General features: G+C 41.4%; 14 protein-coding genes, 2 long non-coding RNA genes and 1 other non-coding gene across 23 annotated transcripts; 10 read left to right on the forward strand and 7 right to left on the reverse strand.

Annotated features, from left to right (window-relative positions):
- The first annotated feature begins 1,626 nt into the window (after positions 1-1,626).
- Positions 1,627-409,900, forward strand: kalrna (kalirin RhoGEF kinase a). Of its 2 annotated transcripts, XM_060929989.1 has the most exons (59): positions 1,627-1,999; positions 162,832-162,906; positions 168,950-169,064; positions 181,508-181,700; positions 185,129-185,641; positions 197,934-198,056; positions 202,720-202,911; positions 205,906-206,037; positions 222,254-222,484; positions 231,176-231,298; positions 249,359-249,550; positions 267,518-267,687; positions 267,806-267,980; positions 270,325-270,520; positions 273,959-274,125; positions 279,780-279,899; positions 281,462-281,680; positions 281,873-282,022; positions 284,870-284,984; positions 285,139-285,254; positions 285,464-285,586; positions 288,937-289,119; positions 290,311-290,429; positions 290,724-290,790; positions 291,027-291,136; positions 291,412-291,481; positions 291,608-291,697; positions 292,762-292,854; positions 293,544-293,655; positions 293,868-294,058; positions 304,375-304,476; positions 304,627-304,769; positions 304,919-305,021; positions 326,678-326,924; positions 357,876-358,141; positions 367,412-367,549; positions 375,554-375,669; positions 375,750-375,816; positions 376,138-376,241; positions 378,518-378,587; positions 378,696-378,782; positions 378,875-378,967; positions 379,067-379,117; positions 382,125-382,202; positions 382,906-383,091; positions 386,269-386,440; positions 386,665-386,879; positions 387,964-388,217; positions 389,539-389,674; positions 390,029-390,091; positions 392,446-392,473; positions 393,493-393,655; positions 395,953-396,074; positions 396,316-396,447; positions 400,212-400,376; positions 400,473-400,551; positions 400,651-400,851; positions 405,485-405,623; positions 407,275-409,900. In XM_060929989.1, the coding sequence occupies exons 1-59, from the start codon at positions 1,933-1,935 to the stop codon at positions 407,818-407,820; spliced, it is 8,808 nt and encodes a 2,935-aa protein (XP_060785972.1). In that variant the 5' UTR covers positions 1,627-1,932; the 3' UTR covers positions 407,821-409,900. The 2 variants fall into 2 exon arrangements, with proteins under 2 accessions (XP_060785972.1, XP_060785971.1); XM_060929988.1 differs by lacking the exons at positions 389,539-389,674; positions 390,029-390,091; positions 392,446-392,473; ... (6 more) ...; positions 405,485-405,623; positions 407,275-409,900 and having other exon boundaries at positions 1,628-1,999; positions 285,440-285,586; positions 387,964-388,955.
- Positions 409,901-416,155: 6,255 nt separating this feature from the next.
- On the forward strand, positions 416,156-527,676 carry ubr3 (ubiquitin protein ligase E3 component n-recognin 3). 3 transcript variants are annotated; one of them, XM_060929990.1, is made up of 39 exons: positions 416,156-416,638; positions 424,519-424,658; positions 424,766-424,918; positions 431,094-431,243; positions 431,353-431,393; positions 431,713-431,779; positions 431,883-432,013; positions 432,238-432,466; positions 435,800-435,979; positions 436,601-436,734; positions 436,949-437,035; positions 437,138-437,203; positions 437,386-437,475; positions 438,716-438,844; positions 439,440-439,492; positions 441,405-441,538; positions 442,776-442,861; positions 444,775-444,916; positions 445,493-445,589; positions 450,159-450,300; positions 450,427-450,531; positions 450,969-451,169; positions 460,879-461,321; positions 462,921-463,009; positions 470,405-470,554; positions 471,374-471,507; positions 477,856-477,966; positions 485,381-485,593; positions 485,957-486,093; positions 487,942-488,027; positions 494,056-494,161; positions 501,704-501,804; positions 519,014-519,138; positions 523,117-523,221; positions 523,825-523,950; positions 524,130-524,309; positions 524,405-524,614; positions 524,946-525,085; positions 525,211-527,676. In XM_060929990.1, the coding sequence occupies exons 1-39, from the start codon at positions 416,205-416,207 to the stop codon at positions 525,326-525,328; spliced, it is 5,565 nt and encodes a 1,854-aa protein (XP_060785973.1). In that variant the 5' UTR covers positions 416,156-416,204; the 3' UTR covers positions 525,329-527,676. The 3 variants fall into 3 exon arrangements, with proteins under 3 accessions (XP_060785973.1, XP_060785974.1, XP_060785975.1); XM_060929991.1 differs by having other exon boundaries at positions 485,381-485,581; XM_060929992.1 differs by lacking the exons at positions 501,704-501,804; positions 519,014-519,138; positions 523,117-523,221; ... (3 more) ...; positions 524,946-525,085; positions 525,211-527,676 and adding an exon at positions 495,091-496,876.
- Positions 527,677-535,170: 7,494 nt separating this feature from the next.
- LOC132891293 (myosin-IIIb-like) lies at positions 535,171-571,246 on the forward strand. Its single transcript, XM_060928787.1, has 8 exons — positions 535,171-535,180; positions 535,379-535,415; positions 564,590-564,773; positions 565,708-565,842; positions 566,460-566,564; positions 567,498-567,597; positions 569,926-570,002; positions 571,097-571,246. The coding sequence occupies exons 1-8, from the start codon at positions 535,174-535,176 to the stop codon at positions 571,244-571,246; spliced, it is 795 nt and encodes a 264-aa protein (XP_060784770.1). The 5' UTR covers positions 535,171-535,173.
- Positions 571,247-586,101: 14,855 nt separating this feature from the next.
- On the forward strand, positions 586,102-708,332 carry myo3b (myosin IIIB). The gene is made up of 25 exons (XM_060930568.1): positions 586,102-586,109; positions 586,267-586,428; positions 595,708-595,792; positions 597,472-597,588; positions 598,748-598,852; positions 604,556-604,758; positions 604,926-605,024; positions 605,108-605,222; positions 606,602-606,728; positions 606,936-607,146; positions 608,758-608,905; positions 620,795-620,948; positions 621,281-621,424; positions 643,329-643,408; positions 655,941-656,018; positions 656,238-656,443; positions 660,891-661,002; positions 661,518-661,680; positions 670,097-670,177; positions 675,767-675,818; positions 675,998-676,076; positions 676,769-676,886; positions 707,088-707,188; positions 707,630-707,676; positions 708,173-708,332. Exons 1-25 carry the CDS (start codon positions 586,102-586,104, stop codon positions 708,330-708,332), a joined length of 2,955 nt encoding a protein of 984 aa, XP_060786551.1.
- LOC132892232 (U7 small nuclear RNA) lies at positions 649,843-649,898 on the reverse strand. Its single transcript, XR_009655415.1, has one exon. It is a non-coding gene; the product is annotated as a U7 small nuclear RNA (small nuclear RNA).
- An 18,771-nt stretch (positions 708,333-727,103) lies between the features above and the next one.
- On the forward strand, positions 727,104-729,285 carry sp5a (Sp5 transcription factor a). Its single transcript, XM_060928788.1, has 2 exons — positions 727,104-727,275; positions 727,617-729,285. The coding sequence occupies exons 1-2, from the start codon at positions 727,225-727,227 to the stop codon at positions 728,712-728,714; spliced, it is 1,149 nt and encodes a 382-aa protein (XP_060784771.1). The 5' UTR covers positions 727,104-727,224; the 3' UTR covers positions 728,715-729,285.
- Positions 729,286-753,780: 24,495 nt separating this feature from the next.
- gad1a (glutamate decarboxylase 1a) lies at positions 753,781-768,534 on the forward strand. Its single transcript, XM_060928789.1, has 16 exons — positions 753,781-753,874; positions 755,177-755,236; positions 757,723-757,866; positions 758,264-758,506; positions 758,711-758,801; positions 762,954-763,066; positions 763,257-763,372; positions 763,943-764,022; positions 764,123-764,177; positions 764,620-764,736; positions 765,444-765,508; positions 766,685-766,763; positions 767,071-767,220; positions 767,452-767,559; positions 767,703-767,792; positions 768,361-768,534. Exons 1-16 carry the CDS (start codon positions 753,781-753,783, stop codon positions 768,532-768,534), a joined length of 1,779 nt encoding a protein of 592 aa, XP_060784772.1.
- Positions 768,535-782,049: 13,515 nt separating this feature from the next.
- tlk1a (tousled-like kinase 1a) lies at positions 782,050-841,752 on the reverse strand. Of its 3 annotated transcripts, none has more exons than XM_060929994.1 (23): positions 841,645-841,752; positions 841,338-841,476; positions 817,561-817,679; positions 817,081-817,152; positions 811,068-811,106; positions 809,858-809,933; positions 809,676-809,719; positions 809,262-809,351; positions 809,074-809,160; positions 808,846-808,938; positions 808,647-808,757; positions 808,281-808,417; positions 807,882-808,070; positions 807,702-807,768; positions 807,424-807,521; positions 806,961-807,042; positions 794,378-794,469; positions 793,836-793,925; positions 792,431-792,600; positions 792,205-792,340; positions 784,507-784,618; positions 784,231-784,338; positions 782,050-783,142 (listed from the first exon to the last, which is right to left on the reverse strand). In XM_060929994.1, the coding sequence occupies exons 3-23, from the start codon at positions 817,672-817,674 to the stop codon at positions 782,990-782,992; spliced, it is 2,160 nt and encodes a 719-aa protein (XP_060785977.1). In that variant the 5' UTR covers positions 817,675-817,679; positions 841,338-841,476; positions 841,645-841,752; the 3' UTR covers positions 782,050-782,989. The 3 variants fall into 3 exon arrangements, with proteins under 3 accessions (XP_060785977.1, XP_060785976.1, XP_060785978.1); XM_060929993.1 differs by having other exon boundaries at positions 809,262-809,357; XM_060929995.1 differs by lacking the exon at positions 811,068-811,106 and having other exon boundaries at positions 809,262-809,357.
- A 7,739-nt stretch (positions 841,753-849,491) lies between these two features.
- On the reverse strand, positions 849,492-894,764 carry mettl8 (methyltransferase 8, methylcytidine). The gene is made up of 10 exons (XM_060929997.1): positions 894,681-894,764; positions 872,176-872,348; positions 871,880-871,971; positions 870,350-870,696; positions 870,220-870,269; positions 868,566-868,626; positions 865,797-865,936; positions 857,544-857,650; positions 851,200-851,265; positions 849,492-850,132 (listed from the first exon to the last, which is right to left on the reverse strand). Exons 2-10 carry the CDS (start codon positions 872,319-872,321, stop codon positions 849,957-849,959), a joined length of 1,185 nt encoding a protein of 394 aa, XP_060785980.1. The 5' UTR covers positions 872,322-872,348; positions 894,681-894,764; the 3' UTR covers positions 849,492-849,956.
- dcaf17 (ddb1 and cul4 associated factor 17) lies at positions 894,160-908,603 on the forward strand. Its single transcript, XM_060929996.1, has 14 exons — positions 894,160-894,894; positions 895,325-895,428; positions 895,514-895,604; positions 896,081-896,217; positions 898,709-898,787; positions 898,907-898,996; positions 899,090-899,197; positions 899,819-899,924; positions 900,133-900,275; positions 904,618-904,727; positions 904,845-904,932; positions 905,533-905,616; positions 906,932-907,087; positions 908,384-908,603. The coding sequence occupies exons 1-14, from the start codon at positions 894,706-894,708 to the stop codon at positions 908,492-908,494; spliced, it is 1,596 nt and encodes a 531-aa protein (XP_060785979.1). The 5' UTR covers positions 894,160-894,705; the 3' UTR covers positions 908,495-908,603.
- An 11,745-nt stretch (positions 908,604-920,348) lies between these two features.
- On the forward strand, positions 920,349-937,276 carry LOC132891886 (plasma membrane ascorbate-dependent reductase CYBRD1). The gene is made up of 4 exons (XM_060929998.1): positions 920,349-920,788; positions 924,507-924,715; positions 935,777-935,931; positions 936,263-937,276. The coding sequence occupies exons 1-4, from the start codon at positions 920,602-920,604 to the stop codon at positions 936,519-936,521; spliced, it is 810 nt and encodes a 269-aa protein (XP_060785981.1). The 5' UTR covers positions 920,349-920,601; the 3' UTR covers positions 936,522-937,276.
- Positions 937,277-941,984: 4,708 nt separating this feature from the next.
- Positions 941,985-988,891, reverse strand: itga6a (integrin, alpha 6a). 2 transcript variants are annotated; one of them, XM_060929999.1, is made up of 26 exons: positions 988,651-988,891; positions 975,457-975,584; positions 975,068-975,147; positions 974,683-974,944; positions 974,089-974,220; positions 969,351-969,564; positions 966,012-966,205; positions 963,825-963,919; positions 963,388-963,515; positions 963,212-963,301; positions 963,006-963,067; positions 962,645-962,814; positions 955,889-956,032; positions 954,749-954,864; positions 954,486-954,645; positions 954,238-954,321; positions 953,486-953,565; positions 951,170-951,247; positions 948,858-948,960; positions 948,534-948,710; positions 946,766-946,867; positions 946,544-946,654; positions 946,347-946,445; positions 946,072-946,197; positions 944,643-944,764; positions 941,985-944,178 (listed from the first exon to the last, which is right to left on the reverse strand). In XM_060929999.1, the coding sequence occupies exons 1-25, from the start codon at positions 988,833-988,835 to the stop codon at positions 944,657-944,659; spliced, it is 3,228 nt and encodes a 1,075-aa protein (XP_060785982.1). In that variant the 5' UTR covers positions 988,836-988,891; the 3' UTR covers positions 941,985-944,178; positions 944,643-944,656. The 2 variants fall into 2 exon arrangements, with proteins under 2 accessions (XP_060785982.1, XP_060785984.1); XM_060930001.1 differs by lacking the exon at positions 944,643-944,764.
- Positions 988,892-996,985: 8,094 nt separating this feature from the next.
- LOC132891889 (uncharacterized) lies at positions 996,986-1,025,189 on the reverse strand. The gene is made up of 3 exons (XR_009655378.1): positions 1,024,998-1,025,189; positions 1,003,092-1,003,214; positions 996,986-997,547 (listed from the first exon to the last, which is right to left on the reverse strand). It is a non-coding gene; the product is annotated as an uncharacterized LOC132891889 (long non-coding RNA).
- On the forward strand, positions 1,024,157-1,026,705 carry dlx2a (distal-less homeobox 2a). The gene is made up of 3 exons (XM_060930002.1): positions 1,024,157-1,024,782; positions 1,024,980-1,025,164; positions 1,025,518-1,026,705. Exons 1-3 carry the CDS (start codon positions 1,024,464-1,024,466, stop codon positions 1,025,839-1,025,841), a joined length of 828 nt encoding a protein of 275 aa, XP_060785985.1. The 5' UTR covers positions 1,024,157-1,024,463; the 3' UTR covers positions 1,025,842-1,026,705.
- Positions 1,026,706-1,028,161: 1,456 nt separating this feature from the next.
- On the forward strand, positions 1,028,162-1,042,905 carry LOC132891891 (uncharacterized). Its single transcript, XR_009655379.1, has 3 exons — positions 1,028,162-1,028,380; positions 1,028,516-1,028,708; positions 1,039,987-1,042,905. It is a non-coding gene; the product is annotated as an uncharacterized LOC132891891 (long non-coding RNA).
- On the reverse strand, positions 1,031,594-1,034,723 carry dlx1a (distal-less homeobox 1a). Its single transcript, XM_060930003.1, has 3 exons — positions 1,033,805-1,034,723; positions 1,033,324-1,033,523; positions 1,031,594-1,032,963 (listed from the first exon to the last, which is right to left on the reverse strand). The coding sequence occupies exons 1-3, from the start codon at positions 1,034,115-1,034,117 to the stop codon at positions 1,032,712-1,032,714; spliced, it is 765 nt and encodes a 254-aa protein (XP_060785986.1). The 5' UTR covers positions 1,034,118-1,034,723; the 3' UTR covers positions 1,031,594-1,032,711.
- A 59,767-nt stretch (positions 1,042,906-1,102,672) lies between the features above and the next one.
- Positions 1,102,673-1,134,807, reverse strand: hat1 (histone acetyltransferase 1). The gene is made up of 11 exons (XM_060928790.1): positions 1,134,739-1,134,807; positions 1,129,465-1,129,536; positions 1,128,530-1,128,605; positions 1,122,638-1,122,758; positions 1,117,482-1,117,661; positions 1,116,654-1,116,775; positions 1,115,500-1,115,604; positions 1,114,788-1,114,894; positions 1,113,597-1,113,748; positions 1,112,355-1,112,471; positions 1,102,673-1,103,195 (listed from the first exon to the last, which is right to left on the reverse strand). The coding sequence occupies exons 1-11, from the start codon at positions 1,134,749-1,134,751 to the stop codon at positions 1,103,028-1,103,030; spliced, it is 1,233 nt and encodes a 410-aa protein (XP_060784773.1). The 5' UTR covers positions 1,134,752-1,134,807; the 3' UTR covers positions 1,102,673-1,103,027.
- Between the last annotated feature and the right edge of the window lie 7,603 nt (positions 1,134,808-1,142,410).

Here is a 1,142,410-nt window from a genome sequence, read left to right on the forward strand (position 1 = left end):
AGGTGTAAGTGTGAATGGTTGTTTGTCTCTATGGCGACTTGTCCAGGGTGTACCGTACCCCGCCTCTCACCCATAGTCAGCTGGGATAGGCTCCAGCTTGCCTGCGACCCTGTACAGGATAAGTGGTTACAGATAATGGATGGATAGATGGAAGAATAACTGTGATCTTGAAAAAAAGGGGTTGTCAAGGGTTCTTTGGATAGGTCTTGGATGGAAAATATCAGGCATGTATTAAATACTGTAAATACTGTAAAGAATAATTGGGTGGTACGGTGGCGTAGTGGTTAGCACTGTCGCCTCACAGCAAGAAGGTTCTGGATTCAAACCCAGTGGCCGATGGGGGCCTTTCTGTGTGGAGTTTGCATGTTCTCCCCGTGTCTGCATGGGTTTCCTCCGGGTGCTCCGGTTTCCCCCACAGTCCAAAGACATGCAGGTTAGGTGAATGGTTGTTTGTCTCTATGGGTAGTATCTCACTGGGCTGCGACAGCCTGCAACTAGTTGGAGACACAACAATTGCGATAAAATATGCGAATTAGTGACGATTTTCACTTGGAATCACACTGAATTGATATTCGCATATTTTACCGCAATTGTTGTGTCTCCAACTAGTCGCAGGCTGTCACAGCCTGGCTTTCCCTCGGCAGGCAGGGAAGTAGAGAAAGCCTCATGGAAACTGACTTGAGAAGGATTCGCGACGGCTTCGCGACACCACCGACGCATTTGCGGCTATTTTGAGAGCAGTTTTGTCGCACAAATTTTTTGAACAAGTTCGAAATTTCAGCGACAAAGGAGCGACACTTTGCGACTCATGCGAGGAAATTGAGAAGCCCCGCGAATGTTTCAAGACACTTTTGAAACTCCCTCGCGAATGACGTTTGCAATTTGTCGCAAGCTGTCGCAGCCCAGTGAGATATGTGTCAGCCCTGCAATGACCTCGCGACTTGTCCAGGGTGTACCCCACCTCTCACCCATAGTCAGCTGGGATAGGCTCCAGCTTGCCTGCGACCCAGGATAAGCGGGTACAGATAATGGATGGATGGATGGATGGATGGATGTCCCGAACCAGTATTATAACTGAGCATTATTGGTGGTGGGATCCGCTAGAGGGCAGTAGACACCGCTATTCCATAGGCTATGTGTCAATCCTGATTGTGATACCTTGATTGGTCATTCTTATTCTTAGACAGAGGTATAATGATCGTCGAACTGTTCCTAAACCGATTATTCGATTAATAGTCACATCAGCATGGTGGTTTTTTTTTTTTTCAAAAAAACAAACAAAAAAAAATTAGAAATCAGTTGCTGGTCTCCTGTGCCAGTAATAACTTGGCAACAGGAAGCCAGCGGAAGTCGGGATGAACTGTATGTAATCGTGTAATAGATGAGAGACAGAAGCTGGAGCCAACCTGCTGGTCAAACTGGTAATAAACCAGTATGGTGTATACACTCTTCATGCTTGTATCTCATTTCAGGTGTTCCTGGGCCACGAGTGTTTGCATTTCAGCTTAAAAAAAAAAAAAAAAAGTGGCACTGAGCCAAAAACATTGTGGTGTTTTGGTGACATCACCAGCTGTATCCGTGCGCTCTTTACAGTATTGAGCTGGTTCAGTGCCCTTGGCTGGTTGAAACACCATTCCACCATTATTCTACATTCCCATTCTGGCCGTGGCGGTGGATTTGCCAGACATCTCCTCGATGTAGCCCGGCTCTTTGTAGGAGCAGAGCTGAGGAGGCAGGATCGGAAACAATAGAGCTGAGCATTAGGAGGAGGAGGAGGAGGAGAGGTGCTGCGCTTTGTGCCCCATTAGGAGCGCTGCCCGGAGCGCGCGCACATCCACCACGCAAAGATGCGGGGATTTTAACGCACTCTGCGCATCCCGGATATTCCCTTTATCTTACGCTCGAGTTGTGAAAGAAATAAGCGGGGTAGATATGAATTCTGCCGAAGCAGCCGAAGAGGGACCAAACGACTCAGATACGGACGCCTTCTTCAAATCAGGTAGGACTGATCGCCTGTAATATCCCCGACATGGGCTTGGGTTTCCATTCATCTGATTTTGACAGAAAAACAAAGAACCCATCTTGAGAAGGACGAACAAGCAAGCACACAGAAAGAGGAATGGATGGAAGCCCGGTGATGCAAACGCACACAGTCTGATGCTGTGAGCAAATCAGTTCACTCAAACTCAGTGTGCTTAAAGAAAATTTGAGCCAAAGTATCTGATACAACTGCATAATGATGAATGATTCAATAGCAATACAGTAGAACTATAACCAGTATGGCTTTGTTTGACAGCTGCACTTCTTCCTGTCACTGGATTTTGGAAATCAGAATGATCATCTCTCTCTCTCACACACACACTATGCTGATGGTATAGATGATGAACAAGAAACAGCATCCATCCATTCGTTATCTGTAGCCGCTTATCCTGTTCTACAGGGTCGCAGGCGAGCTGGAGCCTATCCCGGCTGACTACGGGCGAGAGGCGGGGTACACCCTGGACAAGTCGCCAGGTCATCACAGGGCTGACACATAGACACAGACAACCATTCACACTCACATTCACACCTACGGTCAATTTAGAGCCACCAGTTAACCTAACCTGCATGTCTTTGGACTGTGGGGGAAACCGGAGCACCCGAAGGAAACCCACACGGACACGGGGAGAGCATGCAAACTCCACACAGAAAGGCGCTCGCCGGCCGCCAGGCTCGAACCCGGGACCTTCTTGCTGTGAGGCGACAGCGCTAACCACTACACTACAACAGCAATGGCAGAAAATTAATTATCAAAGCAGAGGGTTTTGGAGATAACCTACAAGCCCCTGTTCATGGAACTGTACCTGATTTCAACAGACTGTCTGTATCCTGATGACAAAATTACAACAGCGATACTGCATACAATCACTGGAGACTCCAGATTTGGAACCAGTTTTATACACTATCTACGGTATAACACATGATAGAAAATAGGGTTCGTCAATGCATCATTTGATAATTAATGGTTCCTTGGTTCCTAAAGTTCCACATTTTGGGGTTCCATTAAAGGAGAACTGAAGGCAATTTTTTTATTATCAAAATTCTATTTCTCTCATTTTATTAAATATAGGAATGCATTTTTGATAGATATTTTGTCACTGCTATAGCAAGTTATGAGTGTTTGAAATATGCTATGTAATATATCAGTCCATATGTCAAAGCAATTGCCATAAACGAGATTCGCTGAGACCTGTGCGAGACATCGTAGCACGGAAGTAAAACGTACAGCGGAAATCAAAATGACCAACATCTGCCAATGTTGTCAAAAGACGCGCGCGTCCTCTTTCGGATGCTGATGTAATCAAGCCGGAAGTTTTGTTTGTTTTGATAGCAATCAGGAAAGTTTGAAAAAAGTAGGCAGGAATCGTCATTTAAACTCGTTTTTGTGCAATATTTCGTTTGGAAAACAGTTTTTAAAATGGCTGCGCTGACACTTCACGTCTCGAAGTCTCACACAAGTCTTGTGAAGATCGCGCAGATAAGCGACGCCTGCCGTGGACCAAATGAACTAAATTCAACATGGCTAAAAACAGAATAGGCCAATAAGTATAATATTTAATAGCAATTAGTTGCCAATACGAGTCACGATATAAGGTTACTAAAACTGAAAACGTAAATGAATAACACGTTAATTAAGAAATAAAGCAAGTTTAAAAATGACTTCATTTCCCCTTTAAAGGATTTATTCATTCATTGTGTACACCGCTTATCCATCGTGGTTCATAGGTGAGCTGGAGCCAATCTCACCTAACACTTGGTGAGAGGTGGGGTACACCTTGGACAGTGGAGCTAACACATAAAGACAGACTACAATTCACACTCCTATTCACACCAATGGGCAATTTAGAGTCGCCAGTCGACCTGATCCAGATGTCTTTGGACTGTGGGAGGAAACTAGAACACCTGGAGGAAACCCACGCAGGCATGAGGAGAACATGCAAACTCCACACAGAAAGGCTCTGGATGACTGGCAGGTTTGAACCCAGAACCCTGCTTGCTGAGAGGCGACAGTGTTAACTACTGGATCACTGTGCCTTCAGGGATAAGTTAAAGAAGACTTAATGGTTCCACATTTTTAGAATAGTGTTGTGGATACTCTCTACTATCATTAAAATACCAGGCATGTATTAAATACTGTAAAGAATAATTGGGCGGTACAGTGGTGTAGTGGTTAGCACTGTCGCCTCACAGCAAGAAGGTTCTGGATTCAAACCCAGTGGCCGATGGGGACCTTTCTGTGTGGAGTTTGCATGTTCTCCCCCTGTCTGCGTGGGTTTCCTCCGGGTGCTCCGGTTTCCCCCCACAGTCCAAAGACATGCAGGTTAGGCTAATTAGTGGCTCTAAATTGACTGTAGATGTGAATGTGAGTGTGAATGATTGTTTGTCTCTATCAGTGCGTTTACATGGACATCCAAATCGAGCTACTGTCGGTAATCGAGCTACGGGTCCCAGCAGGGGTGCCAGAGAAATCCAATCCTACATGCACACAAGGAAATCGAGCTATTGTGTGAGGTACATTGTGCACCCAAGCCACAGGTGGCGCTACATACCCCATCGTGTTGGTACACTTCCGGCTGTTGTCATGAAGAAAAGCTATTCAAGAGTATAAACAAAGTTATCAGTTCCGTGTTCACAAGAAGAACGACGACGAGGACAGCAAAATCGATATATATATATATATATATTCAACTCCTTAAGCTGAATGAGCATGAACTCTATCTCCTCATTGCTCCAGAAGTGCACGTTTCTACTACTGTTGTCATGCCGACCGAGGCTGTTGTGTTTCCCGCTTGTGGTCTCGTCACTCGTCACTTCCGGAAGGGGCAGTGCTGAAGTAAGTAGCTCGACTATGTAGCTCGATAGGGTTTACATACACTAAGTAGCTCGGCTACAATCGCATAATCTAGGTCACGTTGCTTGATTACGAGAAATCCAGTTCGGTTCGATTTCAGCCGAGCTAAGGTGTTACCATGGCATTTAGAACTTCGATTTCAGTCGAGCTACAGCAGAAATTCGATTTTCTCTATGTGCATGTAAACGCACTGTATGTGTCAGCCCTGCTATGACCTGGCGACTTGTCCAGGGTGTACCCCGCCTCTCGCCCATAGTCAGCTGGGATAGGCTCCAGCTTGCCCACAACCCTGCACAGAATAAGCGGCTACAGATAATGGATGGATGGATGGAAGAATAACTGTGATCTTGAAAACAAAGGTCACATCTAGAATCCTTCAATAGGTCTTGGATGGAAATGTTTTTGAACCTTTTCTAAGAGGAAAGCATTTCTCTTCTAAGGTTAGAGAGGGCATTTAAGGGGTTTTCAAGAAAGACAACCCAATGAACTGTTTAAGGTCCTGGATTCCAAGACCTTTACTACTACTCCCCATAATGGAGATGCAGCATCCAATCCACACTCAGAAAACAAAGATCACATCTAGAATCCTTCGAAGTTCTTTGGTTGTCTTCCAGGGAACCCCTAAAAGTTCTGTGTACAACCCTACAACAGAGTGTTATCCTATCAGAGAATGTTCCAATTTCTGACAGTAATATGAAGGCTGAGCATGAATGGAACTAGCTGCTGTTGCTTCATGCTGCACAACTACACTTGACCTACTGTAAAATAAGATACACGAGACTAATACTGCAGCTTAAATGCCAGCATCCTTTGGCCATCCACACAGCTGCGTAATGCATGTGTGCCATTCCTCTGTACCGTATATCTGAATGAGTGTAAGATTTCTGTTTAAATACTGAAAGATTTTTCTCTTTTCTTGTGGTACCTTAATATAAACCAGGTCCTTTCACTCGTTTGAGTATAACCATCTGAAAGCTGGAATGGTGGGAGTAAGATGCAGGCTTGAGCAAGTGTTGTGGTGATGTGGCCATATTTCGAGCACTTTCTGTAGTTATGGTAAGGAAATCTTGCTCATTTAGAGTTAAGGGGACCTGAACCGCAGTCACTGTGAACAATCTAGGCTTTGCCCAACACAAAGCTCTAGAAACATAATGTAGACTGGAGAAACACAGCAGAGCTGATTCTTGATTCTTTCAATCTGGATATGGAGCTTAGTGGACCACAGCACCACATTTTGGGCAAAAGCTAAGATGATTTACAGATGGCATAGAGGTCTGAGAACATTATCAGAGATGAGAGAGTGTCTTTGCTGTGGTTCGTTCAAAGCATAATAAGGACATCTGTCTTAGGCAGTGCTGGGAGATCAGTCATCAATGTCTGTATTAATACGTCATGACAGCCTCTGCCCCAGAGGACACCAGAAGATATGGAGAAGGATGAAGAGAGGGATGGTTTGGGCAAGGATACAGACAAAGAAAACGATGGGCAGATAGAGCTGCAGTGAAACAGATAGAGAGATCTAGAGTGAGACCAGCATAGTTTGAATGGAAGGTCCTCCCTTGGACACCTTTTCGAAACGCAGTGGGTGCTTGCCCTCAGAGAGAAAGGCATTATGTGGCTGAGTAGGCAGTAATCCATTCACAAACTGCTGTCTGAAAGAGCTGAAGTGGTTTTACTGTATGTCCTCAGCCGTACAGCACTCTCTCTCTCTCTCCATGTGTATTCACTGCTTACAGACGGATTAACCCCAAGCCAAACTTACACTCACTCACACATGGACAGAGACTTCAGTCTAGCCAAGGCTTTTAATGCAATTTACAACCTTCATCCTATGAAGAGAAATGAACAAATTCACCCCTCCTTCAGTTGTTCTCATCATGTGTTCATCTGAATCATTTGGAATGATTCAACCATTCTGGCTATGAAGAAAGCAGCAATCTGGCCTACAGTGCTGGTTTTAATGAAGCAAGCTGCATCCAGCTGAAGGGCGGATGTGTTTTCAGGTAATAACAGCAGCAGATTGGCACAGTACAGCCCTCTAATCAATACCTGTATAGCCTTAGCCTTTTTGTCGACAACAATTGCCTCCCTGGGAGCCTGACAGACTACAGCTGCAGAGCCTGGCTCCAATTCTGCCCGTCCTCTCAAATGCTACGTACATGATACAAGGAGGGTTTTCTGTATTGATTAGCTAATCACTCAATGAGCTGGGATGGAGGCCAAGGCCTCGAATGAGGTCATACTGAATTCATCCCAAGAGGTCCTTGCGACTTTACTACTTTATTTTTGCCAAATGGTGGGGTTGTTAAGATATTAAAAGGGTAACTCTGACCAAAATTATAGAACAAAATAATTAACTGTCAATACATCTCTTATAAACATGTCTACTTGCCTCTTACAGAGAGAGTACATTGCAAACACCCCCTCATCATGATGCATGTTATGTTTAATGCCTCGGTCACAACCGGCCGTACGTGCTCCTACGGCCGGTCTACGTGCAAAAAATGCAAGAAACGCACGGAGGGCGCGTGTGTGACGTGCTGATTTTCAAGCCGTAGACTGGCCGCAGACCGGCCGCAGAGGTTCTTTGTCATGTCAAACAAATTCTACGGGCGCTTACGTTTTTTTCAGGTTGCAAGACAAACTTACGGCCAACGTGCGTCTTTCTCCACGAACAAAAAAAACGCAGTGATTTGGGAAACGCCAAAAATCGCACGGCCAAAAAATCGTACGTCCGGTTGTGACCTAGGCTTAAAAGACTAACACCCGAGAGCAGATATTTGTGAGCAGGCAGTTCACTTTTTTTTTTTAAAAGCGGTCTAATTCTGAAGGAGGCCAGATATTAATCATACAGCTCTCAGTGTATTTTTTTTAAATAAGTAACAATTCTGATACTTCATAAGTGGCATAAGGTTTGTTGTTTAAATCTTTGCAATCTACCTGAAATCCACAATGGAAAAAATGGCTATGACATGAAAGGCTGCTTAACTCCAGGGTTATTTACATATAAACTGGAATCATAGTGATTTTATCCAAAGTTTGTCTTATTTTTATGTGTATGAACAGAAAGGTGTCAGCATTAATGTTTTTAGCAGTTTGTGCTACAGTAGCTTCTCTGAAGGATTGGACCATATAGGCGAGCCTTCATGCCCCATGCAAATCAGTGAGCCTTCAACACCCATGACCCTGTTACTGGTTCACCAGTTGTCCTTTCTTGGACCACTTTTGGTTGGTGCTAACCGCTGCTTACTGGGAACACCCCACAAGATGTGTCATTTTGGAGATGCTCAGACTCAGTCATCTAGCCATCACAATCTGGTCCTTGTCAAAGTCGCTCAGATCCTTACACTTGCCCATTTTTCCTGCTTCCAACACATCAACTTCAAGAACCGACTGTTCTCTTGCTGCCTAATATATCCCACCTCTTGACTAGTGCCACTGTAATGAGATAATGTAATTCACTTTACCTGCCAGTGTTTTTAATTTTATGGCTGATCGGTGTATACAGTGTCTTGCAAAAGTATTCATCCCCCTTGGTATTTGTCATTTTCTTTGCATTATAAGATGGAATTAAAATTGATTTTGGGGGTGTTAGCATCATTTGATTTAAACAACATGCCTGCAACTTTAAAGGTGAAAATTGTTGTTTTATTGTGACACAAACAATAATTAAGATGAAAAAACAGAAATCTGGAGTGTGCATAGGTATTCACCCCCCAAAGTCAATACTCTGTCAAGCCACCTTTTGCTGCAATTACAGCTGCAAGTCTCTTGGAGTATGTCTCTATTAGCTTAGCACATCTAGCCAATATATATATATATATATATCTCATCTCATTATCTCTAGCCGCTTTATCCTTCTACAGGGTCGCAGGCAAGCTGGAGCCTATCCCAGCTGACTACGGGCGAAAGGCGGGGTACACCCTGGACAAGTCGCCAGGTCATCACAGGGCTGACACATAGACACAGACAACCATTCACACTCACATTCACACCTACGGTCAATTTAGAGTCACCAGTTAACCTAACCTGCATGTCTTTGGACTGTGGGGGAAACCGGAGCACCCGGAGGAAACCCACGCGGACACGGGGAGAACATGCAAACTCCACACAGAAAGGCCCTCGCCGGCCCCGGGGCTCGAACCCAGGACCTTCTTGCTGTGAGGCGACAGCGCTAACCACTACACCACCGTGCCGCCATATATATATATATATATATATTAGTGCTGTCAAGCGATTAAAATATTTAATCGCGATTAATGTCGCGACTGTCATAGTTAACTCGCGATTAATCACAATTTAATCGCACATTTTTGTCACATGAAAAACCATGTAATTCTCTTATCAGCATAAAAAAGTGAATGGGCTTGCTCACCGTTCGAACTACGGGGGTACACGGGGGATCCGAGATCCCCTGAAACAGACATGAGATCCCTTGAAAACATGATTTGGGAAATGTTGGATGGTATCTAAAATATTGGCAAAATGATGTTTATTGACATAGCAATCGTGTGTAACGGGAAGCATTTGCATATCCAAAGTGTTGTGTTTACATCAAAGATAAAATAAACCGATATGACAACGACTGCTGCTGCCAGGTTGGGGACACAAACTAGTAGAAAGGAAGTGTGCCAACAGTGGAGATCTGTGCGATGGAGATCCGCGGTGGAGCGCGCGCTTGTCTCAGAGCGCGTGATGGAGATCCGCGCTCTGAGACAAGCGCAAGCGCACCCCTCCGAAGGGAAAAAAAGGGACCCCCCCGAAAATATCAGCATAGTTCAAACACTGGTTGTACCAATGTTTTTTTTTATTGCAGAGCATAACACATCTTGTCACAGCCACTGCAAAGTCGGGCTGGATCCGCCGATGGGAAAACGAAACCTAAGCCGAGCACCATGGCTCTTCGTCCCGAGGCGCAGGGCGAGCGCGCCCTGCCCGCGCTGGTTCTTTGGGGGGAGGGCAGAGGACTCTGGCTGTGCGGGGCGTGGCATTACAGTCTAGCTGCTATCGTTTTTCTAAGCAAAGTCTCTGTTCCAAGTTCCTGGCAGTTTCAAAAGCTTATGAAAAACCTACATCATGTCACAGAGCGTTAATCTCGCGATAAAAAAATTATCGCCGTTAAAATTGAGTCAAGTTAACGCGATAATAACGCGACATTTTTGACAGCACTAATATATATATATATATATATATATATATATATATATATATATATATATATATATATATTCTTACAGATACATTATACCTCAGTACACTGCTCTGAGATATTATTTATACAATAGTTCTTTATAACAATTAATATGATGAATGTAAACAATTAATATGTTATAATAATTACTCATGAGCAGCAGTGCATTAGATGTAAATCTCTGTACTGAAAACTTTTGAATGTTACAATGTTGTTCGAATGAACACAGAGGAAATGCAAAACTCCACAGAGACAGTAACCCAAGCTTATGATTGATAATATATTTTGTAGATATTAAATAAAATATGATTATAATAATTATTCTCAAATAAAATACAATATAGCTTGCTGGCAGTTTGTTTGCAAATCTAAATGTTGTAATACATGTTGTGTGTCTTCGTATTAAAGTGATAGTATTAATGTAAAGTAAGGTGTTTTTTTTGTCATATTGCCACCCCTATTTTATATATATATATATATATATATATATATATATATATATATATATATATATATATATATATACGTTTATGTACTAAGTACACTTTCCTAAAAAGATTCCTTGAAGGTTGTTTGGATGGGTAATTGTTCAGGGTTGTTTGACATCAAACCTTTAAGGTGCCTTCCAGAAGGACCGAACCATTGAAACATTTAGTGATCTATCTATCTATCTATCTATCTATCTATCTATCTATCTATCTATCTATCTATCTATCTATCTATCTATCTATTTTTGGTAACCTTTCCATTAATCCACATAGAAAGATGCTATCTATCTATCTATCTATCTATCTATCTATCTATCTATCTATCTATCTATCTATCTATCTATCTATCTATCTATCTATCTATTTTTGGTAACCTTTCCATTAATCCACATAGAAGGATGCTCCTAGCACCTTTGACCAAATACCAGTACCTTGTGTGTGGATGTGTGGGGTCATTTTTGTGTCAGTGCTCTGGTTGATTATACTATGATATAGTCGGTGATTATATTATGAAATGAACAACACATTGTTTGATATCCATGTGCAACTCTGGCAATAGAGATATTTCATTACATGATATAAATGTCAAAGGTAGAACCAAATATAAAACCATTTAACATCCCGAGGGTCAATTATATATTTAATGAATTCTTATAAGAGGAAACATGTTTGCATATACATTACATTTGAATAAGGCTAATTGGAAATGTAATTTAAACTGACCCACGCTGTGTAGAGTGTAACACTGGAGACGGTTCCTGAGCGAGCCCACTGGATTTGTTGATTGCCTTGACTGGTGGGTAGGCTTTGTTGTGACAGACGTTGGTCCTCCAGCATTTTGTGTGTATGCGTGCGTGCGTGCGTGCGTGCGTGTGTGTGCGTGAGACACGCACACATGTATGTAATCCCTCCTCCACTCCCTATGTCATTCTCTGCCTCACACACACTTCAGGATGGCGAGAACAATAGGGTGAATCTGGCCAGTGTCAGTCAGGACAATGAACACACCCATGGTTTGGCTTCATTTTGTGTGTGTGTGTGTGTCTCTCTCTCTCTCTCTCTCTCTCTCTCTCTCTCTCTCTCTCTCTCTCACACACACATACACACACACACTTTTGTTGAGGCAGAAGGCAGATGGCTAATTAGCCAATGTAAGCCACATGGGTAATAAAGAGCATAAGAGGAGATTTGACTGGATTATTGAGTCATGATCTGATGTTAAGGGAGAGAGCAGGGGAAGGAGAGGAAAAGAGAGGATATCCCCTTTGTCTGAAGGAGCCAGCAATTTTCATATTTACCAGGCAGAAACATATGCTTCTATTGGGTTAGCGCAGTGAGACAGTTAGCACTGCTGGCTAACAGGGTCAGATTTTAATAGCTGATGCTTTGCTTGAAGCTTTTAGGTGGATTGGAAGAAAGATTCTCTGGGGCAGGCAGCTGTGTCTACTGATAACGGTGGCTCTTTACATTTGTAAAGCTAAGCGATTTGTAATGCAGAGAAATTGATTGACCTTTTCTGGCTATGTTACCTTCTAGCTACTTCACCACCATAAACAATTTCTGAGGGATCTGTATTCTCACAGTTTTGCTCTCTGACAGTAAAGGAATCTGCATAGACATCAGTGTCTATTAGGTAAAAAGCTGGTAGAAGACCCAAATGTGGTCCCATGTATCTAGCATGGGTTATAAAATTAGAAGTGTAGTTTTTTTCGGTTTTGAATGTATGGTTAGACATACAAAAAGAACTTAAAAGTAATTTGTAGCCTACCATTAATTAACTTATTCATCCATCCATTATCTGTAGCCGCTTATCCTGTTCTACAGGGTTGCAGGCAAGCTGGAGCCTATCCCAGCTGACTACGGGCGAAAGGCGGGGTACACCCTGGACAAGTCGCCAGGTCATCACAGGGCTGACACATAGGCTACGTTTACACTAGACCGTATCTGTCTCGTTTTCTTCGCGGATGCACTGTCCGTTTACATTAACCCCCCTGAAAAAGCGGGGAAACGGGAATCCGCCAGCGTCCACGTATTCAATCTAGATCGTATCAGCTCCGGTGCTGTGTAAACATTGAGAATACGCGAATACGCTGTGCTGAGCTCTAGCTGGCGTCTCATTGGACAACGTCACTGTGACATCCACCTTCCTGATTCGCTGGCGTTGGTCATGTGATGCGACTGCTGAAAAACGGCGCAGACTTCCGCCTTGTATCACCTTTCATTAAAGAGTATAAAAGTATGAAAATACTGCAAATACTGATGCAAATACTGCCCATTGTGTAGTTATGATTGTCTTTAGGCTTGCCATCCTTCCACTTGCAAGTAATAAGTGATATGCGCTGGGATCTCACACACAGCGGCTCAGTCCCGAATCGTGGCTTGTTCACTTCACTCGCGCGCTCTGTGAGCTGCGCAGGGCCGGAGTGCACACCCTCCAGAGGGCACTCGCTGTTCAGGGCGGAGTGATTTGGAGCGCAGGATGCCTGCGGAGCCGAGCGTATCCGCGTATTGGTGTTGCTGTGTGCACGGCTAACGGTTTTAGTGTAAACGCGAATCGTTTTAAGAACGTTAATCTGATGATCCGCTGATTCGACGTAATGTAAACGTAGCCTTAGAGACAAACAACCATTCTCACTCACATTCACACCTACGGTCAATTTAGAGCCACCAGTTAACCTAACCTGCATGTCTTTGGACTGTGGGGGAAACCAGAGCACCTGGAGGAAACCCACACAGACACGGGGAGAACATGCAAACTCCACACGGAAAGGCCCTCATCGGCCGCTGGGCTCGAACCCAGGATCTTCTTGCTGTGAGGCGACAGTGCTAACCACTACACCACCTTGCCACCTAACTTATTCACCCATTTTTAGTAACTTCTTTATCCTGGTCAAGGTTGTGGTGGATCTGGAAGCCTTTCCCAGGAGTTGCAGGGCACGCACTTATTCTCACTTAGGGGCAATTATTGTAGCCAGTCTACCTACTGGCATGTTTTTGGAGATGGGAGGAAACCCAGGAACCAAAGAGGAAACCCAAAGACTCAGGAAGAAAACATGCACAGAAAGTCCGCACAGACAGTAACCTGAGCTCAGAATGGAACCAGGGATCCTGGAGCACGAACCTATTATTATATCTGACAAAATAATGACTTTGGAATTAAATGATAGATGTTTGTATTGAAATTGAAGTTATATTGAATATATTGAGTCCTTGATTTTAATATTTATCTTTGGCTCAGCTTTTGATAGCGGATGAGAGCTGTGAGAAAGCAATGCAGTGTTTTTTCTCTCTCTAAGAGCATCGATAGGTAGAAGACGAATCTGTTGATTGGTCACATGACAGAGCATGAATTTGATATTAGATCAGCTGATTTGAAAGTTGTCTGGGACTCATAGTTAATGGAGTTGGGCTGCTTGGTAGTAGGACAGGAAGTGGACAATGGTGCCAACATGATTTACTTGTGTAATATTATTTCCTGCCAAAAACAAATTGGTCTCAAAATTTCTAATATTGTAAAATGGCAATGAAAATGCAATTAACAACATTCTGACAACACAAGCTAAGTCCTTCAAATGTGACGTGTCGCAATGAATGAAATGGATGAAGTTTATACTTTCTTGCTGAAGCATCTCTTTGTTACTGAAGAGAAAAATATTAGGTGCTTGCTTTTCATGACATGAAATTCATGTCAGACTTAGTATGTCCACTGTGCCGTATGATGCTAGTAACAATAAACAGTTTTAATGTCTGTTGGTCTTTTTTTGCTGTATGCAGTCAGGTGTCAAAATATTATTCAGTTGTAGATAAAAGGCCATCTATTGATTACCATTGATTAGCTCATCCGACCAGCAGGCGATGAGCTTATGCCATCACGTGCTGTCTGTCGTCCATCTGACGCCGTCCACGTTTCATGAAAATCGCTTCTTTTCTCTCAATTCTTCACTAATTTTTATTCTTTTTGGCAGGAAGGTAGGTCTGCCTGGGGTGCATATAGCTTCTATCCAAATTTGCATAATTGCAATTAATAATGAAGATATGGAGTAATTAAGCCCTAATGAGCAGTTTCCACACAAACTTCTTCTCCCTCAATTCTTCACTGATTTTGATTCTTTCTAGCATGCAGGTAGGGGTACCTAGGGTGCATATATAACTTCTACCTAGATTTGCTTAATTACATTTATTAATTAAGGTATGGACTAATTAAGCCTTAATGAACAGTTCAATAAAAATCGCTTCTTCTCGGTCAATTCCTTGCCATTTTGGATTCTTTCTGGCAAATAGGTCGGTATTCCTAGGGTGGATATAGCTTCTATATATACAACCCCGATTCCAAAAAAGTTGGGACAAAGTACAAATTGTAAATAAAAACAGAATGCAATGATGTGGAAGTTTCAAAATTCCATTTTTTATTCAGAATGGAACATAGATGACATATCAAATGTTTAAACTGAGAAAATGTATCAATTAAAGAGAAAAATTAGGTGATTTTAAATTTCATGACAACAACACGTCTCAAAAAAGTTGGGACAAGGCCATGTTTACCACTGTGAGACATCCCCTTTTCTCTTTACAACAGTCTGTAAACGTCTGGGGACTGAGGAGACAAGTTGCTCAAGTTTAGGGATAGGAATGTTAACCCATTCTTGTCTAATGTAGGATTCTAGTTGCTCAACTGTCTTAGGTCTTTTTTGTCGTATCTTCCGTTTTATGGTGCGCCAAATGTTTTCTATGGATGAAAGATCTGGACTGCAGGCTGGCCAGTTCAGTACCCGGACCCTTCTTCTACGTAGCCATGATGCTGTAATCGATGCAGTATGTGGTTTGGCATTGTCATGTTGGAAAATGCAAGGTCTTCCCTGAAAGAGACGTCGTCTGGATGGGAGCATATGTTGCTCTAGAACCTGGATATACCTTTCAGCATTGATGGTGTCTTTCCAGATGTGTAAGCTGCTCATGCCACACACACTAATGCAACCCCATACCATCGGAGATGCAGGCTTCTGAACTGAGTGCTGATAACAACTTGGGTCGTCCTTCTCCTCTTTAGTCCGAATGACACGGCATCCCTGATTTCAATAAAGAACTTCAAATTTTGATTCGTCTGACCACAGAACAGTTTTCCACTTTGCCACAGTCCATTTTAAATGAGCCTTGGCCCAGAGAAGACGTCTGCGCTTCTGGATCATGTTTAGATACGGCTTCTTCTTTGAACTATAGAGTTTTAGCTGGCAACGGTGGATGGCACGGTGAATTGTGTTCACAGATAATGTTCTCTGGAAATATTCCTGAGCCCACTTTGTGATTTCCAATACAGAAGCATGCCTGTATGTGATGCAGTGCCATCTAAGGGCCCAAAGATCACAGGCACCCAGTATGGTTTTCCGTCCTTGACCCTTACGGACCGAGATCCTTCCAGATTCTCTGAATCTTTTGATGATATTATGCACTGTAGATGATGATATGTTCAAACTCTTTGCAATTTTACACTGTCAAACTCCTTTCTGATATTGCTCCACTATTTGTCGGCGCAGAATTAGGGGGATTGGTGATCCTCTTCCCATCTTTACTTCTGAGAGCCACTGCCACTCCAAGATGCTCTTTTTATACCCAGTCATGTTAATGACCTATTGCCAATTGACCTAATGAGTTGCAATTTGGTCCTCCAGCTGTTCCTTTTTTGTACCTTTAACTTTTCCAGCCTCTTATTGCCCCTGTCCCAACTTTTTTGAGATGTGTTGTTGTCATGAAATTTCAAATGAGGCAATATTTGGCATGAAATTTCAAAATGTCTCACTTTTGACATTTGTTATGTTGTCTATGTTCTATTGTGAATACAATATCAGTTTTTGAGATTTGTAAATTATTGCATTACCTTTTTATTTACAATTTGTACTTTGTGCCAACTTTTTTGGAATCGGGGTTGTAGCTTGTATATAGTGTATATAACTTGCAACATTTATCGTGTAAGGTGGCCCACTTTAGATTGTTCCTTCTGGACTAGACAGGGCCGGAGTGAGCTACACCGTCATTGATGGTCTCGTTTATGTTTTGTTGACTGCAAGACCACAGCGCAAACGATGAAGAATGAATTGTTTGTTCTTACGTTTGGCGCTTCTATTCTGTATTACTTATTTATTGCCTGATACTTTCCATGGAATTTCTGTCTCCAGCAAATTTGGTATTGTCAAGTAGCCGAGGCTATCGTAGGGTAGCAACATTATCATGGGCTGAGTGTATTGTCTGATAATTGAATTGTCCTCGTGCTGAGTTAGATCTGATCTGGCATATCTTAAGTCTTGAGAGTCTGCTATAAGATTGCTGTGCTTTAGCATGGGTGGGAAAATGGATGGACGCTAAGAGCTATTGATCTATACATGTGTGTGTGTGTGTGTGTGTGTCCAGAAGCAGGGTGTGGGGCATGTTTTTTTGTACCTACCAACATCACAAAGAGAGTATGACGTGATATCACTGCTAGTGGACAGATTTGGAATCAGTTGTAATTACATTAATGGAGAGTTAACTACAAGCACAGACAAAACGCATGGAGACCATCCAAGCATCAGCAGTCTGTGGTTTAGTGCTGATTTATGCACACTACTGATGCATTGCTGTCCAAATGCAACTCAGTGCAGGTGTAAATTCTTCGATTAAAGCTGACGTGCTGCGCTTTAGCTTATTATTCATTCTCTGATTGCACATCCGTTGTGCAGGAGTACAGAAATGAAAGAGCAAAATATGCCTTTGCCATCTTGTGGGTTTGAACATGCATATTTTCCAGGTTATTGATTAACAGAACGAAGTCTTCTAGTGTGGGGATTTGGAAAATCTGATTTGGGTTGGTAGTATACGAGCAGGATTTCAAGAACTTACTGTATTCATATATTTATATGCAACATCTTCAGTACCAGCACCTGCCATCTCCCTACAGATTTAACATCAGCCTCTGGCTCAGAAAAACTGGAGACTCATATACAACAGCCTTTTTATGGCAGGGCCTTTAGAGGGAGTAATACCCTGAGTAAGCAGAGGAAATGAAAATAGGTATTGAAATAGATCTACTGGAGATTCTATTGCTCATTTGTTCTTCATCAGAAGGGGCATATCAGGTTCATCTTTGCCCAGCGAGGGATCACTCTCACTGGGCGAGCAGCCCCAAGGACATGCCAGTGGAAGCAGAGAGGAGTCATGCATATTTAATATCCTGTTACTCAGTCTGCTTCATAGGTACGGTAGATAGGATGAAGTGATGCATACAATAGCATATAAAGATAACTTTAAGATATTGCCGATAATACACCTCTCACTTTAGAGGATTCATATTTGCCTTAGGTGAGCTCTTTTTCTGGAATAAAACTGCAGGCATATTTGAGATTGAGCTGACTAGATGCATATGCTTTCCAGATTCTTTGTAGTAGCGTGTAGTCTTGGTCAGCATTTCATCCACAGAGATGATTCAGGCCTTTGTGTAATATAAATGTAACATCTGACAGTGAAATCCTGCAGAGCAAGTGCTGTGTTCAGCACTTACACTGCTAGACTGGAACATGGCGCTCACGCACGCACGCACGCACACACACACACACAAACAGAGATGCTAGTAGTGCATCAACATTCAATGAGAGGAAAAAAGCCAGGGAGTGGCCAAATATGGAAAAGCATCGACTATGTGTTTTAAAGAAATCAGCCTGGCCAGTGCTTCTATAGCATAATATTATACATAGGGGCCACTTTTTCTATGGAATAAAAACATGTATTCTGTTCCCTTCTAGGGGGTTTATTGATGGCATGCAATACTGTTATCATATCGCTTATCCTCCATGTACAGTGGTACTTGAAAGTTTGTGAACCCTTTAGAATTTTCTATATTTCTGCATAAATATGACCTAAAACATCATCAGATTTTCACACAAGTCCTAAAAGTAGATAAAGAGAACCCAGTTAAACAAACGAGACAAAAATATTATACTTGGTCATTTATTTATTGAGGAAAATGATCCAATATTACATATCTGTGAGTGACAAAAGTACGGTATGTGAACCTCTAGGATTAGCAGTTAATTTGAAGGTGAAATTAGAGTCAGGTGTTTTCAATCAATGGGATGACAATCAGGTGTGAGTGGGCACCCTGTTTTATTTAAAGAACAGGGCTCTATCAAAGTCTGATCTTCACAATACATGTTTGTGGAAGTGTATCATGGCACGAACAAAGGAGATTTCTGAGGGCTTCAGAAAAAGCATTGTTGATGCTCATCAGCCTGGAAAAGGTCACAAAACCATCTCTAAAGAGTTTGGACTCCACCAATCCACAGTCAGACAGATTGTGTACAAATGGAGGAAATTCAAGACCATTGTTACCCTCCCCAGGAGTGGTCGACCAACAAAGATCACTCCAAGAGCAAGGCATGTAAAAGTCGGCGAGGTCACAAAGGACCCCAGGGTAACTGCTAAGCAACTGAAGGCCTCTCTCACATTGGCTAATGTTAATGTTCATGAGTCCACCATCAGGAGAACACTGAACAACAGTGGTGTGCATGGCAGGGTTGCAAGGAGAAAGCCATTGCTCTCCAAAAAGAACATTGCTGCTCATCTGCAGTTTGCTAAAGATGACGTGGACAAGCCAGAAGGCTATTGGAAAAATGTTTTGTGGACAGATGAGACCAAAATAGAACTTTTTGGTTTAAATGAGAAGCGTTATGTTTGGAGAAAGCAAAACACTGCATTCCAGCATAAGAACCTTATCCCATCTTTAAAACATGGTGGTGGTGGTATCATGGTTTGGGCCTGTTTTGCTGCATCTGGGCCAGGACGGCTTGCCATCATTGATGGAACAATGAATTCTGAATTATAGCAGCGAATTCTAAAAGAAAATATCAGGACATCTGTCCATGAACTGAATCTCAAGAGAAGGTGGGTCATGCAGCAAGACAATGACCCTAAGCACACAAGTCGTTCTACCAAAGAATGGTTAAAGAAGAATAAAGTTAATGTTTTGGAATGGCCAAGTCAAAGTCCTGACCTTAATCCAATCGAAATGTTGTGGAAGGACCTGAAGCGAGCAGTTCATGTGAGGAAACCCACCAACATCCCAGAGTTGAAGCTGTTCTGTACGGAGGAATGGGCTAAAATTCCTCCAAGCCGGTGTGCAGGACTGATCAACAGTTACCGGAAAAGTTTAGCTGCAGTTATTGCTGCACAAGGGGGTAACACCAGATACTGAAAGCAAAGGTTCACATTACTCTTGCCACTCACAGATATGTAATATTGGATCATTTTCCTCAATAAATAAATGACCAAGTATAATATTTTTGTCTCATTTGTTTAACTGGGTTCTCTTTATCTACTTTTAGAACTTATGTGAAAATCTGATGATGCTTTAGGTCATATTTATGCAGAAATATAGAAAATTCTAAAGGGTTCACAAACTTTCAAGCACCACTTTATTACACCACTCTCCCCAATGGAGAATGAACGTGCAATATTGTTATAATGCACGTTGTCAGGACAACACGACGTCAAACATCGGAGCTCTTGCGAAGATCCAATGACAAAACTTTTCTGCTGCGCACGCGCACAATTGTTTCTTTGTCAGCCGGGAGAGAGAAAAGACAAGGCTAATCCAGTGCTAGGTTTAAGCAAGCACTAAATATATAAACTGAAACTAAAGACACGCTGAACGCCCGAAAGGCTACCAAAACTTCATTATATATTCTTCACTCATCTTTACAAGAGAAAAACAGGCATCGAAAAACTGGAAGAGATACGTCGGAGATGTAAAACTTCCATGCTAGCGAGTGACTGTGACAGTTTGTAAACAACCATAGCCACAAGGATTGCTTCATTAAAAATGGAAAATTTTGAGAGAATTTTGGCTGCCAGGTCACTCCGTTGTGTGTAGCTGTTGATGTTGATTTTAAAAGTAACTAAGTAAATTACAGTGTGAAAAATGTCTGAGTGAAAAGTTCTGTGGCGAGTGTGCGTGGAAGAGTCTGGAGACAGAAATCTTAGTTTCTCGATCGTTAGCCTGTGCTACTGATGAACACTACAGTGTCTGTAGGTCACTTCACTGCCATGGTAATGAACCCTACACTAGCTGGAAGGTGACTTCACTGCCACGCTAACAGTGCCAACTTGCAGGTAAGCTAGCGCTGGCCTTCGAGAATGTATGTATGTATGTCTCATCTCATTTCATTATCTCTAGCCGCTTTATCCTGTTCTACAGGGTCACAGGCAAGCTGGAGCCTATCCCAACTGACTACGGGCGAAAGGCGGGGTACACCCTGGACAAGTCGCCAGGTCATCACAGGGCTGACACAGAGACACAGACAACCATTCACACTCACATTCACACCTACGGTCAATTTAGAGTCACCAGTTAACCTAACCTGCATGTCTTTGGACTGTGGGGGAAACCGGAGCACCCGGAGGAAACCCACGCGGACACGGGGAGAACATGCAAACTCCACACAGAAAGGCCCTCGCCGGCCACGGGGCTCGAACCCGGACCTTCTTGCTGTGAGGCGACAGCGCTAACCACTACACCACCATGCCGCCCCATGTATGCATGTATGTATGTATAGTAATAATAATAATACTCATCTCATTATCTCTAGCCGCTTTATCCTGTTCTACAGGGTCGCAGGCGAGCTGGAGCCTATCCCAGCTGACTACGGGCGAAAGGCGGGGTACACCCTGGACAAGTCGCCAGGTCATCACAGGGCTGACACATAGGCTACGTTTACACTAGACCGTATCTGTCTCGTTTTCTTCGCGGATGCACTGTCCGTTTACATTAACCCCCCTGAAAAAGCGGGGAAACGGGAATCCGCCAGCGTCCACGTATTCAATCTAGATCGTATCAGCTCCGGTGCTGTGTAAACATTGAGAATACGCGAATACGCTGTGCTGAGCTCTAGCTGGCGTCTCATTGGACAACGTCACTGTGACATCCACCTTCCTGATTCGCTGGCGTTGGTCATGTGACGCGACTGCTGAAAAACGGCGCAGACTTCCGCCTTGTATCACCTTTCATTAAAGAGTATAAAAGTATGAAAATACTGCAAATACTGATGCAAATACTGCCCATTGTGTAGTTATGATTGTCTTTAGGCTTGCCATCCTTCCACTTGCAAGTAATAAGTGATATGCGCTGGGATCTCACACACAGCGGCTCAGTCCCGAATCGTGGCTTGTTCACTTCACTCGCGCGCTCTGTGAGCTGCGCAGGGCCGGAGTGCGCACCCTCCAGAGGGCACTCGCTGTTCAGGGCGGAGTGATTTGGAGCGCAGGATGCCTGCGGAGCCGAGCGTATCCGCGTATTGGTGTTGCTGTGTGCACGGCTAACGGTTTTAGTGTAAACGCGAATCGTTTTAAGAACGTTAATCTGATGATCCGCTGATTCGACGTAATGTAAACGTAGCCATAGACACAGACAACCATTCACACTCACATTCACACCTACGGTCAATTTAGAATCACCAGTTAACCTAACCTGCATGTCTTTGGACTGTGGGGGAAACCGGAGCACCTGGAGGAAACCCACGCGGACACGGGGAGAACATGCAAACTCCGCACAGAAAGGCCCTCGCTGGCCACGGGGCTCAAACCCGGACCTTCTTGCTGTGAGGCGACAGCGCTAACCACTACACCACCATGCCGCCCCATGTATGCATGTATGTATGTATAGTAATAATAATACTCATCTCATTATCTCTAGCCACTTTATCATGTTCTACAGGGTCGCAGGCGAGCTGGAGCCTATCCCAGCTGACTATGGGCGAAAGGCGGGGTACACCCTGGACAAGTCGCCAGGTCATCACAGGGCTGACACATAGACACAGACAACCATTCACACTCACATTCACACCTACGGTCAATTTAGAGTCACCAGTTAACCTAACCTGCATGTCTTTGGACTGTGGGGGAAACCGGAGCACCCGGAGGAAACCCACGCGGACACGGGGAGAACATTCAAACTCCGCACAGAAAGGCCCTCGCCGGCCACGGGGCTCGAACCCGGACCTTCTTGCTGTGAGGCGACAGCGCTAACCACTACACCACCATGCCGCCCCATGTATGTATGTATGTATGTATGTATGTATGTATAGTAATAATAATATTGGCTGGCTTTTTTTTGTGGTATATCAGATATATTCCATTCAGCTAGCATGATACTGAACAAGTCGAAGACGAGTTCAGTATATCATATATATCTGATATACCAGGAAAAAAAGCCAGCCAATATTATTTAAATATTTCACTAGTGGAGAAAAAAAACCCTTCTCTCTGTCGCTCCTTCCCTATATATTATGCTGTTTTAGCTTTTCTTTCCTGTCCTGGGCTTTATTTCTGCAAGATGATGACTGTGAAATCCTTCCCAAGGGCTGTCATTATTCGTGATGCAAACTGTAGCCATGGGACTCCAAGCAGTTGTGTATATTGTGAACAAGTAAATGATTTGAGTAGTTTGTCTCAGTATATACTGTACATGTGTGTAAGTTCTGGTGTGTTATTTAAGGTAAAAAAAATCATTATAGGACAGGAAAATGATCAATGACGAGGTGGTGTAATGTGGCCTTACATGTCACTAAGTTCCTAAATTAACCAATTTCTTGTTCACTAAAAAAAAAAAGCACATCATATTTTATGTATATACTTTGATCGTTACATGTTTTGGAACAGCAGCTCTTTTTTTTCTGTTAATAGTTTATAAGACAAACCATGCTTGTCATGTTGTACAAATCCCTCTGTGCTGAAGAGTTCTCTGAAAACCTAAAGGGCTGCTTAACCTCCATCATCCATAACCGCTTATCCTGTACAGGGTCGCGGGCAAGCTGGAGCCTATCCCAACTGACTATGGGTGAGAGGGTACACTCTGGACAGTTGCCAGGTCATCACAGGGCTGACACATAGAGACAAATAACCATTCACACCTACGGTCAATTTAGAGCCACCAGTTAGCCTAACCTGCATGTCTTTGGACTGTGGGGGGAACCGGAGCACCCGGAGGAAACCCACGCGGACACGAGGAGAACATGCAAACTCCACACAGAAAGGGCCCCATTGGCCACTGGGCTCAAACCCAGGACCTTCTTGTTGTGAGGCGACAGCGCTAACCACTACACCACCGTGCTGTCCTGCTTAACCTCAATTGATGAATGTTACCAAGCGCTGAAGGTGGAGACTGCTGCTAAAAATAGTAACTGTCTCACTGTTTACACACTTTTTAAGAAAAAAAAAAATCTGTTTTCATATCGTGTATGCCATGTGAGTCCTTGTTCATGTTGTTACTATAGAAACAATAATGTTTTAGAACCAACATATTAATATGATCTAGTGATTTTAATTACAGCCAGCAATACTGTCACTGCTCTAGAAAATTAATCAACACCTTCGGACCAGTCAGAATTACAAATGTGACAGTGCTGTGGAATAAATGAGAGCCAGTTCAAAGCCACTTAGTGAAAGAGTAAAATCTGGATTTGACAAAGTGTAATGTTTTTAATCCAACAGTAGAAAAGGGGAAAAGGCTGCATTAAGATGGCTGCTGATTCATATGTATACAGTGGTGCTTGAAAGTTTGTGAACCCTTTAGAATTTTCTATATTTCTGCATAAATATGACCTAAAACATCATCAGATTTTCACACAAGTCCTAAAAGTAGATAAAGAGAACCCAGTTAATCAAATGAGACAAAAATATTATACTTGGTCATTTATTTATTGAGGAAAATGATCCGATATTACATATCTGTGAGTGGCAAAAGTATGTGAACCTTTGCTTTCAGTATCTAGTGTGACCCCCTTGTGCAGCAATAACTGCAACTAAACGTTTCCGGTAACTGTTGATCAGTCCTGCACACCGGCTTGGAGGAATTTTAGCCCATTCCTCCATACAGAACAGCTTCAACTCTGGGATGTTGGTGAGTTTCCTCACATGAACTGCTCGCTTCAGGTCCTTCCACAACATTTCGATTGGATTAAGGTCAGGACTTTGACTTGGCCATTCCAAAACATTAACTTTATTCTTCTTTAACCATTCTTTGGTAGAACGACTTGTGTGCTTAGGGTCGTTGTCTCGCTGCATGACCCACCTTCTCTTGAGATTCAGTTCATGGACAGATGTTCTGACATTTTCCTTTAGAATTAGCTGGCATAATTCAGAATTCATTGTTCCATCAATGATGGCAAGCCGTCCTGGCCCAGATGCAGCAAAACAGGCCCAAACCATGATACTACCACCACCATGTTTCACAGATGGGATAAGGTTCTTATGCTGGAATGCAGTGTTTTCCTTTCTCCAAACATAACGCTTCTCATTTAAACCAAAAAGTTCTATTTTGGTCTCATCTGTCCACAAAACATTTTTCCAATAGCCTTCTGGCTTGTCCACGTCATCTTTAGCAAACTGCAGATGAGCAGCAATGTTCATTTTGGAGAGCAGTGGCTTTCTCCTTGCAACCCTGCCATGCACACCATTGTTGTTCAGTGTTCTCCTGATGGTGGACTCATGAACATTAACATTAGCCAATGTGAGAGAGGCCTTCAGTTGCTTAGAAGTTACCCTGGGGTGCTTTGTGACCTCACCGACTTTTACATACCTTGCTCTTGGAGTGATCTTTGTTGGTCGACCACTCCTGGGGAAGGTAACAATGGTCTTGAATTTCCTCCATTTGTATACAATCTGTCTGACGGTGGATTGGTGGAGTCCAAACTCTTTAGAGATGATTTTGTAACCTTTTCCAGCCTGATGAGCATCAACAATGCTTTTTCTGAGGTCCTCAGAAATCTCCTTTGTTCGTGCCATGATACACTTCCACAAACATGTGTTGTGAAGATCAGACTTTGATAGATCCCTGTTCTTTAAATAAAACAGGGTGCCTACTCAAAACCTCATTGTCATCCCATTGATTGAAAACACCTGACTCTAATTTCACCTTCAAATTAACTGCTAATCCTAGAGGTTCACATACTTTTGCCACTCACATAAGTAATATTGGATCATTTTCCTCAATAAATAAAATGACCAAGTATAATATTTTTGTCTCATTTGTTTAACTGGGTTCTCTTTATCTACTTTTAGGACTTGTGTGAAAATCTGATGATGTTTTAGGTCATATTTATGCAGAAATATAGAAAATTCTAAAGGGTTCACAAACGTTCAAGCACCACTGTAGATGTGTACACTCACTGGCCACTTTAATAGGAACTTGTTCTTGATTCTAAGATTCCTGTTCTTGGCTGGCAGGACCGGAACCCAATATGGTCTTCTGCTGTTGCATGCTGAGATGCTTTTCTGCTCACCATAGTTGCTATGAGTTACTATAGCCTTCCTCGCAGCTCGAACCAATCTGGCCATTTTCCTCTGACGTCTCTTATCAACAAGGCGTTTCCACCCACAGAACTGTCACTCACTCAATGTTTTTTGTTTTTCGCACCATTCTGTGTAGACTCCAGAGACTGTTGTGTGTGGAAACCCTCAGGAGATCAGCAGTTTCTGAAATTGCTGGGTTTCACGTGATGTCACATCTGCCTCATTAGTTATTCAAAACTTTCACTGGTGGTCTACCAAAGCTTAGTTGACAAAGTGTTTGTATGAAGAAGGTGTATTGCTCACATGAAAATGCCGTATGCTTGCGTTGTTTTAAGTTGTTTGAATCGATCAAACCGTGAAAGTGATAAAAGTTTCTTCAGGGTTCCCCATGAACTAATAAAAAAGTGTGAACGAACACAGGATTTCACAAAAAGACGTTGAGAAAGGTGGCTTTTGAACCTCTCACTGAAACCAAAGGGAGACAAGTTGAAGCATGCTCGAGTTTGCAGTGATCACTGCGTGAAAGGTTTGTATATCCCTCTCAGCTACGTCCTTAGTGTTTTCCAAGTACTTTTCTTGCTATGTGTCTTATTTTACGGTACTTTTTTTACTCATGAAGCGCTAAAGTCCCCAGCTGTTTCTTTGTTTACTCCTCGCAAAGTCCATATGTATGAAGGTCGTGACAAAATTCTTACCCAGCCATACAGTTACAATGCGCCGTGATCACTTCTCCATCTTGTTTAACTAAGATCCAGGTCTTTAAAGGGGTTTCTGATGATCTTTGTGAATGATTTACCTGAGAGATAAGAGCCAACACAAGTGAGAATCAAGCGAACTGTTGTTTGTTTACACTTCAGCTTGCAGTGCTTCGTTGTAAAGACTTGAATGAAAAGCTTAAAAAAACATACTTACACGGGCAAAAACAATACAGGATTCGTTCGGCAGCCACTTGATAGCGAGGTCCTTTACCCAGCCACATACAAAAAAGTTGTAAGCCTCCATACTCTTCCACGCGTTCACCTGTTTTGCGGTGTAGAAGGACGTCTGCAACACCAGATAGTTCGAGATGTCGGAGAACTCGACTGAAGGGTCGTTTTCGAGATCGTATGACAAATCCTTCTTTCCCAGACTGTAGGGGTTGATTCCATTGCACATAGCGATCTTCTGACTATATCTAAAGCGAGCAGTGGCTTCTAGATTATGAGCACACTCTGATAATTTATCGCTAGTTGTTTGCACTACAGCAGCCGTTTAGACCACCAGCTATTTCATTTCCAGTAAAACTGCTAAGAAAAATCTCGTGACTGAAACCCAGCAATACTCAAACCAGTCCATCTGGCTCAAACCAACACCCATGCCACAGTGAAAGTCACACTTTGAGATCACAATTTTCCCATTCTTATGTTTGAAGTGAACATTAACTGAAGCTCTTGATTTGTATCCGCATGATTTTATGCGGTGGTACGGTGGTGTAGTGGTTAGCGCTGTCGCCTCACAGCAAGAAGGTTCTGGGTTCGAGCCCTGTGGCCGGCGAGGGCCTTTCTTTACGGAGTTTGCATGTTCTCCCCGTGTCTGGGTGCTCCGGTTTCCCCTGCAGTCCAAAGACATGCAGGTTAGGTTAACTGGTGACTCTAAATTGACCGTGAGTGTGAATGGTTGTCTGTGCCTATGTGTCAGCCCTGTGATGACCTGGCGACTTGTCCAGGGTGTACCCCGCCTTCCGCCCGTAGTCAGCTGGGATAGGCTCCAGCTTGCCTGCGACCCTGTAGAACAGGATAAAGCGGCTAGAGATAATGAGATGAGATGATTTTATGCATTGTGCTGCTGTCAAGGCTGATTAGAGAACTGCATCAAACAGCAGGTGGATGGGTGTACCTAATAAAGTGGCCGGTGAGTGTATATATTCCTTACGAAAGGAGCAATGGTCTGGCTATGTGTGTCTAAGTCTCCATGTCACTGGTTTGTGAGTGAGCGTGTACAGTACATGCATGTATGTGTGTGAGCAGGGTAGGCGGTTTGGTGTAAGTGATGTTCTGGTGTGTTTTCAACAGTGGACAGATGTTCCTCTGGGGATCTTCAACACCAGATAAAGCATATAAACATCCTGTGACCTTAAGTCAAACCAGATTAATCAGTAAATTATAATACTGTGACTGTTACTCACGTGTTGGTGTTTGTGTCTCACATATGATGGGATTAGATGCATTAGACACTCACCTTAGACACTTTATTAGAAACACCTGTATACCTGCACATTCATACAGTTAACTAATCACGTGGCAGCAGCGCAATGCAAAAAAAAAAAAAATCATGCTGATACAGGCCAAGAGTTTCAGTTACTGTTCACATCAAACAGAATGGGGAAAAATGTGGTCTCTGTGACTTTAACCAAGGTGCGGTCTTTGGTGCCAGATGGACTGGTTTGAGTATTCCAGAAATCCTGGGAATTTCACACACAAAAGTCTCTGGAGTTTACACAGAATGTATGTAAAATGGATTTATGTAAAAAAGCCTACTGATTATGCATTCAAGGACATGGCTAGGCTAGACATTTCAAACATCTCATCTCATCTCATTATCTCTAGCCACTTTATCCTTCTACAGGGTCGCAGGCAAGCTGGAGCCTATCCCAGCTGACTACGGGCGAAAGGCGGGGTACACCCTGGACAAGTCGCCAGGTCATCACAGGGCTGACACATAGACACAGACAACCATTCACACTCACATTCACACCTACGGTCAATTTAGAGTCACCAGTCAACCTAACCTGCATGTCTTTGGACTGTGGGGGAAACCGGAGCACCCGGAGGAAACCCACGCAGACATGGGGAGAACATGCAAACTCCACACAGAAAGGCCCTCGCCGGCCCCGGGGCTCGAACCCAGGACCTTCTTGCTGTGAGGCGACAGCGCTAACCACTACACCACCGTGCCGCCCCATTTCAAACATTTTATTTCTATTCTCTCAGATCTCAGTGCATATCTCTGGAGTCAGAGGCATTACAAGATGTATTAAATGTTTAAATGATTTTATGGCTTCTGAATTAGTGTGTCGGTAGCAAATATCCCATTTTAGATGTCCAAAAATTCATTTTCCAAAAATGATGTTGCAGAGGAACATATATGTCATGAAAAAAGGAGGATACGATTTAATAGACCCACTTCTTGCGGCACGGTGGTGTAGTGGTTAGCACTGTCGCCTCACAGCAAGAAGGTCCTGGGTTCGAGCCCAGTGGCCAACAGGAGCCTTTCTGTGTGGAGTTTGCATGTTCTCCCCGTGTCTGCATCGGTTTCCCTCACAGTCCAAAGACATGCAGGTTAGGTTAACTGGTGACTCTAAATTGACCGTAGGTGTGAATGTGAGTGTGAATGGTTGTGTGTCTCTCTGTGTCAGCCCTGCGATGACCTGGCGACTTGTCCAGGGTGTACCCTGCCTCTCACCCGTAGTCAGCTGGGATAGGCTCCAGCTTGCCCACGACCCTGTGCAGGATAAATGGCTACAGATAATGGATGGATGGGATGGCTGGATGGACCCACTTTTCAGATAAAAACATCATTGCGGCTGTCTGGATTTCCTTACAGAACAGAAGCAAGTGAGACAGTCAGCAGGTCTGCTGGAAAACCTGTGGCAGGTTCCCCAGGATACTTGAAACAAACAAACAAACAAACAAACAACACCCCCCCCCAAAAAAACCCCCTCATAACAGCTGATTTTCATATTGAATTATATGACCATGTACTGAAGAATACTGGAGCAGTTTTAAAGCTAGACGGCCTTTCAATTTCATAAAATTGGTGAAATTTACAGGTAGTTCCCTCTGAATTGTGATATATGTATATTTCTGTAATATCTCAAAAATAAACCAGGCCATTCTGTGGTTGGGAAGTTATTTAATTTGATGGGATTCCCGAGCAAATAATGTGCATGAAATCGCTCGCTTTATGCAGTCACGCAGACAGAGGAAGTCTGTGTGCGCATGCGCAGATTTACCTACTTCTTCTTCTTCTTTTCCTTCTTCTTTTGGGTTTTACGGCAGCTGACATCCACAGTGTTGCATTACTGCCATCTACAGGTTTACCTTTGACCGTGCACTGACAGGTCCATCATTCTGTCGCTAAACGAACAGCTGATCACACCGAGGTGCTCGCTGACCGCCGATATTTATTAGCGTGGTCCTGCGTTTCCTTTCCTTCACAACATAACGTCTTTTCTTCTCGCTTTCCGTTACTGTAGTCGGTCTTTCATGTTTCATTCACGTCCTCCATTTTCCTGTCCTGTTTCAAATTTGTATCCCACAATGCCTTGCGCAAACGGGGAATGCCCACCACGTGATGCATGATGTAGTATCTTGAATTGGGTCATGGTGAAGCAGGAAAAAATAGCGGAGAATTTATCATTCATTCATTAATTGTTCTAATTTAAAAAATAAAACCTAATAAAATTGGAAATCTAGGATTCGAATTCAGTACCTTTCAGTCCACTAAACAAAAATAACTGGGTGTCAGAGAAAATTCTTCTTATCACCTACACTTGAAAAATCTGAAAGGCAGTCTACCTTTAAAAGGGAAAGATGGATATTAAATCATCTCATTCTCATCTCATTATCTCTAGCCGCTTTATCCTTCTACAGGGTCGCAGGCAAGCTGGAGCCTATCCCAGCTGACTACGGGCGAGAGGCGGGGTACACCCTGGACAAGTCGCCAGGTCATCACAGGGCTGACACATAGACACAGACAACCATTCACACTCACATTCACACCTATGGTCAATTTAGGCCAAGTTTACATTAGACCGTATCTGTCTCGTTTTCTTCGCGGATGCACTGTCCGTTTACATTAAAACGCCTGGAAACGCCGGGAAACGGGAATCCGCCAGGGTCCATGTATTCAATCCAGATCATGTCTGGTCCGATGCTGTGTAAACATTGAGAATACGCGGATACGCTGTGCTGAGCTCTAGCTGGCGTCGTCATTGGACAACGTCACTGTGACATCCACCTTCCTGATTCGCTGGCGTTGGTCATGTGACACGACTGCTGAAAAACGGCGCGGACTTCCGCCTTGTATCACCTTTCATTAAAGAGTATAAAAGTATGAAAATACTGCAAATACTGATGCAAATACTGCCCATTGTGTAGTTATGATTGTCTTTAGGCTTGCTATCCTTCCACTTGCAAGTGGTAAGTGACGCGCATACCCGATATGCACTGAGATCACACACACAGCGGCTCAGTCCCGAATCACTGCTCGTGCACTTCACTCGCGCGCTCTGTGAGCTGCGCAGGGCCGGAGTGCGCACCCTCCAGAGGGCACTCGCTGTTCAAGGCGGAGTGATTTGGAGCGCAGGATGCCTGCGGAGCCGAGCGTATCCGTGTATTGGCGTTGCTGTGTGCACGCGAATCGTGTATTGGCGTTGCTGTGTGCACGCTAATCGTTTTAAAAACGTTAATCTGATGATCCGCTGATACGGTCTAATGTAAACCCCACCTTAGAGCCATCAGTTAACCTAACCTGCATGTCTTTGGACTGTGGGGGAAATCGGAGCACCCGGAGGAAACCCACGCGGACAACATGCAAACTCCGCACAGAAAGGCCCTCGCCGGCCACGGGGCTCGAACCCAGACCTTCTTGCTGTGAGGCGACAGCGCTAACCACTACACCACCGTGCCGCCTGATATTAAATCAAATATTGATTTTATTTTATTTTTTTACTAGTTGCCACTATTTATAGTATTTACAGCCATTTATCTAATTATTTGGAAAGCATTTTTGTTTCACAGATTTTCCAAACATCTTTGCCCAGAATATTATTCCGTATATTTTCTAGTTCTGAAAGTCCAAGATGAGTGTTAATGATAATCCTCTTCATATTGCCTCACTATTAGACAAAATCAGAGATTACAGTGGCCTCCCACTCTGGAGATTTTGCCAAGACGTGTACACTGGACCTGTAAGACTCATATATTACTACTTACTAGAAACATCTGGAAAAACCATTTAGTTTGAGAGATGGAATGAGTGAGACCCACTTATTGAATTCATGAGCCTTCGGCTGGCCGGGTAGGAAAATATGCCTTACAGATAATGGCATGAGGCTGGTTTTCTTTTCTTTCCTACCAGATAATGAGAGTGTCTGAAACTTGGTGAGCTGGAACAGGTCTGATGGATGTAAGTCTAGATGTAAGCCTTATTTGTATGACAATGATGAGGAAAGAGCCTTTAAAGAGCCCTTAGGTATGTTGTTAGGTTTGCTGACTTTGCTGACCTGAGACACATTCTGGCCTTGAGGAATGCACCATGAAATGTGTAGTTTGAAGGCTGCTGAACATGAACAATATATTTTTTTGCGTATTTGATATGTTACTGGGGAAGAGAAATGTGTAGGCATGCCATTAACCTCATATGGAGCACAGCTGCTGGATTAATGAACGCACCATGAGCATTGGCACTGCACACATACAGCTTCTCTGCCAGTACAAACCAACTGGTCCCATTAAAATAAAAAGCAGGGAAATGTAAAGTAAAAACAGAGGTGCTGTGGATATAGTATGACAGTAGTGAATATATGGAGGGAGTTGAAAGGAGAGTGCAACACAAGTGTGAGAGGATGAGAGTATAGGATCGAGCTTCAGGTAGCCTAATAAACACAGCTGAAAAGATGAAAAGAGGCACAAACATTGGTTGCAGTGTTATATTTAGTGCTCTAGTGCTGTAGTAAATCACAGAGCCTTTGCAAGTGTAAGGCATTCGGCAGTATCAAAGACAGAACGTGAATAGGGCCAGCTGGAAATGGCGAAGGAAATTTACACTGTAAAGGCTTTGCATGTTTATGAACTTGGCAGCACAGACAATAATAAATGTTGCCATCAGTTCAGTAAAGCATGATAGTAAATAGGAGGACTGAAGGGTTACTATGCAAAGTGAGTCTACTCGACTGAGTAAGTCTTTAAAATGCTTCTGTGACAGCCGGGCTGGATTTATACATCAAACTGAAGTTAAATTACAGGTGAACAGTTCTCTCAAGGGAGGACACCGATTACGAGGGCACACACACACACACACACACACACTTGTGTCACTATCCTTGTGAGGACCTGCCACTGACATAATAACTAATGCAGCTAATTAATTTTTTGCCAACATCTCTAACCTGTTGACTAAAAATGAATGAATGAATGAATGAATGCTTTATTTCCTGCAGGAACCAGCCAAATATACCCACAAGGTCAATAGCGTCAGATAATCCTATCTTTGTTATCCACCAAGATAGAAAAACATCCCCCCCACAGTTGTCTCATCTCATCTCATCTCATTATCTCTAGCCACTTTATCATTCTACAGGGTCGCAGGCAAGCTGGAGTCTATCCCAGCTGACTATGGGCGAAAGGCGGGGTACACCCTGGACAAGTCGCCAGGTCATCACAGGGCTGACACATAGACACAGACAACCATTCACACTCACATTCACACCTACGGTCAATTTAGAGCCACCAGTTAACCTAACCTGCATGTCTTTGGACTGTGGGGGAAACCAGAGCACCCGGAGGAAACCCACGCAGACACGGGGAGAACATGCAAACTCCGCACAGAAAGGCCCTCGCCGGCCACGGGGTTCGAACCCGGACCTTCTTGCTGTGAGGCGACAGCGCTAACCACTACACCACCGTGCCGCCCCCCCCACAGTTGTATCAGACTTTATTCTGCTCTTTACCTCGAGGCATTTGGAAGTGTGTAACACTCAGGAGTAATAATGTTCACAAATATGTGCGCCGAAGATTTGACTCTCTGTATTCATCTGGTATGATTCAGACAAGGAGAGGAGATCTTGCGGATACGTATGGTGGAGCTGAAATGGCTGAGGAGGTCTGGCGTGAGTGTGTGCATACACAAAAAAATGGCTGGAAAGGGTCTAAATACCGCTGACATAAAAATCTCTCCTCTCCAGCATATGGAGATGATGGAGAAAGCAATCCTATTTGCCTCACCACAGATGGATTTTAGCCAGTGCTGTGCGAACTGAGGCCGACAGCATCCCACTGCTCTCTGCTCCACCATAGTGTTGGCAAGCAGGCAGCCAATTGAAGTTTTCCTTTTCCTTAATTGGTAGGAAATAAAGGATTTTGTAAGTCTGTTTGCTGTAATGAGTGAAGCATTGCTTTTGAGAGATGGAGCTTTTTTTTGTGAGTGTGCTGAAAAACTGCTGTCACAAGCAATTAGAGGTCGTTTTCGTTTGGCTTGTTGCCATGCCTACGGAACCACACAATTTTTTTTGTGCGTCCAAGCTCAGGACATGCAACGGAAAGGTTTTGTTTCATCCAATCCCAATGGACTGAACAGATCCTGCAGACAGTGTCTGCGGATTTTATTAAACGAACAAAGAGGTTTGCTAAAAGACTTTAAGTGAATTCAGATTACTGGGTTCTGTGCTTAGAATAGCTGGTGGGAAAATCATGGTCACATGGCGCTCAGGAGTTTCATGTAGGTTGCCTTGAATTTCAGCATATTAGGTGTACAAGTGTTTGTTCAAAAAAAGACTGAAAAAAAGACATTTATTGATTTGACTGAACAGTGCGTCGGGGCGGCACGGTGGTGTAGTGGTTAGTGCTGTCGCCTCATAGCAAGAAGGTCCGGGTTCGAGCCCCATGGCTGGCGAGGGCCTTTCTGTGCAAAGTTTGCATGTTCTCCCCGTGTCCGCGTGGGTTTCCTCTGGGTCCTCCGGTTTCCCCCACAGTCCAAAGACATGCAGGTTAGGTTAACTGGTGACTCTAAATTGACCGTAGGTGTGAATGTGAGTGTGAATGGTTGTATGTGTCAGCCCTGTGATGACCTGGCGACTTGTCCAGGGTGTACCCCGCCTTTCGCCCGTAGTCAGCTGGGATAGGCTCCAGCTTGCCTGCGACCCTGTAGAAGGATAAAGCGGCTAGAGATAATGAGATGAGATGAGATGAACAGTGCGTCAATGAATAAATGGTTTCCGTGGACAGAGTGTAATTGAAATCTACGGAGATATTGAAATTGAAATTGATTAATCATTACAAACTGGGCTTTTAAGATAGGGGCTCTTCAGTTCAGTTCAGTTCAATTCAGTTTTATTTGTGTAGCACCTTTAACAATGTCTGCCATTGTTACAAAGCAGCTTTACAGAAATATATCAATTCTGGATTTAAATATCACACATAAGAATTACAAATTTATCCCTAATGAGCAAGCAAGAGGAACCAGACTCAAAAGTGCGAATATAAATAACTCACTTCTACAACTATATGGACTCAAAGCACAATCGTGTAACCATAACCATTATATATTTTGTATAAAATCCATGTCCTTAGTTAAGAGGATATGTACCAGTGTATGCCAGTGCCATTCTGTATGTTCACACTACTTTATTAGCGTTGCTAACATGCCAATAACTGTGAGGCCTCCGGGGTGAAAATGTTATTTCTTCAGTCTGGTATTCTACCTAATTTCACTTTATTAAAGAATGTATTGTCTACTAGCACACTAAAAGTAATTGCTATATAACAACAGTTCACGACTGAGATTAGGACGAACTGCTTTTAACAAAAGACGTCCCACTATGCTTTAGAAAGGGATCCCTGCTCTGTCTGTCTAAAATCCGATGAGAGAGGATTAACAGAGTAAACTCTAGCTGAACAAGAGCAGATCACATCTGTAAAAAAAAAAAACTTTGCAAAGTGCTTAGATTTCAGAGCAGTAATCTGCTCTTCTGACAGGGTTTAGCGCTTTGTTAGCTTGGCAGCAGTTAATTAGCTTGGTTCACTTTTAAGAGGCTTCCCTTAAGGACTTTAATTCTGTTGGATTAATCGGTTGTGCTCTTTCTCTGCACTGTATTGCTGAATGGATTTCTAAAAAAGCACAAAAATAATGTGCTAACTGTCTGCACCAGATGTCTGTCTCTATTTTTAGATGATTGGTCTAAAGGATGCTGTACAGTCACTGGAATTGAGCGATTTGGATTTCGCTTTATACCTTGAACAGAGCATGAAGAAGCCGAATAGGAAAAGGTCTCTTGGAATAAGTAAACATTGCAGTGGTGTTTTAAAATGGTTCAGTATGTGAATATGCAGCTGTGCGGTGTGTAGTATTTCTGTCTAACAAGCTCCATGGTCCTCAGTTCAATTCGAAGCTTCTGATGGTCTCCTTGAGTTTGTGTGTGTCTCCTCCTGGTTCTCTGGTTTCCTCCTACTGTCCAAAAACATGTCAGTAGTAGGTGGATCGGTTACTCTAATTTGCCTCTAGCTATGTGTGTGTGTAAGTGGTTAACACTGTCACCTCACAGCAAGAAGGTTCTGGGTTCGAGCCCAGCAGCTGACGAGGGCCTTTCTGTGCGGAGTTTGCATGTTTTCCCTGTGTCCGCGTGGGTTTCCTCCGGGTGCTCCAGTTTCCCCCACAGTCCAAAGACATGCAGGTTAGGTTAACTGGTGACTCTAAATTGACCGTAGGTGTGAATGTGAGTGTGAATGGTTGTCTGTGTGTCAGCCCTGTGATGACCTGGCGACTTGTCCAGGGTGTACCCCGCCTTTCGCCCATAGTCAGCTGGGATAGGCTCCAGCTTGCTTGCGACCCTGTAGAAGGATAAAGCGGTTAGAGATAATGAGATGAGATGAGATGGTCTAAAGGATGCTGTACAGTCACTGGAATTGAGTGATTTGGATTTCGCTTTATACCTTGAACAGAGCATGAAGAAGTCTAATAGGAAAAGGTCTCTTGGAATAAGTAAACATTGCAGTGGTGTTTTAAAATGGTTCAGTATGTGAATATGCAGCTGTGCGGTGTGTAGTATTTCTGTCTAACAAGCTCCATGGTCCTCAGTTCAATTCGAAGCTTCTGATGGTCTCCTTGAGTTTGTGTGTGTCTCCTCCTGGTTCTCTGGTTTCCTCCTACTGTCCAAAAACATGTCAGTAGTAGGTGGATCGGTTACTCTAATTTGCCTCTAGCTATATGTGTGTGTAAGTGGTTAACACTGTCACTTCACAGCAAGAAGGTCCTGGGTTCAAGCCCAGCAGCTGACGAGGGTCTTTCTGTGCGGAGTTTGCATGTTCTCCCCGTGTCCGCATGGGTTTCCTCCGGGTGCTCCGGTTTCCCCCACAGTCCAAAGACATGCAGGTTAGGTTAACTGGTGACTCTAAATTGACCGTAGGTGTGAATGTGAGTGTGAATGGTTGTTTGTCTCTATGGCTACGTTTACACTAGACCGTATCTGTCTCGTTTTCTTCGCGGATGCACTGTCCGTTTACATTAACCCCCCTGGAAAAGCGGGGAAACGGGAATCCGCCAGCGTCCACGTATTCAATCTAGATCGTATCAGCTCCGGTGCTGTGTAAACATTCAGAATACGCGAATACGCTGTGCTGAGCTCTAGCTGGCGTCTCATTGGACAACGTCACTGTGACATCCACCTTCCTGATTCGCTGGCGTTGGTCATGTGACGCGACTGCTGAAAAACGGCGCGGACTTCCGCCTTGTATCACCTTTCATTAAAGAGTATAAAAGTATGAAAATACTGCAAATACTGATGCAAATACTGCCCACTGTGTAGTTATGATTGTCTTTAGGCTTGCCATCCTTCCACTTGCAAGTAATAAGTGATATGCGCTGGGATCACACACACAGCGGCTCAGTCCCGAATCGTGGCTTGTTCACTTCACTCGCGCACTCTGTGAGCTGCGCAGGGCCGGAGTGCGCACCCTCCAGAGGGCACTCGCTGTTCAGGGCGGAGTGATTTGGAGCGCAGGATGCCTGCGGAGCCGAGCGTATCCGCGTATTGGTGTTGCTGTGTGCACGGCTAACGGTTTTAGTGTAAACGCGAATCATTTTAAGAACGTTAATCTGATGATCCGCTGATTCGACGTAATGTAAACGTAGCCTATGTGTCAGCCCTGTGATGACCTGGTGACTTGTCCAGGGTGTACCCCGCCTCTCACCCATAGTCAGTTGGGATAGGCTCCAGCTTGCCTGCGACCCTGTAGAACAGGATGGATGGATGGAAGCTCCATGGTCCTCAGTTTGATTCGAAGCTTCTGATGGTCTCCTTGAGTTTGTGTGTGTCTCCTCCTGGTTCTCTGTTTCCTCCCACTGTACAAAAACGTCAGTAGGTGGATTGGTTACTCTAATTTGCCTCTACTTATGGGTGTGTGTAAGTGGTTAGTACTGTCGCCTCACAGTAAGAAGTTTCTGGGTTCGAGCCCAGCAGCTGACGAGGGTCTTTGTGTGGAGTTTACATGTTCTCCCTGTGTCCGCATGGGTTTCCTCCGGGTGCTCCGGTTTCACCCACAGTCCGAAGACATGCAGGTTAGGTTAAGATGGGACGGCCTTGGGTTGAAGTGCCCAAGAGTGGCGGTGCACACGTATGCAGCGGCTTTGCTCTCCTATGATGAACTAAATTGCGTTGGACATTTGTGCAGTGACAATAAAGGCATTCTATTCTATTCTACTCTATTCTATTCTAATGGACTGGCATCATGTTCAGGGTGAATTTCCACCTTGTGCCTGGTGTTCTCGAGATGTGCTCCGGATCTACTGTGACCCTGATCCCGATAAAGTTTTTACTAACAATGACTGAATTAATATTTTTAGCTTTTTAATACTTTAGTGCATTTGTCTACAGAGAAGTAAAGAGAAGTTCTCTGCTTTACTAGATCCTTTATAGGAGGTCTACCGAAACAGAACTCACCTACTTTAACATTAACATGAATTTGTTTTGTTTTTTAATGAGCTGAATCAGCACTGGGCCTCTACAAGTGGAGGTCGACTCATTTTATGACATTCAATAAGCTGGAATGAATGGCCTGCTAAAAGGCAAGTCAAGAACAAAAGAAGGCAGCAAACAAAAGCTTTTGTTCCCTGTCGTCTGTTAAAGACCTCCGTTTATCCCCTAAAATTGTCTGCGTTTGTGTTGTGGCATATACCTTCTGCTTGGTGCTTTGGAGCCTTTTGTTCATTTTTTCACTGTAGTGTGGTGTTTGTTTGCAAACGCTACACCACGGGCCCCAGCTGAGTCAGCGCTCAGTAGCGCCTTCCTTCAGTGACATCATCGCATGATGTCCAGGCATTAGTGAAAGAGAGGAGGCGGAGAAGATGCTAATGGGTGTGGGGTTAATGGAATTACTTCTCTCGATCTGTGAAAGGAGTCAGCTATCGATGGCTCATCTTTATATATGTCACTCGCTTAGCAATGAGATTTCCTTGGGGAAAGGATCTGTTTTATCACACCCAGTTTTAGACATTGTTCTTTTTTTGTTTGCAGGAGAAGTGACCCACATCTGGATTCTGGCGTTGGTCCGACATGTTCTTTGAGTCAATGGAGTCATCTGGTTTCTACGCAGACAATTTACGTCTGTTGTGATTTATTTGGTCTGTTCACATCAGCTGTATGTGATTTGGTTTAATTACAGGAAGACGTTCATTATTATGGGCATGGAAACAATGGATTACGTTTTGCACTTTAAAGTAATCACCAGTAATGTTTGCTATGTGAACTCTGGGTGAATGCTGCCAAAAATAGCTCTGGTTACAGCTAGCCGATGGAAAGGGAGCGCAATTAGTCTTTCAGTGAGGGCCCCACAACTCCTACCGTTTTATTGTGCTGCATTCTGATTATACCAACCTTATATATCACTATCTGCTAAATCATGTTCTGTGTACAGCTCCATTCTTTTGTTTGCATCAGTGTTTTAGACAAAGTTATCAGAAATCAGAAAGGAACATCTTATCTGATCCAGAATGAGTACTACATCGGTTTGGTGCATTTTGCTCTATATTGATCCTGCAGTGAAGTCCCTGTTATATTTCTGAACCATGGATTCTTAGATGGTGTGAGACAAGGAATATTCCAGAGAGTGTGTGTGTTATGGAGACAGGCAATCCCGTGCCAGGCATAATTTATATTGACAGTCTGTCTGCGGCTTGAGGGCTGTTAATGCCATTTATTCCTTTCAAGTAGTAATGATGATTGTTCTATTTGGCAGAAAGATGCTCCATTCTCCAGAGGTTATGGAGGCCAAAGAACCACTGAAGGGACCAGAAGCCACTGAAAGGGAGAGGGGAAAGAGAAAGAAATGTAGAAACGTAGCTCGAGGTCGTTCACAGAATGATTTCTACTGAGAGAAGCTATGCAATCGCCTGAGGATAAAGAGGTGCTGTTCTCTGCATATCCTGCATTTACATTAGAGCTCCTGCTTAGAAGAAAACCACAGCAGGAAGTGTACATGTAACCACGCCTCACAGGCAGGATTTTTAATGAGCTACAGGAGGTGAGTTTAGAGACTTAAAAAAAAAAGCAGTCTCAAATGAGGAAGCAGATCTCTCTAATTGCTGTCTGCGGTGAGTGTAATCACAGGTTAGGCAGCTGGTTAATGCAGTAATGTAGTAGTCCTGATAAATAGATTTTTAAAACAATAGTGTTGTACCTGGTTGGAGTCTTATCTGTGTACACACACAAGCATTTGGTAAGAAGCTGGCCAATGGCAGAATAAAAGAAGGACACAGACTTTTTGTCTCTGAAGGTTGAAAATTACAAAGGGAACAAATAACACTAATTTGGGTTTACGACAGCTGATGGTGCTGTCGTGGGTCTCTGGTAAGAATATGAGGCCACAGAAACTGCGCAGGGGCAGCATGGTGGCATTGCTATCTTATAGCTCCAGGGTTCCCGGTTGGTTTTGTCAATGTTCACCCCGTATCCATGGGGTTTCCTCTGGGTTCTCCAGTTTCCTCCTGTCTTCCAAAACATTCCAGTAGGGGGATCGATTGTTCGAAATTGCCCCAGGTATGAACAAGTGTGTGTGCATGGTGCATTGCAATGGACTGCTGTCCCATTCAGGGTGTATGTCCAGCTCATGCCTAAAGTTCTCAGGATAGAGGATCACGACCCTGACCAGAATGAAGCATCTACTGAAGATGAATGAATGAAGGAACCATATAGTTTTAATGTGTAATTTTCCTAGCTGATCAAGGTAACAGTGATCAGGTGCCATCATGGAATTCAAGATACTCATTCATATTTAGCAAATAAATAATACTTATTCCACGAAATCGAGTTGTACGTGAGCTGATAGCCGACGACACGTGTAGTGCCGAGTCGGCTATAAGCCATGTATGACAACATTGAGTGGAGTAACTGTTTTATTCCATCCACATTCACTAGATTTTGAGAAACAGAGCATTTTTATTTTTTGCAAATTTGATAAATAAAAACTTTATACAAAACGTCCGACAAAATCATTTCCGCTTAGAATGTAAACAAACTGGCGAAATGACAGTAGCAATTTGTGAAAAAATGGGATTAATAATAATTCTTGAAAAAATTTAAAAAAATATGTTCTTACCATCAAATACTTTTGTTACATATTTTGCTGCTTTTTTGTAGTTTTTTGGGGTTTTGTTTTCGAGTAGAGTTTTTATTTCATCCTTGGTTGGTTCAGCAACACATGCCACCATTTTGTTTTTCTCTACTCACGGTGTATAAGCTGATATCCTAGTAGTAGTAGAGTATGGAATCAATTTTGTGCCAAAATGTTCATACAATACTTTTGAAATATCAAACAAAAACGACAAATCAAAATACAAAAAAACAAAAAAAAGTCAATTTTTTTTAGACTGGCAAACAAATTATTCATGTAATCATGCAAAATATCAGTCTATTACTCTTCAGAAACCTTTTATTTTTGTTCCACGTCTTTCTCGGTTTTGTTTGACGTAATTTATTTTGGTTGCGATTCCAGCTTTCTCGTTTGCGCTCCCTGACTTTTTGCTTGCAGTTTTGGTACAAACTTCATGTGTGGGTGGGCTGTCCAGGAGTGGACTTCAGTGGACTTCAGTGGTGACTATGATATTGAATTAATTCAGTAAATTCAATATTATAGTCGCCACTGAAGTCCACTCGATCCTTGTTTACCGTCAATGGATCGGTCACTCGTCAAACAGTCCGCCATAATCTGAGTAGGGAATGGCTGAGCGTAGCTGTCAGTCAAACACAAGTTAGCCAATGGGAATGCGTTCCTGGACAGCCCACCCACACGTGAAGTTTGTGCCAAAACTGCAAGCAAAAAGTCAGGGAGCGCAAACGAGAAAGTTGGAATCGCAACCAAAATAAATTACATCAAACAAAACTGAGAAAGACGCGGAACAAAAATAAAAGGGTTCTGAAGAGTAATAGACTGATATTTTGCACGATTACACGAATAATTTGTTTGCCAGTCGAAAAAAATTGACTTTTTTTTGTTTTTTTGTATTTTGATTTGTCGTTTTTGTTTGATATTTCAAAGGTATTGTATGAACATTTTGGCACAAAATTGATTCCATAGTAGAGTAGCCAATCAGAGTGTGCGATTGGTCATATCCAGTGAATGTGGATAGAATAAGAGTGAATACATTCAGTACTGTGAGGGATCAAAAAGGAGCAGGAAAGGGAACAAATTGCTCTTTTATAAAAACAGCACATTATGAAATAAACAAAAAATTTACAAAGTGAAAAAAAAAAACCCCAAAACCCCGAGGAGATAAATAAAACAATTGCCGAAAATCGGATTTTAACAGTCAACTAGCCAGAGCTTATTTTGAATTACGGATGTTGCAAAAGTATTGTACATTGAATTGTTTATCATATACGGTACATATCATGTACTGTTTTTTTCCCCATTTAATTCTTGTTACATGATTACAAGTTACATGACTGATTTAAATGATCAACACACTGACCCTACACTGACGTTCACTAGCTCTTAATGCTTTGATTGCTGCAATGTGGACTAACCAATGAACCATAAACTTTGCCTGTCTTCCTTGCTGCCTCTCAGCCTCACTCTCCCTTTCACATCCTGAGGTCATTCCAACCAAATGAAGGGCAAACATGATGATGATGTAATCATTGATGATGGCGTGTTCCTGCCATATCCTATATTATTATTCTCCTTTTGTCCTGTATGCCTCAGGACACTCTTGTCCGCGAGCTCAGCAGATGTATTCTAAAAGGACTTGGCACAAGGCACCGAGTGTCTGTTTCTCTGTCAGACACACACGCGCACACACGCATATGGGGACCTTGCTTATGTCTGGTCCTTTCAGTCTCGCGGTGCAGCTGGACTCCAAACTGATAACCCCTTCAGAGCCTGGCCTCTGCACACCAGAGCCATTTAACAGATCATGTCTGCCAAAGGAAGTATGGCTGTTAGTCCTTTTCACTCAAGTGGAAGGTAGCAGTTCAAGGTCTGTGTTAAACACAACCACCTTTGGCTCTACCCTTTCAAAATACCGTCAAGTTCATAGCCTTAACTGTGTGAATGGCTAATGTGGTTTTCTGTGTCAGTTCACTTATGTACAGTATGTTAAAATAGCTGTATAGAAAAGTCACTAATAAGTATTCAGGCTCTCCAAATCTGAAGAACCTCATTATTTATTTATGGTCACGGGAGATGGCTGCGTGCTGTCTGAGTGCTGGTGTATCGTCGAGAGCAGGGAGCTATGTGACAGGAGTGTTTTATCGGACCGATAACTGCAACCGTCTGCTGAGTGGGTGTGCATGAGTGAGCGACTGATTTCTGAGTGGGTACTTTCCATGTCCAGCAGGCTGGAGCAGCTGATGCACACACACACACGCACACTGATGACCACTTCGATTCAAGTTGGTTCCTAAGTCTAGGTGTGTGTGCGTCAGTGTTGTAGTCAAGTCACTAAACCTCGAGTCCAAGTCCAGTCTCGAGTCCCCAGTGTTCAAGTCCTAGTCATTAAAGAACATTCCGAGTCGAGTCCACTATTGATCCGAGTCAAGTCCGAGAACAAGACTCCAACCGCACCATTTGACGGTGGCTGTTGCTGCCTTTATGTAAAACCGTCTCTGCTACTGTGTTGGACTAACGTTACTACCTGACTGCCCCATTTTAGTTAATAGGCTACAGATAAAAAGCTTGTTCATTGCTAAGCAAGGCCCGCCCACTATCAACAGAGCAAATAACATGAGAGAGGGTTAACACTAGCTAGTTCATCGCTCAGCAAGCAAGCTCTGCTATCAACAGAGCAATGAACATAGCGTGTCACTTCCTTCTCTGGGTAGAGTCTTACCAAATGACAATTGAAATTTGAGGTTGTCCCCGTCGTCTCCTCGATAGTTCTTCTACATATGGAATATATAACAGTGCATTTTTTCCCACTGTATGAGGAGTCTGGATAAGCAAAGCAGACAATCCTAGGGTCGTTCTCTCCAGGCATTTTAGCGCCATTAATGTTCGTTTGTTCCTGAACATAACATATGAACAGGTGAATGTGCATTCTCTTGCACAAAATTAGTATAACAATTAATGTAGATATAGATATTATGCCAAATTATTATGGCATGCTACAAAAAATAAAGAAAAAACCTAAGTCTTTGTCTCCAGTTTACGAGTCCGAATCCAATTCCGAGTCATTAGTGCTCAAGTCCAAGTCAAGTCACGAGTCCTTAAAATTAGAGCATGAGTCGGACTCGAGTCTGAGTCCTGGACTCAAGTAATACAAGCCTGCTGTGTGTGTGTGTGTGTGTGTGTGATAGAGGGGTTGAAAAAGCAGACATCTATAGCTGAATAAGCACATGCATCAAAGCATTAATTTTTTTTTTCTCATACAAGCAGATGGTTTGAATGTTTCTTATTATGAGCTGCTCTTTGGACAGTATTTTTGCAGGTCATGTTCTTGAAGTTATGTTTTTGAATTTTGAATTTTGAGTGAAACCTGATGTTAGGCAGGTTTAAAAATTTCTTGCATCAGTCAGCTAGCTAAACTATTGTTGGATAATATGCTTTTTTTTGCACTTGAAAGTTTTGTTTATTTTCTATATCTGGGGATGTAATTGAATTACACAGTTACTGTGAATAAGATTTATACAGAATAATTTTCCCCAGAACATAAAATACACAAAGGTAATGACTGCAATATGTCTGCATGAAGTGAGATTTCATTGCTCTGTGTGTGTGTGTGTGTGTGTGTGTAATATTCTTGATATATGATAATTAGTCCCATGTACAGTAGCCAAGATCCAGGAGTTCTTCATGTCAAAACTATCAGGTATAACATACCATTCCTCCAATCCTGCCTAATCTGAGTGGAAAATATTCATAAATCTAATTCTGACTCATTCTAGCAGATGCTTGAGAACATCGAAGAACATAAAGATTTGATCCAAGTCCTTTTTTTTTATCGGGATCTAAGTTTCTATAATACACAGAAAAGGTATCTACACGCTCGAGGGTTCTTCTTGATTTCGAGAACTTACTGCTACTGAAAAATGAGAAGCGAACTGCTGTCAAGGATATTGAGCAGTCTTCTGAAAGGAGTGCCTGTGCCTGTACCTGTTCCTGTGCTACCAGGTTCAGACTTGCATACCTCATTAGTTTACTCTGCTTACTGAATAATTCATAGTACTGACTTAAATAATGCATTAATGAACTTAGTTTGTTTTGGGGGAAATAATTAATTGTAGCACTGACTCTAGACCTAAGGCTAGAATGTTGATAAGAAGATTGTAATCTGCACTGAGAGGTGAAATTAATTACAAGTTGTTTATTATTATTACATTACAGGCATTTAGCAGACATTTATCCAGAGCGATGTGCAACACACCCAGAGCAGTCTGGGGAGCAGTTGGGAGTTAGGCGCCTTGCTCAAGGGCACTTCAGCCAATCCTGCTGGTCCAGGGAATTGAACTGGTGACCTTTTGGTCTCAAAGCTGCTTCTCTAACCATTAGGCCATGGCTTCCCCAGTCTTCTTCTTCTTATTATTATTACTAGTTGATGCATGACCTGAGGTCTGTTAACCAAATTTGCATCTGCGTATCAGTCTGGATAGTCTACAGTGAATTAGTTAAACTCAAATGAAATGAAATGAAATGAAATGAAATGAAGCACTAATCAGATTGAAAATTGGTTGTTTTCCATGTTATGTGCTAAGCTTTGCACTAGCTATGTTGACAGATAAGCAAAACAAGCTAATGGTACTAGCTCACCAGCGGAATCAATGATCTCTGCTGCTTTTCTCCAAATGTTATTTGTCTTTGTCATATCTCTATACACATTTAATAGATGTTGTATTAGACAAGGAATGACCTTGTTTACAGGTTTTTCAACACATCTTTGGTGGCACAGTAGTGTAGTGGTTAGCACTGCCACCTCACAACAAGAAGGTTCTGGGTTCGAGTCCAGCGGCTGCCGGGGCCTTTCTGCATGGAGTTTGCATGTTCTTCCTGTGTCTGTGTGGGTTTTCTTTGGGTGCTCCGGTTTCCCCCACAGTCCAAAAACATGCAGGTTAGGCTAATTGGTGGCTCTAAATTGACCGTAGGTGTGAATGGTTGTGAAGCTGCAAGCTGGTGGTAGATTAATGCTGTGTTCACACTTATACCGGTACGATAGTGGTATAACTGTATCGATACAAAATATACCGGTACAGTTTAGTGCATCTGTCCACACTAGCGAGAAATGTTTGCGGTTTTCTTTCACGGTAATTGAAATGCGCGTGCGCGAAATGTTTCCGTGGTTACCGAGTAACTTCCTTCCGAGAATATATGGCGGATGAAATTTCACGGTAGTTGAAATCCGCGTGCGCGAAATGTTTCCTTGGTTACCAAGTAACTTCCTTCCGAGAATATATGGCGGATGAAACAACGTGTGTGTGCTTTTTGTTGTCAATGTACAGTCTGTATTTCTGGTGGTCATTTATTCAGTCGAATCGTATAAAACGCGCGAGGCAGCTGAGAAAGAAACAAACGAATCTCCGTTCTTCACTATTTTATGCAGCGAAGACATCGATTGAGGTGTGTGACTTTGCGCATGCGCATTATATTTGTATCGATACAGAGCCGCTTCATCTGTCCACACTACAGCGAAGCGCTACGGTACCGATACTGTACCGGTACGAAACCCATACATTTGTGGGTTTCATACCGATACAGTTATACCGCTACAGTACCGGTATAGTTGCTAGTGTGGACAGGTGTTGCGGTACGAAAGTAGTTTCGTATCGGTATAAAATCCCTAGTGTAGACAGGGTATAAGTGAGAGGCCTAGCAAGCTGGTGGTAGATTAAGTGTGTGTGTTCTCAATAGATGCAGACAGTCTTGTAAGAGGCTGGCAGCTGACAGGCCAATTGGCCTATAGGGTGTCAGGATGTAAAAACAAAACACAACTTAACTATCACATTTGGCTGTTTGGAAAATGCGCTTCTTGTGTATTTATGGAGTTAAGGGGAGAACTGTGATCCATGAAAATGATTTGGCCTTCAGAATCTTCCAGACTACAGAGAGCACCATGTCTGTCTTTTTGTTCCGACTTATAAAGAGGTCAATCTGTTAGGAGTTTAACAACTCTATGATATAATAAAAGGTTTAGCTTCAGTAAAAGGAGCTTTATAGTGTAATAACAATATGATCATAGAGAACTATGGGGCTGTAGGCACAGGTGTGTTTTTGCAGTAAGAACCTTTTAGAAAAGTAGTCGGTCCAGGTGAAAGATAGAAGAAGAGACAGATCCAGAGGCACTATGGGACAGATAGTAAATTCCTTCATGAATGTATGGATAATTATGGTTGATTCGGATAAGGGAAATGCTCATGCATATCAGCTTAGCTGTTCATCCTTTGTTGAATGTTCTGAGTTTAGATAATACAATTCCACCACAATATCAGCAATTCATATTAAACATAAATAGATTTTAGTGGGCTTCGAAAAGCACCAACATCTCATGTTACACAAAATATAATGTGCTGCCAACAACAAAATTTCCTGGAGTTATTCCATGTCAAAACATGTAATTTGTTTAATTTGTGACTAGTTTGTAGTCTGTAGAGATTTCATAACCAAAGACCCAAAAGGATTGCATTAAAGTGTCTCCAGGTTTCTGCCCTTCATCACAGTCACGGAGTGAATTCAGGAGAAATAAACCTTCGACTGTAGGGATAAGCAGACCTCAAATTAGCCCTAGTAAGAAATTAATGGTTGTATGTAGGCTGCTACTCTTGCGTTGAGTAATGACTATGTAGTGAAAATGAGGCTTAGAGAGATGCAGGGACAGCTGTTGCTAAGACAGGACTCAGGAACTGTAGGTCCCACCTGCTGTTTCCTTTTGCTTTCCATAAAGCCAAACGTGACAAACGAGAGCAATAGGAGAGATGCTTTCCTGATATCTCGGTAGGCAGAGGGACAGAAATAGCAACTGAAATTTTGAGGATGTCCAAATATAAACCTAGGATGAAGGATAAATCGAAGACAGGTGCTCGTGGATGAAGAGGAGGAAAAAATCCCCCTCATTGTATTTCACTTCTCAATCCAGCTAGCTTGTGTGACAGGTGTAAAGAAAACATGACTAGACAAGTCTAGATTTTTCCAGACCACATAAAATGCCATACTTCTTGTTCACATTGAGAAACCCAGTGAAATGATGATGATGTACGAAAACCACCCAGAAATGAAGTCAGACATTTCAGTCGCAACCTGCTACACATAGTGAATATTCAATTTTAAAATTTTTTGTTGTTCCAGTGAAGTCCATTCCGATAATATTTAAGCAATATCATGAGACAGAATGTTGTTGTACTGAATATTTGCACAGCTGTGATTCGGTCATAGGCAAGGGGCCGTAAACCGAGTGGCGAAGATAACCACAGCTGTGCTGATATTCAGTGCAACAGCATGAGCTCGAGTGTGATATTGCTTTTACACAACAGTTCTATAAACAAGAAATTAATATCAAGTCAGTGACATTTTGGACATAATATGGCCAAAAGTTGTTTATTTTTGCTCTGTTAGTGGAAATAGATCCTGAAGAAGCCGCACTCGCTTTGTAACACATCAACTATCTGGCTATCTCACATTGATTTGTACATTCCTGTTAAAGGTGATTACGGTAAAATTGGCATCCCTTTTTCCTTTTCATCTTCATCTTACAGGCTATAATATTTTAAGTCAGAAGTTATATTCCTGGGTGACACGGTGGTGTAGTGGTTAGCGCTGTTGCCTCACAGCAAGAAGGTCTGGGTTCGAGCCCTGTGGCCGGCGAGGGCCTTTCTGTGCGGAGTTTGCATGTTGTCCACGTGGGTTTCCTCCGGGTGCTCCGGTTTCCCCCACAGTCCAAAGACATGCAGGTTAGGTTAACTGGTGACTCTAAATTGACCGTAGGTGTGAGTGTGAATGGTTGTCTGTGTCTATGTGTCAGCCCTGTGATGACCTGGCGACTTGTCCAGGGTGTACCCCGCCTTTCGCCCATCGTCAGCTGGGATAGGCTCCAGCTTGCCTGCGACCCTGTAGAACAGGATAAAGTGGCTAGAGATAATGAGATGAGATGAGTTATATTCCTGAAAAGTATAATTTGCTATATCTGCTGATGATGTCATTAACACTATCATAGTACCTGTTTCTAACTAGAAAGCAGTGTTGTGGTCGAGTGACTAAACCTCAAGTCCCCAGCGTTCAAGTCCGAGTCATTAAAGGCTCACTCACAACCTGCCGTATGTGCTTCTATGGGCGGTCTACGGTAAAAAATTTGGCAAAACCGTGCTTGAGACTTGCGCGACACTTGTGTGTGTTCAGCGCTGTAGAGGGTCGCAGACTGGCTGTGGAGACTTTTGGTCCTGCACATGTATGGGTCTCGCGAAAAATTAAGAACACATACATTATGTACAGGACCTGCACTCCTTTTGTACGCCTGAACCAAGTCAGCAGCGCAGCTAGTAGGAGCTTTTCGATGACAGTAAGACGCACGAGTGACGCACGGTCATTGTACAAGTGACGTGCCTCAGAAATACTACACAAGTACTCCACACTTGCTATTTGTGCAGCCCCCAAGACAGAAGTACATCTCACTTTCTACCCCTATGTGTAGCATGCATGCAGCGCACGCGACCCGCATGCGACACGAGGGGCAAGACTCTGGGTATACTGTATATATTGGGGAGGAACCAAGGAACCGGTCATGTAACGTGTAGCATTGTAGAAGGGAAGAAGATGGCTGTCGCCATACCGCCGCAACAACTGAGGGAGTTGGACCCTTAAAGGCAGATGATAGAAGCTGAGGAGCAACACGAAGCAATATTGTTCTTCAACTGAAAGACAGATGCAGACTGCTGTAGACACGCTGGTTTTATACCCACTCCTGGTTTGCATCACACGCAAGTCATGAGTGATTGTCATGTGCTAATCACGTGCGTCACACATGCTTCACAAGTGCAGCCCATACTCCTAGCGCAGGAAACTGCTAAAATGCAAGTCACATGCACTCCACACTCAATGAACACGCACTGATTACGTGCGTCAGATATACGCTTTCCACGGCTAATGGCGCAATTTTTCCCATGCCTCGAGGAAGTCAGGCGTGCAACCTGTACTTGACAAGTACTTTGCCCATACTCCTCCCCCAAACTTATCCACGGGTTCACCGCGACCTTGCAGCATGGCTGCGAGCTACCAAACCCTGCGACCCGTGTGTGTCCAAAATACTTACCGTGGGTTGTGAGTGTGGCGTAAAGAAAATTTCGAGTCGAGTCCATTATTGAGCCGAGTCGAGTCTGAGAACAAGACTCCAACCGCACCATTTGACGGTGGCTGTTGCTGCCTTTATGTGAAACCGTCTCTGCTACTGTGTTGGACTAACATTACTGCCTGACTGCCCTATTTTAATTAATAGGCTACAGATAAAAAGCTTGTTCATCGCTCAGCAAGCCCCGCCCACTATCAACAGAGCAAATAACATGAGAGAGGGTTAACACTAGCTAGTTCATCGCTCTGCAAGCCCTGCTATCAACAGAGCAATTAACACAGTGTGTCACTTCCTTCTCTGGGTGGAGTCTTATCAAATGACAATTGAAGTTCGAGGTTGTACCCGTCGTCTCCTCGATAGTTCTTCTACATATGGAATACATAGCAGTGCATTTTCCCCCACTGCACGAGAAGTCTGTATAAGCAAAGCGGACAATCCTAGGGTCGTTCTCTCCAGGCATTTTAGCGCCATTAACGTTTGTTTGTTCCTGAACATGATGTATGAACAGGTGGATGTGCATTCTCTTGTGTTAGTATAAAATTGGTAAAAAAAAAAATTAATGTAGATACAAGTATCTTATGCCAAATTTTATGGCATGTTACAAAAAATAAAGAAAAAATCTGAGTCCTTGTCTCCAATTTACAGGTCCAAATGCAGTTAATGCACAAGTCTGAGTCCAAGTCCAAGTCATCAGTGCTCAAGTCCAAGTCAAGTCATGAGTCCTGAAAATTAGGGCATGAATTGAACTTGAGTCCGAGTCTTGGACTCGAGTACTACAAGCCTCATAGGAAGTGGAATTTCATGTGCAGGACACAGATAAGCGGAATAATAAAGACAGTGAAACGTCCCAGTGCCATTATGCAAAATATCATCACTCTTGGAATGCTGCTCGACCAATCAAATCAGCGGACCAGAACTAACTGGTTTGAGATGTTCCCTTTCAAAATCAGATACTCCAGTATTAAATACACAGGGTACAGTGTGCAATGCGGTATATGTAGTATATAGTGGAAAGTACATTAAGGCCCGGTCCCACTGCACTTACGGATGCAAAGAGGATGTAAAACGTAAAAAAATCTTTGCCATCCGTTGGAAAACGCTATGCATCCGTTGTGTACTCATTGCATACGTGCTTCATACGCTCTATCCATCGGGCATCCGTCCACTGTGATTTCATCCGCTCAAAAAGTTTTGAGCTGCACAAAACTTTTAGAACGGATGAACTTTCCGCCGTGTACGATGTAAATCCGCGACATATACGAGCAACAAACGTTCTATGTCCGTTATCATCCGTTAAACGTCTGCTGTATCCTCTCTGCATCCTGTGGGCATCCTCGCAACTCACATCCGCTGCAGCTGAAAACGGAAAGAGGGAGGAAAGATAAGGTACATGAAACGTCTATTCATCGTTAGTAGCACGGAAATAGAAAGGATGTAAGCGTATGCATCTCGTATATAAAGTATTCAAAACGGACAAAGCGTTTATATCTGGGATGTATCTCGTATATTGAGGATGTCTAGAGTATGTCTAGAGTATGTAGAAGGACAACTAGCGGACAATCGGTCTGCATCCGATATACATCCGCGCAACATCCCCTTTGTTTCCGTTAGGCGTACGTGATGCATCCCCTTAATCCGCTATGCATCCGCTCTTTCTGCTATGCGTCCGCTTCTCAGTTATCACCGGTAACCCCTTCGGAGCTGTCATCCACTTCCATCCGCTTTCATCCGCTAGGCTTCCTATGAACATGCGTTTAACATCCCCGCTATATACTACCCACGTCCGTTCTTTTCCGTTCTGTTTTCGCAAATTTTCGCCAATTTTGTCCATTTCTGGAGCGGATGAAAACGGATAGAGCCACCCCCGAAATTTTGCTCGTCCGCTGTGTCCTTTTTGCATACGTTTTGTGTCCATCGGCCAGTGGGACCGGGCCTTTATTTGAAACAGCCCTTGTGTGTAACAACTTCTAGCCCATCCTAGTGCAGGAGGCAGGAATAAATTTAAGCTAATTTTTCTTTTTTTGAAAATATATGCCATCGCTGTAGTGTTTCTTGTTAAACTTCTCTGATTTTATGGATGAATTGCTGGTCCATGTTTTTCTTATTCACTTTAAAACAGAAAAAAAACTGGTTAAAGCTGCTAAGTTTTAACGTGGAGAGTCAGTTTAACCAGGCCACTTCATCAAGTCAAGTCAAGTCAAGTGTCAAGTCAATTTTATTGTCAAATATGCTATACATGCTCGACATACAGCACAGATGAAATTTCAGTCCTCTGTGACCCACGGTGCAAACAGGCAATGCAATAAATAAAAAAATAGAATAATTGAAATAAACAATATAAACAGTATAAACACTCTAGATAAGAACTAGACATAGACTAAACACTCATATATATATACACACACATAAATTGGAGCAAATAAACAGTCAAGGGCACTTGAGGTATAGCAGGTAAACATGAAATAAGCAGTATAAACAATAAACTAATAGCTGTTAAGGTGAGGTAGTGCGGAATAGTGCAAATGAGCGAGGTAAAGTGAAATGTGCGGTCCCTGAGTTCAGTGTGTTAATGAACGTTGAGTGTGTGTGTGTGTGTGTGTGTGTGCGTGCGTGTTGTGGGGGGAAACTGAGGGTGACATGTCAGATGCTGAATGGGGGGCAGGGGGGTGTGCGAGCAGAATCTGTGGCAGGGGGCAGAGGGGGGAGGAGGGACAGAACAGGGAGGGAGTTGAGCCTCCTGACCACCTGGTGAAAGAAACTGTCCTTGAGCCTGCTGGTTTTGGCCCGGAGACTCTGCAGTCTCCTCCCCCGACGGCAGCAGACTGAAGAGGCTGTGAGATGGGTGGGTGGGGTCACCTGCAATTCTGATGGCTTTGCGGGTGAGGCGGGGGTTATAGATATCCATTAGAGAATGGAGAGAGACATCAATGATCCTCTCAGCTGCTCTCACAATGCGCTGCAGAGTCTTGCAGCAGGACACGTTGCAGGCGCCATACCACACGGTGATGCAGCTGGTCAGGATGTTCTCGATGGTGCCTCTGTAGAATGTGTGCATGATGGGGGCTGGGACTCTTGCTCTCCTCACTTTGGGGAGGAAGTATAGACGTTGTTGGGCTTTTTTGGCCAGTGATGCGGTGTTGTTGTTCCAGGACAGGTCTTCAGAGATGTGCACACCCAGAAACTTGGTGCTGCTCACCCTCTCCACTGCAGCACCATCAATAGATAGTGGAGCATGCTGGGTGTGCACTCTCCTGAAGTCCACAACAATCTCCTTCGTCTTCTCCACGTTCAGGCGGAGATTGTTGTCCTTGTACCACATGGCCAAGCGGCTCACCTCACTCCTGTAGATTGTCTCATCGCCATTGTTGATGAGACCCACCACAGTCGTGTCATCCTCAAACTTAATGAAGAGATTAGAGCTGGATATTGGTGTGCAGTCGTGGGTCAGCAGAGTGACGAGGAGGGGGCTCAGCACACATCCTTGGGGGGCCCCCGTGTTCAATGTGATGGTGCTGGAGGAGTTGCTGCCGACCCATACAGCCTGTGGTCTCCCCGTCAGGAAGTCCAGCAGCCAGTTGCACAGGGAGGTGTTGAGTCCCAGTTGGTCTAGTTTATGAATGAGCTGCTGAGGAATGATTGTGTTGAATGCTGAGCTAAAGTCTATGAACAGCATTCTGACATACGAGTCTTTTGTCTCCAGGTGGGTTAGGGCTAAGTGGAGGGCAGTGGAGATGGCGTCATCGGTCGAACGGTTGGACTGATATGCAAACTGGAAAGGGTCCAGGGTGGGGGGGGGAGGGCAGACTTGGCCAAAGGTTTGTGGACGCCTGACCTTCACACCCATATGTGGCTCTTTCCCAAACTGTTACCACAAAGTTGGAAGCATGCAATTGTGTTGGATGTCTTTGCATGCTGTAGCATTACAGTTTCCCTTCACTGGAACTAAGAAGCCCAAACCTGTTCCAGCTCTTGTGCACAAAGTGAGATGCCTCCATTGATAGCCTAATGTCAACACGCTTCAGATGAAAGTGGTGCTAAATTAGGTGTTATCACTCATTGCTGAGACATCCTGCATCTTAGATTACCTCTTATCAAATAAAAGCATTTTTCATCCCTGTGTACAGGGCAGGAAGTTGGATAAAGGAAATGGTAGACTGACTGAAGGAGAAATAGGTAGCTTTAAAAGTGGTCGTCCTTAAAAATGCTGCAAGTTTAGGTCAGTCACTGATTGTCTGAGTGGTGCCAGTAGTTCTGTCTCTCCACTCTTCTTTCTTTTTAAACCATGAGCCATTATTGCTGCAGTGCAACAGTTCCCACTCTTTCAGTTCTTTATATTGCAATTGAGGGTGCGCAACACAGCTTGGGATGAAATGTTTTTCACTGGAATCAAGTCCGTTCTTTACTGCCACATACCTGCTCAATATCCTTTAATCATATCCTGATGCCTCTTCTCATACATGCACGTAAGTCCAGCTACAGAGCCCTCTCTGTTGGTCCTGAAATTAAGATCTTTTACATGTCCCAGAAGTCTTTTCATAAAAATCATTAATGCTGCTTCCATGCATCCTGAAGTATTAAGATAGAAGTAGATCGTTCTTTGATGATCTATCGTGAAATCAAAGTTAGGAGAATCTCATTGTATCATATTTACCTTAAAGAAAATTCCCTTGAGATTCCCATTGGAATCCATGGGTTAGCAATGGGAATTCAAGGGTCACCATGGCTTCCAATGAGATGCTGTGTTCAAGGGTCATCTTTAGGTAGGACTGAATGAAATTTCTTGATACTTCCAATGGATGACACCAAAGTCCAGAATATCATTTGGCACTTTCATGAAATCTATAGAAGAAGTCATGCATGAATTAAAACTTCACTCATATTGAAAAGCACAAGATAATATAATAAGATAAAGGAAGGAGTCTTGGATTTCAGGGCTTTGTAAGTTCTACATTTGGCTACATTACACCACCTCATTGTTGATTATTTTCCTGTCCTGTCTTGTTTTATTTCTTGCATTTTTAATGACAGATGAATAGAAGATTGATTGATTGATTGATTGATTGATTGATTGATTGATTGATTGATTCCGAACAGTAAAGAAGATATAAAAAACAAACAAACAAACAAAAATCAACAAAAAAGAAAACATACCAACATACCAAGACATACCAACATGGTATAATATCAACAAAATCAAATCATATATACAGATACTTATGCATATATACACACATACAATACATATATACAGTACATACATATACACATACTGTACCTATAACTATACACATACACGTACATACACGTACATAGACACCCATATCATAATTATGCATATTATGCTTATATATGATATACAATTATGCATATATATATATATATATATATATATATATATATATATATATATATATATATATATATATTACACAAAAATACTCACATTTTATATAATATATATATCCGTATGTACCCATACCCACATATATACACTTATATTATCAACAGAATGTTATTGTAATTCCTCCTCCCTATACCTCATAAAGATCTGTTCCTTATACCTTTTTTTGAACTGGTTTATAGTTGTACATTTCATGAGCTCCACATTCAAACTGTTCCATAGCTTTACTCCACAAATAGAAATACTGAACATTTTTAACGTTGTCCTAGCACTGCGAATTTTAAATTTCAATTTCCCCCTAAAATTATAGCCCCCCTCTCTATCCGAGAACATTGTTTGAAGAAGAAGAAGAAGAACAACAACAACTTTTATTTATCACACGTACACTTAAGCACAGTGAAATTCCTCTTTGCATTTAACCCATCTGAAGCAGTGAACACACACATGCACACACGTGAGCAATGAGCACACATACATACCCAGAGCAGTGGGCAGCCATGCTACAGTGCCAGGGGAGCAGTTAGGGATTAGGTGCCTCGCTTAAGGGCACGTCAGCCCAAGGCTGCCCCATGTTAACCTAACCTGCATTTCTTTGAACTGTGGGGGAAACCGGAGCACCCGGAGGAAACCCATGCAGACACGGGGAGAACATGCAAACCCCACACAGAAAGGAATATACATATATAATAGCACTATAAGTTTCCAGCTGATTAACTAGTGGAAATGTTCATGGAAATCCCATTGGAATTTTCCAAACGGTTCATGGCGGCTTTATTTTTTCATAAGATGCAGATGTCAAGGTATGTCCAGTAATATTTATATTATACAACCTTTATGTAATTTGGAAGGTGAGGAACTGTACTTTCGCTCTTTATCCAAAAAATAGTTTGCATGATGAGGGCGACCACCCTGCTTTTACACAAACCATTCCCACCTCCTATAATCTACAGAGAAACAAAGGCAGTTAATCCACATACTAATAAGACTATTTCACTCACCTGGTAGTTCATCCATCCATCCATTATCTGTAACCGCTTATCCTGTGCAGGGTCGCGTGCAAGCTGGAGCCTATCCCAGCTGACTATGGGCAAGAGGCAGGGTACACTCTGGACAAGTCACCAGGTCATCGCAGGGCTGATACACATAGAGACAAACAACCATTCACACTCACATTCACACCTACGGTCAATTTAGAGTCACCAGTTAACCTAACCTGCATGTCTTTGGACTGTGGGGGAAACCGGAGCACCCGGAGGAAACCCACGTGGACACAGAGAGAACGTGCAAACTCCACACAGAAAGGCCCCCATCAGCCACTGGGCTTGAACCCAGAACCTTCTTGCTGTGAGGCGACAGTGCTAACCACTACACCACCGTGCTGCCAGTAGTTCATTCACATTCCAATTATATTTTCTCTGTTTTGTATGAAAAGCAATGGAGTGTGCCAATACTAGTTGGAGTGGGCCTCACCTGCCTGTACCCCTACATAGGTCTGAGGGCAGAGGTCAAAGGACAGGCCCAGAGAGAGGGAAACCCTCTTTAAGAGCTTCCTCCCTGTTGGTCACTTTTCTTATTGAGGAATATGGTAGGCCTGAATATGATTAATGCGAAGGCATTTTAAACTAAAAAAAAAAAAATCACCGGCTACATCTTGAGAAAGGGAGGCAGATAGAAAATACAAAGAACAAAGTATAAAAACCTATCACTATAAAGAACTGATTATAATAATAAAAGAGGTACTGTTAGTCTGTACAATAACAGCGAGCGGAGGTGACTGCCAGGATTCCTGATGGATGCTTGTTCGGCTGATTTCAAGGATTTGGCTTTATCTCTCTCACACTTTTCTCTTTATTTCTAACAAAGAACATAAATGTCAGTGTGCTCAGTCATTGCTCAACATTAACTTGAATAAAGCAGGCTCTAAATCTGCACTGCACATATTTTTCTAGCCAAGATGAGGTTTTTATGGACTTTTTACAAATCTACATGGTGTTTGGGTGGCTTTGGTATTTCTTAAATCCTTGAGCTGGCTGTGAGGATGACCACACTGTTGTAATGACACTGCCCTGATGAGAGAGAGAGAGAGAGAGAGAGTAGTCTCTGTATGTAGATATAGGTTTATATTCTCTGTAATTTATGATTCCTTGAAATATGTTAATAATGATGCTTAAGATGTCAATAAATCAAGTCAAGACATCACTCTGTGGTAACAGCATGTATCTTTACACTAAAGCTACTGCACTGTAGGATGTTTATGTATGCTGAATGTGTTTGCTTTACGTTCATTTACGTCTTTGTTCCTTCTCTGGACACTGTCCCATTCAGAGACGCCAGGGCAGCTTGTGTTTCACAGTGAAAGAGGAGGAAAAAAAATGTCTGGCTGGCATATATGTGATAAGCACAATGAATGAAAGGACTAATTCATTCATTTATTCATTCATTATGAACATATCTCCCTGCAGATATTCCCTGTGGGATTTGCTTTTCACAGTTTAGACACGTTTTTCAATCAGAGTTCATTTGATAAATGAGCAGCAACAGCTGTGGTGTGCTCAACATTTACTACATTCTAAGGTAACTGTCTGGAGATTAACATTAGCTGACTTTATTAGAAATGAAACATTGTGTTGATGCACAATGAGCTTCCTGTTATGTAAAACAACAATATTTCTCTATTTCTGAATATACAGTGGGGCAAAAAAGTATTTAGTCAGTCACCAATTGTGCAAGTTCTCCCACTTAAAAAGATGAGAGAGGCCTGTAATTTTCATCATAGGTACACTTCAACTATGAGAGACAAAATGAGAAAAAAAAAAATCCAGAAAATCACATTGTCTGATTTTTAAAGAATTTATTTGCAAATTATGGTGGAAAATAAGTATTTGGTCAAACGTTTTCTGTAAGTCTTCACAAGGTTTTCACACACTGTTGCTGGTATTTTGGCCCATTCCTCCATGCAGATCTCCTCTAGAGCAGTGATGTTTTGGGGCTGTCACTGGGCAACGCGGACTTTCAACTCCCTCCAAAGATTTTCTATGGGGTTGAGATCTGGAGACTGGCTAGGCCACTCCAGGACCTTGAAATGCTTCTTACGAAGCCTCTCCTTCGTTGCCCGGGCGGTGTGTTTGGGATCATTGTCATGCTGAAAGACCCAGCCACGTTTCATCTTCAATGCCCTTGCTGATGGAAGGAGGTTTTCACTCAAAATCTCACGATACATGGCCCTATTCATTCTTTCCTTTACACGGATCAGTCATCCTGGTCCCTTTGCAGAAAAACAGCCCCAAAGCATGATGTTTCCACCCCCATGCTTCACAGTAGGTATGGTGTTCTTTGGATGCAACTCAGCATTCTTTCTCCTCCAAACACGACAAGCTGAGTTTTTACCAAAAAGTTTTATTTTGGTTTCATCTGACCATATGACATTCTCCCAATCCTCTTCTGGATCATCCAAATGCTCTCTAGCAAACTTCAGACGGGCCTGGACATGTACTGGCTTAAGCAGGGGGACACGTCTGGCACTGCAGGATTTGAGTCCCTGGCGGTGTAGTGTGTTGCTGATGGTAGCCTTTGTTACTTTGGTCCCAGCTCTCTGCAGGTCATTCACTAGGTCCCCCCGTATGGTTCTGGGATTTTTGCTCATTGTTCTTGTGATCATTTTGACCCCACGTGGTGAGATCTTGCGTGGAGCCCCAGATCGAGGGAGATTATCAGTGGTCTTGTATGTCTTCCATTTTCTAATAATTGCTCCCACAGTTGATTTCTTCACACCAAGCTGCTTACCTATTGCAGATTCAGTCTTCCCAGCCTGGTGCAGGTCTAAAATTTTGTTTCTGGTGTCCTTTGACAGCTCTTTGGTCTTGGCCATAGTGGAGTTTGGAGTGTGACTGAGGTTGTGGACAGGTGTCTTTTATACTAATAACGAGTTCAAACTTGTGCCATTAATACAGGTAACGAGTGGAGGACAGAGGAGCCTCTTAAAGAAGAAGTTACAGGTCTGTGAGAGCCAGAAATCTTGCTTGTTTGTAGGTGACCAAATACTTATTTTACCGAGGAACTTACCAATTAATTCATTAAAAATCCTACAATGTGATTTCCTGGATTCTTTCCCCCCATTCTGTCTCTCATAGTTGAAGTGTACCTATGATGAAAATTACAGGCCTCTCTCATCTTTTTAAGTGGGAGAACTTGCACAATTGGTGGCTGACTAAATACTTTTTTGCCCCACTGTATGTCATGTATGTAATGTTTCTACTGTGGGAAATGACCATCGGCATCGCCAGACCCATTTTACTGGGGCATGTAAAATTTCCTGATCACATTTCAGAAACGGGCAGCACGATGGTGTAGTGGTTAGCTCTGTCGCCTCACAGCAAGAAGGTCCGGGTTCATGGCCGACGAGGGCCTTTCTGTGTGGAGTTTGCATGTTCTCCCCGTGTCCGCGTGGATTTCCTCCGGGTGCTCCGGTTTCCCCCACAGTCCAAAGACATGCAGGTTAGGTTAACTGGTGACTCTAAATTGACCGTAGGTGTGAATGGTTGTCTGTGTCTATGTGTCAGCCCTGTGATGACCTGGCGACTTGTCCAGGGTGTACCCCGCCTTTCGCCTGTAGTCAGCTGGGATAGGCTCCAGCTTGCCTGCGACCCTGTAGAACAGGATAAAGCGGCTAGAGATAATGAGATGAGATGAGAGATTTCAGAAACGGGCGGCACGATGGTGTAGTGGTTAGCGCTGTCACCTCACAGCAAGGAGGTCCGGGTTCATGGCCGACGAGGGCCTTTCTGTGCGGAGTTTGCATGTTCTCCCCGTGTCCGCGTGGGTTTCCTCTGGGTGCTCCGGTTTCCCCCACAGTCCAAAGACATGCAGGTTAGGCCAAAAAAAATATATATGTGTGTTTCCGGTTACGGAGATTTCAAAACTAGGGTCGGTAGGCAGGCTTTTTTTTTTTTTTCAAGATGGCTGCCCTAACCTATATTTAGACAGGAATAATTTCACAAAATATAATGAATTTCTTTGCAGGTCACCTGAGTTACCACCTTCTGATGAATCTAATGCAGCATGAGACACCTTTTAACATGAATTTTTCTGTAAATATAACAGCTCAATACACCATGAGAGAGAGAGAGCAGCCCCGCCCCTCTCTGCTCCCTGAGTGCAGCTCGTCGCCTTGGTAACGGTGCAGGGAAAAGACACAATATAACACGCAAAGGGCGCTTTTTCTCAGAGTTCCCTCTCCTCGAACAACGCTGATTTACACAGAAACGGAAGGAGTTATTCACAAAATTCTTTCACATTGAGTGCTACAAGGCTCCCATGAACACATTAATGTAATTTTTTTTGTCCCTAGTGTAAAAAATGTGGACACTAGAGCGAGTTAAAAACAAGTGACTTTTCTGATTTTGCAGTCAGAGCGCTGCCACGTTTATAATGTGAGTCTATGGGAGAGCGCGGCTGTCCTCTCCTTACTTTCAGGCTTCTCATTCAAAAACTGTAAATCCTATCGCTCAGGGAGACACATTGTGTGAATCCGGACAAGTGTGACTACAACTTTTGAGAAAATTGTGTGTGTAGGGTGAAAATTGTGGCTGAGAAAACAGTTTAAATGAGAAAGTTAGAGCTTTTTTTTCAAGCTGCCTACACTCTAAACTCCTGAGCGCCACTGGTGTGTAACGCCATAGACACCCATTATAAAGCCTGAATTTCTCCAGATGTGCTCATGGTGTTTGATCTGTGACTGATCAAAAAGTATAGAACCTAGCAAAAAAGTTGAATGCCAGATCCACACAGGAGAATTTTGTCTCCGTTTTAAAGTTTGAATCATGTCTCTAGGTGAAAGACAAAATAAGCGTTATTTCTGCTTCTGTTCCCTCCGACGGCCCCGACACACTACTGCCTCCGCTGAGTGCGCGCGCACACCGCATGTCGGGGCCACGGATGAGTTACTCTCCCCTAATCAACGAAGTCGGCAGGGAATTTGTGGTTATTATCGGTACAAACAGCGCGAATCACAACTTAAATGAGTGCGGTTCAGTTTGACATTATTGTCAGTCCGTTAGATAAACATTTAATTTTATTAAAATCGAAAATTAATATTTAGAGCCTGTGGGCTACAAAAATAATAGTCATTAAAGTAGCCGGCTGGACTTAATTGTGTAGTCGGCTGTATGGCCGGCAGCCGGCGCTTGTGGAAAGCCCTGATTTTCCCAGTGAGTGACAAAAACTTCCGGTTCACGCAGTTGGGTTATATGTAAAAGTCGCGACTGGGAAAAAAACGAAGAAAAAGTTTAGGGTCGGGCGGTACGGATTAGGGTCGGTCGGGTAACTGGAAACACACATTTTTTTTTTTGCCCTTAGGTTAACTGGTGACTCTAAATTGACCATAGGTGTGAATGGTTGTCTGTGTCTATGTGTCAGCCCTGTGATGACCTGGCGATTTGTCCAGGGTGTACCCCGCCTTTCGCCCGTAGTCAGCTGGGATAGGCTCCAGCTTGCCTGCAACCCTGTAGAACAGGATAAAGCGGCTAGAGATAATGAGATGAGATAAGACATTTCAGAAACAGTAATGTTTTTTGGGGGGGGCGACACGGTGGTGTAGTGGTTAGCGCTGTCGCCTCACAGCAAGAAGGTCCGGGTTCGAGCCCTGTGGCCGGCGAGGGCCTTTCTGTGCGGAGTTTGCATGTTCTCCCAGTGTCCGTGTGGGTTTCCTCCAGGTGCTCTGGTTTCCCCCACAGTCCAAAGACATGCAGGTTAGGTTAACTGGTGACTCTAAATTGACTGTAGGTGTGAATGTGAGTGTGAATGGGTGTCTGTGTCTATGTGTCAGCCCTGTGATGACCTGGCGACTTGTCCAGGGTGTACCCTGCCTTTCGCCCGTAGTCAGCTGGGATAGGCTCCAGCTTGCCTGCGACCCTGTAGAACAGGACAAAGCAGCTAGAGATAATGAGATGAGATAATGTCTTTGGCACTGCAGAATAACCGTATCCAACCAATGCGTCCAAATTGCACCCGTTCGTCTGTATTAAATTGCTAGCGGAATACTCATCACACAATTAACAATCATATATCATGTGAAACCTCACGACTTGAGCTTCCCAGTGGTGCTACCCACTAGTTGCTGTGATAAAAGGTTTTGCGATAAAATTAACATCAATGAATTCACATCAAATTTAATCATATTCTGCATACAGTTCTGCGTCCATCTCCACACCCGTTCTTGTCGGCACAACACGACAAACCATACATCAAAATAAACAGCAGTCCCTACCGTTTCGAATGATACAAAATGTTCATCTGTGCCTTTTGCCTTGCTCAAGTAATCCGGTTTTGAAATTACAGCAACAGCAAATTACAGCAACAATTTGTCTCCAACTTCGGACTGATATTCTAATGTAGTTTACATGTAGGTACATGATATATTTTTACAAATTATTGCTAAGACATACAGTAGGCTATTTCACTATCATGATATTTATGTTGCCAGATTACAGACAAGCCACACAAGTATGAAAAGATATTTCAGTTGCTATGCTTCCTATAGTGGCATACATTCAATCAAAATCCTTCCGACGCCATGCGGCAGCACCAATCTCCGTTTCCATAGCCCTCAGCCTCTTACATAGCTAGGGTTACAGTGGGGGAGCTAGTCCTCTGGTAACCACGAGAGTTTGAGTCCCCACTCGCATCTGTATTGCAGTGTGCCTTGCCAGATGGCAGTAGGCACCATTTTTATGATGGTCTTTGGTATGACCCAACCATGAGTAGAACTCGCGATTTCCCTATCAAGAGGTGGACACGCTAACCACTAGGCCACTCGCCGGTGGCATACAGTCAAGAACATGGAAAATTCATAAACGCAGAATGTTTTTCCTTGATAGAAAAACCTGATGTAAATATGCAAATATGCTCATGACCGAAACTGTCCTGAAAAACAACATAGATTATGTCATTACAGCATGTAGATGGATGGCCCTTATAATGACCATGAGCTTAAAAGTAAAGATAGTACACCCTGAAAATAGCCTATGGTTAATTTAGATCGATAATATAATATCAGGAATAGAGTGGATGTTTTTCTACTTCAAGGTGCATCAACGTAGGCAACTTTCTGTCCCTAAATATAAGGTGCACATTCTGTGTGTCTGTGGTTGCTATTATTTGCATACAGATATGCTTTACTTTGTAAAACCTGTTGAGGATCATGTTTATTAAAAGAAATATTCTCATACATTTATGAATGTATCTTTGCATTTTTACCTTTATCAGTACTTTTGGCGGCGGCACGGTGGTGTAGTGGTTAGCGTTGTCGCCTCACAGCAAGAAGGTCCTGGGTTCGAGCCCCGGGGCCGGCAAGGGCCTTTCTGTGTGGAGTTTGCATGTTCTCCCCGTGTCCGCGTGGGTTTCCTCCGGGTGCTCCGGTTAAAGGATAAAGCGGCTAGAGATAATGAGATGAGAATGAGTACTTTTGGCAGTATGAGTATGGCAGTGGCAATAATAATGAGCAAAGCAATGAAAGCTGGTTAAGCACCAAGCCTGCAATAGCACATTTCATATGCAGCAAGCTTAAAAAAAAATGATATGGGTATTGGGGGGGGCTGTGCCCCAGTAGAGCTTTATGTCTAGCAACGCCCCTGGAAATGACAATAGACAGTGTCAGAAGACATCACTGGAACTCTATGGTAGAACTGGTGGAATGGTGGAGCTGATGATTGCCACATTGTTTAGTCTTTCCCACTTTGTTAATGTTCTGGGTGAAAAAAGATCATGCAAAGACGAATAAAACATTGTTTTGATTGAAAAACATTAAAACTGCTCAGGAATTCAGTCCCCAACTTTTGCCTTGTGTGTGTGTGTGTGTGTGTGTGTGTGTGTGTGTGTACTGTTTGTCTCTGTGTATGTGTTTTGAAGCCTTATTGGAGCTTTTATGGGCTATTGGTGCTGAAAGATGAGGTCTCCCAAACAGCTGTATAGTAATCTACAGCATCATCATCATCATCATCATCATCTCTCTCTCTCTCTCTCTCTCTCTCTCTCTTCCTGTCGCTCATGCCCCCCTCACACACACACACACATGCACATACATACACATGAAAAAAAACCATATACACAGAAAATTGGATCAGAGGGAGGCACTGCTGAAAGCTTAAGATCCCTTGGCAGCGGGGTTAAAGAAATAAGGGCCTCCCTTCCATCCATCTGTAGCCAGACACCTGAGTCCTCCCCTGTGTGTGATATTACACTGAGTCGCCTAATTAGCACTGTGCTGTTATTCTACTTTCACACACACACACACACACACACACACACACACACACACACACACACACACACACACGCTATTGGCAGTACAACAGTACCAGAAAAATTCATCTGCCCACAACTGCCTACACACAAACCATGGTCCGTTTGTATTTATTTGAGCAGAAAGACATGGACAAAATTTTCACGTTACATTCAAAACATTGTTGATCTGATTGTTTCCATTAAACACATTGCTATCGATATCTAATGAGTTTGGTGGTTTCACTCAGGTGAAGATCCAGATTAATTGCATTGTATCTTAAGGGAATATTTGCCAGTTATATCTGGATAACCATAAACACTGTTTATCAGTGGTTTCTTTTTTTCTTGCAGACATTGTTCCAGATGTGTATATCACACATATGGAAGAATGTCTGCCAGACCCCCACAGGACACATTTGAATGCTCTTAGAAAGCCATTAAATGCGTTTAAAACTAGCCTCCCGTTAAACTATTAGAAGATTCTACATTTTGATAGACATACCATTCCAAAATACCATTAATATCCTTTATAAACTCTTTATATATAAGGGTTTTTTTTCAGTAGGGTATAAGTATGCAAAATTAAAATAAAAATCTTGTGTGTGTGTGTGTGTGTGTGTGCATGATTGGAATTTTGACCTGTTTTTCCTGTCTGTCTGTGAGGTCAGGGGGAAAGTGTGTGGATGTTGACCTTTGCGCTTAACCTGAAGTTCCAGCTGTGGTTGGAGGAGAAATCTGGCCATGGATAATGGAGCATGCTACTGGTTGAGTCTTGAACCTCCTATTTGGAGTCATATGTGAGGATCAGGAGGAAATACGGCCCTGAATATGGAGCATAGATGTGTGTTTTTTTAAGTGTAGACAGAGTATTCCTTGTTCTATGAAAGCTTTATGGATGCTTTATTTGCGAGATTACATATTTGCCTTTAATAATGAATGAAAAAGTAAGACTTTATTAAGTAGTAGATTGCTGACAAAATTATTTTCTTTAGTTAGTAGTATGCATTCCTAATGAATTGTTAATTAAATGGAGAAAATATTGTGTTATTTGAGAAAATGCACTATTTGAAGAAATAATAATGAAAACATTATTTTGGCCACAAAAATTTAAATATGACAGTGGCTGCCTTTAGATCTGCTGACACAAACATCTTTAAACTCTCGTCTTTAAAAACTGCACCTTTAATAGAGGATGTTTAGACAAAATAGATGAACAAGATGATAATATATGGGAATTAGCTAATGCCCACATGTCAAAAAAGTCAAAGTCCCTCTCATGCCAGAATCTGATCTTCCCAGGCAGTCTCCTGTTCCAGTACTAACCAACTCTCTAAGGCTACATCCACACAACAACGGCAACAAGATTTTATTAAAAAAAATATCGCGTCCACATGGGCAACAGATCAGTAAAATATCAGGTACATATGGCAACGCAATGCTTGCTGAAAACGATGCAATACACATACCACACCTCTATGTGCGCTGTAAGACGGTCCCATCGGAGACACCAGAACAATAGAAGAAGTAGGACGCATGCGCATAAACCCCTTCTTCTACCCGGCATGAAGCACTCACAGGAACAAGCACACAACAACAAGAAGAAGATGGCTGCGACTACGCGAGGAAATCGTGCCTTCTGTGTGTACAAATTAGTTTTATTAGTGTGCATAGTTTTATATAACTTAATTTTCTTATTGTGTGTGAACATTTTGAAAAGCATTTTTATATAATTTATATAACTTTTTATATTGTGTGTGAACATTTTGAAAAGCAGTCTTATCCAATAAAAAAAGAAATTCAAGAAATGGTTCAGTTACTTGTTTATTTAAAAGAAAAGCTGTATACAAAAGTGAATGCAATGCAGTGGTTCATACAAAACAGCGAGAGTGCTGCTTGTTCTAGTCATGTGGTTGTGACGTCATCGTAAACAAATCCGTTCTACTCATCCAGACGACTTCGCAACGGCGCCGTTGCCAGATTTTTCCACTCTGGAACCCGTTCTTGTTTTGGGGCACCCAAAATGCCGGTGCCGTGTGGACGCCAGGCCGAAATGATAAACAATTTTATCAGATTCACCTGATTCCGTTGCCGTGTGGACAGCCTCTAAGGCATATGGGTGCAGCATCAATCTCTGTTTCTTTAGCCCTCAGCCTCTTGCCTATACAGCTAGGGTTACAGTGGGGGGCTAGTCCTCTGTTAACCGCAAGAGTTTGACTTCCCCCCTCGCATCTGTAGTGCAGCGTGTCTTGCCAGACAGTAGTAGGTACCATTTTTATGATGGTCTTTGGTATGACCCGACCGCGAGTAGAACTCACGAGCTCCCGGTCAAGAGGCAGACACGCTAACCACTAGGCCAACTCACGGTAACGCCCACACGACTGTCTATAAATAAATTACAACAGCTCGGGAAGTCATCATTCATAGTATGATCTTTCCAAATATACTGTATTTTATATTAAATTTTCAATCAAAAAGTCAGTACAAACAAAGCAATAGCAGTTTAGGAATCATTCAAAATACAGTACCAGTCAGAAGTTTGGACACACCTATAGATTTATCTGTATTTTGTCTATTTTCTACATTATAGAAAAATACTGAAGACATCAAAACTATGAAATGACATATGGAACATATATGGAATTATATGGTAAACAAAAAAGTGTTTAAAACCCCCCCCAAAACGTTTCATATTTTGGGTTCCTCGATGTAGCCAGCGTTTACCTTGATGATGCTTTAAGCCTGGCACACACAGACAATTTTCCGTTGCTTGGTTGCGCAACCTTTTGACGCAAGTGAAAAATCGCTTCGTGTGCGGATATTTGCGACGGCGATTTTTTGTTGCTTGTGACAGATTGCAGGTATCAAACATGCTTGATGTTCTGCGACAAAAAATTGCCAGTCACTGACTTGTTGTAAAGATATCACTGCGTGTGCATGTCTTTGCGATAACAAAGCGATCACTTCCAAAGGCTAAGCCAATCCCCACCTGTGAAGTAGTCAAGTGATTTCCACGTGACTTGCATTCCCCTTCCCAAATTGCTCACTAATTGCGCACACGAGAGGGGAAACTTGCGTCCAAAAACTGCAATACGCTTGTGACGGAAAATCACCCGTGTGTGGCAGGCTTTACATACTAGTGGCATTATCTTAACCAGCTTCATGAGGTATCACCTGGGATGCTTTTCAATTAACAGGTATGCCTCGTCAAAAGGTAATTAGTGTAATTTCTTGCCTTCTTAATGTGTTTGAGATCAAACAGTAAATAGTAAATAATACAAATACAGTAAATAGCCCTATTCCACAACTGTAGTAATCCATATTATGCCAAGAACCTCTCAAGTAAGTAAAGAGAAACGACATCCATCATTACTTTAAGACATTAAGTGACTTTTAATTAATAAAAATAAACAAAAACCATTGAATTAGAAAGTGTATCCAAACTTTTTACTGGTACTGTGTGTGAAATGTTTGCAGTATACCTAGCATTTTGTTGCAGAACACAGCCTGTCTTTTCTTCCTCTCTTTCCTTATCTTTCGCTGGAATGATTCTGTGCTAATGTGTTATGAGCAGAGACTAGACTGATGCTGGAGACGCATTAGGCTAGTTTAGCCTCTAAAGAGGGAAATAATCCAATCCATCACTCCAGTCAGTGTGTACTTGGACAGAAGAGAGAAAGAGGAAGGGAGGGTGTCCTCAGGGACAGGACTGAGTGAGGAGAAGAGACTGGGAGACAAACCGAGGAAGACCAGCCTCATTGATCTTGCTCTCTAGCGAATGGCTAAATGGTTTGTGGCATGTCCCTGTGCACACCATCACACCTCCTCTGTCTGTTCTCTCATCTCTCTTTGTCTTTATTTATCCAGAATCCATCACTGTCCCGGACTCCAGCAGGTACAAAGGGGCTGTCTATCTCAACTACCCCAGCGTTCTCTTGTCCTTATCTTTCGGAGTGCTTGGCTACACCATCCTGTTTTCTGGCTCTGTCACTTTCTTAATTGTCTTTTTTCTTGCTCTATCTCTCTTTCTTTGTCTTAGATACACTCTTGCTTTTCCTCCACCCTCTGTCTCTGCCCTGAACTCACTGGTGTGTTCTCCTTCTTTCTCTGCCTCTCCTGTACTCATTGTCTCTTATTTTCTCTTACTGTTTCATTCTCCTTCTCCATCTGTCCTCGTGTTCTACTTTTTTGTCTGTTATCCATATAACCGATACATCTCATCTCATCTCATTATCTCTAGCCGCTTTATCCTTCTACAGGGTCGCAGGCAAGCTGGAGCCTATCCCAGCTGACTACGGGCGAAAGGCGGGGTACACCCTGGACAAGTCGCCAGGTCATCACAGGGCCGACACATAGACACAGACAACCATTCACACTCACATTCACACCTACGGTCAATTTAGAGTCACCAGTTAACCTAACCTGCATGTCTTTGGACTGTGGGGGAAACCGGAGCACCCGGAGGAAACCCACGCGGACACGGGGAGAACATGCAAACTCCACACAGAAAGGCCCTCGCCGGCCCCAGGGCTCGAACCCAGGACCTTCTTGCTGTGAGGCGACAGCGCTAACCACTACACCACCGTGCCGCCATAACCGATACATATCACTCTTTATTCTATCCACATTCACTGGATATGAGCAATTGCGCACTCTGACTGGCTACGCTACTACTAGGCTATCAGCTCATATACGGTGAGTAGAGAAAAACAAAATGGCGGAGCGTGTTATTGAACCAACCGAGGATGAAATAAAAACTCTACTCGAAAACTAACCCCCCAAAAATACAAACAAAAAAGTAATAAAATATGGAATAAAAGTATTTGATGGTAAGAATGCATCTTTTTTATTTTTCAAGAATTATTATTATAGCATTTTTCACACATTGCTGCTGTCATTTTGCCGGTTTGTTTGCATTCTAAGTGGAAACGATTTTGTCGGATATTTTGAATAAAGTTTTTATTTATTGAATTTGCTAAAAATAAAAATGCTCTATTTCTGAAAATCCAGTGAATGTGGATAGAATAAAACAGTTATTCCACTCAATCTTGTCGTACATGGCTTATAGCCAACGAGGCATGTATCAGCTTGTGTATGACTCAATTTCGTGGAATAACTGTTAAATATTGAGTGCATTCCTAGCAGAGAGCTTGATGTAAATTTTTATTCTATTTAGTGAAAACTATAGTGTGTGCATATTATATATATTAAAGATATAGCTATTGATTTTGATGGAAGATAGCTTAAACCATGCATGTGGGTTTACAAGCCTGAACTGCTGAATGCATGTGTAAGGGAGGGAGCTATTTGAATTGAAAAGGCAACTGACTGACGAGCACTTCAGTACAGATGCCTCCTTGTCCTGATTGGCCGCGTGCTGGTGGTCAGCATTTGATTTTATTCTCATTTACAGAACCTGTGGCACCACAGAGACTGAAGCTTTTCCTCTGAGTAGATACTTTATTGACAGCTCCCAGAATGCGAGGAGTTTTTCCACAAATAACAAATATTATAAACATAACAAATATTATAAGTATAAATCACACATCTACACTTTAAACAGCCCTGAAATAAAATCTGTATTTTCCTTCTTTCTCTTTCATTTTTTTTCCACAATTGATATCTGAGCCATGTTTGAACATCTTGTATGAGTGATTAAAATGGCAGATTGCCATAGCATCGTCATACCAAAATCCATCATTGTGACTTGTTAATTTGTTGTTCATTTGCTTTGAATGTTTGCTTTGAACATTGAGAAACATACAGTACTGTTTAAAAGTCTTAGGCACATGTAAAGAAATACTGGAGACCAAAAATGGCTTAAACATAGTGAAATTAAATGTTTCAACATTAAAAAATACTATGAACAATAATCAGTAAACCATAATAAATGAAACAAAGTCAGTACTTGGTATGAGACGACCCTTTGCTTTAAAAAAAAAAAGCAGTCTCAGGTCCAGTGAGTGCAGTTTGATAAGGAAATTAGCTGTAGGTTTTACTGAGCATCTTACAGAACCAGCTACAGTTCTCCTGGACACTTTGACTGTCACACTTGATTTTTAATTTTGCACCAAAACCCAGTAGCCTTCATCTCATCTCATCTCTAGCCACTTTATCCTGTTCTACAGGGTCGCAGGCAAGCTGGAGCCTATCCCAGCTGACTACGGGCGAAAGGCGGGGTACACCCTGGACAAGTCACCAGGTCATCACAGGGCTGACACATATAGCAAAGATTTTCTCATCTCATCTCATTATCTCTAGCTGCTTTATCCTGTTCTACAGGGTCGCAGGCAAGCTGGAGCCTATCCCAGCTGACTACGAGCGAAAGGCAGGGTACACCCTGGACAAGTTGCCAGGTCATCACAGGGCTGACACATATAACAAAGATTTTATGAAAAAAAATAGATATAGGGTGCCTAAGACTTTTGCACAGTACTGTATACCAGGCCGTATTGTATGACTTTACACTTTGTTCTTGACACTACAGTAGGAGTAGCAGCCCCTGACTAATTAAGTTCAGGTCCTGTGGATGTCTTTCAGTTCAATCCTCTGGTGTAGTAATGCTATACGGAGGCAAACATGACACACCAGCATTTATAATTCCAATTTGTTAACCTGCAGTGTTCCAGATTCAATCCCGAGCTTTGCTTTCGGTCTGTGTGGAGTTTCTGTGCATGTTCCTCCTGCGCCCGTGCATTTCCTCTGGGGTCTCTGGTTTCCTCCTACCTCCCAAAACAAGCCAGTCAATGGACTGACTATGCTAAATTACCCCTAGAGGTTTGTAGAGTATATGAATGTGTGTGTGCATGGTGCCCTGTGATGGACTGGCATCCCATCTAGGGTGTATTCCCACCTTGCATCCAGTATTCCCAGGATAGGCCACAACCCTAGCCAGCAGTTACTGAAAACGAATGTCCTAAATATCCAGAATATTGAATCATATCCAGTTGTCAAAATAAAAGACCCTTTAAAGACTAAAAAAACAAAAACCCATAGCTGTAAACATGTTTATGATATTTACAGTTTGCTGAGTGTGTTGTCAAAATCGAGACAGACTTTTGCTTTGAAGTAGCGAATGGCTGAATGTTAGGCATGAACATTTTGCTGGAATTTTAAGCCATAAACATTTATTATGTAATAATATTGTACTGTACAGTTATGAGAACACACAAAGACCACTCTTAACTCAATAAACCACCAGCTGTACAAATCCTGATTTACAGTCACTATTTATCAAGGCACTAGCTGTGTGTTAAATGGTATCTAACTGTCATGGCTGACTTTAAGGCACCCTTTGGAATTTTTGGTTTTCAAATTGGCCTCCCTAAAGAGATGCATAAAAATGGTTAGTTTATGATGTAAAGATTTATTTTTCGATATGCACAAATGTGACATAGAAATGGAAAAGAAGGAAAGCAATTGTTAATTATCCAAGGTTAAATTGTTCAATGAAATTAATTATTATACATACGGGCCACTTTTCCCATGGAATAAAAGCATGCATTCTATTCCCTTCTAGTGGGTTTATTGATGGCCTGCAATATTGTTATCATATCGCTGATCCTCCATGTATTATGCCACTCTACCCAATGGAGAATGAGTATGCAATATTGCACGTTGTCAAGACAACACAACGTCACACATTGGAGCTCATGCAAAGATCCAATGACAAAACTTTTCTGCTGCGCATATGCACAATCATTTCTTTGTCAGCCAGGAAAAAGAGGAGACGAAGCTAATCCAGTGCTAGGTTTAAGCACTAAATAAATAAACTGAAACTAAAGACGCACTGAACACCCGAAAGGCCACCAAAACTTCATTATATGTTCTTCACGCATATTTACAAGAGAAAAACATACCAATGGACATTGAAAAACTGGAAAAGAGACAAGCCGGAGATGTAAAACTTCTGCACTATCGAGTGACTGTGACAGTTTGTACACAAACATGGCCGCAAGATTTGCTTCGTTAAAAGTGGAAGATTTTGAGAGAATTTTGGCTGCCAGGTTGCTCCGTTGTGTGTAGTTGTTGATGTTGATTTTAAAAGTAACTAAGTAAATTACACAGGGAAAATAATAATAATATTTGGCTTGACTGCGCTAGCATTGGCCTGCGCTAACACTACACCGGATGGAAGGTAACTGGACTGCCGTGCTAACAGCGCTGAGTTACGGGTAAGCTCGCAATGGCCTTTGCTAACACTACTGCTGAATGCTACACTGGCTAGAAGGTAACTGGACTGCTGCGCTAACAGCACCAAGTCATGGGTAAGCTTGCACTGGTCTTCAAGAATGCTGATATGAAGAGAGTCTCATCTCATCTCATTATCTCTAGCCGCTTTATCCTGTTCTACAGGGTCGCAGGCAAGCTGGAGCCTATCACAGCTGACTACGGGCGAAAGGCGGGGTACACCCTGGACAAGTCGCCAGGTCATCACAGGGCTGACACATAGACACAGACAACCATTCACACTCACATTCACACCTACGGTCAATTTAGAGTCACCAGTTAACCTAACCTGCATGTCTTTGGACTGTGGGGGAAACCGGAACACCCGGAGGAAACCCACGCGGACACGGGGAGAACATGCAAACTCCGCACAGAAAGGCCCTCGCCGGCCACGGGGCTCGAACCCGGACCTTCTTGCTGTGAGGTGACAGCACTAACCACTAAATGAAGAGAGTGTGTATGTATAATAATAATAATAATATTGGCTGGCTTTTTTTCGTGGCCTATCAGATATATTCCATTCAGCTAGCATGATACTGAACTCGTCTTCAACTCATTCAGTATCATGCTAGCTGAATGGAATATATCTGATAGACCACGAAAAAAGCCAGACAATATTATTTAAATATTATACATACAAGACACTTTTTTGATGGAATAAAAACATGTATTCTATTCCCTTCTAGCATGTTTCATTCATTTGGTTTGATAGCATGCAATATTGTTCGCATATTGCTTATCCTATCTGTATTACATCACCCTACCCAATGGAGAATGAGCGTTGAATATGGTTTACGATGCTGCGTGTTTGTCAAGACAACATGATGTCACACATTGGAGCTGATGCGAATATTCAATGAGAAAGTGTTCTGCTGTGCATGTGCAGAAGCATTTCTTTGTTCGCCAGGAAAGAGAAGGACGCGTTGAACACCTGAAAGGCTACTAAAATATCATTACATATTCTTCATGCATATTTACAAGTGAAAAACATACCAACGGACATCAAAAAACTGGAAAAGAGACACATCGGAGATGTAAAACTTCTGCGCTAGCTAGCGACTGTGATAATTTGTAAACAAACATGGCTGCCAGGTTTGCTTCGTTAAATACAGAAGAATTTGAGAAAATTTTGAAAGAGAAAGACGCGTAGAACACCTGAAAGGAATGTGTATCTGTAATAATAATAATATCGGCTGGCTTTTTTTCATGGTAAATCTGTTTCAAAATTCGTCTTTGGCTCATTCCGCATCATGCTAGCTGAATGGAATATATCTGATATACCACGGAAAAAGCCAGCCAATATTTTTTAAATAACCAATCTGCTGTTGTAGTGATCAACATCTGGGTAGTGTATGCCATGTTCTTTATTTCAATCTTCTACTATTTTGGCCACTTTTACAAGAAAACAGACTTTGGTTTTGCTCAAATGTGACAAATGCAGCATTCTCTAAATTGCAAGAATTATATTTATGAGGGGCTGTACAGTATGATGGTGTAGTAGTTAGCACTGTTGCCTCACAGCAAGAAGGTTCTGGGTTTGAGCCCAGCGGCTGACGAGGGCCTTTCTGTGCGGAGTTTGCATGTTCTCCCCGTGTCTGCATGGGTTTCCTCCGGGTGCTCCGGTTTCCCCCACAGTCCAAAGACATGCAGGTTAGGTTAACTGGTGGCTCTAAATTGACCGTAGGTGTGAATGTGAGTGTGAATGGTTGTTTGTCTCTATGTGTCAGCCCTGCGATGACCTTGCAACTTATCCAGATTGTACCCCGCCTCTCACCCGTAGTCAGCTGGGATAGACTAGCTTGCCTGCGACCCTGCACAGAATAAGTGGCTACAGATAATGGATGGATAGATGGATGGATATTTATGAGGTTCAACATATCCTCTAGACACCAGCCATGCTGCAGTGCTGATAATATCTAATAAGAATTATCATGTGACCATGTTAGCGTATTTGGTACATTGTAAAAAATATGTGTAATGTGTTATTCTTTTGTTAACATAAAAGTCCCCTAGTAAATGGTGTGTGAAAAACCTATTAGTGTACAAGTTGCCAGTAGACTCAACATTTTTAATGTGTTTGTGTGGTGTGAAATGCTCGATTGACTCCTGATAATAGTCTCTGAAGTATTCAGTGGGTAATGCGAGAGAAAGCTGCAGCAATGTGTGCAGCGGTGTCATGCTACAGTGCACTCCATCCATGGCACACAAACCCATTTCTGTTTTCATCCTGGAGCGTATTCTCTAGAGCGTTGAGTGTGTGTACGTAGAGCGAGAGCTCTTCTCAATAATAGCTACATCATAGGTGATTTACCATAAACTCTCTCTCTCTCTATCTATCTATCTATCTATCTATCTATCTATCTATCTATCTATCTATCTATCTATCTATCTATCTTTCGTCCAGATTTTCCTCAGTTGAATAGATCTCTCATTTTATGCTGTGACAAATGAGCATTCACAGAATACACTTCCCTTACAGCATTTATTCGTCAGGTCTTATCCTTTGGTCTCCTTTCATAACTGGAATCCTGCACATGCCATCTTAGACCTTTGTCTTCTGGCAGCCAGTCAAATGAGAATGTTCAAGAATGCACAAAGTCTCTCTTGTCCTGTAAGCATTCCTTTTTCAAACAAACCTCAGTTGTTCCTAGTTCACCTCAAACACCAGAGATTTCTTAATTTGGCAGGAGGGAGAGCTACTGTAATTCAGTAGGGGCCACTGGCACTTCAGGAGCTCACAAGCCCGTTTTAATGATAGATGCACTGAAGACCCGAACATTTTTTTGTGCTACATTATCTACTTCATCTTTCATCCAAATCTCTCTGTGTACTCTTCAGTGGTCAGGAGGCCCTATTGAATTACATAGGCCCAGTTTAATGAAAGATGCAGGATAGGGACCTGTTCCTCTCGCCCTGAGGAGGGACATTCCAGTAGTTCTTACTACACAGAAATATTTGAAACCTGACTCAACATTTGTCGATGGTGGTGGTGCTTATTAGAAGTAGAAAACACAACTATGTTTAGTTCGAGACTAAACAAAGGAAATACCTTTCAAGTTTTTTTAGTTTTTGATATAATACACAATGCTTAAAGCAGATACGCAGAACCTTTATTTTTAAATACATTTCTGAGTGGATAGTATCTCCATCCTTGACTCTCGTATGCTGAATAAATGGGAATAAAAAAATATATATATTTTTTGAGAGTTAAAATCGACCGCAAAGTTGGCATTCGAGCTGCCCCAGTGAGCCAGCCAGCCCTGAGTGCGTGACGTCACTGCGATAACCGGTTTTAAGGCCGAGGCCTTTTACAGCTATAGACCAAAGTCATATAAATAAAAATTTATGTTGAAAGTAAGAAATACCGTTACCGACTTGCTCAACTAAGACTGATTTGACTTCATCAATTGTGGGTTGACTCTCATTAAAACAGGATAGGTGTTATAACTTATGCAACATACATGTACATGCATGCATTTTCACTGATAAAACGTAAAAGGCGGCTAATCAAATAATCAGATGAACTGAGACAATCACATTCTGAAGCAAATTAAATAATCTTATACCGGTAACTTAAATACACAATACAAGTTACATGTATTAATCTAAATGCAGGTAAACAATGTGATTTTGTTGTTTTATATCCAAATGAGAGTTGGAGCTTAACCGTCTGTGTTCTCGCTTCTTGAAGGCCGACCTTGTGGCCGATTGTTTTGAAACAATCTGACTTTCAGTTGGTCGGTCAGTTCTCCGTTCATTCACTTCTTCCACGTAAAGGCGAGATGGCAGCGATATCCAGTTTAGAAATCAGACAGCTGGTCCACTCATTCTCCCTATAGAGGATGTGCAGTCACGTGATCCGCACATGTGTACTCCGCCATATTGGACGGCATCAGGATTGTTTACCTTGCGCGAGCGTAATGGATCCAGGGAGTAATCCCCAAGAAAATTCGGAAAATACCCCATCTACATTGCGCGATAACTTGTCTAAGTTTGTTCAGCATCTTGAAGGTCACGTGAGGCAGCGTTACGTGGAAAAGTGTTCCAGGTTGGGGATTGCAGATCCGTACAACTTGCCGCAATCCTTGTTCAGGGAAATTCGGAGCTGCGGTGCCCGCGATTTGCCCGATCTGGCTTACCACGACATTTACAATTTTCTTGTTAATCGTGAATCGTGTTACACTGGCAAAGCCCTCAAAGCTTACAAGAGCCTGGAAGCTTATAAATATTTTGTTGCAGGATGGGTATCCCAGCTATACCTCTGGAAGGTTCTGAAGAAGGAAGTCTACTTGATAACCTCACGGGTAAGTGGCATTAAGACGTTTATCATAAAGAGACTATGCAGGACGTTTTATCGTAGGAATGTTCGAAATCTAAACTCAGTCCATGAAACATAGGAAGTATGAGAAGAAAACAGTAAATCAGAAAGCTGCGCACACTTCCGCGAAAACATGCGCAGCTTTCTGATTTACTGTTTTCTTCTCATACTTCCTGTTTCATGGACTGTAACGGCATTTGCTTATCTAGTAATTTTAATACAGAATTTACTCTGATGAAATTATTCAGACACTCCAACGCCCCCCCCTAAAAAAAAATCGGATCTGCACGATTCAGCCGTGAAAAAGTCGGCATCCGCCAAAAGGCGCGCCGTTTGCATCCCTGGAACCGACTTTAACCGGCTAATGAGGCTCAGTGGTCGGTCAAGATTTTTTTTAGTTTTTGCCATCCCTACTATGGATTGGCCTTTCAAAGGCATATATGAGCCAAAAAGATAAAACATTGTCATAGACTAGGCCAGGGTAGTAGGGCTAGGCATAGCCATTTTAAACATTAGAGACTGTCTAGCTTCTAAGTATGCAGTTATCATTCAATCCGAAAATCAACTTAACAGATGTACTAGGAGTATTGAATTAGAAGATTACACCTACCTGATATGAAGTGTTCACTACAAATTCGGCTGGTAGAACTGGGGTTCCAGTTTTCTCTTCGCACAGCGGACACCCATTTTGTGCGTCTCTCCTCGTCTGCGGGGAATCTATAAAATGACAGGCCCTCCTTTTGGCCCTGTCTATTGGTACAACCAAATGCTGAACAAGATATAACCATTCTCAAAAGATCTACTCCCACACACTTGATAATTAGAATGGGTTCGTCTAAGTTCTATGCGTGGCCTTGCCGTCCAAGATGGCAGATAAACAAATATTACGTGACCTTGTGACGTCACGTGCACGCTCTCTATACTGAGTACTCCGCCATTACTGCTCGGCTCAGGCAATTACTAAAACCCGGGACGGAATGGGACGTCACCGGTTTTAGCAGCAACCGTGGGGAGGTCACTGCCCGAGCGATATGTCACATCCTGTTCCATCCCGGGTTTTAAAGACTCACTCCAGGAGAACTGGTGCAACTGAACTTTCCTTTTTAAAAATAAATAAATAAATAAATAAAATACTTTCCTTTTCTTGTTTTCTTTTCCTTTAATTATTAGTATTGCACCCTCTTTCAATATAGGCTTATAGCCAACGCTTCTCAACAGATCAGAGGTTTCGTACAAATCTTCAGTAAAATGTGCAGAGCAGAGGAGAGAACACTTCGTAGGCGCCCAATGTGCCTGTGAACTTCTCGCAAAACGCGTCCAAATCTTTGCAGTTTGAACATTCTTGAGCCATGAATGCAACGTAAATCCACCTTCTGTCGTGTTGCTGCACCCGCCAGCAACACATCTACGTGGCATGGTGATAAATTAGCTCAAAATGGAGGATTGAAGTTTCAGTCAGCTCTGTGTTTTAGTATAGTGGAAATGGCGATGAGACCGATAGACTTCCTGATGTGACGTTATGGACGTCAAGGTCATTCACTCAGACCGCTACCTATATGAATCACTTTAATCATAAAAATTACTACATTAGATTTATTGTTAGCATTTAAAACTATTCCTGTGCCATTCTTGAGGTCTCAAAGCATTTATAAACGAAAGTGAGGCCATGGTTCTGCGTATATGCTTTATGTGCGTGTTTTTTGCAATCTTTATTAAGGTGTGCTGAGGCAATACTGAATATCCATACCAAGGCTGATGAACATGTGTGATGTTTACTGATACAATACACCATCTTCTATGTGAACACGAGACAAATTCTTAAAACCCTTCACTGTCATGCCTGTGGCCCCCAAACTTCGCAGAGACTCGGTTTAGGTACTATGACAATGGCAGTCTAGGATCAGTATCAGTTATCAGTCAGTATTCAAACCTTTGGTTGAGAAATGCATAAAATATGATTGGTGTATCCATAATTTGTGTATTTTTACAACACTAATGAGCTTACAGTATGTATTCAGCTGGTAGTCCTGCTCAGCTGTCCTTCTTTTGTCTCGCACTAGATGTGATCTATAATTCAGTAGGTCTCACCAGCGAGACTGACAGACCATAATGAAAGCCTGAGTCTCAAAGCAAGCTGTCAGGTGAAGCAGGTCAGTCGAGTGCTGTTCTGACTGAACTAAAGAAAACACTCCTACATGCTTCATTAGAGCGGTCAGAGGAAATATTAACCCCATAGTGATTCACCCTCAGTGCTATTTATACACATCCAGGATGACAAAAGATTATTCCAGGGCATGTTAATTTCTTGCTCAGTCTATTGCCTGAGTTCATCTTCTCCCATTTTTGCTTATCTTGGTATTTTACTCCACATGGCTGATTCATTTAAAAGTACAGTGTCTTGCAAAAGTATTCACCCCCCTTGGTGTTTGTCCTGTTTTGTTGCATTACAAGCTGGAATTAAAATGGATTTTTGGAGGTTTAGCATCATTTGATTTACACAACATGCCTGCCACATTAAAGATGAAAATTGTATTTTGTATTGTGACACAAACAATAATTAAAATGAAAAAAAAAAAACCAGAAATCTGGAGTGTGCATAGGTATTCACCCCCAAAGTCAATACTTTGTAGAGCCACCTTTTGCTGCAATTACAGCTGCAGGTCTCTTGGGGTTTGTCTCTATTAGCTTAGCACATCTAGCCACTGGGATTTTTGCCCATTCCTCAAGGCAAAACTGCTCCAACTCCTTCAAGTCAGATGGGTTGCGTTGGTGTACAGCAATCTTCAAGTTATGCCACAGATTCTCAATTGGATTGAGGTCTGGGCTTTGATGAGGCCATTCCAAGACATTTAAATGTTTCCCTTTAAACCACTCCAGTGTAGCTTTAGCAATATGTTTTGGGTCATTGGCCTGCTGGAATGTGAACCTTCATCCCAGTCTCCAACCTCTGGCCGACTCAAACAGGTTTTCCTCCAAAATTGCCCTGTATTTAGTGCCATCCATCTTTCCTTCAGTCCTGACCAACTTTTCTGTCCCTGCAGATGAAAAATATCTCCACAGTATGATGCTGCCACCACCATGCTTCACTGTAGGAATGGTGTTCTCAAGGTGTTGGGTTTGCGCCACACATGGCATTTCCCATGATGGCCAAAAAGATCAATTTTAGTCTCACTTGGCCAGAGAATCTTCTTCCATGTGTTTGGGGAGTCTGCCACATGCTGTTGGGCAAACTCCAAATGTGTCTTCCTCTTCTTCTGTTTTTCTTAAAGCAATGGCTTTTTTTCTGGCCACTCTTCCATAAAGCCCCACTCTGTGGAGTGTACGGCTTAAAGTGGTCCTATGAACAGATACTCCCATCTCTGCTGTGGATCTTTTCAGCTCCTTCAGTGTTATCTTTGGTGTCTTTGTTACATCTCTGATTAATGCCCTCCTTGCCTGGTCTGAGTTTTGGTAGGCGGCCTTCTCTTGTCAGGTTTATAGTGGTGCCATATTCTTTCCATTTTGCTATAATGGATTTAATGGTGCTCCCTGGGATATTCAAAGTTTGGGATATTTTTTATAACCCAACCCTGATCCATACTTCTCCACAACTTTGTCTCTGACCTGTTTGGAGGCTCCTTGGTTCTCATGTTGCTTGCCTAGTAGTGTTGCAGACTCAGGGTCCTTCCAGAACAGGTCGATTTATACAGACATCATGTGACAGATCATGTGACACTTTGATTGCTCACAGGTGGATCTTAATCAACTAATTATGTGACTTATGAAGTGAATTGGTTGGACCAGCTCTTATTTAGGGGTTTCATATGAAAGGGGGTGAATACTTATGCACACTCCAGATTTCTGTTTTTTCATCTTAATTATTGTTTGCGTCACAATAAAACAACAATTTGCACCTTTAAAATTGTAGGCATGTTGTGTAAATCAAATGGTGCTAACCCTCCAAAAATCCATTTTAGTTCCAGCTTGTAATGCGACAAAACAGGACAAACACCAAGGGGGATGAATACTTTTGCAAGACGCATTATTGCTTGTATTCAAGTGGTGTGATTTATTATTTATTCAACTGATTAGTACACGGAAAGCAGGGATGTAGCGATCAGACGATGTGGCTCGATGCATGGATTTAAAAAGCCTTGACTGAAATGAATCAAGTCAACAATCATAAACTGATTATTAATAGATTATAAATTGATTGCTGTAAGTTATAATTAAATAGAAATTGATTGTTATCAAAAAAGCACAGACAATTTGTGTGTAAAAAATACTGATGCTTCAATAATTTGACAGACAAGCAAGCTTATTTTCTCATAACTCTGATACTTAAAATAGTCCTCCTTTACAAGAGCAAATTGTTTCCTTATGAATCAAAATTGTATTGTGTCATACATTGAATAGTGTGGAAGCCTGAGGTGTACACTCCTAATGGAAAGAATGTGAATACGCAAGTGAGCATTTACTGTATAATATAGATATTTGGGCAGTGCCTAAAAGCAGAGCTCCTGATGAGTGTATGAGCAAAATATTTGCAAGGACACAAAATTAACCTGGATAGAATAATAATATTATAGCATATAAACCATCAAATTGTGTAGTGTTGTGTATTTTGGATCAATAACTTGCTGCATTGTCTTGTGACAATGAGATATGCATCACACATTCTTTGACACCGCCTGCCATGCACCAGAAACAACACCACAACATTTATTATGGTGTGACTCTGCTGGGTGCCTGGTGGACAGCAGTGAACCAGCGCTTTCACTTTACATCGTTACTAAATAGTTACCCTTGAATATCAAACTTGATATGTCAAACAGCTGTCTGGTTACATCTCTCATGTCCACATGCTTTAGCGCATGCAGCACCATTAGGACTAATTACCATGCACCTGTTCCAGATTAGAGCATAAGCACAGCACATACATATAAAGACTCTCAGTAACACACAGACTTTGTGAAGTATACGCTCTGTACCCTGCATTACCAAGCCTTGTATTTTGTATCACTTTTCTGGTTTTGACCCTGTTTGTGTTTTTGGACCATGAGTATTGTATTATCTCTGATATCCTGTCTGTGCCTCACTCGACCACTGCCTGTGCCTGTTTTTTGACTCCGCCTTTGTCGATGTTTTGGATCTGTTTGCTGGCGTGCTTTCAATAAAACTGTTCCTGCACTTAAATCCCTCTACCACCCTTACATGACAGAAACTGTCAACAAGCTAGTGGACCAATAAAACTGTTTTCACTAGTTTTATATGAAACTGTCGTGAATCTGCAAGTTAGATTTGGCACAATTTTACGCCGGATGCCTTTCCTGACGCAACCCTCTCCAATTTATCCGGGCTTGGGACCGGCATCACGCTTATGCACCCCCAGTGGCTGGATTGTGAAACTGTCATGAATATTGTCCGTAAAGTGTGTTGGTAAATATTCCCATGTTATTTTTTAAAGAAGCAAATGAAAAATAAGTTCTGGACAAAACCCCATCTATCTTATGTATAAAGATACAAATTTCATTGCCCAGTGGTGAAGTGTTTATAAGATATGCTGCCTTGCACTTATGATCGGGTTCCCTGTGGTGGTACGTTTGTATGTATGGACGTCGTACGGTAAAAAGCCATCAAAAAACAGGTTGATGCATTAACATATTCTCTTAAATATGGCGCTCTGCACTGTGCGCTTTGTATGCAGGGAGCTCTTCTATGAGATTAAAAACATTGCTCTCATTTTGGCAAAGAGAATTACACACACACACACGAGAACTATTTTGGCATTCACATGACACATCACATCGATCAAGTGCTCATTTATCACACTGATCTAAAGCTATCATTATATAAAATGCTATTATACAATACAATATAAACAAATTAAATATGATATTCTATGTTATTTGAATTTTGTTAGATCTGTGCATGGGACAAGTGAAAGAAATAAATTAGTTTGATAACACTGGGGAACACAATTTTTGTTGAGTTAGGTCTGACAGCTGTTTTTAACTAATTTTTGGGTGCAGAATCCAAAACTGATCGCAGTTTTTCTTTATCACGTCAAGTTTTTGAACTATAGGATCCCCGTTTTCTTAAAAAATATGAAAAATACTGTACTTAACAGATATGTGCTTGTTTTATAAAAATTTACAAATATTGACATACAATGAAATATGAAAGAAACAGGCATGACTGCAATGTTTAACACTATTATGTTTTTACAAAGGGCGGCACAGTGGTGTAGTGGTTAGCGCTGTCGCCTCACAGCAAGAAGGTCCGGGTTCGAGCCCCGTGGCCGGCGAGGGCCTTTCTGTGTGGAGTTTGCATGTTCTCCCCGTGTCCGCGTGGGTTTCCTCCGGGTGCTCCGGTTTCCCTCACAGTCCAAAGACATGCAGGTTAGGTTAACTGGTGACTCTAAATTGACCGTAGGTGTAAGTGTGAATGGTTGTCTGTGTCTGTGTGTCAGCCCTGCGATGACCTGGCGACTTGTCCAGGGTGTACCCCGCCTTTCGCCCGTAGTCAGCTGGGATAGGCTCCAGCTTGCCTGCCACCCTGTAGAAGGATAAAGCGGCTAGAGATAATGAGATGAGATGGCTACTGTAATAATAATTGTGTGCAAGAAGAAGAAGAAACCTTTATTTGTCACATGCACACTTCAAGCACAGTGAAATTCATCCTCTGCATTTAACCCATCTGAAGCAGTGAACACACACACACACACACTCAGAGCAGTGGGCAGCCACACCAGAGCGCCTGGGGAGCAGTCAGGGGTTCGGTACCTTGCTCAAGGGCACCTCAGCCCAAGGCCACCCCATGTTAACCTAACTGCATGTCTTTGGATTGTGGGGAGGAAGGAGGAAACCCACGCAGACACAGGGAGAACATGCAAACTCCACACAGAAAGGCCCTCGCCGGCTGCTGGGTTCGAACCCGGAACCTTCTTGCTGTGAGGCAACCGTGCTAACCACCATGCCGCCTGTGCAAGTAGTTAAGGTAAAAATTTACATTTATAGCTCTTTCTGGAGTGTTCAACTTGAGGACTATCGCGTTTGATGCTCCAGCAATAGTCAGCCATCATATGTACATCCCATCTACCCTGATAACCTTCTTCCATAACCTTCAAATAGTCTTACTACAGTGGAATTTTGCTTATCTGGAGGGTAAGCTGTGGAGAAAAAACTTGACGTACTAGAAAAAAACTGACTGCAATTTTGGAATCAGCATGCCAATTTTAGTTTTAATCAGCATAAAAATCTAACTCAACAGAAATTTTTTTTTTCAAATTGTTCCCCAGTGTAATTAATTATTAATATATAGTTAACTTTGTCATGTAACCAGTGTGATGACTATAAAAATCCAGTCTGTTTGCAAGATTATGATATGTCAATGTTTTGAAATAATTATAACATATTAAAAAGATAGTTCTATATTTCAGAATCAATCTACTCTATTCCAAAGGCTTATATTCATTATAATGGACGTTATAATCTCTGAGACAGAATAAGAACAAGATAAATGGTGTGTCAGGCAGTGGGATGGTCCTGGGATTGTTTCACATTATCATGTTCGCCACACAAAAGCTGACCCCGGAGTTAGCACATGCTGCTTTCCTCTTCTGACTGATGATCTGTAAGTGCAGTGTGTTACTCTAGCACTCGAAAGAGCTATTGTTCCTCATAGTAAACACATCCCTCTAACCTATTTTTTTTATTATTCTTTAATAACACACCCTCACAACAGCCACATTTGTGGAACATTCCTCCTTTTGTTCTTTTTGTTCTACGGTTATGAGACCTCTCCATGCTTGCTTATTTATTTATTTATTGTAACGCTGATTATGATTTTATTCTAACTGATTTTAAAGTTTGCCTGATGCTTGGAAGAGAATCAAGACCTTGGAGACGTGTAGACAATTCATCACCAAACACTTCCTGTTACTTGTCTCTGGAAGTGTCAGGCACTTTCCTTTCTTTTATTTTCCTGTGTGGCGATTTATTGCCCCTGATCTCTCTGGTTGGAATGGTTGTGGAAATGTAATGCTGTGTTTCTGTAGTTATCTGGTTACTGGTCATTATCTTCAGAGTATTTATTGTACTATAGACGAGCACTAATATGAAGATATAAGTAGCCATGTTTCTGTTAACCTGTTTAAAGCACAATTTGAAATTGCAAACTAAAAATACAAGTAATGGAAATGTGAATTTTGAAAAAAACAACTCTTAAACGTCGCAAAAAACTTTTTACGCTCGCATGATTAGCTCATCCGGCCACAGACCATGAGCTTATGCGATCATGTGTCGTTTGTCCGTCATCTGTCGTCTGTCCACAATTTACAAAAATCACTACTTCTCCTACAGGATAGTGATTGGATTTTGATCAAACTCATATACAATATTCCCCAGGTTGGTGTGCATAAAAGTTGTCAAGATGGTGGCACCACCTGTCATATTTACGATTTTATGGCCGTCTTAGCCAGAAAATCTAAGCCTTATTGAGGCTTTTTCCCCCCAGATATTTTCAGATAAATTTCACAAAATTGAAATGGAAAAACATTTTTGTGCATGACATGAAGAGCTACCTTTCTGAAAACTGTTGCAAAATATGTTTAATCAGCTTTAATCGCATCATATCACTAAACGGAAACCATTTGCAGTTGTGTGTTGTTGAAATTTTAAGTATCGCTATTATTTTGCAAAAACTGCAATGGAAACCTGGTTACGTCATGATGAGTTACATGACAAGCTGCTTTTCTGATGGTATTATGGATGTCATCAGGACTAAAAAAACGCAGCTAGCTTCAGTACTACTCATTGTATTTTCTTACCTGATTGGATATTAAAGCTATTTTGCACCAAGTGCAATTTTTTTAAAATTAGCAAATTCGTTTAATCTCTAATAAGTGCTTTATCATGGAATAGTGGGTAGTGGATCTGGAGTAGATCCGGAGCCTATATTGAAAATACTAGGCATGAGGAGGGGACACACCCTGACGAGTGTTGGAATCCCAGTCGAAAGCAGGGCATTGTACGTGCACACACACACACTCGACAGTTCAGAGTAGCCCAATCTATCTAGCAGCATGTTTTTGGGGAGTTGGGAAGAAACCAGAGGACATGGAGTAAACCTACATGGACACTGAGAGAAAATGAGAAACAGTCAGAAACTTGAGCTCGGGATCAAACCTAGGATCCTACATTATTCAATTTTAGACTTTCAATAAACATAGGGTGACCAGACGTCCCGGTTTTACCGGGACAGTCCCGATTTGGGGTTGTGGGTCCCAAGTCCCGACAAAAGTCTGTCGGGACACGGATATGTCCCGTGTTTCGCCACTCGCGACGTTTGCGACTGAGCAGCGTGGGAATCATTAGCGGAGAAATGTCTGCATTTACTATTTTGATGAATTGACAGGAATCGCAAACTTTCCTGGTTACTGCCCCCTGGCCCTGTGGCATGGGTGTTTATTTAGCCACATTATTCCAGACAACAGAATGTGTTGCCATGCAACAATAAAATAAACATTAACTGGCGCAAATGTTCTTTGTCTAGCAGCTAGCAGCAGTAATGCCGCAGCAATTATGCCGAAAAGAAAATGTACCTTTTCCAAAGATTTACAGGGCACCTACCCCTTCCGCCGAGAGGTGCAGAACAATGCGCACGAAGCCTACTGCACACACTGTAAGTGTTCCTTCTCCGTAGCCCATGGTGGTAACGCCGATATACAGGATCACATTAAAACGGATCACTCTTCTTGTAAATATACGTAGGCTAATGCATTTTGTTTAGGGTGGGTGGATTGGCAGTCGCCTTAGCTTTGTTCCTGTGCTTTGTTCTTGTACTGAGTTGGGTAGCCTATGTTGCAAATGATGCGCGCTCCTGTGGGGGCTTTCCGCAGGCTGTCGCCCCTCTCCTCCTTTATTGCTGTTTTGTTTGAGTGTATATTCTCAAATCACTTGCCTCTTTTTTGTTTCTGTTTAACATACCGTACCATTCTGACAGTTTGGCCATATTGCTGTGTTGAACAGCTTGCACCTTCCATTAAAGTGTTCACTTTTGTACACATCTTCTTGCTTTATTCATTCAGTTTTGGGGAATGGTTAGTAAGGTTGATTCTGACCTAGGCTATGTTGAGGTCACATATCTACTTTTTAAGTTCATGCTATAGTGCATGCAATTTTAGAGATATAGCCTACATGTGCATATGCATTCTTCTTGGTGTTCTCACAAACAGGTGAAATAAATCAATTTAAATTTGGCCTATGGACATAGCCTGGCCTATTCTCAGCCATTACAACATCTGTTGTCTGACCATAATTTAACTGATCTGTATACCACCATGCTACTAGATAACAAAATGCCTGTTTGTTTTATTTCATGTGAGATGTTGATAAATGTGAGCTTCAACAAAATGATAAGCGCACCTCTCTGAGTGTCACATTTACGTAAAAAAAAGGTGTGCGTGCACGAGCATGGTTGCGCGCTAAAGTGTCCCGGTTTCAGACTAGGGAAATCACCCTAAATAAACATCATAAAAAAAATTTTCAGAGGCTTTTACCTTTTTAAAACTGCGGCTCTACAGTTTATAGATGGTGTAATAGAAATATCATCTTGCATAGCATATAGACTATATGTATATATGCGAAGATGTGCGAAGACATGAAATTTATCTTTGAGTAGTGAACATATTCACGGATGAGCGAAGTGGATGAGTGAAATATTTTCAATGCAAGAAGATAAACTTCATATCTTTGTGCCACAGTGTAACGTTCTTTATATTATCTCATCTCATCTCATTATCTCTAGCCGCTTTATCCTTCTACAGGGTCGCAGGCAAGCTGGAGCCTATCCCAGCTGACTACGGGCGAAAGGCGGGGTACACCCTGGACAAGTCGCCAGGTCATCACAGGGCTGACACATAGACAACCATTCACATTCACATCTATGGTCAATTTAGAGTCACCAGTTAACCTAACCTGCATGTCTTTGGACTGTGGGGGAAACCGGAGCACCCGGAGGAAACCCACGCGGACACGGGGAGAACATGCAAACTCCACACAGAAAGGCCCTCGCCGGCCCCGGGGCTCGAACCCAGGACCTTCTTGCTGTGAGGCGACAGCGCTAATCACTACACCACCGTGCCGCCCTCTTTATATTATAATAAACACAAAAAAATACAAGTTAATCAAAAGAATTTTAATTTTCAACGGGGTTGCCATTTTGACAAAGCGCATCTAGTCAGCGGGAAAACACCGGGAGTGACGTCATCGGAGTGAAATATCAGGAATTATTATACATACAGGTCACTTTTTCAGTGGAAAAAAAGCATGTATTCTATTCCCTTCTAGCAGGTTTCATTCATCTGGTTCGATAGCATGCAGCATTATTAGCAAATTGCTTATCCTACCGTACGTGTATTACGTCACTCTACCCAAAGGAGAATGAGTGTTGAATATGGTTTACGATATTTCATGGTTGTCAAGACAACATGATGTCACACATCAGAGCTGATGCGAATAGTCAGTGAGAAAGTTTTCTGCTGCACAGAAGCATTTCTTTGTCCACCAGGAAAGAGAAAGACGTGTTGAACACTCAAAAAGCTTCCAAAACTTCATTAGATATTTTTCACGCATATTTATAAGAGAAAAACAGGAGTTTTTGGAGTTGGACCATTTTTATTGTTAGAACTTTGACTTTGTACATTGGATTGACAGAACATTGAATTACACTGCATCAGAATCAGCATTGGATATTGGTAAGTTACCATCCTGTTCTTAATTTTTTGTAAACTCTATAATTGTTCCATCAAATGTGTATGTCTAAGAATAATATTGGCTGGCATTTTTTCATGGTATATCAGATGTATTCCATTCAGCTAGCATGATATTGAACAAGTCGAAGACGAGTTCAGTATCATGCTAGCTGAATGGAATATATCTGATATACAACTCAACGCCAGCCAATATTTTTAAAATATGTCACTCAGATCTCAGATGTAGTTCAGATGAAAAATGTGAGTTTTTCAACACGAGAAGATAAACTTCATATCTTCAAGCCAATGTGTGATTTCCTTTTTATTATATAGACACATTCACAAACAAAAAGTACGCAAATTTATCAAAACAATTCATCGATTTCCTCATGAGTGACATATAGAGATTGATGTCACGGTTTTGGCTCTCCATGTCCCGCATGTAGCTCATGTGAAAAATATAAGTGCCGTATTTCCCAGTAAAACACTCGCGTCTATATATCATAATACCTTATGAAGATATAATATTTTTGAGAGATCACGTAATGGATTGTCATCCCATAATCCGATGCAAACACATTTAAAAACAAAACTTATTAGGATAAAAGATCAAAAAGATCCCCAGCGTCTCTCCCTTGTGTTTCTTCAATCCTATATTATAGATACATGTTACAGAGCTGATGGTGTCTTGCTGCAGGTTTTTCTCTGTACAAGAGAGTGTTGTGTGACCTCGTTGGCACTTTTTATTGCTTTGTGGCTTCACTCGATGGTTTAGCAGAGCACATTCCCCACCTCCTGGCTCTTTTAGTGATGAAACAATAAGAGGATAAGGAGAGAGGAAGTATTGATTTCACTGTGTGGGATGGTAAAGCGGTCCAGCCCTCTGTGTGTCTTATTTTCCCCATCTTAAGTCATCTGTCAGTAAGAAGCAGAAAGAAAGAAAGAAAGAAAGAAAGCACAACTTTATTCATCACACACTTGTGAAATTTTTCTCTCTGCATTTAACCCATCTGAAGCAGTGAACACACACATGCACACACACATGAGCAATGAGCGCACACACATACCCAGAGCAGTGGGCAGCCATGCTAACAGCGCCAGGGAGCAGTCGGGAGTTAGGTGCCTCGCTCAAGGGCACCTCAGCCCAAGGCTGTCCCATATTAACCTAACCACATGTCTTTGGACTGTGGGGGAAACCGGAGCACCCAGAGGAAACCCACGCAGACACGAGGAGAACATGCAAACTCCACACAGAAAGGCCTTCGCCGGCCACTGGGTTCGAACCCAGAACCTTCTTGCTGTGAGGCGACCATGCTAACCACTACACCACCGTGCCGTGGACACCGAAGCAGTCCATTTCTCTTACCTAGCAGAGAGCACACAGAGACAGAGAAGGAGAAAACAGTGCTCCAGTTGAATTTTGAATATGTGCATTTTGAATATAGTGATCCTGTTGTGATTTAACAACTGTGTGTTGAACTGCAGTTGTTGTACTGTAGGCGCAGGAGAACTTATGAATAAGTAACGAGACGGGTAGCTATCAAGTGTTTCGTTCCAGCTTTCATTCTAAATCTTGGGACTAAGGCTACATCCACACGACAACGGCAACGAGATTTTTTTTTAGCGGGTAAAAAAAATATTGCGTCCACATGGACAACGGATCAGTAAAATATCAGGTACATATGGCAACGCAACGCTTGCTGAAAACGATGCAATACACATGCCACACCTCTACGTGCGCTGTAAGACGGTCCCTTCGGATACACCAGAACAATAGAAGAAGTAGGACGCATGTGCATAAACCCCTTCTTCTACCCGGCGTGAATGAGTGAGTGCTGCTTGTTCTAGTCATGTGGTTGTGACGTCATCGTAAACAAATCCGTTCTACTCATCCAGACGACTTCGCAACGGCACCGTTGCCAGATTTTTCCACTCTGGAAACCGTTCTCAAAAAATATCGTTTTGGGGCACCCAAAACGCCGGTGCCGTGTGGATGCCAGGCCGAAACGATAAAAAATGTTATCGGATTCACCTGAATCCGTTGCCGTGTGGACAGGGCCTGAGCCTTGCTGATTTACAGGCCTCTCAGTAGAAAACTAAATAAGTTCTCTGGCATTTTCACACATTCCAAAAAAAATATGAAATCGTGATGAAATTACACAAACAGCACAGAGGGAGTTTCAGTTATTCCTGTTGTCTTTCTCCGAAACTTCCTGCTTGCAAGAAAGTGAGCAGCTCCTTTGCACCCTGCGTTGGAGAAAAGAAAAATAAAATAAACACGGGAGTCACAACAGTTCAGAGTCATTGCTAAGCAGCGCAGTCTTATTGCTCTTGCAGCTGAGAGGGATGGCACTGTCAGAGACAGAATGAGAAATGAGGGTCCAAACTCAATGAATCAGTTTAAAGCTCTAAGGCCTTTTAGGTGAAGTCAAGGAAACACACACACACACACACACACACACACACACACACACACACACACACACACACACACACACACTCTCTCTCTCCTCTCATGTTAACTTTTGTGCCTGAGACACACAAGAGAGCGTTTAATAACACAAATGTTGTACAGAACCTATGCTTTTCTTCAGAAAGTTCTGCAATCAGTGCAGGTCTAAGCAAACAAATCAAATATGGTCACTTCTCTTTCAGACAGGCAGCTCATATATTACGTTTTTGGCAAATCCAGTTAGATCAGGGAAGATTTTCAGCACGACGTCCTGACATGCTCGCAAATATCAATCAGTCTTTGTCTTACTGCAGCAATGTGCCTTCTCACATCAACTGCAATTCTGTAGGACTTTGAGAAGGACTAGTGAGTATAGCAGCGCGCTATTACCATCACATGGCGTCCATCATCTGTCCGTCCGTCTGTTTGTCCACAATTCACAAAAATCGCTACTCCTCCCTGAATTTTTGATGGATTTTGATTCTAATTGTTTTGTTTAGAAGCTCTAATCAGTCTGCACAAAAGTTACTCCCTGGTTTTGTGATTTCTCATTAACAAGTTGCTAATTAGGCCTTTGAGGAAAATCGCTACTCCTCCCAGAGTTTTCAATTGATTTTGATTCTGACTGTTTTGTTTTGAAGATCAAATTGTTTTCATGAAGAACAACTTAGCTAATTATAAAAAAAAAAATCTGGTTTCTCATGGTACAGCCGTGTAAGCTACTGCGTCGCTGACGCTCTGGTATTTACTAACGCAATGCAAGAAAGCTCATATTCAATTTTTAGGCCACACCAATTCAATTAGTGGGTTCTCGGAATCGGGCGGCACGGTGGTGTAGTGGTTAGCACTGTCGCCTCACAGCAAGAAGGTCCTGGGTTCGAGCCCCGGGGCCGGCGAGGGCCTTTCTGTGTGGAGTTTGCATGTTCTCCCCGTGTCCGCGTGGGTTTCCTCCGGGTGCTCCGGTTTCCCCCACAGTCCAAAGACATGCAGGTTAGGTTAACTGGTGACTCTAAATTGACCGTAGGTGTGAATGTGAGTGTGAATGGTTGTCTGTGTCTATGTGTCAGCCCTGTGATGACCTGGCGACTTGTCCAGGGTGTACCCCGCCTTTCGCCCGTAGTCAGCTGGGATAGGCTCCAGCTTGCCTGCGACCCTGTAGAACAGGATAAAGCGGCTAGAGATAATGAGATGAGATGAGATGAGATGAGGTTCTCGGAATCGCCGCTTGAAGAAAATGCAAAATGAAAAAAAAAATCGAAATCAAACTCCCACCAACAGAAAAACATCGTGGCTGATGGTTCAAAATACTGAAGACTGCAGGTTGAGGTCACATGACGTTGAAAATCAATCAAATCGCCCCTTTCACTTTAGATAAAGACTTGTGGAAGAAACATGCCTGTGGAGAGGAATCCTGCAGAGCCTGTGTTTGTGATTGTTAGGATATTCAGCGAACAGAAGCGTAAAATCTTTGACAGGTGCGTTGAAATTCAAGAGGGGGGGAAACTTTGCACAGTTGTACTCAAGATGCCGTGAGCTTGTTTCCATGCGATGTGCCAACTTGGACTACAACTCTGTGGAGGTGGGTTTGATTTATATATTTCATTGATTGATGTGAGGGGCAAACAAAAAATCAAAGTATTTAGCCATCAGAGGTAGTCTACTCCTGGTCAAATCTTTTTTTCTGTGCATTGTAGATGTTCAATTGACTGTAATTCAATCATTTATTTAGCCTGTCTGTTTACTGGATTGCCTGATAAAAGACGTGCAGAGAGATGGCATTCTGACTTGTCAGGCACAGTTATTTGAGTTCCCCTTGGGGGCTTGTTTAGACAAATAAAAGGAAAAAATGAAGACTGTTGTTTCAGACTTTTATTTTCAGTTATCCTTAATGCATATGGGTGGAAATAAGATAAGCTATTAAGAGAGCCATATGAAATGTATAACAATAATGTATTGTCTTTTTGTTTTGTTTCTCTATTATGAAAGCCCTCTATTTCCACCGCTAATTTTACCATCAGAGCATTTTTTAAATTTTATTTTTATTTCGCTCGCTCGCTTCATATTTTTCCTGAAAAAATCCGAGAACCAACTAATTAAATTGGTGTGGCCATAAGTCATATAATTGCCACACTCCTGTCCAATGCTTTAAAATGCATTTCAATTAAAAATAAATCATCAGATTCTTTGAAGGAAAAAGTGCATATACCAAAAGTGTGCAAATCTTCATAAGGAATACAGTTAAGAATTTTAAAATACTATATTAAATAGTTTTGATTTCTGTGCAGTCAGTGCACAGTTCCATATTTGTTACTTTCAAGTGTTAATGCCTTCTAAAATAATAGAAAACTGTATAAATCAAGGAAACGTCTACATGCAGGAGCATACAAACCTTTGCCTGGAAGTGTATGTGTGGCAGTGTGAGGACACCCTTAAAATACCAAGCCTGAAATACATGATACAATGCCATGTTGAGAAGTGTTCTGAGTGCAGGAAGCTCACACTGCCAGAAGTGTCTCAGAATAGACAGTGACGTAATGTATCTGTGTGAATCACTAGTGAGTCTGCACTTTATCACACAGCTCTGTCTGTGCAAGTGAGCTGTGTGTCTCACTGTTGTAGTTGAGTCACTAAACCTTGAGTCCAAGTCCAGTCTTGAGTCCCCAGTGTTCAAGTCCAAGTCAAGTCCAAGTCATAAAAAAAAAAAATTTGAGTTGAGTTTGAGTCGAGTCCACTATTGATCAGAGTCGAGTCCAACACTCCAACCACACCATTTGACGGTGGTTGTTTTAACACCATTAACATTAGTTTGTTTCTGAACATGATGTATGAACAGGTGAATGTGCATTCTCTTTGTCAGGGAGTGCGAAGTACAGGTAGTCGTCGACTTACGACTGCGTTTGGTTACGACTGACCGGTTGTCAACCGATCTGGTCATAAGTCGGCCTATGTTAAATGAACGTAAGTATATTGTGATGTGTAATGATATTGTAATTATCTTAAAGTCTTATTTTATCAACATTTTCTTATTTCATTACCTTGGCTCATTATTTGGTTTAAGTCAAACACTGCATACTACACTGCGTACAGTACAATTCATTTAATATGTGCAAAACAAAAAATACGAAATACAGGTGTGAAAAATAGAAAACATTTTAGTTTGAAACATACCAAAATACAAATGTAAAACATAGCAAAATACAAAATTTAGTGACCGCTGGCATCACTGGTGCTTGGCTGTGGGTTGTCTACGTCATCATCAGCTGTTGCAGTGCTCGGGCTGGCGGGAGGATTTGCTCGTTTCATAAACCAGGAGCTGGGGCGGAAACTGTATGATGGAGTGCGCGAGGGAGCGCGAGAGAGACTGCGCATGTGCCTGGAGCTGGGGCGGAAACTGTTGTACGCGGCAAGAGGCGCTGCCAGGAGCTGGGGCGGAAACTGTCGTACGCTCATCTAGCTCAGCTGGGAAACACTTGCCAGTCATAACCAGACGGTCGTAAAGTCGATCAGTCGTAAGTCGCATAGATCGTAAGTCGACGACTACCTGTATGCTGTCAGAGATGGTTGGGAGATGGGTGCAAGTGCAGAAGGTGTGTTTATTAATACAAGTGAAGACAGGAAAACAATCCAGAACAACAGAAATAATCATAAAACAGTGAAACAGGAAATAGGTCAAGCGAGGCACAAACAGGCTATTGTAGACTCGGCAGAATCAAAGATGAGAAACAGGAAATCAGGGATCAGGAAACCAAACAAGGAAATAAGGCTCAGTAATGTGTCAGTAACGCAACTCAATACTTCGCAAAGTAAGTGCGTTTTCACAGTTTTTATATAGGCACGCTGATTGTGCCTTAATCCTGTGCAGGTGTGAGTCATTTACGGTGCACGTGCGAGAGTCCACTTAGTGTGCGTGCTGACCGGAGCGCGCCAGAGAGTCTATCTGATGCACGTGCCAAGGTACGCCAGTGTGACCTTCTTTCACGAAATTAGTACAAAAATTAATGGAGATATAAATATCTTATGCCAAATTATTATGGCATGTTACAAAAAATAAAGAAAAAAAATCAGAGTCCTCGTCTCCAATTTACGAGTCTGAATGCAGTTAATGCACAAGTCTGAGTCATCAGTGCTCAAGTCCAAGTCAAATCACGAGTCCTTAAAATAAGTGCACGAGTCGGACTCGAATCCGAGTCCTGGACTCGAGTACTACAGGCCTGGTGTGTGTGTGTGTCCTTAAGGTTTGACATGCACCTTTACCAGAACATCACTGACGTGTCAAACTGAGCCACTATGACGACATATAACCATTTCAAATTTAATATATATTTAGGCACTGTCTAAAAGTAGAGCTCCTGATGAGTGTAAAATGTGTTTGGAAGTGGTGGCCAGAGCGGTCACTTGCTATTAATATTATGGGCAGAGCTGTCAGCCCAGGAAGCTGTATTTGTTATGCTACAGATGCTCCTTGCTGTGTTTATATTCACCATGTGCCTCCATGAGAGCTTTAGCATGGTATGTTATAAAGCTTTGCTGTCTGTCATCCTGATGTCATTCATGCACAATTTAAAGTTTGTGCATGCTGTTTATTGAGTGTGTATTGTTTGTGTTCGGTGCATTGGTTGAACTTTGGTTTAGCATGAGACTTTGAGCACAGAGGCCAATGGTGCATGTTTGGTTAACTTGTCAAGGTTTGCACCCTTGGTTGAATGGAGCAAGGTGTGTAATGTTCAGAGCATAGTTTGTAAACATTACTCTGCAAAATTGTGTATTTGTTTACAACCGTGTTACGTTAATTATTTTTATTTTGTTTTCTTTAGTTTTCATGGCGCTTGGTGTACGGTGTGTGGAGTTTGATGTCCAGTGTTCAATGCTATACTCGTGTTCAAGAGGAATAAAATGCATATGTACCCGTCAGAGACTCTCTGCTGTTGTTCTTAATGCCAAGGGCTGCTCCAATGTGAGTAAATAAACCCACGGTATTTTTTAAAAAGCAAATTAAAATAAGCTCTGGATAAAAACCCATCTGTATTATGTAAATAAAGATACAAATTTCTCTGTCTGGTGGTCAAGTGTTTATGAGATACGTTGCCTTACAATTATGATCACATTCCCTGTGATGGTACATATACGTCGTTCATATGGACGTCATACGGTCAAGCCATCAAAAATCAGGTCTCTTACGTATGGCGCTCTACTACAAATCAGCAGAGTTTGCTTGGTTGTTTGGTTGTTTGTTTCTTGCAACAGTGAGGCTTTTATAAATAATTCTAATAGTTAGGTACTGTTTGGGCGGCACGGTGGTGTAGTGGTTAGCGCTGTCGCCTCACAGCAAGAAGGTCCTGGGTTCGAGCCCCGGGGCCGGCGAGGGCCTTTCTGTGTGGAGTTTGCATGTTCTCCCCGTGTCCGCGTGGGTTTCCTCCGGGTGCTCCGGTTTCCCCCACAGTCCAAAGACATGCAGGTTAGGTTAACTGGTGACTCTAAATTGACCGTAGGTGTGAATGGTTGTCTGTGTCTATGTGTCAGCCCTGTGATGACCTGGCGACTTGTCCAGGGTGTACCCCGCCTTTCGCCCGTAGTCAGCTGGGATAGGCTCCAGCTTGCCTGCGACCCTGTAGAAGGATAAAGCGGCTAGAGATAATGAGATGAGATGAGGTACTGTTTGTTTAATGGTGCTTATTCTTAGGTTACAACTAAATGGTCTGATACTACTGTCATATGTAATAATTTGAATGATAAAAACCACAAACAGACGGGCACTCAGAGAGCGCAGATCTCCGCCCAGGACAACAGTCGACATTTATATGATATGCAAATCTTCATTTGAAACCACTTTATATATCCTGATAAATTTCCAAAACTTTTAGAGTTATGTGCGTCCCAGATGATTAGTGGTACCTGTGAATGTGGATTGTGATATGGAATCATTATAGTTCTACATTGGTTATGTTTTTTTACTACTGAACTGTACTGCCATCTACTGGATTTTAAGACATATGGCACTGTTGAGTGCCAGGCTTCCATCCATCCATTATCTGTAGCCGCTTATCTTGTACAGGGTTGCAGGCAAGCTGGAGCCTATCCTAGCTGACTATGGGTGAGAGGCGGGGTACACCCTGGACAAGTCGCCAGATCATCGCAGGGCTGACACACAGAGACAAGCAACCATTCACACTCACATTCACACCTACAGTCAATTTAGAGCCACCAATTAGCCTAACCTGCATGTGGGGGAAACTGGAGCACCCGGAGGAAACCCACGCAGACACGAAGAGAACATGCAAACTCCACACAGAAAGGCCCTCATCGGCCACTAGGCTCAAACCCAGGACCTTCTTGGGCCCAATCCCAATTCTAATTTCTATCCCTACCCCTCCCCCTTCCCCTCCGCCTTCCCCTTGGCCCTTCCCCTTGAAACTGAGCTACAAGGGATAGGGCTTGAAATTCAACCCTTACGTATTGGGATAGCCCTTCAACGATCGCATACGTCATCGCGTACCTCCGTCAGCGTTTACGTTAGCAAAACGCAACCAAATGCGTCATTGGCTGCGACCAGCCGCTACAGTCAGAGCCAGAAATCTCTGCTGGCAGGGTGTGATTTGTTAACTAACACCACTGAATGGGATATCTTTGGTGCTTCGTGCACCACATCCGACAGAATGAGGTGTCAGAACACTCATGTAAACAATAAAAGCGAGAATAACAGAACAAAACGTACGCAGTAAAGCAACCGAAAACAATACTCACTCCCAAAGCTTTTTAGCAGCAGCTTGGATTTCAGAAATCGCTGCTCATTCTCAGCTCGAAAGCGAATCAAGCGGCGTGTTTCCTCTGGATAACAACTTAAAACACGTAAATAATGGAGAAAATACATTTATGACAATCTTTCGCCGCGGGAGCCGCCATCTTTATGAAATCCGCATGAAATCTCGCTGAAATCCGCATGGCATTGTGGGAAATCACTCAAACCCCTTCGTTCGGAGTCTGCTCCAGGAAAATCTCCGTTTGGAGGGGTACAGAAGCCCTACGCCTTCCCCTACCCCTCCGCGTTAACTGGGATTGGGATACCCCTACCCCTTCACGTGAACGCGCAAAATGGAGGGGAAGGGCCAAGGGGTTGGTCCAAGGGGTGAAATGGGATTCGGCCTTGTTGTAAGGCGACAGTGCTAACCACTACACCACCATGCCACCCTGTACAGGCTTCCACTACGGCCAAATCCCATTAGCAAAAGGGAAACTAAATTCATGGATCTGCCCCGTGACTCAGATCCGCTCCAAAATTTCCTGGGTTCTTCCTTGGCCCATGTGACACGCTTCCACCAAGTTTCATGGAAATCGGGCTGGTATGTTTTGCGCAATCCTGCTTACAGCCGGACAAATTGAACTGAAAACCTAACCTCTTTGGCGGAGGTAAAGTTTAAGGTTTGGGGCAGATTTGGCATGATTGGCTTTTCTTCTGTCTGATGTAAAATTGTATTAAATCCAGCCACTTTGTCTTCATTTTTCAGATTAGTATGAATTTTTTTCATGATATCTGGTTGGTTACTTGCAGCAAATCTCTGTTTTAGTTGCTGGGAAAGAAACACACTGTCTCTAGCAGCAGTTCTTTCGTGAGAGTAAGAAAACGGAGTGCCACAGATTCCCCTTTTCTTCAGGATTTTCATGGTCATTAAGTTGTATTCAACTGAACAACGTCAATCTCAGGAACTTTGCTAGACTGTTTCCGTGCTCTGAATTAATTTCTGTCTTTATTCAATGTCTGGTTTGTCTCCTTATTTTTCTCAACGCCCCTGGGAAGGGACATGGAAAGGGAAGGAAAATGATCTCATTAGTCAGTACTGTCTAATGAAATGTAACAGGAATATTCAAGACTTGTTGCAGATTTAGTTTTAATTTCACTGTGTTTAAATTTCAGCTTTTTAGACCTGATTTTTCTAGACTGTCTCACTCCTGCTTTTGGTATGTCTGAGGTAGTGTGAGAAGCCTGGATTATCCTTCATGGTTGTTGCCTTGACGACATCATGTTTGTGTTATAAATAAGATTATTTACAGCAGTGCACAGCGTGAAAGACTTAAACCGGCTGATCTTTACAACACTGTGTCTAATGAATATACACTGTGCAGAGCAAATTGATATTCTTATTGAACTGCATTTGTGTGTGTGTGTGTCATATATACATCATGACACAGTTTGGTATAATAATCAATAGCAAAGACAGAGACTAATGATACGCATTAATCATCTGAAACGTGTGTGATTTTTGGATGTCCTCTTCTGTGTGAATGTGTGCTCAGCTGAGCTTCACTCTGATGTGGTTTCTTAAGCTGAGTGAATGCACTGTTGAGTGAGTGCCAGCTGTGTGAGTCACGGAGTGTAACGAAACCCCTCCACTTTTATAATAATAATAATAATAATAATGATAATAACGTCCTTTAAAGGTTACTTCTGATGACTTCGGGCCTAATGATTTTGTGGCTTGCCCGCTTTCCATTATCAGTCACTTCCATGGAGTTGAGCAGAGTGGAGCGTGATTGGTCATGTCAGTGTAATTACGTGCTTACAGACCCCGATTTACAATATCTGCACTACTTCCTCTGAGAAAAGGACGTGCCTATATGCCTGTGTTTTCGTGCTGTGAGTGCTGGTGATGAGGTAGTTTTGTTGAAATCAAATACCCTTGTTCTAATTCCAAGATAATTTGTAGATAATCCCTTTAGCTGTGACTACCCGACTTACTCCAAGCGTTCTGAGCATGTACCTCAAAAACATACAAAATTTCCTTGGTGCTGACATTACCCATGATTCTGCTTCGCCTCAATAGCATCTGGTAATGATTTTAGGCTACACAGTGAGAACTGTGTGAAAATGTTGTCCCTCTGCTTGAATTTTTTTTTTTTACACAACTGTCATACCATCTTCTCTTTCAAGTATCTAATCCTATATTCAGAGAAAACAACAGATTTAATCACCACATATCATGTAACACTCGGGCATTACACCCAATAGACATTCTAGGTCTAGGATGAGTGTTTAGTACACCAGGGTCAGCATTACTCAAGTTTCTAGTTTCTCAGTTTCTCCCTGTACTCCATCCTTTTAAAAGACGTAAACAAGCCAGTGTGAGGCTTGTGACTTTAACATTAAAGCTAGATGGCCTTTCAAGTTCATAAAATCAATGAAATTTAGTTCCCTCTGAAATTTGGTCATTGTGATATATGTTTAATTCTGTAATATCTCACAAAATATCAGGCCATTCTGTGGCTGGGAAGTTATTTAATTTGAGAGGATTCCCGAGCAAATAATGTGCATGAAATCACTCGCTTCGTGCAGTCAAGCAGACAGAGGAAGTCCGTGGGCGCATACGCAGGTTCTTTTGGGTTTTACAGCAGCTGGCATCCACAGTGTTGCATTAATGCCATCTACAGGTTTACCTTGACCGTGCATTGACAGTTCCATTCTTCTGTCGCTAAACGAACAGCTGATCACACCGAGGTGCTCGCTGACCGCCAATATTTCTTAGTGTGGTCCTGCGTTTCCTTTCCTTCACAACATAACGTCTTTTCTTCACGCTTTCTGTTACTGTAGTCAGTCTTTCACATTTCATTCACACACTCACGTCCTTCATTTTTCTGTCCTGTTTCAAATTTGTATCCCACAATGCCTTGCGCGAACAGGGAAAACCCACCACGTGATGCATGATGTAGTATCTTGAATTGATTCATGGTGAAGCAGGAAAAAGTAGCGGAGAATTTAGGGCCACGTGGCCCTAAATTCATTAATTGTTCTTTTAAATTAATCTAATAAAATTAGATGTCTGTGATTCGAATTCAGTAGCTTTCGGTCCACTAAACAAAAAATAATTGGGTGTCAGGGAAAATTCTTTTTATGACCTACACCTGAAAAATCTGAAAGGCAGTCTACCTTTAACATGGACTGAAATGCATTAAAATGTATGACAATATAGTATTCATATTATGATAAATTATATCAAACTTTTTCTGAGATATCACTGACATTGTCAGCAACTGATTCGATGCAGCTGATTAGATCTTAAGTGTCAGTATTTTGTGCATTTTGATACGTGAAAATAACGGCACATACACTACATGTGATGTGTGAAACCTAATGTGAATTGTCCAAAAATTTGATGTATATGTAGATTTCACATGTAAATCATGTTATTAGTCACATATAAGGTTTGTGTGGTTTTTCTGTTAGGGAAGGGTGAAACATTATTTTTGTAGACAAGTATTATTGAGGGCGGCATGGTGGTGTAGTGGTTAGCACTGTCGCCTCACAGCAAGTAGGTCCTGGGTTCAAGCCCCGTGGCCAGCGAGGGCCTTTCTGTGCAGAGTTTGCATGTTCTCCCCGTGTCCGTGTGGGTTTCCTCCGGGTGCTCTGGTTTCCCCCACAGTCCAAAGACATGCAGGTTAGGCTAACTGGCAACTCTAAATTGACCGTAGGTGTGAATGTGAGTGTGAATGGTTGTCTGTGTCTATGGTGGGGTTTACATTAGACCGTATCAGTGGATCATCAAATTAACGTTTTTAAAACGATTAGTGTGCACACAGCAACGCCAATACACGATTCGCGTGCACACAGCAACGCCAATACACGGATACGCTCGGCTCCGCAGGCATCCTGCGCTCCAAATCACTCCGCCCTGAACAGCGAGTGCCCTCTGGAGGGTGCGCATCTCACAGAGTGCGCGAGTGGAGTGCACGAGCAGTGATTTGGGACTGAGCCGCTGTGTGTGTGATCTCAGTGCTTGTCGGGCATGCGCGTCACTTACCACTTGCAAGTGGAAGGATGGCAAGCCTAAAGACAATCATAACTACACAATGGGCAGTATTTGCATCAGTATTTGCAGTATTTTCATACTTTTATACTCTTTAATGAAAGGTGATACAAGGCGGAAGTCCGCGCCGTTTTTCAGCAGTCGCGTCACATGACCAACGCCAGCGAATCAGGAAGGTGGATGTCACAGTGACGTTGTCCAATGACGACGCCAGCTAGAGCTCAGCACAGCGTATCCGCGTATTCTCAATGTTTACACAGCACCGGACCAGACACGATCTGGATTGAATACGTGGACGCTGGCGGATTCCCGTTTCCCGGCGTTTCCAGGCGTTTTAATGTAAACGGACAGTGCATCCGCAAAGAAAACGAGACAGATACGGTCTAATGTAAACTTGGCCTATGTGTCAGCCCTGTGATGACCTGGCGACTTGTCCAGGGTGTACCCCGCCTTTCGCCCGTAGTCAGCTGGGATAGGCTCCAGCTTGCCTGCGACCCTGTAGAACAGGATAAAGCGGCTAGAGATAATGAAATGAGAAGTATTATTGAACATTTTTAAATGCACCAGTTCTGTATCATAGAATTGCCTTCAAGTATTCCAATATGATATTTTTGTCATATCACCCACCCTTACCTCTAATCTACTTCGACTGTGGTTTTGTTTCTAATTTACTCTGATGTGTTATTATGATAATGTCCTGCTGTATACCCATGATTGATGAGCTGGGCTGGTTCTCACTATGTTGCCTGGCTCAGTGGATGAGTTTTTTTGTGATGTAAACCAGGTCCATACTGCACTGGTCATTGTTGTTCATAAGCTCCCCTCAACAGGTCTGTAATTAAGCGACAATTGTGAAAACATGGAAGAAGAAAAAGTGGCCCCTTTGATTCACAAAGAACACATATTTACAAACAAAAATGCAAATTAAGACAATGTGAACATTTGATGATCCAATTATAACTGACCTACAAAGGCAGAGAGCTAAACAAAACCTCTGTATGCTTACGAAACTAGACAGTTTCAGACAGACTCTGTCTTATCTCGACTCAGTGGAGCCTTCAACAGCAGAACAGCTTTTTTCAGACTGACACAAAAGACAAATTTCTTATTGTCAGGTTTTGTAATTGTTTTATGTTAACCGCTGCAGTACCAAGTCAAATGTAAAGATTTATGTACATAGAGGATATTACACGGTTGCACGAAGATATGAAGTTTATCTTCGAGTGATGAATATATTTCACAAGTAAGCGAAGTGAACAAATGAAAATATTTTTAACACAAGAAGATAAACTTCATATCTTCATGCAACCATGTAATGTTCTTTATATTACAGTGGGGCAAAAAAGTATTTAGTCAGCCACCAACTGTGCAAGTTCTCGCACTTAAAAAGATGAGAGAGGCCTGTAATTTTCATCATAGGTACACTTCAACTATGAGAGACAGAATGGGGGGAAAGAATCCAGGAAATCACATTGTAGGATTTTTAAGGAATTAATTGGTAAATTCCTCGGTAAAATAAGTATTTGGTCACCTACAAACAAGCAAGATTTCTGGCTCTCACAGACCTGTAACAACTTCTTTAAGAGGCTCCTCTGTCCTCCACTCGTTACCTGTATTAATGGCACCTGTTTGAACTCGTTATCAGTACAAAAGACACCTGTCCACAACCTCAAACAGTCACACTCCAAACTCCACTATGGCCAAGACCAAAGAGCTGTCAAAGGACACCAGAAACAAAATTGTAGACCTGCACCAGGCTGGGAAGACTGAATCTGCAATAGGTAAGCAGCTTGGTGTGAAGAAATCAACTGTGGGAGCAATTATTAGAAAATGGAAGACATACAAGACCACTGATAATCTCCCTCGATCTGGGGCTCCACGCAAGATCTCACCCCGTGGGGTCAAAATGATCACAAGAACGGTGAGCAAAAATCCCAGAACCACACGGGGGGACCTAGTGAATGACCTGCAGAGAGCTGGGACCAAAGTAACAAAGGCTACCATCAGTAACACACTACGCCACCAGGGACTCAAATCCTGCAGTGCCAGACGTGTCCCCCTGCTTAAGCCAGTACATGTCCAGGCCCATCTGAAGTTTGCTAGAAAGCATTTGGATGATCCAGAAGAGGATTGGGAGAATGTCATACGGTCAGATGAAACCAAAATAAAACTTTTTGGTTAAAACTCAACTTCTTGTGTTGGGAGGAGAAAGAATGCTGAGTTGCATCCAAAGAACACCATACCTACTGTGAAGCATGGGGGTGGAACCATCATGCTTTGGGGCTGTTTTTCTGCAAAGGGACCAGGACGACTGATCCGTGTAAAGGAAAGAGTGAATGGAGCCATGTACCGTGAGATTTTGAGTGAAAACCTCCTTCCATCAGCAAGGGCATTAAAGATGAAATGTGGCTGGGTCTTTCATCATGACAGTGATCCTAAACACACCGCCCAGGCAACGAAGGAGTGGCTTCGTAAGAAGCATTTCAAGGTCCTGGAGTGGCCTAGCCAGTCTCCAGATCTCAACCCCATAGAAAATCTTTGGAGGGAGTTGAAAGTCTGCGTTGCCCAGCGACAGCCCCAAAACATCACTGCTCTAGAGGAGATCTGCATGGAGGAATGGGCCAAAAATACCAACAACATTGTGTGAAAACTTTGTGAAGACTTATAGAAAACATTTGACCTCTGTCATTGTCAACAAAAGGTATATAACAAAGTATTGAGATGAACTTTTGTTATTGACCAAATACTTATTTTCCACCATAATTTGCAAATAAATTCTTTAAAAATCAGACAATGTGATTTTCTGGATTTTTTTTTCTCATTCTGTCTCTCATAGTTGAGGTATACCTATGATGAAAATTACAGGCCTCTCTCATCTTTTTAAGTGGGAGAACTTGCACAATTGGTGACTGACTAAATACTTTTTTGCCCCACTGTATATGGACAATTCCCAAACCCCCCCAACAAACAAACAAAACAACAACAACAACAACAACAACAACAACAACCCCCCCCCGAAACTAAAACGCAAGTTAATCAAAAGAATTTTAATTTTGAACTGGTTCGCCATTTTGACAACACCCATCTAGTCAGCAGGAAAACACTGCAAGTGACATCATCAGACTGAAATATCGGAAAATATGTCACTCAGATCCGTGATGTATTTCGTATGAAAAATGCAAGTTTTTCAACATGAGAAGATAAACTTCTTATCTTCAAGCCAACGTGTGATTTTCTTTTTATTATACAGTGTCTTGCAAAAGTATTCATCCCCCTTACTGTTTGTCCTGGTTTGTCGCATTACAAGCTGGAATTAAAATGGATTTTTGGGGGGTTAGCACCATTTGATTTACACAACATGCCTACCACTGTAAAGGTGCAAATTGTTGTTTTATTGTGACAAAAACAATAATTAAGATGAAAAAACAGAAATCTGGAGTGTGCATAAGTATTCATCTCCCCAAAATCAATACTTTGTAGAAGCACCTTTTGCTGCAATTACAGCTGCAAGTCTCTTGGAGTATGTCTCTATTAGCTTAGCACATCTAGCCACTGGGATTTTTGCCCATTCCTCAAGGCAAAACTGCTCCAACTCCTTCAGGTTAGATGGGTTGCGTTGGTGTACAGCAATCTTCAAGTTATGCCACAGATTCTCAATTGGATTGAGGTCTGGGCTTTGAGTAGGCCATTCTAAGATATTTAAATGTTTACCTTTAAACCACTCCAGTGTAGCTTTAGCAGTATGTTTTGGGTCATTGTCCTGTTGGAACGTGAATGTTCGTCCCAGTCTCAAACCTCTGCCTGTCTCAAACAGGTTTTCCTCCAGAAGTGTCCTGTATTTAGTGCCATCCAGCTTTCCTTCAGTCCTGACCAGCTTTCCTGTCCCTGCAGGTGAAAAACATCCCCACAGCATGATGCTGCCACCACCATGCTTCACTGTAGGGATGGTGTTCTCAGGGTGTTGGGTTTGCGCCACACGTGGCATTTCCCATGATGGCCAAAAAGATCAATTTTAGTCTCATTTGGCCAGATAATCTTCTTCCATGTGTTTGGAGAGTTTGCCACATGCTGTTGGGCAAACTTCAAACATGTTTTCTTTAGCAATGGCTTTTTTCTGACCACGCTTCCATAAAGGCCCTCTGTGCAGTGTACAGCTTAAAGTGGTCCTCTGGACAGATACTCCCATCTCCGCTGTGGATCTTTGCAGCTCCTTCAGTGTTATATTTGGTGTCTTTGTTGCATCTCTGATTAATGCCCTCCTTGCCTGGTCTGTGAGTTTTGGTGGGCAGCTTTCTCTTGTCAGGTTTGTAGTGGTGCCATATTCTTTCCATTTTGCGAAAATGGAATTAATGGTGCTCCCTGGGATATTCAGAGTTTGGGATATTTTTCATGACCCAACCCTGATCCATACTTCTCCACAACTTTGTCTCTGACCTGTTTGGAGTGCTCCTTGGGTTTCACATTGCTTGCTGAGTAGGGTTGGAGAGTCAGGGTCCTTCCAGCACAGGTTGATTTATACAGACATCATGTGACAGATCATGTGACACTTTGCACACAGGTGGATCTTAATCAACTAATTATGTGACTTATGAAGTGAATTGGTTGGACCAGCTCTTATTTAGGGGTTTCATACGAAAGGGGGTGAATACTTATGCACACTCCAGATTTCTGTTTTTTCATCTTAATTATTGTTTGTGTCACAATAAAACAACAATTTGCACCTTTAAAGTGGTAGGCATGTTGTGTAAATCAAATGGTGCTAACCTTCCAAAAATCCATTTTAATTCCAGCTTGTAATGCAAGAAAACAGGACAAACACCAAGGGGGATGAATACTTTTGCAAGACGCTGTATAGACAAATTCATAAATAAAAAGTACCCAAATTTATCAAAACAATTCATCAATTTCCTCACAAGTGACATATAGAGATTTACATCATGGTTTTGGTTCTCCATGTCCTGAATGTAGCGTGTATGAAAAATACAAGTAGTGTATTTCCCAGTAAAATGCTCGTTTCCATATATAATTTTACATCTTGTTAGGAATTGATAAACCTTTTAAGATTATCACCTCCTATTCCTAACTGCATTTTCACACGCATGAAGAAATTCATTAAAGGTGATGGACAGTTCGTCTCCTAAATAAATTAATGAAGGAATGAACACGGATGAACACGGATATAACATTTTTTTTAATTTTTATATCCTTCTTCTTTACTGTTCGGAATAAAGCAATCAATCAATCAATCAAAACACAGATGAATGAATATGCAGTAAGCTAGTGAGTGTCACATTAGCACTGGAACCTGTTCCGGGCTCTGATTCCCAGAACACACTGCAGCCTACAGACATGGCCACCATGGACTACAACACCCATACACTGTGCTCATTGTCATGTTCTCAATCACCGGACTTCTGATCACACACACCTGTTCACAATCACAGTTACAAACTATTCAAGGACTCTAAACCAGGGGTCACCAAACTTTTTTCTCTGGGGGCCACATTGTCGTTCCTGACTGTGATGGGGGGCTGGGGTCGGGTCAGCTATATAACATAGAATTGTATGACCCAGACAAATATGACCACCAGCAGGCCTCATTGTGTAGTAGAGATTACTAGCCTGGTGCAGCCATCCCCACTACTATATCCCCCCTACTATATCAACACTTGATTCCTGGCACATATTTGTTTATCTTTACTAGTGGTTTGCAAAAGTAGTAATCGAGTCTTCACACTGTTTTAATTTGAAATACCACAGATATTCCATTTATTTATTTTCTAATAAAAATAACATCAAAGCTGTCAAGGTAAGAAACATCTGCCTAGTTGAGGTGATTGACACTGGCAAAGGTGAGTGGAAAATTATAAATTGTAGGTAGGCCTGTTGATATTATTAATAATATTAATAATAATTGTGTGCAGCACTTAATAAAGGTCAAATAAATAGGCCTATAAAATAAGTACATTTAAAAAAACAGTGAAATTATAATAATATGAGCAATAGATCACAGCAGTTGTACTGTGTCCTGCACGTCATTGCTCTCATCCATGGCCAAAGCAAAAAACTCGAATTCTGACACTTTCTCATTCAGCTGGTCATACACGTTGTCCCCCAAATCTTCGGTTCGCCTGGTCATAGTAGGTGCGGAGAGACTCACCGCGTTGAGCGCATCCTTCTTGTCGGGACACGCCTCCTCGGCCACAGCAAGCATGCATACTTTAACAAAGTCCCCATCAGTAAGCGGCTTTCCATGGGTAGCTAGTAGGTGAGCTACCTTATAGCTAGCTCGGACAGCAGTCTGGTTGATCTGGGTTTGGCGAAGGAATACGTTTTGTTGTGAAGCCAGTCCGCATTTCATCCTCCGAATCCTGTCTTCTCTTGTTTGCCCTCGCAAACTAGCATACTCTTTGTGGCGGGTTTTGTAGTGACGACGCAGATTATATTCTTTGAAAACCGACACACTTTCTTTACATACAAGACAAACTGCACGGTCCTTACACTGAACGAAAAAATAATCGGTGGTCCACTGTTCTTTAAAAACTCTGCACTCTGTCAGCTTTTCGCTGACCGCTAGCCATTTTGCTGTCCTGAACACTAACAGTTCTCTGCGCGTGCGCTGCCTGTCACTGCTTGATCGCGAGCATATGACGAAAATTCAGAAAATACGAATAGTTCATTTTATAACTAAATATCAATTTTAATTGATAAAATCAACAAAATACAAGATGCAGACATGTTATTATTTGCCAAAAAGCAATTTAAAAAAAATAGGCCATGACCACTTTTGGGGATTGCCTCATAGGGCCGGTTCAAGTGATGGGGGGCAGAGGGGCTGGGGGGCCGGTCAAAGGGGGGTGGCGGGCCGGAGTCGGCCTGCAGGCCGTAGTTTGATGACCCCTGCTCTAAACGCATACAGACACACTTAGTGAAGTATGTGCTCTGTGTCACGGTTGTTACTTGATCTTGTGTTTGCATTTCTGGTTTTCGTGTTTGCATTTCTGGTTGTTTCTGATATCCTGTGCGCTGATCACCTGACTCTTTGCCTGTTTTTTTTTTTTTTTGGACTATGAATTTTGATCACATTTTGGATTTGTCTGACCTGTATTTTATTAAAAATACTGCATTTGCATTCGCCTGACAGTGAGCGCCTGATGTTTATCTGAAACATCTGGCTCAAAGAGTTGACTCAATTGCAAACATATTATCAGTTTAAATATGATTGTACTGATCACGTTCGTGAAGTCAGTGTGCTGCAGCTGCTTGGTTCACCTGTGTTTGCGTGTGCTCTGTTCTACTGGGGCTGGAATCTCTCACCATTGGGTGACTCCACTAGGAAACAGAATCCATTTAAAAATCACTCTATTTCCCAGCAAGCATCTTGTGGATGGGGGAGAAATTTATTTCACAGATGTGCTCAGTGTCCTGCTTAAGGGCAGACATGGTCCAGAAGCTGAGCCTTTTCTCCAGAGGCTCAACAGCTTGCCTCCCAGCAAGAGGTAAAATAGTGCAGGAGTGCCTTGCTAAAGTTAATCATGCTAATTACCGTACTTGCCTTTTGCACTTACCTCATCATGTCTCTTGTCATAGCTCATCAACTGTGAATGAGCAAACGTTATTCTGAACCTGTACGTATCGTACTTTATCCACGTGTGTCCAACAGCTGAGAATTCCCAGTGCAAGCTGTTCAAATCCGGTGGATGTTTCTGTCCTTTCCAAGCAAGAGCAACACCTGTTGTCTTGTGCTTTTGGCCTCCCAGGTTTATCCCGAGGGTGTCGTGTGCATATGGAGGAGAGATTGCACATGTTCATGAACACAGAGAGGCTGTAAAAAGAGCACTTAGCTGCCAGATAACTGCTGTAATTATGAAAACAGCTTCACAGTTCAAAGATGGCTCTGTATTTGCAGGCTACTGTAGACGAAGCCCCCTGTTAGGGTATGTTAGGGTATCAGTGAGCTTTTCTCCCTCTGCGTGACTGCTCGTGCACCACTCTGTGTTTTGATAGCTTGTCCAACATACAGTTTTACAGCTCTGTGTCAACACAGATGGCTAAGTGAATTTCTGATTGCGATGAGATTATTCACATCCATTCCCCTATATCTTGTTGTATCACGCCTCATCTACTGCCCAAAGCTGTTTGACTCATGGGTAAACTCTTATCATATTATTTATACTGGATATTGACGACTTTCACATACCCATAATGCTTTCCGCCTTGGAGGGTAGCCAGGTGCTATATTTGTTTACTAAGCCAGATAACCTTAGTCATTTCTTCGAATTCACATGGGAGAAAAACAGCTTTTCCTGATTTAAAGTTTTACAGAATAACTAAATAACCTAAGCATTGAAAAGCGTGATTAAACAGAATTCGCCGTCAAAATTTTACACTGACAGACAACATGTGGCTGTGTTCTGCACACTTCAGTGGTGAAGTAAAGTCTGATGATCCAAGTCATGAAGCCTACAACCCCTGTCTTTGTGTTTAGTCATAAAAAGTGCGAAAACCGAAAAACAAGGACAAGTCAGAGAACTGAAAAGGACAACTTTATTGGAGGACCAACTCCCAAAACAAAGCGCAAACGATGCAGTGTAAGTACAGTGGTGCTTGAAAGTTTGTGAACCCTTTAGAATTTTTTATATTTCTGCATAAATATGACCTAAAACATCATCAGATTTTCACACAAGTCCTAAAAGTAGATAAAGAGAACCCAGTTAAACAAATGAGACAAAAATATTATACTTGGTCATTTATTTATTGAGGAAAATGATCCAATATTACATATCTGTGAGTGGCAAAAGTATGTGAACCTTTGCTTTCAGTATCTGGTGTGACCCCCTTGTGCAGCAGTAACTGCAACTAAACGTTTCCAGTAACTGTTGATCAGTCCTGCACACCGGCTTGGAGGAATTTTAGCCCATTCCTCCATACAGAACAGCTTCAGGTCTGGGATATTGGTGGGTTTCCTCACATGAACTGCTCGCTTCAGGTCCTTCCACAACATTTCGATTGGATTAAGGTCAGGACTTTGACTTGGCCATTCCAAAACATTAACTTTATTCTTCTTTAACCATTCTTTGGTAGAATGACTTGTGTGCTTAGGGTCGTTGTCTTGCTGCATGACCCACCTTCTCTTGAGATTCAGTTCATGGACAGATGTCCTGACATTTTCCTTTAGAATTCACTGGTATAATTCAGAATTCATTGTTTCATCGACGATGGCAAGCCGTCCTGGCCCAGATGCAGCAAAACAGGCCCAAACCATGATACTACCACCACCATGTTTCACAGATGGGATAAGGTTCTTATGCTGGAATGCAGTGTTTTCCTTTCTCCAAACATAACACTTCTCATTTAAACCAAAAAGTTCTATTTTGGTCTCATCCAGCCACAAAACATTTTTCCAATAGCCTTCTGGCTTGTCCACATGATCTTTAGCAAACTGCAGATGCGCAGCAATGTTCTTTTTGGAGAGCAGTGGCTTTCTCCTTACAACCCTGCCATGCACACCATTGTTGTTCAGTGTTCTCCTGATGGTGGACTCATGAACATTAACATTAGCCAATGTGAGAGAGGCCTTCAGTTGCTTAGAAGTTACCCTGGGGTCCTTTGTGACCTCGCCGACTATTACACGCCTTGCTCTTGGAGTGATCTTTGTTGGTCGACCACTCCTGGGGAGGGTAACAATGGTCTTGAATTTCCTCCATTTGTATACAATCTGTCTGACTGTGGATTGGTGGAGTCCAAACTCTTTAGAGATGGCTTTGTAACCTTTTCCAGCCTGATGAGCATCAACAACGCATTTTCTGAGGTCCTCAGAAATCTCCTTTGTTCGTGCCATGATACACTTCCACAAACGTGTTGTGAAGATCAGACTTTGATAGATCCCTGTTCTTTAAATAAAACAGGGTGCCCACTCACACCTGATTGTCATCCCATTGATTGAAAACACCTGACTCTAATTTCACCTTCAAATTAACTGCTAATCCTAGAGGTTCACATACTTTTGCCACTCACAGATATGTAATATTGGATCATTTTCCTCAATAAATAAATGACCAAGTACAATATTTTTGTCTCATTTATTTAACTGGGTTCTCTTTATCTACTTTTAGGACTTGTGTGAAAATCTGATGATGCTTTCGGTCATATTTATGCAGAAATATAGAAAATTCTAAAGGGTTCACAAACTTTCAAGCACCACTGCAGATCGAATGTAATATTTGACCCTGTAGTCCCAACAGCTTCCTCTAACATCCCAAAGATTGTCATAATCTGGTAGCATATGAGTTCAAGGAAAATCAGAGTGAAGGAAATGAAAATCAACTTAAGAAAATAAATTTGACAGTTCTGTTGTGTTTACAGCACTTACTTGACTGCCTAAGTGAATTCCTTGTTTCTGTTCCCATGCACGAAGTGCTTTGTATTTTCTTCCGGCTTTCTCGTCGTAACTAGCACCCAGCCAAAACGATTTCACTGTGGATTCTTCTATGATCAGTGTCAGTCTTTCTCAGCTCTTCTGCCAATCTTTTAACTTCTGCACGTCAGTAATTGTTGGAACACCTGTGTTGACAGACGAACAAGGCTGTTGACTGTCACCAAACGTAGAGAGGTTCAAAGCATCCGATGCTATATTTACAAGTGCTTTTTTACTGATTGATTTCTCGAAGTCCACAGAAAAGGCTTTGCAGATTTCTTTAAAGGATATGGGACATGAAACATAAATGCACACTATATCAGTTTCTTTCCATTAAAAATATGAATTAATTGCATCAACAAATACAAAATCATCTATTAAATTCAGCAAAATCGTTATATTCGTGATGATTATATGGCATTCCTGCTCGACTTCCGATATGCATTTTCTACAACCGGAAGAGCCGTTGTCACGTGATCATACGTCACAAAAACTTTCGGGCACAGCACAAGCGGGTAGATGAATGGAGAAGTGGATGACAAGAAAATTGTTTTTATAGTCTTTAACGTACATTGAACATCATGGTGTATTGTGCTGCTTATGGTTGCAATAATTCCAATGGGAAATGCCCTGGAGTAAGTTTTTTTGCATTCCCCAAGGACCCGAAGCTGAGGAAAGTGTGGGCTCACCTGCGCATGCGCAGTAGTGATGTGTCGGTCGCGAATGATCCGATTCAAAGAGCCGGCTCTTTGAAGTGAACGACGGGAGCCGGCTCTTCGGTGGGAGCCAAGTTGGGGAGCCGAATTAGTTTTTTGTCCTTAGGTGCCTCAGAGAGAGAGACTTTCACAAAAAAAGTTGCTGTCCGATTGCGTCTTTGTGTTGTCTATTACCATTCAAAGGAAAAAAAGTAGCATGGTGTACGCCTACTTTTTTTGGTTGGGGGGGTTGATGTCATTCATAGCTGTGAAAATACGAAAATTGGTGTAATGCTTAAAGCTGTGGAGCGCAGGGGAGAGGAGTCTAATATTTTATTTAATATATAAAATATTTTGTTGCACATTGTTCTGTGTTTGTTAAAATAATTTCCAACTTTGCTTCATAGTTTCTTAGGCCTGATTTATACTTCATAATTTATTTTGTGGCATTTTGTTCAAGGTCGAGTGTAAAATAAAGCCATAAAGGATAAACAGTTGATGTCTTCTGTGTATTTTATATTGGTAATATAACACAGTTTTGCATTATGTTTGTGAGAAAATAATTTATTAATTGGTAAGTTTTATTTCTATAGCTAGAACATTGTTACACTGCTATACTTTACAAAGCTTTACAATGGCTACAAAAACTAAAAAATAAAATGGAAAACACCTATTGATAAAATATAAATAATAATGTAATTAATTAACTAGTTAATTGCAGCAATTAAATAAAAAATTAAATCTCAGGAGCCGTTTGGGAGCCGAAAGAGCTGGCTCCTTATAGTAAGAAGAGCCAAAAGAGCCGGCTCCCGAAAAAGAGCCGAAATTCCCATCACTAATGCGCAGTAGGCTTTGCGCATGCGCAGTAGGCTTGGTAGGACAAATCCAAGAGGTAGGATAACTTTACAGAACACCTGTTGAAAAAACTTTGCACCTACTGTTTCCCACAAACTGTGTTCGGACCATTTCACTGAGGATTCTTTCAACATTAATACTTGGGTACTGAGCGATATTAATTGCCAAGCCAAATTTAAGAGGCTACTTAACCTTCATCCTACCAAGTGGGGTCCATCTGGACCCCGCACCTATATGTTTGTTTGCCATTTAAAAAATATGTGACATACTGCCTCACCGTTTTATGAATTTGTCGGAATTTATGTCTTAATTAAAACACTAAAGCACCGGAAGATCAGCTTTTTGCATTGTGAAGGTATAATTAATTTGTTACTGGGGTCCAACCGGACCCCAGAGTAAAGTTTATCTGTCTTTCATTTTATAATTGAATAGCACACTGAAAGTTAACTTCTTTTATTTCTTTTATGTTCCATAATGAAACTACCAAGGCATTCCTTCTTGGGGTCCGTGTGGACCCCACTGCTGCAATAAGCACAGGCTGCAAAACAAAAGCCCTAAATTATTTTACAATTACTTTTTTGTTTTAAATTCTGTAAGAAAAGACCTAAGTTGTAATCCAGAATGTTTTACAGCTGCATGAGCTGCAAAAATCATGTATATAATGCCAATTTTTTTTTGGTGCGCTATAATTTGCTACATGTATGCTAGTTATTGCAATATTATTGCAATGTTATTGCATTTATAATACATCATTGATATTCAGCCATAGTGGATTTTGTTCTTCAATAAAGTTATGTCTGTTTTCTGCATTGAATTGGTTCTTACTGCATTGATTTCAGGGTATTCCCTCCTGGGGTCCATACGGACCCCGCCTGGTAGTTTGTGTATGTAAAATTGGCTGGTAGGATGAAGGTTAAGTGTGTTCTTTATGCCTTGGGCCCTTTAGTGTATTGCTGTTATTAATACAAGATGTTCTGAACAAAACTTATCCGGTGATTTTGTCTTTATAAGCTTTAATTTTAAAGAAAAGTATTGGGGTCCAAACGGACCCCACATGGTAAGATTAAGGTGTAAAATAGCATGGTAGGATGAGGGTTAAAGATGGAGCCGTTCCCAACGTCCCAATTCAGGAACAAGACGGCGGAGTGAAACCTGAAGTGCTACGGCCACCACGAGGTGCATTCGCTAAGCAACTGAAAGCCGAGGTAAGGATTAGTATTATAATTTTGGGTGTATCAATTATTGATTATCATAATTCTGACTCGTTTCGCCATTTTGAATGTTTTCATCTCGGACTCTGGAAGCATTGTATCTCAATCAATCTCGAAAAATATCAGCAAAAAAAACTAGCTTGCAACGGACTTTAGCTAGATCTATGATGAACTTTCAATGTATGATACAAAAATAATACTTCTTTCAACAGATCATTAGCCTTTGAGCAGAATTGTTTTTAACTTACCAGAAAGTGTTATCGAGCCGACCGCTTTCAGTTTCATGGGGACTGAATGAACTCTCACTCTCAGAATCATCTGAGAGTAAAGACAAGATCCATGTTCATGTGAATTTCCAGCTATCGGTTCGAATTGATAGGGTCTAACTTCACATCTCTGTGAAACATCGGGAATGTCACTGTCGATGGTGTCCATTTCGGTAACCTGTTTACATTAGATTCCCAAGCGCTGGCTCCTTGGAAAGTTTTTGTGACGTCACGGGTCACGTGACCACCTAGCTCATTAACGAATCCTTGTTTTACGCTGATGTATAAAAAAACTTGAATAATGTGATGATTTTCACATTTTTGACGCCCTGCAGTGATTTAGATGGCATTTCTTATGTCCTTTATACATAATTATGCCCAGGTAAAAATCCATGTCCCATATCCTTTAAGCTTTGGTTTAGTTAGTTTTGACACTTCTTAGAAGGTTTTAGGTACGTAGATTTAAATTCAAAAGATCACTATCAGTGTGTGATGCCGTGTTGTTTTAGTTTGTTTATATTTTGGTTAACCCCCCCAAGGCGCAAAGCATTATGGTTAATGTGAAAGTGGTCAATACAAGCAAATCCCAAAGTGGGTGTGGCCTGTTTTGTTCATCCAACATCCATCCATCCAACCATTATCTCTAGCCGCTTATCCTGTTCTACAGGGTCGCAGGCAAGCTGGAGCCTATCCCAGCTGACTATGGGCGAGAGGCGGGGTACACCCTGGACAAGTCGCCAGGTTATCGCAGGGCTGACACAGAGACAAACAATCCAACATGGAAAGTTATTATTTCATTTTTTCCCCCTCAAAATATAAACAAAGCAGTAGGCTCATTTAAACCACAATGACCCTGACCAGGCAGTTCCTAAAGATAAAATAACAAACTCTGTAAATCCATGTTAATGAATATGGTCTTTCTTTGTCCTATGAGCTTCTTATCTTAGTGCTCATGCTCATCCTCATAAAAGTAAAACTCTCCCTTCATGCAACATTTTTTTTCGCATTCTGTGGGATCCCAGTCCTGATGTAGCCTCAACCAGATATCCTGTGAACCTTTTGGGCAAACTTTATAAAAAAAACAAAACAGCAAAACAAATAGTGAACCTCCATATCTGTGTTTGTATCTGTTTACAACACATTATCTGTACAATCCAGATAATATATTCGTGGTTGCATAGACGTGCCCTTTTAGCAATAGCGCTTATTCATTCACTCCCACACAACTCATACCAGCTGCCACTTCTCTCCATTACTGTTTTGTTAGAAATTAGCAGAGCTCTTTCATTGGTATTACTGGTCTCAGATCAGTGAAGCCCCAGTGATCTGGCACGTGGCCTGAACAGATGGTGAGTAGTGACTGTTACATAAAAGCAGTCGTTATTGTGCCAGAATTCAGCGCTCAGGCCAAAACCTGATCTCAGAGTCATAGACTCGTCATGGGGGACTGATGTTCAGCAGTGTAGCTGAAATATTGTGATCTCTCCTGAAGAAACCAGCTGATGACATGAGCCTTAAAATTACCACACGCTGAAGTGCTTCATAGCACATCTGTATTGTGTGCTTATTAAAATGTCTTGGATTCACTTCAATAAAGTAACAAAATCCTGGTTTAGTAACTGCAACACCTGTCTTGCCAAAACCATGCACATATTTTGAAACACTGATTAATACATTTGATGGAAGACAAGTTTATAATCTATAAGAAAAGCTATTTTTTCAATTTAGTTTCATTCATTCATTTCCCGTACCGCTTATGCATTGCGGGTGGCAGGGAAGCTGGAGCCCATCCCAACTGACATCAGGTGAGAGGCGGTGTACATCCTGGACAGGTCACGAGTCCATCACAGGGCCAACACAGAGAGACAGTCACACTCCTCTGGGCAATTTAGAGTTGCCAGTTGAATTAATCTGCATGTCTTTGGACTGTAGGAGGAAACCTATGCGGGCACGAGGAGAACATGCAAACTCCACACAGAGAGGCCTCAGTTTGCCGCAGGGCTCGAACCCAGAATGTTCTTGCTGCGAGGTGACAGTGCTAACCATGCCATCCTAAATAATAATTGTGATACACAATTTTGACAAATTTGCACTTGTTTGTTAAAATTGACTTAAATAGAAAATCAAACGTGGAGGTAGGGAAATGAGATTGGTTAACAGATTCAGACTGTGTTTGTTTCAAAATTAATTCTAGCAGCGCAGGACAGCAGAAGAGAAAAATGAATTTTTAGAGCATGTGTGAGTGACGTTGATTTAACACCGACACAGAAACAATCTGTAACCTTTATTGCCCTTCTGTAGATGAGTATGTGAGCCGAACGGAGACAACTAACTAACATCTCTCCTGCATGCTCCAGTATGGACTCTCATTTATCTCACTGACTTTTTCCCCCTCCAGAGCCATCCATCACAGCTTACTATGTACACACACACACACACACACACACACACACACACACACACACACACTAGAGATTTTATTCACTGCTATGGTGGCTGAATCAGAAACTGGTCCACACATCTCAGAGAGGTCAGATGGCGATAGAGACACTTTTGCTTCATCTTGATGCATGCACAATCAGATTTTTTTTTTGCCATGTTGTAGTATATTTTTTCAGTGTAAGTTTAACAGTATAATGGCACAGTAAGACAAATCCAGCCTTGTCTCACAGAAAAAAAAAACCCAAACCCTTTGCATACAATTTATGTGGAGCACCTTATATACAAGGAATATCAGTGTTCTGCCACAAGCATAAGTTGCATAGCAACATCTCAGACATTCATTGGAATGCTCTGTATGAGATGTTCTGCACAAACACAATTAAACCAAACTAACCTCTACCACTACACTATTTGAAGAAGATCAATATACAATCCCAATTCCAAAAAAGTTGGGATGCTGTGTAAAATGGAATTGAAACAGAATTCGATGATTTGGAAATCATGGAAACCCTCTATTTCATTGAAAATAGTACAAAGACAACATATAAAATGTTGAAACTGAGAAATTGTATTGTTTTTTGAAAAATATGTGCTCATGTTGAATTTGATGCCAGCAACATGATTCAAAAAAGTTGGGACAGGGCAACAGAAGACTGTAAAAGTTGTGTAATGCTAAAAAACAAACAAGCTAACTAACTAAATAGGTTAATTGGCAACAGGTCAGTAACATGATTGGGTATAAAAAGAGCATCCCAGAGAGGCGGAGTCTCTCAGAAGTAAAGATGGGGAGGGGTTCACCGCTCTGTGAAAGACTGCTTGGGCAAACAGTGCAACAATTTAAGAATAACGTTCCTCAATGTAAAATTGCAAAGAATTTGTGGATCACATTGTCTATGGTCCATAATATCATTAAAAGAGTCAGAGAGTCTGGAGAAATCTCTGTATGCAAGAGACAAGGCTGAAAACTGACATTGGATGCCTGTGATCTTCAGGCCCTCAGGCAGCACTGCATTAAAAGCAGACACGTGTCTGTAGTGGAAATCACTGTATGGGCTCAGGAACACTTCAGAAAACCATCGTCTGCGAAAACAGTTAATTACTGCATCAACAAATGCAAGTTAAAACCAGATATAAATAATATCCACAAACACCGCCACTTTCTCTGGGCCCAAACTCATTTACGATGGACTGAGGCGAAGTGGAAAACTGTCCTGCGGTCTGACGAATTGAAAGTTGAAATTCTTTTTGGAAACCATGGACACCACGTCCTCCAGGCTAAAGAGGAGAGGGACCTTCCGGCTTATCAGTGCACAGTTCAAAAGCCACCATCTGTGATGGTATGAGGGGGCATTAGTGCACACGACATGGGTAGCTTGTACAGCTGGGAAGGCATCATTGATGCTGAATGATATATACAGGTTTTGGAGCAACTTGCTTCCATCCAGATGATATCTTTTTCAGGGAAGGTTTTGCTTATTTCAGTAAGACAATGCCAAACAACATTCTGCATGTATTACAAATGCATAGCTCTGTAGTAAAAGAGTCCAGGTGCTAAACTGACCTGCTTACAGTCCAGACCTGTCTCCTATTGAAAATATTTGGTGCATTATGAAGTGCAAAATATGACAAAGGAGACCCCAACCTGTTGAGCAACTGAAATTGTATATCAGGCAAAGAATGGGACAACATTTCTATTTCAAAACTACAGCAGTTGGTCTCCTCGGTTCCCAAACGTTTACAGAGTGTTGTTAAACATAGAGGTGATGCAACACAATGGTACAGTAACCATGCCAATGTCCCAACTTTTTTGAAACGTGTTGCTGGCATCAAATTCGAAATGAGCATATATTTTTCAAAACAAAAAACAATAAGATTTGTCAGTTTCAGCATTCAGTATGTTGTAATTGGGGTTATACAATAAAATTTTTTTACCTCTTTAAAACATGTTGAGCCTTCAACATCATGCATAAAGTTTGTGCTTTTCATGACATATGATCTCATGACTTACCTGGCTCATTCATTGTCTCTTCATCTCTGCATACACAATCAGGCTTGTAAGTCACATGGTAGCACAATACAATAACAAATTCACACTGTACTGAGATAAGAATGTAAAACCTATTTACTCAAAATAACTTATAATAGAAGCCCTTTGTTGATTTATATGTAAAACTTGGGGGAAAAAAACAAAACAAAACCCAAAAACATCTACGTATCTAACTACAGTTGTTACACTCTAACAGTAAACTTCTTTAGGATGAGACAGGCATGAAAGAATGTTACCTAAGCTGTTTGTAATGCAGTTTTATCCAATTTTCCAATACTGCAGCAATAAAATACATAAGTACATAATAATTCCTGTTTTTTTTATGAATTCCCAAAGGTTTTGTGGTTCTTGTAGCAGGCAGACTCTAAAGCACATGTTTACATGGTTACTTCAACAACACATGGCCACAAATAGTTCCTTCTGAAAAAGTGGTGTCTGAAATTATGCAAATGAATTTGGCTTTAAATCAATTCACCAAATTTGGAGCTTAATTCACAAAAACATCTAACTAAAGAATTCATCAAAGCTTTCGTGACACCCCCCCCCCCCCCCCCCCCCCAAAAAAAACCCTCCACATTTATTGACTGCTACAGAACTAATTTTTGATAGTGACAACAAGAACTAATTTTTTCCATGGATGTTCCACAACATTAATTGTAATGGTTATCAGTACAATAAATCATAAAACATGATGTGCCTTTCTCATCTCTCATCTCATTATCTCTAGCCGCTTTATCCTTCTACAGGGTCGCAGGCAAGCTGGAGCCTATCCCAGCTGACTACAGGCGAAAGGCGGGGTACACCCTGGACAAGTCGCCAGGTCATCACAGGGCTGACACATAGACACAGACAACCATTCACACCTACGGTCAATTTAGAGTCACCAGTTAACCTAACCTGCATGTCTTTGGACTGTGGGGGAAACCGGAGCACCCGGAGGAAACCCACGCGGACACGGGGAGAACATGCAAACTCCGCACAGAAAGGCCCTCGCCGGCCACAGGGCTCGAACCCAGGACCTTCTTGCTGTGAGGCGACAGCACTAACCACTACACCACCGTGCCGCCCATGATGTGCCTTTCAATAATAAATTAAAAATTGTAATTGTTGTCCAGTTGCTGTGGGACATAAGGAATAAAACACTTAGGCACATGATGTTATTGGAAAATAATAAACTTAGTGGAGTAGCAGCATCACATCACCCTCTCACTGATTATTTTCCTGTAACTGCATGTCCCACCAAGTTTTATTCTTCACCTAATATCTATTTGCTTTTTAAATTTCCTTTTAAATTAACTTCTGCTCCCAATTATCTAGTGTTTTGGGTTTTTTTTTTAGCCTATAGTAAAATGACAGGTCTTCAGTATGCGCTGTTTGTGTTTGGATGTAGGCAGACTGCTGCTGTGTTTGCTTGACTGTGAGTTTTGTTGTCATGTTGTTTTCAAGACTGTCTCAGTCTCAGTGGGTTATTCCTTTCTCTGACAGAGTTTGACTTATTACAGCGCAGGGAGAGACAAAGAGAGAGAGAAAATAGGGAGAGAAAAGGGGGGAATTTTGTTTTGTTTGTTGTGTTTTTTCCTGAGGCTGTGTATTGGTAAATCACTCCTTCTGACTAGTTACTGCCAGCACTGTATTTCAGGGTTTGGCTCCTTATTTAATATGTGATGTGAAAATAATAAATTATTGTATGCTTTTCTATTAATTAAGTCACGGCAGGATGACAATTAGCTTTCTGATAGATGCATAAGCTACAGTGGTGTTCATCATGGTGTTCTGTGTACTGTATATTATCCATCCATCCATCCATCCATCCATCCATTCATTACCTGTAGCTGCTTATCCTGTTCTACAGGGTCACAGGCAAGTTGGAGCCTATCCCAGCTGACTATTATTATTATCCATCCATCCATCCATCCATTATCCATAACTGCTTATCCTGTGCAGGGTTGCGAGCCTATCCCAGCTGACTATGGGTGAGAGGCGGGGTACACCCTGGACAAGTCGCCAGGTGTTTGCTTGACTGTGAGTTTTGTTGTCATGTTGTTTTCAAGACTGTCTCAGTCTCAGTGGGTTATTCCTTTCTCTGACAGAGTTTGACTTATTACAGCGCAGGGAGAGACAAAGAGAGAGAGAAAATAGGGAGAGACACAGAGACAAAGAACCATTCACACTCACGGTCATTTTAGAGCCACTAATTAGCCTAACCTGCATGCCTTTGGACTGTGGGGGAAACTGGAGCACCCGGAGGAAACCCATGCAGACACGGGGAGAACATGCAAACTCCACACAGAAAGGCCCTCGCCGGCCGCTGGGCTCGAACCCAGAACCTTCTTGCTGTGAGGCGACAGTGCTAACCACTATACCACCATGCCGCCTTTACTGTATATTACTACTGAGTATTTTGAAACAAGCTTTACAAAGATACGCCAACAATCCTAGAACTAGTTTGCAAAAGGTTTTATATAATATGCAACTGAGCTCAAAAATGAAGTTGCTGAAGGTGAATTATTTTTCAGGCTGTACTATGTACCTTGTAGCGGATCTTCCTGTGTGCAGAGTGAAGCTCCGCACTTAAGAGAATATGGTAATACATTGACCTGATTTTTGATGGCTTTTGCGACTGTATAGCGTACGTACGTACAAATGACGTATGTGTACCACCACAAGGAACCAGATTGTAAGTGTAAAGCAACGTATCTCATAAACACTTGACCACCTGACAATGAAATTTGTATCTTTATTTACATAAGATAGACGGGTTTTTATCCAGTGCTTGTTTTAAATTTGTTAAAAAAAAACAAAAAAAAAAACCATGGGATTATTTATGAACACGTTTTATGGAAAATATTGATGACAGTTTCATATGAAGCTCGTTAAAACAGTTTTATTAGTCCACTAGCTTGTTGGACAGTTGACAGTTGTAACCAGACACCTGTTTGATATAAAGTTTAAATATCAAGATTGCAGCTCGAACCCTTGGAGCTCATATGTTGCATTCGGTTGAGGATGATGTTTCCCAGTAGGTTTTTTCACCATAGGTTTTTATCCTACTGGTTTCTTCATAGCGGGCAGCATAAATTTGCATTGCGTGCTTTTCTAACTGAACAATTTCTTACTTTGCACACTTGTGTAACTGAAGTTCATTAGTTCATTAGCAGTTATGAGCCTCTTTCCTTAGTTATAGATAATCTAAAACTACCGCAGATCAATATTGAATAGTTCTTTTGTCTGATAATATTTGAATCTATCTATATAGTAATGATATAAAGTGAAAGCGCTGGTTCACTGCTGTCCACCAGGCACTCAGCAGAGTCACAACATAATAAATGTGGTGGTGTTTTTGGTGCATGGCATGTGTTGCTGAAGAAGGGAATAAGTATGTATTTGTAACTGTAATGTGTATCTCATTCTTGGTCTCACAGTCACAAGACAATGCAGCAATTTATTGGTGTGAAATACACAATGCAATTCGATGGTTCATGTACTGTAATATTATTATTCTATTCAGTTTGATTTTTGTGTTCTTGCACATATTTTGCTCATACACTCATCAGGAGCTCCGCTTTTAGGCTGTGCATGCATATATATAGACCTGGCGACTTATCCAGGGTGTACCCTGCCTTTCGCCCATAGTTAGCTGGGATAGGCTCCAGCTTGCCTGTAGAACAGGATAAAGCGGCTGGAGATAATGAGATGAGATGATATATGGATCTGTCTCAGAAACTGGGTACTGTGGGGGTACCCCACTAAATATACTCAGTCAATAAACTATACGGTTTTGAATGGTGATGTTGGTTTTAATTTGAAATAAAATGATGAAAGAAATCTCATCTCATTATCTCTAGCCGCTTTATCCTTCTACAGGGTCGCAGGCAAGCTGGAGCCTATCCCAGCTGACTACGGGCGAAAGGCGGGGTACACCCTGGACAAGTCGCCAGGTCATCACAGGGCTGACACATAGACACAGACAACCATTCACACTCACATTCACACCTACGGTCAATTTAGAGTCACCAGTTAACCTAACCTGCATGTCTTTGGACTGTGGGGGAAACCGGAGCACCCCAACACAGACACGGGGAGAACATGCAAACTCCGCACAGAAAGGCCCTCGCCGGCCCCGGGGCTCGAACCCAGGACCTTCTTGCTGTGAGGCGACAGCGCTAACCACTACACCACCGTGCCGCCCCAATGAAAGAAATAATATAGATAAAACTAAATCTTTGATGTGAATACTCTATTCAGAATTTGGCAAAAATTCTGCAAATTTGTGGAAAAATGACAGCTTGATCTGGGACATGATAAATGGTTGACTACATCGCATTCTCTTAAAAAGGTTGTAGTCCACTGAAAAGTCTACAGTTATCACTAATTATATTTTAAGTTGTAACTTTATACACCTAAGGATTGGTGCGCTCACAGAATAATCATAACCGTAATAAAACATCATGCAAAATATTTGATCACCGTTGTAACTCCATTTTCCGCAAACCCAAAACCAATACGATCGTGTGTTTTTGATCTAAACGGAAAGCCTCAGGGTCAAGGTCACTACCTCACCAAAAGTAGGAACTTAAAATCACTATGCCATATAAACATTTAGTTATAAATCTGCGATTTTGTTTTTTAAAACGAAAGCTGAAATTTAGGTATAGAATATGTTTCTTACAGAATATGTTACGATGGTAGCTGGTCTTGTATGAATTTCTGAGCTATAAAATGAGCTGTGGTCTATTTTTTTACCGTAGCGTGTTATTTGTGTGCGGGGAAGGACACACATTAACAATTTGCATGTGTAGAATGGAATTTTCCACTCCAACAGTTAGAAGTTGAACGCGCTTCCATTTGCGGTCTCTCTGTTACGCGGGTGATCTGTTCGGATGTTATCACTGAAAAGGGGAGTTTTGACAGTTTTATTTTGTTTTAGTCTTGCAGTATAAGGCAATAGAATGTTTCTTTTTCATTTTACTTTCATATTTTGTAGTGTTTGCATATTTTTGGCCAATATTTTGCAACCATGGTCAATTTAGATCGAACTTTTGATAGAATCTACAGCCAGTCATTTTGCCCCGCCCCCGCCTCGCGCTCCGTCCGGTGCGGTAGTGATGTCCCGTTGCTCGCGCGCCGCAGCAGAGACCCGCGCGACCTTCAGCCGGTACAGTCGCTGCTCATTTACCACCGCCGTTATTCTCATCTTTCCGGGGTGTTCTTGATTTTTCCATTGTGTCCTATTTCGCCATATCAAATACCCAAACTGTATCATATTATTCATATTTAAGTGAATAATCAATTCAGTCATCATAACTTGGCATTTTTAACCCAAGCAATCAAAAAGAGGAAATTTATTCAATATTTTCACTCATCTGTGAAGGAGGGCTTTAATTCTTCATGATGTAGTTATTTTATATGTAAATCAATTTTACAAAAGTATTTGAGTTGTAATAAAAAAAATTCCACAGTGGAGGCCAGATAAAGCAAGATACTATCTTTATTCTTATTAAACATGACATAGAAACATTGAGTGTTTGGTAAATGAAAAAAAAAATAGTAAAATTAGAAAATTAAATTTTTGACCATAATGTCCCAAATGAGAGTCCAGTTTCTGAGACAGACCCATATATATATATATATATATATATATATATATATATATATATATATATATATATATAAACCATGAGAGAATCAGGAAATGATTCTTTGATAGTACAACTATCATGAGTTCATGAGATATGGGCAAAAACGTAAAACACTACACTATAGTGTCACCATCGGTCTGATTGAGCCCGTTCATGTCTTTCATGATATTGCTAATTGCTACAGGATATATTTTAGAGCAGCAAAAACAAGAGGATTCCATATACTGTGGTGTGTGTATACAGTATATATATATATATAGTCTGTCACTGTCCTCATAGTTGAGGGTCAACAATCCAGGAAGCTATCAGCTAACTTCCTTGAATTCTCTTGGGTGATTATAGCACACCAGAAGGACCCAAACCCTCATCTGGTGGCAGGTACACATACTGTACACACCTATGAGCAATTTAGAGTAGCCAATCAGCATGTCTTTGGACTGTGGGAGGAAACCAGAGCACCCATAGGAAACCCACACAGACACGGGGAGAGCATGCAAACTCCACACAGGAAGCCCCCCATCAGCCAGTGGGCTTGAACCCAGAACCTTCTTGCTGTGAGGCAACAGTGCTAATCACTACACCACCATGCCACCCAATCATCATGGTTTCCGACACCCCTAATGGTTTGCCCTATTTAACTATAAATCAGTTAATTAATAGTTATATATAGTAGTTAACGATTCATATAGTTGTTCCTTAAATCCAGCCTTGGCTATTGTATATTAAGTGACAGAAAATTAGTCTCACAATTGTTTCATATTTTAAACCTTGCATTCAAAATCCTTAATGCAACCTGAATACATCCGATAAGGCCTAAAGCTTGTAGCTGTAATGAGTGCGGATGCTGTAGAACATTAATACAGCTGTGACAGGTCCAATAATGAGCAGATCTGCAATGATCACTGCTGTCTTTCTCTGCTACTGGAAAAGACAGTGCCATTTTTAAGTTTCATTCTGCCTGCTGAATGAAAATCTGCATAGACAATACTGACTCGAGATTTGGACTTTAATTTCAGAAGAGCTAGAGTGCACTTTTTAAGACATTTGAGTTACAGGCCCCCGAAGCGGCTTGTCGTAATCTATTGTGTGTGTCTGTGAGTAAAGTGAGTCTGGACTGGTTTTCAGCTGATGACTGGAGCTCCATTGTTCTTGGCAGCGTCACTAGTTAATGTGCACAGCCTGCGCCATGCGTCTGAATACCCTTGGGAGTATCAGCTTCCCGCAGCCTGGCATCCATCTCCTCACAGCTCTGATTTAGTGCCGAGACAGATTAGCATTTCAGATGCTAGCTTTGGCCTGTTAGCATGTTAGCTGGATCGCAGGGGAATTCCTGACATACTACTCCAGTGGTGAAATACATATTTGGTGTGTTAGCATGCTGCACAGCAGCCAGTTCAGAGATCCTGCAAGAGGTGTACGGTTCAGACAATTGCATGTGTCCTTTTTTAAGGTTTACTAGTGGTCTCTGTTGACAGAGAGTAAACAAAGATAAAAAACCTCCCCAAAAAGTATGATATACCGGTAAATGTGACTTAATATGCGCATGTGGTAGTGACTCAAGAGTATCTTGGCATGTAATGTATGTTGCTAAGCAGAATCTCAGATGGCTTATATAGAAGCTCTGAGACCCTGCCTGTTCTGAAATCCACATTTTCTGGAGTGTGTAGTTCCTGAATTACAGTCTCTAGCGGAAAGAAGCAGATTTTGTTAAGTAGACAACAGGGAATGAAGTATGGGACTGTGTCTACACCTCTCAGCCCAGTTGTGCTTTGTTTGCAGGCTGTATTCACTATGAAACACTGTATGTCAAGAAAAACACCTGCATAGTATTTGTTACGACAAGAATTATTTCGACTCCTCACTGTCATGTTTTATATTCTTTTGTAATGTTGATATGTTGCTTTTGGAACACTGATGAGCCATAAAAATGTGAGCTGCAGAGAGTAGCTCATGTCCCTGACTAAAATCCATTTAATGGATGAGTGAATTTTAGGTTTTAATAATTTCTCCTTGTATTCTGGCAGCTATCAAATCTACTCAGAGGAGATAAACCGGTTTCTGTTGCTGCCTCAGGAACTGAGGAACTGTAGTTTGGAGAAAATAAAAATCCCCTAACAGACAGTCAATCAGGACAAAGACTTGTCTCTAACTGCCTGTTAATCTTGCTGCTTGTTAATTCATAAAGCTCCCTCTCTTAAGCCAAACTGATCTCACAAGAAATTTGTATGGGAGTGAGAGCGTGAGGAGAATGTGGATGGATGTGATTAGCTCCATCCTAATAAACGCATGTAAAAAGAGTTGAGTGCATGTAGAGAGGGGTTAATATGAAATTATACACATCACTATTTAGTTACTCAGAAGTTACCTGCTTTTTTGCTTCTTTGAGGTTTGCCATGCACAATTATGCACAAAAGTGACCTTCAGCGAAGGTCTCTTTTCTTATTCATGTACTCAATATTTTGATATTGCTGTCAGAGCAGTATTAAATCCTTTTAACCACAATACGTTTTCCTACCATTGGTGTTGTAGTCGAGTCACTAAACCTCGATTCCGAGTCCAGTCTCGAGTCCCCAGTGTTCAAGTCCGAGTCAAGTCCAAGTCATAAAAAAAAAAAATTTTGAGTCGAGTCCACTATTGAGCCGAGTTGAGTCCGAATCGAGTCCAACACTCCAACCGCACCATTTGACGGTGGCTGTTTTAGCCCCATTAACGTTAGTTTGTTCCTGAACATGCCGTATGAACAGGTGAATGTGCATTCTCTTTATCAGGGAGTGCGAAGTATTCTGTTAGGGATGGTTGGGAGACGGATGTGAGTGCAGAAGGTGTGTTATTAATAGAAGTTAAGACCAGTAAACAATCCAGAACGGCAGGAATAATCGTAAAACAGTGAAACAGGCAATAGGTCGAGCGAGGCACAAACAGGCTATCGTAGACTCGGCAGAATCAAAGTCGAGAAACAGGAGCTCAGGGACCAGGAAACCAAACAAGGAACTAAGGCTTGGTAATGTGTCAGTAACGCAACTCAATACTTTGCTAAGAAAGTGCGTTTTCACAGTTTTTATATAGGCATGCTGATTGTGCCTTAATCCTGTGCAGGTGCGAGTCATTTACGGTGCGCTTGCGAGAGTCTGTTTGGCGCACGCACTGTCTGAAGCGCACCCGAGAGTCTATCTAATGCACGCGTCAAGGCGCACAGGTGTGACACTCTTGCACGGAATTAGTACAAAAATTAATGTAGCTATAAATATCTCATCTCATTATCTCTAGCCGCTTTATCCTGTCCTACAGGGTCGCAGGCAAGCTGGAGCCTATCCCAGCTGACTACGGGCGAAAGGCGGGGTACACCCTGGACAAGTCACCAGGTCATCACAGGGCTGACACATAGACACAGACAACCATTCACACTCACATTCACACCTACGGTCAATTTAGAGTCACCAGTTAACCTAACCTGCATGTCTTTGGACTGTGGGGGAAACTGGAGCACCCGGAGGAAACCCACGCGGACACGGGGAGAACATGCAAACTCCGCACAGAAAGGCCCTCGTCAGCCACAGGGCTCGAACCCGGACCTTCTTGCTGTGAGGCGACAGCGCTAACCACTACACCACTGTGCCGCCCAGCTATAAATATCTTATGCCAAATTATTATGGCATGTTACAAAAAATAAAGAAAAAATCCAAGTCCTCATCTCCAATTTATGAGTCCGAATGCAGTTAATGCACGAGTCCGAGTCCAAGTCTGAGTCATCAGTGCTCAAGTCCAAGTCAAGTCATGAGTCCTTAAAATTAGTGCACTAGTCGGACTCGAGTCCGAGTCCTGGACTCGAGTACTACAAGCCTGCCTGTCATATATGTTTTGGGCACGTAAACACATACAAAAAAATAAAAAAACAGCTATGGAATTCCACCTATAAGTATGTATGTGTATCACTTTCAATGCGTGTCTCACGGAAGGGAAATTAAACTGACACTTTCAATCTGTGACATTCATGCACTTCCTCTCCAAACTTTGATTTTGCACATTTCATGGTCATGTCATACATCCTCATTCTGTGAACTTTTATTGCACATTCCAGCTCGCGCTGTACAGCTTGGCTATTTATTTAACCCACTGCACATATTCTCTTCCTCTCACACATTCATGTCATGACTCTTCTTCATCTTCGTCCTGTGACCCATTTTTGCACATTCCAGGACATACTGTTCAGCTTGGACTTCAAAACAACCCATGTACATACCCCTTAAATAAATCTGTGTTTCAAATTCGTATATTATAGATCTCTTATTTATAATTAATGTATATTATAGATCTATTATATGACATATATGATCTTATGTATATTATAGATCTATTATAGATCTCTTATTTTTTTCTATTTATATTATTACTTTTGTCTCATCTCATCTCATTATCTGTAGCCGCTTTATCCTGTTCTACAGGGTCGCAGGCAAGCTGGAGCCTATCCCAGCTGACTACAGGCGAAAGGCGTGGTACACCCTGGACAAGTCGCCAGGTCATCACAGGGCTGACACATAGACGCAGACAACCATTCACACTCACATTCACACCTACGGTCAATTTAGAGTCACCAGTTAACCTAACCTGCATGTCTTTGGACTGTGGGGGAAACCGGAGCACCCGGAGGAAACCCACGCGGACACGGGGAGAACATGCAAACTCCGCACAGAAAGGCCCTCGCCGGACACAGGGCTCGAACCCGGACCTTCTTGCTGTGAGGCGACAGCGCTAACCACTACACCACCGTGCCGCCCAAACACCAAATCACCAAAGCAAATTCCTTGTATGTGAGAACGGACTTGGCAATCAACTCGATTCTGATTCTGATTTAACAAGTTCACAGGTGCAGACGTACTGTGTTTTCCAACTGATCATACTAAACAGAGGGCAGTGAGTTACGTGCCACAAAAAGCAAATTAAAAAGATCTATAATTTTACACTGGAAGGCAGTGGAGATGAAATCAGGATTTGTGAAGTGGGAGAGCATTATTTCTGCCATGGGTATCAGCAATGTGAAAATAATAACATACCAGTTTTGTTATTACATGACTTTCACAACACTGATATAATAGAAATGTGTCTAAAATATTTTTCAGTAAATATGTTAAAGGCCTAATTGAACTAATAACTCCAATTTACTGGCCAGATAGTTTGTCAGACCTTTTTTGTCTGGTCAGATTCATTTTTTTTTCCAGACCTGATTCATATCTTACTCAAATATTCATTTGTTTTGCTATCAAAAAACTATCAATATATCTTCACATTTTTTTCAAGATAGATCCATATATAGTAAAGCCGTTAATTTAGAAAAATGGACATGCTTGTTTTAATGATCGGGTGTTTTACACAGACGTTAACCACTGCCTGAAGTGAAGTGCAATACATTTTACAGTTTTTAAAATAAAATAAATTCTGGAAAGAGCACTGAGAAACTAGATGTTCTGTATTGTTATTATCCATCCATCCGTCCATCTCTCCATTATCCATAACCGCTTATCCTGTGCAGGGTCGCGAGCCTATCCCAGCTGACAGATGGGCGAGAGGCGGGGTACGGCCTGGACAAGTCACCAGGTCATCACAGGGCTGACACATAGAGACAAACAACCATTCACATTCACCAGCGCACCCGGAGGAAACCCATGCAGACACTGGGAGAATATGCAAACTCCACACAGAAAGGCCCCCGTCGGCCGCTGGGCTCAAACCCAGAACCTTCTTGCTGTGAGGTGACAGTACTAACCAGTACACCACCGTGCTGCTATTATTATCTCATCTCATTATTTCTAGCCGCTTTATCCTGTTCTACAGGGTCGCAGGCAAGCTGGAGCCTATCCCAGCTGACTACGGGCGAAAGGCGGGGTACACCCTGGACAAGTCGCCAGGTCATCACAGGGCTGACACATAGACACAGACAACCATTCACACTCACATTCACACCTACGGTCAATTTAGAGTCACCAGTTAACCTGACCTGCATGTCTTTGGGCTGTGGGGGAAACCGGAGCACCCGGAGGAGACCCACGCGGACATGGGGAGAACATGCAAACTCCACACAGAAAGGCCCTCGCCAGCCACGCGGCTCGAACCCGGACTTTCTTCCTGTGAGGCGACAGCGCTAACCATTACACCACTGTGCCGCCCGCCGCTATTATTATTATTATTATTATTATTGAGACCTATTATGATCTACATTTTCATTAGATACCACTGATTAGCTCCAGACTAGAGGTCTGGAAAGGACTGGAATAAATATTGTGGTCTAGATGCTACTGAATTACTCCTGTCAAGAGAGCACGACAGAAAACAATAAAACTGGTATCCTTGAAAGTGCAAACTGTGTGTGGTTACTGCAGTTTCAATCATTTGTATGTATATATGCGAATCTCAATCTTAAGCTTCATCTTTCTGTGAATTGTAATGTTTTTACACATGTTGGTTCGAATCTAGGCAGCGCATGTGCATGAGTTTTGGGGGAGTGTGTTTGGAGGGAAACTTATGGTGGAGTTAACTTTGCTGGGGACTGACTGTACCTTTATACAGCCTATTAAGTAAATGCAGAAATGCACCTGGAGTGCGTAATACAACACATTATGGATGGTTTTCATCTGCTGTGGAAGTGCGGCTTTAGTAAAAGGAAGTGAACAAAAGCTGGTACAAATGATCCATCTGGAGATGCTGTGATGAAGACAGAAAGCATCCATAAATGATTAATGGGAAGCACATGGATATCTCATGGATCCCTTCACCGCACACATTCTCTCTCATGCTCTCTGTTCTACTCTCAGAATACAGAAATATCCTTCAAGTATGTGTTTGTGCATGCTTCATTTATAAACCCTTTTTTAGGTTCATCTCGGAACACATGCTCACTCCGGAGCAGCCAAACTCCACAGTCTGTAAATGAAAGGAAAATCAAAACAGAATTATCAAGCACGGCACCAGCTGCATGTTCTTTTCCTGACTGTGCATTAAATTGGAATGAGCCACTCGCTGTGTACCGGAGAGAACTGTGCATGTTTGGCATGGACCGGTGTGTGTTTGTCCGTTAGTACACAGGTTAAATGGGGTGTATTGGTGTGTGCTGTTATTGTGCTGCTGTGAAGAGATTTTCAAGAACTCTCTAGAGAGCTGCAGGGCTGCATTACTGTGCTTACTGCTTGTAGGATTTGTCTTGGCACACACACACACACACACACACACACACACACACACACACACACACACACACACAGATGCTATTAAGAGACACAGAGACACTCTGAGTTAATATTTCTAAACAGAACTCCATTTTGAGACACTTATTGATATGACATCATTCTCTCTTGATAATATGGCATCCTATATTCTATCCTCCTCTCTCTCTCTCTCTCTCTCTCTCTCTGTGTTTGAAAACCAATTGCTCTCCTAATGATCTCGTAATATAGTGTAGTAGATGCTCATATAACAGTAATAGCTGACAATTTTGAAAATGTGAGGACATCTTCATAAATAAAATGCAGTTTAAAAGACAGCTTTTGGTTAAAAAAAAAACATACTTAACCCCTTGGCTGCCACCCATAATTAATTGTAATGTGTTGGGCATATAGGACAAAAATAGGTCAAAATTGGGATATTTTGATAATCTTTCTCTAACTTGTTCAAAATTTTATATTTTTAATATTTGTATATAAAAATCACAAAAAACACTGTTGTAGAGTAAAAATAACTTCAGTAATCAAAAACATCCAAGACAACAGGTCTTGTCAGTGAGAACCTGTCCATAAACATGAATTACTAGTACTTGAAAACACAATGTACACCAAGGGTCCATGTATCCCAAGTAACTGGGTACCATTTTTATGGTGGTCTTTGGTATGACCCGACCGTGAATAGAACTAGCAATCTCGAGGCAGACACACTAACCACTAGGCCAACTCGCGATAATGTGCTACTGTGAAGTAAAAGTAATGTGCATGTAAGGTACATAAAAGGAGGTGTTTATGACGAGTAGCGTACGTCATAAGGCACAGCGGTAAAAGATTTCATGACGTACGTGACTCGTCCAAGGGCATTAAAGGGGTTAAACATGCTGCAGAGTTATACCTAGGTGGCATCTTAAGTTGGCCACCTACATTCAGAACATGCATCAATATTTACCCATGTCAACATACCCACATTACCCGTTAATGTGCTTTTTGGGTGGCCCATTTGTTTACTGAAATTACCTGCATGTAATTTATGCCTCTGAGAATAACAAGGATTTTTTTAACAGCACTTTTTGGACACCAGAGTGTACAGAACACCCTCCATAAATCAAGCACTTACTGGTAAACCAGACAAAATTCTCAGTTCATCTGAACATGGCCCAAAGATTGTAAAAGATTTTTTTTTTTTTTTGTGTGTGTGTGTGTGTGTGTGTGTGTGTGTGTGTGTGTGTGTGTGTGTGTGTGAGAAAGGGCCAAATGCTCTTACAATGATAGCATTGTGACAGATGTCTTTACAATCACCGAGTCTTTACAAATATACAACATTTTAAAGCTATTATTTGGAAAAAAAAAAAGAAAAAAAAAAGAATCAGAATAGTTACTGAATGATTACTGAAATTAAGGACTCTGCCGATGATGTTACTTTACTGTTGCATAAGTAATATCAAACGTAAGATAAGCTCACCCAAGTGGACGAATCAGCAGCAAAGCTTGGCCTTTCTGTTAGCAAGGGTAAAACAAAGTCCATGAGAATGAATACCACCAATAACAATCCCATAATGTTGGAGGGGGGGCCATTGAAGATGTTCCATCATTTACATACCTGGGAAGCATTGTTAGCACTAACGAAGGAAGAGAAGAAGACATTAAAGCCAGAATAGAAAAAGCCAGAGCAGCATTTAACGTCTTACGGAAGATATGGAAGTCTAGGGACGTAACAACATCGACCAAACTGCGAATTTTCAATTCTAATGTCAAAACTGTCTTACTTTATGGATCTGAAACTTGGCGGACTTCAGAGACCATCTTAAAGAAAGTCCGAGCATTTATCAACAAGAGCCTTAGAAGGATTCTGAGAATTTGGTGGCAGGAAACCATCAGTAACGAAGCTCTATGGGAGAGAATGGGCCAAGAACCAGCTAAAAGTATCATCAACAGAAGGAAGTGGTTATGGATCAGCTATACTCTACGAAAGCCAAAGGAAAACATCACCAAACAGGCACTGGCATGGAACTCATCGGGAAAACATCGCCATGGAAGACCAAGGCATACATGGAAAAGAAAGATGGAGGCAGAGATGGCGGCAGAGGGCTACAACCTGAAACGACTGGAGAAGATGGCCCAAAATCGTCTTCAATGGAAGCTAATTGTTGATGGCCTGTGCTCTGCCATGGGGTAGAAGGGCGACGATGATGATAGATTTAGGCGTAGGCACAGTATTAGCTACAGTAATCATGTCAGTGGACGGTCACAACGATAGAAAAAGCAATGTTTATGTAAGTCTGTGTGTGTGATTTTTAGTCGATCAGAAATAATTTGCCATGTTATGTAACTAAAAATAAATAAATAAATAAAAATGCACAAACACACATTGATGCGCAAATCCATCATAATAAATGATCTCATTAAAGATAAATACCCACAAAATGATTTTGATATGTGTTTATGGAAGAAACTATTCTTATATAGATAAATCTTTTCTCTAATAAATTCCATAGACGTCCACAGATTCATATATTTTTTTTAAAAAAGTATACTTGCATGTGTACATCTAAAACATTTGTCAATGTTGTTGAATTCATTGTCACGTTGTTAAACCTGCTCTATGTTGAGAGGGAAAAAGGTATCACTCCTTTACAGATGGCATTTTTATTTGAATTTTGAGCATGAGTTGGTTTAACAGACTGTCATTGCTGATGTTGTAGCTGCTGATGTGTGTTTGCTTTGTCGTTGTTGTCACTGTGTTAGTGGATATGTCAGTCTCGGCATGCTAATCACCCTGTTGCCTACTTCGCTCAGAGTTAATGACAAGCAGTAGGCTATAAACCACCTCTAAACCTCACACAATAAGAGCTGCCACTTATAAATGCTGGTTTATGTCAGGAGTGTGCTGATGTCTTTTAAAGTACGTAATTGTAAGGTTAAATACTGTCACTATTATCATAATATCCTCTTACTGAGCTATTATTTTCAGCATTTGTGATTCAACTTGGCTTTAGTAGATAGTTAATATGCAGAGCATCAGTTCAAGAAATCAATGTGTAGCTTTCTAACTTTATCCAGATCCCATTTTTATCAAGACTTTTTAAATTAAGTTAGGAAAGCAGACCACAGAGGGAAGAACACAACCAGACTACAGCTTTAATAATGCAATAGCCAACAAGGGAAATTATAGAGACAGTGATATATAAATACGGCAATTATCAAGCAAACAGGCTACACATCAACAGCTGCTTTCAGTCCTTTAAAAAAGTAGACAACAACAGTTACAGGGACAGAACGTTATACAAAACAGGCAACATACAAAAGGCCAGCTGTGCTGAACTGGCACTAAAATGAACTTTATTCACAGGGTTGAATATCTGCATGATACGATTGGTTGAATAGATTAAACCTGAAAGGCTAAACTCCACAGATATATTTGTGAATAAGAGCATGGGAGGACACACAAATACAAGTCCAGACATGGAAGAAGTTAAACACAATGGAACATGATGTTACCCTCAAGTTGATTATTAGCTCAGGCGATGATCTTATGCCATCATATGTTGTCCATCTTCCGTCTGGCGTCATCCACATTTCACGAAAATCGCTTCTTCTCTCTCAGTTCTTCACTGATTTTTATTCTTTTTGGCAGGAAGGTAGGTCTGCCTGGGGTGCGTATGTATGGCTTCTACCCAAATTTGCAATTAATAATGAAGATATGGAGTAATTAAGCCCTAACAAGCAGTTTCCACACAAATTGCTTCTTTTCCCTTAATTCTTCACCGATTTTGATTATTTCTAGCATGCAGGTAGAGGTACCTAGGGTGCATATGACCTCTACCCAGATTTGCTGAATTACAATTATTAATGAAGTTATGGACTAATTAAGCCTTAATGAGCAGTTCAACAAAAATCGCTTTTTCTCGGTCAATTCCTTGCCGCTCTGGATTCTTTCTAGCAAACAGGTCGGTATTCCTAGGGTGTATATAGCTTCTATATATAACTTGTATATAGTGAACATACCTGTAGCTTGCAACATTTATTGTGCAAGGTGGCCCACTTTAGATCGTTCCTTCTGGACTAGACGGGGCCGGAGTGAGCTACACCGTCATTGACGGTCTCGTTTTCCTATAACGGTATGTTCCTGAGTCTTTATTACTTTTCTACCACAGCAGTTTGTCAACAGAAACATTTTTTTTTATTTATTAAAGAATGACATGGCACATTTTGTATCCACATATAGCTGCAGTGCAACATCCATGAAGCAAATTAATTCCTGTTAACAGTGATATAGCAGCTATAAACAGTCTTTCCTTCACCAGCCTTTCTTTTTTCTTTTTCTTAATCAGACTAAATAATTGCAGCTTGTAGTGTTAATGAGAAACCGCACAGCCCTTCGTTCTGAAGACTTTCCCACATCGGAAAACTTAAAGTTACATCTTTGCCTCTGGCTATTACACAGCAGAAACATTGGAGACTCCTTCCATAATTGCTTAATTAAAAGGGTTCTCACAGAAAAACCATAGCAACAATTATACAGATTAACAAATGTCATAAAAATTCTCTGTGTAAGTTGTTACTATAGAAATAATAACATATTAGAATGAGTGAATCAGAGAACAGCAGAGCTGTGCTGTTACAGAAAATTAATCAACACTTCATGACCAATCAGAATCAAGAATTCAGCAGTGTTGTAATATAAGCTGCAGTTAATAAATACAGATTCAACCATCTGAGAATGGATTTCATGGCATACATAGAGGACATTACACGGTTCCGCAAAGATATGAAGTTTATCTTCAAGTGGTGAATGGATATATCACGAGTGAGCGAAGCGAAAGAGTGATATATTTTTCAACACAGGAAGATAAACTTCATATCTTTGTGCCACAATGTAACGTTCTTTATATTATATGGACACATCCCCCAAAAAATATGCAAGTTAATCAAAAGAATTTTAATTTTAAACTGGTTTGCCATTTTGACAATGCGCGTCCAGTCAGCGGGAAAACACTGGGAGTGACGTCATCGGAGTGAAATATCAGGAATTATTATACATACAGGACAGTGTTTTGATGGAATAAAAACGTATTCTATTCCCTTCTAGCGGGTTTCATTCATTTGGTCCGTTAGCATGCAATATTGTTAGCATATCGCTTATCCTACGTGTATTACGTCACTCTACCCAATGGCGAATGAGCATTGAATATGGTTTACGATACTGCATGGTTGTCAAGACAACATGTCACACGTCGGAGACATAAAACTTCTGCGCTAGAGAGCGACTGTGACAAATTGCAAACATGGCTGCCAGGTTTGCTTCGTTAAATATGGCAGATTTTGAGAGAATTTTGAAAGAGAAAGACGCGTTGAACACCCGAAAGGAATGTGTATGTATAATAATAATAATAATAATAATAATAATAATGGCTTTTTTCATGGTATATCAGATATATTCCATTCAGCTAGCATGATATTGAACTTGTCTTCGATTCGTTCAGTATCATGCTAGCTGAATAGAATATATCTGACAGACCACTCAACGCCAGCCAATATTATTTAAATAATATGTCACTCAGATGGGCGATGTATTTCGTATGAAAAATGCTGGTTTTTCAACACGAGAAGATAAACTTCATATCTTCAAGCCAATGTATGATCTTCTTTTTATTATATAGACCCATTCACAAACAAAAAGTACCCAGGTTTATCAGAACAATTCATCAATGTCCTCATGAGTGCATACCTGCAAACTAGTCGCTTTTCGGCAAAATTCGCCGTTTTGCAAACAAAATATGTCATTCTCATGATTCATCTAGATCTGAAGAGGGGTTTTTTGGGGGGGGGGTCGGGGGATCAGCGGTGGATAGGACTTTCAGTAAAATGGGATTGCCATCTTCACAAGCGTCATTTGGCCAATCATACGCTACTCATTTGGCCAATTACAAACATCCAAGTCAATCCATCTTTCCCACGGCGAACTAAACCTTTGCCTGACTAAACCATAGACAGTAAACATACGACCTGCGTCAGAGACTTCAGAGATCTATGGACACTAGCGACAGACTTGAGGTAAGTCTCGTTATCTGCCAACAATGTGGTATGCTGTGTAAATTAAACTTGATTTGTCAAAGATAATCCTACTTTAGCAACGTTACGCGTGTCGTGACATGAAACCTTTTCCAACACGTTTAATGTTATACATAATGTAAAGTTTTTCAGCTTGTATGCTAACGTTAGCTAGGATGTCAGCTAACATCAGTGAATTGTGTGTTAACGTTAACCTTTCATACCAGTCGGTTCAGTTCGAATAATTTTTGTGAAGGCTATCTCTACTGCATCCATACTGTTATCTGATGATAATGCGACACTGTCACAAGATGAGGAATGAAAATGAACACGTAACATTAACGTTAGTACACCGGCGTTTTTTAAGTGATTGAAACACCTTCTCCGGCGGATCATTTAACATGGATGGATGCAGTTAGAGTTAGCCTTTACAAACGTTTATGGTAGTGCTGTCAAAAATGTCTCGTTATTAACGCGTTAACTTGACTCAATTTTAACGGCGATAATTTTTTTATCGCGAGATTAACGCTCTGTGACATGATCCCACGCCCCGCACAGCCAGAGTCCTCTGCTCTCCCCCGAAGAGCCACGGTGCTCGGCTTAGGTTTCGTTTTCCCATCGGCGGCTCCAGCCCCACTTTGCAGTGGCTGTGACAAGACGTGTTATGCTCTGCAATAAAAAAAAAAACATTGGTACAACCAGTGTTCGAACTATGCCGATATTTTCGGGTGGGTCCCTTATTTTCCCTTGGGGTGTGTGTGTGTGTGCTTGCGCTTGTCTCAGAGCGCGGCTCTCCATCACGCGCTCACTTTGGATATGCAAATGCTTCCCGTTACACACGATTGCTATGTCAATAAACATCATTTTGCCAATATTTTAGAGACCCCCCAACATTTCCCAAATCATGTTTTCAAGGGATCTCATGTCTGTTTCAGGGGATCTCGGATCCCCCGTGTACCTACGTAGTTCGAACGGTGAGCAAGCCCATTCACTTTTTTATGCTGATAAGAGAATTACAATGGTTTTTCATGTGACAAAAATGTGCGATTAAATTGCGATTAATCGCGAGTTAACTATGACAGTCGCGACATTAATCGCGATTAAATATTTTAATCGCTTGACAGCACTAGTTTATGGTAACAAAAAGGAGCCCTGACCCAGCCGATAATATTTGGTCAATTCTTTTCCAGAATGAGGGCGCTTAAAGAGGAAGACGTTGTTTATGTAGCAAAGCTTGATGCAGGTCTGAGGTGCAGGTGGAGCTGGGCCTGGCTAAAAATCGAGGTCAAGACTGAAATGAAGGGAGTTCAGCACAGCTTCCCACTGTCACAGCTTTTTTATAAGATAGACAAAGCCAGGTATTCAAAATGCAGCCTTTGCCAAAAAGAAATAAATTACAGCAACAAAGGCTCTCATGCTCTTTTGGCACACTGCCAAACAAAGGTGCACCGTCAAAAAGTGTGCACTGTTATGACCACATCCAGTGTCCTTCCAGTCCCAGAGCAAAGTGCTTCCAAGGGGCCTGATGTTATGAGGGAGTGAGTTAGGGTGCCTGTACCTACATTTCAGCGAGTTGCCAATGCAGAGGTGTGTATAGATTAGGCTAAATAGGCTAGGCTTGTAGTTTTCTGTAATTCTACCATTTCAATGTTTAACAGGTTACTTGATATTTGCCAGTAGGCTAATGTTAGGCAAAATAGGAGTAGACTAGTCTACATTACCAAAAAATATTGTACATTGCACGTTTAGTTAATTTAGAGATTAACTACCGTAGCCTAGATCATGTCTATTGGAATGAGGATCCAGTCTTAACAACTTTGTAATAGCAATGGACGTTTGTGAATATTAAACCAGCTTTAATAATGTAAATCTAATAATATTTTCTTTGTTTAGGCAATGGTTCTGGCTACTCTTGCTGAATATTCACTTCCTTTCACCTTTGCACCAGTGATGGTGAACCTGGCCCAAGTGCTGGCTGAAGACAAAGTAGCCCTTAGTGGGCTGAAGCTATGTTGCCCGAAAGAGACACATGGCAAAGCAGAGGAAACTGGCCATGGAACGGCTTGTCCAGGCCGAAGAAATGAGATTTACTATTAGTACACTATTACTTGATTGTATCAACCACAATCAAGTAACAACAATGTCAAGCTGAGTAATTACTCAGCTTGACATTGTTATTACTTGATTGTGGTTGATTTTGTTGATTGACCATCAGCCATTTTGCACTGATTGACCCAAAAACAAGGTTATGTTAATAAACAGGTTTTTTGTTTACCTGTAGCTATGTTGCACCTTTTTTCGGAGAGGGGGCGGGCTCGGGTTTTGGTTTACATCGGGGGGGGGGGGGGGGGGGGGGGGGTGTAAAAAAGTTGTCATTTTTTTCAGACCTTCTGACTTTGCAGGTATGCTGAGTGACATATAGAGAAATATGTCACGGTTTTGGTTCTCCATGTCTCGGATGTAGCTCGTATGAAAAATACGAGTGGTGTATTTCCCAGTAAAACACTCGTGTCCAAATAATACATACTGTGTGTGTGTATATATATATATATATATATATATATATATATATATATATATATATATATATATATGCAGTATTTTTAATTATACCTAATTAAATACAATTGTGAGTCTTTTTTATGCATTTATATTCATTCTCATTCCACACATGGCCAGTTTTTGCAGTAATACCAGCAAGTGGGTGGGCAAAATTCAAATAATTTATCGCAATTTGCATGAATGTGTGTTTGAAAATTCAGTTACAATAACACAACGTATATTCAGTCACTTTTTTCTTAAAATTATGACAGAACCAATGCAGCTTTCCATGGCTAGAACTTGTCTATACTCGCACACGCGCACACACACCATCTCCACTCTCCTATGTTGTGCATGTGGTATTCCACTAATTGGTCAGCTCTAATGAAGTGTCAATGAAATGATGATAGATAAAGATCTGTGTTTGTGCACAGCAGAGCATGGACTGTGTAGTGGAGGCTCATGCTTTAGCTTTAGATTATAAAGAGATGAGAGTGGCATGCTGTCTTGCCCCTACAGCTCAAACCGAAAGACAGGTATTTATATAAAGAAGATTAACTCTTTTTGTTTTTTCCCTCCTCCTTTCTTTGTTCATTTGTGTATCTGTGTGTCGTCCTCCTCTTGTGACTGATTCACTTCTGTGCTTATCAGGAATGCCCAGTCTTTCACAAGCTGATCTTCCTGTAAATGTGACCTTTTATTTTGTATATTCAGAGGCAGAAATATCTTGAATTCCTGCTGGGATTATTCCTTGAGTGAGATGAGAGAGAAAAGGCATTAGTGTATTGTCAAAGTTGATAACAATACAACTCTCTCAGACTCTCAGACAGATTTCAAAAAGGCTTCAGCTGCATTCTAATGGCCCCAGCTGATTTTGTTTTGTAAGACATGCCATTTGTCTTCTCTTTCCAGGAAAATCTCAGAAGATTCATGATTTGTGGGTGCATTTTCGATTACAAAAGACCTGCATGTCAATTTGGATAATACGTGCAATAAATTATGAAACGCTACTCTTATCAATTATTCATGATGCACTTTAAAGATTAAGAGTAGATTAGAGTAGATTAAGCTACCGTGTATGATTTCTGTTAACACTGCTGTGTTTGTTTATAGCTTGAGCTATTGTTTAATTTCTGAAATCTGTTCGGTTTTACTGTAATATCTCACCCTCAAAGATTTTATGCTTTATACACCATGACAGTCAGACTTCACAATCACAGAATCTCTGAAAAGTAAACATTGCAGCTAAGTGTTTGTGAATGGTGCAGTTTTCAGAGAAAAACTGGGTAATACTACACTTGAATCTTGTACAACCTGTACATTGTTCACAGTGTTATCAGGAGAGCTGGCAAGTGCCCTCTGATGTATATCAGTCTAATGCATGTCTCACAGAAGGGAAATTAAACCTTGAGCAAGCTCACAGGAACAGAGGGCAGTGAGTTATGTGCATTATTTCTATCATGGGTGCCAACAATTTGTTGATTATTATTATTATTACTACTATGGTGGTGTAGTGGTTAGCACTGTCACCTCACAGCAAGAAGGTTCTGGGTTCGAGCCCAGTGGCCGACGGGGGCCTTTCTGTGTGGAGTTTGTATGTTCTCCCCGTGTCTGTGTGGGTTTCCTCTGGGTGCTCCGGTTTCCCCTGCAATTCAAAGCCATATGGTTAGGTTAACATGGGGGCGACCTTGGGCTGAAGTGCTCTTGAGCAAGGCACCTAACCCCCAACTGTTCCCCGGGCACTGTAGCATGGCTGCCCACTACTCTGGATATGTGTGTGTGCTCATTGCTCATGTGTGTGTGCATGTGTGTGTTGACTGCTTCCGATGGATTAAATGCAGAAAGGAATTTCACAAGTGTGCATGCGATTAAATAAAGTTGTTGCTGTTGTTGTTCTTCTCATTATTATTATTGTCCATCCATCCATAATCTGTAACCGCTTGTCCTGTGCAGGCAAGCTGGAGCCTATCCCAGCTGACTATGGGTGAGAGGCGGGGTACACCCTAGACAAGTCACCAAATCATTGCAGGGCTGACACATAGAGATAAACAACCATTCACACTCACATTCACACCTCCAGTCAATTTAGAGCCACCAATTAGCCTAACCTGCATGCCTTTGGACTGTGGGGGAAACTGGAGCACCTGGAGGAAACCCACGCAGACACAGGGAGAACATGCAAACTCCACACAGAAAGGCCCCCGTCGGCCACTGGGCGCAAACCCAGAACCTTCTTGCTGTGAGGTGACAGTGCTAACCACTACACCACCGTGCCGCCCATTATTATTATTATTATTATTATTATTATTATTATTATTATTATTATTATTATTATTAAGTCTTGTTATGATCTGCATTTTCATTAGATACCACTTATTAGCTCCAGACTAGAGGTCTGGAAGAGACTGGAAGGTGTTGTTGTTGTTGTTGTTGTTGTTGTTGTTGGTGGTGGTGGTGTGTTCATGCACACTGTAAATTTATGATTTTTCCATCTTATATTGTTGTCATAGTTTTGTCATGTTTGTATGTTTTGTGCCAAGGGCTATATTTTTAAGACAAATTTGGCCAATATTTATTTCTATACTATTACCACACTGTACTATTATTTTTTTCAAGCTGAACTTTGGCTACAAAGAGAAAATACTAGAATTCGTATCTTTTCCTCTCTAGTGACAGCTTGGTAATAAAAAATATAGCTGATTTCTTGAGTCCAGTCATGAGAAATAGATTTTTGACGGCATAGACAGACAGGACTTTGTAAAACATTCTGTTATATTTTAGGGGCTACAGAGGTGGAGTGGCAATTAGGCCAGTAAATGTCATGGACTGGTGCGAGTGGGAGCTGTGGTAGATCCACCCTTCTGCCAAATATAACACAAAATGAGGTTGATTGTTGAGCAGTGTGCTAGCAATTTCTGTTCCTTTACCCTCTGACCAAACTAACTAAGAGTATGGATATGTTCCAGGATTTAATCATTTACAGCAAATTCTGAAGTAACTAGAGTGGAAATTAAACTGTTTACAGACAAATGCAGATGCGGTGGAAATGATGATTATCTTTAGGTCACAATTTGGTGTGAACGATTATATGTAGGAAAATATCCAGATTCATATTTAGCTTGTTTAGAAGTTAGTAGAATAGACATTTCTGGCTGCACAATCTGTAAGTCTACCTGTATTTTGTTCTTAGTAAGCTCTTTATAGCTAATATGATCGTACTCAATGGAACACCTCGAAACGAGTCAGGATAATGAGATGTGGGGATGAAGACTTCAGTGTAGCTGATTCTAGCTGAAATGTGTATGGCTCTGCCTCAGTTACGCTGTGTAAGGTTCTTGTGTCCTACATTATCATAGTCCAGTCTAGTAATCGTTTTGTACTGTGGTAAGATATGGTCGCTGTGGGAAATATCCGCCTTCTTGGTGTCAAATTAAGTTGTAGTCTTGTTTGCGCCTCCTCTGTCTGACTCTCCTGTCTCTAGTGCGGTTTCTCTTATTTTCATAAGCTGTGCTTTATTAGGTATTATGAAAATGGTATTCAGCAGATTATTCAGTAAGTATCATGCACTGTAAAAAAAAGTAATATAAATCTTTACATTAAACAACTGTAAATATATACAGTGGTGCTTGAAAGTTTGTGAACCCTTTAGAATGTTCTATATTTCTGCATAAATATGACCTAAAACATCATCAGATTTTCACACAAGTCCTAAAAGTAGATAAAGAGAACCCAGTTAAACAAATGAGACAAAAATATTATATTTGGCCATTTATTTATTGAGAAAAATGATCCAATATTACATATCTGTGAGTGGCAAAAGTATGTGAACCTCTAGGAGTAGCAGTTCATTTGAAGGTGAAATTAGAGTCAGGTGTTTTCAATCAATGAGATGACAGTCAGGTGCGAGTGGGCGCCCTGTTTTATTTAAAGAACAGGGATCTATCAAAGTCTGATCTTCACAACACGTTTGTGGAAGTGTATCATGGCACGAACAAAGGAGATTTCTGAGGAGCTCAGAAAAAGCGTTGTTGACGCTCATCAGGCTGGAAAAGGTTACAAAGCCATCTCTAAAGAGTTTGGACTCCACCAATCCACAGTCAGACAGATTGTGTATAAATAAAGGAAATTCAAGACCATTGTTACCCTCCCCAGGAGTGGTCGACCAACAAAGATCACTCCAAGAGCAAGGCATGTAATAGTCAGCAAGGTCACAAAGGACCCTAGGGTAACTTCTAAGCAACTGAAGGCCTCTCTCACATTGGCTAATGTTAATGTTCATGAGTCCACCATCAGGAGAACACTGAACAACAGTGGTGTGCATGGCAGGGTTGCAAGGAGAAAGCCACTGCTCTCCAAAAAGAACATTGTTGCTCGTCTGCAGTTTGCTAAAGATCACGTGGACAAGCCAGCAGGCTAATGGAAAAATGTTTTGTGGACGGATGAGAACAAAATAGAACGTTTTGGTTTAAATGAGAAGTGTTATGTTTGGAGAAAGGAAAACACTGCATTCCAGCATAAGAACCTTATCCCATCTGTGAAACATGGTGGTGGTAATATCGTGATTTGGGCCCATTTTGCTGCATCTGGGCCAGGACGGCTTGCCATCATTGATGGAACAATGAATTCTGAATTATACCAGCGAATTCTAAAGGAAAATGTCAGGACATCTGTCCATGAACTGAATCTCAAGAGAAGGTGGGTCATGCAGCAAAACAACAACCCTAAGCACACAAGTTGTTCTACCAAAGAATGATTAAAGAAGAATAAAGTTAATGTTTTGGAATGGCCAAGTCAAAGTCCTGACCTTAATCCAATCGAAATGTTGTGGAAGGACCTGAAGCGAGCAGTTCATGTGAGGAAACCCACCAACATCCCAGAGCTGAAGCTGTTCTGTATGGAGGAATGGGCTAAAATTCCTCCGAGCCGGTGTGCAGGACTGATCAACAGTTACCGGAAACGTTTAGTTGCAGTTATTGCTGCACAAGGGGGTCACACCAGATACTGAAAGCAAAGGTTCACATACTTTTGCCACTCATAGATATGTAATATTGGATCATTTTCCTCAATAAATAAATGACCAAGTATAATATTTTTGTCTCATTTGTTTAACTGGGTTCTCTTTATCTACTTCTAGGACTTGTGCGAAAATCTGATGATGTTTTAGGTCATATTTATGCAGGAATATAGAAAATTCTAAAGGGTTCACAAACTTTCAAGCACCACTGTACATACAGTAAACTACTGTAATATCTTACATAGTGTGAAATAACATATATTCCAGTACATTTGCTCATTTATCTGATGGGTTTTAAATTGTGGTGGCTCAGTGGCTAAGGCTTTGAGTTGCAGGTCAGAAGGTGTTCATATCCCAGCACTGCTATTGCTGGGTCCTTGAGCTAGACCCTTCACCGTCAGTTCAGCTGTATCCTGCATCAGGTGTAAGCTGCTATCTTAAAAAAAGCATCATCCAAATGAGCAAATGTACTGGATTATGTGTTATTTTATGCTATGTAAGATACTACATTACTTTACTGTGAATATGTTTATAGTGATTTATTGTAAAAAAAAATTGTAGTACCTTTTAAAAATACAGTAAATTTCTGTCAAATTTAGTCAGGGCTTTTTTTTTTTTTACTGTGTATAGAAAAAGAAGATGCAGCTGAATAGATACTATGATTCTGTAGATACGAAAGAAATTTAGTGATTTTTTTTAGTGGATGGTGAAAGTGGCGATTGTGTAACGACAGGGGATTGCAGTGCAGATGACTACTGGAAATCATTTTTCATCTCTCTCTCTTTGTCTGTATTATGTGGTGCCAAACATCCTGCAGTTTGCATATGTGCCTCAGGGATTTCCCTGCGTTTTTTCAATTTCATGCCTGTAATTCATAACATTTCATTTGCATATATTTCCCTCTCAGCTTTCAGACCAGCTGCTGCTGCATCTACCTGTCACTGCCATCAAGAATGGCTTCGTTTTCCTCCTTTGTCATTCCTAAACTAGGGATGAGAGAATAGAGATAGCATCATCTCCAGAATTATTGGTATCCTTCATGAAAATGAGCAAAAATTAATATATATTGAAATGAATCTACTCATCACTGATATCAAGACAGCGCCTCCTTTTTTGTCAACTCTTCCCATAATTCCTAAGTAATTCACCCAGACGGCTTATTGAATATATAGCATCGCTGCTTTCATTTGTAAAGCATTTGGCCGTTAAACAGTATCTGGATTGTGCCAGTGCTTAGAAGTATTATTTTAGTTATCTCATCTCATCTCATCTCATTATCTCTAGCCGCTTTATCCTGTTCTACAGGGTCGCAGGCAAGCTGGAGCCTATCCCAGCTGACTACGGGCGAAAGGCGTGGTACACCCTGGACAAGTCGCCAGGTCATCACAGGGCTGACACATAGACACAGACAACCATTCACACTCACATTCACACCTACGCTCAATTTAGAGTTAACCTAACCTGCATGTCTTTGGACTGTGGGGGAAACCGGAGCACCCGGAGGAAACCCACGCGGACACGGGGAGAACATGCAAACTCCGCACAGAAAGGCCCTCGCTGGCCACGGGGCTCAAACCCGGACCTTCTTGCTGTGAGGCGACAGCGCTAACCACTACACCACCGTGCCGCCCTATTTTAGTTATGCATCTAAGAATGTTTTTCAGAATTATTTGATCAGTTGTAATAATTTGTGTAAAAAAGCCAGTTTAAATTGATCTTGTCCTGTGTTCTGTGATCTGTAGCTGATGGAGTGGCAGACTGCGAGTCTCTTAAAAGGAACCCTGGCATTTCTCCAGTACCAGCCAGTGGTAAATCTCATTATTTCTGTGGTCAGCAGGTGCAGATGGGTGATTAGACGCTCATAATTAAATGCATTAACACCAACAGATGTAACGCATAAGGTGTCCTTGTGATGCGATCTGTGCTTTTTAAGTAATTTAAATAATTACCTAACTTCCACAATGAGAAGGCATTGATAGGCCCAATTATTGTATTCAGAGAATAGATAATCAGGAGTATGTTTTTTTTTTCTTTTAATACTGAGAAATATTTCCAGTATATTTTTCCAGGCTTGGGTGTAATGAGCAGAAGGATGTGAAATATTGACTTATCAAATGAAGCATGTGACACTCCTAATTCCTAAAGAATGTAATTACATGTAAATAAACCTTTTTAACTGAAACATCACCCAAAGATGAAAGAAAGAATTATTGGAAAACTCAAGCACACATGAATCCTGGAATGAATCCTAGCTGCTAGAAGAGACACCCAGCTTCCCTATAGATTTATGTGCATGTGATGTAGTGCATAAAATAGCAGTAAGTAACACATGTTATCATTGACTCAACACACAGGCCCATTAGGATGTGGGCACTGGGCCATGTTGCTTCAGTCCCTTTATTCTGTATGGGGGGATGTATGACTGCAGTGTCTTGATTTATTGGGGCCTGATCTAGATGCGGTTAAGAGGATTTCTTCTGCCTTGCAAATCCAGACGGTCTGGGTTGTGGATTAGATAAAATGGCACCCCCAACCCCAGCCCAAACATACAAAGCACCACCATCCTTTTTTGTCTGTCAGTGCCATACAAGGCATCTGAGCTATTTCTATCTTTTTGCTGTGCATCAAGAAAAACAGAGCAATCTTGATCTGTTAAATTATTATTTTCCTGTATTTCCAATCAAAAAATGTAACAGATGTGTCTGAAATTTGCTGTGCGAAATCAGAGAATAACTGACAGTTGTGAGGGGCTTGACCTCATTTCCTTTGTAAGATGTGTTGCTAAGGGTAACTGTCCCCTTGACAACAGAAATGGATTCAGGGTAATTTTGTCATCTTGCCTCTTCTGTCAGTGGATCTGCATGTGTGCATATGTGTGAATCAGCATCGCTGAGAGATAAGACCCTGCCAGTTTTCTCAGCTTCCACTGCATTGGGACATTTGCTCCCATTCGTTGGTTTCCTCATTAGCTGGAACCAACTCATTAAGGTATCATTTGCATCGAATTACTTTGTTAATGGAATAATTTCTCATTTGCAAATGCAAACATGTATTTGTTCACAACTCACGGTGTGCCAGTGCTAATGGGAGGTTAGTGTTATAACACAGAACACACAATTTGCTGCAGAGGATGACTGCATTCGTTGTTTGTATTTGTGTGTTGTGCACTTGTGTGGATTTAATTGTTGATGAAACTCTTTTTTTTCCATCCATTCTGTGACTTAAAGAACATGTACACAAAATGCATGTCTTGATTTAAAACCTAGCAACCTCTTCTATTCTTTTATGTATTTGTTTATTTATTTTTATTTGTATAGCAGTATAGCAATTTTAACAATAGATATTATGACAGAACAGCATTACAAAAATCTGGATATAGCTTTAGTTCCATAATGAGCAAGCCCGAGGTGGCAGTGGCAACCCTTACAAAAAAGAAGTTTATTCAAGTGTGCTTCTAGTATACTTCTTTTAAGCTAAAAATAAGAGAGTATGCTTTCAGTTTACTTTTTATTTACTTATCAGAGATATACTTAATAAAGTTATACCTAAGTATACTTGGCTTATACTGAGAAGTATATAGAAAAGTCTAACTATATTAAGCTTGTATTTAAACATTTGATCAAGATATACGTAACAAAAGTGTAATAAAGTATTAAAATATTTGTGCCTTATGTTTAAGTGTACTTGCCCTGTAGTTGTGCTTCAGCATTGTTGACTCTTAGGTCTGTCTGTGGTTCCACATAAGGCTTTTTATTTATTTATTTGTTTGTTTGTTTGTTTGTTTGTTTGTTTGTTTGTTTGTTTGTTTTAATTTCTCCTGAGTGGGATAATTATTATTTTTTTATTTTTTTATTTTTCTTTAGAGCTTGGATGTCAATTTCAGTTGCCATTGCCATGTTTTTATACATTGGCATTTAATACAATGTTGCTTTAAATTTGGATTTTTAAAGAAAATATGTTCTTAATCCTGAGTATCTGTTGTTATTTTGACTACGTTCAGACTGCACCCTGAAACGACCCATATCCGATTTTTTTGCCCATATGCGACCTGTATCCGATTTGTTATTGACAATCTGAACGACACAGATCCGATTTTTTCACATGCGACCCAGGCCGCTTGGATATGTGGTCCTAAATCCGATGCATATCCGATATTTTCACATGCGACTGCAGTCTGACCGGACAGGTCGCATTCATGCAACCTACACGTCATCAACAAGAGACAAACGTCACTATTCTGCGTTGGCTAATCCCGCCTCTTTGGTGGAAAACAACATTTGTACAATTTTCAGAATTTAAATAGACTTTTATAGAATTGATCAAGCTAATGGTGGATTTGGTAGGGACCTGGATGTTGATCTGTTAGCCTGATTAAATAAAACAGTTTCTATAACTGATTTATAACTTAAACCATCCTGTATTACAAGATTATAAGATTGTTCTGGAAATTTCCAGTAATTTGACACCTTCGGTCTCATTAGTCTGCTGCCCACATTAATCAGATTATTATGTGAGTTCCGCCGCCGCCACAAAAACCACATCGCCAGGTCTCGCCTCATCTCCATAGCAAACTGCACTGGTGTTTATGCACCTTGAGCCAGCGCTGAGAGAAGTTGCAGAATTCAGCTGGCTATAAACAATCTAAATAAATATTTATAAAAATGTAGAAAAAGTTTATTAAAATGACGAAATAAATATGTGCAAATTATTAAGCCTGAATTAAGAGTTTGGTAATACAGCGGCCGTATCCCAAATGACTGCCTACTGAAGCTCGAGTGCACTATATAGAGTTTAAAAATCCATTACTTCCTAGTAACATGTAGTGCACTTATATAGAAATTAGAGAGACAGTTAGGAGTCAACCCTCATTACCAGGCTACACGTTTTCATTTCAGTTCAGAAACAAAAACACACACGAGACCTCACACTTTAACACTAACCAGATAATTAAACAAACAAACAAAAAAAGAAATCATTAAACATGAAGAGTGCGCTTTTTTTTGTTTACGTATTACGTAGATGTGCTTATTACGTGTCAATTTGTGCATGCGGGACACTTTTGGGTCGTTTTCCGTTCATACTGGAGATCGCATACAAGTCTCATATAATTGGTAATGTGACCGGCCTAACAAAAAAATCGGATTTCACAACAAATCGGATATGGGTCGTTTCAGGTTGCAGTCTGAACGTAGTGTTTGTGAATTCTTACCTTTATAACTTCATTGTAACTTAAAGCAGATACGCAGAACCTTTATTTTAAAATAACTTTCTGAGTGGATAGTATCTCCATCCTTGACTCTTGTATGCTGAATAAATGGGAATAAAAAAAATATATTTTTGAGAATTAAAATCGACCACAGACTTGCCATTCGAGCTGCCCCGCTGAGCCAGCCAGCCCTGAGTGCGTGACGTCACTGCGGTAACCGGTTTTAAGGCCGAGGCCTTTGACAGCTATAGACCAAAGTCATATAAATAAAAATTTACGGTGAAAGTAAGAAATAGTGTTACCGACTTGCTCAACTAAGACTGATTTGACTTCATTGATTGTGGGTTGACTCTCGTTAAAACAGGATAGGTGTTATAACTTATGTATGCAACAGACATGTACATGCATGCATTTTCACTGATAAAACGTAAAAGGCTAATTAAATAATCAGGTGAACTGAGACAATCACATTCTGAAGCAAATTAAATAATCTTATACCGGTAACTTAAATACACAATACAAGTTACATGTATTAATCTAAATGCAGGTAAACAACGAGTGTTGTTGTTTTTGTTGTTTTATATCCAAATGAGAGTTGGAGCTTACCAGTCTGTGTTCTCGCTTCTTGAAGGCCGATCTTGTGGCCAATTTGTTTTGAAACAGTCTGACTTTCAGTTGTTCGTTCAGTTCTTCGTTCATTCACTTCTTCCACGTAAGGGCGAAATGGCAGCAATATCCAGTTTAGAAATAAGACGGCTGGTCCACTCATTCTCTCCATACTGTGTATTCCGCCATTACTGCTGGGCTCAGTCAATTACTAAAACCCGGGATGGAACGGGATGCCACCAGTTTTAGCAACAACCGCGGGGAGGTCACTGCCCGAGCGATATGTCCCATCCTGTTCCGTCCCGGGTTTTAGCAACAGCCCTCGGCTCACGCTCCAGGAGGACTGGTGCAACTGAACTCACTTTAAAAAAATAAAATAAATACTTTCCTTTTCTTGTTTTATTTTTCTTTAATTGTTGGTACTGCACCCTCTTTCAATATGGGCTTATAGCCAACGCTCCTCAACAGCTCAGAGGATCTCGTACGAGTCTTCAGTAAAATGTGCAGAGCAGAGGAGAGACCACTTCATAGCCGCCCAATGTGTCTGTGAATTTCTCGCAAAACGCGTCCAAATTTTTGCAGTTTGAACATTCTTGGGCCATGAATGCAACATAAATCTACCTTCTGTTGTGTTGCTGCACCGGCCAAAAACACATCTACGTGGCCTGGCGATAAATTAGGAGTTGCAGTCAGCTCTGTGTTTTAGTATAGCGGAAATGGCGATGAGACCGATAGACTTCCTGTTGTGACGTTACGGACGTCAAGGTCATTCACTCAGACCGCTACCTATATAAATCACTTTAATTGCAAAAATTACTATATTAGATTTATTGTTAGCGCTTAAAACTATTCCTGTGCCATTCTTGAGGTCTCAAGGCATTTATAAACAAAAGTGAGGCCAAGGTTCTGCGTATATGCTTTAAGGTACAAAACACTTAAGTTGTCTACTGGTAGTGTGCATGAGGTAAGGGTTAGGGCTAGAAAACTAATAGTATATCTAGAAGGGTAATTGCAGTATACTTCAAAACTAAAAAGTGGACTAGAAGTATAAAACAAGTAAACTCATAGTATATTTCCAGTACACTATGAAGTATGCTTTTGTAAACTAAAGAGTGGACTACAAGTATAGAACTAGTAAACTATTAGTATATGAGTTTACTTGTGGTATACTTGCAGTACAAAATAAAAAAATACTAGTTGTATACTCAAAGTTTACTTCTCTTAAACTTAAAGTATACTTTTTATAAACTAAAAGTGGGCCAATTTAGTCCCAAGAAACTGCAAGTACATTGATATCAGTATACTCGGTACACAAAAGTATACGTAAGGAAATATACTTTAACTTTACTTAAGTATACTTAATAAAATGAACTTGAAGTATACTTCTTTTTGATAAGGGAAGGAAAACTCTTTGAGGATAAAACATGAGGATTAAAAACTTTGAGAGGAACCAGATTAAAAAAAACAATCCTTCCGCTTCTGGGTGACACTGGATAGTGCTATAAATCATTACTCTTCTACAACTGTATACTATAAAATCAAACAGTACTAAATGTTTTGAAAGGATCTTCATGGTGAGAATATTGTGAATAAGAGTCCTGGGATGAGCAATGGAAGGTCTTTAGGATTACAGCAGCAGTTCTTAGGTACAGTATCTACAGTATCCAACTGAGATTATCCACTGAAACACGGCTGTGCCTTTGGTATAAACTGTATTTGGAAGGTGCAAATCCTTAAGGTATCCATGAGGGACCATCTCTAGCAGCAGAGGATGAGTCACAAACACAAAAAGGTCCAAGAAGAAGTAGAGTATCTGAATGATCAGGCAAGTCTGGAGGGCACGAGGAGCCACGGCGGTAGAATTGTGTTAGGATGAGGCAGCAACATCATATCATGCAGAAGGAGGACATGTACAACCTCATTATCAACAATCTGCCTGCAGTTCTTTCACATTCCTAGAAGAAGAAGCCTTTATTTGTCACACGTACACTCAAGCACAGATTTAAGCTCACAGTGAAATTTAACATCTGCATTTAATCCATCAGTGAACACACACATGCACACACAAGTGAGCAATGAGCACACACACATACCCAGAGCAGTGGGCAGCTATGCTACAGCGCCCGGGGAGCAGTTGGGGGTTCGGTGCCTTGCTCAAGGGCACTTCAATCCAACCTCAGGCCATGGCTGCTCCAGGTTAACCAAACCGCATGTCTTTGGACTGTGGAGGAAACTGGAGCACCCGGAGGAAACCCATGCGGACATGGGGAGAACATGAAAACTTCACACAGAAAGGCCCCCGTCAGCCACTGGCTTATTAGTACCTAGAACCTTCTTGCTGTGAGGCAACAGTGCTAACCACTACACCACTGTGCTGCTCACCATGCCGTCCTAGCCTTATACACTGTGTATTCTCACAAAGACAGAATTATTAAACTGATAAATTGTCTGTTCAGAGAAAGTCAAGAAACCAGAAAACTGTTAAACCGTTTTTATTATCCAATAGCATTGATGGGCTCTTGGAAAAAAGACATGAACTTTTTTTAGTTGAGATTAATGCAGCCTTTGGCTTTGTTATTTACTAATGGAAGAGCATTTTTGTGGCTACTGCCTCTTATAGAAGCTGTAGCCGCTATGTCATCGTGTTGTAAGAATGTAAGAATGAATGCAACAATAGCGCACTGTGCATGCGCAAACGCATACATATGTTCCGATTAAAATGGCCGGTGAGTGTACAGCCCCGATTCCAAAAAAGTTGGGACAAAGTACAAATTGTAAATAAAAACGGAATGCAATGATGTGGAAGTTTCAAAATTCTATATTTTATTCAGAATAGAACATAGATGACATATCAAATGTTTAAACTGAGAAAATGTATCATTTAAAGAGAAAAATTAGGTGATTTTAAATTTCATGACAACAACACATCTCAAAAAAGTTGGGACAAGGCCATGTTTACCACTGTGAGACATCCCCTTTTCTCTTTACAACAGTCTGTAAACGTCTGGGGACTGAGGAGACAAGTTGCTCAAGTTTAGGGATAGGAGTGTTAACCCATTCTTGTCTAATGTAGGATTCTAGTTGCTCAACTGTCTTAGGTCTTTTTTGTCGTATCTTCCGTTTTATGATGCGCCAAATGTTTTCTATGGGTGAAAGATCTGGACTGCAGGCTGGCCAGTTCAGTACCCGGACCCTTCTTCTACGCAGCCATGATGCTGTAATCGATGCAGTATGTGGTTTGGCATTGTCATGTTGGAAAATGCAAGGTCTTCCCTGAAAGAGACGTCATCTGGATGGGAGCATATGTTGCTCTAGAACCTGGATATACCTTTCAGCATTGATGGTGTCTTTCCAGATGTGTAAGCTGCCCATGCCACACGCACTAATGCAACCCCATACCATCAGAGATGCAGGCTTCTGAACTGAGCGCTGATAACAACTTGGGTCGTCCTTCTCCTCTTTAGTCCGAATGACACGGCGTCCCTGATTTCCATAAAGAACTTCAAATTTTGATTCGTCTGACCACGGAACAGTTTTCCACTTTGCCACAGTCCATTTTAAATGAGCCTTGGCCCAGAGAAGACGTCTGCGCTTCTGGATCATGTTTAGATACTGCGGCTTCTTTGAACTATAGAGTTTTAGCTGGCAACAGCGGATGGCATGGTGAATTGTGTTCACAGATAATGTTCTCTGGAAATATTCCTGAGCCCATTTTGTGATTTCCAATACAGAAGCATGCCTGTATGTGATGCAGTACCGTCTAAGGGCCCAAAGATCACGGGCACCCAGTATGGTTTTCCGGCCTTGACCCTTACGCACAGAGATTCTTCCAGATTCTCTGAATCTTTTGATGATATTATGCACTGTAGATGATGATATGTTCAAACTCTTTGCAGTTTTACACTGTCGAACTCCTTTCTGATATTGCTCCACTATTTGTCGGCGCAGAATTAAGGGGATTGGTGATCCTTCCCATCTTTACTTCTGAGAGCCGCCGCCACTCCAAGATGCTCTTTTTATACCCAGTCATGTTAATGACCTATTACCAATTGACCTAATGAGTTGCAATTTGGTCCTCCAGCTGTTCCTTTTTTGTACCTTTAACTTTTCCAGCCTCTTATTGCCCCTGTCCCAACTTTTTTGAGATGTGTTGCTGTCATGAAATTTCAAATGAGCCAATATTTGGCATGAAATTTCAAAATGTCTCACTTTCAACATTTGATACTGTATGTTGTCTATGTTCTATTGTGAATACAATATCACTTTTTGAGATTTGTAAATTATTGCATTCCATTTTTATTTACAGTTTGTACTTTGTCCCAACTTTTTTGGAATCGGGGTTGTATACAATTCAGTTCATCATTTGAAATAAATGGACTAGACTAAAGAAATCACTTTCAGACATGTTTATGCTTATTACTGAGGGAAAGTGCGTTCCTATTTTAAAACATACTCCAGGTTGTCCCCCTTTCCTTGCCTTCTTCAGCCAGTGGTCCTATGTGTAATGTAGATGTGACACACTTCTGAGTTGTTACGGGAAGTTGTCAAAAAGAGACCACTGAGCTCTAGCGCCGGGCCTTTTCCGGGAAATAAGAGTTTTGGTCATGGCGACAGCGTGTGTATGTCAGCCTCGGTTCGAAGATTTCAGTTTCGAAACCTGTAAGAGGTAAGAGTAGAATAATATAAAGTATATACACTTAGTATATTTTACTTCTGTGATTTTGAAATTGTTCATTTTTGGATTACGCTTCATTTTTGTGGCTACTGCCTCATAGAGTAAATATATATGCTATATTTACTGTATGGACATGGTATCAGAAAACAATTTTATTTATGAGCAGTAGCCACGTGTACCCATAGGGTACCTATTTTTAGAGTTTTGCTGCCTTTAGCGTAATAATTTTTTGCTGCCTTTAGCAAAATAATTTTCCTGCACTTTGTAGCCGAAACACATGGCACAAACTGAGGCAAAGTCCCACTGATATGGCTTCTTCACTTCCTCTATATTTACTTTGATGAAAGAGATCTCCTGCCTGCACTCTTTCTTCTCACTTCTTTGGTGTATTCATCTGTCGTTTCTGTGTAAAACATGCAAAATGTACTGATTCATAAAATAACTCTGGAAAAAGATGTGTTTATGCATGAAATATACATGAGTGATGAGTGACAGAGTGAGACTCAAGGCTAAAACTTATTGTCTAGCAGAGCAGCTTAGAATGAAGGGAGCTTTTAACCAGGATCACAGACAGGTTATAGAGAAGAGGACGAGAGGAGTGTTGAATAAACACACACTCTAAGGGCCTCATACAGACTGGAAGAGATTGATCTGGGAATGTTGTAACCTTTCTCTCTGTTTCTATACATCTCATCTCTTTATCTCTCTCACCCTGTTTATCTTTCTCTCAATAGCATTTTTTAAAAATGTGTGCCTTGTGGATCTCTGTTTTGTCTCTCGTATCCATGATAAGTCACATGGTTGTTATTTATTTATTTTATTAATGGTTACTGTACCTGGACCCTGAGTTTTAATTTTTAATTAAACACATTATATATCAGCTAATCTGATAACTCGCTCCCTTATTGATCAGCCTTGTAAGTGACTCTTATTTTCTATATATGTCCATATCACAGCCCTTTTTAATCATATACAGATTAACGTTATTGCCCATCGCTTCTGTAAATGTAGTGCATAATCGTTTCCTGCAAATGGTGAATTAACCATTTTGCACTTGACATCTACTTTATTTCCTCTCAGAAACATGCTGCATTTCAAATCTTTGAAGTAGTTATTCATTAGCAGACTGATTCTTTGTGCGTGCTCTTTAATACGGAGCTGGGAGCCAGCTATATGTCTTCACCTCTCTGAAAGGAGAAGCGTTCAGCGTCTTTAGGGAGCCATTAAGTGAAGAGTGTTTGAATGGGTCAATTTTGAAGAGTGCCGATGACGTGTCTTTTTGTCTCAATTATTCTATGTGCACATCTCTCTCTCTGTCTCTCTCTCTGAGGGAGTGTTGGGACCTTTAAGGCATTCGGGTTTGTCTCCAAACCAGCATGGTTCAGATGGGTAAATGGAAGAGGGAATAGGAGACAGTTGGGCAGCTTGAATGATCAAGCAAAATAACAAGGCAGATTGGAAAGCCACAGGAAGATGAAAAAAATAGTTGTTGAAAAGATGAAAGTGATATGAGAGAAGAGAGGAAAAGGAAGGCCAAGAGGTAAGGAGAAAGAGAGAGATTTACTGCACCCTCTAGATCTATATTAGTGGTAGACTCATCCTGCAGTGGATTGGGCTTTACTGTAAGGAAATGGGGCTTAAAACAGATAGCAAGTACTCCATTTTCCTGCTGCATGCTCTCGATCTTTTACTGAAGAACACAGAAAAGTGGTGTAGTCATCATGTGTGTGTGTGTGTGTGTGTGTGTGTGTGTCTGCGCATGTTTTTTACTGTCAAGACTAGCTCTGTCAACAAAATATAAATTGCTGTCAAAGCATAACCTTTACTATATCTTATGTCCCAGTCCTGAGAAAGAAAAACACATCCTGAACAGCTGGTATTATAGAAGACATCTCCAGATATGATCACTTAGTTGACCTCAGTTCATCTCACAGTAATCAAATGCCATAAACTGCAGTGAAGACACACAGATATTGTAATACGAAAGAGCAGGTTTGATTACATAAAATCTTTTCTGCCATCCCCAAAATATTTGCAATCATTTTATAATTTTATAAAATTATAAGATAATTTTATAAAAATTAGGATTTGAAATTGGGGCGCACGGTGGTGTAGCGGTTAGCGCTGTCGCCTCACAGCAAGAAGGTCCGGGTTCGAGCCCCGTGGCCGGCGAGGGCCTTTCTGTGCGGAGTTTGCATGTTCTCCCTGTGTCCGCGTGGGTTTCCTCCGGGTGCTCCGGTTTCCCCCACAGTCCAAAGACATGCAGGTTAGGTTAACTGGTGACTCTAAGGTGGTGTTTACGTTAGACCGTATCCGTATCGTTTTCGTCGCGGATGCACTGTCCGTGCACATTAAAACGCCGGGAAACGACTCCACAGGCGGAACAGTTTGAATCCGCCAGGGCCCACGTATTCAACCCAGTACGTATCTGATCCGGTGCTGTGTAAACATTGAGGAACGAGGATACGCAGTGCTGAGCTCTAGCTGACGTCGTCATTGGACAACGTCACTGTGACATCCACCTTCCTGATTCGCTGGCGTTGGTCATGCCACGTTGGTCATGTGACGCGACTGCTGAAAAACGGCGCGAACTTCACTTCCTGCTATTTGTCCCGAATCACTGCTCGTGCGCTTCACTCGCGCGCTCTGTGAGCTGCGCAGGGCCGGAGTGCGCACCCTCCAGAGGGCACTCGCTGTTCAGGGCGGAGTGATTTGGAGCGTAGGATGCCTGCGGAGCCGAGCATATCCGTGTATTGGCATTGCTGTGTGCATGCGAATCGTGTATTGGCGTTGCTGTGTGCACACTAATCGTTTTAAAAACGTTAATCTGATGATCCGCTGATACGGTCTAATGTAAACCCCACCTAAATTGACCATAGGTGTGAGTGTGAATGGTTGTCTGTGTTTATGTGTCAGCCCTGTGATGACCTGGCGACTTGTCCAGGGTGTACCCCGCCTTTCGCCCGTAGTCAGCTGGGATAGGCTCCAGCTTGCCTGCGACCCTGTAGAACAGGATAAAGCGGCTAGAGATAATAAGATGAGATGAGATGAGATTTGAAATTGGCTGCCTATTATATGAATGTCTATAGACATGTGCTACTTCCAAACTGATTAAATATCAGATCCTGGTAGACAGAGTCAGAAATATTGGTTAAACTATTGTTCAACTTTGATCTCTCCATACGACCAGTCAAAAGTTTGGATACACGTTCTAATTCAATAGTTTTTCCTTACTTTTTATTAATTAAAAGACACTTCATGTCTTAAAGTAATGATGGATGTCGTTTCTGTTTACTTAGTTGAGTGGTTCTTGACATAATACGGGTTACTACAGTTGTGGAATAGGGCTACTTACTGTATTTTTTATTATTTACTGTTTGGGTGGCATGGTGGTGTAGTGGTTAGCATGGTCACCTCACAGCAAGAAGGTTCTGGGTTTGAGCCCAGCAGCTGACGGAGGCCTTTCTGTATGGAGTTTGCATGTTCTCCCCGTGTCTGTGTGGGTTTCCTCCCGGTGCTCCGGTTTCCCCCACAGTCCAAAGACATGCAGGTTAGGCTAATTGGTGGCTCTAAATTGACCGTAGGTGTGAATGTGAGTGTGGATGGTTGTTTGTCTCTGTGTCAGCCCTGTGATGACCTGGCGACTTGTCCAGGGCGTACCCCGCCTCTCACCCATAGTCAGCTGGGATAGGCTCCAGCTTGCCTGCGACACTGTAGAACGGGATAAGCGGCTACAGATAATGGATGGATGGATAGAAAATAGTCGGAATACAGAAAAACCTATGAATGGGTAGGTGTGTCCAAACTTTTGACTTGTACTGGATTTGGAAAAGGGATTGCTTTGTATACTCTTCATAGACACTCTCAATGTCCAATAATTTTTCCCACAAATTTCTCCTCCAATTTGGTCACCTGCCATTTCTCACCCACCAACTGTCATACAACAGCTAGGAAGCTGAAGGTTAGCTATCTACACTTTTCCACATACACGAACTCAAAGACCCTCATGACTGGCGAGTGTCACAGGGGCGAGAGAGTTTGCCATCCCTCCCAACCAGAGAGCATGACCAATTTTGGCTCCAGGCCACGGATGGCTGTGTCTTGGGATTTGAGCTCACAGCTGAAAGATGATGACAGAGCAAGCACTTTTCTGTTGCACCAAATGGGAGCCAATTTCCAACTATTTTATGCATACATATATATACTGTATATAATTGCTAAATATATTTATTCTGAGGTGCATGACAAAGCAGGTAGTGTTGGTGCCTCATAGAGGTGCCACTTCTCTTCACTTTCCAAAACCATACAAGTATGTGAATAGGCTACGACAGTATATGTTAATATGGTAGTAAAGTTTAAATTTCCTCTCGATGTGTGAGAGCATATGGATGGTGCCTTCAGTGGACTGCTGTCCACTGAAAAAAAGCTTTTCAACCTTTCAAACCTGAATGGGATGCCGGTCCATCACAGGACACTGTGCACACTCAACTGCACACTCTTTCAGATCTAGTGCCATGAGTGGTGATAGGAGGTGAGAGGAAACTGGAGAACCTGGATGAAACCCACACACACCTAGGGAATACATGCAAAATGCCACAGAGGTAGCAATACAAGCTAGAAATCGAACCAAATGCCCAGGACCTGTGAGGTGACACTGCAACCCACTGTACTGGAACGTAAATTAATAAATAAATGAGTGGATATTTATTGCTTTGGAGTTAATAGGGGCCTGCTAATTTCCTGTATCATTGTGATTTTAAATTTCTGCTTCTAAATCCAAATAAGAGCATTAACATACAGCATTTGCATTGAACGTTTTTAACAAATGCTCTTTGCTTATGAGACTGTGTTGATGGTCACGGGTGTGTGATGGTAGTTTGGTATACCAGCAGTCTGCGGTACAGCTGAGCTCCAGATCTTCACTGAGCCACCAATCACGTGTTTCACTTACTCACACTCACACTCCATGCACTGCCAACAAACACAAAAGACACCACAGACAGTGTGTGTGAGTAAGTGTGTGTGTGCAGTTCTGTATTCCAGAGTCCCTCATGCCTGCCATTGTTGTTCTCTGTTCTTGTGAAGTTTATGGTGAATGAGGCATTCCTTACCCCAGCGTCTGGATTTTTTAAAATTCTCCTCCTTCATCTCTCACATACTGTATTTAAGTAGTTCTTTCTAAATGTGAAATTTGTCGATGTCATCAAATAAAGCCTGCACAATCATTTAAATTAGACTGTTTTTACTTGGCCTGCTCGTGCTGTCTGTGTGGCAGCGGCGGATTGCAATAATCTAGTAATGAGATTAAAGATGAAAGCAGATGGAGTAATCTGTTATTCTCTCTCCCTTTCCCTTGTTTGTAGGATCTTACAGGAGCGAAGGGATAAAGGCCAGTGATGTGTTACATGTGCTGAAAGATAAAGTGGCCTTCGTATCAGGTGAGTGAATCCTGGAAGCAGCTACTGTAAATGCAGAGCTGTTTGATGCTCATTATGACAACTGTAGGTGATTTAGATAAAAAGAGAGGAAAGTAACAAAGTAAAAAAAAAGTGTTTTACATTCATTTATTTGACCTATAGTTGTGTGGCTGAATTCTGGCAACCAGTCAGAAAAGACCAGAAATTACATTTCAAATAATTTGACACATCAAATATATATGTATATATATTTATAAGGGTGACACGTTGGTGTAGTGGTTAGCACTGTCACCAGAAGGTTCTGGGTTTGAGCCCAGTGTCCGACGGGGGCCATTCTGTGTGGAGTTTGCATGTTCTCCCCGTGTCTGTGTGGGTTTCCTCCGGGTGCTCCGGTTTCCCCCACAGTCCAAAGACATGCAGGTTAGGTTAACTGGTGACTCTAAATTGACTGTAAGTGTGAATGTGAGTGTGAATGGTTGTCTGTCTCTATGTGTCAGCCCTGCAATAACCTGGCGACTTGTCCAGGGTGTACCCCGCCTCTCGCCCATAGTTACCCTAGGCTGACACTTGCACGACTTTTGGCCACGATTTTGTCGTGGCAAGTCGTGCCATTTTGGGGCACGAACTGGGAGGCTCCCGCACCGTTCACGACTAGTTCACGCATAGTTCACGACGAGTTCACGAATGTGTGCCCGTCCATATTCACGAACTGGCACGACGAGTTCACGCATAGTTTGCGCATAGTTTACGCACTTCCCTCATTGGCACGACGAGTTTGCACAATTCGGACGGTGTCGTGCCGACTTGGGCACGCCTGTGTCATGCACAACCTCATCCTCATCAGATACCCACACGCAATTTCAGAAGTGGACCGCGAAGACACACATGATCTGATCCCTGGTGGATGGAGGACTGACCGACACCTGCAGGGGCTGCTGCCTCTAACCGGCCATCATACCCAGAAGGATGCAAAGGATCAGCGAGACTACCTGTCACATTACTACATGTCCCCTGCTGGTGCTGTCCCTTGGCAAGAAAGAATGGTAGTAGCTTCATGAGCTGCATCCACAGTTGTTCCATTTTTGAAATAAAAGAAATGAAACTCCCCCCCCCAAAAAAAGTCATGAAGGAATAGCAAATAAAAGACATTAAAGAAAAAAGCAAGAAAAAAAATTGAGAATGGCGAGAAGTGTCCGGGAAGCCCTATATATACCCCCGCACCGACGCGAGCGCCACTGTCGCGCAGTAGTCGTGAACTGCTCGTGAACTGCTCGTGAACTCGTCGTGAACTGCTCGTACCATGCGCAAACTGTTCGTGAAGTGCGTAAACTAGTCGTGAACTGCTTGTGCCATCAATGCGTGACCGTGTCAGTGGGAAGGCACGGCCACGCTGCGACGCGCACCAATTCGTGAACATGTCGTGAACTACTCGTGAACTCGACGTGAGCTGTTCGTGAACTATTCGTGGCAGTTCGTGACAGTCGTGGCATGGCTCGCACTTCCACGCACTGGCACGCATCCTCCCGCATCGTGCCGACGAGTTCACGACGAGATCACGAACAGTTTGCGCATAGTTCACGAACCGGTCGTGAAATTTTGTCGTGACCAAAATTTTGAACATTTCAGAATTCTCGTCCCGACATGGCACGCAGTCACGACGGGTTTACGCACACTTCACGCCAGTTTACGACTAATTTGCGCACTGGCATGACTCGAGTCGTGCCAATGCGTGCCACGGAATCGTGCAAGTGTCAGCCTAGCCTTAGCTGGGATAGGCTCCAGCTTGCCCGCGACCCTGTACAACAGGATAAGCGGCTACAGATAAAGGATGGATGGATATACATATAAAATATACATATATCATATATACTGTATACACACACACACACACACACACATATATATATATATATCTCATCTCATCTCATTATCTCTAGCCGCTTTATCCTTCTACAGGGTCGCAGGCAAGCTGGAGCCTATCCCAGCTGACTACGGGCGAAAGGCGGGGTACACCCTGGACAAGTCGCCAGGTCATCACAGGGCTGACACATAGACACAGACAACCATTCACACTCACATTCACACCTACGGTCAATTTTAGAGTCACCAGTTAACCTAACCTGCATGTCTTTGGACTGTGGGGGAAACCGGAGCACCCGGAGGAAACCCACGCGGACACGGGGAGAACATGCAAACTCCGCACAGAAAGGCCCTCGCCGGCCACGGGGCTCGAACCCAGGACCTTCTTGCTGTGAGGCGACAGCGCTAACCACTACACCACCGTGCCGCCCTATATATATATATATATATATATATATATATATATATATATATATATTGCTTTATTCTGAACAGTAAAGAAAAATATATATATATAATATATAAAAAATAAAAAATGCAATAATCAAAACATAGTCATGAACAAACGGGATAGCGTAGCCACAAGGCAATAACATAATAATGTTCGAAAAGGATTAGGAAGAAGTAAATAACTTTTATATATATATATATATATATATATATATATATATATATATATATATATATATATATATATATATATATATATAAATATCCCCCTTCAGACATGATGTGTACAATTGTACACATGAAGTTCCATAGCATTTTTCCTTGTTTCCGAAGGGGCGTTTTATATATATATATATATATATATATATATATATATATATACACTCACATGAGGGTAAGCCAAGACAAATTGAAAAAAATCTTTATTTATGAAAATAACAAAGCTATTTCTCTACATATCCTCCATTTAAGTCTAAACACTTCTGCAAGCTGTTTCCATCAGATAATTCCTTCTTTGTAGAATTCTGGGGGATGTCTTTCACACCTTTTGAAATTATAACATCTGTCTCAGAACATTTTGACTTACCCTTATATATATATATATATATATATATATATATATATAAGAACCAAAATATTATGGAAATGTTTACTTTTAACCTTGGCTAGAAAAGCAGCAATGGCTATGAAAATTAGACCTTAGAAAGTCTTTAAATTCTATTGTATATCTGCCCTTTGGTTTCCTGCTAAGTTTTGACGCTGACGGCCAGCGAACATCATGGACTGAATCGTCACCATGTGCAGAAGCTGCCATATATGTGTATCATACACCGGCACTAGCACTGCAAACATGTCTGACATCACACTTCTGTGTTAGTCTCATCTCATCTCATTATCTCTAGCCGCTTTTATCCTGTTCTACAGGGTCGCAGGCAAGCTGGAGCCTATCCCAGCTGACTACGGGCGAAAGGCGGGGTACACCCTGGACAAATCGCCAGGTCATCACAGGGCTGTGTTAGTCTGTCGAACTATAAAAACATGAAGCCATATACATGCACACATACACACTCTGCTTTTTTATACAGCATTCCCCAGCTGATTCAATGCCGGGAAATTAAAGAAATCAGTGTGGAGATCGGGAGGTTCATAGCTGCAGATATGACACTCAGTAGTGGAGGATTCAGAAAATGTCTAGGGCTGCAGAAAAAAATATGACTTTGTAAGCACAAGTAGCTAACAGCAGAATGGGAAAATAAAAAAAATGGGGAAAAAAAGAAACAAAAAGCCATGTGCTTGAAAATCACACCAGCTTGGCCAGAGAGCTGTTGTTTAATTAGCCATGTTTAATTTTGTTCGACAGTTGCACAGCTATTATTTTGTTGTTGGCTGCTAAGAGTCTGAACAGATCACACAAACACTGTCATTATCAAGTTTGTATTTGTATATCTTAATTTGTGTATTGTTCCACCCCAACGCATTGCAATAGCTGTTTATTACAACAATGGTGTTATCCGATGGTATAAAAGTATGGACTATACTATTATACTATTACACTATTTTATATATATATATATATATATATATATATATATATATATATATATATATATATATATATATATATTACCCAGCCCTAACAGAATGTATAGGCAGCGATATAGAATAGCAATAATAATTTAATGTGTCATCATTGCATCATTTAATGATGTAAATACTAGCACATGGTTGTATCACAGCAGTAACATGGTAAGATTATGATAGAATTATGACATCACACGTATTACACAAGTACCACATATACTTCATCCTCATTAAAAAAAAAATGTTTTCTTTGATTAAAAAAACAGATTTTTTTTTTTAAATTCAAGGCTTAAATTCAGAATCGTGCATCTTAACTGCTGCTCCTTCTGGTCTTGTTCTGCCTCATTTTGTTAATCAGCAGAATAAATCAGGCCAGACGGACCTTTTAGAGGAGCAGGAGGAGCAGGATGGGGATAAGTAGGCAGGGGAGAGACTCTCATAAAGGGCTAAATACTGTGTTGAACTCACTTTACTTGCATTACTTCGGTGCACACAAGGAGAACATTAACTTTAAGCAGTCCTTGTAAAGACCTTAGGGTGAAGAGAAAAGAGTGTGAATGTGATTGTGTGTGTGTGTGCACACGCTGGGCACTGGAAGGAATTACTCGCACGTGACTTACAAGGACGATTTTAGCCCAAATATATTGGAGTGTTCTCAGCTGTGATGTCTCCCCGCTTCATCCCCATGTTGAGCAGCTTAGGTCTGGACCGGTGCCAGAACGAGGCAGCGCTGCTTAGCAGTGTGAAGGAGCAGTTGACCTGCCAGGGAGGATATGTGTGTGTATATATTGTAAATCAGACATATACAGTACAGTTGGCAGTTGTGGTACTCCCTAAAAGTGTCAGTACATATATGTCAGCACAGTCACTCCCAGAAGATGAGTCTCTTCTCCCCTTTATTCTCTCTGGGTGTGTGTGTGTGTGTGTGTGTGTGTGTGTGTGTGTGTGTGTGTGTGTGTGTGTTCCTTCTGTTCTTAATCAGTACATTCCTCTATCCTCTCTCACATGGTTTCTTTTCTCTTCTTTTCTAACATAACAGAATGTCAAAAGAGGTTAAAGGCAGTCTTTAAAAAAAATTGAGCCTGCATAGCTCATGTGCTTGTTGCTAGGCACGCTATACTCGAGCTCAGGTTTATTAAAATCTGCTTAATCCAATAAGTTTCATATGCAAATAAATTAATAAACACCCTCTGTCATGGAAGATAGGCACTTCATTAATTAAATATTGAGCTTTTGTGACACATATTGAGGAAGGACCTTGGACACAAAATCAGCATAATGTGTTTGAAAGCTAGACGGCCTTTCAGTTTCATAAAATTGGTGAAATTTTGTTCGTTCTGAAATTTGGTCATTGTGATATATGTTTATTTCTGCAATATCTCAAAAAAAAAACCAGGCTATTCTGTGGCTGGGAAGTTATTTAATTTGAGGGGATTCCCGAGCAAATAATATGCATGAAATCGCTCGCTTTGCGCAGTCAAGCAGACAGAGGAAGTCCATGTGCACATGCACAAGTTTACCTTGTTCATCTTCTTCGCTTCTTTTTCTTCTTCTTTTGGGTTTTACGGCAGCTGGCATCCACAGTGTTGCATTACTGCCATCTACAGGTTTACCTTGACCGTGCACTGACAGGTACATCATTCTGGTGCTAAACGAACAGCTGATCACACCGAGGTGCTCGCTGACCGCCGATATTTATTAGTTTAGTCCTGTGTTTCCTTTCCTTTGCAACATAACGTCTTTTCTTCTCACTTTCCGTTACTGTAGTCGGTCTTTCATGTTTCATTCGCATCCTCTATTTTTCTCTCCTGTTTCAAATTTGTATCCCACAATGCCTTGTGCAAACAGGGAAAGCCCACCATGTGATGCATGACGTAATATCTTGAATTGGGTCATGGTGAAGCAGGAAAAAATAGCAGAGACTTTAGGGCCACGTGGCCCTGATTTCATTAATTGTTCTGTTAAAAAAAAAAACTAATAAAATTGGAAGTCTGTGATTCAAATTCAGTAGCTTTCGGTCCACTAAACAAAAATAATTGGGTGTCAGGGAAAATTCTTTTTATGACCTACACTTGAAAAAATCTGAAAGGCAGTCTACCTTTAATCATTAATTAGCGGCGTACTAATGAGTTACTGTACTCAAGAAGGGAATGGTTTGTGTCTGTGTTTTCAGGCGGACGTGATAAGAGAGGAGGGCCGATTCTGACCTTCCCAGCTCGGAGTAATCATGACAGAATAAAGCAGGAGGATCTGAGGAGACTAGTCACATACCTGTCCACTGTGCCCAGGTGAGCAGTAACACAAATCCATGCCATTAATACTGAACGACAATCTTTACTTTATATATATTACATTATATAACGTGATATATATAGAGATGGAGGGATAATGTCCCTCCATCTCTTCCTGTCCTCTGTATCTTTTTCTGTAGCACCAACTGTCCTCATTTCCTCCTTCACGTCATCCATAAATCTTATCACCTGGCAACTCCATCTCCAGCATTCTTTTCCCAATATACCCTGGAGCTCGCCTCTGTATGTGTCCAAACTATCCCAATCTCGCCTCTCTCACTTTGTCTCCAAGCCGTCCTACATGTCCTGGCCCTCTCATATTCTCGTTTCTAATCCTGTCCAACTTCGTCACTCCCAATGAAAATCTCAACATCCTCAACTCTGCTCCCTCCAGTTCAGTTTCCTGTCTTTTTATCCATGCCACTGTTTCCAAAGCATCCAACATAGCTGGTTTTACTACTGTCTTATACACTTTCCCTTTCACTCTTTCTGTCACAGATCACTCCTGACACTCTCCTCCATCCATTCCAACCTGCTTGCACTCTCTTCTTCACTTCTCATTATGTAATGTAATAATGGAACATGAACAAGTCAGGTTTCACGAACTCTGAACTGCCTGTTGGAACACAACATGCAACATGGCCTTTAAAAATGTAGTGCAGAGGGAAATAGCTTTCGCTGCATAAAGGCAATTAATAGTAAGAGTAGTGTCGAAGTTAAAGAACTGAAGGCAATTTTTTTATTATCAAAATTCTATTTCTCATTTTATTAAATATAGGAATGCATTTTTGATAGCTATTTTGTCACTGCTATAGCAAGTTATGAGTGTTTGAAATATGCTCTGTAATATATCAGTCCGTATGTCAAAGCAATGGCCGTAAACGAGATTCATTGAGACCTGTACGAGACATCGTAGGACGGAAGTAAAACGTACAGCGGAAATCAAAGTGACCAGCGTCTGCCAACGTTGTCAAAAGACGCGCGCGCCCTCTTTCGAATGCTGATGTAATCAAGCCGGAAGTTTTGTTTGTTTTGATAGCAATCAGGAAAGTTTGAAAAAAGTAGGCAGGAATCGTCATTTAAACTCGTTTTTGTGCAATATTTCGTTTGGAAAACAGTTTTCAAAATGGCAGCACTGACACCTGGCTGACGCTTCATGTTTTGAAGTCTCGCACAAGTCTCGTGAAGATCGCGCGGATAAGCGACGCCTGCCGTGAACCAAACGAACTAAATTCAACATGGCTAAAAACCGAATAGGCCGATAAGTATAATATTTAATTGCGATTACTTGCCAATACGAGTCACGATATAAGGTTACTAAAACCGAAAACGTAATTGAATAACACGTTAATTAAGAAATAAAGCAAGTATAAAAATGACTTCAGTTCCCCTTTATTTGTGTGCTGATTCATTTTTCCTGCTGCTGTAGATGCATTATGGTGAAAGAGTGTGTCCTTCATTACATAGTGACTTGTCCTTGCATTTATTTTTACTTGAATCTCTATTCTTATTGTTGCTGTTAGGTATTTCCCCTGATTAAATGCAAGGTCAATTGTGTGTGCAGTTGTATATTTTAAATTAAATTAAATTAAATTAAATTAACTGTTAAATAAGAGCAAAATGGAATTACATTATTTCTGGTAAATGTGCTGTACTGCATGTTTTTTTTTAAATCCATTAAAATCTATATATTTAATGCCCCACTCCTCCACAGTCACCCCTTGTTCTCCCGTCACAGACCAGCTCCAGTTTTTGTTTTACAAGCAGCTATGCTGGACAGCTGGTATCCTTCTTCATAACCTCCTACACGGCTGCTTTCGGTCATCTACATATCAGATCACATGTCTCTGTGATGGAGTACAGGCTATAGCTATGTGGCATTCACTGGTTCAAAATTACAATCAAGGTCAATATGTAGCATGTTTACATTACAGTATAACTGAGATGAACAATGGACAGTTTTGTAAAGGATAAACAATATGAACAGGAAGTGATGCGTGGTATCCACACTTGTGTTTTGCTTGGCTTGAAATGGACAGTGTGTTTGCATGCTTCTACATTTTTTTTTTGTGTGTGTGTGTGTGTGTGTGTGTGTGTGTGTGTGTGTGTAAAAATCAGACATTAGTAAGTGTATAAAAGAGAGACAGAATAACAGAATATGAGAAACTCTGAGGGCGGCACGGTGGTGTAGTGGTTAGCGCTGTTGCCTCACAGCAAGAAGGTCCGGGTTTGAGCCCCGTGGCCGGCGAGGGCCTTTCTGTACGGAGTTTGCATGTTCTGTCCGTGTGAGTTTCCTCCGGGCGCTCCAGTTTCCCCCACAGTCCAAAGACATGCAGGTTAGGTTAACTGGTGACTCTAAATTGACCGTAGGTGTGAATGTGAGTGTGAATGGTTGTCTGTGTCTATGTGTCAGCCCTGTGATGACCTGGCGACTTGTCCAGGGTGTACCCCGCCTTTCGCCTGTAGTCAGCTGGGATAGGCTCCAGCTTGCCTGCGACCCTGTAGAAGGATAAAGCGGCTAGAGATAATGAGATGAGAATGAGAAACTCTGAGTCTGTTGTTGCTCATTATGAGGTGATCTGAAAAAGTTGCTCTTTTTCATTACTTCTCCAAATTAATAGTTTAATTTATTCATTTGTTAAAGCTAGACAGCCTTTCGATTTCATAAAATCAGTGAAATTTAGTTCCCTCTGAAACTTGGTCATTGTAATATATGTTTATTTCTGTAATATCTTTAAAAAAAAACAGGCCATTCTGTGGCTGGGAAGTTATTTCATTTGAGGGGATTCCTGAGCAAATAATGTGCAGGAAATCGCTCGCTTTGCGCAGTCAAGCAGACAGAGGGAGTCCGTGTGCGCATACACAGATTTATCTTCTTCTTCTTCTTTTGGGTTTTACGGCAGCTGGCATCCACAATGTTGCATTACTGCCATCTACAGGTTTACCTTTGACCGTGCACTGACAGTTCCATCATTCTGTCACTAAACGAACAGCTGATCACACCGAGGTGCTCGCTGACCGCCGATATTTATTAGTTTGGTCCTGCGTTTCCTTTCCTTTGCAACATAACGTCTTTTCTTCTCGCTTTCCGTTACTGTAGTCGGTCTTTCACGTTTCATTCACACACTCATGTCCTCCATTTTTCTCTCCTGTTTCAAATTTGTATCCCACAATGCCTTGCGCGAACAGGGAAAGCCTACCACGTGATGCATGACGTAGTATCTTGAATTGGGTCATGGTGAAGCAGGAAAAAATAGCGGAGAATTTAGGGCCATGTGGTCCTAAGTTCATTAATTGTTCTATTTAAAAAAATTTAAAAAAAACCCTAAACCTAATTAACTTGGAAGTCTGTGATTTGAATTCAGTAGCTTTCGGTCCACTAAACAGAAATAATTGGGTGTCAGGGAAAATTCTTTTTATGACCTACACTTGAAAAATCTGAAAGGCAGTCTACCTTTAATCTTCAGTAATCACTTTGGACCAAGAAGAGAACTAGCTGTGAAGCAGGAATACAGCCTGGATGGGATGCCAGTTCACCACAAGGCACCATGCTTCATAAATCCTTGTGTTGTTAATGATTAAAAGTGTAAATAAGAGTTATTTGGCTCGCTTGTGTGCATTTATAGTCTTTTGTTGTGCGATGGTGCACTTTTTAGACTACATAATTATTTGACTCAACATTCATGTTTGTTCCGAGAACTTTCACTAATGCAGATATAAATATGTTTGTAAGTAAAACGAGATGTTCGGTTTCCAGTAGAGCGGACATCATCGGTTGCATCATCAGTGTTAGATCACTGTGTAACTGTGTCTGGTGTTGATATAACGTTTGTACGGAAAATCAATTTTACTGAGCGTGTCTTTCTCCAGGGTATAGGCTTTGTATTCTCAGCAAGTGAATGAGATTGAGTTGTAGATTAAGTCCTGATGAAAAAGCCTTGATTTTTCTGTTTTTGTAGGCTAATTTTTGTTATCAGAATGAAAAAAAGTCTTATTTGTTATCAAGATCATGAACTGATATTTATTGGTTGATAATTCGATAATAAGGTTGTATGCTGTTTCTATGATCGGAACTTCATAATGATTATAATAGCAACCAGAACATTCTTGAAAAATAAAGGTGGACTGGATAAGATGTTTGTTTTTGTTTTCATGACATAAGATGTTAGCAAAGCCAAGGAAAGCAGCTGAGTGGAATGTGTGGCTGTAATATGTAATTGCTTTGCCAGTTAGTTAGCAGACACATGGTTATTAGTGCAGCAGTATTTATTTATTTTTTGATTGTTTGAACTATTGTAAACTTGGGATGCATTAAAATATGCTCACTGACAGACGTACTTTCAGTAACCACTTTATCCTGGTCAGGGTGATTGTGAAACCGGAGCCTGTACCAGGAACATCAGGTGTGTGGTGGAAATACATTCGGGATGGGACACCAGTCCATTACAGGGCACCACACACACACTACTAACCCAAACTCAGGATCGAACCGGGGACTAAATCAACTTATTCTACAACCCCGATTCCAAAAAAGTTGGGACAAAGTACAAATTGTAAATAAAAACGGAATGCAATAATTTACAACTCTCAAAAACTGCTATTGTATTCACAATAGAACATAGACAACATATCAAATGTCGAAAGTGAGACATTTTGAAATTTCATGCCAAATATTGGCTCATTTGAAATTTCATGACAGCAACACATCTCAAAAAAGTTGGGACGGGCAATAAGAGGCTGGAAAAGTTAAAGGTACAAAAAAAGAACAGCTGGAGGACCAAATTGCAACTCATTAGGTCAATTGGCAATAGGTCATTAACATGACTGGGTATAAAAAGAGCATCTTGGAGTGGCAGCGGCTCTCAGAAGTAAAGATGGGAAGAGGATCACCAATCCCCCTAATTCTGTGCCGACAAATAGTGGAGCAATATCAGAAAGGAGTTCGACAGTGTAAAATTGCAAAGAGTTTGAACATATCATCATCTACAGTGCATAATATCATCAAAAGATTCAGAGAATTTGGAAGAATCTCTGTGCGTAAGGGTCAAGGCCGGAAAACCATACTGGGTGCCCGTGATCTTCGGGCCCTTAGACGGCACTGCATCACATACAGGCATGCTTCTGTATTGGAAATCACAAAATGGGCTCAGGAATATTTTCAGAGAACATTATCTGTGAACACAATTCACTGTGCCATCCACCGTTGCCAGCTAAAACTCTATAGTTCAAAGAAGAAGCCGTATGTAAACATGATCCAGAAGCGCAGACATCTTCTGTGGGCCAAGACTCATTTAAAATGGACTGTGGCAAAGTGGAAAACTGTTCTGTGGTCAGACGAATCAAAATTTGAAGTTCTTTATGGAAATCAGGGACGCCGTGTCATTCGGACTAAAGAGGAGAAGGACGACCCAAGTTGTTATCAGCGCTCAGTTCAGAAGCCTGCATCTCTGATGGTATGGGGTTGCATTAGTGCGTGTGGCATGGGCAGCTTACACATCTGGAAAGACACCATCAATGCTGAAAGGTATATCCAGGTTCTAGAGCAACATATGCTCCCATCCAGACGACGTCTCTTTCAGGGAAGACCTTGCATTTTCCAACAGGACAATGCCAAACCACATACTGCATCAATTACAGCATCATGGCTGCGTAGAAGAAGGGTCCGGGTACTGAACTGGCCAGCCTGCAGTCCAGATCTTTCACCCATAGAAAACATTTGGTGCATCATAAAACGGAAGATACGACAAAAAAGACCTAAGACAGTTGAGCAACTAGAATCCTACATTAGACAAGAATGGGTTAACATTCCTATCCCTAAACTTGAGCAACTTGTCTCCTCAGTCCCCAGACGTTTACAGACTGTTGTAAAGAGAAAAGGGGATGTCTCACAGTGGTAAACATGGCCTTGTCCCAACTTTTTTGAGATGTGTTGTTGTCATGAAATTTAAAATCACCTAATTTTTCTCTTTAAATGATACATTTTCTCAGTTTAAACATTTGATATGTCATCTATGTTCTATTCTGAATAAAATATGGAATTTTGAAACTTCCACATCATTGCATTCCGTTTTTATTGACAATTTGTACTTTGTCCCAACTTTTTTGGAATCGGGGTTGTATCTATAAGAGCAATCGCGTGCTCTTATTGGCTACTCTACTACTAGGCTATCAGCTCATATACCACGACTAGAGAAAAACAAAATGGCGGAGCATTTTGCTGAACGATCCGAGGATGAAATAAAAACTCTACTCCAAAACAAAACCCCCAAAAATACAAAAAACAGCAACAAAATACGGAAGGAAAGTATTTGATGGTAAAAGCTTATCTTTTTTTATTTTTCAAGAATTGTTAATATAGCATTTTTCACAAATTGCTACTGTCATTTCGCTGGTTTGTTTACATTCTAAGCAGAAATGATTTTGTTGGCTCTTTTGTACCAAGTTTTTATTTATCGAATTTGCAAAAAGTAAAAATAAAAATGCTCTGTTTCTCAAAATCCAGTGAGTGTCTCATCTCATCTCATTATCTCTAGTCGCTTTATCCTGTTCTACAGGGTCGCAGGCAAGCTGGAGCCTATCCCAGTTGACTACGGGCGAAAGGCGGGGTACACCCTGGACAAGTCGCCAGGTCATCACAGGGCTGACACATAGACACAGACAACCATTCACACTCACATTCACACCTACAGTCAATTTATGCTGTGTTCACACTTATACCGGTATGATAGTGGTATAACTGTCTCGATACAAAGTATACCGGTACAGTTTAGTGCATCTGTACACACTAGCGAGAAATGTTTGCGGTTTTCTTTCACGGAAGTTGAAATGCGCGTGCACGAAATGTTTCCGTGGTTACCGAGTAACTTCCTTCCAAGAATATAGCGGATGAAACAACGTGTGTGTGCTTTTTGTTGTCAATGTACAGTCTGTATTTCTGATGGTCATTTATTCAGTCGAATCGTATAAAGCGTGCGAGGCAGTTGAGAAAGAAATAAAGAAAACGAATCTCCCTTTCTCCCCCCTCACTTTCTCCCTCTTCCCTTCTCTTCCCCTCCCTTTCTCTCCCTTTTCCCCTCTTCCTCCTTTCTTCCTCCCTCTTCCCCCTCCCCCTCCCCCTTTCTCCCCCCTTTCTTTGCTCCATGTACAGTGGTGCTTGAAAGTTTGTGAACCCTTTAGAATTTTCTATATTTCTGCATAAATATGACCTAAAACATCATCAGATTTTCACACAAGTCCTAAAAGTAGATCAAGAGAACCCAGTTAAACAAATGAGACAAAAATATTATACTTGGTCATTTATTTATTGAGGAAAATGATCCAATATTACATATCTGTGAGTGGCAAAAGTATGTGAACCTCTAGAATTAGCAGTTAATTTGAAGGTGAAATTAGAGTCAGGTGTTTTCAATCAATGGGATGACAATCAGGTGTGAGTGGGCACCCTGTTTTATTTAAAGAACAGCGATCTATCAAAGTCTGATCTTCACAACACATGTTTGTGGAAGTGTATCATGGTATAAACAAAGGAGATTTCTGAGGACCTCAGAAAAAGCGTTGTTGATGCTCATCAGGCTGGGAAAGGTTAAAAAACCATCTCTAAAGAGTTTGGACTCCACCAATCCACAGTCAGACAAATTGTGCACAAATGGAGGAAATTCAAGACCATTGTTACCCTCCCCAGGAGTGGTCGACCAACAAAGATCACTCCAAGAGCAAGGCGTGTAATAGTCGGCAAGGTCACAAAGGACCCCAGGGTAACTTCTAAGTAACTGAAGGCCTCTCTCACATTGGCTAATGTTAATGTTCATGAGTCCACCATCAGGAGAACACTGAACAACAATGGTGTACATGGCAGGGTTGCAAGGAGAAAGCCACTGCTCTCCAAAAAGAACATTGCTGCTCATCTGCAGTTTGCTAAAGATCACGTGGACAAGCCAGAAGGCTATTGGAAAAATGTTTTGTGGACGGAAGAGACCAAAATAGAACTTTTTGGTTTAAATGAAAAGCATTATGTTTGGAGAAAGGAAAACACTGCATTCCAGCATAAGAACCTTATCCCATCTGTGAAACATGGTGGTGGTAGTATCATGGTTTGGGCCTGTTTTGCTGCATCTGGGCCAGGATGGCTTGCCATCATTGATGGAACAATGAATTCTGAATTATACCAGCGAATTCTAAAGGAAAATGTCAGGACATCTGTCCATGAACTGAATCTCAAGAGAAGGTGGGTCATGCAGCAAGAAAACGACCCTAAGCACACAAGTTGTTCTACCAAAGAATGGTTAAAGAAGAATAAAATTAATGTTTTGGAATGGCCAAGTCAAAGTCCTGACCTTAATCCAATCAAAATGTTGTGGAAGGACCTGAAGTGAGCAGTTCATGTGAGGAAACCCACCAACATCCCAGAGTTGAAGCTGTTCTGTACAGAGGAATGGGCTAAAATTCCTCCAAGACGGTGTGCAGGACTGATCAACAGTTACCGGAAAACATTTAGTTGTAGTTATTGCTGCACAAGGGGGTCACACCAGATACCGAAAGCAAAGGTTCACATACTTTTGCCACCCACAGATACGTAATATTGGATCATTTTCCTCAATAAATAAATGACCAAGTATAATATCTTTGTCTCATTTGTTTAACTGGGTTCTCTTTACCTACTTTTAGGACTTGTGTGAAAATCTGATGATGTTTTTGGTCACATTTATGCAGAAATATAGAAAACTCTAAAGGGTTCACAAACTTTCAAGCACCACTGTAGCTCCACGGTCGTTTTGAGCCATTTTGATGTTTTATTTACAGCTGGAAAGCACGGGCGTATTGTATTGTATGAATAACCTGGAAGACATAGGAATGGTTCATTGCACTTGCGCATTATATTTGTATCGATACAGAGACGCTTCATATGTCCACACTACAGCGAAGCGCTACAGTACCGATACTGTACCGGTATGAAACCCATACATTTGTGGGTTTCGTACCGATACAGTTATACCGCTACAGTACCGGTATAGTTGCTAGTGCGGACAGGTGTTGCGGTACGAAAATAGTTTCGTATTGGTACAAAATCCCTAGTGTGGACAGGGTATTAGAGTCACCAGTTAACCTAACCTGCATGTCTTTGGACTGTGGGGGCAACCGGAGCACCCGGAGGAAACCCACGCGGACACGGGGAGAACATGCAAACTCCACACAGAAAGGCCCTCGCCAGCCACAGGGGTCGAACCCGGACCTTCTTGCTGTGAGGCGACAGTGCTAACCACTACACCACCGTGCCGCCCCCATCCAGTGAATGTGGATAGAATAAAATAGTTATTCCACTCAATCTCGTTGGCTATCAACTCATGTACGACTCGATTTCGTGGAATAACTGTTAAATAGTGTTGGTGAGGAGGAGTGGTTCAGCTTTGGGGTATAGAAAATGAAAGCTCCAAACTTGAGGATGAATGAATGTAGGCTGTAGATGACCTTTAAGTAAGAATGAGTAAGAATGAGCCATTTTCCACACTCTAATGTATGACCATTTCAACAGTTATGCCATTACTTTATCGAGAGCACCTTGTCTGCAGCCTGCCCACGCCTAAAATGCCATACAAAAATATCACCTACATTTTCTCTACAGTTACTGAGCTGTCCAGAAAAAAAACTCACAACCATCACCACCCTCAGTATAATGTGTTTTCACTTACCTGTATTAATCCAGTCGAAACATGTATAGTTGTTGTTTTTAGATCAGTGATCTGTAGAGAGCGGGGAACACGAGACTTATATTATGCCTTATGTTGTTCATGATCACAGAGCCTGTATGTAATCTAATTATATTCCTCAGATGTGTCCTCTGTGCTGTATTAACTCCAGGCCTACTAAAGCACATGCTGTGAAGCGGGCAATTATTCCATATTTTTATCTCCCAATTGCAGTGTTCTACCACTGAGGCAAAAGATAAAAATAGACACTTGGCTACATTGTAGCGTCAGATTGTAGACCAGAGAAAATGTCGACCAATCATATCACAGAATATCTGAAATCGGATCTGTTATTCAGTCAAAGATTGTTTGATTTGTGCAGAGGTGGGCAGTAACAAAGTACACTTACTTGAGTACTGGACTTCTCATCTCATTATCTCTCGCCGCTTTATCCTGTTCTACAGGGTCACAGGCAAGCTGGAGCCTATCCCAGCTGACTACGGGCGAAAGGCGGGGTACACCCTGGACAAGTCGCCAGGTCATCACAGGGCTGACACATAGACACAGACAACCATTCACACTCACATTCACACCTACGGTCAATTTAGAGTCACCAGTTAACCTAACCTGCATGTCTTTGGACTGTGGGGGAAACCGGAGCACCCGGAGGAAACCCACGCGGACACGGGGAGAACATGCAAACTCCACACAGAAAGGCCCTCGCCGGCCACGAGGCTCGAACCCGGACCTTCTTGCTGTGAGGCGACAGCGCTAACCACTACACCACCATGCCGCCCCATGTATGCATGTATGTATGTATAGTAATAATAATACTCATCTCATTATCTCAAGCCGCTTTATCCTGTTCTACAGGGTCGCAGGCGAGCTGGAGCCTATCCCAGCTGACTACGGGCGAAAGGCGGGGTACACCCTGGACAAGTCGCCAGGTCATCACAGGGCTGACACATAGACACAGACAACCATTCACACTCACATTCACACCTACGCTCAATTTAGAGTCACCAGTTAACCTAACCTGCATGTCTTTGGACTGTGGGGGAAACCGGAGAACCCGGAGGAAACCCACGCGGACACGGGGAGAACATGCAAACTCCACACAGAAAGGCCCTCGCCGGCCACGGGGCTCGAACCCGGACCGTCTTGCTGTGAGGCGACAGCGCTAACCACTACACCACCGTGCCGCCCAGTACTGGACTTAAGTACACTTTTTGAGTATCTGTACTTTACTTGAGTATTTTTTTGGAAACTTATAACTTTAACTTCACTACATTTGAAAGACAAATATCGTACTTTTCACTCCACTACATTTCTATCAAGGTCCTCGTTACTCGTTATGATGAAGCAGGTTTGAAAGTGGATGTTTTTTTTTTCTTTTCTAAAACGTGATTGGATTTTTTCGCAGGTGACCCTGAGAAGTCTGTCAGTAATCACTAGGGTTATGTCATCTCCATCGACTGTATAAAATCAAGTTCAATGATTTCTCAACAGCGTTATTTGAACTCAATCAATTGATGGCAGACTGGAAGGAGGCGGTTCTTCTGGAGAATACACGCACCCATGGCCATACCTGGAACCCATGTTTCAGTTTTCTGAAAGGATTAAAGTTTCGTTTCGTTTTAAATGTTTGCTTTGTTTGTCGAAAATGAACCACATCATGGCCTACAAAAACTCGCCATCCGACCTGCGGAAGCATATTGAGGTATATAAACGTTTTATTCCAAGAGAAAGCTTGTAATGAAGTTGTCTGTGCTTTTAGAGCTAGCGGTAACGTTGCAATAGCTATGCAGTCTGGTTAGTCAAATGACTTTCTATGGATTTGCCCACCAAGTTGCCATCGCCTTGTCCACGGCTAACGTTTACACATAGCTAGTTAACTTGGACACTGTTAACAGAGTTACGCTAACATGAATAATGTTAACTTATCTGAAGTCCTTTGAGAAATATGTTTTAGTATAATCTTGCCAAATAAACAGAATGTAGAAATCTTTCTTTTCTAGTAACGTTAGCTACCCAATATGAGTTAGAGTTTAAAAAGAGTTTGCTAGCATGTCAGGTGGCGTTTCACTGACTAGCTAGCTTAATGTTAAATCACCATGATGCACAGCATATATTCATTTTGAGAATTCACAGAATAATCCAGTAGGTTGCTTCAGAGGCATGAGGTATTATAAGCATTGTGGCAATACTACAACAATGCGTTGACAGAAAATGTACTTTTAATACTTAAGTGTTTTTAAAAGCAAGTACTTTAGTACTTTAACTTAAGTAAAAATTTGACTGTACAACTTTCACTTGTATCAGAGTAACATTTGACCAGTGGAATCTGTATTTTGACTTACTGTAAGTAATGAAGTTGGGTACTTTGTCCACCCCTGGATTTGTGTAATTTCTCTATATGTGAAAATGTTCTGATTATAACTTGAATTTAATTCTGTTCTGCTCTTCAGAGAATGGGTCAACAGATCATTGTCTTATGAATTGATCCTTTATTCACATGATTATACCATCTAATAGCTCTCCATCTACATCTTTTTCTTTCACTTTTTTTCTTTGACTATTAAAGCTATTAATTTACCTAATTAGGCTGTGGAGAATTAAACAGTGGTCTGCTGGAGTAGCCTGTTAGATTTTAATTCATATCGATGTTCACATCTCTCTCTCTCTCTCTCTCTCTCTCTCTCTCTTCCCCCCTCCATCTCTCTATCACTCGCTTGCTCACTCGCTCTCTCTTCTTAGTGAGGATGTGTGTAAGCGAGGTTTCACCGTGATCATTGACATGCGCGGCTCTAAGTGGGACCTGATTAAGCCGTTATTGAAGACCCTGCAGGAAGCATTCCCGGCTGAGATCTGTGTTGCTCTCATCATCAAACCTGACAACTTCTGGCAGAAGCAGAAGACCAATTTTGGCAGTGCCAAGTTCACCTTTGAGGTACTGAAAGGCACAACTGAACACCAGGGCTCTGAATTCTTTGCATAAAACGGCTATATTTTTAAGATGTTTACCATGCCATAGATCCTATATGCTAAGTCAATAAAAGGATTCATTTTCCAGATTGGAAAAATATTTTACACTTTCTATTGAAAGTCTTTTTGTTTTTGACTAGTGATGCATCAGTCCCTTTTTTTTTTCTTTTTGGTACTCTTCAACACCAATACCTGTAATGATACAGTAATAACCTCCTTAGTATTCATCAATCTGGGGCATCATGGAGCATTTCCTTTAGCTCTGTTTATGTTAGCTACTGCAGTGTGGTACTAGCAATGAACTCAATATTCTAAGATTTATGTTTAAGATCCATCCATCCATTATCTGTAGCCGCTTATCTTATACAGGGTCGCAGTCAAGCTGGAGCCTATCCCAGAGAGGCGGGGTACACCCTGGACAAGTCACCAAATCATCGCTGGGCTTCCACAGATACCCCTTTTCCACCAAATCAGTTCCAGGGCTGGTTCGAGACCAGTGTTGGTGCTGGTTCACAACTCGTTCAACTTGCGAGCCAGCTGAGAACCAGTTTGCTTTTCCATAGCTCACGGTGCTAAGCGAAGCCACGTCATTACGTCGCTGTATACGTCAGTTACGTCACTGTATACGTCATTACGTCGCTGTATACGTCAGTTACGTCGCTACGTTTGCATAAACCTTGGCGCGAATATCGAAGCAAAAACAACGCGGAAGAAGCAGCAGCAGCAACAACAACAATAATAATAATGGATGACTTCGCGTTTGTACAGCTGCTGCTTCTCGTCGCTTAAAAATGGCGACCTTTCGCGGTCTTCTTGTTATTGTTGTTGGTCTTAACAACTCCGCCCCCCCGCTGACGTAAGCGGTTCTTTCCTCTGGCCCAGCAAAGAGCTGGTGCTAGCCTGGAGCCGGTTTTTCTGGCCCCAAAGCCAGTTCTTTGTCAGTGGAAACAGAAAACCCGGTTCCAAACTAAGCACTGGCCCTGAACCAGCCCTGGAACTGCTTTGGTGGAAAAGGGGCAATAGAGACAAACAACCATTCACACTCACATTCACACCTACGGTCAATTTAGAGCCACCAATTAGCCTAACCTGCATGTCTTTGGACTGTGGGGGAAACCGGAGCACCCGGAGGAAACCCACGCAGACACGGGGAGTACATGCAAACTCCGCACAGAAAGGCCCCCGTTGGCCGCTGGGCTCGAACCCAGAACCTTCTTGCTGTGAGGCAACAGTGCTAACCGCTACACCACTGTGCCGCCCTATGTTTAAGATGTTAAAGTGTTTAAACAGTATCTTTAATAGAGAGCACGAGGGTGGCCGATCAGTACGTGTAGAGCAATATCAGTGAGCTTAGTCTTTAAAAATTAACACAAGGTGCTGTGAATTGTCTTTACTTGCAAGCAAATTGTAGACCCTGACAAAATGAGGTGTACATGTCCCAGTGCGCAGTTCTTGCACACCTGACTTGCTCGCATACATGACAGATTCTCTGGATGCTTGCTTCATTGTTCCATGCTCACAGATTCGCTTATGAGCATGCAATTTACAGCATCAATGAGCAACTCAATGATACTGATGTGTGTGCTCAGGTCAGCCAGCTTCACATTCTATATTAAAGTGCATATCCTGGACCAATTTCGTTTTTTTTTTTAAATATGAAAGTATGTCCCTTTACACACTCATCCAGAAGGGTAATTTTGCACAAGGCCATCTGTCTACAGCAGAAAAAAATAAAATAACAAAACGCGTCTGGAAAAATCCCAAGGGAGTCTGGAGCCAGATTTGTGACGTCACCTGCGGAAGCGCCAGCAGGCTGCGCGAGCTTTGCACGGTTTCAGTGCACAGCCTGTGTAGACCAAGCGCTCCTATTTCTCTCTCATTGTCCGGTCTTTTGGAAAACGATGAGTACTAATCCCATCAAGATCGGTGTTGCTACACCCTCCTACGATACATCTGTTAACCATTTTAATAATTACGGTACGTGATAACGTTGAAGAAGTTTGCAGAAAACCATCGGGTCGTTTTCTCATAAACAAACCAGCGCTGACGTAGGATTCAGAGGGAGGCGTCCCGCACGCGATGTCATGAAAATCAATGTTTGCCTGGAAATCCAAATGGCAAGTTTTTTCAGAGGCGGACCAATTCGCCTCAAATGGCTTGATTTCAACTGAATTTTTCTGGTTGCGCAAGGTAAAAAAATTGCACAAAATGCAAAATGTGACAGATATTTGACCAAAGTTTAATATAAAATAGGAGAATTACATTGATCTTGCTCCTGAATTTACCCAAGATGTGCCCTTTAAAGTTACTACGTAAACACCACAAGATGTTTTGTCAGGCTACACACATTGTAAGAGATGCTGGATTCGGCCCTCTTGATATTTTCACAGATTACAATTTGCAGTCTGTTTTAGTTTGCTCATTAATCATGAGATACATTCAGATCGCATTGACTTTGTGTCATCTGTTCATTAGCATGGCAACATGCACTAGGTTAGTATCGGAGCATTTTTTTACGTGACTGACTCGAATGTTTGTCATAATAATCTAATTTTTCAGTTTGATTTTTTTCAGACTGACTCGAAACAGCATGCTGGTTATCAACTCAAATCTGTACGGATCTTGTCAATAGCTGATGAATCACTGTTTTGTGAAAACAGTAAATGCAGGAAGCATATAAAATAGTCACAGGTATTCATAGTTGCAGTGCAGCTCCTTAGTGGAGGAAAACTTGGCAGTAAAGTACTAACACAACTGGATGGGCAAGGAATAACATTTATTTCTTTTGCGTGTGTCAACACATACGGTGGCACAATCAGCAGCTGTGGCAGCTCCGTGTTTATTTATTTTTTTACAATATTTTTTGGGGCTTTTTTCACCTTTATTGGATAGGACAGTGTAGAGACAGGAAATGAGCAGGAGATGGGGAGGGATTGGGGAACAACCTCAGGTCGGAATCGAACCCAGGTCCCTAGATTTATGGTATGGCACCTTATCCACGACGCCCCTAGCGCTGTGTTTATTTTGCTGTAGCTGGCTACAAGCACCAACTTGTTTTTAGAGTTGAGTTTCAGTTCAGTCAGAAGGCACAAGTTGAGGAATGTGTGATCCCTAGGCGCGAGTATGTGATACCCATCGTTTAGCCTGTGGTTCCCAGTTATTCAATGTGCATTCACCAGTTATTTAAAGTGCATTCCCCAATTTTTTAGTCACTATGCAAATCTATAGAAAACAGCAAGGGTGTGACACCCAATCTGTTGGTATTTTTAAAGTTTTAAAGTACAGTGGATCCAGGGCTTTAGTCATCCCACATATATTTCTCTAAGAGCAATCACCAGAATTCATATTCCTGTAATAACCTCACCACTCTGTCTTTCTCTCTGCTGCTGTTAGACGAGCATGGTGTCAGTGGAGGGTTTGACCAAGCTTGTGGACCCATCTCAGTTAACAGACGATTTTGAGGGTTCTCTGGAATACAATCACGAGGAGTGGATGGAACTACGAGTGGCACTGGAAGAGTTCCTGGGCAGCGCAGTGCACCTCCTCTCACGGCTGGAGGAGCTGCAGGAGCAGCTGGCTAAGAAGGAGTTCCCAGTGGATGTGGAGGGCTCACGCAAGCTTATTGAGGAACATACACAGCTGAAGAAAAAGGTGATGAAGGCTCCTGTGGAGGACCTGGATCGAGAAGGCCAGAGGCTGCTGCAGTGTATCCGCTCCAGTGATGGTTACTCTGGCAGAAACTGCATCTCAGGCAGTGCAGACTTTCAGAGCGTGGTGCCTAAAATCGCCAGCCTGCTTGATAAGCTGCATAGCACTAGGCAGCACCTGCACCAGATGTGGCACATGAGGAAACTGAAGTTGGATCAGTGTTTTCAGCTGCGACTCTTTGAACAGGATGCTGAGAAGGTGAGCGAGCTTTGTGCAGTTTATGTTTTCAGGAGCTTTCCTGCTTTGGACAAGGATATAAGATAAGATAAGATAAGATAAGATAAGATAAGATAAGATAAGATAAGTCTTTATTGTCATTGTCACTTTTTCAAAGGTACAACAAAATTGAAGGTGCTGTTGACTCATTATGAGTTATAGAAAAAATCAAAACAAATAAAGTATAAAAATAAATCGTAAAGTACACAGAATTGCACTGATAAAATAGTATAAACAGAATTGTATTGGTTCTGTATGTACACAGATTGCACTGATAAGAATATATATATATATATATATATATACACACACACACACACACATACACACACACACACACACACATACACACTAATATATATATATATATATATATATATATATATATATATATATATATATATATATATATATATATATATATATATATATATATACAACCCCAATTCCAAAAAAGCTGAGACACTGTGTAAAACACAAGTAAAAACAGAATGTGAAGATTTGCGAATCATGGAAATTCAAATGCTGAAACTGAGAAATTTTATTTGAATTTGATGTCAGCAACACATTTCAAAAAAAGTTGGGACAGGGGCAACAAAAAACTAAAAAAGTTGTGTAGTGCTAAAAAAACCCAAATTTGGTTAATTGGCAACAAGTCAGTAACATGATTGGGTATAAAAAAGAGCATCCCAGAAAGGCGGAGTTTCTCAGAAGTAAAGATGGGGCGGGGTTCACCGCTCTGTGAAAGACTGTGTGGGCAATCAGTGCAACAATTTAAGAATAATGTTCCTCAATGTAAAATTGCAAAGAATTTGGGGATCACATCATCTATGGTACATAATATCATGAAAAGATTCAGAGAGTCTGGAGAAATCTCTGTATGCAAGAGACAAGGCTGAAAACTGACAGTGGATGCCTGTGATCTTCAGCCCCTCAGGAGACACTGCATTAAAAGCAGACACGTGTCTGTTGTGGAAATCACTGTATGGGCTCAGGAACACTTCAGAACACCATCGTGTGTGAAAACAGTTCATTACTGCATCCAGAAATGCAAGTTAAAACCAGATATAAACAATATCCAGAAACACCACCACCTTCTCTGGACCCGAGCTCTTTTACGATGGACTGAGGCGAAGTGGAAAATTGTCCCAAGGTCTGATGAATCAAAAGTAGAAATTCTTTTTAGAAATCATGGACACCACGTCCTCCAGGCTCAAGAGGAGAGGGACCATCCGGCTTGTTATCAGTGTGCAGTTCAAAACCAGCATCTGTGAGGGTATGAGGGTGCATTAGTGCACATGACATGGGTAGCTTATACATCTGGGAAGGCATCATTAATGCTGAATGATATAAACACATTTCAGAGCAATATGCTGCCATCCAGACAAAATCTTTTTCAGGGAAGGCCTTCCTTCTTTCAGCAAGACAATGCCAAACTGCTTTCTGCACATATTAAAACTGCATGGCTCCAGAGTCCAGGTGCTAAACTGGCCTGCCTGCAGTCCAGAGCTATCTCTTATTTAAAACATTCAGTGCATTATGAAGAGCAAAATTTGACAAAGGAGACCCCGAACTGTTGAGCAACTGAAATTGTATATCAGGCAAGAATGGGACAACATTTTTCTTTTAGAACTACAGCAATATTGGTCTCCTCAGTTCCCAAATATTTACAGAGTGTTGTTAAAAGCGACACAGTAGTAAACATGCCCCTGTCCCAACTTTTTCGAAACGTGATGCTGACATCAAATTCAAAATGAGCATAAAAAAAACAATAAAATTTCTCAATTTCAACATTTGATATGTTGTCTTTGTACTATTTTCAATGAAATATAGGGTTTCCATGATTTGCAAATTTTTGTGTTCTGTTTTGATTTCCAGTTCATACAGCATCCCAACTTTTTTGGAATTAGGGTTGTGTATATATTATATACACACACACATATACATATATAGCACAGGATCAGATGATAAATGAGTAAAGATGATGCTCTACACAGAACCCTTACCAAGTAACAAAACTATTACATATGATTTACACATTCATGCAGATATAACAGCAGAATTTTGTTATAATAAAGGTAAATATATATATAAATATATAGGCATTTTTCATACAAAATACATCGAGGATCTGAGTGACATATTTTCCGATAATTCACTCTGATGACGTCACTCCCAGTGTTTTCCTGCTGACTAGACACGCATTGTCAAAATGACGAACCGGTTCAACATTAAAATTATTTTGATTAACTTACATTTTTTTTGTGGATGTGTCCATATAATATAAAGAACATGGCGTGAAGATATGAAGTTTATCTTCTCATATTGAAAATATTTACAGGCAGAAATGCCTCACAGGTCTCAACATCAACCTGTCACCCCCTTAAACAAGCAATCAAACAAACACACACACAAACAAACAAGAACACAGAACAGAGAATGTGCAAAGAATGCAGAAGCACAAATAAAGATTTCAAATTTACATATTTGTTTTAAAGCTGACATATTATACCTCTTTTTCATAAGTTCACGCAGTTCCTTGAGGTCTGAATGAAATGTCTGTGGCATACTTTGGTCAAAATACCACAAGCATAAAGCATCATAGCGCCCTTCTCACCCTGTCTAAACAGCCCTGCTCAAAATGGCTGATTTGAGTGTATGTTCCATTAGCACTAGAATTCTGGAGGGCTGCAAGAATCTTTGAGTGCAGGTCAGTTTGAGTGAAGCAGCACCTGAAAAAGAGAAAAAAAAACCTGTGTGCATGTGCTTGACACAAGCGCGATACGTAGACACAAGCGTAATATGCAGAATGTGTAACATTCAAGAGAGACATGAATATTCATGTCATAAATATTCATTTTCAAAGGCAGTTCTCAAGCTATGAATGGAGATACTCAGATGAGGGGGTGGCATAAATCTAATGAGCTCCCTTTGTGACAAAGAAAGGGGAGCCAAACCTGAACAGCTTGTTGAAGCATATGTTTCCTGATCTAGGCAGTCCAAAAGAAAGTGACTGGGTTATCATATTTCAGAGTTTGTAGGTTGGTAGGCACTCCAGATACCCAAATGTGTGTGTACAAGCACTGAAAAGATGAGTTTTTCATAAAATATCCCCTTTAATGAATATGCTATTTTTGGTGTTTCTACTCAAAAAAGGTTATTTACATTAGAAAATCTCTGTAGCTCTAAATAGCAAGGCATTTCTTGAAAACATAATTTAATATTATAACAGTAGCTGTGTTGTTTTTTTGGCTTATTAAATTCAAAAGAGAGAGAAAAAAGAGCAGCTTGTGAGGGAACTACTTTCTAACTGCTATAATGTAACTGATAACATGAGCTAATATGTCTCACCTATATTGCATAACATTCTGTATAACTATCTCATCTCATTATCTCTAGCCACTTTATCCTGTTCTACAGGGTCGCAGGCAAGCTGGAGCCTATCCCAGCTGACTATGGGCGAAAGGCGGGGTACACCCTGGACAAGTCACCAGGTCATCACAGGGCTGACACATAGACACAGACAACCATTCACATTCATGGTCAATTTAGAGTCACCAGTTAACCTAACCTGCATGTCTTTGGGGGAAACCGGAGCACCCGGAGGAAACCCATGCGGACACGGGGAGAACATGCAAACTCCACACAGAAAGGCCCTCGCCAGCCACGGGGCTCGAACCTGGACCTTCTTGCTGTGAGGCGACAGCGTTAACCACTACACCACCGTGCCGCCCCCATTAACAACATGCCCTATCGTGTTTTATTACTTACATAGCTACATCTACTTTGTGTGTGACGTAATTTACGCAATACATCTTTGATATCACCTGCAACGTCTCCTCTAACTGCACACACATTTGTTTTTTAGATTCCACATGCAAATTATTGCTCTTTATTCGCAATCTTAGTAAACCAGGGGCTTTGGTAAATCTCTAGTGAATCAAGCTTTCAGTTCCACTGATTTGAAAATACAGCTGTTCATGTTCATTTTCACTCCAGAATGAAGACAAGGAAAAGAGGAGGAAATTTTGAAAGGACTCGAAAGGGAAACTGTTCTTTTCTGGCTGACACCGGATTATAAATCATTACATTACACAGCTGTAGAAGAGTAAAGTCAAACAGTACTCAGTGTGTTAAATGGATGAGTATACTGTGAATCAAAGTCCTGGAATAAGCACAGGACACATGCTTGTACATACATGTCAACCTTTGGTCAATCCAACCTGTATAACCAACCTCCAAAATCCATATTTCCCTTATAAAATCCTTATAAGATGCAAATTAAAATAATTTACCTAAAATTTGAATGATAATTAACAATGATATATCCAAGTTACTTTTTATTCAATATTAATAACAATAAACCTTCAGAATGAATACAAAGCTCCAATGTTTGACAAAAACACAAAGTTTCACTCTAATGTTCTGAATTGTACTCCATGACAGCTTTTTTAGCAGTTTGCACCAATACCTCACTAGGCTGCATGTCACAGCAAGTGTCTGTGTTGATCTTGCCGGAGTGCCCATTCAGAATCTTTTCAGTCGCTAGTGAAAGTCACTCAGGTGGAAATACGCTTTTCAAACAAAATGTTACTTCCCGGTTGGCGGGATTCTCACAATGCGGTGTGCGCATGATCAAAAGTGGAACGAAGTCTCGCTACCACAAGATAACGCGCGATTTCATAAGACTCTTTACTGGCTGTCTGTGGTGTACAGTACGTTTGTAAATGTTATGCGCTCTTTTATCATCGTGGGAATTGATTATAGCTCTAAATAAATATTGAAGTTTTTTTAAAGAATCCGTATAACTTTATTTGTACGCCCGTATACTACGTTTATGGAATAAAATCCGTATAAAATACGGACATTCCGTATAGGTTGACATGTATGTTAGATATGAGCATATACTCTATGCTTGAATCACACCAACACACAACAGTAGTTGGTCAAATCCTTTGAAAATCTTGCTTTTGTTTTACCCTGTTAATACTTTTTACAACCTCAGATCAGAAAAAGTTGGGAGTTGGGACGGTATGTTGAAACTGAAATTAAAATTGAAAACAATGATTTGGAATTAATCTTTGACCTGTATTGCACTCACAATATTTTATGGTCAAATTTTATTATTGTTTTTTTTTTCAAAATAAACACATTTCAATTTTGATTCTTGCAACACATTCAAAGAAATTTAGGATGATAAAGCATTTATCACTTTATAATGTTGCCATTCCTTCTCACAGTACTTAAAAGATGTTTAGGGACTGAAGACACCAGGTGATGAAGCATTTCAGGTGTTATTTTGTCCCATTTTTCCTGCAAACAGGTTTTAAGGTGTACAACAGTACAGGGTCGTCACTGTCATATTTTTCACTTCAGAATTCGCCACACATCCTCTATTGGGGACAGAGAGGAGAGGCACCCTCTTCTTCCACAGCCATGCCTTTGTAATGTGTGCAGAATGTGGTTTTGCATTGTCTTGTTGAAATATGCATGGGCATCCCTGGAAAAGATGTCGTCTTGAAATCTTAATGTACTTTTCTGCATTAATGCTGCCATAACAGAAGTGTAAGTTACCTTTGCCAAGGGCACTGATACAACCCCATGCCATGACAGATCCTGGCTTTTGGACTTGTTGCTGGCAACAAGTTGGATGGTTCTTTTCATCTTTGGTCCGGAGCACATGGTGTCCATTTCTTGCAGAAAAGACCTGGAATACTGATTTGTCTGACCACAATACACACTTCCACTGTGTGATGGTCCGTCCCAGATGCCTCTGAGCCCAAAGAAGTCAATGGCATTTCTGGACACAGTTAATATACGACTTCCTTTTTGCACAGTAAAGTTTTAACTGGTTTTTCTGGATGTAACTCCGTATTGTAATCCTTGACAAAGGTTGGCCAAAGTAATCCTGAGCCCATGTGGTTATATCAGCTATAGATGAATGATGGTTCTTGATGCAGTGCCATCTGAAGGATCGGAGATCACGGGTGTTCAACTTAGGCTTGAGCACTTGCCCTTTATGCACTGAAATTCCTCCAGATTCCTTTAATTGTTTAATGATATTATGCACGCTAGAGGGTGAAATATCCAAATCCCTTTGTATCTTCCTTTGAGAGACATTGGTTTTAAACATTTCAATAATTTTCTCACACATTTGTTGACAAACCTGAGATCCTCAGCCCATCTTTGCTCCTCAAAGACTAGGCCTTTCCTGGAGACTGATTTTGTTCCAAATCATGATTACAATCACCTGTTTCAATTTACAGCATTATTTAATTGTTTCACCTTATTATGAGACCTAAATTGTCCCCGTCCCAACTTTTTTCGGAATGTGTTGCAGGCCGGGGCGGCACGGTGGTGTAGTGGTTAGCGCTGTCGCCTCACAGCAAGAAGGTCCGGGTTCGACCCCCATGGCCGGCGAGGGCCTTTCTGTGTGGAGTTTGCATGTTCTCCTCGTGTCCGTGTGGGTTTCCTCCGGGTGCTCTGGGTTCCCCCACAGTCCAAAGACATGCAGGTTAGGTTAACTGGTGACTCTAAATTGACCGTAGGTGTGAATGGTTGTCTGTGTCTATTGGCCCTTTTCCACTACCCTTTTTCAGCTCACTTCAGCCCGACACGGCTCGCGTTTCGACTATCTAAGAACAGCACGACTCAGCTCGCTTCAGCCCTGCTTAGCACCCAAAACTCGCACGGTTTTGGAGTGGGGCTGAAGCGAGCCAAACCGAGCTGAGTGGGGCTAGGGGCGTGAGCAGACACTCCCCTGTGCACTGATTGGTGAGGAGGAGTGTCCTCACATGCCCACACACGCCCCGCGAGCACGCTGGGATCTGTAGACACCGTAAACCCGGAAGAAGTAGAATTACGAATTACGAGAATTATGAAGCCTTATGCGCCTCGCCTCATCTATACGCTCTTGCCAGTATCTGTTGGCGTTGTCGGTGACAACAAGCCACAGCACCAAGACCAGCAACACTAACGACTCCATGTCCTCCATGTTTATTGTTTACTCTCCGGGTTGTGAGACTACCGCATAAAAGCTCACTGATGTCACTGTTTGCGCCGCCTAACGACATCACGTGACGTCCACCCACTTTCGCTAACTCCACCCAATGTGTCCACCCACTTCCAGCCAGCACGGTTCAGCGCGGTTGTAGTCGAAATGCAACTCCAACAGCCCCACTCAGCTCGACTCAGCCCAACTCAGCACGGCACGGCTCAGCCCAACTCAGCCGCGTTGGTAGTGGAAAAGCGGCATATGTGTCAGCCCTGTGATGACCTGGCGACTTGTCCAGGGTGTACCCCGCCTTTCGCCCGTAGTCAGCTGGGATAGGCTCCAGCTTGCCTGCGACCCTGTAGCACAGGATAAAGCGGCTAGAGATAATGAGATGAGATGTTGCAGGCCTGTAATGCAGGAATGGATGCATATTCACAAATGAACTGAAGCTGACCAGACAAAACATGGAATATCTTGGGTTCATACTGTCTGCAACAAAATACAAATCAAAGTAAATTTAGAAATCACTGCTTTCTTGTTTATTTGCATTTTCCATACCGTCCCAACTTTTTCTGATTTGGGGTTATAATTGTCTCATTGTTTTCTTCTGAATTTTTTTTTTTTGTCAGTACCACACGGAATGAGTTTCTCCTCTCTCTGCAATGCTCTACAGCAGTTTAGTGGTGCACCTGTTCTTAGAAGTTGAAGCTCTTTTCATGCTACACTTATTACTTGGCACGTTTGGCGTTTAAAAAGGGGATTTTTTTTTCTTCGTTGGCTATTGTGAAACTCAACGCCTTTCACTGTAATCCCACTGAAGACTGCTTATATCTCCACAGTTCCAGATCAAAGACAGTAATAAAGGAGAGCAGAGTGGCTGCAGACTTTCATGTGTGTTCTTCTTTAAGAGTGTGGGCTCGGGGCTGACCTCACTCTGCCTCCTTCCTTCTCTCTGATTACTACATGTTTGATCTCCACTACTTTGGGTTGGAGATAATTCTCTTGACCTAAGGTAGATGCCTTTAGGGCTGGTCCGTAGAGCTGTTTTGAAGCCTTGCTCTGGAGTGGAAGATTTTCAATAAAGATGTGGTGTTGGGGAAATTGTTTGGCGGACAGACTGAAATGCCTTGGAGAAAGGTGCGTTTGCTGTGGTGATTAAATTTCTTTCAAGAACAATATGCGATTTGTAATCATGCTATGAATCTAGAGTCAAATGTTAAAACAAAGAACATTTTGTATGTTTTGAACTGATCAAAGCTAGAAGTTATTTGTTCATCATTGTGCCAAGCCTTGGTGTGTGAAGGAACACCAATCATAACAATCATAAGGCTAACTCACACTCCAGTCCTACTTTATCTTAATTAGATAATCTGTCGGGCGGCACGGTGGTGTAGTGGTTAGCGCTGTCGCCTCACAGCCAGAAGGTCCGGGTTCGAGCCCCGTGGCTGGCGAGGGCCTTTCTGTGCGGAGTTTGCATGTTCTCCGCGTGGGGGTGCTCTGGTTTCCCCCACAGTCCAAAGACATGCAGGTTAGGTTAACTGATGACTCTAAGGCTACGTTTACATTAGACCGTATCTGTCTCGTTTTCTTCGCGGATGCACTGTCCGTTTACATTAAAACGCCTGGAAACGCCGGGAAACGGGAATCCGCCAGCGTCCACGTATTCAATCCAGATCGTGTCAGCTCCGGTGCTGTGTAAACATTGAGAATACGCGGATACGCTGTGCTGAGCTCTAGCTGGCGTCTCATTGGACAACGTCACTGTGACATCCACCTTCCTGATTCGCTGGCGTTGGTCGTGACGCGACTGCTGAAAAACAGCGCGGACTTCCGCCTTGTATCACCTTTCATTAAAGAGTATAAAAGTATGAAAATACTGCAAATACTGATGCAAATACTGCCCATTGTGTAGTTATGATTGTCTTTAGGCTTGCCATCCTTCCACTTGCAAGTGCTAAGTGATATGCGCTGGGATCACACACACAGTGGCTCAGTCCTGAATCACAGCTTGTTCACTTCACTCGCGCGCTCTGTGAGCTGCGCAAGGCCGGAGTGCGCACCCTCCAGAGGGCACTCGCTGTTCAGGGCGGAGTGATTTGGAGCGCAGGATGCCTGCGGAGCCGAGCGTATCCGTGTATTGGCGTTGCTGTGTGCACGCAAATTGTGTATTGGTGTTGCTGTGTGCACACTAATCGTTTTAAAAACGTTAATCTGATGATCCGCTGATACGGTCTAATGTAAACATGGGCTAAATTGACCGTAGGTGTGAATGTGAGTGTGAATGGTTGTCTGTGTCTATGTATCAGCCCTGTGATGACCTGGCGACTTGTCCAGGGTGTACCCTGCCTTTCGTCTGTAGTCAGCTGGGATAGGCTCCAGCTTGCCTGCGACCCTGTAGAACAGGATAAAGCAGCTAGAGATAATGAGATGAGATAATCTGTCTATCTACTTTAATATAAGTGTAGGAAAGCCATGTGTATCAGTATGTCCTGAGGCTGATCAGTCTCTCTGTGGAAGCATCTTATGCAATGAAAATAATGAAGAAAGCTGAGAGATAATGCTTTTGTGGTCTAGAAATAATAATAATAATAATCATCATCATCATTCCACACTATTAATAACCTTAATTCACATTTTATTGGACTTAATTTCTATGTTAGCTCTTTAGGTCCTTGGTAGCATCAAGTGACTGCAGTTTATTGACAACTTTATTTCTTTTTTATTCCCTAATTAGTCTCATCACATCTCATTATCTCTAGCCACTTTATCCTTCTACAGGGTCGCAGGCAAGCTGAAGCCTATCCCAGCTGACTACGGGCAAAAGGCGGGGTACACCCTGGACAAGTCGCCAGGTCATCGCAGGGCTGACACATAGACACAGACAACCATTCACACTCACTTTAGAGTCACCAGTTAACCTAACCTGCATGTCTTTGGACTGTGGGGGAAACCGGAGCACCCGGAGGAAACCCACGCAGACATGGGGAGAACATGCGAACTCCACACAGAAAGGCCCTCGCCGGCCCCGGGGCTCGAACCCAGGACCTTCTTGCTGTGAGGCAACAGCGCTAACCACTACACCACCGTGCCGCCCCTCCCTAATTAGTGATGACTTAAATTCTACTTTAGATTATGAAGAACATACAGTCTTAGTAACTTAGCTTTAGTAGCTCTATAAACTGCAGTCACGTGATGCTACTTAGAACTTCAAGCTCTACTATGGAGACATACAATACTGTGCAAAAGTCTGAGACACCCTTTTTTTTCTTTCAAACTTTATTATAGATGTCTTTTTTATGACTTCTACATTATCGAGCCAGTACAAAAACATTTTAGAGTTCCAGACGTTCGTTTTCCAGCACGAAATTAAATGTTACAGGAAAAAAGTTTGTATCTGAGCAGCATATTCCATAAGAGACCACTTTTTGGATTAAAAAAGAAAACATAATGAAGGCTACTGGGTTTTGGTGCAAAATTAAGAAGCGAGTGTGACAGTCAAAGTGTCCAGAAGAACTGTGGCTGGTTCTGTAAGATGCTCAGTAAAACCTACAGCTCATTTCCTTATCAAACTGCACTCATTCTACCTGAGACTAATATATTTTTTTTTAAAGCAAAGGGTCGTCTCACACCAAATACTACCTTTGTTTCATTATTTACGGCTTACTGATTACTGTTTATAGTATTTTTTAATGTTGAAACATTTAATTTCATTATTTTTTAAGCCATTTTTGGTCTACGGTATTTCTTTGCATATGCCGAAGACTTTTGCACAGTACTGTAAGTCTAATAAAATGTAAATTTAGGTTCATAATTCATAATAATTCAATAGTTTGTATAACAAGGTTAATAAGTTGTTTCTTACACATTATCACAACTTATTCCATGGGTTTGTTGAATGCCTGATTCTGACTGGTCAGTTATGGCATTCTACAGTCTGTTATTTATGCATAACAGACAATTGCTATGGACTGTGTCATTAACAGAAGCAATAAAATAAAATTTAAATCAATAAAATATTTTTAAATTGATATTTGGTATCAAATTATGGATTTCTGTAGAAAGTAGGCATGCAATAAGCTGGATAATGTACAATGAGCTGGTTCACCCATCCATCCATCCATAGCCACTTATCCTATGCAGGGTCACAGGCAAGCTGGAGCCTATCCCAGCTGACTATGGGTGAGAGGCGGGGTACACCCTGGACAAGTTGCCAGGTCATCACAGGGCTGACACATAGAGACAAACAACCATTCACACTCACATTCACACCTACGGTCAATTTAGAACCACCAGTTAACCTAACCTGCATGTCTTTGGACTGTGGGGGAAACCAGAGCACCCGGAGGAAACCCACGCGGACACGGGGAGAACATGCAAACTCCGCACAGAAAGGCCCTCGCCGGCCACGGGGCTCGAACCCGGACCTTCTTGCTGTGAGGCGACAGCGCTAACCACTACACCACCATACCGCCCCAGTAAGCCGGTCATTATTACAAAATAAACCCGTTCAGAGTTATTCAAGACCACTCTGCTTTATGTCGCAGTCCTGCATCACCCTGTCAGGGTTTATTTCACAATACAGGTAATCATGATTGAAGAGTAATATATAGTGAATAAACATTTTACATGTGTCTAATTTGAACTTCGTGATACAGTTATATATATACATACATAAAACATATATAAATATATATACATAAAAACAAAGTGTTACCTGTAGTTTTAACTTTTTGTCTTTGACACAGAAGTAAAATGTCAAAGTCACTTCAACCAAACTGATTCCAGAAATTTTCCAGGAAGCAAACATGCCTGGTAAGTTAAATGCTTTTGGAGCTGATATTCACAGATGGACGCTCCATCCACGTTAGCACTTAATCAGTTTTAACTTTAAAAACACACTCTTTCAGCTAGTTGTCATGGAGGTGTGAAAGAGCCTACACACTCACTGTAAGCAAATAACTCCTATATCACTGTTCTCACACTTCATCTCCGTGAACCCGATCACGTGTTGTCTGGGAAATGTGTCTGGGGATATCTGAACTTTTTTAGTGATCCAATCCTATAATCTCTTCTCTCTTACATTCTGTGTCAACTGCTTTTGATTAATGAAATTTTCATGCAATAACAACATGACATGGAAGAACGAGGAGTTAGGAATGGAGCCGAGTTAGCTTGACCTCAGACTCTGTCCTCATTTTTCTGTAAAATGAGAGCGGAGCTGTCTCTGCAGCCGGAAGAGTGTGTGAAATATTCTGCATAATGCATCGCTTCTCTCTGCAGATGTTCGACTGGATCAGTCACAATAAAGAGCTGTTCCTGCAGAGCCACACTGAGATCGGCGTGAGCTACCAGCACGCTGTGGACCTCCAGACGCAGCACAACCACTTCGCCATGAACTCCATGGTGCGTCCGTTTACATCTCACATCCAGACAGTCTCTAATGCAGGCCAGTGTACTAGCCATCTTTCAGTATGACTGGAAGAAATGTTTTATAAAATTGACAAGAAGAAATCATTTTATGCGTCTGTTGATTATGTTTTGTGAATTCTTCTCCCAGCTTGTGTGCATCCTTACAACATGTGAAAAGTCTTTCCATAAATTAGTGCTTTAGTGTTGAACCAACATGCATGTTTTGAACAACTGTATCTTATACAGGATCAGATATTCAACCTAAACAAGCAGATGATATACAGTAATATTGTATGTGATGGACCTATGGGTAAAAAGAAAAAAAATAAGTGAGAAATGGACAAAAGGCTGGCAGTGCCGTGTGTGTGTGTGCATGCTTTTGATATCTTTTGTGTAGGATAAATATGGGTCAAATACAATATAGGGGTTTTTTTTTGTCCAAAAGTTATGTATTTTATTTGATATCATCTCATCTCATCTCATTATCTCTAGCCGCTTTATCCTGTTCTACAGGGTCGCAGGCAAGCTGGAGCCTATCCCAGCTGACTACGGGCGAAAGGCGGGGTACACCCTGGACAAGTCGCCAGGTCTTTGATATCATTCCACTCTTATTTATCTGTTTTTTTAAATGTGTTAACAGAACAAATGAATATTACTGGTAAATATGGTAGTAAAATGGTTTGCATTACTAATTCTATAATCTAGAATTATATATTTAAGCAATATCACACAAAATGGAATGCTGTTGTACTGAATATCAGCATGGCTGGGATTCAGTCATAGGCACGAGGCTGAAAGCTGAGTGCTGTAGATAATCACAGCGGTGCTGATATTCACAGCACTTGATGTCACATCACAACCAGAGGTGGACAAAGTACCCAAGTTTATTACTTAAGTCAAAGTACAGATCCCACTGGTCAAATGTGACTCCGATACAAGTGAAAGTTGTCCAGTCAAATTTTTACTTAAGTTAAAGTACGTGCTTTTAAAAATACTTAAGTATTAAAAGTACATTTTCTGTCAACACGTTGTTGTATTATTGCTACAACGCTTACAAAACCTAATGCCTCTGAAGCAACCGACTAGATTTACTGACTAGCTTGTAGAACCTGTAGCGCTGAAGCTCCACCTGACATGCTAGTAAACTCTTTTCAAACTTGAAATCATATTGGGTAGCTAACGTTACTAGAAAAGAAAGATTTCTACATTCTGTTTATTTGGCAAGATTATGCTAAAGTTAACGTTATTCATGTCAGCGTAACTCCGTTTTTACATACGAGCTAACAGTGTCCAAGTTAACTAGCTATGTGTTAATGTTAGCCGTGGACAAGGCTACGGCAACTTGGTGGGCAAATCCATAGAAAGTCATTTGACTAATCAGACTGCATAGCTATTGCAACGTTATCGCTAGCTCTAAAAGCACAGACAACTTCATTACAAGCTTTCTCTTGGAATAAAATGTTTATATACCTCAATATGCTTCTGCAGGTTGGATGGCGAGTTTTTGAAGGTTGTTATGTGGTTCGTTTTCGGCAAACACACATTTAAAACGAAACAAATCTTTAATCCTTTCTGAAAACTGAAACATGGGTTCTAGGTATGGCCCTGGGGGTGTGCATTCTCCCAAAAACCCGCCTCCTTCCATTCTGCCATCAACTAATCGTGTTCAAGTAATGCTGCTGAGAAATTGAACTTGATTTTATACAGTCTATGGACGTGACATGACCCTCGTGATTACTGATAGGCTGTCTCATGGTCACCTGCAAAAAAAACCAATCATGTTTCATAAAAGAAAACAAAAAACATCCACTTTCAAAGCTGCTTTATAGTAACAAGTAACGAGGACCTTGACAGAAATGTAGTGGAGTGAAAAGTACAATATTTATCTTTCAAATGTAGTGAAGTTAAAGTCATAAGTTTCCAAAAAAATACTACTTAAATAAAGTACAGACACTTAAAAAGTGTACTTAAATACAGTACTCAAGTAAGTGTACTTCATTACTGTCCACCTCTGATCGCAACCCCCTTTCCTTGAGTATTTTCCCATAACAACACGTCCTGCCACATTTTATTCCTGATATCAGGAATCAGTTGATAGACAACTTTTATTAAACTTTAGCATCTAATAAAGGACATAATGGCGGCATGGTGGTGCAGTGGTTAGCGCTGTCGCCTCACAGCAAGAAGCTTCTGGGTTTGAGCCAGCACAACTTCGAGTGTGATGTTGCTTTTACACAACAATTCTACAAACATGAATTTATAATCGAGGAAGTGAAATTTTGGACAGAATATGGCCAAGTGTTGTTTATTTTTGTTCCACGAGCAGAAATAGATCCCGAAGAAGCCACACTCACTTTATAGCATGTTGGCTACCTGGCTAGTGTAATTGGCGCCCTTTCATCCTTTTCATCTTCATCTGTTGAGCTTTCATATTTTAAGTCAAAAGTCATATTCCTGGAAATGACCATTTGCCCTGTCCACTGATGATGTCGCTAGCACTACTATAGTAACTATTTCAGACTAGGAAGTGGAAGTTTACCTGGCGAACACACACAGGTGGAGTGATACACACAGTGAAACGTTTCCACTGCTCTTATGCTAAATATCGACACTTGGAATGCTGCTCGACCAATCAAATTAGTTCACTGGAACTAACTTTTGTGTAATATATTCTACCATCAAATATTAAAAAAGTCACAATAAAAAATAAATAGACTTTTTTTTTTCCTGGGCTGAAACTGATTTTTGATTTTGACTCATACAGCAACTACATGTCGAATTACAGTTGTTACCTGATTTGTTTCTGACAAAAGACAGGTCTGTAGTTATTATACAGTGGTATACAAAAGTTTGGGCACCCCTGGTCAAAATTGCTGTCACTGTGAACAGTTAAGCAAGTTGAAGATGAAATGATCTCCAAAAGGCTTAAAGTTAAAGATGACTCATTCCCTTTATATTTTAAGCAAAAACAATTTTTTATTTTCATCTTTTACATTTTCAAAATGACAAAAAAAGGAAAAGGGCCCGAAGCAAAAGTTTGGGCACCCTGCATGGTTAGTACCTAGTAACACCCCCTTTGGCAAGTATCACAGCTTGTAAACACTTTTTGTCACCAGCTAATAATCTTTCAGTTCTTACCTGGGGGATTTTCACACACTCGTCCTTGCAAAAGGATTCCAGTTCTACAAGTTTCTTGGGCTGTCTTGCATGCACTGCTCTTTTGAGATCTATCCACAGATTTTCAATGATGTTTAGGTCAGGGGACTGTGAGGGCCAGGGCAAAACCTTCAGCTTGTGCCTCTTGAGGTATTCCATTGTAGATTTTGAGGTGTGTTTTGGGTCATCGTCTTATTGTAGGACCCATCCTCTTTTTAACTTCAACTTTTTTACAGATGGTGTGATGTTTGCTTCCAGAATTTGCTGGTATTTATTCAAGTCCATGCTTCCCTCAACCAATGAAATGTGCCCTGTGCCACTGGCTGCAACACAACCCCAAAGCATGATCGATCCACACCCATGCTTCAGAGTTGGAGAGGTGTTGTTTTCCTGGAATTTGGCACCCTTTTTTCTCCAAACATACCTTTGCACATTGTGGCCAAAAAGTTCTATTTTGATTTCATCAGTCCACAGGACTTGTTTCCAAAATGCATCAGGCTTATTTAGATGTTCATTTGTAAACTTCAAACGCTGAATTTTGTGGCTAGGATGCAGGAAAGGTTTTCTTCTGATGACTCTCCCATCAAGGTCATATTTGTTCAGGTGTCGCTGCATAGTAGAACAGTGCACCACCACTCCAGGGTCTGCTAAATCTTTCTGAAGGTGTTTTGCAGTCAAACAGGGGTTTTTATTTGCCTTTCTAGCATTCCAACGAGCAGTTCTTTCAGAAAGTTTTCATCATCTTCCAGACCTCACCTTGATCTCCACTGTTTCTGTTAACTGTCATTTCTTAATAACATTACAATCTGAAGAAACGGCTACCCGAAAACACTTTGCTACGTTCTTGTAACCTTCTCCTGGTTTGAGAGCATCAATTATTTTATTATTCAGAATGCGAGGGAGTTGCTTAGAGGAGCCCATGGCTGTTGATTTTAGGGACAAGTTTGAGGAGTCAGAGAATTTATACGGCTTTGAAATCTGCATCATCTGCCCTTTCCTAATGAAGAATTTGAACAAGCCACAGCTCAATAAGCTAATTAAGGTCTGGAACCTTGGTAAAAGTTACCTGAGAACTCAAATGTATTGGGGTGCCCAAACTTTCGCATGGTGTTCCTTTTCTTTTTTCACTCTCCAATTGTACAAAACAAAACTAATACACAAATCTTGCAGAAAACGCTGAAAAGAAATGTGTCGTCTTTACCTTTATGCCTTTTGGTGATCAGTTCATCTTCTGCTCACTTAACTATTCACAGTAACAGACATTTTCAGTAAGGGTGCCCAAACTTTTGCATGCCACTATATAATTCCCAACTTTTATGTAAACATTAAAAAAGTTGTCCTTATGTAAGATGTACCTTAATAAAGGTTTATTAACTTTACTCAGTATGAACCAAGCAGAGACAAATTGGATATGTGCAGATGTGCCAGCATAGAAATAACTGTTTTATCATTATCTATCTATCTATCTATCTATCTATCTATCTATCTATCTATCTTTCAGAATGCTTATGTGAACATAAATCGGATTATGTCTGTGGCGTCACGATTATCAGAGGCAGGTCACTATGCATCACAGCAGATCAAACAGATCAGTGCTCAACTCGATCAGGAGTGGAAGAGTTTTGCCGCTGCTCTTGATGAACGCAGCACCATCCTGGCCATGTCTGCAGTCTTCCACCAGAAATCTGAACAGGTAAAGCTATGCAAAGCTTTTATTCCGGTTTTGGGTGGCAAATGTTATTTTTTAAACCCATGAAAGCAGACTATGAAATTCTAGTTGGTTGTAATACAGCTTGTTGTCAGTATGTGCCCTTGTCAAAAAGAAGTATACTTCAAGTTCATTTTATTAAGTATACTTAAGTAAAGATAAAGTATATTTCCTTCAGTATACTTTTGTGTACCAAGTATACTGATATCAATGTACTTGCAGTATACTTGTAAGTAAAGTAATCTAATACTTCTTGAGACTAAATTGGCCCACTTTTAGTTTAGAAAAAGTATACTTTAAGTCTAAGAGAAGTAAACTCTGAGTATACAGCTATTATTTTTTATTTTGTACTGCAAGTCTACCACAAGTAAACTTATATACTAATAGTTTACTAGTTCTATACTTGTAGTCCACTCTTTAGTTTACAAAAGCATACTTCATCGTATACTGGAAATATACTATGAGTTTACTTGTTTTATACTTCTAGTCCACTTTTTACTTTACTAAAGTATACTGGAAATATACTATTGGTTTACTCGTTACACACTTCTAGTCCACTTTTTAGTTTATAAAAGTATACTTTATAGCATATTGGAAATATACTATTAGTTACTGGTTATATACATCTAGTCCACTTTTTAGTTTTGAAGTATACTGCAATTACCCTTCTAGATATACTATTAGTTTTCTAGCCCTAACCCTTACCTCATGCACACTACCAGTAGACAACTTAAGTGTTTTGTACCTTAAGTTACAATGAAGTTATAAAGGTAAGAATTCACAAAATAACAACAGATACTCAGGATTCAGAACATATTCATTTTCTTTAAAAATCAAAATTTAAAGCAACATTGTATTAAATGACAAAGTATAAAAACATGGCAGTGACAACTGAAATTGACATCCAAGCTCTAAAGAAAAAGAAATATATTTAAAAAATGTAATTATCCCACTCAGGAGATATTTAAAAAAATAAATAAAAAACCTTATATGGAACCACAGACAGACCTAAGAGTCAACAATGCTGAAGCACAACTACGGTACAGGGCAAGTACACTTAAACATAAGGCACAAATATTTTAATACTGTATTACATTTTTGTTAAGTATATCTTGATCAAAAGTTTAAGTATAAGCTTAATATACTTAGACTTTTCTATATACTTATGTATAACTTTATTAAGTATATCTCTGATAAGTAAATAAAAAGTCAACTGAAAGCATACTGTCTTATTTTTAGTTTAAAAGAAGTATACTACGGTAGAAGCACACTTGAATAAACTTCTTTTTCGTAAGGGTACTTACAGTGGTGCTTGAAAGTTTGTAAACCCTTTAGAATTTTCTATATTTCTGCATAAATGTGATCTAAAACAACATCAGATTTTCACACAAGTCCTAAAAGTAGATAAAGAGAACCCACTTAAACAAATGAGACAAAAATATTATACTTTGTCATTTATTTATTGAAGAAAATGATCCAATATTACATATCTGTGAGTGGCAAAAGTATGTGAACCTTTGCTTACAGTATCTGGTGTGACCCCCTTGTGCAGCAATAACTGCAACTAAACATTTTCGGTAACTGTTGATCAGGCCTGTACACCAGCTTGGAGGAATTTTAGCCCATTCCTCCATACAGAACAGCTTCAACTCTGGGATGTTGGTGGGTTTCCTCACATGAACTGCTCGCTTCAGGTCCTTCTACAACATTTGGATTGGATTAAGATCAGGACTTTGACTTGGCCATTTCAAAACATTAACTTTATTCTTCTTTAACCATTCTTTGGTAGAACAACATGTGTGCTTAGGGTCGTTGTCTTGCTGCATGACCCACCTTCTCTTGAGATTCAGTTCATGGACAGATGTCCTGACATTTTCCTTTAGAATTTGCTGGTATAATTCAGAATTCATTGCTCCACCAATGATGACAAGCCGTCCTGGCCCAGATGCAGCAAAACAAGCTCAAACCATGATACTACCACCACCATGTTTCACAGGTGGGATAAGGTTCTTATGCTGGAATGCAGTGTTTTCCTTTCTCCAAACATAACACTTCTCATTTAAACCAAAAAGTTCTATTTTGGCCTTATCCGTCCACAAAACATTTTTCCAATAGCCTTCTGGGTTGTCCACGTGATCTTTAGCAAACTGCAGATGAGCAGCAGTCTTCTTTTTGGAGAGCAGTGGCTTTCTCCTTGCAACCCTGCCATGCACACCACTGTTGTTCAGTGTTCTCCTGATGGTAGACTCACGAACATTAACATTAGCTAATGTGAGAGAGGCCTTCAGTTGCTTAGAAGTTACCCTAGGGTCCTTTGTGACCTTGCTGACTATTACACGCCTTGCTCTTGGAGTGATCTTTGTTGGTTGACCACTCCTGGGTAGGGTAACAATGGTCTTGAATTTCCTCCATTTGTACACAATCTGTCTGACTGTGGATTGGTAGAGTCCAAACTCTTTAGAGATGGTTTTGTAACCTTTTCCAGCCTGATGAGCATCAACCAGCCTGATGAGGGCTTTTTCTGAAGCCCTCAGAAAACTCCTTTGTTTGTGCCATGATACACTTCCACAAACATGTGTTGTGAAGATCAGACTTTGATAGATCCCTGTTCTTTAAATAAAACAGGGTGCCCACTCACACCTGATTGTCATCCCATTGATTGAAAACACCTGACTCTAATTTCACCTTCAAATTAACTGCTAATCCTAGAGGTTCACATACTTTTGCCACTCACAGATATGTAATATTGGATCATTTCCCTCAATAAATAAATGACCAAGTATAATATTTTTGTCTCGTTTGTTTAACTGGGTTCTCTTTATCTATTTTTAGGACTTGTGTGAAAATCTGATGATGTTTTAGGTCATATTTATGCAGAAATATAGAAAATTCTAAAGGGTTCACAAACTTTCAAGCACCACTGTACTAGCTGCTAATCTAATCCAATTCTCTTTGCTGAGTTTGTGTGTCTATATCCAGTTCCTCTCAGGTGTGGAGGCCTGGTGTAAAATGTGTAGTGAGGGAGGTCTTCCCTCAGAGATGCAGGATTTGGAGCGAGCCATTCACCACCACCAGACTCTGTATGAACAGGTCACACAGGCTTACACAGAGGTACACAGCTGACTTTGCTATGGAAATCTTCACTATGTCGAGTTAATAATTGTGTAAATTGTTAAAACTTTACTTTTCTATTTTTTTTACACTCTCCATCTTGTATCTTGTAATGTGTGTCTTTAAAGCAATACATGAATCTGCATTATACTATATACCATACCATATACCATAGCACTGCTGAATTCTTGATTCTGATTGGTCAAAATGTGTTGATTAATTTTCTATAAGAGCACAGCTCTGACAGTAGTGCAACTGATGATAATTTAAATCATATATAATATATGATAATAAAATTCATTCATGTAACAACTGATTCACAGGTATTTATATCATGAATGCTTCATCTAATCTCAGCCTACTACTAAGATAAGATCAGATCAGATCAGACTTTATTGATGCTAAGGGGAAATTAGATTATTCCAGTAGCATACATAAACAACAAGGCACAAATACACATAAGAAATAACATAAGAATAAAATAAAGATATGATCAAATTAAATATTAAAATATTGCAAAATCAAATCAAATTTAAAGGTAAAAATATAAACATGCATGCATTAAACGTGTTATTATTTAACAAAAAGAAACATATAGTTGTTGAGATGGTGAAACTTTCTGTTAAGCTGTGTTCTTCAGCACAGAGGATTTCACACTTCCTGGATGACAGGCATTTTTGGCTTATTAACTTCAAGAGACAGAAAAAAGAGATGCTGGTAAAGGAATGCCGAAACTGCTGGAGATTAAAATGATGACAATAACTCACTTGTTTTGCAGATGTTCCACAATATTAAATGTAACACGAAAGTGATAAAAAGTATGACATGGCTTTCTTTAATTCATAAATTTTATGATTGTTGGCAACTTGCTGTGGCTTAAGAGTGAAGCACACTTCAGGTTATAGGAAAATTATCACCTTTGGGTTGATAATGGCCCTCTGCTTGACGCCACATCACAACCGCCTTTCCTTGAGTATTTTCCCATAACAGCATGTCCTGCCACATTTTATTCCTGATATCAGGAATCAACTGATAGACAAATTTTATTAAACTTTAGCAAGTAATAAAGGACAGAATGGTGGTGTAGTGGTTAGCACTGTTGCCTCACAGCAAGAAGGTTCTGGGTTTGAGCCCAGTGGCTGATGGGGGCCTTTCTGTGTGGAGCTTGCATGTTCTCCTCGTGCCTGCATGGGATTCTTCTGGGTGCTCAGGTTTCCCCTATAGTCCAAAGACATGCAGATTAGTTCAATAGAGGCTTTGCACCATCACGTGACCCCATAGCAACGGTAACTAGGGTGCCATGACAGGGGGCACGCTTGTCATGCTTTATTCAGCCGAGTTAGTTGTTACTGATTGGTATGGGAAGGTTTTGCTGCATTATTGGTCGTGCAAATCATTAGATTAGATTAGATTAGATTAGATTAGATTAGATTAGATTAGATTAGATTAGATTAGATTAGATTAGATTAGATTAGATTAGATTAGATTAGATAAAACTTTATTGATCCCTTTGGGCGGGTTCCCTCAGGGAAATTAAGATTCCAGCAGCATCATTACAGATAAACAGAGAAAATAAATAGAGAAAACTTCTAGATAAATTAAAATAAATTATTTACATAAACAAATATAAAAAGAATAAGATAGGGGGGAGGAGGGGAAAATAAATAAATAAATACTTTTTAAAAAAGAGAAGGGGGGCAGCGGCAGGAGAGATATTGCACTTTATATTGCACATTATATTGCACATTGTCCGGTATTGCTTATTGTTAGGCTAGGCTACTGCTCCTTCCCATCCTCTGTCCTCCTGTTACTCCTCCCCCCCCCAGAGAGGAGTTGTACAGTCTGATGGCGTGAGGGACAAAGGAGTTTTTGAGTTTGTTCGTCCTGCACTTGGGAAGGAGCTTTCTGTCACTGAACAGGCTCCTCTGGTTGCTGATGACGGTGTGCAGAGGGTGACTGGCATCGTCCATGATGTTCAATATTTTGTCCATAGACCTCTTCTCTGCCACCGTCACCAGAGAGTCCAGCTTCATGCCAACCACAGAGCCGGCCCGCCTTTCAGTTTGTCCAGCTTGGATGTGTCCTTCTTGGATGTGCTGCCCCCCCCAGCACACCACGGTATAAAACAGGACACTGGCGACCACAGACTGATAGAACATCCACAGGAGTTTCCTGCAGATGTTAAAGGACTGCTCTGTCCCTTCCTGTATAAGTGTTTGGTGTTGCAAGTCCAGTCCAGCTTGCTGTCCAGCCACAGCCTGAGGTACTTGTAGGAATCCACAGCCTCCACCTCGACTCCCTCGATCAGAACTGGTTGTGACCTTGGTCTGGACCTCCCAAAGTCAATGACCAGCTCCTTGGTCTTCGAGGTGTTGAGCTGCAGATGGTTCCTGTTGCACCACACAGCAAAGTCCCTCACCAGGCTCCTATACTCCTCCTCTCTGTCGTCACTGATACACCCAACGATGACTGTGTCATCGGCAAACTTCTGAATGTGACACAGCTCCGAGTTGTAGCAGAAGTCCGCGGTGTACAGGGTGAAGAGAAGAGGGGCCAGCACCGTGCCCTGGGTTGCTCCGGCGCTGCTAATCACAGTGTCAGACGTGATGTCCTTCAGCCTGATGTACTGCAGCCTGTCAGTGAGGTAGCTGGAGATCCAGGTGACCAGGCAGGGGTCCACTCGCATCCTGTTCAGTTTGTCCTGAAGCAGTAGGGGCTGGATGGTGTTGAAGGCACTCGAGAAGTCCAAGAAGAGGATCCTCACTGTGCCATTTCCCTTATCCAGATGCAAGTGGGCTCGGTGTAGCAGGTAGAGGATGGCGTCTTCCACACTGACACCTGCCCAGTACGCAAACTGCAGACAGTCCTGGGCATGTTGTACCTGGGGTCTGAGGAGGCTGAGGAAGAGCCACTCCAACGTCTTCATCAGATGTGAAGTGAGTGCCACCGGTCGGAAGTTGTTCAGCTCGCTGGGCCGATTCTTTTTGGGAGCTGGAACAATACATGATGTCTTCCAGAGGGTTGGCACTCTCCCCAGCTGCAGGCTGAGGTTGAAGATGCGTTGGAGTGGTTCACCCAGTTCAGCAGCACAGGTCTTCAGTAGTTGGGGACACACCTTGTCCAGGCCTGCTGCTTTCCTGGGGTGAAGCTTCCTCAGTTGACCTCTGACCTGGTCTGCAGTAATGCATGGAGGAGTCTGTGTTGAGGTGGGGGAGGAGGGGGAGGAGGGGGCTGCTGTGATGACTGGGGGGAGGTGTGTTGAGGGAAGAAGGAGAGATGGCTGCAGTGAGGGAGAAGGTGGGAGGGACGTGGGCTGGTTGAACCGATTGAAGAAGTCATTCAACTCGGTCGCCCTCTCCACTGTCCCCTCAACGACTCTGGTCTTTGTATAGAGATCTTGCATGTGACGTCACAGCCGATCCAGATTGTGACAGACGCCATCGTGTCGGTCAAACGCCATATTCCGCCTTCTACTTCTACTTCTGGTTCTACTTCTGCTTTTACTTCTACCTTTTCTTCTGGAAAACCCTATGTAGCGAGAATCGCGTGTGGGTGGAGCACAGAGGACGGCAGGACAGAGATCAGGTTTGTCTAACGGCTTTATTGCCACACTTTTCAGGGTTACAATACTGTTTGCAAAATAGCGCGAGAGACACACACACACACAGCGTCTCGTCCGGGTCTCCCTCTGCTCTCGCTCTCCCTCCTTAAATAGGGCGGTTTACTGGGGAGAACACACAAAACACAGGTTAATGACACTCAGGTGAAGCGATTCTGCCACTTACCTTCCCCAACTCCGCCCTCCTGTCACAGACCGGTGCTTGACCACGCCCCCGCTGCCACATACCCCCACCGCCCGACTCAGGCCGGGCGCCCGTCCGGCCCGCAGCCGACTCCCCCCCCCCTTGACGGGAGAGGAAGTCCGCCACGACCATCTGCGCCCCCGGCCTGTGGACCACCTTGAAGTTGAAAGGTTGGAGCGCTAGATACCAACGGGTGATCCGCGCGTTGGCATCCTTCATGCGGTGGAGCCACTGGAGGGGCGCGTGGTCCGAACAGAGGGTGAAAGAGCGCCCCAGCAGGTAGTAACGGAGGGCGAGGACCGCCCACTTGATGGCCAGGCACTCCTTCTCGATAGTGCTGTAGCGCCCCTCACGCACTGACAGCTTCCGGCTGATGTACAACACTGGGCGGTCCTCTCCCCCCACCTGCTGGGACAAAACGGCCCCCAGCCCTCTGTCCGACGCATCCGTCTGCAACAAAAAGGGGAGAGAGAAGTCAGGGGAGTGCAAAAGTGGCCCCCCACACAGTGCAGCCTTTACCTCAGAGAAAGCCCGCTGGCACTGCTCCGTCCACTGGACCGGATCTGGCGCCCCCTTTTTAGTGAGGTCAGTCAGCGGGCTGGTGACGTCCGAATAATTAGGTATAAACCTACGATAATAGCCAGCCAGCCCCAGGAACTGTCTCACCCCCTTTTTGGTCTTGGGTCTCGGGCAGGCCACAATCGCTGCTGTCTTATTAATTTGGGGACGCACCTGCCCGTTACCCAAGTGGAAGCCCAGATACCGTACTTCCACCCACCCAGTCGCACACTTCTTCGGGTTGGCAGTGAGCCCCGCCCGCCTCAGCGACCTAAGGACGGCCCTCAGGTGTTGCAGGTGCCGCTGCCAGTCATTACTATAAATGATTATGTCGTCTAAGTAAGCGGCCGCATAGGTGGCGTGGGGCCGGAGGATCCGGTCCATCAGCCGCTGAAACGTAGCGGGCGCCCCAAACAGCCCAAACGGAAGTGTGACGAACTGGTGTAAGCCGAACGGTGTGGAAAAGGCCGTTTTTTCCCGGGATAATGGAGTCAAGGGGATCTGCCAATATCCCTTCGTCAAATCCAGTGTCGAGTAAAAGCGAGCCGTGCCTAGTCGATCAAGCAGCTCATCAATACGAGGCATTGGGTACGCATCGAATTTAGACACCGCATTGACTTTTCTATAGTCCACACAGAACCGGACCGAGCCGTCGGCCTTGGGAACCAAGACCACCGGGCTGCTCCAGTCACTGTGGGACTCCTCGACGATGCCCATTTCGAGCATGGCCTGAAGTTCTTCCCGAACCACCTTTTTTTTGTGTTCGGGTAATCTATAAGGACGGCTACGCACTACCACCCCCGGGGGCGTCTCTATGTGGTGTTCTATGAGGTTGGTGCGTCCGGGCCGGGGCGAGAACACATCCGAAAACTCGGCCTGCAACTGGGCGACCTCCGTGAGTTGGGTCGGGGAGAGGTGGTCTCCACAGGGGACCGGAGAGGTGCGAGATGCCAATGACCCTTTTTGGATCTCCGGCCCCAGCTCCGCCTTCTCCGGAACTACCGACACCAACGCCACGGGGACCTCCTCATTCCAGAGCTTCAGCAGATTGAGGTGGTAGATCTGTAGCGCCCCCTCCCTGTCCGTTCGCCTAACCTCATAGTCGACGTCCCCGACTCGCCGTGTGACCTCGAAGGGCCCTTGCCACTTGGCGATTAATTTGGAGCTCGACGTGGGCAACAGGACGAGTACCTTATCTCCCGGAGTGAACTCTCTAAGGCGCGTGCCCTTGTTGTACAGGCGGGTTTGCCGTTCCTGGGCCTGCCGCAAATTCTCCTGAGTTAAGTGGGTGAGCGTGTGGAGTTTTGCGCGCAGATCCATAACTTTTGAATTTCATTTTTGCTCTGCGAAGGTCCCTCCTCCCAATTTTCCCGCAGTACATCTAAGATGCCGCGCGGCTTACGCCCATACAGTAATTCAAATGGGGAGAACCCCGTGGAGGCTTGGGGGACCTCTCGCACTGCAAACAACAAGGGTTCGAGCCACTTATCCCAGTTACGTGCGTCCTCACTTACAAATTTTTTGATAATATTCTTGAGGGTGCGGTTGAACCGTTCGACTAAACCGTCCGTTTGTGGGTGATACACGCTGGTGCGGATCGGCTTAATACCCAGTAGCCCATACAGTTCGGCCAGTGTTCGTGACATAAACGAGGTGCCTTGATCAGTCAGAATCTCTTTCGGGATTCCGACCCGGGAGATGACGTGGAAGAGGGCCTCTGCAATACTACGTGCGGAGATATTGCGAAGAGGCACCGCTTCCGGGTATCGCATTGCATAGTCCACCAGAACCAATATAAAGCGGTACCCTCGTGTTGACCGATCTAATGGCCCGACGAGATCCATCCCAATTCGTTCAAACGGGGTCTCGATTAATGGTAGGGGGCGCAAGGGCGCTTTTGGAATGGCCGCTGGATTTACTAACTGGCATTCGCGGCACGCCGTACACCACTTACGGACGTCGCCGCGAATCCCCGGCCAATAGAATCGGGCCATTATCCGGGCGAGTGTTTTATCCTGCCCGAGGTGTCCCGCCATGGGATTAAAGTGAGCCGCCTGGAATACCAATTCCCGACGGCTCTTTGGAATTAACAACTGGGTGACACGCTCCTTCGTCTGAGTGTCCTGCGTCACTCGGTATAACCTATCTTTTAAAATGGAAAAATAGGGGAAGGTCGGGGTGGCATTCGGCTGGAGCGTTTGACCATCGATTACTCTCACTTGGTCAAACGCGTGTCGCAGAGTTTCGTCTCGCGATTGTTCCAGTGGGAAATCCGCGAGGGATTCCCCAATAGAAAGAGGAGGAGCCGGGGGCCCCTCACTCTGTCGCGGAGATGACGTAGACGGCCCTGCGACCGCAGCTCCAGCCAAAACGACACCGGGACCCCCCCCGGCTAACCGGCAGGACCCACTCTTTACTAGGTGTGCCATCAACCCCCGGAATCCCGGCCAATCAGTCCCCAAGATTAAAGAGTGGGTAAGGCGAGGATTAACCGCCGCCTTCACTATAGATTTGTCCCCTCTGAAATGTATGTGGACCGACACCAACGGGTAGCAGTGAACATCCCCGTGCACACACAACACCTTCACCCCTTGTGCTCCCCCCAATGCCTCGTCTTGCACCAGGCTTTGGCGGATCGAGGTCTGGTTGCAACCCGAATCCACCAACGCCTGATAGGTCGCCCCTTGTACACTTACCGGTATGCGATATGCTCCGGCCTGATCGAGGGCAGCCTCTGGCGCGTCGGGGATCCGCACCACCGCCCCCACCTCCATCGCGGCACACTGTTGCTGCAGGTGGCCCGGTTCCCCGCAGCGCCAGCAAACCGGCCCGGGCCTCCCCTCTGCAGCTGTGGATTGAGGGTCACTCACCTGAGGGGGGGGAGAGACAGACACAGAAGGGAGAAACGGGAGGGCACCACGGGTGCGGCGGGCCGGCTGGGGTGGGGCCGGCCCCGGTGGGGCCGGCCCCCGCCTCCGTGGTGGGGGAATGGGGCGAGGACGGGACACGGGAGGAGGGGGAAGAGAGAGAGAGAGAGAGGAGGAGAGAGAAGAAGACATCCATTGTCCTGCCGCCGGGACAGCTGCCAGATGATCCTCCGCCAGTCCTATGGCCTGATCCAGCGACGCCGGGCGGTGGCACTGGACCCACTCCGCGGTTCCGGCGGGTAGGCGGGCGATGAACTGCTCCAGCGCCACCTGGTCGATGATCCCCTCGGCGTCGCGATCTTCGGCCCTCAGCCACCGCCAGCAGGCGTCCCGGAGCTGCTGGCCGAACGCGAACGGGCTGCCGACTTCCTCCATTCGCAGCGCGCGGAAGCGCTGGCGCTGCTGCTCCAGCGTGCGCCCCACGCGCTGGAGGACAGCCCGGCGAAGGTCGGCGTAGGCCAGCCGGTGGTCGGCGGGGAGCTGTAGTGCGGCTAACTGCGCCTCTCCCGTCAGGAGGGGGAGGAGGCGCGCCGCGCGCTGTTCCATCGGCCACCCCGAGGCTTCGGCGACCTGTTCGAACAACGCGATGAACGCCTCGGGGTCGTCCTGTGGGCCCATCTTAGTCAAGGTGATGGGAGATGGGCCCGCGGCCGGGGCGCTGGTGGACCCCGCCGACGCGAGGAGGCGCCGGAACGCCTCACGGTCTTCCTGTTGAGCCAGCACCAGGGCTTCGAAGCGGCGCTCCTGCTCCTTCCGGAGTGTGACGAGCGCCTGGTGCTGGCTCTGCTGAGCCGTGGCGAGGGCGTGGACCAAGTCCGCGAACGGGGAGGATTCCATGGGGCTGCAGGACAGGTGCTCCACGAGCCCGGGTTTCGGCACCACTGTAGCGAGAATCGCGTGTGGGTGGAGCACAGAGGACGGCAGGACAGAGATCAGGTTTGTCTAACGGCTTTATTGCCACACTTTTCAGGGTTACAATACTGTTTGCAAAATAGCGCGAGAGACACACACACACACAGCGTCTCGTCCGGGTCTCCCTCTGCTCTCGCTCTCCCTCCTTAAATAGGGCGGTTTACTGGGGAGAACACACAAAACACAGGTTAATGACACTCAGGTGAAGCGATTCTGCCACTTACCTTCCCCAACTCCGCCCTCCTGTCACAGACCGGTGCTTGACCACGCCCCCGCTGCCACACCCTACTATATACAATTCTACTACAACGGCTGCGGCTACAAGCTCTCCCTACCTGTGCACGTTTTTTATGTTTTTTGTGTGTATTTTTGCATGTTGTTCGTCTGTACCGGACTTCAATATCCACTACAACCGTATGGACTTACTGGACATTGGTTTCCAGCAGAAAATGACGGTTTGTAGCAATTTCCATCGCATGCACAACATTCCGGACGAGAAAAAAAAAAAAAAACATTCCGGGCGAGACCAGCGGGGTCTCCGTGGATTGTTATCGGAAGCAAAGCGAAGGAGGCGGCGCCGGGAGCAGAAGCGAGGCTACAGGCAGAGCCGGCCTGTTGACTAAGCTCAGAAAACAGCTACTCAAACCTCCACTGCCAAGCCTCTACCTCTCCAACACCAGATCCATGTAAACAAGACGGACGATTTGGAATTACCTTATTCTATTCTATAATCGGCTGGTCAGTGCTATACTCAATACTTAAGTGACTTACCCATCCAATGAGGATTGTTATTTTCTTGTTTACAAGCTGCCACATCTGAGTCGCTGACAAATCCTGAATTTCTGTAAAGAAAACTGTCCAGAGATTTATAAGCACGCAGTGCTTCACCACTGAACAGCGAGGGAAAGTTGATGAGGTAATCATACACGTCCGGGTATTCCGCTGGCAGTTCAAAATCCGGTCGTGAAAACTCCGTCCGGAAAGCCATAAGGGTCACAAATCTGTAGATCGTTTATTTTAGACATATATCTAGTTATCTGTTCATTAGAAAAATGAGCCGTGTAGTCCGTCGGTTGAAATTGATCCATTCTGTACACGAGTGCAGCAGTATTCAGCTGTGTTTTTGACCGACAAGATGGGGGTTGTGTACTTTCCGGTCACGTGACTGCAAGATCTCTATTGTGGCCTGTGATGGTTTTCACAGCTTCCCAGACCTCCCTCATGCTGTTCTCCTTCAGCTTCTGCTCCACCTTTCTCCTGTAGCTGTCCTTAGCTTCCCTCACACAGCGTTTTACCTCCTGCTGTGCTGCTTTCATTGCCTCCCTATCCCTGCTCCTGAAGGCCGCCTTCTTCCTGTTGAGGACAGCTTTGACTTTTTGTGTTACCCATGACTTGTTATTAGGGTAACACCGTACAGTCTTAGCGGGGGAGACCACATCTGCACAGAAGTTGAGGTAATCCGTCAGACAGTGTGTCAGCCCCTCTATGTCCTCACAGTGTGGGCTAAGCAGCACATCCCAGTCTGTGATGTCATAACAGTCCCTGAGGGCATCTTCCATTTCAGGGGACCACCTCCTGATGGAGCTAGTTGTTGCAGGCTGCTTTTGAACCAGGGGGGTGTACTTCGGCTGTAGAAGAACCAGGTTGTGGTCAGACTTCCCTAATGGGGGGAGGGGTATGACTCTGTATGCATCCCTCACATTAGCATACAGCAAGTCAATTGTCCTGTTGTTCCTTGTTGGACAATCCACAGCCTGGTAAAAAGCAGCCAAAGTAGAGTCCAAAGTAGCATGATTAAAGTCCCCAGAAATGATGATAAATGCCTCAGGGTGCTGTGTCTGCAGCCTTGCTGTGACAGAGTGAATCCTCTCACATGCAGCGGCTGCGGCTGCCCTCGGAGGGATGTAAACACAGATGGTGATCACGTGACTGAACTCCCTCGGCAGATAATATGGCCACAGGCTAACGGCTAGCAGCTCCAAGTCCGGGCAACATAAAATTGTCTTTATGGAGATATGTCCCAGGTTACACCAGCGATTGTTCACATAAATGATGAGTCCCCCACCTTTGCTTTTCCCGCATTTTGAACGAAACAAAGACATCAGATTTTTTTTAATTTACCAAAAGTAATTCATCATCAGGGGGAAAAAATCTAGAGACATTTCTAAACGTAGAAGGGGAAAAAAACATTCAGCGAGACTCCGTGTCGAACGGAGACGTCAAAAACCCTGTGGTATGCTCACTTCATTTCCATGAAGGTAAGAATTCCAAAAAAAAATTATTTCACAACTACAGCAAGGTGCTCATTCTTATCCAGTGAAATGAACATGAGCAACAACACAGTGGGTCTGCAGAGCCACTTTCACGGAGGTGCATTTACATTTGGGGATCCTTCAGAGCGTGTTATGCGCACGTGCTTAGGACCCAGTCATTATGGGAAACACCTGATACTGATTTGAGCGCAATCAGCACGCACATGTAATGACACAGAGGCTTTGTGAAGTATCATCATTATCACTGTCACGTTTGTTTGTAGCCATGTTTATGACTCTGCTTTCGATTTTGTTTGTGTTTTGTTTTGTTAAATATCACACCTGCTAATACACTCTTCTTGCACTTAGACCTGCCTACCGTCACATACCTGACAGAATACTTCACAAAGTCTCTGCGAAAACAGCATGCTGATTGTGCTCAAATCAGTATCAGGTGTTTCCCATAATGACTGGGTCCCAAGCATGCACACAATGCACTCCGAAAGATCCCCGAATGTAAATGCACCTTGGTGAAAGCGGCTCTGCAGAGCTGCTGTGTTGTTGCTTGTGTTCATGTCACTGGATAAGAATGAGCACCTTGCTGTAGTTGTGAAAATTTTTTTTGGAATTCTTACTTTCATGGAAATGAAGTGAGTATATCAGGGTTTTTTACCTCTCCGTTCAACACTGAGTCCTGCTGAATGTTTTTTTCCCTTCTACATTTCGAAACCTCTCTAGTTTTTTCCCGCTGATGATGAATTACTTTTGGTAAATTAAAAAAAAAACTGATATCTTTGTTTTGTTTGAAACAATTTGCACATCCAAAAACGCAGCAAAACCTTCCCATACTGATCAATAACAACTAACTCAGCTGAAGAAAGGACTACAAGCGTCCCCCTGTCATGGCGCCCTATAGTAGTTACCGTTGCTATGGGGTCACGTGACAGTGCAAAGCCTCTATTGGCTACTCTAAATTGTCCATAGGTGTGTATGTGTCCCCGCCACCAGATGAGGGTTTGTGTCCCTCTGGTGTGCTGTAATCACCCAAGAGAATTCATGGAAGCTAGTTGATGGCTTCGACCGGCTAGTGGCCTAGTGTCCGCCTCTCAATCGGGAGATCGTGAGTTCTATTCACGGTCGGGTCATACCAAAGACCATCATAAAATGGTACCTACTACCATCTGGCAAGGCACGCTGCAATACAGATGCGAGTGGGGAGTCAAACTCTCGTGGTTACCAGAGGACTAGCCCCCCCTCTGTAACCCTAGCTATGTAATAGGCGAGAGGCCGAGGGCTGTGAAACGGAGATCGGCGCCCCCCCCCGATGCGCCACTTGGCGTGGAAAAGGGAAGGACATCAGGATCAGGACAGTTGATGGCTTCCTGGATCGCTGACCTTCAACTATGAGGATGGCAGCAGACAGAAAGGACGTAATGAAAATGTACTAATAAGAGACATGTATTTGTATCTGTACACAACTCCATCACTCTCATTTAACATAATCATATCTTCTTTTTAATTTGAATGACAGGAAACCAAATATTTTACAGCAATGTGTTATTGATTCTGGGCTACAGGGGATATGAGTGTTTTTTTTTAATGTTTAAAGAGCTGAAAATGCTATGTAATGTTTTCTTATGTAGATCTCAGTGTAACATGCAGCTTGTGGATAGTTGATCTCTAAAACTTGGACATACTGTATCAGCTGCATATCTGTGTTAAATCCCCATGTTTTTCATTCACTGCAAAAACAAAGACGGCTTTTTCTAGTCGTACTGTTTCTAAATCATCTTTGGAAGTTAGGATCTTTTTCCAAAACCACACATTTCAATATGGGTAATAAAGAGGTACCATTTGCAGTAAGATGTAAAGTAAATTCAAACTTTATCCTGTGGTGTCTTATCTGCATCTCCCACAGACTACATGTACACTATTTGATCTTATGCTGCCGAAGAAAGAAAAACGTGTATTGTTTTTTTTAAGCCAAGGGCTTAAGATGAATGATGAATTATAAAGATGGCGTGATTCATTCTCACTTCATCTGTTAAGTATGATGTTGATTCCTACGACTGATACACTCAAGAGCTGTAGTGTATACGAGGGTGCTTCAAAAAATTCTTGGCCTCACCCGGAAACAAGGGGTGTAACTCCCATTTTGGGGTATAACTGTATAATATAAAGGTTTATATCCTTATATCCTGTCCACAAAAACTCAAATGAAAGAAGCAATCAAATTAAAAAGGAAAGGAACGCTTTGAGCTGGTGTGCTGTTGCTCCAGGATAATGTGCCCGTCCACACAGCACACGTGGCAGGGGCAGAAGCAGACAAATGTGGCTTTGAACTGTTGCCCTGTGCACCTTACTCATGCAACCTGGCACCGTCTGGCTTCTATCTGTTTCCCAAACTGAAATCCCACTTGCGTGGTTGCCATTTTCAGAGTGATGATGAAGTCATCCATGCTGTTCATGAGGATCTGGAGGCTCAAGATGTACCCTTGTTCTTTGAAGGGAGAGTGCAGCTTGAACATCGATGGACCAAGTGCATTGAAGTTAAAGGAAATTATGTTGAAAAATAATGCAAGAAGGGCGGCATGGTGGTGTAGTGGTTAGCGCTGTCGCCTCACAGCAAGAAGGTCCGGGTTGAGCCCCACGGCCGGCGAGGGCCTTTCTGTACGGAGTTTGCATGTTGTCTGCATGGGTTTCCTCTGGGTGCTCTGGTTTCCCCCATGGTCCAAAGACATGTAGGTTAACTGGTGACTCTAAATTGACTGTAGGTGTGAATTGTTGTCTATGTGTCAGCCCTGTGATGACCTGGTGACTTGTCCAGGGTGTACCCCGCCTTTTGCCCGTAGTCAGCTGGGATAGGCTCCAGCTTGCCTGCGACCCTGTAGAACAGGATAAAGTGGCTAGAGATGATGAGATGAGATGAGATGAATAATGCAAGAACAGTCTTTCTCCTGTGGCATTTTCTGGGTGAGGCAGAGAAGGGTACTTTTTGAAGTACCCTCGTACATGTGTTGGGAGGGTTAGTTATTATCCCCCACCCAAACAAAATTTGGTGGGGGATATAGAAACGGGTTCCGTCCGTCCATCTGTCCATCAGGCTGGTCATGTTTTTGTTTCTGGGTCATATCTGTAAAACTACTGAAGATATCTTCATGAAACTTTGTATACATATCAAGCAACATGTGAACTGGTGTCTTTTACTATTTTGGATTTTTGAGAAAAAGTATTTTTCAAATTTTTACATAAAAAATAGATTTTGATGTAGTTTCTGAGAGAAATGTTCGTTTCCGGAGCATATATCCAAAACTATTCATGATACGGATTTGAAACATGGTATACATGTTAACAAGGTGATGTAGATGTGCCTTTTCATACTAAGAAATTTAAATTTTTCATGTTTCCATGGAAACAATTTCAGACTTGGTCTCTCAGGTTAGTCTTAGGGGTAGGTTTTGTTTCCGGAGCAGAACTTGAAAACTATGAGTGGTATGGTCTTGAAAGTTGGTATAGGTGTTGATTAAGTAATGTACAGTGGCATGCAAAAGTTTGGGCACCCTTACTGAAAATTTCTGTTACTGTGAATAGTTAAGTGAGCAGAAGATGAACTGATCACCAAAAGGCATAAAGGTAAAGACGACACATTTCTTTTCAGCGTTTTCTGCAAGATTTGTGTATTATTTTTGTTTTGTACAATTGGAGAGTGAAAAAAGAAAAGGAACACCATGCGAAAGTTTGGGCACCCCAATACATTTGAGTTCTCAGGTAACTTTTACCAAGGTTCCAGACCTTAATTAGCTTATTGAGCTGTGGCTTGTTCAAATTCTTCGTTAGGAAAGATCAGATGATGCAGATTTCAAAGCTGTATAAATTCTCTGACTCCTCAAACTTGTCCCTAAAATCAACAGCCATGGGCTCCTCTAAGCAACTCCCGCGCATTCTGAATAATAAAACAATTGATGCTCTCAAAGCAGGAGAAGGCTACAACGTAGCAAAGTGTTTTCGGGTAGCTGTTTCCTCAGATTGTAATGTTATTAAGAAATGGCAGTTAACAGAAACAGTGGAGATCAAGGTGAGGTCTGGAAGATGAAGAAAACTTTCTGAAAGAACTGCTCATTGGATTGCTAGAAAGGCAAATAAAAACCCCTGTTTGACTGCAAAAGACCTTCAGAAAGATTTAGCAGACCCTGGAGTGGTGGTGCACTGTTCTACTATGCAGCGACACCTGAACAAATATGACCTTGATGGAAGAGTCATCAGAAGAAAACCTTTCCTGCATCCTAGCCACAAAATTCAGTGTCTGAAGTTTACAAATGAACATCTTAATAAGCCTGATGTATTTTGGAAACAAGTCCTGTGGACTGATGAAATCAAAATAGAGCTTTTTGGCCACAATGTGCAAAGGTATGTTTGGAGAAAAAAGGGTGCCAAATTCCAGGAAAAGAACACCTCTCCAACTCTGAAACATGGGTGTGGATCGATCATGCTTTGGGGTTGTGTTGCAGCCAGTGGCACAGGGCACATTTCATTGGTCGAGGGAAGCATGGATTTGAATAAATACCAGCAAATTCTGGAAGCAAACATCACACCATCTGTAAAAATAGTTGAAGTTAAAAAGAGGATGGGTCCTACAATAAGATGATGATCCAAAACACACCTCAAAATCTACAATGGAATACCTCAAGAGGCACAAGCTGAAGGTTTTTCCATGGCCCTCACCTAAACATCATTGAAAATCTGTGGATAGATCTCAAAAGAGCAGTGCATGCAAGACAGCCCAAGAAATTTGTAGAACTGGAAGCCTTTTGCAAGGACGTATGTGTGAAAATCCCCCAGGTAAGAATTGAAAGATTATTAGCTGGCTACAAAAAGTGTTTACAAGCTGTGACACTTGCCAAAGGGGGTGTTACTAGGTACTAACCATGCAGGGTGCCCAAACTTTTGCTTCGGGCCCTTTTCCTTTTTTGCCATTTTGAAAATGTAAAAGATGAAAATAAAAAAATTTTTTTGCTTAAAATATAAAGGGTCATCTTTAACTTTATGCCTTTTGGAGATCATTTCATCTTCAACTTGCTTAACTGTTCACAATGACAGCAATTTTGACTAGGGGTGCCCAAACTTTTGCATACCACTGTATATATGCCTTTTGATACTCAGAAATGTAAGAAATTTTAATCTTTAGGTCACCTGGACCAAAGGTCCCCTGGGCTTATGCCATGGGTTGCTGAGGTCAGTGTAAAGAGGTAGGGTTGGTTTCCTGCAGCAGAACTTGAAAAATGTGACAAATAATATCTTGAAACTTGGTATATAGTTAGTATATAGGGCGGGAGATACAGATGACTCCGTCTTGTAAAACTTGAAATATAATTACAGACTCCTTGCGAGCTTACTGTCTTGAATTTACATTCATGCAGTGCAGTGATTATGTGGGAAAATTTGGGGAAATTAATAGAAAATAAAACTGTTATTGTCTTTCCTGTAGCATTTGCTCTCTCTCTCTCTCTCTCTCTCTCTGTTCTTGTTTTTATGACAAGATAAAACATAAGAAAGTGTTACAATTAAACTTCTCTGACTTTGTTACTTGCAAGAGAAATGTCTATAATGATAAAAAAGAGAGGATATTAGTAATTGTTGAATCCAAGTCAGTGATTCATTTAGTTGAAAAGGATTAGATTTTGTGCAGTCATAACATGCAAGTGTTTACATTGTGAGATTTATTGTTTCTCTACTGATCTTTTATTAATTCTGTCTCTCTCCTCAGGTGAGTCAGGATGGGAAGGCATTACTAGATGTACTGCAGCGACCATTAAGTCCTGGGAACTCTGAGTCCCTGACCGCAACAGCAAACTACTCTAAAGCAGTACACTGCATCCTGGACGTTGTGCACGAGGTCTTGCATCACCACCGACGTCTGGAAAGCATCTGGCAGCATCGTAAAGTGCGCCTGCACCAAAGACTACAGCTTTGTGTGTTTCAGCAGGATGTGCAGCAGGTAATGGAGAACTCAAACACACTCATAGCACTAGATTTGTAACAATTCATCTGAAACATTAAGGTTAAGGTTAGGAAATTGAATCAAATTCAACTACTTCTCTTTTGCTTGATCAAATTCATACAAACTGCTCATTAGATCAGGATCCAATGCACACACATAAAACAGACATAAAGAAACTCCTGTACACCCGCACATGTATGCATTCTGCATGATTTTATTGATTGCACTGCTGCCACGTGATTGGCGGATTAGATAATAGTATAAATGAGCAGCTCTACAGGGGGTACAGTAGTAATAAAGTGGGCAGCGAATGTACTGTATATACACAGTGACAAGTTGCAGGTCATTGTCAGCTTTGACAGAATCATTTGTCCTTTCCTATCAGCTATAATTTTTACAGATCTCTTAAAAAACACTTTTAATGGAAATACTATTATAAGCAAAGTTTATTTTTTTATCAATTCTGGTTATAATAATGTTTGAACTTTATATGTCTATGTGTCTTTGAATGATTGTGAATAACTTAAACTGACCGGCTTTGCATAATTCCAAAAAAATTTTATTGCTTCTCTTAAAATGTGCTTTCATAGATCCTACATTTATGAGTACATAGTGTTATTTGAGCTGCTCCATCAGCAGTTATCCATCCATCCATCTTCTACCACTTATCCGGATCTGGGTCGCGGGGGTAGCAGCCTGAGCAGAGCAGCCCAGACTTCCCTCTCCCCGGCCACCTCCACCAGCTCTTCTGGGGGAATACCGAGGCATTCCCAGGCCAGCCGAGAGATGTAATCTCTCCAGTGTGTCTTGGGTCTGCCCCGGGGTCTCCTCCCGATAGGGCATGCCCAGAAAACCTCCCTTGGGAGGCATCCGGGGGCATCCTAAGTAGGTGCCCGAACCACCTCAAGTGACTTCTTTCGATGTGGAGGAGCAGCAGTTCTATTCCAAGTCTCTCCCAAATGACCAAGCTTCTCACCCTGTCTCTAAGGGAGAGCCCAGCCACCCTGTGGAGAAAACTCATTTCTACCGCTTGTATCCGCGATCTCATTCTTTCGGTCACTACCCATAGCTCATGACCATAGGTGAGAGTGGGAACGTAGATGGACCAGTAAATTGAGAGCTTTGCCTTTTGGCTCAGCTCTCTCTTTACCACAACAGACTGGTTTAGCATCCGCATCACTGCTGACGCTGCCCTGATCCGTCTGTCCAACTCCCGCTCCCCCTTACCCTCACTTGTGAACAAAACCCCGAGATACTTAAACTTCTCCACTTTAGGTAGCAACTCCCCCCTGACCTGGAGCAGGCACTCCACCCGTTTCCGGCTGAGCGCCATGGCCATGGACTTGGAGGTGCTGATCCTCATCCCAAACGCTTCGCACTCGGCTGCAAACCGTCCCAGTTTTCCACAAGCATGGAATTAGGCATTCCGCATTTTTATATACTGCAATTTTTGGCTGTGACTTTGAGCTGGATTTCACCCTAAAGACATGCTGGTTTTATCAGCAGCGAGAACTCGAGAGCCTGCATTCACTCTGCTGCCAGTACATATCTAGTGAGGTCTACAGGCCAAATCAAGATTTGAACACAGCCCAATAAGTCAAAGAATCGAAAGGCACAAGTGAAGCCAATCTGAGTGTAGCCCAGAGGGGAGACAAGCTGACACACGGTTGACTTTGTTAAAAGCCTAATCAGTTATTCCTGTCTTTTGTTCAGCCTGTCTTATCATAGGCTTCCTATTCGTCCTCTACATAGCTCTTCATTCTTAAGCTGGGTTGTATGTTCATGTCTCCAACACTAAGCCAGTGAGAGCAGCATGGAGCCTGCTGAAGATAAACTGTGTGTATTGAGACCTCTTTCTCATACTTCATCACTTCTTTACACATCATAACACCAGGTAATGAAGCTCTCAGAGGCACTGTGCAATGTAGTACAGGTTCCCATGCATTACCATCTGAGGATCTGAGAGTTAATTACCTGAATCTGTTACGATGATTAATTCCATATGGTGCTTAATTCAGGAATGCTTATATCTTCTGAAACATTAATCTCACCCAATTCATCTTGTGTTTCCGTTTTTCTTGAAATTGGAGATATATAAATGGCTATTTTGGTAGTCTTTCTTCCGTAGATATTTGCATGATTACTTGTTTAGCTAAAAGCCATGTTCTATTTTTAGAGCATTCTCTAAAAAGCTTGTTAATCTAGGCAGAGATCAACCTCTTAAATAGCTTTATAAGTGTGTGCAGTTAAAGGTAGGTAAATAAACTATGCCAGGTATTCAGCCTGCGCAAACGGGACCTCCCAGGTACAGGTTCAAGAGGAATGCACAAATGAGTGGATTTATATGGTAGTCACAAGAAGAGTTATGTGCAAGTCCGCCCTAAGCACTAAGTCTAGAGACATGCTTATTTGTTTATGTTGAAGACTTTAAAGATCCAGCTGTTGAGAATGTACAGTGGATATAAAAAGTGTACACACCCCATTAAAATGCTAGGTTTTTCTGATGTAAAAAGAATGAGACCACGATAAATAATTTCAAAACTTTTCCCATATTTAATGTGACCTATAACCTGTACAATTCAATTGAAAAACAAACTTGACAGTGTTTGCTACAGACATGACTCATGGGGGATAAGAGCAGACAGCTGTTGATATATTTCGGACACTAGGGGGATGTTATGCTGCTACATAATTATGCACCGGATATTTGTAATTATTATCTGTGTTGAATAACATAACAATGCCAGAACTTTGACACCATTCTCTCATCTCATTATCTCTAGCCACTTTATCCTGTTCTACAGGGTCGCAGGCAAGCTGGAGCCTATCCCAGCTGACTATGGGCGAAAGGCGGGGTACACCCTGGACAAGTCGCCAGGTCATCACAGGGCTGACACATAGACACAGACAACCATTCACACTCACATTCACACCTACGGTCAATTTAGAGTCACCAGTTAACCTAACCTGCATGTCTTTGGACTGTGGGGGAAACCGGAGCCCCCGGAGGAAACCCACACGGACACGGGGAGAACATGCAAACTCCGCACAGAAAGGCCCTCGCCGGCCACGGGGCATGAACCCGGACCTTCTTGCTGTGAGGTGACAGCGCTAACCACTACACCACCGTGCCGCCTACTTTGACACCAATGTTGCTATTTTTTGGAAAAGTACACATTGTAATTGACATATCTTCACAACACTGGAATAAAAATATGTTTTATTTAAAAAACAAAAAACCTATTAATAGTCAGTCCCACTAACAAGGCTTCATGGACCACTGGGGGATCCTGGACCTCACCATCCTACTAAATCAGATGCATTGTCTCCACATCTCTTCTGTGGCCACAGACACTCTGTGTAGTTTAGTCCGTGACATCAGTATGATAAAGCCTGAGCCTGCTTTGTCCTTTTTCTCTTTGACCTTTGTCATCATTACTGTCACAGGGTTATCAGTGGAACACGTGTGCTTTGACCTCTGTCCTTTGTACTGTAATTGAGATAAATCAGAAGTCATGATTGTGGTGATTAAAGACCAGAGAGACAGAAGGAGATGTGTGTGAGAAATGTGAGGGAGATATACCTCTTCACATGAACTGTGATTTATCCTGGGTATGTCAGTGAGGAGTGAACTGAAACCTGGGCATGTTAACCTTTCTGTTATTTTATATGCTCTCATAGCATTTGTAAATTCTAGATTCCTCTAGTGTATTTACATATGGTGGGCATTTCACAGATGGGAAAAAAACAACTCTTGATTGTATCTGTGCAACTCATTGCTGCAATGCAAAATTTTCCATATTTCCAAATATAAACCTTATGTACATCTGCAGCTACGTGACCTCTATCACCATTTAAATTATACATGGATTAAGACACACAGACATAACTCCCTTTATGCAAGTCTGGTTAAGATTAGAAAATGTCCCTCGGGTATTTGAGTATTATTTTTATATGGATGAGCATGACACAGTTCTGAAAAACTCTTTGAGTCTAGACCTACAGAAACTGAATCATCCATGCAACATTTTTAAAATCTCTCGCTGGGGGCTTCAGGATCCTGCTTGCATGGCAATAATTGTTAGTACATTTTCTGTTCCCACACTCTAGTTCTAGTGTGTTGGGCACATTTTATTCTCAGACAGGGGCAGAAGCAGTGTTCGTGGAGGGCTTTTAATGTGTTCGTATTATTTGTGTATGTCATACACAGGAACACCCTTATTCATCTACATGACTGCTTTATTTTTTTTTTCTCTGCCTCTCAGTGTCTCTGAAAGCAGCACATTAAGAGGAAAACCAACAATGGCGATGACTGGTCATAATATTGAATGAAATAATTGAAATTTCTATTAGCTCAGCATTACGACTAGGAAGCACTTTGTGGCTGAGCCTTATAGCACAGGGTCTCATCGTTAGCAAAAAAAAAAACCTAGTACGCAAAAACCTAGGCAAGGGAAATAAACAACACCATTCATGGTTGGTATTTTAAATAGAAAGCACTGTAAGCAGGAAAGCTGTACTTTCTGTTCGACAACTTTTTCATTCAAAACACATTATTCTGTCATTTTGACCTTCATGTAATTTGTACTTTGATTAGGCAGTGTTTGCTGAGTGTATTTACATCTAGTTTCACCAAAAGCATTTTGAGAAAGCCATGATCAAGAAAGCAGTCCCCTTGTTTATATACGGTACCAGGTAAAAGTTTGGACGTGCCTTCTAATTCAATGGTTTTTCTTTATTTTTATTAATTAAAAGCCACGTCATGTCTTAAAATAATGATGGATGTCGTTTCTCTTTACTTAGTTGAGCGGTTCTTGACATAATACCGATTACTACAGTTGTGGAATAAGGCTATTTACTGTTATTATTTACTGTTTGATCTCAAACGCATTATGAAGGCAAGAAATTGTACTAATTAGCTTTTGACGAGGCACCTGTTAATTGAAAAGTATTCCGGATGACTACCTCATGAATCTGGTTAAAATAATGCCAATAGTGTGTAAGGTGTCATCAAGGTAAACGGTGGTGTGACAGTTTGTGTAGGTGGGTGGAGCACAGAAGGATGGCAGGACAGAACTGAGTTCACAAAACTGGCTTTTATTCAGCTTTTCAGCCTATACACACTCTCACACACGCACACACATCAGTCATCTGGTTGAGGAGAGAGCTCCCTCTGCTCTCGCTCTCTCTCCTTAAATAGGGCGCGGTCACTGGGAAGACACACAAACACATTAATTAACGACAGGTGTAGTGATTCTGCCACTTACCTTCCCTGACTCCGCCCTCCTGTCACAGACTGATGCTTGACCATGCCCCCGCTGCCACATACCCCCACCGCCCGACTCAGGCCGGGTGGCCGTCTGGCCTGCAGCCGACTCCCCCCCTTGACGGGAGAGGAAGTCCGCCACGACCATCTGCGCCCCCAGCCTGTGGATCACCTTGAAGTTAAAGGGTTGGAGTGCCAGATACTAACGGGTGATGCGCGCATTGGCATCCTTCATGCGGTGGAGCCACTGGAGGGGCGCGTGGTCCGAACAGAGGGTGAAAGGGCATCCCAGCAGGTAGTACCGGAGGGCGAGGACCGCCCACTTGATCGCCAGGCACTCTTTCTCAATGGTGCTGTAGCGCCCCTCACCTGCTGGGACAAAACGGCCCCCAGCCCTCTGTCCGACACATCCGTCTGCAACATAAAGGGGAGAGAAAAGTCAGGGGAGTGTAAAAGTGGCCCCCCCACACAGTGCAGCCTTTACCTTAGAAAAAGCCCGCTGGCATTGCTCCGTCCACTGGACCGGATCTGGTGCCCCCTTTTTAGTCAGATCAGTCAGCAGGCTGGTGACGTCCAAATAATTAGGTATAAACCTACGATAATAGCCAGCCAGCCCCAGGAACTGTCTCACCCCCTTTTTGGTCTTGGGCCTCGGGCAGGCCGCAATTGCTGCTGTCTTGTTAATTTGGGGACGCACCTGCCAGTTGCCCAAGTGGAAGCCCAGATACTGTACTTCCACCCGCCCAATCGCATACTTCTTTGGGTTGGCTGTGAGACCCGCTCGCCTCAGTGACCTAAGGACAGCCCTCAGATGTTCGAGGTGCCTCGGCCAGTCATTGCTATAGATAATAATGTCATCGATGTAGGCGGCCACATAGGTGGCGTGGGGGCGGAGGACCCTGTCCATCAGCCACTGAAACATAGCGGGCGCCCCAAACAGCCCAAAAGGAAGTGTGACGAATTGGTGTAAGCCAAACGGTGTGGAAAAGGCCGTTTTTTCCCGGGATAATGGAGTCAGGGGGGTCTGCCAATAACCCTTTGCGGTGACTGATGCTTGACTACGCCCCCGCTGCCAGAGGTGGCTACTTTGAAGAATCTAAAATATGAAACAGATTTTTTTTACCACTTTTTTGTTTACTACATAATCCCATATAGGTTCCATATGTTATTTCATAGTTTTGATGTCTTCAGTGTTGTTCTACGATGTAGAAAATAGTCAAAATACAGAAAAACCTACAGTACGAATGAGTAGGGGGGTCTAAACTTTTGACTGGTACTGTATATTACATCCATTATTGTATGTCATGTGCATTTTGTGAATCACTGCTTATAACCTGGCATGTCAGTGAAGTAGGCTGAAATAAATTAGCCCCATTGCATGATCAGTGCAATCACATGAAACAACTGTTGATTGTAGGCTGTGCGGATCTACACTTTGGGCTAGTAAGAAATCAGTCTCAACCTTTACTGCATACCATTCTGTGTATATTTACTCACAACTGTTAAAAACCTTTATTATTCGTCACATGCACACTTCAAGCACAGTGAAATTCATCCTCTGCATTTAACCCATCTGAAGCAGTGAACACACGCACACACACCCAGAGCAGTGGGCAGCCACACCAGAGCGCCCAGGGAGCAGTCAGGGGTCAGGTACCTTGCTCAAGGGCACCTCAGCCCAAGGCCGCCCCACGTCAACCTAACTGCATGTCTTTGGATTGTGGGGGAAACCGGAGCACCCAGAGGAAACCCACGCAGACACGGGGAGAACATACAAACTCCACACAGAAAGGCCCTCGCCGGCCGCTGGGTTCGAACCCGGAACCTTCTTGCTGTGAGGCTACTGTGCTAACCACTACACCACCGTGCCACCCAAAAAGTATAATATACACATGTGGTGCTGTTGATTCTACAAAACTCAAATGATAATTCACTTTAAGCCATTTTTTTTTACAGAAATAAATACAGATGCTAAACAGGACCTTTATTTTTATGTATTTTTTCCTTGAAAGAGAGGGAGGGCTTAACCCTGCTATCCTATTTATACCAGCCAGTCCTGGCAAACAGTAATCAGTTCCATAATCAGGGTGTTTATACTGTCGAGTCCTTCAAATAATGAAGAATTTTACACACCACACCTCAGGGGCCAAGCACATACGTTTGTTGGGAAATTCCAAAAAATCCTCCTTAACTGTAAACTAATCATAAGGGATTCAATGTTATAATAACAATCATCACAAACCTAATGATGATTCACCTAATGAACATTTAAAGATCGGTTTAGTAATATTTATTTTTGGTAACGAAGTTTCTGAATCTACACTTTTACTACGCTTATGTCATCCTGCCTGAAAACAGTGTGGATGAAAGCGAGCTTATCCAAACGTAGAACTGAACATGAACTGGTGCAACACAGTGAATGAAGCTATATAATTAGATAAGCCAGATATTTAGTTGTATTTGGCGTTATTTAGTGCAGCTCTCCCTGTTCGTGCAAGTGTATGAAACGTTTTTAAAACACACTGCGGATGCTGTAATCAGCCATGCATAAACAGAAGTTCACCACACCCATTGACATTGTTTATAAAATTGTGTCGCTTGCATACACGTAAGCATGAAGCTCCCCCACCTTCAGATTGTGTGAAGAATGGTTGATATCTTCAGGGATGGATTTAACATTGAAATTCCTAATGTTCTGATGAGTTACATATATATTTTGTTTAATTTCAGGAAGTAATAGATATAGAATCAAACTATAGATACTGCAGTCTTGTTCAAACTAAAACTGTTTAACAAGAGCTTATACACTCTGCATCCCATTCAGATGAGCGCACAATATGGGGTCTGTATTGTGTTCACATTCCAGAAACATACAGCTATTCCCAGAGACAGTCGAGAACTAAACTGGGTTAATCCTCTGTTTTTGACCTCTCTACACTCTCGCTTCTTCTGATATTTATAAACACTGTTTCTCGGGAGTGTTTTACTCTCTCAGAGTTGAACGACGGGGCATATTAATAACGTTTCAGTGATGATTGCGCAGTCACGCTATGGTTTATGTTAGGCCAGATTGTGTATAGTACTAATGAAATCAAAGCTGTGTTTCTGTATTGCTGTCCACTTATGTAACTGCTGATAAAGTGGCTTCGGCATTTTGTTTGACAGAGAGACAGTCGTGACTGATTGTTCACTATGTAGCAGGGTGAAGAGGCAATTACTATCGTTGAACTGTGTGTGTGTGTGTGTGTGTGTTTTACTTACTCTATGTGTTCCTTGACCCAACACTTCTGGGCATGAACTTAATCAAATGTATGAGAAAGAATATAAGTATTGCACATTAATTTTATTACAAAGCTTGGATCACATTGTTTCAGTGGCTCCCTAAATCATTTGAACGGTGTGTATTTTTGTGTTTTATGAAGGTGATGGACTGGATTGAGAACCATGGCGAGGCTTTCCTGAGTAAACACACAGGAGTGGGCAAGTCTCTACACAGAGCCAGGGCCCTGCAGAAACGCCATGATGACTTTGAGGAGGTGGCACAGGTAACAGTACAAGCTGCATTCTCACACACTTGTAAAATTTTTGCATGACTCAAGTCATATGGAAAGTTCCAAGTTTAGATTAGTATCTTTTCGGACTAAGGCGGGACCCTAATACCCTGTCCACACTAGGGATTTTGTACCGATACGAAACTACTTTCGTACCACAACACCTGTCCACACTAGCAACTATACCGGTACTGTAGCGGTATAACTGTATCGGTACGAAACCCACAAATGTATGGGTTTCGTACCGGTACAGTATCGGTACTGTAGCGCTTCGCTGTAGTGTGGACAGATGAAGCGGCTCTGTATCGATACAAATATAATGCGCATGCGCAAAGTCACACACCTCAATCGATGTCTTCGCTGAATAAAATAGTGAAGAACGGAGATTCGTTTGTTTCTTTCTCAACTGCCTCGCGCGTTTTATACGATTCGACTGAATAAATGACCACCAGAAATACAGACTGTACACTGACAACAAAAAGCACACACGCGTTGTTTCATCCGTACAGAAGCCGAGAGAGGCCCTTCATATAATCCTTTTTTTTATTCACCTTGTTATCCCGAGATAACGACATAATTAATTCAGGATCTCGAGAAAACAACACAACTAATTCGAGATCTCGAGAAAACAAAACCGTTAATTCGAGATCTCGAGAAAACAAAACAATTATTCCGTGATCTCGAGAAAACAAAACAATTATTTCATGATCTCGAGTAAACAGCTGAGAAATGGTTCATTCAGGTGCGCCAAGAGACTTGTGATATGCTGACTTTGGGGCTATTTCTCATTCTGCATAGACGCAACTTTGGTCATTAGAATGTCTGGAATAATCGACCACCTAATGAGGCAATATTTTGATCAGGGGTTGACACAGGGAGAGATTGCATTAAGTCTTTTAATAAGGGATAATTTCAAAATTAGTCCGCGGCACCTCCGCAGAAGACTGGCCCGGCTTCGTCTCTACCGACGGAGATACAGTGATCCAGCTGAGATCATGAAATAATTGTTTTGCTTTCTCGAGATCATGGAATAATTGTTTTGTTTTCTCGAGATCTCAAAATAACGGATGCCATATATTCTCAGAAGGAAGTTACTCGGTAACCACGGAAACATTTCACACACGCGCATTTTAACTACCGTGAAAAAAAACCGCAAACATTTCTCGCTAGTGTGGACAGATGCACTAAACTGTACCGGTATACTTTGTATCGATACAGCTATACCACTATCGTACCGGTATAAGTGTGAACACAGCATAATACATATACAGAGCCTTGAAAAAGTATTCATCCCCCTTGGTGTTTGTCCTGTTTTGTTTCATTACAAGCTAGAATTAAAATGGATTTTGGGGGGTTAGCACCATTTGATTTACACAACATGCCTACAACATTAAAAGTGCACATTGTTTTTTTTTTATTGTGACACAAACAATAATTAAGATGAAAAAAAAAATCAGAAATCTGGAGTGTGCATAAGTACACCCCCCCAAGTCAATAATTTATAGATCCACGTTTTGCTACAATTACGGTACAGCTGCAAGTCTCTTGGGGTATGTCTCTATTAGCTTAGCACATCTAGCCACTGGGATTTTTGCCCATTCCTCAAGGCAAAACTGCTCCAGCTCCTTCAAGTTAGATGGGTTGCGTTGGTGTACAGCAATCTTCAAGTTATGCCACAGATTCTCAGTTGGATTGAGGTCTGGGCTTTGACTAGGCCATTCCAAGACATTTAAATGTTTCCCTTTAAACCACTCCAGTGTAGCTTTAGCAGTATGTTTAGGGTCATTGTCCTGCTGGAATGTGAACCTTCGTCCCAGTCTCAAACCTCTGGCCGACTCAAACAGGGTTTTCCTCCAGAATTGCCCTGTATTTAGTGCCATCCATCTTTCCTTCAGTCCTGACCAGCTTTCCTGTCCCTGCAGATGAAAAACATCCCCACAGCATGATGCTGCCACCACCATGCTTCATTGTAGGGATGGTGTTCTCAGGGTGTTGGGTTTGCACCGGACATGGCATTTCCCATGATGGCCAAAAAGTTCAATTTTTGTCTAATTTGACCAGAGAATCTTCTTCCATGTGTTTGGGGAGTCTGCCACATGCTGTTGGGCAAACTCCAAACTTGATTTTTTTTTTTAAGCAATGACTCTTTCTGGCCACTCTTCCATAAAGCCCCACTCTGTGGAGTGTATGGCTTAAAGTGGTCCTATGGACAGATACTCCCATCTCCACTGTGGATCTTTGCAGCTCCCTCAGCTTTATCGTTGGTGTTACACTCTGATTAATGCCCTCCTTGCCCAGTCTGTGAGTTTTGGTGAGCGGCCTTCTCTTGTCAGGTTTGTAGTGGTGCCATATTCTTTCCATTTTGCTATAATGGATTTAATGGTGCTCCCTGGGATATTCAAAGTTTGGGATATTTTTTATGACCCAACCCTGATCTGTACTCCTCCACAATTTTGTCTCTGACCTGTTTGGAGTGCTCCTTGGTTTTCATGTTGCTTGCTTAGTAGTGTTGCAGAGTCAGGGTCCTTCCAGAACAGGTTGATTTATACAGACATCATGTGACAGATCATGTGACACTTTGATTGCACACAGATGGATCTTAATCAAGTAATTATGTGACTTATGAAGTGAATTGGTTGGACCAGCTCTTATTTAGGGGTCTCATATGAAAGGGGGTAAATACTTATGCACACTCCAGATTTCTGTTTTTTCATGTTAATTATTGTTTGTGTCACAATAAAAAAACAATGTGCACCTTTAAAGTTGTAGGCATGTTGTATAAATCAAATGGTGCTAACCCCCCAAAAATCCATTTTAATTCCAGCTTGTAATGCAGCAGAACAGGACAAATACCAAGGGGGATGAATACTTTTGCAAGGCACTGTACATTATTTAGAATGAACAGATAATGTGTTCTAAACAGATGCCAATACAGATAGATGCAAATAGGTGATGCTGTTTTGTTTTATTTATTTATTTTATATAGAAAGCTGGATAGAAAAGTTCATAGAGCATTTGGTTGAGATAAGAGGTGTGCATCAGGACTGGGATCCTGTACTTACTTACTTACTTACTTACTTACTTACTAGTGCAGCCTTAGCCAGGCCCTAGTACGGATCATCCAGTCTCTGCGATCCCTTAATCACGATTCCAGTTCCTGTGAGTTCCCAGCTTCTGCGTCCTTCTTCAAAAACTCACTCTTGGTCTTCCCAATCTCTTTTGCCCATGTACTGGTTCCCGTGTGATGAGCTGACTAGCTGCCAGTCTCTGGATGCCTAAAGCAGTGTCCAGGCAGCTGCATCCTTCTTGCCGCTACCTTGTTGCTGATCCTTGGTAGCTCTCCATATAGCACTTCATTTGTGATCCAGGTAATGTTAAGAACTGCACGTGTGTGTAGCAACCATCGCGAGATCTTTCGAGCCCTGGTGTTAGGGTCCAAGCCTCGCGTCCATACAATAGAACATACTCTACTGTGGCCAAGAAGTAGCTCAACTTGACTTCCCTTGACATTCTTGACTTCCATATCCTCTTCATGCTGTTTAGCACTCTCCAGGAGTGAGCTTTCTGATATTTAATGTCTGTTTCAGTAGACTCCACCCAGGACACCAGGTATTTGAAATCTGACACCTCTTTAAGTGATGGTGTTGTTATTGGGTCATGGTCCTCAATGTTCTAAGCCATTACCTCGGTCATTTTGGCATTCAGAAGAAGTCCCACCTTGTTACATTTGGCCTTGAGTTGGATGAGGAGCTCCTGGGCTTGCTGGATCTGGTTGCAGAGTAGACAGATATCGTCAGCAAGGTCCAGGTCTGTGAGGGATACTCAGTGCGTTTACATGCACATAGAGAAAATCGAATTTCTGCTGTAGCTCGACTGAAATCGAAGTTCTAAATGCCATGGAAACACCTTAGCTTAGCTGAAATCGAACTGAACTGGATTTCTCGTAATCGAGCTACGTGACCTAGATTATGCGATTGTAGCCGAGCTACTTAGTGCATGTAAACCCTATCGAGCTACTTACTTCAGCATTGCCCCTTCCGGAAGTGACGAGTGACGAGACCACAAGCGGGAAACACAACAGCCTCGGTTGGCATGACAACAGTAGTAGTAGCGAGCAGCAGAAGAGAACACGGAACACGGAACTGATAACTTTGTGAACACGGAACTGATAACTTTGTTTATACTCTTGAATAGCTCTTCTTCATGACGACAACCGGAAGTGTACCAACACGATGGGGCGTGTAGCGCCACCTGTGGCTCGGGTGCACAATGTACCTCACACAATAGCTCGATTTCCTTGTGTGCATGTAGGATTGGATTTCTCTGGCACCCCTGCTGGGACCCTTAGCTCGATTACCGACAGTAGCTCGATTTGGATGTGCATGTAAACGCACTGACTGGAGATGTTCTTTTGGGTTTCCTTGGTGTTATGGTGAATCCAAGTTCAATTTCTCTTCCCTTATTGTCCCCCACAGGCACTAGCATAGTAAGGCCCAAATATGGTATCCCATGAGGCATAACAAAACAGGCACACAAGCAGGAGGTTTAGACTTTTTAATGCGGATGCATACATATGAGCAGTCAGAAATGAAGCTTACAGGTTAAAAAAAATGTGTGGCTAGAACATGCAGCGTGAGTGCTTGACATTGATGTGTGACATAAACGTGTGCTGCTGCATGATGCATTTACAGCATCCTTAGTACCTGCCTGGTCAGGTACACAGTGGTTTAAATTAGGCTACTAATTTGTTTATACAAATACAAGCAACTAAATTCATTGCAAAATATTTCAGGTATTTCCTGAAATTTTCCACAAGCATAGTGGTGTATGGGTCAGGCCACACCCACATTAAATCTGAATAGATATGGATATTTAGAGCACTAAGCATATACAGATAAAGATATTATAATTGTGTTACACTTCTACCTCCAACATTATTCCTATGAAAGCAAACAAAATCCAATCACAAACTCATGAGCTTGAGTTGCACAGGATAACAGACTCCTTTTGGATTTAAGACAGTGCAAATTCAGGAGTGGGTCATATGTGAATAAACATGAGCAGTGTGATCTTTATATCCAGGTCAGATGGAAGGCTGCAACTAGTTTTCAACTACTTGCGTCTACCTGCGATAACAAAATCGCAGGTAGACGCAAGACTGGTCTTGCATCGACGCACGACGACGCAGATAATGGCAGAGTGTTGCAGAGGGTCTTTAGTAGAGGCAGGTTGACGCAAGTGGGTCACGATCTGTTCGCATTTCAGCTGTGATTCGCTTCTAATCAGTGCAAATAGCAGGTTGACGCATGTAGAGTTTACATAAGGGTAGGGGCAGGCTTCACTCAATGTGTTTTTATTAATTCTGAGAGTACTGACCTAACATATAGTCAGTTCAAAAGAAAGGGAAAGAGGTCGCACTATGCAGACAGATATTTATTCGCACAAACGTGTTTCGGTGTGTAACTTCCTCGAGCACACTGAGGAAGGCACATGGCGAAACGCGTTTGTGTGAATAAATATCTGACGCATGGAGAGGCAGGCGGGTGGCACGGTGGTGTAGTGGTTAGCACTGTCGCCTCACAGCAAGAAGGTCCTGGCTTCAAGCCCAATGGCTGACGAGGGTCTTTCTATGTGGAGTTTGCATGTTCTCCCCGTGTCTGCGTGGGTTTCCTCCGGGTACTCCGGTTTTCTCCACAGTCCAAAGACATGCAGGTTAGGCTAATTGGTGACTCTAAATTAACTGTAGGTGTGAGTGTGAGTGGTTGTTTGTCTCTGTGTCAGCCCTGTGATGACTTGGCGACTTGTCCAGGGTGTACCCCACCTCTCGCCCATAGTCAGCTGGAATAGGCTCCAGCTTGCCTGCGACTCTGTAGAACAGGATAAGCGGCTACAGATAATGGATGGATGGATGGATGGATGGATGGATGTAGAGGCAGGTGGTCGTGCAATGCTTGAGCGACCAATTGCAGGTTGAAGCAGGTAGTGGCAGCTTGACGCAGGGGAAGACAAGTCTTTATCGCAGAGATAGCTGCGATGCATCACAGGTAGACACAGACTGAGCCTGCAAATAGTTTACAACAACCTGCGAGCAGTCTTATGGCTGCTAAAAGGTTTTCTGTGCACTGTGTCAACCTGCGTCTAGCTGCATCTGCTTCTGACTAGTTGATTCAGCTTAAAAATTCTGTCTTGCAATACATCTGACCACAATGAAGGATTTGACGCAAAACACCTGCGTCCACCTGAGATCAGTTGCCACCCGACCGATCGCAGGTCGCAGCATGCGTCTTTCTGCCGTCTGACCTAGGCATTACATTGTCTGAATCTGTGTGCAGCCTTGACGACAAGAATTATAGCCACTTAGTACTAACGTCATCTTATACAGAGCAGTCCATCTACTCTGATCACTTTTGGTAATTATACGCCTTCATATTAGGTTTTGTAACACATATAACACTATGAAAGCTGCATAATGGTGTATAAATCAATCCTATCTATGTGAATATGGATCAATAAGAGAACTGCACACTGAGCTTCTTTTACAAAGTATAGTGGGAGCCACTGCACTCAATTATAACACTCAGTCTCTCTGTAGATGTGAGGCATTAGAAACACTCACTCACTCCAATCGCTGTCATATGAGACAGTGGGGGAGGTATAAGAAAATAGTCAGTATTAAAATGCTTGCACGGTGTAATAAAGGTCAGTTAATAAAAGACCTAGGAAAAGGAAAAACACGTCAAATAAAATAATGCTGTTTGTTATTAAGCTGTAATGTACTGTAACAAAATAACATTTTCATGAACACCATAGGCGGCACAGTGGTGTGGTGGTTAGCACTGTCGCCTCACAGCAAGAAGGTTCTGGGTTCGAGCTTAGCAGCTGACGGGGACCTTTCTGTGTGGAGTTTGCATGTTCTCCTCATGTCTGCGTGGATTTCCTCTGGGTGCTCCGGTTTCCCCTACAGTCCAAAGACATGCAGGTTAGGTTAATTGGTGGCTCTAAATTGACCATAGGTGTGAATGTGAGTGTGAATGGTTGTCTGTCTCTATACAGTATGTCAGCCCTGTGATGATCTGGCGACTTGTCCAGAGTGTACCCCGCCTCTCACCCATAGTCAGCTGGGATAGGCTCCAGGTTGCCTGCGACCCTGCACAGGATAAGCAGTTACAGATAATGGATGGATGGATGGATGGATAATGAACGTCATATTGAAAGTTATCATTAGGATTTAATTTTGGCAGACTTGACACTCTGCTGTGAAAAGTATAAACCTTTTTTTAAAACTTGACTAACACTTTGCTCCAATTCCACCCCCATTTAAAAAAAAAATATTACACCAGATGGCTGCAATGTCATTACAGGCTTCTGCTCGTTTTTATGTTTAATTGTTGAGGTCTGCTTATGAAAATATCTTTTCTATTTTAATATTTGTTTTGAGAGCTTTGTAGTGCTAACCACTACACCACTGCTTTGTAGTGGTTAGCACGATTGCCTCACAAGAAGAAGGTTCTGGGTTCAAACCCAGCGGCCGGCGAGGGCCTTTCTGTGTGGAGTTTGCATGTTCTCCCTGTGTCTGCGTGGGTTTCCTCCGGGTGCTCCGGTTTCCCCCACAGTCCAAAAACATGCAGTTAGGTTAATAAGGGATGGGCTGAGGTGCCCTTGAGCGAGGCACCTGACTCCCGACTGCTCCCCGGGCGCTGATAGCATGGCTGCCCAATGCTCTGGGCATGTGTGTGTGCTCATCGCTCACATGTGTGTGTTCACTGCTTCAGATGGTTTAAATGCAGAGAGGAAATTTCACAAGTGTGTGATGAATAAAGTTGTGCTTTCTTTCTTTCTTTCTTTCTTTCTTTCTTTCTTTCTTTAAACTGTTAATTAGCAGAATGTAGTAAAATTAAACTTCCTGCCATGCAACTCTTTCTGCTATTAATTGGTGCCATTATGAATATAGCTCACAAAAAAAATGTTTTACTACCTATAATAGGTGCTTACAAAAGGTTACCCAGTGACAGCACTGAGGAAAAGTAAAAGTATTTCCAACTCCCATACTTGAGTAAAAATTAAGTTCTTTATCTAGGATTTTATACTTTCTCGCCAAAAAAAAAAATCATTCTGCGGCCTCGAGGCCTGGCTGTCAGTCATGTACTGTAAATGCAGCAGCTGAGACATTGTAAATGATCTATATTTATTTGCAGTGTAAACACTATCTCCGAACACAATTTTTCTCAACAATGTTGTAATAAAGGTGAATTGACAACCTCTTCTGTTAATGTTAGGGGACTGTTAAAGCATATTAACTGCATTAATTTCATTACACATTCTACGACTGACCTTTCCATTTTATATGCATAGCCCATTTTATAGTGTGCAGTTTGTCAGAGAGCCAATCTTTCTTGAATATGTCTTAAAGATTCAAATGAATATGAGAACCAGCTGCTTCGACCAACTTTCCCATCCTGTATGACTTGAACAAGACAGGTTTGGGATGGTGGGCATCAATGTACAGTACTGTGCAAAAGTCTTAGGCACATGTAAAGAAATGCTGTGGACCAAAAATGGCTTAAAAATAATGACATGAAATTTTTCAACATTAAAAAATTCTATAAACAGTAATCAGTAAGCCATCCATCCATCCATCCATCCATCCATTATCTGTAGCCGCTTATCCTGTTCTACAGGGTCGCAGGCAAGCTGGAGCCTATCCCAGCTGACTATGGGCGAAAGGCGGGGTACACCCTGGACAAGTCGCCAGGTCATCACAGGGCTGACACATAGACACAGACAACCATTCACACTCACATTCACACCTACGGTCAATTTAGAGTCACCAGTTAACCTAACCTGCATGTCTTTGGACTGTGGGGGAAACCGGAGCACCCTCAGTAAGCCATAATAAATGAAACAAAGTCAATATTTGGTGTGAGACGACCCTTTGCTTTAAAAAAAAAAAAATGGTATAATCTCAGGTCCAGTGAGTGCAGTTTTATGAGGAAATGAGCTGTAGGTTTTACTGAGCATCTTACAGAACCAGCCACAGTTCTTCTGGACACTTTGTCACACTTGCTTCTTAATTTTGCACCAAAACACCGTAGCCTTCATTATGTTTTCTTTTTTAATCTGAAAAGTGCTCTCTTATGTAATATACTGCTCAGATACAAACATTTTTTTTCTGTAACCTTTAATTTTGTGCTGAAAAACGAATGTTTGGACTCTAAAATGTTTTTTTTTTTGTACTTACTCAATGTAGAAGTCATAAAATAGAAATCTATAACAAAGTTTGTATGAAAAAAAAAACCCTATAGGGTGCCTAAGACTTTTGCACAGTACTGTATGGATGTATATGTTATACAGATGTTCTGTGTATTAGGTGAATCTGTGGGCTATGTAAGGAACACAAACTACCTAGAAAGCTGTCATATTCTTAAACTTAAGTACAAACAACTTTAGACCATTATGACAGCCAGTGTTATGTTATTTAATCCTGATGTAATACTGTAGATTTATTACTGTAGCTTTATTAGGTTTCCCAGGAGGACAAGGCTTAAGACAGTTTTTAAAATGTGATCCTTTGTTTTGAACAGTACTGCAGTTACTCATCTCATCATCTCTCGCCGCTTTATCCTGTTCTACAGGGTCGCAGGCAAGCTGGAGCCTATCCCAGCTGACTACGGGCGAAAGATGGGGTACACCCTGGACAAGTCGCCAGGTCATCACAGGGCTGACACATAGACACAGACAACCATTCACACTCACATTCACACCTACGGTCAATTTAGAGTCACCAGTTAACCTAACCTGCATGTCTTTGGACTGTGGGGGAAACCGGAGCACCCGGAGGAAACCCACGCGGACACGGGGAGAACATGCAAACTCCGCACAGAAAGGCCCTCGCCGGCCATGGGGCTCGAACCCGGACCTTCTTGCTGTGAGGTGACAGCGCTAACCACTACACCACCGTGCCGCCACTGCAGTCATTAATACAAAGCATATTTAAATTATAATTTATTTAATCACCTATTAATGTGACTCAATCAACAGACCCAAGATATATTTTCTTTTCTGAATAAGTTTTATGCCTACATTTGTGTCTTTAAGAAATGAAAGATGGGGAAGGGATATTTGCAGATAATGAGAAAGCAAACTTTTGTGTCTTTCCAAAAAAAAAGAAAGAAAGAAAGAAAGAAAGAAAGAACATACAGATTTTCCTTGAAGATACAGTTAGGTCCATAAATATTTGGACAGATGCAACATTTTTCTAATTTTGGTTCTGTACATTACCACAATGAATTGTGAACAAAACAATTCAGATGCAGTTGAAGTTCAGACTTTCAGCTTTAATTCAGTGGGTTGAACAAAATGATTGCATAAAAATGTGAGGAACTAAAGCATTTTTTAAACACAATCCCTTCATTTCAGGGGCTCAAAAGTAATTGGACAAATTAAATAATTGTAAATAAAATGTTCATTTCTAATACTTGGTTGAAAACCCTTTGTTGGCAATGACTGCCTGAAGTCTTGAACTCATGGACATCACCAGACGCTGTGTTTCCTCCTTTTTAATGCTCTGCCAGGCCTTTACTGCAGCGGTTTTCAGTTGCTGTTTGTTTGTGGGCCTTTCTGTCTGAAGTTTAGTCTTTAACAAGTGAAATGCATGCTCAATTGGGTTGAGATCAGGTGACTGACTTGGCCATTCAAGAATATTCCACTTCTTTGCTTTAATAAACTCCTGGGTTGCTTTGGCTTTATATTTTGGGTCATTGTCCATCTGTATTATGAAACGCCGACCAATCAGTTTTGCTGGATTTGAGCACACAGTATGTCTCTGAATACCTCAGAATTCATCCAGCTGCTTCTGTCCTGTGTCACATCATCAATAAACACTAGTGACCCAGTGCCACTGGCAGCCATGCATGCCCAAGCCATCACACTGCCTCCACCATGTTTTACAGATGATGTGGTATGCTTTGGATCATGAGCTGTACCACACCTTCACCATACTTTTTTCTTTCCATCATTCTGGTAGAGGTTGATCTTGGTTTCATCTGTCCAAAGAATGTTCTTCCAGAACTGTGCTGGCTTTTTTAGATGTTTTTTAGCAAAGTCCATTCTAGCCTTTTTATTCTTGAGGCTTATGAGTGGCTTGCACCGTGCAGTGAACCCTCTGTATTTACTTTCATGCAGTCTTCTCTTTATGGTACATTTGGATATTGATACGCCTACCTCCTGGAGAGCGTTGTTCACTTGGTTGGCTGTTGTGAAGGGGTTTCTCTTCACCGTGGAAATTATTCTGCGATCATCCACTACTGTTGTCTTCTGTTGGTGTCCAGGTCTTTTTGCATTGATGAGTTCACCAGTGCTTTCTTTCTTTCTTTCTTTCTTTCTTTCTTTCTTTCTCAGGATGTACCAAACTGTAGATTTTGCCACTCCTAATATTGTAGCAATTTCTCGGATGGGTTTTTTCTGTTTTTGCAGCTTAAGGATGGCTTGTTTCACCTGCATGGAGAGCTCCTTTGACCACATGTTTTCTTCACAGCAAAATCTTCCAAATGCAAGCACCACACCTCAAATCAACTCCAGGCCTTTTATCTGCTTAATTGAGAATGACATAACGAAGGAATTTCCCACACCTGCCCATGAAAGAGCCTTTGAGTCAATTGTCCAATTACTTTTGGTCCCTTTAAAAACAGGGTGGCACATGTTAAGGAGCTGAAACTCCTAAACCCTTCATCCAATTTTAATGTGGATAACCTCAAATGAAAGTTGAAAGTCTGGACTTTATGTCCATTATATAACTCATCTCATCTCATCTCATTATCTCTAGCCGCTTTATCCTTCTACAGGGTCGCAGGCAAGCTGGAGCCTATCCCAGCTGACTACGGGCGAAAGGCAGGGTACACCCTGGACAAGTCGCCAGGTCATCACAGGGCTGACACATAGACACAGACAACCATTCACACTCACATTCACACCTACGGTCAATTTAGAGTCACCAGTCAACCTAACCTGCATGTCTTTGGACTGTGGGGGAAACCGGAGCACCCGGAGGAAACCCACGCGGACACGGGGAGAACATGCAAACTCCACACAGAAAGGCCCTTGCCGGCCACGGGGCTCGAACCCAGGACCTTCTTGCTGTGAGGCGACAGCGCTAACCACTACACCACCGTGCCGCCCATTATATAACTATAACTTGAATATGTTTCAGTAAACAGGTAAAAAAACAAAATTTGTGTCAGTGTCCAAATATATATGGACCTAACTGTATGGTATGGAATAACAAATTGGTAAAGATAGTATTATCTGTGTGCAGTACATGAACATTGCTAGTATATTTAGTAGCATTGTTGTATTAATATACAACAATGCATTACATTACCTCCTGCAAAGATCAGGTAAATTCAGACCCAACAGGACTCCATTCCCCTTAATGAGAATATTGAGGATGACAGTCACAAGCTAAAATATGGAGAGAAGCGAAGTGTAATTCATCTTCAACTGCCTGATAACGAATAGAGAGGTTATAATCAGAGATGAAGTTTACTAGAGTGGGATTTAACAGCGGAAATTGGATTGTGCAGAGGAAGGATCTATGACATCCAATGTTAAAAGTCTATTGATTGCATTAGTGATATGAGATTATGTAGAAGTTCAGTATAAGTACAAGGCACACACAGAAGACCAGTGCGCTGGTTTGGAGATCATTGAACAGTTGACAGATGAGAATTACGAGCTTATAAGGGATATGAACATCCAGGAGAGATTACAGGAGGTAGGATCATGTCACATGAAACTGCAGTTATATGGTAGTGCATAGACTGATTCAGATAGAAGGTTGAGCTCACATACAGCTTGACAAATAAACTAATCAGAAATGGTGGGGGCGGCACGGTGGTGTGGTGGTTAGTGCTGTCGCCTCACAGCAAGAAGGTCCGGGTTCGAGCCCCGTGGCCGGCGAGGGCCTTTCTGTGCAGAGTTTGCATGTTCTCCCCGTGTCTGTGTGGGTTTCCTCCGGGTGCTCCGGTTTCCCCCACAGTCCAAAGACATGCAGTTAGGTTAACTGGTGACTCTAAATTGACCGTAGGTGTGAATGTGAGTGTGAATGGTTGTCTGTGTCTATGTGTCAGCCCTGTGATGACCTGGCGACTCGTCCAGGGTGTACCCCGCCTTTCGCCCGTAGTCAGCTGGGATAGGCTCCAGCTTGCCTGCGACCCTGTAGGACAGGATAAAGCAGCTAGAGATAATGAGATGAGATGAGAAATGGTGGATGAGGTTAGGTAAAGTTAGAGATTGCAGTTTGGAATATGTTGTGATCTATGGAAAATAAATCAATTATGAATTCAGTCATATTATTTAGCAACTGCTGTAGATTACTGCTCAGTAACTACAGTGAAAATACAGTATTAGGAAAGGTATGTAGTTGGGAGAAGAATGCACCAGCAACATGCCTGAGAAAGAATATGAGCATGAAGGGTTACCATACCAATATCTATACTAACCGAAAAGAAATGTAATCCAAGCCTTGGACAAAACATTATGAAGATCTTTTTCAAGGGTCAAACAGTATGTACGGTAGTTATTTATATTCATGACATTCAAACTTTTTTGGCTGAGTCTGCCATACATCTGGTCAATTTGTATACCACATTGTCCTTCAAACAAATATTGAACCTGTTGGACCTCTTCATTCACAATAGTTGCTGTAAATCTAGATTGCATGTTAGCACTAAGGGTGGCATGGTGGTATAGTGGTTAGCACTGTTGCCTCATAGCAAGAAGGTCCTGGGTTTGAGCCCAGTGGCCGACAGGGGCCTTTCTGTGTGGAGTTTGCATGTTCTCCCCGTGTCTGCGTGGGTTTCCTCCGGGTGCTCCGATTTCCCCCACAGTCCAAAGACATGCAGGTTAGGCTAATTGGTGGCTCTAAATTGACCATAGGTGTGAGTGTGAATGGTTGTTTGTCTCTGTGTGTCAGCCCTGCAGTGACCTGGCGACTTGTCCAGGGTGTACCCCGCCTCTCGCCCATAGTCAGCTGGGATAGGCTCCAGCTTGCCCACAACCCTGCACAGGATAAGCGATTACAGATAATGGATGGATGTTAGCACTGAGATTTTTTTCTTCTCTAAGTTATTTTTAGGGAAAGAATGGTACATAATGATGAACAAAACCTTTCTATACATACTCTTCTGTATAATATACAGTGGTGCTTGAAAGTTTGTGAACCCTTTAGAATTTTCTATATTTCTGCATAAATATGACCTAAAACATCATCAGATTTTCACACAACTCCTAAAAGTAGATAAAGAGAACCCATTTCAACAAATGAGACAAAACTATTATACTTGGTCATTTATTTATTGAGGAAAATGATCCAATATTACATATCTGTGAGTGGCAAAAGTATGTGAACCTTTGCTTTCAGTATCTGGTGTGACCCCCTTGTGCAGCAATAACTGCAACTAAACATTTCCGGTAACTGTTGATCAGTCCTGCACACCGGCTTGGAGGAATTTTAGCCCATTCCTCCATACAGAACAGCTTCAACTCTGGGATGTTGGTGGGTTTCCTCACATGAACTGCTCGCTTCAGGTCCTTCCACAACATTTTGATTGGATTAAGGTCAGGACTTTGACTTGGCCATTCCAAAAACATTAACTTTATTCTTCTTTAACCATTCTTTGGTAGAACGACTTGTGTGCTCTAAATTGACCATAGGTGTGAATGTGAGTGTGAATGGTTGTTTGTCTCTGTGTGTCAGCCCTGCAGTGACCTGGCGATTTGTCCAGGGTGTACCCCGCCTCTCGCCCATAGTCAGCTGGGATAGGCTCCAGCTTGCCCGCAACCCTGTACAGGATAAGCGATTACAGATAATGGATGGATGTTAGCTGTCTTGCTGCATGACCCACCTTCTCTTGAGATTCAGTTCATGGACAGATGTCCTGACATTTTCCTTTAGAATTCGCTGGTATCATTCAGAATTCATTGTTCCATCGATGATGGCAAGCTGTCTTAGCCCAGATGCAGCAAAATGAGCTCAAACCATGATACTACCACCACCATGTTTCACAGATGGGATAAGGTTCTTATGCTGGAATGCAGTGTTTTCCTTTCTCCAAACATAACACTTCTCATTTAAACCAAAAAGTTCTATTTTGGTCTCATCCAGCCACAAAATATTTTTCCAATAGCCTTCTGGCTTGTCCACGTGATCTTTAGCAAACTGCAGACGAGCAGCAATGTTCTTTTTGGAGAGCAGTGGCTTTCTCCTTGCAACCCTGCCATGCACACCATTGTTGTTCAGTGTTCTCCTGATGGTGGACTCATGAACATTAACATTAGCCAATGTGAGAGAGGCCTTCAGTTGCTTAGAAGTTACCCTGGGGTCCTTTGTGACCTCGCCGACTATTATACGCCTTGCTCTTGGAGTGATCTTTGTTGGTCGACCACTCCTGGGGAGGGTAACAATGGTCTTGAATTTCCTCCATTTGTATACAATCTGTCTGACTGTGGATTGGTGGAGTCCAAACTCTTTAGAGATGGCTTTGTAACCTTTTCCAGCCTGATGAGCATCAACAACACATTTTCTGAGGTCCTCAGAAATCTCCTTTGTTCGTGCCATGATACACTTCCACAAACGTGTTGTGAAGATCAGACTTTGATAGATCCCTGTTCTTTAAATAAAACAGGGTGCCCACTCACACCTGATTGTCATCCCTTTGGTTGAAAAAACCTGACTCTAATTTCACCTTCAAATTAACTGCTAATCCTAGAGGTTCACATACTTTTGCTACTCACAGATATGTAATATTGGATCATTTTCCTCAATAAATAAATGACCAAGTACAATATTTTTGTCTCATTTGTTGAAGTGGGTACTCTTTATCTACTTTTAGGACTTGTGTGAAAATCTGATGATGTTTTAGGTCATATTTATGCAGAAATATAGAAAATTCTAAAGGGTTCACAAACTTTCAAGCACCACTGTACATGCTCTTCTTCCGAATAGCTTATGTAAATGGTCAAACATAATACAACTTTACACAGTTTTATTCAAAATACAGAAATAAAAGTGTATAGATGTGTGAATAATAAAACGTATATGCATTATTTACACATAACGAGCGAAAGCATTTTACAAGAATATTTTCATTAATCAAGAACTAAAGTCGGAGGTTCAATGACGATCAGATACCGTAGTAGTTCCGACCGTAAACCATTCAAAACTTTGTCTTAAACCTTCATTTTTATGCTGTAACAAGTGTACCGGTACAGGACCTTCTTGAAAATCACTTTGGTGAAGAAGCATCCTGTTAAAATATCAGTGTAAATAAAAAAATAACACTCTATTCATTCAACCTAGCAGGTGCCCCACAGTTTGAATATGTTTATAGTTATTTGGCAGATAGTTCCAAACTTTCTTTGGGTGGGGGATATAGAAATGGGTTCTGTCCGTCCATCCGTCCGTCTGTCTGTCCGGCTGTCCATCAGGTCACATTTTCATTTCCGGGCCATATCTTTAAAACTACTGAAGATATCTTCATGAAACTTTGTATACATATCAAGCAACATGTGAACTGGTGCCTTTTGCTATTTTGGATTTTTGGAAAAAAAGTATTTTTCAGGGGCGGCACGGTGGTGTAGTGGTTAGCGCTGTCGCCTCACAGCAAGAAGGTCCGGGTTCGAGTCCCGTGGCCGGCGAGGACCTTTCTGTGCGGAGTTTGCATGTTCTCCCTGTGTCCGTGTGGGGGTGCTCTGGTTTCCCCCACAGTCCAAAGACATGCAGGTTAGGTTAACTGGTGACTCTAAATTGACCGTAGGTGTGAATGGTTGTCTGTGTCTATGTGTCAGCCCTGTGATGACCTGGCGACTTGTCCAGGGTGTACCCCGCTTTTCGCCCGTAGTCAGCTGGGATAGGCTCCAGCTTGCCTGCGACCCTGTAGAACAGGATAAAGCGGCTAGAGATAATGAGATGAGTATTTTTCAGGACGGCATGTAGGTGTAGTGGTTAGCACTGTTGCCTCATAGCAAGAAGGTCCGGGTTCGAGCCCCGTGGCCAGTGAGGGCCTTTCTGTGCGGAGTTTGCATGTTGTCCGCGTGGGTTTTGTCCGGGTGCTCCGGTTTCCCCCACAGTTCAAAGACATGCAGGTTAGGTTAACTGGTGACTCTAAATTGACCGTAGGTGTGAATGTGAGTGTGAATGGTTGTCTGTGTCTATGTGTCAGCCCTGTGATGACCTGGTGACTTGTCCAGGGTGTACCCCGCCTTTCGCCCGTAGTCAGCTGGGATAGGCTCCAGCTTGCCTGCGACCCTGTAGAACAGGATAAAGCGGCTACAGATAATGAGATGAGATGAGACATTCACAGGCCATTTTAAGAAGAACACTTTTGCCCTTGCATGTTCATGCAATGAGTAGATCAGCCAATCATGTGCCAGCAGCACCTGGTCTTTTTCTAATTTCAACTGCCCAGTTTCAGTGAACCCATGCCCACTGTAGCCACTATAACTATATTTTGTGCAATATGTTGCTGCTGCATTACTGGCTGATTGGATAATTGCATAAATGAGCAGATGTTAAAGTGGCCAGAAAGTATGTCTTACAGCTCAATAAATATCTTCAGTGTAGTCTTGATTGCACTGTCCTAGGAGACATATATTATCTTATGTTAATAAGCAGATATTTTCATTTTAGCACATTGTTTGCAGACTAGGGACTCCAGTTGAGTATGGGTGAGTATGGTACTGCATTTGGCCAGCGGAGAACCACAGGTGAACATGAGGTGATACAATCATCTCTCATAAATGGGGCTTTTCATGGGGAGATTTGTCCTACAGATCACTCTGATTATGTGTGAAAGAACAGGATGTGATCCTGCATTTTAGAGCGACAGTGTAAGTGAACCAGATAAGCAGAATGGTTTAGAAAGACATCTGTCAGAATCTGTAATATTTTCCCTTTTTCCTGCTTCTGAACTCATGTTAACAGTACATTTGTGCTTCTTTGCCATGTACATGCTGACAGTGGTCTAAAAAATATATTGTCCTGCTTTTCTCATGGATCAGAACACCTACACTAACGCTGACAAGCTCCTCGAGGCAGCTGAACAACTGGCTCAGACAGGCGAGTGCGACCCGGAGGAAATCTACAAGGCAGCACGGCACCTAGAGGTTAGGATCCAGGACTTTGTCAGAAGGGTTGAGCAGCGGAAGCTACTGCTGGACATGTCCGTCTCCTTCCACACTCACACCAAAGAGGTAAACTTTCTTTTGGTCTTTCAGTTCTTATTAGGCCAACTTTATAATAACTGAAACCTAATACACTGCAACCCTGCTCTAACAAACTCCTTGGGGGACGTCCAGATAGTTCGTTATACCGAAAAAGTTTGCAATACTGAAATGAGTCACACCAACACTCACTCTTACATAAAACAAGACCAACTGTGTTTAATTTATATTTATGCTTAATTCACTGAAATATTTTTTAAGTAAAGGAAATAAGTCATACTCGCAGTTGTTCATTTGATGCATCTTCTTTCTTTTCTGCCCATCATGTTGATTGGAATTATGGACGAAGTCTCAGAGCTCTTTTATATACCATATTGGCTGCACGGTGGTGTAGTGGTTAGCACTGTTGCCTCACAGCAAAAAAGTCCTGGGTTCGCGCCCAGCGGCCGGTGAGGGCCTTTCTGTGTGGAGTTTGCATGTTCTCCCCGTGTCTGTGTGGGTTTCCCCCGGGTGCTCCGGTTTCCCCCACAGCCCAAAGACATGCAGGTTAGGCTAATTGGTGGCTCTAAATTGACCATAGGTGTGAATGTGAGTGTGAATGGTTGTTTGTCTCTGTGTCAGCCCTGCGATGACCTGGCGACTTGTCCAGGGTGTACCCCGCCTTTCGCCCATAGTCAGCTGGGATAGGCTCCAGCTGGCCTGCGACCCTGTAGAACAGGATAAGCGGTTACAGATAATGGATGGATGGATGGGATACCATATTCTTTAGACAAATTTGTTGTTTTCTTACCATGCTTTAGATGGTCCAGGATGCAGCGGTGTGCCTCGAACTGCTACTCACGTACATATGCGGAGTGCCATTAGGACTAATCACCATCCCCTGTTCCGTACTGGAGCGCAATTATAGCGCGTGCTTATAAAGACTGTCACTACACAGCCTTTGCGAAATATACGCACTGTACCTTGTGTCTCACATAACCAAGCTTTTTGTAGCACTGTGTTGATATTCTGGTTTCCGAATCTGTTTTGGATTTTGCCCTTTGTCACCACCTTTGATATCCTGTCTGTACCTCACTTGACCATTGTCTGTTTCTTGACTCTGATTTTTGATCACCGATTTGGATCTGTTTGCCAACGTGTTTTTAAATAAAACTCTTCCAGCGAAGACATCCGTCGATCGCCTACGTTTTCTGACAGAGAGTATCTTGTTTTTACGAGTAGCCATGACAACAATGCGTATGGATTAAAGACTCGAGTAAAACTGCTTTTAGCTCATAAAATAAAGTCCTTTTAAGGCAATTTTTGAAGTCATTTATAGCTGTGGGTGGCACGGTGGTGTAATGGTTAGCACTGTCGCTTCACAGCAAGAAGGTCCGGGTTTGAGCCCCGTGGCCGGCGAGGGCCTTTCTGTGCGGAGTTTGCATGTTCTCCCTGTGTCCACGTGGGTGTGCTCCGGTTTCCCCCACAGTCCAAAGACATGCAGGTTAGGTTAACTGGTGACTCTAAATTGAGTGTGAATGGTTGTCTGTGTCTATGTGTCAGCCCTGTGATGACCTGGTGACTTGTCCAGGGTGTACCCTGCCTTTCGCCTGTAGTCAGCTGGGATAGGCTCCAGCTTGCCTGCGACCCTGTAGAACAGGATAAAGCGGCTAGAGATGATGAGATTATAGCCGTTCTCGATAATTGTTAGTGACTGACACCTAAGCGAGACATGTTAATACTTTGTTTTATGGTGTTAACATGTATTGTTAACTTGATTGCAGACTTCATTACTTATTGTTTGTCTCTTGGGGGAAGAGGAAGGCATGGCTCAGTGATGTTTTTTTGAAGACTCCGACTCACTGTCAATAAAGGCGGGGGACACGAACTTAGTTCGTTATGTGCGAAAGTTTGTAGTAAAAGAGTTTGTTATAGCGGGGTTTATCAACTAAGTGCAGAAATTTCTTATTTATAAGAAGCATAATATAATACGTAGGTATGCTGGGTAATGTAGTCTATAGGTTTGTGGACTTTCTGGCAACCATGGAAACAAACATACCAATCATTCACAGGGGATAAGGTTAGATTACTGAAGATTGCAGAGACTCTTTCCTCTGTTTAAGTCACTGATCAGTACCAGATGTGAAAGTGTTTCATCGCAGAAAGTGTATGCAACTACATGTTTGCGTCCGCATGTATTTATGTGCATGTTTATTGATAAAAAAGTAACCCTGTAGGCACTGAAACACAACGAAACTAACTGCTACTGGAATCTAGTGACACATTTTGACCTTTCAGCTGTATACAACAATTTCAGAGAAGGCCATACTATTACTCATACAGCCACAGTGAAGTAAATATTTTATAAAACAGAGCAGGCACCATCTGTCCCAGCTGAGTGAGTATGATTCATCTCATGAAGTCCTCTTAAAGAAAGTCCCCTTGTTTGAATATCCCTCTACTTGGCTTCCGTATTGGATATGTAATTTATTTTATAGTCCCGCTGATGGATGAGCTTTTGGGCTAGACTCTATGAATGTGGTTTTTATAAGGCACTGCTGTATCAGGCACTTTAGAGATGCTGGTTTGCTCTCGCTGGATCTCTGGAGGATATGCCATGCTGAGGCTGGGATTATGTACAGGATGAACCACAGCTCTCACTGAGAGAATTCTCTTAAAATGAGTCAGAAGACGGAGTTCTACTTTCGACTATTTATGGTTGTGTTGTATTTTGGTGTATTACGTCACAGATAGCCCACAGATTATAGTGTAAGTTGAGTACACATACTGAAAGATGCACTGTGGTCAATAAAACAACACAAAGTTTTGTTTCTTAAATTATTCAGAAACTGTCAGCTAAAAATATAATGTGTCCTTGTTTTGGGATATTGGCTTAGATAAAGTTTTTCAATGCTAAACTTATTTTATTGCTTTATGTACATATACATACACCAGTCAAGTATAACATAGTTTTCTGTTTCCGGTTGAGAGTATGCCATGTGCATTCTGGCTGCCGCTTCTTACTGGAGCTTTTTATTTTATTTTCTCTTTTGTTTTTCTTTTTTGTGTTTGTGTAGTTTGATGTTTGTTTTTTGTTTGAGTGTTTTGTTCACCGGTTGTGGTGTAGCTCTGAACCCAGTTTTTGGGCGCCGGTTCCCTCCAGGCCTTGGTTTGCCATGGGTGATGCCTGTGCTCCTCACTATGGATTGCAGTGAGCTTGTTGCTCATTTTAACATCAGAGTTGTCCAGCACTCTGTGCAGCGGTGCGTTTGTGCTTGGTGCGGTGTTCCGAGTGATGTTGCTCGGTGGTGTCACAGCAGCTGTGCAGGCAGTTTGGGACATATCAGCGCTCTGCGTGGCGGTGCTTCTGTGCTCACTTTGTGGATCAATGGTGCGGTGTTCCCGGTGCTGTTGCCCGGTGGCGTCACAGCGGCTGTGCTGGCAGTGTGGGACTTGTTTTTGTATGCCTTTTGGTGGGACTGTGGCTGCTACACCATTGGAACGACATCCTGACTTTTATTTGGTGGACTTTTTTTTTCTCCTCCCTTTCCTTATAATTGTAAAGCGACCTTGAGTATTGAGAAAGGTGCTATGTAAATTTAACTTATTAAATTTAACTTATTATTATTATTATTATTATTATTATTATTAACATTAAAACCACTGACAGGTGAAGTGAATAACATTGTTTATCTCAATACAATGGCACCTGTCAAAGTGTGGGATATATTAGGCACCAAGAGAACAGTCAGTTCTTGATGTTGATGTGTTGGAAGCAGGAAAAATAGGCAAGCGTAAGGATCTGAGCGACTTTGACAAGGGCCAGATTGTGATGGCTAGATGACTGGGTCTGAACATCTCCAAAATGGCACATCTTGTGGGGTGTTCCCGGTATGCAGTGGTTAGCACCTACCAAAAGTGGTCAAAGGAAGGACAACCGGTGAACTAGTGACAGGGTCATGGGTGTTGAAGGCTCATTGATTTGCATGGGATACGAAGGCTAGCCCATATGGTCCAATCCTACAGAAGAGCTACTGTAGCACAAACTACTGAAAAAGTTTATGCTGGCTAAAACAGAAAGGTGTCAGCATTAACTTTTTCACCTTTTATACAGTCCTCTCCAGAAGTATTGGAATGGCAAGGCCAATTCTTTTGTTTTTGCTGTACACTGAAGACAGTTTGGGTTTGATATCAAAAGACAAATATGAGACAGCAGAGCAGAATTTCAGCTTTCATTTCTTGATATTTACATCTGGATGTGTTAAACAACTTAGAACATGTCATCTTTGGTGGCAGACCACGCAAATTTTTAAGTGTGCAATAATATTGGAACAGATAGTATTAAAGTACATTAAAATAAATAGCACTTTTTATATTTAGTTGCATGCTTGTATTGGATTGGAGGGGTGGAATGTTTGGGGAGAACCAAATGTTCCTATCCTCAAGAAAATTGAATCAAACTAAACTGGACTTGGTTTTAAGTCTTTGAAGACATTTCCCCTCTCATGCAAGAGGCTTCTTCAGTTCACTTCATCAGCTTGTCTGACTAGACTGGGTTAGTCTGACCAGCTGGTGTGAATACTCAGGTATTTAATCTCTGTGAAGTCATTATCAAGGCCACTGATATCTCCCCCCCCCCCCATATCCAAAACTCCATAGACTTTGTGAACAAGGTTCGAGGTTTAAAACTGGATCCAGATGAAACCATGGTATCCTATGACATGACCTCCTTGTTCACTTGTATTCCAACCATGGAGGCTTTGAAAACTACACGGCATCGATTGCTACATGACAACACCCTCCACAATAGAACCAACCTTAAACCAGACCGGATATGCCAGCTACTGGATCTGTGCCTAAACACCACCTATTTCTAATTCAATGGTAAATTTTACAAACAGAAACACGGCTGTACCATGGGCTCTCCAGTATCTCCCATTGTGGCCAATCTGTACATGGAATAGGTAGAACACAGGGCCTTGAACTCCTTCGGAGGAACAGCACCAACCCACTGGTTCAGATATGTGGATGACACATGGGTCAAAATCTAAACCCAAAAGGTGCAAGCGTTCACCGAGCACACCAACTCAGTGGATGGAAACATCAAGTTCATCAGGAAAAATGTTAAGGATAACAGTTTGCCTTTTTTGGACTGTGACGTTCACGTTGGAGAAGGCAGAGACCTCCACATTGGGGTATACAGGAAACCCATACACACAGGCCAATACCTGCTTATTGACTCACACAATTCACTGGAACACAAGTTAGGTGTTATCAGAACCCTACAACACAGGGCTGATAAGGTACCCACCAGCACTCAGGCCCAAGAGAAAGAGCACAAACACCTGAGGGAGGCCCTTAAAACCTGTAGTTACCCCAGTTGGACCTTTGTGAAAATGATGACACGTTCCAGAAAGAACACCAACACTGTGGATGAGGAGAAGCATAACAAGCGCAAGAGCATTGTTATCCCGTATGTGTCTGGTGTATCTGAGAAACTCAGGAGGATCTTTAACAAGCACCGCGTTCCTGTATTTTCAAACCCAGTAATACACTCAGACAAAGACTAGTACACCCCAAAGACCGTACACCACACACCCAGAATAGCAACCTGGTGGATGCTGTCCACTGCAGCAAGGAATGCTCAGACCTGTACATTGATGAAACCAAACAGCCACGAAACAAATGGCCCAACACAGGAGGCCCAATTCTTCAGGCCAAGACTCTGCTGTCTATTTGTCCTTTCATCCCTATTCAGGAGATTTCACACCTTGGCCTCCAAGAACAATGGTCATTCACAAATGGCCTCATGTGACTCCAGCAACTCTAACGACCCAAGTGACTGTCATTAAAACAGAGTGGAGCATAAACAAAGGCTACATCCACACGACAACGGCAATGAGATTTTTTTTTTTAAATATCGCGTTCACATGGGCAACGGATCAGTAAAATATCAGGTACATATGGCAACGCAACGCTTGCTGAAAACGATGCAATACACATGCCACACCTCTACGTGCGCTGTAAGACGGTCCCATCGGAGACACCAGAACAATAGAAGTAGGACGCATGCGCATAAACCCCTTCTTCTGTAGCATCAGCCACATAAAGTTTTGATTATTAATCAGTAGCGTAAAATAGTATCTATTGTCTAAGACACTTATTTGTATTTCATATTAAAACGTCTATGTAAATTAATACATAGAAAGCCTGGCCAGGCACTGAACGTTCTTCTGCCTTCACTTTAAGAGAAATTCACATACATGTCAACCTTTCGTCAATCAAATCTGTATAACCAACCTCCAAAATCCGTATTTCCCTTATAAAATCCGTATAAATGCAAATTAAAATAATTTACCTAAAATTTGAATGATAATTAACAAATGATATATCACAGTTACTTTTTATTCAATATTAATAACAATAAACCTTCAGAATGAATACAAAGCTCCACTGTTTGACAAAAACACAAAGTGTTTTCAGCGTATTAGCCAGGAAAATCTGTTCGTAAAATTACGTTATAATGACCAAATACAATGAAAAGTATTTTTCCAGTCTCACCTGTGAAAGGTAATCCTATGTGATCTCGTTTGGACGGTAAACCTGTTGGTACAGTTAAACGCAGCACATGAATGAGGCATCTTTATTCTCGGCTACTGTCTAGACGCCAGAGACGGCTGAAGAATCTCCACTTTGCCCCATCCAATATGGTGGCGAGGATGACGTATGATTCTATGCAGAAGGCGACGTCTATGTTTATATGTCTATGACTTCACGGTTGGCGGGATTCTCACAATGCGGTGTGCGCATGATCAAAAGTGGAACGAAGTCTCGCTACCACAAGATAACGCGCGATTTCATAAGACTCTTTACTGGCTGTCTGTGGTGTACAGTAAATGTTATGCGCTCTTTTATCATCGTGGGAATTGATTATAGCTCTAAATAAATATTGAAATTTTTTTAAAGAATCCGTATAACTTTATTTATACGCCCGTATACTACGTTTATTGAATCAAATCCGTATAAAATACGGACATTCCGTATAGGTTGACATGTATAAATTCAGGGCGAGCATGAGCCTAGGTTCTTCCCTGTCACTCACCCTGTCACTGTCACACGCACACACCTTCTCACTCCCTATCCTATGGATATAGTCCCTTTAAATCTCGTGCTCGTTTTTGAATGGAGACGCGGAAAGAGGAATGAACGGGGGTAGATGGAAGCCGGTACGCCAACATTCTGAGATCCTCCAGAATTCTTTAATGGTCCGGAATAAATTGAATGCTACACGTTGATGGATTACTTTGTTCTTCTACGCCCTTTTTGAGGAATGTATTGTCGGACTTAAACCAACATCTGAAGAGGTGAGATCGCTCCTTTTTTTCCTATTTTTGCTGGCGGGATTGTTTTTGATTTTGGAAAGCGCACGGGCAGTGCGCGGTTTTGGTTATACTGCTTCCGCAGTGTTTGGACTAAAGACTCTGCCCTAAGGGCTATTCTCTCACTCTCTCTCTCACTCTCTCTCTCTCTCTTTGCACCATTACACAATAAATATTCACAGTGAAAATATTTTGTAAGCGTGTTTCATGAACCAAGTTATAGGATTTGTTGACAACTCGCATCGAGTTTGTTACACTTCTACCCAAGCACTCACAGTCATGTGGTTGTGACGTCATCGTAAACAAATCCGTTCTACTCATCCAGACGACTTCGCAATGGCGCCGTTGCCAGATTTTTCCACTCTGGAACCCGTTCTCAAAAGATTTCGTTTTGGGGCACCCAAAACGCTGATGCCGTGTGGACGCCAGGCCGAAACGATAAGCAATTTTATCAGATTCACCTGAATTCGTTGCCGTGTGGACAGGGCCTAAGTTGACTCCAAAGGCTTTATCACACCCCGGAGCACTAAAGAAATAATAACACCAGTGGCCTTGATAACGACTCCACAGAGATTAAATACCTGGGTACTCACACCAGTTGGTCAGATTAGCCCAGTCTAGTTAGACAAGCTGATAAAGTGAATTGAAGAAGCCTCTTGGATGAGAGGTGAAACGTCTTCAAAGACTTAAAACCAAGTCAAGTTGTGTTTGATTCAATTTTCTTGAGGTTACCATGACCTGGATGAATGAGAATATTCACAGACAAATGTTCCTATAATGATAGGTATACATGGGCCTTGGGAGACTGCATTAAGGATATTTGCTTGTTTCTTACAAAAAAATCAGTCAAAATATCAAAATATGTTTCTGTGGTCATGTTTTTATATCTTGGTTGGGAACAAATATCACCACAAGGATAGGCAGTTTTTACTTTGTGAAGACATTTGGCTGGTATACATGAGGAAAACCACTTTAATACAAACATTCCAGCTTTTATTAAAAAAAAAGTAAAGGGCAAGAACTATTCACTCTGTTAATAAACAAGTGAAAAGATCACTGAGAGTGGAAGGTGGTACATTAATGCTACAAGGGCCCATCATTGTATATAACATCTAATGACCTTTTGTGCTACTTTAGCCCATGTTTACATTAGACCGTATCAGCGGATCATCAGATTTACGTTTTTAAAACGATTAGTGTGCACACAGCAACACCAATACACGATTCGTGTGCACACAGCAACACCAATACACGGATACGCTCGGCTCCGCAGGCATCCTGCACTCCAAATCACTCCGCCCTGAACAGCGAGTGCCCTCTGGAGGGTGCGCACTCCGGCCCTGCGCAGCTCACAGAGCGCGCGAGTGAAGTGCACGAGCAGTGATTCGGGACTGAGCCGCTGTGTGTGTGATCCCAGCGCATATCACTTACCACTTGCAAGTGGAAGGATGGCAAGCCTAAAGACAATCATAACTACACAATGGGCAGTATTTGCATCAGTATTTGCAGTATTTTCATACTTTTATACTCTTTAATGAAAGGTGATACAAGGCGGAAGTCCGCGCCGTTTTTCAGCAGTCGCGTCACATGACCAACGCCAGCGAATCAGGAAGGTGGATGTCACAGTGACGTTGTCCAATGACGATGCCAGCTAGAGCTCAGCACAGCGTATCCGCGTATTCTGAATGTTTACACAGCACCGGAGCTGACATGATCTGGATTGAATACGTGGACCCTGGCGGATTCCCGTTTCCCGGCGTTTCCAGGCGTTTTAATGTAAAAGGACAGTGCATCCGCGAAGAAAACGAGACAGATACAGTCTAATGTAAACTTGGCCTTAGTGAAAACACCAAATAAAACAGAACTGCATATCTAGGATGTTGGGTGTTGACATTTGTGAAACACTTTTTACGCTGATATTCTAGCTGTGAGAATATACTATGTTATGGTATCTCACTTGAAGGATGTGTGTTTTGTGTTTGTTGTGATTCTCACCTGTGTGAGTATTAAGAATGAGATCAGCATGACAAGCAGGACTTGCCAGTTGTACGCACACATTCTGATTTTGTGTTAATCAGCATGTCGTGCTCTTCATGCCAGATTTACCAGTATGCTAGTTTGAATCAAGAGGATTACATGGTCTAATAGGAGCATATAAATTCTGACATCACATCTGAGGTGCAGGCAAAAGCAACTAAATGTTTTATGTACACACAGATGGTGGGTCAAATTAAAACTGCAATGTGGATACAAATTGTCATCACTTCCATTCTGTTGTCAAGATATTCAAAAGAAATATTATTTTTGATCCTTTCTTTCTGCCAGGCCACAATCTAGACTCGCTGAAACAAGCATGATGATATACTGTATTAGGCAGTTCCTCATCACTGAGTTTAGTGAGATTGTATTGTTCTTTAGCAAAGCTATCAGACTGAGGAATCAGAAAATGGCATTTCCTACTCAGGGGCCGCACTGATTGACTGTGAATAAGGTTACTATGGAAACTCCAGAAGTGCTGTTCTCTAAACCTTATGAATGTGTTAACCCTTTAAAGCCAGGATTATCAAATAACGAATTTTCCCTCACCCCAATCCATAGTCCAATACATTTGACAGTGTTGAAAAAAAAAGGCTAAATTAATGAATACTGTGTTACCAACAAGACCTACTGAAATACATACAGGTGAAACTCTCATGCTATAGACTTATGCTGATAACATCATCAGAATAGACCCACAGAGTGAAAACATAAACAAAAACACACAGCGATCATTAGGCATTATGCTAAAAACAATGAGTTCTATTAGGCCAAGCATTAGGTAATCAGCAGGGATGCATGTAAAGTATTTGTGTGAAACATAGATTAGAGCAACTGTGACTTTTGAAATAAATTGTAGTTGTATAAATTGTAGTTTGAAATAGGATGGAATTTTAATATTTCTTGAGTAAATATGTAAAGACAAAGACATTCTATCCACATTCTTTGGATATGAGCAATTGTGCACTCTTGATTGACTACTCTACTACTAGGCTATCAGCTCATATACCGTGAGTAGGGAAAAACAAAATGGCGGAGCGTATTGCTGAACCAACCAAGGACAAAATAAAAACTCTACTCGAAAACAAAACCCCCCAAAATACAAAAAAGCAACAAAATATGGAATAAAAGTATTTGATGGTAAGAACATATCTTTTTTGGGGGCTTTTTCCACCTTTATTGGATAGGACAGTGTAGAGACAGGAAATGAGCAGGAGAGAGATCGGGAAATAACCGCGGGTCGGAATCGAACCCAGGTCGCCGGATTTATGGTATGGCACCTTATCCACCTGAGCCACGACACCCTGTAGCTTTTTTTATCTTTCAAATAAAAAAAGAAAATATTCTAAGCGGAAATTATTTTGTCAGACGTTTTGTATTTTTTTTGTATTTTATTTTTTGCAAATTTTTATTGATCGAATTTGCAAAAAATAAAAATGCTCTGTTTCTAAAATCCATTGAATGTGGAAATAATAAAACAGTTATTCCACTCAATCTCGTCATACATGGCTTATAGCCAGTTCAGTGCTACACGCCTCATCAGCTATCAGTTCATACACTACCGTTCAAAAGTTTGGGGTCACCCAGACAATTTTGTGTTTTCCATGAAAAGTCACACTTTTTTTTATTTCCCACCATAAGTTGTAAAATGAATAGAAAATATAGTCAAGACATTTTTCTGGCCATTTTGAGCATTTAATCGACCCCACAAATGTGATGCTCCAGAAACTCAATCTGCTCAAAGGAAGGTCAGTTTTATAGCTTCTCTAAAGAGCTCAACTGTTTTCAGCTGTGCTAACATGATTGTACAAGGGTTTTCTAATCATCCATTAGCCTTCTGAGGCAATGAGCAAACACATTGTACCATTAGAACACTGGAGTGAGAGTTGCTGGAAATGGGCCTCTATACACCTATGGAGATATTGCACCAAAAACCAGACATTTGCAGCTAGAATAGTCATTTACCACATTAGCAATGTATAGAGTGGATTTCTGATTAGTTTAAAGTGATCTTCATTGAAAAGAACAGTGCTTTTCTTTCAAAAATAAGGACATTTCAAAGTGACCCCAAACTTTTGAACGGTTGTGTATACGACTTGATTTCATGGAATAACTGTTTAAAAAAATAATATATATATATATATATATATATATATATATATATATATATATATATATATATATATATATACACTGGTATACACACAACATTACATTTGGCTTTATTTTTTCTGTTATATTTCTCTTTTGGCAAATGGTATGCTCTAATGCTCTACATATACTGCACTTCATAGCATCTGAAAGCAGTTATAATATTGTTTTTAAAATTAAAAATTTAAACCAAATTAATATAATCATCTCTCATGAAATATGATCCATTTTTAAATATTATTACTATTATTTTTAATCACTTTTCATTTGTACGTGATGAGAAAATGTGGGAGACTGGATGAGACTTTGATTTGAGAGTCATCCATTTCTTCATTATTCTTCAATAACTGCTTTACACGGAGCAAGGTGGTGGTGGAACTGGGAAAATCCAATTATTTCTGAAAGAATGGAAACCAGTCTATCATCGGGAAAGTCCAAGGCTCAGGAGTATGACTGTATGAATGAGAGCATGTGCAAGGCATTGATGTGTAATAAGTTGCAAGATTTTGGCTCCAGGTCAAATCTAATTGATGACCCCTGCTTTAAAGGAAGAATGATTACTGGTTCTGTATAATCTATTAAAAATATGTTATTTGTAGCTAATTCATTTGGTTAGAAATAGCTTGTTTATCGTTTTACATCCTGTTAGTGCCATTCATGCTGCCATGATGTTAGAGTCATGCTAATTTGCCATATGCCAAACATCACCAATCAGTATTGCCTGAGCTGTGTGACGCTTGTTCTGGGTTATAGTGTTTCCAAAAGATGGATAACATTATGGCCTTTTCCCAGCAATAACTAACTTGAAGCTCATAAATGCCTGCTGATTCTGAGCATATTTCCAACTACGGGCCAAAAACTATGCTGCAAGCAATGTTGATAATCAAATTAAAATATGATAAATATTTCTGACTTTTTCCTCATTACTATAGCTTTAGCTTGTCTCTTTTTGTACTTTGTGATGTATATTTTTTGTATGACAAAACGTATGAGTTTTTGAAAGCAGTAGAAAGTCATTTGTTGTGCCAGTGCATTGTGCATGGAAAAGCCTGCGGCTGTGAGTAGTGTTTCCAGTTTATTTACTCTTATCTCGACATGTCAGTCAACCACCAAGAAAACAGCACTAAATAATCACCAGCAATGGCATGTTTTCTTTCTCTGGGCCAAATGTGGGAGGTGTGCAGAGCCTTGAGATGTTTCATATGTTCTGGTAACTCTGTTTTTCTGGTTGTTTGGTAAGAGAGAAACTCCATGTCTGTATAAGCCTTGTGTCCCTTCCATCGAAATAGTTTCTTGTTTTTTCCCCCAGTAATTACTTTGGCACTCTTGTAGGACAACACATGTATCTGTGTAAGAGTAGAAGTTCCAGATGATTTCCGTGGGAACTTTGTACCCAACAGTGATATAAAGCATATTTCCAATTCCACATTTCCATCTACCGTACGTTGGCTGTTATTAGTAACCACCTAATAACATTTCTGAGATGACAATAATTTAAAAAGCCTGCACATTTTAAAATCATTCACATTAGCTGTTGTGTTTTTCTCTATGCTCACACACGTATGGTATATACACTCACGGCCACTTTATAAGGAACACCCACACTCCCGCTGTTTTATGCAGTTCTCTAATCAGCCAGTCCTTTGACAGCAGCACAATGCATAAAGTCATGCAGATACAAATCAAAAGCTTCAGTTAATGTTCACTTCAAACATCAGAATGGGAAAAATTGTGATCTCAAAGTGTGACTTTCACTGTGGCATGGGTGTTGGTGCCAGATGGACTGGTTTGAGTATTTCAGAAACTGCTGATCTCCTGAGGGTTTTCACACACAACAGTCTCTAGGGTTTACACAGAATGGTGTGAAAAACAAAAAACATTGAGTGAGTGACAGTGCTGTGGATGGAAATGTGTTGTTGATAAGAGAGGTCAGAGGAACGTGACCAGATTGGTTCAAGCTGCCAGGAAGGATATAGCAACTCATATAATCACTTGTTACAACCATGGTGAGCAGAAAAGCATCTCAGCATGCAACAACAGAAGACCACACTTAGTTCCACTCCTGCCAGCCAAGAACAGGAATCTTAGAGTCAAGAACAATTTCCTATTAAAGTGGCTGGTGAGTGTATACACTCTCTGCTCTTTCCCTACTCACTGGCTCAGCTATTTTGCTTGATACGGTGCTTATAAAAGGATGTTCTTTTTTGCTATAGTGTGGGGAATGTGATGATAGGTACTATAATCAAAGCTCATATGTAATTCTCTTTAAGCTTACTTGAAGTCTTGTGCAATTTTGTCTTTCATCTCCAGGTGTGCTTGTATGATGGTATATTCAATACATCCTTCTTAAACATTTAAAAGCCTTTACAGTGAAATATTTAAAATGATATATGGGTTAAGACTACTTCCTGGACACAAGCATAGACTGGATCATCTTGCATGTGTTTACAACACCCAATGACCCCAAGTTACATCAGTAAGGATGTGTCCAAGAACATTGAAAGATGTAATTATTCCATACTGGATCTTCTAGGGATGACTAGGAAGAGTTATCACTAGAAGAATTGCAAAGAATAATAGTGACAGCTGGAGAGACAGCAATTAGAGCAGTTAGGATTATAGGCCAACGTGCAGCCTCTGAACAGAAACACACACAGCAAGCTACAGATTGGTTTTCCCCCAGGGGTGTCTGAGTGTTGTGGGGGAGTTACCTCACAGTGTCCAAACCTTCAGCTGATAGAAGCCTTAGCCCTATGTAGAACATATAAACATCTGTGTTGGGTGGTCTCAAACCTCCAAGGAGAAGATGTATCTGTGGACCAGGTCAGGTCAGAGTCCTGGAGGACTTTGCTACTGGTAACGTTTTAACCCAGTATTACCTGCCGCATGGACAGGTGGTCAGCATCTAAACCAGCTCCCCCATTGGTGTAATACTGGTGAGGAGGGTGGCATGGCACCCAGCAGGATGAAAAACAAGACCTGTCAAAGGGTGGATGAGCTCATCCAGAGCCAACAGCCATAATGCAAACCCTGGGCTGGGTAGGTGTGGCGACCCCCATCTGACACTAGCTACAGAAAGTCAACATGGCTCAAAACCTATATGGAAACCTACCCATGCTCTCGGCAAAAATAAGATCCCGTAGGCTGAAACTGGCTGGCCATTGCATGCGACATGAGGACCTCCCAGCAAATTCATTGGTACTCTGGGAACCGAAGCATGGCCGAGCCTCGTAGGGGGGACAGTTTCTAACATATGTCGACCAGCTTAAGCAGGACACGAGTCTTGAGTCCACTCTGGAATTGAGGGCATGCATGCTGGACAGCAGCATGTGGCGAGAGCTCACAGTTGGCTGGGGAAAGCTGAAATCATGATGATGATGATGATGATGCTGTATCTGTGGACCTTTGTATCTTCCAGCATAGTGCAGGTCCTATGTTCAGAGCAGGTCCCATGACTAATAAAAGTATGCTACAAGATATAAGCACAGCCCATGGTTACTTTAAAGGCTTCTGAAGATGAAGCAAGGTTGCTGATCAGTTGAGCTGTATGGATGGGGTGTGGTTTCCAAAGATGCAGTCAAGGAGCATTGATCAGTTTGTGATCATATTGAGAGATATATTATTAAGCATTGTTGCCATGTATGTGATAGTATGTGATAGACTGCCTCTTGAGTCTACATCTACACCTCTTTCCACAGGGTGCCATAGTACATGAAGTTTGATGGTATGGTCAGCTTGGTGATCAGGGAGGCCTGAGAGAACAAACAGGACCTTGTTGTGCACTAGATGGATCTTAGAAATGTTTACAGTTCCATAGCCTACAGTATTGACATGAGAGGTAGAGGCTCCAGACACATAATCCCCTTGTGTACCCATTCAAGTCTCCTTTTCACACAGATCATGAACACATTGGTAGAATAAGCTGATATGGTATGTACACGATCCATTAGGCTTTCTTCTGGCAATGTCCCATTATGACTCAGGTTAGCTGGTGGCATGCTTTCACCTTATTACCGAGTATTATAAAGTTGTATATGTTATTTACTCTTCAACTTGATCCTTTGTCTCAGGGAGCAGGTGGATACTGAAGGGTTTGGACAAGGTGATGACCTGAACTTGTACTACTCAGAAGATGTCAAAATTCAGGGCCATAGTGTTGAAGGTGGAGAAGATGACTGACATGGAAAAAAAAACACTGCAATATCATCCATCACAGCAAAAATCAGTAAATAGTCTGGTGAAAGTATTCGACTGCGGCCACGAAGATGCTAATTTGATACACGTAGCAGGGCAAGGGGTGGAAATATGTATTATTCCAAGATGGAAGCAATTTGAGCAATGAGAAAATATATATTTTTGGTTCAGTTTCTAAGAATGGAAACAGGTCCAGACAGCAATGATTATGAAATTGATTCTTTATTGAAGTAAATGGAGGCAATGTTTGGTCTTAGTTTGCCTGTGTGTACATGTGTGTTGTATTATTCTCCTAATAAGGAGCAAATGTTTTTACACTATAAGGAAAATACTATTTTGATTTTGTCATGGCAACTTCTATGAGGAAAACCTGAACCATCATTTGAAAATCTAACTTCCCTAAAGACCCTAATGCACACTGCACAAAATACCCCAGAATCCAGAGATGGTTTTGCCTGGATATTTCAAAGTATGACCCATATATGATGAAATCCATGTTGGGTGCTCTCCAATCATGTCATCTCATCAAAAAATCTCCAGATATGCTCTACAGTGGTGCTTGAAAGTTTGCGAACCCTTTAGAATTTTCTACATTTCTGCATAAATACGACCTAAAACATCATCAGATTTTCACACAAGTCCTTAAAGTAGATAAAGAGAGCCCAGTTAAACAAATGAGACAAAAATATCATACTTGGTCATTTATTTATTGAGGAAAATGATCCAATATTACATATCTGTGAGTGGCAAAAGTATGTGAACCTTTGCTTTCAGTATCTGGTGTGACCCCCTTGTGCAGCAATAACTGCAACTAAACCTTTCCAGTAACTGTTGATCAGTCCTGCACACCAGCTTGGAGGAATTTTAGCCCATTCCTCCGTACAGAACAGCTTCAACTCTGGGATGTTGGTGGATTTCCTCACATGAACTGCTCGCTTCAGGTCCTTCCACAACATTTCGATTGGATTAAGGTCATGACTTTGACTTGGCCATTCCAGAACATTAACTTTATTCTTCTTTAACCATTCTTTGGTAGAACGACTTGTGTGCTTAGGGTCGTTGTCTTGCTGCATGACCCACCTTCTCTTGAGATTCAGTTCATGGACAGATGTCCTGACATTTTCCTTTAGAATTTGCTGGTATAATTCACAATTCATTGTTCCATCAATGATGGCAAGCTGTCCTGGCCCAGATGCAGCAAAACAGGCCCAAACCATGATACTACCACCACCATGTTTCACAGATGGGATAAGGTTCTTATGCTGGAATGCAGTGTTTTCCTTTCTCCAAACATAACATTTCTCATTTAAAGCAAAAAGTTCTATTTTGGTCTCATCCATCCACAAAACACTTTCCAATAGCCTTCTGGCTTGTCCACGTGATCTTTAGCAAACTGCAGACGAGCAGCAACGTTCTTTTTGGAGAGCAGTGGCTTTTTCCTTGCAGCCCTGCCATGCACACCATTTGTTGTTCAGTGTTCTCCTGATGGTGGACTCATGAACATTAACATTAGTCAATGTGAGAGAGGCCTTCAGTTGCTTAGAATTTACCTTGGGGTCCTTTGTGACCTCGCCAACTATTACACACCTTGCTCTTGGAGTGATCTTTGTTGGTCGACCACTCCTGGGGAAGGTAACAATGGTCTTGAATTTCCTCCATTTGTACACAATCTGTCTGACTGTGTATTGGTGGAGTCCAAACTCTTTAGAGATAGTTTTGTAACCTTTTCCAGCCTCATGCGCATCAATAACGCTTTTTCTGAGGTCCTCAGAAATCTCCTTTGTTCGTGCCATGATACACTTCCACAAACATGTGTTGTGAAGATCAGACTTTGATAGATCCCTGTTCTTTAAATAAAACAGGGTGCCCACTCACACCTGATTGTCATCCCATTGATTGAAAACACCTGACTCTAATTTCACCTTCAAATGAACTGCTAATCCTAGAGGTTCACATATTTTTGCCACTCACAGATATGTAATATTCTATCATTTTCCTCAATAAATAAATGACCAAGTATAATATTTTTGTCTCATTTGTTTAACTGGGTTCTCTTTATCTATTTTTAGGATTTGTGTGAAAATCTGATGATGTTTTAGGTCATATTTATTCTAAAGGGTTCACAAACTTTCAAGCACCACTGTAGATATAATCCAGATTCTTGCAAGAATTTAAAAAAGATATCTCAAGATTCTTGGGGGTTTTGCACTGTGGCAGTTCTTCATCTGATTTATCTTGGATTTGCTTGTATGTGCAGCTATGGACATGGATGGAGGATCTGCAGAAGGAACTGTTAGAGGAGGTGTGTTCAGACTCGGTGGACTCTGTGCAAGAACTGATCAAACAGTTCCAGCAGCAGCAAGCCGCCACATTGGAGGCTACACTCAATGTTATTAAAGAGGGAGAGGACCTCATTCAACAACTCAGGTTAATATACACTAAACACACACACACACACACACACACACACACATACACACACACACACATACATACACACACACACACACACATGTATCTGACCTCTCTTCCCTTTCTCTCACAGAGACTCAGCAATGAGCAGTAATAAGATGCCCCATAATAGTTCCATAGCTCACATTGAGAGTGTGCTACAGCAGCTGGATGAGGCACAGGGTCAGATGGAGGAGCTCTTCCATGAAAGGAAGATTAAACTAGACATCTTTCTTCAACTGCGCATCTTTGAACAGTACACGATTGAGGTGAGGGGTTCAGGTCAAGTAGATATTTTGAGTATTAGTAGATAAATGTGATATTACATATAAGAAGTACATATTCTATCCACATTCACTGGATATGAGCAATCACATACTCTTATTGGCTACACTACTACTAGGATATCAGCGCATATACCGTGAGTAGAGAAAAACAAAATGGCGGCGTGTTGCTGAACCAACCGAGGACGAAATAAAAACTACTCAAAAACAAAACCCAAAAAACACACAAAAAAAAGCAACTAAATACGGAATGGAAGTATTTCATGGCAAGAATGTATCTTTTATATTTTTCAAGAATTATTATTATAGCAATTTTCACAAATTGCTGCTGTCATTTCGCTGGTTTATTGACATTCTAAGCGGAAATTAATTTTGTCGGATGTTTTGTATAAAGCTTTTATTTATCGAATTTGCAAAAAAATGCTCTGTTTCTCAAAATCCAGTGAATGTGGATAGAATAAAACAGTTATTCCACTCAATCTCATCATACATGGTTTATAGCCAACTCAGTGCTACGCACTTTGTCAGCTATCAGCTCATGTACATCTCGATTTTGTGGAATAACTGTTAACTGTATCAGGCTTAGATAGGTCACTCTCTCTGTCCACATGTGAATTATGTGATCTATATTTCAAATCTATATACAAATGAAACATCACACTGTAATCATTGATGTGAGTAAAAAGAAAGATTATTCACTTGTACTTTTTTATATTTCACGGTTTAGTTGGCTGTTCCAACACGCTACAATGAGTCAATCCCTACATGCCTTACAATAAATGAGCAGACAGTGATTTGTGCCACGTGCATAAATTCAGGTTGGGATATATACTGTAATGAAATGTTTCAATAAATGAAATAAATCTAAAGTTAAAAAAAATAAATGAAATAAATGATTAGCAGGAAACTATCAAAAACTAAATTAATTTAATATGAGGGCGGCACGGTGGTGTAGTGGTTAGCGCTGTCGCCTCACAGCAAGAAGGTCCGGGTTCGAGCCCCGTGGCCGACGAGGACCTTTCTGTGCAGAGTTTGCATGTTCTCCCCGTGTCTGTGTGGGTTTCCTCCGGGTGCTCCGGTTTCCCCCACAGTCCAAAGACACACAGGTTAGGTTAACTGGTGACTCTAAATTGACCGTGAGTGTGAATGGTTGTCTGTGTCTATGTGTCAGCCCTGTGATGACCTGGCGACTTGTCCAGGGTGTACCCCACCTCTCGCCCGTAGTCAGCTGGGATAGGCTCCAGCTTGCCTGCGACCCTGTAGAAGGATAAAGCGGCTAGAGATAATGTGATGTGATGTGATGTGATGAGGGCGGCACGGTGGTGTAGTGGTTAGCGCTGTCGCCTCACAGCAAGAAGGTCCGGGTTCGAGCCCCGTGGCCGACGAGGACCTTTCTGTGCAGAGTTTGCATGTTCTCCCCGTGTCTGTGTGGGTTTCCTCCGGGTGCTCCGGTTTCCCCCACAGTCCAAAGACACACAGGTTAGGTTAACTGGTGACTCTAAATTGACCGTGAGTGTGAATGGTTGTCTGTGTCTATGTGTCAGCCCTGTGATGACCTAGCGACTTGTCCAGGGTGTACCCCACCTCTCGCCCGTAGTCAGCTGGGATAGGCTCCAGCTTGCCTGTGACCCTGTAGAACAGGATAAAGTGGCTAGAGATAATGGGATGAGAATTTAACATGATGGTGGGACACGCATTATGTTTAAAATTGTGTTAGTTCTCTTAATACACTGTTATATGGTTTATAAGGAAATTTGCTGGTAGGTTTTTTCCAAGCGAACTTACCACTGTTCTCACTTGCTTCTGTTTCTTCAAGTAATAGCAGATGCCCTCAGTTATGTTTTTGTCAATTAAAAATAATCAGTTACCCAATGTCAGTCAGCAAAATAGTCAGTTACCTAATATCCTCCTTTCTTTAACGACATAAAAATCCCCGATAATTTATTTAACCTTATTTTATTCTCAAATGAGTTTGCAAAACTTTTGGTTGGAAATCTAAATCGAATTTTTTTTTTTTACTGGGCACACTACATGAAGTAAAATATACTCTTAAGAAAAAATATGACAGAATTTTGGCTGCCTAAATGTTTCCACAGTACTGTATGGCCTGGTACATCTAGTAAAACATTCAGTCCTGTTTTAAAAATAAAAATAAAAACCCCACTTAGTCCTGTAATGTCAGCCTGACATGAAAAGTTATGTAAAATGTGAAATGAAATGTATTGCTTCCTTGTTTGAGTGTCTTTCACTGGATAGAGTCAGGGAATTAATGCTTGGAAAGTTGACTATGAATGAGTTTAGACTTTTTGCTCTGTCCTGTGATGCTCAGGTCACTGCAGAACTGGACTCATGGAATGAGGACCTGGTACGGCAGAGTAGCGAATTCAGTGCAGAGGAGCCCAGTCTGGTGGAACAAAGGCTCCAGCGGCATGCTGATAGAAAACTGGCCATGAACAACATGACATATGAGGTCATCCAGCAGGGTCAAGACCTACACCAGTACATTATGGAGGTCCAGGCTTCAGGTGAGAGAGAGAGAGAGAGAGAGAGAGAGAAGGAAAATCAGATGGATGGACGGATTACTGTCAAACTGGAAATCAATAAGCAATCTTAATATGCAGGTGGAAAGACAACAGAGACAGATAAGTGTATAAGGCAGAGTGGTGGATAGAGATAGATGAATAAAGAAATGGAGATAAGCAGGACATTGGGTGTCTGAGCCAGTCAGGCAGCTGAGCTTTACAGTCTATGGCTTAACTCAGCAGCTGTGCAACTCTCCATGCAAAGAACCCAAAAAATAGGTTAAATAATCAAAACCACTCTATAACCCCTCTCTCCATATTCCCTCCATCTATCTATTTTGATTCCTATCTCTCTGACCGTCCACTCCTCCACCCCTATAATCCTCTTACTCTCTTTCTGCTTGCATTTCTGTGTCTCAGATATTTTTAACATGGGAAACAGGCTTTCTGTCTTTAAACTGCTGACCCATCTCACACCCCCCCTTACTTCTACATATGGACCTTGGCTCATGAGTCTCTGCCTGTTCTGGCTTTGGAAATGCCACTCTGCCAAATCACACTGAGATAATCTCACTCTCTCTCCCATGTCCTGGGTGTGTCTTTGTCTTCTCTCTAGTGCAGGTTTGAACAGTTAACCTAGGCTGCATAACTGATATATTGATCATATTTGAACTGTGTTTTAACACGGTTTAAACACGCTGTCTATTGCACTTTAAATGATTGCATTTATATTTTGCACATTTTTCATTTTATTTTGTCTCTTCTTCAGTTGCAGGAGAGGGAAACATACTTAACCGTTTGGTGAATTAATAAATGTGTGTTCTTAGACAATAGTCATGACTGTAAATAATAAATCATGCACCATATGGTTTTACTATATTGACCCCAAGCGATATAGTGCGCTCAGGTTCAGTGATGCACGCAACACTCCATGGGGAAAGTAGATAGGTACTTCCACCCAGTGGCTAATCTATGTATATGCATCTCAATATTCAAGCATTGTTCTTCAGTTGCTATCACTGAATTTAAAAGTTTATATTCCCAATGTGGGGCGGCACGGTGGTGTAGTGGTTAGCGCTGTCGCCTCACAGCAAGAAGGTCCGGGTTCGAGCCCCGTGGCCGGCGAGGGCCTTTCTGTGTGGAGTTTGCATGTTCTCCCCGTGTCCGCGTGGGTTTCCTCCGGGTGCTCCGGTTTCCCCCCACAGTCCAAAGACATGCAGGTTAGGTTAACTGGTGACTCTAAATTGACCGTAGGTGTGAATGTGAGTGTGAATGGTTGTCTGTGTCTATGTGTCAGCCCTGTGATGACCTGGCGACTTGTCCAGGGTGTACCCCGCCTTTCACCCGTAGTCAGCTGGGATAGGCTCCAGCTTGCCTGCGACCCTGTAGATCAGGATAAAGCAGCTAGAGATAATGAGATGAGATGAGATATTCCCAATGTATTGTGATTGAAAAAAAAGTGAAATACACCTCCATTTTATAATTAATCTACAGAAATACTGGGCAAAAGGGCATTCACCTTCGATGAGATGTCAGTCAATCACAGTGCATCACCATGCACGCATTTGTTCACACACTCATTCATAACTAAAGGCAATTTAGCATAGCCAGTCCACCTATTTGCATGTTTTTGGACAGTGGGAGGAAAGCAGAGAACGTGCACAGGCAGTAACTCAAGCTTATGATCAAACCCACAGTCCTGGAGCTGTGAGGCAGCAATACTCATCACTGCACCACTATTTTTTTTATTTTTTACACTGACCTTCTTAGTTTCCTATATTCCTGTACCGCGAGTTGGCCTGGTGGTTAGCATGTCCACCTCTCGATCAGGAGATCGCGAGTTCTACTTGCAGTCAGGTCATACCAAAGACCATCATAAAAATGGTACCTACTGCCATCTGGCAAGGCACGTTGCAATACAGATGTGAGTGGGGAGTCAAACTCTTGCAGTTACCAGAGGACTAGCCCCCCCCACTGTAACCCTAGCTATGTAATAGGTGAGAGGCCGAGGGTTACAGAAACGGAGATCGGCACCACCCTATGCACCATGTGGTTCAGGAATGACTTTCGACTTCAACTTCTTAGTTTCCAGACCTGATCTGAAGAAGACAGGGACATCTGGCAGAGTTGTAAAGTTATAAAATGGCTAAAGATTGGCCAGACAGTTATGCACAGTTAGAAAAGAGATGTCAAAAAGAATTGGGAAGCAAACATTACAACTGCGATGACCTGGCGACTTGTCCAGGGTGTACCCTGCCTTTCGCCTGTAGTCAGCTGGGATAGGCTCCAGCTTGCCCGTGACCCTGCACAGGATAAGCGGCTACAAATAATGGATGGATGGACATTACAACTAAAATCTATTCACTGTTAACGTATATGTAGCCTTGTGTACTGTTATGTGTTACACCACAGTCCTGGAGACATGACATTTCATTCCAATATATACAAGCTATATAGAGGAATGACAATAAAAACCCACTTGACTTGTTATCATAACATATATGTTAACATGATTTGAGCAATTTGTTAAATAAGGAAACTGAAAAAAAATATGTGAAACCTATCACACTGAATATCTTGTTGGTATATTTAACAGTTACTCCACGAAATCGAGTCATACATTAGCTGATAGTCGACGAGGCGTGTAGTGCCGAGTTGGCTATAAGCCATGTACAATGAGATTGAGTGGAATAATTGTTTTATTCTGTCCACATTCACTGGATTTTGAGAAACAGAGCATTTTTCTTTTTATTTTTTGCAAATTCGATAAATAAAAACTTTATACAAAATGTCCAACAAAATAATTTCTACTTAGAATGTAAACAAACCGGTGAAATGACAGTAGCAATTTGTGAAAAATGCTACAATAATAATTCTTGATAAATAAAAAAAGATACGTTCTTACCATCAAATATTTTTATTCCATATTTTGTTGCTTTTTTTTAATTTTTCTGAGGTTTTCTTCTTCTTCTTCTCCTTCTTTAGGCTTTTCTGGCGGTTGGCAAACCAACTTAAAGGTGCACTGCTGCCACTAACTGGGCTGGAGTCTGGAACAGGAGATATTGGGGGGGGGAAATTATATTCTTTTAGCTATTTCTATTTCTTTTAAATACTTGATAACAATTTTTGGGGTTTTGTTTTCGAGTAGAATTTTTATTTTGTCCACGACTGGTTCAGCAACACGCTCTGCCATTTTGTTTTTCTCTGCTCATAGTACGGTATATGAGCTGATAGCCTAGTAGTAGAGTAGCCAATCAGAGTGTGCGATTGCTCATATCCAGTGAGTGTCGATAGAATAAATAAAATTATTTGTCTTATTCATTTTGTCCAAAGGGTATACAAACCTTTCTGTTCACATATGTGTGAAGTGATCCTTTATTCATTTCAACACTGCATAGACAAAACGCTCATTATTTTATATCTGACTCTGTGTGTGTGTAGGTATTGAGTTAACAGGTGAAAAGGAAGTAGATTTGGCGACTCAGGTTCAGGAGCTGCTGGAGTTTCTTCACGAGAAACAACATGAACTGGACATGAGTGCAGAACAGACACAGAAACGGCTCGAGCAGTGTCTCCAACTACGCCATCTGCAGGCTGAAGTTAAACAGGTAAAACGCACATGCACACATATACAGGACACATTCATATTCAATCATACACACTCATATACACACTCATAAAAATATAGTCACAAAGCACATTCAAAAATGACCTGCATGCAAAAGCATACTTCTTATACTACTTGTATATGCTTGTTAGTCATTTTAGTAAAGGCACGACAGTTGGAATGTGGCAAAATCTGGCACACAAAGAAGCATGATATTATGCAAATGAGCTCAGCCGCCATATTACATGGCTTTACAAAGGAGAAAACATTTCATTCGCTATAATTAAATCCATAGAAACAGCCATCAGCATCTAGCAGAAACTGCATCAGTGCAGAACTCTGTGACACCAACATATGCATAGTGTTAGAAATATAACTGATCTGGCAAGCAGGCTGACCCGTTCAGTTTGAATCATCCATATGCAAATCAGAGAGAACAGCAGTCACGCAGAAATTTGTGACTTTTAAAGCAAATGTGCTGTGAGATCTGTGTGGAATGCTTTGAAGACATACAGTACAGAATAGTGTAGTGTGTGTGTGTGTCCTCATTCTCAGTCTCACTTCTTCAGGCAAAAAAACCCATAAAAGTTTGGCCATATGAATAAAACATGCCTTCCATTAGACTGCAGGACTGGAGCTCATACAGTATTTTTCCCTGAACAGCTCTGGGTCTATAATGTTCATCAATCCAGTCTCGTGACATTCAGCAATCTCTGTATCCTATATCACCCAGGGTTCCATCCCTGGCCCTGGAATACCTCCTTCCTGTCCTGCACATTTTAGTATTTTCCCAGGTGTTACTTCATGACAAGGCTTAGAAATCAGTGCTATATCGTTTAAAACAATGTGTTGAAAAGGAAATCATGCACAGTCATACACAGGAAGTCAGGTCTTAATAACTAAACTAACATACATGCAGACTCATTATGTGCTTCTTGAATTAAAATGAATTACAAAAATATAGCTAGCCCGAAATAGACCCGTGCAACAAAACACTCTCAACTGTCGCTCTGAAGATCTCTCTAGGTTAGATTTCCATAGTTTGTCCATTTTGTTCAGCTACTCCAATTCTTATTTCCATATCCTTCTTGCTAGATTCTATCCACAAACCGAGATACTTAAAGAACAACTGAAGTCATTTTTAAACTTGCTTTATTTCTTAATTAACGTGTTATTCAATTACGTTTTCGCTTTTAATAACCTTATATCGTGACTCGTATTGGCAACTAATTGCAATTAAGTATTATACTTATCAGCCTATTCGGTTTTTAGCCATGTTGAATTTAGTTTGTTTGGTTCACGGCAGGCGTCACTTATCCGTGCGAGCTTCACGAGACTTGTGCAAGACTTGGAAACGTGAAGTGTCAGCCAGGTGTCAGTGCCGCCATTTTGAAAACTGTTTTCGAAACAAAATATTGCATAAAAATGAGTTTAAATGATGATTACTGCCTACTTTTTTCAAACTTTCCTGACTGCAAACAAAACTTCCGGCTTGATCACGTCAGCATTCAAAAGATGGCACGCGCGTCTTTTGACAGCGTTGGCAGATGTTGGTCACTTTGATTTCTGCTGTATGTTTTATTTCCGTCCTACGATGTCTCGCACAGGTCCCAACGAATCTCGTTTACAGCCATTGCTTTGGCATATGGACTGATATATTACAGAGCATATTTCAAACACTCATAACTTGCTATAGCAGTGACAAAATAGCTATCAAAAATGCATTCCTATATTTAATAAAATGAGAGAAATAGAATTTTGATAATAAAAAATTTGCCTTCAGTTCCCCTTTAAAATCTTCAACCTGTTTCAGCTTCTTTCCCTCTGGTCTTATCAAATCAACATTTGCTGGGTTATACAACACATACTCTGTCTTCTTGTCGTTGACATGCAAGCCAATAGCTTCTCCCGCAATTTCCAACCTCAGTAAGAGTAGCTGGGCCTGCTCCACATAGTTTGAAATTTGTCAGCAAAGTCTATGTCGGTGATGTATACAGCAGGTTGCCGAGAGCCTTATCATTTTGATGTCATGAACCCAATTTCTGGATCTCTGGTCGCTTCGCAAAGGGCATAATCTAATGCAACTATAAATAAGAATGGTACAAGGGTATCTCCTTGTAGGACACCTGCAACTACACTGAGAAACTCCGTGTCTCCATCAGGTGTTAGTACTTGTGCAACTGTGTCTTTGTAGAGGATGTTAATCACTTCCACCATTTTAGCGGGCGCTCCGGAGGCTGTCAATATTTCAATATGTCAATATAGTATGGTGCAGAGTGCTGGACACTTACAAAGGATATGAACAGCCGATTAGATGGCACGTACACACGAATGCTAAGAGCAGTTCTCAGTGTAAGGAGACTGAAGGTTATGGGGCACATGTGGAGGAGAAAGGAGGAATTAGTAAGTCAAGTGCTTTTTTTGGGAGCCAAAGCAAGGAGTAAGAAGGAGGGGAAGACCAGCATTTACTTATGTTGACCAGTTGAGGAAAGACACTGGATTACTCACTGAGGAACTGAAAAATATCATGGATGACCTGAAGAATGGAGGAAGCTAGTTGACGATGTCCAAGCTAGCTCGAAATAGTAGTAGTAGTAGTAGTAGTAGAAATAACCCCAAATATATTTCATGCTCTGGATGATGATTTTCTTCCCCAAGTTTATTAATAAAACATTGCTACTATGACTTTTTATGAAGGTAGTTCTGTATAGACCCCTTCGCATGTTTGTGAACAAACTGACCGTTGCCAGGATGCGCGCGCAGCCTGGACCCAGAAACAATGGCGCTGCCCATAGACCGGCATTATGAGCTGTTAGATTATGCCAAACAATTGTCGTTACAAGATCGAGAATGCTACATAAATAAGTTAACTCTAACAAGTGGACATCGCCTACCGGATCCGTATTTAATTAAAGAGTGGACGGACGATGTTAGTAAGTTCCCTGGTATACAATGGCCAGATATATACTCGTACCTTATTGACAAGACTTCAGTGTACACCCACGAAAAACTTCGTGCCTACAAGTCTTTAGACGCATATGATTATGTTATGTGCGGGCATGTACAACTTGATTAACAGTGGGACATTCATATTCATTTTGTTTTAATCAAATTATGCCAGTGATGTGATGGCAATGTGGCTTTAGCTACAACAGCAAATCCCAACACTAAACAGCAATTTGCAGGAGGTAATGGCATGAAAGGAATGATAGTGTAAAGAGTGCAGCCAAGAGAAATCAGAGCTGCGTAAAAAGCGAGAGGCAGAGAGCAGAAATGAAACTGCACGGGGCGGGAGCTAGGTTAGAGCAGTCAACGCAAGTTGGCATTTAGAGCAAGGGCACACAATTTTACCTTTCCATCCTTGCTTTAAAATTGTGATTTTCGGCATACACAAATAATGATGGCACAAAGTCTGGACTGCTTGAGTCAAGCGAGACCTCTCCTACAAACAAAATTGCATGCAAAGCTAAGTTAACATGCTAGCAATATTCATTACATTGTGTAACTATGACCCAGCTAATCAGACAAACGTTACCAAAGTATTTTGCTACATCAATAAACGAAGACTAGAAAGAATAAAAAAGAAAGATTTAATAAATAGCCTGATCTTACCTGTGATGAAGTGGGCGCTGCAAACCCGCGCATTTTTGATAGTGCTTTCATCCCAGTCTACACGTTTGATGGCTTGTAGCCATAGACGTCGGCGATTTTTTTGGAATGGGTGAGATCCTGCTGGAATTCTGAACATTTTAACCCCATCACTGCTACGATTCTGACACCCGACAACACAACAACTAGGCTTTTCTGAGTCTTTTTTGGGTCCAGGCTGCGCGCGCAATTTCCGCTTACGTATGAATGACGTTTACTGCGAAGGGGTCTATATGTAAAAGAGCAATTTTAGAAGTGCATATACTTCCTATACAGGTCTATGAATGTCATAAACAGTAGTCTCTTTGTTGTACACATGCAGTTTTATTTTTAAACAAGAATGGACAAAGTCATTTTGAATTCATCATCTGTAACAGGTTCATGAAAAAGTCAAATATCACAAAATAACATCCACTTAAGCACTTAGCATACGACCGTATGTTTACACTGCCCCATACAGACCTATCAGATGTGTTCGTCCAGACAGAGGGTCAGAGGCTAATGATGGCTCCGGCTACTCAGATGTCTGTCACTCCTTCCTGCTTTCTCCGAGCTAATCTCATTCAGGATGTAATAAAGGGTCAAGGAGTGTCTCCAGAGACAGCCATCAAGTACTTCCACTTATACGAGCGCTAATAGAGAGAAATGGACTGATTTAAGGATGAAGAAATAGATATAGTGAAAAGCAGAGACAGCTAAAGCAGGAGAAAGGCTTTCCCTGATTTCCCTATATGTTTAAAATTCAGAAACCAGCCAACAGGCTGAATTAGTTGAGTGTGTAAAGGTTTAAATACAATTGAAAGAAAACACTGCTATGAATTATTCATGATGTTCATGTTTCATATAATGTGTGGTGGCCGTCACATGGTGAAATTCTGGCAATTTATATCATACACGCTTCTGAAAATGACAGTTGTTTTCTGAACTGAGATGTGTTTCTCTTTGCATGTATCTCAGTATCTCAAGCATAAGTAAACAGACAGTAGCTATATGCTATAAGTTTACTCCAATTTGTTTAATGCGTAACACATTTAAAAGTGTAGTTCCAATTTCACTGAGAGACACAGAACACCACATTAAAAGCAACTGTTATACACTCACCGGCCACTTTAATAGGAACTTGTTCTTGATTCTAAGATTTCTGTTCTTGACTGGCAGGAGTGGAACCCAGTATGGTCTTCTGCTGTTGCATGCTGAGATGCTTTTCTGCTCACCACGGTTGTAAAGAGTTGCTATGAGTTGCTATATCCTTCCTGGCAGCTCGAACCAATCTGGCCATTTTCCTCTGACTTCTCTTTTCAACAAGGCGTTTCCGCCTACAGAACTGTCACTCACTCAGTGTTTTTTTTGTTTTTCGCACCATTCTGTGAAAACTCTAGAGACTGTTGTGTGTGAAAACCCCAGGAGATCAGCAGTTTCTGAAACACTCAAACCAGTCCATCTGGCTCAAACCAACACCCATGCCACAGTGAAAGTCACACTTTGAGATCACAATTCTTCTCATTCTGATGTTTAACATGAACATTAACTGAAGCTCTTGATTTGTATCTGCATGATTTTATACACTGTGCTGCTGTCAAGGGATTGGTTGATTAGATAACTGCATCAGACAGCAGGTGTATCGGTGTGCCTAATAAAGTGGCCGGTGAGTGTATATTGATTTGATTTGCAGTTCATATAATAATTATCAGTATAATAATTGCAGTGTAAACAATGTCAAACATGATCTTTGCAGAAATCCTAGGCTAGTTTAGAAACTTAATATAAACATATATCCATTGTTTTGGGGAATATATTTATCATTATTTCTTAAAGTAGATGAACAAATATTTTACCTGAATTCAGCCATAGCAACATTTCATGGGTTTTCCCAGACTACCAAATATACCACGCTTGAGTCATTAAGAAGATATAAAAGCGACGATACATTCTGGATTGATGTTTAATTCCTAATCGTTAATATGTGTGGGTTTTTTTTTTTTTTGGTGTGTGTCATTTTGTGTTTAGGTGCTCAGTTGGATCCGCAATGGTGAGTCTATGCTGAATGCCAGCATGGTGAATGCCAGCTCACTGTCCGAGGCTGAACAATTACAGCGAGAACATGAACAGTTCCAGCTTGCTATAGAGGTACACACACATGCGCGTGTTTTTATATACGGTACTACTGGGGACCAAATGTCCCCACAAGGATAGTGAAATCTGACAATTTTGACCTTGTGGGGACATTTGGATGATCCCCACAAAGAAATTGCTGTTGTTGTGTTTTTTAAACAAACAAACAAAAAAAATTAAAAGAGGCAAAAAGTTTCCTTTTCATTACTGAGGTTAGGGTTAGGTGCAGGCACAGCATTAATTAACTGCAATAATAATTATGTCAATGGAAGGTCCTCACAAAGATAGTGAAACAAATGTGTGTGTGTGTGTGTGTGTGTGTGTGTGTGTGTGTGTGTGTGAGCACGCACACACACAGACACACACACTAAACCCCACACAGCCCAGAACAGCTCTGGAACCCATTTAAGAAGATGAATACAAAACCCCGTTAAAAACTTATTAGCACCATTTTTATTTCATCAGTACACAGGATATAGCCGTGGCTGTAACAATCATCAGTATCCAAGCTCCTGTTCCCCAGGCCAGAACAGATATGCATGCATTTACATAGAAAATCAAAAACACATTAGACTTCTTCTGCTTGTGAATAAGAGTTTAAAGTGAAGAACTTTGGAGACGAGAATACTCTGACAATATACCAAGCAGATACAGTATACCAAGAGCTGTTAATCTACAAGCACAACAATATTACTAGATAGATTTATGACTCAGAGCTACTTTAAAAACGTTTTCCCTTCTTGGAGTTGGCATTTCAGGTCTCTTAGCTAAGTGGCCTAGGATTTAGGATGACGCATTGCAGATGTAACTATTAAATACCATATAACAGGTAGAACCACTCTTTTTTATATAAATATGTTCCTTATTAAAGGAGACGCAGTCTCTATTTTGTCTCTGGGAAAAGAACCAGATACTGACATCATGACTGTTGCATCGTGATATACTGCATGCATTGGTATTCAATACACACACACACACACACACACACACACACACACACACACACACACACAGAGAGAGAGAGAGAGAGAGAGAGAGAGAGAGAGAGAGAGAGAGAGATTTATTATAATTATTAGTGTAATAAAGGCTGATAGTCAGAAGCTGCACTTTTTCCTCCTGGAGGCTGCAGTGCTCAGTTGCTTATCATTGTGGCTTTTGGCTCCAGGTTTCCTGTGCTGTTGTTTCCTGATCTGGGCTAAATTTTGTCTGTTCCTCACTAGTAGAAGGGAACATGCAGCCTTTTATCCCCAGAAAGCCTAAATCTGTTGTGCCGAAGGTTAAATAGGGAGGTAAAAGGACACAAAAGGCATGATGTTAAGTAACTGTAGCACTGCTGAGAGCATGACTGTCTAAACATGATTGTCTTTGAATTTCCAGTGTCGTTCCAATAAAAAGACATCAACGCAAGGTTTAATTTTTTGGTATCCACATTATATTTGTTGTATAACTCACCCCTGCTGATGACTTGCAATTACGTGTCTAGATTTCTAAATCCTAAAATTTCTAAATTCGAAGATTTCTAAAGAAACATAATGATTTGTATTGTTTTCTTTTTTTGTCTCCGTCTCTGTCACCAGTCCCTGTTCCATGCTAACTCTCTGCAGAAGACCCATCAGAGTGCACTGCAGGTCCAGCAGAAGGCAGAAGTCATGCTGCAAGCGGGCCACTACGACCCTGACGCCATCCGTACCTGTGCTGAAAAGGTGGCCATTCACTGGCAGCAGCTCATGCTCAAAATGGAGGACCGGCTCAAGCTAGTTAATGCTTCGGTGGCCTTCTATAAGACCTCTGAGCAGGTGAAATGCACCACTGCGCCATCCAGTGCTTACTATATGTAATATTCGACTGTGCTGATCCCAAGCCAATCAACCTGAATATGAAAATAAAAGAAAAAAGAAAATACTGAAAGGAATGGTATGGAAAGATGGGGTATATTAAATGGGACTAGTAGATGATTAAATGTGAATGTGTGTGTATGCTTTATATAGGTGTGCAGTGTGTTGGAGAGTTTAGAGCAGGAATATCGACGGGATGAGGACTGGTGTGGAGGTCATGATAAGCTGGGCCCTTTAGCTGAGAGTGATCATGTGTTTCCTCTCATCAGCAAACATCTGGAGCAGAAGGAGGCCTTCCTGAAGGTAAATTAAGGAACGTTCACATACACTTAGAATAACATCAAATGTCATCTCAGTTTTACTGCTGTAAAAATCCCCGAATTAAAAAAATAAATAAACTAAAATTAAATTAAATTAAATAAGCATCTAAAATGCTTTGTCAAAAATGGACAAAAAGGAAAATCAGTAAATTATATAAATTAAGAGGTTTTGCCTTATTCTCTATTAAACACCTTCTTTATCTGTCTGTGCTTCCTGGCCTGTTTTCTTCACCATATGACACCAATAAACTCTTAAACTATCAATCAAAGCAAATTTGCTTGTTCAGTTCAACAGTTAATGGTATGTTCAGCGATGATCTGTCCACTAAAATGCTCTTTCACAAGCTTTGTGTGATTTACGTATTAACAAAGCTTTTGTCTCTCCATACAAACAGGATGGAGGCTGAAGAACTCTCTTGAAGTCTAAGTTAATTACTCACAGCTCAACACCAAACACATAATCAAGCAGATACTTTTATCAAATTATATAGATCGATGCAGAATTAAAAGCTTGCTCTGTTTACTTCTCATCTAGTTCATTAGTAGACTCTACTAGTGCATCTCAAACAATTAGAATATCGTGAAAATTTTCAATATTTTCCATCAATTATTTAAGAAAGTGAAAATGTAATATATTCTTGACTCATTACATGTAAATAAAAATGTTTCGAGCATTTTTCTATTTTAATTTTGATAACTGTGGCCTCTCATCTCATTATCTCTAGCCGCTTTATCCTGTCCTACAGGGTCGCAGGCAAGCTGGAGCCTATCCCAGCTGACTATGGGCGAAAGGCGGGGTACACCCTGGACAAGTCACCAGGTCATCACAGGGCTGACACATAGACACAGACAACCATTCACATTCACACCTACGGTCAATTTAGAGTCACCAGTTAACCTAACCTGCATGTCTTTGGACTGTGGGGGAAACCGGAGCACCTGGAGGAAACCCATGCGGACAACATGCAAACTCCACACAGAAAGGCCCTCGCCGGCCACGGGACTCAAACCCAGGACCTTCTTGCTGTGAGGCGACAGCGCTAACCACTACACCACCGTGCTGCCCATAACTGTGCCCTACACCGCAAAAAAAAAAATCTCAAAATATTAGTATTTCATTCTGAGCTTGAGTAAAACAGTATAAATGCTGTGTATCTCTCGGTCTAGTTCAGTACACGCAACCACAATCATAGGGAAGACTGCTAACTTGACAGTTGTCCAGAAGACGATTATTGACACCCTCCACAAGGAGGGAAAGCCACAGAAGGTCACTGCTGAAAAGGCTGGCTGGAAAAGGTGCACAAGCAACAGGGATGACTGCAGCCTTGAAAGGATTTTCAAGAAAAGTTGATTCAAGAACTTGGGAGAGCTTCATGAGGAGTGGACTGAGGCTGGTGTCAGTGCATCAAGAGCCACCACGCACAGATGTCTTCAGGAAAGAAGCTACGACTGTTTCATTCCTAATATCAGGCAACTCCTGAACCAGAGACCACATCAGAAGTGTCTTACCTGGGCTAAGGAGAGAAAGAAATGGACTGTTGCTCAGTGGTCCAAAATCCCCTTTTCAGATGAAAGTAAATTTTGCATTTCATTTGGAAATCAAGGTCCTGTAGTCTGGAGGAAGAGTGGAGAGGCACAGAACCCAAGGCGTTTGAAGTCCAGTGCGAAGTTTCTGCAGTCTGTGAGGATTTGCGTTGCCATGTCATCTCCTACTGTTGGTCCACTGTGTTTTATCAAGTCCAAAGTCAACACAGCCATCTACCAGGAGATTTTAGAGCACTTCATGCTTCCATCTGCTGACAAGCTTCATGAAGATGCTAATTTCCTTTTCCAACAGGACTTAGCACCTGACCACAGTGCCAAAACTACTACCAAATGATTTGCTGACCATGATATTACTGTGCTTGTTTGGCCAGCCAACTCGCCTGACCTGAACCCCAGAGAGAATTTACGGGTTATTGTCAAGAGGAAGATGAGAAACACCCGACCCAAAAATACAGACAAGCTTATTGAAGCCCGGGTTGCTATCAAAGCAACCTGGGCTTCAATAACACCTCAGCAGTGCCACAGGCTGATCGCCTCCATGCCACGCTGCGTTGATGCAGTAATTCATGGTAAAGGAGCCACAATCAAGTACTGAGTGTATAAATGAGCATACTTTTCAGAAGTTGGACATTTCTGTATTGTAAATCCTTTTTGATTGATCTTAGGAAATATTCTAATAATTTGAGATACTGGATTTCTGATTTTTATGAGCTGTAAGCCATAATCATCAAAATTAAAACAAAAAAGACTTGAAATATTTTATGTGTAATGAAGGTAGAATATATGAAAGCTTACCTTTTTGAATTAAATTACCAAAAAAAGAGACCTTTTTCATGATATTCTAATTGTTTGAGATGCACTAGTATAATACATTTAAGCACACTTTCCCCAGACCTTTTCCACTTTGTATTTTGTGTTGGGCCTTCTGACTTTTTTACATTTGGAATCATAAATTCTGGATTTTTTGAAGTTTAAATTATGAAATAATTCACAGTGACTTTCATAGCTTTTCTTTCTGAGATTAATTGTAATTCATTCCAAATTTGTGTTCATGTTCACATCAGTTTTTCACGAATCCCCTTTCTCTACTTATTGCAGATTAGTTTTGCCTAAAACTGAATTGTGTGTAATTATCTGTATAATTCACTCAGATAAAAGAGTGAGTGCTTTCTATAATTTTGTGTCCTTCTCCTAAACTGAACCTCTGACATGACTGAAGAAGTCACAAAGGCAGGCCTTGTTTCGGAACTGTGATCTCCGTTCATGATAACGTGCTGTGTTTCAGGCTTGTACTCTAGCCAGACGTAATGCTGAAGTTTTCCTCAAGTACATCCACCGCAACAACGTCAGCACCCCCTCCTCCTCCGGCAACACCCGAGGCTCCGAGCAACAGGTCAAAGGTCAGACTATGCCGATTAACTTGGATTTCTTGTATGCTGGTCAGATTAAACTGTAGCATTTATTCACTAAATGATTATGACTAATGATGCTGAAACCAAGCATCTTCTACAGTGTTCTAATAGTGCTCTCTGTCTATGTTGCTTTCTCTTGTAGCGATCCTCAATGAGCTGTTGCAGAGGGAGAACAGAGTCCTGCACTTCTGGACCATGAAGAAGCGCCGCTTGGATCAGTGCCAGCAATACGTTGTGTTTGAGCGCAGCGCCAAACAGGTGAGATTCATCAAACCAGAGAGCAGCACATACACATGCACTGAATACATCTCATATTTGTGTAGTGATGGCACCCCAGGCATGTGCACTAAAACTATCCCACATTCATGGGTAATGAATGCACTTTAAACACCTGATGCCTTTTATATGCCTTTTATGTCTTTTATACTTCCTCACACCTGCAGCGTTTCTTCATCTCCACATTGCAGGCGTTAGACTGGCTTCAGGAGGCAGGCGAATATTTCCTCTCCACTCACAACACTCTAGGAGACTCAACTGAGAAAACTCAAGAGCTGCTGAAAGAGTATGAGAACTTCTGTGTCTCTGCTAAGGTAAGTATCACTCACACACAGCCCTGATGACGAGCCCTCTGCCTTTCTGTATTTTTCTGTTTCAAATAGTTTTTCCATCAGCACACAGCCTCAGGTGTTTACATTTGCAATTTATAATGTATAAAGATGCTTCTAGACCTATAATTATCACATACAGTACCAGTCAAAAGTTTGGACACCCCTACTCATTCATAGGTTTTTCTGTATTTTTACTATTTTCTACATTGTAGAACAATACTGAAGACATCAGAACGATGAAATCACGTATGGAACATATGTAGAATTATGTAGTAAACAAAAAAGTGTTAAACAAAACATGTTTCATATTTTAGATTCTTCAAAGTAGCCAGTGTTTACCTTGATGATGCTTTGCATGCTATTGGCATTATCTTAACCAACTTCATGAGGTAGTTACTTGGAATGCTTTTCAATTAACAGATATGCCTCGTCAAAAGTTAATTAGTGCAATTTCTTGCCTTCTTAATGTGTTTGAGATCAAACAGTAAATAGTAAATAATAAAAATACAGTAAATAGCCCTATTCCACAACTGTAGTAATCCATATTATGTCAAGAACCGCTCAGCTAAGTAAAAAGAAATGACATTTATCATTACTTTAAAGCAGGGGTCATCAAACTACGGCCTGCGAGCCGACTCCGGCCCGCCACCCCTCTGACCGGCCCCCCCAGCCCCTCTGCCCCCCACCACTTGAACCAGCCCTATGAGGCAATCCCCAAAAGTGGTCATGGCCTATTTTTTTAAATTGCTTTTTGGCAAATAATAACGTCTGCATCTTGTATTTTGTTGATTTTATCAATTAAATTTGATATTTAGTTATAAAATGAACTATTCATATTTTCCGAATTTTCATCATATGCTCGCGATCAAGCAGTGACAGGCAGCGCACGCGCAGAGAACTGTCAGTGTTCAGGACAGCAAAATGGCTAGCGGTCAGCGAAAAGTTGACAGAGAGTGCAGAGTTTTTAAAGAACAGTGGACCACCGATTATTTTTTCATTCTGTGTAAGGACCGTGCAGTTTGTCTTGTATGTAAAGAAAGTGTGCCGGTTTTCAAAGAATATAATCTGCGTCATCACTACGAAACCCGCCACAAAGATTATGCTAGTTTGCGAGGGCAAACAAGAGAAGACAGGATTCGGAGGATGAAATGCAGACTGGCTGCACAATAGAATGTATTCCTTCGCCAAACCCAGATCAACCAGGCTGCTGTCCGAGCTAGCTATAAGGTAGCTCACCTACTAGCTACCCATGGAAAGCCGTTTACTGATGGGGACTTTGTTAAAGTATGCATGCTTGCTGTGGCCGAGGAGGTGTGTCCCGACAAGAAGGATGCGCTCAACGCGGGGAGTCTCTCCGCACCTACTATGACCAGGCGAACCGAAGATCTGGGGGACAACGTGTATGACCAGCTGAATGAGAAAGCGTCAGAATTTGAGTTTTTTGCTTTGGCCATGGATGAGAGCAATGACGTGCAGGACACAGTACAACTGCTGTGATCTATTGATCTATTGCTCATATTATTATAATTTCACTGTTTTTTAAAATGTAATTATTTTATAGGCCTATTTATTTGACCTTTATTAAGTGCTGCACACAATTATTATTAATATTATTAATAATATCAACAGGCCTACCTACAATTTATAATTTTCCACTCACCTTTGCCAGTGTCAATCACCTCAACTAGGCAGATGTTTCTTACCTTGACAGCTTTGATGTTATTTTTATTAGAAAATAAATAAATGGAATATCTGTGGTATTTCAAATTAAAACAAAGTGTGAAGACTCGATTACTACTTTTGCAAACCACTAGTAAAGATAAACAAATATGTGCCAGGAATCAAGTGTTGATATAGTAGTGTGGATATAGTAGTGGGGATGGCTGTGCCAGGCTAGTAATCTCTACTACACAATGAGGCCTGCTGGTGGTCATATTTGTCTGGGTCATATAATTCTATGTTATATAGCTGACCCGACCCCGGCCCCCATCACAGTCAGGAACGACAATGTGGCCCCCAGAGAAAAAAGTTTGGTGACCCCTGCTTTAAGGTCATGACGTGACTTTTAATTAATAAAAAATAAATAAATAAAAACATTGAATTATACTGTAAGGTGTCCAAACTCTTGACTGGTACTATATACCGGTATACTAAGTAAGCTTGCTGGAAAAGTTCACAGGGCATCAGCTTGAGACTTGAGGTGTGTCAAGGCACTGTGATCCCACAGGAAAAAACAAAAAATGGCAAAAGTGGGAGGTTTTTACTTTCACACGCTCATGAGACAGTGAAAGACCATGTTTATTAATATGAAAGTGCAGCACTGCATGATGCAGTTACAGGATTCTTTATAACTACCTGTGTCATGATCATGTTCGTTTCAGTTAGGAAGAACAAAATGTGTTGATATTTTTAATTTTTAGAATAATAATAATAATAATAATAATAAAAGCTGACCTCTAGTTGAGACCAATTATGAACTTGAGTGATATAGCTCAGCTTGAGGAAGAAGAAGAAGAAGAAGAAGAAGAAGAAGAAGAACTGGAACAACAACTTTATTCATCACACGCTTGTGAAATTCCTCTCTGCATTAGTGAAGTAGTGAACACACACATGCACACACACGTGAGCAATGAGCACACACACATACCCAGAGCAGTGGGCAGCCATGCTAACAGGGAGCAGTTGGGAGTCAGGTGCCTTGCTCAAGGGCACCTCAGCCCAAGGCTGTCCCATATTAACCTAACCACATTAACCTCTGGAGCACCTGGAGGAAACCCACGCAGACACGGGGAGAACATGCAAACTCCACACAGAAAGGCCCCTGCCGGCCGTTGGGCTTAAACCCAGAACCTTCTTGCTGTGAGGTGACCGTGCTAACCATTTACACCCACTGTATGCTGACACTTCCCCCCCTAATGTTTCTAGGGGCATATTGGTAGCACTTATAATTTTTTATGTTGTTATATACATCTGTTTCCCACCTCTATATGGGGGTAAAGTGAATACGGTTAAGCAGGTAGGGTTAAGGGCCATTCTCAAGGGCCCAACAGTGGCAGGCCAGCAGCACCAGGGCTTGAACCCCCGAACTTCTGATCAGCAACCCAGTGCCTTAACCGTTGCGTCACCGCTGCCCCTAGCATTTATGTTTCTTCATAATAATAATAATAATCATCTTTCAGTTTAGACCACACCCTGTTTTGGTTGTGTATACACACTGCCTTTTATGGACAAACACACAACTTTATTTTGAAACCTGTCACATGCAGGTTCATGCACACACCTTCTCACACAGATACACTAATTTTAGCTAAATATTGCATGTTATCTCTCAGCAAACTAAGGAGAAGGTGAAGCTGCTGATCCAACTGGCTGACAACTTTGTGGAAAAGGGCCATGTGCATGTAACCGAGCTGAAAAAATGGGTGAGCACGGTGGACAGACGCTACCGAGACTTCTCCCAACGCATGGGCCAATATCGCTGCAGCTTAGAGAATGCACTGGGCATCAGCACTGAGGTGAGAAAGCACCTGCTCCCGGTCCTCACTACATTCACAGCACAAACTCAGTCTACAGAGCACTTTCAATATTTCATCTCTCCCACTAAAGAAATGAATTGGATAAGTCAGTTAAATGGCGTAAAGTGTAATGTCACCCCCAGCTTTGAGCCTAACTCCACCCAATGCACAATTTTGAAAAATGCTAAAAGTGGGTAAAGGGCTAAGGTGGGGAGGAGGTTGAGGAGGGAGGGGCTGAGTGGGGGAGGGTGTTGGGGAAGGGCTGAGAGGGGGAGGGATTTGAGGTGGGGAAGGGCTAAGAGGGGGAGGGTGTTGGGGGAGGGGGTTTGAGGTGGGGAAGGGTTGAGAGGGGGAGGGTGTTGGGGAGGGGATGAGAGGGGGTTTGAGGTGGGGAAGGGTTGAGAGGGGGGACAGGAGGGGCTGAGATGGGGAGGGTATGAGAGGGGGAGGGGTGGGGCTAAGATGAGGAGGGGTGGTGCTGACATGTGAGGCAGGAGTTGCGTTGTTCAATGAGTCTTGATCAGCATATTTGAAAATGAGCATGGTTTTACAGACTCCCACTCAAGGGATCTGAGGGAAGAGGGCCGTCCACCTCTGATTAGAGGATGTTAACATTCATTCTTTCTAAAACTTGCATAATGTAGAGCAGTGCCAAAGGGCCGACTCTATGTCTACATTGGCCTTGTTAAGGTTCAGGATGATTTTAACCAATAAATGGCATTTTCAACCCATAAAATGCTGATTTTTTTTTTTATAAAACATGGTAATGTTGTAAATGTTAACACCATCACTGATGTTTCATCACAGTAGAGTTATATAATTTAGTTCACAGCTCAAAAAATAATTTAAGTGTGCAGTACCTCTTTAAAGCCTTTATTACAAAAACACACTTACTTCTGAGTGTGACTACAGTGATGGTCTGGAAGAAGAGACTTAAAATAGACTGCAGTACATCATGCCATTGCTGACAGTAATGATTCATCTTTAATGGATCCAGAGATTTTTATGCCTCTGACAATAATCATAACATCAAAATCTGTTGTGTTAGTGGTTTTCACTTTGCACTCAGGCAATGAAATGTTAGTGAAGAGCCATTCCATACTTTCGTACAACAGTTTAAAAAAAAAAGTTGTATAATCTCAGATTATCTCTGACAGGAAGTGCACAAATCTGTGTGTTTCTCTCTTTCAGCATAATAAGGACCTAGAGTTGGATATCATTCCAGCCAGCCTGACTGACCCAGAAGTCAAACTCCGAGAACCCAACCATGAGGTCAATGAGGAGAAAAGGAAGTCAGCAAGGAAGAAAGAGTGAGTCTGTAAACTTTTAAAGTTGTGTTGTGTGTAAATATAAATGTAACAGCTAACCAGTTCCTGATAAAATAAATAAATTTTAGTTATTTATTTAACCAGATAAAAATCTAGAGAATATACCATGCCAGGTAAAACTAAATATAAAAATTATCCTTACAGAAGAATAAGCAACAAGTGAATGAAATTAAATTTAAAAATAAAATTCACATTGAAAAACACATTTTCCTTGAATTCAAGTTGCTGCTATGACAACCAATGTGTGTGTGTGTGTGTGTGTGTGATTGCCTTTAGATTTATTATGGCAGAGTTGCTGCAAACTGAAAAAGCCTATGTTAGAGATCTTCATGAGTGCTTAGAGGTAAGAGAGGTCATCTTAAATTGCACCATTCCTAAATTATTACTTATAAATTTAAATTACAGATGATAAAACCGTAATTCCTGAGAGTATTTTCCCTCAAGTTTCAGCCAAACCCTAAAGAAACATTACCATATGTAAATTTCCCTAATTTTAATGTCCTGTTGCAGAATTTTGTGGTCATTACTGTAGACAGCAGTTTCCTTTGTGTGTGTGTGTGTGTGTGTGTGTGTGTGTAGACATACCTCTGGGAGATGACTAGTGGTGTAGAGGAGATCCCAGCAGGTATCGTCAACAAAGAGCATGTCATCTTTGGAAACATCCAGGAGATTTACGATTTCCACAATAAGTAAGATATTATCTACAAGCACAAGGTTTTTTTTTTTAAGGTATACATTAATTTACATTATGTATGCATACCAAATGTGTACATTAGGGTACACCTTACTTGGATAGAAGAGCCCAGTTTTACTGTGATGTTGATGTTTTTTTATTTCCTTTTAGATTAAGCTTGAAATATGTAAATGTAAGCAAATGCAGTGTTGATTATGTTTCTTATTTGATATGCAAATGATTCCGGACCAGGATTAAATGTTGTTTTCATCCTGATTTCTTTTGATTTAGCATTTTCTTGAAAGAGTTAATCAATTATGAGCAGTTGCCAGAGGATGTGGGCCATTGCTTTGTCACATGGGTGAGTGCCATTGATGCACCTTGATCTATTGTCAAGCCTTTTATAATAATAATAATAATAATAATAATAATAATAATAATAGTGCTTATACATGAACAAACTTCACATTTTATATTATTTTTCCAGGCGGATAAATTCCAGATCTATGTGACTTACTGTAAAAATAAGCCAGACTCAAATCAGCTAATACTGGAGCAAGCTGGAAGCTTTTTTGATGTAAGATCATCTCTGTGTCTTTTCAATATATTCACTTTTTCATCCTATTATTCCCCAGTCTAGGTTTGGGATGGGATGGTAGCAGAAAGGTTGAGTGTGTGAAATATGATTTTTGGGCAGGGCCAGATCTAGCTCTCACTTACAGGGTGGGCCAGGAAGAATTTTGCAGGAGCAGTATTTTATATATATATATATATATATATATATATATATATATATATATATATATATATATATATATATATATGACTTTGTTCCTGTCTCTCTTCCCCTCGTGTGGGTGGGCCAGGCCCATTTTCGGGTGTATAAAGAAAATATCCTGTGACTTTCTTTCAAATTACAGCAGCTATACTGTATGTACAGTATGTTCACAGACACTGTAAATGAGGTTAAGCAGACTCAGGCCAAAATAACCCTGTAGCATTGCATCCTCGCTCACCTGTAACAATAAAGACACCACACACTCAAGGCAAGCTGCTGCCATAATGCTCTACCCTGTCAATACAGAGCGATAAAAAATGGGGGGGGGGGGACTACATACCTAGAATAAGGGAATATCCAGGGTTGGAATACATACAAATCCAGAGAACAATATCAAAGGGGTAGACGAACGACAGGCAGTCGATAATGGAGCAGGATCCTGGAAGTTAGATTGCAGCCCAGTATTGTACTAATATCTCACTCTGAATCTGGACACAGGAAAAAGATCCCAGACCAGTCCGGAGAACATAAAGCACAATAATTCCCTATAGTTTATCACCTTTTTTTTTAATCACAGAGCTGGACTTTTTTTTTTTGTCAGACAGATAAATTCTAAACACCAGACCTGTTGTACACACCATAGTGTAGCTAATTGTGTTTGCATTGTCCATTTAAGGCTATAAGGACATGTTTACAATGAACAATCTTAGCCAGTAGGAGGCACCAGACACTGAGTTACAGGATGCTACAATATTAATCACAAGTAAACATGGAGTGCAGACAGACCATAATGAATTCAGCATATGAGACTGTGTGCTGTATTTGAGTTTGATGTTATAATCTATTGATTATCCTCTGTGCAGGAAATCCAGCAGAGGCACGGCCTGGCCAACTCCATCTCCTCTTACCTTATCAAGCCTGTGCAGAGGATCACCAAGTACCAGCTTCTCCTCAAGGTGCCGTGTGTGTGTGTGTATAAGAGGAAGAAAAAGAGTGCTGGAAGTGGTGATGTTTGCACAGTGGTTCATCAGATGTTCATCATACTGAGTATCTCATATTTTGTTCTTTTATTTCATAATCTCTTTGCAGCTCACTTTTACATAAGAATACAGCTGTTTTTTTTTTTTTAGTTGTGTATTGCAAACTTTAGTCCTGCGTATCTTTTGTGTATGTCATAAAATTTAAAATTTGGGTCCAAAATGGGGCGGCACGGTGGTGTAGTGGTTAGCGCTGTCGCCTCACAGCAAGAAGGTCCTGGGTTCGAGCCCCGGGGCCGGCAAGGGCCTTTCTGTGTGGAGTTTGCATGTTCTCCCCGTGTCCGCGTGGGTTTCCTCCGGGTGCTCCGGTTTCCCCCACAGTCCAAAGACATGCAGGTTAGGTTAACTGGTGACTCTAAATTGACCGTAGGTGTGAGTGTGAGTGTGAATGGTTGTCTGTGTCTATGTGTCAGCCCTGTGATGACCTGGCGACTTGTCCAGGGTGTACCCCGCCTTTCGCCCGTAGTCAGCTGGGATAGGCTCCAGCTTGCCTGCGACCCTGTAGAACAGGATAAAGCGGCTACAGATAATGAGATGAATGAGATGGGTCCAAAATGACGTAGCTGAAGCATAGCATTTCCTGTGATTTTATCCTTTTGTCCTTGCAGGAGCTGCTGAGTTGTTGTGAGGAGGGTAAAGGTGAGATTAAGGATGGGCTGGAGGTGATGCTGGCTGTGCCAAAGAGAGCCAACGATGCCATGCACCTCAGCATGCTAGAGGGTATTCACACTTTTCCACCACTGAGCTACACAATGCACAGTTTTGTACAGTGAAATCCCACTTATAATTACAATACCAACAAAACCCCCTGGCTTGTATTCAGATGATATTTTTCAAATGACTTTGTTCCACAGAATTGACTACTGGCTGATTGACTGTTCTTCAGTGTTTTGTGACCTCTGACCTGACCTCTGCTCTTTGCTTGTCTGCAGGTTTTGATGAGAATTTGGATGTGCAGGGAGAACTGATCCTACAGGACACATTCCAGGTGTGGGACCCCAAATCTCTAATCCGGAAAGGTCGAGACCGCCACCTCTTCCTCTTCGAGATCTCCCTCGTTTTCAGCAAGGAGATCAAAGACTCAGCTGGCCGCACTAAATACGTCTACAAAAGCAAACTACTGGTATTCCAGGATGTCTGATCTTTTCATTCTGCATATGTAATGATTTGGAATGACAGAGGGCAGCACAATACACTTTTCAGTGTTAGTTACATTACAAGCATTTAGCAGATGCTCTTATCTAGAGTGATGTACAACAGGACCCTAACACACCCACAGCAGTGAGCAGCCCAGGGAGCACTTGGGGGTTAGGTGCTTTGCTCAAGGGAACTTCAGCCATTCCTGCTGGTCCAGGGAATCAAACCAGCAACCTTTTGGTCACAAAGCTGCTTCTCTAACCTCTAGGCCATAGGTTCCCCATTTGTTGAGAGCTGGTTGCTTTTTCCTTGTCTTGCTGTCTGTTTATGTAGCTTTTTGGGGGGGGGAGAAATATATTTTACTGTAATAACTAGCTGGCACGGTGGTGTAGTGGTTAGCACTGTTGCCTCACAGCAAGAAGGTTCTGGGTTTGAGCCCAGTGGCTGACAGAATGTGGAGTTTGCATGTTCTCCCTGTGTGTGCATAGGTTTCCTCTGGGAGCTCCGGTTTCCCCCACAGTCCAAAGACATGCAATTAGATTAACTGGCTACTCTAAATTGTCCATAGGTGTGAATGGTTGTTTCCCAAGCCCAGAAATGGAAGGGTTGTGGCAGGAAGGGCATCTGGTATAACACTATGCTCCAATTAATGATGTGTGGATCAATAGGGTCCACATGGACCTCAACCTGGCAATAGTGCTGGACAAGGGAGAAGATGATGATGAATTACTCGAATAACTCATTTATCTGAAGCATTCAAAGAACAATACAACATCTGTGAACAAGGCAGTATAAGTGTAATCTTGCTCAAAGGTGCTACAGTAGGTGTGGTTCTTTGCTCTCTTTTGGAATATCTGTTAGAATAGTACGTGGTCACATCAGTTCATGGATGGTGATACATTTAGTGATAAAGATCTACAGCAAAGACTTATTTATTTATTTAAACTCTCAAACCAAAAATTACTCAGCTACCTTAATATATAGTCTCAATCAGTTTGTGCACCTGGATGAATATGTTCATTTATTAATTCGTTAATATTCAGTAATCTCTTCATCAGTGTCATGGCAAATCTAGAACCTATCCCAGGAATACTGGGCATGAGGCGGAAACACATCTTTAAGGCCCGACTCCACAATACCGATAACTATGACTATAACTATAATGATGACTAAAATAAACCAGTCCCTTGCAGTTTATGTGGTTGTTGCTCACACCAGACCAATAATGATGCCTATAGCCCAGGCCTGGGTTTATCTGTATCGGTGAAATTGCTTCTGGAGTGATTTTTCCAGACCTGGACCTGATCCGATAAAACATCTGACCAATCAGGTAACTGTTTACATGTGATGTTGTCTGAGCATGTGCTGTTTTCCCCAGGCATCTTTGTACATCCTTGTTGCATCATGAAGTCACGGAATACGGATTCACGGAAAATAAAAAATATAATACAAAGCATGGATCTTTTATTCGCAGATATGTGATTTTCCGTGAAATATGAATCGTAAATTAATAAAGTAAACATATAAATGCAGGTAAGCTATTTTAATTATGAACTTTGGCAGTCCAAACATTTAATTGTTTTAGAATTCTTAATTTTTTTTTATCTGTGATGCATCATCTGTATGAAATTGGTGACCAATCTGTAATATACTGAAACATCCATGACCAATCCGTAAATTATTTGCATCCGTATTAAAATCCGTAACCATTCCGTATTTTGTATCCTTTTTTATTATATTTCCATAATCCGTGACCTATCCGTATTATATCAACCACCGGAGTATGTGCATGGGTTGTTCTGAAGTCCAAGCTGTACAGTATGACTCAGAATAATGTGGTACTACTTGGAAAAAACTTCCATGACTGTTCCTAAGTTGCATCTGTTTATTTCCCTGAGTGGCAGGACCAAGCCATATTATAGTCGGGATTATAGTTGTGGTGTGACTGCTCCAGACTGGAACTAAATTCAGGCAGAGGTATAGTCATAGTTGGAGTTACAGGTATAGTTATAGGTGTTGTGGGATCGGGCCCTTAATGGACAATATCCCATCACAGGACCCCATACATACACACATTCATTAATATCTAGGAACAATCTGGAATTACAGCCAGTCCATCTATGGCATGGTGGCATGTTTGGTTTTTTTTTTGGAGGTAGGAGGAAACTGGATACAGCCCACATGGATATGAGAAACTCCACACAGGAGTAACCCAAGCTCAGGATTGACCCAGGAACTCTGGGGCTGTGATGCAGCCACACTAACCACTGCACCAACATGCCACCCTGAGGGAATACAGCTTACAGCTGGATTGTTCATTGTTGGCCAGATGCTGAGGTTGCATTTTGTGCTTCATGTTCAAGCAGGGGGTGGCATGATGGTGTAGTGGTTAGCGCTGTCACCTCACAGCAAGAAGGTCCGGTTTCGAGCCCTGTGGCCGGCGAGGGCCTTTCTGTGCGGAGTTTGCATGTTCTCCCCGTGTCCGCGTGGGTTTCCTCCGGGTGCTCCGGTTTCCCCCACAGTCCAAAGACATGCAGGTTAGGTTAACTGGTGACTCTAAATTGACCGTAGGTGTGAGTGTGAATGGTTGTCTGTGTCTATGTGTCGGCCCTGTGATGACCTGGCGACTTGTCCAGGGTGTATCCCGTCTCTCGCCCGTAGTCAGCTGGGATAGGCTCCAGCTTGCCTGCGGCCCTGTAGAACAGGATAAAGCGGCTAGAGATGATGAGATGAGACGTTCAAGCAGGGCACAACAATGATATTCCTGTGGTAAACATGTGTAAACTTGATAAACCTGTGCAATAACTTCGTATATCATACTGCTTAACTACACTGTGCAATATTTATACTATTTATCTCACTTATCTATTATCACTCATTTATCTGCTAGTGTATGCACTTTGCACCCTCGCTACCTCGACTTGTGTTAGTTGAAGTTTTTAAAAAAATTGTAGTTGCTTTTTTTGTATATTTCTCTTCTTAATAGTAAATTTGTATCCCCCCGGCATATAATGCAGGGGGATATAGCTATCGCTCTGTCTGTATGTCCGCCCATCTGTCTGTCTGTCTGTCTGTAAACATTTTAGTTTCTGGAGCATAACTCAAAAGCTATTAGGAATTTTTTCACGAAACCTGACAGTTATGTTAAGTGACTAGAGGAGTTGTGCCTTTTGACATTTTGGGATTTCTGTGATTTTTATTTTTTTCCATATTTCCATGGCAACCAGTTCAACTTAGGAAAATTTGAAGTGGGGTTTCATGTGGGGGCTGGGGGGATACGTCATCTCCTGATGACTCTTATTATTTTATAACAGGCACACTTTGATTTGAGGATGACACCTTTTGCAATTTCATCATGTTAGCACAGTGACAGTAAAGTTCTTCTTGATATTCCCACTTTTAAGGAAGAAAAATGTAAGGTGCACAGGGACAAATCTGTGTGTGACTTGTTCGATGAGCAAATGACCTGCAATATCACTAGACCTCGATAGAGCATTACTTGAAACAACAGATAAAACACCAAAACAGTGCCCACAAACTGCAGATGAACTGTGTATACAGTCAATAGGCTAAAATTATGGTATCCTTTGCTTACAGGATTGGTGCTCTTTTTAAAATGAGCAGAGATGTAACTAAATATTAGGAAATAATATTAATTGACTGGGGCGGCACAGTGGTGCAGTGGTTAGCACTGTCTCCTCACAGCAAGAAGGTCCGGGGTTTGAGCCCAGCGGCCGATGAGGGCCTTTCTGTGTGGAGTTTGCATGTTCTCCCCGTGTCCGCGTGGGTTTCCTCCAGGTGCTCCGGTTTCCCCCGCAGTCCAAAGGCATGCAGGTTCGGCTAATTGGTGGCTCTAAATTGACTGTAGGTGTGAATGGTTGTCTGTGTCTCTGTGCTAGCCCTGCGATGACCTGGCGACTTGTCCGGGGTGTACCCCGCTTCTCACCTATAGTCAGCTGAGATAGGCTTCAGCTTGCCTGCGACCATGTAGGACAGGATAAGCACCTACAGATAATAGATGGATGGATGTATATATTCTATACTGCATTCAGTATTCAGTAAAATATGTAATATTTATAAAAGCAAAAAAATAAAATAAAATAATAATAATAATACAAGGTCTTTATCTGTAAGAGTTTAGAGGAAACAAATGCAGGTGTGTTTGGGTTTATGAATACGCTGAGCTGTAGAGAATGTAGAGGTGTGTCTCTTGGAGAATTCTTTGGAAAACTCTTTCTTATTATAGTTTCACTCTTTACTGTGTAAAATCAATCCATCCATTGTCTGTAGCCGCTTATCCTGTGTAGGGTCGCGGGCAAGCTGGAGCCTATCCGAGCTGACAATGGACGAGAGGCGGGGTACACCCTGGACAAGTCGCCAGGTCATCGCAGGGCTGACACATAGAGACAAACAACTATTCACACTCACATTCACACCTACGGTCAATTTAAAGTCACCAGTTAACCTAACCTGCATGTCTTTGGACTGTGGGGGAAACCGGAGCACCCAGAGGAAACCCACGCAGACATGGGGAGAACATGCAAACTCCGCACAGAAAGGCCCTCACCGGCCGCTGGGCTCAAACCCAGAACCTTCTTGCTGTGAGGCGACAGTGCTCATCACTACACCACTGTGCCACCCTACTGTGTAAAATGTGAAAGAATATGGACATAGACTGTACATCTGTGTCTCTAGAATGAGAAATCCACTTTAATCACAGTGTTTTGGTGTCAGATGTACCAGGTAGAACAAATCTATTTTAGATACTGTATCTTAGCTGGAACTTTTAGAAATGGAAGAAAAACGGATTGGGTTATTTTTATTTAGTGTCTTTCTACCTCAAATTTTATTTAGTATGTGTAGAAGTTCAGATGGGTGGGTGGAGCACAGAAGGACAGCAGGCCAGAACTGAGTTAAAAAAAACCCTCTTTATTAGCACTTTTCAGTGACTTTTTAAACTCTCCCAGCCACACACGCACGCACACACACACACACAGGTCGTCTGGTTGGGGAGAGAGCTCTCTTCCTCTGCTCTCTCTCTCCTTATATAGGGCACGGTCACTGAGGGAGACACACAAACACACGTTAACTGACATCAGGTGCAGTGATTCTGCCACTTACCTTCCCTGACTCCACTCTCCGGTCCCAGACCGACGCTTGACCACGCCCCCGCTGCCACATACCCCCACCGCCCGACTCAGGCCGGGCAACCATCCGGCCTGCAGCCGACCCACCCCCCCTTGACGGGAGAGGAAGTCCACCACGACCATCTGCGCCCCCAGCCTGTGGATCACCTTGAAGTTAAAGGGCTGGAGTGCCAGATACCAACGGGTGATCTGCGCATTGGCATCCTTCATGCGGTGGAGCCACTGGAGGGGCGCGTGGTCCGAACAGAGGGTGAAAGGGCATCCCAGCAGGTAGTAGCGGAGGGCGAGGACCGCCCACTTGATGGCCAAGCACTCTTTCTCTATTGTGCTGTAGCGCCCCTCCCGCACCGACAGCTTTCTGCTGATATACAGCATGGGGCGATCCTCCCCCTCCACCTCCTGGGCTAGAACAGCCCCCAGCCCTCTGTCCGACACATCCGTCTGCAACATAAAGGGGAGAGAAAAGTCAGGGGAGTGTAACAGTGGCCCCCCACACAGTGCAGCCTTCACCTCAGAGAAAGCCCCCTGGCATTGCTCCATCCACTGGACCGGATCTGGTGCTCCCTTTTTAGTGAGATCAGTCAGCGGGCTGGTGACGTCCGAATAATTAGGTATAAACCTACGATAGTAGCCAGCCAGCCCCAGGAACTGTTTCACCCCCTTTTTGGTCTTGGGCCTTGGGCAGGCCACAATCGCTGCTGTCTTATTAATTTGGGGACACACCTGCCCATTGCCCAAATGGAAGCCCAGATACCGTACTTCCACCCGCCCAATCACACACTTCGTCGGGTTGGCCGTGAGACCCGCTCGCCTCAGCTACCTAAGGACGGCCCTCAGGTGTTGTAGATGCCGCGGCCAGTCGTTACTATAGATTATAATATCGTCCAAGTATGCAGCCGCATAGGCGGCATGAGGGCGGAGGACCCTGTTCATAAGCCGCTGGAACGTAGCAGGCGCCCCAAACAGCCCAAAAGGAAGTGTTACAAATTGGTGTAAGCCAAACGGTGTGGAAAAAGCCGTTTTTTTCTCGGGATAGTGGAGTCAAGGGGATCTGCCAATAACCCTTTTTTAAATCCAGTGTCGAATAAAAGCAAGCCGTGCCTAGTTGATCCAGCAACTCGTCAATACGAGGCATTGGGTATGCATCGAATTTAGACACTGCGTTGACTTTTCTATAGTCCACACAGAACTGGACCGACCCGTCGGCCTTGGGAACCAAGACCAGTGGGCTGCTCCAGTCACTGTGGGACTCCTCGACGATGCCCATTTCGAGCATGGCCTCGAGTTCTTCCCGAACAACTTTTTTCTTGTGTTCGGGTAGCCTGTAAGGGCGGCTGCACACTACCACTGCCGGGGGCGTCTCAATGTGGTGTTCTATGAGGCGGGTGCGGCTGGGCAGGGGCGAGAACACGTTCGACAATTCAGTCTGCAACTGGACAACCTTCGTGAGTTGGGTCGGGGAGAGGTGGTCTCCACAGGGGACCGGAGAGGTAAGCGATGTCAGTGTTCCTTTTTGAACCTCCAGCCCCAGCTCCGCCTTCTCCAGATCCACCGACACCAACGCCACGGGGACCTCCTCGTTCCAGAGTTTGAGCAGATTGAGGTGGTAAATCTGTAGTGCCCCACCCCTATCCATTCACCTCACCTCATAGTCAACATCCCCGACTCGCCATGTGACCTCAAAGGGTCCTTGCCACTTGGCGACTAATTTGGAGCTCGATGTGGGCAACAGTACGAGTACTTTATCTCCTGGTGTGAACTCCCTAAGGCGCGTACCCCTGTCGTACAGGCGGGTTTGCCGTTCTTGGGCCTGCTGCAAATTCTCCTGGGTTAGATGTGTGAGTGTGTGGAGTTTTGCGCGCAGGTCGATAACGTATTGGATTTCATTTTTGCTTGGGGAAGGTCCCTCCTCCCAGTTTTCCCACAGTACATCTAGGATGCCGCGCGGCTTACGCCCATATAATAATTCGAACAGGGAGAACCCCGTGGAGGCTTGTGGGACCTCTCGCACTGCAAATAACAGGGGTTCGAGCCATTTATCCCAATTGCGTGTGTCCTCGTGAACAAACTTTTTAATTATATTCTTGAGTGTGCGATTGAACCATTTGACTAAACCGTCCATTTGTGGGTGATAAACGCTGGTGCGGATCAGCTTAATTCCCAATAACCCATACAGTCCGCACAGTGTGCATGACATAAACGAGGTGCCTTGATCAGTCAGAATCTCTTTGGGGATTCCGACTCAGGAGATGACGCAGAAGAGCGCTTCCGCAATACTGCATGCTGAGATATTGCGAAGAGGCACTGCTTCCAGATATCGCGTTGCATAGTCCACCAGAACTAAAATAAAGCAATACCCTCGTGTTGACTGATCTAATGGCCCGACGAGATCCATCCCAATTCTTTCGAACAGGGTCTCGATTAATGGTAGAGGGCGCAAAGGCGCTTTTGGAATGGCCGCTGGATTTACTAACTGGCATTCGCGGCACGCCGTACACCACGTACGGACATCACCGCGAATCCCTGGCCAATAGAACTGGGCCATTATTCGGGCTAGTGTCTTATCCTGCCCCAAGTGTCCAGCCATGGGATTAAAGTGAGCCGCCTGGAATACCAATTCCCAGCGGCTCTTTGGAATCAAAAGTTGTGTAATCGGCTCCTTAGTCTGAGTGTCCTGCGTCACTCGGTATAATCCATCTCTCATAATGGAGAAATAGGGGAAGGATGGGGTGGTGTTTGGCTGGAGTGTTTGACCATCGATTACTCTCACTTGGTCAAACGCATGCCGCAGAGTCTCATTTCGCGACTGCTCTAATGGGAAATCCGCGAGGGATTCCCCGAGAGAGGGAGGAGGAGCCAGTGGCTCCTCGCTCTGACGCGGTGATGACGTAGACGGCTCTGTGACAGCTGCTCCCGCCAATGCCACACCGGGACCTCCCCCTGCTGAACTATGGCAGGCCCCACTCTTCACTAAATGAGTCATTAATTCCAGAAATCCCGGCCAATCAGTCCCCAAAATTATCGAGTGGGTAAGGTGAGGATTAACCACCGCCTTTACACTAAATTTTTCCCCTCGAAATAGAATGTGGACCGACACTAAAGGGTAATTCTGAACATCCCCGTGCACACACACAAAACCTTCACCAATTGTGCTCCCCCCAATGCCTCGTCTTGCACCAGGCTTTGGTGGATTGAGGTCTGATTACAGCCAGAGTCCACCAAAGCCTGATACGTATCCCCTTGGACACTCACCGGTATGCGATACGCTCCGGCCCAATCAAGGACGGTTCCTGGTGCGTCGGGGATCCGGACCACCGCGCCCACCTCTATTGCCGAACACTGCTGCTGGAGGTGCCCCGGCTCCCCACAGCGCCAGCAAACCGGCCCGGGCTGTCTCTCTGCACTGGCACTCTGGGGCTCACTCACCTGAGGGGGGGAAGAGACAGACACGGAAGTGGGAAACGGTAGGGCACCGTGGGTGTGGCGGGCCGGCTGGGGTGGAACCGGCCCCCGCCTCCGCGGTGGGGGAACAGGGCGAGGACGGGACACAGAAGGGGAGGGGGAGAGAGAGAGAGAGAGAGAGAGGAGAGGGGAGAAGAGGAGGTCTGCTGTCCTGCCGTCGGAACAGCCGCCAAATGGTCCTCCGCCAGCTTGATGGCCTGATCCAGCGACGCCGGGCGATGGCACTGGACCCACTCCGCGGTCCCTTCGGGTAGTCAGGCGATGAACTGTTCCAGTACCACTAGATCGACGAGTCCCTCAGCGTCGCGGTTGTCAGCCCTCAGCCACCGCCGGCAGGCATCCCGGAGTTGCTGGCCAAACGCGAACGGCCGGCCGACCTCCTCCAGGCGAAGAGCGCGGAAGCGCTGTCGATGTTGTTCTGGGGTGCGCCCCACATGCTGGAGGACGGCCCGGCGGAGGTCTGCGTAGACCAGCCGGCTGTCGGTGGGGAGCTGTAGCGCGGCCAGCTGCGCCTCGCCTGTTAGCAGGGGGAGGAGGCGCGCCGCGCTCTGTTCCACCGGCCAGCCCGAGGCCTCTGCTGCTTGTTCAAAGAGCGCGAGGAAGGCCTTGGGGTCATCGTGCAGGCCCATCTTCGCCCGTGGCGGTGGAGGTGGTGGACCTCGCCAACGCGAGGAGGTGCCGGAACACCTGACGATCTTCCTGTTGTGCCAGCACCAGGGCCTCGAACCTTTGCTCCTGCTCCTTCCGGAGGGCAACCAGCGCCTGGTGCTGGCTCTGCTGGGCCGTGGCGAGGGCGTGGACCAGGTCCGCGAAGGGGGAGGACTCCATGGGGCTGTTCTTCTCTGTGCTCCGAATCCCAGGTTTCAGCACCACTGTAGAGGTTCAGACAGGTGGGTGGAGCATAGAAGGACGGCACACCAGAACTGAGTTAAAAAAAAAAAAACTCTTTATTACCACTTTTCAGTGACTTTTTAAACTCTCCCAGCCAGCCAGCCAGCCCCACACACACACACACGCACGCACGCGCGCGCACGCACACAGGTCGTCTGGTTGGGGAGAGAGCTCTCTTCCTCTGCTCTCTCTCCTTATATAGGGCTCGGTCACTGGGGGAGACACACAAACACACGTTAACTGACATCAGGTGCAGTGATTCTGCCACTTACCTTCCCTGACTCCGCCCTCCAGTCACAGACTGACGCTTGACCACACCCCCACTGCCACAGTATGTATTTAGTTAGGCGGCACAGTGGTGTAGTAGTTAGTGCTGTCGCCTCACAGCAAGAAGGTCCGGGTTCGAGCCCCGTGGCCGGCGATGGGCTTTCTGTGCGGAGTTTGCATGTTCTCCCCATGTCCGCGTGGGTTTCCTCCAGGTACTCCGGTTTCCCCCACAGTTCAAAGACATGCAGGTTAGGTTAACTGGTGACTCTAAATTGACCGTAGGTGTGAGTGTGAATGGTTGTCTGTGTCTATGTGTCAGCCCTGTGATGACCTGGCGACTTGTCCAGGGTGTACCCCGCCTTTCGCCCGTAGTCAGCTGGGATAGGCTCCAGCTTGCCTGCGATCCTGTAGAACAGGATAAAGTGGCTAGAGATAATGAGAGATGAGATGCATTTAGTTATTTAGTGCCGCAGTCTGTTAAACGATGCTCCTGAAGTGATGAGTTATTCTCATGTCTCTCTTTTTTTTTTTAAAGACATCTGAGTTGGGGGTGACGGAGCACATAGAGGGCGACCCCTGTAAATTTGCACTATGGGCAGGACGGACACCTTCATCTGACAACAAGACAGTCCTTAAGGTACTATATAGGAGATATGCATAAACATTACGACTTCTAGGTCAATGATATTAAAAGTCAAATATTACTGGAGCTCATTATGTCTAGCTTTTATTATTTTTTCAATAATATAGCAGCAAAAAGGCCATTTTTGTGAAACTTATTCCACAGGCGTCCAGCATCGAGGCAAAGCAGGAGTGGATAAAGAACATACGGGAGGTTATTCAGGAGAGGATCATTCACCTGAAGGGGGCACTAAAGGAGCCTATACCACTACCCAAAACCCCTGCCAAGCCACGCAACAACAGCAAGAGGTTAGACTTCACCTGGGTTGTGTCCATTCAAACTTCTGAACATCTCTATTGTGTGTTTTAAAAGCATTTACACTACAGCTGGCATAGGCATAGATATACAGTAAGTATAGTAGTGACTAGTTTGTTTATTTGTGTGTGTGTCTGTGCAGAGAAATTGGAGAGGATGCTGATAGTCAAGGAGATGGCAGCAGTCAACCAGATACCATCTCCATTGCGTCTCGAACCTCTCAGAACACAGCAGACAGTGACAAGGTAGAATCTTAGCATGTTTCTGTGCTTATTGTCTCCTGCAGTCTACAGTCAGATCATTTGCACTGCATAAGGAACTGCAAGATAGAGATGCAAGTGAGAAATTTCAAGATAAATTATCCGAAAACATTGCACTTTAGGATCATTTTAGGATTCAGGAGAAAATTTGGGGGCGGCACGGTGGTGTAGTGGTTAGCGCTGTCGCCTCACAGCAAGAAGGTCTGGGTTCGAGCCCCGTGGCCGGCGAGGGCCTTTCTGTGCGGAGTTTGCATGTTCTCCGTGTGGGTTTCTTCTGGGTGCTCTGGTTTCCCCCAAAGACATGCAGGTTAGGTTAACTGGTGACTCTAAATTGACCGTAGGTGTGAATGTGAATGGTTGTCTATGTGTAAGCCCTGTGATGACCTGGTGACTTGTCCAGGGTGTACCCTGCCTTTTGCCCGTAGTCAGCTGGGATAGGCTCCAGCTTGCCTGCGACCCTGTAGAACAGGATAAAGCGGCTACAGATAATGAGATGAGATGAGGAGAAAATTTGCTGACACCACCCCTAAAAGGGCAATGTGACTTTTGATTGACAGGTGGATATGAAACAGGGTTTCCTGCCCTTTTCTTAAGTCTTGAGCAGGGGTGGTACCATGGTTAAGTAAGAATGGTAGCCATGATGGCACTTTGTATTTAAAGTGCCAAATAATAATGTTAAATTATGAAAAGTCTGTTCAGGTTGTGTGCTGGTTTGTGTTGTTCTTCGAGGAATTATGAGAGGCCCTGTGAAATCAAAGTAAGGTCCATTTACACTGCTTTCTTTGAAAGGCGATTGTTTGAGTGTGATATTAGTATTACTTAGCAGAGGAGGGTGTGTGTGTTTTATTGTTCGTCTCTGTGAGATGACTGTGACTCACACTTGTCCAAAGCTAGGTTTGACCTCTCAGTGATCAGAGCATGTTGGGTGTGTGTTTTTATGCTGTTGTTTCCCTGGTGCTCTGCTTTGTTGGTGAAATGTCAGTACATTGTATTTGCTGGAGGTAAATAAACCCACGTGCATTTCTTTCACACTTGACAACAGCAGCAAACACTTGCACGCTTGCCATGTGGGAGTATTATTTTCTCCTGCTGTGTCCTCCAGACATGTCTGTGGGCAGGCTTGGTCTTTTCTGGCCTGTTGTTCTTTGTGTATGGATTCTGCTGAAATTGTGTTTTTCTTTCTACTAGAACCTCAAGTGCAGTTTAACAACTGGATCCTAATGCATGTGTGCACTCATCTACAATATCATGAGCCAGCTTTATATTTAGATCTCGGTTACATTAGAGCTATGATACTACTTGATATGGTCGTGATGAATGATGGTTGGCGAGATGGATAACAACAGCCTCTTGTTGTGTTTAATTTAACGCCATACATTTGAATTTAAGCACAGTAGGACAGTGTACAGGCACATGGGGTCAAGAGTGAGATTTTATGATGTACTTTAGTTGTAGTTTTCCAAAAAGAAGTCTGTTAAAGTCGCATTAAGACCCTGTGGCTATTTCTGTCCGCTTTTTTTTTTTTACAAGCTCCACTTTGTCGATTGTTCTCTGAGGATGCTTGCTCTGTTTGGGTTCATAAGCAGTTATTTTCTCAGTTCATTGTGGATTTTCTAGACCACTCAGATGCCCAACCTACATACATCTCCCTACATATTTCAAACCTTCAGTCTTGGTTTTTGGAGGTAAACACACTCAAAGCTCCAGACACGGGCTGTTTTTCTGCTGTCTTTAAATCTTGTGGTCCAACAAGCAGACAAAGACGCCCAGTCAGGCTCCGTAGCGCACATGAGACATTTTCTTTCTATGGTTTTCCACTTACCATTAATTGGAGCTATGGTTCCATTGAGGAAATGAACAGGCACCGACGCATTACTGCTCAGACAGGATCTTATTCTTTCCTTTCAAATCTCTCATGTCCTAAATTGTGAAAAATTATACAGTTCCATGAACCAGGGCATTATATGGGAACTTCTTGCTGACGAATATTCAGTATGTAATGTATGAGAGTTTGTCCAGTTACGCATCAAGCTGTACAAGTACCAGACACTGCATAACTGATAAACTCATGTCATGCTGTTTCCTTTCTTTTTTTTTAAGATATTTTTTGGGGCTTTTTTCACCTTTATTACTGGATAGGACAGTGTAGAGACAGGAAATGAGCGGGAGAGAGAGACGGGGAGGGATCGGGAAATGACCTCGGGCCGGAATCGAACCTGGGTCCCCGGATTTATGGTATGGCGCCTTATCCACCTGAGCCATGACGCCCCCCTGTTTCCTTTCTTTAACCACACTTACCATGAGTAAGGTATTCCTGTAATATATTAGACACGTTATGTTGTCCCCCCCATTAGTGCTATGCATGAAGGAGCATATATGGGCTTCAGGTTTAAACCTGTTTTGTCATCATTTTGTGCAGATCTAGAGATTATACGGAATAAATGGTATATGTAGAAGAATTCTGGAGCACAGTGGTGCAGAACGTGGTGTTGGTCTCTCACAGCTCCAGAGTTTGATCCTGAGCCCAGGTTTCTGTCTGTGTAGAGTTTCATAGAGCTTCCAAAGCCTTGTTGGTACGTGGATTGGCTACTCTAAGGTGCAACAGTTAGCTGGGAATGGATGTGGGTGTATGATGCACTTTGAAGGACTGGCATCTTGCCAGGGTATAAATCATTAAGTCACATGTTTTTCTTTTGCTGGAAACCTGATTGTCTAATGTAATGTAATAATGTACGTAGAGTTCTTCAAGTACATTGATACAGCCTTCAGGAAACAAATTACTTTAAAAAATGGATTTATCATATAAGGCAAGGTTTCCAGTCAGAAATTGTCTTGTCACAGGTTGTGGTTATTTTTGTTTTTTATCTTTTAATCAATTCTTCAGCTTTACATCTAAGTAATGTTATTTCCCCAAGGTTGAAGTTATGATCAGGTTTAATTTAGATTGCTTGTTTGCAGAAGTGGACAGTAATGAAGTACATTTACTTGAGTACTGTACTTAAGTACACTTTTTTTTTTGAGTACATGTACTTGGATATTTTTTGAAAACTTATGACTTTAACTTCACTACATTTGAAAGACAAATATCGTACTTTTCACTCCACTACATTTCTATCAAGCTCCTCATTACTCGTTACTATGAAGCAGCTTTGAAAGTGGATGTTTGTTTTCTTTTCTAAAACGTGTTTTGTTTTTCGTAGGTGACCCTGAGCCAGTCTATCAGTAATCACTAGGGCCACGTCACATCCATAGACTGTATAAAATCAAGTTCAATGATTTCTCAGCAGCATTATTTGAACACGATGAGTTGATGGCAGAATGGAAGGAGGCGGTTTTTCTGGAGAATGCACGCACCCATGGCCATACCTAGAACCCATGTTTCAGTTTTCTGAAAGGATTAAAGATTTTTCATTTTAAACGTTTGCTTTGTTTACCTAAAATTAACCACATCACAGCCTACACAAACTCGCCGTCCAACCTGCAGAAGCATATTGAGGTATATAAATGTTTTATTCCAAGAGAAAGCTTGCAACGAAGTTGTCTGTGCTTTTAGAGCTAGTGATAACATTGCAATAGCTATGCAGTCTGGTTAGTCAAATGACTTTCTATGGATTTATCCACCAAGTTGCCATCGCCTTGTCCACGGCTAACGTTAACACACAGCTAGTTAACTTGGACACAGTTAGCATGTAAAAACGGAATTACGCTAACATGAATAACGTTAACTTATCTGAAGTCCTTTCAGAAATGTCTTGGCATAATCTTGCCAAATAAACAGAATGTAGAAATCTTTCTTTTCTAGTAATGTTTGCTACCCAATATGATTTCGAGTTTGAAAAGAGTTTGCTAGCATGTCAGGTGGAGCTTCAGCGCTACAGATTCTACAAACTAGTCAGTAAATCCAGTAGGTTGCTTCAGAGGCATTAGGTTTTGTAAGCTTTGTGGCAATAATACAACAATTGACAGTTGACAGAAAATTTACTTTTAATACTTCCATCCATCCATTATCTGTAGCCGCTTATCCTGTTCTACAGGGTCGCAGGCAAGCTGGAGCCTATCCCAGCTGACTATGGGCGAGAGGCGGGGTACACCCTGGACAAGTCGCCAGGTCATTGCAGGGCTGATACATACTTAAGTGTTTTTAAAAGCAAGTACTTCAGTACTTAAGTAAAAATTTGACTGGACAACTTTCACTTGTATTGGAGTGTAACATTTAACCAGTGGGATCTGTATTTTGACTTGAGTAATAAACTTGGGTACTTTGTCCACCTCTGCTTGTTTGTACGGTGCATAGTCAGGTTCTTTATCTGATGATGTACTCTTTTTAGAAATCAATATTAAGTGCCAGGATAATAAAACTATTCTCCCCTCACACCACTGAATCCTCATATCACAACACAATGTGCATGCTACTGCCATCTGAGCACAGCTGCTTTAAAGACACACGTGCACACACGTATCACAAGAGTACAGGAGGTTATAACTGGGGAGTGTGTGTGTACACACACACACACACACACAGTCATGGTGTACATGTAGACAGTTCTCAGCTTCGCAGTACTACTTGGAAGCCTGTCTGTCCCAGCCAATCAGAATCTGTCACCGACCTCCGATCAGAGAGAGAGAGGGAGAAAGAGAAACAGACACAGGAGAGATAGAGGAACACCGGGTTGGACAGCAGGAAGGAAAGAGAATAAAAACACAAACAAGTCACCATGCCAAAGTGGATGAGCTTAAAGCTTTTCAAAGAGAGCAGACGTGTAAGTACTTCTCTTTATGGGTCTGTTGTTTTGCTGCCATAATGACCCATGCTTTAGACAGTTAAAAGTCTGGGAGTGTTTAGTGATTTAGCACTATGGCTGTGCCGTGTTGCTGATTATACAAGCTGTCAGAGATTAGATGAAATCAGGTGGTCAATTCATGCAGGTCGAAGGTAATCCAAGAAGATGGTGCTGTATGATTCACAGATGTCGGTCAACCCTTGAATCAGAGCTGAACGGACAACTTCACACTAAAACAAAATTCCTTACATCAATTTTGTTCTTAAAGCTTGTAATTGACTGATTATACGGATCATAAGGGGGGAAAAAAGGAACAAAAACCAAAGGCTTAGCTTTACTACATTGGTTTTTGTTCCTTTTTTCCCCTTATGATCCGTATAATCAGTCAATTACAAGCTTTAAGAACAAAATTGATGTAAGGAATTTTGTTTTAGTGTGAAGTTGTCCGTTCAGCTCTGATTCAAGGGTTGACCGACATCTGTGAATCAGATGTTTGGGGTTTTTTTTGTATGAAATGTATGCTCACAGCATGTAGATGCTGTGTGCAGGAAATAAGCTATTAGAATGTGCAATGAGTATGATAACAGAAGAGTTTGATCTTCAAAATACATCATCAGATTAACAAGTGTTCTCTTGAATTCAGTACTTTGGTGGTTGTGAATGTGTGTAAGTTTATCATATTCCCTATAGAGTTCCTTGTAATTCTCATGAGAGATGAGTGTTTTCTCTGGCATGGCTTGGCAACTAGAAATTAGGTCACACTGTGGGCTGTAGCACACCTACTCAAGGGTTAGGGTGTGTGTGTGTGTGTGTGTGTGTGTGTGTGTGTGTGTGTGTTCACTCCAACCCCTATCTCCCCAGGAATACAAAATCAGCAGTCAGGGTTAACATCCCTTAGTAACTTTTTTTTTTTTCCCTCCAACCTTCAGTTCTGCAGCTTGTATTGATTTTTTTTCCCTTTCCTTTTAAAGTAATGATACACATTTGGGTCCACAGGAGCCAAAGTAATAGAGCAGAGCTGTCGGGCATATTCACCTGAACATGTTTACATTGTTATTGGGCAGTTTTACTCTATCCCACTGTCTTCTAACATGTTCTACAAGCTATGGATCTAAAGTGTGTAAACACACACAGCTTAAAGGAGTAGTTTGACTGAAAATAAAATTCTTACAAATTCCCCCTTTGGACCGAATGTAAGGAATCGGTTAATACTTTTGTTGTGAAGTTTGCTTCTTTACTTTTGCACTAGAGCTATGAGGTTAAAGGATATACACAGAACCTTTATTTTTAAGTACGTTTCTGAGTGGATAGTATCTCTATCCTTGACTCTTTTATGCTGCATAATTGGGAATAAAAAATATAGGGTTAAAATCAACCGCAAAGTTGGCATTCGAGCTGCCCCACTGAGCCAGCCAGCCCTGGGTGGGTGACATCGCAGTGGGAACCAGTGCTATAGACTAAAGCCAGACTCGGCAGGCGAGAGTGGTTGCAATGGCCTTTTCATTCAGATTTATTGGAGATTCTTCGGATTCCTCAGATAGCAATGCATCGGACTGTGATAGTCCTGAAATTGGAGTGTGTGTACATGCTACTGCTATACACGTAAAACCGTAAATGCGCAAACCATCTGAAAGTGAATCCAATAGTGCCACGGAGGCCCCCACCTTACGAAATAAAGCCAGAAAACAAAGCCATCAAGAGAATTGGATAGAATTGAACTGACAGTCTCATGTGACTCTCATTAAAACAGGATGGGTGTTCTAACTTTTGCAACATACATGTACAGTACATGCATGCATTTTCACTGATAAAATGTAAAAGGCTAATTAAATAATCAGATGAACTGAGAGAATCACATTCTGAAGCAAATTAAACAATCTCATACCAGTAACTTAAATACACAATACAAGTTACATGTATTAATCTAAATGCAGGTAAACAACAAGTGCAGTTTTTGTTATGTAACCAAATGAGAGTCGCATCTTACCCGTCTGTGTTCTCGCTTTTGAAGGCCGAGCTTGTGGCCGATTGTTTTGAAACAATCTGACTTTCAGTTCTTTGTTCATTCGCGTCTTCCACGTAAGGGCGAGATATTGCTGCTGAGGCAAGCATATCTAGCGAGGGGGGAGAGCATATCCAGCGGAGAAGTCTGACGACTGATCCACTCCTTCTCCACACTGAGTACTCCGCCATTACTGCTCGGCCCATACTCCGGGAGAACTGGTGCAACTGAACTTACTTTTCTTTTAGTCTTTTTTTTTTCTTAATTGTTGGTACTGCACCCTCTTTCAGTACGGGTTTATAGCCAACGCTCCTCAACAGATCAGAGGTTTTGTACGAGTCCTCAGTAAAATGTGCAAAGCAGAGGAGAGATCACTTCGTAGGCACCCAATCCATGAATTTCTCGCAAAACGTGTCCAAATCTTTGCAGTTTGAACATTCTTGGACCATGAATGCAACATAAATCCACCTTCTGTCATGTTGCTGCACCCGCCAGCAGCACATCTATGTGGCATGGCAATAAATTAGCTCAAAATGGAGAATTGGCATTGCAGTCAGCTCTGTGTTTTAGTATAGCGGAAATGGCGAGGAGACCGATAGACTTCCTGCTGTGACGTCACGGCCGTCAAGGTCATTCACTTAGACCGCTACCTATATGAATCACTTTAACTGTAAAAATTACTATATTAGATTTATTGTTGGCACTTAAAACTATTCCTATGCCATTCTTGAGGTCTCAAGGCATTTATAAACTAAAAGTGAGGCCATGGTTCTGCGTATCTGCTTTAATTTTACTGACAAATAAGCGAGGACTCATGGTACCAGTTCAGCATCATGCAAAATCCTAAATTATCACACAGTTGCTCTCACTGTCTGAAATATTGCTGTTTACAGAAATAGACAAAAGTGTGTTGAATAGCTAATAAGCTGCAGCACAAGTCAGAATCACGTTCTGAGCATGTAGTATGGTGTCCTGCTGCACATCTGACAGGTAGGTGGCATCACCAAAAGATTGTAATAATTCATCTAATTTGATGTGTCAATTTATTATTATTATTTTATGAAATATTTTAGCTGCAAATACTACTGTTACAGAGCCAAATGATGTTTTGGAGAGGAGTGTCCATGGGTGGACAAATCATAAATCCATTAGCTTTGTTTCTTATTGGACAAATGGGTTTTTCAGTGTGCTTCCCAGTCATGTGATTTAGTTGCCTGGAATCTTCGTTATGTAGGCTGAAAAGTACAAACTAACTAATGTAAACATGTACAGTATGGCAAGTTAGTTAGCAAGGTAATTGCATTTATATAGACTAAAGGAAATGAGCATGTACATGGTCACTGACCTCTTTATTATCCCATCATGTTTACCAGATTGACTATAAAGTCAGTAAGTTGTTGGTCAGTACTTTGGCTGTAGGGTTCTGTCCTTAAATTGAACCTAAATAATATTCAAGTGTGACCTAGAGGTTTTGTTTTGTTTTGTTGAGTTTAACAGTGAGGTTTTGTTTCCACATCTCTGCATTTTCATGATTATGAAAAGATCATTTGTCATCCATGCATTCCAATTAATATACCTAGTTCAATATTGCTCCTCTGTTGAGACAAATTGCACCTTGGCTGATGTGTGTAGTGCAACAGGAGGTGGGATTTGGAATATGTAGTATGCAATGGTTATGATGTATATTTATGACATCAAATTGTGTCACATTAGTGTTAAACTCATTTTGTTTAAATATAGCTACACGACAAGTGAAGACTTTTGCATAGTGGTAAACTGGTAGCTACAAGCTTCCCTTGCTATTAACATTACTATTGTAGCTCCAGTTAAAAAAAAAAAAAAAGCAAGAACTTTTCAAACACTGTTTTGGATGTTCAATTAATGGTAGACTGCCTTTCAGATTTTTCAAGTGTAGGTCATAAAAAGAATTTTCTCTGACACCCAATTATTTTTATTTAGTGGATCGAAAGCTACTGAATTCGAATCACAGACTTCCAATTGTATTAGTGTTTTGTTTTTTGTTTGTTTTGGTTGGATTTTTAAAATAGAACAATTAATGAATTTAGGGCCACGTGGCCTTAAATTCTCTATTTTTTCCTGCTTCACCATGACCCAATTCAAGATATGTCATGCATCACATGGTGGGCTTTCCCTGTTTGCACAAGGCATTGTGGGATACAAATTTGAAACGGGAGATAAAAATGGAGGACGCGAATGAAACGTGAAAGACCGACTACAGTAACGGAAAGCGAGAAGACAAGACGTTATGTTGCGAAGGAAAGGAAACACAGGACCAAACCTAATAAATATCGGTGGTCAGCGAGCACCTCAGTGTGATCAGCTGTTCATTTAGCGATAAAATGATGCAACTGTCAGCGCACGTTCAAGGTAAACCTATAGATGGCAGTAATGCAACACTGTGGATGCCAGCTGCTGTAAAACCCAAAAGATGAAGGTAAACCTGTGCATACAGACTTCCTCTGTCTTCTTGACTGTGCAAAGCGAGCAATTTCATGCACATTATTTGCTCGGGAATCTGCTCAAATTAAATAACCTCCCAGTCACAGAATGGGCTTTTTTTTTTCTTTCTTTGAAATATTGCAGAAATAAACATGCATCACAATGACCAAATTTCAGAGGGAACTAAATTTCACCAATTTTATGAAATCGAAAGGCCGTCTAGCTTTAAAGGTCTCGTTGCATCGTTTTTTCATTAATTGTGCGGTGGTCTCTAGTATGAATGAATGCCCTGTGAGCTGGTTTTGGTGGGAAAAATGCTGTGGTTCTCCTGTTTCAGGCTGTTCTAGTTTGGTGGAGGAGTGGGTGGCGGGAGAACGACAGGATTTCAACTCTTACTCATTAATATTCATGACATGTAAACGTGTTACCTCTGATTGGCTAAAAGCACTGTGACGCTACCGCCAGTGGGTCAGAACAAGCGGACGTGGGTGTCTTTTTGTAAAAACTGTTTTGATTGGCTATTATGGTCTCGACATCGCTGTTTTGACCAATAACAATGTAGATAGCACGAATTTTACATCACATTCAACGAGATTTAAACGAGACTAAAGATGGCGACATCGTTGGAGTTAATAAAGTTTGAACAGCATGAAGGAACATACCCCAACCCCCCAAATTAATAAAAAAAAAATTCTCAACGGATTTGGCATAATATAAAAAGGTCGTTTTTTACTCAGAAAAAGCGGAAATCCGCCGAAAAGCGGAAAACTCTCATCCCTGCCTAGCTTGTGACCATGTCATGCATGCTAACGTGGAGAATATGAACATGCTATTTTGTAACAAAAACCTTTGAACAAAAAGTTCATGTTTTACTTATAGCTTGTGAGCTGGTGGTTGATCGTCTTGACGGTACAGATCCAGGGATTAAAAACAACCTTGAAGCAAAACCACTACTGAAGGCACCGAAGTTTGAAAAGTCACTGTGGTTGAAATGATCAGAACACAGTACTAACGCTGTATTATACTTCACTGGTGGTGTTCCAAAGATAAATTCCAACCATTTCTTCTTCAGCTCTTCTATCTTGGGCAAGAAATGCAACTTTGATGTGTTACTGCCACAGATAACACAGGCACGAACTTGTTCAGACATATTTTCAACTTGCTGTTAGGTCCTCTTCGTTAGCTACTGACGAGATGGGCTCTGCTATCTCTCCTCGCGCTTAAATCCGAACTTTCTTCCCGTGGGCGGTCGCAAGCCAAGGTGGGCGAGGCCATGAATACTAATTTTCGAAGTGACGTAAGTTTGTAGGGCTTTTTCAGATTCGCTCGTTTTTCCGACTATTTTCTTTCATAAGCTAATACAGGGAATGGGAGTAGAATTACATTTTCGCATGCATATGCAACTCGGAGTGAACTATGGTATTTCAAAAAGAGCCAGTATTAAACATTTTTGGTGGAAGGGCACCTTTAAGTGAGAGAGAAAGATAGAAAAGGCACAACCTTTTCAGAGCCTCTAATTTCCATGACAATGAACCTCCATCCCATGAACTTCTCAAACCCTCTCACCTGACGCATGTCCTTTCCGAGGTGGGATTTTCTATGTCTGACACTGAAAGTCACCTAGCAACATCCCCTTCCTCCCCCTCAATACTGAGACCTGATACTTCATCATGCAGATGGTTGCTGAGAGAGAATAATAATAATTATAAAAAACAGACTCCACGCCGTGTAAGTCTGCTTTGTGCTGTTAAAACAGGCCACCTCTCTGACCTTTCAAAGCTGCCTCCAGTGTGAAATGAGGCTTTACTCCTGTGAGATCATAAGAGTCACCACATGACATGGGACCATGGTGGAATATTAGTTTTTAGAGGCCTGAGGTGTAGCTTATTATATTGTCATCACATCATACTCATCTGTTTAATGTTTTATTGGAAAACCTTGTTCCTGATCTGGCCAGATAGACAAAAGTGACAAAATGGCTAACGCTTTTAACAATGGACATTATCGCAAAGCAACTTTGCAGAAAAAAAATGATTTTAAACATGTGAACTAATAAATTGCTTCCTAATGAGCAAGCCTGTGGCGATGGTGGCAAGGAAAAACTCCCTCAGATAACATGAGGAAGAAACCTTGAGAGGAACGGACTTAAAAGGGAACCCGTCCTCATTTGGGTGAAAAGATAGCAAGGTTATAATTAACTCGTTTCTATAAGTGTGCGAAAAAGTGCAATTGTGTCACCAGGGAATTCGTTATAGTTTTAACATGACATATATTTTGTTGACTGAATCGAATGTTCATTGATGGAGACTTGAATGCAAAACTGTTCATGATAGCTTCAGTCCTAAAGTTATCATGGCAATTCTAAGTCCTAAGTCATTGTCGCAAAACTGCAAGTGTCCAGAGCCATCTTGTAAGTGTATCTTTAGACTGTTCACATGGGGCCATCCTCCACAGTAGTGAAGTAATGAGTGCCTCAGCCAGTAGTAGAGCATTAGGGTGGCTCAAGGGCTGTACATATGGGGCGTCCTCGCAAGAGCAAAGTGATGAGAACCCCAGCCAGAAGTAGGGCATCAGGATGGATCAGGCGCGGTACATACGTATTTATGTACATAAAAGCTAATCTAACTTAGTATTACCTGCTGACTAATTCTGGCTGACTGATATTTTATTCCTTTCTTTTATCTTTCTGCCTTTTATTGCTGGAAAAAAACACACGCAAAGAAATACACAACTTTGATGCAGTTTGAAAAGGAGTGCTTTTAGTTTCAGTGGCTTTCATGTACTGTCTGATCCTGAGGCCTAATTTCTAAACAGAGGCCATGCTCAAAAAAATGTTACTTTTCCTGTACAGGAAAAAGTATTTAATGATATAGATGAGCACACACACTCGGAATAAAATGGTGGTACGTCATTCTTGTTGCTAAGGTGTGCACCTTTTGTACTTTTGTGTACGAATATCCATCGGATATTAAGTCTGCACACCCTTGTGAATTTCTTTTTTTTTATGTAAAAAATGAAATCAAGATATAGCTTGTCATCTTAATATATATCTTAGAAAAGATGATGAAAATAAGGAATCTTAATGGTATAGCAACTAACAAAATTCAAGTGAAAAAATGAAAGGGGAAACATTTTAAGAAAAAAAAAATTACAGTAACTTTTTGTTGCATACTTGTGCACACCGGGGCAGCATGGTGGTGTAGTGGTTAGCGCTGTCGCCTCACAGCAAGAAGGTCCGGGTTCGAGCCCCGTGGCCGGCGAGGGCCTTTCTGTGTGGAGTTTGCATGTTCTCCCCGTGTCCGTGTGGGTTTCCTCCGGGTGCTCCGGTTTCCCCCACAGTCCAAAGACATGCAGGTTAGGTTAACTGGTGACTCTAAATTGACCGTAGGTATGAATGTGAGTGTGAATGGTTGTCTGTGTCTATGTGTCAGCCCTGTGATGACCTGGTGACTTGTCCAGGGTGTACCCCGCCTTTCGCCCGTAGTCAGCTGGGATAGGCTCCAGCTTGCCTGCGACCCTGTAGAACAGGATAAAGCGGCTAGAAATAATGAGATGAGATGAGACTTGTGCACACCCTTTTACAATGGGACATGTGACTGCACACAATTAGCCAATCATTCAAACTCGTGTTCAAAAGTAATTATTACGCATCAGTGAAGTTATTCTGATTCTTGGTATGATTATTTCATCCACAAAAAGCTTACGAAGCATCTATGGTATCTCATTGTTTAAAGGTATTGATCAGGAGAGGGGTACAAAAGAATTTTCTGAACATTAGATGCACCACAGACACCAGGACAAGTGGAGAAAATGTGACTTTACCAAGAACAGGATATCTCTCCAAGGGCAGCACGGTGGTGCAGTGGTTAGCACTGTTGCCTCACAGCAAGAAGGTCCTGGGTTCGAGCCCCGGGGCCGGCGAGGGCCTTTCTGCGTGGAGTTTGCATGTTCTCCCCGTGTCTGCGTGGGTTTCCTCCGGGTGCTCCGGTTTCCTCCACAATCCAAAGACATGCGGGTTAGGCTAATTGGTGGCTCTAAATTGACCGTAGGTGTGAATGTGAGTGTGAATGGTTGTTTGTCTCTGTCAGCCCTGCAATGACCTGGCGACTTGTCCAGGGTGTACCCCGCTTCTAATTATTATCAGGGAGGCTACCAAGAGACCTACAGCAACATTAAATGGATCAGGAATATCTGGTAATTACTGATCACTCTCTGCATGTGATAACAATCTCTCATATTCTTCAGCCCAGATGTTATGGGGACAGGTACCTCGACAGAAGCCCCTTATAATGAAAAGCCTGATGAGACCAGGCTAGGACTTTTTAGGCATTATTCTAAAAGATATGTTTGGTGCAAAGAACACCATACCCATGGTAAAGCATGGTGTTGGCAGCATCATTCTATAGAGCTGCATCTCTTCAGCTGAGACATGGGCTGTAGTCAAAATAGAAGGAATCGTGGAAAGCTGCAAATATTTTGGCACAAATTCCATCTTCAGCATGATAATGATCCAAAGCACGAATTCATTTCAACAAAGTAATGGGTTCAAAAGATGATCATCACTGTTTTGGAATGGCCCAGTCAGAGCCCAGATCTAAAACCTGTTCCAGACCTGTGGAAAGACTTGAAGAGGGCTGTGCACAAGAGATCCCCTTGAAATACAATAGATCAATAGATCTTAAGCGTTTTTGCAAGGAATAGCGGAATAAAATTGCCAAATCTGGATGTGCTATGTGGGTTGACTCTTATCCAAAAAGACTGAGTGCTGGATTACAAGCAACATGTGCTTTTAACAAAGTACTAGTGAAGTGTTATGCACAGTTTATGTAACCAGGTTATTGTAAAGTTGTTTTTCCCCTAAAATGTTTCTATTTACTTGAATTGTGTTGGTGGTTATATCATATTAAAGGTGAAAAAAGATCCAACATGAATTATCTTGGTTTCGGTGTTTTTTTTTTTTTTTTTTAAATATCATAGAAACTTGCAATTTCAGCAGAAGTATGTAGAAATTTTTTTAATATCCACAGTAGTGTACCTTTTGAAAAATGATAGACTGCCTTTCCAATTTTTCAAGTGTAGGTCATAAAAAGAATTTTCCCTGACACCCAATTATTTTTTGTTCAGTGGACCGAAAGCTACTGAATTAATTCAAATCACAGACTTCCAATTTTATTACGTTTTTTAAAAAAAAGAACAATTAATGAATTTAGGGCCATGTGGCCTTAAATTCTTTTTCCTGCTTCACCATGACCCAATTCAAGATACTCCGTCGTGCATCACGTGGTGGGCTTTCCCTGTTTGCACAAGGCATTGTGGGATATAAATTTGAAACAGGAGAGAAAAATGGAGGACTTGAGTGTGCAAATGAAATGTAAAAGACTGACTACAGTAACGGAAAGTGAGAAAAAAAGCTGTTATGTTGCGAAGGAAAGGAAACGCAGGACCAAACTAATAAATATCGGCGGTCAGCGAGCACCTCGGTGTGATCAGCTGTTCATTTAGCGACAGAATGATGGAACTGTCAGTGCACGGTCAAGGTAAACCTGTAGATGGCAGCAATGCAACACTGTGGATGCCAGCTGCCGTAAAACCCAAAAGAAGAAGGAAACAAAGAAAAAGCAGATAAACCTGCGCATACGCACACGGACTTCCTCTGTCTGCTTGACTGCATGAAGTGGGCGATTTTCATGCACATTATTTGCTCGGGAATCCATTTAAATTAAATAACTTCCCAGCCACAGAATGGCCTGTTTTTTTTTTTTTTGTGAGATATTACAGAAATAAACATGTATCACAATGACCAAATTTCAGAGGGAACTAAATTTCACGGAGTTTATGAAATCAAAAGGCCGTCTAGCGTTAAGCTACATAAGTTGACTATTATTAGGTTGTTTTTTTTAAGAGTAAAGTTTTACATGTACACTATATACACCTTTTGTGTACTAAAATTACAAAAGGTATTTGCTTGATGGTATCACCCCAGTGATGAGGCACTGTAAAGTTTAATACCATTATTAGCTCATCCGGCTGTAGGCCAGGCCAGATGAGCTTATGTGATCATGCGTCGTCCGTCATCACTGTCCGTCCACAATTTACAAAAACCTCTACTCCTCCTACAGGATTGATTGATTGGATTTCGATCAAACTCGCATACAGTGTTCCCCAGGTAGGTGTGCATAAAAATTGTCAAGATGGTGGCTCCACCGGTCGTATTTATGATTTTATGGGCATCTTGGCTGATATGAGCTACAGCCTGATTGAGGCTATTTTTTTGAGAGTGCAGTCAAGACTGTTAACTGGTAATGGCATTGTTGATCTCTGGAATTGGGATTAGGGCTTTTCTTGGGAGTGACTCCCTGTCACACTCATTTGTTTTGGATCTTTTGGACTGGGAAACAGAGCTTGTCATATGAATTTCATCTTTCATAATGAAATTATGCTTTCAGAGGCATCAGAAATTGAAACTTTTTCCAACAAAATACTTTGCTGATTGTCAGTTTGATTGAAGTCTCTGCTTACTCTCTCCTCCTGGTTGCCCTTTTTTTAAAAAATTATTATTATTATTATTATTATTATTATTATTTAATGGCAGCAGAGAGCCATGTCCAGTCTTATTTAATTTAAAGTGTTTTATTTATTTTAGTCAAAATGCTGCAACATTAACTGTAGATGGAGCCATGGCAGGCAGCTGTCATCCCCCCCCCACGGAGCAGTGAAACGTCTTTAAAACCTGGTTCAGTGTTTGTGTGTACACGTGTCACAGGGCTGACACATAGACACAGACAACCATTCACACTCACGGTCAATTTAGAGTCACCAGTTAACCTAACCTGCATGTCTTTGGACTGTGGGGGAAACCGGAGCACCCGGAGGAAACCCACGCGGACAACATGCAAACTCCGCACAGAAAGGCCCTCGCCGGCCATGGGGCTCGAACCCGGACCTTCTTGCTGTGAGGCGACAGCGCTAACCACTACACCACCGTGCCGCCCCGGCCAAAATTTGGTTTCTTCTCTAATTCACTGGGCATTTATTGGTCTGCCATAGTGTTGCACCTCAAAATCTAATTATAAGGATGTGATGATCACTTTCTGTCCCAATGTCTAATTCCTGAGAAGCAGATTGTGCTCCTCTTTAGCAGAGGAATATGTCACATCCTGTCGTGCCCAGTCGCTTTGTACATTTGGACTCTTACTGGATCTGTTTATGATGATAGTGATGTCAGTCATAAAATGTTATAAAACAATTAATTTGACACACCCTCGATGTTTTTTGAACAGCTTGGAAAACCTCTGTCTGTATTCTTGTTTGTGATGGTTGTGGAATAACTGATTTTAAATGGAATCTTGATGTTCTCTCTTTGGCCATCTCTCTGATTTTACTGTCGGCGTGGGTCAACCTTGGCTAAAAACTATTGCTAGATGCACTTAAGCCAGCCAAAGGTCAAATACTTAAGCGAGTTGACTTTGCCCTGTTGTGAAATTCTCGTCTCGTCTTCTTCCGCTTTATCCGGGACCGGGTCGCGGAGGCAGCAGTCTAAGCAGGGAAGCCCAAACTTCCCTTTCCCCAGACACCTCGGCCAGCTCCTCGGGAAGAACACCGAGGCGTTCCCAGGCCAGCCGAGAGACATAGTCCCTCCAGCGTGTCCTGGGTCTTCCCCGGGGCCTCCTCCCGGGGGGACATGCCTGGAACACCTCCCCAGGGAGGCGTCCAGGAGGCATCCGAAAAAGATGCCCGAGCCACCTCAGCTGATTCCTCTCGATGTGGAGCAGCAGCGGCTCTACTCCGAGCTCCTCCCGAGTGACTGTGCTTCTCACCCTATCTCTAAGGGAGCGCCCAGCCACCCTGCGAAGGAAACTCATTTCGGCCGCTTGTATCCGCGATCTTGTCCTTTCGGTCATTACCCAAAGCTCATGACCATAGGTGAGAGTCGGAACGTAGATCGACCGGTAAATTGAGAGCTTCGCCTTTTGGCTCAGCTCCTTCTTCACCACAACGGACCGGTAAAACGACCGTATCACTGCGGAGGCTGCACCGATCCGCCTGTCGATCTCACGCTCCATCCTTCCCTCACTCGTGAACAAGATCCCGAGATACTTAAACTCCTCCACTTGAGGCAGAACTTCTCCACCAACCTGGAGAGGGCAAGCCACCCTTTTCCGGTCGAGAACCATGGCCTCGGACTTGGAGGTGCTGATTCTCATCCCAGCCGCTTCACACTCGACTGCAAACCGCCCCAGTGCATGCTGAAGGTCCTGGTTTGAAGAAGCCAACAGGACAACATCATCCGCAAAAAGCAGAGATGAAATCCTCTGGTTCCCAAACAGGATTCCTTCTGGCCCCTGGCTGCGCCTAGAAATTCTGTCCATAAAAATTATGAACAGAACCGGTGACAAAGGGCAGCCCTGCCGGAGTCCAACATGCACTGGGAACAGGTCTGACTTACTGCCGGCAATGCGAACCAGACTCCTGCTCCGTTCGTACAGGGACCGGACAGCCCTTAGCAAAGAGCCCCGAACCCCATACTCCCGAAGCACCCCCCACAGAATACTACGGGGGACACGGTCGAATGCCTTCTCCAGATCCACAAAGCACATGTGGACTGGTTGGGCAAACTCCCATGAACCCTCGAGCACCCTATGAAGGGTATAGAGCTGGTCCAGTGTTCCGCGACCAGGACGAAAACCGCATTGTTCCTCCTGGATCCGAGGTTCGACTATTGGTCGAATTCTCCTCTCCAGTACCCTGGAGTAAACCTTCCCTGGGAGGCTGAGAAGTGTGATTCCCCTATAATTGGGGCACACTCTCCGGTCCCCTTTCTTAAAAAGAGGGACCACCACCCCAGTCTGCCACTCCAGAGGCACTGTCCCTGACCGCCACGCGATGTTGCAGAGGCGTGTCAACCAAGACAGCCCCACAACATCCAGAGACTTGAGATACTCAGGGCGGATCTCATCCACCCCCGGTGCCTTGCCACCGAGGAGCTTGCAAACCACCTCAGTGACTTCGGCTTGGGTAATGGACAAGTCCACCTCTGAGTCATCAGCCTCAGTCTCCTCAGTGGAAGACATGACGGTGGGATTGAGGAGATCCTCAAAGTATTCCTTCCACCGCCCGACAATGTCCCCAGTCGAGGTCAACAGCTCCCCACCCGCACTGTAAACAGTGTTGGCAGAGTACTGCTTCCCCCTCCTGAGGCGCCGGACGGTTTGCCAGAATTTCTTCGAGGCCGACCGATAGTCCTTCTCCATGGCCTCCCCGAACTCCTCCCATTTCCGAGTTTTTGCCTCCGCAACTGCCCGAGCTGCAGCACGCCTGGCCTGCCGATACCCGTCAGCTGCCTCGGGAGTCCTGGAGGTTAACATGGCCCGATAGGACTCCTTCTTCAGCTTGACGGCATCCCTTACTTCTGGTGTCCACCACCGGGTTCGGGGATTGCCGCCACGACAGGCACCGGAGACCTTGCGGCCACAGCTCTGAACAGCTGCATCCACAATGGAGGTAGAGAACATGGTCCACTCAGACTCAATGTCCCCCGCCTCCCTCGGAAGCTGGGAAAAGCTCTCCCGGAGGTGGGAGTTAAAGACCTCCCCGACAGAGTGCTCGGCCAGACGTTCCCAGCAGACCCTCACCATACGTTTGGGCCTGCCAGGTCTGTCCAGCTTCCTCCTCCGCCAGCGGATCCAACTCACCACCAGGTGGTGATCAGTTGACAGCTCAGCCCCTCTCTTCACCCGAGTGTCCAAGACATAGGGCCGGAGATCAGATGAAACGACTACAAAGTCTATCATTGACCTCCGACCTAAGGTGTCCTGGTGCCACGTGCACTTATGGACACCCCTATGCTCGAACATGGTGTTCGTTATGGACAAACCGTGACTAGCACAGAAGTCCAATAACAAAACACCACTCGGGTTCAGATCGGGGAGGCCGTTCCTCCCAACCACGCCCCTCCAGGTGTCACTGTCATCTCCCACGTGAGCATTGAAGTCCCCCAGTAACACAATGGAGTCCCCAGTCTGAGCACTCCTCAGTACCTCTCCCAGGGACTCCAAGAAGGCCGGATACTCTATACTGCTATTTGGGCCATAGGCACAAACAACAGCAAGAGCCCTCTCCCCAATCCGAAGGCGCAGCGAGGCGACCCTCTCGTTCACTGGGGTAAACTCCAACACATGGCGGCTGAGCTGGGGAGCTATAAGCAAGCCCACACCAGCCCGCCGCCGCTCACCACGGGCGACTCCAGAGAAGTGGAGAGTCCAGCCCCTCTCGAGGAGCTGGGTTCCAGAGCCCAAGCTGTGCGTGGAGGTGAGCCCGACTATCTCTAGCCGGTACCTCTCAACCTCCCGCACAAGCTCAGGCTCTTTCCCCCCCAGCGAAGTGACATTCCATGTCCCAACAGCCAGCCGCTGTGTCCGGGGATCAGGTCGTCGAGGCCCCTGCCTTCGACTGCCACCCAATCCACATTGCACCAGTCCCCTACTGCTACCTCTGTGGGTGTTGTGAAATTCATGAATGAAATTTCAGTTTCTCAATCGTGTCTCATCTTTTTCCACAGGCCAGCTAAAACTAGGTGGCCAAATTATTCATCTCATCTCATTATCTCTAGCCGCTTTATCCTTCTACAGGGTCGCAGGCAAGCTGGAGCCTATCCCAGCTGACTACAGGCAAAAGGCAGGGTACACCCTGGACAAGTCACCAGGTCATCACAGGGCTGACACATAGACACAGACAACCATTCACACTCACATTCACACCTACGGTCAATTTAGAGTCACCAGTTAACCTAACCTGCATGTCTTTGGACTGTGGGGGAAACCGGAGCACCCGGAGGAAACCCACGCGGACACGGGGAGAACATGCAAACTCGGGCTCGAACCCGGACCTTCTTGCTGTGAGGCGACAGCGCTAACCACTACACCACCGTGCCGCCCCGGCCAAATTATTGCCAGACCAAATTATTAATCTTTTGTTAAATTATAATGCTTCTCTCTGTGTTTTGTAGCTATCGTGTTAAAGCAACAATGCTTGTACTATTTTAGTGGGCATCGGCTAAACAGAACACAAAGAAATGCAGGGAGAATGTGGTTCTGAGGTGTAGAGCTAACGATAAATAAATGAGGAATATGACTCCGAGACCTGGCTGTTGGGTTTTTTTATTTTTTATTTTCCCTTCCTTAACCTGCAATAAAATCAGGTTATTTAGGAGGGCGTAACCAGGCCGCAGTCAATTTTGTGTGTACGTTTGTGTTGTATGTGTGGCTTACTTATGACATTCATGTCCCTGACAGTTCATGATTCTGCCAAAGGTGCATGTGGGGCGCTGACTCATGATGTGATCAGTGATTCTGGAAAGCTTTGCGCTAGGTGCTTTTGATTCAGTTCAAACCATGCAATCTCAAAAAAAAAAAAAGGAGGTCTGGGGATAATTTGCAGATTGTTTGTTTCTACACTGCCACTTTTGCCAGCTATCATGCTTATAAAAGGAAATTATAAAATGAAAGGAATTTAACGGCGTTAGAGAAAGATTGACTGACTTTTTTATCGGTGATGTTAATAAATGGAATCCAGACTCGCTAATGAGCCAGAGAAAGCAATCAGTGCTTTCTGTTGGTGTTTGTGTGAAAAAGAGCCAAAGAACACATGTCTAAATCCATGTGTGTTATTGCGTAGGCTGTGCATCATCAGTGTAGCTTTAGGCAACAAATGCTGTGTGGTTGTGCTATATCCAGATCATGAGGTGTGATTTCTCTCATGATTTCTTCCTCACTAATGTGTGTTTTTCATTCATTTTTTTTTCCCAGATGGGAGTGGTGCTCATTTTTTTTTTTCCCCTTTAATCATATGATCATAATAGCAGCTGATTTGTCAAACACCCATACACTTGCTCAAGCAAAAAGAGTTGATCTATGAGTTGTAAAGTTCAGCACTCCACTCCTCCTTCCTTTCTCTTGATGAAAATGACAGGATTGTATTTGATCCATCCCCGCAGGGGAAGAACTGTACTGCGTACAGCCAACAGTCACACTGTAACCGTCGATGGAAGAAACACTGATTTTTGGAGTGAACTACGTCTCATTAAAAGTACTCTCTTTCAGAAGGATCCCTTAGGAAAATGGGTTCTGCAGGTTTTGTTATTATGAGGGTTCTGTGTGCACATTTTCAGCATTTTGAATGCAGTGAGACAGTTTGAGATCTAATCCCTCTGTGTGCAATTCATGAAAAGCGCCAATACTTAAGAAGAAACCTTTGTTTCTTCTTACATAAAGGTTTCTTCTTAAGTATCGGCACTTTTCATGAATCGCACACAGAGGGATTAGATCTCAAACAGTAGACGTTCTTGTTCTCTCTGTCGTCTTTTTTCCTTTTATCATTTCTTTCTCTGTGTCTGTCTGCAGCTCTCAGGCGGGTGTGAGTTGACGGTGGTGCTGCAGGACTTTGTGGCGAGCTGTGCGTCTGAGCTCAGTGTGCAGACCGGTCAGACAGTGGAGCTGCTTGAGAGACCCAGTGAGCGGCCGGGCTGGTGTTTGGTACGCACTACAGAGAAGAGCCCACCTCAGGAGGGTCTGGTGCCCAGCACGGCACTCTGTATATCCCACTCCCGCAGCAGTGTCGAGATGGACTGCTTCTTCCCTGCAGGCAAAGGTAAGGATACAAGCGATGAAGCATTTCTTCTTATGTGTCTCAGATTGCCAGATGTGTTCTTGTTTTATTCTTAGTAGCCCAGATTTAAAAAAAAAAAAAGTTTAAATTTTTCTGCCATATGTGTTATCTGTGATCTGTATTGAACCAGAGACCTTACTCTGTGTGTCCTCTAGGGGACGACAGCAGACCTTAATTGTGAGAGCTTGTTATAACTAAAAGAACACGTGACCTTCACCTCTGCATTCATACATATCTCTTAGGATCACGCACCGAGACTCAGAGAGCCAAAATAGCCTTTACACCTTTTATTTGAATGTGTTGGCTGTTTGCGTGTGTCACGAGATGATTAATTCTCTCCGTCACACCCACATACTTTCTGGTTTCACTGTTGCCTGAACCTGATTGTCAGTCCCCAGGTTCCACATGGCTCCATATCTGCTGAGCTCGTGCAGGCGTGTCTGATGAGCAATTTCCTCTTGGTCTTTTTGTTCCAACAGCAAAAGATGCCTATCTGAAAAGCACAGAAAGTCACAGTATTGAAGTAACAGAAGTACTGTCAGTTTACCTTGTGTTTAAGGTAAATAAAAAAAAAGTTGACATGACAGGCATGTTGTGACACAGTTTTCTATGGTCTACATTGCACTCACTTTCAAAATGACCCGAAGTGGCAGCTTTGATGTTCACGAACGTCCCCAGCAAATAGATACATTGTAGATAATAACAATATCTTTGCGTTCTCGCAGGGATGCAAACAGCGCGCCTTTTGGCGGATGCCGCCTTTTTCACGGCCGTTTTTTTTTTTTTTTTTTAGGGGGGGCGTTGGAGTGTCTGATTATAATTTCAAAGTAAATTCTGTATTAAAATTACTAAATAAGCAAATCCGTTACAGTCCATGAAACAGGAAGTATAAGGATGAGAAAAAAACAGTTTAAATCGGAAAGCTGCGCACAATGTGAACTGCGCCATCAGAGCAAACTGTTCATTTAGTATTCATGTATTTTAGTGATTTTCGAGTCACTGTCCATTTAATCCGGAGGGAGAGAAACATCACAGCAACGCGACAAGCAATGCGAACTTTGTTGTGTGTTAGTGTTCGTGTATTTAGTCAGAGAGATAGGAAGATGAATTTACTATCTCTGGTTTAGTGTTTGTTTTCATTTAGTGTTATTCATTTGATATCAGGGCGGCACGGTGGTGTAGTGGTTAGCGCTGTCGCCTCACAGCAAGAAGGTCCTGGGTTCGAGCCCCGGGTCCGGCGAGGGCCTTTCTGTGTGGAGTTTGCATGTTCTCCCCGTGTCCGCGTGGGTTTCCTCCGGGTGCTCCGGTTTCCCCCACAGTCCAAAGACATGCAGGTTAGGTTAACTGGTGACTCTAAATTGACCGTAGGTGTGAATGTGAGTGTGAATGGTTGTCTGTGTCTATGTGTCAGCCCTGTGATGACCTGGCGACTTGTCCAGGGTGTACCCCGCCTTTCGCCCGTAGTCAGCTGGGATAGGCTCCAGCTTGCCTGCGACCCTGTAGAAGGATAAAGCGGCTAGAGATAATGAGATGAGATTTGATATCATCGGATGTTATTGAGCTGTTAGCCTATTGTTACCTTAATTTTGTGACGTTTCATGATTTAAAAAAAAAATAAAACATCCCCCCCCCCCCCCCCCCTTCTGATTTTTTGACAAATCGCACCCTGGTGATAACACACCATTCATTTTATTAGGAACACTGTACACCTGCACATTCATGCAGCTATCCAATCAGCCGATCATATAACAATATGCAGGTACAGGTCAAGAGTTTCAGTTTAATGTTCACATCAAACATCAGAACTGGAAAAAATGTGATCTGTGATTAACTGTTGCATGGTTATCGGTACCAGACGAGCTGGTTTGAGTGTTTCAGAAACTGCCGATCACCTGGGATTTTCACACACAACAGTCTCTGTTTAGGCAGAATAGTGTAAAAAAAAAACTGAGCTGAGGGTCTGCAGGTTGAAACACCTTCTTGTTGAGACAGATCAGAACTGTCCTGAGCTGACAGGAAGTCTATAGTAACTCAAACAATTACTTTTTACAACCATAGTGAGCAGAAAAGCATCTCAGAATGCACAGCACATCAAACCTTGACGTGGGTAGGCTACAACAGCAGAACACCTCATCAGGTTCCACTCCTGTCAGCCAAGATTAGGAATCTGAGGTTCTCAGTACAAGCTCACCCAAACTGGACAGCTGAAGACTGGAAAAAGACCAGGTGATTATTTTCCCCCTCTCATCTTCACCTGCCCACTTTCGGTGAGTCTGTACCCATGAGCGCCTCAGATCCCTAATCTTGGCTGACAAGAGTGGAACCTGATGTAATAATAAATTAGTTCAACTTATATAGCGCCTTTCTCACACCCAAGGTCGCGTTACGATTACAGAAAAAAAAAGTCCACCAGCTGGAACACCGCACCAAGCACAGAAGCACTGCCGCACAGAGCGCTGGATAACCCGATGTTAAAAGAGAAATGAGCTCACTGCAGTCCATAGCGAGGAGCACAGGCATCACCCACAGTGGAGCAAGGCCTGAAGGAAACCGATGCCCAAAACTGGGTCCAGAGCTATGCCACAACCATCGGACAAAACATTCAAACAAAGAACAAACATCAAACTATACAATCACAAAAAGAAAAACAAAGTGGGGAGAAAAAGCTCCGGTGAGGAGCGGCAGCCGAAATGCGCACAGCGTACTCTCAACTGGAAACAGAAACTATAATGCTTCTGGATCTACCTTCAGCTTCTAGAAGCTATCCCATCGACCTTCAGCTTTGACATGCTGTGTGTTCTGAGATGCTTTTCTGCTCACCACAGTTGTAAAGACTAACTCAAATTACCAGTCTTTCCTTCCTGGCAGCTCGAACCAGTCCGGCCAATTTCCTGTGACCAATTTCCTGTGACTATCAATAAGGTGTTTCTTCACACAGAACTGTCACTTACTCAGTGTTTTTGGGGTTTTTTTCCACACTGTTCTGTGTAAACTCGAGAGATTGTTGTCTGTGAAATTCCCAGAAGATCATTACATTACGGGGCGGCACGGTGGTGTAGTGGTTAGCGCTGTCGCCTCACAGCAAGAAGGTCCAGGTTCAAGCCCCGTGGCTGGCTAGGGCCTTTCTGTGCGGGGTTTGCATGTTCTCCCCATGTCCGCATGGGTTTCCTCCGGGTGCTCCGGTTTCCCCCACAGTCCAAAGACATGCAGGTTAGGTTAACTGGTGACTCTAAATTGACCGTAGTTGTGAATGTGAGTGTGAATGGCTGTCTGTGTCTGTGTCAGCCCTGTGATGACCTGGCGACTTGTCCAGGGTGTACCCCGCCTCTCGCCCATAGTCAGCTGGGATAGGCTCCAGCTTGCCTGCGATCCTGTAGAACAGGATAAAGTGGCTAGAGATAATGAGATGAGATCATTACATTACATTAATGGCATTTAGCAGACACTCTTATCCAGAGCGACATACAGCATGCATCTAAGATGCTCTAACATAAAACACTCTTATCCAGGGCAGTTGGGGGTTAGATGCCTTGTTCAAGGACACTTCAGCTATTCCTGCTGGTCCAGGGAATCAAACCAGTGATCTTTTGGTCCCAAAGCTGCTTCTCTAACCATTAGGCCATGACTTCCCCACATATCAGTTTCTGAAATGCATGCTTGATATAAAAGGGGTATCCCTGCCTAAAACTAATGTTCACATGTAATATTTATTATACCCCCACTCCAAAGGAGGGGGGGGGGGATATACTGGTTTGCCTCTGTCTATCCATCCGTCCATATCTCCATCTGTCCGAAACACCCTTTTTTTCTCAGCAACCACAAATCATAACCACTTGGTACCAAACTTCAGCTTGGGGTTCTATGCTGTGTACACCGTTTTCAGGTCTGTCCCACATCAACTTCCTGTTTACCGACTGAATATATTTATGAAACATACAGGGTGGATTTTGACACTATTTCAAGAAGCAAAATGCTGTTTCAAAATGACAGTTTACCAGGATGCTGTTTGAAGTCCCTGGGGAGAACACTGCTCTTTACTTCCTTGTTTCAGGGTTCATTATTTGTTGAAGTCAACATTCATAATAAGTGTCCTATTCCTTCGGTTGCTTGTATTCTGATATAAGCGAGAGCGGGGGGATACGCAAGTGAGCAGTAGCTCACAGTTGATCTTGTTTGAAGTGCATCGTTGCATTTGTCAGCCTTTTGGGAGACTCCACCAGGGGATGGATTTCCCTCTGTTCAAATCAAGAATTTGCTTTGGAGATGGCTGCGACTCTGCCGTAAGAAACAAGTAGCATTTCTTTAACATTAAACATCTCAACAGAAACTAGTCATCCAACACCAGTTTGAAGGTCTTTTCAGAAATGGCAAAGTTTATAAAACTGCATTTAAAAGATTTTCAAAAGCTGAGCATAAAAAGACCCCCCCCCCCCCCCCCCCCAAAAAAAAAAAAAAAAAAGCAGCCATACAGATAATTTAATAAAACAAGAGTGGAGCTGCAAGTATTAATGACATTCCAGTGGTTTGGTATTCTGGATCTTTTTGCCTTCTAAAATACCCATGTAGGAAAATTGCACTGTCTGTATCAAGTCAATTTGTAAATGTGTAAATGTATTGGATTTCAGAGTTCAGATTTCAATGCTTTAAATATATACAGTCGTGTGAAAAAGAAAGTACACCCTCTTTCAAGTTGAGGTTTTAAGTGTCGGGACATAATAAATCACCTGGTCCTTACCAGGTCTTAAAATTGGGCAAATACAACCTCAGATGACCAATGACACATTCACCCTGTCATTATTTATTTAACACAAGGTAAGCCAAAAATGCAGTAGCAGTGTGTAAAAATTTAAGTATACCCTTATTGCTTCCATAGAAATTATGAAGGCAATTAGCAGCCAGGTGTTGCTGAACAAATTAATTTGATTAATCGATCATCAGCAAGTGTGGCCACCTCTTAAAAAGCAGAAATTTTGGCAGTTTGCTAGTCTGGAGCACTCAGGTGTATGTTAACACGATGCCAAGGAGGAAAGACATCAGCAATTATCTTATGCAGCAACAGCTGCTTCTCTATCAGCCTGGGAAGGGTTATAAGGCCATTTCCAAACCATTTGAAATCCATCATTCTACTGTGAGAAAGATTATTCAGAAGTGGAAAACATTCAAGACAGTTGCCTATCTTCTCAGGAGTGGACGCCCCAGCAAATTTACTCCAAGGTCAGACCGTGCAATGCTCAGAGAAATTGCAAAAAAACCAAGAACTACATCTAGGACTCTACAGGCCACAGTTAGCATGTTAAATGTTAAAGTTCATGACAGTACAATTAGAAAAAGACTGGGCAAGTATGGCTTGTTTGGAAGGGTTGCCAGAAGAAAGCCTCTTCTATCTAAAAAGAACATGGCAGCACGGCTTAGGTTTGCAAAGATGCATCTGAACAAGCCTTCTGGAACAATATCCTTTGGACAGATGAGACCAAAGTGGAAATGTTTGGCCATAATGTACAGCGCCATGTTTGGCGAAAACAAAACACAGCATATCAGCACAAACACCTCAACCATCAAGCACGGTGGTGGAGGGGTGATGATTTGGGCTTGTTTGTAGCCACAGGGCCTGGGCACCTTGCAGTCATTGAGTCAACCATGAACTCCTATATACCAGAGTATTCTAGAGGTAAATGTGAGGCCATCTGCCCAACAGCTAAAGCTTGGCCGCAACTGGGTCATGCAACAGGACAATGATCCTGAGCACACCAGCAAATCTACAGCAGAATGGCTGAAAAAGAAAAGAATCAAGGTGTTGGAATGGCCAAGTCAAAGTCTAGACCTCAACCCAATTGAAATGCTGTGGTGGGAATTTAAGAGAACTGTGCATAAACAAATGCCCTCAAACATGAATGAACTGAAGCAATGTTGTAAAGAAGAGTGGGCCAAAATTCCTCCACAACAATGTGAGAGACTGATAAACTCGTACAGAAAACGATTGCTTCAAGTTATTGCTGCAAAAGGTGGTTCTACAAGCTATTGAATCATGGAGTGTACTTACTTTTTCACACATGGGTTCTGCATTTTCACTTAATTTTTGTTAAATGAATAATGACACAGTGGAATCTGTTGTGTGTTGCTTATTCCTGAGGTTAGATTTGCATAATTTTAGGACCTGGTAAGGATATATATAAAATGTTCTTTATTTTTTAAAATGTCTTGATTGGTAAAGCCATGTAACTGGAAGAGGGTATACTTTTTTCTTTTTCACATGACTAGTTTCTATGGTTGCTGGTGTCGCAGTGGAGGTACATTACAGTGGAAAAGCTTTAGCAGCTATAGTGCATCCTAGTTAGCTCCTATAAGGCCGATGAGCTGTTGCCATGGCATGGCGTACGTCTGTCGTCCACAATTCAGTTAAATCATATCTCCTCCGTCAATTCTCCAAGGATTTCCGTTCCGATTGTTTTGTTTGAAAGAACTCATCACGCCGCACAAAACTTGGTGGGTTTTTGTCAAATTTTTTGCTAATGAGTTAGTAATTAGACCAAATTAGCAAATTTTCCAGGCCTCTCACTAGAATTTTATCTCTGCTCTCATTTCTCATCTGAAAACTTGGTTATTTTTTTTATTGATTTTTCCTGTTGTAAGCAATTTGTTTACAACTTTGTTTATTTTCAGTTAAATTGTATCTCCTCCCACTGTTCTCAATGGATTTCAGTTCTGATTTGTTTCGTTTGAAAGAACTAGACCTGCACAACACTTGGTCATTGTGTCAAATTTTTGCTAACGAATTGCTAATTAGGTCAACTTTACGAATTTTGGGACTTCTCATTAGAATTGTTTCTCCTCTCAGAGTTCTCATCTGATTTCAGTTCTGATCGATGTTTTGGATGACTCTTCCCTCAGGGAGCAAAACTTGGTTGGTTGGTTGGTTGGTTGGTTGGTTGTTGATTTTCTTGTTGTAAACAACTTGTTTACAACTTTATTTTCAGTTAAATCATGTCTCCTGCCTCAGGTCTCAATGAATTTCAGTTCTGCTTGTTTTTTCAGAAAGAACTAGACCTTCTGCACAACACTTGATCATTGTATTGTCAATTTTTTTGCTAACAAATTAGCAGTTAGGTCAATCTTAACAAATTTTTCTTCTGACTAGAATTGTATCTCCTCTCTCATTTATCATGCAAATTCAGTACTGATTGATGTTTTGGGTAGATCTTCCCTTGGGGAAGAAAATGTAGTCCTTTTTGTTGATTTTTTCCTGTTGTAAGCAATTAGTTGTGGAGGTTGGTCCTCTCTCACACTGTCACATTTTCAGTTCTGTTTGATGTTTTGGTAGTCATGGTTGTTTTGATGGCAGGCCAGATGAGGTACTACGTCCTTGACGTTCTGGTGTTTCAGTTTCAACGTGCAAAGTTCTTAAAGTTCCTTAAGAATAAGACTGCAATATTCTCTAGGTTTTCATTCTCCTGCTTGATTTCCCAGTGGCTTAATAGTAATGCCAAGATTCATCTTGTATCACTATTAATGGATGCATTAGTGCCTTGCAGTCAGGAAGAGCTATGAGCTCTAATGCAGTCAGATCAAGCGGTGTTGATCATGTTGATGAGACCTGTTACACTACATCCGCATCCTCTCTGATGAGCGTGCACACTGTGGTAGATCTGTTGAGTATTAGCAGCACTGCATCCTTCACACCCATCATGATATAGACATTGAAATTTGAAATACGTAATTGTTGAAAATAATAGTATTTATGCTGCCCTTAGTCACACATCCAAGGCCCAGGTTCTTAATCACTAATGTTTTATTGCACCGACAAGCATGACACCGTAGGATTAGACAAGATAAATATAAAGCATACAACAATCGTACCGTATGTTCAAACGCACACAAAATAATCTTGGACGTTATTAAAATAATAACCAAACAAAATGTAACATGCCACTTTTGCCTGCTTGTGGACCAAGAGAGGATTGTACAACTTGCAGTTCCTTAGTGAGTCTAAGAGCGGATTTTACAATTTATAGTTCTTGACGGTAAACTTAAAAGGATATTACAACTTGTAGCTTCTTAAACAGGGCGGCACGGTGGTGTAGTGGTTAGCGCTGTCGCCTCACAGCAAGAAGGTCCTGGGTTCGAGCCCCGGGCCGGCAAGGGCCTTTCTGTGTGGAGTTTGCATGTTCTCCCCATGTCCACATGGGTTTCCTCCGGGTGCTCCGGTTTCCCCCACAGTCCAAAGACATGCAGGTTAGGTTAACTGGTGACTCTAAATTGACCGTAGGTGTGAATGTGAGTGTGAATGGTTGTCTGTGTCTATGTGTCAGCCCTGTGATGACCTGGTGACTTGTCCAGGGTGTACCCCGCCTTTCACCCATAGTCAGCTGGGATAGGCTCCAGCTTGCCTGCGACCCTGTAGAAGGATAAAGCGGCTAGAGATAATGAGATGAGATGAATGAGCTTCTTAAACAAGTAGCATAACTTGACAAACGCTTGAACTCGCGCAGACATCCAATCATTCATCCCAAACAATTGACAGGAAGAGACATATCACATGTATAATGGGATATTATATTTCAGAATATACCCAAACATTAAAAAAAATCACTATTTAAATAAATTACATCATATTTTAATACAAAATCACAATAAATACCATATAAACTGTGCAATATTTAAATATATGAAATAAACTAGTTAAGATTTATTACACAATTGTACAATTTATTACACAATTGTACAAATTTTTGTCAAAAGAATTCGTAAAAGAATTGTCAAAATTTATTACACAATTGTACAAATTAGCTCAAGATACCACATAGTGGAGAAAATATTGAAAAGCTTTGTAACTGCAAATACAGTATTCTCATATTCAGTTAGTAAATAATCACAGCTATTGCATGGTTAGCTCTACTTTTGAGTTATTTATTTCGTTAATGTTTGTTATTTATAATTAGCAATAGGAAAATTAAAGGAGTGGCGTTTTCTGCATCAGACCTATTTTTCTGTTCACGAGGAACTCGCTCTATTGTCCTTGGGAGTAGGGTATTAGGCAGAAAAAGAAATTTACCAGTCAAAAATAATATTTTATATAATCCTGATAAGCGCCGCAGGTGCGAAGACGAGCGCCGCAGGCGCGAAGTCCCTCTAGGGGGGTCTGGGGGCATGCCCCCCCAGAAAATTTTTGAAATTTAGACTTCATTTCCTGCATTCTAGGACATTTTCAGGGTGAAATGGCGTGTAATTTTTGATCAGAAATATTGCATATTTTTACTTTGTATTTTTTTTCAGTTTCAATCCTGAATGTATCAGATGTATGTATGGTGTTTGATTTGGTAACAAAAGTGAAAAGAAAATAAACAACAATGAATTGTATATAATCTTTTGATCTAGTTACAGTATTTAATAAAAAAAAAAAACCAACAGTATTCTATTTTACCATACCCCAATGAACCCCCTTGTTAATCAATGTATCACACATACCTTTTCTGTCTTTTTGTGGAAAAACGAATCAGTTTTTGTCACATTCAATTTGGGGCGTTTGTTGGGATTCATCTTGATCCAGAAGAGTGAGTCAGCAAAAAAAAATGCGGTTCTCCCGCCAAGAAAGAGGAAACTACAACGCAGGGTGTTTGGCAATTTTCGACCAATCAGAATTCGCGATTTATTCAGTCCGCATGTTACAAGATTCAGTGCGGGCCAAAATGGCGGAAACGATGAAATATTCTGATTTTTCATTTCAAGTTTTCAGTATTTTTCGTATTAAACTGTGTTTCTTACGATTTGTAAATGATGGCGGAACCACACACGGACTGGCCATCGGGAGTAGCGGGAGTTTTCCCAGTGGGCCGGTGGTTCAGTGTGGGCCAGCGGAGAAAAAAAAAAAAAAAAACAGTTGCGCGCTGGCCTTTAATATGATAAGCAATGTTAACAGTTTCTTTAACAAACTGTTAACATTGCTTATCATATTAAAGGCCAGCGCGCAACTGTAATAAGCAATGTTAACAGTTTGTTAAAGAAACTGTTAACATTGCTTATCATATTAAAGGCCAGCGCGCAACTGTTTTTTTTTTTTTTCTCCGCCGGCCCACGCTGAACCACCAGCCCACCGGGAAAACTCCCGCTACTCCCGATGGCCAGTCCGTGTGTGGGCGGAACATAACTGGATTTATCGGATGACGTGGGAGTATTCATGTGCGAAAATTTTCGGCATTATCGTCCGTTTCAGTATCCGTCTGTGTGTATACTTGCCCGTTGAAATCGGCAATCGCCCGTCAAATTTACGGGTGGACGGGTCTCTGCCTAATACCTTACTTGGGAGCTTCCTGTCTCTGCGTGGCACCATTTACTCGGTTTAGTGGGCTTGGACTTTAAAACACCCTTTCAGCATGTTTCTAATTCCATCATTTCTATCACTAAGTCACACCATAAACTTGGGGGGCCTAAAAATGCAGTTTGAGGGAAGAAAGTTCTTTCAAACCATATTATCTTTGAGTTGGATAAGAGAAACCCAAAACATGTTTTATTTAAAACTCCACATTATAATGTTCTTGAATGCTCCTTCCTTCTGGTGAAATGTTAGTCTTTATAATAACAAATAAGATAATAATTCCCTTCGCCTGTGGTGACTTTCTCTTCTACAACTTCCTCTTTCATAGCTGCTCTATTTTCAGATGAGTATCACTTATACAGTGGCATGCAAAAGTTTAGGCATCCTTACTTAAAATGTCTGTTACTGTGAATAGTTAAGTGAGCAGAAGATGAACTGATCACCAAAAGGCATAAAGGTAAAGACGACACATTTCAGCGTTTTCTGCAAGATTTGTGTATTATTTTTGTTTTGTACAATTGGAGAGTTTAAAAAGAAAAGGAACACCATGCGAAAGTTTGAGCACCCCAATACATTTGAGTTCTCAGGTAACTTTTACCAAGGTTCCAGATCTTAATTAGCTTATTGAGCTGTGGCTTGTTCAAATTCTTCGTTAGGAAAGGTCAGATGATGCAGATTTCAAAGCTGTATAAATTCTCTGACTCCTCAAACTTGTCCCTAAAATCAACAGCCATGGGCTCCTCTAAGCAACCCCCTCGCATTCTGAATAATAAAATAATTGATGCTCACAAAGCAGGAGAAGGCTACAAGAACGTAGCAAAGTGTTTTCAGGTAGCCGTTTCCTCAGATTGTAATGTTATTAAGAAATGGCAGTTAAGAGAAACAGTGGAGATCAAGGTGAGGTCTGGAAGATGATGAAAACTTTCTGAAAGAACTGCTCGTTGGATTGCTAGAAAGGCAAATAAAAAACCCCTGTTTGACTGCAAAAGACCATCAGAAAGATTTAGCAGACCCTGGAGTGGTGGTGCACTGTTCTACCATGCAGCGACACCTGAACAAATATGACCTTGATGGGAGAGTCATCAGAAGAAAACCTTTCCTGCGTCCTAGCCACAAAATTCAGTGTCTGAAGTTTGCAAATGAACATCTAAATAAGCCTGATGCATTTTGGAAACAAGTCCTGTGGACTGATGAAATCAAAATAGAACTTTTTGGCCACAATGTGCAAAGGTATGTTTGGAGAAAAAAGGGTGCCAAATTCCAGGAAAAGAACACCTCTCCAACTCTGAAGCATGGGTGTGGATCGATCATGCTTTGGGGTTGTGTTGCAGCCAGTGGCACAGGGCACATTTCATTGGTCGAGGGAAGCATGGATTCGAATAAATACCAGCAAATTCTGGAAGCAAACATCACACCATCTGTAAAAAAAAAAGTTGAAGTTAAAAAGAGGATGGGTCCTACAATAAGACGATGACCCAAAACACACCTCAAAATCTACAACGGAATACCTCAAGAGGCACAAGCTGAAGGTTTTGCCCTGGCCCTCACAGACCCCTGACCTAAACATCATTGAAAATCTGTGGATAGATCTCAAAAGAGCAGTGCATGCAAGACAGCCCAAGAAACTGGTAGAACTGGAATCTTTTTGTAAGGGCAAATGTGTGAAAATCCCCCAGGTAAGAACTGAAAGATTATTAGCTGGCGACAAAAAGTGTTTACAAGCTGTGATACTTGCCAAAGGGGGTGTTACTAGGGTGTCCAAACTTTTGCTTCGAGACCTTTTCCTTTTTTTGTCATTTGAAAATGTCTCATCTCATCTCATTATCTCTAGCCGCTTTATCCTTCTACAGAGTCGCAGGCAAGCTGGAGCCTATCCCAGCTGACTACGGGCGAAAGGCGGGGTACACCCTGGACAAGTCGCCAGGTCATCACAGGGCTGACACATAGACACAGACAACCATTCACACTCACATTCACACCTACGGTCAATTTAGAGTCACCAGTTAACCTAACCTGCATGTCTTTGGACTGTGGGGGAAACTGGAGCACCCGGAAGAAACCCACGCGGACACGGGGAGAACATGCAAACTCCGCACAGAAAGGCCCCTGCCGGCCCCGGGGCTCGAACCCAGGACCTTCTTGCTGTGAGGCGACACCGCTAACCACTACACCACCGTGCCGCCCCATTTGAAAATGTAAAAGATGAAAATAAAAAATTGTTTTTGCTTAAAATATAAAGGGAATGAGTCATCTTTAACTTTATGCCTTTTGGAGATCATTTCATCTTCAACTTGCTTAACTGTTCACAGTAACAGCAATTTTGACCGGGGTGCCCAAACTTTTGCATACCACTGTATGTAATCAATGAGTCTTTTGTTTCCTTATGGAGTGTAGCCTCGGAGCAGTTTATTAACTTTGGTGCTTTCCTCATGAAAAATGAAAGTGCTTAGAAACTGAGAGTTTTTCTCCCAGTGCTGTTTTCATGTGATTGTAGTTACTGGAATCATAACTTGAATCTGATGGTGTCCTCGTTGCCAAGTAAAGATTGTGCCATTAGATACCTGTATTTTTCATGATCTTTTACTTGTTTGGGTTTTTTTTTTCCAGTCAGTGTCCATCTTACATGATCCCCATGATCCTTTTCATCTACTTCTCCTGCTAGAGCAGGATTTTATGCAATACAGCATTTGGCTTATGGAGTATGAATAATCTTATTTGCTTACCCAGCTTCTGTTTCATGTTTGAAAGACTTCCCTCCCCAATAGACCTGTTATCTTTCCAAAATCAAATGCAAATTACACTCACTGGTACTCTTCATCCAGTATGGAAATTGCAGCAGTACTTCTGCAACCTGGCAAGTCTGAGTGCATCATAGGCTCCTGGAGCATAGTCATAAATCCATGTACGATGTTTACATCACTGCACTAACCTTCCTTTGTGTTTTTATTATTATTATAATATGCTATGTGTGTTCTGACTCATCTGAGCCATGTGCGTAACAGCACAAAGAGCAGCGACATGTCCAAACACAATAATGTCTAATGTAGGGCTACTAGCTGAGAAATGGCCTAATTGTAGCAGCGACTTCCTGTGTTGCTCCTTCTTCATGGTTGAAGGCGGTGTCTCTCTCTGTGAGACTGTATAGTAGGGCTGTATGCTCTTATCTAGGCCAGTGCGATGGGTGCAAAACTATCTGGGCTATACGGCAGGAGCAGGACACTGGCAGAATGAAACCTCTTAAAATACAAATGTATAACAGACAGAACATTTCCTTTGGAGTCACAGGACTGAAATGTACTGTGTCCTAGTATCCAATATCAACCAGACAAAAATAAGTAAGTAAATGACCAACCAACCAAAAAGTGGTCATTTTTAGTATTTTAATATTATATTGTATTTTAATAGTATTATTAAATAACAGCAATCTACAATTTCATTTATGTTTTGGGGGTTTTTTTACCTTAAAAAAAAGGGAACATTTTCTAAATCTCAAGGTACTATGATAATTTATTTTAAATATTAAAATTTAAATAAATACCCATATTAAGTAGGTCTCTAAATAACTAACCCTGCAAACACAAGCTTATTGAGTACAGAGGTGCAATATCGGGATATGAAAGGAATACAGAATACATTTTGTTCTATAATTCTAAAATTACTGTTTGTATACTGTACATCAGTGTTTCTCAACTTGAGGGTCGTGACTCAATGGGTCCTTTAAGATTGGGTCACGGACTGCTGGGAAGAAAAAAAAAACATTTGAGGAAGCACAACGTGGAAAAAATGTCAATAAAGCAAATTATTGTTTCCAAAAAAATGTAACACCCCCCCACCCACCCCCCACCCCGAAACCAATTAAAAAAACTGGGCCATATCATGTTGTGCATCCAGTAAAATTGTCAATCTTGGTGCCAATTCACCTGTAAACAATTGGTGTGAGCAATGATAGTGATTTACAGTGTACATTGCGCTGTAACACAAAGTGTTCTGCGTGTGTTGGATTACATTGGGGAAGAAAACATCAGAAGGGAAGAATATGTTGTGCTTCATGTTGGTAGTTCATATGAAAACACTGATACTGTTCAGCTTTGTCGTTTGTTTCTACCTCTGATGCTACAGGTAGGATTACAGGGATTTATCCAGTTGTTTCAGGAGACTCCTATTCCTTTTGTTTGAGCAAGCAGATGAGTAGAACATTCTTACAGACAGGAAATATGTTAACTTGACTAACCAGATTTTTTTTTCTTTTTTTTTAAATCGGACGTCCCCACCCTTTAGTTAACTAACTGTAATTTTCCAGTGCATTTTGAAATGCGTTTAAAATTAATTAATTAATTTATTTAAAACATATTTCACAATGTACTGGAAAATTACAGTTAGTTAACCAAAGGGTGGGGATGTCCGATTTAAAAAGGAAAAAAAAAGTGTTTTTTTGTTGTTGTTTTTTTATAAATAAAATATTAGATAGAACTTTATTGATCCCTTTGGGAGGGTTCCCTCAGGGAAATTAAAATTCCAGTAGCATCATTATAGGATAAACAGAGAATAGAATAGAAATAAGGGAGAACTTTTAGATAAATTAAGTATTTAGAAAACTTCTAGATAAATAAAGTATTTACATATACAAATATATTATAGCCTCCAGCTTGCCTGCGACCCTGTAGGACAGGATAAAGTGGCTAGAGATAATGAGATATGAGATGAGTTTCCTGCAGATGTTAAAGGATCGCAGCCTCCTCAGGAAGTATAGCCTGCTCTGTCCCTTCCTGTACAACTGGTTGGTGTTGCAAGTCCAGTTCAGCTTGCTGTCCAGCCGCGGCTCGAGGTACTTGTAGGAATCCACAGCCTCCACCTCGACTCCCTTGATCAGAACTGGTCGTGACCTTGGTCTGGACCTCCCAAAGTCAATGACCAACTCCTCGGTCTTTGAGATGTTGAGCTGCAGATGGTTCCTGTTGCACCAGGCTCCTATACTCCTCCTTTCTGTCGTCCCTGATACACACCACAATGGCTGTGCCATCGGCGAACTTCTGAATGTGACACAGCTCCGAGCTGTAGCAGAAGTCCACGGTGTACAGGTTGAAGAGAAGAGGGGCCAGCACCGTGCCCTGGGGTGCTCTGGTGCTGCTAATCACAGTGTCAGATGTGATGTACTGCGGCCTGTCTGTGAGGTAGCTGGAGATCCAGGTGACCAAGCAGGGGTTCACTCGCATTCTGTTCAGTTTGTCCTGAAGCAAGCATATATATATATCATTATCTCTAGCCGCTTTATCCTTCTACAGGGTCGCAGGCAAGCTGGAGCCTATCCCAGCTGACTACGGGCGAAAGGCGGGGTACACCCTGGACAAGTCGCCAGGTCATCACAGGGCTGACACATAGACACAGACAACCATTCACACTCTCATTCACACCTACGCTCAATTTAGAGTCACCAGTTAACCTAACCTGCATGTCTTTGGACTGGGGGGGGAAACCGGAGCACCCGGAGGAAACCCACGCGGACACGGGGAGAACATGCAAACTAGAGCCCTGCACTCCCGCGGGAGTCCTGCGGGACCCGCCGCAAAGCAGTGCAGCGCGGGACAAATTTTGAAAGCTCATTGCGGGCGCGGGCGGGACCAGAAGTGCACATATGCGGGCGTGGGTGGGAGCGGTGATAAGCTGCAGTCCTGCTAACTAAAAACGTGTTTGAAATAAATTTATAAATTATTAATTTATGTCTATCATATATAATTTGTGCTGGATATTTTATTTGGCATTAATAAAAACATTTTAAGATACCTAAATTTGCAGAGAAAGTCAGATTGAGTGAGAAATGGTATCTTAAAATTGCCATTGATCACCCTAAGGGGAAATTCTTTGATCACTCTAATGACTCGCAGTTCACACCCAGCTAGCAAGAGAACCATGAGTGAATTGATTTACTTGTTGCGTTAGTCTACAACTTTAATCAGAGAGACAGGTTACACAGTGACAGTAGGCTTGACTCAATGCTATCCCAGAAATCCTTCCTGTAATATGCAAATTTCGCTGTCCAATCAGAGGCGGCCAAATTTGCATATTACAGGAAGGATTTCTGGGATAGCATTGAGTCAAGCCTACCGTCACTGTGTAACATGTCTCTCTGATTAAAGTTGTAGACTAACGCAAGCAGTAAATCAATTCATTTATTTTACTAGCTCTGTGTTGCAATAAAAAAAAAAAATTGGTACAAAGCAAGTCCATTCACTTTTTTATGCTGATCAGAGAATTACAATGGTTTCTCATGTGATAAAAATGTGTGATTTGCGATTAAATATTTTAATTGTTTGACAGCACTAATTATTATTATTATTAGAGATACTACATGCTGAATTCAGAAACAAGGCAAACAATAACAAACGTGAGCTGTAGATATTTATGCTCAAATCCACTCAAAGTATGGGGCGGGGCACCATCACGCTGTGTCAAGACAAGAACTTTCCTGAGAAATAACGCGAACGTCTGCATCATGCGGGATTTGCGGGCAGGAGCGGGACAAAATATGGCAGGCGGGAGCGGGACTGAAAATCATAATTCTTTGCGGGCGGGAGTGGGACTGCACAATGTGGGCGCGGGCGGGAGCGGGACTGAAAAATCCGACCCGCGCAGACCTCTAATGCAAACTCCACACAGAAAGGCCCTCGCCGGCCACGGGGCTCGAACCCGGACCTTCTTATTGTGAGGCGACAGCGCTAACCACTACACCACCGTGCCGCCCTATATATATATATATATTTATATATATATATATATATATAGATAGATATAAAATTTTTACACCTGTATGTGTGTGGATGGGGTTTTGTTTTTTTACTTTTGTTTATATCAGTAGAATGCAGCAAATTTTCTCTCTTCAAACATCAGAACTTTCAACTATGAGAAAGCAGCTTGAGCACAGACACATGCTTGATCTGCTGACCCGTGATCCTGGAGAACAGCTCGCTACTGACTGAGAGTCACTCTTTAGATCGCCACTGAGTAGAGTCTTTGTCACAGGCAGGAATGTAACTTGACTCTGTCTCTAATCCAGCATGTGTGGTAAAGAAGCAGTGTGCGCGTGCATGAGTGCGGGTTTGAGTATATGTGGCCCCTCCTCTCTCTCCTCCCTGTTATGGAAGAGTGCAGAGTGAACTTGGAGCAGTAACTCTGTGATTACACTATCTCCACAACACTAAGCAGGAATCTCACTTCTTACCCTCTGTCTGCTTTCTGCTGAGCCATGAGATCTTGAGGAAGAATGAAGAGTGGGAGACACATTTGCTCATGTTGTAGTTGGATTATAGCGAAGTGTTGCTGCTGCTGTTGTGTGTCAGGTGGGTAATGTAGGCTTCATACCTCTTCTAGCTGGATGGGTTCAGGAATAAGATGTATGGTTGGCTTTGGGCTTATTTTAAGGATTAAAAAAAGCACAAATGGATCAACTGGTGTTTAAGTACAGACTCGAATTAATTGTGGTACATATGAATCTGGCTATTAGTGATGAAGGCTTTGGGAGGAAAAAAGTTTCTCCGTGGTGTTTTTTTATAAACATATACTGTAGTATGTTCTTATAATTATGAAGCAATATTCCTATAAAAAAACTCAAGAAACAAAAAATGATGCCTGATTTCTACAACCCATTTATATTCTGAGGTTTTATTTTTGCGGCGTGTGTTGGGGTGGGGAGGTGGCAGTTATGTGAATTTTGTGAAGGCAGAATGTCCTGTCGAACATGAGAATATGTCATCATTATGACCTTGTGTTAACATTATGGAAATACAGCCTTTATTTAAAAAACTGAAAAAGTCAACCGATTTTCTTTCAGGCGCTGATGTTAAGGTTGGGTGGAAGTTTAGCTTTAACGTTAATAAGCTACATTTAATACACAAGTCAATGGAAACGCCTCACAAAGTTAGTAATACAAGATCATGTGAGGTGTGCGTGTGTGGGTTGATGTCGTTACCCCTGTGCTTTGCTCTAAAGTGAGCTAAAGTGCTCTCTCTCATTACCTATTAACTCAGGAAGTCTCTCTCTGCAGTGAGATAGAGGGGTTGACTTGCTTCACAATAGCAGCAGCAACCTCTTTAATGTCGTAGCACTGCTTTCAGGGACAGCGGTTCAGTACTGCAATGAACTTTAAAAAAAAAAAATCCAAAAAATGCTGCTCTGAAAGATTCAGTAAAAGGATAAGATTTCAGCAGGCAAGCTTTCCTTGTGCTGATTGAATATTGTACATTCTGTTCTGTAGGCGTGTCAAGTCATTAAATTATCTCAGTTGGAGTAAACAGTAGTGATGTAATATCCTAAATATGATTTACAGCAACGTATACACAGTTCTGAAGCGCTCAGCATTGCTGCTGTGATCGTTAACGTGTAAATTAGCCCTAATCCATTCTTACCTACCGTACCAACGCAGACAAAACGTCTGTCACAGGGACTGTCTGTATATCTGTCTGTCTGCCTTTTTTTTTAATTGCGCTCTCTCGTTCTCATTTTCTGTCTTTTTTTTTTCTTTTCTTTCTCTCTCTTCATTACTCCAGTTAATCACAGAGCCAGAATGATACTGCATTAGTGTCTCTCACCAGTTTAAACAAGTTGTTCTAGTTTTTTTATGCGTGGAATGTTGTATTGCTGCATTGTAATAGTCTGTGAAAATTGCTTACATTTCTCAGTAAGGGCCACATCCCACTGGAGGCTGTGTCCCCTTTTTTTTTTTTTTTTTTAAAGAAATACGTGGCTGTACACTGGCAGTAACAGAACTTGATTGAATAGACTCAACAGAGCGAAAGGCAGATAATGCCAGGGACATCTGGTGCTCTTATACTGGTGAAAAAGACTCTTCACTCTTCCTTTATTACAGGAAGTCCTTGGGGAGATAGCTCTGTCAGTGACCATCACTCGACTCGTACAACGTTTCTTTTCTGAATGAATGGATGCTGTAGGTTAGAGAGAACTTTTTTTTTTTTAATGGAATATACACAATATTTGTGGCGTTCCTGTAGGACTCGGACAGTGGCTGTTCTTAGATGGGGTAGTTAGGTCAAGTCTGAAAATGCATTTGAGGATGGTTCTCAGTCCTCCAGGTCATTGTAATCCGTAGGTGCTAAAGAAGGCAACTGGACTTGCTTGAAATCCTTGAAGATGTTTCACCTCTCATCCGAAAGGCTTCTTCAGTTCAAAACTGAAGAAGCCTTTCGGATGAGAGGTGAAACATCTTCAAGGATTTCAATTTAAATATTTATGTGGACTGCCTTTTGACATGGAGCATGGTAGTGTAGTGGTTAGCACTGTCACCTCACAGCAAGAAGGTTCCAGGTTCGAACTACATGGCCGAAAGGGGTGTGTGTGTGTGTTCTCCAGGTGCTCTGGTTTCCCCCACAGTTCAATTACATGCAGATTAGGCAAATACCCAGCCACTGGGGTTACACAAGATGGTGCATACTTGGTGCCAGTCCCATGCCTGGATAGATTAGGGAGGGTTGCGTCAGGAAGGGCATCTGGTGTAAAATCTATGCCAAATCAAATATGTAGAACAGAACCGCTGTGGCAACCCCTAACGGGAGCAACCGAAAAAAAAAAAAGTAGTAGTTCTTGACATTTAGCATTTAGCAGTGCTAAATCAGAGGTAACGAAGTACATTTACTTGAGTACTGTACTTAAGTACACTTTTTGAGTATCTGTACTTTTACTTGAGGTTTGGTTTTTTTTTTTTTTTGAAACTTATGACTTTAACTTCACTACATTTGAAAGACAAATATCATACTTTTCATTCCACTACATTTTTATCAAGGTCCTCGTTACTCCACTGTCCGCCTGTTTCAAATGTGCGTACACATGCATGCAAGCAAAAACACACACACACACACACACACTAGAGACCTATGAGATGGACAGTATCATAGTGAGTTTACAGCAAAACGTTTTCCAACAATGTGGTGTGACTAGTTTTGCTGTCTTGCTTTTTCCTTGCTTAAAGCACTGTGTTGCCGTTGAGCAGTTACTTTAAAGCAGGTTGGATTTTATTTTTTCTTAGGGAGCTGTGTGTGTATAGCAATTTCACTGGCAGATTCATGTGTGGATGAAACACGCGTGCGCCCGCATGCATGCACACATTAGAGATCTGTGAGATGGACAGTGTTGTACTAGTCAGTTGCAACAAATTGTTGGAATTTTTTGTTTTGATGTCAGATGATAAATTTTTTTTTTTTGTCTTGCTTAAAGCATTGTTGCTGTTGGGCAGTTATTAAACTCGAAGTGTGGACCTGGGTTTTAAGCAGGTTGGATTTTATTTTATTTTTTAATTTTCTGAACAAGCTGCATTTACAGCTATTCTACTGTCTTCCTGATTTAACATACACGTACATGTGTGCACACACTGCCAGAGCTGGGTCAGAACATTACCATGCTGCTTTATAGGAGTGGGTAGGACTGTTAAAATTAAAAAAAAAAAAAAAGACAATGGCTCTTTTTGTTGTCAGTTCAGTTGTTTCATGTTGTAACAGTCTACCAGGCGTTTATTCTACCGGTTCTACAAGCTAGTCAGTAAAACCAGTTGGTTGCTTCAGAGGCATGAAGTTTTGTAAGCGTTGTAGCAATAATCCAACAATGTACTTTTAATACTTAAGTATTTTTAAAACCAAGTACTTTTAACTTGAATAAAAATTTGACTGGACAACTTTCACTTGTATCGGAATAACATTTGACCAGTGGGATCTGTACTTTGACTTAAGTCATGAAGTTGGGTACTTTGTCCACCTCTGCCCGTCACAAGTCCTGAGGCCCTGCCTTAGAAAATGGAAGATAAACTTTGCTGGTTGTAAAGAAAACTTCAGATTCACTCATCTCACAGTCTCTATGCTGTAGTTGGCTTCTCTGAGAGCTTCTCACGACAGGTTGCTGTGTAACAAGTGCTACTAAGCAAAAACTATCTGTGGTATTTTTACCACTTTGCTATCTAGTGGCTGAAATGTGCAGGTGTTAACAGGAGAACTCTGAGCTCTAGTGCTGAGTGTGCATAAGAGGAAAGGAAAAAACACTGGAGTGACCTTAATATGACCTTAAAGAAAAGGGGACATGTGAAGAGTGTTTTTTTTAATCAGTTCTGATTTATATGGTTATAGGACAGGGCTTTTCAAAGTGTGGGGCGCGCCTCCCCTAGGGGGCGCCAGAGTTCTTCAGGGGGGCGCAACGTGAGGAAAAATAAATCAGAATAAGTTACTATTGCGGACATTTAGCGAACTTCAGCTAGCCTTTGCCAGAGACAATGGATTGATTTTTAGTACCTAAAGCTACAGTGAGTGAGGAGACAGAGTCTGGGCCAAGCAAAAAAAAGAAGGAAATATGACCACGATTAGTATTTAAAGTTTGGATTTTTATGGACTGGATCTGAAGATGCTCCACTGCCACAGTGTGTTGTCTGCCAAGAGGTGCTAGCTAACGATGCTATGAGATGTTTAAAATGTGTAAAACAAGATGTTTAAAAAAAAAAACACAGATGTTTAAAATGTGTAAAAAAATGTTTTAAAAACGCACGTTTAAAATGTGTAAAAAAAAAAAGGTTTTAAAAAGCACAGATGTTTAAAATGTGTAAAAAAAGAGGTTTTAAAAAGCACAGATGTTTAAAATGTGTCAAAGATGTTTTAATAAAGCTCATATGTTTTAAATGTGTAAAAAATATTTTTCAAAAAGCACATGTTTAAAATGTGCAAAAGAAAAAAATAAAAACGTGTACAACAACCATTTTTTTTAAATACAAATGGAACATTAAGTATAGCAACAACAAAAATTGTGGGGGGGGGGGGGGGCGCGCTGTTGTTTATTTGCTCTCTGAGGGGGGGGCTGACTCTCCCACACTTTGAAAACCCCTGTTATAGGATATATAATTTATTATATTTATGGGAAAGGGTAAGTTATGGGAAAGGGTATTGGAGGCGAGATTAAGAAGAGAGGTAGCAATCTGTGAACAGCAGTACGGGTTTATGCCAAGGAAGCGCACGTCGGATGCAATTTTTGCTTTAAGAATGTTAACGGAGAAGTACAGGGAAGGCCAGAGAAAGCTACATTGCGTGTTTGTACCGTAGACCTGGAGAAGGCATACAATAGAGTGCCGAGAGATGAGTTATAGGACAGGGCTTTTCAAAGTGTGGGGCGCACCTCCCCTAGGGGGTGCCAGAGTTCTTCAGGGGGGGGCGCAACGTGAGGAAAAATAAACCAGAATAAGTTACTATTGCGGACATTTAGCGAACTTCAGCTAGTCTTTGCCAGAGACAATGGATTGATTTTTAGTACCTAAAGCTACAGTGAGTGAGGAGACAGAGTCTGGGCCAAGCAAAAAAAGAAGGAAGGAAGTATGACCACGATTATTTAAAGTTTGGATTTTCATGGACTGGATCTGAAGATGCTCCACTGCCACAGTGTGTTGTCTGCCAAGAGGTGCTAGCTAACGATGCTATGAGATGTTTAAAATGTGTAAAACAAGATGTTTAAAAAAAAAAAAGTACAGATGTTTAAAATGTGTAAAAAAAAGTTTTAAAAATGCACGTTTAAAATGTGTAAAAAAAGGTTTTAAAAGCACAGATGTTTAAAATGTGTAAAAAAAAATGTTTTAATAAAGCTCATGTTTTAAATGTGTAAAAAAAGATTTTTCAAAAAGCACAGATGTTTAAAATGTGCAAAAGAAAAAAATAAAAACGTGTACAACAACCATTTTTTAAAATACGAATGGAACATTAAGTATAGCAACAACAAAAATTGTAGGGGGGGGGGGGGCTGTTGTTTATTTGCTCTCTGAGGGGGGGCTGACTCTCCCACACTTTGAAAACCCCTGAGTTATAGTATTGTATGAGAAAGTGTGGAGTGAATGAGAAGTATATTAGTGGTGCAAGACTTGTATGAGGACAGTGAAACAGCAGTGAGGTGTGCAGTTGGAACGACTGAATGGTTCAAGGTGAAGGTGGGACTCCATCAAGGATCTGCTTTGAGTCCTTTCTTGTTTGCCATAGTGATGGATAGCTTAACGGATGAAGTGAGGCAAGAGTCACCATGGAACATGTTTGCGGATGATATTGTGATATGTGGTGAAAGTAGAAAGGAGGTTGAGTTGGGTTTGGAGAGATGGAGGGATGCATTGGAATGAAGAGGAATGAAAGTGAACAGTAGCAAAACAGAATACATGTGCATCAATGAGAATGGGGATGAGAGTGTAGTGAAGATGCAAGGAGTAGACGTAAAGAAAGTTGGTGAATTCAAGTACCTGGGGTCAACTGTACAGGAAAATGGGGGCTGCGATAGTGAAGTGAGAAAGTGAGTGCAGGCAGGCTGGAGCAGTTGGAGAAGGATTTCGGAAGTCATTTGTGATAGGAAAGTCCCAGCAAAAGTGAAAGGTAAGATGTGTAAGACAGTAGTGAGACCAGCTGTGATGTATGGATTGGAGACCGTACCCTTAACGAAGAGACAGGAGGCAAAGTTGGAGGTGGCGGAGTTGAGGATGTTAAGGTTTGCGATGGGAGTGACGAGGTTGGACAGGATAAGGAACGAGCACATCAGAGGGACAGCACATGTGGAGAGCTTGGGAATTAAGCTAAGAGAGATGAGACTGAGATGGTACGGGCACATCCTGAGAAGAGATGCAGAGCATGTTGGAAGGAGAATGTTGAGGATGGAGCTGCCAGGCACACGAAAATGAGGAAGGCCAAAGAGGAGATACATTGATGTGGTGAGAGAGGACATGAAAGTGGCAGGTGTGGTAGAGAAGGATGCAGAAGACCGGGAGCAATGGAGATGAAAGATCCACTGTGGCGACCCCTAATCGGGAGCAGCCAAAAGAAGTACAATCCCGATTCCAAAAAAGTTGGGACAAAGTACAAATTGTAAATAAAAATGGAATGCAATGATGTGGAAATTTCAAAATTCCATATTTTATTCAGAATAGAACATAGATGACATATCAAATGTTTAAACTGAGAAAATGTATCATTTAAAGAGAAAAATGAGGTGATTTTTAAATTTCATGACAACACCACATCTCAAAAAAAGTTGGGACAAGGCCATGTTTACCACTGTGAGACATCCCCTTTTCTCTTTACAACAGTCTGTAAACGTCTGGGGACTGAGGAGACAAGTTGCTCAAGTTTAGGGATAGGAATGTTAACCCATTCTTGTCTAATGTAGGATTCTAGTTGCTCAACTGTCTTAGGTCTTTTTTGTCGCATCTTCCGTTTTATGATGTGCCAAATGTTTTCTATGGGTGAAAGATCTGGACTGCAGGCTGGCCAGTTCAGTACCCGGACCCTTCTTCTACTCAGCCATGATGCTGTAATTGATGCAGTATGTGGTTTGGCATTGTCATGTTGGAAAATGCAAGGTCTTCCCTGAAAGATACGTCGTCTGGATGGGAGCATATGTTGCTCTAGAACCTGGATATACCTTTCAGCATTGATGGTGTCTTTCCAGATGTGTAAGCTGCCCATGCCACACGCACTAATGCAACCCCATACCATCAGAGATGCAGGCTTCTGAACTGAGCGCTGATAACAACTTGGGTCGTCCTTCTCCTCTTTAGTCCGAATGACACGGCGTCCCTGATTTCCATAAAGAACTTCAAATTTTGATTTGTCTGACCACAGAACAGTTTTCCACTTTGCCACAGTCCATTTTAAATGAGCCTTGGCCCAGAGAAGATGTCTGCGCTTCTGGATCATATTTAGATACGGCTGCTTCTTTGAACTATAGAGTTTTAGCTGGCAACGGCGGATGGCACGGTGAATTGTGTTCACAGATAATGTTCTCTAGAAATATTCCTGAGCCCATTTTGTGATTTCCAATACAGAAGCATGCCTGTATGTGATGCAGTGCCGTCTAAGGGCCCGAAGATCATGGGCACCCAATATGGTTTTCCGGCCTTGACCCTTACGCACAGAGATTCTTCCAGATTCTCTGAATCTTTTGATGATATTATGCACTGTAGATGATGATGATATGTTCAAACTCTTTGCAATTTTACACTGTCGAACTCCTTTCTGATATTGCTCCACTATTTGTCGGCGCAGAATTAGGGGGATTGGTGATCCTCTTCCCATCTTTACTTCTGAGAGCCACTGCCACTCCAAGATGCTCTTTTTATACCCAGTCATGTTAATGACCTATTGCCAATTGACCTAATGAGTTGCAATTTGGTCCTCCAGCTGTTCCTTTTTTGTACCTTTTAACTTTTCCAGCCTCTTATTGCCCCTGTCCCAACTTTTTTGAGATGTGTTGCTGTCATGAAATTTCAAATGAGCCAATATTTGGCATGAAATTTCAAAATGTCTCACTTTCGACATTTGATATGTTGTCTATGTTCTATTGTGAATACAATATCAGTTTTTGAGATTTGTAAATTATTGCATTCCGTTTTTATTTACAATTTGTACTTTGTCCCAACTTTTTTGGAATCGGGGTTGTAGTAGTAGTTGTAGTAGTAGATTTATATGGTAGCCTCATAACTTGGTATTCAGTTAGAGCTAACAACGACATGGGTGTACTGTTTTTGCAATTCTAATAAACCTTTGACCTGGAGGTATTATTTGTTGAAATTTCTTCTAGTTTATTACACTGTTGCTGAAGGTTACTTCAGCAGAAAATATGCAGTATTATTGCACAATCATTAATGGTGCACTTGTGTAGAGTAGTGAACATGTGCACTTCTAACTGGAAATGATGACCTTGTGTCTACTGAAATCTCTGTACATGGTTCTTGTGGGATTGGTAACTTTACAATGGAGCTTATGATGAGACTATACTCTGTGTTCAACTTGTTCACATCTTTTTGGAGATCCGTTTTCATCACTATAGAAACTAAAGCTGATTTTCTGAAAGCCTTCTCGTAGTGACTGGGCGGAGTTCCTTACTCAAACCTGATTCTTCACCAATGTACTCAACTTCAGTTTATTCCATTAAGTTTAATTGGAGGAACCATGAATTGGCATCACAACAGGTAAAAATGCACCTTTTAAAACACCTTTATTCTGGTTTAAGGGTGAATTTTCACATCTTTCCACACTTGATGTGTAAAGAGTAAAATGACAAGGGGGGGGGGAAAAACCCAGGGTGAGATAGTGTGAGGTATTAATACTCCGGTGTTGATATTTAAAAAAAAAAAAGCACGTCCCAATTTTTTTTTTATTTCTAATGATTTTATTGTATTGCTCATTAAAGAACAACCTGTTCTTTACTTTTTATCCATTTGTAGTGACCTTTTAAAGTTGTGGAAGATCAACAAAGCAAATCAGTTCCGGTTATAACTTATGGCAACCCCCCCCCGTTAAGAAAAAACAAGCAGCATGCTACAGAGAAACCAGCATGTGCAAAGTCTTCATGTGTCGGAAACTTACTGACCATAACAAAGTGCTGACACTCGAAACTCTTTCCATAAACGTAAAAAAAAAGTCCTTATAGAACTTCAACATAGAAGATTAAAAGTCCCTGTGTAAGTCGTTACAGTAGAACCAATAATGATAATACTAGAAAAAGTTCAGTAATATAAACCCGTGATATTAATTACAGCTGGTGCTATTGTCACATCTGTTATTGGAAATGATTCAACACCTTCTGACCAATCAGATTAGAGAATACAAGAGTGCTGTGGTATAATGTCAACGAAGGTCAAACCAGTGTATTAACAGTGTTTTTAAGTGAGTGACCTTGTAGTGTTTGCAGCCATGGAGAGAAAAAGTGCTGAACTCAGCATCATCTTTTTTCAGAGCGATTTTTGTGTGGCTACTCCGAGCGCTTCCAGTTGAAAATATCTGAACTGCACTGATATCGTCGTTACTGGTTGCCTGAAAAGGAGTGAGAATCATATGGAGGCCCCTTTTATAGGCAACTGATCATACGGCGGTTAGTGCTGATATGCTTTCAAGATATTGTTGGCATAGAAACAAAACCAATGTGCAGCATGGGAGCACATTTTATTTATTTATTTATTTCAAATGAAGTGCTAGCACTTTTCTGCCAGGTAAAACCGCTATACGGAGACACACCCTTACAGTACATCTAATCTATTCTGAGATATATTTAAATAATTCTTTCATAGACCTTAGCTTAGGCATTTATAATAATTGATGACAAGCCGAAGATTGCTGTTGTGTAATTTCATTGAACCGTTCGCCGAAACCACTTGTGTTTAGTGAGCGTTGGTTTGTTTATACAGTGAAGCACAACAGCTACTTATCAATCCTCCTTCTACTACACTTTCAAGAACATATGCTGTCATCAGCACGTCTGTGTGTCAACATGGATTCCTTGTTCAACTTGTTTGACCATGAGGGCCTCTCAGTTCACTATAGTTCTTAATTATAATAAAAACTAAGACTTGTTGAAGTATGTATCGGAGCTCAGCAGAGTTACTTGAAGGACAATGGAGGAGATCCTTTCTTTGTATATTTAAATAGATATATTTTCTGCCAAGCTACTGGATAGTGGCACAATGTAGATACTGTATGGACTGCTGTAGTCTTGCTTCATTTATACACTTGTCACACTTCTCACTCTTTCTTACATTTCTTCTTGGGTACAATGCGTCTCAGTGGAATAAATGTTATCCCCAATGAGACAATGAAGTCTCATACAGTCTTGGTGTGGTCAATATTATAATAAAATATATAGGAACAAACTTGATTGGTGCGGCAGATAGTGTGTGTGTGTGTGTGTGTGTGTGTGTGGTTATACTCTCTTATTCTGTTCTCATTAGAAGCATGCACATTATGCACCAGCCAATAAAGTGCAGAGTTTGCTCACAGTAGTACAGACAGTTCAGATCCAACAACACTCTTCCCTCATGAGTACACTATAGTGTCACCCAAAGAGCCCAGGAACAGGTGATTCTCCTGGCGAAAAGATCATTCTTGTAAAAATGTTTCAAAATAAAGTCGGTCAGACAAGTTATACAGTACTGTGCAGAAGTTTTAAGTACCCTATTTTTTCATACAAACTGTTATAGATTTCTATTTTGAGACTTATGAGTCAGAACAAACATTTTAGAGTTCCGAACGTTCATTTTCCAGCACAAAATTATATGTTACAGGAAAAAAAAAGTTTGTCTCTGGGCAGCATATTACATCAGAGACCACTTTTCAGAATAAAAAAGAGAACATAATGAAGGCTGCTGGTTTTTGGTGCAAAATGAAGAAGCAAGTGTGACAAAGTGTCCAGAAGAACTGGGGCTGGTTCTGTAAGATGCTCAGTAAAACCTACAGCTCATTTCCTTATAAATCTGCACTCATTGGACCTGAGACTACTATTTTATTTTTTTTATTATTTTTTTTTTTTATAAAGCAAAGGGTCGTCTCACACCAAATATTGACTTTGTTTCATTTATTATGGCTTAGTGCTGTTTATAGTATTTTTTTTTTAATGTTGAAACATTTCATTTCATTAATTTTAAGCCATTGTGGTCTACAGTGTTTCTTTACACATGCCTAAGACTTTTGCACAGAAATGTAGTTGAATGCTGGAGCTTCTCAGAATATCTGTTGGCATTTACAGACAAACAGCACTCACTAACACTGCAGTTCATGTGCAAAACTCTATTTCGTGCTACCTCACAACATTATTATAGCAAAAAGAGCATTTGATTTGCAAATATGGGGTTTAATCATGTATAGCACAAGACTCTCTCTCTCTCTCTCTCTCTCTCTCTCTCTCTCTCTCTCTCTCTCTCTATCTATCTATCTATCTATCTATCTATCTATCTTTATTTATTTATTTTAGTACTTTCTAGTTTAGAGAACATTTCATATATCAGTGCCATGTTTCTTACAATGCTAACTCATGGTGCAGATTCCTTAATATTACTGCTTGAAAATATTACAAAAAAAATATGCAAGTTGTATTATGAAAAACGTTTTAGTTTTGGATCCAGGTTCAGTTCAACACTGTGTCGGATGTGTGCGAGGTCAAAAACGGTTTCATCATACAATCTATAAAAACAATAATGCACAGCAGAGGCGCATTATTGCTGGAGTGGGTTTCCCAAAAGCCTCTTAACACTAAGAGCATCTTAACTAGGAGAGTGAGTGTTCATTGTGATGCTCACGCTACCATTTAATGACGATCTTTGTGCTGCAATGCTTTTGGGAAACCCACCTCCAGGATAGTGAGAACTGCTGAAAAAAAAATCACCAGTGCCTCACTGCCGCATGTGCAGGACATCTACACGGAGCGCTGCGTGCGGATGGCAAACCGCATCATTGGATCCCACTCATCCCTTTCATGGCGTGATTACACTCATGCAGTCCGGGAAAAGATACAGAAGCATCAGATCAAGGGCTACTCAGCTGTTAAACAGTTTCTTTCCCACAGCAATCAGACTACTAAACCAGAGAACGTGAACTGCACACAAGAGGCTGTTCCTCTAAAAAGAAATGTTATTAAACCACTTTTTTATTCTATTTTAGTATCGTCTAGTTTATCTATTAGTACTCTTTATTCTATTTGACTATAATTCAGTTTATTTATTATTTACTTCTTATATTCTTAAAAGATTACAGGCTTTTTGGACTGAATTATTACTGACTGATGGATGTGTGAAAAACAATTTCATTTTTACGTGCAGCATAAAAATGACGACAAAGGAAATCTGATCTAATGACTGAAAATGATGTTTAGGTGGTTATTAAGAGCGTCCGAATTCTTCTCTTTTAGGCTGTAGCATAATTCATGTAAAGGCAATTTTACTTCATAACTTTACATTATAATCTACAAAGTCACTGTTTGTTTAGTCTTATTAATGGACAATGTGCAGGACACCAGGTCCACCAGCTAAGCTAAGAATGTTTTTGTTTTATTAAAGATTTTTTTTCCCTATGGTTCTGATGCAGTAATTCTGTATTACGCACAACCTTTCTTCTATTTTCTATATTATATATAACATGCTTTTAAAAGCACAAAAGAGGACAGCTAAAACGGCTTTAAAAAAAAAGTTCGTCGTTAAAGAAAAGTGATCAGCTTACATATGGATCAAATTTGAAGATGATTGCAGGGTGCCTGGTGCTGGGTATTGTGGTGTAATCCTACATAGTGTAGCTTGGATCAATTATAGTGCATTACTGAAGCAGACGGAAGAATTGGTGCAGTCGATACACATATTGACTTTGACTTGGCACTGTGTGGTTTGCACTTGTTGCCTCATTTGACTGCATGGATTGAAGTGTAGTGTGGGTGTACGGAGTTACAATCATCTTACATCAGTGTGTACATAGCGCTTGGCTTACTAGAATGTTTACATGTTCACACCTTAGGAAATCATATATATAAATTAGTAAGCGAAATTATAAATCAATTTTTTTTATAAATTTCTGTGCTCATGGGCTGTTTTAATATCCGAATAACAATTGGGTATAAATATTTTTTCATATACTCAGCCTTTTCTTGTACACTTTTCAACAATACTCTTTGTTGCCTTTATTATCATGACTTGCATCCAACTGCAGGCTAAAACAGTCATTTACATGTAGCAATTAAATATTAAGATGCATCTCTTTGGCTTGGATCTTGTTACATGGCTTGTTATTACTTATCACAGTCACATATATACAATATGTTATCATGTGCTGGCTCAGATTTATTTCCATACTCTTGTCTTGCAGAGAATTACGCTGTCAGTGGTCCAGATGGGAAGACAGACTCTGTGGCGGCACTGCAGCCCCAAGCTTCACTCGCTTCTCTCCATAGCAACTCACCAGGACCCAAACGCCCTGGAAACACCCTGAAGAAGTGGCTCACAAGCCCCGTGCGCCGCCTCAGCCATGGCAGCAACATCAAAAAGCTTCCCAGCAAGCAGAAGCAGAAGAGAGATGGTCGCAAGAGCATTGACCTGGGACCGCCCGAAATGCAGGACGACAGTCTGGAGGAGGTATTTATGTTGTTGCTGTCCATTACAATATGAGGATCCCTCATAATTATATATTTATATACAAGTAGATATGATTAATGCATGCAGTTGCATTCAGCACCACTCTGGAACAAATACAATGAAGAGGTAGCAAATAAACTATCAATCATATCTTTCATACATGTAGAGCCAAGTCAGTTTATTTATATAGCACTTTTAACAACAGACATTGTCACAAAGCAGCGAGAGTATACTAATATACGGTGGTGCTTGAAAGTTTGTGAACCCTTTAGAATTTTCTATATTTCTGCATAAATGACCCAAAACGTCATCAGATTTTCACACAAGTCCTAAAAGTAGATAAAGAGAACCCAGTTAAACAAATGAGACAAAAATATTATACTTGGTCATTTATTTATTGAGGAAAATGATCCAATATTACATATCTGTGAGTGGCAAAAGTATGTGAACCTCTAGGATTAGCAGTTAATTTGAAGGTGAAATTAGTCAGGTGTTTTCAATCAGTGGGATGACAATCAGGTGTGAGTGGGCACCCTGTTTTATTTAAAGAACAGGGATCTATCAAAGTCTGATCTTCACAACACATGTTTGTGGAAGTGTATCATGGCACTTCCACAAAGGAGGTTTCTGAGGACCTCAGAAAAAGCATTATTGATGCTCATCAGGCTGGAAAAGGTTACAAAACCATCTCTAAAGAATTTGGACTCCACCAATCCACAGTCAGACAGATTGTGTACAAATGGAGGAAATTCAAGACCATTGTTACCCTCCCCAGGAGTGGTCGACCAACAATGATCACTCCAAGAGCAAGGCATGTAATCGTCGGCGAGGTCACAAAGGACCTTAGGGTAACTTCTAAGCAACTGAAGGCCTCTCTCACATTGGCTAATGTTAATGTTCATGAATCCACCATCAGGAGAACACTGAACAACAATGGTGTGCATGGCAGGGTTGCAAGGAGAAAGCCACTGCTCTCCAAAAAGAACATGGCTACTCGTCTGCAGTTTGCTGAAGATCACGTGGACAAGCCAGAAGGCTATTGGAAAAATGTTTTGTGGACAGATAAAAACAAAACAGAACTTTTTGGTTTGAATGAGAAGCGTTATGTTTGGAGAAAGGAAAACACTGCATTCCAGCATAAGAACCTTATCCCATCTGTGAAACATGATTGTGGTAGTATCATGGTTTGGGCCTGTTTTGCTGCATCTGGGCCAGGACAGCTTGTCATCATTGATGGAACAATGAATTCTGAATTATACCAGCGAATTCTAAAGGAAAATGTCAGGACATCTGTCCATGAACTGAATCTCAAGAGAAGGTGGTTCATGCAGTGAGACAATGGCCCTAAGCATACAAGTCGTTCTACCAAAGAATGGTTAAAGATGAATAAAGTTAATGTTTTGGAATGGCCAAGTCAAAGTCCTGACTTTAATCCAATCGAAATGTTGTGGAAGGACCTGAAGCGAGCAGTTCATGTGAGGAAACCCACCAACATCCCAGAGTTGAAGCTGTTCTGTACAGAGGAATGGGCTAAAATTCCTCCAAGCCGGTGTGCAGGACTGATCAACAGTTACCGGAAATGTTTAATTGCAGTTATTGCTGCACAAGGGGGTCACACCAGATACTGAAAGCAAAGGTTCACATACTTTTGCCACTCACAGATATGTAATATTGGATCATTTTCCTCAATAAATAAATGACCACGTATAATATTTTTGTCTCATTTGTTTAACTGGGTTCTCTTTATCTGCTTTTAGGACTTGTGTGAAAATTTGATGATGTTTTAGGTCATATTTATGCATAAATGTAGAAAATTCTAAAGGGTTCACAAACTTTCAAGCACCACTGTATTGCCTTGGAGATCACTTTAAATTGGGAGATGGTGGTTAATATGGTTTGAACAAATAAAACATTGTTGACTTTTTTTTTTTACTTTATGAAATAAGTAGTTTAATTAAATTTAATGGCCCACAAAACCTGAAACTACAGAGCTGATAAGTTCTGAAATGTGTTTTTGTGCTTTTTAACCTTGTGCACAAAAGATGTCAAGATAATTATTACATCCATATGTGCTTGTTAAACAGCCCATCCCAGATTTTGTCCCCATTTGCTGTTATAACAGCCTCCACTCTTCTGGGAAGGTTTTCCACTAAATTTCTGGAGCATGGCTGTCCGGGATTTGTGCTCAGTCAGCTACAAGAGCAGTAGTGAGGTCAGGAACTGATGTCAGGTCAGGAGGCCTGGAGTGCAGTCAGAGTTCCAGTTCATCCCGAAGATGTTCAGTTGAGTTGAGGTCAGGACTCTGTGCAGAACACAAGTTGTTCTGCTCCAGCCTTGTCAAACCCTGGAACTTGCTTTGTGCACAAGGGCATTGTCATGCTCAAACAGCCTTGGACTTTTTTAGTTCCAGTGAAAGGAAATTGTAATGCAACAGCATACGGAGACATTCTAGACAATTGTTTAGTTCAAACTTTATGACAACAGTTTGGAGAACCACCACATATGGGTGTGATGTTCAGGTGTCCATATACTTTTGGCCACATGGTGTGTCTTGTGGTTTGTTTGTAAGGCAGTCATACTGTAAATTTCTGCAATCTATATATTGAAAGGCAAACCTTAATAGCAATAGTAATTAAAATTTTATTGTGTAGTCCTGGTATCTATGAAGGAATTATTTTGTTGACTCTTCAATATTTAATTTTTTTTAACCTTAATATGTGATTTATCGCACTGTATTGAAGAGGAGCATATGACATTGGTGGAACCCAGTTTAACGTCAGAACATTTTGGAATGCAGTTTTCATTCATCATGTCAGTTATTTTTTATGCAATGAATTTCATACAAAAAAAAAAGCTTCCCCTTGTTCTCTGTCCAGTGTGAGTGTTAGGAAGAGTGTGGTATGGCTGGAGCAGCAGTACCACTGGTCCAGATGATCGGGTGGGGGGGTAGATAGGGCAGTGTAGATTAGCCTGGCTCTTTATACCCGTGTGATGTGCACAAAGAGTCTCTGTAGGCAGGGCAGGAGCTGTGGACCCCAACACAATGGTCCACATTAACCCTGACCTGTTGTGTAAGAGCAGAATCAGTGAAGCAGTGCACATTGTGGAATTCTAATGGAATTTCGAAATTATAATTTGGAGCTAGTGCATAGAGAGCTGTTCCAAAAACCCAGTCTAATATGAACAAGAGGTCACACATATACAAGGTTCAGCAGAACTCCTATATATAGAAAAATAACCAAATATTCACTGTACAAGGAAGAACTGAAACCAAACCAAGAGACTGCTTAGACATAGGAGCACCAAAGTATGCCATACTCCTACCGTATTTTGTCCACAAAAAAATAGGATTTTTTTTTTTTTAATCTGCTAAGAATGATTGATTGCTCTTGGGACAGGCCCAATTTTCAGCACCTGTTTCACAGTCAAAACTCCAGTGATGGCTGGTCATGAAAGTAAATGGGAGTGCTAAAATTTAATAGCGGAGCTCCTCGTGCAGAGCAGAGCCCCGTACCTAAGAGAAATGCATCAACCTAGTGCATTTTTTGATGACTTGTGCGTATAACGTATGTGTCCCACCATAGGGTACCTGGTCATAAGTGCAAGGCAACATTTCTCATACACACTTGACCAGTGGACAACAAAATCTGTATCTTTTAATTACATAAGATAGATGAGTTTTTATCCAGAACTTATTTTAAAAAATTTTTTCAATAACATGCGATTTATTTAGGGCGGCAGTGGTGTAGTGGTTGGCGCTGTCGCCTCACAGCAAGAAGGTCCGGGTTCGAGCCCCATGGCCGGCGAGGGCCTTTCTGTGCGGAGTTTGCATGTTCTCCCCGTGTCTGCTTGGGTTTCCCCCGGGTGCTCCGGTTTCCCCCACAGTCCAAAGACATGCAGGTTAGGCTAACTGGTGACTCTAAATTGACCGTAGGTGTGAATGCGAGTGTGAATGGTTGTCTGTGTCAGCCCTGTGATGACCTGGTGACTTGTCCAGGGTGTACCCTGCCTTTCACCTGTAGTCAGCTGGGATAGGCTCCAGCTTGCCTGCGACCCTGTAGAATAGGATAAAGTGGCTAGAGATATTGAGATGAGATGAAAGTATGTCCCTTTACACACTCATCCAGAAGGGTAATTTTGCACAAGGCCATCTGTCTACAGCAGAAAAAAATAAAATAACAAAATGCGTCTGGAAAAATCCCAAGGGAGTCTGGAGCCAGATTCGTGACATTACCTGCGGAAGCGCCAGCAGGCTGCGCCAGCAGGCTGCGCGAGCTTGCACAGTTTCAGTGCACAGCCTGTGTAGACCAAGCACTCCCATTTCTCTCTCATTGTCTGGTCTTTTGGGAAACGATGAGTACTAATCCCATCATGACTGGTGTTGCTACACCCTCATACGATACATCTGTTAACCATTTTAATAATTACGTGATAACGTTGAAGAAATTTGCAGAAAACCACCAGGCCATTTTCTCATAAACAAACCAGCATTGATGTAGGATTCAGAGGGAGGCGTCCCGCACGTGACATCACAAAAATCAATGTTTCTCAGGAAATCCAAATGCCAAGTTTTTTCAGAAGTGGACCAATTCGCCTCAAATGGCTTGATTTCAACTGAATTCTTCTGGTATTGCGCAAGGTAAAAAAATTGCACAAAATGTGACAGATATTTGACCAAAGTTTAATATAGAATAGGAGAATTACATTGATCTTGCTCCTGAATTTACCTGTGATATGCCCTTTAAGGTGTGCAACAGCACTGTGCCTGCATTATTTTACTGCTGCTGCTGTATTGCCATAGTCCTCATAGAACCGTCAGCATTCTCTTGCATGCCTTTTCTCTGGCCACGGCCATTCCACCATCAGTCCACATCCTGATGTTATCAATCCATCCTGTTTTCCTTCGTCCTGGCCGGGCCTTCCCTTCTACTTCACCTTGTACTGTCACCTGAACTAGACTATCTGAACGTCGTTTCCAATGTCCATACATAGACAACTTCCTCCTCTTCAATTGGGCAAGCAGACCATCTCCCTCTGAAACTCCTACCCTTTGGCGAATCCATGCATTGGTCTTTCTATCTTTCCAACTGACCTGCAGCATTCTACACCATACCCACAGCTCAAATTACTCTACCTTCATATCACTCTGCTTTAATGTCCAACTTTCTGTACCATAGAGGGTTATACTCCAAACCAGATATTTCACCAATTATTTCTTCAGTTTCAGGCTGATCTCTTTTGCCTTCCACAATCCAATTAGCTGGCTAGTGGCATCTCTTGCAATTGCTAACCTAGCACAAGTCTCTGGTGTTGAATCAATCCTTACCATTGAGCCAAGGCATTTGAAGCTATCTACCTGGTTGATTACATTTCCACCAAGGAAGATTTGTTCTTTACTTCCATGGACCATAACATGAGTTTTGGCTGAGTTTATATGGAGACCAAAGGTGTGGCTGCATTTCTCCAATTCTGCTGCTTGCTTCTCCAGTTCTATCTTTGAGCGTGCAAGCAGTGTAGTGTCATCAGCGTAACATATATTCCATATTGCTCTTCCACCAACAATGCTACCCGATCTTTCATCCAGTGTCTCTTTCACCTGTCACATGATGGCTTCACCACAGGCATTGAAAATCAAAAGGGACACAATACAGCCTTGTCGTACTCCTTGTTCAAATGGAAACTGGTCTGTGTGGCTGTCTGCTACTTGGATGACTCCAGTAGCTTTTGAGTATAGTCTCTCCAAAAGCCAAACTAGATGTTTAGGTGTGCCAAAATCCACGAGAGTTTTCCACAAGACCGCATGATTGACTGTCAAATGCCTTGCTATAGTCAACAAACATCAGCCATAGCTCTTGATCTTGCCTTTTCACTGTTTTCTCAATGATGTTACGTATGGTAAGAATTGCATCAGTTGTCCCTTTACCGGCAACAAAACCGAACTGCTCCTCAGCGATCTGAGGCATTACAAAGTGTGCTAATTTGCTACGTATAACTTCCAGCAACACTTTAGATGCGTGGCACAACAGACTGATGGTTCGATGTTTGGAGCAGTCCTGCGTTCCGGGTACTTTTGGTAAGACAATGATTTTGGATTGTGTCCAATCGCTTGGCCAATCACCAGTCTTCCAGATGTTATTAATTATTTTTTTCATAGCTACCACTACAGTGTCTCCTCCTGTCTTTATCATTTCTCCATAGATTCCATCCTGGCCAGCAGCTTTACCAACCTTTTAATATCTTTATGACTGCTCTAATTTCGCTTGGTAGGACTTCAGGTTCCAGTAGCTCTGGTGGACGTTCATCAGGAGAGTGCCGTGGGGAGTCTGAGCTGAAGAGTTGAATGCCGTACTCTGTCCACCTGTCTTTGATGTTATCAGCTTCATAAAGCATTTCACCATTCTTATCCTTGATACCAATGCCTGCCTGAGGGGATCTCTTCCCACTAATCTGCCTTATCAGCTGGTAGGTACGTTTGGTATTACCAGACCTGAATGATTGATCTGCCTCAGCACTTAGACCAGCCAACCACTTCTGTTTTGCCTTACGGCATGCAGTTTTAACAGATTTACAGAGACTCTTGTATTCTGCATCCTGAAAGTTGTTTATCTTGGCTTGACGTCTTTGGTGAATCAAATCTTGGCATTCTGGGTCATCTATCCATGGTTTCTCCGTCTTTCTTACAACAAGACAATGTTCTTTTGTTGCTAAAGTTAGTATATCTGCCAATACTGGCCGTGTAATGTCCTTACCTTTTACAGTAGATGATCTTTGACACTGGATTCGAATGCAGCTGCCGTGGCTGGGTCTTTCAACTGTGCCAGATTTAGTTTGGGTTTCTTGGTAAGCACCTTTTTCTTGTTCCAACTGTGACCCTTCAATTTCATCCAAACTAATTGGTGGTCTGAACCACAATCAGCACTGCGTAATGCCCGGCTATCTTTGCATTCTCTTCTGTCACGTAGACTGATGGCAGTGAAGTCAATTTGGTTCTTCTATTGACCTCCAGGGGAGCACCAGGTGTACAACTGGTTCTTTCTATGTTAAAAACAGGTGTTTACAGCAATTAATTTGTTGTCACTGAGCCAGTCGAGAAGCAATTGCCCACGGTCATTACCTACTCCAACACCAAACTTTCTACTGGACACATGTTGACGATTTGCACCAATTTGGGCATTGAAGTCCCCCGTTACCACAAGTCGATCTTTCTTTGGACATTCATCCACTACTTTTTGCAGCATTGCATATATGGAGAGCACCTCATCATCTTCTGCTTCAGTTGTTGGCATGTAAATCTGGATGATTGTAATTGATTGCGGCTTTGCATTTAGCCGGATCACAATAATTCTGTCCAATGTTGGTTGGACTTTCAGCACAGTTTTGACGATTTTTGGTGCTACAAGGAAACCCACACCTCTTTGGTGAACTTTGTCATCTCCAACATAATAGAACATCCATCCATTTGTATTAACCTGACCTGATGATGTCCATTTGACTTCTGCCAGCCCTAGTACATCCAGTCTCAAACGTTCCACCTCCATGCGAACCTGATGTAATCTACCACAGTCATTCATTGTACGAACATTCCATGTTGCAATATTCAGATATCGTTGACCTCTGCCAGAAGTTGCCTGAGAAGTATCAGATCCATGCCTCTCAAATGAGTTTAAGCATGGCTCGTCATTAACTGTCTCAAAGCTTCTGTCTGGAATTAATCCTTCCCCAGTATCTCTAGGAGCACAGTCAACCCTAGGGGGCCTAATTGCCGACTCCATAGCGTTCTGTTCATTATAATACATCATTCATATACAAGAGAATTATAGACTTATAATCCGTTGGGACGCCAGTCCGCTACGGATGCAGCTGGCCAGAACATACTATCTGTACAACCGCCCTTTACTACACATACACCTACTGCTGGTGCTGCTGCACGCCTTCAGTACCGTAGGATCCTTAGATGATCAACGCCATTTCCACCATACAGACTTCTCCCAAAACCCAACCCATGGGCCCCGCTCGTTTTTTTGGCGCCGACCGACCCGCCAGTCACATTGTGCCGTAGGTAATAATGGTTTCTTGTGTGCATTTTATGAGACGTTAGCCTGGGACTGACTAACCCCCACACACAGCCTTCCTACTCTGCCTGGATGCAGTTTAACGTCATGCCCAGGACGTCATTATTTTACAGTATTTTTTTCCCTTTCGTTTCAAAATTCACCACACATTCTCTACTGGGGACAGAGGGGACAGACACCCTCTTCTTCCACAGCCATGCCTTTGTAATGTGGTTTTGCATTGTCTTGTTGAAATCTCCCTGGAAAAGATGTCTTTTTGAAGGCAGCACATGTTGCTCCAAAATCTCAATGTACTTTTCTGTATTAATGTTGCCATCACAGAAGTGTACAGTAAGTTACCCTTGCCAAGGGCACTGACACAATCCCATACCATGATAGACCCTGGCTTTTGGACTTGTTCCTGGTAACAGTCTGGATGGTCCTTTTCATCTTTGGTCCGGAGCACACGGCGTCCATTTCTTATATAGGAATCACCCTGTCCGTCCATCAGTCCGTCTGTCCATGTGTCTTGTAAGCGCAACTCCTCCTAAACGGTTAGATGGATTTTGGTGAAACTTTACACAGTTGTGATATATCACCTGAAGATGTGCATGAAGGAAAATAATCCTGGTCCGATGTTTCAGAGGGGAGATAATTCAACTTATTCCCTTACATATGGCAATACATGATGACCAGCTTATAGGTGGGGGGTATTCTATAGTGAGTTTACTCACAGTTCTAATTATTTATTTTTTTATTTTTATGTTTTTTTTTTTCCTTTTCCAAGGCTTTGCATACATATTTTAGCAGTGTATCTTTTCTTTCCCCCTTTTCTGGCTCTATAGTTTGTTATAATACTAAGTTATGCAGCTACAAAACTTCCGTAATGAAAGAAAATAATTAATGTGGAAGGAAAAAACAAGTAAATTCAGCAACCCAATTTGGGGAATGTGACATGGCATCTGCACTCACACTGTCTGTCCACAGTATGTATCAAATCTGTATATTACAAAGCTGCAAAAACAAAACAGAAATCTAAAAAAAAAAAAAAACAACCTGAGTACCTCAACATTTGATTGCGAGTTATTAAGAGCGCACACTTATTTACAGTGACAGCTTTGCAAGCAGCAAAATCCACTTGAGGCAGGGAGGGTTCACATAGTTAAAGAAGCTGATTTGGAGCAATTTGTGATGTATTAATAACATTCCTGTCTTGCAGAGGATAAGGAAAGATGGAACGCTCTCCAAGTCTTCAGGAATGCAGAGTGGAGGAGAGGAGGAACCCGAGGATGACTCTCATACTCCACTCCCTCCACCCATGGAGATCATCAAAGACCCCTCTACTCAGGAGGAGAAGGTACACGTACACACAATCTGGGGTCTGGGTTTACACTCTTGGTAGACAGGAGTGTTGGTATGGAGGTTGAGGTTTCAAGTCAGGGAGTGGATCATAGCTGATGAGTATCATTTTGCACGGATAGGTCATAGATGCCGGATTCATAAGCTCATCCAGTACTTTATTAATTAATTCATAAATGCCACTCATTATCCATTCACATGATCTCACTTATAGCCGCAATCCTACACATGCGCATGTGTGCACACAGTAAAATGCCTTTTGACTGATATTTATCCCAATCTTCAGTGTTTTTCAGTGTAAATGTAGCACTTTTTATTTGTGATTTGATTTCAGCAGGCACACACAGTGCTTTTCTTCTGTATTGTTGAAATGCTTTCAGATCACTCCCTAACTTGCACTCCCTTAACCAGCAAGACAGTCTACAAAGTTTAAGATTAAAGTATTACTTCAAGTTGTGAAACACGAGTACGCCCTCGGTTTTGCGTTCTGCTCTGTGTGAGAAGGTTTTGCCTGCCTGTCTGTGTGTGAATGTATCAATTGTTACTGGCGTTGTGTGGTGTTAAATCTGCCACTGTTTATGTATTGTGAGCTACACACTGGAACAAAATGTACAATAACATTGTGACTTAGACCCACAAACTGGTCTCCATGTTTTCTTTCCTCCTACCTCCTGTGTGTGCTTCTTTCAGGTTCTCTTGGGAAGGGGAACTTTAGCATTAGAAGGTTCTTTCTGGGTGAAGAGCCATTTCGAGATATAGGACATCGAAACTTTGACATTCCAGCGAGCAAAACTCTGAAGATTACTGAAATATGCATTTATAGCTACACTTTTTTTAAATGCTTTAAATTTACATCAAATTTCCTGAGTAAAATTTTTTAAAAGTGGCCTAACAGAGGTAGAAAATTTTTCTGTCAGATCAAACTGTTGGTTTTAATATGGTTGTATCTGCATGTTTCTTAATAAGCAGTTTCATTTAATGACTAAAAAAAGAGATATAAAGTAGCAGAGAAGAACATTTTGAGCCACAGTATGATCATATCAAATAGCAAGGGTTTTTATCCCCCACTAGCTGAAAGGCGCGAAGGGGGATTATGTCGTGAGGATGTGTACTCACCTTCTGAAATCAACTCCTCTCAGAATTTTTGGAGGAATTTCACGAAACTTGACAATTTTTTTGTTATACAGTGGTATGCAAAAGTTTGGGCTCCCCTGGTCAAAATTGCTGTTACTGTGAACAGTTAAGCAAGTTGAAGATGAAATGATCTCCAAAAGGCATAAAGTTAAAGATGACTCATTCCCTTTTTGTTTTAAGCAAAAACATTTTTTTATTTTCATCTTTTACATTTTCAAAATGACAAAATGACACTCGTCCTTGCAAAAGGCTTCCAGTTCTAAGTTTCTTGGGCTGTCTTGCATGCACTGCTCTTTTGAGATCTATCCACAGATTTTCAATGATGTTTAGGTCAGGGGACTGTGAGGGCCAGGGCAAAACCTTCAGCTTGTGCCTCTTGAGGGTATTCCATTGTACAACCCCGATTCCAAAAAAGTTGGGACAAAGTACAAATTGTAAATAAAAATGGAATGCAATAATTTACAAATCTCAAAAACTGATATTGTATTCAGAATAGAACATAGACAACATATCAAATGTCAAAAGTGAGACATTTTGAAATTTCATGCCAAATATTGGCTCATTTGAAATTTCATGACAGCAACACATCTCAAAAAAGTTGGGACAGGGGCAATAAGAGGCTGGAAAAGTTAAAGGTACAAAAAAGGAACAGCTGGAGGACCAAATTGCAACTCATTAGGTCAATTGGCAATAGGTCATTAACATGACTGGGTATAAAAAGAGCATCTTGGAGTGGCAGCGGCTCTCAGAAGTAAAGATGGGAAGAGGATCACCAATCCCCCTAATTCTGCGCCGACAAATAGTGGAGCAATATCAGAAAGGAGTTCGACAGTGTAAAATTGCAAAGAGTTTGAACATATCATCATCTACAGTGCATAATATCAAAAGATTCAGACAATCTGGAAGAATCTCTGTGTGTAAGGGTCAAGGCCGGAAAACCATACTGGGTGCCCGTGATCTTCGGGCCCTTAGATGGCACTGCATCACATACAGGCATGCTTCTGTATTGGAAATCACAAAATGGGCTCAGGAATATTTCCAGAGAACATTATCTGTGAACACAATTCACCATGCCATCCGCTGTTGCCAGCTAAAACTCTATAGTTCAAAGAAGCCGCCGTATCTAAACATGATCCAGAAGCACAGACGTCTTCTCTGGGCCAAGGCTCATTTAAAATGGACTGTGGCAAAGTGGAAAACTGTTCCGTGGTCAGACGAATCAAAATTTGAAGTTCTTTATGGAAATCAGGGACGCCGTGTCATTCGGACTAAAGAGGAGAAGGACGACCCAAGTTGTTATCAGCGCTCAGTTCAGAAGCCTGCATCTCTGATGGTATGGGGTTGCATTAGTGCGTGTGGCATGGGCAGCTTACACATCTGGAAAGACACCATCAATGCTGAAAGGTATATCCAGGTTCTAGAGCAACATATGCTCCCATCCAGACGACGTCTCTTTCAGGGAAGACCTTGCATTTTCCAACATGACAATGCCAAACCACATACTGCATCAATTACAGCATCATGGCTGCGTAGAAGAAGGGTCCGGGTACTGAACTGGCCAGCCTGCAGTCCAGATCTTTCACCCATAGAAAACATTTGGCGCATCATAAAACGGAAGATACGACAAAAAAGACCTAAGACAGTTGAGCAACCAGAATCCTACATTAGACAAGAATGGGTTAACATTCCTATCCCTAAACTTGAGCAACTTGTCTCCTCAGTCCCCAGACGTTTACAGACTGTTGTAAAGAGAAAAGGGGATGTCTCACAGTGGGAAACATGGCCTTGTCCCAACTTTTTTGAGACGTGGTGTTGTCATGAAATTTAAAATCACCTAATTTTTCTCTTTAAATGATACATTTTCTCAGTTTAAACATTTGATATGTTATCTATGTTCTATTCTGAATAAAATATGGAATTTTGAAACTTCCACATCATTGCATTCCGTTTTTATTTACAATTTGTACTTTGTCCCAACTTTTTTGGAATCGGGGTTGTAGATTTTGAGGTGTGTTTTGGATCATCGTCTTATTGTAGGACCCATTCTCTTTTTAACTTCAACTTTTTTACAGATGGTGTGATGCTTGCTTCCAGAATTTGCTGGTATTTATTTGAATCCATGCTTCCCTCGACCAATGAAATGTGCCCTGTGCCACTGGCTGCAACACAACCCCAAAGCATGATCGATCTACACCCATGCTTCAGAGTTGGAGAGGTGTTCTTTTCCTGGAATTTGACACCCTTTTTTTCTCCAAACATACCTTTGCACATCGTGGCCAAAAAGTTCTATTTTGATTTCATCAGTTCACAGGACTTGTTTCCAAAATGCATCAGGCTTATTTAGATGTTCATTTGCAAACTTCAGACGCTGAATTTTGTGGCTAGGACGCAAGAAAGGTTTTCTTCTGATGACTCTCCCATCAAGGTCATATTTGTTCAGGTGTCACTGCATAGTAGAACAGTGCACCACCACTCCAGGGTCTGCTAAATCTTTCTGAAGGTCTTTTGCAGTCAAACAGGGCTTTTTATTTGCCTTTCTAGCAATCCAACGAGCAGTTCTTTCAGAAAGTTTTCTTCATCTTCCAGACCTCACCTTGATCTCCACTGTTTCTGTTAACTGCCATTTCTTAATAACATTACAATCTGAGGAAACAGCTACCTGAAAACACTTTGCCATGTTCTTGTAGCCTTCTCCTGCTTTGTGAGCATCAATTGTTTTATTATTCAGAATGCGAGGGAGTTGCTTAGAGGAGCCCATGGCTGTTGATTTTAGGGACAGGTTTGAGGAGTCAGAGAATTTATACAACTTTTGAAATCTGCATCATCTGACCTTTCCTAACAAAGAATTTGAACAAGCCACAGCTCAATAAGCTAATTAAGGTCTGGAACCTTGGTAAAAGTTACCTGAGAACTCAAATGTATTGGGGTGCCCAAGCTTTCGCATGGTGTTCCTTTTCTTTTTTCACTCTCCAATTGTACAAAACAAAAATAATACACAAATCTTGCAGAAAACGCTGAAAAGAAATGTCGTCTTTACCTTTATGCCTTTTGGTGATCAGTTCATCTTCTGCTCACTTCACTATTCACAGTAACAGACATTTTCAGTAAGGGTGCCCAAACTTTTGCATTCCACTGTATGTCGGTAATACGCATATTGTAATTTCATTCAATTGGGTCACATTTTACCAGAGTTACAGCCCTTGATTAACAAAATTACAACTTGACAATTTCATGAGTGTTTTCTTCTTCTGAAATCAACTCCTCTCACAATTTTGGGAGGAATTTCACAAAACTTGGCAAAAGGCATTGTTATATGTCGGTAGTACGCATATTGCGATTTAATTTCATTTGTGGAAATTTTACCAGAGTTTTGACCCTTGATTTATATAATTTTGGTAATTTCATGAGGGTGTACATTCTTCAGAAATCAACTCCTCTCTCAATTTGTGGAGGAATTTCACCAAACTTGGCAACAGGCTTTGTTATATGACAGTTACATACACATTGAAATTTTGTTTAATTTGGGCAAATTTCACCAGTTATGCCCTTGATTATTAACAAACTTGTACTTTGGCAATTTCATCAAGGTGTGCTTGCTTTCTGAAATCAACTTCCCTCACAATTTTTATCCCCCACTGGCCAAAAGGCCCGAAGGGGGATTGTCGTAGCAATGTCCGTCTGTCCCAGGAAGGATACTCACCTTCTGAAATCAACTCCTATCTCAATTTTTGGAGGAATTTCGCAAAACTCAAAAGGATTCTTTGTTATATGTCAGTAATACGCATATTGCAATTTCATTCAATTTAGTCATGTTTTACCAGAGTTATGGCGTAGTTGCCAGTGGGGGATGCTCTCAGAGCACTCTTGTTTTATTATTTTAATTTCAAGACACCTTTATACAAGGTATTTCTCTTATTAAAACCTGAAGTTGGTCCCAGAGAAGATATTTTGCCTTGAAAATTCATTGTAAAACAACGTGTAACAAAATGTTCATTTAAAAATACATATTTCTGTGCAATCACACAAACGCATCTTGCATGTCTGCTAGCTGATTTTCCGTCTCCGGTTACACAAGTTTTGCTTATGAAGCACGTATGCATGTAATCAGATAATGTCAGTGATATTTAATGTTATCTGACGCAGGGGTGATTCTAGCATCTGATCTTTGGGGGTGCTTAGCCCCCAGAGCTGACAGAGGCACCTGGCTTGAACGACAGTGTTTCCACGTTTATTCCGCATTTACAGTAGACTAGACTTAACTAGACAAGAAGACTAGACTAGACAAGACTAGACTTATGCAATGTTTTAACAGAAGCTGACCCAATAAACTATGATATCTACACATTTACAACCACTGACACAAATATTTACGTTATATTTTTAACTAAACAAGACCTACTACTGCATTTGTAATGTTGGAGCTATTCATTTTGAACAGTGGTAATTGTTAATTAATGTGCTATTGTGTATTGTGTAATAATAGTGTGTATTATTATGATTTTACATTAGTTTACATTAGTAAACGCTATGTTACATTAAATAAAATTGACTAACACACGGTGGTCTAGCACCGTAGCACTTGTACAGCTCTGCACAAAAGTATCTCGATATGGATGATAAATGTCGTTTTTATCATTCTGTTCGTAGACCAGGGAACATCAATATTGCATTATGCATTATTGTGTTGTGTTTAACAATTGTAACTCCAGTCCGTACCTTCACATCTCGCTATGCCAGTAATACTCAGGTGCTACTTCGAGTTCCTCATCGGCGTGGAATTCAGTTAAAAAAACACCATGTCGTAGCAAGCACTCGCGCGGACAGGCAACCCAATCAGAGGGGACGCAAGGAGGAGAGGGATTTTACTGCTCATAGAACTATCACCTAACAGGTGAATTCAAGAACACACACACGGCCGCGCACACATTCATTGCGCAGTGCGCAAGGGCACTTATTTCTGAAAATTACGTCCAAAAGCAGTGTTTTTGAGGGTGCTGAGCTAGGGGGTGCTGAGCTCGTTTTTGGGGGTGCTTGAGCACCCCCAAAAATAGGCTAAACACGCCCCTGATCTGACGGTAGCTGTAATATTAGCTGCACTAATGTACCAGAATTTTCATTGTCAAAGCTGCATACACTTGCAGTAGACTTGTGTTGTCTGTTTTATACACTTATTAATTTGCACTAGCAGTGGTAGCGCAAATTGTTATTCTCACTCAGGCTCTTTCTTTCTCTTCTCCTTCTCCTAATGTTTTTTAGGATGTTATTTCTCCCTCAGTTTTTAACCAATCATCACCAAATTTCACATGAAGAATACCTCTGGGCTAAATTATGTTGCTATGACTTTTGGTGGTGATCCGGATCACTGATCCAGAATGATCCATGAAAAACGGGAATTTTTTTCCCAATCACTTAACTGTCAATTTTCATGATTTTTTCAATCAGTTTTTAATCCCCCACTGGCCAAAAGACCCGAAGGGGGATTATGTCATGGCGGCGTCCGTCCGTCTGTCTGTCTGTCCATCCCAGGAAGGGTACTCACCTTCTGAAATCAACTCCTCTCTCAATTTTTGGAGGACTTTCATGAAACTTGGCAGGATTCTTTGTTATATGTCAGTAATACACATTGTAATTTCGTTCACTTCAGTTGCATTTTACTAGAGTTATGGCCCTTGATTACCAAACTTGTACTTCAGCAATTTCATGAGGGTGTATTATAAGCACTTAAAGCGTAGATATAATTGCCAGTGGGGGGGGGGGGGGTATTGTGCTCTCAGAGCACTCTTATTTTGTTCAGGGCGACAGGGTGCAACCTTTCCTTGACCTTCAATTGACAACGGTCAGCTAGCGCAAATTACTGTGACTTTAGTCACAGTCTCTGTCTAGTTTTTTTATTACTCTTTGGTATTTGTAAATATCATCTGTAAACTATCTGCAGCTAAAAGTATAGCTACAGTACTTTCTCATCCATCTTGCCATGTTGAGGCGGCAACTAAATAGAAAATCGGATGTTGAAAAAAGGATAACGCCTCCATCTTGGATTGTCCCGTATTCATCCTAGATGATGATGATGATGATGATGATGATTAGTTGGTGAATAGACCTTTTATAAAATCAAATTTACTTAAGTGTGGAGATGGTGTGGTTTTTTTTTTAAATATTTCAAATTTTACCAGAAATTTCAAATCACACACACACACACACACACACACACACACACACACACACACACACACACAGGAGAACAAAGTATTCCTCAGGTTAGCATTTTGACCAAAATCCCAAAGAGAACCTTATAAAAATGCGATCAGGACTTGGTTACTAACGTCCTTTTCTCTTTCTGTCCCTCTGTCTTCTTCCCTTTGATCGCCCTTCCTGCTTCCCCGCTAATGCACCTTTTACTGCTTTGCTGGTGATTTGCAGTCTTCTGCATTGCTTGCTTCACGGCAGGGTTCCACAGAGGTCCCGAGTGCCGCAGAGCTAGTCAGTGCTATAGAGAAACTGGTCAAAACTAAGATGGTAAGTCTATGGTATGTGTAGGTGTTTGGCTTTAGGTTTTAGGTCAGTTCATGGACATCATCTCACTTCTTTTTCTCTTTGTGTTTCTTTCTGGTGTTTATTCACTACCTTGTGTTTGTTGTGCTGTGTGTTTTACATACATACTGTGCATTGCTTGCTGAGAATTATCATCCTGAAGCATTTATTTTCATCATAGTTCTCCGTTTTTGCTTTACAGTAAGCATCAATGATCACAGAGTAGAAATGTTTTCATCGGTCAGCCGTTTCCGTGACTTCGTGCTCCCAAAATGGTTAATGGTGTCTTTTGCATAAGTGCTGAGCCTGTGGCGTTGTGTATGTTCTGATGTTGTAGACTCTCGATGGAGGCACATACACTGGTTTCAGCTCCGTGACCCCAGTGGAGCAGAGCCCGAGTCAGCCAAGGAATCCTGAGCTCGAGCAGAAGGCCAAAGCACTACGTGGACGCATGTGAGTCATCCTGTACTCTACTCTTTAAATGTACCAAGCGAAGATTTATGCAGTTTAATCTGAATTCCTCAATGTTTTAGGTTTGTCCTGAATGAGCTGATACAGACCGAGAAGGATTATGTCAAAGATTTGGGAATCGTAGTAGAGGTGAGAAAACAGAACGGACCACGATCAGAACAGGCCACAAGGTCACGTAAGCAATCCTGAAATAATGGGATATAATCGAAGGGTTTTGTTTTCTTGCATGAAGGAAAGATAAGATTATAATTACTAATAGATCATTACTAAATACATACCAATAGGAGGCGTGCTCTGACTTGTTCTTGTTTATAATTTGGAATGTATACGTTTAATTCATGACGTATGAGAACGTCCAAGATGAATGAGCTACTGAGCTTCAAAAGTAACAAGCAACGATGCATGTTTAGCTTTGATGGCAAAAACAGTAATCAGCCATTTCCTTGGCAGGGTTTCATGAAGAAGATTGAAGAGAAAGGAATCCCTGAAGACATGAAAGGAAAGGACAAAATTGTCTTTGGAAATATTCACCAAATCTATGACTGGCACAGAGAGTAAGTGTGTCTGTTTCTTGTTCTCCTCTTCTTATTTGTTTAGTTTTATCTCTTCATGCTCACTGTGCAATATACACAGTGCCATTTAGAGAGAACAGAGGATATTACTGTATACGGTTGCACAAAGACATGAAGTTTATCTTTGAGTGGTGAATATATTCAAGTGAGCGAAGTGAACAGGTGAAATTTTTCAACACAAGAAGATAAACTTCATATCTTCATCACCGTGTAATGTTCTTTATATTATATGGACACATCCACAAAAAAAAAACCCTTCAAGTTAATCAAAATAATTTTCCTTTTGAACCAGCTCACCATTTTGATAACGCACGTACTGTATAGTCAGCAGTAAAACACTGGGAGTGATGTCATCAGAGTGAAATATCAGAGGTTATTATGCATACAGTCCACTTTTTCCATAAAATAAACACGTATTCTATTCCCTTCTAGTGGGTTTATTGATGGCATGCAATATTATCATATCGTTTATCATACATGTATTACGCCACTCTACCCAATGAAGATTGAGCGTGCGATATTGTTACAATATTGCACATTGTCAAGACAACATAGCATCACTTGTCGGAGACGTAAGACTTCTGTGCTAGCGAGTGACAGAGACAGTTTGAAAACAAACATGGCCGCGAGGTTTGCTTCGTTAAAAATGGAAGACTTTGAGAGAATTTTGGCTGCCAGATCGCTCCATTGCGTGTAGTTGTCGATGTTGATTTTAAACATAACTAATTAAATTACACAGGGAAAATAATATTTGGCTTGACTGCACTAGCGTTGGCCTTCGCTAACACTACACTGGCTGGAAGGTAACTGGACTGTCACGCTAACAGCACTGAGTCAGGGGGTAAGGTAGCATTGGCTTTTGCTAACGCTCCTGCTCAATGCTATACTGGCTGGAAGGTAACTGGTTTGCCACGCAAACAGCACCGAGTCTTGACTAAGCTTGCGTTGGCCTTCACTGACGCTCCTGCTCAATGCTACACTGGCTGGAAGGTAACTGGACTGTCACACTAACAACACAGTCACGGGTAAGCTCACATTGGTCTTCGAGAATGCTAATATGGAGAGTGTGTTATTATTAGGACCCGAGCATCGTTCGGTGTGAAGACCCTATTGTTTTTCGAAGGATTATTATTATTTTTTTTTTTTCTTTCGTGTTTGGCTTTGTTTGAGGCATTTCCCATGCACAAAAACTCATGAAATTTGATGCGCACATCAGTCGTTGTAACTGCTTCTCAGCCACAGACGTATGTCCCAGGGACTTCATAGCGCCCCCTAATTGAAACAAAACTCTTCAGAACTTATGGCTAGAACCTTACTCAGAACCCTTAGATCAGTACAAAAATGACATGAATCATGATAGTTGTCCTAGCAACAGACACCACACACACAATAATAGTGACCTGCCATCATTGTACATTTTGTTGCAGACATATGAAAACTCTGGATGTACACACACACACATACTGCAGACACAGGAAAGCTAAGATGACTTAAGATTACAGCATGAGATAGAGATAAGGAGGAAACACGTATAGTTTTGTACATATATAAATGTACATCTTCACACCATGGAAACACACACACAGTCTTTGTCTATCTCTCATCCGTCAAGCAGTCATGGCATTTGCAACATGCACATCACCTTTGAACATTTGATGAATATATGACGTGACTGTTTTGTTGGGTGGCGGGATGTCCTGGGTTGCAGAACCACACGTGCGAGGGCTCGTCAAGGCCGCTAGCGGCTTTAATTATTATTATTATTATTATTATTATTGGCTGACTTCTTTCATGGTCTATCAGATATATTCCATTCAGCTAGCATGATATTGAATTGAATCTTCTTCGACTCATTCAATATCATGCTAGCTGAATGGAATATATCTGATAGACCACGAAAGAAGCCAGCCAATATCATTTAAATATGTCATTCAGATCCGTGATGTATTTCATATGAAAAATGCGAGTTTTTCAACACGAGAAGATAAACTTTGTATCTTCAAGCCAATGTATCGACACATTCACAAACAAAAAGTACCCAAATTTATCAAAACAATTGATCGATTTCCTCACAAGTGACATATAGAGATTTGTCACGGTTTTGGTTCCTCATGTCCCGGATGTACGGTAGCTCGTATGAAAAATACAAGTGGTGTATTTCCCAGTAAAACACTCGTGTCCAAATAATATATAGTTATATTTTTAGTATAGTAATATTTATTATTGAGGTACGAGTGACATTTGTTGTTTATTTTCAGCTTTTTTGTAGGGGAACTGGAAAAATGTCTTGACGATCATGAAAAACTGCCCGAGCTCTTTATCAAACATGTATGTGAGACTCTCTGAATACTTTCAAGTAATTATTATTATTATTATATATTTTTTTCCAAATCCATTGGCTGGGGAACTCAGACTGATTTTTGCATTTGTACACAGGAGCGAAGGCTGCACATGTATGTTGTTTACTGCCAGAACAAACCCAAGTCAGAATTCATTGTGGCTGAATATGACTCGTACTTTGAGGTAAACTGTGTTTCTTTTAGCTGTGATAAATTATTCAAAGAACATGCATGTTGTTCCCGGTGTATCATTTTCTTACTGTTCTTCACTTTCAGGCAGTTCAGCAAGAAGTGAACTCTAGACTGAGCATGAGTGATTTTCTCATCAAGCCCATTCAGCGAATTACAAAATATCAACTTCTGTTAAAGGTAAAATATCTGCGGGATTGAATAAGCTTGGGGTGTTCTTTTAAGAGTTTAATATGAATTCATATAGCACGGCTTGTACAATGTCTTTGTGTACTTTAGGACTTCCTGAAATACAGTAACAAGGCAGGGTTGGACTGTCAGGACATTGAGGTGAGATGTTATTGTTATTCATACCACTGTTCCATTTAATTCTCAAATCTGATTAGTCAGGGGTTTATGAATTCTCTGTAATAGCAGCTCTGTCAGTAGATGCCAAAGTACAGGATGTGCTTTGCATACATATACATTATCATTTCTATAGTAACAGCTTGTACACAGGGGGTTGGATAGTACATGCTCCGCATAATAAAAATGGATTTAAAAACGTTACTTTTTAGCAGACAGTTTTGTCAGTGCTTTGTAAAAGTCAATAGGTTTTCCAACATAGGAAAGTTTTCAGGACAGAGATCATTGTACTGTGTGGCTGCTCTATGAAATGAGCAGGGTTTGTTTGTGTGTGTGTGTTTTTTTTTTTTTTTTTAATTATTATCTTATTAACTTGGAGAGATTAAAAAACAGAGGCTGGTGATTTAAATGACAACTGTTATAATGTAAGTGATAACTGGATCCAACTTGTCTCGTAGATGTTCCGTTACATACGGTGTCTTGCAAAAGTATTCACCCCCTTTGGTGTTTGTCCTGTTTTGTCGCATTACAAGCTGGAATTAAAATGGATTTTTGGAGGGTTAGCACCATTTGATTTACACAGCATGCCTACCACTTTAAAGGAACAGTCCACCGTACTTCCATAATGAAATATGCTCTTATCTGAATTGAGACGAGCTGCTCCGTACCTCTCCGAGCTTTGCGCGACCTCCCAGTCAGTCAGACGCGCTGTCACTCCTGTTAGCAATGTAGCTAGGCTCAGTATGGCCAATGGTATTTTTTGGGGCTGTAGTTAGATGCGACCAAACTCTTCCGCGTTTTCCCTGTTTACATAGGTTTATATGACCAGTGATAGGAAACAAGTTCAGTTACACAAATTGAAACGTGGCGATTTTCTATGCTATGGAAAGTCCGCACTATAATGACAGGCGTACTAACACCTTCTGCGCGCTTCGACAGCGCATTGATACGGAGCTCAGATATCAATGCGCTGCCGAAGCGCGCAGAAGGTGTTAGTACGCCTGTCATTATAGTGCGGACATTCCATAGCATAGAAAATCGCTACGTTTCAATTTGTGTAACTGAACTTTTTTCCTATCACTGGTCATATAAACCTATGTAAACAGGAAAAACGCGGAAGAGTTTGGTCGCATCTAACTACAGCCCCAAAAAATACCGTTGGCCATACTGAGCCTAGCTACATTGCTAACAGGAGTGACAGCGCGTCTGACTGCGTCTGACTGACTGGGAGGTCGCGCAAAGCTCGGAGAGGTACGGAGCAGCTCGTCTCAATTCAGATAAGAGCATACTTCATTATGGAAGTACGGTGGACTGTTCCTTTAAAGGTGCAAATTGTTTTATTGTGACATAAACAATAATTAAGATGGAAAAAACAGAAATCTGGAATGTGTATAGGTATTCTCTCTCACACACTCCAAAGTCAATACTTTGTAGAGCCACCTTTTGCTGCAATTACAGCTGCAAGTCTCTTGGAGTATGTCTCTATTAGCTTAGCACATCTAGCCACTGGGATTTTTGCCCATTCCTCAAGGCAAAACTGCTCCAACTCCTTCAAGTTAGATGGGTTGCGTTGGTGTACAGAAATCTTCAAGTTATGCCACAGATTCTCAATTGGATTGAGGTCTGGGCTTTGATAAGGCCATTCCAAGACATTTAAAATGTTTCCCTTTAAACCAGTCCAGTGTAGGTTTAGCAGCATGTTTAGGGTCATTGTCCTGCTGAAATGTGAACCTTCATCCCAGTCTCAAACCTCTGGCCGACTCAAACAGGGTTTCCTCCAGAATTGCCCTGCATTTAGTGCCATCCATCTTTCCTTCAGTCCTGACCAGCTTTCCTGTCCCTGCATATGAAAAACATCCCCACAGCATGATGATGCCACCACCATGTTTCACTGTAGGGATGGTGTTCTCAGGGTGTTGGGTTTGTGCCACACATGGCATTTTCCATGATGGCCAAAAAGAGTAATTTTAGTCTCATCTGATCAGAGAATCTTCTTCCATGTGTTTGGGGAGTCTGCCACATGCTGCTGGGCAAACTCCAAATGTGTTTTCTTAAGCAATGACTCTTTTTGGCCACTCTTCCATAAAGCCCTGTTCTGTGGAGCATACGGCTTAGTCATCCTATGAATGGATACTCCCATCTCTGCTGTGGATCTTTGCAGCTCCTTCAGTGTTATCTTTGGTGTCTTTGCTGCATCTCTGATTAATGCCGCCCTTGCCTGGTCTGTGAGTTTTAGTGGGTGACCTTCTCTTGTCAGGTTTGTAGTGGTGCCATATTCTTTCCATTTTGCTATAATGGATTTAATGGTGCTCCGTGGGATCTTCAAAGTTTGGGATATTTTTTTATAACCCAACCCTGATCTATACTTCTCCACAACTTTGTCTCTGACCTGTTTGGAGGCTCCTTGGTTCTCATGTTGCTTGCTTAGTAGTGTTGCAGAGACAGGGTCCTTCCAGAACAGGTTGATTTATACAGATGTCATGTGACACTTTGATTGCATATAGGTGGATCTTAATCAACTAATTATGTGACTTATGAAGTGAATTGGTTGGACCAGCTCTTATTGAGGGGTTTCATACGAAAGGGGGTGAATACCTATGCACACTCCAGATTTCTGTTTTTTTTTTTCCATCTTAATTATTGTTTGTGTTACAATAAAACAACAATTTGCACCTTTAAAATTATGTGAATCAAATGGTGCTAACCCTCCAAAAATCCATTTTAATTCCATCTTGTAATGTGACAAAACGGGACAAACAGCAAGGGGGATGAATACTTTTATAAGACACTGTAAAACGCAACTCTGAATGGTTATACAAACATGATGTGCTATTCAAGTTATAAATTCTGATGGGACGCTTTGTATCTGTTCCACTGACTACCATCAGTCTGTCTTATTCCGTAATTCACGAATACAGAATTCATGATGAATTTATTTTTGCTCTTTTTGCTTTGCCTGTTCTCACCTGCTTTCCAATCCTTTTTTTTGTAGAAAGCAGTTGATCTGATGTCGCAGGTCCCGAAACTCTGCAATGACATGATGAACCTCGGCAGACTCCAAGGCTTTGAGGTACAGTACATAAATCACCATCGAAATATCGTTGGCCCAGCTTCTACAGGACATGTAAAAGAAGCTCTGTAGAAACTGCTATCATGATGTTCTCAGTTGTATTCTGTATGCGTGTTGTGGTTTTAAAAAATGTACCAGTTTCTTTGGAATGTGCATCAAAGTTCACGCTTTACTATATGTGTAAAGCTTCTGTGGAAATATTGCTAATCTGCTGTCATCAAATCTATCTTATTTATCAGCTGTGAAATGTGAAAGAAGACTGGCAGCACTTTTTACTGAGAGCACTGTTTGTGATTTTTTAAATATACGGTTTCAGCTATGGAAAAAAAAACCCCGGTGATAAGGGCATTGCCACCATAGCGGTCATAATTATGCGTGGATTATATCTCATGTTGATCTTTAACCCTCTGACAGATGGTTTTGTCCATTATATAACAGTGATGAGGGAGGGAGGGATGGAGGAGGAGCAAAAAAAGAGCATGCGAGACAGGTTGACCTGTTTATATAGCAGTGTTGACACACTGTTTCTGTGTAATAGTTATGTGTTGACAGACTGGCACATTTGCACTCTCTCGCAAACGGCATTCATTCAGTCTGAAGCATGTGTTCTAGGACTTCTATATGCACTAATACAAAAATAACAAAACATCAAATGATTCATGCTTTAAAAAGATACAACTTTGTGTGTGTGTGTTTTTTTCAGGGAAAGCTGACGAGTCAGGGTAAACTCCTACAGCAGGAGACGTTCTTTGTGACCGAGCAGGATTCAGGCGTTCTGTCTCGCAGCAAAGAGCGCAGAGTTTTCCTCTTCGAGCAGATTGTTATCTTCAGTGAACTTCTGCGTAAAGGCTCTTCAACCCCTGGTTATCAGTTCAAAAAGAGCATCAAGGTGAAGACCAAAGAACGTACACTGTTTCCTTAAAGGTTCTGGAGCAGCATTCACAAAACAATTTAAAGGTCATAGGCAAGGGTCGGAGGTGAAACGTAGAATATCAACTTTATTGTCTAGAAGAACGACCCAAAAAGCGAATTCAATCTTCCTGGTGTCTAATTTGCACCCTAAAATTGAATAAAACGGTTAAAATATACTGTTTTTGCCCAATTTCCGAAGGTTTATTTACTTCTCACTTATGCGCACTTTCACTGCCAGGGGGCAGTCACCGTGACGTCATTTAAGCCAAACAGACCGGGAGCAGTTCTGTGTTTACCTGCGAACCGAGCACACGTGTACAGACTTTGGTCGTGAGAGGTTGTGTAAAATGTCTGAAAGCAAGAGTGATTTTGAAGTAGGAACTCTCCAAACTGAATATCGAGAGGTAAAACCATATATGTATGAACCTCTGGCCGTTGCGAAGCAATCGGTGAATGTGGCTCACTGGTTTGACTGCGCGGCCTCAGAATCGGACAGCGACTCGGCCGACTCTGATCGCGGTGACCCCGGACCTCAACAAGACTCGCGTCCAAACGATTTATTCTGGTAGTTATGATAAATTCCTACTTTTGTCATAATACTAAATAAGAGCCCTTTTGAAGAATAATTAAACCGCCCTCCCTAGTGGATATAGGGAACGATTACTGGACAGTGCGCCGGTAGGCCACGTTAGCTTGCCATCCGCGGCATTATACTATTTATAGCCGACTCTAAGCGAGGAAATATCCCTTTGTCTCATTTCCACAATGATTGTACAGGATCCCTCAGGATTCTTGACTTGTCAATTGCAAGCAAAAGTAAAAATGTTTACTTCCAATCTTCTCCTTTTTGCTTGAGCGTTGCTGCTCCGTTTCTTCTTTGCTTGATTTTGTTTCACGCACACAATCCACTCTCTCTGCTTCGTCTCCTCTTCCAGAAAAAAACAACCCTCTAGCTTCACGTGCACAATCCACTCTCTCTGCCTCGTCTCCTCTTTCGGAAAAAGCCAACCCTCTCGCTCCGCCTCTTCTCCTTTTTCAGAAAAAGCCAACCCTCTCGCTCCGCCTCTTCTCCTTTTTCAGAAAAAGCCAACCCTCTCGCTCCGCCTCTTCTCCTTTTTCGGAAAAAGCCAACCCACTCGCTCCGCCTCTTCTCCTATTCCAGAAAAAAACAACCCTCTCGCTCCGCCTCTTCTCCTTTTCTGGAAAAAGCCGATCCACTCTCTTTGCCTCTTCTCTTCTCTCGGAAAAAGGTAAAAACTTCTTCCTGAACTGGTCCCGTTGTTACAGTTCACTGCACAACAATAAGGCATGTTTATTCTTTGGAAATTCCTGAACGCACGTCTGCACTCAAGCTGAATGGCAATGTAAGTAAACGGAAGTGGACTCAACTCAAGCGGTTTGTTTGGCTTAAATGACGTCATGCGCCGAGTGGTCACGAAAATAGCCGAACAGAAATTTGCCACGATCCGCGCTAACTTATTTTAATTATTACTTATTAACAATACTTCTTGGGACCAGAAGAAAATTACAGAGGGTTTTGTTTCAACTGTGCATAAAAGTAAAACCGTTGCCTATGAGCTTTAATGTATAAAGCTTCTAACAGGCCAACAGGAGACATTAAGTAATTTTAGTATGCTCTAGGGGAGCATACTTTGGGGGGAGAGGGGCTATAGTCTAAAAATAGTTAGTTATTTTATCAGCAAAATCAGCAGCAACATGGGGCAACTGAGGAGTCAATTTTAACTAATACCAAACCACACACCATTATAAATGTTTGTTGCTGGTTTGTGGCACGGTGGTGTAGTGGTTAGCACTGTCGTCTCACAGCAAGAAGGTTCTGGGTTTAAGCCCAGTGGCCGACGGGGGCCTTTCTGTGTGGAGTTTGCATGTTCTCCCTGTGTCTGCATGGGTTTCCCCCACAGTCCGAAGACATGCAATTAGGTTAACATGGGGCAGCCATGGCCTGAGGTTGGGCTGAAGTGCCCTCGGGCAAGGCACCGAACCCCCAACTGCTCCCCGGGTGCTGTAGCATAGCTGCCCACTGCTCTGGATATGTGTGTGTGCTCATTGCTCACTGTGTGTATGTGTGTGTGTGGGTGGGTGTGTGTTTTCACTGCTTCGGATGGGTTAAACGAAGAGGTTAAATTTCACTGTGTGCTTTAGTGTACATGCTTGGATTGGCTTGGCTTCTTCTAAAAACATCAGAAACCAACCTCCTTGGAAAATCTCACGCTCAGGATGACCACACGAAAAAATGCATTTAAGCAAGGTTTACACTGTACAATTACTGGCCTGATTTTGGTGTCGCAAATGAAAATTCCACTTGTGGGAAAATGCTGCTTTGGTCATGGGTTGAGATTAGCGGTCTTGTAACGTCACATTATGCATTCTATTACATTCATGGCATTTAGCAGATGCTCTTATCCAGAGTGACGTACAACACACCCAGAGCAGCCTGGGGAGCAGTTAGGGGTTAGGTGCCTTGCTCAGCCATTTCTGCTGGTCCAGGGAATCAAACCGGCAACCTTTTGGTCCCAAAGCTGCTTCTCTAAACATTAGGGCATGGCTTGACTTGCTCACTGATGTCTAATTTTAAAATGCTGTGACCAAAGACAGCTGACGATAAAGCTCTGGCTTTGAATGAAATCTCAGCAGGTTATTACAGCCATGATTTTTGTCTAAAAAGCCACCAATGGCACAGGATGAGGAAAAACTCACAAGATGGCTGCAAATGTGGTAGGGCAATGGCGAAACCTGAACAAAATATGTCTCAAACTCACTCTTCTGCGTATACCCTGACTGCTCTGAGTGATGATGGAGGGCAAAATGTAGTCATTTTCTTTAATCACAGCTGTATCATTTAAACACAGCTCTATCAGGATCTCTTGTGTGACAAGTAGTATTCTTAAAAACACTGAGATTTTTTTATAAAACACTTTTTGTTTTCTAAAGCAACAGGGTCTTTCCTGCTCTTATTCCTTATTCAGCCTGTTTGGGGAGAAAATTAGAAGGATCTATTTGCTTCGAACCTTTTAATGAAATGTAACAGAACCCTTAGTGGTATGAGTTGTTGTGAATACAGGAACTAATTTGCTTAATGCAGTAGTGTGTGTGTGTGTGTGTGTGTGTGTGTGTGTGTGTGTGTGTGCGCTAGGTGAGCTATCTGGGTCTGGAGGAACATGCGGATAACGACCCGTGTAAGTTTGTGCTGTCGTGTCGTGGCTCATCTGAGCGGTTCACCCTGCAGGCAGCGAACACCGACATTAAGCAGGTCTGGGTGCAGCACATCACTGAACTGCTGGATGCCCAGAGCAACTTCCTGTCAGGTGAGGATACTTCTGTATATCATTCCCTTTGTTTTATCTGTCTGACATTGCAGGCCCATTTACTTGGAATGGTCCGGAAGTTCAGGCGCATTGCTGGTATCTTATGGGAAACCACTTTCTGATCATTATTTATGGAGTATTGTGCTTTATTTGCATCACTTTGCTTTTATCTCTCTTCTTTCATTAAACATTCACTTAAGTGCTGTTTGATTTATTGTCCACAGCTCTTCAGTCTCCTATTGAGTATCAGAAGGAGAAAGGCAGCTCTCACTCACTTACACGGAACTCGGGAAGCAGCAGACCCAGCTCTACTGTGTCCATCAGTCCGGAAAAACCTGCCCTTTCAGCCCGCAGCTCCACCCCAGTGAAACTACCTACCTCCAATGGCAGTTCCTGCTTCGAGCCCCACAAACACTCTGACAAATATGAAGGCTTCAGGGTGAATATGGATTTCCTCACAAATTTGCTCTCACACAGAATTCTGAATGAAATTTAGGAACACAGTCTTACTTATTATGATGTACTTGGGATGTGATCAGTGCTCCTGGGACATAAACATCAGCAGTGCTGTTAATGTGGCTGACCCCAGCAGAACTGAGAGCTGTGTTGCTCTAGAAGTAGGATATTATTAGCCTGTTTACTGGCCCAGTTTGCTTCGGCTCCACAGGGGGTCTGAGGGAGTGTTTGATGGTTTTATAAGAACAAATACAGATATGAGAGTCGATATCTTCCTCCAAACAAGTGCTGCTCCTTAGCCTAGTTTTAATTTATTAATTATTTGTATTATACGAGATGCAGTATAATGATTTATAATAGAATTTATAGTATAATGATTTATAATAGAATTATAAATTGAGATTTTTCATGATGCATATTGTATCTGTCTCTCCCTCTCTGCTCTGTCTCTCTCTCTTTCTCTTCCTAACACACTCTGCTTCCTTTCTCTGGTCTCTCTATCAATGCGCACCATCTCTCTGGCTCCCTGTGCTCTGTCTCCTTCCATCCGCTTCTGTTATCTCCATGCCTCTGCATTCTCTCTCTTCCCCTGTCCCCCCTCCCTCTCTCTCTCTCCCGTCCCTCTCTCTCTCTCTCCCGTCCCTCTCTCTCTGTCTCTCTCTTTCCCTGTCCTCCTCGCTCTCTCTCTCTCTCTTCCCCATCCCCCTCTCTGTCTGTCTGTCTGTCTGTCTGTCTCTCTCTTCCCCTGTCCTCCTTGCTCTCTCTCTGTCTCTCTCCCCCGTCCCCCTCTGTCTGTCTGTCTCTCTTCCCCTGTCCCCCTCTGTCTGTCTCTCTCTCTCTCTCTTCCCCTGTCCTCCTCTCTCTCTCTCTGTCTGTCTTTCTCCCCCCCCTGCTAACACTCTGCTCCCTTTCTCTGATCTCTCTATCTATATGCACTATCCCTCTGGCTCCCTGTGCTTGGTCTCCTTCCATCCTCTTCATCTCTATACCTCTGCTCTGTCTGTCCTGTGTCTCTCTCTCTCTCTCTCTCTCTCTCTCTCTGCCCCCCGTCTCTCCCCCCACACCAGCATGATGGACTTGGCTGTAATGGCATGTCCTCCTCCATGATGGTGACTCAGGACTATAGCGCACTGAAGGAGAATGAGATCTGCGTCACACACGGTGAGATGGTACAGGTGCTGGCCACCAATCAGCAGAACATGTTCCTGGTGTACCGACCTGCCAACAGCCAATCCCCCGCTGCTGAGGGCTGGGTTCCAGGGAATGTCCTCGGCCCTCCCCCTAAAACCATCATAGACACTGCTGCTCATTCCAGCATCAAGTAAGTGGCAAGCAACACTTAACTGGAACTCTGATTGGATGATTAAACCAAGACTCCACCCCCTGTGTTTGAAAACCCCTCCCTTTTTGTTGGAACTAACCTGGATGTGTTGGACCTTTTTTCCATGGAGAGATGTTTAATTTTCTTCTTGGTTTTTTTTTTTTTTTGTGATCACGTAAAAACTGATTTACTGACTGAACTACACAGATCCCTTTCTTTGGTTTAGACTGAAGATTTTTCAAGGAATCTTACATCAGTGTGGAGACTGACCCGTCTGGACTCTTATTTCTGTTTCTAACACCACGTTTTTGTTGTTTCTTTGTTTTTTGTGTGTTTGTGTGTGTGTGTTAAATGTTTAAAAGATAAAAAAAAAAAAAAAATAGGCCATCTGATGGACTCTTAGTTTCTCCTGATGGAGAAAATTTCTGTTATTGTCTATGGCAATTTTGTACAGATTATGTTGTTTTAATCTTATTTTTGAAATGTTAAGTTCAATTTTATTTGCTTTTGTCCTTAATCAAATATGTTGGTTGTTTACTGTAAATATCTTTTGTTGTTGTTTACGTTTTTTTCAGTACATTCCTGTAAAAAGTCTTTTGCACTATTTAAGAGAAACCATACTAAAAAAGTCAGGTTGGTGCAATACGATGATGGTCACAATGTTCAGCATTGTAGTTCAAGAATAGTTTTAAATGTATTATTTTAAAAATGTAAAATAAATTTTGACATGGGCATGAACTAAGATGAAGTCAGTTGATTTTTATTTTTGATAGTAAATAAGTTTCATGAACCGTATTAAGTTCATACTGCTGATAATATTGTGTACATTAAAATTACAGTATTGCTCTTAAAGTGCAAAAGTAATGTTTTAAATCTTGAGTAACTTAAGATCCTTTAAATTCCCATATATTAGGTTAAAATAGAATTTTTGTACTTTTTATTTTAATTTATCCATTTTAGTTCCTCATTATTTAATCCTGTAGTGTGTAGTTTACTTAATTTTCTGTTTGTACTAACCACATTAGTCCTTGACAGTTAATGTTTGTGTGCGATGCAGCAAAACTTTTTGTTTGGTGAACTTCTTGGCTAAATTGAACTTGATTTGCATGGGCTTAAAAAAATCTGCTGCTTCTTCACAAACTGTGTATCCACCATGGTGTAAGAAAATGACAGCTGAGTTTCAGTATTGATTCTCGTCGTCCTTGTTTTTCTTTGTTTCTCGACAAGTTTTTAGTTTTCAGCAGTCGTATTTTACCTTTCCCCTATCTTCTCATTATAAAAAAAGCTTCAGCTTTGACTGGGTCGTGTTTCAATATAACAGGAAGTCTCTTTCGTGGAACACGCTCCGTGCCCGTAAGCGTGCTGAGAAGGACAGTGGTGGGGGAAAAGGTGACTCAAAGCTTGAGAATGGACTACGTAAGCCTAAGGACATTCTCAGCACCAAGGTCACTGTAAAAGTGAGTAAGAGGGTGTGTTTGTGCTGCTTTGCTGAAGGTGCAAGTATTGCCTGAATTCTGAAGGATTCATGCATGGCAGTCACTAGCATGTAAATGGTTTGATTTTAATCACTAGGTTTTCCAAATGGAGTTAATCTCAAAATGTTTGTATTTATGTTGCACATGAGCTTTCTTTTCAAATAATATCTTAACAAAATGACCAAATACTGTATATTTTGCTTGTTAGAAAGACTAATTTCCAGAGCAAAGGAGGTCCTACAATTCCAGTAAATCGTAGGCTGTATATCCAGTGAGAAACAGTGATGCTTCTGAGCTTTCTAACATTGCTTTCTCTCTCTCCGGTCTGAACGACAGGAGTCTCACAGCTCCGAGGAATCAGAATGTGAGGATGAACTAGACCCCAAAACTAGCATGGAGGTAGAGCCATCACCGTGCACGTTAATGCATGCAGCCCTAGATTTAGTCTGTGTTTAATACAGAAAAGATTCATTGTATGTGAAATTTACGAGGATAATCATATTCTAGAAAGTATGAGAAATTAAAACTAATATTACAGTATGACTGTCAAAGAGAAAAAATAATCACTCGGTGCACTTATAATTCACAATTATTCCACAAAATCGAGTGGTACATGAGCTGATAGTGGCTATTGCTGGGATTCATGTGACGTCACATCCACTTCATTAGTTATTCAAAACTTTTGTTGGTGGGCTACCAAAGCTCAGTTGACAAAGCGTTTGTATGAAGAAGGTGCATTGCTTCATGAAAAATGCCGTACGCTTGCGTTGTTTTAAGTTGTTCGAATCGATCAAACCGTGAAACTGATAAAAGTTTCTTCAAGGTTCCCCGTGAACTAATAAAAAGGGTGAACGAACACAGGATTTCACAAAAAGACGCCGAGAAAGGTGGCTTTTGAACCTCTTGCTGAAACCGAAGGGAGCCGAGTCAAAGCATGCTCGAGTTTGCAGTGATCACTTGGTGAAAGGTTTGTATATCCCTCTCAGCTATGTCCTTAGTGTTTTCCAAGTACTTTTCTTGCTATATGTCGTTATTTTACAGTACTCTTTTTAGTCATGAAATGATAAAGTCCCCAGCTGTTTCTTTGTTTACTCCTCACAAAGTCCATATGCATGAAGGTCGCAGCAAAATTCTTACCCAGCCATACAGTTACAATGCGCCGTGATCACTTCTCCGTCTTCTTGAACTAATATCCAGGTCTTTAAAGGGGTTTCTGATGATCTTTGTGAATGATTTACCTGAGAGATAAGAGCCAACACAAGTGAGAATCAAGCGAACTGTTGTTTGTTTACGCTTCAACTTGCAGTGCTTCGTTGTAAAGATGCAAATGAAAAGCTTCAAAAAAAAAAAAAACTTTCACGGGCAAAAACAATACAGGATTCATTTGGCAGCGACTTGATACTGAGATCCTTTACCCAGCCACATACAAAAAAGTTGTAAGCCTCCATACTCTTCCACACTTTCATCTGTTTTGCGGTGTAGAAGGACGTCTGCAACACCAGATAGTTCGAGATGTCAAGGAACCCAACTGAAGGGTCGTTTTCGAGATCGTATGACAAATCCTTCTTTCCCAGACTGTAGGGGTCGATTCCATTGCACATAGCGATCTTCTGAATAATATCTAAAGCGAGTAGTGACTTCTAGATTACCAGCATACTCTGATAAGTTATCGCTAGTTGTTTGCACTATAGCAGCCGTTTAGACCACCAGCTATTTCATTTCCAGTAAAACCGCTAAGAAAAGTCACGTGACTGAAACCCAGCAATAAGGCATGTATGACGAGATTGAGTGGAATAACTGTTTTATTCTGTCCACATTCACTGGATTTTGAGAAACTGAACATTTTTTTTTTTTGCAAATTCAATAAATAAAAACTTTTATGCAAAACATCCGACAAAATAATTTCCACTTAGAATGTAAACACACCGGCAAAATAACAGCAGCAATTTGTGAAAAATGCTATAATAATAATTCTTGAAAAATAAAGATACATTCTTTCCATCAAATACTTTTATTTCATATTTTGTTGCTTTTTTTTGGATTTTGGGGGGTTTTGTCTTCGAGTAGAGTTTTTATTTCCTCCTCGGTTGGTTCAGCAACACGCGTCGCCATTTTGTTTTTCTCTACTCACGGTATATGAGCTGATATCCTAGTAGTAGAGTAGCCAATCAGAGCGCACGATTGATCATATCCAGTGAACATGGATAGAATAATTGACATTATTTGCTATCATAGTACTTGTAGTATCCTGAGTGAATAATGTGGTGCTGTGGGGAAAAAACATCAGGTGTCTCTGGGGACGAATGAATTCTACAAAAAAAAAAAAAAAATTGGAAAAATTGGGTTTTTCTGCCTATAAAATTCTTGAAGAAAATATAAATGTATTTCATTAAAATGGCATACCTTGATGCAAAGATCATACTGTTTAAGGAGCCATCTTAAACAGTAAACAGTAAGCCTAATCAACACTTTGACTGAGCTACAAGCAAAACAGAAACCTGATTCCAGTTCTAAAGAGAAAAATATTTTACTGTCTATAGTAGAAATGATAAATGTCCCCAACACAGTGGTAAGATACTGGATATGTAAACTCCAAATAAATACACTGAGGTAAACCTGTTTAGGGATGAGCTTTGCTCCTTTTATTTCTCTCTTCCTGCAGTTTTCGTGGCGTGATTGTTCACTCTCGCTTTGTGGAAATTTTCAAAGGTTAATTATTATTCCATCCTGACACTGATTTTTCTACTTCACAGTTGTTGAATCCCAATTTCATTCAAGAAGGTAAGATTGTGTATGCTTGAAGTCTGTGACTGTATATGTGAGGTCACTTTATTTTGTTGAAATTAGTATATTTTTGCATGTTGCAAGGCATAGTCATGTCATAGCAAAGATTGATGTGTGTTTCTTTGTTTCTGTAAGTGCATGATTAATTATACCCCTGCTCCGAAGGAGGGGGGTTTAGCTCTGTCTGTCCATCCATATCTCTGTCTGTCTGGAACACCCTTTTTCTCAGCAACCACAAATCATAGCCACTTGGTACCAAACTTCAGCTTGGTGGTCTATACCATGTGTACCGTTTTCAGGTCTGTCGCACATCAACTTCCTGTTTACTGACTGAATGTATTTATGAAACGCACAAGATGGATTTACAAAATTTTCCTAACACTTTTCTCAGCGACTACAAATCACAACTGTTTGATATTTGGTACCAAGCTGAAGCTTGGGGTTCTATACCGTGTGTACCGATTTCAGGTCTGTTGCACATCGACTTCCTGTTTACCAACTAAATGTATTTATGAAACATATAGTGTGGACTTACAAAATTTTCATAATATTTTTCTCAGCAACTACAAATCACACCTGCTTGATATTTAGTACCAAGCTGAAGCTTGGGGTTCTATACCGTGTGTACCAATTTCAGGTCTGTTGCACATCGATATTCAGTTTACCGACTGAATGTATTTACGAAACATATAAGGTGGATTTTGACACTTTCAAGAAGCAAAATGCTCTTTCAAAATGACAGTTTACCAGGGTGCTGTTTGAAATCCCTGGGGAGAACACTGCTCTTTACTTACTTGTTTCAGGGTTCATTATTTGTTGAAGTCAACATTCATAATAAGTGTCCTATTCCTTCAATTGCTTGCATTCTGATATAAGCGAGAGCGGGGGGATATGCAAGTGAGCAGTAGCTCACAGTTGATCTTTGGTTATTTTTTTTTTTAATGCATTGATTACAGAAATTGTCCGTGTCGAGGATGTGTGTACTCATTACTGTATTTTGTGTATGTGCTGTGAAGTTGCTCCTGAGTTCCTGATCCCTCTGGCGGATGTGGCGTGTGCTCTGGGAGAAACTGTTGTCTTGTGTTGTAAAGTTTGTGGTCGGCCCAAACCTACGATCACTCTAAAGGGTCCAGACCAGAGTCTAGTAGTGAACAACAACCACTTCACCATCAACATCCGGTAAATACAGCTGAGTAGAGGAGTAAACTCTTGAGGAACTTGGGCTGAAAATCCTCACAGCTCACTAATTACTGCATCTTTTTGTTTTTTTTAATCAAAATGACTTCTACACCCTAGTTACTTTATTATACAATGCATGTCATAACTCCAACAGCATAGCGTCGCTGTCAGTTCAAAACCTGCTATGTGACAATTTAGGTCAAATTGGGTTCTCTATGCTGATTGGTCAATTTTGACCTCGTGCTTCCATTTATGCTAATTAGAAAAGCTAATAATAGAACAAGTAAACTTTTGCTGGCTTCTCAGCTTGTTATTTCAGAGTTTTATTCAGTTTTTTACGTCTCCTGTAAAAAAGGAAAAATGTCACATAGCAGGTTTTGACCTGACAGCGACGATAGGAGAAAAATAAAAAAGTAGAAAAACTAAAGCCTTTATTTACAGAATGTGCTCAATATGTCCTCTTTGATTTGGATTTTCTATGAGTAGAATAGAAAATATGCATTAACCCTATCTATGATACTGGACTGTTGGGACACCATGTACTGTTGGTCCAATAAAGAGCCCTTTGAATTCTTCAAATAAAAGTTTAATACTAATTATAGTCTCGAATTTAAAGTGGTACTAGCCATTGAGAAATTGATAGTCAAATAATTTTTCTTTGGTCTATAGTAGCTTATAAGCAGTGCGTTACCTCTTCTCACTTTTTTTTTGCATTCAGCGATATACACTACTGGGCAAAAGTCTTAGGCACATGTAAAGAAATGCTGTAGATCAAAAGTGGCTTAAAAATAATGAAATGAAATGTTTCAACATTAAAAAATACAAGGTGTTTTCAAAAAATTTGATATTTTACAATCTAATAACGGGCGGCACGGTGGTGTAGTGGTTAGCGCTGTCGCCTCACAGCAAGAAGGTCCTGGGTTTGAGCCCCGGGGCCGGCGAGGGCCTCTCTGTGTGGAGTTTGCATGTTCTCCCCGTGTCCGCGTGGGTTTCCTCCGGGTGCTCCGGTTTCCCCCACAGTCCAAAGACTGTGTCCAAAGGTTAGGTTAACTGGTGACTCTAAATTGACCGTAGGTGTGAATGTGAGTGTGAATGGTTGTCTGTGTCTATGTGTCAGCCCTGTGATGACCTGGCGACTTGTCCAGGGTGTACCCCGCCTTTCGCCCGTAGTCAGCTGGGATAGGCTCCAGCTTGCCTGCGACCCTGTAAAAGGATAAAGCGGCTAGAGATAATGAGATGAGATAATGACAATCTAATAACTTTGCCAGTTCTTGTTCAATTGACCTCAAATTTTAACAGCATGTGTGGAAACCGGTCAAAATTTTATGTTTAATGTTTTTTGTCATTATCTTTTTAGGTATAGAAATGCCATTCACTGGAAAAGAAAAGGCGTTTTGTGTGTTGGAGTACGCTCGAACACAGTCGAACAAGACTGTGCAGTGTGCATTTATGAGAGAATTCTCTAAAAATGCACCAACTGCAATGCAGATTTAGACACGGCACAAAAAGTTCAGAGAGGAAGGCTGTCTGTGTGTGTCTGTGTCTCAGGCGGTGCGAATATTGAAAATTTGTGAAATCGTTCATGGAATCCACATACCTTTTTTGAATTTCTCATTCAAATTTTGAGGAATAAAGCTTATATTGCTCAACATTAAACCTGTTCAGTTTCATTTGCCTAGACTATGTAGTTTCTGGGATATTTACATCTCGAATAATATCGCTTTTTTTTTTTAAACACCCTGTATTATAAACGGCAGTAAATCATCATAAATGAAACAAAGTCAATATTTGGTGTGAGACGACACTTTGCTTTAAAAAAAAAAAAGTAGTCTGGGGTCCAGTGAGTGCAGTTTTATAAGGAAATGAGCTGTAGGTTTTACTGAGCATCTTACAGAGCCAGCCCCAGTTCTTCTGGACACTTTGTCACACTTGCGTCTTAATTTTGCACAAAAACCCAAGAGCCTTCATTATGTTTTCTTTTTTTAATCTGAAAAGTAGTCTCTTATGGAATATGCTGCTCAGATACATACATTTTTTTTTCCTGTAACATTTAATTTTGTGCTGGAAAATGAACGTTTGGAACTTGAAAATGTTTTTTTACTGACTCGATAATGTACAAGTCATAAAATAGAAATCTATAACAAAGTTTGTATGAAAAAAAGGGGTGCCGAATACTTTTGCACAGTACTGTATTTCTTGTTGTGCTTATCAAAACATGTTTACAGTTTGTAGACTAGGAAAAAACAAAAAATTTTTGGACAGTTCTGAATCTATTGTGTCTTGTTTTTCCCCCTCAGGGAAACGGGTGACATTCTGTTAAAGATCTGTAATCTGATGCCACAGGACACGGGCATCTACACCTGCATTGCCACTAATGACCATGGCACAGCTTCATCCTCTGCTTCAATTAAAGTACAAGGTAATGTGGAACAGGGAGATACCCGGCCGCGTGATGAGTTATTTATTTTCATTTACACTTCATGTAGGATAATGTGAGAAAGGGACCCATCTATTTTCTCAAGTTCAACTGTTGTGCTGGTAAAAATTTTGAAAAGGGAGTCATTCACATTTTTTGTCTTTTGGGCTTGTTAGTAAAGGATGGGGGAACAGTGAGAAACATTTGTCTAATTGAAGTTTTCTGTATCTCTGCTCATGTGAAGGTGTCCCAGCACCCCCAGCTCGGCCTGTCGCTCAGGAGGCCAGCAGTACAGCAGTGGTGGTGCACTGGCTTCCACCTGCTAGCTTGGGAAATTGTGCCATAACCAATTACACCGTGGAGTACAGGCAAGAGGGTAATGTCTGCATTTCTGTATGTTTCCCACTTGTTGCTGTGCATATGGGTAAAGAGCACAGCTGACGATTATTACGACATGATGAAGGGACTGAACCAAACCAATACCCTTTCAAACTTTTGACATTTTGTAATACTTTAAAAAAAAAAGTATACTAGTTTACCTCTGTCCGTCCATCCATCCATCCATCCATATCTCCATCCATCCGAAACACCCTTTTTCTCAGCAACCACAAATCATAGCCACTTGGTACCAAACTTCAGCTTGGTGTTCTATACCATGTACTGTATACTGTTTTCAGGTCAGTCGCACATCAACTTCCTGTTTACCGACTGAATGTATTTATGAAACATATAGCGTGGATTTACAAAATTTTCGTAACACTTTTCTCAGCAACTACAAATCACACCTGCTTGATATTTGGTACCGAGCTTCAGCTTGGGGTTCTATACCGTGTATACCATTTTCAGGTCTGTTGTACATCAACTTCCTGTTTACTGACTGAATGTATTTATGAAACCTATAGCGTGGATTTACAAAATTTTCGTAACACTTTTCTCAGCAACTACAAATCACACCTGCTTGATGTTTGGTACCGAGCTTCAGCTTGGGGTTCTATACCGTGTATACCATTTTCAGGTCTGTTGTACATCAACTTCCTGTTTACTGACTGAATGTATTTATGAAACCTATAGCGTGGATTTACAAAATTTTCGTAACACTTTTCTCAGCAACTACAAATCACACCTGCTTGATGTTTGGTACCGAGCTTCAGCTTGGGGTTCTAGACTATGTATACCGTTTTCAGGTCTGTCACACATCGACTTCCTGTTTACTGACTTAATGTATTTATGAAACATGTAGTGTGGATTTACAGAATTTTCATAACACTTTTCTCACCAACTACAAATCACAACTGCTTGATGTTTGGTACTGAGCTTCAGCTTGGGGTTCTATACTACGTACACCGTTTTCAGGTCTGTTGTACATCAACTTCCTGTTTACTGACCGAATGTATTTACGAAATATACAGGGTGGATTTTGACGCTATTTCAAGAAGCAAAATGCTCTTTCAAAATTAACAGTTTATCAGGATGCTATTTGAAACCCCTGGGGAGAACACTGCTCTTTACTTACTTGTTTCAGGGTTAATTATTTGTTGACGTCAACATTCATAAGAAGTGTCCTATTCCTTCGATTGCTTGCATTCTGATATAAGTGAGACCTGGGGGATGTGTAAGTGAGCTCACAGTTGATCTTGTTTATTATTATATTACTATTTATAATAAATGCAGATTATCAACCCGATGTTAAAAATTTGTATGAATTCTTAAAAGTGAGACTGATTTTGACCTAACATTAATTGTTTTTATGAGTTGAGATTGTGACTATTTAAAAAAAAAAAAGTCCATATATTCAATTTCCTGAAAGTACCACTGCAGTAGCAACAGTTGCAAGCTCAATAGACATCTTAGCTTACTATGATGTTTGCTGGATTGTAAATGAATCAACATTTAAGAAATAATTTGTGAAAATGGTCGGATAGGTATGACTATGCAATTTTCAGATATTTGTGAATCATTAATGATTGTATTTAGCTAAGTGTTTGGTTGTATTACACTGAAATTGAAATAATTAATTGTTTTTCATGGGAGTGTCCTGTACAGGATTGGGAGGTTTACTATGAAAAAGTTTAATGGTTAAATACTAATTACATCTGCTACAATAGTCCTTATGAATACACAAACGTGTTCATTGAGGAAAAATAACTTACTCAAATTCTTCTTTCGAAGCATACGTCAACCATGTGGTATCGTCTGCCAAATTCAAGGCTTAATAATGATTAAAGCAACTATGAACTCTAAGAACACCAGACACAGCATTTAGTAGATGCGATATAGTGGTGGATCAGCGGTTAAGGCTCTGGGTTACGGATCCATGGCCATGGCCTATATGTGACCAATAACCATGGCCTAATGTTTAGAGAAGCAGCTTTGGGATCAAAAGGTTACCAGTTCGATTCCCTGGACCAGCAGGAATGGCTGAACAAAGCACCTAACCCCCACCTGCTCCCCAGGCTGCTCTGGGTATGTTGTATGTCGCTCTGGATAAGACATTAATGTAATGTAATGATCAGGGGGTTCAAGCCCCAACTGTTGGGCCTATCTATGTTCCAGGGGCACCGTATCATGGCTGAGCCTGCATTCTGACCACCCCCTCCCCCCTCAACCTCCTAACAACCTGGGATATGTGAAGAAAATAATTTCACTATGCTCTAATGGATATAATGTATGTGACAAAGGCTTCGTCGTCTTCTTTGTCTATTATGCATTAGCTACAGTGTTCTACCTCAGTGTTGTCGAGTCACTAAACCTCGAGTCCAAGTCCAGTCTCGAGTCCTCATTGTTCAAGTCTGAGTCAAGTCCAAGTCATTAAAGAAAATTTCAAGTCCACTATTGATCCGAGTTGAGTCCGAGAACAACACTCCAACCACACCATTTGACGGTGGCTGTTTTAGCCCCATTAACATTAGTTTGTTCCTGAACATGACGTATGAACAGGTGAACGTGCATTCTCTTTGTCAGGGAGTGCAAAGTATTCTCTCCAAGATGGTTGGGAGACGGATGTAAGTGCAGAAGGTGTGTTTATTAATACAAGTGAAGACAGGTAAGCAATCCAGAATGGCAGGCAAAATTGTAAAACAGTGAAACGGACAATAAGTCGAGCAAGGCAAAAGCAGTCTATCATAGACTCGGGAGAATCAAAGACAAGAAACAGGAAATCAAACAAGGAAATAAGGCTCGGTAATGTGTCAGCAACACAACTCAATACTTCGCAGAGTAAGTGCGTTTTCAGTTTTTATATCGGCGTGCTGATTGCGCCTTAATCCTGTGCACGTGTGAGTTGTTTACAGCGTACGCGTGAGAGTTCGCTTGGCGTGTGCGTTGTCCAGAGCGTGCCCGAGAGTCTATCAGATGCACACACCAAGGCGCGCAGGTGTGAGACACTTGCAAGAAATTAGTATAAAAACTAATGTCGCTATAAATATCTTATGCCAAATAATTATGGCATGTTGCAAAAATAAAGAAAAAAATCTGAGTCCTCGTCTCCAATTTACAAGTCCGAATGCAGTTAATGTACAAGTCTGAGTCATCAGTGCTCAAGTCCAAGCTGAGTCACGAGTCCTTAAAATTAGGGCACGAGTCAGACTCGAGTCCGAGTCCTAGATTCGAGTATTACAAGCCGGTTATACCCATGTATGTGGAAAGCAAGATGATTTAAGACAAACTCGTGATGATTTTAGAAATTAGCTTTATGCATGTAGTTTTGAGAAAGTACACAATTTAAGTTTATACTTCAAAACTAGTTCCATTTTAGAATTTACTAATTTTGCATGATTTAAATTTAACATGAGTTATGAGCGCAGACTAGTGGCCAAAGAAGGTTATTACATCTGGCTTGCTTCAAAAAAGTATGGTTGCCTGAGGCTCAGATCAAAACAGAATTTCTTTAATCAAGAGTCTGTTGACACCCAAGACCTCAAGATCAATACCACACCTCTGATGGTGAAACACTTCATTATTAAACACATAATTAAGTTCTACATTGCATTGCTTTACCTCCTGTTCTGACAGAACTGTTCTCCAACGAGGGTCTAAATTTTAAACAATGAACAATTTATGATTGATTTAGCATGAATAAATATATTGGAAATTGCACCTATTTTGACAAGTGTACAAATACTTATGAATGTTAATCTGCAGACTCCCTGATATGGCAACAGTCAGTCCGCGCTACAACTGATGTGTGTGTGAAGATCGAGGATCTGATCCCAGGTGGGCATTACCAGTTCCGAGTTAGAGCCAGCAACCCCTGGGGCATCAGTCCCCCCAGTGAGCCCTCCAACATGATCACTCTACCCAGCTGTGGTAAATGCAGCACACACACTTATCAGACAGACTGTATTGACAGTGCAAACTTATCTCTTTAAATTCAAACATTCTAATAATTATATTTGTCTTAAGCGTCAACATATGATGGAACTGGAATCCAGTGGAAAGACAACTTTGAATCAGCATTTACAGAAATCTGTGAAATTGGAAGGTAAATGATGTTGTTGTTTACAATGTGCTTGGTAATCCATGTTTGAAAAACAAAACCATGCACTTTCACTCATGTACTGTCTTTCTCTCTGACTTGCAGGGGCCGCTTCTCAGTGGTGAGGAAATGTCTGCACAAGGCCACTAAGAAGGAGGTAGCGGTGAAGTTCGTCAACAAGAAGATGCAGAAGAAAGAGCAAGTGGCTCATGAGGCCGATATCCTGAAACATGTACAGCATCCTCAGCTGGTGGCTCTGACCGACACTTATGAGTCACCCACAGCCTACATACTCGTCTTAGAGCTGTAAGTCTGACTTGTGTCCTATTCACATGGAATTAGGTCTTCAAGGTGATCTGGGTCATATAGAAGAATATTTATTATAACAATTAGTTCAATTTATATAGCGCCTTTCTCACACCCAAGGTCGCTTTACAATTGGGGGGGGGGGGGAGTCCACCAAAAGAGTGTCAGGATGTAATTCCAATGGCGTAGCTACCATAGTCCCACCAGGTGCACGAAGATGAATCCCACACTGCCTGCACAGCCACCGCAACGCCGCTGGGCAATGTCGCTCGGAACACTGCACCATGGATCCACAAAGCGAGCACAGAAGCACCACCGCACAGAGCGCTGGTACGTCCCAAACCACCTGCACAGCCAACACGATGCCACCAGGCAACATTGCTTGGAACACCGCACCAAGCACAGAAGCACCACCATACAGAGTGCTGGACAACCCTGATGTTAAAAGAGCAACAAGCTCACTGCAGTCCATAATGAGGAGCACAGGCATCACCCATGGCACACCAAGGCCTGAAGAAAACCGTCACCCAAAACTGGGTCTGGAGCTATGCCACAACCAGTGGACAAAACACTCAAACAAAAAAACAAACATCAAACTATACCAGAGGTGGACAGTAACGGAGTACATTTACTTGAGTACTGTACTTGAGTACACTTTGAGTATCTGTACTTTACTTGAGCATTACTTTTTTTGGAAACTTATGACTTTAACTTCACTACAGGTGAAAGGCAAATATCGTACTTTTCACTCCACTATATTTCTGTCAAGGTCTTCGTTACTTGTTACTATGAAGCAGCTTTGAAAGTGGATATTTTTTGTTTTCTTTTCTAAAACGTGATTGGGTTTTTCGCAGGTGACACTGAGCCAGCCTATCAGTAATCACTAGGGTCACATCATGTCCATAGACTGTATAAAATCAAGTTCAATGATTTCTCAACAGCATTATTTGAACTCGATGAGTTGATGGCAGAATGGAAGGAGGCGTTTTTTTCTGGAGAATGCACGCACCCATGGCCATACCTGGAACCCATGTTTCAGTTTTCTGAAAGGATTAAAGATTCATTTAGTTTTAAATGTTTGCTTTGTTTGCTGAAAACGAACCACATCACGGCCTACAAAAACTCGCCATCCGACCTGCGGAAGCATATTGAGGTATATAAACGTTTTATTCCAAGAGAAAGCTTGCGGTGAAGTTGTCTGTGCTTTTAGAGCTAGCGATAATGTTGCAATAGCTATGCAGTCTGGTTAGTCAAATGACTTTCTATGGATTTGTCCGCCAAGTTGCCATAGCCTTGTCCACGGCTAACGTTAACACGTAGCTAGTTAACTTGGGCACTCTTAGTTAGCATGTAAAAACGGAGTTACGCCAACATGAATAACGTTAACTTATCTGAAGTCCTTTCAGAAATATGTTTTAGCATGATCTTGCCAAATAAACAGAATATAGAAATCTTTCTTTTCTAGTAACGTTAGCTACCCAATATGATTTTGAGTTTGAAAAGAGTTTGCTAGCATGTCAGGTGGACTTTCACTGACTAGCTAGCTTAACATTAAACCACCATGATGCACAGCATACGTTCATTTTGTGAATTCACATTTCTATCTTTGGTAACAGCGTTAGGTTTTGTAAGCGTTGTGGCAATAATACAACAATGCGTTGACAGAAAATGTACTTTTAATACTTAAGTATATTTTTAAAAGCAAGTACTTCAATACTTAAGTAAAAATTTTACTGGACAACTTTCACTTGTGTCGGAGTAACATTTAACCAGTGGGATCTGTACTTTGACTTAAAGGGATAGTTCGGGATTTTTGACATGAATCTGTATGGCATCCCCATCAATAGTGTCGTGCAAACACACTGACTCACCCCTGACAGCATCCTGTGAGTCCAGTTTTGGTCCAGACGAAAGTAGTCCGGCAAGTTTGTTGGGGTCACGAAAGTAAAACGTTTTTCGTGGTCCAAGCGATTTCGAGGTCTGACTTTTTATTTGGCAACGGTTTTGTGATGCAAATATATCACTCTTTTGAACACATACTGTTTTGAGACGAAAAAACGTTTTACTTTCGTGACCCCGACAAACTTGCCGGACTACTTTCGTCTGGACCAAAACTGGACAAGAACTGGACTCACAGGATGCTGTCAGGGGTAAGTCAGTGTGTTTGCACGACACTATTGATGGGGATGCCATACAGATTCATGTCAAAAATCCCGAACTATCCCTTTAAGTAATGAAGTTGGGTACTTTGTCCACCTCTGAACTATACAAACACACAAAAAAGAGAAAAGCTCCAGTGATAAGCGGCCGCCAAAACGCGCACAACGTAATCTTAACCAGAAATGGAAACAGAAAATAAATATGCATTTGCATTCATCTCAAAGTTAAACTTTAAACACAAGACTAATAAGATTCAGATTGCCTTCTATATGAACGTGGAAGTTTTTATCACACCTGGACAGTGGTTCACATTATGGGATCGTTTTAGACTGTTTTTTATTTTTTCATTCTCATTAAGACTGAAGATTTATTTATTTATTTATTTATTTATTTTTGGACAAATGTTTATAGCAGCTGCCTTTAGAGACTACTTTTTCATTTCACCAAAGTATTAGATCACTGTCCAAAAAAAAAAAGGTATGTAATTTTGGTTGGAATTTTTTTTTTTGGGGGGGGGGGCCAGAGAAGACACTTGTAAGAATAAAATTAGCCACTCCTCCTCCTTCTAAGACTAATCTTGTCTGCAACCCAGACCAAGCTTTGTTTAAAAAAAAAAATTATTTCAGGCCTAATGAGAGCTGGTATTTTTAACTGTTTATATAATGATTGGCCTGTCTGGAGAACAGACGAGTAATATTTGATTTATAATAATAATCATAAATTGTTTTAAAAATGACAATTTAATAAGATCTCATCTCATTATCTGTAGCCACTTTATCCTGTTCTACAGGGTCGCAGGCAAACTGGAGCCTATCCCAGCTGACTACGGGCGAAAGGCTGGGTACACCCTGGACAAGTCGCCAGGTCATCACAGGGCTGACACATAGACACAGACAACCATTCACACTCACATTCACACCTACGGTCAATTTAGAGTCACCAGTTAACCTAACCTGCATGTCTTTGGACTGTGGGGGAAACCGGAGCACCCGGAGGAAACCCACGCGGACACGGGGAGAACATGCAAACTCCACACAGAAAGGCCCTCGCCAGCCATGGGGCTCGAACCCGGACTTTCTTGCTGTGAGGCGACAGCGCTAACCACTACACCACCGTGCCGCCCAATTTAATAAGATATTTAGGCTTATATTTTAATATATGATAGGCTTATTCGCCTCTTTACCATATCACACAATCCACTGCACGGTTGGGAACTTCTAGTGGCCAGCGACAGGCTGATGATAACAGTACAAAAACCAATATTGGGCTATATACTCAGTTTCGATGTTCAAATATTGGATGTTCAAATATTATTACAGGCTTACATAGTCTCACAGATTATTTTTTCAAGATTAATACTGCTCGAAATGATTGCACATTTATAATTTGTCATCAATGTAAATTTGTCATCAGGTCCGATGTTTAAATATCGGATGCAAGCTGAAATGTGATGTTATTAAATTGCTTTTATATGTCGAGTTATTGGTTCCATGGTATTTTTCTTCAGCGCAGAAGCTTTTAATCGATCATCCTTATATAAGATAAGAGAGCCTTTTATTATCCCACAAGGGGAAATTTACATTGTTACAGCAGCAAAATATATAAAGAGAAAAAGATAAGGCAGTGAAGAAATAGTGCAAAAGTACTAAGTATACAAAAAAGAATAGATATAAAAGAAATAAACTACAAATTTAGAGATAATAAAATTAACAAATTTGCATAAATTAAATGGTTTGCAGATATACAGTTAACATAAATGTATTACAAAGATGGAATTGCACGTGTAAGTATTGCACAGGTATTATTACCAGTATTACCCAGGTAATATTGCACAAGTAAGTAGGTATATTGCACAAGAGCCATTTTAACCATGTGTAGCTAGCAGTTCGCTGTAAAGTACTGATGCTGATAGTCAGTGCACACAGTATACGTTCAGAGGGGTTTCTATGGATCTGGACAGTATTGTTCATTATTGTGAGGAGTGACTGGTGCTGTGCTTGGTGAGGTGCCGGTTGTACAGTCTCACGGCAGTAGGGAGGAAGGGGCTGTATGGAATTATCGCCCATACAGCCCTTTCACTCTCTGTATTGTTTACACAAAATACATGTTCCAACTACTCAGCACTATAACTCTGGCCAACAACATTTACACTGATGACAAATTGTAAATGTGCAATCATTTCGAGCAGTATTAATCTTGGAAAAAAAATCTGAGCGACCATGTAAACCTGTAATAATATTTGAACATCGAAACTGATTATAGAGCCCAACATTGGTTTTTGTATCGTTATCAGCAGCCTGGACCTAGCCACCAGAAGTTCCCAACCGCGCAGTGGATTGTGGGATTTGGTAAAGGGGCGAATATTTCAAGATTCTGAAGTATTCATTTCTGGGTTTACCGAGACTAAAATGTAGATTTTTTTTTGTATATATGTCTATTTTCTATATTTAACAATGTTTATGTTCTTGTCCAGACTGGAGGGTGGGCGTCTGCTGGATTACCTGGTAGCGCATGATGAGCTGATGGAGGAGAAGGTGGCGTTCTTCGTGAAGGACACGGTGGAAGCCTTAAAGCACCTGCACACCTGCAAAGTGGCTCATCTGGACCTGAAGGTGAGGAAAAGAAAACACATGGCATTAACCCTTTGATGCAAAACATATGCACACCCCTTCTAATGCACAACATGGGTCAAAAATGACCCGCATTCATTTTCCAGGTTATTTCATGCTGACTGACTTTTTCTTTGCTCTATCTTTTGAAATCAATTTATTTTATGATTGAATATTCCAAGTATTCTTTAAATATCTTGTTTTTAATTACCACAAATCATTAATTTAATTTTTCTTTCCTACTTTATGAACAAAAATACTTTTTATATTCCTACATATGGGTCATCCAAGTGTGATTTAAAATTAAATGTCTTAATACTATAATAATAATTTGTTTCAAGTAATTACTTTAGCAGTGAATGGGGCCAGTTATTTATTTATTAACTATGTAGTTAGCTAAGCCAACTACAATAAAATTAGCTAACTAAAGTAGAATATGTCGACAGCTCGGTAGCTAATAGTAATTACTTGTAACTTTCTGACAAGTAATCTACTCACTCTCAAGGTAACCTAAACATAATCAATTTTTTTCTAAGGTAATGTTAGAACAATTGAAAAACATTACTTACATGTATGAGATGGGCAAAGGGCGCTGTGCTGTGCTGAGCTGTGAAATGTCTGACACAAGCACAATTCACAGTTCCCACCAAACGCTGGAGTAAATGCATGCGGGTCGGTTCTGACCCATGTGTGTAAACTTGATGTAGAATTACAAAAGCTGTGCTTGTTCATAACTTAAGAAAGGAAAAATAAAAATGATGATTTGTGCAAAACAAAAACAATATATTTACTGCATATTTGGAAAAGTAAATGACAAAATGAATTTATTTCAAAAGTATCTCATAGAAACACTCAGCCATACATGAAATAACCTGGAAAATGAACGCAGGTCGTTTTTGACCCATGTTGTGCATTAGAAGGGTAGTGATACAAAAAGGGTTTTTATTCAAAAAGTAAGAAAGGAAAAAATAAAATAAAGATGTATGACGATCAAAAACAAGTTAATTGAGGAATACCTTGAATACTGAATGATGGAATTAATTTATTGCAAAGATATAGAAGATAAAAACTCAGCCGGGTCACTTTTGACCCATGTTTTGCATCAAAGGGTTAAAATGACACCAAGAATCAAGTCTATACTATTTTTTTCTGTATTTAAGGATAAATTAGACATTAGGGGGAACGTTCCAGAACGTATAGATGCAGCAGTGCTTTAAATAATACATTAGTGTTGAATGCAGTCATATAGGGCTAATAGCATACATATGAGGACCACTGATTTCACTAAGGCGTGTGTGTGTGTGTGTGTGTGTTTTACACACCTTCTGATGATGCTCCCATGCAGGAAGAACAATCTGCACAGAAGGGAAGTTTGATATCCCTGATGCATGAGCACATGTGGCTGATAACTCCATAACACTATACCACTAACTCATAATACTGAGTATTTCATGAAATTAATGAGATTGTAAGCCTCTTTTGGACAGGAGGTGACGTGTAAAGAATGATAATTCATGAAAATGATTTTATTGGTATTACTTTACTATTACTCCTTAATCTGCAGAGACGCATACTCTGCATAAATGCCAATGTGTCCTTTAATCCTTTTGTACTCTGTTTCATTCATTCACTTATAAGCTATTTTCTCATACAGCCTGAAAACCTAATGGTCAACCTCCGCATGCCTGTACCGTGTGTGAAGCTGATAGACTTTGGTGATGCAGTGCAGATATCAGGGCACCGGTATGTGCACCTCCTGCTGGGAAACCCTGAGTTTGCTGCTCCGGAGCTGATCCAAGGCACACCAGTGTCTTTCTCCACAGACGTGTGGAGTGTTGGCGTACTGGCCTATGTCATGCTCAGCGGAGTGTCTCCGTTTTTGGATGAGAGTCTAGAAGAGACCTGTGTGAACATCTGCAAACTGGATTTCTGCTTCCCGGATGAGTATTTCTGTGGTGTGAGTCAAGCAGCGAAGGACTTCATTGTCTCAACTCTGAACCAGGAGGCCAGGAAGAGACCAAGCTCAACAGCATGTTTGCAGCATCCGTGGGTGAGCGCTCACAGTGGAGATTATTCCAAAACACCACTGGATACGGCCAGGTTGGCGGCTTTTATCGACAGACGCAAGCAACTTCATGATGTCAGACCTGTTACTAATATTAAAGGCTTGGTCACTACCACTATGGGACACACCATATGAAAGGGTGTGCTTTGTCAGAGAACTACGCACACTGGAAGAGATGGTTATGTGTTGAAGATCACCAGAACAAAATGGCTTTTACTTAATACAGACCTCTCATGCCTGTGTCTAATAGGGTTTCACCATTTTGGCTCATCACATCACGAAGACTATAATATTAGAGTATAATCCAAATTCCTAGAAATCAACTGTACACTCTGATTAACTAAATGCTGACATCTTGTGGATGAATAAAACTATAGAGGCATTCCTGGTATACTTCTGGATTAAACGGTGCGCCAAAGTATTAGTCGTCTGATAAAATGGATCACTTTGGGTTTACATTCTAAACACGATCAATTTAAAACAATCCCGGAGCATAAATCTACGGCGATGAAACCTAGCTTAATCTTTGAATGTACAGTAATATAGAATGTGGTTTAACACTGCTGTAATTGAAGAGGTATTTAGCATTGTTTTCTAGAAAAAGGATTGTATGTAGATATAGGCAACACATATTTTTACAAATTCAATATGAAAAAAAATAATGGGAGTATATAGGATATTTAAAGGTTAGAATTTTCAGCATGACCGTTACATATGATTAATAAAAAAAATACCACTACACGATCAGTTTTAAAATGTTTTAGATCAACATTAGGTCGTTGTTAAACTTTTCGGCATTTCCATTCACAAGTAGGGTAAATATATTTGATGCCTTTTATTATGCCTTTGAACAGGAAGTGGTGTACTACTCAATATTTTAAAAATGATTCCTGATAAATATCTTCAAATCTGAAAGTGATATTTGATTTGGCTGAATTAATCAAACTCTAAGCCTTAAATATATTTCTTCTGTTTTTACCATGTCTGTTTAATTTAAGTGAATGTTTTAAAAATGGCTTTTGTGTTGTATTTGCTTGTACAGTTATTTTATTACTTGTAGATGTTATTTAAAGTCTGAACGTGTAGAATTACTACCCAGATCTGATGAGACGAGAGTTCTGTCCTAAAGAGCTGCTTTTTACATCTTTAAAGCAGCTAAGTGAGAAGGGGAAAGGGGGGGAACGACCTTAAACCTCAAAATATCAAATGATAAATATAGAAAAAAAATCAACAAGTAATCATTGGTCAGTATGAAAGTATACAGTTAATTCAGATTAACATATGTTTTGCACATACTGAACGTTTTCAAAGATTCCACCAAAGAAGTCAGAGACTTGAAGACGTATTTACTTCTGCTCAAATCTTATTGAAAATCTCAAGTGTTGAGAGTTGTATGTTCGATTGCCGTTCCTGAATGGGTTGAAAGATTCTTTGCAAAACTCTAAATATCTAGAAAGAATTGATAACTAGAAGGGCACTCAGTGGAGTGTATACTGTACCTCAGCCAAACCACATATCAAAATCAAGTCACTTGAACCTAGGGTAATACTAAAACTGTACAGCAAATTTCATCCAAATCCGTTCACTACTTTTTGAGTTACGTTGGGAACAGACCAAAAATAAAAAATCCTGGATCTGTATACATATCTGGATCCTGGACACACACACACATTCAGATTTGCATCAAAATCTAATCAGTTGTTCCCTGGCCCATGGCCCACATTTCATCACTCCTTTGAGTTACGTTGGGAACAAACAGAGGTGAAAGCATAATCATCTCCAACACCGTTGCTTCTGATTCTGGAGGTAATAAGCAGGTTTACCTTTTTTAAAATTGCACATCTTGGGATACAAGCGTCAGTTATAAATGGAGCTATATATCAGCATGACCAGTGATTACAACAAAGGAATGACTCTTCCAAACAATAGTCTCATTCTCTCTTTAGTATTCCTCTTCTCTTTAATTCACAAAAAAAAATACATTGTGTCGTACGATGCTTCAATGTTTCACCTACAACAGGCCGTAACACTGGTATATCATAGTGCTTGCTTTGTTGTTTATTGGGCTATTGCCTCCAAAAATTACTTTGATAGTACAGTGTTCTGAAAGCAATGAAAATCTGTTTACTTTAGTCATGTTAGCGTGGTTGTACAGAACTAAGTGTACAATTTACATAGAAAAATGAAAATGTTCTTTAATCAGATGGGCTGTTTGTTACTGGATGTTTAATAAACTGCTTGTTTAATAAGTTGCTTCCTGTATCGTTTTGATTGAAATTACATCTCAGGCTAGGGGAGGGTGAGGGCTAACATGTGCTTCCTGTGAGACGCATGAAGCCAGACTGCTGCTGCTCATGTTGCATCACAGGGCATTGCATCATATACATGAGCTCATAGATGCCCATGAATGGCCAGTCTCATTGTGACTGACATGGGATACAGATTATCTCCTCTCATCTCATTATCTGTAGCCGCTTTATCCTGTTCTACAGGGTCGCAGGCAAGCTGGAGCCTATCCCAGCTGACTACGGGCGAAAGGCGGGGTACACCCTGGACAAGTCGCCAGGTCATCACAGGGCTGACACATAGACACAGACAACCATTCACACTCACATTCACACCTACGGTCAATTTAGAGTCACCAGTTAACCTAACCTGCATGTCTTTGGACTGTTGGGGAAACCGGAGTACCGGGAGGAAACCCATGGGGAGAACATGCAAACTCTGCACAGAAAGGCCCTCGCCGGCCACAGGGCTCGAACCCAGACCTTCTTGTTGTGAGGCGACAGCGCTAACCACTACACCACCGTGCCGCCCCGGGATACAGATTATGCCACCTGGAAAACATGGCCAATTTTAGTTTGTGCCTCTGGCATCATCAGGATTCAAACTCACGATCTTGCAGCAAGAGGGGAAACATCTTTCTTTAACCTCACTCAGGAGCCCGTACTGGCTATGCTAAATCTGGGTACGGTATATTCCAACTTCACACCCTGTGTTTGTGAAACAGGCTCAATGTCCACCGTAAAATAATTGTACATGGGGGAAAACAATTACTGAAGTGAATAATTAATAGTTCACTCTTTACCTTGACTTAGATTGAGACCATACATAATAATACATTATCCACATTAAGTATTATACATAATGTATTATACTATGCATATTATACATAATAATGGCAAAAATGACTGTATAAAGTTTGTATTCAGTGGCCATCTCGGTTTCCAGAACCCTACTGAAACTTGTCTGAATTAAGAGCGGTCCACATGCACAAATCTAAGAATCTAAAAGGGGTTCAGGATGCCTCTACAAGCGTTTCCAATTACAGGAAGAGATTATGCACGTTTATTCTCATCTCATCTCATTATCTCAAGCCGCTTTATCCTGTTCTACAGGGTCGTAGGCAAGCTGGAGCCTATCCCAGCTGACTACGGGCGGAAGGCGGGGTACACCCTGGACAAGTCGCCAGGTCATCACAGGGCTGACACATAGACACAGACAACCATTCACACTCACATTCACACCTACGGTCAATTTAGAGCCACCAGTTAACCTAACCTGCATGTCTTTGGACTGTGGAGGAAACCGGAGCACCCAGAGGAAACCCACGCGGACACGGGGAGAACATGCAAACTCCACACAGAAAGGCCCTCGCCGGCCACGGGGCTCGAACCCGGACCTTCTTGCTGTGAAGCGACAGCGCTAACCACTACACCACCGTGCCACCCCACATTTATTCTCTTACAGAAAACTTAAACATCTTGATTATTTATCCAGGGTGGCACGGTGGTGTAGTGGTTAGCGCTGTCGCCTCACATGACCTGTGCGACTTGTCCAGGGTGTACCCCGCCTTTCGCCCGTAGTCAGCTGGGATAGGCTCCAGCTTGCCTGCGACCCTGTAGAACAGGATAAAGTGGCTAGAGATAATGAGATGAGATGAGATTATTTATCCAACATTAATTGTGGCATTACTGCTCATTTTAAAATCAGTATTTTGCAAGAAAACCTACTGAAAAAAATCTGTTCACAGTGAAAAGGTTAATGTTAAAATTGCATTGTTTTTTTGTGATGTAAAATAATGAAGCCAAGATAAATCATATCGGTCATTTTCCAAGCTTTCATGATTGAACAACCAACAAAATTCAAGTGCAAAACAATAATCTGATTGTATAAGTGTGGACATCCCTTAAATAGTAGTGTGTTAGCTTTTGCTTGTAATACCACACTCGTCTTTTTGGGTAAGAGTAAAAAAAAAAACCTTAAACATCTTGATTTGGTGATTTTATTCCACACTATAAAATTGTCCATAGCCCTCAAGTCATTCCACAGATTTATAACAGGATTTCTATCTGGGCTCTGACTGGGTCATTCCAGAACATTGATCATCTTTTGAAGCCATTACTCTGTTGAATTGGATTTGTGCTTTGGGTTGGTATTGTGCTAGAAGATTATTATTTTTTCTTTACCTTCAACCATCTAAGAGAATCCTGCAGGTTTTGTGCTAAAATAAATTTATATTTGGAGCTTTCCATTATTGCTTCTATTGTGACCAGAGCCCCAGTCCCAGTTAAAGAAAAACTGCCCTATAGCTTGATGCTGCCATCACCACACTTCACCATGGGTATGGTGTTCTTTGGGTGATGAGCGGTCTTGTTTTTGTGCCAAACATATCTTTTAGAATCATGCCCAAAAAGTTTTACCTCCATCTCATCAGACAATAACACATTCTGCCACTTAGTTTGGGGAGATTTAGTCAGGTCTGGACACCCCCCCCCCCCCCCCCCCCCCAATGAGAAAAGGCTTCCATCTAGCCACCCAACACATAGCCCAGATATGTAAAGAATACAAGAGATTGTCACATACAAGGAATTACCAATACTTGTCAGATGCTCGTGCAGCTCCGACAGCTGTTCATGGTAATATCACGGTTGTGCCCCATTTTCTCCATTTGTTAAGACGGCCTTTATGGTATTTCATGATACATTTAATGTGTTAAAAATTCTTTTGGGCGGCACGGTGGTGTAGTGGTTAGCGCTGTCGCCTCACAGCAAGAAGGTCCGGGTTCGAGCCCCGTGGCCGGCGAGGGCCTTTCTGTGTGGAGTTTGCATGTTCTCCCCGTGTCTGCGTGGGTTTCCTCCGGGTGCTCCGGTTTCCCCCACAGTCCAAAGACATGCAGGTTAGGTTAACTGGTGACTCTAAATTGACCGTAGGTGTGAATGTGAGTGTGAATGGTTGTCTGTGTCTATGTGTCAGCCCTGTGATGACCTGGCGACTTGTCCAGGGTGTACCCCGCCTTTCGCCCGTAGTCAGCTGGGATAGGCTCCAGCTTGCCTGCAACCCTGTAGAACAGCATAAAGCGGCTACAGATAATGAGATGAGATGAGAAAAATTCTTTTGTACCCCTCTTTTGATCAATACCTTTTGAAAACAAACAAAAAACTACAGGAACAGCTGATCATGAGACTCACTTCATTGATGACAGCTGTATGGTGATTACTTTTGAACAAGTTCCAACAACAGTCACAAGCTGCTAAGTGTATAGTTCTATATTTTGTACAAGGTCCAGGGTTTCCAACATGTGCATGGAGCACGAAGATGAAAGTAAACTAACAACCAAACTTAAACACCTCCGTTACATTATAGGCACTTAACAGATGTTCTTATCCAGAGTGACGTACAGCATACCCTGGGGAGCATTTGGGCGTTAGGTGCCGTGCTCAAGGGCACTTCAGCCATTCCTGCTGTTGCAGGGACTCGAACCGGCAACCTTTTGGTCCCACAGCTGCTTCTCTAACCATTAAGCCATGGCCTACCATGGTTATAGAACAACTTCAGGGTTCTCAATTCCCAGGTTCACATATTCTCCCCATGTCTTTGTGGGTTTCCTCTGGTTTCCTCCTACTTCCCAAAAGCATACCATTAGGTTTAGGCATACTGGTGTACCAGTAGGTGAGTAAGTTACTCTAAATTGCCCCAAAAGGAATGAGTGCATGAATGTGTGAGTACATGGTGTCTTGTAATGAACTTGTGTCCTGCAGTCTAGGGTGTATTTCCCCCATGTATAGGCTCTGGATCCACCACAACCCTGACCAGGATAAAGTGGTACCTGAAAATGAAAGAACAACAGAAAAATGATCATTGTTTTTCTATTATTATTATTATTATTATTATTCAAACTGTTAGTGCTGTCGCCTCACAGCAAGAAGGTCCTGGGTTCGAGCCCCGGGGCCGGCGAGGGCCTTTCTGTGTGGAGTTTGAATGTTCTCCCCGTGTCCGCATGGGTTTCCTCCGGGTGCTCCGGTTTCCCCCACAGTCCAAAGACATGCAGGTTAGGTTAACTGGTGACTCTAAATTGACCGTAGGTGTGAATGTGAGTGTGAATGGTTGTCTGTGTCTATGTGTCAGCCCTGTGATGACCTGGCGACTTGTCCAGGGTGTACCCCGCCTTTCGCCCGTAGTCAGCTGGGATAGGCTCCAGCTTGCCTGTGACCCTGTAGAAGGATAAAGCGGCTAGAGATAATGAGATGAGATGAGATTATTCAAACTACTGAAAGTTGTTGGGTTTATTTAAATTATATAGCGCCAAATGCCAGTTTTGTTTATTGGTTATTACATATTTGGACGTGTATGGTCCAAAAACATCTGATTTATCTGCGGTTGTATTTTACTCATATGGTATTTGTTTTTATACTTCTTTCATTGTTAAAATTATTTGATCGAAATTCTTCCAAAAATAGTAGTCTGTGTGTTGCTGCTTCCAAGTTGCTAAAGCTGCAAAGTGTATAGTTCATTTAGAACAGTTCCAGGGTTATATAGTAGAACACCTCCAAGGTTCCCAGTTTCACATGCTCTCCGGAATGGTTCGTCTAAATTGCCTCTGTATAAATGAGTGCATGAATGTGTGAGTACATGGTGTCTTGTAATGAACTTGTGTCCTGCAGTTCAGGGTGTTTTTCCCCCTATGTGTATAGGCCCTGACTCCACCACAACCCTGACCAGGATACAGTGGTTACTGAAAATGAAACAAAAACAAGAATGAAATTATTATCCATCCATCATCTGTAGCTGCTTATCCTGTTCTACAGGGTCGCAGGCAAGCTGGAGCCTATCCCAGCTGACTATGGGCGAGAGGCGGGGTACACCCTGGACAAGTCGCCAGGTCATCGCAGGGCTGACACATAGAGACAAACAACCATTCACGCTCACATTCACACCTACGGTCAATTTAGAGTCACCAATTAGCCTAACCTACATGTCTTTGGACTGTGGGGGAAACCGGAGCACCCGAAGGAAACCCACGCAGACACGGGGAGAACATGCAAACTCCATACAGAAAGGCCCTCACTGCCTGCTGGGCTCGAACCCAGGACCTTCTTGCTGTGAGGCGACAGTGCTAACCACTACACCACCATGCTGCCCTATTATCTCATCTCATCTCATCTCATCTCATCATCTCTAGCTGCTTTATCCTGTTCTACAGGGTCGCAGGCAAGCTGGAGTCTATCCCAGCTGACTATGGGCGAGAGGCAGGGTACACCCTGGACAAGTCACCAGGTCATCACAGGGCTGACACATAGACACAGACAACCATTCACACCTACGGTCAATTTAGAGCCACCAGTTAACCTAACGTGCATGTCTTTGGACTGTGGGGGAAATCCACGCAGACACGGGGAGAACATGCAAACTCCGCACAGAAAGGCCCTCACTGCCTGCTGGGTTCGAACCCAGGACCTTCTTGCTGTGAGGCGACAGTGCTAACCACTACACCACCGTGCCGCCCTATTATCTCATCTTATCTCATCTCATCTCATTATCTCTAGCTGCTTTATCCTGTTCTACAGGGTCGCAGGCAAGCTGGAGTCTATCCCAGCTGACTATGGGTGAGAGGCGGGGTACACCCTGGACAAGTCGCCAGGTCATCACAGGGCTTACACAGAGACAAACAACCATTCACATTCACATTCACACCTACGGTCAATTTAGAGCCACCAGTTAACCTAACCTGCATGTCTTTGGACTGTGGGGGAAACCGGAGCACAGAAAGGCCTTCGCTGGCTGCTGGGCTCGAACCCGGACCTTCTTGCTGTGAGGCGACAGTGCTAACCACTACACCACCGTGCCACCCCATAATAATAATAATAATAATTATTATTATTATTCAAACTACTGAAAGTTGTTGGGTTTGTTTAAATTATATAGATCCAAATGTCAGTCTTGTTTATTACATATTTGGACGTGTGTAGCTCAAAAACCTCTGATTGTATTTACTCTTATGGTATTTTTTATACTTCTTATGTTGTTAAAATTCATTACTAGAAATTATTCCAAAAATAGTAGCCTGTGTGTTGTCATCTGACCTGCACGGCCATGTGAGATCAGCAGTGTCCCGACCCTTTCTCATTTACTACTAGGCTGTGCTGTCAGTTCGGCAAAGCGCGTCATGATATCGCGAGAAAAACCGTGAACATAGCAACAAGACAACCAAAATAAATTCGGAAAACAGTTCGGAGAGAATGATGGCGGCGTTGCTGCTACGCCGGGATAAGAAAGCTACAGCCGCGCATTTAAAGGCAGATCTTAACCGGACTGACAACAGCTCTGGGGTCCGGCAACTTCAGGAACTGCTGGATAATGTTCTCAATCCGGAGAAACCGGCCGCGGACACCGAGGCCCTGGACTGGTGTAAATATCTGTTGGCAGGAGGGGATGGGTTCGAGGAGTTCTGTAAAACCGTCCGCTCTTACGATAACGCTACGCTGTGCGGATTGGTCTGGACTGCTAATTTTGTAGCATATCGCTGTCGGACCTGTGGCATTTCGCCCTGCATGTCACTCTGCGCTGAGTGCTTTAACAACGGCGACCACACGGGCCACGATTTTAATATGTTTAGGAGTCAGGCTGGCGGGGCCTGCGACTGTGGAGACGGTAATGTCATGCGAGAAAGTGGGTAAGTTCATTTGCTTGGTAGCTACAAGCTACTTACCTAACTAGCTGTGTAGCTAGCCATTTTTTTTTTTGTCATTAGCCACCTGAGGTAGCATTAACAGCTGATATGACCGGTCTGTCTTGTTCGTTTTGGGATAATTACCTTTAACTCGACACATGTCATGATAACCGTAATGTGGAATAAAAACAAACGGGCTGATTAGCAAAATGCTAATTAGTAGCGCTATCTCCAGGCTCCTAGCACGGCAACACAGCTAGCTTAGCTTAGCTTAGCTGCACGCCTTACTGAGTGTCAGTGGTTTATTTTTAACCACAGAGAGCCTCCCTGACATCGCTTGCCTTTTTCTTCCTTGCATTTAAAACAAAAGAGCTCTACTTTGGCTGTTCCCTGTTTATGTGGACTTGAAGCACAGTGCTTTTGCTCTGTGTAGTTTCCCCCCTCCGTCTCCATAGTATTCTGGGAAACTAATGACCCTTGCCCATTGAAATGTGTGTGGCTTTTTTTTCCCCTTCATGAAGTGATTAGTAGTGGCACTAACTGCGCTGCTCATTTCCTCGGGATGACTTGATGCTTCAGCCTGCACTTTCAGTTTCATGACCGAGTTAAGACAGCTTTGTTATTCCGTCCATGTAGAAGGAGACAAACTTTTTGACAAAGTCCGATCTGTTCTCACATACAAAGAATTTGTGATTAAAAACAATTTTAAAAAGACAAAAGTAGTAATATATCCATCTGTTATCTCATCTCGTTCTCTCTAGCTGCTTTATCCTGTTCTACAGGGTCGCAGGCAAGCTGGAGTCTATCCCAGCTGACTACGGGCGAAAGGCGGGGTACACCCTGGACAAGTCGCCAGGTCATCACAGGGCTGACACATAGACACAGACAACCATTCACACTCACATTCACACCTACGGTCAATTTAGAGCCACCAGTTAACCTAACCTGCATGTCTTTGGACTGTGGGGGAAACCGGAGCACCCGGAGGAAACCCACGCGGACACGGGGAGAACATGCAAACTCCGCACAGAAAGGCCCTCGCCGGCCACGGGGCTCGAACCCAGGACCTTCTTGCTGTGAGGCGACAGCGCTAACCACTACACCACTGTGCCGCCCCCATCTGTTATCTGTAGCCTCTTTATCCTGTTCTACAGGGTCGCAGGCAAGCTGGAGCCTATCACGACTGACTACGGGGGAAAGGCGGGGTACACCCTGGACAAGTCGCCAGGTCATCACAGGGCTGACACTTATGGCCCTTTTCCACTACCCTTTTTCAGCTCGCTTCAGCCCGACATGGCTCGCGTTTCGACTACCTTAGAGCAGCACGACTCAGCTCGCTTCAGCCCTGCTCAGCCCCCAAAACTCGCACGGTTTTGGAGTGGGGCTGAAGCGAGCCAAACCGAGCCGAATGAGGCTGGGGGCGTGAGGAGACACTCCCCTGTGCACTGATTGGTGAGGAGGAGTGTCCTCACACGCCCACACACGCCCTGCGAGCACGCTGGGATCTGTAAACACCGTAAACCCAAGAGAATTTCTGAAGCCTTATGCGCCTCGCCTCATCTATACGCTCTTGCCAGTATCTGTTGGCGTTGTCGGTGACAACAAGCCACAGCACCAAGACCAGCAACACTAACGACTCCATGTCCTCCATGTTTATTGTTTACTATCCGGGTCGTGAGACTACCGCTTAAAAGGTCACTGATGTCACTGTTTGCGCCGCCTAACGACATCACGTGACGTCCACCCACTTTCGCTAACTCCACCCAATGTGTCCACCCACTTCCAGCCAGCACGGTTCAGCGCGGTTGTAGTCGAAATGCAACTCCAACAGCCCCACTCAGCTCGACTCAGCCCAACTCAGCACGGCACGGCTCAGCCCAACTCAGCCGCGTTGGTAGTGGAAAAGCGGCAATAGACAAACAACCATTCACACTCACGTTCACACCTACGGTCAATTTAGAGCCACCAATTAGCCTAACCTGCATGTCTTTGGACTGTGGGGGAAACCGGAGCACCTGGAGGAAACCCACGCGGACACGGGGAGAACATGCAAACTCCACACAGAAAGGCCCTCGTCAGCCACTGGGCTTGAGCCCAGGACCACCTTGCTGTGGTGCAACAGTGCTAACCACTACACCACCATGCTGCTCAAAGTAGTAATATATCCATCTATTATCTGTAGCCGCTTATCCTGTTCTGCAGGGTTGCAGGCAAGCTGGAGCCTATCCCAGCTGACTATGGGTGAGAGGCGGGGTACACCCTGGACAAGTTGCCAGGTCATCGCAGGGCTGACACATAGACAAACAACCATCCACACTCACGTTCACACCTACGGTCAATTTAGAGTCACCTGTTAACCTAACCTGCATGTCTTTGGACTGTGGGGGAAACTGGAGCACCTGGAGGAAACCCACGGGGAGAACATGCAAACTCCACACAGAAAAGCCCTCACCGGCCACTGGGCTCGAACCCAGGACCACCTTGCTGTGGGGCAACAGTGCTAACCACTACACCACCATGCTGCTTAAAGTAGTAATATATCCATATATTACCTGTAGCTGCTTATCCTGTTCTACAGGGTCGCAGGCAAGCTGGAGCCTCTCCCAGCTGACTATGGGCGAGAGGCGGGGTACACCCTGGACAAGTCGCCAGGTTATCGCAGGGCTGACACAGAGACAACCAACCATTCACGCTCACATTCACACCTACGGTCAATTTGGAGCCACCAATTATCCTAACCTGCATGTTTTTGGACTGTGGGGGAAACCAGAGCACCCAGAGGAAACCCATATGGTCACAGGGAGAACATGCAAACTCCGCACAGAAAGGCCCTCGCCGGCCACTGGGCTCGAACCCAGGGCCTTCTTGCTGTGGGGCGACAGTGCTAACCACTACACCACCATGCTGCCCAAAGTAGTAATATAATAAATTTAATTTAAAAAAAGAAGAATCTAAAATATCTCATCTCATTATCTCTAGCTGCTTTATCCTTCTACAGGGTCGCAGGCAAGCTGGAGCCTATCCCAGCTGACCACGGGCGAAAGGCGGGGTACACCCTGGACAAGTCGCCAGGTCATCACAGGGCTGACACATAGACACAGACAACCATTCACACTCACATTCACACCTACGGTCAATTTAGAGTCACCAGTTAACCTAACCTGCATGTCTTTGGACTGTGGGGGAAACCGGAGCACCCGGAGGAAACCCACGCGGACACGGGGAGAACATGCAAACTCCACACAGAAAGGCCCTCGCCGGCCCCGGGGCTCGAACCCAGGACCTTCTTGCTGTGAGGCGACAGCGCTAACCACTACACCACCGTGCCGAATCTAAAATATACAAATTTGAAAAGTGGACATATTTAAGGCGTATGTCCCTGGGTTGTTTTGAAGTCCAAGCTGAACTGTGTATCCCAGAATGGGCAAAGATGGGACACAGGATGAAGATGAAGAGTCATCACATGAATGTGTGAGAAGAGAATATGTGTAGTGGGTTAAATAAATCACCAAGCTGTACAGTGAGTACTGCAATGTGCAATAAAGGTTCACAGAATGGAGATGCATGACATGACTATGAATTGTGCAAAATCGCAGTTCAGAGAGGAAGTGTGTTAATGCCACAGGTTGAAAGTGTGAAGTTCAAGTCAGTGGGGGGTCTTCTTCCTCCTTATCCAGCATTGTTGCCAGGTCAGGGTGCATGTGGACCGTCTTGATCTACATGCCATTACATTTCATGACATTGAGCAGGCACTCTTATCCAGAGTGATGTGTAAAGGTCAGGTACATGAAGTGCTGAACTTCTAGACAAGAAGTTCTAGTGCCAACTTAAGTGACAGCAGTAACTGGTGTAATATGCTGTTGAGATACCAATATTCAAACAGTCAAGGAAACAAACCAACCATATAAATTACAACTAAAATAGAATTCAAAACAGCTAACCCCAGGCTAGACCATACGCAGTCTGGGTTGGTCTAGACCAAAATGCAGTTACACAATAGGCAGGGGAGAGGTGCAGCTTGAAGAGGTGAGTCTTCAGTCTGTGCTTGAAGGTGGTCAGGGAGTCAGCAGTTCTGACCTCAGAGGGAAGGTCATTCCACCAACGGGGAACCAGGACAGACCGTAGTCTTGAGCGGGCTGGGCAGGAGCAGAGAGGAGGACGGGCCAGGTGACCAGTGGCGTGTTATATTAATTAGAGCATAGTTTTATGCTGGATGCCCTTCTTGCCACAACCTTCCCATTTCTGGGCTTGGGGAAACAACCATTCTCACACACATTCGCACCTATGGACAATTTAGAGTAGCCAGTTAGCCTAATTGCATGTCTTTGGACTGGGGGGGGGGGAAATGGAGCACCCAGAGGAAACCCCCACAGACACTGGGAGAACATGCAGACTCTACACAGAAAGGCCCTCATCAGCCACTGGGCTTGAACCCAGAACCTTTCTTGCTGTGAGGTGACAGTGCTAACCACTACACCACCGTGCTGCAGGTTAGAGTCAGTGGGGGTTTCTGACCTGACTAAGGTCAGCTGCAGTGGGAAGAAAGCTGGCCTTATGGTATTAGGTTTTGGTTCTAATGGACCTCAACCTCCTACCAGAGGGGAGTGATTCAAAAAGTTTGTGTTTGGGGTGAGAGGGGTCGGCCACAATCCTTTCTGCTGTCCTCAGGGTCCTGGACTCGTACAGATCCTGAAGAGATGGAAGGTTGGAGCCAGTTGTCCTCTCAGGAGAACGAATGATACGCTGCAGTCTGCCCTTGTCCCTGGCAGTGGCCGCAGCATACCAGATGGTGATGGAGGAGGTGAGGAGGAACTCTGATGGCAGTGTAGAAGTGCACCATCGTTGTCGTTGGCAGATCAAACTTCAGCTGCTGCAGGAAGAGATGGGATGATGGTGTTGAAGGTGGAACTGAAGGCCACAAACAGGATCCTAGCATGGGTTCGTGGGGAGTTCAGGTGCTGGAGGATGAACTGAAGAGCTGTGTTGATAGCATCGTCTATAGGCAAACTGCATGGGGTCCAAGAGTGGGTCACTGATGGCTTTAAGGCAGTAAAGCACAAGGCGCTCAAAGGATTTCATAACCACAGAAGTCAGGGTGATGGGTCTGTAGTCATTTAATCTTGTGATCCTTGGCTTTTTGGGGACGGGGATAATGGTGGAGGCCTTGAAGCAGCTTGGCACATGGCATGATGTCTCCAGTGTTCAGATGACTGAACACTGGAGACAGCTGATCAGCACAGTGCTTCAGAGTAAATGGTGAGACTGAGTTGGGACCTGCTGCTTTGCAGGGGTTCAGCTTCTTGAAGAGCTTGTTGATGTCCATCTCCAGAATGGAGAGTTGAAGCTGTGGTGGTGGGTGGATGAGCCTCCGGGTGAATGGTTGTAGAGGCCCCGGCAGCAGTAGAGGTGGTGGGCTGGAGTGTGGAGTCATGGGGGATGATATCAGAATAGTCCTATTGTCTTTTAAAGCGACAGTAGAACTTGTTCATTTGGTTTGCCAGGCGCAAGTCGTTAACAGAGTGGGGGGTTGAAGGTTTATAGTTTGTGATCTGTGTGAGCCTTTTCCAGACAGACGTAGAGTCATTGGGCAACTCCAACACCAGTTCTCAGCCAGAGTACAGTCTTTTAGCTTCTCTCACCACCTTGCTAAAACTGTTCCTTGACTCTTTAAACCTGTTCCCACTTCTGAACGCTTCTTCCTTTTGCAACCTTAGCTGTCTGAGCTTGTTTGTGAACCAGGGTTTGTCGTTATTGTAACTTGCCCTGGTTCATGATAGAACGCAGCAGTTCTCACAGAAGCTGATACTGGACGTCACAGCCTCTGTGTACTCATCCAGACTATCGGTAGCAGTCCTGAACACATCCTGGTTTGTACAGTCCAAGGCCTTTGTGCAGTTTATTATTAAAAAAAAGTGAAAACGGTCTCCTCTTGCGGTGCCCTCAGCCGAGTCGCACGCCTGGAGCCCCAGTCCTGTCGCTCAGCCATGCTGGCTGCGCCCACGTCCCTTTTCAGGGTGTTGACGAGAACAGTCTGGGAGCTGATAATCCCTGGCTGTAGGGCAAATTAGGAAAAGTTACAGTGCCAATAGACAGCAAGATGCAAGTCATTAAAACATTCTATGCAATAGGTACAACACAATATAACAAGTGCATCACAGTAACAAGAAATGGTGTGTAATGTGTAAAGTCTTATCACCACACCTAGCAGCATAGACCTTTCCATATATTTCTTTCTTCTTGATCGTAGCAGTATCACACGGACTCTGTGTGTGTGTGTGTAATTTAATTCAGGATCTCGAAGAGTAGGATTTTTTTTTTTATTTACTGATACTGCTTCTGTAACCTTAGCTTATCAGCCATGAGTTGAAATAATACTTTTTGTTACGCTTGTGTTATGACAATTTAATTCTAATTGCACACCATTATGTCCATAACATAATTATAGCAGATTAAAGTATCGTTGACTGCTACATGATGTTAACAGGGTAACTGAGGAGGAATAATGTCTGCGCTGCTTCTTACACTGAACAACTGATAAAGGAGGCAATGTCTTAATCATTTTACACATGTTTTGCTGCTGTTTTTGTATTTAGTATTTAAACTTGTGCGTAATGATTGAGTTGCTTTGTTAATTTGTGTTTTTTGTGTGTATTATGAAGGCACTGATGATATCTGTTCTCAGTGTTGTGATTTAATGCATGTTGAACAGAACAAATTACCTTAACCAGTGCGATTGTACAACATCACGGCTGTGGGAAAGGTTATGTTTAACGTCTAGGACTCGCTTAGTCTACTTGAGAACTGACAGACTTCGGGAGTGACGTGATTTTGGGTATCCTGTCAGTTGTCGGTCGATACGATGCATGATAATTTCTGTAATATAAGTGAGTTATATTAGTGACTGCCACTTGGTGCTCGAGGATTTTATCACCAATCGCCACATTTGGTTTCTCGCTTCAAGCTTTTGCAAAAACTCGGAGCGCATCCATTAAGCATGCAAAGCCCATCTCAGTCATGTAAGGATTCAAACACAATGGAAAATAATGACGTGACTTGATTTATTTTCCAATAAGCGCAAGTCCCAAAATGTGTTATATCAAGTTATTTGCTGAAAGTTTATTAATAACACATGATTTTATTTATTTTTACATATTTAACTATGGCGGCACGGTGGTGTAGTGGTTAGCGCTGTCGCCTCACAGCAAGAAGGTCCTGGGTTCGAGCCCCGGGGCCGGCGAGGGCCTTTCTGTGTGGAGTTTGCATGTTCTCCCCGTGTCCGCGTGGGTTTCCTCCGGGTGCTCCGGTTTCCCCCACAGTCCAAAGACATGCAGGTTAGGTTAACTGGTGACTCTAAATTGACCGTAGGTGTGAATGTGAGTGTGAATGGTTGTCTGTGTCTATGTGTCAGCCCTGTGATGACCTGGCGACTTGTCCAGGGTGTACCCCGCCTTTCGCCCATAGTCAGCTGGGATAGGCTCCAGCTTGCCTGCGACCCTGTAGAAGGATAAAGCGGCTAGAGATAATGAGATGAGATGAGATGAGATATTTAACTATAGTGTCCCTGCCATATAATTTTTAAATATGAAATGTCCTATACAAGTTCTGTGAATGAACTAGTTACTATAGAAATAATACATTAGACTAAGTACGTTTATTTTAACCGGTCACTTTTATAGTAGCATTACTACTATAGAAAATTGGTCAAGACCTTTTTGAGGAATTCAACACACTGTGGAATAACTAACTTCATAATTTTACACACCTGAAGGAAAAAAAAAGAACTTCACATGCATTGTGCTTTTTATCAATTCTTTTTCCTGACATTTAATAAAAAGTGCAGTTAATTATATTCTATTTAAAGAGGTTTTCTTGATACTTGGCAGGTTTTGCAGAAGGCATCGGTTAAGAACTGGGGAGAATGTTCCATCAGTCCCTAGAGATCTGCTGCTTATGTCTGAGATGGTTCTTCCTCGTTTTATCATCAGTATAATACAGTACCTGAGAGATGGCTACACAGAGTCAGGTGAGGTGCATTAGTCAAATTCTTGCACTTGCAAAACAAATGTATGTTTAAAAAAAAAGTTAAGTATAAATGTCTGTGAAATAAACCATGTTGCTACTGTGTTCTAGAAACTACTACAGACAGAGATCTGCAGAAAGTCCTTCAGCAGCTGGAGCCCCAGATCTCTTTTTTGGAAGACCTCACTAAAATGGGTGGAGCCATGCGCACAGTCCTCACAAAGATCTTAACCAATCAGCAGACCTTTAAAGAACTGAGCATGGGTAGGCATGTCCAGTTAAGCAGAACGTTTTGGTTTTATGGATGTCTTGAGTTGGGCTTGCACTGTGTGACGAGAAGTCTTTATTTAAACGCTGCTCACACCACAACACTTAGGGCGTATTCACACCTACGTTGTTTGGTCCGGACCAAACAAACCAAATTTCCCTTGGTCCGGACCTTTTGGGTTGGTCTGAATACAAACCACCGAACTCTGGTCCGGACCAAACAAGCGGACCGAGACCGAGCTGCAAGGTCGGACTCGGTCCGGACCAAAGGAACCCTGGTGCGGATCTTTTGGAGGTGTGAAAGCAGACCGGACGTAATCCGACAGTTTTGCTTTTTTGTACCTCGGGAGCTTCCGTCGTTTGTCGAGCATTATGGGAAACAGAGTCTTGACACTCCACCGCAAAGTGCAAACACTGTTTCGGTTGTCAAGGGAACCTTACAACAGTCGTTCAGTCATTCAGACCAGTGGTAGGCTAGACTACAGAGTACAAAAAATGAGTAGGGGGCAAACGTGGGCCGAGGAAGAAACGCGTACCCTTGTGGATATATGGGCAGATGTCCACATATCTGAGCTTTTGGAGAGAACACACAAAAATGCCGACGTGTTTGCTGTATTCAGTGAGAAAATGAAGGAGAAGGGGTTCACGTGCTCCCCAGAACAATGTCGGCTAAAAGTGAAGAAACTCCGTCAGACCTACATTAAAATCAGGGACATTCTTTCAAAAAGTGGCGGTACTAGCGGCGCAAAAAAGAAATTCATCTATTACGATGGATAAGGCGAATATCCCGACACATACCTCCTCCGTCTTGCGTGAAGAGCCAGAACTGTCACAACATGATGTGCGCTCATCAGCGCTATCCTCCGTAGCCGCCTTGCCCTTTGAAGTCGTCGTTGATAAATTACTTGTACAACAGCATAGTAATCGCACAATTGTGAAAACAGTAAAAACTGGAAAAAACATATAGCTTTGACATTAAAAAGAATAACAGCACGGAAAGCCTCCATGACTACTTTTGAACTTAACGCTTTGTGCGCGTGTCGTCTCTGACCAATAGCTGAACGACCTCAGGGCGCGTGGCTTTGTTGACAGATTTTGGTCCGCTTACTAAAATGTACAGTGTGAAAGCGAACCGCACCAAAATGGAAAAAAATAAAACATTTGGTTCGGACCAAAGCAAGTGAACTATCGAACTATCCTGGTCTGAATACACCCTTAATCTCTCGACACAGCGGTACGTTATCTAAAGATGCTCACAACACAAATATGGACACAAAGGAGACTGTTGCTACTCATCTAACAGGTCTACAGGCTTCTGTCACATGCATCCATTCATTATCTGTACCAAGAGACGTGGTACATTCTGGGCAAGTCACCAACCGTTCACGAGACCATTCACGCTCTCAGTAGACCTAACCTGCATGCCTGTGGACATTGGGAGAAAACCCATGTAGGCATGGGGGGAGAACATGCAAACTCCACAAAGAAGGGCTCCAGTCAGCTGCAAGGTTTGAACCCAGAACCTGCTTGCTGTGAGGTGATAATGCTACCCACTGTACCATTGCACCACCTGGGCTTCTGTAATATCAGCATTGCAAAGGCCAATATTGTTATTAGGATTAACAGATGTGTAGCCAAATCCTCAAGCATTTCATAATCAGAGACTCAGATTGTTTTGCAGGTCAAGGGGCCCACAGGGCCCCTCCTGGGGGAAAAACCAGGGGCCCATTTCTACAATGGGGGGCCCAGTGATTATCCTTCAGTTGAAGCGAACCTAGTGAGCGAAGCGAGCCCAATGAACAGCTGGGGCAGCCCAGGGGCTGTTTTTTTTTCTTCTCAATTCTTTTTTTTTTTGGTATTAGAAGCCATATGAAGCAGTGTAGATGACAAAAATCAATGCTTCAACCAAATATATTGAGATATTGTTTAATCAGTGGCAATATTTTGGAATTCAATCACAGGCCACTATATATCACCATCTATATTATCTCATCTCATTATCTCTAGCCGCTTTATCCTGTTCTACAGGGTCGCAGGCAAGCTGGAGCCTATCCCAGCTGACTACGGGCGAAAGGTGGGGTACACCCTGGACAAGTCGCCAGGTCATCACAGGGCTGACACATAGACACAGACAACCATTCACACTCACATTCACACCTACGGTCAATTTAGAGTCACCAGTTAACCTAACCTGCATGTCTTTGGACTGTGGGGGAAACCGGAGCACCCGGAGGAAACCCACGCGGACACGGGGAGAACATGCAAACTCCACACAGAAAGGCCCTCGCCGGCCCCGGGGCTCGAACCCGGACCTTCTTGCTGTGAGGCGACAGCGCTAACCACTACACCACCGTGCCGCCCCCTATATTATCTCCTCCTTGTAAATTATAATTTATTTTATTAACTTGTTTTCAGTTTGGTGTAGGTCTATAGTAGTAGTAGTAGTCACCAGTAGTTGTAGTAGTTGATGTTGCAGTAGTAGTTGTTGTTGTAAATCTAGTATGACTAATTACCTTGGGTATCAGTTTTTTCAGGTGAATGTACTCTCTTTCTGCCGAAGAATGACAAAATAGATGTATTTTTTCTTTTTTTCTTATCCATGTTTTCTTGTCTCTTTCGAATATTCGTACATAGACCGTAAGACACCACCTAGCGAAAAATCTTGCACAAATATGTGATTTATTTAACCCACTACACACATTCTCTTCTCACACATTCATGTGATGACTCTTCAACTTGGATCAGGTTTTACTCGCTTGGGACGCTACAAACGGGGTGGTGTAAATACACGAACGGGTCCGAACAGGTCCGACGTATATTCAGTATGGCGGTGGTCAAAACAAATTCATCCAATGCTGAAATCTGTTGAATATCCAGATAATCCAGATAATTATGTTGGAAGTTGCATATTTGTGCAAGATTTTCGATATTGAGACCATGAAGTCAAGTAATACCAGTCCCCCCAGGATTTCGTGGGCCTTTTTTGTGATTGTTGTGGGCTAAAATGTCTGATGTTGCGGGGGTTTTCCAAAAAATTGTGATGTTTTTGTTGCGATTACATTGCGGGCGGAAGTGAAAGTTGCGAGAAATTGTTGCGATTTTCTCTTTTTGTGATTAAAATTGAGTGATATGTTAAATATTAGGTTATTACTGAAAAACTATTGATTAAAAAAACAAAGACACTGAGAAATGGTCCTATAAACAACTTTACCAATATAAAAGATTACCAGGACTACAAAAATGCAGAAAAATAGGCTTTACTTATCCAAATGCACCTGTTGGTGCAAAAGTTAAAGTGCAGAGAACCTCACAGCACAACATGAAGTTACCTTAAAATATAATATAAATGCCTCAGCTTTCATGTAAGAAAAAAAAACTATTAATACTAGTACTGTGTGCAGGCAGTCTCTCCTGAAGACTAAATTAAGCAATAATTATAAACTAATAAAATAAATGGCTCAGGCTTCATAGAAGAAAAAAAAAACAATTTGAACAGAATCTCACAGTATGATGCTGAAGCTGCCTAAACAATGGAAAATAAAATACCATTTTGGCAAAAATGTTGGCATCCATTAATTTCTTGTATTAAGTAAAAAATAATGTAAAGTGCACACAGTCCTTCACTGTAAACATAACACACTTTCAGTAACAGAATTTAAGCCTACATAAATACTGACTCACACATGCTGCTTCTCTTGAACGGAAACACGGAAGTAAGCAGTGTTGCCAGATACTGCTGACGTTTTCCAGCCCAAAATATGTTCAAAACCTGCCAAAATGCACTTGTAATCCCCCAACTGGGCGGGAAACCGCCTAATCTGGCAAGACTGGAAGTAAGGCGGAAGGTAGTTTGTCGACGTCACTTCAAGACAACGCCAACGATTGGTCAAATTTGCGGGAAAGTTGCAGTGATTGGATATAATTGCAACACTGCCCTGAATTCGTGGGGATTGGTTGAAGTTGCAAATCGCAACATCGTGAAATCCTGGAGGGTCTGTAATACGCCACGAAACGTTCCAAACAGGGTATAAAATGCTCGCGTCCATATTGGCCCCTGCCCCTCTCGACAATGCGTTCATTATTCGAAATAGTGCGTCTTAGACGCGGGCGTGCCAACAATCTGAGTCTCTGCATAATGATACTTTTTTTCTTCACCAGCATGTCAGTTTGTGTTCTTGTTTACACTCCAGAAGCTTCTTGGTGTCTAAATCTACAGTGGTGCTTGAAAGTTTGTGAACCCTTTAGAATTTTTTATATTTCTGCATAAATATGACCTAAAACATCATCAGATTTTCACACAAGTCCTAAAAGTAGATAAAGAGAACCCAGATAAAACAATTGAGACAAATATTATACTTGGTCTTTTTTTTTTTTTTTAGGAAAATGATCCAATATTGCATATCTGTGAGTGGCAAAAGGATGTGAACCTTTGCTTTCAGTATCTGGTGTGACCCCCTTGTGCAGCAATAACTGCAGCTAAATGTTTCCGGTTACTGTTGATCAGTCCTGCACACCGGCTTGGAGGAATTTTAGCCCATTCCTCCATACAGAACAGCTTCAACTCTGGGATGTTGGTGGGTTTCCTCATATGAACTGCTCGCTTCAGGTCCTTCCACAACATTTCGATTGGATTAAGGTCAGGACTTTGACTTGGACGTTCCAAAACATTTAACTTTTTTCTTCTTCAACCATTCTTTGGTAGAACGACTTGTGTGCTTAGGGTCGTTGTCTTGCTGCATGACCCACCTTCTCTTGAGATTTAGTTCATGGACAGATGTCCTGACATTTTCCTTTAGAATTCGCTGGTATAATTCAGAATTCATTGTTCCATCAATGATGGCAAGCCGTCCTGGCCCAGATGCAGCAAAATGGGCCCAAACCATGATGCTACCACCACCATGTTTCACAGATGGGTTAAGGTTCTTATGATGGAATGCAGTGTTTTTCCTTTCTCCAAACATAACGCTCCTCATTTAAACCAAAAAGTTCTATTTTGGTCTCTTCCATCCACAAAACATTTTTCCAATAGCCTTCTGGCTTGTCCACGTGATCTTTAGCAAACTGCAGATGAGCATCAGTGTTCTATTTGGAGAGCAGTGGCTTTCTCCTTGCAACCCTGCCATGCACACCATTGTTGTTCAGTGTTCCCCTGATGGTGGACTCATGAACATTAACATTAGCTAAGGCAAGAGAGGCCTTCAGTTGCTTAGAAGTTACCCTGGGGTCCTTTGTGACCTCGTCGATTATTACACGCCTTGCTCTTGGAGTGATCTTTGTTGGTCGACCACTCCTGGGGAGGGTAACGATGGTCTTGAATTTCCTCCATTTGTACACAATCTGTCTGACTGTGGATTGGTGGAGTCCAAACTCTTTAGAGATGGTTTTGTAACCTTTTCCAGCCTGATGAGCATCAACAACGCTTTTTCTGAGGTCTTCAGAAATCTCCTTTGTTCATGCCATGATACACTTCCACAAACGTGTTGTGAAGATCAGACTTTGATAGATCCCTGTTCTTTAAATAAAACAGGGTGCCCACTCACACCTGATTGTCATCCCATTGATTGAAAACACCTGACTCTAATTTCACCTTCAAATGAACTGCTAATCCTAGAGGTTCACATACTTTTGCCACTCACAGATATGTAATATTGGATCATTTTTCTCAATAAATAAATGACCAAGTATTATAACTTTGTCTCATTTGTTTAACTGGGTTCTCTTTATCTACTTTTAGGACTTGTGTGAAAATCTGATGTTGTTTTAGGTCATATTTATGCAGAAATAAATTCTAAAGGGTTCACAAACTTTCAAGCACCACTGTAATATAATTGCAGAAAGTATCCCACATCCAGTAAATTACTTGCAAAAAAGTTATCATATGGTGTTTCTACTTTATCCTACTGTAAGATTTTTCAGACAAAGTTAGCAGCTGTCACGAAATGTCTAGAATGGCAGACTGTCCTGGAAAGCTAATTGTTACTACTTGGTAACAATACATGTTATGTGCTGTTGGTGTCAGACTACAGTCACCCACATCTGAACTCTGATGTAAACTATCATGAAGTTATAAAAGCTGTAATATTAAAGCAAGGGGCGTGGTGTTTTTTTTTTTTTTGGGGGGGGCACTGAAGGGAGCCATGTTTTACATTTCTTTATTTCTGTCTGACCGCAGGTCAAGAGGAGAATATGTATGCAAAGAGAAACTATGAGAAGTACCTGTCGGCACTCAAAAATTCCGGCCTGGTGTCTGTGGAGGATAAAGGGTCGGCAGGGACAACAGACTCTTCAGCTGGGGCTGGAACTGGAGCACTTGGCCTCCTGGGTAACTCTTCCTTCTTATTGGTCAGCTGCTGCTTTTATTTCCAGATGTGTTCCAGAAGATATTCTTCAAAAGCTTTTGCACAATTATTTATTATTTTGTTTTGTCTTAGGGGCCACAGCAGCAGTCAGTCCAAATGAGGAAAATAAAGAGGTAAGAATTAAATGAGTCTTTCATGATGGAGCTACCGGCTGTTTTCTCAGGAGTAATAAGATGTAATATGCTCTATGTACTGATTATGCCACAACACTCACATTCAAATTGCCCTGTCAGTGCTTATTTGCATACAAGAGAATATCATGCTGTGTTTTAAGCACTGTTGCAGCTAATAATACATTTTTATTTATTTATTTATTTTTAGAAGCTCAGTGCTGTCTAAATAAGATGTACCTTTATTTATTTATATATATATATATATATATATATATAATATAAAATATTATTATTATTTTATTTTATTTTTTTAAAACAGGAAGATCAGGATGGAGGGCAGAGTGTAGGCCAGAGGAAGAGAGTAAAGCTGAGTAGCAGTACCAAAGGTGAATGACGTCATCACACTGTTCTTGCTCTTGATTTATTATTTTGTTTAATTTATTTTATCTGGAAAGAGAGGTTTCTGATGGTTTGTTTCCTTTCTTGTAGATTCATCTATAATGGACATTCTAAAACATAAATGTTTTTTAGAGGAGTTATTGTTTTGGACTATTAAATACGAGTTTCCACAGAAGATGGTTACTTTTTTACTCAACATGTTGCCAGATCAAGACTATAAGGTACACATTTCCTACTAAAGCAGTCTGTGCGAGTTAGGATTCTTATTTATATATTTATTTATGATCACTTGGTGCAAGAGCGTATACTTCCTCAGACATGCTTTCATTTTATTGGATTACATTGCATTTTATTTTTTGCAATACTTCTTCACAGAGCAATTGGATAATGTATTATGAACCTAAGTGGCTGGCAGATTCATAAGCCATTTGACTTTCCCCTTCAGATCACTTTCACTAAAACGTTTGTCCAGCACTATGCCTTTATCATGAAGACTCTGATGAAGAGCCATGAATCAGACACGATGTCCAACCGAATAGTTCATATCAGCGTGCAGCTGTTCAGTAATGAAGAATTAGCACGTCACGTCACTGAGGAGTGCCAGCTGCTGGACATCATGGTCACTGTACTGCTCTACATGATGGAGAGCTGCCTTATCAAGAGTGAACTGCAAGGTAAACATACATGCTGGTCTTAATTTGTTGGTGTTGAGTGATGCCTACAAAGTGCACTTGCGTGATGGATTAACTGAGTCTATATAAATCTGCAGTACAGAGATGTGAGGCTTTAACAGATGATGCTGGTGATAGGTTTGATCAGGGAGTGTTTAATTTGAATATAATTTATTGTACTACAGACTAGTTAAATGCATGGCACTTTGGGGGGGGGGGACGACTCCTCGAATACCATTGTGATTGAAGTTGAACAAACTTCAAATCGGCTTTAAGAAACCATAAATATTTCTACCCAATGTTATGTCCAAGTTTTTTTTTTTTTATAATGAGATGAGATGAGACCACCCCCCCCCCCCCCCCCCCGGCAAACAAAGTTTGGGGTGGGGGTGTAGGAATCACATTGTCCATCTTATAAGTGCAACTCCTCCTAAACAGTTTGATGGATTTTGATGAAACTTTATACCGTTGCAGTATACCACCTTAAGATATACATGAAAGAAAATGATCCCAGTCCAGTGTTTCAAAGGGAAGATAATTCAACTTATTCCCTTTACATATGGCAATCCAGGACAGGCTTATAAGCAGGGGGTACTCCTATAGTGAGTTTACTCACGGTTCTAGTTAATCTTGCTGAAGTGAAGCTGCAAAGATCATGTTGCTTAAAGGGGAACTGAAGTCATTTTTAAACATTGATCTAGCCAGATCACCATATCATTCCATCTCATCTCATTATCTCTAGCCGCTTTATCCTTCTACAGGGTCGCAGGCAAGCTGGAGCCTATCCCAGCTGACTACGGGCGAAAGGCGGGGTACACCCTGGACAAGTCGCCAGGTCATCACAGGGCTGACACATAGACACAGACAACCATTCACACTCACATTCACACCTACGGTCAATTTAGAGTCACCAGTTAACCTAACCTGCATGTCTTTGGACTGTGGGGGAAACCGGAGCACCCGGAGGAAACCCACGCGGACACGGGGAGAACATGCAAACTCCACACAGAAAGGCCCTCGCCGGACCCGGGGCTCGAACCCAGGACCTTCTTGCTGTGAGGCGACAGCGCTAACCACTACACCACCGTGCCGCCCATATCATTCCAATTTAGATTAATTTCGAGATTCACCAGCTTCATCAGTGATGGAGTGTCAGTCCTGCACGCTGTGGCGTGTGCACCTGAAAGCGTGGCGTGTGCACCTGAAAGCATGCCTCAGGCTGCACGCACGTGCCAAGTAGACTCTGTGAACAAGGCACACCTGAGCTCAGTTAAGGAAGGACTGTGCTGATGCATTTGCGAAGTATTACGATATGCATGATCAAGCCTTTCTACCTGTTGTCTTGATTTCCTGTTTCACGATCCTTGTGCCTGTTTCTCGTTCTTGTCCTCGCTTAGCCTTTGTACTGTTTGCGCCTCGAGTGTGTGTTTTGTTTATTTTATTTATATATATATATAAAATATTTTATATATAAAAACACACACACACTGAGACTATATTTTTATTCTGTACTTTCTGCACATCCATCCATCCATCTCCCTCGCGTGTGTGACATGGAGATTAGGCCAAAAAAAAAAATAGTGTGTTTCCGGTAACATGAAATACTAAAATAAGGTCGGTAGGTAGGAAAGGGTTTTTTTTTTTTTTTTTTGTTCGAAAAAATTAACACAAGTAAACATCTTACAAAATAGTATTTTGGCACAGAATCCTTTATACCACACATCATAATAAAAGTGTTTTAAATCTTTAAACGAATAAAAAAAAATATCGCGAGAGGTCGAGTTATGATCTACGGAAGCGATATTTCATGATATTTTCATGTAATAACGTGAAAACACCTTATCAAGAAATAACGTGAAAATAACGTCCTAGGCTACTTCCATTAAAAGCAGACGGCCTAGCCTAGCCTACTGTAGAACTTGGGTCGAGCAAAAACATGGCTGAATCCTGAATGACTCCTATTTGTATAAATAGGGGACTACATAGGCGGCAAAACGTAGTGTTTTTCCCTGCCATGGAAGTGCACTTGTATACTGAAAAGGAAGCAATTTGCATTACAGCCTTGAATGAGGATTCAAAATGGTGGCTCGGCTCAGTTTTCCTTCCTCCTTCAGTATACAAGTGCACTTCCATGTTTATGCAGGAGGGCTGATAGAAGTGGCGAAACATTTTACTTTTTATCATTTCTTTCACAACTTGAATGCGTTGAAACAAAAAATTATGACAAACTAACGCCACTTGCACTAAAATATCGAGGGAAATTTGTAATAAAAACTTTACGGTCGGCAATTTCGACGTGGAAATTCTCGATCGGTCGGGTTACCGGAAACACACTATTTTTTTTTTATTTGGCCTTATTCCGTATGACTTCGAACCAACGTGGAGTAGAGAAGAGTCGGAAAAACGACAGGATAAGGACTAGTCTGTCGCGCTGGTATTTACGCCATTACTGTCACACAATTAAAATGTGCCAGATCAGGCGGCTGGTGGGTTTTCAAAATAATAAATGCATGCATGCATGTATTTTTGTGATAAATACATATTATACTGAGTGCATTTCCCACATAATCCTCATTAAGGTTTCGGACAGCACTACAAAAATGGCGTCCCCACTATATAGTGCCCTACATAGTGAGTAGGGAGCGATTTCGGACACGGAAAACTTCCGGCTTGATCACGTCCGCATTCGAAAGAGGGCGTGTGCGTCTTTTGACAATGTTGGCAGATGTTGATCGCTTTGATTTCTGCTGTACGTTTTACTTCCGTCCTACGATGTCTTGCACGGGTCTCAGCGAATCTCATTTACAGCCATTGCTTTGACATATGGACTGATATATTACAGAGCATATTTCAAACACTCATAACTTGCTATAGCAGTGACAAAATAGCTAACAGAAATGCATTCCTACATTTTATAAAATGAAATAAATAGAATTTTGATAATAATTTTTGCCTTCAGTTCCCCTTGAAGGAGCCAGTTTATCAAACAAGATGGTCCACACATTCAGTCTGCTAAAAGTTGACTCAAACCGCGCAAGCAAAGTGTGATCTCCGAGTGAGTGTCATGCTTTGATCATGTTTTTGCAACTCTAATAAATTCATGAGTCCTACACTGGCTGTCATAGCTTTGCATTTGTTTGAAATGCATGCAAAATAGAAGCATTTCAGTGTAGGAAAATTATTATTGTAGATGTAAAAAAGTCCATGGTGTTCACCACATGTATTTTATATTAAAAAAAAAAAGTGAATGCGGAGGACTTGAATCATTCAGACTATCTTTTCACCTTGTAACTTGTGTATGTGGTTAAACTTTTTTTCCCCCCTCTTTTGTTGTAGATGAAGAGAACAATCGTCATGTGGTGGTAAACTGTGGTGAAGCCTTGTTGAAGAATAACACCTACTGGCCTTTAGTTAGCGACTTTATTAATATTCTCTCTCACCAAAGTGTAGCGAAGCGTTTTCTGGAGGATCACTCGCTGCTCATGCTCTGGATGAGCTTTGTCTCCTTTTTTCAAGGTCAGTTTCGTTGTAGCTTCAGTGGTTTTGGCAGTTTCAGTTTCATTGTAACACCTGATCATCCTTGGTTTTATGGAGTTTTTGTGAAATGACTTGCATATGTATAATTGAATGCCTAATTAGAGTTTTAGAGTGCCCGACGCTAATAAGAACATCTTTAAAAACTCCTTCGTCCCAAAAGGAATAAGGGCGATAAATAATACAGGGATTCTTACTTGATTCACCCCAGTCCTTTTTATTGGTTTGATTACTTATTTATTATTATATATGATATTTATTACTTTTCAGCTATTTCATTCTTTTAAACACTCTTTTGAGTGCTAATGTATTTTTATAGTAACTTGGTTTTCTCCTCTTCTGTTTTTACAAAATGTAGTGCTTGAATGCTTGATTTGCGTATTGTGATTTTAATGTTTAATTGTTTAAATGTTTGTGGTGAAACTGAAGACAAATTTCCACGTTGTGGACAATAAAGTATTCGTAATAAATGTTTTTCCATCTATATTTATTCATTTGCTTGAGGCTTTTACATACGTGATCCGTTTACTTGTTTGTCTTGTCAGAATAATGGATTATAATCCTGTCTGTCTTTATTATCTATCTTTTTTTTTTTCTCTCCAGGAATGAATCTGAACAAGAGGGAGCTGAACGAGCACGTGGAGTTTGAATCCCAGACGTACTACGCAGCTTTTGCTGCTGAACTAGAGGCCTGTGCTCAGCCCATGTGGGGGCTGCTCACGCACTGCAAAGTCAAAGTAAAGTCCTGATTGAAATGCACTTGCTCTATTTTAAATGCATATTAGCCTTATAATTTTAGAGGGAGTTAAGCACACTGGCAGATGTGTGCCAAATGACCTTGTAATAAGCCAGTCCTTACATTATAACTGACTTGGGTGAAACACATTGACAATTCAGAAGTGAAATAAAGAGGGATGTTCAGGATGTCTGCATGATTGATTTTGTTGACAGGAAACACAAGAGTACACTAAAACAGTGGCACGCTATTGCCTGGAGACTTTACAGATATGGTTTGATGCCATTGGCTTTGTTGATGAGGTATAGTATTTGTTTGTTTGCTGTTCATGTTCGTCACAATGAAGTTTCTCTATTTGTGCACAGGTCTGGATTGTTTAATTTTTTTTTTCCCCCCCTTTTCAGCCTGCTCCCAATCAAATAACGTTTCATTTACCGTTGCACCGCTACTATGCCATGTTCCTTAGCAAGGTAACAAAATCTTAAATTATTCAGTATTTGCATAGACAGTAGTTTTGTTATTAAAAATGGAACAGCAGAACCAGAACACAATTCCTTTCCTTCCCTATGGAGATGGAAGCATTCTCGTTAATTTGCTCTTATAAATTAACTTTTAGAAAATCTGATGTGGTCCTGTTTCTGATTTGGTCCAGGCGGTGAAGTGTCAGGGGCTGGACTTGGACAGTCTCCTTCCTGATCAGGAAATGCTGATGAAGATTATGGTGCATCCTCTTCAGATACAGGTAACTAACACCTGGGGCCTGGATAGAGATGCAGCTCGAATAGATGCTCAGCAAGAAGCTCTGTTCCCTCCACCAGGTGACCGATTTAAAGGAAAAGCCACCAACTAAGGTGTTGGGCAACCATAAGACTATATGGTGTATGTCAACTGGTGTTGAATAGATGATTACATTTTTGTTAGAGTTGAGCTTGCTTTGTACTGATATGCTTAGAATCTTCTTGGTCAGTCTAGTTAAAGTGCCATTCCACCATTGGATGTATTCTTTGGCATAAAATACAATATATTTTATGACAACATGACTAGACAGAGAAATCTTTTAGCTTCAAAATGATATATCAAACATAATTTTTTGACAACGACAAGTATATTAATTTTGCGACCAAAGTCACCTACCCTTTTAACTTCTGCGCAGTAGTGAAACGTGATGTCATCGGCAGGGTCCCCTTCTTGTGTACGTGGCACAGATTATCAGCAATGGCGGATAGAACGCGATTTCCACTTGTCGATTGCTGTGCCGATATTCACCATCGACCGTCTCTTTTGGGCATCACTTGCTATTTTCCTTCGCTTCTTTTCTGAAGCTGACAATCGCGTTCTATCCGCCATTGCTGATAATCTGTGCCACGTCACACGTGACGTGGTACACAAGAAGGGGAACCTGCCGATGACATCACGTTTCACTACCGCGCGGAAATTAAAAGGGTAGGTGACTTTGGTCGCAAAATTAATATACTTGTCGTTGTCAAAAAATTGTTTGATATATCATTTTGAAGCTAAAAGATTTCTCTGTCTAGTCATGTTGTCATAAAATATATTGTATTTTATGCCAAAAAAATACATCCAATGGTGGAATGGCACTTTAAGTGGCATGGGAATGCTGCTAAAATTGTGAAAACAAAAAGGTCTGAAATTTGAATTTTTGGTGTGTGTGTGGGGGCCTCGCATCTTTTACACATCTTGCAGTAAATACAGTTCATGCTCTAGCATTTTGTTATACAGTCAGGTGGGAAAACACAATATCTGTCACTTTTTCATTATGGAAGACTGAAGAGGAATTAAAATATTTTTGGGGTTTTTTTTGGTGTGTTTTTGATGTGTTTCGTATGTGACTGGGACTTTAAGTGAGGTAGTACATGAACTAGGGCACAGAACAGCTTCACCTTGTGTAATATGATTTCTGTACAGTTTTGAAAGTGTACATTTTAACGTGTGTGTGTGTGTGTGTGTGTGTGTGTGTGTAGGCATGTTTGTCTGAAATTCACAGCAACATGTGGGTGAGGAATGGATTACAAATTAAAGGGCAGGCTATGACATACGTCCAGTCTCACTTCTGCAACTCTATGATCGACCCAGACATCTTCCTGTTACAGGTATTATTTTGTAGTCACTGATTTTGACCCTGTCCAATTATCAGCGTTTTACTTTAGACTGCATACGTAACAGGGCTGGTTTTAAAAAAAGTCCATTTACAGGCATAAACATGAGTTGTTGCTGAAATCTGTGCTACATGTTGTTGTGGCATAGATCGTAATCATGTTTTACTTGGAAATGTCATGAAACACAGCTGCGAAGTGAAGTGCTCAGGAGCTAGCCACTGTGTATAAAACACTGCAGGCTGCTTTCTGCATAAAACTGACGTGCTTTTGAAAGCTTCATCATCTCAGCTTGTCATGAGTAATGGTTGACTTTTTAGTTAACAAATCAAGACGGTGTGTTTTTGCTTTTGGTACGGAGTGAGTATAAAGAGCTGTTATGTCTTAACTATGGCGAAATGTTGAGTAAATGGGGAAAGTTACTGCTAGTTATTTAGAAAGCATATTTTATGTGATGTATTTAGAGATAATCAAACCTAGTAAATTTTTGTGCAGGAGACCTGTTTGACAGCCGCTATTCATACGTAAAAATCTGCATCATTGAGACTTTGTTTGTTTGTTTGTGTGTGTGCTGCCCCCTCTTTCCATCCAGGTGTGTGCCTCACGACTAGACCCAGACTACTTTATTTCTTCAGTGTTTGAGAGGTGTGGCTCAGATGCTTCCACTGCTCTTTCTGGTTTATCACCCATTGTCTCAATCTGTTTTTCTGGTCAAACATGATTGTGTACTTTTGCGTCAATGACTGCAAAAACATGCACAATGTGACGTCTCAAAGTGAAGCAATTGCAGGTCTTGTGCCCCTGCTGGCAGGGTATACATGTATAGCACCACCCATTCGCATGCGTTTCAATGACCAAACGGCCTATTTTCCAGGTCATTTGCCTTTTTTTCCTAAACTGTCTTTCCATCTACAGCATCTAATTTGAAGTCCTATGCAGATATCATCTGCAAATTTTATTTTTCCCCCTATTTATATATTTATTTATTTTTAAATTATCATAGTGTAGATACATGGGAATGAAGTGATTGACAGCCTTGGTGACATGCTGGACCTTGGTATAGACCCTTTTCACTCACGTGACCTTCGTAAACGCGACCGCCATTTTGGACATGAAGAAATACCGGTTTATGGCACAGACCCTTTCGGTTCTCGCTCATCTAGCTGCTACAATGACTGCTTAGACTGCAACAATAATACCTAACACACATTTAAGTATCCGTCGTAAAGACGTGAAACTCGTCGAGTGACGAGTGTGTTCATTGATAAGCTAACACAATCTAAAAGTAGACATACCATCACACTGCCCTGGCGCTGTGTACAGTTTACCTTCTATGGTTTGTGCACTCACTATTTGCCATTACTTTCTCCAACCCAGCGTTCGAACTATGCCGATATTTTCGGGGGGGTCCCTTTTTTTCCCTGGGGGGATGCTTGCACTTGCGCTTGTCTCAGAGCGCGGATCTCCAAACACATGAGAAGCCTATCTTACACACACATCACGCGGACTCCACACCTCCACACACGCATCGCGTCTGAAGTCATGACTCATCAGGGGAAATCGTGTCCGCATTGGCATGTTCAAAAAACAACCTCGCGTCAGCAATGATACCACACGCAAGAAAAAAAAAACAGTCAGGCTACTCAACACATCTGATCCACAGCAGCGCCAAAGCATCACTGGAAATCATGTCAACAACCAATCTTCCATTTCAACACGCGTCAACAAACAAACGGCACCACAAACATGAACGAATCGGTCAGGCTACCGATTCCAAACCCACAGCAGATGAATAATTAAATGCAGCTTACCTTAAAGCAGAATCGACCACAGAGGAAGTGTGTTGACACTGTTGGCACACTTCCTTTCTACTAGTTTGTGTCCCCAACCTGGCAGCAGCAGTCGTTGTCATATCGGTTTATTTTATCTTTGATGTAAACACAACACTTTGGATATGCAAATGCTTCCCGTTACACACGATTGCTATGTCAATAAACATCATTTTGCCAGTATTTTAGAGACCATCCATCTTCTCCGTCGGTCAGCATCTGTCGGGATCCGATAAAATGATAAATCTTGCCTTGTGTGTTGATGGTTACTACATCCAGGTGCACAACAATATAATGGCATGATGGAAGTCTTGCTGAAAGTAAAAACTTTCTTTGATGGCTATATTCCTTTCGATGCTTCGGCATCGTTCCTCGTTGTTGGCTGTGGTAGACTACTGGTACTTCATGTCCAAAATGGCGGCCGCGTTTGTCGTGATGTCACGTGAAAAGGGTCTATAGGGAGAAGGGGGCAGGCCTACCAAATAAGTGTACCTGACTTTGACTCTCGCCTCTCCTGCGTAGACTCTGGCTCCAAATATGACATGGCAGAAGAATTTTGGCTTCATTTCTATCAAACAGAAAGGCATGAAGCCATGCTGTTCATGTTTTTTTGCAGTCATTGCTTTGTATAATGTTATTTGTTAGCAAGATGGTACATTTTGTATTGAAATTAAATCATTCGAGATACTCCCATTCCAGTTAAAAGCATTTTTGTGCTTGCATGTCAGGTTTAAAGTAGTGGACTTGTTGACGATGGCATCGCAACACCAGAATGCAGTGCTGGATGCAGAGCAGGAAAGACCCATGTTAGAGGGGGCGCTCACGTTCCTCGTCATATTGTGCAGCCTCCGCGTACACCTGGGTTAGTACTAACGACACCGTGGCACTTTCTATATGTTTTATATAAATGGGCTTTTGTGTATAAGGTCATAAATTATCTTCTTCTCAGTAGACTTTATTCCTCAAAGTTGTGTAAGGTAAGGTCTGAACAAACCTAAAATGAGCAAAAATTCCAATGATCTTCATCAAATTTGGTCAGAGTTCATGTGAATTTAAGCATAATATTTTAACAGCTTGAATAATGCTTTGTTTTAGTAAGGGGGGAACTAAACTAATGCAGACAATTTTTAGTCTAAATACACAGGTGATTTTATAGAAAATTGCACGCGCTAATTTGGTCTAGAAATTCGGACTATTTCTTGATGACCTCAAGCAGCTCGGCAAAATGGCTGCCAGTCGATTTGTTACCGTAAGTGAGGAATTACAAATTATGAAAAAAATGTTTATAAAAGCACTAAAGATGCTTGAAGTCTAAAACTATTCAGAGGTACTGTAAGATGGAATTGTGATACTTTGTTTTGAAACATGAAATGAATTTGTGAGTCAGCATAGATGAGTGAGACAAGCCTGTGCTCATTTACATTTGCGTGCCACTTTTGAAGATTGAAATTATTTTTTTGAATGATTTAAAATGAATAAATATCTGTATTTATACGAAAACAGTTATCTGCCTCAGGCTCAGTGAATATCATTGAACAATAACCTCGTCTTGGTGGTTATTTTGCCTGAATAACTGTTAAATAGTATAGCAGGTCTGTAAGGAGTAGTAATAAAAATGGCATGCATGGAGGAACCTTGTACTAAAATGTAGGTAATGGGGTTTAGTGACTGCGTGAATTTGTAAACATAAATATATGTGCAGATGTGGCTTTTTATTTGTCTTTTAGTCCTTCAGTTAAGCAATATGTGCATTTATGTACAAGAGGCACTATGGCAGGCTGTTCAGACACTTGGAGTTTGCCATCAACACTCGAACTTGCCAAACATGATTTTCGTTTTGGTATTCTGCTTTTCAGTGTTGTGGAAAAAAAAACCTAACACCGTTTTTATTTCTATGAAACGAGGATTTGTTTGCTTGTTCAGAATGGAAACTCTGCTCGACTATATTTTATATGGTGACTTTTTAGTTGAATAGAAGTTTTAGAATGAATCCATTACTGGTTACGTTTTTAGTTTACATACTTGCCTGCTTGTAAAGCTGTAAAAAAAAAAAAAAGTGCCTTTTCATTTTTCCCTCTCTTCTCCTCCTCTTCTGTTAGGCATGACTGATGATGAGATACTGAGAGCAGAAATGGTGTCACAGTTGTGTATGAATGACCGCACACACAGTTCTCTTCTTGACCTTATATCCTTTTACTACCTACTCCTTTCTCAGATTCAGGTTTCATTATATATAATATACAGTGGTGCTTGAAAGTTTCTGAATCCTTTAGAATTTTCTATATTTTTGCATAAATATGACCTTAAACATCAGATTTTCACACAAGTCCTAAAAGTAGATAAAGAGAACCCAGTAAAACAAATGAGACAAAAAATATTATATTTGGTCATTTATTTATTAAGGGAAATGATCCAATATTACATATCTGTGAGTGGCAAAAGTATGTGAACCTTTGCTTTCAGTATCTGGTGTGACCCCCTTCTGCAGCAATAACTGCAACTAAACGTTTCCGGTAACTGTTGATCAGTCCTGCACACCGGCTTGGAGGAATTTTAGCCCATTCCTCCGTACAGAACAGCTTCAACTCTGGGATGTTGGTGGGTTTCCTCACATAAACTGCTCGCTTCAGGTCCTTCCACAACATTTCGATTGGATTAAGGTCAGGACTTTGACTTGGCCATTCCAAAATATTAACAGCTTTAACCATTCTTTGGTAGAACGACTTGTGTGCTTAGGGTCGTTGTCTTGCTGCATGACCCACCTTCTCTTGAGATTCAGTTCATGGACAGATGTCCTGACATTTTCCTTTAGAATTCACTGGTATAATTCAGAATTCATTGTTTCATCAATGATGGCAAGCCGTCCTGGCCCAGATGCAGCAAAACAGGCCCAAACCATGATACTACCACCACCATGTTTCACAAATGGGATAAGGTTCTTATGCTGGAATGCAGTCTTTTTCCTTTCTCCAAACATAACGCTTCTCATTTAAACCAAAAAGTTCTATTTTGGTCTCATCCGTCCACAAAACATTTTTCCAGTAGTCTTCTGGCTTGTCCACATGATCTTTTGCAAACTGCAGGCAAGCAGTAGTGTTCTTTTTGGAGAGCAGTGGCTTTCTCCTTGCAACCCTGCCATGCACACCACTGTTGTTTTGTTTAGTGTTCTGATGGTGGATTCATTAACATTGGCTAATGTGAGAGAGGCCTTCAGTTGCTTAGAAGTTACCCTGGGGTCCTTTGTGACCTCGCCGACTATTACACGCCTTGCTCTTGTTGTGATCTTTGTTGGTCAACCACTCCTGGGGAGGGTAACAATGGTCTTGAATTTCCTCCATTTGTACACAATCTGTCTGACTGTGGATTGGTGGAGTCCAAACTCTTTAGAGATGGTTTTGTAACCTTTTCCAGCCTGATGAGCATCAACAACACTTTTTCTGAAGCCCTCAGAAAACTCCTTTGTTTGTGCCATGATACACTTCCACAAACATGTGTTATGAAGATCAGATTTTGATAGATCCCTGTTCTTTAAATAAAACAGGGCGCCCACTCACACCTGATTGTCATCCCATTGATTGAAAACACCTGACTCTAATTTCACCTTCAAATGAACTGCTAATCCTAGAGGTTCACATACTTTTGCCACTCACAGATGTGTAATATTGGATCATTTTTCTCAATAAATAAATGACCAAGTATAATATTTTTGTCTCATTTGTTTAACTGGGTTCTCTTTATCTACTTTTAGGACTTGTGTGAAAATCTGATGATGTTTTAGGTCATATTTATGCAGAAATATAGAAAATTCTAAAGGGTTCACCTATGGCTAAGCCATGAACAGGAAGAGATTTTGAGATGATTCATATCCTCTTCTGGGTGACATTAGATAGTGGCCTTGTGTTCGTTACAGCATATGGTCATACAGAGAGAAGGTAAAAGGTACTAAATATAAAATATTTAAGGCTATGGAATGTTGGCTATGATCACGATTGCTTCGCTTTGGCAGTCTTCAGAACCTCTTTCTTTTGTTTAAATCTGAGCTTGTATTTTCCCTGGATTACTTCTGGTGTTTATGTTGCTCCTTAATGAATATTGCACATCCCAGAGAACCCAAACCCTAAGAGTGGTATAATGCCCGGCAGTTGTAGCTTTGAGGAGATGCTGTCTGCTGTGGCTGATTTTAAAGCTCCAGTATCTGAGCCTGGTGGCTCCATGCAGCAGGGCATGTACACACCCAAAGGTGAGTGACCACTGCTGCTGTTTACTATGTATGCTAATTGTACGTGTGTGTTTGTGTGTTTTGTCATGAACTCTTTGGGAGGGCAAGGAAAACATTTTGGAAAGTGAGAAGTTTGATCTCACTGGTGCAAAAATGTTTTCATATTAAATACACCAGAATTGCCCTAGTTTTTCTGTTTGTGAGACAAAGTAGAAGGGACAAATTCCACCAAATATATATATATATATATATATATATATATATATATATATATATATATATATATATATTGTTAGAAGTTATTTGCAGATTGAAAGAGTAAGCAGGCATTGTTAAATTTGCATATTCTTATCTACTTTCTTTCAGTATCCAGTTAGTGTTTTGAAAAAGTCTGTAATGGGAATATAAATGCCATTCGTAACCTGTAAGGATTTTTACAAGCTCCTTTTGAGGCTTTGCGTTCCTCCCATCCACCTCATGATGGCACTCTTGTTTCATTGCTGAAACCTCTGTGCTGCCAGTGATCCAATAATTCTTGCCATTTAATGTCCAGACATATGTTGACTGTGATTTATGGCGTTTGTTGGGTTCGTTTAGCGGAGGTGTGGGAGAAGGAGTTTGACCCCATCATGGTGATCCTGCGCACTGTCTACCGGCGAGATGTCCAGTCAGCAATGGACAGATACTCAGCATTGTAAGTGACCCTCTTCTAGTTTCCATAAATGCTTTCTTGATCATCAGCTGATGAGTGTTGTTAAAGCCCTTGCTCCCTGGGTGTATTCTTAGATAATTTTGCTCCATAGATGAATCATTCTGTGTGTCTTCTGTTAAATTGTGAGTGAGAGGACAAGGCCTCCACTCTTTTGCCCTTGAAAAGATGTGCATGTGAGTGTCAGTGCCTCAAACAGGTGCCTCCAATTAGAGCCAGGGCAGGAGCAATCAATAGATCAAATCTAATAGGGCAGGGTGCGTCCTGCTGTATTAAAGTCAGTTTAGAGCCTCCTGAAGACAAATGTGAAGGTCCAGGTTCAGGAGATAAGGTAAGGTTAATTTCCTATAAATCTCAGGATGATGGGAACTCTCCGAATGCTGTGTGTGTGGGGTGGGGGGGTTGTGTTTAAATATAAATCGATCACATTTGAGGTTTAAAAGTAATGTCTACATGTGGCTTTCAGAGCTGAGTACAGTGTTCATCAAATCAGTGTGACAGTTACTTAAAAGAACATGAGCATGTTAAATGACATGATCTCCATTGCACATATGACTTGCCTCAATATGAGCTGATGCTGGTCAAATGAAAAATCATGATATGACTCGTGAATGAAATAATGCACTAATGTTTGAAGTAGGGGGCATTTGGAAAAGAATAGTAGGCAGATACAAAGTGTAAGCAACACTGCCACCATGATACAAATAAAAGGTGGTGGTGGGGTCTTGGGGTATGCCCCTGGAATAACTTTTTTTTTTTTAATATAGATGTGAAATGGTGCATTCTGAGTGATCTAGAATGCAATATTTTTTTGCATCTTGGAGTAAATAAAATGTCCTTCACTGTGTCCAAATTCGCGCCTTACTCACTATATAGGGCACTATATAGTGGGGATGCCATTTTGTAGTGCTATCCGAAACCTTAGTGAGGATTATTTGCACCCTATATAGTAGGGGTGGCACGGTTCACAAAAGTCGCGGTTCGGTACGTATTGCGGTTTGAGGTCTGCGATTCGGTACGTATTGCGTTTTTTTTTTTTTTTTTTTAAATCTTAAGTACTCTGTATTTGGGCATATAGCCTACTATTTACCTTAAGTAAACGTAGTTTAGGATACAGCATTTAAGAGAGGTTAAAATTATAGTTACAATGAAATAATCATGCACAAACTGAGTTTGAGTTGACATAAGCACTTTTTATGAACAATCTCTGATGAAAAGCCAGGTAGTATTTTGAAACAGCAAGAGGGAAGACATGGATGATTTCAACAGCTTTTTTTATTTACTACAGTATTTATACAAAGTGTCAGGAGTGTTTGCTGCCATGTTGTGGCATCTAGAGGAACCAGGTGTCTTTTGTCACATACAGAGTTTTCATAATTGGAAGAAATAAAAAAGAGTTCTTAAAGCTTACTTTTGAACAGATGTGTGTGTTAAAACTTAAACTTTTATGTGGCGACCAACCAACCACCTATATACAAAAACCGAATCAAAAACTCTTCTAATCCCTGAGAGTGAGGATGTATTTTTTCATTTGAAATTAAAGTGCAGTGTTTTGAAACGTATGGCTGGATTTCTTATCTAATCTTAAAGTGCCACTGTATTCTTAGAACGATTTATAACAAAATACACACACAGCCAATATAAAATATTGCAATAAAACCAATCACTGCACTGTTTAAAACAAACCTCCCCTCCCCTCGCCGGAAAAAAAAAAAAATCTAGTTCGCCCATTATCCTGTGTCATTCTGAGATGCGCAGATAGACAGTAAAGGGAATTCGGAATTCCCTTTACTGTCTATCTGCGCATCTCAGAATGACACAGAATAATGGGCGAACTAGATTTTTTTTTTTTTTCCGGGCGCCGCGGTACGCCGGAAATCCGGCATGGCGCCGGAACGCTATCACCCCTGTTCGCGCGAAAGAGAACCACGTGGTTTCATACAGGCATTCGGCTTTTTTTTTTTTGGCGAACGTCTTAAATAGGGGTACCGCGGTTTATACGCGTATTGCACCGCAACAGGCGTATCGTACGGTTCGGTTTTTTTCCCATAACCGTGCCAAGCCTACTATATAGTGCACTCAGAGTATCCCACAATGCATCATGAAAAGTAGTTTACAACAATGGTCACTAACCAAAGCAATATGTCCCATCATGCATTGCGGTTGCGCTGAAAGAAATCAAAAGTTTCAAATTTGATTTAATAAAAGGCAGCGGCAAAGAAGAAAGTATTCATCCTTGATTTTAAAAGATGTATATTAAAAGACTTTGTATTGATTAATGTTGGAAATATGCTCAGTATATGTATCACAAATAGTATGTAATTAATTAATTAGTTAGCTAATGAAGGGCGGCACGGTGGTGTAGTGGTTAGCACTGTCGCCTCACAGCAAGAAGGTCCGGGTTCGAGCCCCGTGGCCGGCGAGGGCCTTTCTGTGCGGAGTGTGCATGTTCTCCGCGTGGGTTTCCTCCGGGTGCTCCGGTTTCCCCCACAGTCCAAAGACATGCAGGTTAGGTTAACTGGTGACTCTAAATTGACCGTAGGTGTGAATGTGAGTGCGAATGGTTGTCTGTGTCTATGTGTCAGCCCTGTGATGACCTGGCGACTTGTCCAGGGTGTACCCCGCCTTTCACCCGTAGTCAGCTGGGATAGGCTCCAGCTTGCCTGCGACCCTGTAGAACAGGATAAAGCGGCTACAGATAATGAGATGAGGTGAGCTAGCTAATTAATTAGCTAGCTGGAAGGTCTGTATTGTGAAATACCGTGGCCGAGGTCAGTATTTTCAAGGCTGAGGTCACGGTATTTCACGATACGGACCAACCTTAAGCTGGTAAATAATATATAAATTTTTTTTCTTTACCATATTCTAACAAAATGAGAGCGCCCGAAAGGGAAACTGAAGCCAAGGCAAGCTGGCATTTTGAATCCTCGAAAAAAATAAATGCATGTATTTTTTTTATTATTTTAAAAACCCACCAGCCGACTGATCTGGCACGTTTTAATTGTGCGACAGTAATGACGTAAATACCAGTCCTCTATATAGCAATTCCCTATATGGGGAGTAGTGAGCGATTTCGGACACAGGGCTTGATCTCATGACTTTAGGTAGGTAATATGAAAAATCTAAAATAAGTAAAGCCTCTGATTTAATGCCAATTTGACCCACTTTCAAGTTTTGTAGGTCAATCATGGGTCAACTTTGGAGTAAATTCTTTAATATTCGCTTATTCTTGTGAAGGTCGAGACCATCTTCAAAATTCCGCAGGGGCTGAGGCTTCAATTGGAAAACGGCAACTCTGAGTAGAGCTGCTTCAAGATTAGAACAGCAACAAAGAAAATGGAGATCTTGTGAAACTGAAATATTTTGTAAACGTTAAATATCGGCCCTAAACAGGCAAATATTTTAGAGGAGGAACTTGAGTTAAAACTTGAGTCAGTGTAAATTATTCTTAATGATTTATGTGACTAAGTACAACACACAAATGATACTGAAACTTCTATTCAGTTGTACTTCTATTAATCTAAACGAAAGCCAACACAAATTGCACTTTTTACTTTGTATGCCATTTAATGACTGACAAAGATTCCAATCCAGCCATGTGATTTATTTATTTATTTTAAACTGGTAACAAAATGCGCAAGTCAACCTGAAGTGTAAATCTAATTCTGCTAGATCAGGGGTGTCAAACCTGATCCATAAAGGGCCGTGTGGCTGCAGGTTTTCATTCCAGCCATGCAGCAGCACACCTGACTTGGCTCATTCAATCAACTGAACTGTCTTCACACAGTCAAATACTTGCAGCCACACCCACCCTTGATTAAAGGGTGGGTGTGTCAGTTGATTGAATAAGCCAAATCAGGGTGCTGCTGCATGGCTGGAATGAAAACCTGCAGCCACACGGCCCTTTATGGATCAGGTTTGACACCCCTGTGCTAGATAATGCATGTACAGTACTGATGCAGATATTAGTAAACAATGTCTGTTGTAGCATAAATGCGACTCGGTCTAAAAAGATATAGCTTTTCTCAATGAATTAAAAATGCAAGGAAAACTCTTCCTTCAAACACTGAGAATAGCCAGTGATGGAGTGTTTTTATAGGTGGCAAAATCGCCAGCTGCCGGCAGTTATTGACGGGACTCTGTGTGTGTGTAGTAGAACGGGGTGGGTTTTTTTCTGGATTGCCAGACTGCAACTCGCTTTATGTGAGTGAGTGATTACCTGTCAGGGGAGCAAAATGTTTCATATCCCACATCCGATCTCGCTAAAATGGAATCAATGGCCTTTTAAAAAACCATTTATACCTCCTATTAAGATATTAATAAGCTTGATAAATGTAGATGTTAAATTAATATTGTCTTCTGATCAGTTGGTCAAGCCCAGGTTTACACTTGGAGATGCTTTTCTCAAGGGTGCTGCTGCTGTAAATATAACTTATTTCTCAGTGTTGTTTTTCTGGGTTCAGTCCCCCCCCCCTTTACTCCATGTAGAATGACGTTTTCAGTAGCCTTTAACTACTGATCCATACTGAGCAATACGTTGTGTTGTGAATGCAGTTTGAAGCAGTCTGGTATTCACACCGGTAACCCTTGGCCGCCATATAAAGAGAGGACGCCCCTGCACCCATGCTATCGAGGACTGGTGCGTCTGCTGCACTGCAAAACTCTGCATATTGTCATCTTTACCCTGCTATACAAGGTGCTCCCCTTTTTAAGCACATTCATATATTCAGCATAATTTAATTATGTCTCGCTAAATTAATAGTTTAGTAACTTGCTCATTATTGCTCCCCCCCCCCCCCCCCCCCCCCACACTCTTGTTCAGATCTGGATGGACCATCAGAACATGTCGGAGCATGTGCTATGTATGGTGCTGTATCTGGTTGAGCTGGGTTTGGACAACCATGCACAAGAGGAGAAGGAGGATGAAGTGAGTAGCTCTTCTGCTGTAGCCTGAAATTTTGTGAAAGCGTTGTTCTCCTCCGTGACCTTTTCCCAGAGCTCAGGGTACAGATGTTCTTTAAAGCTGTTAATGCTCCGAAGCCTCCACATACTTTGTATATTAATTTGAGATAAGCAGTAAATTTGTATGCAGGGTAATTTTGGGGAACTTTTGACCTCTTTCGCATGCATCATCACTTTCTCAACATAGTTTACTTTCCTCACGTGGGGGGGAATAGTTGCTGATGCTGGGCACGGACTAAATGTAGTTCTTGGACTAAGATCATGGTGATTTGTTATTCCTGCTCACTGTATGTTTAAGTCTCCTTATGTTAAATCTAATTCATGAATCCTAACCGAGAGACCCAGGGGATTGTGCATTTAGAGAAGCTGTATCTGCTTTGTTTGCGTCCCCTCCTGCTGAAGGAACCGTGTATTGAGGAGCACTGCCATGACAGCTGGTTCCCTGGCACCAGCCTGCTGTCCAATCTACACCACGTCATTAACTTTGTACGGGTGCGAGTGCCTGAGACCGCCCCGGAGGTGGAGAGAAAAAGGGAACGGGAGAGGGAGAGGCAGAGGGAGACTCCTCCAAGCACCAGCACTGACACATCCACCTTTGGACAGGTCAGTCAGACAAATTCAACTCTGGTGGTTAAGCAGTATTGCAAAGCTAGTTTTACCTGAAGGGGTTTCAGTCTTTACCTATATAATGACCGAATAGACTGTCGTTAATTTTATGCTGAACAACAGTCGGACTCTAAACTACTGTTTGTGTAAATCAGCGGACCTTCAGTGATCTGTGCAACATGGCAGGGGCTCCATGATTGTTTTGTCCCTCCCTTTTGTTGCAGTGGTGAAAATCACAACCCACCATTTACCCAACTTTTTACTTAGTTTTTAGTTATTAGTGCGATTTTTAAACCCTTTCAACAACTCTAGTAGGTTTATAAATGTTTACAACCCCTGGCAAAAAATATGAAATCACTACTCTTGGAGGATGTTCATTCAGTTGTTTTACTTTGTAGCAAAAAAGCATCACAGATATGACAGAATTATTTTATTTAACAGCTGAACATTCTGACTTTTTGTAAAATATACCTCAAAAAAAGTAATGAAATTGTAATTAATGGCACCTTTTTTTTTAAATTTAAAAAAAAATTTTTTTAAAGATCAAGTAGAGGAAAAAATTACAGACTACCGTGCCTTTCGCCCGTAGTCAGCTGGGATAGGCTCCAGCTTGCCTGCGACCCTGTAGAACAGGATAAAGCAGCTAGAGATGATATGAGGCCTATAGCTTGCATTTCTAAGGTGGGGTTTACATTAGACCGTATCAGCGGATCATCAGATTAACGTTTTTAAAACGATTAGCGTGCACACAGCAACGCCAATACACGATTCGTGTGCACACAGCAACACCAATACACGGATACGCTTGGCTCCGCAGGCATCCTGCGCTCCAAATCACTCCGCCCTGAACAGCGAGTGCCCTCTGGAGGGTGCGCACTCCGGCCCTGCGCAGCTCACAGAGCGCGCGAGTGAAGCACACGAGCAGTGATTCGGGACTGAGCCGCTGTGTGTGTGATCTCAGTGCATATCGGGCATGCGCGTCACTTACCACTTGCAAGTGGAAGGATGGCAAGCCTAAAGACAATCATAACTACACAATGGGCAGTATTTGCATCAGTATTTGCGGTATTTTCATACTTTTATACTCTTTAATGAAAGGTGATACAAGGCGGAAGTCCGCGCCGTTTTTCAGCAGTCGCGTCACATGACCAACGCCAGCGAATCAGGAAGGTGGATGTCACAGTGACGTTGTCCAATGACGACGCCAGCTAGAGCTCAGCACAGCGTATCCGCGTATTCTCAATGTTTACACAGCACCGGACCAGACACGAACTGGATTGAATACGTGGACCCTGGCGGATTCCCGTTTCCCGGCGTTTCCAGGCGTTTTAACAGACAGTGCATCCGCGAAGAAAACGAGACAGATACGGTCTAATGTAAACTTGGCCTAAGACAAATAGCCGCACAAGCCTAAAATGTGCAAATTAGTCTGCAGTTAAGAGAGTGCTTGTAGACCTTAGCGAGCTGTTGCACCTGGCTGACTGACAGGAAACATGGCCCCAACAAGAGAACTGCCAGCTGAAACAATGGAAAGGATTCTTAAACTTAACTTAAAGAAGGCAGTTCAACATGGAGTGTGGCAAAGGATGTTGCTTGTTCCCAGTCAGCTGTGTCTAAAATTTGGAGCCAGTACAAACAAAATGTTAAAGGTCATAGGCAATGGTCAGAGGTGAAACGTAGAATATCAACTTTATTGTCTAGAAGAACGACCCAAAAAGCAAATTCAGTTTTCTTGGTGTCTAATTTGCACCCTAAAATTGAATAAAATGGTTAAAATATACTGTTTTGCTCAATTTCCGAAGGTTTGTTTACATCTCACTTATGTGCATTGTCACCGCCAGGGGTCAGTCGTCATGACATCATTTAAGCCAAACAGACTGGGAGCAGTTCTGTGTTTACCTGCGAACCGAGCACACGTGTACAGACTTTGGTCGTGAGAGGTTGTGTAAAATGTCTGATAGCGATTTTGAAGTAGGAACTCTCCAAATTGAATATAGAGAGGTGAAACCATATATGTATGAACCTCTGGCCATTGCGAAGCAATCGGTGAATGTGGCTCACTGGTTTGACCGTGCGGCCTCGGAATCGGACAGCAACTCAGCCGACTCTGATCGCGGTGACCCCGGACCTCAACAAGACTCGCACCCAAACGATTTATCGTGGTATTTATGATAAATTCCTACTTTCATTGTAATACTAAATAAGAGCCCTTTTGAAGAATAATTAAACCGCCCTCCCTAGTGGATATAGGGAACGATTACTTGACAGTGTGCCGGTAGGCCACATTAGCCTGCCATCCGCGGCATTATACTATTTATAGCCTACTCCTAAGTGAGGAAATATCCCTTTGTCTCATTTCCACAATGATTGTACAGGATCCCTCAGGATTCTTGACTTGTCAATTGCAAGCAAAAGTAAAAATGTTTACCTCCAATCTTCTCCTTTTTGCCTGAGCATTGCTGCTCCGTTTCTTCTTTGCTTGATTTTGGTTCATGTGCACAATCCACTCTCTCTGCCTCATCTCCTTTTTTGGAAAAAGCCAACCCACTGTCTCCGCCTCTTCTCCTCTCTCGGAAAAAGGTAAAAAACGTCTTCCTGAACCGGTCCCGTTGTTACAGTTCACTGCACAACAATAAGGCATGGTTTTTCTTTGGAAATTCCCGAACTCATGTCTGCAATCAAGCTGAACGGCAATGCAAGTAAACGGAAGTGGACTCAACTCAAGCGGTTTGTTTTGAATGACGTTATGTGCCGAGTGGTCACAAATACCGCAGAACAGAAATTCGCCGCGATCCGCGCTAACTTATTATAATTATTACTTATTGACAATACTTCTTGGGACCAGAAGAAAATTAGTGTTATTTTTTTTTTAACATATAAAGTTTCAAACGTGCATAAATTGAAAACCGTTGCCTATGAGCTTTAAGGTTGTAAAAGGGAAACCTAGAGGTAGACCAAGGAAGATATCAAAGCGTCAGGACAGGAAACTCAAAGCAGTATGCCTTGAAAATAGAAAATGCACAACAAAATAAATGAAAAACAAATGGGCAGAAACAGGAGTCAAGGTTTGTGACCGAACTGTAAGAAATCGGCTGAAGGAAATAGGATTTACATACAGAAAAGCCAAACGTAAATGGAAGAAAACAAGGTTCCAGTGGGCTAAAGAGAAGCAGTCATGGACTGTGGATGATTGGATGAAAGTGATATTCAGTGATGAATCATGAACCTGCATTGGCCAAGGAGATGATGCTGGAACTTTTTGTTTGGTGCCGTTCCAATGAAACGCGTATAGATGACTGCCTGAAGAAAGCAAGCAGATTTCTAGAGTCATTGATGATATGGGGTTGCATGTCAGGTAAAAGACCTGGGGAGATAATAATCATTACCTCCTACAGTAAATGCACAGGTGTACGTTGAAATTTTGGACACTTTTTTTTTCTCATTCAGTCAATCGAAAGGACTTTTGGTGATGCATTATCATCCTGAAAAATGACATCTTGCCACAGAGCAAGGAGCATTAAAACTTTTCTTCAGGAAAGGCACATCAACGTAATGACCTGGCCAGTAAACAGTCCGGATCTCAGTCCAATTGAAAATTTATGGTGGAAATTGAAAAAAAATGGTCCATGACAAGGCTCCATCCTGCAAAGCTGATCTGTCAACTGCTACACAAGAAAGTTGGAACCTGACTGATAAACAATATTGTTTATATAGTGAAGTCCATGCCTCAACGAATTCAAGCCATCATAAAAGCCAGAGGAGGTGCAATAAAAGTACTAGTTATGATTTTATTTATTTATTTATTGGTTCATGATTTCCATAACTTTTTCTTCTACTTGATTTTTTTTTAAATTGCCATTAATTACAATTTCATTTAATGTTTTTGAGGTATATTTTACAAAGCCAGAATGTTCAGCTTTTTAAATAAAATAATTGTCATATCAGTTGGTTTTTTTTTTTTTTGCTACAAAGTAAAACAGCTGCATGAACATCCTCCAAGAGTAGTGATTCCATTTATTTTTTATTTTTGCCAGGGGTTGTAAACATCATTTTTAATAAAACTGTACTCTGAAGGGTAAGTCTAGGAATAAAAAGTTCCATGGCTTCAATAAATAGACAAAATGTATTGTACATATTTCAATGAGCATAATATTTGAATTGTTAAATTGTTTTTTTTTAAATTAAAGAAATAAACAAACACAGACTAGCATACTTTATAAAGAAATAAACAAACAGACTAGCGTACTTTATAAAGAAATAAACAAACACAGACTAGCGTACTTTATAAAGAAATAAACAAACTCAGACTAGCGTACTTTATAAAGAAATAAACAAACACAGACTAGCGTACTTTATAAAGAAATAAACAAACTCAGACTAGCGTACTTTATAAAGAAATAAACAAACTCAGACTAGCGTACTAAAATAAATAAATAAATAAATTTCTACTAATGGCGTCCATGGAATATAGCTTACTTGAGTTTGAGATGTTGTTTGAGAACCCTTGGTGTAAATAATTAATATCTGGCATGTTTTAAGTGGTATTGCTCATTTTCATTCCACAGAGCTCCAGAAGGTTGACAGGGAATTGGAGAGAGGTAGCTGGAATTTGGGAATGACTGGCCTGGAATTTGGGAATGATTTGGATTGTTTGGAAGTGTAAAACAAATGATTGGGAGTGAGCTGTGTGAGACAAGTCCAGGCTTGATCTCTCTGGATGCAAAGACCTGAGCATTCAGTGAAAATTTTATTTATTTATTTTTTGGAAGATGTTCCTTGTCTCCCTTTTAAAAAGGGACTAAATGGTGTAATAAACGTGCATGATGTTTAATGTCTAACATGCATTATGTCTAATGATCTGATCTGTTGGAGCTGCAATTCTTGTCCTGTAAAATGTGGTTCTGCGTCTGTGAAGTGTCAGTGCTTGTGTGATTTTTGCCTTCTGGAGTTTCATGGCTGGCACCTTTGCAGTGTGGCGAACTAATTACATGTTGAGCTGTGTGTGTGTGTGTGATTTGATGGATGTGTCTCTGCTAGTTCAGCTGTAACTAGCAGTCAGGGGGACTGACCATGGTTTTTATTTAAATTATTATTTTTTAAATTACCCATTAGCACTGTTAGATTTAATAGGTGGGCTATTTGCCAAACTCTGGTACCTGCTAAGGGACTTTATTGAAAGGACATTCTTCTTCTTTAGTGTTCTGCCTGATGCAGGTCCACTCTGGCAGCTCCAGCCATCAAAGTTTCTAGGGAAGAATTGCAGTAGTGGTTTCCTGTTCTTGTCTTCTACCGGATTTATTATATTTTCTCCGCTCAACCATTCTCTCACACACGTTTAACCTAGTTGACCTAACCGCATGTCTTTGGACTGTGGGGGGGACCAGAGCACCCAGAGGAAACCCATGTAGATACTGGGCAAACATGCAAACTCCACTGTGCTTGAACCCAGAACCTTCTTGCTGAGAGGTGACAGTGCTAACCACTACACCACTGTGCTGCTGATCGGACGTATGCTAGAACATTTACCTTGTGTAAATCTCTGGACCCTATAGAGTGAAGAGAGTAAGGGATGAATATAACTTGGCACTTTTCCACCCAACAATGATGTACACCTAAACTAAACTGAGTGAAGATTTGTTCCCTGATCAAGTGTTTTGTATCCAGACCCTCTTTGGATGTCTGTGTGTTGCATATAGAGCATGACACGGGAGTGGATTTTCACTCCCATCCCATCCCGCTCCCAGAGAAAAAAATCCCATCCCGTCCCAATCCCGTGGCGGAGTAAAAAGACAAATCCCGGGGGCGTCGTGGCTCAGGTGGATAAGGCGCCATACCATAAATCCGGGGACCCGGGTTCGATTCCGGCCCGAGGTCATTTCCCGATCCCTCCCCGTCTCTCTCTCCCGCTCATTTCCTGTCTCTACACTGTCCTATCCAATAAAGGTGCAAAAAGCCCAAAAAAAATCTTTAAAAAAAAAAGACAAATCCCATCCCGTCCCACTCCTGTAGAATGATTCCCAATCCCATCCCGCTCCCACTCAAAATGACTCCCACTCCCATCCCACTCCCGTTTTTTTTTTTTTAAATAAGTTAAGTCATTCAGACAGTTAATGGTTTTTGTTTTTAGATGTTTTTCATTCAGTTTCATCAGTTTATCATGGGTGTAATCCATGGTTACATATCCAAACAAAAATAGGCAGCCGTGGGCTAGGGAGTTGGTCTTTAGATCAGAGGGTTGCTGGTTCAAATCCTGCCCTTACCATGGCTTAAGTGCCCTTGAGCAAAGCACTTAACCCCACATTGCTCCAGGTTGTAATCAGTTCCCTGTAGTAACTAAGTTGCTTTGGATAAAAAAAGCAGCTTAGTGTAATGTAATAATGCAATGTAAATACCTGTAGTCGTTTGAGATGGAGGCCAGTTAAACCAACACAGTACATTGGTCACACCGTATCTATTTATGTCCATCTTAATTAAATTAATCCCAACATGTTGCAAAAATGTAGCTTTTTTATTTGGTTCCCTTAAAGCATTAACATTGAAGTACCAACCTTAGATTGGTGTAATAAAAAAGTGCAAAGTGACAACTTTTTGCCCAATGAATTCTAACATGTGTGAACCTAAAGAATCACATCATTTAACTTTGATCAGGTTTGCAAAATGTGTATTTTTTTTTATTTCTTTCAGTCAATTTCAAATAGATTTTTAACCATTTTTAAGACACTGGTTGTTACACCTAGGATAGGTCACAAACAAAAAATAAGCGCCCATCACTATTGATATGTTGTCCTGCCCTTTAATATCTGTCTACGCATAGGATAACTGAGAAACTTCCTTTTTATGAACAGGGCATGTGAAGAAATTGACAAAACTGAATTTGACTTTGCCCCTGAAAACATCAAATGGTACAACCACAACAAAAGTAAAAAAAAAATATATATATATATATATATATATATATATATATATATATATATATATATATAGCGCACATTATGTACAGGGTGTCCCAAAAAATGTATACACACTTTAAATCATTGTAAAGTAGGTGTTTAGAATGTACAGACCTTAATTTAGTATTTTGTCATCACTTGTTCTCAAAAACTGACATTCAGTCTGGTCAAGGCACTGCTGAGTACGTGAAATCACAATTCTCTTGGAATTACTGCACTGACCTTCAGTGACTCTTGCAGGTCTCATAAACTTTAAACATCAGTTTAAGAACAGGTGGTGACAAAACAATAAAATGATGTCTGTAAATTAAACTTTGAATATTATGTACATTTTATTAAAGACCAACATTACAGTGATTTAAAGTGTGTGCATTTTTTCGGAACACCCTGTATTTACTATACAGTATGCAAGTGTATGTGTGAAAAACTGTTACTTAATGCCATTACATGTTGCAAACGGTCGCAGGTCTTGTCTACACATGCAGGCTATTTTATCAGTGATGCGAGTCTTCACCGGACCCGGCTCCATGGGGGGGCGAAAGGGGGCATCGCCCCCTTGTGGCTACAGCCCCGCCTCCTCAACGGAGACTCAGATCACTTAATTGTTTTCTTATGAAAATATAATGTATTATAGACGTATTAATAATTTGCATTTTCAAATACGAAATATTAAGTGGTTGCGCATGGCACAAAAATACATTTCACATAAATCACTACTAAAACTGGCACGGTAGGACAAATCTGATTGGTTGTTATGGCACTTACAAGTGCACTGTCTCTGCAATATCCTGTAATATGCAGTCAGTTTACGGGAGTAGTCTTTCCCCCACCGAATTAAACGAATTCGATCACAATATTGTGAATCCATTTTCTTTCTTTGTAGGCTAAGTTTATCTCCGTTTATGTTGGTGTATGTGTTCATATATGGTCCGCTTTGTGCGCAAATAGCGTAAGAATGTGTCGTTGACGGCCCCCCCCCAATGCAGCGGGGGTGAAAATTCATCAGAGTGTTTTGTCCCCTACACGCCTAAACTGGGATCGCGGATTAAGTGGTTAGCGTTGACTCGGTGCGAGTCAGGAAGGCTATTACTGGTGCAGCTGCGGGGTCTGTTGATTTTTTTTAAATTATGATTTTGGCCGCCGAGCCAAGTACCTTAGACTTGCATTGACATTTTTGTTTTCATGCCACGGAGCTATTTGTATGTATTTTAAATGTAAAGGACTTGCCTGTAGGTTTGTGTGTGTTGTTTTATGTTTGGCATCTTTCTGGTTGTAACGCGTGTCTGTGAGAAAATTGGAGGGGAGGGTTAACAGGTGGGCACGGGTGTTGATAAACCACAACTGCCCTGGTAATATGCCACATGATTTTCCCGTACTAAAGCAACCTTCGGGGCCGTGGTTTTGTGGTTGGCGCAGTTAATTGTTTGAAACACGTTGTCAGACCGCCATCACTACTACACACTATATGAAAAATATTTGCCCCCTTGCGATTTCTAATTGCCCCCTTAAACTGTTCCTGGCGCCGGGCCTGGTCTTCACGCCGGCAGGCAACTTGCGTTTGATATACGTAATAATTTTGGGTTGGGGGGGCAACGGATTTACGCGTGTGTCTTTTCAGCCCACTTGTGCCAGATTCGCTTGTATACTTCACAAGTATGAGGCACGATTTACACGCTGCATATATTGTTTGCTCACCGTCCATTTCGACTCTATTAAATTTCTGGAGCACAGACGACTTCCCTGACAGTGCTACGAGTTGTACTGAGGTGTCTTTGTTTTTCACCTTACTTTGCAGGTCACTCTTCATTTTTTCTCCGTTGCATCAGAGACCGACTTTGGTTGCATCTCATGTTCTTCATTTGATTTCGTGCCGCCTTTACAGCATGCAAGTTCCGGTAGCGGAAGTCAAAGCATTGTTGGAAGTGTAGTTCTTTAGACTGTTTTTGGTTCATTGAAAGAGGACTGTAAAAACGACGTTCCCACTCCCGTCCGCTGTAAAAACGACGTGTCCGCTCCCGTTGATTTTTTTTATTCCCGTCCCATCCCAATCACGGGATGAATTAAATTTAGATTCCCATCCCGTGGGAATCCCACGGGATTCACGTGACCCGCGGGAATTCCCGACAAATGTCATGCTCTAGTTGCATATGCATCCAAGTAGGTGGATCTCTGGTAGGTTTTTGACTGGTGACCCTTTCCATCAGTTTCCAAAGACCAGAACAAAGATTTGAGGAACTTTAAGGGCTGACTTAACTTTTTGCATATAGATTTACGTGAGAGAAAGCGGCCAACAAAACTGGATCTCTTGGGCTTTCCGTTGTACTCGGTGGGAATATTAAACACTGTGGTCCCACCACCCCAATGTCTGTTGTCTAGGTGAATGCAAAGAATTGTGTCTAGAGTCGATCAGTGTCAGACTGCATGTCCTTTTTGTCAAGAAGGTTAAGCATAATTCAGCATGGTAAATATTTTCACAGGGAATTGACCCATACCTTTTTAAAATATGAGATGATTGATTTGTTGCCATACCACCTGGTCCTGTGGAAAAGTGCTGTTAGTGCTCTAGCTGGATCATTTTCTCATTATTCGTCTATAAATAATCTGGGCAATTAAAGCTCGTGATGGTGACTGAAATCAGTGCATCATGCTTGCCCTTTTTACCTCTGGTCTACACTCCTTTTAAATATTCTAATGTTAAGGAATGCAATTTTTATTTTATATATTATTTGTTTATTTACTGTTTGTCTCTCCATCAGAACTTGCGTGAGGCTCAGTTATTCAGCCTGGTGGCTGAGCGCAGGAGGAAGTTCCAGGAGATTATAAACCGCAGTAACCACGAGGCCAACCAGGCTGTACGGCCAAAGTCGTCTTCGCGCTGGCTTCCCCCAGGCTCTCCTCCTCAGATGGTCACTGAGATACTAGAGATAAGGGAGAGTATGCTGTCCTTACTGGTCAAACTGCACCAGAAACTGTCAGCCAAGCAGAACTCACTGACTCCGAGCTGGCTGGAGGAGGCTGAACCAGCACACCATACACATGGAGATGGAATCACTGCCATCGAGAGGATCCTGGCCAAGGCAGCATCACGCAGCAGACATAGCAAAAGATGTCTGCAAGAGATTTGTGGCAAAGTGTGTCCACCTGTGCCTCCTAAAAAGAACAGCCCAGGAGAAAAGAAGAGCATGGATAAAGAGGAGAGGTGTGTGTGTGTGTATACTAAGGATGTAAGGATACAACTCCTATATCATGGTCTTTAATATGCCTAGTATTTTCAAAGTGAAGATTGGGCAAATATTACATTTTATTTAGTTAAGGACATTTTAGCCATCAACGCACGCATGCATGCAGCAAAGTGTTCATCTCATCTCATTATCTGTAGCCACTTTATCCTGTTCTACAGGGTCGCGGGCAAGCTGGAGCCTATCCCAGCTGACTACGGGCGAAAGGCGGGGTACACCCTGGACAAGTCGCCAGGTCATCACAGGGCTGACACATAGACACAGACAACCATTCACACTCACATTCACACCTACGGTCAATTTAGAGTCACCAGTTAACCTAACCTGCATGTCTTTGGACTGTGGGGGAAACCGGAGGACCCAGAGGAAACCCACACGAACACGGGAAAAACATGCAAACTCCGCACAGAAAGGCCCTCGCCGGCCACGGGGCTCGAACCCAGACCTTCTTGCTGTGAGGTGACAGCGCTAACCACTACACCACCGCGCTGCCGCAAAGTGTTCATTAAGAGAAAATCTATTTCTTCTGCCTGTGTAGGTCTGTGTATTTTCTGAAGCTAAACAGTGTTGATTTTTATCTTTTCATTTGCATTCTGTTAATTGATTTTGCTTGCTTGTATGTTTTTTCCACCACTAGCATCAAAAAGCCAATGTTTACCTGAGTGCAACAAAATAATGTGGAAATACTGTTTTTCTGCTTCTTAAAATCACCTGGTTTTAAGTTAATTCCAGGCATGTGGCTTGATATGTCACATTATCTATGCTGGTATATTGTAACACTTTTTCGTTCTCACTAAGATTTCCTTTTTTGGCGTACCATTGTCTCGGATTATACAGATTCCTGGTATGGTTGTGGTAGAAATAATGCCAATTGCATTGTTTAGTCTTCATAGTGCTGCAGTTACTCCAGTCCTGTTGTTCCCAGCTGTGCTCATTTCAATTGATCTGAATCGTGCCTTTTACTAGATTCTAGTGGATAGACACACTTTTTCTAAAGGTGATGGAACAGCCTATAAGTCTTCCATTAGCACCTGTTATTATGAGGCAGGCGCCACCTGCAAGTCAAGACAAAATCGCACACCTACACTTTAGCTGATGGTTACCATGGAAACAGTGCTTGGTCATGGCTTTGGATCATGCGTTTTTCAATGTCGCATCTTTCTCCCTGATGCTGTCAGTGGCGGGAACTGAAGTGTGTCGTTCCTGTCTGCACTACTTTGTCCTTTTTATTAAGCTGGTCTGTTTGCTGCCCGAGTATGTAGACAGTAGAGGAACACAGCCAAATCCTGACATTTACGTAGTTCCCATTGAGCATGATTAGCAGGTGTTCATTTAGTGGAAGGCTAATGATGGGAGAGAAAATCATGTCAAGCATAATTTGCGGATGACCTCAACCAAGGAAAAATGTCTATACAATCTGTATCTGCTGTACAGTGTTGCATCTAATCTTACCATTGCTGCCTTTAAAGTTACACACGTTAACTGGTTTTATTGTTTGATGATTTATTGATGGACATTTTATTGACTCTTCTCACATTTACTCCTCTCCACTGTCTCAGGCGGCAGAGGGCCAGGGAGAGACAGCAGAAACTACTGGCTGAATTTGCCTCCAGGCAAAAAAGCTTCATGGAGACAGCCATGGATGTTGGTAAGCATAGTAATTACTCTAGAATTGGTGCTTTTAAGGTTGGTTAAAATAAAGGCACTCGGAGTGGTTCCTTCTTAAGTTACAACCCCAATTCCAAAAAAGTTGGGACGCTGTGTAAACTGTAAATAAAGACAGAATGCGATAATTTACAAATCATGGAAATGCTATATTTAATTGAAAATGGTACAAAGACAACGTATCATATATTGAAACAAATTTTGTTTTTGAGAAATATATGCTCATTTTGAATTTGATGTCAGCAACATCTTTCAGAAAAGTTGGGACAGGGACGTGTTTACCGCGGTGTTGCATCATCTCTACTGTTAACAACGCTCTGTAAACGTTTGGGAACTGAGGAGACCAGCTGCTGTAGTTTTGAAAGAGAAATGTTGTCCCATTCTTACCTGATGTACAATTTCAGATGCTCAACAGTTCAGGGTCTCCTTTGTCATATTTTGCGCTTCATAATGCGCCAAATGTTTTAAAAGGGAGACAGGTCTGGACTGCAGACAGGCCAGTTTAGCACCTGGACTCTCTTACTATGGAGCCATGTAGTGTTAATATGCACAGAAAGCGTTTCGGCATTGTCTTGCTGAAAGAAGGAAGGCCTTCCCTGAAAAAGATTTAGTCTGGATGGCAGCATATTGCTCTGAAACGTGTGTATATATCATTCAGCATTAATGATGCCTTCCCAGATGTACAAGCTCCTCATGTCATGTGTACTAATGCCCCCTCATACCATCACAGATGCTGGCTTTTGAACTGCGCACTGATAACAAGCCAGATGGTCCCTCTCCTCTTTAGCCTGGAGGACGTGGTGACCATGAGTTCTAAAAAGAATTTCTACTTTTGATTCATTAGACAGTTTTCCACTTCACCTCAGTCCATCGTAAAAGAGCTCGGGCCCAGAGAAGGGGGTGGTGTTTCTGGATATTGTTTATATCTGGTTTTAACTTGCATTTGTGGACGCAGTAATGAAGTGTTTTCACAGACGATGGTTTTCTGAAGTGTTCCTGAGCCCATACAGTGATTTCCACTACAGACACATGTCTGCTTTTAATGCAGTGCCTCCTGAGGGCCTGAAGATCACAGGCATCCAATGTCAGTTTTCAGCCTTGTCTCTTGCATACAGAGATTTCTCCAGATTTCTCTGAATCTTTTCATGATATTATGGACCATGGATGATGTGATCCCCAAATTCTTTGCAGTTTTATATTGAGGAACGTTATTCTTAAATTGTTGCACTGTTTGCTCACACAGTCTTTCACAGAGCGGTGAACCCCGCCCCATCTTTACTTCTGAGAGACTCCGCCTCTCTAGGATGCTCTTTTTATACCCAATCATCTTACTGACCTGTTGACAATTAACCAAATTAGTTTAACATTACGCAACTTTTTCAGTCTTTTGTTGCCCCTGTCCCAACTTTTCTGAAAAATGTTGCTGACATCAAATTCAAAATGAGCAGAAATTTTTCGAAAAACAATAAAACTTCTCAGCTCCAACATGTGATATGTTGTCTTTGTACTATTTTCAATGAATTGTAGGGTTTCCATGATTTGCAAATCTTCTCATTCTGTTTTTATTTAGATTTTACACCGTGTCCCAACTTTTTTGGAATTGGGGTTGTAGTTTGCTTGACCAAAATTTGACAACACTCTTCCTGTCTTGCTCCATATGCATTCAGTAATATAGTGAATATCATATATTTTTGCAGACATAAACTTCTTGGAAGTCCTTGAAGGAAAGTGCTTCATTGGGGGTTAAGCAAGCAAGCAAGGGGACACCTACTGTATAGCATCCCAGGCCTTGTTAGCGCGCGTGTACACGTGCGTGCGCGCGCTGCTTTCTCAGGGGAAACGGCTCACTGGTTGAGGGGACAGTAGATCAGAGTGCTAACAGTACTGTAGACACTGAGGGACTGACCCCATGTGGAGTTGTTAAGGGATGAATAATGTTGGAATTCAGCACTTAGCAGCACTAAATATAACTCCACTTCATGGTATAGAGCACAGTGTGTGTATAACGGGGCACCAGAAAACACATCATGATGATGTACATACCACTAATGTATGCAAATTTGTGCATGTCATGTATTTCTAGCAAATTTGCATGTGGAGAATTTCCAAGTGTGGTACAAGTGATCGTTCTCTAACTGGGAAGATGGGCTTTATATTTTCTCTGAGCCCTATTTCATACTTTGGCCCAGCATGTCAGCTCTAGCCCCAGTAACCGTGGTCCAATAAAACTTAATTCTTGCAGACGTCTATGCAGTAAGGGGTTTATCAGGAGCATTTTTTTTCCCTTTTCTTTCTGCCAAGTCTGGGTTTGTTGAACTGAAGCAGAATGGCAATGGCGGCTGTGGTAATCCCCCCCATTTGATTCTGTTTAAATAGATCGTCTTAATTCCTTTCCACCAGTAGTGGCAAAAAAAAAAAAAAAAGTTAGCTCATTTTAAGATTTTGTATGAAAAGCTGTCGAGTATGCTCGCTGGTGCCCTGTCTGACATTGACCCCCTGGGTGTATGTGCTTTCCATTTTATTGAATGGAAAAATGATCACTCCTACACAAACGCCTTTTCTCTGTCTGTGTGACTGATAGAAAAGGTCACTGAAACTCAGTATTTGAGGTGGAAATTTGCCAAGCAAGGCGACTTGATCAAGCACATCTGCACTAATAATTGTTTCACCTTTTTTTTTTTTTTTTTTTTTTTTTTTAATTTTATTTTATTTTTAAATCTGGGAAATGAAACTAAGAGAAACGTGACTTTTAATAAGAGCATTGCATTTGGATTCGGACATAGATGTTTGACATATAAACAAGGTTTCAAATATTTATCAGCTGGGCTTTTTTTTTGGGCATCTGTGTTTTCAAGATTCAAAAGATAATTTAAATGACTTCATGAAACATTTCAACATGTTTTCATGAAACATTCCTTTTTCCACATCTGTGTATGATTCTGTTAAGAGTTGTTGTGGGGGGGGATAGTCCCCCCCCCCCCCCCCCCCCCCCCCCCCCAAACACATACACACTTGCTTGTGATTTTGTGCTTTATTGGTCTTTCTGTATTAGAATGTCAAATGTAATGTTCTCAGACTCTGTGCACATTTGGTCTTTTGATAAGCCTTGTTCTGGGGGTGTGTGTGTGTGTGTGTGTGTGTGTGCGCGCGCACACCAGGAATGGCTTTTTGTGAGATTGCCCCAGGCCCACACTGTCGCATTGACTTCCAAACAAAACACTTTTTCCCAGCTGTCTTGCCCCCTAAAGCAATAAATCAATCCAAACACACTGGCATTTGTTGCCCTATGTTATAATTGAATTGAACACACTAACATTGAAAAAGTAATTAATCTTCAGAGATGGAGGTCATTTGAAATTGTGAAAAGTACTAGATGGTGAAGGATGTGTAGGCAAGTTGAACAATAGTCACAAAATCTAAAGTGCGGTGGTGTTGATGAAAAAACACAATGTATTTGTGGTCAGAAGTTTACTTACATAGCCATGAATGTCATGACCATATTGGGTTTTCAATAATTTCTTTGAACTGCTTTCTGCCACCGGGGGGAATTGTACAACATCTTTTAAGAAGAAAAAACAAGAATCTGGTGCAGAAGTTTTAGTTTATTTCGGGCTTTCTGAAGTCAACACAGGGTCAAAAATGTGTATAAACAGTATGTCCACTTGGATTATTAATTCAGTGGCGCTGAAGGTTCCAAAATGTCTTAACTTTCCAAGGCCTCTTAACTTCCTATCAATGATCATGATCGACTACAGCTTGTACCTCCTTGGTACAAACATGAAAGTATTTGTTTGACAGTGCTGATCTGAGAAACAGGATTATAGATTTACACAACTGAAGAATGTCTCTGGGAGCCGTTTCTAAACAACTGCAGACTCGAAGATCAGTAGTTCAAACAACTGTATGAAAGTAAAAGCTATTGGGAGGAGTAGCCACTTTGCTGGAAAAAAGACCCAATCCATCTCCCTCAGTGGAGAGGAAATTGATTTGGATGGTCAGAAACAACCCAGGAACCACCAAGGCATAGGCCTGCCATGAACGAGAAGCTGCTGGAACACCAGCATCGTTGTTTACAGTCAAGCGAGTTTTACACATTGCCGTGGACCTGAGAGACTGCTGTCCCAGAAAGAAGCCCCTGCTCCAAAATTGACACCTTTCAAGCTTGAACAATGTTTGCCGCTGACCATGTGGGCAAAGAAAAAGTGGTAAGTTATCATGGTCAGATGGGACAAAGCTTGAGTTGTGAGGAGCACTGTACTAGCTGTTAAGCGTGGTGGTGGTGGTGGTAGCAGCATCATGCTCTGGGGCTGTTTTACTGCTGGGGAACTGGTGAATGGAATAATGGAGGACAACTTCATTTCTTCAGTATAACCTCAATCCATCAGAAACTTGGACACGATTGGATGTTCCAACAGGACACTGACCTCAAACACACATCAATGCTGGTTGTGGAATGGATAAAGCAGGCTAACTTGACACTTGAACCTTGCCCTTAAAGGAACAGTCCACCATACTTCCATAATGAAATATGCTCTTATCTGAATTGAGACGAGCTGCTCCGTACCTGTCCGAGCTTTGCGCGACCTCCCAGTCAGTCAGACGCAGTCAGACGCGCTGTCACTCCTGTTAGCAATGTAGCTAGGCTCAGTATGGCCGATGGTATTTTTTGGGGCTGTAGTTAGATGCGACCAAACTCTTCCGCGTTTTTCCTGTTTACATAGGTTTATATGCCCAGTGATATGAAACAAGTTCAGTTACACAAATTGAAACGTAGCGATTTTCTATGCTATGGAAAGTCCGCACTATAATGACAGGCGTACTAACACCTTCTGCACGCTTCGACAGCGCATTGATACGGAGCTCAGATATCAATGCACTGCTGAAGCGCGCAGAAGGTGTTAGTACGCCTGTCATTATAGTGCGGACTTTCCATAGCATAGAAAATCGCCACGTTTCAATTTGTGTAACTGAACTTGTTTCATATCACTGGTCATATAAACCTATGTAAACAGGAAAAACGCGGAAGAGTTTGGTCGCATCTAACTACAGCCCCAAAAAATACCATTGGCCATACTGAGCCTAGCTACATTGCTAACAGGAGTGACAGCACGTCTGACTGACTGGGAGGTCGCGCAAAGCTCGGACAGGTACGGAGCAGCTCGTCTCAATTCAGATAAGAGCATATTTCATTATGGAAGTACGGTGGACTGTTCCTTTAACCCTACTGAAAATGTGTGACTTGTGCTTAAGTCAGGGCCATGCCAGCAAATACACAAATTTTAACTGAACTCTAATAATTCTGCCAAGAAGTGTGGTGAAATATATAAAATACACAACCAGAATTCTGCCAGAAGCTTGCTGATGGCCATCAAAAGTGTCTGGTCAAGGTGAACCTTGCTCAAGGACGTTTATACCAACCATTAGGTGTGCTGCATGTATAATTTTGACCCAATGTTGAGCTCCGAAAACCCCCAAATAAAAACTTTTATTTATTTAAAAAAAGAAGTTATACAGTCGGTCTTCTACAGAAAAAGAACAGTTCAAAGATGTAAGTGAAAGCCCACTATTGCCTTGATGTTCGTGTGTATAGAAACTGACCTGTGCATAATGATGGTATTGTCTGTTGTGATGTAGTGAAAGGTGTGCAACTTTTTCCACCATGAGAGATTACAGTAAATGCTCACACTAGCGGATTTGCTAAAATTTGATGTGCATTTACTGATCTAAGCAGCATGTGTATGGCTTGAGACCACCTATGCTTTTGAGTTTTATCAGATTCTTAACAGTATATCAAGATTTGTTGAATAGTCTGGACAGTGCATGCTATAATGATGAAAGAATGTGTTAATTATATCTAATGCCCTTACAGTTGAACATCATCTCAAATGGTGGTCTATGAGGCAGCTTCAAATATTGCCCAGATAAGAGCTTTTGTACACTACATTAAACATAACGTTCTTTTGTTTACACATGATTAGCCAAACCTTCATAATCTGTTAATTTAACCAGAAGAGGGCAGGAAAACAATGACGTCCTCATAATTTAGCTAATTAACTATTACCAGTCTACATCTCTTGTAACTCGTGTTCAGTTATTCTGTTTTACTCCCTATCCTCTCTCCTGCTCTCATTGTTGCTGTTTGTTTGTTTGCTTTTGGCAAATTCACAATTGATCGAAACGAACAGCGGTGTGAATTTCTGATTGCTGGAGTTCTTCCAAATCCTTTCTGGGCTTTGGTGGCAGTGCTGTATTTCACACACCATTTAAGCAGTGCCACGCAGCTGCCTGCTCCCATTTTAATGACTGTGGGATTGGAATCTGAGACGAAATATCGAACTCTCGTTCCTTTTCATATTGTTTCATCGCCTGTGCTTTTATCCTTACTTGAGGCTGTTTCAGTCTCATGAGCTACAAAAGCAATATGGTCCATTTGGAACCCACTCATGATCAAGCCAGTGTCCATCCTTGTTTTTTGTTTGTTTTTGTGTATGGACTTATCCAGCAACAGTGAGGTGGTGGATAAAAGTGTGAAGCAGTTCTCTGTTTGAGGGCAATTCCATGTAAATGTCAACCTCACCATGCAAAAATAAAGCAACATGTAATACATCAAAACCACTCCCAGAGATATCACCTAGGCCTGTATTTTACAGATGTGAATAAGTTGAACCAATTTGTAACCAACCTAATATGTCACTGTCAGTCTTTCTTATAATGTAAAACCCAAGCTAAAATCAACTTTGATCATGTACAATTCTATATTATTGCCACAAGCCACAGAAATGTATGCTAAAATCCACAAAACAGCAAAACAATAGCCATCCTAAATATTATTTAAGAACTTTGATAGTTTTAGCTGATATTTAGAGAGTTTTTCAAAGGGTTATGGTGGTTAAATTGCTGATTTTCTAAACATATGCCATGTCTATTTCAGATGCGTCACATCCATAACGGAATTTCGTCACATCCATAACGCTGACTTTTCCTTCCGAAACTCTGCATGAAATACAAAATATTTTAAACAAAGATTTTTTAATATTCACCTTGGACCCCTCTATCAAATGGATATATCCATTTCGACATTAGGTTTACGATTTCACAGAGTTTGATAAAAATGTACAGTCACCCAAGAAAAGTGATACTTTTTCTGTCACATCCATAACGCATCTTTTATTGGCATTTTCTGGCATGCCCTAGATGTACTATGGGAATTGTTCTTGTTCTATCACTTCTCCAGTATGGTACAGCCTTAAAATATGCAACACCTGTTTAAATACTGGGAGACAATAAAACATGCACTGGGTCATTTGTTGCCATTTTGAGTTCAAGTGTCACGTCCATAACGCTGGAATTGCTCACGAGCTCCTTTTTGTTTTTGTAGAATGTCCTGAAGTGGAGGCGGCGATGGACGTGAGCTCAGCCGAGCCTCTTGACACCGAGGTTCTCTATGACTGCGTAATATGCGGTCAGAGCGGCCCCTCTACTGAGGACAGACCTACGGGACTGGTGGTGCTACTACAGGCATCCTCAGGTGAACAAACGCGCCATACACTCATTGGTTATGTTTCAGCTTTTCTTATCTTTTATTTTCTTTTTCATTCTGGTGTCAAAGATCAGCCTCTGTACTACATTTAATCTGTGCAATTACAGGTTTCCATCAGCACGTGAAGCATTTTATAGCCAGTCTGTAATCTCATGCTGTTGCACAGCACAGTGTCGTTATAGGTCGATTAAACAGCCCCATTTATTTGCAGCACCTGAGCCTGGGAGCATTGCACCACTTCTTTTAATGACCCCACTTAGACGCCACCGTTTTAATTGCTTCATTCATCATACATGTTGATCCTCGAACAGACTCTAGCTTCTGTAGAGTAATTTCTGCCATGCTGATGTGGACACGGGAATCTCTCATTCAGTGTCATGAAAACGAATAGCTTGTTTTAGTAGTAATTACCACACTACAATGATGTACGGGGTAGCATGTGTGAAATGCACAGCGTCAAGGTCAAAACGGTGTCCTCTGGGATTCACTTACAAGACTTGATGTGTCAAAGCAGAAAAACTGTATACCGGTGGATAATGGACATTTTAAAGGGAGATCATTAGCAACGCTATTTTTGATCCACCTGTTAACTCGGTCATTTACAGTGTGATATAAATGAGAAGAACATACAGCTGTGAAAATGTTGCTGCTGTACAGATGGTGTGATGGGTGTCACAGTTTTGACATGGTACTTCATTACAGTATGCAAATGATACGTGTTCCATAAATGGAAATGTCAAAGTTAATTAGCATAGCGTTGTCATTCCTGAAAGGCGTGTGTGTGTGTGTGTGTGTGCATGGTTTCAGTGTTGGGGCACCGTTGCTGTAGCGACCAGGCAAAGCGACTCCCTACAAGTGACGATGAGCTGATCTTCACTGAAGACACGTGTGGGGCAACTAACGACGTTAGACTAGCACTTATGCAGCGTCACTTTAAAGAGGTATGTACAAGATGTGTTGTACCTGGTTCTGTCTCAGGCCCTGTTTACATTATTTCGAATCAGCGGATCATCAGATTAACGTTTTTAAAAGGATTCGCGTATACACAGCAACGCCAATACACGATTCGCGTGCACACAGCAACGCCAATACACGATTCGCGTGCACACAGCAACGCCAATACACGGATACGCTAATCACATGACTAATTAGACGGCACGTCACATGATCCCAGTGCATATCGGGCATGCGCAAGTCACTCACCACTTGCAAGTGGAAGGATGGCAAGCAAACACCTTCTCCAGCAGATAAACACACCTGGCTGTGATGTTCATGTTCTCACTGAGTTTAAGCGCCTGAAGGAGGTTGAAATGTGTAAATAAACCTCAGTGCAGCTCAGCGCTTCCTCCTGCGCTCCAAATCACTCCGCCCTGAACAGCGAGTGCCCTCTGGAGGGTGCGCACTCCGGCCCTGCGCAGCTCACAGAGCGCGCGAGTGAAGCTCACGAGCAGTGATTCGGGACTGAGCCGCTGTGTGTGTGATGCCAGCGAATCAGGAAGGTGGATGTCACAGTGACGTTGTCCAGTGACGACGTCAGCTAGAGCTCAGCACAGCGTATCCGCGTATCCTCAATGTTTACACAGCACCGGACCAGACACGAACTGGGTTGAATACGTGGGCCCTGGCGGATTCCCGTTTCCCGGCGTTTTAATGTGAACGGACAGTGCATCCGCGAAGAAAACGAGACAGATACGGTCTAATGTAAACTTGGCCTTTGGATATACACATGAGGCAGGGCTTTCCACTAAGGCTCATACTAGCCAGCCATGACAAATAAGTAGCCAGCCGGGGGGGTGGTAAACACAAACTCCTGTGCACGCAGTTCCCAGGATTAAATGTATTTTCCACAGACCATTTATTTATTCACTTTACTCAAATACAAAGTAAAATGGCAGTAAATCTTTTCTTTTCTTGCATATTGCATCATGAGGCGTTCCTGGCTTGTAAATCTTATTTTCGGTGCATGACACATTCACGCAGCTGAGCATGCTATGAATTAAGACGACAACGGTCTGCAGTGGGGCTACACAATTAAACACTCAGCGAACATTTCTCCATTTGTGTATGAAAATACACTCCAACCACTCAGTTTGGTTTCATTTACAACCAACGGTGTCTTTTGATGCCAGCACATAATTGAACTAGAGAGGACTGGTTTACCGGAGACAAAATAAGCGTCATCTCTGCTTCTGTTCCCTCTGACGGCCCCGACACACTAGCTACTGCCTCCGCCGAGTGCGCGCACACGCACACCGCATGTCAGGGCCGCGGATGAGTTACTCTCCCTTGATCAACGAAGTCGGCGGGGAATTTGTGGTTATTATCGGTACAAACAGCGCGAATCACAACTTAAATGACTGAGAGTTCAGTTTGACATTATTGTCAGTCCGTTAGATAAACATTTAATTTTATTAAAATCGAAAATTAATATTTAGAGCCTGTGGGCTACAAAAACAATAGTCATTAAAGTAGCCGGCTGGACTTAATTGTGTAGTCGGCTGTATGGCCGGCAGCCGGCGCTTGTGGAAAGCCCTGATGAGGTGTGTGCATGGGTTTTTATATATTAACCATTTCCAGTTCATAGTACGTGGAATCCTGGATGATCTGAATTGAATTGCTTGAAATGATCCTGAATTTTTCTGTTCTTAAATGCTGCTGGTGGACCAGTTACCACAGATCTGTAAGCGCAGATGTGCTCCGGAGCAGACTTAACGAGATTAGTTTTCAAATTTAGACGTTTTATACATTTTGGTCTTTTTTCTTTTTAAATTGCTTCAATTGTATTCATTTCTAAATGCATCTCTGTTTTTGGACAGATTTCATGTAACTGCCATTGTGAGTCTTTGATTTAATGGGGGGGAGGGGAAGTGCTCTTGTTTGTAGAAAAAGTGCCCATCGTTCGAGCAAGTTGCTCACATGTAGAGGTCATAAGTCTCTGCTACTTATAACTAGACGTTTTTCGTTTAAGTGGGAATGTGAGCGATTATTGGCGTTGCCAGTTACAATATAATTGTAAGAAGACTGTTGCACTCTTATTTGCACCCCCCCCCCCTTTTTTTTTGTTTGTTTTTTTTTAAATATGTACTGGTCTGTTCAGAATGGAGATTGAACTACGTCTATTTACATTAAACTATGCAAACTTTCTTTAGACGAGCAAATAAACCAACACTTGGGCAAAATTTCATTCATTTAAGGATATGCATTAACTATCAAATTCAGTGTGATTTTGAAAAATCTTGGACCATAAAGTTTGTTCTTGTGAAAGCCTTGATTTTCTGACTCTCTGATTTTAGTATCCTGCTGCCACATTAAACAAAACTATGCATGTTGTATTACATTGTGTGCAAGGCAAAAAAAAGAAATTCAAAGTTTTTTGACGGCCTCCTCAGGTCTCTGTACCGTTTGCATTAACCAGTTGCTGACTTGCTGATAATGATTTTTATACCTTTTCTGACTTCTCTGCCCTTTCCTTGCAAAATTGGAGCACAATTATTTAGAGCAAACTGATTTTGTTTAAGATAACTAAGTACCAGCCAAGAGTTTGGACACGCCTTCTGTCTCGTTTTCTTCGCGGATGCACTGTCCGTTTACATTAAACCGCCGGGAAACGGGAATCCGCCAGGGTCCACGTATTCAATCCAGATCATGTCAGCTCCGGTGCTGTGTAAACATTGAGAATACGCGGATACGCTGTGCTGAGCTCTAGCTGGCGTCGTCATTGGACAACGTCACTGTGACATCCACCTTCCTGATTCGCTGGTGTTGGTCATGTGACGCGACTGCTGAAAAACGGCGCGGACTTCCGCCTTGTATCACCTTTCATTAAAGAGTATAAAAGTATGAAAATACTGCAAATACTGATGCAAATACTGCCCATTGTGTAGTTATGATTGTCTTTAGGCTTGCCATCCTTCCACTTGCAAGTGGTAAGTGATGTGCGCTGGGATCACACACACAGCGGCTCAGTCCCGAATCACAGCTTGTGCACTTCACTCGCGCGCTGTGTGAGCTGCGCAGGGCCGGAGTGCGCACCCTCCAGAGGGCACTCGCTGTTCAGGGCGGAGTGATTTGGAGCGCAGGATGCCTGCGGAGCCGAGCGTATCCGCGTATTGGTATTGCTGTGTGCACGCAAATTGTGTATTGGTGTTGCTGTGTGCACACTAATCGTTTTAAAAACGTTAATCTGATGATCCGCTGATACGGTCTAATGTAAACCCCACCTAATTCAATATTGTGGGTGTTGGTGTGCCCCCCCCCCAAATAAAAATAATGATGGATGTCATTTCTCTTTACTTAGTTGAGTGGTTCTTGACATTAATATGGATCGCTACAGTTGTGGAATTTACTGTATTATTGATTGTTTGGTCTCAAACGCATTAAGAAGGCAAGAAATTGCACTAATTAGCTTTTGATGAGGCACCTGTTAATTGAAAAGCATCCCAGATGACTGCCTCATGAAGCTGGTTAAGATAATGCCAGTAGTGTGTAAAGCGTCAAGGTAAACTCTGGCTACTTTGAAGAATATTAAATATGAAACATATATTTTAACACTTTTTTTTTTTTTTCATTTACCACATAATTCCGTATATTATTTCATAGTTTTGATGTTTTCACTATTAATGTGTCCAAACTTCTGATTGGTGCTGTACGTGCAAAAACAAAATGGGGGGGGGAGAATAAAAGAAACCTGGAATCAGTACCTTTTTGTGAAGTATTTCTCTCTCATTAAAAAGTTTGTTTCTACAAAGTCCACCTGCGTGTTATACCTTTCCCAGAAAAGTGAGATGTTGGACGATGAGATGAGCACTCTCTGTTTTGCCTGCTCCACTTTCCCCACTGATGATTATACACTGAGAGAGAAGAAAAAAAAACAATATGTCCTCCTGTCTCGCAGCAAACGCCACATCAAACTCATTCAGTTAACTAAAGCTTTGGCACTGTATATCAAAAGATATTAAAACACTGACCGATCTTTATCAACTCCAGAATTATTAGCATCCCTGAAGAGAACAGCTAAAACGGCTATAGAAAATAATCCCAATCTTTCACTTCATTAAACAGAGAAAAATATTCTGACAGAACTTAGACTGTAAGAAAGATCTCTCAAAAACATTACCGGACACCTCTAAATAATATTAAAAACCACAAACTCTTGGCTAGTTGTTTATGGACTCTTGTGAAAATTGATTGGATTATTACATTTTGCTTAGTACCATAATATTTTCACTCGATTTGTCACCTGGTTGCCAGGAGATAAATATTTGTTTGATAGATCTTTCAGCAGGATAATGACCCCAAAAACACATCACACAAACACAGTTGTTGATTATAGTGTGTAAAGCGTCATCAAGGTAAAAGCTGGCTACTTTGAAGAATCTAAAATATGAAACTTTGTTTCCCACATAATTCCAAATGTTTTTATAGTTTTGATGTCTTCAATGATGTTCCACAATGTAGAAAATGGCCAAAATAAAGAAAACCCTATGAATGAGTAGGTGTGTCCAAACTTGTGACTGGTACTATATAAAGAAGAGGGGCCCAGGAACAAGTATTTTATCACAGGTTGGGTGTACCAGCATTGTATTGCATTTCTGGGAGTCACAAACATTAGAGAAGTTGTTATGAGAAAACATAACATAGCATTAATAAAGAATTTAAATCTGGCAATATTTTTAAAACAATCTGGTTAAACTGTTTAATCTGAATGTGCATCCTTTAAATTGTGTTTTATGTAAGTATGCTCAGTGATATTGTCTTATGCCATGTACACACGTAGCCGGGTATTTTTAAAACCGAACATTTCCCCCCCCTCCGTTTATAAAAATGTTTTATCCACACCACCTCGTCTTCGAAAAAAATCCCTTCCACACATAACCGAACATCTGCGTTTTCAATCACATTCATAAGCATTCCAAACCTGTAGATGGCTATTTCCCCAAATCCTACCCCCTAATCACATCGCCTGTGCTCTTGGAGCAGTAGTTCTCTCTCTCTCTCATTATCTCTAGCCGCTTTATCCTTCTACAGGGTCGCAGGCAAGCTGGAGCCTATCCCAGCTGACTACGGGCGAAAGGCGGTGGAGCAGTAGTTGGGCTTCTAAAATTAAAGATGTAAATAGCACCTGCACAATAATTAACACTTTCAAGGCACTACTCCGATCCATTACTCTTTAGCTAGCCGCACACTACGCCGATTTTCAGCGTACCGAGCCAACTGAAGTCGCGAGTCAGGCGTAAAGACTAGTTTTCGATGGTACCGACTCATCTCACAGCCGATTCGAAAAACTAATCGGGAGCCAGACTGATCGGCGAGAGTCGCTAGCAATAAATAGCCAATCATATCTTTCGCATATAACACGTGACATCATTAAACACAATTTCTAGCGCGAGAAATACGTGTTGGTAGCACCTAATGCAGGTATACACTGTAATTCCATAGACCGAAGCTTTATCCATAGACACAGTGGGCTGGAAAGCCACTCTGCTCAAGTTGTGTGGCTGAATTCCAAATCGCTTTAACTCCCCTATATAAGTGCACTATTTAAGGTTGGGAATAATAGCTCATGCAGCCTAGATAGTGCGCTACATATTCCATGTTGTGTCATTTGTAATTCAGCCTGTAGCATCTTCAAGTGTTGGATTTAACAGTAACGATATCCAATAGCCAATCACAAAGCTATTAAGTTGTCACGTGTCGCTTCAATCGCGACTGCACTCGTAAACAGTTGGGGGATATGTGCGTGCCCTGTCGGGAGTCGGCTCTGAAATGGGTCGGTTCGGTACCGCGTGGATCGCCGTGGTGTGCGGCTAGCTTAAGTCCATGCTTAATCTGGCTTCTGCAGTAAACAAAGGTCGCACGTTTGACGTCAGGGCAGATTTGTTATTTTTTTGGCGCAGATTGTGACGTTCTAAAACGCAAACCTCCGGTTATCTCTGTCTACACGAAAAGGCATACACGGAGTTTTCAAAAATCTTCACTTTGCCCGGAGTTTTTTTAAATATTCGTTTTTGATGTGTTTTCATGTGGATGACAGGCCAAAACGTAGAAAAATATCTTCGATTTAGCAGATACCCGGCTACGTGTGGACGGGGTCTCAGTTAGACCATTTATTTTATTGTTGGTAGTGAAATGTGAACGAAATGGATTTTACCCGGTCTTAAATGTGTGTGTGTGTGTGTGTGTGTGTGTGTGTGTGTGTGTGAACAAACTGGATGGCTCAGAGTTCTTGTTTAATGTGTTTGTCCTTAAATACTAAGTAGTAATAGATTTAATGTTAACTTTCTCATCAGAGTTCCTGTCTGCAGTCGGTCTCTATTGGCTGGGATGGTGGTGTGTATGTGCAAACCTGTGGTCATACGCTGCATATAGACTGCCACAAGTCCTACATGGAGTCTCTACGGGTAAGAGAATTTTAACAAATGCATTGTGCAGAATCTCACTAATCTCAAGCATCAGTAAAAAGCTGGCAGAGTGCGCTGTGTTGACTTGTGTGCTCTTGTACTCTCGGTGGTTGTGTGTAATGAATCTGATGTGGTGTGTTTGGGGTGTGTACCCCTGCGCCCCATGGATTTCATACTGTGGATCCATCTTTTACTTGTTGTAAAAGTGAAAACTAATAGTGAAGCTCTGTACTTAAGAGAATCTGGTAATGCATCAACTTGATTTTTGATGGCTTTTTGCAACCATATGATGTCTGTACGTATGAACGTGTACCATCACAGGGAACCCGATCGTAAGTGCAAGGCAACGTATCCCAACACTTGACCACTGGACAATGAAATTTTATATCTTTGTTTACATGAGAGAAATGGGGTTTTATCCAGTATTTTATTTTTAATTTTCTTTTTAAAAAAAATTAACATGGGATTGTTTAACTTTTTTTTTTTTTTTTTTTGTACGGAAAAATATTCCTGTCCGTTTCATATAAAACTAGTTGAAACAGGTTTTAGTCCACTAGCTTGTTGGACAATTGTAACCAGACAACTGGTTCACATCAAGTTTGAAATATCAAGATTGGAGCTCATATCCTGACCAAAGGCAGCTTAATAATATACATTTTCTAGTAGTCTTTTCCCCCGAAGGTTTGGTTTTATCCTACTATGGGGGGGGTCTTTGCCCCCTATAGCGGGCAACGTAGCCATTTTATTTATTTTTCCCCTCTGCCCTTGAATTTCTTACTCTGCACACTCAAACATGTATAGTTCATTAGCAATTATGAGCCTCTTTTTCCTTAGTTTTAGATAATCTAAAACTACCACAGATCGACATCGATTAGTTCTTATGTCTGATATTGGATTGTAACTATATAGTAATGAGAGAAGGTGAAAGCGTTGGTTCACTGCTGTCCACCAGGCACCGAGCAGAGTCAAAACATAATAAATGTCATGGTGTTCTCTCTGATGCATGACATGCTGTGTCAAAGAAAGGAATAAATGTGCATTTGTAACTGTGATGCGTACAGAGGTGGACAAAATACCCAACTTCATTAAGCCTCGGTCACAACCGGCCGTACGTGCTCCTACGGCCGGTCTACGTGCAAAAAATGCAAGAAACGCACGGAGGGCGCGCGTGAAACGCATGGAGGGTGCGCGTGTGACGTGCTGATTTTCGAGCCGTGGACTGGCCGCAGACCGGCCGCAGAGGTTCTTTGTCATGTCAAACAAACTCTACGGGCGCTTACGTTTTTTTCAGGTTGCAAGACAAACTTACGGCCAATGCGCGTCTTTCTCCATGAACAAAAAAAAACGCAGCGATTTGGGAAATGCCAAAAATCGCATGGCCAAAAAATCGTACGTCCGGTTGTGACCTAGGCTTTACTTAAGTCAAAGTACAGATCTCATCTCATTATTTCTAGCCGCTTTATCCTGTTCTACAGGGTCGCAGGCAAGCTGGAGCCTATCCCAGCTGACTACGGGTGAAAGGCGGGGTACACCCTGGACAAGTCGCCAGGTCATCACAGGGCTGACACATAGACACAGACAACCATTCACACTCACATTCACACCTACGGTCAATTTAGAGTCACCAGTTAACCTAACCTGCATGTCTTTGGACTGTGGGGGAAACCGGAGCACCCCGAGGAAACCCACGCGGACACGGGGAGAACATGCAAACTCCGCACAGAAAGGCCCTCGTCGGCCATGGGGCCCGAACCCGGACCTTCTTGCTGTGAGGTGACAGCGCTAACCACTACACCACCGTGCCGCCTCAAAGTACAGATACCACTGGATAAATGTTGCTCCGATACAAGTGAAAGCTGTACAGTCAGATTTTTACTTAAGTACTGAAGTACTTGCTATTAACTAAAGTATTAAAAGTACATTTTCTATCAGTGTATTTGTTGTATTATTGCCACAATGCTTACGATACCTAATGCCTCTGAAGCAACCTACTGTACTGGATTTACTGACTAGTTTGTAGGACCTGTCGAATAAACACCTTTTAAACACAGTTAAACGCCGATATCTACATTATGTTAGAACATATTTCTGAAAGGACTTCAGATACGTTAACATTATTCATGTTAGCGTAACTGTTTTTACATGCTAATTAACAGTGTCCAAGTTAACTAGTTGTGTGTAAACGTTAGCCGTGGCCAAGACTGCGGCAACTTGGCGAGCAAATCCATAGAAAGTCATTTGACTAACCAGACTGCATAGCTATTGCAACATTATCGCTAGCTCTAAAAGCACAGACAACTTCACCGCAAGCTTTCTCTTGGAATAAAACGTTTATATTCCTCAATATGCTTCCGCAGGTCGGGTAGGCCGTGATGTGGTTCGTTTTAGGCAAACAAAGCAAACGTTTAAAACAAAATGAATCTTTAATCCTTTCAGAAAACTGAAACATGGGTTCCAGGTATGGCCATGGGTGCGTGTATTCCCCAAAAGAACCGCCTCCTTCCAGTCTGCCATCAACTGTGTTCAAATAAAGCTGATGAGAAGGCATTGAACTTATACAGTCTAGGGATGTGACGTGACCCTAGTGATTTACTGATGAGCTGTCTCAGTGTCACCTGCAAAAAAACCAAACAATCATGTTTTAGAAAAGAAAAACAAGTCCTCTTTCAGAGCTGCTTCATAGTAACGAGGACCTTGATAAAAGTGTAGTGGAGTGAAAAAGTATATTTGTCTTTTACATTTTTGCAGTTAAAGTCATAAGTTTCCAACAAAAATACAGATACTCAGTGTACTTAAGTACAGTACTCAAGTAAATGTCCTTTGTTACTGTCCACTTCTGGATGTGTATCTCATTATTGGTCTCACTGTCCCAAGACAGTGGGGCAATTTGACACGAAATACACACTACTACACAAGTTGGTGGTTCATATACTATTATTTTATTCAGGTTGATCTTATGCCCTCGCAAATATTTTGTTCATACACTCACCAGGAGCTCTGCTTTTAGGCGGTATATTTATTCTGTTGTCCGGGGGGGGGGGATTGTTCCACAAAAGACCTTTTCCAGATTGCAACTCGGGCCATCAGCAGGAGAGCACAGATGCCGTGCTCTGCATTCAACACGACACTGGGGCTGTCACTAATGCTTAAGGCTTTGAGTCATCATTTTCCAAAATTGGTCTTGGAGAATTTGTGGCATTTCAGCAGGCTGTTGCAGTCTTGGGCATATTGAAGAAGTGGGGTTGTGTGAGCCTGGTGCTTGTTTTATTTTATATATGAATACCAATTATCTTGAGCAGTTTTCAAAGGAGCTCAATTCATTATTGTTCTGTTTTATATTGGGACATGTAAACTAGGGCTGTAACGATATGCGTATCGAAATCGAAATCGCGATACGCAGAGCCACGATCCGTATCGCGATACAAGAAGGCAGAATCGTGGTACACCCTTTCAAACTTCTCCTCAGCCCAAAAACAGAGGCGCTTCCAAACTTCAATTTATGAATACTTTACTTTTTATTTAAATTACATTTTAAACTTACTTAAATTACTTTTATTTTTTTATATCTATTAGTAAGTCGTTTTTTCGCCGACCTGCGACAATCTTCTGCGAGTCACGCAACATCCACACTCGCCACTGGCAGAGCATTCATTTCTTTTAAGCGGTCGCCATTCTGGTTGCGACGCGGGGAGCGAATCTGTAAACAAGCAGCTCATTGGCTGGCTAGGTGTGCCACAAGCCAATCACAATCACTTGACCGGAAAGGCATGCAGTGCTGCCAGATTGGGCGGGGTTAGGTGCTTTTTGGCTGGTTTTCAACATATTTTGGGGTGGAAAACGTTAGCAATATCTGGCAACACTGAAGGCATGTCTGCTTGGGCGGAAGCCTTCTGCAGCAGTTACGTTTTGACACGCGAGCAATGTTTCACTATAAAAATTCCGTAATTTCCATCTGTTTTCCGCGATCACAGAAAATCATTGGCCCTATGAGAGTGAGACAGTGAGAGAGCCACCCCCCCCAAAAAAAAAATCTTAACGGATTTACACGATTTGGAAAAATGACTTTTTCAGAACCGAAAAAAAACAGAGCTTCCGGCTCAACAGTATTATTTTGAGAAATAAAACAATCTTTGGATATACATTTGTTCATTTTTGCATACATATTACTCATTCTCTGCAGTGGTCTGAATTATTTGTTATTAAATAATGTAAGTAAGTAAATGTTAATAAGTCAAATTTACTACTTTAAAAAAAAAACATTTTTAAAAAAATCGTGGGCGTATCGAATCGTGGGTCAAAAATCGCGATACGAATCGAATCGTGAGTTGGGTGTATCGTTACAGCCCTAATGTAAACCTATTCCACGTACTGTACATAAACGTACAGTACCAGCCAAAAGTTTGGACACACCTACTCATTCATAGGTTTTTCTGTATTTTGAGACTCCTCTACATTGTAGAACAATACTGAAGGCCTCAAAACTGTGTGTGTGTGTTTTTATTTTAAATTTACCAGCAGGGAGGTACGTATCATGAAGTACCAAGGCCTTGAAAATACTGACCTCGGCCCAGAGGCCTCAGTCACGGTATTTCATGATACAGACTGACCTTAAGCTGGTAAAAGTGTTTTTTTCTTTCCCAAATTCTAACAGATCATGAGAGCACCCAAAAGGGAAACCATATTTAAAACAAACCTGCTACAAGGCTACCGGCTTTCTCCTGAAATGTTTTTTTATTTCATCTTCCTCAGGGTAGTAAAATTCACTTTTGCTGTGAACACTGTCATTATCGCTATCCATGCTGTAAAATTAATGTTGTTATACTGAGAAATGTGAAAATAAATGTTGACAAATTGCTACTATGTTGTTTGTTGTGAACAAGCGAGTTGCCAAAGGTCCGTAACCGGGGTCTGTATCGTAGGATTCCGGACTGCTCGCGAGTCAATCAGAGCGCACGATTTGATGGAAACCAGACCGCGAAAAAAATAAATGCGTGTTATTTACCAGCTGGGAGGTCCGTATGGTGAAAATACCGTGACCGAGGTCTTGAAAGTACTGAGCGAGGCCCTCTGGGCTGAGGTCAGTATTCAAGGCCGAGGTCACGGTATTTCACCATACGGACCGACCTTAAGCTGGTAAATAATATATTTTTTTCTTTACCAAATTCCAACAGAAAATGAGAGCGCCCAAAAGGGAGAGCCGAGCCGCCATTTTGAATCCTCATTCACGACTGTAATGCAGATTGCTTCCTCCTCGGTATACAAGTGCACTTCCATGGCAGAAAAAAAACCCTACATTTTGCCGCCTATGTAGTCCCCTATTTATACAAATAGGAGTCATTCAGGATTCAGCCATGTTTTTGCTCGGTGTTAGCAACAGTTACAGGTTTTTAGCTTTCTGCTGAAATGTTTTATTTCTTCTTCCTCAGGGTAGTAAAACTCGCTTTTGCTGTGAAGACTGTCGTTATCACTATCCATGCTGTAAAATTAATGCTATTCTCCTGAGAAATGCTGGCAAAAGTTTAAGATTTTTGATAATCTTATAAAATAAATCTTATAAAAAAAAAGTTAAATGTTGACCAAAAATTCTACTATGTTTGTTGTTGTGAACGAGCGAGTTGCCAGAGGTCCGTAACCGGGGTCCGTACCATAGGATACGGACCCGCTCGCCAGCCAATCAGAGCGCAGGATTTGATGGAAACCGCACCACGAAAAAAATAAATGACATTATGTGGTTAAAAAAAAAAGTTTCATATTTTAGATTCTTCAAAATAGCCAGTGTTTTACTCTGATGCTTTATACACTATTGACATTATCTTAACCAGCTTCATGAGGCATCACCTGGAATGCTTTTCAATTAATTGATGTGCCTCGTCAGAAGTTAGTTGGACTTTTCCTCTTTAATGCATTTCAGATCATTAAATAGTAAATAATAAAATGCATTAAACAGGCCTATTCCACAACTGTAGTAATCCAAGAACCGCTCAACAAATGCCGCTTTTCCACTACAAACGCGGCTGTGTCGGGCTGAGCCGTGCGGTGCTGAGTTGGGCTGAGTCGAGCTGAGCGGGGCTGTTGGAGTTGCATTTTGACTACAACCGCGCTGAACCGTGCTGGCTGGAAGTGGGTGGACACATTGGGTGGAGTTAGCGAAAGTGGGTGGACGTCACGTGATGTCGTTAAGCAGCGCAAACAGTGACATCAGTGAGCTTTTAAGCGGTAGTCTCACGACCCAGAGAGTAAACAATAAACATGGACGACATGGAGTCGTTAGTGTTGCTGGTCTTGGTGCTGTGGCTTGTTGTCACCGACAACGCCAACAGATACTGGCAAGAGCGTATAGATGAGGCGAGGCGCATAAGGCTTCAGAAATTCTCGTAATTCGTAATTCTTCTTCTTCCGGGTTTACAGTGTTTACAGATCCCAGGGTGCTCGCGGGGCGTGTGTGGGCATGTGAGGACACTCCTCCTCACCAATCAGTGCACAGGGGAGTGTCTGCTCACGCCCCCAGCCTCACTCGGCTCGGTTTGGCTCGCTTCAGCCCCACTCCAAAACGGTGCGAGTTTTAGGGGCTAAGCAGGGCTGAAGCGAGCCGAGTCGTGCTGTTCTTTGGTAGTTGAAACGCGAGCCGTGTCGGGCTGAAGTGAGCTGAAAAAGGGTAGTGGAAAAGGGCCATAAGTAAAGAGAAACGACATCCATCATTAACACATGAAGTGACTCTTCTTTAATAAAAATAAAGAAAACCATTGTATTAGGTGTGTCCAAACTTTTGAGTGGTAATATGCTTTGTTGAAGTAGTTGGACATGGACAACAGTTGGTTGTTTTTACTCCCAGTGCATTGTATTTAACCTTGTCATTTGTTTCATTTCAATGTCCGTGTCCAATAGTCTGCACTGTAAGTGGTTTTTCAACTCCCCTTTTGCTTTATTAGTTTGCTGAGAGGGAGAGCATGAAGATGAGTCTTCTCAAAGATCTGACACATCATTAGTAGGTCATCCATCAGAATGACTTGTCTTAAATTGATATTTCAGAAGCGCTTGTTCCATCACTCACTCTTGTGACGTTTCTGATAATGGGCACAATACAACATCACTCTCTGCTATAATAAGCTCTAATGTGAGCAGACAGGGTGAAGACTGACATCAGGAAAGAGAAAATGATTCATTGCTGCTTGATGTATGGGACTATAGAGGGGCAACTGGGCAAATTTTAATGTTTTGAGGTATTTTCCCTTTTAAACAAACAAACTCGATGCAAAATATCAGTAATTTGGTTAAATCTGGTCATTGTATGTTTTTCAGTGTTTTAAAGTATGTCTTTGACCTTTTGACCCTTAGGCTGATGTGATTCATGTACATGATGAGGAGGATGATCTCCAGGATTTCTATATTTTAATTTCTTCTTTGTCTGGGTCAGAATGACCAGGTGTTGCAGGGTTTCTCTGTGGATAAGGGCGAGTTCACGTGCCCACTGTGTCGCCAGTTCGCTAATAGCGTCCTGCCCTGCAAGCCGGGGCGTGGTACAGAGGCGAGTGCCTGGCACACACCCAGCAACAAGAACTTGGCCACATTAGTGAAAGAGGTGGAGGAGCTTCAGGACCAGTTGACCATCTTTCCCGTAAGCACCAGTGTAAGGCAGACATTTCTCTTAATAGCATTCATTAGACTGTGTCTACCTTCCCCATGTCTACATCATTGTGAGTGTGAGCACGTTCATCCTCACCACACTCCCAGGCTGGATGGAATAAGATTTGAGTGTGTGGAGCCTGACAGTCATGTAAATGTTCACAGGTTTACTAATTTAACAACTCCTTCCTGTTGCGTTTTTTTGAGGACCTTTTTATTTAGTGGATTTGAACTTTCTTTTGATATTCCATACACTAAACACTTTAAAGCTGACTCATACTGGCAACTTCGGGGTGGGGTGTTTTTTTTTTTTTTTTTTTGTTTGGTTTGTTTTTTCTTGTATATTAAAGAATATTTTGCCTTTCAGACGGAGTCTAACTTGACTAAAGAGATGGAGTCTGTGATTAAAGACATAAAGAATGCCACGCAGAAAAAGTACATGGACTATGGCAAGAACCCTGGCTCGCCTGATAACGACTTCCTCTTCATGTACTCGGTGGCCAGGTGAGCATTATGGACCAGATATGTACGTTTTAAAGATTTACGCATGCCTTTCTTCAACTGCTAGGTGCTTTTCTCCAAACTGAGTCAGTATTCAGTCCATGCACAGAGCTCAGGAGATGAGGATTAAATGAAGGATCCATCTATGGCTCACTTGTATTTCTGGACTTTGAACTCCCGTCTTAACCACCTAAGCACGCCAAACATAAAGGGAAAGCGTCTTGGCTGAGCCCATAAATTGGCTTTACGACATTCTGATATAATTTTAATCTGCCCATGATTGGTCGATGCTTCAATACATGTCCAGTCCCTTGGCGCTTTATTTTCTCTGAAATTTATGTGACTTGCAGAAGCTCCAGATGCCCGTTCGTCAGCATTTTCATTCAGAATGTGACCTGCTATAGCCAGATTTTTATTTTATTTTATTTATTTATTTATTTATAAATAAAAGCTGAAGACCATTCCTTTTTCTCCCCAGTGATAGCTAGTGTGCTCAGACCTCCTTCCCCCAAACTGCTCTCCTCTAGTCTCCCTCCCTCCTTCTGTTCTGGTCCCTAGTTTTGTGTCCTCTTTTTCCTCATTGGCTGAACAGTGCAGTGGAAAATTCCACCATCTCACGCTCACCCCGTTATCAGTGGCAGCCAGGTGAAGTTGCACGTCTGCATTGTCTGTCTGTGTGGGGAAAATTGGCTCGCTCTTTCTCTTACATGTGTGCGCACACGGTGTGTGTTTTTATATACTACTGGGGACCAAATGTCCGTACAAGGATAGTAAAATCTGACAATTTTGACCTTGTAGGGACATTTGGATGGTTCCCATAAGGAAACTGCGGTTTGTTTTAAAAAAAAAAAAAAAAGTTTCCTTTTCATTACTGAGGTTAAGGTTAGGTTGAGGTGCAGGCACAGCATTAACTGCAATAACGTCAATGGAAAGTTCTCACAGGGATAGTGAAACGAGTGAGTGGTGTGCACACACATGAGTTCCTACCATTTTCAGAAAGACCTGCTAATTGAGTTTGGTGCCTTTTTAAAAAACAAAAAAACAAAAACAAAACTGCAATTGCTAAAAACTCTTGGGTTAGCTAATGCATTATTCACTAGACAATGTGGGATTTCATTAGCCTGGGCCCGCCCATCCTAAGCGTGACGCAACACGAGGGCCTGTTGCGAGCTTAGTCTGGCCAGGCAAGCTATCTACAGCTCTTCCAAGCTCCTGAAAACTCAGGAACCAATCAACTTTGAGCATCTCCAACGGCCCTGGGTAGAGGCGTGTTCAAGGCACTGACGTAGTAGAACTGCGACCGGAAGCCATAGATTGTTTACAGACTCTATGCCGGAAGCGCTTCATTCACGCTTCCGCATCTATTACGCATAGATGCTGTATTGAAAGCATTCAACGGGAAGTTCTCATTGAAAACGGAGCAAAGAGCAGCCCTGGAGGTATTTATTGAAAGGAAGGACGTTTTCGCCTTGCTCCCGACCGGCTCCGGTAAGAGTTTAATCTACCAGTTAGCCCCGTCGCGTCACATACGTCAGAGGAAAGAGTGATGTGATTGGTTTAAGCTTCGTCACAGCCTTTTCTGGCTTCGACCAGTAGCAAACTGAGGCATTTCAGGGAGGCGGGTCAACCACGGGCTCTGGGAAATGGTTGGGCTTAATATCTTGGCCAGACCAATAGTTCGTAGAGCTTTGAAGTCGCGTTAGCCAGGCTAGGATTTCATGCCTTTGTTCATTGCTTAGAAATCAATATAAACATAAATATGCCACTTCCAACACACTTTTGCTGAGTCCAGCATTTCCCACAGGTTTACTTTTTATCTCTTTCTTTCATCTCCCTCTCTTCCACTGTCAGGACAAATCTGGAGTTGGAGTTGGTTCATCGTGGTGGGAACCTGTGCAGTGGAGGGGCGAGTGCTGCTGCCAAACGCTCCTGTCTCAGTGAGTGTGAACCCACATACATCCAGCCCAAAACTTCCATGTACATTTAACAATACTCCTTGCCTCTGTGCCTTCTAATTTTACCTTTCAGCAAAATCACCCCAAACGTTTGAGGTCCATTACCTCTTTGTCCCACCACTGAAATTGAAATCCTCCTCCTTTTCTTCCCAGAAGTGCGAAATTGTGACTAATTTCGAGTTGGCTTGACGTTAAGTCATATTAATTCCAATCTGTCTATTCAGACAGGGATCATATTGCCACATATCAGCTACACGCTGCACTTCAGTATCACACATGAAAGAGGCCCAAATCAGAAACGAATGTCAGATTTGGTGTGCGTTTTGCCGTTCAAAAAGCCATACAAGGTACAAATTTGTCACGTTTGAAGAAAAAGATCAGATTTGGGCCACTTTCGCCTGCTGTGTGAACATAGCCCAAGGGATGAATAAAGTTTATCTTTGTAAATAAGCCTAGGTTTATGTCATGGCTGCAGTTAAAGCTAACAGTGCAGATAACGTGGAATTTAAATATTTTAATCCATTTGTGTTATTGTAAGCTGTTCAGCTATTAGAAAGACCTGAGATTCTGGGGTGAGACAGAAAGCGATGAGATTGTGTTAAGAACCAGACCCATTACAGCCAACTGATGCAGGTGATTAGAGAACAGAGTATGACTGTCATGATTTTTATATATAATATTAAATGCTGTCCTACCTTGGCTCCACACCAAACGGCCACCTTCATAATCCTTTGATCCCCACCCGGGTATATTTAAGATCTGTGGAAAACTGCAATGTTTATGCCAAGTTTAAATGTTTTTGCAAGTTTCTTGTTCAGTCTCTTACTCTGTGTGCGCTTGTGTGTGTGTGTGTACCAGAGCTTTATTTTATTTTTCTATTTTCATTTTATTTATTTATTTTATTTCTGTGTGTTTGTGTAGTTTGATGTTTGAGTGTTTTTGTCTGCCGGTTGTGGTGTAGCTCCAGACCTAGTTTTGGGCGTCGGTTCCCTCCAGGCCTTGGTTCGCTGTGGGTGATGCCTGTGCTCCCAGCTATGGACTGCAGTGAGCCTGTTGCTCATTTTACATCGTGGTTGTCCAGCGCTCTGTGCTTTAACGCTTGGCGTGATGTTCCGAGCGATGTTGCTCGGTGGTGTCACGACGGCTGTGCAGGCAGTTTGGACATACCAGCGCTCTGCATGGCGGAGCTTCTCTGCTCGCTTTGTGGATCCATGGCGTGGTGTTCGAGCGATGTTGCTGACGGCGTCACGGCGGCGGTGCTGGAGATGTGGGACTCGTTTTCGTGCGCCTTTTGGTGGGACTGTGGCTGCTACACCACAGGAATTACATCCTGACCCCTACTTGGTGGACTTTTTATTTATTTATTTTTATTTATTTTCCTTGTCTATAATTGTAAAGCGTCCTTGGGTTTCTTGAAAGGCGCTATATAAATTTAACTTATTATTATACTCGTGCTGGTCAGGTCCCTGGGCTCTCATGGAAAGTTTCATCACTCTTGAATGGACCTAAAGAGATTTCACACCCCACCACTGTTTGCTGAGCTACATTAAGAACATGGGCACAGCTCTGGCCAAATTTACTTCATGACAAACACTGGAGAAAGGGAGGGAGAAAAGCAGGAGGTCTAGAAGATGACTTGGATGAAAGGAAAAGTTTGGAGAGAAAGGAAGCGATGGAACCGGTTTTCTTCTTATTCTCATATATTAACAGAAGAAAATTTTTTTTTCTATTATCAGAACAATTAGTGGAATATTTAGTGTTAGCTTTTTCGAGAACCTACATGTTAACCATTTTGATAGGAATTTATAATTATTTAAACTTCCTTGTGCATCCCCTTTGCAAGCCCTTTTTAATATGATATTGTGTTGGACACATCAGTAAAACACAGAAGTTGATCAAGATAGATGTGGAGTTTTATTTTATTTTTATTTTTTTAAATTCTGTAGTAGTTCAAATTGGTGCGTTTAATACCCGATCATTTAAGCATAGCACACACCTTCTTCTATATTTATTATATCGCACTTGTAATGCTGCAGTGGTATAGCAGGACTATCCCAGTGATCTACCCAAGAAGTCAGAAACCTATTGGAAAAGCACTCTGATATGGTGCACCTCTAAAAATTTAAGAAATGAGACCCTCCTAATGTTAACGTATTCCAGCTGTCTTCTAACTAAAGCTGTTTTGTAGAGGTGGCTGTTGAATTTTTTAAAGTTTATTTTATTTATTTATTCTCCTTTTTTTCACCTCATAATCAACGGCACTGATATTTTGCTGCTTGTTTGAAGTTGTTATAAAGAAAAGCATTATTTTTTTCATGGTGCGGTTTCCATCTCATCCTGTGCTCTGATTGGCTGGTGAGCGGGTCCGTATCCTACGGTACGGACCCCGGTTACGGACCTCTGGCGACTCGCTCATTCACAACAACAAACGCAGTTGAAATTTTTTTTTTTTTTGTCAACATTTAACCATTTATTTATTTATTTTTAATAAGATTATCAAAAATCTTAATTTTTGCCAGCATTTCTCAGGAGAATAGCATTAATTTTACATCATGGATAGCGAAAGCGAGTTTTACTACCCTGAGGAAGAAGAAATTAAAAAAAACATTTCAGGAGAAAGCTAAAAACCTCTAACTTGCTAACGCCGAGCAAAAACATGGCTGAATCCTGAATGACTCCTATTTGTATAAATAAGGGACTACATAGGCAGCAAAATGTAGTTGTTTGTTTTTTATTTTATTTATTTATTTTCCCCTGCCATGGAAGTGCACTTTTTTACTGAGGAGGAAACAATTTGCATTACAGCCGTGAATGAGGATTCAAAATGCCGGCTCGGCTCTCCCTTTCAGGCAGTCTCGTTTTCTGTTAGAATTTGGTAAAGAAAAAAATATATTATTTACCAGCTTAAGGTCAGTCCGTATGGTGAAATACCGTGACCTCGGCCTTGAATACTGGCCTCGGCCCAGAGGGCCTCGCTCAGTACTTTCAAGACCTCACTCACGGTATTTCACCATACGGACCTCCCAGCTGGTAAATAACATATATCTGTTGATTATAGTACTGTGGATAATTTTGGTAGGGAAGATGTAACTGGCAGCAGACAAAGGTTGACTGTAAATAAAGCAAAACCCTGACATGCTGTCTTGAGTTTAATATGGATGGATGACATTTTATTTATTTATTTTTAATATAGTGAGCTTAAAATTTTAATCCGTGTGGAACTGAAGGACCATACAGACAGCACATAGTGAACAAGACCTCATGCAAAACCAGAGGGGAGGGGGCAAAAAAAAAAAAAAAAACTTATTGTAGACTGACGGAAGTTAAACGCTTGAAAATGGAAAGAGCCAGCACCTAATCAGTTGTGCATGGAGTTATTTTCAACATTACAGTTCCCAAAACAATATTTCACCATTTTATTGCCAGTGTTTGCTTCAGTCTTTTTATGAGCGATCTCTGATCATAAGCGGACAGTGATTGGTACAGGTGTGAATGGGGTCAAATGCCTCTCGAAGACAAGTTGTGATCGATCACTCGAACCACATTCAGAAGTGGTCTGGGAAACGTATGTTCACATCACATTTTGTATTGTGAATGTCAGCGTGTCTCGACGTGTTCGGACAGCGCTGGAGTACTGCCTGATCGACTGCATCATTGGATAAAGATGATGCTATAACGGCAGAAATGAAAGCAGCTGCTTTTCATAACTCCATTTGCCATCTTCTATTTCATGTTTATAGGTTTAGTTAGTGGACCATGCGATTAAAACTTTTGAAACAGCCCATAAAGGTACATGAGAGAGAACTTGCAAGACGTTTCTGCCTGAAAATACATGCAGCAGAAGATTGACGTAATAAACGTACCATATGTGACTGCCTTTTTCCAGCGGAAATGTATGAAAGCTAATCACAAGTGATTTACTGTACATAATGCCAGGTGTGAGCGACTATGCGTCTCTGCTGTAGATTTGTAGTCTGATCACCCAGGATGCATATTAATGCCAGGTGTGAATAGGGCTTGTGTTTATATTTACCTAACCAAGCTGATTCTGCCACTGATCAGATGCAAGTTATCTACCTGGACCTACCACCAATCTGTATTCTCAATGGTACACAGTTGAGGAATGTTGGGTTAATATGGGATGGCCTTGGGCTGAAGTGCCCTTGAGTGAGGCACCTGACTGCTCCCTGGGCGCTGTTAGCATGGCTGCCCACTGCTCTGGGTGTGTGTGTGTGTTCACTGCTTCAGATGGGTTAAATGCAGAGAGGAATTTCACAAGTGTGTGATGAATAAAGTTGTTCTCCTTCAATGCAAGCTCGATTTAAAAATGTCCAGAATTCTAACTTCCTGTGGCCATTGCAACCTTGGTCTTCATATGCCCATGCTGTCCCTCTTGCTAATAAATAATGCACACAAATATCTGCCATGTGCACACTGATGGCTGCGTTTGATGTATGGCATGACTAAGAAGTGAGGAGGGTGGTATGTTCTAAGCACAGGTGGCAGAATGAGCCAGATCAATATCTGAGAAAGAGAAATGGTGAGATCTCAATTCCACCCGTCTGCGTACTACCAGCCACTGGATGATTGAGTGATTTAACAAATGGGAGCCAACAAGATGAATGTGTCACAGATTGTGGCATAGAAATTGATTCGGAGATGCCTGGTGTAGGTCACTGATTTTAAAACCTGTACAGTTCAGAAACCGAAAGGGTTTCTCTCTTCACTGTTCTATAATCTTCCTTTTAGTTATCAATAGATTACATCACTTGTTTGGAAAAACTACTTCTGTTTTCATCTCATGAAAATGAATGATGTAATGAAGAGGTAATGTGTGTTCAGTTGGTTCTTCCTCCTCTGTGGTGCCTGCAGATGGCAGTATTGCTCCACAAGTGTCTCTCCAGTGAACAGGTTGTTTTAGTTGCTGGCTGGTGCTTTTTGACGTCATGACCTCAGAAATGGGGACATGTGTAACCCTGACAGAGGCAGACCATATATTACAAAACCAAAATGTTTTTCCCTGTGTTTTGTAAATGAGTCTGGATGCAAATGAAAGGCGAAAATGGCATTATTGGCTGAATGTCAAAATCTTTTGTTGTAAGACATGGTAGCGTTGGTAGTAATGGATATTTTTGTACTTGGTTAATGAATAGTGTGTGTGTGTGTGTGTGTAGCAAAGCATGGTTGAGATTTGGAGATGCGTTATTGGACTGAAGCATGCCCATCAATGCTTCTGTCTGGAAGCGGCTCCAAAAAATTGTAATCCAAAAAGAAGAAGAAAAAAATCCGTTTTGATGAATTGGACCGATGGAAAATACCTGACGTCCTTCCTGATGAAGAATACGCTGCTGTTGAGTGACTCCTTTTGAGGGGTTAAAGTGTGTCCTTGATGTGAAGGACATTTACAGACCACTCCTCATATGTCTTATTGTGGTAACCCAAGGGTCACTGTCGATGCCATGTCATTTGTTATATGGGAATATGTGAAATTGGCTGAGGTGATGGATCTACTTCTGCATCCGAGAGATCGAAACCTCCGATTTGCATACTACTTCCGTCTATGGGCTTTTTCGGCTAATCGGGAGATCCTGGAGATAGAAAGCTCTGACTGTCAGAGCTCTAAATGGTGTTGATGGTCTTTCAGGCCAAATGATTAGTAGTTCATAATCTTGGGCTCTGACTCCTACGATCGTATTCAGATGAACATTCCTTGAAAATTTGGTTAGCATGTTATGGTTACAATATGCAGGTGTGAAACACAGATTTTGATTTGCCAACGCTTTTCTCAATGTGAAGGTATTTCAGGTTATGTACAGGTCTGACTAAGAGCAGCACTTTGTCATGGGTTTCTGTTTTATAATAGACGTGGTATTTAATTTGCACTTGGAAGCCTTTCTCTTTTGGTGCGTGCCGGTGTGTCTGAGAATGAAGCTGCTTTGTGAACTGTTCTGAGACTGTTTGTTCTGCTTTGTGTTCATGCTATTGATTGTGTCCTTTTGTTCTGTTTCAGATCAGTTGTTTCATGTATTAGCAATGCACATGCGTCTGTACAGCATTGATTCTGCTTATAATCCCTGGACTCGACTCACACAGATCACCCAGCACAGAGAGTCAGAGTAAGTGTGTCCACACACACGCACGCACACATGCACGCATGCGCTCCTGCATTCAGCCTTTCTCTTTGACGTTGCACTAAATGGTGCCATCTCCTCAGGGCTCCTAGAAACGAAGCACCAGGGGGAAAAAAAAGAAACCCATATGGTGTTGCCATAGATACAATAATTGCTGCATCTGGCAAATTATGGGGTGCTGTGCTGCTCAGAAAGGGACAACCTCAAGTCTCTGAATAATAGAGCTCTGTGTGTGCTTTGGTCTCTTGATTTTTCTGCTTTTCAGCATTCAGTATCACTCAATTTCATCAGATTCAGAAGGTTTGACGCAGCTTTTTGTTCAACTTAAATTAATAGCTTTACACAAAATTGGCAAAAGGCATTTATAGAAGAATTTTTGCTGTATTGAGGTAACTGTTCCTGGAGTACTTTGGATACCAAATCACCTCAGACTGAATAAGTACTCAGTAGTCCCCTCTCATAGCTCATCTCAGCTCCGTATTCACCAATCTTCTGCTCAGCATGACAAAATGGCAGAATGGTTCTCTTCCTTAGATGATTTTTTTTTTTCTTCTGGTTAACATAGTACAACAGCTTTTGCACCTGTGAGAGAGCTTTTAGCCTGGCAGTATTCAGAAGGGAGTCAGTGTTTTAAAAATACCTTGTTAGGGATATTAAAGGAGAGCACTGTCAATTGCTCCCTCAGGCCATTTCCCAGTGATATTTAAATCGCGTCTGCAACCTCTTGGACAGCTTGCTGAATTTAGTCTCCTTTTCTGGAAAACTACAGATTCTCTTCACAGTTTTGCATTCACAATGATGTGATATATTTTTTTTAGTATATTTTGAAAATGTTGGTTAAATCTTAGGAAAATAGTCTCTTGTCCCTTTAACGCCTGCCTGAACCGCTGACCGAGATGAGTTTTTGTGTGCAGGAGAAAGGGAGAGTGGATGGACTCGCTGAGCGCACACATCATGTAACCAGAAAAAAAATATCCTATTAAAATGGAGATGGCAATCTAACACCCTGCAGCCTTAATACTTCCACCTGAATATTAACATTTTCACACACACACAAGGGCAGTTTATTTCATCACAAGAATAAGTCGCAAGCGTTTTTTGGACTTGCTCCGTAATTTATTTTAAATGGTACCACTGAGGTTTAGATACCACTACATTTAATCCTGCTATGCTTATCCCGTAGTATGATGTATTTTATGAAATTAGTCCTGGATATTTGTTCACGATTTTAAGCCAGTGACACTGGGATCTTTATTTATTTATTTTTTGCCAGGCTGTTTTTAGAACACTTTCTTCGGTTATGTAGACTTAATGATTGTCCTATAATAATCAAGGCACTTTGGTGTGCTTATGAGTTTGAGATGTGTTCATAAACCATGTTTGCATGTTTTATACAATATTGGTAAAAAGTTTGGACACCTAATTCATCCATCCGTTATCTGTAACCACTTATCCTGTACAGGGTTGTGGGCAAGCTGGAGCCTATCCCAGCTGACTATGGGCGAGAGGCGGGGTACACCCTGGACAAGTCGCCAGGTCATTGCAGAGCTGACACATGGAGACAAACAACCATTCACATTCACACCTACAGTCAATTTAGAGCCACCAATTAGCCTAACCTGCATGTCTTTGGACTGTGAGGGAAACCGGAGCACCCGGAGGAAACCCACACCTAATTCAATGGTTATTTTTCATGTCCTTAATGATGGACTGCTGTTTCTCTTTACTTAGTTGAGTGGTTCTTGACATAATATGGGTTACTACAGTTGTGGAATAGGGCATTATTATTATTATTATTATTATTATTATTATCTCATCTCATCATCTGTAGCCGCTTTATCCTGTTCTACAGGGTCGCAGGCAAGCTGGAGCCTATCCTAGCTGACTACGGGCGAAAGGTGGGGTACACCCTGGACAAGTCGCCAGGTCATCACAGGGCTGACACATAGACACAGACAACCATTCACACTCTCATTCACACCTACGGTCAATTTAGAGTCACCAGTTAACCTAACCTGCATGTCTTTGGACTGTGGGGGAAACCGGAGCACCTGGAGGAAACCCATGCGGACACGGGGAGAACATGCAAACTCCACACAGAAAGGCCCTCGCCAGCCACGGGGCTCAAACCCGGACCTTCTTGCTGTGAGGCGACAGCGCTAACCACTACACCACCGTGCCGCCCATTATTATTATTATTATTATTATTCCCTGTTTGCTCTCAAATGCATTAAGAAGGCAAGAAATTGCACATGAAATTCCACGAAACCTAATCCCGCGATAACTACTTCCGTAATTTGTCCAGACCAACCACAAACTTGTACGTCATCCTTCAAACGGTCCAGCCAATCACATAGTGTGACGTCACCAGCAGGCGCCGGAGCCCGAGCTGATCTGTAGATCTGATTCCTACACCGAATCGACTGATGATCATCTGTCAGCTGTGCTTCACATCTCCACCTCAGACATTCAGCCTGACTCTGATGCACTCGTTAAAGACCACAGACTAGATTTCTCTCACTGAACAAATAAAAAACTGAAAAACACCAAATGACTACAATTTAGTTAGACTACAAATGTGGGCATCATTATTATAATATGATGTATCTTGCTTGATATTTGGAGTAGAAAGACAATACTGTGATGTCTTTATTGTGTTTTGGGGTGAATGTGACTGAAAAAAATGGTATAAACGTTCACATTTTGTTAACCATTGTTTTGGGAAATTTGATTGAATAAATGACATTTTTTGTAAGGCAACCTCGTTTCTTCCATACTCTTACCAGTCTTAGCAGCTTGTAAAAACAATGTTATTTATTGCTTTATATAAAGAAATACAATTAATATTATGCAGAATTTAGTTCAGCCTTTTGGTCCGGCCCTCCACAAAATTTTCTGTTTCTCATGTGGCCCCATGGAAAAAATAATTGCCCACCCCTGATCTAAAATATGAAACATGTGAACACTTTTTAAACCAAGTCTATGCGTGTTCCATATGTTGTTTCGTAGTTTTGATGTCTTCAGTATTATTGTACAATGCAGGAAATAGTCAAAATACAGAAAAATGCATGAATGAGTAGGCGTGTCCAAACTTTTGATGGTACTGTACTTACAAGAACAGCTCTGCCAACCTTCCATTTTTAACATAACACATACCAAAGGTTCTCCCATCATTCAAAAAATGCACTAAATGAACCATTTGAAATATAAATAACTGACAGGGTTTTATTTCATCGTTCATTCATTCATTCATGATGTGAACGGGCATCCCTGGAAGCCCCACCTTCCTCCCATCATCTAAAAAAATAAGTCCCCCCCCCCCCCCTTTTTTTTTTTTAAAACTGGTGCTCTCCTCTTGACCTTCCCACCTGAAAGATACGGAGGCATCACTTTCTGTCTATGTAAATGGAGAGATTTTGAGTTTATTGATCTGAAATAAAATGTTTGCTTGTTTGATTAATTTTTTTTTAAATGTATTTTTAAAAAAATCATCTCTCAGAGCGAGCTCAAGAAAAAAAATTAAGAGACCACTGCAAAATTCAGTTTCTCTGGTTTTATTTATAGGGTTTATATATATATATATATATATATATATATATATATATATATATATATATATATATATATATTTTTTTTTTTTTTTCCCATAAACCACCACCAAGATTTCCCCCAAATTCCACAAAAAAATTATCGTCACTTGGAGCCATAACAGGGTCTTGATCTTGTGGTCCTCCATCCATACCTTGATTGGCTTGGCCGTGTGGCATGGAGCATTGTCCTGCTGGAAACCCTCAATCTTCAGAGTTGGAGAGCATTGTCTGAGCAGAAAGAAGCAAGTTTTTTTTTTTTTTCCATGATAACCTTGTACATGGCTTGATTCATGTGTCCTTCACAAACAAACAATCTGCCCCATTCCAGCCTTGCTGACACCCCCCCCCCCCCCCCCCCAGATCATCACCAATCCTCCACCAAATTTCACAATGGGTGTGAGACACTATGGCTTGTAGGCCTCTCCAGGTCTCGGTCTAACTATTAGATGACCAGGTGATGGGAGAAGCTGAAAATTGGACTTATCAGAGATGATGACCTTACTCCAGTCCTCTACGATCCAACCCTTATGATCTTTAGCAAGCCTCAGCCTGACTCTTCTTTGCTTCTAATTGATGGATTTTTTTCCCTCTTCTCCTTCCCCCTTCTTCCTAGCTTTGCATGACTTCAACCCTGCCTGGAGGAGCCTGTTTCGAACCATCCTTGCTGTGCACTTAACCCCAGCTGGCATTTGCCATTCTATTTTTTATTTTTTTTTAGGTCCCTTGATGTTGTTATACAGTTAAGTGACATTTGAAAGAGTTAACGATCATCCTGGTCAGTGAATAGTCGTTTTTTCCCTCTGCCACTCTAACTTTGTCGTCCCCAATGTCTGCTGCTTGAATTGTTCTTATGAACTGCTCTCTTTGAAATTTTGAAGAGGGAAGCAACCTGACGCTCACTGTAGCCCTCTGCCAGTAAAGCTGGAATTGAACTCTTTTTCTCCCTCAAAACATTTTTTTTTTCTTTAAGTCTGGTCATGATGAATATTTTTGTGTTCCAATTAAATTTAAGGTACTGCTAGCACTGTTTTTGCCATCTAAACTGGTCTGATTGCAAGAGGATAGTGATGATCACTGTAGTGGTTTTACTTTTCCTCGTTAAAGCTAGACAGCCTTTCAGTTTCATAAAATTGGTGAAATTTAGTTCCCTCTGTAATTTGGTCATTGTGATGTTTATTTCTGTGATATCTCTCAAAATATCTGGCCATTCTGGGGGGCGTCGTGGCTCAGGTGGTTAAGGCGCCATACCATGAATGCAGGCGACCCGGGTTCGATTCCGGCCCGAGGTCATTTCCCGATCCCTTCCCGTCTCTCTCTCCCGCTCATTTCCTGTCTCTACACTGTCCTATCCAATAAAGGTGCAAAAAGCCCAAAAAAATATCTTAAAAAAAAAAAATCTGGCCATTCTGTGACCTGGGAAGTTATTTAATTTGAGGGCATTCCCGAGTTACATCATTCTGTCGCTAAATGAACAGCTGATCACCCCGAGGTGCTCGCTGACCGCCAATTATTTATTAGCTTGGTTCCTTTCTTTTCTTCTCACTTTGTTACTGTCGTCGGTCTTTCATGTTTCATTCGCACACTTGCATCCTCCATTTTTCTCTCCTGTTTCAAATTTGTATCCCACAATGCTTTGCGTGAACGGGGAAGGCCCACCACGTGATTCATTGATATTTGGAAGTCTGTGATTCGAATTCAGTAGCTTTCGGTCCACTAAACAAAAATAATTGGGTGTCAGAGATTATTTATTTATTTATTTATTCATTTTTACTACCTACATTTGAAAACTCTGAAAGGCAGCCTACCTTGAAGTAAGATTTGGTTCAGATGATCACCTGATCAGTACCTCATTAAGTAAAAGTGAGGTGTGCTTGTGTTTGGAATTCCAGTACAGACACTGGAATGAAATGGCTGCCATATGTGGAGATGCTGATTTAAATTTTAAAAAAAAACTGAAGTGGTCTCTTAATTTTTTTTTCTATATATCTCACCCACTTGACCACCATTAAAGAATATACAGTGGCATGCAAAAGTTTGGGCACCCTTACTGAAAATGTCTGTTACTGTGAATAGTTAAGTGAGCAGAAGATGAACTGATCACCAAAAGGCATAAAGGTAAAGACGACACATTTCTTTTCAGTGTTTTCTGCAAGATTTGTGTATTATTTTTGTTTTGTACAATTGGAGAGTGAAAAAATAAAAGGAGCACCATGCGAAATTTTGGGCACTCCAATACATTTGAGTTCTCAGGTAACTTTTACCAAGGTTCCAGACCTTAATTAGCTTATTGATCTGTGGCTTGTTCAAATTCTTCGTTAGGAAAGGTCAGATGATGCAGATTTCAAAGCTGTATAAATTCTCTGACTCCTCAAACTTATCCCTAAAATCAACAGCCATGGGCTCCTCTAAGCAACTGCCTCACATTCTGAAAAATAAAATAATTGACGCTCACAAAGCAGGAGAAGGCTACAAGAATGTAGCAAAGTGTTTTCGGATAGCTGTTTCCTCAGATTGTAATGTTATTAAGAAATGGCAGTTAACAGAAACAGTGGAGATCAAGGTGAGGTCTGGAAGATGAAGAAAACTTTCTGAAAGAACAGCTTGTTGGATTGCTAGAGAGGCAAATAAAAAGCTCTGTTTGACTGCAAAAGACCTTCAGAAAGATTTAGCAGACCCTGGAGTGGTGGTGCACTGTTCTACCATGCAGCGACACCTGAACAAATCTGACCTTGATGGGAGAGTCATCAGAAGAAAACCTTTCCTGCGTCCTAGCCACAAAATTCAGCATCTGAAGTTTACAAATGAACATCTAAATAAGCCTGATGCATTTTGGAAACAAGTCCTGTGGACTGATAAAATCAAAATAGAGCTTTTTGGCCACAATGTGCAAAGGTATGTTTGGAGAAAAAAGGGTGCCAAATTCCAGGAAAAGAACACCTCTCCAACTCTGAAGCATGGGTGTGGATCGATCATGCTTTGGGGTTGTGTTGCAGCCAGTGGCACAGGGCACATTTCATTGGTCGAGGGAAGCATGGATTCGAATAAATACCAGCAAATTCTGGAAGCAAACATCACACCATCTGTAAAAAAAAAAAAAAGTTGAAGTTAAAAAGAGGATGGGTCCTACAATAAGACGATGACCCAAAACACACCTTAAAATCTACAATGGAATACCTCGAGGCACAAGCTGAAGGTTTTGCCCTGGCCCTCACAGTCCCCTGACCTAAACATCATTGAAAATCTGTGGATAGATCTCAAAAGAGCAGTGCATGCAAGACAGCCCAAGAAACTTGTAGAACTGGAAGCCTTTTGCAAGGACGAGTGTGTGAAAATCCCCCAGGTAAGAACTGAAAGATTATTAGCTGGCTACAAAAAGTGTTTACAAGCTGTGATACTTGCCAAAGGGGGTGTTACTAGGTACTAACCATGCAGGGTGCCCAAACTTTTGCTTCGGGCCCTTTTCCTTTTTTGTCATTTTGAAAATATAAAAGATGAAAATAAATTGTTTTTGCTTAAAATATAAAGGGAATGAGTCCTCTTTATGCCTTTTGGAGATCATTTCATCTTCAACTTGCTTAACTGTTCACAGTGACAGCAATTTTGACTAGGGGTGCCCAAACTTTTGCCTACCACTGTATTTAGCATCATTCGGTGGGTTGGTTTGTCTGTTTGTTTTTAAATAGGGAAACTTCTGAAAATTTCAGCTAAAAATGGTCATAAACCCAAGAAAAAGTATTCATGTAAACTTAATAGATTAATATCCACTAACTAACTAAGGTGTGTGTGTGTGTGTGTGTGTGTGTATGGTAGGATTAAAGTAAAACATGTATACCCTACGGAATACTTAATTGCATCACAGTAAATGTACACTGTTTGTTAATATTATGACTGTGTGTAGTCATGTCTCTTCACTGTCATGTGTTTGTCCTGTGTGTAGATATGAGGATGAAGAGCATCCCGAGGTTCCAATGCTGTTCAGAGATGTCCCCTCCCTACTCATTATCTTTGTGCTCACTATGCCTCAGCCACTACGCAAAGGTACCATGCGCTCGTTTACTTTTCTGTTGAAAAGACAGTCCAAAGCTCGTAGGTGTTATAAAGGCAGTTAAAGCGGCCATGGTAACGGTAATAACAGATTTCAGGTGATGCTTGCATATCTGTTGGGTCTGACATCACCATTACAGTATGACTGATTACATTGCAATAGGCATGTGACAATATATTGTGCAACTAAGAAATCGTGACACAAATTTGAGTATTTAAGCCTGTGAAATAAAATCAAATCTAAATTAAACTTTTTAAATGAAATAATAGAATAATCCTGATCAGGCGCCCTACAGCAGCTCGCTTTTCCTAGCTGTTGTTGTATTTAGACAGCAGAGAGCATGATTGCATACAATAGCAGGAATACACATGACCTGAACTCTGGACAGAAGTAACGCAGCTCTAATGCCACGAAAATCACGAAAACCAGATCTAAAATGGGAAAAACGCTGCTGTGCATTTAACTGTACAGATATATTTAACAAAAATATATAGCCTGCTGTAAGCTAAAGAAAAGAGAAGAAAAGGAGGTAGTTTTCATTTTTAATAAAAGGATTTTTTATTTTTTAAAAATGTATTTATTTTTTGGTTAGCTCTTATTTTACTCCATCTTTTACAAATTTGGGTAATTAACTAATGCTCGTTATTAAGAAAATGAGTATGGGGTGTTTATTATTATTATTATTATTTTTTTTTTTTTTTTTGACAAATGCATTCACCGGCCACTTTATTAAGAATGCCCCCACACCTGCTGTTTGATGCAGTTCTCTAATCAGCCAATCCCTTGACAGCAGCACAATGTATAAAATCATGCAGATACAAATAAGACCACCTGTTAGTCTTCACTTCAAACATCAGAATGGGAAAAATTGTGATCTCTGTGACTTTCACTGTGGCATGGGTGTTGCTACCAGATGGACTGGTTTGAGTTTTTCACACAAGTCTCTAGAGTTTACACAGAATGGTGTGAAAAAACAAAACATTGAGTGAGTGACAGTTCTACAGGTGAAAACCCCTTGTTGATAAGAGAGGTCAGAGGATAGTGGACAGATTGGTTCGAGCTTTTTTTTTTTGCCAGGAAGGACATAGTAACTCGTAGCAGCTCTTCTGCACACCATGGTTTTAAAAAGCATCTCAGCATGCAACAGCAGAAGACCACATTGGGTTCCACTCCTGCCAGCCAAGAACAGGAATCTTTGATTAAAGTTCCTATTAAAGTGGCCGGTGAACGTATTTAAGTTGATAAAGAATAGAATGATAGATGTTGGTTGCTTTTTTGGGGGGGGGGTTGAAATTTTTTTTTTTCAAAATTATTGTGGGGAAATTGAACTTAATGCTGTGAATTGAGTGAATCGTTACATGCCTGTGTTGCAATGAAGAATAAGTTATTACAAAGTCAGAATGTTCACTTTAACGTTGCAGAGAGGTTGTAAGAAACAATTTCTACGCTTCTTTCATGCACTTCATATCACTGGCCAGAGTAATCGTAAGTGTCTGGCAGCCCTGGATCTCTGCCATTTCTCTCAATTATGCCATTCACTTACACGGACTATAGCTTGTAGAAAAATAAAACCTAATTAAAATAAAAAATTAACCTGGGGTTTAATGTCTTGTCATTATTACTCCCAGTATTGTCTTAAGATGTCAGTGATCGAGATGGGGCTAAGGTACACGCACTCGGAAGTCAATTACAAGCGAAAAAGACTGACAACCCCCCTCCTTCAGGCATGAAATGCAACACGCTCTTCTTTAAAGGGGAAGGAGGAAAAAAAAAGAAATTTAATGTGATTGAAAGCAATTGCCAAGTGAATTTGACTGATTGCTTGTGTCTTTTGGGTCTCCATTCCCCAGGATGTTATAAAAAGAGGGCCATGATTACATCACTGCAACTTTCTGTTCTATGGTGCACATGTTCGTGTTACTGAGAAACCTCAAAGCCCTCTGTCCTGAAGACTTTCTCATGTTGAAAAGCTAAGAGTTAAAACTTTTTACCTCTGACTGTTACAAAATGTCGACACTGGAGACTCCTTACACAAAATGCTCAATAAGTCTCCTCACAAAAAAAAAAAAAATCATCACCATATCGACAACTGCACATCTTTTTAAATCCGTTTGCATACATGTCAACCTTTGGTCAATCAAACCTGTATAACCAACCTCCAAAATCCGTATTTCCCTTATAAAATCCGTATAAGATGCAAATTAAAATAATTTACCAAAAACTTGAATGATAATTAGCAATGATATATCCCAGTTACTTTTTATTCAATATTAATAACAATAAACCTTCAGAATGAATGAAAAAGTATTTTTCCAGTCTCACCTGTGAAAGGTAATCCCATGTGATCTCGTTTGGACGGTAAACCTGTTGGTACAGTTAAACGCAGCACATGAATGAGGCATCTTTATTCTCGGCTACTGTCTAGACGCTATACCAGAGACGGCTGAAGAATCTCCACTTTGCCCCATCCAATATGGCGGCGAGGATGACGTATGATTCTACGCAGAAGGCGGTGTCTGTTTATATGTCTATGACTTCACGGTTGGCGGGATTCTCGCAATGCGGTGTGCGCATGATCAAAAGTGGAACGAAGTCTCGCTACCACAAGATAACGCGTGATTTCATAAGACTCTTTACTGGCTGGCTGTGGTGTACAGTACGTTTATCATCGTGGGAATTGATTATAGCTCTAAATAAATATTGAAGTTTTTTTAAAGAATCCGTATAACTTTATTTATACACCCGTATACTACGTTTATTGAATCACATCCGTATAAAATACGGACATTCCGTATAGAGATCTTGCAGTCACGTGACTGGAAAGTACACAACCGCCATCGTGTCGGTCAAAAACACAGCTAAATACTGCTGTACTCGTGTACAGAATGGATCAATTTCAACCGACGGACTACACGGCTCATTTTTCTAATGAACAGATAACTAGATATATGTCTAAAATAAACGATCTACAGATTTGTGACCCTTATGGCTTTCCGGACGGAGTTTTCACGACCGGATTTTGAACTGCCAGCGGAATACCCGGACGTGTATGATTACCTCATCAACTTTCCCTCGCTGTTCAGTGGTGAAGCACTGCGTGCTTATACATCTCTGAACAGTTATCTTTACAGAAATTCAGGATTTGTCAGCGACTCAGATGTGGCATCTTGTAAACAAGAAAATGATCCTCAGTGGATGGGTAAGTCACTTAAGTATTGAGTATAGCACTGACCAGCCGATTATAGAATAGAATAAGGTAATTCCAAATCATCCGTCTTGTTTACATGGATCTGGCGTTGGAGAGGTAGAGGCTTGGCAGTGGAGGTTTGAGTAGCTGTTTTCTGAGCTTAGTCAACAGGCCGGCTCTGCCTGTAGCCTCGCTTTTGCTTCGGCTCCCGGCGCCGCCTCCTTCCCTTTGCTTCCAATAACAATCCACGGAGACCCCACTGGTCTCGCAATCTGGTCCCGTCCGGAATGTTTTTGTTTTTTTTTTTTCTCGTCCGGAATGTTGTGCATGCGATGGAAATCGCTACAAGCCGTCATTTTCTGCTGGAAACCAATGTCCAATAAGTCCATACGGTTGTAGTGGATATTGAAGTCTGGTACAGACGAACAACACGCAAAAATACACACAAAAAACATAAAAAACGTGCACAGGTAGGGAGAGCTTGTAGCCGCAGCCGTTGTAGTAGAATTGTATATCGTAGGGTTTTCCAGAAGAAAAGGTAGAAGTAAAAGCAGAAGTAGAACCAGAAGTAGAAGGCGGAATATGGCGTTTGACCGACACGATGGCGTCTGTCACAATCTGGATCGGCTGTGACGTCACATGCAAGATCTCTATTGGTTGACATGTATGCGTTTGCATGCACTGTCTGACATCAAAATCTGAGTAACTGCAACAATAGCACAATGGAATGAGTGCATTAATATAAAGCTGTGGTTTGCCTCACAGCTGGAAAAGCTTCGGTTATATAAATTCACCTTCTGGTCAGTCAGAATTGAGCATTCAGCAGGACTGTGGTATAATTAAAAACGCACTCGCCTCCAGGTTTCTTCAAGTTAACCATGCTATTTCAGATTGTTGTCCATAGTATTACCTGGCATCACTAAAGCTCTTGTGGCTGAATGAACAAATCCCCACAGCCAGTCTCCAAAATCTAGTGGAAAGCCTTCTCGGAAGAGTGGAGGTTATTATCCACCACCCAAATGAAGTTTGGCGGGGGATATAGAAACGGGTTCTGGCTGGCCGGCCGGTCATGTTTTTGTTTCCGGACCATATCTTTAAAACTACTGAAGATGCAGTATCCTCATGAAACTTTTTGTATACATATCAAGCAACATGTAATCTGGTGCCTTTTGCTATTTTTGGATTTTTGAAAGAAGGAAAAAAAAGTATTTTTCAAATTTTTACATAAATAGATTTTTGATGTGGTTTCTAAGAGCAGTGTTTGTTTCCAGAGCATATATCCAAAATTATTCATGATATGGATTTGAAACTTGGTATGCATGTTAACAAGGTGATGTAGATGTGCCTTTTCATGCTAAGAAATTTGAGAAATTTTAATTTTTCATGTTTCCATGGAGACAATTTCAGACTTGGTCTTTCAGTTTAGTCTTAGGGGTCGGTTTTGTTTCTGGAGCAGAACTTGAAAACTATGAGTGGTATGGTCTTGAAAGTTGGTATGTGTTGATTTTAAGTAATGTATATGTGCCTTTTGATACTAAGAAATGTGAAATTTTACTTTTTAGCTCACCTGGGCCAAAGGTCTGGTGGGTTTATGCCATGGGCTGCTGAGGTCAGTGTAAAGAGGTAGGGTTGGTTTCCTGCAGTAGAACTTGAAAACTGTGACAATATAATATCTTGAAACTTGGTATATAGGGCGGGGGATATAGAGAACTGTCTTGTTCTAACAGCAAAGGGGCCAATTCCTAACAAGCTGGGATACGTGAAGAAAAGTGTATACACCGTGTTGTATGTGTGACAAAAGCGACTTAACATCAGGCACTTGCTGCTCTTTTTAAAATGGTGACCTCTTGATCATCAGTATGACTTGAATGTCTTTTTCGAGACCTCAAAATGGTAATGAAGGAACTTGAATTTTGTTGATTTATACAGGCTGGTCCATGCTATGTGTTTGGCCCACATCAGATTTACCCCTGTCCTGAAAGGCTGCTGTCCAACATGCAGTTGTGCTACCTTCTTATCTGCCCAGTCTCATTATCCATCTGTCTGTGTGGGTACTAACCTCACAAAAGCTCATTCAATCTTTCCATTGCTCTTATTTTCTAAAAAGCTGAAAGGAATGGCCCAAATTGCAGCAGTCTTGTGGGAGTGGGTAGTTGAGAAAGAAGGGAGTAGGTCAAGCGCACACAGCTTTGTCGAGGTCATTAGAATGGCTGGAGAGGAGCACAGAAAAACAGTGATGTGATATGGGGGTTTCTTTTCTAGTTTTGGGGCTGGGTTATCTCCCTGTTTACTTTAACTTTTTCAATTGCACCCTGGCTGACATCACTGTCGGTCTTTTTTGAGGTTGGAAAGTACGCTATAGATCAGCGTTTCTCAACCACAGAAGTGCCATCTAGTGGGCTGCAAATCATCCCCCCCCCCCCCAGTTGAAACACATTTTTACTTGTCGTAGGGTACAATTGCTGGGTTGCATCCGACGTCACATCCATCTCATTAAGCTACGGTCATATTACAGCTCGCGATGGGTTATCGATGAAAATGAGGCATTTTGGTGACGATGCATGCCAATAAACATGAGGACTAAAAATTGTGGTCTCACAGCAGGCGAGCACTTGACTATCACGCCTTTGCGCGCTTGAGTCTGGCGCAGCTCGAACGGCCGCACACACTCGTAGAGCCTGTGGTGCGTGTTCTTGGGACCAGTTATGGGAAACGCCCAATACTGATTTGAGCGCAACCAGCAGATACGGACGCAGACGCTGTTTTCACAGAGGCGTTGTGAAGTATCATCATGGTCGCATTTGTTTCGAGCCATGTTTATTATGCTGTAAATACTTTGCTTTATGATTCTGCTTTGCTTTTGTGTTTTTGTAAACATCACACTTGCTAATAAAGACTCTTCCTGCACTTGGATCTGTCTACTGCCGTCTATCCTGTAGTGTCCTGATCCCTAAATCTTTAACCCAGCCACATATAAAAAATTGTATGCCTCCATGCTCTTCCAGGTTTTCATCTGTTTGTCCATATAGAACGATGTCTGTAGCACCAGGTAGTTTGGGATGTTGGGGAACTAAACCGATGGATAATTTTCCAACTCGTAGGAAAAAAAATCCTTTGTTAGTGTGTAAGGATCTATCCCATTTGAGTGGTTTCGATATTCACTTCTTGGTTTTAATAACTGTACACAAACATGACAATAAGTTCTTGTGTTAATGGACCAGACTCCACTTTGGGATCATTAATCCCTTTCGGGCGGCATGGTGGTGTAGTGGTTAGCGCTGTCACCTCACAGCAAGAAGGTCCGGGTTCGAGCCCCGTGGCCGGCGAGGGCCTTTCTGTGTGGAGTTTGCATGTTCTCCCTGTGTCCGCGTGGGTTTCCTCCGGGTGCTCCGGTTTCCCCCACAGTCCAAAGACATGCAGGTTAGGTTAACTGGTGACTCTAAATTGACCGTAGGTGTGAATGTGAGTGTGAATGGTTGTCTGTGTCTATGTGTCAGCCCTGCGATGACCTGGCGACTTGTCCAGGGTGTACCCCGCCTTTCTCCCGTAGTCAGCTGGGATAGGCTCCAGCTTGCCTGCGACCCTGTAGAACAGGATAAAGCGGCTAGAGATAATGAAATGAAAATGAAATAATCCCTTTTGACTGAGAATGCCCTGCATGCATCGTTTTATGTTGGCTTCTGGCACAATCCATATAGTTTTAAATACAATATCTACAAGTAAAAACAGTTTGTTTTTATTGTATTTTTAATTCCTGGGCTCCCATCTGTAACAGGGAGTGATTGTTACATCCCATTAATACACTTTACAATAGATTATTAGATTCTAATAGAGTAGATGAGCAAAAATAATTGGGGATCTTTTTTTCATGGGCCCCGACTCGTTACAAGTATGAATAGATTGGCCTTGAAAAGCTTGCTATAGATGAGTGAGTGTTTCAGGAATAAATCCTTGGAAACAGTATATAAATGAAATGCACACTGCAGAACTGTGGAATATTTTCCCATTCTTGCTCTTCATGGAAAGACTTTTGTATGTCCATTTGGCGGGGGTGGGGTTAAAAAGGGGGAAAAACTGTGCTATTTCCTCCGAAGTGCTTTCTTGCTCATCTAAGTGTGAAGTTGCATCTATTCTAAAAGCACTCTTGCCAATATGCCTCTTAACCCACCTCACCTGGCACTGAGCTTCAATTACTGCTCAAATGAAAATGACCAATGTGTAAAATAGCAGTGATGTTTATGAGCAGAAATGAGTTCCTCAACCTAGATTGCAGCCAAAGCCAATTCGATGCCTTTTTGAACGCTCATGTTTGTTACCCCACTCTGCTCAGTCTGTCCTCCATGTTGACCTCAGGGGAACAGTACTCAGTTTTGTGTATGTGTCAATTCAGCATTGATCAGAGCCAGAACAATTATCTTTACTCCACTCATCGGGAAATGGAGCATTGATTTTTCACATAGCATGGTAGACATGGGTGTGAAATGAAGTCTTTTAAGTAAAGTTACAGAGCTGAACAAATGGGCCTTGACTGTGTGTACAGACACACCTGCTGGTTTGTGAGCTGTCTATGTGGTCCTCCACAGAATGGCACAATAATGGAGTTTGATTGTGCTCCTGTCTGACTCCTGGAGATGGGCATTATGAATAGATGCACAATTTACCATCTTCCATGGATGCATTCACATTCAAATGATTTTGATCCCTGTGTCTCAATGTCCTTAAATTCACACTAACAAGTGGCAAGTCCCTTGTTTGGGTTTCTGATTTGCAGGCGTCCACTATCCAGCACGCATGTGGGCAAGTGTTTCACTGGGAAATACACCACTTGTATTTTTCATACAAGTTACATCCAGGAACTGGAGATTCAAAACAGTGACTCAAGTCTCTGTATGTCGCTCGCTAGGAAATCAATGTATTGTTTTGATAAATTTGGGAACTTTTATTTATTTATTTATTTATTTATTTATTTATTTTTGGTTCATGAATGTGTGCATGAGGCGGCATGGTGGTGTAGCGGTTAGCGCTGTCACCTCACAGCAAGAAGGTCCGGGTTCGAGCCCTGTGGCCGGCGAGGGTCTTTCTGTGTGGAGTTTGCATGTTCTCCCCGTGTCCGCGTGGGTTTCCTCCGGGTGCTCCGGTTTCCCCCACAGTCCAAAGACATGCAGGTTAGGTTAACTGGTGACTCTAAATTGACGATAGGTGTGAATGTGAGTGTGAATGGTTGTCTGTGTCTATGTGTCAGCCCTGTGATGACCTGGCGACTTGTCCAGGGTGTACCCCGCCTTTCGCCCGTAGTCAGCTGGGATAGGCTCCAGCTTGCCTGCGACCCCGTAGAACAGGATAAAGCAGCTACAGATAATGAGATTAAATTAATGTGTCCATGTAATAAAAATATCACACGTTGGCTTGAAGATATGAAGTTCATTATCTCGCGTTGAAAAACTCACATTTTTCTTACAAAATGCATCATGGATCTGATTGACCAAATTTCCCGATATTTCATGCCTATGATGTCACTTCCAGTGTTTTCCCGCTGACAGGACGTGTGTTGTCAAAATGGAGAACCGGTTCAAAAATTAAAATTCTTTTGAATAAGTGTGTTTGTGTGTGGTGTTCCACAAAATCGAGTCATGCATGAGCTAATGGTCGACGAACTGCATCGTGCCAAGTTGGCTATAAGCCATGTATGACGAGATTGAGTGGAATAACTGTTTATTATATCCACTTTCACTGGATTTTGAGAAATGGAGCATTTTTATTTTTTGCGAATTCAATGAATAAAAACTTTTATACAAAAGTCTGATAATCATTTCCACTTAGAATGTAAACAAACTGGTGAAATGACAGTAGCAATTTATGAAGAAAAATTCTATAATTCTTGAAAAATAAAAATGTTCTTACCATCAAATACTTTTATTCCCTTTTTTTGTGTTTTTGTATTTTTGGGGGGTTTTGTTTTCGAGTAGAGGTTTTTAATTTTGTCTTTGGTTGGTTCAGTAACACGCGCTGCCATTTTTGTTTTGGTTTTTTTTTTTTTTTTTGGCGGTTGGCAAACCAACTTAAAGGTGCATTACCGTTACTGACTGGGCTGGAGTGTGGAACAGGAGATATTGAGGGAAGGAAGCTATATTCATTTAGCTAATTCTGTTTCTTTTAAATACTTGATTAAGCTGCCATTTTGTTTTTCTCTACTCATGGTATATGAGATGAGATCCTTGTAGTAGCCAATCAGAGCACACGAGTGCTCATATCCAGTGAATGTGGATAGTTGGGACAAAGTACAAATTGTAAATAAAAACGGAATGCAATAATTTACAAATCTCTCAAAAACTGATATTGTATTCACAGTAGAACATAGACAACATATCAAATGTCGAAAGTGAGACATTTTGAAATTTCATGCCAAATATTGGCTCATTTGAAATGTCATGACAGCAACACATCTCAAAAAAGTTGGGACAGGGGCAATAAGAGGCTGGAAAAGTTAAAGGTACAAAAAAGCAACAGCTGGAGGACCAAATTGCAACTCATTAGGTCAATTGGCAATAGGTCATTAACATGACTGGGTATAAAAAGAGCATCTTGGAGTGGCAGCGGCTCTCAGAAGTAAAGATGGGAAGAGGATCACCAATCCCCCTAATTCTGCACCAACAAATAGTGGAGCAATATCAGAAAGGAGTTCGACAGTGTAAAATTGCAAAGAGTTTGAACATATCATCATCTACAGTGCATAATATCATCAAAAGATTCAGAGAATCTGGAAGTATCTCTGCGCGTAAGGGTCAAGGCCGAAAAACCATACTGGGTGCCCGTGATCTTCGGGCCCTTAGATGGCACTGCATCACATACAGGCATGCTTCTGTATTGGAAATCACAAAATGGGCTCAGGAATATTTCCAGAGAACATTATCTGTGAACACAATTCACCGTGCCATCCGCCGTTGCCAGCTAAAACTCTATAGTTCAAAGAAGAAGCCGTATCTAAACATGATCCAGACGCGCAGACGTCTTCTCTGGGCCAAGGCTCATTTAAAATGGACTGTGGCAAAGTGGAAAACTGTTCTGTGGTCAGACGAATCAAAATTTGAAGTTCTTTATGGAAATCAGGGACGCCGTGTCATTCGGACTAAAGAGGAGAAGGACGACCCGAGTTGTTATCAGCGCTCAGTTCAGAAGCCTGCATCTCTGATGGTATGGGGTTGCATTAGTGCGTGTGGCATGGGCAGCTTACACATCTGGAAAGACACCATCAATGCTGAAAGGTATATCCAGGTTCTAGAGCAACATATGCTCCCATCCAGACAACGTCTCTTTCAGGGAAGACCTTGCATTTTCCAACATGACAATGCCAAACCACATACTGCATCAATTACAGCATCATGGCTGCGTAGAAGAAGGGTCCGGGTACTAAACTGGCCAGCCTGCAGTCCAGATCTTTCACCCATAGAAAACATTTGGCGCATCACAAAACAGAAGATACGACCAAAAAAAAAAAGACCTAAGACAGTTGAGCAACTAGAATCCTACATTAGACAGGAATGGGTTAACATTCCTATCCCTAAACTTGAGCAACTTGTCTCCTCAGTCCCCAGACATTTACAGACTGTTGTAAAGAGAAAAGGGGATGTCTCACAGTGGTAAACATGGCCTTGTCCCAACTTTTTTGAGATGTTGTTATGAAATTTAAAATCACCTAATTTTTCTCTTTAAATGATATACATTTTCTCACTTTAAACATTTGATATGTCATCTATGTTCTATTCTGAATAAAATATGTAATTTTGAAATTTCCACATCATTGCATTCCGTTTTTATTTACAATTTGTACTTTATCCCAACTTTTTTGGAATCGGGGTTGTGTGTCTGAGATGGAGATGTTTTATTTATTTATTAGTTTCTGTGCTACGCACTTCCTGGTTCCCAAGTTGTTTGCGCCGAGTCTTTTTTTCCACGATTGTTGGCGTTAATTACTAATCTTTTTTTAAAAAAAAAATTCTACAAATAATTTTCCAGTATCCCCTTCATTTTTTTTTATTGTACTTTCACTTTCCTTTTTGTACTTTCCACTTTTGCTTTCCTTTTTCCATTTTTTCTTTTTTTTCTTTTTCTTTTCTCCTCCTGTGTAAAGACCATAAGCGGAGGCCATCCACATCAGATCTGCTTTAATATCAACAGATCTTCAATTAAGGTACGTGAATCCTTTTCATCATGGCACACCTTTAGCCTGTTCAGTGTGCTGAGTGCAAGATGTTTAGTCATTCTTCCTCCGTTGCTAGCGATAGCTTTATTTGTGATAAGTGCAGATTAGTTAGCTCTCTGACGGAGAAGATTATAGTGTTAGAAGTGCATATCCAGGCTTTAGAGAAGGTCCGTGAGAATGAGAACAGTGTAGTTTCTGTAGGGGAAAGTCTGGATGCCCTAAGTGGAGTTAGTAATCCCCCAACTCCGGCACTAGAGCCCTTACAGCGGGACAAATGGGTGACAACTCGGCGGCATAAGTGTAGAGCCAAAGCTACCGCTGAGGCTCGCCCACAGGAACACCACACCCCTCCACGTCACGTGTCAAACAGGTTTGCTCTCCTTAGTGATGCACCCACTGAGAAACCTGAAAGAGCTCTGGTTATAGGGGACTCTGTCATACGGCACGTGAAATTAGCTCGGGCTTTAGGGGCACCAGCAGCTTTAGTCAGGTGTATACTGGGAGCCAGGGTACCGGACATAGCAGGTAATCTTAGGGTCCTAGGCAAGCACAGGTTCTCAAAGATAGTTATCCATGCAGGAGCTAATGATATACGCCTTCGTCAGTCTGAGGTTACCAAGAGTAACTTTGTAGAGGTGTTTTAAATTAGCGAAGGTGATGTCCGATGCTGTAGTATGCTCTGGCCCCATCCCAATGCGGTGTGATGATGTAGCTTACAGCAGGTTATGGTCGCTGAACTGCTGGTTGTCCAGGTGGTGCTCTGAAAACAGTGTGGGCTTTATAGATAATTGGGCTAATTTTGAGGGCACTACTGACCTGTTAGGGCGGGACGGTATCCATCCCACTCGGGAAGGTGCTGCTCTCATTTCCTGCAGCATAGGTCATAGTCTCAGAACAGGCCTAGTTAATTTCTGATAATCCAGAGCCAAGGCCAGGGAGCAGACGAACAGGCTAAACCCAACTGTCTGCTAGCTGCACAGTCTTGTCACTCAGGGTCCACTACATTTGAGACTGTCTGTTCCCCGAGCTCAACAAAAAAGTAGAAATACTCAGTGTTTGTTCCAGTAACCTAATTAATATAAAACTAGATCATACTGACTGTACAGCCGCTGCCAGCACTTTTGATCTAAAGTGGCGCTGTTAAATATTAGATCTCTTACATCTAAAGCGCTAATGGTTAATGAACTTATTACTGATCAGGAGTTTAATGTTCTGTGTTTAACAGAAACATGGATTAAGCCAAATGAATATATAGCATTAAATGAAGCTGGTCCTCCTGGATACAGTTATATACACCAGCCTCGTCTAACTGGTAGAGGAGGCGGCGGCGCGGTTATTTATAGTGATTATCTAGGTGTAACACACAAACCTGGTTATAAATTGAATACATTTGAAGTTCTTCATACTAATATAATGTATGTAGCCTCGAAAAATAGGTCTACCCAGTTAATTCCATTACTTATTATTCACAGGCCCCCGGGGCCATATTCGGAGTTTCTTTCCAAATTTGCAGATTTTATCTCAGACCTGGTTATTTACTTAGACAAAGCTTTAGTTGTCAGAGATTTTAATATTTCACTTTGATAACCCAGAAGACCCTTTGGAAACAGCGTTCGTGTCCATTTTAGATTCAGCAGGGGTTAATCAGAATGTCATAGGACCGACCCATAATGGTGGTCACACCCTCGATCTAATACTAACATTTGGGTTAAACGTAGAAAATATAGTCACACTTCCACAGTCTGAAGTTCTCAGATCATTCTTTCATCTCATTCAAAATATGTCTGAGTAATAATATATGCACCTCACCACACTACTGTATTAAACGTACAGTCACGTCAACTACTGCACAGAGCTTTATAAATGATCTCCGAGAGTTATCAACTTTGATTGGGTCACTGTCAGCCCCTGCAGAACTTGATCAGGCAACTGAATGCTTAGAGTCAACGTTCCGCTATACTTTAGATAATGTAGCTCCTCTTAAAAGGAAAATGAGCAGAGAGAAAAAATTAGCACCCTGGTATAATGATGACACTCGCACTTTAAAACAGACCACTCGAAAACTGGAACGTAAATGGCGTCAAACAAAATTGGTAGTGTTCAAATTAGCTTGGAAGGAGAGCTTCCTAAAGTATAGAAAAGCTCTTAGTGCTGCTCGATCAACATATCTCTCCTTCCTAATAGAAGAGAACAAAAATAATCCTAGATTCCTATTTTAATACTGTAGCAAAATTAACCAGGAATAAGTCCACTATAGACACATGCACACCTGTAGTACGTAGTAGTAATGACTTTATGAATTTTTATTTATTTATTTATTTTTAATGACTAAATTGAGAATATCCAACAAAAAATTCAAACTACTAATTTAAGGTCAGACAATATAAGTGACCCTGTAGTTACCTCTGCCAAGGAGGTTATGTTTTCGGTAGCGTTTGTCTGTTGGTTTGTCTGTTAGCAACATTACGGAAAAAGTTATGAATGGATTGCTCTGAAGTTTTTTCCAGAGGTGTGACTGCGCACAAGTAACAATCCATTAAATTTTGGTGGTGATCCGGATCACCTTCTGGATCCCGGATTTTTTTAAAGGATTCTTGGCGGAGGTCTGCGCTCTCTGAGTGCTTTTCTAGTTAACAATATAACTATCAGATCAGCAATTAGAATGTTTTACTCCCCTTAGAGAAACTGAATTACTTTCATTAATCTTGGCATCAAAAGCCTCAACTTGTGTGCTAGATCCCTTACCTACACGTCTATTTAAACAGATAATACCTGAAGTAATTGAACCGCTTCTAAAAATAGTACATTCTTCTCTTAGGATTGGCTTTGTACCCAAATCCTTTAAACTAGCAGTTATCAAACCTCCCCTTTATCTCCAAGAACCTTGAAAAAGCTGTGGCACAGCAGTTATGCTCATATTTACATAGGAATAACATCCATGAAATGTATCAGTCAGGATTTAGACCTCATCATAGCACAGAGACAGCACTGGTTAAAGTAGTAAACGACCTACTGTTGGCGTCTGATCAGGGCTGTGTCTTGCTGCTTGTGTTGCTTGACCTTAGTGCAGCATTTGATACCATTGATCATTCCATTCTCCTGGATAGACTAGAAAACGTTGTGGGAGTTAAGGGAACGGCCCTCTCCTGGCTCAGGTCTTATTTAACTGCTCGCTATCAGTATGTTGATGTAAATGGTGATTTTTCTAGACATACTGAGGTAAAGTTTTTGGTGTTCCACAAGGTTCTGTCTTGGGTCCACTGCTTTTTTTCTTTATACATGTTACCCCTGGGTGATATTATTCGTAAACACTGTATTAGTTTCCACTGTTATGCTGATGACACACAGTTGAATGTTTCTGCAAAACCTGATGAGAGACACCAGCTTAATAGAACTGAGGAATGTGTGAAGGACATTAGACACTGGATGCTTATTAACTTTCTTCTGCTTAACTCTGACAAGACTGAAGTACTTGTACTAGGACCACATGCAGCTAGAAGTAAGTTTTCTGATTACACAGTAACTCTGGATGGCCTGTTTCTTCACATGCAGCAATAAAAGACCTAGAGGTGATTATTGACCCCAGTCTTTCATTCGAAACTCACATTGATAACTACCTGGATAGCTGTCTTTCATCTCAGAAATATTGCTAAGATGAGAAATTTAATGTCACTACACAACACGGAAAAACTAGTTCATGCTTTCGTTACCTCCGTGTTGGATTATTGTAATGCCTTACTGTCTGGAGGTTCCAATAAGTGCATAAACAAGCTCCAGTTAGTTCAAAATGCAGCAGCAAGAGTCCTTACTAGAACTAGAAAATGACTACATCACCCCTGTCCTATCCACATTGCATTGGCTCCCAATCAAATTTTGCATTGATTATAAACTACTACTATTGACCTTTAAAAGCACTGAATGGTCTTGCACCACAGTACCTGAGCAAACTTCTGGTCCTTTATGACCCGCCACGCCTACTTAGATCAAAAGGTGCAGGCTATCTGCTGGTACCTCATATAGTGAAGGCTACATGAGAGGGCAGAGCCTTTTCTTACAAAGCTCCAGTTATGGAACAGCCTTCCAAGTAGTGTTCGGAAATCAGACACAGTCTCAGCATTTAAGTCTAGGTTGAAAACGTATCTGTTTAGTCAAGCCTTTTAAGTGTTTGAGGGAAAGGTGTAGATCTGGAGGGTCCTCAGAGTGTTTTGGTAAACTGGGATGTATGGATGCTGTCAGTCCCCCACTCTCTCGCTCACTCGAGTTTGTTGACGGTGTAGTGGCTGGCTGCTTTATGTCCCGGGGTTCCCTAATGCCTGTGTTACCTTCTTGTAACACAGGCATTAGTTATGCTGTCATAGTTAGTTTTGCTGGAGTCCCTGCTTGTACTCAGTGCAATATGTATACTGTTCCTACTTATTCAGGTGACATTGAGCATACCTAACAACCTGTGTTAACACCCCCCCCCCCCCCCCCCCCCCCCAAAAAAAAAAAAATCTGTCCCTCTGAGTTACATGTCGGTCCTGGGATCGAGATGCTGACCTCTCCTGCTCCTCGGACCTGCCTGATCCTCGGACCTGCCTGATCCATCCTGATGCCCTATGTCTGGTTGGAGTCTCATCACATCGCTCCTGTGGAGGAGGACGGCCCCATATGGACAGTTGGAAGTCACACTTGGAAGATGCTCTGGACACCTACAGTAATGCTTTTATGGCTGAGGACTACAGTTGGCTTGCTAACTTTAGGACTGCAGTTGTCATGAACAGTTTTGCACTCAAGTTTCCGTCAATGAAGAGTTATAACATCAACAAAAACAGTTAAAACTGTTAATGTTATAGTCATGTTGTCTGTTGTTGCCCAAATGAGGATGGGTTCCCTTTTGAGTCTGGTTCCTCTCGAGGTTTCTTCCTCATGTCATCTGGGGGAGTTTTTCCTTGCCACCGTCGCCACAGGCTTGCTCATTGCGGATAGATTAGGGATAAAATTAGCTCATGTTTAAAGTCATTCAAATTCTGTAAAGCTGCTTTGCGACAATGTTTATTGTTAAAAGCGCTATACAAATAAACGACTATATATATTGTGTGTGTGTGAGATTTATTGGGGTGGATGTGTGTATATAATAAATATTGCATGGTGACGTGAAGATATGTTTATCTTCTCATGAAATATGTTCACCACTCGAAGATAAACTTCATATCTTTGTGCCACCATGTAATAGCCTCTCTATCGTAAATTATCATTTTTGCACATTTTACTCATTTTGTTTGTACTTGTATGTTTACACTGAGGGTCTGGTAGAAACGGAATTTCAATCCTGTCCATGTCTTGTGCATGTGGCAGAATTGACAAAGTTGACTTGAGCTTGATTTGAACATACACCATAGAATTGGTCTGAGGAATTATTTGAGACGGTCATCTGGATTTGTTTCTTTAATGGGACATACCCCATTTGCATATTATTAAGAAAAGCTCAGTGAAATAAATGTCATTTATCTCCGTTGCTACTGAAATCATTGTCCTGCAGGTATATAGAAAATAAATGCTCATCACTTGGTTGCTTGATGGGATGAATAAAGAGCGATGCTTCTGTATTCGGTGTTGGACAGTGGGATTGTGACTGGCTTTAGTGACTGTCTTAAGTTCATGTTTCTTCAAAAAAAAAAGTCTTTAGAGGCCGGAATACGGCCACCGTAACCTGTACTGTTTTTTGTTAGCAAACCTTATACACTTACTTGTGGTTTTTTTTTTTTTTTTTTTTTGCCTTTTATTATGCATCTCCTCACTTTTTGAATGGCTACATTTGTGTGTGTCTCTGCAGAACACTTCACAACAGTTGTGAAAGTGCTATACACTCTGCTGTATACTCAGGCCCTGGCTGCTCTGTCCATTAAATTCCGCCCTGAGGAGAGACTGGCCTGGAGCAAGAGTGGGGCAGCCAAGAAGGTAAGGCCAATCAGAACACCGGATATGGTTTTCACAGCCAATTATGAGCTAGTAGGAATAGGAGTACCATAGGCATCTCCATGGTTGTATAATTACTGGCTAAGCATAAAGATGGCTAATTGAGAACACGCACGCATGCATGCATGCATACTTGTATACAACACAGGTTATTTTAATACATTTTGTTCAGGAAACAGCACTCGGATTTATTTATTCTGTAATGTCCTTGAACTGTTTCATTACGCAGGGATTTAACAGTGCCATTGTAATAAGAAATTTGGTATTTAATGTCTTTGCACATACCATGTATGTACATACTGTGGATGAAGGAGAATCTTGCAACGTTTGGTCTTAAAAAAAATAATTAAGACTTAAACACACAGCATCGATCATAATTATGGAGGTTTAACATTATCTGTAAGGATTGGTACATTAGCGCTCCACTCGATTAAATCTCAGTTGGAGAAAGTGTGACCATGGAATATAAATGAGACGCACAGGGAAGTTGTTGGCTTTGTTCTTCAGGCTCCTTTATTTCCCATTAACCAGATGTACTTCTCTTTACCGACACATTCTCATTCCACATGCAGTACTGTGCAAGTCTTGAACTTTTTTTTTTTAATGATGTACATTATTGAGTCAGGACAAAATCATATTTTATATTTCCAAGCATTTGTTTTCCAGCACAAAATTAAACGTTTGCATGTTATTTAAAGAAAGAAGCATATTGCACAAAATACCTCTTTTCAGACAAAAAGTATAATGAAGGCTACTGGGTTTTGCTACAAAAAAGAAGCAAATGCAGCAGTCACAGTGTCCAGAAGAACTGTGGCTGGCTACTGAGCAAGAGACTCAGTAAAACTTGGCAGCTTATTTCTTTTTAAAACTGTGCTAATTGTAGCAGATGGTTTGTTTGTAAATGAAGCAAAGGGTTGTCAAACCAAATATTGACAGTTTCATTTATCACTTTTTACTGCGTTTTGTACAGTAGTATTATCATTATTTTTTTAATGTAGATGCATTAGGTTTCATTATTTTTGAAGGCATCTTTGCTCTACTGCATTTCTATGTACGTGCCTAAGGCTTTTGCACTGTGTGTTTTCCATTCATAGGTTTTTGTGTTTTTGACCATTTTCTACATTGTAGAACAATACTGAAGACCTCAAAACTATGAAATAACCTCTGAAACATACATATGGAATGATGTAGTAGTCAACAACAACAAAAAGTGTCAATGTTTTAGTTTCTTCAAAGTAGCCAGCGTTTACCTTGACGCTTTACACACTTGAGATGCTGGCCTCTTCTGCCCCTCGGACCTGCTTGATCCATCCTGGTGCCCTGTGTCTGGTCGGAGTTTTATCACCCCACTCCTGTGAAGGACGGCCCCATGAGGACAGTTGAGGGTTATACCTGTTAAAACTGTTAATATTATAGTCAGGCTGTCTGTTGTTGCCCAAATGAGGATGGGTTCCCTTTTGAATCTGGTTCCTCTCGAGGTTTCTTCCTCATGTCATCTGAGGGAGTTTTTCCTTGCCACCGTCGCCACAGGCTTGCTCATTGGGGATAGATTAGGGATAAAATTAGCTCATGTTTTAAGTCGTTCAAATTCTGTAAAGCTGCTTTGCGACAATGTTTATTGTTAAAAGCGCTGTACAAATAAACTTGATTGATTGATTGATTGATTGATTGATTGATTGATTGATTGATTGATTGATTTGGCATTCTCTTAACCAGCTTCATGAGGGAGTCACCTGGAATGCTTTTCAATTAACAGCTGTGCTTTGTCAAAAGTTAAAGTTAATTAGTGCAATTTCTTGCCGGCTTAATGTGTTTGAGCTCAAAAAGTAAATAATAAAAATACAGTAAGTAGCCCTATTCCACAGCTGTCGTAATCCATATTATGTCAAGAACCGCTCAACTAAGTAAAGAGAAACGACATCCATCATTACTTTAAGACATGAAGCCTTTTTTAATTAATAAAAATAAAGGAAAAGCCATTGAATTAGGTGTGTCCAAATATGCAAAACTCTTAGGCACATGTAAAGAAATGCTGTAGACCAAAAATGTCTTTAAACATTTCAATGACATTTATTTAAAATAAAAAGCTATAAACAGCAGTAAGCCATTATAAATTAAAGGTCATAGGCAATGGTAGGAGGTGAAACATAGAATATCAACTTTATTGTCTAGAAGAACGACCCAAAAAGCGAATTCAATCTTCCTGGTGTCTAATTTGCACCCTAAAATTGAATAAAACGGTTAAAATGTACTGTTTTGCCCAATTTCCAAAGGTTTGTTTACACCTCACTTATGCGCACTTTCACCGCCAGGGGTCAGTCGTCATGACATCATTTAAGCCAAACAGACCGGGAACAGTTCTGTGTTTACCTGTGAACCGAGCACACGTGTACAGACTTTGGTCGTGAGAGGTTGTGTAAAATGTCTGATAGCGATTTTGGACCCCGGACCTCAACAAGACTCGCATCCAAATGATTTATCCTGGTAGTTATGATAAATTCCTACTTTCGTTGTAATACTAAATAAGAGCCCTTTTGAAGAATAATTAAACCGCCCTCCCTAGTGGATATAGGGAACGATTACTGGACAGTGTGCCGGTAGGCCACATTAGCCTGCCATCCACAGCATTATACTATTTATAGCCGACTCTAAGTGAGGAAATATCCCTTTGTCTCATTTCCACAATGATTGTACAAGATCCCTCAGGATTCTTGTCAATTGCAAGCGAAAGTAAAAAATGTTTACCTCCAATCTTCTCCTTTTTGCCTGAGCGTTGCTGCTCCGTTTCTTCTTTGACTGCTTGATTTTGTTTCACACGCACAATCCACTCTCTCTGCCTCGTCTCCTCTTTTGGAAAAAGCCAACCCTCTGGCTTCACGCGCACAATCCGCTTTCTCCGCCTCTTCTCTTTCAGAAAAAAAAAAAAAAAACGCTTGCTCCGCCTCTTCTCCTTTTTCAGAAAAAGCCAGTCCTCTTGCTCTGCCTCTTCTCTTTTGGAAAAAGGTAAAAACTTCTTCCTGAACCGGTCCCGTTGTTACAGTTCACTGCACAACAAAGCATGGTTTTTCTTTGGAAATCCCCGAACTCATGTCTGCACTCAAGCCGAACGGCAATGCAAGTAAACGGAAGTGGACTCAACTCAAGCGGTTTGTTTGACTTAAATGACGTCACGCGCCGAGTGGTCACGAAAATAGTCGAACAAAAATTTGCCGTGATCCGCGCTAACTTATTTTAATTATTACTTATTAACAATACTTCTTGGGACCAGAAGAAAATTACAGAGGGTTTTTTAACATGTAAAGATTTAAATTTAAAACCGTTGCCTATGATCTTTTAAGGTCAAAATTTGGTGTGAGATGACCTTTTGCTTTAAAAAAAAAAAAAATTGTGTATGTTTTTTTGTATTTTATGGACACATCCACAAAAAATGCAAGTTAATCAGAATTTTAATTTTGAACTGGCCATTTTGAAAACGCGTCTAGTCGATGGGAAAATATTAAGCGCGACTCCATCAGAGTGAAATATCAGAAAATATGTCCCTCAGATCCGTTGTGTGTGTGTGTGTGTGGCATTATCTGTCTGCAGTAAATGCAAATAACACCAGAATTGTCGTCGCGATTGTGTAAAGACACTCTTGGATTTCAAAAATGTATTAGCCTGCTATCTAATAAATCTGTCATTGCAGTCTTCCCATCTGCTTGCTTGCCGTTTTAAGTTGTTAGATGTTCAGCCAGATAAAACCGAAGCTTTAGAATATTGCAAAATCTGCGAGTTTTATCTGCACCTTCACTTAGAATGTGCCATGACCTGCAGAAGTAAAGAATTTTAATGCTTGCTTTGAGATTCATTGCATTGCTAATTTATCAAAATGTTGTCTTTGTTGTTCCTGTGACCTTGTGTGTTTAAGTCTTTACTAGGTGGCATTGCAATGTTATTTTTTTTTTCTTTTTGTGTATATAGAACTTGCCAAATTCTGAGAAATCATGGGAGGCACTCCTGAGTCATGTGATCAGTGAGCTCACCAAGGCCAAGGGGATCTATGATAGTAGCCCTAATGAGATGATGGTAAGAATACTTTGATCTGAAGTTTATGTACTCGCTAATGTATTTTACATTGGAAGTGCAAATTTGTCTTTGTACTCTAGCAGAAGAGAGATCATCCGTCAGTAGCAGAAAATAGAAATACAGGTGTTCATTATGGAAAGTACAGACACAAGAAAACGAGTAAAGGAAAAAAGTTATAAATATTTAGGACAGCAAATTATTTTTGCAAAGCTAAAGGCAGTGGTGGATATTCCCCCTCCCCTTCCCCCCACCTGAAGACATTTTGCCCATATGTGGCATCGATACCGTTTCACTGTCTCTTAATAACTGAATAACGTGTCATTAATAGAAGGACATATTAATTAACGGAAATGGCATTCATTTTTGGAATAGGGATTGTCAGATCTGAGGGTTTGGAGATGTTTTAGCTTTACACTTCACCTTATTCTGCCATTCACACCATACTGATGAATAATGCTATAGCTGCTGTAGCTGTGCTTTATAGTTCCTGCTCTCTTCCCAACTGATCAAATATCTTTCCAATATCCCTGTGACCATTCCCAGTTGATTCAGTCATTGATGAAGTGTTTTGTTTTTGGGTTTTTTTTCCCCCCAACTTTCTAGTTGAGTACGAGTGTATGGTCTCCTCAATCCATAGAGTTTACGTTGCAGCAGTTCTGTTTGCCGTTCATGCGTCTAGCCTGTCTTCTTCAACATCACCTTTATGGGGACAATCTACCTGGCTGCCAGGTATTCTCATATCCTCTTGCTCACACACACTCCTTTTATATACTGTCTATGTCAGGAATACATGCACACACGTGGTTGTATTGTCTCTGCTGGTTTGGAAAGGTGATGAACCAGACATTGAACTGCGATTTTCAGAGAATTGGGAATTGCCATTCTGAGACTGACTGAATGTTTTTCAGCTAGAGGAAGAGTTCTCATTGCTGGCAGGCGGTTTGGGTTTGCTGTCTGCTTTGTTCCAGCCCAGCACCTCCATGAACAGCCCAGTGTGCCTGGAATGGAACATCAACGCATTTGAGCTCATGTCTCAGTGGTGCTCCGAGCTCCTCAGACTGGCGGACACGCCTTCACAGCAGGCCATGGTCAGCTTCATTCCCTTTCTTGTCAGTCATCATATGCAAATGCTTGTCAGTTTAACCAGAGAAATGATTTTAATCAGAACTTTTGTTTTTCCTAGTCTCTGTTGGTGCAAGACCCTCACTGGTCTGCTCCTCGTCTGCTGCAGCTTCCTGACAACTACAACACTATCTTCCAGTACTACCACAGGAAGTCCTGCACTGTGTGCAGTAAGACACCTAAAGACCCAGCTCTGTGCCTCGTTTGTGGAGCGTTCGTCTGTCTCAAGGGCCTCTGCTGCAAACAGCAGGGTGTCTGCGAGTGTGTGCTGGTGAGTGCTGATGCTCTATAGGGTCACCAGTCATTTGTGATCGGGGTGTATCAGTAGGTTTTATGTCTTCAGAGTGTAACTGTCGGTTAACCATTGGTCATGGACAAGGCTGTAAACAGAAAGAAATGAGTTTGGATCCAGCTGAAGCAGGGAAACTGTTTTGTCGGGCTATGTGAGGAAAGCAAGGTTCAGCGTCTAACTACCGTACTAAGCAGAAGCAATAGCATAATTAACAAATTGCAGCATCTTTGTAAATGAGTGTGAACAGCCTTATGTTGTACTCGGTATGGGGGGGTTGGTAATGTTCTAATGATTTTCTTTTTCTCAATAGCACTCTCAGCACTGTGGAGCTGCAACAGGGATCTTCCTCCTAATAAACGCCTCTGTGATCATAATCATCCGTGGTCATCGCTTCTGTCTGTGGGGGTCAGTTTATCTGGACGCTCATGGAGAGGAGGACAGAGACTTACGGTACACTCGCTTTCACTGTAGACAAATGAAACGCACCAGAATAAGCACACATCAATATTAACGTTTGATTAGCGAACCTACTCGTGTGAATTGTTAATGTTGATCGATTGTGTCTTTGTGTGTAGTCGTGGCAAGCCTCTGTTCCTGTGTGAGGAGAGGTACCGCGTGCTGGAGCAGCAATGGGTGTCACACACCTTCGACCACATTAGCAAGCGATGGGGTCCCCACTACAACGGACTTTAACACACAGACCCCAAACCTAGAGGAGCCAGATCACAGTGGGCATCAGTGCCAGCCTCTCTCTCTCCTTTTGATATATGCTATTATGTAATATAAAAACAATGCTGTGAGTGAATTGCTGCTACAGCCTTGGTTATGTGAAGTTTAGTGTACAATCATGCCTAATGACTAACAGCGTGTATGTGTGTGGGGTGTTTTTTTTTAATATATGAATGATTTTTGGTGGATTTGAAAGGGGAAGAGATTTTATTTGTTTCTGGGACTGGCTCACAGAGAAAGCACAAATTAGCCCAATCCTGAGTGCATTTATTTGAGTGCTGTTTGGTCACACCCCTCAAAAACATGCTAATGTTTAGTGCATTGGAGAGCAAAACTCTCCCAAAAAAAAAAAAAGTGGATATCACCACCATTATGAAAAACACAAGGCGTTTGGGTTTCCCTTAACTGCAACCTAAACTGTACTAAAATGGCACCAGGCATCATTATTCATCGTAACAAATGCAATGAGTAATCATTGTCATCCTACATGCTCATAACTCAGGCCTTTAAATGCTCATATGGGATAAAAGTATTGTTGAAGTGGAGCGTCTTTGTTCTGCATAAATTATCACTGAATAGTAGAATAATTATTGCTTGCCCATTGAGGCCTAGTTGCATCCATCCTCAGGAATTTTCTTTTCTGTAGTTAAAGAACTTTTTAATATTTAAATAAATGTTGCTATTTGATGTTGATGGTTAATTATATCGTTGTACAAATGATTTTAGGTTTTGACAGAAGGCACAGTGGTGATGGCAGTCAGCTAGCTTTTTGCAGTTGAGGCTGCAGAGACCGTTCGCAGTAACCTTGTCATTCATGCAGCTTTTCTTGGCTAACTGGTTAAATTAGTACTACTGGCTAAAAGCTGGAGTAAACATTTCCCTACTAAAACTTGGCAATATTTCATCTAGCCAATAATGCTGGTAGATGTGATTGTTTTACAGAGGATCCAAAATTGCTGCAAATATTTATCCCAAATAATCTCGTTCTTTTATTGTCTAATCCCAAGTTTTTGAGCAATGTTGGGTTCCAGAGATGACCAGTGTCCATGGTTCATTCACAGATTGCATTTAGAATGTGTCTAGAAAATGCACTTCATTTTGTCCTTTGAGTGTATTGTAGTATTTTTACATCAACATCTGCAACAGTGTAATTTGTACTTGCATAAAGCAATCCTCCAAAGAGGAAATCATGTGTCATTTTCACGTATGCCATAGTCCCACCTTTTCCTGCTCGGTTTAGAGCTAAAAATGAATATTTCCAAGAGCCAGGTGAAGAGCATTCACATTTAGTAACAGGTTTAAATAACTCGCTTGTGTCTGATGGTGAACAAGGCAAAAAGTTTTGAATTTAGATTTGCTTTAAAACGAACGAAAAGGAGAGTATTATTTCTTCATAATATGATGGCTTCTTTTCAAGCGGCCAGGATTTAAATCAGGCCCCACAGAATTTAGGATTTCAAAATCCTTGTTAACTTTTTGCATATTCTACTTTTCTATTAATGTCTAGCCCCCTTCATTATTTGTTTGTTGTTGTTTAATGCATATTTATTAAAAGATGTTTTTGTATGGATATGTAAGAGATTCACCTATGAGGAGTTTGTTTCTTTACATTGTTTGTTTAAAAAATGTTCTTTTGGTGTGTTTCTCAATCCTGTGAGTTTTCTCACAGAAACTGACAATAGTGACAAAGGAGTGATTCCCCCCCCCCCCCCCCCCACCACCACCACACACACACACACACACACACACACACACACGATTCAGGATGTGATCAGTTCCAGGCTTTGAAATAAGATTGGGGATTTCAGTGCTGTGTGTAATTTTTTTTTTCTCCCCCCCCCCCCACCCGACCCAATTTGCAAAGTCCCAGTTCTAAGTCTGTTGTATTAAGAAGGAGCCACCAATGAACACCAAAAAGCATGTTTTGGTTTCGTTCTTCACCACCTTATTGGGTATTGATTCTCAACACTGCACTTACACAATGCTGGAGAGAAATGCCAGGCACTTAAATTCCTAGTTCCTGTCTTTCTCTTGTCTTGAAATCTTGCATGCTGCTGTTTTTTCTTCTCTTTTTAGTTTTTCTTTTTCTTCCTCAGCCCAGATATTGTATAATTGAACAGAGTTTTTGCAAAGAGTAATGGGTATATATTGGAATGGAAAGCTGTAATGTTATTCTGTGTGGTGTGAGTGACTGACTGAGACAGAAATACAGTACATTACTGTAGGTGCTGATTCAGATTGCAAATCAGAAAGGGTGGCAGACATTTAATGCAAAATGTAACATATGTGAATAAAATATAACAATACTCTGACATGTTTTGTATTAATTTTAAGTCAATGTTCCAGCTCCTCACTTCACTACTAGCATCCCCCCCCCCCCCCCCCCCCCCAGTCTTTACTAGTTCAAATTATTTGTGGGGTTCTGAAGACAACATGGCTCAGGTGATCCCTGGGTAAGATTAGCTGTTCTACCCCCAAAGACACTCATCTCATCTCATCTCTAGCCGCTTTATCCTGTTCTACAAGGTCGCAGGCAAGCTGGAGCCTATCCCAGCTGACTACGGGCGAAAGGCGGGGTACACCCTGGACAAGTCGCCAGGTCATCACAGGGCTGACACATAGACACAGACAACCATTCACATTCACACCTACGGTCAATTTAGAGTCACCAGTTAACCTAACCTGCATGTCTTTGGACTGTGGGGGAAACCAGAGCACCCCCCAAAGACAGTAAATTTTTAATTTTTTTCCCAGACGTTCAATCTTGAACATGAATTGTACCCATTCTAAAATTAACAAGAGTGCTCTGAGAGCACAGTATCCCCCGCTGGAAACTATGCCATAACTCTGGTAAAATGTGACTGAATTGAACGAAATTGCAATATGCGTATTACCAACATGTAACAAAGAATCCTGTCAAGTTTTGTGAAATTCCTCCAAAAATTGAAAGGAGCTGATTTCAGAATGTGAGTACCCTTCCTGGGATGGACAGATGGACATCGCCACGACATAATCCCCCTTGGGGCTTTTCAGCCAATGGGGGATAATAAAAATTGTGAGGGAAGTTGATTTCAGAAAGCAAGCACACCTTGATGAAATTGCCAAAGTACAAGTTTGTTAATAATCAAGGCCATAACTCTGGTAAAATTTGCCCAAATTAAACAAAATTTCAATGTGTGTGTAACTGTCATATAACAAAGCCTTTTGCCAAGTTTGGTGAAATTCCTCCACAAATTGTGAGAGGAGTTGATTTCGGAAGAACCTACACCCTCATGAACTTGTCAAAGTACAAGTTATTTAATCAAGGGTCAAAACTGGTAAAATTTTCACAAACGAAAATAAATTGCAATATGTGTATTACCATAATATAACAAGGCCTTTTGCCAAGCTTTGAGAAATTCATTCAAAAATTGTGAGAGGAGTTGATTTCTGAAGGCAAACACACCTTCATGAAATTGTGAAAGTACAAGGTTGTTAATCAAGGGTCACAACTCTGGTAAAATGTGACCCAATTTAATGCAATTACAATATGCGTAGTACCGACATACAATGTCTTTTGCCAAGTTTGGTGAAATTCCTCCAAATATTGTGAGAGGAGTTGATTAAAGAAGGAATCGCCACAATCCCCTTTCGGGCCTTTCAGCCAGCGGGGGATAAAAACCCTAGAATTTGATGCACAAGTTTTAATTTATTTTGGGTTTTCTGAAATCAATACAGGGTCAAAATTATACATAGAACACCACATACTTGGTTAAATGTCCCTTAGCATGTTTCACCTTGACCAGATGCTTTTGGTAGTGATCAAAAAGCTTCTAGTAGAATTCTAGTTGGATATTTGATCATCATCTTGACAGAATTGGTAAAGTTCAGTTAAATTTGTGTTTCCTGGCATGGACTCAACTTTTAAATACAGTCAACTTTTTTTTTCAATCTGGTTGAGGTCCGGACTTTGTTTTAAGCTTAATATTGGCTGGCTTTATCCATTCTACAACCAGCTTTGATGTGTGTTTGGGTCATTGTATCTAATTATGTCCAAGTTTCTGATGATCTGAGGTTCTGCTGAAGAATTCTGAGGTTGTCCTTCATTATTCTGTGTACTTCAATTCACCAGTTCCACTGGCAGCAAAACAGCCCCAGAACATGAAGCTACTACCACCATGCTTAAGATCAGACTATAAAATGTTCCTTTAGAAGGCTTTTTCTTTGTCCATGTGGTCAGCTGCAAACTTGAGTCAAGCTTGAAGGTGTTTGTTTTGTAGCAGTGACTCCTTTCTTGGACAGTAGCCTCTCAGACAATTGTGATGTAAAACTTGCTTGGCTTTAAACAGCAACACTAGTGTTCCAGCAGCTTCCAGTTCATGGCAGGCTTTGGGCCTGGGCTGTTCCTGACCATCCAAACTGATTTCCTCTCAGTTGAGGAAGACAGTTTGGGTCTTCCAGCAACGTGACCATACCTCCCAGTGACTTTATTTACATACACTTGTTTGAACTGATTATCTTGGAATCTGCAGTTGTTTTGAAATTAATTTAAGAGACATTTTTGAGTTGTGTAAATCAACACTCCTCTTTCTCAGATCTGCACCGAGCTCCTTGGACTTTCCCATTATGCTGTGTGTTGATCAATCCATTCAGTGCTGTCAAACAAACCCTTTTATGTTTGCACAGAGCAACTACTTCTGTAATCAATCATGATCACTAACAGGATGTCAAGAGGCCTTGGCAAGTTAAGGCATTTTGAAACTTTTAACAGCACTGAATTAATAATTTAAGCAGGTGTATTTAATTTTTTGATGCTGTGTTTTCATAAAACCCAAAATAAGTTAATAGTTGTGCACCAAATTCTTTTTTTCCCTTTTCTGTTAAAGATGCATGTTGTACAATCATTCTGCCCCCAAAAAAGAATAGTTCAAAGAAATCATTGAAAGCCCAATACTGTCATGACATTCATATCCATGTATGCATCTGACTGCGACCATAAAATGGAGGAGTCTTGGAAACGGATTTTTTCAAACATGAGATGTGAAGGGGTTGAAACTGATTTATGCATTTAATGCAGAAATGAATGATTTTTTGTGTGTTCATAAATGCAAAGTGTGGTTATTGTGGGCTGGGGCAGCAAAAGTGCTATAGATAGGTTTTATTAAAGCTAGATGGCCTTTTGAGTTCATAAATTCGGTGAAATTTAGTTCCCTCTGAAATTTGGTCATTGTAATATGTTTATTTCTGTAATATCTCAAAAAAAAAAAACAAGCCATACGGTAGCTGGGAAGTTATTTAATTTGAGTGGATTCCTAAGCAAATAATGAACATGAAATTGCTTGCTTCGCGCAGTCAAGCAGAGAGAGGAAGTCTGTGTGCGCATGATCAGGTTTACCACCTTCTTCTTCTTTTCCTTCATTTGGGTTTTACGGCAGCTGGCATCCACAAGTTTACAGTTACATCATTCTGTCACTAAATGAACAGCTGATCACACTGAGGTGCTCGCTGACTGCCAATATTTATTAGTTTGGTCCTGCATTTCCTTTCCTTTGCAACATCACGTCTTTTCTTCTCGTTTTCTGTTACTGTAGTTGGTCTTTCATGTTTCATTCACACACTCATGTCCTCCATTTTTCTCTCATGTTTCAAATTTGTATCCCATAATGCCTTGCACGACTAGGGAAAGCCCACCATGTGATGCACGACATAGTATCTTGAATTGGGTCATGGTGAAGCAGGAAAAAATAGCAGAGAATTTAGGGTCACGTGGCCCTAAATTCATTAATTGTTCTATTTAAAAATAAATAAACTAATAAAATTGGAAGTCTATGATTCAGATTCAGTAGCTTTTGATCCAGTAAACAAAAATAATTGGGTGTCAGGGAAAATTCTTTTTATGACTACACTTGAAATATCTGAAAGGCAGTCTACCTTTAAAGTCCAAGTTATTTATTTGAAGTATGCACATAGGTTGTTGTGACTCAGTGTTAACACTGTACATACTAGTGCATCTCAAAAAATTAGAATATTGTGAAAAAGTTCAATATTTTCCATCAGTTATTTAAGAAAGTGAAAATGTTATATATTATAGACTCATTACACATAAACTAAAATGTTTCAAGCATTTTTCTATTTTAATCAGTATGGCATACAGTACAAAAACATAAAAAAAACCATCTCAAAATATTAGAATATTTCATTTCGAGTTTGAGTAAAACAGTATGAACACAGTGTATCTCTCAGTCTAGTTCAGTACACACAACCACAATCATGGGGAAGACTGCTGACTTGACTGTTGTCCAGAAGATGATCACTGATACCCTCCACAAGGAGGGTAAGCCACAAAAGGTCATTGCTGAAAAGGGTGGCTGGAAAAGGTGCACAAGCAACAGGGATGGCCGCAGTCTTGAGAGAATTGTCAAGAAAAGTTGATTCAAGAACTTGGGAGAGCTTCACAAGGAGTGGACTGAGGCTGGTGTCAGTGTATCAAGACCCATCACGAACAGACATCTTCAAGAAAGGGGATACAACTTTCGCATTCCTTATATCAAGCTACTCCTGAGCCAGAGACAATGTCAGAAGTGTCTTATCTGGGCTAAGGAGAGAAAGAAATGGACTGTTGCTCAGTGGTCCAAAGTCCTCTTTTCAGATGAAAGTACATTTTGCATTTAATTTGGAAATCACGGTTCTAGAGTCTGGAGGAAGAGTGGAGAGGCACAGAATCCAAGGTGTTTGAAGCCCAGTGTGAAGTTTCCACAGTCTGTGATGATTTGGGGTGCCATGTCATCTGCTGGTGTTGGTCCACTGCATTTTATCAAGTCCAAAGTCAACACAGCCATCTACCAGGAGATTTAAAGCACTTCATGCTTCCATCTGCTGACAAGCTTTTTGGAGATGCTGATTTCCTTTTCCAGCAGGACTTAGCACCTACCCACAGTGCCAAAACTACTACCAAATGGTTTGCTGACCATGATATTATTGTGTTTGATTGGCCAGCCAACTTGCCTGACCTGAACCCCATAGAAAATCTATGGGGTATTGTCAAGAGGAAGATGAGAAACACCCGACTCAAAAATACAGATAAGGCCACTATCAAAGCAACCTGGGCTTCAATAACACCTCAGCAGTGCCACAGACTGATCACCTCCATGCCACACCGCATTGATACAGTAATTCATGGTAAAGGAGCCCCAACCATGTATTGAGTGTATAAATGAATATACTTTTCAGAAGTTGGACATTTCTGTATTGTAAATCCTTTTTTGATTGATCTTAGGGAATATTCTAATAATTTGAGATACTGGATTTCCGATTTTCATGAGCTATAAGCCATAATCATCAAAATTAAAACAAAAAAGGCTTTAAATATTTCACTTTACATGTAATGAATATAGAATATATGACAGTTTACCTTTTTGAATTAAATTATGAAAAAAAGGAACTTTTTCACGGTATTCTAATTTTTTGAGATGCACTAGTACATACTATATTTTTAAATGTATTACAAGTGGAACTGAGACAAAGAACACATTGCAAACATGGAATTGCCCATAGGTGATACTAGTGCATCTCAAACAATTAGAATGTTGTGAAAAGTTCTTTCTTTTTCATAATTTAATTACCAAGAAGGTAAACTTTCATATATTCTATATTCATTACATAAAGTGAAAAATTTCAAGCCTGTTTTTTTTGTTTGTCTGATTGTTTTAATTTTGGCTTATAGCTCATGAAAATCAGGGCGGCACGGTGGTGTAGTGGTTAGCGCTGTCGCCTCACAGCAAGAAGGTCCTGGGTTTGAGCCCCGGGGCCGGCGAGGGCCTTTCTGTGCGGAGTTTGCATGTTCTCCCCATGTCTGCGTGGGTTTCCTCCGGGTGCTCCGGTTTCCCCCACAGTCCAAAGACATTGCAGGTTAGGTTAAATGGTGACTCTAAATTGACCGTAGGTGTGAATGTGAGTGTGAATGGTTGTCTGTGTCTATGTGTCGGCCCTGTGATGACCTGGCGACTTGTCCAGGGTGTACCCCACCTTTCGCCCATAGTCAGCTGGGATAGGCTCCAGCTTGCCTGCGACCCTGTAGAAGGATAAAGCGGCTAGAGATAATGAGATGAGCTCATGAAAATCAGAAATCCAGCATCTCAAATTATTTCCTAAGATCAATTAAAAAAGGATTTACAATACAGAAATGTCCAACTTCTGAAAAGTATATTCATTTATACACTCAGTACTTGATTGTGGCTTGTTTACCATGAATTACTGCATCAACGCAGCGTGGCATGGAGGCAATCAGCCTGTGGCACTGCTGAGGAGTTATTGAAACCCAGGTTGCTTTGATAGCAGCCTTCAGCTTGTCTGCATTTTGGGGTCGGGTGTTTCTCATCTTCCTCTTGACAATAATCCATAGATCCTCTATGGGGTTCAGGCCAATCGAGCACAGTAATATCATGGTCAACAAACCATTTGGTAGTAGTTTTGGCACTGTGGGCAGGTGCTAAGTCCTGCTGGAAAAGGAAATCAGCATCTCCATAAAGCTTGTCAGCAGATGGAAGCATGAAGTGCTCTAAATTCTCCTGGTAGATGGCTGCATTGACTTTGGACTTGATAAAACACAGTGGACCAACACTAGCAGATGACATTTCACAGCAAATCATCACAGACTGCGGAAACTTCACACTGGACTTCAAACACCTTGGATTCTGTGCCTCTCCACTCTTCCTCCAGACTCTAGGACCTTGATTTCCAAATGAAATGCAAAATTTACTTTCATCTGAAAAAAGGATTTTGGACCACTGAGCAACAGTCCAGTTCCTTCTCTCCTTAGCCCAGGTAAGACGCTTCTGATGATGTCTCTGGTTCAGGAGGGGCTTGATATTAGGAATGTGACAGTTGTAGCCCCTTTCCTGAATATGTCTATGTGAGACCGAGAGATGCACTGTATTTATACTGTTTTACTCAAACTTGAAATGAAATACTCTCACATTTTGAGATTTTTTTTGTGCTGTAGGCCATAATTATCAAAATCAAAAAAGAAAAATGCTTGAAACAGTTTATGCGTAATGAGTCTCGAATGCATTAAATTTTCACTTTCTTAAATAATTTATGGAAAATATTGAACTTTTTTCACAATATTATAATTGTTTCACATGCACTAGTATATCTATTATGTGTGTCTTGTTTATATAGCTATGATATGGATTAGAGATTGTATTAGGGTCAGTTTTCCTCATTTCATTCCAGCTCAGTGATCCAGTAATGCGGCCTGAACAGCAGAAAGAAAGAGTTTTGGGGTCACAACACAATAGCTGCTTATTTGGCCTTGGCTGTTGCTGCCGTATCTTATTAGTTCAGCTAGCCTCAGAGATGGTAAGCAGTATCTGATCTCTGTTTTTACTGTCAATAACCTTTCAGAAATGACTGCAGAGGTTTTTTTCTTCTTTTAAGAAGACTGTTTAATACATAAGCAATTGGCACTTTGTCAGCATTATTTATTAATAGTCACACTGTAAATAAATCCCACATGAAGCCCTCTGACTTTACACTCAGTGTTTTGTTGCTGCAGTTTTGATGTTAAAAAGAGCACCATTCAACTTGAACTTCAGGTTGCTTTTATTATGGTCATTATGTAAGATTCTTGGAGTTAGTTGATTTTGTAATTTCACTAATGATGTGCTCGTTGTGTGTGTTTGTGTGTACGTGGAGCTGTGGGACTGCCAATATGGTAACCGTGGTGCGCCACACAGCTTCCTCTGTCACAGCTTCTTCTCACATTCCACTCAATTATTAACCCCGATGGAAAGCCTTGAAAATCACTTCGGCAATGTTAGAAGACGGCCATGGCAGGTGAGTCTGTTCTTCAGAAAACCACCTTTTGACTTCTAAACATAAAATTTGTGAAGCTTCTGCTAGAACGACCTGCAGCACTAGTCTACAGGGAGTCTTGTACCTGGTGTTATGCTGTAGATAAATAAGTTTCACACATTTCAGGTGTACGGAATAGTACCGTATATATGCCTTTAAAATCACTTTTTATTTTTGAAGGAAATGTAAATGGAAGAGTTGATGCAGTCAACAATGGGTAAGGAAATATACTTTCTGTAATTACTAAAACAGTTGACAAAAATGATTTTGTTTGAATGTATTATCTCTAACATTTTCTATGCTGTAAGCACCTGTGGTCATGTGGGATTTGATCCTGGAACTGCATAGTCGTTTATATATTTTTAATAAATACATTTGAATATTGCATTGAGTTATGATTTCAAGCAAGATTGTATCTTGTTTTTCTAATTATTTATGTGTTCACTGCAATGACCTTGACTTACCTTCAGTCTTCAGTATTTTAAAGAACTTCTTTGCATGTTCCTCTTGTGCTGCAACTGGCCAGTTGGGTGAGAGAGGCGATGCATACTTCATGAGCAGAAGTAGAAAAATACATGTTAAAAATTATAGTTAAGCACAGGTTAGGTTTTGTGTGTGTGGAACATGAATAGCTAGCCACCAGGGAGGGTGAAGGCAAGCTTATGCTTCCTCTGGGATATCTGAAACAGCCACATCATCTTTTTGAGTTGCTGCTCATGCTTTGTCACAGGGCAGTTGAATATATACAGAGGAATGCACTAACTGCCCTCTTCTACATACGCGAGCTCACGGATGGCCACGATTCCCTAGTGTTCTGTTTGACACTGACCTTCGGACAAAGTGGCATAAGATGCAGTGTTTGCAATAAATGTTGGTGTTATACAAACATTTTCCCCTTTCTTCTTTTCACCCTGTACATGTTGGAACAGATGACCATCTGTCCAACTGTTTACTATGATCAGACCTACAGGTTTCCTGTCCAAAGCTGCTGATAGCTTTCTCTCATGTCTTCTGCTGTGATGAATGTTTGTTTTTTCTTACACTGTAATTGCTTTTCTACTGAAATGTTGCAGAACTCTGTGGTGCCACTAGCTTTGAGTTGGTTTTCCGTCATTACCTAAAGGGTTGTACAATGGTACGACTTGGGATGTACACATAAGCGAGACATGTATACATGCTCACAGATCTTGGAAGGGTTTGGTATGGGGCAGGTGGACTTCTTTGTTGATATCAAATCAACACATTTCTGAATTTGCTTCTCATTGGTAGAGCAGGACAGTCTGCTGGGACAGGATGCACTGGCTTATGACTGGCCTCACCATTGAATATATGCCTTTCTTCCTCTACTGCTGATTCTGCTTATGTGACACAAAATTCAGCAACTAAGCAACACAGTCCTGTGAGTGGCCCCAAGATGTCTGGACTTTGGTTTCCACTGGTACTTTTGCTAGTTTTTAGAACACCCTGGCAACTTCCTCCTCAAACTGGTCTGCTATGAATGGTGTGAATCTCATCAGCTGGATACTAGTTCATTGCTTGAGTCCCCAAATACTAGGGTTGGCTATCATTTGGATTCCCCCCACCCCGCTTCTGCTTATCGATTCTGGTTCTGGTCCAAAATGGTTTAAAAAAAAGAGGTCAAATATATTTAGATAACAAAACATAACTTTTGGCCATTTACCGCAGCCTATGTTTCATGTTGTGACATTGTTCATGCATGCTTGCTTGTAGCTGAACAAATGGACACACTGTTGTGTTGATGCATGGTATAGTCATGTAGGCAGGTCCTGGCAGGTTGCTACATGCATCCTTGCAGATATGTAGCCTTTGTTTGCAATAGCTCATTGGTCGTAGGCAACAATGACAGTCAGCCTCATCATATTTAGTTTCTGGTGGGGCGTGGGTTCTCTAATGGCTTATAAGCCCAATTTTAGCTTTTAAAAAAGTGGCTGCAAACTGAGCATTTGAAGGCAAGCTTTTCATAGTTCGACTGCATTAAGGGAAGCCCATCAGCTGCAATAAGCTGGCCAGGTTTGTGTGGAAACACAATTTTTGAGGCACGTTTTCTAGCCCCTTCTACAAGCTTGGAGGTAAGCAGTGTGGTTCCTAAAAAGAGCTGCTCAGATGCTCAGGAGGCTGCCAAATTTTCACTGCTGTCTCCAATTCCAAGAGAAAAGCAACTACGGTACTTGCCCTGAGCCACCTGTGTGTCCTGTGTGCAGGCTTCAACTCTCAACTTCCAGCTCATCCAAACCTCCTGCTCCGTTAAATACCCATTGCCATCAGTACTTGAAATGTAATGTTGGACATTTGTGCGTGAATTTGATTGAAGTGGAGAAGATTTGCGCTAGAACGTCTCCACTCTCTTGGCTTCCACCACCTGTACCCAGTGGCAGGACAAAACAAGACAACTGACGGTGGCTTTGACTGCAGTGGATGGCTGAATCCTGCTAAATGCGTCTGAGGAAAACATCCTTTAGTCATTCCACAATGCCCTGCTGCAACGCCTGAAGCTAAAATAGTCTTAAAACAGGGAGGACCAGATGAGTCCTGAATCCCTGGAGGTTTCTATCAGGGACCTCTAGATCTTGTTTGCAATAATAAAGGGCTATTGCAGAACTGATAAGCAGAACTAAAATTAAATTATTTTCATGGGTGCATGGTACTTGCCATTTTTGCATTCATTTCGAATTTGGAGCCAAGTTTTGGTTCCCAACCCTACCAAATAGTACATTTTATTCAAGGATTTCTAGACTATGTCCTCATCTACACTAATGTGTTGGCCATTGTAGCATGTCACAACACTTTGGATGTTTTCTCCCTGTGGGCTGATAAGCTTATTACTACCTTTTTGAAACAGGCAAGGTGCCTTCATTTTCCATCATTCCCCAAGAACCTGGCATGGGATCTTACCCTTGTGCTGGAGCTGCTTAAGGGCCCTCTTTATGAATCAATGAAATATGCTGATTTGAAATTAGTGTCTTTAAAATCATACACATCGTAGTCTGCCAGAATATCTTGTGATATAATATGATCAAGAGAACACTCTACTGGGCATAATGTCTGCATTTGGGAAACAGTTGTGAGTGGAGTAAAGTGTCTAATTGCAGGATATGTGATGAGGCTGTGGCAGGAGAGACTGGATTTACTGTGAGGAGTGTATGAGGTTTTGTAACCCCTATTCCCTGTGTTCTAGGTTCACAAGTGCTTGACTCATTCTGTTACTTATTTTTATGCTGCATGTACAGTACAAAGGGCTGTCTGTCTGTAAGGGATTGTTGTATGTTTTTTATTTTATGCATAGGCTGGCTAACTCCGAGGGGAAAGAATTATACCATCTTCACGGCAGGATATGGTGAGAGAGAAAAACAGACACTGATTAATCTACACTGTGCAAACAAGTTTGTCTCAAAGTTATTATTTAAATGCTATTTATATTTACACTTATAACCTCATTGTCTATTTTATTAGGAACACCTGAACATTCATGCAGTTACTTAAAGCAGATACGCAGAACCTTTATTTTTAAATACATTTCTGAGTGGATAGTATCTCCACCCTTGACTCATGTATGCTGCATAAATGGGAATTAAAAAATGTATTTTCGAGGGTTAAAATCAACCACAAAGTTGGCATTCGAGCTGCCCCACTGAGCCAGCCAGCCCTGAGTGCGTGACGTCACAGCGGTAACCGGTTTTAAGGCCAAGGCCTTTGACAGCTATAGACCAAAGTCATATAAATAAAAATTTATGGTGAAAGTAAGAAATCCCATTACCGACTTGCTCAACTAAGACTGATTTGACTTCATTGATTGTGGGTTGACTCTCATTAAAACAGGATAGGTGTTATAACTTATGCAACATACATATACATGCATGCATTTTCACTGATAAAACGTAAAAGGCTAATTAAATAATCAGGTGAACTGAGACAATCACATTCTGAAGCAAATTAAATAATCTTATACTGGTAACTTAAATACACAATACAAGTTACATGTATTAATCTAAATGCAGGTAAACAACGAGTGTTGTTTTTGTTGTTTTATATCCAAATGAGAGTCGGAGCTTACCCGTCTGTGTTCTCGCTTCTTGAAGGCCGATCTTGTGGCCGATTGTTTTGAAACAATCTGACTTTCAGTTCGATCAGTTCTCTGTTCATTCACTTCTTCCACATAAGGGCGAGATGGCAGCGATATCCAGTGGAGAAATCAGACGGCTGGTCCACCCTTTCTCCATTTTCTCCAAACTGACTACTCCGCCATTACTGCTGGGCTCAGGCAATTACTAAAACCTGGGACAGAACGGAACGTCACCAGTTTTAGCAACAACCGTGGCGAGGTCACTGCCCGAGTGATATGCCCCATCCCGTTCCATCCCGGGTTTTACCAACAACCCTCGGCTCACACTCCGGGAGAACTGGTGCAACTGAACTTACTTTCCTTTTAAAAAATAAATAAAATAAAGGCTTTCCTTTTCTTATAGTTTGATTTAATTGTTGGTACTGCACCCTCTTTCAATACGGGCTTATAGCCAACGTTCCTCAACAGATCAGAGGTCTCGTACAAGTCTTCAGTAAAATGTGCAGAGCAGAGGAGAGACCACTTCGTAGGCGTCCAATGTGCCCATGAACTTCTCGCAAAACACATCCAAATCTTTGCAGTTTGAACATTCTTAGGTCATGAATGCAACGTAAATCCACCTTCTGTTGTGTTGCTGCACCCACCAGCAACACATCTACATGGCATGGTGATAAATTAGCTCAAAAAAGAGGATTGGGGTTTCAGTCAGCTCTGTGTTTTAGTATAGCGGAAATGGCAATGAGACCGATAGACTTCCTGCTGTGACGTTATGGATGTCAACGTCATTCACTCAGACCGCTACCTATATGAATCACTTTAATCGTAAAAATTACTATATTAGATTTATTGTTAACGCTTAAAACTATTCCTGTGCCATTCTTGAGGTCTCAAGGCATTTATAAACAAAAAGTGAGGCCATGGTTCTGCGTATATGCTTTAATCAGCCAATCATACAGCAGCAGCACAATGCAAAAAACATGCAAATACAGGTTAAGAGCTTCAAGATTCACATCTAACATCGGGCATTACCATCCATAGAACTGTCACTCACTGAGTGATTTTTGTTTTTTACCCCATTCTGTGTAAACTCTAGAGGCTGCTGCGTGTGAAAATCCCTGGTGATCAGCAGTTTCTGAAATACTCAAACCAGCCCATCTGGCACCAACAACCATGCAGTGGTTAAAGTCACAGAGATCACAGTTTTCCCCATTCTGATGTTTGATGTGAACATGAATTGAAGCTCTTGACCTGTATCTGCATGATTGTATGTATGCATTGTACTGCTGCCATATGATTTGGCTGATTGGATAACTGCATAAATGAGCAAATATACAGGTAGAAGAAGAAGAAAGAAGAAACCTTTTTCACATGCACACTCAAGTACAGTGAGATTCATCCTCTGCATTTAACCCATCTGAAGCAGTGAACACACACGCACACACCCAGAGCAGTGGGCAGCCATACTACAACACCCAGGGAGCAGTTAGGGGTTAGGTACCTTGCTCAAGGGCACTTCAGCCCAAGGCCGCCCCATGTTAGCCTAACTGCATGTCTTTGAACTGTGGAGGAAACTGAAGCACCCAGAGGAAACCCACACAGAAACGGGGAGAACATGCAAACTCCACACAGAAAGGCCCCTGTCAGCTGCTGGGCTTGAACCCAGAACCTTCTTGCTGTGAGGTGACAGTGCTAACCACTACACCACCGTGTGGCCCAAGGAGTGTGTATTTTGTATGTGATTTATTCTGTGTGATTAACTATTGAGGCAGAATTCAAGCTTACAGATGCTTGCAAGCTTACAGATGCTAACAAAAAGTTTCGTTAGGACTTTTCAGTATGGTGGTGTTTTGTGATCAGCTGGTCATATTGCACAGTTCCTGTGTTCTGATACCTTCCCTTAACAAAATTATACACCAAAGCTTGAGGTACTTTGACCCTTGCACTGCCATGTATCTGCACTTGTTGTGTAATTTTAAGTCTGTGGTTGGAGATGAGCTGCATCATTTTTATTAAATCACACTCTTGAGACTTGTTCTGCCAAGTTGATTCTGTTAGTCACATGATAAACATCCTGAACCCTGAAACTCCCTATATGTGACAGAACTGGCATGCGCCTACCTTTGATAGTAAATTGTGCATAATGTTAAATACGTGAATGGTTGTATTGAATTTTTTTGTCCCAATATGTGACCTTGAGTAATGCAGTCAGTGCAGTGCAGTGATTAGTGCTGTTGCCTCACAGCAGGAAGGTTCCAGGGTTGAACCTCACGGCCAACGGGGACCTTTCTGTGTGGAGTTTGCATGTTCTCCGCATGGGTTTCCTCCGAGTTTTCTTCCTCAGTTCAAGGACATGCAGATTAGGCAAAAATACCCAGCCACTGGGCCTACACAAGCCAACGCGTACTTGGTGCCGGTCCCAAGCCCGGATAGATTGGGGAGGGTTGTGACAGGAAGGGCACCCAGTGTAAAACCTATGCCAAATCAAATATGTGGATCATAAATTGGATGGTCTGCTGTGGCGACCCCTAATGGGAGCAGCCGAAAGAGGACAAAGATGTGACCTTGACTAATAAGATGTTTTTTAATCCTGTGTTTATCTGTGTTTATCCTCACTAGGCACTGTAGTACTAACTGAGTAATGTAATCTCAGATATCCCTCTCTTTCTCTGTCTCTCATTCTCTAGTATCATGTAACCCCTTACTGAGAAGCTTACTATTTATAGTCACTGAGTACCTTTTAATGAATGAAAGAAACTGGTAAGTCAAATTATTAGCAATCTGACGATCAGCTGAGATATTTAACTGTATTGTAACAAAAATTATTCTCATTAGAACCCCTATTTTTAAATAATGGTATTTTCTCTTAAAACATATGTGGCAACGTTACTTATACCCATAAAGAATCTTTAAAATTAATGCTAAGAAATTATCCTCCTTAAAAAAAAGTCACATTTTTGCTCTCAGTCTCCAGAAACTATTTCGGGGGGGATCCAGAGGGTTCCTAAGTGGCACAACAGAAAAACGATGAGACAACCATATGTGGCCAAGAACCAAGGAAGCAAAATTAGCCATAGTCTCTGTGTGGGAGGGGTGGCATGTTCTCTCTCTTTTGTCAATCACAGAGACGCTAGCCAATCGTGTCTCTAAGACCATGTATGTGAAAGGGCAGAGATGGCCCTTTCCTCCCAGTGTTATACTTCCCTGTTATAGAACATGAGCAGCAATTTAAAAAGATGTGATTAAGTGGTTTCACATCTTTCTTGGAGAAAGCACGTGAAACCTTCATCCTCCCTAATTGGTACCTGTTATATGTTAAGAGAAAGCTGGCTGGTAAGTGAGATTTGGCAGGTGATCAAACTGCTGAGAAAATACGATAAAATCACACATGCAAAACACTTTATCATCATCCATCACCATGAGGGAAAACAGAAGAGCTTTCAAAACAAAAGGAGCAAATGCATAACTTATGTTTCATTGTAATGCATATAAAATATAAGTTACAATACCATGAAGCACAATTTACATTTATTAAAATACAACCCCAATTCCAAGTAGTTGGGATGCTGTGTAAACTGTAAATAAAAACAGAATGCGATAATTTGCAAATCATGGAAACCTTATATTTCATTGAAAATAATACAAAGACAACATATCAAATGGTGAAACTGAAATTTTAGTGTGTGTGTGTGTGTGTGTGTGTGTGTGTGTGTGTGTGTTAATATATGCTCATTTTGAATTTTATGTCAGCAACATGTTTCGGAAAAGGTGGGACATGGGCATGTTTACCACTGTGTTGCATCACCTCTACTTTTAACAACACTGTAAATGTTTGGGAACTCAGGAGACCAATTGCTGTAGTTTTGAAAGAGAAATGTTGTCCTGTTATTGTCTGGTATACAATTTCAGTCGTTCAGCAACTCGGGGTCTCCTTTGTCATATTTTGCATTTCATAATCATACATGTCAACCTTTGGTCAATCAAACCTGTATAACCAACCTCCAAAATCCGTATTTCCCTTATAAAATCCGTATAAGATGCAAATTAAAATAATTTACCTAAAATTTGAATGATAATTAACAATGATATATCAAGTTACTTTTTATTCAATATTAATAACAATAAACCTTCAGAATGAATACAAAGCTCCAATGTTCGACAAAAACACAAAGTGTCACTCTAATGTTCTGAATTGTATTCCATGACAGCTTTTTTTAGCACTCTGCACCAATACCTCACGAGGCTGCATGTCACAGCAAGTGTCTGTGTTGATCTTGCCAGAGTGCCCATTCAGAATCTTTTCAGTCGCTATTGAAAGTTGCTCAGGTGGAAATACGCGTTTCAGACAAAATGTTACTTCCCGGTTAGCGGGATTCTCGCAATGCGGTGTGCGCATGATCAAAAGTGGAACAAAGTCTCGCTACCACAAGATAACACGCAATTTCATAAGACTCTTTACTGGCTGTTTGTGCTTTCTGTGGTGTACAGTACGTTTGTAAATGAATGTTATGCGCTCTTTTATCATCGTGGGAATTGATTATAGCTCAAAATAAATATTGAAGTTTTTTAAAGAATCCGTATAACTTTATTTGTACGCCCGTATACTACGTTTATTGAATCAAATCCGTATAAAATACAGACATTCCGTATAGGTTGACATGTATGCATAATGTGGAAAATGTTTTAAATGGGAGACAGGTCTGGACTTCAGGCAGGCCAGTTTAGCACCCGGACTCTTTTACTACAGAGCCATGCAGTTTTAATATGTGCAGAAAGCGGTTTATCTTACTGAAAGAAGGAAGGTCTTCCCTGAAAAAGAATTTGTCTGGATGGCAGCATATTGCTCTGAAACGTGTATATATCATTCAGCATTAATGATGCCTTCCCAGATGTACAAGCTACCCATGTCATGTGCACTAATGCACCCTCATACCATCACAGATGCTGCCTTCTGAACTGCGCACTGATAACAAACCGGATGGTCCCCCTCGTCTTTGGCCTGGAGGACGTGGTGTCCATGAGTTCTCAAAATAATTTCTACTTTTGATTCATCAGACCTTGGGACAATTTTCCACTTCACCTCAGTCCATTGTAAAAGAGCTCGGGCCCAGACAAGGTGGCGGTGTTTCTGGATATTGTTTATATCTGGTTTTCACTTGCATTTGTGGATGCAGTAATGAACTGTTTTCACAGATGATGGTTTTCTGAAGTGTTCCTGAACCCATACAGTGATTTCCACTCCAGACATGTGTCTGCTTTTAAGATCACAGGCATCCAATGTTAGTTTTCAGCCTTGTCTCTTGCATACAGAGATTTCTCCAGATTCTCTGAATCTTTTAATGATATTATGGACCATAGATTATGTGATTCCCAAATTCTTTGCAATTTTACATTGAGGAACGTTATTCTTAAATTGTTGCACTCTTTGCCCACATAGTCTTTCACAGAGCGGTGAACCCCTCCCCATCTTTACTTCTGAGAGACTCTGCCTCTCTGGAATGCTCTTTTTATACCCAATCATGTTACTGACCTGTTGCTAATTAACCAAATTAGGTTTTTTTAACATTACACAAATTTTTTCAGTCTTTTGTTGCCCCGTCCGAACTTTTCTGAAACATGTTGCTGACATAAAATTCAAAATGAGCATATATTTTTCAAAAAACAATAAAATTTCCCAGTTTCAACATTTGATATGTTGTCTTTGTACCATTTTCAATGAAATATAGGTTTTCCATGATTTGCAAATTATCACATTACAGGTATGTTTTAATTTGTTTTACACAGTGTCCCAACTTTTTTTGGAATTGGGGTTCTAAGTCTGGAACAGCTGAAAATTTGCCAAGAAGAGGACACCTCTGGCTTATGAAAACATCATGAATCCTATTACCATTTTTAGCCAAAACTTAGTTGCTTTTTTGCCCGGATGATTAACAAGTACTTTCAACAAGGTAATGACACTGGGGGGAGACACACTATCAAAAACCTCTGGTCTGATTTGAAGATGAGTCCATTTGCACAAACCGAAGACTATTGAGGTATTTCACCTGACCTCACAGGGTCACGTGACGCCCCGGTGTCCACCATTTTGGACGGCAAGCTAGCTAATGTCAACAACAGTAGCTGGTATGTTACTGTAGCAATGTTTACGGTCAGTCATTTGGATGACTGTTAAAACCTTTCAGTCTCAAGTTTTTCCTTTACTGGATTTACTAGTTTACTGAGCCAGCCGGCCCCGGAGCGCTAGCTAGCTAGCCAGCCAGCCGGCCCCGGAGCGCTAGCTAGCTAGCCAGCCAGCCGGCCCCGGAGCGCTAGCTAGCTAGCCAGCCAGCCGGCCCCGGAGCGCTAGCTAGCTAGCCAGCCAGCCGGCCCCGGAGCGCTAGCTAGCTAGCCAGCCAGCCGGCCCCGGAGCGCTAGCTAGCTAGCCAGCCAGCCGGCCCCGGAGCGCCAGCCAGCCGGCCCCGGAGCGCCAGCCAGCCGGCTCCGGAGCGCTAGCCAGCCGGCTCCGGAGCGCTAGCCAGCCCGCTCCGGAGCGCTAGCCAGCCGGCCCCGGAGCACTAGCCTGCCGGCTCCGGAGCGCTAGCCAGCCAGCTAGCCGGCCCCGGAGCGCTAGCCAGCCAGCTAACCGGCCCCAGAGCGCTAGCTAGCCCCGGAGCGCTAGCTAGCTAGCCAGCCAGCCAGCCCGCCCCGGAGCGCGCTCAGTAAACTAGTAAATACAGTAAAGGAAAAACTTATAACGGGCCATGTCTCAACAGACTAAGAAGTTATTTCAATGACATTTAATAACATTTTGTTTATCCTGAGGACCGAAAGTAAATGAAAATGTGAACAAATCTTAGCTGTCAGTGAACAATCCTGGTGGAAGCAGGTAAACGTCGTTCTCTAAGCCTGCTAACCTCAATTTTTGCAAATACCTCTCCCTCTGCTCGCCCTGTAAATGCCCTACGTCGCTGGATAGTGAAGGTGTTTTCTGCATCTCGCTCCTTTTTCTTTTATGTTTTTCGTTTGTCGCCTTCCTCGCATTCAAACTGATTCGAGCCGTGCCGTCCAAAATGGCAGTGTCACATGACTTGGTCACGTGAGTGAAATACCTCAATAATGGAATTTCAAAAGTTCTGCATGGAGGATTGTCCTTGTACAGATTGTCCTTATACAGAACTATCTCCAACTTTGTTACACATCACAAGACCTTCAGTGCTGATGTTTTCCAGAATTTTCAACAAATATGAATAAGTACTATTATTATTCTTATTATGTACAGTACCAGTCAAAAGTTTGGACACATCTAATTCAATTATTTTTCTTTATTTTTATTAATTAAGACATTTCTTGTCTTAAAGTAATAATGGATGTCATTTCTCTTTACTTAGTTGAGCGGTTTTTGACATAATATGGATTACTACAGTTGTGGAATAGGGCTATTTACTGTTTTTTTATTATTTATTATTTACTGTTTGATCTCAAATGCATTAAGAGAACAAGAAATCTCAGTAATTAACTTTTGACGAGGCATACCTGTTAACTGAAAAGCATTTCAGGTGATTTTGCTTTTTTAAACACTTTTTTTTTGTTCACCACATACAGTAATTCCATGTATGTTCTATATATTATTTCATAGTTTTGATGTCTTCAATGTTGTTCTACAATGTAGGAAATAGTCAAAATACAGAAAAACCTATGAATGAGTAGGTGTATCCAAACACTTTACTGGTACTGTATGTATACATATATAAGCACTACTTATTACTTAGCATTTACCTTTTTATCTTTGTATGTTGGAGAAAATGCTCAAAACATCACTGCAGATTATTTTATTGTTTTCATGAAGGATGCCAACAACTCTGGAGTTAACTGTTGTCATTTAGCATACATGGTTTATTCAGTCCTAACAACCTCCAGTATGCATCTTGTTTTATACTCTTTTGAATAGACATCATCATATCTGTTAAATAACATACTACACATATTGAGCCTACAGTAGCATGAGACCGGAGCTGAACCCTTAATAACTGAGGATGCTGAGGTATCAGGTAGCATTGTAGTACTTGAAATTGGTCTCAAGACCACTTTTTAAAGGTCTCGTCTTGGAATCGACCACATTTTCACTCGGTCTTGTCTCAGTCTCAGACAGTGGACTTGGGTTTTTATTTCAAGAACACAGCTGTAGGGATTTCAATAAATTGCCTATGCATTTTCTGATTTATTTGTTAATATCATTACCGTAATTGGATGTAAAAATTTCCTGCTTCAAATGTGACCAATGATGTGACTCACTGTTAATTTGAAAATTTTCTTCCTGTTCATGGCTGGGTCAGACTTCAGACTTTTTATTACAGATTTTGTTACGTCTTTAAATTTTTTTTTTTTTTACAATATTAGACTGATCTTCAAGTAGTCATGCTAGTCGAGGTGGATCAGTCATATTAAATGTTAAGTAAATTATCATAAATCAGGAAAGGAAGAAAAAGAAAAGAATATGAAAAAAAGAAATGTATATAATAATAATAATAATAATAGGGGCGGCACGGTGGTGTAGTGGTTAGCGCTGTCGCCTCACAGCAAGAAGGTCCTGGGTTCGAGCCCCGGGGCCGGCGAGGGCCTTTCTGTGCGGAGTTTGCATGTTCTCCCCGTGTCCGCGTGGGTTTCCTCCGGGTGCTCCGGTTTCCCCCACAGTCCAAAGACATGCAGGTTAGGTTAACTGGTGACTCTAAATTGACCGTAGGTGTGAATGTGAGTGTGAATGGTTGTCTGTGTCTATGTGTCAGCCCTGTGATGACCTGGCGACTTGTCCAGGGTGTACCCTGCCTTTCACCCGTAGTCAGCTGGGATAGGCTCCAGCTTGCCTGCGACCCTGTAGAAGGATAAAGCGGCTAGAGATAATGTGATGTGAATGTGATAATAATAATAATAATTTTAAGCATTTGGGAAGAAATTGAAATTGTTACAGTTGGATAGGAAGGAAAAATTGTTGATTTGGAGAAAAGATAAACATAACTATAAAGGCAACCATTTATCAAGGTGGAAAAAGAGAGAGAAAAAAATCAAAATCTGTGATTCTTTATGTCACAGTCCGGTCCAGTCCAGTCCATCCATGCTGGAGTTTGTGGGACTTCCATGCTGGCTCCAGGCCGGATCCGGGACAGGAATTCAGTCCTGCATTGCTGAAGGTCATTCTCCTGAAGTGGCACTCCCACACCTGCTACCACTCCTCTCCCATCAGCCAGGGCCTTTTTAAGAACTGTTTGGAGCTATTCCAGTTGCTAGACTGTCTCTTGTAGACTTTCCTTGCCTTGCTACAGCCCTGTGGTATTGTATCTTGATTCCCCCTGCCTGTATTGTTCCTTGTTTTTTTGTCTAGTTTTCTGTCCAGTTTTTTGCCCCTGTTTTACCTGCCTGTTCTTTTGGATTGTTTTTTTGCTTCCTCTGCCTGGATTTCCCTTGTCCCTATGTTCTTCGATTTTTGTGAAGATTTTTCTGTCCTATTTTTGTCCCTGACCATGCCTACCTGCTCCTCTGTGTTTTTGACCTCCTGGCCCATTCTTTGACCACTGATTTTTGCCTGAGCCCTACTGTACCTCTGCCCTCTACTTCATTAAAGAAGTTTTACTATATATACTGCCTGTTTTGAGTCTGCTTTTGGGTCCTCACTTCACCTCAGCTTGCCATTTCTGACAGCACAGTCTGGCCAACATGGACCCAGCAGATTTCGCCCAGCTAAGAGCAGCGGTGCAGAAACAGGAAGCTCTCCTTGGGACCCACCAACAGGACATCCAGCAGGTGAATCAAAACCTTGTCGCCATCTCTGACACTCTCAATCTTCTTGCCACTCAGCTACAACAGCTTCAAGTAACGTCTGCTCCTACACAACCCACTCCACGTACCACTCCTTCAGCTCCTGCTCTAGCCCTCTTCAGAGAGCCGAGACTTCCCGTCCCACAGCCATACGATGGAGAACCAGGTACCTGCAGATCATTTTTATCTCAATGCTCGCTAACCCTTGAGCTTCAACCACTGGTCTTCCCTACAGAGCGTTCCCGAGTGGCCTGCACCATCACTCTCCTCACTGGCAAAACTAGGGAGTGGGGAGCAGCTATGTGGGACGCCAATGCACCATGCTGCGCCAGCTTCAAGGATTTCACAGAGGAAATGAGGCGAACCTTTGATCGCTCTCTGTCTGGCAGACAGGCAGCAAGAGAAATCATGGGGCTGTGGCAGGGTGCCCGGTCCGCTTTTGACTATGCGATTGAGTTTCGCACTTTGGCGGCATCTTGTGGCTGGAATGAGAGTGCCTTGCTTGACCCGTTTTTGAATGGGCTGTCAGACTCCATCAAGGATGAGCTGGTCTCACGAGAAACTGCCACCCGATCTCCCTGGTCTCATGGACCTCGCCAGTCGTATTGACTCCCAAATCAGACAGCGGGTGAAAGAGATAACTCGGACTAGTCTTGCTCCCCCTCAGCCTCCCATTCCTTCTGCTGAGCCAATGCAGGTAGACTGAATCCACATCTCACCTGAGGAATGACAGCGCCATCAGGATATGAGGGCATGTTTTTATTGCGGACAGCTGGGGCATTTCTGCCAATCTTGCCCTTTAAAAGGAAGTGAGTTTAGGTGCCCTGGTGGGCAATGTCCAGAATCAGCCCCCTACTGATCGACCGCTACTCCCAGTGGTCATTATCCATGACAATCAGCCCCATGACCTCCAGGCACTCATTGATTCAGGGCCTGAAAGAAACCTGATCTGCTCGACCACCACCAAGTGCCTGGGGATTCCACTACTGGCTCTGAACCTGTCCCTCACTGTCCTGACCCTTAACGGTACTGGTCTGACCACCATCACCCATAGAACAGCCCCGGTCACCTTAAGAATTTCTGGCAACCACTCTGAATCCATCCAGTTTTTTGTCATGAGTAATCCCCATGTGCCCATAGTTCTTGGTCTGCCCTGGCTAACTCTACATAACCCCCATGTCAACTGGACTAACAACACCATTTTAGGATGGAGTCCATTCTGTTTATCGTCATGCCTGAGATCTGCCCTCCCTCATGCCGAGCTGCTCCAGCCCACCATTGGTGAATATCCTGACCTCTCTAATGTGCCTCCTGAGTATAATGACTTAAAACCTGTGTTCAGCAAGTCTCAAGCTGTTTCCCTTCCTCCCCATAGGTCCTATGACTGTGGAATTGACCTTCTCCCTGGGACTGCACCACCTAAGGGGTGACTTTACTCTCTCACTCCTTCTGAAAGGCAAGCCATGGATAAATACATCACCGAGTCCTTAGCAGCTGGAATTATTCATCCCTCCTCTTCTCCTGCAGGGGCAAGATTCTTTTTTGTGGAGAAGGACAAATCCTTGCACCCTTGCATTGATTACCGTGGGCTAAATGACTTCACCATCAAGAACCGCTACCCCCTACCTCTCATGTCTACAGCGTTTGAGTTACTCCAGGGAGCCCAGATTTTCACCAAGCTAGACCTGTGTAATGCTTACCACCTTGTGAGGATCATGGAAGGGGATGAATGGAAGACGGCATTCAACACCCCCACGGGCCACTACGAATATCTCGTGGTTCCGTTCGGCCTGACTAATGCTCCCGTGGTTTTCCAGGCCCTTATTAATGATGTCCTGAGGGACTACCTTAACCTTTGTGTTTTTGTCTACCTGGATGATATATAGGTATTGATTTTTTTCCCACTCCCTTGATGAACACCGCATCCACATCAGGCAGGTCCTTCAACAACTCCTGGAAAATAAACTCTTTGTTAAGGCTGAGAAATGTGAGTTACATAGAAGTTCTGTCTCCTTTCTGGGTTTCATTATCTCCCCCGCACAGATTCAGATGGACCCCCTGAACTCAAGGCAGTTGCTGACTGGCCCACCCTGTCCTCTCCGCGAGAACTCCAGTGGTTTCTTGGGTTTGCAAATTTCTACAGGCGATTCATCAGGAACTTTAGTACGGTGGCCGGGCCCCTCACAGCTCTAACTTCCACCAAGGTCCCTTTCAGCTGGGGGGAAGGGGCCGAGAAAGCATTCTCCGAGCTCAAACAAAGGTTCATGTCAGCACCTATACTCACCATTCCAGATCTGTCCCTGCAGTTTGTGGTTGAGGTCGATGCTTCGGAGTCAGGGGTCATATTGCCATATTCTCCCAAAGATCGGCTAGTGACAACAAGCTTCATCCTTGCTCCTTCTTCTCTCATCGGCTTTCCCCCTCTGAGAGAAACTACAACGTTGGCAATAGGGAACTGTTGGCTGTTAAACTGGCCTTGGAAGAATGGAGACATTGGTTGGAGGGGTCAGACCTTCCCTTCATCGTATGGACAGATCACAAGAACCTCGAATACCTCAGGACTGCCAAGCGCCTCAATTCTCATCAGGTCCGATGGTCTCTTCTTTTCTTGCTTCAAATTCACACTTTCCTTCCGCCCAGGCTCTAAGAATGGTAAACCCGATGCCTTGTCCAGAATGTTTTCTCCCCTCCAGGAGGAATCGACCTCCCTGAGGGCATCCTTCCTCCACAGTGCCTGGTGGGGGCCGCTCTGTTAGAGGTGGAAACCCTGGTCCAGAAGGCCCATGAGCAGGACCCAGGGCCCAGTAATGCACCTCCTAACCATCTTTTTGTTCCTGTTTCTGTGCGGGCACAGGTGTTGCAGTGGGGTCATGGTTCCAGAATGGCGTGCCACCCAGGAGCAGCCCAGACTCTGGCACTCATCCGACAACATTTTTGGTGGCCATCCATCAAGGAGGACGTCCAGAGGTTTGTGGTAGCTTGCGACATCTGCGCCAGGAACAAGACTGGCAACAGACCCCCTGCCGGCCTGCTGAGACCCCTTCCTGTTCCCCACCGGCCCTGGTCATACATAGCCCTGGATTTCGTCACAGGACTCCCTAATTCAGGTGGCAATACTTGTATCCTCACTGTTGTCGACCGTTTTTCTAAAGCTGTTCATTTTATCCCTCTGCCCCAGCTTCCCACCACCAAGGAAACCGCCGAATTGCTGATACTCCATGTTTTCTGTCTACACGGACTCCCCTCAGACATCGTATCAGACCGCAGACCCCAGTTCTCTGCCCAATTCTGGAAGGCTTTCTGTAAACTCATTGGTGCTTCTCGCAGTCTGTCTTCAGGTTTTCAACCTCAGACCAATGGACAGACAGAACGGGCCAACCAGGAGCTGGAAGTGGCTCTCAGGTGCATGGTGTCCAAGGATGCTGCCTCCTGGAGCAAGACCCTTCCTTGGATAGAGTACGTTCACAACTCCTTACCCACCTCTGCTACAGGTCTTTCCCCCTTCCAGTGCTCTCTGGGTTACCAGCCACCACTCTTCCCTGTCCAAGAAGAAGACGTTGCCATGCCCTCTGCCCAGGTGTTTGTGTGCCACTGCAGGAGAACGTGGGCATTGACCAGGAAAAAGCTCCTATGTTCTGTCAAGATGTTTAAAGAGCAAGCTGACAAACACCGCTCAGCAGCTCCCATCTATCAGGTGGGGCAGTGGGTAATGCTCTCCACTCGCCACCTGCCCCTCAAGATGGTCTCCCGCAAATTGGTTCCCAGGTTCATAGGACCTTTCCCCGTCTCCAAGGTAATTAATACCTGCTCTGTAAGACTGTGTCTCTGCCCGTAACCATGCGCTGTATTCACCCAACCTTCCATGTCTCCCAAGTCAAACCCCTTGTCTCCAGTTCCCTATCCCCACCCTCCAAACCCTCCAAACTTTTTTTATGTAAAAGTTCTTGGAAGTTGAAGACCGAGTACTGTATGAATTGATGCTTCTGGTATCAGTAAAAAGATTTAATATGTTGGTTAGGGCAATCCTGTTTCAAATGTCATGCATTAGACAGCATATGGATTCGAAGTATAGGAATTTTACAGGCAAAATATCAGCATCAACAAAAAGTGGCACCGCATGCTCATTTCTTTTTGCAAAAGGCATAGCGTGCAGGGCATGTTTTTGTAGGGTAAAAATCTTATTTAAGTAACATTTACTGGCAAGGCCCCATGCTGTAACAGTATAAGGTATGTATGGAAAGATCAGAGACTGATAAATTTAATGTAGTGTCTTAAAAGGTACAAAATGCCTGAGTTTAGCAATCATTCCTACAGTTTTACTTATCATAACGATAAGTGGCCTCTTGCACACCCTTTCTCACACACTGGTTTGTCTTGGTCTTGACTTGATTTCAACCTCTCAAAGTCTTGGTCTTGATACACTCTGGTCTTCGTTATGACTTGGTTTAGGTTTGGGTGGGCTTGACTCCACCACTAGTATCGGGTTTAATTCTGAATGATGCTGACTGAAAGAGAGAATGGCATTTACTGTGGGAGAGGATTGAGTTATGATGTGCCATTGTGTAGTGCTGTTGTTTTCACCTAGGTCCTTTTCCCATCTGTTCTTCATTCTTCCTGTTGATTCTCCCTGGACCTGAACTCATAGCAACATGGCTACTGTTTATCACTGGAGCAGAGCCGCTGGGTTTAGTCTGTCTCTGAGTTTTTGTCAGTGCAGATGCGACGCAATACAATATAAACTTTATACATTTGTCAGAAAGCTGCATTTGAAAATGAAACACCAATAATCTTGATGCAGGTTTAACATATTCAAATAAAAGATTTATGAGGTTGTAGTTTTATAGTCCAACTACAATGTAATGTGGAATTTTAATGCCTCATGAGCTTTTGCTGATGTTTGTTTGAAAAAATTAACCGCATGCAGTTTATCTTGGAGTGACAGTTCAGTGTCGCTGACTTTGCAGTTATTAGAGAATTCTGGATGTTTTGTACAAAGGCACATTTTCTACACTGCTCATGTAGATCAAGCATGATTATTGCATCTAAAGTCACCTGTGTTTCTTGTGACCATGAAAACATTGCTTGTTCATATGAATGCGTGTGTGTAAGTAACCTGAGTGTACCTTACTATGCTCCTTTATGACTGGCTATATTTCTCCTTTGAATATTTAAAAGATGATCACATTTCACATTACAATTTAATGAACTACTCATTAAAGCTGAGTAGCATTATTTAGGCTTGAGACATTTGCACCTTGGACATAGACACACACGCACGCAGTCATTTCAGAAACGTGGTAGAGAAGAACGTGACAGGAATAAGGTCTGTTGTATTTCTTTTTGTTTTATTTTCTCCTAAATGATTCTAATCCACAATATGTTTGTTTTATGAAACTATGGCAAGTTTAAGAATTGTGAGTTATTATATGGACCTCCTCACTTTTTCTGTTGATGTAAAATTTTATTAGTGATTTTTGTGTAGGGGAATATTAATGAAGGAGAGAATCAGATGTACCATGTGTTTGCAACTTTCACATGAACTGCTTATAATCTGAGAAAGTATGAAGTATTTAATTTGTAGTAATGATGAAATAATTGATTTTCTGGCCTTGGTGTTAAAAATAACAGCAATAATGAGGTTCATGTTTATTTTTACAAGGTATTGCGTATTCATTTGACCAGAATTGTCCTGTTTATAGTTTAGTATTTCAGCGATTTTAAGCTCTGTACAAAAACAATGTTCTATTGAAGTTGTGTTGTTGTTTAGGGTTTGAGCAGTGTTGCCTGTGGGTTTGTGAAAGTTAATATTGGGGTATCAGATGATCTTGTCACTGTGCTCACACAGATGCTGCAAGCAACACAACCCTCTGCAAAAACAATAGTGGGTCAGAGACATTCAGTGACTGAGGCCACAATGTTAAGATGATTTAGTGCAATTTTAGTGGTGTGTGTGTGTGTGTGTGTGTGTGTGTGTGTGTGTGTATACAGTGCCTTGCAAAAGTATTCATACCCCTTGAACTTTTTCACATTTTTCCACCTTACAACCACAAACTTAAAAGTTTTTTACTGAGATTTTATGTGATAGACCAACACAGAGTAGCACATAATTGTGAAGTGAAACGAAAATGATAAATGGTCTTCAAAATTTTAAACAAATAAAAATCTGAAAAATGTGGTGTGCATTAGTATTCAGCCCCCTGTCCTCTGATACCTCTAAATACAATCCAGTGTAATCAATTGCCTTCAGAAGTCATCTAATGAGTTAATAGAGTCCTACTGTGTGTAATTTACTCTCAGCATAAATACACTTGTTCTGTGAAGGCCTCAGTGGTTTGTTAGAGAACACTGAAGAACAAACAGCATCATGAAGACCAAAGAACTCACCAGACAGGTCAGGGATAAAGTTCTGGAGAAGTTTAAAGCAGGGTTAGGTTATAAAAAATATCCCAAGCTCTGAACATCTCACGAAGCACTGTTCAATCCATCATTCAAAAATTGAAAAAGTATGGCACAACTGCAAACCTACCAAGACATGGCCATCCACCTAAACTGACAGAGCAAGCAAGGAGAGCACTGGTCAGAGAAGCAGCCAAGAGGCCCATGATCACTCTGGAGGAGCTGCAGAAATCCACAGCTCAGGTGGGAGAATCTGTGCACAGGACAGCTTTAAGTCGTACACTCCACAAATCTGGCCTTTTTGGAAGAGTGGCAAGAAGAAAGCCATTGTTGAAAGACAGGCATAAGAAGCCATGTAGGGGACACAGCAAACATGTGGAAGAAGGTGCTTTGGTCAGATGAGACCAAAGTTGAACTTTTTGGCCTAAATGCAAAGCGCTATGTGTGGTGAAAAACTAACACTGCTCATCACCCTGCACACACCATCCCCACTGTGAAACATGGTGGTGGCAGCATCATGCTATGGGGATGCTTTTCTTCAGCAGGGACAAGGAAGCTGGTCAGAGTTGATGGGAAGATGGATGGAGCTAAATACAGGGCAATCCTGGAAGAAAACCTGTTGGAGGCTGCAAAAGACTTGAGACTGGGAAGGAGATTCACCTTCCAGCAAGACAATGACCCTAAACATACAGCCAGAGCTACAATGGAATGGTTTAGATCAAAGAATATTCATGTGTTAGAATGGCCCAAAGTCCAGACCTAAATCCCATTGAGCATCTGTGGCAAGACTTGAAAATTGCTGTTCACAGACGCTCTCCATCCAATCTGGCTGAGCTTGAGCTATTTTGCAAAGAAGAATGGGCAAAAATTTCAGTGTCTAGATGTGCAAAGCTGGTAGAGACATACCACAAAAAGACTTGCAGCTGTAATTGCAGCAAAAGGTGACTCTACAAAGTATTGACGCAGGGGGGCTGAATACTAATGCACATCATATTTTTCAGATTTTTATTTGTTTAAAATTTTGAAGACCATTTATCATTTTCGTTTCACTTCACAATTATGTGCTACTCTGTGTTGGTCTATCACATAAAATCTCAATAAAAAACTTTTAAGTTCGTGGTTGTAAGGTGGAAAAATGTGAAAAAGTTCAAGGGGTATGAATACTTTTGCAAGGCACTGTATATATATAAACACACACACACTCTGATTGGCTACTCTACTATGAAGCTGTCAGCTCATATACTGTGAGAGAAAAACAAAATGGCGGCACGTGTTGCTGAACCAACCGAAGAAGAAATAAAAATAAAAAAAAAACTCAAAAATTATCAAGTAAAAAGAAACAGAAATAGCTAAAATAATGTAGTTGGGAGTTTTGTTTTGTTTTTTCCCAAATATCTCCTGTTCCACACTCCAACCCAGTCAGTGGTGGTAATGCACCTTTAAGTTGGTTTGCCAACTGCCAAAAAAACCTAAAGAAGAAGAAGAAAACCACCCAAAAATACAAAAAAGCAACAAAATATGGAATAAAAGTATTTGATGGTAAGAATGTATCTTTTTTTATTTTTCAAGAATCATTATAGCATTTTTCACAAATTGCTGCTGTCATTTTGCTGGTTTGTTTACATTCTAAGCGGCAATGATTTTGTCAGACATTTTGTGTAAAGTTTTTATTTATTGAATTTGCAAAAAATAAAAATAAAAATGCTCTGTTTCTCAAAATCCAGTGAATGGATAGAATAAAACAGTTATTCCAGTCAACCTCATCTTACATGGTTTATAGCCAACTCAGTGCTATGCACCTTGTCGGCTATCAACTCATTTACGACTCGATTTTGTGGAATAACTTAAATATGTTACTCCAGGGGTTTTCAAAGTGTGGGAGAGTCAGCCCCCCCAGAGAGCAAATAAACAACAGCGCCCCCCCCTTACAATTTTTGTTGTTGCTATACTTCCATTCGTATTTAAAAAAATGGTTGTTGTACACATTTTTTTCTTTTTACACATTTTAAACATCTGTGCTTTTTTAAAACATCTTGTTTTACACATTTTAAACATTTCATAGCATCGTTAGCTAGCACCTCTTGGCAGACAACACACTGTGGCAGTGGAGCATCTTCAGATCCAGTCCATGAAAATCCAAACTTTTAATAATCGTGGTCATACTTCCTTCCTTCTTTTTTTGCTTGGCCCAGACTCTGTCTCCTCACTCACTGTAGCTTTAGGTACTAAAAATCGATCCATTTTGTCTCTGGCAAAGGCTAGCTGAAGTTCGCTAAATGTCCGCAATAGTAACTTATTCTGGTTTATTTTTCCTCACGTTGCGCCCCCCCTGAAGAACTCTTGCGCCCCCTAGGGGAGGCGCGCCCCACACTTTGAAAAGCCCTGTGTTACTCAATGTCCCAGATTTGACATACAAATGCATCTTAAAAAATTTGAATATCATGGAAAAAGTTCATTTTTTAATAATTTAATTCAAAAAGGTAAACTTTTCTATATTCATTACATGTAAAGTGAATATTTATTACCATTGTATTGCATCACCTTTGGACGGCACGATGGTGTAGTGGTTAGCACTGTCACCTCACAGCAAGAAGGTTCTGGGTTTGAGCCCAGTGGCTAACGGGGCTTTCTGTGTGGAGTTTGCATGTTCTCCCTGTGTCTGCATGTGTTTTCTCTGGGTGCTCCGGTTTCCCCCACAGTCCAAAGACACGCAGTTAGGTTAACTGGCTACTCTAAATATCCCATAGGTGTGAAAGTGTGCGTGTGCAGAAAGAACTGGACACCCTACTGCTGAAATTCTGGCCAAGTCAACCAAACATGGTTTGCCTCAAGCCCGGATTGGGTTTGTCAGTGATTATATCATCTTTCCTTTTCATCACATTTTTTAATCATATGGGAACTGAGGACACAAAATGTTGCAGTTTTGCAATTGGAATTTTTGACCTTTTTGCTTCATACAAGACTTCAGCATACATGTCAACCTTTAGTTACCCGTGCCCTTACAAAATCTGTACTTTTCCCTTACACACACCCATGAGCCCTTATACGCGAGAAAAAATTCCAATATATCATCCAAAGCACCAATTGTTTTATTCCACATTATACACTCCTATTGTAATAGGCATATTTATCACACTGCATCAAGTTAAAGGGATCAAATAAGCATGTACTGAATAAAAAGAAATTTTAGATCCCAGAGAAAACAACTGAATTAAAAAGGACTATATGTACAGTCAAGTAAACAATTATCTACTAAAGAGAATGACTGAACTATAAACTTAATTATTTAATATACATTGTATCAGTAATACCAGAATTATTGATGTAAATTTTGCAAATAAAATGTATTAATATTAAATAGTTCATAAAAATCACACAAAGTTCTATTTGACAAGTGTTGACATCGCCTACAATATTACATTCCACCAAAGAAAATTACTTGAAATATAACAGCAATACTAAGTAGGCATGTTAATTAAAATAGTAGGTTACATGTAATAAATTAGATATAATCATGTCAAACAGTAAATGAAAGTTAGTAAAAGTTCCATTTGAGAAAAAAGTGTTGACACCACAAGCAGTGTTGGATCCAACTAAAGATGACTGAACCACATCAAGTATATTATGTAAACAAGGATAAGTGAAAATATTAATAAATTATAAAGTTAATTTGAAAATCTTCCCAGTAATTTATAACAAGAATTTAAATCTTATTCCTTTTCGGAGTGTTCTTTGTTGTACAAAGATGTTGCAGATTTGTCACTAGCTATAATATCACTGCTTGGGTAGCAGTTGTAGCTCCTCATCACAGTTCATTTTAATTTGCAGATATGCAGTTAATGTGTCTGCAGCCATTTTTTCTGTACTCAGTATGAATTTTCCTAACCAATGAAAAAGCCCTCTCACTATCTGCATTGCACTGTGGGAGGCACAGCAAAGCAGTAAAAAGTTGTTTCAGCACTGGAAACCTGGCAACACCCAGAGCAGGTTTTACATCGAAGACCTTTCCCCAATATACATCTATTATTTTCCTGGTCAGTAAAAGAAAATCAGAGCACGGCAAACATGTAGATGGTGTTAAATTGCTTCCATCCCCTACTACACATTTTAGAGACAGGTTACCAACGGTCGTTACCACCATTACTCTTCATTCAATACTCTTCCAGTTTACTGACGACTGATGGCAGTAACGAGTGTTGGTCATCTGTGTCTACATATAATGTCTATCAGCAATGAAAATGTTGAGAGAAGCGAAACCAGAAATTGCCGGGTAACTACAGTTGCCGTTGTATAAACAGCGACTCCCAGTATCACCTCCCTAAATTATCATGATAATAGAGGAAGCTTTCCTACATGCAAACAGTAAAAACTTTAAATAAATAAATAAATAAATAAATAAATGCTTACCTGTGCAGTCTTTGAATCGAGAAACATTTTTTTTTTTCGCTAGCTGCAAAAAATGGTCTGCCAAAATGGATGTTGTGTTCCACGAGAAATTGGCAGAACATAACTTCTGCAGCCATCACAGAAGTCTGGGCAGTCCGAGCCGATGTACTTAAATGACCAAGAAAACCACGTTCAACTATAAAACCACATAAATCAAAAATAGTTCCATTTCATTGGGCATGCATGTTTGAAAAAATAAATGGTGGATGCTAAGAAAATTTTCTCAGAGTAACAGAAAAAAATCTCTGATACAAAACGCAATTTTCCCATATGAAAATCAGTGCACACCATATTAGCCAAAAAATTGCATTTTCCCGTACAAAATACGGGGAAACCGTATAACTTGACATGTACGCTTCAGTGGCTGAACAGTCCATGGTTGCCGTTGTCTGATTCTCCTCTTCATGACACTTCATACATTCTTAATAGGAGACAGATCTGGACTGGCAGCAGGTCAGTCAAGCACACGCACTCTGTGTCCATGAAGCCATACTGTTGTAGCCTGTGCAGAATGAGGCCTGGTATTGTCCTGCTGAAATAGGCATGGACTCCTGGGAAGATATGTTGCCTTAATGAATATGTCTCTCTAAAATCCCAGTATACGCCGCCGCATCAATGGTACCTTCACACACATGCAACTCACCCATGCCGTGGACACTGATGCCCCCATATCACAGAGATGCTGGCTTTTTCACCTTTCTTTGATGACATACTGGATGGTCATGTTCACCTTTGGCACTGAGAACAAGATGAAATGTGGATTCATCTGAATACAGTACACGTTTCCACTGTCTTTCGGTCCATCTAAGAGGAGTTCAGGCAAAGAGAAATCGGCAGAATTGATGAATGGCTTCCTCCTTACATAATACAGTTGCAGGTTGCCTTTCTGGATGCAGCAGCGGACTCTGTTAAGCTACAACAGTTTTCCAAAGTACTGCTGAGCCCATGTGGCTATATTTGTCACATTAGCATGACGATTTCTCAGGCAGTGCTGCCTGAGGGGTTGAAGGTCACGTGCATTCACCAGTGGTTTCCGACCTTGCCCTTTACACACTGAGATGTCTCCGAATTCTCTGAATCTTTTCATAATATTATGCACTGTAGATTTTGAAAGGCCTAAATTCTCTGCAATCTTGCATTGAGAAATGTTCTTGTTGAATTGACTAACAATTAACTCACAAATTTTGGCACAAAGGGGTGAGCCACGACCCATCCTTGCTTGCAAAGATTGAGCCTTTGGTGCTGCTCCTTTTATATCCAATCAGGTTATGAATTAACCTGCTGATTGTAGAATCTTCCAAAATGGTGTTACTTGAATATCTTATGAACTTTTCAGTCTTATTTTGCCTGTGTCCCAAGTTTTTTTGAGTGTGTTGCAGGCATCAAATTCTGACTTAGTTTATATTTAAAAAATACAATTAAATTGGTCAGTAAAACAATTGAAAATTTTTTCTTTGTACTTTTGTCAGTTAAATAAAGGTTCACGGGAATTAAAAAATCAGATTTTTGTTTTATTGCATTTTAGAAAATATCCCAACACTTCTGGAAATGGTTGTGTGTGTATGTGTGTGTGTGTGTGTGTGTGTATATATATATGTATGTGTGTATATATATGTATGTGTGTATATATATATATATATATATATATATATATATATATATATATATACAGTGGTGCTTGAAAGTTTGTGAACCCTTTAGAATTTTCTATATTTCTGCATAAATATGACCGAAAACATCATCAGATTTTCACACAAGTCCTAAAAGTAGATAAAGAGAACCCAGTTAAACAAATGAGACAAAAATATTATACTTGGTCATTTATTTATTGAGGAAAATGATCCAATATTACATATCTGTGAGTGGCAAAAGTATGTGAACCTCTAGGATTAGCAGTTAATTTGAAGGTGAAATTAGAGTCAGGTGTTTTCAATCAATGGGATGACAATCAGGTGTGAGTGGGCACCCTGTTTTATTTAAAGAACAGGGATCTATCAAAGTCTGATCTTCAGAACATGTTTGTGGAAGTGTATCATGGCACAAACAAAGGCGATTTCTGAGGACCTCAGAAAAAGCGTTGTTGATGCTCATCAGGCTGGAAAAGGTTACAAAACCATCTCTAAAGAGTTTGGACTCCACCAATCCACAGTCAGACAGATTGTGTCCAAATGGAGGAAATTCAAGACCATTGTTCCCCTCCCCAGGAGTGGTCGACCAACAAAGACCACTCCAAGAGCAAGGCGTGTAATAGTTGGTGAGGTCACAAAGGACCCCAGGGTGACTTCTAAGCAACTGAAGGCCTCTCTCACATTGGCTAATGTTAACGTTCATGAGTCCACCATCAGGAGAACACTGAACAACAATGGTGTGCATGGCAGGGTTGCAAGGAGAAAGCCATTGCTCTCCAAAAAGAACATTGCTGCTCATCTGCAGTTTGCTAATGATCATGTGGACAAGCCAGAAGGCTATTGGAAAAATGTTTTGTGGACGGATGAGACCAAAATAGAACTTTTTGGTTTAAATGAGAAACGTTATGTTTGGAGAAAGGAAAACACTGCATTCCAGCATAAGAACCTTATCCCATCTGTGAAACATGGTGGTGGTAGTATCATGGTTTGGGCCTGTTTTGCTGCATCTGGGCCAGGACGGCTTGCTGTCATTGATGGAACAATGAATTCTGAATTATACCAGCGAATTCTAAAGGAAAATGTCAGGACATCTGTCCATGAACTGAATCTCAAGAGAAGGTGAGTCATGCAGCAAGACAACGACCCTAAACACACAAGTCGTTCTACCGAAGAATGGTTAAAGAAGAATAAGGTTAATGTTTTGGAATGACCAAGTCAAAGTCCTGACCTTAATCCAATCGAACTGTTGTGGAAGGACCTGAAGCGAGCAGTTCATGTGAGGAAACCCACCAACATCCCAGAGTTGAAGCTGTTCTGTACGGAGGAATGGGCTAAAATTCCTCCAAGCCAGTGTGCAGGACTGATCAACAGTTACTGCAAACGTTTAGTTGCAGTTATTGCTGCACCAGGGGGTCACATCAGATACTGAAAGCAAAGGTTCACATACTTTTGCCACTCACAGATATGTAATATCGGATCATTTTCCTCAATAAATAAATGACCAAGTATAATATTTTTGTCTCATTTGTTTAACTGGGTTCTCTTTATCTACTTTTAGATAGAGGTTTTCGGTCATATTTATGCAGAAATATAGAAAATTCTAAAGGGTTCACAAACTTTCAAGCACCACTGTATGTATATATATATGTGTGTGTGTGTGTGTGTGTGTGTGTGTGTGTGTGTGTGTGTGTGTGTATATATATATATATATATATATATATATATATATATATATATATATATATATATATATATATATATAGTGTGTGTGTGTGTGTATGTGTGTGTGTGTGTGTGTGTGTTTATTATTATTATTTAACGTCAGCAGGTTTACTTTTGGTAGTGTTTTGATCAGAAGGATGATTTTAGACCTCCATCTGTACTGTACTTAATGGGTTTTTGCTTTGAGGACAGAGTGCGTTTTCTGGATTGCCTATGGAGAACTGGTAAATGTTTGTTTCCAGCTAAAAATGGACCCATTAGACACATCTGTCATAGGTTAGGCTGCACTTACCATGTCCCTCTCAGCAAATAAATGAGAACTATGAAATATCCATCTCCCAGAGTACAACACACACCATCACTCACTCTGTCCTCCAGTGTGATTCATAATTCTGCCCGAGTCACTCAGCGTGCACCATTTACCTTCTCCATTTCAACCTGCCTCCTAAGTAAATGCGTCTGTAGTGCAGGGTCATGTACCAGCCCACATATACATCATGCACATCCAAGAACATAGTTTCAAAATGTGCTGCATCTTCAGCAGTAGAAAAATCCATCTCTGGTTTATCTGGAATTACATTTTATGTGGTGTGTCATGTCAGTCACATTGGTTTGAGATGTTAGGTCTGTCACTTGCTCTCACAGGTTTGATAAGTATTATACTGACTCAAGTGATGTGGAGCTAATTCCTGCACCCACCTCTTCTATCCAAGGCCCTGTCTCACTTTGTATGCTCTGGTAACTGTTACCTTAGAGACAGGACAGGCCTGAGTCCCAAGACACCAGGCTCATTTTTGTGATATAGCTTTCATTTGCCATTTAGGAACATCATTATAGGAGATAGTTTTGTCTAACTTGGCATGGGATGAGTGTAGCTTGTAAGTTGATGCAAGAGTTGGCTTAAGAGACACTACACTTTAAGGGAGAGGTAATCTTCCTTAAATCCAATAGTGTTGAAAGGATTGATGAGCTCTTAATGCGAAGGGAAAGTTCTCTGTGTCCAGTATGTATCTCTCTCTGGGTTTCTGCTCTTCTCTCTTGGGTTATAAGCTTTGCTTAGCTTCTGTAGTCTGTCATGATCACCTGAGATACTATTGAGAGTATTTCACATTGGAAGCGATGAATAGAAGAAAGATTTCATTCTCCTTGTGAGTATATATTGCTTGCAAACAGTCCTTGTCCAATATACAGTGAAGGCTCCTGTATCAACCTGTTATGTTCTGATATGGATATTGTAATCTATGTTTGAGAGAATCTATGTTCTGTGAATAATGGTGTGACTGCAGCTCATACTAGAGCCATGATGGGATTCTGGGTGTTTGTTGTGTTCAGGAGATCACTGTATGGGCTGTATCCCTATAAGTCCAGCATGATCAGGTTGGAGGGGCTGCAGAACCCCTCTGATGACTGGGATATTGTGGAGACCATTGGGGAGGGAACTTATGGCAAAGTCTACAAAGTCACCAACAAAAAGGATGGAAGTCAAGCAGCAGTGAAAGTTCTGGATCCTGTTAATGTAAGTCAGAAAAACTATGGTTTCACATTGGATGTATGCTAGAGTCAAAGTCTACAAAAATTAAATTACTTAACGCAAGAATGGAGCCAAGTGTTATAAAAGTACTCATACTTTCAGAAAAGCACCTTGTGTAATTAATTTTAGTGTTCTTATTTCTAAAAAAAAATCTCCCTTTTGCTCTGAAGGTGGCAATACTTTTTAAAGTCTTAAGCCTTACTTCATGCACGAGCCAGAGAGGATTTGAGTCAGGATGCACTCCAATTACTGTTTTATTAACATTTAGTTTTTAATTATCACTTATTATGCTCTGTTAACTGCTGTTCAATGACCGTTATAAGATCAGTTCTGACTCTCAAGGACTTAAGACCTCTGTAACAGTCATTGGCTAAGTTTAATAAGAAAAAGAAAAAGCAAAGCAAAAAAAAAAACAAAACTATATGGCTTATCTCAGAATTAGTCGTCAGTAATCAGATGATTTTTATTAATTAATTTATTTTTTGCTTACATTTCTCTCTACCTTTATTCTGTTATCTATAGCCTGCCAGACTCTCTCTCTCTCTCTCTCTCTCTCTCTCTCTCTCTCTCTGTGGTGTGTCATTTAGCGTGTGTGTGTCAGCACTGCAGTAGCTCTGTCGAAACCTCTGTAACCCTGTAGAGCAGTGCACTGGGGATGAAACCACAGCTGCTACACACTGGTCTCATTGATTACATGTTGAATTGATACTGCCTTTACTCTCTTTCCATACATACAGTACATTAGACATGCATTCACACTGATTGCTATTCAACTTTGTGATTTGTATTAACCCACATGAACTTAATAGCTAAAGAAAACCTACAGAATTACTGGATTGTGGCTTTGTCAGATTCCCCCCCCCCAAAAAAAAAAAAAAATACAAGTATAAGCAGAGACGATTTTGTGATCTCTTTTCAGGATGTCGATGAGGAGATTGAAGCAGAGTACAACATTCTGCACTCACTTTCGAACCATCCTAACGTAGTAAAGTTCCTCGGCATATTCTACAAAGCTGACGAGTTCACTGGAGGACAGCTGTGGTTGGTTCTAGAGGTTGGACAAGGTTTTTTTTTCCCCTTCTTGAGGTCAAAATATGTTCAATTAACCACAAAATCCATGAAGTCCTCAGTATGAATCATTTGGAAAAGTGTTTCAATCTAGGGTTTTTAGTTTGTCCATCTTGGGGAACTCTTGGGTCGAACTCTTCAATAGAGATTTTCCACTTCAGAAAAGGATTTGAGTAGAATCTCTTTAGGCTCCAGCTTGCCTGCGACCCTATACAGGATAAACAGCTACAGACAATGTATGGATGGATAGAATCTCTTTAAAAAGTTAGATCCATTAATCGACCATTGAACTCTTGAGGATCTTTTATCTTGTAATTGAAGCAAGCACTTGAATAAAAATATTCAAATATTTAGTTCTGCAATCTTTTGTTTCTTAAAGGTTTCTTAGAAAAATGGTAATAAATTGTAAAATACCATCTCTAAATTATGTTGGTTAGAACAACTGAGTCTTTTAACTGATGGTCCAGGGGATATAATAGTAATAGATAAAACAATGTAAAACATATCTCCTGAAGTGCAGTGTGTGTTTGCTGCTTCTGCTCTGCTAATAAATAATGAAGCTGAAATGAATAGGGAGTCACGGAGCATTTTATTCTCTCTCAGCTGTGTAATGGGGGTTCAGTAACAGAACTTATAAAGGGTTTGCTGAAGAGGGGGAAACGTCTGGAGGAGCCTGTCATCGCTTACATCCTCTGTGGCGGTCTGTTGGTAAGACACACACACACACATTCACTCCTAAGTTAATCCGCTAACAACACAAGGCAGGGGTAGGTGAGGTGGTTGGATCAGCAGTCTGCCACGAGAGTAGAAGGGGGCAGACAGCTGTAGAAACAGCAAAAGGATCACATGGACCGAGATAGGAGCCTGTGCAAGTGTCTCACAAAGCCTTCTGAGATTATTAATTCTTCTTTGTTAACTTGGTGCAAAATAACCCATTTTAGGCTGTAATTAAAAATTGGAAACTTGCTCGGATGATTTTCCAACATTAAACCTAGCTCAAATTTTCTAATGCACTTAACCATCTTTAAGTAATATTTTAATTAACAGTTGGATCATCTTTCCTTTTGAAAAAAAAAAATTGAGTCCCAGACACAAGACCTTCATTTATTATTTATGGTTTGAACTCATCCAGCATCAGGACTCTACAAGCATGTGAAAGGGTTTTATATGCCTGTATTCATAAATATGAGTTATATTGACAATAATTTAGATGACTGTAAGATATAATAGGCACTTCAACATGTATTTACATCTATATTGCTGACCTGGGTCTATGGGCGTTAGAACCTATACTGGGCTATATTTAGCAGCATAACCAGAAGCACTGGCGGACATTCATTTCTAAGTAATGACCTGAAAAAGTGTTTTACCTAATACTGGAGCAACTATTGTAGGGTAAGAGCTAAACCCACTTAAAATAGCCTTTCACACTTATTCAGCTCCTCTCCAAATAAACCTCATTAGTATGATTTGGATAAACCTTGATGACACAATGCCAAAAAAGACCCCTGCATAAATAAAATCCCCTGTGTTGCATTGACACATCACACAATATATGCTAATCACTGATTATAGTAGCTGTCCATTGATCTTGTCTTAAGCTCTCCTCCAGTCCCTCCCTATTCTTCTTTTCCACATCAGGGCCTGCAACATCTGCACAACAACCGAATAATCCATCGAGATGTCAAGGGCAACAATATCCTGCTCACCACAGATGGAGGAGTCAAGCTGGTGGATTTTGGTAATGGCTGTTTGTGTTTCACTCTGTACTGACAGCCTGCGGCGTTGTGTTGCTGTTCACCTAGACATGCTGACAGAATGTCTATACGATGCTGCATACTGTAGGTCTACCGAGTCCTCTGTTGTAACCTATACTGGGCTATATTTAGCAGCATAACCAGAAGCACTGGTGGTCAGGAAATTTTCTACTGTCTCAATCCAGCATTAGTGAGAGCTTTTTGCTTTTGTTCAGTTTTGTGATACTTGTGTGCACCATGTGTGCAGTGCCAGCCCAGACACCAGCTTTTATTGCTATTTTGAACAGGAACATTCTGTCTGTGTGTCGTCTGTGTGAGCAGAGAGAGAGAGAGAGAGAGAGAGAGAGATGGGTGGGGGGGGAGGACTTTGGCTTGCCTGAGGCGTGTTTGGCTCTGTTTGTGAGGTGGGAAATGGAGCCCTGCAGGGAGACAAAGCTGCTCCTTTTCATTACAAACGATGATGATAGTGATGATGATGATTGCTAGATCACTGGGCCATAGCGTTGTGCCATGTCAAATTATATACCCCTGCTTAAAAGACATGGATATCTGTTTATCTGCCTGTATCCTTAATAGGTGTGTGTATCTCAAGCTTTCCAATAATACAATATGAATTGAGTTCTTAAGGCAACAATTCCATATTTAAATAATATTGGCTGGCGTTGAGTGGTATATCACTGATGTATTCCATTCAACTAGCATGATATTGAATGAGTTGAAGACGAGTTCAGTATCATGCTAGCTGAATGGAATATATTGGATATAACATGAAAAAAAAGCCAGCCAATAATATCTCATTTCATCTCATTATCTCTAGCTGCTTTATCCTGTTCTACAGGGTCGCAGGCAAGCTGGAGCCTATCCCAGCTGACTACGGCCGAGAGGCGGGGTACACCCTGGACAAGTCGCCAGGTCATCACAGGGCTGACACATAGACACAGACAACCATTCACACTCACACCTACGGTCAATTTAGAGTCACCAGTCAACCTAACCTGCATGTCTTTGGACTGTGGGGGAAACCGGAGCACCTGGAGGAAACCCATGCAGACACGGGGAGAACATGCAAACTCCACACAGAAAGGCCCTCGCCAGCCACGGGGCTCTAACCCGGACCTTCTTGCTGTGAGGCGACAGTGCTAACCACTACACCACCGTACCGCCCTTATTTAAACCTTCAAAGTTTAAAAAATAAATAAATAAAACCCGAATCTTTTCTTCTCTCATTCAGCCAATGAGTCTATGCTATATATCATCCATCCAGCGGCCATGTTTGTTTACAAATTGTAACAGTCACTTGCTAGCGTGGAAGTTTTACATCTCTGATGTGTGATGTCGTGTTGTCTTGACAACCATGCAATATTGATATTCAACGCTCATTCTCCATTGGGTAGAGTGATGTAATACACTCTACCCAGCATAAGCAATATGCTAACAATATCGAATGCTATCAAACCAAATGAATGAAACCCACTAGAAAGGAATAGAATACATGCTTTTATTCCATCGAAAAAGTGTCCTGTACAGTTCAAAGACATGCGGTTAGGTTAACATGGAGCAGCCGTGGCCTGAGGTTGGACTGAAGTGCACTTGAGCAAGGCACCGAACCCCCAGCTGCTCCCCAGGTGCTGTAGCATAGCTGCCCACTGCTCTGGGTATGTGTGTGTGCTCACTGCTCACTTGTGTGTGCATGTGTGTGTTCAGTGCTTCGCAGAGGTTAAATTTCACGGTGTGTTTAAGCCTGTGCTTGAGTGTACATTTGACAAATAAAGGCTTGACTTGGCTAATAATTGATGATATCACTGAATCTGCTACAATACAATTTAGAAGCATGCCATCATCAATATGTGACCAACTTTGTTCAGAATTTGGGGTCGGCCTCCAGATAACTGGTGAATGACGAAGATGTAGAGAACACCTATGTTAAGTGTCAGAGTTCTGAGTAAATTACCTTGCTAGCCTGTTAAATTATTTACATACCAGTTTTAAAATCTGAATAATTTTCTACGCATAATTTATTTATGTTTGCCTCAATTCATTTCAGTTGTTTCCTTTCAAATAATCTGATTGTTACATCTATAATCATTATGTGTTTCATAATTATTCATTATCTTCCATGGCTGGTTGGTAGATTGGTGTATTGTTTACTGAAGCCAGTTTTGTTTGATGGTTTATATAAATGTTAAACAGGGTTAGGGTTAAATAGAGGCAGAGGGCTCATTTGAAATATATTACACATTCTCCCTGTGGAATAAGAGCGTCATTTCCATAATGCAATCTCTAAGATGGGTTCGGGACTCTTTCTGTTGCAGGTGTATCGGCTCAGCTGTCGACTGCACGCTTGCACAGGAATACGTCAGTTGGAACGCCTTTCTGGATGGCTCCTGAGGTAACTCCTCCCATTCTCTTTTTCTTTCTCTCTTTCTGTCCTGTGCATTTATAGACAGTACACGTCGCACTTCTGTTTTTTTCCTTGTGGTGGAGGGGAAGGAGTTTGTATTCTATTCTCTCAGCCCTTATGCACATTGTACAAACCTGTGGGTTAATGAAGTATTGTTTGAAGTAGTACGGTTTGCATTTTGATTGAAATGTATTGCCCTATGTCAGAGACTTTGTGTACATGAGCATTCTCAAGTGTGTCTCTCTGTGTGTGAGCACAGATGGGGGTCGTGTGAAGGTTAATAGCTGGGAGTCAGTTTGCCCCTTACTTGTGCTATTCAGTAGTGAAGTGAGATGATTGGGCTAGAGGCGGTCTGGCCTCCAGGCCAATTAGAATTCAGTCTGCCAAAACGACTCTTCTATTTCACAATTGGTCACAGTGATGAATGAGCCTTTTATAGCCTAGATGAGAAAATACAGCAGTTAATATGCCAGCAATAATGATGTCTAAAATTTGGTATAATCCTAAGGGAGCAAAACAATAACAGTGTGATAAAGTGTAAATTAGACCTCACATTGATTCCCATGGATAGACATTATGCAAATATAAATAATACAATATAGAAAGATAGATCATCAGCAGGTTCCATCCTTGGGTTGAGGGTCGGATGTAAGGATCCTCCAGTCGCTTCTGTTATGTGCCATTCGTACAGCCAATGTAGTTGAGACATGATTGTTGTCCACACTGTCCTTGGTCGTCTCCTCCCCCGCTTGCCATTGATCTTCCCATCAAGCAGTGTGTGATGTAAGGCATTATGTTGTATTGTGTGTCCAAAGAGTTTCTTTACCTGTATGTTTTTATCAGTCTTTTAGTAATGCCCATTCTGTTTAGTATTTCATTATTGGACACGTTATCCGTCCGAGGTATTCTTAGCATTCTCCAGATGGATGGATGGATGGATGGATGGATGGATGGATGGACAAATAGATGGATTTACTTTATTGATCCCAACTTGAGAAATTGTTGAAGTGCCAGTACCTTGTACGCAATTCCACTCTGTATACTGTGTGTGGACTGAAATGCTATTTTTATTTTCTCCAAAGGTGATTGCATGTGAGCAGCAGTTGGATTACTCCTATGATGCCCGCTGTGATGTGTGGTCTCTTGGCATCACTGCTATCGAGCTGGCTGAAGGAGATCCACCACTCGCTGAGATGCATCCTGTAAAAGCTTTGTTTAAAATACCAAGGTGAGACAGCAGAGGGCACCATGCACTCACCTAAACAGAGAGATTAGTCTAGAAAAGGGAGTGTGTGTGTGTGTGTGTGTGCGCGTGTGTGTGTGTGAGATGTGTGGATAGAGCCTTGTTCTTATAAAACACCCTGGTGAAGGTAGAGGAAGGAATATCATTTGAAGAATATTGTTCAGATGATTTTAAAGGGGCGGCACGGTGGTGTAGTGGTTAGCGCTGTCGCCTCACAGCAAGAAGGTCCTGGGTTCGAGCCCCGGGGCCGGCGAGGGCCTTTCTGTGTGGAGTTTGCATGTTCTCCCCGTGTCCGTGTGGGTTTCCTCCGGGTGCTCCGGTTTCCCCCACAGTCCAAAGACATGCAGGTTAGGTTAACTGGTGACTCTAAATTGACCGTAGGTGTGAATGTGAATGGTTGTCTGTGTCTATGTGTCAGCCCTGTGATGACCTGGCGACTTGTCCAGGGTGTACCCCGCCTTTCGCCCGTAGTCAGCTGGGATAGGCTCCAGCTTGCTTGCGACCCTGTAGAAGGATAAAGCGGCTAGAGATAATGAGATGAGATGAGATGATTTTAAAGGAGATTTCATAAATGTAAATTTTTATTTGTGAAGGATTTTCATTTCAGTGTGTGTGAGATTAAATCTCACTGACGTCAAATGACTTAAGTTTAACGTTTTTATGCTTTCCCCCCTCCCCACCAAATCAGGAAATCTGTCGCTACATGATGTGATTTAATGATTATTTGAATGCTTTGATGGTGAAAGCGTTTGACCTTCTGTCATCAGTACAATCACACTATTATCTCACACAATGCAGTGTGCCTGTGCTCTCTGATTGCAATTTGCATGTGTGATTAGCCTCTTCTTTTCTCGTTGAGATGAGGCCGACACTCTACCGTAGCTCCCCGCACAATGTTATCTGTCCCTCAACAAGCCCACACGAGAGGAGGGCCCTCAGCTGCTGGTGTGATGCTACCCTTACACACACCTTTAGTCTGAACAACGTCCAAACACGTGCACGGTCTAGCAGATGCCATGATAGCTAATGAAATCAGTGATGCCATGGGCTATCAGCAAATGTCCTCATAAACATGTTAGTCTGAATAACATTAATCTCAATATGATGGACAATACAGTGCAATGATATGATTATGAATGAAGTTATGCCAGATTTTGTTATGATGTATTAAGTGGATTTCTTTTTCTAGAAAAAGTTTTTTTTAAAAGTAAAAAAAAAAAAATTCATTACCACATTTGTGTGTAAAAAAAAATCTTGATTTCATATCTTGAATAGTGTTCAAGCCTTCAGAACATGGAGTTTATATGCGACCACCTATGTGTGTCCTGCTCCCTCCTTATCCTCTTTCTCTTTCTTAATTTTTTCTGAAATGAGAACAGATACTTGGATAGGACGCATAAATCAGTGGAATAGGGACCTTTAGCAAGGCCATGACTGAATAAATGTGTGTGTGCGCGTGTGTGCATGTGTGTGCGCTCACTGAAGTGTGAAATGATTCTGTTAACATGTCATCTGTTGTGGTCACACACTCCCTTCTTGGGCTGGCCTCGGACACTGATATTACGAGTGGGTGTGTGGAGACTTTAGTCTGTCAGTAGGAGGTGTTTACCCTCATAATGAAGGACATCTGTGGCTAGTGTACACTGACTTTCATCAAGGTTACAGATTGACTGAATACAGTCTTAAAAATGTCACTATGTAGATTTCTAACACATTAGTTACTGACACTATTCATTGACCTGATAGTCACGTGACACTATTCATTCCCCCGTCCTGCTGTAAAATGAGTTTCAGAGTCATTTATAGTAATATGACAGACCTTCTCTGGATTTTTATAGCACTCAGTTAAATCACTTTACTATTCCGACTCAGACACTGGGCTGTCAAGCTGTTTACTGTCCTCTCTCTTTCTCTCTCTCTCTCTTTTTAACAGATGCAGTCACAAGGTATGCACAGTATGTGCAATAATAGGCATCATGAGACTTCAGAATTTCTGCACTTTAAAGATATTGAGCCATAAAATTTTGATCAGGAAGGTGACAGAAGATGCTTTCCAACTGTATAATTTTCTACATACTTATAAGCAATATTTTGGCATAAAAATGCTCACATATTGTATATTCTGTGGCATGTAAATAACGTTTATTAAAATAACTCATTCTTATAAAACTGTATAATATGTAGTCTCAAATGACAGAAATAGATAACATACTGTATACATCCATCCATTATTCCTATCCTAACCACTTATCCTGGGCAGGGTCACGGGCAAGCTGGAGCCTATCCCAGCTGACTACGGGTGAGAGGCGGCGCCCTGGACATGTCGCCAAATCATTGCAGGGCTGACACATACAGTAGAAACAAACAGCCATTCACACTCACATTCACACCTACAGTCAATTTAGAGCCACCAATTAGCCTAACCTGGATGTCTTTGAACTGTGGGGGAAACCGGAGCACCCGAAGGAAACCCACACAGACACTGGGAGAACATGCAAACTCCACACAGAAAGGCCCCCGTTGGCCACTGGGCTCGAACCTAGAACCTTCTTCCCTGAGGCAACAGTGCAAACCACTACGCCACCATGCTGCCTGTGCTATATACAGTACCAGTCAAAAGCTTGGACAAACCTCCTAATTCAATGTTTTTTCTTTATTTTTATTAAAATTGCACTAATTAACTTTTGACGAGGCACATCTGTTAATTGAAAAGCATTCCAGGTGACCACCTCATGAAGCTGGTTAAGATAATGCCAATAGTGTGCAAAACGTCATCGAGGTAAATGCTGGCTACTTTGAAGAATCTAAAATATGAAACATAGTTTGTTTTTAACACTATTTTTTGTTTACCACATAATTCCAGATATGTGATTTCATATTTTTGATGTCTTTAATATTGCTCTACAATGTAGAAAATAGTCAAAATGCAGAAAAAAAATGATGAATGAGTAGGTGTGTCCAAACTTTTCACTGGTACTGTGTGTACAATTTCCAAGGGAGATGTGCAGTTGTAGTTGAGACTGAAGCCAGAGTCTTATATAATGTAATGAATTCTGTATGTAAAATACACATGTATCTATATATCATACAGAATGTGCCACCTATTTCACATTGTTTTTGTTTGCTCTGTTTTCCTTCATACTTTTATTACACTTTCAATGTAGACTGCCATAGTCTGTCAGAAATATTAAGCTGAAAAACTATCTCCTTATGTTGATGGTGGACATAAATGTGAGAGCCATGCTTATCTCAAATGAGAGTAATGGCATAACTAAAAGACATCAAGATGTAAAACCCATTAACAGAATAATTAATTGCAACTAGCACCGGCCCTGATGATCTTTAAACATTATTTGCAGCAGCAGTATGCATCTTCTATTCTATCACCTACGCAGGCATAAAGATGATGTATTAAGTCCTAGGTTAATTCTGATTTAGTTCTGGATTTCTCAGCCTTTGTCCTAGAGTCCTCATACATGCCAGGTTTCAGTGGTTCCTCTGATTCCCCACATCTGCCTCATCTCATCAGCTAACCGAACCCTTCATGAGGTTAATACCAGGTGTGCTGGGGTAGATAAAACTCTAAAATATCCAGGGAACCTTCAGGAACAGAAGTTAGAAATACTTCATTAGATAAGAGAAATGGAGACAGGCTGGAAGTTGTAGAATACGTAGAAGATTTAGTCATATATTCCTTAATAATATTCCATATTACTGTTACAAATGTCATCAAAAATCTAACTCATCAAATAATGTTCTTCTTAGTCATTTGGAATTTTATAGTTAATATTTATCAATATTAGGACCAAGATAGTAATGACTAATGTGAAATTCATAGTCATTATGAATATACAAAATGTAACAAAAGAATAAATCTTATTATTTTATCCACATTCACTGGATATGAGCAATCGCGCACTCTGATTGGCTACTCTACTACTAGGATATCAACTCGTATATCGTGAGTAGAGAAAAACAAAATGGTGCTGCTGAACCAACCGAGGACGAAAAAAAATCCTCTACTTGAAAACAAAACCCCCAAAATACAATAAAAACAAAATATGGAATAAAAATATTTGATGGTAAGAACGTATCTTTTTTATTTTTCAAGGATTATTATTATAGCATTTTTCACAAATTGTTAGTCATTTCACCGGTTTGTTTACATTCTAAGCGGAAATTATTTTGTCCAATGTTTTGCACAAAGTTTTTGTTTATCGAATTTGCAAAAAATAAAAATAAAAATGCTCTGTTTCTCAAAATCCAGTGAATGTGGATAGAATAAAAGTTATTCCACTCAATCTTGTCGTACACACGGCTTATAGCCAACTCGGCGCTACACTCCTCGTCGGCTATCAGCTCATGTACGACTTGATTTCGTGGAATAACTGTTAAATATATTGCTAGCAAGCTGTTTTGTCATTAGACAGATTGAAGAAAGCACTTCATAGTTAGACACACTGCTTCTGCACAACAACCTCATCTCATCTCATCTCATTATCTCTAGCCGCTTTATCCTTCTACAGGGTCGCAGGCAAGCTGGAGCCCATCCCAGCTGACTACGGGCGAAAGGCGGGGTACACCCTGGACAAGTCGCCAGGTCATCACAGGGCTGACACATAGACACAGACAACCATTCACACTCACATTCACACCTACGGTCAATTTAGAGTCACCAGTTAACCTAACCTGCATGTCTTTGGACTGTGGGGGAAACCCACGCGGACACGGGGAGAACATGCAAACTCCGCACAGAAAGGCCCTCGCCGGCCCCGGGGCTCGAACCCAGGACCTTCTTGCTGTGAGGCGACAGCGCTAACCACTACACCACCGTGCCGCCCTGCACAACAACCTGCAAGGTATTTTTAGACTGTGTCCTGCTCGAACCTTTTCTCGGAAATAATCACTGAAGAGCCACCCGGGTTGCTTGGTAGTTCAGAAAAATTGCACAGCACTTTTATGTTGGCAGATTGCTATTGACAAAATGTCTACCGGCTCATGTGTCATATAGAGCTCAGGATGGTGGTGGACTTTCTGTTGGAGTTTTGTTTGTGTGGCTGTGTGGCTCTGTCTAACCCATTGGAATATTTCTTTATAATAATTTTATAAGAATAGATGATGAGCTTGATTTATGTGTAAAAAGTATATTTGTAAATCTGTAAATACTGTTGTGTACATGACACAAAATGGTTTTCTGGGTAAAAGCATTTCTGGTAGCTGTATTACACAAATGATTGTGTAAATGTCTCAGTCTCTGTACTATATCTAAGCTTTTATGCATGCATGAGCTTTTTCGTTTGCAGACTGGTAGTGTGCTGATGTGTGAGGTAGGTGGAAAGACATCTTTATGATGGATGAGGTGAATTTCCAGTGCATGAGCAGTCTCTGTTCGTGCATGTTTAGGTCTGGTCATTTATAACACAGCCATGAACATACGCAATGAGGATACAAACCTGTAACACAAAACTAAATAGGCTTTTGGTAGGAAATTTCTCTTCTTTTCATTCATGTTCCTTGTGAACGTGTAATAGCTTTCATGTTTGTTTTATCTACCTCAGTTAGTGTACAGTCTCAGCTGTGTGTGTGGGAATATTTGTGTGGCATCTCTTTTTTTTTTGTGTGTGTGTGTGTGTGTGTGTGTGTGTGTGTGTGTGTGTGTGTGTGTGTGTGTGTTTTCAACTTGTCATCCAGAGTGTAACTAACTGATGTTCTGAGCCCCTTTGCTGACGGCATCTCTGTTTGGCACCACACTCTCTGACATGCATTTAGCAGCTCTGCACCTTGATTAGAACAAACCACTCCTGTTTACATGCTGTCTCACAAACAGGCGGTGAGGGGAGAAGCCTTGGTGGAATTTACACAGCACAATAAGGATGCTGAGCAGTGCCATCAGCCATGCTGGCTTCACTTTGTTATGTAGAAGCGGCTCGCCTTAGCAGCACAACATCAAGGCGAGAGCATCGCTGCGGGCTCGCATTATAGTTTGCATTGAAGGAGTCAGTTATTCTCCTTTGATCTGCTCTTCAGAGAGGACTGTCTGTCTGCATTTCTATCAAAGAACGGGGTGACTTAGAGCAGCTGAGGACGACAGATTACTGGTAGAAAAAAAGGAAAACGGTGCTTAACGGGGTTTTGGTTTATATATGCCTGACTGCTTTGTTCTCACGGATAGTTTATGATGAAAGAGACAGAGGATGTGTCTTTAAGTAGTGCATCTTCCCTTAAACCTGTATAGCACCCTGGATCTAGTCAAGACTTCAATCAGTGTTAAAGTAGAATGAGGTATTGAATAACGTGTGTGTTTTATATATATACACACACACACACACACACACACACACACCCATCAGCCATAACATTATGACCACTGACAGGTGAACTAAATAACACTGAATTATCTCATTAAAGTGGCAGGATATATTAGGCAGCAAGAGAACAGTCAGTTCTTGAAGTTGATGTATTGGAAGCAGGTTAAATGGGCAAGTGTAAGGATCCGAGCGGCTTTGACAAGGACCAAACTGTGATGGCTAGATATGCTGACACCTTTCTGTTTTAGCCAGCATTAATTTCCAACACATCAACTTCAAAAACTGACTATTCTCTTTCTGCCTAATATATCCCACCCCTTGACAGGCGCCATTGTAATGAGATACCGTACGCACTCCGTGGCACGGTGGTGTAGTGGTTAGCATTGTCACCTCACAGCAAGAAGGTTCTGGGTTCAAGCCCAGTGACCAACAAGGATCTTTCTGTGTGGAGTTTGAATGTTCTCCTCATGTCTGTGTGGGTTTCCTCCAGGTTCTCTGGTTTCCCCCACAGTCCAAAAACATTCAGGTTAGGTTGCCAGGTTGAAGTTCAAGCATGGGGCAGTCATGGCCTGAAGGTTGGGCTGAAGTGCCCTTGAGCAAGGAACCTAACCCCAAACTGCTCCCTGGGTGATGTAGCAGAGCTGCCCACTGCTCTGGGTATGTATGCATGTGTGTGCAGATGAGACATTTCTCTGTGCTTGAGTGTGTGTGTGTGAGATAAATAAAGGCTTCTCGGCTTCAAATTCACCTCACCTGTCAGTGGTCATAATGTTATGGCTGATCAGGGTATATATGTCTCTCTCGCTCTCTTTATATATATATATATATATATATATATATATATATATATATATATATATATATATATATATATTTTTTTTTTTTTTTTTTAAGCATGTTGAAATAATATCCAGAATTGTCATTCATTCCAGTCAGGTCTCATTTGTCTAGGGTACAGCTTAATGACGTATTGTCTTTTTTTTAACTCAATAGCAATTTTTCCCTTTCAGTCCTTCAACATTTCAGCCATGTTCCTTGCTTCAACCTGGTCCAGAGTTTCTGAGAGTTGCTTGTTTCAAGTGTCATGCTGAAGGACACATTAGCATTGAGTAACTCATCATCCAGTCATCATTGCTATGGCTTGTACTGTCACTCTTCTTGCTTCCAGTTCACATTCTATTAGTGTCTTTATGCAACATCAGAGTCCAACAGAGCAGGTACAGTACCAGGCTTGCCCCGAGTGTTTGTCTACTGATGGATGGAGCCATGCTAAGGTTGCTGACAGGAGAATTGTTTGCTCTCATAACTCGGCCACACTGTGGCAGATGCTGTGTGACAGACACAGAGAACCTTGGCTCATTTGTCATCTTCCACTGGAGCGCGTCAGGCCTGGCCCACACCCAAAGTCAGGCTCGAGTACTTAAGCCCTCACTGTTCTGCTTCCAACGTCATTCTAATTATCTTTCTGTGGCACAGTGCCACATTCCTGATTTAAATCAACATCACCTGGATATGATTCGTTAAATCTATGGGAACTGTAGGAGTTAAACAATCTTAGAGGTGCATATGTATGGTAGCCTGGGAAAACCCTTAACGTTTTATGTATATTATTATATTTCTATATATAGTTATATATATGGTTCAAACTTAAAATAGGAACTGAAATTTGTTTCTTTTTTGCATGTATCTCAACTAGAATTAATGTCCAGCATTTTAAGGTTCCTTAAAAATGAAAATTGTGAAATGTTCCATTCCAGCTGGGGTACAGGTGCATAGTGGATATTGGGATTAGAAAATGAACTGATTAGGCTTTATGTCCATTTTGTTATTGAATGTTTCAAAGCCTGACATTACATTACAGGCATTTAGCAAAGTGACATACAGCAGGAGCCTGACATACCCACAGCAGTGGGCAGCCTGGGGAGCAGTTGGGGGTTAGGTGCCTTGCTCAAGGGCCCTTCAGCCATTCCTGGTTGTCCAGGGAGTTGAACCAGTGACCTTTCAGTCCCAAAGCTGTTTCTCTAACCATAAGGCCATGGCTTCCCCTGACATTAACTGTGGTGGGAAATCACATTTAACTAGCAACATTTTAGACATTTTATATATCTCGTCATTATGGCCAAACATATCAATCTTTGTTTCATCTGACAAAAAAAACTTTCCTCCAGAAGGCTTTTTTCTTTGTCCATGATGTCAGCTACAAACAGTATTCTGTTAATTTTGGAGCAAGGGCTTCTTTCTGGGACAGCAGCCTCTCATTCCATGGCAATGTGTAAAACTCATGTGACTGTAGACAGTAACAGTGGTGTTCCAGCAGCTTCTAGTTCATGACAGGTCTGTGCCTTGGTGGTTCCTGGGTTGTTCCAGACCATGCGAATCAATTTCCTCTCAGCTGCAGGAGAGAGTTTTGTTTTGTTTTGTTTTTTCCAGCAGAGTGGCTTGGCAAAGTGGCTACACTTTCCAATAGCTTTTACTTACATACAGTTGTTTGAACTGATGATCTTGGAATCTGCATTTGTTTAGAAATGGCTCCAAGAGACATTCCTGAGTTGTGTAAATCTATGATCCTCATTCTAAGATCTGCACTGAGTTCCTTGGACTTTCCCACTGTACTGTGTTGGTCAATCCAATCCGTGATCACTAACAGGAAGTTAAGTGTTCTTGGCAAATTAAGACTTTTTGGAACTTTCAGTATCACTGAATTAATAATCTATGTGGGTATATGTATAGTTTTGATGCTGTGTTGATTTCAGAAATCCCAAAATAAATAAATAAAAACTTGTGCACCAAATTCTTGCTTTTTTTAATTAAAGATGTATGATGTGTACACACACACTAATATATATATATATATATATATATATATATATATATATATATATATATATATATATATATATATATGATTCATTCTGTGAAGCACTAAAGATATAATAGAATGTCATATTGTACAGTACTGTAAAAATGAGGCCACACTAAAGCATGATGAAATGTAATTTCTTTTTGGGAATTCTTAATCAGTATGTCACCTAAGGGCTATATTTTGTCTAGACTGTGGCCTCATGGCACCTTCACTGAAGAGTTTCTTATTCTTTTCCAGTTTCATTTAAATTTACAGAACCTTTTGAGTATCTGCTGCACAGCTACTTAAATCGAAAAAAAAATTGGTGATATGGCTGTGCTGTTATTCATGTATGTGTTGTTTGTTGTGTGCAGAAACCCATCTCCTACACTTCGCCATGTGGATCAGTGGTGCAGAAGTTTCAGTCACTTCATTGCTCAGTGAGTACTCTCCAAGACCTTTCAGATATTCCTACAGTGGTGCTTGAAAGTTTTTTTTAACCCTTTAGAATTCTCTATATTTCTGCATAAATATGACCTAAAATATCATCAGATTTTCACACAAGTCCTAAAAGTAGATAAAGAGAACCCAGTTAAACAAATGAGACAAAAATATTATACTTGGTCATTTATTTATTGAGGAAAATGATCCAATATTACATATTTGTGAGTGGCAAAAGTATGTGAACCTTTGCTTTCAGTATCTGGTGTGACCCCCTTGTGCAGCAATAACTGCAACTAAACGTTTCCGGTAACTGTTGATCAGTCCTGCACACCGACTTGGAGGAATTTTAGCCCATTCCTCCATACAGAACAGCTTCAACTCTGGGATGTTGGTGGGTTTCCTCACATGAACTGCTTGCTTCAGGTCCTTCCACAACATTTCCATTGGATTAAGGTCAGGACTTTGACTTGGCCATTCCAAAACATTAGCTTTATTCTTCTTTAACCATTCTTTGGCAGAACGACTTGTGTGCTTAGGGTCATTATCTTGCTGCATGACCCACCTTTTCTTGAGATTCAGTTCATGAACAGATGTCCTGACATTTTCCTTTTGAATTTGCTGGTATAATTCAGAATTCATTGTTCCATCAATGATGGCAAGCCGTCCTGGCCCAGATGCAGCAAAACAGGCCCAAACCATGTGTGGCAGCGGGGGCGTGGCCAAGCGCCGGTCTGTGACAGGAGGGCGGAGTCAAGGGGGACGGGCCCACGGTGGTAGCGTTGGTTGACCCTGCCGACGCGAGGAGGTGCCGGAACGCCTGTCAATCTTCTTGTTGGGCCAACACCAGGGCCTCAAACCGCTGTTCTTACTCCTTTCGGAGGGTGAGTAGCGCCTGGTGTTGCTAGGCCGTGGCGAGGGTGTGGACCAGTTCGGCAAACGGAGAGGACTCCATGGGGCTGTTAGGCTGCTGTGCTCCAGGTCCCGGGTTTCGGCACCACTGTGGCAGTTCGTAGGAGGGGGAGGAGCACAGAAAGACGGCAGGCCAAAATAAAGTTCAATCACTGTTTATTTTTGCTCTTTTCAGATGCAAACGACACTCTCTCAGCCATGCACGCACGCACACACACACACACACACACACACACACACACACACACACACACACACACACACACACACACACACACACACACACAAGTCGTCTGGCTGGGGAGAGAGAGCCCCCTTCCCCTGCTCTCTCTCTCTCTCTTTATAGGGCACGGTCACTGGCAAGACACAAACACAGGTTAATTGACAACAGGTGTAGTGATTCTGCCACTTACCTTCCCTGACTCCGCCCTCCTGTCACAGACCGGCGCTTGGCCATGCCCCCGCTGCCACACCATGATACTAGCACCACCATGTTTCACAGATGGGATAAGGTTCTTATACTGGAATGCAGTGTTTTCCTTTCTCCAAACATAATGCTTCTCATTTAAACCAAAAAGTTCTATTTTGGTCTCATCCATCCACAAAACATTTTTCCAATAGCCTTCTGGCTTATTCACGTGATCTTTAGCAAACTGCACACGAGCAGCAATGTTCTTTTTGGAGAGCAATGGCTTTCTCCTTGCAACCCTGCCATGCACACCATTGTTGTTCAGTGTTCTCCTGATGGTGGACTCATGAACATTAACATTAGCCAATGTGAGAGAGGCCTTCAGTTGCTTAGAAGTTACCCTGGGGTCCTTTGTGACCTCGCCGACTATTACACATGCCTTGCTCTTGGAGTGACCTTTATTGGTTGACCACTCTTGGGGAGGGTAACAATGGTCTTGAATTTCCTCCATTTGTACACAATCTGTCTGACTGTGGATTGGTGGAGTCCAAACTCTTTAGAGATGGTTTTGTAACCTTTTCCAGCCTGATGAACATCAACAACGCTTTTTCTGAGGTCCTCAGAAATCTCCTTTGTTCGTGCCATGATACACTTCCACAAACATGTGTTGTGAAGATCAGACTTTGATAGATCCCTGTTCTTTAAATAAAACAGGGTGCCCACTCACACCTGATTGTCATCCCATTGATTGAAAACACCTGACTCTAATTTCACCTTCAAATTAACTGCTTCACATACTTTTGCCACTCACAGATATGTAATATTGGATAATTTTCCTCAATAAATAAATGACCAAGTATAATATTTTTGTCTCATTTGTTTAACTGGGTTCTCTTTATCTACTTTTAGGACTTGTGTGAAAATCTGATGATATTTTAGGTCATATTTATGCAGAAATATAGAAAATTCTCAAGGGTTCACAAATTTTCAAGCACCACTGTATACTCCCTTCAATGCAGCTCTTCTGAATGCTTGAGAGGTTTCAGAGACCTATAGACTAAGTTAGAAGAAGTTAGATTAGAAGTTTGATTTTTTTTTTAATTATTCCTGTTTGGGAGCCTTGTTTTTAGAAGGTAAAATTCTCTGTTTTGGTTTATCGTGTTTTTTTTTTTTTCCTGTGAAAGATTTTCCTAAATTAATAAGGCAAATGCAAAATTACAAACGAACCCATGTTATGAGCAGTGTATTGTTTTATGAAGACATAATTATATATGGTGCACTTATCTAGATTTTCGGTGCTCATCCAGCATTTAAATACTGTATATATTGCCTCGTTTCTAATTTATTTAAGATAAAATCATCTGCCAAATGATGAAATGCAAATGTCAAATGAGTCCATTCATGAGTTGGCAGCCAGGGCGGTTATATATTACTTTCTTCATGATTAATATCTCTGGTTGCTGATAAAGCTGTTTTATAAATGTAAACCATTTTCATGGCAGAGCAATTTTACGGTTTTCACCATATATCATGGCAAGAAGAGTTATGAATATTACTGTAAATGTAAAACATTCAGGGAAAGCCCACATCCACAGTAGTCTTACCAAATATATGAGTTAATTCTGGTCAGAGTTTGCAAATAAAGAGAAATAGTGAGTCGAACAGAAAGACAAATAAGTGTTTGCTTATATTTTGGAAGTGCGGCGTGTTTTGCTCTGTGGGTGTTGGTGGGGGTGAGCATATGTATGGTTTCACAAAGACATATCAAAACTGAAATCATACTATTATTAGAGTGGAAATATTAAAGGGCTTTTGTGTACAGAAGAACAAAATTGACTCGTTAATTTGTGTTTCTTCTGAATTTGTCAAAGAGGCAGGTCTATCCTCCAGCTCTGATGAATTAAAAGCAAAGACTAATGTGTCATATTAATAATTTGCAGTATGGTGAGTTATGCTTTTCACTTCTCTCTGGACAGTCTGGCAATTCACTGCTTTTACAGGTTTATGAACATTAACAGTCATGCAGGAGCATTAGCAAACATCATCTTTGTGTTCAAACACACTGATTTTAAAAGGTTCACCTTAATTTTCTGGTGTTTTTTTTTTTTTCAATTCCAAGGAAAGCAATAAAATGCTTACAGAGTTCTGCACACAATTATCTGGAGAAGGTAAAAATGTTGCATTCGTCTTAGAAACAAAACACTGTTGTGGTCTGTTGTCTTAAAAGCAATTCTTCTTCAAAAGAGGCTTTTTATAAATAACACCTTCAATCTCTAAACCCATAAATTATGGGCAAATGGGGATCAGTCAATGTGTGTGTGCAGAGCTTTAGTTTGAAGGAGGCAGACAATGTTATCAGGTGATGCAGGCTGTTTATTGGACACCTCCCTCTTCTAATTGTAGGAGTGTTTTTCCTGGCTAATAAATGGATCACAGTGTCAGTAATTGTGCCGTGGAACAGCTTCCTCTTTTGTATCAGGACGGCCCTGCTGTTAGAGCTGCAGCACTAATGGTGGAGCTGTAATGTTCTAATGGCACATCCAGAACCGGTGGAAGTGACAGGCTGAATTTCAGTGTCGATGAAGATAGTGTGATTTAGATGCCTGTGATTTGTCTTGCTTCAGTCTGGCTCATATTGTTATTGTGCTACTGTAGGTCAGTGATAAGATCGAATAGACATGCCCAACATGCTGCCTTCAACAAGGCAATATTGCTTAGAATATGTTTCCTGTCATATTTATATACAGTCGATCATTTACTCCTCGCTCGTGTGGGGTCCTAACCATGGGGTCTGAATTTTTGCATCATGGCGGAAGTGATTGACTGCCATTATCAAAGTTATTGTATTTATTTTTGAGTTGCTATATTTATTAGCTTGTTTGACTGTTCACTTGAATTGAGTAGGTGTAATACAAGCCTGAAAAGATGGAGAAACTTTTTAATAAAATTGCATTCTTTCCATGAAAATTTCAGATATTTAAGAATAAAATACATTTGTACTGATGGGATCTGCAGGTGGTGGTATTATTATTATTATTTATTATTAATATTATTAGTATTATTATTATGGGCGGCACAGTGGTGTAGTGGTTAGCACTGTCGCCTCACAGCAAGAAGGTCCTGGGTTCGAGCCCAGCGGCCGGCAAGGGCCTTTCTGTGCGGAATTTGTATGTTCTCCCCGTGTCTGCGTGGGTTTCCTCCGGGTGCTCCGGTTTCCCCCACAGTCCAAAGACATGCAGGTTAGGCTAATTGGTGACTCTAAATTGACCGTAGGTGTAAATGTGAGTGTGAATGGCTGTTTGACTCTGTGTCAGCCCTGCGATGACCTGGCGACTTGTCCAGAGTGTACCCCACCTCTCGCCCATAGTCAGCTGGGATAGGCTCCAGCTTGCCCGTGACCCTGCACAGGATAAGTGGTTACGGATAATGGATGGATGGATGGATGGATGGATGATCATCATTATTGTTATAATTATTATTAAAGGCATCCCAGGCTGCACAACTTTGAATACTCCATCTCCATATGATAAACCCTTTCATGATTTGGTGTTTTAAATGAATAGCACAGCTTGCTAGTGAGCATGATGTAACAACATTCTAGCTGTTCAAACAGCATATATGCTGTATCCTTAGTGTGGCAAATTATTGTATATTGAACATAGGGAGAGTTGTACATTATCCAGGAGGTTATCTGGTGCTGTGCATACAGGTGAATCGATAGTTGAATGGTTAATAAGTGAACAGTTCACCCTGCTGCTTGCTTTACAAGAGCAGGACTGGAGACAGACGATAAGACTGCCCCCCCCCCCCCCCCCCCACACACACACACACTCACACACATTGTTTCTATGAGAGATATACGGAGTGTGTCTTATTTTGTTCTATGAACCACTGTCCTGCTCCAGTCTAGATCTGACTTGGGCCACAGCAGGATGCACAGGTGACTTAGTCCATCTTTTAAAATGTTCATATTTAATTCAAGCTTTTATGAGCATGACAAGGACCATTTTAGATAACTTTCTTAGGTTAATCACAACAGGTCAGTTATTTATTTATGTTTTCTCTTTACTATTCCATTATTTCTCTTTGTGTTCTAGGTGTCTGATAAAAGATTTCGAGGCACGTCCTTCAGTCACCCATCTGCTGGAACACCCGTTTATTAAACAGGCTCATGGCAAAGATGCAGTACTTAGGAAAAGGCTCTCAGCTCTCGTACAGGAGCAACAGAACACCGGCACCAAGCCCAGGACCAGGACCAAGTACGTGTTCTTTTCCTCAGACATCACCCAAAAAAGATAGTATGCCTTGAAATACTACTCACACGTTCTTTTAGACCCTTTATGAAAAATAAACGGATTATTAGATTTTCGATTATGGATATTAAATTGATATCAAACTCAAATTGCTTACCCAAAGTGTCACACTGTGTAAATGTTCTGCTTTTGATTTGAAATGGGTCATTTTTCCACTGTAGTGATTTACTGACTGGTTTGATTTTTCCACTGTAGTGATTTACTGCACTGCTTTATCTCTGATCTCAATATTGAATGTTGGTTCTTCAGATGGTGTTGTATTTTTATAGCCAACAGGGGGCAGAATGTTATATGATTCAGAGGCTCTGATTGTCTAATCAACCAGTCCAGTGTGTTTGTGTGAAGAGACTGTAAAGATATGGTCAAGATGTGAGGATGTTTATCAACTCAGATGCTACTTTGCTTTAATCAGACTTTAATTTTGCAGCAGACTGGTTCATAACTTTAATCTCTGTTTCTATTAGACACCCACTGGAGATTTAATTAGTGTTGAGCTTAATATCAACAACTATGGAGAGTACTACTTTGAAGAGTGTGTTCGACACGGTATTCATGGGTTGTATGAGATCAAGGATAGTTATGTTACCTGTTTATTTTAGGACGCTGATATACTGCCTGCTATCTTTGTTTGATCATTAAAGAAATATAAATATATGGACCATACAAGGTCTCATTTTGGAAATGCTACAGGCATATTTTCTTATGTTTTTGCAAGGAGCTTTTGCTTCAGTTTGAAAGAGCCAGGCTAAGTAAGACTGACCCAAAGACACAGTAAACATGCCAATTATGTCCTTTGTTGTGAGAACAGTATACTCTTTTTTTTCTTTTTTTTTTTTTGCTTTTATCCTTCCAGAGAGTGTCAAAAGAGACCGATAGAATGACAGCCAGAGAAGGGACCTAATAAGATTATAGGCTTGTAAAAGAAAAGTCTTTGTTCTCCCAGTATAGATACTGAAGTCAGAGAACAGATTAGGGAGGTTAAAAAAAAATTGATGCACACAATGATGCACGCGCTCATGTGCTGAGCTGTATTCAGAGGTCACGGGCACGATGTGCAGTAGATGAAGGCTTGGACTCATGCTGAAGAGAGGAATACACTGGGAAAGGAACTGATGAGTCGCTCTTGAACAGTCAGACAGGGTATCGTCACTGGCGAATGAGCTTTACACATGACAGTCGATATACTTGTTTTTTCTGTTCATGTAAATATAATCCATCATTATAAACGGAACATGAGGCTTGCTTTAGTAATGCTTTTTTTGACAAATTTGACTTGTGGCACTTTTTTGGACAAAACTTGACTGTACATTGTGCTGATTCGTTTAATTGCACTTTAGAAAAGTAAATAAACTTTAAGGCTAGACGGCCTTTTGATTTCATAAAATCGGTGAAATTTGGTTCCCTCTGAAATTTGGTCATTGTGATATACAGCGCCCTCCACAATTATTGGCACCCCGGTTAAGATGTGTTAAAAGCTTTAAAATAAATTCAATTTTTATTGCAGAAGCATAATCTCTCACTGAAAATTGTAGAAAAATGTAACCTTTAACTCAAGTGAATTAAAAAAAATCTCTGACTAAGAAATAATTTATTTTTCATAAAATCACCTGTTCCACAATTATTGGCACCCATAACAATTCCTAGAAAATAAATGTAATTGAAGCATTTCTGTCATTTCTACTGTAGTTTATAAAGTTGATCAGAGTATCTAGGAACCTTTTAGTTAGTAATTCATCACAACCTGTTTCCCTGGGGTATAAATATGATGTGACGCAGAGGCCTATTTCTCTTATCCACTCTTCAACATGGGAAAGACAAGAGAACATACCATTCAAGTAAGGCAGATGTGTGTCGACCTTCATAAATCAGGCAATAGCTACAAGAAAATAGCCACTCGCCTACACCTGCCCATATCTACAATCAGAGGAATCATCAAGAAGTTAAAAACAACTGGAACAGTGGCAAACAAGCCTGGACGAGGATGCAAGTTTATCTTGCCACCATGCACAGTGAGGAGGATGGTAAGAGAAGTAAAAAGTTCTCCAAAGCTCACTGTTAGAGAATTGCATCAAAGAGTAGCATCTTGGGGTCACAAAGTCTCCATAACAACCATCAGGCGCTATCTACATGCCAACAAGCTGTTTGGGAGGCATGCACGGAAGAAGCCTTTTCTCACTTACAAGCATAAACGTAAATGTCTGGAGTTTGCTAAGCAGTACTGGGACTTCAACTGGGACCGTGCGCTTTGGTCAGATGAGACCAAGATAGAGCTTTTTGACAACAAACACTCTGGCATAACACAAAAGATGAGTATGCGAAAAGCACCTCATGCCCACTGTGAAGTATGGGGGAGGATCGGTGATGCTGTGGGCCTGTTTCTCTTCCAAAGGCCCCAGGAACCTTGTTAAGGTGCATGGCATCATGAACTCTTTGAAATACCAGGACATTTTAAATCAAAATCTGGTGGCCTCTGCCCGAAAGCTGAAGATGGGTTGTCACTGGGTCTTTCAGCAAGATAATGACCCTAAGCATGTGGCCAAATCTACACAAAAATGGTTCACCAGACACAAAATCAAGCTCTTCCCATGGCCATCTCAGTCCCAAGACCTCAACCCAATTGAAAACCTGTGGGGTGAGCTGAAGAGGAGAGTGCATAGGAGAGAACCCAGGACTCTGGACGATTTAGAGAAATTGTGCAAAGAGGAATGGTCGGAGATCCCTCTCACTGTATTCTCCCATCTTGTGAAATGTTATAGGAGAAGATCAAGTGCTGTCTTGTTGGCAAAAGGGGTTTGTACAAAGTATTAACATCAGGGGTGCCAATAATTGTGGCACACATGATTTCATGTAAAAGAATTATTTCTTAATGTGGGATTTTTTTCCCACTGAATAAATGCACTTGAATTAAAGGTTGGATTTTTCTCTTTTCTTGCATTGTTGTCCCATATTATTTAAAAATGAATTTATTAGAAGCCTAAGAACAACGAGGGGTGCCAATAATTGTGGAGGGCGCTGTATGTATATTTCTGTAATATCTCAAAAAAAAAAAAACCCAGGCCATTCTGTGGCTGGGAAGTTATTTAATTTGAGGGGATTCCTGAGCAAATAATGTGCATGAAATTGCTCGCTTCGTGCAGTCAGAGGAAGTCCATGTGTGCATGTGCAGGTTTACCGTCTTCTTCTTTTGGGTTTTACGGCAGCTGGCATCCACAGTGTTGCATTACTGCCATCTACAGGTTTACCTTAACCGTGCACTGACAGTTACATCATTCTGTCGCTAAACGAACAACTGATCACATTGAGGTGCTCGCTGACCGCCGATATTTATTAGTTTGGTCCTGCGTTTCCTTTCCTTCGCAACATAACGTCTTTTCTTCTCGCTTTCCATTATTATGGTTGGTTTTTCACGTTTCATTCACACGCTCACGTCCTCCATTTTTCTCTCCTTTTTCAAATTTGTATCCCACAATGCCTTGCGCGAACGGGGAAAGCCCACTACGTGATGCATGACGTAGTATCTTGAAATGGGTCATGGTGAAGTAGGAAAAATAGCGTTGAATTCAGGGCCATGTGGCTCTAAATTGATTAATTGTTCTATTTTTAAAAAACTAATAAAATTGGAAGTCTATGATTCAAATTCAGTAGCTTTTGGTCCACTAAACAAAAATAATTGAGTGTCAGGGAAAATTCTTTTTATGACCTAAACTTGAAAAATCTGAAAGACAGTCTACCTTTAAAAGTGTGTACTGTATATCAGTTTAAAAATAATTGTTTACAGGAGTGGTTTGAAATTCTTAGAGCCCTCTGGTGCTTGTGAGGTGAACTGCAAATACAGTTAAGATCACTGACAGATGATTCCCCTAAATAACCCCACACCCTTTTTAAAGGTACTGACTGCAAAGCCATCTGAAATTTTTTTTTTTTATTATTATTGTGCATGGCATTTTCCTTTGTCTCACAAGAGCAATATTATGTGGACGAGATGTGATCATTTTGATGTGCTGAGGGTCGCTTTTCTCCATTTTGGGACCGAATATCCAACCTCTTGAGGTAAACAGTATGGCCAGACAAAAACAGGCAAATGTGAGGAGCTTGAACTAATTAGCGTAATTGTGGAACTGCGTCACACCAAGATTGTGACCTGCGGAAAACATCATGACTCTGCATCGACTTTGGAGAGTTCTGAGTCGCAGGTATGTAATTTGTGGTTGACACTCGTGAATAGATCCGTGAAACAAAAGATGAGTATATCTTTTCTCTGTAAGATCAAAACATTAGGTGTACAGTATAACTCCATACTCAGACTCACCAATCCAAGACAAGTGCCGTAAATTCTTTGGCAGATTTCATGCTTGTTTCATCCTTCATTTGATTCCAGTGGTCGATCTGTCCCTTCACAAAAATTCTTGTGAACAACCTTTTGGTTTTCATTGCTTTTCTGGTGCGCTTTCCAGCTGATTCGCTTTCATGTTTTCTTTTTCTTTTCTGCTGGCTTTTAGCTGGTGGAAGTGCGGAGTCCACCATGTTTGCCCATGCTGACTTGTTTTGGTTAAAAGTAGGTCAAACACGCCCCATGGTGGTCATGTGATATCGTTGCTCACTTGCTTAAGCAATCGCCAGAATCGTAAAATGTGGAATGTGTTTTATCTCGGCAAAACATTTACACATAGGATATACAGCGTGTGCAGCAGCGAAACATCTCGAAACTTCGACAGCAATGGAGCACTTGCATGTGACGTCACAGCCGATCCAGATTGTGACAGACGCCATCTTGTCGGTCAAATGCCATATTTCCACCTTCTACTTCTACTTCTGGTTCTACTTCTACCTTTTCTTCTGGAAAACCCTACTATATACAATTCTACTACAATGGCTGCGGCTACAAGCTCTCCCTACCTGTGCACGTTTTTTATGTTTTTTGTGTGTATTTTTGCGTGTTGTTCGTCTGTACCGGACTTCAATATCCACTACAACCGTATGGACTTACTGGACATTGGTTTCCAGCAGAAAATGACGGTTTGTAGCGATTTCCATCGCATGCACAACATTCCGGACGAGAAAAAAAACAAACATTCCGGACGAGATAGCGAGACCAGCGGGGTCTCCGTGGATTGTTATCGGAAGCAAAGCGAAGGAGGCGGCGCCGGGAGCGGAAGCAAAAGCGAGGCTGCAGAGCCGGCCTGTTGACTAAGCTCAGAAAACAGTTACTCAAATCTCCACTGCCAAGCCTCTACCTAACCTCTCCAACGCCAGATCCATGTAAACAAGACGGACGATTTGGAATTACAGCTGGAATTACCTTATTCTATAATCGGCTGGTCAGTGCTATACTCAATACTTAAGTGACTTACCCGTCCAATGAGGATTCTTGTTTACAAGATGCCACATCTGAGTCGCTGACAAATCCTGAATTTCTGTAAAGATAACTGTCCAGAGATTTATAAGCATGCAGTGCTTCACCACTGAACAGCGAAGGAAAGTTAATGAGGTAATTATACATGTCCGGGTATTCCGCTGGCAGTTCAAAATCCGGTTGTGAAAACTCCGTCCGGTAAGCCATAAGGGTCACAAATCTGTAGATTGTTTATTTTAGACATATATCTAGTTATCTGTTCATTAGAAAAATGAGCCATGTAGTCCGTCGGTTGAAATTGATCCATTCTGTACATGAGTGCAGCAGTATTCAGCGGTGTTTTTGACCGACAAGATGGCGGTTGTGTACTTTCCGGTCACGTGACTGTAAGATCTCTATAGAAACAGAACATTTTGCCCAGAATTCAACTTTGCAGTCAGAACCTTTAAACACCTTCTGAGTTCAACCCTTCTTTTGTGAATTCAAATCAGCTAATTCAACACAGGTTGACCCCTGCCCATGATGATTAAGAGAGGACCTGGGAGAGATGCATAACAATGAACTCCCAGGCTGGAAATGGCCAGATCTCTCTCTCTCTCTCTCTCTTTCTCTCTCTCTGGACGTCATGCGCTCTTTTGGCTGCATCATCTCTGCACCTGTCGTAAATGAGGCTATCTCTGTGCTGGCTTTATTTGGCACCCCATATGATGAGAACATGAATAAAAGTATTTCAGTTTGTTTGTGCATCATTTGTGCACACAAAATTAAAAAAAATTGTGTTCAAACAGCTTTAGAGAAATTAACCAGTACACTTAAGGAATAATGAAGTGCAAATGTTTACTTACATGCACAAACATATCGAAATACTTTTATTCACGTTCTAACCATATGGGGTGCCAACTTCATGGAGGTTCATTGCTCGTGCATGCGTGTGCGTGTTTACGTGTGTGCGTGTGTGTACGCAAAACGGTGTGAGCTCATGTTTGTGAGTGTTTTAATTTCTTTAAACACCACAAGCGTGCAAAGAAACAGAGCACAGCAGCTCAGTGCATGAAAAGTAGTACCTACTAATCATAAAGGAGATGTGTGAGAACAGGCACGTTCTTTATTTCAGTTACAGTGTTTTTGTGTTCACCCAGAACTCATGCATGCTCTGAATAACTTTAGTTGAGGAATAATGGAGCATGCAGCTCCATTGCATTGTCTTGTTTAATGCATTCGAAAATAAAGTGTGTATGTTTGCACTCTGTGTGTGAGTGTGCGCCTGCAGGACAAAGCACTGCACATCACTGTTTGCACTGAGTCATGAGGCTTGCTCCGGCTGATAGCGACCCGGGTGGTGCAGTTCACAGTGAAATTGACCCTTATCCAATCCGAGTCCAATGTGGTTTAACCCTTTCAAACACAAATCCGTGTGGGTATAATCCGGGTTGGCCACTCAGTATGAAAAGGGTATTAGATAAAAGGGGGCAGAACTGAGCAGCTCTGAACCAGCTTGGAACTTATTTCAGGGCCAGAAAAATGTAAACAGGCATCTTATATGAAAATAAACTGGCCATATTAATTACACAGCAGTATTGCAGATCTCATTATATTATGGCATACAGTACTGTGCACAAGCCTTAGGCACATGTAAAGAAATGCTGTAGATAAAAAATGGCTTAATAATGAAATGAAATGTTTAAATGTAAAAAAAAAAAAAAAAACAGTAATCAGTAAGCCATAATAAATGAAACAAAGTCAATATTTGGTGTGAGACAACCATTTGCTTAAAAAAAAGTAGTCTTGAGAACAATGAGTGCAGATTTAAAAGGAAATGAGCTGTAGGTTTTACTGAGCATCTTAGGCCCTGTCCACACGGCAACGGATTCAGGTGAATCTGATAAAATTGTTTATCGTTTCGGCCTGGCATCCACACGGCACCGGCGTTTTGGGTGCCCCAAAATGAAATCTTTTGAGAACGGGTTCCAGAGTGGAAAAATCTGGCAACGGCGCCGTTGCGAAGTCATCTGGATGAGTAGAACGGATTTGTTTACGATGACGTCACAACCACATGACTGTCAGTGCTTCACGCCGGGTAGAAGTGTAACGAACTCGATGCGAGTTGTCAACAAATCCTATAACTTGGTTCATGAAACGTGCTTACAAAATATTTTCACTGTGAATATTTATTGTGTAATGGTGCAAAGTGAGAGAGAGAGAGAGAGAGAGAGTGAGTGAGTGAGTGAGTGAGAGAATAGCCCTTAGGGCAGAGTCTTTAGTCCAAACACTGCGGAAGCAGTATAACCAAAACCGCGCACTGCCCGTGCGCTTTCCAAAAACAAAAACAATCCCGCCAGCAAAAATAGGAAAAAAAAGGAGCGATCTCACCTCTTCAGATGTTGGTTTAAGTCCGACAATACATTCCTCAAAAAGGGCGTAGAAGAACAAAGTAATCCATCAATGTGTAGCATTCAATTTATTCCGGACCATTAAAGAATTCTGGAGGATATCAGAATGTTGGCGTACCGGCTTCCATCTACCCCCATTCATTCCTCTTTCCGCGTCTTTCATTTTACGCTACTGATTAATAATCTAAACTTTATGTGGCTGATGCCATGAAGAAGGGGTTTATGCACATGCGTCTACTTCTTCTATTGTTCTGGTGTCTCCGATGGGACCGTCTTACAGCGCACGTAGAGGTGTGGCATGTGTATTGCATCGTTTTCAGCAAGCGTTGCATTGCCATATGTACCTGATATTTTACTGATCCGTCACCCATGTGGACGCGATATTTAAAAAAAAAAATCTCGTTGCCGGGGCGGCACGGTGGTGTAGTGGTTAGCGCTGTCGCCTCACAGCAAGAAGGTCCTGGGTTCGAGCCCCGGGGCCGGCGAGGGCCTTTCTGTGTGGAGTTTGCATGTTCTCCCCGTGTCCGCGTGGGTTTCCTCCGGGTGCTCCGGTTTCCCCCACAGTCCAAAGACATGCAGGTTAGGTTAACTGGTGACTCTAAATTGACCGTAGGTGTGAATGTGAGTGTGAATGGTTGTCTGTGTCTATGTGTCAGCCCTGTGATGACCCGGCGACTTGTCCAGGGTGTACCCCGCCTTTCGCCCGTAGTCAGCTGGGATAGGCTCCAGCTTGCCTGCGACCCTGTAGAAGGATAAAGCGGCTAGAGATAATGAGATGAGATGAATCTCGTTGCCGTTGTCGTGTGGATGTAGCCTTACAGAACCAGCCACAGTTTTTCTGGACACTTTGTCACACTCACTTCTTAATTTTGAACCAAAACCCAGTAGCCTTCATTATGTTTGTTTTTTAATCTGAAAAGTGGTCTCTTATGTAATATGCTGCTCAGATACAAACTTTTTTTCTGTAACGTTTAATTTTGTGCTGGAAAACGAATGTTTGGAACTTGAAAATGTTTTTGTACCGACTCGATAATGCAGAAGTCATAAAATAGAAATCTATAACAAAGTTTGTATGAAAAAAATTGGGGGGCTAAGACTTTTGCACAGTACTGTATGTCTCGAAAGAGTCTTAAACATTATATACTGCACTTTTACACTTCTAGAACTAAAGTTTAATAATCTTATATTTGGTTTATTGGAACACACACATTTTCCCTTTCTGTCTCTGTCCTTCTCTCTTCCTGTACTGACCATAGTGAAGCATATCCTCACACTGTGCTCGCTCAGGGCCTTAGGGCATTGTTCTTTTTTTGCAAGTGGACCAGATGGTCCTCTGCTAATCTCCTGCTCCATACAGGAGTAAACTCTGTAGTCGACTACAAAACCCATATAGACTTGACCACTCGTGTCAACATGACACTGATTTGGTGTGTGCATCGATTGCATTTTAACTACAATTAAGTTCTAATCCTATCTTTATAGGCATGAACGGATCAATACACGCAAAACACTGCTGATTGAAAGTTTTCCTGATGATGACCTGGTGAACCTGGAGGCTTTAGATGAGGTTTGATTTATCTTGTACTTTATATGCTGAACAATATTTTCCTGTTTAGTCCTCTTGAATGTACACTTTGCTAAGCTCTTAGCACTTAAAAGCCTGTGGGCGAAGCTAATGTTATTATAATACTGTATACTGTAATGCAGAGTGGGGGTTGAAGGAATTGCAGGGAGGATGATAGTGAGATAGCAAAAAAAAAAAATCATATTTAAAGAGTGGATCAGATCTGCTAATATTTAAACAACTTTGTGTGTGAACTCTATATTTTGCCATCACTGGAACATACTCTGGGTGGCATGGTGGTGTAGTGGTTAGCACTGTTGCCTCACAGCAAGAAGGTCCTGGGTTTGAGCCCCGTGGCCGGTGAGGGCCTTTCTGTGTAGAGTTTGCATGTTCTCCCCGTGTCTGTGTGGGTTTCCTCTGGGTGCTCCGGTTTCCCCCACAGTCCAAAGACATGCAGGTTAGGCTAATTGGTGGCTCTAAATTGACCGTAGGTGTGAATGTGAGCGTGAATGGTTGTCTGTGTCTATGTGTCAGCCCTGTGATGACCTGGCGACTTGTCCACGGTGTACCCCGCCTCTCGCCCATAGTCAGCTGGGATAGGCTCCAGCTTGCCTGTGACCCTGTAGAACAGGATAAGCGGCTACAGATAATGGATGGATGGATGGATGGATGGATGGAACATACTTCAAAATGCAACAAAAGAACTGTCTGTTTATAATAATAAAAATGCCAGATGAGCCTATCAATGTTTTGAGTTATTGGATATTGAGGGACACTCTTTGGAAGCCCTGCCCCTTCACAATTTCACTTTAGTAATATTCTGGGCTGTGCCTGAGGTGTGTGCAGGATGTACTGATACAGTGCCCTCACTTTCTATCAAGGTACACTACCGTTCAAAAGTTTGGGGTCACCCAGACAATTTTGTGTTTTCCATGAAAAGTCACACTTTTATTTACCACCATAAGTTGTAAAATGAGTAGAAAATACAGTCAAGACATTTTTCTGGCCATTTTGAGCATTTAATCGACCCCACAAATGTGATGCTCCAGAAACTCAATCTGCTCAAAGGAAGGTCAGTTTTATAGCTTCTCTAAAGAGCTCAACTGTTTTCAGCTGTGCTAACATGATTGTACAAGGGTTTTCTAATCATCCATTAGCCTTCTGAGGCAATGAGCAAACACATTGTACCATTAGAACACTGGAGTGAGAGTTGCTGGAAATGGGCCTCTATACACCTATGGAGATATTGCACCAAAAACCAGACATTTGCAGCTAGAATAGTCATTTACCACATTAGCAATGTATAGAGTGTATTTCTGATTAGTTTAAAGTGATCGTCATTGAAAAGAACAGTGCTTTTCTTTCAAAAATAAGGACATTTCAAAGTGACCCCAAACTTTTGAACGGTAGTGTAAATGGAGAATGTTTTGAAAATGTTAACGCATTTTGACCAAGGCTGTAAATTTTGACTGGGGGAGGAAACAGATCTAACACTTTATAAATAATGTTGATGGTAATGATAATTCCACAGTGATTTAATATGCACTGTTTGCTTTTGTTTTCATGTTCTCAAAAAAAAAAAAAAACTGGCACATGGGCCTCATGGGGAAAAGTTTGAATACGTTTGCTCTAATGCATGCTATGTCACTTGTAATATGAAGTTCTTGATTTGCTTTACACAGGAAATTATAATCACACATCTTCAGAAGCGCTATGAAGAACTGCAGATATACACCTATGTTGGAGACATCCTCATTGCCCTGAACCCATTCCAGGCTCTGAAAATTTACTCACCACAGGTTCTGGCACAGCATGCTAAACACAGATGACACATCAGTCGTTCAGCTAGCTTAAATATCTTTTCATATTGGCCAAAGTTAGCTTATAGAGCCATAAAAATGATCATATCCCATTTATTACACGGCTTTGTTGAATACTTGATTCTGATTGGTCGATTACAGCATTCTACTGCTATGAATAACAGACCGTTGCTATGAACACAGTTGCTATAAACACCATATACAATGATACCAGTCTACAGAAATAAGTATGGTAATTTTTTTTTTCTTAATAATCAAATGAACAACAGCAGCTCATTCGTGACACCCTGTGGCAAATAAATAAATAAATAAAAATTACTCTATCCAAAAACACCCTGGAAGATTTTTCTAATATTAATTTTAATGTTCAGTTTAATGTGAATTATAATGCTAAATAAGCTAATCTTAAGAAAGCTATGGAATTTACATTGCTATGGGGGCATTTCCAACTGTTTTAAATCAATAAAATAATTTTTAAATCAATATTTTGTCAAATTATTGATTTTCTTTTGTAATTGTCCCTGTAAGAAGCAGGATCATATACAGTGAGCTGGTCATTATTAACTACTTATTAACTGAGCGCAAGGTCTTTACGGGAAAACATCAGACCAAGGTCTGATATTTTTCCGTAAAGACCAAGCAAACGAGGTTGATAAGGAGTTTATTATACAGCTTTTTTATTTCTAAAGTTAAAATAGACGCTCATTATAATGAGGCGTGATGCTGCTTTCAGTCACGTCATATTTGTAACATAGTTGAGTCATGCATGCAGAATAAATGGCTAGCAGTTTCAAAGCTGAATTTCTGTTAGCGGTTAGTGGTTTCTGAATGCTCTTTGTTGCTGATTTCTTTAATAACTTGGTGACTCTTGTTTGTCTTTTGTGTTTCAGCCATTTTTTATTCTGTTTTGATTTCCAGTTAATCTTTTTTCGTCATTTTGTCTTTGTTTGTTTTTTGCAACATTGAAAGCTGGCGCCTTGGAAAAAAAAGTCCATAATTGCCCACAGGCATTACGGGAAAATACTGCACGATTTTACAATAATGACCAGCTAATGTCACAATAATGACCGGCTCGCTGTACATTATCCCTTACATACTTCACAGGTTAAAGGTTTTCTCTTTTACTTGTTTTGTACAGTTCTCGAAGCTGTATCATGGAGCAAAGCGCTCAGATAATCCTCCTCATATATTCGCCACTGCTGATGCAGCTTACCAAGGGATGGTAACATTCTGCAAAGACCAGGTATGCACCTGTAGGGTTTAAATACCTGTCCAGAATCAACTCCAGAATTTTTGGCCCCTGTTATCAACAATGAACAGAAATTAATATCTAGCTTGATGCAATGAGTGATTTTCTTCTTAAACCTATGAGGATGTTGTATAATCCATTTATATTACATAGACACAAGTGTTTTACTGGGAAATATGCCACTTGTATTTTTCATATGAGCTACATCCAGGACATGGAGAACTACAGCTGTGACACATTTCTCAATATGTCACTTGTGAGGAAATCGATGAACTGTTTTGATAAATTTGGGTACTCTTTGTTTGTGAATGTATCTATATAATAAAAAGAAAATCACACGTTGGCTTGAAGATATGAAGTTTATCTTCTCGTGTTGAAAAACTTGCATTTTTCATATGAAATACATCACTGATCTGAGTGATATTTAAATAATTTTGGCTGGCTTTGAGTAGTATATCGTATATACACTACCGTTCAAAAGTTTGGGGTCACCCAGACAATTTTGTGTTTTCCATGAAAAGTCACACTTTTATTTACCACCATAAGTTGTAAAATGAATAGAAAATATAGTCAAGACATTTTTCTGCCCATTTTGAGCATTTAATCGACCCCACAAATGTGATGCTCCAGAAACTCAATCTGCTCAAAGGAAGGTCAGTTTTATAGCTTCTCTAAAGAGCTAAACTGTTTTCAGCTGTGCTAACATGATTGTACAAGGGTTTTCTAATCATCCATTAGCCTTCTGAGGCAATGAGCAAACACATTGTACCATTAGAACACTGGAGTGAGAGTTGCTGGAAATGGGCCTCTATACACCTATGGAGATATTGCACCAAAAACCAGACATTTAGTAGAATTTAGCTAGAATAGTCATTTACCACATTAGCAATGTATAGAGTGTATTTCTGATTAGTTTAAAGTGATCTTCATTGAAAAGAACAGTGCTTTTCTTTCAAAAATAAGGACATTTCAAAGTGACCCCAAACTTTTGAACGGTAGTGTATTCCATTCAGCTAACATGATACTGAACGAGTCGAAGATGAGTAGCTGAATGGAATATATCTGATAGACCATGAAAAAAGCCAGCCAATATTATTATTATTATTATTATTATTATTATTATACATACTCACTCTTCATATCAGCCTTCTCGAAGGCCAACACTAGCTTACCCCCAACTCGGTGCTGTTAGCGCGGCAGTCCAGTTACCTTCCAGCTGGTATAGCATTAGCGTTAGTGAAGGCAAATGCTAGCTTACCCGCGACTCAGTGCTGTTAGCATGGCAGTCCAATTACCTTCCAGCTGGTGTAGCAGTAGCATTAGTGAAGACCAACACTAGCTTACCCATGACTCGGTGCTGTTAGTACAGCAGTCCCGTTACCTTCAGTTTTTCAATGTCTGTTGATATGTTTTTATCTTGTAAATATGCGTGAGGAATATATAGTAAAGTTTTGGTAGCCTTTTGGGTGTTCAGCACCTCTTCGGTTTCAGTTTTTAGTTCATTTATTTAGTACTTAATTATCGCATAGCTAATCCTAGCAGTAGCACTGGATTAACCCCGTCTTCTCTCTTTCCCGGCAGACAAAGAAATGATTGTGCGCATGCGCAGCAGAAAAGTTTTGTCATTGGATATTTGCATGAGCTCTGATGTGTGACGTCAGGTTGTCTTGACAATGTGCAATAATATAACAATATTGCACGCTCATTCTCCACTGGGGAGAGTGGCATAATACAGTACATGGAGGATAAGTGATATGATAACAATATTGCATGCTATCAATAAACCCACTAGAAAGGAAATGAATACATGTTTTTATTCCATGAAAAAAGTGGCCTGTATGTGTAATATTTTCCCATATTTCATGCTGATGATGTCACTCCCAGTGTTTCCCCACTGACTAGATGCGCGTTGTCAATATGACGAACCGGTACAAAATTAAAATCCTTTTGATTAACTTGCGTATTTTTTGTGGATGTGTCCATATAATATAAAGTACATTACAAGGTGGCACAAAGATATGAAGTTTATCTTCTTGTATTGAAAAAATATATCACTTGTTTGCTTCACTCACTTGTGATATATACATTCACCACTACACCATATACATTCCAGGTTACTAAAATGTGCTAAAGGTCACTAACCCTAAAGTCAATGTGATGCGATGGAGTAAAGTATATCAACAGACAATATATAGACAATAGAGCAAATATTCTGTCAGCCATTTCTTGCTTGAACAAAAATGTAGTAAAGTAAAGCATATTCTCAAATAACTAATTTATCTGCAGACTGTGTCCTCTCTCTTCCTCCCACAGATTTTCCTCAGGCAATTTTTACAGGCTGTCTGACACAAAGGATTATGGGATATGTAAGACAGCCAAAGATGTATGCTGAGTTCAAAAAGTGCTCAGATGAATGCGCCTCAGAAAGCAGCATTCTATGGCTACGTCCATGTTAATATGTTTGTTTTAAAAGAGCATTTTAAAACAAAAACAATCTCTGTCTAGACAAGCGTTTTAGCTCCGTATCAGAAATAATCTCAGTCCATACTAACCATAGACTGTAAAAATAATGGACAAAGCCTCTGTAACATCACTCATAGGATGTTTGAAGCTCAAATAAGGAAGCTACGAGCGTCACCATCTAGGCAGAGCCTGACTCTGCCTAACTCCCAGCTTGTCCATAAATGGAGAAAGGGGTGGGGATCGTGAAGCTTGGCCACTGGAATAGTATGGCTGGAACAGTACGGCCAGTTTACAAAAAATTATCACTGGGTATGTAACCGTCCGATAACATATTTGATCAAGGAGTGTCATCTTTTTAATCTTAATTAATCTTAATAATTGTTAATAAAAACAACATTAATGATAATATTTCCCCCGATGTCTTTTTCCCTGATAGCTTAGATAACTAACATTAGCTTGGTTAATAGCTAGCTTGCAAGTGATATAGCTAGGAGTGGTTGAGGTTGATTGACTTGCTTTTGGAGCCAGCCTTGAGTGGCCATTCAAGGAACTGCAGATTTTAGCACTTCAGCATTGGCTTCACTTTTCAGGACCGGAGGTTGTTACTTGATACTAAAATTCCTGAAAACGCACATCACATGTCCATTGACGTACACTGGGCATGAGCATGTCATTATAAACAGCTGATGCCAATTGTTTTCTTCTGAAAAAAGTAATGTGATAGGAGCATGATGAATCAGGGAAGGCGTTGTGACTGATGAGACCCAATCAGGAAGTGAAAGTGGGTGTCTGCGTCATCACTTGTGTCATAACCAGTATTTTGTTGGCTAGCTTGCATAGCTAGCTCGTTAGCTTCAAAGTTAATAGGCGTGTTCCAGCCATACTATTCCAGTGGCCAGGCTTCACTATCCCTGCCCCTTTCTCCATTTATGGACTAGCTGGGAGTTAGGCAGAGTCAGGCGCTGCCTAGATGGCAACGCCCGTAGCCTCCTTATTTGAGCTTCAAACACGCTCTTCAGAAATCCTATAAGTGATGTCTTAGAGGCTTTGTCTTTTATTTTTACAGTCTATGTTTCCAAAATCTCCATTTTTGGGACTTGAAAACTTAGGAGTAGTGTACACTCTAGGCGTAAACATAGCAAAAGTGATGCATTTTAAATCTACTTAACAATTAATCGCTGAAGGCAAGGTGAATATCGATGAATAATAATTGAGATGAAGTCGAGGTTATTATTGACTGATATTCACTGAGCCTGAGGCGGATAATTGTTTTAGTATAAATACACAGGTGATTTAATTTAAAAAATCTTATTCAAAAAAATGTATTATTTATTTCAGTCTTCAAAAGTGGTATACAAATATAACGCACACAGACTTGTGTCATTTATCTATCACATAAAATACTTTGTTTTGAAATGGATAAAATAAATCACAACTCCACCTTACCTTTGAATAGTTTTAGACCAAACTTCATAGCATCTTTAGTGCTTTTAGGAACAGCATTTTCTTTCATAACTTGTAATTCTTCCCCACTTACAGTGACAAAGCAATCGGCCGCCATTTTACCATGTCGCTGGAGGTGATTATCGAGAAATAATCCAAATCTCTCGACCAATCAGCGAGCAGTTTTCTATAATCACCTGCGTATTTATGCTAAAATGTATTAATATGGATGGAGCCTATTATTTGATGACGACCCAATTCTTTTTTGTCTCTTAATACAATATCATAGGCAGCTTTATGTTTTGGAAATACCTTTAGTCAAAGCCTTCCCTTGAATGAACAATAGCCCTAAACCCTAAGAGTCCTGTAATGTTGTACACAGATGTCAATGGCTTTAATGAGCAACAGTTCAAGATCTATGTTCCTAATTTTGTGCATGTGGACTGTCCTCTTCAAGTCACATGACAGGTTTTCAATACAGTTCAAACCTGGAATCTGAAATTGTCATTGAAAACACTAATTTCTGTGTCCAACAACTGTTTATTTTGTGTGATGTGTTTTTGGGGTCATTATCCTGCTGAAAGATCTATCAAACAAATATTTATCCCCTGGCAACCAGGTTTTGAGTGAAAATATTATGGTACTAAGCAAAATGTAATAATCCAATCAATTTTCACAAGAGTCCATCAACAAATAGCCAAGAGTTTGTGGTTTTTAATATTATTTAGAGGTGTCCGGTAATGTTTTTGAGAGATCTTACTTACAGTCTAAGTTCTGTCAGAATATTTTTCTCTGTTTGTTTAATGAAGTGAAAGATTGGGATTATTTTCTATAGCCGTTTTAGCTGTTCTCTTCAGGGATGCTAATAATTCTGGAGTTGATAAAGATCAGTCAGTGTTTTAATATCTTTTGATATACAGTGCCAAAGCTTTAGTTAACTGAATGAGTTTGATGTGGTGTTTGCTGTGAGACAGGACTACATATTGTTTTTTTTTCTTCTCTCTCAGTGTATAATCATCAGTGGGGAAAGTGGAGCAGGCAAAACAGAGAGTGCTCATCTCATCGTCCAACATCTCACTTTTCTGGGAAAGGTATAACACACAGGCGGACTTTGTACAAACAAACACTTTTTAATGAGAGAGAAATATTTCACAAAAGGTACTGATTCCAGGTTTCTCTCTCCCCCCCCATTTTGGTTTTGCACATACAGCACCAGTCAAAAGTTTGGACACATTAATAGTGAAAACATCAAAACTATGAAATAATATACGGAATTATGTGGTAAACAGAAAAGTGTTAAAATATGTTTCATATTTAAGATTCTTCAAAGTAGCCAGCGTTTACCTTGATGACGCCTTACACACTATTGGCAATATCTTAACCAGCTTCATGAGGGAGTCACCTGGAATGCTTTTCAATTAACAGGTGCCTCGTCAAAAGCTAATTAGTGCAATTTCTTGCCGCCTTATTGCATTTGAGATCAAATAGTAAATAATAAAAATACAGTAAATACCTCCATTCGACAACTGTAGTAATCCATACTATGTCAAGAACCGCTCAACTAAGTAAAGATAAACGACATCCATCATGAAGTGACTTTTAGTAAATAAAAATAAAGAAAAACCATTGAATTAGATAGGTGTGGCCAAACTTTTGACTGTTACTGTCTTACACTTTTTATGATATGTTAAGAATGTATACACATTACCCAGAAATCCTCCTCCATAATGATGTGAGCATTAAAGTCATGAAATAATCACTCTGTCTACGGATGCATTGTTCCCTCTGCAGGCTAATAACCGTACGCTTCGGGAAAAGATCCTGCAGGTGAATCCTCTGGTGGAGGCATTTGGCAACGCATGCACGGCTATTAATGATAACTCCAGTCGCTTCGGGAAGTACCTGGAGATGAAGTTTACACCCACTGGTGCCGTCATGGGTGCTAAGATCTCTGAGTACCTCCTGGAGAAATCACGAGTCATCAAACAGGCCACGTGAGAGTCATACTAACCATCATGCTATTGTACAGAGCTAATTCGAACCATAGCAATGGTTTACTATTTCCCTACTAGTAGGTTACACAAGCAACATTAAAGTGGTACAAGTGTTGTTAGTTTAGCATGTCCTGATTGTGTTTCTGCTCTTTTTTATTTTGTGGCAGAGGGGAAAAAAACTTCCACATATTTTATTACATATATGCTGGTCTTTATCACCAAGATAATCTGAAGAAATACAGATTACCTGAGAAAACAGCTCCCAGGTTTGAGACTCTGATCAAACATTTATTGTTTGCACACCATGTCCATCAAAGCACAGATGATATTGACCTCTTTTTTTTCACAGGTACATTGACAGTGCAAATGGCAAAGTGATGCAGGAAATTGTGTCCAGCAAACTATACAAAGACCAGTTTGATGCCATTCAGGACTGCTTCCGCATAATAGGGTTTTCAGAAGAGGTGTGGTGTGATGACTTGTTCACTCTTTTTTTTTAAAGATATTTTTTTGGGCTTTTTTCACCTTTTATTGGATAGGGCAGTGTAGAGACAGGAAATGAGCGGGAGAGAGAGACGGGGAGGGATCGGGAAATGACCTCGGGTCAGAATCGAACCCGGGTTCCCGGATTTATGGTATGGCACCTGAGCCACGACGCCCCCATGACTTGTTCACTCTTGGCAAAACCACCTACGAACCAGGCCTGGGTTTTCATTTATCAACAGTGCATATGCACACACTTGAGTGTAAATTGTGTGTAAGAACTTTTCACTGTGAAGCGTGTGATTTATCAAAACAATGTTTGCTTAGATTTGTGCATATATTTACTCACAGCTTTGACTGTGCATACATAAAAAAAGCCACGTGCAATGTGTTCGCACTTATCGTAGGAGCTACAAACAAGTTTGTGGTTGAGCACAATTTCCATAAATAGCTGACAGAGTTCATGTGTTAATGAATGCAGCATGAGTTACAGTATGCCTTATAGGCTGTTAGCAGTTCCTGAAAACAGTACTCTTACAGTTGTGCTATCAGCTGGGACTCAAGTTGGAGTTCTGATTTTTGGATTTTGGTATTTTTCACAGAGAATTTGTGGATATCGTATATATTTCTCAACTATCACTGAATAAGATTATGGCAGCAAGGTTGCATGCCATAATTTCTCTTGCCTATTCCAGTGCACAGCAGGCACGTGTGAAATTTGAAAAAGAACTTTCACACAATTGCTGTCTTTCCTAGTGTCAAAAACTTGACTGTATTTGTCACATTTAAAGTGCCATCAAAAAATAAATTTGTGACACACACTATGGAAAAAAGACAACCATGCAGAAATATTAAGCAGCACAGCTTAATTACTCAACACTCAAAAATCCAAATTGAAATCTGCTTCAGAAAAATAAATGAAGCATGGATCTTCTCCGTGGCACTAGCAAAATGTCCGAGTTCTGATTACCCTTTGAAACAGTGCCTTAATATACTGTACACGGATAATTGTGGGTGTGTCTGTTTTTAAATGCACAGTTAGATGCATGCTCAAAGTGGCTACACACTGTCGGTTTTACTACTCATCACTGTGTACGCTGACTTGCGTACAAACTTTTAAAACTCCCAGTTTTATTTTCTGTATGAGACTTTATGCCTGAAAAGTTATGCCTAACAAAAAATTTAGCACCTTTTTACGCAATGATGATAAATGAGGCCCTAAATTATAATACTAATCATTTGAGCACATAATATTAATATGATCGTGCTACACATTAAGGTCATTTATCTTTTTCATGATGACTTTAAAACTATTTTTATCATTTATGTTAACCGCCGATGTCCTGTTCTATTTGTACAGGAGGTGAATTCTGTATACAGAATCTTGGCTGCTATTTTAAACACTGGAAACATTGAGTTTACCTCCACCACCTCTAAGCACCAAACAGATAAGAGTGAAGTGCCTAACTCTGAGGCCTTAGAGAATGGTGAGAACTTATTTTCAAATTAACATTATAACACATGCCTTTGAAATTCATAAAATACACAGATCTATTGAAACAATTTTCAACATGGTGGTATAACCATTTAAGGTTTATAGCACTGGTCATTCTTATATAGTATAGGTATACAGTACATATCTGTTTTTTTGTATTAGTAATTATTGACATACTGTATGGCTCTTCGCCATGTAGCAGCGGTTCTGCTGTGTATAGGAGCAGAGGAGCTTCAGGAGGCGTTGACCTCTCACTGTGTGGTAACACGTGGTGAGACCATAATCCGCACCAACACGGTGGACAAGGCTACTGATGTGAGGGATGCCATGTCCAAGGCCCTCTATGGCCGACTCTTCAGCTGGATAGTGAACCGTATCAATGCCCTTCTACAGCCAGACATCAAGAGCTGGTATGTGAATTTAAAAAATAGCCTCAATGAGGCTGTAGCTTATACCGGCCACTGTTGTTGTGTGGGAGTTTGAAATCTGATCAATCCTATAGGAGGAGTAGCAATTTTTGTGAAATTGAATATGACCCCTGTGTAGCCGCATCCATGGCAGATGGCGCCACCTGGTGAACAATTCTTGCTGGTACATGTCTTTAGAGTCTTCTGAGTGAGTTTCAGTGAAAACGTCTCAGCAGTTTATGAAGAGTAGCGTTTAATGTGACAAGTCACCCAAAAATTTCAGACGCCCATAAAATAGTAAATATGACAGGTGGTGCCACCATCTTGACACCTACAGCTGGATGAGCTAAAAACCATCAACAGTCAGTCACAGCTTGCTGATATTAATCAGCTCCTGGAATCAACCAGTTTAAAATAGACTGAGGCTACTTGAGCCACCAATGCCCCAGATTTGGTTCTGTTCAATTATTTGATTCTTCTAGGTGAGTTTCAGTGAAAACATCCCAGCAGTTTACGAAGAGTAGTGTTTAATGTGACGAGTCACCCAAAAATTTCAGACGTCCATAAAATAGTAAATATGACAGGTGACGCCACCATCTTGACAATTTTGCACACCCACCTGGGCAACACTGTATGCAAGTTTGATTGAAATCCAATCCTGTAGGAGGAGTAGCGATTTTTGTCAATTGTGAATGGACAACAGATGGACGGACAACGCGTGATCGCATAAGCTCATCCGGCCTGGCCTACAGCTGGATGAGCTAAAAACCATCAACAGTCAGTCACAGCTTGCTGATATTAATCAGCTCCTGGAACCAACCAGTTTAAAATAGACTGAGGCTACTTGAGCCACCAATGCCCCAGATTTGGTTCTGTTCAATTATTTGATTCACTAAAACTGTGAAATATCCACCCCTTTCAAATAAACAAGATTTCAGAATGCAGTTGTTGGTGTCTTTCCCAATACAGGATGGTAAAACCTGTACTAGATTTGTGAACTCTTTGTTAGTTGTGTATTGCTTTCTGGCTTTACAGATCTTTCCCTGTATTAAGTTTGGTATGCATGGCCTCTCCATCTTAAAGGTGACCTCCATTTCAGCCAACACGGATTGCAGAATATTAATTGCCAGAGCAAGAGGAGAAAAGCACAATGAAAATGAGGTTTCTATAAATTTTTGATATTGAGTTGCATTGAGAAAATACTATTCAGATGATTAAACAGACTTCAGAAGGAGAATAAGAGGCAGTTCATTGATCCAAGAGAATCCCTTCAGATAGCAGCGTGTGGACATGTCAGACTCTAATGCTTTCCAGTCTGTTTCACAAAATCCATATGCACCCATTTCCACTCCAATCTTTCCCATTTTCATCCTTATTGCCACTAATAACTGTTAACTATGGCAGAAGGTGACCTTCAAAAACTGGTATGTTTTGCAGTCAGACGTGTTTCAGGCAGTGTGTCAGTTCAAATTAAGCACTCCTGTATACCTTGTTTAGGTTGTTTATGTTTTTGTGAAGGCTATGAAATTTTAATTCTTGAGCATTAGAAATGCTCTAAAGCTACGTGACATTGGCATAATGTGAAAATGATGTGTCTGGTCTCTGTGTTTGAAGTGCTGCAGAGAGTGGGATGTACGTGGGCATTTTGGACATCTTTGGCTTCGAGAACTTTAAGAAGAACTCGTTTGAGCAGCTGTGCATAAACATTGCCAATGAACAGATTCAGTTCTACTTTAACCAGCACATCTTTGCGCTTGAGCAGGTGAGATACTTATATCCCTCATTAAACTCTGCATTAACCTGCATTTTTGATCAGTTTGAACACTTGGGTATTCACATAGCTTTTATTGTGTTCAAGATGTAATCAGATCAACTGAATGAGCTCGGAGCTAGTCGGGCTTGCCTCAGGCATGTGATTAGTTCAGTGTGTTTGTATAGATTTGGGGGGAACATATACCCCCTCCTAGAACTGCCACCTTATTGTGGTGGAGGGGTTTGTGTGCTTGAATGATCCTAGGAGCCATGTTGTCGGGGGCATTATGCCCCTGTAAGGGTTTCCCAAGGCAGACAGGTCCTAGGTGACAGGCCAGACCAAGATCAGTTCACCAAAACCCCTAATGGAGCAACAACCAAGGACCGAGACGTCGCCCGGTATGGCGCAGCCGGGGCCCCACCCTGGAGCCAAGCCCGGGGTTGGGGCTCGCATGCGGGTGCTTGGTGGCCGGGCCTTTGCCCATGGGGCCCGGCCGGGCTCAGCCCGAAGAGGTGACGTGGGCCCGACCTCCTGTGGGTTCACCACCCACAGAGGTAGCAGTAGGGGGCTGGTGCAGTGTGGATTGGGTGGCAGTTGAAGGCAGGGGCCTCGACGACCTGATCCCCGGACACAGCAGCTAGCTGTTGGGACATGGAATGTCATTTCGCTGGGGGGGAATGAGCCTGAGCTTGTGCAGGAGGTTGAGAGGTACTGGCTAGAGATAGTTGGGCTCACCTCCACGCACAGCTTGGGCTCTGGAACCCAGCTCCTTGAGAGGGGCTGGACTCTCCACTTCTCTGGAGTCGCCCATGGTGAGCGGCGGCGGGCTGGTGTGGGCTTGCTTATAGCTCCCCAGCTCAGCCGCCATGTGTTGGAGTTTACCCCAGTGAACGAGAGGGTCGCCTCTCTGCACCTTTGGATTGGGGAGAGGGCTGTTGCTGTTGTTTGTGCCTACGGGCCGAATAGCAGTGTAGAGTATCCGGCCTTCTTGGAGTCCCTGAGAGAGGTACTGAGGGGTGCTCAGACTGGGGACTCCATTGTGCTACTGGGGGACTTCAATGCTCACGTGGGCGACGACAGTGACACCTGGAGGGGCGTGGTTGGGAGGAACGGCCTCCCCGATCTGAACCCGAGTGGTGTTTTGTTATTGGACTTCTGTGCTAGTCATGGTTTGTCCATAACAAACACCATGTTCGAGCATAGGGGTGTCCATAAGTGCACGTGGCACCAGGACACCTTAGGTCGGAGGTCAATGATAGACTTTGTTGTCGTTTCATCTGATCTCCGGCCCTATGTCTTGGACACTCGGGTGAAGAGAGGGGCTGAGCTGTCAACTGATCACCACCTGGTGGTGAGTTGGATCCGCTGGTGGAAGAGGAAGCTGGACAGACCTGGCAGGCCCAAACGTATGGTGAGGGTCTGCTGGGAACGTCTGGCCGAACACTCTGTTGGGGAGGTCTTTAACTCCCACCTCCGGGAGAGCTTTTCCCAGCTTCCGGGGGAGATGGGGGACATTGAGTCTGAGTGGACCATGTTCTCTACCTCCATTGTGGATGCGGCTGTTCGGAGCTGTGGCCGCAAGGTCTCCGGTGCCTGTCGTGGCGGCAATCCCCGAACCCGGTGGTGGACACCGGAAGTAAGGGATGCCGTCAAGCTGAAGAAGGAGTCCTATCGGGCCATGTTGATCTCCAGGACTCCTGAGGCAGCTGACGGGTATCGGCAGGCCAGGTGTGCTGCAGCTCAGGCAGTTGCAGAGGCAAAAACTTGGAACTGGGAGGAGTTCGGGGAGGCCATGGAGAAGGACTATCGGTCGGCCTCGAAGAAATTCTGGCAAACCGTCTGGTGCCTCAGGAGGGGGAAGCAGTACTCTGCCAACACTGTTTACAGTGCGGGGGGGAGCTGTTGACCTCGACTGGGGACATTGTCGGGCGGTGGAAGGAATACTTTGAGGATCTCCTCAATCCCACCGTCATGTCTTCCATTGAGGAGACTGAGGCTGATGACTCAGAGGTGGACTCGTCCATTACCCAAGCCAAAGTCACTGAAGTGGTTTGCAAGCTCCTCAGTGGCAAGGCACTGGGGGTGGATGAGATCCGCCCTGAGTATCTCAAGTTTCTGGATGTTGTGGGGCTGTCTTGGTTGACACGCCTCTGCAACATCACGTGGCGGTCGGGGACAGTGCCTATGGAGTGGCAGACTGGGGTGGTGGTCCCTCTTTTTAAGAAAGGGGACCAGAGAGTGTGCTCCAATTATAGGGGAATCATACTTCTCAGCCTCCCAGGGAAGGTTTACTCCAGGGTACTGGAGAGGAGAATTCGACCGATAGTCGAACCTCAGATCCAGGAGGAACAATGCAGTTTTCATCCTGGTCACGGAACACTGGACCAGCTCTATACCCTTCATAGGGTGCTCGAGGGTTCATGAGAGTTTGCCCAACCAGTCCACATGTGCTTTGTGGATCTGGAGAAGGCATTCAGCCATGTCCCCCGTGGTATTCTGTGGGGGGTGCTTCAGGAGTATGGGGTTCGGGGCCCTTTGCTAAGGGCTGTCCGGTCCCTGTACGAACAGAGCAAGAGTCTGGTTCGCATTGCCGGCAGTAAGTCAGACCTGTTCCCGGTGCATGTTGGACTCCGGCAGGGCTGCCCTTTGTCACTGGTTCTGTTCATAATTTTTATGGACAGAATTTCTAGGCGCAGCCAGGGGCCGGAAGGAATCCTGCTTGGGAACCACAGGATTTCATCTCTGCTTTTTGCGGATGATGTTGTCCTGTTGGCTTCTTCAAACCAGGACCTCCAGCATGCACTGGGGCGGTTTGCAGTCGAGTGTGAAGCGGCTGGGATGAGAATCAGCACCTCCAAGTCCGAGGCCATGGTTCTCGACCGGAAAAGGGTGGCTTGCCCTCTTCAGGTTGGTGGAGAAGTCCTGCCTCAAGTGGAGGAGTTTAAGTATCTCGGGATCTTGTTCACAAGTGAGGGAAGGATGGAGCGTGAGATCGACAGGCGGATTGGTGCACCCTCCGCAGTGATGCGGTCGCTTTACCGGTCCATCGTGGTGAAGAAGGAGCTGAGCCAAAAGGCGAAGCTCTCAATTTACCGGTCGATCTACGTTCCGACTCTCACCTATGGCCATGAGCTTTGGGTAATGACCAAAAGAACAAGATCGCGGATACAAGCGGCCGAAATGAGCTTTCTTCGCAGGGTGGCTGGGCGCTCCCTTAGAGATAGGGTGAGAAGCACACTCACTCGGGAGGAGCTCGGAGTAGAGCCGCTGCTCCTCCACATCGAGAGGAATCAGCTGAGGTGGCTCGGGTATCTTTTTCGGATGCCTCCTGGACGCCTCCCTGGGGAGGTGTTCCAGGCATGTCCCCCCGGGAGGAGGCCCCGGGAAAGACCCAGGACACGCTGGAGGGACTATGTCTCTCGGCTGGCCTGGGAACGCCTCTGTGTTCTTCCCGAGGAGCTGGCCGAGGTGTCTGGGGAAAGGGAAGTTTGGGCTTCCATGCTTAGACTGCTGCCTCCGCGACCTGGTCCCGGATAAAGCGGAAGAAGACGAGACGAGATGAGACATATACCACAGAATACACTATAATCAAATTTTGTTAGCCTTTTAAGCTCTAGGGCACTGGAAGGTGTGGCTCACCTAGACAGACACACCCAAAATTGATCAAAAATAGTGTCACAATTATCAGGTCAGTAAACATTATTTTGGTCTGTATGGATACGTAAGAGCTCAGAGAATATATTTCCAGTGTCAGTAACACTGGAACTGTTAGTGTACCTGAGTAAACTGTGATAAACCAAAGGATAGCACCATGATGGCAATGGGCCCATGGACAGATGCCAATTTTTTCATTCAGCAACACCGTGACTACAGCTGGACCAAAAAGAAAAAATAGAAATACCATAAAGTATGTACATACATACTACAAAAGTTACTACAGTTGTGGTCAGAGGTTTACATACAGTGACATGAATGTCATCTTTGATATGAATGTCATAGCAATATTTGGGCTTTCAGTAATTTATTTGAACTGTTCTTTTTCTGTGGCAGAATAATTGTACAGCATACATCTTTAATTAAAAAAAACACTATAATTTGGTGCACAAGTTTCAATTTTCTTTGGGTTTTCTGAAATCAACACAGAGTCAAAATTATGCATACAGGGTCAAAAATTTACATACACTTACTTAAATGATTAATTCAGAGGTGCTGAAACTTCCAAAATGTCTCTTATCTTGCCAAGGTAGAGATCTCTTAACTTCCTGTTAGTGATCATAATTGACTACAGCTGGTAGCTTCTCTGTGCCTCCATAACAAGGGTTTGTTTACAGCAAGGGCGTAGGTTTGGTCTCAGCTTTGGTAGGGACAATACCAATCCCCCCCCCCCCCCCCCCCCCCCCCCCACACACACACACACCTCTGCCGAACTACTTACTTAACCACCCATACTATTACATGCACAAGTAGAGCATAATACGATATGACGACATAATGCTGAACAATTTAACGCTTTATTTACTATTTCTAATGACAAACACTGCAAATGGTACGTAAAGTTCGAGTACAGTTGAACAAACAAATAGTGACATATTGAGCTGATAAAACAAAATTGCACCTGAAATGAATAATGTATTCTATACATAATTACATTCAAACATTCCAAACAGATGCCTCCGTCTGTCATTCAGAGACACAAACTGTTGGCCTAGATCTTCAAGATCTATTAGGTCAAGTTCCGTTTGATGCACATGGCATACACTTGCATTGTTAAGGCGCTGCTGCGTCATGGTAGATCTTAACCAGTTTTTTAGCCTTTTCAGTGCACTAAAGCTTTGTTCAGCTGAGGCCACAGGGACAACCAACAAGAGCTTAACAAGCTTCTCAACCTCATCAAACAAGCCTCTTACTTCACTATGCATCCCTCTCAGGATATCTGCAGCTTCTCCAGTTGACATGAATGTATGCTTTGAGTGAAACATTGAAACCTGAACCCTCAAATTCTCCCTATCCATCTCTGGATACTCTCCAATCACATCACTCATTTTCCCTGTGAGGAGCACATTCTCAACTTGCTTGAGTTTCTCCATGTCTGGTTGGTTAAATCGATCCTTAAATTGAATATCCAAACTGTCCAACACCTTGAAAAATTCAATTCTGTAGTATTCCTCTGGGGGCGGCACGGTGGTGTAGTGGTTTGCGCTGTCGCCTCACAGCAAAAAGGTCCGGGTTCAAGCCCCGTGGCCGGCGAGGGCCTTTCTGTGTGGAGTTTGCATGTTCTCCCCGTGTCCGCGTGGGTTTCCTCCGGGTGATCCGGTTTCCCCCACAGTCCAAAGACATGCAGGTTAGGTTAACTAGTGACTCTAAATTGACCGTAGGTGTGAATGTGAGTGTGAATGGTTGTCTGTGTCTATGTGTCAGCCCTGTGATGACCTGGTGACTTGTCCAGGGTGTACCCCGCCTTTCGCCCGTAGTCAGCTGGGATAGGCTCCAGCTTGCCTGTGACCCTGTAGAACAGGATAAAGCGGCTAGAGATAATGAGATGAGATGAGATGAGATGAGTATTCCTCTGGTGTCTGACTTATGGTGTCTCGCCCCACCAGTGAATCTTTTGTGTGTGTGTGTGTGGGGGGGTTCTTTGGTGAGGGATTTCAATTAGTTCAATTCCCAGAGTATCAACCATTAACACTGCCTTCTCAAACAACTCCGTAAACTTCTCCTCACTCCTTTTGTCTTGAAGAGTTGACCTTACATAGCCAACAGCAGTCTGCATACCTCCAATTGTTTAGGAGCAGTTTTGCAGAGACCTGCTTAAACGCTCTAGCTCTCCGAGCACCTCTGTGGCTAGAAGCAGTCCAAGAACTGTCTTGCCCTTCTGAAAGTGTTCTAGGAGACCACTGGCCCTAGTGCCGGTGTCAGAACTAACTGCAGCCATTTCCTCCAGACTGGTCAAGACAGCCTCATACTGACCAAGTACTATTTGAACAGCTTGACCACGTACAGTCCACACTGTCACTGCTACACTGACTTGCTTGAGAGTCACTGTCACTCACACTGACTGTCTCCTAGAGAGCAAACAAAACTTAACCTGGTCTGTATTCACAGTAGCAAGATTTTATAAAGAGTAACACTAACAATGAAGTAGGTTGACTAAAATTTGCTTGTAATGCATAGTATCTCCCATCACAGAATCAAAATCTCACCTGGAGTCCTGCAGTTTCAGCCACCTCTGACTCTACCTGTCCTATAGCATCTTCACAGGATGTCTCATCTCATCTCATCTCATTATCTCTAGCCGCTTTATCCTTCTACAGGGTCGCAGGCAAGCTGGAGCCTATCTCAGCTGACTATGGGCGAAAGGCGGGGTACACCCTGGACAAGTCGCCAGGTCATCACAGGGCTGACACATAGACACAGACAACCATTCACACTCACATTCACACCTACGGTCAATTTAGAGTCACCAGTTAACCTAACCTGCATGTCTTTGGACTGTGGGGGAAACCGGAGCACCCGGAGGAAACCCACGCGGACACGGGGAGAACATGCAAACTCCACACAGAAAGGCCCTCGCCGGCCCTGGGGCTCGAACCCAGGACCTTCTTGCTGTGAGGCGACAGCGCTAACCACTACACCACCGTGCCGCCCTTCACAGGATGTCTGAACATATATATATATACACACACACACACACACATATATATCTTGGGATACATAGTTCTATGTATTACACCTACATTTATTTCATATCAATTTGAAATATTAAGGAAATAAGCTGACATTTTTCTGCTAGCCTATTTAAAATACATCACAACCAAAACACATAGTCCTAATTTTCCAAAGATCCTTCTGTTTCATTGCTAATACTTTGATGCTTCTAAATGCCTTAACATTCAGACCTCACCTGAAGCCCTCCAGCTTCTTCTCTCTCAACCTGCTCTTGATCCTTTGTACTGGATTTTTGAGTTTCCTATGTGATCAAATAATGTGTTAATGAAAATTAACCAGAAACCTAACATTAGTAGGAATACACCTTTTATCATGCAAATGTATTTGGCCTAAGCTACTAATAAAACAACTGAAATTATGGGATGACTTGACATGACTATATTAGTATGACATGATGACATCCCCACCTCAAGCACTGATTCCTCATTAACCTGTTCTAGGTTTGCATTGGCCTTATGCTGTCTTTCCTGTACACAAATGATTCATTAATTAGCTTTCATAGTGTCAGCTTTAATAGTAGCCTTAGTAACAGGCTACACTAACTTTAGCCTACCAATTTCTACAGCAAAACGGGAGATGGTTAGCATTTTGGCATGAATTGCATGGTTAATATTATTATCCCTTGTCATTAATATGTAGGCTCATTAGCAGTCTCACAATTTTCCACAGTAGAAAGACTGGTGGTAGCCTAGCCTATAACATTTTGCAGTGATAAGTTTGCGTCGCGTTGTAGGCTATAGCTAAATAATGTCAACCTGTTCTGGGCACTACTTACTCTCTGTGTTGAAATAGCTCTGTATATCTTTTCTTTTTTGGTGGCATTGTCTAGGTTATCTACAAAGCAGATAATCGGACAAAATGAGTTTGAATACCAAGGTAACAGTAATGTTAAGTTGTACACTTTTCTGAAGACACACAGTAGCAGGCTATCACAGACGACTTACGTTATCACAACACACTGGCCTGTGGTCTCTTCGTCGTTACCACCACTAGAAGCGCTTTGTTTACGTCCATGTGAGAAGAATATGAGCTTGCAGACTCTGTTTCAGCCAATGAACTTGCAGCATGGATAACCCTGTCACTCTGGCACGTCGAAAAAACTAGTGACCAAGATTATAGCCTACTATTGAGCTCGCAAAAAATGTGAATAAATTCATATTTTGTTATATAAAATGCTAAATATTGGTAGGGACTATTTTGCCATCCTAAAATATTGGTTGTGACATGTCCCTATGGTCCATATGCAAACCTACGCCCTTGGTTTACAGCACTCATTGGATTGACCAGAACACAATACAATGGGAAAGTCCAAGGAGCTCAGTGCAGATCTGAGAAAGAGGATCGCAGATATACAGAACTCTGGGATGTCTCTTAGAGCCATTTCTAAACACCTGCAAATTCCAAGAACAATTCAAACAATTGTATCCAAGTTATTGTGAGCTGTAGTCACTTTGCCAAGCCACTTTGCTTCAAGAAAACCCAAACTGTCACCCTCAGCTGAAAGGAAATTGGTTTGGATGGTCAGGAACAACCTGGGAACCACCATGACACAGCCCTGCCATGGACTGGAAGCTGATGGATCACTGTCTACAGTTTAGATCACCATGGACTAAGAGGCTGCTATCCAAGAAATAACCCCCTGCTCCAAAATTGACACCTTCAAGCTTAACTAAAGTTTGAAGCTGACCACACGCGCTGAGAAAAAAGCCTTCTGGAGAATAGGTGTATGGTCAGATGAGACAAAGATTGAGTTGTTTGGGCCACAATGACCACCATGTACAGAGGGACACTGTACCAGCTGGTAGTGGTGGTAGGATCATCATGCTCTGGGGCTGTTTTGCTGCCAGTGGAACTGGTTCATTGCACAAAATGGATGGAATAATGAAGAAGGAGGACTACCTCAGAATTCTTTAGCATAAACCATCAGAAACTTGAACACAACTTGGGAGTTACAACAGGACAATGAACCCAAACATGCTTCAGATCTGGTTGTGGAGGATAAAGTAGGCTAACATTAAGCTTAAAACAAGTCCTGACTTCAACTCTATTGAAAATATATGGACTGTGCTTATAAGTCGAGTCCATGCCAAGAAAAAAAAATTAAACTCTACCAATTCTACCATGAAGAGTCATGAAATATCCAACCACAATTCTGCCAGAAGCTTGTTCATGGTAAACAAAAATGTTTGGTCAAGGTGAATCTTGCGAAAAGACATCTAATCTCATTATCTCTAGCCGCTTTATCCTTCTACAGGGTCGCAGGCAAGCTGAAGCCTATCCCAGCTGACTACGGGTGAAAGACGGGGTACACCCTGGACAAGTCGCCAAGGCGAAGAGACATTTTACCCAAATATTAGGTGTGCTGTATGTATATTTTTGACCCTGTTTGTATAATTTTGACCCTGTGTTGATTTCAGAAAACCTAAAGAAAATTAAAATTTGTGCACCAAATTCTAGTGTTTTTTTTTATTAAAGATGTATGCTGTACAATCATTCTACCACAGAAAAAGAACAGTTCAAAGAAATTACTGAAAGCCCAAATACTGCCATGACATTCATATCCAAGATGGCATTCATGTCACTGTATGTAAACTTCTGACCACAACTGTAATTATTAAACTTACCAAAACAGCATTTTTTTTAACTGTTTACCAGAAGTCAATTATAGTAGTGTTCTACTGGACCCGGTACCAGGTCTGTTGGGTTTAAGAAATTAAATTATTAAAAATAAATGTGGCAAATACAGATTGTCATTTATGTGCCCACCCAATCAACAACCGTGGAAATTGTCCTCTTCCATGTAAGAGGAACATTAAGGTTCAGAATGTAGATGACAAGAACACCAATCAGGTGTGACTACAAAGCTGGAATCAGATTGTTGCTTGACTAAAGTAAATATGGTACTTACTTCCATACTTAAGACTGATCTACAGGGGCGTGTGTATATTTTTATTAAGAAAGGTAGCACAATGTCCTTAAAAGTTGAATGTCACAACAATGTAAGAGTATGTAGAAAGTGAAGCAAACAAATGGTCTGAGCCCAGCCAGCCGTGTAGTGTTACTTACGAGTGTTTTGTCAGGTTAGTGACCTAAGGGAACTCTTTATCAAGTATGTAGGATCAAAATGTACATTTGCAATTGTACACAGAGATTCCAGTGCTTTAGTATACCACACCTTTCAGGACATCACATTTTTTCCATTGAAGATATAACACTCCACAGTGTATTTATTAGAGAAAGTGTGTAACAACTATACATAATTTAATGTAGAGTAATTGAAGAGTGATTTTGGGCACCTCAGCAAGCTTGTAGTACTTGATTCCAAGATTCGAACTCAAGTCCGACTCGTGCCCTAATTTTAAGGACTCGTGACTTGACTTGGACTTGAGCACTCTTGACTCAGACTTGGACTCGGACTTGTGCATTAACTGCATTCAGACTCGTAAATTGGAGACAAAGACTAATTTTTTCTTTATTTTTTTGTAACATGCCATAATAATTTGGCATAATATATTTAGATTAGATTAGATAGATTAGATAAAACTTTATTGATCCCTTTGGGCTGGTTCCCTCAGGGAACTTAAGAATTTATATCTACATTAATTTTTATACTAATTTAGTGAAAGAGAATGCACATTCACCTGTTCATACATCATGTTCAGGAACAAACTAACATTAATGGTGCTAAAATGCCTGGAGAGAACGCCCCTAGGATTGTCCACTTTGCTTATACAGACTTCTCGTGCAGTAGGGGAGAAAAAATGCACTGCTATGTGTTCCATATGTAGAAGAACTATCGAGAAGACAACAGGGACAACCTCGAACTTCAATCATCATTTAGTAAGACTCCACCCAGAGAAGTAAGTGACATGCTGTGTTAATTGCTCTGTTGATAGCAGGGCTTGCTGACCGATGAACTAGCTAGTGTTAACCCCCTCTCATGCTATTTGCCCTGCTGATAGTGGGCAGGGCTTGCTGAGCGATGAATAAGCTTTTTATCTTGTAGCCTGTTAACTAAAATGGGGCAGTCAAGCAGTAACGTTAGTCCAACACAGTAGCAAAGACGCTTTCACATAAAGGCAGCAACAGCCACCGTCAAATAGTGCGGTTGGAGTCTTTTTCTTGGACTTGACTTGGATCAATAGTGGACGCGACTCAGATTTGACTCAAAATTTTCTTTAATGACTTGGACTTGACTCGGACTTAAACACTGGGGACTCGAGACTGGACTCGGACTCGAGGTTTAGTGACTTGACTACAACACTGCACCTCAGCTACACTATTTGATTTATTTTTTTAATAGTTATTTTATTTTAATCAACAGCAAGGATCTGTTTGTGGGCCCTGACAAATTAAACCATTGCAGACACTCTCTCTCTCTCTAACTCAGTATTCCCTCTACAGTACAGTATTGCCAAAAAATCATGAAAGCAAAGAATGAGTAAAGAATTGCTACTGTCTAGGATGAATGCAGTACTCTATTATAGATAAGAGCTGTAACCTCCTCCATATCAGTTTGCTGGAAATATTTCCTGTAGGTAAGTAATTTACAGATTCAAAACAGTGATTCAGCAAGTTATTGCTAATGTCATATTTATTAAGTGTCATTTGTTTTCACTTATTTTCTCGTCCATTAAGTGTGTGTGTGTGTGTGTGTGTGTGTGTGTGTGTGTGTGTGTGTGTAAGCATTTGGCCTGGAAGGCTGACTGCATAATTTTCCTCATTACTAACAGCAGCATTAGTGAGCTTCATTATAAAGCTGAATGGCAATGTGATTTAACACACACCACTCCTCCTTAGTGATAAACACACAGCACTGCTATTCCACAGCTCTGATTAAAACATGAGGAGGGGTTGCTGAAGCCCATCACAATTAATCCGCAGAAGAGTAGGCTGAAATAAATGTCTTTGCATAATCTTATTGCGATATTATGACAATATTTGCATTATGAGTTGGCTCCTTAATTTGATTCAAATTTCAAACATATATTTTATTATTCTGCTATATTACAGGCTGACCAAGGTAAAGCAGTTACGAAAAGGAATGAATAAATGAATGAATGTTGTAGTGCAGTGAAGCTCTACCCAGTTACAAACTTTTATTTGAGCTAAATGTGCATACATTTATAAAGATGCCGATATCTGACAGTTAACATTGTGTGTGCTTTTTAGATGGAGTATCAGAGTGAGGCGATAGATGCCAGTCTGGTGGAGTACGAGGACAACAGGCCGATTTTGGACATGTTCCTGCAGAAACCCATGGGGCTTCTTTCACTGCTGGATGAAGAGAGTCGTTTCCCTCAGGCAACAGACCAAACACTCGTTGGTAAGCGCTGCACAGAGCTCAGAGCATTTTCCACCCTTAATAATAACCTGCTTTTATGTTGTTGCAACGTGTATTAAAAATGACCTACAGACCGTAATTAATACTCGAACAGAAACGGTCGTTTATCCAGTTCTCATGTTCTCCTTTTATTTCAAGATAAGTTTGAAGACAACCTACGGTACAAGTACTTCTGGAGACCAAAGCGTGTGGAGTTATGCTTTGGAATTCAGCATTATGCTGGAAAGGTCATTCATATTTACTGAATGCAAATCCACTTCAATTTCTCTTATTAGCATTTTTCTCAAATCAGTACATGTCCTAATATTTGGAAGGTTTGTTCTTGAAGGTGTTGTACAGTGTGAATGGTTTTCTGGAGAAGAATCGAGACACTCTTCCTGCAGACATCATGGTTGTTTTGAGAATGTCGGAGAACAAATTGCTGCAGCAGCTGTTCTCCAATCCTCTCACCAAAACTGGTATGTCTCACACCTGTGGCACACAAAATGAGTTAAAATGGTAAATCATATGGTGTCAAAAGTCCCAGTTTGACATACTTTACTGCCATTATCTTTTTTTATGATGTCTCATGAATTGCTGAAATTGGGGGTCAGCAACGCCAACGCCAATAGTCATTACCTGTTTTTTTTTTCCCCAGGCAATAGTGTAGAAATCTTGGGTAGCACTAAAGTGACGAATGTCTACAGATTGTTAACTCCACTACTTTGTATGGGTTCCACTTACAGTAGTGTTAATATAATCACCACAGCCACTGTGTCATTCTCACACCTCTCTGAAGAGGTCGAACACATTTGGGGAGGATGGGAAACACTGCTGTTTGGCTGCTTAGATGAAAATCTGGAACGTGCCATTACTCACACTTTGAGTGTCTGTTGCTTTACTTGTGCTAAAGGTCAGTCTGAGGGCAACACTTCTATAGACAGGTCACACAACTCTACTGTCAAATGCCTGGCACTTTGTCTGCCCCCCTTTACTAGAAATCCTTCATTCTTTATCTCTTTTGTGGCTGGTGGAGAAATAGAAGAATAGAAGGGTCTTTTCATTTTCACTAAGAAGTCCCCCTCACCTCTGCGCTGTTTTACCTCTATCTCTCCTGATTTGGAGTGTTCCAGTGATAAGGTTTTCAAACACCCAGCTGATGAGATGCCACTATTTAAAGCGCTTATAAAGCATGTGCATCTTCTCTTTTCTTTATCATCGTGCTGCGAGGTGCTTAAAGAAACGTCAGGCACTAGGTACGTTTCCAGGCCCTGGCTACTAGATTTAGTGAGGAAGAAGGAAGCAGAGCCTTTAATTATGTATTTCACTCTCCTCTGTAGATAAGCCATTATTTGCCTCCCATCTCCTTTCAGTATCCTTGAGTGTGTTTTGTCTGAGGAGAATTGAAAGCAATAAGAAGGCAGTCATTTTTCTCCTCTTAATGGATCAAAAAAGAAAACCTCTCTCCTGTGTTTGTGTGCACCCATGTGACTGCACGTGCATGCATATATTTTATTTGTGAGGCTAGAAAATGGCCTCTGCTGCAGGAATGAGAATAGCTCACTCCTGTTAGTGATTATAGGGTGGCACGGTGGTGTAGTGGTTAGCATGGTCGCCTCACAGTAAGAAGGTTCTGGGCTCGAACCCAGTGGCAGGCGAGGGCCTTTCTGTGTGGAGTTTGCATGTTCTGTGTGGGTTTCCTCTGGGTGCTCCGGTTTCCCCCACAGTTCAAAGACATGCGGTTAGGTTAATATGGTATGGCCTTGGGCTGAGGTGCCCTTGAGCGAGGCACCTAACTCCCAACTGCTCCCCGGGTGCTGTTAGCATGGCTGCCCACTGCTCTGGGTATGTATGTATGTATGTATGTATGCTCACAAATTTCACAAGTGTGTGATGAATAAAGTTGTGCTTTCTTTCTTTCTTATACAGTAAATGCACAAACGAGAGGACGTTATTGCAGTTGTTGGTACTGCACTTTCACTGCCACTATCTTAATATGTATATGTTTGCCCACTCTTGCACTTATCCCTGCTCATCCTAGCTGGCTGACTTTTCCTCCTGATACAAACAAGTAGAAACAGCATCTTCCTTTTATGTCATAAATATCAGCAAGATTAGAATTTTTGATCTTCAGGCCAAAATATGAGGGGAATTTAATTTGCATATATTTATACGCAATTTTGTAGCTTTCTCCTCTTATCTGTGGAATTGCAGCTATCTACAGGATCTGATCTGAAAAAAAAAATCTTTTTGTGCCTTGTGGTGTTTGCTTTACTGAAGGGCTTCCTCCTGTAGTCTGCTTCCCACCACTAGGAGGCAGTCTGGATGACTGATTCTCAGCAAGACTGTTTAAAATGTGTCAACATTCATGTTCTTTCAAAGCTTTTCGTTTTCTGTCAGATATGTTTTGGCATTTGTGGCTTGTCATACACATACAGGGCTTATTATAGATGATGTAGATTCACAACTTGGTTGTGCAAGGAAATGTTTTAGCATTAGACGGTCACAGCAGGTGACTGGCATGATCTTTGATTTTTTTTTTCTACATTGGTTAGATGCTAAACTGAAATAATTGGATGCTAAACTGAGCCCATTTGGATGATATATAGCATAGACTCATTGGCTGAATGAGAGAAGAAAAGATTCAGGTTTTATTTTTTAAACTTTGAAGGTCTAAATAAGGGCGGCACGGTGGTGTAGTGGTTAGCGCTGTCGCCTCACAGCAAGAAGGTCCAGGTTCGAGCCCCGTGGCCGGCGAGGGCCTTTCTGTATGGAGTTTGCATGTTCTCCCCGTGTCTGCATGGGTTTCCTCCGGGTGCTCCGGTTTCCCCCACAGTCCAAAGACATGCAGGTTAGGTTAACTGGTGACTCTAAATTGACCGTAGGTGTGAATGTGAGTGTGAATGGTTGTCTGTGTCTGTGTGTCAGCCCTGTGATGACCTGGCGACTTGTCCAGGGTGTACCCCGCCTTTCGCCCGTAGTCAGCTGGGATAGGCTCCAGCTTGCCTGCGACCCTGTCGAACAGGATAAAGCGGCTAGAGATAATGAGATGAGATTTTCCACCCTGTGCATAAAATATTATTATTATTATTATTATTATTATTATAAGGAGGAAGAGGAGTATATTTTACAAGAAGAATAAATAATTATAGTACTAGTCCAGCTAATTTGCTTGCTATGAATAACAGATAGACCTGCCCTTAACTTTGGAGATGGAATGAGATTGCATAGGGGAAGCATATTGAGCGATTCTTGTCCTATAAAGATGGCAGACTAACGTGTCTAATGGTCTTTATCGTAGCTGAGTTATCTTACTCTTAAATGTTAACAGTAAGGAATGAGGACCTGTGTGCTCAGACCTCCTGCTTATTAAAAAACAGAATATTCAATCCTTAATTAAACAGATGTCCACTAATTTATTGTAATGTTTATTGTAATCATACTAATATATTGTCTTCCAGCATCAGTTGTCAGTACTGAGCTCCCCCAGCACTGCACGCTTTTTTCACTCCTAAAACATATCCGATTCAGTTCCTTTAGGAATTGCTGAGGATTAGCTATTCTTATTTCATATTGGGATTTCCTTTTTTGCTGCGAAGTAAGGAATGTACATATTATAACCAGACCCTACACAGTGTTATAACTATAAACACAAGAAACTCTTTACAGTGTTTAGCTTTAGTCCATCCTTCCCATCTTTGGGGTTGGGGTCTGTCCATGTGGCATGGCTTTGTCACAGGAAGTGGATTATATTTGCATGGACAAATTCCCCTGAAGCCTGAGCACATCCGTGGATCAGGCAGATTGGTGTGTTTGGGTTGGCCCTGCTCTAAGACGCTCTGTGAGATCTGCTCTCCCGGCCTGTGGCCATCATGTATGTATATATTCCAAAGTAGGGCCTCAGTATAGATTTACATTAAGCAGTTTTACATTAGAGGAAAAATGAAAGGTTGTTAGAGCGAGTAGAGTCATGTTTGTGTTCTGTGAGGACTGAAGTCTCATAGCAGAAGATTAAAAAAAAGTCATCTTATAATTTGCAGTTGGATCATCTATATGACCGTACAGAACAAAAATATAGGCAATAAAATCACATCTTAAAAAAAAATTTACACCATGAGCCAATATCACAGTCGAGTCATCCTTAAGTTAAGATGAGTCCACGGGCGCAGATAGAGGGGGGGACGGGGGGGGGATTCGTCCCACCCAGATTTAAATTCACCTCGTTCGGTCCCCCCCACTTATAGGGAGGAAAAAACGTCTATGCTGTCTTTCTTTGCATAAGGCAAACCTCACGGAAAAATCAAAAGACTAATTACCATTCGGTTTATTGAGGTGCACGGCAGTGTATACATAGTTGCAACAACTCACATAAAACAAAGACTGATATTCGGTTGGTTGAGCTGCGCAGACTGCACAGGTTGCGAGCTCGAGCTTGGTTGCTATGGAAACCCACAACAAGTTTGACAGGCATATCGGGGTTGGGGTTGGTTTGCTGGCAGCTTTGTCCCCCCCCCCCCCCCCCCCCAGTTTTTTGTCCCCCCCAGTTCAAAAAACGTATCTGCGCCCCTGGATGAGTCCACTATCAAGTGCAAAGTCATTAAGTTGCTACTCGAGTTAAGTCAAAGTCAAGTCTTTAATGGACTTCCCGTGGATGTGGCCACCCCTGATGATTTAGTTGACCACGGTAATCTGCCTTAATAAATTGAAGTAGGCTATAGTAGCCCATTTACATGCCAGAGAATGTAAAGTTCTTTCAAAAAAATTCAAGTTAAAATTTGAGTATTATATGCTGATATCCAAGTTGAGTTTTTAAATTATATTACAGGCATTTAGCAGATGCTCTCATCCAGAGCAATGTACAACATACCCAGAGCAGCCTGGGGAGCAGGTTCGGGCTTAGGTACCATGCTCAAGGGCACTTCAGCCATTCCTGCTGGTCCAGGGAATTGAATCGGCAACCTTTTGGTCCCAAATCTGCCATTAGGCCATGGCTTCCTCTCGTTATAGATAAGTGCATCCGAGACAAGTTGTAAAGCATGAGTTCAGGACTCAAGTATTCCATGTACAATTATAATATGTTTTTGACTAGATTAACATAGTAGGTTGTTTCCTCAGCTTATGTGTTTTTATCTCCCACCCAAACAAAGTTTGAAACGGGGTCTGGCTGTTTGGTCACGTTTTCGTTTCTGGGCCATATCTTTAAAACTACTGAAGATATCTTCATGAAACTTTGTATACATATCCAGCAACATGTGAACTGGTGCCTTATGCTATTTTGGATTTTTTTTGTAAGTATTTTTCAAATATTTACATAAAAAATAGATTTTTACTTAGTTTCTAAGAGCAATGTTCGTTTCCGGGGCATATATCCAAAACTATTCATGATATGGATTTGAAACTTGGTATACATGTTAACAAGGTGATGTAGATGTGCCTTTTCATACTAAGAAATTTGAGAAGTTTTAATTGTTCATGTTTCCATGGAAACTATTTCAGAAGTGCGAGAACTGAATTCGCATATTTTATCGCAATTGTTGTGTCTCCAACTAGTTGCAGGCTGTCGCAGCTCAGTGAGATACTGGCTTTAGTCTGTCAGGTTAGTCTTAGGGGTAGGTTTTGTTTCCGGAGCAGAACTTGAAAACTATGAGTGGTATGACCTTGAAAGTTGGTATATGTGTTGATTTAAGTAATGTACGTATTATGTGCCTTTTGATACTAAGAAATGTGAGAAATTTTCATTTTTAGCTCACCTGTACCAAAGGTCCGGTGGGCTTATGCCATGGGCTGCTGAGGTCAGTGTAAAGAGGTAGGGTTGGTTTCCTGCAGCAGAACTTGAAAAATGTGACAAATAATATCTTGAAACTTGGCATATAGTTGGTATATAGGGCGGGGGATATAGATGACTCTGTCTTCTTGTTATAATTTGGAATAGAAATTTGCTTCTTGCATTTGGCTTTCTCTCATACCATATTCCCAAAACATCCAAAATGTTAAGTGCTGAGTCTGAATCTGCTCAGCTAGTGACTACACAGTCAGCTAAATTTACCATGAGCTAAATTAATAGCTTCAGTTGCTCACCTGTACCGAGATCATTCAGGTAAGATAACCTTAACAAAGTAAACATTTAACCCCAATCTCATGTTTGTAGCAGCTCTGCAGAAACTTTTGCTGCTTTTCTGCTGCGATATGGAGAAAGCAGTCACACTTTTGTCAGCTGTCAGAGCATCTCCTGATAAAGCAAGGCTGTGTCAAGCATCCAAAGCCCATTACAGCGTGCACTCGCTCCACTGATGGATGCTCCCTGACAGTGAAACATGCTGTTCAAAATGCCTCTGGCCTCGGAGCACGGGACGCTGACGAGGACGGGAGGCAGTGGAACAATCTTATTTGCTTGGTTGCTGACTTGATTTTTAAGAATAGTTCATATTTATTTAAAAATGATGAAGGGGCTTGAGAGCGATCGAGGCCACGAGTCACTGTATGAGAGGAAGCATGCTCGAACCAGTGAGAAAAGAGTGATATCTAGCAGCTCTCCTCAGCATAAGTCAGCTTGTAACGGCTGATGTCTGACAACTTTGATTGTCCCCTGTGTCGACAGCCCGAGTCAGGCCTTCTGAAGTACAAGGCACATACAGCCTCTAATGAAAGCGAGCAGAGAGGTGTCATATTGAACGAGGGATTGCTTTTTAATCCAGGGCACATTGACTATTCTTGTCAATAGAAACTCAATACAAGTGCCAGCTTGAGATTTTTTTTTTCTATAGGAATCTTGCTGGGCTTAATTTTCAAAGTGAATGCACAGATGCCAGGGAAGGGCTTCTCTCTCTCTCTCTCTCTCTCTCTCTCTCTCTCTCTCTCTCTCTCTCAATCTTTCTTTGTGTTGTCAGCATTTGCCAGAAGCAGCACACGTGAAGTAGAGATGATGGGTGTCATCCTCTTTCACAGAATTGTGCCTTAACAGACAGATGGACCTAGTGGAAGAAAGAAAACCAGCATACATGCACACACAGATCTGGCTTGTTGTTTTAACCTTTCTAGAGAAATTGAACACAAGGCTGTATTGAACTGTGTAGAGTATTACATTCTAGTTATTTCAGTAAAATTGCCCCAAAGCCAAAAGCAATACATTAGATCATAATATTGCTTGAGTCCTAAACAGGAATAGGACTAAATTAAAGCCGCAAGCGGCCTTGACGGGCCCTCGCGCCAGCGGCCAGGGGGGGCGGGGGCATGCGTCCCCGCGAAATACCGTAAAGAGTCTGCTTGCCAAGTTTGACCAATCAGAAGCTGCAATATCATTTGTGCCATAACCAGCACCCCCAGGGGTGAAAGTGCACAAAATTTGGCGGATATGTCAGGAGAGCTATGAAGAGTTTGCGTATGAAGTTTGATGACAATTGAGTAAATAGAAGATGAGAGATAGATTTTTGAAGAATAAATTTTTTGGTTTTTCCCATGTCAGAAGGTGGCGCTATGCTGTACATGAGCGATTATGAGTTGGAGAAATAAGTGTCTACAACAGCAACGCACTATCACAAGGTAGTGGTGTGAAGGAAAAGCATTATGGAGTTATTTACCAAAAACCCGTTTTGGAGAAATTGCGTCGGCCAAAAACAGCGCCCCCCATGGACGAAAATTCCCAAAATGTGGTATACATGACATGGGCGGTAGTAAGAGGGTGGCCGTGAAGCTTGACCAAATTTGAGGAAAGATTGGATTGTTTGCCCAAAAATAGCGCCCCCAGTGGCGAAATATCACAGAAAATGGGGAACATGTCAGAAGCCCAATGAGGGATTTGCGTGTGAAGTATGAGCAGTTTTGAGCAATTAGAAGATTTGTTATGAATTTTTAAGCATGTAAAATTTTGCATTAAAAATTGATTGACGTATAACTTCTGAGCGGTTTAAGCTACGTGAAACTTATTTAGTAACTTTTGTCAGCCATGTCTGTAGATGATGTGTATCAATTTTGGTGACATTCCTATGAACAGTCTAGGAGGAGTTGCGCCGTCTTCGTGGCCATGCATTTCGCACAAAAGTGAAATTACCTCACTTCCTGTTGGGCGTGGCTAATGCATTGGCATTACATTTTTGTCCGGCTTAGTGAGATACATATGCGTACCAAATGGCATGCCACTCCTACAAACTACATGGCAACCAGGCACCTTAAAGCGGGAGGCCAAAATCACAACGAGTTAGGGGGCGCTATAGAGGCCCTGAGGCCCGGCTGGATCTGGGCTTTTGGTTCTCAGTAGCGGTGGCAGTCTAAGAAAAAGGAGCCAAATTTCGTGCGTTGTCGACCATGGCAAGCGCCCCAATAAGGGTCTTGAAAAGAGTTTGCTTGCCAAGTTTGACAAATCAGAAGCTGCAATATCATTTCCGCCATAACCAGCACCCCCAGGGGCGAAAGTGCACAAAATTTGGCGGACATGTCAGGTGAGCTATGAAGAGTTTGCGTATGAAGTTTGATGACAATTGAGTAAATAGAAGATGAGATATAGATTTGTGAAGAATAAATTTTTTGGTTTTTCCCATGTCAGAAGGTGGCGCTATGCTGTACATGAGCGATTATGAGTTGGAAAAATAAGTGTCTACAACAGGAACGCACTATCACAAGGTAGTGGTGTGAAGGAAAAGCATTATGGAATTATTTACCAAAAACCCGTTTTGGAGCAATTGCGTCGGCCAAAAACAGCGCCCCCCATGGACGAAAATTCCCAAAATGCGGTATACATGACATGGGAGGTAGTAAGAGGGTGGCCGTGAAGTTTGACCAAATTTGAGGAAAGATTGGATTTTTTGCCCAAAAATAGCGCCCCCAGTGGCGAAATATCACAGAAATTGGGTAACATGTCAGAAGCCCAATGAGTGATTTGCGTGTGAAGTATGAGCAGTTTTGAGCAATTAGAAGATTTGTCATGAATTTTTTAGCATGTAAAATTTTGAAGTGAAAATTGATTGACGTATAACTTCTGAACGTTTTATCCTACGTGAAACGTATTTAGTAACTTTTGTCAGCCATGTCTGTAGATGATGTGTATCAATTTTGGTGACATTCCCATGAACGGTCTAGGAGGAGTTGCGCCGTCTTCGTGGCCATGCATTTCGCACAAAAGTAAAATTACCTCACTTCCTGTTGGGCGTGGCTATGCATTCATAGAACTTTTTTTGTTCGTGTCAGTAAGATACATATGTGAACCAAATTTCGTTCCTCTACGACAAACTATATGGCAACCAGGAGCCTTCGAAAAAAGGCAAAATTTTCAAGGCGTTCGGGGGCGCTATAGAGGCCCAGAGCCCCGCCCAGATCTGGGGTTTTGGATCAGAGTAGCGTAGGGGATGCCGATAAAATGATCCAAAATATGCGCGTTTTCGTCCACAGGAAGTGCCCCAAAAAAGGCCGAACAGCGACCGCGACTAAGGAATAATAATAATAATAATAATAATTAAAGCCGCAAGCGGCCTTGACGGGCCCTCGCGCCAGCGGCCAGTGGGGGCGGGGGCATGCGTCCCCGCGAAATACCGTAAAGAGTCTGCTTGCCAAGTTTGACCAATCAGAAGCTGCAATATCATTTGTGCCATAACCAGCACCCCCAGGGGTGAAAGTGCACAAAATTTGGCGGATATGTCAGGAGAGCTATGAAGAGTTTGCGTATGAAGTTTGATGACAATTGAGTAAATAGAAGATGAGAGATAGATTTTTGAAGAATAAATTTTTTGGTTTTTCCCATGTCAGAAGGTGGCGCTATGCTGTACATGAGCGATTATGAGTTGGAGAAATAAGTGTCTACAACAGCAACGCACTATCACAAGGTAGTGGTGTGAAGGAAAAGCATTATGGAATTATTTACCAAAAACCCGTTTTGGAGAAATTGCGTCGGCCAAAAACAGCGCCCCCCATGGACGAAAATTCCCAAAATGTGGTATACATGACATGGGAGGTAGTAAGAGGGTGGCCGTGAAGTTTGACCAAATTTGAGGAAAGATTGGATTGTTTGCCCAAAAATAGCGCCCCCAGTGGCGAAATATCACAGAAAATGGGGAACATGTCAGAAGCCCAATGAGGGATTTGCGTGTGAAGTATGAGCAGTTTTGAGCAATTAGAAGATTTGTTATGAATTTTTAAGCATGTAAAATTTTGCATTAAAAATTGATTGACGTATAACTTCTGAGCGGTTCAAGCTACGTGAAACTTATTTAGTAACTTTTGTCAGCCATGTCTGTAGAAGATGTGTATCAATTTTGGTGACATTCCTATGAACAGTCTAGGAGGAGTTGCGCCGTCTTCGTGGCCATGCATTTCGCACAAAAGTGAAATTACCTCACTTCCTGTTGGGCGTGGCTAATGCATTGGCATTACATTTTTGTCCGGCTTAGTGAGATACATATGCGTACCAAATGGCACGCCACTCCTACAAACTACATGGCAACCAGGCACCTTAAAGCGGGAGGCCAAAATCACAACGAGTTAGGGGGCGCTATAGAGGCCCTGAGGCCCGGCTGGATCTGGGCTTTTGGTTCTCAGTAGCGGTGGCAGTCTAAGAAAAAGGAGCCAAATTTCGTGCGTTGTCGACCATGGCAAGCGCCCCAACAAGGGTCTTGAAAAGAGTTTGCTTGCCAAGTTTGACAAATCAGAAGCTGCAATATCATTTCCGCCATAACCAGCACCCCCAGGGGCGAAAGTGCACAAAATTTGGCGGACATGTCAGGTGAGCTATGAAGAGTTTGCGTATGAAGTTTGATGACAATTGAGTAAATAGAAGATGAGATATAGATTTTTGAAGAATAAATTTTTTGGTTTTTCCCATGTCAGAAGGTGGCGCTATGCTGTACATGAGCGATTATGAGTTGGAAAAATAAGTGTCCACAACAGGAACGCACTATCACAAGGTAGTGGTGTGAAGGAAAAGCATTATGGAATTATTTACCAAAAACCCGTTTTGGAGCAATTGCGTCGGCCAAAAACAGCGCCCCCCATGGACGAAAATTCCCAAAATGCGGTGTACATGACATGGGAGGTAGTAAGAGGGTGGCCGTGAAGTTTGACCAAATTTGAGGAAAGATTGGAATTTTTGCCCAAAAATAGCGCCCCCAGTGGCGAAATATCACAGAAATTGGGTAACATGTCAGAAGCCCAATGAGTTATTTGCGTGTGAAGTATGAGCAGTTTTGAGCAATTAGAAGATTTGTTATGAATTTTTTAGCATGTAAAATTTTGAAGTGAAAATTGATTGACGTATAACTTCTGAACGTTTTATCCTACGTGAAACGTATTTAGTAACTTTTGTCAGCCATGTCTGTAGATGATGTGTATCAATTTTGGTGACATTCCCATGAACGGTCTAGGAGGAGTTGCGCCGTCTTCGTGGCCATGCATTTCGCACAAAAGTAAAATTACCTCACTTCCTGTTGGGCGTGGCTATGCATTCATAGAACGGTTTTTGTTCGTCTCAGTAAGATACATATGTGAACCAAATTTCGTTCCTCTACGACAAACTATATGGCAACCAGGAGCCTTCGAAAAAAGGCAAAATTTTCAAGGCGTTAGGGGGCGCTATAGAGGCCCAGAGCCCCGCCCAGATCTGGGGTTTTGGATCTGAGTAGCGTAGGGGATGCCGATAAAATGATCCAAAATATGCGCGTTTTCGTCCACAGGAAGTGCCCCAAAAAAGGCCGAACAGCGACCGCGACTAAGGAATAATAATAATAATAATAAGAATAATAATAATAATAATAATAATTAAAGCCGCAAGCGGCCTTGACGGGCCCTCGCGCCAGCGGCCAGGGGGGGCGGGGGCATGCGTCCCCGCGAAATACCGTAAAGAGTCTGCTTGCCAAGTTTGACCAATCAGAAGCTGCAATATCATTTGTGCCATAACCAGCACCCCCAGGGGTGAAAGTGCACAAAATTTGGCGGATATGTCAGGAGAGCTATGAAGAGTTTGCGTATGAAGTTTGATGACAATTGAGTAAATAGAAGATGAGAGATAGATTTTTGAAGAATAAATTTTTTGGTTTTTCCCATGTCAGAAGGTGGCGCTATGCTGTACATGAGCGATTATGAGTTGGAGAAATAAGTGTCTACAACAGCAACGCACTATCACAAGGTAGTGGTGTGAAGGAAAAGCATTATGGAGTTATTTACCAAAAACCCGTTTTGGAGAAATTGCGTCGGCCAAAAACAGCGCCCCCCATGGACGAAAATTCCCAAAATGTGGTATACATGACATGGGCGGTAGTAAGAGGGTGGCCGTGAAGTTTGACCAAATTTGAGGAAAGATTGGATTGTTTGCCCAAAAATAGCGCCCCCAGTGGCGAAATATCACAGAAAATGGGGAACATGTCAGAAGCCCAATGAGGGATTTGCGTGTGAAGTATGAGCAGTTTTGAGCAATTAGAAGATTTGTTATGAATTTTTAAGCATGTAAAATTTTGCATTAAAAATTGATTGACGTATAACTTCTGAGCGGTTTAAGCTACGTGAAACTTATTTAGTAACTTTTGTCAGCCATGTCTGTAGATGATGTGTATCAATTTTGGTGACATTCCTATGAACAGTCTAGGAGGAGTTGCGCCGTCTTCGTGGCCATGCATTTCGCACAAAAGTGAAATTACCTCACTTCCTGTTGGGCGTGGCTAATGCATTGGCATTACATTTTTGTCCGGCTTAGTGAGATACATATGCGTACCAAATGGCATGCCACTCCTACAAACTACATGGCAACCAGGCACCTTAAAGCGGGAGGCCAAAATCACAACGAGTTAGGGGGCGCTATAGAGGCCCTGAGGCCCGGCTGGATCTGGGCTTTTGGTTCCCAGTAGCGGTGGCAGTCTAAGAAAAAGGAGCCAAATTTCGTGCGTTGTCGACCATGGCAAGCGCCCCAATAAGGGTCTTGAAAAGAGTTTGCTTGCCAAGTTTGACAAATCAGAAGCTGCAATATCATTTCCGCCATAACCAGCACCCCCAGGGGCGAAAGTGCACAAAATTTGGCGGACATGTCAGGTGAGCTATGAAGAGTTTGCGTATGAAGTTTGATGACAATTGAGTAAATAGAAGATGAGATATAGATTTTTGAAGAATAAATTTTTTGGTTTTTCCCATGTCAGAAGGTGGCGCTATGCTGTACATGAGCGATTATGAGTTGGAAAAATAAGTGTCTACAACAGGAACGCACTATCACAAGGTAGTGGTGTGAAGGAAAAGCATTATGGAATTATTTACCAAAAACCCGTTTTGGAGCAAGTGCGTCGGCCAAAAACAGCGCCCCCCATGGACGAAAATTCCCAAAATGCGGTATACATGACATGGGAGGTAGTAAGAGGGTGGCCGTGAAGTTTGACCAAATTTGAGGAAAGATTGGATTTTTTGCCCAAAAATAGCGCCCCCAGTGGCGAAATATCACAGAAATTGGGTAACATGTCAGAAGCCCAATGAGTGATTTGCGTGTGAAGTATGAGCAGTTTTGAGCAATTAGAAGATTTGTTATGAATTTTTTAGCATGTAAAATTTTGAAGTGAAAATTGATTGACGTATAACTTCTGAACGTTTTATCCTACGTGAAACGTATTTAGTAACTTTTGTCAGCCATGTCTGTAGATGATGTGTATCAATTTTGGTGACATTCCCATGAACGGTCTAGGAGGAGTTGCGCCGTCTTCGTGGCCATGCATTTCGCACAAAAGTAAAATTACCTCACTTCCTGTTGGGCGTGGCTATGCATTCATAGAACTTTTTTTGTTCGTGTCAGTAAGATACATATGTGAACCAAATTTCGTTCCTCTACGACAAACTATATGGCAACCAGGAGCCTTCGAAAAAAGGCAAAATTTTCAAGGCGTTAGGGGGCGCTATAGAGGCCCAGAGCCCCGCCCAGATCTGGGGTTTTGGATCTGAGTAGCGTAGGGGATGCCGATAAAATGATCCAAAATATGCGCGTTTTCGTCCACAGGAAGTGCCCCAAAAAAGGCCGAACAGCGACCGCGACTAAGGAATAATAAGTCGGCCAAAAACAGCGCCCCCCATGGACGAAAATTCCCAAAATGTGGTATACATGACATGGGCGGTAGTAAGAGGGTGGCCGTGAAGTTTGACCAAATTTGAGGAAAGATTGGATTGTTTGCCCAAAAATAGCGCCCCCAGTGGCGAAATATCACAGAAAATGGGGAACATGTCAGAAGCCCAATGAGGGATTTGCGTGTGAAGTATGAGCAGTTTTGAGCAATTAGAAGATTTGTTATGAATTTTTAAGCATGTAAAATTTTGCATTAAAAATTGATTGACGTATAACTTCTGAGCGGTTTAAGCTACGTGAAACTTATTTAGTAACTTTTGTCAGCCATGTCTGTAGATGATGTATATCAATTTTGGTGACATTCCTATGAACAGTCTAGGAGGAGTTGCGCCGTCTTCGTGGCCATGCATTTCGCACAAAAGTGAAATTACCTCACTTCCTGTTGGGCGTGGCTAATGCATTGGCATTACATTTTTGTCCGGCTTAGTGAGATACATATGCGTACCAAATGGCATGCCACTCCTACAAACTACATGGCAACCAGGCACCTTAAAGCGGGAGGCCAAAATCACAACGAGTTAGGGGGCGCTATAGAGGCCCTGAGGCCCGGCTGGATCTGGGCTTTTGGTTCCCAGTAGCGGTGGCAGTCTAAGAAAAAGGAGCCAAATTTCGTGCGTTGTCGACCATGGCAAGCGCCCCAATAAGGGTCTTGAAAAGAGTTTGCTTGCCAAGTTTGACAAATCAGAAGCTGCAATATCATTTCCGCCATAACCAGCACCCCCAGGGGCGAAAGTGCACAAAATTTGGCGGACATGTCAGGTGAGCTATGAAGAGTTTGCGTATGAAGTTTGATGACAATTGAGTAAATAGAAGATGAGATATAGATTTTTGAAGAATAAATTTTTTGGTTTTTCCCATGTCAGAAGGTGGCGCTATGCTGTACATGAGCGATTATGAGTTGGAAAAATAAGTGTCTACAACAGGAACGCACTATCACAAGGTAGTGGTGTGAAGGAAAAGCATTATGGAATTATTTACCAAAAACCCGTTTTGGAGCAAGTGCGTCGGCCAAAAACAGCGCCCCCCATGGACGAAAATTCCCAAAATGCGGTATACATGACATGGGAGGTAGTAAGAGGGTGGCCGTGAAGTTTGACCAAATTTGAGGAAAGATTGGATTTTTTGCCCAAAAATAGCGCCCCCAGTGGCGAAATATCACAGAAATTGGGTAACATGTCAGAAGCCCAATGAGTGATTTGCGTGTGAAGTATGAGCAGTTTTGAGCAATTAGAAGATTTGTTATGAATTTTTTAGCATGTAAAATTTTGAAGTGAAAATTGATTGACGTATAACTTCTGAACGTTTTATCCTACGTGAAACGTATTTAGTAACTTTTGTCAGCCATGTCTGTAGATGATGTGTATCAATTTTGGTGACATTCCCATGAACGGTCTAGGAGGAGTTGCGCCGTCTTCGTGGCCATGCATTTCGCACAAAAGTAAAATTACCTCACTTCCTGTTGGGCGTGGCTATGCATTCATAGAACTTTTTTTGTTCGTGTCAGTAAGATACATATGTGAACCAAATTTCGTTCCTCTACGACAAACTATATGGCAACCAGGAGCCTTCGAAAAAAGGCAAAATTTTCAAGGCGTTAGGGGGCGCTATAGAGGCCCAGAGCCCCGCCCAGATCTGGGGTTTTGGATCTGAGTAGCGTAGGGGATGCCGATAAAATGATCCAAAATATGCGCGTTTTCGTCCACAGGAAGTGCCCCAAAAAAGGCCGAACAGCGACCGCGACTAAGGAATAATAATAATAATAATAAGAATAATAATAATAATAATAATAATAATAATAAAAAACCGAACAAGATCAATAGGGCCTTCGCCCTATAGGGCTCGGGCCCTAATAATAAAAAACCGAACAAGATCAATAGGGCCTTCGCCCTATAGGGCTCGGGCCCTAATAAGAATAATAATAATAATAATAATAATAATAAAAAACCGAACAAGATCAATAGGGCCTTCGCCCTATAGGGCTCGGGCCCTAATTAGTGTCTATGCAATGCAATATTACTGTAACAATATATGCATGACAGTCATTTTCAATGAACATGGAGGTGTGCTGTCAGCTTTCCTTTCTGCAGAAATCCATTTCATGTGAGTGTGTGGATGCGGCATGAAAATGTAATGACGTTGCATGCTTCTCCCAGTCTTACTAATTCATCATGACAAATATGAGCCACTTATCTATAGAGAAAGAGAGAAAGTAGGAGATGGAGAGATGTATTGATGTAGATCAAAGTACAGTACAGTTGGAGACTGAAATGCTCATTTGAATCTATAACACTGGGATGTTGATATAGGCATCGACAGTGCTTATAGAGCTCTGCATGTACTCAGTAGTTCAGATAAGTTCAGATGATCACAGTGCTACTGTATTTAAACTTGTTCTTGGCCAGCTCGAGCATGACCTCGCACTGGTTGGAGGGTCTTACGGCATTAGCTTAGCCGTCTGAAAGTACTGCATCATATTTTAAACTAGTGCTGATTTTTGTTATTCTCAGGTGGGATTGGAAATTCAGTTTAAGGTAGTAAATATAGGTTTAGTGAGATTTTTATTTATTTATTTCTATTTTTGGTAGCATTGTTAGCCATCATTTTCCACACTAACCTAAAACAATACAAAAGTAATTTGTTTGCTTTGTATTTCATTTTCATTTACTTAGTTTCAGAGATAATTCCCATTTTTCTGATGACATCAAACTTACAAAATAACATTTAGAATATATATGGAATTATGTGGTAAACAAAAAAGTTTTTAAGAAAAGTTTCATATTTTAGATTCTTCAAAGTAACCACTGTTTACCTTGATATTGCTTTGCACACTATTGGCATTATCTTCACCAGCTTCATGAGGTAGTCACCTGGAATGATTTTCAATTAACAGGTATGCCTCATCAAAAGTTAATTAGTGCAATTTCTTGCCTTCTTCATGTGTTTGAGATCAAACAGTAAATAATAAATAATAAAAATACACAGGCGGCACGGTGGTGTAGTAGTTAACACTGTCGCTTCACAGCAAGAAGGTTCTGGGTTTGAATCCAGTGGCCAACAGGGGCCTTTCTGTGTGGAGTTTGCATGTTCTCCCTTTGTCTGCGTGGGTTTCCTCCGGGTGCGCCGGTTTCCCCCACAATCCAAAGACATGCAGGTTAGGTTAACTGGTGACTCTAAATTGAGCGTAGGTGTGAATGTGAGTGTGAATGGTTGTCTGTGTCTATGTGTCAGCCCTGTGATGACCTGGTGACTTGTCCAGGCTGTACCCCGCCTTTCGCCCGTAGTCAGCTGGGATAGGCTCCAGCTTGCCCGCGACCCTGTAGAATAGGATAAGCGGCGACAGATAATGGATGGATGGAAAAATACAGTAAATAGCCCTATTCTACAACTGTAGTAATCCATATTATGTCAAGAACCGCTCAGCTAAGTAAAGAGAAACAACATTCATTATTACTTTAAGACATGAAGTGTCTTTTAATTAATAAAAATAAAGAAAAAATATTGAATTCGAAGGTGTGTCCAAACTTGTGACTGGTACTGTGGATATAATGAATCCTTCTCTCAAAAGATTTTATTTTTATTTAGTTCATTTCAGAGATAATTCCTATTGTTGTTGTAGGTTTTATTTTTATTTATTTATTGTTATTGTTAATTTAATTTTAGCATTAATTTTATTAATTTCTTATAGTTTTAATTTTCAGTAACTATGAAAACTAAAACCATGAAAACTAAAAAAAAAACATATTTAGAATGGCCACCTCATGCTTTTCTTCCACTGTCTATGAATATTGCACTAAGTAATGCGTCACTCTTGGAGCTTTTGTTAAAGTACATGTAAAGACTTCCTCATTCAGAAATGTTTAAATAGGTACAGAGCTTCAGCTTGGTGGTCAGTATCTGCGACAGTACTATTCCACTGGACGCTGTCTTGTTACTTGCTGAGTGTTATTTCTTAACCTGACAGTACAGTGTTATACTGTAGTACAGAGGATATTCAGCTCAAAATACTCAAACACAGTCCATATTTTTTTACTAAGTCTCTCGTGTCCGTGGGGTTGTGACAGAAATGGAAATGCATCAGTTGACTTTTTTCTCTAAACCTGCTGGCTAGCATTGATGAATTCCTGAGCTCTAATTAGATGTGACATGTAGTGATTAATGCAGGACAAATTACACTCACTGTGGTTGTGGACAATTTGAAAACATAATGTCCTTGTTCAAAATGATCAGTAAAATGATGGATGATCAACATTTCCACAAACACAGAAATGCCATGATGTTAGTGAGAGTGACGAGACAGCAAGTACAATGGTGCTTGAAAGTTTTTGAACCCTTTATAATTTTCTATATTTCTGCATAAATATGACCTAAAACATCATCAGATTCTCACACAAGTCCTAAAAGTAGATCAAGAGAACCCAGTTAAACAAATGAGACAAAAATATTATACTTGGTCATTTATTTATTGAGGAAAATGATCCACTATTACAGTACATATCTGTGAGTGGCAAAAGTATGTGAACCTTTGCTTTCAGTATCTGGTGTGACCCCCTTGTGCAGCAATAACTGCAACTAAACGTTTACGGTAACTGTTGATCCGTCCTGCACACCGGCTTGGAGGAATTTTAGCCCATTCCTCCGTACAGAACAGCTTCAACTCTGGGTTGTTGGTGGGTTTCCTCACATGAACTGCTTGCTTCAGGTCCTTCCACAACATTTCGATTGGATTAAGGTCAGGACTTTGACTTGGCCTTTCCAAAACATTAACTTTATTCTTCTTTAACCATTCTTTGGTAGAACGACTTGTGTGCTTAGGGTCGTTGTCTTGCTGCATGACCCACCTTCTCTTGAGATTCAGTTCATGGACAGATGTCCTGACATTTTCTTTTAGAATTCGCTGGTATAATTCAGAATTCATTGGTCCATTAATGATGGCAAGCCATCCTGGCCCAGATGCAGCAAAACAGGCCCAAACCATAATACTACCACCACCATGTTTCACAGATGGGATAAGGTTCTTATGCTGGAATGCAGTGTTTTCCTTTCTCTAAACATAACGCTTCTCATTTAAACCAAAAAGTTCTATTTTGGGCTTATCCATCCACAAAACATTTTTCCAATAGCCTTCTGGCTTGTCCACGTGATGTTTAGTAAACTGCAGATGAGCAGCAATGTTCTTTTTGGAGAGCAGTGGCTTTCTCCTTGCAACCCTGCCATGCACACCATTGTTATTCAGTGTTCTCCTGACGGTGGACTCATGAACATTAACATTAGCCAATGTGAGAGAGGCCTTCGGTTGCTTAGAAGTTACCCTGGGGTCCTTTGTGAACTCATGAACTATTACACGCCTTGCTCTTGGAGTGATCTTTGTTGGTCGACCACTCCTGGGGAGGGTAACAATGATCTTGAATTTCCTCCATTTGTACATAATCTGTCTGACTGTGGATTGGTGGAGTCCAAACTCTTTAGAGATGGTTTTGTAACCTTTTCCAGCCTGATGAGCATCAACAATGCTTTTTCTGAGGTCCTCAGAAATCTCCTTTGTTCATGCCATGATACACTTCCACAAACATGTGTTGTGAAGATCAGACTTTGATAGATCCCTGTTTAAATAAAACAGGGTGCCCACTCACACCTGATTGTCATCCCATTGATTGAAAACACCTGACTCTAATTTCACCTTCAAATTAACTGCTAATCTTAGAGGTTCACATACTTTTGCCACTCACAGATATGTAATATTGGATCTGTGGGTGGTAAAAGAGAGCAACTGGACTTGCTTGAAGATTCTTGAAGACGTTTCACCTCTCATCCGAAAGGCTTCTTCAGTTCCTCAGCCTTTCGGATGACAGATGAAACGTCTTCAAGAATCTTCAAGCAAGTCCAGTTGCTCTCTTTTACCACCCACAGTTTACTATGACCTGGATGACTGAGAATCTTCACAGATATGTAATATTGGATCATTTTCCTTAATAAATACATGACCAAGTATAATATTTTTTGTCTCATTTGTTTAACTGGGCTCTCTTTATCTACTTTTAGGACTTGTGTGAAAATCTGATGATGTTTTAGGTCATATTTATGCAGAAATATAGAAAATTCTAAAGGGTTCACAAACTTTCAAGCACCACTGTAGAACACACTCTAAAAGGAAGGTGAGAAATTGTAAAATTATGAAAGCCTGACAAGCCCTTTGTTTAAATGATATCTGCTGAGTTGCAAACTAGAAAACACACAGTACAGTATAGTAGTTTTATAGCCCCAGATTCCTCTAGACTGCATACACACATGCATGCACACGCGTTCACTGGGTTAATGCTGCTTTCCATTTTTGCAGTGGGTATTTTTCTAAAGGTGTGTGGCACATCTGTGGTGCTATTGTTTATTCATGCAGTCGAGCCTTTGAAATGTGTTAAAATGCTTCCCACTCATTATAAAACTCCTGCCACCCATGGATTAGCACTTTGATGTCACCAATCCTGCTTCAAAGGCTGCTTTCAGTACCATTAATCAGAGTTTAGCCTCTGAAGACTCAGCCAGAGAAAACATTTGGACATCTTGTGCAGAAAGTTTTGAAACGCAGACTGCCATGCATGTGCTACACTGGGACTGCATATCCTGTAGAAACAGTGTTTTGTGTGTGTGTGTGTGTGTGTGAGAGAGAGAGAGAGAGAGAGAGAAAGGAAATATGAGGATGCTTTTCTGGGTAGTTTCCTGTATTGCTGTGTTTTGTGTCTGTTGTGTGATTTGCATTTTCGGTTCTAGTGTTTTAAGAGGTTTAAACGTCATCAGTGGAGATCTGTGTGTCTAAAGGTCCTTTAAATAATTGCTACTGTATCATAGAGAAGTAACCAAATACTGTACAAATGCAGTATTCAGATTGAACAGATAATGTGTTCTAAACAAATAAGAATACAGATATGAACAATAAGTGAATTATTATTATTTATTTATTTATTTATTTATTTATTTTTAATTGGTGATTTTTTTTTTCTTAGAAAGCTTGCCAAAAGGTTGTTTAATATGTTTGGATCCCAAAGGACAAAATAAAGAACTCTATGTAAATGCAAGGTTTTTACATTAATGTAGCTGAATTCTGGGATCAAACAACATAAATTCAGCCCAGTTTTGGCACAGTTTTGTTGTCTCCAAGAAATTTCCAGCTTTGGGCCCAAAAATGAATGTAAGCAATGATGAAAAGGCCTTGTAGTGTGTCCTAATCAAAGAAAAGAGTTGTGGCGTCTGGGCATCCCACAACACCCTGATGAAAAGTCTGGCATGTCAGAATTTTCTCGCCCAGTTTGACAATTTGTACAACATGTTCCTTGATAGCCATGTTCTCATAAGTTCTTGAGTCTCCTCCTCAATTACATGCAAGGATGTGAATGATGTTTGGTGAGAATATAATTATTATATTGAACGGTGATTGGTCAGGGTCAACTTTGTCATGTTCCCAGTCTTCTGACATGACAAGAATTTATGGCACTTTGATTGCCTTATCTGACATGGTAACCATCGTGAAAGACAAAAATATTGTGCGTTCTAATCCCGGCATTAAAGTACAGCTCACAGAAGCTCATAGGGAGGGTTGCCGTTTAATCAAAATTCTCACCCCAATTACAGCTCAAAAACTGCACAAAGACTAACAGAAGAACTTCATCTGAACGTCATAGAAGATTTTGCTAGTGTGTCCAGTTAACTTTTCTGATCTTTCTGGACTGCACCAAACCCCCAAACTGAAGAAAATCTCATGAAATATTATTAGATGGCTGTTGCGGTCGGTTGGAAATTGTGTTGGGAAGCGCATTGTTCCTTTTAAACAGTGAGCTTGCTTACTCATTACTCTCATTAGATTGAAAATTTCACAGAGCATCTGGTTCAAAGGCTGAATAACATTATGCTCTGCAAATTATTATTGTTTTCATTTGTGAATGAAAAATGATCATTGAAATGACATTTATGATGATTAAACAATTATAGCAGCCTTTTTGTTTTTTTTTTAAATATAAAGTGTTTTCCTGTGTTTCTTAGGCAGTTTCTTAATGATAAGATTCACATTAAAGAAAAATACTTTTGGTGCAAACCATCCACATTTGTGATTTAAATCCAAATATGTAAATGGATGTAAATATTTTGCATACAATACAAATACAGATAATGCATTGTGTTACATCTCTGCTGTATAGAGATGTATATTTTAAGTTGTGACTTAGACTGACCTTTATTATGCTGCATACTTTGTTTGTAAAAGATCCACTTTATAAGTGTTGCTATAAAAACTTACACAGGTCTATAACGTGGCAGTTGTTTTCTAGGTAACCTGGCCACCTCCAGAGCCAAAGTCACTGCAGCATCCCGATCTCTGCCTCCTCAGCTCCATGCGGGACGTACCAAGGTATGTACAAACACATCACATGTTACCCCACCTTTCTTCAGTTTACATGTAAAGGAATAAAACATGCTGGGACAGGTGTTATAGGAAAATAATTAATGATGGAATCATGTGATCAGGGTACCTTCCCAGAATTGACTATTTTCCTACAACCCCGATTCCAAAAAAGTTGGGACAAAGTACAAATTGTAAATAAAAAGGAATGCAATAATTTACAAATCTCAAAAACTGATATTGTATTCACAATAGAACATAGACAACATATCAAATGTCGAAAGTGAGACATTTTGAAATTTCATGCCAAATTTTGGCTCATTTGAAATTTCATGACAGCAACACATCTCAAAAAAGTTGGGACAGGGGCAATAAGAGGCTGGAAAAGTTAAAGGTACAAAAAAGGAACAGCTGGAGGACCAAATTGCAACTCATTAGGTCAATTGGCAATAGGTCATTAACATGACTGGGTATAAAAAGAGCATCTTGGAGTGGCAGCAGCTCTCAGAAGTAAAGATGGGAAGAGGATCACCAATCCCCCTAATTCTGTGCCGACAAATAGTGGAGCAATATCAGAAAGGAGTTCGACAGTGTAAAATTGCAAAGAGTTTGAACATATCATCATCTACAGTGCATAATATCATCAAAAGATTCAGAGAATCTGGAAGAATCTCTGTGCGTAAGGGTCAAGGCCGGAAAACCATACTGGGTGCCCGTGATCTTCGGGCCCTTAAACGGCACTGCATCGCATACAGGCATGCTTCTGTATTGGAAATCACAAAATGGGCTCAGGAATATTTCCAGAGAACATTATCTGTGAACACAATTCACCGTGCCATCCGCCGTTGCCAGCTAAAACTCTATAGTTCAAAGAAGAAGCCGTATCTAAACATGATCCAGAAGCGCAGACGTCTTCTCTGGGCCAAGGCTCATTTAAAATGGACTGTGGCAAAGTGGAAAACTGTTCTGTGGTCAGACGAATCAAAATTTGAAGTTCTTTATGGAAATCAGGGACGCCGTGTCATTCGGACTAAAGAGGAGAAGGACGACCCAAGTTGTTATCAGCGCTCAGTTCAGAAGCCTGCATCTCTGATGGTATGGGGTTGCATTAGTGCGTGTGGCATGGGCAGCTTACACATCTGGAAAGACACCATCAATGCTGAAAGATATATCCAGGTTCTAAAGCAACATATGCTCCCATCCAGACGATGTCTCTTTCAGGGAAGACCTTGCATTTTCCAACATGACAATGCCAAACCACATACTGCATCAATTACAGCATCATGGATGCATAGAAGAAGGGTCCGGGTACTGAACTGGCCAGTCTGCAGTCCAGATCTTTCACCCATAGAAAACATTTGGCGCATCATAAAACGGAAGATACTTCAAAAAAAGACCTAAGACAGTTGAGCAACTAGAATCCTACATTAGACAAGAATGGGTTAACATTCCTATCCCTAAACTTGCGCAACTTGTGTCCTCAGTCCCCAGACGTTTACAGACTGTTGTAAAGAGAAAAGGGGATGTCTCACAGTGGTAAACATGGCCTTGTCCCAACTTTTTTGAGCTGTGTTGTCATGAAATTTAAAATCACCTAATTTTTCTCTTTAAATGATACATTTTCTCAGTTTAAACATTTGATATGTCATCTATGTTCTATTCTGAATAAAATATGGAATTTTGAAACTTCCACATCATTGCATTCCATTTTTATTTATAATTTGTACTTTGTCCCAACTTTTTTGGAATCAGGGTTGTATATCTGAACATCCTGAAGTGATTTCTTTCTCTTATACCACAGTGATTTGCCAACATTTATTTAAAAAAAGGTGTCATTTTGTCTGTTTATAATTAATTTAATATTGTGGAAAGCATTATTTCCTTATAAACAGCCATTCTCTCATCAGCCTCTCTCTCTCTCTCTCTCTCTCTCTCTCTCTCTCCAAGTTCGGACAAAATGCAGCTTGTCAGATACAGTAACCGATAAACTGGAAGTCCTCTGTCCTGAACACTGCATTGTGTATAAAAGGATAGGTTTACCTCAGATCACTGATTTGGTCTTTCCTTCCAAACCTTTTCATATAGAAAAACTGTGTTTTTCTTTGTTAAATGTGTTTGGACTTGTAGGTTCATTATTAGGCTTGAATTACATGCAAATTCACCATATAGAGAATTAGTATTAGTAACTATAACATATTAGCAGGAGAGCATTGAACTGATGCTCTTTAAAGAAACCTGATAGTAACTCAACACCTTCTGACCAAATAGATGTGAAAATTCCATAGCGCTGTGGTATAAGTATGATTAACGATCACTGTAATGTTCTATTGCAGTGTTCTACTCTGTGTATGATATCAAGTTTACCTCCACACTTGTTTGATTTTCCTTTCTGATTCAGTAACAATTATAACTGTGATCACATATTATTTCTAACATATTAGGTGTGTCCAAAATTATTTTTAAAATGCTAAGTTTGTATTGTAAGACTAAAATGGCAGCAGAAAACACTGGGATGTGAGGGAGCAGTTTGTGGACAAATAAATTATTTATGCACTCACCGGTCACTTTAGTAGGAACTTGTTTTTGATTCTAAGATTCCTGTTCTTGGCTGGCAGGAGTGGAACCCAGTGTGGTCTTCTGCTGTTGCATGCTGAGATGCTTTTCTGCTCACCACAGCTGTAAAGAGTTGTTATGAGTTCCTATATCCTTCCTGGCAGCTCGAACCAATCTGGCCATTTTCCTCTGACCTCTCTTATCAAGGCGTTTCCACCCACAGAACTGTCGCTCACTCAATATTTTTTTTGTTGTTGTTTGCACCATTGTGTGTAAACTCTAGAGACTGTTGTGTGTGAAAACCCCCAGGAGAGCAGCAGTTTCTGAAATACTCAAACCAGTTCATCTGGCAACAGCACCCTTGCAGCAGTGAAAGTCACAGAGATCACAATTTTTCCCATTCTGATGTTTGAAGTGAACATTAACTGAAGCTCTTGATTTGTATCTGCATGATTTTATGCATTGTGCTGCTGTCAAGGGATCGGCTAATTAGATAACTGCATCAAACAGCAGGTGTATTGGTGTTCCTAATAAAGTGGCTGGTGAGTGTAATTTTTTTTTTTTTTACTTAACAGTTCATTTCAAGCAAGAAATAGTGGGTGCATTCACAGAATATTCATTCTGTTTTTCCAAGAGATAGCCTAATTTTATATCTGGTGTAACAGACGTTTAAGATTAGTGACTGTTAGCATGTGCTAGTAACCTGGCAACATAGTGACGTTTTATGGCTTTGAAGCCTGTCTCAGTCTGCTTCCTTATAGCTTTATAAACACTGCTTTATAACAGAACTGACTGAGTGACAGCATAGCAATGCATCGAGACACAGCTGCCTTCTGTTCTAGACACACCTAATATCTTCTTAATGTGAATATCACTATCTTAACCCCCCTGTATCTGGCCTCCATGTGAATACTTACTTTAACTCCTCATCTATCTGTTCTTTTTACCTCTGTTTCCAAATGCCCCTTTCTACTCTCAGTCTCCTAGATATCAGAAAAAGGTAAGATTGTTAAACCTTCGTTAAACCTTTCTGAATTTACCATCAGTGGGTGTTGGTTTCTGGGGTTCCTTTTTTTTTTAATCATAGTCAAGTCAAATTTATTTATACAACACTACAGCCATGCTGACCAAAATGCTTTACATTGTGCATAAAATAAAAGGCATAAAACCAACATACGCCACACATACACAGTTTATTTTGTGGTACAACATGCCTAGAATACTAATAGAAAGAGATGCATCAATTATAAAACTAGGAGGGCATCTGGAGAGTGTATACCTCCACCAAGCCACATATTAACATCAAAATCAAAGCACTTGAACCTGGGATAATACTAAAGCTGCACACCAAATTTCATCAAAATCCATTCACTACTTTTTGAGTTACATTGGGAACAGACCAAAAAAAAAAAATCCTGGATCTTCATACATACAGTATCTGGATCCTGGATCCACATCTGGATTTGCACCAAAATCTAATCAATTATTCCTTCGTCCATGGCCCACCTTTCCTCAGAATTTCATCAAAATCCGTTCATTGCTTTTTGAGTTACATTGGGAAAATCAAACAAACAGGCGAAAATATAACCTCCTCTAACAAAGTTGCTGGAGGTAATCATAAAATAATAAAACCTAAAAACCAATACCAGTATGCTAATCAAAAATAATATTTGATAAAATCAATAAAACATGATAAAACTATTATAATAAAATGGAATAATAGGAGGTATAAAACCAGCACAAATTTCCAGACTGTAGTGGTCCATTGAAGTTGCTTCAAATGCAAGTGAAAACAAATTGATTTTGAGTGTAGATTTGAAAAGTACAGTTGAAGAAGAACACCTAATGTTCAATGGTAAACTATTCCACAGTAGAGCCCTGCACTCCCGCAGGAGTCCCGTGGGACCAGATGCAAAGCAGTGCAGCTCAGGACAAATTTTGAAAGCTCATTGCGGGCGCGGGCGGGAAGGGGAGTGCACAATGCGGGAGCGGGTGGGAGAGGTGATAAGCTGCAGTACCGCTAACTAAAAACGTGTTTAAAATAAAATTTATAAATTATTAATTTATGTCTATCATATATAATTTGTGCTGGATATTTTATTTGGCATTAATAAAAACATTTTAAGATGCCTAAATTTGCGGATGTGGTCTACAGTAATCTCGCGTACATTTCCGATTCCTTTCCGCTCTTCCGTGTTTGAGATCTCCGATCATGGCAGAAGAGCAGAGCTCCTCTAGTGAAGCTCACAGTGCTTCAGAAGTAAGTGCTGCTTTAAAAAGAGGTGCCTGGCAATGCGCACCCTCGCTACATGCACTAGGTGAAGGATCGGTCAGTGGAGAGCTCAGCTAAGCTCAGCATGTTTAATTCCCCAAGCCAATGACAAGAACTTTCGTGAGAAATAACGCGAACGTCTGCATCATGCGGGATTTGTGGGAGGGAGCGGGACAAAATATGGCAGGCGCGGGCGGGAGCAGGACTGAAAATCATAATTCTTTGTGGGAGCGGGCAGGAGCGGGCGGGAGCGGGACTGCACAATGCGGGAGCAGGCGGGAGTGGGACTGAAAATTCTGTCCCGCGCAGACCTCTATTCCACAGCTTCAGTGCTGCCACTGCAAATGCACAGCCACCCATTGTTTTCAACCATGACCTAGGAGTGGATAAAAGAAGCTGGTCAGAGGACCTCAACAATCTTGTGGATTGTTGAAGTAAGTGGAGTCAGTAAATCGGCTGTATAAGAAGCTTTAAAACAAACAATCAAATCTTAAACTGGATCCTGTACTGAACTAGGTGCCAATGGAGGGAGGACAAGACAGGAGTAATGAGGTCCTTTTTCTTTGTACCAATTAAAAATTGTTCAGCAGCATTTTGGACTAACTGTCGAGCTAATATTTGCACACAAATGCACAATTGCCACTTTGTACCTGCTTTTGTCTTGTCATTTACGTTGTTTAGATAGATCATTTATGTTGTTTAGATCTATCTATCTATCTATCTATCTATCTATCTATCTATCTAGATAGATAGATAGATAGATAGATAGATAGATAGATAGATAGATAGATAGATAGATAGATAGATAGATACCTTATTTTGTAATCTTCTATTTTCTCTATAAATGCACCATGGGGAGACTGAGGGAAACAGAACCTCAATGCACTGTATATTTGTATATGGACGTATTGACAATAGAGCTGTCTTGAAGCCTGACTAACTGATCCCAGTGTACAGTGAAATACAGTAATCTAAGCAAGTTGAAATAAAAGCAGGAACAATTTTTTTCTTGTCCTGGTGAGAGAGGTATGACAATTTTTGAAATTGCCCTAAGTCAGAAGAAGCTACTCCTAACAACAGCATTTATTTGTTTGTCAAATTTAAAATCAGAGTCAAAAATGAACCAAGATTTCTGGCATAAGGTCTAACATATGGAGACAGGGAACGCAGGCTTCCTGTAATGCTTTTTGTCAGTTTGGGGGGCAAATAAAATCACCTCAGATTTGCTGTCATTCAGTTGGAAGAAGAAGAAGCCTTTATTTGTCACATGCACATTCAAGCACAGTGAAATTCATCCTCTGCATGTGAACACACACACAAGTGAGCAGTGAGCACAAACACATACCCAGAGCAGTGGGCAGCTATGCTACAGCACCTCGGGAGCAGTTGGGGTTAGGTGCCTTGCTCAAGGGCACTTCAGCCCAAGGCCACCCCATGTTAACCTAACTGCATGTCTTTGAACTGTGGGGGAGCCCAAAGCACCCAGAAGAAACCCATACAGATACAGGGAGAACATGCAAACTCCACACAGAAAGGCACCCGTCTGCCGCTGGGCTTGAACCCAGAACCTTCTTGCTATGAGGTTACATTGCTAACCACTACACCACCATGCCGCCCAGTGGGCTTCTTCTTTTAAAGAAACCTTCTGGACAAATACTAAAAGAGCAAATTTTTGTCTGAAGTGATTGAAGATCTGACTTTTGATGTCATTCAGGCAGTTGTGAAACCTGTTCAGGGAGTCTGGACTGTTAGGCCACGATGGCGGATATGTTTGCGTATCATCAGCATAACACTGAAAGCTGATGATGTGCTTCCGAATGATATTTCCTAGAAGGAGCAAGTATATAGAGAAAAGCACATGTCCCAAAATAGACCCCTGAGGTAAGCCATATTTAATAGTAACCACAGAGGAAAAGAACTCACTTATTAACTGAAAAGGCTCATTCTTTGAAGTAAGAGACAAACCAATCTAGTGCTGCACCTTGAATACCTACATAATGTTTCAATCATGCAATCAGCACATCATGATCTGTAGTGTCGAAGGTTGTGCTGAGGTCTACCAGAATTAAAATGGCACAGTTACCAGCGTCATAAGCAAGCACTAAATTATTTGTTACCTTTAAAAGTGCAGATTCAGTGCTCTGAAATGCCCTAAAACTTGACTGAAGGAGTTAAAATATATTATTTGTATTTAGGAATGGGACTAGTTGGGAATATATACTTTTTTCCCAAACTTTGGAGAGTAATCATAGTTTTAAGATCAGTCAGAAGGTTGGACAATAGCATGTTTGAAACATTGAGCAACTGTGCTGGTCACCAGTGAATAATTTATAATAGATAAAACACTATGCTGCAAGGACATCAAATGTTTCTTGAAAATGTTTTGACGGGATTACATCAAGGGGAGATGTGGTAGGTTTCATATGGGAGATTATATCTTTAAGGCAGGGTAATGTGACAGGTTCAAAGTGATTAGAAGTGTCTGTGCATGCCTGATGAAGACAGAAATCTGTAGATTCAGGTTTACTTATTGCTCATTTAAGGCCATGATCGTCTTTTAAATTGATGCAATGATTTATGATAACGGGCGGCACGGTGGTGTAGTGGTTAGCGCTGTCGCCTCACAGCAAGAAGGTTCTGGGTTCGAGCCCCGTGGCCGGCGAGGGCCTTTCTGTGCGGAGTTTGCATGTTCTCCTCGTGTCCACGTCGGTTTCCTCCGGGTGCTCCGGTTTCCCCCACAATCCAAAGACATGCAGGTTAGGTTAACTGGTGACTCTAAATTGACCGTAGGTGTGAGTGTGAATGGTTGTCTGTGTCTATGTGTCAGCCCTGTGATGACCTGGCGACTTGTCCAGGGTGTACCCCGCCTTTCGCCCGTAGTCAGCTGGGATAGGCTCCAGCTTGCCTGCGACCCTGTAGAAGGATAAAGTGGCTAGAGATGATGAGATGAGATGAGATTTATGATAACCAATTTAATACAAGTGGCTCAGCACATTTGCTATATTCTAATGCAACCTCGTTTAAAATATTTTTAAAATTAAGTTTTTGAATCTGATTGCTCAGGTGGTGTTGCTTAATTTTTTTTGTAACAGAACAGCTCCAACAATAATTCCAATGATTGGTTTGTATTAATGTGTTCATTACAATACATTATAATTTCTATAGTAACAGCTCATTAACAGGAACTGAATAAACTCATCTCATCTCATCTCATCTTCTCTAGCCGCTTTATCCTTCTACAGGGTCGCAGGCAAGCTGGAGCCTATCCCAGCTGACTACGGGCGAAAGGCGGGGTACACCCTTGACAAGTCGCCAGGTCATCACAGGGCTGACACATAGACACAGACAACCATTCACACTCACATTCACACCTACGGTCAATTTAGAGTCACCAGTTAACCTAACCTGCATGTCTTTGGACTGTGGGGGAAACCGGAGCACCCGGAGGAAACCCACGCGGACACGGGGAGAACATGCAAACTCCACACAGAAAGGCCCTCGCCGGCCCCGGGGCTCGAACCCAGGACCTTCTTGCTGTGAGGCGACAGCGCTAACCACTACACCACCGTGCCGCCCTGAATAAACTAATCAAAAATTATTTTTTAAATTAAAAAAATTTTTTAATTAAGTTTTCTGGAAGGAGACATTTATTTAACATTTAATGAAAGAAGTTTGGTATTATAACAGTCGGTAAGCTTTCCACCATGGGAAAAAAAGTTCAGGACGGAGACACTTTCTGGTTTCTCTGTAAAATGACAAACTGTGTGTTTTGTTTTATTAACGTCAAAAGAGATAAAAAAAAAAAGAGTCTAGCGAGGGAGTAACTGTTTATAGCTGTAATGTAAGCAACAACAGGAACCAACTTTTCTCTAGAACTTTCAACATTAAATGGACCTATAAATGGTTAAATAGTATGATATCATTCTTTAATGAATTAAAAATTGTATTTGTTTGTTAAATTGCTGTGGCATAAGAAGAATAAAATACTTTGGGATGCGCTGTTTACAGGAAAATAATCAATGTCATGGACACACCCCACTGTATTTTATTCCTTGCATACAGTGTCTTGCAAAAGTATTCATCCCCCTTGCTGTTTGTCCTGTTTTGTCGCATTACAAGCTGGAATTAAAATGGATTTTTGGAGGGGTAGCACCATTTGATTTACACAGCATGCCTACCATTTTAAAGGTGCAAATTGTTGTTTTAGTGTGACATAAACAATAATTAAGATGTAAAAACAGAAATCTGGAGTGTGCATAAGTATTCACCCCCTTTTGTATGAAACCCCTAAATAAGAGCTGGTCCAACCAATTCACTTCATAAGTCACATAATTAGTTGATTAAGATCCACCTGTGTGCAATCAAAGTGTCACATGATCTGTCGTATGATGTCTGTATAAATCAACCTGTTCTGGAAGGACCCTGACTCTGCAACACTAATAAGCAAGCAACATGAAAACCAAGGAACACTCCAAACAGGTCAGAGACAAAGTTGTGAAGAAGTATAGATCAGGGTTGGGTTATAAAAAAAATATCCCAGGGAGCACCATTAAATCCATTATAGCAAAATGGAAAGAACATGGCACCACTACAAACCTGACAAGAGAAGGGCCCCCACCAAAACTCACTGACCGGGCAAGGAGGGCATTAATCAGAGATGCACCAAAGATAACACTGAAGGAGCTGCAGAGATCCACAGTGGAGATGGGAGTATCTGTCCATAGGACCACTTTAAGTCATACACTCCACAGAGTAGGGCTTTATGGAAGAGTGGCCAGGAAAAAAAAAATCACGTTTGGAGAGTGCCCAACAGCATGTGGCAGACTTCCCAAACACATGGAAGACGATTCTCTGGTCAAATGAGACAAAAATGTATCTTTTTGGTCATCATGGGAAATGCCATGGGTGGCGCAAACCCAACACCCTGAGAACATCATTCTTACAGTGAAGCATGGTGGTGGCAGCATCATGCTGTGGGGATATTTTTCATCTGCAGGGAAAGGAAAGCTGGTCAGGACTGAAGGAAAGATGGATGGCACTAAATACATGGGAAATTCTGGAGGAAAACCTGTTTGAGTCAGCAAGAGGTTTGAAAAGGTTTGTAAAGGGAAACATTTAAATGTCTTGGAATGGCCTAGTCAAAGCCCAGACCTCAATCCAGTTGAGAATCTGTGGCATAATTTGAAGATTGCTGTACACCAACGCAATCCATCTAACTTGAAGGAGTTGGAGCAGTTTTGCCTTGAGGAATGGGCAAAAATCCCAGTGCCTAGATGTGCTAAGCTAATAGAGACGTACCCCAAGAGCCTTGCAGCTGTAATTGCTGCAAAAGGTGGCTCTACAAAATATTGACTTGGGGGTGGTTTAATACCTATGCACACTCCAGATTTCTGTTTTTTCAGCTTAATTATTGTTTGTGTCACAATAAAACAGTTTGCACCTTTAAAGTTGTAGGCATGCTGTGTAAATCAAATGGTGCTAACCCTCCAAAAATCCATTTTAATTCCAGCTTGTAATGCAACAAAATAGGATAAACACAAAGGGGCATGAATACTTTTGCAAGGCACTCTATCAAATAAAAATCATTAATTCCCTGGAATTTAGCTTATGCTAAAAATGCTTAATGAATATTGTAGTAATTTTACAAACTGCAAAATTGGCAGATATGAAACTTCAGCAAGTTACAAGCAATGCCAAAATTAGGACAGATGTAGAGAGGACGATCTTGTTAAAGCAGTCACACAGGACCCAGTCTCATTCCCCCTTTTTTTCTCAGAGATGTTGGACAAAATCAACTGTCAGAAGCTCCAATTAAAGAATGTAGGGCCAGTGAAATAAAATTCTGGGCATACCTTTCTGCTTTGCTCAGATGAAATGAAGTATTAAGATATGCACTTTGCTGCATAGATGTTCCATAAAATATTTATCACATCGTTAAATTTGATGAGTCCAGGAGAGGAGATAGCTGTTAAGATGATCATATTGTGTTCTTGTTAAAACACTGCTGAGAAGCAGAAGTTGGTTTGAGATGACAAGGCTCATTATTAAAAAAGTACCCTGAAGTATTAATGTCACTGGTACACTTTCGCTAATCCTGCCCTCATGATGTTGGTTTTAAGTGTTTATTTTCTTGTAAGCCACAGACAATTAAGTTGACATTATTGTTATCCTATTTTATTGGATCATATTACTCCATTATAGTGCATTTACAATTCCAGAGGGGAGAAAGATTTAACCATGTGTTAAACACATCAATATATTGAACAATAATACTGGACCTGTGTAGATTTTACAATACATGTTGTTCCCATTCTCATGCATTTAATCACTCTCAATTGTTTCCATTTGTGCAATTTTTTTTCCTATTAGGACTCATTTATTCAGTCCTAACTTTTGCAAGTCACAGATTTACTATACATAATATATGATGTATGCAATGCCTGGCCAAAGAAAAAAGTCATGCACACTAATATTTTGTTGATTCACCTTTAGTTTTGATTATGGCACTCATTTGCCAATGCGCTGTTTCAACGACCTTATGTAATGTCACAATATTTTTTTCCATCCAGAGTTGCATTAATTTTTGCAGAGATCTTGTCTTGACGATGGGAGAGTCAAATCACTCTGTGAAGTCTTCTCCAGCATATCACAAAGACTTTCAATGGGGCCTTAAGGTCAGGACTCTGTGGTGGCCAATTCATGTGATAATGATTCTTCATGCTTCCTGACCCGCTCTTTCACAATTTGAGGCAGATGAATCCTGGCATTGTCATTCTGGAATTTGCCCGTGCCATCAGGGAAGAAAAAATCCATTGATGGGATAACCTAGTCATACAGTACATTCAGATCATCAGCTGACTCCAGTCTATTGCCCCATTACATTGCTGAGCCTCAACCTGACTAACTGAAGCAACCACAGATCATATCACTGCCTCCAGAGGCTTGTACAGTGGACACTATGCATGATGGATGCATTGCTTCATGTGCTTCCCTTCTTACCCTGACACACCTTCTTACATTGCTCCAGAGTCCAATCTTTATGCTCCCTCGCAAATGGAAGCATTTTCTTCTGATTAGTCTCACTAACAAATGGCTTTCTTATGGCCACACAGCCCTTTAGTCCCAATCCTCTGAGTTCTCATCGCATTGTGCATGTGGAAATGCTCTTACTTTCTCTATTATGCGTAGTCATGAATTCCCGTTAATTTTTTACAATTTGACTTCACCAAGCATTTACTGTAAGTGATCTCTGATCATTGTCAGTCAAGATTTTTTTCCAACCACATTTCTTCTTTGACGTTGACAGGTCACCACTATCCTTCCAGGTTATAATAATGCGTTGGTCAGTTCTTAACCCAATTCCAGTCATTTCAGCAATCTCCTTAGTTGTTTTCTTTGCTTGATGCAGACCAATAATTTGACCCTCCTGAAACACAATAACCTTTTCCATGATCACAGGATACATTTTCCAACATGGTTATTAAAGAAACGAGAAGCTACTCACTGCATCAGTTAGGGTTAAAAGAATTGAAAAATATTAATCACTGCAGTAATTATCCAGTCAATGGCTCTTGCGTATTTGTTTATTTAAATCCAAAAGGCAACTTTTTTTTTTTGTCAAGTAACGTAGTGTGTGTGTGTGTGTGTGTGTGTGTGTGTGTGTGTGTGTGTGTGTGTGTGTGTGTGTAGATGGACTAAAACTGGTGTTTGTTTTAGGTGGACACCATGGAGATGATGAGACACCCAGAGGAGACCACCAACATGAGAAGACAGACTGTAGCGTCCTACTTCCGTGTGAGTGTCCACTAAATCAGGCATCATTTGTTGTCCCACATTGGCACTATAAGACTTTTAGGAGAAATTAACTACACTGACAATTTGGATACAATTAAAGGGATAATTATAAGTACTTTATAATAATGGCTTTCATGTACTGTATTCTTCCAATATTTGTTTCATAGACCATGTTTCTTAGCCATTTTTATTGTGAGGTGTGTTTGTGTTTTTCTCTAGTATTCTCTGATGGATCTGCTGTCGAAGATGGTAATGGGCACGCCTCACTTTGTGCGCTGCATTAAACCCAACGATGATCGCCAGGCTCTGCGCTTCTGTCAAGAGCGTGTGATGGTGCAGCTACGATACACAGGAATCCTGGAGACAGTCAACATCCGACGCCAGGGTTTCTCTCACCGCATCACCTTTGATGACTTTGTTAACAGGTAGGAGAGTTCAGAGCTGCTGTAGCAGCCACTCAGGAACTCTTGTACGACAAGCCCTATCACACAAAACATGGCTTATTAATTAGGCAGAATAAGTGGGACAGATTCAGTAACGTGTAGTTATTAATTGGAAAACTCTGTACTCCCTAAGCGAAGGATGGGAAGATTCAGAGGAAAGTAGCTCCTAAATGAGGACAGCAAGGAAATGGATGTAAAGGAAGATCTCCAGTATCTGATTTATTGGCAAGTCCAGCTGTGCATGTTCAGATAAATGTGCACAGATTGTTTTAATGACAGGACTTTACAGAAAAGTATTTTATGACTGAAATAGTAGTTTTCTGACAGTTTGGGAAAACCCATGAAATGTTGGCATGACTAAATTCTGAAAAACAACCAAAAATGACAGGGAAAACACATTGGGACCAAAATTTGCCAATCAAATGCTAGTAATGTACTTTACCATCTCTATTATAAGAAGTCATAGATATATTTTACCAAGTTGATGTGGAAAAAAATGTTTTATGTCGACTTTCTAACCCTCTCTTAGTTTTCTTCCATGTTGAGCGTTTGCCAAGTCCCTGTGAATCAATTGTTACTATAGAAAAAGATAATGTCTTTGAAATAAACTTGTGATTTGCCTTGGAAGTGCTATCAGAGCTACGCTTACAGAATCAGCACTTTTAATTCTATAACAAAACTATATCATATAATTGTATAATTAATCAATACTTTCTGACCAATCCAATTAGAGAATTCAGCAGAGCTGTGGAGTACTTTGAAGAATGCTGAATTTAAAAAAAAAAAAACTTTTAAAAGCCTTTAGAACACATTCTTTACTTTTCCCCCAACTATTTCCTTATCTCAGGCTTTTTTTTTTCCTCAGCCTAAAATAAAAAATTTACATGTAGGTCATCCACATTAGCATCTCACACATTTTAGTGCTCCTCCAAAAGGGACACAACAAACTCCAGGCGTTCCTCCTCTTTCTTGTTATCTTTCAGATCAGAGGACTGTCCTGGTTATTTAGTTTTTCCCAGGACTCGGTCTTTCTTTCATGACTGTCCATGCAATGTTTTGTGACCATTACATCCATGTTTAGTACACTTCATAATTCTCCAACCAAGGCAGTAGAGGAACAGGCCCTGATACGTAACTCCATTACAAACTAGCTTAAATTTGTATGACTTTATCAAAGCCTTCTCTGAAGTCATGGAAGTGCCCTCTTTGTATCCATCATCAAAGAGATTACAGGTATCAACATGAATTAATATGAAAGGCAGTGGGTACTGCTGTATCAAAGAGAGATTTTCTCCTGGAAACACAATAGTTGTTATCTTCCTCTGCAAAGCAGATGAACACCCGGTATCAACCTGCCCCTTCATGAGGCTTGATGTGTGTGAACAGTGAACCTAGGTCCTGCTGCTGTTACTGCTGCTTTCAAGTGCACAATAACAGTGAACACTGCAAACACAGCAAATCAAGGGTTAGTCTTTCAGACTTCATGCTTACTAGTCAAACAGCTTTCTAAAGTTGTCCAACTTCAAACAATGGATAGATACTATATAACAGTCCATAGCTAAATGTCTACTCAACTGTTTTTATTTAATGCAGAGAATGTTTTTACCCCACAGCTAAACCATTTTTAAACCAACAATGGAACAACACTCAAGTGATCTTTCCAAAATGAATATTTCTCATCTCATCTCATTATCTCTCGCCGCTTTATCCTGTCCTACAGGGTCGCAGGCAAGCTGGAGCCTATCCCAGTTGACTATGGGCGAAAGGTGGGGTACACCCTGGACAAGTTGCCAGGTCATCGCAGGGCTAACACACAGGGTCAAACAACCATTCACACTCATGGTCAGTTTAGAGCCACCAATTAGCCTAACCTGCATGTCTTTGGACTGTGGGGGAAACCGGAGCACCCGGAGGAAACCCACACAGACACGGGGGGAGAACATGCAAACTCCACACAGAAAGGCCCCCGTTGGCCACTGGGCTCGAACCCAGAACCTTCTTGCTGTGAGGCGACAGTGCTAACCACTACACCACCGTGCCACTTCAAACAAATCATTTTATATGGATATCCTATGGTGTATTACAGAAATATGTTCTGGTCATTTTGACTTGAGAGTAATGAGTAGAAATAAACATTTAAAAATTGCTAGTTCCCATTGTAGCCACATGATAGACTGGCATCCTGCCCTGGGTGTACCTTGCCTCTTCCCCAGTGTCAGCTGGGATTTGCTAAAGATCCCCCACAACCCTCAATAGATAAGCGGTACAGACAATGAATGAATGAATGAATGAATGGTGCTCACCAGTGGCGAACCATTACTATTAGAGCTGGGACTTCAGCTCAGCCAAAACTTAGCCAGACACACCAAAAAAGCAACAGGGCAAAGGATTTTGCAAGGGATTAGCAGCAGGCTGCCAGGTAGCTTCGTTGTGTGTAGTTGTCAATATTGATTTTAAAAGTAACTAATGCCGCTTTTCCACTACCAACGCGGCTGAGCTGGGCTGAGCCATGCCGTGCTGAGTTGGGCTGAGTCGAGCTGAGTGGGGCTGTTGGAGTTGCATTTCGACTACAACCGCGCTGAACCGTGCTGGCTGGAAGTGGGTGGACACATTGGGTGGAGTTAGCGAAAGTGGGTGGACGTCATGTGATGTCGTTAGGCGGCGCAAACAGTGACATCAGTGACCTTTTAAGCGGTAGTCTCACGACCCGGATAGTATACAATAAACATGGAGGGCATGGAGTCGTTAGTGTTGCTGGTCTTGGTGCTGTGGCTTGTTGTCACCGACAATGCCAACAGATACTGGCAAGAGCGTATAGATGAGGCGAGGCGCATAAGGCTTCAGAAATTCTCGTAATTCGTAATTCTTCTTCTTCCGGGTTTACGGTGTTTACAGATCCCAGCGTGCTCGCGGGGCGCGTGTGGGCATGTGAGGACACTCCTCCTCACCAATCAGTGCACAGGGGAGTGTCTGCTCACGCCCCTAGCCCCACTCGGCTCGGTTTGGCTCGCTTCAGCCCTACTCCAAAACCGTGCGAGTTTTGGGGGCTGAGCAGGGCTGAAGCGAGCTGAGTCGTGCTGCTCTGAGGTAGTAGAAACGCGAGCCGTGTCGGGCTGAAGTGAGCTGAAGCGAGCTGAAGTGAGCTCAAAAAGGGTAGTGGAAAAGGGCCATAAGTAAATTACACGGGGAAATGAATACTGAAGTCTGAGTGAAAAATATTGTGGCAAGTTTGCGTGGAATAAGAGTCTAGAGAAGAAATCTTAGTTTGCCTGTGCTACTTGCTTTTGATAGCACTGGCTTGACTGCTTTATTAGCATTCGCTAACACTACTGATGAATGCTACACCAGCTGGAAAGGTTACTTCACTGCTGTGCTAACAGCGCCGGCTCACGGTTAAGCTAATGTTGGTCTTTGAGAAGGCCTAGGACAATACATTTTTGGTCCCTCCCACTATAAATCAAAATCTGATTGGTTAATTCATCTGTCACTTCCTGCATAAACATACACAACCATGGTCTTCTATCCCAGCAATGAAGTCCTAACCAATGAGTGAGCCAGCTCTAAACTCTTCTCAACCTAGAGACAAAAATAAATAAATAAATAAATAAAAATTAAACTTATTGGATAACTCGATTTTAATGTTTTCAAGACAGTAACCCTTTCATTTCTGAAGCAAATTTGATAGAAAATGAGGCCAAATTAAAATGAGAAGAGAATAATTATAATGAAATTATGAAAGAAATTAAATATAGCACTTGAAATGCTGATATGTTTGAGCCTTCTCTGAAGGCCTAGAAGGCCATGACGGTCCCCCCTCTGGTGCCCACTGTAGCTTCATATTCCTGTTCTTGTGTAACAGGTTCAGAACCCAATGTGGTCTTCTGCTGTTGGAGCCCATCTGCCTCAAGGTTCAATGTGTTGTGCATTCCGAAATGCTTTTCTGATAAAAAGTAATTATTTGAGTAGCTGTTGCCTTCCTGTCAACTCAAACCAAACTTCATCAGCAGGGTTTTTTTTCCTAATCCAAAGAACTGTTTCTCATTGTAAGTTTTTAGTTGGTTGGTTGTTTTTTTTGCACTATTGTGTGTAAACTTGAGCCTATTGTGCATGAAAATCCATGGAGATCTGCAGTTTCTGAAATACTCAGACCAGCCTGCCTGGTTTTCAAAGACAGGTGCACTGGTGTTCCGAATAAAGTGGTCTGTGAGTGTATACTGAATATTTTAAATCAGTGATGCTGTTTAACTGTAAGTTAATATGGGTTAATGGGACAGCTATAATATAGGTAATGTAAGTAATAAGCAGAAGACAAGGGTGCTGAACCAGTGTGTGTTTTTGCATCTGTGAATCTGACAACCCAGTATACACTTACATGATTACATGCACTGATTCTTATGACATGATTAATAATATATTTTTCTCTCCTCAGGTACTATTACCTGGCTTTCCGGGCCCATCAGATGCCAGTGAGCAGTAAAGAAAATGTTGTCATTATTTTACAAAAAGCCAAGCTGGACAACTGGGTTCTGGGCAGGACAAAGGTACACTCATCATTGACTGCACACCCTTGACTAAATCAGCTGGGCAACAGGGTGATGAAATACCTGTTCTACACAACATAAGGCTGTTTTTCCCACCCCATCCATTGCATACAAAACAAATTCAGCTCTTTGATTCTCTTGCTCCATCTTTCATTCTCAGCCTCTTTCATTTTCTCTCTCTTTCTCTCTGAAGAGTTAAATCCCTAAGCAGAGAGGGGTTGTTATCTATGACTCTAATTGACCAGATGGTTGGCATCTGCAGCTTTGGAAAAAATAAGAAGTTCAAAGAGTGCTATTCCCCTATAAGCCCCTTGATTGCAAACATTGTGTGTGTTTTTGAGAGGTGAACGTAGCCTCTGCACATGAATGTGTATTATATATGTGTGTGTGTGTGTGTGTGTGTGTGTGTGTGTGTGTGTGTGTGTGTGTGTGTGTGTGTGTGTGCGCACCATGTTTTTGTGTGTGTGTGTGTGTGTGTGTGTGTGTGTGTGTGTGTGTGTGTGTGTGAGAGACAGGTGTTTCTGAAGTACTACCACGTGGAGCAACTGAATTTGTTGCTGAGAGAGGTGATGGCTCGGGTAGTGGTGATCCAGGCCTACACTAAAGGCTGGCTGGGGGCTCGGAGATACCGCAGGGACAAAGAGAAACGCAATCATAGGGCAATCATCATCCAGTCAGGTACAGCACAGATACAGGGGCATGATGGGATCCATGGATTTCTACTTTGTTCTTAGATTAATAGATACAACTGAGGCTACATCCACACGACAACGGCAACGAGATGTTATTTAAAAATATATCGCGTCCAAATGGGCAACGATCAGTAAAATATCAGGTCCATATGGCAACGCAACGCTTGCTGAAAACGATGCAATACACATGCCACACCTCTAGGGGCGCTGTAAGACGGTCCCTTCGGATACACCAGAACAATAGAAGAAGTAAGGACGCATGCGCATAAACTATTATGCGCGAGACTTCATATTAGCCACAAAGTCAGGAAAATCTGTTCGTAAAATTACATTATAATGACCAAATACAATGAAAAGTATTTTTCCAGTCTCACCTGTGAAAGGTAATCCCATGTGATCTCGTTTGGACGGCAAACCTGTTGGTACAGTTAAACGCAGCTAATCTTTATTCTCCGCTTTGACCTATCCAATATGGCGGCGAGGATGACGTATGATTCTACGCGGAAGGCGGCGTCTTTAATGGTCCGGAATAAATTGAATGCTACACGTTGATGGATTAATTTGTTGTTTCTCACCTGTGAAAGGTAATCCCATGTGATCTCGTTTGGACGGTAAACCTGTTGGTACAGTTAAACGCAGCACATGAATCTTTATTCTCCGCTTTGACCTATCCATTATGGCGGCGAGGATGACGTATGATTCTACGCGGAAGGCGGCGTCTTTAATGGTCCGGAATAAATTGAATGCTACACGTTGATGGATTAATTTGCTCTTCTACGCCCTTTTTGAGGAATGTATTGTAGGACTTAAACCATCATCTGAAGAGGTGAGATCGCTCCTTTTTTTTCCCTATTTTTGCTGGTGGGATTGACTCTGCCCTAAGGGCAGAGTCTCTCTCTCTCTCTCTCTCTCTCTCTCTCACTTTGCACCATTACACAATAAATATTCACAGTGAAAATATTTTGTAAGCGCGTTTCATGAACCAAGTTATAGGATTTGTTGACAACTCGCATCGAGTTCGTTACACTTCTACCCGGCGTGAAGCACTCACAGTCATGTGGTTGTGACGTCATCGTAAACAAATCCGTTCTACTCATCCAGACGACTTCACAACGGCAACGTTGCCAGATCTTTCCACTCTGGAACCCGTTCTCAAAAAGATTGCGTTTTGGGCACCCAAAATGCCGGTGCTGTGTGGATGCCAGGCCTAAACGATAAGCAATTGTATCGGCGTCACCTGAATCCGTTGCCGTGTGGACAGGGCCTGAGGAAGTGCTTTCAAGTTTTTCACCTGAGATTAGCAACCATTCAGACTGTATATGATTGGCTGTGCATCAGGGTTATTCAACTAACATTTGTAAAGGTCTAGTTACATAAAATTATTTTCCATAAGGCTCTGCAACTAATATGACTAAACAATAACAGTAGTAATAGTTACATTTTATTACTTAACAAGTCATGATTAGTTTATGAATATAAGACAATTTAATTTTATTTATATAGTTATAAGTTGCATCTTCTGTTCAACCAAATCCCAAATAGGTTCTTATTCACTGTGCATCCTCAGTACACAGGGTAAACCTTAATGGTATTGTGCACTATTTTATATGTGTGTGTGTGTGTGTGTGTGTGTGTGTGTGTGTGTGTGTGTGTGTGTATTGTGTAAGATATTACACAGTTGCATGAAGATATGAAGTTTATCTTTGAGTGGTGAATGTATATATCATGAGTAAGCAAAGCGAAAAAAGAATTTCCTGATATTTCACTCCGATGACATTACTCCCAGTGTTTTCCCGCTGACTAGCTGCGCGTTGTCAAAATGGTGAACCAGTTCAAAATTAAAACCCTTTTGATTAACTGGTGTATTTTTTTGTGGATGTGTCTACATAATATAAAGAACATTACATCGTGGCACGAATATATGAAGTTTATAGTTTATCTTCTCATGCTGAAAATATATTCACTACTCGAAGGTTATGGTTACGTGTACTGAACTAGACTGAGAGATACATGGTATTTATACTGTTTTACACAAACCCGAAATAAGGGTCCCTCAAAAATGTGTTAATAAGTCTGCAGGCGGCGGCACGGTGGTGTAGTGGTTAGCACTGTCGCCTCACAGCAAGAAGGTCCGGGTTCGAGCCCCGTGGCCGGCGAGGGCCTTTCTGTGCGGAGGTTGCATGTTCTCCCTGTGTCCGCATGGGTTTCCTCCGGGTGCTCCGGTTTCCTCCACAGTCCAAAGACATGCAGGTTAGGTTAACTGGTGACTCTAAATTGACTGTAGGTGTGAGTGTGAATGGTTGTCTGTGTCTATGTGTCAGCCCTGTCCAGGGTGTACCCCGCCTTTCGCCCGTAGTCAGCTGGGATAGGCTCCAGCTTGCCTGCAACCCTGTAGAACAGGATAAAGTGGCTAGAGATAATGAGATGAGATGAGAAGTCTACAGGCATCACACCAGCATGAACTTTTTCTTTCCTTTTTTTCAGTCCCAGTGGTTATAAACACAATCCTGCTATAAAACAAAAAAGTCTCTGCCTTTTTTTTCCCCCAAACACAAACTAGGTAAGGGTTTGGGTAGACTACCACATTACCTTGAAATGGAGCAGAGATTATACTGCCCCGCTTGCCTTTCACCTCAGCTAGCTAATATACCTGGAATTCGGTATCATAATTCTCCAAAATGAGGTCTATTGTCAGTCATTTTAACTCTTCTGGTGTTCCAAAACATGTAAAGATGCTTTTTAGTTTTTGGATGACTGTTTCTGAAGTTGCTTTTTGACCATTCCAAGAGCTCAAGCCATCTTGAAATGTAGTTTATCACAGTTATGTCATGATTATCATTTTGCTCAAACAGGTTAGTGGTGAACTTCTCCCAAGATAAGTTGGGTAACAGCATAGTGATCAAGGGTTCTCCAGTTTGACTCGATCTGTGGATGTTGCAGTGTTGACCTGATGACAAGCTCTTTCACATCACTGGTGACCCCTGTCCACCACACAACACCTCTGTATTTGGTAAGGCCTTGATGGCCCTGGTGAATCTCTTGAAGTATGTTACCTCTCATGCTCTTGGGGATCACAATCAATTGTGTTGCCTCTTTGGAGCAGTCAATTTACTTCATTGAGTGGACCACACTCCTTAAAATATGTGATTGATTTTCATATGTTCTTCATTCTTCATATGCTCTGGCCAGCTGTTGTGGATGTATTTGAGATTGCACTGGAGTACACCATCTGCTCTTGTCTTCTCTCTGATCTGCTCGATGATCAGCTTTTTCACCTTCATGCCATCCTTCACTGAGTCTACATCTGCTTTAACCTCCAGGTCACCTGATTCCAGTATTCCACTGGATGCCTCGACAGGGTGTCTGCGGCCACAAGGTGTTTCCCTGGAACATATTCAGCTAACAGATTACTCATCAGGTTGATGAAATTTAGGTGCTGAGAATGTATGGGGGAGGTGTTGAGATCTTTTGAATTGTTAAGGGTCACAAACTGCTTGTAGCCCACTAAAGGTTTGTACTTTTTGAGGCTGTAGAGGTATTGATAGAAATGCTTGGAGGCCCTCTCTCTTGTGAGGCAGTCCTTTTCAGCCTGAGCCTACCTCTTTTCAGTATCAGTCAATGTTTGTAAACAGAATGCCATGGGTTTCAGCTTTCTTTCCATCATGGCTCTGCATAAGGCCTCCACCAAGCCTGTAGCCACTAATGTCTGTGCTGATGACTGTAGGCTTTGCAGGGTCAAAAAACCCAGGACAGTTGCTGATGAAATTAGCTCCTTTACTTTGGTGAATGTATTCCTTTGCTGTGGTCCCCAATACTAGCCTTGCTCGGAATTGAGCAGTTCATTGAAGGGCTGCAATACATTGGAGAGGTTAGGTTGGTATCCTCCAAAGCAGTCAAACATTCACAGCAACTGTCTCAATTCCCTGACATTTTCAGGTAGGTCAATTGTTGTAGTGGCTGCAACCCTTTTTGGGCTTGGGACAATGCCATCCTTGATTACTACCTGTTTCAGGAAATTTAACTCTGGTCATCTTAACTGACATTTGTCCTTATTGAGCCGAGGTTGTATGGTCTCCATCACCCTCTTGAGTCTCAGGTCATGTATTTCCTGTGTTTCACCAAACACAAGGATGTAACTCATATACACGACTGTTCCATCATGTGCTTGCAGGAGCTCTGAAATTTTTCACTGGAAAATTTAGGCCACAGGGATAATGCCAAACAGCAAACATTTAAAATGATATCTACTCAGTAATGTGATAAGTAGTCAGGTGAGCACTCTTTTCCTCCAGAGGAATCTGCCAAAATCCACTGTGTTTGTCAATCAGGTGTTTGATGTGATTTGGGGGGTAGCTCCTGAGAAGTGTCCTCGTTTAGCAACCAGCCTGCCTGAGGGAAGAAGCTCCTCCTGAGCCTCTCAGTGTTTGTTCCCAGGCTGTGGTATCTTTTGCCTGACCTCAGCACTGAGAACAGGCCTTTGTTCAGGTGATTGGGGTCCTTAACCATCCTCCTTGCCCCTGTTCTGTAGTGCTTTGTGTAAATGTCCTGCAGGGCTGGGAGGGAGCACTTTCTGGCATGCTCAGCTGAGTGTACCACCCTGGACAGCACTTTGCAGTCCTGTTCCATGGTGTTGCCAAACAATGTTATGATGTGCCAGCCAGGAGGCTCTCATTCTGATCATGTAAAATGTCCTTAGTCTACCAAGCTATGCCAAGCTACTTGAAGCTCCTCACCCTCTCCACTGGAGCCCTGCTGATGATGAGCAGGCTGTAGTTACTTTAATCCACAAACAGCTCCTTTGATGTTTGTACATTCAGGGAGAGGTTGTTGGCCTGACACCATGAGGCCAGGTTCTCCACCTCACACAGGTACAGTAGGGTCTCTTGTCATTGTTGCTCAGGCCCACTACCACCATGTCACCAGCAAATTTTACCAGTCTATTCAGGGTTCTCCAGAAAATTTGAAGTAGCCGGCTAAAAAAAAAAAAAGTAGTAGGCAGCTAATGCTAATACACTAATGCTAGCAGGGTATGGGGGCATCCCCCCCCCAGAAAATTTTGAAATTTACTTGCCTTCTGGTGGCTTCTGGTGCATTATCAGCTAATAAATTACCAACAGTTTCCCTGGAAAATAGTTGCAAAATATGTATGAAATTTCCCTCCAGATGTATGCGTGCTTGGCTTTCTCAGTTACCCTCTATAGTATGCTGCCTGGCTCTGTAACATTACTACATATGCTACGGCATGGTCACATGGTCTGGCTCAGCCAATCAGAGCACGAGAATCGATCAACAAATATGGCCTCACGTCCGGTCATGACCCAAATCGAAGACAATTTTGTGGTGAAATAATTGGATTTGCAGCAAATTTTGGGCAGTGGAGACCATATAAATTACTTGAATGTTGAAAGGCAAGGGTTTTTGCTTTTTTTTTTGGGGATCGCATAGTCAGTGCAGACCATCTGTGTAGGCAGAGAAAACTGCTGGTCGCCAGTGCTTGTGGACGTCTTTGCTATTGGAGATGCTGGTGGCCACATAATTGCTGGTATGCAGTTATACAGCAAGGGGTTGAGGATGCAGCCCTAAGGGGCTACAGTGCTGAGGGTGATTGAGGAGGATGTTGGAGTTCCTACTCCACCACCTGAGGCCATCCTGTCAGGAAGTCTTGAACCATAGGTTCAGAGTTCAGGAGATCAGCCCTAGATCCCTAGGTCCCATGTTCCCCACAATGAACAGTGGTGTTAAAGGCTGAACTGTAATCCACAAAAACTATGTATGCATACATACTTTCCTTCCCTATGATCCAGATGGGAGAGGGCACTATGCATAACGTGTGATGGTGTCGCCTGTGGATCAGTTTGACTGGCAAACTGTATTAGATCAAGCAAGCTGACTTCTCCAATGTGTTTGATGAAGCATAGCTTGACTGCTATGGTTCTGCTAAGGTGGTTTTCTCCATTGGTTTTATCTACCACCAGCCAGAAGCAGCAGTTTCAAAATTGGCCACTGATGTGGGTGTTAACTTTAGCTAAAAACTGTCTCCTTGTAGCCACAGTGCTGCCTGGGCTTTGCTCTCTGTGTGTGTGTGTGTGTGTGTGTGTGTGTGTGTGTGTGTGTGTGTGTGTGTGTGTGTGTGTGTGTGTTTTTAACTGCACTGAGTCAAGTTTTTTTTCTTTAGACTTTTGTACATGGCCTCCAACATCACTGATGTGTCTGCACTGGAGTCAATTTAGAATGAGACAGGTGTGTGTGTTATGGTTAGGGAAGTACGACATGGCGGTTCATTTTTTGAAAATATACAGTATTGCCTCTATACTTGCTTTCTGTTCACTGACCCCCAAAACATGCAGTCACTATCATTTTCTGCATCAGCTTTCGTTACCTCCTTTGTATGACACACTGTGGCAAAGCGCCTGATTTCACTACTCTTCATACATTTTTGTTCCATTTGCAGGACATTATTCACTTCCATTAAGATTACATCCACATCTGGTGCATGTCCTTTTTCTTGTCTTTTTATAAATTTTTACTCTGTTGCAACCTCTTTTTTTCTGTCTTCCTGAATGATTCGATGTCATCTACTAGGTCGAAGCTGCTTGCTCACTCTGTTCCAAGTTTTTATTAGTTCAGAGTGTCTAACAATTTCAATGGCAGACCGCAGTGTAAGAGTACTTTTCATTTGTAATTTCTGTGACACTTGTTTGTCATGAATGCCAGTCACTAAGCATTCATGTACCTGCTCTTCTTTCCGAGCTTCAAAATCACAATTCTCTCATAGAGCTGTCTGAGAAATGCCTCAACACTCTTGCCTCAGGTTTTGCATTCTTGAATGTAACTTGGATCACTCATAGATAATGTTGCGCTTCGGGATGAAATATTCATCAAATTTAGCCAGTACTGTTTCATATTTGTCGCCATCTCCCATGTTGGTGAAGGTAAAGGACTTGAATATGTGCTCAATCTCTGGTCCCATTGAATACATCAGGGCATTTACCTGCACTATTTCCTATTCCTCTGTAAGGCATGATACTACTCTGGACTAGCTATGGACTGCAGTGAGCCTGTTGCTCATTTTACATCGTGGTTGTCCAGCGCTCTGTGCTTTAACGCTTGGCGTGATGTTCTGAGCGATGTTGCTCGGTGGTGTCGCGGCGGCTATGCAGGCGGTTTGGACATACCAGCGCTCTGCATGGCGGAGCTTCTCTGCTCGCTTTGTGGATCCATGGCGTGGTGTTCGAGCGATGTTGCTGACGGCGTCACGGCGACAGTGCTGGAGATGTGGGACTCGTTTTCGTGCGCCTTTTGGTGGGACTGTGGCTGCTACACCACTGGAATTACATCCTGACCCCTACTTGGTGGACTTTTTTAATTTTTATTTATTTATTATTTTATTATTATTATTTTTTTATTTCTTTTTTTTTTTCCTTGTCTATAATTGAAAAGTGTCCTTGGGTTTTTTGAAAGGCGCTATATAAATTTAACTTATTATTATTATTATTATTATTACTCTGGCGGCACGGTGGTGTAGTGGTTAGCGCTGTCGCCTCACAGCAAGAAGGTCCTGGGTTCGAGCCCCGGGGCCGGCGAGGGCCTTTCTGTGCGGAGTTTGCATGTTCTTCCCGTGTCCGCGTGGGTTTCCTCCGGGTGCTCCGGTTTCCCCCACAGTCCAAAGACATGCAGGTTAGGTTAACTGGTGACTCTAAATTGACCGTAGGTGTGAATGTGAGTGTGAATGGTTGTCTGTGTCTATGTGTCAGCCCTGTGATGACCTGGCGACTTGTCCAGGGTGTACCCCGCCTTTCGCCCGTAGTCAGCTGGGATAGGCTCCAGCTTGCCTGCGACCCTGTAGAAGGATAAAGCGGCTAGAGATAATGAGATGAGATTATTATTACTCTGTACCTAGCAAACTGTTTCTGACCTGGCCATGCTGCTGGCTTAGAGAAGTTGAACTGCTCAGGCAGTGAGATGTTTGCCATGGTAATGCACACTTTGGTAAAAATAAAGTTGGCTACTAGGGTTCCATTCATAGCTCCATTTTTGCTTCTGAAACCATGTGGCATTTATTGTTGTTATTAAACGCCGAAATGATCAGGCATTCCACCTAACAATGAATGGCTCTTTATTTGTCCAATTCGGACAGCTTTTCTTCAAGAAAGTCTAATGAATCTAACCAACATGCATCACATATATGCAGTAGCAATAAAACCCCACAGAACTCATTTCTCAGTGCCCATCTCCAGAGAACTCCTGGAATATAATGGAAAATGGACACAGATAACTCAGCTCAGGGTGTGGATAATTCTGGATTTGGATTTGTAACCCTAACATGCTATACCATATTGTCCAGTGGAAAACTACTCTAACTCACTCTCCCTCCTTTCTTCTTTCTCTCTCTCTCTGTGTAGCATGGAGGGGTTATTTAGCCCGTCAACATGTGAAGCGGATTAAGCTGGATCGCGAAAATGCAGCAGTGCAGATTCAGTCAGGTAAAGATCTCCGCTCTGAGTAGCCATAGCTACACCACAGATCTTACTCTTCATTCTTAAAGAGATTGTGGTTGGAATGTGCATCTATTCATGAAATTTAATTTAAAAAAAAAATTCTTAAAACTAGGCTATTTTCACAAAGTTTCCTTATTTTTGACAAATAAAACCCACAGAGATAATGAATTAATAATGATACAGAGAGGAAAACTTTGAGAGTTTGGACCTCAGCATTTGGTCCCCATGTTTCAGTGGAGCGGTGCATATTGAGATCCTTTCTTTTCTTTCATCTCTTTCCCAGTGTAGGCAGTGGAGGAGACGGGGAAAGGGGGAGGAGGTGGTGGTTTATCCCCTTCTGTTTCCTTGCCACTTCCTCTCTCAAATTCCCGGCCTATTACAGCCCTCTCACATACCAGAAACAAGATGCCTTTTTATACTGTCAACCTTTTCATCTGAAATGTAAATGAATTCTTACTCACTGTGGCCTGGCAGAGATCAAAGCAGGCATATTAACCTTCTTGGGGTGCCCCCTCCCTCGCTCCACTACTCCTTTGAGGACATGTGGAGGGAGGGAGAGGGCGGGAGCAGAGTATCGAGGGAGGTAGGAGAGAGGGAGGGACAGGGAGGAGAGATGCCATTGTTCTTCTCTCCTCTCTTCAAGTGCTCCTCACCTCCTTCTTGGCACAGGGGTTGTTCTCTCTCTCTCGCTTTATCACATTCTCTTTTCCTCAGTTTCTCCCAGCCCTCCATGTGCCCAATATTAAAGCCACTTGTAAATAGACCAGATGAACAGATCTGCTGCCCTGAGAAAAGCCAGCTGACGTGCTCTAGTTGATGTAGTCCCTCAGTATGCGTGAGGGCATGCTGTTGTGCATTTGTCTTGTTTCGTCGTGGGGGGTTGGGAGTTTTCGAAGTCACAGGCCTCAAACTCCTGCTATATCACTCCAGCACGTTCACATTGTTACATAGAGGTCTTTGAGTTGGGCTGCTTTGACATGTTTAACACAGACCTTTCACATGAATGAGAACATTGTATACACAAACCACATAAATTAATCGCCACCCTTGTATATTCTGCGGCATATTCTTTTACTCTTCCTTCTTTCCCTCGTTCTTTGTATGCTTGTGTCTAAATTTTAAAACTCTTATTGTCTGGCTCAGTTACTGCTCATTGGCCTTTGCTCAGCTGAAAATGGAATTTTAATTGCTGAACCCCATTTATACCGGAATATATGAATGTTTCTGCATTTTTGTCCAAGTGCTTCTCTTTCATGTGTATTCAATTTCGGGTTGTTTCTCTCCTCAGTTTAATTTGTAATTCATACAGTAATTATGTACTAAAGTAATTACTGATATTTGATTATAATCATCTATGCATGCTTTGGGTGTGGGTTTTAATGCCAAGGAGAATTTCCAAGTAAATGCCGGTTTGTTTGCTTGAATGAAATATTGAAACATGAATTTTTATTTCATAAAATTGCTTTTATGAAACAAACTACACAGCAAAATGAACAATTCCAGTTTATTTCACTGACTAGTGTTGAAATTTGTCACAGCATATAGAGGACACAGAGTCAGAGAAGAGTACAGACGGAGCCACCGGCAATCTTCAGCTTCTTCCAAATCAACCAGGTGTGTGTGTGTGTGTGTGTGTGTGTGTGTGTGTGTGTGTCCCCATTGCACATCTCTGTTTAAAGTATTTGCTCCTTACAGTAGGCTTCACACAGCCATCTTTAGTGTTTGTGGCTGTCTGTACAGTAAATGTTGTGTCTATAAAACACACCTTTGTATTTCCATTCTTTTTCTCTAATTATAGCTTAAAAAAAGCATTCCTACAGAAAAATACAAATGATTTCACAATGCCATCACTTGTCACATGTGGCCACATTCCTTCACATCCACCTCCCTCTTTATCTGTCATATAACATCTTTAATTACTATGAAAACAAACACAAAACTACCATTACAAGGTAGAAATCGGGGTCTGTTGTGAAACCAGAAATAGTTTATATAGAGTCCACTCTACAATTATTATTAGTTTTCAATAAAACAAGCGCAAATTATTGTTTAAAATTAAGTGTAATTTTTTTTCATGACAAGTTATATTAGAAAGTGCATTTTATATGTTGAAATGCATGTTTCGCAATTACTGGCAGACACAATTAGTACTAACTCTCATTTATTTTTATCTATAAATAATACTATATTTTGCACTTCTGGTTAGATTCCAGCTGCATTTCACTGGCTTTGTACCAGTCCTCCGCACAATGACAAAGTTTAATCTAATCTAATTATATAGCACCTTTCTTAAAACCAAGGTTACTGTTCATAGTGCAACAACAATAGACAAGTCACAAATAAACACAATTATCACATAATCAAGATGCGAGCAATTAGATCAAGATACAGAAATTAGAGAGAGATTGGGTAGGAGAAGAACTGCTTAGTCACTGATGAGAGACTTTGAGAAAAAAGCTTTTGGAAGAGGAGGGAGATGAGACTTCACAGTGGCTCCGTGGAAGGAAATCACAAATTGTGTGAGTGCTACAACAGTGAAAGGCTTGGAACCTATGGAATAAATTTTAAATCTGGGGATCAGATGTAAACAGGAGATAGAAGATATTTCAAATATAAAGGCTGAGATGGCCAGTGCGAATCTTTGCATATGTGTGTTATTTTAACCAGTTTCTTCCCTACATCAAAAGTCTCCTTCACATGGGCCAAGTGTTTAGAAATCATGTTCATTTTGGTCACATGTTCATCCCTGTACTTGTTTGAAAGTGGTTATTTGGATTAATATTCACAGTGACACATTGAATGTCTTTCAGTTTTGCTCATTCTCTCTCTCTCTCTCTCTCTCTCTCTTCCACCCCCCCATCCCCCTTGCTCTCGGTGTGTGTGTGTGTGTGTGTGTGTGTGTGTGTGTGTGTGTGTGTGTGTTTCTGGAAGAATTTTTGTGAACTTGTTTACATCCTAATTCTCAGTGGTGAAACTTTACTATTCTGTTTAATCATTTCTGGAGAGGATCCATATAGATTTATTTTGACATCAGCTGCCTATTTTCCTTTTGGATGATTCATTAGCGAGCGTACATGCTTTGCTGCTGCTGCTGTTGTTGTTGTTAGTTTTGTGCTGGAGATCTCAAATCTTTTCACTCTGGTGTGAGAGTTTTTGCATTTGATTTTTCTTCTAATTTTTTTTTGTCTCAAAAACGTCTTATATCCAGCACCCTCCAAAAGTATTGGGACAGCAAGACCATCTATCCATTATCCCTAACCGCTTATCCTGTGCAGGGTTGTGGGCAAGCTGGAGCCTATCCCAGCTGACTATGGGTGAGAGGCGGGGTACACCCTGGACAAGTTGCCAGATCATCGCAGGGCTGACACATAGAGACAAACAACCGTTCACATTCACACCTACGGCCAATTTAGCATCACTAATTAGCCTAACCTGCATGTCTTTGGACTGTGGGGGAAACCAGAGCACCTGGAGGAAACCCATGCAGACACAGGGAGAACATGCAAACTCTACACAGAAAGGCCCCCATCGGCCACTGGGCGCGAACCCAGGACCTTCTTGCTGTGAGGCGACAGTGCTAACCACTACACCACCGTGCCGCCACAGGAAGACTGTATTTTGTTTTTGCTAGACATTTAAACATTTGGGTTTGTAATCAAAAAATGAATGAGATGATGGATCAGAATTTCAGCTTTCATTTCTTAATGTTTACATCTAGATGTGTTAAACATCTTAGAACATGCCACCTGGGTGAACAAAAGTATTGGAATGGCAGTTTTAACATTTTAAAAAAATATATTTGGTTGCATGTCCCTTACTTGTAGTCCAGCCAGTGACCCACTGACGTCACCCAACTGTTGCATTCTTCTTTTGTGATGCTTTTCCAGGCTTGTACTGCAACTTCTTTCAGTTGTTGATTGTTTTGGGTGTTTCTCCCTTCACTCTCCTCTTTAGGAGGTGAAATTCATTCTCAAGTGGGTAGGTCTGGTGATTGAATTAGCCAGTCTAGAACCTTCCACTTTTCCCCTGATGAAGTTCTTTGATGTATTGGCAGTGTGTTTTGGGTCATTGTTTTGCTGTGTGATGAAGTTCCTCTCGATTATATTGGATGCATTTCTCTGTAAATTGGCAAACAGATTGTGTTTGTAGACTTCTAAATTCATTCTGCTGATACCATCATGAGTTACATCAATAAAGATTAAGGAGCCTGTTCCAGAAGCAGCCATGCAAGCCCAAACCACGACACTACCTCCACTGTGTTTGACCAATGAGCTTGTATGTTTTGGATCATGAGCAGATCCTTTATTTCTCCATACTTTAGCCTTTTCATCACTTTGGTAGATTTTGGTTACAGAACTTTTGTGTAACATCTCTGTATTTCTTTGTGAATTCCAATATTGCCTCCTGATTCTTACTGCTGATGAGTGATTTGCATTTTGTGGTATGGCCTCTATATTTCTGCTCTTCAAGTCTTCTTCGAATGGTGGATTGCGATACCTTAACCTCTGCCCTGCACCTGGTTAATGATGTCACTGTTGTTTCTGGGTTTTTCTTCACACCTCTCACCATGTTTCTATCCTCAACTGCTGTTTTCCTTGACTGACCTGTTCAATGACTAGTTATTAGTACACCAGTGGTTTCTTTCTTTTTCAGGGCACTACATTGGCTATGCCAACTGTATTTACAATGCCCAATGCTTGTGCGATGATTCTGATAGATTTTTCCCTTTTTTCTCAACTTCAAAATGGCTTGCAGCTCTCCCATAGACAGCTCTCTGGTCTTCATGTTGGTTTATCATTTTTAACAGCAAATGCGGGCAGCACGGTGGTGTAGTGGTTAGCGCTGTCGCCTCACAGCAAGAAGGTCCTGGGTTCGAGCCCCGGGGCCGGCGAGGGCCTTTCTGTGTGGAGTTTGCATGTTCTCCCCGTGTCCGCGTGGGTTTCCTCCGGGTGCTCCGGTTTCCCCCACAGTCCAAAGACATGCAGGTTAGGTTAACTGGTGACTCTAAATTGACCGTAGGTGTGAATGTGAGTGTGAATGGTTGTCTGTGTCTATGTGTCAGCCCTGTGATGACCTGGCGACTTGTCCAGGGTGTACCCCGCCTTTCGCCCGTAGTCAGCTGGGATAGGCTCCAGCTTGCCTGCGACCCTGTAGAAGGATAAAGCGGCTAGAGATAATGAGATGAGATGAACAGCAAATGCAGTCTTCACAGGCTCAAACCAAGAGTAGACATTTTGAGCTGTTAATTCTTAAAATGGTCAGTCTAACAAGGTACACCTGGGCAACAACAGCTGTCAATCACATGTTCCAGTATTTCTGATCACTTGAAAAATGGGTGGGTTCAAACAAAAGGTGTCATGTTCTAATTTGTTTAAATCATCTAGATGTAACTATCAGGAAATGAAAGCTGAAATCCTGATCTATCATCTTGCATGCATCTTTTGACCTAAAATTCAAATGCCTTTAGTGTACAGCAAAAACAAAATAATTGGCATTCATTGCTGTTCCAATACTTTTGGATGGAACTGTCAGCCACTATCTCAATCTGTTAGTAATATTTTATTTTCTCCTCAGGGAAGGCACATCTCAGAGAAGAGGCTCTGACTGTTCAACCCATAAGGACAAGGTCAGAAATGAATACTCTTATAAGGCGCTTCATGTCCATGGCATTGCTCGGAGTTGAGCACTCACCAATCTGCATATAAGCACAAAGCTTCTAAGACTGATGTCCTTTTTGAGTTGTGAGAGACAGACAGAGACAAAAAAGAGAAAGTTCCCTCATTCTTGACTCCCATCTGAGCACAGAGGGAGAGAGAAAGAGCAAGAAGAGGAAGGGAGGCACAGGGAAGGAGTGAATCAAAAGGCTGGAAATCCGTGCTGGAGAGTAAATGCTAGCTTCTCCCTGAGGTGATTTGTCTTTGCGCTTCTCTCTCTACAGATGTTAGGGTCCTTTTTTAGTAAAGACCTCAGGTTCTTTGCTAGCACTTTGATATCCTGCTCGAATTCAATATGTGAAATAGAGGAGCCACTCTGTGACTTGGAGCACATTGCCTGGCTTTGAAGTCTGATCCAATTTTTGCTGCTCACCATTTGATGTTGAAAGGATGAGATGAAGAAAACGTACAGTTTTTGCCAGTAACTCTGCTGAGCATATGTAAGATTAAAAAAGCAAAATCCTTTGGAGGATGTACTTAGAAATGTTAAGCAGATTAATACTTTCCTATAGCTCTTTTATTCAAAGATAAAAATTAAATATGTGAGGAAGTCTGCCTTCGTTATTTCCAGCATTACAATTAAGCCACTGAGACAGAAAGCATACTCACCCAGGGTGAGAGCACACGAGTTAAAAAAAGAAATCCGGCGTCTGTGCATTAGCAATTACCGTTGCAAAACACACTGCTAATGGGTGCTAATAAATATCTCTGCCAGAACTGTGAACTTGGTCATTAAAGCTCTTGGCCTGCTACCTTTTAATCTTGTACTTGTTTGTTTAATTCATTGTATTTCTTGTTGCATTTTCTTACTTTTTGACACTGTGTGGATGTGTTTGTGTATATTTCTGTCCCTCTTTTTAAGGTTGTCTCTGTCAGTGGTGATGGACAGAGTGAAGTTGACAGTAAAGAGAAAAGGACAGCTGAAGTGTCTGTAGTGAAGACTCATGGAGAGAGAGACAGAGCAACACACCACAAACAAGGTCAGGTCTTCTAGACACAAACACAAAAGAATGACACACAAGCAATACTCATACTCGGAATACCTGAAGTTACATACACACACAAGGCCTTTTCTCACGTGTACCTTTATGTTAGAAACCAACAGTGAACGCGAAAACGGTTGAAACCAGAAAGACTGACTCCGCAAATTGACCAGGATGAGACTCACAAAATGATCACACTAGCAGCCAATAAATCACTTGGAGTTAGTCTCTTGTGGTTGTATAATGACCTGCACTGTTGTTGCTTGTAGACTATCCAGTATATTTTTTAAAAATTTTTTAATGTTCAGAAGTGGTAGTATTTCTCTCTCTCTCTCTCTCTCTCTCTATATATATATATATATATATATATATATATATATATATATATATATATATATGAGAGAGAGAGACACGAGGGTAAGTCAAAAAGTTCTAAGACAAATGAAAATAATCTTTATTTATGAAAATAACAAAGCTATTTCTCTACATATCCTCCATTTAAGTCTAAACACTTCTGCAAGCGATGTTTCCATTGGAGAATTCCTTCTTTGTATTCCTTTTTTGAATTCTTTTGAATTCCTTTTGAAATTATAACATCTGTCTTAGAACTTTTTGACTTACCCGTGTGTGTGTGTGTGTGTGTGTGTGTGTGTTTATTTATTTATTTATTTATTTATTTATTTTCTACTGGATATGAACAATTGCGCACTCTGATTGGCTACTCTACTACTAGGCTATCAGCTCATATACCATAAGTAGAGAAAAACAAAATGGCAGAGCGTGTTGCTGAACCAACCGAGGATGAAATAAAAACTCTACTTGAAAACAAAACCCCAAAAATTGTTAACAAGAAACAGAAATAGTGAAAAGAATATAGGCTTTCCCCCCCCAAAATCTCCTCTTCTACACTCCAGCCCAGTCGGTGGCAGTAATGCACCTTTAAGTTGGTTTGCCAACCACCAAAAAACCTTGAAGAAAAAGAAAACCCAAAAAGTTTAAAAAAAAAAAAGCAACAAAATGTGGAATAAACGTATTTGATGGCAAGAATCTATCTTTTTTTATTTTTCAAGAATTTTTATCATAGCATTTTTCACAAATTGCTACTATCATTTCACCAGTTTGTTTACATTCTAAGCAGAAATGATTTTGTCAGGTGTTTTGTATAAAGTTTTTATTTATCGAATTTGCAAAAAATAAAAATAGAAATGCTTTGTTTCTCAAAATCCAGTGAATGTGGATAGAATAAAACAGTTATTCCACTCACTCATCGTACATGGCTTATAGCCAACTTGGTGCTACGCGCCTCATCGACTATCAGCTCATGTACAATATATATATATATATATATACACACACACTCATACACTACATGGCCAAAAATTTCACGTCCTCCTCAAACTGTTGCCATAAAGTTGGAAGCACACAATTGAATATGATGTTTTGTATGCTGTTGCATTACATACCGTATTCCCAAACTCAAAGGACCAAACCTGTTCCAGCATGACAATGCTCCTGTGCACCAAGCGAGTTCCAATGTTGATGTGTAAGAACTTTCGCAGCCTACACAGATCCCTGACCTCAGCCCCACTGAACAAATTTGGGATGAACTGAAACACTGACTGCACCCCAGGCTTTGTCTGATCTCAGTGCCTGATCTCACTAATGTTCCTGTAGCTGAATGGGTAAATCCTGACAGCCACATTCCAAAATCTAGTGAAAAACCTTCCCAGAAGAGTGAAGCTTATTTTAACAGTAAAGGGGGACTAAATCTAGAATGGGATGTTCAAAAAGCACAAATTAGTGGGTCCGCACATGTCCACAAACTTTTTAGCTTTTAAAGCTAATTAACTAAACATAAATTAAACAATGCACTGTTTGAAAATTGGCTGTTTGAGTTGCATGCTACATGGTTTGTGTCATACTAGCTTCATTGGTAGATTAGCAAAGTAAACTTACTGTACTAGCTATATTCATTCATCAGAGGTACTAACAATCTCTGTTACTTCCTTCTTTATTTTGTTTTGTTGTCTCTGAATACACATTTAATAAGGGGTCATATATGACACAATAAGATGAAACTACTAGGTTTCGCTTACATTTTTAGGTGTCAGAAAGTAAATAGGAACGACTTGCAGGTAGGAATTAAAGTTGTGAGTGAAGAACTGGAAAAACATCAGACAACACATGGCATAGGATTGGTCAGAGGAATCGTTTCAATCAGTCATTTGGATTTGTCACCTTAACATCTAGAAATGAGAACATCTCAATTAAAATGTCATTTTTCATGATGTCACTTGCTACCATCACTGAACTTGTGGCTTTAGTACAATAACTGAAAACTGTGTGAACAGAAGTCAATATTGCCAAGGATGACTTCATTACTTTAATCCTACAATGTTGGTTTAAAACACTAATGCAGTGGACTGACAACAGAAGGTAAATGTTATGTGGACACAAAGAAAAGCAAGAAATGTCTAGAAATTGGAGCATTTCAGAAGCAAAGAGCTTTTGTCCATTAGTTCAGAAAACGAAATCAGATAAATAACACAGTCAGCACAGTACAAGATGCAGCCACTTACATGGTGTAAACAGAAAGTGTTGAGATGTAAATTCCACAAAATCACTCGTATGAGGGACTTGTCATACATCATTTCCTGTGTGATGGCTTTCGTGGAGCAACGTGAATGTGTGAATCTGTTTAAAAGGTGCAAGTGTGAGTGAAACGAAGCCTGAATATTGATGGTAAAGGTACTGTATACTGATTGTCTCAGATTGGCAGGCTATAGGCACATACTCAGAGCTGTAAGATAATAATAATAATAATAATAATAATAATAATAATAATAATACTTTCGTTTTATATAGCGCCTTTCAAAACACCCAAGGTCGCTTAACAAGGTATCTGTGTAGGTGTGTGTAGGTGCGTATGTAGGTGTATGTGCTTGTGGAAACTAGCAGCCAAAGGCCTCCAAGAAAAGATGTGTTTTGAGATGTTGCTTAAACACTGCCAGTGAAGATATAACACACAGGCAGGCAGACACATACACACACACACACACACACACACACACACACACACACACACACGTAGATAAACAGTGGCAGGTAATCTGTTCAGAGAATCAGATTCTCCCTTTTTGACTACTGAAAGTGAGTCTTTTTAAAAACCTTAATACAGAAAATCTCCATCTTTCTCTGTTTTTTATTTGCTATATCACCAGTCCTCGTGCATTCCTTCATTAAAAATAAACATAAGTGTGTCCTGTAAGTGTAGGGGTGTGGTTAATAGCCAGGGTCAAGCCAGTGTAGAGTGTTCTGTCTCTTTATAACTTGGAAAGCACAGTAATCACTTTGACCCAAAACAGACCCACATAGCGATATTGACACTGATCTCACACGCGCACACACACACCCCTCTCATTTGCTGAACATATGTTTGGTTTTTGTTTGGCCCTGAGCTATGAATCCCATTAATGAGAGCTTCCTTGTGTGTGTGTGTGTGTGTGTGTGTGTGTGTGTGTGTGTGTGTGTGTGTGTGTGTGTGTGTGTGTGTGTGTGTTTTATATATGTGAGTGGGGCAAAGTGGGGGGCAATGTCACATAGTGATGGTTGCCAGGGGAGACAGGGGTCCATCATTAGTATGATTAGTGTGTGAAGGAAGAGAGGGGGTGGGATTGAGATTAGCAATGTGCTGGGGATTATGGGATTATTCTACGATAATATAGCACAGCAACGGCACTGCAGTGGGCGCGGGATTACTGTCAGATCACACCAGCACGCCTCACTGAGATACCAGCTAATTCTGTAGGAGGCAGGGCAGGTGACCACACTCATCTCTGTCACTCTCACACTTGTTTGACATATTCTCCATCTCTCCTCTCTCTCCTATGTGCTCTTCTTTTACCTTCATCGCTTACTATCACAATTGTCGTAATTATATTCCAGAACATGATAATGGTGTGGATATTTTGAGGTAATTTAGAATAGTAACGGATTCATTGCAGGCAGGAAATCTGGCCTCTCGTCCCCTGGCTATGATGAAAGAGTAGGATTCTGTAGATGAAGATATCCCAGCACAGCCAGCTTGTTTAATACACTTCAACCAGCACGCCATGAATATGTAACACATTCTGTTGCTCTGTGAACAGAGAGAGAGAGAGATTTGCAGCTTCTTCATCTCACACTCACACCCATACAGAATCCTACAAAATTACATATGCTTTAGGTCATGGGCAGAAACAGAACCACTTTCTGTGTGTTTCATTATATTTGTATGTAACTTTTGAAGGGACTCAAGTTACATTACTACTGGTGGAACAAGGACTGATTTGATTTTAGTTCGTGTTCCAGAGTAGGCACGTTCCTGTGGATTAGGAACTATTATGGTCAAACATGAGTGTGAAAGAATAACTAACCCTATTGCCTGACATTTTATCAACCTGTATTTAGTTAGCAACCAATTACTAATGGAGTTGTATATCAGATGCAGCACTCCAAAGGGCTGTTTTCTCATGTTACTTTTATTTTTACACAAGTAGCAAGTGGAAAAAAAAATAGTGTTTGGTTTGGACATGCTTTTCATGGAACACCACTCAAAGCAATAGCAAAAAGCCATGGTACTATACTTTTGTTTTTGTTCCCATTCTTTGCAATTAAGTGTAAATACATGCCAGAAGCTTTCGATTGGTTTTTCAGAATAATTTCATTTCATTCCTCAAAAGGTTCTACAACGTGGTTTTACTTCAGAACTGTTTAATTCCTCAAAAGGTTCTGCATCCTTTGTAGTAATGAGCAAAGTACAGGAAAGTTTGGCACAAGAAAACTGTACCCAGGCATTTTCCATTGTATTCAGTACTAAACAACTCCAATAGTAATAGTTAGTACCTGCTGAAAACTATCATCATTGTCTGCAACACAGACAAACAAAGCCACCATTTAAAAAAAAATACAAATATTTCACCACACAATGAGTTCATTCTGAGATAGAGTGATTTGAAATGTGTGTTAAAAAAAATGACCCAGACAGTGTTTTACTAATTTTGCAGTAAAAACATTCCTTAAAGGTAGACTGCCTTTCAGATTTTTCAAGTGTAGGTCATAAAAAGAATTTTCCCTGACACCCAATTATTTTTGTTTAGTGGACCGAAAGCTACTGAATTTGAATCACAGACTTCCAATTTTATTAGTTGTTTAAAAATAGAGCAATTAATGAATTTAGGCCCATGTGGCCCTAAATTCTCTGCTATTTTTTCCTGCTTCGACATGACCCAATTCAAGATACTATGTCATGCATCACATGGTGGGCTTTCCCTGTACGTGCAAGGCATTGTGGGATACAAATTTGAAACAGGAGAGGAAAATGGAGGATGCAAATGAAATGTGAAAGACCAACTACAGTAACGGAAAGCAAGAAGAAAAGACGTTATGTTGTGAAGGAAAGGAAATGCAGGACCAAACTAATAAATATTGGCGGTCAGCGAGCACCTCGGTGTGATCAGCTATTTGTTTAGCGACAGAATGACGTACCTGTCAGTGCACGGTCAAGGTAAACCTGTAGATGGCAGTAATGCAACACTGTGGATGCCAGCTGCCGTAAAACCCAAAAGAAGAAGAAAAAGAAGAGAAGAAGAAGGTAAACCTGCGCATGCGCACACGGACTTCCTCTGTCTGCTTGACTGCGTGAAGCGAGCGATTTCATGCACATTATTTGCTAGGGAATCCCCTCAAATTAAATAACTTTCCAGCCACGGAATGGCCTGGGTTGTTTTGTTTTGTTGGGGTTTTTTTTTAGATATTGCAGAAATAAGCATATACATATCACAATGACCAAATTTCAGAGGGAACTAAGGGCGTATTCACACCTACATTGTTTGGTCCGGACCAAACGGACCAAATTTCCCTTGGTCCGGACCTTTTGGGTTGGTCTGAATACAAACCACCGAACTCTGGTCCGGACCAAACAAGCGGACCGAGACCGAGCTTCCGGACCAAAGGAACCCTGGTGCGGACCTTTTGGAGGTGTGAAAGCAGACCGGACCTAATCCGACAGTTTTGCTTTTTTGTACCTCGGGAGCTTCCGTCGTTTGTCGAGCATTATGGGAAACAGAGTCTTGACACTCCACTGCAAAGTGCAAACACTGTTTCAGTTGTCAAGGGAACCTTACAACAGTCGTTCAGTCATTCAGACCAGTGGTAGGCTAGACTACAGAGTACAAAAAATGAGTAGGGGGCAAACGTGGGCCGAGGAAGAAACGTGTACCCTTGTGGATATATGGGCAGATGAACACATATCTGAGCTTTCGGAGAGAACACACAAAAATGCCGACGTGTTTGCTGTATTCAGTGAGAAAATGAAGGAGAAGGGGTTCATGCGCTCCCCAGAACAATGTCGGCTAAAAGTGAAGAAACTCCGTCAGACCTACATTAAAATCAGGGACATTCTTTCAAAAAGTGGCAGTACTAGCGACTTGCGTGAAGAGCCAGAACTGTCACAACATGATGTGCGCTCATCAGCGCTATCCTCCGTGACTACTTTTGAACTTAACGCTTTGTGCGCGTGTTGTCTCTGACCAATAGCTGAACGACCTCAGGGCGCGTGGCTTTGTTGACAGATTTTGGTCCGCTTACTAAAATGTACAGTGTGAAAGCGAACCGCACCAAAATGAAAAAATAAAAAAAAGTTTGGTTCGGACCAAAGCAAGTGAACTATCGAACTATCCTGGTCTGAATACACCCTAAATTGCACAGATTTTATGAAATCAAAAGGCTGTCTAGCTTTAATCTATAATGTATCAGTCACCAAAATATTATACAGTAAGTCAACTTATAAATGTTACTTTGTAGGCTAAATATATTCGATGCATTAATTTCAATATACACATCACAAAGTTTACAGCTGATTTTCTTCAAACTTGATTTTCTGTTAAGATGATGATACCTGAAATATTTTCACTAATTTTTCTGGGTTGGCTGCTCCAAATTTAACACATGACGTGTGATGATTAAATGTAGATTTAGAATATCCAATGAAATAACTTTTAATTTTTTGATTACCTGGACTCCTTTTGTGGTGACATGCCCCATATGGAGAATTTTTGTTGTATTTGTTTGAGAAAATGTGCCATACAGATGGGGTCCAGATGATAGGATCCAGTGGGAACTACAAGAAATCAAGATTTTACTGTCAACACAAAAACTGTTCCAGTCTTTCAGCTTGGTTGAAATGAATTAGAAGGTGACACCCCAGCTTAGATGCTTCTAATTTTGATTTGACTTTGTTCTTGGACATGTGAAAAACAAAATGTATCTATGGTTTTTGTTGTTTTTGTTTGTTTGGGGTTTTTCCCCCCATACATATGCCTAAACTGATGGGAGAACACACCGAGGTACTGTACCTCAGTTTGAAAACACACATACCCTTACAAAAAAGAAGTTTATTCAAGTGTGCTTCTACTTCTTTTAAATAAAAAATAAGAGAGTATGCTTTCAGTTTACTTTTTATTTACTTATCAGAGATGTACTTAATAAAGTTATACATAAGTATACTTGGCTTATACTGAAAAGTAAATAGAAAAGTCTAAGTATATTAAGCTTATACTTCAACTTTTGATCAAGATATACTTTCTTTTTAAAAAGTGTAATAAAGTATTAAAATATTTGTGCCTTATGTTTAAGTGTACTTGCCCTGGAGTTGTGCTTATCCTTTTGATAGTAGCCTATAAAATACTTCTTTTTCACACATATTGGCTTCTTTGTGATATACAGCAGCATGTTTTAAGACCCATCTTTTAAACCTACATGTACCATAAGTTTGTGGTCAGCTCTGGAGTGGAATACTAATAGTATATTTTCAATATGCTATAAAGTATACTTTTATAAACTAAAAACTGGACTAGAAGTGTGTAACGAGTAAAACAATAGTATATTTCCAGTATACTACAAAGTATACTTTAGTAAAGTAAAAAGTGGACTAGAAGTATAAAACAAGTAAACTCATAGTATATTTCCAGTACACTATGAAGTACGCTTTTGTAAACTAAAGAGTGGACTACAAGTATAGAACTAGTAAACTATTAGTATATAAGTTTACTTGTGGTATACTTGCAGTACAAAATAAAAAATACTAGTTGTATACTGAGTTTACTTCTCTTAAACTTAAAGTATACTTTTTATAAACTAAAAGTGGGCCAATTTAGTCCCAAGAAGTATTAAATTAGTTTACTTACAAGTATACTGTAAGTACATTGATATCAGTATACTTGGTACACAAAGTAGACTTGAGGAAATATACTTTAACTTTACTTAAGTATACTTAATAAAATGAACTTGAAGTATACTTCTTTTTGATATGGGCACACACACACACACACACACACACACACACACACACACTCTCTCTCTCTCTCTCTCTCTCTCTCTCTCTCTCTCTCTCACACACACACACACACACACACAGTCAAGTACAGTAGATTGCATATATTTTCCCAGCACAGGATAACACTTTTTCTAGAATTACTGCTTTGGGAATTGTGTGTGCATATGTACGTTATGGCAGGCCAGGCTTTGATGGGAATAGGTGTGTGTGTGTGTGTGTGTGTGTGAGAGAGAGAGTGACAGAAGCTTTGAGGAGTCCAGGGAGCATGCAGAGCCAGATGTCGGGAGCTCAGTTCTCTTCCTGTCTCTCATCATGCTGTTGTTGCCCCTGGGAATGTACACAAGCACATACACTCTCACTTGTACTCTCTCACTCGCATGCATACAGCTCTCACTGACCTCACCAAATTATAAGTGCTTTAGTCCAGGGCCAGAGACCCAGAACCACTTTTCCCTGCGTTTCATCGGAATTAAGTGCCTCCTCTTCTTAGATCTCTGCCCAACTGCATATGCATGGTGGACTGGCCATGTTCAGAACTTCTGGACATACTTCTTTCCTAGTTTGTGTGTGTGTGTGTGTGTGTGTGTGTGTGTGTGTGTGTGTGTGTGTGTGTGTGTGTGTGTGTGTGTGTGAGAGAGAGACAGACAGACAGACAGAGGGAGCGTTTTAGAGTGCAGGTTATCTGCCGTTTAACTTGTATCTGATCCTCATGATGTGTCTTTCTGTCACATGAACTTTCTCAGCAATTTTAGGCAGAGCCATACTAGAGGAACCTGGATCGAATTTAGTTGCTGTCCAATGTTTCCAGGAACCTATTTACGGTAGTTCCACCTCTATTATAGGCAGTCACTGAGCCAGGAATTAATTTCAGAGTGGATGTGGACATATACTAAACAAATCAATCATGAGATCGGGACAATTATATAGAGAAGTCCAACACACTCATGCAATTTGGGGGCTGGAAGAAGGAGAAGAAGACTTTGTCACATGCACACTCAAGCACAGTGAAATTTGTCCTCTGCATTTAACCCATCTGAAGCAGTGAGCACAGATATGCACACACAAGTGAGCAATGAGCACACACACATACCCAGAGCAGTGGGCAGCTAAGCTACAGTGCCCAGGGAGCAGTTGGGGGTTAGGTGCCCCGCTCAAGGGCACTTCAGCCCAAGGCCGCCCCCATGTTAACTTAACTGTATGTCTTTGGATTGTGGGGGAAACCAGAGCACCCAGAGGAAACTCACACAGACACAGGGAGAACATGCAAACTCCACACAGAAAGGCCCCCATCGGCCACTGGGGTCGAACCCAGAACCTTCTTGCTGTGAGGCGACAGTGCTACCCATGATGCCACCATGTAGTAGAAGTGGTGATGGCACAATTTTTTTTATTATAACCATTTAAGTTAGAATTAACCATAAACCATGCCTTAAAATGCATCCATCCATCCATTATAACATTTTATCTGCACTTTACTGTTTTTACTATTTATGTTTAATATATTTTCTTGTGGGGCGGCACAGTGGTGTAGTGGTTAGCGCTGTCGCCTCACAGCAAGAAGGTCCGGGTTCGAGCCCCATGGCCGGCGAGGGCCTTTCTGTGCGGAGTTTGCATGTTCTCCCCGTGTCCGCGTGGGTTTCCTCCGGGTGCTCCGGTTTCCCCCACAGTCCAAAGACATGCAGGTTAGGTTAACTGGTGACTCTAAATTGACCGTAGGTGTGAATGTGAGTGTGAATGGTTGTCTCTGTCTATGTGTCAGCCCTGTGATGACCTGGCGACTTGTCCAGGGTGTACCCCGCCTTTCGCCCGTAGTCAGCTGGGATAGGCTCCAGCTTGCCTGTGACCCTGTAGAACAGGATAAAGCGGCTAGAGATGATGAGATGAGATGAGATATTTTCTTGTGGGTGGCACGGTGGTGTAGTGGTTAGCGCTGTCGCCTCACAGCAAGAAGGTCTGGGTTCGAGCCCCGTGGCCGGCGAGGGCCTTTCTGTGCGGAGTTTGCATGTTCTCCCTGTGTCCGCGTGGGTTTCCTCCGGGTGCTCCGGTTTCCCCCACAGTCCAAAGACATGCAGGTTAGGTTAACTGGTGACTCTAAATTGACCGTAGGTGTGAGTGTGAATGGTTGTCTGTGTCTATGTGTCAGCCCTGTGATGACCTGGCGACTTGTCCAGGGTGTACCCCGCCTTTCGCCCGTAGTCAGCTGGGATAGGCTCCAGCTTGCCTGCGACCCTGTAGAACAGGATAAAGCGTCTCGAGATAATGAGATGAGAAGAGATATTTTCTTGTGACTGTGACATGTAAGAGAGATGCTGCCAAACGGAATTTCGTTGTATTCTTGTACAGTACAATGACAATAAAGCTTCTTCTTCTTATCTGTAACCACTTATCCTGTGCAGGGTTGTGGGCAAGCTGGAGCCTATCCCAGCTGACTATGGGCAAGAGGCAGGGTACACTCTGGACAAGTTGCAAGGTCATCACAGGGCTGACACATAGAGACAAACAACCATTCACACCTACAGTCAATTTAGAGCCACCAGTTAGCCTAACCTGCATGTCTTTGGACTGTGGGGGAAACCAGAGCACCCAGAGGAAACCCACGCAGGCACAGGGAGAACATGCAAACTCCACACAGAAAGGCCCCTGTTAGCCACTGGGCTCGACCCCAGAACCTTCTTGCTGTGAGGCGCCAGTGCTAACCACTACACCACTGTGCCGCCCAGCAAACCTTTTGAGGAACTAAACTGTTTATGGTGGAGAAGCTGAAGGATGAGTTTCTGGTTTGTGTTCCCAGCATACTGCAAGGACTAGGTGTGAATATGAGTGTGAATGGTTGTTTGTCTCTATGTGTCAGCCCTGCGATGACCTGGTGACTTGTCCAGGGTGTACCCCGCCTCTTGCCCATAGTCAGCTGGGATAGGCTCCAGCTTGTCCGCGACCCTGCACAGGATAAGTGGTTATGGTTGATGGCTGGCTGGAAAAGGTTTGCTGAATCTCTGTGGTAGTGCATGTATTTGAACTGAGGGTGGACTCCACTTAAAAAAAAGGATCCTGCTGCATTTTCTGAGAATTTACTACACTCGTGTACACACATACATGCATGTAGCTTTTCCTGAGTGTCACTCTGGGTTGCAGTTGTCATATCCTCCTGCTGGGAATGTAAACAGAGCTGATCAACTCAGTGTCACTGCACATAAACCACTTGAACTCCCCTCCACATCTACACCTCTTGCCTAATCCCATATATTAATACCTTATTAAGGCTGCACCCTGTGAGACACATAAATACACACACACATACACACGCGCAAAACCCTGAGCACTGTCAGAGATATGATCAGAGCCCTCACTCTCCTTCAGCACTCCTTCTCTGTAGTAAACAGGATCAGGCTTTATGGGTTATGAAAGCTGAGCTCCTTATGTTAACATGCTTTTTGAAGATTATGCTGGTGGTAAACATGCATGTCAAGAGTGAGATGGCGATAAGAGTGACAAGGGCAATTATGGTGAAGAAAGGGAGACAGAGAGGAAACTAACCTGCTCCTCTGAAGTGTGCACTGAGAAAGCTGATAAAAAACTTAATGCTTGCTACTCATTATAAAATATATAGGAATGAGATTTACAGGTATATTTTATGCTTGTTGTCATTTTTACCTCCCACTGGATGGAGTGAAGAAAAGCAGAAGTGGTGTTTATGAATGAGAGTGGACTGATTTGTGGACAGGTTTCCTGGAAAACAGACATCAGACTGTAACTTATATATAAAATGAGGCTGGATCAGACCTTACATAACCCTTCATCCAAATTATTAAAGATGTGGAATGTAATCACATCACATCAAATCAACTCAAATGTGATGTGTATGTTATGCTAGTGAAGAAACACAAGTACTGTCTTGTATTGCTTTGGTTTTGTGTAAGTGATCTGTGTGGTTCTGTTCTCTGCTTTGTATTGTGCTTGATAAACATCAGCTCCAGGATCCCAACCTCTCTGACTTCAAACCAGCATACTCAACAGAGCTCATTGTTCAGTCATCAGTCTTCTATACCTCTCCATTCAGCACAATTAACAATATCCTGCTGTTTATTCTCACCAGACTTGGGCTACATCTATATTAATACGTTTTAGTTTTAAAGCGTATACTTTTGCTACGTTTATGCCTGGCGTGTACACTGTTCTGGAGTTTTCAAGCCCCAAAAATGGAGACTTTTAGAAATGCTCCTGGTCCTGTTTCAGTTTGAAAACTCCAGGGTAGCATTTTAGCGTAGACGGGTAAAAACAGAAATATTTGGAAACGACGACGCGGACACCCACGTTCACTTCCTGATTGGGTCTTATTAGTCATGACATCCTTCCCTGATTCATCATGCTCCTATCACATGACCCTTTTCTGAAAGAAAACCAGCAGCATCAGCTATTTATACTGGCACACACATGCCCAGTATTCTTCATGTGCACCCACGTGATAAAAACACTTGGTTCTAACACTTATGCACCCGCCGCCATGTTGGATGATATACAAATCCAAAATGCTGTCTCGTGCGAACAATAACTGTGACTTTCTGAAATAATATGATTGGAGCCCTCTGCCAAGTCAAGATTCAGAGAAAAAAGTTGAAATTTGCGGCTTTGACCCTCTGCTGTTCACTCTGATGACACACGACTGTATGCCCAGGGCTACCAGCAACCACATTGTGAAGTTTGCGGATGACACAACAGTGGTGGGCCTCATCAGGGACGATAACGACCTGGCCTATAGAGAGGAGGTGGAGCAGTTGGTGGGCTGGTGCAGGGAAAACAACCTGATCCTGAACGTGGACAAAACTAAAGAGATCATTGTTGACTTCAGGAAAAACCAACCCAGCCACACTCCACTTCTCCTCAGCAACATGGCCGTGGAGGTGGTCAATAGCACCAAGTTCCTGCAGGTGCACATCACAGACAACTTCACCTGGTCTGTGAACACCGCGTCACTGGTCAAGAAGGCACAGCAATGTCTGCACTTCCTGCGTAGGATGAGAAGAGCCCACCTGCCCCCGCCCATCCTCACTACATTCTACAGAAACACCGAGTGTTCTAACCAACTGCACCTCTGTGTGGTCTGGAGGCTGCAATGCCTCTGACTGGAAGAATGTGAGGAGAGTGGTGAAGACAGCAGAGAAAATCATTGGGACTTCTCTTCCCTCCATTCAGGACTTTGCACCAAGGCGTTGCATGTCTCGAGCCAGAAACGTCATCAGTGACCCCTCACACCCTCATTATGGACTGTTCTCCCCTCTGGCCTCCGGAAAGACGTTCCGCAGCATTCGGTGCAGGACCACCAGGTTCTGTAACAGCTTTTTCCCCCAGGTCACCAGACTGCTGAACTCCAAACCCAAACTCTAAACTTCTATTTATAACATTGAACATTTCATTCAGTGTACACTTGTTGCATACTGAATGACAATAAAGGTTGTCTAAGTCTATATGTTAAAGCCATCCGATTATACAGAGGATATAGCTTCATTACCACCGATTGAATACCCTGATATTGTGAACTATCTTATTCTACAAAAAAAAAAGTGCATAAGTAAACCGAAGTTACTGGTTACTGGAACGGCATCGCTGATATCTCACCTGGCAAAGTTGACCCACATTGTTCTCCTTGTGTATCCAAACTCACTAAGGTTTGCACTGCTTGTAATCTGGCTTTCTTGGCAGATCTTTCATTTGTTGCTTCTTGATACTGCGAGATGTTTTCATCTTGATCTTATGTCCTAATTTGAGTGTTGGTGCCCAATCTGGATTTGTTTTATCGCGTAGGTTTACGGTGCTCCTGCAAGGTGAGAAGCAGAGTGTTCGCACTAAAGCTCAAACGTTCCCTTTAATGAGCAGAAAACATAGCTTTAATTAGCAATGAACTCTTACCAGATACGGTATAAAGTGGTCACCACACATGCAGGTGTAATTCGCTTTTTCCTCAGTTAAGTCCTTACGATTTATGTTTTTGAACCACAGCATACGCACAGTGTTCTCTGGACAATTCTTCATCTGTTTTGTCGCTGTTTTTAATTATTTTGGTAATTCTGAAGAACCATTTCTCTTCGTCATGAGTAGCATTATTACCTCAATTATGTTCCACGCACAATGGAGGCATTGTCTTTCTTCAAAGGCAGTGAAAGCAAAAGAAAATCACAAAGTGTTGCAATAGCTCATATGTGAAGCACTGGTTCCTTGTTGTTGTTATCATCCAACATGGCGGACTTTCGGGTTTGGAAATGAGCATGACGTCATGCGCACACAAAGAATACGTGTGATATATGCATTTTCAAGTATGTTGAAGGAGATTATTTCTGATATAGAGCAAAAACATTCATCTTGAATGAAATTGTTTTTGTTTTAAACTAAAACGTATTAATGTAGACATAGACTTTAAATCACTGGCTGGACATGGCAATGATGTCTTTTGTACCTGGGAAGGTGTTTGTATCAGCTGGCAAAAAGAAGATCTGCTTCATGTAGAATCTCTGTTGGTGTCCCTCTAGCGTTGGTACTTGTGACTCTTCTGTTTTTCCTCTATAACCATTCTCCTGGTTAGCATCTTCACATAGCTTCTCCTATCACAGTCATACTGAGGACGTCAAGTAATCAAGATGCTAATCATCAGCATCTGTCACTTCCTACATAAACATACACTGCCATGGTTTTCTGTCCTGGCAATAAAGTCCTAACCAATGAGTGAGCCAGCTCTAAACCCTTCTCAGCCTAGAGACAACAAACAGAAAAACTCATTGGATAACATTATTTTAATGTTTTCAGGACAATAACCCTTTAATTTCTGAAGCAAATTTGACAGAAAATAAGGCCAAATTAGAAATAGAAGATAATAATTATAATGAAATTACAAAAGAAATTAAAGAATAAAAGAAATTAAATATAACATTTGAAATGCTGATATGTTTGGGCCTTCTCTGAAGACCTAGAAGGCCCTGACGGTTCCCCTCTGCATCATAGGCAATGTGTAATCACTTTCGTTAAATAATTCACATTTAAGGGAAGTAATAGCTTCATGTTTGTGTCCTTTCGCCAACTTGGCTTTTCAGAGGGGAAAAAAGTCTGCCATAGAAAATTGCACTTGCCAACAGAGAGAGAGAGAAAGAGAGAATCAGATTGAAAGGTAATGAGGAAGTGGGCAGGAGAGACTCTTGCAAGTCACACGTATCTGCAATCAGTTTCTCCTCAATATGTTGAGGAGAACTTGAAGAGAATAGGAAGTGATTATATGCTGTAGACTGAGATATTTGAATTTGTGCTGGTCTTGGAAAGAAGAATGTTGATGTCAAAATGTTACACCCCTGTTCTACCATTCCAGCTGTTCCTTTTACACAGGCATTGATTATGGCTCTGTTACTACCAATCATTCCAGCTCAGGGGCAGAACAACACAGACTTCCCCGTTCTGCATTTGGATGTTTTATACCGAATGCGAGGCGGAATAAAGGCGCAAGGTTCCCACTTTAAAAAGACTGTGTGAAAAGGATGAAATTCTGTAACAAACAGTTAAGGATTGTTGTGGCCTGAATTTTCCAGGTAAGCTTTCTTTGTTTAATTTTATATCTTTATCTTTTATTTTCCATCCATCCATTATCTGTAGCCGCTTATCCTGTTCTACAGGGTCGCAGGCAAGCTGGAGCCTATCCCAGCTGACTACAGGCGAAAGGTGGGGTACACCCTGGACAAGTCGCCAGGTCATCACAGGGCTGACACACAGAGACAAACAACCATTCACACTCACATTCACACCTACGGCCAATTTAGAGTCACCAGTTAACCTAACCTGCATGTCTTTGGACTGTGGGGGAAACCGGAGCACCCGGAGGAAACCCACGTGGACACGGGGAGAACATGCAAACTCCACACAGAAAGGCTCTTGTCGGCCGCTGAGCTCGAACCCAGGACCTTCTTGCTGTGAGGTGACCGTGCTAACCACTACACCACTGTGCCCCCCTATCTTTTATTTTATTTTATGTATTTATTTATATGGGGGGGGAGTAACCTGGCACTAATCACTTTGACAGTATTCCTAATAGTCTAATGGAGCTAGCTAACCCATGTGACTTATGTGAAGCTACATACACACATGCTAACATGATTGCAGTTGGCTAAAAGAATAACAATTATGAACATACCCAGAGTATGGGTGAAATCAATGAGCTATATATTATATGTATTTTTTTTAAACAAAGTGTGTTGGCAGGTTTTGTTTGCTACAGTGAATCAAGTCTCATCATAGCACCTTACATCATCTTTAGGACACATCTGGAGCTCATTCTGACATCTTCTGACAGCTGATACACCCACTTTGTGTTCTACAGGAATAAGATCCTCCCTCTCTCTTTCACTCTCAATCTATCACTTTCTTCCTCTCTCACACTGCTGGTTTTTGTTACTCTCTTGCTCTCCACCATACCTGTCTTCATCAGCTGTCTCGAATATCTCATACCCAGTGTATTCCTGCTCTTTAAACCAGACTATTCATCAGACAGGCAGGCAACAGGAGAGCTCAGTGAGAATATGGCAGAAAAATTGGCTGTAACTTTCTTCATCCTCTTAATGTCAGTATGATTAGTTAACTGGATGTGTGTGGGGGGGTTCACTACAGCTCAGATGGTCTTAAAAAAGTTAATATTGACGATATGAGTAATTACTCTGTATTGTCAGTGTTGATCGAGACATTCTGTTTTTATTAATCTATTTGTTTCTCTACAGTTTCAGGTTTTTTGTCTTATACTTGATAAAAATGGAAACCTCATCACCAGTAATGGAATTCTTAGCCTCAGAGCCAACTCAGCTTGCATAATAAATCGAATAAGTAAAAAAGATAGTAGTATAATAAATAAAATAGGCAAGACAAGTATAATTAAGGTACAGTATATATTTTATGGCTGGGTTCTTGCCTGAACTGATAATCGCATCATCAGTTTTTCTTCGGCTAATCAGACATAAGGTACACCACCACGCTTGCCAGAGCAGTTGGGGGTTAGGTGCCTTGCTCAATGGCACTTGAGCCAATCCTGCTGGTTCAGAGCATCAAACCAGCAACCTTTTGATCCCAAAGCTGTTTCTCTAACCTTTTGGCCATGTCTTATCCTAAGGTACAGTGCTCAGCGTAAATGAGTACACCCCCTTTGAAAAGTAACATTTTAAACAATATCTCAATGAACACAAACAATTTCCAAAATGTTGACAAGACAAAGTTTAATATAACGTCTGTTTAACTTATAATGTGAAAGTAAGGTTAATAATATAACTTAGATTACACATTTTTTCAGTTTTACTCAAATTAGGGTGGTGCAAAAATGAGTACACCCCACAACAAAAACTACTACATCTAGTACTTTGTATAGCCTCCATTATTTTTAATGACAGCACTAAGTCTTCTAGGCATGGAATGAACAAGTTGGCGACATTTTGCAACATCAATCTTTTTCCATTCTTCAACAATGACCTCTTTTAGTGATTGGATGCTGGATGGAGAGTGATGCTCAACTTGTCTCTTCAGAATTCCCCAAAGAAAATAATTTCTTTACACCACAAAGGTGAAGGCTACAAGAAGATCAGCAAAGCTTTACTTATCAGTCAGAATACTGTAGCAAAAGTGGTACAAAAATTTGAGAAAGATGGAACTGCAACCATCTCACAGAGACATCCAGGTCGTCCACGGAAGTTAACACCTCGACAGGAGCGTCTTCTGATGAGAAGGGTTGAAGAAAATCGGCATGCAAGTTCACTGCAGTTATCTAAAGAAGTAGAAAGCCAAAGTGGGGTGACTATTTCCCGTGACACAATACGGCGTACACTTCAGAGGAATGGCATGCATGAATGCTGTCCACAAAAGAAGCCTCTCCTAAAGCCCAGGCACAAAAAAGCCCGCCTAGAGTTTGCCAGGGCCCATGCTGACAAAGATGAAGACTACTGGGACTCTATACTCTGGAGTGATGAGACCAAGATAAATGTTTTTGGAACTGATGGCTTCAAAACTGTATGGCGTCGCAAAGGTGAAGAATACAAAGAAAAATGCATGGTGCCTACAGTGAAACATGGTGGTGGCAGTGTCCTTATGTGGGGCTGCATGAGTGCTGCTGGTGTCGGGGAGCTGCATTTCATTGATGGCATCATGAATTCACAGATGTATTGCTCTATACTGAAAGAGAAGCTGCTACCATCACTCCGTGCCCTTGGTCGTCATGCACTTTTCCAACATGACTAAACACACATCAGGCCACTGTTGGATTTCTGAAGAAGAACAGGGTGAAAGTGATTCAGTGGCCAAGTATGTCTCCTGATCTGAACCCAATCGAACACCTATGCGGAATTCTGAAGGGACAAGTTCAGAATCCAGTCACTAAAAGAGGTCATTGATGAAGAATGGAAAAAGATTGATGTTGCAAAATGTCGCCAACTTGTTCATTCCATGCCTAGAAGACTTGGCGCCGTCATTAAAAATCATGGAGGCCATACAAAGTACTAGATGTAGTAGTTTTTGTTGTGGGGTGTACTCATTTTTGCACCACCCTAATTTGAGTAAAACTGAAAAAAATGTGTAATCCAAGTTATATTATTAACCTTACTTTCATGTTATAAGTTAAACAGATGTTATATTAAACTCTATCTTGTCAACATTTTGGAAATTGTTTGTGTTCATTGAGATATTGTTTAAAATGTTACTTTTCAAAGGGGGTGTACTCATTTACGCTGAGCACTGTATATGAATAAATTACATAACAATGTAAGCAGCAGTGCAGTGCAATATTGATATAGTTAAAGTGACTAATGGTAAACAATGTAATGGTGTAAACGTTTGTTTCCTTATCTTGGCTGATTGTGTGAGGTAAGGGTCCATTCGCTGTGGTGAGTGCATGCCATGTCTATGGTCTGTGTGCAACTGTTTGTGTCAGCAGTTCAGTAGCCTAATGGCTGGTGGGAAGCGTGAAAAGTCTGTGGCTGGGATGGCTTGCATCAAAGAGGATCCTGTGTGTCTTCCTCCCACAGTGCCTGCTGTAGAGGTCCTGGATGGCTGGCAGCTCAGTCCTGGTGATGTGTTGTGCTGATCTGACCACCTTCTGCAGAGCTTTTCACTGCTGGGTTTTCTTAAATAGCATCGCCACCAATTGATTTTCTCACTTTTCCCCTTCTCCCTGTGCTTTTTGCTTTCCTCTTTGAGCAGTAGAAGTCTTAAGTAACCACATCATCGTTGCATCAGCAGGTGGCTCCTGCCTAAAATTCTAAAATGGCTCTGGTCTCTTCACAGTTAATTCCAGTACTATGAGTATTCCCTGTGGGAATGTTCCTACCCTCAGTCGAACACAAGGGAATTAACCAAGTGTGTCAGTCAAGGCCATTAATCACTGACAATCCAGGCACAAACTTTAGCCATCACCAATTTCAAATTATTTTGGTGTGTTTTCTAAAAAGCACAGGGTCTGGCCTCTGTGTGTGTGTGTGCGCACATTCTCCACAGAATCTAGTTATGTTTGTGGTGATGGGGTGTATGCATGTGTGTCATCCACAGAGTCTGTGTGCATTGTTGTGTGTGTGCTACAGAGAACAAGTTTCTGGTCTGGTCTGCACATGCTTCATTTAGAGATCAAAGCCATGTGTTGTCCTTATAAACCACGATGCTTTTTCATGCTTCAGCTTTAGCATCTGAGTAAATAAAACCCCAGCAGTCTACTCTAGCCCATAATGCATCAGGTGATTGCAACATGTGATAACAGGACAGAATCACTCGTCATCTCTTGTTTACATTCTCAAACTGCTTTTAGCATCTTTTTATACAAGTTTTTGAGGAGTTTCTGACTTCCAAGGGATTTAAGAGATGTTTCAAAGACCACGAAAGCCGCTTTGGATTATGAAAGCTTGACCTATCTTTTTAAAAAAAAAGTGTTGCCAGGCAAAACAAACCTCACCCAGTAGCACTTATGATGAATATGAAGGAAGATATCGTGAGAAAAATACAACCCCAATTCCAAAAAAGTTGGGACATTATGTAAAACATAAATAAAAACAGAATATGACAATTTGCAAATCATGGAAACCCTATATTTAATTGAAAATAGTACAAAGACTACATATCAAATGTTGAAACTGAGAAATGTTATTGTTTTTTGAAAAATATATGCTCATTTTGAATTTGATGTCAGCAACATGTTTCAGAAAAGTTGGTATGGGAGCAACAAAAGACTGAAAAAAGTTGTGTGATGCTAAAAAAAAAACCTAATTTGGTTAATTGGCAACAGGTCCGTAACATGATTGGGTATAAAAAGAGCATCCCAGAGAGGTGGAGTATCCCAGAAGTAAAGACGGGGCGGGGTTCACCGCTTTGTGAAAGACTGCATGGCTAAACAGTGCAACAATTTAAGAATAATGTTCCTCAATATAAAATTGCAAAGAATTTGGGGATCACATCATCCATGGTACATAATATCATTAAAAGATTCAGAGAATCTGGAGAAATCTCTGTATGCAAGAGACAAGGCTAAAAACTGACATTGGACGCCAATGATCTTCATGCCCTCAGGAGACACTGCATTAAAAGCAGACACATATTCATGAACAAGCAGACACGTGGAAATCACTATGGGCTCAGGAACACTTCAGAAAACCATCGTCTATGAAAACAGTTTATTACTGCATCCACAAATGCAAGTTAAAACCAAATATAAATGATATCCAGAAACACCACCACCTTCTCTGGGCCCGAGCTCTTTTACGATGGACTGAGGCGAAGTGGAAAATTGTCCTGAGGTCTGACGAATCAAAAGTAGGAATTCTTTTTAGAAATAATGGACACCACGCCCTCCAGGCTAAAGAGGAGAGGGACCATCCAACTTGTTATCAGTGCGCAGTTCAAAAGCCAGCATCTGTGATGGTATGAGGTTGCATTAGTGCACGTGACATGGGTAGCTTGTACATCTGGGAAGGCATCATTAATGTTGAATGATATATACACGTTTCAGAACAATGTGCTGCCATCCAGATAAAATCTTTTTCAGGGAAGGCCTTCCTTCTTACAGCAAGACAATGCCAAACTGCTTTCTGCACATATTAAAACTGCTTGGCTCTGTAGTAAAAGACTCCAGGTGTTAAACTGGCCTGCCTGCAGTCCAGACCTGTCTCCCATTTAAAACATTTGGTGTATTATGAAGCACAAAATATGACAAAGGAGACCCCGAACTGTTGAGCAACTGAAATTGTATATCAGGCAAGAATGGGACAGCATTTCGCAACACAGTGGTAAACATGTCCCTGTCCCCACTTTTCTGAAACATGTTGCTGACATGAAATTCAAAATGAGTATGTATTTTTCAAAAAACAATAAAATTTCCCAGTTTCAACATTTGATATGTTGTCTTTCTACTTTTTCAATGAAATATAGGGTTTCCATGATTTGCACATTACTGCATTCTGTTTTTATTTACAGTTTACACAGTGTCCCAACCTTTTTGGAACTGGGGTTGTAGGTACCCTATGGGTCCATGTGGCTACTGCTTATAAATAAGATTGTTTGTTTGTTTTCTGATACCATGTCCATACAGTAAATATAGCATAAATGTTTACTCTATGAAGCAGTAGCCACAAAAATGAAGTGTAATCCAAAAATGAAAAATTAAAAAAATCACACAAGTAAAATATACCAAGTGTCTGTACTTTATATTATTCTACTCTTACCTCTTACAGGTTTCAATACTGAAACCTCCGAACCGAGGCTGACATACACACACTGTCAGCATGACCCAAACTCTTTTTTTTCCTGGAAATGGCCCGGCGCTAGAGCTCAGTAGAATGCACTTTCCCTCTGTAATAAGCATAAACATGTCTGAAAGTGATTTCTTTAGTCTAGACTATTTATTTATAATTTATCATTTATATAGGGCAGCACGGTGGTGTAGTGGTTAGTGCTGTCGCTTCACAGCAAGAAGGTCCGGGTTCGAGCCCCGTGGCCGGCGAGGGCCTTTCTGTGCGGAGTTTGCATGTTCCCCCCGTGTCCGCATGGGTTTCCTCCGGGTGCTCCGGTTTCCCCCACAGTCCAAAGACATGCAGGTTAGGTTAACTGGTGACTCTAAATTGACCGTAGGTGTGAATGTGAGTGTGAATGGTTGTCTGTGTCTATGTGTCAGCCCTGTGATGACCTGGCGACTTGTCCAGGGTGTACCCCGCCTTTTGCCCGTAGTCAGCTGGGATAGGCTCCAGCTTGCCTGCGACCCTGTAGAACAGGATAAAATGGCTAGAGATAATGAGATGAGATAATAAATCAACAAAGCAGGGAAGTTTAAAAGTGGGCGTGGCCAAACCCCCTCCTTTGCGTATGTAAAAGAACCAAGAAACCGTCCAATGATAGCCCAGTGTATGCAAATGAGGCAGGTAGTGATCCAATCAGCGTGTTTGTGGGAAGAGTCTTTCCGAGGCAGAGCTCCTGCAGTCTGAGCCCAGAGCTTCTTTTTTTTTTTTTACCTTTTTGTTCACTGTGACCTTGAACTTGACCGGATGACCCTCAAAATGTTGGAGGTTCTATTTGAGACCAATGCCCATCTGTCCTGAAAGTTTCATGAAGAATGGTCCAGCCGTGGAGCAGCATGGTGGTGTAATGGTTAGCACTGTCACCTCACAGCAAGAAGGTCCGGGTTCGAGCCCAATGGCCGGCGAGGGCCTTTCTGTGTGGAGTTTGCATGTTCTCCCCGTGTCTGCGTGGGTTTCCTCCAGGTGCTCTGGTTTCCCTCACAGTCCAAAGACATGCAGGTTAGGCTAATTGGTGGCTCTAAATTGACCGTAGGTGTGAGTGTGAATGATTGTTTGTCTCTGTGTCAGCCCTACAATAACCTGGCGACTTGTCCAGGGTGTACCCCGCCTCTCGCCCATAGTCAGCTGGGATAGGCTCCAGCTTGCCTGCAACCCTGTACAGGATAAGCGGCTACAGATGATGGATGGATGGATGGTCCAGCCGTTTTCCCATAATGTTGCTAACAAATGCCGCTTTTCCACTACAAACGCGGCTGAGCCGTGCCGTGCTGAGTCGAGCTGAGCGGGGCTATTGGAGTTGCATTTCGACTACAACCGCGCTGAACCGTGCTGGCTGGAAGTGGGTGGGCATATTGGGTGGAGTTAGCGAAAGTGGGTGGACGTCACGTGATGTTAAGCGGCGCAAGCAGTGACATCAGTGATCTTTTAAGCGGTAGTCTCACGACCCGGATAGTAAACAATAAACATGGAGGACATGGAGTCGTTAGTGTTGCTGGTCTTGGTTCTGTGGCTTGTTGTCACCGACAACGCCAACAGATACTGGCAAGAGCGTATAGATGAGGCGAGGTGCATAAGGCTTCAGAAATTCTCGTAATTCGTAATTCTTCTTCCGGGTTTGCGGTGTTTACAGATCCCAGCGTGCTCGCAGGGCGTGTGTGGACGTGTGAGGACACTTCTCCTCACCAATCAGTGCACAGGGGAGTGTCTGCTCACGCCCCCAGCCTCACTCGGCTCGGTTTGGCTCGCTTCAGCCCCACTCCAAAACCGTGCGAGTTTTGGGTGCAAGCAGGGCTGAAGCGAGCTGAGTCGTGCTGTTCTGAGGTAGTCGAAACGCGAGCCGTGTCGGGCTGAAGTGAGCTGAAGCGAGCTGAAAAAGGGTAGTGGAAAAGGGCCAAAAGAAACCTGACTAAAAACAATACCTCGCCCCACTTACTCCAGAGCAGCCAAGGTGTTTAAAAAAAAAAGGGTCTCAGCTTTTTTGTATGTGTACAAACATTCAAGACTGCTCCTTAAACAACAAACTTAACCATCGATAGTTTATTAAACTTGTATTTTTTCCCCTCTGTTTCTTAAGATTAATCAGTAGCGTATTAATAAATGATCTTTGGGGATCTGTACTACCCTTTCTCAGTTATTACTAACACACACACACAATCTAGAGCCTCTGATTGTTCAGTCCAAGTGAAATAATAAATATATTATTCTGTCTTGTTAAATTGTGATAGACTATATAAATGCAGTTATTTTTGAATGTATTATTTACAGTCTGTGTTTCAGTATCATGGCATTTGGCGATGCATTTTTCATTACTGTAAAGCAACTGCTCTATAGGATATGACCTTCAGCACTTCTATATACAAGATACCTACTTTAGCAATGTGAATTTTAATAACTGTTCCACATTCCAGTGATACAGCTTCACTATCCAGTGCTTTATTTTATCCTGCTCATATTTACTCATTTTATACTGAGCATTTTATTACATTGTAACCTGAAACATTATATTTACATAAATGTGTATTTATGTAAATTTGTAATAATTACATGTAACTGCAGTTTTATAATTTTAGATTATTTTTACAAATAAGTATTTTTTATTATTTTTAATTTATTTAACTACTTTTAATCATTTTAGGTAATTGTTCAGCTTAAAATCAGATTATAACACTAGCTCGCGTGTGTGTGTGTGAGCAAGCAAATCTACTACAGTGTATCACAATATTTTTCCTCCCCTATCCCTCCCTCTTGCTCCTCCTCCTTTCCCATTCAGGCTTTCAGTCTGCCCTCCAGCCAGTGATGTCCTCTTTCAACACCCACTTGTCCTCTAACTTTGTAGTGCACAATACAGACATACATTCATGTTAAGTGTGTCACCTTAACCAAGATGTCATACTCCAGTTGTTTCCCCAGGACAGTACTTACTGATCTTTAATGCTAGATGGTAAATAGATCTACATTTGGGTTAACCTCTTACGATATTAAGAAATTAAGATATAGCTCTAACTCTGCAGTCTAAATGTAGGATATGCATTGTGCATTGACACTCAGAGGATAAGTCTCTTGTCCCAGCACAGAGGGCAGTCATTATATATTGCTATTGCAGTGGACAGGAGTGACTTCCTGTAGTGGTCCTTGTTGCAACAGAGTTGAAAGAGCCTCCAGCTGAACACATTCTGCTGTCTGACCAGTAGGTCATGAAGGGAAAGTGAAATGTTGTCAAGTGTTCAGTTTATGCAACATCCTTTTCTCGACAATCAACTCCAGGGCCTCCAGAGCAGCGGTCCCCAGCAAAGAGTCAGCCAGTGCAGCTATAGCACGCAATGTTGCCTTTTTTTTTTTTTTTTGCCTGCCACATTTTTGCCAGGCAGTGAAGCTTGTCAGATGATGTGGATTTTAAAGCGATTAACCAGGAAATTTTGAAATTACGGGGTTATGAAATGTCATCATTATACATTAATACAAGATGCTCTAGACAAAAAAAATTAAGCAGACTTTAGCTTAAAAAAAACATTTTAAAGTTATAGCATCAGTCCGTTGGGCCATTTCCCTGGGTGCAGTCATACTGGATTAGCCAGATACATGGATGTATTAGGAGACGAAAATGAGGGAGGCAATGCGTGACATAGGCTTCAGCACGACAGCATACTGTGTCACGCATTAAACGGATGGAAGATAAGCAGGTACATATTTTTTTTATAAACAGGCAATAAACTAGCCTCTACTTTATTTTGATTCCTTTTCTAACACTGCATTGCCGTAATTTTTGTGGAGAAATGCAAACAAATTGACCAAGAAGTCACAATAGACCATAATATTATACTATAGTCTAGTTGTCACAACCAAAGGGACTCTCAGGCGCACTCTGGACAGGGCATGCTCCAAACTGACTCACACGTGCGCCACGAATGGCACACACCTGCACAGGATTAAGGTGCAATCAGCACACCTATATAAGGACTGTGCGAAGTATTGTGTTGTTGTGATACATTACCAAGCCTTGTTTCCTGACTGATTTCCTGGTTTCTGATTCCAGTTCCTCATTTTTGACTCTGCTTCTGTCTACGATATTCTGTTTGTGCCTCGTTCGACCTTTTGCCTATTTTACCGTTCACAATACATGCCTGCCGATTTGGACTGTTTGCCTGTTTGCGCTTTTCTTTCTAATAAAAATCTTCTGCACTTACATCCGTCTCCAACCATCCCTGACAGAATACTTTGTCCCACTGACACTAATATAGCATGCACTTGTACACCTCTGCTGTGCTCACGGAAAATCACATCACGCACGATGGAGTTATGGCGGCCTCCCTGACAAAAAGTAGTCCCGTCTGTTTTCATCACTTTAGTGGTTATATTGTGAAGAACAAATTCAAAATGTGTTTTTTTTTTTTATAAAAGACAGACATAAAGACAGACTTTTAGCTCAATTTGTTTATTTGCGAGATATTTTCTTTAAGGAGCTTTTGCTGTCCTATTGTTTTATGTAGTTTGTATAAAGTACTCATTATCACATGTTCATTACAAGGAAACATTCAGATATTTTGTTATGGCGGGGGGGGAGTACATTTGCACTGAAATGAAATATTCAAAGACTTGTTTGTAAAATCTAAGGAAATTTAAAGTTTTCACAACCTCAAAAAATCCTTCAAATATTCACTGCTGTTTATTTTACATGGTGTGTGCATTTTTTAAGAGCATGTTTTCAGGTTTCTAATACGGTAACTTCAAGTCTACAGCTAAGTGATTATAAATTAATTATAATGAGCCACATTTTTGAACTGTTGGCTGTGAATTTAGATTAAAACATATCTTCTAGATTTAAAAAAAAAAAAAAACTTTGGAAGCAGCAACACTGAAAGAGATTTTGTTATGTATAAGTCACTGCCTCGATTACGTGCAGGACTGCCATGAACTGAGGCACATCACTGAACATGAAACATGAGTACAATCCATATAGAGAGAAATTACACTGAAAAAAATGCAGGGTTGGAGAGAAAAATCCCCTAGCTTTGAAGTATACACAGGATTGAAATGTGACAATGTATGTTTCAAAGTTTGCACTCTGTCAAATTGCACTGTAACTGTGAGTTATTGTACACCACCTCGACAGCAGGAACTGGAACGATGATGAGCAGAAGAAGCTTGAAACTTTGGTTCCAAGATAAAACAGGAGCAGGCATTAAATATACATGCTGCCTTGTAAAGGTGTCCTGGATTTTAGTTTGCTGCTTTTGTGGATCAGAAATTTTAAAAGAGAAGAGAGATGAAACATGAACATGAGAGAGCAAGTTTCCCAGCTTCACTGACACACTATTTGATCTACAATAACTGTAAATCCACACATTTCAGAGCATCGATATCCTGTGATAATACATGCTACAGGTCTGAACATGATTTTGTTAATGTGCTCAGTGAACCTCATTAAAGTGGCTTATGGAGAGAAAATGTTTACTATCAAGATTAGGCTCTATGGTGTATAAAACCTGCTTCTGTAACTGAACAGGCCAATGTTGTCATCTCATCTCATCTCATTATCTCTAGCCGCTTTATCCTTCTACAGGGTCGCAGGCAAGCTGGAGCCTATCCCAGCTGACTACGGGCGAGAGGCGGGGTACACCCTGGACAAGTCGCCAGGTCATCACAGGGCTGACACATAGACACAGACAACCATTCACATTCACACCTACGGTCAATTTAGAGTCACCAGTTAACCTAACCTGCATGTCTTTGGACTGTGGGGGAAACCAGAGCACCCGGAGGAAACCCACGCGGACACGGGGAGAACATGCAAACTCCGCACAGAAAGGCCCTCGCCGACCACGGGGCTCGGACCCTGACCTTCTTGCTGTGAGGCGATAGCGCTAACCACTACACCACCGTGCCGCCAGGCCAATGTTGTTTTTTCAGCAAAGATGGAAAATTATTAAGCACCACACACACACACACACACACACAGACTGTGCATCTGCATTGTGTATTTAGTTGGAACTTACCTTGACTTATTCAATGTGGAGCCCAGTTGAATGAGGAAAATCTAAATATTTGCAAATGTCAATCAAGAAAACGCAAAGGAGCTATAAATATATAGGAAAAGTGCACAAACATTTATACCTCAAGCATATGGTGGATATAAATTCATCAATTTTAACAACAGTTTATCAAGATCAGCATTCAGTTTAACTAAGGGGTGTCTGTTACAGAATATTACATCACAGTACTGTCAAATCTGATTAGTTAGAAGATGTTGATTAATTTTCTGTGATCAAAGCTTTGACAGTTGTTTCAACACAAGGTCTATATTAACCCACTCATTGTAATAAATTATAATTTCTGTAGTAACAGCTCATTCACAGGGACTGACATAAGACCAAAAAAGCCATTTATTATATAAAGTGCTGCTATTTAACAAAAAAAGAGTAATTGTTGGTATAATGAAGCTTGCTGTAAGGAGACTTTTATTTAACATTTATGGAAGGAGTCTCCAGTGTCAGTGCTTTGTATTGGTCATTAAGTGACCGTTTCAGATATGGGAAATTCTTTATGAGGCATCCAGAGGCATTCGTGTTTTCCAGTTTCCATGTGAAATGGCAAGCTGTTTTTTGTCTTATTAACTTCAAGACAGAAGCAAAAGAAAGACTATAGCAGATATTTAACAGTTATTCCACAAAATTGAATCATACATGAGTTGGCTATAAGCCATGTACAACGAGATTGAGTGGAATAACTGATTTATTCTATCCACATTCACTGGATTTTGAGAAACAGTATTTTTATTTTTATTTTTTGTAAATGTGATAAATAAAAACTTTATTCAAAAAGTCCAGCAAAATCATTTCCGCTTAGAATGTAAACAAACTGGCAAAATGACAGTAGCAATTGGTGAAAAATGCTATAATAATAATTCTTGAAAAATAAAAAAGATGCATTCTTACTATCAAATACTTTTTATTCCATATTTTCTTGCTTTTTTTTGGGGGGGGTTGTCATCTTCTCCTTTAGGGTTTTTATTTTTGGTGGTTGGCAAACCAACTTAAAGGTGCATTACCACCACCAACTGGGCTGGAGTGTGGAACAGGAGATATTGAGGGGGAAAAACTATATTCTTTAAAAAGTTTTTTTTTTTAACTATATCGCTTAAAAAGCTATTTCTGTTTTTTTTTTTTTTTTAATACTTGATAATTTGGAGGTTTTGTTTTTGAGTAGAGTTTTTGTTTCATCCTCGGATGGTTGAGCAACACGTTCCGCCATTTTGTTTTTCTCTACGGTACTCGCAGTATACTGTATGAGCTGATAGCCTAGTAGTGGAGTAGCCAATCAGAGTGTACAATTGCTCATATCCAGTGATGGTGGATAGAGTAACACTTGTTATACGTCGCTCTGGATAAGAGCTTCTGCTAAATGCCATAACATTAGTGATGACAGGAACTAACTTGTCTCATCATCATCATCATCATTATTAACTATAAACTGATAAAAAAGGTATGCTGTGTTATTCATGAATAAATTAAAAATTGTAATCTGTGTAGTTGACGAATTACTCCAATATATGAGGAACAAAACACTTCAGAACCTGTTGTGACAGGAAAACACCACTCTGTCACTTCTTTCTTTTTTCTATAATGACATGCACCATAGTGTTTAATTCTTTACTAGATTTACACTTTAACTGAAATGTACTAAACTATTTCAACACATGTTCTGCATGAGGATGAGGTAAAAGTAAGCCCTAGTGTAATTAATATTGCATACCTTATTCTATTTCAAGTTATGAGGTACTGTAGTGTTGCACTGAGCTATGTGTTTTGTGAGCGTGAGTGTTTTAACTGGGTTTTCCATCACATATATATGCTCCATACATTGGAGTGTTTTCTGCTGTGTCGCTGTTGTGTTTGTGTGTGTATGCTTGTGTTGGGTTCTCAGCTCATATTGCAATGCTGCTTTAATGTGATTTCTGTGGGGGAAACTCGGTAGGAGACTTGTCACTCTCAGCAGTGTGTGACTGATCTCTTTGTGCGCTTCTGTGTGTGTGTGTGTTTGTGTCTCTTTCAGGTCCAGCAGCAAAGTTGCTACAGCGCACCCCTCGGCGTCGAGGCCAGCAACCCAAACTACTGAACAGCCCAGAGGACAGTATTTACTACAGCCAGCTCAATGTGAGTTCAAAGCCAGCATAGAGCCCTTTGTCTGACTTTGTTTGCTGATGATAATAGAGTTAAATGTACCTGTGCCAGAGCCGTGAGCCACGCGGGCCTCCTCCTGAACCAGCAGCTCCCCCACGCTCGGGCTCTGTTGTCTCCAGCTTGGGCTTCTGCTCTTTATCTGTTGCTTTCATGTGAGGATGTCTGCCTTCACGGTGAATAATTGATGTGGTTTATCAAAGCCGAGCAAGATGCATGCTTCATCAGGCTCACCCCAGCTCTCTTTGATCAAAAAAATTATGCTGTGACTTCTGATATTATCAGCATCTGTTCGCATTCAACGCAAAAATCACTTTGAATTAAAAATTAATGATTCTCGCTCGTTCGTTCATTTACTCGTCTTTTCTGACTCTCTCTGACTTTGTGTATGTGTGTGTGTGTTTTCTCTCCATACAGAGAGCTCTAGATTACCAGGGGAGCAAAAGGAAGCCCAGAAAACTTGGGTAAATAGTTGTCTTTCCTACTTTCTGCTCAGTGCCATATCTAAACAGACCAGCCCCTTTGTGGAAATGAGGAACCAGAGACCGATTTTGTTTTCTAATAATGTAAATTCAGATCTCAAAATAAGGAACTTTTAAATAGCTCAGTCTTTTTTTTTTTTTTTTAAATTCCAGGGAGGGAAGTGAAATGGCACATGAACACAAATTTAATTGTGAAATATGTGCGTGACCACACACTCTCACTCATTCTCTCATTCTGGTTGGCACTTCAAGGACTAACATTTTACTACCTATTTCTCCCTGGAGGAAAATAGAGCATTATATTTCTATGAGAGAGCACGCTAACCTTTTTTTTTCTTGCTTTGTTACTGTTATGTCTCTTTCTTTCTTGCCATTCCTTTGCATTTAATTTTTCATCCCCTGTTTCTCTATTATCCCCACCTTCTTATTGGCTCCATTTCTTTCTTTATTTCTTCCTTCAACATATTTCACACCTCAGCCAGATCAAGCTTCTAGATGGAGAGGATGAGTATTATAAATTGTTGTTGGCGGTGGAGTCTGTCCCTGAGGAAGATTTCTCTTCTATCCCTCCTCCTCCTCCCTCTGGTCCTGCTCCGGTTTCTCCGCTGAAGCGGGAAGCTCTGCTCAGCCAGAGCTGAAAGAATAACACAGTGCTGCTGCTCAGCCTCGACCCGAGCCCCAGCCTAGTCCTTAGCAGGGTAGGGTTTTACACACACACACACACACACACACACACACACACACACACACACACACACACAAATTAGGAAAGAAGTACATCCAGAAGTTCTGAACATGGCCAGTCCACCTGATGAGTGATTTAAGAAAGTTCAGTTCACCATGTTACTTAGCTTATCTCTTAAATTAAGTTTTTGGGAATTATTGACCCAGCCATGATGCCAAACAGTGCTGAGTTTCCCAAAAGCATCATAGCACAAAGATCATCGTTAAATGGTAGCGCGAGCAGCACAGTGAACACTCACTCTCCTAGTTAAGATGCTCTTAGCGTTAAGAGGCTTTTGAGAAACCTACTCCAGAACATTTAAACTGATACATAACAGAAAATTTATGATAGCTAAACATGAGCTAATTAGACATTACATAAACAATTAACTTGATATCTGAATCAACAAACATCATCCTTCTATATTCAGCAGACATCGGCCAAATATTCACCATGGTTGGCTTGTGCAGGGACAATGCTTTTATCCATCCATCCATCCATCCATCCATCCATCTTCTACCGCTTATCCGGATCCGGGTTGCGGGGGTAGCAGCCCAGACTTCCCTTGCTTTTATAAAATATACACTTAATTCCATATAATATTATTATATGTCAACTGAATGCATATATACAACTCGCCAAGTGTCTACGTTAACAGAAACGCATTATGTGCATCATACCTATAGTACTTTTATACAGATGAGAGAAAAAGAACAGTGTAAAGAACTCCCTTACGTTCCAATATTACCCTCTCTCTCTCTTTCTCTCTCTCACACACACACACAATCTGTATATTCATTTCAATAAATTATTCTGTATGTTAACTCTCTCTCTCTCTCCCTCTCTTCTGATTATTTATTAATTTCCCACATATTTTGCTTTGCTATCCATGAAAGTGCAGATACCTAAATAAATACAAAATGACTAATAACATGCTACAAGCACATTTGATAGAGGACTTGCTTTTTCTGGCATAGGGCATTCAGTGTTCACATGGAACATTGTGTTCCCACGTCATCAAAGCTCAGAGACACTGGCTTTTGCTACATGACTCCAGTCTAGTTTTCTTTGTTGTTACACAGACAGACTAACAAACTCACATGTTCTCTTTTAAAACAGAGCATCCTGTGTTGTAACATCTTTAACTCTGATCTTGGTTCTGTAGGGACATCCAGGACAGGCTTAATGAGCATACAGAAAGAACCAGTGAATCTAGAACTGGAGCTTTACAGTTAACAGGACCTCCCATGCTCCTCTCTGGGGCTGTGTGCACCCGTATCAAATCCAGACTATCCACATCTCCATTTCAAAGCCTCAAATCTACTTATAAAGTGCAGGAAATTCCACAAAGCTTATTCTCTCATTTAGATCATTGATATCCTTTTTTCATTAAATATATCTTATCGAGTCAATAATGATAAAATCATTAAATTGAAGCTTCTTTGAGGAGTGAGATAACCAGCTTCTCCTCTGTTGATTCTCCTATCCAAGAGAGACAGGGAGGCAGTTCTTACAAAGAGATAAGGCTGTCATGACTGTGATGCAATTCCCGCTCATTTATTTTTCTCTTATTTATCAAGACACTTAAAGTGAGTAAATGATGTTGTGCTGGTTGAGGATGGGGCAACCATTCTATGAAAAAATCTGCAGAAACATGTGTTTTTCCTACTGTATAGGCAAGAAGATTTGTGGTGCTGTTTTTACAATTTGCATATCATGCTTCATCTCGTTTTGTTGACACCCCAGGGCCCAGGCTAGGAGTTTGATCTTCATGGGGTGATAGAACTGAGTGTGCACTTGTGCATGTTTTGGCTCACTCTGTCTCTGTGATGCAGTTCACACTTCATAGATGTGCCATTATACAGCCACAGAAGTTAATTTCGTTTGTTCACAAAAATATATTTTAAAAACGTCATCTATTTATTGTTTGTTTAAATGTTGTATTGATACACACTCACCGACCACTTTAATAGGAACTTGTTCTTGATTCTAAGATTCCTGTTCTTGGCTGGCAAGAGTGGAACCCAATGTGGTCTTCTGCTGTTGCATGCTGAGATGCTTTTTTGCTCACCACGGTTGTAAAGAGTTGCTCTGAGTTGTTATATCCTTCCTGGCAACTCAAATCAATCTGGCCATTTTTCCTCTGACCTCTCTTATCAACAAGGCTTTTATTTCCACCCACAGAACTGTCACTCATTCATTCAGTGTTTTTTGTTTTTTGCACCATTCTGTGTAAACCCTAGAGACTGTTGTGTGTGAAAACCCCAGGAGATCAGCAGTTTCTGAAACACTCAAACCAGTCCATCTGGCTCAAACCAACACCCATGCCACAGTGAAAGTCACACTTTGAGATCACAATTTTTCCCATTCTGATGTTTGAAGTGAACATTAACTGAAGCTCTTGATTTGTATCTGCATAACTTTATGCATTGTGCTGCTGTCAAGGGATCGGCTGATTAGAGAACTGCATCAGAAAGCAGGTGGATGGGTGTTCCTAATAAAGTGGCCAGTGAGTGTATGACTTTAATGTAACGTTAATGTTGTTTGTTTGAGAGGTCGTATCCATTTTGTGTAAAAGCTTCCTGCTGTTTTTCTAATACACTCATTTATTTAAGCAAAAAGAATGTACTCAAGGTCAGCCCTCTTGTTCTGTGATCAATGGTCAATCATCCTTCCATCCATTATCTGTAGCCGCTTATCCTGTTCTACAGGGTCGCAGGCAAGCTGGAGCCTATCCCGGCTGACTACGGGCAAGATGCGAGGTACACCCTGGACAAGTCGCCAGGTTATTGTAGGGCTGACACAGAGACAAACAACCATTCACACTCACATTCACACCTACCGTCAATTTAGAGCCACCAGTTAACCTAACCTGCATGCCTTTGGACTGTGGGGGGAAACCGGAGCACCTGGAGGAAACCCACACAGACACGGGGAGAACATGCAAACTCCACACAGAAAGGCCCTCGCCGGCCGCTGGGCTCAAACCCAGGACCTTCTTGCAGTGAGGCGACAGTGCTAACCACTACACCACCGTGCCGCCCAATGGTCAATCAATTGCCTTTAATTAAATAAGACAAATATACGTCTTATTTTACATAACAAAGCGGAAGACAAAAATAAACACTAAAAATTTATAGATGTCAAGAATAAAAAAAAACACTTAGCAAATTTTAATACACGAGTAATTAAACGGCTAATTCATGTTTAAATGTGATTCTGTTAAAAAGTGAGTTCTTAAATCTATCTTTATTAACTTTAGGGCATTGTGACTGGTTGTTTCATAAATCGTATGTAGTCTTCTTAATTCATGGAAGCAGAGGGTACAATGGGTGATTGTTCATCAATCTCGGTTTCTTGAAGATGTTCCTATCTTGTTTTTCTAACAACACACGTATATCTATTCTCTCACTGATGTCTCCATACCAAGAGTTTAGTCACAAAACAGTCCAGTGCACTTAATAATGTAATGTGCATCATCCTCAGTGTGTAACCCTAGTTTGAATTACTGCCCAAGATGTCCAGTTTTTTGTTGTTTTTGTTGTTTTTGTCCCACAGAATCCTGGGATAATTCATATATTCCTTGTGGACTATTTTCTGTCTGAGAATATTCAGTCTCTCAGAAGCACTCAGGCTGAAATAGGTCACTCCAAGAGCCTCAAGTCTCTTGTTAAACTACATGGAATCCGTTAACAGAGATCTTGCTCCCTAGATCATTTTGGCCCTGCTTTGGCATGGAAATCAATTTGGTAAAAGCTCTCAAGGTTTTTTTTTTTGTCTCAGTGAAAACCTCTGAAGTGCAGTGCCGTGGTGGAGTTTCTCTTTCACTAATTTCCTCTTGTCTGCATGTGTTCTAGTTAACCAGTAACCGAACAAGGCAATGAGTGACTTAGAACTTAGTTATACATACTTTATATCGAAGATAAGATTACACTGTGGCCAAAATATTTCTAAAGTTGTATCTTCTACAAAGTGGTCTTATTCTTCATCAATAAGACATATCTACAGAAAAGTGATAGGCTTAGATCTTTCACTGAAGGTCCACAAAGATGTAAACAACATAGGTCCTGCACCTGTTTTTGTTAATACCATTCTATAAAAGCATGACCGCCCATTATTTTCTTCCTATTAAAGAGTCGTGTGCATCTGGAGCTGCAGACAAACTCGTTTAATGTGGTTCATGTTGCGTACCACCAAAGTTATTCCTTTTTAGCTATTTGTTCTAAACTTTATTTCTTCCCTTTTTCTCCATCGTACCAAAAGCAGTGCCACCTATTAGATATTTCAGAGCTGTAATCCTTCAGTGGAAGGCAGAAAAAAAGTATTTGTTGTCAGACAGGATACTCTGTCTCATATTAATAGTGAGGGCTGACTTCAAAGGATGAACACAAATAGACTTGCATTGTCCTGCCTCTATATCCTTCAGAGTTCAAAGCGGGAGTTTGAATAGCAGTGTTTCTAAAGCTTCTCTTTTAGACCTGCTGAGATGTAAAGCAGGTAACCTGCTATTGACACACACGCACACAAACATGCACGCTGATATATATGCGCATAGTTGCTGTTAATACATTCTTTACAAAGCTTCATGCTAATAGTATGCACCGCAATCACACACATATGATAAGACTTAGCATTAAAGCTCACACTTTGTGCAAGTGTGTCCCTGCTGTCTCGCTTTAGTACTGAATAAGCAGGTAGTTTAAGATGTATTTACTTTTAACCCTGTGTGCTGATTGATGCCTGAGTGAGGGACATGTGTAGCAGGCAGACAGATGTCAGATGTGTGTGGTTGGGCGGAGGGGGGGCTCTGTGTCGAAGCACCTTCCCTATAGACTGCATTAATGAAGACGGAGAAAGAGAGTGAGAGAGTGAAGGGGAAGGAGATAAAAGAGAGAGTGGAGTATGCACATCAAAGAGTTGCTAATGATGGGAGATGCCATTAGGGGTTGTAGTGGCCTTTGTTTCTGCTTTCTAACACCTGCAATTTGTTGAGGGCTTTCTATGTACTACTGAATTACCCACATTTGCATGGCCACTGTGTGAATACAAAAAGGAATATAAAAAAGATCCCCAAAGAGTTTTGTGCCTTATACTTAAGCACTGCTTCATGTCTTTTTAAAGCAGATATGCAGAACCTTTATGTTTAAATACATTTCTGAGTGGACAGTATCTCCATCCTTGACTCTTGTATACTGCATAAATGGGAATAAAAAATATATATACTTTTGAGAGTTAAAATCGACCGCAAAGTTGCCATTCGAGCTGCCCCGCTGAGCCAGCCAGCCCTGAGTGTGTGACGTCACAGCAGGAACCAGTTTTAAGGCCGAGGTCTTTGACAGCTATAGACCAAAGTCATATAAATAAAAATTTATGGTGAAAGTAAGAAAAACCATTACCGATTTGACTTCATTGATTGTGGGTTGACTCTCATTAAAACAGGATAGGTGTTATAACTTATGCAACATACATGTACATGCATGCATTTTCACTGATAAAACGTAAAAGGCTAATTAAATAATCAGATGAACTGAGACAATCACATTCTGAAGCAAATTAAATAATCTTATATCAGTAACTTAAACACACAATACAAGTTGCATGTATTAATCTAAATGCAGGTAAACAACGTGTTTTTGTTGTTTTATATCCAAATGGGAGTCGGAGCTTACCCATCTGCGTTCTCGCTTCTTGAAGGCCGATCTTGTGGCCGATTGTTTTGAATCAATCTGACTTTCAGTTGTTCGTTCAGTTCTCCGCTCATTCGCTTCTTCCACGTAAGGGCGAGATATTGCTGCTGAGGCAAGCATATCCAGCGGAGAAATCAGAGGGCTGGTCCACTCATTCTCCATTTTCTCCATACTGAGTACTCAATCATTACTGCTCGGCTCAGGCAATCACTAAAACACAGGACAGGACGGGACGTCACCGATTTTAGCAACAACCGCGGGGAGGTTACTGCCCGAGCGCTAATATGTCACATCCTGTCCAGTTCTGTCCCGGGTTTTAACAACAACCCTCGGCTCACACTCTGGGAGAACTGGTGCAACTGAACTTACTTTCCTTTTCTTGTAGTTTCCTTTTCCTTTAATTGTTGGTACTGCATCCTCTTTCAATACGGGCTTATAGCCAACGCTCCTCAACAGCTCAGAGGTCTCGTACGAGTCTTCAGTAAAATGTGCAGAGCAGAGGAGAGACCACTTCATAGGCGCCCAACATGCCTGTGAACTTCTGGCAAAACGCGTCCAAATCTTTGCAGTTTGAACATTCTTCTTGGGCCATGAATGCAGCGTAAATCCACCTTCTGTCATGTTGCTACACCCACCAGTAACACACCTGCATGCCATGGCAATAAATTAGCTCAAAATCGAAGCTCGAAGTTGCAGTCAGCTCTGTGTTTTAGTATAGCGGAAATGGCGATGAGACTGATAGACTTCCTGTGGTGACATCACAGATGTCAAGGTCGTTCACTCAGACCGCTACCTATATGAATAATTTTAATCATAAAAATTACTATATTAGATTTATTGTTAACGCTTAAAACTATTCCTATGCCATTCTTGAGGTCTCAAGGCATTTATAAACAAAAAGTGAGGCCATGGTTCTGCGTATCTCCTTTAAGGAATCGCTAACTGATTACCTAGCTGATGCTGCACTACAGTATAATATTTCCCAAACTAGGTTTAACAGGTGTGACAATGAAGCGTATGGTATAATTTCCTATTATAAGAGGCTCTCAATTCGACAGGCCTGCATATCGAACAATATATTCAACAGACAGGATGAACAGCATGCAGTTCTTCCTACATACAGCTTATTCTTTCAGACAGCATTTACCCAGCAATTTCTATCCAGGCTAGAGAAATCACAGTGGCGATTTCACAGCAGGAAGTTCATTGCTGCAGATATGAGATTCTACTCAGTAGTGAAGAATGCAGGATTTAAAAGCATGTTTGAGCTACAGAAAGCTTAGTATTCTCAATGATAGGTTTTGATAGCTATATACACTATATACAAGCTATATATAGAAGCTATATACACCCTAGGAATCCTGACTTATTTGCCAGAAAGAATCCAAAACAGTGAGGAATTGACTGAGAAGAAGCTATTTTTGTTGAACTGCTCATTAAGGCTTAATTAGTCCATAACTTCATTAATAATTGTAATTAAGCAAATCTGGATAGAAACTATACACACCCCAGGCAGACCTACCTTTCTGCCAAAAAGAATCAAAATCGGTGAAGAATTGAAGGGGAAGAAGCGATTTGTGTGGAAACTGCTCATTAGAGCTTAATTACACTATATCTTCATTATTAATTGCAATTATACAAATTTGGGTAGAAGCCATATGCACCCAAGGCAGACCTACGTTCCTGCTAAAAAGAATAAAAATCAGTGAAGAACTGAGAGAAAAGAAGCAATTTTCATGAAATGTGGACGATGATGATGACGGACAACACATGATGGCATAAGATAATTGGCCTGTTGGCCAGATGAGCTAATGAGTGATGAAGCATCATCACTGGTTTAGACTACTTTTTGAAAGAAGAGAGACATTAGGTACCGGTACCATTACATCACCTGTCAAGATCATAGTCTTATGAAAGAAGGAAGACATTACTGGTCATCATAACCTTCATTCAGCAAAGAGAATGTGCAAAAGAATATTAATTTCAAGGATTTAACTAATCAAAACAAGTAGCAATCAGAACAGCCTGCCTGTTCCAGTTTCAAGCATGCCGAACATATATTTCTATCACCCAGGTTCCATATTTCTTCCAAATCCAAGTTTTGAAACAAGGCTGTTGATGGAAAAAAATGTCAGTTAAGGCACATGACTTTAGAAAAAGATGTTTTGGGCTTGTGTCAGGCTTTTTGTTGTTCATGTGGAACTTTTGCTCTGACCTGGCAGCCCTGCTCAACAGTGAATGCCTGGCCAAAGAGCTAATGCTTAATTAGCAATGTTCATTTTGTTTCTTTGTTTTGTTTTACATTTTAATGCACAGCTTTGTTGGGGGCAGCCATAGCCTGAAGGTTAGAGAAGCAGCCTTGGGCCCAAAGGGTCACTGGTTCGATTCCTTAGAAAAAAAATTATTGCCGGAAAAATTAATGAACACTTTCCCCTCCTTCTACATCCATGGCTGAAGTGCCCTTGAGCAAGGCACCTACTGTAGCCCCCACTGCTCCCCAGGTGCTGTAGCATAGCTTCCCAGTGTGTGTGTGTGCTCAGTAAGCAAGAGAAAAAGGACTCAGTTCTTTTTGCATTCACATTGTGAGTTAATTTGAAAGAGGACTCGGTTCTCTTTCTGGTCCACTTCAGCACTATGTCAGTGGTCAGCGTGAATAGCCAGTCTCAGTTGAGGAGGAGTTGTAAAATATGGCAGTCAAGCTGGACTGTTGCTCCTTCCTGTTGTAGTTTGTAACTGATGTGATTAATGGGAAATCTCATGGAATTGTGTTCCTGATTGTTGTTTCCAGATACAGTTGAACCTCCCCTTTACTTCTCATTAAATTGAACATGATAACTGGCGGGGCGGCACGGTGGTGTAGTGGTTAGCGCTATCGCCTCACAGCAAGAAGGTCCTGGGTTCGAGCCCTGGGGCCGGCGAGGGCCTTTCTGTGCGGAGTCTGCATGTTCTCCCCGTGTCCGCGTGGGTTTCCTCCGGGTGCTCCGGTTTCCCCCACAGTCCAAAGACATGCAGGTTAGGTTAACTGGTGACTCTAAATTGACCGTAGGTGTGAATGTGAGTGTGAATGGTTGTCTGTGTCTATGTGTCAGCCCTGTGATGACCTGGCAACTTGTCCAGGGTGTACCCCGCCTTTCGCCCGTAGTCAGCTGGGATAGGCTCCAGCTTGCCTGCGACCCTGTAGAAGGATAAAGCAGCTAGAGATAATGAGATGAGATGATAACTGGCGAAATAAATTATAGTGTTCATTCAATAAATCATTGTTGGGATACATTCATATAAAGTCAGTGTTGAGTGTTTTCTACACATTTTTATCATCAGCCTGCACTATAGCAGAAAATAATGCAGTAATAAAAGGCTTCCAGTGTTATATTCACTGTTGCAGAAATCACATATCAGATTCAGGTATTTCTTAAAATTTAAAACTATTCATGTATTCTAGCATCATGTTATGTTTGTCATCGGAGATTCCAGCCAATGAGGATGATGTTCTGACATCACGAAGGCATGTACTAACTTGTGCAGTGGATGGAGGGCAACTGCAACGCATGACTCAGAAAACTGCAGCCGTTTTCCTTTCACGAGGTTTTGATGTCATGTAACATGATGACGTTCTGCAGTGGTGGTGAAAGTCAGACAGAATTTCTAATCAGCATACATTGTTTTAAATCCAGCATACATCACCTTAACTTAGTGCTGTTCAGCACCAGATTAAGTCGAACACATTTTTTTTGCATGTTCCAGTGCAATAACATGATGTCTACAAGAAAGAAAGAAAGCACAAATTTATTCATCACACACTTGTGAAATTCCTCTCTGCATTTAACCCATCTGAAGCAGTGAACACACACATGCGAGCAATGAGCACGTGTGCCCAGAGCAGTGGGCAGCCATGCTAACAGCGCCCGGGGAGCAGTTGGGAGTTAGGTGCCTCGCTCAAGGGCATCTCAGCCCAAGGCCGTCCCATATTAACCTAACTGCATGTCTTTGGACTGTGGGGGAAACCGGAGCACCCGGAGGAAACTCACGCAGACGCGGGGAGAACATGCAAACTCCACACAGAAAGGCCCCCGCCAGCCGCGAACCCAGAACCTTCTTGCTGTGAGGCGACCGTGCTAACCACTACACCACCGTGCCACTTGTCTACAACAAGCCTAGAGAGATAAAATACAATGGCAAAAGGCAAAGTGAAACTGAAGCACTGTGTTTTCACAATGCACAGGTTAAGCGAACCACAATGCAGATTTTAAGTGAACAAAAACTGAGACAACCTCCTGAGGTGGTCTCAGCTGGGTTTGTTTCAGAGTACTCTGACTTCATTTGGAGTGTTTACATATGCGCAAAAAATGCTGACTAATCACCCTGAGTTGATTTTGAAGGCTGAACGGGACCGACTGTGAAAACACTGTTTCAATTATTGTCCTTGTATAATGTTGAATGTGTTAGTCAATTAAAAATGGAAACCTAAGCCTTAGGTTTCCATTTTGCCTTAGGTCCTAAGGCATATGTTCAGCAAGTGCTTATTTTTGTTGTACCATGGTATTGTACTGTATCATATCATATCATATCATATCATATCATATCAAATTTTGTGTATCATTACCCCCTAACATTTGAATACACTATGCACTAGAAAGCACTATCAGTGCTTACTGCTACAGCAGTAGTAGAGTGTAATAATCCATATGACCTTATGGGTGAGCATGTATCCTGTCTCTTCTGAAAATGAGCTTATTTAACATTTCTGGGCCTGCGGGGTTTGGAAAGAATTGTGGAGCAAATCAGAGCATGAAATTGCGATTAGCCCCTGTTGTTTGTACCAATTGAAGGAGGCTATAGGACTTGGCATGGCCGAAGGTGTAACCTGTTTTGTTTGGCCCTGCTGAAACCCTCCCAGATGGAGTGAGCAGCTGCCATTGAGTAAATGTGAGCTGTGTGTGCACAACAAGGAGGGCTCAGGCCCTTTTTAGATTCAGGAAGCAAAGAAACAAATCTGTCGCTCACAGTCGGGAAGAGCAGCCTTGGAGAAACACCTCGAGCTAAAGCAGCAGCTCTCCAGGTTCAGCTCCACTGTTTCTGTCCTGCCTGGCTGCGATATCAGATTCAGTGAAACACCTTCACACAGTGCTGCTAGTCCTCAAGTGTGGATGAATCACACTCATAATCGAAAGATAGTCTCTTTTATTATTAGCTTTTCAGAGGAGGAACCTCCTACTGCTCTTTAAGAGGCAACAGTATTACAGCCCGGAATATGCGTGGCTATATCTAAGGGTTATAAGATCACAAAGCAGCCTGCTGGAAATCACAATCTTAGTCATTCATAGCAGGGCTGTTACTACTCCAAAGCTGATTTATTTTCCAGTAACAGCACATCTCAAAGTATTTTAATCCTCTTATACTACAGCATTTTGACAGAAAATTGCAATTATTTTATTTCTTAAATAATACACATTTCATACTTTTTACCCATTTATATTTATAGGGTTGTGGAACATTTGTGAAAGAAATTAATTCCTGTCACTTACGTTATAGTGGCTATTCTTCGTTTGCACGTGACATCATAGCTAATTATGCATGAGGCTTTGAGCCGGAAGTGGGCCATGTTGGAGGATTATACACAAATTCATGCAGCGCACATTTACTATAGACGATATGCTCAAGAGGTTGTTACGCTCAAGAATTCCTTTTGTTTCTTCGCTATGCCAACTCTTTGTGCTGTAATTGGATGCAGACACAACTCTATTGGAGACAAGGGGACTTATAAGTTCTTTAGAATTCCAGCAATTATAAATAATCATGGAGAAAAAACAAGAGAGTCGTCCACGGAGCATAGACATCAATGAGTGTTCAACATAAATCGGGCTGATCTAAGCGATGAGAAAATGTTCACTGCAGACTTGTGTGGTTTTTGCTTTATCAATGGTAAGTGCTACAAACTAGTTATTAATGAAAGATCGCAATATATAAGAAATATCAGATCGTTTAATAGCCTGGTCGTGCAGAAACTCGCTGCTGTTAAATGTGACAAAGCCGTGATCATTGAGTGTGTGATCCGACAATCAAAGGCTTCTACGATTATTTCATTTTAAAAAGAGTTGTATATCATTTTTGATGACACTGCTTTTATTTTGCTTTTTTGTTCCATTATGGAAACCAGCTGATCTCTACAATTTTACTGATCCAGACTGGGCTCCAACACACAATATGGGCCACAATAAAATCAAAAATGGTACTAAAGCAGTAGCTCGAAATGCTAGGTTTACAGAGCGCAGAAAGAAACGCAAAATTATTGAAAAATCTTCCCAAACGATCACAGAGTCCATCGACAAAGATTCATGTTAATCCACTACCTCAAATACTGCAGCCTCCTCGCCCGGTGAGGGCTCTTTTATAACTAAATATGTTATATAGTGTGTTAGATACCTATCTTTTGAAGCAGTCAAAATGATTTTTAAAATAGATTTGAGAAAGACTACAACCTTCTAAATGCACTTCCAGTCTGTATTCTTACCACTGTATATCTTACCACTGTGTGCGCACGTGTGTGTGTGTATATGTATGTGTGTATACACTACCGTTCAAAAGTTTGGGGTCACCCAGACAATTTTGTGTTTTCCATGAAAAGTCACACTTTTATTTACCACCATAAGTTGTAAAATGAATAGAAAATATAGTCAAGACATTTTTCTGGCCATTTTGAGCATTTAATCGACCCCACAAATGTGATGCTCCAGAAACTCAATCTGCTCAAAGGAAGGTCAGTTTTATAGCTTCTCTAAAGAGCTAAACTGTTTTCAGCTGTGCTAACATGATTGTACAAGGGTTTTCTAATCATCCATTAGCCTTCTGAGGCAATGAGCAAACACATTGTACCATTAGAACACTGGAGTGAGAGTTGCTGGAAATGGGCCTCTATACACCTATGGAGATACTGCACCAAAAACCACACATTTGCAGCTAGAATAGTCATTTACCACATTAGCAATGTATAGAGTGGATTTCTGATTAGTTTAAAGTGATCTTCATTGAAAAGAACGGTGCTTTTCTTTCAAAAATAAGGAAATTTCAAAGTGACCCCAAACTTTTGAACGGTGTGTGTGTGTGTGTGTGTGTGTGTGTGTGTGTGTGTGTATATATATATATATATATATATATATATATATATATATATATATATATATAAATAATCTCATTATCTCTAGCCGCTTTATCCTTCTACAGGGTCGCAGGCAAGCTGGAGCCTATCCCAGCTGACTACGGGCGAAAGGCGGGGTACACCCTGGACAAGTCGCCAGGTCATCACAGGGAATATATATCCTCCAACATGGCGGCAGTCAGTGATGCAAGCAGTTTTGGTCACGTGGTTGCATACAAAGAACATACAAGCATTCCCTCAGCAGCCTCTCTTTTTTGTTCTCTCTTGAAGTTAATAAGATAAATACAGCTTGTAACATTACCAATACATCGCAAAATGCAGTGTCCTCTGTCCTGTTGCACAAAACTTCAAGGAATAGATTTAGCTGTGACAATACAAACAATGTATTTCACAAGCACTTTGATATAAACCTGTGATTTGCCAAAGATCTCACGCAAAACTAACTTGTCATGGTACCTTCCTCCCATGTGCTACTGTAAGTTTAGGTTGCTTTATGTTCAATGGTTATAAGGTATAATTTAATTTGCTAGTTAAGGGAGATGCTGTGAGAGTTAGGTAAATTTGATGGTTACAAAAAAAACCCAAAAAAACAATGAAGCAACTTTGAAAGTGATTAACATCGAATGTGGCCTCAACAATTACCCTGCACTGGTAGCTCTCAGCAGCCCACAGTCATGTTGCCACACACAGAGCTGTGGCTGCTGTTGGGATTGTGACCTCTCCCTCCTCTCATGACCCCAGGTCTGTCTGGGTTTGACCTTTAAACATGCAGCCAAGCTTTTGCCTGGCAGCTTGAAGAGGGCCAGCCATATCAGATTTCAGGGGAAAATGTTGGAGAGTCGAGAGTGCAGGACTGTGCTGTGGAGCCTGAGTACAATGGCAGCTTTCTGTCAGGCAATGACTTCAAAGGCTCACTGAGTGACTGCTCTGAGTTAGACTTTGTTGTAGATCACTGAGGAAATTCACAGATGTTTTCTCATACGAGACACCATTACAGCAGCTCAAGTACCCAGTAGCCCCAAGCATTTCTCTCTCTCACTTCTCTCACTTCTCTCTTTCCATCTTTCCTGTTCTGGCTCTCTCTTTCCCATGCTCCCTTTCTTGTGTGTGAGACAGATGTGGAACCAATTTTTCCTTTTTTTTTCCTGCAGTCTGTTCATAAAACATAAAAAGACAATTTATTCACTTGGACCTTTTCAAGCAAGAGAACCAAATAAGGAAGCTAAATATCATTTTCTTTTTTTTCTTTTTTTAAATCTTCAAACTTGGTGATAACCAAGTGGTGCTTATCAGTAAAATGTGTTAATCACTGTGTGTGCTTTAGATACAGTTTAAATGAACGCTCATGTAGTTTAAATAAAGTCACGTGTCGATCATTTCTCATCCTGATTAATTAATCTCTCTCTCTCTCTCTCTCTCTCTCTCTCTCTCTCTCTCTCTCTCTCTCTCTCACTGCCTCCACACAGAGATTGAAATCTTCAAGACCTAACCAGTAGGTGGATATTGTATATTATAGTGTAAATCATTATTATTTTAAGTGTTTATTATGTCATCTTTGGTATGGATAATGGGATCGTCAATGTACTATTTAACTTTCAGATATGTGGATTAATTGTCAGTCTTTGTCTATTCTGCTTCAGTAATAATATTTTTTTCTTGCCACTTGCTGAAAAAAAAGATTCTGTTCATCGAACATGCTCTTTTATCTTTCACTTTAATTTTTATGGCATTATACATTTTATTCATTTCCTAAACTTATTGTTATATTTTTCTTATAGTTTATTCGTTCTGTTTAACTAGGGCTTCTCCACCAAACAACATGCCTTACCACAGCTCAGTAAACACAAATGCAAACCCAGAACTATCTGTATCCCAGGCGAATGCATGTTGTTATCCCATTTAGTAACCCTAACCATGAAAGTAGGAGTTTCTCTGGAGCATCTCTGTTGTTGAAATGATGGGAATAAGTACTAAAATACCAGTTAAGATTCAAATAAAAATGAATTTGAAATAAAAATAAACATTCCTCATTTAATGTTAGATTGCATGTGGCACTGCTGCATTTTTCTAGTGAATGTTAAGCACAAGAAAGAAAGTTAATTTTAATGGCAGTCAAGTAAATATGACAATGCTTTTGTGTTTATTGAAGATGATAAGCAGCCAACTTGCTCTGAAGACAGACATTACGCTACCTTACTTATGCTGGTAATGCTATTCCAGCCACAGACATAATCAAGATGTTTGTGCAACTGTGTTTGATCAGTCAATACCCTTCACTATTTTTAGCTCCACCCTTATGTCCTGGCTTGCTTGCATGGTACCGGAGTACAAAGGGTAACCAAATTCAGCGCAGGTAGTAATTACTGTAGTTACATTACAGCTATCTTGGCAATGGAAATAGCAACAACATGGAGGATTATGGGTAATATGCTGAGCCGTACTATGTTGCCCTGTGGAAAATATATATTTGATTGGGTTCTGGGATTGAGTTGTGACTGGGTTTTGGCATACTAACACTGAAAAGACTGTTAAATAAAGCTTTGGTCTTATGTGATTATTGCCACTTATTGTCTGAGGTCAGTGCTTGTATGCACACTTTTTTTCATAATCTGTGTTTTGTACTACACTGGCAATGAAAAATGAATAAATAAAATTCTTACTAATGAATGTTCTGTATCATTATGATTACTGGCAAGACTTTTCCCCCAGAAGTATTCTGGACACTCTATACTTTATTACTAGAGTCTAGTATTATAATCCATTAAAAGCATACAGTATATAAATGTGAATAGTTATTACAGAGATGGAATTTTCTTCCAAAATATATGGCAAAACGTTTGTGGACACCTGATTATCACGCCTATATGTGCTCACTGAACATCCCATTCCAGATTTTTATCCCTCTTTGCTGTTATTATAAGCTCCACTCTTCTGGGAAGGTTTTCCACTAGATTTTGGAGTGTGGCTGTGCAGATTCATGATTATTCAGCCACAAGAGGATTAATGAGGTCAGGAACTGACGTCAGGCCAGGAAGCCTGGAGTGCAGTCAGTGTTCCTGTTCATCCCCAAGGTGTTCAGTTGGGTTGAGGTCAGGGCTTTGCGCACTCATGTTCATCCACTCCAATCTGAAAACCATATCTTCATGGAGCTCACTTTGTGCACAGGAGCGTTATCATGCTGGAGCAGGTTTGGGCCTGTCAGTTCCAGTGAAGGGAAATTGTAATTCTACAGCACACAAATGCAATTTACAATTTTTTTCTTCCTACAACACAACAGTTTCGGGAAGAATCACATATGGGTGATGATGGTCAGGTGTATGTAAGTAAGTCTTATTTACAATGCACATTTACAACAAAAACAGTTGCCCAATGTTCTATAGGTACAAAAGAATAAAATTATAAAATAACAAAAAACTAAAAGTACAGACAGGGCCCAATTAATAAATAACAATACTAAGAGATATTATTATTATTATTATTATTATTATTATTATTATTATTATTATAGGAAATGTTCAAAAAGCAAGCATGAAAAGATATGTTTTTAGTTTAACTTCAGGCGATAAATGTTATATTCTATGCAAGGTTTTTATTCACATATTGTAATAAATGTTTTTTTTTCTGTTTGTTTTAAAGTGATTTGGAAGCTGTAGGAGTGAAAAAGTAGATACATCACATTTGCAGCTGTTTGTAACAAAACATTCTGTGGAGTGCAAAGTTGTGAGTTCATAGAAAGCTTTTGCACTTCATGGGTTTTTTTGTTTTGTTTTTAATAGAAATATCTCATGACCTTACCAATCAGCAGCAATGTCCTTAATGTTATATCCGTTGTTGTTATAGCCACTGGACTATAATGCTTGTGTAATATTACACTATAATGCTTATAGTGTAATACACTGTTAGTTCTGTCTCTTTCATAAGATAAAACCCTATACACTTATAAGTGACAAGTAAAGACTGATTGTAGCTGATTATTCTGGATATGTCGTTTAAGTGCCTGTTTTAAGACATTTGCATGTACCAAATTTCAATCAGTTACATGCAAATTTGCCTTAATTAAACTTTGCCATTTCTCAAAAATGTCTCCGATTCACCTGATGATTATAGTTCTATACTTCATACTGTTAAAGATGAAGAGCCAATAGAAAGAAATGTTGTAACGTTATGCATCCATTGCAGGAAAGTTGAGATTGCCCTGTGCCCAGTAGGAATCCCCAGTTCACCCCTTGACTGGGAATACAATAATCCCTTCAAAGGAAGCAATCCACTTCCACATTAATCACTGAAAACTTAGGAGTCCTTACAGAAATGCAAAATTTAAAAAAAAAAAATCTCTATCACCATATAATAGAGCAAACTGAGCACATTTTTTAAGTTTGATGCTAAGTTTACTTCTCACTTGTTTGTTTCACATTGCCATTAGTCGTTTAACTATCGAATGACTGAAATGCTGCACATTATTTTTATTTAGCATGATACCTTGTTGTTAAATGTATAGGGCATACATATGGATTAGTTGCATGGTACGATAAGATATATAAAGATCATTGACTATACTGAAAGCACTACCATAGTAAATTTTATGTCAAATTGACTAAAATGGCTTTTACTGTTTAATATTGTAGTGCGTTTGATACTGCTTAATACGACAGTTGGACCACTTGAGATTGGGTTGCTTAGATAGCTGATGTGTAGACAAGTAGGTGGAGAAGTGGGTGGGTGATTGGAAAACTGTTTCCTTTCACTAAAGATTGAATCTCCTCCCTCAGAGTATCTTAAACTGGATTCCAAATAGCACCCTGCTGTCTATAATTTCAATATAGGCTATTAAATACTAGCTTTTACACCCTAGATAGCAACTACGTGTCTAATAGGGAGCCATTTGGGATTCAGGCTCAACTTTTCAAGGAAACGCCAAAAGAAAAATGTCATGCTTTTTGACACTTTGACGCCTTTAATTAGCAGAGCTAGTCAACTATGACACCTTAATCACTTGACAAGTGGACTACTGAGGCATCATTTGTCATTTGTTCATGAGAATTCCCATACAGTGGCTTTCAATTAGGGATGACTGTGTGAGCACTTCTTCTTCTTCTTCTTCTTAAGTTAATACTGTAGTATGTTTGTTTTATACCATTTGAAGTGATTGATTGATTGATAATTAATGATTTCTTTTGACATTAGGGTCAAAACGAAGAAGCCTGAAGGATGCCCCCCTTTTTTTTTATTTCTTATACCTTACTTTATGTTAAGAGTTTTAACAAGAGCTGGTGTTCTGAGTTTTCCCTGTTATGGCTTGTTTTAGAAACAAATGGGTCGAATCCTGATTAACTTTGTGTTGAATCGCATTATGCTGTCTCTTTCGCCTCCCCCCATGAAGCTATCTAACAAGGCTCGTACCAATAGATTTGTGCAGATAACACGGGGGCATTGTGGCGACGGGCAGCGCTACAAATCCTTAATTACAGCATGGGGGGATCGGGTGACTCCGCCATCCAATACCGGGCTCCCCGCGCCGAGAGGGCTCTTTGATCAAGAAAATCCAATTATTTGTGTATATACATTTCCCACATAGTGATTACTTCATTAATTGTCCCGCCTTTATCTCCACCCTGCCCATCCCCCCTAATAATCAGCCCTTTTATCCAGACCAACAAACACACCATAGGAGCTTTGTGGATTCAAAGGATTTGCTTCCCGCTCTCAAAGAGCCGCTATTCTTTGATGATTGGGCAGCGGCAAACTTCAAAGTAATAAATCTTCCTCCTGACTGGCTGGCGGCCCACCAAAGTCCTTATCAAATCCTAAGAAGTGATCCTTCAGTCCCTCAGATGGTCCAAGGATATCTGGAGGAGAGGAAGCGCAGGGACTGCACTTTTCTACAGGAGCACGCTTTTGTGTTTCCCAGCGCTGCGACTCTTCGCCTGACACTGTAAGGAAAAGCGCAAAGACAGACAAAGTTGGCCATGGCAGCGGTGGCGGTGCTGAGGAACGACAGTCTACAGGCGTTTCTGCAGGTTCGTGTGACATTTTAAAAATATATATATATATCTGTTAGAAAAGTGGCTGATATAGTGGATAATACAGATTTACACGAATTTTGATCGGTTTGCAATCATTTTCCTCGATTTGTGAGAGCACTTTTATTTTATACACCAATAAACACGTCTTTTATTTAACTCCACTCTTTTTTTTAATAAACTTGCATCCGTTTTGTGTTAAAACTGGCAGCATATCAGAGGTTCTGTATGGCAAAGTTGGGCATCGGACTTTTTTTTTTCTCTCTCTCTCTCTCTCTCTCCATTGTCTCCTCATATGCTAACTTTATAACATGTCTTCTTCTTTCTGGATCATCCAGGACCGTACTCCAAACTCTTCACCTGAGAACAACAAGCATTCACCTCTGGCGCTTTTAGCAGCCACGTGTAACCGGATCGGGCACCATCATCACCACCATCACCACCACCACCACGCATCCAACCCAGCTGAATTCATCCAAGTTCCGTACGACGCGACCCTGGGCTCTCCATCGCGCATTTTCCATCCGTGGAGTAACGAGGCGAATCCTCAGCCCGCTCTTTCCAGCAGTTCCTCTTTCGGACTATCATCTAAAGCGCCACTTTCCGCTCATCTCCAAGGCTCCTACAGCTCTCCCCATGAGCTGCCCTTAACCCCTCCGGCAGAGCCCTCGTACCCTTACGATTTTTCACCGGTCAAGATGCTGCCCTGCTCCGTGCAGTCATTACAGGCCACGTGTCCGCCGACTTACGTCCCCGCTGTGACGTACACGGCTCCAGCGCCCATGCCACCCGCCGTGCCAACTTTTGTAGCTGGCCACTCGGGCCTGGTGCCCCAACAGCAGAGACAGCTGTCCCCAAATCCGGCCGAGGACATCCCGTGGTGGAGTTTGCAGCAGGGCAACGCTGTAAGTCACCCGTCGTCCCTGGCTCCTCACCGTTTTCCTCTTCAGAGGGGTTTAATGCTTGGCCACACGGACTTGGCGCAATACCAGAGTCAGATCGCTGCTCTTCTGCACCCCAAATCCCCTCTCGCTTCAGCGCGCCGGTGCCGCAGGTGTCGCTGCCCGAACTGTCAGTCGTCCAACTCGAGCGATGAACCGGGTAAAAAGAAGCAGCACGTGTGCCACGTTCCCGGCTGCGGCAAAGTTTATGGCAAGACTTCGCACCTAAAAGCGCACCTTCGCTGGCACTCCGGAGAGAGGCCGTTCGTGTGCAACTGGCTCTTCTGCGGGAAAAGTTTCACCCGGTCCGACGAGCTGCAGAGGCACCTGAGGACGCACACCGGAGAGAAGCGCTTCGCCTGTCCCGACTGCTGCAAGAGGTTCATGAGGAGCGACCACTTGGCCAAGCACGTGAAAACACATCAGAACAAGAAAGCCAAACCTCACGAAAAGAGCGCCGAACACGTTAAACGGGAAGACACGAGACACATATAAAGGACTAAAAGAGCGACTGGTGCGGTATCCGGTACTCCTGACAGCGCACAGGGCATCAAGTGGACTTTCTTAAATGTTTCAGCTTTCTTAACAACCAATGCAAGTTGTTTCTTTTTAAGGCGTGAAAAGTCGCACTACTCTGGAAGCTACATTTCTGGACTTGTAAATATGATTTCAAGTCTGTCCATCAGCTCTCATGGGGACTTTGAAGGATGTTTCATATCCCTGTGCTGCCCATATATCACTAGCAAGTTTTGAACTTGTGCTAAAGATCTTTGTCTTCGGTGGAAGAGCTCACATTGATTGTAAATATATATATTTAATAGCTTTTGTTGAAGGAAAGTGTCAGTTTTCGCTCCTTGTGGGGTGTTTTAGCATGCTATATTGAAAACAAGCTGTTAAATTGCTGTGTAAAAATAAAGAACTTGTTCGTCCACTTACTGTTGAGTAGTAAGAAGGTTTCACATCAGGGTGAGGGGGAAATACAGTTTAAGATCTTATAATCCACTTTGTGGTTTTAGCAAGCCCTTAAAGTAAACATAACATCAATGTAGAAGTGTTAGTTTATATAAATGGAATAATTATTACTATATTGTTTGATACCAACTTTTACTTCATAGTTAACAACCTAATATTATTATAGCTAAAGGGAAGATAGTATACCATAATATTAGCCATGTGCATATCACAGGCGATGGCATCTGAAGTTTGGATAAGTTGGCTGGCACAGCTTTAAATCAATCGATAATTTAAAATATATGGATGTCCATAAAGTTGGCTCATTTTATAAAGGTGGTGCTGTATTTAAATTTAAGGTGATTTGCCCCCATACTATTTTTATGGACAATGCAAAAGTCATATTTGTCTGTTTTAGTGAAAACATGTTTAAAAAGATTGAGCTGTTTAACTCTACTAAGTTGCATTTAATTCATTTGTGTAACTTTAAAAAAAAAATCCTGTGAAAGTTATACTCCTTCATTTGTTGGGGTTTGCAGTAAACTCAGTACCTGTACAGAACCGCAACATGATTTTTTTTCTTTAGATTAACTTCTTCATTAAGTCACCTGGAGACCAAAACAATCCGGGATAAAAATGAATGTAGCAGAATTGCTCACAATATAGATTCCTGAAAAGAATATACATCATAATTAATAGGCTTCCTGGCTGAACTTTTTAAGCTGTTCTCTGGTACACAGTGAAAGAGACCTTACTGCAAAAATATGGATTGTCCTTATGGAATGAGATGGCCATTGTACAAAACTTCATAAGCGTTTCGGGACACGAAATTAGGACAGAAAGCTACTGTAATTTCTGTGTAGAGGTCTTGAAGGCCTGAGAGTGTAATGAATTTCCAGACAATTCAGAGGCTGAACTGTAGTTGTCGTGTACACTCTTAGAAAAGGGTTCTTTAATGATGTCTTTGCTTCCTACCTAATAGGACTATAGTTGGAACCCTTTCTGATGAAGAAAAGCTCTGTATGGTTCTACACAGCATAATTAAGGGTTGCTCTAGAGGGATAACTGGAGAACCCTTAAGATTTTACCTTTTTCTACAAGTGAATACAAACTTTTGTATGCCAACTAGAGCAAACATGGATGATGGATGCAGGTCCACCAACTAGTGGTTCTTCAAACTGGTGAAAATGCTGTTATTATTCATGTCCTTATCTTCTAATATTACCAAAGAAACATTTATTGACACCACTACAGCATCACCTTGACAGTCCAGGACAAATCAGTATACAATTTTATTGAAGTTCTGTGAGATCCTGTGGTTCTTTTATCCTTGGAGACCTTTACAACTGGATGTTTTATCTTCCCGTGGTAAGCAGCAATCATGAACTTGAATAATCATGAATCATGGTATAAATATAGCCAGTTACGCCGCCAATCAAGCTTTTGAAAGTACTTGATGATAACAAGTTACTTTATTTCCCAAATATTAGTGTCAAACATGTTTATTATATTTCTACTGGTAGGACATTGTTATGTTAATAGCATTTAACAGACACTCTTATCCCAGTGATGTACATCATACTCAAAGCAGCCTGAGGTGCAGGTGCCATTCCTGCTGGTCCAGGGAATCAAACCAGCGACCATTTGGTCCCAAAGCTGCTTCTCTAACCATTAGGCCATGGCTTCTCCCATGTATAGTATCAAATACAGTACCATTAGTAGGACTAATTTCTATGACTAAACAGTGTGACTATACTGTGTTACTTTTGCCGATGAGAGCTGTTCATATGAGGAGACATCCCCACTGACAAAATAGTTTAATTTTGTGTGTGGAAATCATTCCTTTTTAAAACTATATTTTTTATAAAGTGGAGTTTAAAACTAATAATAAATTATCACTACTTATAGTCCTCATATGTCAGCAATAAAATCCTCCCAGCATACCCAATAAGCCTTCATATATCCCTGTGACTATGTATAAACTGTATTTATTCCCAGTTTCCTCGTCCTTCTGTTTTCATGTTGTTCTAATGATGCATATCCTTTATCCGAGCTCCTGCTGTGCAAATTAAAATTGCTAGCATAAATATAATTGGTCAGTTGACATACTCTTTTTTTTTTTTTACAATGTCTCAATCTATAATGCAGAGGATCAAAATAGCTTCATAAACAATTAATGATCTTTGAAATACTGTACCAGTCAAAAGTTTGGACAAATCTTCTCATTCATAGGTTTTTCTGTATTTTGACTATTTTCTACATTGTAAAACAATATTGAAGACATCAAAACTATGAAATAACATACGGAACATATATGGAAGTATGTGGGAAACAAAAAAGTGTTAAAAACAAAACATATTTCATATCTGAGATTCTTCAAAGTAGCCACCGTTTACCTCAATGATGTTTTGCACACTACTGGCATTATCTTAACCAGCTTCATGAGGTAGTCACCTGGAATGCTTTTCAATTAACAGGTGCATCGTCAAAAGTTAATTAGTGCAGTTTCTTGCCTTTGTAATGAGTTTGAGATCAAACAGTAAATAGTAAATAATAAAAAAATACAGTCAATAGCACTATTCCACAACTATAGTAATCCATATTATGTCAAGAACCACTCAACTAAATAAAGAGAAACAACATCCATCATTACTTTAACACATGAAGTGCCTTATAATTAATAAAAATAAGCAATAACCGTTGAATTAGAAGGTGCATCGGAACTTTTGATTGTGTGTGTGTGTGTGTGTGTGTGTGTGTGTGTGTGTGTGTGTGTGTGTGTGTGTGTGTGTGTGTGTGTAAATAATTATTTTAAATAAAAACACGTGTCACTATTACTGGCAATCCTTGGAAATTATAGTGAACACAATATAACTGAAGCACGTTTCTCATTTAAATTGTACATTTTTGAGTTGATTGGAGTGTGTCGGAACTTTCAAGCTGTAATCCATGACTTTCTGATTAACTGAGGGAAAAATATTATTCCCTTAGTCATCCGTTGACATGGGAAAGATAAGAGAACACACAAACCAAATGAGGGAGAAGTGTGTCGACCTTCATAAGTCAGGGAATGGTTATAAAAAAATAGTTACTTGCCTGAAAATGCTCATTTCCATTGTTGGGGTAATAATAAAAAAGTGGATATCAACTGGAACTGTTACAAACTTGCCTGGGAGAGGACCCAAGTTTACTTTGCACCCATGTACAGTGAGGATGGTAAGAAAGGCAAAAAAAAAAAAAAACTCCAGTGATCACTGTTGATGAATTATAAGAAAAAGTAAAATCTTGGAGTTTCAAAGTCTCCAAAACCACCATCAGATGCCACCTCCTTGTCAACATATTATTTGGAAGGTAGGCCAGAAAAAAAGTCTTTTCTGTCAGTTAACCATCTGGGGTTTGCAAAACACTACTACAACTTTGAGTGGAAACATGTTCTATGGTCTGATGTAACAAAAATGGAGGTTTTGGTAATAAATAGTCACGGTGGGTTTGGTGTAAAAAGAAGGATGGCTATAATGAAAATAACCTGATCCCAGCTGTAAAATATGGTGGAAGTTCTGTGATGTTTTGAGGCTGTTTTTCTTCCAAAGGCCCTGGAACCCTTGTTCTCCAGGACATTTTAAATCAGAATCTAGCTGCCTCTGCCAGGAACTAAAACTGGATCTTTGTTGAATTTTCCAGCAGGACAATGATCCAAAGCATATGTCCAAATCAACACAAAAAAGTTTAGCTGACCACAGACTCAGCCTTTTCCTGTGGCCATCTCAGTCCCCTGACCTGAACCCCATTGAAAACCTGTGGGCTGAGCTGAAGAGGAGAGAGCACAAGAGAGGGCCGAGAATCCTGGATGATCTGGAGAGACTGTGTAAAGAGGAATGGTCTCAGATGGCCTGCTCTGTATTCTCCAACCTTATAAAATGTTAATACCAGTAATAGTGACACATGTGTTCATGTGTTTTTGTTGAAAATAATTATTCCAATTAAAGGTTGGCTTTTTCTCTTTTTTTTCAGTGTGAGATGATGCTGCTGCACTAAAAGGGGGATTTTTTCCCTAACATTTTTTACTAACCTTTACAAGGGGTGCCGATAATTATGGAGGGGTGTGTGTGTGTGTGTGTGTGTGTGTGTGTGTGTGTCCAACTGTTATGTTTATATTCCCATTCGGGTATAGCTCCAATTGTGTGTCAGGATAGCAATCTCTACAAATTATTTCTTTCTTAATTTCTTTGTTTTGCTTGGGTATGAAACTACAAGTAATGGCCATGATATACTACACAACTATAGATCTAAAACTGAATACATGCATTACAGTTACAAATATACTATGTATGTATATGGTCCATGCATTAAACCTCTTATCAAAAGCTTATCAATAAAAATAAATATAAAATGTTGGCTCTAAAACATGCACAACGGGCACATTTAATGTCGTCGAGTAGACTGTAGAAAACCCATTCCTGTAGCAACTGCAATTATCATTCTCAACCTTTAAACAGGACAGAGAGGCAGTCAAGAGGAACTGGCTAGAAGACTCCAGATATCCAAAGAGAAAGGTACAGACAAACCAAAGTAGCAAGCTGGGAGTCAAAGAGAATTAGTGGGAAGCAGCAATGTCTGGAGGCTAAAACTGGAATATCTTGGTCCCTCTTGGCAAATGTATGTAATACAGAACTGCTTTTGACTAGTCATAGTCACAAAAATGACCCTAACATTCAACAAAGTTCAGTAATCTAAACAAGTGTGTGTGTGTGTGTGCACGCTTATTATAGTTTAATCCATCCATCCATTATGCATAACCACTTATCCTGTACAGAGTCGCAGGCAAGCTGGAGCCTATCCCAGCTGACTATGAGCAAGAGGCAGGGTACACCCTGGACAAGTTGCCAGATCATCACAGGGCTGACACATAGAGACAGACACTGGTTACGTAGGTAACCGTGGTTCTACAACTGGTGGAAGACCGCCAGATGGCACAGTTTAGACTGTGTGAAACTCCTTGCGCTAGCTGCATCTCTTGCAGAGAATTTATACCCAAGTTGTCAACTCGTGACGTATGACGTGCCCTAAATGATAAAACAGTAGCATGCACGTCTATCATTGCCTGGAGCCTTTCTCGCCAGAACCAGAGTCCTGAGTGACTGGTCTATCTGGCGGTCTTCCACCAGTCGTAGAACCACTGTTACCTACGTAACCAGCGTTCTACAACCCCGATTCCAAAAAAGTTGGGACAAAGTGCAAATTGTAAACAAAAACGGAATGCAATGATGTGGAAGTTTCAAAATTCCATATTTTATTCAGAATAGAACATAGATGACATATCAAATGTTTAAATTGAGAAAATATATCATTTAAAGAGAAAAATTAGGTGATTTTAAATTTCATGACAACAAAGCATCTCAAAAAAGTTGGGACAAGGCCATGTTTACCACTGTGAGACATCCCCTTTTCTCTTTACAACAGTCTGTAAACATCTGGGGACTGAGGAGACAAGTTGCTCAAGTTTAGGGATAGGAATGTTAACCCATTCTTGTCTAATGTAGGATTCTAGTTGCTCAACTGTCTTAGGTCTTTTTTGTCGTATTTTCTGTTTTATGATGCACCAAATGTTTTCTATGGGTGAAAGATCTGGACTGCAGGCTGGCCAGTTCAGTACCCGGACCCTTCTTCTACGCAGCCATGATGCTGTAATTAATGCAGTATGTGGTTTGGCATTGTCATGTTGGAAAATGCAAGGTCTTCCCTGAAAGAGACGTCGTCTGGATGGGAGCATATGTTGCTCTAGAACCTGGATATACCTTTCAGCATTGATGGTGTCTTTCCAGATGTGTAAGCTGCCCATGCCACACGCACTAATGCAACCCCATACCATCAGAGATGCAGGCTTCTGAACTGAGCGCTGATAACAACTTGGGTCGTCCTTCTCCTCTTTAGTCCGAATGACACGGCGTCCCTGATTTCCATAAAGAACTTCAAATTTTGATTCGTCTGACCACAGAATAGTTTTCCACTTTGCCACAGTCCATTTTAAATGAGCCTTGGCCCAGAGAAGACGTCTGCGCTTCTGGATCATGTTTAGATACGGCTTCTTCTTTGAACTATAGAGTTTTAGCTGGCAACGGGAATGGCACGGTGAATTGTGTTCACAGATAATGTTCTCTGGAAATATTCCTGAGCCCATTTTATGATTTCTAATACAGAAGCATGCCTGTATGTGATGCAGTGCCGTCTAAGGGCCCGAAGATCACGGGCACCCAGTATGGTTTTCCGGCCTTGACCCTTACGCACAGAGATTCTTCCAGATTCTCTGAATCTTTTGATGATATTATGCACTGTAGATGATGATATGTTCAAACTCTTTGCAATTTTACACTGTTGAACTCTTTTCTGATATTGCTCCACTATTTGTTGGTGCAGAATTAGGGGGATTGGTGATCCTCTTCCCATCTTTACTTCTGAGAGCCGCTGCCACTCCAAGATGCTCTTTTTATACCCAGTCATGTTAATGACCTATTGCCAATTGACCTAATGAGTTGCAATTTGGGCGGCACGGTGGTGTAGTGGTTAGCGCTGTCGCCTCACAGCAAGAAGGTCCTGGGTTCGAGCCCCGGGGCCGGCGAGGGCCTTTCTGTGCGGAGTTTGCATGTTCTCCCCGTGTCCGCGTGGGTTTCCTCCGGGTGCTCCGGTTTCCCCCACAGTCCAAAGACATGCAGGTTAGGTTAACTGGTGACTCTAAATTGACCGTAGTTGTGAATGTGAGTGTGAATGGTTGTCTGTGTCTATGTGTCAGCCCTGTGATGACCTGGCGACTTGTCCAGGGTGTACCCCGCCTTTCGCCCGTAGTCAGCTGGGATAGGCTCCAGCTTGCCTGCGACCCTGTAGAAGGATAAAGCGGCTAGAGATAATGAGAATGGGATGAGATGAGTTGCAATTTGGTCCTCCAGCTGTTCCTTTTTTGTACCTTTAACTTTTCCAGCCTCTTATTGCCCCTGTCCTAACTTTTTTGAGATGTGTTGCTGTCAAGAAATTTCAAATGAGCCAATATTTGGCATGAAATTTCAAAATGTCTCACTTTTGACATTTGATATATTGTCTATGTTCTATTGTGAATACAATATCAGTTTTTGAGATTTGTAAATTATTGCATTCTGTTTTTATTTACAATTTGTACTTTGTCCCAACTTTTTTGGAATCGGGGTTGTACTTCCTTGTCTCCAGACCGCCAGATGGAGCAGTTTAGACTGTGTGGAAGACTAATGTCCAAGCTGTCATGAGGGCCCAACTAATACATAAGACATAACAAAGGAAAAAACACCACAGACTAGTGTTATGTTACTGACTTCACTTTATTGAACAAGTCAGATTAGTTACACTTCTATTATTGTATTTGTAACAATCAAGAACTGGTGGAGGCTGTAAAGCTCACACCTCCCATGAAAGAAACTGCTGTTGTCCACAGCTAATGAACAGATGGAGCAGCGCTAAACACAGCCTGCATGCATGATGAAGAACTAGTAGCAACATTTATCCTGTAGAACCTGGAAAATGTGCAGGCCGACGTCCAGGTTGCAGCCGAACAAATATCCAATAGACTCACACCCTTCAGGGCAGCCCAAGAGGTAGACACAGAACGAGTGGAGTGACATTTCACTGCCGTCGGCATGTCATGGCCTGTAGAAAAATAAGCGTAAGATATAGTGTCTGTAATCCAATGAGCCAACCTATCCTTAGACAAGGCCGCTCCTTTACATCTGTCACTGAAGCACACAAACAATTGGTCAGTGGTTCACCAGTCTGCTGTGGCTGTCACATACTGCCTAAGTGCCCTAACATGACAAAGGTCCATGTTCAGTGTATTATCTGAAGGATCTAAAGTAGGAATAATCAGAGGCCTGTTAACAAAATCTGGACCCAACACTTTAGGTAGAAAAGTAGGGTTCGGCCACAACGTTACTCGTGAGATCTCTGGCCCCCACTGCAGACACAGTGGGCTGACAGAGAGTGCTTGCAGCTCTCTTACCCTTTTCGCTGAGGACACTGCAATCAGGAAAGCAGTCTTCATTGAAAGCCACTTAATGTCAGCACTCCCCAGAGGTTCGTATGGAGGGCTACAGAGACTGTTCAACACAACATGGAGGTCCCACTGAGGTACGACGCATTTGCGAGGTGGATTCAAACGTTTTGCACCTTTCAGGGAGGTCACAATCATCTTATGCGCCCCAACAGGGTGCCCATCAATTGGACCTCTGTAGGCTGACATCGTAGCCACATATCCTCTCAGGGTCAATGCAGAGCGACCAGCCTCCAAAAGGCCCTGCAGAAATTCCAAAATGTTCTTCAAAGTACTTGCCACTGGGTCAATACTGCGTTCAGAACACCATGCTGAATAATATTTCCATCTGCCACTATACAACAGGCATGTAGATGGAGAACGAGCATTTAGAAGAGTGTTCCTGACCCCCTGTGAACATTCCAGTATGCTGGATGAGCCCCCAAGGGCCAGACCCAGAGCTTCAGTCTCTGAGGGTGTCTGTGCCACAGACTGCCATTCAACTGGGTCAGCAGGTCTGTTTTGACTGGTAGAGGGCTGGGTGGACCTGTCAACAGTGCTTTCAGAAGATAAAACCAGGGACTGTATACACGGTATGGCGTGACCAGAAGCACAGGCTGGTTGGTCGTCTGTATGCGCTTGAGTATCTGCCATATCAGTGGGAATGGAGGGAATGCATACAGCCTCAGGTTTGGCCACTGATGGGCCAACGCATCCTGCCCCAGGGACCCAGGCTCGCCCCGCAGGCAGAACTACTTTGGACAGTGTGTCGTCTCTCTGGTGGCAAATAGGTCCACCTCTGCTTGTCCATATGTTTTCCAAATCATCTGAACTACCTCCTCATTCAGGTGCCACTCCCCCATGAGGGGCCCACCCCGAGAGAGAGTGTCCACTACACAATTCTTCTTCCCGGCCACATGTATCACCCTCAGAGATAGCAGGTGTGCATCCGCCCATAGCCAGATCTGCCTGGTTAGGGTGTTCACCAAGGAGGACCTCGTCCCCCCCGGTGGTTGATGTGATATACTGTTGGAGTGTTGTCCAACCGAATAAGGACATGTTTGCGTTCCAGCTGTCCTCTGAAGTGCTGTAGCGTCAGCCAGACAGCCCACAGTTCCAGATAGTTTATGTGGCAGGACCAGAACCTGTCCTGCCACACACCATGAATCCCCTGGTGATTCCACACTCCGCCCCAGCTGTGTTGACTGGCATCCGTGGTGATGACCTCCCTCTGAGCTGGGGGTGGTCCCAGTGTGACTCCCCTCAGAAGAAAAGATCTCAGTGCCCACTGCTTCAGAGAGGCAATGCCCTTTGGTGTCATCAACACCAGCACACACTTTTGGGTCTGAGCTGAGAGTCTCTTGGCCCTCAGCCATGATTGGAAAGGCCGGAGATGAAGCCTGCCTAATGTAATAACAGGTGCTGCAGCTGCCAACATGCCTGCAAGATACAGCAGCAGGCCATAGCGGACGGGCCGACTTGACTGGACTCGTGTGGCCAGCCCCAGTATGTTGCAAATTCTTCCCTGAGTCAGGCACGCTTGTAGCGTGAATGCATTCAGGTGAATGCCTATGAAGTTGATGGTCTGAGTCGGTTCCAGTGTGCTCTTCTCGAAGTTCACCGTCAAACCGAGAGCTGAAACATGATTGAGTAGTATCTGAGCATTCACAGCCGCTTGCTCTGGGGACCGTGCACAAAGCAGCCAGTCATCCAGATAGGGTAGGATGCGGATGCCCTGGTGATGTAATGGAGACAGGGCTTCGCACATGCACCTGGTAAAGACCCGGGGGCCCAGTGATAGCCCAAAAGGAAGCACCTTGAACTGGAACAAGCAAGCTTCGAAATGGAAATGAAGGAAGAGATGGTGCTGAGGATGAATGGGTACGTGAAAATACTCGTCTCGTAGATCCACTGTAATGAACCAGTCTCCCACCTCCACTGAGTGGAGCATGTCCGAAGTATGCAGCATACGAAAGGGCAGCTGCTTGAGGTAAGTGTTTAGATGGCATAGGTCTAGTATTGGCCGGAGCCCGCCATCTTTCCTGGGTACGACAAAGTAGGTGGAGAACACACCCCGACATGTCTGGGGGTCTATTTCTTCTATGGCATCTTTGTTTAAGAGGGACTGAATTTCTGATAGTAGGGCAGAATGTGGTTCCGGGCTTTGAGCACGCGTGACACATAGCCCTAAGTTTAGAGGAGGCCGGCGGCGAAATTGAAGGCGATAGCCACCTTTGAGGGTGTTCAGGACCCACAGGTTTGGTGTTGTTGAGCCCCAATACTCCAGCTGTTGAGGAGTAAAATGCCCTGCCGCCGGCCACGCACCATCAGTCTCGTGACTGTGGGTGGTGTGCAGCTTTGGGGGGACGGCTGTGAGTCACCCTTGGAAAAGAGGTAGGGGGTCTGCCACGTGTTCCACACTGGGGAAAGCCATGTTCTGTTTGCCTCCGCTGAGGCTGCTGGAAGGCTGCTGCTGTATGGCGGTGGTAGGAAGGGGCGCTGCGAAAGGTAGGTGGTGGCAATGCCTGAGGTCGTCTGAAAGCAGGTCTCGGTTTCACATGTTGGGAGCGCGTTTCAGAAGCAAGTTGGCAGCAGTTTAGAGCCTCTTGCGCTGCTGGGCCAAACACCTGCCCAGGGGCCAAGGGTAGTTGGCGCAAGACATTCCTAGCTACATCAGGAAGAGGGGACTGTGCTACCCAGATCTGCCTGTGGGCTTGGAGTAGCAGTCCCATAGACTTACCACACTGCTTAGTCATTGCCCCCACGCCCTGAAGAGCAGTGTCTATCAACTCAGAGGCAGCCGCATCTGAGGTTGGCTGTAGGGTTGTCTGCAAAGCAAGTAGTAGATGGGCCATGGTATTCAGGACCCGCCCCATTGTAGCCTGAGTGTTATAAGCTCTACACACCAAATTGTCAGTGCGTCTGCACTCTGGGCTAGGGCACCACAGGTCAGCATGAAGGGCTTCATCAGGTGGGGCAACCAGTGACACCACCGCTGACTCCACCGGTGGCATGGGGCCCAGGCCTGCAGAGCCTGGGTTTGCCATGGAAGCCAACAGTCTAGTGGGATGGTCCATTCTGCTGGTATTTGCCTCCTTTAGTGCCTCAGTAAACATCTTAACAAAGTCCTCACAGTGAGGGACAAAGAGATCATTGCTGTGTGTGGATAAGCGGCAAAGACAGTTTGTCTGCACCAGACTCTGAGGAAGAGGTTCTATGTTAAGCTTTGCCAGGGCCATTCGAATGGTTCCTGCTAGAGTGGCATTGACCACTGATGATTCTGGCTCGTCCTCTGACTCCCTGCCACTCTCTGTAGCAGGAGAGTGGAAGGCAATATGGTCATCTGGGAATGAAAAACCTCCGCCCAAAGGAAACAAGCTATCTGTGGCAGCAAGAGAAACCATATCCTCCTCTCTGTGTAGGGGAGATGGAGGCAGGATTGGCTGTGAAGCAGGCAGAGGGGCCTTATCCTCTGTCTGAGAGCCAGGCTGTGACGCATGTTGTGAATGCATACTAATAAGCATCTCTCTTATATGTGCAACACTCTCTGTCAATTGATCTACCCTGCATGTCAGCTCCTGTGAACGTTTGGGCTTTTTCACTTTTGGGGGAGCATGCGAAGCCACTGGGCGCGTAGCCACTGGGCACTTACCTGCGCGCTCCTGAGCTGGAGGAGAAGAGACAAGGCAGTCTTCTTTTCCATCAATGCCTGCTAATCGTGCCTGCGGTTGTTGTATGGAGAGCAGGCTACAATGCACACATGGATCAGTCATAGCCTCTCTGAGATGATTAATTCCCAGGCAGCTGGGGCAGCGATCATGTGGATCTTCCACTTCCATGGGTGTACCACACAGAACACACCAGGCCATACTTATCAATTGTGTTAATGTTATTGTATTAATTATTGTAGCCTATTAACACACAATCAGTTAACGTTATGTGTCATGGAGAGAACACACAAGAGAACTGCTTGTTAACAGTGCTGTAATCCAATCTGATTCACTGTAAGCTTGAGGCCATACAAATGTTTTGGTGCTGGGGGCTGAGCACCTTGCACTTGTGAAGCGGAAAAAGGCACGGGTAAACAGGTGCTCTTTATTTATTGTTTCGCTACGCTGTGCTGGGGAATGGGGACAGGTAGTGGTCGTTTCACTATTGCGCTGCTGCACCAGGGACTGGGCCCTAGTGCGCTACTGATTGTGCTAGACCGGTGGAGAGGTCTGTCACCACGCAACTGAACTTACCTCTCGAAGCCGAGCTGGGGATGGCGTCGGTTATGGTTTAAGAAAATGTGTTGCACCGGGGGCTGGGCGCTAGCACATGTTCAGACAAGAGTGTGAGGTGATTATAGTACGGTGTTCCAATTCTGGGGTGTGGGCATCGGACTGTACCTAGCTGCGAATGCTAGTCAGCGTGCTAGACCGGTGTGGTGGGTCTGCACAGCAAAGATAACTCACCTTCTTCTAAGACTAGCTTTTCTAAACTGGAATCCACTGATGATGATATATTCAATCCGATCCGAAGGGTAAAACTGTGGAGACAACTCCGTAAGATAGCTGTGTTGCATCCACGTCTGATCTTGACAACGGTGAGAAAGCAAAAGGCAATGATAGATGTGCGTACTACTGTTTTATCATTTAGGGCATGTCATATGTCACAAGTTGACAACTTGGGTATAAATTCTTGGCAAGAGATGTGGCTAGCGCAAGGGGTTTCACACAGTCTAAACTGCACCATCTGGCAGTCTGGAGACAAGGAAGTAGAACAACCATTCACACTCACATTCACACCTACGGTCAATTTAGATCCACCAATTAGCCTAACCTGCATGTCTTTGGACTGTGGGGGAAACCGGAGTGCCCGGAGGAAACCCACGCAGACACGGGGAGAACATGCAAACTCCACACAGAAAGGCCCTCGTCGGCCACTTGGCTCAAACCCAGGACCTTCTTGCTGTGAGGGGACAGTGCTAACTATTACACCACCGTGCCGCCATATTATCCCCTTTAGACACAAGGAAAAATGCTGTGGAACTTCATGCTATGGAATTTCATGTGTACAATTGTACACATTATGTCCGAAGGGGATACAGTTTAATTCAAGATTAATTAACTTTTAAACATTAATCAATGACAAAGTGTGAGATTTCATGTATGGTGCTAGGCATAGTTTAATCAATTTTATGAAAAAAGCTATGAGTACATTCATATTACAAATTTATATTCTAAAACTTATCACTTCTAATTTGCTTTTATTTAGCTAATTGTCCTTTCTAATTACGGTGTCCTCAAGACAACAGTTTAGCCACTTGTTTCCACTAACATAACAACGAAAGAAAATGTTGTGCTTCTATCCATCATGTCTCTCTGGAAACATATATGGAACATATACATATATGGAAAAATAATTGGGCCTTAAAGGAAACCCTTGAGGGACTTCACTAGTGATGGTGTCAGAAGTGGAAAATAAATATTTCTTAATCTGCCATTTGAAGGAAACAAATTGGGTTACCTTTACTGAATAATGATTCAATGTCCAGTGCAACACTTAATAAATACATCATAGTCTTCAGTGTTACACATAACTATGATCATAACCCACAGTGTGTGGAAACAGATCATTTGTGACGACAAAGTCAGGACAACAAAATGTTTGTTACTATGGTGATGTCAGTGATTTGGCTTGACTTTGTCATATTTAATGATATCCCTGTTTTAATTAATTCTATTTATTTTTTCGTGGTCCAGTTTCCATCAAATCCTGCGCTCTGATTGGTTGGCAAGCGGGTCCATATCCTACTAGACGGACCCCAGTTACAGACCCCGGTTACGGACCTCTGGCGACTCACTCATTCACAACAACAACAAACATCGTAGCAATTTTTGTCAACATTTATTTTTCGCATTTCTCAGGAGAATAGCATTAATTTTACATCATGGACAGTGATAACGACAGTGTTCACAGAGAAAGCGAGTTTTACTACCCTGAGGAAGAAGAAATAAAACATTTCAGGAGAAAGCTAAAAACCTGTAACTGTTGCTAACGCCGAGCAAAAACATGGCTGAATCCTGAATGACTCAATTTTGTATAAATAGGGGACTATGTAGGTAGCCTGGGCCCGCCCATCCTAAGCGTGATGCAACATGAGGGCCTGTTGCGAGCTTAGTCTGGCCAGGCAAGTTATCTACAGCTCTTCCAAGCTCCCGAAAAATCGGGAACCAATCAACTTTGAGCATCTCCAACGGCCCTGGGTAGAGGCGTGTTCAAGGCAGTGACGTAGTAGAACTGCGACCGGAAGCCATAGATTGTTTACAGAATCTATGCCGGAAGCACTTCATTCACTAGAAACATTACGAACATGGAGCAAGTTCTCACTGAAAACGGAGCAAAGAGCAGCCCTGGAGGTATTTATTGAAAGGAAGGACGTTTTCGCCTTGCTCCCGACCGGCTTCGGTAAGAGTTTAATCTACCAGTTAGCCCCGTCGCGTCACATACGTCAGAGGAAAGAGTGATGTGATTGGTTTAAGCTTTGTCACAGCCTTTTCTGGCTTTGACCAGTAGCAAACTGAGGCATTTCAGGGAGGCGGGTCAACCACGGGCTCTGGGAAACGGTTGGGCTTAATATCTTGGCCAGACCAATAGCTCGTAGAGCTTTGCAGTCGCGTTAGCCAGACTACTACGTAGGTGGCAAAATGTAGTTTTTTTCCTGCCATGGAAGTGCGCTTGTATACCGAGGAGGAAGCAATTTGCATTACAGCTGTGAATGAGGATTTAAAATGGCGGCGCAGCTCAGTTTTTCCTTTTGGGCGCTCTCACTTTCTGTTAGAATTTGGTAAATAAATAAATATATATATTATTTACCAGCTTAAGGTCAGTCCGTATGGTGAAATACCGTGACCCCGGCCTTGAATACTGACCTCGGCCCAGAGGGCCTCGCTCAGTACTTTCAAGACCTCAGTCACGGTATTTCATGATACGGACCTCCCAGCTGGTAAATAACATATATATATATATATATATATATATATATATATATATATATATATATATATATATATATATATATATATGAATGACATTTGCATGTGAAGTAATTTCTCTCAAAATGAGGACTGCAGAAGTGTCATTGCTCATGTTTGCAAAGTAAACTGTCTTTTTAAAATCTGATTTTGACACTAACTCAGTCACTGCCTTTACTATACCCACTTACAACCCCGATTCCAAAAAAGTTGGGACAAAGTCCAAATTGTAAATAAAAAAGGAATGCAATGATGTGGAAGTTTCAAAATTCCATATTTTGTTCAGAATAGAACATAGATGACATGTCAAATGTTTAAACTGAGAAAATGTATCATTTAAAGCAGGGGTCACCAAACTTTTTTCTCTGGGGGCCACATTGTCGTTCCTGACTGTGATGGGGGGCCAGGGTCAGGTCAGCTATATAACATAGAATTGTATGACCCAGACAAATATGACCACCAGCAGGCCTCATTGTGTAGTAGAGATTACTAGCCTGGCACAGCCATCCCCACTACTATATCCCCACTACTATACCCACACTACTATATCAACACTACTATATCCACACTACTATATCAACACTACTATATCAACACTACTATATCCACACTACTATATCAACACTACTATATCCACACTACTATATCAACACTTGATTCCTGGCACATATTTGTTTATCTTTACTAGTGGTTTGCAAAAGTAGTAATCGAGTCTTCACACTTTGTTTTAACTTGAAATACCACAGATATTCCATTTATTTATTTTCTAATAAAAATAACATCAAAGCTGTCAAGGTAAGAAACATCTGCCTAGTTGAGGTGATTGACACTGGCAAAGGTGAGTGGAAAATTATAAATTGTAGGTAGGCCTGTTGATATTATTAATAATATTAATAATTGTGTGCAGCACTGAATAAAGGTCAAATAAATAGGCCTAGAAAATAAATACATTTTTAAAAAACAGTGAAATTATAATAATATGAGCAATAGACCAACTAGCCAGCTCTTATGCCTATCCATTTGAGCATGTTCAGTAAACATTTTTTAGGTCAAGGTGAAAATGAAATGAGCAGTAGGCCATTTACAGGTCAAAACTAAAGCATAATACAGAATAATGGGAATCAAAATCAGTAGTATATGTAGGTGAGCTGGATTTGTACTTGTTGATTTGTACTCCTTGTCGGGACACACCTCCTTGGCCACAGCAAGCATGCATACTTTAACAAAGTCCCCATCAGTAAGCGGCTTTCCATGGGTAGCTAGTAGGTGAGCTACCTTATAGCTAGCTCGGACAGCAGCCTGGTTGATCTGGGTTTGGTGAAGGAATACATTCTGTTTTGCAGCCAGTCTGCATTTCATCCTCCGAATCCTATCTTCTCTTGTTTGCCCTCGCAAACTAGCATACTCTTTGTGGCGGGTTTCGTAGTGACGACGCAGATTATATTCTTTGAAAACCGGCACACTTTCTTTACAAACAAGACAAACTGCACGGTCCTTACACTGAACGAAAAAATAATCGGTGGTCCACTGTTCTTTAAAAACTCTGCACTCTCTGTCAGCTTTTCGCTGACTGCTAGCCATTTTGCTGTCCTGAACACTGACAGTTCTCTGCGCGTGCGCTGCCTGTCACTGCTTGATCGCGACCATATGACGAAAATTCGGAAAATATGAATAGTTCATTTTATAACTAAATATCAATTTTAATTGATAAAATCAACAAAATACAAGATGCAGACATGTTATTATTTGCCAAAAAGCAATTTAAAAAATAATAGGCCATAACCACTTTTGGGGATTGCCTCATAGGGCCGGTTCAAGTGGTGGGGGGCAGAGGGGCTGGGGGGCCGGTCAAAGGGGGGTGGCAGGCCGGAGTCGGCCAGCGGGCTGTAGTTTGGTGACCCCTGATTTAAAGAGAAAAATTAGGTGATTTTAAATTTCATGACAACGACACATCTCAAAAAAGTTGGGACAAGGCCATGTTTTCCACTGTGAGACATCCCCTTTTCTCTTTACAACAGTCTGTAAACGTCTGGGGACTGAGGAGACAAGTTGCTCAAGTATAGGGATAGGAATGTTAACCCATTCTTGTCTAATGTAGGATTCTAGTTGCTCAACTGTCTTAGGTCTTTTTTGTCTTATCTTCCGTTTTGTGATGCGCCAAATGTTTTCTATGGGTGAAGGATCTGGACTGCAGGCTGGCCAGTTCAGTACCCGGACCCTTCTTCTACGCAGCCATGATGCTGTAATTGATGCAGTATGTGGTTTGGCATTGTCATGTCGGAAAATGCAAGGTCTTCCCTGAAAGAGACGTCGTCTGGATGGGAGCATATGTTGCTCTAGAACCTGGATATACCTTTCAGCATTGATGGTGTCTTTCCAGATGTGTAAGCTGCCCATGCCACACGCACTAATGCAACCCCATACCATCAGAGATGCAGACTTCTGAACTGAGCGCTGATAACAACTTGGGTCGTCCTTCTCCTCTTTAGTCCGAATGACACGGCGTCCCTGATTTCCATAAAGAACTTCAAATTTTGATTCGTCTGACCACAGAACAGTTTTCCACTTTGCCACAGTCCATTTTAAATGAGCCTTGGCCCAGAGAAGACGTCTGCGCTTCTGGATCATGTTTAGATACAGCTTCTTCTTTGAACTATAGAGTTTTAGCTGGCAACGGCAGATAGCACTGTGAATTGTGTTCACAGATAATGTTCTCTGGAAATATTCCTGAGCCCATTTTGTGATTTCCAATACAGAAGCATGCCTGTATGTGATGCAGTGCCGTCTAAGGGCCCGAAGATCACAGGCACCCAGTATGGTTTTCCGGCCTTGACCCTTATGCACAGAGATTCTTCCAGATTCTCTGAATCTTTTGATGATATTATGCACTGTAGATGATGATATGTTCAAACTCTTTGCAATTTTACACTGTCGAACTCCTTTCTGATATTGCTCCACTATTTGTCGGCGCTTAATTAGGGGGATTGGTGATCCTCTTCCCGTCTTTACTTCTGAGAGCCGCTGCCACTTCAAGATGCTCTTTTTATACCCAGTCATGTTAATGACCTATTGCCAATTGACCTAATGAGTTGCAATTTGGTCCTCCAGCTGTTCCTTTTTTGTACCTTTAACTTTTCCAGCCTCTTATTGCCCCTGTCCCAACTTTTTTGAGATGTGTTGCTGTCATGAAATTTCAAATGAGCCAATATTTAGCATGAAATTTCAAAATGTCTCACTTTCTACATTTGATATGTTGTCTATGTTCTATTGTGAATACAATATCAGTTTTTGAGATTTGTAAATTATTGCATTCCGTTTTTATTTACAATTTGTACTTTGTCCCAACTTTTTCGGAATCAGGGTTGTATAAGTAACCTCATAATGGGAAAACTAGGAAAAATGTGTGGGGGGGGTCCCCCTGAGGCAGCAAATAATCAGATTTTAATCAGATTTATTTTCTAAATATATAATGTATGCACTTCTACAGTTGCAACCGAACAATAAACCACCGAAATAATGGGTTTACCTGTTGTGTAATTCAAATTCATTTTCACCATGCGAAGTGTTTTTTGCTATAGTAAATACTTAATATAGTTGCAAATGGCACATTTAGCTGCAGTGGTAAAAGAAGTATTCAGATACTTTAATTAAGTAGCAGTGAAAATACTTGGGCGGCATGGTGGTGTAGTGGTTAGCACTGTCACCTCACAGCAAGAAGGTTTTGGGTTTAAGCCCAGTGGCCGATGAGGGCCTTTCTGTGTGGAGTTTGCATGTTCTCCCCGTGTCTGCGTGGGTTTCCTCCGGGTGCTCCGGTTTCCCCCACAGTCCAAAGACATGCAGGTTAGGCTAATTGGTGGCTCTAAATTGACTGTAGGTGTGAATGTGAATGGTTGTCTGTCCCTATGTGTCAGCCCTATGATAACCTGGTGACTTGTCCAGGGTGTACCCCGCCTCTCGCCCATAGTCAGCTGGGATAGACTCCAGCTTGTCTGTGACCCTGTAGGACAGGCTAAGTGGCTACAGATAATGGATGCATGGATGAAAATACTCCAATACAAGTAAAAGTCCTGCATTCAAACCCTTACTTAAGTAAAAATATGTAAGTATTATCAGCAAAATGTAGTTAAAATGTTGAACGTTAAAGTACTCAATGTGTGCAGTAAAATGGTCCCTGTCATTGTTTTACTATTATATATGATGTTTTTGGATTAATATTACTGCTTCATTAATGTGTTGCATTTTAGTGTTGTAGATGTAAGCGTGAGCTAATTTTTAATTACTTTATGTACTTTTGGGTAATTTAATCGACAGTAAAGCATCATATTTTGCAAGATCTTCATATGTTTGTAGTGTCGCTGTCCTGAACCATGTGTCTCTAAAAAGTCAGCTTTTCATGACCTCAGAAAAACAGCCCTGTTTTCATTTTTGTGATGATGCATTTTCCAGCTAATCCAAGAGGGTTATTAAATAGTTGATTTAGCTGAAGTGCAACAATTTTCTTAACCCATAAAGGAACACTTAATCTACAAACATTCGAAATCAACACATTTGGAGATAAGCAGTTTTCACTGAACAGAAAGGATATGAAACTTTGTTATCTGAAAAATGACTACAGTAGTAGCTAAAGCTGTCAGAAAAAAGTAGTGGAGTAAAAAGTGCAATATTTGCCTGTAGATTAGAAGTAAAATGGAAATGAAGTTGCATAAAATGAAAATACTCAAAGTACAAGTACCTCAAATCTGTACTTAAGTAAGTGTACTTAGTTACATTCCACATTCTTAGCTCTGATCTAGTGTCTGCAGATCTGATGGATATCAGAGTATTGGTATATGGGTGCTTGGCTGAAATCCAAGTGTCTTTCTGCAATTTCTTGAAATCCACTAATGGCTTGAATGGCCATGACCATGTGAATCATGTATTAACTGCATTAATCACATAATTCTATTGTTAGTGTGTACTCAGTAGATGACACTTAATGCCATTCCCATACACTGGCAGTGTGATGTACAGCTATGCTCCCAGTTCCACTTATTTGCCCATCCAGTGTGCTCTCGGTTGGATCCCTTTTCTAGGGTTTCTTGGCTAAGTAAGTACAGCTGGCTAGCCATTCCTCTGCTGCACTGCTTTTGGTCATAGACAATTTAGAGTAGCCAATTATCCTAACTGCATGTCTTTGGATTGTGTGTGTGTGGGGTGGGGTGGGGTGGGGGGGACCGGAGCACCCAGAGGAAACCCACGCAGACACATGTAAACTCCACACAGAAAGGCCCCTCATCGGCCGTGAGTTTTGAACCCGGAACCTAAGTGCTATGAGGCAACAGCACTAATCACTGCATCACCCAGTTATTCAGGATAAAACAGTTAGCCATCATCAGTGAAACAGAATGATCCAAATAAAGTTCTCTGTTACATTGTGTAAATGATTAGTCCTGATTTTAGTAGAAAACATCGCTGTCAAAAGGGTACCATTTAAGAGTGCCTGAAATAAGGCAGTATTTACCAACAGGCTACTTAAAGTACTTAAATAAAATAACATTAATAATAAGAATACAGTAGTGCTTGAAAGTTTGTGAACCCTTTAGAATTTTCTAGATACTGAAAGCAAAGGTTCACATACTTTTGCCACTCACAGATATGTAATATTGGATCATTTTCCTCAATAAATGACCAAGTATAATATTTTTGTTTCATTTGTTTAACTGGGTTCTCTTTATCTACTTTTAGGACTTGTGTGAAAATCTGATGATGTTTTAGGTCATATTTATGCAGAAATATAAAAAATTCTAAAGGGTTCACAAACTTTCAAGCACCACTGTAACATTCCATTTATATAGTGCTTTTCTAACACTCAAAGTTGTTCAAAGTTCTCAGTGATCTGATTTAGTTTGGACCTTTCTGATGAGTGGACACACTATTGCAGGCCACATAATGGTTCCCCCAAGGAATAATTGAAGAACCCTTAAAGGGTCTAGATTTTACCTTTTTCCTTAAGAATAGATGCTGTGATGCTGCTAGCTTGCTAAAAGATAAATTGGTGTTTGCATTAATTGGCTTTAGCTAACATTATTTATTGTTAACATCACAGTAAAACATTTACTGGGTCCAGTCTGTGGGACAGCACGGTGGTGTAGTGGTTAGCACTGTTGCCTCACAGCAAGAATGTCATGGGTTTGAGCCCAGTGGCCAACGAGGGCCTTTCTGTATGGAGTTTGCATGTTCTCCCTGTGTCTGCATGGGTTTCCTCTGGGTGCTCTGGTTTCCCTCACAGTCCAAAGACATGCAGGTTAGGCTAATTGGTGGCTCTAAATTGACCATAGGTGTGAGTGTGAATGGTTGTTTGTCTCTATGTGTCAGCCCTGCAATGACCTGGTGACTTGTCCAGGGTGTACCCTGCCTCCCGCCCATAGTCAGCTGGGATAGGGTCCAGCTTGCCTGTGACCTTGAACAGGATAAGCGGCTACAGATAATGGATGGATGGATGGATGGATGGATGGATGGATGGATGGATGGATGGATGGATGGATGGTCCAGTCTGCCCACTGAATTGTAAAAAGTCTGTCTATGTTGCTGGCCAACAGAAATCTATTTGGTACACTAAAGAAACAAGTAGCAGAAGATTAGATGCCCTGAACAGAGCTCTAGAATGAGGAAGACAGCTTGAAGATCTCATGATCCAAAGTGCATCACCTCATCTGTAAAACATAGCGGTATGGGCTTTTATGACTGCTAGCTGAGCTGGTTGTCACTTGTTTTTAATGATTTTTAAAGAATTGATTAAAGCATTGTATAGAAGTGTGTTGGCTGCTCAGAGCTAAAGAAACTTAAATCTTAGTGGGCAATGTTCACCTTGCACTCAGACAGTAATCTGAAGCATACTATTAAAGATAAAAAAGTTTTTCAGGGTAAAAAAAATTGGAACGTTCAAGGTTCAAGTCATCCGATTTAAACTTCACTGAGCAGCAATTCACTCAGTAAAGGCAAGACTAGAGACAAAATTGGATTGAATTTCCTCCCAGACCGTATAACATCAGTAAGGAGTATCTCAGTCTGACGATGTATAGACTGAAGATCTATGCGATCATGCAGTCATCAGTTACAAAAGGAAAGTAAGGCAATTGGTTTAAAAATGTATTTATTTGAAAGCACACATATTCGCTGAGTTATTTGTGATCACTGGACTGGGAGAATTGTGTATAGAGGGCTGTGGTTAATGTAATATAGGTGTTAATACACTAATTAACTCTGACACTGTTCTTCACCTGATTTGGAGGATGAAGAAATTAACAGTACGAGTAAGCTCTTATATTCCATCGCCATCTTGTGGTGATTTGTGGATATGAGGTTTTAAAATCATTTATGATTCTCTCTCTCTCTCTCTCTCTCTCTCTCTCTCTCTCTCTCTCTCTCTCTCAAAAACTACAGTGCCTGAAGTAGTACAGTATCTAGCTGCACTACAAATAGCTATGACTTTCAGGAAGATATTTAGTTTACGAAAAGGGTAAGGGTAACAGGTAAAATCCTTTTTTTTTTTAAATATACCCCCATTTTTTTCTCAAACGCACAAGTAAACATAAACCTGTTGTTGCTCTTCTTTCAGCCCGAAAGAAAAACAGGTCGGTCAGCGAACATTATAGTGTGAACCTGAAGAGTTGTGGCTTTGTGTTTTGGTGAGGCTGAATTACAAATGGATCGCTAGTCTATAACTACATAAAGGCACTATATGGAGTCAGATGTAATGCACCCTACTTCGTGCACTAAATATGTAATGTAGAGAATGTAGAGCGGCTTGACACTGTGGCTCAGAGGGAGCTGTCCAGGTCCTGAAACGCGGAGCCGCAGCGCCGCTTTACGGCAAAACTACAGAGCAGACCTGAGCCCGTGTTTACATTTCTATAGTCACTTATAACATCAGAGTCCACATACGAATTGTCCCAAAGTTTATATATATTCTCTATTCAGTTTTTAATCTTTAAGTCTTTTTTTAAGTTGATTAAGGTTATTAAACCAGCTGTTTACCGCCACCGTGTGGATTTTCTTCCAAAACATTCTCTTTGTGATTTCTTACATTTTATTCTCAAATATATACCATATTATAATAACCTTAAGAAAACTGTTTCATTCCTACGTGTATCTCAGGTTAAACACTGGCATGTGTGCTACAGAATTACCGCCTATAGCCTAATTTTTAAGAATAATCTTATCCACCGGGAAAATGACTGGTGTAGTAATAATGTGTGATTAGGAAGGAGGCTATTTATAATCTTTTCGTTTCCCTAATGGGTGCGTTTGTCCTAGGTTTTTTTTTTTTCCTCCATCAAGGTCAGGATTTTGCCAAACCCCTCCCCTTCCTCCCTGTGCTTAAAGTGCGTGAGCGCGACTTCCAAAATCTTACGTGACTTGTGCCTCCATTCGCGGTATCAAGTCCTGCGGGCAAGTCCTAAAAGTAGCTCGGATGCGTCCTGTGAGTTATTTTTATTTTCTAAGGGGTTTTATTATTGTTATTATCTGTGATGTGGACTGCTTTGCCTGAGATGCGCTACAACAGGAGGTAACAGAGCAATTCAGGCGCGCGTAGGAACGAATAAAACGGTGGAGCCGCGCGGTGAATTTCAGCAAATATATCCAAAGGTCACCGCGGATGGGATTTAGGCGGCTGTTATTTGCGCCAAGCTTTGCTCGGAGTGAAGGCACATCTAACCTGACCTGACCTGACCTGACCTGACCCTCTTGTGATTTTGGATATTTTGCTGTTTCCCAGTCATTGGATTCGCTTTACAAGGTAACTTTGAATGTTTTTAATGTTTTAACGGCCAGCTTGAAAACAATGCTCTAACAGGTGCCTTATATAGTGCAATGCATTGTTATAGTTTTAAGGCAATCTGGGTGATCTTGCTGTCCTTGAATTTGGTAAATCAGTGGGCTTTAATTACAACAGGGTAACCTTTCTACACTTTTGTATTTAGCAATGCGTTTCATCTTCCAAGACTAAATATTCTATCAAAATCTGGTGTCCATTAGATTGATGTTTACTCACACTGTTTTCTCATGTCTTAGCAGTCTGTATGCATTTTTATTAATCAGTAACCACTTGTACGCTTGAAATCATGGGTAGTATTTATAAATTGGCATTATGGCATGTTTTGCTGCGCCAGTAACAGTACCCAGTTGGCCTTTACGCATTTTTCATTCATGTCACTTGTGTGAAATAAACTTTTGCCTGCTATCACACATCATGACCCAATGGGCTGTATAACTGGAATAAGACTGATCGTCGTGTATAGTTCTCCATTACGTTTTCTCAATGCATCCTGCAGCCTGGATATATTGTTAATGCTTTCTAAATTCTGCTGCAGTCTGGAGAGCTCCAACAGCTGCCCATTGCCTTTAGTTTAAAATACGCTACAAATATGGAATGCACTGTCCACCTGACGCTAAACTTTCTCTCTGCCCCCCTCACAGCGAATGTGACTGTCCAGCTTCTTCCGAGGTGAAACAGTGGCCGTGACAGCGCGCTTTGGTCTTCAGTCCCCGTCTCTATAGAGCGATGGCGGCGCCGACGGCTCCTTCCTCCTCCTCCTCCACGTCTTGCCACGGCGAGCCCAACCCCAACACGGCAAATTTACGGCCACCTGCATCAAGTAGGTGCATCATCCACATAAAACGCTTTTGCACCCCGGCTATTTGCTTTGGGGCCGCCGCCGTTAATCTGGGAGGGGAAGGGGAGGGGAAGTGGAGGGGAAGGGGGGGTGATGATGAGGGTGAAACGGCACCGATTGGTCACCGCCTCAGGTGCAGCAAATCACATCCAGACTCAGTGTCAGAATTAAAAGCACACACTGGGGACAATTAAAGAAGACAGACACCCCATAACCACCTCTCTTTATCCATTTACAAATGTCATGCTTTAGACTTTAATTTTCATGGATTTTTCGTTTATAAGCTTATGAGTAGAAGAAAACGAAATAATAATAATAATAATAATAATAATAATAATAATAATAATAATATGTTTTTACATTTATTAGCTTACATCTCAGCCTTTCATCTGTCTGAAATTGGGGGAAATGGGGCTGCCTTCAGCAGTGTGTAGCCTAATTAAGTGAAGAGCAGCTCTAATTGTAGGGAAACTAAATTGGTTGTAATGGCTGACTGCTCTCTGCAGCTTTGTGGCTCTGTGCTTGTGGGGGGAAGGAGCGTTTCCGATTTCTAAAAGAGCAATGCACTCCTTACAAATGACCTACATTAACACTGTTCTGTCACACACGTTTAGCTGTGGCTCAGAGCTGCTTTGTCTGTTTGTTTATTTTTGAAAGGCAATTTTTAAGGGCTTTTCAACATTAATATCCTCTTACATTTGTAAGTAAATATGTCAAGGTTTGGTTTTTTCCCCCAGTTGTTTTTTTTTTTTTTTTAGTTCCAGAATTATTTTTATTGTGATCCAAAAACATGTGTATCTATTATTATTATTATTATTATTATTATTATTATTATTATTATTATTAATGATGATGATGATGATGATGATGATGATTTGTGTGTGTGTGTGTGTGTGTGTGTGTGTGTGTGTGTGTGTGTGGTGGTGTTTTTAACCACAGACTGATGGTGATTTTCTTTGCAAGCTTTGTGAATATCACGCATACACACGTGTAATAAGATGGAGTGAAAGAAATATTCTGTGTTCTCAGAAGGAAGAACAATTTGGCGGAGAAACGTGTGGCTTTGCCGCCTGAATAACTGAGATAATGGTTTGGTAAAAATGAGCATTTCAGCCTGCGCTTTCCTCCAGATCACTGCCGGTCTTCCCGACTGTGGGGGTTTCACACGGTTTCATTTAATTGAAAGTGTTTTAGGGAAACACGACGAATGGGCTGGACTGCATTTAAAAGGAAGATAACTGTATTTCATTCTAATGCGTCTGTTCATTTCCTCCGTCTTTCTAGGCTATGACTGGAGTGGGGTTGCACACGGATGTACGAGAAAGCTCGGGATGAAGATATGTGGTAAGTTCATGCTCTTTGCGATTCTTTGCGCAAACAGCAGCTACGGTAAAATGTGAACGCACAGGGGAGTGGACTGCTCACAGTTTGCCCTGAGACAGCATAGTGCAGTGTTATTAGTTGTCATTGGTGTCGTTGTAAAATGCCCAGACAGATGAGCTGCATCATTAATTTGGTATATGTATGGATGTTTTTATTAAAATGAGATTTCGACTGCTAGACTAATAGTCTATGAGGGGGAATGCACATAAATGAAACCGAGTAGTTATTAGTGGTGAAGCTGAAATGGTCCCTCACATGTGCCACATATTTAGTTAACGCTGGTTGACTGGGGGGCGGCATGGTGGTGTAGTGGTTATCACTGGGCGGCATGGTGGTGTAGTGGTTAGCACTGTCGCCTCACAACAAGAAGGTCCGGGTTCGAGCCCAGCGACTGGGCCTTTCTGTGGAGTTTACATGTTCTCCCCGTGTCCGCGTGGGTTTCCTCCGGGTGCTCCGGTTTCTCCCACAGTCCAAAGACATGCAGGTTAGGTTAACTGGTGACTCTAAATTGAGCGTAGGTGTGAATGTGAGTGTGAATGGTTGTCTGTGTCTATGTGTCAGCCCTGTGATGACCTGGTGACTTGTCCAGGGTGTACCCCGCCTTTCACCTGTAGTCAGCTGGGATAGGCTCCAGCTTGCCTGCGACCCTGTAGAACAGGATAAGCGGCTATGGATGGATGGATGTTTGACTTGGGCTGGGCTGATCCTTTAGCGCCCCCAACTGGGAGTGTTACACATAAGAACTGACAGGGTTTTGATCAGCTAACAAACTGAGCGGGACAAAGTGTACCTTTACCTGGAGGAAGCTAGGAGGAAAAACTACGTCTATATTTATTTCCGTTTGCGACATAAAATGTGCTTCAAATACAGTACAGTGATGATCAGACAAATATTTATTCTGTATGCAGGAACAGACAGGATGATGGTCTTGAATAGTCAGATGCAGATAGGCTCATAATTGCAGCCGACCCAGGAAGATTATAGATTTAAAAAAATAAAATAAAATAGTTGATCATAACCTGTGATGAATTGCCTGTTCCCCGGAGGGAGGATTTGTGCTCAGCAGTGGTGTGTGAACAGTCCGGTGTGTGTTCTACTGCGATAGCGCCGTACTGCTTTGTCCAGCTGTGCTGTTATTGTGAGATTAGAGCATCATCAGATAAGATTTCTCTGCTGGGAAAAATGACCTGGTAGGGAAAAGGACCGCTAATGCTCTTTAAAATAAATCATGGTTTTAAAAAATCCTTTGGTAGCATTTTTATTTAATTTTGGATTCTAAACTTGTAACGCGTTATGTGTTCAATTATTTAGAAACGCTTTTTTATTTTTGTGTGTATTTTGGGGGAGATTGTTTTCTGAAGATGTTGAGCATTTTCTAAACCACGTCAAAATCAATTCTAATTCTAGTAGGCGGTTTGCTAATAATACACCACATACAGTCTCGAAATAAGAGGTACTGGGTTGTAACTCGAACCTTTTCTTGCAGCAGGAGCTCTACCTGTATCTTCTGTATCTTTAATATGTTTCACCTGGAAGTATGAATAGATTTAAATTATAATTTGATATAACTGGATATAATTACACATGCATCTTTAAGCTGCATACTAAAAGTAGAAAAGGTGTACACTTGATGATGCCTCCCAAGCGACATGGAATGATATAGTTTAGCACCCTTTTTTTCTGCGAGTTTATTATTTTCCTGTTCGTTTTGTTTTCTTATTTCCAAGGAAAAGAAAGCATATCAATATGAGATTTTTAGAGGAGTTAGAGCATGATTTAAATTCATTCCGAATTTTTCATTAAAAAAGCCTACTCATTTTATTATTATTATTATTATTATTATTATTATTATTATTCACAACAACAATAACCATAATCATCTCTTCCTTCTTTATTATTATTATTATTATTATCCACAACAAAATTACCATAATCTCTTCCTTCTTTATTATTATTATTATTATTATTATTATTATTATTATTATTATTATTATTATTCACAACAAAATTACCATAATCTCTTCCTTCTTTATTATTATTATTTTTTTTATTATTATTATTATCCACAATAACAATAACCATCATCATCTCTTCCTACAGAAATTTTGATTTAGTGTGTTCGGAAAAGCTATTCTGAGATAATCCGGATCATTGAGGCGGAACCCAGCATGCATCATTAGCTGCGAGCTCAGTAAGTCAGTAGCCGGTGGAGTGTGTGATGGGCTCGGTGTCTCTCTGATCGGCTCCGGGGGGATTTAGAGGCGCTCTAAACGGAGCCCATTTGTTTTTGCTTGACTGATGTCATGGGGTGAACCTCCCACTGATTATGGCTCCATCATAAATCCCTATGAAGTGGACCTGAGGGAAATCCTCCTTGCTCCACACAGCTGTAAAGAATATATAAGGAAGTCGCTCATTATAATCCTCCTCTCTTTGGAACAATTTAGGATTTTTGCAGAAGAACAACAATCTTGATGAAAAGAGTCGGATTGTGGCTTCTCTGAATGAACAGTCATCACCACAGAAGCTGGGTTTACAGGCCTCACACTTCAGGCGTGCTGAGATAGACTTCTCCAACCTGTATGCAAGAGGTGAGAGGGTTCACCTGCCTTTTTTTTAAGTTGATAATCCAGAGGAAATGTATAGACAGTTATATTCTTGCACTGAGGGCTATTTATTTGTGTGTTTATGCTTTAAGTGTTAAAAATTCAATAGTGACACTTTAAGAGCTCATGATTCATAACTCATGACATTCATGAGATACTCAGTACAAATTTAAAACTGGAAAAGTTGAGCTAATATCAAAACACTGGGCATACAAAAATGATGTAAGCAACTCAGCAAATACAAAATCAAATCTGTCAAACAGCCTAAGACAGGGATAAGCAGGATGATACTATACCTGTTGTTAAGTATAAAGTCCACAATGCCCCCCCCCCTTTTTCACACTGATAATAGAATAGTATTATTACTGTTATAATCTTAAAGATTTACTGCCTGCCAAGAATGGTGAAGAGCCTACAATCCAGTTCCTGCTGGAAGTGGTAGAAATCCTCACAAACTATGTACGGAAGACATTTGACAGATCCACAAAAGTGCTGGACTTCCACCATCCACACCAACTCCTAGAGGGTATAGAGGGCTTTAACTTGGAGCTCTCAGACCAACCCGAGAGCCTGGAGCAGATACTAGTTGACTGCAGAGACACACTCAAATATGGTGTCAGGACAGGTGAGATATGATATGACATTTGAAGACATTAGAATAGTGATAGAAATATAGACCATAATCTAGATATAATATAACTTTGCAGACAATTGCACTGGATTATTTTTTATTCCACCATTTTGATCCTGGAGCAGTGAGCTCCATTTACTTTGTTGTGGATGATGGTGGTGGTGATGATGATGGGTTTGTTTGTTTTTTTCCTGTCAGGTCATCCCAGGTTTTTTAACCAGCTGTCTACCGGGCTGGACATCATTGGCTTGGCTGGGGAATGGCTCACTTCAGCCGCAAACACTAATATGTGAGTTTTCAATTTTCTGCCTAATCTCTGCGGGTGTATTAGTTAAACTGAAGAGCTGTAATTGAAACATTATCAAACAGATGCATATTATTCATTTTGTCAGAATGTAGCTTCATTCTTTGCTCTGCTTCACAAATTTTAATTCAAGTACAAATGGACACAAACATGACATTGTATTAATAGCCCATGAACACTTTAATATTCACAAAAAGACATCATTAAAATAATAAAATGGCACAATACACAGGCTTGATACACAGCCTGTAGATAAGAGTGTCCAGCATGTAAATGCTTTGTTGTTAAGGTTAATTTACATCTTGATGATTTCACATGTTATATGATTTATAAACATGCACAATATAAAAGGCATCACATTGCAATCAGATAGTCATTATAATGATTGGATGAGTAATCTCCAGGTTTTGGCACTATGAGATTATTAAGGTAACTTACAGGTGCCTTCAAATACAGATTTAAATAAGCTAACTGGATGCTGGTGCCCTATACAAGGTTTCAAAGTAATTCATGCTAGTTTTCACCTTACATACGTAGCAATAAAATAGCACAGGGTGAACACACCAGTTCAGAATAACCTTTAGAGGTCAGAGATTCTATTATGTCTTTTAATGGCACATGCCCTAACCATTTAGAGGTCAATAAAATGCACATTGTTGATTTATTTTGCTATTTATCTCCAGTACGACAATGACTAACCCCTGTTACCTTCAGTTGTTTAAAGAATGTACAAAAATACATCACAAGATCCATAATGACTTGTCAATCATGAGAACCATAGACCAGTTCTTGCAATGAGGCATGTGTAGTTTTGGTGCATCCTCTGTTCATCTGAAATGGCGACATATAAATCGTCTTAATGTTCTGCTTGAAACCAGAATGCTTTCACTGTCTCTTCTGACCTTTTACTACATCATTAATTAGTGATGGGTCTGTCATTTGTTGTAATTACTTTAGATGGCTATTGACCATCATTAGTATGTAAAAAACGCTCTGCTAAGATCAGATCACAATTATATGATCGAATAGTTCACAGTTATGATATATATAGCATATTTATATGATTAAATAATAGTTTATTTATTCTAATGAGGTACAGTTACAGCATTATCGCAATTTACATCAGTATTTCAGTGTTCTTGGGACGCTGTGTAAACTGTAAATAAAGACAGAATGCGATAATTTACAAATCATGGAAATGCTATATTTAATTGAAAATAGTACAAAGACAACATATCATATATTGAAACTGAGAAATTTTATTGTTTTTTGAGAAATATATGCTCATTTTGAATTTGATGTCAGCAACATCTTTCAGAAAAGTTGGGACGGGGCATGTTTACCGCTGTATTGAATCATCTCTACTGTTAACAACACTCTGTAAACATTTGGGAACTGAGGAGACCAGCTGCTGTAGTTTTGAAAGAGAAATGTTGTCCCATTCTTGCCTAATATACGTATAGTTTCAGATGCTCAACAGTTCAGGGTCTCCTTTGTCGTATTTTGCGCTTCATAATGCGCCAAATGTTTTAAAAGGGAGACAGGTCTGGACTGCAGCAGGCCAGTTTAGCACCCAGACTCTCTTACTATGGAGCCATGTAGTTTTAATATGCACAGAAAGTGTTTTGGCGTTGTCTTGCTGAAAGAAGGAAGGCCTTCCCTGAAAAAGATTTAGTCTGGATGGCAGCATATTGCTCTGAAACGTGTATATATCATTCAGCATTAATGATGCCTTCCCAGATGTACAAGCTCCTCATGTCATGTGCACTAATGCCCCCTCATACCATCACAAATGCTGGCTTTTGAGCTGTGCACTGATAACAAGCCGGATGGTCCCTCTCCTCTTTAGCCTGGAAGATGTGGGGTCCATGATTTCTAAAAAGAATTTCTACTTTTGATTCATTAGACAGTTTTCCACTTCACTTCAGTCCATCGTAAAAGAGCTCGGGCCCAGAGAAGGGGGCGGGGTTTCTGGATATTGTTTATATCTGGTTTTAACTTTTATTGTATTATATTATTTGTATTATTTCATTTATAGTCATGATTATTGGTAATTAAGACTATAATCAATTTTACATAAGTATAGAGGAGGAGGGCCTAGTATAAGCGATAAACGCTTTTTCCCTCCTCCTGCACTTGTTTTTTTATTGTTTATTGTATTATGTTCTTTTTTTTGTTGTGCAAATAAATAAATAAAAATAAAATTAAAAAAATAACTTGCATTTGTGAATGCAGTAATGAAGTGTTTTCACAGACGATGTTTTTCTGAAGTGTTCCTGAGCCCATACAGTGATTTCCATTACAGACACGTGTCTGCTTTTAATGCAGTGTCTCCTGAGGGCCTGAAGATCACAGGCATCCAATGTCAGTTTTCAGCCTTGTCTCTTGCATACAGAGATTTCTCCAGATTCTCTGAATCTTTTAATGATATTATGGACCATAGATGATGTGATTGCCAAATTCTTTGCAGTTTTACATTGAGGAACGTTATTCTTAAATTGTTGCAATGTTTGCCCACGCGGTCTTTTACAGAGCAGTGAACCCCGCCCCATCTTTACTTCTGAGAGACTCCACCTCTCTGGGATGCTCTTTTTATATATACAGTACAATCATCTTACTGACCTGTTGACAATTAACCAAATTAGTTTTTTAGCATTGCACAACTTTTTCAGTCTTTTGTTGCCCCTGTCCCAACTTTTCTGAAACATGTTGCTGACATCAAATTCAAAATGAGCAGAAATTTTTCGAAAAACAATAAAATTTCTCAGTTCCAACATGTGATATGTTGTCTTTGTACTATTTTCAATGAAATGTAGGGTTTCCATGATTTGCAAATCTTCTCATTCTGTTTTTATTTAGATTTTACACCGTGTCTCAGCTTTTTTGGAATTGGGGTTGTGTGTGTGTGTGTGTGTGTGTGTGTGTATATATATACAACCCCAATTCCAAAAAAGCTGAGACACAGAATGACTCATATATATATATATATATATATATATATATATATATATATATATATATATATATATATATATATGAGTCATTCTAGGATTAGGGGTACGTTTTGCGTGTCTGAGATAAACCTTTTGTTCTATTCCACAAAAGAAATCTTTATTGAATCAGTTTTGAACAGTAATGCAAATTATGACAAACTTTCACCAATAGCAATGCTTGATGAACAGTTTAGACCCAATTTCTCCATAAAACATTAATTAAATGACTCCCACCCCCACATTTTTGGCTGTCTTCAACTACTGATTCATACATTCAACTTGAATAAAAATGAAGTGATTCAGTCTAACAATCTGTTTTTGGGGGACTGATTCTATTAACTGTTATAAAATCAATTGCATAGAAAGTCTATTTTCTGTATTATGTGAAATGTCAGTAATAAATAAATAAATTTTTTTTTTATCCGGCCCAATGTTCTTGTCAACTCTGTTATAAACCCGCATAAAATCCACAAAGATTTTTAATAACATGTATGACACCTGCACCAAGAGATGTCCCTTCCTTTGGCGGGAAACTTCAGAAAAGCAGTGAAATATGTTATGTTTTTTTTTATCTCATTAATTTGAACAAAATGTTGAGGATACACCAACAGTAAATTAATTATTCGTCAAATCTGTTATTGTGATACTGGAGTGAATCTCTCACTCATTAAAAAAAAACAATAATATGATTAAAATCCATAAAATTCTGTTTTTATACATGCCATGTGGTAGCTAGTTTGAGGTTATCATGTGGAGTTAAGACACAAAATGTTGGGAAAATATCAACTCTGTTATCGTCAATTCTGTTAATGGATTGCTCAGTTTAAGGATAACAGAGTTGATGATTACTAATATTTTTTGTTTGCTTGTTTTGTTGTCTTTCAACACTTGAAATGTACCCGCAATTATAGAATGAGCCATATATATATATATATATATATATATATATATAATATAATATAAAGTAATCAACCAGTAGGATAAGGAGGCATTTATTACTAAAGCATTGAATTTGAGAAGGGATACAATCCAAACAACTCTGTTCAAGTGCCCGATTTTTGGTTCTTCAGTAGTCACATGATTTGAACTCGCATTTTATCTTCTGAACACTACTGCACACTGAGTTGCCACACTTTATCCACAGGTTCACATATGAAATTGCACCAGTGTTTGTGTTGATGGAACAGCTGACTCTGAAAAAAATGAGGGAGATTGTTGGCTGGCCAAATGGAGAAGGAGATGGAATATTCTCTCCAGGTTGTTTTCCTCCTTACATCCAAATCACTTAAACAGTAAACACTGCCATCATTTGTTTTTCATCTTTGAGATAAATCAATATCTAATTTGTCTGTTATACTGATGAAGGTAAAATTAAAGCTCTGTAATTACTGGAATGTTATCCTGAGGATGTCAGTTGTGCTAAGTTTGTTGACCTTTTCTTTGACAGGAGGAGCGATTTCCAACATGTACAGTGTGATGATAGCTCGCTATAAGCACTTCCCTGAGGTGAAGACTAAAGGCATGACCGCAGCCCCCAGGCTTGTGTTGTTCACTTCTGAGCATGTATGTATTGTGTTTTACTAAAACATGAATATCGAGATATTTCTGATGGTCGACTGTAAGCAGCAGTGTGGATGTAAAGAATGAGTTTATTGCATTAAGATCTCTCTAAGGGACAATTAGACTGTAAATCTCCTCTCCCTTTCTGTAGGTAGGGAATTCCATAAAATCTAAATACTGCTTTACTGATAAATTAGTATTTTGCACATTTGTATGAATATACAGTTGAAAGTTGCACCAGCTTTGGTTAGAAATTCTTTTATATCTGCCTCATCTCAGAGATTTATTGTAATAAGTGCATTGGTTGTAGTTTTTGTGTCATATAGGTACAATTTTGTAATGTTTATATATCAAAATTCAGCAATACCCCTTATCATTATGTGAAGCAATACCCCTTATCATTATGTGAGTTTTGAGTAAACAGAGTTACCATTCTTTTCTCACTTGATGTGTTGGAAATGAGTTGGAATTTTTGTTCATGGGAAGCATTCTCTTTCAGTCGGACAGAGAAACTGCCATAGAATTCATAGCAATGCCATCCACATGATTTTCAAATGTTGTTCTCATTTACAGAGTCATTACTCCATAAAGAAAGCCAGTGCAGTTCTTGGCTTTGGGACAGAGAACCTTATTCTGCTGAGTACAGATGAGAGGTAAGGAAATTTTCTGTCTGAGCTGTGTACGTCTGTAAACTCTTGGTGTGTGTGAGAGTGAGTGAGGTTGTCTGTGTTACATGTCCATCTCCTTTATCAGAGGTAGAGTCATTCCTGCTGACCTGGAGGCCAAGGTCGCTGATGCCAAACGCAAGGTGAGTCTTTGCGCAAGATGTCCAAGTAAGCCGGTTGCTAAATATAGTGGTACTTAATTACGCATGGTCCAAGATAAGAAATTGCATACTTTGTTAATTATTATGTACGGTAAGCTAATATGTATCTAAATTAGTAAGGCTTTATGACAGACTTGAATGCAAGCCATCAAAATCTATTGTTTGTGTTTTAATGAAAGGGCAGTATTCCTTCATTCAAAGTATTCATCTTAATTGATAATATCCGATGGAAAAGAATATTAACATATGCCATAAAATATGATTTAAAAAAAAACAGGAAGATATCAGCTAGTATCTACAGGATTTGCTAAACCTGAGTGACATTAGTTCAAGTAATGTTCTCAGCTCTGTTGCCTTTATCTCCTTTAGTCAGTGAGAGTAGTTCATTGAGAGTGATGGCTCATCTGTCTCTGTGCTTTTTCAGGGCTATGTTCCATTTTTTGTGAGTGCCACAGCCGGTACTACAGTTTACGGTGCTTTCGACCCCATCAACGAGATTGCAGATATCTGTGAGAAATATAACATGTGGCTCCATGTGGATGTAAGTGCAAAACGATGGTCATAAGTGTGAGTGTCATTGGTCCCATTTTATATTAAGTGACTCTACTACGGTACTTGTGCAGTTACTTTGAATTATAATGTTAAGATCTTTGCAGTGTTACTGATGAAATGCCATGATACATCATATGTAAATATACCTATGTATCAACATCAGTTTTGGCTTATGAATTTACATGATTGTATTTTAACACTTTAAAGTGTAACTTTTATATATTTCCTGCAGCAAATTCATGCTCTAAAATGCTGATTTGTAACAGAATCATGTGGACAAATATAAAACTGGAATTTGACACTTAACACAGGCAGGGCAGGATTATTTAAAAGCGTACCTTGTTCATAACTTTACACTTTAAAATCAGTGAACATTTCCTGTCTATGTAGATACTGTCACAATTGGAAATAAAATCTTATTGAAAAAACACAAATGTAACTGTTCTCACGCTGTTATATGAGAATGTTTACAACTGTCAGTATACGCTTACAAGTCTAAGAAAATGAAGTACGCACGTAGATACAGAAGGTGTATTTCTGTAATCCATCTATAACAGTGCACACATTCTCAGTTCCATTATAATTGTTACAGTCACTTGATATAAAGTGAGATGATATCATTGTCATGTTTTGAGTCAGTTGCAAAATACAGTGATCAGCAGATCAGACTTCTTTCATATGCATGTTCACACACAGGCAGCATGGGGAGGTGGACTGTTGATGTCCAGAAAGCACAGATACAAACTTAATGGCATCGAGAGGTACTCTTTACATTTTGTCATATACATACATGCATATATAGTACATTTATAAAATAATCAGTAAAAAGTTTGGATACACCTTCTAATTCAATAATTTTTCTTTATTTTTATTAATTAAAAGACACTTCATGCCTTAAAGTAATGATGGATGTCGTTTCTCTTTACTTAGTTCAGTGGCTCTTGACATGACCTGTTCTTGATATGGATTACTACAGTTGTGGAATAGGGCTATTTACTGTATTTTTATTATTTACTGTTTGATCTCATGCATTAAGAAGGCAAAAAATTACACTAACTTTTTTGATGAGGGATGGCTGTTAATTGTAAAGCATTCCAGGTGACTACCTCATGAAGTTGGTTAAGATAATGCCAATAGTGTGCAAAGCGTCATCAAGGTAAACACTGGCTACTTTGAAGAATCTAAAATATGAAACTTTTTTGTTTACTACATAATTCCATACATGTTCCATGTATGTTATTTCATAGTTTTGATGTCTTCATTATTGTTCTACAATGTAAAAAATAGTCAAAATACAGAAAAGCATATGAATGAGTAGGGGTGTCCAAACTTTTGACTGGTACTGTACTTACATACATATTCACACACAGTCTGACAGATGACAAATTAAAGTAAAAACCAACATGAAGTGTCTTAGTAAGGTGCTGGCCTGCTACAAGCTACCAGAACACCTTCAATGTGCCTGGACGTAGATTCTGTGATTCTTTGGAGGGATGAACACCACATTCCCAATAATTTTCATCAGTTATGTTTGATGATGGTGGTTGTGAGTTTTGCCTAAAATGGCAGTCCAAAATCTCCCACAGATGTTCAATTGAGTTGAGATCTGGTGACTCTGAAGAGCATGGTATATGATTTATGATTAATAAAAACAAATTATAATCATTAAGCATTCAGTGAGTCCTCGTGCCCGGTCATTCTGGGCCACTGTCATTCTGGAAGAGACCACTCCCATCAGCACAGAAAGGTTTCATTGCAGAATAAAGGTGATCAGTTAGAATAACTTTGGATTGATTTTCAGTTATTCATCCTTATACATAGACAAGTGGATCCACACCACGCAGCAAAATGTCCTCAACACAATAGAGCCACATTTTCCTTTCATTCCTTTGACCTGTATCTGCGCCTGTTCTGAGTCTGCTGTGTTACTTTTTTAGGGCAAATTCTGTCACATGGAATCCTCACAAGATGATGGGCGTTCCACTACAGTGCTCTGCTATTCTGGTCAGAGAGAAGGTGAAGCTGAGAATATGAAAAAAAAAATGGGATGGGGTGGGGGGGTGATGGGTGATGCAGGGACAGCGAGACAAAAAAACAAACCGAGAGAGAGAGAGCACTTGAAAAACAATAAAAGAAGGAGACTGAGTGGGGGAAGTGAAAAAAAAGATAAACAGGACAAAAGGGTAGAAGAATCAGTGAGGGACTTTGCTCACTGAAGTGTATCATTAACCATTCTCTCTCTCTCTCTGTCTGTCTCTCTCCATTGACATTTCATTATGTGAATGTCTGGTGGTCTCACTCTGTGTGTGCGTGTGTTTTACAGGGACTTCTGCAGGGCTGCAATTCTATGTGTGCTGGTTATCTTTTCCAACCTGATAAACAGTATGATGTGTCCTACGATACTGGAGACAAGGCTATACAGTGCGGCCGGCATGTGGACATCTTCAAGTTCTGGCTCATGTGGAAGGCAAAGGTCTGCATACAATTACATGAATAAATGAATGACAAATAAATTAATTGCAGCAATAAATTATTGCTTATTTAAATGTATTGTTCATGAGTTGAGGGAAATTTAATTCACATATTGTACACTTTTAGTAAATTGAATGTTAGTATTGCCAGCAAAAATAAATAAAAACAGCATAAAGAGAAATATTTGTATTGGTACTGGATTAGATGATGTATATACCATTTCTTAAAATAGGGTACCATTGGATTCGAAAAGCACATAGACCGGTGTCTGGAGCTCTCAGAGTATCTCTATACTAAGATCAAAAACAGAGAAGGCTATGAGATGGTGTTCCAGGGACAGGTATATAAAGAATATTTCTAAAATTTCATCCTTTATTTAATACTATTTATATAAATCTGTTCTGGAGGGTAATATATAACTTAAAACTGTGACAGGTTAACTATAGACTGATTATTGTTTGGGTTACTTTCTGTTTCTCTCAGCCTCAGCATACTAATGTGTGCTTCTGGTATATTCCACCGAGCCTGCGTGGCATGTCAAATGAAGAGGAGAGGAGGCAGAGGCTCCATAAGGTAACATCTGCTTCGATTGTTTCAAAATGGTCCAGATGTAGCTTCCTTTGTTCTAATATTTTCAGCACAAGCCTATGGCACAAAAAAGAACATGATATCAAACAAAACACACAGCAATAGGTCAGGAAGAGTCGGGGTCTAATATTATCTCATCTCATTATCTCTAGCCGCTTTATCCTTCTACAGGGTCGCAGGCAAGCTGGAGCCTATCCCAGCTGACTACGGGCGAAAGGCGGTGTACACCTTGGACAAGTCGCCAGGTCATCACAGGGCTGACACATAGACACAGACAACCATTCACACTCACATTCACACCTACGGTCAATTTAGAGTCACCAGTTAACCTAACCTGCATGTCTTTGGACTGTGGGGGAAACCGGAGCACCCGGAGGAAACCCACGCAGACACGGGGAGAACATGCAAACTCCGCACAGAAAGGCCCTCGCCGGCCCCGGGGCTCGAACCCAGGACCTTCTTGCTGTGAGGCGACAGCGCTAACCACTACACCACCGTGCCGCCGGTCTAATATTATGTGATTGAAAAACTATGGTTTCTCCCTTAAAACCAGGTGGCTCCTAAAATCAAGGCAATGATGATGGAGTGTGGCTCAACGATGGTGGGCTACCAGCCTCAGGGTGACAAAGTCAACTTCTTCAGGATGGTCATTTCCAACCCTGCTGCCACCAGGTCAGATATTGACTTCCTGATCGATGAGATTGAAAGACTGGGCCTGGATTTATAAAGGGTGCAATGATATTTTAGCTGATGAATGTTCATCAAACAACAGTATGCATTCCTGTACAATCCCAGACAATTTCACAAAGTATTAGAGTTATGACAGCAAAACAGAGTTGTGGTGTCGGGTTACAGTATTGCCATTACTCAAAATACTTTCATTCACCCACTTTGGAGTCAAGTGATGCATCATGTTCTTGAGAACAGTATTTCATGATCGTAGTATTACAAGATTGTATCTGTGTAAAGAATGAATTGCACATAATGCTGGCAGTGCTGAGTTTTTGAGTCAAACATAAGGTTAACGCTGAATAAAAGTTTTCTGGAGTGTTCTATGATGGAGCTGTCAGTGAAGGTGAAGTCATATCAGGGCTTGTAATCTGGGAGTATAGCAATTAAAAGGGAAGATAACAGTATCGTAAAATCTCAGAAATATTTCTGTGGCATGCCCTTTTTCAAGGTGTTCCTCACATGACCTCTTCATTCTATCCTCACTGTATCTATCAATTATATGTACTATATTTAATGATGTAATAATATTGTTATAATTATTGCACAATAATTTCAAATTTCTCTGCACCAATATATATTTTAAGAATTAATCAAATAGTGTTGTCAATGTGACTGAATTTTACTGGATGTACAAGTGTGTGTGTACACACACAAAATTGATAGGTTTATGTAGACTGTGTATATTATTGTTATATGGCCTTTGTGACTAATGTATTATGTAGTTTTACATTAAGCTGTTTAAATAGTGATTAACATTTAAATACAATTATTTTCTAAAGGTTTTACTTATATGAGGAGACTGTGTGAAATGTCTTTGTCCATTTGTAGGGTACCTTTATTTGTATATGAGAGGATCTTATGAGTGTTTTAAAATTGTTTGAGATTTCAATGTATTCATTGACCAAAGACATAGAAGGAAGTGATATTTATCAATCACTTATCTGTACTATACAATGATCTAGGTTAATTGATCGTGTCACATAGAGAACATGAGCACATACAGTGTAACTTTAGTGCAATGTGATGTAGCTGTGATTATAACAATAAGTATAGTAACAAAGTACATAATGAATGTTCTAAGTAAATTGTCTAGTTATAGTCAAGTGAAATGAGAATCAGTAAAACGCAGTGAATTCTAGCTAAAATGGTACTTAGAGAAGCACAACAGAACTTTACCCCTTAAAATACAAACGCATTATGTATTTTATTAGTATTTAGAGACTAGCTGTATATTGACATCTTAGTAAACACAGGACTGTGTGTCCATTAATAGATTAAGCCAGTTTTAAGCATCAGTGGTGAATGTATTCTTTTTATTCTGGGACTGAAGGATTTATTCCCGCCTGAAGGATTCACTCCAAGAAAGAGGCAAAGGTTATGCTTGCATTCTTTTGGATCTTTAATGTAAGCATTTACTGTAACGTAAGCATTAGGCAAGATTATGCATTTACAGTTAGTGTTTTTGCAGATAAAATGCTGGTTAAAGACAGGCACCTTAATCTACAGTCACAGGAAGTAAACAAAATGATGGTGCAGAAATGATGTATGAATACTGGAAATAAAATACTTGAAATCAACCGATCACGCCTCCATTTATTGTAACGACTGAAGGTGTGATCTGTACACAAACAGTACAAAAGATAATGTTACTCATCTTTTTAATTATGAGGCGTTAATAATAATAATTATTATTAACTCATCTCATTATCTTTAGCCGCTTTATCCTTCTACAGGGTCGCAGGCAAGCTGGAGCCTATCCCAATTGACTATGGGCGAAAGGCGGGGTACACCCTGGACAAGTCGCCAGGTCATCACAGGGCTGACACATAGACACAGACAACCATTCACACTCACATTCACACCTACGGTCAATTTAGAGCCACCAGTTAACCTAACCTGCATGTCTTTGGACTGTGGGGGAAACCGGAGCACCCGGAGGAAACCCACGCGGACACGGGGAGAACATGCAAACTCCACACAGAAAGGCCCTCGCCGGCCCCGGGGCTCGAACCCAGGACCTTCTTGCTGTGAGGCGACAGCGCTAACCACTACACCACCGTGCCGCCCCTTAATTATTATTATTATTATTATTATTATTATTTTGGCTAGATTCTTGTTAAAAGCTCTGTGGAAATTATCTTAATCTAAAAAAACAGTAAATCAGAAAAACCCATTTTACAGTATTCTTAAGTACATGTCAATATTAAGACACTGAGTCCATGTTTTGGTGTAAAAGTTTGTCATTTCCATTTTCTCCTGGGGTAATACAGGGGTCTGACGGGTTATAAACATGGTCAACTAAGAGGAATCAAAATCAATCTGGATGGAAATCGTACCTTTGAACAGACAGGGCTTTGCCCACATCTTCATCAATCATTAGCTTTCACGAACCATGGATTTTCTATGGAACACATTTAACATGGATCACTTGTGAAGCAAGCCATGAATTTGTATGAAGCTTGAATCAATCTCACCCAAAATGGAAAATGGGCCATTAGTTAACCTAAAACATCAAATCGAGGTAGATTGCTTCACACCTTCATCAGCTTTGTATCTTGACTGAAAACAGCTTTCATTTTGCCTCATGACAAGGACTATAACCTGCTGCTTCTTTTTTTTTTAATATACAGCTTCACTCTCCTCTATCTTTACTGTCATTCCACATATCTCAAATTAATAGCCCAGAGAAGGAGTTTTACAGGACAGTCCTTGTGGCGAATAGCTTTCTTAGCCTCCTCAGTGGGCTGAAGCTCTGTTCATTATTCACTCTTTTAAAAGACATTTATCATAAAAGTCATCAGACCTTTTAAACTTGCCACATGAGCATATCGAAAGGTAATTTCAGGTCATTCCCTGGTTTAGTAGGTACATTTTATTTATAACATGCAGGAAATATGTCCGTTTCAGCTTTCACTAGCTCTTAACACACTATATTGTATGTAATTTATAAAACAATATGAAATAGGCCTACATTTGAAATAATTAAGAAACATACACATGGTTAATTAGTCTACACTGTTCATATCTCAACTATAGGAGCCTATTCTAAAATGATAGCTTCCATTTTTGTTTGAAATACATAATTTATGCATATTTGGTGTTTTATTTGACAAGCTCTTAGTCGTTATATATAAATATTTTTAAATTTTATTTATATATATATATATATATATATATATATATATATATATATATATATATATATATATATCTCCATCCCAAAGTATAAGTTTACTTTCAGTGGATTCTATCAGCTAGTATTCTGAATCAGCATCCAGCGTAAGTAGGGGTGTTAATAGCCAGGACACTTTATGATGGTTCAGGAGTAAGATTTACAGGTTTACAGTCATTTCCATGATTTAGCAATTCCCACTTCACCAATATTGATTTTAACTAGCTAAGGATTGCAAGGGAGGTCCATGAGCATAAATGATCTGTTTTCCATTCCATAACCACTTATCCTGTAGAGGGTCACAGGCAAGCTAGAGCCTATCCCAGCTGACTATGGGCGAGAGGCAGGGTACACTCTGGACAAGTCGCCAGGTCATCACAGGGCTGACACACAGAGACAAACCATTCACATTCACACCTACGGTCAATTTAGAGCCACCAATTAGCCTAACCTGCATGTCTTTGGACTGTGGGGGAAACCGGAGTACCCGGAGGAAACCTACACAGACACAGGGAGAACATGCAAACTCCACACAGAAAGGCCCCCGTTGACCACTGGGCTCGAACCCAAAACCTTATTGCTGTGGGGCGACAGTGCTGACCACTAAACTACCGTGCTGCCACATAAATTATCTACCTGTGAAATTATTTATCTATAGCATGGGATAAAACTGATTCTGAAAATTTGATAGCAGCTTCTTTATAAATGTCTAAAAACAACTACTCATTGTTACCAAGTGATAAGCTCGACTCGTGTGTGTGTGTGTGTGTGTGTGTGTGTGTGTGTGTGTGAGTGAGAGTGTGAGAGAAAAAAAAAAAAAGATACAGTACCTCATACAAACTTCAGTTTCCAAGCCCACTTGAAGTGTAAACCTAAATACAGCATGAAAGCATCACACTATTGTGTGTAGATTTGCAAAATGTACATAAAACACTATCATTATTCAGAGTTAATAGCATCTATAATTTGGTTTCAATTTATAGGCATTATATAAAATTATAAAAAAATTAAGGATATCAAAATGTTTTCCTTCTTTCTGACCAGTTAACATGTACAGTTGTTAAATGATTATAATTGCATGACCACATGAAAGAATACTTGCTTTTTAATGTAGCCGCAAGCTGTTTGTCGACCAAGTGGCTACTTATAGGTGATATTTAGTGGAGACAACATTATTGAAGCTTAATTAAATTGATGCACAGTTACAGAGTTAATTGGGAGCTAGGTGTCTTGGGCCTTGGGAGGTAATTGCAACATAATGAAAATGGAGAGAGTGCAGTGAGAATAATCTGTTCCAGCCTTTAGGAGCAGCGTTATACTGTGCCAGACCACACATGTACAGCTGTGCTTGGTGGACCAGATCTCTGACTACATCAAAAGCAATATTCTGTGTAATACAGTTACAGACATGGGTATATAAAATATTACAATTGGAATAATATTTGTATATTTTTCTTAGTCGAGAAGAGATATAAAATACATTTTGTTCACCTATCATGTACTCGGTGTGTATTCATAAATTCTTTTATAGTATATTAGTTGGAGAGTCAGTGCCAAGTCATTTGAAATGACTGAGTAATTTCAGTCAGTGCTTTATAAAACTCACTGACACACAGCCAAAAGAAATCACACTTAATTCCCATTACCTGCACTGCATTAACAGAGCCTCGAATTTCCCATCAATTTCAATTACAAGCATTATTAAGTTTAGCAGGACTTTGGGAATAATAATGAGCTCAGCTCGGCCATGCTTCTTTGTCTCTCTGCATGTCCGCTCATTTTCAGTCTATGAATAATAGACTACCTACTGTCTAAATTTATTTTGGACTATCTGCAAGAACATACTTGCCATTGCAGTAGTCTCTCCAAAAGCATTCTTTCAACTGTTTTAAAAAGTTTTTTTTTTTTTTTACCTGAGAACAGATTTTTCTTTATAAGGTTTACCAAGATGTTTCGAATGCAACAGCCATTCATTCATTAGCAAGCATCTTCATTTTGCAGTCAGCTTTAGTAAGTGTTTTATTCTGGTCAGTGGGTTATAGGATCCAGAGCCTATCCCACGAACACTTGGTGAGAAGTAGGAATAGTCGCTGGCTGGGACACCAGTCTATTGCAGGGGATAACGCCACACACATTCACACTTAAGGACAATTCAGACTCACCAGTCCACCTACTTGCAGGAAACCCAGGGAAAATGCACACGGACGTAGGGAGAACAGATAAAACTCTGCACGGACTGTAACCTGAACCAGGACCTCAGAGCTGTGAACATTTTCTATCAAAAATGAGATGACACTGAACTACGACATCTAATCCTACATACATTATAACTGAACAACTCTGTCTCAGGACTAGCTAAAATAAAACCAAGTGATTCCAGTCATTTTGTCACAACTTTCTCAACTCCTTCTTAAATATTTTCCACATCCCATATTGTTCTTCTGCCATCACTCCAGCTCCCTCCAGTGGTCACAGCTCTGTGTCTCATCACTCAATTCTCATTGTTCTTATTCAGAAAATGTTGAAAAAGAACCAGTGTGTTTGTCCCTGAAAGCCTGATGTGTCATGTCTGATGTGTCCTGACCTCTTGGGACTGCCTGCTGCAATCGACCACCGATAAAATACTGACAGTCCTTCTATGCGTGACTCCTTTAATGAAATGTCGATGGTGATATTGATGAAAGGAGCCTGGATTGGTGCCAGGGTATGTCCTTCAGACATCATTTCTCTTCCATGCTCTCATGCTTGTATGGGTTCACATACACGAATACGAAACGATCTACTGCATCAGTTAGCAAAATTAGCCTATTTAGATGCATTGCTTCAGAAGTATTTTTGTGGCCTCAGTTCGAAACATGCCACTTGCTGTATTTCAAAATTCATCATGTTTACTGCCTCTTCGTTACTTTCTAAATAGCTATGTAAAATGACAATTATAAAAGTGGTAGCCCTCAAAAATGTACAACAGCTTCCATCATTATTGATTCTGTGCATAGAAGCACTTAACTGTAAAAAGATTTATTGTGCTTCAAGTACAGTTCGTTTCATCCCTGGCAGCTGAGTAGCTAAAAGGCATCTTGTTGAAGCTAAAATATTGCTGGTTAATGTTCTTGTGGGGGCGGCACGGTGGTGTAGTGGTTAGCGCTGTCGCCTCACAGCAAGAAGGTCCTGGGTTCGAGCCCCGGGGCCGGCGAGGGCCTTTCTGTGCGGAGTTTGCATGTTCTCCCCGTGTCCGCGTGGGTTTCCTCCGGGTGCTCCGGTTTCCCCCACAGTCCAAAGACATGCAGGTTAGGTTAACTGGTGACTCTAAATTGACCGTAGGTGTGAATGTGAGTGTTAATGGTTGTCTGTGTCTATGTGTCAGCCCTGTGATGACCTGGCGACTTGTCCAGTGTGTACCCCGCCTTTCACCCGTAGTCAGCTGGGATAGGCTCCAGCTTGCCTGCGACCCTGTAGAAGGATAAAGCGGCTAGAGATAATGAGATGAGATGAATGAATGTTCTTGTGAGACGAGCCTTTAAGCACTTTGCTATAGTAGCAGTTCTCTGGCTAAGTCTGCATACTGCATTACATGGGAACGTTGATCATGTGATCACTGATACAAGTATAATACACTGTCTAAAATGTAAAGAACATTTGCGGAGTACTGAATACTACCACGTTACCATCAGTAGTTGATAGTTATCTATAATGTAGCAAAGAGAAAGATGTCAATAAACAATTACTTGCAAAATTAATTAATTATACTGTTGATCTGCAATGGCAATGTACGAGATGATGTGTAATAAAGTGCAAACATCACTGACATACAAAAAACAAGGTCCAAGAACACCAAGCAGAGAATCTTTTATGACTTGTATTTCTAGTCTTGCGTCATTTAAAGCAGAGAACAGAATTACTGGAACTCGTGGTAGAGAATGGCCAGGAAAGTTATTGAAGTAAATTTTTTTATTTAAAAAAAAACAACACACAAAACACACACATTTAATGCTCTGTACAACCTCACTCTGTCATAATAGCAGTCTCTTCTATAATACCTGAAATTGGACATTATGAAGCAAGGACTGAGAACCACGCCATAGCTCACAGTCCTAGGTCCTCTCTTGTGGACGCTCCTGTTCCTCTCATCCTACAGGTACGCAGTGACGTTTAGGTTAAAGGACTGACTAGAATGGCCATGTCAAGATTTTGTGGTCATTGAACCATGTATGTGGAATGGGATGCACCTCATGTCCCTGACTTCTTGACAGAGGCAACCTGATCTTGGTGTCCAATTTCATAGCATGTCATGGTCCATGATGCCATGTACTGTACCAAGGACCTCAGGGCCTTTGGAGGAAAAACAGCTCCACGTCCACCATACCAAAATGGGGATTATGCTCTTTTCTGTACAACCATACTGCTTTTTACACCAACACGCCTTTAGTGTTTGTTAGAAAAGGCTCTTTGATTATAGCACACATTTCACTGTGGCATTGTTTCAAGAACCATGTACATCACATTTATTTCCATCAAGCTGCATTCATGTTTCACTGAGATCTTGTCTTGATGACAAGAGTGTCAAACTACTGTAGTCTTCTCCAGCACATCCCAAACACTTTCAATGAGGTTAAGGTCAGAACTCTGTGGTGACCAATTCATGTGTGAAAATGATTCCTCATACTTACCAAACCACTTAAAATTAGGGCTCAAATTGTGAATGTCCATGCCATCAGAGAAGGAAAAAAAAATCCATTGATGGGATAACCTGCTCATTCAGTACGGCAGCAGACATCATTTTATTACCTCAGTCAGTTGCCAAGTCTCAACCTGACCGATTAAACTAACCCCAGATCATAACACTGCCTCCGGAGACTTGTACAGGAACCACTGGTGCATGATAGGAGCATCGCTTCATTTGTTTTCCTTCTTACCCTGACATACTCATCACGCTGGAATAGGGTAAATCTGGACTCCGACCACATGACCTTTACTATTACTCGAGAGTCCAAGTTTTATGCTCCCAAGCAAATTGAAGTCTTTTCTTCAGATTAGCCTCACTAACGTGGTTTTCTTAGGACCATACAGCTGTTTAATCCCGAGTTCTTATGTTGTGCATATGGAAATGCTCTTACTTTCACTATTAAAACATAACCACCAGTTCTACTGTCAATATTTTACAATTCAAGTTAAGTGAACTCTGATCAGAGTCAGTCAAGATTTTTTCCCCCCCCCACCACCACCACATTTCTTCTGCGAGGTTGACCGTTCATCATTATCCTTCCACGTTTGAATAAATGTGGTGGACAGTTCTTAACCCATTTCCAGCAATCACCGTAGTTGTTTTCTTTGCTTGCATCGAAATGGCAACTTTTTTTGGGGGGTGAATAGTGTAGTGTAGTGACATTGAGGTAGCACCTAACTGTACATTCGATGACTTGGTGACATCAAAACATTGCTGTCATCTGCAACTGTGACCCATGGAGAAATTTTTGCTTTTCTAACCATCTCGCCATCTGTTCATGACAAGTATGGCTGTATTTTGCAGGCAAGTCACCATTTTATATAGCCATTGTCTTATTTATGAAGGTCAACACGGTTTCATTGTATACACTTTCATTTGTATATTCCCTAATGCTCCCCATGTTGATGACTGACTAATGGAATTTAGCCTCCATTACCTCATATTTACACACCGGCGAGTGGCCTAGTGGTTAGCGTGTCTGTCTCTCAATCGGGAGATCGCGAGTTCGACTCATGGTCGGCTCATACCAAAGACAAATCATAAAAATGGTACCTACTACCGTCTGGCAAGGCACGCTGCAATACAGATGTGAGTGGGGAGTCAAACTCTACCAGAGGACCAGCCCCCCCCCACTGTAACCCTAGCTATGTAATAAGCAAGAGGCCGAGGGCTACAGAAACTGAGATCAACGCCGCCCTATGCGCCACATGGTGTGGGAAGGACTTTGGACCTCATGTTTACAGCCCAGTGCAACAGGAAGAAAGGAATGACCACTAAACGCTCTCAAGATGAACTTCAAAGAAATATTAGGTGTTATATATGCATTAAGAAGCCAAGAAATTCCACTAACAGGTGTACCTTGTGACACTCCAGATGACCACCTCATGAAGCCGGTTAAGATAATGCCAAAATGTGGGCAAACCAGTCAAGGTAAACGATGACTACCTTCAAGAATATATTTTAAAAAAAATAATTTCATATTTTAAAAACACTTGTTTACCACAGGCGGCACGGTGGTGTAGTGGTTAGCGCTGTCGCCTCACAGCAAGAAGGTCCGGGTTCGAGCCCCGTGGCCGGCGAGGGCCTTTCTGTGTGGAGTTTGCATGTTCTCCCCGTGTCCGCGTGGGTTTCCTCCGGGTGTGCCGGTTTCCCCCACAGTCCAAAGACATGCAGGTTAGGTTAACTGGTGACTCTAAATTGACCGTAGGTGTGAATGAGTGTGAGAATGGTTGTCTGTGTCTATATGTCAGCCCTGTGATGACCTGGCGACTTGTCCGGGGTTTACCCCACCTTTCGCCCGTAGTCAGCTGGGATAGGCTCCAGCTTGCCTGCGACCCTGTAGAACAGGATAAAGCAGCTAGAGATAATGAGATGAGATGAGACAGGATTTCTCATTTTTTCAGCGAGATAAAATCCACCTTTTGGTGAAGTTTCCTAACTCTCACTAATCTTTACAGGGGGTGCCAATAATCATAGAGGGAACTGTATGTTCCATATGTTGCTTCAGAATTTTGATGTCCTCAGTATTTGTTCTACAAATGTAGAAAAACCTACGAATGAGCAGGGATATCCAAACTTTTGAGTGGTACTTGTATTAATGAGATAATGCTTGTTACATTTTAATGCATATGAATTTCTTGGGATACCAATAACTGCGGCATGATTTTTAGATATGAGCAAATCGTACACAATATGAAACAAGCGTGCACTGAGAGCACAATATCACCCACTGGCAACTAGATCTATGCTATAAGTGCTTAATACACCCTCATGAAAGAGTCAAAGTACAAGTTTGGTAATCAAGAGCCATAATTCTGATGAAATGCGATTGAATTGAACGAAACTGCATTATGCGCATTACTTACATATAAAGAATTCTGTCAAGTTTTGTGAAATTCCTCCAAAAATTGTAAGAGGAGGAGTTGATTTCAGAAGGTGAGTACCCTTCCCAGGACAGACAGAGCCACGAAAATCCCCCTTCAGATCTTTCGGCTAGTGGGGGATAAAAATTATTTTTACTTATTCTATTTTTTTCCACATTATATACATGGCGACAGGCGGCACAGTGGTGTAGTGGTTAGCACGGTCGCCTCACAGCAAGAAGGTCCAGGGTTCGAGCCCCGTGGCCGGCGAGCGCCTTTCTGTGCGGAGTTTGCATGTTCTCCCCGTGTCTGCATGGGTTTCCTCCGGGTGCTCCGGTTTCCCCCACAGTCCAAAGACATGCAGGTTAGGTTAACTGGTGACTCTAAATTGACCGTAGGTGTGAATGTGAGTGTGAATGGTTGTCTGTGTCTATGTGTCAGCCCTGTGATGACCTGGCAACTTGTCCAGGGTGTACCCCGCCTTTCGCCCGTAGTCAGCTGGGATAGGCTCCAGCTTGCCTGTGACCCTGTAGAACAGGATAAAGCAGCTAGAGATAACGAGATGAGATATACATGGCGACAATGGTGGGCTGGCGGTCCTGGCGCACAAAACACTCCTCGCTGCACTGGTGCTAAAGGAACAGTGCCCCACTCTCCCCATAGAGTCGGTGCTGGAGACCGCGCTGCCACAACACCACTGTCGGTAAACACTGCGCACATGACCAAGGACACCTAATGCAGCATGATTGGAGTTTGCTAACTGGCGCACTCACTCACCCTCCACGAGGCACAGGAAGGATGGCAGAGGAGGATGGTGAGAGGAAGTAATAGGTCTGTACTGTTCTTTTTGTCTGACAACAGGTTCCAGCTCCAACAACATTCACCAATCTTCAGAAACAAACAAACAGTTCTCCTCCCCGATACCTCCCCTGAGTGGCAAAACAGTCTCAAAGACACGATCACACTAGAACAGGAAGGTTCACCAGCACCTTGCACCTTCAATCCCTGCCACCTTTGTAAATAAAAGAGCACTTTTGTATTCCCACCTCATCACTGTCTCCAAGCGCTAGGGGGCACCACAACATATCTTTTGGCTGCTCCCGTTAGGGGTCACCACAGCAGATCTGTTCTGCATATTTGATTTGGCACTGGATGCCCTTTTGACACAACCCTCCCCAATCTATCTGGGCTTGGGACCGGCGCCAAGTATGCACTGGCTTGTACAACCCCGGTGGCTAGATATTTTACCTAATCTGCACGTCTTTGGACTGTAGGGGAAACCGGAGCACCCTGAGGAAACACAGACAGAACATACAAACTCCACACAGAAAGGCCCATCGGCCGCTGGGCTCGAACCCAGAACCTTCTTGCTGTGAGGCGACGGTGCTAAACCAATACACCACTGTGCTGCCCATTATATATAATAAAATAAAAGTGAATTATGTAATAAGGAGATTGCGATAACTGGTTTGATGCAAATCCTATTCCTAAATATTTATCTTGAAACCAGCAGTATATTTGGGTTAAAGTTGTGGTTTTCTTTTCAGCAAGTTGTGTTGACATTTTTGTGCTTTCCCCCCACTTACACCTCATTTACTATTACGCTCAAGAAATGCATTCAGTAATAGAGCCAGTTCCAAGTAGTAGCATGGAAGGACCATCTTCTCCCTTATGACGACTCCCCCCTGAAGTCCCAGATTTTGGAGATATACTGTACATAACTCTGAGACATACGGGTCAAGTGTATGGAGACCATCAGACCAAACTGTACTAGAGCAGCAGCTACAATTATCAACACCTTAACGATCTTTTGACCATTGCAAAAAGTAGAAAAGATTTTCAATACGTAAACTGTGCATGAATTACTCAAACTTCCATGGGGGTGGTTTGATTCCCGATTACTTAGCGTATCAGATCACGTGACACCATTCCATAATTATCAACACCTTTGTCTACAGTTATTGACGCCATTCCACAATTCTTGACATCCAGATTTATTAAAAGGGGGAAAAAAAAAACAGAAAAAAAAACAGAAAAAAAAAACATTGGTATGTGATGTTATTTAAATGTAACACATATTTAGTACAAAATATTTTATATAAATATATTGTCTGTGCTTACATAAATTAAGTAATTCTAATGTTTGTAAATAAATGAACTACTAAAAGGTTTAACCTATCTCAGAAAATCTTTGTTCCACTTTAAGTATTTTCTTAGATCACATTTTGTTAATCATTCGTTGTTTGTATTAATTTCTAGTTTACCAATAATTCAAACAAATGTTCTATTTGTTGCAATTAGATTCAGATTGGTAAAGCTTCAGTATTTTTAAAAACAAGTGATTTTTTTTTAAATTGAGATTAAATTTACATCTAAAAACAAAAATGTCTACTGGTATTGTAATATGTGGTAGATATTTACAACAAACTACACAAAAAAATCTGAATATTTCAAACATGTAATTTTTTTTATATGCTAGGAATTTAATTCTGGTCGAATTCTATCTATTGCAATGGGATTCCAAATACACTCTAAACATTCCATTCTGTTATGAATCAAATAAAATTATTATAAAATCACAGCACTTTTTTTTTTTTAAGTACATCATCTACTTCAACAATATTACACAAAGACCGATCCATAACGGTTGTAAATGTCACTTAATTCCACAGGGTGTCGATAATGGTGGAGACCGGTGAAAGTGATCACTCTTATCGACACCTCGCGTGACTTCTCAAACGCACATTTAGATACAAAATGGTGACTGTCAAATGAAAGAGCAAGAAACAAAGTAGGTTTCGACGAGATCATGAAATATCGGTGAATTTGAGAAGTAAAAACACATCCATGATCTTTCCACCATGCTTACCTGCGATAACGTCCGGGTTTTCCTCAAATTGCTGATCATGCTAAGAAAATTCCATCTCCGGCAACGAGCTGGTCTCATCAGACAAGATCAAAGGGCGAGGGGAGTCTTCTGGTTGATTAACCAACCAATAATAACTGTTGTAACAAACTCACCTTTTTGAAATTGTTTATTGGTAAATCTGAAAAGGTGGTGTTGATAATTATGGACTGTCGATAATTGTAGCCGCTGCTCTAATTAAAAAATAAAGCTAAACGTGTAACGTCTTCCCATGATAGGACTTGTGTTTAAAATGGCATCAGATGGTACTTTAGGTGGACAAGTGGAGCAGCTGAGTGTTACCATCAAACAGCAAGAAAATTTTAGATGCTAATTAGAATATATAATTTGAGGCAACAAATAACCTGGCATTTATTACCATTTTAAATTTCAACAGAACTGTACACTTCGTACCCAAAGTAGTTCAATACAGCCATTTTTAAAAAGCAACATAAAAGCAGCAAACACTTCAGGAAACCAGATTTACAAGAAGGAGGAAAAAAAAAAAAATCTTACACTTTTGTACAGAATTTATCTGTTGAAATTTAATATCTGCAAGTATGGTCCTGTACAGCAAATATACATTAACTTTCTAGAAGGGATTCTTTTTTTTCTTCTTTTTTTAAATCCTGCATAGGGATTCTGTACATTGTCATTTGTCTACATTTGGTTATTTTGTGCATTCAAAATTAGTATTTTGTCTGGCCCTATTGTGACACTACATGTCACAACATATGCTAATTACATTCTTGTAGCTAATTGTACAGAAAACAGCTAACACTCCCCCAAATCCAAAATATCGCTGCCAAGTATATAGTGAAAACCTTAGAGACCTACTGTATGCATGTAAGTCACTTCATACCTGCCAGAAAAACATCATTGCAATCCTTTTAACTGGCAGAGACTGCATTCATTCATTTACGGTAGGTGTCGGGTCACCTATCTCTTCAAGACAACTGCTACCAAAAAAAAAATAAAAAATAAAAAAAATAAAAGTCACATTTCAAGTTACTTAAATGGAGCAGTGCTTCATAGACTTTTTAAAAGGCCATTATGCTTCAACATTTACGCACCACTCCCTTTCTGAATGAAGGTTTGATCTTTTCCTTCCTCACTTCAATTGGCCAAACTGCGCAAATCCAAACACCAGATTTAACAGTCAGTCTCCAGTATCCACAAACCGAGGACATATTTGTCTCTTGCCTGCTTTGCTCCTGTCCGGTTCCTGCAGCAGGGAGAGCAGTGATGGGCCAGCACAACGTTCAGTCAGTGAGTCAGTGCAATTTGTCAGTAGATGACACTTGAAGGAGCTGGACTTGAGGCCAGGTTACCAGAGGAACTGGAGCGTCTCATGTGAGGCTGCAGATATGAATCGCTGCCCAGCTGCTGCACATCAAACCGGTCCTCCTTCCTATATGCAAGACAGCGTCGGATAAACGCCTGCCAACCAAAAACATGCATACAAGAACATTTGTTAGACATTTAAAAAAAAAAAAGACATACATAATGCGATAGCTACAAACAGCAGCAATCTTCCAAGAGGAGCAGCATGGTGGTGCAGTGATTAGTACTGTTGCCTCAGCAAGAAGGTTCTGGGTTTGAACCTCATGGCCGACTAAAGTTTGGACGTTCTCCTTGTGCCTGTGTGGGTTTCCACTGGGTGTTCCATTTCCCTCCCACAGTCCAAAAACATGCATATTCGGTCAACTGGCTACTTCAAAATTGCCCACTGGTGTGAATGTAAATGGTTGAACGTGCTCAGGGTGTACCCCACCTCTCGCCCGCTATCAGCTCCAGCTTCCTCCTCGAACCCAAAAGATAAGTGACATAACAGACAGATGGATACGCTTCCAAGAAACCTTAAAAATCAGCTAATTCTATGTTCATAACACTAGAGGGCATCCTTGTTGCATGACTCCAAGTGAAAGCATTATAGATCTCACTGTAGGACACATTAGCTGCATCCCAAATTCTAGGCTGCAACCTGGACAGATGACTCATATCCAGTGAAGAGAGAATGTCAGCAGAAAAGCTGCACATCTCCAGTTGCTGTATATATTTATTTGAATCCACAATTAAGTACTGGACAGGCCGTTTTTATTCAAAACTCTCACTTTACATAGTAATTAGCTACTCAGAAAAGAACAAGTTATTTTCTTTTTAACACAATATACAGATTGATCATGAACTAATTTTAATAATAAACAACTTGTATTTTTATAGAAAATGACATTTAACCCAAACTCTGCTGCACTTGTTACATTGCATTTCTACCAAATTCTTCAATTGTTTGGATGGACAAGGAGAATTGTGGGTTAATGAAGGCTATAAAGGATGTCTCAGTTGCATCTTTAAAAAAAATAAATAAAAATTTTAAGGTAGGCTGCATTTCTGTATCACTTTGAACAAGCAGTCAAATGAAAGTCATCAGTGACGCTGTGGTCGACAAGTATAGCCTAGCTTGCCTGCAGTTTAGATTTTTGGGACACATCCATGTTGTACACTGTACTAGCATAACACTTACTGACCTTGGCCTCATTGCTGGCCACAGGTTTGACTGGGAACTGCACCTCAGTGGCTTTGAGAATAGTGTTCTCCTGCAGGATATCCTGCTGGGACTGGTTATGACCAAAAGGCTGAAAAACAGGAATCGTTGCACTATTACTATTCTTATAACTTTGCAAGTCAGCCAATCAGAAAGACACTGGAAAGGTTTGGCCTATTTATTTTAACAAATCAAGTATATAAATGGTGACACTTTAACAAACATTCACTACCTTAGTCAGTTCATGCAGTGTCCTTACCTTCCTTCCATAGAGACACTGGAAAAAGATAACTCCCACAGACCACACATCCACCTTGTTCGAGATCTTTGGAGGTTCCTTACCCACAACAAAACATTCGGGGGGCAAGTACCTTAAGGACAACATGACAAATCTCTAAAAACACTATACAAAAGTTGGGATACAAAGCCCAAGGCCCTGGTCACACTACAGCTCGCCAGGCTTGTAGTACTCGAGTCCAAATCGTGCCCCAATTTTAAGGACTCGTGACTTGACTTGGATTCATACATTAACTGCATTTGGACTTGTAAATTGGAGATGAGGACTCTGATTTTTTTTCTTTATTTTTTGTAACACGCCATAATAATTTTGTGCAAGAGAATGCACATTCACCTGTTCATACATCATGTTCAGGAACAAACGAACGTTAATGGCGCTAAAGTGCCTGGAGAGAACGCCCCTAGGATTGTCCACTTTGCTTATACAGACTCCTTAGTATGGGCGCTGCGTGAGACGGCTGCCTCTCCAGTAGCTCTGTAGTTTTTAGCTCTTTAAACCTTTTTTTTTTTTTTTTACTTTTCTGCTCTTCTTACGAAGATAGTGTGTTTTACTTGTATAACATGGATATTTTTAACTAACACGCAACCAGGAGCCAGTTTTCTCACTTATTCAAGAGAGGAGCTGCTGGCCCTGAAAACAAAACAATGGGACGAGCCAGGATAAGACACCCCATCCCGCCCGAGCTGAGGAGGAAACCCAGGGGCTGCAAAGCTGGAACTAAGCTAAAGGCTAGGCTAGCGGACAACTGGCGGCGCTACAAACCATCCATTCCCTCCGTTATCATGGGGAATGTGAACTCGCTGCCGAATAAAGTCGACAAGCTTTCCGCTCTGAACAACCAGCGGATTTACCGGGAGAGCAGCTTATTTATCTTTGCGGAGACATGGCTAACACACCTTGTACTGGATGCTAACATGGACCTGCGGGGATTCACTGCTGTGAGAGCAGACAGAGACACTAACACATGCAGGAAAAGCAAAGGTGGGGGACTCATCATTTATGTCAACAACCGCTGGTGTAACCCGGGACATATCTCCATAAAGACAGTTTTATGTTGCCTGGACTTGGAGCTGCTAGCTCTTAGCCTATGGCCATATTATCCGCCGAGGGAGTTCAGCCACGTGATCACCATCTGTGTTTACATCCCTCTGAAGGCAGATGCAGCCGCTGCATGTGAGAGGATTCACTCTGTCACAGCAAGGCTGCAGACACAGCACCCTGAGGCATTTATCATAATTTCTGGGGACTTTAAAATCACGCTACTTTGGACTCTACTTTGGCTGCTTTTTACCAGGCTGTGGATTGTCCAACAAGGAACAACAGGACAATTGACTTGCTATATGCTAATGTGAGGGATGTATACAGAGCCACACCCCTCCCCCATTAGGGAAGTCTGACCACAACCTGGTTCTTCTACAGCCGAAGTACACCCCCCTGACATGAAGTTATGCAGTAATGCATGGAGGAGTCTGTGTTGAGGTGGGGGGAGGAGGGGGCTGCTGTGATGACTGGGGGGAGGTGTGTTGAGGGAAGAAGGAGAGATGGCTGCAGTGAGCACCGGAGCACCCCAGGGCACGGTGCTGGCCCCTATTCTCTTCACTTCTAAGGCCCTGTCCACACGGCAATGGATTCAGGTGACTCCGATACAATTGCTTATCGTTTAGGCCTGGCGTCCACACGGCACCGGCGTTTTGGGTGTCCAAAACGCAATCTTTTTGAGAACGGGTTCCAGAGTGGAAAGATCTGGCAACGTTGCCGTTGTGAAGTCGTCTGGATGAGTAGAACGGATTTGTTTACGATGACGTCACAACCACATGACTGAGTGCTTCACGCCGGGTAGAAGTGTAACGAACTCGATGCGAGTTGTCAACAAATCCTATAACTTGGTTCATGAAACGCGCTTACAAAATATTTTCACTGTGAATATTTATTGTGTAATGGTGCAAAGTGAGAGAGAGAGAGACTCTGCCCTTAGGGCAGAGTCAATCCCGCCAGCAAAAATAGGGAAAAAAAAGGAGCGATCTCACCTCTTCAGATGTGGGTTTAAGTCCTACAATACATTCCTCAAAAAGGGCGTAGAAGAAATTAATCCATCAACGTGTATCATTCAATTTATTCCGGACCATTAAAGACGCCGCCTTCCGCGTAGAATCATGTCATCCTCGCCGCCATTTTGGATAGGTCAAAGCGGAGAATAAAGATTAGCTGCGTTTAACTGTACCAACAGGTTTGCCGTCCAAACGAGATCACATGGGATTACCTTTCACAGGTGAGACTGGAAAAATACTTTTCATTGTATTTGGTCATTATAATGTAATTTTACGAACAGATTTTCCTGACTTTGTGGCTAATATGAAGTCTCGCGCATAGTTTATGCGCATACGTCCTTACTTCTTTTGTTCTGGTGTCTCCGAAGGGACCGTCTTACAGCGTCCCTAGAGGTGTGGCATGTGTATTGCATCGTTTTCAGCAAGCGTCGCGTTGCCATATGGACCTGATATTTTACTGATTGTTGCCCATTTGGACGCGATATATTTTTAAATAACATCTCGTTGCCGTTGTCATGTGGATGTAGCCTAAGGCCACATCCACACGACAACGGCAACGTGATGTTATTTAAAAAAAATATCGCCTCCAAATGGGCAACGATCAGTAGAAATCAGGTCCATATGGCAACGCAACGCTTGCTGAAAACGATGCAATACACATGCCACACCTCTAGGGGCGCTGTAAGACGGTCCCTTCGGACACACCAGAACAACCCATACGAAAAAGAACAGTAAAGAACTTAAGAGTTTACCACTGTCTTAGTAGTAAATCCTTATAAATATAAATAAATATATATGCCATGTATGATTTACTCCTGAAAGTGGCCCATTTTGCATTTTCCTCATACAAATTTATGAAAATCTAGTATGTATGAAGTGAACATTGTGCATGGTTTTTACAGATAATGTGTATGATGAATTACACTGTCTTTGTATGCTTCATGTAATGTTTGTAGTTTTAAATTATATTTTACAGTTTAAAATGTACATGCCTTTTATATGTAAATCCAACACAAACATGTGGATTTACATATAAAAGGCATATACATTTTAAACTGTAAAATATAATTTAAAACTACAAACATTACATGAAGCATACAAAGACAGTGTAATTCATCATACACATTATCTGTAAAAACCATGCACAATGTTCACTTCATACAAACTAGATTTTCATAAAAAATTTGTATGAGGAAAATGCAAAATGGGCCACTTTCAGGAGTAAATCATACATGGCATATATATTTATAAATCATTATAAGGATTTATCCTTATATTTATAAGGATTTACTACTAAGACAGTGGTAAACTCTTATAAGTTCTTTACTGTTCTTTTTCGTATGGGAATAGAAGTAAGGACGCATGCGCATAAACTATTATGCGCGAGACTTCATATTAGCCACAAAGTCAGGAAAATCTGTTCGTAAAATTACATTATAATGACCAAATACAATGAAAAGTATTTTTCCAGTCTCACCTGTGAAAGGTAATCCTATGTGATCTCATTTGGACGGTAAACCTGTTGGTACAGTTAAACGCAGCTAATCTTTATTCTCCGCTTTGACCTTTCCAATATGGCGGCGAGGATGACGTACGCGGAAGGCGGCGTCTTTAATGGTCCGGAATAAATTGAATACTACACGTTGATGGATTAATTTGCTGTTTCTCACCTGTGAAAGGTAATCCCATGTGATCTCCTTTGGACGGTAAACCTGTTGGTACAGTTAAACGCAGCTAATCTTTATTCTCCGCTTTGACCTTTCCAAAATGGCGACGAGGATGACGTACGCGGAAGGCGGCGTCTTTAATTGTCCGGAATAAATTGAATGATACACGTTGATAGATTAATTTGCTTTTCTACGCCCTTTTTTGAGGAATGTATTGTAGGACTTAAACCATCATCTGAAGAGGTGAGATCGCTCCTTTTTTCCCCTTATTTTTGCTGGCGGGATTGACTCTGCCCTAAGGGCTATTCTCTCTCTCTCACTTTGCACCAGGCATTACACAATAAATATTCACAGTGAAAATATTTTGTAAGCGCGTTTCATGAACCAAGTTATAGGATTTCTTGACAACTCGCATCGCATCGCAATGAGATCATTGGCACTACTGGTGTTAAGAATCAGACCATTTTATAAATGAATATTTTGCTGTAGAGCTGCAGTGTTTGTACAATTGCATGTTTTTGCTTCACTATTACTGTCACTATTCTGCTTCTTGCCTTACTACTGTGAACCAACACTGAACATAATAATAATAATAATAATAATAATATCCAAGCTCGTGTTTCACTCTCACTAGTGCTCTGTAAGGCTTTTTCCTGGTGATATTCGTTACACTTCTACCCGGCGTGAAGCACTCACAGTCATGTGGTTGTGACGTCATCGTAAACAAATCCGTTTTACTCATCCAGACGACTTCACAACGGCAACGTTGCCAGATCTTTCCACTCTGGAACCCGTTCTCAAAAAGATTGCGTTTTGGGCACCCAAAACGCCGGTGCCGTGTGGACGCCAGGCCTAAACGATAAGCAATTGTATCGGAGTCACCTGAATCCGCTGCCGTGTGGACAGGGCCTAAGACTGTACGGTGTTACCCTAATAAGCCATGGGTAACACAGGAAGTCAAAGCTGTCAACAGGAAGAAGGCCGCCTTCAGGAGCAGGGATAGGGAGGTGATGAAAGCAGCACAGCAGGAGGTAAAACGCTGCGTGAGGGAAGCTAAGGACAGCTACAGGAGGAAGGTGGAGCAGAAGGAGAACAGCATGAGGGAGATCTGGGAAGGTGTGAAAACCATCAAAGGCCACAATACAAAAGACCAGAGTCGTTGAGGGGACAGTGGAGAAGGCGAATGAGTTGAATGACTTTTTCCAATCGGTTCAACCAGCCCACATCCCCCCCACCCTCTCCCTCACTGCAGCCATCTCTCCTTCTTCCCTCAACACACCTCCCCCCAGTCATCACAGCAGCCCCTTCCTCCCCCCACCTCAACACAGACTCCTCTATGCATTACTGCAGACCAGGTCAGAGGTCAACTGAGGAAGCTTCATCCCAGGAAAGCAGCAGGCCCAGACAAGGTGTGTCCCCGACTACTGAAGACCTGTGCTGCTGAACTGGGTGAGCCACTCCAACGCATCTTCAACCTCAGCCTGCAGCTGGGGAGAGTGCCCACCCTCTGGAAGACATCATGTATCGTTCCAGTTCCCAAAAAGAATTGGCCCAGCGAGCTGAACCACTTCTGACCAGTGGCACTCACTTCACATCTGATGTTGGAGTGGCTCTTCCTCAGCCTCCTCAGACCCCAGGTACAACATGCCCAGGACTGTCTGCAGTTTGCGTACCGGGCAGGTGTCAGTGTGGAAGACGCCATCCTCTACCTGCTACACCGAGCCCACTCGCATCTGGATAAGGGAAATGGCACGGTGAGGATCCTCTTCTTGGACTTCTCAAGTGCCTTCAACACCATCCAGCCCCTATTGCTTCAGGACAAACTGAACAGGATGTGAGTGGACCCCTGCCTGGTCACCTGGATCTCCAGCTACCTCACTGACAGGCCACAGTACGTCAGGCTGAAGGACATCATGTCTGACACTGTGATTAGCAGCACCGGAGCACCCCAGGGCACGGTGCTGGCCCCTATTCTCTTCACCCTGTACACCGCGGACTTCTGCTACAACTCGGAGCTGTGTCACATTCAGAAGTTTGCCGATGACACAGCCATCGTTGGGTGCATCAGTGATGACAGACAGGAGGCGTATAGGAGCCTGGTGAGGGACTTTGCTGTGTGGTGCAACAGGAACCATCTGCAGCTCAACACCTCGAAGACCAAGGAGCTGGTCATTGACTTTGGGAGGTCCAGACCAAGGTTACAACCAGTTCTGATCGAGGGAGTCAAAGTGGAGGCTGTGGATTCCTACAAGTACCTTGGGCTGTGGCTGGACAGCAAGCTGGACTGGACTTGCAACACCAAACACTTATACAGGAAGGGACAGAGCAGGCTATACTTCCTTAGGAGGCTGCGGTCCTTTAACATCTGCAGGAAACTCCTGTGGATGTTCCATCAGTCTGTGGTCGCCAGTGTCCTGTTTTACACCGTGGTGTGCTTGGGGGGGGGCGCAGCACATCCAAGGAGGACACATCCAGGCTGGACAAACTGATCAGGCGGGCCGGCTCTGTGGTCAGCATGAAGCTGGACTCTCTGGTGACAGTGGCAGAGAAGAGGTCTATGGACAAACTATTGAACATCATGGATGATGCCAGTCACCCTCTGCACACCATCATCAGCAACCAGAGGAGCCTGTTCAGTGACAGAATGCTCCTTCCCAAGTGCAGGACGAACAGACTCAAAAACTCCTTTGTCCCTCACGCCATCAGACTGTACAACTCCTCTCTGGGGGGGGGGGGGGGGGGGGGGGGGGTGTAACAGGAGGACAGAGGACGAGAAGGAGCAGTAGCCTAGCCTAACACTAAGCAATACCGGACAATATGCAATATAAAGTGCAATATCTCTCCTACCGCTGCCCCCCCCCCCCTTCTCCCCAGCTTTTTTTTTCTTCCCCCCCCCCAATATCTTATTCTTTTTATATATTTGCATATGTAAATACTTAATTTATTTTAATTTATCTAGAAGTTCTCTCTCTTTCTTTTCTCTGTTTATCTGTAATGATGCTGCTGGAGTCTCAATTTCCCTGAGGGAACCCTCCCAAAGGGATCAATAAAGTTTTATCTAATCTAATCTAATCCTCGTGCAGTGAGGGGGATGCACTGCTGTGTGTTCCATATGTAGAAGAATATCAAGGAGACGACAGGGACAACCTCGAACTTCAATCATCATTTAGTAAGACTCCACGTAGAGAAGTAAGTGACTTGCTGTGTTCATTGCTCTGCTGCTAGCAGGGCTTGCTGACCGATGAACTAGCAAATGTTAACCCCCTCTCATGCTATTTGCCCTGCTGATAGTGGGCGGGGCTTGCTGAGTGATGAATAGGCTTTTTATCTGTAGCCTGTTAACTAAAATGGGGCAGTCAAGCAGTAACATTAGTCCAACACAGTAGCAGAGATGCTTTCACATAAAGGCAGCAACAGCCACCGTCAAATGGTGCAGTTGGAGTCTTGTTCTCAGACTTGATTCGGATCAATCGTGAACTAAACTCAAAGTTTTCTTTAATGACTTGGACTTGAACGCTGGGGACTCAAGACTGGATTCAGATTCGAGGTTTAGTGACTTGACTACAACACTGCAGCTCGCAATGGGTTTGCAAATACTTAGAGATGAAAAATTGGTAGCATCACCACCAATCGTGTGATGCACTGCGAATGTTCTCAGAGCTTCGAGAGTTGTTTTTTGGTGAGTCTCCGCCTTGTGCGTGGCCAAAAGCGTCGCGAAAAATTTCAATGCATGCATTGAAATATGGTGGGGATGTTTTCGTTAGCAAACTAAGTGGCAAATACTTGTAGATGGGTTTGGGAATACTTCCCGAAGCTCAGGGATGCACCGCCACCAAAACGCCTCATTTTAATCAATAACCCATCGCAAAGCATCACGAGCCGTTGTGTGACCATAGCCCAAGACTACTGTAGCAAGATGTAGCAGGTTACTTTGGATCTCCTACCAGTAAGTGCCAGCTCCTTGGGATGTGAGGTCCATCCCATCCACTCCATAGTTGTCATCGTCCATTATTTTAGACAAACCAAAATCTGTGATCTTTATTTCTCCACATGCAGTTCCATCCACTAGCAATATATTCCCTTAAAACATAAGCATATACACGCAATAAAGATTGAGGTCATGGAGTCCGTTTGTACTGTTTTGTAAGACAGTGTGTGCATGGCTGATACCTGGTTTAAGGTCATAGTGTATTATAGGTGGTTTGATCTCATTCAGGTATCTTAGTGCATTAACAATCTGCATGACGATTGAACGAGCTTCTTTTTCAGACATCAGCTTGTGCTGTTTCAAGTAGAAATCCAAATCATTGCCTTCACAGTATTCCAGGACTGTACAAAACCTACAAAGAATTGTTTTTTTAATTGTTAATTATATACCACTGCCTTCATCTTTGCAGTATGTGACAAAACCTAAAGCAAGCTTTAGCAATAAATGAATCTGAGACAGGAAAAAAAATTTAAACCTTTGAGCATCTATAAAGCATTACAGAAATATTGTCATAGCCCAGGATTACACACAAGCAGAAAGAAATGCTTTACAGCTTTTAGCTCTATATTATGTGGGAAATGGCTCAGAGGTGGTTTTGATAGCATTAATATGCACCTAACGTCACACCACTTAAGTACACAATGGTTCAAGATTAGGCATAGAGTTTGGCAATACAAGTTTGGTCAGTGGAAATTGACTTTCTGAAACTGAAAATACCAAGGCTATCAAAAGATAGAAATGATATTTTAAAAAAAGTGCATAGACAGGCAACTAGTTTTATGATAAGTACAATTTAAAAAAAAAAAAAAAGCAGCCCCACGACAATTGTCAGGCTAGTTTATAGCTCAAATATTTTTAGGAGTCTAGACCACGGGTTGGCAACCTTTAGCATTAAAAGAGCCATTTGGGCCCGTTTACAAGAACACCTCAATCTCCAAAGATATAACTATTACAGCGAAAAAAAACCCCTAAAATAAAATAATAAAATCAATTTAAAATTAAATGGCCATTACTTATTCACTTTTTTTCCCCCAAAATGAGCTCACCCTCTCAAAGCCACGGGAGCCACAGAAGAGGGATGAAAGAGCCGCAGGTTGCCGACCTCTGGTCTAGACCAGCCTCTCTCAACCGGGGTGCCGTGGCACCCTGGGGTGCTGTCTGGCTTCATTGGGGTGCCGTCAAAAAGTTATATATTCTAACATTGAAATAAATAAAATGAATTAAAATCCCAAAAAACAATAGTTACACTAATGCAGATCATCGCCGCCTCATGCATCATCAAAATTTGTCTCACGGCCCCCTTTTCCATGTCACAACGTCACTGCCGGGGTCAGCGTATGGTCAACGTGACTGCGTGTATTTTATATGGGGGTGCCCTGAGAATTTACATACTTCTGAAGGGTGCCGTGACTGAAAAAAGGTTGAGAAACGCTGGTCTAGACCATTCTAGAATTGTGTGTTATACTATCAGAAAATGTCTGCCCCATCATGTCTCCTAAACCTATGCACCACTAAAATAATACAGACTGGCATGTGACTGCACCATTTCACCAATATGACAGTCTAGCTGCCTCAGGTGGTACTCACGTGTCTGTGTCCAGTGAGAAATAGTCATAAAGTTTCACTATTCGTGGATGATCCAGCTGCTTGTGTATTCTGTACTCTCTACAGGCATGTCTACATATGAGGGAGGGGGGTGGAAGAGAGAAGGGGGGGGGGGACAGAGGTGAGAGGGGTTACCATGGGCAACAGGGGATCAGCCCTAAGCAGGCAGTCAGCCTCAGGTGAAAGTGACTTGATTTCCAGACATTTACAGCACAGAACAGAATACCAATCAGCCTGAAATACCTTAGTACACATCCCAGTGCCTGAATCATGAGCAGTCAGATATCTGACCCGTCATATACGAATTCCTTTTTTGTTGTTGAAGCAATTATGCATCCAAGTAATCATAATCACAATTTTTGTGTCCATTACTTTAATTTTTACACAAGGGGAAATGCTTTACTTTCATCCTTCATTATAATTATGGCACAGTACCTGAACATACACTTCTCTAAACCACACCCTGATGATACAATCACCTTAAGATGGTATAACAAAGAAGAATAGGGTTATATAAGCATTACTTGTGATAGTTCTCCTTCTTCTCCTCTCTCCAGTTTTTGTTGAGTTGATGGATTTTCACAGCTGCATAACGTTGTTCAATAAGGTCAAAAGCCTACAAAAGACCACAGAATACTGCAAATGACATGCTTTAAAAGCTAAAAATCAGCTTTACACTACCGTTCAAAAGTTTGGGGTCACCCAGACAATTGTGTTTTCCATGAAAAGTCACACTTCTATTTACCACCATAAGTTGTAAAATGAATAGAAAATATAGTCAAGACATTTTTCTGGCCATTTTGAGCATTTAATCGACCCCACAAATGTGATGCTCCAGAAACTCAGGCTACATCCACACGACAACGGCAACGAGATGTTATTTAAAACAATATCGCGTCCACATGGGCAACGATCAGTAAAATATCAGGTCCATATGGCAACGCAACGCTTGCTGAAAACGATGCAATACACATGCCACGCCTCTCGGGGCGCTGTAAGACGGTCCCTTCGGAGACACCAGAACAATAGAAGTAGTAAGGACGCATGCGCATAAACTATTATGCGCGAGACTTCATATTAGCCACAAAGTCAGGAAAATCTGTTTGTAAAATTACATTATAATGACCAAATACAATGAAAAGTATTTTTCCAGTCTCACCTGTGAAAGGTAATCCCATGTGATCTCGTTTGGACGGCAAACCTGTTGGTACAGTTAAACGCAGCTAATCTTTATTCTCCGCTTTGACCTATCCAATATGGCGGTGAGGATGACGTATGATTCTACGCGGAAGGTGGCGTCTTTAATGGTCCGGAATAAATTGAATGCTACACATTGATGGATTAATTTCTTGTTTCTCACCTGTGAAAGGTAATCCCATGTGATCTCGTTTGGACGGTAAACCTGTTGGTACAGTTAAACGCAGCACATGAATCTTTATTCTCCGCTTTGACCTATCCAATATGGCGGCGAGGATAACGTATGATTCTACGCGGAAGGCGGCGTCTTTAATGGTCCAGAATAAATTGAATGCTACACGTTGATGGATTAATTTGCTCTTCTACGCCCTTTTTGAGGAATGTATTGTAGGACTTAAACCAATATCTGAAGAGGCGAGATCGCTCCTTTTTTTCCCTATTTTTGCTGGCGGGATTGACTCTGCGCAGAGTCTCTCTCTCTCACTTTGCACCATTACACAATAAATATTCAGTGAAAATATTTTGTAAGCGCGTTTCATGAACCAAGTTATAGGATTTGTTGACAACTCGCATCGAGTTCGTTACACTTCTACCCGGCGTGAAGCACTCAGTCATGTGGTTGTGACGTCATCGTAAACAAATCCGTTCTACTCATCCAGACGACTTCACAACGGCAACGTTGCAAGATCTTTCCACTCTGGAACCCGTTCTCAAAAAGATTGCGTTTTGGGCTCCCAAAACGCCGGTGCCGTGTGGACGCCAGGCCTAAACGATAAGCAATTGTATCGGAGTCACCTGAATCCGTTGCCGTGTGGACAGAGCCTCAATCTGCTCAAAGGAAGGTCAGTTTTATAGCTTCTCTAAAGAGCTAAACTGTTTTCAGCTGTGCTAATATGATTGTACAAGGGTTTTCTAATCATCCATTAGCCTTCTGAGGCAATGAGCAAACACATTGTACCATTAGAACACTGGAGTGAGAGTTGCTGGAAATGGGCCTCTATACACCTATGGAGATATTGCACCAAAAACCAGACATTTGCAGCTAGAATAGTCATTTACCACATTAGCAATGTATAGAGTGGATTTCTGATTAGTTTAAAGTGATCTTCATTGAAAAGAACAGTGCTTTTCTTTCAAAAATAAGGACATTTCAAAGTGACCCCAAACTTTTGAACGGTAGTGTACTTCATAGGTTTTTCTGTATTCTAACCATTTTCTACATTGTAGAATACTACTGAAGACATCAAAACTATGAAACAATTCCATACATTATATTATACAGACAAGTGTTTTACTGGGAAATACACTACTTTTTTCACACGAGCTACATCCAGGACATGAAGAACCAAAACCGTAACATAAATCTCTATATGGTCACGTCACTCATGAGGAAATCGATGAATTGTTTTGATAAGTTTGGGTACTTTGTTTGTGAATGTGTCTATATAATAAAAAGAAAAGAAAATTACATGTTAGCTTGAGGATATGAAGTTCATCTTGTGCTTTAAAAAAAAAAAAAAACCTCATTTTTCATACGACATGTATTGCGGACCTGGGGGACATATTTTCCGATATTTCACTGCGATGATGTCACTCCCAGTGTTTTCTCGCTGACTGGATGTGCATTGTCAAAATTAAAATGCTTTTGATTGACTTGTGGGTTTTTTGTGGTGTCCATATAACGAAGAACATTACATGGTGGCATGAAGATATGAAGTTTGTCTTCTCATGTTGAAAAATACATTCAACACTCGAAGATAAACTTCATATCTTCACGTAACCATACAACATCCTCCATTTTTTTCGCGGTCCGGTTTCCATCAAATCTTGCGCTCTGATTGAAGAAACCATTATTTTGTTACATGCACACTTTAAGCACAGTGAAATTCATCCTCTGCATGTAACCCACCTGAAGCAGTGAACACACGCACACACCCAGAGCGGTGGGCAGCCACACCAGAGCGCCTGGAGAGCAGTCAGGTACCTTGCTCAAGGGCACCTGAGCCCAAGGCTGCCCCATGTCAACCTGACTGCATGTCTTTGGATTGGGGGGGGGACCGGAGGAAACCCACGCAGACACGGGGAGAACATGCAAATTCCACACAGAAAGGCCCTCGCCGGCCACTGGGTTCAAACCTGGAACCTTCTTGCTGTGAGGCGACCGTGCTAACCACTACACCACCGTGCAGCATTAATTGGCTGGCGAGTGGGTCCATATCCTATGATACGAACCCCAGTTACGGACCTCTGGCAACTCGCTTGTTCACAACAAACATAGTAGCAATTTTTGTCAACGTTTATTTTCGCATTTCTCAGGAGAATAGCATTAATTTTACATCATGGATAGCGATAACGACAGTGTTCACAGTGAAAGTGAGTTTTACTACCCTGAGGAAGATGAAAAAAAAAAAAAAAAACCCATTTCAGGAGAAAGCTAAAAACCTTTAACTGTTGCTAATGCCGAGCAAAAACATGGCTGAATCCTGAATGACTCAATTTTATATAAACAGGGGACTACATAGGCGGCAAAATGTATTTTTTGTTCCTGCCATGGAAGTGCACTTGTACACCGAGGAGGAAGCCATTTGCATTACAGCCGTGAATGAGGATTCAAAATGGCGGCTCGCCTCGGTTTTCCCTTTCGGGCGCTCTCGTTTTCTGTTAGAATTTGGTAAAGAAAAAATATATATATTAATTTACCAGCTTGTCGGTCGGTCCGTATGGTGAAATACTGTGACCTCGGCCCAGAGGGCCTCGGTCAGTACTTTCAAGACCTCGGTCACGGTATTTCACGATACGGACCTCCCAGCTGGTAAACACCCCACACACACACACACTATTTATATATAATGTGTGTATGATCTATAAAGTAAGCTATTTAAAAAAAAAAAGTTTCAGATTTTAGATTCTTCAAACTAGCCACTGTTTACCTTGATGCTTTGTATACTATTGGCATTATCTTAACCAGCTTCATGAGGTAGTCACCTGAAATACTTTTCTATTAATAGGTGTACCTTGTCCAAAGTTAGTGGAATTTAGGGATGCACTGATACACCACTCCTTTCACCAGCCAGAGTACGAATACTTACATGTGTACTTGCTGATACAGAATACCGATACAAATTATTTAAGGCAGTATTTCGACTGTAAAAATAATAAACTACCTTGCCAGGCATAGCCAGACCAATACTCAAGCTGACGCATTAAACGTCTACCAAATCCTATTAGACGTACAACACACACACCTTTTCTGTTGTCAAAGGCTTCAAGTGCAATTTAATATGGACATGATCAACAGCAGTCATTGGTTGTGTACAAAAGTGCCTTAACGGTCATCATAAAAAAAAAAAAAAAAAGCCACTCTATATCGGACAATTACAGGGCCAGGGGAATATCTGTTTCAATAGGAGAGGAGCCAGACCCAGGTCACAAAGTGAATTTAGGTTTGATTATACCAGAATAACAATCATTAAACTGCAATGAACTGGAAGACAGATTTTATTTTCTTTAGCTGTGCTCTGGTTGTTATAATAAAATTTAAATGAGCATCAAATAAAAAGCATAATACGAGACCATTTCCAACCAAAAATAAACAAAAACTTCCTGTGTAAACAAAAAACCTCCACACTGCCACTGTCTCTACCACTCAAACAAAATGTCAATTAAGCCACTTCAGGCAGCATACAACGTTGTCCAAGAACTAAACGTTTTTTGGAAAAGGAGACCCCGGTTCTTCTTGATGAACAGAATCATCTGTGCATGATCAGCTGAGAGCCTGTTTCTGTTTTCATTCACAACATGCGACAGTGAACTCAACAGCCCTTCGCAGTCAACACTGCACAAGCGCAACATGGAGCACAACGTGGACAAAAGTTTTCAGCATGCTCCAGGTTTTAAGCATATCAAACAACTGCTATAGCTCAGCTGGTGTGCGAGCATCAAATTGGCTTTGCTTGTAATGTGACTTGGTAAAGATTCACATCAATCCACTGTGTGGTTAAAGTGAGAAGATATATTGGACATGCATCACTAGTCCAAATATCACTTGTGAAGCTGAAGGCTGAAATGTCACAACAGGTCGCTAATATGCTTTTTCACGACATCAAACACCTTTGGTAAAACAGCATTTGTGATATGGTGACGACTGGGAATTTCATGCCTTGGCTCTAGTATGCTGAGAAGGCAATGTACTGAGGGAGAGCCTCTTTTTTTTTTTTTATTATTATTATTATTAAATAAACTGCCCGTGGGTTCTCTGGACATTTTCTCTCGCTTTTCCAGAAGTTGTGTTAGTTTGTTGTTGCGGTTTTGCACTGATAGCATTAGCAAACACTGCACTATGATGAGTCTTTAAATGTTTGATCAAACTGCTCGTGTTAAATGATGTGCTCTCCCCCCCCCTCCTCTTGCCACTTTAGCAGAAGAAAGCTTTCAGTTAAACTATGACCTAAAAATCAGCATTCAAGGGTATTCCCCATGGAGTTAAGAAACAAACTATTTAAATTAAGTCAAATCAAGTATTTGTTTTGAACGATTATAAATATAGCATGTGAAAACATTAAAGGAACAGTCCACCGTACTTCCATCATGAAATATGCTCTTAATTGAATTGAGACGAGCTGCTCCGTACCTGTCCGAGCTTTGCGCGACCTCCCAGTCAGTCAGACGCGCTGTCACTCCTGTTAGCAATGTAGCTAGGCTCAGTATGGCCAATGGTATTTTTTGGGGCTGTAGTTAGATGCGACCAAACTCTTCCGCGTTTTTCCTGTTTACATAGGTTTATATGACCAGTGATATGAAACAAGTTCAGTTACACAAATTGAAACGTGGCGATTTTCTATGCTATGGAAAGTCCGCACTATAATGACAGGCGTACTAACACTTTCTGCGCGCTTCGGCAGCGCATTTGTATCTGAGCTCCATAGCAATGCGCTGCCGAAGCGCGCAGAAGGTGTTAGTACGCCTGTCATTATAGTGCGGACTTTCCATAGCATAGAAAATCGCCACGTTTCAATTTGTGTAACTGAACTTGTTTCATATCACTGGACATATAAACCTATGTAAACAGGAAAAACGCGGAAGAGTTTGGTCGCATCTAACTACAGCCCCAAAAAATACCATTGGCCATACTGAGCCTAGCTACATTGCTAACAGGAGTGACAGCACGTCTGACTGCGTCTGACTGACTGGGAGGTCGCGCAAAGCTCGGAGAGGTACGGAGCAGCTCATCTCAATTCAGATAAGAGCATATTTCATTATGGAAGTACGGTGGACTGTTCCTTTAAAGGTGATATTTGACGTAACTCATGTGTCATCCAGAAAAGCAATAACTGTACTTAAAAAATAAAAAATAAACGAAACTAACCACCATGAGAATTTAAGGCTATAATTTCAACACTCAAAACCATGCCTCAATGCTGTTCTTAGACCATGCTTGCGTCATTTCACGCACCTTCACGGGTACCAGTCAAGCATAATTTTTTGCAAAGATCTTTGCTGGCGTTAGTGTAGATAGATAAGTAACAGCTACACCTACATAACGAACTAATTATTTTTTTTAAGCGGGATCAATAATTAAATCTTATACTGCTTAAACCTCTGGATGACTCCAGTCTTTCGTTTGAAACTCGTATCGCTAACATTACGAGGATAGCCTTCTTTCATGTCAGAAATATTGCCAAGATAAGAAAAAAAAAAGTCACTACATGAGGCAAAAAAAAAAAAAATTAGCTCATGCTTTTGTTACCTCTAGGTTGGATGATTGTAATGCCTTTCTCCTCTGGATGTTCCAATAAGTGCATAAACAAGCTCCAGTTAGTTCAAAATGCAGCAGCAAGAGTTCGTATTAGAACGAGAAGATATGACCACATCACAGCTCTCTTATACACATTGCATTGGCTCCCAATCGACTTTCGAATAATGTACAACCCCGATTCCAAAAAAGTTGGGACAAATTGTACAACCCCAATTCCAAAAAAGTTGGGACAAAGTACAAATTGTAAATAAAAACGGAATGCAATAATTTACAAATCTCAAACTGATATTGTATTCACAATAGAACATAGACAACATATCAAATGTCGAAAGTGAGACATTTTGAAATTTCATGACAGCAACACGTCTCAAAAAAGTTGGGACGGGGCAATAAGAGGCTGGAAAAGTTAAAAGGTACAAAAAAGGAACAGCTGGAGGACCAAACTGCAACTCATTAGGTCAATTGGCAATAGGTCATTAACATGACTGGGTATAAAAAGAGCATCTTGAAGTAGCAGCGGCTCTCAGAAGTAAAGATGGGAAGAGGATCACCAATCCCCCCAATTCTGCACCGACAAATAGTGGAGCAATATCAGAAAGGAGTTCGACAGTGTAAAATTGCAAAGAGTTTGAACATATCATCTACAACCCCGATTCCAAAAAAGTTGGGACAAAGTACAAATTGTAAATAAAAACGGAATGCAATGATGTGGAAGTTTCAAAATTCCATATTTTATTCAGAATAGAACATAGATGACATATCAAATGTTTAAACTGAGAAAATGTATCATTTAAAGAGAAAAATTACGTGATTTTAAATTTCATGACAACAACACATCTCAAAAAAGTTGGGACAAGGCCATGTTTCCCACTGTAAGACATCCCCTTTTCTCTTTACAACAGTCTGTAAACGTCTGGGGACTGAGGAGACAAGTTGCTCAAGTTTAGGGATAGGAATGTTAACCCATTCTTGTCTAATGTAGGATTCTAGTTGCTCAACTGTCTTAGGTCTTTTTTGTCGTATCTTCCGTTTTATGATGTGCCAAATGTTTTCTATGGGTGAAAGATCTGGACTGCAGGCTGGCCAGTTCAGTACCCGGACCCTTCTTCTATGCAGCCATGATGCTGTAATTGATGCAGTATGTGGTTTGGCATTGTCATGTTGGAAAATGCAAGGTCTTCCCTGAAAAAGACGTCGTCTGGATGGGAGCATATGTTGCTCTAGAACCTGGATATACCTTTCAGCATTGATGGTGTCTTTCCAGATGTGTAAGCTGCCCATGCCACACGCACTAATGCAACCCCATACCATCAGAGATGCAGGCTTCTGAACTGAGCGCTGATAACAACTTGGGTCGTCCTTCTTCTCTTTAGTCCGAATGACGCGGCGTCCCTGATTTCCATAAAGAACTGCACATTTTGATTCGTCTGACCACAGAACAGTTTTCCACTTTGCCACAGTCCATTTTAAATGAGCCTTGGCCCAGAGAAGACGTCTGCACTTCTGGATCATGTTTAGATACGGCTTCTTCTTTGAACTATAGAGTTTTAGTTGGCAACGGCGGATGGCACGGTGAATTGTGTTCACAGATAATGTTCTCTGGAAATATTCCTGAGCCCATTTTGTGATTTCCAATACAGAAGCATGCCTGTATATGATGCAGTGCCGTCTAAGGGCCCGAAGATCACGGGCACCCAGTATGGTTTTCCGGCCTTGACCCTTACACACAGAGATTCTTCCAGATTCTCTGAATCTTTTGATGATATTATGCACTGTAGATGATGATGTTCAAACTCTTTGCAATTTTACACTGTCGAACTCCTTTCTGATATTGCTCCACTATTTGTCGGCGCAGAATTAGGGGGATTGGTGATCCTCTTCCCATCTTTACTTCTGAGAGCCGCTGCCACTCCAAGATGCTCTTTTTATACCCAGTCATGTTAATGACCTATTGCCAATTGACCTAATGAGTTGCAATTTGGTCCTCCAGCTGTTCCTTTTTTGTACCTTTAACTTTTCCAGCTTCTTATTGCCCCTGTCCCAACTTTTTTGAGATGTGTTGCTGTCATGAAATTTCAAATGAGCCAATATTTGGCATGAAATTTCAAAATGTTTCACTTTTGACATTTGATATGTTGTCTATGTTCTATCGTGAATACAATATCAGTTTTTGAGATTTGTAAATTATTGCATTCCATTTTTATTTATAATTTGTACTTTGTCCCAACTTTTTTGGAATCGGGGTTGTACAGTGCATATCATCAAAAGATTCAGAGAATCTGGAAGAATCTCTGTGCGTAAGGGTCAAGGCCGGAAAACCATACTGGGTGCCCATGATCTTCGAGTCCTTAGACGGCACTGCATCACATACAGGCATGCTTCTGTATTGGAAATCACAAAATGGGATCAGGAATATTTCCAGAGAACATTATCTGTGAACAAAAAAAACTCTATAGTTCAAAGAAGAAGCCGTATCTAAACATGATCCAGAAGCGCAGACGTCTTCTCTGGGCCAAGGCTCATTTAAAATGGACTGTGGCAAAGCGGAAAACTGTTCTGTGGTCAGACGAATCAAAATTTGAAGTTCTTTATGGAAATCAGGGACGCCGTGTCATTCGGACTAAAGAGAAGGACAACCCAAGTTATTAGCACTCAGTTCAGAAGCCTGCATCTCTGATGGTATGGGGTTGCATTAGTGCGTGTGGCATGGGTAGCTTACACATCTGGAAAGACACCATCAATGCTGAAAGGTATATCCAGGTTCTAGAGCAACATATGCTCCCATCCAGACGACGCATCTTTCAGGGAAGACCTTGCATTTTCCAACACGACAATGCCAAACCACATACTGCATCAATTACAGCATCATGGCTGCGTAGAAGAAGGGTCCGGGTACTGAACTGGCCAGCCTGCAGTTCAGACCTTTCATCCATAGAAAACATTTGGCGCATCATAAAACGGAAGATACGACAAAAAAAGACCTAAGACAGTTGAGCAACTAGAATCCTACATTAGACAAGAATGGGTTAACATTCCTATCCCTAAACTTGAGCAACTTGTCTCCTCAGTCCCCAGACGTTTACAGACTGTTGTAAAGAGAAAAGGGGATGTCTCACAGTGGTAAACATGGCCTTGTCCCAACTTTGAGATGTGTTGTCATGAAATTTAAAAAAATCACCTAATTTTTCTCTTTAAATGATAAATGTTTAAACTGAGAAAATGTATATGTCATCTATGTTCTATTCTGAATAAAATATGGAATTTTGAAACTTCCACATCATTGCATTCCGTTTTTATTTACAATTTGTACTTTGTCCCAACTTTTTTGGAATCGGGGTTGTACTACTATTGACCTTTAAAGCACTGAATGGTCTCGTGCCACAGTACCTGAGCAAACTTCTGGTCCTTTATGACCCACCACGTCTACTTAGTTCAAAAGGTGCAGACTATCTGCTGGTACTTTGTATAGTGAAGGCTACATCAGGGGGCAGAGCCTTTTCCTACAAAGGCCCCACAGTTATAGAACAGCCTTCCAAGTAGTGTTCGGGACTCAGACACAGTCTCAGTGTTTAAGTCTAGGCTGAAAATATATCCGTTTAGTCAAGCCTTTTGTTAATAGTTTTATTAGCTAAAAGGAGTAGATCTGGAGGGTCCTCAGGCATAGTGTGTTTTGGTAAACTGGGATGTATGGATGCTGTCTCCCCCCTCCCTCTCTCACACATTCACTCGGGTTTGTTGACAGTGTAGTGGCTGGCTGCTTTATGTCCCAAGGCTCCCTCATGCCTGCGTTAACTAAAAGGGGAGAGCCAGAAGGTACACGGTCATAGTTGGTCTTGCCGGAGTCCCTGCTTGCACACAGTGCAAAATCTATACTGTTCTTAACCATTATGACGACACTGGGCATACATAACCTGTGTCCCCCCCCCCGTCAAGTTGCATGTCGATCCTGAGACACCAGTGATTCAGACCTGCCTGATCCATCCTGATGCCCTATGTCTGGCTTGAGTCTCATCACAGCGCTCCTGTAGAGGACGGCCCCATACGGACAGTCAAAAGACACACTTAGATGGCGGCTCTGGACACTTACAATTGAGCTATGATGGCTGAGGACTACAACTACCATAACTTTAGGAGGAGTGCAGTTGTCATGAAATGTTTGGCACTCAATCTCCATCAAAGAACAGTTGATAGTTTTAACATGAAGTATAATTTGTTAATGCTATCATGAATTTCCTGGTTACATAGTTGTACTTTGGGACTATATAGAACAGTTACAGAAGAGGTTATTTATAAATCATGCTATCTGTTATCACCCAAATGAGGATTGGTTCCCTTTTGAGCCTGGTTCCATTCACCGTTTCTTCATGTCATCTGAAGGAATTTGTCCTCGCCACTGTCACTACAGACTTGCTCATCAGGGAGAAAAATGTATTAGGGATAAAATTAGCTCATATGTTTAAAAGTCTTTAATTTTCTGTAAAGCTGCTTTGCGACAATGTCTGTTGTTAAAAGTACTATACAAATAAATTGACTTGGAACTCTGTTTATGCAAAATCCTTGTTTGTCAACAGTGAATTTAAATGATGAAAGACTTAATTAAAAGGTAGACTGTCTTTCAGATTTTTCAAGTGTAGGTCATAAAAAGAATTTTCCCCAACACCAAATATATTTTTGCTAATAGACTGAAAGCTACTGAATTCGAATCACAGACTTCCAATTTTATTAGGTGTTTTTAAATAGAACAATTAATGAATTTAGGGCCACGTGGCCCTAAATTCTCCGCTATTTTTTCCTGCTTCACCGTGACCCAATTCAAGATACTAAGTCATGCATCACATGGTGGACTTTCCCTGTTTGCGCAAGGCATTGTGGGATACAAATTTGAAACAGGAGAGAAAAATGGCAGACGTGAGAGTGTGAATGAAACGTGAAAGACCGACTACAGTAACGGAAAGCGAGAAGAAAAGACGTTATGTTGCGAAGGAAAGGAAACGCAGGACCAAACTAATAAATATCGGCGGTCAGCGAGCACCTCTGTGTGATCAGCTGTTTGTTTAATGACAGAACGATGTAACTGTCAGTGCACGGTCAAGGTAAACCTGTAGATAGCAGTAATGCAACACTGTGGATGCCAGCTGCCGTAAAACCCAAAAGAAGGGTGGTGGTAAACCTGCACATGCGCACACAGACTTCCTCTGTCTGCCTGACTGCACGAAGCGAGCGGTTTCATGCACATTATTTGCTCGGGAATCCCCTCAAATTAAATAACTCCCAAGCCACAGAATGGCCTTTTTTTGAGATATTACAGAAAAACATATCACAATGACCAAATTTCAGAGGGAACTAAATTTCATCGATATTATGAAATCAAAAGGATGTCTAGCTTTAATGGCAGTGTTTGATGCACACACTGCTTTAAAATTGCACTGCACAGAACATGCCCCTAATGTGCGTTTTTCATGTCATCTCATTATGTGTAGCTGCTTTATCCTGTTCTACAGGGTCGCAGGCAAGCTGGAGCCTATCCCAGCTGACTATGGGTGAGAGGCGGGGTACACCCTGGACAAGTCGCCAGGTCATCACAGGGCTGACACATAGACACAGACAACCATTCACACTCACATTCACACCTACGGTCAATTTAGAGTCACCAGTTAACCTAACCTGCATGTCTTTGGACTGTGGGGGAAACCCACGCGGACACGGGGAGAACATGCAAACTCCACACAGAAAGACTCTCGCCGGCCATGGGGCTCGAACCCAGACCTTCTTGCTGTGAGGCGACAGCGCTAACCACTACACCACCGTGCCGCCCGCATGTGCGTTTTTATAAATAAATTTAAAAAAATTTAAAAAAAAACCCTTATTAGGATTCCAAACTTGTATCTTGTTGAGGGATGGTCATGGCCAACTAGCAGTATCATTTATATCTTCCTACATGACATTTCAATCTTGGTGTCCCACTTTGGGATTGCATTAGCAAATTTGTACTCGTATACAAAAACTCATATATATATATATATATATATATATATATATATATATATATATATATATATATATATATATATAGAGAGAGAGAGAGAGAGAGAGAGAGAGAGAGAGAGAGAGAGAGAGAGCTCATGTTGATTAGTCTGTCTGAAGGTGCAAAATACCTTGTAGACTTCACTGAAGCCCCCTCTACCAAGCAGATGCAATAACAAGTAGCGTTCATTCAGAGTTGGATGGTCTTTGAACCTGATGATGAAAAGAAAGTTTCCATTCGTCACATTTTTTTCCAAGCACATGCAGAAGTCCTTATATGCTATAAATCATGTTTTACTAAGAGCTGTACTGATTTTTGAACATTAGCCTACTCCGGTTACCCGTGAAGAGCTCATCCTGCACAAAAAGCACCCTCACATCTCGCACATATAATGCTAAAGCTGTACTCCTGGATCCTCCAGATTCAGTTATTAATTTAGTGGAGGAGTGAAAGCCTCGCTGGTATTGCAAGCATAAAATCTGCATTTTTTTCCTTTCAATAAAAGTTTAATCAAAAAAGGTGGGCACTGAGAAGCATAAGTAATGACAGTACTGTAGGAAACAGTACAGTGACACCATGGTTACAGTACTCACTGAGAGCTGTCCTCGTTGTTTATTCTCTTCAGCTCTCGGATGTGAAGATTCCGCACTCTCTCCAAGCGCTCCAACTCAGCTTGGATCTCTGCCTCCTCCTAAAGAACATTCACAGACACCATCAATCATTCACCAAGACACACTGAACTTAGCACAAGGAGAAATGGCTCATACTCCTTTAAACTTAATTCAGATGAATACACCGACATTGTATATTAATATCAGTCAGAGGACTTGAATTTTCTGTTAAAGAGCTGAAGAACGTAAGAGCTATTGACCTTTTTGAGATGGCCAAGGCGCAACTTGAAGATTTCCTCCTGCTCGTGATACTCGGCTATAGTTAATCTGCATTTACACACAGCTTGTTTAAAAGATTGAAGAATTCATTGCAATCATGAATAGATGTGTGATAGAATGAGTCTTAGGCAAATACTGTACTGCAGCCGAAATCCACTCACAACTGAGGCAAGCTGGGTTTAAGGAAGGGGTCAGTCTCGGACCCATTAACAGCCTTGGTTTTGCGTTGCTTTAGCTCCGAGTTGGCGCTGGGGCTTTGGGAGTTACTAGCTGAAGGAGGCTTCCTCTTGGCTAATAACTTCCTTTGTCTCTCTATGTCCTCCCTCTGTTGGTTTATAGACTCTTGCTGCCTGCAAGACACACATAAGCATTTAAATAACAGACTCGAGCAATGTAGTGTGTATCCAGATGAAAATATCAACCCATTATGCAAGGAAACATTTATACAGTTGGAACAGAACAGTAGCATCAATAAAATCTTGTTCTGATATGTTGCAGTGTCTGCTAGCGCACACATCCAAGCATTAAATGGAGAAACAGCTTTTGGGCGCGACCCTTACTTGACGAGGTTCTGGAAGGCGTACCCATCTGTCCACTGCTCAGTAAATGAGGCCCCGTGTCTTACAGTGGTGAAGTGTCCCAAACGCAGACGGTCCTGCATGCTCTTCTCCCTACATGCCTGCTTCTCCTGTGTGCTCTGAACATTACACACGGTGCACTTATTATGAAACTGAACACATTCTCGGGCAGGGAAACCAAACAGGATGAAACCAAGTGAGTCAACAGCTAAGTATTTTAATGTGTGTAGAGTTTACATGTATGCAAATTTCCAAAAGCAGCACTGTAAATACTCAGATTTAAAATTCAGTCGAATTAGGATTTTAGAACCTGCAACAATTCTAACGTAGAAAAATGCTGCATCTGACCTTTTCAATGAGGAGTTTCTTGCTCATGCTGATGCATTTGTTTAAGCGTTCCTTGTACTTTTCAAGTAGTTTCTGTTGTTCATCTATTTGTCTCCTGAGATCACAGTTTGCCTGATTTAAGGGGGGGAAAAAAATCACTTCAGTAAGGCAGGAGAAAGCTTTTTTTTTTTTTTAAATCCTGTCTGCCCTCGTTACTTACCCGTAACAAGTCGTCTATCCTACCCTCCTTTTTCTCCAGGTCCAAGTTCTTATTGCTCTCCAGAGCAGCCAGCTTCAACATGGTTAGCTCAGTCTGACAGATTGGAAAACCCAAAAAACACAAACACACACACACACACACACACACACACAATAAGCTAATTTAATTTACAACCCATTAAAGAAAAAAAATCTAAAATGACCTCAAACAAATAGTTTGTACTCCAACCTGAACACTCTTTACTGCTAACTGTTTAGGGTGCATCATGTGGTCCCCAAAAGTGAGACTGGTGGGTGATGAACTGTTTTGCCTGACCTAAATCACACAACCAGGAAAAAGAAATAACAGGTGTTAAAGAGGCAAAAGTAGAAATAATTGCGTGTACACATTGGTGTGTTTGTGCGTGTAAAACATACACTGGATCCTGGTGCAGAGTGGGAATGTGAGTTCTGGGGAGAACGAATAACTGGTGGTAGTCCTCTAACAGGACTGGACCCATTACCACCCTGTATCTAGAGCAAGTCACAGAGAGTGAAGGAAAGAGAGAAGCAGGAAAAGAAGGGAGTGACCTCTATTAATTTCAACAATCACCCTGTTCCAGGACAGGCTTTTTATTGTGGGTGTTTCTATTTGTCTGCACCACTTCACATTATTTTACTCCAAAGGGGGGAAAAAAAAAGACAGACAACTTGAGCTGATTTTTTTAATCAGTTCCAATTAAAAGAGTGACAGACATTCAACCCATTTTCATTTCAGATTCATATTGTTGTATTCACACAATGGTCACATCATTCAGTTCCAAATCAGCAAGTGATGAATGCAAGACTCACATCAAAATAGTCACTAATTTTGGCTCCCCGAACGATAGATTTCCCTAAGAAAAAAGGGGTGAAAAAAATAAAAAATACACGGTGAGGAAAATCAGGGAAACTACAAGTATGCAAAAGAATACTCATACCTTGGCAAAGCAAGAAAGGCCAGCAAGCAAAAAAAAAGAAAGAAAAAGCTTTACCTTGGCTACTCTCCGACTGAATCTCAGCTTTCCTTTTTCTTCCTCTGGATGACTCAGAGTGTTTCTTTTCAGGGGTCTATAGGGCAATTTAAAAAAAAAAAAGGTTCATGCACATGTATGTCTGTCCAATACCACCATCTCAAAAGGGAAAAAAAAAAATGCACAACTTAACCTTAAACTAACAGGTGGGCATAGGTTAGTATTACTGAAAACAGGCCAGCTTATTTCCTTATGTGAAAGGAAGAGGAAAAGAAGCGCTATGAAACCGTTTCCTTCAGTACACAAATAGAGAGACCCTTTTCACCAACTTTGAAATCCAGATGTAACGTAAAAGACTCACAGATGAGTATAATGACCTACTTTATACTTGACGGGTATATTTTTTCCTCTTTAAGATTTGCTTAAGGAGAAAAACACTACCCATTTAAGGAAATAAATACATGTCCTTTTGTACATTTAAAAATAGCTTTGTAATGTTGGGCTGATCTAGATTGTGAGATAAATGAAAGAACTCCTTGTAATGATCATTACTTAAATGCTAGTTAGCTGGCTTGTCGCTGACCCACTCTGTTCACACATTTAGAGAGACATGTGGCAAAGACAATATTAATTTCTCAAGAATACAATCATGTCAACTGAACCATGACCATCACCCAGGATAAAATGAGCATTCTAATCAAAGCAAAAGTTAACATCACATGATTAAGAATATAAATTAATTAATTATGCATTTTGTGTTGCACTCATACCACTAGACATGTTGATGAATTGTTACACCCTGCTGCAAACAGGGGAACTGAGACGGATGCAGAAACCCTACTCAGCAGAGACAAAGAGTGGCAAGCTGCCAGTACATCTTTGCATTCTGATCACCAAGGAGCTCACTCGCTGCCTCGGCCTGGAAAATATTTGCAGCCTGCTCCTAAAAGCATGCATTTCTTTGACATTAGGAGCCACTTTGTTCTTATACATTTAGACCGGAGTGCTGCTGCAGGTTTATGAATGTGTACATTCTGACTTATCAATAATCTAGTTAGGGACAGGTAACAGACTACTGATTTGAAAATAATGAAAATGGGGTATAATTTTGCTGAGACTGAATAATGTAGCCCTGCAATACGGTCATAAGACAGAGAGAACGGAGAAAAACACATCACACATCCCCCTCCCTTTAAAAAAAAACAAACAAACAAAAAAAACCCTGACTTACTGAATATGCAGGAGAACTGCCTCTTTTTACATCAGAACCCTAGAGAGAAACGGGGGGGGGGGAGAGCCGCGCGCACACACACAGAGAGAGAGAGAGAGAGAGAGAGAGAGAGAGAGAGAGAGAGAGAGTAAAGTAAGATGTTAAAGAAAAACCAGGTTCAATGTAACAAACTACATGACCAAAGCTGCTGTTTATAATTAGCCTTTAGTGACAGTGACCGAATGTCACAGCGGTCTTAATGAGCAAGGCGGGCTGGTTATCGATGCACCACACACTCCCTGCTGGCATTTTTGGGTCACAGTGGGCACCAGCTCAGAGCCATGAAAACAGGGTGGGGGTGGGGAGGAGAAAACGTATGGAAATAAAGAACTTACTACCAAGTAACTTCTAATAAAGTGCATAACAAATTACAAAATTGTGTGTCTACTATTGCATAATCGGGCATTTTTAAAGAAATACTCAATTTACATCTATTTGAAAAACACCTCATCATCTCTAGCCGCTTTATCCTGTCCTACAGGGTCGCAGGCAAGCTGGAGCCTATCCCAGCTGACTACAGGCGAAAGGCGGGGTACACCCTGGACAAGTCGCCAGGTCATCACAGGGCTGACACAGACAACCGTTCACACTATTTTGTATAATTATGAAGTTAAATCGAAAAAACATACAAAACCTGTACATTCCCTCCTATATAAATAAAGGCACCGCTTTTCTAGATTTATGTATACACATACACACACACACACACACAACCTGTTTTAATTAGCAAAATGCTGATAAGTAGCTTTTTTTGTGGGTCAAATTTAATTGTGTATGGCTTATTATCCATTTCATAGATCAACCTTTTCCTCGAAAGAGAGATGCTGAAATGTGATCACGTCTTACTGCTCACCATTAAGATAAACGCGAACAGGAGAATACATGTAATTGTGGAAAAAAAGCTGCAGCATTCGAAACATAATATTAAACATGTTAATAAAAATTAAATATAACAAAAATATTATTTAATCTGAAACTAAGACACGTGAATCTATTCATCTAATCCAAGTAAGCAACATGAGCTAATCACATGTAAGGAATAGAAGGAGTTTGTCTGGGTGAAATAAAGTGTTTAAGTGATCAGCAGTACAGCAGCAATGATACACTATGCACAAAGATCTTTCTTTCCACACTATTGTGTGCAAATATACACGCTGTGTATGCATGTACTAAACTGCTGCTAGTGAGAAACATTTTGTGCCATGCGTTTAGATTTGTGCATGCTCATGTTTAGGAAAACTACAGAGACTGCAGCACAGTACGACAGATTTTGGTCAGAGGTTGCTGCCTACTCTGCCAAGTGTGATGTAGGCTGCAAGATTTATTTTGTTAGCATGACTATTCAGTGGATTTGTGCAGTTTTATATTTAAACAGCAGCATTTATAGTTGTGTATTCACATCTTTGTGCAGCATTATTAGGCACAACATTAGCACTGATGGTTGCTCTGTGTCTGTGGGAGTGTTTGTGACAGGTGTGTATAGTGATTGAGTGTGTATCTGCTGCATCATTAGAGTGTGCGCTGACGTATGGGGGCATCTGTGTGCCTGGCATCTGTGCACAATCAGCAGCTCAAGCCACCACAGGACTAGACAGTGGCTTTATGGACATCTCCTTGAGCTTTCTGGATCCATCCATTTTAATCTCCTTCACCCTTTTGGTTCCTGGCTTCTTTTTTTTCCCTTCACTTTTCCTCTTCGCTACATACATGCACACCCCCTCTGTTCCCTCCTGCATTACCAATTACCACCTTAGCCATCTCTCTCTCCAGCAATCTCTCTACCCATCGCTTCCTCTACAGTTCTCCCTCTCTGTGTCTCGGTGTGATTTATGGCACAAGCAGGTGTGCTAGGCAGGGGGCAGGAGGGGGAGGGCTGCAGACAATGTTCTTAATGTCTGTCTGGGTATGTTGGAAATCAGGTGCCTAGCACTGCCTAGGTTTAGTTGCTAAACAGAGATGCAACAGCAGCTAGTGAGCAGCAGAAGGTATTTACAACCTTAAATCACAGGTGTCAAACGCAAGGTGTAGAGGCCAAATATGACCTTCGCAGACTTTAAAAATTTTATCAACTAGAGTACGCAACCGCCCAACATTTTCATGCTGGAGTAGGGCTGTGCGATATGGGAAAAAAATGAATATCCCGATACATTTTCTCCATTTCACGATATACATCTCGATATATTTAAATCTCCTCTAAAGGACCCCATGAAATCTCTTTACTGTTTTCACTACAATCCCTGCAGATTAAATAACATTCTTGGTTAACTTTACAGGTGGTTTTCAACAACACATTTTAAATTTTCACGTTAGTGATTAATCACAATTGAATTGAAATAAGACTATTTTTATTCAACAAAGATGTGGCACAAACTGCAAAAACAATCTTGAAAATTGCAACAAAGGGGCAACACAATACAGAGCTGCTCAGAGCTCAAATCAATAAAGTGCAAGCTCAACACTGAGAAAGACATTTAGCCTAAATAAGAAAAGTGCTCATTCATTAAATTATTTTAAAAAATAGATCTCCAAGCTATTAACCTGACTACTGAGAACCACTGGAACATTCACAATAGAGAGAGAGATTGAGGGAGAGAAGAGAGAGATCTGCAAAACATCATTTTTATCTTTGCACACTTTTGAACTGAATGTTTTCTGGCTCTGCCTCTCAGATGTGTATAATTCCGGCTGCTGCCTTTCGTGATGATAGGGTTTTTTTTTGCACACTTTACAAACTGGCATTTGCTGTTCCACGTCCTCCTCGTGATATCCAAAAAAATTGCCGGATGACTGACCCCTTACTAGTTCTTTTAGGAACCAATTCGTCTGCTTCCATTTTTAATTTGTCGCTGAAATTGACAGAGCTTACACGGTAGCCTATACAACACCAGTGATTGCACGAACTGAGTCAGCGCTGTAAACCGGAACCAGGAAATCTTCCCACCAGCAGTGTTGCTAGATACTGCTGACGTAAAACCCGCCAAAACGCACTTAAAACCGCCCAATCTGGCAACACAACCGAAACTAGAAAATCTTCCCGGAAGTTCCTTTCAGCACCGAGATGTCGCCCGGGATTGGTTGGCGAGTGCATGACGTTATTGTTTTCTTTACCCTTAGGCAGCCTCTCACGTTACTGCCTGAGGGACAGAGAGATGTTTTAAACAAACACAACAAACACAAGTCGGAAGATGACCATAAAATACTCGATAGTTACGATATAATAATTTTATGTATCGCACACAGAATTTTCGGCGATATATCGAGTATATTCGATATATCGCACAGCCCTATGCTGGAGCAATAATACTCTCAAGCTGGAGCAGTAATAATCAAAACAGCGTGTGCGCTGCATATAGGAACTCTCCTTCCAATCCACACCACACATTCTATCCACACCAAGAAACAGCATATCATCACACAATTATTATTATTAAGTAAACTAGTGCCCCGATGTCCAACAGTGTCCATGAAGCCTGAGGCTTAGGAACAATGTGCCAACTGCATTTACCCCACAGCCTTCTTAAAAATGCAAGAGTGTGTGAATAAACCTTATATTCGCTTTTACCAATAAATTTTTTATATAAAAATACTTTACTCGGAAGCTACAGGATGCATAATCATGACAACTACGAAGTGCATAGTGTATACTGTATAAAGTGAGAGCATGGGGTTTTAATGCATCTTAATTTAACTACAGTTTAAATAAACACTGTGTGCATATGCTTGCATTTTACATACATCTCACAAAGCTTAAACAAGCTGAAATGCTAGTTAAAATGGCTGATGGATTCAAAAAAAAAAGCCTCTACAGAAACAAAGTGAAGATGGGGTGGGTCTTTACTGCTATAGGAAATAAGCCATGATCTGAATGAATACACATTTCTGTCATCAATATGAAATTTAAAAAACACCCCACCCACATATTTGCCCTTTACGTTAGTTCCCAAAAATGCAGATATGGCACAAACAATGATACAACTGCCTGAAATATACAGTGGTGCTTGAAAGTTTTTTTTTTTTTTTTAAGATTTTTTTTGGGCTTTTTCCACCTTTATTGGATAGGACAGTGTAGAGACAGGAAATGAGTGGGAGAGAGACGGGGAGGGATCAGGAAATGACCTCGGGTCGGAATCGAACCCAGGTCCCCGGATTTATGGTATGGCGCCTTACCCACCTGAGCCACAACGCCCCGGTGCTTGAAAGTTTGTGAACCCTTTAGAATTTTCTATACTTCTGTGTAAATATGACCTAAAACATCATCAGATTTTCACACAAGTCCTAAAAGTAGATAAAGAAAACCCAGTTAAACAAATGAGAAAAATATTATATTTGGTCATTTATTTATTGAGGAAAACGATCCAATATTACATATCTGTGAGTGGCAAAAGTATGTGAACCTCTAGGATTAGCAGTTAATTTGAAGGTGAAATTACAGTCAGGTATTTTCAGTCAATGGGATGACAATCAGGTGTGAGTGGGCACCCTGTTTCATTTAAAGAACAGGGATCTATCAAAGTCTGATCTTCACAACACATTTGTGGAAGTGTATCATGGCACAAACAAAGGAGATTTCTGAGGACCTCAGAAAAAGCATTACTGATGCTCATCAGGCTGGAAACGTTACAAAACCATCTCTAAAGAGTTTGGACTCCACCAATCCATAGTCAGACAGATTGTGTACAAATGGAGGAAATTCAAGACCATTGTTACCCTCCCCTGGAGTGGTCGACCAACAAAAATCACTCCAAGAGCAAGGCGTGTAATAATCGGCGAGGTCACAGAGGACCCCCAGGGTAACTTCTAAGCAACTGAAGGCCTCTCTTACATTGGCTAATGTTCATGAGTCCACAATCAGGAGAACACTGAACAAATGGTGTACATGGCAGGGTTGCAAGGAGAAAGCCACTGCTCTCCAAAAAGAACACTGATGCTCGTCTGCAGTTTGCTAAAGATCACGTGGACAAGCCAGAAGGCTACTGGAAAAATGTTTTGTGGATGGATGAGACCAAAATAGAACTTTTTGGTTTATATGAGAAGCGTTATGTTTGGAGAAAGGAAAACACTGCATTCCAGCATAAGAACCTTATCCCATCTGTGAAACATGGTGGTGGTAGTATCATGGTTTGGGCCTGTTTTGCTGCATCTGGGCCAGGACAGCTTGCCATCATTGATGGAACAATGAATTCTGAATTATACCAGCGAATTCTAAAAGAAAATGTCAGGACATCTGTCCATGAACTGAATCTCAAGAGGTGGTGGGTCATGCAGCAAGACAACGACTCTACATAAGCACACAAGTCGTTCTGCCAAAGAATGGTTAAAGAAGTTGTTAATGTTTTGGAATGGCCAAGTCAAAGTCCTGACCTTAATCTAATCGAAATGTTGTGGAAGGACCTGAAGCGAGCAGTTTATGTGAGGAAACCCACCAATATCCCAGAGTTGAAGCTGTTCTGTACGGAGGAATGGGCTAAAATTCCTCCAAGCCGGTGTGCAGGACTGATCAACAGTTACCGGAAACGTTTAGTTGCAGTTATTGCTGCACGGGGGGGGGGGGTCCACACCAGATACTGAAAGCAAAGGTTCACATACTTTTGCCACTCACAGATGTGTAATATTTTCCTCAATAAATAAAATGACCAAGTATAATATTTTTCTATCATTTGTTTAACTGGGTTCTCTTTATCTACATTTAGGACTTGTGTGAAAATCTGATGTTGTTTTAGGTCATATTTATGCAGAAATATAGAAAATTCTAAAGGGTTCACAAACTTTCAAGCACCACTGTACAAGTCCATTCTTACCCACAATAGCCTACAGTAACAATTCACTGTGTAAATATACTGCCCATCACTAGCAAATTTAAGAAGCTGGGGAATTTGAGGTAAAAGTCTAGGAACTGTAACTGCCTGTTTTACAAATTTAAAACAAATTTAAGCAGTAAACGATGACTGCTGATCAGAAATGTAACAGAACATACCTCTGACTCCTTATCACTAGAAGATCCCAGACTGCCAAAGCTATGATTTGAACATTCGTTGTTTGTTAAGGCCTGAAACACAAAGATGGCATAATTCGTACATGGATTTGCACATACTGACACAAACCAATAAGTCTGCGACTCAGAGCGAGACTTAACACCTTGCCTAAATACAGCAGGTGTTGATTACAAATTAATGACACCCCTGCAGAACAGCATGAGGCAGGCAGATCGAGTCTAATGACAGAGCAGAGATGTCACAAAATGAGGAAGCTTTCACTGGATCAAATAACCCAAAAGGCCATGTAATTCCTTTAACAACTGGAGACATTTTCCCCCTCATTGGCTATTCACATCCAGAAGTATTCCACTTGGAAACAACAGAAGTGACAACAGAGCAGGTGGAGCTGCTGCCATTTTGCTTCAGCTTTATAAAGATAGAGAGAGAAAGCCTGAATTGTACGTCACACTGCCACTCACCTTGGTTCCTCCACTGGTGCTACCAGTACTGCCTGTGCTGCCGCTTATTCCACCCATAAAACGTGCCTCCAGGAGCTCCTGCCGGCGCGGATCCAGACTCTGCAGCTCATCCATAGCACCTGAGAAAATACACGCAACAATAATCTTCACACGTGTTGATTACACTGAGAATACAGAGTATAAAACATGTACTTTATACAATTGGACATTAAAACGTGGCCAATTTCCAAGATCATCATTATTAACATTGCTCATCTCTGATAGCAAGATACTGCAGTGCAGTAATTTAAATAATTTATAAAACTTTCATTTATAGCATCAGTAAGAACATCAGGTGTGCTGTCATGGGTGGCTAACGATCTACCACAAGGAAGCAGACTTCCTGGATTTCCCGAAATGTGCTAGTTGGCGTTTTTGCCAGCGAGTCTAAAAATACACATGCTGGAAGCAGTCTGTTGTACAGGCCAATATTCCTACAGTGCTACGCTAAAATGGTTCATTGTTGAAGATTTAGACATCAACAGTTCTATCAAATGTATATTTAAAAAAAAAAAAAAAAAAAAAAAAAAAGCATATCGAGGACACCTATATAAATACAATGAACGTACATAATCCCTTCCTGTTTGCAAATCCCCTTAATAAAACATACCAAATGAATACATATACAGTGTCTTGCAAAAGTATTCATCCCCCTTGATGTTTGTCCTGTTTTGTTGCATTACAAGCTGGAATTAAAATGGATTTTTGGGGGGTTAGCACCATTTGATTTACACAACATGCCTACCACTTTAAGAAGGCGCAATTTTTGTTTGTGACAAGCAAGATGAAAAAACAGAAATCTGGAGTGTGCATAAGTATTCACCCCCTTTTGTATGAAACCCCTAAATAAGAGCTGGTCCAACCAATTCACTTCATAAGTCACAATTAGTTGATTAAGATCCACCTGTGTGCAATCAAAGTGTCACATGTCTGTATAAAATCAACCTGTTCAGGAAGGACCCTGACTCTGCTATACTACAAAGAAAGTAACATGAAAACCAAGGAACACTCCAAACAGGTCAGAGACAAAAGTTGTAGAGAAGTATAGATCAGGGTTGAGTCATTAAAAAAAAAAAAAAATCATCCCAAAAACTTTGAATATCCCAGGGAGCACCATTAAATCCATTATAGCAAAATGGAAAGAATATGGCACCACTACAAACCTGACAAGAGAAGGGCCCCCCACCAAAACTCACTGACCGGGTAAGGAGGGCATTAATCAGGGATGCAACAGACACCAATGATAACGCTGAGGGAGCTGCAAAGATCCACAGTGGAGATGGGAGTATCTGTCCATAGGCCCACTTTAAGCCATACAATCCACGGAGTGGGGCTTTATGGAAGAGTGGCCAGGGAAAGAAAAAAACCTCACGTTTAGAGTTTGCCCAACAGCATGTGGCAGACTCCCCAAACACATGGAAGAAGATTCTCTGGTCAAATGAGACAAAAACTTAGCTTTTTGGCCATCATGGGAAATGCCATAGGTGGCACAAACCCAACACCCTGAGAACACCATCCCTACAACGAAGCATGGTGGTGGCATCATCATGCTGTGGGGATGTTTTTCATCTGCAGGGACAGGAAAGCTGGTCAGGACTGAAGGAAAGATGGATGGCACTAAATACAGGGCAATTCTGGAGGAAAACCCTGTTTGAGTCTGCCAGAGGTTTGAGACTGGAACGAAGGTTCACAGTCTAGCAGGACAATGACCCTAAACATACTGCTAAAGCTACATCAGCTTGTAATGCAACAAAACAGGACAAACACCAAGGGGGATGAATACTTTTGCAAGGCACTGTACATAAACAGATCTAAATAAATAAATAAAATACAATTTAAAAAAAAAAAAATGTATATAGACGCGATTGTTTTACTGGGAAATACAGCACATGTTTTTCATGAGCTACATCTGGGACATGGAGAACCAAAACTGTGCAATCACTATACGTCACTCGTAAAGAAATCGAATTGTTTTGATAAATTTGGGTACTTTGTTTGTGAATGCGTCTATACAATAAAAAGAACATCACACGTTAGTTTGAAGATATGAAGTTTATCTTCTTGTATTGAAAAACTCGTATTTTTATATGGATCCAAGTGATATAGTTTCCTGATATTTCACTCTGAAGACGCCGCTCCCAGCGTTTTCCCGCTGACTAGATGCATGTTGCCAAAAATGACAAACTGGTTCAAAATTTAAATTCTTTTGATAAACTTGCAGCTTTTTTTTCGTGGATGTGTCTATATAATATGAAGAATATTACATGATGGCGCAAAGATATGAAGTTTATGTTCTTGTGTTGAAAAAAAATATATTTCACTTGTTCGTTTTGCTCACCCATGATCTATACATTCACCACTCGAAGATAAACTTCATATCTTCACACCACCGTGTAATATCCTCCATGCCCTCACGTGCATCAAGTTACACATGAACTTAATGTGAGCTCAAACATAGAGGGACTTTATATAGCTTTATTTATACGTTTTTATCAAATCCAAAAAGTATATGCAAGTTCACCTGATGAATTTGTTTTTGTAGTAAAATCACAAGTTTCACAATTATCTGCACCCTTACAATTATATTTTTTTTTTCATGGTCTGGTTTCCATCAACTCCTGCACTCTGATTGGCTCGCAAGCAGGTCCGTATCCTACGATACTGACCACAGTTATGGACCTCTGGTGACTCACTCGTTCACAGCAACAAACATAGCATTTTTTGTCAACATTTCTCTTTTTTTTTTAATAATATTTATTTATAAGATTATCAAAATTCTTATAAATTTTTGCCAGCATTTCTCAGGAAAATAGCATTAATTTTACATCATGGACAGCGATAAAGACAGTGTTCACAGCGAAAGCGAGTTTTACTACCCTGAGGAAGAAGAAAGAAAAGAAAACATTTCAGGAGAAAGCTAAAAACCTGTAATTCGCTAACACCGAGCAAAAACATGGCTGAATCCTGAATGACTCCTATTTGTATAAATAGGGGACTACATAGGCGGCAAAATGTAGTTTTTCCTGCCATGGAAGTGCACTTGTATATTGAGGAGAAAGCAATTTGCATTACAGCCATGAATGAGGATTCAAAATGGCGGCTCGGCTCGGTTTTCCCTTTCGGGCGCTCTCGTTTTCTGTTAGAATTTGGTAAAGAAAAAAATAAATATATTATTTACCAGCTTAAGGTCGGTCCGTATGGTGAAATACCGTGACCTTAGCCTTGAATACTGACCTCGGCCCAGAAGGCCTCGCTCAGTACTTTTCAAGACCTTGGTCACGGTATTTCACGATACGGACCTCCTAGCTGGTAAATAGCATATTTTGTGACAAATGCCCTGGAGAAAATAACAGCATGGAGCTTCTTCCTGTAATGTCTAAATATGTTGGATACACTTGTATAAGGACCATGGCTCACCCCTCCATGAGCACCACTAATATTTTTAGACTTGTGCACGTGGAGGTCACGCATCAATTCAGACCACAGGTTTTCACTATGGTTCAAATGTTCCGAGATGGGATATGCAAAACACAGATTTTCTGTTTCATTAACCATTCCTGTGATGATTTTTATTAGTACATTTTGTGCACCATCTTTCTGAAAGCACTACCTATGGACAGGTTTGAATTTCACAGCACAGGTAACCAGGTTTTGGTCTGAAATAGCTCTGTATTTAACAGAATGAAAGAAGACATCAAGCTTCACGAGAACCACCAGCCCAAAAACACCACCAACACATCTATGATCCCCTGCCATAGTTAACCCTGACCAAAATGTTTGACTTTGGTCTTACCTGGCCATAAGGTACAATACCCATACAGTCTCTCTCATCTGGCCATAAGAGACAAGCTGTAGTGCCAACAGCTCTTCAGGTGCTGCAGTTTGAGTGATGCTCTCAAGAACGGCTTACTTCTCGTAATGCTTCTAAGCAGTAGGTTATGAAAGTGGCATTTAACAGTTGATGTTGAAACTTTTTTTTGGGGGGGGGGGGGGGGGGGGGCACGCACACAGCACAATTCTAAAACTGATCTTGAGGCTCCTCCCCCCCCCCACGCTGTCTCAGACATGTTAAAACTCCATATGCATTTTCATATCCATCACCTGATTTGTGCAGACCAACAACCATCGGTCATGTTGAACGTTCTTTGGCTTTTCCTCCCCTTGTTAATGGATGACGAGGGATTTTACATGTGCCCCCTGCCCCCTATATTTACACCCTAGGGAAACAAGGCATGTTTAAAAGGCAACAACAGACTTCCTGCTGACTAACAAATAAAAGTTTTTCAAGAAAGACAATTTGTTTGCAAATATTTAAACTATTTCTTGGGGGTGTCAATCATTTTTATACTTTTCAGTGAAAATACTTTTTTTTTTTCTCAAATGCCATTTATTGAATAAGGTTCTGGGTTTTTTTGGCCACGGTGTATATACGGAAACCTCATAAGGGCTGGGAGCACAGGGACTGCTTGACTGCACCAAGCCAGTAACAGAGGAACTGGCCCCAATAGATCACAATGTGCATTACTCAAGCATAAACACTGCCAAAAATGCAGCTGTACTCATCACATGGCATATCTTTACTATGCACAAAAACACATACACCCATATGACCCAATTTATAATACCAAAACACTGTGGACAAGGAAAATGGCACCGATGTTGTACTAAACAGTGAGATTCAAGGATGTGGTGAACCACCGAGGCAAAGACATTGTGTTTGTACACTGTAACCAATAAGACAAAACCTAACCTAAAACAACTTGGGACTGGCATGAGGCTGAGGTTTGAGAGGCGAACTGAGGTTTGAGAGGCGAACTGAGATTGCTGGGGGAAGTCTAAAAATATGCATATTGGAAGCAGACGTGTAGCATGGTGCAACAGAGTCTTCCGACACTGCTCAGCAAGCTCAAACACAAGCGCATTAGAAGTGAAATTTGAACAGAAATAAACACTGCGCACACTTTCTCCCTCTCTTGCTTTGTAGGGTTGTTCCCCCTCTTTCAGTGTCCACATTTCTCCCTCTCAGTCCCACTGAAACTGTGGGCTCCATCAGCCCCTCAGGCACAGAGGCCTGGCTGTAGCTGTGAGGATCCTCCAGGCTACAGAGCGCTGGTGCTCTCCTCAGGGTCTGCTCTGCTGCCATTGTATCTCTCTAATGAGCCGCCATCACAGCTCTACAGCAGGTTAGTGCAAGATTACATTGGGCCAGTGCCACGACAACATGCACAGAGCTCACCACACACACAGTCCACAAGCAGGGTCAAAACAGATGAATGCTAGGCAACACTAAATGCAGCTCAAATCTGGTAGTCATGTACATCAATAAAGCTAATATCCATTACCATCTCTTTGACTGCTGAAGGTTATATCCTGTTATTTCCTTCTTCTGGTCACTAATGCAGTTCACACCAACTATGCATCATGCACTATAAATGAAAAACAGTCACAACCTCACATGTTCTGTATGACACATGATGTCCACCATCATCCTAGCCTGTGGCTAGCCTTAATGCGTAAAGAAAAAAATTCCTTCGGTCCTCACCCCAACCAGACAACCAAGAAACAAAAGAGGGTCGGATGCTACCGTCTCCTCAGTAGAGCTGCTCTCCACAGGGACGTGTCCCTCTCAACTCCCTTGGTTTTAGATATCCCAGAAGCAGCATTCTACTAATAAAAACAAACTGCTCTCATGACTCAGGCAAATGATGACAGATCTGAAGACTTAATATTGTAAAGAATCAACAAGGACACAAACTTAACTGAAGGACAGTGAACACCTAGAATGTTCCAGATAGAGGTGTGTAATAAAAGGCTTTATCATATTGTACATTTAAACCTATATTCCTTAACCTTTGAATCGGAAGACTTAACTGCTAAATATTTAAAAAAAAGAGCAAATACAACTATGTTAACCCAGGATACAACAAAATACACAACTGTAAAATAACTATGAAGCTTGAGATTTAACACACCAGTCAGTCAATAAACGCCTATCCAATTTGTTCAGCACCATCAGAGAATGTTTATCAGACTGACAACAGCAAAATCCATGATCAAGATTAAAATAAGATCAGCTGGTTCTGTGCATGTGAAGGTCACACTTATATAAAAGACTTCATACCACAGTGCTGTTGAATTCTCAAATCTGATCATAAGGCGTTTATTAATCTTCTGTAAGAGCTCGGCTCTGACAGTAGCACAGGCTGCAATTCAAATCACAGGTTTATATTCACACGCTCATTCCAATACGTTACTGTTGCATCGTGACAACTCCTTTCCAGTAACCTAATCAATATAAAACTAGATCATACTGACTGTACAGCCGCTGCCAGCACCTTTGATCTAAAGGTGGCGCTGTTAAATATTAGATCTCTTCCATCTAAAGCACTAATGGTTAATGAACTTATTACTGATCAGGAGTTTAATGTACTGTGTTTAACAGAAACATGGATTAAGCCAAATGAATATGAAGCTAGTCCTCCTGGACACAGTTATAGAGGGTTCCCGCATGACGTCACCGAGCCGCGAGATTTCGGTAGTCGCCATATTGGAAGACCAAGTACACATCTATGCAAAGTACATACATACATAAAACAAACTACACCTGAAATGTAGCCAGGGCCGGTTCTGCCCTAATCTGGACCCGGGTGCAACATCGCGCAACCCCCCCCCCCCCCCCCCCCAAAAAAAACCCCACACCAGTCTAAATCAGGACAACCAGTGTTCGAACTATGGGGGTACTCGGGGGATCCGAGATCCCCTGAAACAGACATGAGATCCCTTGAAAACATGATTTGGGAAATGTTGGGGGGTCTCTAAAATATTGGCAAAATGATGTTTATTGACATAGCAATCGTGTGTAACGGGAAGCATTTGCATATCCGAAGTGTTGTGTTTACATCAAAGATAAAATAAACCGATATGACAACGACTGCTGCTGCCAGGTTGGTTGTTGAGTAGCCTGACTGTTTTTTTTCCTTGCGTGTGGTATCATTGTTGACGCGAGGTTGTTTTTTGAACATGCCAATGCAGACACGATTTCCCCTGATGAGTTAGGACTTCAGATGCAATGCGTGTGTGGAGTCCGCGTGATATGTGCGTAAGATAGGCTTCTCATGTGTTTGGAGATCCGCGCTCTGAGACAAGCGCAAGCACCCCCCCAGGGAAAAAAAGGGACCCCCCGAAAATATCGGCATAGTTCGAACACTGAGGACAACCATCACATAACTATAACTATAAACATTTTAGATCAACTATTTTAACTAAATGGGCTATAATAAATAAGCCTGCAGGCAGCCACGGCAGGCTGCCTCAGAAAAGTAACCATTCAATGACACAACTGAAAGCCTGCAGCCACGGCGGGCTGCCTCAGAAAAGTAACCATTTGTCCTACCTTAAAACTCGTTTTGCATTTTCTGCCTCCTTTTCTGTATTTTCAACCCTGCGTTTATTTTCTTTCCTTTTCTGAAAACCTGATTTGTGTCCAGACATTTTGTTCTGCTACCAACGAACTAACTCGTCAGGTCTCGTCTCTCGAGCCCGCGATGAAGGGCAACAATTGATACATTTTTACAAACAGCCAATAGGGAGGTTGCAACGTTCAGGCTCTCCTTTGCTCACAGACACTCAGTAATGCACATTCTCTGTCTCCTGGCAGAAAGCTCCTTAGTTTGCTCCCTTTGTGTCTCAATCACAGCTGGTATTCTGAAGAACGACTTCTTTTCACCTTTCCCATCAGCTTTGTTGGAACACCCTAATGCAGCACAAAAGTTTACCATTGTAGGTTTATGATGAATCAAGTGCCTCGTGGGTTTAAATTCCGCGCGCTGCCGTTATTTCCCCCTGATCACGAGTTTGTTGGTCTTCCAATATGGCGCAGGGTCTGTTTACTTCCGGTTTCGTCAGTGGGAAGGGTCTATATACACCAGCCTCATCTAACTGGTAGAGGAGGCAGCGGCGCGGTTATTTGTAATGATTATCTAGGTGTAAACACACAAACCTGGTTATAAATTTAATACATTTGAAGTTCTTCATACTAATATAATGTATGTAGCCTCGAAAAATAGGTCTACCCAGTTAATTCCATTACTTATTATTCACAGGCCCCCGGGGCCATATTTGGAGTTTCTTTCCAAATTTGCAGATTTTATCTCAGACCTGGTTATTTACTTAGACAAAGCTTTAGTTGTCGGAGATTAATATTTCACTTTGATAACCCAGAAGACCCTTTGAAAACAGCGTTCGTGTCCATTTTAGATTCAGTAGGGGTTAATCAGAAGGTCATAGGACCGACCCATAATGGTGGTCACACCCTCGATCTAATACTAACATTTCGGGTTAAACGTAGAAAATATAGTCACACTTCCACAGTCTGAAGTTCTCGGATCATTCTCTCATCTCATTCAAAATATGTCTGAGTAATAATATATGCACCTCACTACGCTACTGTATTAAACGTACAGTCATGTCAACTACTGCACAGAGCTTTATAAATGATCTCCCAGAGTTATCAACTTTGATTGGGTCACTGTTCAGCCCCTGCAGAACTTGATCAGGCAACTGAATGCTTAGAGTCAACGTTCCGCTATACTTTAATGTAGCTCCTCTTAAAAGGAAAATGAGCAGAAAGAAAAAATTAGCACCCTGGTATAATGATGACACTCGCACTTTAAAACAGACCACTTGAAAATTGGAACGTAAATGGCGTCAAACAAAATTGGTAGTGTTCAAATTAGCTTGGAAGGAGAGCTTCCTGAAGTATAGAAAAGCTCTTAGTGCTGCTCGATCAACATATCTCTCCTCCCTAATAGAAGATAAAAATAATCCTAGATTCCTATTTAATACTGTAGCAAAATTAACCAGGAATAAGTCCACTATAGACATATGCACACCTGTAGTATGTAGTAGCAACGACTTCATGAATTTGACAAAATTGAGAATATCAAACAAAAAATTCAAACTACTAATTTAAGGTCAAAGTGATCCAGTAGTTAACAATATAACTATCAGATCAGCAATTAGAATGTTTTACTCCCCTTAGAAAAATTGAATTACTTTCATTAATCTCCGCATCAAAAACCTCAACTTGTGTACTAGATACCTTATCTACACGTCTATTCAAACAGATAATACCTGAAGTAATTGAACCGCTTCTAAAAATAATAAATTCTTCTCTTACGATTGGCTATGTACCCAAATCCTTTATACTAGCAGTTATCAAACCCCTGATTAAAAAACCTGGACCTTGATCCCTGTCAGCTGTCCAATTATTGGCCAATATCAAACCTCCCCTTTATCTCCAAGAACCTTGAAAAAGCTGTGGCACAGCAGTTATGCTCATATTTACATAGGAATAACATCCATGAAATGTATCAGTCAGGATTTAGACCTCATCATAGCACAGAGACAGCACTGGTTAAAGTAGTAAACGACCTACTGTTGGCGTCTGATCAGGGCTGTGTCTCGCTACTTGCGTTGCTTGACCTTAGTGCAGCATTTGATACCATTGATCATTCCATTCTTCTGGATAGACTAGAAAATGTTGTGGGAGTTAAGGGAATGGCCCTCTCCTGACTCAGGTCTTATTTAACCGATCGCTATCAGGATGCTGATGTAAATGGTGATTTTTCTAGACATACTGAGGTAAAGCTTGGTGTTCCACAAGGTTCTGTCTTGGGTCCACTGTTTTTTTTCCTTTATACATGTTACCTCTGGGTGATATTATTCGTAAACACTATTAGTTTCCACTGTTATGCTGATGACACACAGTTGAATGTTTCTACAAAACCAGATGAGAGACACCAGCTAAGTAACTTCCTTCTGCTTAACTCTGACAAGACTGAAGTACTTGTACTAGGACCACATGCAGCTAGAAGTTATCTGATTACACAGTAACTCTGGATGGCCTGTTTCTTCACATGCAGCAGTAAAAGACCTAGGGGTGATTATAGAGATCTTGCTGTCACGTGACTGGAAAGTACACAACCGCCATCGTGTCGGTCAAAAACACCGCTGAATACTGCTGCACTCATGTACAGAATGGATCAATTTCAACCGACGGACTACACGGCTCATTTTTCTAATGAACAGATAACTAGATATATGTCTAAAATAAACGATCTACAGATTTGTGACCCTTATGGCTTTCCGGACGGAGTTTTTACGACCGGATTTTGAACTGCCAGCGGAATACCCGGACGTGTATGATTACCTCATCAACTTTCCCTCGCTGTTCAGTGGTGAAGCACTGCGTGCTTATAAATCTCTGGACAGTTATCTTTACAGAAATTCAGGATTTGTCAGCGACTCAGATGTGGCATCTTGTAAACAAGAAAATGATCCTCACTGGATGGGTAAGTCACTTAAGTATTCAGTATAGCACTGACCAGCCGATTATAGAATAGAATAATGTAATTCCAAATCGTCCGTGTTGTTTACCATGGATCTGGCGTTGGAGAGGTAGAGGCTTGGCAGTGGAGATTTGAGTGGCTGTTTTCTGAGCTTAGTCAACAGGCCGGCTCTGCCTGTAGCCTCGCTTTTGCTTTGGCTCCCGGCGCCACCTCCTTCCCTTTGCTTCCGATAACAATCCACGGAGACCCCGCTGGTCTCGCAATCTGGTCTTGTCCGGAATGTTTTTTTTTTTCTCGTACGGAATGTTGTGCATGCGATGGAAATCGCTACAAACCGTCATTTTCTGCTGGAAACCAATGTCCAGTAAGTCCATACGGTTGTAGTGGATATTGAAGTCCGGTACAGACGAACAACACGCAAAAATACACACAAAAAACAAAAACCGTGCACAGGTAGGGAGAGCTTGTAGCCACAGCCGTTGTAATAGAATTGTATATAGTAGGGTTTTCCAGAAGAAAAGGTAGAAGTAAAAGCAGAAGTAGAAGGCGGAATATGGCGTTTGACCGACACGATGGCGTCTGTCACAATCTGGATCGGCTGTGACGTCACATGCAAGATCTCTATTGACCCCAGTCTTTCATTCAAAACTGACATTAATAACATTACCTGGATAGCTTTCTTTCATCTCAGAAATATTGCTAAGATGAGAAATTTAATGTCACTACACAACACGGAAAAACTAGTTCATGCTTTCATTACCTCCAGGTTGGATTATTGTAATGCCTTACTGTCTGGAGGTTCCAATAAGTGCATAAACAAGCTCCAGTTAGTTCAAAATGCAGCAGCAAGAGTCCTTACTAGAACTAGAAAATGACTACATCACCCCTGTCCTATCCACATTGCATTGGCTCCCAATCAAATTTTGTATTGATTATAAACTACTACTATTGACCTTTAAAAGCACTGAATGGTCTTGCACCACAGTACCTGAGCAAACTTCTGGTTCTTTATGACCCGCCACACCTACTTAGATCAAAAGGTGCAGGCTATCTGCTGGTACCACATATAGTGAAGGCTATATGAGAGGGCAGAGCCTTTTCTTACAAAGCTCCACAGTTATGGAACAGCCTTCCAAGTAGTGTTCAGGAATCAGATACAGTCTCAGCATTTAAGTCTAGGTTGAAAACATATCTGTTTAGTCAAGCCTTTTGTTAATAGTGTTTATGAGGGAAAGGTGTAGATCTGGAGGGTCCTCAGAGTGTTTTGGTAAACTGGGATGTATGGATGCTGTCAGTCCCCCACTCGCTCGCTCACTCGAGTTTGTTGACGGTGTAGTGGCTGGCTGCTTTATGTCCCGGGGTTCCCTCATGCCTGTGTTACCTTCTGGCTTTCCCCTTTTTGTTATGCTGTCATAGTTAGTTTTGCCAGAGTCCCTGCTTGTATTCCGCGCAAAATGTATACTGTACCTACTTATTCAGGTGACACTGGGCATACCTAACAACCTGTGTTTCCTCTCCCCCCCAAATCTGTCCCTCTGAGTTACAGGTCAATCCTGGGATCAAGATGCTGATCTCTTCTGCTTCTCGGACCTGCCTGATCCATCCTGATGCCCTGTGTCTGGTCAGAGTCTCATCACATCGCTCCTGTGGAGGAGGACGGCCCCATATGGACAGTTGGAAGTCACACTTGGAAGATGCTCTGGACACTTGCAGTAATGCTTTTATGGCTGAGGACTACAGTTGGCTTGCTAACTTTAGGACTGCAGTTGTCATGAACAGATTTGCACTCAAGTTTCCGTCAATGAAGAGTTATAACATCAACAAAACTGACTTCATGTTAAAACTGTTAATGTTATAGCCATGTCTGTTGTTGCCCAGGTGAGGATGGGTTCCCATTTGGGTCTGGTTCCTCTCAAGGTTTCTTCCTCATGTCATCTGGGGGAGTTTTTTCCCTTGCCACCGACACCATGGGCTTGCTCACTGGGGATAGATTAGGGATAAAACTGGCTCATGTCTTGGGTCATTCAGATTCTGTAAAGCTGCTTTGGGACAATGTCTATTGTTAAAAGCGCTATACAAACAAATGTGACTTGACAGGGACTTGTATAACAATTTATTCACTGCTTTTGTTTTTCCTTGATGCTTGAGGCATTTCACCTCAATTCTAGTTTTGCTCTATTTTATTTTTCTTTTTAATCCATGACCAAACAATGGCATCATGTAAAGCAGGGGTGTCCGTTCCTACCCACGAAAGAGCCGGTATGGCTGCAGGTTTTTGTTCCAGGGAGTATAAACGTGTGACTGCTGCTTGGCTGAAATGAAAACCTGCAGCCATACCAGCTCTTCACAGATAAAGTGAGCACCGCTGATGGAAAGTAACAATTGTGAAACAGAATTCTCCATAATTCTGTTTCCCACAGCTGGGGTCCGAGTTCTAAAAAGGTTGTGGTCTGAGGGTTCATCAACTGAAAAATATCCAGAAAGAAAACTGGGTCCCAAGTTAATTCCAGTTGTACTGTGAACATTAAAAGCACCAAGGTCATTTTCACTTGGATCCCTTGCATGTCCACTTTACCTGGACTAGACAGTTCCTTAGTCAAACACCATTAAATTCAGTTCTTAAAATGATAAAGTATGTTTATTCTATTTTTTTTAATTAATACATAGAGAAGCCTCCGTTCTCAAAATTATAAAGTCGCAATTTTCTCTCTTTTAAATATAACACAGAGCTGATCGGGTTCTAGAGAGTTGTAGGTGTTGGAAAATATACATGCTGAGGGGGGAACTAGGCAGCAAAGCAAAAAAAGAACTCACACAGTTAAAGCGGTGGTATGAGTGTGTGCAGACAGAGGAGAGAATATAATTACAAAACACTCCTCTTTGCTCGTGTATTACTTAGCTGGCAGCTTCATTAAGCCCTCTTTAGTCTTTAACTTCATTTGGCTCTACTGTAGATTGTTCCCATAAAGCATTTAAGCTCTGTACATTCAGCAGCTTAATGTGCAGTTCTGTCTCTCAGACACACACAGCCAGAACAGAAAACACTATTAGCCACACACACACACACACACACACGCTCTCGCTGCCTTCAGAATGGGAAAGTAGAGGAAGAAAAGGGGCAGAGAATGCAAAAAGGGTGTGAGAGAGAGAGAATACCCCCGAGATACACAGGATCAGGTAGTAGAGAAAGAACAGACAGCCAAGATGGATGCCAGCATGGCTCATTTGTGGAGAAAGGGTGAAACAGATTGGCTCTGTGTATACCCCACTCTATGCTGCTGAAGAATGTCACTGTACAGTAATGATACAATGGTGGATAGTATGATGGCTGATCCTGTATAATGGTTGTAATTCTTAAGATATAGATGAACATATAGTCCTAAATAACACTGTCCCTAAATTGTACTTAATGTGTGACAGACTTAATTAGCACACCCCTCCACATGTTAACATCACTACAGCATTCAATAAAGAATTGTTCCTGATCCTAGATGAAGTCATTGTCTTAGAGAAACACAAATTGCCAGACATCTAACACAATAATTAAAATAAATAAATAAATAAATAAAAAGCCCCCCCCCCCCCCGAACTGAAGTACCAGTCAAAAGTTGACACACCTACGCACATCTTTCTGTATTTCGATTATTTTCTACATTGTAGAACACTGAAGACATCAAAACCATGAAATAACATGTGGAACATGTATAGGATTACGTAGTTAAAAAAAAAAGTCAAATGTTTCATATTTTCATTTTTTCAAAAGTGGCCACTGTCTAAATGCATTTGAGAACAAACAGTAAATAAAATACAGTAAATAGCCCTATTCCACAAGTGTAGTAATTAGGGATCGACCGATATGTTTTTTTCAGGGCCGATACCGATTATTATGGAATTGGGATGCCGATAACCGATATGTGCAACCGATAAATGTAAACATTATAATTCACATGAAATTAAACATAGCACACACTGACACAGACCTTCATATCCATGAAATGTATGTTTAATTGTAAAATTGAACATGAAATTTTGTGCAGGGAGATGCCAGCAGCATTTGTACAATAAAGTCAAACATTAGTTAGAATAAAATGAGAAATAAAATAATAAAATAAATATTCACCAATAAAAAAAAAAAAAATCACTCCCTACTATATTACAGCTCACCATTTTCAGTGGAAAATAAGTGAAAATACACTCTGGATTCTTTTACACTAAGAACTAAGTAAGACTTACCAACTTCAAGTAGTTTTTAAATAAATCAAGTGTAGGGAGCGGCCTGCAGCATTTTTTAAAAAGTAAAATCAAACAAAGTAGGCTATCACTCCCTATTATGTAACAACTTAACAAGTAACCATCTACATTCTAATGCTTTTAATGCCCAAGCCTAATATTCCCAATTTAGGAGGATTATATTGTAGTGAAGGAAGCATTACATGTAGTTTCAGCGAGACTAGTTGGTTGTAGGCTAATTCAAGTGCTTCCTTCCGTAAGCTAAGTTTGCCTGGCTACACAGATGCAAATGGACAATTTTAACGAGTAGTAGATGAAGAATGTAAACATATAAATGTTGTGCTTTTGCAACTTGTGTGTTTGTGACTTATTGCGGCAAAAGCAGCGCGTCCTTACCTTGAAGTGGGATCTGCTTCTGCCCGAGTGCCCATACGGCTGCCTTGAAACAGTTCACAGCGTTTAGCTACGCGTGTTGATTGGCTGTATCCCTTGTGCCGCTTCTGCCCGAGTGCCCGTACGGCCGCCTTGAAACAGTTCACAGCGTTTAGCTACACATGTCGATTGGCTATATCTCTTGTGCCAAACAAATCAGATGTTGTGGTGGGCGGGACAGTGTTCTTGAACTCAGAGAGGCGAGTGCAGGAAAGGACGTGCAGTGACAAGCGCGTTAGGAACGAAATGGCTGCAAAAAGGCATGTTATGTTATTGGCATATCGGTGGAAATTATGGCCGATACCGATAACCCTAAAAATGCAGAATATCGGCCCGATATATCGGCCAGGCCGATTATCGGTCGACCCCTAGTAGTAATCCACATTGTTAAGAACCGCTCAACTAAGTAAAGATAAACGACATTCATCATTACTTTAAGACTTGAAGAGCCTTTTAATTAATTAAAAAAGAAAAAACATTTAATTAGAAGTTGTGTCCATACTTTTGACTGGGACTGTATGTCGGAATACAACACAATAAGTCTCTATGCGTTTTATTTCTGTGTGCTACTGATAGTGAGCTATAGCTTATAGCATGCAGAATTGCTGGAGAAGCAGCCAGAGGATATTTCAGACCAGAGCACAGGGTAACCTGAGAAATGTCATGTAACACACATGATGTGGTCCAGTAAATAACGTTCGGCCAAATGACGCAAGGCTTCAATTTGAAAGTACACAACCACTCGACATGTTTTCCAACGATGTCTTATTTGGAAGCATCTAAGCAGGACAGAGGACTGTTATAAACAAGTTCAAACAGCACAGACTGAGTTCAGGTCCATACAGCACTGTATTGGTATGATATACTCAATATTTTACTGTCAAACGCATGCAGTACTTAACCAGAAACAATCTTCCAAGCAGTGGATTATAGTGACAGGATACACAAACGCAGTTTCAGACTGAATTGGACGGCCAGTATAACCAATATTGGCAATAATCTACATCCTTTGAAAAAGAAAGCTTATACTTATCCACAAAAATAAATGATTTATCGATGTGCATCTTTGCACCTACTATATTAAATGATAACGACTCAAAGTGGAAGTGGCAAACGTGGTTTATTTTCAGAACCAATTCTGGGCGGCACGGTGGTGTAGTGGTTAGTGCTGTCGCCTCACAGCAAGAAGGTCCGGGTTCGAGCCCCGTGGCTGACGAGGGCCTTTCTGTGTGGAGTTTGCATGTTCTCCCCGTGTCCGCGTGGGTTTCCTCCAGGTGCTCCGGTTTCCCCCACAGTCCAAAGACATGCAGGTTAGGTTAACTGGTGACTCTAAATTGACCGTAGGTGTGAATGTGAATGGTTGTCTGTGTCTATGGCTACGTTTACATTAGACCGCATCTGTCTCGTTTTCTTCGCGGATGCACTGTCCGTTTACATTAAACCGCCTGGAAACGGGAATCCGCCAGCGTCCACGTATTCAATCCAGATCGTGTCAGCTCCGGTGCTGTGTAAACATTCAGAATACGCGGATACGCTGTGCTGAGCTCTAGCTGGCGTCTCATTGGACAACGTCACTGTGACATCCACCTTCCTGATTCGCTGGCGTTGGTCATGTGACGCGACTGCTGAAAAACGGCGCGGACTTCCGCCTTGTATCACCTTTCATTAAAGAGTATAAAAGTATGAAAATACTGCAAATACTGATGCAAATACTGCCCATTGTGTAGTTATGATTGTCTTTAGGCTTGCCATCCTTCCACTTGCAAGTGGTAAGTGATGTGCGCTGGGATCACACACACAGCGGCTCAGTCCCGAATCACTGCTTGTTCACTTCACTCGCGCGCTCTGTGAGCTGCGCAAGGCTGGAGTGCGCACCCTCCAGAGGGCACTCGCTGTTCAGGGCGGAGTGATTTGGAGCGCAGGATGCCTGCGGAGCCGAGCGTATCCATGTATTGGTATTGCTGTGTGCACGCAAATCGTGTATTGGTGTTGCTGTGTGCACACTAATCGTTTTAAAAACGTTAATCTGATGATCCGCTGATACAGTCTAATGTAAACATGGGCTATGTGTCAGCCCTGTGATGACCTGGCGACTTGTCCAGGGTGTACCCCGCCTTTCACCCGTAGTCAGTTGGGATAGGCTCCAGCTTGCCTGCGACCCTGTAGAACAGGATAAAGCGGCCAGAAATAATGAGAGGAGATATATCAGTTGCAGGATCCAGGGGTACGAGATGTATCCAGTGTATTGTTAAAATATGCAACAACAAAGAGGGCAATAAAATCAGTACTGCTCACACAGGGTAGTAGAAGGGAAAACTACTTCTACACCAAAAGTCATAGAAATACAACCAACATGTATTTTTTTTAGCTATTTTAGTATTTGGAAATTTGAGCTAAAAACCGATGTAAAGTGTAACACGAAAGCCGTTCACCAACACAACTTTTACTCTTTATTTAAAAAGGAAAAAAAAAAGCCTATACTTATCCACAAAAATCAATGATTTATCAATGTGCATCTTTGCACCTACTATATTAAATGATAACGACTCAAAGTGGAAGTGGCAAATATGGTTTGTTTTCAGAACCAATTCTGTTTCATACTGCACAAATCTAAAGAAGCCATAAAGCACTTTTAGACGGGTGTGTGGCAAAATTATATTTAAAATATATATCAGTTGCAGGATCCAGGGGTACGAGATGTATCCAGTGTATATATTGTTAAAATATGTAACAACGAAGAGGGCAATAAAATCAGTACTGCTCACACAGGGTAGTAGAAGGGAAAACTACTTCTACACCAAAAGTCATAGAAATACAACCAACATGTATTTTTTTTAGCTATTTTAGTATTTGGAAATTTGAGCTAAAAACCGATGTAAAGTGTAACACGAAAGCCGCTCACCAACACAACTTTTACTCGCTATTTAAAAAAGAAAAAAAAAAAAAGCAATTTTTGAATGAATTTTACACTTTGACTATTATGCAAACAATATAGACCCAAAGTGGAGAATATGGAACTCAAGAATGAAAGATTTCAAACAAAATAACAAAACACGCATTATGTAACACTGTTTTTAATTATACTCCTATATAAAATAAATCACGAAGTTTTAACTTCATACAAGCTAAAGTTCTCTTCCAAAAAAAAAAAAATACACAAGTTCTCATACGATTTACTTACTGTTTGCAAATTTTCAGCTTTCTACTTCTAATAACTATTCCAAATTTACACTGAATTCTCAACTCCGAACACATTTATGCTGATATAAATTGCAGGAAAACTCAGCCATTTTGCTTTGAAAAATGCTTTCCTGGGATCGCGTACAGTACAATGCATCTTAACAGCAGCAAGGCTTGAACTCTCATTCTCATATCCCAAATGTTCTTTTGGTACCAAATCTTCTTGATTCCATCGTAAACAGCTCCCAAAATTACACATTTTCTGAAACTCCGAACACACATTTCGATCAACGATGTCCAAGAATTGCTTTGGCAGCATCAGTTTACAAAGCAAGCGAGCGTGGTAAACAAAAAAGGTTCAAACTTACTTCTCCGCTCACTTCGTGGCCGTTTCTTCTTCATGTGAAGGTCTTTGATGAACTGTTAGAGCAGGGGTGTCAAACCTGATCCATAAAGGGCCTTGTGGCTGCAGGTTTTCATTCCAGCCATGCAGCAGCACACCTGACTTGGCTCATTCAATCAACTGAACTGTCTTCACACAGTCAAATACTTGCAGCCACACCCACCCTTGATTAAAGGGTGGGTGTGTCAGTTGATTGAATAAGCCAAATCAGGGTGCTGCTGCATGGCTGGAATGAAAACCTGCAGCCACATGGCCCTTTATGGATCAGGTTTGACACCCCTGTGTTAGAGGGAGGGCTAATATAATATAGTACCCCTAATAACAGATATGACGAACAGCCTTGCTAAACGCTGTGTGACTAGCAAAGATAGCGTGACCTTTTTACACTTCGTTTGCGAAACATCATAATGGAAGATTCTACAAATTCAATAGCAATTTGGAGAAAAAACAAAAGGGGGGGGGGAGAACTCAAAGAAGAAGAAACCTTTGTCACATGCACACTTCAAGCACAGTGAAATTCATCCTCTGCATTTAACCCATCTGAAGCAGTGAACACACGCGCACACACTCAGAGCAGTGGGCAGCCACACTAGAGTGCCCGGGGAGGAGTCAGGGGTTCGGTACCTTGCTCAAGGGCACTTCAGCTCAAGCCGCCCCACGTTAACCTAACTGCATGTCTTTGGACTGTAGGGGAAAACGGAGCACCCGGAGGAAACCCACGCAGACACGGGGAGAACATGCAAACTCCACACAGAAAGGCCCCTGCCGTCTGCTGGATTCGAACCCGGAACCTTCTTACTGTGAGGCGACCATGCTAACCACTATACCACCATGCCACCCATGGTGGCAAAGAAATACTCATGAAAAAAGTATTATGAGAAAAACCAGGAGGCGCTGGCTGAAAAAGCCAAGGAAAGAATGCAAATCTTAGACAATAAATGTGAAAATATCAAAAAAGACCACACCTGCAATGCATTCTGGGTATTAATTAAAATGAATACTAGATAATCTCTCAAAATGACATTTGTTCTCATGATCAAATCTAATAATAAATCAATATTCTGATGACAGGTAGGTGACTGAAATTGTTAAGTTCTCTCGTATGTTACACCTTTGTACCCCTGGATCCTGCAACTGATCATAAACAAACCTGCTGCAAGTGTGTCAACCCAGCACAAAGAACACAGAGTCCCTGCTAGAAAAACAGTTCAAAGTATTAGCAAATTGAACATTTTCTTTTAGTGTTTACTGGAACGGAGATCCAGAATCCATAATATTAGAAATGTGGGGTCACAATTCTTGATACCTTATCCAAAAATAAAAATATACATTTTTGATTTATGAATACTAGTAAAACAAACAACCTAAATAATTCAAACTTGGCTTTGTTCGATATGTTCCGAAATCATACACAGAGCTTAGTTCTGACCAATCAGGAATCAGAAGGCAAGTTGCTGTTGTCTGAGAATTAATGCCACCAACATAGCTCTCCCCCTCACACAACGCATAAAAAAATAAAAAAAAAGTTAATTACAGACATGTATACCCAACTGCACTAAAACCAAGAATAGCGCTCCGCAAGTTGCAAGTTTCATGGGTAGAGGGAGAAAGCATCAGTTCATAAAGTTAAGTTGTTTGCAAGTTTAGCACTTCTCTATTCTGAACACAAAAATTAGGCGACATAAAAATTACAACTTGAGATCATTAAACTACTGCGAACATTTGGGCAGTATTGAAAATCAATTCCCTCTGACCACCCTAACGGTGACTCGTTTTACCACTACCCATCACTTCTTTTCAGCAGTTAGAGGCGTTCTCTCCAGCCCCATTTGTTTATATGGAAACTGTTCCCCTTTTGCAGGGCTAATGTCAACTATTAAGTGTTAAGTATGCTTCTGATTAATTTTAATTAAAAAGATAAATAAATAGAAAAACTCTCATGAGAGCAGCTGCAGGTTGAAGCCACAATGCAGCACAACCAAACCACAGGATCCTGCTACCTGACAACACCTCGACAAATTGGATTGCAGATTTAGAAAAATGTTTCGCCCTGTTTAAAAGATCAGTACTTTGCCCAGAACATTTCCTTTCCAGAAAACCGTGCACATCTTAGCAGGAAAAAAAATGGCATTATAAAAACCTGCTGTGAAAACTTATCTTATCAGCAGACTGCTCACCCATGTCTACACTAACTTTGCTTTCATGGTGTGTGGTTTGTTTGGTTTTTTTTTTTTGTTGTTGTTGCATATTTATAATTATAAAATACAATAAATAAATGTTGACAATGATTTTAAGGTTACCAAGTCTGGGTTTCTCAATAATCCTAGTGCCAGAGCCACCTGCTCTGTCCAATGATTTGCCAGTAGCTTTTACTTGTTACCTTAATGGCTAACTTCTGAACATCTCAGAAGCTGCACCATTAACTAAAACGCTGTTCAAGTGACAGTAGTCTGGCAGAACTAGGTTTTCCATTCACAGAATATCAATTAGTGTCTATATACATCAGGAAACGGAAGTAATTTGGCACTTTTATGCAAGCCAGCCATGTTACAGTAACCTGTATTTGTTCTAATCGCTGCTTCTTGTTCAAGGTACATGGTGTAACTGCTCAGGTCTCACATACAGTGTCATATTCGAGTAGCTTGCATAATTTGATTTAAAAGCAAGACAAAAAAATGTACTAAACATGCAAGTGATAAATTTGAAGAGCATTTTGATGAGTGTTTGAATCACTGTTTTGGCTGCAAATAGGAGGATAAAGCATTAATTTATGCTAATAAATGTACTGACATTAAACACTTAGCAAATCATGGATTTCTAAATATGCATAACATTCATGACAATGCATAAATGTAAAGCTTAAGTAGAAGATTTACTGACTCATTAAATTAAGCATCTGTAGTGAACTTGACAATCAGTTGGTAAAACCACTGAAAAAGTACCTAAAGGGCACATTTATCCTTGATTTGATATACGTTGATTTACAAAAAAAAAAAACATTAACAGAAATCGGGGCTTAACCCGATTAAATGATTTATTTGTCTGCTTGTTACAAGCAATGGAAATGGCTGGGCCGCTGAGCTCAGACGCATCTCCATAACTCTCCGCTGCTCTAACTGCCACTACAGTGTGTGGCTGGCAGCGCTCCTTTAATCCACCCTTAGCCCACACACTCTCCGGAGTGTGAGGAGCCAACATGGATGCCCCAAACACACTGAGCCTGACACAAAATGGCAGTGCAAAGATCAGTCGTGTTATCAGGCTGGAGGACAAACAGGTTGAAGATGGCAGAGAGTTGGTATCAGAGTCAATGGCAGAAATAGCAGAGGAGGTGGCGAGTCTGCTCACAGTGGAACAATGCAGCACGGAGAACATGCTTCAACAGTGGTGAATTATTCAATTGCCTCTCAAAAACAATCCGTGATCAGGAGGAAAAAAAGTTATTGGTGCAAAATATATTAAAAAAAAGATACAGCTTAGTAGGGTTAATAGGGGTTGATCATTTACAATTTCTTGTTTTCCTAAAGAACAGTGAAGGGGGGAAAAAGTGCAACCCACAGTAGGTGAAGAGTGGAGTACAGGAATAGTAATTCCCCCCACCCCCATCTGGTTAGGAGGCATCATTTCCTTGACATTCTGCATAGGTTTTCAGTGCACACACACACACACACAGGCAACAATTTGAAGCCCCTGCACAGAGAAGCGGTTGAACCCTTAGAATGCAGTGGATGTCATTTTAGCTCTCTATGCACTTCAGCAGAGTGGGGTGTCCACCTGTTTATGGCACACTCAGACTTTCAAAATTAAAAACACCAGCCTCTTGTGTCTGTGCTCACCATTTCCGTGAAACTGACCAGCTGATAACTTAGGCCATTTCTACAGGCCGGTGGAAAAAAAAAAAACAAGATTAATTACCCTAATAACAATTATTGTTAAATAATATCAGATTTGTCATCCTGCCAACAGGTTTATCAAACCGCGAGCGCTACGAAAAGTAGGAGATGAACTCCTTACAGATGCAAGAACTTCACCGACATCCCTGTAGAGGGTGAACAACTCTGCTCCTGCAAAAAAATAAATAAATAAATAAAATGCACTCCAAGTCCATTTCAGGTCTCCAGAGAAGTTAGAGAGCTGGTCATTACATAAAAGACGAGAAAATTACCATCTTATATAACAGTGGTCACATCACTGCAGTCGTGGTCAAGGATATTTATAGCAAACCTATTGATCCTATCCTATTGAAAGGCTCACAGACACACTTGGGTCAAAATGGCAGAAGTTGAAAATGAGTCAGTCCTGATTACTCACTAGCAAAACAACAAGTGGGATTAAACTGATACCCAGATGAGTGCAGCAGTAGCAGTGCTCATCAGGATCATCAACACCACTTTGCTGGAAAAGTACTGTAGATCAGGGGTTTGTGTGCAAAGCAAAGTAACACCCTGCATGTCTCCATGAGCTGAAGTGGATGTCTAGGGAACATGCATACAATACCCCCTTCCAAAAAAAAAAAAAAATCATCCGGACTCCAAGCCAAAGAAAAGAAAAGGGCAAACGAGGATATGAGCCGGCAACCACTGAGAATTAGCATTTCATTAAAGTCGATTGAAGTAAAAGTTACACCGGAGACATAAGAGGAAAAGTCTCCACCAAACAAGCCCAGGTCCTCCATGATGTCAAAAGAGCTGACCTTTTTTTTTTTAAACCAGACATCTTTGCTAGCACATTCAGGCTGAACAAACTATCAGCAATAACACCTCTGTTATAAACTCGCACTTGTTCCAAAAGCGCTTACAAAACTACACCGAAAATCATCTATTCCCGGCTCCAAGTGCAAAAATCCGGCTAACTGCTCATATCCAGAGCTTGTTAGTTGATTTTAAAAATATTTATTTATTTATATTTACTTCACACCAAGCAGAGAGACAGACACCTTATAGCTCCGGCACTGTACTACAGTAGCACGCTAGCATGCTAACAGCTTTAGCCAGCGTTGATAAACCTACTGAGTGCCGAGCGACCGTGGCCTCGGCACAACTCGATTCAGGACGGGATTTTATAAACGCCGAAAGCACGCACAAACAAAACACCACCTAAAAACTAAAGCGCAGACCTTAAAGAATGAAATACGTGCACGATACCTTGCTTAGCCTCAACTCGAGTCGCGCCGCGTTGCCGAGAAAGCAGCCGTGGTGTTGGGGACGTGGAGAGCCGGGACCAAGATGGCGTCCCCTCCTCCAAACTTCCAGCACTTCCACTTACTTTGGACACTCATCAAAGCTACTTTTGGGAACGACAAAGCAAACAAAAAATGGTCGATAATAATTAAGAATCTCTTAGAAAATACTCCAGGGAGACTATGAGATAAAATTATTAATGCATATATAAATATAAATATATATATATTGCATGTCTTGTTTATTTTTTTTTAACATTTCGGACACAAACCTTCACGCGCTCTGCACTGCGTCTGGTGGAGAGACTGAGGTGAAAATTACAGGCGTCACTAGTCACCCGTGTGCAGCGCTGAGACACTATGGCGATGTTCATGTGCATATCCTATACACATTCACACACCACTGACAGGAGAGGGAGAGGAAAAAAAAAGGCTGACCATCTACGTAACACCATAAACATCTCTTACATCACGCCCAGTAAATAATAGATGCAAAACATGCTTTTGTTTAGATATTTGCTCTTTGCATTCTTGACAGTAATTTACTGTGCTATCAAATGTCACAGGAACGTTAGAATAAACCAAGGCAATCTAAATAAATAATAAATATTCCAGATATTTTCAGAAGTAATGCAAGGAATAATAATCCGAGATGTCTGAGCTTCACAAAATGCACAGTTTCTGTCTCAAAAGAAAAGGTACTAAATCATATCATATTCCTCAGGTGCCCTCAAACACATCCATCCATCCATCATCTGTAGCCGCTTTATCCTGTTCTACAGGGTCGCAGGCAAGCTGGAGCCTATCCCAGCTGACTACGGGCGAAAGGCGGGGTACACCCTGGACAAGTCGCCAGGTCATCACAGGGCTGACACATAGACACAGACAACCATTCACACTCACATTCACACCTACGGTCAATTTAGAGCCACCGATTAGCTATAGCCTAACCTGCATGTCTTTGGACTGTGAGGGAAACCAGAGCACCCGGAGGAAACCCATGCGGACACAGGGAGAGCATGCAAACTCCGCACAGAAAGGCCCTCGTCAGCCACTGGGCTTGAACCCAGGACCTTCTTGCTGTGAGGCGACAGTGCTAACCACTACACCACCGTGACGCCCTCAAGGCAATCTCATCTCATCTCATTATCTCTAGCCGCTTTATCCTGTTCTACAGGGTCGCAGGCAAGCTGGAGCCTATCCCAGCTGACTATGGGTGAGAGGTGGGGTACACCCTGGACAAGTCGCCAGGTCATCGCAGGGCTGACACATAGACACAGACAACCATTCACACTCACATTCACACCTACGGTCAATTTAGAGCCACCAGTTAACCTAACCTGCATGTCTTTGGACTGTGAGGGAAACCAGAGCACCCGGAGGAAACCCATGCAAACTCCGCACAGGAAGGCCCTCGTCAGCCACTGGGCTTGAACCCAGGACCTTCTTGCTGTGAGGCGACAGTGCTAACCACTACACCACCGTGCCGCCCTCAAGGCAATCTAAATAAATAATAAATCTCATCTCATCTCATTATCTCTAGCTGCTTTATCCTGTTCTACAGGATCGCAGGCAAGCTGGAGCCTATCCCAGCTGACTACGGGCGAGAGGCAGGGTACACCCTGGACAAGTCGCCAGGTCATCGCAGGGCTGACACATAGATACAGACAACCATTCACACTCACATTCACACCTACGGTCAATTTAGAGCCACCAGTTAACCTAACCTGCATGTCTTTGGACTGTGAGGGAAACCAGAGCACCCGGAGGAAACCCATGCAAACTCCGCACAGGAAGGCCCTCGTCAGCCACTGGGCTTGAACCCAGGACCTTCTTGCTGTGAGGCGACAGTGCTAACCACTACACCACCGTGCCGCCCTCAAGGCAATCTAAATAAATAATAAATCTCATCTCATCTCATTATCTCTAGCTGCTTTATCCTGTTCTACAGGATCGCAGGCAAGCTGGAGCCTATCCCAGCTGACTACGGGCGAGAGGCAGGGTACACCCTGGACAAGTCGCCAGGTCACCGCAGGGCTGACACATAGATACAGACAACCATTCACACTCACATTCACACCTACGGTCAATTTAGAGTCACCAGTTAACCTAACCTGCATGTCTTTGGACTGTGAGGGAAACCAGAGCACCCGGAGGAAACCCACGCGGACACGGGGAGAACATGCAAACTCCACACAGAAAGGCCCTCGTCAGCCGCTGGGCTTGAACCCAGGACCTTCTTGCTGTGAGGCGACAGTGCTAACCACTACACCACCGTGCTGCCCTCAAGGCAATCTAAATAAATATTCCAGATATTTTCATAAGTAATGCAAGGAATAATAATCTGATATGTCTGAGCTTCACAAAATGCACAGTTATAGTGATTTCCTTCAAGTGTTATTCAACGCCATACTAGGTTTCTGTCTCAAAAGAAAAGGTACTAAATCATATCATTCCTTGGGTGCCCTCAAGCAGATCCATCCATCCATCCATCATCTGTAGCCGCTTATCTTGTCCTACAGGGTCACAGGCAAGCTGGACCCTATACCAGCTGACTACGGGTGAGAGGCGGGGTACACCCTGGACAAGTCGCCAGGTCATCGCAGGGCTGACACAGAGACAAACAACCACTCACATTCACACCTACGGTCAATTTAGAGCCACCGATTAGCTATAGCCTAACCTGCATGTCTTTTTTTTTGGATAGGACAGTGTAGAGAGACAGGAAATGAGCGGGAGAAAGAGACGGGGAGGGATCGGGAAATGACCTCGGGTCAGAATTGAACCCGGGTCCCCGGATTTATGGTATGGTGCCTTAGCCATCTGAGCCACGACACCCCCAACCTGCATGTCTTTGGACTGTGAGGGAAACCAGAGCACCCGGAGGAAACCCATGCAGACACAGGGAGAGCATGCAAACTCCACACAGAAAGGCCCTTGTCAGCCGCTGGGCTTGAACCCAGGACCTTCTTGCTGTGAGGCGACAGTGCTAACCACTACACTACTGTGCCGCCCCCCTCAAGCAGATTTGTAGCATTATGATGTATTTTTTACCTAGGAAGGTGCAAGGACTGAAAAGCTAGAAGAAGCCTTTATTTGTCACATGCACACTGCAAGCACAGTGAGATTCATCCTCTGCATTTAACCCGTCTGAAGCAGTGAACACACACAAAAACTACAGTGCCTGGGGAGCAGTTAGGGGTTAGGTACCTTGCTCAAGGGCACTTCAGCCCAAGGCCGCCCCACGTTCACCTAACCGCATGTCTTTGGACTGTGGGGGAAACCCATGCTGACAACATGCAAACTCCACACAGAAAGGCCCCCGCCGGCCGCTGGGCTCAAACCCAGGATCTTCTTGCTGTGAGGCGACCGTGCTAACCACTACACCACCATGCCGCTCCCTAGAGTTAAACTAGACTCTAAAGGTACTTTTCGGTACCTTAAATCATCTTTAAAGGTATGTATGTTTCCAGGTAAATGATACACCCTTGAGAGCGTGACCACAATGCCAAGAAAAGGTGCATTGGCTCCCAATCAAATTCCGTATTGTTTATAAAATACTACTACTGACCTTTAAAGCACTGAATGGTCTCGCGCCACAGTACCTGAGCGAACTTCTGGTCCTTTATGACCCACCACGCCTACTTAGATCAAAAAGTGCAGGCTATCTGTTGGTACCACATATAGTGAAGGCTACATCAGGGGACAGAGGCTTTTCTTACAAAGCCCTACCGTTATAGATCAGCCTTCCAAGCAGTGTTCGGAAATCAGACACAGTCTCAGCGTTTAAGTCTAGGCTGAAAACATATGTTTAGTCAAGCCTTTTGTTAATAGTGTTTATGAGGGAAAGGTGTAGATCTGGAGGGTCCTCAGACAGAGTGTTTTGGTAAACTGGGATGTATGGATGCTGTCAGTCCCCCACTCGAGTTTGTTGACGGTGTAGTGGCTGGCTGCTTTATGTCCCGGGGTTCCCTCATGCCTGTGTTACCTTCTGGCTCTCCCCTTTTAGTTATGCTGTCATAGTTAGTCCCTGCTTGCACTCAGCACAAAACGTATACTGTTCCTTCTTATTCAGGTGACATTGGGTATACCTAACAACCTGTGTTTTCTTCCCCCCATCTGCCCCTCTGAGGAGTTACATGTCAATCCTGAGATCGAGATGCTGACCTCTTCTGCTCCTCGGACCTGCCTGATCCATCTTGATGCCCTACGTCTGGTTGGAGTCTCATCACATCGCTCCTGTGGAGGAGGACGGCCCCATATGGACAGTTGAAAGTCACACTTGGAAGATGCTCTGGACACCTACAGTAATGCTTTTATGTCTGAGGACTACAGTTGACTTGCTAACTTTAGGACTGCAGTTGTCATGAACAGTTTTGCACTCAAGTTTCCATCAATGAAGAGTTATAACATCAATGAAACTGACTTCACGTTAAAACTGTTAAAAATGTTATAATCACGTTGTCTGTTATCAGCCAAATGACAATGGGTTCCCTTTTGAGTCTGGTTCCTCTCGAGGTTTCTTCCTCATGTCGTCTGAAGGAGTTTTTCCTTGCCACCGACACCACAGGCTTGCTCATTGGGGATAGATTAGCGATAAAATTAGCTCATGTTTAAAATCATTCAAACTCTGTAAAGCTGCTTTGCGACAATATGTTTATTGTTAAAAGCACTATAAAAATAAACTTGAAAAAACAAACTTGACATTTTATTATAATTTTTTTTCTGAATGTGTATAGGATCAGATTTTACTTTTTTCTTTTCCCATACTGGGCCATTGATGCATTTTATGCTGTGAAAATATATTATCTTGGCTGATTTGACACATCATGGACACCAACATGATACAACTTGCCTTAAAGAACACTGCCACTGTGCCTCTGAGATTTTGCACAATACAGCAACAGAAGTTTGCAGAGAAGAAGAAGCAGCTTTGTCATTGTACAAGAATACAACGAAATTCCGTAGAATACAACGAAATTCTGTAGAATACAACAAAATTCCGCATTCCCAGCATAAAATGCATCAATGGCTCAGTATGGGAAAAGAAAAAAGTAAAATCTGATCCTATACACGTTCAGAAAAAAATAAAATAAAATGTCAAGAGTTGCTCACTTACTGTGAGGATGTCAGTATCAGGTATCAGCCAATACTCAAGACTTCTGTCATACTGAAAATGTATGAAAATTTAGGATCATTCCTTCATATTCTGTAATTTCTTTATTCTGGTTGCAGTAGAGAGTTTATCCTACCACTGGGCACAAAGCAGGAATACATCCTGGATTGGATCTGTCAGATGCCCTCTTACAGATAGAGGCAAGTTAAAGAAGCCTCATGTTTTTGCAAGGTAGGAGGAACCTGGAGAACCCGCACAGACACAGGGACAACATGTGAAACTCGACACAGACACTAACTAAAGTTCAGGATTGAACACAGATCCTGGAGCTGTGAGGCAGAAACACTACCTGCTACAGTAGCAAGTTTCCAAACAGATGCAAAATCAGTGCATCCCTAATTTGAGATCACTAAAACTATGGATTTAATCCAGCATCCATAATATTGAACAGTATTGAGATGAAGTGAGGAGAACTCTGTTATGAAATGATTAATCCTGTTCATAACGCAGGTCATTTAATTATTACATAGATAATTGAATGTGAATGGAGAGTTCAAAAGTAGTTGTTCAGAGGATGTAAAAGACAGCATGTCAGCTCTAATAACAGTAACCAACGTCTTACCAACAAAGATTCAATAAATGTTAGACATTAAGAGTTTAACAGCACCTAGAGAAGTTTGGTGATTGTGTGATTAAAGCTAGATGTAATTCAGCAATTAAAGCACAAAAACATACACTTGTGTTCAAAATAATAGCAGTCCAACACGACTAACCAGATCAATCACTGTTTTTGGTGGAAATTATATTACTACATGGCAAATAATTTACCAGTAGGTGTAGTAGAGTCATAGAAAACCAACAGACCCAACATTCATGATATGCATGCTCCTGAGTCTGTGTAATCGAATAATTAAGTGAAAGGGACATGTTCAAAATAATAGCAGTGTGGAGTTTAATTAGTGAGATCATTCATTCTGTGAAAAAACAGGTGTCAATCAGGTGGCTTTAATTTAAGGATGAAGCCAGCACATGTTGTACATGCATTTCTCTCTGAAAACCTGAGAAACATGGGTCATTCCAGACATTGTTCAGAAGAACAGCGTGCTTTGATTAAAACGTTGATTGGAGAGGTAAAACGTATACTGTAAAGAAGTGCAGAAAATGATAGGCTGCTCAGCTAAAATGATCTCCAGTGCTTTAAAATGGACAGCAAAACCAGAGAGACGTGGAAGAAAACAGAAGACTACCATTCGAATGGATCGAAGAATAGCCAGAATGGCAAAGACTCAGCCAATGATCAGCTCCAGGGTGATCAAAGACGGTCTGAAGTTACCTGTGAGTACTGTGACAATTAGAAGATGCCTGTGTGAAGCTAATCTATCGGCAAGAAGCCCCCGCAAAGTTCCACTGTTAAAAAAAAGACGTGCTGAAGAGGATACAATTTGCCAAAGAACACATCAACTGGCCTAAAGAGAAATGGAAAAACATTTTGTGGACTGATGAAAGTAAAATTGTTCTTTTTGGGTCCAAGAGCCGCAGACAGTTTTTCAGACGACCCCCAAACACTGAATTCAAGCCACAGTACACTCTGAAGACAGTGAAGCATGGTGGTGCAAGCATCATGATATGGGGATGCTTCTCTTACTATGGTGTTGGGCCCATTTATTGCATACCAGGGATCATGGACCAGTTTGTGTATATCAAAATACTTGAAGAGGTCATGTTGCCTTATGCTGAAGAGGAAATGCCCTTGAAATGGGTGTTTCAACAAGACAACGACCCCCAAACACACCAGTAAGCGAGCAGCATCAGGGTTCAAGACCAACAAAATGAAAGTTATGGAGTGGCCAGCCCAATCCCCGGACCTTAATCCGATAGAAAACTTGTGGGGTGACATCAAAAATGCTGTTTCTGAGGCAAAACCAAGAAATGCAGAGGAATTGTGGAATGTTGTCAAATCATCCTGGGCTGGAATACCTGTTCACAGGTGCCAGAAGTTCTCAGAAACCGTGGTTATACAACTAAATATTAGTTTAGTGATTCACAGGAATACTAAATCCTTAAGATTTTTTCAGTTTATACAGTAAATATTTGGAGTTTGTAATGAAAAATGCAGACACTGCTATTTTTTTGAACAGCCCAATGTTCATTTTTCTTCATTTTCTGTAAAGTAATTAAAATATTGATACATTTTTCTTCATGTTTTGATGTAGAATATAATGTGCATTGTTCCCAATGCATGGAAATAAAAACTATTATAAGGATTTTGAGCTTTACTCATGTTTTTAAACACACTGCTATTATTTTGAACACAACTGTACATGCCTCTTACAATAAGCAATGTACAAAATAAATAAAATTCTTGAATTTTAGGACTAAATTATGAACAGAATTCTTGAAAACATTTGTAAATATATGTGTTTAACATAACCACAACTATGGGCTGTAAATTGTAGAAGTAACACATTGTGTTTTCAAATCACAAAAGTGGTTCCAGCCTTCCCCAATTCACTAATAATGTAAAAATCAAAACCCTACAGTAAGTCATCTAAAAAGAAAAAAAAAAAGCATGTTTTGGTGCTGTATTCACATGAATCACAGGATTCCTAACTGCAGCCCTAAGGACACATTGTCCTGCTGAGTTCTGAAGTTTTCCTCACTGGCATCCCACTCATGAAGAGCTTGGTAATTAGCTGATTAGGTGGAATCCACCGAGTTGGCAGTTTGGGGAAATATTCAAACTCTGCAGGGCAGAGGGTCCCCAAGACTCAAGTTAAAAACCTTTCTTCTCATTATTGTTTGCAAAAATATATCAATAAAGGCTTGACGTATCAGACTAAGGAGTAAGAGAGTACCATCTCTGAGAAATGTAAATATACAATTACAACAACTTCAATGGGTTAAAGTTACAAACTAATATCTATTCAATAGCTATTCTCCTGCAGCTTCAGGTTTTCTTACAAGAAGTTTTCTAAACACCTTTGACAACATTGTCAAGATTTATTATAAACGCTTTATGACTACAAACATATTTTCACAAAACAGTCCAAAGCTCTGCATCCCAACAGGAATCAAAAAGGCATTCAGAGCTTCAACTGACACAAAAGACAGTCATTAAGACAGACAGCACGTTCAAGGTGCTTGCCTTGAAACTCGATATTAATTTGGTAGAGGTGTGTGATGGTTGTTGTCAGTCTTTATTCACATAAATAAAATAACACATTAGTAAAATAATCATGTATTTGGCAAACTATAGTATTGAATTTGAAAAATCAGTTAAACGATCCCTTACATTGACTTTTCTCATTGAAATCCATCTCATGGACAGTTCTTCACTTAATACCCCCTTTTACACCACTCACTGACAGACAATCAATTCAGACAAACCACGAAAACCATGTCTGTATTTTCATCAGTAACTTTATGTCCATATACGCTTATGTGCTTCCACATAAGCAATCCCAGTGGTCAACATGGTGTTGAGTGGTCTAGGATATTGGTACACGTGAAAGGTTTTCGATACTTGCTCTGCATCCACACTCTATGCATCACCACTTTCTTTCCCCGGTTCACCTGAAGTCTCCTATCTTCCAGGTTCTGAACCTCCTCTAACCCGGCATTCGTGAACAAACGATGGACCTCATCTACAAAACAGCAAAGACGTCATCCTTCTTCTGTGCACACAATCAGAATTTCAAATCTTCATGAGGAATTACTGTCTAATAGAAATAAACATCAACACCACTACACAGTGCCAGTCAAAAGTTTGGACGCACCACCTAATTCGGTGTTTTTTCTTTATTTTTATTAATTTAAAAAGTCACTTCATGTCTTGAAGTAATGATAGCTGTCGTTTCTGTTTACTTAGTTGAGTGGTTTTTTGACATAATATGGATTACTGCAGTTGTGGAATAGGGCCATTTACTGTATTTTTATGATTTATTATTTACTGTTTGATCTCAAACACATTAAGGCGGCAAAATTTTCCACTAATTAACTTTTGACGAGGCACCTCATCTCATCTCATTATCTCTAGCCACTTTATCCTTCTACAGGGTCGCAGGCAAGCCGGAGCCTATCCCAGCTGACTACGGGCGAAAGGCGGGGTACACCCTGGACAAGTCGCCAGGTCATCACAGGGCTGACACATAGACACAGACAACCATTCACACTCACATTCACACCTACGGTCAATTTAGAGTCACCAGTTAACCTAACCTGCATGTCTTTGGACTGTGGGGGAAACCGGAGCACCCAGAGGAAACCCACGCAGACACGGGGAGAACATGCAAACTCCACACAGAAAGGCCCTCGCCGGCCCCGGGGCTCGAACCCAGGACCTTCTTGCTGTGAGGCGACAGCGCTAACCACTACACCACCGTTTGACGAGGCACCTGTTAATTGAAAAGCATTCCAGGTGACTACCTCATGAAGCTGGTTAAGAGAATGCTAATAGTGTGCAAAGTGTCATCAAGGTAAACGCTGGCTACTTTGAAGAATCTAAAATATGAAACGTATTTTTTTTGTTTACTACATAATTTCATATATGTTGTAATTTCGTAGCTCTGATGTCTTCAGTATTGTTCTACAACGTAGAAAATAGTCAAAATACAGAAAAACCTATGAATGAACAGGTGTGTCCAAACTTTTGCCTGGTACTGTACATGCAGATTTTAAGTTTCAGAGCAGGAACATTGCATCAAAAAGGTACCTTTCATAAAAAAATACACACAGGTTCCATCTTGTCGTGTGTAGAAATTTTCAGACAAACACTGTCCTGTAACAGCAGGATACGATAGTTATAAAAGTGTCATCCATGCATGTGGAAAAGGTAAGAACAAACAGAATTTTGGATTAATCCACAAAGTTTGTCGATTAATTGTCTATAAAAGCAGCTCTGACACTCAGTGCATTTACATGCACATCCAAATCGAGCTACTGTCGGTAATCGAGCTAAGGGTCCCAGCAGGGGTGCCAGAGAAATCCAATCCTACATGCACACAAGGAAATCAAGCTATTGTGTGAGGTACATTGTGCACCCGAGCCACAGGTGGCGCTACACGCCCCATCGTGTTGGTACACTTCCGGTTGTCGTCATGAAGAAGAGCTATTCAAGAGTATAAACAAAGTTATCAGTTCCGTGTTCACAAGAAGAACGACGATGAGGACAGCAACATCGAGAGATGTTGTTCCTCCTGACCTCTTCTGCTGCTCGCTACTACTACTGTTGTCATGCCGACCGAGGCTGTTGTGTTTCCCGCTTGTGGTCTCGTCACTCATCACTTCCGGAAGGGGCAGTGCTGAAGTAAGTAGCTTGACTACGTAGCTCGATAGGGTTTACATGCACTAAGTAGCTCGGCTACAATCGCATAATCTAGGTCGCGTAGCTCGATTACGAGAAATCCAGTTCGGTTCGATTTCAGCCGAGCTAAGGTGTTTCCATGGCATTTAGAACTTCGATTTCAGTCGAGCTACGGCAGAAATTCAATTTTCTCTATGTGCATGTAAACGCACTGAGTAATGCCATAAATAATTCAAATCACAGGTTGATATTCATGTACAAATTCTAATACATTATTGTTTCTATAGTAATTCATTCACACTCAGTGCGTTTACATGCACATAGAGAAAATCGAATTTCTGCCGTAGCTCGACTGAAATCGAAGTTCTAAATGCCATGGAAACACCTTAGCTCGGCTGAAATCGAACCGAACTGGATTTCTCGTAATCGAGCTACGCGACCTAGATTATGCGACTGTAGCCGAGCTACTTAGTGCATGTAAACCCTATTGAGCTACGTAGTCGAGCTGCTTACTTCAGCACTGCCCCTTCCCAAAGTGACGAGTGACGAGACCACAAGCGGGAAACACAACAGCCTCGGTCGGCATGACAACAGTAGTAGTAGAGAGCAGCAGAAGAGGTCAGGAGGAACAACATCTCTCGATGTTGCTGTCCTTGTCGTCGTTCTTCTTGTGAACACGGAACTGATAACTTTGTTTATACTCTTGAATAGCTCTTCTTCATGACGACAACCGGAAGTGTACCAACACGATGGGGCGTGTAGCGCCACCTGTGGCTCGGGTGCACAATGTACCTCACACAATAGCTCGATTTCCTTGTGTGCATGTAGGATTGGATTTCTCTGGCACCCCTGCTGGGACCCTTAGCTTGATTACCGACAGTAGCTCGATTTGGATGTGCATGTAAACGCACTGATTGACTTGCATGCTGGATGCTCTATATAATCTCAGGCTGATAAGAGATTGTTAAATAACTACAAGTTTTACTCAAAGAAAAATGTTGGTTGATATGGTGAAGGTTTCTATTAGGAGACATTTCTTTAACATTTATGCACTGCAAAAAAATTTTAAACTGAATTTGAGGAGAAAATTACTTAATACTATTGAAATTATCTTGCCGCATGGACAGATATTTTTACTTGATAAGACATCTTGGAATAAGTTGGTTGCAATCTAGAACCAGGTTTAATAATCTCAGAATTGGTGTCTTGTATTCTTCCAATAGAAAATGCTAGATTGTTTCAACTATTTTCAAGATATTTTCACTTGCTAAGATATCATTTTTTGCAGTGTGGAAGGAGTCTCGGGTGTCAGCACTTCAGGACAGATGACTTGCTTGTGCTTTCTGGGCTCTCAGTAATATGACAAGTTTATTAACTTAAACAGAAAGAAAACATAAGGAACAACTGTTTACAGCTTTTATAAAGTAAGTGATAACAGGCACTAACTTGTTTAATGGATGTTCCAGAACAATAAATGTAACTACAATTGTTAAACATAATGATGGGCTGTTACTTAAATTAATTAAGAGTAAAAGGTTGTTGTGGTATAAGAGGAATAAAACACTACAGGAGTGTGCTGTTATGTACATGATCATCTTCAGGGTGGTTGTTAGTTAATTTGCTATAACAGCATGTCTGTGCTCTTTAATTGCTTTCATATACAGAGAGATACTTCCACTTACATTGGAAAGATAATGTATTTCAGTTACTTAGAAGAGTCAACAATGTCAATTTTCCTCTCTATATAAGATGGGGTTACAATACTAATGTGGGTATAACCAATATTATTCTATCGACATTCACTGGATATGAGCAATCGCGCGCTCTGATTGGCTACTCTACTACTAGGCTATCAGCTCATATACTGTGAGTAGAGAAAAACAAAATGGTGGAGCGCATCAAGTCAGATATATCACTTTGTTATTACCGTAAAATACCAAATAATAGCCCGGGCGATTATTTGTCTCAATCACGTAAGAGACCCGGCGCGTATTAGAGACTAGGCGGCTATTTGGAACAGGCGATTAATTCCTTCTTCACAAACACCTTCCCCAAAATCTACCTCAAAACGGGGAAAAAAAAAATCATTCTCAGATAGGCCTACTTTTAACCAGTATAACTTACAGTTTGTTTAGAGTTAGATTACAGATAGCACGGTGCCGACTTCGGGGAATTTTGAAGACGCAGAATGCATCTTCGCATGGCACAGTCGGGGTGGATAAAGGATAAATCACACACCTTTTCCTGTTAATGACTAGTTAAGCGCATGCTTTACAAAATAATCAAGAAACCACACCATTGTCTGTGCACAGCACTGTGATTTAATTACTCTGCAAAGTTATGGTCACTTGCTATCACCCTCACCCATGCAGCCTCCACCCTTTGCGCTTCGCGATGTCTGTCAATCTGAAATTGCATGGAGGGCGCGACGTTGAAGCAACATAATTAGGGTGCAAAGTGTCAAACCAAAGGGTTTTTTCTTATGCTGAAAAATAAGTGACCTGCAGTGGCTACATACTGTCATCTTGCATTCTCACGTTTCTCTCCAAGACGTCTCCCTATTTGGCCGATATGAGCCTATTCCCCGAGTGAGTTGGTACGGTGGCTCGACCCCGTAGAAAACTTAAAGTTCGGATGAAAGTTAGTTGAATAGGTTACTGACTTGTAGGCCTACATGTTGCCTGCCTGACGCGTGCTTCTGCCCAACTTGCACGACAGATTACTTGTTGAAAAGGCCCCTTGGATTAGATTGGCCGCGAGCAGACTGAAATGCATGTTAGAACGCTCTCACCTTTTTTGTAAAGCGTCTTCCAGATCCGAATGGGTAAGGGCAAGTGAAATGGTATAAGGTCTTTAATAAAACTCAGTGTGTGCTTTGACGCATGCATTCGGCAATTTAGGTCGTTTAACAGAAGCAGCAGTCCAACCTTGGAAACCCACAGTCCTCAATGTCACCACACACGCTGGCTTTCGTTGGGTATACCCAAAGGGGTGGCTAAGACATCTGTCAAAAGTTACGGAGTTGCATTCCTCAAGAAATATTACGGTAGACCAAGATTATAACATTGAAATGGCATGTTTATTATCACGTAACAAAATGTTGTAAACAGTATTATAGAAATAATTTCATTCATTCATTCATTCATTCATTCATTCATTCATTCATATTGTTTCGGTAGAAAACTATGCAATGCAAAATCGTTTAAACACCAGAAAACCAGAAAAGTGCTGGGCCTCAAGATTCTAGATAGAACGTTCGGACGCTTTTTTTTTTTTTTAGACCCCGGCGAGTATTCGGAACCGGCCTTTATTTGTCACAACACACGCGTACACCCGGCCGTTAAAGGGAACTCGGCGGTTAATTGGAACTCGGCTATTATTTGGTATTTTACGGTATTTAAAAGAAATAGAAATGGCTAAAATAATATAGGTGTTGTCCCGCCCAATATCTCCCGTTCCACACTCCAGCCCAGTCAGTGGCGGTAATGCACCTTTAAGTTGGTTTGCAAACCACCAAAAAATCCTAAGGAAGAAGAAGAAAATGACGGCGCGTGTTGCTGAACCAACAGAGGACAAAAAAAAATCTCTACTCAAAAACAAAACCCCAAAAAACACACAAAAAACCCCCAATAAAACATGGAATAAAAGTATTTGATGGTAAGAACATCTCTTTATTTTTCAAGAATTATTATTATAGCATTTTTCACAAATTGCTACTGTCATTTCACTGGTTTATTTACATTCTAAGCTGAATTGATTTTGTTGGACGTTCTGTATAAAATTTTTATTTATCGAATTTGCAAAAAATTAAAAATAAAAATGCTCCGTTTCTCAAAAGCCAGTGAATGTGGATAGAATAAAACCGTTATTCCATTTAATCTCATTGTACATGGCTTATAGCCAACTCAGCGCTACACACCACATCGGCTATCAGCTCATGCATGACTCGATTTTGAGGAATAACTTAAATATTCTCCGAGTACATTTCTATGTTTTCACATCTGTACACAGGGTGTGGAGTCCATTATTTGTTTCTCCTTTCATTTTTTTCCTTCCAGTGTCATGACAGAAAGGGAGTCACAGGATCTGCAGTATAAACTCTCAAATTGGATGTATTACTCCATCATACAAAGACCAATCAGATTTTTCAAATGGAACATAGTTGACAAACATACCTTAAAGTGAGACGACCTTTTGATTTCATAAAATCAGTGAAGTTAGTTCCCTCTGAAATTTGGTCATTGTGATATATGTTTATTTCTGTAATATCTCACAAAATATCAGGCCATTCTGTGGCTGGGAAGTTATTTAATTTGAGGGGATTCCCGAGCAAATAATGTGCAGGAAATCGCTCGCTTCATACAGTCAAGCAGACAGAGGAAGTCCATGTGCGCATGCGCAGGTTTACCTTGACCATGCACTGACAGTTACATCATTTTGTCACTAAACGAACAGCTGATCACACCGAGGTGCTCGCTGACCGCCGAGATTTATTGGTTTGGTCCTGCGTTTCCTTTCCTTCACAACACAACGTCTTTTCTTCTCGCTTTCCGTTACTGTAGTCGGTCTTTTACGTTTCCTTTGCACATTCACGTCCTCCATTTTTCTCTCCTGTTTCAAATTTGTATCCCACAATGCCTTGCGCGAACGGGGAAAGCCCACCACGTGATGCATGATGTAGTATCTTGAATTGGGTCATGGTGAAGCAGGAAAAAAATAGCAGAGAATTTAGGTCCTAAGTTCATTAATTTTTGTATTAAAAAAAACCTAATAAAATCAGAAGTCTGTGACTCGAATTCAGTAGCTTTCGGTCCATTATATAAAAATAGCTGGGTGTCAGGGAAAATTCTTTTTATGACCTACACTTGAAAAATCTGAAAGGCAGTCTACCTTTAATATACTGTAAATGATGCCTCTTTCAGACATGTCCTAAATAGGCTTTAAAGGAACAGTCCACCGTACTTCCATAATGAAATATGCTCTTATCTGAATTGAGACGAGCTGCTCCGTACCTCTCCGAGCTTTGCGCGACCTCCCAGTCAGTCAGACGCAGTCAGATGCGCTGTCACTCCTGTTAGCAATGTAGCTAGGCTCAGCATGGCCAATGGTATTTTTTGGGGCTGTAGTTAGATGCGACCAAACTCTTCCGCATTTTTCCTGTTTACATAGGTTTATATGACCAGTGATGTGAAACAAGTTCAGTTACACAAATTGAAACGTAGCGATTTTCTATGCTATGGAAAGTCCGCACTATAATGACAGGCGTACTAACACCTTCTGCGCGCTTCGACAGCGCATTGATACGGAGCTCAGATATCAATGCGCTGCCGAAGCGCGCAGAAGGTGTTAGTACGCCTGTCATTATAGTGCGGACTTTCCATAGCATAGAAAATCGCTACGTTTCAATTTGTGTAACTGAACTTGTTTCACATCACTGGTCATATAAACCTATGTAAACAGGAAAAATGCGGAAGAGTTTGGTCACATCTAACTACAGCCCCAAAAAATACCATTGGCCATGCTGAGCCTAGCTACATTGCTAACAGGAGTGACAGCGCATCTGACTGCGTCTGACTGACTGGGAGGTCGCGCAAAGCTCGGAGAGGTACGGAGCAGCTCGTCTCAATTCAGATAAGAGCATATTTCATTATGGAAGTACGGTGGACTGTTCCTTTAATTTAACAATTAGTGATTGCACGTTCAAAAGCATAAATTTGTGCCTCAGACTCTACACCTTGACTAGCATAAAATACCTTTTTTGAATCGCAGTTGAGCCAGATCATATCTGCCATAATCTCTGAACAGGATGATTCCGCCATGCTTCAGGTAGCCTGCCAGGCAATTAAGCACTCTCTGCATCCTGCTGGGACAGATACAGCAATAAGCATACCCACTCATGAAGTAGATAGATAACATTAATGTTGTTCTTCCTGATTTAAATTCAATCATAAAATCAGAACACAGTTAGGTTACAAGAACCCCACAAATCTGTCATAACAGACCTTCTGAATGAAGAGGAACTCCAACTTTTCAAGTTTCAGCAAAATTTGTTAACTGAGAAGTACAACATTGTAGAACTCATGCAGCTTGCCAAACATACAAAATCAAAATGTTCACAATGGTAGTGGTTTAAAGCCTGTAAAAGCAACCTTACATAGATCAATTATACAAAAGAGCTAAATATGCCTTTTTCAGATATGGAACAAAGTGGTCAGGAGGGGAATAAGCCTCACACGGTCGTGGAAACTCGCTCACCACAAAAAAAGAGCCAAAGGTCAAGGAGTTGCAGAAAATACACTTTTATTGAATCAAACAACAAAAGCCGAGTCGGTCTGCAGAATGATTTCTCAACAATGACAGAATTTCTCATTTCATACAGTTCTACAACATCATAGTTCACACCAATTTTCATACTGCCAACAATCTCATTGGCTGACATTTCACATCAACCAGATTTCCACCAATAGTTTCTATTGGTCAGTGCATCTTATTACTCATACAGCGTAACCACCAATATTTCCAAGCTGTCAACAACACGATTCAAAAATAACTAAAATAAACATGACTTAATAGCAGGGCGGCACAGTGGTGTAGTGGTTAGCACCGTCGCCTCACAGCAAGAAGGTCCTGGGTTCGAGCCCAGCGGCCAGCGAGGGCCTTTCTGTGTGGAGTTTGCATGTTCTCCCCGTGTCTGTGTGGGTTTCCTCCGGGTGCTCCGGTTTCCCCCACAGTCCAAAGACATGCAGGTTAGGCTAATTGGTGGCTCTAACTTGACCGTAGGTGTGAATGTGAGTGTGAATGGTTGTTTGTCTCTATGTGTCAGCCCTGCGATGACCTGGTGACTTGTCCAGGGTGTACCCTGCCTCTCGCCCATAGTCAGCTGGGATAGGCTCCAGCTTACCTATGGCTATAGATAATGGATGGATGGACTTAATAGCTCATGATACTTGGCAAAAACAGCAGTTAACTTAAACTTATTTTACTTGCTAACTTTAACAATCATTCTTAATTTATTACTTTAATACAATCAACTTCACTTATTCTTAATAAAATCAACATGTCCCCACTGTCAGGAGTAGGGTTCCATTGGGGTGTCTGCCTCAGGGCTCCACTGCAGGCACTTGGGTCCCTTTTTTAGTAGGGTGGTGAGTGGGGCAGTGACAGAGCTGAAGCCCCTGATGAATCACCGATAGAAGTTGGCAAATCCCAGGAAACACTGGAGTTCTTTGACAGTAGTGGGGGTTAGCCTGGCTAACGCGACTTCAAAGCTCTCCGAGCATTTGGTCTGGCCAAGCTATTAAGCCAAACCGTTTCCCAGAGCCCGTGGTTGACCCACCTACCTGAAATGCCTCAGTTTGCTACTGGTCGAAGCCAGAAAAGGCTGTGACGAAGCTTAAACCAATCACATCACTCTTTCCTCTGACGTATGTGACGCGACGGGGCTAACTGGTAGATTAAACTCTTACCGAAGCCGGTCGGGAGCAAGGCGAAAACATCCTTCCTTTCAATAAATACCTCCAGGGCTGCTCTTTGCTCCGTTTTCAATGAGAACTTCCCGTTGAATGCTTTCAGTACAGCATCTACCGCTGTGTTAAAGGCTTGCCGCTGCTCCATGTTCGTGATGTGAATGAAGCGCTTCCGGCATGGATTCTGTAAACAATTTATGGCTTCCGGTCGCAGTTCTACTACGTCACTGCCTTGAACACGCCTCTACCCAGGGCCGTTGGAGATGCTCAAAGTTGATTGGTTCCCGATTTTTCGGGAGCTTGGAAATGCTGTAGATAGCCTGCCTGGCCAGACTAAGCTCGGAACAGGCCCTCGTGTTGCGTCACGCTTAGGATGGGCGGGCCCAGGCTAAGTGGGGGTAGGCCATGTAGTAACTGCTGTCTTGGTCCACACTGATGATGTAGCCCAGGAAGGAAATTTGAGTGACATGGAACTCACTTTCTCTGCTTTCACAAACAGGTGATTGTTCAGTAATGTAGCTGGGACCTCTCTGATGTGGGCCTCATGCCTTTCTTGGTCTGGAGAGTAGATAAGGATATTGTCTATATCAGCAATGACGTGAGTGGTGGTCAGTTCCGGAGGAGGTTATCGAGTCAGATGGACATGTTGAGGAGTGAGTCCAAGGTGGCTTGTTCATCTCGACATGCTAGTTCAGCGAGAACTTTAGGGTTGAGCCCTTGACGAAATGCTGCTTTGAGGGCTGACTCGTTCCATCCGTTTCCAGCTGTGAGTGTGCGGAACTACAGTGCATATTCCACAACTTGTCTCCTCTCTTGCTTAATAGAGAGCAGCTGTTTGCCGACCTCCAATTCTTCATGACTGTGATCATAGACCCATCGAAACTGTTCAATGAAGCACTCATAAGAGGCTCACTGCCCTTCTCCCACCCCACGTTTCCCCAATTGAGCACTTTCCCAGTGAGCAGGTTGATAAACTGGGCTATTTTCTGCCGATCTGTGGTACCTATTTAGGCTGTGAAGAACAGGAAGCATTGCAGCAGGAATCACTTGCAGTCAGATACTCCTCCTAAGAACTTATCAGGTCATGAGGTAAGTGTGCTGGAGTTCATAACTGGCACTGGGAGTGCTAGGAGCGCCTGTGAAACAGCAGTGGTGAGTTGGGAAATGCAGAAAACCATTTCACCCATATGCTGCTGTTGTTTTCCCAAGAGACACCCCTGTGCAGATAAAGTAGCATGCCTTCTTTCATCCACTGCATCCATGGTGATGGCGAAGTAATCCGTCAGGAATGCAGGCAACAGATGGATGTAAAAGCAGCAGAGAGTTTGTTCAAGGCACAGCCAGCAAACAAATCCAAATTGTAGAGAAAAGGCAGAGTCAACAAGCAGGCAATGGTCAGGCGAGGCACAAACAGGATATCACGTAATGACAGAGCGTAAACCAAAAAGCAGAACTATATCAATAACCAGGAAATCAGCATGAGTAATAAGGCTTGGTAACGTCAGGTTAAGGAACACTGAGCATTTACTTCTCAAAGCGACTATGAAACTGAGTCCTTATATACATAGAGGTAATGAGGTGTGATTGGGAAAAGGTGTCAGCAATAATCAGTATTCCAGAGATGGAAAGCGGTGTGGTACAGTTGGTTATCATAGTCCGCGGCGGCCATATTTGGAGGCTGACGCGAACCCTGGGAAGCGGAGTCTTGAGTGCGAGCAGATGCAGACGTGACACCCACAACTAATGCTCCTCACTTCTCATACTTTATCGACCAAACACGTCAGTATGTGAATGCATGATTGAGAACGAACGATACGCAATTTAGGATGCCTTTGATAAAATGTAATACATTAACTTGCAAGACCGGCACACTGCATAATTAAAGCAATACAGAATACAGCGTGGACAATTGCTTGTTTCAGAGTGCACATCACTTGATTCAAAACGGTCTTAGCGAGGTCATTATGACATATGATAAAAATGCAGGTACAGAAGTGAGAACGATACACGATTTAAGAGGAAATAAGTCAGTATGACCTAGCAGAAAACAATCTCTCCATATAATCAACCTCAACTCCTTTAAAAGAAATAGCATACAAGTAGGCCAGTATAAAACATGATTTTGTACATGATTACACATGAAATATTCCATAACACCAATGTAACTACATATATTAGATTGCATATTTCTAATGCCAGATAACTTTCATTTACATAAATAAGGCAAATGATTACAATGAATTTGGACATTAAAAATGTCTAACAAACGTGGCAAATCGAAAATCCAAACTGTATCACTAATGACACATCTGACCTCATATCTACATAAACCAGCAGCTAATTACAAATATTTGGGATGTTACCTGATATGAGAAAACTGCACATTGGTCACATTTTTATTAAACATACCATTGCATTCAACTTTACATTATCTTACGCCTATTTGTTTTTTTCTGTGATTTTGAGGTTTTGATAAAACTCAAGTGACAAGGCAAACATGCTAATGTTTAAACATGCTTAACTATTAAAATGATTATTTTTATTATGGTGGCAGCACGGTGGCGTAGTGGTTAGCACTGTCCCCTCACAGAAAGAAGGTCCTGGGTTCGAGCCCTGTGGCCGGCGAGGGCCTTTCTGTGTGGAGTTTGCATGCTCTCCCCGTGTCTGTGTGGGTTTCCTCCGGGTGCTCCGGTTTCCCCCACAGTCCAAAGACATGCAGGTTAGGCTAACTGGTGGCTCTAAATTGACCGTAGGTGTGAATATGAGTGTAAATGATTGTTTTTCTCTATGTGTCAGCCCTGTGATGATCCAGGGTGTACCCCGCATCTCACCCATAGTCAGCTGGGATAGACTCCAGCTTGCCTGCCACCCTGCACAGGATAAGCGGTTACGGATGATGGATTTTAATAATGGTGGGTTGTGATTTCCATCACTGTAGCAAAATCCATCATTCTGTAATTTTGTTACAGAGGTAGAAATCACAACCCACTATTAATGAAGCTATTACTTTATCATTAATAAGCTAATAACTATAAGATATATAACTGATGAATTTAATCGAAACCTAAAAACACAAAAGCAAATAATCCTGTAAAATGAGAAGTAGAATCTAATGACAATTTTTCATAAAAACGTGTTCTGTGATTGGAGAATCATGTGCATGATGAATCAGTCATCATATCGTCAAGGTCATTCAACCGAAACTGCACTCTTAAAAGTGCATAACGACATATTGATGAGTATGGACAGACAGGAGGTCACTCTCCTAGTCCTGTTGGATCTCAGTGCAGCTTTTGATACCATTGAACATGACATCTTGCTTGACATCTTAGAATCTGATTTTGGTGTGGTCGGCAAAGCAAAGCAGTGGATCGCGTCTTTTTTATCCAGCAGGTCACAGAATGTTCTGATTGAAAACCTATGCTCCAAAAGCTTCAATCTGGATTGTGGGGTTCCTCAAGGCAGTTGTCTTGGACCTATACTGTTTATCCTTTATGCTAGTGGAATATTCAACACTGTCAAGAAACATCTTCCTAATGTCCACGCCTACACTGATGACACACAAATCTATCTTTCCTTCAAGCCTGCAACTCCATTAGTGGAAGAGGAGGCTTTGAAAGCGATTGAGCTTTGTTTCCGAAGTGCGAGCATGGATGGTTACTCATCGCCTGAAAATGAACGACTCAAAACCGGAATTCCTTGTCATCGGTTCTCGACAGCAACTTGAAAAGGTGAACGTTGATAGTGTTTCGGTTGGTGGATCAGAAATCAAGAGACTCTCACATGTTAGGAATTTGGGAGTATGTTTCGACGAAAATATGTCGATGAATGTCCACGTAAGCAAAGTTTGCAGCAAGGCATTCCGCGGTCTCTATTCCATCAAACAGATCAGACAGTATCTGACGGAAGACGCCTGCAAAGTGCTCATTCATGCCTTTGTAACGTCGCACCTGGATTATTGTAACTCTATTTTGTACCGTATTCCCCAGTATCAAGTCAACTGCCTACAACATATCATGAATGCTGCTGCACGTGTAGTACGCCTGGTGCCCAAGTAAGACCATATCACACCAGTTCTTATTGATCTTCACTGGTTACCGGTATTATTTAGAATCCGGTACAAAATACTTCTGCTTGTACACCACTGTATACAGCGGTCTCAAAAGTAGCCGGTCACCGGTGGCAAATCGCCGGCTATGGCTTGTTATGCCGCCGGCTATTGTCAGTCGAGTCACAAAATTTAATATTAAATATTTCTGACAGCAAAAAAAGTTGTGAACGTAAATTACATCCACTATGTCATGTATGTCCGTTGCTGCGTCAACTGTGTTTACATCCTCAACACGAGTGCAGCCATTACTGCCGCCTGTGTTGCCAGATTGCGCGTTTTCCCGCCCAATTTGGGCGGTTTTAAGTGCATTTTGGCGGGTTTTGAACATATTTTGGGCTGTAAAACGTCAGCAGTATCTGGCAACATATTTTTTTTTACTTAATACAAGAAATTAATGGATGCCAACGTTTTTGCCAAAATGGTATTTTATTTTCCATTGTTTAGGCAGCTTCAGCATCATACTGTGAGATTCTGTTCAAATTGTTTTTTTCTTCTATGAAGCCTGAGCCATTTATTTTATTAGTTTATAATTATTGTTTAATTTAGTCTTCAGGAGAGACTGCCTGCACACAGTACTAGTATTAATAGGTTTTTTTCTTACATGAAAGCTGAGGCATTTATATTATATTTTAAGGTAACTTCATGTTGTGCTGTGAGGTTCTCTGCACTTTAACTTTTGAACCAACAGGTGCATTTGGATAAGTAAAGCCTATTTTTCTGCATTTTTGTAGTCCTGGTAATCTTTTATATTGGTAAAGTTGTTTATAGGACCATTTCTCAGTGTCTGTTTTTTTAATCAATAGTTTTTCAGTAATAACTTAATATTTAACATATCACTCAATTTTAAACAACCCTTGCGCCTCCCCCATAGCCTCCAAAATTTCTGTGGGAAACACTGGCGTGCGTAACAACGCTAATCAAGCTTAAGCTAGATGACCCGCCTCAAATACCCGTCCCGGGTAAATGTTATCCCAATTTTAGATGACCTGTTCCAAACCATCCCGCCCCATGAAAAATTCATACTTGCATATCTCTCTCTATATCTATCTATCTATCTATCTATCTATCTATCTATCTATCTATCTATCTATCTATCTATCTATCTATCTATCTATCTATCTATCTATCTATACTGTATATCCCTGCACGCTTTGCGTGCATCATGTCTGCCGCTGGCAGACATTTTACCATTTTGCACCCTGCTGTAAATTATTTGTACCCTGCTATTCTCCCAAACTTTGAAGCCCCTGGTATATATGGGACTGCTCCAGTCTATTTGAAGTCTTTGCTCTCTCACAGTCAATCGTCGTACAACCTACGATCAAGTAAAATTATGGTATTAGTTGTTCCGAAGACAAACTGTAAAACCTTTGGCAACAAGGCATTTGCTCATGCAGGCCCAGAACTGTGGAACACTTTACCACCCCTCATCCGAGGGATAAAGGGATTAAATGACTTCAAACTGGCCCTAAAAACACATCTCTTTCGTCTTGCATACCAGTTGTGACTTGGATAATTTTTTATATAGAACTTGTTTTATGTATTTATTTTTTATTTACTTTTGATTGTTTTGTGACTGTATCAGCGCTTTAGAATATGTATCATAGTTTTAGCGCTTTATAAATAAATATTATTATTAATATTATTATTATTATCATCATAGAAAACAAGTTTTTAAATGATTAAAAAATACATAAGGAAAGTAAAGAAATGTTTTCATGGGTAACTAATTTATCTTTAGCTGATTATTGAAGAGTCCCAAGTCTACATTTAAAGACAGCTAAGGACTGAGCTGTTTAGACAGCTAAGAGGAGTTCCTCTCATAACCCGGACACAGTGCAGAAGTGATGTACAGCAATCTACAGCAGCTTGCTCTGTGAAGAGAGCCATCACGTTCAGTTACACAGAGCAGGCTGCCTGAGCTTCCTGCTAAATGCTTGCCTGGTTAGACTTAATTCTCTTAGAAATAAATCATAAATACTTAAGGGCTGTGGTAAAATATGTAAACTGACATTCACATTGGTCCGGATTTTCCAGTACATCTTTCAAGCAGTGGATTCGGCTGTCTAAAGCCTTTACACTGAGCTTGGAAAACACTGGGGAACGTTTATATTTAATGAGGATAATATTAGAACCACAACTCAGGGTGACGGACTATAAAGATAAAATGTCTGCAATTTACACATATCTAAGTTGATACATGCTTTATAAGTCCACTAAATGTTTAGCGTTTATATTCCCTGGATTACAACAAAATGTCTTTTGTACCCCTTTCCCATGTTAACTAACTGCATCAGCAAAATACCAGTGCTTGGTTAAAAAATAAATAAATTGTACATATGTATATATGATAGATAGATAGATAGATAGATAGATAGAGAGAGAGAGAGAGAGAGAGAGAGAGAGAGAGAGAGACATGGACAGCATACCTCTCAGGGTGAATGGAGGAGAGCACAAAGACCATACCAATAACATCAAGACTCTCATGAGGAAAGGGAAACATGGACACATCATCACAAATGTCATGTACAAATGCATGACACACTGCAGGATCGTAGTCTGGATGCTCCTGGGAGGGGACAAGAAAAAAAAAAAAAGACCAAACATAAGCTACCAAATTAAGGGGGTTTTAGAAAATATGAATACTAAAGTCATATTATGATAAAGTGGTTACTGAAGATGAATGAATGCATGAATAATTTAATAAAGTTGATTTAAATAGCATTATGCACGTGTTTTCCGAAAGGCAGAACAAGGCAAACAGAATAAGGGGAAAAAAAAGTGCAAAGTGGATAAAATACACACCAGATTAATTAAAACAAAATTAATAAACAGAAAATAGAGCAGATAAGCACAAAAAGATGACTCTCTCAATAAAACAAAACAGTAAATAAAGGAAAATTATTTATAAAATATACAGATTAAGGAGAAAATGGTAATGAAGAATAAGAAGAGGAAAAGAACAAAGTACGCATAATACAAACAGATTTAAGATAGTTTAAACCTGAATGGTGTAAAAAGGTGCCATAAAAACACAACAAAATTAACCATCCAGGAATGCCTTTCTATAAACATGCTTTTTCAGACTGAAGTTAAAAGCAGAGATGGAAGCAACAGATCAAATACTGAGAGTTAAATACTTAAAACAGATTATCTCCATTATCTGCACCCTTCCTATAGGTCATTGTTAAGCTGTAGATTTATAGTATTTACTGAATTTTTAAAATGTATAATGACATCAATTAATAAACAATAAGTTTAGATTCATGGAATATTGTTATTTATTACATCCACATTCACTGGATATAAGCAATCATGTGCTCTGATTGGCTACTCTACTACTAGGCTATCAGCTCATATACCATGAGTAGAGAAAAACAAAATGGCAGTGTGTTGCTGAACCAACTGAGGATGAAATAAAAACTCAACTTGAAAACAAAACCCCAAAAAAGACCAAAAAAAGGGCAACAAAATATGGAATGAAAGTATTTGATGGTAAGAGCATCTTTATTTTTCAAGAATTATTATTATAGTATTTTGCACAATTTGCTACTGTCATTTTGCCGGTTTGTTAACATTCTTCATCTTTAAGGCATTAAAATTTGTTGAATTTTTTTTAGACTGGTTCAAAAGCTCAAAGAAGTTTGAAAATTATATAACTGAAATGTCCAAGGAAGAATTAAATAAATGTCTAAAGCTATTCTATACCTTGGCACGACAGCAAGACGGCACTCTCTACAAAAAAAGACAAAAAACACTAAAGTCAATTCGTGCAGCCATCAATAGGGTTTTATAAAGTCCGCTGAAGCGGAAATTTTGTCGGACATTTTGTATAAAGTTTTTATTTACTGAATTTGCAAAAAATAAAAAAGCTCAGTTTCTTAAACTCCGATGAATGTGGATAGAATACAACAATTATTCCACTCAATCTTGTCATACATGGCTTATGGCCAACTCTGGGCTACGCATCTCGTCAGCTATCAGCTCATGTACAACTTGATTCGTGGAATAATTGTTAAATATTTGGTCTCTTCAAATGGCCAAAATGTGGAAATTTTTGACTATATAAAGATCTGAAAACTACAGGCTTTCCTGAACGGGAGTATATTTCTGATCTGTACGTATTAAGTGCAACATTTTAAGTGCTGCTATTTATTAGTTTAATTTGCATCTAATGTGTAATAAAACAAACAAATATAATAAATGTACCAACAACTACGTGTATACCCGCCTTTTGTAAACTGGCTCATTTTGTACCCAACATGAGCTTGGCAGGAAGCAGCAAGTTTAGAACATTAACAAAAACTTTTTTTTTTTAAAGATTTTTTGGGGGGCTTTTTTCACCTTTACTGGATAGGACAGTGTAGAGACAGGAAATGAGCGGGAGAGAGAGAGAGATGGGGAGAGATCGGGAAATGACCTCGGGTCGGAATCGAACCCGGGTCCCCGGATTTATGGTATGGCGCCTTATCCACCTGAGCCACGATGCCCCCCAACAAAAACATTTTTATATCATTTTCAAAACCCAGCTTTTTGTCACTTGTACCTGTTTACCAGAAGTCAGCCACAGACTCATCTCTGACCATCACGCACATGAATAGTGTGATGAACAGGATGAGTTTATTTCCATTTTTAGTTGAATGTCAGCTGAAATGTCAATGTTTCTACAATGTGAAAACAGGGTAATACGAAATGAAATGATCAGAAAACACTCACAGCACGGAAAACTTTGTACACCGCAAGCTCTTTGCTTGGCATACCCGATTATTTTTAAACACTCTTCTGCTCTGTAACAAATTAGGCATTTATTTATTGTTTAAATATGTTACAGTTGAGTATGTCAGTGTCTCCCCTTAGGTTGCGTGCACAATCAAATGCATTCACTGTGCTAGCAGCCTGCTGCCTCCATTTGATAAAAGCCTCTGCATTCTGACAGCATCAAGTATCCACTGGGCCAATACGCGTGCGCGCGCACACACACACACACCCCGACCTGGCAGCCATTTTGACTGATCTGCTGTCGGCAAAGTGGTTGGAAATAAGACAAAATGAAGGCTTAGGAGACCCACCGTTTTCTCCCTGAGTGTACGACAGTTTTCATTTCACTGATAGGGTCTGCTGCTTACATTTGATCACCACATTATGTAATTGAAGATTGTAATTCCAGGCAAAATTAAGAAAATGTAAAAGTTATTCACCTTGACAAGCTGGATTGCTCTGGAAGAAAAGTCAAAGCAGTATAAGAATGCATCACTGCCCCTGAATGAAAGAAAAAAATCATAAATATCATATCAGAATACATTATATCAGTCAATTAATGAAGCAATTTGAGTTATATTAAAATTGTTGAATCAGTTCTCCGATAATCAGCAAATGTTCAGTGCTGTTAATATTGCTGATTTCTGACTGACAATGTTTGAGCTGGGAAACATTTTTCAAAGGGAATATTTTAATAAAAAAATTTCAAATAATACAAAAAAAAAAGCTCAAGACATTTTGGGCGAGCGCAGCAGACTAGGATGACTGAAAATACAGTTTACTTATAAAAATAAAACGGTGCAAAGTGACAAGTCAACATTTTTAGTATTATGTGGATATCTCTATGTGAAGGGCAGGTTTGAGATATTCTCCATCTTGCAGGTGATCTTGTAATCTGCATGTTTAGCGCTATTACGAGAACACTTTACCCATCATTTTTTTTCCCCATTCACTAACCTGATGTACTTCTATCCTAATTAAACTGTCAATTTAATTCTCTTTTCTTTTTTCAGTTTGAGGAATATACAAAATCAAGTAGTTAAATTACAAGAAGAAACAAAAAGAGGGCAGTTAGCATCTCCTCCAATCAAAACAAGGCACTCTATTGCCGCTTTTCCACTACAAACGCGGCTGAGTCGGGCTGAGCCGTGCCGTGCTGAGTTGGGCTGAGTCGAGCTGAGTGGGGCTGTTGGAGTTGCATTTCAACTACAACCGCGCTGAACCGTGCTGGCTGGAAGTGGGTGGACACATTGGGTGGAGTTAGCGAAAGTGGGTGGACGTCACGTGATGTCGTTAAGCGGCGCAAACAGTGACATCAGTGAGCTTTTAAGCGGTAGTCTCACGACCCGGATAGTAAACAATAAACATGGAGGACATGGAGTCGTTAGTGTTGCTGGTCTTGGTTCTGTGGCTTGTTGTCACTGACAACACCAACAGATACTGGCAAGAGCGTATAGATGAGGCGAGGCGCATAAGGCTTCAGAAATTCTCGTAATTCGTAATTCTTCTTCCGGGTTTGCGGTGTTTACAGATCCCAGTGTGCTCGCGGGGCGTGTGTGGGCATGTGAGGACACTCCTCCTCACCAATCAGTGCACAGGGGAGTGTCTGCTCACGCCCCCAGCCCCACTCAGCTCGGTTTGGCTCGCTTCAGCCCCACTCCAAAACCGTGCGAGTTTTGGGTGCTAAGCAGGGCTGAAGCGAGCTGAGTCGCGCCACTCTGAGGTAGTCGAAACGCGAGCCGTGCCGGGCTGAAGTGAGCTGAAGTGAGCTGAAAAAGGGTAGTGGAAAAGGGCCATATGATGCATAAGTTGTCTTTGAGAAAGCATGTGCTAGTTACATCACAGACTGAAACTAGAACTAAACATTCTGTTTTACAATTAATGCACAGTAATCTGCTATTCAGTGCACAGCATTAGTATTTGATCTGCGACATTTTTTCTTATACTAGTTTAAAAATATTGTATATAGTGCACAATTTGAAATAAAGAATGTATTTCGCCTGATTAAGCATGCATGCCTTGAACACAATTTTAAGACACGTTTGAGCTCACAATATCTCAGACAAAGATTAATGGATTGGCTGCTTTTCTAACCTGATGGCATTGATGATAGGGAACACACTGTTGCCTGCACCACAGCCCACCTGTAGCAAAAACACAACATGTCACAGAGTAGACGACCATAGCTGTCTTTAAGAACAGGCCTGTATGAAAAGACAATAACCTCCAGTATTCTGAAAGAAGCATGTTGCCCAGGGAAAGCAGCAGCAGCTTCTTGAGAACGCACTGCAGAACGGTAATCAGTGCACTGCAGCTTCTGTCTCAGGACGTCTTGGTTGAGAATGTGAGAGTCTCCCTGCTGGCTTTCCATCCTGCTGTGCTGAGTTTCTTTTAACCCAGAATACGGTGGCACCGAAGCCTCCTGACCTTCTGGGGTATGACTTGTGTCACAGCCCTGGGGCAAAAGCTCAGGAAACTCAGAGAAAAGCCACTGACGATTTTTGAAGAACTTGTTTTGATGCATTTCGTAAAATCTGTCCCAATATTTGCTAGCGTCTCTGACATACCTGACTGGAAAGCATATAAAAGGATTAAACTGCACAAACTGCTCATCTACGACATTACAGTCTTCAAGATGCAAAATATGGCCAAAGGTTTGTGGACACACAACCATCACACACATACGTGGTTCTTCCCCAAACCATTGCAACAAGCACACACTTGTATTGGATGTTTTTGTATGCTGTAGAATTACAATGTCCCTTAATCGCAACTAATACCCCTTTTCCACCAAATCAGTTCCAGGGCTGGTTCAGGGCCAGTGCTGGTGCTGGTTCACAACTCGTTCAACTTGCGAGCCAGCTGAGAACCAGTTTGCTTTTCCATAGCTCACGGTGCTAAGGGAAGCCACGTCATTACGTCGCTGTATACGTCAGTTACGTCGCTGTATACATCAGTTACGTCGCTACGTTTGCATAAACCTTGGCGCGAATATCGAAGCAAAAACAACACAGAAGAAGCAGCAGCAGCAACAACAACAATAATAATGGATGACTTCGCGTTTGTACAGCTGCTGCTTCTCGTCGCTTAAAAATGGCGATCTTTCGCGCTCTTGTTATTGTTGTTGGTCTTAACAACTCCGCCCCCCCGCTGACGTAAGCGGTTCTTTCCTCCGGCCCAGCAGAGAGTTGGTGCTAGCCTGGAACCAGTTTTTCTGGCCCCAGAGCCAGTTCTTTGTCACTGGAAACAGAAAACCTGGTTCCAAACTAAGCACTGGCCCCGAACCAGCCCTGGAACTGCTTTGGTGGAAAAGGGGCATAAGTGGCCCAAAGCTGTTCCAGCATGACAATGCCCCTGTGCCCAAAACAAAGCCCATGAAGACTTGGTTTGCCAAGGATAAACTGGAAGAACTCAAGTGGCCCGTACAGAGCAGAGCCCCGACCTCAACCCCACTGAACACCTTTGGGATGAAATGCTGTAGAATGCTGACTGTGCCCCAGTCCTCCTCACCTAACATCAATGCCTGACTTCACTAATGCTCTTGTGGCTGAATGAGCACAAATCCCCACAGCCATGCTCTGAAATCTAATGGAAAGCCTTCCCAGAAGAGTGGAGGTTATTATAACAACAAAGGGGGACTAAATCTGGAATGGGGTATTCAATATGGGTGTGATGTCCACAAACTTTTGGTCATCTAGTACATGCTTATATATGCATTCAGTGGTTCTAAAATTAATTAAAATATTTGTCTTACCTTGCTCTTCTACTGGAATCTGTTCTCGGGAGTTCTCCTCTGCTTTTTGTCTGGCTTGTTCCATCTCCTCTGGTGACCAATGAACATGGTCCCTACAGCACAGCAGCAGAAACATGCCCTTCTTAGATAAACCAGTGCTTTAGTTTACCTCTAATCATGAATAAGGTTAAGGTATGAATAACATGGGTTGAATCTAAACTTCGAAAAATATTCTTTGTCCTCTAGTTCTGCTATAGTAAACATTATTATGGCCCTTGACTAAATTAAAATGATGCAATGTTACTACAAACAAATACCACATATTATGCTGGAAGATGTCCTTAGAGTTGGTGAGGATTCTGCCTCCAAGTGGTGCAGGAGGTCGTCCACTGAGACATCTGCAGGGAACATACCCAACACCATGGACTACAGCAAACACCGTCATCTTTAGCCATCCTCTCATTTTCGCGCTTTCATTTGATGCAGAGAACTGTGAAGTATCAGTGAATAGTCATATACCTTAGTAAAAGTGGTGTGTGTGTATTTTATATTATATATAAAATACACACACACAACAACTTAATTGTATTCCTTCACAAAAAACATATGTTCCAAAACTAGATAGAACTCGACGCCAACGGCGTTGATGGGGATGCCTCCGCCTGGTAGACTATACGCCTTATTAAGTTGTGATTTGGGGACGGACATTTGACCTCACAGTAATCTTGACCTGTGACCTTCTAACCTCAAAATCTAATCAGTTCATCTTTGTCCCAAAGTGCACAAATGGTGAAAGTTTGACGAAATTCCTTTCATTTGTCTTGGAGATGTGTTCACAAGGTTTTCGGACAGACATTTGACCTCACAGTGACCTTGACCTTAGACCTTTTGATCTCAAAACTAATCAGTTTATCTTTGTCCCCAAATGCACAAATGGTGAAAGTTTGGTGAAATCCCTTTCATTTGCCTTGGAGATATTGTGTTCACAAGGTTTTCGGACAGAAATTTGACCTCACAGTGACCTTGACCTTAGACCTCTTGATCTCAAAATCTAATCATTTCATCCTTGTCCCAAAGTGCACAAATGGTGAAAGTTTGGTGAAATCCCTTTAATTAGTCTTTGAGATATGGTGTTCACAAAGTTTGGGGATGGACATTCGACCTCACAGTAATCTTGACCTGTGACCTTTTAACATCAAAATCTAATCAGTTCATGTTTGTCCCCAAATGCACAAATGGTGAAAGTTTGGTGAAATTCCTTTCATTTGCCTTGGAGATATTGTGTTCACAAGGTTTTCGGACAGACATTTGACCTCACAGTGACCTTGACCTTAGACCTTTTAACCTCAAAATCTAATCAGTTCATGTTTGTCCCAAAGTGCACAAATGGTGAAAGTTTGGTGAAATTCCTTTCATTAGCCTTTGAGATATCGTATTCACAAGGTTTCAGGACGGACGGACGCACGCACGGACAACCCGAAAACATAATGCCTCCTGCAACTTTTTTTTTTTTAAGATTTTTTTTGGGCTTTTTCCACCTTTATTGGATAGGACAGTGTAGAGACAGGAAATGAGCGGGAAAGAGATGGGGAGGGATCGGGAAATGACCTCGGGTCGGAATCGAACCCGGGTCCCCAGATTTATGGTATGGCGCCTTATCCACCTGAGCCACGACGTCCCCTGCCTCCTGCAACTTAAGGTGGTGGAGGCATAATGAAGCGCATTACTATATAGAGGATTTTAATGTGACATCATCGCAACTGCGCATTTGTTGACGTGGCCATGCTGCCGGGCAAACTTTGTGTTTGCCAGCAACCAGCACAAGTGTACGTGAGTGACTGTAAGCCAAATTCAGTAAACATCTACAGATAAACTTGTAGAAGTTACACCTAAAAGAACAATGCCAGAGACCTGTAGTGCTTTTGGATGTAATAACAGATGTGGAGATAAGCCTGGTTTAACTTTTCACTGCTTCCCACCAAACCCAGAAAGACAAGAAAAATAGTGAGCTGCAGTTAAACGGGAAGACTCGATGCCAACTAAACATTCCTCTGTGTGTGGAGAACATTTTATATCAGGTTAGTGTGAAAGCTCTGTGCAACGTTAAAATGTATATCTGGATGTGGGCTTTGGACACAATATATTTTATTAGACCTAATGCTTGGCTCAACTAGCAGCATGCTTGTTCTGTACTGATACTGATGAGGCTAATCACCATAAAATATGCGAGCTCTAGGCCCTGGCTTGTTTATTACTGTTAGAAGTCCATGTTTGAGTTTCCCTTTGTCATGATAAGGTATTTTTCTTTATTGGGAATTCCCCATAACATTCCAGCCTGAAATCTGCCTCGAAATATGGGTAGACATCTGTACTTTTGTCTGCTTTTAGCATCTCCGGTGTATTTAGAAATCCCAAATACTAAATAGGTCAGGATGTTGTAGTATCCCAAATCCGGCAACTGGTTTGCCGAACAATTTTCAAGTGGAATAAACACATTTGTGGGTAAATTAAGAAGAAGCAGCCTTTATTTTTGTCACACATACACTCGAACACAGCAAAATTCATCTTCGGTATTTAATCCATCTGAAGTTAATACATGCGTGCGTGCGTACAGAGAGAGAGAGAGAGAGAGAGAGAGAGAGAGAGAGAGAGAGAGAGAGAGGTGTGTGTGTGCAGAATAAATAAACACATTTGTGGGTATATTCTATGGATCTGTGATTGCTGCATGTTTCAGCTTCTGGATGTAATGCAGTCTGCTGATAGAAAATACATTTTTAATCATTTCAGAGAGATTGTACTGACTGCAGTCGTCTTGATTTTCATTACTTAACCATCGTGGATGTTTCTTTGTTTGCCCGGCAATATAGCAGACGCTGCGTGATAAACAAAAATCTGTGACATCAATGAAAGTCTTCTATAATGTTAGATTTTGCTAAATTTGTACATTTAAAGCTAGGGTAGGTAATTTTGGAGAAACCAGAAAAAATAAGCTTGATTTTGAAAGCATCCAAATAAAAAATTCCACCCCTCCCTCTAAAACACATGAACGGGCACTGCTTGATTACTGCTGGAGGATGAAGCAACAGTAGGGGAATGGGGGCAGCATAGCGCATTAGTTGTCATATCAGTCTACCTCATGTCTCATTCACATGTAAGAAAACCCTTTACATTATCATAATGAATGCAAACAACAAATATGGCTACTGTTAGTATTCACAGTTTTCGAATAGCTTGCTAGCTTTAGCAATACGTCTACCTCGCCTTGTGGAAAACTCCGTTCGTGTGCAATGAGTGCACGAGCAGAGTGCACACAGGTAGGTAGACAGGCAGACAACCATTCCATTTGAACTGAATAAAATGAGTGAATGGGCTTTTTACAGCCTTGTAACTGTCACAGTTAATGGATTTTTTTATTGTCATAGCATTTGATTTATTCATTGCTTTCAGGATGTAAATAGAATTTCAAGAAACATAAAAATGCTTCTAAAAATTACCTACCCTAGCATTTTAATAAGAATGCTATAGTATGGGCAGCACAGTGGTGCAGTGGTGTTGCTGTGTCACACCTGGTTCACTCTTGAGCTTAGGATTCTTGGGTTTCACGTGACGTCACATCCGCCTCATTAGTTATTCAAAATTTTTGCTGGTGGTCTACCAAAGCGTTTGTATGATGGTGCATTGCTCGCATGAAAAATGCCATACGCTTGCCTTGTTTTAGGTTGTTCGAATCGATCAAACCGTGAAACTGATAAAAATTCCTTCAGGGTTCCCCATGAATTTATAAAAAAGGGTGAACGAACACAGGATTTCACAAAAAGACGTCAAGAAAGGTGGCTTTTGAACCTCTCACTGAAATTGAAGGGAGCCAAGTCGAAGCATGCTCGAGTTTGCAGTGATCACTTTGCGAAAGGTTTGTATCTCCCTCCCAGCCATGTCCTTAGTGTTTTCCAAGTACTTTTTTTGCTGTGTGTCATTATTTTACAGTACTTTTTTTACTCATGAAGCGCTAAAGTCCCCAGCTGTTTCTTTGTTTACTCCTCACAAAGTCCATATGCATGAAGGTCGCGACAAAATTCTTACCCAGCCATACAGTTACAATGCGCCGTGATCACTTCTCTGTCTTGTTTAACTAAGATCCAGGTCTTTAAAGGGGTTTCTGATGATCTTTGTGAATGATTTACCTGAGAGATAAGAGCCAACACAAGTGAGAATCAAGCAAACTGTTGTTTGTTTACACTTCAACTTGCGGCACTTCGTTGTAAAGATGCAAACAAAAAGCTTAAAAAAACAAAAACAAACAAACAAAAAAAACACATACTTACACGGGCAAAAACAATACAGGATTCATTGGGCAGCGACTTGATAGCGAGGTCCTTTACCCAGCCACATACAAAAAAGTTGTAAGCCTCCATACTCTTCCACGCTTTCATCTGTTTTGCGGTGTAGAAGGATGTCTGCAACACCAGATAGTTCGAGATGTCGGAGAACTCGACTGAAGGGTAGTTTTCGAGATCATATGACAAATCCTTCTTTCCCAGACTGTAGGGGTCGATTCCATTGCACATAGCGATCTTCTGAATTTATCTAAAGCGAGCAGTGGCTTCTAGATTACGAGCATACTCTGATAAATTATCGCTAGTTGTTTGCACTACGGCAGCCATTTTGGTTTGCTAGACCACCAGCTATTTTACCGGAAGTGAAATTGCTAAGAAAAGTCACGTGACTGAAACCAAGGAATACTCTCAATTTCTGTGCCATGTATTCCCTGCGTCTGCTGTGTCCCTGTTCCCTGTGTGCTGGAGTTTCCTCCAGTACTGTAGGTGGACTAGCTACTCTAAATTGCCCCTAGGGGTGAATGTGTGTATGCAGCTTGCCCTGTGGTGGACCAGCCTAAGGTTCAGGGTGTATTCCAGGGGTGGGGGGTGGGGGTCCATGACCCCCCCCCCCTTTATCAGACCATACATTTTTTCAATAGCCGCATAAGAATATCAGAAAAGCGCCAACTGTAATTTTTCTAACATTTTTTAAAAACTAGATTGTCACCTCAGCCTCATTAGGGTTTCTATAACCTTGTATGGATTTCCTGTGGTTTGGGCGTGAAAACCCAGTTCTGCGCAAGCACAACACGATCGCACTAGAAAACATGGTCAAGCTGCCAGTGTAGCTGCAGTCTTTTTAGTTGCGAATTACGAGTATTTCCTCGTGTTAATAATTCACCATGTCAGAACAAGCGAAACTTTCCTCCTTTCGATGTGAAGAAAGGTAAGCAATTTATTATATGTATAATTTTTTTCCATCAAAGTTGCATTTTGTGGCTTTGAAGCGAAGTTTTAGTGCACCGTTTCTAGAGCACATCATCAAGAAAACCTGGAAGAAACAGCAATAATGGAAGCGCTGGTTTCTAAGCTACCTAAAACTAGCAATGGTAATTATTTTTTGTTACATATTTTTCATAGTTCTATTCTAGTACTATGAAAACTATGAAAAATATGTAACAAAAAAAAGAAGTTCTAGTTCATAGTTCTATTCTAGTACCCCCTCCTAGAACTGCCACCTTATTGTGGTGGAGGGGTTTGTGTGCTTGAATGATACTAGGAGCTATGTTGTTGGGGGCATTACGCCCCTGTTAGGGTCTCCCAAGGCAGACAAGTCCTAGGTGGCAGGCCAGACCAAGAGCAGTTCACCAAACCTCTTATGGATATTAAAAGAACAAGGACCATGACGTCGCCCTGTATGGCGCAGCCGGGGCCCCACCCTGGAGCCAGGCCCAGGGTTGGGGCTTGTATGCGAGTGCCTGGTGGCTGGGCCTTTGCCCACAGGGCCCGGCCGGGCTCAGCCCGAAGCGGTGACATGGGCCCAACCCCCTGTGGGTTCACCACCCACAGAGGTAGCCATAGGGGGCCGGTGCAGTGTGGATTAGGCGGCAGTCGAAGGCAAGGGCCTCGACGACCTGATCCCCAAACACAGCGGCTAGCTGTTGGGACATGGAATGTCACTTCGCTGCGGGGGAGGGGAGTCTGAGCTTGTGCAGGAGGTTGAGAGGTACCGGCTAGAGATAGTCGGGCTCACCTCCACGTACAGCTTGGGCTCCGGAACCCAGCTCCTCGAGAGGGGCTGGACTCTCCACTTCTCGCCCACGGTGAGTCGCCCACGGTGAGTGGCGGCAGGCTGGTGTGGGCTTGCTTATAGCTCCCCAGCTCAGCCGCCATGTGTTGGAGTTTACCCCAGTGAATGTAGGGGGGTAAAGCTATGTTGACCTTGTGGCCGTAAGGTCGCCTCTCTGCGCTTTCGGATCGGGGAGATGGCTCTTGCTATTGTTTGTGCCTACGGGCCGAATAGCAGTATAGAGTATCCGGCCTTCTTGGAGTCCCTGAGAGAGGTACTGAGAGGTGCTCAGACTGGGGACTCCATTGTTCTACTGGGGGACTTCAATGCTCACATGGGCGACGACAGTGACACCTGGAGGGGCGTGATTGGGAGGAACGGCCTCCCCAATCTGAACCCGAGTGGTGTTTTGTTATTGGACTTCTGTGCTAGTCACGGTTTGTCCATAATGAACACCATGTTCGAGCATAGGGGTGTCCATAAGTGCACGTGGCACCAGGACACCTTAGGTCGGAGATCGATGTTCGACTTTGTTGTCGTTTCATCTGATCTCCGGCCCTATGTCTTGGACACTCAGGTGAAGAGAGGGACTAAGCTGTCAACTGATCACCGCCTGATGGTGAGTTGGATCCGCTGGCGGAGGAGGAAGCCAGACAGACCTGGCAAGCCCAGACGTATGGTGAGGGTCTGCTGGGAACGTCTGGCCGAGCACTCTGTCGGGGAGGTCTTTAACTCCCACCTCCGGGAGAGCTTCTCCCAGCTTCCGAGGGAGGCGGGGGACACTGAGTCTGAGTGGACCATGTTCTCTACTTCCATTGTAGACGCGGCTGTTTGGAGCTGTGGCTGCAAGGTCTCCAGTGCCTGTCATGGCGGCAATCCTCGAACCCGGTGGTGGACACCGGAAGTAAGGGATGCCGTCAAGCTGAAGAAGGAGTCCTATCGGGCCATGTTGGCCTCTGGGACTCCTGAGGCAGCTGACGGGTATCGGCAGGCCAGGCGTGCCACAGCTCGGGCAGTTGCGGAGGCAAAAACTCAGAACTGGGAGGAGTTCGGTGAGGCCATGGAGGAGGACTATCGGTCGGCCTCGAAGAAATTCTGGCAAACCGTCCGGCGCCTCAGGATGGGGAAGCAGTACTCTGCCAACACTGTTTACAGTGCGGGTGGGGAGCGGTTGACCTCGACTGGGGACATCGTTGGGCGGTGAAAGGAATACTTCGAGGATCTCCTCAATCCTACCGTCACGTCTTCCATTGAGGAAGCAGAGGCTGATGACTCAGAGGTGGACTCGTCCATTACACAAGCCGAAGTCATTGAGGTGGTTTGCAAGCTCCTTGGTGGCAAGGCACCGGGGGTGGATGAGATCCGCCCTGAGTATCTCAAGTCTCTGGATGTTGTGGGGCTGTCTTGGCTGACACACCTCTGCAACATCGTGTGGCAGTCGGGGACAGTGCCTCTGGAGTGGCAGACGGGGTGGTGGTCCTTCTTTTTAAGAAAGGGGACCGGAGAGTGTGCTCCAATCACACTTCTCAGCCTCCCCAGGAAGATTTACTCCAGGGTGCTGGAGAGGAGAATTCGGCCAATAGTCGAACCTTGGATCCAGGAGGAACAATGCGGTTTTCGTCCTGGTCGTGGAACACTGGACCAGCTCTATACCCTTCATAGGGTGCTCGAAGGTTCATGGGAGTTTGCCCAACCAGTCCACATGTGCTTTGTGGATCTGGAGAAGGCATTCGACTGTGTCCCTCGTGGTATTCTGTGGGGGGTGCTTCGGGAGTATGGGGTTCGGGGCTCTTTGCTAAGGGCTGTCCAGTCCCTGTACGAACGGAGCAGGAGTCTGGTTCGCATTGCCAGCAGTAAGTCAGACCTGTTCCCAGTGCATGTTGGACTCCGGCAGGGCTGCCCTTTGTCACCAGTTCTGTTCATAATTTTTATGGACAGAATTTCTAGGCGCAGCCAGGGGCCAGAAGGAATCCTGTTTGGAACCATAGGATTTCATCTCTGCTTTTTGCGGATGATGTTGTCCTGTTGGCTTCTTCAAACCAGGACCTTCAGCATGCACTGGGGCGGTTTGCAGTTGAGTGTGAAGCGGCTGGGATGAGAATCAGCACCTCCAAATCCGAGGCCATGGTTCTCGACCAGAAAAGGGTGGCTTGCCCACTCCAGGTTGGTGGAGAAGTCCTGCCTCAAGTGGAGGAGTTTAAGTATCTCGGGATCTTGTTCACGAGTGAGGGAAGGATAGAGCGTGAGATCGAAAGGCGGATCAGTGCAGCCTCCGCAGTGACGGGGTCGCTTTACCGGTCAGTCGTGGTGAAGGAGCTGAGCCAAAAGGCGAAGCTCTCGATTTACCAGTCGATCTACGTTCCGACTCTCACCTATGGTCATGAGCTTTGGGTAATGACCGAAAGAACAAGATCGCGGATACAAGCAGCTGAAATGAGTTTCCTTCGCAGGGTGGCTGGGCACTCCCTTAGAGATAGGGTGAGAAGCACAGTCACTTGGGAGGAGCTCGGAGTAGAGCCACTACTCCTCCACATCAAGAAGAATCAGCTGAGGTGGCTCAGGCATCTCTTTCGGATGCCTCCTGGACACCTCCCTGGGGAGGTGTTCCAGGCATGTCCCCCCGGGAGGAGGCCCCGGGGAAGACCCAGGACACGCTGGAGGGACTATGTCTCTTGGCTGGCCTGGGAACGCCTCTGTGTTCTTCCCGAGGAGCTGGCCGAGGTGTCTGGGGAGAGGGAAGTTTGGGCTTCCATGCTCAGACTGCTGCCTCCGCGACCCGGCCCCGGATAAGTGGATGAAGATGAGACAAGACGAGACGAGACTATTCTAGTACTAAGTCAATTTTTTTATGATAAAACAGACTCAAAACAAGATGTATCATTGCCTTCGGCAGACCAAGAAACATCGGCCCAAGAGGCAGTTGCTGGTGAGTGAGCTTGGTTTGCTTATGCTATGGTCGCTGTTGTTTGGTTTGATAGAATTAGCCCAAAACATTAGTACGGTCAGGAAGCTCAACCATTCTTTTTGGTCGATGTAGGCTTTCTTGATTTGCCAGATGAAATAATCTTGAAGATTACGAAGCACCTACCGCTCTCAGTAGCGTTCCATAGCTTGTCATTAAAATGCCTGAAGACATGCCTGCGAAGCACCGTGACCACAGAGTGGCAGTCGGGACTGGCGATGATGAACATACACTATGGCAGAGCGATCGACATTGACAAGATTGTTGACATATTTGCCATTCGTCATCCACAACGCCTTTTACTTAGAAACATTTTGGCCGATGAACAGTAAGACAACAAGAATAGAGAGATCTGCATCGGTTGACGAGGGCAAGATGTCGTACATCGACACACTGCCGGATAAAGCTGATTTGGCCTGATCATTGTCCGACATCTCAGCAGCTCGCAACATGAGATGAAAGAATGATGCAAAGACCGCGTTATTTTCCCAAATGTATTTTTTCATTTACAAACCTGCGGGTATGTACTCAGGCTGCCAGTCAGTGTGTGACCCCCCCCCCACACCCCTGTGTTTCCACGTTGCACCTAGTGTTCCTGGAATAGGTTCAACGTCCACAACAAGGATAAAGTTGTTCCTAATGAACTAATGAAGTTTTCCCATCGCCATTTATTTGCTTATACCACCACAGCACGGTGGTGTAGTGGTTAGCACTGTCACCTCACAGCAAGAAGGTTCTGGGTTCGAGCCCAGCGGGGGCCTTTCCGTGTGGAGTTGGCATGTTCTCCCCGTGTCTGTGTGGGTTTCCTCCAGGGACTCTGGTTTCCCCCACAGTCCAAAGACATACGGTTAGGTTAAAGGTCATAGGCAAAGGTTTTCAATTTATGCACATTTGAAACTTTATATGTTAAAAAACCCTCTGTAATTTTCTTCTGGTCCCAAGAAGTATTGTTAATAAGTAATAATTAAAATAAGTTAGAATAAGTTAGCGCGGATCGCGGCGAATTCCTGCTCGACGATTTTCGTGACCACTTGGCGCGTGACGTCATTCATGGCAAACAAATCGCTTGAGTTGAGTCCACTTCCGTTTACTTACATTGCCGTTCGGCTTCAGTGCAGACGTGAGTTCGGGAATTTCCAAAGAAAAACCATGCCTTATTGTTGTGCAGTGAACTGTAACAACGGGACCGGTTCAGGAAGAAGTTTTTACCTTTTTCCGAGAGAGGAGAAGAGGCAGAGAGAGTGGATTGTGCGCGTGAAGCGAGAGGGTTGGCAGCCAGGTAAATACGCCACTCTGTGCTCTGATCACTTTTTGAAGAATCCTCACCTGTTGGAGAGTTTAGGTCTCAGTGTCGGACAGAGAAGGCTCAAACCTGACACTGTTCCAGCAAAATTCGAACACAAAATCAAGCAGTCAAAGAAGAAAAGGAGCAGCAATGCTCAAGCAAAAAGGAGAAGATTGGAGGTAAACATTTTTACCTTTGCTTGCAATTGACAAGTCAAGAATCCTGAGGGATCTTGTACAATCATTGTGGAAATGAGACAAAGGGATATTTCCTCACTTAGAGTAGGCTATAAATAGTATAATGCTTGTATTACTATTAGCAACATATTATATTAGCAATATAAATGAATCCACGTTATATTATAGGGATTATGTGTGTGCCCGTGTGGTTTAATTATTCTTCAAAAGGGCTCTTATTTAGTATTATGATGAAAGTAAGAATTTATCATAACTACCAGGATAAATCATTTGGGTGCGAGTCTTGCTGAGGTCCGGGGTCACCGAGATCAGAGTTGGCCGAGTCGCTGTCCGATTCCAAGGCCGCATGGTCAAACCAGTGAGCCACATTCACCGATTGCTTCGCAACGGCCATAGGTTCATACATATATGGTTTCACCTCTCGATATTCAATTTGGAGAGTTCCTACTTCAAAATCACTCTCGCTTTCAGACATTTTACACAACCTCTCACGACCAAAGTCTGTACACGTGTGCTCGGTTCGCAAATAAACACAGAACTGCTCCCGGTCTATTTGCCGTGAATGACGTCACGACAACTGCCCCCTGGCGGTAAAAGTACGCATAAGTGAGATGTAAACAAACCTTCGGAACTTGCACAAACCAGTATGTTTTAACCGTTTTATTCAATTTTAGGGTGCAAATTAGACACCAGGAATATTGAATTCACTTTCTGGGTCATTCTTCTAGAAAATAAAGTTGATATTCTACGTTCCACCTCCGACCCTTGCCTATGACCTTTAAAGTGCATATTCTGGACCAATTTCATTTTTTTTTAAATATGAAAGTATGTCCCTTTACACACTCATCCAGAAGGGTAATTTTGCACAAGGCCATCTGTCTACAGCAGAAAAAAATAAAATAACAAAACGCGTCTGGAAAAATCCCAAGGGAGTCTGGAGCCAGATTCGTGACGTTATCTGCGGAAGCGCCAGCAGGCTGCGCGAGCTTGCACGGTTTCAGTGCACAGCCTGTGTAGACCAAGCGCTCCCATTTCTCTCTCATTGTCCGGTCTTTTGGAAAACGATGAGTACTAATCCCATCAAGATTGGTGTTGCTACACCCTCCTACTAAGGTATTAGGCAGAGACCCGTCCACCCGTAAATTTGACGGGTGATTGCCGATTTCAACGGGCAAGTATACACACAGACGGATACTGAAACGGACGATAATGCCGAAAATTTTCGCACATGAATACTCCCACATGTCGTCCGATAAAACCAGTTATGTTCCGCCCACACACGGACTGGCCATCGGGAGTAGCGGGAGTTTTCCCGGTGGGCTGGTGGTTCAGCGTGGGCCGGCGGAGAAAAAAAAAAAAAAAAACAGTTGCGCGCTGGCCTTTAATATGATAAGCAATGTTAACAGTTTCTTTAACAAACTGTTAACATTGCTTATTACAGTTGCGCGCTGGCCTTTAATATGATAAGCAATGTTAACAGTTTGTTAAAGAAACTGTTAACATTGCTTATCATATTAAAGGCCAGCGCGCAACTGTTTTTTTTTTTTTTCTCCGCTGGCCCACACTGAACCACCGGCCCACTGGGAAAACTCCCGCTACTCCCGATGGCCAGTCCGTGTGTGGTTCCGCCATCATTTACAAATCGTAAGAAACACAGTTTAATACGAAAAATACTGAAAACTTGAAATGAAAAATCAGAATATTTCATCGTTTCCGCCATTTTGGCCCGCACTGAATCTTGTAACATGCGGACTGAATAAATCGCGAATTCTGATTGGTCGAAAATTGCCAAACACCCTGCGTTGTAGTTTCCTCTTTCTTGGCGGGAGAACCACATTTTTTTTTGCTGACTCACTCTTCTGGATCAAGATGAATCCCAACAAACGCCCCAAATTGAATGTGACAAAAACTGATTCGTTTTTCCACAAAAAGACAGAAAAGGTATGTGTGATACATTGATTAACAAGGGGGTTTCATTGGGGTATGGTAAAATAGAATACTGTTGGTTTTTTTTTTTTTATTAAATACTGTAACTAGATCAAAAGATTATATACAATTCATTGTTGTTTATTTTCTTTTCACTTTTGTTACCAAATCAAACACCATACATACATCTGATACATTCAGGAGTGAAACTGAAAAAAATACAAAGTAAAAATATGCAATATTTCTGATCAAAAATTACATGCCATTTCACCCTGAAAATGTCCTAGAATGCAGGAAATGAAGTCTAAATTTCAAAAATTTTCTGGGGGGGCATGCCCCCAGACCCCCCTAGAGGGACTTCGCGCCTGCAGCGCTCGTCTTCGCACCTGCGGCGCTTATCAGGATTATATAAAATATTATTTTTGACTGGTAAATTTCTTTTTCTGCCTAATACCCTACCTCCTACGATACATCTGTTAACCATTTTAATAATTATGTGATAACGTTGAAGAAATTTGCAGAAAACCACCAGGTCGTTTTCTCATAAACAAACCAGCGCTGACGTAGGATTCAGAAGGAGGCGTCCCGCACGCGACGTCACGAAAATCAATGTTTACCAGGAAATCCAAATGCCAAGTTTTTCAGAGGTGGACCAATTCGCCCCAAATGGCTTGATTTCAACTGAATTTTTCTGGTATTGCGCAAGGTTAAAAAAATTGCAGAGAATGCAGAATGTTACAGATATTTGACCAAAGTTTAATATAAAATAGGAGAATTACATTGATCTTGCTCCTGAATTTACCCGTGATATGCACTGTAATATGGGACGGCCTTGGGCTGAGGTGCCCTTGAGCAAGGCACCTAACTCCCAACTGCTCCCCGGGCGCTGTTAGCATGGCCGCCCACTGCTGTGTGTGTGTGTGTGTGTGTGTGTGTGTGTGTGTGTGTGTGTGTGTGTGTGTGTGTGTGTGCTCATTGCTCATGTGTGAGTTCACTGCTTCAGATGGGTTAAATGCAGAGAGGAATTTCACAAGTGTGTGATGAATAAAGTTGTGCTTTCTTTCTTTCTAGTCATATCAGCACAAATAACCTCATGAGTAAAATATTGTATTGGTTATTACACTGACTAATGAATACTTCAGATGTTTTCCATTATGTTAGTTTGGTTAAATCCTACAAACGACTCTATATATCTTTTTTCTTCAGGCTCACTTGCACCAACTGCAATGAAACACGAAATGGTGCCCTCTGCACTATTCCCTACAAACATTACAGTGCTAGGTAGCCCGTGTGATCAGGGAGGGTTAAATGTTCTAGACTTTCATTCGTCCAATACAAATTTTCAAAGTGAACTGGATTAAAGATTATATAAAAAACAAAAACAAGTTATGGTACCTTTTACAAAATCTTATTTTCCAGAAAGTTGGTGGCATAGGACTTTTGCTTCGCTGCAATTTTCAGGTTGATAAACTCCCTATTAAGTTATCTAACTTTCATAAACAGGCTCTACTTTGTTGGCTTCTGACTTACAAACATAATTTTTCACCACACAAACATTTAATTCAGAATAATAAACTTATCACTGGGCAGCATGGTGGTGTAGTGGTTAGCGCTGTCGCCTCACAGCAAGAAGGTCCGGGTTCGAGCCCCGTGGTCGGCGAGGGCCTTTCTGTGTGGAGTTTGCATGTTCTCCCCGTGTCCGCGTGGGTTTCCTCCGGGTGCTCCGGTTTCCCCCACAGTCCAAAGACATGCAGGTTAGGTTAACTGGTGACTAAATTGACCGTAGGTGTGAATGTGAGTGTGAATGGTTGTCTGTGTCTATTGCCAGCGAGGGCCTTTCTGTGCGGAGTTTCCATGTTCTCCCCGTGGGTTTCCTCCGGGTGCTCCGGTTTCCCCCACAGTCCAAAGACATGCAGGTTAGGTTAACTGGTGACTCTAAATTGACCGTAGGTGTGAGTGTGAATGGTTGTCTGTGTCTATGTGTCAGCCCTGTGATGACCTGGCGACTTGTCCAGGGTGTACCCCGCCTTTCGCCCGTAGTCAGCTGGGATAGGCTCCAGCTTGCCTGCGACCCCGTAGGACAGGATAAAGCGGCTACAGATAATGAAATGAGATGAGATGAAACTTATCACTTTTAAAAACAAATCTATGTACTTTGAAAAGTGGGTCTCCAATAAAATTTTATTTATTTCTCAATTGATTAATAACGAAGGCCAATTTCTTACATATATTGAATTCTTAAACAAATTTGCCATCCCAATACAACCTAGAGAATACAGTACTGTGTTTGCTGCACTTCCTGACGGTTTTCTTAGAATACTAGGCCCTCAAGCTCCCTGCGAGCAGTCTACTCTACAGAGTGAGAGATCACTGAATGGTGTTAGCATAAAAAATAGAAAATGCAATAACAGATGGTTAAGACGAATAGTGCAGCTACCTGCTATTCCACGTTGCAAAAGCTATTGGGACGGCATCTTTGACGGAATCCATTGGGACAGGGTCTGATGTTGTGTCAATGATTTTATATTAAATAATAAAAGAAATATACTATAAAATAATACACATGTTCTATCCTACCAACTCTTTGTTAAAAAAATTTAGAGATACTTCAAACTCCTGTGTTTTCTGTGAGAATATGACTGAAACTATTTCCCATTTATTTTACGAATGCGTTTACACAAGGTACTTCTGGACTGAAGTAGAGAACATGTGTGGTGTGTTATGGTCCTGCAGTGTTACACTTAATCAAAAAGATGTTTTGTTTTTTGAGAAAGAAGCCTTTTGTAAAAATCACATTTTCACCATAAATCATCTTATCCTGTTAGGAAAATTCCACATCCACAAATGTAAGTGTGTGTGTGTGTGTGTGGGGGGGGGGGGGCTATGGAATCAATTTTGTGCCAAAATGTTCATACAATACTTTTGAAATATCACACAAAAACGACAAATCAAAATACAAAAAAAGTCAATTTTTTTAGACTGGCAAACAAATTATTCGTGTAATCGTGCAAAATATCAGTCTATTACTCTTCAGAAACCTTTTATTTTTGTTCCGCGTCTTTCTCAGTTTTGTTTGACGTAATTTATTTTGGTTGCGATTCCAGCTTTCTCGTTTGCGCTCCCTGACTTTTTGCTTGCAGTTTTGGCACAAACTTCACGTGTGGGTGGGCTGTCCAGGAATGCATTCCCATTGGCTAACTTGTGTTTGACTGACAGCTATGCTCAGCGATTCCCCCGGAGGCTGCCGCGGCCATTCCCTACTCGGATTTTGGCGGACTGTTTGACGAGTGACCGATCCATTGACGGTAAACAGGGATCGAGTGGACTTCAGTGGCGACTATGATATTGAATTAATTCAACAAAGTGTAAATTCAATATCATAGTCGCCACTGAAGTCCACTCGATCCTTGTTTACCGTCAATGGATCGGTCACTCGTCAAACAGTCCGCCAGAATCCGAGTAGGGAATGGCCGCAACAGCCTCCGGGGAATGGCTGAGCGTAGCTGTCAGTCAAACACAAGTTAGCCAATGGGAATGCATTCCTGGACAGCCCACCCACACGTGAAGTTTGTGCCAAAACTGCAAGCAAAAAGTCAGGGAGCGCAAACGAGAAAGCTGGAATCGCAACCAAAATAAATTACGTCAAACAAAACTGAGAAAGACGCGGAACAAAAATAAAAGGGTTCTGAAGAGTAATAGACTGATATTTTGCACGATTACACGAATAATTTGTTTGCCAGTCTAAAAAAAATTGACTTTTTTTGTATTTTGATTTGTCGTTTTTGTTTGATATTTCAAAAGTATTGTATGAACATTTTGGCACAAAACTGATTCCATAGGGAACCCTCAATCATTGCATTTAAAAATGAAATCAAATCTATCTGAAGACTTTAATGGGACTATACAGCCAGAAAGCAGACAGGACTCTCTGCGTGCTTGCAGATTTGCATTCCTCTTTGTCTCATCTCATCATCTCTAGCCGCTTTATCCTTCTACAGGGTCGCAGGCAAGCTGGAGCCTATCCCAGCTGACTACGGGCGAAAGGCGGGGTACACCCTGGACAAGTCGCCAGGTCATCACAGGGCTGACACATAGACACAGACAACCATTCACACTCACATTCACACCTACGGTCAATTTAGAGTCACCAGTTAACCTAACCTGCATGTCTTTGGACTGTGGGGGAAACCGGAGCACCCGGAGGAAACCCACGCAGACACGGGGAGAACATGCAAACTCCACACAGAAAGGCCCTCGTCGGCCACGGGGCTCGAACCCGGACCTTCTTGCTGTGAGGCGACAGCGCTAACCACTACACCACCGTGCCGCCCTCACTACAGTATTTTTCACTCATATTTAAGTATTAATTTCCCTGTGTAATTTACTTAGCTACTTTTAAAATCATCATCGACAATTACACACAACGGAGTGACCTAGCAGCCAAAATTCTCTCAAAATCTTCTGTTTTTAATGAAGGAAACCTGTCGCCCATGTTTGTTTACAAATTGTCACAGTCGCTCACTAGCATGGAAGTTTTACGTCTCCGATATGTGATGTCATGTTGTCCTGGCAATGTGCAATATTGTAACAATATTGCAGGCCCCTTTTCCACCAAAGCAGTTCCAGGGCTGGTTCGGGGCCAGTGCTTAGTTTGGAACCGGGTTTTCTGTTTCCACTGACAAAGAACTGGCTCTGGGGCCAGAAAAACCAGTTCCAGGCTAGCACCAACTCTCTGCTGGGCCAGAGGAAAGAACCGCTTACGTCAGCGGGGGGGGCGGAGTTGTTAAGACCAACAACAAGACCGCGAAAGATCGCCATTTTTAAGCGATGAGAAGCCGCAGCTGTACAAACACGAAGTCATCCATTATTATTGTTGTTGTTGCTTCTTCCGTGTTGTTTTCGCTTCGATATTCACGCCAAGGTTTATGCAAACGTAGTGACTTTATTTATTCAGTTTATTGTGATTTATTATTAGTATTATTATTATTGTATTTTATTTTGTGCTATTTTGTTTACCTATTTGAGGACCACAATGGAAATAAGTATTTTTACTTTTTGTGTTATCCTCCGCAATATTTATATTTATATTATATGTTCACGTTATGTATATGTTTCTATTGCGAAATAAATCAATCAAATCAATCAATCAAAGACGTAACTGACGTATACAACGGCGTAACTGACGTATACAGCGACGTAATGACGTGGCTTCCCTTTGCACCGCGAGCGATGGAAACGCAAACTGGTTCTCAGCTGGCTCGCAAGTTGAACGAGTTGTGAACCAGCACCAGCACTGGCCCCGAACCAGCCCTGGAACTGATTTGGTGGAAAAGAGGCAACCAGAAAGGCCCTCGTCGGCCACGGGGCTCAAACCCAGAACCTTCTTGCTGTGAGGCGACAGCGCTAACCACTACACCACCATGCCGCCCCATTCCTCTTTATGATTTATTTTTTGTATTTTTGTACCCTATGTATGTTGATGTATTACGATTTTTGACTTGATCTAATAAACAAACACCCCCCCCAAATATTACAGTGCATTATGGGTATTCTGTACCTGTTACATCTTTTGAACTTAATGTATTGCACTAGGATTTCATGAGCTCACTGGATAGACTCCATTTTGCTTTTGAACATGAATAAAACATAACAAAACTCCCAAAATACACTATATGCACTGTGTGGTAAACAGGCTGCACTGTCAGGTTTAAAGTGCTGATGACACGTTTTTGACATCTTTGGCGATGTTTTATAACATAAAAAGTAATTCCCGATGATCCATATATTAATTCACGAAGGTGCCTATTTTACAAGTTATGATAAAAAACGCGGCTATTTGGGCAAATTTGACAGGGCTGCAGCACCCAGGAGACGAAAGAGGAGGAGGAGCTATATGACGTCAGCGAAAGAACCTTCCTCCTAACTTACCAGTTTATTGTTGATGCGACAGGTGTTCAGTTTATCATTATTAGTATTATATATATATATATATATATATATATATATATATATATATATATATATTTATTAGTTATTATGCCTTCGCGTTGTGTTGCCGGCTTTTGCTCCAAAACCCACAAGGATGGGGTAAGTTTATTCAAGTTTCCCAGAGATCCCGAGCTGCATGCGAAGTGGGTGAAGCAAGTCAGGCGCACTCGTGACAAGTGGGAGCCCTCACCAGCATCCGTCCTGTGCTCGGAACACTTTGATTTGGATTGTTTTGACACCCTTCCCAGCTTAAAAGAATCTCTTGGGTGTTCAGTTCAGCACAAACGTGTGCTGCTACCATCAGCAGTGCCTACACAGTGTTGCCAGATTGGGAGGTTTCCCGCCATATTTTGGGCTGGAAAACGTCAGCAGTATCTGTTGCCAGATACTGCTGACGTTTTCCAGCCCAAAATATGTTCAAAACCCACCAAAATGCACTTGAAACCGCCCAACTGGGCGGGATTCCTCCCAATCTGGCAACACTGTGGCAGTATTCCGGAGGGGGTCTACTAGTAGCTATGCCGGATCCAAAGACAGTCCTCCTGTCAGAACATGTGTTGTGAAACGACATAAGATAAAGGTACGTAGAGCTATAGATTCTACATGATAATCATAAATGTAATCATAAAGTCGGCGTGATATCAGTCATGTATTTGCTTGTGAAAGCTTGCGGCTTTCATGTAACTGCCGCCTAGCAATGAGAGGCAAAGGGTAAAGAGGGTAGGCTATCACAAGTTCTATTCGGAAGAGATCAACACAATTCTAGACTCCCAGATAGGGTGACCAGCTGCTCATAAGCCCAAGGGGGGACAAGGGGTATATTTTTGAGGGACAATGTGGGACGCCGCCCCCACTGTGCCGTGCCGGCCGCTGGAAGACTCACAGATAGTGGTTTACGCATTTCTAGCACATACTACCTTACATGGTATATCAATAATACCCTATTCTGCTGTTATTGGTGATGTATGGTCATGAACAGGCCACCAAATGTGTTTTTTTTTAAATAAACATTCATAATATTTTGACCATTCAATGACTTGACAGACACACTTCCACTTATGATTTACTGAAGCTACTCAATTTTATTTATTTTCCATTACAATTTATTCACTTTAAATCAATCATAATATAATATTGAGTCTGAGGCTTTGCGGTGCATCAGAACAGCAGGAATAGTGACAAGTCTCCATTTAATTTTCAGTGGATTAACAGGAATTGTAGTGGCTCAGCACCACAGAAACAGTAGAAAAAAAGTCTCTTAACTCACAACCGCAGTCACTTTGTCAGCTAGAGAGTCGTTTTTAGGTCGGAGGAAAGCATCCATAGATTTAGACGTTTCTTTCTCATCTCATCTCATTATCTCTAGCCACTTTATCCTTCTACAGGGTCGCAGGCAAGCTGGAGCCTATCCCAGCTGACTACGGGCGAAAGGCGGGGTACACCCTGGACAAGTCGCCAGGTCATCACAGGGCTGACACATAGACACAGACAACCATTCACACCTACGGTCACTTTAGAGTCACCAGTTAACCTAACCTGCATGTCTTTGGACTGTGGGAGAAACCGGAGCACCCGGAGGAAACCCACGCGGACACGGGGAGAACATGCAAACTCCACACAGAAAGGCCCTCGCCGGCCCCGGGGCTCGAACCCGGGACCTTCTTGCTGTGAGGCGACAGCGCTAACCACTACACCACCGTGCCGCCCCACGTTTCTTTCTGTTGCACACTTTTCTTGTGAGTCTCCGCGAGCCTGTGTCGTTTCACATCGTATTCCCCGCCATGGAACTAAGATCCATGCATGCATGTCCGATTGAGAAAGATGTTTTGCAAAGGTCACAAAAAGCCCTCTCGGTATCCCCCTCAACCCCTTTCAGCCACAAATATTCATTTTCCCACTCTTTCCTGTACATACACCTTCTCTTTTTAACTGGAGGTGGCGGTGCCTCACCTGCCATCTCTCCGGTACCTTTCTCCATTTTTTAATATGAAAGCAATGCATGCGTTGCACCTGCGTCCCTCGTTACTGTCTGTGCACGTGAGTGCGGTGTCATGGCAACAACAAAAAGTTGACAACAACCAGTCAGTTGTGAGGGGTGTGCGTGTGTGGTTTTGTTCTATAGTGGCGACGGTGGTGTGTTGAAATGTCAAGTAATATTCGTTTGGCTGCCTGGGTGGCCCGGGGAGAGCGACATCCCCCTCAGCAAGCATCGATTATGCGGGACACGTTCTGAATTTGCGGGACGCATAAATTCGGCTTCAAATGCTGTACGCGCACGCGCTATTGGCCCTGTCACACTATAGCGTTTTGTTCGACGTTTGGTTGCATTTTTAAAAATTTGAGAAACGCCGGGGAACGTCGACGTTCTTCAAATTAAGTTTCTAGGTCAACGATGTTGTAACGTTCTTGTAACGCTTGGGTAACGCTCAGCCAACGTTCCCTCAGTGTCAGGCGACGTTTGTGGTCGAAAATAGCAGCAAAACCTAGCGTTCTCATAGCGTCCACAGCGCTTTGATAGCGTTATCATAGCGTTTGGGTAGCGTCTGCCTTGCGTCCAGGTAACGTTCTCGACGTTTGTCCAGCGTCTAGCTGACGTTCTCGACATTTCCACAGCGTCTGCCTAGCGTTCCTGTAGCGTTCGAGTAACGCGTGGAGCGTTTGTGTGACGTTCCTGTTACGTTTCGCCAACCTGCGGCTGGACGCGCAGTATAAAAGGGGGGGCTTTTGGCCAGAGTGCATCACTTCCATTTCAACCACCATTTCAACCAGGTTGTTGTGATGCATGAGAGCAGCAACAGCATACTGGTGTTTCTCTTGGTCTGTCATTGTTCTGAAGTCTTCACTCGGTGAAAGTTCCAACAGGACTGTCGGTGGCCTCTGCAAGCCCCTTTAAATATATTTCTGGCAAGTGCCTGCCAAATGCTCCTGAACGCTACCAGTAGGTTACAGGCGCGTTACAAGGATGCTACATGGACGTTACACAGACGCTGGAAAAATTCAGAACGCTGACAGACGTTAGAAAGATGTTGAAAGAGCGTTACACGAGCGTTAAGAACGCTCGGCGAACGCTGACGAACGCTGAAAAACGTTGGCGACACGCTGGACAGACGTTCGATGGACGTTACACAGGCGTTAGGCAAGCGTTACCCAAGCGCTAGGCACGTGCTGGACACTCGACCCTGATGGGCCGGCGTCCGCCTAGCGTCCAGGGAACGTCCTGACTTTCGAGTAACGTTCGAGTAACGCCCGCAAACTTTCGTGTAACGTTCCTCTAACGTGTAAGTAGCGTTTTGATAGAACGTCCTGAATTTTTGTGCACACCCAAAACTATTTTTCACCCTCAACGTTTGCCGACGTCCCTCGACGTTTGCCGACGCTCGTCTAACTTTCTTGTAACTTTTTTCTAACGTTCTCGACGTTCCTCTGCGTTTCGCAACACGTTACTCGAACGCTGGTGAGAACGTCGTAGTGTGACAGGGCACTATGCGGGACAGGTGGTCACCCTACTCCCAGAAGAGGAAGAGCTAGCACTAGAGAGTTCACCGGCGTTTTCATGCGCCATTTCCATTGAGTAGAACAGCCAGTGAACCGCAGCGTGTTCTTCCGCTGACGTCACAACATGGCCGCGAGCCACGGACCCAGTTTTCTTGCGCTGTGCAATTAAAAGTTGGATATTCGCGTAACAACAGCTTCTTTTCACGTAATTATAACAGAAATCTAACATGTTTGCCATGTTGTATAGTTTATTTAAGAAATTGCATAGAGTCATGTTCGTGTCATCAGCCCTTTAAATGAACTGGAATGACCCTTTAATTGTGCGCCATTTTTCATCCGGGTGTTTCATTTCTTCCCACCGAAGGCAAGTGGCTGCAGAAAGGGGTGACTTTCCCCCCCCGAAATGGAGTAAGATCGCATCCCAGGTCCACGCCTGGAGTAGCAGCTTTAGCTTTTAACTTTGTTTTGGACCTGTGAACAATCCAGCATGTATAGAAACCGGGTCGCGTGCACACAGGAGCTAAAAATGCTAGCTAGCTCTAGTTTGCTAACAAGTTGCCTGTATCTATTAGCACTCGTTTCATAACTAAAACATTTATTTCTCGAGTTATTAGCAAGCATGTTCAAATTCGGAGCAAAACAAACCAACGTTAGTAAGATTGTGCTTATTAAATATCCTAATTTGTAAACATTTAGGCTAGAGACAGAGAGCTAGCCCGCTAACGTTAGCTTAGGAATGGCAACCATGATGCCGTACTGTAGTTACTAAGCAAGTAATAGCTTACTTTAACCAGAAAGTGGATATGGACGCTGCAGATTTACTACGACGGATCGTTTAAATTTGCAAAAGTTTGGACATCCTACCTGAGTGTGCTATTCTCCAGTTTAAATGGTGTCAATGGTCTCCTCCTCCTCCATGTGTTTGGAGTGCTCTCCTGTTGCGCGCCCTCTAGCGAGCAAAGCGCGAATAAACAACGCCTGCGTCCTGTTGGGCTTCAGGGCATCAGGAGTGACCTCACATGACTTTGGGACATTACTGGGAGGAAATCTCAAGATCCTCAAGAATATTATTCTCCAGGTATTTGTTGAACTAAACCTTTAAACACAACACATACACCTCAGGACTGTGCACCTTACACACAGCACATACACCAAGTCTGTGCACCTTACCTTACCTTTCCAGACTTCATAAATGTGTAATATTTTATCTTATAATGTGACTCTCTCGTGCAATAATTTATAATGTGACTGTCTCTGTGCAATACTTTATATGTGCGATACCTCACTCCATAATGTGTAACACAACACGTACACCTCAGACTGTGCACCTTACCCCCCCTTTTTTTCCTCACCCCTTCCTCTCTCTCTCTACATGCTGTTTGCACTGTTATTGGAGATGCTTTAATCTCATTGTACATGTGTATAGTGACAATAAAGGCATTCTATTCTATTCTATTTAAAGTCTTTCTGCAATTAGTGTTGGTTATTAACCCGCGTTGTTTCTCAAGGATGGTGCGGAATTCACAAAGGTGTGGACCAAATCCTCCAAATCGGTCATCTCGTATGAAAGTGGAAGGATATATTTTGAGAATTACAGATGTTCCTACACCAGGTAGAGTATATTAAATAGTCCTATTTTCCTTTTCACTGAATATCCCAATAAATGTACTAATTTACTTTTATATACTGAATTGCAGCCTAACGCCTCAGCCACAGCTCTTGTATGAGATGCCAAAGCGATCTAAAGCTGAGAAGATTGAGGATTCCTTATTATGCCAGTGCCCAGTTGTAAGTCCTACATATTATAACAGGCCAGCATTTATTAAAAAAAAACTAGCACAAGTCTTAAAGATAACATGATACCACAGATCAGGGGCAGCACGGTGTTGTAGTGGTTAGCACTGTCGCCTCACAGCAAGAAGGTTCTGGGTTCGAGCCCCGTGGCCGGCGAGGGCCTTTCTGTGTGGAGTTTGCATGTTCTCCCTGTGTCTGTGTGGGTTTCCTCTGGGTGCTCCAGTTTCCCCCACAGTTCAAAGACATGCAGTTAGGTTAACATGGAGCAGCCTTGAGCAAGATCCCTAACTACTCCCCGGGTGCTGTAGTATGGCTGCCCACTGCTCTGTGTGTGTGTGTGTGCGCGCGTGTGTTCACTGCTTCAGATGGGTTAAATGCAGAGGATGAATTTCACTGTGCTTGAGTGTGCATGTGACAAATAAAGGCTTCTTCTTAAAAAAAAAATCAGCGTGCTGTTATGTTTATTGCAGGATAAAGTGCTCCCATGGGCCTTGGAGCAGAAACCCAGCCTTCTAGCCCTAACAGCTAATAACTGGTTGTATCATCTGTCAGCTGACACAGGACAAACACTACACAAAGTCTACCTCTCCTCTCATTTCAAGTTCAGGTAATCCTATCATACCAGCCACAGCTGAGTTCAAAGGTTTGCATTTCCATGTTTGTTTGTTTTTTTATAAATAGATATATAGATCTAGTTTACAATTTATCTACAATAATTGCAAGAATGTACGAATGAAATGTGGGTAAACTCTGGAACAAGACAAGAATCTGAAACTGCTACAGAAAAATGGTCTGTGCTGAGTTTCCCAAAAGCATTGTAGCACAAAGATCATCGTTAAATGGTAGAGCGAGCAGCACAATGAACGCTCTCTCTCCTAGTTAAGATGCTCTTAGTGTTAAAGGAACAGTCCACCGTACTTCCATAATGAAATATGCTCTTATCTGAATTGAGACGAGCTGCTCCGTACCTGTCCGAGCTTTGCGCGACCTCCCACGCAGTCAGACGCAGTCAGACGCGCTGTCACTCCTGTTAGCAATGTAGCTAGGCTCAGCATGGCCAATGGTATTTTTTGGGGCTGTAGTTAGATGCGACCAAACTCTTCCGCGTTTTTCCTGTTTACATAGGTTTATATGACCAGTGATATGAAACAAGTTCAGTTACACAAATTGAAACGTAGCGATTTTCTATGCTATGGAAAGTCCGCACTATAATGACAGGCGTACTAACACCTTCTGCGCGCTTCGGCAGCGCATTGATATCTGAGCTCAGATATCAATGCACTGCCGAAGCGCGCAGAAGGTGTTAGTACGCCTGTCATTATAGTGTGGACTTTCCATAGCATAGAAAATCGCTACGTTTCAATTTGTGTAACTGAACTTGTTTCATATCACTGGTCATATAAACCTATGTAAACAGGAAAAACGCGGAAGAGTTTGGTCGCATCTAACTACAGCCCCAAAAAATACCATTGGCCATACTGAGCCTAGCTACATTGCTAACAGGAGTGACAGCACGTCTGACTGACTGGGAGGTCGCGCAAAGCTCGGATAGGTACGGAGCAGCTCGTCTCAATTCAGATAAGAGCATATTTCATTATGGAAATACGGTGGACTGTTCCTTTAAGAGGCTTTTGGGAAACCCACCACTGGTTGAAACAGATTTCTGGAAGGCGAGGGAGAGGAATATTTCAGAAGTTGCTCAGAGGTTACAGTAAAGTTTGTCAGTAGTTATAAAGGCAAAGAGTGGGTATGCCAGTTATAAGAGGATCTTCATATAACAATCATGAAGTGAGATATAAACCTTTGAGCTGATATACTGTAATTTTTTGCTATTAATGATATTAACATACAGCATTTGGTTACTTTGGTCTTCCCTTGTCTTTGTTACAAGTACATTTCCAAAAAAGTTGTGCGCTGTGTAAACTGTAAATAAAAACAGAATGTGATGATTTGCAAATCATGGAAACCCTATGTTTCATTGAAAATAGTACAAAGACAACATATCAAATGTTGAAACTGAGAAATGTTAGTTTTTTTGGGAAAAAAAATGCTCATTATGACTTTGATGTCGGCAACATGTTTAAAAAAGGTTGGGACGGGGCAACAAAAGACTGAAAAAGTTGTTTTGTTTTTTACAAAAAAAAACAAAACCTAATTTGGTTAATTGGCAACAGGTCAGGCGGCACGGTGGTGTAGTGGTTAGCGCTGTCGCCTCACAGCAAGAAGGTCCTGGGTTCGAGCCCCGTGGCCGGCGAGGGCCTTTCTGTGTGGAGTTTGCATGTTCTCCCCGTGTCCGCGTGGGTTTCCTCCGGGTGCTCCGGTTTCCCCCACAGTCCAAAGACATGCAGGTTAGGTTAACTGGTGACTCTAAATTGACCGTAGGTGTGAATGTGAGTGTGAATGGTTGTCTGTGTCTATGTGTCAGCCCTGTGATGACCTGGCGACTTGTCCAGGGTGTACTCCGCCTCTTGCCCGTAGTCAGCTGGGATAGGCTCCAGCTTGCCTGCGACCCTGTAGAACAGGATAAAGCGGCTACAGATAATGAGATGAGATGAGATGGCAACAGGTCAGTAACATAATTGGGTATAAAAAAGAGCATCCCAGAAAGGCAGAGTCTCTCAGAAGTAAAGATGGGGATGGGTTCACTGCTCTGTGAAAGACTGCCTGGGTAAATGGTGCATTAATTTTAAGAATAACGTTCCTCAATGTAAAATTGCAAAGAATTTGGGGATCGCATCATCTATGGTACATAAGCTCATTAAAAGATTCAGAGAGTCTGGAGAAATCTCTATAGGCAAGGGACGAGACTGAAAACCTTAAACTGTTTTTTGGAAATGGGGTTGTATTTGTTCATAAGCCTGTGTAAACTTTTGCACTTGACTGTATGTTTATTTAATGAGGAACTGAAACTATTTTGGGTATTTTAGGCAAGTTGCAATGTTGCAAATTGACTTTTTGGTTCTCATAAATGTTTTTGTTATCTTTCTTATGCGTGTTTGTCGTGTGCACGTGTGTGTGCTTGTATTTCAAGTGTTTCAGCTTTTGAAATAATAGTTTGAGTCGTACCAATTTATGCGCTACCCTGTGTAACTTGACAGATCCCTGGGATGGGATGTCTCTCAGGAAACATTTTATGTCAAATCCATTCAGCATAAACAGACACCACTAGCACGACAGGTGAGACATATTTTATTTATTTATATTTTATTTTAATTAATTTGATTTTTATTCTGCACATGATGGTATTTTTATGTAGGAATGCTTGCTCGCTCTCTCTCTCTCTCTCTCTCTCTCAGGCTGGTGTTGAGAACAACGTCCTCATGCATTTAGCCATATTTAAAGTTTTTCCTCTTGATGTTATTGGACTTCTGGAGATCAACAAAAAAGTAAATTGTTTTTTATTTTATACGCATTATTTTGACCAATGAGTAAAGGTATGTCTTGAATTTTAGTGATGTGGTATTTTGCTTAATTTTTAGGTCTTTGGTAAATCTGTGGTTGATGTTCTGCTGTCTCAAGGAGTGTTGGCTGTGTCACACAGCTCAAAATGTGTAAAGCTTTACAGCTTTGAATACATTGTGAAAAAGGTAAAGTGCTTTATATTAAAGGGGCCTGCTCGCCTTTTCCCAGAATCCACTCCTTTGGTTTTTATTTACTTACAGGCCATGGTGTTTTGAAAGCATGTGATCGTAGCTCTGTTAGCTCTTTGTGCAGCAAAACCTTTGCAGCTTTACTTTTAGTGATCCCTTTGAAACCCGTTTTGAACTTTTTCTTCATCTGCATGTCATACGAGGAAGCTTTGAACAAAATATTCCTTCTCTTTTTCCTTTGCGGTGCCTGAGAGATAACCAATCAAGGCTGATTCTGATCTATTACAATGAAATAACCATATAAAAACATCCTGGACCGGTTGAAAGAATATAAAATATAGATACTTCGACAAACTATCTTCAGTTTTACATTGCAACTTAAAATCTATGGCCTAGCATGTCACAGAATTGATTTTTGAAATATCGCTAGCATCGAAAATGGCGACGCACTACTTGGCACAAGGGAAGGGAAGGGGTGAGCTGACTGCTTTAAAAGTATTGTCATAAAATGGAAATTAGCTAAAATGTTGTAGTTTTTGCTGTAGTCATCTTGTTTAATAGATGTTTATGCACCTCATCATACTGAGCTGGCGTTCATATTGCAAATTTTTGTTCCAGTTCAGGACCAAGAAGCTGGTACTGGGACAGGAGTGTGATTTCTATGGTGCTAGGGGAATAGTGGGAGATGCTCCCTACGGTATTCCAGTCAACATTCACCTCAAGGGTTGGTGGCCACTATCTATTCCCACTTAAGGCCTCTTTGGTAGCAGAAAGTCTGAGAACACAGTGAATATTTTGAACAATGTGTCCTTTATACTTTTTTTTTTCCTCCCACATACCAGAGATATTTTCCAGTCTTTATAGGGCAAGCTGGTGGTAGTGGTACTCCATTAGCAGTGGCCCATTTAGTTAAAATAGATATCTCATTTCAGAGTGTCCTCCTGCGCTGTTCGAGATGTCGTACTTGGATAATGGGATCCAGATCGGAGGCCACCCATGGCACTACATCTACACACCAAATCATAAGAGACATAGAGGAACACACCACATCTGCTCCATCAGTGATGGTGCCCTGGTAATTTATATGTAGTGTAGTAGTAATGAATCGGTTTCCAGGAGTATTTAATTCAAATTATACATCATAAAAACACTGTGAAAGTCAGTATTACTGTTACATTAGGAATTGTCTGTGATTAGGATCAGTCAAGTCCAGAAGTACTGACAACTTCAAAAATGCACAAAAAAAGACTGTATAAAGTAAACATTAGGCACAAATTTCATTTATTCTAGTTATAATACAAACAGTGCCAGAGATATTCATGGCATTGCTCTTTTTCGATCACAGTGACACTTACCAATCGTGGGCATCTGTGAGCTCATGGACGCAGAAGAGCGCCAGAAACACGTTCCTTATTCTGCCCTGTGATATGAGCAGCAGCTCAAAAAATGTGGCTGGTGTCATGTGTTTTGGAGGAAGCACTTGTTAGCCTCCACCCTCCCCGGTTTGTAGCATTGTGTGATGAAGGAGGAAGAAGAAGAAGCCTTTGGTACATGTACACTCAAGCACAGCAAAATTCCTCCTCTGCATATAACCCATCTGAAGCAGTAAACACACGCATGCACACACAATACTTAGAGCAGTGGGCAGCTATGCTGCAGTGCCCGAGGAGCAGTTGGGGGTTAGGTGCCTTGCTCAGGGGCACTTCAGCCATGACGCAGAGGGAGGGGAAAGTGCTGCTCATTCACTGAACTCCCCTCACAATTTTCCTGCTGGTCCCGGGAATCGAACCGGTGACCCTTTGGGCCCGGTTTTTTTAAGAAGGAAAAACAAAAATTTTTCTCAAACATCCCCAAAAAATATGTTGCAAAGTAATAGGACCCCCCCAAGCAATATTTAAAATGACTTTAACAGGGAAATTGTGATGCTTTCTAGTTGCATCTTTGGTCTTTGTATATTTTTTGACCAAATATAAGCCTGTGCAAATGTCTTCCTTGACCATTATCATGGATGAAGCAAAACAGCTCCCCAGCATGGTGAGGAGGATGGTATGGAGGCAAAGAACATCCCAAATATCACAGTTGGAGAGTTGCTCAAATTAGTTGATTCTTGGCATTTCAAAATCCCACCTCGATTAAAAACAAGCTGTTTTTAGGATTGTGTGAAACAGGTTCTTCCTGGAAGCAAGCCACAAAATGCAGTGCCTGAATGTCAAGCATCATTGGCACTACAGTTTGAATCGTGTGTTTGTAAGCTCCAGTCGCCTCGCCTGACTGTTTGGAGTCGGTGACGTCACGATTTGTACTCGGAGTGTTATTTGAACCTCGGAGAGAGTAAGGTGGCAGTGCCCAGGGACATTGTTTTTCTTTTAAAATAAAATCTGTACACAGTATACAGGTACAAATATGAACACTCAAACATGTCTTGTATGGACGATATCTGTCAGCATAAAGGAGTTTTTACTTTTTGGGTTTTGTTTGGCTTTAAGGAAGATCTTTTTGCCCTTGCACACTCTGTATTTCTGCTGAAAAGAGGGAACTGAATACAAGTCCCTAAACCCATTGTACAACCCCGATTCCAAAAAAGTTGGGACAAAGTACAAATTGTAAATAAAAACGGAATGCAATGACGTGGAAGTTTCAAAATTCCATATTTTATTCAGAATAGAACATAGATGACATATCAAATGTTTAAACTGAGAAAATGTATCATTTAAAGAGAAAAATTAGGTGATTTTAAATTTCATGACAACAACACATCTCAAAAGTTGGGACAAGGCCGTGTTTACCACTGTGAGACATCCCCTTTTCTCTTTACAACAGTCTGTAAACGTCTGGGGACTGAGGAGACAAGTTGCTCAAGTTTAGGGATAGGAATGTTAACCCATTCTTGTCTAATGTAGGATTCTAGTTGCTCAACTGTCTTAGGTCTTTTTTGTCGTATCTTCCGTTTTATGATGCACCAAATGTTTTCTATGGGTGAAAGATCTGGACTGCAGGCTGGCCAGTTCAGTACCCGGACCCTTCTTCTATGCAGCCATGATGCTGTAATTGATGCAGTATGTGGTTTGGCATTGTCATGTTGGAAAATGCAAGGTCTTCCCTGAAAGAGACGTCGTCTGGTTGGGAGCATATGTTGCTCTATAGCCTGGGAAATCCCATGCTGCTTTGCACAATCGTTCCGATCTGAAAAGACAGCATGGAAACTATGGTCTAAAGGCTCGCCTGAGTTAGGGAGCCAATCAGAGAGTGGGGAGGGGTGGAAAGACGGTGACACATACTACTCGACAAACGGAAGCTTGTAGTTTATTTGGGACTGTTTACGGATCACATTTAACATGGCTGCGAGCGATACGAACCAAACTTTCGATCAAGCTGGACGGAGGGTCCAGCTTCTCTCATATTTGTCTTGCACAAACGGCAGTAATCGTTTGGTGCCTTTGTTTTGCCTTCTCTTTCCCTTTCCTTCTCCTCTTCGCCTCTTCGTCGCTCTAACTACGTCACCGGGTACAACTGCCATGATTGGCCATGGGCTACGTATACGCCAAATGATAGACATTCGCAACGTCCCATAAACGGCCGTTGACAATCGTAAACCACACCTCCCCTACGAGAAATTTAATAGGCAGATTCCAGACCATATTTCACTTGTGATATGGTCTGGTGTTAACCAGACTAGTTGCTCTAGAACCTGGATATACCTTTCAGCATTGATGGTGTCTTTCCAGATGTGTAAGCTGCCCATGCCACACGCACTAATGCAACCCCATACCATCAGAGATGCAGGCTTCTGAACTGAGCGCTGATAACAACTTGGGTCGTCCTTCTCCTCTTTAGTCCGAATGACACGGCGTCCCTGATTTCCATAAAGAACTTCAAATTTTGATTCGTCTGACCACAGAACAGTTTCCACTTTGCCACAGTCCATTTTAAATGAGCCTTGGCCCAGAGAAGACGTCTGCGCTTCTGGATCATGTTTAGATACGGCTTCTTTGAACTATGGAGTTTTAGTTGGCAACGGCGGATGGCACGGTGAATTGTGTTCACAGATAATGTTCTCTGGAAATATTCCTGAGCCCATTTTGTGATTTCCAATACAGAAGCATGCCTGTATGTGATGCAGTGCTGTCTAAGGGCCCGAAGATCATGGGCACCCAGTATGGTTTTCCGGCCTTGACCCTTACGCACAGAGATTCTTCCAGATTCTCTGAATCTTTTGATGATATTATGCACTGTAGACGATATGTTCAAACTCTTTGCAATTTTACACTGTCGAACTCCTTTCTGATATTGCTCCACTATTTGTCGGCGCAGAATTAGGGGGATTGGTGATCCTCTTCCCATCTTTACTTCTGAGAGCCGCTGCCACTCCAAGATGCTCTTTTTATACCCAGTCATGTTAATGACCTATTGCCAATTGACCTAATGAGTTGCAGTTTGGTCCTCCAGCTGTTCCTTTTTTGTACCTTTAACTTTTCCAGCCTCTTATTGCCCCTGTCCCAACTTTTTTGAGATGTGTTGCTGTCATGAAATTTCAAATGAGCCAATATTTGGCATGAAATTTCAAAATGTCTCATTTTCGACATTTGATATGTTGTCTATGTTCTCCTGTGAATACAATATCAGTTTTTGAGATTTGTAAATTATTGCATTCCGTTTTTATTTACAATTTGTACTTTGTCCCAACTTTTTTGGAATCGGGGTTGTAACATGGTGGTGGATCGCTTTTTTTTTTTTTTTTTTTTTGGTATGTGGCCCATAGGCTCGTGTGAAGATTGAAGGCATCGTGAATACTACTGTGTACCAACATATTGTTGCCCAAATACCTGGTGGCCTCATAATTAGCGTTTTGTGATAGCCATCTCATTCATCGGATTTGAAGCCTGTTGGAAACCTTTTGTCTAAGTCCAAGAGTTCACATGCACAAACCTACGAATATAGAAAAGGCTAAAATGTTCATGTGTCAAAGAGGAAGTTTCTCCTAGATGTTTCTCAAACCTTACAGGAAGTGACTAGTGCTTCACTACTAATTGTTGTGATGCTGATCATTTTGGGACTAATGATTTGCAGAAAAATTTCACTACTTAAGAAAACATTTTATATAAGAAAGAAAACTTTACATCATCCTCACATTCATATACATTTTCTTTTTTATATATAAAGTGTGCCAATAATTCTGAAGGTGGCTGGACATTTACACTCGGATAAAGTTGTTTTTAATTCTCACTAATGAGAGATTCTGAAGACAGTATTTTATTGAATGTACAGCACCATGAGTAAGAATAAAGTCTAGCAGGTGTGTTTTGTGAAGATTTTGGAAAACTGTTTTTAAACAGCTTTTACTGTACATATACATTACTAACCAAGCTTAACCTAGGCTTCTAAGTCAACACTCTATTGACTTGCATTCCGCTAAAAAGGCAAAGAATGGTGTGCAGGATATGAAGTGCGACTCGCTGGAGGCAGACTGGATCTTCTTCCACCCAGATGACTCGGGCAGGATCATTCATGCTGGACCCAGTACCATAAAGTGAGGCGGTCAATACATTTTTGAGGACATTTCTAATAAATAAAATAAACAAGAAGATAACTGGATTTAGTAGTTAATAAGGTGTATTGTGATGTTCTCTCTCTCTTTTTTAAATAGTGTTATGAAAATCAAAGCAGAAAAAGAATTCAGTTCAAAGTATGAGGTGGTCTGTGACTTCTCTATTATAGCATCTCGAGAAAACAGTGTAAGTTTGTATTTATTTGTTTGTTTTTTATTGTTGCATGCAATTTGTTAATCTACTAAATCATTTTCATACAACGGTGATAACTTGGAAATGAGTGTGTTAACTTGGGCAACTTGAAGCTTAAATAGAAAATATACTTACTTTGCAGATATGGTTGTCTAATGGAGGAAAGAGATGGCACTAAATGCTCACAGCACTATGCATTTCTGCCATTTGTCAACTGGCATGAGTCTTTATACAGTATTACCCAAGAGCATTATGGTGTGAAAGAATTGCTCCAGAGGCTGTTATTCAGTGCTAGATTTGCTCAGACTTGGTCAGGAAGTGCTTTTCTACCAAATGGTACATTTTGCCAGTCAATACTTGTGGAATTATAATGGCAGATGTAATCGTGGAATCAACTGGGGTCGCACATACTGATTAACAATAAGATTAAACCAACCACTGAGTCTAATAAACTTGACTGTTTATTGGTTGTCTAAGTCTCACCATTTTCTTATAGTGCACATAATCCGTAAGCAGGCTTTAAATGCCACTTTTCCCTCTGTTTGTTTGACCAGGAATTAAATATTAATGACTGTTTTTCATTTCTGCTTGCAGGCCTCCTCCCAAGTGACCGTGACCACCTCTGGTCGAACAGTGAAGAAAAGAATTCAGCAGCTGGAAGATGATCCTGAGCAGGAGGTACATTTAGTACTGAGTAACTCACTCATAGCACCCTAACGGATCCATGTAAGCAACAAAGAAAACAGTCCTAGCTAACGTCAGTTTAAGAACTCTTCCTTACTGAATGGATAACAGGAAAAATGTCATTTATTCTTCTGAATTCCAGTTGAAAATTGTGAGCTGTTTTTATCAGTGAGAATTGATTAGGTGCAAGGGTTGTCTTGAGCAAGATAGCCAAATGATTTGGTCCTTAAGTTCGTCAGAAATTATCAGTGATCCAGATTTAAGTAAATAATCCATACAGGTGTTAACTTGTGTGAATGAATTGTGCTGGTTTAACTGAATATTGAAAGAATTACAAAAAAGCTTTTCAAGTTTTGGTACTATGCATATTGTAATTTCATTAAATTCAGTCACATTTTACCAGAGTTACAGCCCTTGATTAGCAAAATTATAATTTGACAATTTAATGAGTGTGTTTCCCTTCTGAAATCAACTCTCACAACTTTTGGAGGAATTTCATGAAACTTGGCAAAAGGCATTGTTGTATTTCAGCACTTTGCATATTTTTATTTTGTTCAATTCAGTCACGTTTTACCAGAGTTGTGGCCCTTGATTAACAACCTTGTACTTTCACAATGTCATGAAGGTGTGTTTGCCTTCTGACATCAACTCCTCTCTCAATTTTTGGACGAATTTCTCGAAGCTTAGCAAAAGGCCTTGTTATATGACGGTAATACGCATATTGCGATTTAATTTCGTTTAAGAAAATTCTCCCAGAGTTTTGACCCTTGATTAAATAATGTGCACTTTGACAATTTCATGAGGGTGTACATTCTTCTGAAATCACCCCCTCTTACAATTTGTGGAGGAATTTCACCAAACTTGGCAAAACTTTGTTATATGACAGTTACTGTATACGCATATTGAAATTTCGTTTAATTTGGGCAAATTTTACCACAGTTATGCCCTTGATTATTAACAAACTTGTACTTTGGCAATTTCATCAAGGTGTGCTTGCTTTCTGAAATCAGCTCCCCTCACAATTTTTATTATCCCCCGCTGGCCAAAAGGCCCGAAGGGGGATTATGTCGTGGCGATGTCTGTCCGTCCTGGGAAGGGTACTCACCTTCTGAAATCAACTCCTCTCTCAATTTTTGGAGGAATTTTATGAAACTTGACTTGATTCTTTGTTATATGTCGGTAATATGCATATTGCAATTTCATTCAATTCAGTCGCATTTTACCAGAGTTATGGCATAGTTTCCAGCGGGGGATTATGTGCTCTCCGAGCACTCGGTATTATTGAATTTCTTGCTTTGGTGTTTTATAGACATTTAAGATGGTTAAATATGAAGACGAGCTGGATCTGCTGGCCATTGTGGAAGTCAGTCATACAGAAGATGAGGGACGAGCAAGTGTACACCTCCACCACAATAAAAGTGGAGCATTGCTGAAAAAAATTGCCCTTCAGGAGCCATGGGATGTGGTAGGTATTACACAGTACTCTTACTCCCCTCTATGGAAGCACACTGCATTCACAAAAGGGGGGGAAAGATACCTTATCTTATCATTGAGTTACTATCTTATAATTACTAGAAAAGATCTCAATTCTAAGATCAAGAATCTAGGACCTGGGTCTCTGTATAGACGGTGTCTCAGATAATTCTGTAGCTTCAGCTATACTCTGTGAGGAGCTAGGATTTTAAGCAGGTACTGGATGGTCCTTTGTGACACAACCAAGCCAGCTTGGATGCATTTCAAATGCACAAATTTTTATCCATGCAGTATCCCGTATTGGTTTTACTGCTGCTGCAGGTCAGACTGAGCTTTCTGTCTGAACAACCCCAGTGACTTGAGATGCCTTTGCAGTGCTGACATACGGTACTAATATTGGCGCCATCCACATTAAGTAATATTAATATTCCCCTGTGTCTCCTACTGAGAGAGAAATAAAAGCAGATTAAATTAAATAAAAGCAGGTAGCACCATCAGTGCCCACCATCTTATCCTGTAGTCTAGTTAATAATGATTGATAACTAGACTACCTTAACTTTTCTCATAATTACGAGATCCTGATCTCCTAATTTTGTAATTATAAGGTCTTTTCTCACAATTACCAGATCCTGATGTTGTAATTGAGATCTTTTCTTGTACTTAAGACAGTAATTCATTATGAAATTAGATGTCTGTATTTCGTATAGGTAATCGTATGGGGCCGAGTAAAATGAAGGATTAATTTCACAAGTGATTTCACGACGAGTGCAATTGATCCTTAATCAATTGCACTCGTGATTTGAAATCACGAGTGAAATTGATCCTTAATTTTACGAGGAACCATACGATTACTTGTTTATAATATATAGGGCCAAATTCATACTTTGGAAGCCATTCAAGTTCACAACATTTGTCATTCGCGTTTTCTGAACCAATCAGGGCGCAAGACTATCTTGCACGTTTGAATCAGTTTCTAAAGCGTCTTTCATCATGACACGGCGACACGACACGAGGATTTTGAAAGTGGTTTACAAAATTTTATTGGAACTTCTTTACAAAAGCCATTTTGTTGACAAAATTTGCTAATTTTTGTAACCGTAACCAAGCAACGAACTAGCCAATAGCATTTCAGAAATACGGCCCTGTGTTAAGGAAAAAAGCCCTCCTTGATTGACCAATCAGAATTGAGTAATTTGGCCCTATGTATTATAACAAAAGAAAAATGTTTCCATACCACCACCACTTCCCCAGAGTAATATTTACAACCAAGTACTTTTCTTTCTTACAGACCTACAGTCATGAAGTCTACTTCGACAGGGACACAATAATTCACATTGAACAAGAGAGGAACAACAGCTACTGTTGCCATGTTTATAAGATAAAACGAAGGACAAACTGAATGCACAACTTGTAGATATTCAAGTGACTAGCTCAAAATATTTACTATAATTTGCTTTTTTTTTAAACTCTCTCTCAGATTTTCTACAGACCCAGTTTGTTGAATAAAAGGGGAGTTTGTTGAATAAAAGGAGAATTTGTGGTGATCCTTTTTAAGTTTATTTAGGAAAACTGCTCAAGGTTATAAAAAACAATCATGATTAGATACTATACTCATTACAGTACTAGTCTTAATGGCTTTGAGATTTAAGCAATGCAGGAACAGTTAAACAAAACAGGAAATTTAGGCTTCTGTTTAACACAAATATACTGCAGTGTAACTTTCCTAGAATTAAAATAAGATTAATGATGTAGAAATTTAGCAGAAAACTCACCATTACAAAAACCACACAATACAAGTTTATTTTTAAACCGAGTTGTTTACCTGATTTGTTGTTTTATAAAAGTAATTCCAAAACATTTGATTAAAAGCACAATCCCAAAATAAATGAGTTATGGTTTAATCCAAAGTGTTACAGAAGGAACATAGAGGGTCAATATTTAATTTCTATTTGACAGTGTTAGCCTCTCTGAATAGCATCTGTGCAGTATTTTCAGTGAAACTTCCCGTAGCTTATTTGTCAGGAAAAAGGGGGGGGGGGGAGAACCCTTCTAAGTAATAACCATGCACTTTGCCAGTCCATGACAGGAAACAAACTGTTCCAATAAAATACTGCAGCAGATTTGTTCACAATAGTACTATTTAAATAATATTGGCTGGCATTGAGTGGTATATCAGATATATTCCATTCAGCTAGCATGATATTGAACGAGTCGAAGATGATCATGCTAGCTGAATGGAATATATGATGTACCACAAAAAAAAACCCAGCCATTATTATTATTATTATTATTATTATTATACGTTCCTTTCGGATGTTAAATGCATCTTTCTCTTTCAAAATTCTCTCAAAAGCTTCTGTATTTAATGAAGCAAACCTGGTGACCATGTCCATCCATCCATTATCCATAACCGCTTATCCGGTGCAGGGTCGTAGGCAAGCTGGAGCCTATCCCAGCTGACTATGGGTGAGGTACACCCTGGACAAATCACCAGATCATCGCATAGAGACAATCAATCATTCACGCCTACGGTCAATTTAGAGCCACCAATTAACCAAACCTGCATGTCTTTGGACTGTGGGGGAAACCGGAGCACCCAGAGGAAACCCACGCGGACACGGGGAGAACATGCAGACTCCGCACAGAAAGGCCCTCGCTGGCTGCTGGGCTCGAACCCAGGACCTCCTTGCTGTGATGCAACAGTGCTAACCACTACAAAGTGATTTGCCGCTCCAAAGCCAGCCAACATTATTTAAATATTTCTTATGCATGTATTATTTTGGGGCGGCACGGTGGTGTAGTGGTTAGCGCTGTCGCCTCACAGCAAGAAGGTCCAGGTTCGAGCCCCATGGCTGGTGAGGGCCTTTCTGTGCGGAGTTTGCATGTTCTCCCCGTGTCCGTGTGGGTTTCCTCCGGGTGCTCCGGTTTCCCCCACAGTCCAAAGACATGCAGGTTAGGCTAACTGGTGACTCTAAATTGACCGTAGGTGTGAATGATTGTCTGTGTCTGTGTCAGCCCTGTGATGACCTGGCGACTTGTCCAGGGTGTACCCCGCCTTTTGCCCATAGTCAGCTGGGATAGGCTCCAGCTTGCCTGCAACCCTGTAGAACAGGATAAAGCGGCTAGAGATAATGAGATGAGATTAGATGTATTATTTTTTTACACTTAAGAAACGATTTCCAATGTACACATACAGTGGTGCTTGAAAGTTTGTGAACCATTTAGAATTTTCTATATTTCTGAATAAATATGACTTAAAACATCATCAGATTTTCACACAAGTCCTAAAAGTAGATAAAGATAACCCAGTTAAACAAATGAGACAAAAATATTATACTTGGTCATTTATCTACTGAGGAAAATAATCCAATATTACATATCTCTGAGTGGCAAAAGTATGTGAACCTCTAGGATTAGCAGTTAATTTGAAGGTGAAATTAGAGTCAGGTGTTTTCAATCAATTGGGATGGCAATCAGGTGTGAGTGGGCACCCTGTTTTATTTAAAGAACAGGGATCGATCAAAGTCTGATCTTCACAACACATGTTTGTGGAAATGTATCATGGCACGAACAAAGGAGGTTTCTGAGGACCTCAGAAAAAGCGTTGTTGATGCTCATCAGGCTGGAAAAGGTTACAAAACCATCTGTAAAGAGTTTGGACTCCACCAATCCACAGTCAGACAGATTGTGTACAAATGGAGGAAATTCAAGACCATTGTTACCCTCCCCAGGAGTGGTCGACCAACAACGATCACTCCAAGAGTAAGGCGTGTAATAGTCGGCGAGGTCACAAAGGACCCCAGGGTAACTTCTAAGCAACTGAAGGCCCCCCCCCGGCGACCATGTTTGTTTACAAATTATCACAGTTGCTCACTAGCGCGGAAGTTTTACGTCTCCAACATGTGACGTCATGTTGTCTTGACAGCCATGCAATATCATAAACCATATTCAACACTCATTCTCCACTGGGTAGAGTGAGTTCTCAATCTATGATCTTCCGGCACCAGCTCTGCTGGATGGGTCACATCGTCTGCATGGAGGACTCCTGCCTCCCCAAGTTGGTCATGTATGGCAAACTGCCGGTGGGAGTCAGGCATCGAGGTAAACCCCTTAAGACGTCCTCAAGGAGGATCTCCAAGTGGTCGAAGACCCCCTTCGGACTTCAAGGTGTTGGCCAAGGACAGGAACCGATGGAGGGGAACGTCCAAGGCAGCAGTCGCACGCTTCGAGGTTGCCCTCTACCAGAAAGTGGTAGAGTGGAGAGAGCACGGTAAGTATTTTGCAATGATGCGCGAGCAGCAGCCCTCATCCATCTCCTGCCCCCACTGCCCCAGGCTCCTTCGAACTCAACTCGGGCTCTACAGCCATACTCTGAGCCATCAACGCTTGGGCGCTAGCAGGGGTGGAAGATAAACCAGAAGAGGACGGTGAAGGGAAGGATGGTGAAGGGAAGGACTCCCCATGCTCGTTACCAAGTGGATCGGACTATTCAACGTTCATTCTCCATTGGGTGGTGTGACGTAATACATGGATACGATATAATATTGCATGCTATCAAACCAAATGAATAAAATCCACTAGAAGGGAATAGAATACATGTTTTTATTCTATCAAAAATGTGTCCTGTATGTATAATAATGGATATTATTATACATACAGCCCACTTTTTCCATGGAATAAAAACATGTATTCTATTCCCTTCTAGCAGGTTTATTGATGGCATGTGATATCATATCGCTTATCCTCCATGTACTACGCCACTCTCCCCAATGGAGAATGAGTGTGCAATATTGTTATAATATTGCACGTTGTCAAGACAACACGTCACACGTTGGAGCTCATGCGAATGTCCAATGGCAAAACTTTTCTGCTGCGCATGTGCACAATCATTTCTTTGTTGGCCAGGAAAAAGAGAAGACAGGGTTAATTCAGTGTTTGGATTAAGCACTAAATAAATAAACTGAAAACTGAAACTAAAGATGCGCTGAACACCTGAAAGGCTACCAGAACTTCGTTATGTATTCTTCACATGTTTACAAGAGAAAAACATACCAACAGACATCGAAAAGAAACACATCAGAATGTAAAACTCCTGCACTAGCGCGTGACTGACAGTTTGTTCACAAACATGGCCACGAGGTTTGCTTCCTTAAAAGTGGAAGATTTGGAGAGAATTTTGAAAGAGAAAGATGCACTGAACACCCAAAAGGCTACCAAAACTCCACTGGATATTCTTCACACATATTTACAAGAGAAAAACATACCAACGGACACAGAAAAACTGGAAAAGCGAGCAATAGTGGAAATATTGTCAAAGTTCTACTTGGAGGTGAGGAAAAGTGATGTAGACTTTTACAAGAGGACTTCACTCAGCAAAGCCCTTTTGTTTTGAACAACTGCAATTAACTACTACCCAAAGTAACTTTGAACTTGAGTTGCCAACCTGTATATACGTAGCTCATATATAAGTTCAGAGGCGGTGGCAGGAAGTTTTGGATGGGGGGGGCCAAGTGTCGTGCACCAAAGGCGTGCCAAATGTAGGGGGGTCTGGGGGCATGCCCCCCCAGGCAATTTTGGAATTTTTAACCCTCTAAAACACTATTTCTCACATTTTGAGAGGCAAATTTTGGTGGAGTAAAGCTAAGTTTAATGTCTCTATTAGAGTACATTTCGTCCATGTATGTTTTTCTATATGAAACAAAACCAATAATACTATCACGTAATTATGTCTAATTAGTATCGTTGAGAGGATAACACCCCCTTACCATCGGTTTGGTACTTTCTACTGTGTTTACATGTGAGTAAATACACGTACAACATTCAAATGTACCTTGCTTAATTGAAGGAACCAAAAGTAGTGCATTCTCTTATTGAAAGACAAGAAGGCAGCAGCAATTGGTTTGCGAAATTTGACTTGGGATGTTTAAAAAAAAAAAATTTATACTGAAAACTTACCTCGTTATCATCAAGCAACTTGGGTGCCTTTGTCGAGCCCAAAAAGTTTGCAATGGATATTTGTCTGAAACTCCTCTGCATACTGATTTTCAGTAAGTGGTCAGGGCAGCAAGCAAATTCATGTAGCTCTACAGAAGCAGCAAGTTTTTTGGCACCCAAAACTGCTTGTACGCCTCGTGAACGCTATCTAGCCATCCAGACAGGACACGAGTTATCAGTCAGATACAAATGTAGCGACACTGTCATAGTCTGGCTGTCACAGGGTCCCCGCTTTGGCGCGAGTACCCAAGGAGACCAGACATGTCTAAACAGTTGCCACAGCAATGGGTTAATTAGTCCACAGAATATTCATAAATCAGCTTGTCTACTAAAAGTGATGGATTTTGCAGTTCTGCATAAGCCAAATAAGGAAAATCCCGGAAAGTGGAGGCAATCGGTGACGTTAGGGCCAGGCTAATTTGCATCGGTTTTGGTGCGAAAGGGTGCTACCAACCTACAGTACAAAGGGATGCTGCCGGGGTGCCGGGATGAAGGGACGCAGCAGGAATTAATAAGGGAAAACAAAGGTGCACAGTGGGCTGTTTATTCACACTACTCTCTCCTTTTCTTCCTTGTAAATAGTCAAAGGACTCCCATCGTAACTTGGGGGTGCACAGCCCCCCCCAACATAATTTTTTTGGGGGGGGCGCCCCCCTCTGCCGCCACCACTGAAGTAGGGTTGTTGTTCAGGCTTTTTGGACTTGTACCGTTTTTATTGTTAGAATTTTGACTTTGTGGTGGCACAGTGGTGTAGTGGTTAGCACTGTTGCCTCACAGAAAGAAGGTTCTGGGTTTGAGCCCAGCGGCCGGCGAGGGCCTTTCTGTGTGGAGTTTGCATGTTCTCCCCGTGTCTGTGTGGGTTTCCTCCGGGTGCTCCGGTTTCCCCCATAGTCCAAAGACATGCAGGTTAGGCTAATTGGTGGCTGAAAATTGACCATATGTGTGAATGGTTGTTCGTCTCTGTGTCAGCCCTGCGATAACCTGGTGACTTTTCGAGGATGTACCCCACCTCTCGTCCATAGTCAGCTGGGATAGGCTCCAGCTTGCCTGCAACCCTGTAGAACAGGATAAGTGGCTATAGATAATGGATGGATGGATGGATGGATGGATGAACTTTGACTTTGTACATGCACATTGGATTGACAGAGCATTGAATTACATTCGATCAGAATCAGCATTCGATATTGGTAAATTCCCCCCCCCCCCCCCCCCCCCCCCCCCGTTCTTAACTTCTTGTAAAATCTATAACTGTTCCATCGACTGTGTATGTATAATAATAATAATGGATTTTTGTCGTGGTCTATCAGATATGGGTCTGTCTCAGAAACTGGTCTCTCATTTGGGACATTATGGTTAAAAGATAATTTTACAATTTTTTTTGCATTTACCTAACACTCAATGTTTCTTTTGTCATGTTTAATAAGAATAAAGATAGCATCTTGCTTTATCTGGCCTTCACTGTGGAAAAATTTTTTGATTACAATTCAAATGGTTTTGTAAAATTGATTTTATATATAAAATAACTACATCATGAAGACTTAAAGCCCTGCTTCACAGAGGAGTGAAAATATTGAATAAATTTCCTCTTTTTGATTGCTTGGGTTAAAAATGCCAACTTATGATGACTGAATTGATTATTCACTTAAATATGAATAATATGATACATTTTGGGGATTTGATATGGCGAAATAGGACACAATGGAAAAATCAAGAACACACCAGAAAGATGAGAATAACGGCGGTGGTAAAAGAACAGCGACTGTACCGGCTGAAGGTCGTGCGGGTCTCTGCTGCGGCGCGCGAGCAACGGGACATCACTACCACACCGTACGGAGCCCGGGGCGGGGCAAAATGACTGGCCGTAGATTCTATCAAAAGTTGGATCTAAATTGACCATGGTTGCAAAATATTGGCCAAAAATACGCAAACACTACGAAATATGAAAGTAAGATGAAAAAGAAACATTCTATTGCCTTATACTGCAAGACTAAAACAAAATAAAACTGTCAAAACTCACCTTTTCAGTGATAACGTCCGAACAGATCACCCGCGTAACAGAGAGACCGCAAATGGAAGCGCGATCAACTTCTAACTGTTGGAGTGGAAAATTCCATTCTACACATGCAAATTGTTAATGTGTGTCCTTCCCCGCACACAAATAACACGCTACGGTAAAAAATAGACCACAACTCATTTTATAGCTCAGAAATTCATACAAGACCAGCTACCATCGTAACATATTCTGTAAGAAACATATTCTATACCTAACTTTCAGCTTTCGTTTTAAAAAACAAAATCGCAGATTTATAACAATGTTTATATGGCGTAGTGATTTTAAGTTACTACTTTTGGTGAGGTAGTGACCTTGCCCCTGAGGCTTTCCGTTTCGATCAAAACACACGATCGTATTGGTTTTGCGGAAAATGGAGTTACAACGGTGATCAAATATTTTGCATGATGTTTTATTACGGTTATGATTATTCTATGAGCGCGCCAATCCTTAGGTGTATAAAGTTACAACTTAAAATACAATTAGTGATAACTGTAGACTTTTCAGTGGACTACAACCTTTTTAAGGGAATGCGATGTAGTCAACCATTTATCATGTCCCAGATCAAGCTGTCATTTTTCCACAAATTTGCAGAATTTTTGCCAAATTCTGAATATTCACAACAAAGATTTAGTTTTATCTATATTATTTCTTTCATCATTTTATTTCAAATTAAAACCAACATCACCATTCAAAACCATATAGTTTATTGACTGTGAGTATATTTAGTGGAGTACCCCCACAGTACCCAGTTTCTGAGACAGACCCATATAGTCCATTCAGTTGAAGACTTGTTCAATATCATGCTAGCTGAATGGAATATATCTGATATACCACTCAAAGCCAGCCAGCATCCATCCATTATCTGTAGCTGCTTATTCTGTTCTACAGGGTCATGGGCAAGCTGGAGCCTATCCCAGCTGACTATGGGCAAGAGACGGGGTACACCCCGGACAAGTCACCAGGTCATCGCAGGGCTGACACATAGAGACAACCAACCATTCACACTCTCATTCACACCTACGGTCAATTTCGAGCCACCAGTTAAACTAACCTGCAAGTCTTTGGACTGTGGGGGAAACCGGAGCACCCAGAGGAAACCCATGCAGACAGGAAGAGAACATGCAAACTCCACACAGAAAGGCCCTCGCTGGCTGCTGGGCTCGAACCCAGGACCTCCTTGCTGTGATGCAACAGTGCTAACCACTACAAAGTGGTTTGCCGCTCCAAAGCCAGCCAACATTATTTAAATATTTCTTATGCATGTATTATTTTGGGGCGGCACGGTGGTGTAGTGGTTAGCGCTGTCGCCTCACAGCAAGAAGGTCCAGGTTCGAGCCCCATGGCTGGCAAGGGCCTTTCTGTGCGGAGTTTGCATGCTCTCCCCGTGTCCGCGTGGGTTTCCTCCGGGTGCTCCGGTTTCCCCCACAGTCCAAAGACATGCAGGTTAGGCTAACTGGTGACTCTAAATTGACTGTAGGTGTGAATGATTGTCTGTGTCTATGTGTCAGCCCTGTGATGACCTGGCGACTTGTCCAGGGTGTACCCCGCCTTTTGCCCATAGTCAGCTGGGATAGGCTCCAGCTTGCCTGCAACCCTGTAGAACAGGATAAAGCGGCTAGAGATAATGAGATGAGATTAGATGTATTATTTTTTTACACTTAAGAAACGATTTCCAATGTACACATACAGTGGTGCTTGAAAGTTTGTGAACCATTTAGAATTTTCTATATTTCTGAATAAATATGACTTAAAACATCATCAGATTTTCACACAAGTCCTAAAAGTAGATAAAGAGAACCCAGTTAAACAAATGAGACAAAAATATTATACTTGGTCATTTATCTACTGAGGAAAATAATCCAATATTACATATCTCTGAGTGGCAAAAGTATGTGAACCTCTCGGATTAGCAGTTAATTTGAAGGTGAAATTAGAGTCAGGTGTTTTCAATCAATGGGATGGCAATCAGGTGTGAGTGGGCACCCTGTTTTATTTAAAGAACCGGGATCGATCAAAGTCTGATCTTCACAACACATGTTTGTGGAAATGTATCATGGCACGAACAAAGGAGGTTTCTGAGGACCTCAGAAAAAGCGTTGTTGACGCTCATCAGGCTGGAAAAGGTTACAAAACCATCTCTAAAGAGTTTGGACTCCACCAATCCACAGTCAGACAGATTGTGTACAAATGGAGGAAATTCAAGACCATTGTTACCCTCCCCAGGAGTGGTCGACCAACAACGATCACTCCAAGAGTAAGGCGTGTAATAGTCGGCGAGGTCACAAAGGACCCCAGGGTAACTTCTAAGCAACTGAAGGCCTCTCTCACATTGGCTAATGTTCATGAGTCCACCATCAGGAGAACACTGAACAACAGTGGTCTGCATGGCAGAGTTGCAAGGAGAAAGCCACTGCTCTCCAAAAAGAACATTGCTGCTTGTCTGCAGTTTGCTAAAGATCATGTGGACAAGCCAGACGGCTATTGGAAAAATGTTCTGTGGATGGATGAGACCAAAATAGAATTTTGGTTTAAATGAGAAGCATTATGTTTGCAGAAAGGAAACCACTGCATTACAGCATAAGAACCTTTTCCCAGCTGTGAAACATGGTGGTGGTAGTATCATGGTTTGGGCCTGTTTTGCTGCATCTGGGCCAGGACAGCTTGTCATCATTGATGGAACAATGAATTCTGAATTATACCAGTGAATTCTAAAGGAAAATGTCAGGACATCTGTCCATGAACTGAATCTCAAGAGAAGGTGGGTCATGCAGCAAGACAACAACCCTAAGCACACAAGTCGTTCTACCAAAGAATGGTTAAAGAAGAATAAAGTTAATGTTTTGGAACGTCCAAGTCAAAGTCCTGACCTTAATCCAATCCAAATGTTGTGGAAGGACCTGAAGTGAGCAGTTCATGTGAGGAAACCCACCAACATCCCAGAGTTGAAGCTGTTCTGTACGGAGGAATGGGCTAAAATTCCTCCAGGCTGGTGTGCAGGACTGATCAGCAGTTACCGGAAACGTTTAGTTGCAGTTATTGCTGCACAAGGGGGTCACACCAGATACTGAAAGCAAAGGTTCAAATACTTTTGCCACTCACAGATATGTAATATTGGGTCATTTTCCTCAATAAATAAATGACCAAGTATAATATTTTTGTCTCAAACCCTTTGATGCAAAACACGGGTCAAAAGTGACCCGGCTGAGTTTTTATCTTCTATATCTTTGCAATAAATTAATTCCATCATTCAGTATTCAAGGTATTCCTCAATTAACTTGTTTTTGATCATCATACATCCTTATTTTATTTTTTCCTTTCTTACTTTTTGAATAAAAACCCTTTTTGTATCACTACCCTTCTAATGCACAACATGGGTCAAAAACGACCTGCGTTCATTTTCCAGGTTATTTCATGTATGGCTGAGTGTTTCTATGATCTACTTTTGAAATAAATTCATTTTGTCATTTACTTTTCCAAATACGCACAAATCATCATTTTTATTTTTCCTTTCTTAAGTTATGAACAAGCACAGCTTTTGTAATTCGACATCAAGTTTACACACATGGGTCAGAACCGACCCGCATGCATTTACTCCAGCGTTTGGTGGGAACTGTGAATTGTGCTTGTGTCAGACATTTCACAGCTCAGCACAGCGCCCTTTGCCCATCTAATACATGCAAGGAATGTTTTTCAATTGTTCTAACATTACCTTAGAAAAAAATTGATTATGTTTAGGTTCCCTTGAGAGTGAGTAGATTACTCGTCAGAAAGTTATAAGTAATTACTATTAGCTACCGAGCTGTTGACATATTCTACTTTAGTTAGCTAATTTTATTGTAGTTGGCTTAGCTAACGACATAGTTAATAAATAAATAAATAACTGGCCCCATTCACTGCTAAAGTAATTACTTGAAACAAATTATTATTATTATAGTATTAAGGCATTTAATTTTAAATCACACTTGGATGACCCATGTGTAGTAATATAAAAAGTATTTTTGTTCATAAAGTAGGAAAGAAAAAATTAAATTAATGGTTTGTGGTAATTAAAAACAAGATATTTAAAGAATACTTGGAATATTCAATCATAAAATAAATTGATTTCAAAAGATAGAGCAAAGAAAAACTCAGTCAGCATGAAATAACCTGGAAAATGAATGCGGGTCATTTTTGACCCATGTTGTGCATTAGAAGGGGTGTGCATACATTCTGCATCAAAGGGTTAACTGGGTTCTCTTTATCTACTTTTCAGACTTGTGTGAAAATCTGATGTTGTTTTAGGTCATATTTATGCAGAAATATAGAAAATTCTAAAGGGTTCACAAACTTTCAAGCACCACTGTAATTTGAGGGTAAACTGAGAAATAACACCTTTAGTTATGGATATTTCAGTCATAATTTAGCCCCTGTAGGTGGCACGGTGGTGTAGTGGTTAGCACGGTCGCCTCACAGCAAGAAGGTCCTGGGTTCGAGCCCAGTGGCCGGAGAGGGCCTTTCTGTGTGGAGTTTGCATGTTGTCTGCGTGGATTTCCTCCGGGTGCTCTGGTTTCCCCCACAGTCCAAAGACATGCAGGTTAGGTTAACTGGTGAGTGTGAATGGTTATCTGTGTCTGTGTCAGCCCTGTGATGACCTGGCGACTTGTCCAGGGTGTACCCTGCCTTTCGCCCATAGTCAGCTGGGATAGGCTCCAGCTTCCCTGCGACCCTGTAGAAGGATAAAGCGGCTAGAGATAATGAGATGAGATGAGATAATTTGAGGGTAAACTGAGAAATAACACCTTTTAGTTATGGATATTTCAGTCGTAATTTAGCCCCTGTAGGTGGCACGGTGGTGTAGTGGTTAGCATGGTCGCCTCACAGCAAGAAGGTCCTGGGTTCGAGCCCAGTGGCCGGAGAGGGCCTTTCTGTGTGGAGTTTGCATGTTGTCTGCGTGGGTTTCCTCTGGGTGCTCTTGGTTTCCCCCACAGTCCAAAGACATGCGGTTAGGTTAATATGGGACGGCTTTGGACTGAGGTGCCCTTGAGCGAGGCACAGAACTCCCAACTGGTCCCTGGGCGCTGTTAGCATGGCTGCCCACTGCTTCAGATGGGTTAAATGCAGAGAGTGTGATGATGAATAAAGTTGTGCTTTCTTTCGGAACAGTGAATTTCCGTGCATGTGAAGTCACTTTAAGACGTCTGGGAGAGGAGAAGTTGTGGTGACGTCACTGTGTTTGCTGTTAAATGTAGCGTCCTGTTGCAAGCCTGTAGCTTTTCTTGCACTGTTTATTACTAATAATAATAAAGTTAGTTTACAGGGTAGATATCTGTGTGCTTGTGATGTAATTACATGTTATGTGACTGTTACGTAATAGCGGTGGATGTGGCAAGTTACACAAACAGTGAGTGAGGAGGGGAAAAGAAAAACCAAACCCGAACACCTCTGAGAGCTTCGCAGTCCAGAGCACTGCAGCCACAGATATGGAGAACCACAGGCCCTTTGTTGTGCTGCTCTTCTTTGCCTTTGCAGTCGGTTTTATCGCCGTTGTGTTCGTCCTGAGGTGGGTTTTACACTTCCGGGAGGGTTTATCCTGGGATGGAGGAGCCAAGGAATTCAACTGGCATCCTCTTTTGGCTGTGACTGGGTTTATTTTCCTTCAAGGAATCGGTAAGTAGTGCATTTATTCCTTGGTTACTGTTGTTGTTGTGTTTACGTTGTTATGTTAATGTGCAGCCTGCAGTTTTGTTTGTTTGTTTGTTTATAAAGTCAAAATAGGAAGAAGCAGCAGGCTAAGCAACCCAGATCACGTGATTTGTCGAGGCGCTCGTGTGCAAGAAAGTAGCATTAAATGCTTAATTTCTCAAAGTTTGTGTGAAACTGAGCCATAATTCAGCAGATTTAGTGGGAAAAATGCTGGTATACAGCGGAAGAGTCATCCATCCCAAACTTTTAGAGCTCATGCGCCAGTAAAAAGTCTGCAGTGAGAGACACAAGGCCACAGCCCACGGGTTGTTTTACAATCAGGGTACAGAGTTTGTGTCCCAGGGGTCCAAAATTCAAATTGATTCAAACTGGTTCTTGTACCGGTTTTTAAGTGAAGGACAAGTTAAAGAACAGATTTCAGGTAATTTTTTGACATATGCGTATGGTAGTTTTGTGTAATCTGCTATAAGATAAAGAAGATTAAGTGTAGCTTTAAGCAGGGCTGGGAGAAACAAATGAAGTGATTCTCGGAGAGGACTTTTTTTTTTTTTTGACAATTCAGAATCCACTACTTCCATAGTGCTTTTAAATATAAGGCTGTAAGCTTTGTGTTAGTTGTCTCTAATATTTATGTCCCAATATCTTGACCACATTTTAGGATGAAAATAATCTCATCTCATTATCTCTAGCCGCTTTATCCTTCTACAGGGTTGCAGGCAAGCTGGAGCCTATCCCAGCTGACTACGGGTGAAAGGCGGGGTACACCCTGGACAAGTCGCCAGGTCATCACAGGGCTGACACATAGACACAGACAACCATTCACACTCACATTCACACCTACGGTCAATTTAGAGTCACCAGTTAACCTAACCTGCATGTCTTTGGACTGTGGGGGAAACCGGAGCACCCGGAGGAAACCCACGCAGACACAGGGAGAACATGCAAACTCCACAGAGAAAGGCCCTCGCCGGCCCCGGGGCTCGAACCCAGGACCTTCTTGCTGTGAGGCGACAGCGCTAACCACTACACCACCGTGCCGCCCCATTTTAGATATATGTTATTTTATATTGAAAAATTAGCTGTCTCGGAGAGGACGTTTTTTTTGACACAATTACATACTAATTTGATCAAAATAGTCTGAAAACTTACTGGCATTCAACATTAAAACTTAACTACGGTATGTTTCCAATGATATGGAACCAACTATGTGTTTTATGGTATAAAGAATGATTTAAGTGCATCCCTTTTGGAGCTACCTGTGGTCAAAAAAGCACTTGTTCTAAATGACACGAGTAATTTTGCTAAATATGACCTATATTGCCATACATTCACCAAAAATAACGTTATCACCAATTATTTTTTTTTGCATGGTAAATAGAGCTATCACAGGGTTACAATAAACAACCAAGTTTATTTAGTCAAGCCTTTTGATATTGAAAATAATAAGTGTTAAATGTGATTTTTAGCTTGCGTACCCTGATTGTAAAACAACCCCCATGTAAGTTCTGCTTCTGCACAAACACACTGCAGCAGCTCGAGTCTAGTGGATCTGCATAACCAACAGTGAACTCCGTTTTAACCAAAACTTTAACCACACCCCACCCCATCTTCATCTTCAGTGAGCGCTTTATCCTGGTCATGGTGAGTCTGGAACTTATCCCCAGAACATTGGATACAAGGTAGGAATCCACGCTTCCTGTCTGCAAGACGCCATGCATTTACATTTGATTTTCAAATGGTCTTGGGCAATCCGAGCACAAATGGACAGCACTAAATTCAGGTGTACACGACCACCAAAATGCATTGTGATCCAATCACTCCGAGCCCTTGCTGAGGTGTTTTGAGACACATTTGACCATTACGGGTGGTGTAGTGGTTAGCACGGTCGCCTCACAGCAAGAAGGTTCTGGGTTCGAACCCAGCGGCCAACCAGGGCCTTTCTGTGTGGAGTTTGCATGTTCTCTGCGTGGGTTTCCTCCGGGTGCTCTGGTTTCCCCCACAGTTCAAAGACATGCAGTTAGGTTAATATGGGACGGCCTTGGGCTGGGGTGCCCTTGAGTGAGGCACCTAACTCCCGATTGCTCCCCGGGCGCTGTTAGCATAGCTGCCCACTGCTCTGGGTATGTGCGTGCGTGTGTGTGTGTGTGTGCTCATTGCTTGCATGTGTGTGTTCACTGCTTCAGATGAGTTAAATGCAGAGAGGAAATTTCACAAGTGTGTGATGAATAAAGTTGTGCTTTTTTTTTTCTTTCCTTCACATTATATTACATTAATGCCACTTAGCAGACACTCTTATCCAAAGCAATGTCCAACATATCCAGAGCAGCCTAGGGAGAAAATGGAGGGTTAGATGCCTTGCTCAAGGGCACTTTAGGCATTCCTGTTGGTCCAGGGAATCAAACCGGCAACCTTTTGGTCCCAAAGCTGCTTCTCTAACCTTCTTCTATTTGACCACATATCCTTTGTAGTGTAAATGCTAAAGTGTCCCTGACAAGGCTGTAACAGGACAATACATCATCGGTGCAGGATGTGGTGGTTGTTTTGGTGACAGTGCGGCAACGTTCAAAAAAAAAATGGAGAGGAGCACTGAGGTGTGTCAAGTTTATTTGTATAGTGCTTTTAACAATAAACAATGTCACAAAGCAGCTTTACAGAATTTGAATGACTTAAAACATGAGCTAATTTTATCCCTAATGAGCAAGCCTGTGGCAAGGAAAAACTCCCTCAGACGACATGAGGAAGAAACCTCAAGAGGAACCAGACTCAAAAGGGAACCCATCTTCATTTGGACAACAACAGACAACATGACTATAACATTAACAGTTTTAACATGAAGTCAGTTTCGTTGATGTTATAACTCTTCATTGATGGAAACTTTAATGCAAAACTGTTCATGACAACTGCAGTCCTAAAGTTAGCAAGTCAACTGTAGTCCTCAGCCATAAAAGCATTACTGTAGGTGTCCAGAGCGTCTTCCAAGTGTGACTTTGAACTGTCCATATGGGGCCGTCCTCCTCCACAGGAGCGATGTGATGAGACTCCGACCAGACACAGGGCATGTAGTTTGAGTGCAAGGGAAACCACATACCTAATTTTCATTTGGGCAGAAGATTCAGTCCAAAGAAAACTAAAAGACTACTATCATAACAGACCTTCTAGTGAAAGTAACATAAGCAGGAATGAAATCTGAACACAAATGGTCAGCTGGACACCTTGGAGACGCATGATAGACATAGGTGTAAATGGCCTTTGTTTCGACTGTCCACTTGTAATCTGATCACTCGATGCATTTTAAAACCAAGTGTAAACAGGGCCTCATTCACACCTGGGGAAATTTAACATAATCAATCCTACTACCAGCATGTTTTTGAATCCGGAAAACCCAGAGGAAACCTCTGTATACTCTGCGAGATCTTGTGAAACTCTACACAGACAATAACATGAGCTCAGTATTAAAGCAGGGACTGTGGAACTGTGAGCCAACAGCACTACCGTCTACACATCTGTGCCAAATCGTGATGATTTTTTTTTTTTGTCAGACAAATAAATAGGTCAAATAGATTTACTTAGCTAAATGAGCAAAAGTGCTGCAGAAAGATTACATAAAATATTCCATTGTGTTATAGGAAAGTTAAGTGTTATTAATTGTGCTCAAAATTAAGTGCCTGCTTTCCCCCTGCAGCGATTGTTGTGTACAGACTTCCATGGACTTGGAAATGCAGTAAGCTGATGATGAAGTTCATTCATGCTGGCCTGAATGTGCTGGCTTTTGTCCTGGTTGTCATTTCTCTGGTAGCAGTGTTTGACTTCCACAACATGCAGAATATCCCAAATATGTACAGTTTGCACAGCTGGGTGGGATTAGCTGCAGTCATACTGTTCGCACTGCAGGTAAAATTCTTGTGTTTTTATTAATTATGATAAAGTTCTGTAGACAAATATGTATGTACATGTGTTTCTGTGAATACTGAGAAATTTGGGGTGGGCAATTTGGCAAAAATGAAGCATGTTGTGTTTTGGTACAAATACAGTGGATATAAAAAGTGTGTACACACCGTTAAAATGATAGGTTTTTCTGATGTAAAAAAAAAAAGAGACCACAATAAATAATTTCAAAAATTTTCCCCACCTTTAATGTGACCTATAGCCTGTACAATTCAATTGAAAAACAAACAAATCTGTTAGGGGGGGAAAAACACAAAAAATAAAAAACATACAATAAGCTGGTTGCATAAGTGTGCACACCCTAATACTTTGTTGATACTAACTAATATTTTGTTGAAGCAACTTTTGATTTAATTCAGTCTTTTTGGGTACGTCTCGTCTTCTTCCGCTTTATCCGGGGCCGGGTCGCAGAGGCAGCAGTCTGAGCATGGAAGCCCAAACTTCCCTTTCCCCAGACACCTCGGCCAGCTCCTCGGGAAGAACACCGAGGCGTTCCCAGGCCAACCGAGAGACATAGGCCCTGTCCACACGGCAACGGATTCAGGTGACTCCGATACAATTGCTTATCGTTTAGGCCTGGCGTCCACACGGCACCGGCGTTTTGGGTGCCCAAAATGCAATCTTTTTGAGAACAGGTTCCAGAGTGGAAAGATCTGGCAACGTTGCCGTTGTGAAGTCGTCTGGATGAGTAGAACGGATTTGTTTACGATGACGTCACAACCACATGACTGTGAGTGCTTCACGCCGGGTAGAAGTGTAACGAATATCACCAGGATATCACCAGGAAAAAGCCTTACAGAGCACTAGTGAGAGTGAAACACGAGCTTGATTATTATTATTATTATTATTATTATTATTATTATGTTCAGTGTTAGTTCACAGTAGTAATGCAAGAAGCAGAATAGTGACCGTAATAGTGAAGCAAAAACATGCAATTGTACAAACACTGCAGCTCTACAGCAAAATATTCATTTATGAAATGGTCTGATTCTTAACACCAGTAGTGCTAATGATCTTCTCATTGCGATGCAAGTTGTCAACAAATCCTATAACTTGGTTCATGAAACGCGCTTACAAAATATTTTCACTGTGAATATTTATTGTGTAATGGTGCAAAGAGAGAGAGAGAGAGACTCTGCCCTTAGGGCAGAGTCAATCCCGCCAGCAAAAATAGGGAAAAAAAAGGAGCGATCTCACCTCTTCAGATGTTGGTTTTAGTCCTACAATACATTCCTCAAAAAGGGTGTAGAGGAGCAAATTAATCCATCAACGTGTAGCATTCAATTTATTCCGGACCATTAAAGACGCCGCCTTCCGCGTAGAATCATACGTCATCCTCGCCGCCATATTGGATAGGTCAAAGCGGAGAATAAAGATTCATGCGCTGCCTTTAACTGTACCAACAGGTTTACCGTCCAAACGAGATCACATGGGATTACCTTTCACAGGTGAGAAACAACAAATTAATCCATCAACGTGTAGTATTCAATTTATTCCGGACCATTAAAGACGCCGCCTTCCGCGTAGAATCGTACGTCATCCTCGCCGCCACATTGGATAGGTCAAAGCGGAGAATAAAGATTAGCTGCGTTTAACTGTACCAACAGGTTTGCCGTCCAAACGAGATCACATGGGATTACCTTTCACAGGTGAGACTGGAAAAATACTTTTCATTGTATTTGGTCATTATAATGTAATTTTACGAACAGATTTTCCTGACTTTGTGGCTAATATGAAGTCTCGCGCATAATAGTTTATGCGCATGCGTCCTTACTTCTTCTATTGTTCTGGTGTCTCCGAAGGGACCGTCTTACAGCGCCCCTAGAGGTGTGGCATGTGTATTGCATCGTTTTCAGCAAGCGTTGCGTTGCCATATGGACCTGATATTTTACTGATCGTTGCCCATTTGGACGCGATATATTTTTAAATAACATCTCGTTGCCGTCAGAGGTGGAAAAACTGGATTGACAAAGTAAAAGTCCTGCTTAGGTTTTCCTTCTGCCTGTGCTCTCAACACAGGTGATTTCACCAATTAGCTCATCAACCTGGCTTAGGGGATGTGGTAATTAGGATCAGCTGGTTCATTGAATTGGCTGGAGCAAAAATGTGGCAGGGTTTTTACTTTCTGCACCCGGGTTTTTCCACCTCTGGTTGCTGTTGTTGTGTGGATGTAGCCGTAGTCCCTCCAGGGTACATACCTGCCATCAATTAAAATGACTCTGATTAACCCCAAATAAAGTTCAAACATTTACTCAGTTGCATCCTCCACGACTGGTGAGTGGCTAATGGTTAGCATGTCCGCCTCTTGATCGGGAGATCACGAGTTATACTCACGGTTGGGTCATACCAAAGACCATCATAAAAATGGTGCCTACTGCCATCTGGCAAGGCACGCTGCAATATAGATGTGAGTGGGGAGTCAAACTCTTGCGGTTACCAGAGGACTAGCCCCCCCCCACTGTAACCCTAGCTAATGTAATATAGGCAAGAGGCCGAGGGCTACGAAACGGAGATCGGCACCGCCAAATGCGCCATGAATGGTGCAGGAAGGACTTTGACTTTGATCCTCCAGTAAAAGCCATGGTTCGCAGAGAGCTTACAAAGCATCAGAGGGATCTCATTGCTAAAAGGTATCAGTCAGGAGAAGGATACAAAAAATTTCCATGGCATTAGATATACCATGGAGCACAGTGAAGAGTCATCAAAAAGTGGAGAAAATATGGGCCAACAGTGACATTACCGAGAACTGGACGTCCCTCCAAAATTGATGAAAAGACAAGAAAACTGGTCAGGGAGGCTGCCAAGAGTCCTACAGTAACACTGAAGGAGCTGCAGGAATTTCTGGCAAGTACTGGTTGTGTACTACATGTGACAACAATCTCCCGTATTCTCCATATGTCTGGACTATGAGGTAGGGTCAAAGAAAAACATCCAGGCCCGGCTAAATTTTGCAAAAAAATACATCAACTCTCCCAAAAGCATGTGGGAAAATGTTTATAGTCTGATGAAACCAAGGTTGAACTTTTTTGCCACAATTCCAAAAGGTATGTTTGGTGCAAAAACAACCCTGCGCATCACCAAAAGAACACCATACCCACGGTGAAGCATGGTCGTGGCAGCATCATGTTTTGGGCTTGTTTTCCTTCAGCTGGAACAGGGGCTTTAGTCAAGGTGGAGGGAATTATGAACAGTTCTAAATACCAGTCAATTTTGGCCCAAAACCTTCAGGTGTCTGCTACAAAGATGAAGAGGAATTTCATCTTTCAGCATGACAATGACCCCCCAAAAAAGTTTTGGAATGGCCCAGCCAGAGCCCAGACCTAAATCCAATTGAAAATCTGTGGGGGTGACCTGAAGAAGGCTGTGCACAAGAGATGCCCTCACAATCTGACAGATTTGGAGCGCTTTTGCAAGGAAGAGTGGCCAAATATTGCCAAGTCTAGATGTGGCAGGCTGATAGACTCTGACCCAAAAAGACTGAATGCTGTAATTAAATCAAAAGGTGCTTCAACAAAGTATTAGTGTAAGGGTGCGCACACTTAAGCAACCAGTTTATTGTACGTTTTTTCGTTTTTCCCCTGAACAGATTTTTTCAATTGAATTGTACAGGTTATAGGTCACACTAAAGGTGGAAAAAGTTTTGAAATTATTTATCGTGGTCTCATATATATATATATATATATATATATATATATATATATATATATATATAAATATAAATATAAATTTTTTATTTTACATCAGAAAAACCTGTCATTTTAACGGGTTGTGTACACTTTTTATATCCACTGTACTGCCAAATGATAGTACCATATCCCAAGTGAAAGGTACACAGTAGAGCCATGCTCAAATGCTTTTATATTTTTTCAGTGTACTGACACTCCTTGCATACATAATTTTGTGAGATGTCAACTGTGACAGATAGACCAACTACTATTTATTCCTGTAATACAACCCTAGTGGTTGTAATCCTTAAGTATTTTGATCAAATGGCTTGTCTAGAATTTGGCTTCTTCAGTAGACATTGTTGATGGAATCGTGGCCTACACTGCAATATCTAGCAGCATTGGCAATACTAGATCTACCTTAAATTAGATGTTACATGGTTATCACATAGTTGACACAATTTGGGCTTTATGTCTTGCTATGTCCATTGGTGTCAACCTGTTATCGCCCAGGGTCTTGTGTGTGAAGGGAGTTGGCTGCCACGTTGTTCCATCATGCTGACTACTTACCACAGTTAATCACACAGATGTAATCACCATCACATAGTTGACGCGTAAAAAAAGGTACACTTCAATATTTACACACACAATTCCATGCAAAAAAACCATACCAGAAGCAGTACACACTATCATCTGTACAAGATGTTGTTTTGTTGCCCTGCCAGATAACATGAGGCAGGTGAACCTTGTATCTGAGTAACCGTTGCAACACTGGGGCTGAATTCAGCATTGTCACATAGTTGACCGCAAGTTCGTAGGACGCCTACTTTGGCTGAGCTGCGGTCAAAATGATTAAAAGCTGCATCAAGTTTAGTTATATTTTCTTTAAAGAAGATGCACAGAGCCATGGCCTCACTTTCGTTTATAAATGCCTTGAGACCTCAAGAATGGCATAGGAATAGTTTTAAGCGTCAACAATAAATCTAATATAGTAATTGTTACGATTATAGTGATTGATGTAGGTAGCGGTCTGAGTGAATGACCTTGAGGTCCGTAACGTCACAGCAGGAAGTCTATCGGTCTCATCACCATTTCCGCTATAGACCCTTTTCAGTCACGTGACCTTCGTAAATGCGACCGCCATTTTGGACATGTAGTGGACTTCGGCTCGAATCAGTTTGAATGCGAGGAAGGTGACAAACGAAAAACATAAAAGAAAAAGGAGCGAGATGCAGAAAACACCTTCACTATCCAGCGACGTAGGGCATTTACAGGGCGAGCAGAGGGAGAGGTATTTGCAAAAATTGAGGTTAGCAGGCTTAGAGAACGACGTTTACCTGCTTCCACCAGGATTGTTCACTGACATACGGAAGTACACGAAGCCCTCGTCTTTACCTGACTTCGGCCCACATGATCTGTATACCTAGGTCATTAAAAACCCATCGCCATACACATACACGCCAATGTCCGAGGTTCCGGAGCGCGCTCTGGCTTGCTCCAGGAGTGCTCCGTCCGAGGTTCCGGAGCTCGCTCTGGCTTGCTCCAGGAGTGCTCCGTCCGAGGTTCCGGAGCGCGCTCTGGCTTGCTCCAGGAGTGCTCCGTCCGAGGTTCCGGAGCGCGCTCTGGCTTGCTCCAGGAGTGCTCCGGCCGAGGTTCCGGAACGCGCTCTGGCTTGCTCCAGGAGTGCTCCGGCCGAGGTTCCGGAACGCGCTCTGGCTTGCTCCAGGAGTGCTCCGGCCGAGGTTCCGGGGCTTGCTCCAGGAGTGCTCCGGCCGAGGTTCCGGGGCTTGCTCCAGGAGTGCTCCGGCCGAGGTTCCGGGGCTTGCTCCAGGAGTGCTCCGGCCGAGGTTCCGGGGCTTGCTCCAGGAGTGCTCCGGCCGAGGTTCCGGGGCTTGCTCCAGGAGTGCTCCGGCCGAGGTTCCGGGGCTTGCTCCAGGAGTGCTCCGGCCGAGGTTCCGGGGCTTGCTCCAGGAGTGCTCCGGCCGAGGTTCCGGGGCTTGCTCCAGGAGTGCTCCGGCCGAGGTTCCGGGGCGCGCTCCAGGAGTGCTCCGGCCGAGGTTCCGGGGCGCGCTCCAGGAGTGCTCCGGCCGAGGTTCCGGGGCGCGCTCCAGGAGTGCTCCGGCCGAGGTTCCGGGGCGCGCTCCAGGAGTGCTCCGGCCGAGGTTCCGGGGCGCGCTCCAGGAGTGCTCCGGCCGAGGTTCCGGGGCGCGCTCCAGGAGTGCTCCGGCCGAGGTTCCGGGGCGCGCTCCAGGAGTGCTCCGGCCGAGGTTCCGGGGCGCGCTCCAGGAGTGCTCCGGCCGAGGTTCCGGGGCGCGCTCCAGGAGTGCTCCGGCCGAGGTTCCGGGGCGCGCTCCAGGAGTGCTCCGGCCGAGGTTCCGGGGCGCGCTCCAGGAGTGCTCCGGCCGAGGTTCCGGGGCGCGCTCCAGGAGTGCTCCGGCCGAGGTTCCGGGGCGCGCTCCAGGAGTGCTCCGGCCGAGGTTCCGGGGCGCGCTCCAGGAGTGCTCCGGCCGAGGTTCCGGGGCGCGCTCCAGGAGTGCTCCGGCCGAGGTTCCGGGGCGCGCTCCAGGAGTGCTCCGGCCGAGGTTCCGGGGCGCGCTCCAGGAGTGCTCCGGCCGAGGTTCCGGGGCGCGCTCCAGGAGTGCTCCGGCCGAGGTTCCGGGGCGCGCTCCAGGAGTGCTCCGGCCGAGGTTCCGGGGCGCGCTCCAGGAGTGCTCCGGCCGAGGTTCCGGGGCGCGCTCCAGGAGTGCTCCGGCCGAGGTTCCGGGGCGCGCTCCAGGAGTGCTCCGGCCGAGGTTCCGGGGCGCGCTCCAGGAGTGCTCCGGCCGAGGTTCCGGGGCGCGCTCCAGGAGTGCTCCGGCCGAGGTTCCGGGGCGCGCTCCAGGAGTGCTCCGGCCGAGGTTCCGGGGCGCGCTCCAGGAGTGCTCCGGCCGAGGTTCCGGGGCGCGCTCCAGGAGTGCTCCGGCCGAGGTTCCGGGGCGCGCTCCAGGAGTGCTCCGGCCGAGGTTCCGGGGCGCGCTCCAGGAGTGCTCCGGCCGAGGTTCCGGGGCGCGCTCCAGGAGTGCTCCGGCCGAGGTTCCGGGGCGCGCTCCAGGAGTGCTCCGGCCGAGGTTCCGGGGCGCGCTCCAGGAGTGCTCCGGCCGAGGTTCCGGGGCGCGCTCCAGGAGTGCTCCGGCCGAGGTTACGGGGCGCGCTCCGGCTTGCTCCGGAGCAAGCCGGCGCACGCTGCTTAATTTGAGGGCAACCTCGGCCGGAGCACTCCGGAGCAAGCCGGCGCACGCTGCTTAGTTTGAGGGGAACCTCAGCCGGAGCACTCCGGGAGCAAGCCGGCGTGCGCTGCTTAGTTTGAGGGGAACCTCGGCCGGAGCACTCCGGGAGCAAGCCGGCGCGCGCTGCTTAATTTGAGGGCGAGCAAGCCGGAGTGCGCTCCGGAACCTCAGACGTTGGCTCTGGCAGCTATTTACACTGGATCCAGTGTAAATAGCTGCCGGATCATAATTACAGTAAACTAGTAAATACAGTAAAGGAAAAACTTGAGACTGAAAGGTTTTAACAGTCATCCAAATGACTGAACGTAAACATTGCTACAGTAACATACTAGCTACTATGTTGTTGACATTAGCTAGTCAACAATAGCTACTAAAGAAGAACAAAGAGGTTACAATGGGTTATTTTAGCCTATTTGGTTACACACTCGCCGCCACAGAATGTTAGCAGCAATGTAATGCCTTTTCTGGCTAATTTTATTCGTCTTACCTCCAACAAAGTGGTCACTACACAAGCGTTGGTATGCCGAGGGCTGCCAATCTGTTAATGGCCACTATCCATCTTCTCCGTCGGGATCCGATAAAATGATAACCCTTGCCTTGTTTGTTGATGGTTACTACATCCAGGTGCACAACAATATAGTGGCATGATGGAAGTCTTGCTGAAAGTAAAAACTTTCTTTGCTGCCGTTCCTCAATGCTGGCTGTGGTAAACTACTGGTAGTACACGTCCAAAATGGCGGCCGCGTTTGTCGTGACGTCACGTGAAAAGGGTCCATACTAAAACACAGAGCTGACTGCAACTCTGATCCTCCATTTTGAGCTAATTTATCGCCATGTTATGTAGATGTGTTGCTGGTGGGTGCAGCAACACGACAGAAGGTGGATTTACGTTGCATTCATGGCCCAAGAATGTTCAAACTGCAAAGATTTGGATGCGCTTTGTGAGAAGTTCACGGGCACATTGGGCACCTACGAAGTTGTCTCTCCTCTGCTCTGCACATTTTACTGAAGACTCGTACAAGACGTCTGATCTGCTGAGGAGCGTTGGCTATAAGCCCATATTGAAAGAGGGTGCAGTATCAACAATTAAAGAAAACTACAAGAAAAGGAAAGTCAGTTAAGTTGCACCAGTTCTCCCGGAGTGTGAGCCGAGGGTTCTTGGTAAAACCCGGGACGGAACGGGACGTGACCTATCGCTCAGGCAGTGACCTCCCCGCAGTTGTTGCTAAAACCGGTGATGTCCCATCCCGGGTTTTAGTAATTGCCTGAGCCAAGCAGTAATGGCGGAATACTCAGTATGGAGAATGAGTGGACCAGCCATCTGATTTTTTTTTCCCGCTGGATATGCTTGCCTCAGCAGCAATATCTCGCCCTTGCGTGGAAGAAGTGAATGAACAGAGAATTGAACGAACAACTGAAAGTCAGATTGTTTCAAAACAATCGGCCACAAGATCGGCCTTCAAGAAGCGAGAACACAGACGGGTAAGCTCCGACTCTCATTTGGATACAAAACAACAAAAACACCACATTGTTTACCTGCATTTAGATTAATACATGTAACCTTGTATTGCGTATTTAAGTTACCGGTATAAGATTATATTTAATTTGCTTCAGAATGTGATTGTCTCAATTCATCTGATTATTTAATTAGCCTTTTATGTTTTATCAGTGAAAATGCATGCATGTACATGTATGTTGCACAAGTTATAACACCTATCCTGTTTTAATGAGCGTCAACCCACAATCAATGAAGTCAAATCAGTCTTAGTTGAGCAAGTCGGTAACGGGATTTCTTACTTTCACCTTAAATATTTATTTACCGTATTTTTCGGACTATAAGTCGCACTTTTTTTTCATGGTTCGGCTAGCCATGCGACTTATACTCCGGTGCGACGTATATATGTTGTGTTTTGTTTTTGTTTTTTTTCACCGCGGAATAACTGGAGCTGATGCTGAGTCTGACGACAGCCACGCAGAAGAAGAGGAAACGGCGCTTCGTCTGCCGCTGGAGTTGGTGGAGTTGTTCAGAAGCGACACCGAGGATGAGGAATTCAATGGATTTGCTGATTTGGAGTGAAATCGCCAGCTTGATAAACTTGATTGACCTGTGTTTTATTATTAATGATAGGGCTATAGTTATTTAAATAAGTTATGTAGTGATTTTAGGCAGTGCTTAATTTGTGAAGTGGGAGGTCCCGGAACGCAGGAGGTGGGTGGGTCCGGCGACTCAAAAAAAAAAAAAGGTGGGGGGTGGTTTACTATAACTTTACGCACACGCGCTTATTGTGTGTGTAAAAAAAAATAATAATATCAGACATTATGATCTTAGAAAACGCTTTAGTGACGAACAGTTACAGACAGTATGTCGTGATGTTATAAAATATTATTTTTATTAGGCTATATATTAAATTATATATTAAATTTATCTTCTAAAATAACAGACTACTCATATCACAACCGGTTTATTTCACCATTGGAGATCAGATCGCACAAGACGAGTTAAATTACTCTTTTTAAGGATTTAAGTAGGGGATTTAAAAGCGGTTGTTTTTTTTTTTTCACTAGACGGTTGTCTTTGGAGATGATATACCTATAGCCTACTTGACCTCTGATTTAATGAAATAAAATTCGACAAACATGAAGAATGACTCTCCTCGATGATGACTACAGCTTTAATAACAAAGATGAAAGAGCCATGGGGCGATAATAAGCCCTACCGGTAAAAATAATCTAAAAGCAAACTGATTAATGCATCAGTAATAGGCTACTAATATTAGTTATAATAATAATATAGGCTATTAGTAATAACGATAGTGATAGTATTAAAGATAGTAGTAGATATTTAAAATAATCAGACTAGGCTACTTACAGGGCAAAGGGCGCGTTATCACTGCTCAGCTGTTCGTTTATTAAATAAACAATGCAGTCGCGCAGTAACCACGCGCCGCTTATCAGATACAATCACAGATTCTATGGATAGAATAACCCTTCAAAAAAGTGCGACTTATAGTCCGGTGCGACGTATATGTTTTTTTTCGTCTTCATAATGCATTTTTTGGCTGATGCGACTTAAACTCCGGAGCGACGTATAGTCCGGAAAATATGGTATATGACTTTTGGTCTATAGCTGTCAAAGGTCTCAGCCTTAAAATTAGTTCCTGCTGTGATGTCATGCACTCAGGGCTGGCTGGCTTAGCAGGGCAGCTCGAATGCCAACTTTATGGTCGATTTTAACTCTCAAATATGTTTTTAGTCCTATTTATGCAGCATACAAGAGTCAAGGATGGAGATACTGTCCACTCAGAAATGTATTTAAAAATAAAGGTTCTTCGTATCTCCTTTAAACACACTTATATCCATGATGTGCACAGAGGGCAATCTTGTCTGCTTGCTGAAGCAGAAGAAGCCTTTATTTGCCATATGCACACTTGGGCACAATGAAATTTGTCCTCTGCATTGAATCCATCTGAAGTAGTGCGCGCGCACGTGCACGTGAGCATTTAGCACACACACATACCCAGAGCAGTGGGCAGCCATGCTACAGTGCCTGGGGAGCAGTTGGGGCTTTTGTACCTTGCTCAAGGGCACTTCAGCCCAAGGCCGCCCCATGTTAACCTTTGAACTGTGGGGGAAACCGGAGCACCCGGAAGAAACCCACGCAGACAGAACATGCAAACTCCACACAGAAAGGCCCCTGTCGGCTGCTGGGCTCAAACCCAGAACCTTCTTGCTGTGAAGTGACAGTGCTAACCACTACATCACCATGCCTTCAGTGGAGAAATAACACTTTCAGTTCAAACCAAGCTTGTAGGTGGGACAAGCCATAGTTGGCCATTTTCACACTTATTTAAATTTTTTCCAACAACTAAGAAATGTCAGCAGACCTCTCTGAATTTTTTTTTCACAGTAGGCCCCAGGGAGTTCTTGCTGTATGTACAGGTTTTAGATCTCTCCACAATTACACAGGCCTAGAAATGGCTCTGGGACACACATTTCTCAGTATTCACAGAAACACTCGTGTACTATTGCAAAAATTTGAAGTTTTTATTTATGATACATTCTGTGTAATTGAACAGATTGTGCTAGGAGTTTGCGTCTTCCTCCTGCCTGTAAGCCCAGGATATGTGCGAGCTGCGTTTATGCCTGTACATGTATTTAGTGGTCTGTTCATCTTTACCACTGTGATTGCTACTGCACTCATGGGCATCACTGAAAAGCTCATATTTGGCCTGTAAGTATGCTTACATAATCATACTTTACTGAACAAATCTCTGCATTGTGTATGGAAAATTAAAGGTTATCTGCTTCGGAGATAGAGAACCTGCTACATCATACATGCAGGTCACCTCAAATAATTACTACGATCCCTCGGTTTGTGTTGTGCTTGTTTGCGCAAAACTGCAGTGGTCACATGTAACGGGCAGTACAGCATGAAATGTCACAGTGATCTCTCCCATCTTTAATTTTAGTATTTTGCGTTTAGTACTTAATAGTAATGGGGAAAAAACTGCCCTTTTTTCTTTATCAAACATCTCTAATAAATGAATGTTATGTTTACACAGGAAAAATCCAAGTTACAAAGATTCTCCTCCAGAGGCCACATTTGTTAATGTGCTTGGATTGCTGATCACCGTGTTCGGGGCACTCATATTGTGGATCGCGACCCGGCCCAACTGGAAGAGACCCAGTGAGCAGCTCCTGCAAACTCTGCACAATGAACCAGCATCAGTCGGCACCAGAACAGACACGGCAATGTCTGACACGCCTGACTCCGAGCCTAACAGTGAGGCCCGCAAACGAAATGGCAAAACAGTCGAGTAAGAACCAGTGTATGAGAAGAAATTGTCTGTTTGCTGCACTTATCATTCCAGAGCAGGCAAAACATCTCTTCAGCGATTTAAATTTAAACAGATTCTTTTTTGGCCAAAAGGGATTTTGTACACCTTTTACCTACAGTAGATACAGAAGTGCATATTTTTTATTTTATTTTTTACACAAGAGGTGTTGCATATATCTCATATACCTATTTTTATATATGAGATTACAGTACACAGAAAGCAAGATTTCACTGTTTTTGTAAATTTTAAATGAACTCCTGAGTCTCTCTCAGATTGAACTGCAGCCTTTCAGGAAATGAAGTATTTTCCTATTGCCTTATCAGATTAGTCTCTGTTTAGCTAATAGTCACTTATTAATCTGCAACATTATCATACAAAGGTTACAGTATAATACCTAAAGATATACCTTACTTTTTCAGTTCATTGTTCTACACTGAGAAGTGGGGTGGTGTGTGGGTTTTTTTTTTGGGTCAAGCTACAACAGACTAGCTTTTGGACATTTAGCAAAAGGTCCGAATATTCTAAAGAACTTAAATACAGCAGCACTAACCAGTTTCTTTGACCAGCAAGATATGCACATATTAAGACCTGGATTGTTGATGTGTTTTGCTTTACAGAGAACTCAAAGTGCTGTTCAACATATTTGTTGTCTGCTGGTGTCCTTTTCCTTGTGGTCTTTTAATGAGGTTCCGCTCAGAGTCAACTCCAAATAACAATTAAAGAACACTATATCAAGAACATTTTATCCTACATTTCCTTGTCCAAGTGAAAAGTACCAATATTCTTTTTCAGTTATTAATATCAGCAAATTGTGCTGGTGATGATTTTTGATGTTTTCTAACCCAAAGGTATTCGTCTTGCATGTTGCAGTCACGTTGAACATCGTTAACAAACAATCTCATAATCAATCAGTGCAATTTATTTATTTTTCCTTTTGCTCAAATGGTTTTCAGCGTCCTACCAGAGCAGCCAAACAAAACCAGGCTTTTTGTCTCATCAAAACCTGTAGCTGTTCTGGACCCATGTATAATTCTCATCTCGTTATCTGTAGCTGCTTTATCCTGTTCTACAGGGTCGCAGGCAAGCGGGAGCCTATCCCAGCTGACTACGGGCGAAAGGCGGGGTACACCCTGGACAAGTCGCCAGGTCATCGCAGGGCTGACACATAGATACAGACAACCATTCACACTCTCATTCACACCTACGGTCAATTTAGAGTCACCAGTTAACCTAACCTGCATGTCTTTGGACTGTGGGGGAAACCGGAGCACCTGGAGGAAACCCACGCGGACACAGGGAGAACATGCAAACTCCACACAGAAAGGCCCTCGCTGGCCACGGGGCTCGAACCCAGGACCTTCTTGCCGTGAGGCGACAGCGCTAACCACTACACCACCGTGCCGCCCATGTATGATTCTTGCTGTTAAAATGCAGGCTAGCAAGCTGCTAGTAATCTTTTAACATGAGTAACACTACCTGGGCATATTTCAGTCTATTTATCCAACATGAGCTTGTGAGCAGTTCACATCATAATCGTATAGAGACGCATGCTGAGAGGATGTAAGGTAGATGAAGTTGTTGTTCCATTATAATTTTACTTGATTAGAAGAAGTGGAGTACTGGGACATGGATGACATTTGAGTGCACATAAATCTTGGCAGTATTAATTTCAATTAAGAACAGTGCTATTAACACCATATAATTGCCCTCTGAAACTATATCGACCCAGGCGTTTTTCCTTGACATGCTGGAGCTGCAAGGCTAATATTTCTTCCTAAGAAGTAATGAAATCTTATGACTACCAGATCAGCTTTGTGGAAAGTGCATTCCGAAATCGTGTATTCACCACAAAAACTGTGATTTCTGACTGTCTGACATTATAAAAAAAAAACCAAAAGTATTTAGCATGGCTAAAACCAGCAAAATCCACAGCAACCTTTTTTTTTTTTAAGTTCATTTTCACTTTGTACCAGTGTCAAGACTCGTGGAGATGTGGCCCAGAATTTGTAAGCATTATTGGATATTAGAAGTGATTCAGATTAAAATATTGTTGCAGGTGTTTTTAGATTAACTTTTTTAAACAGTATTATTAATAGAAATTTCTCCAGATCAAGGATAAAATGAATGACAGTCTTTTGCCAACATTAATCATAAGGTAGTAAAAAAAACCTGAATTAAAATTCCTCATTGTAATTTCATTGTTTGATACACACATGCAATAAAGCAAACCTTAAATATGTTTTATTTTTTATTAAATTATATCTTTTCTACATTATTCTACTTTATATAGTATTGCAGAAAGGGTGGGCCCTTCAGTTGAAGGTTAGTGGAGATCACGCTTTTTACTTAAATTATTATGCTTTCTGGTGGTTTTAATTTTTTTTTAAATAAACACATCACAGTGCAAGACTTTTTTTTGTAATTTTATTGCATTTCTGTAAGCCATAAATTAAAAAAAGGGCTGTCCCAAACAAAACCGTATTTAACAAATAAAATGATTTATGAAACAATGGAGAATTAAACAGAGTTTTTAAAAAGAAGAAAAAGTATCTTATGTTGGAAAGAGAAACTTAGCCTGCATAAACGAATAAAGCAGATTTAGGATTTCCTGAACATTATGCAAGTCCTAGACAACCAGGAGTTATCAGGAAAATGATTTTGGATAATGTTCTGAATATGATGTTTAAATTTTCTTCTGCCAGGATTAGACAACATTGTGGGGCTTTCAGAAACTTTTTGCATTTTAAAATGCATGTTGATGTCAAAACTTCATCCCTACGTACAAAAAAATAATAATAATTGACCTTTAATAACATTACACAGGAAATGTAGTCAAATTAGTCCTGTGCCCTGCATCTGATCTAGAAATCAGTGTAGGATGGTTTTTTTTATCATTTCTAAGGTGGTAAATATTTTCATTCTCGTCTATTACAGTGCAAAACCTAGAAAAATACACTCGAACCACTTTATTATCTACATCTAACTTAGCTGAATTTCATGGACCTTCAGGGCTCCATGAGTCAACTGTAAAGTGTCCTCCATCTACAACCCCAGTTCCAGAAAAGTTGGGACACTGTATAAAACATAAATAAAAAGAGAATGCGATGATTTGCAAATCATGGAAACCCTATATTTCATTGAAAATAGTATGAAGACAGCATGTCAAATGTTGAAACTGAGAAATGTTATTGTTTTACGAAAAATGTATGCTCATTTTGAATTTGATGTCAGCAACACGTTTCAAAAAAATTGGGACGGGCGTGGTTACCACGGTGTTGCATCACCTCTACTTTTCACAACACTCTGTAAATGTTTGGGAACTGAGGAGACCAGTTGCTGTAGTTTTGAAAGAGAAATGTCATCCTATTATTGCCTGATATACAATTTCAGTTGCTTAACAGTTCGGGGTCTCCTTTGTCATATTTTGTGCTTCATAACACAAATGTTTTCAATAGCAGACAGGTCTGGACTGCAGGCAGGCCAGTTTAGCACCGAGACTCTCTTACTATGGAGCCATGCAGTTTTAATATGTGCAGAAAACAGTTTGGCGTTGTCTTGCTGAAAGAAGGAAGGCCTTCCCTGAAAAAGAATTTGTCTGGATGGCAGCATATTGCTCTGAAACGTGTATATATCATTCAGCATTAATTACGCTTTCCCAGATGTACAAGCTACCCATGTCATGTGCACTAATGCCCCCTCATACCATCACAGATGCTGGCTTTTGAACTGTGCACTGATGATAAGCCGGATGGTCCCCCTCCTCTTTAGCCTGGAGGATGTGGTGACCATGAGTTCTAAAAAGAATTTCTAATTTTGATTTGTCAGACCTTGGGACAGTTTTCCACTTCGCCTCAGTCCATCGTAAAAGAGCTCGGGCCCAGAGAAGGTGGCGGTGTTTCTGGATATTATTTATATCTGGTTTTAACTTGCATTGGTGGATGCAGTAATGAAGTGTTTTCACAGATGATGGTTTTCTGAAGTGTTCCTGAGCCCATACAGTGATTTCCACTACAGACACGTGTCTGCTTTTAATGCAGTGCCACCTGAGGGCCTGAAGATCACAGGCATCCAATGTCAGTTTTCAGCCTTGTCTCTTGCATACAGAGATTTCTCCAGATTCTCTGAATCTTTTAATGATGTTATATACCATAGATGACGTAATCCCTAAATTCTTTGCAATTTTACATTGAGGAACATTATTCTTAAATTGTTGCACTCTTCGCCCATGCAGTCTTTCACAGAGTGGTGAACCCCTCCCCATCTTTACTTCTGAGAGACTCCACCTCTCCTCAATGCTCTTTTTTTTTTTAATCCAGTCAAGTTACTGACCTGTTGCCAATTAACCAAATATTTTTTTAGCATTGCACAACTTTTTCAGTCTTTTGTTGCCCTGTCCCAACTTTTCTGAAACATGTTGCTGACATCAAATTCAAAATGAGCATATATATTTTTTAAAAACAATAAAATTTCTCAGTTTCAACATTTGATATGTTGTCTTTGTACTATTTTCAATGAAATATAGGGTTTCCATGATTTGCAAATTATCCCATTCTGTTTTTATTTACAGTTTACACAGCATCCCAACTTTTTTGGAATTGGGGTTGTATTAGCACAAGCGTGCACAGTCAGGAACAGTAAGACTGACATGGCTAGATATATCTAACAGATGGCTTCATATATTTGTGGATAGCTGTATAACCATGCATATGTATACAGGCTACATTAACTGAATTTGAATCTGTAATATAGATTACCAAAAAAAATCATTAAAAAAATCCAATTTCAGTTTTTATCTGTATTTAACTTCCTCAAATTATGCATCTTTTTCCTTTCAGGCATTCTGAATTCAGCTTAATATTCCAGTGAATCTGATTTACCTCTATATACGTTACTGATTCAACAGTCTTTCAATGGACATACATACATAAAACCCCTGCTGTTTTTTAAGTATTGCATAACCCTAATGAAAAATATTTCTATACAGTAAGTGTATATTAGCATATAGCTAATACCAGTCTTTTGGTAAAACTCATGAAAGAGGGCTGTAAAGGTTAACATACCCTGCAATTATCTCCCTTCTAAATTAAACATTAGTGCTAAAATGTCAAACATTATGGTTGTTTATACCACAGCGCTGCTGAATTCTTGATTCTGATTGGTCAGATGATGATTGACATCCTACAGCAGCAGCTTTGACATCAGTGCTAGTTTATAGTAATGCACTTGTTCTAATACATTATCATTTCTATTGTAATACAGGGACTTTTGTGGCAAACACTTAGCATAAAAAGCGAGTATAATCGCTGATATGAAGTCTTCTGTGAGGAGACATATATTTAACATTTTTTGGAAGGAATCTCCAATTGTTTTGACTTATTGAATTTAAACGACAGGTTAGTGAGGGAACAACAATTGACGACAGGAACTGAATTGTTCCAAAATATTAAATGCAACAATAAAGGGATAAAAAGTATGATGTTCTTTAATTAAATAAAACTTGTAATCATTCATAAATTGCTGTGGTATAAAATGAATAAAACAGTTTGGAGCATGGTTTTGTAGGTGGTAATGGCATCGCACCATTTGGTCATTATTTCCCCATAACGACATGCCCTATCTCTATCATGCTTTATATGTTCCTTAAAGGTAGACTGTCTTTCAGATTTTTCAAGTGTAGGTCATAAAAAAGAATTTTTCCTGACACCCAGTTATTTTTGTTTAGTGGACTGAAAGCTACTGAATTTGAATCACCAACTTCTAATTTTATTATTATTTTTTAAATAGAATAATTAACATGGCCCTAAATTCTCCGCTATTTTTTCCTGCTTCACCATGACCCAATTCAGGATACTACACCATGCATCATGTGGTGGACTTTCCCCGTTCACGCAAGGAATTGTGAGATACAAATTTGAAACAGGAGAGAAAAATGGAGGACGTGAGTATGCGAATGAAACGTGAAAAACCGACTACAGTAACGGAAAGCGAGAAGAAAAGACGTTATGTTGTGAAGGAAGGGAAACCCAGGACCAAACTAATAAATATCGGCGGTCAGCGAGCACCTCGGTGTGATCAGCTGTTCGTTTAGCGACCGAATGATGTAACCGTCAGTGCACGGTCAAGGTAAACCTGTAGATGGCAGTAATGCAACACTGTGGATGCCGGCTGCTGTAAAACCCAAAAGATGAAGAAGAAGGTAAACCTGCGCATGCGCACACAGACTTCCTCTGTCTGCTTGACTGTGCGAAGCGAGCGATTTCATGCACATTATTTGCTCGGGAATCCTCTCAAATTAAATAACTTCCCAGCTACAAAATGACCTGGGTTTTTTGGGGGGATATTACAGAAATAAACATATCACAATGACCAAATTTCAGAGGGAACTAAATTTCACCGATTTTATGAAATCGAAAGCCCGTCTAGCTTTAATGGCTTATTGGTTTTAACTACAGTAGGTGCATATAAAATGGCCAGTGAATTGAAGTGTCCTCTCCACCTTCAGCTACAAACTTTACTAAAGTTCACTGAGAACAAACTATAGATTTACGCTTTTAGATCACATATATACTGTAATACAAACTGAGTAACCTAATTAAAAGGGACAACAAAACATTCAAATTAATTTCGACAAATTCCCTTTCAATTACATTGTCAATCCATATGTACCTGTATATGAGCTAGCAAAGCTCCTAGTAATTAAACCTGCTGAGTTTTCTTCAGTAAATTCAAATGTTTATGGCACTTTGGATACACAAACCTATAGGTGCTGAAACTCGCAGTAGTCAGACTGTCTATTCCTGGATAAGTACTTTTGTTTTGTATGGTTTTGTTCTTGGTCCCAGTATTCAGTTTATCTGTACAGTTCATAACCACATCTGCACATTTGTTTCTGCTCCAATATCTACTCGGCAGTAAAAACTCACATACGGTATATACAAAAATATGAGCAGCGAACATTATACCCCAAATATAAAACCCTGCCATACAGTGTGCTAGATTGCCTTCATCCATCATGCATCTCAGATTATTTTATCCTTATAATCTGCTCGATGTTTATATTTTAAGCAAATTTCACAGCTTTAGAAAGAACCTGGAGAACCTTTGGCTAATTAAACAAGACAGTCAGTCAATAAATAAACACTGTGCAAGTACAGTTCAATATTTACAGATTTAAAGTCAGTTACAGTAGTCCAGTAATCATCCAAATTGTTCAAATAGGCTTTTTTAAAAAAGGCTGGTCTTAATTATGTATACAAATATCCAAGAAAAATATCCCTTAATTACACGTCATTTGCTTGGTATTTTTAGACTTGGCACCATTGCTGTGTTATAAACCAGTGCATGAAAAGAAGTCTTTTGTTTTGTGTGTCTTCATTATAACAAAACAGACTGTGCCAAGTCCTGAATTCAGGCTCCATTATATTTAGTGGACACCAGAAGGTTGTCTAGTTTATCACATCAGTGAGGCAAAAGTGTCAGGAGTAACTTTCATTCTCACTCCATATGGTCATCCACTGCTTCTTCTCGAACGGATCAAACACGATGCTTTCATCTGCAAAGTGGCGCGTCTCCTTACGGATCCTCACGGCGTGGTACTTAGGAATGCTGTCATCATACTTGGAACGTTTGAAAAATCCACACTGATGGACAGAATGCAAAGAAAAAGACAGGTCTAAATGTCAGTATAAGGTCGGTGATTTTTTTCAATTTGAAGGTTTGAATTGAATTTCAAGAATGAGCGTTATTGAAAAAGCATGCCTAACAAACTGCGTATAGCGTTTAGAACAGGACATCCAGCAGGTCAAACTGGCAAAAGAACATCTTTGCCATAATACCAAAACCATAATGAAGGAATGAAAGACAAGTTAGACGTCTGCGTCACAGAGAGGAAACGCAACAAAGCAGTGAGTGTAACAGAGTAAGAAATAATTATTACAGATTCCAAAGTTCACACAACATTGAAAAGTGAGGCACTTTGTTCACAAGAAAGCACTCTGCTCTTTCTTTTCTTCTTTTAGCAAAGAAAAGATGCGTTAGTGATTAAAGTGTTAAAGCTGTATGTCGAATCACACTGCGGCACTACAGTGGCCTTTGTGTATTTTACCCAGGCGAAGGCCTCTAGGGCTCAGTGGAGAGCTTGTCTGTGTCTGAGGGCTGAGCATGGATCTCAGCTTTATGATATGCTGCGTCATATTGTTCTTTTTGGGCACGCTTGAAGAAACCACACTACAGAGGGAGCAAGGTGATTGATCACAAAGACAGTGATGGTAAAGCTTGTGTTTTTGACAGAACATTTGATATACAGGGTGTCCCAAAAAAAACATACTCACATTTTGACTCCTCATAACTCATTGGATTTTTCATTTCTTTTCAGATCAAATTAACCCTAATAATGGCAGAAGTACGACTAAGTTTTGAAGAAAGAAAATGTATCATGGGCGGCGCGGTGGTGTACTGGTTAGCGCTGTCGCCTCACAGCAAGAAGGTCCGGGTTCGAGCCCCATGGCCGGCGAGGGCCTTTCTGTGTGGAGTTTGCATGTTCTCCTCGTGTCCGTGTGGGTTTCCTCCGGGTGCTCCGGTTTCCCCCACAGTCCAAAGACATGCAGGTTAGGTTAACTGGTGACTCTAAATCAGGGGTGTCAAACCTGATCCATAAAGGGCCTTGTGGCTGCAGGTTTTCATTCCAGCCATGCAGCAACACACCTGACTTGGCTCATTCAATCAACTGAACTGTCTTCACACAGTCAAATACTTGCAGCCACACCCACCCTTGATTAAAGGGTGGGTGTGTCAGTTGATTGAATAAGCCAAATCAGGGTGCTGCTGCATGGCTGGAATGAAAACCTGCAGCCACATGGCCCTTTATGGATCAGGTTTGACACCCCTGCTCTAAATTGACCGTAGGTGTGAATGTGAGTGTGAATGGTTGTCTGTGTCTATGTGTCAGCCCTGTGATGACCTGGCGACTTGTCCAGGGTGTACCCCGCCTTTCGCCCGTAGTCAGCTGGGATAGGCTCCAGCTTGCCTGCGACCCTGTAGAACAGGATAAAGCGGCTAGAGATAATGAGATGAGATGAGAAAATGTATCATAAAGTGCTACTGGAATCACGAAAACATCATGGAAGTGCAAAGACAATTTAGAAGACATTTTCACGACGATCCACCAACGCGACGCACCATTGCTCGCATCAGAGAGAAGTTTGAATCAGATGGAACTGTGCATGACGTCCATAAGGAGCGTTCAGGAAGACGACGGTCATCAATCTTGCTTCTAAGCCAATAAACAATGCATTTATTGTAATTTAAAAAGAGTGAGTACATTTTTTTTGGGACACCCTGTAGATTTAAACCTGGCTGCCTTAAAACTACTTATTTCAACTACTGAAAGCCTTGAATATGTTTTCTGACTAAACAAAGCAATTTATAAAAACAGTTCACCTCAAATGACATCAGTAACCAATAAAAATGGTAGCGTTAATAAGCTTAACCATTTTTTGAGCTAAATGATAAATATCAAAACCCGTTTAATTTACCTTCCAGAGTAGAAGCACTAACAGAGCAAGCATCAGTATTCCCGCTAGTACGGCCACTAGAATTATCCACCATGGCACTCCTGCATAGTGAGCCACTGTATTTTCAGGGAAGATGGTCACTCTCACCTTTCACAACAGAGAAAATAACAAATTACTCATGATACACACTTTCTGATGCAGTACAAGATGTCATGAAGCTTTTTCCACTGGGTAATAGAATTGGAAGAGGTTTTAATCTGGCCTAAAGCATATCGTATAAACGGTTGCCATTATACCTGTGTCTCAGGATTCTTCAGCACAATGTTCTGAGCAGAAACATCAAGACTGATGGAGGCTTTCACTATCAGGTCAAGATAATTATATGAGGCATAATCCTGTTATAGAAATAAAACAGAGGACGTTTATCATTTATGTGCTTTGTACACAAATGGTTTATTTATACTGAAATTATTATGAATGCTACTGTATTTACTTCAAGGAAAGTTGTGTTCCAAAGGCGAGACCTCAGTACAATGTGCGCACTACTGTCCAATCCCTGTAGAGGGCACTTGATGTCCACACATTTCACATCCCCAGCACATGACTTAGAAAAGGTATTAAATACAAATCAGCAGTCTTCAAGCAAAGATCCTTTCTACTATAATAATAATAATAATAATAATAATAAGAAGAAGAAGAATTTCAAGTCATTTACCAGAATTTTGCGTTTTCTTTTATCTGTGAAAAGAGATATTTTGCTCCCCTCAGATGTCCTGCTTGACTCTGCCTGACGCTTTCTTCTGGAGAAAGTGGATCCCTGAAAGAGCAGAGAAAATGCTCAGTATAAAATATACCGCAACTATTAGCTTAATCTGATAGAATAGTACAAACCCCATTTCCAGAAAAGTTGGGATATTGCAATAAAATGCAATAAAAACTAAAATCTGCAATTCGTTGATTCACGTGAAGCTTTACTGAACTGACAGAAGGACAAAGAAAAGATTTTCAATAGTTTTACTGACCAATGTAATTGTATTTTGTACACATTGATGGTACCTTCATGCGCACACACACATCTCGCCCATGCCGTGGGCACTGATGCTCCTCCATACCATCACAGATGCTGGCTTTTTCACCTTTCTCTGATAACAAACTGGACGGTCATATTCACCTTTGGCACTCAGAACTTAACGTCTGGTTTTCCTGAGTTCTGGCCCAGAGAAATCAGCAACGTTTCTGTACAGAATTGATGAATGGCTTCCTCCTTACGTAATACATTTTCAGGTTCCATTTCTGGATGCAGTAGCAGATTGTGTTAAGCGAGAATAGTTTTCCAAAGTCCTCCTGGGCCCATGTGGCTATATTTGTCACATTAGTATGACGGTTTCTCAGGCAGTGCCAGCTGAGGGCTCGAAGGTCACGTGCATTTAACAGTGGTTTCTGACCTTGCCCTTTACGCACTGAGATGTCTCCAAATTCTCTGAATCTTTTCACAATATTATGTACTGTCGATTTAGAAAGACCTAAAATCTTGCGTTGCGAAATGTTCTTTTTGAATTGACTAACAATTCTCTTACGAATTTTGGCACAAAGGGGTGAGTCACAACCCATCCTTGCTTGCAAAGACTGAGCCTTTGGTGCTGCTCCTTTTATACCCAATCGTGATACCAATTAACCTGCTTATTGTAGAATCTTCCAAAATGATGTTACTTGAATATCCTATAAACTTTTCAGTCTTATTTTGCCTCTGCCCCAACTTTTTTTGAGTGTATTGCGGGCATCAAATTCTAACTTCATTAATATTTACAGAATACAATTAAGTTGGGCAGCACGGTGGTGTAGTGGTTAGCGCTGTCGCCTCACAGCAAGAAGGTCCGGGTTCGAGCCCCGGGGCCGGCGAGGGCCTTTCTGTGCGGAGTCTGCATGTTCTCCCCGTGTCCGCGTGGGTTTCCTCCGGGTGCTCCGGTTTCCCCCACAGTCCAAAGACATGCAGGTTAGGTTAACTGGTGACTCTAAATTGACCGTAGGTGTGAATGTGAGTGTGAATGGTTGTCTGTGTCTATGTGTCAGCCCTGTGATGACCTGGCGACTTGTCCAGGGTGTACCCCGCCTTTCACCCGTAGTCAGCTGGGATAGGCTCCAGCTTGCCTGCGACCCTGTAGAAGGATAAAGCGGCTAGAGATAATGAGATGAGATGAGACAATTAAGTTGGTCAGTAAAACTACTGAAACTCTTTGTACTTTTGTCAGTTCAATAAAGGTTCACATTAATTAACAAATCACAGATTTTTGTTTTTTATTGCATTTTGGAAAATATCCCAACTTTTCTGCAAATGGGGTTAGTACTTAGAAATAAATAGTGCTTCGTCAATAAATATACAGTACTAATAACTGGATGATTAGCACAGACCTGCATTAATTACAGTAAATTCTCTACATTTGAGAAATACAGAAGCATACAGAAGAACAGTGAAAATGCTGTACTTCAGTCACGCCGTTTGGGTTGATCTCACTCTCTGGTGAGCAGGTGATCTTCTCTAGACCTTCTGAGGTGATCTTCACCAGGTACAGAAGCCATTTCTCCACTGCAGTTTCTTTAGGCCACTGGATATTGAGGGACACTGTGCCATATGACTTCAGTGGCTTGCCTAAATTCATTACCTGCAGCCCAAATATTAAAATTTTCATGGTCATTTTCATATTTTATGTAATCATATTTTATATTGCTTTATTTAAAAAATGAATATAAGCAGCTTTTGACATTTATTATCACATGGTATACAATTTCCTGTTCCTAGTATTTCTTACCCTAAATTCATATTCAATCAAACTGCCAACTTCTTCCTCTGACTTCACAGCGCTCTCTCCTCTAACATTCCCTCCAAAATACACCTGTGACGGCCTGGCAACCCTAATCCATCACACACACACAAAAAAAAAACGTTAAGTGTATACCCTTGTAACAACATTTAATTTATACCAATACGACAGTTAGTATGTTAGGCTTCACAGATGTTTCTTCATTATCACAAATAACAAAAATGGTTAATGTATGTAATGTACAGTATGTCTGAAAACAACAAAATGATGCCAATTCAAATGTTTGCATCTTCATTTCAGAATGCAACATAAACATGATCTAATTAACAGTTATTTCACGAAATCGAGTCGTATATGAGCTGATAGCCGACAAGGCGTGTAGCGCCGAGTTGGCTGTGAGCCATGTCCGACAAGATTGAGTGGAATAACTGTTTTATTCTATCCACATTCACTGGATTTTGAGAAACAGAGCATTTTTATTATTTTTTGCAAATTCAATAAATAAAAACTTTATATAAAACTTCTGACAAAATCATTTTCACTTAGAATGTAAACAAACCAGCAAAATGACAGTAGCAATTTGTGAAAAATGCTATAATAATAATTCTTGAAAAATAAAAAAATACGTTCTTACCATCAAATACTTTTATTCCATATTTTCTTGCTTTTTTTTGTATTTTCTGGGGTTTTCTTCTTCTTTCGGGTATTTTGGCGGTTGGCAAACCAACTTAAAGGAACAGTCCACCATACTTCCATAATGAAATATGTTCTTCTCTGAATTGAGACGAGCTGATCCGTACCTCTCCGAGCTTTGTGCGACCTCCCAGTCAGTCAGACGCGCTGTTACTCCTGTTAGCAATGTAGCTAGGCTCAGCATGGCCAATGGTATTTTTTGGGGCTGTAGTTAGATGCGACCAAACTCTTCCACGTTTTTCCTGTTTACATAGGTTTATATGACCAGTGACATGAAACAAAGTTAAGTTACACAAATTGAAACGTGGCGATTTTCTATGCTATGGAAAGTCCGCACTATAATGACAGGCGTACTAACACCTTCTGCGCGCTTCGACAGCGCATTGATACCTTCACTCCTGACTTTACATAGGTTTATATGACCAGTGACATGAAACAAAGTTAAGTTACACAAATTGAAACGTGGCGATTTTCTATGCTATGGAAAGTCCGCACTATAATGACAGGCGTACTAACACCTTCTGCGCGCTTCGACAGCGCATTGATACCTTCACTCCTGAGTGAAGGTATCAATGCGCTGTCGAAACGCGCAGAAGGTGTTAGTACGCCTGTCATTATAGTGCGGACTTTCCATAGCATAGAAATTGCCACGTTTCAATTTGTGTAACTTAACTTTGTTTTATGTCACTGGTCATATAAACCTATGTAAACAGGAAAAACGTGGAAGAGTTTGGTCGCATCTAACTACAGCCCCAAAAAATACCATTGGCCATGCTGAGCCTAGCTACATTGCTAACAGGAGTAACAGCGCGTCTGACTGACTGGGAGGTCGCACAAAGCTCGGAGAGATACGGATCAGCTCGTCTCAATTCAGAGAAGAACATATTTCATTATGGAAGTACGGTGGACTGTTCCTTTAAAGGTGCATTACCACCATCGACTGGGCTGGAGTGTGGAACAGGAGATATTGGGGGGGGGAACTATATTCTTTTAGCTATTTCGGTTTCTTTTAAATACTTGATAATTTTTGAGGTTTTGTTTTCAAGTAGAGTTTTTATTTTGTCCTTGGTTGGTTCAGCAACACGCGCCACCATTTTGTTTTTCTCTGCTCACGGTATATGAGCTGATAGCCTAGTAGTAGAGTAGCCAATCAGAGCACGCGATTGCTTATATCCAGTGAATATGGATAGAATAATAACTTGCATGACCACTTTGCTTTCTTCACTGAATCTTCTGACCAATTTTGGATCCTTGCAGTTGTGGTGTTTCTTTTTATTCTGCCAGGGTACTTGCCCAATCTTCACCCATTTTTCATGACTTATCAGTTATACTTCTGCCAGATTCATCAAATCAAATATAGAGACTGACACGGTCATGAGGAAACTACTATTCAAACTATTTTTCTATATGGTTTGGTTTTGGATTGTTGCAGCGTTTCATTTTGGAATTCTACTTTCAAATAGATGATTTAAAGTTGCCTTTCTTCCACTCAAAAACCACAAGAGTGCTAACTTTTACAGTTTACTGTACTTGTATTTGTAAAGGCAAAAATCCACTTTATATCGTATTTAACGGTACAGAAATAAAAGGCGATGATGATACATTACCCTTGCACTGATAACAGAAGTTCAATCATGACTTTAGCTTTCGCCCTTACTCTCTCTAAACCCCCCTGCAGACTCGTTCTGTTGAAGAAACAAACAGTAAAACAGTAAAATAAATAATAGTAAAAACCATCTGATATCTATGACTAATTTAATTTACAACCCCGATTCCAAAAAAGTTGGGACAAAGTACAAATTGTAAATAAAAATGGAATGCAATGATGTGGAAGTTTCAAAATTCCATATTTTATTCAGAATAGAACATAGATGACATATCAAATGTTTAAACTGAGAAAATGTATAATTTAAAGAGAAAAATTAGGTGATTTTAAACTTCATGATAACAACACATCTCAAAAAAGTTGGGACAAAGCCATGTTTACCACTGTGAGACATCCCCTTTTCTCTTTACAACAGTCTGTAAATGTCTGGGGACTGAGGAGACAAGTTGCTCAAGTTTAAGGATAGGAATGTTAACCCATTCTTGTCTAATGTAGGATTCTAGTTGCTCAACTGTCTTAGGTCTTTTTTGTCGTATCTTCCGCTTTATGATGCACCAAATGTATTCTATGGGTGAAAGATCTGGACTGCAGGCTGGCCAGTTCAGTACCCGGACCCTTCTTCTACACAGCCATGATGCTGTAATTGATGCAGTATGTGGTTTGGCATTGTCATGTTGGAAAATGCAAGGTCTTCCCTGAAAGAGACGTCGTCTGGATGGGAGCATATGTTGCTCTAGAACCTGGATATACCTTTCAGCATTGATGGTGTCTTTCCAGATGTGTAAGCTGCCCATGCCACACGCACTAATGCAACCCCATACCATCAGAGATGCAGGCTTCTGAACTGAGCGCTGATAACAACTTGGGTCGTCCTTCTCCTCTTTAGTCTGAATGACACGGCGTCCCTGATTTCCATAAAGAACTTCAAATTTTGATTCATCTGACCACAGAACAGTTTTCCACTTTGCCACAGTCCATTTTAAATGAGCCTTGGCCCAGAGAAGACGTCTGCGCTTCTGGATCATGTTTAGATACGGCTTCTTCTTTGAACTATAGAGTTTTAGCTGGCAACGGCGGATGGCACGGTGAATTGTGTTCACAGATAATGTTCTCTGGAAATATTCCTGAGCCCATTTTGTGATTTCCAATACAGAAGCATGCCTGTATGTGATGCAGTGTCATCTAAAGGCCAATTTATGCTGACAACCCAGTCCTCGCAGATAGCGTTGCAGACAGTGTCTGCGTAGCCCCCCACCTTCGCAGACGCTCTGCGTGCACCTCCCAAAAATTGTGACCACCGCAGAAGCCTCGCAGACAGCGTCGCAGACAAGAGGGCTCTGATTGGTCCACTCTACATCCGCTGTACATGCACTTCCGCTTCCCTACTTTCCCGGTTTGGTTTGTTTTCACAACCGGCATTTTTAAAAACACGAGCGAAGATGGAGCAGCATGAAGAGCGGTTGATTGAGGAAGTACGTACATCTATACGACTCCAGTTCTAGTCATTATAAAAAAAAAAGTTCTAGTCATTATAAGTAACCGGAGGATAAACACTCCACTAACCACACCCACCAACTACTCCTAGCGACTTTGCGCCCCCTTGCGTTGTGCCGGTGAATAACATCGCGCACGCCTATTACTCCCCGCTCAACGATAAATTACAACTGTCTGCGAAAAGCTATCTGCGAAAGCCTTGTCGCAAGAGCATGCAGAGGCCTTAAGGGCCCGAAGATCACGGGCACCCAGTATGGTTTTCCAGCCTTGACCCTTACGCACAGAGATTCTTCCAGATTCTCTGAATCTTTTGATGATATTATGCACTGTAGATGATGATATGTTCAAACTCTTTGCAATTTTACACTGTCGAACTCCTTTCTGATATTGCTCCACTATTTGTCGGCGCAGAATTAGGGGGATTGGTGATCCTCTTCCCATCTTTACTTCTGAGAGCTGCTGCCACTCCAAGATGCTCTTTTTACACCCAGTCATGTTAATGACCTATTGCCAATTGACCTAATGAGTTGCAATTTGGTCCTCCAGCTGTTCCTTTTTTGTACCTTTAACTTTTCCAGCCTCTTATTGCCCCTGTCCCAACTTTTTTGAGATGTGTTGCTGTCATGAAATTTCAAATGAGCCAATATTTGGCATGAAATTTCAAAATGTCTCACTTTCGACATTTGATATGTTGTCTATGTTCTATTGTGAATACAATATCAGTTTTTGAGATTTGTAAATTATTGCATTCCGTTTTTATTTACAATTTGTACTTTGTCCCAACTTTTTTGGAATTGGGGTTGTATAAGAAGAAGCAATTTACGTCTCTAGCTGTAGGTCAGCCTCAACCTCAGTGGTGTGGAAGGAGATCCTGGCAGTGCTCAGGATAATGTAAAACGTGACCTAAACATGCGTAGCATATTGTTCAGTCAGAATACACAATGAAGGAAACTATCCCGGTGTCTGAAATCGCTCACTCGTTCACTACTCCCTGTATAGGGAATTACTATATAGAGGACTATATAGTGAGCTCATTGGTAAAATGAAAAAAAAACAACAACAACATACTTTCGGACACTACTCTGTCGCGCTGGTATTTACGTCATTACTGTCGCACAATTAAAACGTGCCATATCAGTCGGCTGGTGGGTATTCAAAATAATAAATACATGCATGTATTTTTGTGATATTATACTGAGCGTATTTCCCACATTAATAAATACAAAGTACCTCCATCTTTCAGTTCTTTTAAAATCAAGGCTGAATACTTTCTTCTTTGCCGCTGCCTTTTATTAAATCAAATTTGAGACTTTTAATTTGATTTCTTTCAGCGCAACCGCAGTGCATGATGGGATATATTGCTTTGGTTAGTGACCATCGGTTGTACACTACTTTTCGTGATGCATTGTGGGATACTTTGAGTGCACTATACAGGGTGTAAATAATCCTCACTAAGGTTTTGGACAGCACTACAAAATGGCGTCCTCACTATATAGTGCCCTATATAGTGAGTAGGGAGCGATTTCGGACACAGGGCATGTTTGAGTTCTAACACTCTTGAGTAAACTATCCTACCTCAGAATCTCTTCTGAATGGGTTCCCCAGTTCACAGTCTATTTGTGAACCATTTTGATTGGCTGCACAGATCACGTGCTTGTCCTAATGAAAGTTAAAAAAAAAATTCTAATTATTGTCTCACTTTTTAGTCTTACAGAAAATTCCATTTTGTTGTTCTGTCTTTAGAACAGATACTCATATCAAAACATTTCATTTGCAAACCCAAATGATATTACTGAATGAAGCTCTGTGCCTTTGCTACTCACTGTAGTTTTCTGAGATCTGAACCCAGAGTATGAAAGCGTATCACCAAACCATCCTATTAGTTTGGCTTCATGAGCATCATCTCCATTTCTATTCTTCACTGTTACCTCCAGAGCAATGTCCTTTTGGTCACTCAGAGATACCACTGCAATATCATTCTTCCTGTTCAACACAACAAAATATGAAAAAAGACTTGAACATCACTCAAAGGCACATCGAGACATACTGTATGTGGTTTGTTTTTTGCTTAAACCTTGATACTTACGTAGGTAATGGAGGAAATATGTCCTGGTTGGATTCTCTGTAACAGAATCTGTATTGCAGCTGCACATTACTCTGACATATGTTGTCAGACCCACACCCCTCCTTTAGGAAGTTCACCTGAGACAAGAAATTGAAGAAGTTATAGCTATGATTACATGCCATACACTCATACTCCTTTCTTCTGTGTTTTTTCATGATAATGTTGTTAGGAGTGAGTGAATGTAACTGAACTACTCGTAATGCATCTTAATGAATTCTTGTTTTCTTTCTCATATACGATCACTTTTTGAAGAGTTTATTTAAAGTTAGACCACCTTTTGATTTCGTAAAATCTGTGAAATTTAGTTTCCTCTGAAATTTGGTCATTGTAATATATGTTTATTTCTGTAATATCTCACAAAATATCAGGCCATTCTGTGGCTGGGAAGTTATTTAATTTGAGGGGATTCCCGAGCAAATAATGTGCATGAAATCGCTCGCTTCGCACAGTCAAGCAGACAGAGGAAGTCCGTGTGCACATGTGTAGGTTTACCACCTTCTTCTTCTTCTTTTGGGTTTTACGGCAGCTGGCATCCACAGTGTTGCATTACTGCCATCTACAGGTTTACCTTTGACCGTGCACTGACAGTTACATCATTCTGTCGCTAAACGAACAGCTGATCGCACCGAGGTGCTCGCTGACCGCCGATATTTATTAGTTTGGTCCTGCGTTTCCCTTCCTTTGCAACATGATGTCTTTTCTTCTCGCTTTCCGTTACTGTGGTCGGTTTTTCACGTTTCATTCGCATACTCACGTCCTCCATTTTTCTCTCCTGTTTCAAATTTGTATCCCACAATTCCTTGCATGAACGGGGAAAGTCCACCACATGATGCATGACGTAGTGTCTTGAATTGGGTCATGGTAAAGCAGGAAAAAAATAGTGGAGAATTTAAGGCCACATGGCCCTAAATTCATTAATTGTTCTATTTTAAAATAATAATAAAATTGGAAGTCTGTGATTTGAATTCAGTAGCTTTTGGTCCACGAAACAAAAATAATTGGGTGTCAGGGAAAATTCTTTTTATGACCTACACTTGAAAAATCTGAAAGGCAGTCTATGTTAACGTTTTAATATTTTATGTAACGCCTCTACATACTTACTTCAATGCTGGTCTTGCTTGGAATATTCGAGTTCAGTACAGGCACCAGCTCTGGTAGTGAGGCTGGACTTTTTCCTCTCTTAGCACCCTCAATGGTGCAGGACACCTCAATGGGGATTGCTCTCAACTTATCTTTGATGTTCTCCTGAGAAAGAAGATTTCAACATTCATTATACATAATATGTCTCATTAAACAAGCAGTTCAGCCTAAAATAAAACTTGCACATACTAAACTGGTTGTTATGTTTTTTTATTTAGTACCAACATGAGCCTCATAGCGGGCGACACGGTGGTGTAGTGGTTAGCGCTGTCGCCTCACAACAAGAAGGTCCGGGTTCGAGCCCCGTGGCCGGCGAGGGCCTTTCTGTGTGGAGTTTGCATGTTCTCCCCGTGTCCGCGTGGGTTTCCTCCGGGTGCTCCGGTTTCCCCCACAGTCCAAAGACATGCAGGTTAAGGCCCGGTCACACAGCACTCCGCGTCTATATCACGTACAAAAAGATACAAAAATCTCGTGGTCGTAAGTGGTAATTTTTGGTCAATTTTGGCTTTGCCGTGCTTTGTACGGGGTATGGCCGTCGGCGGCTGTTTCACTGCTGCAGCACTGCCAAATCACGGGTAACCGCGGCTCAGCGTCGTTGGAAGAGCGGCTTGCTGCGCATATAAAAGCGGTAGGATATGTTGAGCCTGTATCAGTTGGTTCTGTTGGTGCTGGAGCATTAAGATGAGGACATCACAGCGTTGAGGGTTCATGTTCACTCCTTGACATTTAGACTGCAAGTGCCGAGGTCTCAGAAAATTACGGTATTTACATGCCGCAAATCAGAAGTGATGCAGAAGTGATTAGACAGTGATCAATCGAATTTAGAACTTGTTTGAGACGTCGTTTAACGGGCTTAGACAGTGCTATGTACGCGGAAAAATCCATTTCTCAGTGATAAGCCGCTAAACACACGCTATATCCCGTGATACCAACGCGTAACACCCGTCCGATGACCGTGCTCTGCCCGTGATAGACCGCCAAACTTTCGCGTCTTACCACGTCTCCCCAAGTTTTAATAACGGCCGGGACACTGATTATCACGTGTTTTTCACGTGTGTTGCACGTCTTTACCACGTGTGCCGGCCGTGGTTGTCCGCGGTCTAAAGTTTTGAGCAGTCCAAAACTTTTTGCCGCGTCCGACGCCGTTCCGATTTTCCCCTGCGTCCTGTCACGTCTGTATATCGACTGTAACACGTCTTAACTTCGACATCAACACGAACAACATCGTCTGCTTCACGGGAGAGCACTTTTTGACGGGTTTTGGCCGTGATAAAGCCGTAAAGCGCTGTGTGACCGGGCCTTTAGGTTAACTGGTGACTCTAAATTGACCGTAGGAGTGAATGTGAGTGTGAATGGTTGTCTGTGTCTATGTGTCAGCCCTGTGATGACCTGGCGACTTGTCCAGGGTGTACCCCGCCTTTCGCCCGTAGTCAGCTGGGATAGGCTCCAGCTTGCCTGCGACCCTGTCGAACAGGATAAAGCGGCTAGAGATAATGAGATGAGATGAGCCTCATAGCGCTTGTGCAGATCTGAGGAAGCATACATGCACCTCAAAATATTTTGGCTATATTTAAATATAGTTTATTTTTGTCCACACAATTCCTTTTAAAGGTCTTGATACCACAGCACCATTGAATGCTCAGTTATGACTGGGCATGGGATGTCGATTAATTAACAATCATTCAACAAAGGCAAAGTGAATATCATTGATTATTATAATGTACATACAGGACACTTTTTTGATGGAATAAAAACATTTATTTTTTTCGCGGTCCAAATCCTGCGCTCTGATTGGCTGGCGAGCGGGTCCGTATCCTACGATATGGACCCCAGTTACGGACCCCGGTTACGGACCTCTGGCGACTCGCTCATTCACAACAACAACAAACATAGTAGCATTTTTTGTCAACATTGATCTTTTTTTCATAAGATTTATTTATAATATCAAAATCTTATAAATTTTTGCCAGCATTTCTCAGTATAATAGCATTAATTTTAAAGCATGGATAGCGATAACGACAGTGTTCACAGCGAAAGCGAGTTTTACTACCCTGAGGAAGAAGAAATAAAATAAAACATTTCAGGAGAAAGCTAAAACCTGTAATTTGCTAACACCGAGCAAAAACATGGCTGAATCCTGAATGACTCCTGTTTGTATAAATAGGGGACTACACAGGCGGCAAAATGTAGTTTTTTCCTGCCATGGAAGTGCACTTGTATACCGAGGAGGAAGCTATTTGCATTACAGCCGTGAATGAGGATTCAAAATAGCATTAATTTTACAGCATGGATAGTGATAACGACAGTGTTCACAGCGAAAGCGAGTTTTACTACCCTGAGGAAGACAAAATTAAAGAAAACATTTCAGGAGAAAGCTAAAAACCTGTAACTTGCTAATGCCAAGCAAAAACATGGCTGAATCCTGAATGACTCCTATTTGTATAAATAGGGGACTACATAGGCGGCAAAATGTAGTTTTTTTCCTGCCATGGAAGTGCACTTGTATACTGAGGAGGAAGCAATTTGCATTACAGCCGTGAATGAGGATTCAAAATGGCGGCTCGGCTCGGTTTTCCCTTTCGGTCGCTCTCGTTTTCTGTTAGAATTTGGTAAAGAAAAAAATAAATATATCATTTACCAGCTTAAGGTCGGTCAGTATGGTGAAGTACTGTGACCTCGGCCTTGAATACTGACCTCGGCCCTTTCAAGACCTCGGTCACGGTATTTCATGATACTGACCTCCCAGCTGGTAAATAACATGTATTCTGTTCCCTTCTAGCGGGTTTCATTCACTTGGTTTGATAGCATATCGCTTATCCTACATATATTACGTCCCTCTACCCAATGGAAAATGAGCCTGCAATATTGTTACAATATTGCACATTGTCAGGACAACACGACATCGGAGACGTAAAACTTCCGTGCTAGTGAGCGACTGTGACAATTTGTAAACAAACATGGGCGACAGGTTTCCTTCATTAAAAACGGAAGATTTTGAGAGAATTTTGGCTGCTAGGTCACTCCGTTGTGTGTAATTGTCGATGATGATTTTAAAAGTACCTAAGTAAATTACACAGGGAAATGAATACTTAAATATGAGTGAAAAATACTGTAGTGAGCATGCGTGGAAGAAGAGTCTGGAGACAGAAATCCTAGTTTCTCGGTCGTTAGCCTGTGCTACTTGTTCTCCATAACATTGCTTTAGGGCAGCATGGTGGTGCAGTGGTTAGCATTGTTGACTCATAGCAAGAAGGTTCTGGGTTCAAGCTCAGCATGTGTGGAGTTTGCATGTTCTCCCCATGTCTGTGTGGGTGTCCTCCGGGTGCCCCGGTTTCCCCCACAGTTCAAAGACATGCAGTTAGGTTAACATGGGGCGGCCTTGGGCTGAAGTGCCTTTGAGCAAGACACCAAACCCCCAACTGCTCCCCGGGTGGTGAAGCATAGCTGCCCACTGCTCTGGGTATGTGTGTGTGCTCATTGCTCACTTGTGTGTGAGTGTGTGTGCATGTGCGTGTTCACTGCTTCAGATGGGTTCAATGCAGAGGATGAATTTCACTGTGCTTTGAGTGTACATGTGACAAATAAAGGCTTTTTCTTCTTCTTTATTAGCATTCACTAACACTACTGATGAATGCTACCCCGGCTGGAAGGAGACTGCACTGCCATGCTGATGAAAGCTACACCGGCTGGAAAGTGACTGCTTACTCACTAACTCGTGGGTAAGCTAGCATTGGCCTTCGCTAACACTACTGATGAATGCTATACCGGCTGGAAGGTGACTTCACTGCCACTCTAACAGCACCAACTTGCAGGTAAGCTAGCATTGGCCTTTGAGAATGCTGATATGCTGATATAAAGAGAGTGTGTATGTATAATAATAATAATAATAATAATAATAATAATAATAATATTGGCTGACTTTTTTCGTGGTATATCAAATATATTCCATTCAGCTAGCATGATATTGAACTCATCTTTGACTCATTCAGTATCATGTTAGCTGAATGGAATATATCTGACAGACCACTCAAAGCCAGCCAATATTAATTAAATAATAACCGAGACAAAGTTGAAGTTACTACTGACCGATATTCACTGATCCTGAGGTGGATATCTGCTTTAGTATAAATATTCAGGTAATTATTTAAAAACACTTTAAAAAATCATATTAAAAAATAATTTATTTCAAACTTCAAAAGCGGCATGCAAATGTAACAATGGCACACGCAGACTTGTATCACTTATCTATGCCGACTCACATAAAATACTTTATTTTGACATAGATAAAATAAATCACAATTCCACTTTACCTTTGAATAGTTTTAGACCAAACTTCATAGCACCTTTAGTGCTTTTAGGAACAGCGTTTTCTTTCATAATTTCTAATTCTTCTTCACTTATGGTGACCAAGCGATTGGCCGCCATTTTGCTGAGTCGCTTGAGATGATTATTGAGAAATAGTCCAAATTTCTCGACCAATCAATGTGCACGATTTTCTATAATCAGCTGCAGGCCCGCCGACAGGAGGGGACAAATGGGTATGTTGTCCCGGGCCCAGGAATGGGGAGGGCCCAGAACTGGGCTCTCATGAAGTTGCGATTAAATTATTTTATTTCATTTCAAAATGTGTTGATTTGGGGGAGAAATGTGCTATATTTGCATTCAATAAATGATTTCTAGATCTTTTGCCTTTATTGTCTTTGAAAAAGGCGTCAAGAACCCCCTACCACCCCTAATGCAAAAATGGTTTTGTCTGACTCTTTGATTAAGGGGAAAAAACGACATCGTTCGATCACAGCGCTTCGACAATCAGCGTGCGTGCCATTTGCCAACATGCACAAGTCAGGAGCACAGAAAAGAAAAGAAAAGAAAAGAGAGGAAGAAACCAAGAGACTCAGGGGCTCACTGCATAAATATTTTAAAAAAGATTCGGATGATGCAGCAGGTACTAGCAAAGGCAGTGGGGCAGCTGAGCCAGGTAAGACACAGCCAACTTTTTCCAGCCCCGTAAAGTAACCACAACCAAGGCACGCGCGGCACGCAATTCATGTTACAAACGAGGGGAGAGCAAGTCACACTGAACACCATATCAAACGCACAGGGCATTGAATCATTTCATAACCACAACGGCTTAATAACATTGTGTTTCATATATCTGATTGAAGCTAAGAATATTCACATTAGCCCGCAATCATATCCCACCGTTTCTTGAGCGGTGTGTTCTTCTCTGCTTTTCACACTGGACAGTACGCATGCACAGTATACTATGTTCACCCCCAGCCCTGCCCGAAATCCCCCGTCCATCGCTGCTCCTTCAAGAGCACCCCAATCGCGTGATTATAGTAGACTATCCACGAGTTTAGGAAGGCATTGCGGGGGCTGTCGCATGCAGGCTTGGGGCGTAACGGAATACATTTAATGGCGTTCGGTTAAAGGATACAAAATAACAGTAACCGCTTATTCCGTTACAGTACAGGGGGGAAAGATTCAGTGAAATTGGGGATTACTTCACAGGATCACAATGTGTGTGAGGTTGCTGGTTTTGGGCTTTTTTTTCAAGCCTATAAGAGAGGTGGGTGTGTGTGTGTGGGTTGGCCCGGGGGGGCCCATTCAGAGCATTTTGTCCCGGGCCCAGCCAAAGCTGTCAGCGGCCCTGATCAGCTGTGCATTCATACTAATTTCCTATAACAGCAGCTCTGACAATATAGTGCAGACTTCAAGGTTTTTATTAATGTGTTTGTTCTAATATGTTGTGGTTTCTGTAGTAACAACTTGTAAAGCGACCTTGGGTATGGGAAAGGCGCTATATAAATTCAACTGATTATTATTTATTTTATTATAACTTACACAGCAATTTGTATAGCAAACGCTCCTTATAAATGTCACTGTTGGTATGTTTTCTAAAAGGAGGTGTTTATTTAGCCTTTTTTGGAAGGAGTCTCAAATGTCAGTGCCAGTGTATAAAAGTCACAGGTAAAGCTGTAACTTTGAAAGTTTCCTGTAGGAAATTGTAATCATTGGTTAATTGCTGTGTAAGATTGCTGGAAAATGGCGGTACGGTGCTGTAGTGGTTAGCACTGTCACCTCACAGCAAAAAGGTTCTGGGTTCGAGCCCAGTGGCTGACAGGGGCCTTTCTGTGCGGAGTTTGTATGTTCTCCTCGTGTTTGTGTGGGTTTCCTCCAGGTGCTCCGGTTTCCCCCACAGTCCAAATACATGCAGGTTAGGCTAATTGGATGACTCTAAATTGACCGTATTGTAGGTGTGAATGTGAGTGTGAATGGTTGTTTCTATGTGTCAGCCCTGTGATGATCTGGCGACTTGTCCAGGATGTACCCTGCATCTTGCCCATAGTCAGCTGGGATAGGCTCCAGCTTGCCTGCGACCCTGCACAGGATAAGCGGTTACGGATAATGGATGGACGGATGTTGCTGGAAAATAATCTACTTTGGATTATTTAATCCACTTTGTTGATTATTTTCCTAAAATGTCCAGTCCTTTTATTTCTGTACTTAATGATCTGACTGACTATTTGTGAGGGGCTGACAGCAAAAACAATACCAGACAGCCTAGATTATACAAAATACGACAAATTAGAAGATAAGAGTAAAATATACCAGAGAATATATTGGTCTCTGTTTCATTAAGTTTAATAAAAGCATGCTTAGTATAACTGTAATTTGAAGCTTTCTATTAGACTCGTGGATGATAGCAAGTACCTGCAGTTGGAGTTTGACTTTGTGGCAAGTTTTCTTGTTCTGGCCTCTTAGCTCTAGCGTGCCTGTAGACTGGAAGTCTTGATCTGTTGGCTTTTTATCCAGGAAGGACACTCTAGAGTGCAACCCCTGCTTTCTGCGTTGTGACTCTGTCTCAAGTATGTACGAAATGGCTGCATGGGCATACACATAACATTTGTGTTTTAGTGTTGCATCAGCTCACGATGCATTTTGGAAATATATGAAATGCTAAAATGTAGACATCATTAAAGTTTTACAGTGAGTGAACATCTGATTAATATTTAATGTACTTGGTGAGTATCAGCGATTACACTGTAATTATAAGTAGAAGTTGCAGACTTACTCAATTTGGGGTTGTAAGTAGCAGGATTTGCTTTATAGGTAAAGCAGACTTCAACATTCAAACTGCGAATAACAAATTGCATAAATACTAATGACAAAGACACACGGAAACAGTAACAGTAATCACTAATTAGTAAGGAAAAAGTATCGCCCAAAATTATACACGTTTATCATTTAAAAACAACAAGTAACAGTTAAGTATCTTACCAAATACTATTTCCACATGTTTTCTTTGTCAGGTCAATTTCCTTTGGTGTAACCTTGATTTCCTTCTTTATGCTGATGACAGGTCTGGCCCTGAATTTAATTCAATTTGATTATAATTCAGTTTTTCTAGTGAGAGGAAATCGATGAGTGATTATTTGTGAAGAATATATTAATACCTGTACACAAACACGGCATCAGACAGAGATCCAACGGCAAGATCTGGGTAGAAGTTGTCGTCCAAGTCCATGTTCCCAGCCAATGAATAGCCAAACATGTTTATGCCATGAGGTCTACCTTCCAGAATCTGTAATAGGTAAAAAGACATGTCAGTGCTGACGTGTTTACCGTATAGTGAGTACCAAAGCTATATTTACTATTTAAAAAAAAAAACTAAAATTGGAAAAATGATGGTACAAATCTTTGCACATTATTACAAAATTATCGAAATTGCCCAAGATTGTCCATCTGTCTGTTCTTTATAATCATAATGGTGTTTTGCTCTCACAGATTATATCCATTATGAAAGCCCATATACAGCAAAATAGCGAGAGGCAGTGGAATCAGAGGGCAGAGATTCAGAGAGGAGAAGCGAGAGAGGGGAATAATTCTTGACCTGAGCTGGTTTGGTGTTAATGCCATAAACTGATCCATGATAGATGTACACTCTACCAGAGCCTGCATCTGCATAAGGAGCACCAACTGCAATATCTGGCAGAGACAAGGGACAATTATGAGTGTCAGACTATGCCTAAAAATATAAACTGGCTCACAAAACACAACAAAATACTGTATGTGTAAACATAATACATAATGATATACTGCAGGGGCATAAATGTAAATAACGTGTACAATTTTCTTTACTTTGGCAGCATATGTAAGCTACTGTCTTACTTTCTAAGATATGTAAGGCTACTATCACACTGTCTCGTATCTTGCCACGCCAGTGGCGTGTGGGTCAAACGCCAAGAAATGAGGCGTGTTTTGCCCAAAATTAAAGTCCTGTGACATACACAGCATACATGTGACGTTTCTGTGGCGTATCTGGGGTTTGTATGGGGTTCAAAGGACGTAAAGTTATGGTGTACTGAGGCGTATGTGCGGCGTATGATGCGCGGCGTATGATGTGCTGCCATGGCGTTTCGTTCTTATGTGTGACGTTGCTGTGGCATTCACAGGTGGGTATAAAAGGGGGCCCCATGCTGCATTTGTTGTCACAGTCAAGAAAGCATCACGCCAGCGAAGAAGTCAAGACCCAAGAAGGGCGAGGGAAGACATCAGCCACATCCACCCAGGCAGCCCCGGAGTCACCTTCATCAGACACGTCAACTAAAGCGTTCGCATGGCATAACAGGTGTTCGAGCAATGTTCCCACTGTGTCACTGTTGCATAGCTTTCGTTTTTATGGCATACATGTGATGCATGTATTGACGTATCAAAGCTGCTATTAGGTACGTAAGCTGGTGATGCTGTGACATTCCTTTCTTACTGCCACGTATCCTGATACGCCGTACATACGAAAGGCTGAAACGCCAATGTGTGAACCAAGCATAAGGAATAAAACATGACTATGGCATGCTGTCATGGGAAATAATCAAGAATGTGGTGGTGTGATGCAGCCCAACATAAAGCAGGTATCTCCAACAACCAGAGGTTGATCATTTTTCAACAGCAACACCTCCCCAAAGTGTGTTATTCCTCTTTTAACACATTAACTTGCAAATGATTCAAATTTGTATTTATTAATGAACATGTAATTTTTTTACCATTTATAGTTACAGTTAATGTTGTGGAGCATCTGTGTTCCTGTTATAACTTATAACAGCTATTTTAAAAAAGAAGAAAAAGACAAAAAAAACTGCAGTTTGTGATGTTAGAAACAAACTGGAAAGCACAAAGTTCTCTGTTCTTACTGACCATTATAAATTGCTGACAACTGAGACTCTTTCCATAAATGATATATAAACATCTCTTTACAGAAAGCTTCATAATATCAAGAAGCCAAGCCAAGAAGCCTTTATGTGTCATACGTACACTCAAGCACAGACTTAAGCACATAGTGAAATGTTTCCTCTGCATTTATCCCATCTGAAGCAGTGAACACACACATACACACACAAGTGAGCAAAGAGCACACACACATACCCAGAGCAGTGGGTAGCTATGCTACAGCGCCCGGGGAACAGTTGTGGGTTAGCTGCCTTGCTCAAGGGCACTTCAGCCCAACCTCAGGCCATGGCTGCTCCATGTTAACCTAACCACATGTCTTTGGACTGTGGGGGAAACTGGAGCACCCGGAGGAAACCCACGAAGACACAGGAGAACATGCAAACTCCACACAGAAAGGCCCCCGTCAGCCACTGGACTTGAACCCAGAACCTTCTTACTGTGAGGCGACAGTGCTAACCACTACACCGCTGTGCCGCCAATATCAATGAAGCTACGTATTTCTTTATTAAATAACACATTATTTTAAAATCTGGTCATTGGTCTTAGATTATGTGGAGCATCAGCCAAGTAGGTTCTACTGTAGAAACTGTAACATATTAGAACAAGTGCATTACTATAACCCTGTGGCTTGCCTTAAAGCAGGCACTATTGTCAAAGCTGTTTTAGAAAATTAATCAGCACCATCTGATCAATCCGATTCAAGAATACAACAGTGCTGAGGTATACATAAAATCATCATACACATGCAACATACTGTGAAACTTTCTTATTTTCTATAATTCTTATTTTCTTATGAACTGTGTACATGAACATCCTACACCCAGAAATATCCATGAGCCCCAAATGCTCCAACCTTCATAGGAATCCAGATTGATGTCGCCAATATTCTTCACCGCCAGTCCAAACATCGAGTCTTTAGTTCCATTGAGGCGGGTGGGGACGACGGTGCTCCACTTTCCAGCCTGGTTGACGTAGACATACACTGCTCCCCCCACCTCACCATCTCTCTGGAAGAACTGAGGAGCTCCCACCACAATGTCCTGCCATCTGGAGGAACATTCAGGATCCACACACAGGATGATGTGTCACCAATACACACCAATCACATATTAATACACTAGAGCAGCCTGTTATGTCTATGTCTGCTTTCACATTTAGCAGTCTATTTTAATTCAACTTTGGTTTGTTTGCTTCTTGGTACACTTTTTATTGGGTAAGTGTGAACACCACAGTGTGAACACCACAGTGTGAACAGAGTAATCAGTCATGTGCAGAGAAATGCAACCTACAGTCATGTGCAGAGAAATGCAGCACTACTAAGCAAACTATAGTGTGGTTTGATTTCAGTGAAAACATGATTCAATTCAGCTACAGGAAGTGATCGGTCAGTGAAAGATTTTTACATTGTAGTATGTTTCCATATTCTCGCCTTCCTAGTGTGATTTTTGTTTTCTGATGCCCTTAAAGTTGGCTTTACACTGTTCAATTTTTTAGTCTGATTTTGCTCTCTCATACCAAAATCACACATTAAAAAACAATTCTTTGCTCATGAGGCGGTTTTTGAACGTATAATATGATGTGCACACCAGTGATCGATTTAGCACCATTGCAACCAGAGAAACTTCTGGAGGTGTCAGAAATATTTATTAAAATCTCAGATTGTGACCACTGCCTTGATGCTTTGCTAAAATCCATCAACTAGAAACCCAAAGGCTGATGCAAAACTCATAGGACAGTTGCAAACGATGGCAAAACATAAACAAAATGTGAGATGGTTTGTTGAATTGTGGTAGCAAGAACAATGTCTCTTTGAATATCTCATTTTAACCCAGCCATGAACAACTCCAAACTCTTCTTCTTTGTCTTTTTCTCTAGACATAACATTACCACTATTACACATAGGGCTTATTTCTGTTTATGAACGCCCATTTTCTACACAAGCCCAGATCACACTGATTGATGATGTAAGCAGAATGTAGTAATTTCCTTTAATCAAAGAGTATCTCACTAGAGGCTCTTTATTGTATAATCTGACATGGAGCACAGGTTGTTGAACATTCTGTTATAGAATTAAGTCAAGATCAGCCAAGATAATCCCATATGGAAAAGAAATAGAAGAAACTTATAAAAAAAATATAACTTTCCATCACCTTCAGTTTATGTTTCATGTATTATGCATCATATAATGAATATGATTTACTCCTGAAAGTGGCCACTTTTGCATTACTGTCAGACAGTGGTGCTTGAAAGTTTGTGAACCCTTTAGAATTTTCTATATTTCTACATAAATATGACCCAAAACATCATCAGATTTTCACACAAGTCCTAAAAGTAGATAAAGAGAACCCAGTTAAACAAATGAGACAAAAATATTATACTTGGTCATTTATTTATTGAGGAAAATGATCCAATATTACATATCTGTGAGTGGCAAAAGTATGTGAACCTCTAGGATTAGCCGTTAATTTGAAGGTGAAATTAGAGTCCGGTGTTTTCAATCAATGGGATGACAATCAGGTGTGAGTGGGCACCCTGTTTTATTTAAAGAACAGGGATCTATCAAAATCTGATCTTCACAACACATGTTTGTGGAAGTGTATCATGGCATGAACAAAGGAAATTTCTGAGGACCTCAGAAAAAGCGTTGTTGATGCTCATCAGGCTGGAAAAGGTTACAAAACCATCTCTAAAGAGTTTGGACTCCACCAATCCACAGTCAGACAGATTGTGTACAAATGGAGGAGATTAAAGACCACTGTTACCCTCCCCAGGAGTGGTCGACCAACAAAGATCACTCCAAGAGCAAGGTGTGTAATAGTCAGCGAGGTCACAAAGGACCCCAGGGTAACTTCTAAGCAACTGAAGGCCTCTCTCACATTGGCTAAGGTTAATGTTCATGAGTCCATCATCAGGAGAACACTGAACAACAATGGTGTGCATGGCAGGGTTGCAAGGAGAAAGCCACTGCTCTCCAAAAGAACATTGTTGCTCATCTGCAGTTTGCTAAAGATCATGTGGACAAGCCAGAAGGCTATTAGAAAAATGTTTTGTGGATGGATGAGATCAAAATAAAAAATTTTGGTTTAAATGAGAAGCATTATATTTGGAGAAAGGAAAACACTGCATTCCAGCATAAGAACCTTATCCCATCTGTGAAACATGGTGGTGGTAGTATCATGGTTTGGGCCTGTTTTGCTGCATCAGGGCCAGGATGGCTTGCCATCATTGATGGAACAATAAATTCTGAATTATACCAGCGAATTCTAAAGGAAAATGTCAGGACATCTGTCCATGAACTGAATCTCAAGAGAAGATGAGTCATGCAGCAAGACAATGACCCAAAGCACACAAGTCATTCTACCAAAGAATGGTTAAAGAAGAATAAAGGTAATGTTTTGGAATGGCCAAGTCAAAGTCCTGACCCTAATCCAATCGAAATATTTTTGTATCATTTGTTTAACTGGGTTCTCTTTATCTACTTTTAGGACTTGTGTGAAAATCTGATGTTGTTTTTGATCATATTTATGCAGAAATATAGAAAATTCTAAAGGGTTCACAAACTTTCAAGCACCACTGTATATTGTTCTGATAAAAACGCAAATCATACAAGTTTCATTTTGTTCAAATTTACTAAGGATCTTATATCTGGTTTCACTGTTGTATGCTTTACATACAAGTTTCAGACAAAGGACATACAAATTTTATAAGATTTCTCTACATCTTTTCCATATGGGTTGGGAGCATCTTGTATCGTGTGACAAGTAATAATCTTGCAAGACTGCTGAAAATTAAACCAACTTGAATTCATGCAATGTGAAAATATTCATTCATTCATTCATTCAGCTTCAGTAACTGCTTTGTCCTGCTCAGGGTCATGGTGGATTCAGAATCATGGGAACTCTAGGTGTAAGGTGGGAAAACACCCTGGATGCAAAACTCTGCAGAGAGTAACTTGAGCTCAGGATTGAATTGGGAACTCTGAAGTTGTAACACAGTAATGCTACCTGCTACACCATTGTGCCATCCAGGGTGAAAACAAATCAGACTAAATAGACCCAAACCAAATATATCAATAGACATGAGAACATTTCTCTTTAGAAATTTCCTATCATGATATTTTTGCATTACTTTCCTGAACCTTGGTTTCAACCAAGATGCTCTTGGTTGAAACAGTTCCAGCTATGTGCCATACCCGTCTCCATTGAGATCCACAACTGCTACGTCGTATCCAAATGAAGAGGCAAGTCCAGGTCCTTCTAGCACATACTCAGGCGATAGCATGGTGGACACCTCACCCTCTTTCCTCAGCAGCACCACTGCCCCACTGTGATTGGCTCTTGGAGCTCCAGACACCACAATCAATTTGCCCTTCTCAGTAATGCTGTGGCCAGAATCCAGAGAGAAACCTTGGGACAAAAATTCCAAATATTTTGAAAAAGTTTTAATAATAATAGAAATAAACACATTATAGAGATATGGATAAGTGCTGGCCTCATGATATCATTGCCTCTTAAAAAAGAACTTCATATTAATGCATAAGAGTGATACAGTGTGCAAAAGTGGCAACATAAAAAGAAGTTTTTTTAAGTAGTTTATGCAATAAAGTTAATTAGATAACAAGGTTGAAATAATTTTAAAAATCTTGGTGTGTGTAATTAACACACATTCCATCTTTACAAAAACTAAAATCTCTACATGGTCTGATAGACCAAGCTAACAAGGCTGTATTTAATTTAACTATGTGCAAGCTTAAGAATCAGAAAATTAATAATTGCAATGTTTTGCAATGTGTTGCAAAGCAAAAATCCAACACTAATAATGGTTAAGATTGCACCTTAGGGGGATCATTATACTCTGTGTTCACAGACACATTAGGAAGAATATTGAACAACTTGTTGAATGAACTGTAATATTTGAATGGTTGTGGGTTTTGTTGCTGTGGATGAACACAAATTCCAGAAACAAATAAGATATTCCTTAATAGCTTCTTTTTTTATGGCAATTTGAATCCATAATTAAAAATCTTGGAATTAGACGGCTCAAATCTGGTGTTAATTTGGTAAAAATTAGTTAAAGTTATAAATATGTAATTTACCTGCAACTTAATATTTGTGAGAAATTCTACATCATAATATGAATTAAAAGTATAAAAAAATAGTAGTGAGCAATTGTATCTGCTATGACCATATTAAGGATCAAAACTTTAATGATAAATATTCTAAAATCCTTAGATTAAACCTTTAAATTCTGTGGTCTCGTGTATATTAATTTTGTCATTATTAATTATACACTTCAATAAACCCAAATAGGTTCTAGGAACCAAGCATGCTCTTCCATGTTGATGGCTGACATGACCAGAAAATAATCAGGACTAAACTACCTTTAGGGAGTAGTGAAGATGTACCTTTGCACTGACTACCCAATCCTTGACCGAGTGGCGTCAATTTACATCTAACTGCCCGAACTGTTATGAGTCTCAGGATGCTTTCAGTTCAGGTCATGTATAGCGCACATCACTGCCGCATTGCCAAGATGTGTCTCTGGGGTGATGGGATCAGCAAACCCCCCAGCAATTGTTCTCATTGCAAAGTGTAATGATAAGCCTCGAAAGGACAGATTTAATCAGAAATGACCAACGAATGCCCAAGGACTACGTGAAATGGATCTGAGCATATTGGAGGAGAACATCAGAGGCCTTTGATCAAACATAGGTGAACTGTCTAACTTGTGCCATAAGCTTAAGACAACTATTGTCGTTGCCACTGAGTAATTTCTGGACTCCACAGTGACAGATGGAGCTGAATGCATTACCATTCCTGGATATTCTCTTTGCTACCACAGAGGCAGACCTAATTCATTATTTGGTGGAATTGGCCTAATGATTAGAGGAGCAGCTTTGGTCACCGGTTCAATTCCCTGGACCAGCAGGAATGGCTGAAGTGCCCTTGAGCAAGGCACCTAACCCCCAGGCTGCTCTGGGTATGTTATACGTTGCTCTGGATAAGAGCATCTGCAAAATGCCTGTAATATAATGTCTTGAAGGAATTGTTATCTTCCATGACAAGGACCTAGACCCCCCCCCCAGACCTGGAACTGATGTGATTCTCAGTGGCTCTTAAAACTCAGAAGCTACTAATTGCTGCAGTCGAAAGACCTACAGTGATATCATCAACTACCTTGATACCAACACCACTAACACCCTGCCCAAACTGACTGATTTCAGTGCCCAATCTGTGGTCCTACTAGGAGACTTCAACATTCACCACAAAGCAAAGACTAGCTTGGCAGTCTTACAACAGATGCAGCTAGCCAATGCCTGCTATAGTTCTCCAACTCTCTTGGGTTGAAGCAGATTGTTACCAAACCAACATGGGAAGACCAGATCCTTGACCTGGTACTGACTTATGCCACTTCACCTGCTAAAACTCTCACAAGACTAGGCAAATCTGACCACAACCCCGTCTTAGTCAAGGTAGACATGCCCATCTACAGAGATAAGCCCTCCAGATGAAAGGTTTGGTGCTATGATAAGGCAGACTACTGGGGCCTAAGAGGACACCTTTCTTCTGTAGACTGGTTGAGAGTCTTCCAAACCAATGACCCTGAACAAGCTTGCAGCAGTGTTATCGCCATCATTTGGGATGCAATGGATATCTTCATTCCGATGGATATCTTCACTCCTTCAGTCACCAGTAAAACCGGCAACAAAGTGTGGTTTAATGATCATTGCAAGAAGGCTGCAACCAGGAAATGACGGCTGTTCAAGAAACTTAAGAAAAACAACACAGATGAAAACAAAGACAAGTTTGCAAAAGCCAGGAAGGAATACAACCAGGTTGAGAAACAAGCAAAAAGAAGGTACAACAAACCTGGGGACGAACTCTCAGATGGAAGCCTCAGCAAAAAATGGTGGAACATGATGAATACCCTTTCCAGCAGAAAAGCCAGGGCTGATATACCAGTGTTAAAGACCAGAGCCATATCTACAGCACGGCAAAGGAGAAGGCTGAAAAACTAACCCAGACTTTCGCCAAGAAATGCCAATTTGAGAAGGCAGAAGAACCTGCTCCAGAAGTGCCAAGGACAACTTCACACACCAAGGACAACACAGTCTTCAAACCCTAGGACATCAGGAAGCTCTTGTGTAAATTAAAACTGGACAAAGCTACTGGTCCAGATGAGGTTCCTACCAGAGTACTGAAAGAGTGCTGTGCTGAGCTCGCAAGCCCATTCAGCCATCTGTTTGAATTGTGCTATGGACATGGAGTGTTTCCAAGCCAATGTGAAGTGTGCCTCAGTCATTCCAATCCACAAGAGGGATTCAAAGTTCAAACCGTCCATGTACTGCCCCATCTCCCTTCTTAGTAACACCAGCAAAATTATGGAGGCAGTGGTACAGACTCAGCTTCAGAAGTACCTATTGCAGAACCACCTCATCTCAGACAGGCAGTTCGGATTTAGACCTCATCATAGCACAGCTGACATCCTTATCATCTTTTCTCAACAATGGTCTGATGCTTTGGACAAAGGCTATGAAATGCATCTTATAGCCCTGGACATCAAGGGCACTTTTGACCAGGTGTGGCATAATGGACTCTGTTCCAAACTCAAAAGCAAGGGAGTCTCTGGCAAGCTACTGACCTGGATTTCAAGCTACCACTCTAACTGTTCCATCAAAGTGGTTCTAGCTGGTCAATCCTCAACTACTACATCCATCATTGTTTCTGTTCCCCAGGGCTTTATTTTTAGACCTCTGCTGTTCTCACTCTACACTGATGACCTGGGAGATGAGTGTAAGAACACCCTATATCTGTATGCAGATGATTCCACCTTATATCTGTGTAAACAGTACAGGTGATGACAGCAGAGCTGCAGCTGCAAGCCTAAATAGGGACCTGGAGAGAATGAGGACCTGGGCAGACAAATGGAAGACCTTTGAGCCAGCTAAATGCAAAGCCTTGACCAACTCTAGAAAGAGGAATACAACAAGGTCAGATCTATTCTTCAGCAACACCAAACTGGCAGAAAAAGATGAGCTGGAAATCCTAGGAGTTACAAACTACAAGGAGATAAGAAGCTCACCTGGACCTAGCACATCTCCAACATTGTAGCAAGAGCTGGACAGAAGCTTGGAGCTTTAAGGAGGGTTGCTAACAAACTAGATGTCAAAGGGAGAGCCATAGTCTACAAAGCCCAGGTACACAGCATCATGGAGTATGCTTCACTATGCTGGATGAGTGCCACTACCACCTCACTAAGGCTTCTTGACTCTATCCAGAGGAAAGCACAATGCATCATTGGTGTGAATGAACAACAGACCAGACTGGAACTAAAGAGCCTGTCCCTACATCATAGACATCTGGTGGCTGCTACTGCTTTGATCTACAAGATGCACACTAGCTCGTGCCCACCAGACCTGAAGAGGATAGATCCTCAGCCGTATGTGATCAGACATGCAACTCGCACAAGCCTATCTATGCCAACTCATACACTCACTGAACCAGTCTCAAGAACCTACTCCACAGGCAGGACCTTCATCCACACTGTGGTCCGTATCTGGAATAGATTCCCAGGCAGCATTGTTGGAGAGATTAAGTGATAATAGCTTTCAGTCTTTCAAAATTGTGTTGATCACTATTTGCTTTCCATACTGTGATCTCGTAGGGAGAACTTCTTGGTTGCTGTGAACTACTGATTAGCCCTTTTGGTTTACTATTATAGTGCTTTGTTGCCAATGTTAGTTCATGACCTAGTCATACCTCTTGTGGCTATTGTTCACCATAGCACATTATATATATATATATATATATATATATATATATATATATATATATATATATATATATATATAAAATGCACACTAAATGATACAAGACACACGTATAATGTAAAAATACAAGTAATGTTCAACAAACACAGTTCAAACCCACCTAAGTAACTGTTAGCAGGTACAGGCACCAGCTGTGGATCCAAACGATTTTCATCCCCAACCTCATATGGGCCATCATCATAAAAGCCCATTTCGAGGAGAGTGTTGTTTTTTTGCTCTACCCGCACAATTCCTATGAGTATGAGGCAGGGACATGAGAGGAAATGAGATCAGGGTTGGAAGGTGAAAAGACCATATTAAACCAAAACCTCTGCTCTCAGCCAATGAGGATATGTACATGCCAGTTACTGAACAAAAACATTATGGATGAGTGCCTCTCATATGCTCATGATATAAAATGTGTTGTACTTAAATTATGATTGATTTAACTAAACAATAATAGGATTTACAGTGAAACTAAGTGATACTGTGTGACAGAAAACTAGAAAGCTTTAATTTTTCATTCAAGAGTTAATTCTCTTTCCTTGTGCCCAGTGTCACGATCGCTCAGGAAAGAAACTAAGAACCGTTGCTATGCATCTTCATTCACAAACTGCTCCATGAAAACAGAGCACAAACACTGGCAGATCTGCCAGTTCACTAAATCTTCCTGAACATTTTAAACTGTGCTCACTCCTTGAATAAACACCTATACCTTTCCAGTTATAAGCTCCTGGGGCTCCAAAGATGACATAATGGTAGTCTTTGGTGAATGCTGCAGCCAGACCTTGCTGACAGGCACCAAATCTCTCATGACCCCTGGGACGACCTTCACAGAATTTCCAGTTGCCTCCATCATCATCTGACTGGCCATCAATGCTGAAATCCTGACTGAGTACATAGCAGCGCCCAGTAATATCCCGTGACTCCTGTGGTGTGTTCACAAACAGCCGTCGTTGGTATCGGTGGGCGCAGGTCTGCCAGAGAAATGGAGAAGACAAACCCACTTATACCTACTACAAACACATCACTTGCATATGTGTTATTTATAATCTAAATAGGGTGAAATATTATAGTATTATTGAGACAGTGAGACTTACCACAATCTTTCCCCCTGGCCCCTGACTCTGTACAGTCACCCCCATCCACTGATTCTCTTTACTCTCCACATGCATATCAGCTAATAACAGAAAAGTAAAAATGTCGTTTTTGCACTTTGTTTGCACTGCCAAACATTGTAATGCTTAACGTGTGTGTGTGTGCTGTTATTAAAAATATGATATAATAAACAGAAAATTATACGTTGTTTGTCATTATATGCAAAAACGTAAAATAAATGAAAATTTTTTTTAACTGTCACATCATCTGCCTTAAGTATCAATTTAATAGCCATTTTTTCATGCACCAGCTTGCATTTGTAATTTAAGGGTAAAGCCATGATATTTTGTGAAAATCTGCCAATCAAAAATTGAAATCTTGCAAAACTAACCATCATTGTCAAACTCAATCCGCTCGCAGTCATCTGTATTAGTGGTGATGTCACAGCTGTACAAACCCCCAGTGATGCTTGCACCCTGTTTGGATAAAGCTTTGGCCCTGGGAGCTCCAATCAGAAGTCTATAAAAAAATAATAATGATTCATTATTTACATCGTGATATTTACTAACATATACAGAAAGCATATACGTTAATGAAAGCTAAACAGACAATATATACTATATTTCCTGTATGTTCTTTTCAGTGCAAAGTGCCTCTCTACTGAAAGATTACTGTGTAAATAGTGATTCATGTTCAAATATTTTCTGATATTTGTATTAGTGAAAGGGAGAGGTTACTGGGTGATGATCAGTATAGACGACACATCACATTAACACCTGCTGTCTGTCTCCTGCCCCCTTCAAGCAGATGGGCTGGGTTAATAATTCATGCACCATCCCTGTCATCACATTTAGAGAAAATACACACAGCACTAACTAAAGCAATACAGCAATTCAAATCTATTTACACACTTCTTGTGAGAATAATCTATGTTTTTCCTTGCATAAGTTATTTTTAAAATATTTAAATGACTCACACCAAAAAGCTCAGCTTGAAAGTGAGGCAAAGTGGCAATGCTTTAGCAATGACCCTCTGGTGTGTAGGCCCACTTAGCTCAAGTTAACACATAACCCATTATAATTGCAGAGTGGCTTATTTTAACAAAACTTTTCCAAGAAGGCAACTGGCAAGGCAGACTTTCATAAAGTCAGTGTATGATGCATGTTGCATAGGGAATAAACAACGACAGGAAAAGTTCCTATAGGCTCACTTTTTCCAGGCAAGGCTCGAGACTGGAGCTCAGAAAATGAACACATAAGCACATGAGACGAGTGGGAGGAAAGCAAGTGTTCAAAATGAGCCCAGATTTTGAAAGAGCTACTGTTCAGAGACATTATACTGGAGACCTGAATGGTAACCTTGCATTCTGTTGCAAGGGGAAAATAAGTGAATGAAACGTTATCCACTGCATGGAACTATGCTTCTGGTATCACAAATAACAAAAGTAAACATTCTGTGTAGCAACTCTAAAGATATTAGTCCAAGCATTTGGGAAATGTGAAAGAAAACTAATACAGCACTGATAAGCAGAGTAGCGATAACTCAGTGCCCTTACTTACAGCTAACTCAACATTTAAAATAACCTCAGTGACGGAAAGTTTACATTGGGGGTCTAGGTCTATTTTTGTATGCTTTTGCATTATAAAACCTAAAAAAAATTTAACATGCAAGTGTCTGGCATCTTTTTCTTTCTTGCCAATATGACCTGACAGTTTTTTTTTTTACACTGAATCTAAAAACAACCAACCAAAAAAAAATTAATAATAATAATAATAATAATAATTAAAAGACTTTTCTTTATTCTAAATCACAAACACACACAATGAAGCCTTTTGGGAGTTTATAAATGTATGTAAGATTGTGGAAAAAAGAAACATATAGGTAAAAAAAAACAACTATATGCAATTCTTTAGAAAATCTTAAATTACTATATCACTGTTTCTACAGGGTTTATAAACACCAAGCACCATACTTAAAGTGCCATTCCACCATTGGATGTATTCTTTGGCATAAAATACAATATATTTTGACAACATATATAAATGGTATCACTAGATAGAGAAATCTTTTAGCTTCAAAATGATATATCAAACAATTTTTTGACAACGACAAGTATATTAATTTTGCGACCAAAGTCACCTACCCTTTTAATTTCCGCGCGTGATGTCATCGGCAGGTTCCCCTTCTTGTGTACCACGTGACGTGTGGCGTGGCACATATTATCAGCAATGGCAGATAGAACGTGATAAAAATAATACCAATAAATCTAGCTAATACCAATAAATCTAGCTAACTGAAAGATTAACTCAAAATTTTCGCAATTTTTTTGGCCCCCATATACGAGGAGAAATGACTCTCTCACTTTGGGGGTTTCCTGGTCTAAAAATAGACCGACACGTGGTACACAAGAAGGGGAACCTGCCGATGACATCACGTTTCACTACCGCGTGGAAACTAAAAGGGTAGGTGACTTTGGTCGCAAAATTAATATACTTGTCGTTGTCAAAAAATTATGTTTGAGATATCATTTTGAAGCTAAAAGATTTCTCTGTCTAGTCATGTTGTCATAAAATATATTGTATTTTATGCCAAAAATATATTATAAAATAATATATTATAAAATATATTATAAAATATATTGTATTTTATGCCAAAGAATACATCCAATGGTGGAATGGCACTTTAAAGGTAGACTGCCTTTCAGATTTTTCAGGTTTAGATCATAAAAAGAATTTTTGCTGACACCCAATTATTTTTGTTTAGTGGACTGAAAGCTACTGAATTTCAATCACTTTCAATTGTATTAGTTTTGGAGGTTTTTTTAAAAAATAGAACAATTAATGAACTTAGGGCCACGTGGCCCTAAATTCTCTGCTATTTTTTCCTGCTTCACCGCGACCCAATTCAAGATATTACGTCATGCATCACGTGGTGGGCTTTCCCCATTCGCGCAAGGAATTGTGGGATACAAATTTGAAACAGGAGAGAAAAATTGAGGACGTGAGTGTGTGAATGAAACGTGAGAGACCGACTACAGTAACGGAAAGCGAGAAGAAAAGAAATTATGTTGCGAAGGAAAGGAAACGCAGGACCAAACTAATAAATATCGGCGGTCAGCGAGCACCTCAGTGTGATCAGCTGTTCGTTTAGCGACAGAATGATGGAACTGTCAGTGCACGGTCAAGGTAAACCTGTAGATGGCAGTAATACAACACTGTGGATGCCGGCTGCTGTAAAACCCAAACGATGAAGAAGAAGGTAAACTGCGCATGCGCACACGGACTTCCTCTGTCTGCTTGACTGCGCGAAGCGAGAGATTTCATGCACATTATTTGCTCGGGAATCCTCTCAAATTAAATAACTTCCCAGTCACAGAATGGCCTGATATTTTGAGAGATATTACAGAAATAAACATATATCACAATGACCAAATTTCAGAGGGAACTAAATTTCATCGATGTTATGAAATCAAAAGGCCATCTAGCTTTAAGGTTTAAATAAGCACCTTTGACAGAAGTTGTCTGTATTACTTGAATTGAATTGCATTTTACAGCGCTAATAAGAGGCGGCACGGTGGTGTAGTGGTTAGCGCTGTCGCCTCACAGCAAGAAGGTCCAGGTTCGAGCCCCGTGGCCGGCGAGGGCCTTTCTGTGCAGAGTTTGCATGTTCTCCCCGTGTTCGCATGGATTTCCTCCGGGTGCTCCGATTTCCCCCACAGTCCAAAGACATGCAGGTTAGGTTAACTGGTGACTCTAAATTGACCGTAGGTGTGAATGTGAGTGTGAATGGTTGTCTGTGTCTATGTGTCAGCCCTGTGATGACCTGGCGACTTGTCCAGGGTGTACCCCGCCTTTCGCCCGTAGTCAGCTGGGATAGACTCCAGCTTGCCTGCGACCCTGTAGAACAGGATAAAGAGGCTAGAGATAATGATGATGAGAGCTAATAAGAAGTACAGCAAAAGCATGTGGGAAAAAATAGTACATTTGTTATCACGCTATGTGAATAAAACCTTGTTTCCATAAACAAGGTAAAGATTTCGAGCTCTTACTTTGAAAGCATTACAATATGTTTCATTTGTATATCACAAAGTACATTTTATTTCAGTTTATTTCTGTTTATTGCCATCTGTTTATTCCCAGGGGAAAAAAAGAATAAGGAGAAGTTGGTTTGCCAAATGTGAGCATGCACCACTCCAACTCTTAGAAACAGCTGTTGAATTTAGCATGTCACTGAGGGACAACATTGGCATTTACTTGCTGGGGATTGCAAACTTAGTCTACCAAATATCTCAATGCACTGGAAACAGGCCAGCCATTATAGATGGGAGGGAAACCTCCTCTTTTCATCTGTGAACTCAGAGCCTCCTAATCTGCTTTGTGGCTTGTGTTCATTCAGATGAGTGGGCAGCTAAGCTGTGGGAGCCACAGAATGCTTCATAGGATTGTTACTGGGCCACTCAGCCTTAAGAATGAATGAGGGATTTCATGCCGATCAAAGGATTAATCATCATTGTCCACCATTTTGCATATAGACTCATTCCTGGCCAAGTCTTGGTCCAGTCCATAGACCTTTACTCCCTTATTCTCTGCCTCTCTCTGTCTGTACCCACAAAGGGCTGGACACTAAAGCAATCATTCCATATAAGTCCATATAATGCTCCAGCATCAACTGATTTTAGAAGTTCTATACTGTAATATCATAATTTTATAAGGAATATGTTATGAAACCATATAGTTACTGAATAAACAACTCATCCAATGTGAACACAGAGAATTTATTAGTTCAGCAAATCCTACACCCAACCCCGCCCAGATATTTACGGCCACATGAGCTCTGCAGAGAAATTAACATTTCATTCAAACATGCTTTTAAATAAAAACAAAACGAGACCTGAAAGAAGTCAATTCATCCTAGCAGACTGCTTATTTGTAACCTTAGTCTTTATTGTAATTCCTTAGTCTTCATATCTGAGTTTATAGAGAATGGGCTTAAGAAGACAGCTGCTGAAATTTAGGAATATGTACTGCCATATCCAACCACCACAACATACTGATAAAAAGGTCAGAGCAATGCTGTTTTACTGTAAATGCTATCATTCTAATGCAATGATCTTATGCAATATCAAGAATAATTGCCCAAAAACTTTACCTTTAGTAACATGAGATTGATAATAGTCATTTTGTAACAGCTGGGTGATATTGTTCGCAGCTGTGTCTGTACAGCCACATCAGCAAGTTGAAGCAAGTGGGTTGTTTTTTAAATTTTTTTTGTTTGAGGGATTTTTTTCCCCCGAGAATGTCAGAATTATGATCCAAATTCACAACTTTGGATACAATAGGTTGGTAATATACGTGTGTTGGTAGCTATTTTATATGTAGAATTGTGTCCCTTCTTGTGTTTGCTCTTTTTACACTGTACACAGCTGTTTTGTTGTTGTTTTTTTTTACAGCCAGATGGTCCACAGCAGCTGGTTGAAGCATATGACTTTCCCGATTTACAATTCTCTACTACTTTATTACAACTGACACTTCACCAAATCCAAAAGTTCATCACAATTACCAAAAAGACTTTTTAACTATCTGTAGACTGGACAACATTTGTTCTGCATTCCTGTATTATTACAAGGCAAATTTATAACAGCTGGCTGATAAACAGTTGTCATCAGTTGTCACTGAGCTCATACCACAGAGCTCTTACTTAAATGAATGAATGCTACATTTATAATTCACTATATTGTTACAGAGAGTTTACGGACACTTAATGTAGGCGTATCAGGTGAAAATTCAAATTCACTCCAAATTGCTTGAAACTGCTCTCGTTGAATTCAGAATTGAATGCAGAACAACATACTTTTTACAGAATTAAAATATGTTTATCTGTTCTTGAGATATTACAAATCAAAGATTGAAAAAATAGGGTAATTTTAAGAAAACTGATGTAATATTATGTATATGAGGATAACATGGTCCAAAATGGGCCTCATTAACCAATAAGATCGTGTTTTTCTTAATAACTTTTCTATTTTTCAAGATATTTACATGGAAATTGGCAGGCACATAAATAGTTGTATACTGAATACAACGTTTGAAAAATTAGTAAAAACCAATTATGCAAATTAGTATTTAATTAGTATAAATTATGCTAATTAGGTTAAATGTTAAATTGGTACACTCGGTAAAAAAGTAATAAAAGATTATTTCTAATACCCTCTTTGTGCTCTGTAGAACTTTGTGTTTCTCAAAAGTTTATATTAAAGAATATAAATGATGATATTCACAGCTTTCAAAGCTAACCTCGAAAAAACTGTGTGATCCACATCCAGTAAACAATAACATTTAATTGAATTGAAATTGACACTCACGTTTCTGATTTGCGTTTTTTAAAATATCATTCCGATCACTAAGATCTCAATATTTTTCATCAAAACAACTACAGTTATATTCTAAAATAGTTATTTATTTACATGAATCAGTTTTGTTTGAAAAAATAAGTAGGTAAAGCTATGAAAACTCACTTCAAAGTCTCCCGTGAATCATAACATCAAAACTAGCTGATGGAAAATTTTCCTGAATCCTTCATCAGAAACAGTGAGTGCGAGAGAACATCTCTATAAAAGTTATCTGACTGATATTCACGTGTTATCCAGTCAGAAACCAATCAGAAGAGAGAGAGCCTGATCGCTTTCCCGTGACTCAAAAGCACCGGCAGTTTCCCGACTTTTTACTCTGTTGTACCAACTTCAACCTGCCGTTACTCCCAAAGTACTGAACACCTTTTAACAAGATAAATTTCTTTGGAAAGCAGAGATTATAAGCTTTTTAATGATAGTATTCATGATAGAAAATATTCAGGAGTTAAGCAATGACAGATTTGGAAACTTAGATGAGTGTCTGGATGCAGAACCTTCTTGCTGGGAGGCAACAGTGCTAACCACTACACCACCGTGCCACCCGGATATGCCTACTTAATATCTTATATTTGTAACAGAAGCTGCTTTTGGTCAAGCTAGTTAAGTTTTTAAAGACTTCTTTATAGCCATAAACACTGCAACTGTTCAACAGTAAACAGGTGCAGTTCAAGAATGCCAATACAAAAAATAACAGCTGCTGTTCAGACTCTGCAAGTTTCAAAAGCATCATCCAAAACACTTTAAAGCTATATTCCAAAACAGTTATTAGATATGTAACTGTGTACAATTGTAACATTTCTGCAGTCTTTCATTCTTGGAAAACTCTAGTTATGCCTGGAATTTAAAATAAATCAGGAATCTACTAGATTTCGTTCATGTGTGTCACTATGCCCGATACTGTACATCTAAAGAGGTGAAAAACAACAATACAGCACCCAGTCATGTATTACTAAGAGCTAATAGTGTCACAGTTAACGTGCAGATTTAAAAAGGTTGCTTCTGTCTATCATGTTACATTGGCACAGATGTTGGTGTAACATTAGCACAATGTTTACTTTCTGGGTTCACTTTAAACAAATACCAACCTAAAAAATATATGACAAGAGAAAAGATGGATCAATGTTAATTTTTTTAATGGTGCTGATCGCTGCGTAATTCAATAGAAAGAAGACAGGTTATCTAGCAAATGCTGCTGTGAAATCTGGCCAACATTCTGAACAGGTCCCAGAGATACAGTTACAGCATGCTTGTTCACACAATGTACTGATCTAAAGCCTGTGCATTCCACTCCACTGGACTGCATATATTATTCCAAGTTGTGACAGTACCAATGCAACCTTTACACCCTGCAAATCTACTGTACAGTAACTGACAGAACTCCAAGTTCATAATTATTTTTCAGCCTAACTGATCAGCGATTTTTGTTTTCTTGTACATTTAGTCCTCCTTTAAACATATCTTGACTAGCCGGATAAATGATTACATCAAACTCACTTTAATATTTCCATAAACGCCCTGCTACATATAGACTAATCAATATGCCCTCTCCTTTACACATCATCTTTTGCTATCCTGTTTCCCTCTTCTGTTTTTTTTCCCCTGCCTTTGGTAAAATCTTGAGACAGCTGAGGAATTCTAAGACTCCATAAAACCAACGAATATAATGAACTCTGCTTGAGACACATCCATTAAGGAAACCTGATTCCAGGTTCAGTGTGACCTGCTGTTCAGTCAAAGCCAATCAGTTTAGTTCGTCAAATGTACACATTTTTTGACCATCTCATCTCATTATCTCTAGCCGCTTTATCCTTCTACAGGGTCGCAGGCAAGCTGGAGCCTATCCCAGCTGACTACGGGCAAAAGGCGGGGTACACCCTGGACAAGTTGCCAGGTCATCACAGGGCTGACACATAGACAACCATTCACACTCACATTCACACCTACGATCAATTTAGAGTCACCAGTTAACCTAACCTGCATGTCTTTGGACTGTGGGGGAAACCGGAGCACCCGGAGGAAACCCACGCGGGCACGGGGAGAACATGCAAACTCCACACAGAAAGGCCCTCGCCGGCCACGGGGCTCGATCCCGGACTTTCTTGCTGTGAGGCGACAGCGCTAACCACTACACCACCACGCCGCCCCTTTTTGGACCATATATTCACAAATCAGTTTAGTGGAGTATCAACATCTCACTCAAAGGCCCCGTCACACTTATTCGAAATTAGCAGGAATCAAGCAGAACCAGCCAGAATGAAAAATCTTTCTAAATTCGTGCCACATTCGGGCAGGAATTTCAAACTGACCAACACTGTTACAGTTTTTTAAGAATGCCGTTCGAATACTTAGAATGCGCTTCAAACCCGCCTCGAATGATTCTTGCACATTCCAGGTGTATTAGCTTTCGAATGCAGTTCAAATGTAGTTGGTAGGCTCCAGCTTGCCTGCGACCCTGTAGGACAGGATAAGCGGCTACAGATAATGGATGGATAGATGTAGTTGGAACACAGTAGGAATACCTAGAATGCTGTTAGAATGCAGTAAGAATAGAATACACTTCAAATGCCGTACGAATGTGGTTCAATTGCTGCCCGAATACCACCCAAAGTCTGGTAGGAAGGTGCCTCGAATGCTGTACGAATTCACCTCAAATGCAATCAGAATGCTCCCGGAATAGCCACCGAATATGTTTCAAACGTCTAAGAATTCAAAGAGAATGCAGCTCGAATACTTAGAGTGTACTTCAAATATCCCGGAATATACAAAGACGGCACATCATTCCAATGGCATTCTAGCTCATTCGAGGCATATTCGGGACATTCTGGCAGGATTTGAAGTGGCTTGCCATTTCGATTTTTCCCACGAATGTGATCAGAATTTTTCGAATGCTGTTGGAATGCTGTAAGAATATTTAGAATGCAGTCAGAATGCAGTTAGAATACACTTCAAATGTCGTTCGATATTTCTCCTCTTCGAATGCACCTCGAATGTTTTGAGCATGAGCAAAACATTCGGGCCGGCCACAAGAATGGACCCGAATGTTTGGAATGCACTCAGAATGCAGTCAGAATTTTTAGAATGCACTTAGAATATCCCGGAATATACGAAGAATTTTCATTCCAACGGCATTCCGCCTCTAGTGTGACTACCCTGTAATCACTTAAAAAAGAACATTTTATTTTAAAAGTAATATGGTGTAATATGAGCTTTCTCAAAATGCACACGTGCTATATACATACACTGTAGCATTCAGTTCACTTATTACAAAATGTAGCACATTTCAGATCCATGATGAGACCCTGTGACTTTCTAAAGTTCAAAGGTTATAGCTAAAGCGTTAATGTATACAAGTTTGTGTTTGTCTATTTACCCACCCCACCCAAATTCAATATGTTCTGGGTGGCCCTCTGCCCTTTCCCATTTGTGTACCAGACTCCTCTTTTACACCTCATATTGTCACTCAGTCAGCGCCAACTGATACATCACAGTCATAAAGTTTGTTGTTGGACCACCATGCAGTCTAGAACAGTGGTTCTCAAAGTGAGGTCCGGGGCCCCAAGAGGTCCATGAAGAATGACCAGGGGGTCCATGATTTTTTTTTTTTGTTATTATAGAGAAAATCACAGCCCAATTTCTTCTTCTTCTTCTGGCTGATCCTGTTAGGAGTCGCCAGAGTGGATCATCACAATCTGTATATTTGATTTGGCATAGGTTTTTACATCGGATGCCGTTCCTGATGCAACACTCCCCAATCTATCAGGGTTTGGGACCAGCACTAAGTATGCACTGGCTTGTGCAACCCCAGTGGCTGGGTATTTTTACCTAATCTGCCCGTCTTTGAACTGTTGGAGGAAACCGGAGCACCCGAAGGAAACCCATGCAGACACAAGGAGAACATGCAAACTCCACACAGAAAATCCCCCCTCGGCCATGAGGTTCAAACCTGGAACCTTCTTGCTGTGAGGCGACAGTGCTAACCACTACACCACCATGCCGCTAAAATTACAACCCAATTGCTTGGACCTCTAAATATAGTATTGATAAATTGGGTTGAAAAATAAATAAATAAATAAATAAATAAAATCACAACTCAATTTATCAATACTATATTTAGGGGTCCAAGCACCAAAGTCAACTCAGACCTAAAGTGTTGTATTGGTGGAAAGTTCAAGAATAGAAAGGTCTATGGTACGAAAAAATAATATTTGAAATTTTTTCAATAACGTTTGTGAAATCAATTCATACTGAAGGGGTCTGTGGAATTTATTTTACAGTTCAAGGGGCCCTTGTTTACAAAATGTTTGAGAAGAACTACTGGTCTTGAGGCACCACATCCAGAAACCAGAACCAACACTACAGCCTACACTGTCAGAAATAGGAGTACAGTAGGAGTCCATTTCTGTCCCCTAAGGTACAATCTACACTAATGTACCCCCTAGGACTCATTATTGTGTACCTTTTTAGGGTCAAAAAGATACATATATGTTCCCAATCAGTATATAAATGGTACAAATAAGTACCTTAGAGAGTACTGCCCCAGTGACAAGCCGTTGCACCCCTAAAGGTACAATGATGTACTTTGTTTCCAGAGAGTGTCAGCTCGTGCAAGTGAATGTAGTTGAAGAAGAGTTCAGATGTACCTTGTAAAGTTCCTGCACCAAAAGTACAACCCCGATTCCAAAAAAGTTGGGACAAAGTACAAATTGTAAATAAAAACGGAATGCAATAATTTACAAATCTCAAAAACTGATATTGTATTCACAATAGAACATAGACAACATATCAAATGTCGAAAGTGAGACATTTTGAAATTTCATGCTAAATATTGGCTCATTTGAAATTTCATGACAGCAACACATCTCAAAAAAGTTGGGACAGGGGCAATAAGAGGCTGGAAAAGTTAAAGGTACAAAAAAGGAACAGCTGGAGGACCAAATTGCAACTCATTAGGTCAATTGGCAATAGGTCATTAACATGACTGGGTATAAAAAGAGCATCTTGGAGTGGCAGCGGCTCTCAGAAGTAAAGATGGGAAGAGGATCACCAATCCCCCTAATTCTGCGCCGACAAATAGTGGAGCAATATCAGAAAGGAGTTAGACAGTGTAAAATTGCAAAGAGTTTGAACATATCATCATCTACAGTGCATAATATCATCAAAAGATTCAGAGAATCTGGAAGAATCTCTGTGCGTAAGGGTCAAGGCTGGAAAACCATACTGGGTGCCCGTGATCTTCGGGCCCTTAGACGGCACTGCATCACATACAGGCATGCTTCTGTATTGGAAATCACAAAATGGGCTCAGGAATATTTCCAGAGAACATTATCTGTGAACACAATTCACCGTGCCATCCGCCGTTGCCAGCTAAAACTCTATAGTTCAAAGAAGAAGCCGTATCTAAACATGATCCAGAAGCGCAGACGTCTTCTCTGGGCCAAGGCTCATTTAAAATGGACTGTGGCAAAGTGGAAAACTGTTCTGTGGTCAGATGAATCAAAATTTGAAGTTCTTTATGGAAATCAGGGACGCCGTGTCATTCAGACTAAAGAGGAGAAGGACGACCCAAGTTGTTATCAGCGCTCAGTTCAGAAGCCTGCATCTCTGATGGTATGGGGTTGCATTAGTGCGTGTGGCATGGGCAGCTTACACATCTGGAAAGACACCATCAATGCTGAAAGGTATATCCAGGTTCTAGAGCAACATATGCTCCCATCCAGACGACGTCTCTTTCAGGGAAGACCTTGCATTTTCCAACATGACAATGCCAAACCACATACTGTATCAATTACAGCATCATGGCTGCGTAGAAGAAGGGTCCGGGTACTGAACTGGCCAGCCTGCAGTCAAGATCTTTCACCCATAGAAAACATTTGGCGCATCATAAAACGGAAGATACGACAAAAAAGACCTAAGACAGTTGAGCAACTAGAATCCTACATTAGACAAGAATGGGTTAACATTCCTATCCCTAAACTTGAGCAACTTGTCTCCTCAGTCCCCAGACGTTTACAGACTGTTGTAAAGAGAAAAGGGGATGTCTCACAGTGGTAAACATGGCCTTGTCCCAACTTTTTTGAGATGTGTTGTTGTCATGAAATTTAAAATCACCTAATTTTTCTCTTTAAATGATACATTTTCTCAGTTTAAACATTTGATATGTCATCTATGTTCTATTCTGAATAAAATATGGAATTTTGAAACGTCCACATCATTGCATTCCATTTTTATTTACAATTTGTACTTTGGGGCGGCACGGTGGTGTAGTGGTTAGCGCTGTCGCCTCACAGCAAGAAGGTCCGGGTTCGAGCCCCGGGGCCGGCGAGGGCCTTTCTGTGCGGAGTTTGCATGTTCTCCCCGTGTCCGTGTGGGTTTCCTCCGGGTGCTCCGGTTTCCCCCACAGTCCAAAGACATGCAGGTTAGGTTAACTGGTGACTCTAAATTGACCGTAGGTGTGAATGTGAGTGTGAATGGTTGTCTGTGTCTATGTGTCAGCCCTGTGATGACCTGGCGACTTGTCCAGGGTGTACCCCGCCTTTCGCCCGTAGTCAGCTGGGATAGGCTCCAGCTTGCCTGCGACCCTGTAAAAGGATAAAGCGGCTAGAGATAATGAATGAATGAGATTTGTACTTTGTCCCAACTTTTTTGGAATCGGGGTTGTAGTTTGGATATCACTGGCTTAAGATACTAAAACTGTCATATTTCCCATCACATATTTGTTAAGCCTGCTCAAGTGTAGCATATTGTGTGATTATTTATCAAAATTTCATTCCTTTCTACAAAAAAAGGTGAAAAATCAGTGAAGCAGAAGAATGGGCCAGGATCAGGGGGACTTCAGGCTGTTCTCCATTCATTCAAACAACGAGGAGTCTCTTCCATAAGGCACATGGCCTAGTCTGGGGAAACTACTTTCAGAGAAATATACAGGAGTACAGGGCATTTTCAGCAACGCAGTACATTTACCATCTCAATATATTAATCACAGTTTAGAGCAAGAAGATAGAAAGCGAGAGGAAAGCAGGTGCAGTGATGGCGCGCACTATAGTGCGTTATAGTGCTGTTATAGTGCTATAGTACAGGGATCAGCGATGCGACCCTCACCCCTTCAGTACAGGATTTAAAAGCTTCGTTACACACACACTGTCTTTAGTTTAATGAATGACTATCATGATTACTCACTTTCTCTTGTCCTCTGGTTGGAGCTGCCGGTGCAATGCGAGAGAGAAACCAAAGAGGCTGCTGGGGTCCCCGTTCTTCCTCAGCACGTTTTTTGTGTCCAAGTTAAATGCGCCTGAACCTGCCCACTGGAGCAAAAAGAGAAAAATGCTCACGTTGAGAGAAATCCACAGTCCACAAATCTCCATGGTGTTTGTATGCGGAGAAAGCTGTGCGCTCTTTTCCTGAGTTGCGCACTGCGCTTTATGCCCCGCTTCTATACTGACAAGTTTAGTTAAAGCTCCTCCTCAAGCTTGGTTCCAATCCCCCATCCCCCTCTCTTTATTCAGACAAAACTCAGTACACCTCCCTGAGTGCAGCCCTTCAAGCTGAAGGTTGCTGTTAACATATACTGCTGAATTCACATCTAACGCGTCCAGAAACAACACAAGAAACAATTAAACGCTATTTTAGACCTGCCTATAATAGTTACAGCCATGTGCAAAAGTCTTAGGCACCTTATTTTTTAGTACTAACTTTGATTTATTTTATAACTTCTATACCTTAAAAAAAATCCCAGTACAGAAAGCAGCATATTACATCAGAGACACTTTTCAGACTTTTTCTTCTTTTGGCTGCTCCTGATTAAGGGTCGCTACAGCGGATCTTTCATCTCCGTTGCTCCCTGTCTTCTGCATCCTTCTCGACCACACCTGCCACTTTCATGTCTTCCTCTCACCGCATCCATGTATTTCCTCGTTTTCGTGTGCCTGGCAGCTCCATCCTCAACATTCTACTTCCAACATGCTCTGCATCTCTTCTCAGGATGTGCCCGTACCATCTCAGTCTCATCTCTCTTAGCTTAATTCCCAAGCTCTCCACATGTGCTGTCCCTCTGATGTGCTCGTTCCTTATCCTGTCCAACCTCCCATCGCAAACCTTAACATCCTCAACTCCGCCACCTCCGACTTTGCCTCCTGTCTCTTCGTTAAGGGTACGGTCTCCAATCCATACATCACAGCTGGTCTCACTACTGTCTTATACATCTTACCTTTCACTTTTGCTGGGACTTTCCTATCACAAATGACTCCCGAAATCCTTCTCCAACTGCTCCAGCCTGCCTGCACTCGCTTTCTCACCTCACTATCGCAGCCCCCATTTTCCTGCACAGTTGACCCCAGGTACTTGAATTCACCAACTTTCTTTACGTCTACTCCTTGCATCTTCACAACACTCTCATCCCCATTCTCATTGATGCACATGTATTCTGTCATGCTACTGCTCACCTTCATTCCTCTTCGTTCCAATGCATCCCTCCATGTCTCCAAACCCAACTCAACCTCCTTTCTACTTTCACCACATATCACAATATCATCCGCAAACATCATGTTCCATGGTGACTCTTGCCTCACTTCGTCCGTCAAGCTATCCATCATTATGGCAAACAAGAAAGGACTCAAAGCAGATCCTTGATGAAGTCCCACCTTCACCTTGAACCATTCAGTCATTCCACACTTTTCAGACAAAAAAAAACATAGTGAAGGCTGATGGGTCTCATCTCATCTCATTATCTCTAGCCGCTTTATCCTTCTACAGGGTCGCAGGCAAGCTGGAGCCTATCCCAGCTGACTACGGGCGAAAGGCGGGGTACACCCTGGACAAGTCGCCAGGTCATCACAGGGCTGACACATAGACACAGACAACCATTCACACTCACATTCACACCTACGGTCAATTTAGAGTCACCAGTTAACCTAACCTGCATGTCTTTGGACTGTGGGGGAAACCGGAGCACCCGGAGGAAACCCACGCAGACACGGGGAGAACATGCAAACTCCGCACAGAAAGGCCCTCGCCGGCCCTGGGGCTCGAACCCAGGACCTTCTTGCTGTGAGGCGACAGCGCTAACCACTACACCACCGTGCCGCCCCAGGCTGATGGGTTTTGATGCAAAAATAAAAAGTAAGTGTGGTAGTCAATGTGTCTAGAAGAACTGTGGCTGATTCTACAAGACGCTTAATAAAACTTACAGCTCATTTACTTATAAAACTGCACACACTGTACCAGAGACTGCTGTTAAAAAAAAAAGCAAAGGCTTGCCACACCAACTATTGAGTTTGATTAGTTTATTACTACTTCCTGCAGTATTTTTTTAAGTAGAAATATTTAATTTCATTATTTCTGACGTCATCTTTACATCAATTCAGGTACTAAAGACTTTTGCACAGTACTGTATACACTCACTGGCCACTTTAATAGGAACTTGTTCTTGATCTTAACATTCCTGTTCTTGGCTGGCAGGAGTTGAACTCAATATGGTCTTCTGCTGTTGCATGCTGAGATGTTTTTCTGCTCACCATGGTTGTAAAGAGTTGCTATGAGTTACTATATCCTTCCTGGCAGCTTGAATCAATCTGGCCATTTTCCTCTGACCTTTCTTATAAACAGGGCGTTTCCACCCACAGAACCGTCGCCCTTTCAGTGTTTTTTGTTTTTCGCACCATTCTGTGCAAACTGAAAACCCCAGGAGCTCAGCAGTTTCTGAAATACCCAAACCAGTCCATCTGGCACCAACACTCATACCGCAGTGAAAGTCAAAGAGATCACAATTTTTCCCATTCTGATGTTTGAAGTGAACATTAACTGAAGCTCTTGATTTGTGTCTGCATGATTTGATGCATTGTGCTGCTATCAAGGGATTGGCTGATTAGAAAAGTGCAGAAAAGAGCAGGTGTCTGGGTGTTCCTAATAAAGTGGCTGGTGAGTGTATATAATTATTCTTTAATATTTTTTTTTACCTCAATAGCAATTTCCCCCATGTGGATAAAACAAATAAATAAATTAATAAGTTCAGCTTAACTTTCAATATGAAATAAAGACTTAAAGACTTGATTGAACATGTTAATTCATGCTTGAGATTTTGAACTCTACCGGGATAATTGCATTTGAATTACTTTAAATATCTCATCTCATTATCTGTAGCCGCTTTATCCTGTTCTACAGAGTCGCAGGCAAGCTGGAGCCTATCCCAGCTGACTACGGGCGAAAGGCGGGGTACACCCTGGACAAGTCGCCAGGTCATCACAGGGCTGACACATAGACACAGACAACCATTCACACTCACAGTCAATTTAGAGTCACCAGTTAACCTAACCTGCATGTCTTTGGACTGTGGGGGAAACCGGAGCACCCGGAAGAAACCCACGCGGACACGGGGAGAACATGCAAACTCCACACAGAAAGGCCCTCGCCGGCCACGGGGCTCGAACCCGGACCTTCTTGCTGTGAGGCGACAGCGCTAACCACTACACCACCGTGCCGCCCCTACTTTAAATACAATATGTGTAAACCAGACAATTTCCATCATTCAGTCTTTGCAGGTTATCTGGCCTAATCTATCTGACATAATGACATACAGTGGTGCTTGAAAGTTTGTGAACCCTTTAGAATTTTCTATATTTCTTCATAAATATGACCTAAAACATCATCAGATTTTCACACAAGTCCTAAAAGTAGATAAAGAGAACCCAGTTAAACAAATGAGACAAAAATATTATACTTGGTCATTTATTTATTGAGGAAAATGATCCAATATTACATATCTGTGAGTTCACATACTTTTGCCACTGACAGATATGTAATATTGGATCATTTTCCTCAATAAATAAATGACCAAGTATAATATTTTTGTCTCATTTGTTTAACTGGGTTCTCTTTATCTACTTTTAGGACTTGTGTGAAAATCTGATGATGTTTTAGGTCATATTTTTGCAGAAATATAGAAAATTCTAAAGGGTTCACAAACTTTCAGGCACCACTGTAATACATAAATCAAAAGGACAACATGAAATTTTTACAAATAAGCCATAAATTCATAGACATAATACAAATGCAGTAAGTCGTTTAATAAAAATGTGCATCATGTGTGCTGTGATTTCATCAGCAAATGCAAATACAAAAGAAGTACAACTTTAGTTTATGTTTCAGATGTCAACCGTAACACAATAGAAATATTGTTCATAGATGATATTGCAGTGTTCTCCAGCACTGTATATATGCCAATCTTCTATGCATTTCAGAGATTGAGAGGTCTTTGTAGCTTCAGAATGTTTTCATGTTTGTTCATCTTCCGTTGCTGCCCACACTCTTGTCACTTTGTGCATCAGTGAATGGCAGTGTTGTGTGCACTCTGCTGATTCACTGTGTGGGCAAAGACATTTCCTCAGCATCACAAAAGAGGACGTGACCAGGCCATAAGAAATTAGACCTGCAGTGCCAATCAAATAAACTACATAATACACTGTAATAGGAGTATTTAGCTTTCTGGGGGGCTTTTTTCACTTTTATTGGATAGGACAGTGTAGAGACAGGAAATGAGAAGGAGAGAGAGATCGGGAAACGACCTCGGGTCGGAATCAAACCCGGGTCCCCGGATTTATGGTATGGTGCCTTATCCACCTGAGCCACGACGCCCCCAGTGTGTATTTAGCTTTGACATTTTCTTACGTGGGGCGGCACGGTGGTGTCGTGGTTAGTGCTGTCGCCTCACAGCAAGAAGGTCCAGGTTTGAGCCCCGTGGCCGGCGAGGGCCTTTCTGTGCGGAGTTTGCATGTTCTCCACATGAGACATGCAGGTTAGGTTAACTGGTGACTCTAAATTGACCGTAGGTGTGAATGTGAGTGTGAATGGTTGTCTGTGTCTATGTGTCAGACCTGTGATGACCTGGCGACTTGTCCAGGGTGTACCCTGCCTTTCGCCCGTAGTCAGCTGGGATAGGCTCCAGCTTGCCTGCGACCCTGTAGAACAGGATAAAGCGGCTAGAGATAATGAGATGAGATGAGATTTTCTTACGTTAAATCTAGACTCATTAAGGATTCATTTTTTTCAGTTTGTTCCTCTTGGGAACCCTTAAAGGAGCTATATGTAATCCTGATATATAGATTTAGGCACTGCCTAAAAGTGGAGCTCCCTTCTGTTTCTGGGTTGTAGAATTTTCTTATAGCATAGCCAGCCTCTTTTGTTTTATTTCTGTCTCATTATAGTTACTATACTGTTTCCTTATGTTGTACAAAACATACACAGAAAGAGAATAGCTCTGGCCTGATGAGTAGAGTCAGGGCAGTGATTTTATTTACAAATTCGATTTCACTATTGCTGAGACAAGAATACAAAAAAAACATATTGGAAAAATAATATAATTAATTTTTTTCACAGTCCGGTGTCCATCAAATCGTGCGCTCTGATTGGCTCGTGAGCAGGCCAGAATCCTACGATACGGACCCTGGTTACAAACCTTTGGAGACTCATTCGTTCACAGCAACAACAAACATAGTGGCAATTTTTTGTCAACATTTATTTTCGCATTTCTCAGTATAATAGCATTGATTTTACAGCATGGATAACTACAATGTTCAGTGAAAGCGAGTTTTACTACCCTGATGAAGATGAAATAAAAGAAAACATTTCAGGAGAAGGTGGCACGGTGGTGTAGTGGTTAGCGCTGTCGCCTCACAGCAAGAAGGTCCAGGTTTGAGCCTCGTGGCTGGCAAGGAAGACAGGAAGGCTATGGTAACTCAAACAACCACTCTTCAACCTTGGTGAAGAGAAAAGCACCGTAAAATGTACAACTCACCAAATCTTGAGGAGGATGAGCTACAACAGCAAAAGATGACATCAGGTTCCACAGTCAGTCAATAATAGGAATTTAAAGCTACTGTGGTCACAAGTTCAGTAAAACAGGATAGGTGAAGATTGAAAAAAAGCTTTTTTCCCCCCCAAAAATTATAATAAATATAATTCTAATTTAGGGCGGCACGGTGGTGTAGTGGTTAGCGCTGTCGCCTCACAGCAAGAAGGTCCTGGGTTCGAGCCCTGTGGCCGGCGAGGGCCTTTCTGTGCGGAGTTTGCATGTTCTCCCCGTGTCCGCGTGGGTTTCCTCCGGGTGCTCCGGTTTCCCCCACAGTCCAAAGACATGCAGGTTAGGTTAACTGGTGACTCTAAATTGACCGTAGGTGTGAATGTGAGTGTGAATGGTTGTCTGTGTCTATGTGTCAGCCCTGTGATGACCTGGCGACTTGTCCAGGGTGTACCCCGCCTTTCGCCCATAGTCAGCTGGGATAGGCTCCAGCTTGCCTGCGACCCTGTAGAAGGATAAAGCGGCTGGAGATAATGAGATGAGATGAGATAATTCTAATTTAGGGGCGGCACGGTGGTGTAGTGGTTAGCGCTGTCACCTCACAGCAAGAAGGTCCAGGTTCAAGCCCCGTGGCCGGCGAGGGCATTTCTTTGTGGAGTTTGTATGTTCTCCCCGTGTCCGCGTGGGTTTCCTCCGGGTGCTCCGGTTTCCCCCACAGTCCAAAGACATGCAGGTTAGGTTAACTGGTGACTCTAAATTGAGCGTAGGTGTGAATGTGAGTGTGAATGGTTGTCTGTGTCTATATGTGTCAGCCCTGTGATGACCTGGCGACTTGTCCAGGGTGTACCCCGCCTTTCGCCCGTAGTCAGCTGGGATAGGCTCCAGCTTGCCTGCAACCCTGTAGAACAGATAAAGAGGCTAGAGATAATGAGATGAGATGAGATTTCAGGAGAAAGCCGAAAACAAGCTTATAGCAGGTTTGTTCTAAATATGGTTTCCCTTTCAGCCGCTCTCATTTTCTGTTAGAATTTGGTAAAGAAAAAAATTAATATATTATTTACCAGCTTAAGGTCGGTCCGTATCGTGAAATACCATGACCGAGGTCTTAAAAATACTAACCGAGGCCTCTGGGCCGAGGTCAGTATTTTCAAGGCCAAGGTCACGGTATTTCACAATACGGACCAACCTTAAGCTGGTAAATAATATATATATTAAGTATGAAAAATAAGTATATATTTTAGCAACTTTTATCCAAAAAGTAGAATGAAGAAGAATGAGTCAGATTTTTTATCGAGAATCGACAAAAAAATTTAAAATAAAAATTCAGGCATGACGCACGTACGTCATGCATGGAGATTTTCCCGTGATGATTGGGTTGCCTGTGATGGCAGGCACACGAGTACACGATACAAGGCGACATCGGGCGACAACCATGACAAGTTACTCCTACTATATTTTACCGACTACTACTCTACTTCACACTTCACTAATGACTTATAGTCGTTGGGTTTCCTGTGGCGGCAGGCATGCACCCATGCACAGAACCGAAACCATCAGAAAATAACTTAGCAGATTACTCACTACTCAACTGTTGGGTTTCCTGTGGTGGCACGCATGCACGCCCAGGACCAAAACCATCAGAAAGCAACTTGATGGGTTTCTTTATGTATCCACACTCTATGCCTGTGGGGCTCTGCTATAGCAGAGTATTTTTCTGTCAGATAGGGTTCTAAGTACATCCCTTTTAGGAACCTTAAGAAAACTTGTCAATAGAACCCCTGAATGTAGTAGGAAGGATTGTCAAAGTTCAAAAGTGTAAGTGAAATAGGGGCCTTTTTATTAATGCTAAAAAGGTAAGAAACATTTGTGTGGCTTTCACTGTGCTCTGTACCTTCTATCAGCTAGCGCGACAGGCATTATGCTTTACAATCACCACAAAGACCCATTATGTCATTGTGATGGCCATAGCTAAGGCATTTACATCTCTGTAGATTGGAGAAGACAGATGTTTGTTAGGTACAGAGTCTCTAGGTTACTGAATAACAAAAGGTGACAGTGATTGACAAAATGCAAACATTACATTTTAGTTCTAAGAGTAGGTGGCTTTGCATACAATAAAGATAGCTGTCATACTGTTAGAAATATGGATATTTCTTAAAATAGTTGATAGATTTTGATTCAATAGATTTTAATTCAAGAATGTTGAATTGATAAAATATGAGTGATCAAGAAATATAAGTCCTCTGCCGCCTAAGAGATTCTGCCTCATAGATTCGGGAGCGACAACACTGACACAGAAATTCAGAGATATTTCTCAGCTTATTAAAAGGCAAACATTAGTATATCTCCACATTCAAGAGTGTGGTATAGCAATATGATTGGAAAATGTAATCTCAGGAAGCAGAGTGTGATTTGGGTGGCTTTAATGGGCGATGGACAATTACAGGGCAATCAGCAGGTAGCGTTATGAAAAACAGGGAGCACATCAAATCAAATCAAATCAAATCAAGTTTATTTGTACAGCGCTTTTAACAATAAACATTGTTGCAAAGCAGCTTTACAGAATTTGAACGACTTAAAACATGAGCTAATTTTATCCCTAATCTATCCCCAATGAGCAAGCCTGTGGCGACGGTGGCAAGGAAAAACTCCCTCAGACGACATGAGGAAGAAACCTCGAGAGGAACCAGACTCAAAAGGGAACCCATCCTCATTTGGGCAACAACAGACAGCCTGACTATAATATTAACAGTTTTAACAGGTATAACCCTCAACTGTCCTCATGGGGCCGTCCTTCACAGGAGTGGGGCAATAAAACTCCGACCAGACACAGGGCACCAGGATGGATCAAGCAGGTCCGAGGGGCAGAAGAGGCCAGCATCTCAATCCCAGGATCAACATGTAACTCAGAGGGACAGATGGGGGGGGGGGAGAGAGAGAGAAAGAAAACACGTTGTTAGGTATGCCCTAAAAATGACAAGTATTAAATCTGTGTGGTAGGCTTGCAGAGACGAGAGTCTTTACATCAGGCATGACGCACAATGGCATGTTAATATGGTAAAAAATATATCATGACCTGCTCTGGCTGGATGCTTGATTGGGTGATGGGAGCACACTCCTCAGCAATGCAGGAGGGACTCTTAGGCCTGGCCAAGACAATTCAGTTACATTTCACCGGGTCTGGGACATGCGACAGAATGTCTGACGGCCGATTCCCTGCAGGCTACGATAGCCAGTCGAGGTCCCCACCGTCTCCACCAAAAGATTTCCTGTTGACTCCATGTAACTCAGAGGGACAGATTTGGGGGGGGGGGGGGGAGAGAAAGAAAACACAGGTTGTTAGGTATGCCCAATGTCACCTGAATAAGTAGGAACAGTATACATATTGCACCGAGTACAAGCAGGGACTCCGGCAACTAATTATGACAGCATAACTAAAAGGAGAGAGCCAGAAGGTAACACAGGCATGAGGGAGCCCCGGGACATAAAGCAGCCAGCCACTGCACCGTCAACAAACTCGAGTGAGCAAGCGAGTGGGGACTGACAGCATCCATACATCCCAGTTTACCAAAACACTCTATTGCCGCTTTTCCACTACCAACGCGGCTGAGTCGTGCCGTGCTGAGTCGAGCTGAGTCGAGCTGAGCGGGGCTATTGAAGTTGCATTTCGACTACAACCGCGCTGAACCGTGCTGGCTGGAAGTGGGTGGACACATTTGCCGCTTTTCCACTACCAACGCGGCTGAGTCGTGCCGTGCCGAGTCGAGCTGAGTCGAGCTGAGCGGGGCTATTGAAGTTGCATTTCGACTACAACCGCGCTGAACCGTGCTGGCTGGAAGTGGGTGGACACATTGGGTGGAGTTAGCGAAAGTGGGTGGACGTCATGTGATGTCGTTAAGCAGCGCAAACAGTGACATCAGTGACAGTGGCGGAACAAGTCAGAGCCGGGCCGGGGGCGGGGCAAATGACCGGGCCCTTTATTAAAGCTTATCATAACATCATTTTAGGCTACAAAATGTCCGCAACTGCGGTGTTTACCAATTTCAACACTACCGGGTGCAACTATGTTATTTAGTACATCAAGTCCTTCAAACGAACATGTAACTCAGAAACAAAAAACATTAGGATACTGTACATGGCTCATAATAAAACATCAATAGCCTATACTGCGCACATTATTTGAAGGGCATACGAATGAGCGCTCAGAGTGGTGACAGGAAGAGTCAGAAATAAAAGGAGGGCGGTGCAAACCTCACTGAATGCACTGTGTTTACCAATTTCAACACTCCGGGGTGCAACTATGTTATTTTGTACATTAAGTCCTTCAAACGAACATGTAACTCAGAAACAAAAAAACATTAGGCGACATACTGTACATGGCTCATAATAAAACATCAATAGCCTACTGCGCGCATTATTTGAAGGGCATACGGCGAGCCTTGCGCTCCGCGAACTCGTCCACGATGCTCTGTATGTCACTGATTCAGTGATCTTTTAAGCGGTAGTCTCACGACCCGAATAGTAAACAATAAACATGGAGGACATGGAGTCGTTAGTGTTGCTGGTCTCGGTGCTGTGGCTTGTTGTCACCGACAACGCCAACAGATACTGGCAAGAGCGTATAGATGAGGCGAGGCGCATAAGGCTTCAGAAATTCTCGTAATTCGTAATTCTCCTTCTTCCGGGTTTACGGTGTTTACAGATCCCAGCGCGCTCGCGGGGCGTGTGTGGGCATGTGAGGACACGCCTCCTCACCAATCAGTGCACAGGGGAGTGTCTGCTCACGCCTCCAGCCTCAGTCGGCTCGCTTTGGCTCGCTTCAGCCCCACTCCAAAACGGTGCGAGTTTTAGGGGCTAAGCAGGGCTGAAACGAGCTGAGTCGTGCTGGTTTTTGGTAGTCGAAACGCGAGCCGTGTCGGGCTGAAGTGAGCTGAAGCGAGCTGAAGTGAGCTGAAAAAGGGTAGTGGAAAAGGGCCATATGTCTGAGGACCCTCCAGATCTACTCCTTTACCTCATAAACACCATTAACAAAAGGCTTGACTAAACAGATATGTTTTCAGCCTAGACTTAAATGCACATATGACATGTGTGAGCAAAAATAAATTTCAAGGAGTTAACTACAACTAGTGTGAGTAACAAATATTAAGTAAGGTCAGAGAAATCAGTTGCACGCATATGAAACAAATATCTCTATCAATAGTACTTGTTTTTTCCTGTCGTTCTGAAGCCATGGCAGGCTTTTCAGCTAAATCGCATAAGAACAGAAGTTATGGCACAGAAGAAACTGGGTTCATAAGAATAAGAAGAAACCTTTATTTGTCACATGCACACTTCAAGCATAGTGAAATTCATCCTCTGCATTTAACCCATCTGAAGCAGTGAACACGCGCGCGCACCCAAGAGCAGTGGGCAGCCACACTAGAGCGCCCGGGGAGCAGTCAGGGGTCAGGTACCTTGATCAAGGCCGCCCCACGTTAACCTAACTGCATGTCTTTGGACTGTGGGGGAAACCAGAGCACTTGGAGGAAACCCATGCAGATACGGGGAGAACATGCAAACTCCACACAGAAAGGCTCTCACCGGCCGCTGGGTTCCCGGAACCTTCTTGCTGTGAGGCGACCGTGCTAATCACTACACCACCATGCTAACCACTAAAACCACCATGCCGTAATTGTACATAAGCTATTTTAACTCTACAGCTTTCTGTTATAACCTAATTTTTATTGATATACAGTACATCTATTTTGTTAATTATGTTTTGAGTGTGAACAGTCAGCTTCTCAAAGCTCCTGTGATTTAAAGAGATAACTGGAGGATTAAGGATTCATTAAAAATTCTTCTTGGAACCCTTTCTGACAGGGAAGCTTTTAGGGTTCTACATAAACTTTTAAAGTTTCCCCCAGAGGGATGACCGAGAGGCCTGAAAAACATTACAAAATTAGCCAGAAAACCTGTGCTTTACATCTAGAAAAAAATGAATTGCTTAAATATATTCTATTGACTCACTTCTATGGATTTTGGTCAAGTGATATTTTCCTAGCACGCTTAAACAAGCCGTACTATACATATGATGTAGATTTGTTAACCATTTACCAATAGCAAAAACAGACCCTGGGTGGCCAGGTAATATGAGATAATAGCGAGACCACTCAAATTCTCCTAAAAAAAAGAGGTAACCTGAGAGACATGAGGTTTACAACAGACCACTCTAAGTGCAACCCAACAAATGCAAAAATGTTCTGAGATTAGTTTCATTCTTTCAAGCATCTGTTCATTCTACATAAATAACATGCTGCTGCATCATTCCAGTAGACAGAAGAAAAAATATACCTTAAGAGATTTAGGATCTCGTGCTCTTATTTATTACTGTGCAAACTGAATGGAAATGAAAATAATCTGAGTGAATTCCATGCCTTATGTTTTTCACTCGAATATTAACTGTATGAAACTTTTTATATGAGTTGGATAATTTATATTAATGTCTTAATGTTAAAAATGTTTCAAACAATGAGTTCAACCAGCTGAGACAGAACCGTGTACACGCCACACGAAAGGTTAGAGTTTGAAAACCTAGTTTAAATATTAATGAGCATAATATTCTACGAGCTAACCATCCACTGTGTGGTGTCATACTAGCCATGAAGTGTTTTTATAACCTCTAAGCAAAGGTCATATTGTAAGCAAAAGGGTTTCCCCTCAGGGACAAGCTCAAAAACACTGAAATGCTTCTATCATGTCTGCTCTGCTTCAGTCCTATGTGATTCCTGTTAATGAGAAATCTTGGACTCTAAGCCACTTGTGTTTTGCATGAGTGGCTGCATAAAAAGTGCTGGTTAAACCACACCAAGCAGCACATCTGTCCTTGTTGTGACAGCACAGGCTCTTTTGTGCAACACGAAGCACTGCAAATCTAGCCAGCCCTCTCTTCACAAAAGACCTGCTCCCTTTTTACTTTTGAGAGAAGGGGGGAGAACTGCCCTGTGAACAATGAGGATGTCAGGACACTTGGACACCAGTGCATGCTTTCTGACTGAGCTCCTGAATACCATTTTCGTAAAGATGCTAATGGTAGTCATATCTTTTAGAGCCATTTCTGTAAAGTCATTTATTGTGCATATTTGTTTTCTTGGGTTATCTCTGGGATATGATTTTTTAAATTCTCTCCACATTCACTGGATATGAGCAATTGCACACTCTGATTGGCTACTCTACTACTAGGCTATCAGCTCATATACCGTGAGTAGAGAAAAACAAAATGGGGGAGCGTGTTGCTCAACCAACTGAGGACAAAATAAATACTCGAAAACAAAACCCCCCAAAATAAAAAAAGCAACAAAATATGAAATAAAAGTATCTGATGTTAAAGTCCTTCTCGCATCATTCATGGCACGTTTGGCAGCGCCGATCTCTGTTTCGTAGCCCTCAGCCTCTCGCCTATATTATATAGCTAGGGTTACAGTGGGGGGGCTAGTCCTCTGGTAACTGCGAGAGTTTGACTCCCCACTCGCATCTGTATTGCAGCGTGCCTTGCCAGATGGCAGTAGGCACCATTTTTATGATGGCATTTGGTATGATCCGACCGTGAGTAGAGAGGCAGACACACCATTTGATGTTAAGAATGTATCTTTTTTTATTTTTCAAAAATTATTATTAGAGCATTTTTCACAAGCACGGTGGTGTAGTGGTTAGCACTGTCGCCTCACAGCAAGAAGGTTCTGGGTTCAAGCCCAGTGGCCAACAGGGGCCTTTCTGTGTGGAGTTTGCATGTTCTCTCTGTGTCTGCATGAGTTTCTTTCAGGTGCTCCAATTTCCCCCACAATCCAAAGACATGCGGTTAGTTTAACATGGGGGCATCCTTGGGCTGAAATGCCCTTGAGCAATGCACCTATCCCCCAGGCGCTGCAGCATACCGGTAGCTGCCCACAACTCTGGATATGTGTGTGTACTCATTGCTCACTTGTGTGTGTGCATGAGTGTGTTCACTGCTTCAGATGGGTTAAATGCAGATGATGAAGTTCACTGTGTTTGAATGTACATGTGACAAATAAAGCCTTCTTCTTCTAAACATTGCTACTGTCATTTCGCCAGTTTGTTTACATTCTAAGTGGAAATGACTTTGTCAGACGTTTTGTATAAAGTTTTTATTTATCAAATTTGCAAAATAAATAAAAGACGCTCTGTTTCTCAAAATCCAGTGAATATGAATAGAATAAAACAATTATTCCACTCAATCTTGTCATACATGGCTCATAACCACCTCGGCGCTACGCGCCTTGTCGGCTATCAGCTCATGTATGACTCAGTTTTGTGGAATAACTTAAATATTTCATGCACATGTTAAATGAGAAAAATGAGAACATTAATATGCAAGCTCTAATAATTAAATGTTTAGTGTGGTGCATTTTGTTTGGCTGCTGAATTTACTATAAATGTGTACGTCCATAAGTGTAGCAAGCAGACGAATTGGACCTGACAGCATCAGTCTTTTGATCTTCACATTACCTTATTTCTATAGCAAAGTCTGTAATTCATCTTTTTAAATTCTGTGCTAAAGTTTAAGTTCTTAATAAAGATTAAAAAAAACAAGATGAAATTTTGTATTCAAGACCTTTATTTTTTGATTCATGTAGAGTGTGAAATTACCTGGAGGTCCTGAGCTAGTGAGTGAGCACGGCTACACTCACAGTAGTATTCCAGAAGGTTTACGGTTATTTAGCACAAAAATCTTTTAGCACAAGTCTTTTAGCACAAGTTCTAAAGTCTCTTAGCACAACTCTAAGTTTTTTAGCACAAGATCCAAGAACACTTAATCTTTTTTATGAATACTTACTGATCATGTTTAAAGATGTTTGATGGATTTTTTATGAAAGTTGCCATGATTCTGATCGAAAACAGGCGATTGTATTTCCCCACGCCACCATCTTGTGATATGATCAGAAGTGACAGAGGTTATCTATGAAAATATCCAAAGACACCAAAGAATCAGATTTTCAGTCCACGTTTCAGGGATCAACAACTGATCCTTAACATGCACAGCAGCAGAAATTCCAGCTTCCAGTCCCTAAGCAATCATAATAAACCCCTTTCTGTATCAAAATTCATATTTTTTCCGATTATTGTAACCATAATCCAGAGTTGTGATATAAAGGGTTTTTTTTAGTAATGAAAAAGTTATTTGATGAAATAGTTGTTGTCTCTTGTTATAGCTTTAATTGTGTCTTATAAAAGTAAATAAAATTTAACTTAATTATGATGAGCTTTGGCAAAGAAATCCCCAATCTAAGGGCCGTTACTCATGGAGCACGTAGCTGCGTTGAAAGTGCAGCTAAACTGCACATAAGAAGTAGGTAATGTAGTTGCTAAATAAGCTAATATAAATCAGAAATTAGAGACTACCACAACCAAACATTTTCACTGGGAAGGAAAATTAACCCCGACACATAACTAACCACATCTCCCCCAATAATCTCTCATCTCATCTCATTATCTGTAGCCGCTTTATCCTGTTCTACAGGGTCACAGGCAAGCTGGAGCCTATCCCAGCTGACTACGGGTGAAAGGCGGGGTACACCCTGGACAAGTCGCCAGGTCATCACAGGGCTGACACATAGACACAGACAACCATTCACACTCACATTCACACCTACGGTCAATTTAGAGTCACCAGTTAACCTAACCTGCATGTCTTTGGACTGTGGGGGAAACCGGAGCACCCGGAGGAAACCCACGCGGACACGGGGAGAACATGCAAACTCCGCACAGAAAGGCCCTCGCCGGCCACGGGGCTCGAACCCGGACCTTCTTACTGTGAGGTGACAGCGCTAACCACTACACCACCGTGCCGCCCTCCCCCAATAATTATAATGAAAAAAATATCTGTCAGGATGTTTCTTCTTTGTTGTTATCGCTAATCTTGTAACATTTCACATCTTGTAGCCGGTTTACATGCTCTGTTGTTTCGATATAAGCTGTAAACTGGGCTGCACGTAAACATAACTCCTCTCAACTGAATTCACATACAGGGTATTCACACTGAGGTAAACAAACATTAACTTATGTGGTTATTAATTTGTTATACTCTCCCAGGGTCTGTGTGTTTCGCTAAAATTGTGGGATGACCAACAAGTTTGTGAGGCAGATATGGTAACTAAAGTGCTAAATAGCTCAATACTAACTGTTGCCGACAGTGCCTTGCAAAAGTATTCATCCTCCTTGGTGTTTGTCCTGTTTTTTTTTTTTTGTTTTTTTTTTGCATTACAAGCTGGAATTAAAATGGACTTTTGGGGACTTAGCACCATTTGATTTACACAACATGCCTATCACTTTAAAGGTGCACATATGGTTTTTTTTTTGTGTGTGACACAAACAGTAATTAAGATGAAAAAACAGAAATCTGGAGTGTGCATAGGTATTCCCTCCCCCCAAAGTCAATACTTTACATAGCCACTTTTTGCTACAATTACAGCTGCAAGTCTCTTGGAGTATGTCTCTATTAGCTTAGCACATCTAGCCACTCTGATTTTTGCCCATTCCTCAAGGCAAAACTGCTCCAACTCCTTCAAGTTAGATGGGTTGTGTTGGTGTACAGCAATCTTCAAGTTATGCCACAGATTCTCAATTGGATTGAGGTCTGGGCTTTGATGAGGCCATTCCAAGACATTTAAATGTTTCCCTTTCAACCACTCCAGTGTAGCTTTAGCAGTATGTTTAGGGTCATTGTCCTGCTAGACCATGAACTTTCGTTCAAGTCTCAAACCTCTGGCCAACTCAAACAGGTTTCCCTCCAGAATTGCCTTGTATTTAGTGCTATCCATTTTTCCTTCAGTCCTGACCAGCCTTCCTGTCCCTGCAGATGAAAAATATCCCCACAGTATGATGCTGCCACCACCATGCTTCATTGTAGGTATGGTGTTCTCAGGGTGTTGGGTTTGCGCCACACATGGCATTTCCCATGATGGTCAAAAAGTTCAATTTTTGTCTCATTTGACCAGAGAATCTTCTTCCATGTGTTTGGGGAGTCTGCCACATGCTGTTGGGAAAACTCCAAACGTGATTTTTTAAGCAATTACTTTTTTCTGGCCACTCTTCCATAAAGCCCCACTCTGGAGTGTATGGCTTAAAGTGGTCCTATGGACAGATACTCCCATCTCCACTGTGGATCTTTGCAGCTCTTTCAGTGTTATCATTGGTGTCTTTGTTACATCTCTGATTAATGCCCTCCTTGCCCGGTCTGTGAGTTTTGGTGAGCGGCCTTCTCTTGTCAGGTTTATAGTGGTGACATATTCTTTCCATTTTGCTATAATGGATTTAATGGTGCTCCCTGGGATATTCAAAGTTTGGGATATTTTTTATAACCCAACCCTGATATATACTTCTCCACAACTTTGTCTTTGCAGCTCTTTCAGTGTTATCTTTGGTGTCTTTGTTGCATGTCTGATTAATGCCCTCCTTGCCCGGTCTGTGAGTTTTGGTGGGCGGCCTTCTCTTGTCAGGTTTGTAGTGGTGCCATATTCTTTCCATTTTGTTGTAATGGATTTAATGGTGCTCCCTGGGATATTCAAGGTTTGGGATATTTTTTATAACCCAACCCTGATATATACTTCTCCACAACTTTGTCTCTGACCTGTTTGGAGTGTTCCTTAGTTTTTATGTTGCTTGCTTAGCAGGGTAGCAGAGTCAGGGTCCTTCCAGAACAGGTTGATTTATACAGACATCATGTGACAGATCATGTGACACTTTGAGATCCACACAGGTGGATCTTAATCAACTAATTATGTGACTTATGAAGTGAATTAGTTGGACCAGCTCTTATTTAGGGGTTTCATACAAAAGGGGGTGAATACCTATGCACACTCCAGATTTAGGTTTTTTCATCTTAATTATTGTTTGTGTCACAATAAAACAACAATGTGCACCTTTAAAGTGGTAGGCATGTTGTGTAAATCAAATGGTACTAACCCCCCCCCCCCCCAAAATCCATTTTAATTCCAGCTTGTAATGCAACAAAACAGGACAAACACCAAGAGGGATGAATACTTTTGCAAGGCACTGTATAAGTACTCACTTCACTATAAATTACATTTAGCTAAATAGACGAGTATTCAATCACTGTCCAATTCATTTGGAAAAATTATTACACAGTTACTTTTAACCACCGAACCTGATTTACTAAAACATAACTGATGATATTTTATATGCAAAACATTGTTTATAGTTCTTTTCTACACAAAAGTAAACCATGCGCATTTTCGACTGCTATGTTCTGTGATTTATGGAGCTCAGTGCTGCATGAGTACTTCCATATAAATGTGAATGTTTTGAGCAGCAGGGGAACGGCACTCCTCAGCAGGGTAGTTCACAGCTGATTACTAACACAATAGAATTCATATCCTTCACTTTCTCCACCTCCATCTCCCCGACATACACTCAATACACACTGAATAGACAAAGTCACTAAGGTGATAGTGGAACACATCATTAAAATTGAGGTTCATTAGCATATTTGGAGAGAATTCAGTCATACCTGAACACTGCATTGTTATCATGTGCTATCAAATGTAGCTCCTGTATAGTATCATGTCACTAGTTTTTGACAAGTAGTCATGATTTATTGATTTGCACCAATGGTTATTATGCACATTCACATACAATCTCTCTTCAAAATATGACAGAGTGAAAATATTTTCAACACAGGAAGATACATTTCCTATCTTTGTGCCACTGTATAACACTCTATATTATACAGCCACAAAAAAACCCACAAGTTAATCAAAAGAATTTTAATTTTGAACTGGTTCACCGTGTTGACAACACGTGTCCAGTCAGCAGGAAAACACTGGAAATAACGTCATCCGAGTGAAATATTGGAAATTATTATACATACAGGACATGTTTTCCATGGAATAAAAACATGTACTCCATTCCCTTATAGCGGGTTTCATTCATTTGGTTTGATAGCATGAAATATCGTTAGCATATCACTTATCGTACATGTATTGCTTCACTCTACCCAATGGAGAATGAGCGTTGAATATGGTTTACGATATTGCATGGTTGTCAAGACAACATGGCGTCACATGTTGGAGACATAACCCTTCCACGCTAGCGAGCGACTGTGATAATTTGCAAACAAACATGGCCACCAGGTTTGCTTTGTTAAATACGGAAGATTTTGAGAGAATTTTGAAAGAGAAAGACACGTTGAACACCCAAAAAGAATGTATAATAATAATAATAATAATAATAATAATAATAATATTGGCTGGCTTTTTTTCATGGCATATCAGATATGTTCCATTCAGCTAGCATGATATTGAACTCGTCTTTGACTCATTCAGTATCATGCTAGCTGAATGGAATATATCTGATAGACCACAAAAAAAGCCAGCCAATATTATTTAAATGTGTCACTCAGATCCACAATGTATTTCGTATGAAAAATGCGAGTTTTTCAACACGAGAAGATAAACTTTATTTCTTCAAGCCAATGTGTGATTTTATTTCTATAATATAGACACAGTCACATACAAAAGTACCGAAATTTATCAAAACAATTCATTGATTTCCTCACAACTGATATATAAAGCTGTACGTCACGGTTTTGGTTCTCCATGTCCCGGATGTAGCTCATATGAAAAATACGAGTACTCTATTTCCCAGTAAAACACTCATGTCTATATTTTATACATACATGGCTCCACCACCAGGCTTCAGCAAGGACAAGACCATCACTCAAGCAAAGCTTATATCTGTCTCTGAGCCCATGTCTACACAGAAAGCCATGTCCATGCTCACACCAGGGTCCATGCTCAAGCCCATGTCAACACCAGGGTTCATGCCCATGCTCAAACCCAGGTCCATGCCTGAGTCCAGGCCTATGCTGGCACCTGAGCCCACACCTATGCCTGAGCCCAGGTCCGAGCCTATGCTCGTACCCATGTCTGAGTCTTCATCTAAATCCATGCCTAAGCCTCCACCTGCATCCATGACCCAGTCCAAGCCTGAACCAAAGCCTCCACTGATGTCCTCACCCCAATTCAAAGCCCAACCAGAACTCAAACCTCCACCCAAGCACATGTTCCAGTGCCACATCCTCCCCAAACCAGACTGAAGCTCCATGGGGGCTTCATCCAGCCTCATCCCCAGGGTTGACAAAGGAGGTTTTTAGCTCCTGGAGGGAGCTCTTTGGGGGGTTCTGTCACATCTGCATGCATTTGCAAGCTTCAAGTCTCTACTCACGTGCACGCCACACTCTAACTATCAAAAACTAATTACAGACACCTGTTCATGATCAAATTGCAATCGCGGTGTGTACATATAAGGATTCAGACTACACACAGAACTTTGTGAAGTAATGCGCTCAGTGCCTCGTGTCTGACTTTGCCAAGCCTTTGTTTGTTCTATTGTTATCCTGGTTTTTGGGTGGCACGGTGGTGCTGCGTTTAGCACTGTTGTCTCACAGCAAGAAGGTTCCAGGTTCAAATCTCACAGCTGATGAGGGGCCTTTCTGTGTGGAGTTTGCATGTTCTCCCTGTGTCTTTGTGGATTTCCTCCAGGTGCTCCAGTTTCCCCCCACAATCCCAAGACATGCAATTGGGTTAACTGGCTCCTCTAAATTGTCTATTGATCAAGCTTGGAGAGGAATGAGCTCTGCCAAGTTGAAATGCCCACACCAAAGATGGACTGTTAAAATGTCATCAGTGGTGCCCTTGCAGATCCAGGTTTTCAACTGTATTTTGGATTCTGCCTTTTTCCTCTGCCTCATCTAGTTTGTTTGTGCTTTGCATGACCTTTGCCTGTCTATTGATTTTGATTCTGCCTCATGTTTTGGACTTGTATGTCTGCTTTTTGTTTTTATAGTAAACACACTTCCAGCAATTACATCCGTTCATCCGCCTCCATCAAAACCATTACTGACAAAAGGTGCAAATTAAAATGATAACTAAAGTATAGCAGTGCAGCAGTGGTGCTCTCCACCCTTGCCTAAGTGTGTTATTAAAGCCCATTACTGCTGAGATATTAGCTGAATGATAAAAATCATAGCTGAAGTCAAAGAAATGCCAGGATCACTGCCAACTATACATTATACAGAATTTGTCTCTTATACATTGAAATTCTCAAAACTAAGGGGCCTGGTCTTCTGTAGTAGAAAATGATGCTATAAATGATTTATAGATCACAGTGAACTCTCCAGATCCATTAGTGGACTTTAATTTTCCCTGGTGAAATGTTAGCAGTTAGAGTGCCATGCTCTGATTAATCCAGGCACAGTTCAGGCAATGTTCAACTGGGAAATTTTGTAAAGGCATAGATTAAATTCTGTTAGAATGATGGCAAACCAGTGCCCATAAAGTTAAAAATGAATTCTCTCACCTTGTGCCCAGTGTTGCTGGGATAGACTCTGGAATCACCATGACCCTAACCAGGATAAAGTACTTACTGAAAGTGAGTCAGTGAGCGAGTTTCATTCTCTTGTCACCATGAGAAAAATAAACGTCTAGAAACAAACCTATTTTTTCCATTATTCAAAGTTTTACTTTGTATATGCATATGTATGTAGCATGCAGACCTTCACATATACTTTTTAATGACATTTAATAACAGCCTTCTCAAAAGTCAACACCATTTATTTCCATTCTTTTATGTTTTATCTCACATTACCTTCAGCTTGATAGATTATATTTGCTACATCAACATGGATCACACAAAAAATGTCGTTTTTTAATTAATTTTTCAGCATTGCTTGTTCTTTTTCCATCAAACATGTCACAGCAAGTTAAACAGTCAATGACATTTTTACAGCAAGTGTTGTCAATATGGCAGGTGTGTAAACATTGGCGTCCAATTGTCTGAGGATTGCATTTTGTAAACATGAGTTTCGGTTGCTATTGTAATGCTATGTAACACATCATCTTACTGCTCAGAAACAGCAGCTGATAAAAGATGCGTCACCAATTAACATCCGGTGACACTCTGAGGAAGACGGAAGTTGTACGTCGAAACATGTCAGGTAAACAAACCCAATAAATTAGATGTCTGATAAAAAAGAAAAAAGAAAAAAAAAACTAACTATATCTTACTGCTCAGTCATGGCAGATGTGGTCCTAACAACCTTGATTGTAGTGGAAATCACAGAGAATGAACATGTAAAGAAGAATGAAAGGAAGGAGCTTAGTTGAATCTAGATTTAGTCTAGATATTTGGGGTAGATTTGGGGTGGCACGGTGGTGTAGTGGTTAGCACTGTTGCCTCACAGCAAGAAGGTCCTGGGTTTGAGCCCAGTGGCTGGCGGGGGCCTTTCTGTGTGGAGTTTGCATGTTCTCCCTATGTCTGCGTGGGTTTCCTCCGGGTGCTCCGGTTTCCCCCACAGTTCAAAGACATGCAGTTAGGTTAACATAGGACGGCCTTGGGCTGAAGTGCCCAAGAGTGGCGGCGCGTACGTATGCAGCGGCTTTGCTCTCCTGTGATGAACTAAATTTCATTGTACATTTGTGCAGTGACAATAAAGGCATTCTATTCTATTCTAATAAATAGGGGTTGGGTTGCAATTGGGACGAAAGTTCTGTTCCTTTCACCTGTCACACTTCTCTATTTAGTTTTTCTTTGTCAGATGTACATGACCATTTTTGGTATCTTAGCTTCTCACTATCTTATTGTAAATTTGTGACGAAGCCATTCAACTAAACTAAACTTGAGCAAGGTACCTAACCCGTGACTGCTCCCCGGGCGCTGTAGTGTGGCTGCCCACTGCTTGGGGTGTGTGTGCATGTGTTCACTGCTTCAGATGGGTTAAATGCAGAGGATGAATTTCACTGTGCTTGAAGTGTGCATGTGACAAATAAAGGTTTCTTCTTTCTTTTTCTAGATAATGAGGATGGTGTGGTCCCTTCCAGTCTTTCCACCAAACATGTATTTAGTGACATTTTAATCCATCACATTTTCATCTGGGGCGGTACGGTGGTGTAGTGGTTAGCGCTGTCGCCTCACAGCAAGAAGGTCCTGGGTTCGAGCCCTGGGGCCGGCGAGGGCCTTTCTGTGCGGAGTTTGCATGTTCTCCCCGTGTCCGCGTGGGTTTCCTCCGGGTGCTCCGGTTCCCCCCACAGTCCAAAGACATGCAGGTTAGGTTAACTGGTGACTCTAAATTGACCGTAGGTGTGAATGTGAGTGTGAATGGTTGTCTGTGTCTATGTGTCAGCCCTGTGATGACCTGGCGACTTGTCCAGGGTGTACCCCGCCTTTCGCCCGTAGTCAGCTGGGATAGGCTCCAGCTTGCCTGCGACCCTGTAGAAGGATAAAGCGGCTAGAGATAATGTGATGTGTGATGTGACATTTTCATCTGATGACGTGATTTGAAGACATGAGAAAAATAGCCTACACTCAGCAACCTCTTTTATATGACATTATTGCACCTGTCAATGGACGCTACATTTTCCTAGTGGATGTTGTTGAATGACAAGGCTGCTTAAATCAAGGTAAAATGTGCGAGTGTAAGACATTTAGTCAGGTAGTTCTCACAAGATGTAATCTTATCATGGATTAAAAACATTAATACTGTAGCCTAGCTAACAGTAGTTTGCCAGCAAAAAAGAAATAGCTAGCAGTTATTTTTTTAGAGCCATGTTGTGTAGTTTTTCCTTTTTCCAAATACTAGCCAAGCACATAATATGTTTGATGTTACAAATAACAGAAGGTATTGCTAGAAAATATACTTTGTTTATTAAATTAACAGTACAATCTTTGTGTCAGACTAACCCTATTGTTAATCTTTTGAATAACTGTTTCATCATTTTATATGTTGGGTGCCATGAGCAGTGTGTTTTCCCCTCCAAGTTAAACTGATATGATGCTTGTGCAAGGTCAAAGTATTACACCCACGTGTGTGTGTGTGTGTGTGTGTGTGTGTGTGTGTGTGTGTGTGTGTGTGTGTGTGTGTGGGTGTGTGTGTGTGTGTGTGTGGGTGTGTGTGAGAGAGAGAGCAGATGAGAGAAGAGAGAATAATAGACAAGGTCACTTGTCTCTGCTATTATGGCTAAAGAAAATTCATGGCACCAGTAACAGTAAATATTGTTAAAGATTTCCCTTCTGATATTCTGGGAGGAGTGCATGAGAGTTCGAAAACATGCATAACAATGAATTATGCATAGCCATTTTAATGAAAAATCAATTATTCAGAAGGAGGTTATGCCATTTGGATGATATCCCAGTGTTTATGATGCCAACCTTTCAAACTTCAAATTCACAATGGGCCATCAGAAAGAAGTTTCTTGAATGCTCTTTCTTCATCTTCGTGCTTTTAGTTCCTTCTTGTGTTTTTTTGTAGTTCCTTCCTGTGTTTTTTTTAGTTCCTGCCTGTGTTCTTCATGGTGAAAGAGGTAGTAGAAGTCCCTTAGACAAACTTTTTTTTTTTTCGAAAATATCTCTCCTGTTGGCTGTAATAGCTTTTGGACATTAATATTGTATGTTGCTTTCACATATTTTTGAAAAACTTTTTTAATGCCTCTACAAATTTCAAAAGTAAATATTAACCTTAGAGCTACCAGGATTGGTAAATGTCAGAATTGTATCGTATTAGACCTAAAGATGAAGTCAGAATGTACATAGTCTGTTGCTGTGTGACTATGAAGGTGCAGATGTGAGACCACCTGCTGCCTGCTGTCATGATGGTGCTAACACATTTCTACTGGCTCCTCTGGCCCTGACTGATTCACCCTGATGCTATGATTCTGCACTTGTGACTCACCTTCTGCTTTTGTGGTTGGTCTCACTTAGGATTTGCACTTCCCAAAAAGCAGTTTATGCACTCGACAAAACTATGTTCTATTGCCTCTAGAACATCGTAGGAAATATCTGATTTACTAATTTTTTCAAGTCCAGAAAGGGTCTTATTTCAACTGACATTAAGAATTACTTAGATACATTTGAGCCACATTATAGAATGTGTAATTATGACCCCAACAATTACAACTTAATTTATTTACACAAACAGGATTACTATAGGAATTCATACTTTATTAGAACTGCAGACCATGGAACTCATTGCCATCTAATATTAAAGCAATAAATACACTTAGTTTGTTCAAGACCAGCCTAATTAATATTTATGTATTGAAGTGAGGCATGTACAGTCCTCCAGGCAACAAATTAATCAGACATATCATATATTTAAGTAAATATAGATACCATATAGCCAATTTTTCTACAACCCCGATTCCAAAAAAAGTTGGGACAAAGTACAAATTGTAAATAAAACGGAATGCAATAATTTACAAATCTCAAAAACTGATATTGTATTCACAATAGAACATAGACAACATATCAAATGTCGAAAGTGAGACATTTTGAAATTTCATGCCAAATATTGGCTCATTTGAAATTTCATGACAGCAACACATCTCAAAAAAGTTGGGACAGGGGCAATAAGAGGCTGGAAAAGTTAAAGGTACAAAAAAGGAACAGCTGGAGGACCAAATTGTAACTCATTAGGTCAATTGGCAATAGGTCATTAACATGACTGGGTATAAAAAGAGCATCTTGGAGTGGCAGCGACTCTCAGAAGAGGATCACCAATCCCCCTAATTCTGCACCGACAAATAGTGGAGCAATATCAGAAAGGAGTTCGACAGTGTAAAATTGCAAAGAGTTTGAACATGTCATCATCTACAGTGCATAATATCATCAAAAGATTCAGAGAATCTGGAAGAATCTCTGTGCGTAAGGGTCAAGGCCGGAAAACCATACTGGGCGCCCGTGATCTTCGGGCCCTTAGATGGCACTGCATCACATACAGGCATGCTTCTGTAGTGGAAATCACAAAATGGGCTCAGGAATATTTCCAGAGAACATTATCTGTGAACACAATTCACCGTGCCATCCGCTGTTGCCAGCTAAAACTCTATAGTTCAAAGAAGAAGCCGTGTCTAAACATGATCCAGAAGCGCAGACGTCTTCTCTGGGCCAAGGCTCATTTAAAATGGACTGTGGCAAAGCGGAAAACTGTTCTGTGGTCAGACGAATCAAATTTTGAAGTTCTTTATGGAAATCAGGGACTCCGTGTCATTCGGACTAAAGAGGAGAAGGACGACCCAAGTTGTTATCAGCACTCAGTTCAGAAGCCTGCATCTCTGATAGTATGGGGTTACATTAGTGCGTGTGGCATGGGCAGCTTACACATCTGGAAAGACACCATCAATGCTGAAAGGTATATCCAGGTTCTAGAGCAACATATGCTCCCATCCAGATGACGTCTCTTTCAGGGAAGACCTTGCATTTTCCAACATGACAATGCCAAACCACATACTGCATCAATTACAGCATCATGGCTGCGTAGAAGAAGGGTCCGGGTACTGAACTGGCCAGCCTGCAGTCAAGATCTTTCACCCATAGAAAACATTTGGTGCATCATAAAACGGAAGATACGACAAAAAAGACCTAAGACAGTTGAGCAACTAGAATCCTACATTAGACAAGAACGGGTTAACATTCCTATCCCTAAACTTGAGCAACTTGTCTCCTCAGTCCCCAGACGTTTACAGACTGTTGTAAAGAGAAAAGGGGATGTCTCACAGTGGCAAACATGGCCTTGTCCCAACTTTTTTGAGATGTGTTGTTGTCATGAAATTTAAAATCATCTAATTTTTCTCTTTAAATGATACATTTTCTCAGTTTAAACATTTGATATGTCATCTATGTTCTATTCTAAATAATATATGGAATTTTGAAACTTCCACATCATTGCATTCCGTTTTTATTTACAATTTGTACTTTGTCCCAACTTTTTTGGAATCGGGGTTGTATTTATGAGTGCAACACTGAGAATGTGTAACCTACTGCACATTGGTGCCTTCATACATTTTCTCAGTGTGGTAACTTACCTTAATTAGTTCTGAATATTTTTGCCTCTGTTGTTAATTGCTGCCTCATTAAAGTAATGTATATATTTTCCTATCTTGTAATAGTAATTCTGTAGTTTTTAAATAGCAGGCTATATGTTATCCTTTTAATAATATAGGGCGGCACGGTGGTGTACTGGTTAGCACTGTCGCCTCACAGCAAGAAGGTTCTGGGTTCGAGCCCAGCGGCCGACGGGGGCCTTTCTGTGTGGAGTTTGCATGTTCTCCCCGTGTCTGCGTGGGTTTCCTCCGGGTGCTCAGGTTTCCCCCACAGTCCAAAGACATGCAGTTAGGTTAACATAGGACGGCCTTGGGCTGAAGTGCCCAAGAGTGGCGGTGCGTACGTACGGTATGCAGCGGCTTTGCTCTCCTGTGATGAACTAAATTTCGTTGTACATTTGTGCAGTGACAATAAAGGCATTCTATTCTATTCTAATAAGTAGGGGTTGGGTTGCAATTGGGACGAAAGTTCTGTTCCTGTCACACTTCTCTATTTAGTTTTTCTTTGTCAGATGTACATGACCATTTTTGGTATCTTAGATTCTCACTATCTTATTGTAAATTTGTGACGAAGCCATTCAACTAAACTAAACTTATCCATGTTGTATTGGATAATCTCACCTGGATACCGTAAATATCCAGTTCTACTTATGAACTGCTGCTGAAGATGGTACTATGCTCATCATGAGACTCTTATTCAAAATATGCTCATACTGAACATTCTTTCAGCACACTTAACATTGTTTTGCTTTAGTATAAATTTACTGAATAGTACTTATTTATAATCCCACTCCCTGGTGTCACGCAGAAGAGGAACTCTCTTGAGTCTGGTTCTTCTCAAGGTTTCTTCCTGTCATCGTCTCAAGGATATTTTTTCTTGTCACCTGTCACCTCTCCAGAGCAATAGAGAACTACATCCACATCAGAATTTCTGTACAGCCGCTTTGTTACAATATTTATTGCTAATATTGATATGCAAATAAAGTCAAATTGAATTGAAGTGAATTGCATGGGGTGGCACGGTGGTGTAGTGGTTAGCACTGTCACCTCACAGCAAGAAGGTCCTGGGTTCGAGCCCAGCGGCCGACGAGGGCCTTTGTGTGGAGTTTGCTTGTTCTCCCCATGTCTGCGTGGGTTTCCTCCAGGTGCTCCGGTTTCCCCCACAGTCCAAAGACATGCAGGTTAGGCTAATTGGTGGCTCTAAATTGACCGTAGGTGTGAATGGTTGTTTGTCTCTGTGTCAGCCCTGTGATGACCTGGCAACTTGTCCAGGGTGTACCTCGCCTCTCGCCCACAGTCAGCTGGGATAGGCTCCAGCTTGCCTGCAACCCTGTAGGACAGGATAAGCGGCTACAGATAATGGATGGATGGAATTGTATGGTACTGTGCTATAGTAAGATCTGACGCCACATCTTGTAGACCATGAGTGTTATTTTTACTGAAAAAAATCAAGTGAAACATAAGTAAAATTTCTAAGAATAAGCACACTGTAAGCATTGTAGATTGTGTTGCGTGTGTTAATTCACTCAACATTCTGACTTTAAAACACGCCATTAACAACCTTCTGCATGCTTGACTGCATGGTCATCACATCAAAAGCTTTACACAGATACCCATGTGATTCTGCAGATCAAGATACTCTTGTTGTTTTTGTTAAAATGACTCATGAAATTAATATCTATAAGACCAAAATGCACAAATAAACCTATCTATCTATCTATCTATCTATCTATCTATCTATCTATCTATCTATCTATCTATTTATTTCTAAAGACACCATGGCAAATGTTTTTTGGTTTTTTTTTTAACAGACTGAATATTTGAAAGAGGCAAACAGGATGCTACTAAATACAACACGACAGCACATGATTGAAACTGACAGCTGTACTTCAAAAAAATCACTGAATATTTAATGATGAGCACAGCTGAATGTAGGTACATGCTGAGTCAGTGGTATTTCATGCCATCTTGCCAATAGTGGCAGCCTGCATTGCGCTAAACAAAACAAGAACGTTCTATCAATCACAATACCTTATCAGTTGCAAAATGTTCAAGGATTTTACTGATGCAGGAAATTTCTCTGCTTCTTCTAGGGCACTGTATCTTGGCCATGCATGCTTCTGCACTCCTCGCCATGATCAGAGGCTGCATGGCATGAATAAGCTACAGATGACTGAAAACTCATCTCATCTCATTATCTCTAGCCGCTTTATCCTTCTACAGGGTCGCAGGCAAGCTGGAGCCTATCCCAGCTGACTACGGGCGAAAGGCGGGGTACACCCTGGACAAGTCGCCAGGTCATCACAGGGCTGACACATAGACACAGACAACCATTCACACTCACATTCACACCTACGGTCAATTTAGAGTCACCAGTTAACCTAACCTGCATGTCTTTGGACTGTGGGGGAAACCGGAGCACCCGGAGGAAACCCACGCGGACACGGGGAGAACATGCAAACTCCACACAGAAAGGCCCTCGCCGGCCCCGGGGCTCGAACCCAGGACCTTCTTGCTGTGAGGCGACAGCGCTAACCACTACACCACCGTGCCGCCCTGACTGAAAACTATTTAGAAAAATCAGAGAACAGAAGGCAAGGAAGACATGACAAACGTTGATAAACCCTATTTATACAGCTGTACACATCCAGTTACGGTACAAACCACCCAATATGGAAGAGCTTTAACTGCAAGCTTCTTGAAAAGTATGCACACTGACTTTGATTGTTCCTCCTACTATTCAATTTCATATGAATAAAAATGTGAAAGCAGGATCCCTGCAGGCTTTCACATTTATTTGATTAGGTAATGACCTATGCTATGGGCAAGACAGACAGTTCAAGAGAGTTGAAGATATGCAGCTGCTGACCTCTATTGGTATGCTTCTTTTACACATCTAAGTGTCTGATCTTGACTGCATGTATTAAAAAATCTTTAAAAAAATGTATCTATACGACACGTTAGAGTGTAATGTACCGTATGCATAACTAGAAAGCAAACAAATCAAGCATTCTAAATGCATCTTGTTTCATTACTGCTATGTGAATGTGGTTGTGAATTGTCACCTTCAATCTCTCAAACAAAATTATTCACAAAACGTGTTTGTTCTGACTTTTTTTATGCTACAACTGTTTACTGTAGGAGAATTTCCAGTCTGGTGTGACATACTGACCACTACTCAGAGCAATAATAAATATCCTGGATGGATTATAGAGGGGGGCTATGAAGCTTAGTAGATTAAAACATACTGATTGCAGTTCTTCATGTCTTCTTGATTAACACACTGTACACAATATTGCCATGTAGAACATTTGTTTTCACTGAGTTTTAAGACAGTTCAAATAGCCTATATTATAGCCACTGTCAAAAATGATTTGTTGTTTTAACTTAAAAAAGGTTATGGGACGGCCTTGGGCTGAGGTGCCCTTGAGCGAGGCACCTAACTCCCAACTGCTCCCCGGGCGCTGTTAGCATGGCTGCCCACTGCTCTATGTGTCTGTGCTCATTGCTCATGTGTGTGTGCATGTGTGTGTTCACTGCTTCAGATGGGTTAAATGCAGAGAGGAATTTCACAAGTGTGTGATGAATAAAAGTTGTGCTTTCTTTCTTTCTTTCTTTCTTTCTTTCTTTCTTTCTTTCTTTCTTTCTTTCTTTCTTTCTTTAGTAACCAGGTTGCCTTAAAATTTTGAGTTCACTGAAACTCAATTAGTAACTTGTGCTAACTTACTATAAGTTTCAATGAACTCAAAATTTTAAGGCCGCCCAGTTAATAACTTTTTTAAGTTAAAGGAACAGTCCACCGTACTTCCATAATGAAATATGCTCTTATCTGAATTGAGACGAGCTGCTCCATACCTGTCTGAGCTTTGCGCGACCTCCCAGTCAGTCAGACGCAGTCAGACGCGCTGTCACTCCTGTTAGCAATGTAGCTCGGCTCAGTATGGCCAATGGTATTTTTTGGGGCTGTAGTTAGATGCGACCAAACTCTTCTGCGTTTTTCCTGTTTACATAGGTTTATATGACCAGTGATATGAAACAAGTTCAGTTACACAAATTGAAACGTAGCGATTTTCTATGCTATGGAAAGTCCGCACTATAATGACAGGCGTACTAACACTTTCTGCGCGCTTCGGCAGTGCATTGATATCTGAGCTCCGTATCAATGCGCTGCCGAAGCGCGCAGAAGGTGTTAGTACGCCTGTCATTATAGTGCGGACTTTCCATAGCATAGAAAATCGCTACGGCGGCACGGTGGTGTAGTGGTTAGCGCTGTCGCCTCACAGCAAGAAGGTCCTGGGTTCGAGCCCCGTGGCCGGCGAGGGCCTTTCTGTGCGGAGTTTGCATGTTCTCCCCGTGTCCGCGTGGGTTTCCTCCGGGTGCTCCGGTTTCCCCCACAGTCCAAAGACATGCAGGTTAGGTTAACTGGTGACTCTAAATTGACCGTAGGTGTGAATGGTTGTCTGTGTCTATGTGTCAGCCCTGTGATGACCTGGCGACTTGTCCAGGGTGTACCCTGCCTTTCGCCCGTAGTCAGCTGGGATAGATAGGCTCCAGCTTGCCTGCGACCCTGTAGAAGGATAAAGCGGCTAGAGATAATGATAATGAGAATGAGAAAATCGCTACGTTTCAATTTGTGTAACTGAACTTGTTTCATATCACTGGTCATATAAACCTATGTAAACAGGAAAAATGCGGAAGAGTTTGGTCGCATCTAACTACAGCCCCAAAAAATACCATTGGCCATGCTGAGCCTAGCTACATTGCTAACAGGAGTGACAGCGCGTCTGACTGCGTCTGACTGACTGGGAGGTCGCGCAAAGCTCGGACAGGTACGGAGCAGCTCGTCTCAATTCAGATAAGAGCATATTTCATTATGGAAGTACGGTGGACTGTTCCTTTAAAACGACAAATCATTTTGACAGTGAGCATACACATTTAGGAGACTTCTGTCCTTAAGAGCTAGTCTCTTCCTCAGATAGGAAGCATTTTGAAGCATACCAATCTAAATAATTTCCCAGGTCATCTTCACCAATTGGTCACGGTCACAGAGCAACCATCTTTTTTTCCTGTCAAACAATGTTTTCCCCAAAAAAAACCCAAATGTTGGTATAAGATATGCAACTGTACTCCTATCGTTCCTGACTTCATGTTTCTATTGAAAGAAGAAGCCTTTATTTGTCACATGCACACTCAAATTCCTCCTCTGCATTTAACCCATCTGAAGCAGTGAACACACGCATACACACACAAACCCAGAGCAGTGAGCAGTTAGGGGTTAGGTACCTTGTTCAAGGGCACTTCAGCCCAAGGCCACCCCATGTTAACCTAACTGCATGTCTTTAAACTGTGGGGAAACCGGAGCACCTGGAGGAAACCTACACAGACACGGGGAAAACACACAAACTCCACACAGAAAGGCCCCTCCCCCCGTTGGCCGCTGGGCTCGAACCCAGAATCTTTTTGCTGTGAGGCAACAGTGCTAACCACTACACCACCATGCTGCCCAAAAGATATTAGAGATATAGTTTAATATTTAAATATTTTATTTGAATATTCTGAGTGGTCTATGCTTTGCATTACAATACATGTATAGGTGCATTACATAAGGAATAAAACATGATGTGCATGCTGTTAGAGGAAATAATCATTAATAATCACTGATGGGGTGGTGGTGATGTAGCCCCAAACAAATGCCCTGTTACCACCCAATAGAATAATACTTCCTCTTATAACACAGGACTTTACCAGTTATTCCAACCCTTTTTTTAAAAAAAAATATTCATTAATGAATGTTATGCTTTTAACAATTTATAATTACAGTGGTGCTTGTAAGTTTGTAAACCCTTTAGGATTTTCTAGATTTCTGCATAAATATGACCTAAAACACCATCAGATTTTCACACAAGTCCTAAAAGTAGATAAAGAGAACCCAGTTAAACAAATGAGACAAAAATATTATACTTGGTCATGTAATTATTGAGGAAAATGATCCAATATTACATATCTGTGAGTGGCAAAAGTATGTGAACCTCTAGGATTAGCAGTTAATTTGAAGGTGAAATTACAGTCAGGTGTTTTCAATCAATGGGATGGCAATCAAGTGTGAGTGGGCTCCCTGTTTTATTTAAAGAACAGGGATCTATCAAAGTCTGATCTTCACAACACATGTTGGTGGAAGTGTATCATGGCACGAACAAAGGAGATTTCTGAGGACCTCAGAAAAAGCGTTGTTGATGCTCATCAGGCTGGAAAAAGGTTACAAAACCATCTCTAAAGAGTTTGGACTCCACCAATCCACAGTCAGACAGATTGTGTACAAATGGAGGAAATTCAAGACCATTGTTACCCTCCCCAGGAGTGGTGGACCAGCAAAGATCACTCCAATAGTAAGGCGTGTAATAGTCGGTGAGGTCACAAAGGAGCCCAGGGTAACTTCTAAGCAACTGAAGGCCTATCTCACATTGGCTAATGTTAATGTTCATGAGTCCACCATCAGGAGAACACTGAACAACAGTGGTGTGCATGGCAGGGTTGCAAGGAGAAAGCCACTGCTCTCCAAAAAGAACATTGCTGCTCGTCTGCATTTTACAAAAGATCACGTGGACAAGCCAGAAGGCTATTTCAATAAATAAATGACCAAGTATAGTATTTTTGTCTCATTTGTTTAACTGGGTTCTCTTTATCTACTTTTAGGACTTGAGTGAAAATCTGATGATGTTTTAGGTCATATTTATGCAGAAATCTAGAAAATTCTAAAGGGTTCACAAACTTTCAAGCACCACTGTACCTGTAATGTTGTAGAATGTCCATGAGACAAGATATTTTCTGCAGTCACTTATGTGATGTTACTGACAACCATAAAGCACAGTCATAAAGCTCTGTCCAGTACACTCTCTGTGGTACTGACCTGAACAACGTATTAACACCCAATAAATGCCAATTAAACATCTCCGTACTGATCTTTCGATTACGTTCATTATGTCTTATATTGAATATTGTTAGGTTTTTTTTTCTTTTTTCTTTTTTATCAGACATAAAAAAGGTATAAAAAAGAAAAAAAAAACTAACAATCTCCGTACTGAGTGCATCACCAGGCTATATGAACAGTGTATTTTTCTTTGTTAACACATTTTCTTTACATTCCTTATTCGCCTTAGATTGTGTAAAGCACCCGCCAAACAAGAAACAACATATTAGAATCAGAGATGCTGTTATAGAAAATTAATCAACAGCTGCTGACCAATGAAATTTGAAAATCCAATAACAATATGGTTGAACAACAATAGTTTATAAACATGTAATAATTATTTAAATACACGTGACCGTTCTGAACGGTGGTGTAGTGGTTAGCGCTGTCGCCTCACAGCAAGAAGGTCCTGGGTTCGAGCCCCGGGGCCGGCGAGGGCCTTTCTGTGTGGAGTTTGCATGTTCTCCCCGTGTCCGCGTGGGTTTCCTCCGGGTGCTCCGGTTTCCCCCACAGTCCAAAGACATGCAGGTTAGGTTAACTGGTGACTCTAAATTGACCATAGGTGTGAATGTGAGTGTGAATGATTGTCTGTGTCTATGTGTCAGCCCTGTGATGACCTGGCGACTTGTCCAGGGTGTACCCCGCCTTTCGCCCATAGTCAGCTGGGATAGGCTCCAGCTTGCCTGCGACCCTGTAGAAGGATAAAGCGGCTAGAGATAATGAGATGAGATGAGATGAGATGAGAATGACCGTTCTGAAGTTTTTGTGGGTCCATCAATACATTCGTATGAAAGTGAAGCATGTGGCCATGTACTGCATGTGCTGTACTGCCCCCTTTCGGCCTGCTGTATTTACATACTTTACATGTGCCTGTTAATTGCAGCAATACCGCTGCGCACCAGGGAGGGCGCCAATGTGCCTTGTTTTATTATTTATTTTATTTCTTTTTTACTACTACTACTGGTCTAAATTATAGCTATACATAGTAGCCTATGCACATGTAGCATTACACCGGAAGCAATATGCATATATTAGATTGGACGCTATAACATGCTACATAGAGAGAAGGGAGGAAAATCTAGTTGTAGCAAATAAAAAGTGAAGCACTTACTTGTTCTGAAGTGTAAAAATCACATATTTTACAGCACCGTAATAAATCCAATGTTGTATAAACACCTAGATTGTCTTATAATCCGAATTATAAGAGCACTGTGGGTTTTGTCTGTGTGTATATGTTCTTGGTGTTACTACCGGTGCCGTTTTAAGGTTTTTTAAAAAAAGCTATATGGTGGTAAATAAACTAACTGTGAAACACAGAAAACTCTTAAAGCAGATCAATGTTCATGTTACTAATATGCTTCTAACATGATACTGTATATCACTTATTCTGGTAAATAGCTTTGTTGAATCACCCTTCTGATCAGCCATTGCCTTTGGGTGTTTATGCCAACAGATGTCGCAACAGGGCGAGAAGTTATGTACCTATTGAGTACTTACATGAGGCGGTTCATCTAAAGCATCACGAGAGAGCCTTAAATGAAGAGAATGGGTAAGGAGAATCAGTGCGTAGCCTAAATTACAGAGGCAATTTGGTTCACTTTTCTGGGGTTTTAAAGGGAAACACGAAAATCGTCTCATTCATTCGATGTATGTATGTATGTATGTATGTATGTATGTATGTATGTATGTATGTATGTATGTATGCTGAAAAAAGAAACATTGGATCAAAGTTTTAAAAAATGCGTCAACTTTTTAACTGAATTAATCTTTAATTCAATCTTTAATCTTTAAATCTTGAATTTAATCTTTGATTAACTTTTTAATCTTTAACTGAATTTTTACACCAGTTACGACATGTGTTTTTAGACGAAAAAATACGAAGCTGCAAAAAGTTGACACTTATTTTTTTAACCTTAATCCACGGTTTTACTGATCACTGTCTTTATGTTTCTTTGTGTGTGTGTGTGTGTGTGTGTGTGTGTGTGCGTGTGTGTGTGTTTGCATGCATTAAAACACTAAAAGTTGATTTTCTCTGTAGCTCTGTGTTTCCCTGAACCCTGCCATCATTGGCTGTTTGTGGCCCGCAGGTTCGGCCTCCCACGTGACGCGCGATAAATGTCGCCCGCTGCACTCCTGAGCTGCAGACAATCAGGCTCCTCGGTCAGGGAATGAGCACAGTCTCCTCTCTAGAGCTCACAGGAATAAATGACAGCTATTCAGAAAACAAATTTATAACTGGTGGTGAATTTTATTTCTGCTTCTCTCTCTCTTTCTCTCTACGCGGTTGCATTACTGGATGAGTGCCTGTCCATTATTTGCACGGTTTGATTTTGTTTGAGCATTAACCATGACTGGAGTGTTTGACAGTCTCAGCACAGATATGCATTCCAACCAGATTACCTCGAGCGGTTACCACAGCTTGCATAAATCGCAGGAATCTCCGACTTTACCCGTCTCTACCGCCACGGACAGTAGCTACTACAACGGCCAGCAACCGAGTCACTGTGCAGGTTCGCCTTATGGCCAGCTCGGTACTTATCCGTACCACAACAACGGCATGAGCAGCGTCCAGTACAACGCCAAGTCTTACGAGCTGGGCTTCAACAGTTCCTTCAGTACTTACAGCACGTACGGTTCGAGCGCATCGCCTACTCCTACTGACGCAGGTAACCACTACCACCACTACCGTGTGGGGATCTGTAATAAAACTGCAAACCACCATTTTAGTCTCTAAAAACACATCACAGCAGGGGTTTTTTTTACTCTAGATATTAGAATGCATGCATACCTTATTTGTTTACCAACTTCTTAGTTTATCTTGATAGAAGATTTCATAATCAAAGATGTTCTTGTTTCATTGTAGAAAAAGAGGAGAACGAACCTGAAATCCGGATGGTGAACGGAAAGCCAAAGAAGGTGCGCAAACCGAGGACGATTTACTCGAGTTTCCAGCTGGCCGCGCTGCAGAGGCGCTTCCAGAAGACACAGTACCTGGCGCTGCCTGAAAGAGCCGAGCTCGCCGCTTCTCTGGGCCTCACACAGACCCAGGTGAGCGTCACTGATCACATCTAAACTCAGCAAGTCTGCGACTGAACGAGCAAATCATCTGTAAGGAGCAAAATGTATTTCAATCAGCATCAGTTACGTTCAGAAGGATTGCGTAAATGATGCGTAAACATACATCTATGTCCAGTAATAGACTAGTCTATATCGTGATTTTTGTAACCTAGAATAACAATATACCTGACACTTTATTTTACTTTAATCGCGGTATAGATATTTAATACTAAAGCCTGTCAATCGGATATAGCGCATTTTACTTTCAGTCATAGAGCTTTAGATATGTCTGTGTGCATTTGTTTATTTGTGATCTAAACGATATCTTTGCGTTATTATTTCAGGTCAAAATCTGGTTTCAGAACCGTCGCTCAAAGTTCAAGAAGTTGTGGAAGAATGGAGAAATCCCGCCCGAGCAACACGTGGCTTCCAGCGAGTCTCCTCCGTGCCACTCGCCAACCGTCAACAGCGCCTGGGACTTTCCACCAAACCAGAACAGGATGAGCTCGGGTTTAGCCCCGAGCAGTGGCTCTCCCAGCACCACTGCGCCTTCCTTCCTCACCAACTACTCCTGGTACTCATCCACGAACTCAGGCGCGCACCTCCAAGCGAACGCGCTGGCGCAGCACCACCACAACACAGCCGTCAGCGCCGGGACGATATTTTGACAACAACGAAAATGACTTTAAAGAAAAAAAAAGACTGGAGAATTAACTTTGCTCGGGAAAATGAGAGAGAGAGAGAAAAAACAACCCGAGAGTTTGATGTGACTTAGGCCTCGTTTTCTGAGAACTGCCGCAGCTGATGAACTTGGACAGAGATCTAGGCCTACCATGTTCCTTGCTGCGTGTTATACTGTTTTCTTTCTTTTTTTTTCTTATACACAATATCGTCATCAGGCAGACACGGAAGAATAAAAGACATTGCAATTATTTTTGTATTTATTTATTTTGTCTCTGGAGGTGCAAAACATAATGCATTGCTAATGAACCACTAAGATCCAAAGCTATGCTCTAAAAAGCTGTTGAGGCCGGAGTGAACTTTATAGCAGGATGTTAACGTCAGATTATGTAGCACAGTTTTCAAGCTGTATCGTGCCTTTAAAAAAATGACCTCACTTTCATTCGTCCACCATAATGTGTCCAACATTGTCATATATATATATATATATATATATATATATGGTTTTTTTTTTTTGCTTTCTAAGTTGTACATAAGGTTAGTAGGAGAAACGTGTCTCTGTAACTGCTTGTATGTTTCACTGCGTCCTTCTGATATGTTGCCATCACTATAGACTTGTAGGTTATAAGGTAGGGTTTTCGTTTTTGCTGGATTATGCCTAATGGGAAACATTAAGAACGCAAAAGCTACTGATTCCCCCTCCCCCACCCCCCATCAAAATTCACATGTAACACGTTTCTTGGAAACAAGAATACTTTTGTTTAATTTATTTTTTATTTGTGGTATGCTCAATGAACAGTTCTGCCATTCTATGAAATGCGTATTTAAATAAAAAAAATGTTTCATGTGAATTTAACGTTCTTTTCAAACCCAGTGTTTCGAACCTGGAAAAGGAAGTTGTTTCTTCTTCTCTGAGTGTTTTTTTTGCTCTGGAGCGCGCGCGCGCTGCTGAAATGTTTCAGATGTTTTCCCGTCTCTCCGGCCACGCCTCCTCCTGCTGCTCTGGCGCCAGACGAGCCTCTCAGCCTGTAATAAGTCTGGCTGAAGGCGTGATGCTTGTAAATGTTTCAAACAAAACTCACAAATTCACCTTTTGTCCACCAAAATGACAGGTATGACTGTGCAGCCTGCATGATGTATAAAATACGACGACCAATATTTAGTGCTGATAACAGGAGCGCCATGGAGATGAAGCAGAGATCATAAGATGAGTTCAGCCGATGAGACGGGTTCGAGTCTCAGCGTAAAACTGCCTCTAACTAAACAAAAATGAAAACACGTCGCTCAATCCTCTGATAATGCAAGATGTGGGCACTCGTACTGTCGTAGCCGACTAAAGAAATTGTTTTGGGGATATTATGGTAATGCACGGTGCGTAATGGTTATGTGTGGTGGAGATTATAGACTCTTTAACCGGTCAAAACACCTCACAGGTCTAGATTAGCTAGCTATATGGTTAGTAAGGTAATTTATAAAAAAAATATTGGCCTCGAGAAAGAATATAGCATAGGGAGCAAATTACTTTTTTTTTTTGTCTCCAGTTGTAGAGAAGGCGATGTAATCATGATGTACTTTGTCAGAGATGGCTAAATTACATGTGTTCGATGTCGCCCCGGGGTTTGGACGTTAAAGAGCTCTCTGCAACCTGCTGATGTATCCGACTGATGTGCAAACTCACAAAAGAGATTAGCCAGTGGGTTTATTCAATATATTCAATTTTGCAAATAACAAAAAAGAAGCCAATTTTAATGAGGCTTGTAGGCTATACTGATAGCCTATACTGATACTGCATGGGGTCCAACTTTGCCAGTAGAAAACCTTTTAATTAAACACTGGCTAGTGGGATATTTTAATAACATTACGTCCTGTGCACAGTCACTTGTTCAAAACTATAAAGCGTGGATTTGAAGAGCCAGACATTTGACCATCGGTACAATGGTTAACACCCATTATTATGTTAGACTACAGTGTGCCTCTTGTACCATTCACAGACCAAGAGGGCAAATTAGAATAATTGATTAGTAAAGTAAAATCCAAATGTTTCATAACTCAGACAAAGAGGGGGGAACTGTCACTTTATTACAAATGAAAACAAATGTCGGCTATAAAGGAGTATTAGAGGCGCGTGTGTTCTGCACGCCACCCCCTCTCTTTCCCCCTAAAAGATCAGTGATGATGCGGTGTTAGACACTTCCGGAATCCTGGAGACAACTTGAAAAATGCCATACCCCTTCCCTAATTTATACTCTGATCTGTAATTTCATCCACAATTGCTCCAGTTTGAGCATTCTGGCTCTCCGATCCGAAAGCCTGCAATTACTGTATAATTCTTCGCAATTTTAGATGTCCTAATATGGACTGTAATTTTTGAGCAAGACAATTTCCAGCTATTTCAAGCATCAACATTGTCAAAGTTGCATGTACATAATAAATGGGAATATCAATGCATAGTTTTTAGCATAACATCTTGACTCGGCTATAATTATATCCGTTTGGAGCCTACGCAAAATTAGCCTGAATTGCGTGGTAACTGCTGCTTTAAATTTTTAAAAATTACTCATAATTTTCCCAAAGATTACCAAGATCTCGAGTGCACAATGTCATCAGCGTAATGAGGAGTAAACATTTATGCTAATAATCTGCAATTTTTTCCCCCAACAGCTATAAAGAGGGAAAATAAAGCTGGAGTTTTTCAGTCTTGTGCAGTGCTCTGCTGCTAAAGCTCCTAGCCCTGTGCTTACACGAGGCTCGTGCTCGGACCTGAAGCCTTCAACCAACCGAGTGACCACTGGATACTAAATACTGACTCATATGAATACACGCCTGATCTGCATATTCATTTATCTTACAACAGGTAAGAATAAAGCTTATCCATTCCTAACGCTTGTTGTCAGAATTACCTTTTCACTATTGCTTTTTTTTATTACTCCATTTCCCAACAAAAACATAATAGGCTATAGGCTATAATAATGTAAGTTTTCAGTAATATATTAGACATTCGATAAAAACAAGGACATTTCCCTGTTTTCTTTTCCAGAGACTCAGTCAGCTTCGTATTTTAATTTGCACAAATGAGAACATCTGACTAAAATATTAGTTATAAATAATTGTGTTTGTATTTGCAGTATATTAAATAAATCAAATGAAGTGGGGGGAAAACAATACTTTGTTTCATCTTTGTTTTTCTGTATCTATTTAAGATTCCGAGGTTTAACGAATATTAGCAAAAGAATATAAACGAATACAAATATTTAAGAGAAAGGGTGCATTGCTGTCACACAGATGCAACCTACATTCATTTTATTTCCTAATGCTAAAAACATAACGCAACTGATTCTTTGTTGAATTTTGAAGCCAGACTTTCTGTCATTTGTAGGACAAAAATAAGGCAGCCCTTGTTCCATAATTTCACTACTGCCTTAATTATTCCAACATTGTGCTATTGCTAATTTTGTGCGCTCTTCCTATTGACAATCCCTCGGTATACACCTGCAAGCAATTTGCCAGGCTTACTTATAAGCGAGCCGCTGTGAGGGGGGCTGTGGTGCACCTAAGTCGCTCTTTTTTTTTTTTTTCATCGCACAGCAAATTTTCTTTCACTGCGCTATCTCCTTTGTTAACAAAAGATTCCACGTGCGAAAAAAAATTGCTCATAATTATCCTGTAGATGGGAAACTGCATTAGAATAAATAAGGGCGCAATGACTGTAATTATGTCTGGTTTGATGGGCTCGGCTCGTAATCAAGAGGAGAATATAGTGAAATAACGCTGACCCTCTCCGCTCCACAGCTGCATAGCCTACCCCAGCCTCTTATAGTAAATCCATCCATCCATCCATCCATAAAATAATAAACAGAAAAGAAATAAATACACTTTTTCTTTTTAAATATTTTATTATGTCCTTTTCTGGATTTAGGATGCATATATTATACAGTCAGTGCGCTATGTTTTATCATTAATAGTTCAATTTTGTTATACATTGTATGTCTCATTAATCATTGCACGTTTATGTATAGACAATGAATGAACATTAGCTTATGTGTATATGCGCTCACATTTAAACAGTTACGCTAAATTTTATTTTATTCATTTTAAAAAATTACATATTATTTTATTATTAATATTATATATTAATCACTACTCACAGAAATATCATCCAACAGGTTTAACCTCAGGAAAAAAAACACAGGGGATCAGAATCGGGCAAGTTATCAAAAGACGACTAATAATAATAATAATAATAATAATAATAATAATAATAATAGCTATTGGTGTGTGTGGATATATATATATATATATATATATATATATATATATATATATATATATATATATATATATATATATAATTATTATTAGTAGTAGTAGTAGTAGTAGTAGTACCATTAGTGCCTGTATGACTGTGGGCTGTACCAATAACGTTAGTTTCGTTGCTGTGGTTTTAGCTTTTCGTGAAAATCTCATTGAATTTGATATAATATTTTTGACACTTAACAATTGATACAAACATGATAAAATAGCGGTGACCCAAATAATCAGTCCTAAATCAGTCCTAATCTATCCATAAAAGAGATAAAAGTAGGCAAAGGTAAAATTACTCATATTTCTGTAGATCCGAGTCTCCTGGTGCCTGTAGCTGCTGTCTGTTCTTGACCACTATGGTTATTCCTGTGGAACACACTGTGGCCTTTCCTCTTCCAGCTGTAAAAAGTGAGAGGCCTTTTTTTTCTTTTTTCTTTTGCAGGCCCCACATGAAGAACGTCAAAATTTGTCAGAATAATTACTGCACTCTCTAGCGGGTGAACGAACACACACACACACACACACACACACACTGTGGCTTGTAAGGTGCTCTCGAAAAAGCACTGAAAGTCCTAATGCTGGGTCACATTATGCAGGGCATTATGTAAATGATAACTGATCCAACAAGACTGTTGAGATGAGTCTTAAATTGTGATAATGTTCTTTCCTAGCTTTTGGAAAGAAATACTTTTCTTTTTGATAGATAATTTTTTTTAATTTATGACAATTTAAAGAAATTGAACACCACACATGATCTACACTCAACATAAAAACACTAGTGAACTGCGGTGAAGATATTTCGTGAATTTTTTATTGTCCTTAACGACTATTTAATCGGCTCGGCATGATTCGGATTTTTCAGTAAAAAGCGCAGTTTAACGGTCCACCACAACCAAGGGGTTTTCGGGTTTGTCCATAACCCCCCACCTCGCACTGGCCCTCACCGGACCCCACTGCCCCCCCGGTCACCCCCCTGCTCTTTTCTGCAGGCACCTGTCTCGCGCTCAATTATTCACTTAACACGTACGCGTGCTATTCACCCGCCTGCGGTCTGTTCCAGCGGCACAAGAGCGGAAAGGAGCTTATAGCGGCTAAACGAAAGAGAAAAGGAACAAGCACTCTTATTGTAGGAGGATTTACTGTGTTATAGAAACCAACACAGGATTAATCGGCGATTCAGTGTCACATGAAAAGTCTAGCAAAAGAGAGATGAAATGATGTGGGAAATATACCCTAAATAATGCTGCTAATGAGACCTGCACATGCACACCTGCAGTGCGCTTATATATATATATATATATATATATATATATATATATATATATATATATATATATATAAAATTTTGATATTTATAATTTTGACAGTTTTGATTTTCGCCTGAAAAACATGGTCATGGTTGCCGTGACAGTTGCAATGACGACATTGTAAAATATCTTTCAAAGTGTGAATTTTACTGTCAGAGTTTACACATTGTACACGAATCCATAAAACAAACAAACAAACAAACAAAAACAATAAATTAATTTGACCAATAAAAAACTATTTTGCCATGTAGAACGCTAAACACATTTGTAATCAACATACTCGAGTCGCAATCCTTTTCACATCATTAACAGCACAATCTTTTAAAAAAAATGGCTTTTTCTGTACATGATCTCGAAACACTTCTGCTGCTTTGTGTCGGGGGGGGGATGGGGGGAAGGGGGGGAGAGAAAGAATGATGCTCTTGAAGGAGTGACAAGCACTCGGCTTAACAAATTCATCTCAAATCAAAGTGAAGTGTTGCTCACTTTAGTGCAGCCATATCTTTTAAAGAACATTCATTTTAAATAAACATACAGACGGACATAAACGAAATCTAAATAAGTTACCTTAAATAAACACACAAAGAAGCTCCACACAGCCAAAATGACTTAAGTTAGCCTATAAAGATTTGCTCTTTGGAATCAGGAACACCAGGCTCTTGGCATGATTTTACCCTATAGCACTATTCCACATGCTCAGAGCCTGGGACAGCACAGCCCATTCACCCTCCTCTGTAGAAAATATAGTCTATGTAAGATATGTTTTGTTTTTGGTGTGTGTGTGTGTGTGTGTGTGTGTGTGTGTGTGTTAACAATTGACGGCTGTAAAAAGGCAGACTGCTGCTTTTATGTAGATTATGCCAAATAAACGCATTTGTTCCATTTTCCAGGCAAAAATGTAGGTCTGAAAAATGATTAAATATTTTTTCACTTGTTACAGCTTTATATAATGTTTTAAACACGGTAAAAAGGAAATATCAGGAGCAGCTTCGTTTGTCCCAACTGTCTGGGAAATCCGCTCTGAAAGTAAAAGAGGAAAACTCGTTCCTCCGCCACAGACGCTCCATTTCTCAGTGTCTCGGCCTCCAGGCTGTGGTTGTGCGGTGTGCTCCGGGGTGATCGCAGTGTGTGTGATCGCAGTCTGTACTGTATGGGCTGAGGGCCGGAGAGCCGGGCGGCAGGGTCGCGTGCTCCCCTCATCCGGGTCCTCCGCGAAGGTAGAGGGGCGGGGTCCGCTAAGCACTGCCTTCACATGAGCTGCGGCTGCTGCATAGAGTCCTGGTGCGTGCTGGGATACCAAGAGGTGTAGCTCGGGATGTATGAGCTCGGTGTTCCGACAGAGGTTTTAACGCTAGCGGATGAGTTCCATACGGGCGCTACTGAGGGTGAACCGGCGCTCAGTCCGCGGCCATTGGCCAGTGCGCTCGTGTCTATGGTTCCTCCACCTTGCTTCATCAACTTCTTAAACTTGGATCGTTTGTTCTGAAACCAGATCTTGACCTGCAGAATGAGAGTGAGCAAAGCGACGAACAAGTTTCAAAATACAGACTACTATTGATAAACCATGACATTCGAATAAACGTTTTCTTTGCAAAAAGAAAAAAGGATAGGCTATTTCTAATTAGGTACATCAAAGAGCACGGTAAGGTGAATAAATGCGCAAAAAAAAAAGGCTCAAAATCCATAATGTAAATTGTCCAGTCATAATAAAGGCCTAGTTTTTTAAAGTAAAATTTTGACTTTTGATCATAATTTATCCAAGCTTGAAAGTGGAATTTAAATTATTTTACGCCTAGAATCTGTCACTCCCAATGGTAAAGTGTTAAATAAATGTTCGTGTAGGCTGAGACGCGTTCTCACCTGGGTCTGCGTGAGCCCCAGAGACGCGGCCAGTTCTGCTCTCTCCGGCAGCGCCAGGTACTGCGTCTGCTGAAATCTGCGGTTCAGTGCCTGCAGCTGGAGGCTGGAGTATATAGTCCGAGGTTTGCGAATCTTTTTCCCCTTCCCGTTGAAACGAACCTCTCCACCTTCCACCACCGTGCTTTTCTCCGTTTCTGGTGCTGCGAGAGGAAAAAGAAAAAGCGCTCAGATCAGAGTTGGAGCCTCAGAGACGCCTGAACGCGGCGCACATCATCACTGCGCTAGTTTTAGCTCCAGCCTGCAGTTTAGGTATAATTAGCGTTAATTGCATACATTGTTTATAGCATTACGCAATAAATAATTGCCAAGCCTAATACCCACACATCTGGGCTACTCCAGTCCAGCATTCTCACAGTGAGCTGAAAAACAAAGGCACGGTTAAGTGAGAGATGAACAGAGCGGGAGAAAAAGCATTTCTTACCTGCATCTTCTAACCGCGTCTGCGTTAACGCCGTGCTGTTTTGGTAAGTCTGAACGCTACTGAGATATGGACTTGAGGAATGGCTACCGACTGAGTTGACATATGGATAAGCCAGAGATCTGGGGAAAGACGGAGCTGGACTGTACGAGCTGTCGTGCTGAGGATGACCGGCTGAATGTAAACAGTGCATTGAATAATGTCCGTGAGACATGGATGAAGGCGACATTTGTTGACTTGGTGGCCCAAATTCCATGAAAACGCTCTTTCCTGAGACGGGGCTGTTTAGACTCTCTGGTATTGTGGTCATTGTCATGTCTTCAGTGCGAATCTCCCTTCTCCTGCCTTTTTTTGTTTTCTTCTATCTCAGTGAAGGATGGATCCCAATTTAAGCTCAACTGATTTTTTCACTTTCCATTCATAAGAAAATGTAGTTTGTCTCTGTGAAAAGTCTAGGTGTGATGCGGCGGATCTACACAAACTCGCTCAAACGTTTGAATCAGGGAATCATGAATATTTATCCAAGGTGCTCTCTGATTGGTCCACCCGCTCCAAGAGTGGTGGGGATTGGAGATCTCGGGTCAGACTCCGAGGAATATGATAACACAAGAAATAAGACAAACCTGAGAGCCAAATGTTCGATGCTAAAAAGGAAATTTAGGGGTGGGTCACTGAGAAATGTTGTTGTTGTTGTTGTTGTTGTTTTAATCTTTCGTTTATTAAAACAAATCACCCAAACACAGAAACAAATAATTCACACATAATAAGGCATTGGTAATATTCTGTTGCATAGAACTTGTTTAATGAGCGCATTTCCTCTTTTCTGACTAAAACTAGATTTAGTTAACGGCTAACTTGGTGTAATCATAATCAGCTACATTTTTGTGAACCAAATTAAATAACAAAGCAGTCAGATTAAAATGGCCAAATTAGCCTAATGTAAACAGAAACAAACTAAAACAGGTTTACATTTACCACTAGGCTATTATTATTATTATTATTATTATTATTATTATTATTATTATTAAAATTAACAATAAATACACTTGTTTCAGAATATACTTTTAACATTTTTTAAAACCCTGAAAGCACTAACAAATATGATTAATAATAAATGGTCTATGGCTTTTGTCTGTGCCCTTATTGTTTCAGGGACAGATGTATTACTAGCTTCATTTTGATTAAATGCTAGTCTCAAGTGCTGAGGCCACAGCTGAAACCAGTTGAATTTGCATAACACTGTTGTTTAATTTTCATACGCATAATTAGCCATATATTTAACACTTCCAGTGGCATGCGGATCCAAATCACTCTGAATCCCTAAACGACTGGAAACGCACCTGGGCTGAATTCTTCTGGGACTCTTCTACAACAGGGAAAATACTGCGCCCAAATAATTCAGGTTTTCCAGTGTCATTGATAAATGATAGAACATTCAATAGATTATTTTAAGGCCAGAGTTTGACTATTGCGTTCACATTTGCACAGATATTGCTACTCGCAGCAACGAATGCTCTTCCTTTGGTGATTCAAAATTAAGAGAATCATTATTTCTGAGATTTTTTCCCCTGCGACCTGCATTACTACGGCATCATTTTTCACAAGTGGAAATATTTTAGCACTGGGTTTAAATGTGTCAGGTTAAAGGCGCTATTTATAGCTGGTGGTGACCTGGGTTATGACCTTAAAACACCAAGACCTCAAGAAAATCGAGTAGAGAGGAAAAGCATAAGAAGCAACAGACAATTGGTTCCATGTTAAGTAATTATGAATGGATGAAATGAAATAAATGTTTAGCTCTAGTAATAATAGGCAATCTTTGGAAACGAACGAATTTGCTTTGAAGTCCAGAATTCATATCATTAAAAACAGTTTTGTGTATGAACGATAATCTTTAGAGCAATTCAATAATAATAATAATAATAATAATAATAATAATAATAATAATAATTTTTTTCAAACAACTAATATCCAAGAATGAAGTCTAGAAGCACTGTGGAATTTAAACTGATTAATATCTGATCCCAAACTCCTGTACTGTTTGCTTCAGAATGGTAATTGATTTATATTTTCTTTAATCTAAGAGCTCGGTTTGTAATGTCTAACCTGTAAGACCTAGTTAACCCATGGACAGGCATCATTTGGAAAACTTGCAGGAGGTCCGAGAACCCACTGAGGATGTTGATATGACGCACTGGTCAGGGTTAATACAAACACATCTGCAGATTTATAGGCTATAGGCTATTAAACAAACTAAAACGAATATATGGATAGAGATATTTGATAGGATGGTCAATGAATGTTTATCCTATACCCAGGTCTGCTTCTCTAGAAGTAAGGTTTTAGAGCAGCTGAACCTAAACAGGTGACAAAGAAAGGCGGTCATACCGGTGCGCTCCTTCCCGGTGAAAGCGGATCACAGCTTCATGTTTATTTTTCAGTGTCATGCATTCTCTTGCAGATGAACCCTCGGACAGCGCTCCTTCCAAATCCTAACTCGGTTTACAAATTAACCGGATAAATTCCGTTACTTTCCAAATTCCCACCGCACAAGCGGAGCGGAGCAGAATGCAGAGCGACGCACGCGCCACGCACATCAGTCCTCTGCACTGACGGTCACATTCAGCAATTTTTTGTGTGATATCCCCCCCAAAATTGGCTCAGAAAATTGTCCAATTTAAAGCAATTTGTATTTGAAATTACATTCACAAACTACCTCACAAAGATTTTTTTTTTATCAATGGCAAAAAAATAATAACGGCATTACAACCAACAATTATCATCATTCAGGGCTGAGGGAAGATTTTTACATGTAGCCTGGTTCAGACTGATAACTGTGTTTATTGCACTCGGTTATGGGATCTAAGACTGAAATTGAGCTGTAGTCTGCATATGCACCCTGTTTTATTATAGGTAACAAATGTCGGCTACAGGTCATTTTACAAACAAAAGAAGAAAACAAAAGTGACTTCAGCACTCACTCTAATATTCTCTGCAACAACAACAAAAAAAGGAAATAAATTAAAAATAATGAACAAAAAAAACGAGAGAGACAAAACCATACAACAATGTAAAACCAAAATTAGCATGGTGAAATGAAACCAATGTCAAACATCAAGCTCAATTTCAAAATATAAGGATATGCATATGAAGATATTCACTGTAGACGGAGACGCATGCTGACATATTACAATCCAACTCTACATTCATGTTTAGCTTATATTCTTTCGAGTTACAGTAACACACACACACACACACACACACACACACACACACACACACACACACACACACACACACACACACACACACACAGAGAGAGAGAGAGAGAGAGAGAGAGAGAGAGAGAGAGAGAGAGTTTACCAAAATACACAGCCCTGATATCACCCCATGGTGGTGTGTTTTAAGGGCAAATCAACATAGCCAGTCCAGGTGCAGGTCATAAAAGGAAACAAACAAACAAACAAACAAACAAACAAAACTTTTAGTAAAGGATAAATCATAACCATGTTTAGACTGCAGAAAAAAAATCATATCCAAAGTTGACTTTGACGTCAAAGCCGTGATATCATCCAAATCATTTCTGTAGAAAATAAACCAGAGAAGCCGCTTTTAATGGTGTCTCATTAATTATAATATACAGGGGGAAAATCACGTGCTCGATTTTACAACCACACAACAGCTCGGGTTTTTTTTTTCCTAAAGACGTTCAAAAATAAAGTGCTAGACAAAATCATGAAGTGGAAATCAGCATCAGGGAAAGGGACAGATCCTCACGTTATTTTAAACACCTGCTAGATCCTAGAGCCGTGTGTGTGTGTGTGTGTGTGTGTGTGTGTGTGTGTGTGTGTGTTGGGGGGGGGGGGTTCTAGGCTAAAGATAAATACTATCTCCACTCTCAGAAGGGGAAATACCTCCCTGACAAAACTCCGTTTCAGCAACAGACAGCTGAGTTATTGCCTCGTCTCCGGCATGAAATCAAGCGCAGACATCCGTCCTTTCAGTAGAACCCGATCCGACTGTAAAGGGACTTCCGATTTGAGGGCCAGAGTAAATTTAAGTCCAAATCTCTGATTAGTTTCTGTTATTGGTGGCACAAGATTGTCTGGGAGGTTTAATTGCTTCAGTATGAAGCAGACCCACTTCCTCCCATGGTGAGGCTGACCTGCGAGTTGTCCATGTGATAATGTGCACTTGACTAACATAGACACTAACTACAAAATGTACATTTCAGGAGAAATTGCTTTTCGCTGACATGGTGCTCTCTACAGGTACCTTTTGCACCTTTCGCTACAGGAACATAATTGTAGAAGAACATCATCTAGGCTACTCCACCTTCCTACAGTACCTTCTTGACACTGAAGGCTGTACATTGTTCTGAAAATCCAGCATGTGGGAATAAAATTAATGTCAATTTCAATAATTATTTCAAACCAGATGTAAGGATGACTCAAACCAAATTAAGAAGCAATGAATCAGTCACTATATGAATCACTTATTTTGAGCCAGACATAATATACTGGGTTGAAAACCACAGACCACTCTGGACCAGTAAATTATTTAGACACATGGACTAAAAAGCAATAAAATAAAAAAAAAAGAAGGGGAAAAAATATCTTTACTAGATGCACATTAAAACTGAGTAAGTATCTGAAAATAGTGAAGATTGTTCTCATGTACTACTGTACATTACCATTTTTCTACAGTTTATAGCCACATAAGGACAAGCATTTATTAACACTGCTACATTTTGTTTGAGACTAATCCCCTTGCACTGAACAGATCTCTGGTGTATTATTGCTGAGCTTTATGTGTTAGGCTAATATAAATATCAGGGGAAAAATGCTTTCCCTTTTGTCAAAATGAAGTTGCTCGTTTGCACTTGATGTTATGACGAGCACTTAAAAATAACTGTAAACACATATACCCACACACCCACAACACAAATTTTGTAGGATGATATACACTGGGCATACACACATAATGAATAATAGTGGATATAAAGAAAAGCTTTCAAATGGATTGTGCTTCTTCACATGTTTGGATTAAACAAATTGCCCATAAGTGTTGCAGTTTAAAAAAGCATTAACTCCACATTAACATAAACAGCTCAGCTGAGTGAATAACAGCCAGTCTGTTCGTTTGGACATGTGGCCCGGTATTTAGCCAGAGATTTGCAATTACACCTTATTTACACACTTGCTAATATGGATCTATTCCTGTCTCGATGGCATGAAGCCCAAAAAGGGACCAAATTTGATCAGATGTAATGATCCAAATTCAGTTTATTTAATCAACCATGGAGGATAGAATAGTGCTTTACTGGACCAGGTTTTACTGGATCACTATTGGATGGTTTAAGCAGGGCATACCTTCAATTTTCTGCTCCAGTGAGCTCTTATAAACAGCAAGAGGAGGCTGTGTAGGAGGTGAGGAGGTGCTCATTCAGATTCAGAACAATTTCTCAGAGAAGGAACAAGAAAGGTGTAGTGCAACAAAACCTGCCAATCAATACAGAATTATTAAGCCGTGTTAAATGTATGTTGCATGGACTTTGGAGTATTCAGTTTAAAAGGTTTGACTGTATTGATAATGATGTGGCCTGTAACTGAACAATTTCATAAAGATCTATTTAAATAAATATAAACATAAAATAGTCAACCCGTTTAGAGAAATCAGTTGGCATTTCAAACTAGGTTTGTCTAAATTATTGATTGTTTCATTATGTGGTTTTTTTTTATTTATAAATGAAAAATTTTATTTTCCTTTGAAACAGTCATCAATACATAAATACATCTATATATGAAAATGTATCCTTACAAATTAATTTAAAGTTACTCATATGTGTCCCATAAATCTTCTTTTTAAAATATACATTTTATGAGTTATTAATTTTCTGTTCCAGTAAGTAAGACCAGCTAAAAGTCTGTTCCCCAGCAAAATACAATTAATGATGACATTCTCTGAACATAAAACATGCTACTGGAAAATTAACTAGCTGAAACTAGTCAGATAAAAAATGTCTTTTCAAATGAATGGTTGCTACATCATTACAAAATGAAGCAAATCAAATCTTGATAAATATTTACACAACTGCAGTGTATGCGTAGGCTATATAAATGGAGATGGATTAATGCACGGCTCCGGGTCTCTTTGGCCCGTTGCTGCTGTGTTCTCTTCCCCAGCTGCACACACTCAGGCCACAGTGGGAGAGAGTTAAAGGGGAGCCCTACCTCATGGGTCCTCTGGGAGAGCAGACAGGAATAATTGTCTCCAGGCCTGGCCAGTGGTTCACACCTGCAAACAGAAACAGATCAGAAACACATTCACACAAACATAATAGACACTAATATTGACATCTCCCAGTCCCAGACAGACTTTCTGCACCCTCTGAGATTCTGCTGAAGAGTAAAACCAGCAATAGGAGCTTAAAGCATTCAGGTTATTATTATTATTATTATTATTATTATTATTATTATTATTATTATTATTATGTTCTTTTTTACATAACATATTTGTGCCAAAATATATTTAAGAATGCCAAACCATTAATGTTGAATATTAATGAACTTGGTTTTAATATAACTCTCATGCAGTGAAGATTTAGTTTCTTTTGTTGTTGTTGTTGTTACTGCATCCTGTTTTCCTGAAGACCTCTGGCTATTCTTTAATGTCCAGATTACTTTTATATTTTCATTGCTTCTCTAGATAAACAGCTATTTATATCCTATTATCCTGTAACAACACTTTTTGGTTGACTGATAAATATAATTTTAATACAATTTCGAACAAATTGCTTTCCCTCATACACACACACACACATACATACATATACATATATATATATATATATATATATATATATATATATATATATGAGAGAGAGAGAGAGAGAGAGAGAAAGAGAGAGACTGTGCAAAAGTCTGAGGCACCCTATTTTTTTCATACAAACTTTGTTATAGATTTCTATTGTATGACTTCTACATTATCGAGTCAGTACAAAAACATTTTAGAGTTCCAAACGTTCGTTTTCCAGCACAAAATTAAATGTTACAGGGAAAAAGTTTGTATCTGAGCAACATATTTTATAAGAGACCACTTTTCAGATTAAAAAAGAAAACATAATGAAGGCTACGGGGTTTTGGCGCAAAATTAAGAAGCAAGTGTGACAGTCAAAGTGTCCAGAAGAACTGGGGCTGGTTCTGTATGATGCTCAGTAAAACCTACAGCTCATTTCCTTATAAAACTGCACTAATGGTACCTGAGACTACTATTTTTTTAAGCAAAGGGTCGTCTCACACCATGTACTGACTTTGTTTAATTTATTATGGCTTACTGCTGTTTATAGTATTTTTTTAATGTTGAAACATTTAATTTCATTATTTTTTAAGCCATTTTTGATCCACAGCATTTCTTTACATGTGCCGAAGACTTCTGCACAGTACTCTACTGTGTCCACCTAAAACACTTGAAATAATGTGGAAATTAAGTTCACAGGTTAAACAATTATCAAAGAAAAACCTGATGACTTGGTGATGGTATATGGATGACTAAGTTAAAAGAACAAGTGACAGAAGTGATCAGAATAATAATTTACTTATTTAATCTATCACTTACATGTCAGAACCTGAATCAAAGGAAGGCCAGGAAAACCCACACAGAGGAAAAGGAGATTGTCCAGCACCACACACACACACACACACACACACACACACACACACACACACACACACACACACACACACACACACACACGTCAGTGACAGCCCAGCAGCCTTTACCATTATCATAGCAGCAGGAGTCAGAGGAACCTGCCTAGCCTCCTACCTGCCCCAAAATTGCCCTCCAAAATGAGCAATTACCTGAGTTAGGTGTGACTGGTAGTAAAAAATCTGGCCCAATAGATGGTGGCTACTTAATGCATCAACAACAATAAAATGAACCGGCTATAAAATTGTCACTTCTTGTATTTTCTTGTGTCCACAGACTAAAGGACTGAGACAGGCAGTGATCAAATCTTCAAACTAAGCAGTAAATTAAAATCCATGAAAATCAATCCCTGGTGAAGCAAAACCATTTGGGGTCTGGTATTCAGTGCAGCTACCCATGATTTTAACCAGCTGGGATTGGGGACAGAACCTAGACCGGATGGGGTAACATACACAGTATAATATGATGGGCTAAACTATTTGTTTAGAATTTTCTCTGATTCATATTAAAACAAGGTTTGATTGCATGGCCAAAAAGAAGCAACTCTTTGTCCAATTAATGGCCTTGTAAATGGGGAAACATGCAAATTTTCCAATTAAATAATTTGCTGTGCCTGAGGATGAAGCGGGATGTTCAGCTGTGGGGGCTGCGGTGGCATGGCCCTTTTCAGGCTTTGTTAAGAGGTAAAGCCTTGAACAAAGACAGAAAGAGGTCAGTCCTCAGCGACACCTGAATGCTCTCCCTCTTTTCTCTTCCCCTTGATCCCTTCAGCCAGCCTGTCATTAGCCTTAATGATGGAAAATTGTCATGTTGATGTCTCTCTCTCCCTTTCTACCCCTCTCTAGCACACGCTCTCTTCCTCTCTTCTCTCTTTTGTATAAGTAGTAGGTGGAAGCTCCATTTATTACAAAGTTCTTTTTTGCCTAAAAGCCAGGGACATAGCATTTGTGGCATGAGGGGAAAAAAGGTGCTTGGATGCTCTTTCCATCACTGGGATAATTATCCCCACTGTGACCTTAATGATCCTTCGTGTTCGGCCCGAGTCTCCTGCACGCGCCCAGCCACTCGGCTCCAGGCCCTTACTGGCTCCTCTCCTCTTCTCTCCTCTCCCAATGTCCTGTGTCAGGGAATATGAAAACCTCTATAATGAAACCATTTTATCTGATGGAAAAAAGGCTACTAGAGCTTCACTTGCTACAAAGACGACTCAATTATATGAGTAATTGTGATAATTTTCCTTCTATTCACAGCCTTTTCTGAAAGGGAAGGAAAAGGGGGAAAACAGAAATGCTGAAAAGGAAATTACATGCACAACATGGAGTGCAAAAAACAGTACACACTAAAAATGACTGCAAGAAAAGTATAAGACTATAAATAAATATGTTAATGTACGTAGGCCATATATATATATATATATATATATATATATATATATATATATATATATATATATATATATATATATACATGTGCAGCCAAACCTCACAAACAGAAGTGTGAAGAAACACACACAGATGAGATAGATGACCAGAAAGCAAATAATAGTATGATAAAAGTAGATGTGCAGCTGTCTGAAAATTAAACCTCTTTCTCCTTCCTATTGACAAAGCTGAGCTCCTGCAAAAGCACCCCAGTGGTTAGAGATCATTTGGAGCCCTGTGACAGGAAAAAGGATAATTACGTCTCCAAGAGAGGCAGGCGGACTGACGCGCCCTTAAGACGCTGCCGTGAATGCAGGGGCTTGATAGAAGGCAGAAGGAATAATTTTGTGCTTTGCTTTTTCCTTTATTCTGCAGAACATGTTTTGTTGGGCGGAAGACAAGGCAGAGAGCACCTCTGAGTGCATTAAACCCTAGGTGTTCGCAAATATAAGGTTCCTTTGTCTATCAACCGCTACCTAAAAAAAAAATTCTTAAATGCATTAAAATGTCTCTTCCATTCTCCCTGCAGACAGCAGTGCCAGTGAGATATGCATTAGTTTCTATTTCACAGCAGGAGTTGGATTTTCCTCACAACACGAAGGACATTCTGGATTCCTCTTGGCAAAAAAGGACCAAGTCTACAAATTCAATTTCTCACGGAAAGGCAAATTAATTGTGTTCCAGTACACATACTGAATATTCATGATCATCCACCCTTATGTACTGTAATTCATTGCATATTTTACTATTCTTTTTGCATGCATAACAATGTATTATGTATATATTATTCTTTGCACTTCAAATAAATCCATGATAATACCTAATCAGTTTATCCAATGGTCTACTAAATTCCTTTGTTTATAATGTCATATGATATCATTATGAATAGTTGTTGTAAATATCTGGCCTAATAAAACAATCAGTTGTTGATACCCTGCACAATATGGATCTTCTCTTGAATGGTATGATAATATATATATGATATAATGCTATTTGATAATATTGCCCACCATGATATAGAGCCTATGACACATCAGTGTTACTAGTCTAATATTAATTTAATCACTAGTCTGAATAAATGTCTACATATTAATGAGGTGAGGAAAGGTTCACTAACTTTTTTTGTTGTTGTTTAGAAAGACAGCAATACATGAGATTATTTATATTGGTATACCAGGATTATGAATCATCAATGGCAACTGACACATTTCTCCACAAGTCTTAACAACAATCACACCTGGACACGTAAGACACCAGATTTAAGCAAAGGAAGAGTGGTTTCAAATACCACAAACACTTTCTTCATGGCCCACTTTTCTTCCTGCTCTGTCTTCCCCCCAAATCTTAAACTGTTCCCACATGTATGAGATGTGACCCCCTCAGAGCACAGCAATCTGGCTAAATCTGTCCAGGCTGAGACAACCATATCACAGCCTGGCAGCACAAATACTCAGATCAGATTCACATGATGGCTTGCTGTTGGCTACCATGTCATCAGTTGCATCCCAGAGCCCCATCTTTTCTGCCCTACTGGACAGACACCCTGAGAACCTCTACAGTAAATGCCTGTGACTGGGTGTCCTGCTCAAAATAAGAAAAATGTCACACAATCTTACCCGTGTTGTACTTCTAAAATGCCTATCAGTCATAAACTCACAAAAAACACTTAGCTGCTGTGATCTCCAAAACAACTCAGAGCCTGAAATGTTTGCGAGGTTGTTGAATGGCACTCGGGATGGAGCTCAGTGTGACACAAGAGGTGTAACACCAGCGCCTAAGAAGGAACCAAAGCAAAAATCAAAGTCATACCTCAAACAAAAATCAGTCACTGACTAATAGCCATCAGTGGATAGGTTGACGGCCTGATGATAACATTCTGCACTATTGCCTGGTTGGAGTGACTGTTCCCAGTACAGTCATAGCCCTGATTCCTACCCAAACACTAGAACACAAGAATGCACTATATGAAATCCAACCATCCAACCAGATGTGCCAGTATTAATACAACAACTAATGCTCAGAGAACTCACCAGTAGGTTTAGGCCATTATCAGTTACTTTGTGGGAATAATTTACAATGTCCTAAACAACACAAAACCCATGCATGTGACAAAGCTAAAGTCAGACATTAAAATAAACCCCTTGGGGTGGGAACCATTCCAATAATACTTAAAATATCAAGAGGAAAAAAGGAGTGCAGATATACTGTATAAAAAAATTAAACTCTAACAAAGATTTACAGCCATGCAACCACACACAGATGAAGCACTGAGACACTGCATTTGACTGAGATTCTGAAGGAGTTACATTCTAAATGAAGTTACATTCATTTCTGTTGCATTCTAATTCAAAATTAAGAACATAGTACAGTATTAATAACTATGTACAGTATTGATAGTTTTAAACTTTTGTGTCTACATTCCTCCATGGAAAAAAAACTGTCTGCAATTTTAGGTTTTTGAGGCACAACTTAATATAATTTTATATTTAAACATACACACACATACACTATTTTATATATATATATGTGTGTGTGTGTGTGTGTGTGTGTGTGTGTGTGTGTGTTACTGTACAAAAGTCTTAGGCACATGTAAAGAAATGCTGTAGACCAAAAATGACTTTTAAAATAATGAAATTAAATGTTTCAACATTAAAAAAATTACTATAAACAGCAGTAAGCCATATTAAATGAAACAAAGCCAATATTTGGTGTGAGTCGACCCTTTGCCTTAAAAAAATAGTAGTCTCAGGTACAATGAGTGTAGTTTTATAAGGAAATGAGCTGTAGGTTTTACTGAGCATCTTACAGAACCAGCCCCAGTTCTTCTGGACACTTTGACTGTCACACTTGCTTCTTAATTTTGCACCAAAACCCAGTAACCTTCATTATATTTTCTTTTTTAATCTGAAAAGAGGTCTTTTATGTAATATGCTGCTCAGATACAAACATTTCCCCTGTAACATTTAATTTTGTGCTGTAAAATGAACGTTTGGACTCTAAAATGTTTTTGTACTGACTCGATAATGTAGAAGTCATAAATTAGAAATCTATAACAAAGTTTGCATTAAAAAATAGTGTGCCTAAGACTTTTGCACAGTACTGTGCACATATATATACACGGAGTGCAGAATTATTAGGCAAGTTGTATTTTTGAGGATTAGTTTTATTATTGAACAACAACTATGTTCTCAATCAAACAAAAAGACTCATAAATATCAAAGCTGAATATGTATGGAAGTTAGAGTGGGGTGTTTTTAGTTTTGGCCATTTTAGGAGAATATGTATGTGTTCAGGTAACTTTCACTGTGCAGAATTATTAGGCAACTTAATAAAAACCAAATATGTAGCCATTTCACTTATTTATTTTCACCAGGTACACTGATATGACAACTCCAGATTTGCAAATAAACATATCTGACATTCAAACACAAAACAAAAACAAATCAGTGACCAATATAGCCACCCTTCTTCATGAGGACGCTCAAAAGCCTTCCATCCATAGATTCTGTCAATTTCTTTATCTGTTCACGACCAACATTGTGTGCAGCAGCAACCACGGCCTTCCAGACGCTGTTCAGAGAGGTGTACTATTTTCCCTCTTTGTAGACCTCACGTTTTATAATGGACCACAGGTTCTCTATGGGGTTTAGGTCAGGTGAACAAGGGGGCCATGTCATTATTTTTTCACCTTTCAGACCTTTACTGGCTAGCCACGCAGTGGAGTATTTGGACGCATGAGATGGAGCATTATCCTGCATGAAAATCATGTTCTTCTTGAAAGATGCTGACTTTTTCCTATACCACTGCTTGAAGAAGGTTTCTTCCAGGAACTGGCAGTAGGTCTGGGAGTTGAGTTTGAGTCCATCCTCAACTCGAAAAGGTCCAACAAGCTCGTCTTTGATGATACCAGCCCATAGCAGTACTCCACCTCCACCTTGCTGGCGTCTGAGTCGGAGTGGAGCTCTGTGCCCATTACTGATCCAGCCACAGGCCCATCAAGAGTCACTCTCATCTCATCAGACCACAGCACCTTAGAAAAATCAGTCTTAAGATATTTCTTGGCCCAGTCTTGACGTTTTATCTTGTGTGCCTTACTCAGTGGTGGTCGTTTTTCAGCCTTCCTTACCTTGGCCATGTCCCTCAGTATTGCACACCTTGTACTCTTTGACACTCCAGGAATGTTGCAACTCTGGAATATGGCAGAACTGGATGCTAATGGCTGCTTGTTAGCTTCACGCTTGATTTTCCGCAGATCATGTGCAGTTATTTTGCGCCTTTTTTTCCCCCACACGCTTCTTTCGACCCTGTTGACTGTTTGCAATGAAACGCTTGATTGTTCGGTGATCACGTTTCAACATCTTCGCAATTTCAAGAGTGCTGCATCCGTCTGCAAGACATCTCACAATTTTATACTTTTCAAAGTCTGTCAGATCTCTCTTCTGACCCATTTTGCCAGAGGAAAAGAGGTTGCCTAATAATTATGCACACCTGATATAGGGTGTTGATGTCATTAGACCACACCCCCTCTCATTACACAGATGCACAGCACCTGATATACTTAATTGGTAGTAGGCTTTCAAGCCTAAACAGCTTGGAGTGGGACAACATGCATTAAAAGGATGTTGTGGTCAAAATACTCACTTGCCTAATAATTCTGCACTCAGTGTATATATATATATATATATATATATATATATATATATAGCGTTTTACTGGGATTTTTCATATGAGCTATATCCGGGACGTGGAGAACAGCAACCATGACATAAATCTCTATATGTCACTTGTGAGGAAATTCATGGATTGTTTTGATAAATTTGGGTACTTTTTTTCGAATGTGTCTATATAATAAAAAGAAAATCGCAAACTGGCTTGAAGATACGAAGTTTATCTTCTCTTGTTGAAAAACTCGCATTTTTCATACGAAATACATCACGGATCTGAATAACATATTTAAATAATATTGGCTGGCTTTGAGTGGTCTATCAGATATATTCCATTCAGCTAGCATGATACTGAACGAGTTGAAGATGAGTTCACTATCACGCTAGCTGAATGGAATATATCTGATAGACCATGAAAAAAAGCCAGCCAATATTATTATTATACATATACACTCTTCATATCAGCATTCTTGAAGGCTGATGCTTACTTACCAGCGACTCGGTGCTGTCAGCGCGGCAGTCCAGTTAGCTTCCAGTCAGCATAGCAGTAGCATTAATGAAGGCCAACGGGAGCTTACCCGCGACTCAGTGCTGTTAGTGCGGCAGTCCAGTTACCTTCTAGCTGGTGTAGTGTTAGTGCAGGCCAATGCTAGCGCAGTCAAGTCAAATATAATTATTTTCCCTGTGTAATTTACTTAGTTACTTTTAAAATCAACATTGACATCTACACACAACGGAGCAACCTGGCAGCCAAAATTCTCTCAAAACCTTCCACTTTTAATGAAGCAAACCTCGCAGCCATGTTTTGTACAAACTTTCACAGTCACTCACTAGCGCAGAAGTTTTACATCTCCGACGTGTCTCTTTTCCAGTTTTTCGATGTCCGTTGGTATGTTTTTCTCTTGTAAATATGCATAAAAATATATAATGAAGTTTTGGTAGCCTTTTGGGTGTTCAGCGCATCTTTAGTTTCAGTTTATTTATTTAGTGCTTAAACCTAGCACTGGATTAGCCTCGTCTTCTCTCTTTCCTGGATGACAAAGAAATGATTGTGCGCATGTGCAGCAGAAAATTTTTGTCACTGGATCTTCGCATGAGCACTGACATGTGACATCATGTTGGCTTGACAACGTGCAATATTATAACAATATTGCACACTCATTCTCCATTGGGGAGAGTGGTGTAATACATGGAGGATAAGTGATATGATAACAATATTGCATACCATCAATAAACCCACTAGAAGAGAATAGAATACATGTATTTATTCCATGGAAAAAGTGGCCTGTATGCATAATAATTAAATAATATTGACTGGCTTTGAGTGGTATATCAGATATATTCTATTCAGCTAGCATGATACTGAATGAGTCAACGACGAGTTCAATATCATGCTAGCTGAATGGAATATATCTGATATACCATGAAAAAAGCCAGCCAGTATTATTATTATTATCCATACACATTCAATGGAACAATTGTAGATTTGTTTACAAATTGTCACAGTCACTCGCTAGTGTGGAAGTCTTATGTGTAATATGTATCTTCTGCCATTTTCAATTCACTGTGACAGGTTACTGAGGGCACTGGTGGCAAACAATGCTTCTGCGCATGTGCAGCAGAAAACTTTCTCACTGAATATTTGCATCAACTTTGATGTGTGACGTCATGTTGTCATGACAACCATGCAATATCGTAAACCATATTCAACATTCATTCTCCATTGGGTAAAGTGACCTAATACATGTAGGATAAGCGATATGCTAACAATATTGCATGCTATCCAACCAAATGAATGAAACCTGCTAGAAGGGAATGGAATACATGTTTTTATTCCATCAAAAAAGTGTCCTGTATGTATATAATTTCCTATATTTCACTCAGATGACGTCACTCCCAGTGTTCTCCCACTGACTGGACATGCGTTATCAACATGGCGAAGTGGTTCAACATTAAAATTATTTTGATTAACCTGCTATTTTTTTGTGGATGTGTCTACAGTATATAATATAAAGATCATTACACAGTGGTGTGAAGATATGAAGTTTATCTTCTCGTGTTGAAAAATATATCATTCATTCGCTTCGCTCACTCGTGAAATATACATTCACTACTCCAAGGAAACTTCATATTTTTGTGCAACCATGTAATATCATATATATATATATATATATATATGTATCTCATCTCATTATCTCTAGCCGCTTTATCCTTCTACAGGGTCGCAGGCAAGCTGGAGCCTATCCCAGCTGACTACGGGCGAAAGGCGGGGTACACCCTGGACAAGTCGCCAGGTCATCACAGGGCTGACACATAGACACAGACAACCATTCACATTCACACCTACGGTCAATTTAGAGTCACCAGTTAACCTAACCTGCATGTCTTTGGACTGTGGGGGAAACCGGAGCACCCGGAGGAAACCCACGCGGACACGGGGAGAACATGCAAACTCCACACAGAAAGGCCCTCGCCAGCCCCGGGGCTCGAACCCAGGACCTTCTTGCTGTGAGGCGACAGCGCTAACCACTACACCACCGTGCCGCCCATATATATATATATATATATATATATATATATATATATATATATGTGTGTGTGTATATATATATATATATATATATATATATACACACACACACACACACATAATATACACAGATGTGGTCAGAAGTTTACATACAGTGACATCAATGTCATGGCAATATTTGGGCTTTCAGTAATTTATTTGAACTGTTCTTTTTCTGTGGCAGAATGATTGTACAGCATACATCTTTAATTAAAAAAACACTAGAATTTGGTGCACAAGTTTTAATTTTCTTTGGGTTTTCTGAAATAAACACAGGGTCAAAATTATACACTCACTCACTCACTCACTTTAATTTTATTTTATTAATTCAGAGGTGCTGAAACTTCCCAAATGTCTTTTATCTTGCCAAGGCCAAGGTTTCTTAACTTCCTGTTAGTAATCATGATTGACTATAGCTGGTAGCTTCTCTGTTCCTTCATAAAAAGGGTTTGTTTACAGCACTCACTGGATTGACCAGCACACAGTAAAATGGAAAAGTCCAAGGAGCTCAGTGCAGATCTGAGAAAGAGGATTGCAGATACTGTATACACAACTCCGGAATGTCTCTTGGAGCCATTTCTAAACAACTGCAAATTCCAAGAGCAGTTCAAACAATTGTATCCAAGTTATTGTGAGGTGTAGTCACTTTGCCAAGCCACTTTGCGTCAAGAAAACCCAAACTGTCACCCTCAGCTGAAAGGAAATTGGTTTGGATGGTCAGGAACAACCCGGGAACCACCATAACACAGCCCTACCATGAACTGGAAGCTGATGGATCACTGTCTACAGTTCAGATCACCATGGACTAACCCCCTCCTCCAAAACTGACACCTTCAAGCTTAACCACACAGACAAAGAGAAAAGCCTTCTGGAGGATAGCTGTATGGTCAGATGAGACAAAGATTGAGTTGTTTGGCCACAATGACCACCATGTACAGAGGAAGACTGTACCAACTGGTGGTGGTGGTAGGATCATCATGCTCTGGGGCTGTTTTGCTGCCATTGGAACTGATTCATTGCACAAAGTGGATGGAATAATGAAGAAGGAGGATGACCTCAGAATTCTTCAGCATAAACCATCAGAAACTTGAACACGACTTGGGAGTTACAACAGGACAATGAACCCAAACATGCATCAGAGCTGGTTGTGGAGGATAAAGCAGGCTAACATTAAGCTTAAAACAAGTCCTGACTTCAACCCTATTGATATGGACCATGCTTATAAGTTAAGTCCATGCTAAGAAAAAAAAATTAATTGAACTCTATCAATTCTACCATGAAAAGTCATGAAATATCCAACCAGAATTCTGCCAGAAGCTTGTTCATGGTAAACAAAAATGTTTGGTCAATATGAATCTTGTGAAGAGACATTTTACCCAAATATTAGGAGTGCTGTATGTATATTTTTGACCCTGTATGTATAATTTTGACCTGGTGTTGATTGATTTGACCCTTTGTAAACTTCTGATCACAACTGTAGATGAAAGGAAGAGTGGAACTGACACTTGTGAACTGACATTTTAACTTGCCTATTGGGGAGCGATCGATAGTTAGCTGATAAGAAATTTACTTCCAAGCAAGCCTGATTACAGAGAAGCATTTCAACAACTGTCAAGATGTTTCCAGATTACTGGATTTCTTCTGTCTGCAAGGGAAGGAATAAAAAGAAATATAACCTAATGCATCTCAGAGAATCATTATCATGTTATAAAAATCATCCATTTTATTAGGAACACCTGTACATTCATGCAGTTATCTAATCAGCCAGTCATGTGGCAGCAGTGCAATGCAAAAAATCATGCAGATACAGGCCAAGAGCTCCAGGCAATGTTCAAACATCAGAATGCTGGAAATGTGTGATCTCTGTGACTTTGATTGTGGCATGAATGTTGGTGCCTGATGGACTGGTTTGACTGAAAGCCCAAATATTGCCATGACATTCATATCCAAGATGACATTCATGTCACTGTATGTAAACTTCTGACCACAACTATGTGTGTGTGTGTGTGTGTACAGTTAGGTCCATATATATTTGGACACTGACACAAATTTTGTTTTTTTACCTGTTTACTGAAACATATTCAAGTTATAGTTATATAATGGACATGGACATAAAGTCCAGACTTTCAGCTTTCATTTGAGGGTATCCACATTAAAATTGGATGAAGGGTTTAGGAGTTTCAGCTCCTTAACATGTGCCACCCTGTTTTTAAAGGGACCAAAAGTAATTGGACAATTGACTCAAAGGCTATTACATGGGCTGGTGTGGGCAATTCCTTCGTTATGTCATTCTCAATTAAGCAGATAAAAGGCCTGGAGTTGATTTGAGGTGTGGTGCTTGCATTTGGAAGATTTTGCTGTGAAGAAAACATGCGGTCAAAGGAGCTCTCCATGCAGGTGAAACAAGCCATCCTTAAGCTGCGAAAACAGAAAAAAACCCATCCGAAAAATTGCTACAATATTAGGAGTGGCAAAATCTACAGTTTGGTACATCCTGAGAAAGAAAGAGAGCACTGGTGAACTCATCAATGCAAAAAGACCTGGATGCCCACAGAAGACAACAGTGGTGGATGATCGCAGAATTATTTCCATGGTGAAGAGAAACCCCTTCACAACAGCCAACCAAGTGAACAACACTCTCTAGGAGGTAGGCGTATCAATATCCAAATGTACCATAAAGAGAAGACTGCATGAAAGTAAATACAGAGGGTTCACTGCATGGTGCAAGCTACTCATAAGCCTCAAGAATAAAAAGGCTAGATTGGACTTTGCTAAAAAACATCTAAAAAAGCCAGCACAGTTCTGGAAGAACATTCTTTGGACAGATGAAACCAAGATCAACCTCTACCAGAATGATGGAAAGAAAAAAGTATGGCGAAGGCATGGTACAGCTCATGATCCAAAGCATACCACATCATCTGTAAGACACGGCAGAGGCAGTGTGATGGCTTGGGCATGCATGGCTGCCAGTGGCACTGGGTCACTAGTGTTTATTGATGATGTGACAAAGGACAAAAGCAGCCGGATGAATTCTGAGGTATTCAGAGACATACTGTACTGTGTGCTCAAATCCAGCCAAATGCAGCCAAACTGATTGGTCGGGGTTTCATAATACAGATGGACAATGACCCAAAACATAAAGCCAAAGCAACCCAGAAGTTTATTAAAGCAAAGAAGTGGAATATTCTTGAATGGCCAAGTCAGTCACCTGATCTCAACCCAATTGAGCATGCATTTCACTTGTCAAAGACTAAACTTCAGACAGAAAGGCCCACAAACAAACAGCAACTGAAAACCGCTGCAGTAAAGGCCTGGCAGAGCATTAAAAAGGAGGAAACGCAGCGTCTGCTGATGTCCATGAGTTCAAGACTTCAGGCAGTCATTGCCAACAAAGGGTTTTCAACCAAGTATTAGAAATGAACATTTTATTTACAATTATTTAATTTGTCCAATTACTTTTGAACCCCTGAAATGAAGGGATTGTGTTTAAAAAATGCTTTAGTTCCTCACATTTTTATGCAATCATTTTGTTCAACCCACTGAATTAAAGCTGAAAGTCTGAACTTCAACTGCATCTGAATTGTTTTGTTCAAAATTCATTGTGGTAATGTACAGAACCAAAATTAGAAAAATGTTGCCTCTGTCCAAATATTTATGGACCTAACTGTATGTGTGTGTATATATATATATATATATATATATATATATATATATATATATATATAAAATGTGTGTGTAAAACATGACGTAGTTAGTGACATAAAAATTTTTTTTGTCAAAACAGTATAGAACCTTAATGTAACATTCAAAGGCTAAACTTATAAACTGGCCACCAGCTCAGTAACAGAGCAACTAGGTTTTAGACTTTTAATTTCACACTGACATGCGAACAGCTCTTTTTTTTTACATAAATATCATACATGGGCAAGTCAAAGAAATCCTTTTAAGCAACATAATATTTTGAATACATGATGAGTACTGGGCGGCACGGTGGTGTAGTGGTTAGCGCTGTCGTCTCACAGCAAGAAGGTCCAGGTTCGAGCCCCGTGGCCGGCGAGGGCCTTTCTGTGCGGAGTTTGCATGTTCTCCCTGTGTCCGCGTGGGTTTCCTCCGGGTGCTCCGGTTTCCCCCACAGTCCAAAGACATGCAGGTTAGGTTAACTGGTGGCTCTAAATTGACCGTAGGTGTGAATGTGAGTGTGAATGGTTGTCTGTGTCTATGTGTCAGCCCTGTGATGACCTGGCGACTTGTCCAGGGTGTACCCTGCCTTTCGCCCGTAGTCAGCTGGGATAGGCTCCAGCTTGCCTGCGACCCTGTAGAACAGGATAAAGCGGCTAGAGATAATGAGATGAGATGATGAATACCACTTCAATTTAATAACTATATAGATATTACAAAAGCTCGAAAATGATATGTGGTGATTTTAGTATTAATATGTTTGTTTTAACAGTATTGGGCTATAATCATGCTTCATAGACAGCTCACAAATGTAATTACTATTGGAAATAGGATTTTGCATGAAGTAAGGTGAAACATACTTTAAAAGCATGTTAAATGTACGTTTAGTCAGTTGTTCCTCTTTGTAACCAACATCCAGTCACTATTTCATGTACAAAGGATAAGCTGGACCAGCAAGAAAAGGCCTTTCTGATGATCTCCAGTAGCCTGAGCATTTTCGTAACCCAGCATCCCCAGCTTCAGTCAGGGGTTAAAGGGTTCCTAATGTGTCTGTGAGGCATTGGGCTGTCAGTGGCTTTAATAAATACAGGGAGCAGTGTGAGAGAAAAGTGTAGCTGTCTCTATAGAGTGACACAGGCAGACCAGCAGTGCCGATGGCTCCTCTCTAATGACAGAGCAAGGTAATGACAGAGCCCGCTCCCTAGCAGCGGGAACAGGAAGATCAATCTACAGCCAGAGACAGAGGGATGGAAGAGGAGTAGGAGGAGAGGAGAGATGGGGAAAAAAGACATGGCAGTGCGATTTTCTATTACACACTTGCTCTATGTTAGCTTTGCTCTCTGTCTCTGCCATTTTTTTTCAAGCCCATGCAGCGTCTGACCAGCTTTACATTAAAAACACCACAGATCAATAACCATTACCACTCCATGTTAAGGTGATATGCTGTGTACTTCTGCTGACATCCCCCCGCTCTCTCTCTCTCTCTCTGTTTGTCTCTGTCTCTCTCTGCAACATTGACCTCAGGGCACAATATTCCAGCTCACAGCCTGGTCCAAGGGCACCTGGGGTTCAGTAGGAATTGAAAAGCACCATAGAGAAGTCTACGGGAACAGAGTTGAAATAAAGTGAGGGAGGGAGTTACTAGCCAGCATCCGGAGCACAAATAAACAGCATTCCACTTTCTCAATCTACTGTTTTTCCTGTGCTACTGGCCATGCAAAAGAGCCTATCAAAGCACATCAAAAAGCTCACCCACAAGTCTTGGCAGAATTTACATATACATGGCATCTGAAGGTTTATTTATGAGATATGTTTGTGAGAGAAATACTCGTATTGAGATCAGAATCGATAAGACGTCTCTCCTGAAGAGGAACTGCTGTAACCAGAGAGTCACAACAAACAAAAACATTGGTAGCAATTTGAAAAGTGTGTGTCTCTAAGAAAGCTTGCCAAAGATAAAAACACAAGAAAAATAACAGACAACATAAAATTAGCAGCAATTTGGGCTAATTTCTGTTTAAACGTCCTTTGGGAAGAGAGTTAATCTGTAGATCTCTTCATTTACCAGAAGCCTGAGAAAAGAAAAAAAAAAGTGCTGATGCAAACAAGAACCCTTTCTAAAACATTAACACAAAGAGATGATTATTACTGAACTTCCAGAGTTATGTAACAAAATTATATACATTTAGAGCAGACTGATATCAATTTTTTTTAACCAGAAACCAGTCAAAGGTGTAGGATGAATACAACATAAATTTATTTAATAGCCCCACACTGTCATCTGTTGGCATAAAAAATGCATCTACTCTTCTTTAATCAAACTGATCTTCAGTAGCTACTTGACATTTGCCAGGAATACAGCCTAGATGAGATACTAGATTAAATCTGGTAGGTCTAATTGCTTCTACGTGATACGCTTTTTTTTTTTTTTTTTTTGCCAACCTATTTAAAACCCATATGAAGAGGCCATGTGAAACTGAAATCATAACATTATAAAAGCAATCTTTTTTCTCTCTGATAAAACCACATGCTTCTGAGTGAAATAGTGGTGGGGTATGAAGTTATTTTCCTTGGCCATACTTGGCTGGCAGCATTGCATTTGGATCGAAGATTACAGAAAAACATAACCTATCTTTTAAATAATGATATGATCCTGTCCTGATTTACAGATGTAAATAATAAATAATAAATAGGCAACTATACTAAATTGATTGTTGTCAGTTACAAGTTGTTATAAATAGATTATTATTATCAGAAAGACTAGACAACTAATGTGTTAAAAAAAATTGGTATTCTTAGACTAATATGTACATAGGCACGCAAGGTGATTTGCCCAGAACTCAGAGTCCTTCTCTTGGTCATCATTCGCAAATTAACAGTATGCATAGCCCAGATTCTAAACAAAGTAAGCCATATATCAATTAGAGGCTACTAATAATCTAATATACCATGGACTGAGAGGCTCCTGTTGAAATTATGGATTCTCTGAGGACCCTTTTCCACCAAATCAGTTCCAGGGCTGGTTCGGGGCCAGTGCAGGTGCTGGTTCACAACTCGTTCAACTTGCGAGCCAGCTGAGAACCAGTTTGCTTTTCCATAGCTCGGGGTGCTAAGGGGAGCCACGTCATTACGTCACTGTATACGTCAGTTATGTTGCTGCGTTTGCATAAACCTTGGCGCGAACATCGAAGCAACAACACGGAGAAGAAGAAGCAGCAACAACAACAACAATAATGAATGACTTCATGTTTGTACAGCTGCTGCTTCTGGCTTTACAGTGCTTCATTGGGATCAGAAAACAGCAGATCCAATATGTTTGTGTTGATCGACAGGTTTTGAGTGGACAGCGATTATGTTCTAGGAGACAGGTAATAACCTAATAACGTTTTGACTCTTACACTGAATGTGAGATGGTTATGTTAGCCTTTGTTATGAGCTAACGTTAGCCGGTGTTATGTCGGCTTTGGTGGTCTTGCTATTGTTGTTGGTCTTAACAAATCCGCCCCCCCACTGACGGAAGCAGTTCTTTCCTCTGGCCCAGCAAAGAGCTGGTGCTAGCCTGGAACCGGTTTTTCTGGCCCCAGAGCCAGTTCTTTGTCAGTGGAAACAGAAAACCCGGTTCCAAACTAAGCACTGGCCCCGAACCAGCCCTGGAACTGATTTGGTGGAAAAGGGGCATGAGGTGACTAACATAGCTTGACTTTGTGAGGGGCACAGCCCCCCAAAAAACAGCACTATGCCAGTCACCGAAGAGAATCCATAATTACTGGTGCCTCTCAGTGCACGGTATATTTGATTTATATCCCTCATCAAAAAAAATTCCAAACTTCAAGTGCTACAACTGAATCTCAGCCTAAAATCACTGGAGGCAGCCATGTTTATTGTTTTTGTCGGCGCAACTTTCGACCTGCGCATGTGCAACATACCATGCTATCGCCTGCCTCGCTAGGCATGATCATAATACATTGATCTATACACACAGAAATGCTCGCGGAACCACAGCTGTGACTCGAGTTGGCCGTACAGCTTGAAAATGTGACATCAGTTCATGGTATATGCAGGATATACAATGACTGACTCGCACTATATCCTTTTTTTTTGTCATCACAAGATACATTGCTTAATCAGTGGTGGAACTATTTTTGTTACATGAGCCATCTTTGGACAATCTCTGCATGGGAATTTGTTGTTGTGGGATATAATTAAAATTATATCCTAGCAAATTCAGTGTTATCATGAAAAATATCAAATCTTTTCCCTATCAAAATGAAGTTATACTGTCTTGTGCAGAAGCCTGAAGTTTGCACCCCCTATTAAATATACTGCATCTAATAGCAGCATAACTGTCTATACAGTCAATGACATGAGGAGAACTTGCGTTTTTTATATATATATATATATATATATATATATATATATATATATATATATATATATATATATATATATGGCGGCATGGTGGTGTAATGGTTAGCGCTGTCGCCTCACAGCAAGAAGGTCCGGGTTCGAGCCCCATGGCCGGCGAGGGCCTTTCTGTGTGGAGTTTGCATGTTCTCCCCGTGTCCGCGTGGGTTTCCTCCGGGTGCTCCGGTTTCCCCCACAGTCCAAAGACATGCAGGTTAGGTTAACTGGTGACTCTAAATTGACCGTAGGTGTGAGTGTGAATGGTTGTCTGTGTCTATGTGTCAGCCCTGTGATGACCTGGCGACTTGTCCAGGGTGTACCCTGCCTTTCGCCCGTAGTCAGCTGGGATAGGCTCCAGCTTGCCTGCGACCCTGTAGAAGGATAAAGCGGCTAGAGATAATGAGATGAGATTATATATATATATCAGGGTTTCCCCTAGAAAAACTGGAAAGAGTAGTGCCCCCCCAGTACAGCGGGGTGCAAAGAGCATGCTGCTATAGACAGCATGTAAGCTGGGGGGGGGGGGGGGGGGGGGGGTCGGGGGTCTGGGGGCATGCTCCCCCAGAAAATTTTTAAATATAAGAGTTCATCTTGTAGCTTCTGGTGACATTTAGAGCTGATTTTTACCAGTTCAACTTTTTTTTTTGGGGGGGGGGGGCTATATTTTACTGAATTCCCACCCTCAAAACAGAAAAAAAACCCAAAGTCAATACAAAACCCACTTGCATCTCACAAGCAGTGTACTGTTCCAAATGAGACTGCAGTTTATCTCACATTAAACAACATGAATGGTGATGCAACATGGCAAGAGTTGTTCAAAATACTGATCAATAATTTTGCCAATAGTGTGGATGACTAAATACCTAAGGGTAGTATCTCACTGGGCTGCGACAGCCTGCGACTAGTTGGAGACACAACAATTGCGATAAAATATGCAAATTTTCACTTGGAATCACATTGAAATGATATTCGCATATGTTACCGCAATTGTTGTGTCTCCAACTAGTCGCTGGCTGTTGCAGCCCAATGAGATACATTCGCGCTTCCTGTCTCATGGAAACTGACTTGAGAAGGGTTAGTGACGGCTTTGTGACACCAACGATGCATTTGTGGCTATTTTGAGAAATTTTGTCGCACACATTTTTTGAATAGGTTCAAAATTTCAGCGATGAAGGAGCGACACTTTGTGACTCATGCAAGGAAATTGAGAAGCCCCACGAATGTTTCAAGACACTTTTGAAACTCTCTCGTGAATGAAGTTCGCAATTTGTCGCAAGCTGTCGCAGCCCAGTGAGATACTGGCTTAATACTCAAGACTGATATGAACAATAAACAATGATAAAATAAAGAAACATGATGTGATAAAATGAAAAACCATCAAATGACCTGGCATTTGGAAAAATTTGGTCAGCAACGTGCAGAGAACTGGCCATCGCGGTCTCACAACTATGGTCTGCCACTGTTGCAGAGTTGTTTTCCACGGTCTTCTTTGTGAAAAACTCCATAATTAAGCATGGTGGTGTAAGTGGTTAGTACGGTCACCTCACAGCAAGAAGGTTCTGGGTTCAAGCCCAGCGGCCGGCGAGGGCCTTTATGTGTGGAGTTTGCATGCTCTCCCAGTGTCTGCGTGGGTTTCCTCCGGGTGCTCTGGTTTCCCTAACAGTCCAAAGACATGCAGGTTAGGTTAATATGGGACGGCCTTGGGCTGAGGTGCCCTTGAGCGAGGCACCTAACTCCCAACTGCTCCCCGGGCGCTGTTAGCATGGCTGCCCACTGCTCTGGGTATGTGTGTGTGTGCTCATTGCTCGTGTGTGTTCACTGCTTCAGATGGGTTAAGTGCAGAGAGGAATTTCACAGGTGTGTGATGAATAAAGTTGTGCTTTCTTTCTTTTCTTTCAACCTGTTGGTGTTTTGCTCACTTGTACCTGGCTTGAAGGCTCCGCCATTTTTGCACAAGTTACCTATGAATATATAATTGCGCATCGCTCATCCAATCAACGCAGGATACCACACACACTCAGCCAATCAGTGTGGAATGCCTTTCTCTGACATCAGCTGTGAACTTAGGTCAAGTTCATGGCCATGGGCTTGCATGGACCATATTGATTACCTGCTTGAAGGCTACAAAACACATGCATGTTGATTCTGGCTTTATATTCTAGGCAGGGATGGTGCTAGGATTTTTCCTTCTGAGAGAGAGAGAGAGAGAGAGAGAGATACAGTTGCAGTGTGCAGCCATGATCTTGCCATTTTTTCCACTGACAATTCACAGAGTTAAAGGTTTTTCAATCATTCTCTGCAAGTATTTAACCTGGAATAGAATATAGAGGACTTTCACTGAGGTCACAGATTTTTGTTTATCATGCAGTGTCCGCCATATTGTCAGGCAAACAAAGAAACAGCCGAGACAGTTGAAAATCGAGACAACTACAATCAGTACAATCTCTCTGAAATGATTAAAAATGTATTTTATACCAGCAGATCACGTTACATTGAAAAAATTTTACCCAAAAATATATTTATTATTTATTCTGCACACCGCGCTTGCGCTCTCTCTCTCTCTCTGTGCATGTTCACCTCTTCAGATGGGTTAAATGCAGAGAAGGAATTTCGCTGTGCTTGAGTTTACATTAGACAAAAAAAGGCTTATTCTTCTTAATTTACCCATAAATGTATTTATTCCACTTGAAAAGTGTTCAGCAAACCAGCTACCGGATTTGGGACACTACAACATCCTGAACTATTTAGTATTGGGGATTTCTAAACACACCAGAGATGCTAAAGGCATTCAAAAGTACAGATGCCTACCAATATTTCGAGGCAGGTTTCATGCCAGAACGTTATGGGGCAATTCCCAATAAAGAAAAATACCTTATTATGACAAAGTTAAGCTCAAATGTGGACTTATAACAGTAATAAACAAGTGTTGCCAGGTAAAACAAACCTCGCCCAGTAGCACTTACAGTGGTGCTTGAAAGTTTGTGAACCCTTTAGAATTTTCTATATTTCTGCATAAATGACCTAAAACATCATCAGATTTTCATACAAGTCCTAAAAGTAGATAAAGAGAACCCAGTTAAACAAATGAGACAAAAACATTATACTTGGTCATTTATTTATTGAGGAAGATTATACAATATTACATATCTGTGAATGGCAAAAGTATGTGGACCTTTGCTTTCAGTATCTGGTGTGACCCCCTTGTGCAGCAACAACTACAACTAAACATTTCCAGTAACTGTTGATCAGTCCTGCACGCCAGTTTGGAGGAATTTTAGCCCATTCCTCCGTACAGAACAACTTCAACTCTGGGATGTTGGTGGGTTTCCTCACATGAACTGCTCACTTCAGGTCCTTCCGCAACATTTCGATTGGATTAAGGTCAGGACTTTGACTTGGCCATTCCAAAACATTAACTTTATTCTTCTTTAGCCATTCTTTGGTAGAACGACTTGTGTGCTTAGGGTCATTGTCTTGCTGCATGACCCACCTTCTCCTGAGATTCAGTTCATGGACAGATGTCCTGACATTTTCCTTTAGAATTCGCTGGTATAATTCAGAATTCATTGTTCCATCAATGATGGCAAGCCATCCTGGCTAAGATGCAGCAAAACAGGCCCAAACCATGATACTACCACCGCCATGTTTCACAGATGGGATAAGGTTCTTATGCTGGAATGCAGTGTTTTCCTTTCTCCAAACATAACGCTTCTCATTTAAACCAAAAAATTCTATTTTGGCCTCATCCATCCACAAAACATTTTTCCAATAGCCTTCTGGTTTGTCCCGTTCTCAAAAAGATTGCGTTTTGGGCACCCAAAACGCCGGTGCCGTGTGGACGCCAGGCCTAAACGATAAGCAATTGTATCGGAGTCACCTGAATCCGTTGCCGTGTGGACAGGGCCTCAGGCTACATCCACACGACAACGGCAACGAGATGTTATTTAAAAATATATCACGTCCAAATGGGCAACAATCAGTAAAATATCAGGTCCATATGGCAACGCAACGCTTGCTGAAAACGATGCAATACACATGCCACACCTCTAGGGGCGCTGTAAGACGGTCCCTTCGGAGACACCAGAACAATAGAAGTAGTAAGGACGCATGCGCATAAACTATTATGCGCGAGACTTCATATTAGCCACAAAGTCAGGGAAATCTGTTTGTAAAATTACATTATAATGACCAAATACAATGAAAAGTATTTTTCCAGTCTCACCTGTGAAAGGTAATCCCATGTGATCTCGTTTGGACGGCAAACCTGTTGGTACAGTTAAACGCAGCTAATCTTTATTCTCCGCTTTGACCTCTCCAAAATAGCAGCGAGGATGACATGATTCTACGTGGAAGGCGGCGTCTTTAATGGTCCGGAATAAATTGAATGATACACGTTGATGGATTAATTTGTTGTTTCTCACCTGTGAAAGGTAATCCCATATGATCTCGTTTGGACGGTAAACCTGTTGGTACAGTTAAATGCAGCACATGAATCTTTATTCTCCGCTTTGACCTATCCAATATGGCGACGAGGATGACGTATGATTCTACGCGGAAGGCGGCGTCTTTAATGGTCCGGAATAAATTGAATGATACACGTTGATGGATTAATTTCTTCTACGCCCTTTTTGAGGAATGTATTGTAGGACTTAAACCCACATCTGAAGAGGTAAGATCGCTCCTTTTTTTCCCTATTTTTGCTGGCGGGATTGACTCTGCCCTAAGGGCAGAGTCTCTCTCTCTCTCTCTCTCTCACTCACTTTGCACCATTACACAATAAATATTCACAGTGAAAATATTTTGTAAGCGCGTTTCATGAACCAAGTTATAGGATTTGTTGACAACTCGCATCGAGTTCGTTACACTTCTACCCGGCGTGAAGCACTCACAGTCATGTGGTTGTGACGTCATCGTAAACAAATCCGTTCTACTCATCCAGACGACTTCACAACGGCAACGTTGCCAGATCTTTCCACTCTGGAACCCGTTCTCAAAAAGATTGCGTTTTGGGCACCCAAAACGCCGGTGCCGTGTGGACGCCAGGCCTAAACGATAAGCAATTGTATCAGAGTCACCTGAATCCATTGCCGTGTGGACAGGGCCTCAGTTCATGGACAGATGTCCCAACATTTTCCTTTAGAATTCACTGGTATAATTCAGAATTCATTGTTCCATCAATGATGGCAAGCCGTCCTGGCCCAGATGCAGAAAAACGGGCCCAAACCATGATACTACCACCACCATGTTTCACAGATGGGATAAGGTTCTTATGCTGGAATGCAGTGTTTTCCTTTCTCCAAACATAATGCTTCTCATTTAAGCCAAAAAGTTCTATTTTGGTCTCATCCATCCACAAAACATTTTTCCAATAGCCTTCTGGCTTGTCCACGCAATTTTTAACAAACTGCAGATGAGCAGCAATGTTCTTTTTGGAGAGCAGTGGCTTTCTCTTTGCAACCCTGCTATGCACACCATTGTTGTTCAGTGTTCTCCTGATGGTGGACTCATTAACATTAGCCAATGTGAGAGAGGCCTTCAGTTGCTTGGAAGTTACCCTGGGGTCCTTTGTGACCTTGCCGACTATTACACGCCTTGCTCTTGGAGTGGTCTTTGTTGGTCGACCACTCCTGGGGAGGGTAACAATGGTCTTGAATTTCCTCCATTTGTACACAATCTGCCTGACTGTGGATTGGTGGAGTCCAAACTCTTTAGAGATGGTTTTGTAACCTTTTCCAGCCTGATGAGCATCAACAACGCTTTTTCTGAGGTCCTCAGAAATCTCCTTTGTCCGTGCCATGATACACTTCCACAAACATGTATTGTGAATATCAGACTTGGATAGATCCCTGTTCTTTAAATAAAACAGGGTGCCCACTCACACCTGATTGTCATCCCATTGATTGAAAACACCTGACTCTAATTTCAGCTTCAAATTAACTGCTAATCCTAGAGGTTCACATACTTTTGCCACTCACAGATATGTAATATTGGATCATTTTCCTCAATAAATAAATGACCAAGTATAATATTTTTGTCTCATTTGTTTAACTGGGTTCTCTTTATCTACTTTTAGGACTTGTGTGAAAATCTGATGATGTTTTAGGTCATATTTATGCAGAAATATAGAAAATTCTAAAAGGTTCACAAACTTTCAAGCACCACTATATGATGAATATGAAGGAAGATATCGTGAAAAAAAATAGGTACCCTATGGGTACATGTGGCTACTGCTTATAAATAAAATTGCTTTCTGATCCCATGTCTATACAGTAAATATAGCATATATATTTACTCTACGAGGCAGTAGCCACAAAAATGAAGCGCAATCCAAAAATTAACAATTTAAAAATCACAGAAGTAAAATATACCAAGTGTCTGTACTTTATATTATTCTACTCTTACAGATTTCAAAACTGAAACCTACATACACACATCACCATGACCCAAACTCTTATTTCCCAGAAATGGCCTGGCGCTAGAGCTCAGTGGAACGCACTTTCCCTCTGTAATAAGCATAAACATGTCTGAAAGTGATTTCTTTAGTCCATTTATTTATAATTTATAATTTATATTTCTAATAAGGGCGGCACGGTGGTGTAGTGGTTAGCGCTGTCGCCTCACAGCAAGAAGGTCCGGGTTCGAGCCCAGTGGCCGGCGAGGGCCTTTCTGTGTGGAGTTTGCATGTTCTCCCTGTGTCCGCGTGGGTTTCCTCCGGGTGTTCCGGTTTCCCCCACAGTCCAAAGACATGCAGGTTAGGTTAACTGGTGACTCTAAATTGATCGTAGGTGTGAATGTGAGTGTGAATGGTTGTCTGTGTCTATGTGTCAGCCCTGTGATGACCTGGCAACTTGTCCAGGGTGTACCCTGCCTTTCGCCTGTAGTCAGCTGGGATAGGCTCCAGCTTGCCTGCGACCCTGTAGAACAGGATAAAGTGGCTAGAGATAATGAGATGAGATATTTCTAATAATAAATCAAGAGAGATGGGAAGTTTTCATCAATGGTGTTTAAAAGTGGGCGTGGCCAAACACCTTCCTTTGCGTATGTAAACGAACCAAGAAACCATCCAAAGACAGCCCAGTGTATGCAAATGAGGCAGGTAGTGATCCAATCAACGTGTTTGTGGGAGGAGTCTTTCCGAGGCAGAGCTCCCACTGTCTGAGCTCAGAGCTTTTTATTTATTTATTACCTCCACCAAGGTGGTTATGTTTTCGGTAGCACTGGTTTGTTTGTTTGTTGGTTTGTCTGTTAGCAACATTACGGAAAAAGTAATGAACAGATTGCTCTGAAATTTTTTCCAGAGGTGTGACTGGGCACAAGTAACAATCCATTACATTTTGGCGGTGATCCGGATCACCTTCTGGATCCCGGATTTTTTTATAGGATTCTTGGTGGAGGTCTGCGCTCTTCAAGTGCTTTTCTAGTTTATTTATTTATTTATTTTTTTTACCTTTTTGGTCACCGTGACCTTGACTAGATGACCCCCAAAATGCTGGAGGTTATATTTGAAACTAATGCCCATCTATCCTGAATGTTTCATAAAGATTGATCCAGCCATTTTCCCATAATATTGTTTACAAAAAACAAACAAACAAACAAACAAACAAACAAACAAAGAAACCCGACAGAAAACAACATCTTGCCCCCTGGTGGACTCCGTCCCAGGCGAGGTAACAAGCCAGGGCCTAGAGCTAGCATATTTTATGATGTTTAGCCAAATCTACATTATCAGTACACAACAAACATGCTGTTAGTTGAGCAAAGCATTAGGTCTAATAAAATATATACTGTATCCAAAGCCCACATCCAGATATCCTTAGTTGCGATGACGTCACGTAAAAGCAGCTACGATGCTGTGACCTTTTTGTTCTGTTCACTTTTCCTTTGTTTGTTAAACAACATAATCTAACAGATTTGCCAAGGCAATCGGGAAAATTTCAAGTAGGAGCCCTGCGTCCCGGGACGCATTAAAATTCTGAACATGCATTTTTTGGCATTTTTGTGCATAAAAAATTCATGACTTCTGGGTTAGTGATCCCTAGTAGGCCTAAATTGTAAGTGTCGTGGCGGCAGTTTAATAGGTAGTGGCATGTTACTAAACATGTTGGTCAACAAATTAAGCATACACACACATATATATATATATATACATACACACACACACACACACACACACATACAGTTAGGTCCATATATATTTGGACACTGACACAAATTTTGTTTTTTTTACCTGTTTACTGAAACATATTCAAGTTATAGTTATATAATGGGCATGGACATAAAGTCCAGACTTTCAGTTTTCATTTGAGGGTATCCACATTAAAATTGGATGAAGGGTTTAGGAGTTTCAGCTCCTTAACATGTGCCACCCTGTTTTTAAAGGGACCAAAAGTAATTGGACAATTGACTCAAAGGCTATTTCATGGGGTGGTGTGGGCAATTCCTTCGTTACGTCATTCTCAATTAAGCAGATAAAAGGCCTGGAGTTGATTTGAGGTGTGGTGCTTGTATTTGGAAGATTTTGCTGTGAAGAAAGCATGCGGTCAACGGAGCTCTCCATGCAGGTGAAACAAGCCATCCTTAAGCTGCGAAAACAGAAAAAACCCATCCGAGAAATTGCTACAATATTAGGAGTGGCAAAATCTACAGTTTGGTACATCCTGAGAAAGAAAGAAAGCACTGGTGAACTCATCAGTGAAAAAAGACCTGGATGCCCACAGAAGACAACAGTAGTGGATGATCGCAGAATAATTTCCATGGTGAAGAGGAACCCCTTCACAACAGCCAACCAAGTGAACAACACTCTCCAGGAGGTAGGCATATCAATATCCAAATCTACTATAAAGAGAAGACTGCATGAAAGTAAATACAGAGGGTTCACTGCACGGTGCAAACTACTCATAAGCCTCAAGAATAAAAAGGCTAGATTGGACTTTGCTAAAAAACATCTAAAAAAGCCAGCACAGTTCTGGAAGAACATTCTTTGGACAGATGAAACCAAGATCAACCTCTACGAGAATGATGGAAAGAAAAAAGTATGGCAAAGGCTTGGTACAGCTCATGATTCAAAGCATACCACATCATCTGTAAAACACGGCGGAGGCACTGTGATGGCTTGGGCATGCATGGCTGCCAGTGGCACTGGGTCACTAGTGTTTATTGATGATGTGACACAGGACAGAAGCAGCCGGATGAATTCTGAGGTATTCAGAGACATACTGTGTGCTCAAATCCAGCCAAATTGATTGGTCAGCGTTTCATAATACAGATGGACAATGACCCAAAAGATATATATATATATATATATATGGGCGGCACGGTGGTGTAGTGGTTAGCGCTGTCGCCTCACAGCAAGAAGGTCCTGGGTTCGAGCCCCGGGGCCGGCGAGGGCCTTTCTGTGTGGAGTTTGCATGTTCTCCCTGTGTCCATGTGGGTTTCCTCCGGGTGCTCCGGTTTCCCCCACAGTCCAAAGACATGCAGGTTAGGTTAACTGGTGACTCTAAATTGACCGTAGGTGTGAATGTGAGTGTGAATGGTTGTCTGTGTCTATGTGTCAGCCCTGTGATGACCTGGCGACTTGTCCAGGGTGTACCCCGCCTTTCGCCCGTAGTCAGCTGGGATAGGCTCCAGCTTGCCTGTGACCCTGTAGAAGGATAAAGCGGCTACAGATAATGAGATGAGATTATATATATATATATATATATATATAGAGAGAGAGAGAGAGAGAGGCAGCTACAATTATCAACACCTTAACGATCTTTTGGCCATTGAAAAAGTACAAAAGACTTTCAATACGTAAATTGTACATGAATAATTACTCAAACTTCCACTGGGGGGAGATTTTATTCCCGATTATTTAGCGTATCAGATTATGTGACACCATTCCACAATTATCGACATCCAGATGACTATTTATTTAAAAAATTGGTATGTGGTATTAAGTTAATAAAACAGTTTTTATTTAAAACTTGTTTTACATAGACATATTTAGTACAAAATTTATTTTATATAAATATATCAATGTCTGTGCTTACATAAATGAGGAAGCAATTCTAATGTTTGTAAACAAATGAACTGATTATGTTTAACCTGTGTCAGAAAATCTTTTTGATTCACTTTCTACCCACTTGCTATGTATTTTCGTAGATCACATTTTGTTAATCGTTCATTGCTGTTTGCATTAATTTCTAGTTTTGTAGTTTACCAATAAATGTCAACAGGCAATTGACATTGTAGCCAGGTCAAACGTCGCATTTCATTCCTCAAACCAAAATATAAAATGTCTACTGATATTGTGATATGTGGTAGATATTTACAACAATCTGAAAAAAAAAAACCTGAATGGAATAGAAAAATCTGAATATTTCAAGCATGTAATGTTTTATATGCTAGGCATTTAATTCTGGTCTAATTCTATTTATTGCAATAGGATTCCAAATACTCTATAAGCATTCCATTCTGTTATGAATCAGAAAAAAAAATCATAAATTACAGCACTTTTATTTTTTTTTAAAGTGCTTCATCTACTTCAACAATGTTACTCAAAGTCACTTAATTCCATAGGGTATCGATAACGGTGGAAAGTGATCACTATTATAGACACCTCACATGACTTCTCAAATACGTGTTTAGATACAAAATGGCGATTGTCAAATGAAAGAGTAAGAAACAAAGTAGGTTTCAACAAAGGAGATCATGAAATATGTGAATTTGATAAGGAAAAACATGTCCATGATCTTTCCACCATGCTTACCTGCAATGATAATGTCCGGGTTTTCCTCAAATTGCTGATCGTGCTAAGAAAAAATTCCATCTCAGGTAACGAGCTGTGTCATCAGACGACAAGATCAAAGGGCGAGGAGGGTCTTCCAGTTGATTAATTAACCAATAATAACTGTTGTAACTGAAACTCACCTTTGTAAAATTGTTTTTTTTTATTGGTAAATCTAAAAAGGTGTCGATAATTATGGACTGTCGATAATTGTAGCCACCGCTCTATACATAAAGGGAAAAAAAAGAGGTTTAGTGCACTTTTACCTAGAACGGGTGTCTCCCTAAACAAATCATTTTTTACACAAATCTTTGGATTGTTGTTTAATTTTGATCATGAGCCTTAGCTTCAACATGCTTTAGACTGTTCTTTAGATAGTAGAGAGCATTCGAGATTGAGATGGTTTAGACACGTACAGAGGAGAGATGTAGGGTATATTGGGACATGAGTGCTGGAGATGGAGTTGCCAGGTAGAAGGAAAAGAGGAAGCACAAAGATGAGATTTATGGATGTGGTGAAGGACATGAGGATGGTTGGTGTGACAGAAAAAGCTACAGAGGACAGAAGGAGATGGAGGGACATTTTCCGCTGTGGTGACCCCTAATGGGAACAGCTAGAAGAAGAAGAAGAAGAAGAAGAAGAAGAAGATCTTTAGATGAAACCTCTATCATGACTCCATTTTCATCACTTTTCTCCAAAATCATGAAATGCTACATCTTTTCTGCAGAACAGAGAAGCCCAAACTCAGCTAGTTCTATCCCTAATGGCACCCAGAGTTTTCTCCATACTGCTTTACTGCACTGAATAGGGTGTTAATCAGGAGGAGAGGGGATTCCCAGAGCCAAGCCTCGGGGAGCAGCAGCCCTGAATACCTGTCAGGTGTACGGTGACATGATCTTGTTTAGCCAGGGTGAGATTGATTGTGGAAAGCCAAGGCAATGAAGACGGGGCTGATGGGTAATGTTTCTGATTGCCTGAACACAGAGCAATGCTCTTTGCTTTATCTGATGTCAGGCCAAACTGCAGAGAGATAGGGAGAGAATAATACAGATGACAGCAGAAAGACAGTGTGGAATAAATCCAAGATCCGTCATTAAACGCTAGATCTCTCATTACCAAAGTTTACAATGATTTAAGCACAAATCTTTGTTGAAAGTGGCATAAGCATACTTTGAGCATAATTTGGTGATGTCATGTGTCTAAGTTCGATGTGAGAAATGTACTGATGACACTGAGATTCGAATGGCCTTTCAGATAATTATCCTCCCACTTCAGCAAATGGATCTGACCACGCATGTGGGATTTCTCTGCTGCTGCTTCTAAGAATGTGCTCCTCTGTATGCTAGCCATGTTAAGAGCTCCTACATATACCTACTGTACATTTAACTGGATATTTAAGTATCATTTGGAAAGAACAAGACATTACAGTAACAGGTTATTTCCCATCTAGCCTCAAGGTATGATGCACATCACCTAGAAGATCCTGCATAATTTAATTATATCCATGAGTAGATAATTATCTACAATATATTATTAAGAACAATTGATTTACATGAATGTGCAGTTTAAAGAAAGGGACTGTCCAAACATTTGAGTAACATGATCACCTATAGATGAAATATTATATAGAGAAAGCAGAGAAATGGCTTCTTTCATGTTTTGTTTTGTTTTTTGTCCTCTTATTCTGTCTAGCAATCCCTCTGTAGCACCAAAATCTGATTCCAGTCTTTTCCATACAGTGGGTGTGTGTCTGTCTCGTCGCAATGAACACAATGGTTGTCGTCACATAGTCTGGGTCTGTAATGTGCTGAGACTGGACAGAAAAGGAGATTGTACATGAAGATGAGACCAGGTCGACACTCACAATGCCCTCATTTAGTGAGCTGAGACTTTCAGGCTCAGTGGCCGCGAGCCTGTCTATCTTCCAGTCTTACCCCAGGAAGAAACTGCTGCCCTGGGGACAATTAGACCATCGACGCCTTCTCAGCCCTGCACATCCATCACACATGAATTACATGGTCAGAAGCACACTATGACTCGTGATACATTGTACAGATACTATGAATGGAGTTACTACAACTATTTTTGCATGGACTAGTTACAATATAGCCAATACAGTATCATAATTCAATTAGCTATCAACTGTAAGATAGATATACAACTTCCTAGAGATTTTCTTTTCATTTCAGACACCTCACAGTCTTTAGGGTAGTGTCATTTTGCTTCTGTAGATTGGAGGCGTTGACTGGCCTGTTAGCATAAAGATATGGTGTAACAGTGCAGTTGTTGACAGGCCATAATGCGTAGACAGCTGATATCATTGACTGGAACCGCCCACTACTAAAGTTCCCTCCCACAACAGTATACACACTAGCACAATTCAGCTTTTACAAACTCTTACCATTCACTGTTTTGTTTTCATTACAAAACTGCATTTTCCTTTTTTATTAATAACACCTAACTGGGACTGTAACTCTCAGCTGTTTCCCCTGTTAAGTATTTCCATTAAAAGAGCAAAAAGAAAACCTTGTTTAGCAGCACTTACATCATCCAATAGTTGACAAATGGCTTGGAAATTAAATCAACACATTTACAGAAAATACAAATTGAGATATATGCATTGAAAGGAGTCAGTTGAGGTGGTTCGGGCACCTTGTTAGGATGTCCCCTGGACGACTCCCAAGGGAGGTTTTCTGGGCATGCCCACTGGGAGGAGACCCCGGGGCAGACCCAGGACATGCTGGAGAGATTACATCTCTTGGCTGGCCTGGGAACGCCTCCATATTCCCCCGGAAGAGCTGGTGGAGGTGGCCAGGGAGAGGGAAGTCTGGGCTGCTCTGCTTAGGCTGCTACCCCCGCGACCCAGATCTGGAAAAGCGGTAGAAGTTGGATGGATGGATGGATGGATGGATATATGCAGATTGGGACAATTAAAATAGTAGCACAATTCAGAAGAGAAAAAAAGTTCAGATCTTTATTTCCAGATGACAATAACTGGACTGGTACAATATACTCAACAGCAGAAGAATATTTTCAACAAAAATGGTTATTTGTTATGGCAAAAATGTGAAAGGTTAGGTTTTATTTATAGTGCATGCAACCTTCAGTACTGTTCAAAAGTCTGAGGCACCCTATTTTTTTTCATACAAACTTTGTTATAGATTTCTAATTTATGACTTTGACATTATCAAGTCGGTACAAAAACATTTTAGAGTTCCAAATGTTCGTTTTCCAGCACAAAATTAAATGTTACAGAATTTTTTTTTTTTTTGTATCTGAGCAGCATATTACATAAGAGACCACTTTTCAGATTAAAAAAGAAAAAACATAATGAAGGCTGCTGGATTTTTGTGCAAAATTAAGAAGCAAGTGTGACAGTGTCCAGAAGAACTGTGGCTGGTTCTGTAAGATGCTCAGTAAAACCTACAGCTTATTTCCTTATAAAACTGCACTCACTGGACCTGAAACTACTGTTTTTTTTTTTAAGCAAAGGGTCATCTCACACCAAATATTGACTTTAATTTCATTTATTATGGCTTACTGCCATTTATAGTATTTTTTTAATGTTGAAACATTTCATTTCATTACTTTTTAAGTCATTTTTTGTTTACAGCATTTCTTTATGTACCTAAGACTTTTGCACAGTACTGTATCTCTATTTAATTTACAACCCCGATTCCAAAAAAGTTGGGACAAAGTACAAATTGTAAATAAAAACGGAATGCAATAATTTACAAATCTCAAAAACTGATATTGTATTCACAATAGAACATAGACAACATATCAAATGTCTAAAGTGAGACATTTTGAAATTTCATGCCAAATATTGGCTCATTTGAAATTTCATGACAGCAACACATCTCAAAAAAGTTGGGACAGGGGCAATAAGAGGCTGGAAAAGTCTCATCTCATCTCATTATCTCTAGCCGCTTTATCCTGTTCTACAGGGTCGCAGGCAAGCTGGAGCCTATCCCAGCTGACTACGGGCAAAAGGCGGGGTACACCCTGGACAAGTCACCAGGTCATCACAGGGCTGACACATAGACACAGACAACCATTCACACTCACATTCACACCTACGGTCAATTTAGAGTCACCAGTTAACCTAACCTGCATGTCTTTGGACTGTGGGGGAAACCGGAGCACCCGGAGGAAACCCACGCGGACACGGGGAGAACATGCAAACTCCGCACAGAAAGGCCCTCGCCGGCCACGGGGCTCGAACCCAGACCTTCTTACTGTGAGGCGACAGCGCTAACCACTACACCACTGTGCCGCCAGCTGGAAAAGTTAAAGGTACAAAAAAGGAACAGCTGGAGGACCAAATTGCAACTCATTAGGTCAATTGGCAATAGGTCATTAACATGACTGGGTGTAAAAAGAGCATCTTGGAGTGGCAGCAGCTCTCAGAAGTAAAGATGGGAAGAGGATCACCAATCCCCCTAAGGTGGGGTTTACATTAGACCGTATCAGCGGATCATCAGATTAACGTTTTTAAAACGATTAACATGCACACAGCAACACCAATACACGATTCGCCTGCACACAGCAACGCCAATACACGGATACGCTCGGCTCCGCAGGCATCCTGCGCTCCAAATCACTCCGCCCTGAACAGCGAGTGCCCTCTGGAGGGTGCGCACTCCGGCCCTGCACAGCTCACAGAGCGCGCGAGTGAAGTGCACGAGCAGTAATTCGGGACTGAGCCACTGTGTGTGTGATCCCAGTGCATATCGGGTATGCGCGTCACTTACCACTTGCAAGTGGAAGGATGGCAAGCCTAAAGACAATCATAACTACACAATGGGCAGTATTTGCATCAGTATTTGCAGTATTTTCATACTTTTATACTCTTTAATGAAAGGTGATACAAGGCGGAAGTCCGCGCCGTTTTTCAGCAGTTGCGTCACATGACCAACGCCAGCGAATCAGGAAGGTGGATGTCACAGTGACGTTGTCCAATGACGACGCCAGCTAGAGTTCAGCACAGCATATCCGCGTATTCTCAATGTTTACACAGCACCGGACCAGACACGATCTGGATTGAATATGTGGACGCTGGCGGATTCCCGTTTCCCGGCGTTTTAATGTAAACGGACAGTGCATCCGCGAAGAAAACGAGACAGATACGGTCTAATGTAAACTTGGCCTAATTCTGTGCTGACAAATAGTGGAGCAATATCAGAAAGGAGTTCGACAGTGTAAAATTGCAAAGAGTTTGAACATATCATCATCTACAGTGCATAATATCATCAAAAGATTCAGAGAATCTGGAAGAATCTCTGTGCGTCAGAGTCAAGGCTGGAAAACCATACCGGGTGCCCGTGATCTTCAGGCCCTTAGATGGCACTGCATCACATACAGGTATGCTTCTGTATTGGAAATCACAAAATGGGCTCAGGGATATTTCCAGGGAACATTATCTGTGAACACAATTCACCGTGCCATCCGCCGTTGCCAGCTAAAACTCTATAGTTCAAAGAAGAAGCCGTATCTAAACATGATCCAGAAGCACAGACGTCTTCTCTGGGCCAAGGCTCATTTAAAATGGACTGTGGCAAAGTGGAAAACTGTTCTGTGGTCAGACGAATCAAAATTTGAAGTTCTTTATGGAAATCAGGGACGCCGTGCCATTCAGACTAACGAGGAGAAGGGTGACCCAAGTTGTTATCAGCGCTCAGTTCAGAAGCCTGCATCTCTGATGGTATGGGGTTACATTAGTGCGTGTGGCATGGGTAGCTTACACATCTGGAAAGACATCATCAATGCTGAAAGGTATATCCAGGTTCTAGAGCAACATATGCTCCCATCCAGACGACCTCTCTTTCAGGGAAGACCTTGCATTTTCCAACATGACAATGCCAAACCACATACTGCATCAATTACAGCATCATGGCTGCATAGAAGAAGGGTCCGGGTACTGAACTGGCCAGCCTACAGTCCAGATCTTTCACCCATAGAAAACATTTGGTGCATCATAAAGCGGAAGATACGACAAAAAAGACCTAAGACAGTTGAGCAACTAGAATCCTACATTAGACAAGAATGGGTTAACATTCCTATCCCTAAACTTGAGCAACTTGTCTCCTCAGTCCCCAGACGTTTACAGACTGTTGTAAAGAGAAAAGGGGATGTCTCACAGTGGTAAACATGGCTTTGTCCCAACTTTTTGGAGATGTGTTGTTGTCATGAAGTTTAAAATCACCTAATTTTTCTCTTTAAATGATACATTTTCTCAGTTTAAACATTTGATATGTCATCTATGTTCTATTCTGAATAAAATATGGAATTTTGAAACTTCCACATCATTGCAATCCGTTTTTATTTACAATTTGTACTTTGTCCCAACTTTTTTGGAATCGGGTTGTACCAAATTTATATGCAACAATGAACCGCTGGTATAACTCCAGAATAACATCTAGAATCTTCATATCAAATCCTGTGCCAATCTTAGACCAACCTGAGCACGCTCTCTCTCACACATTAAAGTGTATATCACGGGTAAATTCAGGAGCAAGATCAATGTAATTCTCCTATTTTATATTAAACTTTGGTCAAATATCTGTCACATCTTGCATTTTTGTGCAATTTTTTTACCTTGCGCAATGCCAGAAAAATTCAAGTGAAATCAAGCCATTTGAGGCAAATTGGTCCGCCTCTGAAAAAACTTGGCATTTGGATTTCCTGGCAAATATTGATTTTCGTGGGCGGCACGGTGGTGTAGTGGTTAGTGCTGTCGCCTCACAGCAAGAAGGTCCTGGGTTCGAGCCCCGTGGCCGGCGAGGGCCTTTCTGTGCGGAGTTTGCATGTTCTCCCCGTGTCCGCGTGGGTTTCCTCCGGGTGCTCCGGTTTCCCCCACAGTCCAAAGACATGCAGGTTAGGTTAACTGGTGACTCTTAATTGACCGTAGGTGTGAATGTGAGTGTGAATGGTTGTCTGTGTCTATGTGTCAGCCCTGTGATGACCTGGCGACTTATCCAGGGTGTACCCCGCCTTTCGCCCGTAGTCAGCTGGGATAGGCTCCAGCTTGCCTGCGACCCTGTAGAACAGGATAAAGCGGCTAGAGATAAATGAGATGAGATTGATTTTCGTGACGTCACATGCGGGATGCCTCCTTCTGAATCCTACGTCAGTGCTGGTTTGTTTATGAGAAAACGACTGTATTATTTGCATCCCTGGTGTTGTCTCCGTCGTATTCACTATTTGAATCATCATCAAATCCAAACAGATGGAGCCCCAATTCTGACTTCTCATTATATTCTTCATCCAAAGGTGAAGTAACATTGCGCTCAGGTGACAATTCCATATTTCAATGCAAAATCGCTAGCTACTAAACTTGGTCTACACAATCTGTGCACTGAAACCGTGCAAGCTCTCGCAGCTTGCTGGCGCTTCCGCAGGTGACGTCATGAATCTGGCTCCAGACTCCCTTGGGATTTTTCCACACGTGTTTTATTTTATTTTTTTCTGCTGTAGACAGATGGCCTTGTGAAAAATTACCCTTCTGGATGAGTGTGTAAAGGGACATACTTTCATATATTAAAAAAAACAAAAACAAAATTGGTCCAGGATATGCACTTTAAGCTTGAAAGCCCCACACCAGGACTTGGCAATTGTTGAGGTGATAATCTCTGTAGGCATGTAGATGGTGTGTGTATGTGAATGTGCGTCTCTCACAGCAGGAAGGTTTAGGGAGGGTGATTGGGGGGTGTCTATGATCTCACAGCACAATCAGGTCAAGAGAGAAGCCCTGAGGGGCCAAGACTGCCCCACCAACAAGACCAACAATACTTGTGCTTAACCCTTTCCTCTTCACATACTCAACACCTGAGAGCCACACAGCAGAGCTCTTCGCAGCAGGATTCCTGAATACAGTCACACAGATTTCCACAAAGCCATCAAAAGACTCTAACAGCACGCTCATATTTATCTCCAAGCAGATTCCCTCTCTCCCCCTCTCTGTCAAACACACACACACACACACACACACACACACACACACACACACACACACAGAGACACAGGTAACAGCAGGATCTCTCACTTCAGACTAGCTATAGTGCACTCATATAGGGAGGAACTCTCTCTTAATACATTCACACATTCGCACAGAGGGATGCCACTTCTCAGATCTCTAGTGGTCTTTACTCACATCAGGCAGCCTACAGAATCGATGATGAAAGGTGCTTTCAGATCGGGGACACAGAATTCCCCTGTCTATTTTACAAAGCAGTTCACTAATGCCCTAATTTGTGTCTTCACTGATGAGCCACATAGAAAGATAAGTCACTAATCACAAGAGCGGCTTGCACTACAGCGTGAATTGATTTGCATTTCTGTATTATCCTGAATACTTGTAAAGCGAGGCCTTAATATCATCTCCAGAATTGTCCATCAGTGCCCACTTCAATGGATTATTATTACTATTATTCATCAATATTCCACCATCCGCATATCTTTTCCTTCCTTTTTTCTTCAGAAACACACATTGAGACAGGTCTAAGATTGGACTTGATTACACAGCTGTGCCTATGGAAAAGAAATAATGGGACCACAATATGTGCCTGTGGAAGTGAAATAATGGGACTCCTTCCACATATGGAAGGAGTTTCCAGTATTGGAATTTTGTACTAATCCGAAGTAAAGCTGATCTTAGAAGATTTCTGTCACAGGAAAGTCTAAGGATGGATGATGCTGCACTTTTTTTTTTGTGCAAATTCTTACAAACAAGCTGCATTTTTCTATCTCATTAGCTTCAGGAGAAACAAAGGGAACAGCTGTTTATAGCTACTATAACATAAGCGATAACACAAACAAGCTTGTTTCGAAATGTTACACAACATGCAAGTTTAAATGGATACATTACATTAATGGCATTTAGCAGACACTCTTATCGAGACTGGCGTATAATAATAATAATAATAATAATAAGTTGAATTTATATAGCGCCTTTCAAGAAACCCAAAGACGCTTTACAATTATAGACAAAGAAAATAAATAAATAAATAAATAAATAAAAATGATAAAATAATAAATAAATAAATAAAAAATAAAAAGTCCACCAAGTAGGGGTCAGGATGTAATTCCCGTGGTGTAGCAGCCACAGTCCCACCAAAAGGCGCATGAAAACGAGTCCCACATCTCCAGCACCGCCGCAGTGACGCCGTCAGCAATATCGCTCGAACACCACGCCATGGATCCACAAAGTGAGCAGAGAAGCTCCGCCATACAGAGCACTGGTGTGTCCCAAACCGCCTGCACAGCCGCCGCGACGCCACCGAGCAACATCGCTCGGAACATCACACCAAGCGTTAAAGCGCAGAGCACTGGACAACCACGAATGTAAAATGAGCAACGAGCTCACTGCAGTCCACAGCTGGGAGCACAGGCATCACCCACAGCGAACCAAGGCCTGGAGGGAACCGACGCCCAAGACTGGGTCCGGAGCTACACCACCACCGGCGGACAAAACATTCAAACAAACATCAAACTACACAAACGCACACAAAAAAAATAAATAAAATGAAAATAGAAAAAGAAAATAAAAATAAAATAAAAAAAAAAAGCTCTGGTGAGAAGTGGCAGCCAGAATGCGCACGACGTACTCTCAACTGGAAACGGAAAAAAATAATAATGTAATGCCTTGCAAAAGTATTCATCCCCCCTGGGGTTTGTCCTGTGTTGTCGCATTACAAGCTGGAATTAAAATGGATTTTTTTGGGGGGTTAGCAACATTTGATTTACACAACATGCCTACCACTTTAAAGGTGCGAATAGTTTTTTTTTTATTGTGACACAATAAGATGAAAAAACAGAAAATCTGGAGTGTGCATAAGTATTCACCCCTTTTCGTATGAAACCCCTAAATAAGAGCTGGTCAAACCAATTCACTTCATAAGTCACAATTAGTTGATTAAAATCCACCTGTGTGCAATCAAAGTGTCACGTGATCTGTCACATGATGTCTGTATAAATCAACCTGTTCTGGAAGGACCCTGACTCTGCAACACTACTAAGCAAGCAACATGAGAACCAAGGAGCCTCCAAACAGGTCATAGACAAAGTTGTGGAGAAGTATGGATCAGGGTTGGGTCATAAAAAATATCCCAAACTTTGAATATCCCAGCGAGCACCATTAAACCCATTATAGCAAAATGGAAAGAATATGTCACCACTACAAACCTGACAAGAGAAGGCCGCCCATCAAAACTCACAGACCGGGCAAGGAGGGCATTAATCAGAGATGCAACAAAGACACTAATGATAATACTGAAGGAGCTGCAAAGATCCACAGTGGAGATGGGAGTATCTGTCCATAGGACCACTTTAAGCCATACAATCCACAGAGTGGAGCTTCATGGAAAAGTGGCCAGAAAAAAGTAATTGCTTAAAAAATCACATTTGGAGTTTGCCCAACAGCATGTGGCAGACTCCCCAAACACATGGAAGAAGATTCTCTGGTCAAAAGAGACAAAAATTGAACTTTTTGGCCATCATGGGAAATGCCACATGTGGCGCAAACCCAATACCCTGAGAACACCATCCCTACAATGAAACATGGTGGTGGCAGCATCATGCTGTGGGGATGTTTTTCATCTGCAGGGACAGAAAAGCTGGTCAGGATTGAAGGAAAAATGGATAGCACTAAATACAGGGCAATTCTGGAGGAAAACCTGTTTGAGTCAGCCAGAGGTTTGAGACTGGGACAAAGGTACACGGTCTAGCAGGACAATGACCCTAAGGCTACGTTTACATTAGACCGTATCTGTCTCGTTTTCTTCACGGATGCACTGTCCGTTTACATTAAACCGCCTGGAAACGCCGGGAAACGGGAATCCGCCAGCGTCCACGTATTCAATCCAGATCGTGTCAGCTCCGGTGCTGTGTAAACATTCAGAATACGCGGATACGCTGTGCTGAGCTCTAGCTGGCGTCGTCATTGGACAACGTCACTGTGATATCCACCTTCCTGATTCGCTGGCGTTGGTCATGTGACGTGACTGCTGAAAAACGGCGCGGACTTCCGCCTTGTATCACCTTTCATTAAAGAGTATAAAAGTATGAAAATACTGCAAATACTGATGCAAATACTGCCTATTGTGTAGTTATGATTGTCTTTAGGCTTGCCATCCTTCCACTTGCAAGTGGTAAGTGATATGCGCTGGGATCACACACACAGCGGCTCAGTCCCGAATCACAGCTTGTTCACTTCACTCGCGTGCTCTGTGAGCTGCGCAGGGCCGGAGTGCGCACCCTCCAGAGGGCACTCGCTGTTCAGGGCGGAGTGATTTGGAGCGCAGGATGCCTGCTGAGCCGAGCGTATCCGTGTATTGGTATTGCTGTGTGCACGCAAATCGTGTATTGGTGTTGCTGTGTGCACACTAATCGTTTTAAAAACGTTAATCTGATGATCCGCTGATACGGTCTAATGTAAACATGGGCTAAACATACTGCTAAAGCTACACTGGAGTGGTTTAAAGGGAAGCATTTAAATGTCTTGGAATGGCCTAATCAAAGCTCAGACCTCAATACAATTGAGAATCTGTGGCATAACTTGAAGATTGCTGTACATCAACACAACCCATCTAACTTGAAGGAGTTGGAGCAGTTTTGCCTTGAGGAATGGACAAAAATCCCAGTGGCTAGATGTGCTAAGCTAATAGAGACATACCCCAAGAGACTTGCAGCTGTAATTGTAGCAAAAGGTGGCTCTACAAAGTATTGACTTTGGGGGGGGTGAATACCTATGCACAGTCCAGATTTCTATTTTTTCATCTTAATTATTGTTTGTGTCACAATAAAACATCAATGTTCACCTTTAAAGTGGTAAGCATGTTGTGTAAATTAAATGGTGCTAAGTGCCCAAAAATCCATTTTAATTCCAGCTTGTAATGCAACAAAACAGGACAAACACCAAGGGGGATGAATACTTTTGCAAGGCACTGTACATCATACCCAGAGTAGCCTGGGGAGCAGTTAGGGGTTAGGTGCCATGCTGAAGGGCACTTCAGCCATTCTTGCTGGTCCAAGAAATCGAACAGGCAACCTTTTAGCCCCAAAACTGCCATGGCTTCCCTATGGACAATTTATTTTTTAATAAATGAAAATTTGTTAGTGTTGCCAAACTGCTGTGGTACAGACCAATAAAACACTTCAGGACATGCTGTTATTGGAAATAATATTTGACTTTCTTAATATCATCTACACAGCCTAACATTCACTGATATACGGGTAAGCTTCAATAAAGTTGACTAATGTTAGGAACTGGCTTAAAAATCTCACACAGTGAATAACTAACTGAAGAATTAATTATATTACATGCCCCACCAGTCATACAGTTGAGCTATTGTGTTTACATTCAGCATTTACAAGAGCTATTAATTTAATGACTATTAAAAAACCAATCCCATTATGTCAAAAACTATGGGCATATAATTTAATCGTTCACTCATCAACCACTTTATCCTCTGGTCAGGGCTGCAGTGTGTATAAGCCTATAATGTTTATTTTAAATGAAAACGTGTAATAAAATGTTTAACAATATCAAACATCATCTGAACAATTGTGATTAATACTTCATTTTAATTTAGAGCAAAGTAGTTGTGATTATAGTCATTACTGTGTAGCCCTGAGTATGTGGTACACTGCTGCATTTAAATGTATTAATTTAGTGGATGTTTTTATGCAAAACCACTTCCAAAGAAGAAAGGTGGTTATGGGCCTTCCTCAAGGACCTAGAATTATAACCAGTGAGTCACCACTACCACACTTCCTATTTAAAAAAAAAATTGCCTTTAAGGATATCCTGCACATATGAAAGATACAGTAAATTCAATTCCCTATGTTGTGGTGTACGGAGTTATAATGCCAGACGTGCACAGGGTGGGGACACAGCTGGTCAAATCAGCACTGGGATATGGTGTTGGCGTTGAGGACCTGGGGCAATCATGGTTAGGGGTGGTGAGAGGGCTCAGGGTTGGGTCCAAGTGCAAGCACTGCCAGTGGGGCCTGGTGGGGGAGGTTAGTACTGGGATATAGTGTTGGTGGTGGGAAACAAAGTTCAGCTGGGTCAGAGCCCTTGGGAAGAAGCTGGTTGTGCACAAACCTGTACACTGGCCAGATGGTAAAGCAGTAAAGAGACACAGGCAGGTGGGGTGCATACTGATGCTGATTTCAGGATGTTTTAAAAGTCCTGAAAGGCTGGCAATTGGGATACAGTGATACTTCATAATACATTTCATTTAACAACTTCAATTCAATTGCACAGTTAAGAGAAGAAAAGTCTGGTGTGGTATTAATGGTACAAGTGTAGTAACATGATGTTATCGTGACTCATGGACAAGTCATGTATTCCAAGTAAGGAATTAATCAATCCCATGTTTAGTCTACCATCCTGCAAGCAAGGAACACTAGATAATGCTTATATTTAGTAGTTTCCAAAGAGACAAATTCTACAAAACAGACTCCGACTGCCCTGAAATCTTCCGCAGTATTGAAGTTAGAGAGTCATTGTTTAGTCTTTATAAAAACAACCTGAGTATATGAACAGGGGTATAGGAACCCAGAAAGACACACAGACATTGTCCTTATTATTTTTCCATTGTGGCGGTCATGACTACAGAATGAGCACCATCATCATAGGTCATTTCATATGAGAATTAACCACTGAATGGGGAGAAGAGGAAGTGTCATTTTGTTTACTGGTTTGCTGACCCATGGGAACAGTAGAAGAGAAGAATATGGGAAAAAGAAGGAGGAACTCAAGTCTGCTTCTCCAGAATAACCGTCATCTTCACAGGCCATTTCATAAGGCTATACCATCAATCATAGTAGAGCGCAGGACCTTCCCTCTGCACTTCTGAACTGTATTATGCTTACGCCACTGACATCTGATCCCAGAAATAATACTCATCATACTGGATGTGGACATGAAACAACATTATACTAGAAACTACTGGATTCCAGTCTGCAACACAAATGGAAAGAAGGTAAGTGTTCAGGCCATTATTTGTAATCATTGATAGAAAATATTTTTATTATACTATACTGTAAAAACATGTCCTTTTAAATGCAAAATAAACTGCAGTTCTGCATATAAAATAGCAACCCCCTTAAACAAGGTTTAATGCAAAACAGAGGAAAGACAGGACGTGACCAATAAAGCACTTCAGCTGAAGATAAAAGGTTCAGGTCGAATAAGGAAGCTTTAGTAGTGTACGAGGAGTGACGCTTTTGCGTTGCCCCTTTGTATGCCAAGATTATTGTGCTCTCTCACACACACAGTAATGGGAAAGACAGTCTTGACCCTGGCAGACTGAACACAAAGGCTTATGGGAGTCTCTTTTTACATGGTCCAATTATATTTCCATGACACAGGGTTAAATTTGGTGCTTCATGGGAGAACATCCACTCTCATTTAAGTGAACACAAAATCAAGAAGCAACTCGTTGACTAAGCTATTGGAGGATGGGGAACAACCTGAGCCATTTCACTGCAGAGGACTGGAGAACAAGAAGTGCTTTGAGGGGTTTTGATGAGACCTGGAGCGGTTTGAGTGAGCCTACAGACTTCAGGGGTTAACCTCCCCTTCAGCCAAGCAAAATACTCCAAGAAGCATGCAATTACAGCTTCAGTCAAAGGGCATGCGCAATTTCCAGGCCTATTTACACAGTCGTGAAGGGCCTCCCTTCAACCTCCCACCTTACCCCGCCTGCCACAGAATGATCGGAGATAGCATGATTGAGGTGGTTTCTGCTGTATTAAAAAAAAAGAAAAAGGTTTTCTTCAAAATTGTGTTTGACAGGTTATAAGGCTTTAAACTTTTGACAGGTTATAAGGCTTTAAACATACTCCTTAATATGTGAAAGCATGGACAGATGATGTCATTCAGAATGCATTAAAAAGTTATCAAGATGTAAGAAATAAGTTATATACAGACTGGTGTAGAGGTTCTAGCTCCACCCTGGAAGTGCTATGTAGTGGAGGCCTTCCAGATCCGTAAAGCTGCACAGCTGCTGGCCAGCACCAGGATCCAAAGACCCTCTGTGCTTCCTCCTCTCACAGAGACGACAGCCTGGCCAGGGGGCACAACACTCTAATAATAACAACATTCAGCATGCAGAAACCAGGTCACTCCTGCCCTCCTTTGACCTCCCATCACAGCGCTGATGTCTGGACAAGAGCCAGTGCACAGACCCAACAAGGGAACGCATATTTTCATGTGTGTGAAAAAGAGAGAGAGAGAGAGAGAGAGAGAGAGAGAGAGAGAGAGAGAGAGAGAGATCACTTCCTGCAGATCTTATAGATTACTTTGTTTATTCACCTTAAAGCATATTTTGTAACTTCTATTAATTGTTCAGCAACTACATTAACACTAATGGGAAAGGCATGTAGTTACAAGACCGAGGAATTTAAATCCAGACCCACCAACAAGCTCTGGGAGTTTAACAGGTTAAAGAGCTGCTTACATTTCCTCATTCAATGATTGCAGGTTTTCCTATGTAAACAAAAGTGTGAGCCAAAAACGTAATATAGCAAGTGCCTGAGTAAATACAGTAAAACCTGCACTAAGCCACAAGATCAGAGGATGAACCGGTGTTCTATTGGCTTAAGCCAACTTGCCTGTGGCCAGGAATCCTCAGTCCCACTGATTTGCTCTCCTGCGCTGATTACACCTTCACTATACAGCCAAATGTATGCGGACATCTGACCATCACACTCACATGTGGTTCTTCCTCAAACTGTTCCCACAGTGTTGGAAGTACACAACTGTATTGAATGTCTTTGTATTAAAACTGCGGCTTTACAATTTCCTTCCGCTGGAAACCACTGGGTCCAAACTTGTTCCAGCAAGAAAGTGCTCCTGTGCACAAAGCGAGGTCCGTGAAGACATGGTTCGTCATGGTTGGAGTAGGAGAACTCTAGTGTCCTGCACAGAGCCCTGACCTCAACCCAGCTGAACAACTTTGAAAAGAACTGGAACACCATGTGCCAAAATCCAGTGGAAAGCCTTCCCAGAACAGTGGAGGTTATTATAACAGCAAAGGAGGGTTAAATTTGGAATGGGATGTTCACCAAAACACATAGGGTGTGATGGTCACGTGTCCTGCATTTAACTGTTCATCTGTTTTGCTTTTGTTTCTTTTGGTTCATCTTAACTTTTGGTTTTCAATGACAAAGATAATGAATGATTTAATAGTAATAATCGGGTGTAAAACGCTGAGCAGGATGCTTAACAAGATTGAAAATTTATTTATTACCTTATAATGTAATTTAAATACTTTTATAAGAATTCAAAAGCAGTAATAAGTGCTTGAACAATAACTCGTGAAAAGCCTGGGGGGGGATAGAGGTATTTGGGGCTGCCTCCTATTAGAGACTGTTTAAAATAACTCACGTATGATTAACCTTGTGCTACTACAGGATGCATGGTGGGGGGGAATAATGGACACTACATTTCCCATTAGTTTTAATGTAGTTGCTGAATAATTAATAGAAGGTTACAAAATATGCTTTAAGGTGAATAACCAAAGTAATCTGTAGGATCTGCAGGAAGTGATCTGTACGCCTGTATTCTGGTTTCCTGCAGTCTACAATATCTCTCTCTGAACACAGTATGTGCAATATGCAGAACTCAATAAGATGTAATTGCCAACCTTGTGACATTAAAGGAATAATTCAACATTTTTTTCCACTTCATGTCTACGCACTGCACCATGGCTAAGAATTGTGTCATATTTTCATGTACTGAAAAAGGGAGAGAGAATAAACCCCCAGAAAATCCACTGAATTGAAAATCACTTATAATAGAAGTATAAGGGCAAAAAAAAAAAAAACCCATAATATTGTATAATTCAAAACTATACTAGAGCAATACAGTAGAAAGCAAAACAGGTTTAGTTTGATCAAGAGCCACTCATCCATACTGGAAAAGCATAACCACAAAATATTCCCTCTTAAAACATAGTGCCACCTCTGAAAGGATGTATTATACAGATGTAGAGATTAATTTTCAAATGCCTTTGAGTGAAGAATTCATAAAAGCGTTCGACAGAAATACGTTCCACTTAATGTTTTATTGACAGAATTCAACAGCTGCACTTGGAAGGGATTTTTAGGTGAATTGGTTTTTCTTTTTTCCACTACGAGTAAAAATGATTTTCTATAGTAACCAGACATATACTTAAGTTGAGGTAGAAAGAAAGAAAGAAAGAAAGAAAGAAAGAAAGAAAGAAAGAAAGAAAGAAAGAAAGAAAGAAAGAAAGAAAGAAAGAAAGAAAGAAAGAAAGAAAGAAAGAAAGAAAGAAAGAAAGAAAGAAAGAAAGAAAGAGATGAATTACAAACTAGCCAGAAAAAAAAAAAAAACAGCAAATGACCACATCTGTAGCACAAAATCCCAGCAGAGAGGTGAAGGCTGGGAGAGAGGAAAGGAGAGTTGGCGATAGAGATAGAGATAAAGAGATGTGTGTATGTGTAGAGCAGAATAGCTTCTTAATTACAGTACAGAGCACCACAACAGCTATAATGCACTGACTGCAGCGGGAGAAAAAAGTGAACAGAGTGTCACACTGAGACAGGCGAAGAAAATGGCAGGTTGAAGTCTTCCTGCTAGGACAGAAACTGAGAATAAATCACATGACCTTCCAACAGAAATGCCCATCCCCAACAGGGGAAAAAAGAGCGCACCTAACCGACATCAATAAATAAAATGGCAGTGATAAATCTCACACATACACCCTGCAACACACATGAATCAGATCACGGTTTTAAATCTGTCCATCAGAAAAGGAATCAGAAATAAGACCTGCTGCTTTTTTTCTGTCTCCCTGGAATAACACTGTTGGGTTTTATAAACACTGCAGTCCTGCTCTAAGGCAGGTCCAAAAGGTTGGAGCAGTGTGGTGCATTGGTGGTTAGTCTCTCTGTCTCGCTGTCTCTCTCCTACACACACACACACACACAACTGAGTTCTCACACACATAGTATCAAGGGAATACTCATGGTTAATTAGCTCCCTGCATCTGGGAAATGTCAGGCTGTCTCCTTTCTGCAAAAGCAACATTCTTATTTACTTACTAACCTCAAACCATTTACTGTACATTGAAACCCCTTTTACATCTGGTATTAAACTGCGTACCGGATCAGATTTTGACCAGACTTATTTAAATCAGGTCATGATCTACCGGGCCCCTGCTGTGGTATTTGAGGAATCACTGTTAAGATTATTAGAGAGTATTTGGAGCCTGATTCCTGACAAAATACAAATAGAGAAACACCTGCAATCTTTTTGCTTTATTTAAGATCTGGCTTTTATAATACCAAACCCTCACTATAAATGTCCCTCACGCACATTATACATAACCCCTCTTATGACAAGACATTTTGATATTTTCTTTGCCACTTTCTTTAACAGTCTTCAATACCAGTCATGTTATTTGATCATTCGATCACCAATATCACAATTAATTTACTACACAAACCACCAATGATTAAATAGAAATTTGAAAACAAATTCTGGAATCGTCAGACTCTCATAACCCTCATCAGAGCCACATGGAAGAGATTAGTGCAATGCATCTGACGCTGGGCTTCTCTCCAAACCAGCAAACATTTTTCTGAGGTCAGTTCACATATTACTAAAGCCTCTCGGAGCCTGTGTACTATTCCTCATTCAGTTTTTTTTATCATAACGTCTGCTTACGCTACATAATTGTAACAAATCACAACATAAACTATCTGTAAAATGATCCATTGATTGCATAGTCTCAGTTTTTAACTCAATAAGTTTCACTGTTTTTTGTTTTTATTATTACTATGAAAGCTGCTTCATAGCCTAATTATATAAAAGCTACCAAAGTTAACGGATCTGTGAGATTCCTAACATTCCGACAGAGACATCTTTATTACAGTATTTGTTATTAGCATATTAGTGAATAAATATGTGACTAATAAGTATGTGACTCACCATATGGCTCTATAAGCTTCAGATTAAGGCTGACCGTCAATGCTAGATAAATCTGATTGACGTTTGGCCTAAATAAGCAGAAGGAAGGCCGGCAGAGATCCTTCACCTGACAACATCACACAGACATCCTGTTTGCCTGCAGAGATGCTATCTCTAGCGAGAGGACGTCCCTCCTTCTGTCTTCCCAATCATTCTCTTCCTACCATGGCAAAACTTTGGTTTGGACATGTTGTTTCTTCTCTTTACCCCACATGATTCATTAGTCTGACGTTACTGGGTTAATTACACTGCACCAGACCACTGCATGTCCCCAACCCTAGATGGAACAGATTAATGTCTCGTTTCTGTCTGAAAAACTAGATGCAAATCATATTTACAGAGAGGAGTATAAAAGGTAAATCAGTGGACTTCTCTTTTTTATGTGTGAGTCAAAATGATTGGAAAATGTAATGTAGTAGAAATGTTTACCCTGCTGAAATAGCTTATAAGACAATCACCACATACATCCTAATTATTTTTGACTATTAGTTTCTGTAACTTATTAAATGATGCAACAACAACAACAAAAAAACCTTATTGGATTATACTGACAAAACTTAATTATTTCACTCCTATACGCAGCCTCCATCACTGTTAGTAATATCAGCCGAATGGAGCTAGAATTCAGGATGGACTTGTTTGTATTTTCAGCACTGCATACATACATCACATCTGACATGAAACAACAAGCACAGCAGTGGAAGTGTTTTATCAGCATCAATCAGTACAACCAGCTGAAAAGTGAACAAGTGGTTTTTACAGTACACCAACCATGCGAATCTAATAAAAACACCTTTCATTAGGAACAAATTGCAAATCATCTTCCACTGCTAGTTTAATCGAAGCGGAAAAACCTAAAAACTAAAATTCACCCTTTAAACTCCTAAAATATTCCTCCCTTTTGGAACGGCTAACCTTTCATTCATCAGTAACTGTAGTTATTGAATAATACGCTACAAGACGAATAAATGAAGCGGTAAATATTATAAGCATTAAATGTAATAGTATTTGCAGATATTTGGTTTCTTGGGAGTCTTGTATTAAGAATTTTACAACACAAAAACCATTTTCACAGGCCACTTTAATTTTGCTCTATGAACCATGAACACAAATAAGCCTCTAAACACACAAATGTTTTTAAAAAGAATTAAATTTGGTATTTTTGTGACCTGATCAAATGTGTACGTTAAATATAGGTGACTTTATTACAGAGTTAGTAACAAACACTAAATAAGTAAGGATACGAAATGTTTAAATTGTATAATAAGGTATGAATATGATGGTGCAGTCTCACCTAAATGAGCATTTATTTCTTTCAACCTATTTGTCCTGATATTAAAAAAATACTACAGCAGTTTTTAGAGATTAGCGGAGCACAAATCTGAAAAGAAAAAGTCAAACAGTTTGGCTACACAGTCAGTCAGTCAATTTTTCTAACTCAACTTTTTGGGGTTTGCATTTTTTGGTCCAAAAACAAGTACAAGCTGATTCTGAATAAATCAGACTCGGTTGGTAATTGACCAATCGAAGGATATATGGGAGCTCAAGTTCTTCTCATTTTTTTTTCAACATTTTCCCCCAAAATTTCAACTTATGAAATTAATTTCATTAGTATGAAACATTACCACAAATGTGCTGATTGGACAATAAGTGGCACAAAGTGGCCAATGACCAAATGTTAACTATTTTTGTCAAACATAATTTTAAGCCTTTAGGCAAAACTGGATGAATGGGTTTCTTAGGTGGAAAAGAACATTTATTCCTAAATGAAAATAGCAGAATAATGAATCTAACTTTAACTAATTTCAAGTAACATACAATGGGAAACGTTATTACACATTCCAGAAGTAAAAAGAAGCAGGAGGTTGCAAAAGTTTGAATAAAAACCTGCTAGAAATAATCTTTTTCTACTCTCTCAGGCATACTGTTTATCACCACTTGCAAGGTGTTCATATCTCAACAGTAATTTGAATGGAGTAAAACACCTGGATTAAGTAAAGTGAAATGTGTTTACACATTGTGAAGCATTATCACCAGTCCCCAGAGAGGTCCTTTTCTACTGTCAACACATTCACACTCTTCATACCTCCCTGCTCAAGTTTACTAGGCCACACTATCACTCCACCTGATCTAACCCCTTTTCTCCCTCCCGAACTCTGGATCAGTCTCCCGCAATTAAAAGATGTCAAACGTGGTTTCTTTTTACGGTGTTTAGGTTCGGCTTGTCAGCACATTAAACGGTATCTAAAGGAGGCCTCATTTAAGAGAGAAAAGGAAAGGTCTGGTTAAGTGAGCATGAGGAGGATCAGCTATGTGATAGAGCAGAAAGTGGACAATGCTTTGGGAATCTGATCAGAAGCAGTGCGGGGGGGGGGGGGGGGGGGGAAGGGGGGGTGTTGGTGGGGAGCACGGCCTCACTGTCTCTCCCATCCTCCTGGGAATTCTCTAAGACACCGAGATTCCAGGAGAGCTGTATCGGGTTCGTGGCTTTCCGAACTATGGTTGGGACGCGTTCCAAGAGGTGCCTCTGTCTCAAGGCAGAGCTACAGAGGCGCCAGCAGGTAACGAGAGGCGGAGGATTGCCGAGTTTGACGAGTGAAACCAGAGATTTAAAGTTCCAGACTTGAAGCTTCCAGCCACATTCATCATGACAGAGATGAGAGGCAAAACTGTTCCTGTCTGGCAGCAGTACAGTATATTCTTCTCCAACAGTATAAAACCTAATCAATGTAGGCAAAACACTACACCCATGCTCACAGTGCCAAACCACAACATAACTCATGTGTAACACATACAAACTACAAGTATAAAATCAAACCTTACTAACTTTAGGAATCCTGCCAAAGCTATGACTTTGAAACCAAATTGAGACTATAGTTTCATTTAAAACCAAGGTTTACAAAAGGCAAACTGGATCTGCTAAAGATGGAGAGAGAGAGAGAGAGAGAGAGAGAGAGAGAGAGAGAGAGAGAGAAGTAATAACAAGATGCTGACAGGTCCTTGTGCATGGATGTTATCATAGAGTTGTAAGTATTTAGAATACATAAATGCACCACAGATAAGAGGATCATTTACAGTTGTCCCGACTCTGACACTGGAACAGAGGCTAAATCTCCTGCCAATCAGAAAGGAAATAAATACACAGAAGACTTTGTAACTTAACCTCTGGCATTTCTACAAAGTTCAGACTTAACATGATGGACAGATGGCAGAGACCACTGTTCTTTCAGAAAGAAAAAGGAAAGGCCCTGAGGCCAGACTCTGATAAGTATCGAGCAGGTCCAGTTATGCCACACTGTGCTCCTCCACTTCACTCAATCTTAGGAGCTTCACTGTCAGCGTGATTGTAGTAAGCAAGAACCCGACAACAGAGGACCAGCAATATTACAGTTTACGCAGCCCTCTGAATGAGTCCTCCCCAAAACATGGTTATTTTCCATCCCTCACTCACAGCTGCTTTATAATATTTCAGCTGTTAAAAAAAAAGATATACAAAAAGTACAGGTGTGTTGAGTAAAGATTCTCAGAGTGTACAAAAACCCAAAGCAAAATTTAACACAGATGGTTTGTTTTCTTCAGCTTGGTCTTCACACACCTCATTCTGTTGATAAGGGAGAACGTAATAAGAGAAAAATAGTCATTCACTAATTTATGCAGCGGGATTGCAACACTGGTCTATTCCAGTGAATCTCCACTACAATGAGTTTCATCAGGAAATCTGCATGGGTTCCAATATGAATAAGAACACAAGAGATATCGTTATGTAATTCACAACACTGTAAAAGCAAAAATATATACACACACCTGCTTATGTAAAATGGAGAAGTAAAATTAAAACTGCAGCAAAGCTCAGTCTGCAGCCACCAAGATCCAAGCAGTACCTCGAGATGCTTGAGAGCATTTACTTATTACCTGAAGGGGAGGAACGAATGAAAATTAATCCAGTGCTTAAATTTTTTTTTTTTAAAGTGCAGCAGATGGTTATTCATCAGCATGATCTGCATAAGTGGCAGCACAATGGGTAAGAGGTTTTAAATTGATAGGCATAACCATCATTAGGGAAACAATACCACGCACAATCAGTTATAAAATTAGGTGGAGATTATGCCATAAATTGATTTGGCTTAACATGCCATGTGGAATAAATGACTTGGGTTCATGATCATTTAAGAGGAAAGATGAAATACAGGCTATACGCTCATTAAGGTAATGTAAATACTGCATTTATACCTTTATCTGCTATAATAATATACAAAACTTTATGAAGCAAGGAGACACTCAAACACCACAATGATCTAGTTGTGCAAAACGCACAAGTTAATTTAGAGCTACTCGAAATTAAAGGAGAACTGAAGGCAAATTTTTCATCATCAAAATTCTATTTCTCTCATTTTATTAAATATAGGAATGCATTTCTGACAGCTAGTCACTGCTATAGCAAGTTATGAGTGTGTTTGAAATATGCTATGCAATATATCAGTCCATATGTCAAAGCAATGGCCATAAACGAGATTCGTTGAGACCCGTGCGAGACATCATAGGACGGAAGTAAAACGTACAGCGGAAATCAAAGTGACCAACATCTGCCAACGCTGTCAAAAGACGTGCGCGCCATCTTTTGAATGCTGATGTAATCAAGCTGGAAGTTTTGTTTGTTTTGATAGCAATCAGGAAAGTTTGAAAAAAGTAGGCAGTAATCGTCATTTAAACTCGTTTTTGTGCAACATTTCGTTTGGAAAACAGTTTTCAAAATGGCGGCACTGACACCTGGCCGACGCGTCATGTTTTGAAGTCTCGCACAAGTCTCATGAAGATCGCGCGGATAAATGACGCCTGCCGTGGACCAAACGAACTAAATTCAACATGGCTAAAAACCAAATAGGCTGATAAGTATAATATTTAATTGCAATTAGTTGCCAATACGAGTCACGATATAAGGTTACTAAAACCGAAAACATAATTGAATAACACGTTAATTAAGAAATAAAGCAAGTTTAAAAATGACTTCAGTTCTCCTTTAAAAACAGAAGTAGTTACGACCATCAATATCAGAATAAAACCACTAACCTTGAATATTAGTTCTTATTCTATCCACATTCACTGGATATGAGCAATCGCATGCTCTGATTGGCTACTCTACTACTAGGCTATCAGCTCGTATACCATGAGCAGAGAAAAACAAAATGACGGAGCGTGTTGGTGAACCGGCCGAGGACAAAATAAAAACTCTACTCGAAAACAAAACCCAAAAAAACCCAATAAAAAGCAAAAAAAAAAATGGAACAAAAAGTATTTGATGGTACGAACGTATCTTTTTTTTTTTTATTTTCCAAGAATTATCATTGAATTTTTCACAAATTGCTACTAATAATACATTTTATTTATAAGCGCCTTTCAAGGTACCCAAGGACACTGAACAGTAGAAAACAAACAATAAAAGCAGAACAATAAAATAATAATAAAATAATAAGAAATCAATAATAACAATAACAACATTATTAAAAATCAAAGAGAAAAAGCCAAGCTAAACAGATGTGTTTTTAGCTGTTTTTTAAAAAGAGGACAGTGTTGAGCATTGGCATAACGCTAGTGGCAGGGCATTCCACAGCTTTGGGCCATTTACACTGAAAGCTCTGTCACCCATAGAACAGAGCCGAGAGTAAGGGACTGCGAATAGGTGGGCATCTGTAGAGCGAAGATTTAAAGGTAACTGATATGGAGTTAGGAGATTTGATAAATAGGGAGGGGCCAGGTTATGTAGGGATTTGTAAACAAGTAAAATAATTTTGTACTGAATGCGGTATTTAACTGGGAGCCAGTGCAGGTTGTATAAAACAGGCGTGATATGATCCCAGGGCCTGGTGTGAGTGAGTACCCTAGCAGCTGAGTTTTGGACATATTGCAGCCTATTTAGTTGCTTGGCTGGGATGCCATCGAGCAGGGCATTGCAGTAGTCCAGTCTTGAGGTGACAAAAGCATGTATAAGTGTTTCAGCTGCAGATGAAGTCAAGGAGGGACGGAGTTTGGAGAGAGACTTTTCAGGTGAAAAAAGCTGTTTTAGTGATACTTTTAATGTGTGAATCAAAAGGGAGAGTAGAGTCCAGAATAACACCCAAATTTCTTAATTCAACAGTAGTGGAAGTGAAATAACCAGGAATAGATAGCTGTGAGTGCTCCAGTTTTTTCAAGATAGAAGGGGTGGAAATGAGGATGGCTTCTGTTTTGTCTTGATTTAATTTAAGAAAATTCTGCACCATCCAGTTGTTAACAGCATTTAGACAGTTGACGAGATTAGACAGAGGGAGTGAGAGAGAGGGTTTGGTATGAATATAAATTTGGGTGTCATCTGCATAACAAGGGCGGCACGGTGGTGTAGTGGTTAGCGCTGTCGCCTCACAGCAAGAAGGTCCTGGGTTCGAGCCCCAGGGCCGGCGAGGGCCTTTCTGTGTGGAGTTTGCATGTTCTCCCCGTGTCCGCGTGGGTTTCCTCCGGGTGCTCTGGTTTCCCCCACAGTCCAAAGACATGCAGGTTAGGTTAACTGGTGACTCTAAATTGACCATAGGTGTGAATGTGAGTGTGAATGGTTGTCTGTGTCTATGTGTCAGCCCTGTGATGACCTGGCGACTTGTCCAGGGTGTACCCCGCCTTTCGCCCGTAGTCAGCTGGGATAGGCTCCAGCTTGCCTGCGACCCTGTAGAAGGATAAAGCGGCTAGAGATAATGAGATGAGATCTGCATAACAGTGAATAATGCTGTATTATGTGGCCAAGAGGGCCCCAAGACAGAGCCCTGAGGGACACCATGAAGGAGGGGTGATTTCGGGGATCTAAATTCTCCAATTGACACAAACTGTTCTCTCATGGTAAGATAAGATTTAAACCAGGCTAAAGAAGAACCAGTGATACCAAGCAGAGTTTCTAAGCGGCTCAATAAAAGATTGTGACATACAGTATCAAAAGCTGCTGTAAGGTCGAGGAGAACAAGTATACTGACATGGCCAGTGTCAGCAGCTAACAGCAAATCATTGACAACCTTGACCAGGGCAGTCTCGGTGCTGTGCATGGCCCTAAACCCTAAACCTACTGTCATTTCGCCGGTTTGTTTATATTTTAAGCAGATATGATTGTTGGACGTTTTGTATAAAGTTTTTGTTTATCGAATTTGCAAAAAATAAAAATGCTGTTTCTCAAAATCCAGTGAATGTGGATAGAATAAAACAGTTATTCCACTCAATCTGGTCGTATATGGCTTATAGCCGACTTGGTGTTATGCGATTACGACTCGATTTCGTGGAATAACTTAAATATTAGTAACTGAATAATACAGTACTGTACAAAAGTCTTAGGAAGCCTATTTTTAATACAAACTTTGTTGATTTTTATTTTATGACTTGTACATTATCGAGTCAGTAGAAAATCATTTTAGATTTCCAAACATTAGTTTTTCCAACACAAAATTAAATCCATCTATCTATACTGCTTATATGCCAGGGTTGTGGGTGAAGCTGGAGCCAATCCCAGTTGATGTCGGATGAGAGGCGGGGTCCACCTCAGGCAGGTCACCAAACACAGAGACAAGCAACCATTCACACCTATAGGCAATTTAAAATTGAACTAATACCCTGTCCACACTAGGGATTTTGTACCGATACGAAACTACTTTCGTACCGCAACACCTGTCCACACTAGCAACTATACCAGTACTGTAGCGGTATAACTGTATCGGTACGAAACCCACAAATGTATGGGTTTCGTACCGGTACAGTATCAGTACTGTAGCGCTTCGCTGTAGTGTGGACAGATGAAGCGGCTCTGTATCGATACAAATATAATGCGCATGCGCAAAGTCACACACCTCAATCGATGTCTTCGCTGAATAAAATAGTGAAGAACGGAGATTCGTTTGTTTCTTTCTTTCTCAACTACCTCGCGCGTTTTATACGATTCGACTGAATAAATGACCACCAGAAATACAGACTGTACACTGACAACAAAAAGCACACACACGTTGTTTCATCCGTACGGAAGCCGAGAGAGGCCCTTCATATAATCCTTTTTTTTTAATTCACCTTGTTATCCCGAGATAACGACATAATTAATTCAGGATCTCGAGAAAACAACACAACTAATTAGAGATCTCGAGAAAACAAAACCGTTATTTCGAGATCTCGAGAAAACAAAACAATTATTCCGTGATCTTGAGAAAACAAAACAAAACATTTCATGATCTCGAGTAAACAGCTGAGAAATGGTCCATTCAGGTGCGCCAAGAGACTTGTGATATGCTGACTTTGGGGCTATTTCTCATTCTGTATAGACGCAACTTTGGTCATTAGAATGTCTGGAATAATCGATCACCTAATGAGGCAATATTTTGATCAGGGGTTGACACAGGGAGAGATTGCATTAAGTCTTTTAATAAGGGATAATTTCAAAATTAGTCCGCGGCACCTCCGCAGAAGACTGGCCCGGATTCGTCTCTACCGACGGAGATACAATGATCCAGCTGAGGTCATGAAATAATTGTTTTGTTTTCTCGAGATCTCGAAATAACAGATGCCATATATTCTCGGAAGGAAGTTACTCGGTAACCACGGAAACATTTCGCGCACGCGCATTTCAACTACCGTGAAATTTCATCCGCCATATATTCTCGGAAGGAAGTTACTCGGTAACCACGGAAACATTTCGCGCACGCGCATTTCAACTACCGTGAAAGAAAATCGCAAACATTTCTCGCTAGTGTGGACAGATGCACTAAACTGTACCGGTATACTTTGTACCGATACAGTTATACCACTATCGTACCGGTATAAGTGTGAACACAGCATAAGTTGCATGTCTTTGAACTGTGGAGGGAAACCCGTACACCCCGAGGAAACCCACATCGGCAGAGGGAAAACATGTAAACTCCACACAGAAAGGCCCCAGTCAGCCATGAGGTTCAAACCCAGAACCTTTTTGTCGTGAGGTGACAGAGGTAACCACTGCACCACCCCACAAAATTAAATGGTACAAGAAAATGTTGGTATGTCAATAAAGAAAGCAGCATATTACATGAGAGACCACTTTTCAGACTAAACACATAATGAAGTCTTCTGGGTTTTGCTGCAAAAATAAGAAGCAAAGTGTGAAAGTCTTTGGAACAATTGTGGATGGGTCTGGAACATGCTCATTAAAACTTACTGTACCAGCTAACTGGCTTATAGAACTGCACACATTGTACCGGAAACTACTGTGGTGGTGGTGTTTTTTTTTTTTGGGTGGGTTCCACCATTTTAAGCAAAGGGTCGTCATGCCAAATATTGACTTTGCTTCATTTATTACTGTTTACTGCTCTTTATAGGATTTTTTTAAGGAATATTTAATTTCATTTTTTTGAAGGTATCTTTGCACATGTCTAAGCCTTTTGCACAGTACTGTATGCTACAAAATTATTAACTGAAGCGATAAATATTACAAGCATTAAATGTGTACTTGCAGATATTTGGTTTCTTACGAGTCACTGTATTAAGAATTTTATGACACAAAACTCAATTTCATGTACCACTTTTATTTTTTTCCTCTATGAACCTTGGAAACAAATAAGCTCCTCAATACACAATATTTTTAAAATAAATACAATTTGGAATTTTTGTGACATATAGGTGACTTCATTATAGAGTTAGTAAGAAACACTAAATAAGTACACTGTAAAAAATGATTTGTTTTAACTTAAAAAAAAAAAAAAGTGTTCGGGCTGCCTTAAAATTTTGAGCTCATTGAAATTAATATAGCAACTTAACACAGTGAGGCAAACAATTTAACTTACTATATGAATTTCAATGAACTCAAAATTTTAAGGCAGCCCGGACACTAACTTTAAGTTAAAACAACAAATCATTTTTTACAGTGTAAGGATAGGAAATGTTTAAATTGTATAATAAGGTATGAGAATATGATGGTGCAGTCTCACCTGAATGAGCATTTATTTCTTTCAACCCATTTGTGCTGATATTAAAAAAAAAAAAAAAATACTACAGCAGTTTTTAGAGATTAGCGGAGCACAAATCTGAAAAGAAATAAAAAGTCAAAACAGTTTGGCTACACAGTCAATTTTTCTAACTCAACTTTTTTGGGTTTGCGTTTTTTGGTCCAAAAACAAGTACAAGCTGATTCTGAATAAAGCCAGACTCGGTTGGTAATGGGCCAATCTAAGGATATATGAGAACTCAATTTTCTCATCTCATTATCTGTAGCCGCTTTATCCTGTTCTACAGGGTCGCAGGCAAGCTGGAGCCTATCCCAGCTGACTACGGGCGAAAGGCGGGGTACACCCTGGACAAGTCGCCAGGTCATCACAGGGCTGACACAGACACAGACAACCATTCACACCTACGGTCAATTTAGAGTCACCAGTTAACCTAACCTGCATGTCTTTGGACTGTGGGGGAAACTGGAGCACCCGGAGGAAACCCACGCAGACACGGGGAGAACATGTAAACTCCACACAGAAAGGCCCTCGCCGGCCACGGGACTCGAACCCAGACCTTCTTGCTGTGAGGCGACAGCGCTAACCACTACACCACCGTGCCGCCAGAACTCAATTTTATTTTATTTTTTTAAAAAACATTTCCTGCGAAAAGTTTAACTTTAAGCAATTTCATTAGTATGAAACATTAGCACAAATTTGGTGGCTGAGCAATAAGTGGCCAACCACCAAATGTGAACTATTTGTCAAACATAATTCAGTGGCTAGTTTAAGTCTTTAGGCAAAACTAGATTAATAAATGGAACGGAACAGCTAAAGTATGTCCAAGTTAATTTAGAACTACTCTAAATTAAAAACAGAAGTTACAACCATCAATATTGGAATAAAACTGCATTTAAATACATCATATAATTATCAAATGAGTGTTGCACAAATAATTGGGTCAAATTCACAATTCGTTTCTCAAGAACAGTGTAATTTCTGCAGTATTTGCACTCAGGTCATCATTGATTAAACCAGAATGTCACGTCACAATTCCCCTTTATTCGCCGTGAATAATGACCACACATGTTGTACCACACAATTTCACGCATGCACCTGAAACCTACGAGTCTACAGAAGACAAGGGGAGAAACAATATCAAAAAGCCATGAGCAAAATTTTAACTGACCCAAATGCATGCTTGTAGTGAGAAGGAACAAAGTTGTCCTGGAGAAATGTTTAATATGTACATCCCAAATTACTAAACAGTGACTCAATGAATGGAAAAACGTGTGCGAAATGAATTTGCAAAGGAGTAACTCGCTTGAAAGTTGCCAGTGAGATTTTAACCCATACATGGTTCGTGAGACGCTCTTGGCAGAACAACAAATAGTGTAAACTAGAAGGGTACTCTGTAGAGCGCATACCTCTGCCAAGCCACATTCAGATTTGCATCAAAATCTAATCAATTGTTCCATGGCCCATGTTTCCACAAAATTTCATCAAAATCCATTTCACTACTGTTTGAATTATGTTAGGAACAGACAAACAAACGGAGGTGAAAACATAACTTCCTCCAACAAAGTTGGCAGAGGTCATTATTTATGTGAGTTTTATATTAGACACTTCACCAGTGACAGTTCATCCATAAGGGCAGAGCTCCACTGTAAGCACATACCACCCATTCAACAAATTTTCCTAAGGTTCTAAAATAACGCAGGCTATTTTCAGGTAGTTTATGTGCCTTTTGAAATTTAGCTGGGCTGGAGATTTTGCTGAAGCCTGGCAAACCTAGTTAATGGTTTTAGCTCTCCTGTGTGCACCTTGCGGTTTCCAAAAATGTGTCTAAAACTGGTCAAAACAAGCTGCTAGTCTGTTCTAGGGATACTCTCAAAATTCACCAGATCACACCCTATAGAATAAGTGTGAAAGTCTCCTCTCATCTCATTATCTCCAGCCGCTTTATCCTTCTACAGGGTCGCAGGCAAGCTGGAGCCTATCCCAGCTGACTACGGGCGAAAGGCGGGGTACACCCTGGACAAGTCGCCAGGTCATCACAGGGCTGACACATAGACACACAACCATTCACACTCACATTCACACCTACGGTCAATTTAGAGTCACCAGTTAACCTAACCTGCATGTCTTTGGACTGTGGGGGAAACCGGAGCACCTGGAAGAAACCCATGCGGACACGGGGAGAACATGCAAACTCCACACAGAAAGGCCCTCGCCGGCCACGGGGCTCAAACCCGGACCTTCTTGCTGTGAGGCGACAGCGCTAACCACTACACCACCGTGCCACCCAAGTGTGAAAGTCTCTCAACTTAATTTTTTTGTGGCTGTCATTATAAATGTCAGCCTGTCCCACCAAAACCTATGGTCATGAGCTGCTGCTGCATTTTACTATGGACATCCACTATGTTTGGAAATTGACATTTTCAGAAGGTGTTTGGCTCAGTTTCTGCCCACCACCACCATCATTACTACTACTACTACATCAAATTAAAATTAACAGACTACAATAAAAAATTAGTTGGGACAAAAGCTGGCACATCAAAAGTGGTAGGGCATGTCCCCATCATCCCAATCAGAAATTACACCTAGACTGGTTTTCTTTTCTTTTTTAAAACACACACACTGTAGCAAAGAGAGAGAACAGTCACCTTATCCTTCCTTGAGCGCAGGTCTACAGGATGCCAAATCTGCACCTTGACCACACCACCAAAGAGCCAGGCTCGTTAGCATGGCCGTCAGAGTACATACTCAACTGTAGTGACGGGCAATCCATCACACTGCCCGCCCCTTCGGGAGGTGCACCCATGAGCTTCACGCACACAGGTGTCCCTCATGCATCCACCAGCTATACTTCTCCCATACCAGGGTGCCCTACTCACTCATGCTTCACCCATCTTTGGGGTCCCTCACACAGGGGTCACCTATCCTGGGGGTCCCTCATATGGCTCACACACAGGGCACACCTCCGATGGCCTCCCGGTAAGCCATCCCACTTCTGACACCACCTGTAGCAAAGCAAGAGAATGGTCACCTTATCCTACTTTGAACCCAGGTCTACAGGATGCCAAACCTGCACCCTGACCACAACACCAAAAGAGCCAGGCTCACTGGTATAGCAGTCAGGGCACATACTCAAAAGTAGTGACGGGCATTCCGTTACACACACTGCACTCTTCGTATCCTCATATAATTACAACGCGACTGTAGATAAGTAACTCAAAATGCAGTACAGCTCACTCACAAACATCCACTAGAAAAATCTAGCTACCACAATCTACTACAGAAATGTAAGAATTGAATAAAATACGCATATTGTTGTATACAAAACCAGACAAGTGAAAATCATAATCTTAATTCTGATTTAAAAAAAAAAAAAAAAAGTCATCACGATTCCCATTTCATCAAGAATCATGCAGCCTTAGATCCAATGCAAGTAATGCAGTTCAGAAAACAACTAAACTTCATGGCTATAGGTTATCAATATCATGGCTACAGGACATTTGCCTCTCAGTTTGCCTGCCAGACAATTCCTCTAATAAGCCAGCTCATCAAGAGAGAGATAAACCTGAGGGCTGAATATGCAGCAATTCTGAACACCAGGTGTACCAACAGTGCCAGTTTTCTACCACGTCAGTCCTAAATGCTTCATCAATGAAACTGCAGCTAAGCCTCGTCATCACGGAACACAAGAGTAGATTGAGGAATGAACAAAATTATTTGCTCAAGATCCCATTACACAAAATATTCTTGTAATATTTTGTAACATCCACCGCACATTTCTTGCTGTGCAGCCTCCACATCAATAAGCCAACAGTGCATTTATGCACATTACTCATTATATTGCTCTTTATCTGGCAGGTAATGGCTACAAATAGGAGTGAAACCAAGCAGATAAATATTAAGGTGGGGTTTACATTAGACCGTATCAGCGGATCATCAGATTAACGTTTTTAAAACGATTAGTGTGCACACAGCAACGCCAATACACGATTCGCGTGCACACAGCAACACCAATACACGGATACGCTCGGCTCCGCAGGCATCCTGCGCTCCAAATCACTCCGCCCTGAACAGCGAGTGCCCTCTGGAGGGTGCACACTCCGGCCCTGCGCAGCTCACAGAGTGCTCGAGTATAGCGCACGAGCAGTGATTCGGGACTGAGCCGCTGTGTGTGTGATCCCAGCGCATATCACTTACCACTTGCAAGTGGAAGGATGGCAAGCCTAAAGACAATCATAACTACACAATGGGCAGTATTTGCATCAGTATTTGCAGTATTTTCATACTTTTATACTCTAATGAAAGGTGATACAAGGCGGAAGTCCGCGCCGTTTTTCAGCAGTTGCGTCACATGACCAACGCCAGCGAATCAGGAAGGTGGATGTCACAGTGACGTTGTCCAATGACGACACCAGCTAGAGCTCAGCACAGCGTATCCGCGTATTCTCAATGTTTACACAGCACCGGACCAGACACGATCTGGATTGAATACGTGGACCCTGGCGGATTCCCGTTTCCCGGCGTTTCCATGTAAACGGACAGTGCATCCGCGAAGAAAACGAGACAGATACGGTCTAATGTAAACTTGGCCTAAGATTCAACACAGGTAACTGAGGAACCTGAGATGTATAAGAAAAAGGTGGCCTGACACTGAAATCTTTTTAAACAAAATCAGTACACAGTTGATCAATATACAAAACATTTATTTCTTTTATAGGAAGGGCTTCAAAACATTTAATCTGACATCTGGGTCGGACACTGAAATACAAGGAGAAAAAGATATCATTTAAAAAAAAAAAATCAGATTGGTACATGAGGAGGTCGTCTCTGGAACATCAGGAGCAAGTGAACAAATGTGATTCAAATGAGATCCAGTTTTTTTTTGGTGATGTTATACACCATTTACAAAAGGTATGGTGCTCAAAAAAATGGTAGGAGGAGGCTTGTTGTCAAATCTGTGTATCCATGTTGCATCTCAGCACTCATCTAGCCTCTACTACAATAATCTAAACACCCCCCCAAACCCCTCCACTGGGTGTATTCATGCCTGAGCCAGTCTTTCAAGCACTCTGCGATACTCTCCCAGAACATCCTGGTAGCTTTTCTCCAGTTCTTCATGCTGTAGCTTCGTGTCCATCTGACTGATGTGGGATGCCAGTTCCTCTGGACGCAAACACTTACGCATCTTTGTCAGCTCGCGCTGGTTCTTCTGTGCAGGAAACAAATGACAGTACAGTCTAGTGTAAGATGTTACAAACGCTATTAATTTACTGCAATTTATTTGGCTATTACATATAATCAAATAACTCAAAAGACCGAGCGCAATGTCATCCATGACATTCGGTTTCACAGGGTTATAAAACATGAGGCAACACACAAGGTCAACTTCCGTGAGCCATATCCACTGTTGGGGTAATAAAAAAAAAAAAAAAAAAAAAAAAAGTTTAAAAACGACCAGAGCTGTACCCATCTGGCCTGGAAGAGGACACAAGTGTATAATAGGAGTCACAAAGTCTCTAAATATAATTAGAACAAAGCCTTTTGTTCCATCTAGACCAGGGCTATTCAAATACATTTGCAGGGGGGCCAAACTAGAAAATTACAAAATTTGTGAGGGCCGGACGGACAATTGACATAAAATTGATATCAGCTAAAGGCAATTAAAATATACTATACATTGTTGTAAAAGGTCTCTTCACGTTGTACTCTTTGGCCACAGCTACGGATTCGTTGCACAATAAACACACAGGTCTATTGCTTGCCGTAGTTTGCAAAGTAAATAAGTACTTTTCAGTCCATTCGCTTTGAAATTTACGGTTTTCTCTGTCAACTTTGCAATGTTGCTTGGACAGCACCATGTTGCCACTGCTGTAGCTGCATGGAGTGTCACATCGCGAGAATGAGTGTTTGTCACCATGAAGACAACCTGTACTCTGGTCTGTGCCAGAGCGGTAGAGAAAACTGTGCGCCGCGGCAGATACGTAGATATGTTTTTTTGTTTTGTTTTAAAAAAATCTGCCGCAGGCCAGATTAAATTTCAATCGGGCCAATTTCGCCCCCAGGCCGCTATTTGAATAGGCCTGATCTAGACACAAACAAGTGACTGAAATTCTCTTGATGCTTCTGAAACTTTGACTGGAACCTGGTTTTATGATCATATAAAACTAAAATCATCTTTCAGTACAAACAATTAAGGAGGGTTAGGTGTAAAAAGTAGGATAGTTATACAGGAAAAACTCCAAAATCACTCTTTAGTATGGTGAAGGATTAGTAAGGATCTGGTGATGTTTTTCCTCTAAAAGCCCTGGGAATATGGTTAGGATACATGGCATCATGGACTTCATGACCTACCAGAAAATTATAAATGAAAATCAGGTTGCATTTGCCAGTAAGCTACAACAGGGTTGTGGCAGGATCACCCAGCAGAAACAAGAACCCAAAATCCATACAAAAATGGTTCAGTGACATGGCTCAAACATTCATCATGAAAGCATGGATGAGCTGAAGGAAGGAGGACCTATGACCCTGGAGGATCTGAACAGATTCTGTATTAAGGTGTTTTTTTTTTCTGTATTCTCCAAGTTCATCAAGAATTGTAGGAGAAGATTCACTAATGTTATGCTGGCAAAAAAAAAAAGGAAAAAAAAAAAAAGATGTACTACACAAAAGTACTAAATACAGGGATGCCAATAACTGACACTCAAGTTTGTTCATTTTTTATAAGTTTTTATTGTACAACCCCAATTCCAAAAAGGAGTTGGGATACTGTGTAAAACAAATAAAAACAGGATGTGAAGATTTGCAAAAATCATGGAAACTCTAGATTTCATTGAAAATAGTAGAAAGACAACATATCAAATGCAGAAACTGAGAATTTTTTTTGCTTTTTGAAAAATATATGCTCATTTTGAATTTGATGTCAGCAACACGTTTCAGAAAAGTTGGGACAGGGGCGCAAAAAAACCCAAAACAAACAAAAAAAACCCCAAAAGACTGAAAGTTGTGTAATGCTTATTTAAATAAATAAATAAATAAATAAATAAAAACACCACACATTTGTTTAATTGGAAACAGGTCAGTAACGGGTGGCACGGTGGTGTAGTGGTTAGCGCTGTCGCCTCACAGCAAGAAGGTCCTGGGTTCGAGCCCCGTGGCCGGCGAGGGCCTTTCTGTGTGGAGTTTGCGTGTTCTCCCCGTGTCCGCGTGGGTTTCCTCCGGGTGCTCCGGTTTCCCCCACAGTCCAAAGACATGCAGGTTAGGTTAACTGGTGACTCCAAATTGACCGTAGGTGTGAGTGTGAATGGTTGTCTGTGTCTATGTGTCAGCCCTGTGATGACCTGGCGACTTGTCCAGGGTGTACCCCGCCTTTCGCCCGTAGTCAGCTGGGATAGGCTCCAGCTTGCCTGCGACCCTGTAGAACAGGATAAAGCGGCTACAGATAATGAGATGAGATGAGGTCAGTAACATGATTGAGTATAAAAAGAGCATCCCAGAGAGGCTGAGTCTCTTAGAAGTAAAGCTGGAGAGGGGTTCACTGCTCTGTGAAAGACTGTGCAACAATTTAAAAATAATATACTCCTCAATGTAAAATTGCAAAGAATTTGGGAATCACATCTATAGTACAGATGATCATTAAAAGATTCAGAGAATCTGGAGAAATTTCTGTATGCAAGAGACAAGGCTGAAAACTGACATTGGATGCCTGTGATCTTCAGGCCCTCAGGCGACACCACATTAAAAGCAGACACGTGTCTGTAGTGGAAATCACTGTATGGGCTCAGGAACACTTCAGAAAACCATCGTCTGTGAAAACAGTTCATTACTGCATCCACAGTTGCAAGTTAAAGTCAGATATAAATAATATCCAGAAACACGGCCATCTTCTCTGGGCCCAAACTCATTTATGATGGACTGAGGCAAAGTGGAAAATTGGCCCAAGGTCTGACAAATCAAAAACAAATTATTTTTAGAAATAACGGACACCACGTCCTCCAGGCCAAAGAGGAGAGGGACCAGCCGGCTTATCATCAGTGCACAGTTCAAAAGGCAGCACCTGTGATGGCATGAAGATGCATTAGTGCACATGACGTGGGTAGCTTGCACATCTAGGAAGGCATCATTAATGCTGAATGATGTACACATTTCAGAGCACCATGCTGCCATCCAGACAAATTCTTTTTCAGGGAAGGCCTTCCTTCTTTCAGCAAGACAATGCCAAACTGCTTTCTGCACGTATTAAGACTGCATGACTCTGTAATAAATGAATCTGGGTGCTAAACTGGCCTGCCTGCAGTCCAGACCTGTCTCCCATTTAAAACATTTGGTGTATTATGAAGCACAAAATATGACAAAGGAGACCCTGAACTGTTGAACAACTGAAATTATATGATCAGGCAAGAACAGGACAACATTTCTCTTTCAAAAGTACAGCAATTGGTCTCCTCAGTTCCCAAACGTTTACAGAGTGTTGTTAAAAGTAGAGGTGACGCAACACAGTGGTGAACATGCCCATGTCCCACCTGTTTTGAAAAGTGTTGCTGAGATCAAATTCAAAATGAGTACATATTTATTTCAAAATAAAAAAAATTGTTTTAATATTTGATATGTTGTCTTTGTACCATTTTCAGTGAAATATAGGGTTTCCATTACTTACAAATCACCACATTCTGTGTTTATTTACATTTCACGCAGGGTCCCAACTTTTTTGGAATTGGGGTTGTACTAGAATAAGTTTACTTCAATTAAAGCTCAGCTTTCATTCATATTTTCAATGTGAGATTAAGCTAATTAAACCCAAATACAATTTTTCATTAACACTGTTTAACCCAGCTTTACCAACAGTGCCAATAATTCACGTACATAATCCAAATATTCCAAAATTAAATGATCAGTTTTAAACTTCAGTTAAATGCTTCTCTAAGAAACAGAGAGAAAATGAGAGGATGCGTCATTTCAAATATCCCACAGACCCAGAACAAATGAAGTACACAAAAATACAATGCATGTAAGCATGTACTTTCTTTAGCATGCACCCCACCCCAAGTATTACATGCACAGGCACACAGTACCATCCATTGTAGCACATGCATAACTATACACACACACCATTCCCACCTGTGTGCAAAAACATACACCCTAACACTCCCCTTCACCCCCTGAGGGAAGCTGAGTGAGGGTGTGTGAGAGAGGGAGGGAGAACAAGGGACCATGAGAGAGAGAGAGCATCTGGTCTCCAGATCCCTCCATTCTCTCCTACTAAGGAATTTCAATTTCCTTTTCAATCTCATGGTTTTTTCACCTTCTTCTCCGTCCCTTGTTTTTTTTCCTGTCAGGAGTCTCTATCCTGGTTAACATCACAGTAAGAGGTTAGGGAGCCATGATCCAGCAGTCCCCACTGATCCTATATTTCTGGTAAATGTTGAACTCGGAACACGGTCTGCAGACAAAGCTGACAACAATTCTCCACTGCTGCTCACAGCAGTTACACAACTGCTAGCTGAACAGATCACATCTAGAATAAACATCTCTGATACGACTGGGGAAAGCGGATAAAATCATGCTTACACTAATAATATGCTTTCATATTTAGATGTCCCAGTTTCTGCGGATCTTTGTAGGATATTGTTTGTAAAACTAATTTCTCGGTATAGCAAACTTTGACCATTTAAATGAATATCCTTGGAATACAAAGGACGAATGGCAAACTTTGACCATTTAAATGAATATCCTTGGAATACAAAGGACGAATGGCCAATAATACTTTTGGATAGCTGGGCATATATGCTAAAAATTTATACAATAAGATTAAGGCATTAAGAGTGCACTTCATGGGGTTATGATGCACCTCAGTGATGTGACTACAGCGCACGCTTCCAAAGCCCACTGCCTGAGGTCTGCCTCACTGAAGAACAAGCTAGACCAAGTGGATTAATTTGAATGTATGGGTGACAGCTGAACTTTTCAAAATAATAATAAAAACAACCCACAAGCAAAATAAAAAGTACAGTGCAAACCCATCATACTGTAGAACACTCCTGCTAGCACATTATGCACAAAGACTTGGTGACTTTTTGTTGATGATCTACAGGAGGATGAGGACTATGGCTACACAGTCTTCTCCTCCCAGGAAAGTCATATACTAGTTCCTCTCTCAATGTCCAAAAGTAGGTAACTAGCTTGCTATACGTTATTACCAGGGATGAGAGTGGGTGGTCACCAAAAAAAGCAGAAAACAAGATGGTGCCCGAAGCCGGGGGTCTGGGAGGGATACCCCCCCCCAGGAAAATTTTGAAAAATAAGGCCTTACAAACCACTTTTCCTGCAATCTGAGCTGTAGTAGATAAAAAAAATCTGTTGTCTTTTTTATATATTTACATGAAAATATGTTTCAAATCAATAGGAGTATTGTTTGAATTCAAAATAAAAATCACATTCTACATTCAAGGGTATGGTTATAATTTATGATCAACAAAAATGACAAACTAAATTCACATTAAACGCAAGTTTTATTAATTGTCAAAATGTTCATATATTAAATACAATTTCTTAGGGAGAAAAGGTCAGTCACCCTATGTCCTCATTAGTTGCATATGATTTCAAAGTCTTTTGAAATATTTAAGTTTTCAAAACTGTCAGCATTAATTCAGATTTACTGACCATCATATACATGTTCAATGTATTAAATCAAACGAATGCTAAGTTTATGGGATAACGTCTATGTACACTTTATACAATTATTTATAGTTCACAGTCACTTCTCATTTTCATTTAATCATTTCGACGACTTCTTCAGCCTTTTGGCCAAAGACAAAAGCTTGTCAGTCCTCTCTCCGTTTTTTTATACCAGCATCGATTTCACGTACCTTCGCTTCGTCTCGCTTGTCAATTGTATTCGGCATTTTGAGTAAAAAAGCCGATACGAAAGAGAAACGTATTTTTTAAGCGCAGCGACGATGAACATGTGCAAGTTTCGATAAAATAGAACGATGCGGGTACTTTTGTAAGAACTGTTAGGATTGGCTTTTGTTCTCTCCCACACTCTTGTAACAACTGTTATGATTGGCTATCATGCTCTCGCCAGCAATGTTTTGGCCAATTACATTGTAGATAACACGTATTCTACCGCGAGACTTGGCGAGACTAAAGATGGCGAAAATGTAAACATGCAACATCGTTGTACGCTTGAGTATCACGAAGGAACATACCCCAACCCCCCTCAATGAAAAAAAAAAAATCTCAACGGATTTGGCATAATATCGATTTTTGCTCAGAAAAAGCGGACATCCGCCGAAAACTCTCATCCCTGTATTACATTTTATTCTATCCACATTCACTGGACATGAGCAACCGCGTGCTCCAATTGGTGACTCTACTACTAGGCTATCAGCTCATATACCGTGAGTAGAGAAAAACAAACCAGTGGCACATGTTGCTGAACTAACGGAGGACGAAATAAAAACTCCACTAAAACCAAAACAGCAACAACATATGGAATAAAGGTATTTGATGATAAGAACATGCCTTTTTTTATTTTTCAAGAATTATCACCACATTTTTCACAAATTGCTACTGTCATTTCGCCAGTTTGTTTACATTCTAAGAGGAAATTATTTATTTTGTCAGACGTTTTGTATAAAAAGGTTTTTATTCATCAAATTTGCAAAAAATAAAAATGCTCCATTTCTCAAAATCCAGTAAATGTGGATATAATAAAACAGTTATTCCACTCAATCTCGTCGTACATGGCTTATAGCTGACTCGGTACTACGCATCTCATCAGCTATCAGCTCGCGTACGACTCGATTTTGTGGAATAATTTAAATATTAGTTACCAATCAGGTTTACAAGCAACTAAAACATGGGACTGAGCAGCACACTGGAGCTTCCGCTTGTCCAGTGGGATACCCAATACATTTATCCACTCTTGCACTCATTTCCGTTATGGGACCCAAAATTTAAGGGAGGCTTTAATACAAAAAAATGTATAGCTGTTTTTGAAGAGACATGATGGATAAGGACAAAGAACATTCAGACAGATGCAAGAGAACTTTGTTATACCAAGCAGAGACTTGTACTACTGACAGATTCGAGTAGTTGACTGAACTACATATAGTTTTCATATTCTGCGGATTTTGTGATACAAATGTTGAATCTAGTTTTGCCTCTAATTGTAACCCCGGAACTGAAATATTTATCTTACAAGAATCATGGCACCAAAGCCAATTTTCCATCAAATACTCCATGACTTTTAGAATAAAACCCAAAATGAATTCTGAAGAATAGCATGAAAGAAACTTGATATTTAGTGACTAATCACTGCTGTTAACAGACTGTTAAATTAGAACTGCAACTGGGGTATAAATGCATCAATGTTCATGAAAATATTGAGCATGTATCGTAATTAAATGTTTGAAAGGTTACGTAGAGTAGGCTCATTAGAATTTAAAAAGAACTGCTGCAATTCTGAAATTGCAGTCAACAAAAGAGTGAGAGGGAGGGCGAGCAAGTAAATTCTGTCTTGAATAAGAGCGCGCGTGTGTGAGTGGGGACAGACGGTTCTGAACAGTGATGTGTACTAGGGCTGGACGGCATGACAAATATAATTTTGATATCGTGATAAATTGTCAATACACAGATATTTAGTTTTTTTTTTTGATTAACCAAGTTTTTACTTTTATTTATTTATCTAAGGACACAATCCAACTAGACCCAGCTCATTAAAGATTGTAAAAATTTATTTTTTTACAGAATTTTTTTACCTCCTTTCTGTGTTAAATCATTTAATTTTGTAGATATTAAATATAAAAATCCTTAAACTAAATAGATTGTTAAAAAAAATGCAACACTACTGCAGTAAACCTATATACCATGATATATATTGTGTATCATAGAAATGTCTTCAATATCATGATTTGATATTTTCATGATACACTTCCAATGTGTACTACACTCCTTGTATTACTTTAAGATACAAATCCTTAACGATGGCTGTAAAGAGGTCCTGTGTAAAGCTTTTTAGAGTAAAATTTAAGGGGAAAAATTCTTAGGAAATCAGAAAAAAATTAAAAAATAAAATAAATAAAAGTAGTACTCTTAGACCAAAGTATGGCAGCAATGCCCAAAAATTCTTCAGGCGTAAAAGCACTCTTAAATCAGTGAGTGCTTAGAAGTGCATCAAAGTTAAGGCTGTTAAGAAAGTAACAATAATAAGAAAAAAAAAGGTAGCAGCACTAAAACGTGAGAATTGGTGTACTCACAATTGTGGAAATGGCATGGAACAAAGTTCTTACTATAACTATAGCTCATCAAATGTTTTTTGGGCTTGTACAAATATATTCAGCTTACAAAGGATGACGGTCCCCTTATGAAGACGACGAAGAAAACAATTTAACACTGGTAAATTCTTGTGCACTTACGTTGGCTCGTACTACGGGATGTCGTTGATTGATGTACGCTGAGGTCATTGTTGTATTTTATGCCATGAATAACTTCCGTTTCTAGCTAAGAGTTGTGCTTTGAGAATTTTAGAGCGCATTTTTATTAAGTACATAAAATTTATGTAGCGCTTCTCCCAGACAAAATCAAAGTGCTTTACAAAGTCATTAACAGCATGAAAAGGAATGACATTAAATACATAAATAGAGGAAATGCACAAAATGCAGACCAGTGCAACATATTACCCAGACGTGTGTCTAAACAGCTACGTCTTTAACTGCCTTTAAAGAGTCCACAGGATCAGCTATTCTTAGGTGTAGACAGGAGCTTATTCCCAGCTTTTAACCGAGAAGTCTACTTAAGACTGAAAAAAATTCTAAGACTATTTTAAATAGCAATTCTCAAAAGCTTCTCTCTCACACACATACACACACACAAAAAAAGAGCCTAAACAATGGACTACAGCAGAGCAAAATGTTTAGCTGAAAATTCATTTTAAATCATGGCTCCTTTCCTTGAACTTTATCTGAGCTTTACTTATTTTGGGTTTATGTATGATTCAAGTTTGACGTTATGAAAGTCTTAGTGAGTAAATACTACCATGACAACAGTGTGCATGCGTGGTGCAAATCAGACAGCTGCCAAAGATCAGGTAGTCAGTCTCTATCAACTTTGAAACTCTCAACATCCCAGCAGGCTACTTATTCGATAAGCCATTTTATTTAATAGTTCTGAAACTCTAAATACAGACCTGTATTTCAAAATTCATTCTTTTTTTGGATTTTATATTTGGTCCATGTTAATAAAATAGATAAAATTATGCTGCAGAAGGACAGTTTTCTTAGCAGACTGTGTCAGAGTGGATGTTTGGCTAAACATTTTAATGCTCTAATAATTGATAGCAATTTAAGTTCACAAAAGTGAAGACACCTACCCTGTAAGGCCCAAAGAGTCTTTTCTTCACCTCTAGCCGAAACTCTCTGGCCTTTTCCTCGTCACTCATGTCTGTGTTTCTGAGACGTAGAATCTCGTACACCCGCCTGGCATGCTTCTGCACACAAAACAAAAAAAGAGGCTTTTAAAAATCATGGTGAAAAGTAGTGGTTCTCACATTCCCTTAGTTCTCAATAAAAGTGTACGTAGGTAAAAATAAAAACATCATACGGACATGAGGCCATATACAAGTGTAATCGGAGTCATATGCCTATTGTCAACATACTAGAATCCATTTACATCAAAGGTGGTAAGGGCACGAACACACTTTAACTCATCAGATTCTTACACTGATAGGAGCACACACAGGCTCCCTTCCACTGTCATAATGGAGAGTCATGCATAAATCAGACAGTAGCTAAAACAAACAAAACAATTATGGTTTCTCTCTTTGTACCCAATTTTTTTTTCAAGATTTTAAAAGCTCTCTCAATTCCTTGTTTGAAGTCATATTGTCAAACCATTCAAAAAAAAAAAATTATATTATATTTTATATATATATATATATATATATATATATATATATATATATATATATATATATATATATACATACACACACACACACACACACACACACACACACACACACGTCTTGCCATTCAACGTATGACTGAAAATAATTGCCCGGGAGCACTGGCAAAATGGCCGCAGAGTGGAAAAACTTTACTACGACTTCGTCATGGCACAGGCACCAAACCGTGATAATCACTCACAAACAACATGGCTAGAAAGGAAATAAAAGATAGTGGGATGTAATCAATGCAGTTAAATAGTGGTCCAAGTGCAGAGAAAAAGAAGTCATACGGGGGGCACACTGAGGTGAACTCCCACCCATTCACTAATGGCCAGCTTCCAGTGGGGTGTGCAGACGTGGGTGTAGTGAAAGGCCTTTAGGAATTACAAATAGGGGAGAGAATTTTTTGTTTTTTTAAACCATGTAGCTCAGAACCGAGATGGAGAATTTATTATATTATTCAATAATCATAATTCATATATTCCCTTTTAAAGTAAAATATATATATATTTATTTTACACACACACACACACACACACACACACACACACACACACACGTATAAAGAATATAATCAACTGCAAATTGAGTACTGAATTTCAAGGCACCATATCAGCTGCTTTTTCTCTTGAACATGAAGCATCATGTGTTGTATTAAGCTCATACCTTGTTGATTTTGAGTTTCTCACGAGCTTCAGTAGCCATTTCTTCACTGAAGCCCTGGGCCAGTTTTTCAGTGGAGAAAGAAGGCAGATCCATACACAGCTTCACCAGCACAAAGTCCCTCAACTTCACATAATTGTCAGATGGGTCTTCCGCTAGTAAAATTCAACACACACACACAGTTAAACTTAGAGCAACTAAAAAATGAACTCTTATCTGGCAGCAACGAGTGTCCAATCATACAAGTACAATGAAATGTTAAAATGCTTTTGTTGTTAATGATAAGTTTTAGCTTGTATTCACTACACGCATCTTTTTGACTTTTGTGCCCGAAATGAAAAATAAATTTAAATTCCTATATACCCACTGCTCATATTTACCGTTCAAATTCAGTGTGCTGGAGTGCAGAGCCAAAACAACAAAAATGGCACTACTGTAGTGTGGGTGTCCCATATAGATTGAATGACAGACAGAGAGGCTACAGAGGCAGGTAGGAGACAACTTTCACTTTCTAACATGTGGCATGGCATCAACAGTGGATAGAGATAGCAAGAAACAGTACAAAAAGAAAAAAAAAGAGCACAAAAATAGAAAGAGGGGGAAAAAAAAAGACAAAACAAAGGCTGTACGAATGGTGGCTGCAGGTCTGCCGTAGTAGAGCGGAGCTGCGTATTCAGTTTGAATGAAAGCTAATCTCTCTCTCCCCACACAGCTCAATAATTATGCCATTGTATGAGAGAGCCTGAGCAGCAGCATGTGGCCAGCACATTTCAGCTGCAAACTGCCTGCAATTTACATACATCCCTCCCACCTTGCTACACGTTGGACCAGAGAGCTCCATACACAGCCGTGGCAGAGAGGTATTTAAATTCAGCCAACAGCTAGTCTTGATAAGGAAGCTCTGTTCATTCCTCTCTCACACTTAAAGAACCTACCAAAAAGGTATTTTATTCCATTTTCAAAAAAAAGTGTGTGTGTGTGGTGGGGGGGGGGAGACGACAGTGCATTCTGCAATCTTAACTGTGTACGTGCACTTTTATAAAAGGCCGTGGCTCATCTCAGTACCTGTTACTGAAGTAAGACGTGCAAACCAGCCATCAAACACAATCCAGCCATCAGTGTGCATTATGAATATTAGCCCATGTCATTGTCACAATGTACAGATTCGGTTAAACAGTTTTCATCTAAGCATACCCGTGATATCCTGAACTTTAGATAAGTTGCAGTAAAACCGGTGAACCGTCTCTAACAACTGGGCTCCATGACCTTCACCCTGAAATGGTGGCAGGATCAGCATCTGACTGAGATAGAAAAGTGAGACAACAGAATGAGAGACGCGCACACACACACACTTTACTGAAAAACAGGAAGAAGACCTGTTCTAAGTTCTAAGCACATCAACATACAGGCCAAGCTTTTAAATATTGTTCTTTGCTCATCCCATAGTGCTAGCTAATACACGATGCCCTCCCTAGATCTCCCCATCCTATTCAGCGTTCCTTAATACAATGGACATTATGATCATGATGATGACCTGATACAGATATGACAATATGTTTTGTTCAATCCACACACTTCATGTCCAGACAGCGGTTTTTTTCTCCAGTATAACAACTTGATATAATCTCTACCAAAAGATTATTTTTGTTCATTCTCTTGGCCAACATAATGAAATGTTACTATGTTGTGCCAATCAATATATTACGCTGATTTTCAAAATGGGCTTTCTGATGGGTGCTGCTGATTTTGCCATCCTTATAATAAGCAAATGGGGATTGGCTTATAGGATATATAAGCCAGTAATTTGGGGCACTTAGGGACAAGAGAACTAGAGATGTATAATTTTCTTTTCCCTTTTTTTCAAAGAATAAAAGAGAGAGAAGGCACGTGCTTCCCTGGTAATTACCTAACACGTGGTCTGGTTTTGTCTGGGTATACGTAGTAATTATACACTGTCATGTAGCCAACCGTAGCGTAGAGAGTCTCCCCGTCCTTATTGTATTTCTCAAATCTGTAGAGAGAGAGCGAGACAGAGAGAAACACAAAGGCAAGCAGGTCAATCATAGGCACGCTCCCATGCACCGGTTCTTCTAGCAGTCTTTCAACTCTTCTGTCTTTCTCTACTTTGACCCCCCCCAACACACACACACACACACACACACAGAGCTTGTTTTCTCACTCTGGCCTCCTGTCAGTGTGAGCATGCTGGAGCAGAAAGTGGAGCAGTTGCAGTCTGTGCACCTGCTGTAGAGAGTGAATGCATTATGTACTTAATTGGTGCACTGCAACTTAGAGAACAGAGGAGCGGAGAGAGGGAGGCATCTAGCCTCTTCAAATCTCTCCAGTCCATTTGCCTATTGTCAGCTTTAATAGGTGCCAAACTAAAGAAAACACTAGCGGAGTCTCCTTTTCGGCTGCTAGAGATTCCATTCACTGTTTCAAAGGACAACAGCATTCAGTTCAGCCTCTTGCTCTGCCAAAAAATAAGGACAGCAGAGAAAAGAGACAACACAAAAGGAAACTCTTATGAGATGAACAGTTCACCTCTATACAAGGGGGAAATATAATTAAACAGGCTTGGTAATTGGTTGCAAGCATCACAATGAGTGGTAGTTGCATCCGCTCAAATGCGCTTGTGTGTGTGTGTGTGTGTACACATATGCACCTGACTTAGAGAGAAAAAAACATTTTCCCCAACATCATGATCATGGTCTTTACACTTAATAATCCAAAGTGTGTTCTCCCCAATTCTCTTCGGAGTTCAAACTTGTCACAAAGGTTAATGCTTCTGGCTCAAAACCGTATTGCGTAGTCGCATTTGCTCCAAATTCTCACCTTGAACAAAGTTTTTTCTTAAAAAAAAAAAAACACAACCCTGCACCCCACCCTTTTCTACATATACAGTCTTATCACATGTACAACACTTATGATATCAAAAACTATTTAGCAACCTATGTAGGAACACATTCTCTACAGGAACAGGACCCAAGTCCTGAGGTACCTGGGTTTATACAGTCAGTGCAGGAAAATACAAAGACTCAAAAACAGCTAACAACTCACACAAGGAAGAAGTCCCAGCGATCATCGTCTACGTCAATAAAGCTGGCTGTCTCGATGAACCACATAAGAAATGTCTGAAGGCGTGCATGGTATTCTCGGAATCCTGGACATGAGATATCTGCCTATAAGGCAACAACACAAAGACAAGAGATTGATATGACATTATACGCGTCTAACCAAAGAGAGACTCAACATCAAGATTGGCGTTTGTCATCTGCACATACCAATGATTATTCTTAAAAGGCAGTACTAGAAGAGCACTAGAAGTTAGACGTATATATAGTATTTACAGGAAAATAACACTTCTGATTATAACTGTGCGTTGATGACAAAACTGAACCAATGTGTACTGGTGAATCTGTACACATAGTGTACAGGGTGTGACCCCTCACTATGGACTGTTCTCCCTCCTGGCCTCTGGAAAGATGTTCCGCAGCATTCAGTGCAGGACCACCAGGTTCTGGAACAGCTTCCCCCCCCCCCCGGTCACCAGACTGCTGAACTTCAAATCCGAACTTCTATTTATACTTGAACAATTCTTAATTCCACAGGTCACTTTATACTATTGCACTTTATAATATTTTTGCTGCTGCATAATTTAATTTACTTTCATATTTAATTCTGTGCTGAGCCAAATTGCAACCGTTCTATGTACACTTGTTGCATACTAAAATGACAATAAAGGTTGTCCAAGTCTAAATGGGAAATTACGTGGCAATAACAGAGATGTGCAATAAGTAACTGCCAGTGGACTAAACTGTTTTAAAGACAACTCTTAGTAGAGACAGCCTCCATCCTCAAAGCTTTAAGTAATGTAACAGTCAGTACCTTGTGTATCAGGTAAGTGAGATCTACTCCCTCTTCCACATTGTGAACTTTATAAGTGTGCAAGAGGTCGCCAAATGGTTTGAAGTTGGCCTCCTTTTCCAAGAGCGAGATAAAGTCATCTGTGTTGCAGCTAAAGCCTGGAGGAATTATATCTCTGATCTTGCCTTCCACATCATCAGGCTGAAAGCACACGAGAAAGATATATCAGAAGGATTAGGACATGTGAGTCGTATTTCTAATCACGTGAATATATGATGGGTTAAAGACTGAATTTATTGCCTAAAAGACTAACATTTGCAGCAATGTTAATAAAGTGTAATAAATAGACAAAGCATTATAGTTAAAGGGGCTTATATGTATTCTTGGAATTGCATCCACCAAGTTAAAAGCACACTGAGACACAACATGTTATTCCCTGTGCTCTCTGGCCTTAGATGCAACCCTACTGGAGCCACGACAGAATAAAGCCCTATTGTTCTGTCATTAGGCTATACTTCAGCCTTGATTGACATAGCACACATGAAACTAAAAAAAGAAAGAATACATATTTTTTGTCGAACAAAACCGAGAACCATTAGGCAATTAGTCCTGTCAGCTGAGTAGGCCTTCAGCCCCCCTCTCTCCAATCCTCTCTGAAAGACCACTTAATTGAATACATTTACTACTTATCTTAAACCATGAATATTTGATGAAGTCCCCCCACAATAATGCATCTCTGCATCTCACAGGGCAATAAAATTTAATGAATTGATCTCAACCTTAACAAAAAAGGAGGAGGAAAAAAAAAAAGCCATCTATAATAGGCCCCTCTCCTCTAAGCCTGGCGAGTGAACTCAATCAAACAAGTTCGCCCCTGCCATTCAGTGGCTCTCGGGCAGACAAAAGACCCCCCTTTGCCCTCTTTGGGATTTTTTTACTCAGCAGAATGTGCAGTGGCTTCAGCTGCGATGTTTGCATTGTATCCATTTCCATGCGGATTGACATGAGAACACTTTGTATTAAGTTGCTAAGCAGGGCCTTTGGCACCATTTAGACGCGTGATAGGCATTAGTTCTGTAGCAGGCCTCTCGCTGCTCCACATTCAAAACAGGGAAATGAAGAAGGACAAGGACAAAATGCGCAACAAAAGGCTAATGCAACACGGCACTAATTCCTGTTCTTTCAGACATCAGCTAATATCAGCCAGGAAGCAATGCACCTGCGTCTGAGAAATACTTCACTATTGTTACTGCTCAACTGCATTTCTGACGAATAAGAGAATACACATAAAAGGCAAAGGACAAACAAGTCAGATTGTCCCTGCTCTCTTCTATACAACATTTACAAATTGCACAATCTTCTATATAAAGAGTGTATTGTTAGGTCACTATATTAACTAACTGTGCTTCTTCAGAGCTTTTAATCTATTCAGGAATACATCTTTTCAGCTCAAAGCGCAACAAATGTAAATGCCAGTGTAGGATCTAATTCTTACATAAAAGGTTTCATTTTAATTAAAGAGCATCTTGTTGTGTACCTAAAAATAGGGGAATAAAGTATCTCAATGTGAGCAGCAATTTACTCTTGTTGAAGAACTGTGTACATATTTACTAGAGAGAATTACAACAACATGGTCTACACTATATATGTTGCGACCTGATAAAATACCTTATCTAACTATTAGTTATGCTTATGATACCCATTTTCTGACAACAGAATAAAGACTAGCAGAGGTGCAACCGGAGAGAAATTTTGCAACGATATCTAAAAATCCAAGCAGTGCTGATAGCTGCTTATACAGGATGGACAAAATCACAGTGATGTGCCACACCCTGACACTAACTATAGTAGATACCACTCATTCTGAATCCCACCACCTGCTGCACTACACACAACGGCTGAGGTGCAATCTGGGTAATGGTACAAACAACTAGGGTTATATGATTATGTAATAACAGTATTGGAATAAATTATTTCACAACGATGACAATGTTTCGGTCATGAACTGCCGCTGTTTTCCTTGACCGACCTGTTCGTTGCCTGGTTGTAAGTACGCCAGTGGGTTCTTTCTTCTTTCAAATTGTTGTATTGGCTATGCCTAATGCTTTTGCAATGGCTCTTGTCCAATATGCTTTTGCAGATAGTCTTAAAGTACAACCCCAATTCCAAAAAAAGCTGGGACGCTATGTTAAAATATAAATAAAAACAGAATGTAAAAGATTTGCAAATTCTTTTCATCCTCTATTCAATTGAATACCATACGAAGACAAGATAATTAACATTCAAACTGATAAACTTGCCAAACAACAAACAATAAAAAAACCACACTCATTCTGAAATTTGATGTCTGCAATACATTCAAAAAGTTGGGACAAGGGCATGTTTACCATTTCTTTTCACAACACTCAGTAAGCATTTGGGAACTAAGGACACTAATTGTTGAAGTTCTGGAAGTGAAATTCTTTTCCATTCTTGTTTGATATAGGACTTCAGTTGCACGACAGGCTAGGGCCTCTATTGTTGTAGTTTGCACTTTACAACCCCAATTCCAAAAAGTTGAGATGCTGTGTAAAGCGTAAATAAAAACAGAATGCAATAATTTGCAAAATCATGGAAACCCTATATTTCACTGAAAATAGTACAAAGATATCAAATGCTGAGACTTTTTTGTTTTACGAAATATTCTCATTTTAAATTTGACGTCAGCAACACGTTTCAATAAGAGTTGGGACAGGGGCATGTTTACCACTGTTGCATCACCTCTACTTTTAACAAAACACTCTGTAAACGTGTAGGAACTGAGGAGAACAACTGCAGTAGTTTTAAAGGTGAGATGTTGTCCCATTCTTGCCTGATCTAGAATTTCAGGGGTCTCCTTTGTCATATTTTGTGCTTCATAATGCACCAAGTGTTTTCAGTAGGAGACAGGTCTGGACTGCAGGCAGGCCAGTTTAGCATCCAGACTCTTACTATAGAGCCATGCAGTTGTAATATGTACAGAATGTGGTTTGATGTCTTGCTGAAATAAGCAAGGCCTTGCCTGAAAAAGATTTTGTCTGGATGGCAGCATGTTGCTTTAAAACCTGTGTATATCATTCAGCATTAATGGTACCTTCCCAGATGTACAAGCTACCCATACCATGTGCACCAAATGCACCCTCATACTATCAGAAATGCTGACTTTTGAACTGTGCACGCTTTATCCCAGAGGACGGGGTGTACATTATTTCCAAAAAAGAATTTCACATTTTGATTCTTCAGACCACAGGACTGTTTTCCACTTCACCTCACTCCATCGTAAATGAGCTCAGGCTCAGAGAAGGTGGCAGTGTTTGTGGATATTATTTATATATGCCTGCAACTCGAATTGTGTTCCTGAGCCAATGTAGCGATTTCCACTATAGAATCGTGTCCGCTTTTAATGCAGTGCCACCTGAGGGCCCAAAGATCATGGCATCCAAGATTAGTTTTCAGGCTTGAACCTTGCGTACAGAGATTTCTCCAGATTCTATGTACCATAGATGATGTGATCCCCAAATTCTTTGCAATTTTACATTGAGGAATGTACACATGACAACTTTAGTCTTTTGTTGCCCTTGTCCAAACTTTTTTGAAACATGTTGCTGGAATTAAATTCAAAATGAGCAGCCATGGCATCCCAACTTTTTTGGAAACAGGGTTTTTATAATGCACCATACAATTTCAATGGGAGACAGATCAGGACTGCAGGCAGGCCAGTCTAGGACCCACATTTTTTTTTTAGACTACAGAAACCACACTGTTGTAATACATGCAGAATGTGGCTTGGCATTGTCTTGCTGAAATAAGCGGCGACATACCTGAAAAAGACGTTACATATGTTACTCCAAAACCTGTATGTACATTTCAGTATTAATGGTGCCTTCACAGATGTGAAAGTTACCGATGTCATGGGCAAGAACACACCCCCATATCACCACAGATGGTGGCTTTTGAGCTTTGTACTGTTAACAATCTGGACGGACCTTCTCCTCTTTAGCCTAGAGGACACGACATCCATCTCATTATCTCTAGCCGCTTTATCCTGTTCTACAGGGTCACAGGCAAGCTGGAGCCTATCCCAGCTGACTACGGGCGAGAGGCGGGGTACACCCTGGACAAGTCGCCAGGTCATCACAGGGCTGACACATAGACACAGACAACCATTCACACTCACATTCACACCTACGGTCAATTTAGAGTCACCAGTTAACCTAACCTGCATGTCTTTGGACTGTGGGGGAAACCGGAGCACCCGGAGGAAACCCACGCAGACACGGGGAGAACATGCAAACTCCACACAGAAAGGCCCTCGCCGGCCACGGGGCTCGAACCCAGGACCTTCTTGCTGTGAGGCGACAGCGCTAACCACTACATCCATGATTTCCAAAAACAATTGGAAACATGGACTCGCCAGGCCACAGCACACTTTTCACCAGTCCATCTCACACAAGCTCAGGCCAAGAGAAGTCAGCAGCATTCCTGGATGTTGTGGATATATGGGTTTTGCTTTGCATGGTAGAGTCTTAATTTGCATTTGTAGATACAACAAACTGTTTACTGACAACAGTTTTCCAAACTGCTCCCTTACTAAATGTCCTTTATACAATCATGTTGGTTTTTAATGTAGTGCCACCTGAGTGATCGAAGGTCAAGGTTATTCAATGTTGGTTTTCAGCCCTGCCCCTTACATGCAGAGATTTCTCCAGATTCTCTGAATCTTTTGATAAAATTATGGATGGTCGATGGTGAAAATCCTTAAATTCCTTGTAACTGCAAGTTGAGAAACCTTCTTAAACTGTTGGACTATTCACCCACACAGGTGTTCATAAAGTGGTGAACCAATTAACCTGTTCCAAACAGGTGTTTTTTGAGCATTCTACAACTTTCCCAGTCTATTGTTGCCCTGCCCCATCAATTTTTGAACATGTTGCAGGCATCAGAATGTGTATATTTAGAAAACACAATAACATTTATCAGTTTGAACACTAAATATCTTACCTTAGTATTGTATTTCAGTTGAATATTGATCGAATATTTGCAAAATACTGCATTCGGTTTTGATTTACATTTTACCCAGGATCCTGACTCTGAGCTGGACCTTATCCTTTCATATCAATACATTACACAAGACATTTGCACAAGAAATATTAGCCTACCTGCACGCAGTCAAACTTCTCAGTGACTTTGGAAGTGTATTTCACTTTGAACAGTGTGCTCAGGTTGCCAGCAGTGTAGTAAAGCTGAATCTGAAGGCCTTTATATCCAAATGCCACTTCACTAGTGTGAAATTCAAGAACAAATTGTAAAATATTCACTATAGGAGACAAGCCACAGCTTCTCAATTAACAATGATAAATTGTGCATGCAGAAAAACCAGACATCAATAGATCACCATAACACACACTTTACATATACACTAGTACATCTCAAACAATTAGAATATTGTGAAAGTTCATTTTTTTCATAATTTAATTCAAAAAGGTAAACTTTCATACACTATATTCACTACACGTAAAGTGAAATATTTCAAGCCTTTTTTTTTTTTTGATGATTATGGCTTGAGGTTCATGAAAATCAGAAATCCAGTATCTCAAATTATTAGAATATTTCCTAAGATCAATCAAAAAATAAGGATTTACAATACAGAAATGTCCAACTCCTGAAAAGTATGTTCATTTATACACTCAATACTTGGTTGAGGCTCCTTTACCACGAATTACTCCATCAATGCAGCATGGCATGGAGGCGATCAACCTGTGGCACTGCGGAGGTGTTACTGAAGCACAGGTTGCTTTGGTAGCAGCCTTCAGCTCATCTGTATTTTTGGGTCGGGTGTTTCTCATCTTCCTCTTGACAATAACCCGTAAATTCTCCCTGGGGCTCAGGTCAGGCAAGTTGGCTGGCCAATCAAGCACAGTAATATCATGGTCAGCAAACCATTTGGTAGTAGTTTTGGCACTGTGGTCAGGTGCCAAGTCCTGCTGGAAAAGGAAAATCAACATCTCCATAAAGCTTGTCAGCAGACAGAACCATGAAGTGCTCTAAAATCTCCTGGTAGATGGCTGCATTGCCTCTGGATTTGATAAAACACAGTAGACCAACACTAGCAGATGATGTGGCACCCCAAATCATCACAGATTGTGTAAACTTCACACACCTTGGATTCTGTCCCTCTTCCTCCAGGACCTTGATTTCCAAATGAAACGCAAATTTTATTTTCATCTGAAAAGAGGATTTTGGACCACCAAGCAACAGTCCAGTTCTTTCTCTCTTTAGCCCAGGTAAGATGCTTCTGATGTTGTGTCCGGTTCAGGAGGGGCTTGATATCAGGATTGCGACAGTTGTAGCTTCTTTCCTGAAGGCGTCTGTGCGTGGTGGCTCTTGATGTACTGACACCAGCCTCAGTTCACTCCTCATGAAGCTCTCCCAAGTTCTTGAATCGACTTTTCTTGACAATCCTCTCAAGGCTGCAGTCATCCCTGTTGCTTGTGCACCTTTTCCAGCCAACCTTTTCTGTGGCTTTCCCTCCTTGTGGAGGGTGTTGATGATCATCCTCTGGACAACTGTCAAGTCAGCAGTCTTCCCCATGATTGTGGCTGCATGTACTGAACTAGACTGAGAGATGCATGGTATTTATACTGTTCTGCTCAAACTCGAAATGAAATATTCTAATGTTTTGAGATTTTTTTTTTTGCACTGTAGGCCATAATTATCAAAATTAAAGTAGAAAAATGCTTGATACATTTTAGTTTACATGTAATGAGTCTAGAATACAGGTAGTCATCGACTTACGACCGATCAACTTTACGACCGTCTGGTTATGACTGGCAAGTGTTTCCCAGCTGAGCTAGCTGAGCGTATGACAGTTTCCGCTCCAACTCCCGGCAGCGCCCAGCATCCAGCCAGTGTTGCCAGATACTGCTGACGGTTTCCATCCCAAAATATGTTCAAAACCCGCCAAAATGCACTTAAAACCGCCCAATCTGGCAACACTGCATCCAGCCTCTTCTATTATGTGTGCAGTGTTTCGCTGGACAAACAACGAGCGAGCTACAGCGCGCGTACGGCTTAACCAGATCTTGTGCTATAACGTGTGCAGCTGGTAATCAAAGTAATTTTCACTTTTCTGTTCTGTTACACTGTTCTGTGTCCAATGTCCAAAATGAAAAGTTAGTTTTCAACTGTTCAGCTAAAAAAAATTTAATTAAAACAATTGTGTTGTTGAAATGATGTGTTTGCAATTTATTTATAATCAAAAACTGATACAGGTGGATGAAAGCGTGATAGTGTGATAAAAAAGTAGTAGTACTATACTAGTACTACTGAGTGATAAGAAGTCCTAGTGAATGCTTGATAAGTAGACAATAAATAATTAGGTGTATTTTTCGGCGCGTGCTACACGTGCGCGCACTATGGCTCAAAATAATATACCGGCAAGAAATAAAAGTTACTTTCACCCCGAGTATGCAGTGTTTGACTTAAACCAAATAATGAGCCAAGGTAATGAAATAAGAAAATGTTGATAAAATAAGACTTTAAGATGATTACAATATCATTACACATCACAATATACTTACGTTCATTTAACATAGGCCGACTTATGACCAGATCGGTTTACAACCAGCCAGTCGTAACCAAATGCAGTCGTAAGTCGACGACTACCTGTATATTAAAATTTCACTTTCTTAAATAACTGATGGAAAATATCAAACTTTTCCATGACACTCCAATTGTGTGTTTTTATGTATGTGTGTGTATATATGTCAAAAGAAAGTAGTCTGCCATTACAGGCAGTATGCAGAGATGTAGTCTGTGACACCAAATCCTAACAGGAGCTGGCTCACAAATGAGCCACAAATCACAGGGTGTCTATAGCATCGTTGTTCCCCCGGGCTAATCATCTGTGCTGAAACATGTTTATAAATAGAACTATTCAGAGTAGTTTGCACAATACCAAAATATACATTTTAATTTTTTTAAATGGCTGCTTGTACATGGTGTTATTATTTGCAGTGATTTTCTCTCAAACCTTTGTGCATACAGTGGTGCTTGAAAGTTTGTGAACCCTTTAGAATTTTCTATATTTCTGCATAAATATGACCTAAAACATCATCAGATTTTCACACAAGTCCTAAAAGTAGATAAAGAGAACCCAGTTAAACAAATGAGACAAAAATATTATACTTGGTCATTTATTTATTGAGGAAAATGATCTAATATTACATATCTGTGAGCGGCAAAAGTATGTGAACCTTTGCTTTTAGTATCTGGTGTGACCCCCTTGTGCAGCAATAACTGCAACTAAACGTTTCCGGTAACTGTTGATCAGTCCTGCACACCAGCCTGGAGGAATTTTAGCCCATTCCTCCGTACAGAACAGCTTCAACTCTGGGATGTTGGTGGGTTTCCTCACATGAACTTCTTGCTTCAGGTCCTTCCACAACATTTCAATTGGATTAAGGTCAGGACTTTGACTTGGCCATTCCAGAACATAAACTTTATTCTTCTTTAACCATTCTTTGCTAGAATGATGTGTGCTTAGGGTCATTATCTTACTGCATGACCCACCTTCTCTTGAGATTCAGTTCATGGACAGATGCCCTGATATTTTCCTTTAGAATTTGCTGGTATAATTCAGAATTCATTGTTCCATCAATGATGGCAAGCCGTCCTGGCCCAGATGCAGCAAAACAGGCCCAAACCATGATACTACCACCGCCATGTTTCACAGATGGGATAAGGTTCTTATGCTGGAATGCAGTGTTTTCCTTTCTCCAAACATAACGCTTCTCATTTAAACCAAAAAGTTCTATTTTGGTCGCATCCATCCACAAAACATTTTTCCAATAGCCTTCTGGCTTGTCCACGTGATCTTTAGCAAACTGCAGACGAGCAGCAATGTTCTTTTTGGAGAGCAGTGGCTTTCTCCTTGCAACCCTGTCATGCACACCATTGCTGTTCAGTGTTCTCCTGAACGTTAACATTAGCCAATGTGAGAGAAGCCTTCAGTTGCTTAGAAGTTACCCTGGGGTCCTTTGTGACCTTGCTGATTATTACACGCCTTGCTCTTGGAGTGATCTTTGTTGGTCGACCACTCCTGGGGAGGGTAACAATTAGGGCTGGGTATCACCAGATACCTCACAATACGATACTGTGGCGATATTTTGCCCACGATAACGATAATATCACGGTACAGCGATTCTGCGATAATCGATATATTGCAAGAAATTTCAACCACATCACGATATCTGTGTCACTGAAGAAAATCAGAATTTATTGACCACTGTAAAATTACATTTCACATACATAACTACACACTCTTGCCAGACATATATTTGTCTCTATTCCACTGCTGGCAAAACCAAGAGTTGCTTCACTACAACATACAGAAAATTCCCATTTCTCTGCTAGTATTATCAACTTTTCTGTAAGCATGGACACATCAGTGCTGCTTAACAAGCAGAATCAAATTGTTTTATGAAAACTTAAAACTTGCACTGCAGACTGCACATACATTTCAGTGCTAACACTAATATCAATTTGTTCTTTGTAAACTTGAGAACATATACCTGAGAACATTTAACTTGTGCTTATTTTGCAGGAACAACACACTGTCTGAAACACATTGAAAAGTGCAGTGGGCATCTTAGTCTCCTACTGCGCATGCGCAGAACACATGAATTAGCAAGTTCTCATACAGACCGGTTTATTATTCAAAACAAGGCATTACAAATTATTTGACTCGGCCAAAGACTCGACCAATATGCACAAAACATAAAAATCGGCAAATGCGTGAAATACTCACCGATTTTCTATCAGCCCAGCTGATCGGTAGGACAAAACTACTGTTGAATTTTCCTACCCTCCTGGATTTCACGCATGCGCAGTAGGCTTGGTAGGACAAATCCAAGAGGTAGGATAACTTTACAGAACACCGGCTCACTGTTTTTTTCTCCTTTCCTTTGGAATCCAAAGTGCCTCCAAACATCTGCCTTAAAGTTCAGCGGCGTCTCTAGGTTTACGTTAACAGCCATGCTTACTTGTTTTTTCCCCTCACTGCAACCGCCGGGGAAAAAAGAGAAGACGAAGAGTGCCTTGCAGTGAGGGAGCGGCACAGCAACACCTCGCGGAGCGGAGGTGCGGAAGTCGTACTGGATTTACAACCCGTCTGAAACATGATTTATTATTTGAAAAAATATTGATATTCAAATTTTGAGTATCGATATTGAATCAGAAGACAAAGTATCGCGATATATCGCCGTATCGATATTTTTGCACACCCCTGGTAACAATGGTCTTGAATTTCCTCCATTTGTACACAATCTGTCTGACTGTGGATTGGTGGAGTCCAAACTCTTTAGAGATGGTTTTGTAACCTTTTCCAGCCTGATGAGCATCAGTAATGCTTTTTCTGAGGTCCTCAGAAATCTCCTTTATTCATGCCATGATACACTTCCACAAACGTGTGTTGTGAAGATCAGACTTTGATAGATCCCTGTTCTTTAAATAAAACAGGGTGCCCACTCACACCTGATTGTCATCCCATTGATTGAAAACACCTGACTCTAATTTCACCTTCAAATTAACTGCTAATCCTAGAGGTTCACATACTTTTGCCACTCACAGATATGTAATATTGCATAATTTTCCTCAATAAATAAATGACCAAGTATAATATTTTTGTCTCATTTGTTTAACTGAGTTCTCTTTATCTACTTTTAGGACTTGTGTGAAAATCTGATGATATTTTAGGTCATATTTATGCAGAAATATAGAAAATTCTAAAGGGTTCACAAACTTTCAAGCACCACTGTAATTAAAAAAATAATAATAATATAAAATACTCGTGAAATGAATGATTTATCTAACTGAAGATGCTATACAGCGCATCATAGAAACATACTGGGCTTCAAATGAGGTAAAGAGAGCAACTGATATTCAGGAATGCTCCCACTGCTTGTGGAAAGTTTATTAGCTTATGAAAAACACACTGAATTAAAATTTTCAAAACACTGATCTCAATATCTACAAATCTTGCCGGTACTTACTCATCACCATACAGCTGATGGCTGTACTCAGGATGGAATGTTGTACTTTCTTCATCTACATCCTCTGGGAAACGTACTGAAGGAAATAAAAAGAGAAACATGCCTTATTACTAACATTATGCTGCTTTGGTCATATGCATTTAACCTGGGAAAGGAAACAAACACTCTCAATAACGTTGCGGACCATTAAGTAACAGGACGTCAATTCCAGTTTAAAAGGGCCAGAGCTCAGCAGAGTCTGGTGATTTCCCTGCTATGATGCACCAAGTACTATTTTGAAAGGATATGATTTCCAAGTATGTGTTTGTTAAGAACTGTAGTCACGTTAACGTTTGTAGAAATTATAACAAGAGATAAGCGATTTCTGTACGCGTCCCCGAGATGGAAGTGTTTTCATGATGGTTATCAGACTAAAAATTCCATGTGTTCAAATTCCACTTCACTTTAATACAAACTGTTTTGACCTTTATTATAAGCACTTGTTTTAGAGTGCCTCTTATAACATGCTCATAACATGTATGCAAGCTAGGAAATCAATAACTTACCTAAAACACCTCAGAAGTTTCACTTCTCTGACATGTCATGTATATTTTACGCACTGTTTTGGGTTTTAAACTCAGCCAGTTCTCGTATTAGTTTCAGTGAGAGACAACAGAAAAGAGCACTTCCTAGAGTGTCCTGACACTGAAGAAAAAAGGGCAAAATCTCTCATCCCACAGAATATAATAGAAACTTTACCAACATATCAATTCACGCAGGATAATAATGATCTCACTTGCCCGTATCTGTTTAAAAAAAAAAAATTCCAAACATAGCTTAAGTCTGATATAACTGGTGAGGTGGATCAGATGTTTTTGAGCAGGTGACCAAACTGTGCTGGCCTCTGAAACATTCAGAGCATATGCAAACATATGTGCAGCAGATGTACGATTTACCTAATTTTAAACAAATTGCTTCATTGGTGTCGCATTTGTATTCTGCCAGTTTCTTCTCCATTGCATTCATATCTGAAAGACAAGCAGAAAATTCAGAAGTTTTATTTAAAAACAAGTAGTCAAAGTGACAACATGCTTGCTGAATCTCTGGAAATATGTCTCTTTAACTTGTCCCTACAGCAGTGAGGTGCGCAGTTGGAACGACTGAATGGTTCAAGGTGAAGGTGGGACTTCATCAAGGATCTGCTCTGAGTCCTTTCTTGTTTGCCATAATGATGGATAGCTTGACGGACGAAGTGAGGAAAGAGTCACCATGGAACATGATGCTTGTGGATGACATTGTGATATGTGGTGAAAGTAGAAAGGAGGTTGAGCTGGGCTTGGAGAGATGGAGGGATGCATTGGAACAAAGAGGCATGAAGGTGAGCAGTAGCAAAACAGAATACATGTGAATCAATGAGAACGGGGATGAGAGTATCGTGAAGATGCAAGGAGTAGACGTAAAGAAAGTTGGTGAATTCAAGTGGGGTCAACTGTGCAGGAAAATGGGGGCTGCGATAGTGAGGTGAGAAAGCGAGTGCAGGCAGGGTGGAGCAGTTGGAGAAGGATTTCGGGAGTCATTTGTAATAGGAAAGTCCCAGCAAAAGTGAAAGGTAAGATGTATAAGACAGTAGTGAGACCAGCTGTGATGTATGGATTGGAGACCGTACCCTTAACGAAGAGACAGGAGGCAAAGCTGGAGGTAGCAGAGTTGAGGACGTTAAGGTTTGTGATCGGAGTGACAAGGTTGGACAGGATAAGGAACGAGCACATCAGAGAAAGTAGGGGTCGACCGATAATCGGCCTGGCCGATATATCGGGCCGATATTCTGCATTTTAGGGTTATCGGTATTGGCCATAATTTCCACCGATATGCCGATAACATGCCTTTTTGCAGCCATTTCGTTCCTAACGCGACTGTCACTGCACGTCCTTTCCTGCACTCGCCTCTCTGAGTTCAAGAACACGGTTCCGCCCACCACAACCTCTGATTTGTTTGGCACAAGAGATATAGCCAATCGACATGTGTAGCTAAACGCTGTGAACTGTTTCAAGGCGGCCGTACGGGCACTCGGGCAGAAGCGGCACAAGGGATACAGCCAATCAACATGCGTAGCTAAATGCTGTGAACTGTTTCAAGGCAGCCGTATGGGCACTTGGGCAGAAGCAGATCCCACTTCAAGGTAAGGACGCGCTGCTTTTGCCACAATAAGTCACAAACACACAAGTTGCAAAAGCACAACATCATTATATGTTTACATTCTTCATCTACTACTCGTTAAAATTGTCCATTTGCATCTGTGTAGCCAGGCAAACTTAGCTTGCGGAAGGAAGCACTTGAATTAGCCTACAACCAACTAGTCTCACTGAAACTACATGTAATGTTGTCCGTAGTAAGCAGTCCCCAGCATAACGTAGGCTGCAGTCATTTTTAAATCCCCGTCTGGAAACGTTGTGAATGTGTCAGTAGTTCTACTCGAACAGTAGAATGACAGCCATACAGAGAGGTGGTCAAGGGAAGACGAAATAAAACGTAGTGTTTGTGTTCTGTAGGCTAGCGCAAGCCTACTGGCTATTTGTTATGGTGATGAGTAAACTTCATGACGTGACTCGTGCTCAAAAAGCGCATTGCACTTGTATATGTTAGGTAACTTCATAAAGCGCTATTTGAACATTTAAACAAGCCAGGTGTGATATGGTGCTAGTCGGCTATGTAATACTGTAGGGAGTTTGTCAGGACGCTTGTTGTGGGCTCAGTAATGAATTGTGTCGTGGATGCACACTTGCTTGGATAAACGCTAATGAGCGAAATACATCAATTAAACTCTTGACTTAAATGTTCTTATGCTACTTCACATTGCGCTGTAATGTACTCCACTAGTATTTATAATTCTTGTGCAAGTGATTCTCCTCGCTAGCGCTTCTGATTCGGAAAGCGATATACTCTTAAAGGAGCAGAGCCGCGGCAATTTATACAAAAAACAGAAACCGCCTCAGTGGACAACATGCAGAGCAACTGTGCTTCCTTCACTACAATATAATCCTCCTAAATTGGGAATATTAGGCTTGGGTATTAAAAGCATTAGAATGTAGATGGTTACTTGTTAAGTTGTTACATAATAGGGAGTGATAGCCTACTTTATGTTTGATTTTACTTTTTAAAAAATGCTGCAGGCCGCTCCCTACACTTGATTTGTTATTTAAAAACTACTTGAAGTTGGTAAGTCTTACTTAGTTCTTAGTGTAAAAGAATCCAGAGTGTATTTTCATTTACTTTCCACTGAAAATGGTGAGCTGTAATATAGTAGGGAGTGATTTATTTTTTTATTTGTGAATATTTATTTTATTATTATTTTATTTCTCATTTTATTCTAACTAATGTTTGACTTTATTGTACAAATGCTGCTGGCATCTCCCTGCACAAAATTTCATGTTCAATTTTACAAATAAACATACATTTCATGGATATGAAGGTCTGTGTCAGTGTGTGCTATGTTTAATTACATGTGAATTATAATGTTTACATTTATCGGTTCCACATATCGGTTATCGGCATCCCAATTCCACAATAATCGGTATCGGCCCTGAAAAAAACATATCGGTCGATCCCTAAGAGAAAGCACAACTTTATTCATCGCACACTTGTGAAATTTCCTCTCTCCATCTGAAGCAGTGAACACACACATGAGCACACACATACCCAGAGCAGTGGGCAGCCATGCTAACAGCGCCCGGGAAGCAGTTGGGAGTTAGATGCCTCGCTCAAGGGCACCTCAGCCCAAGGTCGTCCCATATTAGCCTAACCTGCATGTCTTTGGACTGTGGGGGAAACTGGAGACATGGGAAGAACATGCAAACTCCACACAGAAAGGCCCTTGCCAGCTGCTGGGTTCGAACCCAGAACCTTCTCGCTGTGAGGCGACCGTGCCGCCCACTAGGGACAGCACATGGGGAGAGCTTGGGAATTAAGGGTTGTTTTACAATCAGGGTACAAAGTTTGTGTCACGGGGTCCAAAATTCAAATTGATTCAAACTGGTTCTTGTACCAGTTTTTAAGTGAAGGACAAGTTAAAGAACAGATTTCAGGTAATTTTTTGACATATGTGTATGGTAGTTTTGTGTAATCTGCTATAAGATGGGAGAAACAAATGAAGTGATTCTCGGAGAGGACATTTTTTTTGACAATTCAGAATCCACTACTTCCATAGTGCTTTTAAATATAAGGCTGTAAGCTTTGTGTTAGTTGTCTCTAATATTTATGTCCCAATATCTTGACCACATTTTAAGATGAAAATAATCATTTTAGATACATGTTATTTTATATTGAAAAATTAGCTGTCTCGGAGAGGACTTTTTTTTTTTGACACAATTACATACTAATTTGATCAAAATAGTCTGAAAACTTACTGGCATTCAACATTAAAACTTAACCATGTTTCCAATGATATGGAACCAAATATGTGTTTTATGGTATAAAGAATGATTTAAGTGCATCCCTTTTGGAGCTACCTGTGGTCAAAAAAGCACTTTTTCTAAATGACACGAGTAATTTTGCTAAATATGACCTATATTGCCATACATTCACCAAAAATAACGCTATCACCAAATTTTTTTTGCATGGTAAATAGAGCTATCACAGGGCTACAATAAAACAACCAAGTGTATTTAGTCAAGCCTTTTGATATTGAAGATGGTAAGTGTTAAATGTGATTTTAGCTTGCGTACCCTGATTGTAAAACAACCCTTAAGCTAAGAGAGATGAGACTGAGATGGTACGGGCACATCCTGAGAAGAGATGCAGAGCATGCCGGAAGGAGAACGTTGAGGATGGAGCTGCCAGGCACACGAAAACAAGGAAGACCAAAGAGGAGATACATGGATGTGGTGAGAGAAGGATGCGGAAGACAGGGAGCAATGGAGACGAAGGATCCACTGTGGTGACCCCTAATCTGGAGCAGCCAAAATAACTTGTCCCTAGGAGGGCGTGAGGAAGTGTCCTGTGAAGTGTCTTCCAGCCTCGACTCTGGATCAACCACAACCCTTATCAGGATAAAACTCTTATTATAGATAGATAGATAGATAGATAGATAGATAGATAGATAGATAGATAGATAGATAGATAGAATATGCTGGCACGAAAGTTCTATATGTGTACATATGAAGTCAAAACATGTCTTTTTAGAACTTATTGTACATCACTGTATACAGCTCAGCTTTGGTATAATTATAGCAAAGCAAAGATAAATAAGATTAAGGTGGCTTATAATGATGCACTGAGAATATTGCTTAAGGCCCCTAGGTGGGAAAGTGCAAGTGCTTTGTTTGTAAATGCTAATGTTCCTACATTTCAGGCTCTGATGAGGAAACTTATGCACAAATTTATGTGTAGGTTATATGAATCTAGAAATATTATCATCATGAGTTTGTGTAATATAAAGGAGAGTGATATTTTATATATTTCTGACATGTGGAAACATTGGAAAAGCCAACTTTATGTAGGCCTATCTTAAATGTTTTTTTTTTTTATATAATGTCTTGTAATTGTAAGTGTGTATTTTTATATGTATTATTTGGACCTTTGAGTCTGTAACAATAAAGTGTATATATATATATATATATATATATATATATATAGATAGATAGATAGATAGATAGATAGATAGATAAACTCAGTGGTGTCTCGTAAAGTAACATCAGTTTACTCTGACTGCTAATGACTGACTAGCAAAGCTGTATCTCTGACACCAACTGAAGGACAACACGGAAGCACTGTTATACTTGTCAAAAATGACAAACTTACAATGTCAAAAAACAAAACAAAAGCAGCCACTCTTGCTTGCTATACATGTCTCTGTTTTAATGCTAACTTAATAGTTATCCGGCTAACTAGTTAAGCAGAACGTCTTAAAGCACGGTGTTCAGCCCTCTCTCAGTTCTGTTATCTTCCGGCTTGTGCTCTGCACGTTAATTATCATTAATAAAAAAGTAAATTCACCACTATTTACTATTAGCAGGCCATTACTGAATTACAGTTAGCCAAATTAGTCAGTTCCGCAGCTAGCTGTCAGGTAGCTAACTAGCTAGCTCACTGACGGCTGTTTATCATGCTAGCCAGTAAACTCGCTAATGAGCATTACTAGCTACAGCAGTATTGATAACGTGTTCGCGAATTACCGTATACAATTTATCATTTTTTTCCTACAGAAATAATGTACTATAAAAATATAGCCTTACCCGCCATTTCCATGCACGCTTTACCACATAACCCGCGAAATGCAAAAGCACTTCCTGTTTACTCACGTGCTCGTGTCTTCAACGGTGATTGGATATTGCTATTTTGACGTAAGCTCTTTCCCGGTACGTCACACAACAGTACAGTTCCCAATTAGTAATTTAAGTAAAGTGGAAAGAAAATTACACAAGTATTTTTTACATTAAGAAAGGGATAATGTACAGCGAGCCGGTCATTATTACAGGAAGTAATACAATTATTTTTAAATCATTATTTTGCATCAGATTATTGATTTATTTAGTAAGTATCCGTGTAATAAACGGGATTATGTTATGTCGCCTCACAGCAAGAAGGTCCTGGGTTCGAGCCCCGTGGCCGGCGAGGGCCTTTCTGTGCGGAGTTTGCATGTTCTCCCCGTGTCCGCGTGGGTTTCCTCCGGGTGCTCCGGTTTCCCCCACAGTCCAAAGACATGCAGGTTAGGTTAACTGGTGACTCTAAATTGACCGTAGGTGTGAATGTGAGTGTGAATGGTTGTCTGTGTCTATGTGTCAGCCCTGTGATGACCTGGTGACTTGTCCAAGGTGTACCCCGCCTTTCGCCCGTAGTCAGCTGGGATAGGCTCCAGCTTGCCTGCAACCCTGTAGAAGGATAAAGCGGCTAGAGATAATGAATGAATGTTCAGCGAGGGGCGGCACGGTGGTGTAGTGGTTAGTGCTGTCGCCTCACAGCAACAAGGTCCTGGGTTCGAGCCCCGTGGCCGGCGAGGGCCTTTCTGTGTGGAGTTTGCATGTTCTCCCCGTGTCCGTGTGGGTTTCCTCCGGGTGCTCCGGTTTCCCCCACAGTCCAAAGACATGCAGGTTAGGTTAACTGGTGACTCTAAATTGACCGTGAGTGTGAATGGTTGTATGTGTCAGCCCTGTGATGACCTGGCGACTTGTCCAGGGTGTACCCCGCCTTTCGCCCGTAGTCAGCTGGGATAGGCTCCAGCTTGCCTGCGACCCTGTAGAACAGGATAAAGCGGCTAGAGATAATGAGATGAGATGTTCAGCGAGTCGGTCATTATTGCGAAACTCTTGTAAAGCAATCAAAATGGTTTTATTGCTTCCGGTAATGACGTGATCCATAGCAGACCAGAAATAGAAGACCATAGAATGCCCGTTCCTTACATATACAGAGTTTCTAAATAAATTTGCTATCCCAGTACAACCCAGAGAATACAGTATTGTATTTGATGCACTTCCTAATGGTTTTATGAGAATATTATCTCAAGCTCCTTGTGAACAGTCTACTCCACACTTTTACAATAATATATTTCTTAATGGTGTAAACATTAGAGATAGGAAATGTAATAATAAGTGGCTAAGACAGATAATACAGACACCTGTTACTCCAAGGTGTAAAAGTTACTGGAATGGCCTTTTTGTGGACATTGATTGGGATAAGATTTGGGTTTGCTTAAGTGATTACATACTTAATAACAAAGTCAAGGAAGTTTCTTTTAAAATATTACATTTAATTTACCCCACAAACACACTATTGCAAAGATTTAAAACAGACCTTTCAGATTTATGTGTTTTCTGTGGTGCTACGTTTGAACCTATTTGTCATTTATTTTATGAATGTTTTTTCTCAAGGTTTTTTTTGGGTCGAGGTTGAGCGTCTGTGCTGTGAGGTATGGTCTTGTAGTGTATCCTTTAGTAAAAAAGATGTTTTGTTTTTGGGCGGCACGGTGGTGTAGTGGTTAGCGCTGTCACCTCACAGCAAGAAGGTCCTGGGTTCGATCCCTGTGGCTGGCGAGGGCCTTTCTGTGTGGAGTTTGCATGTTCTCCCCGTGTCCGCGTGGGTTTCCTCCGGGTGCTCCGGTTTCCCCCACAGTCCAAAGACATGCAGGTTAGGTTAACTGGTGACTCTAAATTGACCGTAGGTGTGAGTGTGAATGGTTGTCTGTGTCTATGTGTCAGCCCTGTGATGACCTGGCGACTTGTCCAGGGTGTACCCCGCCTTTCGCCCGTAGTCAGCTGGGATAGGCTCCAGCTTGCCTGCGACCCTGTAGAAGGATAAAGCGGCTAGAGATAATGAGAATGAGTTTCATACAGTTTTGCACTTTTGTATACAGTTTCCTATATAATCCAGGCTGCTGCTGTTCTCAGTTGAAAAAGTGTGAACATTTCTCCAATGCCTGTTCCATCCATTATCTGTAGCTGCTTATCCTGTCCTACAGAGTCGCAGGCAAGCTGGAGCCTATCCCAGCTGACTATGGGTGAGAGGCAGGGTACACCCTGGACAAGCCGCCAGATCATCGCAGGGCTGACATATAGACAACCATTCGCACTCACATTCATGGTCAATTTAGAGCTAACAATTAGCCTAACCTGCATGCCTTTGGACTGTGGGGGAAACCAGAGCACCCGGAAGAAACCCACGCAGACACGGGGAGAGCATGCAAACTCCACACAGAAAGGCCCTCGCCAGCCGCTGGGCTCAAACCCAGGACCTTCTTGGTGTGAGGCGACAGTGCTAACCACTACACCACCGTGTCACCCCTTCCAATGCCTGTTTTACTAGATAAAACAGCTTCTTTTCACCCACCTTTGCTGCTTTGACTCATTAAACATACTGTTATACAAAACTCACTGCTATATTACATTGAGCCTCGTCGTCGTCGTCACTGCTGAACCCGATCCGGGCTTGAAGTGAACCATGTTTTGGTTGACTTGGCCGGAATTGCAGCAGTAGGGTGTCCAGTTCCTTTCTTCACATTCACACCTATGGGCAATTTAGCGTAGCCAGTTAACCTAACTGCATGTCTTTGGACTGTGGAAGAAACTGGAGCACCCAGAGAAAACTCACATAGACACGGGGAGAACATGCAAACTCCACACAGAAAGGCTCCATTGGCCACTGGGCTTGAACCCAGAACCTTCTTGCTGTGACGTGACAGTGCTAACCTATACACCACCGTGCCACCCACATAGAGCTTACTGGGAATCTAATAAAAATATATATCTGGCTAATTACTATTATGAATTACCATGAGGATGTTAAAATAAATAGTTAAATGATTAAATAAACATTAATCAGCTTTCCAGATGGCACGGTGGTGCAGTGGTTAGCACTGTTGCCTCAGATGGGTTCAAACCTCATAGCCGACGGAGGCCTTTCTGTATGGAGTTTGCATGCTCTCTCCATGTCTGCGTGGGTTTCATCTGGCTGCTCTGGTTTCCTCCCACAGTCCAAAGACATGCACATTAGGACAACTGGCTACTCTAAATTGCCCATAGGTGTGAATCTGAGTGTGAATGGTTGATCATCTCTCTATTAGCCCTGCAGGAGATTAGTGACTGGTCTAGGGTGTACACAGCATCTTGCCCGAAGTCAGCTGGGATTGGCTCCAGTTTCTCCTGCCACCCTGACGGATGAGTGGTATAGAAGATGAATGAATGGATGGATGGATGGCTTTCTTAGATGTGAATTTTGCATGGAGATTTCAAGAAGAATCAAATGCTTTTGAAAAACTAAACATGCTTTCAATGTACACTAAAGCGAGTGCTGCATGTTGTAAGGGGAATTAGTGTATGTTTTTCCTATAATAGTTTTGAGGAACAGGCAAAGTAAAGTCTTATCATACAGCTCCTACAGCTTCAAGAAACAGAATACATACATTTGAGAATATCTGCTATAAAGAATATATGATGAAATAAATGATGATGCCAAAACATAACGGAAACTGTGCTGTAACTACAAAAAAAAAAAAAAAACTGCTGTCAGAAGAAAACTGAGACTGGCTTTTGACTGCAGTTAAATCCATAATAATCAAAGCAAAATCTTTGTCCTGTATAATCAGCACAACAGCGTGAAAGGGAGTTGGCCTTATCACTGGAAAAAAATCATCAAATGTTCCCTAACCATTTGACTTAATGGGGTTTTGTGTCTAATGCAAAAAGGTAATGAAATCCATAAATTAGATTGTGTTTTTGTTATATATTACAATTATTTACCTACAAAGTTACTCCATTAACAAACTGATTTACTTGACCTTCACAAGGTGGTGTAAGTGGTTAGCACGGTCGCCTCACAGCAAGAAGGTTCCGGGTTCGAACCCAGCAGCCAGTGAGGGCCTTTCTGTGTGGAGTTTGCATGTTCTCCCCGTGTCTGCGTGGGTTTCCTCTGGGTGCTCTGGTTTCCCCCACAGTCCAAAGACATGCAGTTAGGTTGACATGGGGCGGCCTTGGGCTGAGGTGCCCTTGAGCAAGGTACCTGACCCCTGACTGCTCCCCGGGCGCTCTGGTGTGGCTGCCCACTGCTCTGGGTGTGAGTGCGTGTGTTCACTGCTTCAGATGGGTTAAATGCAGAGGATAAATTTCACTGTGCTTGAAGTGTGCATGTGACAAATAAAGGCTTCTTCTTCTAACACAGTGTGCTCTGTATGCTAGAAGTTGAAACTTTTCCTACAAAAAAACCCTTGCAGACAATACACATAATAATAAAAGAAATGGACTTATTTAGGCTTTTCATACTGGTGTATTCTAGAAATTTTATGCATGACTATGGATTACTGCTCAATATTAAACCAACAGTAAATCAACTAAACATCAACATCAGCTGAAATTCAACATATTATTTCTTGATTGTAAAGTCCTTTTTTGTTTAATCAATGCCTGTTCACATCAGAGCAATCAGTGTGTAACAACACATGCGCTTTCTGTGGACTCTGATGTTGGTGCTTGATGCTGAATCAATGCTTTTGATGACGAAGACAAGAATGTAGATTCAGCATCATTTTTGGATCTGCTGCAGTCCTCATACGTCTGGGTGTTGAGGAAAATGCAACTTTGGATTATAGTGATGGCCTTCATGAATGAACAATGAAGTGAAGAGAAAAAGGCCAACCCAGTCAACAGTCTTAGTTTTCAGACATAAGATTGCAAAGAGGGGATGGCACCATTTAAATATTTAGAAGAGAATGCTGCATTTGCAAAATATTTGAGTTGTTTTGCATATAATAACACAACACTTGCAATATTACAATTATATAACTACATAAATTATATAAATTACATAAATTAACCAAAGCAGGATATGATTCATGAAGTCTGACTAAATTGTATGCATAATAGACATCTCAGAAATAATATTTAAGGTCAGAGTTGGGGACGGCAATTGAGGTAGCAAGACCTGTCACCCATGCGGCTCCACCACTGCCAATCAATCACCACTCAATTATCCTCTGTGAAGATGTGAATAACAGCCTGTCAGTCTTGCCATACCTCATAATAAAAAAGAATATGATAACCGTGTACCTGACTTGACACCTAAACCCATTATAAGAAAAAAGCCTTAGAAAGACATTTATATAATTTATACAAGTGTACTAAGTTAAAATAAATACCCTGGTTTGGTTGCCTTATCATTTTGAGTTCACAGAAACTCACAAACAAGAACAACAATGGGAAGTTGATTTGACAACAACGTAAATGTTCTATGTTTTTTGGTGACATAAAAAGCCTGCAGTTTTAGGGGGGAAAAAAGTTCCATCTAGCACCCAAGAGGTTCCTGGGTTTGGCATAAACTGTACCTTTCAGATAAGGTTCAAAGTAGGACCCATTTAAAAAGCCAGAAATGTTCATAATCTAAATAATTATCCAAAGAATTGTTGTCTTAAATGTTTTACAACTTTGTACTCTCTCTCTCTCTCTCTCTCTCTCTCTCTCTCTCTCTCTCTCTCTCTCTCCTTTGCCTCCTTTCTCTTATACAGAGACATACAGTGGTGCTTGAAAGTTTGTGAACCCTTTAGAATTTTCTATATTTCTGCATAAATATGACCTAAAACAACATCAGATTTTCACACAAGTCCTAAAAGTAGATAAAGAGAACCCAGTTAAACAAATGAGACAAAAATATTATACTTGGTCATTTATTTATTGAGGAAAATTATCCAATATTACATATCTGTGAGTGGCAAAAGTATGTGAACCTCTAGGATTAGCAGTTAATTTGAAGGTGAAATTAGAGTCAGGTGTTTTCAATCAATGGGATGACAAATCAGGTGTGAGTGGGCATCCTGTTTTAATTAAAGAACAGGGATCTATCAAAGTCTGATCTTCACAACACATGTTTGTGGAAGTATATCATGGCATGAACAAAGGAGATTTCTGAGGACCTCAGAAAAAGCGTTGTTGATGCTCATCAGATTGGAAAAGGTTACAAAACCATCTCTAAAGAGTTTGGACTTCACCAATCCACAGTCAGACAGATTGTGTACAAATGGAGGAGATTCAAGACCATTGTTACCCTCCCCAGGAGTGGGCGACCAACAAAGATCACTCCAAGAGCAAGGCGTGTAATAGTCGGCGAGGTCACAAAGGACCCCAGGGTAACTTCTAAGCAACTGAAGGCCTCTCTCACATTGGCTAATGTTAATATTCGTGAGTCCACCATCAGGAGAACACTGAACAACAATGGTGTGCATGGCAGGGTTGCAAGGAGAAAGCCACTGCTCTCCAAAAAGAACATTGCTGCTCATCTGCAGTTTGCTAAAGATCACGTGGACAAGCCAGAAGGCTATTGGAAAAATTTTGTGGACAGATGAGAACAAAATAGAACTTTTTGGTTTAAATGAGAAGCGTTATGTTTGGAGAAAGGAAAACACTGCATTCCAGCATAAGAACCTTATCCCATCTGTGAAACATGGTGGTGGTAGTATCATAGTTTGGGCCTGTTTTGCTGCATCTGGGCCAGGACGGCTTGCCATCATTGATGGAACAATGAATTCTGAATTATACCAGTGAATTCTAAAGGAAAATGTTAGGACATCTGTCCATGAACTGAATCTCAAGAGAAGGTGGGTCATGCAGCAAGACAACGACCCTAAGCACACAAGTCGTTCTACCAAAGAATGGTTAAAGAAGAATAAAATTAATGTTTTGGAATGGCCAAGTCAAAGTCCTGACCTTAATCCAATGGAAATGTTGTGGAAGGACCTGAAGTGAGCAGTTCATGTGAGGAAACCCACCAACATCCCAGAGTTGAAGCTGTTCTGTACGGAGGAACGGGCTAAAATTCCTCCAAGCCGGTGTGCAGGACTGATCAACAGTTACTGCAAACGTTTAGTTGCAGTTATTGCTGCACAAGGGGGGTCACACCAGATACTGAAAGCAAAGGTTCACATACTTTTGCTACTCACAGATATGTAATATTGGATCATTTTCCTCAATAAATAAATGACCAAGTATAATATTTTTGTCTCATTTGTTTAACTGGGTTCTCTTTATCTACTTTTAGGACTTGTGTGAAAATCTGATGATGTTTTAGGTCATATTTATGCAGAAATATAGAAAATTCTAAAGGGTTCACAAACTTTCAAGCACCACTGTAAAGTACAGTGTTCTCCAGCCTGAATGAATTATTACACTTGAATGAATTATTTTAGTTTGAAATGAATTATTTATTATTTTAAACATTTTGCATAATCGACTGTTTTGTGCTTTGTTTTCTTCAACATGATTATTATTTAAACCACATAAACTATGAGTGCCCAACTGTACAGACAGTGGATATAGTATGAATGTATAATCATAGTTACAGTCACATAAGCATGGTTTGCAAGGCTTGCATAGTAACAATGGCCAAACCTAGGTTGAAACTATGGTTATACCATAGTAATCAAAGTAAAAC

Source organism: Neoarius graeffei, chromosome 9, assembly GCF_027579695.1.
Source record: "Neoarius graeffei isolate fNeoGra1 chromosome 9, fNeoGra1.pri, whole genome shotgun sequence".
Taxonomy (NCBI): domain Eukaryota; kingdom Metazoa; phylum Chordata; class Actinopteri; order Siluriformes; family Ariidae; genus Neoarius; species Neoarius graeffei.

Excerpts from the sequence above, each read along its gene's own strand:
- kalrna (XM_060929989.1), top strand. The coding sequence starts at position 1,933 with ATGAATTCTGCCGAAGCAGCCGAAGAGGGACCAAACGACTCAGATACG. Across the intron at positions 279,900-281,461 it reads AGTTCCAGCTTGCTATAGAG|TCCCTGTTCCATGCTAACTC; the intron begins GTACACACACAT and ends CTCTGTCACCAG. Across the intron at positions 289,120-290,310 it reads CACTGGGCATCAGCACTGAG|CATAATAAGGACCTAGAGTT; the intron begins GTGAGAAAGCAC and ends TCTCTCTTTCAG.
- ubr3 (XM_060929990.1), top strand. The coding sequence starts at position 416,205 with ATGATGGCGGCGTTGCTGCTACGCCGGGATAAGAAAGCTACAGCCGCG. Across the intron at positions 432,467-435,799 it reads TATCAAGAGTGAACTGCAAG|ATGAAGAGAACAATCGTCAT; the intron begins GTAAACATACAT and ends CTTTTGTTGTAG. Across the intron at positions 463,010-470,404 it reads GGAGACAGCCATGGATGTTG|AATGTCCTGAAGTGGAGGCG; the intron begins GTAAGCATAGTA and ends TTGTTTTTGTAG.
- LOC132891293 (XM_060928787.1), top strand. Across the intron at positions 564,774-565,707 it reads AAGTTCTGGATCCTGTTAAT|GATGTCGATGAGGAGATTGA; the intron begins GTAAGTCAGAAA and ends ATCTCTTTTCAG. Across the intron at positions 567,598-569,925 it reads AGTCAAGCTGGTGGATTTTG|GTGTATCGGCTCAGCTGTCG; the intron begins GTAATGGCTGTT and ends TTTCTGTTGCAG.
- myo3b (XM_060930568.1), top strand. Across the intron at positions 621,425-643,328 it reads CAATCCTCTCACCAAAACTG|GTAACCTGGCCACCTCCAGA; the intron begins GTATGTCTCACA and ends GTTGTTTTCTAG. Across the intron at positions 656,019-656,237 it reads CTGTAGCGTCCTACTTCCGT|TATTCTCTGATGGATCTGCT; the intron begins GTGAGTGTCCAC and ends GTTTTTCTCTAG.
- sp5a (XM_060928788.1), top strand. The coding sequence starts at position 727,225 with ATGGCAGCGGTGGCGGTGCTGAGGAACGACAGTCTACAGGCGTTTCTG. Across the intron at positions 727,276-727,616 it reads GTCTACAGGCGTTTCTGCAG|GACCGTACTCCAAACTCTTC; the intron begins GTTCGTGTGACA and ends TGGATCATCCAG.
- gad1a (XM_060928789.1), top strand. The coding sequence starts at position 753,781 with ATGGCGGCGCCGACGGCTCCTTCCTCCTCCTCCTCCACGTCTTGCCAC. Across the intron at positions 765,509-766,684 it reads AAACTTAATGGCATCGAGAG|GGCAAATTCTGTCACATGGA; the intron begins GTACTCTTTACA and ends TTACTTTTTTAG. Across the intron at positions 767,560-767,702 it reads AGATGGTGTTCCAGGGACAG|CCTCAGCATACTAATGTGTG; the intron begins GTATATAAAGAA and ends TGTTTCTCTCAG.
- tlk1a (XM_060929993.1), bottom strand. The coding sequence starts at position 817,674 with ATGGATGAGCTGCAGAGTCTGGATCCGCGCCGGCAGGAGCTCCTGGAG. Across the intron at positions 808,418-808,646 it reads AGAAACTCCTCATTGAAAAG|AGCACACAGGAGAAGCAGGC; the intron begins GTCAGATGCAGC and ends TGTAATGTTCAG. Across the intron at positions 792,601-793,835 it reads TTCTCACTGGACACAGACAC|GTTTTGTACAGTCCTGGAAT; the intron begins GTGAGTACCACC and ends AATTCTTTGTAG.
- mettl8 (XM_060929997.1), bottom strand. The coding sequence starts at position 872,321 with ATGAGAGGATGGCTAAAGATGACGGTGTTTGCTGTAGTCCATGGTGTT. Across the intron at positions 871,972-872,175 it reads ATCTTCCAGCATAATATGTG|GGACCATGTTCATTGGTCAC; the intron begins GTATTTGTTTGT and ends GCTGTGCTGTAG. Across the intron at positions 868,627-870,219 it reads CCTATCATCAATGCCATCAG|GGGCAGTGATGCATTCTTAT; the intron begins GTTAGAAAAGCA and ends TCTTTCATTCAG.
- dcaf17 (XM_060929996.1), top strand. The coding sequence starts at position 894,706 with ATGGTGTCAATGGTCTCCTCCTCCTCCATGTGTTTGGAGTGCTCTCCT. Across the intron at positions 904,728-904,844 it reads GCTGGACCCAGTACCATAAA|TGTTATGAAAATCAAAGCAG; the intron begins GTGAGGCGGTCA and ends TTTTTTAAATAG. Across the intron at positions 907,088-908,383 it reads TTCAGGAGCCATGGGATGTG|ACCTACAGTCATGAAGTCTA; the intron begins GTAGGTATTACA and ends TCTTTCTTACAG.
- LOC132891886 (XM_060929998.1), top strand. The coding sequence starts at position 920,602 with ATGGAGAACCACAGGCCCTTTGTTGTGCTGCTCTTCTTTGCCTTTGCA. Across the intron at positions 920,789-924,506 it reads TATTTTCCTTCAAGGAATCG|CGATTGTTGTGTACAGACTT; the intron begins GTAAGTAGTGCA and ends TTCCCCCTGCAG. Across the intron at positions 935,932-936,262 it reads GAAAAGCTCATATTTGGCCT|GAAAAATCCAAGTTACAAAG; the intron begins GTAAGTATGCTT and ends ATGTTTACACAG.
- itga6a (XM_060930001.1), bottom strand. The coding sequence starts at position 988,835 with ATGGAGATTTGTGGACTGTGGATTTCTCTCAACGTGAGCATTTTTCTC. Across the intron at positions 948,961-951,169 it reads CTTCTGTTATCAGTGCAAGG|GGTTGCCAGGCCGTCACAGG; the intron begins GTAATGTATCAT and ends GTGATGGATTAG. Across the intron at positions 948,711-948,857 it reads TGATTGAATATGAATTTAGG|GTAATGAATTTAGGCAAGCC; the intron begins GTAAGAAATACT and ends TTTGGGCTGCAG.
- dlx2a (XM_060930002.1), top strand. The coding sequence starts at position 1,024,464 with ATGACTGGAGTGTTTGACAGTCTCAGCACAGATATGCATTCCAACCAG. Across the intron at positions 1,024,783-1,024,979 it reads GCCTACTCCTACTGACGCAG|AAAAAGAGGAGAACGAACCT; the intron begins GTAACCACTACC and ends GTTTCATTGTAG. Across the intron at positions 1,025,165-1,025,517 it reads TGGGCCTCACACAGACCCAG|GTCAAAATCTGGTTTCAGAA; the intron begins GTGAGCGTCACT and ends TTATTATTTCAG.
- dlx1a (XM_060930003.1), bottom strand. The coding sequence starts at position 1,034,117 with ATGACAATGACCACAATACCAGAGAGTCTAAACAGCCCCGTCTCAGGA. Across the intron at positions 1,033,524-1,033,804 it reads GACGCGGTTAGAAGATGCAG|CACCAGAAACGGAGAAAAGC; the intron begins GTAAGAAATGCT and ends TTCCTCTCGCAG. Across the intron at positions 1,032,964-1,033,323 it reads TGGGGCTCACGCAGACCCAG|GTCAAGATCTGGTTTCAGAA; the intron begins GTGAGAACGCGT and ends CTCATTCTGCAG.
- hat1 (XM_060928790.1), bottom strand. Across the intron at positions 1,122,759-1,128,529 it reads CATCAGCTGTATGGTGATGA|TGAAGTGGCATTTGGATATA; the intron begins GTAAGTACCGGC and ends ATTTCACACTAG. Across the intron at positions 1,115,605-1,116,653 it reads CGCTGGGACTTCTTCCTTGT|ATTTGAGAAATACAATAAGG; the intron begins GTGAGTTGTTAG and ends CTCTCTCTACAG.